At 39.5% G+C, this 1,153,433-nt stretch overlaps 2 protein-coding genes, 2 non-coding genes and 1 pseudogene across 7 annotated transcripts; 2 read left to right on the forward strand and 3 right to left on the reverse strand.

The window, feature by feature from the left end:
* The first annotated feature begins 296 nt into the window (after positions 1–296).
* Positions 297–101,922, forward strand: GAP43 (growth associated protein 43). Of its 2 annotated transcripts, none has more exons than XM_027525498.1 (3): positions 297–588; positions 61,665–62,274; positions 63,744–63,772. In XM_027525498.1, exons 1-3 carry the CDS (start codon positions 559–561, stop codon positions 63,755–63,757), a joined length of 654 nt encoding a protein of 217 aa, XP_027381299.1. In that variant the 5' UTR covers positions 297–558; the 3' UTR covers positions 63,758–63,772. The 2 variants fall into 2 exon arrangements, with proteins under 2 accessions (XP_027381299.1, XP_027381295.1); XM_027525494.1 differs by lacking the exon at positions 63,744–63,772 and adding an exon at positions 101,233–101,922 and having other exon boundaries at positions 303–588.
* A 69,139-nt stretch (positions 101,923–171,061) lies between these two features.
* LSAMP (limbic system associated membrane protein) lies at positions 171,062–884,070 on the reverse strand. Of its 3 annotated transcripts, XM_027525501.1 has the most exons (9): positions 883,443–884,070; positions 490,367–490,599; positions 405,834–405,959; positions 224,605–224,739; positions 214,736–214,856; positions 214,123–214,271; positions 203,330–203,365; positions 184,762–184,794; positions 171,062–179,230 (listed from the first exon to the last, which is right to left on the reverse strand). In XM_027525501.1, the coding sequence occupies exons 1-9, from the start codon at positions 883,595–883,597 to the stop codon at positions 179,133–179,135; spliced, it is 1,086 nt and encodes a 361-aa protein (XP_027381302.1). In that variant the 5' UTR covers positions 883,598–884,070; the 3' UTR covers positions 171,062–179,132. The 3 variants fall into 3 exon arrangements, with proteins under 3 accessions (XP_027381302.1, XP_027381431.1, XP_027381358.1); XM_027525557.1 differs by lacking the exons at positions 171,062–179,230; positions 184,762–184,794 and adding an exon at positions 195,307–195,419; XM_027525630.1 differs by lacking the exons at positions 184,762–184,794; positions 203,330–203,365 and having other exon boundaries at positions 883,443–884,069.
* TRNAK-UUU lies at positions 636,497–636,569 on the reverse strand. Its single transcript has one exon. It is a non-coding gene; the product is annotated as a tRNA-Lys (tRNA).
* A 27,581-nt stretch (positions 884,071–911,651) lies between the features above and the next one.
* On the forward strand, positions 911,652–985,965 carry LOC113897716 (annotated as a pseudogene).
* Positions 941,430–941,501, reverse strand: TRNAC-GCA. The gene has a single exon. It is a non-coding gene; the product is annotated as a tRNA-Cys (tRNA).
* Positions 985,966–1,153,433: the final 167,468 nt, after the last annotated feature.

The following is a 1,153,433-nucleotide window of genomic DNA, read 5'->3' on the forward strand; positions in this document are numbered from 1 at the left end:
CTCTCAAACATATTCCATAAAATCTCTTGAACAGGCTGGAATACCCTTCTATGCCCCCACCCCACCATCCTCTCAATACAGTGGGAAAGTCGGTGGGTAATTGGGTCCAGATTGGAGATGTTTAAATATTCATGAGGCTGGCAGGGGACTGGGAGGGGGGTGACTGTCTAGAATGGGGGTGGGGGCTGGGGGAAGTGATTAGTCATTGAAAGCTAGTGAACAATTCTGAGAAAGAGATCCAGAGACAGGGAAGAAAAAGAGATAGGCAGAGACTGGGTGGGGAGATGAGAAAAGAGGAAGAGAGGCAAGAGAGGAGAGTGAGAGCCAGAGAGGGAGAGCGAGCATGTGCGGTGAGCAATAGCTGTGGACCTTACAGTTGCTGCTAACTGCCCTGGTGTGTGTGAGGGAGAGAGAGAGGGAGGGAGGGAGAGAGAGCGCGCTAGCGCGAGAGAGAGAGCGAGTGAGCAAGCGAGCAGAAAAGAGGTGGAGAGGGGGGGAATAAGAAAGAGAGAGGAGGAAAGGAGAGAAGGCAGGAAGAAGGCAAGGGACGATACAACCATGCTGTGCTGTATGCGAAGAACCAAACAGGTAGACCTAAAGATTTTTACTTCTTCTTGTTGTGAAATTACCAGTGTGCAATATTTCCCTGTGAAGGTAGAAAAAATATTTTAACCGCTTCTGCTCTGGCCATGGTGCTCCCGTTTCCTTAGCATATGGCAACTGATGCTTGCATCCCAGCTTTTATTCTCTTCTTTCATGGTCTGGTTTTGGAATGCTGCTTCTAATTAGGAGGAGGTTAGAAAAAAAAATACGCCTGTTTGGCTAGAAAAAAGGTTTTGTTTTTTTTTTTTTTTTTTTAAGGTGTCTGGTTTTGCCGGTGTGGATATGAAGAGAGGTGTGGGGGAGAAAATGTGGGGTCTACCTACAAGATGGGGAGGCAATCCTTTATATTATTCGCAAAAAAAAAAAAAAAAAACCCGGGAGGTTGAAAGAATCATATTCAGTAATGAGTATTGCTTGTTCTGTCGTACAATTTTCTCACATGTGCTGCGGAAGAAGCCCTATTTCCCACATGCATGAGCTTCACATTGGCGCAGGTATTAATGGGCAAACATGTGAAGGTTGAATTTATTTATTTTTCAATGAATGAATGAAACTGTAATGTGGGAGATTTTTAAAAGAGAATCAAGAGACTGCTGGGGCTGGGAAAGAAATTGGCCATGTAGAAGGGGAAAATTCAGTCGATTGTGCACCAGCTGGTCCGAGGAGAGGGTGGATGGACCACGCCCCTAGGAGCTTTGAGCACCGACGGGATGGGAAAGACGAGCGGAGAATTACCTGTTGGAAATCAGGTCTCTTCTCCCCTTCCTTTGCATCTTTCCTAGAATTGTAGTGACCAAAGACGGACTAACATTCCGGATTATAAGCATGGTGACTCATTTTCATCAGGAAAAGGGACACATAGAAGATTAGCAAGAAGCAGAGCCCCCTCCCTCTCTCCCACACTGCTCCCACTGCTCAGGTTTTCCTTCCATTTTCAAATTGCTCACTTATTTCGTGAAAGACAGATAAGAAACTTGATTGGGGTACGGGTGGGGAGGAATGACTAGGACGGTATTCCGCAGCAACCGACAGTGCCGCGGCATCCGCCAAAAGGCGCTTTCCAACATTGATGGGAACACCTCTGAGGGATTTTGGCGAAGGTTAAGGAGGAAAATGGATGTGGGATTTGGGTGAGTGTGTGCTTGTACGTGTGTGTGCGTCTTCCTGGGAGGGGAGGATGTCTTGGGCAAAAGAGCCCTTTGCACATTGACTGCCTTATGGGTGGGGTGCAAGATACAGGATTTGGGCATTATTTCTGTGCAGGTATTGGATAGGGGGGTCAATTTGTAATATACCTGGCGAATCCGAAGAGAGTGGAGAGGTGGGGAAGAACCTGGCTGCCAGCTTTGCACTTTTAGCCAGCGCCCTGGAACGGGGGCGCGGAGGGGGGGCGGGGCGGGGAGGGACGAGGTAGTGAGGATGAAGGAGAAGGAAGAGGAAGGGGAAGGGAGACTGAGCAGAATCTCAGAGCAGTGGGTGGAGAGGGTGGAGAGGCCGGGGGCAAAACTAACTAACTAAATAAATAAATAGGTAGATAAATATTAATAGATAGATGATAGATAAAGTAGCAGGCACCTGTGGTTATGCGTGTGGTTTGTGTAAGGATGTTTGGGGAAGGCGAAGAGTCTTACATGTGCCACTTCGCTAAACTGCTCTAGGATTCCAGAGACTGATGCTTCCGTTCGCTCATTTTTCAAACCTGCACGTTTCCTCTCCTTATCTTCCTTCATTCTAATACATAAATGCAGTAGATACAGGTGGCTGGGCTAAGCACACTGTCAAGAAAATGTTCTGAAGTTGCCTTCCTGATGAGCTGCAGAAATAAAATTTAGGAAGGCAGAGCCTTAAGAAAATTAATGCTAGTCATTAAAAAAAAGCTTTAATTTGGGGAAAGAAAAAATATGCTGGTTTACAACTTTTTGTCACCTTATGTATACACATACATGTGTATACACACATGCCCCCTCTGACAAAGGAAACCAACCATGATATTTTGAAAGGGAATTGAGGCTAAAGAAATTCCCTTCCCCAAAGAGGACAGCTGCCTTCACCTGGGTCCTCTCACTGACAGCCCCAAGCATTCACTAGGATGTGTGCAAAGTGATGAAACTGAAGCAGTGTGTTTCAGGAGTTGTAGAAATTCATATGTGAATGTGTACAGTGTCCGCATACTTCACATAGGACAGTCATGCATGAGCCCTGTATGGTTTCCATATGCCGGCATGCGTTTTAGCATAATTCGTATTCAAGAGAGAAAATTGAAAGGTATAGAAATAGTCCTCTTTTGCCCATATGTTTTATACATGTGCACTTCTGTGTGAAATGGTCCTGTCCCCTACTGACCATTGCTGTGTATCACTCACATAAGTCAGTATTTAGGATGCCATTAAATCAGATGGGAGGAAATGGTGTATTCAGGGTGTGGGCTCACACTGCACTGACTGGCATTTCTATAGCTTGAGTACTTAGTCTCACACAGGTTTTGTGCTTGAAGGTGAAATGATCCTATATCATTTATGACAGACTCCGATTGTATTTATCTTTTTTCTGCCATCTATTTACCATCCTAGTGCTTAACAGGGAATAAAACAAGGGCAAAATCCTGCAAAGGTCTAAACTCTGCCACACCCATGAAATCCAGCATAAACGTGGGAGGGGGCTGGGGGCTGCACTTCCTTCCTCTTCCACTTGAGCTGCATAAAGAAGCAGTCCAGGATTTCCGAGTTGTAATACATTGCCTATGGCTGCGAAGAAAGCATAAATGATCTTTATTAGCCTCTAATTACCACTATAGATTATTATAGCAGGAAGAAGAGAATGAGAGTGGGGTGGAGAGAAGTAGATGATAAAGGAGGGGTTAAAATAGAAATAAAATAAAAGGATCCCTGAGATTTTATTGGCTTATGATTTTCAAATGTCTTGGGGCTAACTTTAAATAGCTTAATTACCATGCATTCTGCAGATGATGAAAAACTTGCAAGATGTGATCTGTGTCCACAAAGCAATAGAACTGCAAGGTGTTTCTTTTGTTGAAAAATAAAGACTTTAATTTGTAACTGAAGTATAAAGAATACCAATACAAGCAAGAAGCCTTCTAGCCCCCACCACTCAACACCACCAACATCTGCATTTTTCTGCATATGACAGATAATTCTTAGTGTGATCTGTGGTTCAGAATTCCAACCTGGTTGTGTCTTTCCCTTGCAATGCTTGAAAGGTGTGGAAGGATGCTGCCTGGTTGCTTGGTGCAGACGATTCCTTCTAGTGATAAATTGAATTCCTCCTAAATTTCACCGAGCCACACCCAGTGTCACCAGGGACTAAGAGGATTAATTAAATGGAGGCATTCTACTTAATATAGTTGAAACTGTTCAGTTTTTCTTTTAATGGTGATTTCTACCACACATTTCCAAATTTAAACAGAAGAAGAAATCATTTAAAGGGCATTTTTTTCTACCAAATTGTCTAGACTTGCAGAGAATCTTAGAGAATTAATGGTGTATCTAGAAATGCATTAATATCTGGTGAATCTATAATTCCTTCTAGCCCATGCCAGGGTGCAGATACAATGATCCCTGCTCTCTCATGCTGACAGTCTATAACCCTGGTACCCTCTTTCTCCACCCATGTTGAGGCAATTGGGTTAAGAAAATATAGGGTTAATTTTCTCTCTTGCTGAGCTGGCATAACTACACAAACCTTTCATGTTTTATGCTAAAGGGCAGCACTCCTGTTCACTGAGAAGGAGAGTGGCTCCAGGTCTCCTTTTCCTCCGTCATAGTGAAATTGTCAGTGTTAAGCCTGGGGCTGATTAATCTACATACTTCAGTTTTACCTGGCACCATAAGGAAAAGGGCGGGGGTGTCCTTGCATTAGTGGTAGGCAGATATATTAACCAAATGTTCTCCTTGTTTATACTGATAAAGTAAGAAAAGTCTAGAACTTCCTCTGATATTAAAGGGACATTTCAAAGGGTGCACATACTTAGGTCATCTCAAGAGAAGATACAATATTTAAATAATTACTTCCCTATTAGCTGTCATAGAAGCATTCAGGCAACCAAGTGTGTCTGCTGTCAATCAAAGAAGTGATTGTGGGCAGGAATTCTCCTTTCTGAATTTCTGAAGTATGGTCTGGTTGCCCCTGCACCACTGTACTGATTTTCAGAACATTCTCTTTAGTGTTGGGAAGAGCACTGTGCTGAGAGTCCTCAGTTTATACCACTTTCTGATTCTGTGGTCTCGAATGAATCATATAATCTTTGGCTTCAATTTCCTCCTGTAGGATGGAGACTAAAAACCAAAAAATGAAAACAAACAAAAGTCCTTCCCTGCTTACTTTAAAAGTTTCTGTGAGGATCAAGCAAAATTGATATGAAAACAAAGATCGATACAAATAAAAGAAACTTTTCTCTCTGAGGTTTGCAACATGAGGCTTGGCTTAGAAATTGCCCGCCTTTCAGGACTGTCAAGCGCCTGCTACACTTCCGTTTCCTGTTGGAGAAGTAGTTCCTTCTGTTCATCCTTGATTCCTCCTCTTCATCACTCCCCATTCACTATCCCATTTTTTAATAGAGGGCTTCTGTTCCCGTAATTCCACTAAAACGAGTTCTGAAAGAGATACCATATCCAGTGACTGTCTTTTAGTTTGCATCTCATTTGCTGTCTCTTTGGTATTTTATATTGTTGTCCATGCCTCTTCCTGAAACTATCTCCTCATTTGGCCCTATCATATCCTTCCTCTTTCTCCTCCTTCTCACATAGGTCCTTTTCTGTTCTTTGCTGGCTTTGTTCATTCTCTCCCTCCCCAAATATCAATTATATGCTAATTATTTATCTTGATCTCTTTCTCTTATTCTACACACTAATTTCTAGGTGGTCTCACTCACCTCCAGAGTTGTAAATACCTGTGTGATTTCCAAATCTGTAAACTAGATCTCTCTCCTGAGCTCTGATCCATAGACATCTCTGTCAATATTTCAGAGATGCCCATGCTCATGATGAATAAAGCCAAACTCAGTGTCTCCCATTTTGTACCACTTAGTCATCCTCCAAATTCCCACCCTTATTGCTGTAACACCATCTATCCAGCTTCCAAACTCTAGAAAAATGGTATTGATTCTAAAACTATGATTTTCTTTCAGTCCCCAAATCTAGTTATGAAATTCTTAGATCCTCATTAAAAAGATTTTGAATTCATCCTCTGCTTTTTCACTTGCACCACAAATAACCTAGTTCTGACTTTCATTACCTCCTATCTGGACAAAGACAATAACTTCTTATCTGGACTCCCTACCTCCTCCGTCTTGCTCTCCTTCCATTCTTGTAAATAACACTGCTCTTATCTTTACCTAACACAAATCTGATCAGATTATTTCCTTCCTGACAATCTTCTAATGGTTCTGTATTAATGGTAAGCTAAATACAAACTCTTCAGCGCTGATGGAATGATCTAGTCTTGACTATCTTTCCAGTACTGTCTTCAAATACCTCTTCTCTCAACCGATGCCACATCAATATTTCAGGCCTTGGTGTCTTTGCTCTATGCCTAGAAAATTTCCATTGCCTCCGCAAAAGTTAGCTTTTTTAAGCCATTCTTGACCTCCCTTGTATTGTTTTCTTCTACCTTCTTTGTGACCATGCTATAGTCTGTATAATCACTATTATACCCCTTGTTACACTATATAGCATTGGTTTTTTCCACATACTGGTGTCCATACTGTGAGCTGCTTAAGGGAAACGGTGAAACCTTGATCATTCTTCTATCTCCAGTGCCTACCACAATGCTTGGCACATAATGTAATGGATTTTAACTGTGGATAATCTGTTTGTTAAATGAATACAGAACTCATTTTACAGTCTTTCCATGAGTTGTGGTGTATATAAATGGATGGAACTTCTACTAGATTTTTTAAAGATCTATTGGCACCAAAGTTTGAAGTGGAACTAAACATTATTGATTCCTGTTAATAATCAACAGACATGAAAACCATTGCTTTTTAATGAAAGCAGATACAGAATGCAAAATGAGCCCATGTAGACTATGTTTCTCCCAACTATCGTGACTAGTACCATCGGCAAACTGCTCTTTGATGTCTCCTCCCCACCACTCAGCACACTAGCCCCACCCTCTGAGGTTAGCAGAGTCCCAGGTTATGCACACACTTATCTTGGATCTTCTCAGGCCCTTCCTTTTGGGCCCCAGTTGCTTACACATGTTGCTCTGCTCCACAACTATTCCAAATAGACCATGACTCAATCCCTCACTAGCCTTCGTTATTTCATTGATCACACAAACTTAAAAAAAAATGTGTGTACTCTGGCCTATGCTCAGAGGCCCACATCCAAGAATTAATTTTAGTTACATTTGGGTTTGTTATCTTCCCACTGAACTAGCCACATAATAATATTCTGCAAAGAGAAATCTTGCATGAAGGTAAAGGGAGATTGAATGGTAAGTAGTCCCTCAAATGTCCGTTGAATGAATGAGAATCAGATAAAGTTTATCTTTCTTAGCTTGGAATAGGGTAAAGGAATTTGGATTCTGGGGCAGGCCTATGGTGGCCAGGATGAGGCACATTGTGAATACAGCTTTACCTGAAAATACTCTTTGCCAGACCCTCAGTAGTGGATTTTTCCTGACTTAATTAGCATGGCCTTGAGAACAGTAAGACCAGATGATCTATCAGTGAAGCTGAATAGTGCTTCCCAGTCTCCACACCCTCTTGCTCACAGCTCTCAATTTTTTCCTTTCAGCTTTCCTTTTTTTCTCTCCTCCCCTCATGTTCAAGTGGAGTTTTTCTAATTAAGTAATGCCAGCTCACATTTAGTGGACGAGGCCAAAATATGAGAGTTTTAAGAAAAAGTATGTCCCTTCCAACTTTCCAAATAGGTGTTTTAGACAACACAGGTACGTTAAGCTATATCTGGCACATAGTAGCTTATCAATAAAAAATATTTATTGAGGGAATAAAAGTAGGGAGGGAGAGATCCTCGTGATGGGCCCTGAGGGGATATGTTATGGTACAGAAGACCATAGCCTATGTACCTACTGAGAACTGGCTATGTGTATATGCACACTCAGTTCTACTGATCCTCCTCTCAAGGTGTGTATGTGTGTGTGCTTAGTCACCCAGTCATCTGACTCTTTGCAACCCTTTGGATGGTAGCCCATCAGGTTACTCTCCATGGGATTTTTCAGGCAAGAATACTGGAGTGGGTTGCCATTTTCCTCCTCCAGGGAGCTTCCTGATCCAGGGGTTGAACCTGCGTTTCCTGTGTCTCCTGCATTGGTAGGCAGATTCTGTATCAGCTGAGCCATCAGGGAAGCCCTGACCTCAAGGTGGTGGTGGTCAAAGTTACAATTCTGTCACCGTTCTGCTCAGAGTAGAGTGACACCCTTGCAGTGAGTTTAGATTGTACAATGGGAGCATGACCCTCTAGATTCCCTATCCTTAGTTATTTACAGATCTTATTTTCTTAGATGTTGTGTGTTTAATGTCCTGTTTCATGTCTTTGTAGTGGAATAAACCCTACCCTGGGTTCTAGACCCGGCTCTGCCAATTGCTTGTCCTGTGACCTTGGGTAAGTAACATCATCTTTCTGAGCCTCAGTTTATCCATCTATATAAGTGGGCAAGTACAAAGAATACTCCAAATCCAGACCTGCCTTTTCTACTAAGTTGGTGTGAGGCTCAAATAAAGTCATAAAAATAAAAGTGTTTTGTAAACAATGTGTTTTTCAAGTGCAAAGTATTATTAATTGAGGAATTCCACATATTGAAACCTAAAGTACTCATGGTTCTATGTAAAGGAGTACTCTTGCTCTCTATAGAATATACATACATTTTCAGTTTTCACTCCTCCTCTCCTGTTCTCTAAAGAGTAAGCATACCATGCTAACGGGTGGGAGCATGTGCTTGCATGCTAAGTCACATCAGTTGTGTCCAACTTTTTGGGACCCTATGGACTGTAGCCCTCCAGGCTCCTCTGTCCATGGGATTCTGCAGGCAAAAATATTGGAATGGGTTGCCATGGTCTTCTCCAGGGGAATCTTCCCAACCCAGGGATCGAACCCACATGTCTTATGTCTCCTGCATTGGAAGGTCAATTCTTTACCATTGGCGCCACCTGGAAAACCCTCGGGTGGATAGGAACGTAGCATATTTCTATCATTTCCTTTGAAAACTTCAGTGAGAGAAGTTAAATAAGCAGATGTTCAAATTGTCATGCAACACCAAGGATTGGTTAAAAGACATTTTTCTTTTTATCCTCTATTTTTCTTTTTATCTTTTTCTGTTTTAGTCTGTTCTTCACATTTAGATTTCTCGTCTCCATTTGCTAAACTGGCTGCTTCTCCCCATCCTCGTCCCCACCCCCACATCACTTCCAAACTGTGTTCTCAGCACTAAGATTACCAGGCATGCTGTGCTCACATCAATCACTGGAGGGCCCAGTCAAGCAGAAGAGTGGAGAGGAAATGTGGGGCTGATTGGGAGACTAAAAATGAGGATGCAGCCTGGTTGGGGACAGCACTGTGGAAAGGTGATCACCTAAGTACAGTCTTCAAACAACCTCAGGGTGCCTCAGCATCAGGAATTAACCTTGATCAGAAGTGATGCACAATCCTTGAACCTTTGCCAACTCATCTCTAACACCATAAATAATCCAAACTCTCAGGACCTCTACAAAGAATCTTTCAGTTCTCCTGTGTCCCCTGGTTAATTGGGAAAAGTTACCTATTTAATAATACAAAATTTATCCAATTCTGATACAAGCAATAAACTTTTACAACCTGAAGGATCTGATTTCTTAATGTATGGTTAATATTTTAAAAATATTTTTAAGTATAACAACTGGATCAAGTTTGTCCAAGAGATTTGTTTATCCTAGAAGCCAAAAGTTTAAGCCAAAAGTTTAGAAAAATTAATATCATGGATATTTTGAAAAATATTTTTATAAAGGGAGATTATTTAGAGTTTAGAAAGATATACTAATTAGAAATTTTGGGAAAAGCAGGACTTCCCTTGTGGATCAGACAGTAAAGAATCTGCCTGCAATATGGGAGACCTGGGTTTGATCCATGGGTCGGGAAGATCCCCTGGAGAAGGAAATGACAACCCACTCCAGTAATCTTGCTGGGAGAATCCCCAAGGACAGAGAAGCCTGGCAAGCTACAGTCCATGGAATTGCAAAGAGTTGGACACAACTGAGTGGCTAAGCACAGAGGGAAGCAATTTTTTTTTTTTAATTTGGAGTATATTTATAGTTGGTTAATGATCACCTTTAATCTTTCACTCTACCTTCCTTTCTCTGTCCTCTCTCTGTCTCTGTGTATATGTGTGTGAGTGTGTATGTGTTTTTCTCTCTCTCTCTCCCTGTCTCTATCCACACACTCACACATATGTACTTGTGTTATTTATACGTCCTTTGATTGGGTATAAGTAACAGACACCACCTTTAGTGGTCTAGAAAAGGAATCTGTTGAAAGGAAACTAGATGTCACAATTAAGAAAGCTGAAAAGCCAAGCTTATGGGAACCAAAGTAGATCTGGAAACTTCAATATAAGGAATTCACAGACTTTCTTTCTGGAGCCCTGCATTTAAAAGATTTGGTTACTAATAACCCCAGCTTCTCTGCCTTTCAATTAAAAATTTTAGCTGAGAGATAGAAATATATCTCTGTACATACACATATACAAAGAGCAATAAAAAGGAGATAGAGAATATGAGAGAAAGAATGAGATTGAGTAAACCTGATTGGTCCTTCTCAGCTCAGCTAGTTATCAGTAGACCATTCATCTCTGACTGGAGGAAGAGCTAGATCATGTGTTTTAGACAATTTCTGGAAACTCATACCTGTGGATCTAGGGAGAGACTAAATTGGCTGAGAAAGAGTCTCCAGTATATATACCTGTATGTCCATAATAGGAACGGAGAAGGCAATGACACCCCACTCCAGTACTCTTGCCTGGGAAATCCCATGGACGGAGGGGCCTGGTAGGCTACAGTCCATGGGGCCGCTAAGAGTCGGACACGACTGAGCGACTTCACTTTCACTTTTCACTTTCATGCATTGGAGAAGGAAATGGCAACCCACTCCAGTGTTCTTGCCTGGAGAATCCCAGGGACAGAGGAGCCTGGTGGGCTTCCGTCTATGGGGTCGCACAGAGTCGGACACAACTGATGCGACTTAGCAGCAGCAGCCGTAATAGGAAAGCTCAGCCAATTAGGAGTGATTTACCTCAGAAGTGGTAGATCACTATTTTTCCTTTGGCTGTTTTAATTTTGCCTATATTAGATTCTTATTATTGGTAGGGTTGTCGTCACTGATGACTCTGAAAGGAAGCAGTAACCACACAAATAACTGATCTCAAGAGCTCTCATACCTAACAGAGAAAGGATAGGGCACATCTCCATACCTAGAGTTAACAAGCACTAGGCCTTCACTCTTTTCCAGGAGTTAAACTCTGGCAGGTACCCCCTGACTAAAAGGAATATCAGCTGCCATATATTCTTGCTAATTTGGCATGGTGGAACTTTGATCTATGTTTTCCGTTGGGTTTATGGGATTCATTTCTGTGAAAGGATTGGGCAATAATGAGTATAAAACATCTCCCTTGAATTTATATCAAAGAAATGCTACTCCTTGATATTAGTCATTTCATTTTGAATGTCCTTGAATTAATTCCAGCTGTAATCATCATATTTATCTATTTTTAGCAAATTGACACTTTCTAAAATATTGAGCTGTTGTCTCCATATGCACCAGTTTGCTCTAAATGGAGAATTTTGGTAATTAGCTTTCATCTATTTGTAATCTCAGTTCCAATAACTATTCAGAATGTTATTTTTAAATGAAAACTTGAAAGACCCTAATGTCTTCCCATTAATGACCATATGTAAGAGCTAGATGAGGCAGAGCAAAAATAAACGAAATGATCTCCAAAGGTTAAGCAAACTCAGGAATTGGCTGCTTTTCTAAATGGCTTCAGAACCTCTTAGTCAGCACAACCAGCCTAGGAACTAGCTTAAAGTAGGAGCTGTTAACATGCAAATCCTCTTCCCTCTCCTACTTTGCTTTTTGTTCAGAAACCAATTTACCAGTTTGGAGTATAAACTGAAAAGTAAAAGCTCTTCTTAATCACCAAACTAGATCCTCAACAGCTATTCCAAGAGAGGCATTCCATAGTTCTACTCAAGCTTCAGTACAGGTGATTGTCTCTGATATGTACCTGCCCTCTCCCCCAAAAAAATTAAGGCAGGATCTCTTTAAAGAGAAATTATTAGTTTCTAAATAATTAACTTGCAATTAGATTTCTAGATACATGTTGTATTGATGGCAACCCACTTTGGCTATCCAGACTCTTACAGAGTTCTAATGGGGGATAGGAAAAAGTATTGAGTATTTTTTTTATTTTTTTTTAGAGAGAGTAACTTCTTTTTTTTTTCTAATTTTATTTTATTTTTAAACTTTACATAATTGTATTAGTTTTGCCAAATATCAAAATGAATCCATCACAGGTATACATGTGCTCCCCATCCTGAACCCTCCTCCCTCCTCCCTCCCCATACCATCCCTCTGGGTCATCCCAGTGCACTAGCCCCAAGCATCCAGTATTGTGCATTGAACCTGGACTGGCATCTCGTTTCATACATGATATTTTACATGTTTCAGTGCCATTCTCCCAAATCTTCCCACCCTCTCCCTCTCCCACAGAGTCCATAAGACTGTTCCATACATCAGTATTGAGTATTTTTACCAGGGGCTTCCCTGGTAGCTCAGTGGTATAGAATCTGCTTGCAATACAGGAGATCTGAGTTCAATTCCTGGGTCGGGTAGATCCCCAGGAAGAGGAAATGGCAATCCACTCCAATATTCTTGCCTGGGAAATCCCATGGACAGAGGGTCCTGGCAGTCTGTGTTCCGTGGTGTCGCAAAAGAGTGAGACAAGACATAGCGACTAAACAACAGCAATGTTTAGGGTGAACATTGCATTTCAAAGCTGATTTTCTTGATATCTTTATTTGTGAGATGTAAAGGAATAGTGAGACTTTATAATTATCTGTTGTAAACATCCTGCATTTCATCTTCAGCTAGGCATTTGGGCCATTTATCTTCCACAGCTTTATTGGATTAATATTTCTAAAAACTTCTAAGATTTTCAAAAGGAAGGAGAGAATATTATCTCATTTAAAAAATACTGGCTATTTCTTTAGACAAATCTGAGTCGGGGGGGGGGTGAGTTATTCAAATTTTTTTTCTTAAGAGTAAGCACCATTTGCAATCTTCCCTTAATGATTGCATCTCAAGGACTTATTTACTTCAATGAAAGAGAAAGTGATTCTGTTTTCTCTATCATCCTGGAAAGCTATTCAGGAGAAATCAGGTTGGTATTTAGGATTCATTTGAATAAATCATTCTTGCTAATTTAAAACCTGTGTTCCTCATGACTTTGATTGCCTTTGATTGAGAACACAGAGTGATATCTTTTGATCACTCAGTCAGATTTGTGCTTCATACTGATGGACAGCTAACTGGAGAGCTGTACAGAAAACAGCAACAAGATCTAGTTTCTCGCATAGTTTCTTCCACCTTGAACTTCATACCTTACCCCTTTGGAGCAAAACCAGGATAGAAGAGGAAATGAAGAGGACTCTTCTTGAAAAGGGAAGAGGAGTTACAAAATAGAATTACTGTTTGGAACTGGGCCATTGCCCTCTAGTGAAAACTGTCAAGGGAACATTAAAGGCCACAGATGGCTCAGACTTCACTTCTGAACATCATCTGGAAGATACAGTGAATCCAAGAATAAGAGTGTTTAGGAAAGAATCCAAGAAGTTTGGACACTAGTATACTAAGTATACTTGAGCAAAAAAAATCAGTTTTTATCCTCACTTAAGTGAAAAGAAACTTAATTCTTAGCTTAAAAAAAAAGACTATATCTTTCCTGTAGGCTCTATAATTCTTCTATGTTCTCATTGTAGTGGCACTAGAAACTGATTGAATCATATATATATATATAAACTGAAGTTTGTTTTACTAAATATGTCTTATCAAAATTGTTATTTTTACCATACTTGGGTATATTATAAAAATCCACTCATAAAGGGCCAAAATCATGAGAACAGGAAAGTCAATAGAAAAATTAAATTTCCCATAATCTAAGATTTCCAGATACTAAAAACATTATTATTTTTCTTTATCTTTTTGTTATTACCTCAGAAAGTGTCTTGTTAAGCTAATTATCTTTTCCCTAGACTAGACCCCTGACTCCCGTACTCTTGCAATATCTTTTTGGAGAGACATCAGACATATGAGTCAGTTATCAAACTCATAATATGGAAGTAACTGATTACTCTTCCTTCCCTCATAAAAGCCACACTATCAGTTACCAAATTCTATTTGCAGTATTTTATACATCTGTCTTTTCCTTCTTCTGCCAGCCTTTCTCAACCAGAGTTTCAGAATAGAACCAAGCCTTAACACCCCTTAATGCCCTAGAGTTCCTAATTGTACATAATGAATTAATCTCCTTCCGATACATCTAGCCCATACTAGTTACACACCATCCTTGGCAGAATGGAGAAACACTCAAATCATTTTTTATGTGTCTGTGGTTCAGATGAGAAACCCCAGGTAAGAAAAGCTGGATGGATAATCACCAAAATTTCTTGCTTTTTTGGCATCACCTTTGCATACTCTCTGATGGTTAATCTTACTTTTTACTCCCCTTTTTCTCAAAATTTCAATGGTTGTTCTTTGTTTAGAGCATTAATTTTAATTTATTTATTTATGATTGGTTTTCATGGCTTCTCAGAATCTGGTACCAATCTTCTAATCTTGCCTTACCTCCTATTGGCTCTGCCATGGACTTGGATTGTGAATTTAAACAAATTTAATGTCTCTGGGCTATCATTTTCCTCTACATAAAATAAGAATACTGAACAAAATTGTCTCTAAGACTTTCCAGCTCATGAAATAACAAGTTCTATAGCAAAACTCCTCCTCCACTTTGGCGCTTTGTCTCAGCTGGCCAGACTGAGTACGAATGTAAATATTCGTGTCCTTATACTTTTGTTCATTATAATTTCCTCAACTTGAAATATGCCCTTTGTGCCTAGGTCAGTTTCACCCACCCTTTGAGGCCTAAGGAAAGAGTTATTTCATTTGTGAAGGCTTCTTTGATGGCCAGTGACTTCTTCCCCGCTTAGATCTTCAGTAACATATACTACCTATCCTGTTTTTTCAGCATTCATTAAACAAAGTCCTACTTGATTATCCATTAGTATGTACCTGAACTTCCCACACTAGTCTGCAAACTCTTTGAAAATAAGGTATGGAGTTCAGAACCTGGCTCAAGATACACGTTTGAGTGTTTCTGGGGGAATGTACAAGACAAAGTAATGGATCGGTAAGTTTTCAGAAAGATAAGTAAAGCTATCTTTATGACCTCTCTGGGACATTTAAAACCACAAAACATACCTTCTTATTTATTTTCTTGGCTTCCATACTACTTATTTCTGCTGTGTTTTCTCTTCTCTATCCTTAGTTTCACATTCTTTTGTTTTCCCCTTGGCTCCTCCTTCTCTATCAACCCTTGAAATGTTGTTGTTATGTAGGTTTTGTCCTTCTTCTTGGGCTTCCCTGGTGGCTCAACAGTAAAGACTCTGCCTCAATGCAGGAAACCTGGGTTCGATCCCTGGGTCAGAAAGATCCCCTGGAGGAGGGCATGGAAGCCCACTCTAGTACTCTTGCCTAGAGAATCCCATGGACAGAGGAGCCTGGCAGGCTGCAGTCCATAGAGTCGCACAGAATTGTACATGACTCAGGTGACTAAGCAGCAGCAGCACAGTCCTTCTTGCATGTTCTCATTTGACAGAAGCTCCAAGAATAATCCATGCCTACAACTCCTACATGGCTCAGTTCAGTTCAGTTCAGTAGTTCAGTCGTGTCCGACTCTTTGCAACTCCATGAATTGCAGCACCCCAGGCCTCCCTGTCCATCACCAACTCCTGGAGTTCACTCAAACTCATGTCCATCGAGTCAGTGATGCCATCCAGCCATCTCATCCTCTGTCGTCCCCTTCTCTTCCTGCCCCCAATCCCTCCCAGCATCAGTGTCTTTTCCAATGAGTCAACTCTTCGCATGAGGCGGCCAAAGTATTGGAGTTTCAGCTTCAGCATCAGTCCTTCCAGTGAACACCCAGGACTGATCTCCTTTAGGATGGACTGGTTGGATCTCCTTGCAGTCTAAGGGACTCTCAAGAGTCTTCTTCAACACCACAGTTCAAAAGCATCAATTCTTCAGCGCTCAGCCTTCTTCACAGTCCAACTCTCACATCCATAATGACCACTGGAAAAACCATAGCCTTGACTAGATGGACCTTTGTTGGCAAAGTAATATCTCTGCTTTTGAATATGCTATCTAGGTTGGTCATAACTTTCCTTCCAAGGAGTAAGCATCTTTTCATTTCATGGCTGGAATCACCATCTGCAGTGATTTTGGAGCCCAGAAAAATAAAGTCTGACACTGTTTCCACTGTTTCTCCATCTATTTCCCATGAAGTGATGGGACTGGATGCCATGATCGTCGTTTTCTGAATGTTGAGCTTTAAGCTAACTTTTTCACTCTCCTCTTTCACTCTCATCAAGAAGCTTTTCAGTTCCTCTTCACTTTCTGCCATAAGGGTGGTGTCATCTGCATATCTGAGGTTATTGACATTTCTCCTGGCAATCTTGATTCCAGCTTGTGTTTCTTCCAGTCCAGCGTTTCACATGATGTACTCTACATATAAGTTAAATAAGCAGGGTGACAATATACAGCCTTGATGTACTCCTTTTCCTATTTGGAACCAGTCTGTTGTTCCATGTCCAGTTCTAACTGTTGCTTCTTGACCTGCATATAGGTTTCTCAAGAGGCAGGTCAGGTGGTCTGGTATTCCCATGTCTTTCAGAATTTTCCACAGTTTGTGGTGATCCACACAGTCAAAGGCTTTGGCATAGTCAATAAAGCAGAAATAGATATTTTTCTGGAGCTCTCTTCCTTTTTCCATGACTGCTGCAGCTGCTAAGTCACTTCAGTCATGTCCGACTCTGTGCAACCCCATAGACGGCAGCCCACCAGACTCAGCCATCCCTGGGATTCTCCAGGCAAGAACACTGGAGTGGATTGCTATTTCCTTCTCCAATGCATGAAAGTGAAAAGTGAAAGTGAAGTCGCTCAGTCGTGTCCGACTCTTAGCTAATGGGGTTCAACTTCTCCAGGGTCTTTAGCCACATCTACTTCCTGGGCTTTAGAGCTTTGTATCCAACTGTCCACTAGAAATCTTATTCTGATGACCATCAGGAGCCCAGTCTCCACACGTCCTAAAACTAAGTCTTCATCTTTTGGTCCCAAATCTCTTCTCCATTCTCATTCAGTCATCAAAATGGAAATGGAATCCTGACTCATTCCCCAAATCTCCCTTTTATGTTTAGATGCTACTACTTTTTCTAGTTTTCATAGGTAAAAAACAAACAAAATAGCTGTTTATTCTTCCTTTGCCATTGCCCTCTACCTCAAAACATCTTATCTCTGACCCCTTTTTTTCATTTCTACTATCATCTCTAACCCAGTTGTCACTCATGAAAACTAACACAATGGCCTCCCCTTCTAATCTGCTATCTTTCATCCTCAACCCCTTACAATCATTCTCTCCTCAGTAGAAACAGTGGTATTTTAAAAAAGTGTTTATCAGGTTATGTGTTTCCACAATTTAAAAATCTTTAATGCTTCCTATTCCACATAGAACCAAAACCAAACTCATTACCAAGGCCTATGAAAGTCTACACGATCCAGGACCTCCTCCTCCCCTGAATTCTTCTTAGAAACATACCGTTCTTGCTTACCAAGTCTAGTGGCCTCCTTTTAGTTTTTAAAATCCACAAAGCACATTCCCTCTTCAAAGCCTTTGCATGTTTCACTCTCTCTACCCAGAAAGCTCTTTCTCTGACTCTTGAAAGACCTTTTGTGACAAATCCCTCTGAATGGTGTCCAGGTCATTTTCTAATATTGCCCCACTTCTATTTTCTTTAAGGATTGTGCGCAACCTGTTTTTTAAAAAATTTACTGGCTAATTTTCTGGTCCCTGTCTATATCCTCAAACTTCAAAATCCCCTCCTCTTCATATCCCACACCAGGTCTTCCCTGGTGGCCCAGTCAGTAAAGAGTCTGCCTGCAATGCAGGAGACCCAGGTTCAATCCCTGGGTCAGGAAAATCCTCTGGAGAAGGAAATAGCAACACACTCCAGTATTCTTCCCTGGAAAATCCCAGGAACAGAGGAGCCTGGTGGGCTACAGTCCATGGGGTCACAGAAAGTCAGACTTGACTAACTAACACTCATATCCCACACTCCATTGTAATTGTTCAGTTTCATGAAACAACTCATGTTACTTCATTCTTTATTCCTCTCTAAACACTATTCCTTTTTGCTAGAATGTCTTGCTTTCCTTTTTTTCTAGATGCCACATTTCTCATGTATTTCCACAATGTGGCTACAGTCATTACCTTCTTTGTGGAGATTCCTTGATCCTCCAGATAGATACGTGTTTACCATTGTTGTATCTAGTACCTGCCTATACACCATTCCACAGACTTTATTATAAATATTCACTTATGTGTCTGTCCCTTTTGCTATACTAGAAGCTCCACATTATAGGCTCCCATTAAATAGAAGTTGAGTCAATGAAGCCCACGCCAAGGACCAAATATCAGTGTCTAATGAGTCAAAATTTGGTTAGTCTAAGGCAAACATTGCCCACTTCCCACCAATTAATCATGGAACGTGCCCACTCTGGCACACTTTATAATTAGGCACCTGATAGAGATCTCACACAGAGCTAAGATCGCACGGATTTGGATTTCACCCAAGTGGTGCCAGCTGGTTGCTTCAGCAAGTAACAGTCCTCATGTTGTGGAGAGATACTTCAACATGGAAAGATAGCCATGCTGGATGCTATAAACTTCTTATGATTCGAGCTAAGGATGAGTAGCTGTTTAAAATGATATAGTTTTTTAACCCACTAATATGCCTTCTTCCAGTCTTGGCCTTAAATATTCAACCTTTTAATAATATCTAAAACTGGAGACCTCTGAAACCCCTCCCAGAGGAATCCTGGTGAAATTTCACATCTTTCCTCTTTGTTAATGATGTGACTTGTAGTCTGCATGCATTTACTCTTTTTCCTTTTACTCTCTTTAATTCCAAATTAGAAAAAAATGTGCACGATGATGTTTAATTGTTGTTTTGTCTGGTGCCTGTCTATGTGCTATGGAAGCATCCATCTGTCCGATGTTGTATCTATCCACAAACTGATAAACAAAAGGAAAGATTTTCCTACGGGGGAATGAAACAAATGGCCAGGTAATCACTGAGTTAACAACACCTAACATATGTCTCACACACAAAATTTATGATTCTGACTGGGGAATGGAGCTGAGGAAGAATGGGAATAATCTCCAATGTACTCCGTTTCCTTTTTAAGAAAATAGATGATAATCAAGAAAGGAGAAGAATGATTCATGGTCATTAGGCAGCTAGGTCCCTTTGAACTAAATCTATATAACATGGAGATTAAAAATACTTTTTTTGTCTGGCTGGAAACTTAAAAGCTCTTTTACATTTCTTTCTTCAGGAAATGATATTCTAAGTTTCAAGCTGCTAACTTGCAAAACAAACTTTGGAAACACTTCTCATTTATAGGTTGGGGTAATGCTTATTCCAAAATCAAATTTGAGGAGGATCAAAAGAATATAATTTTCCTGTTTAGGGAACGGATGCGCATAAGGAAAGCAAGCTGAAGCAGACTTCAGCTGAAAAAAAAATGAGTCACTTTTCTCAGTTGTACATTTTTTATTTCAGTAATTATGTGGGAGGTGAAGAAGATACATGAGTAGTTTGGGTTGCTGAGAAAGTAGATGGAGAAGCAAGTATTCAACCTTGGAGAAGTTGGATTGGTTAGATATGATAGAACTCTGAAAGATGTACCTTACATGGATGGAACCCTTGGAGCCACTTCTAGAAGAAAATTCATTTTACATCCCGCTAATCTAGCCAAACATTCTTTTGCCACCACTTTCCAGACTTTTGGGCTTCCTTGTGGCTCAGCTGGTAAAGGATCTGCCTGCAATGTGGGAGACATGGGTTCGATCCCTGCGTTGGGAAGATCCCCTGGAGAAGGGAAAGGCTACCCACTCCAGTATTCTGCCCTGAAGAATTCCATGGACTGTATATATAGCCCATGGGGTCACAAAGAGTCGGACACGACTGAGAGACTTTCACTTCAATTCACTTCCAGGCTTTTCCATAGGCTGTTTTCTCAGTAGACATTTTAAAGAGTGGAAAACCATTTTCACAGAAAGGTTCTACCTTTTCAATTGTTACATACCCAGAGATGCCGCAGTGTCAGGCCAATGTAAATTTTAAGCTGCCAATAACCTTATCATTCTCCAGGAATAGTCAACAAATCTGGGTTGTTTTGATTAAACAAAATTTCAGCCAAATTCTCTGAAACTAAGAAGAAAATTTTCCTTGGATTTCAGTAGAGGTTCAATGGGTCAGGCCTAAGTTGATTCAAAAAGATTAGAGAATAGGCTAATTAAACTAATTAAACTAATTAAACTAGATCTAGTAAGCATTATACGTATAAGCTATGTGCTGTACTCGGTAGTTCAGTCATGTCCGACTCTGCAACCCCATGGACTGCAGCCCACCAGGCTCCTCTGTCCGTGGGATTCTCCAGGCAAGAATACTAGAGTGGGCAGCCTTTCCCTTCTCCAGGGGATCTTCCCAACCCAGGGATTGAACCCAGGTCTCCTGCATTGCAGGTAGATTCCTTACTGACTAAACCACCAGGGAAGCCCAAGAATACTGAAGTGGGTAGCCTATCCCTTCTCCAGGGGATCTTCCCACCCAGGAATCAAACTGGCATCTCCTGATTCTTTACCACCTGAGCTACCAGGGAAGCCCCATACAAGCTATACATATAAGCTTTTATTACCTCCTAACATTAAGTGGTGCTGTCTTCTCCATCTGAAATGTATTCTTTCCTCCATCTGCCAAACTATATTCTGAATCCAAACATTCTGTTGAAACATCACCTTTTTGATAAAATCATGCCAGACCTTTCCTCATTCTCCATCTGAATCCATGCTGTAATCACTGTAGTAACCTCCCTAGTAACTCTTCCTTCCACATGTTGTCTACCTGTTTGTGTATATGTTGCACATATGTATATGTATAAGCACACACACACCAGACACCCACACACAGAGAAAGAGAGAAAGCACTTATACGTTCTGTACTTGCTGTCCTTTCCTATTTCCCTGGACACTGCTTAAGTTTCGTTCCTGGGTTCACCACTATTTTCGATTTCATAAAGCACTCTACACTGCTTGCTACTAACCACCCTTTTATTTACTCTCCCAAGGAAAAGTTGTCATCCTGTCACTGTATGCCTGATGGTAATAAATATCACTGACTAGTAGGGTTAAGGGATCTTTGTTGATGTTTAGTTGTTCAGTCATGTCTAACCTCCTCTGTGACTCCATGAACTGTAGCCTGCCAGGCTCCTCTGTCCTTGGGATTCTCCAGACAAGAATAATGGAGTGGGTTGCCATTTCCTTCTCCAGGGGATCTTCCCAACCCAGGGATGGAACCCAAGTCTCCTGCTTTGGCAGGTGGATTCTTTACCACTGACCCAGGGAAGCCCTGAAGAGATCTTCCAGATTGTCTAGTTTGTTTTTTAAATTTCTTTTGAGCCACAGAACTTTTGGTTCCAGATATTTCTCAGAAACCAATACACAAAATAGATAAAAGGTGCTATTTGGCTAGAGCAGAGTTTGGTGGCCCAGACTTCTGTGTTGTCAGTCCCCTCCTGTCTGCCCTGATGCTCTCTGAGGAAGCCTAGGGAGCAGTTTGGGAAACACTGGTCTACGTGCAATCCTCATAGTGCAGATGTTGGGAAATTAAGGTCATTCAGCTCAGAAAAGGCTGAGATGGAATTTCTTCCTGTGTCAGTGCCACTTGTTTCAGAGGGCTAACAGAAGATTGTCCTTCAATTTCTGGATGTATGAGTCCCTAAACATTCTAAATTTGTGCAATCAGCATTTATGTTGTTTGTAAACGTACAGGATTCTTTAACAAATGAAGACTAAAAGTTTTTCTTTTTCTAACTTTTGATTAATTTAATCTTATTTTTCAATTAGTCTTTTTCATCAGTATTCATTTTAGGAGACAATATTTTCCTCAAATATTATGGTGGTGGTGGTGGTGGTAGTCGTTAAGTTGTGGCCAACTCTTGTGATCCCATGAACTGCAGCCTGCCAGGCTTTTCTGTCCAAGGGATTTCCCAGGAAAGAATACTGGAATAGGTTGCCATTTCCTTCTCCAGGGGATCTTCCCAACCCAGGGATGGAACCCATGTCTACTGCATTGCAGGCAGGTTTTTTACTGCTGGACCACAGGAAAGCCCTTCAAATGTTATATGGAAGACATATATTCATTCAAGAAACATTTTTTTAGCCATCTACTGAGTCAGGAATTATGCAGAGTACTGAAAAATGCAGAAATAATTTTCTTTAAAAACACACACACACACACACTCTACCCTTAAGCAGCTCACAGTATAATGTGGTAGACTTACTTCAGAGTACATATTCTAGACTGTGCTCTGGATAATTTTATTTATGTTGGACATCTTTTCCTAATTGTTCAGAGCTGTTTTCCACTATAGGAACAGACCAGTGTTTCTTCTCATGTAGATATGATGGTCCAATCTCCCTTGGAGGCCTGAAGAGTGAGTTTTGTGAGTAAGAGAACATTTAAAGGCATTAAGATTTAAATGCCACAATGCCAAAGGGTTTTAAGGATTAAATGTGCTAATATACATAAAATACTTAGAACTGTACCTGGTATATAGTGAGCACTTAATGTTAGCTGTTGCTTGTTATTGTTGATGTTGCTGATAATGGTGTGGGGTCTCTGTTTAATGAATCATATATCTAAGTATCTTTTGATAGGAATTCTTCAAGGACTAGTTTCTGAATTTTGAGTAGTGTGTGTGTGTGTACATGTGTACAAACATGTCTGAAGTTTATTGAAAATACAGTTGGTTAACTGGGAAATGAAATAATGATGTCACTGGTTTAAATTTTGCATACCTTGTACTCTCAAAAGTTTTATATATATATATATATATATATATATATATATATATATATATATATATATATATAGTGTGGACTTCCCTGGTCGCTCAGACAGTAAAGGATCTGCCTGCAATGCAGGAGACCCAGGTTAGGTTCCTGGATTTGAAGATCCCATGGAGAAGGGAATGGCTACTCACTCGAGTTTTCTTGCCTGGATAATTCCACAGACAGAAGAGCCTAGAGTCCATGGGGTTGCAAGTCAGACATGATTGAGCAACTAACACACACACACACACACACACACACACATACATGCATATGTATTGGCTTGGAATCTGAAACTCAGAATTGTAATTATCTTACCTTACAAATGTGGCCAATAAAATAAGAATAGAAATTTTAGCCGGCTTCACACTTAGAAGAAGGAGAGGCTTATCACTTCCAGGCAACTGGAATGTGAGCATCTCAAGACCTAGACTCAGCCACTCTGAATCTTGAAGGAATGATACAAAGATGCAAAGGCAATGATAAATTATCCTCAGTGATAGTGGTATCTGGGGTCTGGTACATATGGTGCCTGCAAACTGATGTCCTAACCAGTCAGCAGTTTTGCCTTGACTGTGTTTCCTGGGTCCAGCTTGCTTTCCTTAGTTCCTGCCACTTTTTGAGCCTTGTTCTTTGGCCTTCCCATCAATAATGTGAACTTTGATATTATCTAAATCCAGTCTAGCATGCAAGAGTCTGACTGGCACAATTCTACTCTCAAGAAACCAGACCAAAGATACTAATATTTTTCCTCATATTATGGCAGCAGTCTCAGGGCTTTTGCACTCCTCGTTCCTTCGGCCTGAAATGCTTTGTTCATGCCTATTCTTGTGATTTGCTCCCTTACCTCCTCAGGACTCTGCTCAGATCTCACCTGTGTAAATCTCAAGGAGGCTTTCTCACATCATCCTGTATAAAGAAGAACCCACCCGACACTCTCTTTCTCTCCCATTTTGTTTTCTTTCATTTTTCTCTTTAACCCTTGCATCCACCCAAGATATTTATTCTGTATTATTTTCTGACACTAGTGGCGTGTAAACTTCATGAGGGCTCCCTAACTCTTTTAGTTACTGATGTTTCCTGGCACCTAGCTCAGTGGCTGGTACATTGAGATAATCAATAAGCATTTCTTGAATAAATAAATGAATTTAAATTCTGCTCAAATGTAATAATAACAATAAGCTAAAAATGTGCTATGGGTTTTTCAGGCAGCACTAGTGGTAAAGAACCTGCTTGTCAAAGAAGGAGACATAAGAGACTTGGGTTTAATCCCTGGTCAGGAAGATCCCCTGGAGGAGGGCATGGCAACCCATTCCAGTACTCTTGCCTGGAGAATCCCATGGACAGAGGAGCCTGGTGGACTACAGTTTATAGGGTTGCAAAGAGTCAGACACAACTGAAGCTACCTAGCGCACACACACACAGACGTGCTATAGCTAATACATTCACTCCACCTTCTGCCATGTTCTTCTTGGTCTCTGCCCCTTAATCCTGACCTTCAATAGCCCATATATTTCCATCTATCTGTGACAGATATATCACAATACACGTGATAGAGTGGATTTCCTGAGAGCAATGAAGGCAGAATTTGGTCCTGTCTACCACTACGAAATGCTTATTTATCTCTCCTTTTACATTTTAATTGTTTAAATATTTGGGGAGGATTTTCCTGCTGTGGTAAATTTATACTCATTAAATTGTCAAACATGATGGTATTATTTATTTATTTGTCGCAGGCGCTGTAGGGGAAATGCTTGCTGTTGCCACTGGCACCATCTGGCTTTGACTGATTATTGTATTTCACCTGATAGTCTTTGGACAGGACTATCAGGGTGATGAATGGATGAGAGTGGGAGGAGTTCAAACACTGGTTGAGAAAGGATAACAAACCTGTAGCAATAAGTCAGACACCAGGAGGCATTCTAAACACCGAATAAGATAGAACATCATCCATCGCATGTCCTATTTGCATTCCAAGTTAATCTTCAAAGAGTCAACATGGCAAAAACACTCCAAGATAAAGATTCTAGAAAAGATTTAAGTTGCTAGGCAAAAAGAAAAATCCTTTATGGTGGTTACTGAGTTTACCATGATTCCACATGGTTGTGACTGCAGCTAGAATTCATATATCTTTTCTCAGCATAAGTAACTTATACTCTTACAGAGATTTAAATAAAAATAAACCTTTTCAAGACATTCCAACATTCTAAAAGATAATTTGATTTGTGGGAATTAAAGAATAGAATGGGTTTCCCTGGTGGCTCAGATGGTAAAGAATCTGCCTGCAATAAGGGGGACCTGGGTTCGATCCCTGGATTGGGAAGATCCCCTAGAAGAGGAATGGAATGTACAATATCGAATGGTGGTATAATGGCCAGGCACTGGGTTCTGGGATGATAACTTTATCTTGAACCAAAACCCAACCTGCCTGGCATTCTCAAAGCCTGATCTTCATCAGAAGTTTTATTCCAGACAGAAATGAAGTGATAGCTTTGCCAGTGTGGGGTATCCTCAGCATGCCTGGATCCTTCTGACTGTCTTGTTGAGGCAGGGGGCCTAAAAAAGCTATTATTCAATCATTCATCTTTCCCTGGCTAGAGACATCTTTAAGGTACATGGATTATTTTAGTTTATCAGTAGATCACCTCTTACTTTCATAGTATCTTCCAGTTAGAAGTGATTTTAGAAGTCGTCTTGTCTATGAAATCATTCATGTATTAATCTTTGCTGTTGTCTAGTTGCATCATGTCTGACTCTTTGCAACCCCATGAACTGCATCATGCCAGGCTTCTCTGTCCTTCACTAACTCCCGGAGTTTGTTCAAATTCATGTCTATTGAGTTGGTGATGTCATCCAACCATCTCATTTTCTGTCTTCCCCTTCTCCTCCTGCCTTAAATCTTTTCCAGCATCAAGGTATTTTCCAATGAGTCAGTACTTCACATCAGGTAGCCAAAGTATTGGCGTTTCAGCTTCAGCATCAGTCCTTCCAGTGAATTTCCTTTGTGGATTGACTGGTGTGATCTCCTTGTTGTCCGAGGCACTCTCAAGAGTCCAGCACCACAATTCAAAAGTATCAGTTCTTTGATGCTCAGCTTTCTTTATGGTCCAGCTCTCACATCTGTACATGACTACGGGAAAAATCATAGTTTTGACTATATGGACCTTTGTCAGCAAAATGATGTCTCTGCTTTTTAACATGCTTTCTAGGTTTGTCATAGCTTTACTTCCAAGGAGTGAGCATCTTTTAATTTCATGGCTGCAGACACTGTCTGCAATGATTTTGGAGCCCAAGAAAATAAAATTGGGCACTGTTTCCATTTTTTTCCCCTTCTATTCACCATGAAGTGATGGGACCAGATGCCGTGATCTTAGTTTTTTGAATGTTGAGTTTTTAAACAAACTTTTACACTCTCCTTTTTAACTCTCATCAAGAGGCTCTTTAGTCTTTTTTAAATTTCTGCCATTAAAGTGATATCATCTGCATATCTGAGATTGCTGATATTTCTCCCAGCAATCTTGATTCCAACTTGCAATTTATCATTTATTCATTAGGAAATATTTATTAAGTGTCTACTATAAATTAAAGGATGCTGATTGAAAAAATGAATCACATATGGCTGTCCCCTCTATAGGATACATGAATGTCTCTTCATGACATCATTATTAGCTTGGAGTTCAGCCTTCACTGGAGTATCTCTGACAATTTGGGTGATGGTATTTACAGCACTCCTCAAGTGAGAGAAAGCAGGTTAACCCCACTTAAAAGGGTAGAAGGGCCCAACCAAGACTTTGCTTACCCTCATCATTCAAAAAGTCAGATGCAGAATCTTTGAAGTCAAAGTTACATACTTGAATCTCTGAACAGTTAATTTAGTGAACTGTTTTCCCCGTGTCTTCTTATCTTGACCTTTGTCAAACTTCACTGTGCCTGGCCATTTTTCATGCTCACCCAGAGGTGGGAGCTAAATACCAAATTTAGATATTTGTAACCAATGAGTTTTAGACTCTTGTTGCCAGAAAAAGAATCCCAAACCTTTTAATGAACATTCTCTCCTCTTAATGAATAAAATTTCATCAGCTCAGTTTAGTTTTGTTTGCACAGAAAAATCAAGGTTTGGAATAAGTCTAGGGTGTTAAAATTCCTACAGTTGTCCAAAGCTTTGAAATATCTCGGGAAAAAACACTTACTGAGATTTTTTAGAATTTGGCCTTGGTAAGAATTTCGGTGTTAAATGTTCCCCACAAAATGAAAAATAAAATGACACGCAAATATATACATATATACACAAAACCCAAACTGTGGATTGGGGTTTTAGAGATTTCTGAGATTTGTAGTTTAGGTCTAATGTAATGGTCAATTGTAATTTGTCATAACTTTGGTTTAATAATAATTTTAAGAAATTTAATAGTGGACTTGTGCAGTTGCTAAGTCATGTCCAGCTCTTTGTGCTCCAATGTCCTCCACTATCTCCCTGAGTTTGCTCAAATTCATGTCCACTGAGTCAGTGATGCTATCTAACCATCTCATCCTCTGCTACCCCCTTCTCCTTTTGGACTAACTTAAAAAAATGTTTAACATGCTGCTGAAACTAAAACATATTAGATTATGCCTTGTGATAACATTTTTCTTAAACCATGATTTCAGATTCTCCTAATATTTCCTCACTGTCAGGGTCCAGAAACTCAGGGCCAAGGGTAAGTCAGCCTTAGATAAACAGATTGTCTGGCCTAGGCCACCAATCTGTCCAGCATTTGTGACCTACAAAGATTTTTCCTGCAAGCATCTTCGCTTATGCCAACTGTTTATATGCACAGTGGAAACTTCCAAAGCTGTCACTCCCAGGTTAGCTTTGCTTACACAACTAACTGATACTGTGCTGGGGCATTCTTTTTTCTTGCTTCCTTTTTCTCTTTCTTTCAAAGCCAAGAAAGGCTCAATTAACCCATGAGTTTGGTCAAGAAAAGAAGCTGAAGGACAAGACCTGAAGATCACAGCATTTAAACTTTGCACAGTGTCTTGATGATGGGGCAGGGGCTAAGAGATGGCTACTATAGGTGGAGATACAGAAAGAGTCTAGCGAAAGAGCACAGTGGAGATTACACATACACTTTAAATCATTCTGAAGAAATTGAAGAAAACAGAAATAAGCTAAAGACAAAGGAGGCAAAGCTCTGCAGCTATTCTGAATTAAGCACAAATCCTCAGAAATAATTGCAGTGCCCTAATGAGTAGATTACTATATCTTATGAAGAAGATATAATCAGGAAAGATCTCAACCATTGAGAATTACTTGCAATTTGATGCTATATTGTATGTCAAAACCCTTTTTCTCATCCTTTTTTATATGTCATGTATCTTTTTCCAGGAAAGTAAACAACCATCTCGTGTTTCCTGAACTCTGACTGTGGACCTAACTCTGTTACTAATATGTACTATAGGATGCATTATAATAAACCCCACCATTAAGAAGGGGAAAGAAGGCTGATGTCTAAGAAATATGTACAAACTAAATAACACTCATGAAAATAATAAAGCAAGGTAGTCTGTAATTAAGGATATGAGACATGACTTGAGCAACTTCACTTTCACTTTTCACTTTCATGCACTGGAGAAGGCAATGGCAACCCACTCCAGTGTTCTTGCCTGGAGAATCCCAGGGACGGGGGAGCCTGGTGGGCTGCCGTCTATGGGGTCACACCGAGTCGGACACGACTGAAGTGACTTAGCAGTGGCAGCAGTGCTGTAAGAGATCAGTGAGGGGTCACTGATGAGGCAAAGGGACAGGAAGCCTTAAGGATGGGAAAAGTAGGAGAGTGTTTAAGATGAGAGAGAAGAGACAATATTCCAGCTAAGTGGGATGACATAGTGCCTTGTGGAACCTTTAGGAGACTATTCTGAAGAACATGAAGAGTGTCTGATGGTAACAGTTAGGAGGTGAAATATGAGTGTAGATTGTCTTAGCCACACACACACACACACATGCACATTTAAAAAAAAAAAAAAAAAACCTGCTGTGGTAAGAAATTGTGTCATGAGCAGCTTTTGACTAAGGGAGTGACATGATGAAAGAGGTATTTATGGTACCTGGGTATGCAAGATTGCATGGGGAGACTGGAGACAGGAAAGCAAGTTACAAGATTATTTTTAAAGAAAATAAGAATGAGCAGATGAAGCCTTGAACTAAGGTGTTCATGACTGGAATTGAAATGTAAAACTAATTGCGGACCTTTTGAGAAAAAGGGGCCATTTTAGTTCCTGTGGGACATGAAGAAGTGTCTCTATCAATACATGTGGTCTGTGACCGTTCTAACTTTTTCAGACCAAGTGACATGTGGTATAGGCAATATCACAAAGCCAGTTGTAGAGGCCTTCTTTGTTTTATACAATTACTATGGGCTCTTCTGCAGATTTATTTGTGCTTCATTTTCACTTCCCTAGTTCTGGGATTGCTAGCTTTGTATATCACTTTATTTTCTGCTTCTGATCCCTTCAGGTAGACCCTATCAAATATTCTTTCTTGGCCTCTGAGATTGGGGATGCCCTGGGCACGATATTCTCAGTCCTGCTCTCTTCTCTAGACTTGGACATCTTCTAAATGCAGATATTCCCCAGAACAAGGTCTTAGTCTTTCTTATCTTTTATCTCTAATTTTCATTAGAAATCTTATCCACCTTTATAGCTTCAAGTATCACCTCTCCATAAATATATCCCTCAGGTTTACATTTCCCATCCTAAAATGCTTCTTATATCTCCAGTTGGATTCCACCTTCTAAATGTTTGAAGCTGAGTCCATTTCTCCAAAATCCATCTTAACCTTTGAATTCTCCATTTTCTGTTCATTCTTCCAGTCTCAGTGATGATTTTTCTCTTCTTAATTTCTAAAGCACATATTAGCTGTACAAGTCATTTAATTTTGGGTTTATGCTACTTTATTTATTTAATTTTATTTCTTGTTACCATACATAATTATATATATTTGATGGCAAGAACTGCATTTTTTACATTTCTGTATTTTTTATTCCTACCTAGTATTCAGTAAATGATTTTTTATTGTTAATGTATCTCAACTAAGATGCTAATATGTTGCATATTGCTTTCTCAATTTGTCCATTTTTGAAAGTGTTGACATATTTTGATAAAATTAGTAAATATGAAGATTTAACTGTGGCTCAGACCAGCATTTTGAGACAAAATGGCAGCTAATAAATTTACTGATAAGAGATTTTTCTCTAACATTATTAACAGTGGGTTCTGTACAATTTTATAAATGTTTGCACTGAATAAGTCCTGCTATTCAGAACCTCTAATACAGCGAGGTATCAGTCAAAACTTTTTGAGTTGAAGGATCTAGAGTTAGGTTAGGTTATGCAGATACCCTAATGAGAGGTAAGGCTGAGCTAAACATCAAAAACTGGATGCCTACACCTTATTTGAGAAAATACTGACAGCAGGAACTACTCATTTCTCAATTTTTATTGACCAAACCACAAGACAGTTTTTTCAGCATCAAAAGAGGTTAGAAAAAGATTTAAGGAATAGTTTCTGCTCTCACTTTGTGTTTTAAGCCATTAGTTTACTTAGGGTAACCTCTGCTTTTCAAACTTTTGTTCTCCCAGAACTGGGTTTACAGATGCCTAGAATGAATGAGCTAGAAAGAACTTGACTATCTAGTTTATCTCTTGTTTAGAGATATGCTACTTGCCTCCTCTGTGCCTTATCCCTGAAGCCCCGACTTTGTACTGACCCCAGAGTTTGGGTGGTGGTGGTGGTTTAGTCGCTAAGTTGTGTCCAACTCCTGTGACCCCATGGACTGTAGCCCGCCAGGCTTCTCTGTCCATGGGATTTTTCCAGGCAAGAATACTGGAGTGGATTGCCATTTCCTTCTCCAGGGGATCTTCCTGACTCAGGGATCGAACCTGGGTCTCCTGCATTGCAGGCAGATTCTTTACCGACTGAGCTATGAAGGAAGCCCATAGAGTTTGGGTAATTCTATCCAAATGGAAATGTTGCCATTTTTGCCTGGTTCATATTTAATAAATTTTTCCATCAAAAACTAGATTGACTTTTCACTTTTTAGACACTTTCCCATGAAAAAATAGACTGATCTCTCACTTTTTAGGTACTAAATATTTGAAATTTACAAATTAGTCCTAAAGAAGAGTTTTCAAAATATAGGAAGTAGGAAGGACTACTTCCAACTAGTAGGAAGGAGAAGCCTGGTGGGCTGCAGTCCATGGGGTTGCAAAGAGTCGGACACGACTGAGGGACTTCACTTTCACTTTTCACTTTCATGCATTGGAGAAGGAAATGGCAACCCACTCCAGTGTTCTTGCCTGGAGAATCCCAGGGACAGTGGAGCCTGGTGGGCTGCCGTCTATGGGGTCACACAGAGTCGGACACTACTGAAGTGACTTAGCAGCAGCAGCAATAGGAAGGAAACATCACTTTCCATCTCTCTCCTGCCCATTCCTCCCTCTACCACAAATCCACTGTATATAAGATTTATGTATTGCTTCCACAATAATTCTACCATTCTTAAGTCTGGAAAATCAGTTCAGTTGACTCTCATTAGCTTGAAGTTATTTGTTCTGATGTAAAATAGTCTGTATTTCATGTATTCGGTTGTTTTCATTTATCAATCGGCCACTATGTGTACAAAACCGAGTTAATGCTCACAGCAAAACACTGTACAAAGTCTCTTGAACATTGACTATTATACCCATTTTTGGTATGACCCTAAGCAAGATCCCTTGTGTGTGTGCTCAGTCACTTAGTCATGTGTGACTCTGTACAACACCATGGATTGTAGCCCATCAGGCTCCTCTGTCCATGGGATTTTCCAGGCAAGAATGCTAGAGTAGGTTGCCGTTTCCTCCTCCAGGGGATTTTACTGACCTAGGGATTGAACCTGCATCTCCTGCATTGGTGGGCAGATTCTTGTCCACTTATCCACCTACTGTGGATGAAACAGCAAATTACAAGAGTTTATCTGAAAAGTTCTTCTCTGGAGAAAGAGACTTAGGAAATATAAACTCTCCTTACTGAAGAGCCCAGCAACTCTTCCCAGGTTGATCTGAGAAAAAGACAGGCAAATCCAATACTACTTCAGCACACCTCTCCCACAGCCTTTTAAAAAAATCCCTATTTTATTTGAACACTAAGTTCCTGAGCCAAAAGAATGCTTCAGCCAAATCTTCCTTCCTGGGGGCAAAAGCAATCTCACAATGTTATACTCTCAGAAAGGCAGATATTGCTGAATGTTAACTGGACAAAAGATGGCTTTCTTTTTCCTCCAGCAAAAATTGCTCTAATTACTTGAGAAAGAGACACAATGTGATGTTTATGCCTGTTTACAGATGTTTAACCAGTGCCCCTTCAGAGGGTCATGTGTCTACAAACAGCATCATGGTAATTATATCCACTGCTGTAAAGAACAGATGTGGAAATTGGTGGTTTCTTGGGGGAAATAATACCAAGTCCACTTTCTAGAAACGTATCCAGTGCCGCACAGCTGTAACATTCTGTGTGGTGGTCTCTTTAGTGTCTGTAACTGCATGTGTTTACACTCAAAGAATATGGGAGTTCAGCGGGGCACCCAGCAGAAAAGCCCAGGGGCACCTCAAAAAAGATGCAGATCTTTTGACATACCTGACAATGCCTAGTGATACTGGACACATCTCCATAGACGAAGAAGGTAAATCTTTGATTCTAAAATTTTCCAATCAGGAAATATGTACTGAAAAGAGAGTAGAATGAAGAAATCTCTGCTGCTCCACACATCTCCGAGGTCTGTGCATCCTAGCTATAGCAAGACTTTTGTGAGGCTAGACTGCTTCAAAGTGATCATACTTTAACCTGTGAACACCACAGTATTCTTAAACTCATGACTACAGGGTCTGGCAGGGATCAGGGGTCTCTGGTTGTCTCCTGAAAACTAGAATTCAGTGGTTCCTTATCTTAAATGCCTATGTTACCTTGGACATAACAAGAAGAATTAGATGGAATCTAATCTATGTCATATATTGTGAGCAGAATGTTATACAGAGATCCAGTGTGTGCCTAAAGGATGAGATTTCTTCTGAATCAAGGCTATCCGTGCCTTCACACATACCAAGGAGACATGCAGAAGACAATATGTATCCTATAAATTAGTAATCATGATGAAACACTGGAAGTTAATTTGCATTTACATTGCATACAATGATATGCAGTGGCATTATGCCTAATTTAGGAATTTTGCTTCTGGGGCAAAAAAGTGTAATCTTCTTCTTCCAGGCTATGCTTTTCTGCTTTTCATGATTCCACATAAACTACCCAACAGCACCAAACCAGATCTTTATGATTGAAATTTAACAGAGGAGCCATCTAGTCTGCTAATCTGGATCTTTCAGGCCCAGAATGCAGGGATAATAAAGACACCTGCCAAGTGCCTTAGGCCAAAGCATGCCTTTTGACACTAATGATCCAATTCAGCTATCTACTTTGTCCCAATTTCAGCCTTCTCATTCTCTGTGGCTCTAGGGACTCAAAGGGAAACGTAAGAGGTGAGTAGGCCTAGCCCCAGCTCTCTCACTGTTGCCTCACTCTCTCTCTAGGCCTAGGCCTATGGAAGGACATGGTTTAATGATCTCTCCTAGGTCTCGTGTTGGGTTGAGCGTACCTACACATGTTAGAATTTAAGACAGGAATTCTTGATCCTAAATATGGCGCGCTTGTTTGCTAAGTCGCTTCAGTAGTGTCCAACTCTTTGTGACCCTGTGGATTGTAGCCCACCAAGCTCCTCTGTCCATGGGATTCTCCAGGCAAGAATACTGGAGTGGGTTGCTGTGCCCTCCTCCAGGGGATCTTGCTGACCCAGGGATCGAACCTGCATCTCCTGCAACTCCTGTACTGCAGGTGGATTCTTTATCACTGAGCCACCCAGAAAGCCCTCATATGTGTGGGATAGCTTCCTAATTGTCCCTAAAATCTGGAGGCAATATGGTAGGAATAGAAAATTCTGACTGTTGCTTGATATAAGCATTTTCAGTAAAATCAAGGAAGCGATTTCCAAACGGAAGTGTGGCTTCAGTTTATGACCCTCATTGTGGTCTAAGCCCAGTGGGATAGGGGTCCCAGTCCCCGGGCCCAGAACCTGTACCGGTCCACAGGCAGTTAGGAACCCAGGCCACATAGCAGGAAGTAAGTGGTGGCAAGCGAGGAAGCTTCATCTGCTGCTCACCATTGCTCCTCATGGCTCATATGACTGCCTAAACCACCCCCCAACACTGCTGCCCGCCATCTTTGAAAAAATTTGTCTTCCATGAAACTGGCCCTTGGTGCCAAAAAGGTTGGGGACCCCTGCCCCAGGGTACTTATTAGAATGCATTTCAGGCCTTCTGCAGAGCTACTCAATACTTCCTCAGTCAGCACCGGGGGAATCTGCTTTATGGAAGCACACTAGTGGTAAGATACATACGCTAAGATTGGGAACTCTCCATCTGGACGAATGAGCACTTTTTTTGCTCATCTGTAAGTTGGTTGAGAGAAAATCATTAGTCTACTCTAAACTTCAGTTCTGCAATAATGAAAATCATATCTATCTTTCCCGTTTCCCAGAAAATGTTAGTATCTTAGTAGGACAGGCTCTTAGGAAACAGCTTCTTAGAAGAGCAAGCAATTTTTAGTTACAAATGGCTTGTTTTTCAAAAATAAACTTGATGATAAAAATGCTTTTGCTACAGAAATAGCTTTAAATTGTGTTAATGTTTCTGGGCCTGGCTATAAAACTCAGGTTGATCCAAAATGTAGCTGGAATGCTATACATTTGCAATGAAAACACAGGAGAAAACAATAATGCTATTTGGGTTTGGAAAAGTAATAGAACCTGTTCTTCATATCTAATTCCACACACATACCCCTAAAACTTCCTTTTTCTGATCTAGAGGTATTATACTAGCCCCATTCAACAGTAGCCAGAATGGAAATTATAGTAAAACTCTTGTTTACTAGGTAACTTTGAATCACGATGGGATTCTAAAGAGGAATAAGAAGAGGGGTGAATAAAAGGGAAATTTCTCATGTTGACTGAGCAACAGAAGAAATATTGCAGGGAGGTGAACTCAGGTTGGTGGGTAAACAGTGCAAAGGATATTAAAGAGGAAATGAGTGGTTTGGTGAAGACCTGATTGGAAGTGTAGAAGAGGTTAGTTGCTTAGGTCTAAGGAGAACTTGTAGGATGAATGGCTGTTCCCCAACTCCCTGGCCCCGCCTATCAGTCTACACAGAAAAAAGGAATAGTGGGTAAGAAATTTTGTCAATTACCAATAGTTACCACCAGATGGCGAAATTGATCCCAGGCCTCCTGCTGCTACAGCTAAGTCGCTTCAGTCATGTCTGACTCCGTGCGACCCCATAGAAGGCAGCCCACCAAGTTCCCCCATCCTTGGGATTCTCCAGGCAAGAACTGTGGAGTGGATTGCCATTTCCTTCTCCAATGCATGAAAGTGAAAAGTGAAAGTGAAGTCGCTCAGTCGTGTCCGACTCTTTGCGACCTCATGGACTGCAGCCCACCAGGCTCCCCCATCCATGGGATTTTCCAGGCAAGAGTACTGGAGTGGGGTGCCATTGCCTTCTCTTGCTACTGGTCAGTTTATTGGGAAAAGGTGAAAAGAATCTATGTATTGCTTGGGAATCCATTCATTTATTCTACAAATATTTAATGAGTGTCCACTATCTTTGATGAACTGACTGATACTGAAACAGGAGGGAAGGGAGCAGGGCACAACCTTTAAAAGAGTGACATAGCCCAAGAACACAACATATCAGAACCAAATAGGTCCGAGATGGCAGACAAGTAGACTTCCACTAGACCTTGAGCTTCAGTATACACTCACTGTAACATATCAGCAAAACGACACACCCACAGTCACCTTGAAAGTTCCAAGGCTGACCATCAAAGACCAAAAAGGAGGCAGTGGCCCAATTCCTGGAAATCTTCCCCCTTCCCCAAAATAGAATAATCTTCCCACTCATTATCCTCTGAAATTACCCAGCCCATAGAAGCTAACCACACCACATCTTGTCTCTGCACTTGCCCCTATGATAGCCCACACGCTTGTCTATGGAGTGAGTTTCCCTTTAAATAAATCCACTTATAATCTATCACTTTGTGAATTCTTTCTGCAATGAGACATCAAACTTCAACTTCATTAGGTCCTAAAACCAGGTGTGATCTCAGTTGAAAGACCATGGGTTTTGGCCAGGGATTCAAGTCCCACTCTGAGGTACACAGCTTCAATATGTCCAACCTAACAAAATCTCTGCCCTCAATGAACTTACAGTTGGGTGGTGAGCTAAACTGGCACAAGAATTTTGTTGTTGTTCAGTCACTCAGTCATGTCCAACTCTTTGAGATCCACTGGACTGCAGCACACCAGACTTCCCTGTCCTTCACCATCTCCCAAAGCTTGCTCAAATTCATGTCCATTGAGTCAGTGATGCCATCCAACCATCTTGTCCTCTGTTGTTCCCTTTTCCTCCTGCCTTCAACCTTTCCCAGCTTTAGGGTCTTTTGCAATGAGTCAGCTCTTTGCATCAGGTGGCCAAAGTATTGGAGCTTTGACTTCAGCATCAGTTCTTCCAATGAATATTCAGGATTGATTTCCTTTAGGATTGACTGGTTTGATGTCCTTGCAGTCCAAGGGATGCTCAAGAGTCTTCTCCAACACCACAGTTCAAAAGCATCAATTCCTTGGTGCTCAGCGGTCTTTATGGTCCAACTCTCACATCCATACATGACTACTGGAAAAATCATAACTTTGACTATATGGACCTTTGTTGGCAAAGTAACGTCTCTGTTCTTTAATATGCTTTCTAGGTTTGTCATAGCTTTTCTTCCAAAGAGCAAGCATCTTTTAGTTTCATGGCACAAGAATGGCCCTAGAATATTAGTTAATATTCTTCTTGGGTAGTGAAATACAGGCTTTCTCCTCTGGTGATTTGCCCCAGTGTCAGCTCAGACAAAACCAAAGATAGACAAAGCCCGTACTTCTTTTCCTCCAGGAACCTACCCATACCTGGAAGACTGCCCCCTAGTTTCTCCTCCACCCCACCCATTGGTCTTCTATGAGCCAACCTTCAGTTTTCCCTCAAATAAAAATGTACTAGCCTTTGGCTTCTTGCTTTCAAAATACAATTCACTGTACAGTTCACTAAGTGAACTGTATTAATCTGATTAACCTAGAGAGGTGTTACAGAATTCCTCACCTTTGATATTATTTGCATTTTAGGTAAACTTACTGAGTTTTCTAGTGTTTATTTGTTTGCTTGTTTTGCTTCTTTTCCACTGTGCTTCCAAAGCCTCGTAACATTTAACCTTTTTTGGGTATTGAATACCTCTGACAATTTTAGAAAAGCTATAGGGAACCAACTGCAAAATAATCCTATGAACAAAGTACAGGCATTTTATTTCACAATCAGGGACATCCTGAAGCCCATTCTTAGACCATCTTAGACTTTAAAAAAAAATTATCTATCATCTCATTCAAAGAATTGACACAAACCATGGGAGCGTGTGGCACAACACTCTGAAAAGCAGTGGAAGGGGTTTAAGCAAACTTTCTTATTTTCCCTAAGCAGAACAAGGGCCTGATTTGTGTCTGTCCCCGGTTTCTGTCCAGCACAGACAGCTGACAGCTAGGTCTCTCTTCTACGAACCACTCAGCCTTTGTCTCCCAGCCCCTCCTTCCCCTCGCATTTCGACTCTGGTTTCCGTCCCATAGTCACTCTTCCCGTCTCATTTTTTCCTCCCTTAGGCGTTTCCTCCGGCCTCTCTTTAGGGTGACCTCATCCCTTTGTTTCTCTTCATCAGCCCCTCCCCACATCCTCGTCCTTGGCTGCGGGCGTGGCCGGGCCGATGGTACCCTGGGGACCTCAGGGCGTGGCTCGGACCCCCTCCTCCAATACCCCAAACCTCGGGAGAGAATTCCAGCGCCCCCGGAAGACTGGGGACTTTTGTTTTATCTTAACGAGCATTCACAAACTCTTCTGGGGAAATAATTGCTTCTTTCAGCTGCTGGGACGACAAAAGCATCAGCCGGCGCCCCAGGCCGCTCGGTGGCTGGGCAGCGCGAGGCGGTGAGTGAGAGGCGGTGTGCCGGCTCCTCCTTTGCCCTCGTCAGTCCGCCGGCAGCAGTACAGCCGCCCAGCTTACCAGAGACCAAGCCCCCAGTCACGTCTAGGTTACACAGCGGGTGAGGAAGGCAAAAGAGAGAAAGTTGGGTCAATTGCAAGTCTCACTCCTGTCCCTCCCAGTTTTCCCTTGTTTGGGGGCTGCAAGGAGCACGTTAGCACTGCTCTGGCTGTTGGCACCTGTTTCTTTAGCGAGGGCTGGGAGCAGCGGACAGGAAGGTTTCTATGTATCAGCAGGAAACTGAACAGGAATACCTTGTCCTTAGGTTACAACATAGGCGAGAAAATCAGCTAAGGTCAGGGCTAGAAACAATGAGCCTTCATTATTGAAAAAAAAAAAAAAAGTTACCCACATCCTCACTTGAGCTTTCCATTTCCCAGGATGAAACACAAGGTCCACAGACAACTGCAAATAAGCTACTTTCGGGTGGGGACCGCGATGGGCGAAGGATGGTAAATGGAGCAGGTGGGAAGAAGTGAGACACTTTCTCTAGGGGTGGCCAAATTTATACTGTGAGATTTTCTCTTAGCCTGGAATCATGGCACCAGCATGAATGTTTCATTCCTTAAATAACATTTTTAAAACGACTTTAAAAGACAATTAAGGTGATATAAACAAACTTTATTCACTTCATGAGGCCAGCAGTCTCTGGTCTCAGGGGTCTGGGCACCTGCGAAATAGGGCAGAAGTCAGGATGCTTTTACAGGATAAAAAATAAGAAAGAAACAAGGATAGAGCCCATAGCTGACTCAGCATTTGGGGACTGGCTGACTGGTTACACTCTGTTTCTGGTCACATGGGTAATTTACAGGTACACAAAAATTATCTTCAGTTTCAGTTTGCTGACCTAGCACCCTGGGCAGGAGTGGCTTCATCTTGACCTGAGAGGATGGATGAACTGCAGAGGAAGGAAAATCAACTCCATTTGCAAGTGATGAGGGTCTGAAGCTGAGGGGAGTTAGAGCTTTCTCTCCCTGTGTTCTGACCTCTTTTTCATCTTTAAATAGGTTGAAGCCAACTGCAGCACTGGATGAGTATTTTGCATATCTTGTTTATTTATTTTTAGCAGTCTTGGATTTCTTTTCCCCCAACTAGGACAGTAGATTTCATTCAGATTTTCTATACATTTTTTGGCTTTAAAAATTGTCAAGTAAGGCATTCCTATAGAAGAAGGCTTTGCTCTCACACAAAGGCCTTTGGGGAAAGTGCAGCTTTTTCAGTTCAGTCGCTCAGTCATGTCTGACTCTTTGCTACCACATGGACTGCAGCAAGCCAGGCCTCCCTGTCCATCACCAACTCCCAGAGTTCACTCAAACTCATGTCCATTGAGTCGGTGATGCCATCCAACCACCTCATCCTCTGTCATCCCCTTCTCCTCCTGCCTTCAATCTTTCCCAGCATCAGAGTCTTTTCCAATGAATCAGTTCTTCACATCAGGTGGCCAAAGTATTGGAATTTCAGCTTCAGCATCAGTCCTTCCAATGAATATTCAGGCCTGATTTCCTTTAGGATGGACTGGTTGGATCTCCTTGCAGTCCAAGGGGCTCTCAAGAGTCTTCTCCAACACCACAGTTCAAAAGCATCAATTCTTCGGCACTCAAGCTTTTTGCTGACTGATAAAAGATGTGTTCTTGCATTCTGAGAGAGTTTGAATTAGGTGCTAAAAGGAAGATGGTGTCTGTTTTCCAAATGAGTAAGGTCATATGCTGGTTCACAGAGTATGCAAGTAAAGGCATCTTGAAATGTGTTAGAATCAGGGGTCTTGGCACCTGGGGTCCTGGCCAGTGGACAAATTCTGTGCTCACTCACTTTGGTGATTCTCTCTGGGGACTGGTACTTTTCAGAAATATCTTAGTCTCATGATATGTTCAATGTACTACATAACTCATTTTAAAAGGTAAGTGACAGTTGATGTTAACATGTATGAGAGAGACCTTGTCCATTTCAGAGTAAGATTAGATCACAAGAAACTTCTCTGAGGCTTTCTTTTTCAGGACGATAGAAAAATGGAACACATATATATTTGCATAGTTGATACCGAAAGCTCACTTCTCTATACACTGATGCCCAATCAAATCTTGGAGACAGAAAGATTGTGGGTAAAGTAGAAAAGGATAGCTTTATCGCTTTGCCAGGCAAAGGGGGACACAGCAGACCCATGCCCTCAAAACCATGTGTGCCCACTTGGGGAATATAGTGACAAGTTTTATAGTAATGGTTCAAGATGGCTTGGTCAGCTTATGGACATTCTTCTGTTGGGTTGGTGATGAGGCAAGTAGAAGTCAATATCGTCAGCCTTCAGGTCCAGCTGGTCTGTGGTCTACATGCTTGTGGGCAGCATACCATCTTTAATCATTAACTTCTTCCACCTGGAGGGGGCGTCACTGTCTGCAAAATAGCTCAAAGATCCTGTTGTGTTTATCCCTTGGTTGGGGCTTCTCAGGTGGCTCAGTGGTAAAGAATGCCCCTGTCAAGCAGGAGACCTGGGTTCTATCCTTGGGTTGGGAAGATCCCCTCGAGAAGGAAATGGCAACCCACTCCAGTATTCTTTCCTGGGAAATCCCATGGACAGAGGAGCCTGGCAGGCTACAGTCCATGCGGTTGTGAAGAGTTGGACATGACTTAGCAAGTAAACAACAACAGTCCCTTGATGTGGCAACAGGACCTTGCCACAAGGCTGCACTTGACTGTCTTCTCCCTGATCTTGCATCCCCTCCCTTCCCTAATTAACAGCTGCTTGAATCTGCCCACTGGAACTCAGGGAAGGTCATGGAAGCTGAAGGAAGACTGTTTCCTATAGTCTAAGAAATGGAGGACACAGAAAGGCCCTGTGCCCAGGTGCTCCACAAGGCCCTGAGTGGTATCACAATTAGGACTTTGGTATTTTGACTGTTTGAGTCTTGACTCTCATAGTCAACCCCCTCAGTGTACAGACACAGAAACCGGGGTCCAGAGAAACAGAAACTTCTATGGGGTTACAGTGGAGTGGGACATGTCAGATTTACAACACTGGTCTCCTGATTGCCAATTCATGGCTTTAGCTAATTTATCTGCTGCTTCTTATTTCTCTGAATTCCATAATAGAGGCATCTCTGAAATTGCACTTTTCGTTTGAAGAAATATTCAAAAGGAACTGTGGATCTTCCAGGACAGGTGTGTTTAGTCTGAGCACCATAGGCCAGGACATTTCACACGGTGATGTGCAAAGGATTCGTGAGAATGCAGATCCTGATGACTAGATCTGCGTGGGGGGAGGACGGCGGGAGGGGGGACCCAGCTCTTGGAAGCGTGGACACGGTCACTCCATGTACTCAGCGGCAGAACAGCAGCCAGCATCTTTCCTCCTTGCCTTTCCTTTCTCACTGGCAGAACAGCCCTGGGGATTTCAGGAACCCTTGTTTCTCCTGTTACCAGGTCGCTATGCTCCCTCAGCTGATCAAGATGCCTTTCACTGCTCTGTCCTCACCCAGACCTGAGACTGTAAGAAAGAGTCCCTAGAGACAGGGACTTGAGCTAGAGGGTGTGATCTTTTGTCTAGTGACTTAGCACCATCTAAGCTGCTTCCACAAAACCTCTTACACATAAGCAACAGACTCAATTCTGATGGTTAAAAAAACAGTCTTTTTTCTCTCGCACAAGTGGCCTCCCAGCTGCAGCTCATTTCTCTCCTTCTGGGAGAGCAGCTGGCGTGCTGCAAGCTCACAGGCCTGACCCTAACCCTGGGGCTCAGTAGGTCTCTCTGTGCATTTCCCCAGATTGCTTCTACCTTGCATTTCTCTAGCAGTTGTACCCAGATTCAGGTCTGAGTGCCTCTGTGCACCCTCTGAGCTGAGCAAACAGCTGAGCAATGACAGGGCAGGACTCTTTGAAGGTAGGCAAGCTTAGGACTTCCCCAGCGGTCCAGTGGTTAAGACCTTGCACTTCCAATGCAAGGCATACTGGGTTTGATCCCTGGTAGGGGGATTAAGATCCTACATGCCTTGCAGTGTGGTAAAAAAACATATAATAATAAAGCAGTCCAGCTTCAGTGGCGCCCACTTCTCATGTCTCCCTTCTACGAAGCTTACCTGCCTTTGACGTCCTCTGCTGTGGCTCTTTAAGTTGCTCTGTCAGTTTTTTCAATCTTCCTTATTATCAACTATTCTCAGGAAAGAAACAATTTAATCCAAACTATAACACACATTCACCAGACTTTTATTAAGGCCTTACTATGTGAAACAGGGTTAGAATGGTAGAGAGGATGAGCTCTGGTCTACCTACCTAAATAATCAAATCAGAGCACTACACTTATTAAATATGGAACCTCCCCAAGTATATTTCTGTAAAAAATAATATCACTTATCTCATACATTAAAATTATCATAATACCTACCTCATGCATTTGTTATGAGATTTTCCACGCAAAACCTTTAGCTCAGTGCCTTAGCAAAGTGATCAATAAATGTCAGCCTCTAAAATTAGGGTCCTGAACCCAATTCCAATGTGGCAGTGGAGGGGGTGTCCCACGCAAACAGCCATTCCCCAGGTGCCAGCTATGTATCCCACAATCAATTCAATTCCACCACCATCTACCCAGAGACAGCAGATTCCACTGGTAAACACTCAGTCCTGGAAGACACCTTCCACTTCAGATACCAGCTGCAAGCCCTGGTTGTTCCCTGTGCTTCTGATTGATTGGCTACTTAATTAGAGGTTCCAACAACCCCCTTCGACTCAGGATCCAATTGCAAGTCCATATTATTACCTGTATCTCTTACAGACTGGCTATAAATCGAGGTTCCCATGACCCTCTCCTTGGATTTGATTAATTTGCTACAGCAGCTTCCCAGGTGGGTGCTCTGCTGTGCTTAGTCGTTCAGTCATGTCTGGCTTTTTGCAACCCCATGGGCTGTAGCCCATTAGGCTCCTCTGTCCATGGGAATTCTCCAGGCAAGAATACTGGAGTGGATTGCCATGCCCTCTGCCAGGGGATCTTCCCAACCCAGGGATCAAACCCAGGTCTCCCTCATTATGGGCAGATTCTTTACCATCTGAGCCACCAGGAAAGCCCAAGAATACTGGAGTGGGTAGCCTATGCATTCTCCAGGGGAATTCCCCTGTTCTGGGAGTGCAACTGGCGTGCTTCGAGCTCACAGGCCTGCCCCTGCCTGGGTTTGATTCCAACCCAGGAATTGAACCCAAGTGTCCTTCTTTGCAGGCAGATTCTTTACCAGGTGAGCTACCAGGGAAGCCCAGGTGGGTGCAGTGGTAAAGAATCCTAGTCCACTGCCAATGCAGGAGACAGAGGAGACCCAGGTTCGATCCTGAGTCAGGAAGAACCCCTAGAGAAGGGAAAGGCAACCCACTTCAGTATTCTTGCCTAGGAAGTCCCATGAACAGAGGAGCCTTGTGGGCTATATACAGTCCATGGGGTTGCAAAGAGTCAGACATAGCTGAGCACACACACACACACATGGCTTCCAGGATTCAGGAAGCTCCTTTACTCACTAGTTCACCAGTTTATTTAACAGATTATATAACTCAGGAACAGCCAGATGGAAGAGGGGCCTAAGGCAAGGTGTGGGAAAGGACACTGAGCATACCGTTCTCCTTAAATCTCCACAGGTTCGTGGTGAACCAAACCTTGTTTTGAGTTTTTTATGGAAGCTTCATGACACAGACATAATTGATGAAACCACCGGCCCTTGTTGACTGATTCAACCTCCAGACCTTCTAGCCTTTGAGCAGGTCAGAGGGTGGGACGGAAGCCCCAGCCCTCTAATCATGTAGCCGGTTTTGCCGGCAACCAGTCTCCCCCAGACCCTCAAGCAGTCACTTCATTAATATAACAAAAGACACCTTTATTGCTCTCATCACAGGAAATTCCAAAGGTTTTCCGAGCTCTGCGTCCAAAATGGGGATGAAGATCAGTATGTTTTTTTTTTTTACCATAAATCACAATATCTATTGAGTAGCCTCAATGGAGTAGCCTCTATTATTAAGATAATATTCCTGTCCTCAGAGAGTATACATAGTAACGGAGAGTTTGAAGAATAAGTACATCGACTACTACAATGAAAACATGATAGATAAATACATAGATATGCAGAGGCAGATGTTTGATGAGGGCCCAATTGTGAGTGAAGTCACAGAACTTGGTAGTAAGGAGCGATTTTCAGTGAGAAGCCCGTGGAGTTTAACATAAAGGTAAACCCTGCCCCAGAGATGAGCAAAGAAACCTTCAAGCTAAGAATGATTTCTACATTTTTAAATGGTTGACAGAAAATCAAGAATAATGATATTTCACGTGCATGGTAAGTCGCTTCAATCTGTCCAACCCTTTGCAACCTCACAGACTGTAGGCCGATCTTCTTCCCAACTCAGGGATTGAACCCGGGTCTCCTGTGTTTCCTGCATTGGCAGAAGGGTTCTTTACCACTAGAACCACCTGGGAAGGGATATTTCATGATCCCTTAGAATAATGTAAAGCCCAAATCTCACTGTTCATAAATAAAGTTATATTGGAACACAGTCATGCTCATTAATTTAGGTAGCAGCTATAGCTTATTGCATGCTATAAGACAGAATTGTGACAAAATTGAGTGATTGTGACAGAAACCTGACGTCCCAGAGAGCCAAAAATATTTACTACCTGGCCCTTTGCAGAAAAATTTTGCTGGCCTCTGAACTGCCCATCTAGGAAGGTGCAAGAAAACTCTCCAGTCAAGGTGAGGATTGGACTGAATCTTGACAGGTGTTTGGAGTTTCAAAAGACACACAAGGTAGATGTCTGTAGAAAGCCACATTGTTAGTAAGCTCATAGAATTATGGGGGTGAGGAGCATGTTCAGTGAGCTGCATGTGGACCTACTTGGCTACAGTAAAGGGTGTGCTTGTGAGAGAATCAGGCAGGGAAGACTGGGTCCATTCCATGAATTCCTCAAATGCTAAAGCAATACATATCTTCTTGGCTTGCTAAGTTATGGGAATATTTAAAGAATTGTGTGTGGGGGGGGCATGTAATGATGAAACCATAACTCTATTTTAGCTTAATCTCACAAAATATGTAGCACAGTGTGGAAAACAGACCAATTAAGAGATCTTCTACAGTGTTCGTTTTTAGTGTCTGTTTTAAACCTTAAAATTAGGGAATAATGCTTGAAGGTGGAATTTCAGACATTGATAAAAAGAGAATTTTTGTCTAGGTCTTTCCTGTATACCCACTCTGCTACTGCCAAAAACTATGCCATTATTACCTCAGTTCTCCACGGTAATTTAAACTTTCTGTTGTGTATTTCTGGGGTGCACAGCCGGGGAGGCTATGGAGGTACCAGGCGAGTACCAGGGTTTGCTTTTACTATGCCTTTGGCTTTTGGAGAAACTAGGGGATTATTCTAACCTAGAGCCACAGAGTTGCCCCAACCATATGGAGAGATAGCTAATGAATTGCCCTGGGAATCTTTTTTTTTTTTAAACTTTACATAATTGTATTAGTTTTGCCAAATATCAAAATGAATCCTCCACAGGTATACATGTGTTCCCCATCCTGAACCCTCCTCCCTCCTCCCTCCCCATACCATCCCTCTGGGTCATCCCAGTGCACTAGCCCCAAGCATCCAGTATCGTGCATCGATCCTGGACTGGCAACTCATTTCTTATATGATATTTTACATGTTTCAATGTCATTCTCCCAAATCTTCCCACCCTCTCCCTCTCCCACAGAGTCCATAAGACTGTTCTATACATCAGTGTCTCTTTTGCTGTCTCGTACACTGGGTTATTGTTACCATCTTTCTAAATTCCATATATATGCGTTAGTATACTGTATTGGTGTTTTTCCTTCTGGCTTACTTCACTCTGTATAATAGGCTCCAGTTTCATCCACCTCATTAGAACTGATTCAAATGTATTCTTTTTAATGGCTGAGTAATACTCCATTGTGTATATGTACTACTGCTTTCTTATCCATTCATCTGCTGATGGACGTCTAGGTTGCTTCCATGTCCTGGTTATTATAAACAGTGCTGTGATGAACATTGGGGTACACGTGTCTCTTTCCCTTCTGGTTTCCTCAGTGTGTATGCCCAGCAGTGGGATTGCTGGATCATAAGGCAGTTCTATTTCCAGTTTTTTAAGGAATCTCCACACTGTTCTCCATAGTGGCTGTACTAGTTTGCATTCCCACCAACAGTGTAAGAGGGTTCCCTTTTCTCCACACCCTCTCCAGCATTTATTATTTGTAGACTTTTGGATCGCAGCCATTCTGACTGGTGTGAAATGGTACCTTATAGTGGTTTTGATTTGCATTTCTCTGATAATGAGTGATGTTGAGCATCTTTTCATGTGTTTGTTAGCCATCTGTATGTCTTCTTTGGAGAAATGTCTATTTAGTTCTTTGGCCCATTTTTTGATTGGGTCATTTATTTTTCTGGAGTTGAGCTGTAGGAGTTGCTTGTATATTTTTGAGATTAGTTGTTTGTCAGTTGCTTCATTTGCTATTATTTTCTCCCATTCTGAAGGCTGTCTTTTCACCTTGCTAATAGTTTCCTTTGATGTGCAGAAGCTTTTAAGGTTAATTAAGTCCCATTTGTTTATTTTTGCTTTTATTTCCAATATTCTGGGAGGTGGGTCATAGAGGATCCTGCTGTGATGTATGTCAGAGAGTGTTTTGCCTATGTTCTCCTCTAGGAGTTTTATAGTTTCTTGTCTTACGTTTAGATCTTTAATCCATTTTGAGTTTATTTTTGTGTATGGTGTTAGAAAGTGTTCTAGTTTCATTCTTTTACAAGTGGTTGACCAGATTTCCCAGCACCACTTGTTAAAGAGATTGTCTTTAATCCATTGTATATTCTTGCCTCCTTTGTCAAAGATAAGGTGTCCATACGTGCGTGGATTTATCTCTGGGCTTTCTATTTTGTTCCATTGATCTGTATTTCTGTCTTTGTGCCAGTACCATACTGTCTTGATAACTGTGGAATCTTTTATTTGTAGTTTTGTGTCCAGTCCTGAGCTGACATGGAGTATCATTGATTTCTGATGAGTAAATCAGAATTGTGGGAAGAGTGGTTGCATCATCCTATCTTCCCGGAACTCTGGAGTTCAGGACAGTCTCCAAGCCTTCCCCACGTTAGGACATGTCTTTAAAACTCCCCATTTTTTAGAGTTTCATAGTGCTGGATGTGAACCTGACGTTCTGTGTGACACGTTCTGTGTGATACAATGGAAGGTTATGCAACATCTCATAGTTGTCTCCGCATCAAGAAGAGAAAGTAATTTTCATTACTTCAAGACCTCAGAATCAGACTTAATACCTCCTTAGTAGTAATAGAAGTGTTAGTTGTTAAGTTGTGTCCGACTCTTTGTGTGTCTGACTCTTTGTGTGTCTGACTCTTTGTGAGTTCATGGCTGCAGCCCACCAGGTTCCTCTGTCCATGGAATTCTCCATGCAAGAATCCTGGAGTGGGTTGCCATGCCTTTCTCCAGGGGATCTTTCTGACCCAGGGATCAAACCCTGATCTCCTGCATTGCAGGCAGATTCTTTTCCCTCTGAGCCACCAGGAAAGCCACCTGCTTAATTTATTTTACTCAGTTATCCAGCCTAATTTTTACAGCTCAAAGATCAGGTTATCATACCTCTTTGGAAGGTAGGTTCATCTAGTTTAATCTAGAAGTTGGAGAATTTGCTTCAGTCCAGTCCAGTCACTCAGTCATGTCCGACTCTTTGCGACCCCATGAATCGCAGCACGCCAGGCCTCCCTGTCCGTCACCATCTCCCGGAGTTCACTCAGACTCACATCCATCAAGTCAGTGATGCCATTCAGCCATTGGCATCCTCTGTCGTCCCCTTTTCCTCCTGCCCCCAATCCCTCCCAGCATCAGAGTCTTTTCCAATGAGTCAACTCTTCGCATGAGGTGGCCAAAGTACTGGAGTTTCAGCTTTAGCATCATTCCTTCAAAAGAAATCCCAAGGCTGGTCTTCAGACTGGTTGGATCTCCTTGCAGTCCAAGGGACCCTCAAGAGTCTTCTCCAACACCACAGTTCAAAAGCATCAATTCTTCGACGCTCAGCCTTCTTCACAGTCCAACTCTCACATCCATACATGACTACAGGAAAAACCATAGCCTTGACTAGACGGACCTTGTTGGCAAAGTAATGTCTCTGCTTTGAATATGCTATCTAAGTTGGTCATAACTTTCCTTCCAAGGAGTAAGTATCTTTTAATTTCATGGCTGCAGTCACCATCTGCAGTGATTTTGGAGCCCAAAAAAATAAAGTCTGGCACTGTTTCCACTGTTTCCCCATCTATTTCCCATGAAGTGGTGGGACCGGATGCCATGATCTTCGTTTTCTGAATGTTGAGCTTTAAACTAGTTTCAAAAACGAAAGCGGGAATTTTCTCTTTGATGGCTTCAAAGGGTGCAGTGTTTTCTTCTTGTAGAACCACAAAGCTGATTCTTTGTGCCATGATGAGCATTGTCACTAAACTCATCTTCCAGGAAGTTGTGTGGCATAAATAGTGTGATATTTTTTTGAGAATATAATCAGAGCTACAAGTATGACGTCGATGGAATAGTTCTAGATAGATTTCTCTATCTGCCTCAGTACAATTGTGAGTCAAGTAACAGGAATAGTTGGTTCAAGAAAAAGGCAATGTTTAATTCAGGAACTCTGGATTTAATCCTCAGACTTTTGAATAAATCTTTCCCACCTGCTCAGCCCCTTTCCTCTGGTAAGTATAAGAGTGACTCCAGTTTATTCATCTGCTTTTCTCCTGTAATTAAATAGACCTGATTCCTGACCTGAGGCCCTCCCCTCACACTTCCCCCAAGATTACTTCCTCTATTCCGGTGTTTTTTCTCTCTTGCTTTCAGAATTAATAGGAAATCTGGTCTCTGAGCTGTTCTCAACATCGCAAGTGTGAACCTTCCCTGTCAAAATCTTCACAAGGAAAATGAGTCACAGCATCACCAGGGTGATGAGGTCACGATACCACAGCCCCTGCTTTAAAAATGTATTTGTACTTTTCTGTTGTAAATCGATTTTACGAGAACTATGAAATTGGGGTGACAGCTCTGAAGCCTGTTCTTTTCAACACTGGTAACTGGCTCAGCCTTGGCAGGCACTGGCCATGACCAAGTCATGCTCTGGGTTCTCCCACCATGCACTCCGCTTTTCACCTTGCCTGGGAGGCTGGAGACAGCGCAGGCCGTGAGTGCACCAGCCCTATTTTCCTGGGGTCATTTACCTCCTGTGCAACTGTGCAAAGTTTTGAGTTCAAACCCTGTTACTTACTAGCTGTGTGATTTTGAGCAAGTTATTTAATGTCCATGTGCCTAAGCCCCTTCACCTATAAAATAAAATTAAATTTAATAAATCTATTTTTATATTTATAACATATAATAAAGTGCCTAGAAGAGTAGTTGGCACATGGTACTATATAATTCTTCAATTTATTATTAGAATAAAGTACCCTCAGAGGGTATTTTATAGTACCTTTAAAGAGGCTTTTTGAGAGAAGCATTTGTTATTTTTATGAAATATGCATAGCCCTAAAAAATTCCTCCATAATCTATCAGAGACAGAAAACTATAAAATATTTATCAAACAATGCACCTAATACTTAGTCTCTAGAAAGTAGCAACTTTCACTTCACTTGTATTGTCTTCTTCCAGACAATTATTTATTGAGTTTTTAAATACCAGACATTTTACAAATACTGTTTTCTTTCATCCTCAAGAAAGTCTGCACAGTAAATGTTAGTATCTATATGGTGGATGTAGAAGCTAAATTCTGAAGAAATTAAGTCATTTATTGCAGGTCATATATTTAAACCATGGCTGAACCAGGATTTGAACATGAATTGTTTGAGCCAAAAACCATGCCAGGAAATATTTAATCAATGAATTCAGTGCGTGGTGACCTAAAGAGAATTTGATGCCTAAAAACAAAGGGAGGGGCAAGAGAACAGTGACAAGAATAACAACACTAGCAAATTTAGATTCAGTTATGATTTATAGATTTTTCTAGAGTCTTGTATGTTTGCCCTTACACTATCCAACAGCTTGGGGACAGAATTTCAGTTAAAATGGAAATAAGTCTATTTGTCTTGAAACTGTATGCCATTGAACTGACATCCCCACCCCTCCTCACCAAAAATATTGTTTTTTCCACACATGAAAGAATACAACATATCTTCTAGAATCACAAAGAAAGCATGTTGTTCTTTTTTGTTTTTCTTTGGATTTCTCACGTGCTGTTCTAAATGGGCAATCACATACCTGGTGATTGATATAGACCATTAAGGCATGTGCAAATTACTGTTGACAGAGAGCAATGTGCCTGCAAAATCATCCCACTAGTCACCTCATAGAAATAAGCGTACTGTACAAAGCAGTATGCTTGCTGTGCAAGTGCAGTGTCAGGAAAAATCACCCACTTCCCCCTTTCAAACGTGTTCCTGCTCCTAATCCCTCCTATACAGAGATTCTGGAGCCATCTGTTATAAGACCTGAAATGTAGACCAGTTCTGTTCATTATAAAGTACTTCAAGTAGTCTTAGTGCTGATATTAGCATTGCTACTGTAGCAATAGTAGCATTGCTACTATTCAGTGGCTCTTCTTTTTCGGAGTATTTTGTATTGAATTCTTAGATTGAATTCTGTTAGGTTGCTTAAAATTCAAGGAGACTGAAAACCTGCGTTTAAGATCTATTCTACTATTCGCTGGGCTTTCCACCAATCTGTGTTTCAGTTGCTTCGGTTTATGAAGGGGAAAGCATACTTGCTCAGCCCAATTCATTGTAATTCCTCAAGGAACAGTTTTATGAGGTGAAAAGTACCTCATAACCTGAAATATGTAAATTCAATTTACAGTCATTTTTTGTTAAGCAAATAGCATCTCAGGTTCGTTTCCATCTTTTGTCAACTATGTTTCATAATGACGTGCACCCTAATGACACGTGTTAGATGTGTGCTAGGTACACTGACACTTGGAGGAGCTTCACTGACATCCAACGGGCACGCACTGGATAGAGTTGGAAGCCCCAAATCTTGATCTCCCTCTCCTTAGGACCACATGCTCCTAAGCTAACCTCCCACAAAGTTTCTGGCAGCTGCATTCACAGCTCTCACCAAGGATGAATAAACAGAGGAGCTCTCAGAACCTACAGGGCAATTGTTTTCCTGATGTGGAAGAGCTATAGACAGATAGTGAGATAGAGATGTGAAATAGTAGCTATATTAGACTTTTTCTGTTGTTGTTGGATGGGGGTAGGGGTGCCAAGTAAAAGGTACATTTTGAGAATGAACACACTTCTAGTTTAAGTGAATTTCCATCACAAAGATGCTGGATCGTGTGGTGGTTTAGACACAAGTAAAGTTAAAGAGGATTGGTGTGTGTTAGAAGAGAGGGATTGTGATTTACCCTTGACAGCATAAACAGATCTGCTCCCTTCCCAAGGATAGGAAAGAACTAGATTGAGTTTTATGGCATGCTTTAGATGATTTTTGTTTCTCTCTGTGAGCATAGATAGTACTATAGAGTTAAAGATCTGGACGCTCTCCTCCCTGGGTGGGGATACCAGCAGTCATGGACTCAGTCTAATGGTAATGTAGACATTACATTGAGATGAGAGTGATGATGACAGTGACTATGATGTGAAAATTAGCTGTCCCTTTTTGAGAATGTACAATATGACAGGGACTGTGCCAAGTACTTTATATATATTAACTCATATAATGCTCACAGCAACCCAGTGAGATAACCCTGTTATTCCTCCATCTTACCTGGTGGCTCAGCTGTAAAGAATCCACTGCAATGCGAGACACCTGGGTTTGATCCCTGGGTTGGGAAGAACCCCTAGAGAAAGGAACGACTACCCACCCCATCCAGTATTCTGGCCTGGAGAATTCCATGGACTGCACAGTCCATGAGGTCGCAAAGACTCGGACATGACTGAGTGACTTTCACTTTCACAGGTAAGGAAACTGAGGTTAACTTGCTCAAGATGAGGAGCTGGTAATTAAGTGTCAGAGACAACATTTGAACCTATGTATATCTAACTGTATAGCCTATGCTCTTACCACCAGGGAATATTGGCTTCCTACAGTCTATTTTAAAAAGCATTAAGTAGGGCTTCCTTGGTAGCTCATTGGTAAAGAATCCACCTGCCAATGCAGAAGACACAGATTTGATTCCTGGTCTAGGAAGATCCCACATGTCATGGAGCAACTAAGCCCGTGCACCATAACTAATGAGCCTAGAGGAGGCGCTCCGCAACCAGAGAAGCCACTGCAGTGAGAAGCCCGTTCACTGAAACTAGAGAGCAGTCCCTGCTGTCTGCAACTAGAGAAAAGCCCGTGCAGCAAGAAAGACCCAGCACAGCCAAAAAGGAATAAATAAAATAATTTTTTAAAGACAGTTTTTTTTTTTATTAAAGCACTGAACAAAGGCAGGGATTGAGGGAAAGCCCAGTCTTTAGACACTGGATAACAGCTTTCTGTTTCCCAATTTACCTTGATTATAAAGCAGACACAGTGATGTATTCCTCACAGGATTTTGATGAGAACTGAATTTAAATACTAACTATGTATGTGGTATGCTCACTATAAAGTAAGAGGAGAGAGAGCTATGGCTGCTGGGGAGTAGTTTGACAAAACCCCAAGCATTAGTTTTCCAGAGAGAAGCAATGACACCCAGCCAGTTATCTGGGTGCTGCCCATTTACATGCTTGCTGATCACTAACACAAGCATGGCATGGAGTCACTTAACAACAACCACAAATAAATATTTTGGAGGTATCAACCATGTGCCAGCCCTGGCCCTGTCTTACCTACCAAGGCTTTGAGGATTATACAAAATTGACAAAGCCCTGCTTCCAGAGGCTTTATAGTCCAGGGGACAATTCGGTTAATAATGAGATAAAAATATATGTCAGGTTCATATAAGCACAAAGAAGGAAAAACCAGGTACGTAGACCAACAGTGACATTATTTGGGGAAGGACATATAGCAGAGTGAATGAGGAGTGTCTCTCTTGCTCATTTGTTCTCTGAAAAAAATTTATCCAGTACTACTGACTTAGAATGTAGTAAATTACATTTCATAATGAAAGAAGTTTAATTAAGAAAAGAACAAATCAGTCATCGCTAGTCAGTATAGTAGGAAGAATATGGTGATTTAATTAAATATTTATCTCATTGTGTTTTAATTTCCTGAACCAGAGACATTTTGCAGAGTCTTACCAGATAGGAAAGCAGAGCTTTTGGTCAAGTTCACTGGGTTCTGGGGCTTCTCTTCCTCCTGGTTGGCTCTGGGAACCTTCTCCAGCAGCTTGGGGTGTGGTTTGTTCTTGGGAATGCTCAACTGGATGGAATTCACCTGCAATGGTGGTACAAGGGACTGTCTGCCAGTCAGGCTTGTTGTCTTTTCCCAGATGTATTGGCTGCCCTCTGCTCTCCTCTTTCTTCACTTGTTGGCAAAGGAAGCCTCACAGTCCCACTCATCATCTGGTGTGTGAGTTCAGCCGCTTCAGCAGCCTGATAAGGAGTCCCTCTATTGTGTTCCCAGCTCAGTGGCCATTGTAGGCATAGAAACTTCTCCTAGAACAGGGTTTGGTGTCTCCTCACCTTGTCCACCTCTCCTTCCTTCCACTGTGCCACTTAAGAGGTAGTGATCACTTGTAGAGGTTGTTTTGTTGTTGTTGTTTAGTCACTAAGTAATGTCTGACTCTTTTGTGACCCCATGAACTGTAATCTGCCAAGCTCCTTCTGTCTATGTGATTTCCCAGGAAAAAATACAGGAGTGTGTTGCCATTGCCATTTCCTTCTCCAGGGGATTCTTCTGACCCAGGGATTGAACCCAAGTTTCTTACATTGGCAGGCAAATTCTTTACCATTGAGCCACCTGGGAAGCCAAGGTAGAGAACAGCAATCAGTAGCTCTCATCAGAGTCTACAGCTGCTGCTCAAGCATGGAGCCCCTTCCTTTCAGAGCTGACTCTCAGCTAGCATTTGCTTGAGGATCACTGACCTTGACCCTTGATTCAGTTAGCTCACTTATATCTCTTTCACCATACCCAAAGAGTATTCTTTTTCTGAAAGAGTTTAGTCAAATTATTCTGTCTAGCATGGGCCCTTAGAGATTTGTTATTCAGTTGCTAAGTCATGTCCAACTCTTTGCAACTCCATGGACTGCAGCACACCAGGCTTCCCTATCCTTCACTATCTCCTGGAGTTTGCTCAGTCTCAAGTCCATTGAATTGGAGATGCCATCCAACTGTCTCATTCTCTGTCATCCACTTCTCTTCCTGCCCTTAATCTTTCTCAGCATCAAGGTCTTTTCCAATGAGTTGGCTCTTTGCATCAGGTGGCCAAAGTATTGGAGCTTCAGCATCAGTCCTTCCAATGAGTATTCAAGGTTGATTTCCTTTAGGATTGACAGGTTTGATCTCTTTGCTGTCCAGGGGACTCTCAAGAGTCTCCTCTAGGACTATAATTCAGAAGCATTAATTTTATAGACCAGTAGAAGTATATACCTCATCTGAACCCTGGTCTCTTCCCAGTGCCCATTTGAAAAAGGGGGCTTCCTTCCTTGAATATCTAAGGGACCAGTCATCTCTAACCTATAACCCTAGGCCATGGGGCTCATCATACAGATTAAGTCTAAACAGGGAAGACGAGAGTCTCCAACAACCTTCCCTGAATATTTTCACCTGTTTAACTTATAAAGAGGTGAGATGTATATTTGAAAAATAATTTGATTGATATGATTCCAGATAACCCATGGGTAAGATGAATATGGTTTTTTTTCTATATTTGTTTCCCTTTCTAAGTGCTTTTAAAACTATTTTCAATGTCATTTCTATAGTTTTGTGACTTGTCTGATTCCTGCTCTTTCATTTCTATAATTGGATTCTTTGTTCAACTCACTACAAGAAGTCAGTTATTCAGTTAGGTGTTGGGCAAACATATACTTGTCTTAGCCAGATGCTCTTGAAGTCCATCACTGGGAAATGAAGCATTTTAAAAGTTGACCAAAAAAATTAATCCCAGATTAATTTGCTTATCACTGTCTTTCTGAAATGGCAGTAATTGAGTTTAAAATTTTAAATTCATCCAACGAATATTAATTGAGCATCTACTATATGCTAGACACCGTTCAAGAAACTGGAGATTCAGCTGTGAACAAAAAAAGCCTTTTGTATGCTGACTTTCATCTGTCAGAAGGTGCCAATTATAGTATGCTCTTTGCTTCATTTCCATCTGTCTTTGTGGGACAAATAGAGTTATACATACACAAAATAAAAGATAACTCTTTTGAATGGAAACTGAGTTCTTCACCAGTAGTGCTTTATACTGTGTTGAATGTGCCACTTCATATTCTTTAGGAAGTTGCTGGGCTGCACATGTTAAATAAATAATATATGAAAGTGAGTGAAGACTCGTATCTTCATCAGTATCCATTACTTGAAAAGTTCACATCGTTATTCCAGTTTCCATTGTGGGATGATTTGGTTTTTTACATAGTCAGTCAATAAGTAAGCATTTCTTGCCCACTTGTTATGACTCTGGAACTGCAGTGCTATGCTGCATGCTTCATCTGAAGAGGAAAAAGAATTCCCTCACTACCACTGTGCCAGGATTTGCAAAGTAGCTCTTTTTTTTTTTTTTTTTTAAGGGAGCAGATATACTCTTAGTGTATTTCTCTCTCTCTTTTATAAAATAATTTTATTCTGTTTACTTTTTTATTTTTTAATGTGCTGGGACTTCGTTACTGTTCTGGCTTTTCTCTAGTTATGGCAAATGGAGGCTACTGTCTAGTTGCAGTGCACAAACTTCTCACTGCGGTAGTTTCTCTTATTTCCCAGCACAGGCTTTAGGGTATGCAGTAGTCATGGCATGTGGGCTCAGTATTTGCACCTCCTGGATTCTAAAGCTCAGGCTCAATAGTTGTGGTACACAGGCTTAACTGATCTACGGCATGTGGCATCTTCCCAAATAAAACCCTCATCTCCTGCACTGGTAGGCAGATTCTTCACCACTGAGCCACCAGGGAAGCCTGCAAAGTCCATCTTGATGTTTCACGTTCCCCCAGAGAATTGCCCAGTTGTCATATGTCTGGGCCCCCAACTGTCTAGGAACTAAAAGAATTCTTCATTGCACTGAAGATCAGAGTTCAAAAACATGATGGCCATTGTTGGCTGGAGCACAACAGTTTCATTGCATCTATTTACATCCTGTTCCCCATCCCCTCACACCCTTATTGAGTGTTGAGAGACCCCCATATCCAAGCTATGCCTATTCATCTTTTAAATGACACCTTCTTTCCTAGAACTGCCTGAAAACCTGAAGAATTTCCTCTACAACACTGAACAAGGTTGGACCATCCTCCTTTTGCTCCTCCATAACGGGTGATTCTCTGAATTTCTGATCTTTGACTAGATTCAGTGCAAGTACAGAAACTCCACTGGGGGTTTCTTTAATACTTGGACATGTCTCCTAAAGTATATGCTATCAACTATGCTCAAAGCCAACTAAATAGAAAAACAGAGTGAAATTTTCTTATGTGAATTTCCCCTCAATACATTATTAACAAAAATAGAGTGAGCCATAAGTAGATATTTATTAGATTTGTACAGATCCATCCACATCTTACTCTGGTTCTGATCTCTCTGGCCCTTCAATCTGGCTTCTTGGAAATATCTTTTGCTCAATCAAATTGAAAATATTTTAGTTTACTAAAGATATTCTTGGAAATAAGAACTGATGCACAGCAATGACTTTTTAAAAGTATTTAAAATTCAATCCTGTTTCAGAGAAAATGTAAAGTATTATCACTGTAGTATTAAGAGCTAGCAGAAGTAGATACAGGGCCACATTTTTCTGTATTTGGAAGGCTGAAGTATTCTGTGATAACTGCAAAAAGCTAAATGAATTGAAGTGTCCCAGTTGAATGCCTGATGTTATATTAGTTCTGAAAACTAGGCATTTATAGATTTTTGCCTAAAGCTCTTTTGTAACATAATAAATGCAAATGTTTGTCCATCTTAGACTGAATCCTAATTTGTCCATCCCTCTCCCTCCAGAGAAAAAGGACATTATTAACCAGAGCTTATTACTGGGTATGAAATAGCTGTTTCTTTTATCTGGCTTTCTTATCTATGATTCTTAAATGGTGATGAAAAGTATTGCCCTTTCACCCAATGGACCTTAAAATTTGACTAGATCCCAGAAAGTTAGTAGGCTTCCCTAGTGGCTCAATGGTAAAGAATCCACTGGGTTTGATCCCTGGATTAAGAAGATCCCCTGGAGAAGGAAATGGCGACCCTCTCCAGGCAAGAGCCTGGGAAATCCCGTGGACAGAGGAGCCTGACAGGCTATAGTCCATGGGGGTCACAAAAGAGTCAGACATGACTTAGCAACTAAACCAACAACAACAAAAACAGCAAGTTAGTGAAATGGTTCCTTTCATCTCCTTCAAACCAATATTCATCCAAGATTTTACCCTTAGTTGAGAAGTAAACATTTTCCATACTTTCGTTTCCTTTAACATCTCACAACTTACAGTGCTCCCGAAGAACTTTTCAGTAAAAATTCTCAGCTATAACAATGAAGATTTCTGAAAAAATTATGGTGACTCATCATGACCCTTTTCCTACATGTAAGGAACTGCATTGGCAGGTCCCCATTCATTAATTCATGGATAGCAACATCTCCATGTAAAAATGAGAGGATTTCATCAGAGCTCAGCACAAGCTTATTTGTGGCCAAGCTGTGTTTAAGAAATAAATATTTTAATGAAACTATAAACTGACTTTTTTTAGCCATTAAATACCAGGCTCTCCTTTTTACTGACCTCCTCCATCTGTAACTGACATATTTAGACTATTGGCCTTACTATATAGGCTTCCCAGTGGTGGTGCTGGTGGTAAAGAACCCTCCTGCCAATGCAGGAGAGGCAAGACATTTGATCCCTGGGTTGGGAAGATCCCCTGGAGGAGGGCATGGCAACTTGCTCCAGTATTCTTGCATGGAAAATTCAATAGACAGAGGAGCCTAGCGGGCTACAGTCCATAGAGCTGCAAAGAATTGGACATGACTGAGCATACACACCCTACCATCCTTACTTTATAGATGGGTTAAAGTTCAGATGTCTCCTTGAATTCCTGAGAAATTACTGATTGCTAAATACTATGAGGTTATTTTTTTTAAGTGTATTTTAAAGAGAGTCCTGTGTGGAAAGACACAGTTTCTGTCTGCTCACTAGTATGTCTGTGGTGCCCAGCATAGGCACTCAGTGATGTTAAATGAATAGATGAACCAGGATGTTGACATGACACTTTACAGACGGTCTGCTATGAGAAAGACTAAGTTATTCAAAGTCACTGATGCAATAAAACTGGACTTGGAGTTGGGTAGGAAAGGAGAGGACCTGAGTTCAAATACAAACGAGACCACTGACTGATTCACTCATGCTATAAACTGAAGCAAATTTTCAGGGCACAGCTTTCCCCATTAGAAGCTGAAAGGGTTGTGCTAAATGTACTGAGTGATCTCTGGTTTCCTGGGCTCACATGTTCCTTGTTTGGGGCAAGCTCTTCTATTTCCAGCTGGGCAAAGTTCTATGTGGTCTGATGCTCTGTGGCTTCCCCCACAGCCAGTCTTGGGAAACCTTCCCTCCTTGTCTCCCCTCTCAGCAAAATATACTACCACTGCTATTACCTCTAGGACTGCGAAAGGAAATTTACCAGAAAATAACCTGGAGTTTGTCATATTTATGGAATTAATTACAAGCACCAAAGAAATTATGTACACTTTGGCATTTTCTGGCTTAAGACCTGGTTTGTACTTAAAATATTTTTATTTCTGTATGCCTCTGTACAGTCATTTAAGCTGACCTCATCTTAGGCTGGTTCTCCTTCCCCTCCTTCCTCCCCACTCCCCTCCTCTTCTTCCTTCCCCCGTCTTTCCTTTCCCTTTCGGTTCCCTCATATCTGTCTCTTTCCCTCGATCTGTACAATTTGTATTAGTTGTCTATTCCCACTTAATTCCTAAAATCCAACTCCCCTAAATCTCTGATGATATTAAGGGGCCCAGAAGTGCCTCCTGGAGAAGCTGCATGTCTGTGGGGGTACTTTGGGCACTTCTTTGGGTGTATTTACCTCCTGGGTTCCCAGCTCTTGTAGGGTTGTCTCACTTCTCTGCTAACCATGTTTTTTTTTTTCACATTCTCTCCCTTCCTGCCCACCCCTTCCTATCTTGTGCCCCTTCCACTCCTGGATTGTTCAGGTGAGCCTGATCCCACAATCTTCGCACCCACGTCTAGTTTGAACCTTTCTAAATAGCCATTTCAACACAGAGGCTGTGCACAGAAGCTTAAGTCCTCATCATTTGGAAAGTTAAAGTGACAGATGATTTGATAAATTGAGATAGAGAGAGAAAAACAGATTGGGGATGGAGGTGAAAAGAACTTAGAGGGGCTCTTCCTTTATCCTTATAAAGTAACCTTCTTTATATCATTCAGACACTCAGCTTCCTTGTAAAGTATCTCTTTTTATCATTCAGACTTAACTTCCTCCTTTTTATATTTTCCAAAGTTTTAAGAGTTTATCCCTTTTCTTTTGTGTTCTTAAAAGAGTAAAGGGTGATGCAGTTTTCTTGAGTCACCAAACGGTCTTTTATGCACTTGCCTACTCAAATATTTGGCTTGTTTACTCTCACAAGTACCAGTACTTGTATTAAAGAACCATTTGGCATCAAGGCCCAAGTGCAGATGTCCTATCACATAAGACGGTGCCTCATTCAGAAAATTCAAGATAGAGTAAAATAAATTAACAACATCTTGGCTGCATGCTCCATTCACAACTGTTAATTTAACAGGGTTATGCTTCCATCTCTGAGCAGAGGGCTCCTGGCAGGGACAGCTGCTCCCGTGCCCCAGATTGTGCTGCGTGTGTCCCAGTAGGAGTCCTCAAGAGCAGCAGGAGAGCGGGAAGGTGGTGGTGCATCAGAGCACCAAGCAGTGTGGCAGCACGGCACTGGTAGGAGGAGGCAGAGGGGCTCCTCCAAAGAGTTGTCGTGCACTCCTTCATTCTCTGTGTGAATACATGTTGGAGAAAAAGAATAACTTGCCTTGAGTTTTACTGGAAATTTATCCATCCTGCTTTTACTCTCAGAGGCAGTTTATTTTCAAAACTAGCTTTGTATACCCATGAGCATGTTGATGGACCTAAGCAATACAGGCCCATATGCTTGTCTGGAGAATGTCAGGTCTACATCATGATGAACAGGATCTGGGTCACTGGGACAGAACTGGTATGACAGGTGGAAAACATGCCTTATGTTGGCCTGTTGTGATTTGCATCCTAAACTGGAGCAAAGGCCAAGGTCAGGCCAAGGTCGAGATTGGGGCCAAGCAGAGGACTTGGTACATGATAAGCATTCTTTAATTAATGGTCTTTTGCTGCATTGTTCACTGCTGTATTTCCCCATTGCCTGAGAGAGTATTCACAAAAGTTAACTCAACTTATTATGGTGATTATTTTGCAATATATACAAATATTGAATCATTATGTTGTACACCTGAAACTAATATAATGGTTATGTGGGAACGATAAGTAACCACCCCGGGACAGCATGGTAGGCAATGACACTATAGTGAATTCTGAGCGCTCACTTGCCTAGGTGTTTCTTTTCATGACTAAACCTTTTATTCCTCTCCTCTGATTCAATTTGCATGTGGAAAAAAGTTATTTGCAGCCTATGTTATTCTGTAACCTGATCAAGTGGTAAAAAGTTCACATTCTAGTCTCTTGCCTTCAGTACTAGGATGGTTCTACTGATGACCATATAAAACTAATTTTAAGTTTAAATTGCTTTGAGAATAAGAAATTGTGATCTAGTGAATATGTGCCACTGTTTCAAAAGTGGAAGCTGTGTTTTCTACTCTTTCTGTTTAAAAAGAACTCAAGATTAATGACCATTTTCTGAATTCAAACCTTGAAGGCCTGGTTTGTTCATTACTGATGCTGGACCACACACAGAGGGAATTGGATGTTATTTTGTAACTAGCATTTTGAATTCTCAAATCCTGAACAAACCTCACAGAGTGCTGGAACTCTTCTGTATTTTGTACAAGACCCTCATGGAATTTCCTGTTTAAACCCTTAACATACTCTTTGCCCCAAACCTACTGGTTTCCTGACCAAGCTTGAAATCTTGAGGAAACAAATAAACTTCCACAATACTTTTTTTAAATCATAAAGTTTTTCACAGAGTCTCTCACAAAAACCTGAAAAACCAACATCTTTCAGAGCTCTTTGATGAAAACCTAGAGTGGGTGTGACTTGAATTTCCAAAGTACATCTACAAAAAGGCTGATTTAAGTTTGGCCAAGGAGAGGCACTGAGTTGGGAAAAGAACAACAGATATGCCAGTGATTCTGGAAGGCCAAAAGGACATTAATTTTTCTGTAAAATAATGTATTCTCTCCTAAGTTCTTTACCAGGGAAAGAAAGGAGGCTTGGTTTGAATTTCCAGAGTACTGCTGATTGCTTAACTCCAAGTATGGTGCCTAGCACAAAATAAGTCATTCAATAAATATGTGTTGAATGCTGTGATTTGAAGGAAAAGAACATTGTTCCATCTCTCCTTTTCTCCCCCACTTTTCTCTACAAAGGTTGAAAAAAATGATGAGGACCAAAAGATTGAACAAGATGGCATCAAACCAGAAGATAAAGCTCATAAGGCCGCGACCAAAATTCAGGCTAGCTTCCGTGGACACATAACGAGGAAAAAGCTCAAAGGAGAGAAGAAGGGTGATGCCCCAGCCGCCGAGGCGGAGGCAAATGAAAAGGATGAAGCCGCCGTCGCGGAAGGCACGGAGAAGAAGGAGGGAGAAGGCTCCACTCCGGCGGAAGCGGCCCCAGGCGCCGGCCCCAAGCCGGAGGAGAAGACCGGCAAAGCCGGCGAAACTCCTTCCGAGGAGAAGAAGGGGGAGGGCGCCCCCGATGCTGCCACAGAGCAGGCAGCCCCCCAGGCTCCTGCCCCCTCGGAGGAGAAGGCCGGCTCTGCTGAGACAGAAAGTGCCACTAAAGCTTCCACTGACAACTCGCCGTCCTCCAAGGCCGAAGATGCGCCGGCCAAGGAGGAGTCTAAACAAGCCGACGTGCCTGCTGCTGTCACTGCTGCTGCCGCCACCGCCCCTGCTGCAGAGGATGCTGCTGCCATGGCAACAGCCCAGCCTCCAACGGAGACTGCGGAGAGCAGCCAAGCCGAGGAGAAGATAGGTGAGCGACCTCCAGGGTCAGACGCCAAGATGGGGCGGGGCGGGGGGCGGGGGGCAGGCGGCCTATCCGGAAAGCCAGGCCACCTGTGCCATCAAGAGAGGGGAAAATTCTAGAAGGTATTTTCAGGAAATCAAGGGAAGCTGCGCTGACTTCCCCAAAGTGACAGGAGTTAACTCTGGCCACTTACATTCCCAAGTATCTCCAATCCTGAGCGAGAACTCAGGCAGGTCTGTGTAGCAGCCAGTACTAGACAGTCTGGCAATTGCCTTGTTACTTGAATTGGCATAAAAAGTAAAGCTAGGTAATCCTGGATGGGGGAAAAAAAAAAAACAACACAGCAACATTCTGTGTGTAGGATAGACTTCGTTTAATAAATTATTACGGAGACTACACATATTTTATGGATGGGAATTAGCTAATGTGATTATCTGGCTCTAGGAAGTGCCTGGTATAAATACAGCCAACTCCCTATTGATTCAGATGATGTAGTTTGTGAATTGCCAGCAGCAAAAACATAATCTCAGACCACCTTTCCCTGTCCCACAATATGTTTCTGGGCATTCTCCCCACCATCAATTGGTGAACAGTGTACATATGTGTATGTACGCTCAGAGAATGTTAATCGTAACATTAATTGGGGTCAAACTAATTAGGAAAATAAGTCTGTTGATCTTGCCAAAAACAAAAGAAAACTCCCAAATATAGAACATGTTGTGAAGTCAAACAGAAATTATCATTTTATTATTGAAGATACTACCTTCTACCATATGCATACATGGTTGAGGGTTGACTCTGCTTATTAAAAGGTACTAGGTTCTCTTTGGTTTGGAGAGCTAACTTGGAGTTTTTTCACTATAATTGCCCAAAGAGCCTGTGAAGTATTGGAATAGGGCTTTCTCAGTGCAAGATAAATTTAAGGGAACTTCACCCCCAACATGACCTGCTCCTCACCCCAGCACATCCACAGCAGTGAAGGAGGTCAACAGTTTCCAAAGTCTTTCTCTGGCATGGTATGACACATAAATATCTTTCAGCCCCAAATCTTAAAGATAAACTTACTTCTGTGCCTGTTGAAAAAGTTGGGTTTACTCTTTTAAGATTTAGTGATTTAATGCATGTTGTGTCTAAGAACTCAGATTTGGACTGGACCACATTGTATCCTTGGGAAAGGACCTAGTCCACGAGGATGCTCTGGGAAATGTCTTGCCATCTGACCATTAGATTGAGAAAGTAATTACTGGACATTTGCCATGATATCCACTTCTCCACATTAGATACTGCAGGATGGCACAAGATTATTCTAGATATTTTCAGGTCTATGTCTTTCATCTTACTCCCTAAATTCTGTAAGAAGCCAGAGTGTATTAATCATTATTGTTATTAGCATTCTCTAACTTCAGATAAAGTGCACATCTCTTTCTACCAGTGACTCATTTTAAATCTTTATTCTAACTATATACCTGCCCCAGGGGCCACACCTTGAGGTTAAGAAGATGGGAATATTTCCCTGGAAAAGGTAAGGCATGTGATAATGATGGTTTTGGTTTTAATTTACTCAGCAAGACAAACCTTGTTAACTATTCTTCTTTAGGTGTAAGTTCTAGCCTTAGGCATGATGGCTGGAAGTCACATTGCATATGATAGACTATCTATTAGGTAATTTTCATATATCTTAGAAATTGATTATGATTTAAATATAGAAAATATTTGACACTGCTCAGATCATATTTTTAAACTGGGTTTTCTGAAGTTGTAAGTAAAGACAAAAGCATATAATGTGATGAGGTAAATGCTCATGATCTGGATTAATAGAAAGAATTGCTTGAATCAATGAAAAGTCTAAAAATAATATATTTTAAAGGAAGTTCGGTTTTATTATTTTTCAAGTTAGAATAATTCCAATGAATTAATAAAATATTTTAAGTAGTTACATGGTCAGTACATGTCACGTGATGAATGAAAACTGGACAGCATCAATTCCTAACTGGACAATTCAATTCTTAATCATTTGTTTACACATTCATATAGTCTTCCTACTGCCTTTCTTATGCCATTCACTTATTTTGTTAAAAATGAATCTGGTCAGTGAAAGCAAGTAGAGATCATGTACTGTCCTAAATTTTACAATTTCTGCTTGAAATATGTTTCAGTTAGTCTGAGTTTCATATGTACACTGAAAGGTAATTGATAAGTATAGATGAAGTTCAATTTGAAGCTAGTCACCAACGGCACTTTATTTTACATTGTTTCTGAGCTTAGGTAGGTATTGTCATCTTGGTTAGATCTTCAAATGCTGCCTGTAGTTTCTTCCTGGACTGATGTATCTATTAGCCTTGCCTGCTATAGGTGACAAGCACAGATTACCCGATATAGCAAGTCTCATGGAGTTGTAGAAACTAGAGGTGACAAGGATATCCATCACAGCACATCAAGCCCAGATTCCCATGGGCCCTGCACCAAGTCTCCTCTGTGTCTTATTGGATTTCATTCTAATCCAGGATAAAAGAACAATATTCCTAATTGATCTCTACTGTCTGGGAATAGATGGCTACCCTGGGTTGCTTTAGGATTCTGTGACTGCCTGAAGGGGTGGAGAGAGCAATCTGAGAAGGTTGAGTGGGGTTGGGGGCAGAACAAGCCACACAAGAGAGAGTCAAGATAAAAATTGCTGTCAGTGAAAGGGTCAAAATTTTGGATCAGTTTGATCACTTCTGCTGCTAAGTCATTTCAGTCGTGTCCGACTTTGTGCGACCCCATAGATGGCAGCCCACCAGGCTCCCCCGTCCCTGGGATTCTCCAGGCAAGAACACTGGAGTGGGTTGCAATTTCCTTCTCCAATGCATGAAATGAAAAGTGAAAGGGAAGTCCCTCAGTCGTGTCCGACTCTTAGCGACCCCATGGACTACAGCCTACCAGGCTCCTCCATCCATGGGATTTTCCAGGCAAGAGTACTGGAGTGGGGTGCCATTGCCTTCTCTGAGTTTGATCACTGCTGCTGCTAAGTCACTTCAGTCGTGTCTGACTCTGTGCTACCCCATTGACGGAAGCCCACCAGGCTCCCCCGTCCCTGGGATTCTCCAGGCAAGAACACTGGAGTGGGTTGCAATTTCCTTCTCCAATGCATGAAATGAAAAGTGAAAGGGAAGTCCCTCAGTCGTGTCCGACTCTTAGCGACCCCATGGACTACAGCCTACCAGGCTCCTCCATCCATGGGATTTTCCAGGCAAGAGTACTGGAGTGGGGTGCCATTGCCTTCTCCGAGTTTGATCACTACTTTAGTACAAATGGAAATTCTTTCTAAATTATAAATGTTTGGTTTATTTTCCTACCTTTGTATTAGTGAGTTTATAACAGATGGATCTGTTGCAGTAGGACTTTTGGAGTTTTTTTAATCCTCCAACCATATCTTCCTATCTCTGCTTTGCCACTCTGCCTGCACATCCTCTGTATATCTAAGGCAAAAAATTTTCTGTGCATTTCTGATGATGATTCCTTTATAGCAGAAGGAGTGTTTATGTTATCTTTATGGCACTGTCCCCCTTCAGCCATAAGGAGAGCACCTTCAAGCCTCTTTTAATGACAGTGTCTCTGGTGTCTCTTCGATGGATAGAATCACTGTGCTCGGTGACTTCAGGGAAAAGAATTGTCTTCTGTGTCTCGTCTTCTCCATGGTAATCTGCTGACTTTCCCTGACAAAAGACGCCAACATTTCTTCTCTGACTATTCTAAGTGATGTCATACTACTAAGGGAACACATCCAGGAAGCTAGAAATTGAGATGTTGACTGAGTAACCTCCACAGGGTACTTGATTGTGGGATGTAGGATGTATTACTCTAGTTTATGCTACATTTTCTGTATGTTGAATTTGGCTGCATTTTGTTGTCACGGTCTCTTTACCTTTCTAATTGGGGTCATCAATAATGATCTAGGAACGAGAGGAGTTCTATTTATCATCCCTCTGAATAGAAATTCAGTGTCTTCCTACCTCTTTTCTTCCTTTTTCTGCCTCCTTCTTCCTTCCTTCCCTCCCTCTTTTCCTCTCTCTTTTTGTTCTTTCCTTTTTGCCTTTCATTTATATTAACTTTCTACCATACCAAGCATTAGGGTCACAAAGATGAATTAGCTATGGTTGCTGATCTTAAGGAGTTCTCATTCAGTAATGGAATGGGATGAAATTCAAGCAGTAATGTTGAAAACAATCACAGTAATCATCTCAACTCATTTGAACTCTACAAAAATATGTGGAGTACCTTTATATGTTAGTGCTCTGTGGGACAAAATATGGATGAGATAGCACTTCATGCAGTTGGGCTACATGCTAAAAAGTTTTTAGTAATATGTGTCTCTATAACCAAATTATTAGAAAAAGAATAACTACAAATTTTATAGTTTCTGAAACGATAATTAAGTGTAAAAAAAAAAATGAAATACTCAATCCGTTTCTAGAATTGGAGAAAATTTTTTACATTCCCCAGAACAAAATGTTCTAAGGCCCAAGGTATCCATCCATAATAGTCTTAGCTCCCCAAAGGATAGGCTCACTTTCACAGCACTGTGTTACATGTGAGATTTCCCAAGGATGTTTACACTTACTTGGCAGGGTGCCTCAGAAGCAGTTTTGATTTGATATGTGGTTTCAACCACTTCCTAAATTTACACACAAGTCATAAAGAGTCAAAATTTGGGTTGTGAAAGTCCATAAATGCTGTCTATAAAACATGGGCACCCTGTTAGCTACTCAGTGACACGCTGCTTAAATACTGTTGATTATTAAGCTTTAATGGCACACTTTTATATTGCTAGAGTAATCATTTTTATTGGCTTTTCTTGACAACAATCCAGTGGTATTTGATAACGTTTTTCTTTCTGCTTTTACATTCTGAAAATAGGAGCAAATTAAATGGATATATTGCCCATAGACACAGTGACAAAATAAGGGTCAAATTGATAGACCTGTAATCCTAACCTTAGCCTTGCAGTTCTTTACCTCTCTTTTATGTATTATCTCAATTCCTGCATTTTCTCATATCTTAACAGCTGTGACAATTTCTGATTATCGTCAAGAAATACCAACCAGGTCCTGGGACATTTCTGTGTCCTGTGCTCCCAGTAAGATAATGCTGAGGAGAGAATGTTAGACTCAAATAAGAAGACCAGGGCTCTAGCCTCAATATCTTTACTAATCAGACATGGGATACTAAGCAAGTCATTGCTTCTCTCTGGACTTCAGTTGTCTCATCTTTTAGAGAAGGGGCTAGGAGAGTTGGTTTCTTAAGGTTTTTTTCAAGGTTTAAACAATTAAGTGTCAGACCCTGTGCTATGTGGGGATTATTCCATTTAATCATCGGAACCATTCTGTAGTATAAGTGTTGTCATTTCCCATTCCCCTTTTGCAGTTGTGAAAATGGAAGTTTAGACATACTGAGGCACCTAATCATCATCAACAGATTGCAAGGGGCTAAACCAAGAGCTGAACTCCTTGACAGCCTGATTGCAGAGGTTATTTATTGAATCCTGACACCCAGGGAGAAATGAAGATGAGAGGAATGTCTAAGAGCCTTAGCTTCATGTCCTAATCTAAGACCACTCCATCATTTGTATAATTGGATGCTCAAACCTCTTGTCTGAGAATCATTACTGATCATATGTTTAGATGGGTACCCAATAACTAACCACACTCCTTGGTCACAACTTCCTTACTGCTCCATCACCCCAGAGTTGTTAGGAATATTACACTGGTTTTGAATCTTGAGTTCTTAGTTTAAAAATTCCTCAAGTACTGTTGGATTAGGCCTCAGAGAGCTTTGCTATGCTAAGTCACTTCAGTCGTTTCCGACTCTGTGTGACCCCATAGACGGCAGCCCACCAGGCTCCCCTGTCCCTGGGATTCTCCAGGCAAGAACACTGGAGTGTGTTGCCATTTCCTTCTCCAGCGCATGAAAGTGAAAAGTGAAAGTGAAGTCGCTCAGTCGTGTCCGACTCTTAGCGACCCCATGGATTGCAGTCTAACAGGCTCCTCTGTCCATGGGATTTTCCAGGCAAGAGTACTGAAGTGGGGTGCCATTGCCTTCTCCACAGAGAGCTTTAAGATCAGTTAAAAATTGACTGTTCTTAACAAGAATACTGCTTACTCCATTAAATATGCCAGGAGAGCTGAAATTTAGAAATTGAAGTTTTTGGAACTCAATCAGATTGAAAGTAGTTTCGTCTATTCTGGAAAATTCCTGCCCTAAATTTAGCTTATCAGAATTAATATCTTTTAAAATTCTTGTTTATATTTTGTTCCTCCCTTTTGGCAAGTGCATTTCCAAAGGATGCTGATACTTTATATTTATAACCAAAAAAGGGTAAAGAACTTAATAATTAGGACTGATCAGAGAACAATCACTATATCTTTAAACAAAGATTTAAGGTAAAAGATAAGAGATATATTTTAGAGTCAAGAAAATCATATTGTGATGTCTTTTATTTATTGCCCATTCTTTCATAGTTCATATTTAATAACTTCTACCAACAAAAGTCCATCTAGTCAAGGCTATGGCTTTTCCAGTGGTCATGTATGGATGTGAGAGTTGGACTGTGAAGAAAGCTGAGCACCGAAGAAATGATGCTTTTGAACTATGGTGTTGGAGAGGACTCTTGAGAGCCCCTTGGACTGCAAGGAGATCCAACCAGGCCATTCTAAAGGAGATCGGTTCTGGGTGTTCTTTGGAAGGAATGATGCTAAAGCTGAAACTCCAATACTTTGGCCACCTCATTCGAAGAGCTGACTCATTGGAAAAGGCTCTGATGCTGGGAGGGATTGGGGTCAGGAAGAGATGGGAACGACAGAGGATGAGATGGCTGGATGGCATCACTGACTCGATGGACGTGAGTGTGAGTGAACTCTGGGAGCTGGTGATGGACAGGGAGGCCTGGCGTGCTGCGATTCATGGGGTTGCAAAGAGTCGGACACGAATGAGTGGCTGAACTGAACTGATCACCTTATAAAAGGAGCCAATAAGCAGAAAAGCATGTATGTAATTCATTCCAATCTTAAATTGGTGAAAACTATATTTGGAACTGAAAATCAGTATTTCTTAAAATGAATATTTTTCAAATACTAATGCATATTCATCAAATATTTTTTTCTCTACACACACACATGCACACACACATACACACTCAATTCCAAAGGGATTACAAGGAAAAGGAGGAAGAACCAAGAACAGGAAGAGTTACCTAGTCAGTCCATTTGGCTAAAAACAGAGAGAGAATAGAGTATCCATTTTAACGGACTAGGAAACATTGAGTGGATCATTACTCTTATTTTTTTCTCACAATCATAGGTTCATTAAATGAAGAATGAAAAGTTTTCTATAATCAGACATAAAAGCAAGGGAAGAAGGAAACTGATAGTGCTTCTTAAAGCTACAAGACCGGAGCCCTTGAAGGTCTCCCAAGACATATGGTTTACAGCATGCACAAAGAAGAGGGAAAGGTTTAAAAGGATGTGGAAATTTTGCCAACCCTTACTTGTGTTTGAATTTTGTACCATAAGAAAATAACTTAATCAGGTGCTGAATTTCGGACCAATTCATGTCATCAAGAACATTTGAATCATTGCCTTCTTCAAAAATGTCTCCAGCCAGTTATTAATCTCATAGTGATAAAGCTTGGCTCTTTAAGTAACTAATTTATTTTGAGGCTTGTTTAAAAGAATTGCCCATAAATTTTTTTCACAAGGATGATGAATAGCATCAGGTTTTTAATAGATCCAGTATCTTGTGGGAAGTATATAGTACAAGTGCTCTGTATTTTTAGCACAAGAGACTAAACACAATCTTAAATTAAGAGAACTGGATTCGTGTTCAGATCATATTGATTTCAGGCCAGGTTGTCTGCCCTCTGAGCCTAGGTCTAACACCTGCAAAGTCAATGCTTTCAGCTAGGTCTTCTCTGCCTTCTCACTTCAAAAGGCATGTGTGCAGTGTAGACTAAAGAGACATCTGGAAGAGTAGCAACCATTCTAACTCAACCATTCTCTCTTCCCTGCAGGGCCTTGTTTTCTAAACTATTAGATAGTGGGTTTAGGGGGCAGGGCAGTCACAGTAACTGGATCTTTGACCATCAGTGAAATTGGCTAACAGGCCCAAGTATTTGGAATTGGGCTATTGTTCATCCCAAGAAAAGATAGTGTAGATGTTACACAAGTTAGATGTGGTTACTCAGCAGTTCTCACATGTATTTTCAATTTTTGAATCACAAATTATAAGATGGTGGAAGATAAAATATTTTGGTTCAATCATCTCACACCATTCTATTTGGAATGGAAAATGCAATATCTTCAGGGATAAAGGAAGTAACCTAGGAAGGCTACATGTCTTTCCTTATGAATCAGGTTCAATACTAATGTTCTTTTCTGTAGGCATATATGTAGTCAAGTAAGTCCTGAGGCTAGTTCTTGGTTTTTATTCTTTCTAGTATAAGTTGGTAGAATCTTTTGGATTTCAGAATAGAAACCAGAAACCATTAACCTAAATGATCTGTTCTGTGTGTGTCTCTTAGAGTGAAGATGAACAGTTTTAGAGCCCTGCTAGAATATTCTCTTTGGGGTATGAAAAAGTGAAGAATATAATTTAGATATACTTTAGCACTGTCTCCATGCCTGTAGCATATTCTTCTGCCAATTCACAAGTACATATGTAGACATACAAAGACATGCACACATACACACAGATCCAGTATGTAGGAAAGGTCTCCCAAGAGTTTAGGCCATTGGAGAAAATCTAGAAGAACAATGAACTACATATTTTTTCACTCTTCAGGCCAGCAAGAAGTGGGGAATGGCTCCAGGCACATCTCTCTATCCCTAGGAAGGGGTATGTACAGAGTGAAGTTCTTTTCTATCCTGGTTGTGTTATTGAGATGTGTTTGTGAGTCTATATTGAGATGGGGAGAGTTAGGCATTAGTACTAAGGCACCCTATGATGAAATTACTGTGGGTGACAGTTAAAGTCCTGCTTAAGCTGGTTAGGCTTCCCTGGTGGCTCAGGTGGTAAAGCGTCTGCCTAAAATGTGGGAGACCTGGGTTCAATCCCTGGGTCAGGAAGATCCCCTGAAGAAGAAAATGGCAACCTGCTCCAGTACTCTTGCTTGGAAAATTCCATGGATGGAGGAGCCTGGTAGGCTATAGTCTATGGGGTTGCAAAGAGTCGGACATGACTGAGCAACTTCACTTTCTTTAAGCCGATTAGGGAGAGGTGGTTCCAGAAGACTTCTTGGTGTAGAGTTTCCACTGCTGGATCTTAAAGGACAAGATGTATCTAATAAAAAGGGATACTTTTATTTTTAAAAACTTGAGAAACCACCTTTCATTCAAATTAACACAAAAATACAAATAATTGTATTTAAGTCATAACTTAGCAATTGCTTTGGAGAAGGAAATGGCAACCCACTCGAGTATTCTTGCCTGGAGAATCCCATGGAAGGAGAAGCCTGGTGGGCTACAGTTCATGGGGTCACAAAGAGTCGGACACGAGTGAGCAACTTCTTCACTTTGAAGATTAACCCTCAGTGGAAAAAGTAGCTCCATCATTTGTATTGATTATTGTTGAATCTCTTGCACTTATGGAAAGTGTCAGTTGCTCAGTCATGCCTGACTCTTTGCGACCACATGGACTGTAGCCCACCAGGCTCCTCTGTCTTTGGAGTTCTCCAGGCAAGAATACTAGAGTGGGTTGCCATTTCCTTCTCCAGGGGATCTTCCTTACCCAGGGATCAAACTCAAGTCTCTTGCATTGCAGACATATTGTTTACCATCTGAGCCACCAGGGAAGCCCATCTTGCACCTATAGCAATGGGAAATAGAAGGTAACCGATAAGTATTTGATGAATGAGTTAAGAATGAATGAACAGTGTTATCATAGTAAAAGTCCTAAACTGACCCAAAAGACTAGTTTCTAACCTCAACCCAATTATAACTTTAAGCACACATATAAATTGCCTAAAACTGTTGGACAGAGTGCTTCCAAATCATTACCATTTATAAAATAGCTCGATGGTGCCTGTTACGATACATCACAACTTATTTGCAGATTTTAAGTGACAAAGGGAGGCAGACACTTGCTCAAACAGAAAGCTGTGCTGCTGTCCACCTGTCTTTTATTTTGGAAGCTGAATACACAGGCTCCCTGGAAAGTTTTGTTGTTATTCAGGGTCATACGTCATCCTCAAGGTAGCCAGAATTCATACCACTTAGGGCTTTAGAGACCAATGTGAGCATTTTGCATTATGTTCAGGAACATATTGAAAACTAGAGGAAACCAAAGCTGCTCCCTCCTGAAAGCAGTTGATTAATTTCATTCCAGCCCCATGAGTGACCTGTGTGTGACTCTTGCCAGTGTGTGACAGGTACACCCAGGGAAGGAATGATTTGCCAGGTCCCTTGGCTTCTTTCCTCATCTGACATGTTTAAGTCATCTTTGCAAGGTGTTAAGAGTCTACCGAACCTGCTGTGCCCCAGCTATAGGCTGAATTGTTAATATGTTCCCAAACCAACAGTGTTGGGACAGAGACCAGAAAATCGGCTTTCCCATTCCTGTTACTGATTCTCCTTTGCCAGAGGAGTGTAAACATAATTTGCCTGCAGCTCATGAGCCATTCAGACTGCATACCACAGGGAGGTTGGACTGGGAGGCAGAATAGTTTTGCCCCTGCATGTAACTTGCAGCAACTCTCATGTATTTGATAAAAAGACAGGAATGGCTTGTCTTTGTGAAACTGTCTCTTATTCATTTTAAAGGGCTAAGAAAGACCAGGGTTTAGCGGTGTGGTTGCAGTATTCTCAGATCCTTTGAGAAAGAAAAGCAGGTGGATTCTTTACCACTGAGCCACCTGGAAAGCCCTGAAACAATATCAGTTCCCAAAAAAATGTATTGATATAGAAACACATAAATATCAACTAATAACTCTCACATACTTGTATATATATGTAAGTAAGGCCTTGAGAACTAAATTTAACATGTGTTGTGATTTCTGTTATGGATTGCACACTTATTATAAAGGTTAAGAAAAATGATAAAGTTTAGAATTATAATAATAACTGCTGAAGAGATGGATGGATATATTTTCCTCAAAAGTGTGATATGAATTGAAAGACCTTTTATCTTTTTAGAGATGAGTTCAGCATTTGGATTGAATTGTGATCTTGGTTAACTTTTCTAACTTCTAATGTAGAGGAATGGTTGCCTCCTTCCTTTCCTCAAATTTTTAGTGCAAACGATGCTTTTAATTCTAGGCAGAGCATTGTGAAACAATGAATTCATAGACAGCAGGAGCAGAATAGGGAGTCATTTTTGAAGAGTGAAGCTTTCAAAATTCTTAGCTGGGCATCATTTGTTCAGATAAGTGTTTTATATATATATACATACATATATATGTTTCAGTTCAGTTCAGTTCAGTCACTCAGTCATGTCTGACTCTTTGTAACCCCATGAATCACAGCACGCCAGGCCTCCCTGTCCATCACCAACTCCCGGAGTTCACTGAGACTCACGTCCATTGAGTCAGTGATGCCATCCAACCATCTCATCCTCTGTCATCCCCTTCTCCTCCTGCCCTCAATCTTTCCCAGCATCAGGGTCTTTTCAGATGAGTCAGCTCTTCACATCAGGTGGCCAAAGTATTGGAGTTTCAGCTTCAACATCAGTCCTTCCAATGAACACCCTGGACTGATCTCCTTTAGAATGGATTGGTTGGATCTCCTTGCAGTCCAAGGGACTCTCAAGAGTCTTCTCCAACATCACAATTCAAAGGCATCAATTCTTCGGCACTCAGCTTTCTTTATAATCCAACTCTCACATCCATACATGACCACTGGAAAAACCATAGTCTTGACTAGATGAACCTTTGTTGGCAAAGTAATGTCTCTGCTTTTTAATATGCTGTCTAAGTTGGTCATAACTTTCCTTCCAAGGAGCAAGTGTCTTTTAATTTCATGGCTGCAATCACCATCTGCAGTGATTTTGAAGCCCCCCAAAATAAAGTCTGCCACTGTTTCCACTCTTAACCCATCTATTTGCCATGAAGTGATGGGACTGGATGCCATGATATTAGTTTTCTGAATGTTGAGCTTTAAGCCAATTTTTTCACTCTCCTCTTTCATTTTCATCAAGAGGCTCTTTAGTTCCTCTTCACTTTCTGCCATAAGGGTGGTGTCATCTGCATATCTGAAGTTATTAATATTTCTCCTGGCAATCTTGATTCCAGCTTGTGCTTCCTCCAGCCCAGCGTTTCTCATGATGTACTCTGCATATAAGTTAAATAAGCAGGGTGAGAATATACATCCTTGACGTACTCCTTTTCCTATTTGGAACCAGTCTGTTGCTCCATATTCAGTTCTAACTGGTGGAGATGGTGCCTGACCTGCATACAGATTTCCAAGAAGCAGGTCAGGTGGTCTGGTATTCCCATCTCTTTCAGAGTTTTCCACAGTTTATTGTGAACCACACAGTCAAAGGCTTTGGCATAGTCAATAAAGCAGAAATAGATGTTTTTTCTGGAACTCTCTTGCTTTTTCCATGATCCAGTGGATGTTGGCAATTTGATCTCTGGTTCCTCTGCCTTTTCTAAAACCAGGTTGAACATCTGGAAGTATACTAACACCCCCTCCCCCCAATTAGGGCCAATCTGGTTGAGGATGGTAGAGGGAAACGGTGATGGCAGGAGAGATCCAGAGCCCCTCTTCTGCTTCTGTTCCTTCCCTCTAAATGGACCTTCTCTGGCCTCTGAAGTATAGTTTGAAAAATACAAATTTAAGGAATTTCTCTGGTATTAACTTTCTACACATGGACAGCAAAATGGTCAAGTGAGATCTGAACCTGTCATTCTCACTGTCATGGTCTTTGCAATGAGTATGAATAACTGCAGCTACACTAATTAGGTAGTAGAATATGTGTATTATTTAGAAGATGAACAGAAACTCCTCCAGTATTATAGTCCAATTGTTTAGTCATAGATAGGATTAGTCTGTGTAACCTCCAGGCAGGATGTTAGGTACATTAAAGTACATTCAATTTTGGTTCCAAATTTATTTTTAAAATAAGAAACCCAAATATCAAAATGAATCCATCACAGGTATACATGTGTTCCCCATCCTGAACCCTCCTCCCTCCTCCTTCCCCATACCATCCCTCTGGGTCATCCCAGTGCACTAGCCCCAAGCATCCAGTATCGTGCATTGAACCTGGACTGGCATCTCGTTTCATACATGATATTTTACATGTTTCAATGCCATTGTCCCAAATCTTCCCACCCTCTCCCTCTCCCACAGAGTCCATAAGACTGTTCCATACATCAGCGTCACTTTTGCTGTCTCGTACACAGGGTTATTGTTATCATCTTTCTAAATTCCATATATATGCGTACCTGTGATGGATTCATTTTGATGTTTGGCAAAACTAATACAATTATGTAAAGTTTAAAAATAAAATAAAATTAAAAAAAAAAAAAAAGAAACCCAAGTTTTATTTTCTAAAGCCTTGTTTTAAAATCATAAACCAGTGAATGTTGAATTGTCTCCCTTGGAGCCCTGAAATTCCAGGGAGTAGGACCTCAGAGTGGTATCTGGGAATTAGGTTGTTTCACAGTGGCCAGGTTGGTGGGCACTGGGTCCTCCACCATCCCACAATTCTCTGTTCTTCCATTAGTTCTGGATCTTAGTAAAACTTTGGCATTTTAATTAATAATAACTGAAAATTACTATAGTAAACTTATGGCTAATTTCAAAAGTCCTTGAGTTTTGGCATGATTAAAAATCAACTGCACATAATTCAGAACTCATTTTTCATTCAGGCATCCACTCTATACTCAGCTTCAATTGTTTGTTTTATAAACAGATGATCTTCCCAGATATAGGACTTGTTCAAATTCTGTTTGCATTCAAATGGGAATTGTCCAAATTCTATAAAAATTTGTTTCTTATGCAAATTGTTAAAAAATGGAAGTTGGATGACTCATGCAAGGTTACTAACCAAGACTAAATAAAATTTCTACATCCGTAGCTTCTGAGTCTTTAACAAAAAGAAACACACTAATAATGCAATAATATTTTTTAGTTCTACTCCAATTTGCAACATAATTGTATAAACAAAGCATTTTCTCTGATGAGATACCACTTAAGGAATTCTATCCATGTAATTTTGAAATATTCACAAAAATAAGATTACTAGAAAGCCAAAGCCCAAAATCTGTCTCAAGAGTTCTAAAAAATCTGTCACCTTTCTTTCTTCCATTCCTCAGTCCCAGTGAATGCAACAGGGTCAGTTTTATTTAACTGCAGAGATGAGCATCCTGAATGTCATTTGAACGCTTAAAGTCATGTAGTGAAACAGCCCAGCTGGCTAAAGAGGAATCGATCCAGTAATGGCAAGACAGGCTTAGGGTTGAATGGGCTTGGCTTCTTATAATTTCTAACAGATGACTTGAAGACCACTCATATAAAACTACAAACTTATATCTGTCCAAACAAATACCTTGCCTTATACCTCCCAGTGCTTACCTCTGGAATGGAATCTAGATTATAACCATGACCTGCAAGGCCCCACATGATCTGACTTCTGCATCTGCCTCTGATCATATGTCCTAGTCTGCCCTTCTTCACTCTTCTCCAGCCATCCCACATTCCCTGGGGTCTCTTGAACACGCTGTTTGTTCCTATCTTAGGGCCACTGCATTTGCTTTCTGCCCCAATCTTTCCATAGCTTCCTCTTCACCTTGAAGTCTCCATTTGGATCTTACTTGATCAAAGAAGACTTTCCTGACCATTTGACCAGAATAGCACCTCCTCTGCCAGCCCCATCAGTTCTACCCAATTTGTGTTCTTCCCATCACTCTCGGTGCCTAGAATGAATGATTTATCTATCTCTCACTACACTTTCCATTCCCTGAAGGCAGGGACGTGGCATTCTTCAGCACAACATCCCCAGTGCTCAGAATGGACCCCTGCATGTAGAGAGCCCTCGATGGATGTCATTGATCAACTATTTTTTTAGTATTTATTTTATTGTTTATTTATTTATTTGGCTGTGTCAAGTCAGTTGCAGCATTGTGCATGTGAACTCTTGCACTGTTCACACTTCTCTTTACTTGTGGCACGTGGGCTCAGTTGCCCTGCATCATGTGGGACCTTAATTCCCCGACCAGGAATCAAACCCATGTCCCCCACATTGGAAGACATCAGAGGATTCAGGAAGAGTAAGAAAGGAAGTAGAGAAAGAAGAGAAGGTAGAAATGAGAAAAAGAAAGCAGGAGGCATGGGAGAGGCAGGACGGGAGGGGCAGTGATGGGCCCGCAGAGGAGAGGTATGAGAGCTGTGGATGCCCTCCAGCCCTGCTGCCAGCACACCCTCTGCAGTGGATGGTCCCATTTACCTTACTCTCTGGTAAAAGGATATGGTTTTGAAGGTGCCTTCCCTCTCTAGCACTCTCTCTTCTCCACTTCACAAATCAGTCTGTTCATTTGCTCAGTCGTGTCCGACTCTTGTGGCCCCATGGACTTCAGCATACCAGGCTTCCCTATCCATCACTAACTCCAGAGCGTACTCAAATTCATGTCCATCACATCAGTGATGCCATCCAACCATCTCATCCTTTGTCATCCCCTTCTCCTCCCGCCTTCAATCTTTCCCAGCATCAGGGTCTTTTCCAATGAGTTGGTTTTTCGCATCAGGTGTTTCGCATTGGAGTTTCAGCTTCAGCATTAGTCCTTCCAATGAATATTCAGGACTTATTTCCTTTAGGATTGACAGGCCCTAAAGGCCTGCTTCACAAATAGCAGGCCCTAAAAGGACCCCCTGGCAAATGGATTTTCTGTCTCCAAGAAGATCTAAGTGGCAGATGGGGCCCAGCTCCCCAAGGAGAAAGCCATTCCCCTCCCCACCCCCAAGGCTCACTATTGTTCAGTCCTTCAACATCATCAGTCCCCAGCCAGCATAGCCTCAGCAAAGGGAGAGGGGCCGCCCCAGCCTGCTTCTAGGCAGGAAAAGGAAAGGCGGGGTGAGCTTTACTGCCCCACAAGTTTAAATGGAGATCTTTCATCCTAATACATTCTGGATTCCAAGCATTTTTTCAAAAACTGTTTTTACTTAGAATGCCTCATAGGGAAACAGTTTTGGAATTGTGTTACCCTGAGTTCTCACTCTGTGGCTTTCATAATGTGTTTATGAAACACGTCCAGTTTCTTTATGTCCAGTTTATGTCCAGTCTCTTTATTTATAAGATGGAGATAACAACACCATCCTCAAACAGAGGATGTGAGGATTTAAAAATGTAATCTTGTTAAAGAATCTGTTACAGAATAAGTTTTCAAAGAACATTGTTTTGCTTCATCTTTTTTTCTGGTAATCTGAAATAAGTAGTTCTCATACTCCCCTCTCCTCATATGGAAATTCTCTGGGCCGATCTTCAACTTGGAGATGGCAAAAACAAGGATCTTCTATCATCTTTTCATTCATAAAATTGTTAGTGGAAGAGATTCTTTCATCAAGTAAATAAAGAACCACCACCTTTTTTCTTTTCATTTTGGTGACCCAAAGTAAAATATTTCAAGGAGTATAAAATACTACAAAACGAAAGTGTGTTACCTGATGGATACTGTAACAGTAGACAGAATCGCAACAGCAATGGATGTAGCCACCTCTCTTCCTTAAAGGATTGCCATACAAGGGAAGGATCACAGGTGTTGGAATTGGACCTACTTACATTTGAATGAGGAGGCTTCCCTGGTGTCTCAGTTGGTAAAGAATCTGCCTGCGATGTAAGAGACCTGAGTTTAATCCCTAGGTCAGGAAGATCTCCTTGAGAAGGGAATGGCTACCCACTCCAATATTCTTGCCTGGAGAATCCCATGGATAGAGGAGCCTGACAGGTTACGTACAGTCCATGGAGTCACAATGAGTGGGACACCACTGAGTGACTAACACTTTCACTTTTCAAATGTTTGAATTAAAGGCCTGATCTCTAACCAGCTTTATGTCACCAACTCAACATCAGTTTTGGTATCTGTAAGATAATACAATATCTTCATTGCTGAACTTGGTAGTTGCTAGTACTAAATCGATCACATGTAAGGACCTACTGTGGTGTTTTATTGAATACATGGCGTCTAATAGAAAGTCATCACTGCTTCTGGTTAAGGGCCTACTATGGTATTTTACTGAACACATGTGCATGCTAAGTTGCTTCAGTCATGTCTGACTCTGTGTGACCCTTCCTCAGCAAAGGGAGAGGGGCTGCCCCAGCCTGTCCTCTGTCCATGGGATTCTCCAGGCAAGAATACTGGAGTGGGTTGCCATGCCTTCCCAACCCAGGGGTTGAACCCACCTCTCTTACATCTCCTGTGTTTGCAGGTGGGTTCTATACCACTAGTGCCACCTGAGACGCTTTGGTGTCTATGAAATAATATAATATCTTAGTTGCTGGACTTGGTAGTTGCTGGACTACATAGATCACATGTAAAGGGCCTACTATGGTGTTTTACTGAACACATAGTAAGTGTCTAATAGAAAGTCATCATTGCTTCTGGTTCTTTTCAACTGAAGCTATTGAGAAACTTTATTTTTTTCCTTGGCTCTACTACTGACTTTATAAAGGAAGTTAATGAGCAAATAGGATGTATACTATGGCCAACAAGAGAGACACATAATGATTTGCAGTCCTTCTGGGAGTCAGAGACTGTTCTATTTGGCCTACCTTGTAGCTCAGCAAGATTACCAAGTCCTTACATTATCAGTAATGATGGAGCTTCCACCAGGTAGTGATGTTAGGATTAATTTAGGCTCCATATAATTGGTCCCTGGGAAACTGCAATCTAGGGATTCAATAGAAGATGGTGGGGTCCGTTAAGGGAAATAATTAATACACTCTTTCTAGGTAGATACCAACTATAAACTGTCACATCTTGGATTTCAGTCTTACAAACTTAGACCTAAAGGGTAACTTAGAAATCTAGATATGGGAACTGGGTGAACTTCAGCAGGTTCCTTCAATCCCCTGAAATTATTTGCAACGTATTATACTGGATGTGAATATGCATGATATTCTGGTATCCTCCTCTTTCATCAGATATTCAGCTGGGACCATGACACAAGAAGATTAAGATCCACCATACTCATACACACTCCAGGAGATGTTATATTGTTGTGTGTTTTAATGAAAGCTGAAACGTGCCCCAGAATCCAGCTTGCATGGTCTGTCCATGGTCTCACATTGAGTTCAAATTAGAATAGAGGAAATAAACCCAGAAGTCCCAAAGACTTTATTTATTTATTAATATGCATAATTCCAATACCACACAAGGCACTGTGTGGTGCATAAAAGTGAATATCTGTTATCATGGAAGTTATAATCTGTCTGAGAAAGAAAAGTGACCTTAAAAGGGTAAAAATTCAGGGCCAGTCAAGAACATTGTAAGTAAGTGCCAGCTTGCAGGCTGCAGTCTGTAATTGCAAAGAAAGGAATTCCAAGGTTGGGATGATGGGTAGTGTCCGAAGGAAAGACAGAAACATCACTATGGCATATCAGTGAAGATGCTGGCCCAACACCTCCTGTCAGTGTGCGGAAGGTAGGGTGTGCTGAACCTGCTTATTATTAGAAGCCTGAAAGTGGTTAGAGGATTTCACTCGTACTATCACAGTTAATGGAAGGTGAATAGAGGGTGGTTGAAGTTTTTACTTTATTATATTATTTTTGCTTCAAGAATGACTCTGATGTTTCTATAAGGTTTACACACAAATAGTCTATACTTACTAATAATTTTAGCTTATTCGTAAAAGTGGCTTCAATGAACAGTCTTGAGACTGAGCTTTTAATCATTTTAGAAGGACTGAATAATAAAAAGTAATTTCAGGACAACTTAAAAATAGAACCCAGTCACAATAGGCTGTTCCAACCATGAGGCATCGCTTTATCACTTGCCTGCAGCCCTTTCTTCCTGGAGAGCGATTCGACTTTGACTTTCACCCAGGCTCGCCGGCTGGGAACAGAATTACGCTGGTGCCCTCTTCTGGGAGGAGATGGGAAGTTCAGCAGGAAACAATGGTGCCCTGGTCTTTGCACAGTAGGGCCTGAGTGGGTGATTCAGGGCCCACAGCAGCCTCTAGGCTGGATTCGTTCAATGCTGTTTACACGCCTCCCAGTCAGGTACGCTCTGGCATCATGCCCAAATTCATTTACAAGGATTAATTAGATTTTTATTGTAAGGAGATTGTCAGCTAATTAAAAAAAAAAAAATTCAAGGAAACTGTCCCCCTTTACCCTGACAATTTTCGAACTGGAGCCTCCTTTCACTGAACAGAGTACCGTGACTTATGGTGGGAGGTGGCCATCTTGCTACTCAACACTACCTCTTGAGAGGCCAGTGAGAGACTCTAAGGCCATTTTTTAATCGTGTTCAATTATTGTTTTCTTTTAGAGGCAGGGAAAGCACATTGATATTCATCGCTGATTTCTTGGCTCAGATCATCAGAATTAATGTCATGGTGTTAAATTAGATTTAGAGTGTCTACTCTGGTGTTCCTTTGGTACACTGCTCAGCTGATTTTTGGCTAGAGGTGAAAAAAACATTCACTTGCAATTAGGAACTGGATAGGGGAGTGCTGAGAAGGAACGCAAAAGTGAGAAGAGTTTTAAATTCTCCTGTGTGCAAATTGGAGGTGAACTTCTAAAATAAAATGATGGGTGTGAGGGAAGAGAGGATGGTTTGAAATGATTGTTTCCAACATTCCACTTTTATTTTATTTTTTTTAGGATCAATAGCACGGACATGGAGGTCTGCCTGTGGTTTCCATAACAACATGGCTTATTGAAAGACGGCAGGCTCCACAAATCCCCAATTATCAGCCTTGCAGGGCTTATTAATGGAGCTGAGGATCCCAGTGAGGCAGGCAGCTCATTGCTGGCACGTGCCTGGTGGCCTGGCAGGAGGGTGGAGGAGATGGGAAAGGGAGCTGCATGGTGAGACAGCAGCCATTTGTTCCCCTGTCACTTCGGGGGCTGCGGCCATACAGGAGGCTCTGTGAGCGTCCCTGGAAGCCTTGAGTGGTGGTGGCTGCTGTTGCAGAAATCGAAGTGGAGATTGTTCTTTCCAGTCCCGCCCCAAAAGCCATCCGTCTGGAATAAATCCATATGAATATATCACACGCCCTGTATGTTTATTGAGCTCCTATAATTAATTGAGGCTTCCTCACAAAGACAATGGTGACTCTATATTACTAATATTAACTCAAGCCTTAATTAACATGTGAAGCCAACCTAATGCATATTAGATAGCTTTGAATTATTCAGGCTTTGGTCTGGTGTTCGCTTATTAAGTCCTCACCATAGAGTAACTGCAATAGCAATAGTAATAACTGATGATGATAACAATATAAATAACACTTAATTGTCAGGCTCTCTACTAAATGCTCTATGTGGAGTTTCTTGTTTAAGCCTCATAAGAACCCTACAATGCGCAGTATCATTGTCCTTTTACGGAAGTCAGAGAACTTAAAAGATATCTTAAGTCACGTGGTTAGTGAGTGTGACTATATCAGGCTCTTATTTCTGTTGCACATAATTATTTTTATTCTCCCCTTTCATTTAACTTGGGTGTCCTCAAGACAAAAAGGGGACAGCACGTTTATAGTAAGTTCTGTGTTCCCTAGTGTGATTGGGGAATGGAGCATTCTGGCTAATCAAATGTTTTGATTCATAATTGCCATCATGTCATTATTGAATTTTCAATTAGAAAAGGTTTGGGATATAATAAAACATGTACAACATTAAAAGTATAGTAATCATAGTCATAAAATGCTTCAGGACCACTATTACAAATGTCAATTTTTACTGCAATGCAGAAGTGTTAGTTGATAAAGATGTCTGTTTGACAGCATGCCAGATGAACTGCTTTTGTAACATGGAGATATCAATGTCTTAACACTGAATTTTATATATTTCAAAATACTTTATGTGAACTACCACTAAAGTTCTATGTGATCAGAAAAAAAAATATTTTGGAGTCTTTCAGAATTAAAGAATATTAGTACTTGGAATGGAGAAGGCAATGGCACCCCACTCCAGTACTCTTGCCTGAAAAATCCCATGGACAGAGGAGCCTGGTGGGCTGTAGCCCACGGGGTGTCTAAGAGTCAGACATGAATGAGCAACTTCACTTTCAATATTCACTTTCATGCATTGGAGAAGGAAATGGCAACCCACTCCAGTGTTCTTGCCTGGAGAATCCCAGGGACGGGGGAGCGTGGCGGGCTGCCGTCTATGGGGTCGCATAGAGTCAGACACGACTGAAGTGACTTAGCAGCAGCAGCAGCAGCGCTTGGAAAACCTCAAACTCATCAAATACTCTGGGTCCCTAGACTGTTTTTATTAAATCATAATCTTACACTATGTGGAAAATGAACTATGACACTCCATTGAGGTGGTTCGATCCAAATCTGCCATAGAACACCATGAGAATAGATCAAGGTTCACAGAGTTTTCATTATATTTGCTCAAACAATTTTTTTTGCTTTTAGTTTCCAGAACCAGTAATAGAACTTGCTCACAAGGACCATGTTTTATGAAGGATTAAAAGAAGAGATGATAAGAACTGTTCATGTTAATAACTTACTGAGCACATCAACTAATCATTTCATATGTCTCATACTTTAAAACAACCCTGTGAGGTAGGTACTACCCCCCATTCTGTAGATGAAGAAATCAAGGTACAGAGAGGTTATATAATGTATTCAAAATATCACATTTGGGAAGTGGTGGATTCTCAGTTCAAACTCAGACCATCTAGCTCCTGAGTCTGTCTTCATAATCACACCTACCCTACCACCCTTCACTGAAACAACTTTTGCCCAAGCCGCAAATGACTTCCTCATTGCTAAAATCCAGGGGTCACTTCCGTGGCTCATAGTCTTTGATTTACCGATAGGATTTCATAGTTGATCACTTTCCACTCTTTGAAATACCATACTTACTATTCTAGCACGTTCCCTATCCTTGATTTTTTTCTCCTAACATATTGGCTATTCCTTTTCAGCTCCCTTTGTCCTTGTTTCTTCATCTCCTTGTTTCTAATCATTGGAATCTCTCACAGCTCAGTCTTGAACCTCGTCTTCTCTCATTAACTTCTTTGGTGATCTCTCCCAGTTCATGGCTTCAAATATCACAAACATACAACCTGACAAATCCCAATTGTCCATCTGTAGCCCAAACCTTTCTCCCTACTCCAGACAACCAGTCACTCAACTGGTGTATGTAATAGATACCTTAAACCAAACATTTTGGAAAAGAAAAAAAAGAACTCCTGTCTTTTCTCCCAGAGTCTGCTCCTTCTCAAGTTTCCCCATCTCCAGAAATAGCAAGCCCATCTTTTCCTGAGGCTCAGGCCACATATCTTGGAATTATCCCTGACTATTTTGTCTTTTCCTGTATTAAATCTGTCAGCAGATCTTGTTGGCTCCACTTTCAAAATATATCTAGGATCTGAGCACAATTTTATTTTCTCTTGCTTCCATCTCATTCCAACAAAAGCCAAGGTCTTAAAATGGTCTCCAAGCCTTGCATGATTCACATCCTGCAAAGGTCACCACTGGGAGTTGGTCTTATCTGTTCTCTCTCTCCTACTCCCTTCTAGCATCTCTAATATCTGTGCTAAAACCCCAGTGACCACATGTGCTCACAGCCACGGCATTGTGCTACTGATCTCTCTGCCTCAAAACTCTTTAGATGCTCATTGAGTTACTCTCTATCTTCAGCTTCTGTCCACATGTCACCTTCTCAAAGAGACTTTCTGTCTGATCTTATCATGCTGCCTTCATCCCTGTTCTCCTTCCCAACATTATGTTTTTCATAGCTTTCACCACCACTTGATGTGCTATATATTTCACCTGCTTATTTATAGAATAATATAAGCTCCACAAATGGTGTTTTTTGTTTTTATTATTATTAATATTTTATACACTGCTGTATCCCCAGCAGCTAGAACAGGTACAGAATGTTCAATAGATGTGTGAGAAGGTAGATACCTACTTAGTCAAACAGCAGTTGAATCAGTCCTGATGGTCAATGCATAGGCGGCAAAACTGATCCAAGATCACTGTCACATTCAGTTGGTTTACTCCTTATCATCACTGAAGGAACTTCTCCTCTGCCATCTGGACAGACATTCCCCCATCTTCTTGTGCCCTTTCAAGTTCCTTGGAGACTAACTCCTCTAATTCTTACAGGTAATACCATCCCTCCTAGTGATTGAAAGCTGTTGGCAGTAACCCTGATTGGGATGTCAGTGGCACCGGAAGGCCAGAGCTGTGTCCTAGTCTCACTGCATTATAGTCACTCCCTAGATGGAACACAATCATAGAGAAGAGAGTGCTTTCATCTCCCCATGCAAGGATACATCTGTGAAAGAGAGCCATTTTATTAATAGCAATTCCAAACCACTAGGAATTCTGCTCTGACCAAAAATAGATGGTACAGACACATTTTTGCTTAGGGGAGATCTGCCTTTCTCTCAGGTTAAGTCATCAGATCAAAGTCATGGAAGCTTTAAAGTCTAATGAAGAGTCTCTGGTGGATTAAAATGTTCTACTTTTCACAAACGATAGTTATAGCTAACTCAGTATTTACCTGTTAGTAGCCCTTTTTTGTGGGAAAGGAAATGGCAACCCACTCCAGTGTTCTTGCCTGGAGAATCCAAGGGACAGAGGAGCCTGATGGGCTTCCATATATGGGGTCGCACAGAGTCAGACATGACTGATGCGACTTAGCAGCAGCAGCAGCAGCAGCAGCCCTTTTTTGTGGAGAAGGCAACGGCACCCCACTCCAGTACTCTTGCCTGGAAAATCCCATGGACGGAGGAGCCTGGTGGGCTGCAGTCCATGGGATCCCTAAGAGTCTAACATGACTGAGTGACTTCACTTTCACTTTTCACTTTCATGCATTGGAGAAGGAAATGGCAACCCACTCCAGTGTTCTTTCCTGGAGGATCCCAGGGATGGTAGAGCCTGATGGGCTGCCGTCTATGGGGTCGCACAGAGTCGGACACGACTGAAGCAACTTAGCAGCAGCAGCAGCCCTTTTGAGTGTGTTGAATTCGCCTCCATGTTGATTATAGCTCAAGGTGACTGGAAGATGTTTTCATACAGGAATAATTCTTCAGAGTAACCACTGCATAAAAATTTACAGATTCTTTCTCTCTCTCTTTCTCTCATCAGTAAGAGTCCAAGTGTTAATTCTCATATCTTCAATTAGGTTGCACAATTAGAAAACAGCTTTGTGAGCCAGATAACACCAACAAAATCAGAGGTCTTGTTAGACTCCAACAGTGATAGATAAGATTGCCCAAGTGAGAGCAAGACACTGCGAGACAGACAATAAAGGTAGGCCGTGTCAGTTCAGTTCAGTCACTCAGTCGTGTCCGATTCTTTGCAATCCCATGAACCACAGCACGTCAGGCCTCCCTGTCCATCACGAACTCCTGGAGTTTACCCAAACTCATGTCCATTGAGTCCGTGATGCCATCTAACCATCTCATCCTCTGTCGTCCCCTTCTCCTCCTGCCCTCAATCTTTCCCAGCATCAAGGTCTTATCCAATGAGTCAGCTCTTCACATCAGGTGGCCACAATATTGGAGTTTCAGCTTCAACATCAGTCCTTCCAATGAACACCCAGGACTGATTTCCTTTAGGATGGACTGGTTGGATCTCCTTGCAGTCCAAGGGACTCTCAAGAGTCTTCTCCAACACCACAGTTCAAAAGCATCAATTCTTCTGTGCTCAGCTTTCTTTATAGTCCAACTCTCACATCCATATGTGACCACTGGAAAAGCCATAGCCTTGAGTGGATGGATATTTGTTGACAAAGTAGTGTCTCTGCATTTTAATATGCTGTCTAGGTTGGTCATAACTTTCCTTCCAAGGAGTAAGTGTCTTTTAATTTTATGGCTGCAGTCACCATCTGCAGTGATTTTGGAGTCCAAAAAAATAAAGTCAGCCACTGTTTCCACTGTTTCCCCATCTATTTGCCATGAAGTGATGGGACCAGATGCCATGATCTTAGTTTTCTGAATATTGAGCTTTAAGCCAATTTTTTCACTCTCCTCTTTGACTTTCATCATGAGACTCTTTAGTTCTTCTTCACTTTCTGCCATAAGGGTGGTGTCATCTGCATATCTGAGGTTATTGACATTTCTCCTGACAGTCTTGATTGCAGCTTGTGCTTCATCCAGCCCAGCATTTCTCATGATGTACTCTGCATATAAGTTAAATAAGTAGGGTGAGAATATTCAGCCTTGACGTACTCCTTTTCCTATTTGGAACCAGTCTGTTGTTCCATGTCCAGTTCTAACTGTTGCTTCCTGACCTGCATACAGGTTTCTCAAGAGGCAGATCAGGTGGTCTGGTATTCCCATGTCTTTCAGAATTTTCCACAGTTTATTGTTTTCCACACAGTCAAAGGCTTTGGCATAGTCCGTGTAGCTGTAGACAAACTTTAGTGAGAAAGGGCTTCTCTGCATCACCAAAGGGCCTGGAGGTCCTGGCGAGGGGAGTGGGGGTGGGGATGTGTTTGTATGTGGTGGTAGTTGGTCAAGGAAGTGGAGTGGAGAGATGGGGTAGCGAGTGGGAATGGGCACAAAATTAGGTGATGAGAAGGGTGGGTGTTAGGGGTGTCAGTACTACCTAAAAATTCCCATCCAACATGAATGTGTGGTATAAAGGGACCAGGGTTACAGAAAGCAACTGAAGAGCTGGAAAATCTGTGGATTGGAAACCTCTGATGATAGGCATGTCTCTATGAAGAAGAGAGCAAAATATGTTTATATGATGGACGATTTGACCCTAAACTGGCATCTCTTCATTTTTTACTCATTCCCTCAACAATTGCACCACCAACCTCTTTTATTTAACAGTAGCCCAGCCCTTTCCTAGGACGAAGGATGATGAGTGCAGCAGGAAGGGTGGACACTTTGGGTAGGAGCAGCGAGTAACCTTCATCTCTGAGAGCTCGTGAAAGCAGCAGCCATTCTTGAGGACCGGAACTTCCCACGCCCAAGGCTTCCTCAGGGAATTGTTGATCACATCTGTTTTCTGTGGAAAGCCTTGGTTTACTGAGGCAGTACTTTGGCACTGGCAGGAGGTTGATGGGAATATAATCATTCCAGCTCAGCTATTCATCTTTAGCAACCTGTGTCCTGCCACCAGCCGGTATTGCAGATTTGTACCTTGTCACTGCATGTAGAGTGTGCCTGAGAAAGATGGGAACAAGGTCAACGCCCCCATTTCACAGAGAGCTGTTTCCTCTTGTTCTCCCTCCATTACTCTTAACACTCTCTGTGCCATTACTCCCAACCTTCCTCTCTCCCCACCACCAAGCTCCCAACAGAATCTCCTGAGAGTCGTTACTCCTCAGCCCATCAGCCAAAGTTGTGGGTTTCCATGGTAACCAGGCAGCTGGTGTCTAGACACTCTGAGAGATGCCTTGCAATTGAGCTGTGGATCCAGCTTCTATCTCACAACCCCCGCCCCTCCCACCTCCTCTTTCCTCCCATTTCCTCTTATTTACAGCAGGCACTAATGCCAACACAGGATGGAATTTCCTTTTGACAGGCCATTAAAGGAAGGAGGGGAAGGAGAGAGGATGAAAAACCCAAACTTGTCTCATCATATCAGTGAAGTGAGAAAACAACCGAAGTGACAGACCCAATGTGGTTCGCTCTTTCTTCCTCAGGAAGGATTTTATTTAATTAAAATATGTTAAATTAGGAAGAAGTGCCACTAGTCCATTGGGAGCCATCAGCATCTTTAAGAGCCAGTAAAAGCCTTTCAGGATAGGATTTCAGCTGATGACACAGCACTGAGGTAGAACCTTTTCACTGTTTCTTAACAATCAGTGCAATTTCTTTCTGTGCTCAGGGAACTCACACATCCATAAGGATTCCCAGAGGGAGAACTCTGGAGGGGGACACAGGCAGTTACAAGGGAGGACCTTAACAGAGACACCTCAGATCTAGAAAAGTCAAGTTTAGCCTCGCCCCTGTTTCTTCCAAGAAAGAGAAAAGCAGCCTGACAGGAGCTGGCCTGGCCACCACAAAAGAGCCCTAGTCTTCTGCTATTAACATACACGGTTTCATAGAACACAGTGTCGGAGGACTTGTGTGATGGTCCCAGACAAAGCAAGACCCTGTAATCATGTCCGCACACAGACTAAGTATGGACGGTGTCTAAAGCATACAATGACCAAATCTTTCCCTAGCCTGCTGTATGGATGATGATACTTACCTCATTCTTCCTTCTAGATATTTATGGGGAGGCCCAACCATCAAATGACACTTGTGATAGCATCCAATAAAGAGCAAAGCTCTGCTTCCTTGAATCCATCTCCAAATCCCTTCCCACAAGCTCAGATCAGTCCTTCCTAACCCCTTCTTACTGCCATGCTTCCTGATTCCCCTGCTATATGTTCTCCCTAGTTGTGCTGTGTCAATAGACCAAGTTTAGTTCAACTGTGGGTGTGTTCCTGGTAATCTTTTGGTACACTTTACCACAGAAAATTTCTTTCTGCATAGATGAGGTGGTTACCTGATTATGGGATCAGGATTGAAATTGTTAGAATGAGTTGTTTGATGCAGAGCTGGTGAAGAGAATGTAGAATTGAATCTTGGATTGTGTCTTGTTGCTGCTGCTGCTAAGTTATTTCAGTCATGTCCGACTCTGTGCGACCCCAGAGATGGCAGCCCACCAGGCTCCCCCGTCCCTGGGATTCTCCAGGCAAGAACACTGGAGTGGGTTGCCATTTCCTTCTCCAATGCGTGAAAGTGAAGTTGCTCAGTCATGTCCAACTCTTAGCGACCCCATGGGCTGTGGCCAACCAGGCTCCTCTGTCCATGGGATTTTTCAGGCAAGAGTGCTGGAGTGTAGTGCCATTGCCTTCTCCATGTGTCTTGTTAGGGGATAGGAAATAAACACTAGACCCAGAATGGAAAGCAAATCTAGGAAATAGCAAACATAAATCGAGAACTTTGTCTTCACTGAAGTTAAGAAAAGGGGGATATTTAAGAAGATGCCTGAAACAAAAATACACCAACAATGAAGGAGCTAGTTTTGTTCAGTCTGTTACAATAGGGACAGTATCTTGGTAGGATGGCTTTCCCTTAGCTTTTGTAGGAGGAGTAGGTAAGTTCTAGGTGGGTGACTTACAACTGGATTTATTTTGCAATCAAGGAAAGTCTAGTCAGTTAGCGGAACAAGATTTATTTATTTCTATGTCTACCTTGTGTCAGAGGAACAAACAATTCTGATCTAAGCTAGTCATTCATGAAAAAAAGAATAGAAAGTTCAGGAGTCTGGCTTTGTCAGTAGGTTCAAGCAAAGGAAGAATGACCTGTCTTTGGCTTTGTTATGGGTAAACAAGGGAATCACACATGAGTCTTCTGGAATCATGAGAGAGTAGACAGCAGATCACTTGGGGAAGAAGGTTTTATAGTGAGCCATTTCCTAGAGTGTAAAACAGTGAGGAGACTTCAGGAAAAAAAAAAAATTATGAGAATTTCTTAACTTCCACTATTTTCTAGAACATGGAGCTCAAGTAAAGGTCAACACTTTCAAAAGGAGTTGTCAGAAGAAGATCAAGTGTAGTAGTAAATGAGAAAAGTCCTTCTGATTTGGATATAATTGGAGGGGGTGAATTTGAGGAGAGCATTGTTAGAAAAATGATAAAGTCAGCTCCAAAAGAACGAAGAGGTGAGACAAAGAAAAGGTGGCATAATTAAAAAAAATATATATATATATTTTAATGAACTTTGTTGATTGAAGAGGGGAAAAAAAACAGGTAAAATTCTTGAAGAAAGAGGCTGTTATCTTTTCATTTTTGGACCTTCTTCTACAAAAGAAAGCATATTGAGGGTATATTTTGTTTGGTGTTATTCTAGAGGAAAGAACTGCGTGGAAACTTAGGGGAGGCAGATGTTAGCTGATTCTCAGGAATAATGTACAGTTAGAGCTGGAGTGGTCTGTTGAGGAGGAGGCTGTCCATCTGCTAGGAGGGTTCTTCTATTAGGTGAGTTGTTGGTGGCGGGTCTCCAGCGAGCCTTTCCATCCTAAGGTTTCTGTGTGTTGCTTTCAAATAAACAGGATTATGAAGAAGGAAAGAGAGTAGGAGGTAGATTCTGGATATAAGGTGTGTCTTAGAAAATAGTTTTATTAGAGAAAAAACTCTGAGTGGAGAAAAGAGAGATAGCCTTCCTAGGACGACCTTCCCCAGAGCAGTGCTGTGTGATGAGCAGGACAGGTATGAGTCCATGGTTCTGTCTCACATAAGCTACAGACTGACCATGAATCTCATTCTTTAACTGATTATTGTCCCAATGTCTCCAAATAGCCAGGTGTATTACTCTCTTTGCCACTAAATAGAAGAGCTTTGAGATCTTTACAGAAAAGAGAGAAATCAGCACAAATATGAATATCACTTTTTTTTGATACAGTTCTGGTTATGTTCCAGTGAATGCTATTGATTCTCAAAGCAATTTTTCATTCAAAGGCAATGCTGTAATTTGACAGGCCCCAGGAAACCAAAACACACAATGAGTGCAGAATGAATTGTCCCAGTGAGGGGTTGGGGGTTGCATCTATTTACCCACATGCAAGCATATAACACAAACACCTTTTATAGGGCTTTCTTGTTACAATAATCTTTTTAAAAACTAATTTCAAAATTGAGTTAACCTTCTCAGTCAGCTTTTGAACAATCTGCTTTCATTGGGAAGCAGAGGGAGTGACAGATGGGGGAATGATATGCACTTTTATGTCTTCTTCTCTGGATCTAATACTAATCTCTTACAGATTCCTGTATCTGTAGTAATTTCAGTGACTTCTGGACTTTCATTATCCAGTAACTCTTCAATCCCTTTCACGGTCCAGTAACTCTTCAATCACTTCCCTGGTGGCTCAGACGGTAAAGAATCTGCCTGCAATTCGGGAGCCCGGGGTTCAATCCCTGGGTTGGAAAGATCCCCTGGAGAAGGGAATGGCAGCTTATTCCGTATTCTTGCTTGGAGAATCCCATTGACAGAGGAGCTTAGTGGGCTACAGTCCATGGGGTCACAAAGAGTCGGACACGACTGAGCAACTAAAACTTTCTTTTCTTCAGTCACTGAGTTTATGAAGCCTACCATAATCAATGATAACTATTTAGCTTAAGCCACTAATTGCAGAGGTCCCCATTTTTGTCCCCTCTCTATTTAGAATATTCACGTCACCTCTCACCATCTGTGCATAATGTTTTGAAGTTTGATAAAAGAGTAGTCCTCAGACCTGGTTGGGCAAGCCTCCAGCGTATCTAATTTTATTTCTGGTAGCTCTTAAAGTAAAATTATATTGAGTTTACCCTTTATTTCATAAAGGAAAGAAGGAATGGAGGGAGGGGAGAAGAGTGATGAGGGAAGGGAAAGGGAGGGTGGGGAGGGAAAGAGCAGGGAGGAACAGACTTACACAGTGCATTTAGGCCTAATAAGGAGAGATTCAAGTTAAAACCAACAGTGCAATACATCATCCCCAAAGAGTCATTATGGTATTACAGGAGGACTGCTGAATTTTAATTAGCTGTGAGACGGGGCAAGTCACAGAAACACTCTACCTTCAGTTTTTCTCGGAGTGAGGGGCTGAGATCAGATAATCTCTAAGATCTTCAGCTTTCATTATTCTGTAATTTTACAATTTCACAATTATGAGCTCACTCCACGACAACATATACAGATTTTGCATTTTGTCCTGAATTATGAGGTTTATCCACTTGCAGTGATAAAATTAGCAAGACAACTGCCAAGTCTTCAGTTCTCTTTGTGCTGTGTAGATACAGCCATAAGGGAAAATTAAACAACACAGATAAATAATTGTCTGGCTAATCTCAATCACTACCCAAACACATCATGGTGAGACATGGCAAAGCATGAGCTGAATATGACTCATAAATATAGTGCTTCTATTATAAAATTTAAATGTTATCCAAGCAATAGATATTTATATGTAGGAAAAAAATTTTAGACAGCTGTAGTCACTATTGGAGTGACCCTTATAGAATTAGAATTATTTCTAGTTTGGGTTTATGCATTTTAGCTGTGGAGTCAGATAATCAAATCGATCTGACATATCTAGATCTGCTTTTGCTTTTAAAGACAAACGTTGAAAATATTTGTAATTTTTTAATAAAGCATATTAACTCAAATATGTTAAAACATTACAGATCATTGGTTGAATTTTTAAATTAAAACCAGTATAATCTAGAAAATAGTTCACTAACTTTCTCTAGGTCTGACAGACACAAATTACTACACTTCTGATCACAAGATAAGACTTAGGATAACTCACTGTTGAAAGCAATGAGTATAATGGAAATACCTAAGGAAATACAGTAATTTGAAATAGCTGGTATAATACCTAAGAAGCCTGATTCAATCAATGGAAAAAACTTCAAGAAAGAATAGCTAAGAGTAAATTCAATGAAAAATGAGCAACAGACACAATTAACCTGTTTGACATTTCCTTATCTCCTAAGTATGGACCTAAATAATTAACATCAACTACATGAGGTTTGATTTTTTAGAAAGTTATTAACTTTCTATGAAATGCAGGAAGAGGAAGTATAGATAATCTTTTGGTGAGGAGGGGGAATGCTAACTTCAATCATGTTTGATCAAGAGTCCTAAAGAAGTATGGCGTTTCTTTGCCTGGAATTCTTTGAAGAAAGTGGCCACTTTTCCTCCATCTTTGATCTCTTTATTCTTCACAATATGCTGGGATTCCCTGCTTGAGAAATCCAAGAACTGAGAGAGCATGTGCACAGGCAGAAGGAATAACCCTATCAGAGCAGTCTTCCACGAGGCAGGGATTTCTCCCCACAACATGCCTTGTCCACAGATGACTGAAAGCCTTCCAGGAAATGAAAAGTTCTTTCTTATAATAAAGCTGAAAAATCTCAGTTTGATCATTTTCTTTGAGACTAAAGGACAAGATGTCCTGGGTTTATTTTTCAAGTCTTGGATTCAATAATTATTATTGAATCAGGGAATTTTTCTTAAAATTGGATGTACTATCTTAAGCCTGGAGAACTGCCATCCCCTCTGTAACTTGCCCACTGGACACAAGGTTTACTGTATATCTGAGAGCAGGAGGTCCCGTGGTTCTTGCTCATCCAATATAGTAAATGTATTTTTGCTACAACCTGGAGGGAATCAAACGGAGCTAAGGGCAGGGATAAGGTGGTTACCTACAGACTGTCATGTAGGTATGAAATAGAGAAGATTGTCCTCTTCTTAAGTAAAAGCAATTTCAGAGAAGTTCCTGCCTTTTGAGATATTACTATTTAGCATCTTGGTTCTTGCATTAGAGAATCATGCCTCTCAAGTTTGGCCAACAGTCAGCTTTGCCCTGGTGATTAATTTTGGGCTTTAGACCTTGACCTCAAAGCTGTTTTTTCAAATAATTATTATTATTTTTACTCTACAAGCAAAAGCTTTATAAGGCACAGACTTCTCTCTCCCTTTCTTGGGATACTTGAAGAAAGTTTATCTTCGGCTGTGGGCTAAGAATAGATGAAAGTGGAAGTTAAAGTCTGCCAGTCATGTCCAGCTCTTTGTGACCCCATGGACTGTACAGTCCATGGAATTCTCCAGGCCAGAATACTGGAGTGGGGAGCCTTTCCCTTCTCCAGAGTATCTTCCCAACCCAGGGATCCTGGGTCCCCCACATTACAGGTGGATTGTTCACCAGCTGAGCCATGAGGAGAGCCCCAAAATACTGGAGTGGGTAGCCTTTCCCTTCTCCAGGGGATCTTCCCGACCCAGGAATTGAACCTGGGTCTCCTACATTGCAGGCAGAATCTTTACCAACTGAGCTATGAGGGCTTCCCTTGTGCATCAGCTGGTAAAGAATCTCCCTGCAATGCAGGAGACCTGGGTTCGATTCCTGGATTGGGAAGATCCCCTGGAGAAGGGAAAGGCTACCCACTCCAGTATTCCAGCCTGGAGAACTCCATGGACTGTAAGGTCCTTGGGGTTGCAAAGACTGTGACACAATTCACCTGTGCTATGCAGATTTCCTGTTTGGACTTCCCTGATAGCTCAGTTGGTAAGAGTAGATAAGCATGAATTAGTGGAGAGAGAGAAAACTCTTATGTATGAAGCACTTAGGTGACCAAGGAAATGGAACCATATTAGTTTTTTTTTTCCTCTCATTTAATGATCATCACAAATCTATGAGGTAGGTATCATTATTTCTACTAAAGGAATAGCAAAGCAAGGGAAATATATCAATATATTAAATACCAATATGTGAAAGCACTTAGCACCTGGCTTGGCACATAGTAAACATTAAACCAGTGTTAGTTCCCTTCCAATTACTTAATAATAATATTTACTGAGCAGTTTACTGAAACATGCCATTCATTATTAAGTACTTCAAATAATTAACACATCTGAGTGTTTTAATAACCACATGAAGTGGGTTCCAATATTAACACCAGTTATAGATAAGGAGAGTGAGACAATAGAGGTTGAGTAAATTACTCCAAATCATGGTAAGTATCAGAGATGAAATTTTAAAGGAACTTAAAATGTAAATATAGTAAAAATAAAAAGCAAAAACAGAGCAAAATATGACCACCCAAAGTCATGATCCCCAGGCTGACAGCTGGTACCCAGCTCAAGAGGAAGATCATGTAAGTGACAAAGGGACACATGTGAGTTTGCTACTGAAATTTTTGATTACTTTCCTTTGAGCCTTTGAGGAGATGATATTTAATATTCAAGAAAAGTGAAAATCAGAAGGAAAGGAAGCACACGTCCCAGCCCAGTCGTGGTTGGTAGAGTAATTGTGGGCATGGCCCCAGGATGATAGCAGCTTCTATTTAATAAATGTTGACAAGGCTGGGGAGAGCTGGGCAGGTCCCAAGAGATAATGTTTTACTGGGAAATCCACTCAACCTAATTTCAGTAATGTAGGGCTGCAGAGGGGCCTGGACCAGTGCCAGTAAACAGGGCCATTAGAGTGCAGCGTAGGCACTGGCAGCTGGGAGCGCCGCCATCCCTCCTCAGCCCTGCAGCCGGCGCCTGGCTGAGCACACAAGCAGCCGCTGCTGCATATGCTCCCGGTATTTGCTCACCAACAGAACTTGCAGGCGTGCTGTTCTCACCCTTTCCAGGAAATGAATGGAATGCACAAAGGCAGGAGCTGCTTCCAGAAACTATTTTCAGCAAGAATCAGAGAGCCGGTTAGACATACCTATTTCAAGGACCACTGTGAAAACATCCACGTGGGTCCCCTTACTTGTTTAAGGCAACCACCACCCAGTTCCAGATGGATGTAGAAATGACTTTGATTTTTATTACTGTCTTAATGAGGTCTTGATCTTTCTTAGGACTGGTAGTTGTGGGTCAAGAATATGAAAACTACTAGAGTTTAACATATTTCAAAATTTATGATATTGTTTAGAGATATTCAACTTTGCAAGTCCAGGAGAAGTGGCCTAGGAGAAAATATGTCTTTTTAGGCTGCTCTTGTCTTGTCTAGATATTACTTTTTCCTTTACCAGCCCTTCTCCCACAAACAAAGCACATGAAAATAATTACTAGCATATGAATTCCAAGAAGGCAGATTTTTGCTTGGTATTTTAGTTGCTGTATCGCCATTGCAATGCATTGCATTTGAAATGCATGGCACAGTGTGTGGTGTGTAATAAAGGTCCAGGACCTTTTACTGAATAAATCAATGAATGAATGAACACATTTCTTTCTTCCCTTTTGAAGTACCTTTCAACTCTAGAACATGAAGAATACATGGCTTTACTGTCTAGAATGTTAACTTTCTCTCTTTAAGGTAACACAGAAATCACAAAATTCATGAGATTGCTAGTGAACATGGTGATTTCTGAGAGGTTCAGTGCTGGACATGGGACATTCAAAGTTGACCAGAAGATACTGTCATTACCCTTGAAGATTTTAAAGGTCCCTCTCACTGCCAACATCCTATAATTATGAATGTCATTGCCTATTAATGGTATTAATACTAAAGTCTTAAACAAAAACAAGGATATTTTCTGGTTTTCTCACTTTTCTTCTCAATACTTGGAGGAATGTCTGGCACACTGCAAGTGTTCAAAATCAGTTTATTGAACAACCAAATGAATAATTATATTTCAAATACTTTGAAGCATTTAAGAGAAAATGATATGTAGATATTGAGGCTCTTTTAATAGGGAACAGACAGCAGTGACTTCCTGTCACAACGAACAGATGCATGTCCAGCTTAACCTTTCCTCCTGGACCCAAGCAAAGGATAACAAGAGAAAGTGAGGGAATGTGGAAAGATTTAACCTGATTCTACCTCCAAAAGTGGATCGAAAGTTTGGCTGCTTCTCAGAATTTTCTGGACCTTTGTTCCTTTGATTTCCCCTTTTGAATTGTGTTCTTTTATTTCCACAAATATACCTCTCTTCTCACCTATCCTGCTTACTTTCTGATCTTTTGGGTTTCTTAACCTCCTTCAAATCATATATAATAGCTCCCAAGTTTTTGAGTAAGAGAGGTTTGAAGTCTTCTCTTGCTCCTGCAGTCAATCTTTTATGTTCTTCTAGACAGTTCAAATCAATATTCTCTTTCTTTGCAATTTGGAGACGGCATTAAATATGTTGTTTCTTGGAACTGGTAAGTACGGTAAAGCACTATAGGCATATCTGTAGTCTCCAAAGGTTTGGGCAGGGCTAGGGAACTAAATAAATTATCTGAAAGAATTCCAAATTGCTATAAAAAGATCTAACAAATGAATCTGGAAGCTTTCTTCTGGTAGAAAATTAAGTGGTCCATTAAAGCATTGAATTCTGTGATCCACGAGGCACACTGCTGGTACATAGAGTATTATGAAGATCAGAATTGAGTTAGTTTTCACCCAAAACTTTTGGTTGGAAAATGTGATCAGTGTGCTGGTTCTTCAAAAGTCACCTTGGAGGGAATAGCCTTAAAAAATCTCTATGAATAGTTGCAGATAGTCTTACTAGCATAACTACATTTTAACTTACAGTCAGTTGCAAACCCCACAAAATAGATCAGACTTTAAAACTTTGATCAAAAACAAGTCATAAGATAAAATGACCTATCATAGTTGCTGTTTACCAGACCTGGAATTTATTTATTCTTAAAACACACACACACACACACACACACACACACATTTATTTTCAAAAAGATAAGCATTTTCTCCTACTGAAGAGATTTAAAAGAATATTTTTAGATAGATGTTCTAAAGAAGAAATTCCAAAAACTATATTTAGCATCAGTGGTCTTGTTTGGATATAAATGTTCGGCTTTATCAGAATATAAATATGTAGCTGACTGATTTCAAAGAAACATTTTATGAGATCTTCTAATAGTCTCCTAAAAGTTTTCCATTTCTCTAGTCTCAGCATCTCTTAATTCTTAGAGATATTTTTTGAAAAATTGACTCCTTGGCTGGTATCTGGGAACTTGAATTTTAAGAGGGTTCTCACCACTTCCTAACTAAGGGTGTTGTTCACCATGCCTAAACTCTTTGTGCCAACAATATGGTTTATGCTGGACATCTGTTTTCCTCTAGGAGTCTGGATTTGGTATATGCTAGGTAGAGGGTGCCTACATGACTAGCCTGCAATAAAAACCATGGCCTTGTACACTTAAGAGAGCTTCCTGAGGCTATGACATTTGCACACGTGCCATAATTCATTGCTGATGAGGAATTAAGCACATATTGCATGACTCCATGGGGAGAGGGCTCATGGAAGCTTGTGCCTGGGTTCCTCCAAACTTTGCCCCATACAACTTTTCCCTTTGCTTTTTAAAAAAAAATTATTGGGATATAGTTGCTTTACAATGTTTTAGTTTATGCTTCATAACAAAGTGAATCAGCTATATGTATACATATATTCCCTGTCTCTTGAATCTCCCCCTACCATCTAGGTCACCACAGAACACCGAGCTGAGCTCTCTGTGGTATACAACAGGTTCCCCCTAGCTATTTATTTTACACATGGTAATGTATATATGTCAATACAATCTCCCAGTTCATCTCACCCCCTTAACCCACCTTGCCATGTCCACATGTCCATTTTCTATGTCTGAGTATCTACTCTTGCCCTGCAAATAGGCTCATCTGTACCATTTTTCTGGATTCCAGATTTATGCATTAATATGTGATATTTGTTTTTCTCTTTCTGACTTACTGTATGACAGACAGATTCTAGGTCTATCTGCATCTCTACAAATAAGCCAATTTTGTTCCTTTTTATGGCTGAGTAATATCCCATTGTTTATATGTACCACATCTTTATCTATTCATTTGCCAGAGGATATTTAGGTTGTTTCCATGACCTGGCTATTGTTAATAGTGCTGCAATGAATATTGGGGTACATGTGCTGCTTTTTTTCCTCTTCATATTCTTTCATTTAGTAAATAATAGCCATGAGTAAAACTATATGCTGAATCTGGTGAGTCCTTTAGCAAATCTCTGAACCTGAGGGGAGTCGTGGGGATCCCAACACATGGAGTTTAGTTTAATAACAGATGTGACATCAGAGTGAATGGATTCTCTTTCCATTAGGTGGCATATTAGTAAGCTGTCTATAATACGAAATCTGTGAGTTCTGTCAGAAAACCACGCAGCAAGTTATTAGAAAATCAACTCTTCCTTAAGGAAAAAAATGATCCTTTATAAAAGCACAAAGTATTTCTTATTTAGCAAAACACACTTGCCTTATGGATAAGTATAGTCATCTGGAATGTTTTTGATGGCAAAAAACTAAAAACTACTACAGTGGCTTGAAGAGATGAGTTATTGTCTCACATTAATAAGAAGAAGTCTAAGGAAAAGTGTCCCAGAAGTACTGTGGTCCATCACAAGTAGGTTTTTTCCTGCTTTTCTGCTTCATCATCATCATGTGCTCAGTGTTTCCAGGTGGTGCAGTGGTAAAGAATCCCTGCTGATTCAGGATACATGGGCTCGATCCCTGAGTCAGGAAGATCCCCAGGAGAAGGAAATGGAAACCCACTGCAGTGTTCTTGCCTAGAAAACTCCATGGGCAGAGGAGTCTGGCAGGCTAGAGTCCACGGGGTCACAAAGAGTCAGACACGACTCAGCACACATATCCTTAGTGTGTAGTTTTTGTCTTCATGATCGCGGGCTGGCTGCTACACTACCAGGTATTGTTTGATGTCACAGTCATCAGGAATAGGAGAAAACAAAGGGCAAACACCTCTTCTAGAGTCCTCCTGGGGAAACCTGTCTCTAAGTGACCATCACTGTGTGACATGAACATCCCTACCTCCAAGGGGATTGTACAAAGACAAGTATTGTACTTTCCAACCTTTATAATATTAGAAATAAGGAGTGAGAAATTTGAAATGGATGTTGAATGATCCAAATAGTATCTGATAAGTCTGACATTGATGCAAAAGAAATACAAGCTCAAGGACTTCTCTGGTAGTCCAGTGGTTGACTCCATGCTTTCAATGCAGGGAGCACAGGTTCGATCCCCGACTGGGGAACTAAGACCCCACGTGCCATGCGGCAAAAAGAAAAAGAGAAATACGAGATTGCTGTGGACCCTCTATGTGTGGACACCTTGTTTGTACAGCTGAGAGACTACAGACCATGTAATTTCTGTTTAGTGGACTCCTTGCCCATGATATCATGGTTTGATTCCTGAGCTCTTTCCTATACATCACTGAGCAACTTCTTGGGGGTAACCTCTTCTGAACCTGGAAGTTACATTACTGAGATAGCAATAGTCTCTTTATGTCTGAAATCTTTTATGAAGCAGTATGAAAAGAAGAAATCCATCGCACTGTCATCTGAGCATATGAGACGAAATACTAACTCTCCTTCTCTCACCCTCCACCCCTCTGTTTTCTTCCTCAGAAGCTGTAGATGAAACCAAACCTAAGGACAGTGCCCGGCAGGACGAGGGTAAAGGAGAAGAACGCGAGGCGGACCAAGAACATGCCTGAACTTCAAGAAATGGCTTTCCACGTCCCCACTCTCCCCTCTCCTGAACCCTGTCTCTCCTCACCCTCTTCTTAACTCCACTCTGAAGTTTCCCTTCCTGTCCTGCTCACGTCCGTGAGTCTGTCCTCTCCCACCCACTGGCCCTCTTTCTCTCTGTGTGGCAAACATTTAAAAAAAAAAAAAAGCAGGAACGATCCCAAGTCAAACAGTGTGGCTTAAACATTTTTGTTTCTTGGTGTTGTTATGGCAAGTTTTTGGTAATGATGATCCAATCATTTGGGAAATTCTTGCACTGTATCCAAGTTTTTTGATCTGGTGCGTGTGGCCCTGTGGGAGTCCACTTTCCTCTCTATTTCTCTCTGTTCCAAGTGTGTGTGCAATGTTCCGTTCATCTGAGGAGTCCAAAATATCGAGTGAATTCAAAACCATTTTTCTTTTCCTCCTTTTCAATGTGATGGAATGAACAAAAAGGAAAAAAAAAATTCAAAAAACCCAGTTTGTTTTGAAAATAAATAAATAAAGCAAATGTGCCAATTAGCGTAACTTGCGGCTCTACGGCTCCTTTTTCAATCTGAATATTAATAAACCATGAGAGTAATCAAACTCCAATGGCTCTGTGTTTCTGTACTGCCTTCTCGTGGGTTGGGTTGACACACTGAGGTTCTTACATTTTATCTTTTATTTCTGACCTCCCAGTCTGATACCAACAACCCTGACAAAGAAAAGATGGATGAAGCCATAAGGCTTCAGTCAGAACAAATGGCGTAGGTCCTTAATGGGCCTGTTGGGCGCCATATTATTTTTGTAGGACTGCTGTAACAAAGTACCACAGACTGGGTGGCTTAAACAAGGACCGACATTTATTCTCTAACAGTTCTGGAGGCTTGAAGCCCAAAATCAAGATGTTGTTGGCAAGATTGAGTCCTTCTCAGGGCTGTGAGGGAAGAATCTGTCCCAGGTCTGTCTCCTCATTTTATAAATGACGGTCTCCTTCCTGCATAACTCTTAGAAACCCCCAGGCTTTTGCTTAGATAATTTATTTTTAATCCAAGTATTGACCTGTGTATTTGATTATTTTCTCAGTTTATTAGCTTCTGTTAGACTCATCCCTTCACAATGCAACTGACAGACTCTTGGTTAGTCATAATCACTGTTCCTGCCGGCGGTGATAGTATACAGAGGGTACATTTAGCACGTCCACCTTTTTCCAATATCCTACCAGTTTCTGTTTTTTAATATCCTCTGCTAGGAAGTAAACAGTTCCCTTCAGAAACAAAGCAACGTCCCTAAATCTTGAAGCATCTGATGCTGTTCTTTTTCCCTCTAAATTCCCTAAGTCAATTCTGATACAAGTTCTTAACATGTCATCCTTTGCCCTGACCCTGATTCTTACAGACAAACAACGCCAGTGGACTCCCTTCAGCTTCCTACATTCATCTGCACATAGAATTTCCCAGCAAGGAAGAAAAAATTGTGTCAAAGCCTTAAAATTAATGAAGATCATGGAAAGAAGTGATCTTAGGAGATACAACCTACAGGTTGGTAGTTCTCAGCTTTGTGTGGAGCTAGTGCCCAGTTAATGCTCTGAAGAAACCTGATGTCGTGTGAAGGATGAGTCCTTACTGGGTTAAGGGGTCTTTCCTCATCACTGACAGTAAGTGGAAGAAGCACAAGGAAAAAGGTCTGTAAGAAAAAGCCCAGCGACTTCCCTAGTGGTCCAGTGGTTCAGCTCTGAGCTTCCACTGCAGGGGGCATGGGTTCAATCCCTGGCTGGGGAACTAAGATCTCAGATGCCAAGAGATTTAAAAAAAACAAAAGCATAAAAATATCAAAAGGGAACCATCAATAACATCATATTAAAATGATTTAAGAGTTTTTAATTTATTCTGGGTTTGTGTGATTTCCACAGAGGACTTTGCAAGTATCTGGAATTAAATCTTGATCTGATTATGGTCTCATCAGATGTGAGAAGGGATTTTAAAAAAAGGTCTTCCGTGGGTTGGAGCCATAGTGGCAAGATATTACTTTAGGAATTCTTTACCTCAAAGTTTTTTTGATAGGGTAAATGTTTTAATTTCTTTCCCAAATCTATACTTCAAAGCAGCATTCCTCTGACCTGGCACAATCTACCTTCTTCAAAGTATAATTCTAAACTTCATCCACTGAATCTATGCTGCTGCTGCTGCTGCTGCTGCTAAGTCACTTCAGTCATGTCCGACTCTGTGCAACCCCATAGATGGCAGCCCACCAGGCTCCCCCGTCCCTGGGATTCTCCAGGCAAGAACACTGGAGTGGGTTACCATTTCCTTCTCCAATGCATGAAAGTGAAAAGTGAAAGTGAAGTCGCTCAGTCGTGTCTGACTCTTAGCGACCCCATGGACTGCAGCCTACCAGGCTCCTCCGTCCATGGGATTTTCCAGGCAAGAGTACTGGAGTAGGGTGCCATTGCCTTCTCCGACTGAATCTATAGTTATACTGAAAACAATAGCAATATGACCTTTTAAGTCTATATTAACATTCACTGTTCAGTGGTATTACTTGTTGTGTCAGAGTTGGAATTTTGTTTTTACTGATTTTTATTTAGTTTTTAAAAACTTGTCCCCTTAATAGAAATTTTAGAATAGGGGAAGACACATCAGAGAGGCTTGTAATGATCCTGAAAGACATGCCAGGGATAACTGCAGCTGTTACACTGGTACAAAACAAGTGACTCAAATATATACACAACACACACAAAATCAGCTGATACTGGGAAACAGAGACTGTTCAACATGCAAAGGCGAATAGATTCTAAATTCTGTTCAGAATTTGATGATCCTAAAACATCTACATCTGGATTACTGCTTAAAAAATAAAAGCTAGGTTGGGGACAAGTTAAAAAGGCCTCAGCATTGACAAGTGAATCTTTCAGGTGGTAATAAGATCATATTCTGGGCACCAGGCCAGATTGATAGCAAAACCATGGCCATGTCTGCATGAAATAAATTCTTTTGACAGAGCTATATTATTTAAGTCTAAAATGTTCCAGCATGACGTAATACATTTGATCTCTTTGAAGATGAAGAGGTTTCTAAAATAGAACCTTTTATTCCTCTCACCCAGCTCACACTTTTTCATCTTTCAGTCTTTACCACCATCATCCACCTAGTGGTTTAGTTCAAAAATCTAAAAAGCAGCCTGATTCCTCTTTTTCTCATATAACATTTAATTCATGAACAAGCCTTCTGATGTGGATTCCAGAAGAGAATGAGGATAAAACTTGCACCTGCAGTTCTGACCAAACCTACACATTTCATAGTTACCTTGAGGTGATCTAAGGGCTTTTTTGGTTTGTTTTGGTGGGTGGGAGGGAGGGAAGGTTGTTTTGTTTTCTTTTAATAGTAGTCTCTTCCCATATTCAGCTCATAAGAGAGATCAAGGGAGGATTACCAAACTCTCTATCTCAACTCCCTAGGGAAAGGCACGCTGGAGCTCTCAAAAATGTATTCTTTCCAACATGAGCCAGCTCCAGGAAAGCTGGTTCTGCAATTGGCATGGAATCCTGAGCAATAGGAAAATCAGATTAATGAATGATTTCCATAGAGCATTGTTAAGATCACCACAAATTCCATTAACTTTTTTTTTTACTTTCCATAAGTTGTCTGTTGTCATGGAAACACAGCTTCTGCTAAGCTGCCTATAAAAATAATTTAATGATAGGTGACCCTTCTAGCTAAATGCTAGCTAATGAACATTAAAAATGTGGGCTTTTTTTATTTAAAAATAATTTTACTTTTTTCCCCTAGGGGATTAAATCTCATCCTAAATCTCATCCTGCCTTTTATGCAGGAAAAGCCTGCATCCACACTGACCACCTTTTTCAGTCACATATTGACTTGTATATAATTGCACTTTTGTCTTTTCTTCCTAGAAAGAAATTCCCAGTCAAAGGGAAAGAGGGAAAGATTATAGCTATGAGAATGATGAGTCATTAAGAGTTCTTGGGGAATTTGATTAAATTGGCAAGGGCATTTTGAATGTATATTTTCTAGCAGATTGGTTACCTGATTTTTTTTTTAAACAGGTATGCATCCATGTTGGTAATTATAGCGTATTTAGTGTCACAGACAGTATCTTACTAAATATATTTTTGATGAAGTGAGATGCCTCCATACAAAGAAAATCATTGCCAGCTAACATGGCAATGAAAGCATGTGGGATTGTCATAAGAACCTTAAAATAGTTTTATTGCTTAATTTCTCAAATAATATGCTTTCAATGTAGAAAAGTAAAAAATACAAATAAAAAAGAAGGCAAAAATAATCTACAGTTTACCACCCAGAATTGAGCATGTTAACATTTAGAGATATAGCTTCACATAGCCTGTCTGCCTGCTTATCTGCCTTCCTCCCTTCCCATATATTCTTCACGTATTTATTAAATATTCATATGTGTGCATAGACATATATTTAAGGCTAAAATAGGCTCATGCTGTACATATGATTTTGTAAACTGTTTTCCACACCACAGACTGCTAAATAAGAGAAGACCTTAAAGTCAACGGTTCCCATTGCTGTTTTCCTGTGCATTAGTGAAGCCTGAGCTAATATGAAAAATGTGCATTTCTGTATACACTCATTAAAACATCAGTCTGTATTCTGTAGTTTGAACCAAATAGGAACGTTAATATAAGCTCTATAATAAAACACATAACTATACATATATATTATAGAAAGTTCCACGTTGCCCCAACAGTTGGCACACAATCAGCCCTCAAACCCACCTGCTAGTGGACAAGGGGCACAATGCCAGGCCAGGGAGCTGAGGGCTGATGAGGAAGGGCTGGCCCCAGGATGCAATAACGCAGGGTCATAAAACACACAAGCAACAAAAACAACAGAACTTTTTATTGAAATTTTAATATCTGTTTATCATAGACATTTTAACATTAATTTTGATTTTTAAAATATTGCATTAAATGCGTATATGTGCTCCGTTGTGTCCAACTCTTTGCAACGCTGTGGACTGTATGTAATGCACCAGGCTCCTCTGTCCATGGGATTCTTCAGGCAAGAATATTGGAGTGGGTTGCCATTTTTCCTCCAGGGGATCTTCCCAACCCAGGGATCAAAAATGTGATTCCTGTGTCTCCTGAATCGCAGGATTCTTTACTGCTGAGCCACTGGGAAGCCCTTGCATTAAGTATTATTTATCTTTTTCACTGATTTTTGGATGCACCTCACCCTATCCCTGGTCCTGCTTCTCCCAAAGGGAATGCTGCTGCTGCTGCTAAGTCGCTTCAGTCGTGTCTGACTCTGTGCGACCCCATAGACGGCAGCCCACCAGGCTCCCCCATCCCTGGGATTCTCCAGGCAAGAACACTGGAGTGGGTTTCCATTTCCTTCTCCAATGCATGAAAGTGAAAAGTGAAAGTGAAGTCGCTCGTCGTGTCCGACTCTTCGCGTGAATGCTAGAATTGTGTTTTCTAGATGAACACTTTCTAATGACAGTTGGGCAGCTGTGATTATGTGAGGTCTCAGTGACACCCAGGGACTGTAAGGCTTGAGAGTGAGTTGGCCCCTGAGGACCTGGGAATTAAATGTCTAATATTCCCAGAAGTTTCCTTGAGAAATATAGACACGATGGAGTGGTTCCAAGCTGATCAGGGCTGGGATGAACTAAAGAATACATAACTTACCTAAACATTCGGAAAATAAATCAAAAAGTAAACAAGAGTAACTCCGGGCTGCCAAACCAAACCACCAATATATGATGCCTGTTGGGCTTTCACCGCCCTTGCCAGCTGTATCTATCCCATGCCAGGGAGAGCACAATTCTAAAGCCAGACTCAGTCACTTCAAAACTCATGTTCATGAAGGGCTCACTGATTGTACACAGTGGGTACAAATTTATTTTTAAACTATAGATAAGAAGATGATAGATATTTCATTTCATGCATTGGAGTAAACACAAGGTTATGTCTCTCAGAATTTTTATTTTAAGCCTGGAGGGAAGAATTATGCTTTTTAAAATTTCCTCTTCCCATTATATTAGGGAAAGAAAGATGCAGAGTAAAAACAAAAGCAAGAATTTCGTGCCTTTTTCTGTTTTTCTACCTTCATGGCCTTTCCTCCTCTTCCTTTATATCAACTACAATTGGCACTTGCCAAGATTTGCCCGCAACTGAACACCACCACCAAGGGCCTTTGCCATCTGCCTGTGCTGTTGCAGCTCCTGACCTTCGACACTCCCTGAAGGGAATTCAGGGTGGAGGGTGGGGCACTCTGTTCTCCCGGGATACCAGTGGAACAGGTCTTTAGATAGCTAGACATTTTCAAGAACTGATTTCATGATCCCAATCCTTGCATCGCCTCATATCTAGAAAAGCACTAAATCCCTTCATGGTGACATCCATTCCTCATGACTAGCAAAAAACCTTTTGTAAAAGAAGCGCTTGATTGCACTGAACTCCCCGTTCACCAAAGTCTTATATCCTGACCTCCCCCACTGCCGCTTTGGAACCACTGCTCAGAGCTATCTGAGGCAGTGTCTCCCAGCTGGCAGTCCTCATTTTGCCCCAAATAAAACGAATTCACAACTCTCACGTTGTGCATCTCTTTAGCTAACGTTTATTAAGTAGAGTGAGGACAAAGCCTGGAAACCCAGAAGTGTTCATTAAGCAAGGAGGGGCTGAGGAGCAGCAGGTGAGGAAAGCAGCCCTTGGGTCCCAGTTTTTATAGCACCAAGAGGCGGGAAGCCTCCCAGCATCACTCCACCTGGGAAGGAAGGCAACCTCGCCTCTGTACTGGGGTCCCCGACCCTGACGGTGACTCTGCAGTGCTGCCCTTGCACACCTAAACCAGGCATCCTGCGTTCCCTCCCTGACACAGCCCAGCCTGTCTGCATAAACAACTGCCAGACTGCAAACTGCTTAGCTATGGGATTTTTGTCTAGCTTAGTCCTGTATTGTAGTTACACAAGTACCTGAAACTAGCAAGCAGATACTGCAAGCCATGCTTCAAGAATGTATGAATGGATGAATGAATAAATGAATGAAAGGGCTTTGGTTCTCACTGGTCACTCTCTACCTCCTTTCCCCTTCCTTCAGTTTTGGAAGCTTCTCATGGGAGCTCCAAGTTGCACCTCAGGCCCCTTGTCCAAGAAGAGGGAGGAGTATTTCCCCGAGAACCTAGCACTCTCACATAGCAGATCCAATGCTGAACTTGGGGTAGCCGTGGCCACATAACTCTGAGAAGTCTTGATTCAGGTACTCAGTGGTGGCCAGTACTCCAGCCACCGGGGCCTCCTCATTGTCCGTGCTTACTCCATTCCTGACGTTGCCACTTCTGCCCTCTCTGTTCCCTCTGCTTGAAATGCTCTTCCTGAGATATTCACGTGGCTCTTTCAAGTCTTCCCTGAAATATTACCTTCTCATCAGAGCCTCCCATGAGCAGGTTGCTCAATGTTTTCTATCACTCTTTCTTGTGAAAATATTTTAAGCAGAGATAAGTCCTATTTCTGCTAGAATCTGTAAAATGCTATATCCTTTCTCAGTTGCTTTATTCACCTAGTTTCAGTCACTAGACTATAAGCTTCCTAAAGTTAACAACTTACTCTGTTTCTGTCTCTAGCTCTCAAGACACTGCTGGTTGTTTAAAAGAATCTCAATAAATGGAAATGAATGCACTTCTCTCAAAACCGTAATCTAGAGCAGCATTGACATATATACTCTACCATGTGTAAAGTACTAGCGCCAAGCTGCTACGTAGCACAGGGAGTTAGCGTGGTGCTCTGTGGTCACCTAGAAGAGTGGGATGGAAGGGAGGCAGGATCAAGAGAGAGCGAATATATGTATACATGTAGCTGATTCACGTTTTATGGAAAAACTAACACAATATTGTAAAGCAATTATATTCCAATTTTTAAAAACTTTTTAATTAGAAAAATTTAAGTGTTTTACCTAAATTTGACACATACTTTTTCACCTTTTCATTTATAAAACAATAGAGTTATCCATGGGCCACTTTCTCATAATTTTACTTAGCAGAGGACCTCTTTTGTTCTTGGTCACCGGCACCCTTTCCAGCCCTCTGGCAATAGACTGCCTCTTTCTTCTGTTGAATCTATGCTGATTAGTCTTAAGGGAGCTGACTCTGAACCTTGTCCTTTCCTCCTCAACGTAGAATAGATACAAGAACCAGGCCTGGCCAATCAGATCATATATATCCTGGACACAGTGATTGGTTTAATCACAGGCGTGTGACTTAAGCCAGTTTGCCCATGGAATTTTCTGCCAAAAACTCTTTTTCTTGGTAGGATTTCTAGACAAGTGAATGCATTTCACAAATGATGACTGTTTTCTCACCACGTGGAAAGAGCCTGCCCCCCAAATGGAAAGAGACAGAGTCCTGGTAACATTGTTTGGTTGCCTAGTTCTAACAATGCCTGAAGCAAGTACTATTCTTGGACTTTTCAGTTATATGTGTTAATACCTTTTTTTTTTTTTTTTTTCCCCTTTAGTTAAGCTAGTTTGAATGGTGCTCCTGCCATCTACAATTTAAAAGCTTCCTGATATATCAGTCCCTCCATATTTGCCCGAGCCCCAGTAACTGCCCACCAGGTGTTCATAGTTTCTTGATCCCTGGACGTTTTCACACTATCTGTGGCATAAGCATGGTGATTTGCTGCCCAGGGTATATAGTGCATCCTCATTCTTCCTCCAAATGTGTTCATTTGATATTTTCAAGATTTAATGCATGTGTGTGTGCTCAGTTGTGTCTAAATTTTTGCAACTCTATGGACTGTAGCCTGCCAGGCTCATCTGTCCATGGGATTTTCCTTGCATTGAAGGTGGATTATTTACCACTAAGCCATGGGGAAAAGCCCCTGAAAATGCTAAGAGATGAGGTCATTATGTCTACTGAGGAGGAAGACATTATCAGTTCAGTTCAGTCACTCAGTCGTGTCCGACTCTTTGCGACCCCATGAATCATAGCACGCCAGGCCTCCCTATACAGCACCAACTCCCAGAGTTCATTCAGACCCACGTCCATCGAGTCAGTGATGTCATCCAGCCATCTCATCCTCTGTCATTCCCTTCTCCTCCTGCCCCCATCCCTCCCAGCATCAGAGTCTTTTCCAATGAGTCAATTCTTCGCATGAGGTGGCCAAAGGACTGGAGTTTCAGCTTTAGCATCATTCCTTCCAAAGAAATCCCAGGGCTGATCTCCTTCAGAATGGATTGGTTGGATCTCCCTGCAGTCCAAGGGACTCTCAAGAGTCTTCTCTAACACCACAGTTCAAAAGCATCAATTCTTCGATGCTCAGCCTTCTTCACAGTCCAACTCTCACATCCATACGTGACCACAGGAAAAACCATAGCTTTGACTAGACGGACCTTTGTTGGGAAAGTAATATCTCTGCTTTTGAATATGCTATCTAGGTTGGTCATAACTTTCCTTCCAAGGAGTAAGTGTCTTTTAATTTCATGGCTGCAGTCACCATCTGCAGTGATTTTGGAGCCCAGAAAAATAAAGTCTGACACTGTTTCCACTGTTTCCCCATCTATTTACCATGAAGTGATGGGACCGGATGCCATGATCTTCGTTTTCTGAATGTTGAGCTTTAAGCCAACTTTTTCACTCTCCACTTTCACTTTCATCAAGAGGCTCTTTAGTTCCTCTTCACTTTCTGCCATAATGGTGGTGTCATCTGCATATCTGAGGTTATTAATATTTCTCCCGGCAATCTTAATTCCAGCTTGTGTTTCTTCCAGTCCAGCGTTTCTCATGATGTACTCTGCATATAAGTTAAATAAGCAGGGTGACAATATACAGCCTTGACGTACTCCTTTTCCTATTTGGAACCAGTCTGTTGTTCCATGTCCAGTTATATATATAGCTAAAGTTGAAAGTGAGTTTTAGGGATGCCAATGACACTTTCCCTATCCCTAAGCTCTGAGCAAAAGACATAAAGCATATTGTGCGTTTAAAAGAATGGGATATTAGATGTGATCTAATTTTTAAACCATAGGTATCACCTTCAAAAATCGAACCTTATTTTGCATCAGAAGAGCATATGGTATGAAAGTAATTATACATCTTAAAGAACACAAATCCTTTCCTGTTAGCAAACTATGTTGAACAAATATTTTTAAATATTTACTCTGGGTATGTTACTGTTATGCTACAATGAGTGGGTGTTTAATGATATAAAAATTAGTATAATATTTTTTGCTTAGAGTGGCAAACACTGTATACACACACACACACACACACACACATATATATATATATACTGTATATATGGGCTTCCCTGGTGACTGAGTGGTAAGGAATCTGCCTGCAATGCAGGAGACCTGAGTTCAATCCCTGGGTCAGGAAGATCCCCTGGAGAAAGGAATGAAAACCCACTCCAGTATTCTTGCTTGGAGAATTCCATGTACAGAGGAGCCTGATGGGTTACAGTCCATGGGGCCACAAAGAGTCAGACGTGACTTAGATACTGAACAGCAACAGCACACTGTATATATATATATATACATATACATATATATACACATACTGTATATATACACATAATGCATCACATGCATGTATACATGAGTATATATGCATGTCTATATGTATATATACATGTTTAATATGTATATGGTATATGTGTGTGTCTATATATATATATATATTTGTTGTTGTTGTTCAGTCGCTAATTTGTGTCTGACTCTTTGTGACCCCATGGACTATAGCACACCAGGTTCCTCTGCCATCCACTATCTCCTGGAGTTTGCTCAAATTCATATCATATATATATGTACATATATATACATATATATATATAATTTAATAAGGTATAGAAAGTGAGATAAGAAATTTTTTAAATTGTAAATAAAACAAAAACACAGGAGCCTCATCTTAACAGCTGTAAAAAAATCAATTGTCTCTAGTAATTATCCTGGATTTTTTTCCCAAAGGAATTAAGATGTAGGAAGAACTCATTTAACCAAGGTATCACTTAAAATAGGGATGATTAGCCAATCCCCTAGGCCTACTCTGTAAAGGGGTTTGTATTCCTGAACAGGCAAAGTCATGTTTTTTTCTCTCCTGGTTGCTAGCCTTTTCTTCTGCATCATGCTGTGTATTATTAAGTTCAAATCCTCGTCTGCTACTTTAAAACCATTATCAGGACCACTTCTTCTGTTTATACATACTCAGTCTCTGTTTTCTGACCACTCCCCTGGAGCCTAGAAACTACTACAGTTTCAGGACATCAATTGATTTTACAGAAATTTATCAAGCCCTTGCACTTCCCTAACCACAGAAACAGCATAAGAAATGACACAGTCCACACAGTTAAATGATAATGGCATGAAACAAGGGAAGGGAAGGGTGTGAAGGCTGCCATAGAGGAATAATCAGTTTTGTGAAAACTGGGTAAGGCATACCTAAACCATGCAGAGAATAATAAGGGCTCCCTGGAGGAGAAGACAGAGTCAGAAATACTTAATCTTAAGTGATAAAGAAGACTGTTGGGTGAAGTAGAAGAAAGATACTTTAGTCAGAGAGACCACCCTTAGACTTAAAGACACAAAACAATTTGATAGAATTGCACATGGCATGAGGTCTGTATGTCTGGAGATTAGATTACAAGAGGATATGTGGTTTTGTGGACAGAAGAGGCTGGAAAAAAGTTCTGGAGATATTTGTAAATCACTTTAAAAATGAGCTAAGGAGTTTTGACTTTACTGCAAAAACAATTGGTATATAGGGACTCAACTACTAGAATCCATCTGGAATAGAATTCAAGGGGCTTGTGAACTTAGATGGGAAATAAAATACATCTTTATTTTTACTGATTGTTATGTGAAATATAGTGTTTCCTTCTGTCTTTTTCTCCTTGGGCTGCTGAAACAAAATACATACACTGAATGGCTTAAACAACAGGTGCTTATTTCTCACAGATTTGTAGGCTGGGTAGTCCAAGATCAAGATGACAGCAGATTTGGTTATTTTTTTTTTCCAGGGAAAAATATATTTTATTGAGAATTAGGAAGGAAGAAACATTAAAGAGCTTGGACTACTTTTCAAAATTAACTTATTTAAAAAAATTTTAATGGAGGATAATTGCTTTACAATGATGTGTTGGTTTCTGCTGTACAACAGTGTGAATCAGCCATAAATATACATGTATTTCCCCCCTCTTGAGCCTCCCTCTCACACTCATCTCCCACATTTGACTCTTGATGAAGACCTTCTTCCTGGCTTACAGATTGCCACTTTCTTGCTTTATTCACACACAGCAGAGAAAGAACTCTGGTGTCTTTCTCATCTCATAATGACACTAATTCCATCATGGGGGGCTCCACCTCATCACCTTCAGAGAGTCAATTCCTAGGCGGGTGGATAAGAAGTCCAGGGTCCCTGAGGAGGAGAAAGGAACTGGGGCTTTCAAAATGGAGATAGGGATCTCAAGCATCTGAATGCAGAGTTCCGAAGAATAGCAAGAAGAGAAAAGAAAGCCTTCCTCAGATACTAACGCATATATATGGAATTTAGAAAGATGGTAACGATAACCCTGTATACGAGACAGCAAAAGAGACACTGATGTATAGAACAGGCTTATGGACTCTGTGGGAGAGGGAGAGGGTGGGAAGATTTGGGAGAATGGCATTGAAACATGTGAAATGTCATGTATGAAGCGAGATGCCAGTCCGGGTTCGATGCACGATGCTGGATGCTTGGGGCTGGTGCACTGGGACGACCCAGGGGGATGGTGTGGGGAGGGAGGAGGGAGGAGGGTTCAGGATGGGGAACACATGTATAATTTTTTTTTTAATTAAAATTGAAAAAAAAAAAAACAAACAAACAAACAAAAATTAAAAAAAAAAAAATAGAGGAAAACAACAGAATGGGAAAGACAAGAGATCTCTTCAAGAAAATCAGAGATACCAAGGGGACATTTCACACAAAGATGGGCTCCATAAAGAACAGAAATGGTATGGACCTAACAGAAGCAGAAGATATTAAGAAGAGGTGGCAAGAATACACAGAAGAACTGTACAAAAAAGATCTTCACAACCCAGATAATCATGATGGTGTGATCACTCATCTAGAGCCAGACATCCTGGAATGTGATCCGTAGAAAGCATCACTACAAACAAAGCTAGTGGAGGTGATAGAATTCCAGTTGAGCTTTCAAATCCTGAAAGATGATGCTGTGAAAGTGCTGCACTCAATATGCCACCAAATTTGGAAAACTCAGCAGTGGCCACAGGACTGGAAAAGGTCAGTTTTCATTCCAATCCCAAAGAAAGGCAATGCCAAAGAATGCTCAAACTACCGAACAATTGCACTCATCTCACAGGCTAGTAAAGTAATGCTCAAAATTCTCCAAGCCAGTCTTCAGCAATATGTGAACCGTGAACTTCCTGATCTTCAAGCTGGTTTTAGAAAAGGCAGAGGAACCAGAGAGCAAATTGCCAACATCCGCTGGATCATGGAAAAAGCAAGAAAGTTCCAGAAAAACATCTATTTCTGCTTGATTGACTATGCCAAAGCCTTTGACTGTGTGGATCACAATCAACAGTGGAAAATTCTGAAAGAGATGGGAATACCAGACCACCTTACCTCCCTCTTGAGAAATCTGTATACAGGTCAGGAAGCAACAGTTAGAACTGGACATGGAACAATAAACTGATTCCAAATAGGAAAAGGAGTACGTCAAGGCTGTATATTGTCACCCTGCTTATTTAACTTATATGCAGAGTACATCATGAGAAATGCTGGACTGGAAGAAGCACAAGCTGGAATCAAGATTGCCGGGAGAAATATCAATAACCTCAGATATGCAGATGACACCACCCTTATGGCAGAAAGTGAAGAGGAACTAAAAAGCCTCTTGATGAAGGTGAAAGAGGAGAGTGAAAAAGTTGGCTTAAAGCTCAACATTCAGGAAATGAAGATCATGGCATCCGGTCGCATCACTTCATGGGAAATAGATGGGGAAACAGTGGAAACAGTGTCAGACTTTATTTTTCTGGGCTCCAAAATCACTGCAGATGGTGACTGCAGCCATGAAATTAAAAGATGCTTACTCCTTGGAAGGAAAGTTATGACCAACCTACATAGCATATTCAAAAGCAGAGACATTACTTTGCCAACAAAGGTTTGTCTAGTCAAGGCTATGGTTTTTCCTGTGGTCATGTATGGATGTGAGAGTTGGACTGTGAGGAAGGCTGAGCGCCAAAGAATTGATGCTTTTGAACTGTGGTGTTGAAGAAGACTCTGAGAGTCCCTTGGACTGCAAGGAGATCCAACCAGTCCATTCTGAAGATCAGCCCTGGGATTTCTTTGGAGGGAATGATTCTGAAGCTGAAACTCCAGTACTTTGGCCACCTCATGCGAAGAGTTGACTCATTGGAAAAGACTCTGATGTTGGGTGGGATTGGGGGCAGGAGGAGAAGGGGATGACAGAGGATGAGATGGCTGGATGGCATCACTGACTCAATGGACGTGAGTCTGAGTGAACTTCGGGAGTTGGTGATGGACAGGGAGGCCTGGCGTGCTGCGATTCATGGGGTCGCGAAGAGTCGGACATGACTGAGAGACTGAACTGAACTGAACTGCATTCTCAAACATCTTTTTTTCCTGTACACTCCTTAGTCTCAGTCACATAAAAGGTTTTTTTCTTTAAGCCCAGAACTGATGATTACACAACAAAAAACAGTTTAAACTCTGTACTAAGGATTATACAACAACAATGTATCCTGCTTGAGGACAGTTTATCCTTCCTGAAAACCTTCTGACTAATCCTGTTATTGTAAAAATGTAAATTGTGGAAGTGAGTCTGATAAAATTTTCACAAACTTGAAACATTCTTTTGATTTATTGTAAAACTAATTTTAAAAAGTATATAACTCCTTGCAACACTAGCGAGGGGAGCCCTCTCTGCCCCCCTTCTGATGTTATGTCAGAAGTTTTCTCTGTCCCTTTTCTTACTTTAATAAAACTCTGCCACACAAAAGCTCTTGAGTGATCAAGCCTGGTTCCTGGTCCTGAAGCTAAATCAGAGATCACGAATCTGACATTGTTCACAGTAAGCTATCAACCTCATCTAAATCTATTTGCCTCCTAAAGGCCTCACACTTGGATATCAAAATGTTGAGAGTCAGGGCTCCAGTCCAAGCATTTTGTGGGGAAGAAAAGCACTGAGTCCTAAAAACTTCAATTATGAATGTAGCTAACAAAATACAGTGGTCTAGCAATACAAATCACCCTATTCTCAAAAGAAATTGGATATTTTTATTTCATATTTCAGTTGTTACAGACACCTTAAATTGTTTATGCTAATCACATCTTCAAAATGTTGGTAATGTGATCCACAGTTACATCTTGTTATTAACAAAGAAGCACCTTGATAACTATCACAAATTTCTGAAAAAATCAGTAACATATTTCACAATAATTTGTGCTATAATTGTATGCATGTTGTTTGATTATTTTCAGACAACATTCCGGAAAGAGAATAATAAGTGCTGATATTTGGTCAGCTGCCAAATGTTCTATGGAACAAAGAAGGTTAATAATTTTGTGTTAGAGATATTTTAGAGCCTTTATTTGTGGTTTTTAAAACTCACAGTACTGCAGAGGACAAAAACGGTGTGAAGATGAAGGCTCTCATGAGGAGGCTAAAGTTCTTGTTTAGGTGAGATATGATGGGAATGAACAGAAACACTGGCAATAAAGAGTGAGAAGAAGGAAGCTGTGGGAAGAAATGAGGAGGAGACGATGGGGCAGTGGAAATAGCACACGCAAAGCCCTACAGTGAGCAAGAGCTGGCTGTGTTCCAGGAGACAAAAGCAGAGCAATCTGGCTAGAGGTGATAACTAGAGAGGAGTGTGGGACGGTGTCAGACTGCCAGGGTGGAAGGCCCAGGTCATAAGATCATGGTGGCCTTAATAAGGAGATTGCGCCTCACCCTAAGTAGAAAAGGAAGCTGCTTAGGAGGTCAGAGAGGTCAATGTGATTTTATTTATCTTATAAAAAGTAAACTGACTGCTGTGTAAAGTGAGGATTGCAGACAAAATTGAGTGGAAGTGGGGCACTGAGAGATGATGATGGCTGGGACAGGGCAAAATGGTGGCAGAGAAGGAGGGGAAAGGGTAAATATGGTGTGATGATTAATTTTATGTGTCAACTTGACTGGACTATGGTGCCCAGCTAATGTGTTTTAGGATGTGATTCATTTCAGTTCCTCAGTCGTGTCCGACTCTTTGCAACCCCATGAACTGCAGCACACCAGGCCTCCCTGTCCATCACCGACTCCTGGAGTTTACTCAAACTCATGTCCATTGAGTCTGTGATGCTATCCAACCATCTCATCCTCTGTTGTCCCCTTCTCCTCCTGCCTTCAATCTTTCCCAACATCAGGGTCTTTTCAAATGAGTCAGCTCTTTGCATCAGGTGGCCAAAGTACTGGAGTTTCAGCTCCAACATCAGTCCTTCCAATGAATATTAGTATGAGATTAGTATTTATTTATTTATTTTCACACAATGGAACATGGAATATAACTCAACCATTAATAGGAACAGAATTGGTTCATTTGTCGAGATGTGGATGGACCTACAGAGTGTCATACCGAAAAAAAAACAAATATTATATGTTAACTGATATATGTAGAATCTAAAATAATGGTATAGATGATCTTTTTTGCAAAGCAGAAATAGAAACACAGGCATAGAGAACAGATATATGAATACCAAGCAGTAAGTGGGGGTGGGGGTGGGAGGGATTGGGAGATTGGGATTGACATATGTATGCTATTGATACTATGTATAAAATAGGTAACAATTGAGGACATACTGTCCAGCACGGGAACTGTACTTAATGCACTGTGATGCCCTGAATGGGAAGGAAGTTCAAAAGGGAGTGGATATATGTAAATATAGGGCTGATTCATTTTGCTGTAGTGTTGAAAGTAACACATTATAAAGCAACTGTACTTCAATAAAATTAATTTTAAAATAGAGATTAAAATTTAAATTGTAGGACTTTGAGCAAAGCAGATCACCTTTAAGTATGTGGTCAGACCTCACCCAATCAGGTGAAGACCTGAATAAAATAAGATTGACCCTTCCCCAAGTAAGAGAGCATTCTCCAGTAGATAGACTGAACTCAAACTGGAACATTAGCCCTTCTGGTTCTCCAGTCTGCCAACCCATTCTGCAGATTTGGGACCTGTTAGCCTCCATAATTATGTGAGCCAATTCTTTTAAAAATCTCTTTTTCCTCTGTGTACATATACTATTGGTTCAGTTTCTCTAGAGAACACTAATACATATGGTATGGTTAGTAAATGTATAAAGGAACATCATCACATTAGGTATACACATTTCTTAAAGAGGTGTCTCATTTTAGAAATCCTAACATATGAAAAGTCCACATTTTAGGAATCAGGAAATATGTCCATACTCAACTTCAAATTGTCTACCTGCCAGGTTGTGACTGTCCTAGCACTCCAGGACTGCCTGCCTCTCAGTTCAAAGCCATCTTCCAGGTTTACTTCAACTACTTTATATTCAGTTTAAAATGAAGTTGCTTAGAAAATTTGAGTAAATATAATGCCACCTGCAAAATGGTGTCTCTCTTCACAACTTTGGCATCCTATTAGTTAAACCTTCCTTACCATGGATAAGCCCTTACCTGAGAGCAATCTCAAGTCATATAAGTAATAGCAAACTGAATCATGCATCACTGACAAAATTTCCAGATCATTTCTAATTGCTTGGTCTTTGTATTATAATTCATCCCAAGTAAAAGAAAGAGTAGCTGGATTTTCTGCTGATGGCAAAATTTATAATGCCGATGACTAGAAAAAAGAAAAGAACGTGTGCTGATTGGTATGACCGGTTGAATAGTTAAGAGAGGGAGAAGAACATAAATCCAGAGTCCTCAAAATCTATATTAATACTCTACGCTTATTCTTTTTTCATCTCTCTCATATTAAGTTGGCTCATTTAGCAAATGAAAATGGAACTTTTTTAAAAGACAAAAATCTTCCCTTATGTTTTTGTAAGGAACTGAGAGGGAAAGATCTGCAGGGCAGTGCTGAATCACCATTATTGTAAGTAGGGTTCCCTTTGCCATTGTTCCGGCTCCAGCTTATACCTTCAGAAACAGGCATTCTCCCTGCACCAAATAGAGTTAAACTGGCAGTTGCTGAATTTGGGTGAGAAAAGTTGCTTTGTCCTACTCCTACAATATTGACTCCAGCTTGGCTGACAGTGGGGAGACAGGTCTATTTCAGTGACTCGAGCAGATTGAAACCCTCCTCTTTGGGATTTGGTCATGTAGTGGACTCCTGAGAAATAACACAGTGAAGAATTTATCACAAGTTGGGATGCAAAGGGTGAAAAGGAGAGAGAAATTGAAGGTGGCTGTTTGGTTGTGAGTCTGAGAATTTAGAAGGATGCTGGCGGCAAGGAAGACAGATGGAATTGTGTGATCGCAGGGACATTTGACATTAGATAAACAAGTTGGCTGTTTGCCTCTTTAAGCCCCATTTATTACTACTTAGACTGAATTGATTTTTGCATGGCAAATATTGACTCATCTTTCAAAAGTCCCAGCTAAAATGTCACCTCTGTAGAAAAGCCTTTCAGATAATCCCTAGGCATTTAGTTGCCTCTCCAGAGCCCACAAAGTGCTCAGTGCATGCACTGTTCATGCTGCTATATTTCCCATGTTGCAAACTGCTTCTTACACATTTTGTCTCTGTGACCAATGAGTCAGCGTGACACGGTAAAAAGAGCACTGCTTTGGTATAGACAGACATGGTTCCAGTCACAGCTCTGTCACCACAGAATAGAGAACTCAGAGGAAATTTGTTACATGTAACATGGGGACACTAGCAATTCTGTGGGACAGTGGTAAAGATTAAACTAGAAACATACCCCAGAGCTTGGCACAAATGTGGCACTTCATTCATGCTTTTCCTCTCTGTTTATCTTGTTACATCATGTGCCACAGGTAAGTGCAAGATTGATGGATCACCCAACATCAAAACCCAGAATGACCATGACGAGTGTTTAGGATGAGTTGCATTCAAGATCTGGAGAAGGAAATGGCAACTCACTCCAGTGTTCTTGCCTGGAGAATCCCAGGGATGGCAGAGCCCAGTGGGCTGCTGTCTATGGGGTCGCACAGAGTCGGACACGACTGAACCGACTTAGCAGCAGCAGCAGCAACATTCCAGATCACCATACATGCGTAAAAGCAGTTAGGATATCTCCACAGAGTACATGTTGTGTCATCTGTCTTCATTTTATAACAGCCGCACCTGCCATTCCAGAATTATGAGACTCTCTTGCAGAAAGGTGGAGTAGTACATGACATGGGGGTAACAACACAATGCTCCCGATCATAGTGTTCAATGCACTTCCAGATCATAGTGTTCCATGTCCTTCGAAGTAACTACCTTTTGAACCATGCACAGTCACCAGACAGGGACTGCAAACACCTGATTCTCAACATGTAGGATGGGAGTCTTGTTTAATTTTTATGTGACTTAATTGCCAAGTGTCTAAAGCTTCATGTGCTGTGCTATATAAACATTTTGTAGATTTAACACTGGTTAGCTGTCATTTTGATGCCAGAAAAGTTTTAGGGGATAAAATGATACCTGACCAACATCAAATGACTTTTTGACTGCAAGAAATTTGACTGGCACGTGGAAAGGTTCTGTATGTGAGGAGGAAAAAGTAAAATAAAAGTGGATTTGAAAGATTTAAAAAAAGGAAGGAAGTGGGTTCTTGAGATCCCTGGTTCCTAGCACAGTATAGATCCCCAATAAATGTTTTTTGAAAGAATAAATTGGTCCACTGTGTCTCTACGCTCTATGAAGTCACCTTTTCTTATAGTCACTGTGCAGTCTTTATGTGTCCATCTTTTTCACACTGTGAAATATTCAAAAACAGTAGACCATTAATACTTGGACCAACAGAATCTCCCTGCTACTCAGCAACCCTTCATGGCTCTCTGCCTTCTGGCCACTTGCTGGGATGTGCTTCTTGTTCTCCTTGTGGCTGTTTCTGAGTCATGTGACTAGTTCTAGTCATAGAGTTATAAGTAGTAGTAGTTTCTAACATAAGCAAATACGTGCCCATGTGAGACCTCAAATTCTTTCTTTCATCATTGCAATTGGTAATACTCAAGATGGTCAGTGGCTTGTGTCCTTGAGAGAATACAGAGCAGAGCTCTCATCTTCCACTTACCATCTAGGAGGGACAAGTTAAGTAGTTAAGAATATACCTTAGCTGATTTAAACCACTAAGATATGGTGGATGTTCATTATTGTAGCCTAATCTCACCTGTTCTGACTGATAGAGGCAGTAATGGATAGAAATGTCTAGCACTATATTCAATAAAAGGCAATTATCAGAAGGCATGTTAAATAAATCAAATTTACAGTATTTTGCTATTTAAGAAGAGTTTCAGAAGTATTCTGTCATTAGCACTTCATAATCCCATGACATGGCCAAGAGAGGGATGTGATTGCTATCTTATAGATGGGGCAACTAAAACTGGCAGATGATATCCCTGAGAACTTTAGCAAGTCATACACAATTTTTCGGAGTAAGGAGAAGAATCCATGGGTTTTGCCTTTCAGATAGTTGACCTTTGACAAAAGCACACAGGAAATAGTAGAAATATATAATTCACATTGATAAAACTCCTACTCTTGAGAAGCTCACAATTTCACAGAGAGCAAAACGATTTGAAATAGTTGTAAAGCAGCATTGAAAGCTTTGGCTTTATTTAAGTTCTAAATTATAGGTATAAGGGAATAAACTATAGAAGATCAAAACCAGGTAAGATTAATTTGAAATACAAGAGTCAGGCAGAATTCTTCATATAAAGATGAGATTTGAGATCAGATATATAGCATTTAATCTGAGAGAATTTGCTCTAATGAAACTACAAATTCTATATTGTATTCGACAATTAGTTAATTCTTACTCATATTTCAAGACTCAGCTCAGATGCCAGCACTGGCTGAGAGATCTTTCCTGACCGTCCCCATCTGCTTAGCGACTCCTCGTGCCATGGCACTTAACTTCTTCTACTAGCACTCCTTGCATTGTTGTTGCTGTTCAGTTGCTCAGTTGTGTCCAACTCTTTGAGACGCCATGGACTGGAGCATGCCAGGCTTCTCTGTCCTTCACCATCTCCCAGAGTTTGCTCAAACTCACGTTCATTGAGTTGGTGATGCCATCCAAACATCTCATCCTCTATGGTCCCCTTCTCCTCCCACCTTCAATCTTATATCAGGGTCTTCTCTAATAAGCCAGCTCTTCTCATCAGGTGGCCAAAGCATTGGAGCTTCAGTTTCAGCATCAGTCCTTCCACTGCAATAAAATTATCCATTTAATTGTCTACCAGTGAGTTGATGATTAGATCCTAAATTCAATTGTCTCTTAGACTCTAGGATTCTAAGGGCAGGGACCAAGTGTTTGTTGCACACCCACCATCTAATGCTGAGGTTGACAGTTCAGTTGTTACTTAGTTGCTAAGCACACCAGGCTCCTCTGTCCATAGGATTTCCCAGACAGGAATATTAGAGTGGGTTGCCATTTCCTTCACCAGCAGATCTTCCTGACTCAGGGATTAAACTCACGTCTCCTGCATTGGCAGACAGATTCTTTACCACTGAGCTACCAGATTTGGTAGTCATACAATAATATTTGCAAAATGGACTGATTGTGTCTCCCCAAAGTTTTTATGTTGAAGCCTAATCCCCGATATGATGGTATTAGGAAGTGGGACCTTTGAACGGTGCTTAGATCATGAGGGTGGAGCCCTCATGAATGGGATTCGTGTCTTTATGAAAAAGGGCTCCACAGAGTTCCCTCAGTCTTTGCACTGAACAGGGAGAAGTCAGCAGTCTGCCATCCAGATGAGGGTCTTCCCCAGAACCTAACCAAGCTGGCATCTTGATCTTAAACTTTTAGCCTCCAGAACTGTGAGAGAGAAATTCCCACAGTTTATAAGCAGTTTATGATGTCCTCTTACAGCAGCCTGAACTGACTAGGACAGTTTGTGAGTAGAAATTGCAGTATTTTTCAACGGCCCAGAGAAAATTCTGTTAATGTTGAGACTACTTTGCCGATTAACTGATCCCAAAACATCTTGGTCAGTGCCTATACCACCTCTGCCCTTGAGGAATTTACACAGAGCTTGTCAGTGGGAGAACAGAAGTACACCAGTACTCCCAGAGTTCGAAAGAGACACCCACTTGGGCTCTGAGTTGATAATGACACACACATGTGGTCTGACAACTCAGAAGTGATTTTTATATTGGGTGGAAGTCGCTAAAGAGAGACAAGGGAAAGAGGCATATTTTCCCCCCAGACCAGAAAGCAGAAGGTATCCCCTATTATACACCTTCTGACTAAACTGGTCCTGACAGTGCAGGGGCCATTAATAAAGGTTTTCTAGCCTGTCACATGCTTGTGTGGGCTTAAAAGCCCTGTTCCCCCAGGGCCATTAGAAAAAGGAGTGGATCTGCTACAGCATATGCATCTGTCAGGCAGACCTTGGCTGCTTGCCACTGGAAATGCCAGGCCTGGCTGCTGACTTGACCGATGGGGCAGAAGCTGTGCACAACTGTGGTCTGGAAAGAAGTTGGGAGAGGAAGATAGTTCCTACGAGCATAGGAAAAAGTGGAACAGAACAACTTAATAATAATGTTTTTAAAAAGGCATTTAATACATGATTAATCTGTGCTCCGAGATGTGTGTGTTTTGCCATGTGTAATGCTCATCACTTTATTTTAAAGTGAGTGCTGTATCTCTGTCCCTGATCCTCAATTTCTTCATTTGGTAAGGAATAAAATGCCTTTCGAGGTAATGCCAGTCAATGTGAGAACTCAGGATTCTTGGATGAGAAATGCTAATCTTTAACCACTTGCTCTTTGGCCTCCTGTGCCTTTTCATGGTGATGGCATAAATCTGAAAAAATTGGCCAAGAGAAGATAGAAAGAAGAAGGCTAGAGAGGGAGTCGAGATTTTGTCGTGCTGAGAAGCATTTTATTTCATCTCTGCCTGTTTTGCTCTGAAATCGTCTTTGTATCTCCTAACATTTCATTATTCAGCTCTTTCTGCATTTACAGAAGAGTATACAAGGTTTAATGGAGTCCCCTGATTTTTCCCTTTGAAATATTTATGGGTCTTTAGCAGTTTCTTTCATGCTCACCTTCTCCTCCATCAGGGAAGAGACCTTGGAGGAGACAGCTGAGAGGAAGCAGTGCAGGAGATGTGTGTGTGTGACGGGGGCTTGCTCCCAGCTCCAGGAGCAGAAAGAAAGTCCTCACCCCCCAAGGAGCTTGCCTGCCTCCACCAGATCTGAAAGAAAGGCAGTGAGGAATGGCACATTCTGGGAAGTGGATTTTGACTATGTCATTTCTCTACCTATGTCTGCCCCTCTCCCCCACCCCTCCACTAGACACGAGTCACCAGGGATCAAATAATGAGAAACTGCCTCCATGAAAAAGCTTAGTGAAGTCAGCAAACAAGATAAAACGGGAATGGGCCTCATGCTTCTCAAAATGGCATCTTTGCGTCACCACCCTGGGGCCCCTGCTCCACCCTCAGACCCTCTCACCCAGCTCCATTTTCTACTTGCATCCACCTATTGCCTCTCAGTCACAGAGTAACATAGCATCACATAGTGACACAGCAGGGACCCTTGGTGGTTTTAATCTTGGTTTACTGAAGTGAAAACAAGAAAAAAAAATATGTATATATTTATTGTTCAATCGGTAAGTCCTGTCCAACTCTTTGCCAACCCATGGAGTGCAACATGCCAGGCTTCCCCGTCCTTCAGTATCTCCCAGAGTTTGCTCAAATTCATGTCCATTGAATCAGTGATGTTATTTAACCATCTTATCCTCTGTGGCCCTCTTTTCCCTTTGCCTTCAGTCTTTCCCAGCATAAGGGTCTTTTCCAATGAGTCAGCTCTTCACATCAAGTGGTCAAAATGTTTGCGCTTCAGCTTCAGCATCAGTCCATCCAGTGAATACTCAGGGTTAATTTCCTTTAGAAATGACTGGTTTAATTTTCTTTGCTGCCCAAAGGACTCTCAAGAGTCTTCTCCAGCACCACAGTTCAAAAGCATCAATCCTTTCTTTGGCGCTCAATATTTTTTATGGTTCAGCTCTCACATCTGTACACAACTGCTCAAAAAACCAAAGCTTTAACTATATGGACCTTTGTCAGCAAAGTGATGTCTTTACTTTTTAATACAGTGTCTAGGCTTGTCACGGCTTTCCTTCCAAAGAGCAAGTATCTTTTGATTGCATGGTTACAGTCACCATTCGCGTGATTTTGGAGCCCAAGAAAATAAAATCTGCCACTGTTTTCACTTTTTCCTCTTCTATTTGCCATGAAGTGATGGGACTGGATGCTATGGTCTTCATTTTTTGAATGTTGAATTTTAAGCCAGCTTTTATACTCTCCTCTTTCACCCTTATCAAGAGGCTCTTCAGTTCCCCTTTATGCCATTAGAGTGGTATCATCTGCGTATCTGAAGTTGCTGATGTTTCTCCCAGCAATCTTGATTTCATCTTGTGATTCATCTAGCCCAGCATTTCGCATGACATACTTTGCATATAAGTTAAACAGACAGGGTGACAGTATACAGTCCTGTCGTACTCCTTTTCCAATTTAAAAACAGTCAGTTGTTCCATGTAAGGTTCTAAGTGTTGCTTTTTGACCTGTACACAAGTTTCTCAGGACACAGGTAAGGTGGTCAGGTATTGCCATCTCTTTAAGAATTTTCTACAGTTTGTTGTGATCCACACAGTCAAAGCTTTTAGCATAGTCAATGAAGCAGAAGTAGCTATTTTTCTGGAATTCCTTTGCTTTCTCTATGATCCAATGAATTTGACAATTTGATTTGTAGTTCCTCTGCCTTTTCTAGCTTGTACCATCTGGAAGTTCTCAGCTCATGTACTGCTGAAGCCTAGCTTGAAGGATTTTGAGCATAACCTTACTAGCATGTGAAATGTAATACTACTGCCCGCCTATCAGGCATGAATCCTTAATTCATGAATTTTTAATTCATGAATCCATGAATAAAAGAGCAAAGTCTAGCTCTTTTAATAGCTGTCCTTTTCAGAGTATTTATTATGTTTCAGGTACCATAACTATCTTCTCAAACAAATCCTCTTTGAGAGAGGAGGAATTTGAGGATGAGTGAAATCAAGTAACTTCAAGCTTCTTTTGGATGAGCTAAGATTTGAACTCCACTTTAATTCCAAACCCCAAGCCTTCTTCATTTTTCTGCCTCTCTTGCTAAAAGTAGTTTGAGAGCTCAAACTCTTAGTATTATTAAAACAAACAAATATTTTTCAAGCAGAATATAGATACCTTAATTTTAAGCTTGGAGAATTCATGAATAACTCCAATTAAATAAGTTAAAAATAAAGATTATAAATTAAACAAAAACCATAATAATTTCTCATTGTAAGCTTATATAAATATCATATAATCAGATATAAATCATGTTAAATGGAGAAATCCCTATGGGAAGGAATTATGAAACTGTATTTATATGCATAAAGGAAAAGCTACATAAGACTTAGAGATGAAATAATATGCAAGATAAGAAAACAGTGTCTAGAAAAAGTAGATTATTTATTAATACTGTTTTTTAGACCCTAAAATTGTCCTCCCTTTCGCTAGGAATTCTCCATTTAACATAATCTGTAGTCAGATTACATGATATTAATATAACATCTCTGTGTATTCACTGAATATGCATTTATTGAGCAATGATAACTAATATTTATTAAGTACTTACTATGATTTCAGCACTGATCTAAGTATTTTATATTTATTGCCTCATTTAATCCTCACAATGATATGAAGTCCACATTATTTTATTCCCATAGACAGAAAAGCACAGAAAGGCACAGAGGTTATGAAACCTGCCCAAGGCCACTCAGCACAAGGCAGAAACAGAAATTAAACACAGGAAGTCTGTTTCCATACTACAAAAGATACATCTCCTAACATTTCCCCACACTTTCACAGATGTATCTTTTTGTAGGAAATGTATCTCCAGATCTCAACCTCTAATCCAGGATCCTTCACTACTTCTCAAGTGTCAGGCACTGACCATTAGATGACAAAGGTACACACAACTCTCTCTTAAGGATCTCATAGTCTCAAAGGAAATAAAAACCTGGGATCAGACTTCTCACCCACGACCTCTGACCCAAACCCCCCAAACATCCTGCATTCTGTTGAGATTTCAGTGAAGGCAGGTCCCAGAAACCCAGAAAAAAATACATCTACTCCCTAAAGAGAAGCTAATGTTGAACTGTTACAGAATTGTGTAAGAGATGCAAAATCAGTATAGAAGAGCATTAGAGTATTTTACACTATTCCCCTGTAACACACCTCCTGAGGTAGAAAAGTAAAAATTGACATGAGGTATAAAACTGAGCTCTGATTTTATCTGAGAAACCATTTGGCCTGCTTGTCCCAATATGCTGAAAAGGCAGTTCTGCCTGGCCATGTAAAAATAGAGCTTTCCCCAACTCAGTTCTGTAGAGAGCGGGTAGGACTCCTGCCTTAACTACTGAGATAAGAGAAGCAGAAATGAGAAAGAAACAGCAGGTTAGATGAAATTAGTGCAGGGCCAGAGGCAAAGTTCCTGTCCCTCATTGCTATGGATTTTTATCCCCTTTAAAAAAGTTAACGTGCTTTGCAGGGGCTTTAAAACATAAAATGATATTACATAATCATCCCAGCTGGGATAGAGGTTTGATAGTCTTCCTTGCCACCTGAATTAAGTGGATAATCAGGCAATTTCTCTGCAAAGGTCAAATGAGTAGAATCCTCCAGTTTCCCCATCTCTAAGGCCTGAGATGGCGGAGAAGGCAATGGCACCCGACTCCAGTACTTTTGCCTAGAAAATCCCATGGACGGAGGAGCCTGGTGGGCTGCAGTCCATGGGGTCGCTAAGAGTTGGACACAACTGAGCGACTTCACTTTCACTTTTCACTTTCATGCATTGGAGAATGAAATGGCAACCCACTCCAGTGCTCTTGCCTGGAGAATCCCAGGGACCGGATGCCGGGTTGGCTGCCGTCTACGGCGTTGCACAGAGTCGGACACAACTGAAGCGATGCAGCAGCAGCAGCAAGGCCTGAGATGGAGCTGAACATAAGCATCAGGCATCCCCTGCATATGCCCCACTGTCAGAATCTGATAAAATACAACAGGATTAGGGTCCAAAAGAGGGCCATGAGAGTGAAACAAAACTGAATCCAGGACGCCAACCTCTTCCATAAAATATCTCCATCTCACAAAATCAGCACGTTTACGCTTCAATATAGTCTCACTGACAAACTGGTAATTACCTCATTTTCTGCTCTCATTTAAGTTAAAATATTTATTGGTAAATTGTACCTGCAGCTTGTCCCTACATATCATTGGCAACCGTTTTATATCCTCTGGATCTCTCCGGTCCTTTGTTTTCAGTGAAATGTAGCTAATACTACATATTTCCTTAGATTACTGTGACAATAACAGGAAATCAGATCAGATCAGATCAGATCAGTCGCTCAGTCGTGTCCGACTCTTTGCAACCCCATGTATCACAGCACACCAGGCCTCCCTGTCCATCACCAACTCCCGGAGTTCACTCAAACTCATGTCCGTCGAGTCAGTGATGCCATCCAGCCATCGCATCCTCTGTCGTCCCCTTCTCCTCCTGCCCCCAATCCCTCCCAGCATCAGAGTCTTTTACAGTGAGTCAACTCTTCGCATGAGGTGGCCAAAGGACTGGAGTTTCAGCTTTAGCACCATTCCTTCCAAAGAAATCCAGGGCTGATCTCCTTTAGAATGGACTGGTTGGATCTCCCTGCAGTCCAAGGGACTCTCAAGAGTCTTCTCCAACACCACAATTCAAAAGCATCAATTCTTCAGTGCTGAGCCTTCCTCACAGTCCAACTCTCACATCCATACATGACCACAGGAAAAACCATAGCCTTGACTAGACGGATCTTTGTTGGCAAAGTAATGTCTCTGCTTTTGAATATGCTATCTAGGTTGGTCATAACTTTCCTTCCAAGGAGTAAGCATCTTTTAATTTCATGGCTGCAGTCACCATCTGCAGTGATTTTGGAGCCCAGAAAAATAAAGTCTGACACTGTTTCCACTGTTTCCCCATCTATTTCCCATGAAGTGATGGGACCGGATGCCATGATCTTCGTTTTCTGAATGTTGAGCTTTAAGCCAACTTTTTCACTCTCTACTTTCACTTTCATCAAGAGGCTTTTTAGTTCCTCTTCACTTTCTGCCATAATGGTGGTGTCATCTGCATATCTGAGGTTATTGATATTTCTCCCAGCAATCTTGATTCCAGCTTGTGTTTCTTCCAGTCCAGCGTTTCTCATTATGTACTCTGCATGTAAGTTAAATAAGCAGGGTGACAATATACAGCCTCGATGTACTTCTTTTCCTATTTGGAACCAGTCTGTTGTTCCATGTCCAGTTCTAACTGTTGCTTCCTCACCTGCATACAAATTTCTCAAGAGGCAGGTAAGGTGGTCTGGTATTCCCATCTCTTTCAGAATTTTCCACTGTTGATTGTGATCCACACAGTCAAAGGCTTTGGCATAGTCAATCAAGCAGAAATAGATGTTTTTCTGGAACTCTCTTGCTTTTTCCATGATCCAGCGGATGTTGGCAATTTGATCTCTGGTTCCTCTGCCTTTTCTAAAACCAGCTTGAAGATCAAGAAGTTCACGGTTCACATATTGCTGAAGCCTGGCTTGGAGAATTTTGAGCATTACTTTACTAGCGTATGAGATGAGTGCAATTGTGCGGTAGTTTGAGCATTCTTTGGCATTGCCTTTCTTTGGGATTGGAATGAAAACTGACCTTTTCCAGTCCTGTGGCCACTGCTGAGTTTTCCACATTTGCTGGCATATTGAGTGCAGCACTTTCACAGCATCATCTGTCAAGATTTGGAATAGCTCAACTGGAATTCTATCACCTCCACTAGCTTTGTTTGTAGTGATGTTTTCTAAGGCCCACTTGACTTCACATTCCAGGATGTCTGGCTCTAGGTCAGTGATCCCCTCATCGTGATTATCTGGGTCATGAAGATCTTTTTTGTACAGTTCTTCTGTGTATTCTTGCCAGCTCTTCTTAATATCTTCTGCTTCTGTTAGGTCCATACCATTTCTGTCCTTTGTGGAGCCCATCTTTGCATGAAGTGTTCCTTTGGTATCTCTGATTTTCTTGAAGAGATCTCTAGTCTTTCCCATTCTGTTGTTTTCCTCTATTTCTTGCATTGATTGCTGAGGAAGGCTTTCTTATCTCTTCTTGCTATTCTTTGGAACTCCACATTCAGATGTTTATATCTTTCCTTTTCTCCTTTGCTTTTTGCTTCTCTTCTTTTCACAGCTATTTGTAAGGCCTCCCCAGACAGCCATTTTGCTTTTTTGCATTTCTTTTCCATGGGGATGGTCTTGATCCCTGTCTCCTGTACAATGTCACAAACCTCATTCCATAGTTCATCAGGCACTCTATCTAACAGGAAATAGTATATATAAAAATGTTAAGAACATAGTTGCCTGGATGTGGTTGGTCTATTGCAAAAATGGTTGCAGATTTTGAGCCCCTTATGTGCTTACGTCCTTTGTAATATGACTTTGGAGCTTCTTCCCTTAAGAGGTGGAGGCTATTTCCAGTCTGGGCATCTGGATTGTCCATGTACTTGCTTTGGCTAATAGAATGTAACAGAAGAGATGGTGCATCTTGTAGGCTTTTGTTCTCTTTATTGTCCCCTGGCTTTTGCTGTAAATAAGCCTGGATGACTCTTTTGGAGGGATGTCAAAGAAACATGGAGAAGAATCCAGGCTGTCTTAAACCACACAAGAGAGAGCCTACAGCCAGTCCCCAACCTTGAGGGAATCCATCCAACTTCAGCAGAGCCTTTACCCAGATGACTGCAGATGCATGACTGAAGCCAATTGAGACCAGAGGAAGCACCCATAGGCTCCAGAGCAATAGTAAATTCTTGCTGGACTTCCCTGATGGTCCAGTGGTTAAGATTCCTCGCTTTCACTGTAGGAGGCTCAGGTTCGATTCCTGGTTGTGGAACTAAGATCCTGGATGCTGCGCAGCACAGCCAAAATAAATAAATAAAAAATAAATGGTTGCTGTTTTAACCCATTAGGTTTGGGGATGATTTATTATGAAGCAGGAGCTTAGCAATATCCTAAGCCTTACCTTGATCCTCAGGGTCAGAAGACACAGGAGTAAAGTCCAGGCTTCTGCAACTTCATAATATCCCAGCTTCACACCTGGGATGTTAGTTTAAAAAATGTACTTTTCTAGGACCTATCTCAGTTTTAAATCAGAAATTAGAAGTAAAGGGACCTGAGATTTGCATGTTTAACAAGCTCCTCAGATGATTCTTAATCACCAGTAAGAACAAATGCTCTAAGACAGCCTTTTTCCCTCTTGAAAGTACATGCCACACTTTGAATAAACTTTTCTCTGTCTATCTGGAGTCATAGAACTATAACTTCAAATTTAACATCTCTTTCAACTGAGTTATGGAGGAAAACCTTTAAAACTATGCAATAGTTTACAAACACACACCTTTACACACAAAATTTCATGAACCAGACTTTGGCAAGACTGAGTGGCAAGGTTCAAAGGCCCTGTTGTAAGCTTGGCTGCATATTGGAATCACCTCAGGGAGCCTTAAAAACTGAGCTGAGTCTCAGCCCCAGAAATTCTAATTTCATTGGTATATGGCATGGACTCGTCACTGGAATTTTTTAAATGTCATCAGATAACTCTAATGTGCAGCCAAGTTTGAGAATCACAACTCTCAATTCTGCTACACAGCACCATTTCCAGTTAAATAAGAAAAAAATTTTAATAAATCAAACAAAACAGGTGTGTGTCTCATGGCCATTAAGATTCCCTGTGATGGTCCAAATTACCTACTCTTCAGGAAGTCTTGTAGCTCAGTTGACATCATTTATCAGCAACCTGGAAGGAATCGTGGGACATGGAAATCTGGCCAGATACTTCTTAAATTGTTAGTACATTAAATTCTCCCATGAGGTTGGATTATTTGGCCATTGATATTCTACACATTTTTTTTTTACAAATATGCATTTATTCTAGGAGTACTTTTCCCAGTACATTAAGTGTATTGTCAATTACTGTGACTGGAGCACATATTTGGTGAGGAATCTTAGTTTGAACAAAGAGAAATCCTTCCATAGCCTTGGATGGTTTTAGTCTTGGTTGACAATGGCCAGCTCTACAAACATCATCATGAGTAGATGCCTTGTTTAATTAAAGTGTTGATACTATCATTAATGTAGGATGCTAATGTGATGTGTGAACCATACAACCCCCTTCCCTTATTACTTGAAATCCAGATTAATATAATTTCTTAAAATAAGCAAGGATGGGAGGAGAAAAAACATGGCACATGGGTTGATGCTTAACATTTTTGTTGATTTGTTGTCTGGTAACTAAGCATTTTTAAAGCTTTGATTTTAATTACTCAATCAAGCAGAGCCTGAAACAGCTCTTCTTCTACTGGACTGGTTCTTTCCTGCTGAGTCTTGATTGTGAAATAAGAATTTAAAGAAATCAGTGCTCATAATTGCCTTACCTGTGATGCTTATGTCAATATAACCACCAACAAATATAAGTATTGAACACTTACTATATTCTAGAGATTGTACTAAGATCTTTATAAGCATTGGCTTTTTTATTTAATTCTTAAAGTTGCCTTGTAAGGTAGAGCTATTATTGTTATCATTACCTGTGTTAAGGGAACTTTATGGAGATTATTTACCTTTTTTGTTCTTTAGCTTCTTTGTACTTTATATAAGAAGAAGCTAAAGAATTAAAAAAGCTAAATAATCTCTACAAAGTTCCCTCAATGCGTAAGTAAATAAATGCAGTGCAGTCAAGACTGGATCTTTGGCTGACAGACTCAACCACTAGACTACATTGTTACATGTGGCATGCAATGTATTGTAATAACACTTACCAGAATCAGTATGCGCAGAGTGAGGTGTAAACGTAGAGAAATTTCCAAATCCTGTTTTGTTTTGTGGTTGAAAAAACAAAATCCCAGAAAGATAAAGTGATTTGTTCCAGATCATGGCTCAAGTTTCTGGCAGCAATAAAATTAGAATGCATGATTCCTCAGAAAATGTTCTTATACCTCCACATTTAAAAAAAAAAAAGAATCTTAAAATTTGAATTATCATCCATAAAACACAGTTTCCAGGAATGTTTTCATATTCTAACATATATGTGAAATTATTAGCTCGGTTCCTAGTACACAGTTGGTGCTCAAAAATATTAATACTTCCTTTGGCATTTTCACTAAGATTCTTTCTCTCTTTATTAATTATTCAGAAGAATTTAAAAAATACACTTGACCTATATGCTACACACCCTCTTAAAATTCACTCTTCTTATCTTCTCCTGATTACTCTCCACCTCTGAAAAGATCACTTTCAGTCTTCTTTAAGTCTTCTTTTCCTTCACCTGATCTTTAATGATAATGTTTTCAGATTTTGTCTCCATTCTCATCTCTTCCCAGTCTATACGTCCTCCCTGGCAATTTGTTCCTTGTCTATTGTTTCATCTACTTCCTGTGTGCCAATGATATATTTTTAAAAATGTACCTTAAGGTAAGACATCTCTTCTGAGCTACAGTCTTACAGTTTAAGCTGCCTACTATATACCTAAATGTCATCCTCTCTGAGGTTAAGGGATACATGATTCAGTGTAGAACATTTGAGGGGATGGTGCTGATCGCAGATACAGAAGTTCCACCTTAGTGTCTGAAATGGATCACTGCCCTCCCTGCATTTAACAGCAAAGCAGACTAATTCAAGACTTCAGAGATGCCCAGTGGGTTAGCCTGCCCCTCTTACAGGTAGAATCCAGAACTTACCACTTCAAAGGTTTATTTTAGAACCTCTATTTTAGGATATGAGAGTCTTTTCTTTGTTCATTTTTTCCCTAGGCAAACTATATATTTATCTGGATGCAGAAGTATGTATTTATACATACCGATATACATACATATACATTTATATGCATAATAAACATTCATATACACATACATATAGATAAATAAACATTATCCCCTTCTCATAGCATGGTTGAAAGGTAGCTGGGTGGGGTGGGAGTAGAGGCCACAACATCAACATATTTATTCATAGCATAAAAATATTCATCCAACCGCCTACGCACTTTCCAAGAATGAAATGTTTATCAAAATGTTCACAGACTGTGCCATGCTGCTATGAAATCATCCTATCGTGCCCAGAATTATTCCAATTACCAGGTATTCATACACCTCCCACAGATCTTTCTACAGGGGTATGGCATTGACTGAGGAGTCTCTGTCTGCCTGCCTTCCCAGACGTAGAGCCATCCGGAAGCCGCCTGTTTGGAGCAGCTGTCTAGAGATGGTGGAGAGCAGGCAGAAGGCTGTACTTTCCTGGTGGAGATCAGAGTAAACAGCCACTGCTGCCACAGTGCTTTAGTTCACAGGGATGGAAGTGTTCACTTCCAGGTGGGGTTTAGCACATAGATTTACTTCTATATTTTATGAGGGTATTAATTCTGAGTCAGACTTCCATTTTCACTCTGTGAAGGTGCATATTCCTAAATTCAATTTCCTATAAGTATAAAATATATTAACTTGGTTTTACTCTGAATATGAAAAAAACATATAAAGGAGATGGACAATTTTCACTTCTACTCCCCACCTCAACTTATCAAGCCAACCTTCCCACCCTAAAATAGAATTGTCTTAATATTAGTATTATTTCAAATTCCCCCTGAACATGGATCATTGCCTATACAACTGAGGGCTTAATTAGTGCTATTATTTTATAAAATTCAGAAACATGTATGTATAAATTCTATAATTAAAGATCTCCATGAATTTCCATTTGTTATATGTATATAATTAAAACTTAGCTCTTCACCAGGTTTTCAATTTCTAAGTATAAAATTTTACATTAATTTTAAAAGCTTGAAATCAGTGTAGCATAGTAGAAAGAGTCAGAGGCACACAATGCCTGGAATTTTACATTTCTTTTGCATTTAGTTACTGTGTGACCTTGGTCAAGTTACTTATCATCTTTTTTAGCTTTCGATTTCATATCTGTACATTGGGAATAACAATGTCTATGTCTCAGGATTAAACACCTTCTAGAGGTTAGTTCTCACTTCCACTGTATAATCATAAGGGATTTGATTTAGGTCATACCTGAATGGTCTAGTGGTTTTCCCTACTTTCTTTAATTTAAGTCTGAATTTGGCAATAAGGAGTTCATGATCTGAGCCACAGTCATCTCCTGGTCTTGTTTTTGCTGACTGTATAGAGCTTCTCTTTGGCTGCAAAGAATATAATCAATCTGATTTTGGTGTTGACCACCTGGTGATGTCCATGTGTAGAGTCTTCTCTTGTGTTGTTGGAAGAGGGTGTTTGCTATGACCAGTGCATTCTCTTGGCAAAACTCTATTAGCCTTTGCCCTGCTTCATTCCATATTCCAAGGCCAAATTTGCCTGTTACTCCAGGTGTTTCTTGACTTCCTACTTATATATTCCAGTCTGAAGGAAAGTTATGACCAACCTAGACAGAGCGTATTAAAAAGCAGAGACATTACTTTGCCAACAAAGGTCCATCTAGTCAAGGCTATGGTTTTTCCAGTAGTCATGTATGGATATGAGAGTTGGACTGTGAAGAAAGCTGAATGCTGAAGAATTGATGCTTTTGAACTGTGGTGTTGGAGAAGACTCTTCAGAGTCCCTTGGACTGCAGGGAGATCCAACCAGTCCATTGTAAAGGAGATCAGTCCTGGGTGTTCTTTGGAAGGAATGATGCTAAAGCTGAAACTCCAGTACTTTGGCTACCTCATGCGAAGAGTTGACTCATTGGAAAAGACTCTGATGCTGGGAGGGATTGGGGGCAGGAAGAAAGTGGGACGACAGAGGATGAGATGGCTGGATGGCATCACTGACTCGATGAACGTGGGTTTGGGTGAACTCCGGGAGTTGGTGATGGACAGGGAGGCCTGGCATGCTGCGATTCATGGGGTCGCAAAGAGTCGGACATGACTGAGCAACTGAACTGAACTGAACTGAGAAGTTAGTTCTGAAACTCCAATACTTTGGTCACCTCATGCGAAGAGCTGACTTATTGGAAAAGACCCTGATGCTCAGAGGGATTGGGGGCAGGAGGTAAAGGGGATGACAGAGGATGAGATGTCTGGATGGCATCATGGACTCGATGGACATGAGTTTGAGTGAACTCCAGAAGTTGGTGATGGACAGGGAGGCCTGGCATGCTGTGATTCATGGGGTCGCAAAGAGTCGGACATGACTGAACTGAACTGAACTGAACTGAGAGGTTAGTTCTGAGTCCCTTACCTCCTCTAGGACATGGGAGGGAGGGTGACATGAATCTTCATCCTTTATGGTGTGGCTAGACTATGAGGGAAAGAGATGGCTTTCATGCAGATGAAGAAGGAACTCTGTGAGTAACAGTAATAGTCATTGCATTCAGCCTGGGTTCTTCAGGTCCTGGGCTTCCCCAGTAGCTCAGAGGTAAAGAATCTGCCTGCAGTGCAGGAGACACAGAAGACTCAGATTCGATCCCTGAGTCAGGAAGATTCCCCTGGAGGAGGAAACCCACTCCAGTGTTCTTGCCTGGAAAGTCCCATGGACAGAGGAGCCTGGCGGGCTATAGTCCATGGGGTCACAAAGAGTTGGACACAACTGAGCATGTACACATACATACATATTTCAGGTCCTAGCAGTGCTCAGAATCTCTCCTCTGCCAGTCTCTGAAGTTCTACCATGCACTGACCCCTCTAGCACTGCAGCTGCCCCCTCCTCTCTGATCCCAGCAGATCACTCATTTTCAAGCATGGATGAAGGTGAAGTGGCAGCTTTTTACTTTTTCCAGGTATCCCCAACAGCAGGAGACAAAGATGACGCAGACAAAACCAATTTGTAAAAAATTTACCAAAGCAATGGGGTTGTTTTGTTGCAAAGGGGTGTTGTTAATGTGGACACATTGAAAGCAAACCCTCTCTAGACTGTAGCTGTAAGAGAGGAACAGCAGGCTCATCCTTAGCTATTAATTTAGCTGTAAATTAATAATTGAAAAGCTGTCCAACAGAGAAGGAGGCATTCAATCCCAGCTCTGGGAGTCAACCTCTCTCAGGTTTTGTCCTTCTTGGACAGGGCTGGAGGATGATTTTCATGGTAGCAAGACTAAAGAAGTATAAATATATGGCTATGGTTTAGCTAACCTTCCTCCTTGACCACAAGGCACAAAAATGACCAATTCTTCAATGATTTAGAAGGCCCAGAAAAGGAAAAATCTGCAGAGGAAATTCTTCTGAAATAACATAAAAAGATATATGTCTCTATGTACAAAACTGATTAACTGTGATTTAAAATGTCTCTGTAGCACAAGGCTTTTGTTTTGGATGAAGTGGGCTATAGAGAAGGTGACAGATGACTCACACACGCTGACAAACTGAGCTGATGACTCGCTATCCTGAAGTAAACCAGAAAAGATCAAAAGATGAGGAAGGTAAAGCCACATTATTACACTGCAGGATGGAGGGGCCAAGATCTCAGAGGATTCTTTTTCTCACGGTTGTCACTTGTACCTTCCCTGAGCCCCAAGACCAAGGAGGAGGCAGATTAGAAAAGCGCTTTCTCATCCCACTCTATGCAGCATTAATGGCATAAAATCCCATTAGTGCACTCTGGGGGTTCATTTCAAAACAGACAATGGCCTCTGAATCAGTCTGCCATGCATAATCATTTGGCAATAGGGAAATTACACAATCAAAAATTTAGAGAAGCTCTATGAAAGGCAGCTATATGAGGTCATACCTATTCCTTCTTTTGTGCAGATGAGAGGAATCACTTTAAGGCCAGCCAAGTAGTATTTACTTCCTAGCTGAATTTTTATGATCAAGTCCGGAAAAAGATTCTATATTCTTTTAGAAGAGAAAGTAAGAGGAAATAGTTTGACAATTATTTTATAAGCAGATAAAAATAATTCTACCTCCCACCAACTTAGATGCTCCTGTGACCAGCCCTTTTAAAGGGAACCCTCCCACATTCCCTTGTTACACTCAAGTACAGAAGAATTGTCCTTTGTCCCTGTCTTCCCTCTGTATTTGCTCCTCAGCTGGCTAACCCTGCTTTTCCAGTAGTTTGTCAGACTTTATTGCACAAATTTCCTTCAAATGCATGTCTGATAGTAAAATATCATCATCATGTATCTCATCCTTTATTTTCAGATACATTTATTGTTCCATTAGTACAGTTCCTTTCTATTCTTAATGTGAATTCGTATAGTAGATTATCTCAATTCTTATAACTGGGCTGTAACAAATTCTATCAGGGTTCTCTCAAATCCTTCTTTCTCTTTCTATTCCCACTGCCATCACCCAGCTTAAAAATCTTATTATGCCAAGTGAAGGTTATTGCCATCTTTATTCTGGGTTTTGTATCTTCAGTTATTTTTTTCTTCAATTTCCCCTGCTGGTAGAGTAATCTTATAATAACAATTTCTGGTTTAACTCTCTTTTGCTTAAATGGCTTAAATGATTGGCTTAAATAAAAGAATTAAATTATTTGTCATATAAAAAAGCCCTTCAGCCTTGCATTTATAGCCCTCCATGTAAAAGGCCCAAATTATCTTTTTTTTAAAAAAAAAAAAAAAAAAACCTTTCCTTTATCCATCTTTTCCCATCCACCTCTGGAAAATTCCTTCTGGAAAAGGTCTTTGAAGAGTTCACTGGGCCATATTTTCCTGAGTAGCCATGTGAACCCACCCATCTGGCTACATATGATTGAACAAGGGGTAGACAACTTGACCCAACTGGACCAATCAGATTTTCTCTTCAAGGAATTTGGATTTAGGATGCAACAGCTCAGTTGGTTATATAATATTACTGGGCTTAGATGGAAATGTGGATGCGGGAGTGCATGGCTGTCATTTTGCCACAGCTATTTGGAGCCTATGGGATGCTAAGAACTGTATGAGAGCACTCTGCAGAGAGAAGCACGTAAATGGAGCAAAAATCCAGAAAATAGTAAAAATAAGAGGCCCAGAAAGAGAGTTATTAAAAAGTAGATGCCTCAGTTCTTGAAGCTGTATCTACTTTTAGTTCTACACAAATATGAGGTTTGGCTGGTCTTCCTGCACTTGGATTCCATGAAGTACTCTACTACTTAGAATGCTACTGCTGCTGCTGCTGCTAAGTCGCTTCAGTCATGTCCGACTCTGTGTGACCCCAGAGATGGCAGCCTACCAGGCTCCCCCATCCTGGGATTCTCCGGGCAAGAACACTGGATTGGGTTGCCATTTCCTTCTCCAATTCATGAAAGTGAAAAGGGAAAATGAAGTCTCTCAGTCGTGTCCAACTCTTGGTGACCCCATGGACTGCAGCCCACCAGGTTCCTCCGTGCATGGGATTTTCCAGGCAAGAGTGCTGGAGTGGGGTGCCATTGCCTTCTCCAACTACTTAGAATAGAGCCTCATTAAGTTAAGATAGTTTGAGTGAATTTTCACTTCCTGTAACTGAACAGCCCCTAATAAATATTCCCCAGGGACAACCAGATTAGCCTTCCTGCCAGGCCTGAAATACATCTTGCCATTTCTCACACCATCTGTCAGAAAGGCCCTCAATTTTCATTTCTCACATTCTTTAGCATTTATTTCAATGCCATTTCTTTTATCTTTCATGATCACCCTCGTCTCAAAGATAGAACAACTTGCAGCAATTCTGCAATCTCAAAGTGTCAAGAGAATTTCAGGAAACGACTTGTGATCTATTGGATCTTTGGGCAAATAGTTCAAGAGAGAGAAAAAGTAGGACAGTTCTCTGTTTTTTTTTCAGAAGGAAAAATCTATGTCTCACTTCTCCTTAGGGACGAACCGGTTCAATGAGTTAAAAGACGTTTGGGGCAGAGTTAAATCTTCCATCTTCAGTCCCCATTTGGCCAGTGCCTTGACCTTACCCCCTGCCTCTCTACCAAGAAGCAATTTTTGTCTTATTTTAATGATGCAATCCCATACCTTGGGTTAGTGGTGGGTGATATAACCTCCCTGGGTGTACTAAAGGGGTCCCCCTGTTCCCTTTCCTCCTGTGTTGTGTAGCCCAACCTGGCCACTTCTGACTACCATCTGACACTGAATTTGCCACTCACAGTCACCTCAAGGTCTCTTTCATTAGCATTCGTGTTCAATGGGCTCCTGCTCATTGAGTATGTAGTGCCTTGGCTCTTTTCCACAATGGTTCACGCTGAAACTCATCTTCCCCCTGTTTTCACAGATTCTGTTTTGTACTATACTGCCAAACATTTTTTTTTCTTATCTTGTGTGTTAGAGGAGCCTGATGAATTATGGGCTTCAAGCGTTTGGTCATGACTTTGCCCTGACAACTTTACAGTTAAAATGTGCACTGGTTTTGAAGTAGGTTGTTGTGATAATTTCTCCTTCATCAGAGGTCTCCATTGATGAAGCCTCATTTGATAGCAAATATTATTTGAATTCTAAGAGTCACTATATTTGGAACTTTAAAAAAATTACTCACACATTTGTTAATTCAAGTTTTAATTTTTTCAGTCTCTTCAGGGTAAGTCTTTAATTCTGTGGAAATCATATTAAAGATTTCTGGTATGATTCCACCACTTGTTCTATTGGGTGCCCTTTCCAGCCCTCATAGACCCTGACACTGCCAATCAGCTGATATATCACCCCTAAACACTTCTCCTTGACTTCCTAGACTTGGGAACCTACCTTTCTAGTCACATGGCACCTGCTAGTCTCTGTTCTTTATCAGAGCTCCCTTTTATGCTTCCTTCTAATCATCTTGTTCCTGAAATTTCCTATGCTGTCTTATAACCAAATTCTTTTCTGAAAAATAATTGTGTAATACATACATTAGTCACATCTAAGCAGACCTTTCTTCTGTAGTATTCTGATAGCCAGATTTCTATGACATGGCCTTGCTCCTTTCACTGCAGCTAGACATGCAATCCAAGCTCAACCACTCATGCTTTTTTCTTTTGGAGACTTGAACAGAAGTGGAAGCATCATGTTTCAGTGCCGACAGGAACAATTTAGTGGAGAGCAAACATTTGATAAATTAGTAGAGAGAAAAGGGAACTAGTTGGATCAATGTCTTTGAGTAGACGAGAATCAGTGGAATCCAGTCCACAAATGGAGAAATTAGTTTTGGATAAGAGTACGGGAATCACCTATCGTTACAGGAGGGAAGAGATACACATAGTTACAGATGCTGGTAGATGGCAGTGTAGTTGGCCATTTTCTACTGACTGTTTCAGCTTCAAGGAAAGTGGGAAATAAGTCATGAGGTGAGGCAAGGAGATGTTGGAGGTTAGAAAAGAAAAAAAAATCTGAATAGTTGTGAATAGTTGTAGAGGAGGTTGGAAGAGGGAAGTGAATCACACAGATTGATTGCTTACTAGTGGTGAGAGCCCACTTGGGAGTCAAGATCATAAATTTGAAGTTAGTGTTGTTGTGTGTTTTTCTCCAATTATGTTCAATGACACAGGTGCAGTCTGAAGCAAAAACAGATTCCAGCGTGAAACTGAACTAAGCATGTACAAGAAAGCAAAACAAAAAAAAAAGAGTTAAGAAAGTGATTTCAATGACTAAAGAACTTAGATGGGTAAAGAGAAGAGTGCAGGTACCAAGGGGGTAGGAAAAAAATAACAGAACTGTAGGAGCCAAAATTTGGAGATTCACCTAGAGTCAAAGTATTGTACAGGTTGGGATACTAGAGGGAATTGAGCTAGAAATTGAGAAATGATGGACTGAGAATGGGAAGCAAGAAGATAAGCTTCTAGAGGATCTGCAGCTACTGGGATGAAAAATAATGTGAGAGTAAGTGACTGAGGTTGGGGAAGAACAAGATACCCGCAGAGAAAGAGTTTTAAAAAACTGAGAGGTGAGGGTACTGGAAGGATCATCTCAATGCACATAAAAGTCATGAAGAATAAAGGTAATCATATATTAGATGAGCCAAAAGTGCAAAGTCAAGAAAGGAGGGGAGGGCGATTTCCCTGGTTAAGATTTCCAGTGGTTAAGAATCCACCTTTCAATGCAGGGAATGAAGGTTCAGTCCCTGGTCAGGGAATTAAGATTCCACAGGCCATGGGGCAACTAAAGCCACACACTGCAACAGACATCGTGCATACCAAAACTAAGACCAGATGCAGCCAAATAAATAAATAAATATTTTTAAAAAGAAAGAAAGGAGGGGAAAAAATGGCTTAGGTCTTGGTAGATGTAAAGGGTCATAAAGACTATAACCTAATGTCATGCGATTCAAAGTTGAAGGAGTTTCAGGGAGAAGGAACAGAGAATGGTCTAAAAGTGGTGATGGGGAAGCAGCTCGAAATGATTAGACAACCAGAGCTTATTGTGCTTATTAATTGCTGGAATATCTGCTCAGTTGCTCAGTTGTGTCCAACTCTTTGTGATTCTCTGGACTGTTAGCCCCTCATGCTCTTCAGTTTCTGGGAGTTTCCAGGCAAGAATACTGAAGTGGGTTGCCATTTCCTCCTACAGGGGATCTTCCTGGTTCAGGGATCAAACCTGCATCTCTGGCATCTCCTGCATTTGCAGGCAGATTCTTCACCACTGAGTCACCTGGGAAACCATGCAGTAATTGCTGGGGTCAGTCTTAAGACACTAATATGTTTTAACTCATTTAATCCTTAACTATTCAATGAAGTAAATAATATTATTACCCTTGTTTTAAAGACCCTGCTGCTACTGCTGCTGCTGCTAAGTCGCTTCAGTCGTGTCCGACTCTGTGCAACCCCATAAGACGGCAGCCCACCAGGCTCCCCTGTCCCTGGGATTCTCCAGGCAAGAACACTGGGGTGGGTTGCTATTTCCTTCTCCAGCGCATGAAAGTGAAAAGCGAAAGTGAAGTTGCTCAGTCGTATCTGACTGTTAGCAACCCCACGGACTGCAGCCCACCAGGCTCCTCTGTCCATGAGATTTTCCAGGCAAGATTACTGGAGTGGGGTGCCAGACCCTGATGCTGGGAAAGATTGAAGGCAAAAGGAGGAGAATGGGGCGACAGAGGATGAGATCGTTGGATGGCATCACTGCCTCAAAGGACATGAGTCTGAACAAGCTCCAGGAGATGGTGAAGGACAGGGAAGTCTGGTGTGCTGCAGTCTCTGGATTTCCAAAGAATCAGACTCAACTTTGTAACTGAGCAACAACAATAAGGATGAGAAAATCAAGACCTAGAACTGTAACTTGCCCAAGGTCACACAGGTAGACTGGCTCCAGGGGATGTGCTCTTTTTTCTGAAAAATTTTTCTAAAACCTTTTCATTTATAAATAATTTTAGAATTACAGAGAGGAGGCAGAAATAGCACAGTGAGTTTCCATAGTCCCTTAACTCAGCTTACTCTCATGTTAACATCTTGCATAACCAGAACACTCATGAGAACTAGGACATGAACGTCAGTACAAAACTATTAAACTACAGACTTTATTAGAACTTAAGTAATGTTTATGCCAATGTCCTCTTTCTGGTCCAGGATGAACCCAGGATCACGTTATTATCTTTAGTTTTGCTGTTTCTTTAGTTTCCTCTAATCTGTGACAGATCCTCATTATTCCCTTTTCTTTCATAAACTTGACGCTTTTGAAGAGTCCTGGTCAGTTACTTCATAGAAAGTTTCTTAATTTTGGTCTGTCTAGTGTTTTCTCACAGCTAAATTCATGTTGTGGCTTTGGGCATGAATATCACAGAAGTGATGGTGTGTCCTTCTCAGTACATCATTTCAGGGGGTCCAAAGGTTCATATATGTTATGCCTGATGATGTTGCTCTTGGGCACTTGGCTAAAGTGGTGTTTGTTAGACTTCGCTACCATAAAACTGTTGCTTCCTGACCTGCATACAGATTTCCCTAGAGGCAGGTCAGGTGGTCTGGTATCCCCATTTCTGTCAGAATTTTCCACAGTTTATTGTGATCCACACAGTCAAAGGCCTTGCCATAGTCAATAAAGCAGAAATAGATGTTTTCCTGGAACTCTCTTGCTTTTTCCATGATCCAGCAGAAGTTGACTATTTGATCTCTGGTTCCTCTGCCTTTTCTAAATCCAGATGGAACATCAGGAAGTTCACAGTTCATGTATTGTTGAAGCCTGGCTTGGAGAATTTTGAGCATTACTTTACTAGCGTGTGAGATGAGTGCAATTGTGCAATAGTTTGAACATTCTTTGGCATTGCCTTTCTTTGGGATTGGAAAGAAAACTGACCTTTCCCAGTCCTATGGCCACTGCTGAGTTTTCTAAATTTACTGGCATATTGTGTGCAGCATTTTCACAGCATCATCTTTTAGGATTGGAAATAGCTCCAGTGGAATTCCATCACCTTCACTAGCTTTATTCATTGTGATGCTTTCTAAGGCCCACTTGACTTCTCAGTCCAGGATGTCTGCCTCTAGGTGAGTGATCATGCCATTATGATGATCTGGGTCATGAAGATCTTTTTTGTACAGTTCTTCTGTGTATTCTTGCCAATTCTTCTTAATATCTTGTGCTTCTGTTAGGTCCATACCATTTCTGTCCTTTATTGAGCCCATCTTTGCATGAAATACTTCTTTGCATGAAATATTCCCTTGGTATCTCTAATTTTCTTGAAGAGACCTCTAGTCTTTCCCATTCTATTGTTTTCCTCTATTTCTTTGCACTGATCACTGAGGAAGGCTTTCTTATCTCTCCTTGCTATTCTTTGGAACTCTACATTCAAATGGGTATATCTTTCCTTTTCTCCTTTGCTTTTTGCTTCTCTTCTTTCACAGCTATTTGTAAGGCCTCCTCAGAAAGCCATTTTGCCTTTTTTACATTTCTTTTTCTTGGGGATGGTCTTGATCCCTTTCTCCTGTACAATGTCACGAACCTCCATCCATAGTTCATCAGGCACTCTATAAGATCTAGTCCTTTAAATCTATTTCTCACTTTCACTATATAATCGTTAGGGATTTGATTTAGGTCATGCCTGAATGGTCTAGTGATTTTCCCTACTTTCTTCAATTTAAGTCTGAATTTGGCAATAAAAAGTTCATGACCTGCCTCTTGAGAAATCTGTATGCAGGTCAGGAAGCAACAGTTAGAACTGGACATGGGATAACAGACTGGTTCCAAATAGGAAAAGAAGTACGTCAAGGCTGTATATTGTCACCCTGCTTATTTAACTTATATGCAGAGTATATCATGAGAAATCCTGGGCTGGATGAAGCACAAGCTGGAATCAAGATTTCTGGGAGAAATATCAATAACCTCAGATATGCAGATGACACCACCCTTATGGCAGAAAGTGAAGAAGAACTAAAGAGCCTCTTGATGAAAGTGCAAGAGGAGAGTGAAAAAGTTGGCTTAAAGCTCAGCATTCAGAAAACGAAGATCATGGCATCTGGTCCCATCACTTCATGGGAAATAGATGGGGAAACAATGAGAGGCTTTATTTTGGGGGGCTCCAATTCACTGCAGATGGTGATTGCAGCCATGAAATTAAAAGACGCTTACTCCTTGGAAGAAAAGCTATGATCAACCTAGACATCATATTAAAAAGCAGACACATTACTTTGTCAACAAAGGTCCATCTAGTCAAGGCTATGGTTTTTTCAGTAGTCATGTATGGATGTGAGAGTTGGACTATAAAGAAAGCTGAGCACCGAAGAATTGATGCTTTTGAACTGTGGTGTTGGAGAAGACTCTTGAGAATCCCTCAGAGTGCAAGGAGATCCAATCAGTGTGTCCTAAAGAAAATCAGTCCTGAATATTCATTGGAAGGACTGATGTTGAAGCTGAAGCTCCAATATATTGGCCACCTGAAGGGAAGAGCTGACTCCGTTGAAAAGACCCTGATACTGGGAAAGATTGAAGATGGGAGGAGAAGGGGACAACAGAGGATGAGATGGTTGCATGGCATCACTGACTCAATGGACATGAGTCTGAGTAAACTCCGGGAGTTGGTGATGCACAGGCAGGCCTGGCGTGCTGCAGTGCATGGTGTCACAAAGAGTCGGACACGACTGAGCAACTGAACTGAACTGAAGCATTAAACCACTATTTTTTTCTTTTGTAATTGATAGATACCTTGGGAAATATACTTCAAGACTATGTAAATATGTTTTTTCCTCTCAACAAAGGGTCTGCCCATAACTACCTTTCTATGTTTCCCCTAATCAAAGTAATTTTATTGGGGAATTAGGAATGCATTAATAGAAAAGAGGGCATTTAATTTTAATCAGAAGCTAGATTTTCATAGCAGAAATAAGAGGGAAGAGTGTTCCTGGCTGATGGGATAGAATCAGCAATGGCTCAGAAGTCTGAACATGCGTGTTGCAGTCAGTGAGACTAGCGTGTAGGCTGATGTGGTAAAGCTAGAAATGAGACTTAAAAGATACCAGAGCACCATGCCTTGAATTCTCTGCTAAAGAATTTGGACCATTTTCCAAGTACTTCATTTTCTTCAGTTTCCAACAAACTGCAATTTTGGTGGTGAGGAGGGTGAGGGGGAGAAGTCCTACTTTTTAGAGTCTGTATCTTTATCTATAAAAGGACCTCAGACAATCTCTAAGGCACCTCTCACTCATGAAGTTCTATGATTCCATGAATTGGTAACATGTTGATTCTATCCATGGGCTTCCCCGGTGGCTCAGCTGGTAAAGAATCCACCTGCAATGTGAGAGACCTGGGTCTGATCCCTGGGTTGGGAAGATTTCCTGGAGGAGGACATGGCAACCCACTCCAGTATTCTGGCCTGGAGAATTCCATGGCCAGAGGAGCCTGGCAGCTACAGTCCATGGGGTCGAAAAGAGTCAGACAGTATTGAGCAACTTTTGCTTTCACTTTCTGATTCTTTCCATGCCATTGTATACATAGCTTGCTGCTGCTGCTGCTGCTGCTGCTAAGTCACTTCAGTTGTGTCTGACTCTGTGCGACCCCATAGATGGCAACCCACCAGGCTCTCCCGTCCCTGGGATTCTCCAGGCAAGAATACTGGAGTGGATTGCCGTTTCCTTCTCCAATGCATGAAAGTGAAAAGTGAAAGGGAAGACAGTCGTGTCTGACTCTTAGCGATCCCGTGAACTGCAGCCTACCAGGCTCCTCCGTCCATGGGATTTTCCAGGCAAGAGTACTGGAGTGGGTTGCCATTGCCTTCTCCGATACATAGCTTAGTGGCTTTCAAAAAAAAATTTATCCTATGAGGCCACTTTCTCTTTTCCTTTCATGAAACCTTACTCATAATCTGAGTTGTTTCAGTTGAAGAGGATGCCGGAATTTATTAGCCAGACTCTCCCTCCCTACCCTCCACCATTGTCTCCAATCAAAAAAAAAAAAGGAAAAAAAGGAAAGGGTTGATCAGGGAGAATGATGGACTCAAGTTTTGGCATAGTTATATTGATGAGATAATAGGATTTTTAAAAATCAGATAGAAAATATAGGGGTAGCTGTGAGGATTCCCTTGCTTTACTGTACAGTCTTCCATGGGTTGGTGGCAATACAATTAGAGACCAAGAACTGTTCCTTCTCCTGGAATCATGAATTTAAAAAAGTTCTGAGATGGCAGTGGGGGCTTCCCTGGTGACTCAGAGGGAAAAGAGTCTGCCTGCAATGCAGGAGACTGGGTTCGATTCCTGGGTCAGGAAGATTCCTTGGAGAAAGGAATGGCTTATCCCCTCCAGTACTCTTGCCTGGAGAATTCCATGGACAGAGGAGCCTGGCAGGCTACAGTCCATGGGGTCACAAGAGTCGGGTATGACTGCACAGACACACACACACACGCACACACGCACACACACGCACACACACACACGATAGTGGTAGACGGAAAAGAGGAGAAAAACAACAAAGGATACTTGGAAAGGCAGGGCAGGATGTCAATAAATTGGCAGGAAATGTAAAAAGCGCTGGTCCTGCCGTGAATTTAGAGACCCACCAGAAAGACCACCTTGATTCTTCCCGTAGGCATTGGGGAAAAAAAATAAAAGGGCACTCAGATCAGCAGTTAGTAGGGTTTCCTAAATCCACTCAGTTCTATTAGCAAATGTGGCTTTGTAGCCAGGCTATATTGATAAAAATAATTTTACGTTGCCTCCTTTTTATTACTGAATGCTGTTATGCTTTATAAGAGAGCCCCAGACTGATCTTAAAATTCCAGATCAATGAGAGACAAGCTATGATGGATTGTCACCAGGTTCTCGATGTTCTCTGTGAGCTTACTCTGTAATGACTCTCTGTGTCCTGGGTGGTGCCTTTGATGGCTCCCTGGTGTAGACATGATACAGCAATTTTGAAACCTTGCCAATTTGCTGGACTTGTTACTTTAAATCACTTGTCTTTTTAAAAAACTAGCTAATAGTCTGTGTGGTATAACCATTCTAATTTGTTCAAGTATATTATCACAAATAACATCACAGTTTTTGCTTTCTGGGTTATCAGTATCAGGGATATTTTGTTTTACGTCTGCATTATTCCAGGAAAGATTTAAGATGGCTTCAAGGGTACATGCCATATATCAAGATAACGTAAATTAGAAACAAATGAGAAAGAGAAAAGTTAAACATTGGGTCAGGACATAAATTAGAATCAGAAATGAAACTAATGCAAAACCAGATTTCCATTCTAAGCTTTTTAGCATCCATTTATATAAATTCTAAGACTATAAGGACTTAGGAAACAAGTTTGTTTCAGCGAGGAATAGACTTTTTTCTTAGACTCTAAAACCATTTCTCTTGAGGATTTTTATGAAAACATGCTACATTATCAGGAACGAATTCTTCAACAACATTCTTATGTTTGAGGCAATGCATATTGTAGGGCTGCTTCTTAAAAAAAAATCCCTCAAAAAAAGAAAATGTTCTGAAAAGCTATTCTAGAAGTCTTGGAAAGGGGTTGGTGATAAAAAATCCATTAAGTTAGCAGTTCTGCTGGCTTAATTTAATCCAGAAGCAGAGTTTTACAATATCTGGAGAAATGGATGTACTGCAAACCATCAGGCTTTACCTGTTCTCTCAGCTAAGCTCATGAGGGCTATTGGGCAGCTATTATGCTACAGTCAGGGACATGGTTAGTTGGAGGGACCAGAGACCCACATTATTAGCACAAGAAAAGAATATAGGGATACAGAGAGGGCTCCCACAATTTAAATATGAGAAGTAAAGGACAGCTTGATTTTATTGGAAATGTATCTGGAAACTGCAAAGAAACAAAGGCTGCTGATTGACCTGTTTCTTTCTCTGGGCTTACCCTGTCATCTCCACCATTTTGTATCTGCTGTTTTGTTCTCACTAGAGAGGCTTTGCGACCATAGCCCAAAGCAGCTGCTCTAGCCCTCAGAATTAATAATTCAACATCCACGGATGATAAACATCATTCACTTGAATTGCCCAAACCCAAATTCCCAGGAAAGGCACCTGACTCAGCTCTTCTTTTTGACCACCATAGGCAGTTGTCGAGCGTTAGAGAAATGACCTTTGATCAAGTGTTTCTTGGTCCAAAAAGTGTGTGTAGAGGTGTGGGATGTTTGGTACAGATCTTAGGTGTGACACCTGCAGGATAAGAGTTGTAAGTGAGGACAGGACCATCACTCAATGTGGCATGCCACCCGGCTAGCCACGTTTCTTACGGAGACAGCCTATCGCATGGCCGCAGGATGGGATATTTTCTAGACAAGGCAAGCTGGTCCAAATCAATTCAGAGAAATCTGTTGGGGGGAGGAAGATAGAATCATCTGCTGCATCCTTTCTATATTGTTTCTCCTTAATTAAAATTGGCCCCATAAAGCAGTAGCTACCGCGTGCTTCGTTTATGTCACTCAGGTGCTCCCATGCTCTGCAGCTTCATTTTAGTCCAAAAGCAGTGGGCGGAACCACAGTCCTAACTGATGCACGTTTTTATCATAAGTCTATCCTTAGCCCATTTATCCAAACTAGATGCCCTATTCATTGTCTAGTTATGTAAAGAGAAAGTGCCTAATAACCAAAGGGAATTTGTGTACTGTCTTCACACATCTTACCCTTTCTGCTAACCCTCTGTATTACCTGGGTTCGATCCCTGGTTTGGGAAGATCCCCCAGAGAAGGGACAGGCTACCCACTTCAGTATTCTGGCCTGGAGAATTCCATGGACTCTGTAGTCCATGGGGTCACAAAAAGTCAGACAGGACTGAGCAACTTTCACTTTCCCTTTCCCTCTGTATTAACTGGGGTGTGCATAATAGAGGTGGGGGAGAAGACAAAGGTCACTGATCACTGCTCCTTTCTCAACCCTTTTCCTTGATCAAACTCAAATCCAAGACAAGTTACTTACTTAACTGCACATTTTCTAGCATTTAGGATTAACCTTTCTATCTATTAAACTGTTTTAAGATAGATAGGTCTATTCAGCTAATCAGTGATCTCTGAAGAGTATATGTACAAGATGATTCAACAGAATGCAAAAAGAAAATATTAGACCTTCTATTTGTTTTTATTTCACCCTTTAAAAAGATTTATTATTTCCGTGTGTTTTAAATCACATACAAAACATTAGTATAGAAATGCAGCTACAGACTTTATAAAAAATATATATATTAGAGGGTATATGCTCAAAATTATTTTTTCTGAATTGAGCACATAAACTAAAATTTGGAGCCCACTGGCGTCAAATTCTCAATGAATGGACATTACAGTATGGTTTTTATATCTAGATAAAGATGAATAGTTCCCATTTTGGGCCTGTGGCCAAATCCGACTCCAACGTCCTCAAAAGGACTTGGACTCAGCACATTACATTATTCAGCGCATTAGGCTTTCAAACAGCTCACCATTTATTTAAATGTTTATTTGGTATGAAACAGTTTATTTTGTATGAAACACAGATTGGGTTATGGTCATTTATTTATGTGTTTAATTTTGAATTAGAAAGTTTGAAACAACTAGTCCATGATTAATACAGAGTGAGGACCAGCCTCTGAGTATCAGCTCTCCTCAATTTACAGGGTTCCCTGGGATCCTTGTTAGAACAGTGAAGTTTTGAACAGGGAACCAGAAAGTTAGGCATCTGTTTTTGTGTGAGTGTGTGTGTGACCACTCCATTAGCTAATATGTGCCTTATGTCCTACAATCAAACATATAGTCCCTCCACATGTATTACAATTCTTAATATATGTAGATAGTCAATGATTGTTTAACTGGGTGGGGCTGAGATCTAAGAGGCCTCAAGGATCACTATTTCAGTGGTGAACAAGGGGACAAAGACAGAAGGCTATGGGTGTGGGAAGAGTGGACAGGCCCTAAGGCTTAGGTGAGCACTTTCCGTTTTATTCATAGAAAAATCCTGTAAAATTGGTGTCATTGTCATTAAACAAGTTGCTCCTTTCCTAAGAGCCTCAGGTTTCTCACTGAGATAATGTTACCTTGCAAGTAAGTGGTAGTGTTAAGATTTGAACCCCAAACTCTCTGCTGTGGCACATTTCCTCTCAGTAATTTAGATCTGCTCCAGAAACCTCACGTTGACACCCAGGATCATACTAATAAATATAGATATTACAAACTTAATACTTAGGAGACGTTTGGAAGTGGCACAGACTGTGAAGGATTAGAGTGAAGGATGGAATTAAAAGTACAAGTTTTAACATACTAAATATCACCCAGCATCACTGTTTGTGGCTGGCCTTTTCTGAATTTGCTACTTGTGCCAGAGAGGTGAACAGGCAATTTTTCTTCATATCTTTTTTTTTTTTTAATTCTTGATATCCTGTTTATCTTATAAGACCATAGTGAATCCTCCTTGTCTTAATTTCTGTTGAAAGGTCTGGGCTGTGTGATTCTACCTGAGTTGATGTGTCTTCTCCTCTCGAGTTCATACTCTAAAATCACCCACAGCACTTTCCTCTTTGCTGATCTTTCTCCCACTGAATCTCTACAGCCCCCATATCAGTGGTGCTAGTGGTAAAGAATCCAGCTGCCAGTGCAGGAGATATAAGAGACACGAGTTTGATCCCTGAGTTGGGAAGATCCCCTGGAGAAGGAAATGGCAACCTACTTCAGTATTCTTGCCTGGAAAATCCCATGGACAGAGGAGCCTAGCAAGCTATAGTCCATGAAGTCACTAAGAGTCCGAGACAGATGAGTAACTGAGCACACACACCCACACACACAGCCCCCAAATTAGGAAAGTAGTCTGATGAGTACCTAGAAAGAATATTGCTGGGGCCCATAGATCTGTGATTTACTTTTGAATATTCAAAATACATTGCTTTCTCCCAAGTAGTAAATACAATGACCTTTATGCTACAACCATAAAGATGTCTATATATATCTGGTGGCTTTGTGCTATGTCTGCATGGCTAAGATGGAACCATACTGCCAAGAATTCTTTGTTTGCAGGTTAGGGCTGGCCACAAGAGACTCTGTATGAGATCTGGATGGCAGGAGAAGAGCAGCCATCCTTCTTCCTTGAAGGGAGGCAACAGCTCATGCAGGTTGCTGCTGATTCACTGGCTCATGCATGCGGCTCTCATGCCTGCGTGGCAGAGACCATATGCCTTGCATGAATGATTTCTTAGTCCTTAAAAAATAATAGAGGCCACCTTTATAGTAGTCTAGTGCTTTAGTGTCCTATTGCCCATTTCATTCAATAATTTTCCATTCAACAGCAATCACTGAATACTTACAATGCTTCCAGATCTATGAATTTCTATGAGGGATTCAAAAGAAATATAAGACAGAGTTCCTAGTCTCAAGAAATTTATAATCTAATAGTTTTCTTTTTATGCTTAATATGAATTTTTTATTTTTCATCAATTGTAAGTTTCTATAAAACTTTGAGTTTAGTACAAAGCTATTTTTTTTCCTCTGAGTCAATAGAAAATGTTAGCAATACAATGCTTCATAATCCTTGAGTCCTTTATTGTGTGCATATATATATAAGTCTTCTATGTAACTTCACTATAATCACCAAATCAAAAATTAACATTGATTCTTTGCTCCTGTCCTATCTTCAGATCCCATTCAAGTTTCACCACCAACTATCCTAACAATGGTTTTTATAGCAAAAAGAGGACATGAGTTGCATTTAGTGGTTATGTCTCTTCACGTTTTCTTCAATCTGGAATAGTTCCTCAGTTTTTCCTGATTCATAATCTTGAAATTTTGAAGACTGCAGGCCAATTATTTTGTAGAACCCCCCTCTGTTTGAGCTTGTATACATTTCCTCATGATTATGCTCATCGCAGAAGTGATGCTGTGCTCCTTCACTGCATCCTATCAGAAGCCCATGATTACTGATGATGTCCTCGTTAGATTTTCAACTTATGCATTAATTTATTTATGTCAGTGTGATTCATCTATTTTATTCAATGATTTGTAATCTGTTGCTCTCATACTTTAATGTTCAAATTATCCCAGATTTTTCCAGTGACAGTTCATTCAAGCTTCTATTCTTTTCCTATGCTTCTCTTATTCTCAGAGCTTTTTTTTTGGCTATACTAGATCTTAGATGCGGCATGGCTCTCCTCTAGCTGTAGAGATCGGGGGTCACTGGCTGTGGGCTTCTCACTGCGGTGGCTTCACTTGCTGCGGAGCGTGGGCACTAGGGTCTGCAGGCTTCCGGAGTGCAGCTCCTGGGCGCTAGAGCACAGGCTCAATAGTGGTGTCACAAGGGCTTAATTGCTCCAAGGCATGTGGGAGCTTCCTGGATTGGAGATCGAACCCATGTCCCTTGCACTGGAAGACAGGTTCTTTAACACTGAGTCACCAGAAAAGTCCTTGTGTAGCATTTAAAAAAACAAAACTTTTTGACACAGTATAATGCTCCAGGTTTATTTTATACTTTCTCTGCTCTGACCCGGGCTTCAGCCAAGAGCCTCGGTTCCTTTTAATGAAGATAGGTATTTAGAAAGCAGGTTCCAGGAACTGAGCTCATTACTTTGGGGTGTTACTGCTTTTATGGGACAGTGCTAGGATTATGTCTGTGTGCACACAGGTGCATGGTATACATGTAAATCTACGGTTATCTGCTCTCACCTATCTGGTATCATCTATCATCTCTATTTATATCTGCCTCTATAAAAAAAAAGTAAGTTCCCACCAGTACCTCTGATTCCATCCTATCGTGATAGGTTCATTCTATTTTCAGTATCCCCCCTTTCTTCTATGACAATGAGAAACATGGCTTCCATCATCCTCAATAACTTTATTTTTATGGTTCATTTCCCTCAGTGTTACTACTTTCCCACAGCCAAGGCCACATGGTGACACTAAGCTTCAGGGCCTCTCACGCCCATGCTGGGACACCTATGAAAGCTGGGGTTCTAGCACCTTCCTGATGGGAAGGGAAAGTCAGGTCATAATCAGCACAGTTTTGCATGGAAGCATTTTTGGTAAATTGCCTGAAAGTATCTCAAAAGAAAACAACCTGATTGTGGACTGCTTCTATTATTTGTTGGGATTTTCTTCTCCTTCTCAGTAAACATTTACTTTTAGTAGCTAGTTTTTTAAGCAATATTTTTTTGTCCTGAGATAGGGTCCTCTAAATTGAATACGAGTAGCCACCTCAAATTCTAAATATTTACTTTCAGCAGCTTCTTTGGTAAAAATGTATTATTCTTTTCCTTAGCTAGCTTCTCTAAACCCAATAAAGTTTAGGAACCCCAAATTCTGGACTTGCCTGTCGATACAATGTATTTCTGGTGCATTTTCTTATTTAGAGCCAGGCCCATAGTTAACCTTTGAGGCAAACACTGGGACTGTCAAATAAAAACACTGAACCTCTGCCAACTTAGGTCATTTGCTCAAAATCACATAGCTTGGAACTTGAAGCCAGCTTTCTGACGTCAAGTCCACTGCTCTTTCTAATATATCATACTCCCTCATGGATTACAGGCTTGATGTAATGATGGCTTGGGGTTGAAGAGCTAGTCCTTCAGGGAGCATAGAGTTTTTCTCGCTTGTTGAAATGTGAGTAGGGAAAATGTCTTTGCTTTTTCTCCACTAGGCAGGAAGTGCCTGCAAAGTGTACAGATTAGTATAGACCCTAGGGAGGACTTGACAGACTATAGCCCATAAGCCAAATCCAGACTGCTAACTGCTTTTCTTCCCCTGCCTGTTTGTGTACAGACTGAGAAGTAAGCTAAGAATGGGTTCTACATCTTTTACTTGTTGAAGAAACTTTAAGAATAATATTTTATGGCAAGCAGAAATTCACATTCCAGTGCTCATAAATAAAGTTTTATTAGGACACAGATATGTTCATTCATTTATATATTATTTCATGCAATAATAGAGTAGAGTAGTTGCAACAGAGACTATATGGCCACAAAGTCTATAAGATATCTACTATCTGACCCATGCTGGGAGAATTTGCTGACTCCTGGACTCGAGTCACACATTCATCTGCATTTAAGACTTGGTGCCACCTTTTACTAGTTGTATGACCGTGCTCATTTTATCTAAGTTCCCATGTCTTATTTTCCTCAGACAGAAAGTGGGAATAACAATGATGTCCACTTCAGTGGGTTATTATAAGAATCAAATGTAGCATAAGAAGCCCTCTGTAAATGTTTTTTTATTGTTTAGTCCCTCAGCTGTACCCAACTCTTCTGGGACCCTATGGACTATAGCCCACAAGGCTCCTCTGTCCATGGGGATTCTCCAGGCAAGAATACTGGCGTGGGTCGCTGTTTCCAGGGGATCTTCCCAACCCAGGGATCAAACCCACATCTCCTGCATTGGCAGGCAGATTCTTTACCATTGATCCACCAGGGAAGAGGCCTGTAAATGTTAGTGTTATGAATATATGGAGAGAGGAAAAAAATTACATCTCCTTATTTGTCTAAGATAAATTAAGTGATGGCCCAGCTCTCACAGATCAACATTGACAGGTAAACTTTCTTCCATCATTTTTTAGAGGGGATCCTTTCCACCTCCATTGGGATCATACAAGAATCCCAGGGGCTCAAGAGTATCCTTAAAGAGGTCACTTGTAGGTAATCCCTGTTGTTTCTTTGATCCAGCCCACCTGGCCTGGCCCCAGGCAGGGAGCTCTGATGGTGAATCCTCATCCATCACTAGTACAAGAGACCATGGAACCTTCCCCACAGCTCCCATACCTAGGGCCCCAGGAATGACAACACTCTTCCCTCCCAAGCTTTGGCCACCTCTGGGCACTGTGCGGTAGCAGAGTTCTGATCCATTGTGACACCTTTTATGGAGCCATTTTTCCCAGGCTCCTGAATCCAACTCTGTCCTCAAATCACCCATTCCCTTCTCTTTGTGGAGAAAGGAGCCTCCGCATGGAGCTTCCTTCCTGATAGCTCAGTTTTGCACTGCTATAAGCCCTGAGTATACCAGGAATCTCCTGTTCAGATGCCTCACAAGGCCATGCAGGTGAAAAAGCTGAGTGTAAGGCAATACGGGGAGGCAAATACTGTGGCAAACTTGCCTCTGCTCCTCAGTTCCCACCCATCATCACCATTTAGGGCCAGCATCTCCAGATGTTCTGTTTGTTCAAGGGAAGCTGTGAATCTGGGTAGTTACATGAAAATTCCCAAAAACTCTCTGCAGGCTGAATCTTGCCTAAAGTTAGCCAGATAACCCTAGCTTCTCTAAAAGTAAATAAATATAAGGCTGCTAACTCCTCTGGAAGTGGAAAGACTGCAGACCTAGCTGCCTTCTTGGCAGGGAAAAATATCTCTCCTGCTCTCAACCTGAAACCATGGAAATATTGATAAGCTAGAATTAAATTCTCAGTTAACGTTATTTTGGCATATTGCTATTAGTTATTATTTTACTACCGTTTATGTAAAAACAGTTCATGCCTGGCACAGTTAGCTCTCAATAAATGTTTATTATTACTATTTTATTAATGGTATTACCCCCATTTTAGAATATTTTAGAAGGAGTGGAATGCCAGTGGGGGCACCAGGAATATGTGTGTGTGGGGGGAGCGGGTCTGACCTATGACAAACATCCACAGAGCTCCAATTCCAGCCGGAGGAGCCAGCAGGTTGACAGGTGCCGTTACCGCCACCTGCCGTCCAGTTCGCAGAACTATCACGGTTCACAGCCGCGCCCGCAGGGCTGGGATGCTCGCTGGGCTGGCCCTTTGAGGCTGCAAATCCATCTTCCCCTGCAACACACACACACACACACACACACACACACACACACACACAGTAGGTTGTCTCCGTCTCTGCCTGACGAACACACATACACACACTCTAGGTTTCACTCTGTAGGTTTCTCCGTCTCTGCCTTGGCGCACACACACACACACACCACATACATTCCCCCACACACACTGTAGGTTGTCTCCGTCTCTGCCTGACGAACACACACACACTCTGGGTTTCTCCGTCTCTGCGTGGCACACACGCACACACACACACACACACACACCACACACTCTGTAGGTTGTCTCCATCTCTGCCTGGCCCCCAGATGGCCAAACACAACGCCGGCTTTTCGATTTCTCCTGATACACACACACACACACACACACACACACACACACACACACACACACACACACACACGGCAGGCAGGCTCCGTCCCTGCCTGGCCCCAAGGTGGCCAAACATAGAACTCCTCTTTTTGGATTTCTCCTGACCTGGCGACACGGGTGATTGGTCCAGCTACCAGGAGAGGGGGAGTAGGAGAAGCGCCTTGGGCGCCGGGACCCCGGGGACCCAGACTGAGAGGAGCCAACAGGAACGCCGGGGAGACGCACGGCTGCGGGACCCAGCGGATTCGCCCAGCTCTGCCTCTTTTCCTTCCCTTATCAGAGGCAGCATGACTCACTCCTTTGTTTCTGGAAAAGAGGTATCTGTACTGGCCCGAGGCGGAATTCACCCCGCCTGCACTCATTAGGAATCGCTTGCTTATTCGCTGGGCCCAGCCGTGCTCGCCCGAGACGCGGGCAGAATTCTTAGGCGGGCTGACAACCGCAGTGATGGGTGACACCGAACCAGCGACCCTCCGAGCCCGCCTCCCAGGCAAACCCGGGCGTGCCTGGCGGTGGAACTCGCCGGTCGGCGCTCACCTCTGCCCCCTGGTGGCTGGTGTGAGCATCGCAGCAGCGCCCACCCCACAACTCACCTGCAGCCCCCCGCAGCGTCACCTCTGGGTGTTTTTCAAAGGGAGCATTTTTACAGTTCCATTCAGCTGCTGGGGATAGGAGATGTGGTTCTCAGATTAATTACTAATGAATGAGAAGGTTGTGTGTGTGTTTGTGTGTGTGTGTGTGTGTGTGTGTGTGCAAGAGAGAAACTCTTAAGAGCGTGTTTGTGACGGGATAATGGAGAAGAGAGAGAGGAATAGAAAAAAGGAAGAAAACTAAGAAGCGAGAGAAGCAAAGTGACAGTGATGAGCGAATAGAATGACAGCAAAGGATGCATAAAGAATGTAGGGAGCAACAGTTTGATGAAAAATGGGAAGGGACTTACGCATGAAAAAGGGGGGAGGATTTGACATCTGCGAGAGGGAAAGTTTCATTTCGGTGAAGTGAACCTTGTGAACATTTCAATATACCTCTCTCCTATTTTACATTCCATTTTGTTTGGCAGCTGCTAGAAATGTTTCCATTTTTCTGTCTTGTTTTAATATTCTTATGTTTCCCACATCACTAGATCATTAGAGGCAGAAACAATTATGCCATACATTCCTGTCTGACAGAACCCGGGGTGCACGCAGGCTTATTATCGCCTGGCCTTGCCCAGCCGCTACCAGCCACAACTGCTTTTGTTGTCTGATCCAGATTTCATGCTCACTCTCTCTCCACTGACCTCTATGTGCTAGCTTGTCCTTTGGGAAATAGACCAGTAGCTGCTCAGAATCCCAATGTACATGATGATCAGGCTCACAAAGGCTTCTGCCACCTAGTCTTCCACCAACAAACCAAGCAAAGCCCACCAGCAACATAGAGCTTCAAAAATGAATTCGTTTGAATCACATCTGTAGCTTCTGACCTAATCCTTTTCATCTTCTCTAGAAGTACAACAGAAGGAGACAGGTTTTGCAAGGTGTCTGCTAGCTATAGCTCATACAAACTGTGAGAAGGTTGAAAGGGATTTTCCCTGTCCCAGTCTCTGTTACTATTTTGTCAACATTACCCAGTCTGGTTCCAGATTTGAGGGAGGGGGGTCACATTTAGAAAGCCTCGAGAGGATGATAAAAACTGTTTTGGCAGGAGATAAATCAATGCATATGGGCGTGGGCAGTGATGCCCAAACTCATTCACCACAACAAATGGTCTCATGAAAATGTTTTGGTCAATACAGCTAATTTTGCTATATGAGGAGCAGTTGCCTATCTGCATGAGTGAATGGGGGTGGGATGGACATCTCATGGTCATTTGGAGAGGTCTCTCAGCAGAGTGGTCATCTTGGTGTTTGACCCTTATTCTGGAACATTCTGGGGATATTCTAGGAATGCAGTTTGGAGATAAACTATTTCTCATTGAGGTGAATGGATTGTGATGCAGATAAGAAATAGGAAGAGAAAAACGTGTTGGGCCCTCAAAATGCAAAGCCTTTTTATAATATGGTTTCTATTATCAAGTGGGGAGACACATTATTCTTGTCAGTGTATGAGAGTCAAAAGATGCTCCCCAGGGCCAGGGCAAGACAACACTGTGCAGGAGAAGCATAGGTTTTTGCCATAGGCTTTTCAGAAACATTCAACAATCTAAATTCCCATTGTTGAATAATTCTTTAATTATCTTCCTAATGTTTGAACATTTACATTTCACTTCCTCTTTTTTGACAGCTCTTTCTGCTTGAATCTGCTTAGTGCATTTTCTTTTTTTTATTTTTTAAATTAATTAATTTATATTAGTTAAAGGCTAATTACTTTACAATATTGTGGTGGTTTTTGCCATACATTGATGTGAATCAGCCGCAGGTGTACATATGTCCCCCACCCCAAAACCCCTTCCCACCTCACACCAGCTTTGAGTGTCCTGTTTTATACATTGAACTTGGACTGGTCATCTGTTTCACATATGGTAATATACATGTTTCAATGCTATTCTCTCAAATCATCTCACCCTTGCCTTCTCCCAGAGTCCAAAAGTCTGTTCTTTACATCTGTGTTTCTTTTTCTGTCTCACATATAGGATCATCATTACCATCTTTCTAAATTCCATATATATGCTTTAATATACTGTATTGGTGTTTTTCTTTCTCACTTACTTCACTCTGTATAATATGCTCCAGTTTCATCCACTTCATTAGAATGGATTCAAATGCATTCTTTTTAATAGCTGAGCAATATTCCATTGTGTATATGTACCACCATTTTCTTATCCATTTGTCTGCCGATTGACATCTAGGTTGCTTCCATGTCCTACTGTAAACAGTGCTGTGATGAACATTGGGGTACACGTGTCTCTTTCAAGTCTCATTTCCCCAGTGTGTAAGCCCAGCAGTGGGATTGCTGGGTCATATGGCAGTTCTATTTCCAGTTTTTTAAAGGAAATCCACACTGTTCTCCATAGTGGCTCCATTAGTTTGCGTTCCCACCAACAGTGTAAGAGAGTTCCCTTTTCTCCACACCCTCTCCAGTGTTTATTGTTTGTAGACTTTTTGATAGCAGCCATTCTGACTGGCGTGAGATGGTACCTCATTGTGATTTTGATTTGCATTTCTTTGATAATGAGTGATGTTGAACATCTTTTCATGTGTTTGTTAGCCATCTGCATGTCTTCTTTGGAGAAATGTATGTTTAGTTCTTTGGCCCATTTTTTTGATTGGGCATTTATTTTTCTGGTATTGAGCTGCATGAGCTGCTTATATATTTTTGAGATTAATTCTTTGTCAGTTGCTTTGTTTGCTATTATTTTCTCCCATTCTGAAGGATATCTTTTTACCTTGTTTATAGTTTCCTTCATTGTGCAAAAGCTTTTAAGTTTAATTAGGTCCCATTTGTTTATTTTTACTTTTATTTCCATTACTTTGGGAGGCGGGTCATAGAGGATTTGCTGTGATTTATGTCAGAGAGTATTTTGCCTATGTTTTCCTCTAGGAGTTTTATAGTTTCTGGTCTTACATTTAGATCTTTAATTAATTTTGAGTTTATTTTTGTGTGTGGTGTTAGAAAGTGTTCTACTTTCATTCTTTTACAGGCGATTGACCAATTTTCCCAGCACCACTTGTTAAAGAGATTGTCTTTTCTCCAGTGTATATTTTTGCCTCCTTTGACAAAGATAAGGTGTCCATAGGTGCATGGATTTATCTCTGGGCTTTCTGTTGTGTTCCATTGATTTATATTTCTATCTTTGTGCCAAACTGTCTTGATGACTGTAGTTTGTAGTATAGTCTCAAGTCAGGCAGGTTGATTCCTCCAGTTCCATTCTTCTTTCTCAAGATTGCTTTGGCTATTTGAGGTTTTTTTGTGTTTCCATACAATTTGTGAAACTATTTGTTCTAGTTCTGTGAAAAATACCATTGGTAGCTTGATACGGATTGCATTGACTCTATAGACTGCTTTGGCTAGTATACTCATTTTCACTATATTGATTCTTGTGATCCATGGACATGGTATATTTCTCCATCTATTTGTGTCATCTTTGGTTTCTTTCATCAGTGTTTTATCGTTTTCTACATATAGGTCTTTTGTTTCTTTAGGTAGATTTATTTCTAAGTATTTTATTCTTTTCATTGCAATGGTGAATGGGATTGTTTCCTTAATTTTTCTTTCTGTTTCCTCATTGTTAGTGTATAGGAATGCAAGGGATTTCTGTGAATTAATTTTATATCCTGCAACTTTACTATATTCATTGACTAACTCTAGTAATTTTCTGGTGGTGTCCTTAGGAATTTCTGTGTAGAGGATCATGTCATCTGCAAACAGTGAGAGTTTTACTTCTTTTCCAATCTGGATTCCTTTTATTTCTTTTTCTTCTCTGATTGCTGTGACTAAAACTTCTAAAACTATGTTCAATAGTAGTAGTGAGAGTGGGCGCCCCTGTATTGTTCCTGAGTTTAGGGGAAATACATTTTCTTACCATCTTCCATCAGAGGTTCAGCCATGGAAACCATCCTTTAGCTGGGTTTCTTTGAAGCTGTGACAAGCTGAATCTATTGACAATTTACTGAGTGGTTGGTGAGTGCTTCTCAGCTCTGTGCTCAGAGCTGGGCCATGATGAGAGCTCTTCTCACAGAATTCAGATAAATCTGTGGATCTATGCTGTGGAGCTGGGGTGGGACACTCTCTTAACTCTATTCTATTGAGACTAGAAATGTAGTATGCATGTGTGTGTGTGTGTGTGTGTATAGTCTCACAATATGTTTATTAACCACCTTTCCCCAGTGGCTCAGACAGTAAAGAATCTGCCTGCAATATGGGAGACCTGGATTCGATCCCTGGGTTGGGAAGATCCTTTGGAGGAGAGCATGGAAACCCAGTGCAGTATTCTTGCCTGGAGAATCCCCATGGACAGAGCAGCCTGGCAGGCTACAGTCCATGGTGTTGCAAAGAGTCAGACATGACAGTGATGCAGCACATAGCAGCTCACACACACATGCATACTAATGTTTCTTGTTTTTTTTTTAATTTTTATTGGAGTATAGTTGCTTTACAATATTGTATTAGTTTGTGCTTTACAGAAAAATGAATCTTTTGTACTTATACATATATCTTCTCTTTTTTGGATTTCCTTCTTATTTTGGTCACCACAGAGCATTGAGTAGCATTCTCTGTGCTACACAGTATGTTCTCAGTTATCTATTTTATAAACAGTATCAATAGTGTATATATGTCAATCCCATTCTCCTGATTCATCCTACCTTCCCATTCTCCCCTTGGTGTCCATACATTTGTTCTCTACATCTGTGTCTCTGTTTCTTCTTTGCAAATAGGTTCATTTGTACAATTTTTCTAGATTCTACATATATGGATACTCCTGCCAATGCAGGAGACATAAAAGATGTGGATTCCATCCCTGGGTTGAGAAGATCCCCTGGAGGAGGGCATGGCAACCCACTCCAGTATTCTTTCCTGGAGAATCTCATGGACAGAGAAGGTTGGTGGGCTACAGTTCATGGGGCTACAAAGAGTTGGACATGATTAAAGTGACTTAGCATATATAGTAATTGTCACCCTAGGGTTGAAACATAAAAAACATTTAGCAAAAATCTCACATGGACCAATAAGCCTGCTTTCTGTACTAGATTGCTGAGACTACTGAAACAAAATACCACAGACTGGGTGACTTAATCAACAGAAATTAATTTTCTTATACTTCTGGAGGCTGGAAGTCCAAGATCAAAGTGCCACCTGGATTGGTTTCTCCTAAGGTCTTTCCTTAGCTCTCAAATGGCCACATACTTGCTCTGTCCTCATATGGTTTTTTTCCTCTGTGTTTGCATCCCTGCTGTCTCTTCTTTTTATAAGGAAACCATTCATATTGAATTCAGGCCCCACACTTACGACCCCAGTTAACTTTGATTGCCTCTTTAAAGGCCCTATTGCCAAACACAGTCATATTCCAAGGTCCTGGGGGGGTATTTAGAGCTTCAACTATGAATTTTGGGGGGACACTATTCAGCCCATAACTCCCTCCAAGCAGATTCACATGGGCTAGTAAAGCAGGCCATTAAGTGTTCTCTTCCAAGTTCCACAGGGAGTTCATTTCAGTTCAGTCACTCAGTCGTGTCTGACTCTTTGCAACCCCATGAACCACAGCACTCCAGGCCTCCCTGTCCATCACCAACTCCTGGAGTTCACCCAAACCCATGTCCGTTACGTTGGTAATGCCATCCAACCATCTTATCCTCTGTCGTCCCCTTCTCCTCACGCCTTCAACCTTTCCCAGCATGAGGGCCTTTTCCAGTGAGTCAGCTCTCTGCATCAGGTGGCCAAAGTACTGGAGTTTCAGCTTCAACATCAGTCCTTCCAATGAACACCCAAGACTGATCTGCTTTAGGATGGACTGGTTGGATCTCCTTGCAGTACAAGGGACTTTCAAGAGTCTCCTCCAACACCACAGTTCAAAAGCATCAATTCTTTGGTGCTCAGGTTTCTTTACAGGGAGAGAGGTCTAATATTAGACCAAAAGGCATAGAGATCAGGACCTAGGGTATCACTATCCTGCCAGCTCTGTGATGTTGGCCAGGCAGTTAATTTTCTGAGGCTTGGTTTCCTTATCTATGAAACATGTACTAACTCTTATTATCCCACCTTTAATTATTATTGCATTATTACTATTTGATGCCCTGAGATAATTATGTAAAAAAGTTCTGTGAAATGATATGTGCTGCTTCAATATATGATATTTTATAGTGAATCTTCCGAATGGTAACTTTCCCTTGTGCTCGGAGATAATATTGTGGTTAAAGAGCAGTGCCTGTGGAGGTATACAATCTGAGTTTGGATTCCAGTCTATTCACTGCCTTTGGGCTATCATTTAGCTATGAAAGATTCAGTTTCTTTCTATATACCATGGAAGGAATAATATAAATAGTCATATAGAATTCATGTGATGATTCAAGAAAAAAATGTGTATAAAATGTGTGGGCTTGAAAATGGTTTATTTATCACCACTGTCAACAATGTATTTCCTTAAAATCTTTCCCTTTCCCACACTATGTTCACCTCCAAATGGAATTCAGTCCTACTCTTGATTTGGGGTTCCTGAATAATCTTTATGACACCCTTCTGTGCCAATGATAGCAATTTATTTTTCAGTAAGGTCTTTTTCCTTTTCCTCCTTTTCCCTAACCAGCTTTCAGTGGGATGAAGCTCTGTGCCTTTGTAAAGATGGAAAAAAACACTCACGAAATTTGCTTTCAGACACATCATCTCCAGTTCCTTAAAGCAATCCCATGTCACATCCCACATGATCATCGTAAGCAGTTCTTCCGCTATGCAGTGCTGATTTACAGACACAATGGCATCTCACTTAACATCTTTCAAAACATCTCTCTCAACCTGAAGCTTGAGGAAGCAGCTGGAGATGAGGATCAAAAACAACAACAACAACAACAGTATTCCTCTTCACTCACAAGGGCTTCCCAGCACTTAGCAGAGCACCCAGCAAGTAGTGAGAGCCAACAAATACTTGGGTGATGAATGATTACACAAATGGTGTGTTGACAAGAGAGTAGCCAAAACACTAACCCTGTTTTTTCAGTGACAGATAATAAATGGGGAAAATTCCAGAGGGGATAATGTTGGAGGACAGCATGAAGCTTAAAGTTAAGAAAACATTGTGTGTGTGTATGAAAGAGAGAATGGAGCAGGAAGTATAGTTCAGAATCAAATAGTTTTTTTTTAATTGAATGAAAGATTTTTTCAAATTTACAGTGCTTTACAATGTTTCATACACACGATTTCATATAATCCTATAATAACCCATTTCTTCTCCTACCTTTCCCTTCACCACCCCTCCCCTTCGCTCTCCCTAAGAATCAAATAGTTTAAAAAGAAAAGGAGGAATCAGGACACAGCACATAAAAAAGAGTTCTGAAGAGCTGTGTCTTCTCTTCGTAAACCATGTTCACAGTCCCATCTCTTAGGGATCCCAATTTAACTTGAACCCAGCTCTAGGCATTCATAGTCTGGCCAGAGAGCAGGACTCTGAAAGGGTCATTAAAATTGCATATCTGCATCATGAAAGAATTGACTTATAAACCATTGTTAAATATCTGTCTTTCCAGCCAGATTTGAACTCCAGTGGATCCAAGATTGCCTTCAGGGAACAAGTGAATAACTGAGCATGGTGCCCAGTCCACCACAGCCTCTTCATGAAGAACGAACACCACAGTGGTTGGTATCTTCGTATTTCTCCAGAGTGGTCTTCATATTTCTCCAGAGTGTTTTCCCACCAGTCCTACTGAACCACTTGTTAATTACTAAGCAGTAACCTTGCATCTGTAGCTGCCACATTCTTCTGCACGCACCTCCCTTTGCAGGTTGAATTTTGCACCATGTCAACAAATGGTGGTTTTCTTTCTCCATCTCGACTGGCCACGGATGTCTTCATTAGCTTTCCTTCCTTCTCACCACTACATCACACGTGTTGATCTCCAGTTAGTTCTTTTGTTATTTATGTGATGATATTTTAGGGGGTATTCATTTCAAAAAGGATAATGTACTTAGCAAATGTTATATATGCAGGACGTTTTAAGTGGGACTAAATGCAGCAATTAATGCTAATGAGTCTGCTGTTAGCATGTAATATTCTTGGTTTTATAATCATGCATTACTGGATGTGGAGCCTCAGTTTGTTTAACAGATGCTGAACTTAATGGCTACATTCTCTTCCCATGGATAAGTTAGCTTTAGTTAAATGTACCATTAAAAATAACCATTTAAAATGCTAATGAAAACAGAGACTGTATCTATCAGGAATTTTGTTTTAACCTCTGGTTTTACTACTTCTTGTTTTCAAAAGGACTTTGGGAAGAGGAGGAGCTTTTTGTCTACTTAAGGTGCTTTAAACAGAAAAAGAAAAGTTCAGTTCATTGCAGTTCACATGTAGTGTCTGTAGGCAAAGTCAAGAAAAAGGGATTCACAGTGAAGGTCAATGTCACTACAGTCTGGGGACTTCAGGCCTGCCTTGTTAACGCTGACCATACTTGGAAACTGACTCTCCTGTGGTTGGCATCTCTTGTTTCTTTTCAGTGTTCATTTCGGATGTGAATCAAAATCAAACAGTTCGAGTTAATGGTAGTTCAACTGGTTAATATCCAAATACGGTCTTTGTGAAAGTACCATTATTCTATCACAGATTAGGATCAAAGAGGGAAAAATACCAGGATGTTGCTACTTAGGAATGAATACCTGATCCTTCCTGAACATCAAGAGGCCTAGTTTGGGCTTTCTCATGGGAAGATGGTTTGTCTAATGAAGGATTAATAGATGCCCAGGGAGAGCTCTATACCTTTCTTTATGGCATCTCTAGTGATGCCCTAAAACAGTTTCTCCAGGTCTCTGAATGTGGCTGCATGGTGACCAGGATAGGGTCAAGGGATGTCTGTGTGTTGGGAGAGCCCATGTGTATTTAATGGTTATGACTCAGGCCTCCTGGACCTTCTAGTTTCTTGGCTCAGCTATATACCTCTCCAGGCTAAGTCAGTTCAGAGCAGGGTAGCTGGTACATGCTAGGAAGAGCTACATGGGGAGGGATTAGCCAGATGCAGTAAGCATGTTTATAAGGAGTTTTTCAAGTGTGAAATCTAACTCTCTTGTTTGTAGGAAGTGACTTCATCCAATAGGAATACTCATTCCTTCCCCTGGTGAGTCCTCTTGGTTCTGGGAGCTTTTGTTTTCTCTTTTTCTTTCAGAATTTACTCAAATAATAATGTATCTGGGGGAGAACCAATGCTACTTGAAGGCAATGTAATCTCAGGATTGTTGGTTCAGAGCTTGGGAGCTTATATATTAAGGTAAAAACTCAGTAGAGCAAGTTAGGCTAATTATCTGGAAGCCAGAAAATAATGAAAGGATAGAAAGGCATCTTCATAGTCTGAGGATTTGGAGCCAAAGTGTTTACAGAATACAGGTCTATGGATGGAGCCTGTGGTTGCTGCCACATTTTTTTCATTGACAGTTGCCCAGGAGCTTTGGAAGGCTTTTAAGATGGAGCTGCTGCTACTGCTAAGTCACTTCAGTCGTGTCTGACTCTGTGTGACTCCATAGACGGCAACCCACCAGGCTCCCCCATCCCTGGGATTCTCCAGGCAAGAACACTGGAGTGAGTTGCCATTTCCTTCTCTAAGGATGGAGCTACTTGGAGCTAAAACTGTACCATTTCTCTTAACCAGACCAGCATCCTTTCTGATTTTGAGGTTTTTGATCATGTCCACCTCTGGATTTGCTCCCATTAGTAGGAACATCTTCTCCAGGCATGCAGAACCTGAGGTAGAGGTTCTTTGGGAAATAGGAACCTTTGCTACCTGATCAGTGGATGTCCAGTCTGATCTGGGAGATTCAATAGGACAGGGTGAGCAGATAGAGTGATACAAAGTAAAGATAACATGACCAGTGAAAATTTCACACTATCTTATGGAGTGAAAACTTAATGTCTTGTTTTAAAATACATGCCAAATCAGCTAGCAGAGATTGTTCAGTTAGCTGGTGCATCATTTCCATCCATGTTCTCACATACAGCTCCCTGGGTTCACTATACCTCCTCAATAGTTTGAGATTCTTTGGTCAGGAAATACCTTTGACTGATGGAAATCTACCCTAACTGTCCAGTTGCCAGTCTGGGGAGTAGAAGAGAACAACTTAGGTAGAAAGTGGAAAGAGGACCTTTTCCTCTTCACAACAAACACCATTTCAACTTCAGTCTTGGGACTCTAGGCAGCCAAGTTTCCATATTTGTGTAACAATTTTTGTGTATGTGTAAGGGAGGGATCTGCCTTTTGTTCCAAAGTTTTAAATTCAGGAATCTTCCACAGCTGTGGTGAGGTTATAGTGATTGGTAGAAAAGAATTCCATATGGACTAAATTTGTTGGTTGCATTGAACATGCTTCAATTCTATTTTGACAAATGTTTGCTAAGCCACTGGGGTCTTTTACCATGCCAGGTCTGAAAGAATCACAAGAGTGGAAAAGACATGGTCCTTTCCTTAAGAAATCATAGACTCACCTTTTCCCCAATCTCACCTACTGCTTTGAATGTATTTTTAAATAGATGGGTATAAAGGGGGTAGAAAATGGGAGTGTATAAGAAGGAATTTCTTCTGGGTTACTAAGAAACTTCTGACTTGATAGCAAAGCCTACAGCTGGTGTTAACTTTTTAACATGAAGCTTCTGTGACTTAAAGGAAATAGAATCTCAAATCAGCTGGGGGACAATGCTGATTGAGACACAAGTGGTTTTTCACAAGATCAGTAAAGGGTGGTGTATATTAAAGACTTCAGCTAACCTTTGTCCCTAGTTCCTGGGAGGTAACCTCTAAATCCTTGGAATTTTTCTAAGTCATAGGTGTTTCTCTGTCATTTCCTGTTGGGCTGTCTTGGACCACGCTTGATGAGGGGATTCATGGTGGGACCCTAGATGGTTTATGCTAACAAGATGACTCAAGGTGGGGTTGGCTATGCCAGAAAGACCCACCCACTATGTGATTAGAGTGCTGGGGCAGGAGAGGGGACCTGGAACACTGAGGTCAACCAGTAGCCAGTGAATCAATCAATCATGCCTAAAAGCAATGAAAGTCCAGTAAAAACTCTGGGCACCTCAGCTTGGGAGAACTTCAGCTGACAACACTGTACATTGTCACCCATCAGTGTGCTGGGACAGTGGACTCATGCTTGGGGCTCTCTCAGACTTCACGCTACACATTTCTCCCTTTGGCTGATTCTTTTCTTTTTGTAAACATTTTTACTGGGACAAATGTTCAGACAATATATTCCTAGTGGTCATCAAATACTTCTTCTTGGCCACATGGCATTTAGGATCTTAGTTCCCCACCAGGGGCTGAACCATGTCCCCTGCAGTGGGAGCTCAGAGTCTTAAGCACTGGACTGCCAGGGAAGTAGCTGACTGATTTGTATCCTTCTATATAATAAAACTGTGATCACAAGTATAACATTTTCCTGAGTTCTGTGTTATTCTAGAAATTATTAAGCCTGAGATGCTAATGGGAACCCCTGAAATTGTAGTCAGCTGATTGGTCATCCTGGCCTGAGGATGCTGCATTTGTGTCTGACACCTGATGTGAGGGCGATTTTTCTTGAGAATTATGTCTTAAGCTTGAGTTTGGCAAACTCATTGAAGAAGGGCATTATCAGGAGTTTTACATAAAATTTAGATTGGGGCGATGGGCCCATAAACTGTCTCTTTGAACTGGAGGGGAACAGAGGTTTTGCTTCTGTGTGAGACCCACTGCTGACTGTTGAAAGCAATCATTAGTGCTCGGCTCCTTCACCCCAGCCACCCACCCCAATTTGGGACCAGTTCCTTTTTTTTTGACCCAGTTTGGCAGCTCAGGGTCCAGATCACTTCTGATGCACAATTAATCAGCCTCACCTGTTTGGATTGCTCATTTCTCATTTTCTGCCACCATCTCCTGTCTGTCCTGTGCAATGCTGCTGGGGTTCTATGGAGATTCTGAAGACATTTTATGAAGGTAATAATAGCTCTCACCAAGAACAGAGAACAGCTTATTTCATAAGTTTAAAAAAAGAAAAAGTGACTTTAGAAGATAATTGATTTCCTCCTACTGCTATCAGGTTGGATCTTAATAAAACTAAACCTTAAAGGATGACCTTTATTATGGAGATTTTAAAGGAGTATACCCCCTAATGATTTTTGGTATCATATCCAAAGGTCTCACTCAAGTCTAAAACTCACAGAGTCTTAATGTTTTATCTGTAGCTTCTCAATGGTAATTTCTGCTTATTTCTTATTATCCCTTTAAGGGAGGAAAAGAAAAACTTTCAGAAACTCTCTTTGCTGAGATGAAGACAATTATTGTAAATACCACATTCCCTTCGGTGACAGAAAAGACACAGATAGAGGGCCTTCAAGTGATTCTTCAGTGTCTGGTCTACCCCTTCCTTTACATATTTTTCATTATCATTGGCTTCATTTCTATATTATTCAGGAAAAACTTCCAAGAAGCAGTGCAGTCAACCACAAGATCACTGACTCAGGTCAATAAAGACACATCTCCTTTTCACGTTTATTTCATTTTGTTTTAAGATCACAGAAGAGCAGAGCATTCATACGTGTAATGTAACAGAAGAGAGAAACTGAATTCAAATACATTTAAAAAGAAAAGGAAAAAAGCTTTTTTAATTTTAATTTGTTTAAACACACACTTGCGCTTTTTATTTTCCTTCACAGAGCTAGTATCCAGGGAAAAAATCCCCCCAATAAACAAATAATAATAAAAAAAAACCTTGAACAACAAAAAACCCAAACAAAAAATGGCCATGAGTTTTTGTCATCAAGGAAAGTTTTGCTTATGTCTACAGGGATGAAAAAAGGAATATATTTATATATATATATTTATATGTATATAACACTGTTAATAAGGAGAATTCTAACCAAGAGCAGGATTTATACACCCTTCAGTAGAGCAGTGAGAAGGAAGGGGTGAACCAGTGCCGGGGAAGGAAGTTGGAGGTTTTCTCCCATGCTTCTCTCCTTCTGTAATTTCCACTTCACCCTTCTCCTACTCCCAGTAAATACTTAGGGAGCAGAACATGGTCATAATTCACCAGGATGAACCTTTAACGTTCTCTAGTAAAGAACAAAGACTAAGTAAGGGAGTTTTTGTTTTTTGTAAAGGCTCCAAATAGCTTAGAATTACTGCTGCATGCCAGAAAGCGAGTGGTCCCAAGGGTTTTCTTCGTTTGGAAGAAACAGATTTTCACTCTGTACCTGGCTTTACATAGAGAGGGCTTATGCAGAGAAGAACATAGCTGTAGGAGTTGGTCCAGGAGCATCACTCAAAGACGCCTCTGAAATCACCCTGGAAGTGGGGAGTTATCCATGGGCAGGTCACTTTCCCACTTAAAGAGAGTTTCAGACCTACTCTAAGCACATTGCAAATTGTCATCTATATAAAGTGATACTAATGCTGGGAAGTTATGAATAATCCTTGCTTTTCAATGCACAGGAGACTTATATTATTTCTGTTCTCTTAAGCAATGCATGAAAAGCCACCATTGGACAGATGCTAAGTTGAGCATCCAGGATAGTGTGGGTCTATACTTTGATGGGTCAAGACAAGCGCACCTGTGCTCAGGCCATCCAGAACAAGGTGCATGATAGTAATTCCTCATCAACCACCTGAGAAACCATCCTATTTACCCTCTGCTTGGAGTATTTAACTTTTACATTTGATTTTGACCTTCACAACTCCTATTACATTCAGCTCTGTAACCTGCTAAAATGTGTTTATTTTTGTCTTGTTTTCAACTTGTTTCTTTAAAATTGTACTGACTTGTATTTTGTGAACGTGAGGTTTGTTTTCTCTCCATCCATTTACTTGACTACATAGCCTATAAGTCAAATTTAGAGAAACTTATGCCATGAGATGTTTCTTCCAAAACAAAATATATTATCTTGCTCATTTCTCCTAGAACAGACTTTTGAACCTACCTGGGATCACTTGCTTATGGCCACCTGCACAAGCAAAGAGGTTTCAAGGACAACCATTTACTATCACGAGGCACTTGGCCCAGGAGGAGAAGACTGATGTTTCCTTTCCTTTTACATGAACAACTTCCTCACTAGTTATGTGACCAATACCTAGTCTGGCTATTTTCTCCCTATGAAAGATTATTAGAATATAGTCCAACAGCTAGATTTTATAACATTTCAATTAAAGAAACAACTCCAGCTCTCTCAACGCCATCGGTATAATTTGAATGTGTCCCTTCTCTAGGTTACTAAGAAATTTTGATTAGGAGAGAATTATAGAACCAGTCCAGGGACCCTGTATTCTAGAAAGTTTTGGCTTTTGACATGGAGATGATGGAAGGATGGTTCCAAGAAGTGAAGATCAAACTAGATCAAAGAGATCAAACCAGAAACAACAAATAGCTGCTTAGAATGACAAGCTGGGCATAGTGCTACATGAAGATTCAATTCTTATTCAGAATCAGAGAGTTTGGAGATGGCAGAGGTTTTAGAGAAATCATTCGAATTTCTCACTTTCAGGATGAGAAAATCAAAACTCAGAAAGTTTAACTAATTTGCCAAAGGTCATATGACTTGCTTATAGGCCAGACCTGGGGCTAGAACTCATTTCTCCTGACTCCCAATCCACTTTCCACCTACTTCGCTTTATAAAGTTGTCATTTGTCTTGGGTAGAGGAGTATACTTTAAGCATAATATTAATTTGACCCAAATTTCTTTCGATAACAGTCTTTGCAAAAAATTCATGTGATCCGTGGAGATCTCTTTGATGACTCCTTATGTACCAGCTGTGCTGATCATAGAAGACATATATATGTCATTCTGTTAAACACATCAGACACTTCAAAAAGACTTCAAGAGAACATGCTGAGAGAGATACTCTCAATGAAAATGATTCTGTCCTCATTTGCAATAGTCAGTATAGAAATATAGGTAATAGATCCACCAGATTAAGCAAGAGTAATTCTTTCCTAGAGTGTTTTAGCAAGATATTTCTCAAGGACGTAACATTTTTCAATATCCCTTAATTTCTTAGGATTGAGATGATGAAGAAACTACCCCAAAGTTTCTGTTGAATGGAAAATAAAGACTGAGTAATACTGTGCTCATCAAGATATAGGTGACTTACTTTCCTTGGAGCTATTGAAATAAGACTTTAGGTTGTAAGCAAGAAGTAACAACAACAACAAAAGCACTTGACAGTTGATGTAACAGACACATGAGCCCTTCAAACTCTGTCCTCCCTGTCTCTTCATTTCCCTTGCTCTGGGGTCAGGTGGGACAGCTGTGGTAGGTGTTGGACGGAAGTCCTGACTTCCTAAGTCCTAAGTCAGCACTTAGGTCCTGAAGGAACAAAGAGGTGACCTCTTGGGAACAGAGCAGGATGCGAGCTTATAACAGTTCTGTGGGTCTGCTTCCTTTTGCTGAGACAACCTTATGTTTGGGCCATTAGTCATCTTTCATCCCATTCTGACCTGTGACAGGCTTTGGTTTTTATTTATTTTTATTTGCTTTTTTTTCCTTTCAGATTCATAGTTTAGCTGAACTTGGGCATTGCATGAAAAATGAAGTTTACATAGTTTATATTATGTACATAAACTACCGATTTACATTGATTTACACATGATTGGTGCCTAATTTATTAATCAGCACACAGAATGTAAATGCGCTGAAAGGAAATCAAGGTTTTAAAATAAATTTTCCATAATATCCATAAACATTTACGCTGGTGTAAATGTTAAACCAACACCTAACGTTAACACCAGCTAGCTTGTCAGCGGGTTAGTTATGCACTGGTTGCTGTGGTTGCTGGGTGAAGATAAAGTCTTTCTTGCATATCACGTGGCCACATTTAACAACATAGCTGCAAACGAGAACGGTTTACTTCTCTTCCACTGTATGCACATAAACGTAAACTTCATTTTGCATTTAGTGAGACACTTACAGATATTATGCCAACTACTATAGAAAATTTACTCCACCAGAGCAAATGCACTAGAGAAGAAATATTTTAAACATTTAAGAAAGAAGACTTCCTAAATCGGATTTACATTTCTTAACTCAGGGTCTTCGCTGTTTCTGTGGTATATTTAATATTTGTCTTCAAAATATTAATTGTTTTGTAGGTCGGATAACAGCATTGCACTTATATATCTATAAAAATGATACTTATTAGAAATCAAGGCTAAATACAGGTTGAAAATTTATGAAGTCGAAGAGCTAAAATAAGGTGATGGTTATTCCCATGGAACATGATCCATAAGCAAATTCCTTTCAAACAAATCATTACAGTGTGGAAAAATGGGGCTCCACGTCTTTCAAAATGAAGTATAGCTCTTTTTTAAAACCAAATTCAATACTTTTCTTCCTTTTAAGTTTAAATCATTATTCTAGATTTGGTTTATAATACATACAATATTGCAAATATAGCATCTGTAAAGATAAGGTTAAAAAAAATACATACACATATATATATATTTCCACAAATAATTTAAGACCTTCAAAAAACAAAATGGGAAATTCTGGGATGCAAGCCAATAGACACATTCAAACCACAACCAACCTGGGGATGGAACCTATGATTCTGGAACAGTTAAGAAGCTAATAACTCAGTAGGTAACAACTGAGAAATATTTTCATGCTGAGGAGTTTAGTTTTTGTGTGCAAAGGAGGTAAGTCCATTTTTGGAGGAGAAACAGATTTTTGTTTCTGTCCTCCAATAACATGAAAATCACGAGTACTTTTACAAGGTCTCTATGAATAGCCCAAATTGTCTGAAGATGTAGTAAAAAAAAAAAAAAAAAAAAATGCCCAGGGCAAAGGTGATGTCTGACTTGGAAGAGAAGGCAAAGGTCAGTGGGACAATTCTTCCCATCAGAAAAAGCAAGGACCTATCCCTAAGCCTTAGTTCTTTCAGGGCAGAGGGATGTTTTGTGCCCAAACTAGTAAGACTTCCTCCAATAGGGCAAAACCTTCTGATGAACAACTGCACAGAGGAAAGAATTTTGCAGTTGTAAAACCTAGGATAGTTTTCATTCTTCAGGAAGGACCCTTCATCAAGGTCATTTCTGCTTTGGTTAACTGTAAGTCAGGTCTCAGGATTTTGTTTTATGAAGAGTGGAGTTTCAGTTTGCATACAAAGGATATTAAATGTGTTAGCCATTCAGATTAATTGATGTATTTCACTCCTCTCAGTATATTATTTCCAGCCAGTTGATTCTTTTCATTGCAGGATTTCATGCTTTGATTACCAACGGACAAAAGTCTTGAAGAAAGTTATCACGTTGTGATGAACTAAATTCCAAGAAGTCCCATGTTTAAACTTATTATCTCGATGTCAGTAATCTGGCTTCTACCTTTTACCTGACCCTTTTCCAAACTATGTTCTCTTCCATTTTTCACATTGCTCAAAAACATCCTCAAACCTATGAAATTTCTGGGGTCAATGATTGCTCTGAAACGGGAGACAGGACAAAATTCCCAGATCCTACCAGAGATGCAAACATCACATATGCAAACACCACAATATTCAATACATGTTTAATTACGTTTAATATACGGACCATTTTAATAAAATTCAGGGAACAAATGGCGCTGACAAGGCAAAGACATTCCTTTCAATGAGAATCTCCTTCTATAAAGCCAAGACCTTGTCCTTAGGATAGGGTAGAGGCAATAAGAAATCTAGATGTGTGATGAAAAATCCGTGACATGCCATGGGGATCTGTTCCTGAAATTGATACTAAACTGAATTAACTCCTGTTACTTTTCTTTTCTTATGTATCTTTAAATTAGCATGCACTCCACTAAAGCTTCCACTTAAGGATGTGGTTGACTCTTCAATATAGGAAATATTGATCGTCAAGGATGATAAGATTTTATTCCTGTACTAAGAAGACTAAATTGTTAGAGAAATCCCTGATTGTCAATAAATTGATGCTGCCTAGGAACAAGGCTCACCTTCTCTATGTTTAAGTAGCTACCATCTTGGATAAGAATTTTGGTCCTATGCCAGGATCTGCCACAAATACTTTTATGCACTCCCAAGTCCAATTTGTCCTTCTGTTTCATGTCTAAACTGCAGAATCTTAAAAGAAGTCTGGTGATAGGCTTTTAAAAAATCCCCTAGAAGAGATTAAAAGTACCACTCATCAGGAGATCATTACCTTTAAAGATGAGACTCATTGCAAAGAGCCTTCAATTAATAAAATCTATCAAGATAAATTTCAGATTTATTATTTTCCTTCCTTCCTCTTCACTCTCCTTCTATACTCCTTCCCTTTCTTCCTTTTTCTCTTCCTCACTCCCTTTCTTTCTAGTTCTTCCTCCCTTCCTTCTTTCTTCCCTTTCTTCCTTCCTTTTCTGATTTGCAGTTATGAAGCTTCCTGTTTTACATCATATAACAGCCATTTTCCAGGTTCTAAGACTTGGTGAGGTACCATATTTGGCTCGGCTGCAATACATTCTACTGTGACCTCAATAACAATCCTATGTCTTCTCACTAATGAGCCATTTCCAATGCCTATTAGTCTAAGTAAAAGCAACGGTTGGTTTCCTGACAAAGATCTACACACCGGGAGCTCTCTCTGTAAGGCTTTTCCTAAGAAAATCCTTCTGGTGTGGTGGTGATGTCAAGTTTTGTGGTATGTATATAGCTTTTGCCTAAATGATTACAAGTTTCTCAGCTGTTCTGGTTGAGAGCTAACTCATATATCAGGGTTAACAATAAGATGTCTCTTGTATATGTAAACTTAAATATCATATCTCCCACTGTATCTTTTTCAGAAGACAAGAAGCCAAGAGTAAGTTGGAAAGATGGAATACAGTGCTGTTCCTAGTGGCCTGGTGCAGGATAAGGACAGAGTGCTATCAACAGCAGTGCTGTGAACACCATCCATGGATGAGAGAGGAGATGATGCGGGCAATCAAATCAAGTATTAGCCTAGAACACCAGGACAGAGCTGCAAAGGAGCAGCTACAAGGAGTAGATTTCCCCTTTGTTATGGCCAATGCTTGTATTGGGGCTGGCACAGTATTTCTACCACATGAGTAGGGACCTGGGTATCTGTACTTCTCTTGCCTTGCTCATGGCTCACTGTATTTTATCTGAAATATGGAAAAATCTCTGCTCAGGGAAATCCATGGGAGCAAATGCAGTGTTAACTGAAGATTGGAGAGGGGGCATAACAGGGCTGCTAAGGATCTCCGCGTGGCTCAGCATCCTTTCACTAGGACTTAACCCTTGGAGACCTTCCCACTTCTGGGGATTTGCTCCATACCTGCTACTGCTGCGGCAGAGCAGGACCAAGTCGGCCAAAAGCTGGGAAGCACATGAATCCTTCAGACTCACTCGTGAAACAGAGTGAAATCAGAAACTTCTGTCCTAGGTCACCTTATCCGCATCACTGATTCTTTCTACTGTTTGCTCACCCCATCAATAGTAGGCACTTTCATTGACAGTGATAATCTGAGTGACTCTGGACTGGGTTCTGATGACTGGACTGGGAGGAAGATGAGGATCTGCCCGTAGGTGGGGCACAGCTTGGTCTGAAATACACGCTGAGGTGCAGTGACAGCCATGGATGGGGGAGCGGCTCTGCTCCTTGCCTCCTTCCCCTCCCACGGCCCCCAGCGCCTCGTCATAGCCGCATCTCAAGATTACAATGAGGGACAGTATCTACAGCACAATGAGTTTATGTACACGTGGACCATTCCCTCGGCATGCTTTAGAGAGAGGCGCACACGCCCACACACGTACACCCACGTTGAGAGAGAGAGAGAGAGAGAGAGAGAGAGAGAGAGACGGCACGCGCGCACAGTGGAGAGAATTAAAATGGCACTTTCTAGCATCTGCGGCATGACGAGTGCTGGGAGGTGGGGGTTAAGGGGTGGGAGTGAAGGGAAGCGGCCGGGGTGAGGATTAAGAGCAGATATCCGGCGCGGATGCGCAGGGATGCGGGGCAGATCGAACACGGAGATGGTCTTAAAAGTTGGAGGGAGAGTGGAAGCAGGAAAACCAGATAAAGAGTCAGGTAGGACTCCAGCATGGATTCCATTGATAGTCTGAATGGCTATGCGTCAGCTCAAATTAAAAAACAGAATAAAATGATGTTGGTAGTATAAACACCAAGGCAAGACCATATTTTTTTCTTTCCGCGCAGATGAAAAAGGCTGAAGGAAGGATAAAGAGTGTGTGTGTGTGTGTGTGTGTGTGTGTGTGTGTGTGTGCGTGTGGTGGGGGGTTAATACCCATCTGGTACTTCTTCACTTGTCATTTTTTTATAACATGAAATCTCCTTAATTGATGGAGTCTTTACACAGTCTACATTTGCTTAGATATACACATTTCTTGGTAGAACTTTTCCCACCTGGAATTATACTTCAATTTTTATTGATGGACTTTCAAATTGTTTTAAATGTTGTATTTTCTTCTTCATTTTCTTATTTCCCCCTTCATTTATAAACACACAAAGTTGTGAAAGAAACAGTCTCCCCCCATTTCACTCTCTCTCTCGCTCTGTATCTTGTGTGACGCATTTTTGTGTGTTTTTTTTTTAATTATTTTTAAACTTTTATTCTATTAACATTTGCTGAGAAGGCAGAGCAGAGATGCTGCCAGCAGCCACAGTGGTACGGCCAGACTGATAGATCCATTTATTCCTCTCACCGACCCAGGTCCTGCAGTGCAAAAGAGAGAAAAGAAAGTAATTATTAATACATCCAGTCCACTCTATGTCACAACTGACTGCTCCTTATTTCAGAGGTAAGACTGGGCCGTGTACCAGCATCTCAAAGTCTGGGCACTTATATACAGTCTAAGAAGGACTCACCATCTTTTCTAAATCCTTCTGGTTGATCTATAAGTATCTTAGGGGTATCTTGTATGATGCTGGATCAGTCTCCTCTCCACCCAAATTTATCTTGCACTCTCTGGTCTGCACAGCAGTGGGATGTCAGCACTCATTAAGATTCCAAGCATTGCTGAGGGTCCTTCAGCAGCCAGACACCGGCTCCTCCAGCTGATTCACCACAGTATCTCCATCAATAAAATGTGGAACCAGTCTGTAATGCTCTCTTCTCAAGGGGGCGGGGGAGGGGTGGTGGTGGTGGCAGTGGCTATTTATTTGTTAGTGGGGAGAGGAATTGTTTTAAAGTAACGTTTTTGGCTGGGTGGCACCTTAGCTGCAAGGCAGAAAATAAGTCAACTCATGGTGGGATTTTAAGCAGCAGCAGGGGGTCATCTGGTCCAAACCCTTCATTTGACACTAAAAATTAATTATGATGACAACAAAAACAAACAAACCTAGCCAGGCAGGTCCAAACTGGAGCAGAGCTGAGACTTGAACTTGCCCAGAATTCATCCTGGAGGGGTTATCTGTGGGTTTCCCACTGCCAACCTGAGTTTTCCCAATGTAGAAGAATTTGGGGGATGTGGGTGTGCAAATGGAGAAGAGAGTGGGTGAGGGATTTGTGTATTTACACAGAAAGAATTGAGGCAGTGAGTGTAGGTCTAGAGCTTGCCTCCTACGCTTTGCCTGTTGCATTTCCTCCTTTTGTATAGTTCTGTTCATTTAGATTCATTACAAGAGGAAAACAGTTTTTCACAACAGAGACTTTTGGATTTAAGACTGTATGCTTAGACATGACATTCAAAAGGAAAAAATGGTGTCATTGTAACCATGGGTCAGTTGAAAGTTTTGAGGGCATTTAAGGAGATCAGTATGTGTGAATGAGTGTGTATGTGAGTGTGGGTGTTTGTACTTGTGCAAGTGCAATGGAAGCATCCTCTGGCATGTGAACATTTCCAAAATTGTCTACAAACATACCAGGTCAGATATAAAATAACTGGGAAAATGTTGAATATAAGAATATTCTCCCATCTATGTTTCACATATCAATAAAAATAATATTATAGGAACAACAGCAACCAAAGACAGCCAAGAAACAACTACATAGCACTTACGACACGTCCTGTTAAAAATGCTTCACAAATATAAGCACACAACCATGTTACAAGGCAGGTCCTCTAGTGAACCCTGCTTTCCAGGGAGATAAGGGAGCCACAGAGAGGGTAAGTTCACCACATGAGTTTACACAGTAAGCAGAGAGCTGGGCTTTCCCCCAGTGACTGACTCTAGAGTCTGTGCCTGTCACTGCTGCGCAGTGAGGTTATGTGGTGAAGGGGTGCCCCGAGTCTCCTGTCAAACATTCGGCAAATGAAATCTGGGTTTGTTTAAAACAGTAGCCCAGAACCAACAAAGCAACAGGAAGGTATCCATTATCTTTGAAAAAAATGATTTTCAATAGATCTTTTTTCTTTAAACTGAAATGTCTTATTGAGAATATTAAAAATGCTACTTAATATATAATATATATATAAAGTTTGAATAGCATAGTTACAGTATAAAATGAGTGTTTGAGTGTTATTATGTGTTGAGCAATGGAAACACAGAATAAAAGATTTAAATATCCAGTCAATTCTTTAAGTTTTCTGAATGACTGCAGGATTATATTAATAAGACACTTTAGCTATCTTCAGGTTCATGCCTTACATGAGGAATTAAGGATCAAAAAGATTATGCATTCTGCATAAAGCGCCTGATTAGTAATGGTGACCAGGCACTAGAATCTAAATATTAAGTCAGTGTTTTTCCTAATTCACACCCCCCACACACACATCATTCTTTTTGGCCTTTGGGGACCGTTAAGCTCCCTTAACGGCCCCTCGCCAGGGCCCCCAGCCTGATGGCAATGCAGTCCCCCATCATTTTCATTTCTCTCTGGGCTTTAGATGTCATAAGTTCTGTGGCACGTTTGTCTGGATTAGTGTGTCAGTGATGCTTCCCAAACAGAGAAAGACTACACACAAATTGAGGCCAGACAGGGTTAAGCAAGGATGATTTTTGTTTTGCCCCAGGGATCCTTTGAAAACAGGTTTTCAGACTCAATTCTGCCTATTTCCTTAATCTCATTTTTAGTGCTGAGACAGGTTGGATTATCTTTCAGACATCTTGGAGTTGAGTGGTACCTGGGGGAAGTCTGGTCTTAAACCATTTTATTTGAAGGATAGTAAATATGTGATAAAACAAAAATGCCATCACTGAAAAATATGATATATGCATATATGAACCTAGATACACATGTTCACATATAACATTCTTGCTAATGTATGTACACATACATATGCAGATGCCAAGAGAAGTGTATTTGTTATATGCATACTCATATACACATATGATAGACACATGTTAAAGGTATTTTAACACACAAAGTTGACAATTAGCTATTACTCTTACATGCTATTCTATGTTATACATAGGGAATCTTAGTGTGACTCTTAATAATCTTTAATTTTATCTCTAATAGAATTGTTACCACATAATTGAAATATATTTTGTGGCTCTCTGAAAGATATTTTCATCTCTATCAATTATTATTTATTAAGTGCATTAAGTGCTCTCATATAGCTATTTGATGTGCTTATATGACTTGCTCTTTTCATAATTGGTTTTGAGAGTAAATAAATAGGCTTGAGAAAAACAAGGGTAACCTGTGATAGTTGGGGAATCAACACAAGTGTGTATACAATTACAGATACGTGTATATATGACTGCATAGGAGACTACTTCAGTTAATGGCTATTTCAGGGAAGAATCATCAGCAAAATCATTAATTGTGTTTTAGTTCATAGTTATGAAATTTCTGCTTATTTGTGGAAATGCAAATGATAAATCTTATTTCCCATACCAGATGGCCACACTCAGCAAGTGCTTTTATACACTGACAGATATAATGAAAGCAAGAGTCTGCAAACATAAATTAGCCTTAAGAATAGATGGGCAAATAGAACCACAATTCAAAAATTGCTACATGTTTTTCACATAACAGAAAAAAATCATATTTTGGTATTTAGCCACATCCTATATATATGTATATATGTGTATGTGTGTTTATCTAGTAAACATTTAATAAGAGGTAGCAACAGAGGATCAGATGGTTGTATGGCATCACCAACTCAATGGACATGAGTTTGAGCAAAGTTTGGGGGACAGTGAAGGACAGGGAGCCTGGCTTGCTGCATTCCAAAGGGTCAGTCATGACTTAGCGACTGAACAACAATAACAAGATTGTCATTATTGTTATTAACTCTGGAAGTCTATGTTACAGGATGGCATGAAATACCTCTGGATCAAAGACACTGGTTTGCGAACTGGGTCAAGGCTTTTAATGTTTGACATGAAAAGTGCAAAATTTAGCTGCAGCGGGAGTGGGAATCTTAAGTCAACACATCAGGTCAAGGTTTTCAACTCCAAAGATAGTTGAGACTCTGTATCAAGGTGAAGGCCGGACGGCACTTTGCCAGGACAATGCTTATCCAAGGGAATTGGTGATTAAGGGCAAGACTGATAGAACATAGTTCAGCCATACAAGAAAAGAAGGGCCAGGTGAATTTAAGCTCAAACTCTTCTTAGAATTATTAAGGATTGACAAAACGACTAAAATAAAAACATAAACAATATGCAAAACAATTGTTAAACAAAGGAGAAAAATAATCTACTAAACGTCTCTTAGATATTATCTTGATGCCCAGGCTGAGGTCCCCTCAGTGGCCTGGAGCCACATTTAAAAGGGAAAAAGACTGACTTTGGTGCCACCTGCTGATCATTTTCTGTCAGTACAGCTTCCTCTGCGTGAAGGAATCCACTGGGGAGGAGAGCCTGTAGTTTCTAGGCCTGGAGCAAATTGTAAGAGGGGGTATACTGATGTTTTCTTTGAGCAGTGTGTCTTGAAAATAAATTTGGGTTCCATTTCCACAATGCTTTATGCATTATCTCCCTTTTCTATAAAAACGGTCTTGGAGTATTCTCACAATGAAGTTGGAATTATCACACTTTTTCCATCAAAACAACATCAAATATTTTGACTTGCAAAATCTTGAAACTTTAGGCCATTACTTTCCTTTGAGTGACACTATGAATTTTTCTCATTGATCTTTGAAATTAAAAAAAAAAAAATCGGATGCTCTATTTTCCCCTCCACTCCAAAGCTCTGTGGTATCATTGTGTTCTAACAACACCAGTTACTTAAGATTCAAATGTAATAGACAATCGTGGCATGCAGAGAGAAGAAGGTATGAAGAGGACAGCAGTTTATACTTCTTGTCCCAAATAATCTTGATCCTATATACGTATTTCTGGTCACGTCTTCCCTGCTGCATTCTGTGAGGGCTTGCTAGCACTGGTCATAAACTAGATGCTGGCCCTTTCCTGGGTATAACCAACAAAGCTGGTCCACAGTCTCTGAGGCTCACTGCCTGGTTGGGTCTAAGGACCATAAGAATAGGTTTTCACTCTTGAGAGTGATCTTGGTAGCTTTAGCCCCTTTGACACTCAGACAAGAAGATGTCTTCATAGGAGACACTTATCAATCCAAGTGGGTGGCCATGAAAATTTATGCAGGGTGGTGCCTGCCACATAGATTTTTCCATGACTCTGGTATGGGAACAGACACTGTTAGGGATTTCTGTTGGTCTTGTAAAGATAACACATCAGAATTGGTAATTGTTTGAATCTTAGGGTCCATGTCATGAAGTGTTGACCTGACTATATTGTCTTTGTAGGGGAAAGTGTGTGAATCACATGCCACGTGGCTGACAGAGCTACATGAGGCAGTTTGACAGCACAAAAAGGCAGTTACCAGATGTCCCTGCAGCCTGGGTATAGGGTGGCAGGGCCAGGGTATGGGAGAAGGTTCTGGCAGGAGGGAATAGGGAATGCTCAAGTTCTTCATTTTTGGAGACCCTACTCTATCTCCTTGAGCAATATATCTGCTTCAACAGCCAACGAGGGGTGATGAAGTGGACTCTCTGTCTCAACTGAGAGCCCTGACACTGGGAAGTGGACATTTCCAGAAGTGCAGCTCTGCAGGAATTAACCAAGGGAACTTAAGGACAATGGGAGAGGGAATAACTTGCTCAGTTCCAGAGATTCAAAAATGAATAAGTCAGAAGCAATAGAGGGGTCATTGTTGGATCAGAGACTTATTGTAAATGAGAAAGTTCACAGTTTGGGAAAAATAGTGGCAAATGTGTTATGGAAATTATTATCACAAATTATCAATAGGGAATAATCACATGTAGAAGGCTCCAATGTATTGCTGCAGACTCTCAATTTTAACATACAGAAGGGAATCAGAAATAAGAACCATACCTTTTTGCTTGAAGTGCACGGTGGTGCCAATTTCTAAAAAGGAAACATTTAGCAAAACAAAAACAGGTAAAAAATTCTGAATCAATTGAGAGTAAGCACAAAGGTCGTCTGGTACTCTCCACTGCAAGGAGAACGAGAGGAAAGGAGAAAGAGCACGCTCAGAGGAACACACACTGGTAGAGACTGAAAGAAAGGTACATGGAAAGAGACTGCTTTGTTGGAACAAATGTGCGGTTGGAGGTGGCAAAAGCAATTTGCAGCTTCAGGTACTTGATGTAACATGTGATGAGTGCAGACGAGTACGAGATCTCTGAGGATGGCAGATGAAAGGACTCTTGACTGCAATGTAGCCAAGGAGAGGTTGTGTCTGCCTCCCCACACCCAACCCCATTCTACCCTTTTGCATCTGCTTTGCTCTGCTCACACCGGTTACCTTTCTTCCTTTTCCTTTTCCTTTCTACCTTTTTTTTCTAATACACTAAATCCCTTCCAACATTACAACCTTTGCCCTAGCACCTGCTTGGAATGTCCCTCCCCAGACCTCTGCCTGGCCAGCTCAGTCACTTCATTCAGATTTCTGCTGAAATGTCAGGAAGGGTTTCCCCCATCATCTTCTCAAAAACGGTATCCTCTGTGACTTCCTGTTATTTTACCCTGGTTTGCTAATATTAATAGTCCTGATCCCTACTTTTCCCCATGTTACACATTGACTTACTTGCTTGTTCAGTTTCTCTCCTCCATGAAGGCAGCCACAGTGCATATCTTGTCAACCACTGTACCCTGGTGCCTAGATCAGAACCCAGCATGTAGCAGGTATACAATAAATACTTGTTGAATCTACTAATAACTCTCAGTGTTGGGAGAGCTTCTATAGGTAAAATGCTTGGATTCCCTTTTAAGTATCTTGCTCAATTAAAGCACAGCGCTCCTCGATATTTAGAAGTAAATATGGAAAATTTCCATAGGATACTTTGAATCTCAGGACCAACTGGATGACTGATCAGATATAGGAGTCCAAACCATGGAAGCTGGACATAGGTTTTATTCTCTGTGAGGATCAGGACACAGCCCTGCATTCCTGAGTGGCATGCTTTCACTAAGGGCATAAAGTGACCTGGACTCTGAAGAGAAAAAGAAGCTTCAGATTAGGAACCCAGTCACCTCACCATCCTGCTTGAAACTGGCTTATGCTTTCTCATGACTTCCAGAATAAAGACCAAAATACTTAGCATGCCATCCAAGGCTCTGCCCTTTCACCTTTCCAGCCTCATCTCATGTGGAGATGTTTATTATCCCGGTGTCCCAGCCCACAAACCTTCCTGATGCTCCGTGGTACCCCGTTTTCTTTGTCGTGGGGTCTATGGCCTGATGATATCTCTACTAGGAATCCCACTCACCCTTCAAAATTTAGTTACATATTCCACAGAGAAATCTTCCTTAGACTCCTTGGTAAAATGAAGTCCCTCTATTATAAGCTCTGTTCTCCTTCACAACACTCATCTCAGTTTTAATTTCAAATGTATTTGTCTGGTGTTTTGATGAATGCTTATTTCACTAGTGGGCTGTGAGTTCCACAGAAGCAGGAACTGTATCTGTTACTGCCCCCTTGTTGGCACAGCAAATGAATGACGGCACTCTGAGTACACAATGGACCAAATCACTGAAATATGAGAAGAATAAAGATATGCCAGGCATCCTTCTAACAGAGGAGCTGAGACTCTGTAAAACAACAGAGAGTCTGAGTAGCTAAAATCTTTATCCTCTGATTTAGCACAAAGGGGTCTGAGCTTCAGAATCAGGTCTGCAAAGTTTTGGAGGTTCAGTGCAATCTAGGAATCCTCTCCCTCGCAGATTTTCCTTTTGCCTTTATGATTTAAGGATATCACAAGGAGAAGTCTCAAACAGCCTGATGTTTTCTAGTATAGTCATGATGGCTATAAGAAGGGCACCACTGTCCTAGCATCCAAAGTCTTGAAAATGTTTGGCTACTATTCAGCATTTGCTGGGCTGTTCATAGAGCAAACTGTGTCCACAAGTGAGGACAGATGTGGGGTGAGGCAGCTGGGGGTGTGTGAAGGTTCTTTTATACCATGATTGCTGGTACACTTCTGAAGACACTCAAAGCCATCAGCATCTGCCCTTCTGTCCTTGACGAGCTAGTCCATTATTTGCAGAAGGATGGAGGTCCATTCAGAAGATTGGAGCACGATTTCTGCTCCTCTTCTAGCAGAAGCCAGTTACTGAGGTCACTGTCAACTTAGAAGTGAAGTCAGATTCTATTAAGACTTAAAATGCTGGTGTCCACCTGTTGACCACACAGATCACCTGACCAGCAATGTTTCATTTGTGTATTAAACATGCTGTCACCTGTTTTCTTTGATAATACCTGTTCTCACAACTTTTCTTTAAAATCAGCATATTGCTTTCAAATATTGCAAAATCTCTGTAGAGAACTGCTCATCAAAATATGAGGAAAATGAGGCCCAGACAGGTTAATCAGTTCCCCAAGGTCACACAGACAGCAAGAGGCAGAGCTGAGACTGAAATTCAGGGCTCCCACTTCTCCAGGCAGAACTCTGTCCATTATTCACAATACCCCTCTGGAATTTTTATGATAGCAGGGCTGAGTAAGTGTAGCCTACATAACTCTAGGGTTATCACTGAGACATTTATATGATTCAGTATTGACTGGGGAAACTTTGGCTCTGCTCCTGTGCAAAGTACAAGTTCTCCTCTTTCTTTGCTCAAATTCTTTGGTTTATCATTCTTTAGAATTTATAAGGACTTCTCAAGGTTCCAGGTGGTGCAGTGGTAAAGAATCCACCTGCCAATTCAGGAGACTCAAGAGATGTAAGTTTGATCTCTTCTCCCCTGGAGAAGGAAATGACAACCCACTCCAGTATTCTTGGCTGGGAAATCGCATGGACAGAGGAGCCTGGTGAGTTATAGCCCTTGCGGTTGCAAGAGTCAGACGTGACTGAGCACAGCAGCAGCAGTAGCTCAGGGTCACAGAGCGATGCTCTTCACCCTAAGGGGTTTAGATTTCCTGATGGGATCATCTTCGTGTAAAGAACCCCTTAGGTTTCCCATGGTCCATCCCAGGTCTCATAGAATAATTCCAAGCAGTTGTTCAAGAACCTAGGCAGGCAGGGACACCAACAGTTCTGCTTAACTAGAAATTATCACTTCATTTCTTTTTGCCTCAGTTTCATCAACTGTAAAGTAAGTTTAATTAAAAGCTTCCTGTAAGTTTGTTCTGGGGCTTCCCTGGTGGCTCAAATGATAAAGAATCTGCCTGTCAATGCAGGAGACCCAGGTTCAACCCCTGGGTTGGCAGGATCCCCTGGAGAAGAAAATGGCAACTCACTCCAGTATTCCTGCCTGGGAAATCCCATGGACAGATGAGCCTGTCGGGCTACAGGCCATGGCGTTGAAAAAGAGATCAACAAGACCTAGTGACTAAACAACAACAGCTTTGTTCGATCACTTAGATAATTATCATACTCTGCTTGGAATGCTGCCAGACACATGCTAATTGCTCAATAAATAAGAGTTGTTGTTGTCAGATTTATGGTAAAAATTGCTTACAGAGGAGACTGTCAGGAAAAGTTTTGTGGAAAAAGAGAAAAACAGATCTTCAAAGTTAGCCATGCCAGTACTGTTTCAAAAAAAAATTTTTTTTTTTTAATCTATAGCACTACGGATGAACAAAACAAGATTCTAGCACACTGAAGTGATAACGAAGCAGACTGATTAGGGAGCATTTTGGTCAGGAGAAAACTAGCAATAGGTTAACCAGTAAAGGGGAACAGACTTGAGCAAAAGTCTGAATGTCCTAAATGGGAATGGACACTGCCTTACTAGTTGACTAAAAATAATTTAACAAAAGAATTCAAAAACATTGCTCAAACTTTACATTCTATGAAGAAAATATTTTTAAAAATCAGATAAAAAATATACTCTTGTTTAAGTTATCTTTAAAAAGCAAACTGCCAGTTAAAAGTCTAGGAAGTCTTCCCTATGGCAATGAATGACATAGTTTGTGAAATACCAACGATCTTAAGACTTGGAATTCCATTTGTATTTAGAAAAAAGAGAATGTAACTTTTATTTTGTATTATTATGTCTTATTCATCCGCTTCTGTTGGAGTAGACCGTTCTCTTTTGAGGAGCAAAATTCTGAACATTTTTGAGGAGGGCTCTTTGAAAAGTTGGTTGTATGCTGCCATCTTGTGGTAATACTAAACATGTGCCTTTGCGCCGTCTAAAGTAATTACCTTTGTCCACCAGGTGGCAGTAGTGAAAAAATTATCTTTGTTATTTTCAAAAGGAGTCTTTCCTATTACAGATCAAAAAAAAGAAAAAAAAAAAACACAACTCTTGGTCCTTAACAACTGACAATAATTCTTTCTTTTCCAACATGAAGGCGCTCTCAAGTTCTTGAGTAAAACTGCCTTGCCAGGGACACCAATTCTGTAGGGATTCCTGGATATACTCATTAGAATATACCTGACAACTACCATTTTTATGCCTCTCCTGAAGACTTCTCTCCACATGTCAATTTAGCTTCAGCAAATAGACTTAACAAGTAAGCATGGTAGTGCCAGTCTGAACAATGAAATAAAAGGATAAATCTACAGCAGCAGTACAATGGACAAAACTTTAGGGGGTTCAAGCACAAAGAAAGTTCTAAAATTCTGTGAATGCATTATTGTCATATGCTTAGATCTCAGCTCCTGATGAGGGTGTAGGAGGCAGCAATGGGGAAAAGAATTTAATACTAGAAAAGGCAAGTGCCTTGATAAATTTATTTATGCCAATCTGTCTTTGACTTTCGACTTTCAGATTCTTTACAACCAGCTGTGTGAGACAAATGTCCCCGGTGGTACTAGTCATAAAGAACCTGCCTGCCAATTCAGGAGACAAGGGAGACACAGGTTCAGTTCCTGGGTGGGGAAGATCCCCTGGAGGAGGGCATGGCAACCCATTCTGGTATTCTTGCCTGGAGAATCTCATGGACAGAGGAGCCTGGAGGGCGACGGTCCATAGGGTCACACACAGTCGGATACGACTGAAGCGACTTAGCGCACAGCACACACAGCATCAAAAAGAGCTGAGTGGGCCTTGCTCATCGGCAGGACGTCTTCCTTGTTCACTACTGTAGCCTTGGCCTCACTATTTCTTCAGCACAGAGTCTGTATTCAGTAGATTGGGTGAATAAGTGTCTGAATACATAAATGAATAAATGAATGAGTGACTGAGTGAATTAATCCATCAATACCTTAAGAGCTGCCCTCTAAAATTCTAGGTAGGGGGAAATATTATTCTTTGAAACCACCATGCTTTAACACAGAGGCAAAATGACTGTTGGGAATTCACAGTCATTTAAAGAATAATAAGGGGCTAGGAGGTTCTTCAGAGAAGGCAATGACACCCCACTCCAGTACTCTTGCCTGGAAAATCACATGGGCGGCAGAGCCTGGTAGGCTGCAGTCCATGGGGTCACTAACACTGGGATAGGACTGAGCAACTTCACTTTCACTTTTCACTTTCATACATTGGAGAAGGAAATGGCAACCCACTCCAGTGTTCTTGGAGAATCCCAGGGATCGGGGAGCCTGGTTGGCTTCCATCTATGGGGTCGCACAGAGTCAGACATGACTGAAGCGACTTAGCAGCAGCAACAGCAGGAGGTTCTTTCATTAGTCTCCAAATCCCTGGCAGGTAGAAAATTTTCTGGAGGACCGAGCTTTATTTATAAATATCCTCATGAAATTTAAACCTTAGAAAACAAAAACCCAAGCTTTTTTTTTTGTTTGTTTCAAAATCCAGAAGATTTCTTCTTACCTTTCATCTGTCACTATGCGGTAGGACTAGGTCTCTTGCCATTAAAGTGAGTGTTGTGAAGGTAAGAGATGCTTCATTGGAAGCTCTACAGTTTACAGTTAACTCTGTCACTGCTGCTGCTGCTAATGCTAAGTCGCTTCAGTCGTGTCTGACTCTGTGCGACCCCATAGACAAGAACCCACCAGGCTCCCCCGTCCCTGGGATTCTCCAGGCAAGAACACTGGAGTGGGTTGCCATTTCCTTCTCCTGTGCATGAAAGTGAAAAGTGAAAGTGAAGTCGCTCAGTTGGGTCTGACTCCCTCACTACCTGAGGAAATTTCTGTATCTATATTTATGAAGAGTTACCACATTTCTCCTTCTTTGAATTCTATCTGGGAGAGGAGGTGAGGGTACAACAAACCCATGAGGAGAAGAATTGATTTCTAGTGCTCTGACAGCTTACCTCTAATCCTCTGCTTATAAGCATTCATTCCAGTTCACAGGTAGGATACATAGAGTTGGAGGGTTTGTATTGTTTGCACAGTTGTTCTAATTCCAGGGTATTTATTTGAACATAAGGCTCACTTTTCAACCTGCCACAGTCACTGGAACAAGGAAATGTTCTCTGTTGCATATGGCACAACTCTTTTTAAGCTTTCTGATGAGCCCTGGGTTTTGAAAATAACATATTAGCGGACTTAACTAACTGGACTTTTTTTTTGTTTCCTGTATCAGAATGAATAAGGATGTATGTTCAGCAGAAAGGGAAGGTCCGAATTCAACAGGGGAGCTATCTTCCAATTGTCTGGGAAAAGTGAGAGAGGGATAGAGTTAAAATCATTAAGAAGTTTAATAAAATAAACATTTAAGAATATTCCCTGTGCCACTTGCTCCTTCACTGATGCTGAGGACCTGAAGCATAACATTTGTAAGTGTCCTCCATGGGAATTTATGTGTTTTTGTGCTCTTTTTTTTTGCCAATTTAAAAAAAAAATAGAACCTTTCCTATTATATTGGCTTAAAAGGGGGACATTTTTATTAATTCAATTTTCAAAGCCACACTCTGAAAGTTGTTAATTTCTTTCTCAATGGTTTCTCCGCTCTACTTGGAGGCTTTAGGGATTAGCAGCTTCTACTTACAAGAATTATTATTATTTTTCCTTTTGACATAGGAAAAAAACATGCCTGTGGTTTCTATTTGGATTGTTAGAGTTTTAATTTTCTCTTTTGTACTATATCCATATTGTATAAACTCTAATGCCTAATATTTATAGAGTAATGTTCTCTGAGAATCTCAGTGATCATTCTGGGTCTGGTTCTGGAGGAAAAGCCAACATAGAGAAATAGGTCTAATCCTCAACCTTAAGGTTGTAGCTGTTTTCTGACCGAGTTCATAGGCCAGTCACTATCCTGACAACTAGGGAAATATGCCAGACTGGCTGGGGAAACTAAAAAGTCTTAGCTCAGCATGTCATCAATATTTGAGAAGGCAAGTTGGCCTCCCCCTTGGCTAGATTTGGGTCAGAAAGGACTCCTACACTTTACTTTTAAATACTCCTAGGGGCTTCTGATCATTGACCATGACCAGGAATGGACTTCAGATAGTCTGATGCTGTTTCAAAGTGAGTCAGAGACATGAATGATGTATCAAGCTTTTTGCCACCCTGGATATTCTAGTGATAATTCGGTGTTGAATGAATGAGTATACCCAAATCAAAATTAATGTTGATATAACGTCTCATTATATAATAGAATAATTGAGAATCATTCCTTATTCTCATCAATTAGTGGACCAACCCTCCATTATGTTCTATACGAAAGAGAATCGGAGAAAATATTTTTAAAATAAAAGTTCATCTCATTAAACAGAAGATAACTTTGTCTTATACCCCAATTTAGAGAGAGAAAGTAGGAGGTTCAGTGACTCAGTGGAAATGTCTTGCAGGGTGAGTCAGGTTAGACTCAGGACCAGGAAGAGCGGAGGGTGTCCTGGTCCCTGTGGAGTGGGCGGTGGCCTGAGGGGCAGGGACTCCTGAACCTGAGTGTTCTGTGACCTTGAGCAAGACACAGGGCTAGGCCAGCCTCAGAGGGGCAGAACGCAGAGAACCGGTCAGGTGTTTTCACTCGAATATGTTATAATACATCGACAGCTCAAAGATTCAGACAAAACATTTGTTTCTATCATATTAATGGTGTTATCTCTGAGGAGAGAGATTATATGTAATCTTTATTTTCTTCTTTATAGTTTCATATATTTTAAAATTCTTCCATAATGAAAATGCATAACATTTATTATCAGAATGGAAAGCTATTTATAAAAACAAATCTGGGGTAAAGAAAATAATCCCCTAAATCTGGGGAAAAGAAAATAATAATTTTCTGATTCTTTAGCTTTGAGTTGACATCATTACAAGGAGACTGAGTTTTCCCCGCCACTTTTTAGTTGGCTGGTATTAGTGAAACTAAAGAGAAGCTAAGATAGGTGAGGTCTAATTTCTATAAGGAACATTGTCTTTACAGCATGAAATGACAATGCAATAAAATATGTATTATATGGGTTTATGAGGTCCTTCTGACTGCACACTTGAAGTAATTGCTCTGTGGAGTAAGTACAGGTACATGAATTGACTTTAACTGCTATAGGTTCTGCTTGATGGCGATACGGACTGTTCCAGAAAGTACAGGATCACTAAGCACTCCCAGCATAAAGGAAGGGTTTCATTAAGTCTCTTAAAGCAAGTCAGCCTGCTCAAATCCTGCAGGTTTCTTATTTAGCCTGAGAGGTTTAATTTTTAATAATCAGTGAATTAAAATGTTAGAGAATGCCCAATGGGGTAAGTTTAATAAAGGAATTTCTCTGGGCCACTCCACCTAAAAATACATATAAGATAGAAAAACTCCAGAAGTAAATTTTTTGAATCAGTAAGTTATTAGAGCCAGACACGAACTCTTTGCCTTAAAGAAGAAACAAATGCTTATGCTCCTGTGCCTATAACACACCCATTGCACCTGTGGGTAAAATCCTGGCATTTGGTCCTCATTGGAATGAAAGAACAGTCATCCAATTTCATAAAGAGCTACTTCCTAGCCCCGAATCTACTTATTGTTGGGGCAAAGTAGATTACAGTTGAAAAGACATAATTTCATGTACATTTGGAAGCCTTCTGCGCCTTCATGTATTTGACTTGCTAAAAAAGGATTTTAAAAGTACAGGTTTGTGTAGGTCTCTAGAGATTTGCCTCCTGTCTGGTTTTCTCCCTCTGTTTCCATGCTCTAAATTGTGAATTGCAGATCCGTTTCAGAATACATTTTAGATTTAAATTCTAAGGGATTCAAGACTGGCCTTAATCCGTGTAATATGTGTTTTCATTTCATATGTTTGAAACCAAAAACATTCAAATACCATGAAACAAGGTAACTCGCTGTGGAATTTGAATGCTGAGATAAGTGAATTTGTGAGATTTCCTGGGATTTTAAGGCTCTCACAAATAAGAAGATAAGGGATTAAAAAACAGTGGTATGCTCAGAGTTACCCCAGAGCCTGTGTCTATAGCACTGACCGCCGCAGGGCAGAGAATTTGGTGAAGGCGGTTCTGCTTTGGAACCTTGGCAATGCCTTTACTACTGGGAGCACCAGGACCCCTCAGGGATTTATCTGTAATTCCTGCTGTGTCACTGACTTGAGACATAATATACCTCCAGGTTCTAGAGCAAGCAGCTCCTGGAAAACACAGATGGCTCCAACTGACCTGACCATCCCGACAACTAACTTAAAAGCCTACTGTCAAGCCTCCTTGTTGAGAGGCTAAAAGCTTTCTCTAGAAGCTCTGATAGAGAATGGCTCTCAGCATCCTCCAGAAAACTCACCTCTGTAACACCACCTACCACATAGTATACCCTATCCACACATGTCCGCACAGTAGTCAAGTTGACAGCTGCTCTTTCTTATCTTAAATGTGTAACAGGTAGTAATGCCCATCTCTTCTCTTTTAACTCCACTGGTTTATCACCTTTCTTTTGTTTTTAAACAGGCTAGATGCAAATGAGGAAAAGTAAGAAACTATTAGGAAAAAAATGTGGGTTTTTCCCCCATATTTAAAAAATTATTTAGACACTACTGTTGAGCTGTCTCTGGATTCTAATTCTCTGCAATCCTGGGATGTTCTGCTCCTTTCTACCTTCTCTTCTTTCTGCCTTAATTTTAAACTTCACTTTCACTGGTAAGAGAACTGACTAGTCCAGGTTAGCTAAGGTGCCCCTGTGCTGAGTTCTCCATAGACCACACAGGTCTCCTCAACTTAGCAAAGTTTCTCGTAACTGCTCATCAACAACTACTGCCCGGGCAGGTCTGTAAGGTCTATTACTGTGGAGGTCGTGTCTGGCTTCTTCCCACAGCACTTCCCAAGTACCTAGCTCAGAGCTAGAGCTTGACATAGAAAGTACTAGGATGGTACTTTTTCTTTGAAGGAATGAATAGTGTAACCAAAATACTGTGTATTGTCAAATAAACTTCATCTGGGCCAGAAACTAGTTTTCACTGCCCATCAAGAATGAGGTTTCTTTCTGGTGTTCCTAATGGTTGAAAATCAGATGAAAAGAAAACATGAACAGAAAAAAAAGGAACTTTACAGAGCGAAGGCAAGTGGAGAGTACATTTAAAGGCAGAATAGAAAGTGATGCATTCGTTTAATGACAGATGGGAAGACCAACCTCCAGTGGGTGAGAGCATGCCGTCTATTTCAGCACTGTGACATGAAGTAAACAACCTTCCACAATGAACTTACCTGTGTTCAGGAACTGCAGGGACGAGAACACATCTCCCAAGTTACTCTCTAAGTTGTGATTCAACAAAGAGAAGTGAAAGCTACTGCTTTTTTTACGTTCCTTTTTTCCCTTAGTCATTTCTGCCCTCCAAACATTCACATGTACAATTGAGAAAGCACTTCAGAATGGCCAAGCAACTTTCCAACATAGCACATGGGTGGGGATGCTCAGTGTCCTGCGGGCTACAGAGGATGGGATGGTGCATGGGATGGGTACTCAGTCAAGGCACAGTTATCTGTTTTGTTTTTGTTTTTTTTTTAAACCACAGGATGCTACGGTTGCCCCAAACAAGATTCTCTTAAGTAGTTAAAAAAGAAAAGTCATACTGGAACTACAAGGTTTGGAAGGTAAGTGGTTAAAACAGAAGAATCTCCATTGTGAGTATGGGGCGGATAAAGTAGAGTGGACTGATAGCTGTGATTTATAGCAAAGATACTCTGTTAGTGGTAATGTCAAGCTATTAAAACGTACATATGTGTTACAGAAACGTGGGAAGCGTTTTCTTTTACAACCAGCAGTGTGATGAGTAAAATAGTGCAATAAACTATGGCAGTTCTCAGGTCCCCAGGGTCCAATTAGGAAGCATGATAAATGACTTGTAAGGTCTCTCCTCCTACTGATTTGCAGTGGATATAAGCTGCCGATTCTCGGTGGAGTCCTAGTGAGTGGTCTGCCTACTCCCATCATATATCTGGGTACAAATGAACACCTTAAATTGGAATTCCAAGCTCATTATGCCACGCTGTGTCCTGACTTGGCAGGTGTGTTCTTCACAGCAGTGTACAAGGGGAGATGTAAGGTGGGACCTCTTAAGCTGGGGGATTTTTCCCCTATGGCAGTGCTTGTTTAATTTAATGCCTACAAATGACTTGTGATGATTAAAGACCATTGTGGGGACAGAGTGACTGTAAAAGGGAGGTTGTTGTGAAGGTTCATGTGTATCTAGCCTCTCCAGATAGATGGGATAATGGCTTTGTGGTGCTTCCCTGGGTGGTATCCAGTGTCAAGAATTGAATGCTAACACCATCAAAACCTTTTCTTTGGTTTTGTTTGAAGGATGTCAAAGAGACAGTGTATTAAAAATGCAAGGTGAATATGGTGGAAAATGTAGAGAAAAAGAAGATCAAGAAATACAGATAACAAAAATAAGAATTTCAGGTGAAAAAGAAAGAGAGGGAGCCAAGGGGCAGACTAAAATGAAAGATTATAGTTTTGCGGGGCTATCCTATGAAATTTGTCAGGAGCCAAGACTTTACTGATGATTGAATTCTTGGAAGAATATGTGTTCTTTCTTGACTTTTTTCCTTTGAAACTTTCTACCTATTTTTTTTTTCATTTTTATTGTAGCATAGTTGCTTTGCAACGTTGCGTTAGTTTATATTGTACAAGGGAATCCATTACACATATACATACATCTTTTTGACTCTTAAATAGTGCCACTTGATCTTAAGGACTCTTGACCTTTTCTCTGAACCTAGAGCAAAACTTCCAAAGAAAGGACCATCTTCTTGGCTACACTCAGCAACTCTCCTCAAAGTACATGGCTATTTAACATTCAGCTGAGGGACTGAACCCAGGTCTCCTACATTGCAGGCAAATTCTTTCCTGTCTGAGCTACCTTTTGGTACCTTTTGGTAGTGATGTACTGGAAGTTCCCAGTACATCGCTACCCACCTGCTAAATGTCACACTTGATGCAAACACCAGGGTGAGCTCCCCTGGGGGTGCTCTCCAAAGACCAAAGGGACCTGTATAAGCATTTTCTGTCCATTCAAGATCCTGGTCTTGTCACCCTTTGGGGCAGCAAGCCAGTATTTTCTGCTGCAAATCTCTTTGAGCTCTTCTTAGGCAGCTTTATTCCTTTTAATTAAAAAGACAAGACTGTCAATTACTTAAACTTAATCCCCACATGTAATTGTTACTTTGAAAGATATTTTTTCTCATAAAGCTCATAGAAGAGAAATATTTCCATCAAATTAAAATTTAGTGGGAGCTTGCATTTTCAAAAATTATATATATTCATCTTTAAGTCCCTGCTGGCTATAGAAATCTAAATAGCACAGCAAAGTTTAAGTGCGGGGATCACCATGAAAGGCTGCCTGATGCAGGCCGATCCAGACTAGGAAAACAGGAAAAGGCATTAGGAAAGAGTCCCAGTACTAAAAATTCTCCTACCTTTAAATTGATGCTATATGGTTTTTAGCCATTTCACTTGAAGCTCAATGTAAATTCTAAGAGAGGTTAAGATTTCCAAGCTTCTTTTGAACTTTTAAATAAGAGCATGAATAAATTCAGAATTATTCTGGCTAGAAAACTTTAATGAGGAGAGAATAAGAACTTCTTAGGAAACGGCAAAAGGAAGAATGAAACGGTTGAAGAGCAAAACAAGAAGTGGATTCAACAGAGAGAAGTGCATGTTACAATGGGTCCAAATTGGTGGTGTGGCCCACCTGTAACAGTTGAGTCTAAGTCACTGAATTGGTGGGTAAAGTATTGATTCTAGGTGAAGTATTGGCCAAACTATCCCCCTTGAGATAAACCAGGAGGAAGTTAGACTTTTATTCCCGTGAAAGGAGTCAGGGGATTGTTGTCAGATATTCGTGTCAACTCTCAGTTATCTTCATGTGAATTAATCAGGGCTCGTGATTCTACTGTAAATTCGTGTTGACATGGCTACCTAAGTTCTGTCAATAAAATCAAGGCCCTTATTTCCATCGGCTAGTGGGAAAGGAGCAATGCACTTAAACACTGAAGCCTTTCCTAGGACATGCTTTACACCTTTGACCAGGAAAAAAGTGCAGGTTTTTTAGATTGATCATTATGGACTAGTCTGACAGGTGCTAATGCCCAATCGGGCATCCCCTGCAAGTGTGTGCCTCACAGTAGAGAACTGTGTAACCGCGGCTCCTCTGAAGTGGAGCATTATGACAGTGTTGAAAAATAATGAAAAGTATACTTTGTTTGGCCTTAGGATCCTTCTGTATTTACATTATTAACAGTGTGGGTATTTCAGACACCCCTAGAATCCAAAATACAGCCATCTATAACAAAGCCAAGGGTTTCCCTGGTGGCTCAGATGGTAAAGAATCCACGTGCAATGAAGTAGACCTGGGGTCAATCCCTGAGTCAGGAAGATCCCCTGGAGAAGAGAATGGCTGCCCACTCCAGTATTCTTGCCTGGAGAATCCCACGAACAGAGGAGCCTGGAGGACTACAGTCCATGGGGTCGCAAAGAGCTGGACACGATTGAGTGACTGTGCACAAGCACAGAATGAAGCCAAACCAAGTTTTATCAAATTAATATCTAGGCAACGTAATACTCGATACAAGTGCATCTTTAAAAAGTATAAGACAAATGTGTATCTGAATAGGATTATTTTGAATTCAATAAGCATTCTTTTGAGGAACTTGAAGCTCTCTTTTACATATTATTTAAAACACCACTTTGAGTTTGTAGGCATGAAAAATATAATTTCTTTCCCATTTCACAGTTGGAAAAACTGAATTAAAGAGAACAATGCTAGTAATTATCCATGATTAATAGAGGTGTGTATGTAAATCAGCCTGAATAAGTGTGTGAAATTAGATGTCCTGATGCCAGATAGCTCTGCTCATGTTTTTTAACGACTAAGCTTTCAAATCTCTGTGTGTTGAGTGGGTCTGGAATGAACTTTGTAAAGGTGTATGGATATTAAGGCAACTGTATTGTTTATTAGAAGCATTATAATACATAAAATAAATTAGATGAGTGTTTAAAATTCATTAGACAGATATATCTAATACATATCTAATGAACATGAATGCATACATACTGTCTATTTATAATGTGCTAGAGTTTATATATGTGCCTGGGTGCAACAAGGAGTAGACTGAAATTTGGGCGGAATTTGATGGTTAAAAGTGTGGGAGAAGGTGCATGTTAGTTTCTTAGGGGTGTGGGGATTAATTGGATTAGTACATGCCAAAGCTCTTAGAATTCTATTGTTACATGAGAATTCCACTATGTTAACGATTATTATTATTATTACTGTTATTACTAGACAAGGTGACACTGCTGTTATAATAAGGAGCTGAAAAGAAGCATTCTCTCTTCAATACCTGGGAAAATATCCTACAGAAAATAAATGAAGCTGTAGGGGTGGTCCAGGCACCCTCACAGCCTGGGATCTTTGGAGGATTTTCCCCCCAGTTTTTCTTCCATGCCAGTGGTCTGACTTGAGAACCCATTCCTGGGAGTGCCGGGTGAGGGTAGGTCCATCTCTTCCTCTTTCTGGATACAGAATCTGGTTGTTCTGATGCCAGGCCTGCCCTGAGCCAACACTGGTCTCCCTGTGGGAGGAAGCAGGCCAGGCGGACTGCAGATTTCTACAAGCCTGGTTTGTTTGTGGGCTGGATTTTAATTTTTTTTTAAACTTTAATTTGGGAGGGGGGGTTGTTTTGTTTTCAGAGCGAGCTTTAGACAGCTGTATTAATCATGCAAACCCAGCCATGTGCAATGCGTTTTATCAATGGAAAAACAGGAACGGAATGGCAAGCAGCTGTGAACAAACCCAATGCAGTGCCTGAACTTGGAAGATAATCTCAACATTTCCCAAACCCGCTCGCCACATGGGGTTAGTGAATGGAAAGGCTGTTCACTTGGGATAAATAATCAGATGGGAGGCAAACAGAGGAGACAGATTCTAGGGTTATTAATTTTTTTTTTTTTAAGTGGCAGCGATTGCGACCAGAGCGCCTTGAGCTCACGGGAATTCTTCACTTGAGGGTGATAAACACACAACAATGGTGGCTTGTCCTTGGCCTTTTCTCTTCTTTCCCTTTATTTTTAACTTCCTGAGGCTGGTTTCCTCACCTCACTCTGCGCCTGCGGTCCTTCTAAAGGTGAGAGCCTGTCTGGTTCATGTCCGTCACGAGGGGCTGTTCCCAAGCGAGTTGATGGGGAGGAGATGGGAGCCCGGTTACCATGTCTCAGTATTCAGAGCCCTCAGGAAATGATTTAAGACTAACAAAGTGAGAAACGCTCCCTCAGATATTTAGAGTTGGCTCTTTCCTCATTTTACAATTCAGTGGATTTTCTGCAGCGATATAGTCAAGGATAGTTATGCAAATATATGCAATTCAGGACTCATTTCAGAATAAATAAACCTAAATTAAAATTAATGGGAAAAACACCTATCAGAAACAGATCAAAAATGGAACACTATTTGTTTTATTTATATATATGTGTCTCTTAAATTAAGGAGCAGGGAAGCACCCTGATTTTGGGGTTTTTTGTTATTTGTTTCTGGTATAAGAGGAAAGGAAATTTGAAATTTTCTGATTGGCTGCAGACAATACAAATTATTCTTTGGTGTAATTCCAGTATTATTATTATCACTGCAGAAAATCAAGTAATATGATGAAGGGAACCCAAGGGAAATACATTTGATTTATTGAGCCTTGTTTTTGTTTAATCACAGCTTGAAGGGGTTTAGGACTGCATTCCTGCTGTGACTCTGCTGTTTATCCCCAGTCAGCTTGATGAGCCATGTAGAGTGGGGGTAAGGAGGGGAGACCCTCCAATGAGAGATATTAACAACGAAGCAGCTGAAATTAAACATATGTTTCTGTTACTGGAAAGTAGGAGGGAAAGTTCTCTTTTTTATGATGGGAGGACAGAAAGAAGCTTTGGGACTTTCTCCTACTTTCAAAACACCTTAAGGAAATTAATTGGCTCAGAATCCTTCAAGCCATTTGCATCAACCATCTGCTTCAAGACATCTTCACACTTTAGGGTGGGAAGGTAGGATTCCACATAGATGATGACAACATAGGATATTTAATGAAATGAAGGTGTCTTGTCCTAGAGCTATGACCACAGTGAAGCAGTCATCTTTTCTTAGAGACTTCAGTACTCAAGGGGCACCATAAAAAAGATTAAGGATCCTGTGTGTTAGTATTTTTTTCCATAGGAAACTGCATTTCACATGGGCTGCCATCTTGATTGGAAAGAGGAGTGGGGAACAGATTTGATTCTAGAAATTAAAAGTCCTTATGAGACATAGGAAACTTAAGGGGGTACTTTCTATAACCACCTCTCACACCAGCTACCCCAAGTCTCCATGAACAGCTTTTCAATTTCTACCAGCAGAAGCCCTAAGTATTAGTAGTAAGAGAAACTATATTCTCTAAAACTATTGGATCTAAAGAAGCTATATCTACGGTCTATCTACAATGCAAAATCAAACTAGGGTCATTCTCCAATCAGCAATTCCGTTTGTGGGAATATATCAAGTTCAACAAAATCCCACAAGCTCCATCCTGGTCCGGACTGTTTTTCAATATCAAACACTGTTCCTTTGTGAACAGTGTCTGGCTTCATTTTGTTCACTGTTATATGTATCATAAAGAGTAATCAGATAAAATATTTGGCTTTGGGGCTGCAGAACTGTTCTCATAAAGGATACCTTGAGTCCTAGTGACACAGTACAAAGCTTGTCTTGGATGGAGCACAACCTCTTTGAGAATGTTGTCCATTGGGACAAATGTGTATGTGCATGTTTGTCACATCAAGATACTTGCAAGATGGCAACACGATAAAATGGTGTCAATCTCTGCAGCAACAGTAGAAGATAAATGTCTTAAAATAATTGCGCATGTCAGGAATTCAAAATGGGATACTTCCCATGAACACTAAGTCTCATGTCATGTCTGAAAAAACAGACACATTTTAACAGTCGTATTTTTAGTGGCTGGGGAAGAAAACGGATTTCATCAATGTTTTAGGGAAGAATCTTATTCAACAGAATTCTTCTAAGAATACTTTGGACCTTACTTGAAATTTAAGAATAATTCTTTTATTAAGTTGTCTAGTTGATCCCTGAAACCTTGCAATTCTCATTTCTAATATAATTAAAATAAGTTTGTCTATATGTGAATATATGCATATGCAACACATTGCATTATTGACACTCTGCATATCTACACTCATTTCTGGCCTAATTTTTAGTTTAGACAAGTGTTAATGAAACATGATCCGTCTTCAAACTTAGAAAACAGCAGCTTCCAACCTTTAATTCTGAGCACATTTCCTTTAGAGTGTATATGATAATCTTGTTTAATTGGATTTATTTTCTCCACACGAGGCCCTGCATGGCCTACTTTCCATTTTTTTTCCTCAGGTCTTTGAGTGTTATTTGCAAATCACTTTTCTGGAATTTAATTTCAATGGTAGGTTGGTTTCATTTCAGATTTTTGTATTGTTTTAATTTTATTTGCCAATTTGCCTTTAAATAGCCTTAAGATAGAAGGCTGGGGCTGTAACTTGCATTGAAATGTGCTGTAGGAAGCAAAATTTAATTTGAGTGTGTGGAAAGTTCTGTGAAAAGGAATACCAAATGACTACCTTGTTTTCTCATTTGTGTTTTCTAAAATAGTTGTGTTTAAAAGGAAAAGTCCCCAAATTAGCCACAATTTTAAGAAAAAGAAATGTCCTCATAATATGGTTGAGTTCAACCTTTGGTGATAGGTAAATTCATTTCTACAAGTGATACAAATGATTTCAGATTTGGATTGTATAAGGTGGTCAGTTAGAAGATTCATATTTTTATGAGCTACAGAATTTAACTAGCTGTGTTCCAAATATGTAAGTTCATAGTTACCTGTAATATGTATTAATTGAACAAAAAATCACTTTCTTAGCTTAGTACTATCTCCCCAGTTACTGACCAACTTGAAGTATAGACCAGTTTTCTGTTTTTCAGTTCATGTGAGGACAACTGACTGACTTTTCTTTGAAGGTTTAAGTTAAAAAAAAAAAGTTCCTAATTGTATGTGTATGTGAATTTTGTGAATGTATTTATCCCTTTCTGTGTTTTGAACATTACAGATGATGGAGAATGACCCAGCAATAGAGCTATGATGATAAAAACAATACTGACCTTGAAGGGGGTGGGGGATTGTGGGTGAAACACGCTCTGAAGGGGAAAAAATAGTAAGCATCATGGAAAATTTATATGGATAGATAAACAGATATAGGTATATCTTACTCATGTTTAGCTACTTGGACAATTATAAAATAGAAGAGTTTTCATACCTAGGGGATCATATCTCCTATACAGCATTTGTCTGTCTTTCCTGCCACTGCTAAATGATCAGAGAGCTGTTAGTAAAATTTTAAATCCAAAGCCTTTAAAAAAATTAGCTAGAGTAGAGGATAACACCCTATTGTGGTAAGCTTACAAATAGAATCCTACCCTCCTCTGGAGAACCCACCAAGATTAGAGACTTTCTGGATTGTTTAAATTAGTAGTGATCAGATTCAGGGCATATATCTTGGTCCTGGTGCTGGGCTCTTTAACTTCTGATGGATGAACCTTGGTAACTAACAGCTCCTTTCCTCCCTCTAAGCCCTCCTGTTCATATCAGCTTTAGCCAAGCATCCAGAAAATTTATTTTGGTAAACACTAATTCAGATTTTCCTTCAAATTTTTCCTTCCACATTACTGATACTAGGACAAGGGTTATGTCAGGATATAAGCTTCTTGCCATGATACAATTTGAGTTTTAGTCTTTTCCTTAATCCCACCCACTTATGATAACACAATCTCATCTGAAGTTTGAAGTCAAATGTGCTTGATGACACCTACTGGTGAGTAGTAAGACATGCTTTTCTTTTAAACACAAGGGTCTCAGCTTATGAGTTTCTCAGAGTTCCATCCCAAAGCTACTAACCATAAACTGAACATGCTGAAAGAGCTCAGGCTTTAAGGTATCCTCTATCTGACTCATTAAAACCCAGGTTTAATTAAACTCTTCTCTGAGGCTCTTTCAGAGAGAGAGAATGTTGCATTAAGGATAAGATGCTTTACTTGGTACCCCCAAACCCTATGATGTAAGTACAATCATAATGCTTATAATGCTTTTCTACATTCCTCCTAGCAGCTTGGTTAGATAAAGACCAGGGATAAATGAAAATTAACAACAGTCTAAACCATAAAAGGAAAGCATATTTACATATGCACATCTGTTCTGCTTGCCATCTTATATCATAAGCTCAGAAATTCTGACCAGATTTTTGGCTGAAATTTGGGCACTCGGTACATATGGACACTAAGAAAACCAAGTCTCCTTGCAGAGTGAGCTTTCCTCTAACTTGGATGAAAGTTTTGGTTGAATGCCAAAGTTCTGTAAGTGCATTAAGATAGAACAGGTCAATAACAGCACAGTGAACAATTGTGTCTTAGTTCCACAAGTGTGGAGGAGAAAAATGCTTTAAATCTCCACCAGTTACTTGGTATTAAAGTTTCCAGCTTTGAAAATAAATAGCTAAACTGCTTTCAGCATTTATAAAGCAGTTGGAGACTACTGTTCCATATTATATTCTATACATCCTATCTTATTTTTATTATTACAATTATTATTCATCCTGTTTAAAGGATTCAGCTTAATATTTTCTCATCACACTGTTCACAGCTGGATAAATGCACTCTGCTCTCATTTCAACAAGACCATTTATATTGCTAAACCATCTCATCCACCCTCCTCTTCACCTCTTCAAGTTTCCCAGCTTGTCATTATCGTCTCAGCTCCACCCTGTTATCATCATCTTAGCCCCATCATGGCCCATTAGTTATTCTCATTCTCTTAATTCCTACCGACTTATCTTTCCTTAGATCCTTCCCCATCCCAGCTTTTTAAGCCTTATTCTTCCAACATCATTTCACTTTCATTTCATCCAAGAGTAGCTGGTTGAGAGGCTTTGCCAAGTCTTAACTAATATCATCAAGTGGTGTATACTTAAACGCTGGGCCCCAGAGATAGTAAAATGGCTTCAAAAGAAGCAGGGAGGCTCTCATTTAAAGCGTTCCCTCCAGGGATGGGTTGCTTAGGTGGTACTTGAAATTTAATCAAGCATAGGTTAAAGATTTTTTTTAATTAAAAAGAGAATTTTAAAACTTCCATACATTGATGTGGTACTGGCTCAGTGTAGATTTCTTTGTATTTTTATTCTTTTATACTCAGTCTCAAAATATCTTACTAATCCATGTATTTCTCTAAAATAGAAGGTAATTGATCAGTAGAATAGTCTTTCTTTAATCTGTTGAATACTCCCTTCCTAAGGGTCAAAGGCTGAGTATAAGGCTGGACTCTCTGCTCAAAATCTCAAGGTACCAAAAACAAGCCAACAGTCTCACTAGTGGAGCAAACCCAGGCTGCTGAGAGTTAATGAAAATAGGAGTGGGAGGTGTTGGAAACATTGCCCCTGGGTGAGAAGAAAAAAAACAGTGTCTAGTCAGTGAAAAGACATCATTAGTGAAAAAGGGAGGAAGAAATTAGATGCCATTTTATCTCTGAACTACAAAAGATACATCTCCCAATACTTTCCCTACATCAGTTCAGTTCAGTCCCTCAGTCTTGTCTGACTCTTTGCGACCCCATGGACTGCAGCACGCTAGGCTTCCTTGTCCATCACCAGCTCCTGGAGCTTGCTCAAACTCATGTCCCTCGAGTCAGTGATGCCATCCAACCATCTCATCCTCTGTCGTCCCCATTTCCTCCTGCCTTCAGTTTTGCACAGCATCAGGGTCTTTTCTAATGAGTCAGTTCTTCGCATCAGGTGGCCAAAGTACTGGAGTTTCAGCTTCAGCATCAGTTCTTCTAATGAATATTCAGGACTGCTTTCCTTTAGGATTGACTGGTTTTATTTCCTTGCAGTCCAAAGGACTCTCAAGAGTCTTCTCCAACACTGCAGTTCAAAATCATCAATTCTTCATCGCTTAGGTTTCTTTACAGTCCAACTCTCACATCCATACATGACTACTGGAAAAAACCATAGCTTTGACTAGACAGACCTTTGTTGGCAAAGTAATGTCTCTCCTTTTTAATATGCTGTCTAGGTTGGTCATAGCTTTTCTTCTAAGGAGCAAGCATCTTTTAATTTCATGGCTGCAGTCACCATCTGCAGTGATTTTGGAGCCCCAAAACATAAAGTCTGCCACTGTTTCCATTGTTTCTCCGTCTATTTGCCATGAAGTGATGGTACTGGATGCCATGATCTTAATTTTCTGAATGTTGAATTTTTTTTTTTTTAAGTGATAGAGAAAAGATTTTTTTTTTTTAAATTTTTTAAAATTTTAAAAGAAAATCCATCCTGAACCTGGAGGTTCAGGGGAGGTCCTGGGGAGGGAGGAGGGAGGAGGGTTCAGGATGAATGTTGAATTTTAAGCCAACTTTCAACAAGAGGGTCTTTAGTTCCTCTTTGCTTTCTGCCATTAGGGTGGTGTCATCTGTGTATCTGAGGTTATTGACATTTCTCCCAGCAATCTTGATTCCAGCTTGTGCTTCATCCAGCCCAGCATTTTGCATGATGTGCTCTGAATATAAATTAAATAAACAGGGTGACAATATACAGCCTTGACTTACTCTTTTCCTGATTTGGAACCAGTCTGTTGTTCCATGTCCAGTTCTAACTGTTGCTTCTTGACCTGGATACAGATTTCTTAGGAGGCAGGTCAGGTGGTCTGGTATTACCATCTCTTTAAGAATTTTCCATAGTTTGTTGTGAACCACACAGTCATAGGCTTTGGCATAGTCAATAAAGCAGATGTAAATGTTTTTCTGGAATTCTCTTGCTTTCTAGATGATCCAATGGATGTTGGCAATTTAATCTCTGGTTCCTCTGCCTTTTCTAAATCCAACTTGAACATCTGGAAGTTCTTGGTTCATGTACTGTTGAAGCCAGGCTTGGAGAATTTTGAGCATTAGTTTGCTAGTGTGTTAGATGAGTGCAATTGTGCAGTAGTTGGAACATTCTTTGGCATGGCCTTTCTTTGGGATTGGAATGAAAACTGACCTTTTCCAGTCCTGTGGCCACTGCTGAGTTTTCCAAATTTGCTGGCATATTGAGTGTAACACTTTCACAACATCATCTTTTAGGATTTGAAAGAGCTCAACTAGAATTCCATCACCTCCACTAGCTTTGTTCATAGTGATGCTTCCTAAGGCTCACTTGACTTCACATTCCAGGATGCCTGGTTCTAGGTGAGTGATACACACCATTGTAGTTATCTGGGTCATGAAGATCTTTTTTGTATAGTTCTTCTGTGTATTCTTGCCACCTCTTCTTCATATCTTCTGCTTCTGTTAGGTCCCTACCATTTCTGTCCTTTATTGTGCCATCTTTGCATGAAATATTTCCTTGGTATCTCTAATATTCTTAAAGAGATCTCGAGTCTTTCCCATTCTATTGTTTTCTTCTATTTCTTTGCATTGATCACTGAGGAAGGCTTTCTTATCTCTCTGTGCTCTTCTTTGGAACTCTGCATTCAGATGCTTGTATCTTTCCTTTTCTCCTTTGCCTTTAGCTTCTCTTCTTTCCTCAGCTATTTGTAAGGCCTCCTCAAACAACCATTTTGTCTTTCTTTTTCTTGGAGATGGTCTCGATCACTGCCTCCTATACAATGTCACAAACCTCCATCCATAGTTCTTCAGGCACTCTATCAGATTTAATCCCTTGAACCTATTTGTCACCTACACTGTATAATCGTGAGGGATTTGATTTAGGTCATACCTGAATGGTCTAGAGGTGTTCCCTATTTTCTTCAATTTCAGTCTGAATTGGCAATAAGGAGTTCATGATCTGAGCCACAGTCAGCTCCTGTACTTGTTTTTGCTGACTGTATAGAACTTCTCCATCTTTGGGTGCAAAGAATATAATCAATCTGATTTTGGTGTTGACCATCTGGTGATATCCATGTGTAGAGTCATCTCTTGTGTTGTTGGAAGAGGTTGTTTGCTATGACCAGTGCATTCTCTTCACAAAACTCTTTTAGCCTTTGCCCTACTTCATTTTGTACTCCAAGGCTAAATTTGCCTGATACTCCAGGTATCTCTTGACTTCCTTCTTTTGCATTCCAGTCCCATATGATGAAAAGGACATCTTTTTTGTGTGTTAGTTCTAGAAGGCCTTGTTGGAGAAGGCAATGGCACCCGACTCCAGTACTCTTGCCTGGAAAATCCCATGGACGGAGGAGCCTGGTAGGCTGCAGTCCATGAGGTCACTAAGAGTCAGACACAACTGAGAGACTTCACTTTCACTTTTCACTTTCATGCATTGGAGAAGGAAATGGCAACCCACTCCAGTGTTCTTGCCTGGAGAATCCCAGGGATGGTGGAGCCTGATGGGCTGCCGTCTATGGAGTTGCACAGAGTTGGACACGACTGAAGTGACTTAGCAGCAGCAGCAGCATAAGGCTTTGTAGGTATTCATAGAACTGTTCAACTTCAGCTTCTTCAGCTTTACTGGCTGGGGCATAGATTTTGATTACTTTGATACTGAATGGTTTGCCTTGAAAATGAACAGATATCATTCTTTTATTTTTGAGATTGCACCCAAGTGCTGCATTTCAGACTCTTTTGTTGACTATGAGGGTGCCTCCATTTCTTCTAAAGGATTCATGCCCGCCGTAATAGATATAATAGTCATCTGAGTTAAATTTGCCCATTCCAGTCCATTTTAGTTCACTGACTCTTGTTATTTTCTGTTTGACCACTTCCAATTTACCTTGATTCATGGACCTAACATTCCAGGTTCCTGTGCAATATTGTTCTTTACAGCATTGGACTTTACTTCCATCACCAGTCACATCCCCAGTTGGGCATTGCTTTCACTTTGGCTTTGTCTCTTCATTTTTTCTGGAGTTGTTTCTCCACTCTTCTCCAGTAGCATATTGGGCACCTACCGATCTGGGGAGTTCATCTGTCAGTGTCTTATCTTTTTGCCTTTTCATTCTGTTCATGGGGTTTCAAGGCAAGAATACTGAAGTGGTTTGCCATTCTCATCTCCAGCAGACCACATTTTGTCAGAGCTCTCCACCGTGACCCGTCCATCTTGGGTGGCCCTACACAGCATGGCTCATAGTTTCATTGAGTTAGACAAGGCTGTGGTCCATGTAATCAGCTTGATTAGTTTTCTGTGGTTGTGGTTTTCATTCTGTCTGCCTTCTGTGGGATAAGGATAAGAGGCTTATGGTAGCTTCCTGATGGGAGAGACTGACTGTGGGGGAAACTGGGTCTTGTGATGTGTAGGGCTATACTCAGGGCAGGGCTGTATCCCCTTCCTGTTGTTGACCTGAGACCAAACTATGGTGGAGGTAATGAAGATAATGGTGACCTCCTTCAAAAGGTCCCATGGATGCACTGCCTCACTCAGTGCCCCTGACCCTGCAGCAGGCCATCACTGACCCATGCCTCCACCAGAGACTCCTGGACACTCCTGGGCAAGTCTGGGTCAGTCTCTTGTGGGGTCACTGCTCCTTTCTCCTGGGTCCTGGAATGCAAAGGTTTTGTTTGTGCCCTCCAAGAGTCTGTCTCCCCATTCCTGTGAAAATTCTGGTGGCTCTATGGTGGGGTTAATGGCAATCTCCTGCAAGAGGGCTTATGCCACACCCAGGTCTGATGCACCAGAGCCCCTGGCCCTGTGGCAGGCCACTGCTGACCCATACCTCCTCAGGAGACACTCAAACACTCAAAGGAAGGTCTGGTTCAGTCTCTGTGAGGTCTGGTGTGCACAAGGTTTTGTTTGAGCCCTCTGAGCATCTACGTATACACATCTAGATAATGTGTTAGTCTGGAGCCTGGACTCTGGAAGGAGGTTCAGTTCAGTTCAGTTCAGTCGCTCAGTAGTGTCCGACTCTTTGCGACCCCATGAATCGCAGCAGGCCAGGCCTCCCTGTCCATCACCAACTCTCGGAGTTCAAACTCATGTCCATCGAGTCAGTGATGCCATCCAGCCATCTCATCCTCTGTCGTCCCCTTCTCCTCCTGCCCCCAATCCCTCCCAGCATCAGGGTCTTTTCTAATGAGTCAACTCTTCACGTGAGGTGGCCAAAGTATTGGAGTTTCAGCTTCAACATCAGTCTTTCCAATGAACACTCAGCACTGATCTCCTTTAAGATGGACTGGTTGGATCTCCTTGCAGTCCAAGGGACTCTCGAGAGTCTTCTCCAACACCACAGTTCAAAAGCAAGGAGGTTACCTGAGTTTAAATCCCAGAAGTCTTATTTAGTAACACTAATTATTTGACCTCTTTGTAGAATGGAGGAATGTGAGCGCCTGGTAAAGTAAATCATCTTTCCTGGTGATTAAGCGAGATCACACATGTTAGGTGTTTGGCACGTGCACAGTATGTCCTACGTACTCGCTAGATAAGAAGTCATTATATTAAGGATAGAATCATCTCCCTTATTCTTCCTTCCTAGTTATTTCTTTAAAAATAACTCCATGTAAGCACTGAAACAAGATAGTTTCCCTTTGTGGGTATCTTGCAGTCACAAGTTTGGATACATGGGATCTGTTATTTTACATATGCTGACAATAGAATATCTCTTGGCACCATCAGACCCAGTCTTGACCCATACAATGCATATTCCTACATCTGACAAAAGCTAAGGAGCTGAATCCTTTTCCATCCATGTTGTACTCCTGGATTAATGTGTTCAGAAAAGCGATACAATGTAACACTTTGCCCAGGATGAAGACAAAGCTATCAAAGGCATTACTTGGCTAAATAGACTAAGGTATTATGGATCCTTAATAAACAAGAAGACTAGAATGAATGGAGAACAAGACAAATGAGAAAGGAATGATTCCACTGGCTTAGAAAAAATTACTATGAATACAATGTATTCTTGCCCTCTCGTTCAATTATTTTGACCCCTTTGGAGGTCAGTATTTGAATAGAGTGTGGAGAAGTGTATGTCTGTGTGTGGTGGATATATCAGTGACCGCAAACTGACACTGTGTACCCAGTCAGCACACGTCACTGTGGTAGACATGGAAAATATGCTGATGCACCTGTGAAGGTGGATAATTGTGAACTCTTCAGGGGTTCTGGCTCGAGATTTACCTGCTGCTGCCTCTGGCTGGCCGCAGCTCACCAGCTGCCTCGTCTGCTCTGGACTGGCTGGGTCAGCAGAGCACCCTGCTGCCCACATAATGCTGTCTGTCACATGGGGCTGGCCACAGCCACCCTCCCAAGCATCTCTCTCCTCCTGACCTTGTGCTATGGGAAAGTACTGCTAATAGCAGTGTCTTCCTTCTTCCCAATAAACCTGTCTACTTTGAATCTAAGTAATGGGCAATATGTTCACACAGGTACTTTCTTTTTTCCTTGTCTTCTTTTCCTTGTGTGCTCTCTTCCTCCACCCCCACGTTTCTTTTGCCTGTGCAGAACTGGCTACAACAGAGTCATGTTCCTAAAATATCCAGCTATGAAGGCTTTAACAACATATCTCCCAAACCCAAATTGGGGTGGCAGGGTGGGCTATTCCTCCTACAAGAAGCAGAGCTTTCCCTTTAAAATATTCACACTTGGGCCTTGGGTCAAAAAAACAGGACTGTAAATTCACTAATGTTTGGCAATTTTAATAGCTTCTTTTCACCTCAAAGCTCAGTGACCTTTTGCATCTGTTCTTCCGTAAGGATTACACCTCCTAACATTCTCATCAAATGGGAAATCAATTCCAGGCCGAATGCTGAGACAGGTGTCTGTGTGCAGAGCAGGTGCCTGTGTGGGTGGTCCTGCAGAGGGTCCCCCGAAAGTGGCACATTAATCATAGCCCTGTGCACTTCTCAGATGTATAATGAGGGTGACTTCTGCAAAACCATCAAGGACAATATGACCATGACTTGCCCGATTTCTTGATTCTTAGTTAACAAGCAGAAATTCTGTAAGATTCTTGATATTTCTTTATCTTACTGGGTGGAGTCCTTTATGTGGACTTTTGTGAACAGAACCATAGTATTTTAGAGCTTGAGATGACCTTTCATTACCACCAGTGGTATCTCTATTATCTTTGACCTAGCCTGGGCTCTTTTTCTCCTCTTCAAATGATTCTTTTCCTCTTCCTCTTTTTCTTTCTTTCATACCTGTGTAAAATAGGCTACCATGGAGTCTACACCATCTTTCTATCCTTCTTGCCCTTCTTCTTTCTCAGTCTATAGGTATCATTGTATTTATTATTTGAAATATGTCATTAGTACAGTCCTTCTGAGTGGGAAAAGAAGATACTTTTATGCCAATTTATAGTTGCTCACTTTCTCTAACTAATCCAATTATACCATTTTCTCTTTTCCAATCCCCCTAAAAACCTCTTGTTAACTGTATGTTGTTCTACTTAATCAGCTCCCCTTAGATTTGTCAGAATCTCAAGTTTCAGAGTTGAGGCTGCTTTCCCCTCTATTTATGGAATCCCTAATGTCAGGAATGAAACAGGTAAGTACATTTCTTAATAAATGTCTTCTCAAATGTTTTGAGATATCAATGTCTCCTCCAGCTTAAGTCAAAAACACTGATGTTTGGTCTTTGGAGACAAGTAAACAGGGATATGAATTTTAAACTTCATATTGATGCAATATTTGTAGCACAGCTGTATCCCATCAAACGTACCAACTGAAGTCAATGGGAGTTATGGATGAGAAACTGAAGGTCAAATTCAGAAGAGTTTGCGGTGGTGTTTTGTTTGTTTGTTTGTTAGTAAGTGGAGTTGGATCTTGAGCAGTTTTAAAATGACTTTAATACTGTTTCAAGGGAACTCTTAAATTGATTCTTCTCTTAAAAATCTTTTCCTTGAAGGCTTATCTAAACTGAATAAAGCAAGATGAAGACATTTCTCCTGGCACTCGTGTTTCTAAATTTTCCAATTTAGCCCATGAAGGAAACAACAACAGCAAAGCTTCTAGTAGCTTGTTATTTCATAATAATAATAATAAATTTGTTGGACTTTCTCTGGCCAAATGAACTCTCTGGTCCAGCATGTGCTAACTCTTTGGTTTGTTTTACTTATTCTGATAAACATTTTCCTATCCTAATTGTCCTCATTTTCCCTGATCTCATGGATCATACTTCTATTTTTCAGGAGGCATATGATTCTACACTCATATGCTCATAGTTGCCAGGCCAACAAGTCGGGGGGCAGGTATCTAACTATAACATGCTATTCAAGGGAACAGCTAGAAGGTGGGCTTTCCTATGAAATTACTGTTTCCAGTAACTTAAAACAACTTGTCCTTCCTTAGTCTGCCTTGAGGATCTTCTTTGGTCTTCAGAAGAAACTTTGCTTCTGTCTCTCATCATCCTATTTCTCTTCCAAAAAATCTATCAGACAAATAATGTTTCTTGCTGTCACACTGAAACCTTTCTGCAACCATTTCTCCTCCTTTAGATTTTATATTATGTTTTAATCATTCATTCCACTCTACCTCTTTTGTTGTTAAAAATACACTTTCTTTTTCCAGCTTCTCCCTTCTCCCAGCACCTTATCCATCCTCCCTGAATACTGCTTCTTCAATCATCCCATGCCTGCCATTTTTAAAGAGCTATCCACTTTCCAGGATCTTACATCATCTAGGCTCCTTAAAGAGACCATCACCAGAGAGATTTTTGTTCAATGAATATTCTTACAGTTTAACCAACCAGGAAAGAAAAACTAAAAAAATCAGACAAAGAAACAAGGCAGTTATCACAAGTAAGTCAGGGACTAGAGAGGGCAGGTATTCCATTTGTAAATTTTGTCTTATGATAGGGATTGAGAACTTGTGGTTTTGTTTCAGTGGTGATACTCTGATTTTTGCATAAGTTTATATTTAATAGTAAGGGAATGATGTTCAAATTTTCCACGGGAGAAACTTCGACTTGGTTCTCCTAAGTGGGCTCCCTCTTTGGCATACTTACTGAAAAGGACGAGGCTGGCGTTGGTCATCCCCAGATTGTTGGCAGCCACGCATGTATAGTTGCCATAGTGCTCCTCAGTGACATTGGTCACTGTCAGGGAAGACTGGCCCTCCGTGCTCTTAATCTCAAGGCCATTGGCACTGTTTATCCTAAGGGTTCAAAGACAGAAGAGTAAAGAGAAACAACTATGAAGATTTGGCGTAGTCATTTATTTTTCATCTTTTAAATTGAAGTAAAGGGAGCGAAAGGAAGTAGTTAGAGCCTGTTGATCCTGCTCAATTCCTCATTTTAATGGCGCAGTCCCAAAGTATCAGAATAAAGTCTACTGATGGAGACAGCTCGGGAATGGATGAGTTTCACTGGGCTTTGGTTTCTGTTCCAGGCGAGAAAGACTTGCAGGTGGAAACTGCCCACTCTGTGCACGTAACCTGTGTGCTTTGGGGCTGGAGTCCAAGAGCTACAGTCCCAAAGCACCAGGTAAAAAGCCTTGGAAAAGGAATAGTCTAATTGGAAAGGCCTAGTAATTATGGCTGGGGTGCGTGTTTCATCAGGGCTTCTGGTTTCCCTCGCTGAGGAGTGAGACCCAGGAGGGCACAGCAGATTGGGAACAAACCTGGTGTCATCTCGGTACCACTCAAAGTCAGGTGCAGGCACTGCCGAGGCCTCGCATTTGAGGGAAGCTTTTCGGCCGGTGGTGGCTTCGTTGCTCTTGGATTCCGTGATAGTGGGAGGATCTATAGGAAGGACAGACACACAGTTTAGTTTACATGAGCTTTGGATGGTGCTCCAGAATTTCCATGCCAGGAGGAGTTAGAAAGAATAGTGTGACTGCAGAGGAGCAGGACAAAAACAGTCTTAAAGCTCCATTTATGTGAATGATGTGATCAGCTGAATGGGATTGATCACTAGAAAACCAAATGAAAATCAGAGATCAATGAAACTGTAGACTTGGTTTATTTAAATGTGGCACTGAAAAGGGTTTTATGGAACTGAAATCTAGGATTTCTTTTTCTCTTCCAATAGATCATCCATTATTCCAATCACAGGTTATCATATTTACATAGTTTTTTTTTTTTCTTTTTGTACATTAAGTGGTGATACTAAAGGACTTGGGATTTGAAATGTGTAATCTGAGCTTTTTTCTTTTTCACCTTCATCAGCATCATTATTATTATTGTTACCTTCAGAGATGGTAGTAAGAAATCTGACCAAAACCATAGAGCACTAAAGTCCTTTTATCTCAGGCTTAGCCTGATACCATTGCAAGAATTCAGGAAAACAAACCGATGTTAAATAATTGCTATACTGTTTTTCCTCCTCTGTGTTCCATTATTTCCATTCTCCAGGTCAGTTTTGCTTTTATGAGTGAGAGTGCAGTTTGAAGTCTATCGTGGTACATGAATATCTTCCTGGGGTTCCATCTTCTCTCTTTGGCTGTTGCACACTTGATTTTTTCTGCTTAGTACTGGGCCTACAAAACTGACAGCCTTGAAATGAACTCAGAAATACATTCTAATTTTCCATGATTCTCTCAAGCAATCCCATGGAAAGTGGAACAAGGGTTTACAGGATCACAGGACTCAGCCACAAGGGTAAACTTAAGCTCTAGGCTTGAGGATGCCGTGTTTGTGCAATTTATGGACTTTTCAAGGAGAAAAAAACTTCTGTCCAAAGGTCATTTGCCAGAAAATGGCAACTTGGCTGTGTGTACATGGATAAAATAGACCCAAACCACCTGTTTATATTTTACAGATGAAAAACCTTATTTAGGTAAATTAGTGAAGTGAACTTTAGTATTAAAAAATCATTGAATTCATCTCTGCTCTTTAGCACCTGGTTCAAATCACTTTTTTTCAGAGTTTTATCTTCATAATCAAAAACTATTTTCCAAGTTTTCTGCCTCTAGAAGATCTGGATTCTCTTAGTTTAAAAAGATGTACAAAAGCATTAGGTTAGTCTGCAATTTTCTCCCCCATTTCATTTTCACATGAGCTTGGGCATCTTTAAATTACTGTCAGAGAGAGGAAGAGTTAGAGCACACCTGGAGAGCATGGCCAGCCCATGCGTAAACACGTGCCAGAGAGGGAGGGGTTGTTGTTCTGTTTTAGATTGATCTCCTCATTTCTGTAGAGACACAGAAAGGCAACATGGAGAGTGGAAAGAACCCTGGACTAGAACCTAGGCTTGCTGGAATTTATTTTCTGTTTGGTTGTGAGGACTTCCCATCACACACTGTATCTTTCTGAGCCTTGGTTTTATTATTTATAAAATGAAGGAACAACACATTAGAGATCTACGGAGTATCCCTTCAACTTGGAAAAAAAAAACCGGCCAATTCTAACCCAAACAGCCCATTCATCACAAATGGGTAGCGTGAGGACCCAAGTGTATTTTCATACCATTAATCCTTAAATTGCTAATTTCAAAATTGTAACTCATTTATCTAATATATGGGTTGAGGGGTCAGGATTAGCAACCAGAAACAGAAACTGGAGGTCTGATTTTGGCTCTTAACCAGAGCTGTGGCCTGGTCAAATGTCTGTACCCCTTTGAGCTTTCTCTGTCTCATATTTTCAAATAAGAAATTAGTTTAAAATGATCACCAAGGTTCCTTTTAAAATTCTTTCATTCCATAATTGGTTATGTCGATTGTTAGAGCACATGAGTTCAGAGGTTAATGTAATGATTAGAGGTAGTGGTATGAGGGAGGTATTTGTACAGAGGTGGGGCATTGAGTAAAAATTAAGAGCTTGGATTTAAAGTTTGACAGACCTGAGCTCAAATTTAGTCTCTGTCCTTCATAATTAAGAGAGCTCATTACTTTGTCTAGAGTCCCACTGTTGCAATATCGTCATCTATAACATGCTGGAACCAGAGGCAGGGAGGATCATTTGGAGATTGCTGAAGGAACCCAGAAATAGCCTGCACTAGGTTTGTGATAAAGGGGATGGAAAGGAATGAACAGGACCGATTTGAGATGGAGAGATATGGGCTGCAGAACGGACAAGATTAGATGTGAACAGTGAGGGAGGAGTATCAAAGATAACACCCAAGTTTCCAACCTGAGTATCCACGTGATGCCGCCAATGAATAATGTTAGTTTCCTATCTTCACAGCCTCGCTGTATTAGGTTAGGTTCTTACATTGCTAATAACCCTACAATCTGTAGAATGTTGAGCAGAGGGCTGATCTTGTTTGTGAGTCTATAGGTTTGTTTAACTTCTTAATTTGTAAAATGAGTTTTCACCAGTGTTTGTGAGTTTCTGGAGCCACATGGTTAACAGTGTGATGACCAGCCCCAACCTGGGCCAGACTCCATGTTTTCCATCGCCTCCACCCTGGAGCTCGTAGTTGGAGCGCCTCAACATATTAATAGTCCATGGTGGAGGTCTTCCAGCCCCTCCAGCATGGGACCAGTCATACAAGTCCTAGCTGTACAGTTTTACAGAAGCGTTTTTCCTCACTCTGGATGTTTCCTTCTGTGTGGTGGGTGGGAGCTTACTTAGTAAACCTCCTTGCTGTGGAACCCAGGGGGTGATTTTTCTACCAGAAAAATTAGGGAAGAACAAACTTGGTTTGTTTGCTTTATCTCTCTTCTTTCCTTCTTCTGGGACCAAACTTCTGGTGGGGATCAGAGGTTCTCTGCTTCTCTAGACTGATGTCTTACATAGGCTCTCTCCTTCCTGCTCTCATGTGGGCAGGCCTGTCCTGGTCCAGGGCTGCTATGTCTGGGGAGGTAGATGGGGCACACCAAGTTACTACCTCTAACCATGTTGATTTCTCACAATAGGGGCAATTGGGCCTCCTGTATGTCTCTTTTATTCATTTCTCAGAACCTGAATAGCTAAGTAGTAACCTATTTATTGGGCTTCCCAGGTGGGCTAGTGGTAAATAACCTGCCTGTCAATGCTGGAGACATGAAACACAGGTTCAATCCCTGGGTCGGGAAAATTCCCTGGAGAAGGGAATGACAACCCACTCCAGTATTCTCACCTGGAGAATCCCATGGACAGAGGACCCCAGCAAGCTACAGTCCATAAGATCACATAGAATCAGACACAACTGAAGTGACTTAGCACACACACACACACACACACAAGCTATTTATTAGCTCCCCAGAGATGCCAGCATGGTGAGGGTGGTGTTGAACTAGGGTTAAATATTTTTAAATGCATTGATCTTGGGACAGGATGAACTGGTCAGTTATAAAGGCCAAACACTTGTTCTTCTCCTTGAACATCTAGGAAGTTTCTCATACCAAGGTGTAGTCACAGAGAATGATAAATGTATGAATAGTTCATTACTTCTAGTATTTCTCAAATGGCGCAGGTCTGTTCTGTTCTACAGCTTATTGGAATGAACATTTCAAAATTCATTTGTAATGAACTTTGTATAGGTGAGGCTAAGAAAGTTATTATAAATCATATCATGGCATGTCTAGTATGGTTAAAATAATAGATGTCCTTGTTCAAAATACAGTTATAATTAAAATGTGGCTTAATAAAAATGCTGCACAGAGGTCCATTGTTATTCTTTACCTGACTTTGCAATAGCTTACAATTGTCAGAGGACTCTTCTGGTTATTACTTTAAAATTTTGGGTTCTGAAAATATTAATAAGGGTTTTCTTCTTATATCACCATCAACAAGATTCTTTCAATTAGAATGAACATGATAACAATGATAGTGGCCTAGCAAACAGAATATCATCCATTTAATCTTCCTAGTGTTTGGAATAATAGTATAAAGGAGCAAAATTCTTAATAAAAGCTTCAATTTATAGACATTTACCATGTGTCAGCACTCCCCTAGGCTTTATTCATTCTTTTCATCCAAATAGTAGCCCTAGAAGTAAGGATTATTAACCCTATATTATGAATGAGAAGGCAGGTCTGCAGAGGGTTAGTTAATTCTGCAAATTCGCACAGCCAGCATTTGATGGAGTCCATATTTAAACTCATGTTCTGAAGCCCATGCTCTGAACTTCTCTGTATTTCCATTTGAATGAGTTCTTTTGGAGAGAAATTGACTCCTAATATGGAAGAACACCATTTTGGAGAGCATGCTGGTAGCTTAAAAGGTAAATGTTACATATTCAGCTATTATAAGGCACCCAAAGTGGCAGAACATACACTGGCACGGTGGATATAAACCCACATTAGAAATCAGGATTTGTGGGCTCAATTGCTGCCTCTGCCACTTAGGTTGTCACCTCTTGAGGGTGACACAATAATTTCTTAGAGTCCCTCACCTTTGAATATAGATAATAAGACCTTCCTACCTGTCTCACAGGCTTGATGAAAAGACCAAATGAAGTCTCATATATCAGAGCACATTTATCATCTGAAGTGATTACATTTATTATTATTATTATTTTTACTATTTCTCACATGATATCTTGGAAGGAAAGAGGGCTTTAGAGTTAGACCTGGGCAGAGTCCTGTCTCTACCACTCACAGGTTCTTTGGTCTTGTGGCAGACAATGCTTACATTTTCTGAGCTCTGTTTTTGTCCTCTGCATGGGATGATTTGATTATCCCTCAGGTTAAAGTGTGATGGTGGGCCAGCTGGGTGGCAGGGGGCAGAGAACATCGGCAATAAGAAAGTCATTGTTTGCAGAGAATTTAAAAACAATAAAGACTGTGGCAGATTCATTTTGATATATGGCAAAACCAATGCAATATTGTAAAGTTAAATAAAATAAAATTAAAAAAAATAAAAAATAAAAACAATAAAACTAACTAAAAGTTGTCTTTTTTTTTTTTAAAGATCCATATTGTACCAGCAATGCTAAACCAAACATACCAAAAACTGTCAGTGATAAAGTAGGTCAATACTCCTTTTGTGGAGGCAGGCCAGGTCCCATACACTCTTTCCTTGGCCACGGTTGGTGAGGTGATTACAGTGAATCATAAAAATCTCCAATAGAGTCTTGGTACTCTGGAGGTACGCAGGAAATGATGGTTATTGCTCACATTGCAAAGTTCCAGTAGAAAATTGCAGTACTCTGGATTCTTACTGAATAGTTCGTCTGACAATCCCATAATAGATTCACGGACATTAGGATGTGTCTTTACTGACATCATCCCCAACACAAGAGTAAACTTCAGGTTGTCATGGAGAATAGAGAGGTGTTGCCATGAAGTGTTAGAGAAGGTAGCCAGTCTGGTTCCATACTGAGCAGTTATTTTCCTCAACTTTTATCATTAGGTGATGAATCAAAGTATTGAAGAGTTCAGTTAAAATACAGATACATTATCTGGAGACAAAGGATGTCCCCAGTCACAGCTGTGGAAAATATGGTAGGTAACCTCACTTCCTTTAATACATGGCTATCGAATGTAAGGGTGAGCTTTAGAAATGCCAAGGTCCCATGTCCCACAGCACCTTGTTGGGTTGGTTAGCTCTGGACACCAGAGTGGAGGTAGAGCTGAGTTCAAAGCGAGAAAAGAAGAAAATAAAAGTAACAGAGTGACAGTGTGATCGTAGTTGGAGAGGTAGCCATGGAAAAGCTGAAGGCAGGAATATTAGTTGCTCAATGGGTTCGGCAGCAGGCCTGACAACTGGGGGCAGATTTTGAGAAAAAGTTCTCCAAGAATAGGAAAAGCATCCAGTATAAGAAGAGTCCAAATAAAATTCAGTCCTCTGGCAGCCCACTCCATTGTTCTTGCCTGGAGAATCCCAGGGACGGGGAAGCCTGATGGGCTGTGGTCTATGGGGTTGCACAGAGTCAGATATGACTGAAGCGACTCAGCAGCAGCAGCAGCAGCAGCACTTGCTGAACACTTACTATGCACTAGACATTATCCTTGGGATACTGGGCACTAGGATAAGACAGATCCATGAGTAGCTACTTTTAAATCTCCGTGAGAACTGAAATGGAGGAATTACACCTAGAACTAGTAAATGGAAGGACAGTGGTCCCTAGGGTTGGTATCTGGATGAAATTGGTAGCTAAATTCTAAGATATGAGAAAATAGAAGTCCTGCCTACTGAATGAAATTTTACTAAGTTTATTTAGTTGAAGAGATTTCAGGTCAATAATTTAGCTTCTGTAAATTCTGGGACCTCCTACCACTTAGAAAATAGATTTTGCATGTCTAATGCGAATGGCTATGCACAGTGCTGTAGACCAGCTGTGGAGAAGGATTATCCAGTGAAGCCGCTCAGTCGTGTCCGACTCTTTGCGACCCCATGGACTGGAGCCTACCAGGCTTCTCCGTCCATGGGATTCTCCAGGCAAGAATACTGGAGTGGGTTACCATTTCCTTCTCCAGGGAATCTTCCTGGCCCAGGGATGGAACCTGGGTCTCCCGCATTGGAGGCAGATGCTTTAACCTCTGAGCCACCAGGGAAGCCCTGAATTATCCAAGAGGAATAAAAAGGAGAGCTTGTAAGATCCAGCTTGTGAACTAAACAGAGGAACTGTTTTGACTCTCTTGTTTACTGCTTTAGATTTCAGTGCCCTTCAACAAATATCTGTTGGCAACTAAGTAAATGAATCAATGAGATGCAAGTAGGAAAAAATTACCAGCACTGGGATTTTTTTTTTAAAGTGGTACACTGAATCAGTTTCATTATGATGATCTATTCAGCCATTAATTCTCTTAGTCATTCTGCTCCCCTGACCTAATTGCAAACCTTGTGCCTTGAAAAGGAAGAGGAATCAGCTTAAAGAATAGGCCATTTTCACAGTACAACAACTACTCGTGCTCAGTCATGGAAAGCTCTTTGCGACCCCACGGACTGTGCCCACCAGGCTCCTCTGTCCTTGGGATTCTCCAGGCAAAATGCTGGAGTGGGTTGCAGTTTCCTCCTCCAGGATATCTTCCCCACCCAAGGATCGAACCTGCATCTCCTGCATTGGTAGGCGGATTCTTTTACCGCCTAGCCACCTGGGTAGGCAGGCTTATGTGAGGTGATGAAGGTGATGCTGGAAATTTGTCATTTTCGATGAATTTTGCTAACCAGACCTCAAACTGTAATTTCATCTTGGAGACTTCATCTTCTTAATACAACTGCATTTAAGTAGGGTGAATTGTTTGAACGGACAACAGGTGCAGTGCCTAGTTGTTTTAATATAATATAAACACAGCTTAATGAAGTGCTGGTAACAAGGTGTTTCCAAAGGACATTGACTTAGAATATGCTTCTTGATTTGTGACCAATATCAATTTGCAAAGTCTGGAGAAATGTTAAGAGAGCAGAATTTACCTGTGAGCGTGTGGGTCACCTATTCATTCAGTAAACATTTACTGAGAAATTTTTATAAAGCATGTGTTAGGTGCTGCTGTTTAGGACAGACTGGCTGACTAAGCTCATTTTAGTTTCCTGTGTAATTTCTTATGACATGTCTTTTTAGCATCTTGAGGCTCTGTACACATTCTTCTGTGGTTCACTCATCATTTGGAAAAGCTCACATTTTTATAAAAGGCTTTTCTTGAAAATTATCAGTATTTTCTTCTGTTCTAAGTTACACTTCAGGGACAGTCAAGAAGGAGCAGTGTCAGACTAATTGCACTAATAATAATAGGACCCAGGCGGCTGGCTTTGATCTAGGGAACCATCTGCAACGCCGACCGCTTTGATGTTTCACACAATGGAAGCATAAATATTTTCAATGTACTCCATGATTGGACTTTCAGAAATCTAATTAAGATGAAGGTCAATTAAGAGAAAATAAAATCTTAACTCCGAAAGTCAGAGAAGAGGTGGAAGAGGACGGCATGGCTGTGTGTACATAAAAGAGGCTAGCTAACCTAATTATAAACTTATATCAACACCAGAGAAATTGCCTTTCATGTGAAAAAAAGGTCCTAAAGCATTTTATAACATTGAGATCATTAATGTGTCTCTGAAACACACCCAGGACTGGAAAAGAATAGTAATACTGGCATTTCAAATCTCTATTACTTAAAAAATGATCACAGACAGTGACAGGATAAAAACACTCTGGACCTTTTCAAACACAGCCCCTTGCTTCTTGGAAATGAGTGCCATAGATGATACAGCAGCGTTGTATCTGTAGATCCGTCGAAGTCTGGTGTGAAGGGGATTTCGCTTTCTGTTTCAGAAGGCTGCCAGGCTGGAGCAAGGCCATGGGAAAGAGCGCAGCCCAGAATAGACCAGGTCACCTAAGGCAAGTTTCCTTGGTTCTCTATGCCTCTGTTTCCAAATTTTTAAAATCAGACTAAGGATGATTATCCTATGAGTTTGCTGTGAGGATTAAAACTCAAATATAAATCCCTTAGTACATACTAAGAGTTGAAAACACCTGTTCCTCTTTCTCCTAAGGAAAGGCATGGGCTTTAGAATCACAGACTGGAGTCTGAATCCCTTTTCTCACCCTTGCTTTCTGTGTCACTTTGGAAAGGCAATTACACCTCCTTGGGCTTTAGTGTTTCAAACCCTGAAATAGAGTCACTGGTACCTTCCTGGCTAGCACTTCATACAGAGCCAGCAGCACCTAGGTCAATTGCATGGAAGGCTTAAGATGGTGGAAAGTACCTTATCACTGTCCAAAGCATATTTTCAAATATGGGTTAAGATGTCTATGCATGTGTATCTGTGCGCCTTTGGGCATGTGTGTATATATGTCATCTGTGCATATGTGTCTGTGTGGAGTATGTACTTGTGTGTGTGTATGTGTTAAACACACAGGAGAGAAGAACTGTCAGGACACACTTTTGTCCCTGTCACTAGCCACAGTTATGTGATGTGGAACTTGAATGACATGGAAAGTCACTCCTCGCTGAACAGGGTAAACGAATTCTCTTTATTCCTTTGCTGGGTGACACACATCATGTGGATCTGCCCCTGCCTCCCCCTCTTCTCTTTTGAACTACATCTAAGGATCCTTTCATCTGAGGAGTTCAAAGTATGCCCACTTACCTATGCATCTTACTGAAATCTTCCTTTCTAATCTGCCCAACTTGGGGACAAATACATAACCAGTATTAACCTATCAGGTATCCCTAGTCGCCGTCAGGGACACATGGTATCTGACCACGGTGGCTTAAGTTTGTTCCCAAGGCCAATTAGCTCAATGGCCGAGGATAAAATATGATCTTGAATTATTCTCTTCTGACAAACAATCCCTTAAGATGGAAATTCCAGCTAAAACAGATACGAATTGTTGTTTTTCCCAAAGTGGTATGACCTTGGTCTTCCCAAAGACCAGAAGAGTAATTGCCTGAACTTCTAGTGCTGTCTGATCATGTTTTCTTAATTCTATAGTCTGAGTCAAAGACAGAGTGTATTGTTGAATGCATTATGGGTTATATTTAGAATTGGTACAGTTGATTTATCAAATTCAAAGGCCAAGTCCTGCCCTTGGATATGTCCAATGTACAAATGTGCATCCCTGACCAGAGGAGCATCTGCTTGGAATGCAATGTTCTCTTGCTAACAGGATCTGTAGAACTCTCGGGATGTGGAGGCGGGCCCTGGGCACATGGCCTCTGCCGGCTCCTGCCATACTCACAGTTCACAGTGACCTTGACTTGTTTGACATCTGCTGAGGAGACCTCATTGGCAGCTTTGCACTCGTATTTGCCTGACTGCTCCCTGGTGATGCCGAGGATCTCCAGATATTCTTCTTCTCCTTCAAATTCTCTTCCTGAAAAACAGAGGTTTGCATGATTTTTTTAAGTTTAAAATATGCAGCAGATCACCTTTTTCTTTTTCTTTTTAGAAGCAATAAATCCACATGGCTTTTCAATAATTTGATAGTGTTCTTTGTCTGAGGTCAGGTTCTATGGATGCAGACTCCAAGACAAAAAGTCATGTGAAAATGATAAAGGAGACAGTGTTCTCAGGAAAAACTGGTAGGGGAGTGGGAAAATGGGATCTGGGAGAGAAAGGAGCCAAGCCAGGGAGCAGTGCCAAGTCTTGTTTCACAGCGGGCAGCCTGGCTCAGTCCCCCAGGGAGCTCTGGGCACAGCATGGAGCCCAGTTCCAAGTTGTCCCCATCAAGAGTCAAGAAACTGGAATGTTTATACATCACACTCATCAGTCACTGGTTAAAGGCTTAGAGCAAAGTGGGAGTTGTGGGGAGGGGCATGCCAGTCGTAAAGGGCTCAGAGAGGCAGCCCCGAAGGGCTGAATCATCCATTAGACCACATTGCAAATCACACTTTCCACTAAAGTTGTTATTAGGACAAGCTGCTTCCTTTTGAGAAGCTGTCACTCTTCTCTCCCAGCTTACGTGGAATTCTATTCACAAAGGTCATGTCCGAAACCCTGTGTTGTAGTTATGGCTTCCTTCTTCAGTACCAAACTACATCATCCATGAGACTTTCAGGGCATGGACCAGATCCATGAGAATGTGATGCTGATGGCTCATTTTGTCACATGGTGGGGTGGGGAGGGCTAGGGAGCTAAATATCATTGGCCTAATTCATTGGAACCAGGGGTCTGGAGGCCCATTTTGGAAAGCTGCACAAAGCTGGATGCGTCCATTTTTATAAAGAAGTCTCAAGATAGGCAGGTTTGTTGATTAAATGACTTTCTGTCTGCAGGTGCAGGAGTGAGACATGGAGGGGGAAGAAGAGAAAAAGGGGAGAAAGAAGGTGAAGAGGAATGGGGATTGAGTAGGGAAGAGTTTGGCCAGAAAGTCCTACAGACTGCAGCTAAATTCAACTTCCGTGGCCCTCAAGTTACCAATGCCTCTGCTGTTGCGTTAGAACAGAGTAGCTGGGAGGGTCCTAGAGGACACAGTCCTGCCACTGCTTCTGGTCCTTCTACACTAAATGGTACCAAATAATAGCTCTGTTCAGATACTACAAGCTGCTTTCCTTTTCAGGAAATTCTCTGAAGGCCAAATCAACATAACAGCCAGCCAGCAGAGAGACAAATTCACTGTCTAAATATGTCAGCTAACTCTGCTAACTAGGCTCCAAATAAAAGCTAGTGCCTCTTTGATAACATCCTTTAACACAGCTGTCAGGATTCTCTTAAGTTTCACGTCTTCTGTTAATTGTCACTATCACTAGTTTTGAGGAAACTTTGAAATCCCAGCAACAAAAAGGGAATAGTTATAATAATTTGGTTTGGAGTCCTGCACATTATCAAGTACATGCTTCTACTGAAAATTTTATAGAATTAGTCTGTAAGTGCCTAGCTGCATACGGGCTACTCTGGTGGTTCAGTGGTAAAGTATCGCCTGCCACTTTAGGAGACATGAGTTCCATCCTTGGGTGGGAAGATCCCCTGGAGAACGATATGGCAACCCACGCCAATATTCTTGCCTGAGAAATCCCATGGACAGGGGAGCTTGGCAGGCTACAGTCCATGGGGTCAAAAAGAGTCACACACAACTTAGTGGCTAAATGACAACACGTAGCTGCATATTACAGTATGCATATGAACAAGGTCCATTCCAAGAGCACGTTCCTAAGGCCAATTTGTCCATAAGTTCAACAGAGTTAGCCTAGGTACCCAACTAACATAATCAGCTATATAGTAATGTAATATAATGTGTTTATAATACTTTTCACACAAATAATACATAAAAACAAACAGAAATAAAGAAAAACTTTTAATCTTATAGAACAGTATCTTGAAAAGTACAGTACTATAGTACAATAGCTGGCATACATCTGTGTACAGGCAAGAAGAGTTACTAACTGGAGGAGGAAGAGAAGATGGGAGATAGGAGTTAAGAGTCATCAGCAATAGGAGAGGAAGGGCAAGCTGCAATTTCACTCATGCCTTACGTGACCGGACATGCGAGGGCACATTCGCATCTTTGAAAGATTGCAACTTGAAGGTTTGTATATAGGGGACTTACTGCATTTATAAAACGCTATTTTTTTCTTCCTTTTGTTTTCACTTTTTTCTTTCTCCATACTCATGCAAGTAGTCAGATCTGACTTCTCGTGCCACAGAAGTTGAATGCGGTAAGAAAGAAAACAGAAATCTTGGAAAGGGTAACAGTCTACTTTACTGGATTAGCTGGGAAGAATTTGGGCTTGGAGGAGACAAAAAGATCTTTCCAGCATCCTTGCAACCATGAACTTAGAGTCATGCCAACTAAGTGATGCTAAGAATCTTCAAGCTAAATATAAATACTCTGAAGACAAATGGCAACACTGACAACTGCAGACTAAAATAGGACAAAGCTCATTAAAAATCTGAAGCGCAAAAGTGGGATTTACAGTAAAGACAGCATTATTGATTTTGAGAATAATGGTGGATTATAATGAAAAAAGAATTGAAGATGAGTTCAGAATAGTTTGGGATTTCTGCCCTGCTCTGCTTCCACATCCATCAACTTTATTCCTAGGTACAGAGCTGTTAGTATAAGAAAGAGAAAAGGACTAGAGTTTTCTTATAAATGGCCAACAACCCTGAATTCTTTTCCCATTCCATAAAATAACTAGAAATGCTGAGCAATGAATCCCTATCTTGCATTTTTCTTTCAAGTAGTCATGTATGGATGTGGGAGTTGGACTATAAAGAAAGCTGAGCACTGAAGAATTGATGCTTTTGAACTGTGGTGTTGGAGAAGACTCTTGACTGCAAGGAGATCGAACTAGTCCACCCTAAAGGAAATCAGTCCTGAATGTTCATTGGAAGGAGTGATGCTGAAGCTGAAACTCCAATACTTTGGCCACCTGATGCGAAGAACTGACTCATTTGAAAAGACCCTGATGCTAGGAAAGATTGAAGGTGGGAGGAGAAGGGGATGAGAGAGGATGAGATAGTTGAATGGCATCACCAACTCAAAGGACATGAGTTTGAGTAAACTCCGGGAGTTGGTGATGGACAGGGAGGCCTGGTGTGCCGCATTCCATGGGGTCACAAAGAGTCAGACATGACTGAGCAACTGAACTGATCTTGCATTTTGAATTTCTGAAAGGTATAGACCAGTTCCAGGCATGAGAAAGATGATTTTTAGCGACAACCAAGGCCCTGTCCATTTGGGAAGATGGCACCTGTGAGAGTAAACACTGCGATGAATTAGAAAAAATAAAGTAACATTTATTGGGTTTGGCATCTGGGATTCTCACATGAATACTAATGTAGGTATTCATCATCTCATTTTTTCCTGATAGTGTATTAGTCACTGAGTTGTGTCTGACTCTTTGCAACTCCATGGACTGTAGCCTGCCAAGCTCCTCTGTCCATAGAATTCTCCAGGCAAGAATACTGGAGTGCGTTGCCATTTCCTTCTCCAGGGGATCTCCCCAACTCAGGGATTGAACTTACATCTCCCGCATTGCAGGCAGATTCTTTACCATTTGAGCTACCTGAGAAGCCATGATAAGCAGATAATAAATCAAATCTTCATGGGATGAATTTTCAATCTTGTGTTTAGGAAGAATTCACTCAATACTCCCTCAGGATAAAGGGGGAGTTTTCCTTTAAATGTCCTACCCATAAGGCAGAAAGGTCATTTTGCTTCTCCCATGCTAGCTCTCCTACGCTCTGAAGGCCACCTGTCTCTCTGGCACACAGTGTGCACAGCTGGTCCATCAGAGCAGGGGATTCTCAAGACGCTAACCAAATATAGTTAAGAGAAACTAGACGGTCTTCCCTCATTCAACAATCTTGACAAAAATTTAAAATATTAAACAGTATCTCTGGGCCCTTCTTGTCATTCTTCCTTTATCTCTTGGATCCTTCAGTGGGACCTCTTATCCTGCCACTTTTTGCTAGTCTACTTCTCTTGTACCCACAGGACACTATGCCTACAACACACAATCTCTCACTTGATCGTTTCTCATTAATCCACTGTGATTTGAGAGGAAATGGGCTTTTTTTCAATTGCTAGAAAGTCAAAGAACCAGACTATAGATTCCTTGGAGACTGTGTCTTGCAATATCCCCATGCACAGCACGGGGTCTAACACAGACTGCTGCTGCTGCTAAGTCGCTTCAGTCGTGTCCGACTCTGTGTGACCCCATAGACGGCAGCCCACCAGGCTCCACTGTCCCTGGGATTCTCCAGGCAAGAACACTGGAGTGGGTTGCCATTTCCTTCTCCAATGCATGAAAGTGAAAAGTGAAAGTGAAGTCGTTCAGTCATGTCTGACTCCTAGCGACACCATGGACTGCATGCAGCCTACCAGGCTCCTCCGTCCACGGGGTTTGCCAGGCAAGAGTACTGGAGTGGGGTGCCATTGCCTTCTCCGGAACACAGACTAGTTACTCAATAAACATTTGTTAAGTTAGCTTAACTGACTGAGAAAACAACAGCAGAAACTAGGGTCAGATTCAACACATCATCTTGCTTATGGGAACCAACTACTGGAAGGTAATTTCCATACCTTCTGTTCTTTCTGTGACAGAAGCTGATGTGTACATTCACTCCCTTTTAATGATGCTAACAAAGAACAATTTCACTGGGGAAGAATTGGTGTGCTGAGTATTCTGCTGTTGAAACGCTGGATGGGGCATCTCTGGCAGTGTCCTAAGGATGTATCTACTGTGGGTATTTATTATTTCAGGAGAAAGTGCAAGGCCCCAGGTGGAAATGGGCACAATGCCATTTTTTTCATCTGACCAACGGCAGTTTCTTGTTTCAAGGCATGGACTACAACACATTTATCTTAAGTCACAGAATTTTAAAATGCACTCAGATCTTCTTGTTCCCCTCCCTTGGCCCCCATGTGTCTACCCCTCAGGGCACCTGTTTTCCCATTCTTTCAGTTTCAGCAGACTAGCTGCTCTCAACCCAGGGGTCCTGTCACCATCTCCCTCTACTCTCTCAAAGGAAGACTCCTGGACCAGAGTCTGCCACTCTACCTGTTGGTAAATTCTCTGGTGGAATATGGGCCCTTCTCATATTAGCCATAGTGTGGCTAATATGGGCCCTTCTCTTGTTCCTATCATTTCAGCCCTTGTATAAATGTTTACTTGAAATGCAAATTTCAGTATTTTGGTATTTTAAACATCTCAACCTATTTCCACAAGCTTGCTCACGTCGCTGAGTGTTATATTTATTCTGGGATCTGGCGTTTAGTTTAAATCTCCCTTTGCTTGCTGTGCTTTTGTGTCTTCTGGCAATATTCAGCTACCAGGCTAAATAACTTCTCGTCCTCCTCAGTGAATGTACCTTTCAAAGTCTTCACATAATTAGCATATTGCCCCTTAGCCACTGTTTACTCAAGTTGTACATATTAGTTCTTTTAATATTTCTTCATAAGTCAGAGAGAAGGGCCTCGAGCTGATGGCAGGAGGAAAATGTTCTCTTCTGTGTTCCCTGATGTAGAGGCAAATCAGTCAGGAATAACACCAATTAAAGTACACCAGGTGCTACCTTCTGAGTACAGTACCTTCAGAGGATCGTGCTTTGGTGAAATCTGTAGAGTTCACATCCAAGATATTGATTTATTTAGATTTCCAAGGTCAACCAGGCATTTGGAAGCAAGCAGCCATTTGAAATTAAACACATGGCCTTGGTGTTTCTCTATCTCCCCTTCTTTCCTTCTTCCCTCTCTCCTCTATCTCCCTCCCCTTCAATATGCATACATACAAAGGGCTATATATTTACATATAACCATTTAACTTTTAGGAAAAGCATGCAAATTCACTAACACCCAAATATTTGCTCACTAAACACAGCAAGCCTATTGAAAATTCTCCATGGTATGACATCCAATACCCTATTTAAATTAAAAAAAAATTGCTACCCTAATAATCATTGTATCTGTCTTTCTTTTACCTTTATCTGAGATACAGGAAATAAAATTTAGAAAACTTGTTAAATTTGAGTGTTTTATGACTTTAAAGTAAAATTCCAAGGATTCTCACATGTTAGGAAATGGATGAAGCATTTTCCCCCACTATTCTGAGTTATATGTATCACGTTTCTGTAGATCATTCTTTTACAGAAGGGAAGATGGGTTTTAAATGGGGTTGCCATTCCCATTATTAACCTAAATTGGAATATTTTCTAAGTAAGTGACTGTAAACCCATTGGCTGTAAATACAAACACATATACATAGATTAATGAAAGGCAAAGAGGTAGCACTTGTCTTTCAGGTATATATGTATGTATGTATGTGGGTGTTTGTGTGAGTCTGTGGTCAGAAAGGGGGGAGTGAGGAGGGTGAGCAAAATCCAGCTATGAACTTCTACCTCTAAAAAGAAAAGAAAAAAAAGATCACGAATCAATGATGCCATTTGAAGTTTCCTGTGGTAACTTCAAATGCTGTAACAAGTTTCTGTTCTTACAGTACATTTCATGTTTTCATTTTTTTTTAATCCTAAGGACATACCTGTTCCTGTTTTTGCTTCTTCCTTTTTTTATGCACATTACTTTCTGTACAGACATGCTAAAAAAAAAAAAAGGAAGAGAGAAACACAAGAAATCTAGGGAAAAAAATGCTTGTGATGGGGTTCTGTTTATATTTCCAGCCATGTCTCTAGATCCTTTGAAGTTTTTGTTTCTCTGCTTCACATTCTACCTGAGAGATCATTCAGTATTTGACAACAGTTCTGTCCAAAGGTGGAAACAGCTTCTCATTCCCACTTTTCATCACCCATCAAGGGAGGGGTGAAGAGTAGTAACCGATCCATGATTGAAAGAAGGGAGGGTAGGCGGCAGACACAGCTGCCAGAGCAGCAATCATAAGAGAATAAAGAGACACAGGGAAAAACAATGTATTGAAGGGAATGGGGGTGGGGGGGTGTGGGGCATGGAGGGGATGGAGAGAACGGATACAATGAGGATGATTATAAGGAATAGTTAGAAGAATAGAAATGAAAGAATAGAGAATTCTCCAGAGACAGAGGCATCTGACTATTAAGATATTTGTACCTACATAGAAGGGAAGGGGTTGGTTATTCTGCTGTAGAAATGCTCCCTCTTTGAATAGCGAGACACAACAGGGTGTGGATTATGCAAATTGGCCCCATGCCTTCTGTGGCCCCAAAGGGTGTAGTTAGTACCCAGAAATCAGAGGCAAGCACAATGCCTGGAAAGATTCACAACCGGCTTTGACTCTATGAATGAGCATAGGGCAAATGAAGAAGTACACCCTGGCGTTATATTTCCTGGCATCCAGAGAGATCCAATTCATTACGGTTTGGGTTTTTGCTTTCATATACAAAAAATCAGCTAGCTGACATAGTTTGAGCTCAGCATCCAACCAGAAGCTGCCTTCCACACATCCTTCTCAGGGCCATGCCATTTTGTTATTGTGCTCATACTTAACCATTCCTTCCTACTTGGTGTCAGTTTACAGAAACCATTCAGCCCTTCTAAATGCTAGGCTTGGAATCAAGATCCTCTATGTTTAGTCCTCTGATGGGGAATTGTATTGGTGACAGCTAATCTTCTGCTGTAGGGACCATGTCTGGCTTTGCTCATCATTGTCCCCCTAGTGAACAGCACAATGCGGGATGCTGGAGTGCTCAAGAAATATTGCAGAGGGACTGTGGAAGGAGCTACCACTTGATAAACACACGTAAGATACTTTGCTAAGTGACTCAGACATTATATTTAATTCACAGTGATGGCTTAGAGGATAAAGAAGCTGCCTGCAATGCAAGAAACCTAGGTTCCATCCCTGGGTTGGAAAGATACCCTGGAGAAGAGAATGGCAACACACTCCAGTATTCTTGTCTGGAGAATTCCATGGACAGAGGAGCCTGGTGGGCTACAGCCCATGGGGTTGCAGAGTCAGACACGACTGAGAGACTTTCACACTCACACCATTAAGATGAGGAATCCAGGTTTAGAGTGTACCTTTAAGGAAATTTCTGGAGTTTGTAATGATATTAAGGAAGAACGTAGGTTTGAACCAGGTCTGTGGACATTTGGAGACCATTTTCCTATCTAGGCATGACTATTTTTATCAGTAAAGATTCTCGTTAGCTCAATTCTTAGCTCTCAGAATCTGCTCTAGTTCTGTCTTCTGAATATAAATATGAGGTTGAGAATGGGACACTTGGGGAATTTCCAAAACAGTGGAGCTCAGTTATAGATAAAGAAAATAAAAAAACAGTCTTCAGTTTTTTCAAAGTTTCTCTACGTACTTACTCATCAAGAGAATCAAATAAAGCAATCAATGAGAAAAAAGCTGGTATTTAAAAGTTTATACGTCCTCATTTACAGAGGTCCTTCCAAAAGCAGAATAAAGCCACTGCTGTACACAAACGCCAACAGACAGCAAAGGAGCTGCAGGACAGTGTGAAAGTGTCAGTGAAGTCGCTCAGTCGTGTCCGACTCTTTGTGACCCCATACACTGTAGCCTACCACGCTTCTCCATCCATGGGATTTTCCAGGCAAGAATACTGGAGTGGGTTGCCATTTCCTTCTGTAGAATGCACTTATATGAGTAAAGATTTACTGGGAGAAGTGAGTTTTCAGGAAGTTGAAAAACACAAGTGGAGAGAATCAGAGCCAGCGAATTGTAAAAGGGTGTGGCAATCTGGTTATCCTGCCTGAAATAGAGTTCTCCACACAGGAGAAATGAGCAGCGTGATATGACAGCAATACATAGGCTGCAGTGTGAGGGGTGGTGTGAAGACTCTGGACTTGCCATGTTCAGTATCTCTGCATCTCAATGAAGGCACCGTGGAGCCTTCTGGCTCCCATCAGGCATTGAGTAAGATGACATTTCAAAATTTGATTTATTTTAAGCTTTCTTTTTTCCACTTTTCCTTCCTTTCTTTCTTGAGAAAACAGGGTATGTAAGTGGGGAACGTCATGGAAATTTTACCTGTCTGAAGTCCTTTGTATAACAACACTGCTTACTCTCGGTGCCAATTTCTTGGTGTGCTGAGTACCAAAATGTACAGTGATAAGCTGCCCTGTGAACTGCTGTGAAAGTGGAGATGTTTCTTCAAGGTTGTCAAACAGCCATCATCAACCCTGACAAACTGACAGTGGTTCAACACTGCGGAGGATGCTGAGGCAGAGTCTAGACTCAGTGGGAAAAAGTGCAGATGTCTGTGAGGGCAGGAGAAGGGAATGCATCACCCATCCTTGGAGCCTCACCTGCCCTGGGGTCTCCTGTGGTCCACTTGAGTTTTCTACTGTGTGAAGAAATAAATTCTAAATACAGCATGTTTTCATAGATTGAAAGCTAGTGACTTCCTCGATTTGAAGGCAGTTGGTATCATTCAGGTAAGTAGGAAAGAATGCATATTTGGGGATGAAAATAATGAGCTCCATTCTTGACAAGGTTGGTATCAGGTTGGACTATCCTGGGGATTGCATTTCACAGGCATTCAGAAATATATAGAACTGCTCAGAAACTAGGGCTAAATGTGATTAAACATGTAATATATATACTGGTAGTAATTCAAGCCTTGGTAGTAGGGACTATAGTACATTTGTATGATGTAGCATTATGTCATAAAGCAAGGAATCACTGTCTTACTTCTTTTTTATTATTCTGGGATGAGGGGAAGAAGAAGCAAAGAGGTAAAACTGAAAAAAAAAAAAAACACTTAGAAGACTCCTTTGGAATAAAATAGACATAAAACTTTCTGCAGGTGTTGATTGTTTCTAGACTATTTCCTAAGAAGGGGGGAGGCAGAGATTAGAGCGGCTGGTCAGAGGCAGCAACAACCAAGATCCTCCCACCATTGTCATCAGAACTGCAGGGGTCTTCCATGACCTGTCATTAGTGACTCTGCCAAGGCTGAGGATTAAATATCAAGAGAGATGAGAGCAGTGGCTGCTGCTTTTAAGAGTCACATAAATCAATTGGCATTTTGTAAGTGAATGTGTTAAACTCAGCAGGGCAACTGCACTGTGGAAGGATTACTGGGCATAATTTTGTGGCTGCTGAGAAGTCTTTGAAAGGTAATTAAAACAAAGGAGGCCTTGGCCACATCTGGTCCTTGGTCCTGTCATCCCAGGCCCTGATGTTGCAGTGACATTTCTGGAGCTCAACCCCAAACTCTCAGTCTCCCTTCTTAATCTAGCCTCACTGCTAAATGAGCCCTTCTAACCAATATAGGAAAGTATTCTTGCTTAGAGTCAATAAGCAAGTAATGAAGAGGAAAGTAGTGTGTAGGGATGAGGGGAGGCCAGGAAAGAAAATGGTTTAATAGACTCATAGACAATAGAGAACAGATTTGTGGTTGCCAAGTGGGAGGGAGGGTAGGGGGAGGATAGACTGTTTGGAGCAAGCAGATACAAACTATTATAAATGGAACGGATAAACAAGGTCCTACTGTATAGCACAGGGAACTATATCCAATATCCTGTGCTAAATCACAGTGGAAAAGAACGTAAAAAAGGATGGACGTCTGTATAACTTAATCACTTGGCTGAACAGCAGAAATTAACACAACATGCTAAATCAAGCATATTTCAATTTAAAAAATAAATAATTGAAAACCCAGTGAATAAGAAGAAAGTTTTAAAAAAGTGAAAGAAAATAGTTTAAGCAGGTAAGAAGTCTGGCAATTTGCTTCTTGCCTTTAGGCCGAAGTGAATGAATGAGCAATTACCCCATCAACTTTCAGTTTGTGTTGCCGCCCTCTGTGGACCAATGCCCCTCAGCCTTGGGGTTTTTCAGCCTCTGTGAGGCAGATGGATTGTAGTGGAAGTGAGGGTCTTGGCTGCAGAGTTGGGGCTACACTGGAGAGGTGGAGTGGGAGGGACAAGGAGACAGCTCATGCCTACTCTGGACAGCAGTCGCCCTCCCAGGGTGGGCCCAGGAGAGGCTATGAGGCCAGTGGGCCAGCACTTAATAAGAAAACAGCAGCGATTTGTCTCCACCGCTATTTATGTTTCAAGTGCATGACAGGCTGTCGGTGCAAGTGAGGGTCGCTAAATTTACTGCCTTTCAGATTATGGCCACAGTCTCTGACTTGACAAGTCACTTCATTTAAAAAGCACTGTGTGAGGATGTTTCCTCCACTTCTTTTTAAATAAAAACAAAGGGAGAGGAAAAGGCCACCACAGAGGTTTAAACGATTGAAATGAAGGAAGCCCCCAAGACTGCCTTCGCCTGATGGAAGGGCGCTGCCTTCACACACTCCACTGTAATTAAAGTGGCAAGTGAGGGAAAGGGGTGGCCCCGAAGTTCTTGGTTTGACTGATTTGTGGACTGGATGATATTTTTATGCAGCTGGGGTAGGGGTGTGTGTGTGTTATAAAATGAATTTTCATACCTTAAACATTCAAGTGGAGATTCCCTTTAAACAGCTGGATATTGTTGTTTAAACAGCTGGATATTGTTGTTTAAACAGCTGGATATTGTTGTTTAAACAGCTGTTGTTGTTTAGTCGCTAAGTTGTGTCTGACTCTTGTGATCCCATGGACTATTAGCCTACCAGGCTCCTCTGTCCATGGTATTCTTCTCCAGGCAAGAATACGGGAGTGGGTTGCCAGGCCCTTCTCCACGGGATCTTCCCAACCCAGGGATTAAATCTGTGTCTCATGCTTTGGCAGGCCGATTCTCTACCACTGAGCCACTAGGGAAGTCCAAATAATTGGATATAGGTGAAGAATAAAACTACTTATTTTTTAATACTTCACTTTTATATCTGTTCATTTATTTTCTGAGCTCTTTATAAACAGAAGAAGATAACTACAGCCAAAAAAAAGGAATTTATCATCAGTGGGGTAAATGGGAGAGAGTTAGGGTGACTCCCAATGCTGAATAAGAGTAACAGTTCAAAATATAAAGTTTTGGCATAATAAGACCTAAATACTTAAAAATACATATGCTAGTGGATTTTGATCTGAACAGTGAAGCACGGTTTCTGAGTACAGTTACAAACAGTCATTTGACAAATATCTATTGCTACCATGTAAGGCCAATATTTAAACCAGAATTACAAGAATTAGAGGAAGTAGAAGAAATATATTATCCCTAACTCTATGGAACTCACACACTTATTAAGAATCAGATCAGATCAGATAAGTCGCTCAGTCGTGTCCGACTCTTTGCGACCCCATGAATCGCAGCACGCCAGGCCTCCCTGTACATCACCAACTCCCGGAGTTCACTGAGACTCACGTCCATCGAGTCATTGATGCCATCCAGCCATCTCATCCTCTGCCATCCCCTTCTCCTCCTGCCCCCAATCCCTCCCAGCATCAGAGTCTTTTCCAATGAGTCAAGGATAGATACAATTAAATACCCCTGGAAGGCCCTGATTTTATTTCATATGAGTGGTGGTGGTTTAGTCACTAAGTCCTGTCCTACTCTTGAGACCGCATGGACCCCTGCCAGGCTCCTCTGTCCATGGGATTCTCCAGGTGAGAATACTGGTGTGGGTTGCCATTTCTTTCTCCAGGAGATCTTGATCCAGGAATTGAACCTTCATCAATAAGGTTAATACATAAATATTAAGACTAAAAATGTATTTAAAATACATATGACATAAAACGGGCTTCCCTTGTAGCTCAGTCGGTAAATAATCTGCCTGCAATGCAGGAGACCTGGGTTTCATCCCTGGGTCAGGAAGATCCCCTAGAGAAGGAAATGGCAACCCACTCCAGTATTCTTGCCTGGTGTAACTCCATGGACAGAGGGGCCTGGCAGCTTATGGCCCATGGGCTTGCAAGAGTCAGACATGACTGAGGGACTAGGCACACATGACATAAAGTAGTGGCTTCCAGTTGGTGCTAGTGGTAAAGGATCTGCCTACCAATGCAGGAGACGCCAGAGACAAGGATTCAATCCCTGAGTTGGGAAGATCCCTGGAGGAGAGCATGGCAGCTCACTCCAGTATTCTTGCCTGAAAAATCGCATGGACTGAGGAGTCTGGCTAGTTATAGTCCATGGGGATGCCAAGAGTCAGACGTGACTGAGCAACCAAGCACACATGCACAAACATGACATAAAAGGGCCAAACTCCTCAAAAAGTTGAATTTTCAAAGTCAGCAGGCTCGACTGACTATTTGGGAGACAGTTTGACAATACCTACTAAAGCTGAGGACATGAAGGGATCCAACAATTCCACTACTGTGTGCAGAGCTGTCCACAGCAGCATCGGAAGCACCCACATTGTGAAGAGATTAAATAGATTGTGGCATATTCATATAACAGAATCCTAGACAGCAAAGAAAATGAAAAGATGACAGCTCTGTATAGCATGTGGGCCATCTCCCAAACAATATTGTGTGAAATAAATAAAACAATCAGTACAGTATATAAATGCCCTCCTATGAAAATTACAGATAAGCAAAACCTATTTTTTTCATGAATGCTGTATAGTTGTAAAATTACAAAACAAACCAATGGAAAGTTCATCACAAAGTATTTTTCACTGTTTTGTGTGTGTGTGTGTGTGTGTGTGCTTAGTCATTTAGTCATGTCCAACTCTTTGTGACCCCATGAGCTGCAGCTCACCAGTGCCTCTGTCCATGAAATTCCCCAGGCAAGAATACTGGAGTGGGTAGCCACTCCCTTCTCCAGAGGATCTTCCCAACCCAGAGATCAAATCCAAGTCTTCGCATTGCAGGTTTATTCTTTAATGTCTGAGCCACCAGAAAGCCTGCACTGTTATATCTAGTATCTATTATGTGCTTTTCATATAAATGTATTCACTTAAGAAAGTTTCATTCACATGCTATAACTCTATATAGTCATAAAAAGATTGTTGGTTATAAAATACTATGTATATCTGTTTTGTATTTATGTATATATACATAAATGCATATATTCATATGTATACTTTTTAACACATTTGCTTGTATATACACAATATCTACACAATATTACTTGCAGTCTGATTTATGGATTATGGAATCAGGAGAGGCAGAAGCATGTGGTCAGGAAATTTCTCTTCATTTTATGCTCCCTCTACTGCTTGAATTTTTGACATAGATCATATATTACTTCTATATTAAAAGTTTCTTAAAAATGGAATTGGATTTAGTAATTTCAGTCTGGGGGAAAGACTTACCCACCCTTGTGGCTGTTATCCTCAGGGCAGGATTTTCATAATGCAAAAGAAAATCTCTGAGATTTTTCTATTTCTGGCATAAGGAAAGAAGAATTAATGGGAAAATAAGATGCCATTATCAAATGACAGGAGGAATGGTAGCAAGGAAGTTGATACCACATAAAATCAGAGCAATTCTCTAATTAGCATGCATTAAGGAGATCCAACCAGTCCATTCTAAAGAGATCAGCCCTGGGATTTCTTTGGAAGGAATGATGCTAAGGCTGAAACTCCAGTACTTTGGCCACCTCATGTGAAGAGTTGACTCACTGGAAAAGACTCTGATGCTGGGAGGGATTGGGGGCAAGAGGAGAAGGGGACGGCAGAGGATGAGATGGCTGGATGGCATCACTGACTGGATGGACGTGAGTCTGGGTGAACTCCGGGAGTTCGTGATGGACAGGGAGGCCTGGCGTGCTGCGATTCATGGGGTTGCAAAGAGTCGGACACAACTGAGCGACTGAACTGAACTGAACTGAAGGAATTTTATACTACATGGGCATTGTCTGCTTCAGTCTACCTCCTGTACTATGTCTATTAAAAAATTGTGACCTGCAGGCCCACTCTGCCCTGAATCAGTGAGACTCAAGCATGGCCAACTGTTAGAAGCTCTTCACCCACTGTTGAGAGGGGTCTGGACTTCCATGCTTACCCAGAATGTGGCAGGTACCTTTATGCACAGTCAGACACTTTTTCTCTTCCTGTTCTCCACCCTGCTGACCAGTTTGCTTGGTTGTTCTTTGGTCCATGTTGCTGGCACTCATATTTCACTCCAGTGCCCATCGGGGGCTAAACTATGAACTTGACCCATCATCTAGTTGTCAGTAACTCCATTCTTCTGAGGCTGGAGGCTTGTAAGTCCTCTCCTTTCTATCATTGATTAATAGCCTGCTAGCCTTGACGCAGCGCCACTACACAGGAATCTCTGTACCCTATTATCATCATAGCCACGGGACCTGCATATTCTGAGAACAATCTCAGCTTGATTTTCTGTAATGATATGAACCAAGAGCCTTTCAGAAAAGGGGAGGAGGTCTGAGGTGTAGGTAGAAAGAATCCATCCTTTCTTTCTAGTGTTTTTCTTCTTTTATATTCCTTCAGCCCAACCAAAACTCAACTTATCTTCCCCCTTCCCCCATGCCTGGGGGACTTCTAAATTCACTAGTGGCTTAGGCCCCCTAGGGTCTAACAAGCAAGAATCATGAAATTACTTCCTTAAAAGTATACAATTTATAGGATCTATATAGAGACTTTTTATGGATGGAGAGAGCAGGTACTAAATAATACCTGTCATACAAAAATATTAGGCTCAGTTTTTTTCCCCCCACAGTATATAGCACAGAACTTTGTATCTCAACCAAGCACATAAATGTACTCAATCATTTGTTTATATCAGACAACTTCCCAGGTCAGTGTTGAAGCCATTTTGTCATACTCTAGGAAGCTGATCAATCTGCTTAGAAGGTTTTCCTTCTCATTCTTACCTTACTTCTCATTCTTACCTTATAAGGATCTCACTGCAACCATAAAAATAACTGTATATATAGAGATTTAGTTGCTAATAAATTTCAATCTGTGCTGTGTGCTGTGCTTAGTCCGGCTCTTTGTAACTCCATGGACTGCATCCTGCCAGATGCCTCTGTCCATGGGGCTTCTCCAGGCAGGAATACTAGAGTGGGTTGCCATGCCCCGTTCCAGGGGATCTTCCTAACCCAGGGATTAAACCCAGGTCTCCCACATTGCAGGCAGATTCTTTACCGTCTGAGCCACCAGGAAAGATTTCAGTCTAGGACTTGTCAAATGCTTGTTGAAGACACTTGAGAATTGCAAAACATACTGTTATAGACTGAATATTTGTGTTCTCCCAAAGTCCATATGTTGAAATTCATCACCCTCACTGTGATGGTACTAGGAGGTAGGGCCTTTTGGAAGGTGCTGAGTCCCTGAGGGTAGAGTTCTCATGAATGGAAGTAGTGCCCTTATAAAAGAGGCCCCAAAGAGCTCTCTGGCCCCTTCAGTCATGTGGGGACACAGGAAGGAGACTGCTGTATATGAACCAAGAAGTGAGTTCTCACTGGATACCGAATCTGCTGGCACCTTGATCTTGGATGTCTTAGCCTCCAGAATTGTGTGATGTAAATATTTGTTGTTTAAACCATCTAATTTATGATGCTTTGGTATAGCAATCTGAACTGACTAAGATAACCTCTCTACTGAGTACGTGTGTATGTGTGTTAGTTGCTCAGTCATGTCCAACTCTTTGCAAAGCCATGGCTACAGCTCAAAAGTTCCTCTGTTCATGAGGATTCTCCAGGCAAGAATACTGGAGAGGGTTGCCCTCTTCCAGGGAATCTTCCCAACCCAGGGATCGAAGCCAGGTCTCCCACATTGCAGATGGATTCTTTACCATCTGAGCCACCAAGGAAGCCCATTATCTATTTATTTAAGAGTCTCTGAAGTAGATCCAAGGACTGCATATTTAGAAAGCAGGCAACTTGGATTGTAATTATTTATGCATGTCCTAGAAATGGCTTCACTGAAGTGAGACCACAGACTTTTCTGTAAGGACTATTAAAAATTACCATTTTTAGTACATTTTCTGTGCATTTGATAAACTTCAGTCAAATATTCTGTCGAATACATTACTCTATAACCTTTACAAATGGCCTCCATGCATCAGATATTTGAGGAGCACATCACCTCAAATAAATTTTAAAACTTGCTGCTGTTTTTGAAATAAAAGGTAGCTGCATGAATCAGTGTTTCTTCCCTTTTGTTTTCACTTTAGAAAAATTATGCAAATATTGTGCCTAGGCATAGTGATCAGCTTATCTCAGGTTCCTGCCAGCATCTATTCCAGTGCCTCTCAAACAGTGATCCATAGATGACACATGTAAGAACCACACTGGGAGCTTATACAAGCAGATCACTGGGCTCTTTAACAGACTTATTAATCAGAACTGCCTGAGGTGAGACCCAGGCATCTGTATGTTTATATAGCTCCCTACTACTTGGGCATACCTACATTTGGTACTCATGCAGCTGATCTCAGTAGTCTGAGATTCAGAGGCATATCCCCTTTCTTCTCTCTAACTGCAGTTGGCAGGTTTAGCCTTCACCTGGGATTGGGGATCAATCCAGTTTTTAGGTTGGGGGAGATTGAAGGAGAAAAGTTAAATTATCAAGAGAAGAATCAATGTTCTGCATTGAACTTGACACTCAAGTCCCATCATTGAGCTAACAATTCTTCTGTTTGTTAGTACCACTTTGTAACATGCAGGCTTCTTACATATACTAGTTCATCTATCTGCACAGGCTTATTCTTCTCTCTTTATTTAAAAATGAAGCTACTTAAGTTTAGTAAAATTAAGAAGCTTGCCCAACATCACACAGAAAATAAATAGCAGAGCCAAGATGTCTGTGTGACCCTGTTCCTGGGACTAATCTCCATCTTGCCTACCAGTACTAGATACCACAACAGCCCATGCTGACTACCTGCTGGCCTGCCTGGAACTCTAAACAAAGCTTGGGTCTCAGTTCCTAATTGTTTGCGGTCCTTTACTTTCCTTTCTTGCTCCTGTATTTCACTGTGTTTTGCCGGACATGATCACTAGATTTTTATACTGTAAAAATCACCAAGAACAACTCATTTATATGCCGAGTTGGATAAGAAAACACAAACTGCCTTTCCTACCTCCATTATGCATAAATTTTGTGACAAAATCACCTTTGATCAGTGGATAAGCTATCTGTGAACTTGAAGAATGACAGATGGATGGCTGCTGAACTTCTCAAGAATTAGAAGATTTTCTAAGAGTAAATTAATTTGTAAACAGATTTAATTTCCTCGGATCATGTGACATAGGATTCTGAGCTATCCTATCTCATACTCTTGCAGTGTGGCTGTAGAGTTTGCATGGAAATTACATGTGGCCAACATGAGGTGTAAGCAGATACAGTGATACAAAGCAGAGGCTGCCTGTGTCCCTGAGTCCCTGAGGGTGCCTGTGTGGTGAGATTTGACAGGTTGCCAGACAGGATGAGGGTCGTGGGTTTGGTTGCTAAGTCATGTCCTACTCTTGTGACCCCATGGACTGTAGCCCCCCAGGCTCCTTCATCCTCTTGTGGAGTTTCCCTCAAGAATACTGGAGTGGGTTGCCATTTCCTTCCCCAGGAGATCTTCCCAACCCAGGGATCAAACCCAAGTCTCCTGCACTGTAGGTGGATTCTTTCCCACTGATCCACATAAATTGTCTCAAAGATATCAAACTTTAAAGCTTAATTATTTTCCCATTAAGACTCCTTTAACAATGCAAATATTAATGCATGTGGTTACACCTTTTATCAGCTAATGTCTTAATTGTCAGTGAACACCTAAGGGACTTGTCAGCCTGCAGGCAATCAGATCAGGGAGCTGTGGGAAGAGGTTATGAGGAATGCAAGGACTAGACTGGAAGAAGACACTTGGAAAAGAGTGGTTGCAGCTCAATACCACACTGAACACACATCTAAATGTTGGAGCTAACAGTGAGACAGGAAATAATTCTCACTAACATCTAAGTTGTGGTGTGCAATTAATTACAGATAGGAATAAAAAGGTCATAGCTTATGATATTTATAAATAAATAAGTCTTGGAATAGGTATAAAACACACTAAAAATCTTTGGGTTCATTTGAGGTCATGGTAGGGGTCTTTTAAACTTGCTGATCCATGTCTTGATAAGAGCAATACTGTCCAGGTTTTCAGAAGATAAGGGTAAACTCTGAGCAGAATGTCTTGGGATGTATTTAAAAAATCAATAGACTCTTAAATATCTTCAGCCTCCTCTTCTTTATCTACTATTCTAAAATACTGCTGGTTTCCAGAGTATGAAATTTGATTATATCAATATCTCACCATAACATGTACTGATAACCTTTTAGACTCCTGGTCTAACAAACCTTGCTTGCGAAAAAAGTTAAGCACCTCAAATCACTACCTTTGGACGGATGGTTTCACCTTAAGGCAAACTTAGCAGTGCCTCTTGGACAGCAGCACTGTCTGACCTGCTGTGTTCAAGGCTGGAGGAGATCACAGGGAAAATGTGAACGCAGGAAAGCATGGGGAGGGGACCGTGCAGAAAACAAGAAGGCGGTGGAGTGGGGCATGGAGATCATAGGAAGAAATCTAGCAAATCAGACTGTGGGGAAGAGAAAGAGCCTAAAGCAAATTCATAGATACCTGCAAAATCAGCCTGTTGGCAGTCAGGGCAGCCAGCTTCACTTTGGTTGGTTGAATCTAAGCCTAGTCACAAAAATAGTTCCTTTGTACGGCATATAATCACCATGCTAAGAAGCGGCTATTTGTCCTACAATCTGAAAGTAAATGAAGAGACAAGCATATGACGGCAAAAGTGGCTAGGTATAGAAAAGCTTAAGGGTCACAAAAGTTTGGAGTGGACATTCCTGTCAACATAGCGATAACCTTTAGGCTTCTTTAAAAGACTGGAGGCTCAAACAATTTTTTTTTTTTTTTTTTACCAACATCCCTGGTTTTGATATAGTTCCAGGTGATCTAAGGGCAGGTTGTCAAAGTACTCTCTGCACATCAGGGATAAGGATAAAGTTTTGTCCTTATGTTCAACACTTATTTAATGAAATCTACCTAAAGAACTGTTGAGTGCTGTTATGCATGAGAGCTATCAGCCACTGGCACAAGAAATGGGGGTTCTGTAAATTTTCCAAATTATAATCCAGGACACAGGTTCTCAAAATTTTTCAGGTAGCAGAGCACTGGATAATCACGGTGAAAGGGTAACAAGCAGGAAGGCCAGGGGTCTCCAAACAGGAAATAGGATGCAACTGTCAGATATTTTTTATCTCTCCCTTAAGTGGCAGGAGGCCTCAAACTGCAAGTGTCAGATTTTCTTCCTTTTCTATACAAAATTAAAAGGAGGTTTCTCTTAAAATTCTGTGTTGCCATGATGACACCTGGTTCCATCTGAACTTAACTCTTCTCAAACCTTGAGCTAACCAATGCATTTCTCTTATGGAAATGTTTTTCTGAAGCTATGTTAGTGAAACTGTGCATTTGCTCTGGAATCCGACTTTCTTCAAAATGGTTCCACCTAAGACTAATTTTTTCTTTTCTCAAATCTTGGGCTGATAATAGCTCAACAAACCAGTATTCATATCAACTGTTTTATGGCTGGGGGATGACACACCTCGTGCCATCCGTCTCAAAAATGCACATTGTGGAAGTAGGGCCTGGTGAAACTCCCTCAGCCTTGAGGTGTCTCTCTTATCTGATTAATAGCTTTCTAACATACATAAACTAGCTTGCTAAAACTAGCAAGGGGGGCACCCTTTCTGCCCTCTTCTGATGTCTATGTCAGAAGCTTTGTCTATCTCTTTTACACCTTAATAAAACTTTATTACACAAACTCTCTGAGCAATCAAGCCTCACCACTGGCCCAGGATTGAATTCCTCTCCTCCAGAGGCCAAGAATCCTGGTGTCTTTCACAGCTCAGCAACAACCTTTCAGTAGTACTGCTTGTCTAACTCAAATACAAGAAGCTAAATATTTGACTGTGTGATTTTGTTCATCCTATACCTGCATTGGATTGTTTGATTTTAATTCAGAAAAAAAATGGTATAGACATTAAAAAATTTGAGAATGTTTTATGGGACAACCTTCAGTCAATAAAATCCTATTTTATTTAGTAATATTTTCCTTCTATGAATCAGTAAAAAAAATGCCAATGTTTGATTTTAGCAGCAGAACCCTAAGTTCAGTTTCTGGAATGGCAGTGTTCCTTAGCATGTAGTTTGAAAACCATCGAAGAGTTTTTAAAGAACAAATCAGTGCAATCAAACTCAAGAGACAAACTAAAATCAAGTGATATAAAGGGATAGTAGATCAACCGCCAAGCTCCAAGTTTGATAGACATAAGTGGAAAGGTAAATGCAATCAGGTGATTGACATCCTTGGGTTCTTCACAAAGCTGAACTCTCTATCTCATACTACTAAGACAGAGAGAGAGGAGTCTACAAGCACAGGAATGGTGGCTCCCCTTTGTAATGAGTACCAGCTCCTCAGAATAAAAAGTATAATAGAGAATTTAATCTGACAACTATTATACTGTGAAGATAAAGCATAAGAAGACAATACTAAAATGTAAAAGAATATGTTATTACTTAGGAAATTATTATATTAATAACAACTAATTATTAATAAAATTGCTTTAACTGTCGATATTCATTACTTTTGAATATTCTGCATACATGCTAAGTTGCTAAAGTTGTGTCAGACTAACCGGGGTCCTCTGTCCATGGGATACTCTAGGCAAGAATATTGGGGTGGGTTGCCTTACCCTCCTCCAGGGGATCTTCCTGACCCAGAGATTGAACCTGCATCTCTTATATCTCTTGCATTGCTAGGCGGGTTCTTTACCACTAGCACCACCTGAGAAGCCCTTTGAATATTCTAGTTTCTTTCTTTTGAATCTAATGAACAGTGCATAACCTGCCTGATAACTGATGAACCACTTTTAAAATGTAAGATTAGAGATTTAACACAGATGTCTTTCCTGATTGAAAATCTTTCATTGATGGCATATATCTAGAAATCTATATTTATCCTATTATTTTATTGATAGTCAAAAATGTTCTTGAAAAAAGTATTTCCTGAGATTGAGCTTTATTTTTTTTCCAAGTTTGTCTTAAGTTGGAACCAATACAGGTGCAGAGATGGAGTTAGCAAGCTATACCCCATGGGCCAAATGTGACCTCTGCATATTTTTGTATAGCCCATAACTAGGAGTGGTTTTGCACTTTAGAGTAATTTTAAAAAATTAAAACAAGAAAAATATCTGTGGCACAAGAATCTGTATTTTAACACTATGGGGATGATCCAGGGGTGCACCCTCACTGCAAAAGCTTTGCAAAAACCCCTTGGTTCACAGTCCCCTTTGCCCTGGACTCAACAAACTGGCCATGATATGAAAAAGGAGTTCAAAACTCTGGCTGCAGGTCTGAACTGTAATATTTTAGCTTTCATCCTGAGACTTTCCACAAAAGAGAGTTCTGCACTGGCCACGGCGTTGCTCCCAGGTGAAATACAGTAAAAGTTAGAATCAGACGAACAGCCTTCTACTTGTTTCTTTCCAAAAAAGCCAAAAAGACCCAAGGCGTTGCTTTTACCTGCTGGAGAGACAGTGATCACAAACCCACAAGGTGCATAGCATTTGGGTTCTCACACCAGAGAAAAGCCATTATATGAAATCACACACAAACGCCCAACAAGATGGGAGAGAAACGCTCAAGAATTGTTCATGAGCTTTCAAATTATGAAACGAGAAATTATATTTCCAAGAGTTGAAAAGTTTTCCCCACCGAGAATTGTGTTATCCCAAATTCACAATAAACCTCATTCTCATTTTATGCTGCCTGGGAGTTCTTAAAATTGATGGACCATAGAAGAAATGGCATGACATTCTCATAAGGACTGGCAGCCTGGAATGGCTAAATGGTTTAGACCCTGAAGTGTAGAAATATTCATTCCCCCTTCCCCCTTTTAAATTGTCCTCTTTGTTCTGAGTCAAGGCTCAAGACTAAGTCTACACAGCACAGACAGAGAAAGAATGGCCACAGGAAATCAGAAGACAATCGGCCTTAGAAAAGTGCAGCCCTGGGAAATCAACCTTATCATAGAAGATTTCAAAGTCCCTAGAAGATCTTGGAAAAGGCAGTGAGTTAAAAGGAAAAATGTTAGTAGTGCAGTGCTGAAATAAAGTATAAAGAAAGGACAACCCTGTTAAAATTATTCCAATGTACAAACAGCAACTGAAATTGCTTTGCACATTATTTTAATGTACAAAGAAAACCAATCTGAAAGTAATATATGTGTGTGTGTGTATGAGACAAAGAGATAAAAAGAGAGAAAGTGTCTCCAATTTCCTACTCGTTTACATTTTCCCCTCTTTGTCCCAGCTGAAGGTGCCCTGATTTTCCTGGGATACTGTTGATGCTTTGTAAGATTCTAGGAAGAAATAAACATTTAAGTGAATAAGCAAAGCAGGAAACAGCATCTGCTCTATACAGCTGGAAAAAGTATGATGTACACTGTCAATCCTTTTGCTTCAAGACATAAAGCAGTCACCAGCTGGACTCAGAAACATGTAGCAGAGGGCCTTGTGAGAAAGAAGAGTTATAAGCTGCTCAGAATAAGTGTGCAGCTTGGCTGATACAGTTAAGAGGATGCTAGTTCTCAAAGTATTAAAATGTTCACGACTAGTTGTTGTTTATATCACAGCATCTCCTTTTTTATGTCCTTTTTTATTTCTTCTCAGATTTCTATTGGTTTACATACTTTATTTCTGAAGTCATGAAAACAAGAGAAGAAAAATTAAATATAAATGCAAAAATAAAAGGACTTACAAGAATGAGTAAGGAAGTGATCACATGCATACTTCTTGAGTAGACTCGTGTGTGTGTGTGTGTGTGTGTGTGTACTTGAAAACATGGAAGGAGATGAATTGATGATCCTCATTGTTCAATAAATTTTGTTGCCTTCATTTTCCCAAATCAAAGACATCGAAATCATTTATTCTTCAGTGCTTAGAACAGCTTGAAAAGTTCTCCGGGCAGGTGGGATTTCTCCCTCAGCCACCTTTAGACATCACCTGGTCTCTACTTCAGCTCTTGAAGAGTTGGCAAAGGTGAGTGAAAAGGCATCAGGGATTAAGAAGCGGATAACAGAAGAGTGCGAGTTAGAAAACAGGAGTAGAAATCTGAAAAGAAGAGAGTCAACAGTGCCAGGAGAAGGACTACAGTAGAAGGTAGAAAAGTGAACAGAATTGAGATCCTTGATAATTGATAAATGAAGAGTTTAAATGGTGTGCAGAATGAAAATACTAAAAGGAAAAGGAAAAATCACAAGTATTTATTGAGTGAAAACTATGTGCTAAGGACATGAATTCTATTACTCAACCTTCTTGAAAACTTTAATACAAGTACTATTATCTCTATAGATGAGGAAACTGAAGCTCTGAGTTATTAAGTATCTGGCCTAAAATCATACAGATAGGGGGAAGGAGAAGAGAACTAATATTAGTTCTCTAAACAAATATGTATTGAGAGCTTACTGTGACCCAGGCATGTACTAAGCAATTCCACAAATACTAATTTATTAATTCAGGAAGTTTAACATCCATGCTAAGTCACTTCAGTCGTGTCCGACTCTGTGCGACCCCACAGATGGCAGCCCACCAGGCTCCCCCGTCCCTGGGATTCTCCAGGCAAGAACACTGGAGTGGGTTGCCATTTCCTTCTCCGAGGCATGAAAGTGAAAAGTGAAAGTGAAGTCGCTCAGTCGTATCCGACTCTTAGGACTGCAGCCAGGCTCCTCTGTCCATAGGATTTTCCAGGCAAGAGTACTGGAGTGGGGTGCCATTGCCTTCTCCGTTAACATCCATAGATAACATATATAGTGTATATATATATATATATATAATTTATACATATTAAATATAACATATAAAATATATAATACATAACATATGCATATATTTAAAGATGTGGTAAGACACAGAGAGACATCAGAATTAGTTTTTCAAGATTATAAAAATAAGTGACAGAATCAGGATTTGAATTCAACTCTGTCTAGCTCTGAAGTCCATGCTTTTAAAAAAAAAAAAAATTTGGAGTATAGTTTTTTTATAATGCTGTCATAGTTTCTGCCATACAGCAGCATGAATCAGCCATATGTATATGTATATCCCCTCTCCCTTGGACTTCCTTCCCATTCAGGTCACCACAGAGCACAGAGTAGAGCTTCATGTGCTATGCAGTAGGTTCTCATTAGTTATCTGTTTTATACATAATAGTGTACATATGTCAATCCCAATCTCCCAATCCATCCCATTCCTCTTGCTGCCCTTAATATTCATACGTTTGTTCTCTACATCTGAGTCTCTATTTTTGTTTTGCAAATAAGCTCATCTATACCACTTTTCCAGATTCCACATATATGCATTAATAGATGACATTTGTTTTTTTCCTTCTGGCTTACTTCATGCTGTATGACAGTCTCTATGTCCATCCACATGTCTGCAAATGGCACAGTTTCATTCTTTTTTATGGCTAAGTAATGTTCCATTGTATATATGTACCATATCATCTTTATCCATTCTTCTGCTAATGGACATTTAGGTTGCTTCCATGTCTTGGCTAGTGTAAACGGTGCTGCAGTGAACACTGGGTTGCATGTATCTTTTTGAATTATGGCTTTCTTGGGGTATATGTCCAGCAGTAGGATTTGAAGTCTGTGTTTTTAACTAGAGCAGAAATTCTATTTTAGAAATTGGAAAAAGGGACTGGACTGAAAAAGAGCTTGAGAGAGAAGAAATTTAGAAATAAAGAAAAAAGAGAGACATGTATTCTAAGATAGGAGATATTTGGTGAATAGATCAAATATAGTTAGATCAGATTTTAAAACTTTCTGTTATAGCAAGAGAGTCAGAAAATTTACTTTAACATTTGCATTGGATTTTTCTGGTGATTCTACTTTATTTTACCTGCTTTGTTTCATTTTGTTTTACAAAATAAGTAAGCCTGTGTAGTATAATCGAATCTTGGAACTGAATTTAGGGATCCTGAGTTTATAGCTTTGCCATTAACTTTGAGCAAGTCATTGACAGTCTCCAAAGTTCACTTTCCTCATCTGTAAAATAGAGGTTATAATACCTTTCATGATGACCTTATAAGATGGCTATGAAGTTCAAAAAAGGTAATATATGCAAATTACCAAGTGCTATACATTTATAAGTAAATGCACACAGTTAAATTTCATAGCATTCCTGTCCTAGGCTATTGGAGAACCTCCAGCTTTCTCTTCCTTTGTCCCCTCTGTGGATTATCCTGGGATTCGACCTTCCATGCAGGAATCAGTCCATAAAACTGCATGCCCAAAGGAGCTGGCCACTACTCATTTGCATGGGTTAGAGTCTGCATGTTCTTAGAAATACTTTACACTCTGAGCTCTGCCATCTTATAGGTTTATTCTTCCCTTTTGGAGCTATTCCAGAAATTTTATTGTATGTTTAAATCTAATCAAGGCTTGACTATTGCCTTTGACTATTGCAAAACATCCGTTTGTTTTGTTTGGCATAATGGAGGTGGAACTTTAGATTTCAGCGTACAGATTAATGCAAACAAAACATGCCATCCCTCTTCCTCCAGAAAGACATTCCTCTCCTCTCTCTCTGGGCTTTTTCTAAGTCAACCTTCAAGAATCAGTCCACGTGACGGCTCCTTTATGAAGCCTTTCTCAGCATCTTCCCTTCTGCCTCCTCCTCCTCCTCAAAATTACCCCTATTCTCAGCCTAAACTCTTTTGGTCTCCCTATAATTGCCAGTAATTTTGTTCACGCAGTCATGGCAGCCTTGATCAGGTTGTTCTGATGTTGTTTGTATATATTTCTGTCTCCCTGACTCGATGATGAAATTCCTAAGGTGAGATCTCCAGGTCTATTTATCTTTATATCCCTGCCACCGCATTTGTTCATTGACTAATCCATTTATTTATGTCATCAACTAAATATGTTATTGAGTGCCTGTTACATGTCAGACCCTGTGCTAGGTATTAAAGACAGGGAGGGGAATAAAACCAACCCATTTTCATGTTCACGAAGTTTGCCTCTTAAATGTGTGTGTGTGTATATGTGTGTGATTATTTGATTAAGTCTAAGTTACAACCCTGATCAGTGCTAAGAAGGCAATATCACCTAAGAAAAAGTCACTTAAATTGTTATCTCAAGAATAAGTGCTTTATTAAAAAGTAAGGCGTTCACAGAACATAGCAGATGATTAAACACACAAACAAACAAATGGGAGACTCCTCAAATAAAACATACATTCAATGGAAATAATTGTTATTTTAAAGTCTTTCTATTCATATCTATATTATCTCAGGTAACTCTTGTAACAACCGTATGAGAGAATATTATTGCTTTTCTTTCTTTCTATAACAACTTCATAATGGATAGATTAGAAGTAACAGTGAAACAAATGTAAAACAGACTGTCTACTTTTAGTTCAAATCACAAATTTTTCTGGAGATTCTCTCCCAAATATTTTTCTCAGAAGAGATATTATCCTGTTCTTTTCTATCAGAGAAAACCAGCCAAGTAATCTTAATCTATCATTTGAATTTATTTTTTCCAATTTTATTTTTTATCTTCACTTCCCAAATAAGATGACTTCATACCCTCACTAAACTGTACTGAAATATTTAATTGAGTGAGAGATGAAAGTAGGGGCTTTAGAAGTGGCTGCAGTATTCCATTTTAACAAATTTGATAAGCTGTAACCATATCTCTATAAATAGACATGTATTACTAGAGGGTCCAGAATAATTTAATATTATCCCAAATATCACTATGCCTGTCACTTAGTAGATACTCAATAAATGATGACTTTCTGATGATGAATCAGATGATTTGTCTTTGACAAGCCATTGCTGTTATGACTGAATATTTATTTGAGAGTTCACTACCAGGGTTAAAGACTGTGGTCAGAGGACAAAGTAAAGCTTGCTAGGTTATGGAAACTGTGCTTGTTGTTCTGACCTCATCAGCATCAGTCCCAGGGGTCTTGGACCTAATATCAAAAATAAGTCTTATGACTGCATTAAGGAAAATTATAGTTCCTCTCTATAGGATCACAACCAAGGAAAAGTGAAAATATGCATATATTTTGAAGTAACCTTACAAAATGTGACCCTGGCTGAGCTCTAGACAACAATGTTCTGAAGTTTAGGGACACTACTGCTAATGCTGATGGTATATTTCTATAGGTAAAATCCTTCCCCTAACTTCCACATGTGGATTGACTTTTTCTTTTCCTTCTTTCATTAGAAAGAGCACTGAGGAATTCCTTTCTGTTCCAAACTATAATGAGGACTGTGTTTGGGAGATTTGTCTCTGTAGCTAATCTTTTATGCTAATCAGTCCTACGGTTATCTCCACCTTCACACCCCTACTGTTTCAATCTTTTGCATGAATTATGTCTTAGCCTTGTAGAGGATTTTAAACAGTAATGTCTTGAGCTCCTTATTCACTTCTGCTCAAAGAAATAGTTCTGATAAAGAAAGCTAATTGTTTTTTGAAGCAACAAATGATATTCAGAGTTTCATAGCACTCATTCACTTTACCTTGAGGAAAGTTTAATTTCCATCAGTTTAATTTCTGTACTGACCAGTGTAATGTATTCAGACTCACCAAACAGTGTACTGCTAAGAAATGAGCATGTGTTGGCAGTATGTTACTACCAGGAGGTCCAAGTAGAAAATGCTTTCTGCCACAGAGTATGAAGCCACTATTGATTTCTCCCTTATTCCTTTGCTCCGTTGATCTGATTTCTGTTGCAATCCTGCCATAAGTCTATTGTCTGGACCAAGGCCCGTTCATCACAACCCTGTGCAATGACTTCGCCTGTGTTCCTGTCATCATGATCTCACTCTCAGGGTCTCACCCAGGACTTCCCTGTTATCCTGTGCCGCTTATTTCAACCACCCCCGGAAGTTTTACTTATCCCTCTTCCATTCTCTTTTTCTCTTCCTTTGTGCTTTTTTCCTCTGTTGTGATCATAAACATGTGAGGAACAACAGGCTGGGATTTCATAAAACCCCTGAGTTATGAACCTAGAAGGCATGGATAGTTCCCCATTATCAGGAGAGCAGTTTTAATTAGCTTTTTCCTAGAGTTCTTCCTCATTTGGTCCACCCTCTCTCCCCTCCCTAGCTCACCCCTTCCTTTCTGGAAGCTTTCCAGCAATAAAGCAGAAGGAGGCAGTCTGAGAAAGGTTAGGCAAACACAACAATATTACTGGAATAAGTAACATATTGCTCATTAAACATTTAAAATCAACAGTTGCTCGCTCGATCTGCCAATATTTTGAGAAATGCCAGTTTTACTGCTAGGTGCCACTTGGCTTGAGCTGCTTAATTCATGATTTGTGAACTGACATCCAGGATAACAAAACCATATTCCAGTTAGGATTTTTTTTGCCGTCAAGAGGAAAGCTGAAATATCACAACACAAAGCTCCCTGACTGTTCTGCCTCTCCTTCCTGCCTCCCCGCTTCCCTCCCTCCCTCCCTCCCTCCCTCCCTCCCTCCTGCCTCTGCCTTCATTCCAGAAACAAATGGATGTGTTAAAACAGTGAAATGTGTTTGTGGAAGATAAATAGTTTATCTTAAATATACTGTTGTAGTGTCAAACCGAGTCTCAAATACATGTACATATTTTATTCACAGACATAACATTTCAAAATAAGTAGCGTTTTTTTCCTTTTCAAACATTTATACATGAGTGGAGGCCTGCAAAAAATAAGAAAGGAACGACAGTGTACCTCAGATCCTATCAGTGTTACGTGCCGATCTCATCAAGAACATGAGCCCAGAGCACAGTGTTTTGTTCCATAAAAGGCATCCCTTCCCGAGTGGTGGCAGAGAGAAGTCTCTAGATTTTTAACACATCTCGTTTCTTGCATCCATTGTGAAGTTTTGCTGTAAGTGCGTCACTTCGTGGCTAAGGCCTTCAATCCTATGGTCACACTCTATGTATACTTCAGCGAGGAAATCCTTCAGTCAGTTGGATCATTAGTAACTACGGCCCAGACATTGTACTGTCCCAGGGAGAGGAATTGCAACAATAAATAGAATGTGTGCTCCCCTACCCTTAGGCGGATCATATGTTACTGGAGAGAGAGCTAAGCAGATGGATGGTGTTGCCATGCTATACACATGCTAGAACTGAAGTGTTTTGATCTTCTACTACAACTCAGGCTTTCAACACAATGGGCTAGGGTGTGTGCCATCAGGCCAATGGGCTCCACCTCCCTGAACCATGCCCACAAGTGCCATTTTCCATCACAAGTATGAAGTGTGTGGCTGCCCTGGCTGAAATGTATTAAACGTACCAAAATGCAATTCTCCGTATCTCCACATTCTCCATATCTCCACAATGTCATGGCTTCCCTGGTGGCTCAGTGGTAAAGAATCTGCCTGTCAATTCAAGAGACAAGGGTTCGATCCTTGAGTTAGGAAGATCCCCTGCAGAAGGAAATGGCAACCCACTCCAGCACTGTTGCCTGTGAAATCCCACGGGCAGAGGAGTCTGGTGGGCCAGTCCATGGTATTGCAAGAGTCAGATGTGACTTAGCAAGTAAACTACAACAACAGAGCCAGTAGGGGTGCTCATGAGTAGGAGAGAGAATGTCACAGGGACGTGGGACCCTTCATGAATGTCCTCTCAGAACACTGGTGTGTCTCAGCTTGAAATAATCTAAAATAAAAGGGGAGCAAGGAAAAGATGATGGAGGGCACTCTGCACAAGCCTGATGCCATAGGGCACGGGACACAACTGTGCTGCTTAAACAAAGTGGAATAGGGGGCCTCTCTGTTGGCTCAGATGGTAATGAATTTACCTGCAATGCAGGAGAGCTGGGTTCAATCCCTTAGTTGGGAAGATTCCCCTGGAGAAAGAAATGGCTACACACTCCAGTATTCTTGCCTGGAGAATTCATCAATTTTGGTTAACAAGAGAGAAGCAAAAGAATGCATTCTCCTCGTTCATTCAGTTCAGTTCAGTTCAGTTGCTCAGTCATGTTGGACTCTTTGTGACTCTGTGAACCGCAGCACACCAGGCCTCCCTGTCCATCACCAACTCCCAGAGTTTACCCAAACTCATGTCCATGGGGTCAGTGATGCCATCCAACCATCTCACTCTCTGTCATCCCCTTCTCCTCCTGCCTTCAATCTTTCCCAGCATCAGGGTCTTTTCAAATGAGTCAGCTCTTCGCATCAGGTGGCCAAAGTACTGGAGTTTCAGCTTCAACATCAGTCCTTCCAATGAACGCCCAGGACTGATCGCCATTATGATGGACTGGTTGGCTCTCCTTGCAGTCCAAGGAACTCTCAAGAGTCTTCTCCAACACCACAGTTATTAATAACTGATAAAAAATTTACTCTATACTTTGAGAACATGTTTTTCTATAATAGAATTGTAATGGTAATAATGATGGTGGGACAGGTCAACAGGTCCAGAAGTAAGAGAGAATTACTTGGGAGTGAATCTACAAGTATGGCAGCTAAAAAGGATTTGGGGACTCCATAGAGTTTCAGTGAATTACAGGGTCAAATTGAGTAGTAGAGACTGATGCTCTGTATTTGCACTATCCACGGGATGAATACATTATTCCGAAACTGTAGTTCCCATATCTCAAAATTTTGATGAAAGTTACATGACACTGTATTTATGACAGGCCTTAAATAACCACTCTCATGCATTTGGGACTGCAAGTTCAGCCAAGTTCACATCATTATTACCATTCCTTGGGTTTACAGAGGGCAAATTTTATGATCCAAGAAGTACAGTCCAGCCAAGCAGGTAAGTGGCTTCAGATTTATTGTGAAGATGCACTGTTCTACCCTTTTCTGTAGCCTATGATACAAGTCCAGAAGTGTGTGCATTTAATAAAATTAATGGAAATTGTCCATTTCAAATTACCCAAGCCATTGGATGCTCAGAGTATCATAAATGAGTAAATGAAACCCAAAGATAAAAGTCAAACTTTATACTGCTAAAAAATTTCAACTTCCACCTCCATCACTGAAGCATTTATTAGTTACCATCAGGTGGAAAATCTGACCAATCTGGGTTTTATATGCCTCTTTAGAACTTGTACACACTAGTTTATATTGCTAATAGTAAATAAAAGCTGATGTTATAAAGTAAGAAGAGGAGTTGTAGTCACTCATTCCCTGACTCATTCAACAAACATGTCATTAGTGTTTAAGTCCATTAAGCATAGGACTATACAGATGGAGGGCAGGGCTCCTGTCCTGCCAGGGTTCACATTTGAGTGACAATTTTAAGGCTAGACAGGAAGCCCTGAGCAACTGAGAATTTGTTGATTGGCTAAGCTAACATGTAGATGTGAAATAATATCATCTTATTGAGAAAGAGGTCAACTTTTAAAAAAGGAAGCCCTGATAAAACTAACAGCCATTTCTCTGAGCACTGGGATACCCCAAATACAGTCTTTCTTTTCTGATCCTTCATTAAAGAAGTCTTATGGCAATCCCTATATCACAGATCAAATGCTTAATTTGACTTTAAGATATGAGTATTAAACATAATCTTGGTAACTATGAATTTAAATTTATTTTACATTTTTTGAAACATCCTAACTAGGTGTAAATATTTAGGCCCATTAAAGAAACACATAAATAAAAATAAATTTAAAAGCTTTTATAGATCTTAACACTCTGATGACCACAGATAGTAAGGGTCAGACTCTATTGCTTAAGCCACCATAGACTGGATGGCTGCCTGGACATCAGTAACTTTTCTGGTGACCATTTCTGTGTCACCAGCCTCTGGAAAGGCTTACTGATCCCAGGGGGAGAAATGACTTAGGCTAGACTAATACACTCTTCTAGAAATGCAAAACTTATGTGGGGAGTCTTAGAATGAGAAGTTTCATTGATGGCATCATGCTGCAGAGAAAGTCCCCAGACATCTCCCGCTTTAGGGTCATCTTATTTTTGCCATATCAAGGGTATATTTTCATCCTTTCCTTCAAGTCTAGATTGGCTCCTGAAAATTCCTAATAAATTCTATTTTGCCCTGTTAGGTCAGTTAGTTTCTGTTGCTGATCACTGAAGAACAGTAACAGAGATAAATACTCAAAAACCAACTTTTTCTCTTGAGATACTCAGAGTCTGTACAAAATACAGGGCCAAACTTAAAATTCTGTGTACTTACCAAACCTCAGTAGGATAATCTAAGTTCAGAATTATGAGTAAAATGTATCTAGCAGCAAACACAGAATATTTTTTTATGTTAGAAAATTACATTAAAAGATTATGGTCAGACTGAAGCCTAAACATTTGATATCTGCTGTGTTATAATAATGTACGTGGTGCTTAATGTGCCATTTCCAGTGAGATTGTATCACCCTTACACCCAAAGTTATTAATGCCATACTTGAACCTGTAACGTTTTAATAACGGTCTTACCATTTTCATTCATATATCCCCAGGTGGCGCTAGTGGTAAAGAACCCACCCACCTGCCAATGCAGGAGACATAAGAGGCACAAGTTTGATCCCTGGGTCAGGAAGATCCCCTGGAGAAGGAAATGGCAACATACTACAGTATTCTTACCTGGAGAAGCCATGGACAGAGAAGCCTGGTGGGCTACAGTCCATAGGGTTGCAAAGAGTCAGACACGACTGAAGCAACTTAGCATTCATTTTCATTCACAGATGTTGTTGCTAAAGGTGGCTGTACACCTGTATTCAGGTAAAGATTTAACACATAACCCTCATCTTGGTCAGTCTAGGCCCTCGTTCTCTGTCAGTCTATGCATCTTTGAAAACTTCCCTGGGGTCAGTAAGTTGTCATGCCTGTGCTTTCTACCATTCGAGGCCCTGCATTAGGTATACTTAAAAAGAGCAATCCATACACCCAAGTGATTTGAATGTCACTTGCATATCCTGCATTTCCAAGTATTCTTTTTGCCCGGAATTATAGAGCCTTTCTGCATGGTTTAAGACCTTGCTTTACTGTGCTCTGCTAGGATGTCTTCCATTCACCTTCATGATCTCACCTATCCAGCTGCTTATTAGTCTTGTTCTCTTTATCTTGCCAATGAAAACTATCTTAAGAGCAAACATTCTTCTCTTGCTGCTTCTTGACTTGTGTTCTTATATATATTCACTTGCTACTTAAATGTGGGTTCTATAATGCCACTGATTAAGCCAGGTGGGATGTGTGTAATAGGCTGAATGAGATTAATGGTCATAAAGAAAAATTGGAAAAATATTAAATTTCTGTAAAATGTGAAGTTAGAGTCAGATTGGGCTATGCTCATCTCTTCACTCACCTAATAAATATTTATTGATTATTGCAGTCTGTGCTTTGAGGAGCTAGTCCGGATTCCCTTTGCTAAGGGCGTACCTGTTTTCTAGCTGCTGTGAGGACGATGGTCAGCAGCTTATAGCTGTGGCCTTCTCTGAATAATTTTTGGTGGATGGGAACTGATATGTCCCTAAATGCTGGGGTTGCAACTTACCTGCTCCCAAGTGATTACTGACATACTGATTCAGGATTAAGCCTAGCCCTTCTGTCTCAAGGTGGGACAACACTGCAGTACTATTTACAATCCAGAGCCTCCCCATGGGCTGGGATAAGGTAGGAGCTTCCTTGAAGCTCTATTCTTTTTGGATATTTCACCTTCTGCACCCCATTTCTCTTTTGCTTACAGGTGTTTTTCTGAGGAATACTCCTCAGTAAATCACACAACCCTAATCCCCTGTTGCAGTCTCTATGCCTAAGAAATCTGACCTAGGGCAATCACCTACTTTGTGCTAGGTACTAGGGCTAAATATTTGAATAAGACATCGTCCCTTACCCATAAGTGTTGGGTTATTTCTGTTCTGGATTCCTCTAGACACATTTTCTTCCAATAATTTCTGATCCAATAAATGATTTTCTTGATTATAATTTTCTGTTTTTTGGAACCCATAGCTTCTTGATACACTTAATCAAGACCCATGTGCTTAGAACATCATGTAATAGACTCTGTAAATAGAGTCATATTTGAAGTGGCATGATCAGATCAGATCAGATCAGTCACTCAGTCGTGTCCGACTCTTTGCGACCCCATGAATCACAGCACGCCAGGCCTCCCTGTCCATCACCAACTCCCAGAGTTCACCCAAAACCATGTCCATCGAGTCAGTGATGCCATCCAGCCATCTCATCCTCTGTCGTCCCCTTCTCCTCTTGCCCCCAATCCCTCCCAGCATCAGAGTCTTTTCCAATGAGTCAACTCTTCGCATGAGGTGGCCAAAGTACTGGAGTTTCAGTTTTAGCATCATTCCTTCCAAAGAAATCCCAGGGCTGATCTCTTTCAGAATGGACTGGTTGGATCTCCTTGCAGTCCAAGGGACTCTCAAGAGTCTTCTCCAACACCACAGTTCAAAAACATCAATTCTTTGGCACTCAGCCTTCTTCACAGTCCAACTCTCACATCCATACATGACCACAGGAAAAACCATAGCCTCGACTAGATGAACCTTTGTTGGCAAAGTAATGTCTCTGCTTTTGAATATGCTATCTAGGTTGGTCATAACTTTCCTTCCAAGGAGTAAGTGTCTTTTAATTTCATGGCTGCAATCACCATCTGCAGTGATTTTGGAGCCCAGAAAAATAAAGTCTGTCACTGTTTCCATTGCTTCCCCATCTATTTGCCATGAAGTGATGGGACCGGAAGCCATGATCTTAGTTTTCTGAATGTTGAGCTTCAAGCCAACTTTTTCACTCTCCACTTTCACTTTCATTAAGAGGCTTTTGAGTTCCTCTTCACTTTCTGCCATAAGGGTGGTGTCATCTGCATATCTGAGGTTATTGATATTTCTCCCGGCAATCTTGATTCCAGCTTGTTTCTTCCAGTCCAGCATTTCTCATGCTGTACTCCGCGTATAAGTTAAATAAACAGGGTGACAATATACAGCCTTGACATACTCCTTTTCCTATTTGGAACCAGTCTGTTGTTCCATGTCCAGTTCTAACTGTTGCTTCCTGACCTTCATACAAATTTCTTAAGAGGCAGATAAGGTGGTCTGGTATTCCCATCTCTCTCAGAATTTTCCACAGTTGATTGTGATCCACACAATCAAAGGCTTTGGCATAGTCAATAAAGCAGAAATAGATGTTTTTCTGGAACTGTCTTGCTTTTTCCATGATCCGGTGGATGTTGGCAATTTGATCTCTGGTTCCTCTGCCTTTTCTAATGCAAAGATGGGCTTGATAAAGGACAGAAATGGTATGGAACTAACAGAAGCAGAAGATATTAAGAAGAGATGGCAAGAATATACAGAAGAACTGTACAAAAAAGAGCTTCATGACCCAGATAATCACGATGATGTGATCACTGACCTAGAGCCAGACATCCTGGAATGTGAAGTCAAGTGGGCCTTAGAAAGCATCACTATGAACAAAGCTAGTGGAGGTGATAGAATTCCAGTTGAGCTATTCCAAATCCTGAAAGATGATGCTGTGAAAGTGCTGCACTCAATATGCCAGCAAATTTGGAAAACTCAGCAGTTGCCACAGGACTGGAAAAGGTCTGTTTTCATTCCAATCCCAAAGAAAGACAATGCCAAAGAATGCTCAAACTACCGCACAATTGCACTCATCTCACACACTAGTAAAGTAATGCTCAAAATTCTCCAAGCCAGGCTTCAGCAATATGTGAAGTGGCATGAGGAGTATCCAAATGAAAGTGTTACTGTCAATCCCTTTAGAAATTGAATAATCATGAAATTATTCTACTTTGAAATTACCTTACAGCACATTAGTATAAAAAGAATGTACTGATTTCCTGGGTAATGTATTAATGCCAGAGGAATTTACTACTGGCTTTTCCATTCCCACCCCTTCCCCACTCCCCATTCTTACATTTGGACTCCCATTCCTGCCTTAATGGTTTTGATATTTGGCCCCAGTCCTTCCTTCCTGCTAAGTTTACCTTATGCTGATCAAATCCAGATATTTTCCCATATTTATTTATGCTCAGCATGTGGGTGGAATGGCTTATAAGCAAGAATTTGTCATGGTATAGGGAGAATAAGGCAGAGAGACTGAATGAGGAGTAGAACTGAAGTCAACGCCTATTCCACTAAATTCCTAAGGATTACTCACATTTTTTCAGTTTTTAGAACCCTCTTTCATCAATTGCTTCCCTGGTGGCTCAGACGGTAAAGTGTCTGTCTACAATGCGGGAGACCTGGGTTCGATCCCTGGGTCGGGAAGATCCCCTGGAGGAGGAAATGGCAATCCACTCCAGTACTATTGCCTGGAAAATCCCATGGACAGAGGAGCTTGGTAGGCTACAGTCCATGGGGTCGCAAAGAGTTGGACACAACTGAGCGACTTCACTTTCACTTTCCTTTTCCTTTCATCAATTGCTACTGGAAACAAGAAGACCACTGGCTAGCGATTGGGAATACCTTGATTAAACAGAAGATTTTGTTACACTGTAGTCTATTAGAACAAATTTGGATAAAAGAATAGAAAAGTGACCCAAAAAGGATGAGAAGTAAGAAGGTCAGGAGGCAAGAGGATAAGCAGAGAGATAAAGGAAAGAAAAAGTGGTGGGGAGAAGAGAGTCATGGCGTGACTGTTTACTGATGGAACAAGGGCTGGGAAATACTCATTACAAGATTACGTGGGTACCCCATGCAGAGCTGATTGGCATATGACTGGATCTATAGTGTAGAAGCAAAGAGTCAGACATGATTGAGGGACTGAACTGAACTGATAGTGTAGAAGGCATAGGCAGTGCATGTGGAGAGCATATGTATAGAATTCAGGTCCTCAGTGTAGCTGATAGGATCTCCAAGCAGGCCCTGGGTCCATCTCTTGGGATCTGTAGAAATCCAGGATCTGAATCAAATATGGGGCAGTAATCTTGGCTATTCTCTATTTACTCACTATTAAAGCCACTGTTTACATAGAGAAATGCTAGGGTATTGTAAATTAGAAGAGAAACAAAAGAACACCAGAAAAGGAGAATGAGTCAGGGTTGGCACAAATGGTTAAAGCTAAAATGAAGTATTTTTTAAACACCATACAACAATGGAGAAAATAACAGTGAATGAAATCAAATAAAAATGAGAGACATGACAATTATGATAAGTCCAAATGGCTAAGAGACTCAATTAATTTCTTAAATATTGTTTTAATAAGAAAACAATTACTGTGTATGATTAGGACATAATTAAGTTTCTGCAAAAACAGGTCCTAAAAGCAGAGAATGGAGTAATAGGAAAATCCAGGCCTTAACAAATCAGTGACACTAGGCATACGATACCTACAATTTACTTGATAGTTGAGTGTCACAGCGATTGAATTGGATTTTGCAAAGGTATGAAGAAAAGAGAGAGCTCTATGTATGTCCAAAAGATGTGGTAATAATGGATGAATGCAAATAATTTTCATAATGGGTAAAGAGAATGATTTTGGAGGCTGACTCCAGCAGTTTTTAAAATGAACAGATGTTCATAGAGAACAATCTTAAACATCAAGATGACAGGTAAGCAATATTATCTTGAGAAGAATAAATGGTGGACATCATTTCTGATAGCTTTATGGTGGATGGAATCATAAGCAAGTAAAAAAAAGTCAACACAGGACAACTCATATAGTTAAAATTCAATAAATGTGAAATACAGAGTAAGATTTTAATTCAGCTCAAATTCAATTCTAATTTAATGCTATTAATTTGTCAACTAGAGATTCCAAGGGAACATTTCATGCAAGATGGCCACAATAAAGGACAGAAACTGTACGGACCTAACAGAAGAAGAAGATATTAAAAAAGGTGGCAAGAATACACAGAACTATACAAAAAAGGTCTTAATGATCCAGATAATCATGGTGGTGTGATCACTCACCTAGAGCCAGACATCTTGGAGTGTGAAGTCAAGCCGGCCTTCGGAAGAATCACTATGAACAAAACTAGTGGAGGTGATAGAACTCCAGCTGAGTGATTTAAAACCCTAAAAGATGATGCTGTTAAAATGTTGCACTCATTATGCCAGCAAATATGCAAAACTCAGCAGTGATCACAAGACTAGAAAAGGTCAGTTTTCATTCCAATCCCAAAGAAGAGAAATGTCAAAGAATGTTCAGCTGCTGCTGCTGCTAAGTCGCTTCAGTCGTGTCCGACTCTGTGCGGCCCCATAGACAGCAGCCCACGAGGCTCCCCCATTCCTGGGATTCTCCAGGCAAGAACACTGGAGTGGGTTGCCATTTGCTAGCAAACTAATGCTCAAAATTCTCCAAGCTAGGCTTCAACAGTACATGAACCAAGAACTTCCAGATGTTCAAGCTGGATTTAGAAAAGGCAGAGGAACTCAAGATCAAATTGCCAACATCTATTGGATCATAGAAATAGCAAGAGAATTCCAGAAAAACATCTACTTCTGCTTTTTTGACTACATAAAACCTTTGGCTGTGTGGATCACAACAAACTCTGGAAAAATTTTAAAGAGATAGCAGTACCAGACTATCTCCCTTGCCTCCTGAGAAATCTGTGTGCAGGTCAAGAAGCAACAGTTAGAACCAGACATGGAACAACAGACTTGTTCTAAATTGGGAAAAGAGTATGTCAAGGCTGTATATTGTCACCCTGTTTATTTAACTTACATGCAGAATGTGAATGTACATAATGTGAAATGCCAGGCTGGATGAAGCACAAGCTGGAATCAATATTGCCAGGCGGGAGAAATAGTGATAACCTCAGATAGGCAGATGACACCACCCTTATGGCAGAAAGCAAAGAGGAACTAAATATCCTCTTGTTGAAGGTCAAAGAGAAGAGTGTAAAGCAGGCTTAAAACTCAACATTCAAAAAACTAAAATAATGGCAACCAGTCCCACCACTTCATGGCAAATAGATGGGGAAACAATGGAAGCAGTCAGAGACTTTATTTTCTTAGGCTCCAAAATCACTGCAGATGGTGACTGCAGCCATGAAATTAAAAGACATTTGCTCCTTGGGAGAAAAGCTATGATCAGTGTAGACAGCATATTAAAAAGCAGAGACATTACTTTGCCCACAAAGGTCTGTCTAGTCAAGGCTATTATTTTTCCAGTAGTCATGTATGGATGTGAGAGTTGGACCATAAGGAAGGCTGAACACCACAGAATTGATGCCTTTAAACTGTGGTGTTGAAGAAGACTCTTGAGAGTGCCTTGGACTGCAAGGAGATCAAACCAGTAAATCCTAAAGGAATCAATCCTGAATATTCATTAGAAGGACTGATGCTGAAACTGAGCTCCAATACTTTTGTCACATGATGGGAAGAACCGACTCATTAGAAAAGATGCTGATCCTGGAAAATATTGAAGGCAGGAGGAGAAGGGGATGACAGAGGATGCGATGGCATCACTGATTCAAAGGACATGAGTTTGAGCAATCTCTGGGAGATGGTGAAGGACAGGGAAGCCTGGCATGCTGCAGTCCATGGGGTCACAAAGAGTCGGACATGACTGAGTGACTGGACAACAACGAGTTTGTCAATTAGTAAAGATTTATCATGAATGGCCAGAGATGTAGTTCTGATGACCTCTTTAGAGGGAGTATTATATGGTTCATTGGGGCTTCCCTGGTGACTCAGATGGTAAAGAATCTGCTTGCAATGCAGGAGATCCAGGTTCAATCCCTGGGTCAGGGAAGATCCCCTGGGGAAGGGAATGACTACTCACTCCAATATTCTTGCCTGGAGAATTCCATGGACAGAGGAGCCTGGCGGGCTACAGTCCATGGTGTTGCAAAGAGTCAGACATGACTAAAGGACTACAGTTGTTGTTTATAAGGTTAATCATTGTATATAAGAATGACTATGGAGACATTGCAGATGACATAGATTTAAAGATATTACAAATGTCAGAGAACATAAAATAATGCAAGGAATGCCAACTCACAAATATAAACAGAAAGCATCTAAAATAAGATTGAGTTTGGAAAAAATAAATGTTCTAGCAGAGGGAAAAAACAATCTAACAGACACATATATTCAATTAGAAGATAAACCTGGAAATCAGTAACACTGAACAAAGAACAAGTATGAATGATTATAAGAAACACAAGTATATTATGAGTACAGCAAATATAAACAAAGAGTTGTTCTTTTAGATGCTCAGCATAAGGAAGCACTCTTCAAAGGTCAGAGAGGCGCTTGTAGATACGACACAGGGAAATTAAGTTTAAAAAATGTTATTTAACACTTAGGATGTGCAAAATACTAAGTAAGGTTCAAATGAATGTATATGAAACATGCAAAACAGAATTGAATATCTTTATGACACAAATATTTAAAAAATGAGAAAATTTACGGAAGAAAAGAGCAAAGCCTGAGATGGAGATGCTGTAGAATGCTGCAAACTTAACTTGAACAAGAACACAAATTTAACAACTGCAATGTGCAGTGCAGCGTGCTTGGTGTTCTGAAACAAACAAATACAGCAGAATTTGTATTCATGTATTCATGTTCTCCAGTCTTTTAATTTTCTTTGGGAAAGAGATTTATATATAACATATCTTGCCATATTCAAGAACTTTAAGAGCTGTAAATATGGAATAATGAAAAGGACAGTAGAGTGAGCAGAGATCCAAGATCCATTATGATTATGAGATTAAGTGGTTGGATGAGATAATCTCAAATCCCTTCTCTATTTTACAATTCCATGGTTTTCCTAGAAAAGATTAGAAGACAAGAGAGGGAGTGAAGCTATATCAACCAAGGAAATAAAAAGAGTGAATTGAAGAAGATAGGTGTAATATCAGCTATAGGCATGAGCAGCTGGTCAAAAGCAAGTCTGTACTCATAAAGGATTTATGCTCTAACTAGCACAGGCCAAGTTTGAAAGATAAAACAACAGTTGGGGGGAGGGTACTGTTTGCCATATAATGCAAGATACTCCTTTATCTCAAAGGATATTGGAAGGATATTCCAGAGGACATACCAAACAGGATATTGGAAGCAATTTAGAACAGCAAAGTCGAAGTTAGAACCAAGAATCATGCAGGTTGATGCTGCCAGGATCTGAAGCAGTACCATGGAGAGCTCCCACCAAGCCTGAGGGCCTGAAGACAAGGTTGCTCTGTCATTCCATTAAAATTCCCCATCCACAAAGGGAGTGCTTGAGCTCATAAATTACCCAAAGATGAGTAACTTTGGAGTTTTCATCTGTAACAGGGCTTTGTCTGCCCAAATATGGCTTCCAAAAGAATACTGGTTTCTCTAAGTTTTTGGCAGAGATTTATTCTTTATGTCTTTTAGTCTCTAATAGAAAATTGCTTATTTTTTTTTTTTTTTGAGAGCACAGATCCTAAGTCTTCTTCTTTGATTCACTCTCTCTTGGTAAAGGACTTATTTAAAAGAGCACAAAGGAATTACTGGTGAACATGAACATCAGAGTGAATATGCAATATCTACCCATTCATTCCTTCCTTATTTTTATTGGATATTTTATAATATTACTATGTCCATATATTAAAATATTATTAAAATGAAAACTATAAGATAGCCTATTAATTTCTACCTTATAACACAAAATAAATGGTAAGGGAGAATCTTATTTTAACATACTATTTATGATATGTTTTGTGATGTCTTGCAGGCATCATTTTAAAAGGTTAGTATGGATAAATGAATGAAGAAAAGTTAAGGTGAAATATTACAAAAACATATTCAAAAGTCAAAAGCATATTCAATAGAATCAGAATGTTAATTATAGAAAGGACTTTGGGGATTTAAGTCCTTATTATACATTTGAGATAAATGAGACCAGAAAGATGAAGTTAGTAGTTGACAGTAGCTCCAATTAAAATTTAAATCTTCAGATACCTATTGGTTTGCAGTCTTTTTCTGAAACTACATGCTAACCATCACTATTATTCAAAATATAATTTATGAATTTCTTTTACTGGTTTACCAGGTAAGTATACTTATTCAAACATTTACTCTCAATTTCTATATTTATCTCATAAATATATACATTTTTATATAAGTATAATGTATATTCATAGACATTAACATTTTACCAGCTGGCACTGGCTGGTGGACCCTACGTTGAGCAGCAGTGATGTAAATGACAATACGCACCCATTTGAAATTAGAACAGCCAAAGATGATTATAGAGTGAAAAGACGCTATGTCCACCTAATTGAAGGTTCAAAATTCAACTCTAAATTGTCCTTTTTTTCCCTCTCACTTGAAATACTAGTGGAGTTGTGTTCCTGTATTTCCTCCAAACAAAATTGTTAATGCTGCTTTTAGTCTTGACTTTCTGCGTGCCCAGTTCATCTATTCCTGGTTGTCAGAAACAAAGCGGGCAAGTGGCATGGGCCGAACAGGCTAAAACTGCAACTCCACAAACATGCTTCATTTATGACCCAGGATGAAACGGAGCAGTTGTCTCGAAGGGTGGGGCGCAGGTTAACAATGTGTTATCCTTTTGTATGTACTTTGGAAATTGGAAATCACCTTTAAATAGTAAGTTAACATTTTTTTTTTTTGCTCAAATTGCTGAATGTTCCATTGCTGCCTATGTCAGCAGAGTTCAGCAATAATGTTCCCTTGGATAAATATGCTCAACTTTAATCATTTTTAAAAAACCATTCTCCCGTGTCAGAGGCCTAATACATATGCCAAAAAAGCATCAGCAATAATTAACATACAAGGAATTTTATATGTTCTTGCTATTAGAACAACAGGTTTTCTTTGAACCATTTTGACCTTAAAACATGGGGCAAAGTAATAGTCCATGCAGACAGGAATGGCCTTCATAAGAACCCAAATCATTTTTTTATCAAATATTTTATCAGCAAATTCAATTAGTTTTTGAAGTAGCTGTTAATACTTTCTAGACTAGGGTTAGTGTGGTGACTCTATGCAGCTGCCTTTCTCCTTCCCATTACATATATTATCAGTACAGTTTTATTATGTCTATACATGTATGCAAGTATCAGAAAGTCTAAGAACAGCTTATTGACTTTTATCTTAGAGCATAAATCAAAGATAAATTTTATTTTAATACATAGCATAAAGCAAGGTTCTGCATATATTAAGACCACTTCACTGCTCTTGATAAAATGAATGAGATGCTTTAATAAATATCAGCCGTCTAATAATTTCATTTGGGGCTTCACCAGAGGTGGCTCAGTGGTAAAGAACCCACTTGCCAATGCAAGAGATGCAGGAGATGTGCGTTTGATTCCTGGATTGGGAAGATCCATTGGAGGAGGAAATGGCAATCCACTCCAGTATTCTTGCCTGGAGAATCATAGGGGGTCACAAAGAGTTGGACACGACTGAGTGACTGAGCATGCATGCATACAATAATTTTATTTAATTCAGATGTTGCTCTTCTGGTTTTTCATTAGGTAGAAAAATTATATTAAATAAATTCATGTAGGAAGATAAATATTTCTAATATTTTTATCCCATGTCTCCTAATAGCAGCCAATTTTGAGGGGTAGAGATAGGATGTGTTGTTTTTCAAAGCAGGGATAAAAGCTGAGGCCATTGCCATTTAATGAATCATCAATTCATTAAGTGTTTGGTATATATACACATCCACAGTATTTTAAGGGATGAAAGAGGCAATGGCTAGAAATAGGTAGTAACTTAGAGTAGGTGACCTCAGAAAGATTGGTGGATTATGTATTCTCCTTTGTGAATTGCATGTGAACTAAGAACTGTTTCATCTGGCTACAGTTAGCTTAATCATGCTAAAATAAAAACAAAAACAAAAACACAGAGTGAAGTACTGACTGATATTTATCAGGTAGTAAGCACTGTTTCGGAGAAGGCAATGGCAGCCCACTCCAGTATTCTTGCCTGGAAAATCCCATGGATGGAGGAGCCTGGTAAGCTTCAATTCATGAGTTCGCTAAGAGTTGGACACGACTGGGTGACTTCACTTTCACTTTTCACTTTCATGCATTGGAGGAGGAAATGGCAACCCACTCCAGTGTTCTTGCCTGGAGAATCCCAGGGACAGTAGGGCCTGGTGGGCTGCTGTCTATGCGGTCGCACAGAGTCGGACACGACTGAAGCGACTTAGCAGCAGTAGCAATAGCAAGCACCATAAGATACTCTTTTTCCACTGAATCAAAAATCTTGACCTATTTAATGGTCAGTAAGAGAAGCCACATCTCCCACATCTTAAGGGTCTTCACTGTAGACGGAAGAGATAGATACCTGAAGCCTTAAGGTCTCACAGGTCAGAATTTATCTGGCATCCTTTTCACTAGCAGCTGCAGCCATTTGATGCTGAGGGGGGCTATGGTGAGGTGAAAGATGCTGACTATTCTTCATTGTCATATATTTTATCTGAGGCAAAGGGCCATGAATCCTCATGATCTATAAGGTGACTGCACCAAACCCAGAGAAAATCATGAGAGCAGGTTAGAAATTAGAATGTGACCATTAGGTAGTTCACCGAATCAAAAAAAATTCTATATTTAGGTTAAAAAGTAGTAATATGAAGAACATACAGCCAATCCTATTAAGAATTTAATGGTAAGTACCAAATGTTTATTACTTATAAAGAGTACACAGGTGTACTTCGGAGATATTGTGGGTTCAGTTCCATACCACTGCAGTAAAGCAAATTAAATACAGTTACATGATTTTTTTGTACATATGAAGTTACTTAAATGCATATAAAAGTTATTTTTACAATATACTGTAGTCTGTTAAGTGTACAATAGCATTATGTCTAAAAAAGCAAAGGACATACTTTAATTAAAAAAAAAATACTTTATTGCTAAAATTTGCTAACCATCCTCTTAGGCTTCAGTGAGTTGTAATCTTTTGGAAATAGTAACATCAAAAATCACTGATGACAGGTCACCATAACAAATATAATAAAAATGAAAATGTTTTAAATATTGTGGGAATTACCAAAATGTGACACAGAGACATGAAGTAATATGAAAATGTTGTTGGAACCATGGCGCTGATAGACTTGCTCAAAGCAGGGCTGCCACAAACTTTCAGTTTGTAAAAAATGCAATTAAGCAAAGCACAATAAATCAGGTATGCCTGTCTTTATGCTTGTAAAGAGTTCTTGCTCTGCTTAATATCCTCTCAGCACCATTCTTCATGTAGTCTTCATGTATTTCAGCTCAGTCTCCTGGGATCCTCCCACTTGCCCTGAGAATATGTCTTGTTCTTGAAGCCTGAGCTCCAGCAAGAACATATATAAAGTTCCCTGCTGAACCCAAACTGCAGCAGGAAGCCAAGCCCATCCGACTTGCAGCCTGATGCATATTCATATAGCTGAGCCTCATCTAGATCGATTGTGTGTGCGTGTGTTGGTCGCCTAGCTGTGTCTGACTCTTTGTGACCCCATGGACTGTAGCTGGCCAGGCTCCTCTGTCCATGAAATTCTCCAGGCAAGAATATTGGAATGGGTTGCCATTTCCTTGTCCAGAGGAAATCAGTTGAAACATAGATCAGTTGAGACATGGTTAACTTGAAAACCTATGAATAGAAGTGTGTGTGCTTAGTCACTTAGTTATGTCCAATTCTTTGCAGTCCCATGGACTGTCACCTGCCAGGTTCCTCTGTCCATGGGGATTCTCCAGGCAAGAATACTGGAGTGGGTTGCCATTTCCTCCTCCAGGGGATCTTCCCAAATTAGGGATAAAACCCAGGTCTTCCACAATGCAGGCGGATCGTTCACCATCTGAGCCACCAGGGGAGCATGAATAGGTGCTGCTGCTGCTGCTAAGTCGCTTCAGTCGTGTCCGACTCTGTGCAACCCCAGAGACGGTAGCCCACCAGGCCCCGCCGTCCCTGGGATTCTCCAGGCAAGAACACTGGAGTGGGTTGCCATTTCCTCCTCCAATGCAGGAAAGTGAAAAGTGAAAGTGAAGTTGCTCAGTCGTGTCAGACTCTTAGTGACCCCATGGACTGCAGCCTACAGGCTCCTCTGTCCATGGGATTTTCCAGGCAAGAGTACTGGAGTGGGGTGCCATTGCCTTCTCCCATGAATAGGTGAGTGAAGGCCTATTTTTGAAAATTCAGAGTTTGAAGACTGTTTGTTACACAACATTATTGTGCCAAGAACTAACTGACATAAGTATCAAGCCTGAATTAAGGGAAATGATCACTGGCTAAATGGTAGACACTGTCTTAGGAAAGTACAGTGACATTCACCTCATCATTTGATTGAATTTAGATCAGGCACTGATGAATAAAAGAGAAAAAAAAATCTATCCTTTCATGTAGGCATGCTAAGTTGCTTCAGTCATGTTTGACTCTGTGCGATCCTATGGACTATAGCCTGCCAGGTTCCTCTGTCCATGGGGTTCTCCAGGCAAGAATACTGGAGTGAGGTGTCTTGCCCTCTTCCAAGGGATCTTCCCCACCCAGGGATAGAAACTTCATCGCTTATGTCTCCTGCACTGGCAGGCAGGTTCTTTACCACTAATGCCACCTCAAAATACATGTATGTGTGGGGTGTGTATACAGCTCTTTATATAAGCAAACTGGTTGATTTAGAAAGTGGCAGCATAAGAATCCTTATTTCATTTTTTTTCTCATACACCATGAAATACCACAGCAAGACTTAAAAGAAATAAAAGCTCTTAAGTGCCAATTAATTATCTTCTTATTGACTTAGGTGTGCTAAGAGCTACTTCTCTTAGTACATTTGTGTTTGTTTTCCTATTACCACCCCAGGCCTTTTCTGAAGCTTCTAGTCCCATCTGTTCCAAAACCTAGCTTTTATTTAGACTATAGCTGTTAATTAACATCTTTCTGCTACCTCACACAACATCTGACCCTATGCCAGTATCTCAGTGTCTTTTGGTATAAATCCCTTTTGTCGTTCAGAGTTCCACATTTCCCCATTTTCTCTCTAAAATCAATACTTCCTAATACCTTTAAAGAGAAGTGGGGAATATACTCAAATTGATCTTCATGCACTCTTGAATCCCTGGTCCACTGTTTCACTGAAACCTTGCTCCCCTTGACAATCAGACTTCCATGCTGACTGCCTGGTCTCTTAAAGCTCACCATCTTTCTTTTTGATGTTCTAAAAAATTCAAGCAAAAAATGCACAGGTTAAACAGATTTCTATTTTCTTCACAGTCCCTTCTTTGCCACCCTTATCTCAGACTGTTGGGAAGGATAAGTTTAGAAAAGAGGAGAGTCAACTCTGCGGCACAACGGGATTGTTGAGGTTATTTGGAATGGAAGCCTTGTCTGTCCTCTTTGGCTGGAAGGAGTGAATGTGGAAAAACAAGAGAGAGCCACTCCATACTAGTCTTCTAAGCACTACAGATGTCAGTTCGTCTTAGGGCTAGGCTCTGTCTTCCAGAACATAGAGCAGATAAACTGGTCCCCCTCTCCATTCTGCCTCCAGTAAGCGGAATTAAAAGCTTGTTTTTGAGGATGGGCAACATTCTCTGTGTTGAAAACTGGAATGCAGTTAGCTGTTATTCTACTTAGTGGAAATCATGCTTTTTTGAAATTAAACGTAAAATATGAGGTTGAATAGCTGTAAAATCTAAATATCCTTAATTTTATATTAGAGAATTTTCATAGCTCTATGCACTGCTGGCATGTGTGTGTGTGTGGTGGTGGTGGTGGTGGTTTCTAAGGAATAAAACTTGGATTCTGGTGCTCAAACTGGGGTTATATTTGGATGGGGTCTAGGAAATTCAGAAGGAGTCCAACTATAAAGTCTGGGTATAGATCCAAGTGCTGGAAAAACTGAGATTTCTCATATGAACATCATTGAATTAAGTCTCAGAAAGCCTGATTTTCAGCTCTGATTTGGCCCCCTATTAGGTGTAACTCATAAATGGATAAGGGGGCATTCAAGTATCAATGAAATAATCCCAGAGAGCAAAATGAGAATGAAAACTGTCAATGGGCTTATAGATTCATATTCTATAACTCTACATGATAAGCCTATAAGAATAATTTATTATATCTGAACTCTCTATAAATGATATAATACCAGCAATTCTGTTTAGGCATCTCTACCACGCTATTGCCTAAGATAAAGTCTTAAAACCTGAACAGCATGAGAGAATCCTTGTCCATGTCTCCATTACTACTAAAAGAATGTGAAAAATGTACAAATCATATTAAAAGCATCTAAATTGCATTTACAATATAGTTAGAGTGGAAAAGATAATTCTAGGCACACCCTCAGAACTGGCAAGAACATCCTCTTTCACATCTCTCTCATTTGTTATTGTTTGCAGACATAGTATGTACCTAACACTTATTTTATGTAAACAAATGAAAAAACTCAATAAACAGTATATCCCTTCATACTTTGTGACAGTAAAGTTCTATTTTAATGAGATTTGAATTCAATAAAATGATTCCGATTTCTCTTCGAGTTGGTTAAGATAAGATTCTATCTGAATTCTTAAATCTTAAAAGCATCCATAGTCCTCAGACAGACCCAATGCAGAAAATGTTAATGCACTCTCTTTCTGGGTCATTCTGCAAATAATCCCCTGAACTTGTACACAGGATATGGAATATCAACCCATAATGCTCCATAATTATTAATGACTTTACAGATTAATAGTCAAATAACTCTACTTGATAATCCAACAAGAATAATTTACTTTCCTACTATATCTAAACTCTGTGAAACAATATGGCATGAGTAGTTCAGGTTAGACATCTCTTCTAGGGTACATTAGTAGCTTGGCATGAGGATACTCTTCACTTTTCCAATAAAGGTTAAGATGTCCGAGGTAGAGACAGTTGAATCAAATTATGATGATATTTGCTTTTTAAGTCCTCTTTCTTCTTCTTTACTGTTTCTTTTTTAAAATTTATTTTTTTATTTTTTGGCCACATCACATGGTTTGTGGAACCTTAATTCTCCAATCAGGGATTGAACCCACAGCCTCGTCAGTCAAAGCATGGAGTCCTAACTATTGGATTGTCAGGGTTTCCCTGTATTGTTTCTTTTCTATATTTCCAGAGCAAATCTTCTGTTCTGGCCTGTGTAAAGCCTTTTGTAAGTTTATCTTTTCTTTTACCCATACAACAAAATGAATGAAAGTGAAATTTCAGTAAAAGAGAGTGACTAAGCCTTTACATATTCATGCATGATGACTGATAAGCCTTATAGTATTACATCCCCCCCCACAGAGATACTTCCAGATGGCAAGAGTTTCACACACCACAGGGATGAGTATGTAGTGGGGAAAGCCTGAGCAGTCTTAGTCTTCTCATTAAGTCCTTCTCAACTAGTGTGCTGGATCGTACAAATGTGACAGGAACCGATTTCAGGTATGCAGAGATACTGTTCTCCTTAGTCCTTGGAGGACTCACCCAATTCCCTCCTCATCATGAGAAGCCCGGGTTAGTAGGTGGAAAGATGTCATAATTTTCCATTCATTTCTTGATGTGAAGCGTTTGTGGGAAGCTTGGTTAGGACACCTGTAGACATTTTGGATGTGGAAGGGGTATTTCCATCGTGATACAGATTACACCACAGTGTGCCCTTTGTATACATTTCTCACCCTACCCTAACTTACTCCTAAAGACACTCCCAGTTGTATGCAGAGGGAAGGCCAGGGACCAGAGGTGGATTTACTAGATACCTATTTGTCATGGAATGGTGGCAGGAATACACCCAATATTCCCCCTTTTTATTTATCCACACTTACTGCTATGTTGCTATGAAGTTTTGTAGGCTCCTTCCATTTCTGACCATTGAAATTTAGCAAACATGATGCATACTGAGGCCTGTTTTGCTTATGCCTTTTGCTACTGCCATGAGAAGAAACAAGCTTAGTTGACCTGATGAAATTTGAAGGGCATGAGAAGAGCTGAGTGATCCCAAGTGATGCCAGTCAAAGCCTTCTTAGAGCAGTTGATACCCTCAGCATACAAGTAATCTCAGCCAAGATGAGCAGAGCCACTTTGTCAATTACCCCACACACATGAGCAAAATATGCTTATTGTTGAATGTCACTGAGTTGTAGCTGTTTGTTGTATGGCAGTACTCAACAGATATTGGATAGGCTAATGAAGCTTAAGTTTCATGGTATCTTACTTGTCAAGGTCTCTTTTGAAGCCCATGGGAGAGGCCTTGGCCATTTGTCCAATTTGGCCAGATATTTTGTAAAATTTGCAAAAGTATGATATTCTAAGCACAGCAGGTTATAACTGTTGCTTCCTTTCACCCCTCATCAAGACAGTATGGTACTGGCAGAAAAACAGAAATATAAACCAATGGAACAACATAGAAAGCTCAGAGATAAACCTATGCACCTATGGCAGCTTATCTATGACAGAGGAGGCAAGAACATAAAATGGAGAAAAGACAGCCTCTTCAATAAGTAGTGCTGGGAAAACTGGACAGCTACATGCAAAAGGATGAAGCCATGATACTTCTGATTAAGGCTAAATAAGGACAAAAATCCCTCCTCCCCTTGGGAAGGTGGGAGCTGCGATGAAAATCAGGAAATACAACCCCAAACTCCTCCGTCTTTAATGAATATTCCACCCATTCATTTTCACACTGCATACGACCAACTTGTCAAAGAAACTCAGGGCAGCTACACAACTGAATCTGGCCCCTCTCCCCCTGAGAGTGACTACTGCTTAATAAATCCTTGATTTGCTCACTTGACCTCTATGCCTTATTTTTTTTTATGTAAACTGAAGGCGTTTATTAGCAATCTTATTTTTAGGAACGTTGTCTTTCACATTATTAGAAATACTGGGTGTGGTGGCATGGAAAGTTGTAAAATCCCACTGTATCACTGAATCAAGCAATATTTAAATTTCTTGTCAATTTTGCATAAAACATTAAAACCAACAAAGATAACATAAAATGTTTAGTTTGCCACCAGAATGAAAACACTGGTCAATAGAGTCAACTCAAAGAATATTTGAATAGTTACTGTATGAGAAAACTTGAAATGCCTTTATTTGACAGCTCAAAGACGAGAGGATCCCAATAGAGGTTTCCTTTCCCCCAAACTGACAACATTCCAAAACATGTGCATGATATTGCCAATAACAGATATGAAATTGAAAGGAATTTTTAAAATTATCAATGCTATAATACATCTTTGAACATTGGTAGCAAAGAAGAAATTAAATTGTCTTTCTACATATTCTATAGAAAAATTATAAAAATTTAGTCTTATAAAGAAGCCATCAAAATATATGCAACCAAAAAATGGAGGGATAAAAGTATTAGATGTATATCAGCAGTTAGTTAATAAAATGATGATAATCTGTTGATTTTGTTGTATTTCAGTATGGTAGCTTGGACTGTAAAGAGTCTGCCTACAATGCGGGAGACCTGGGTTCAATCCCTGGGTTGGGAAGATCCCCTGGAGAAGGAAATGGCAACCCACTCCGGTATTCTTGCTTGGAAAATCCCATGGATCAAGGAGCCTGGTGGGCTACAGTCCATGGGGTCGCAAAGAGTCGGACACAACTGAGTGACTTCTCTTCTTCACTTCACCAGTTTTTAAAGTTTTTAATTTATTGCAACATCTATCTTTACTGTAAGTAAAAATTGACTTTTATACCCAAAATGTATTCTTGTTTTTCAAGAGGATGCCCAAATTATGGAAGTTTTAAGCCTTAAGGAAGCTGGAGGCCCATGTTGGGAATCACCAGGCATACTTCACAGTTGTCTCCTGCCAGGCAGGATGTCATTGCTTCACAGCCCCTTCCACCTTCTAATTCCTTCTATGCCATAGTTCAGTCAGGTCTCATTTTCTGCTTTCCTACTTGCACTTTCACTTTCTGTTCTCTCTCACTCTTAATTTAGATGGCCCCATTATGCACTACAATCAGAATTAAAGTATGCATGGATACTTCTTTAATGCACCAGCCCTAGCCCAAGAATTTAGATGTCTCTTTTCTAGTGTAGAAGGGGAAAAAGTGGAAAAAGTGACAGATTACATTTTCAGTTCAGTTCAGTTCAGTTCAGTCACTCAGTCATGTTTGACTCTTTGCAACCCCATGAATCGCAGCACGCCAGGCCTCCCTGTCCACCACCAACTCCCAGAGTTCACTCAAACTCATGTCCTTCGAGTCAGTGATGCCATCCAGCCATCTCATCCTCTGTCGTCCCCTTCTCCTCCTGCCCCCAATCCCTCCCAGCATCAGAGTCTTTTCCAATGAGTCAACTCTTTGCATGAAGTGGCCAAAGTATTGGAGTTTCAGCTTTAGCGTCAGTCCTTCCAATGAACACCCAGGACTGATCTCCTCTAGAATGGACTGGTTGGATCTCCTTGCAGTCCAGGGGACTCTCAAGAGTCTTCTCCAACACCACAGTTCAAAAGCATCAATTCTTCGGCGCTCAGCTTTCTTTACAGTCCAACTCTCACATCCATACATGACCACAGGAAAAACCATAGCCTTGACTAGACGGACCTTTGTTGGCAAAGTAATATCTCTGCTTTTGAATATGCTATCTAGGTTGGTCATAACATTCCTTCCAAGGAGTAAGTGTCTTTTAATTTCATGGCTGCAATCACCATCTGCAGTGATTTTGGAGCCCCCCAAAATAAAGTCTGCCACTGTTTCCACTGTTTCCCCATCTATTTCCCATGAAGTAATGGGACCAGATGCCATGATCTTCGTTTTCTGAATGTTGAGTTTTAAGCCAACTTGTTCACTCTCCTCTTTCACTTTCATCAAGATGCTTTTTAGTTCCTCTTCACTTTCTGCCATAAGGGTGGTGTGCATATCTGAGGTTATTGATATTTCTCCTGGCAATCTTGATTCCAGCTTGTGCTTCTTCCAGCCCAGCGTTTCTCATGATTTACTCTGCATATAAGTTAAATAAGCAGGGTGACAATATACAGCCTTGACGTACTCCTATTCCTATTTGAAACCAGTCTGTTGTTCCATGTCCAGTTCTTGCTGGGCTCCAAAATCACTGCAGATGGGAACTGCAGCCATGACATTAAAAGATACTTGCTCCTTGAAAGGAAAGCTATGACGAAGCTAGTGAAAGTGAAAGTTGCTCAGTTGTGTCCAACTCTTTGTGACCCCATGGACTATACAGTCCATGGAATTCTCCAGGCCAGAATACTAGAGTGGGTAGCCTTTCCCTTCTCCAGGAGATCTTCCCAACCCCTGGGATTGAACCCAGGTCTCCCGCATTGCAGGCAAATTCTTTACCAGCTGAGCCACAGTGGAAGCCCCATGATAAAGCTAGACAGCATATTAAAAAGCAGAGATATCACTTTGCTGACAAAGGTCCATATAGTTAAAGTTTTTCCCAGTAGTCATGTATGGATGTTAGAGTTGGACCAAAGAAGGCTGAGATCCAGAGAATCAATGCTTTTGAATTGCAGTGCTGGAAAAGACTCTTGAGAGTCCTTTGGACCACAGGGAGATCAAACCAGTCATCCTAAAGATAATCAACCTTGAATACTCTTTGGAAGGACTGATGCTGAAGCTTCTATATTTTGGTCACATGATGTAAAGAGCTGACTCACTGGAAAAGAGCTGACTCATTCCCCTGATGCTGGGAAAGATGGAGGACAGGAGGAGAAGAGGGCAACAGAGGATGAGATGGTTGGATGGTATCACTGACTCAACGGACATGAATCTGAGCAAACTCCGGGAGACAGTGAAGGACAGAGGAGCCTGGCATGCTGCAGTCCATGGGGTCACAAAGAGTTGGACGTGACTTAGCAGATGAATAACAACCTCTAGTGTAATCAGAGAAAGGTCTGTGGTGCACCTGATTCATGTAGGGCAATCATATCCAGATATCTGATTCATCCGCCCGAGCCCTAACATTTTCCTCAGCACCTACCATTCCTTGCTTCCGGCCACCATCTATACCCTAATATTCCCTTCTGTACTTCCACTTTGTCCCTATTTACATGCTGCACCTAAAAATAAAAGGTGAGAAGCTGGGAAGTAAAGTATGTGCTAACCATACGTGAGTTTATCCAAGACCCTTTGGATGAAAGAATATCCTCACACTGAAATGCTATATGATATAAAGTGGGGAGAATAAGCTCATTCTGAGCTTTCTATGTTAGGCTATAATTTGGGGAGACAGAGAACACAATGCAGGAAAAAGTGAGGGCTTCGTGGCAGACCATCTTATTTAAAATACCATCTTCTGAGTTAGAATCACTAACTCAGCATTCAGATTTAATTCACTGTTCCTGAAAAATGAAAACCATTGATACATATTTTTTTCCCACAAGGAGTTCAGAAAAAAGTCTCAAGTCACTGAAAGAAGGATTAATTTGCCTGTAATGAAACTGACACGCAGGAAAAATTTAAAATCAATCTCGTGCTTAAAAGTAGAACAACACAGATAGTACCTCCATATTTTCTCCCTCTTCCTACTGCTAGCTTGTTACCAGTGAACACATATTATGCATATTACCCACCAATCTTTCCTCTATTTAAATTAAAAAAAGAAACACCATGTTTTTAATCTATCTATTTGCACTTGGCTGTCAAAACCCACAAAAGCACTCTGATTTCCCTTCATTATTCTCAAGAGAACGAAATGCAGATGAATGAAAAGAATGAAAGGAGGGGAAATCAAGGGTTAATACATCTTGCTAAATGCAGGAAAATGTAAAAAAAAGGAAAAAGGAGAACTGAGTTTATTCACGGCCTTTAAAAAATCCATGTTAGGCTTTTTCCAATGACAATTACCAGAATCATCAGGTATAAATACAGGCTTTGATTCTTTAACTATCAGATTGTTGTTCTACGATCCTTTTTTTCTATTTCACAAGCAATGGCTCTTGACATCAAAGCAGTCCGATCTCTTGATTGGACTTATAGAGTCTTAAAGGCCAGGAAGGACCATCCCTAAGAACTCTGGGGATGTATCATTTTGATGTTGTTGGTCAAAGATCTTGGACAGCCAAGAGACCAAATGCTCATCAAAGGATCAGAGAGATGAAGTTGGATGACTCCTAGTAAGTTCTGGGTCCTGGGGGCAAGGTGTCTTTAGAGGAACAGCACAATCTCCACTAGTTACACAAATCAATTGATCATTAGAACTTCATGAATGCAGTTTACAGGCTTAGCAAATAAAAATAAAGGATGCCCAGCTGAATCTCAATTTCAGATTAATAACATCAATTTTTTTAAATGGTAATGTTTATTTTTTGTCTTTTTTTTTTCTTGCAAGATATTTACTTTACAGTATTGTGCTGGCTTCTGCCATACATCAACATGAATCACATCAATTTTTAATATAAAACCCTGGATCTTCCTTGGTGGTCCAGTGGTTGAGAATCCACCTGCCAATAGAGGGGACACTAGTTTGATCCCTGCTCCAGGAAAATCCCACATGCTGCAGAGCAACTAAACCCAGGGGCCATAACTACTGAAGCCTGTGTGCCCTAGAGCCCATGCTCCAAAATAAGAGAAGGCACCGCAACTTGAGAGTAGCCCTCACTCTCTGCAACTAGAGAAAGCCTGGGTGCAGCAACGACGATCCAGCACAGCCAAAAATAAATAAATATACAAATACAAATCTTTAAGAAAAAAAAAAAAAACTTTTTCTGGGAGTGGATCAAGGGGCTATACATGTTATTCAGTATGGATCTATGGATTGTGGGAGGAGCAGGTAGGCAGAAGTAGCATGAGAATGGATGTGTGTCTTTAATACATAATAAGGACATATGACAAACTTGTAATTCCCTTTCAGTATATTTATTCCTGGCAGAATAAAATCTATCTGTAAGACCATATTTATCTAAGACTCTTTGGGAATGATTCCTTCTGGATAGCCAAGTTTTTTGTTTGTTTGTTTCTTAATAGCTGGGGAGTTCCATCTTTAGGCAGTAAGACATTTTACATTTTAGCTTCTTTGCTTGGAAATCTTCCTTAAATATGTCACACATATGTTCCTGCCATTTTAAACAGAAAACACTGCTATTAAGTAAATTTCTGGGACTTTTCTGGCGGTCCAGTGGTTGAGACTTCATCCTTCAATACAGGGGGTGTGGGTTCGATTTCTGGTCAGGGAGCCAAGATCCCACAGGCCTTGTGGCCAAGAAATAAATACAGAAAACAGAAGCAATATTCTAACAAATTCAATAAAGACTTTAAAAGAATGGTCCGCATCAGAAAAATCTTCAAAAGATTCATCTTCTTTCTTTGAAGAGTCAGGGTTATAATCATGAGCATCTATTACTTAAGATTTTGATATCTTTAAAATTCATTGAAGGATGTGTTGGACTATTGGCTCTTTCACTAAATATAATCTCTATTCTGCTCTTAGTTTTAAATATTTTATCTGCTTTTGTTTTTCTTGTCTTCTCCTGGTCAGGCTATTAACTGTTATTCTTCCTCTTTTCTAGTTTTTCAAAATTCTTTCTCCCTTCAATTTGTTTCTCTTTATCTCCTAAGGTTTAAAAATAAGACAGCAAAGCACTAAATTTTGCCTTTAAAATTGTATGAAATTTAAAAGATTCCATGCTGCTGCAGCTGCTGCTAAGTCGCTTCAGTCGTGTCTGACTCTGTGCGACCCCATAGATAGCAGCCCACCAGGTTCCTCTGTCCCTGGGATTCTCCAGGCAAGAATACTGGAGTGGGTTGCCATAAAAGACCCCATATTAAGATACTAATGAAGTCTCCTATGAAGAAAGCACACTAACAGGTAAAAAGTGACCATAAGCTGTCCAAATAGTTGCCACATAGATATTCTACTCAAATTGATTCCTAGCTAGCACCAGGTAGGTATTGTTATAAAGTGGGCACTATCTATCCCAGGTATAAATGTAAGATGTAATATGCTGCCTCTGGATATATACAGTGGTGCCTAAGGTAAAAATAATCATGGAGAAAAGAGGGTAGAAAAAGATGAGACCAGTAGCCTATAGGGTTGGTGATTTTTGGTCCAACAGACAGTAGACACCAGGGCCATCAGAAACAAGAGAGACCATCTGGTCTGCCATGCCCTAGCTTATGTGAAACGTTAGCATTCATTTAATCACCTGTACCATGGTTTTCTCATTTGTAAAATGATGTTGATAGGTAATACCACTCTTGGGAAGTAAGGAATATTTCCTGCTGTTGTCATTTTTCTAAACTGCTCCTAAGAGACACAGTGTCTACTATTTTTCCGTGTGATTAGCCTCAGCGCAAGGACTTTCTAATGGAACAGAACCCCGGTCCTTATGGTCGTGATTTACAAGTGCAGAGTTTCTATGTCTTGAAGGTGGCACTTCCGTGCTTATGCATGGGCTGATCTCTTCTATTCCCTAGAAAACAAATCTTGAGCAAGGCCTGCCATTTGGTTTGGAACTCCATGTCTGTTTCTATTCCCACTCTTTGCCTCTGACACAGATTGGGTTAATGAAGACCTGGACTTGTAGATGTGTGTGGCGGGGAGAGGGTAGGGTGGGAAGTGAATAAATAAGAAGCCTTACTTATGACTCCAAGTTTAAGTTTCCTATTGGTACCTCTTACCTGAGAAACCTTGAACTGCATAGGGTTGGGCTATGGTGTTTGTGGGCAGAATAGGGGGTGGTGGAGGGGCATTCCTTAGGTGTTTGTCCAGCTCTTTATAAAGCCAACAATTTATTCCCTTATTTGGTTGGTGTCATTGTTGCACACAATTCTCTCTATAGCAGACTTGGAGGGAAGAGGGCAGAGCAGCATGAATCTAACTCAGCCCCATCCAGAAATCTTCTCACTACTAAGGATTATGGTGACTACATGATATGAAAGCTTGACACACAGTAGGCCCTGTGTAAGAGGGAAGGGGACAGAGTAGAGGAGAATAAAATGGAAAAGTGGTAAATCACTACCTGTTAGGTAATGTTGTACCTAACAGGGAGGCTGTGAGGAATAACTAATGAATGATTGTAAAGCTTTCTGGAGAGATAAAAGCTATAGAAATGCAAAATAATAATATCAAGGAAGTAGAGATGTCAGTTGAATATAAAAGAGACAGCTTTTATTCTCATACAAATATCTTGGTCACTATCAGCAGCAGTGAAGAAGAAAACAGAAGAAGAATATGTGACAGTTTAATAGCGTTTTGTTAAAAATAGAACACGTTTTAAGAGTGTCTGGACTTTCTTTAAAATGAAAAGATGAGACCTGACTCACTGCCTGATGGAATAGATTCAGAATGCCTCTGGCAAAAATCACTGGCTTTCCCACCTCTGATTTCTTACATTAATTACATTGGAAGGGCAAATTTGGTTTATAAGAGGAACGACGCCAGGAGGCCACACTGGTAGGCAAAGTGCCACTTCCCATGGGGGCAGTTTGTGAGTGTCCAACTCTGAACAGCTTAGTCTTCCACCCTAGATTTACATCTCACTTGAGCTTCAAATCTCTGGCCCATCATATTCCTCCTGAGGATGTCCTAGGGGTTTGAATAAATTGAAAAAACACCCACCAGCTTAAGGATTTACATTAAGGAAACTGGGGTGAGGGGGAGCTCTTAGCTCTTTCTATGAGTGTTCTGAGACTGCACTGCTATGCAAGAAATAGTTCATCTGGCAGAATGAATTTGGGAAACACTGGATTAAAAAAACCAGCTTATTTTTAAATGTAAAAGTCCCTACAACATTTAAAATGTTATATGTATCATGAATTTCCAAAAGGTAAAGGCAGTGTATTCCTCAAATTTATCTGACCATGAAACTGCTTTCCAGAGTGTTTAATAGAGTAAGGCATAAGGTACACTTTGGGGAATACTGTTCTGGGGCCACCTACAGATTTTTCTTTTCGGCTTAGGCTTCCTAAGTATTTTCTAGAGAGAGCTGAATTTCCAGAAAAGCCAAGGAAACAGAGTTGAGGATTCCATTTCAGTCTGAACAAATTATTTCGGTTGCATCTCAGACCACTTTAGTAGCAATAGATGATTCTCTAAATTTGTTCTAGAGCCTGAAGTTTGCTGCATACATTCAGGCACCCAAAAGAGAGTTCTTTGAGCTTAACAAGATATAATTAGATGGAGATCTATCTGGTGACCAGCCAGTGGCCCATCCTCCCTCAATGTGCCTGAATCAGGTAGACCTCACGTAGAAAAAAGCTCAAGATTTGGGCAGCACGAAGCTTTTTTATCTGAAGATTGTGAGAAATCTTCAGTTATGACCACCTCACTGAATAGCCATAAAGGGAGCTCAAACTAGGCAAGAGAGGAACTAGTGTGTGTAAAGTTCTCTTTGGTCACTCTGAGTGCACTTCGAGTGTGGGTTACAGAGGCCAATGAGCTATCATTTGAAGCCATACATCAAGAGGTAGACAGCCATGGGCATCTCAGATGGTACCACAGTATAAATGTAGACAAATTAGTTCAGTATCTAGAACCCAAAGGATACAATTGTGCTGAAGTCATGGAAAAGGATAAAAGAAGCCTCATTTTAATGTTAAACACACACGCTATGTAACTAAGTCGGCCAATCTGAAGCCAAAGCAGATGAGTTCAGGGTACAAAGAATAACATTTTTAGCTAGCTCGGCTTCCTTTCAAACAGTCTTTCTCACCAGTGAAAGCTTTCTGAGAAATGCATTTATATAGGTAAAAAGCATGTGTCTCCATGACAGCAGGAGTCTTTATTTGCATCAGATTTACTTTAACACCTGTTTGTTTCAGAGGGCAGAGCCTTCCTAGGAAATCCTCCAGAAATGGGATTACATAAGGGAAGGATGCCTCACTTTGGAAAGAAGAGGCAGAGCAGAGCATTCACAGTTACTATAAGTCATTGGGCCTACTTTCCTTGGTGAATAATAGAAAGGTACTTCAAAAAAAATTATTATTAGGAGAGCTGTGATTACCCTTGTGTGCATAACTGCCTGATGCCTAATTTTAAACTACATCCTAGGAACACATAAGTATTCATCAGAAGGTGGAGAGTGAATTATCTCAATAACTCAATCTTACACATCCACTAAATCTTATTTGTCAAATTGCCATGAAATCTAAATGTGATGCTGTTTTATTCTGTTGATTAGAATGATCTGGTATCTGCCTCTATACATAGTCCAAACATCAACTTTGCACAGTCAGCAACACACTAGATTCTTAAACATCCTGAGAAGGGGACATGGCATCTGGCTCTGCTTTAAATTGTGCTTACTATTGACAACAAAATTCTCTAAAAATGGCACTGGAGTCTATATTTATTCACATCTAATTTATTGCAGAGGGACAGACCTAGTTTCCAAACTGAAATATGGTCTTCCTGATGACCATTAGGAATGTCCTGCTTTCTTAAAATATGAGTGGCAGAAAGACAATGAAGGATCACTATAGATTATAATCCTTTACTTCCTCGCAGTGGTTCTCTAAGTATGATAAATAATTTGGATGTGGAATTACACTTAACTATTTACCCTTGGGATGTCTGTTTCATGACAAGCCTTCCCTAAGCTCGACAGACTACAGAATTTGGGTATGGATTGTGATCTTGCAGATGCTACTTTCTAAAAAAGTTGAAGTAGGAGAAGAATAAGAGCTTCATCTTAACTCAAATTGCTCTTGGATATCAGAGCCAGCATTTCCTACAAACTTTGACCCTAAGTCTCAAAGACAGGCATTTGAGGATCATCTACATTTACCAGTTTTCTGCATAGTGTTAAGTTGGAAGGTAAAAGAGCAGATGCACAACCAAAGGGAGAAAAGTTGGCAGTCCCATTGGTTTGACTCCTGTTTTTTTTTTTTTTTTTTTTTTTTGTCGTCTTCAGTATCAAGGGGGAAACTAAAAATAAAACAAAAAGGACAAATTAGAAAAAAAAAAAATCGTATTCTCTTGTTACGTGCTTCATGGGCCCATGGCCCTAATACAGTGGATTCTGCATCAGATGGAAACATTTGATGTTGGCTTATGGCTATAGATCCTGTAGTCAAAAATGTCTAATGTAGTATAAACTATTTTCTTATTTATTTGTTAAAATTCTTCTTTACTGAAGTTTTTACCTTTTTCTCTCCAGATTTTGACAAGGTCAAAAAAATTTCCATATCTCCGACCCACACATATTCTCCTCATCCCTCTGTGTTCAGCTTAGCTCTGGTCGTGAGTAGCAGGCTCCTCTTTAAAGCTTAGTGAGAAAACTAAAGCAGCAAGAGCACATTTATGGACTGCCGTCAGCTTCTCCGAACAAACCTTTTGGAGTCTCTGCTACAAGAAACATTCTGGGTCTGAGAGTCTGGATTTAAACTGTCAGTGATGGCAACTAAGAGCAACTTACATAATCACTGCCTTTTGCCAATTTAGCAGCAAAATACTAGCTGGAAGGCATATGAAGAAGGCATATGTATAATAATACATTTTTATAGGTTTCAAAGTGTGTCCTTGGCTGCCTTCTCTTCTCGTTCTACTTACTTAACTTAGGCTGCAATTACCCCCTTGACGTGGATACCTCCCAAAATAGTGTTTTAAGGCCACGTCTCTCTGCTGAGCTACAGATACATTATTTTCAACTATTTTCTACATATATTAACCAGCATTTCAAAAGTAACATGTCAAAAGTCAATTTTCCATCCTATCATCACAAACCAGCTTATCCCCTTGTATTTCCTCTCTCAATGTGCTCAGTTGCTCAGTTGTGCCTGACTCTGCAGCCCCATGGACTGTAGCCCACCAGGCTCCTCTGTCCATGGGATTCTCCAGGCAAGAATACTGGAGTGGGTTGCCATTTCCTCCTCCAGGGGATCTTCCTGACTTAGGGATTGAACCCACATATCTTGCATCAGCAGGCGACTTCTTTACCACTAGCGCCACCTGGGCAGGCCAATATATGGCATCTAAATCCCCTTAGTAACCTAAGTCAGAGTACTGTTAAATCATCTTAAAATTTCAACTTCCATAATATCAACATCCAATTAATGAAGTTAGCTCCGATACATCTTCCTTCTCCATTATCATGGCCTTAGTTGGACACGTTATGTTAACTCATTAAGGCAACCAATTTCTAGGCATATTCAGAGTATCATACCTAACAAGTAGAGAATACAAATTCTCCTAAATACATATGGATCATTTACATTAACAAGTCACATTCAGGAACAAAAAAGCAAGTCTCAATAAACAGGACTGGTATTCACAGATCACAATCTCTGGCCAAAATGCAGTTAAAATTATAAGCCGGACAAAATTTAACTAGAAAACAAAATCCTGTCCATTTAGAAATTATAGATAACTCAGGAGCAATGGTATAAATCTTAATAAAATAAGAATGAACAATAAAAGAAATACTGCAAACCAACTTCTCTGGGTTTCAGTTCTCAGAGGGTGACCTATGACATTAAGTGTTTACATTATGAAGAAAAAGATGTTGAAGATTAATGAGCTCGGCATATACTTTTAGAAGTTATTATATGCAGAGTATATCATAAGAAACACTGGGCTGGAAGAAGCACAAGCTGGAATCAAGATTGCCAGGAGAAATATCAATAACCTCAGATATGCAGATGACACCACCCTTATGGCAGAAAGTGAAGAGGAACTCAAAAGCCTCTTGATGAAAGTGAAAGAAGAGAGTGAAAATGTTAGCTTAAAGCTCAACATTCAGAAAATGAAGATCATGGCATCTGGTCCCATCATTTCATGGGAAATAGATGGAAACAGTAGAAAACAGTGGCAGACTTTATTTTTGGGGCTCCAAAATCACTGCAGATGGTGACTGCAGCCATGAAATTAAAAGACGCTTACTCCTTGGAAGGAAAGTTATGACCAACCTAGATAGCATATTCAAAAGCAGAGACATTACTTTGCCAACAAAGGTCCATCTAGTCAAGGCTATGGTTTTTCCAGTAGTCATGTATGGAAGTGAAAGTTGGACTGTGAAGAAAGCTGAGCGCCGAAGAATTGATGCTTTTGAACTGTGGTGTTGGAGAAGACTCTTGAGAGTCCCTTGGACTGCAAGGAGATCCAATCAGCCCATTCTAAAGGAGATCAGTCCTGGGTGTTCATTAGAAAGACTGATGCTAAAGCTGAAACTCCAATACTTTGGCCACCTCATGCAAAGAGTTGACTCACTGGAAAAGACTCTGATGCTGGGAGGGAATATGGGCAGGAGGAGAAGGGGACGACAGAGGATGAGATGGCTGGATGGCATCACCGACTCGATGAACATGAGTTTGAGTGAACTCTGGGAGTTGGTGATGGACAGGGAGGCCTGGTGTGCTGTGATTCATGGAGTTGCAAAGAGTTGGATATGACTGAGCGACTGAACTGAACTGAACTGAAAACAACAACATAATAAACTCATAGGAACTAGAAGAAAATGACAACATAGATAAGACCCTAAATTATTGTAAAATGGAACAATATGACAAAAACACAGAAGAAAATGAACAAAATTATGTTTGTCCTTTAAAAAATTAAAAATTATCAAGCCTCTGTCAAGAGCAGTCAAAAAAAAAAAAGGAGAAAAGATACAAGTAAATATTAGGAGTAGAAAAAGTATCTAGAAGTATAGATGTTAGTCAAAAATTGAATATCACTATAGCTGAAAAAGACAAGAAATGATCATGCATATTTTCAGAATTATTGTTGTGAAATTAAAAATATTATGTCAAATGCTTTAAAAATTTAGATGAAACAATTATATATCCAAACAATATAACTTATCAAAACTGATTCAAGAAGAAATCTTAAAAGCTTACAGTTTTATACTCATTTTAGAAGTTTATCTTATAGATTCAAATTCCCCCATCCCTCAAACACACAAAAAACAGGCTCAGATAAAACTGTAAGAAACAAATTAGAAGAACAATTCAAATTATTTTATCACTCCATGTTACTTCATTTTATTAGGCTAGCAAAACTGAAATTATTTCTAAATATAATATTTAGATATTATATATATAAATTATTTACACACATATATGTATATATTATATTTTATCTATATATATAGATATTATATTTATATATATATTATATATATAATATATATATATATAAATATCTGTGTCCCAGTCTCCTCTCACTTCTCCCAGATCTACCCTTCATTCTCAGCACAATTTTCCTAAAATGCAGATCTGATTATGCAAATCTTTTGGGGATACTCTTTATAATCATTTCTCATCACTACCAGGATAAACCATCAAAGTTCCTTCCTCTGGTACCCTGTCTCAACATTCATTTCATCTCTTGCCTGCCTTTCCAACTTCATCATTCTTCGTTCCCCACACATCTCTATTGCACTTTCCCAAAGATACTGTGCTTTCGCACTTCTCTGCTTCTTTACTCACTCTCTGACTTTACATTCTTTTCTTTAAAAACTAGATTTAGTTGTTCCCTCCTTTGCAATGCGGGAGACCCGGGTTCGATCCCTGGGTCGGGAAGATCCCCTGGAGAAGGAAACCACTCCGGTACTCTTGCCTGGAAAATCCCATGGATGGAGAAGCCTGTAGGCTACAGTCTATGGTAGGCTACAGTCTATGTGGTCACAAAGAGTCGGACACGATTGAGCGACTTCACTTTCTTTGGACCCCAGGGCATTTTTGCGTATCTTCCTCACAGTACCTATCTCACCATATTGAACCCTGCTTTCCAAAACAGTTTGTATTTTTCACAATAATGTAAATTTCTTAAGGGAATTTGTTTGTGGGTCTTCATGGCTCAGCACGTGACTGGCACTTGGTGGTTATATAGTATATTTCAGTGTATCATGGATGAAATGATTTTCTGTATGCTTATTTTGCAATTTAATCATCAAGTAGAATCTTATTTCTGCGGGAAATAAGTACAAAGGGTACAGAGAACAACCAAAAACGCACTTTTGAAATACACTCCATTTGTAGGTTGGGATTGTCTCTATTAGGTATGAAAAGTTTCTCAAAAGTTTGGAATATGGGGAGACAATAAGAGCATCGCCTTTCTCTCCTAAGTACTTCAAAGGGCAGGAAGCTCACAGGTGCTCTAATAGGAGACACTGATGAGATTGGGAAGCATTCTTTAGTGCACAGACACACGGCATCCTGAAAAAAATCAATGTTTTACCTTCCTCCCTGCTGGGTTTCATTTCACAATACAGAGCTATCATTACAAGCTTCCAAAATATACCTGTTCAGTTTTTCATCTGTGAACAACATTGCACTGATTTCAATTAAATTTCAAAATAGGTACTCTAGAGTCCTGTCTAGAATTTTTAATATTTGGCCTTTAATATAAATTGATCCTTTTCGAGTGAGTCAGTAACACAAAACCAGGAAAAGGCTTTGAGAGTTATTAAAGTCACAGGCTGTGCAGCTGTATGGGGCTTACTTGGGAACATGTACTACAGGAAATTCAGCTCTGCATAGAGAAGTCACATGTTTACAATACATCAAAGATCTGGCATAAGAACCCAGCAGGAGACACCAAGATGCTCATTTCCCTCAGCTGCACTGGCACTTGCAGTTCTCGGCAAAAGAGGAGGCTTCATGTCGATTGCCCCTCAGGTGCATCTCTCATCCTAGAGTGTCAGCAAGTCAAGAGCCTATAGCATATTTGTGAGGGGCTTCTGGGAGTGAGAAAATACTGGGCACTCCTGGTTTGCAAAATGCTGGGGAGGTGAGATGAGGTCAGCCAGAATTCCCAGGTCATGGGGCTCTGGCAGAACTGGAAATAGCAAAAATGACTTTTGGCATTCTGTCTGTTCATCTGACCACTGGACCATGGAAACAGGTGCTGAAACCTTATGGAGAGTAATTAGAGCTCCCATCCAGACTATAGGCTTTTGCCAATGTCAAAAGGAAAAAAGAGCTGATGAGGTTACCAGCCCAGGGAATTTCACTCTGAGGCTCTTGCCTTCAGTATTATGCCAGAAAAGGATTCAGTGATGGAGTTCTGCCATTTATAACATGTGTCCCTTTGTCTTTGAGAGATCCGAAGATACTTTTATTCACTCCATTTTGTCTATCTGAGATCAGTATTTATTAGGCATGGTACTGAGACTACACTTGATTTCCCCTCAGTTTTCTTGAATTGTTTTTCATATAAGTCTTGAGGAAAATAATACTGCTCTGGAGAGCAAAAGACTTAAATGAATCAGATGTTGTCTGGGGGTAGGTACTGCCATGAGATCAACTTCGTTATCATAGTTATTGCAACACGTAGCTATCTGCAGAGTAAACTTCAAAGAGCAAGCAGTTCACAGCTCTGTAATCCAAAGAGGGAGACAGTATGGAAGAGCAAAAAGATCTTTAACTTGGGAATCCCATTTCTCTCTCCTCCTAGCTGCATATCCAGGAGCAAGTCACTTCAACCATCAAAGGCTTAATTTATTCATCTGTAAAGTAAAGCTAATAGCTTTGTTTGCTGAAGGCTTTAAATAAATTACTATGTATAAAGAGTTTGGCACAGTTTTTGGCACACAGCAGGTGCTCCTTGCATGTTAAGTCCTGTTCCTTATTTTAGACATGCTTTTCCAAGAGAGCTCAGAGATGAGATGTGGTCCAATAATCAGGTATTACATATTAAACTGAATTAGAGGTGGCTAATTCTATCTTTGCTAGTTTGATTTCAAAGAATGAGCAAAATAACTTTTGGGGAACTGATCTGAATTCTTAGGTTCTACATAGAGAAACCCAAGTAAAGAGGTAAACAGTAACCCTAATAATTTGATGTTATCATCAAGTCAGAATAATTGGGATACGGAAAACAAACTCCCTTTCCTTCAACAACTGCACAAGTGGGTTGGTTTCCCATCTCAGTCCTGAACTGTCAAACAGCCAACACACCCAATGTAATTAGCTACAGTTGTCTTCAAGTCTTGTTTCCTGCTTCCATCTTGCTCCCACTTGGATCAATTTACTGCTCAGCTTATAAACCTTAGTTCTAACTCCCATTCCTGCTTCTCTAGCTTATCCATCTTCTGAGTTTCTGCTCTCCTTCAAGCTCACTGTAGGCTATGTCCCCAGTCAGATTTGCCTGACTCCACATCAAAGAAAATTCGCAGGGAAGAGTAAGATAACAAAGGGCAGTTCCCAAATACTTGGGTACTTGTTTGTGAGCATAATATAAACAGTAAAAAAAATGTTTTCAATGAAATGGTTTAGCTTGTAATCAAAGCAAAATTACATATTTGTATCTGAAGCATTTTGCAGAAGCAAAGGAAAGGCTGCTGCTGTTAGCTAAGATGCCCAACCGCTGTTGGATAAGACAGGACACCTTGGGAGATACTCAAAGTCTTCTTATCATGACGATCACCATGACACTTGCTGAGCAGTTTGCACTCAGACAACATAGTTTGTCTCATGTCACTGCTGACTTCAACAGTCTGCAGATGGATCTTTCACGTTAAAAGAGTGCTAGGAGAAGGCAACGGCACCCCACTCCAGTACTCTCGCCTGGAAAATCCCATGGACGGAAGAGCCTGGTAGGCTGCAGTCCATGAGGTCGCTAAGAGTCGGACATGACTGAGCGCCTTCACTTTCACTTTTCACTTTCATGCATTGAAGAAGGAAATGGCAACCCACTCCAGTGTTCTTGCCTGGAGAATCCCAGGGACGGGAGAGCCTGGTGAGAGGCCATCTATGGGTTCACACAGAGTTGGACATGACTGAGCGACTTCACTTTCACTTCACTTTCAGTGACCTATACTTAATTCATGGAGAGATTTGAAGCCAGTCGGTGAAGTCCTGCTTCTTAACCAAAAGAGGACAATAAGAAAACTTTCCCTATATTTTCTTAAGAAAAAGAACCAACACTGGAAACCTCTCTCTCAACATCTGATCTAATGATTTTAGGTCACTCCACACCTTAGAAAATTGCTGTACCAAACTTAATCAATTACAGACTTATCTCTTATCTTATTGCTAATATGGATTCTCTAGTATAATCTGTCCATCTGTAAGGATCAGAATAGAACATTACTGATGGGCAGATTTGCAGATCTCAAACATGGGAACTGATCTTGGTATTTAGTTAAGTGAAGGATAAGATGAACTCCTATTTAAATCTTCTGCAAGTCCAACTTTGACACTCATAGCTTGACCTTTTCTCATATATTCTTCATATATTCAGCCTGTGATATCTATATAGAACTTATTTCTACTATGACCAGATCACAAAAGAGAAATAGGAAAATAAAAGGATGAGACAGCATTACTACGTGATTGCTGTTAATATATCCCTTTTAGTGCAAAAAAAATAATTATTTTTGAGTTCTTAATCTACATCAGAGACTTCACAGTTTCTTTCCTGAAGTCCTCTCCACTTACAGCATGCCTGTCTTCACCACCAACCTACCTAGAAGATCAGTCTGGCCCCAGGCACTGAATCCCTCCTGCCCTCAGTCAAGAGGGACATAAGGTGCTCTAATTCACTTCTAGGGTTCCAAACCAGATCACCCTAGATGTTTGTTTTGTCTCCCATGACCTTGAATTTAAATAGTATAACTTTTATCTATTTCTGGAAGTCTCATTTTAGCTGCTAATTCTGGTAAAACCTGGATTCCTGTGTTGTTTGATATAATATATACACTTTCCTTATCTTAAGGATTGTGTAGATTCAGTATCTGTCTAGGACTGGGGAGTGACCTGATTTTAGACAGTCTTATTGCCTCCTCCCTCTTAGCCTTGATTTCCCTTTTGCTATCCCAATAACAACAGGTTTCTGATACCAACTGCATTCTGGAATTCCAAGTGTTTGGGGTCTAGATTTCTGACTCTGCTCACTTGCCAGATCTCATATTTCTGCTAGTTCCCCAGTTTGGCTTCTCTGAGTGTGCATAATCATGAAAATGGTCCTTTTTGGCTTGTTTTTTACACTTTTGTTTTTTTACACTCATGACATACGAGTGTAAATCAGTTGAAAGATATCCAAATGAATGATTCAAGTGTCAAATGCCCAGGTGTTTATTTCTGTTCTCTTGGTATAGTCATTCACTTAGCTTACAATAGTACTTGTTTTTATTTCAAGAGCAATATAAGATTTCCACCACCATCATTGCCTACAAATACACTTTGACTTGCAAACTCCTATTTCTAGGTGCTGACTCAATCTGTATGTTTGTATTTCCTAACTTTTTCTTTAAAATTAAGAAATATATCACTTCTTAGGATGAGCAGTATCTGTTTGATAGGTTGAAGGCCTCTCTCTGTTTGATTTTGGGGCAATGGTACCCAAGGATACAACTTGAAATATTCTAAACAGCCACAGAGATATTATCTGTACTCCATCAATTGTGGGTCAAAAGTAGTAAGAAACTAGTCAAGATAAATATACTTTCATGAGAAATTTGTTATATTAGAGAGGAGGTAATTTTGTGTTCATTTAGCTCATTCTATATAAAATTTCTATTCTATAAAAAATTCTATATAAATGTACCCTTCTAAAAAGCCAACACGAATATATTTATCCTCCTCTTTACACTACTATGTTTAGCTTAGTTATTTTTTGCTTGTAAAGACACATCTGAATTCTTGATTCTGTGTGCTCTTATTAGTGTTTGTCTTAATAATAACAATACTTTTCACATTATATACATGTTCTCTCACTTGATCTTATTATAACCCTGGGAAGAAAGTAAGAAAACATTTTTAGTATACTTAGTTTACAGATGCTCAGAGAAATTAGGTAAAATATTTAAGGCCCTAGGGCTAGTAAAAAGTAAAATCCAGGTATTTCTCTAAATCCTCCTTCTTTCCATCCAGCAGTTCTCAAGACTTTTCACTTAAGAAAACTGGGAAACAGAGTCAAGCAGATTCTTGTTTCTAGAGATCTACAATATAGTTTCAAAAGTCTATTGCAAATGTAAGATGTCTTTGATGTTTCATGTTTTATAAAAATTCAGGTAAAATTTGCATTTTCTCTGTATTATATCAGTGTGTCTTTCATGTAAGCAATGCCTACTCTAGCTTTTCCACCCCTCTTTTTATTTTTTTTTTGATGCATCTTTTTTATTTTGTCTACTACCTAAATTAAAATTAATATTAAGCAAAACTATATTTCATTGTACTTAATTCTGTGTACATAGAACTTAAAAATAGAAACTTTTTAAACATCATTTTTGAAAGAAATTCTGAATGTAGGTTCAAGATATTTACCTTAAGCTGTTTTGATTTTTGTTTTTTTTTTAACTGGAGTATAATCGCTTTACGATGTTGTGTTAGTTTCTGCTGTACAACAGCATGAATCAGCTGTACATGAATCCTCTCCCTCTTGAACCTCCCTTTCATCCCTCTAGGTCATCACAGAGTACTGGGCTGAGCTCCCTGTGCTATACAGCAGCTTCCCAGTGATTTTTTAAACTTTAAAATCTTGAGTTAACTGTAAATTCACATGTAGTTGTAAAAAATAATGCAGAAATCACTGTGAACTGCCTAGTTTCCCCATGGTAAAAATATGGCACAATACCACAGTCAGGATGTTGGTAGTTTAAGATGAAGATACTAACATTCCATCAACACAAGGATCCCTCACATTCCTCTTTTACGGCCACAATACTGCCTACCCATCCCCATCTCTTCCTTAGCCCGAAAAACACTAGTATGTTCTTCATTTCTATAATTTTTTTCCTTTTCAGTGTTATATAAATGAAATTGTAGAGTACATAACTTCTGGTGTTGGCTTTTTCCAGTCAGTGTAATTCACTGAAGAATCATATGGGTTTCTGGGAGTATCCATAGTTTATACCTTTTTATAGCTGACTTGTGGCCCATGGAATTGATATACCACAGCTTAACTTTCACTGGACATTTGGGTTGTTTCTTCTTTGGGGCTATTATAAATAAAGTTGCTATAAACATTTGCGTACAGGCTTTTGTGTGAACATAACTTTTCATTTCTCTAGGATAAATGCCTAGGAGTATGGTCACTGGAACATATGATAGTTGTATGTTTAATTTTTAAAGAAAATGCCAAACTTTTTTCCAGAGTGGCTGTACTATTTTACATTCCTAATAGCAATATATGAGTAATTCAGTTTCTCCACATCCACACCATCATTTGGTGTTGCAATATTTTTCTTAATTTTAGCCATTTTGAGAGATATGTAGTGGTACCTCATTGTGGCTTTAATTTGCACTTCCCTAATAGTTAATAATGTTGAAAATCTTTTCATCCTTGTTTGCCATCTATACATCCTCTTCAGTGAAATGTGTGTTCATTTGTTTTGTTCATTTTCTGAGTTGTTTTTGTTTGTTTTCTACTACTGAGTGTTGAGAGTCTCATATATTCTAGATATCAGTCTTTTGTCAAATAAGTAGCTTCTCCCACTTTCTAATTTATTTCACTTTTTTCAGAGGTTTTTTTCAGGATATAAGTTTTTAATTTTGATGAAGTCAAACATCATTTTTTTCTTTTTGTGGATTATGTATTTGGTGTCAAGTGTAAGAAAACTCTAACACCTAGGTTGATTTTTTTCCTCTAAAATTTTATAGTTTCATAGTTTATACTCAAGCCCCTTTGTTGGTCTTTGGTTAGAGACAGCAAGCTTTAGTTGAGGCTTTTTGGTCTATATTCATTGGCATTTCCAGGTTGCCAGTTTCTACAACTCTAAGTCTGGGATTTATAAACACAACAAAACCACAGGGAAGTTACAGCCATCTTGTTCCTTGCATCCCAAGGACCTGACCTAGTTTGTCTCTTCTCTCCAACTTTTAGACTCTTCTATGTTTGTTTTAAATGAATCGTGTGCTGCTGCTGCTGCTAAGTCACGTCAGTCGTGTCCGACTCTGTGCGACCCCATAGATGGCAGCCCACCAGGCTCCCCCGTCCCTGGGATTCTCCAGGCAAGAACACTGGAGTGGGTTGCCATTTCCTTCTCCAATGCATGAAAGTGAAAAGCGAAAGTGAAGCCGCTCAGTCATGTCTGACTCCTAGCGACCCCATGGACTGGAGCCTACCAGGCTCCTCCATCCATGGGATTTTCCAGGCAAGAGTACTGGAGTGGGGTGCCATTGCCTTCTCCCAAATGAGTTGTGTAGGCTTTTGTAATTTTATTTTTCTGGAGAAATAAGGATAAATAAGTTTACTCTGTCTTTCCATAAGTGGATGTTCCCCAATTTAACTTTTAAGTAGAACCTGATGGTTTAGAAAATATGTCATGTTTATTCTGGCAGGTAAACTATATGATTTTAATATGCTCTTCAAAGTCCATAGCACAAGACTATGGGGGGGGGGGGCACAGATACTTCAATAAGTTGCAGGATTTTCATGTTGATGATTTAAAAATGAGAGAGAAAAACCGATCTTCATCAGTTAATTACCTCTAGGGGAGAGCATATAATTGATACTATTTTTTTCTCTCTGACTTTACTTTTCTCTCTAGACTTAACAGCAACTCATTTTCCAGTGTTTTTACTCCATCCCACTCAACTGGTTGTATTGACATCTCCAGCTCACCGGCTGCATGACAAATCTACATCCTTATTGACCTACAGGCTTCTGTCAGTCCACAAATGTTTATTGAATGCCCCCTGGGGCAGAGACCTGTGCTGGGTGCTCAGCAAGCTAGCAGCAGCCAGTGTCCTTTGGCCTTCAGCCTCCCCAGAGCAAGGACTGTCAAGACAGCTGAAGGGTGCACAGGTGTTTTAGGTTAAAAAAAACTGCCCTAGAAATGCCTTTCTTCAACAAAGCTCTTTTGAAGCTGTCTGAGTATAATCTTCAAAAAAGGGGGGGGCGGGGGGCGGAATATGTAAACTTCCACTGATGAGGGATCTCTCTTTGACATGGAAATTGAGGAGAAAAGTGAGTGATACATCATTAATATGGGGCTCTTCCATGAAACATTAGTTTTTCCATAAGGACAGTGTCTTCTTCATGCATGTCTCCTAGCATGGTCCCTGGTACAAAGCAAAGGCTAAAATCTACATCACATTGAGCCACAATCATGTGTAAAGCTATGTAAAGCCACCTTGAGAAGGTAATGTCCAGGGAACCAAACTGCATAAATCACTATGGCAATTTTGCCAGAATCCTTCTACCCTGATCACCCTCAATATCTGATTAAATTCCTTATCCCCCACTATGCCACCCTTGATATCTGATCATGCTGGCCTGCCTTTAGCAAGAATCCAGCTAGGTCAATTGCAAGGTTAAGAAATTCCTCTTAAACTTGGATATCTCTTCCTATAGTAATTTTGATCGGCTAGCCTCCACCGTCCCAACCCCAAGCCCCTGCCCTAACTTAGTCCTTGGCTATAAATTCCTATCTGTTCTTGCTGTACTGGGAGTTAAGCTTGATCTCTGGGCCCTACTGGAGTAGTCTTCATATTTTTCACAAGTCCTGAACAATGCCTTCCTTACCATTTTGACAATGTCAGAATAAGTTTTCCTTTAACAGTCTCTAAATCTAGGGGAGAACTTGAGAGGTAGCTTCTTTTCTCTTCCTTTCTCTTATCATATTTCTTTCTATTATCCCTAAGAGTTAGATAAACTGAAGAGATAAGCATCTCTCTTAAGCTATCCCTAGATCTATGTTTTTTAGCCGCATACCATATAAAATTTGACCTAGTGTGAGAAGAATGGGGCCTTAAGTGCTCTAAGGCACAGAGACACAAAACTTATCCATTCTTCCTAACCTCTCAGGATTTTTCTGCATTGATGGCAAATTGGAACTAGGAAGTTTATTTTTATCCTTGAAAGGGCTGTATCCTGGGTTTGACTCAAAAGGGGGTGAGACAACAATCACCTTGAAAGGGGCAAGGGTGGGGAGAGGTGCAGAAGGCAGGGACTGTTTATTTCTTTTATTTACCAGGAAGCCAGAAAGCAGTGAGAGGTTGATGTCTTGCTGTGATATAGAGACTGTCTGAAAAGGGTTTTCCTCTCACCCTTTTCCTGCTCTTATGTAAGTGAAGCTGGAATTGGGACACCCAGGATTTGCTGCATCTTTCTACTCTCTAGTTCTTTTCAACTGTGACCAAACACCCGAGTGAAAGTCTGACATTGCTAACTTGGCTGAGACAACTCCCACACTATTAAATATGGCTAAATCAGCTCTGTTCTATTGGGCAAAGTTTCATGACAACTCAAGTGATAAATTTAGAAGTGGAGAAATGAGATGGGGTTTTCTCAAGTGTCTGCTTGCCTACTTCTAAGTGGTTTGGCTGACTACAGAATTTTGCTGCTGGAAAAGACCTTTGAGATCAACTAGGTCAACTCCTCCCTTATTTTATGCATGAGGACATGAAGTTTAGAAAGGTGAAACAACATGACTTAGATCCTGCAGCTAATTAACGGCAGGGGTGGCTCTTGAATCTAAGTTTTCTCACTCCCAGCTTTTTCTTCTCCATCACTGAATGAAAAACTTCTGAGGTCACCTTGCTGCAGCCTTTAAATGTTAGTCTCAGGAAGTGATCTGGTCATGGGATGACCTTGTGCCAGATACAATCCCTAGAATATTATGTGAACTCTGGCCCCGAAGGGAGGGTAATTAACATAAAGTCACCAGAAATACCTTGGGAAGACAGCTGTGTTTCCAGTCATTGTCATTTGACAGAGAAAGAATGAAATATGGGTTTGAGGCCTTGTTTTTACTTTACAGATGAATGAAGCACATCCTAAATGTAGAATATTAAGGCTTAAGGTCCGCACCAATCATCCAGCAGTGAAGTAGATGCAAGAAACTGCAAGAGGCGTAGAGGATGCCAGACCCTGCTTATAGTTATGCCTCCCACCTGTTTTTTTCTCTTCAAAACATACTGCTTAATCAACTGGGGCCTGAACTGTAAGGGATTCAGAAGAGAGCTCTGATATGGGGAGCTCCAAGGGGCTCAACAGTCATGAGACAAAATAAACAGATATTTTCAATATGGAAGCCAAAACATCTTAAATATACAATAAGCACTATTAACTTTATATAACATGTTTGGCAAATATCACCACTTCCTCTCAAGTATAAATTCCTATCATCTAATGGAACTTAATCAGATCAAGAGCATAAAGGCCATTCAATCATTCATAACATTGATGTATGAGATGTATCAAGCTAGGGAAAATCTCTCTAGTGTTTAGTGGTAGTCTTTTTTACCTTCTCTTACAATAATTTCATGTTTATGATATGTTTTTTGTCCAGCTTTATTTGAGATATAACTGACATACAATATTTTTTAATACATTGTGATAGTTTGATACATACATATATTGTGAAAAAGACAAAATGATCTTGGTTTGTTTCCAAGGCAAACCATTCAACATCACAGTCATCCAAGTCTACGCCCTAATGCTGAAGAAACTGAAGTTGAACAGTTCTATGAAGACCTCCAAGATCTTCTAACATCAAAAAAAGATGTCCTTTTCATCATAGGGGATTGGAATGCAAAAGTAGGAAGTCAAGAGATACCTGGAATAACAAGCAAGTTTGGTCTTAGAGTACAAAATGAAGCAGAGCAAATGCGAACAGAGTTTTGTCAAGAGAACACACTGCTCATAGCAAACGCCCTCTTCTAACACAAGAGACAACTCTACACATGGACATCACCAGATGGTCAATACTGAAATCAGATTGATTATATTCTTTGCAGCCAAAGATGGAGAGCTGTATACAGTCAGCAAAAACAAAACCTGGAGCTGACTATGGCTCAGATCATCAGCTCCTTATTGCAAAATTCAGGCTTAAATTGAAGAAAGTAGGGAAAACCACTAGGCCATTCAAGTACGACCTAAATCAAATCCCTTACGATTGTATAGTGGAGGTGATCAATAGATTCAATGGATTAGATCTAGTAGATAGAGTGCCTGAAGAACTATGTACAGAGGTTCATAATATTGTACAGGAGGTGGTGACCAAAGCCATCCCAAAGAAAAAGAAATGCAAGAAGGCAAAGTGATTGTCATAGGAGGGCTTACGAATAGCTGAGAAAAGAAAAGAAGTGAAAGGGAAAGGAGAATGGGAAAGATACAGCTAACTGAATGCAGAGTTCCAGAGAATAGCACAGAGAGATAAGAAAGCTTTCTTAAGGGAACAATGCAAAGAAATTGAGAAAAACAACAGAATGGGTTAGACTAGAGATCTCTTTAAGAAAATTAGAGATACCAAGGGGACATTTCATGCAAAGATGGGCACAATAAAGGACAGAAATGGCAAAGACCTAACAGAAGCAGAAGATATTAAGAAGAGGTGGCAAGAATACACAGAACTGTACAAAGAAGATCTTAACGACCTGGATAACCATGATGATGTGGTCACTCACCTAAAGCCAGACATCCTGGACTGTGAGGTCAAGCGGGCCTTAGGAAGTGTTACTATGGACAAAGCCAGTGAAGATGATGGAATTCCAGCTGAGCTATTTCAAATCCTAAAAGATGATGCTATTAAAGTGCTACACTCAATATGTCAGCAAATATGGAAAACTCAGCAGTGGCCACAGGACTGGAAAAGGTCAGTTTTCATTTCAGTCCCAAAGAAGGGCAATGCCAAAGAATGTTCCAACTACTGCACAATTGCACTCATTTCACATGCCAGCAGCAAGGTAATACTCAAAGATTCTTCAAGCTGGGCTTCAATAGTACATAACCGAGAACTTCTAGATGTACAAGTGGGTTTAAAAAATGCAGAGGAACCTGAGATCAAACTGGAGAAGACTCTTGAGAGTCCTTTGAACAAGATCAAACCAGTCAATCCTAAAGGAAATCAACCCTGAATATTCATTGGAAGGACTGATGCAGAAGTTCCAGTATTTGGCCACTTGATCCTAAGAGCTGACTCATTGGAAAAGACCCTGATGCTGGGAAAGATTGAGGGCAGGAGGAGAAAGGGGTGACAGAGGATGAATGAGATGGTTGGATGACATCACCGACTCAATGGACATGAGTTTGAGCAAACTCTGGGAGATAGTAAACGACAGGGAAGCCTGGTGTGCTGCAGTCCATGGGGTTGCAAAGAGGCAGACATGACTTAGCAACTGAACAACAACAATATATTGTGAAATGATTGCCACAATAAGGTTAGGTAACACATCATTCACCTCACTACTTACCAGTTTGTTGTTGTTATGGAGAAAACATTTAAGATTTATACTTTTAGTGATTTCATTCTTTTACATTAATTTCATTCATTCATTTCTTTAAAATACAATTTTCCAGGTATTTTAAGTAATTTAAAAATGCTTCTAGGATGAGGTAATAATTGAATATAATTTCATTTATTTCTCATGACAATAATCTGATGAAATAGCTACTATTCTCATACTATAGGTGGGAAAATTAGAGCTCTGAGATTGTAATTTACTTGTCCAAGGACAGAAGCTACATGCAGGTCTGTCTGTCATAAAAGAATTATATACCTTGCATATACACCTTTATATTTCTAGAGACCTGGGGAGGATAAGTATAGAAAGTAGAGAGATAGGAAAAATAGTGGTAATATTTGCCTTATAATTGGTAGCTTCACTTTTCTATGAATGAGATCCCCAATGTGTATATTATTAAAAACTCTTAAGTAAGAGACTCATAGTACTGCAAAATATAGAATAGAGGAACTAGGGGCTTTGTTAATGATTTCCTGAAACTTGCCTCAGGCTTGCAGCTGGGAAGAAGGAAATGATTGCATCCCAAGGCACACAGTAACTTACTGTGGATGGTTTCAGGTATTTCTCAGGTTGGGAAACATAAGGGAAAAATAAAATATTAAGGTAAGGGTTGAACTAGGACATTAAAAAATGGTCAGTAGCTGTGGGCAATCCCTGGATACTTGCTTCCATATTTCTAACTTGCAACCAAACCTTTGGTTCCACCTCTTTAGCTGATTGTTTATTACTCGCCTTGGCTCATATATTGATGCTCCCTCCTGAAATAAAACACGTCAATCCCGGGATCACAGCACCAGGACAAGTCTCTCAGTGATTTCTTCTTCATCACTTTTCTGGAGGTAGCTCCCAAGTTGTGTTATCACCACCTTCTCTTCCTTCCTGATACTTCTAAAACATATTTCCAGTTAATTTTTTCCATCTTCAGAAACTATATAACCCATGTTTCTTTGTTGGGCACTATTAATAAAGGTCACTATATGTTTTTCATATTCTCTTATCATTTTTTTCTAATCTTCTTCATTCTACTAAACACTTTTAAAAACACATTTTTCAAGTTCATCATAACTACTAAGTATCTGAAAGCTTGCTTTGTTTAAGAATAGTATCCCCAGTAGGAAGAAGGGTTAATTTGCTCTTTATTGGATATTCAAAATGGAATGAAATTTTCTTCACTTTTCCCATTTTTACAATTTGCCTGAACATTTATAAAACTATTTATTTTATTAGGTACAGTACATTAACCTTACAAACATGCTAATGACTGAAAATCTGCTGCCTCGGCAACTTCTCTGAAGAGAAAAATTATTTCTCTTTATCAGAGAGATTTTAATTATATATTATTATTTCCTAAGAGCACCTCCTGTTCCAAACTGATGCAGTCTTCAAAATGCAAGGACTGTTCAGTGAAAAATAAGAAACAAAGTAGAACCTGTAGCTAACACTGTGGCTGCAGACAAAGGTCATGTTCAACTGCACATTTCTATCTGCTGACCTCTCCAGCTCTCTGATCCTACGGGTCAGTGGTCATTGACTGTTAGCAGAGGACAAAGAAGCAGTTTTATTCTTTGAGTGCCATTAAGACCCCAGGTCTGATGGTGGATTCTTATGTAGGGATACTACCAGCACAGATCTAGGATAAGATCATGCTATTTCAAGCAATGCAAAGGTTAGGATTACTCTTCCTAGCCATGGCAAAAACAAACAAACAACAACAACACCAAGTGAAATCAAACGCTCAAAGATTTCTCTCAAAGCTGAGAAATGAATGATGTTATTAGGTATGACATTATGTGTTCCTTCAGTAAAACAAATCCCAATTCAGTCATTCAAGGGACACTTTCTGAGATCATGATAACCTCTTAGGATAGCCTGCTTAAATTTGAGGTGTGGGGGAGGGCTTTTTATGCTGTGTCTGGCCAAGACTTTCACCTACATTAGTCTCCTACTGGCATAGCTGTGATGAAGGGCATAGGAATAGCCCACAGTTGGAGCAATTATTCTGGCCCTGACTATGGCTTTGGCAGGGTGATGATGAACAGCCACTCTCAGTGGCTGCTTTGCTCAGAATAAATCCCCAGATGGCTTTATTTTTAGATTTGGGATGAGATTCCACAAGATAGCATTTTGTCCCTATTTCCATGGTGCTTATGGCTCAAAGAGATGGGAGCGGGGTATTCTTAACTGCCTCAAAAGTTGTTTTGAATGAGTTAAATTTGACCAGATTAGATAAGAGCTACCAATCACTTAGTGCTTTCTACATGTCAATCATTGTGCTGAACTCTTTACATGTATGATCTAATTTAGTCTCACAAACTTAACACAATCTACAGTGTCTCCCAAGACAGGCGAAAAGAGGTGAATTATCTGCCCCAGAAGAGTTGATGCATCCTTATTTCCTGTAGGACAGGCCACACAGTACCTAAAAATTTCTGCCATTTTTATCCCAACTGTCCTGTTCAATGCTGGGCTGTCAATAGGACATTCTATATTTAGTTTTCTGAATCTACAAATTAAATGCAACACAATCCATTCAGAGTCATGTTTCTATACACCTGGGTTTATTTAGCCTTGAGGGAAAAAGTTGCAGGTGACCTTTCTTTATTGTGCTTACCAGACTCAAAATACATATAGTTAAAGTAGCTTGACCAGATCAGCTCAGAGAGACAGATATAACTGCCTCATAACAGGCCAGAGTTATGCTGGCCAACACTTTGTTTTCCACTACAATTCTAGAGGGCCGTTTGGGGTTAAGTATGCACATGAGAGGGGTGTGTGTGTGTGCACATGTGTGTGTACTTATTGATGTATGTGAAGTATGTCTGTGAATGAGTGAATGGGGTGTCTGAGATGTGAATATTGTTAACATCTCCCTTGTTGACTTCTTTCTTTTCTGCACCTGAAAATGCTACAGAACAGGTTTTATTATTTCTTCCATTCATTCACTTTCCACAGAAATCTCAGGTTGCAAGAGGTAGGTTCTGATACAGATTGAAGTTGGTGAATTCTCTGTAGTGGTCAAATATGGGATGAAAAAGTTGAATGTACTATAATAATTTATCTCTGAAAAATAAAAATGTCTCTTTCATATATATATTATGCATAATGTTCTCTCTCTGACTACACATGCATATATACATACACATATTACATATATATCAGTTAAGTTTGCTTCAACCTGAAGAGTCAATAATTCTGGAAAAATGCAAATTCCATAGTGAGGTATAGGAAAAGATTTATAATATATATTTTAAGAATAACTTAAAGGAAAGAGAAGAATAGCATGGTGGTCTAAAGCATCCTGGAGACTTAACTGGCTTTAGATCCCAACTTCATCACTTGCTAGCTATGAGACTCTGGAAAAATTTTGCCTAAGCCTCAGAATTCTCTTCTGCAATAGCAGAGACAGTAACAGTTGTTTATAGGGTCATTGTCAGTCTTTTTGGAATAGTGTTAACTATAAGCACACTGTTGTACAGCAGCTCTCTAGAACATTTTCATCTTGCATGACTGAAACTTCATTCGTTGAATACTAACACTCTCGTTTCCCCTTCCCCCAGCCACTGGCAAGCACTGTTCTACAGTTGACCCTAAGACAACATAGGTTTGAATAGCGTGGGGCCACATATATAGGAACTTTCTTCAGTAGTAAATACTATAGCATTACTTGGGCTTCCCCTGTGGTGCAGTGGTAAAGAATCTGTTTGCCAATACAGCAGATGCAGGAGACATCTGGGTTCAATCTCTGGGTCAGGAAGACCCCCTGGAGGAGGAAATGGCAACCCACTCCAGTATTCTCGCCTGTGGAATTCTATGGACAGAAGAGTCTGGTGGGCTACAGTCCATAGGGTCACAAAGAGGTGGACATGACTGAGCATGCACACACAGTAGTACTACATGATCCATATTTGGTTGAATCTGTGGTTGCAGAACTGTGGACACGTTAGAACCACATATATAGAGAGCTGACTCTAAGTTATAAGTAGATTTTTTTTTACTATATAGATGGTCACTGTGCCTAATCCCTGCATTGGTCAAGGGTCAATTGGATATTCTGTTTCTATGGATCTAACTACTTCAGAAATGTAAGTGAAGCAATGTAGTACTTGTCCTTCTGTGACTGGTGTATTTCATGCTTCAAAATGACCTCAAGGTTCAACTATGTTGCAGCCTATGACAAGATTTCCTTCTTTTTCATGGCTGAATGATGTCCCATTATATATATGTCACATTTTCTTTATACATTCAACCATTGCTGAACATTAGATTGTTCCCATCTCTTGTCTACTAACAATATTACTGCAATGAACATGGGAATGCAAATACCTCTTAGGGATCTTGACTACAATTCTTTTGGATGCATATCCAGAAATAAGATTACTGGGTCATATGGTAGTCCTAGTTTTAATTTTCTGAGCAACTGCCACACTGTTTTATCATATTAGCTAAACCAATTACATGTCCACCAACAGTGCACAGGTTCCAATTTCTACTCATCCACTCCAACACTTGTTTTTCTAGTTTTGTTTCTAGTCGCCAGCCTAATAGGCATCAGGTTATATTTCATTGTGATTTTGATAATAATGTTGATCATTTCATATTCATGTTCGCCATTTGTATGTCTTTTTTGGAGACATGCCCATTTTTAATTGTTTTTTGTGGGTTTCTTTCTTTTTTTTTTTCTTGTGCTATTTAGTGAGAGGGGCATGCTGTTTCCCACCTCCATCACTCCCACCCCCACAACCTGGGGCGTTTATAATCTCTTCCTCCTCCTGGCATCTTTCTGTGGCATTGCAAATTACCTTGTTTTATAGCACCTAATGTACTGTTCTGGAGAAGGCAATGGCAACCCACTCCAGTACTCTTGCCTGGAAAATCCCATGGACGGAGGAGCCTGGTGGGCTGCAGTCCATGGGGTCGCTACGAGTCGGACACGACTGAGCGACTTCACTTTCACTTTTCACTTTCATGCATTGGAGAAGGAAATGGCAACCCACTCCAGTGTTCTTGCCTGGAGAATCCCAGGGACTGAGGAGCCTGGTGGGCTGCCATCTATGGGGTCGCACAGAGTCGGACACGACTGAAGCAACTTAGCAGCAGCAGCAGCAATGTACTATTCTTGTCAGCATTCACAAAGCATCCAAATTCAGCTGGTTCCCATCAAGGCCCAGGGTCAAGAGAACAGATGTCAGTCACTCCCAAAAGCTAGAATGACAGATGCATTCTCCACTCCTCTGTTTCCCTCCCAAAGAAGTCCTGAGTCAGTGCCTTTTCCCAATCATGATGAGCTGTGCCAGCCATGGCAAGTCACCCCACCTCTTTGTTCTCAGTGCCCTTCAAGCATCCAAACCACGTCTATTCTGTGGGCACTTTAGGTGGACAGAAACAGAAACTAGTCCCTCAGGCAGCCTTCTAACAAGGTGGGGCATTGGATATACTCTACTCTTTTCATTCTGCTGAGGAAGAAGTTCCAAGGTGGTACATTCTTTCCCAGTGCAGAGCTGGATCAGCTTGGGAGAAGGGCTGATGCAGATAAAATGGCTTATCTGTTTCAATGCCACTGCTCTTGGCTTTGTATTCACCTGGGGTGCTGAAATTTCTTAATTGGATTCTGGAATTCTCAGAAAGGTATTTTGGTTCCTATATCATTGTTAAACCAGTATTTCTCTGGGGCAACAAGGACTGGGACTGCTTATTCTGTGATCTTGCCAATATCACTTCTCTCTCTTATTGAGATAATCTATGTGAAGTGCTACGCATAATTCTTATATGTAGTATATGTCCAGTATGTTCACTTGGCTATTACTATTATCAGAATCATCTTTTACTTTACTAAACATTTGAACTATTTACTAAACATTTGTACTATTTACTGAACACATCATCTTTCCATGTCCTGTATCTTCTACCTGGAATGGCTTTTCCTTCCCTTTCCACTCAGTGAACTTCTACTTAGCTTTCTAGAAGAAGTCTTAATGTCATCATTGTAAATCACACACACAAAAAACCTTCTAAAATATTCATAGCACTTTTTTCATTTTTACTTTAAAATCCATACCACATAATATCATCATAGATTCAGATTTCAGCATTACCTGTTTTAGAACTTCGTCAGGAGAGGGGCACAACCTAAACTGATCTGTGTTTCTATTCCTGACACCCATCCTCTCTGTTTTCTGTCCATAGCCAGCAAGGTGACTGGCAGGAGGTGCTTGTTAAATGTCTACCAAATGAACTGTATAGGGTAGACATGCTGCTTTCCTGGAATCTCCAGGAAACCTGATTTCAATTTTACATTAGCAAGAGATAATAAAGTTTTATTCTTTCTTAATTTGAATTTTTTCATCTTGACTAAAATTCTCAGCCAAAACAAAATGTCAGTGGATTTGTTCTGGATGGCTCTAAAACAGTAAATGTATAAGCATGGCAAAGACAATGTTGAAATTGAGAGGAAACTTACTGATTGCCCAGGGGCTTCACTGATGACTCAGCAGGTAAAGAATCAACCTGCAATGCAGGAGATGCAGGTTTGATCCTTGGGTCGGGAAAATCCCTTGGAGAAGAAAATGACAACTCACTCCAGTATTCTTGCCTGAAAAGTCCCAAGGACAGAGAAGCCTGGCAATCTATAGTCCAAAGTGTCACAAAGAATCAGACACGACTGAGCAACTGAGTACACACTACAGATTGCCCAAGCATTGTTGCTTCTCATTTACTAGAGGAATAAACTAACTTATCCAAAGTCACTTAGCATTTTAGAAAGAGTGAAGATACTGCCTCATTTTGGTTCAGGTGGAAGGCAATCTTGAAAGATTATTTCATTAAATATTACCTATGCTGATGAAGCAGGACACATTTTCTCTTGTTATTTTTTTCTAAAATTCTTCACTGAATCTCTTAAGAAGGTATAATAGGAAGTCTCTTAGGAAGGTATAGCACCTTTTAAAAAACATTAGAAATTACCCATGAATAAATGTTGGCTCAAATTGATGTTAACTAGAAACCCATTTTAATTTATTCCTTGCAACTAAAATCCTTCTAAAACATAAAGTCCTACTCCTTTTCTGTTAGTTCTGTCCTGCACATAGACTCAGGCTAGGGAATTCCCTGATGTGGGTCTTACACCTCAGCAGGCCCTATTCTGGCCCTTCTCCTTCTCATGAGACAAAGAATCCATGGGACTAATGGGGCATGTTTTCCCAGAGCCAGTATCTACTCCACAACCTTCTAGACCATGTTCTAGGTGTATGGGACTCCCAAATCCCCTGTCACATAGCTCCTAATCTGCTCCCTGGCTATCCTTGGGCTTCCTTCCCAGTTCATTCTTTGGAGGGTATGCCATGTCTCAGGTTTGCGTATTTGTAAATTCTGGAGGTAGACAAGAGACGACTGTTCATGGGGAGTACCTATGGATCTTGGACACATGGGCCAGGGTGTCTGCACACGTGTTCAGAAGGCTGCCTGTGCTATTAGACAAAGCCAAATGTAGAAAGAAGAGAGGAATGGGCTCTGAGCCAGGATCCAGGATTCAGCTCTTAACACCACCATATTCTGGCACAGAATTCTGAGGTATTCAAGAACTTTAATTCAGACTTGGCTTCATTGCCTTTAAAAGCAATTTTATAAGTTAGAGGATAGGCTTTTTTTAAAAAAGCTTGATTTGTAGCTTTATATATATATTAGGTTATGGGCATTTTCACTTTTGCTCCAGGACCCAGCATTAGGGGAGGGCTTGCCTTTCTTGGTAAGTATCAATTGTCATGAAAAAGACTAGATTTGTTTTGATAATTGCAACCTGTACAATATAGGCCAGAGACACTGCCAACATTACATAGGGTAGTTAATGTGAATTGACCCTGAAACATACCCTGAAAGTTCTTCTTAATTAAACTTTCAGTTATTTGCTCATTTATTTTAAATTTTGCTTTTTATTCTAAAAGTGGAATGCTGCTGATTGAGTGTTCCAATTAATTGGGTCAATCAACATTTTTCTGAATAATATTATTTATGAATTGATAGAAGATGTTGACAGGCAGAGTGCAGAAAAACAGGAAGAGATGCTGAATCAATGAGAGGGTCTTCATAAGGCAAACCAGATGCATTTAATCAGGCTTTGGGGACAATGGTAGATTCGACAGCCAAAATCATGAAAGAGAACTGGGCAACATACATTATGAATGCATAAGATACAAAGAAAATCACAGAGAAGTATCACAGTACATCCTAGAATTCATTAAAAGGAAAAACTTGTGAGGGAATGTGTTGAACGCTGTGTAAGATGTATGAAGAAATGAGGAAAACAGGTGCCTGGAGATGAGCGGGTGCTGCCTCCATGGCCACGGGCAATGCTGTGCTAATTCTGGGCACTGCACTTAAGAAGCAACATGAGCACTTGGAACATGTTTAAATGACAGTAACTGGGAGGATAATGACATCATCTTTTATACAGAGGGATCAAGAAAAGGTGCTGTCTTCTGATACCTGGAGGACTGCCACATTCAAGAGCTATTGAACTTCTTCATAGTCCCAGAGGACATAAGGGAGTCACAGGGAGTCACAGGGAAATGGGTTTTGAACAAGTATATATATATATATATAAGCACATACCTAGCACTGGGAGTTCACCTAACACAGTTCCGTCAGGACAGAGAAAATGAGTGTTGTGTTTACAGCTGGATCACGAATGTAATGGTTCTTCAATATGGTTGAACATCTGGTGGAGCCTTTTGAAAAAATAGGCATATTTTAACTCCCATCACCAGAGATTTTGATTTAGAAGGTTTTGCAGGGGTATGCTCCTCTGAAGTCCTGAATTGTTCCATAGGGGTGCTGATGTGCATTACAAAAGCCATTGCCTTGCTGTGAAATACAAGCCCTGGTACATGCTAAAACTTAATAATTTATTGACTCCGAATCTTTGCACTTACTGTTCTCTCTGCCTAGAACATTATTCTCAGACTTCTGAAAGTTTTGCTGCCTCATTTCATTCAGATCTAAGATAGGCCCATCTCCCATTCTCCCATCACTTCTTTTTGTTTTCTTTTCTTTCTTTTTTGTATTGCTCTTTATGAAATTTTATTTATCTCTCTACGGGTCACTTTGCCACTAGAATATAGGTTCCATGAGACCTGTGACTTTGTCTTATTCTCTGTTGTCTAGTCATGGCTTAGAATAAAGCCTAGGGAATCATAAATGTTCAACAAATACATGTTAAATTAATGAGGAGAAACTTCATGAATGAGGGCTTGTTGATGATTGATGGTTTGATTGACAGGCTGAATGACAACTCACCCTCCTCCCCACTGGAGAAGTTATTAAAGCAGATGCTAGACCACATTTTTTGAGGATGCTTTGGGGTCAGTCACGTATCACACGTAAGGCTGATCTCAAAAGTTTCTTTCCAGCCACAAAGATGACATAGGGGATGGTGAAGACGAAGAGAAGGAGAGGAGAGGCATAAAAGACAGCAGAATTAAGGAGGAACTCGAGAGCACTGGAGTGAAACAGCTTGCTGAGAAGCTGGCAATGGCAGCTGACTTGTTGAAATATTCACCACACTCTGAAATAACAGATGTTATTTGAGGGATCTGTGTGAGCATTTGTAAACTGCTGCTTTCTAAGCCTTTCTCCTTCTCCCTGCATCCCACACACAGCAGCTTGCTGCCTGTCCATCCACTCCCAGAAGGTACTTTTTCTTCTTTCACAAAGAGAGAGCTAGTGCCCCTCTACCTAACCGTGGTCATACACTATCCCATTCTTGAAGAGAAGGATCTGCGTGCCTCCTGCCCTTAATTCTTTGTCTTCGCTTTGTTCCTCTCCTGCCACTTACCCTTGCTCACTCTTCTTGGGCCACACTGACCTTCCTGCTTTTCCTTAAACACACCAGGCATGTCCTGATTTCAGGGCTTGGCACTGGTTGCACTCTTTGCCTAGAAGGTCTTCCTCCAGAGGCCATCTGACTCCTTCCCTCCCCTACTTCAAGTCTCTGCTCAAATCTCACCTTCTCAGTGAGTCTGATTTGACAACCCTGTTTAAAACAGCAATCTCACCCTCTCCACATATTTATGAAACCATTATCCTGCTCCATATTTTTCACTGTTCCATGTACTTCTTGCCTGATAATATGTTTTTAAATTTTATTTATTGTATCTAATTAACTATCTGTCTTCCCACAACAGCTCCTCCTATTAGAACATTTATGAGGAGAGCAAAGCATCTTTGTTTTGTTTGAAGATGTATTCCCCATGAGCAGAGGAGTGTCTAGCATATAGTATACAAAACAATACATAATAAACATGTGTTGCATGGCAAAATGAATGAATGATGTGTTAAAATTAAATAAAATCCAGGAAAGAGTTCACTTAACAATTCTCATCCAATGAAGCAACTTGGGAATCCCTGATCCTTTGGACTTCATAGCTTGTGTTCACATTTGTTTTCCTTCTTCAATGATTAATTTACTCAAAAAGCACTTACCACTGTGTACAGAAGGCCTCAATGAGTTCTTGAAGGAGGCAAAATCAAGAGAAGATAGTCCTAACTAGCTAGCAGTGCAGCTATGAAAAGACAATGATAAGAATGTGTGCATACTTGCGTGCTCAATTGTGTCCAACTCTTTGCGACCCCACAGACTGTAGCTTGCCAGGCTCCTCTGTCTATGGGATTCTCCAGGCAAGAATGCTGGAGTGGGTTTCCATGCCCTCCTCCAGGGGATCTTCCTGACCCAGGGATCAAACCCACATCTCCTGTGTCTCCTGCATTGGCAGGCAGATTTTATACCACTGCACCACCTGCGAAGGCTCTTATGATAAGAATATCCTGTGACTAAAGACTGTGGATTATTAAAAAGGCTTGCACCACATTTCCTTTGCTAATATGTAAATGTGAAACATAAAATAACTTTATCACATTATTATATTTGTTTAATGGAAATCGGAGATTTGGGGGAAGATGGGAGCTTCTTTCACAATGTTAAGTGCATATTGTGAATCTCTGGATTTGTTTTATAGGATTTCTTAAATCCTGTAAAGTGATAAGTCATAGGACCTTTGGGAAAAATAGACATTGTGACAACAGAGGGATTGCGGCAGGTGGGGGTGGGAGGGTGAGGAGAGGTATAACGGGGCTGCAGGGGAGAGGGGGTGTACAGGAGAAGGGTGAGAGAAAGAGGAAGAATGAGTCCAGAATATTCATAAACTTGATCCCAGGATGTATCAGTCATACTCTGTAACCATGGATCTCAGGTCACAGGCCAGTGAAAGGAAATGGAGAGAAAATGAGAATCCTGAGCGAATGTTAATGTATTTTCATCTGAGGTGTTAAGGGCAGAGAGAAGAATACAAAGGCAAGGATTTGCAGTGTGAGAAGACTATTGTCATGAAGGTTGGGATGTTAATGTGCCTCGTGCCCTATTTCACTTAGGATTTATTGGGCAGATTTTTGAGATTCTGCTTGTATATGACAGGAACTTGAACATGGCCTCCTTTTACCTGTAATAATATTCTACAAATATCTTGCCTGATTAACGTGGACTATGAATATAACCAGATGAAGGGGTGTCCCTAAGCCCCACCAGGAAACCCTCTTAATAATCTAGTGCCCCTAGTGGAGAGTAAAGGTAATTAATTAACTAAGGAACGCATGGCAGAATAGTAAAACAAAACATAACCCTGATGTCTGGAGGAGAAACATAGAACCTTCAAGAGAAAGGAAGGAGAGTCTATAAGCATCTGTGAGGGCTATAAACATGGAAAAATTAATGAGGCTACATGGGACTGTACTTGTGACATTATCACAGACCTCAGGCCTCAATCCTCAAATAGGTGGTATTTCAACTAGTGATATTCTGCACAGAAGAAGAGTGAGTGAAAATGCAAAGAAATCCTCTTCCTCAGTCACATGGTGGTGGCTCTGAGGAGGAAACATCTAGATGTACTGAGAAGGTAGGTGAAAATACACACATGGCATTTGTTGCTCAGTTGTGTCCGACTCTGCGACCCCATGGACTGCAGCATGCCAGGCTTCCTTCACCAACTACTGGATCTTGCTCAAACACATGACCTTTGAGCTGGTGATGCCACCTGACCATCTCATTCTCTGTCATCCCCTTCTCCTATCTTCAATCTTTCCCAGTATCGTGGTATTTTCCTAATAAGTTGGCTCTTTGCACCAAGTGGCCCAAGTATTGGAACCTCAGTTTTAGCATCAGTCCAGTGAATATTCATGGTTGATTTCCTTTAGGATTGACTGGTTTGATTTCCATGCAGTCCAAGGGACTCTCAAGAGTCTTTTCCAACCTTGGTTGAGAGTTAAAGAATTTGGTGTTCTGCAGAAGCTCAGCCATTGACTAGTTATGTAATCATAGATAAGTAAATTTTACCTTTGAAATATGTAGGTTATAAATTCCTTTCCTACTAAAATGCTATGAGATTCTGACTTTGTTACATAAAGAAAAGTAATATCATAAAACCAGAAAAGAGCTCATTCTGAGATACACAGGGCTAGGTCTATGACTCAGCAGTAAAAGTACTAAACTTCAAGAGAAATTAAAAGGACTAAGTGGTCCTCCTACCCCATCCCTACACCCCCTAGTTTCTTGAAATTCTATCCTTGGTGTCAGTCTTTTGTGATTAAGTATAATTTTATTCCTTGGTGGCACAATTGGTAAAGAAACAACCTGCAATGTAGGAGACCTGGGTTCAATCCCTGGGTTGGGAAGATCCCTTGGAGAAGGGAGTGGAAAATATGTGGTTAATTTGCTACCAGAGCAAGGAGAGACTCTCTTAGTTAGGACAGTCTCCTGGTCAGTAGATTCCTAGGGAGATCAGATGGGGAAACCCAGTCTACAAGAAGTAAAAGGAGAAATATATGAAAGAAGAAAACCTACTCCAATTAAATGGATTAGCATTTCTTATCTATATTTCTTAACTTTCTGTCACTGAGCAGCACACAGACCAATAAACTGTCATGAATCTTTTGGTTTGAAGGGCTTTGAATACATCAAAATATTTCACTGGTGGCTTAAATCTCAACGTTTGCATTTTCCACCATGAGGGATGAGAGGGGATTAACAGTTACCTCTGTCTTCGGAAGTTTCTCCCCTTAAACACCATGATACCATGGGGCTTTTCCTGGCTTGTTTTTCAGGTGGTCAACTGGTCCTCTAGGTCTAGATACATAGGTTGAGAATGTAAGCCTGAAAATCTTAAGCGCATATTCTGAATTATTTGCCTTACATTTTATAAAGACAAGAAGACAAAAAAATTATATCTTAAATTGAAGTGAGTCTCAGGTTCTTTAATGAATACTTCTTGCAGAAAGTGCGATAAGGTCAACATTGACTGCAGATGATGACAGACCCAGTTGGGTGTTATTCTAAATACATCACTTTCAGTACCACCCTTGGCAGCACCCCACTTCCTCCTTCCATCCCTGATTTCCCATCAGATGTGGAGGGAACTCATTACTAACCAGGATGGGAGAACTGATGCTAACACCCACTGCAGCAGTTCAGTCAACCCCTTCATTACTCTTCCTTCTGGCCAAACTCCTAGCAGCCTCCGGTGAAAACCTTGGCCATGGCACACTGCAAATCCCAGGGCTCCTCACTAACACTTCACTTTTCATGGAGGTCATGACTAAGCCGAGCAAGACTTTCTTTGCCTGCCCCCAGCTGAGTGACCTGCTTTCACAGCAGCACGATTTCTCTAATGAGATTGTTTCACAAAGAGAAGAATGAAATCAAGTGTCAGGGGCTTGGATCAAAGTGATTCTTATGCTCTGAGGCACAGGGTCAGACTGCAGGTAGGAATGAGCTCTTGGACTAGACAGGATCCTGTTGAGAGCACCTCCCCACCACCCTCACGTCTCTCCTTTCTCCTTGTCAAGACTGACCTTTAAAATTTTAGAAAGGATCTCCCATGCAAATACTTGAATTTGTTTCAAGAAAAATTCCTAGAATATCAAACATACAGCTATTCTTCTGAGCACATAGCTCAACTGACACAAATTCCCATGATGATTTCCATGAGGTAGGAAATACTATTACTTCAAGTTTATTAAAGGAGGAACTGAGGCTCAGAAATGTTGAGTAACTTGCCACCAAAGCAAGTGCTAGTAAGTGGGAGAGTGGAGATTTTAAATCATTTTCATTCATCTCCAAAGTTTATGAGCTCAAACCCTAAGACACAGCAAGTAATATATACCTAACACTGAGGGGGGATATGTGGGGGTTGTTGAGATGAAACAGATTAGGTGTGGCTTTGAACACCTATATACAATGCATGCTACTGCTAAGTCGCTTCAGTCGTGTTCGACTCTGTGTGACCCCATAGACGGCAGCCCACCAGGCTCCCCCATCCCTGGGATTCTCCAGGCAAGAACACTGGAGTGGGTTGCCATTTCCTTCTCCAATGCATGAAAGTGAAAAGTGAAAGGGAAGTCACTCAGTCATGTCCGACTCTTAGCGACCCCATGGACTGCAGCCTACCAGGCTCCTTTGTCCATGGGATTTTCCAGGCAAGAGTACTGGAGTGGGGTGCCATTGCCTTCTCCGATATACAAGGCATATTTGAGACTATATACAATGTACAGTATATAGAAATATACAGTGTATAGTTGAGACAGACATGAGTTTAAATTATAGAAAGACAATATACGGAAGAATGTGAAAATTGTGGGCCTGAATCTTCTGACCACAGTGCCACATCTCAACTTCTATGTGATTCTAATTGATGGAAGGGAAAAATTTTATAGGGTAATTATAATTTTAACTGGGCCTGAATTGGTACTGTTTTTTAATATGGATATCTTTTTATTTTTACTTATTTTGGCCATGCTGTGGCATGCAGGATCTTAGTTCCTCAACCAGGGATCAAACTCATGACCCCTGCAGTGGAAGTGAGGAATCTTAACCACTGGACCACCAGGGAGGTCCCAAATTGATTTTTTTGAATCTCCTGCTTGCAATGCAGGAGACCCAGCTTTGATCTCTGGGTTGGGAAGATCCCCTGGAAGAGAAAATGGCAACCCACTCCAGTATTCTTGCCTGAAAAATGCTATGGACAGAGGAGCCTGGTGGGCTACAGTCCATGGCATCACAAAAAGTTGGACACAACTGAGTGACTAATACATTCAAAGAGTGTGTAGGTCATTCTAGGCAGTGAGAAAAACATGTAAAAAATCTCAGATGTGGGATAAGATTGCAGAATTAATTTCAAAATCACTGAATAGTCAATTATGGATAGAAAGGAGAGAAGGCTCATTGCTAAAGCTAAAGCCTAAAGAAGCCTCCCAGATTCTGTTTTGTACAAATGGTACAATTTATATATTATGAAGATCATAGGGCAGTCAATTTGGAGGACATATCAAAACACATTTAACAGTTCTGTAGATAATCTCTAGATATTCTATGTTTATTAATTCTTGGTCTTTTCTAACATGGAAGTCACTCAAAAATTGTACCTATTTCATGACTTTCTTGACTAGAGGAATATTCATCTAATTAAAAATGTTTTCTGATTACTAACAATGTACAAGTCACTGGTTAAATAAGAGAGCAGTGGCCAAGAAACACATATTAAATTAAAGAAAGAGAAGAGATAAATGAAGAGATAAAGAGATAAATAAAGAGATAGATTTATCTCAAATGAAGAGATAAAGCACTGGACAATAAGTCTCCATAGTGAAAAGTGGGTACACAGTGGAGACAGGAGGTGACGTGGCTGTTAAAGAAAGGAGGAGAAACTGAATTAGTCCTTGAGCAGTCCTTCAACAGATAATGATTTAGAGGAAGAAGGAGAAAATCAAGCAGGAGAATCAGGGTGAGTGAAGTGAGAGCTAGTAGCCAAGGAGGGCTAGAGCACAGAAGGGCATGATCTAGGTCTAGACAAGAATGGGGAAACTCATGGCTCTGCATGGCAAGCTGAGCTTGAACTCTACTAAGACAGCAGTGGGAAACCACTGAAGGTTGTACATCATGTAGTGACAGTACCAGAGCATTAGAGACTCTGATTCTGCGGTGGTAAGCTTGAACGGTTTGGAGCTGGAGAGACTGAAGTGGGAAAGACCAGGTGCAATTCTATAGCTCTGGCTCAAGTAAGTGGTCACAGTGGTGACAATAGAAATGATGGGATGGGTTGAAAGTTGATACAGAGAAAAGATCAATAGGATTTGTGGGTGACTAAATTTACGGAACAAAGGAGAAAGAAGAATCAAGGTAGTATCAATGGGTAGAGGTAGAATTATTAATATTAAGAGAATCCAGTTGTCATAAAAAAAGATCTATTGACCATGTTGAAATTGAGGTATCCGTTAGACATCCAGATAAAATGACTAGTAGGCAGGGAATTCATGTCTAGAGTTCAGAACAGCCTATTTTTAAGCTCTGGACTATATAGGCTTAAAAGCAGCCCAGGAGGAAAGAGAAAACAGTAGCAGAAAATCTGCTAAGAGATTTTCTTAGCAGATTTCTTATTATAGAGATAAGAAATATCTCTATATTCAGGTGACAAGGAGATGAACAGCTATCTAAGGAGTTGGCAGAACTTTCTTTGGCAAAGTGTTACAGGACAAGAAGAGGAGTGTCAACAATGTCATAAACTGCAGAGACATTAATCAGGATGTGCCATTTGGGGCTGGTAACTTTCTGGGCAGGAAATACAGAGTGTAGGACAGAGGTCAGCAAGTAGAATTAATATGCGCCAAGGAAGCAGGGACAATAAACATAATCCATTCTTTTCACAATGTGGGCACTGAGAGGAAAAGGGAAAGATGGAGCAGTAGGTTTAGTAACTAGCATTATGCTCAAGGGAAGTTTTTACAAAGGAAAGTATAATTCTTTCAATGTCTTTTGGATATGGCCTTGGAACTTAAAAGCTTAAATTTATTCTCCCAAATGGTTTCCTTAAATGTATAGTTTACATCATGTTTTTAAAAAGTATTGTTATTGAACTTAATGAATGCCCTATATAAGATACAAGTATACTACATTTTATTTGAACCTTTAGGCCATGAGAAATTTAGACAGTGTATTATGTAAACAGCAGGACTGAATGCACTAATAGTTTGAGAAGATAGAGTGTGTGTTCTGACATTAAGTCAAATAACTTCTTATATTTTCTGCACAAATTACTTAAGCCTGGCTCTGTTCCCATATGTATAGGAACAATATAGGTAATGGTCCTGGGTGTGTCAGTGACCAGCTGTGCAGCCTGGGACAAATTCATTGGCTTATATGGGCCTCTGCACCACTTTCTAAAAATAATGATTTTAGATACAACCTCTTAAAAAATTCCGGCTAGGAAATGTTATGTTTTCCCTGTCTTATTACATGGAAGGGAGGGTATATTTGGGGGAGGGTATTGAAAACATTCTGTATATGTGATAGATTGGCTTAGAAAATTGGTGAGGCTTTAAGAGAAAAAGTTTCAAAAACTGAGCGCCTAATGATTTATTTGGAAATAAGGACAAGGCATGGATTGAGACCAAATACATAAATTTCACCAATTTGGGGGTGGATGGGGAGAGAATGACAGTTTCTGGAATGTTAAATATAATTTTGAAAAAGAAAACAGAAAGGTAATTCAATAAATAAAATATGGAAGCAAATTCTTTATGTGGTCAAACTACTTCCAGACAAGTGTTTTCTGTTGGCTTAATGAATAAGAATCCTTGAAGTTGTCTTCCAACACATAATAATGTGGCCAGACTCTTTGGATATATCCTATTTGGGTGATGGGAAAGAACAGAATAGGAACGAGGGAGGAAAGAAACAGAGAAAGTAAAGTTCATTCAATACAGGCAATTTTGTCACCTTGCTCAGTTTCAGATGGAAGAAAGTCTTGATTCTGAGGATGATGAATGAACTGGAGGCATGAGAGGGCCCGAGAGATGATTTCTCTGCTTTCTGAGAAAGGGATGTGGGATAAAGAGCCTCTTGAGAAAGTCAAGTGGAAAGAACCACAGACAATGGCAAATTGCAGTCTTACCTTCATGGTTTTCGAGAGGCAGTGGACGGAGCATGTGTGCTGTCCTTCACCTACTGTTGGTTCCCGCAGCATGGAAGTCCATTACCCATAGGAGGTATTACGATCTGAATGTTGTGCCCCTGCCCCCATTTGGATGCTGAAATGCTAACTGACAAGTGATGGAATTTGGAGGTGGGGCCTCTGGGAGGTGATTAGCTGATGAATCAGCCTTCATTAAAATAATTAGTGCCCTTATAAAAGTGGTGCTAGAGAACTCCATCATCTTTTCTGCTGTATGAGGTTGCAATAAAAAGATAGCTATCTAGGAAACAGGTTCTCATCAGACACCAAATCTGCCAGAGCCTTGATTTTTGGACTTCTCAGCCTCCAAGACTGTGATAAATAAATTTCTGCTGTTTATAAGCCACTCAGATTATGGTATTTTGCTAGAGTGGCCCAAATGGACTCCGACAGGTGGCTCTGCTCTTTTCTACCAAGTTCTCTCTTCATCTCCTTCTCCACTGCCTTGGGACGGGATGTCAAAAGGCCTCTCTCACTGGGAGTGGGTTGGATAGTTGCCACTTCATTCCTTTCTGATCCTGAGACATATCTCTGCATCTGCTGTATTCTATATGAGAAAAGACTACCATCTCAGAATGCCGGGATGGAGGATGTCTTTGGGGTAGTAGGAAAGGAGGATTTTTCACACTGTGATGATTTCAAGAAATAGCAAAAATGTTTTAGTATCTGTAAAAGCTAGCAAGGTGTCATGACACTTCTTGGCTGTAAATAGCACTCTTTCAAGACCCAAAACATAATTCGAGGTGTCCTGCCAGTCTCCTCTCTATTCTTCTCACCACACATGCTATAATGCCTGTCCCAGGCAATTCCATCAGTTGTGACTTTGTGATCTGACCAAACCTTCACTATTTTGGTATTAAATTGGATTTGAACTTGGGTCTCAATTCAATTCAGTTCAATTAACATTTATTGAACACCCACCAGGCAAGGTCTTCAACCTTCTCTGTAAGTCACATCCAAACTCTCTAAACAAGCAAATTGAACTGGAAGTCGGTAAGAACCACACTTTTCTAAAACACTTCCAGTATCTTTAAGTATTTTGCTTCTTAAAATATCTCAGGTTTGTTTTAGAGAGCAGTATTACTTGGTAACTGAGAAGGCTAAAAGACTAATTTCATGTGAATCTTCACCTGCATCAGGAGAATGGGTTTTGCCAAAGATTCTGTAGGTCATATTTAAATGGTAAGTCAAGAATAACAAGGCCACAGATTTGAATTTCTGACACTGGCATTTCAGAAATCAAATTTGAGTGTTTCATGATTCTGTTTTGGGTGCTTTTTTCTTCACTATTTATTAAACCGTTTTGAAAACAGGTGTCATGGAAAAAGAATCCTGGATTGGGCATACATTACTTGTGGGACTCTGGACAAATTACTCGATTCTCCCTGGGTTTACTTATTTCAGTAATATCTATTATCTGTCACACCATATCTAGCACATTAGATGAATAATCCTTCCTCTTATACATTGGTGATTAAATGATGTCCTTTATATATGGAAAGAGAAAATCATTAAATGCAACAACTGGTTTTGTTCTATTCAAATGTGCTTTAAATGTTTAGTTTGGTTGAGATAATGACAACATTATTATCGTAGCAATATTATTGCCAAAATAATAACATCTTCTTGCTTGAGGTTAGTCTTCAGAAAAACAACAGCTGATGTGTTAGATTCCTTTTGATTTTGGTCTGGACAGACAATTGGAGTGATGTTAGAAGGCCATTTTTGTTTTGATTTTTCAGGGAGTTGACGAAGACCTATTACTAGTCTCCAGAGTAAAAGAAGATAGGTGAGACCCCTAGGTGATAAGGGAAAGCAGCAAGAGGGAGATAGGGGTGAGGGGGAGATTTCTAAGCTACAGTAAAAGTCTTGTTCAAAATTAATGTATTCAACTTACTTAAAATTATTATATTAAAGCTCTACAATATTTCTGGGTACAGTTCTAGGTTCAGGTAATACATATAGAGTTGCTACATTAAAATTAGCTACCATAGGGAAATTCTGATCACAGGAAGAAAATTTGAGGAAATATGCAAACTAGATATGAGTAACTTCAGCATTTGTCAAAACTGTAATTAATAGGTATTGTCATTTAGTTCAGTACATAAACTATATTCAGAAATTTTAGTTAAAGCTTCTCATGTTATATCTCTTTCAGATATTCATGTATTATCTTAAGGATGCCACTAAAATAATATTCATCAAGATGTTTTAGATCACAAACATAATGTAAACTGAAAATGTGTGCCTTATCTATTTACTGACTTTTTATGTTTTTTTTTGTATAAAATTTTTCTTTGAGGAGACCCTACCACTTTTTCTACCAGACTATTAACAGCAGCTGGATCATCAAAAAAGCAAGAGAGTTCCAGAAAAACATCTATTTCTGCTTTATTGACTATGCCAAAGCCTTTGACTGTGTGGATCACAATAAATTGTGGAAAATTCTAAAAGAGATGGGAATACCAGACCACCTGACCTGCCTCTTGCGAAACCTGTATGCAGGTCAGGAAGCAACAGTTAGAACTGGACATGGAACAACAGACTGGTTCCAAATAGGAAAAGGTGTATGTCAAGGCTGTATATTGTCACCCTGCTTATTTAACTTATATGCAGAGTACATCATGAGAAAAGCTGGGCTGGAGGAAGCACAAGCTGGAATCAAGATTGCTGGGAGAAATATCAATAACCTCAGACATGCAGATGACACCACCCTTATGGCAGAAAGTGAAGAACTAAACAGCCTCTTGATGAAAGTGAAGGAGGAGAGTGAAAAAGTTGGCTTAAAGCTCAACATTCAGAAAACGAAGATCATGGCATCCGGTCCCATCACTTCATGGCAAATAGATGAGGAAACAGTGGAAACAGTGGCAGACTTTATTTTTAGGGGCTCCAAAATTACTGCAGATGGTGATTGCAGCCATAAAATTAGAAGATGCTTACTTCTTGGAAGGAAAGTTATGACCAACCTAGTCAGCATATTAAAAAACAGAGACATTACTTTGTCAACAAAGGTCCACCTGGTCAAGGCTATGGTTTTCCCAGTAGTCATGTATGGATGTGAAAGTTGGACTATAAAGAAAGGTGAGCACTGAAGAATTGATGCTTTTGAACTGTGGTGTTGGAGAAAACTCTTGTAAGTCCCTTGGACTGCAAGGGGATCCAACCAGTCCATCCTAAAGGAGATCAGTCCTGGGTGTTCATTGGTAGGACTGACGTTGAAGCTGAAACTCCAATACTTTGGTCACCTGATGTGAAGAGTTGACTCATTTGAAAAGACCCTGATGCTGGGAAAGATTGAGGGCAGGAGGAGGAAGGGACGACAGAGGATGAGACGGCTGGAAGGCATCACCGACTTGATGGACATGAGTTTGAGTAAACTCTGGGAGTTGGTGATGGACAGTGGGGCCTGGCGTGGTGCAGTCCATGGGGTCACAAAGAGTCGGACATGACTGAGCGACTGAACTGAAATGATTAACAGCAGCTCCTGGGACTGACTCCTGGAATTTTAGGAACAATGAACAGAGAATATAGTTTCAGATCAGATCAGATCAGTCGCTCAGTTGTGTCTGACTCTTTGCGACCCCATGAATCGCAGCACGCCAGGCCTCCCTGTTCATTTGGTTCAATATAATTTTTATGTGAATTGCAATTTTGCAATAAAATATGGTAGCATAAAAATATAATGTTTTAATTTACATTGCATACAAATTTTAAAATACGGTGGCTGATCTCTTAATCAGATTCCACTTATCACCCTCATCGTACTTAATGCTCTGTTCATCCATTGAAAGGGATGACCACTGCATGCTGAATGGTATTGGCTAGTACTGTATGGCTACCTATTTCTTCCACAGTTAAGTCGTATGCTTATAATGACATGGTTGTGTTTATTATCAAACCTATTTCTCACAGTTGTATTAATAACTATAATTAAGTGATTTAACTTAATATTGTATAGACCACTAAAATACATACGTGAAAGATATGCAAAGGAAATAAGCCAGTCTGAAAAGGCTACATGCTGTCCATGAGTGATATGATGCCAACGCTATGACATTCAGGCAAAACTATGGAGACAAAAGAGCATCAGTGATTGCCTGAGGGGTTGGGGGAAGGATGGCAAGGTGGAGCACAAAGGATTTTCCAGATAGCAGAACAATTATGCTGTAATGGTGTAAAGGTGACGCTGTGTGTTTGTCAGATCTATAAACTATGGAACACAAAGAGCAAACTCTAATGTAAACTAAATGGAATTTACTTAAAAAGAGAGAGAGAGATTGGAAACATTCACTAAAGGAAAGGTGCTTAAAAAGTATTGTTAAGTTGGATGTGGGCAAGACAACTGTAAAAGAAGAAAAGCAACTGTAAACAGACAAAGGTCTCTAGGTTTTCACTGCACATAATATAAAACTGGAAACTGAGGAGGATCTATTATGGATGTGGTTTATGAGAGAAAAATGACACTGAACTCTAATCAGCAGACCAACCCTCACAAAATACTATGATCCTAAATCAAGAGATAAGTGGATACATTTATTTGTATACATTTAAATACTGAAATGTCTATAGGATGTATATTTTTCTATGATTTCCATTGTTTGAACTAACTTGTCCAATGACTAAACATTTAGATTTCCTATTGTATCAGATTCCTTCAGTAATAAGTATCTTCCAAAATATTTTACAAAAAACCAAGAACTATTATATCAGATGACATGTTGAATAAGCTATAAATAGTATTTATACTCTTAAATCATGAATGTACCACTTTAGCTAAGCAAAATGTCAATATATGCCATATTTGGTAAAATTAGTCCTGAATAATATGAGTTATCAACTTATAAAAGGATTTAAAAGACAAAAAAAAAAAAAAATGCAGGTAGAAGAAAGATGAATAATAAAAATTTAATTCTCTAGATATATCTTATTAAAAGTAGGCACATAAATAGAGAAGGATTAATAGGGATTTTAAGTATGTGAACAACTGCAGTTACATAAGGCTACCAAAACAAACATCTGAAAAAACATCCATTCACACTGAAATGCATTTCATTGTTTCTGTAAATATATCCTGAGATATTAAATCCATTCACTTCAGTACCATGCCTTTAAAAAAAAATTTCTAGCACAAGGACAGCAGGCATTCAACAAATATTAATTTATTATAAGAACATGTAAACTTGGTAGTTTTCATTCTGTTTCATTGATTTTCCAATTTGGGGTCAATTTTAAGGGAAATCAACCCTGAATACTCGTTGGAAGGACTGATGCTGAAGCTGAAACTCCAGTATTTTGGTCATCTGATGCAAACAACTGACTCATTGGAAAAGCCCCTGATGCTAGGAAAGATTGAAGGCAGAAGGAGAAGAGGGTATCAGAGAATGAGATGACTGGATAGCATCTCTGATTCAATGGACATGAATTTGGGCAAACTTTGGGAGATGGCCAAGGACAAAGAGGCCTTGTGTGCTGTAGTCCATGGGGTCACAAAGAATAGGACATGACTATGTGACATGGAACAACAGACTGGTTCCAAATAGGAAAAGGAGTACGTCAAGGCTGTATATTGTCACCCTGCTTATTTAACTTATATACAGAGTACATCATGAGAAACGCTGGGCTGGAAAAAGCACAAGCTGGAATCAAGATTGCTGGGAGAAATATCAATAACCTCAGATATGCAGATGATACCACCCTTATGGCAGAAAGTGAAGAGGAACTAAAAAGCCTCTTGAAAGTGAAAGAGGAGAGTGAAAAATTTGGCTTAAAGCTCAACATTCAGAAAACTAAGATCATGGCATCTGGTCCCATCACTTTATGGGAAATAGATGGGGAAACAGTGGAAACAGTGTCAGACTTTATTTTTGGGGGCTCCAAAATCACTGCAGATGGTGACTGAAACCATGAAATTAAAAGACACTTGCTCCTTGGAAGAAAAGTTATGACCAACCTTGTCAGCATATTCAAAAGCAGAGACATTACTTTGCCAACAAAGGTCCATCTGGTCAAGGCTGTGGTTTTTCCAGTAATCATGTGAGAGTTGGACTATGAAGAAAGCTAAGTGCCAAAGAATTGATGCTTTTGAACTGTGGTGTTGGAGAAGACTCTTGAGAGTCCCTTGGACTGTAAGGAGGTCCAACCAGTCCATCCTAAAAGAATCAGTCCTGGGTGTTCATTGGAAGGACTGATGTTGAAGCTGAAACTCCAATACTTTGGCCACCTCATGTGAAGAGTTGACTCATTGGAAAAGACTCTGATGCTGGGAGGGATTGAGGGCAGGAGGAGAAGGGGACGACAGAGGATGAGATGGCTGGATGGTATCACTGACTCGATGGACATGAGTTTGAGTGAACTCCGGGAGTTGGTGATGGACAAGAAGGCCTGGTGTGCTGCAATTCATGGGGTTGCACAGAGTCAGACATGACTGAGCGACTGAACTGAACTGAACTGATCTGATGTGACTGAAACAACAACAAATGTTTCAATGAAGCCCCAGTCTTAGTTCCCCCATTGTAAAAAGATATACAGTAAAATTGAAGAGGATATATATATATATATATATATACATGTAAAACCTAAAATAGAACAAAACAAGCAGGCACTGACCTCATTGTCAGGATTCAGCATCATGTTCCTTTTACCATATCAGATTGCTTACTGAAGGATAATGTTTTATTTCTTTTATAAAATTATTTTATTATTTTTACATTACATTTTCCCTACTAGTTGTGCAGCAATTTGGTACTTATTTAATAAATTCTTCTAAAATGAACATATTAGTACATTTTGAACTGCAAAAGAGAACCAGTAATTTGGCTAGTTGATGAAAGAAGAAGTAATAGATTTCATTATACAAAGACAGGAATGGAAGGATAGGTTAAGGAAAGAAAAACAAAGTAAATAGCTTTGCAAACAAATTTAGTGTTGCATTTGAGTTCTATCATGTTATCCAGTTTAAGCATATGTTTTATTACTTTCTCCTTTATATGAAAGCTTGTGTGTGTGCTCACTCACTTTTTAGTGTCCAGCCTTTTGTAACCCATGAACTGTAGCCCACCAGGTTCCTCTGTCCATGGGATTCTCCAGGCGAGAGTACTGAAGTGGGTTGCCATTTCCTTCTCCAAGGATCTTCCCAACCCAGGGATCAAAACTACATTTCCTGTGTCTCCTTCATTGGCAGGCAAATTCTTTACCACTTGAGCCATCTCAGAAGCCCCTTATATGAAAGCTTGGCTCCTTTAAAAAATTTTAATATTTCCCATCATCAAAGTCATAATTTTATTGGTTAATCCAGATGAAGAATTTCTAAGGAGAAGTCAAAGCTGTAAAAACTCAGACAAGGCCAGACTATGAAGATTGAGTCACCATTTCTCCTCTATAAGCTGATAATTATCTCACACTGTCACAGAAGTAATTACGTAGTGGAGAATATATATGTACTATAAGAGGGTGCAACATTCCAAAAAGTATTCCACTGTTTTCAATACAACATTTGAACTGTAATGTTTCTAGTTGCACTCACATCTTTTGTCTTTGCTTCATCTTATCACCATAAACATGATTGATTCCATCATCTTAATACTAGAGTACTAGAAACTCTCAATGTGCTTGTTAAAATGTGTTTTCCAGACTCCCTCCTCCCATAAGATTCTGATTCAATAGGTCTTCAGTGAAGCCTCAGAATGAGTATTTTTTTAAATTGTCCAGTACATTTTCATACAAGTAATCTATAGACTGTATTTTGGAAACCTTGGATAAATACCTATCTTGAACTTTTTGCTTTTATGTTAAAGATGAAAAGGGAATCATACTAGCATTCATGGCTTTAATAGCCTCCTTGTATATAGTTGTCAACACTAGCATTTTCACAGATTGATTTATAGTCCAGTGGAAGGAGATGAGCATAGATTCAAATGAGCGTAATGCAATGCAATAAAAAAGTACTCAGTGAATTGCAAGGATGAACAATGTAAGTTAAGAAGAGCTCAGACAAAGGAAAAATAATTTTCAGCTGTAAGGTTCAAGAGAAGAATTCATTTGAAATGAGATTTGAAAAGTGAGCATTTATGTGGGGGGAGAAAAGCAGCTCCATAACAGGGCGGGTTATGAAGAGACACCTAGAAGAAGAAGGTTTCACCTGTGGTACAGCAGGTGCACAAGCGAGGCAGGAGCATAGGATGTGGGTCAGACTATCAGATCAGTTCAGTTCAGTAACTCAGACGTGTCCAACTCTTTGTGACCCCATGGACTGCAGCACGCCAGGCCTCCCTGTCCATCACCAACTCTCCGTGTTTACTCAAACTCATGTCCATTGAGTGAGTGATGTCATCCAACAATCTCATCCTCTGTCGTCCCCTTCTCCTCCTGCCTTCAATCTTTCCCAGCATCAGGGTCTTTTCCAATGAGGCAGTTCTTCGCACCAGGTGACCAAAGTATTTGAGTTTCAGCTTCAGCATCAGTCCTTCCAATGAATATTCAGGACTGATCTCCTTTAGGATGGACTGGTTGGAACTCCTTGCAGTCCAGGGGACTCTCAAGAGTTTTATCCAACACCTCAGTTCAAAAGCATCAATTCTTCAGTGCTCAGCTTTCTTTATAGACCAACTCTCACATCCATAAATGACTACTGGAAAAACCATAGCCTTGACTAGATAGATCTTTGTTGGCAAAATCTCTGCTTTTTAATATGCTGTCTAGGTTGGTCATAGCTTTTCTTCCAAGGAATAAGCATCTTTTAATTTCATGGCTGCAGTCACCATCTGCAATGATTTTGGAGCCCCCAAAAATAAAGTCTGACACTGTTTCCCCATCTATTTGCTATGAAGTGATGGGACCGGATGCCATGATCTTAGTTTTCTGAATGTTGAAATTTAAGCCAACTTTTTCACTCTCCTCTTTCACTTTCATCAAAGGGCTCTTTAGTTCTTCACTTTCTGCCACAAGGGTGGTGTCATCTGCATATCTGAGGTTATTGATATTTCTCCTGGCAATCTTGATTCCAGCTTGTGCCTCATCTAGCCCAGCATTTCTCATGATGTACTCTGCATGGAAGTTAAATAAGCAGGGTGACAATATACAGCCTTGATGTACTCCTTTTCCTATTTGGAACCAGTCTGTTGTTCCATGTCCAGTTCTAACTGTTGCTTCCTGATCTGCATACAGATTTCTCAAGAGGCAGGTCAGGTGGTCTGGAATTCCCATCTCTTTCAGAATTTTCCACTGTTGATTGTGATCTACACAGTCAAAGGCTTTGGCACAGTCAATAAAGCAGAAATAGATGTTTTTCTGGAACTCTCTTGCTTTTTCCATGATCCAGCGGATGTTGGCAAGTTGATCTCTGGTTCATCTGCGTTTTCTAAAACTAGCTTGAACATTCATGGTTCATGTGTTGTTGAAGCCTGGCTTGGTGAATTTTGAGCATTACTTTACTAGCTTGTGAAATGAGTGCAACTGTGCGGTAGTTTGAGCATTCTTTGACATTGCCTGTTTGGGTCAGAGTATAAGGAAGAGAATTTGGGGAGGTCGGCTAGGCTGAGAATTAGATTACTGGTCTATTCTCATTATTCCCTGATTTGGCTCTGACTTCTCATTAGAAATTCTTCATCTGGGTTGGCTCCTCCTCTAAACCAGTAGCACATACTCTTCTAGGGAATGTGGGAGCTTAAAGTCCCTCTTTTACTGGACAGTTAAAATGAACCCTTTAACTGAGGTGATGACCCCCAGTGAGAGAATAAGTTGAATGCTGTTTTCTTACCACTCTACTATTGTTAGACTGACGTATGCATGCTTGTTAAGTTACTTAGCTGTGTCTGACTCTTTGCGACCCATGGACTGTAGCCTGCCAGGCTCCTCTGTCCATGGGATTCTCCAGGTGAGAATACTGGACAGAGTTATTTTCTTCTGGGGATCTTCCTGACCCAGGGATCGAACCCACGTATCCTGTATTGGCAGGCGGATTCTTCACTATGGTGCCACCTGGGAAGTTCATGAGACTATTATCCCTTAAAATCAGTGAGACTCTGAGCACCTGACAGGCCGTCTTCTCTTAATTCCCTATGATCTTACTTCCTGAAGTTCCCACTGAGGGGATTTTTCTTTAAGTAATAGGCAGCTGCAAATCCTGACTTGTAGCTGTTCTCATTTAAATGCCTGGAAGATGCTACTTCATCTTCTCAGGTCCCATCTGAAATCGGAACTATTAATAGGCTGCACATAAGGAGCTTTAGAGTGTTCTGCTATTCCTGTGACCTCACTGCTGCCTCTGGGAAGCCTTGGGCGGGACCTGGGGTTGTGGGTAGCTCTTAGAGGATCCTACTTTTTCAAGAATGCCTGAACTAGTACTTAAACAAGCCTTTGGGGAAATTCCCAACTGCCTTCTAACTGCTCCGAGGGAGAATGCATCTCCTTCTAACAGACTTATTTAGGAGCAAGTCCTCAGAAGCTCTCTTTCTGGTGGCTTAAAGTCTAGAGATTCCTGAAGAGGAAAATGATACATAACCAAAAGGACAGATTTCTAGTGCTGTATTAAAAGCAGTCATTAATATCACTTTTCTGCAGTACTTAATGAGGGTGCCAGCTGGTGGTAAAGATGAATTTCTGACTGTATACTCTTACTCAGGGCCTCTGGAGAAGGGAGCTATGGCTGGCTGAGGCATTTAGAGTTTGTGCTCAACTCTTAGTAGGAATGTCCTTGCTGGTGCTGCTGAGGGGATGAAGGATTGAAGGTGAGTCATTAGTTCTCATTGAAAGTAAGAACATATCGACCACAGGCTATTAAAGACAATCTCTATGGATGCATGCATTGTTATCAATAAAATGACAGTTTTGCCTATTTGAAATTCAGCCTCGTGCTTCACACTGAACCCTTGGGTGATTGTCAATTCAAACTTTAAAGAGGACTTGACCAACTAAGTTTCAGTCCCTGCAATTCCACCCTGTTATAGTTTAATTATTCAACAAACAAACAAACAAACAAAAAATGGTGGCTTCAAGGGCTCTGAGACCCCAGTGTACCTCATTCTACCGATACTGAAGTAATCTTAGCTACCACTTACGGAGTGATTATGGGACCAATACTTTATACATTTTCTTAGTTAATAATCGTAATAGCTGTTTATGTTACTACCTTTATCCAAATCTTACAAATAAGGAAACTGAAACTCAGAGTTAAGGTATTGTCCAAGGACACATGTATGACAAGCAACGGAGTCAGAATTTGAACCCAAGACTATCTGATTCCATAGCCAGGCCTTTTTAACCTCTGTAGTGCAGTGTGTCCTAGGGTCCTGGGCCCATCCATGGGCCTGTCCACTGTGCATTTGCTCAGATTATCTGGGTCACCTGAAGAGTTAGGTCCCCTGTCTGAATTCCCTTCCTTCCTCATATGTACCTGTCAAAAGAATATATATTTATTCAATTCAATCTTCTCTGTAAAGACTAGCCTAATTTCCTTTTCCTCTTTTCTACACTCCTCTAACCAGATATGGGCTCCATTTTTCAGTATCTTCAGCAACTTTCTGATAACTGGCTATTTAACTGAAAAATCTCAAATTCTGGCTCACACACAGACTTAATCAAATGTTTTTCATATGATGGATATTCAATAAGTTATCTATAAAATGCAATTTGCTAAAAGTATTTGTAGGATTAATATGGATCAGGGTTCAGACCAAGTATCTATCCTACGAGGTATGGAGACTTTGGATTACGGGTCTTTGTGTTTCATGGGAGAACTGAGGGTCGTGATGAAGTTTCTGGCTCTATCAGGGTTGAGATAGAGTAAGGACATAGGGGATGAGAGTCAAGAGAATGCTTAACAAAGGTTATACAACTTTGAAGCTCCAGGGCCACTGAGCTATGACTCATCTCACCTTTATCCTAGTGCAACTTTCTTTTTGCTACGTCATGCTGACATAAACCAGAGAAGGCAATGGCAAGCCACTCTAGTACTCTTGCCTGGAAAATCCCATGGACAGAGGAGCCTGGTAGGCTGAAGTCCATGGGGTCGCTAAGAGTCGGATACGACTGAGCGACTTCCCTTTCACTTTTCACTTTCATGCATTGGAGAAGGAATGACAACCCACTCCAGTGCTCTTGCCTGGAGAATCCCAGGGACGGGGGAGCCTGGTGGGCTGCCGTCTATGGGGTCACACAGAGTCGGACACGACTGAAGCGACTTAGCAGCAGCAGCAGCTGACATAAACAGAACGACCAGAGATATTTCAAGGATCTTGCCATCAATATTTCTGGTCCTAGAGTGCAACAGCTTTTCCCTAAAAAGGTGATTGGAAAGTTTAGAAAACAGTTTACATTAATTGATTCTTTACTGTTAGAGAAACCCTTTGCTCAAATATACACCTCTCAATTAATCACAGATGGATCATCAAGGACAGATTTTGCTTTTGAGTTCTTATTGACACTATCACCACTCAGTTCACCTAAATCCTTTGTTACGGCAAGTTGAGTGTACTATTCTTTGAAGTGTTTGAATACAGTAAGAGTTTGAAAATACTGTTTTAAAGTCAAACTCTTAATCAGAACATTGTCTGAAAATTCTACTTACATATTTAATACATTTTGATTGAACAAAGCCAATTTTTCCAAACTAAACTGAGAAAATTTATCAGCAGGAGAGCAACACCAAACATTAAAAAATACAAAGAGGAGTTCTTTAGTAAGGAGGTGAACAATTCCACATAGAAGTACAGTAGAGCAAAAGAAATAAAGAGCATCCTAAAGGATGAATATGTGGTCAGTTTAACTGAAAACCCATAGTTTAAAACAAAAATAACATCCTGCAGTGTTCGAGATATATGGTGCATTAAAATATGCTGCAACATATATTTCAAACACTACAGGATGTTATTATTGTGGGTAAGTGGAATTGAAGTGTTGTTTTGTTTAATAAAAGTATTAATTTAAAGTAAACTCTAGTAAGTCAAAAATGTACATTGCCATGTTTATGGTAACCATTAAAAGAAGGTTTTTAAAAGTGTATAGTGAACAAGGGAGCACTCTTTATAATGTTGGTGGGAATATAAATTGATATAACTACTATGAAGAACAGTATGGAGATTCCTTAAAAAAAAAAACAAAAATAGAACTACCATATGAACCAGCAATTCCATACCTGGGCATACACCCAGAGAAAACTATAACTGGAAAAGGATACATACACCCCAATGTTCATTGCAGTACTATTGACACTAGCCAGAGCTTGGAAGCAACCTAAATATCCGTTAAGAGAGGAATGGATAAAGATGTGGTACATATACACAATAGAATATTACTCAGCCATAAAAAGGAATGAAACTGTGTCATTTGCAGAGAAGTGATGAACTTAGAGACTGTCATACAGGATTGAAGTAAGTCAGAAAGAAGAAAATCAAATATCATATATTAACACATATATATGAAATCTAGAAAAATGGTATAGATGATCTTATTTGCCAAGCAGAAGTAGAAAAGAAAGCTATGGACACCAAGTGGGGAAGAGGGGGAGTGGGATGAATTGGGAGACTGAGCTTGACATATGCACACTATTTATACTATAAATAAAATAGATAACTGATAAGCTGAAAGTCCCTCTTCTTTCATCAGAAAGTCAAAATGAGGCCTTCATTGAGGCGACCACTCTCAATGAAAGAACAAACTGGATGCTGTCTAGCTCATGAAATTCTACTCAGTGCTCTGTGAGAAAGTGACAGTCACTCAGTCATGTCTGACTCTTTGTGACCCCATGGACTGTAGTCCATGGAATTCTCCAAGGCACTGGAGTGCATAGCCTTTCCCTTTTCCAGAAGATCATCTCAACCCAGGGCTCAAACCCAGGTCTCCTGAATTGTAGGCAGATTCTTTACCAACTGAGCCACAAGGGAAGCTGGCTCTGTGAAAAAAAAAAAACCCAAAAAAAAGAGGGGATATATGTAGCTGATTCCCTTTTCTGTACAGTAGAAACTAATACAACATTGTAAAACAATTATAATCCAATAAAAACTAGGAAAAAATCATGAAAAGGTAACGAGAAAAGCCCCAAATGTGCCAAATCAAGCAACACTTTTCTAAATAAGCCAAGGGTCAAAAAAATATTACAATGGAAATTAGAAAAATTTTCAGCAGTATAACAGTGAAAACAAGATACAAGGGTGCAGCTAAATTAGTATTTGAAGTAAATTTATGTCTTTAAGTATATTAGAAAATTTTAAAAGACCAGAAATAATGATATAAGAATCCATTTAGAAACAAATGAAAGGCAAAACTGAAATAGAAAATCATAAATCATAGAAATTAATAAAGCAGAAGGCAGATATACTATAAAGAAAATAAAGCTTTAGTTTAGTTTTTAGGAAAGAATAATATTAATAAAGTTGATAAATTCATGTGAAATTATTTGCAAAAAGAAATACACCAAAATTTCTGAATACTAGGAATGAAAAGGTATACAATAGTACAGAATTTACAGAGAATTAAAATATAAAAACTAAATGTAAATAACTTAATGCCAAAGAATTTGAAAACTTGGATGAAAATAATGAATCTCTTGAAAAATAATTCATCAAAACTGGCAGAAGAAGTATCAGAAAACCTAAATAGCCCAATATCTATTGAAGAAACTTAATGCATAATTAAAACCTTCCCGCAGAGTAAACTATAGGCCCTTCATTGATGATTTTTGCAAACATTTAAGCCAGGGGAAAAATTCTTCCAGAGAATAAATAGAAGGGGAAATATTTCCAAAAGCATTTTTTGAAGTCATTAAAACTTTGATAACAAAACCTGACCAAAAAATGCAAGAAAGTAAAATAAAAAGCCAATTTTTAAATAAATGTAGATGTAAAAATAAAATACTAGCACATTGGAATCATATATATTACCTTATACAAATATAATAATATTTCAAACCAGGTTAGACTTTTTTTCTCAGAAACACACAGTTTGTTTAACGTTTGATAAAAATCAATTAAATTCACTGTATTAAAAGAGTAAAGAAGAAAAAATATCATTTTCTCTATATATGCACAAAATGAATTTTTTTCAATTTTATTACACATTCATTACAAAAACTCTGCAATTAAGATAAGAAAAAAATGTTCTCACTCCAATATAGGGGGTCAACCAAACATCTACAGTAAACAATACATTTGATGGTGAAATACTGAAAGTTTTCCCTTAGAAATAAGAAATGAGACAAGGATTTCTGCAGCCCTTCTAATCATACTACATGAAGCCCACAGGTAGTGCAATAAAGCAAGAAAAATGATGAATGTTAGGAGAATTGTAAAGGAAGTACTAAAGCTGTCATTATTTGCACATGACATTATAGTGTAACTAGCATGTACACATAATACTGAGTGAAAGACACCAAACATGAAAGAGTATATAGGATGGCATCCCATTTTACTTAAAAAGGGAGAAAGCAAGCCTTCTTCTAAAAGTGAAAGAAGTAGTCATGACAGCTGTTACTCGAGGGAGTGGTAACGCTGAGAAAGGCAAGAGGGAGGTGTCGGGGTTTCTGGTTGTGTCTTTATTTCTTGATGTGGGATGTGGTAACACTGGTATGTTCACTTTGTGGAAAGTCATCAAAATGCATACGACTATTAATCTGTACTGCATGCACATTATAATTTAAAGTTTATAAAAATAATTTTTAAACTAATTGCCTAATAACCTATGCCTATAACAGGCTTAGATTAAAACTGACAAGTTGACAATTAAGTGTGATACAAGTTTATGAATGAACTGGTGGAGAGTGGAATAAACTGAGGGAGGGGTGAACTTGGTATAAGACAACCTCAATAGGCTGTGCATTCTTGTCATGTAAGAGCTTACTCTTGTGTCTCTAAGCTGGGAGCTCCCTGATGGGAGGGCCACTGTCAGGGGTCTGTCCAAAGACTATGCATTTAGGAAAGTGTTCAGGAGAGAGCTCAGAGAGAAAGTATATTTTTGTATAGGTAGGGCCTTTGATTAAGCTCTGCAGAAAGGCAATGCTCATCTTACTATGGAATTTGAGTGTGAAACAGAAAAAATCTTGGGCCTAGATAGTCAAATCTAAAAGCATTTCAATCTCCTCTGGGCCAGTCTTAACAATAAAGAGGGCCTATTTGAAATGATATGAATTTTTAAATATATATCCTCATAAGTAAGAAAACATATTACAAAGAAGATTTTACTGAATGGAGATTTCATTCATTTGGTTTCCAGTTCATTTTCTGCTTCCCTTCTTTTATGCTTATTCAAAACAACCTCGTGTTTTCTCAGGCTCAATAGGCTTACTTGGGGTCTGATCTCTTGCACAACAGATTTAGGCTGAGGGAAAAGCAGGATATGCAAAAAGCAACAGACATAATAAATTTGAAATATAAAGAAAACTATCATAGTAAAAACAATTGCTGAATACTTACTGTAACTGTGTAAAATACTAGATTATTTAATTTAATATTGACAAAATGTTATTGTGTTAGTCGCTCAGGCCATATCTGACTCTGTGACCCCAAGGACGGTAGCCCGTCAGACTTCTCTCTCCATGGAATTCTCCAGGTAAGAATACTGGAGTGGGTAGCCATTCTTCTCCAGGGGCTCTTCCCAAACCAGGGATCAAACCCAGGTCTCTTGCATTGCAGGTGGATTCTTTACCATCTGAGCCACCAGGGAAGCCCCAGTCTTGACAAAAACACTATACAAAAGACATTGTTAACCCTACACTTACAGATGAGCAAAGTGAGGTTTAGAGATTGAAGTAATTTATCCAAAGTTAGAGAGATGGATGGTAATTGGCAGAAAGGGGATTTGAACTTCTTTCAGTCAGACCCAGAGCCTCTTCTCAAGCACTATATTTCACGTATGTGGTAGTAGAGATAGCCACAGGGGATATTCCTTTTGTTTGGTTTTCAGAACCCTTCATTCGATTCCTGCCGATTTTTTCCCCCATAAATGACTATTTTGTTTTATCTTTGAAAAAGGAGAGTAATCAACTTTGATTATTGGGTTGATTTTCCATGGCACAGTTTAATCCTGAGTCATTTTCTATGCATCCCAGTCACATATGTATGTATGTAGTGGAATCAGACCAATGTTAATTAGCAAAACTGATCAGTGAGACAAATTTAATGAGATGAAACAATAGTGTAGCCTATTTTTATATATACACGTCTCCATGATAAGCCAAATAAACTCCCTTTTAAGCAGCACTGGGGGTTTCTACAACACTCTCTCCAGTCAGGCTTACTCTTTCCCCAACTTTTCCTTTACTGGGCAACTCAGCTTAGTGCTCTAGCTAGCAAAATTCTGGTGCCAGCAGAGCTACCATAAATGTGACCTAAAAAAGACTTAAAAATTAAAAGGGTAAGTTTGTAAGGAGTGCCAATAAAATAGGAAGACCACAAAATGTGCAAAATTCCTTACCAGAGTCTACAAGTCCTTGCAGAATCTGGCCTCTGCCTATCTCTCCAAAGTCTTCTTATGGCAGGGTGGCTCTCTCTCACTGTGCTTACCTGCATTGTCCAGTTTTCTCTTCCCCTAGTCCACGCCTGCTTCAGAGCCTTGCTTGGGCCTCCTGGTCCCCTTGCCTGGAACGCCGTTTGCCCAATTCTTCCCAGGATGGGTCTATTCTTCTCTTCTAGGTCTAAGGTGAAATGTCTTCATCTGTGACAGGCAGTCCCTGAGCTCTTTTGCTAAAGTAATTATTCCTGAACCCTTGGCCTCCTCTTACATCACCCTAGTGATTTTACTCCTTTTGGATCACATATAATAATCTAAAAATATCTTATTCATTTGCTTTTTCATTGTTTATTTTCAGTCTTATCCCCTAATCCCCTTTCCTTATTCCCAGGTAGCATGCTATATCCATAAGATACTTGATGAATATTTGTTGAAGGTTTGTTTGTTCCTTCCTTCATTCATTCATTTAATTTTCTGAGTCTCCCTGTTTGGAGGGCCTGCAACTTCTCCCCATTCATCTCTGGCATTTGGACTGCCATAAGCAGCCAAGCTAGGAACACAGCTCTACTGTAAGACAGCCCACAGTGGGCCTTTGCTGAAGGACAGGGCCTTATCTCTACTGCCCTACCCTTGGACATTCATGTACTTAGCTCTGAGATCTAGTGATGGGATGAAATCGACCTGCCTGCTCCTCCAGATATACAAGTATAGGGATACAGCACTGGGGAATGAGAAAAACTAAGTTCAAACTATGCAGGGACTTTTTTAAAGAAGAGGCCAGATAAGTTGAAATGGGTATGACAAATGTAGAGAGAAAGAGGACTGGAAAAAATACAAAGGTCTGATACATTCTTTTAGACACTCAGCTGCAGCACTGAGATAGAACACTCAACTGCACTAAAGCCAAGCTCTTTCAACACTGAGACTAAAAATGAACTAGAACAAAAGGGCAATGTGTTTTTAACAAATCGCATTATTTTAGGATGGCTGGCAAGGAAAGGGTATTCTTTTGCCAGAGCCCAGCATGCATTAGATGCTACATTTAAGATAGTCTCTGACCAAAGAGGAACACATTGACTCAGACTTTTACAGTAGTTCCATAAGTATTTCCTCCTCAATGTACCATATCCTATTACCAAATCAGTCGAGCTGGTTCCTGATCTTGTGGATCAACCTAGTCCTTGCCATTTTAGGCTAGGCCTACTCTACTCGACTTTGGTATTATCTTTCTATCTGACTGCTCTCTAATGTATCTGATATTTTATCTATAATTTGGAGGTAAATCTTGAGCTAAGGCTCAACCTTTAAATCTTGAATAGGATTTCTCTGTTTTCTTGAAGCTTCTCTAGAATTATAATTGTTCTACCCATGTTCTGGTTTAATCCTAACTTCTTTACTAAACCATGTTAACATCCCACAAAAACAGAGGTGATAGCATACTGCATTCATTCCTTTAATCCATTCATTTACAAATGCTTATTAGGCATCTACTGTATGTGAGACCTTGTACTACCAGTAAACAAAACCAGCACGGTATTTACCCTCAAGAAACTTACATTTGGGAAGGGGAGACAGATATTTTAAGAAGTCACTGTAATACTGCCAGTGGGAAAAGAAGGGGTGCTCACCCAGCACACAGCTGTAGGTGTGTATTATCACATTCAACTTTCTGGAAGAAATGCTAAGTTGAGGCCTGAGGCATACACTGGAATGAGCCAGGTACTTTGTAAGGACAACTGCAAAAGAAAGTCTCTCTCCTTGCTGCTCTAATGGCACCCACATCCTGCCTGCTTGGCTGGTCAGGGAGCTCATGTAACTCTGGAGTTGCTTTCAACACAAATCTCCAACACGAGTCCAGCTGATTCTGAAAGGATGAGTGGTCTCTTTCACTTAACTATTTGGACAGGTCAAGAGAGTGAATGCCTATGCATAAATCCCCAATGCCCTCATTAGGTCAGCATAAGATCTTTTTTTTTCCAGGAGCTTTATTAAAAAATTTAAGATACTACCAAAGAGGAAAACTGAAACTGAGTCACACATCAGGGTCAACAGGGGTGTAACTCCATTCAAATGTAGGCTACTATGATGCACCTTGCCCAGAACCTCACCTGGAAACGTGGTACTTTCTATGATAAGTTTGAGGTGGCTCTATTAAGAAGAGATGGCAAGAATACACAGAAGAACTGTACAAAAAAGATCTTCATGACCAGATAATCATGATGGTGTGATCACTCACCTAGAGCCAGACATCCTGGAATGTGAAGTCAGGTGGGCCTTAGGAAGCATCACTACAAACAAAGCTAGTGGAGGTGATGGAATTCCAGTTGAGCTATTTCAAATTCTAAAAGACGATGCTGTAAAAATGCTGCACTCAATATGCCAGCAAAGTTGGGAAACTCAGCAATGGCCACAGGACTGGAAAAGGTCAGTTTTCATTTCCAGAGAAAGGCAGTGCCAAAGAATGCTCAAACTACAGCACAATTGCAATCATCTCACATGCTAGCAAAGTGATGCTTAAAATTCTCTAAGCCAGGCTTCAACAATACGTGAACTGTGAACTTCCAGACATTCAAGCTGGTTTTAGAAAAGGCAGAGGAACCAGAGATCAAATTGCCAAATCCATTGGATCATCGACATAGCAAGAGAATTCCAGAAAAAAACATCTATTTCTGCTTTATTGACTATGCCAAAGCCTTTGACTGTGTGGATCACAATAAACTGGAAAATTCTGAAAGAGGTGGGAATACCAGACCCCCTGACGTGCCTCTTGAGAAACGTGTATGCAGGTCAGGAAGCAACAGTTAGAACTGGACACGGAACAACAGACTCTTTCTAAATAGGAAAAGGAGTACATCAAGGCTATAGATAGTCACCTTGCTTATTTAACTTCTATGCAGAGTACATCATGAGAAATGCTGGGCTGGATAAGGCACAAGCTGGAGTCAAGATTGCCAGGAAAAATATAAATAACCACAGACATGCAGATGACACCACCCTTATGGCAGAAAGTGAAGAAGAACTAAAGAGTCTCTCGATGAAAGTGAAAGAGGAGAGTGAAAAAGTTGGCTTAATGCTCAACATTCAGAAAATGAAGATCATGGCATCTGAGCCCATTACTTCATGGCAAACAGATGAGAAAACAGTGGAAACAGTGTCAGACTTTATTTTTTGGGGCTCCAAAATCACTGCAGATGGTGATTGCAGCCATGAAATTAAAAGATGCTTACTTCTTGGAAGGAAAGTTATGATCAACCTGCTGCTGCTGCTGCTGCTAAGTCACTTCAGTTGTGTCTGACTCTGTGTGACCCCATAGATGGCAGCCCACCAGGTTCCCCCATCCCTGGGATTCTCCAGGCAAGAATACTGGAGTGGGTTGCCATTTTCTTCTCCAATGCATGAAAGTGAAAAGTGAAAGTGAAGTAGCTCAGTCATGCCCGACTCTTAGCAACCCCATGGACTGCAGCCTACTAGGCTCCTCCATTCATAGGATTTTCCAGGCAAGAGTACTGGAGTGGATTGTCATTTCCTTCTCCGATGATCAACCTAGACAGAATATTAAAGAGCAGAGACATTACTTTGCCAACAAAGGTCTGTCTAGTCAAGGCTATGGTTTTTCCAGTAGTCATGTATGAATGTGAGAGTTGGACTGTAAAGAAAGCTGAGCACTAAAGAATTGATGGTTTTGAACTGTGGTGTTGGAGAAGACTCTTGAGAGTCCCTTGGACTGAAAGGAGATCCAACCAGTCCATCCTAAAGGAGATCAGTCCTGGGTGTTCATTGGAAGGACTGATGTTGAAGCTGAAACTCCAATACTTTGGCCACCTGATATGAAAAGCTGACTCTTTGGAAAAGACCCTGATGCTGGGAAAGATTGAGGGCAGGAGGAGGAGGGGACGACAGAGGATGAGATGGTTCGATGGCATCACCGACTCAATGGAGATGAGTTTGAGTAAACTCCAGGAGTTGGTGATGGACAGGAAGGCCTGACATGGTGCAGTCCATGGGGTTGCAAAGAGTCGGACATGATGGAGCGACTGAACTCAACTGAACTGATGCTAAGTTTTGGGCTTCTCAGGATGTACTAGTGGTAAAGAACCTGCCTGCGAACGCAGGAGAGGTAATAGACCAGGTTCCATTCTTGGGTCAGGAAGATCCCCTGGAGGAGGGCATGGCAACTCACTTGAGTATTGTTGCCTGGAGAAACCCATAAACAGAGGATCCTGGCAGACTACAGTCTATAGGGTCACACAGAATCGGACACGCCTGAAGCAACTTAGCATGTATGCATGCATAAGTTTTAGAAATGTCACCTCTTCCGTCATTATTCTCCAAATAGCTACATTGAAAAATTTACCATCTGGTAGAAAACAAAGATTCAGCAAACCCCTAGGGTATGAGATTAAGGACTTGGAGCCTGAACCTGTGCATAGAGTTCTGCAAGAGAGATCTGAACTAGTAGGAGTGAAATCCCCAAATGAGTGATTCTGCCTTGTTCTGAAAAACCAACCCTGAAACAGAGAGGCTTCTACTACCGCCCAACTAGTCACTTCCAAATGACCTGAATGCACAGAGGACAAAAGCTCTGGCTTGCCAGATTGGCAGCATTAAATACCTACCCCCATTAAATTCACCACTTCTGTACCATGGGCTCAAATTGACTCAACATCCCGCTGGTTGCCCACCTCTATTTTCAGATAGGAAATACTTTTTGGTAGAAGATACTCATGTTCTAAAGATATGCTTTATGAGAGTTTCACTAAAGATTTGGATTTAGGTTCATGTCAGCATGTTTCCATGACAGAAGAAATCCAAATGGCAAGAAGGGAAAGAAAATGTTGGGGACTTACATCAAAACTTTTGCAATTCTTTAATTACTTTCCAATAAAGTATATCAGTCTAGATTTAATTCTAGCACATAAGGAGTTTCAAATGTTCCTTGGATTTAAGATATTTATCCCTTCATCCCCAATCTCCCCTTATACACTTCAAAGGAGTCAGTCTGGGCTTCCCAGGTGGTGATAGTGATAAAGAACCTGCTTGCCACTGTAGGAGACGTAAGAGCTGCAGGATTGATCCCTGGATAGGGAAGATTCCCTGGAGGAGGGCATGGCAACCCTTTCAGTATTCTTGTCTGGAGCATCCCATGGACAGAGGAACCCATGGGCCACAGTCCATAGGGTCACAAAGAGTTGGACACGACTGAAGCAACTTAGCACACATGCAAAGAAGTCAGTCTACTATTCTTCAGATACCATAAGCCTCTAGAACTTGCCAGCACACTTTCAGAGACTTTTGAGAGACTGACCCAGTCTAAACGTACCCCTAACAAATACTTATAGTCAAAATTAATACCCAAGCATTTATAATTGTCCAACTTTGTTTTAAGGGCCCTGATGCTATCTCCATTGTGTGTGTGTGTGTATCTTGTAGAAAGTTAACTCAAATTATCTGAATATGTTACGTGGCATAAAGATAGTCATGATGGGCATTAGAAGTTTGACATTTTTATTTGAAAAAGTTTAGTATCTAAAAGACTTCCCTCATGGCTCAGACGGTAAAGCATCTGTCTACAATGTGGGAGACCCGGGTTTGATCCCTGGGTTGGGAAGATCTCCTGGAGAAGGAAATGGCAATCCACTCCAGTACAATTGCCTGGAAAATCCCATGGACAGAGGAGCCTGGTAGGCTACAGTTCATGGGGTCGCTAAGAGTTGGACACGACTGAGCGACTTCAGTTTCACTTAGTATCTAAAAAGGGTCAAAACTCCTATCAAAACATCAGAAAGCTCTACTAATGATAGATGCAGGAGTCCATTCTACATCACATTCATTCCCAAGGGCTACAAACAACTCTGCAAACGGCTGATGTTAGAAACAGAGCCTATTTAGGAAGCTATCAACTTGAGCACTTTGTTGCCACTGACCCACTGAACATTCAGTGAGACTTTGTCAATTCTATCCTGGCCCCAAACTGCATCCAAAGTATCCAGAGGCCCCATCACCAATATATTTACTTTTTATTTTTAATCTCTTCTTTGGGAAGACCTCAGCTCAAATACATCTGTGACAACTGGATATAACCACCTGAATTGCAAAGGGGTACTGGGAACAATAGATAATTCATCAGTTTTGTTTTTTTTTTTTGTCATTACATGACTTTACACTGTGAGTTCTATATCAAGACAAAGGAGCTGAGGAATTTTTTTTCCATGTCAGTTTCAAAGCTTTTGTGATATTATATCAATGACCATAATGGCTCAGTTGCTTCCATCTCAAAGCCTTGGAACCATCCTTGTGGTTTTAGTCTTCAGAGCAAGAATATATCTTTTTTTTTCTGGAAAACATGCTGACCCTCTTACAGTGGAGAGCTCTCAAAAATATGCTCTCCCAAACCATAGGATTTCCAATTGTAACAATCATCACCTAATTATGGAACGTCCTTGTCTATTACCTCTGTGTTACTCATATCTCTTGTCCAGTGTTCTCTCGTATGTGCTGCTCAGGTTTCTCAAGAGCGGAGAGAGGGAGGGAGCTCCTCTGGTAGGAAAAAGTAAGAAAAATTTTACAATTGCCTGTGATGCCGTGACAACCGTTACTTTTATTGAGATGAAAATAATTACTTTTTTTGTTTATTTATTCATATGTATACACACATATGTGTGGCTCACTTTATGAAGAATTTGAAGTGCTCCATAAATACATGCTTATCAGAATTGCACAATGCCTTCTTAATATCTTCTTCATAGAATTTTACATGTAAGAGGGAAAATGACTATAAGTATTGAGATGTTATCACAAATCTTCCAATTACATGTTTTATTTTCCAAGTAGATTACAAATGACTAAAAGGTAGAGATCATTTTTTAAAGGATCTTCAATGGACTCAGAACTGTGTTTTCGAAAGGGGGGCATTTGAATGCTTCAAAGATGTTTGTGAAATTCTCTGCTGACATTAGTATTTCTTCTCAGTGTGCTCAGACATTGTAAGTCCTGTGTGGTAAGTGAGGAGGAAGTTGAGCATAAATAGGAGGTTGATACAACTTACCTGAAGGTCAGCCAGCAAGCTGGGGTTTGGGGGAGGACAGAATTAGAACTCATACCCCTCCATTTTCCAGACTGGTGCTTAGCCCACTGAACCCTACTGCCTCTGACTCAGTGCATGAATATAGACTGTGAAACACAGATTGTCTGAACATATGGCAGAGAGGATGAGAAGATGATATTCCATAGCAGGATTCGTTTCTGCAGACGGGTGGCTGCAAAGGTTGTTTTTCTGCAGAGGATTCAGCAAGTGAAGCGTTAAGTGCTTTTCTTATTTCTGTCTCCAAATGAAACAACTTTTCCCCTTGAATGAGATCAATTTCTGGGCGTTCCTATTGTCAAGGGAAACTGGTAGAAGTGAGGCCAGGAGGGTTGCAGGCCTTCTCATAGGCTGTGGGGAATAAGCGATAAATCCCACGCTGAGCAGTCAGCGTTAGACCTGGAGGGGGGCCTGATAATTGTTCCCTCTCCTTTCCCAGCAAACCGTATCCTGTATTTAGGACATAGGTTCTAGAAATGTCTCTTGATCAAAATGCTTCTAATTCTCCTTAGCAGTAATCTATAATATCTATGCTCTTAATAAAGCCTACCTATTTATTTATAACTAGATGCCACTAATAATCTAGTTTAAGGGCTTCATAAAATATATTGGACAAGTTACTATGGATTTTAGCCCCAGATTCTTTCTTGAGCAGGATACAGAAATAAAAAGTTTATAGAGAGGGGAAGAAAGTCAGAGATCAGACAGGGTTCAGGCTTTTAAGACAGAGAATCCAAAAGCATTAAGGATTTAAGGCACAAATTAGGGTTGTGGTTTTCAGATTCGTGGAACCTCCAGGAAGAGGCAGTGGGGAGATTGAATGGACAGGGTTCTATACCCCTTTTCTTGATTTATACACTGTGTATCTGTGCTATCTAATAGAGCTCAGTGTCAGAGTTTGGTTGGAAAAATAGAGGGTTTTGTAACTCAAAAGACAGTTTTCAAAGCCTGATTTAGGAAATGGTTGGTTCTATACAATAAAACGTAGTAGTTAAAAGCATGGCGATTGGTTTAGGCAGAATATAGCTCTGCATCTAACTAACCCTTTGAACCTGGACCAGCTGCTTAGCCTCTCTGGACCTTGGTTCTCTCCTCTATAATAATTTTCTCTGCCTAACTGAGATAGCACATAGGAGTACTTGACATGGAGACTGGCGCACAGTAAACATTCACTGACAGGTAGCTGCTGTTACAATTTTACCATTGCTATTAACTATTACTTTTGCTATTATTATAGATCTGAGAGGGAGATAAAGAAGGCTGAGTGCCACAGAATTGATGCTTTTGAATCGTAGCACTGGAGAAGACTCTTGAGAGTCCCTTGGACAACAAGGAGATCAAACCAGTCAATCCTAAAGGAAATCACCCTGAATAGTCATCAGAAGGACTGATGCTGAAACTGAAGTCCAATACTTTGGCCACCTGATGCAAAGAGCTAATTCACTGAAAAAGACCCTCATGCTGGGCAAGACTGAGAGCAGGAGGAGAAGGGGGCGGCAGAGGATGAGATGCCTGGATGGCATCACTGACTCAAAAGACATGAGTTTGAGCAAACTCTGAGAGATAGTGAAAGACAGGGAGGCCTGGCATGCTTCAATCCATGGAGTTGCAGAGTTGGACACAACTTTGTGACTGATCAACAACCACAACAACCTCCAGAAATGTGAAAAAATAAATTTCTGTTGTTTATCCCACCTAGTCTGTGGTACTTTGTTGTGACAGCCTAGCAAACCCTGGAGATTTCATATTTTAGTTCAGTTCCAAAAGGTGGCCTTTCTTTACCAATCCAAATGCAAGCAAAACAGTCTGAGGCCTAGTGCTCCCCTGGAATTTCAGTTTTACTCCTCCTTTTTCCTAAATAGAATGCTGTTAGTATATGGTTGATCTTTATGTATCCCCCAAATCAGCACTGAATTTTTTTTATCCAATATATTTCAGCCAACTTTTCATCTGGTACTCCCTCCCAACCCCATCTTTTCAGAGTCTTCATAATGACCCTGCCTTCCAGCTACACCCTGGGACCTTGCCTATCCAGGCCCACCTAGAAGAGGAGCTTAAAGAGTTAACAGTTAAGGTTTTAAAAAGATGATATAATGTCTGCCAAGATAATGCCTCTGGAATACCCTGGAATCAACTGTTAATAAAAGGCAAACAATTTTTTTAAAATTGTTTTTTTCCCATAAAGGAAAAAAATTATTTTTAATCCAGCTGCACCCAAAATGAAATAGCTATCAAAGAGAGCTCCCCCATCAGCTGTCAGTTCACAGCAACTTCAATCAGCTAATGTGTCTGAGCCTGCGGTAACATCTCCCCAGCAGCCTCCCACATGCCAAGCTTGACTGCTCTGTTCGAGCCACATTAAACCTGTCTGCCATCAATCCCCAGGTTTCCTCTGCAGCGGCAACTTAACTAGGTGAGGGAGCTGGCATCACCAAGAGGCAAATGCTATTTTAGAGGAACTGAGAGATGCCGAAAGAAGAGTGGTGGTGGAGAAAAGCTAGATACAGGCCATTAAGCAACAGGGTTTTTCTCCTAAGATCTTCCTGTATTGTCATTTCTATGCAGATGTGTTGTTTTAGAATTTTCTAACATCAGAACATACAGTGGAAGATGAGTTAGGAAGCACCAAATCACAGCAGGCTGACTACACCTTCATGCTATTTTATCTTATGGAGAAACTGAAGGATACTCTGTCAGTTTCTTTCCACTCAACTCAGAGATGGAGACCCATCTTTTTCCAGGATGGGCTAGAACTGCTTTCAGAATTCACAGCAAGAAACACTAAGAAAAGCATGTTTTCTTTTCACCCTTTCAGAAAAATCTGGCTTGAAGCTTACTCACAGTGTGTATCACCACTGGAGGAGCTGATCTAACTCCCCATTCCCCATCCCCACCAACAAAAAGGCCAGTGAAGGGGACCTCACCTCTTGCAGTAGGGCCAGAAAGAGAAACAACTTAGTTACAAAAGATAGAAACAGTCCCCAAACCAATTGCCTGCACTAGCAACCAGAACACCATGTAGGCAGCTCCACCTTCTCCTTCACTCCCTTCCTGGAGGCCAGTTTCACAGACTGCTTGAAGACCACAGCAGGGCTGGATCTGGAGAGGCCTCTGGGAATAGAAGCTGAACTTCTATTTGAAATGCCTCCGTCCTGCTGTCCTTAAATAACACTGACTACAATAATGGGCATTTATACCGATAGGGTTCTTCAGAACCTTTATTAAATCCTTCCAAATATACTCTCTTACTCCTCTCCAGCAAAGATAATATGCTTTGTGGCAGGTGCCCAGAAGATGGATGCATAGCTCTTGGCTACTGGAGCCATCTGCTGTCTAAAATAACTCCCTTATTTGTGTCCAGGTTCTGAAAAATGCCCAGCAAAGGCATTGGCCTGCAATTTTTTTTTTTTTTTTTGGACCCAGTAATGTGTGCCATGTTGTTTTAAAACCACAAAAACTCAGCCATGAGACTTTAATGATCCACTTGCTGGATCACACATTCAAATATGTGACATTTGAAGGAGCATTGCAATCAAGTAGCCATCCAGTCTGGCCTTGAAATACTGGGATAGAGAATTTAAAAGTAATAATCTCCGTCATTCTGACTCTCATTGAACATCATTTCCCTCTTAAAAGGCTTAACTTTTCTTTTCACTAATTCCATTTAACTCACTCCTTTCCCCCAAAGCCATGAGTAAAAAGGCAGTTCCTACAGAACATGACCAGTGTTGTAAGAGTAAAATTTTCTTCTTGTCTTGTATTATACAATTTGGGATAATTCTCTAAGGACACAAACTGGCATAGTGAAGACAGTTAAGACCTTGAGTAAGAAGATACAGGTGTGAGTTCCAGCTTGCTCAATTACCACCTTGTGAATTGGGAGGTCTATTAGTCTATCTGTTTATAAGAAGAGAATGAAATGGTATGTCCTCAAGAGGGTTGCGGAGAGAGTTCAATGGGGGTAATAGATGTGAAAAGAATTTGTAAATGGTAAATTGTACATATTCATAAGTTGTTTATTCCTTTTTTAATTTTTCAACTTTTAGGTTATTCCTTGGAAATTTGTGCCAAAGCTGTAAGAAAGGGAGAAGGGCAAGAGTGTGGTGATTTAATTAGATCCACAGGACATTGCCTTCACAATGTAGTTGGAGGCCCCGGCCCTTTGGATTTCAGCTCGTTGATACGTGGTAACTTAACATGCAAACGAAAGGCCTCAGAGGGCACCCAGTCTCCACATGTGCCAATTAATCAGAGGAAACAGTATCATCCTCTAATTCCACTAATTAGAGGATCATTCACAAGCTACTAGGCTTCTGCGCTAGTGAGGTTTAATACATTTGCAATAAATTATAAGCAATACTTTAGCCAGGGACTAAACTTCTGCTAAGCAATATGATAAGAGGAGGGCTCAGGTTACCTGTACATTTAAAGACTTTTTTAAAGTTAATTTCCTTTTTATTATTCTCCATCCTGAAGTGTTCTGAACACATTGGTTGTATGGGGCAGTAGCTCCCCGTGGTTCAAAGTAACATGGGTCCAGAAATAATATATTAAGTACAACTATTAACTATTGCGATTTAATTTTAACCATTAAGCAAATGTATAATTTATCCAAATAGTTGCTTGCTTTAAAATAATTTGTGAATTTATATACTTGTTCTAATGATGCCACTATTGCTAAAAATCAAGGGATTCTTTGAGAATTGCCTTCACAGACTCCTTTATTCATTTAAATCTTCTCAAGAGTGGCAAATTTTCAGCTTCAATTTGAAGGCAGATAAAAGATGTTTGGACCCACTCTGACTACTAAGGTAGGTAATCAAGCAGAATAACCCTCTGGTCATCATTTGAAGGACCTATCTCATCACCTATATGCCTATGTGAGGGGATTTTGCTAGAACAAAACTCTGGCTATTAGATTTGAACTCCATTACAAGATTGAGTTTGTTCGAGGGTAGATTGGATATATCTAGTTTAAATCTGTTTAAAAGGCTTCTGACTTAAAAAAAAATACTGTAGTTAAAAGCTTTCACACAGCAAAGGAAACCATAAATAAGTCAAAAACACAACCCTCAGAATGGGAGAAAGTATTTGCAAATGAAGCAACTAACAAGGGATGAATCTCCAAAATATACAAACAACTCATGCAACCCAATAGCTATAAAACAAATAACCCAATCAAGGTTAGTATGGGAATAAGAGCTAAATAGGCATTCCTCCAAATAAGACATATAGATGACCAAGAGCCATATGAAAAGGTGTTCAGTATTACTAATTATTAGAGAAATGCAAATGAAAACTACAGTGAAATGCACCTCTCTATGGTCAGAATGGCCAGCATAAAAAAATCTACAAACAATGAATGCTGGGGAGGGTGTTGAGAAAAGGGAAGCTGCTACACTGTTAGTGGGAATGTAACATCGGCACAGCCACTAAGGAGACCCATATGAAGGTTCTGTAAAAAAATAAAAATAGAACTATCACATGACCCTGCAATCCCACTCCTGGGCACACATCCTGAGAAAATGATAATTCAAGAAGATACATGTACCCCAGTGTTCATAGCAGCACTATTTACAGTAGTCAGGACATGGAAGCAACCTAAATGTCCATCAACAGAGAAATGGATAAAGAAGATGTGGTACATATATATAATGGAATACTCAGTTCAGTTCAGTTCAGTCGCTCAGTCGTGTCTAATTCTTTGCGACCCCATGAATTGCAGCACGGCAGGCCTCCCTGTCCATCACCAACTCCTGGAGTTTACCCAAACTCATGTCCATCAAGTTGGTGATGCCATCCAGCCATCTCATCCTCTGCCGTCCCCTTCTCCTCCTGCCCCCAATCCCTCCCAGCATCAGGGTCTTTTCCAATGAGTCAACTCTTCGCATGAGGTAGCCAAAGTATTGGAATTTCAGCTTCAGCATCAGTCCTTCCAATGAACACCCAGGACTGATCTCCTTTAGGATGGCCTGGTTGGATCTCCTTGCAGTCCAAGGGACTCTCAAGAGTCTTAGCCATAAAAAGAAGCTTTTGGCTTTTAACCTCACTCAGAATGAGTATAAGAATCAAGGCCTTTGCTCATGCTGTCTCTAAACCTAGGATGTTTTGTTATAATTCAAATCCTATCCATTCTTCACTATTAATATAAAGTTTATGCATGCATGCTAAGTCACTTTAGTCATGTCTGACTCTTTGCAACCATAAGTACTGTGGCCTGCCAGGCTCCTCTGTCCATGGGATTCTTCAGGCAAGAATACTGGAGTGGGTTGCCATGCCCTCCTCCTGGGGATCTTCCCAACACAGGGATCGAACCTGCATCTTTTACATCTCCTGCATTGGCAGGCAGGTTCTTTACCACTAGCACCACCTGGGAAGTCCTATAAAGCTCATATGCCATCTCAATTTAAAAGGTTTTTCTGATAGTCTCTAATTTGCAGATTTGCTCTGTTCTTGAGCTTTCATTTGTCTACTTGAACCTCTTTTATGGCACTTACTACTTTCTCTGTTTTATTGTGTTTGGTTTAATATAGTTCTTATCACTTCTCATAGATAGTACACTTTTGAGAAGTAGGATTTGTGTCTGATTCTTCTTTAAATCACACATAACCAGCTTAAGCTTTGAATATTATATTTACCTAATTAATATTAGTTAAATAATGAGTTACTGAGCAACCTGGAGATTTTATTTAGTATACTGCAAGAATGACTTCTATCACCACTTCTATTCAGCATTATGGGTAGGTCCTGACTGGTACCATAGGACAAGAAGAAAAAGTGTAAGGACTAGAAAGAAAGAAACAAAAATGTCCACTATGCAAAGGATGATAAAATTGTTTATATAGAAATTACATAAAAATCTGTACATTTGGGTTATTAAGAGAGTTTACAAAACTGGATGACTACAGAATGAAAAAGCAAAAATCAACTGTATTTCAATATACCAACAAATTCATTCTAAAAAGATAAATGAACAATAGCAGCAATACTGTAACACATTTAGGGATTAATCCAACATGTATGTGCTGGGCCTTTTTGCATAAAATTGTAAAACTTTACTTAAAGCCATTAAAGATCTGACAAATGAAAACTATACCATATTCATGAATAAGACTACCTAATATTATAAAGATGTCACTTTTTCTCAAATTGACCATTAGATTTAGTGAAAGTCTGCCACGTGTGAATTGCATTTTTAAAAATTGTTGTTGAACTTCACAAACTGGTTCTAAAATTTATGTGCAAGGATAAAGAGCCTAGGATAACTAAGAAATACCTGAAGCCAAAAAATAAGATGAAGAGAGGATCCTAATTTAACAGACAGCAAGTCTACTTATAAATGGCTTCTGTGGTGCCTCCGATGGTAAAGAATCCACCTGCAATGTGGGAGACCTGGGTTCAATCCCTAGGTTTGATCCCTGGGTTGAGAAGATCCCCTGGAGGAGAGCATGGCAACCCTCTCCAGTATCTTGCCTGGAGAATTCGCATGGACAGAGGAACCTGGCTGGCTACAATCCATGGGGTCGCAAAGAGTTGGACATGACTGAGCAACGGAACACAGCGCAGCTACTTATAAATACAAGGCAAATGTGTATATAGATCTTTAAATACAGAGAGAAAATATAGGAATATAGAACTAGTTCTCAGAATCAGACTTCTGTTTGTAAGAAAACTTGTATATGACTGAGCTGGCATTTCAAATTAGTAGGAAAATGTTAGACTCTTATAATTGTGCTGAAACTATTTTAGTTGTCCATAGGGAAATAAATAAAAGTGAAGTACCAGGACTTCCCTGGTGGTCTAGTGACTGAGACGCCGGGCTCCCAATGCAGATGGCATGGGTTTCATTCCTGGCCTGGGAATTAGATCCCGCATGCTGCAACTAAAGATCTTAGATACCAGGTGCCACGACTAAGACCTGAAGCAGCCAAATAAATAAATACATTAAAAAAAAAAAAGTGTAGTCCTTCTCTAAAATATATAAAAAATCAGTTCTAAGCCACTGAAATGCATAAAGCTTCAAAACTTCTAAGAGAAATTGTATCGATATAATCATAAAGTGAGGAAGGATTTCTCAAACAAGATATAAAATGTTTAAATCATAATGGAAAGGACTGATGAATTCAACTCCACTAAAGAACTTCTTTTCATCAAACATTTTGAAAAAAATAAAAACCTAAGGCACAACAAGATTTTTTTTCACAATTTTTATAACTGATGAAGGGTTATTATTCAGAATGAATCCAAAAACTCATAAAATCAATGAGAATAAGATAAACAACATAAAAACGGGAATACACGAACATGCAGCTCAAAGACAAGGAAATCCAAAATACTAATAAGCATATGAAAAGATGAAATTTTAGTATTAATTATATACAAATTTTTAATGGTCTTATATTAATACCTATCATTTTGACAAAAATTTAAAGTCTGATCATTTTAATTGTGACAAATAGAGAAACAAAATCTCTCTTAATTTTCAGATGGGGGTATAAATCAGTATAATTAGTGGCGAAGAGCCGGCTAGTTACCACCCAATATTTGTCTTTCTTTTCTTTCTCAGTAATAAGAACTCTATTTTTAGCTGAATTCCTGACCAGTTGGACTAAAGACTTCATTTCCAACTTTCCTCTGTAGCCAGATATGACCATGTAAATTCTGGCCAGGGAGATACAAGTAAAAGCGCTATGTGCATGTTTGGGGAAAGTGCTATCAACTTCTTATTTCTTTCTCCTTGACAGCCAAAATGTGGATGTTTTGGCTGGAGCTTCAGAAAGCATTTGGACCTTAATATGAGCTTGTGGATGAAAACGGCACATGGGAGGTGATCCACACAATAGAAGGAGCCTGGGTCTTGACAATGTGCCTTCTCACCTTTGGACTGACCACTCTCCAGACTTCTGGAACCTAAGATAGAAAATGCATAGCTCTAAACTACTGCGATTCTGGATTTTTTATTACTCACAGTAGCCTAAACTAATCCTAACCAATATAACCTCATTATGAAAATTTGGGGCATTATCTCATGAAGTTGAAGATGTACAAATCCTAAAGCCCAGCAGTTTACTCTCCTAAGTATGTGCCTTGAAAAACTACATCCATATGTGCATCAGGAGGCATGTCCAAAAATGTGCATAATATCACAGTTCTAAGACTAAAGATGGGAAACAATCCGAAAGTCCATAGATGAAAGAACAGATTATTCACTGTAGTGTTTTCATTCAATAAACTACTAACATACAGCTAAGAGTAAACTAAATCTCTAAGGAAACCATCAGCATGATATAATTTATAAAACTCAATAATGGGACTTAAACAATATATTCTTTAGTATTACATACATCGATATAATTTGTACGTAAAAGCAATGGAATAATACATTCAAATTCAGACTAGCCATTACCTCTAGTATCCTGGAGAAGGGAATGGCTACCCATCCCAGTATTCTGGCCCAGAGAATTCCATCGACTGCATAGTCCATGGGGTTGCAAAGAGTCCGACACGACTGAACAACTTTCACTTACCTTTAGTATGAGGGAGAGGGGCTGCAATCAGAGAGGGGCATAGAGGGAGCCTCAAAATACTGAGAAGCTTCTTTTTATAAATGCTAGGCACTAAGGTCCGTCTAGTCAAGGCTATGGTTTTTCCTGTGGTCATGTATGGATGTGAGAGTTGGACTGTGAAGAAGGCTGAGCGCCAAAGAATTGATGCTTTTGAACTGTGGTGTTGGAGAAGACTCGAGAGTCCCTTGGACTGCAAGGAGATCCAACCAGTCCATTCTGAAGGAGACCAGCCCTGGGATTTCTTTGGAAGGAATGATGCTGAAGCTGAAACTCCAGTACTTTGGCCACCTCATGCGAAGAGTTGATTCACTGGAAAAGACTCTGATGCTGGGAGGGATTGGGGGCGGGAGGAGAAGGGGACAACAGAGGATGAGATGGCTGGATGGCATCACTGACTCGATGGATGTGAGTCTGAGTGAACTCCGGGAGTTGGTGATGGTAGGGATCCATGAATCGCAGTCTGGTGTGCTGCGATTCATGGGGTCGCAAAGAGTCGGACACGACTGAGCGACTGAACTGAACTGATATAATTACTCAGTAATCCTCAACAGTCCAATGAGCCCCACTTTATCAACCTTTCATAAGATCTACTTGAGGTTAAGCTCAGAGTGATGAAAGAACAAGCCTTATCATAGCTAGTAACTGGCAGTGCCTGGGTTCAAATGCAAACCTGTCTGTTTCTAAAACATGTCCTTTCATACAGCTTCTCTTACTTCAAATATGGCTATTTTTTACTGTCATCCCTTCAGTTACAATAATGAGTACCAACAGCTCCTCTGAAGCAATATTCATAGAGATATTTTAAAGGATTAAAAGAAAGGGAAGAATATAGTGAATATATGACTAAATAATGACAATATTTCTGAAAGGTAGAAAGATGAGACACTGAGAGAAAAGAAGCAAGGCATTCTGAAAGACTGAGGGTGAAAGAACATAAATAGAAGAAGACAAATTAAAACCAGAGAAATAGACAGAAAGAAGAAGAGATCAGGATGAACAGAAAATAATAAGATCATCCTAAAAAGTTTACTTTTTTCCTTTTCCTTGTCCCCAGAAGCCTCTCTCCTCACCTTGGAATAGGTGTTTCATCTTTTGAAATAAGTTGGATAAATAAGAAGCAAAGGTTGAAAAGTAATTTCAAGTCCACAGAGAAAACCTTAGGAAAAATTGTTTTTCCCTCATAAGCCTTTCATCCAAATAGCTTTAAGAGCTCATGGATTTGGCAATAATTATAGAAGTAATAATAATAATAATAATAATAATACTGTCTAGCTGGTGTTTTCCCCTTAGCAGCATGTCTGTACCAATAGGTTTGTCACAAATATATCTTCAATTTTACACACTCATTTGCATGAGTCCATTTCTTAGCGGACAGAAGTAAGGGCTCTTTCCTGCCCTTGGACATCAGTGTATTTGGGATTTTCTATTTGGACATCTGTGTTAATGAGGTACTTTCAGGTCAGAAAAAAGAAGTTCTTGATTTAACTTATCATGTATATTTGAATATTTTAGCTGTGCATTTGAATGTATATATCAAAGATATATGTAGAACTTTCTTTGGGGTGTGAAGACTCAGACTGTTAGGGCGAGAGTATGAAACTTTGCACTCGTAAAAGTTCTTTAAAAATAGGATATCTACCTGCTTATTAAAAAGGGTAATTTTGGTACTGCTGGCTAGCAGGGGGGATGTGTGAAAGAACTGTTCCTCCTCTAAATTCTGTGACTGTTGTTTTGTCATGAGACCTGTGAGCTGAATGTATTGTGTGGTTTTAATAGCAATCACTGTACATTACAGTTCATTTACACCTTCTTTTGATTTTAATGATGTTATAGGCATTGAGGATATGAGAGAGGAAAGAGGCAGAAATAGTAATGGATACAGTTCATTCAGATTCTTCAAGGCATACCAGGGCAAGAAAATTCAAGGGTATAATCAGATAGATTTGAGAAGCAATCCTATGATGGATAGATACTATATATGTGCTGGAGGGGAAGCTGGGTCTGGAAGTAGTGGGTCTGGAATCAGGAAAAGGGTGCAAAACAGGTTTTTCATTCTTCATTTTAAACGCTCAAAATTATGCCTGTATGTAAAGAGAAATATTGATGAGGAGAAATATAATTATGATGAAATACACCTGTTTTCCCCCAAATTTCACAATAAACAGAGGTTAATAATGAAGTTAAAATCCACCTGACTTTCTAAAATAACACAATGATGTGTTTAAATTACAATGGCAAGAAAAAACTACTGTTAGAATTGAATGATAAAGCTCTTTAAAACTGCTTTATCTTATTTTCAAAAGCCCTAAAGCAGAATACTTTCTCATTTGCTTTCATATTACTAAAAGGACTCTTGCTTTTATATGAAAACTAGTTCTCATTTTTAATATACTAATTGACTTAATACTACTGAAGCTTTAAACCCATTCTGGGCAGCAAGTCTTATTTTCCTAATTATTATTATTTCATTGCTACTGAACATCAGTAATATACTAGATATTATCTTAGCTCTTCCTAAACGTTAATAAAATATAAAGGTTCTCTATCCTTTTGGTGATTCTAACATTTAATTATCTTAGCTATTAACTCTTGTCAAAGTCATCATCACTCTGAATTTCCTTTACATAGTACACATGAAGTTAACCAGTTAGAATATCTGTTAAATGGTAGGCTGTTTAAGAAAGACTCATGTTTTTTTCACAAAGAAAGTGCTTAATAAATGCTCACTGGATGAAGGAATGGATGGATCAATTATTTGTATAGGTTTAGCAGAAATTCAGCTTTTTGAAAAAAATGGATTCCATGCTTACAATTCCCCCTATGATTTCATTCTGAATTGCACTGAACCATTCTTTGAGAAGATACATTTTCTAGTTTTTTGTTGCTCTGCTGCTGCTGCTGCTGCTGCTAAGTTGCTTCAGTCGTGTCCAACTCTGTGCGACCCCATAGATGGCAGCCCACCAGGCTCCCCCGTCCCTGGGATTCTCCAGGCAAGAACACTAGAGTGGGTTGCCATTCTCTTCACCAACGCATGAAAGTGAAAAGTGAAAGTGAAGTCCCCCAGTCATGTCCAACTCAGCGACCCCATGGACTGCAGCCCACCAGGCTCCTCTGTCCATGGGATTCTCCAGGCAAGAGTACTGGAGTGGGGTGCCATTGCCTTCTCTGCTCTATAACAGTACAAATCTTACAAATTCTATATATCCACTAGATAAAGAAGAAATAGTTTTCAAGACTACAGATCTCACTATGTTTAGGACACCAATAGGAAAGATCCAAAGGGAGAAAATTTATTAAAGCTGGTTATAATTATAGACTTCACTTCTCATTCTATGAACAAATTACCTCAGTTCATAAAGAGGCATGTGGAAGGGACTTTCCTGGTGGCCCAGTGGTTAAGAATTTGCCTTCCAATGCAGGGGATGCAAGTTCAATCCCTGGTCTGGGAACTAAGATCCCACATGCTTGTGCACCACAACTAGAGAGCCTGCATGCTGCAATTACAGATCCCATAGGCTCTGGAACTAAAGGGCCCATGAGTCTCAACAAAGATCCTGCATGCTGCAACTAAGACCTGGAGCAGCCATAAATAAATCGATAAATGGGTTTAGAGAATTGCTAGAAATTATGTGAACAATATCCAGCATTTCCACAGAAATACAGGGCTAAAGGAAAACCAAAAGTTGTTGGAACTAAATCAAATTACTGCAAAAATAAATCATCTGACTTTAAATGGAGAAATTTGGAAAAAATAAAGGTATAAAATGCCTAATTAATAGAACTGTGCACTAAACCAGTTAAATTTTACTTTATGTAAATTATACGTTGATAAAGCTGACTAAGAAAAAGGCCTTTTAAAAGTATAATGTCATTATTAAAAAGTTTCCTCCATTACTATGGCTTCAGTAAAGTCATGGAATTTATTATCAGACGAAGGTGATTGTAAAACTTAAAAATATTTCTGTCAAGATTAAGAGTAGTGACTGTGAGGCCTAACAAATAAGGAAAGCTGAGTTATGATATTTTGGGCAAATTTAAAAACCACATATAAGCACTAGCTTATACATTAGTAAAACTTAGAAGAGTAGATATGTGAGAGGGTTATTATGAGAACTTAGCATGATAATGTATATAACACACTTAACATATAGCTCCAAATGTTTTGAATTATTCTGCCAGGGCAATCAACAAATGCTTCCCAGAGAAGTGTGAGTAGAAAGGACATTACTGACAAAGAGAGAAGAACGAACAAAGGAATTGAGACAGACAAGAAAGTCACTCTAGTTTGAAAGCAGTATTGGGTATCTGAAAGGGAGACATGGAAGACACATCCAGAAATGTGGGATATCACCAGATGGTGGATGGTGTTAAATGTTATTTTAAGGAGTTTGGATTTTATTCAATGGGTGATAAAAAGCAGCTAAACATTTTGGAGTAGTAGAATGACATGGTTTCAACTGTACTTTATGATGATTAGTTTGGCAGCAATCTGTAAGGACAGATAAGAGGTGAGAATCACTGGAAGTGGGAAGTTTGTCTAGGAGATGGTAGTGGTGGTGTTTTAGTTGCTAAGCTGTTCCACTCTTGTGACCCGATGGACAGTAGCCTGCCCAGCTCCTCTGTCCATGGGATTTCCCAGCAAGAATACTAGAGTGTATAGTCATTTCCTTCTCCAGGGGATCTTCCTTACCTAGGGGTCAGATCTGCATCTCCTGCATTACAGGTAGTCTTGTGCATTGCAAGTGGATTCTTTACTGCCGAGCCACCAGGGAAACTTCTTATTTAGGAGATAATACCACACATAGTGACAGTAAGGTCTTGAATTAGAATGGCAGTGGTGGTGATAGTAATAATGCAAAAGGTATGGATTTGGGGGATGTTCTCTAGGTAGAATTGATAGGAAGAAATGGAGAATAGTAAGGAGCAAGATAGATAAACAAGTCAAAGCTGTTTTTTAGGTTTGCAACCTGGACATCTTGGAGTGTTTCTGAGTCATTAAAGATATTTTACTGGAAGATTATGGGTATGTTTGAGATACAAACATGAGACCTCCGAGTGGGCTTTTTGGCTTATCTATTGTAAATACAGATCTGGAACTGAGATTGTGATATAGTTTTGTCATTTTTCTGATTTATAAAGATGATTGAAGCAGAGGACTGAGGATAGAACCTTGGGGGGATTCTTGATATTTAGAAGACAAAAGGAGGAAGCCAATGAGACAGAGAAGATAATATTTTCTGAAAAACTGACTTCAATAATCTTTAAAGGCAGGGGCTTGATTAATGAAAGTTCCAGAGCATGAGAGAGGGAGAGGAGGTGACAGTGTGTAGACATAGGATCAGGAAAACTCATTCAAGAATAAACACAATTTTCTTGGCTTCTGTACTTCTGTTTTCATACTGTTCAGGGGCAGGAGGAGAAGGGGACAACAGAGGATGAGATGGCTGGATGGCATCACTGACTCGATGGACGTGAGTCTGGGTGAACTCTGGGAGTTGGTGATGGACAGGGAGGCCTGGCGTGCTGCGATTCATGGGGTCGCAAAGAGTTGGACACGACTGAGCGACTGATCTGATCTGATCTGTACTTCTGTTTCATGCAGTTATCCTCCTACTTTTCTGACCACAGAGATTTCTAACCACTAAACTATTGATTTTTACTTGGTCATCATTGTAGATAACCTCTCATACTATGTTACTGACCTCTTGATAGTCCTTAACTAATATCTTCTATGTGAAGCACATCTCTGTTTCTAGTACCTGTCTCTTTCCTAAATCCTAGCCTACATTTCTAGCCATTCACATAGTCATAGTCTCATATCTGTCTACCTGATACTCAAACTCAGCATGACCCAATATCTCTCTCTTTCCAAAGCAACTTCTATTTTGTCTTTATTTCACCATTCTTTCAGTTGTGATGGTTGATAGTATATGTCAACTTGCCTGTGCCAGACTTCTGATCAAACATTATTCTGGATGTGTCTGTAAGGGTGTTTCTGGATGAAATTAACATTTGAGTTGGTAGACTGAGTAAAGCAGAGGTCCTCCCTAATGTGATGGGTATAATTAACTGAAGATGTAAAAACAGAACAAAAAGTTGGAGCAAGAGGGAACTTGGTTGAGCAGGGACATCAGTCTTCTCCTTTTCTTGGACTAAAACTTAAATCATCAGCTCTTCTGGTTGTCAGGTCATCAGACTCAGATGAGAACTACATCATTGGTGCACCATGGTCTCCAGCTTGCTGACTGCAGATTTGGGGATTTCACTCAGCCTCTAGTATCATGTGAGTCAATTCTTTCTATAAATCTAATTCCTTGGTTCTGTTTTTCTAGAACCCTAACTAATAGACCAAATCACTACAGTTTGAAAGCTGTCAAGAAACTTTGATTTTCTCTTCTCTTTCACGTTAATCATTAGTAAGTTTCTCAGCTTCCGTTACCATGTTTAACACTCTTCTTCATTTCCTTTGATACCCCTCCAGGGGATGATTGAAGTCTTCTTCCAATTGCATTTCTGTTTCCCCTTATTTCAATCTGTTCTATTTTTGGCTGCCAGATTAGTCTAGCCAAAGAAAATGTTGATCATGCCAAATAATTGCTGTGGCTTCTCACTTTCTACTTAATCAAATGCAAATGCATTAGCCATTCAATAATACTGTTCATAAAATAGTTCCAGTTTGACCGAGGGAATAAAAACTTCCTTATTTGGATTCAAAACACTTAAGTTTTGAATAAGTTTTGAATAATGTTTTCTTATGAAAACATAAGAAAAAGATTAGGGGAGATAGCAAGGAGAAAGGGGTAGAAGGAAGAAACTGGTTTAGCAGCTATAAATAAGCCAAGCCAACTAATTTTATTGGAGGCATACTATAGATATGACAAAAAACGCAATCTCCTCAAAAGTGCTGAGCAGAAACAATAATCAAGAAATATTACTACCATTGAAGGGACTGTGAAGAAAAAAATTTCAGAAGATACTAGAAAAAGATGATCTCTCAGGGATGGATAATACAGTATTACTTCATCCTATTTGATCAGGATTCATGGTGAATATTTTATTCAGTACTAGGTATTATTCTATAAGATGGATACAGGAAAAAAAAAAAAGAACATTCTTAGGAGAGTAAGCATAATGTTGAGTAAACAAAATGAATTTTATGTCATTAAAGTCCATGTTATATATCATGTTACATGAGATATTGCTTAAGGAACTGATGATATTTTACAAGAAAATGAGAAAATTTAGATGGACCTGAGATGTCTTTTAAATATATAAAGAATAATCAGGAAGAAAGATAATTTAACTTGTATGGTATGGCCCAGACAAGCACATTAGGACCAGTGGGTGAAAGAAGATAGATTTGTGCTCAATGTAGAAAGAAGCTTCTTATAGTCAGTGTAGTCAAAAGGTGTACTAAGGTACTTCATCAAAAAAGCAAGAGAGTTCCAGAAAAACATCTATTTCTACTTGATTGACTATGCCAAAGCCTTTGACTGTGTGTATCACCACAAACTGTGGAAAAATTTAAAGAGATGAGAATACCAGACTACTTGACTTGCCTACTGAGAAAGAAATCTGTATGCAGATCAGGAAGCACAGTTAGAACTGGACATGGAACAACAGACTGGTTCCAAATCGGAAAAGGAGTACATCAAGGCTGAATATTGTCACCCTGCTTGTTTAACTTGTATGCAGAGAACATCATGAGAAACGCTGGGCTGGATGAAGCACAAGCTGGAATCAAGATCGCTGGTAGAAATATCAATAACCTCAGATATGCAGATGATACCACCCTTATGGAAGAAAGTGAAGAAGAAATAAAGAGCTTTGATGAAAGTAAAAGAGGAGAATGAAAAAGTTGGATTAAAGCTCAATATTCAGAAAACTAAGATCATGGCATCCAGTGCCATCACTTTGTGGGAAACAGATGGGGAAACAATAGAAACAGTGGCAGACTTTATTTTGGGGGGCTCCAAAATCACTGCAGATGGTGACTGCAGCCATGAAATTAAAAGACACCTCCTCCTTGGAAGAAAAGTTATGACCAACCAAGATAGCATATTAAAAAGCAGAGACATTACTTTGCCAACAAAGGACCATCTAGTCAAAGCTATGGTTTTTCCAGTAGTCATGTATGGATGTGAGAGTTGGACTATAAAGAAAGCTGAGCACCAGAGAATTAGTGCTTTTGAACTGTGGTGTTGGAAAAGACTCTTGAGAGTCCCTTGGACTGCAAGGAGATCCAACAAGTCCATCCTACAGGAGATCAGTCCTGGGTGTTCATTGGAAGGACTGATGCTGAAGCTGAAACTCCAATACTTTGGCCACCTGATGCGAAGAACTGAGTCATTTGCAGGGAAAGATTGAAGACGTGAGGAGAAATGGCCGACATAGGATGAGATGGTTGGATGGCATCACCGACTCAATGGACATGAGTTTGAGTAAACTCCGGGAGTTGGTGATGGACAGGGAGGCCTGGTGTGCTGCAGTCCATGGGGTCGCAAAGAGTCAGACTCGACTCAGGGATTGAACTGAACTGAATTGAGGGTACTTCAAGAAAGAGTGAGTTTTCTGTCATCAAGTTTTTCATTTATTCTGAGAAGAATATTACAGGGTTAATTGAAACATCACTAAAAGAGCCATATGACCTCTAGGGTTTCTTCCAAACTACCGTATCTAAAATCCTATCTTTCTAATGCAGATTTAGCCCAATCGCTTTAAGTTTACCATAGGTTCTTGTCAGACATGGCTACTGAGAATCTCTTATGTTTATACCTTCCCAACATAATCCCTTTACTCAGGTTTTGTCCTTTTCCTGAAATGATTCTTGACTAACACACTCAGCAGCTTGAATGCTACCTGGATTATTCTTCTTTATTGAATGTTTCCCAACTTAAGTACCTTCTCCTTATCATCCTATCTACTTGTTGTTGTTTAGTAGCTAGGTGGAGTCTGATTCTTTTGTGATCCCATGGACTGTAGTCCACCAAGCTCCTCTATCCATGGGATTTCCCAAGCAAGAATACTGGAGCTGGTTGCAATTTCCTTCTCCAGGGGATCTTTCCAACTCAGGGATCCAACCTGCATCTCCTACATCTCCTGTCTCTACTGCACTGCAGGCAGATTCTTTACCACTGAGCCACCAGGGCTTCCCAGCTATTAGGTATGATGAAAGAACTGGAATGAACATAACAGAACATTGAAAAATCTGTCTTATTTTTTTCCCTCCTTCCTCCCTTCCTTCTTCTCCCATTCCTCCTCCCTCTCCTCCCTTTCACTCTCTCTCTTTCTCTCTTCCATTCAAGTTTAAATATAAATAGTTGATTGGGACAAGTTCCAGTGGTTCCAGTTGTGAAAGAAGGAAAAAACTGAAATTGAAAGAAGATACCATTTTCATGGCCTTGAGGGGCTGAATGAATTAAATTCACTTTAGATTATTAACAACTTGGTAAATCTTATGACAGATGCAATAGCTATCATTTTTGAGTAGTCAAAGGTAAAATCCCCAAGGACACAGCTCTGGGATTTGGAAGGAATTTGAAAGGGCACAGCCTTCTGCCATAAGTCTAGGAAGTTATAATCAACCCCTTCTTTGGCGGAGGCAGCTATACCCATATAAAAGAGATTGGTAAAGGACAACTTTGATATTATGTGGACCTTTTAAACATTGGTTCCCAGGAAGAACATGATAGATTGAAATGGTATTTTAACATCTACAAGATGCTTTTATGTACAATTTGTCATCTGATTATCACAACAATGAGGTAAACAGACATTTTAATCCTTATTTGCAGATAAGGAAACTCAAAATCCCTGAGGCTAAATCCTCAGGATCTTTAATATTCTATTCTTGGTAGCTCAGTGGGTAAAGAATCTGCCTGCAATGCAGGAAACCCAGGTACAATTCCTGGGTCAGGAATATGTCCTGGAGAAGGAAATGGCAATCCACTCCAGTATTCTTGCCTGGAGAATCCCATGGACAGAGAAGCCTGGCAGGCCACATCCATCGGGTCGTAAGAGTCAGACATAACTTAGCGACTAAATGACGACGACAACCCCCGTTTATAAAAAATGATCCATCAGCAATTTGCTATGAATTTTTGAAAAATTCTGGCGCCAAGCAAGAAATTTTCATCCTTTCATGATAGTGGTAAATTACAAGGAGAAAGTAAGCTCAGAAATGTGGTATTATTAATAGTGTTGCTACTAAGTACAGCAACTTTACCCTTTGAAGATCTCATCCAAGGTAACAAACAAACAAATCTCATCACATTTCACAGAAGGGAAAAAGAAGACAAGGAGTCAGTAAACAAAAGAGATGAGTGGTTAAAAAAAAAGAAAGAAAAAAAAGAAATAGGGCTTAGCAGTGAATTGCTGATGGAGGCTTGGTTTTTAAGGAGGAGGGAACTACCATAAAACAAGCAGAATTAGTATGATGCCAAGATTTGATTTTGCAATTAGGAACAAACTGGTGATTGCCAAATTTAAAGGAATGCAAAAGAGGTGACCAAGAAGATGAAGTTCACTATTTTGAAAGATCTGGTCCAAAAGACAGTATTTGTTTATTGGTAGAAAAGGCAACAATATAAGAGGGTTAAAGTAGAATATTTAGAAGATAGGAAAAACAGCACAAAGAGAATAGGCGGAAAGAAGAGACTACGATAGCTGGTCTTACTGGAGCTCTTTCCTCTATCTTAGAACACTGTTTATCTTGTACTAGTATTTATTTTAGGAAGGATAATCTGAAGCAGAGAAAAGGGAAGATGAAAATGCTGATGCCCAAGGAATCAAGCTTATAAGGCAGAGGGAAATGAGAAGAAACCAATGATATTTTGGGAAATATCCCATTGAAAATAATGGGAAATTCTTGTCATATCCATTATGGAATGAATATGAGATATTTAGAATGAGTTAGATAAAAGTATTTGCCAGCAGCAGCAAGGATTCAGCTGATATAAGAAAGCATGGCTTTGATGGTTCTATGATTTTCTTTAGCAGTACCTTTGGGCTCAGGAATATAAACAGAAATTAGATAGTGGCTATTGCTCTGAGTAGCTGTTTAGAACATAGTTTTTTTATATAACCTTGGAATGAGCTTCCAGGGAAGACCAACGAATCTCCATTCTCTAAAATCTCTAGAAACAGAATAAACAATGATGTTCTTTTGAGTACTATGATCCCATGAAAAATAATTTTGATCACTCAGATATTTCTCCTCTAAATAGATTAAAAAAAAAGAGAGATAATTCCTTATAATCATAATGTATTTTCCATTAGTACAAGTATTAATCTCTGCATGTAATAGGTGTTTAATAAATATTTACTAAATTAGTTCTATAGCTTTAGAGCGATTGGAGCACTTTTAATGAAGCTTATGATTTTTCTGCTTATAGATGCCCTTTCATCATTAGTGGATTTGTTCACTATTTTCCTTCCACATTCTACTAAGCTAAATTTGCATACTATTTCGCTCTAAACTCAATGTATATTTCAATTTAAGTAAGATATGGTACCTGTAATTCACTGCATCTTATTTTAAGTTAAGCCTGTCATACACAATACATAATAAACCTTGTTAGGCTCCAACATTTTATCCTAAATTTGGGAGAGGTTTTAATTTAAAAAAATATTCTCTTAAAATTTCAGACTACAGATCCTTTGCCAATTCATTTCCTTCTTAAGAAGGGATCATTTCAAACAAACAAAACAAAATAAGAGAAAAATAAATGATCACTTTATTTAAACTGTAAATTTATTACTGGTTTCATAATGATGCCAAAAAAAGGTAGATTGTAATTTCTTTCTCCTGCTGAATTAGTGTTGAAATCTTCTCTTATAATTTGGAAATTTTCCACATTTCTCAAAACTTCTAAATAGATAATGTTTTACAATTTCTCACTATTTTTCCTCAATTTTCTTCCTGTATAAAAGAAAAATAAGCCCCATAGTGACCCCTATTTGCAATTTGCCTTTCTATTAGTGTAGGGGAAAAGTCTAAATTTTTACTCTGAGACACAGACAGTAGGAAATATTTCTGTGTTAATTTTCACACATATTCCCTTCAATCCTGGCTTTATAAAAGCATAACGGAAAATACTGGAATACATCAAGCTGGTTGACACATTTTGAAACTCTTAGATGCCTTGAATAATTATTGAGACCTTTAGGTTATTATGTGTACCAAGTCTTTTAAGGTTCATCCACCTCTATTTTCCATCTAAAGGAGACCTTGGTCCTTGTGACTTCAGAAAGGACAAGCCCCAAGGTCCCAGCTGTGTTCCCCTTTTATCCCCTAATCTGAGTCATCTCACTCACCTCTAAGGCCATGTAGCTCTTGCTGTTCTCTGTTGCATGAAGTGGCCTTTATGCTTCAGAAAATTTAAAGGTCATTTTCCTTTCTTTGAAACCTCACTACATTTTATTACTTAAAGTGTCAGTTTCAGTAAAAGAAAACAGAGAGGTGAATTGTTATTTTACTGGTGATAACCAGAGCTTTGGGGAGTACCCCTGAGAGTTGTTTTCAACCGTGGGTCATAATGCCAATGTCCCAGACTGAGTTCCCTTCCCTTTTAAACACCATAAACGATAACCCAACAATGGCACTGTATTCCTGGTGTGAAATGAAAGTTGTCCCATAAGAAATTGCTTCACCAAAGAAAACATTTATAAATAAGAAAAGAAGTGAGCTCACTGAATAAACAATGAACATTAGGAGAGGGCTAAATGATTTTGCCCTTCAAAGCTAGTTCTTTTAGAAGATTTTGTGAAATTAACATCCACTACAGCTTCATGGTAAGCTTCTAGGATAAATCATTAGATATTTACCTAAGTGGAGCCTTTTGTAGTAAATAGGAAGCAACAGGTAATACCTTACAAAGTCCCTTTTGTTTGTCTGTTTTGGACCTATACTGTTAATAGTAAGATCTTATAAAAAATTATTTTGTTGCTGCTCAGTCACTCAGTTGTGTCTGACTCTTTGTGACCCCATGGACTGCAGTAGGCCAGGTTTCCCTGTCCTTCACTATCTCCCAGAGCTTGCTCAAACTCACCTCCGTTGAGTCAACGATGCCATTCTACCATCTCATTCTTTGTTGACTGCTTCTCCTCCTGTCCTCAATCTTTCCCACTTTCTAAAGATGCAAAGTACATTTTCCAAACCAGTTAACACCGTAGCTTTGTAAAGCTGCACTCTGATCCATTATTTTATAATCATTACATACCTGAATGCTGCCTTTACTCCATTTTCTGACATCAACTGGTTACTAATCACATGAAATGAATTCCGGTTAGATGGTCTATTTGCCATGAATTCTGATTGGCTAGTGGCTCAGATGCATGAAGGTCACTTACTGAATTGTTTTGTACACTAGTCAATATTGTCCCATGTTCTCTAGCACTCCCGATTTCTGACAACATTATTTAACAACAAAAAAACAACAAGAAAGAAATCCACACATCGGAATTCTGACCAAGAGCCCTTGTTTCCTCTCAACGTGGGAAGCAGAACTCCAGCTATGATCATTACATCACTCCTTTTCGGGCACTTTCTCAGTGCCACAGTCAGTCACATAACAAAATCTTCACAGAGATATCTAGAAACACCCACCTTTCATGTGACTAGGTGTCGAATGGTAAAGGTGTCACTAATGATGGGAAAGTGTAATTTGGAGGTCCAAAGTGTACTGGTTTCATTCACATTTATGCTTTTGATGAATTTTTTTTTTCTTTAGGAAAAAAAGGAACATTAATGCCTTCATGTGTTATTTCTCCTTGAAGGAGAGAAGCCATTGAATAAAGCTTCATCATCATTACCAATGTATTCTGCAGACAAAGGGACAGAGTTGAGACATTCCAAAGCTTTCATCAACTGCTGTTGGAGAACTAGAGGCAGTAACACCTTTATGCAACTGGTGGATGCACATGAAGGATGAACTCTGCATACAGAAGAAAACATTTACAGAAAGGAACACAGGGATGGGAGGGGACTGCAGGAAATGCAGATGGTATGACTCCTGTTCAGAAGATACGTTTGCCAAGTTCTCTAATTTCATATTTTAGGAAGTGAGCTTCCAAATCATCTGGATGCCTTTTGTTAGCTCACTCTGATTTTGAACACTTCTCATAACAGAGAGACTCCTTATTTAAATATTTAATTATTTATTTTAAATGAGAGAGGGGAAAAATCCTCCAAATGACCCATGATTCTTCTGGTACAGAAATTAATGAAACAACTCAGAAGTGAGACCGTCAGAGGTTCTTGGTGTCTTTCCATACTCTGGTTTCTCATTTTTCAGCTTCTTCCTGTGTTCAATTTCCCCCTTTATTGTTCACTTCTTTCTTTGCCTCTCTGAGCCTCCATCCCCCATTCCTCCAGCCTCTCCAATTACCAGCAGTACTGATTGTATTTCTCCTCTTTCTCTTTTTATCTCCTTCACTGTCTCAGCCAGGGCTTTTCAGATACCTGAGATTTTTTATTTTTCAGTGCTTCTTCCTTTTCTGTTTATCTGCTTGTCACTGTCTTTGCTTGCCTCAGCCTCCTCCCGTGGGCGAATTTTTATCTCTTTTCTCTGTCTTAACCAATCATTGCCCATGGAGGCTTTTTTTTTTTTCCCTTTCTTCTTCACTTTTTTTTTTTTTTAATCCAGTCTAAGGCAAAGTATGAATAGTGTATCAGAGAGGTCATTTGAGATCCTATTTAAAACGAAGATATGGAAAACAAAACTTTTTAATATCCTTTTCTTGTTGCCCTCACCAAAACCAAAATACAACAAAAAACAAAATCCCAACTAAAAATATGGCTTTCTGAGACACAAAAAGGAACACAGAGATGGATTATTTCAGTCATTATAGGAGGATCCTAACATCTAAGGTGACATTTAGTAGTATAAATAAATTAATGGCTAAATTGCAAATATATTGTTTTTAGATTTTGTGCTTTTCAGTGTTAAGATTTCTGATGATCATATATTGAGTTAACACATATTTACAGAGAGGGCTGCCTATGAGTAGTGTTTTCCGAGATATGTAGTCAACATTTAGCCAGAGAATTATTTGGGGCCGACAGGGAGAAGGAAGATAGGCAAGAGAAGTGTTCCCAAATCGGTAGCAGTAGAACCACAGAGTGTTCTCTGTGTCAGCACAAAGGTAGCAGTATTAACACAAAGGCAATAGGAAACAGCGGACGGTGTTTAAACAGAAATGGCACGTGGCTAATTTATGTTGGAAAACAATCATGTTATAGCCATGCAGAGAACAAAGTGCAGAAATGTCAGAGAGGAGGCAGGAAAACCAGTTTGGAGATTCTTGCAGTATCCTACACAAGACATGATAAGAAATTTTTTAAAAAGGTAGAGAAAGAGGAATAATTCAAGACACATACTAAGTCATAAGCACAGTGACAAGTTGGGTATGAGGAGTAAGAAAATAAGAAAAGCCTGGGATGACACTCAACCTTCTGTCTTGAGTAAACTCTGGTGCCACAATTTCACTGCTAGATACTTTTGAAAAATCTTGGACCACCATGAGCAGAAGTTGAGCTTTAAAAGTTGTATAGTTTCCAAAGAGAACATACATCCAAAGTCCTACTGCAGATGTCAACAAGGAAATGGTGGGTGAGTGATGGTCTCCCCGACCCCTCACAGAGGGCAGATCTAGGAGCCACTGAGAAAGAAAGCAGGCAAGAACACAAGATCAAAGAGGCTCAACAACCCCCAGGCTGGGGGCATGGGGCCCTTACAATATAACAGCCAGTGGAACTGTCCTGGATCCAAGACCAGGATGCATCTCCCATTTCTCCCTCTCCCAGTGGAAGTCCATTGTGATTATATCACCTCTGCTCCATCACTGTATGTTAGGGGTACACATGATGGGAAAGGGGAGGGGACAGGCAACTTATCTTTTTCTGTCCTCATTTGTTGAACTGAGAAGACCAATATCTGGATCTCATGGGTAAGGCTGTGGAATTTGAGGTACACACCGTGACTGGGTTTTCTCCCTAAGGGAGGGGATCGTGGTATTCTGTGTGAAAAAAGAAGTCTGTGACTATCTGGAGGCTAGAAGAGTTGACTGTGGCAGGGAAAATGTTTTGCATTTACTGTGTCTTCTTTCATTTACTTCTTTCTGGGTACAAATAAAATCACGTTTAGTCTTCTTTGCAGTCAGGTAGGGTCAAAAGTGTGCGTCTTGGCCAATGAATTATGAGTGGAAGTGAAGTTATGAGCTGGTGACCTACCGTGTCCCCGCCTCTCCCCGCATCACAGTGATCTTGGAGGCCACGTTTACAGCCATAGGGTGGCAGAGCTACACGATGAAGAATGATACACATGGGACTGTAATATTAGGGTGTGGAGTACCTTTTTAGTGTGTTACCTCACTGAGATTTTGGGGATTGCAAAAGAATCAGGCACAACTTAGCAACAAACAACATAGAATCAACATCCTCATAGTTTAGAGACATTCATCAGATAGAATATAGTTTTACAAAGTTTCATTTAAAGCAAGGTTTCTTGGATGATTTGTGAATTCTTCTTCATGCTATCATATGATAAAACATCAGGACCTATTTTATCTATATATCAAGTTCTGCATCATACCTACAAATGATACTTCTGATATGGGATCTTTAATACATATATATTTTGCAATAATGAAAAAAATGCTTGAATACAGAGCTTCTTTCTACTAAACAATTGCATGGAATGGCTCCCTTATCATTGTATACATAAAAATCTTCAAATCCTTCAAATTCTTCCACCAAGTCAGAACTCCTACTTTCCTTCAAAGTTTCTCTCTATCTAAGGGTAATAAGAAATTGTAGGTCTGTGATGTGTCTAAAACTAAATATGTATTTCCTCTCTAGTCACACTCTACCTGGATGCCTTTCCAATCTGATATCTACATTGTCCTTTCTTCTCTACGAATATGAGAAGATCCATCTTATCCAAAAGCTATCTAACTACAAGAACACCAGAAAAATGTAAACCACTGCAAGGGGTAACCTCTTTATTCCTTGATTTTAGTGATAACAAAGTCACATAAAAATTGTCACTTCAAATGCTCCCAAATAGATAACTTGTCATTCTTAACTACTATATTTCACTTAAAATTACATCATTAATTATCTTATAGCATTTCATTTGGTTCCATGTACTCATGGAAACAACAAGCATACTTCAAAGAGTAGTAGCAAGGAAACATAACATATAGATAATTTATCTCTTAAAGGTAAATTTTTACATTAAATGAGTTGTTTTGAGAGATGAGAGTACAGTTCAAGATATGTGGCAAATAGAACTAAAGAAAGTGAAAGAAATTCACAGGGAGAGAAAAGAAGGAGGAAAAAAGGGAAAAGTGAATTCTGTGTACAATATAAATAAACAGCAAATAAATGCTGGCTACATCCTTAGTGGTTTTCTATTCAAGGAAACAAAACCATCATAATTATCATTTTCATTATATTTCATCCAATATACCTAGAAAGGACTTCTTCCTAAGAAGATACTGGTAATTTGACAAATATCACTAGTCAATAAGTAGTACTTTTAATTTGTACTAACGACAAAGCTTGAGACTTCAGAAGAAGCTTGATACTGGACACTACATTAGTATTATATCTGGCTACTGACATCTAAAGTGAAAGTGTTAGTTGCGACCACATGGAGTATATAGCCTGTCAGGCTCCGCTGTCCATGGAATTCTCCAGGCAGGAATACTGGAGTGGGTTGCCATTCCCTTCTTCAGGGGATCTTCCCAGCCCTGGGATTGAATCCAGGTCCTCTGCATTGTAGGAGGATTCTTTACCATCTAAGTGACAAGAGCTGTCTGACATCTAAAAGGATACCAAAATCTTGTTAGAGTTCTTTTTCTCTTTGTCCATCTGTTAATAATTGAAAAGTATTCTATCAAGAAACTAGATCATATTAATGTAATTGGTCTCATCTGTAGTAGTAAAGGAAAAAAAAATCTTTGTGTGCTGGAATTCCTGGGTGCAGTCTGATATATTTTTATCGTCAGTGACCCAGGAATATTGTTCAAGGGTTTGTAGGGTGTCTATTTCCAGAAGGAAACCATTGCCAGTTTGGCAATATAGTTTGGCACTAGAATCATTTTCTTCAATTCTTAGATATAAAATAGACTAGATAGGACAGCTTGTTTTGTGGCCCCAATGTTTAATAGTTAATATTAGTGATGATAAATAGACCAAATCTAGGCTGCGGACACAAGTTAGAGCAACTCCGAAACAATCGAGAATCCTGTAAGAGGCATCTGATACCTAGCAAAATGATAGAAAAGAGTATCTCAGGCATCATTCAGGGCTATAATATAAGCAAGGAGAAGTCCTTGCATAGGATGAACATTTAGGATCAGCCTTAAGATCTAGAGAGGTTTCTGAACTAAGTGTGTTGAGATGACACATAAAGAGATTTGTATGAAGATCAAGAGAATCCAGTTCCTAAGCAGCTGACTGTGGTTTTAAAAACATCCCTGTACTGATTCCTCCTTGAAATGTAATCCAGTCAGTGAGATAGAAATCTCCTTACACTTGAGTCTTATTTGTCATAATTATGCATCTTTAGGGTTTCATAATGACCAATTTAATCACTCTGCTGTTTAGAGGACTATAACAGCCAATCATGATAATAGGTTTGGTATTTGGTAGGAACCATTTAACGCCCAAGAGCCCTTATTCTGAGCCTCTTGATGCTACTTCAACTTGACAGGCAGCTTCTGATTAGCACGCTTTGCAAAACCTTTGGTAAAACGCTCATTTCATTTAAATAAATTCTGTGACCTAGTAGTATGCATGTTGTCTTGCAAACAAGGTCACCATTTGTGAGAAGTTTTCTCCAAAATGCTTATTTTCTTCCTGGTCATCCGTTATAAATCTGAACACACCAATTAGCCTCTACTTCCATAAGAATTCCAAGTGTAGCTTGGTTCTAACTGGTGGCTGGTAACATACCAGGGCTTCCAAACAAGCCTTGCCATTGTCATTGAGTGATATTGTGAAAGTCATGAGCTATGTTGTGATATTGTGAAAGTCATGAGCTATGTCCATCTAAAACTTACCATTTTCCTATCATCAAAGGCACTTTCCAGTAACTTGTCACACTAACATGATGAAAAACAGCACAGGATGTTAGGAGATTTGTTCTCCACCCTCAGTGGACATAAGGATAACCCAGAGAGTATGCTTTCAATGTAGATTCTCTGAATTTACCCTCAGAGACTCTTATTTATTATGTCCAGGATGCCTTCCAAAACCCCATTTAGCAAGCATGCCAGTGATTTTCATATAACTAGCACACAATCACATCTTGAGAATTATTGTATAAGGCTCATTACTGGTAGGTTGGCTACCATAGGTAAAGATATCTCAGAATTTTATCTAAATGCATTGATAAAATGATTTTCCTTTTTTTTTTTTTTTTTCTGACTCTGCCCCTATCCCCTCTAAACTAAAGAATCTCTTTTCTAAATTATTTTGCAAATGAACATTTGAGTGCATTTATTTACTTGGGGAAAAAAAGAAGGTAAGAAAATACAGAGCTCTTGCAATTACATTTAAAAGTGATTTTGGAAATCTTTGCCAAGATCATAACTCACAGTATGGTATTTCATGGTAAGATGTGGGTTTAAGTACCATCTATGGTATTTACTAGATTTTAGTTATTTAACCCTCTAATCTTCAGTATCCTCATCTGTAAAATAGGAATAATGATATATTTCTTTTAGAACTCCATAAAAATTAAATACAATTTTACATATGTATATGTACATGTAAGATACATACAAGATTTTACATAGACATAAAAGATTGTATATACATATAAGGTCAGGGCTTATATCAGGGCTTGTCTGATAGCTCAGTTGGTAAAGAATCCACTTGTAATGCAGGAGACCCCAGTTCAATTCCTGGGATGGGGAGATCACCTGGAGGAGGTATAAGTTACCCAGTCCAGTATTCTTGGGCTTCCCTTGTGGCTCAGCTGGTAAAGAATTCACCTGCAATGTTCAGATCTGCGTTCAATTCCTGGGTTGGGAAGATCCCCTGGAAAAGGGAAAGGCTACCCACTTCAGTATTCCGGCTTGGAGAATTCCATGGACTGTATAGTCCATGCGGTCACAAAGAGTCAGACACAACTGAGCAACTTTCACTTTCTTTCAAGATTACACAAATATATATCTAAGTGAAGTGCTTGACCCAGGGTAATCTTACAACTTCATTGTAATTAGTAAAGGACTAGAAAGAAGTGTTAACATTTTAAAATATCTTTATCTGGGAAAAGGAAAATGTGGCTTCTAGTCACTCTCCCTAACCTAGCCTCCTGGTCCTCCTTACAAGTATAAATAGCAAAAAACCATAGAAGAAAAAAGTCCCATTTGAAGACCGACAGGCTGAAGCTCTGGATGGAATGCCACAGAATGCACTGCAGGTGGCTAAATGTGCTGAGGTCGGCCCATGCCCAGCAGGACTGCTGCAAGCTCAGATGGCAGGGATACAGCAATGCCCTGCTCTAGGGTAAAGCAGATCATCTGGAACTGTCTCCTTTTCCCCACCCATGTTTGCTCTTGCACATGCTACTAGATTTTATTTTTTTGCTCACTAATGACCCAGTTTTATTCTGAAAGGGGACAAATGAAGGTGGATGACATTAGCTGCAGGAACTAAGTTATCTTCTTTGCTGTCAGTAATAGTTTGAGAAGAAAATGTGCAGCACACATGATTTTGTTAGAACATCCTTTACAAAGCATGTCAACAGAAGAGCAACACATTGGGTTGTTTTCCCCAGATCAGATGTCCTTGTCCCCCAGCTCTAGCTCCATGCCAGCAGCAGCTTAGTGTGACGCAGATGGGGACCCGATCAAAATGGCTGCCTAAGCCCTTATTTTTGATGACAGCTGTGGTTAACGAGGTCAGAAGGTGGGTGAGGGCGCCATACTGATGACTCACAGAATTGCAACCACCCCCCACCCAGGGTTAAAACTTTTTGCGGCTGTGGCTGCTGGTCTTCTTGCTTTAGAGTCTTGGAGATAGATGTCTGGACTCCTATCAGTGAGTAAGATGGTCAAAAACATCCTCCTTCCTCTCCTATCAGTATTAAAGTCAGCATGCAAGCAGATGAAACCACTGAGTGGATTTAGTCATTTGAAGCCTTAGAGACAAATCTTTTCACATGTAATGCAAATAAATAACAGAAGATATATTTTGCAAAATATTTTCTTCATTGAAAACTTTGCAGAAATGCATTTATTTTGTGTATTGACGGCCTTCTTTCCTTTGCGGTGGATTGATGACGTGATGTCGACATAGTTCATAAAGATGATGAAAGGGTAACAATGGGATAACTTGTAGTAAAAGTAAATTTATAACAAGTCAAAGCTATCTAGAGGTGGATAATTAAGTCATGCCTTGACGTGACTACTCATAAATTTATCTGCTGCCTGAATTAAAATTGTGTGTCAGTTTAACACTGACTTCCTTCTTCAGTCATAGGACTCTCAGAACTCAGTGGAGATACTCTTCTCTGCCTCTCTTCCTGTCTACCTGGTTCATACTGGTTGTATGGATGGCGGCAATTTCTCTAGCTCTTAGTTTCAGATATAACATGAAGATATCTAACCTCTAAGATATGCATGGTTTAGTGTTCTATTCTGTAAGCATGGAATAATTTAACATTTCCCCTGCACACAATATAGGGGTATTCTTATTATTTACAAGTCAATGTTTGTAGAGCATGAAGATTGTTGAGACAAAATTATAATAAATGTTTAAAAAAGGAAACAAACAACATTTCCTCTGATTTTTTTCAGTGGCTGTTTGAATATCTGACACAAACCTGGGCTCTCAGCTCCAGTGAAATCCAGCATGTCCTTTTGACAGCCTTGAAAGCATTAGGGAAAATCCCACTTTTGTTTTTCATTCCAACTGCTGTGTTACCTATGGCCATGAGTTCCTCTGATCTGTGGGGCATCTAGGAGATATAAGGAATTTAGTATTCCATAAAAGAATCAATCTCTCAAAAATTCTGCCTATATTACATAGGTTCAGATAATCTTATTAACATTTAATGATTATATAAACTAAATTCACCTATTCCTCTTTTGAAATTTGCTAATAACTTGTCTCTTGAAAGTTTTGTAAAGTCATGACATTTCATGCTAATTTGATTTTTTATTTTCATGACTGTTTCCCCTGTGGTCTTAAAGGAACAGATTTTATTTTTCATTGTAAAGATTAATATACATTTTTTTTTACCTTTCCCCTGAAAATTGTGACACTTTTGAAATGGTGGTATTTTTTAAAATATTTAATATAAAAACTGAGATATCCCTTAAAATGTAAAATGATCATATTTCTCCCATCCTTTTCCCTTTTCTTATTGGTATGCAATATTTTTTATTCCTGACAAATGTATGAATCAAAATCAGAATGTTGATTTATCTCAGCAAAGGCATGCTATACTTGAAAAAAATAGTGCTGGTGGGTCATGAGCGCAGACCCTTAGAAAAACATATTGCAGAGATTGTTTTCCCGGTTTGAGTTCTGTTTGAGAGTCTAACAAGTACAAGTTCAAGTCCCACAGTTTCCACGTGGTGGAAGTTGGGACAAATAAACTTCTGTCATTTCCCCCCCATTTCTCTGATATGAGCCTGGACTTTGGAAATGACCAGAGGCAGCCTGGCATTGCAGCAGTGACAACAAAAATCAGGACAGTGACTTCCTGGAGGTCAGAGTGACTTCAGCTCCCAGATCTCCTGTTCATGATGGTGGCATATTCAGGGGGGAAAAAAAAGTCAGCTTTAGGGAAAGAGAGAGGAACCAGGATGGAATTTCATGAGTCTGGGGACTTGTAAGGGTAATTCTCAGGAGGAGAGAAGGATAGTCTATAGGCAAGAAAGAAGCTCCAGTCATTATGATAGAAACAAACACCACCCCCAGGATGCAGCCTTATTTGGCAACCCAACTTGGGAAGTGGGTCATATCACTTATCAGCTATAAAATTATTTAATTATAAAAGTATATGTCTCTTTCATAAGGCATACTTTCTCTTAGTATTATTTGAGTCTGTATCTGTAACTGACGTATTGTGGTATTGAATAATCAATAGAGGGGACACATTTAACTGCTGAAAGGCAGTTTCATTTCAGCACAGTTAGTGATCCCTACATACTGGTAGTGAAATGCTTTGAGATTTGTATGGTAAGAGGGAAAATAAGTCAATAGAGAGTCATTAAGATTGAATCCTCTTTTTGAGAGGCTTGTTTTATATACTAAACTGTAAAGTGAAGTTTGGCCAGAATGAGGCCACTCTACCTTTAACTTCAATTTGTGTTCCTGAAGGAACTATAGTCCAGTTTAGCTATTAAATCAGTGCATTCTACACGGATTTGGATTTGGTTAATAACAGGCATTTGCGTGGAGATGCTGGGGTGATAACATACTAGTGAATGTCTTTCTCCCCCATATCTCCCTGAAACAGATGTAGCAAGTGCGATACAGGTGTAAGTGAGAATGTAGCTATCTGGGCATGGCATAGAGCCCATTTTTCCAGACAGGTGCAAATAAAAATTTATGCAAAGCATTCCCAGAAGCCCTCCTGTGTGCCTACCATTACTGGTCTTGCTAGTTCAAGTTTATCAGATTTCCCTACACAGAAGTCATTAAAGGAATGTCCCTTTTTTTTGTTTTTTAATAAGGGAAGGAGACTGCACTGCCTTAGGGCCATCCATTTTCTGTGTGATGCCACCATTATTCCTGTCAATAGCAAATAATTAAATGTATACATGGTCAACAGCTTGCCTCTTCCAGCGCTCACTCTATCTTCACCCCAAAGCCCAAACGGCCTGTATATGTTTGAGATCAGTGCTGATCCCAGAGAAGGGGGCCCTTTTTCCTTTTGTTTAATTTAACATCTTCACTCTCCTCTGTATTCAGGACCCAGTTGACTTCTGGACACATGATACTGGCTGCTCAGGGAATATCTGTTGGTGATGGTGATGATTATTCCATACCGCAGATCATTAGCAGTTTCTCTGAAGAGAAACCAAACTCCTTAATTACTGGTTTTATGTTTTTGTTGTTGGTGAATTTAAGAAACTGTATGCATTCCAGAGGGTGTTCAGAAGATAGTTAGATAGTTTCAGGAACAGATTCAGACTTTTTTTCCCAATCATCTGTTTAATAATCAATGTTGTACTAGGTTTACAGAGGTAGGGCAAAAGTAGTAAAATAGGAAGGTATATGTTTTAGTTCACTGACTTTATATGTTAGTAACAGGGCAGAAGAGTCATTCAGTGCAAAACTGAGAAAAGTAATAAATAGTACTATTGATCACCAATGATTTATCCCACAATTGGATTTTCCCATAAAATTAATGAGCATTTATTAGGAGCTGTTGGGGAAACCAGTATATTTTATTTATCTGTGAAGCATCAGTGATTTATCTCTGGGGATATGTGAATAATTATCAGAGAAAGCTTAGCTTGAGACATAATATAGTAACAATCAGAACTCTGAACTGAGTAAATGCCTGGGTTGCATTGATTATTATTGCCAAACAACTGATTTGGAGTGGTGTAGAATATATTAGAATTTGAACAAAACATTTGAAATATGTGGACTAGACAATGGCAGAGTGAATTCATATCTAACTGAAAACTTTTCCCAGAAAATCAAAGGACTGGTGTCAATTTGAGGAACCTATAAAGAACATGAAAATCAAATTTACTGATTATAATCTGTTAAACAGATTAAAATAGCTAACCCACAGAATAACAGTAATAATAATAATCACACTTTGAAATTTACTACATGTTAGGAATAGTTACATGGTCCTCCGTCCATGGATTTTCCAGGCAAGAGTACTGGAGTGGGCTGCCATTGCCTTCTCCGTGAATAGTATCCAAAGGGTGACATATTCTGGAGTGACATATGCAGATAAACTCCCATCACTTTTTATTTCAAGCAAAATTTTCAGGGTATTGATGTCTTGTTTAGACTTTTGTAACAAGAATTTCGAGATCATTGCCTTATTATAATATTTCAACAATAAAACGAATCTACTCTGATTGCATGTAACAAGGATAAATGCAAAGATTTTCCCTGACATTAAAAAACAGTGATGTAAATTCAAGATGGGAAATAGACGGCTCATTAGACTTGTGTGTGAAATCACTGAAAAGCTTTTTGTTTGACTGTGATCTCACAGCCACTGGTATGGCTTTGGGCTAAAAAGAAATTCCATCAAAGTCCTCATGAAACTCATGATAGTTCATTTAGGTTAAATTCATATAGTTTTCCTTATCCTTTATTCATTCCTCACTTTATTGCAATTTTCTCAGGAAAGGTCATTTCATCTCCCCTTAGGGTTCCTTCACTTTTCAAGAAAAATAAACCAGGTCTATTCAACCTCAAGGTAAGGATGAATTGGATTCCAGGTCAGAGCCATACTCCAGACCTGCCTCCCCATTTCGTATCCACAGAGAAAACCAAAGACAGGACTCCTAGCTGTTTCCCCGCCTGATAGTAAAGAAGTGGGTCTGCTGGCGAGATACCCATGCAGGCTGGGGAGCAATGCCTCCCTGTGAGTCCATGAGTTAGTTACTCATTATCTACCCTGGCGGAACGCAGGGTGTATAGGAATCTCAAAGAAAGCTTGTTAAAATCTAGGTTCCTGGACCCCATACTTAAGAGACTGTTTCAGTAACTTTGAAGTGAGGCTTTAGAATTCTCCATTTTAAAAAACACATAACCAAGCAGATTCAGCTGTGTGTTCATTCATTTGCTAATTAATTCAACACATATTTTTGAGCAGTAAATATGCCCTGGGCACCCTTCTAGGTTACAGCAGGATTGCTGAGGACACAGCAGTGAACATGACGGACAAAGCACATGGTCATCGTGGGACTCACATTCTGCTGTGGGCTACAGAATTTAAAATCTCACAAAGAAGCAAATCATGAACTTTCAAACAGTGACAGTAATTAAAAAAAAAACACACACACACACACAGTGGAAAAACAGTAGCAGAGAATGAATGCTATTTGAGCTACGTTGATTAGAACAGCTTTTCTTACAATGCTGTATTTAAACTGAGATGTTAAGATATAGAAGCATGTGTATATATATATTATATATATTGTATACACGTGGGTATATATATGTTGTACATTATATAAACACATTATATACATAGGCATGTATATACATATGTGTATATACACATGTATGCATGCATAAACATTTACACACATGCATGTGCACATACACAATGTGTGTATACACATACGTATATGCACACACATGTATATAATATGTGTATACATGTATGCATGTGTGTGTGTGTATACACACACATATATATACACACATATAATGAGTCTGAGGGTCAAGATATACAGCAAGTGCAAAGGCCCTGAAGTAGGAAGAAGCTTGATGATCCTGAGTAATAAAAAGTAGTTCGGTGTGGCTAGAAAAGGGTTTCTCAACAGTAGAACTACTGATATTTGAGCTAAATAATTCTCTGCTATGTGGGCCTTCCTGTGTATTATTGGGTTTTAGTAGCATCTCTGACCTCTTCCCACTAGTGCTGGCCATACCCACTCAGTTGCGACAACCTACAGTGTCTCCAGCCATTGTCAACCTGAGTTGAGAACCACTTTATGGTTGAGCTGTTGGGAGAAGGTGGATGGTAGGAAATGAGGTGAAAAGTAGAGAAAGGCTAGAGCACACAGGGCTATAATGATCACCAAATTTAATTCCAAGAGATTCTGGAAATCACTGGAGGGTTTCAACTGTGATTGTTGAAGTTATATGGTCAACTTTTATTTTTAGAAGGACATTCTGATGCTAGGCGGCAAACACAGGAAGTAAACAAGTGGAAGCTAGGACTACTGAAGCAGTATAACAGAAAGATGGTGGGATTGAAATAGGTTTAGGAGAGAAAATTGTAAGAAGACAGTGGATTCAGAAAGTGTATTGGAAGGAGTCCTAACAGGTCTTTGGGTGGCCGGTAGACCACCCCTGGAGAAACAATAATCTTGATCTTTGCTGCTCAAAATGGGATCCACAGACCAGTAGCATGGCCTTCACTTGGGAACTCAGATGTACTATCCCAGATCCTACCTACCCCAGACATGCTCAAACAAACTCTACACTTTAGTAAGCTCCCCCAGGCAATAGCTATGTATCTCAAAGTCTGAGAAAGCAGCTCCAGGCTAGCTTTTCATTATAAGAAAAGAGATGCTCTGAGAGGAAGGGTGGTCTGTCCGAATTCACAGAGAGAGTCTTGGGGAGTCAGAACTAAAACCCACTTCTTCCATCTCCTGGTCCCAGGTCCTCACTAGCAGCTTGCTCCATAGGATAATGTCTCCTGTTAGAGTCCTTCCTTAGCCAGAAATTGCAATTTTTGTCCCTTAATTCTTACAGGACAAGAAAAAGTCACCCTTCAAAAAATAAAAGATTGAAATTCCTCCAGGGAAGAAGAACGAAAGACCCATGGTATCAATTTAGAGCAAAAAAGCGTTTAAAAACCAATTACCAAGCTGTGTTGCTGCTGCTCACAGGGCTGGCATCTCTTCCTCGCTCGGAGTGTTAACACTGCAAATACAAAACAAATCCCTTGAAAAATGATGCCAGGCTTGGAGTGTGGGCAACAATGATGAGGCTCTGAGATCAGACCCTGCTCAGAGAGCTGTTCAGTGACAGGAATCTTCTGGATCACAGGCAGCAGCAGGATTTGCAACTTGAACTATGCGAGGAGAGATTTTGGAAAACTGAGTATCAGTCTGTGTTTCCCTTGCCTTTATCATCCCATTCTCTGGCTGCCCACACTGGCCACTTTCTCATCCCCCAGGGAAACAGACCATTTGTCAAATTCTCTTCTCCTCAAAACCTAAAGCACAAAATAGCTACTGTCCTTCTTGGCAGCTCCTGCAGAGCTAATATGCTGTGCTTATCCCAATATGTGGGCCCCATCATATCATAAATTAGAGAGACTGCTTTGCAGGATGAGCTTGAGGCGAAAGAAGGATAAGGAAAGTAATTCAAATCCTCAAGTCTGATTTTCATTTGACAAGATACTGATCTTGGTCTCTCAGCCCAGTGAGTGCGAGGGCAGTCCTGCCTCCTTCGAAGCCTGGGAGTGAAGGGGGAACCACTTCAGGAAGGAGGTTTTAAAGAGCAGATAGGAGGTTTATAAAGAGTGGATAAACCAACTGCTGAATGAGCACGGTGGTCGGTGGGCAGGGAGATGACCACAGATTCACAAGGGAAGGAAGACAAAGGAGTGCCTTTTTAGGGCTGAATGTGAACTGCTCCTCTCTGTAGGGGTCTGGCCCCTGAAGCACATACTTCTGTCATTGCACAGCTGTCAGCTGCCATTATCAGGTTCCTGACAGAGACAGGCAGAGATCCCCTGTGCTTCTCCCCAGCAAGCGAAGCTAGGCAGTGATGCAGGGTGTGTGTGAGTGTGTGTGTGTGTGTGTGTGTATGCATGCGTGCTGGGAACAGACAACAAAGAAAAAAGAAGAGGGATTAAATATTAGTGCAAGCGTGCTCAGTCACATCCAACTCAACTCTTTGCAACTCTATGGACTGCAGCTTCTCTGCCATGGCTTCTCTGCCACCGCCAGGCTTTTCTGTTCATGGGATTCTCTAGGCAAGAATACAGGAATGGGTTGCCATTTCCTCCTCCTGGAGATCTTCCCAATCCAGGGATCAAACTTGTGTTTCCTGCATCTCCCTGTATTCGCAGGTGGATTCTCTACCACTGAGCCACCCAGGAAGCCCTGTTAGTTCTGAACACTCAGATATTTACACAGTACAGAAAGAGATTAGGATTTGAGCCAGATTTTCCATTCTGTTATTAGGACTGTAGGTAAGTCATTTTATGCCTCTGTTTTTCTTTATCCTCCTTCACGCACCGAGAAGAACAGAAACCTATGATTTATGGACTCCTTAGCAAGTGCCAGGCCCCATATTAGAGCACATTGTAAGTGCCAGCTCAATCTTCACAGTAACCCAGGTAGGAACTATCCTTCCCCCCCTTTTTTTTTTCTTTGCAGTTGAGGACACTGAAGCTTAAGGAGGTTAAATAAATTTTCTCCACAACACTCAGGCAGGGGATGACGGACCCTGGATTTCACCCAGGCTGTGTGAGTCTGGAGTCCTCAGGCTACAGACCCCTCAGGCTACGCCTCTTCAAACAAGGATGTCCAGCTCATTCAGTGTCTGGGTGTCAGCTGAGGCTTTGGTGGGAAAGCACATAGTACTCTGAGAGCTGCATGCATGTTGCTGTTGCTGCTGCTAAGTCACTTCAGACGTGTCCAACTCTGTGTGACCACACTGGAGTGGGTTGCTATTTCCTTCTCCAATGCATGGAAGTGAAAAGTGAAAGTGAAGTTGCTCAGTCGTGTCCTACTCTTCGCGACCCCATGGACTGCAGCCCACCAGGCTCCTCCGTCCATGGGATTTTCCAGGCAAGAGTACTGGAGTGGTTTGCCATTGCCTTCTCTGTTAGCCATAGTTATTTAAAGAATTCAGCATTAACTTACTTACTCATTGAGTACTTGCCGAGAACCTGGTTCTATTCTACAAAGTGTGGTCAGTTTTCCAATATGGAGGAGAGTGAAAATAAAGCTGTTGGCTCTTTTGTCAGGTCACTTACATTTTATCAAGTGTTTGGAAGAAAAACAGTGCTATCCATATAGCAGGTTCACAACACAGGAAATCAAGGATGCCCCACATGCTCACCAAGTGAAACTAAAACAAGACAACTGCTACCTAATCTCTGTTCTACTGGAGGTCACTTCCAGTGAGTTCTAGTACCAAATGGCATTTAAAAGTAACTCCATAGTAAAGGACTGATGCTGAAGCTGAAGCTCCAATATTTTGGCCACCTGATGCAAAGAACTGACTCATTGGAAAAGACCCTGATGCTGGGAAAGACTGAAGGCAGGAGGAGAAGGGGACGACAGAGGATGAGATGGTTGGAAGGCATCATCAACTCGATGGACATGAGTTTGAGCAAGCTCCGGAAGTTGGTGAAAGACAGGGAAGCCCGACGTGCTTCAGTCCCTGGGGTCACAAAGAGTTGGACATGACAGAGCGATTGAATTGAACTGAACTGAACTGAACAGAACAGTAACCAGGAGTCCTCCTTCTGTGTCTCATTCTCTCTCTCTCTGGCAAATTTCAAAGCAAATATCTGAAATCAGTATTTTAGTTCTGACACAGTTATGCCATATTCCCAAAGCTGTAGTTTAATAGACATAGTCTAGGTGCTACATCATAAATGATGGTTTATCTAGTGTTCATTACATGGAAATGTTACTATTAGCAGGTGCTTCTGTGTTTCAATGGTACAATGATAATTGATGTTCACAATGATTATCCCAAGGCAGTGCAATTTCCTAAAGTGCTTTGTAGATCACAAAAAGATCTACAAAGGAAGAAAAGAAAAAAGGCAAGAAAAAAAGAAGTTTCCATTAGTATATATTTTGCAGTATAGGTTATCATAATAAAATTCTTTGAATATTAGTAACCAGTTACAAAATGTGATGATATGAATCTGAGCATCTCCATTCCCCATCATGCCAAAACAGGTAATTTGATATAGACACATGCTTAGAATCTTTTTCTTTCCCCAAAGCTTAAGCCAATTTTATATTACTGCATGTTGGCTATGAAAAACTCTTCAGTGTTCACTCCATGCATTATTGTCATATAACTGCTGTAAAAAAATTGCAAATTTAGTGTTTAAAACAATAAACCAATTCTTGAGGTAAGAAATCCCAAATGGGTCTCACTAGGCTCAAAATCAGCGTGTCAGCAGAGCTGCCTTTACTCTGGAGATTTTAGGGCAGAATCTGTTCCTCTGGCTTTTCTAGCTTCAAGAAGCGGCTGTTTCAAGGGAACCCCTTGGCTTGTGGGCCCTTCCTCTTTCTTCATGCCAGCAGTGCAGCATCTCCAAATCTCTCTCTCTGACCACAACCCCTGTTTTTGTCATCACACCTTCCTCACTTTGACCTCCTGCTTCCCTCTGATAAGGACCTTTGTGATTACATTGGGTCCACACAGTTAATTCAGAATAATCTCCCATCTCGAGATTGTAACTTAATCACACCTTCAAAGTCCGTTTTGCCAAGTAAGATAACATATTCACAAGTTCTGGAAATTAGAATGTAGTTATGGGGTGCATTATTCCGTATACCACATTCGGTTTAACAATGACTCATTCATCGTAATGTTTTCTTTCTCTGTTATTTCTCTTTGGCTTTGACTATTTCAAAGCAGTAGCCTCTTCCCATATACAATGGGTAGGATGACCCTGACATGAAAATTAGCAAAGCTCATGAAGATTAAAAGAAGCAAGTTCATACAGAATCTCTTCTAATATTTTACCAATGGGGTGAAAACCAGCAAGAAAGGGGCAATGTGGACAACTATCCACTTAACCATGTCTGGCCTAATAGCCTTTGAAGTGAAGTGAAGTGAAGTGAAGTCACTCAGTCGTGTCCAACTCTTTGCGACCCCGTGGACTGTAGCCTACCAGGCTTCTCTGTCCATGGGCTTCTCCAGGAAAGAATACTGGAGTGGGTAACCATTTCCTTCTCCAGAGGATCTTCCCGACCCAGGGATCGAACCCCGGTCTCCCGCATTGGAGGCAGACGCTTTAACCTCTGAGCCACTAGGGAAGCCCAAATGGGAGTTGCTTAGACTTCTATTTCTTAAACTTTTAACTTAAAGGTTAGAACAATTTGAATTTAGGCTATGAAAGGAAGAAAGAAAATGATGGAGAATATTTTCCCGGTGCCAGACAGTAGCGAACTCAAGAGGAAATGAGGAAGGAGAAACGAGAAGGCAGAGAGCCATGCTGAAAGAAGCTTTGGATGCCATCTGACAGGCCTTTTGAATGTGCAGGTTTGGCTGCCTGCCCACTCACCATGTGCCCTACATCCCTCTGTGCATTGCTAGAGAAGCAGGAAGGCACATCTTGGAGAAAACATCCCAGCACACCCAGAGAATAGGGAAAGTCATAACTAAGGTGATGAGAGAGACACCAGCCAGGGGATAGTCGAGGTTACAGCTGTTGTGGACAAAATGTTCAGACAGCAAGGAAGTTTACACAGGTAGAGCCAGATGGGGTTTCTGTTTCTCAGCTGTAGACAAACATCCTCTCTGCTAACCTTCTGCCCTAAACTCACACTGGCTGCTTGCCTCTGAAGTATGTTGCATATGTCTTTTTTTAGCTCAAGTTTGGGTATTTCATAATTCTTGCTATTTGCAAAACCATTATGGTTTAGACAGGACACGTGAAAGATCCACTATAAGCAATGCCTGAAGGAAAATGTCTATTGTTGCAAGCCCAGGTGAAGCACAGAACAAATCTACTGCTGAAGCACTGCGGGCACAGGAAAGATGGAGAAGCATCACTGTTTGCTGCATGGTTTCTCTTGGTTTTCCCTCCAGGCGTGATCACTTTTGAATTGGTGCCTTTGCACACAAATCATGCCTTCTTCCATTAGAAATTCTAAGAGAACAACAATAACAGCAACTATCTTTATTAGGAGTTAAACAGGTCAGGTGTTATGGGAAGTACCTCAGGAACATTATCTCTTTTAGTCCCACAATGATAATGAGAAAGTCAGATGATTCTTCTCCATTTCATAAGAGGTCATTGCATGGCTTAAGGAAGTCATTCTGTCATGATCATACAGTCAGCAAATCATATCTAAAACTCAAACCCAGGTGGCCTATTTTCTAATTTTTTCCTCTTAGCAACAATGCATATTTCCTTTATATTTTTCCATAAAGGCCTTTGTCTTCATAGGGAAGCTCATAGAATTAAGTAATCTTTAAAATCTCTTCTCCTCAGGTTACTTGATAAAAAAGCAAGGTATAATTACATTTAATTTGAATATGGCAATACTTGGAGATTCCCATATTTTGCCTTTCATAATTCATTTAGATAACACTTGAATTTCATCATTCTTTTCTTTTTTAAGATAGCAGTGGGTTGAACAATGGCTGCCAAAAAGACATGGCCAAGTCCTAACTCCCAGAACTACTGCTGCTGCTGCTGCCAAGTCACTTCAGTCATGTCCAACTCTGTGTGACCCCATAGACGGCAGCCCACCAGGCTCCCCCGTCCCTGGGATTCTCCAGGCAAGAACACTGGAGTGGGTTGCCATTTCCTTCTCCAATGCATGAAAGTGAAAAGTGAAAGGGAAGTCGCTCAGTCGTGTCCGACTCTTCGAGACCCCATGGACTGCAGCCCACCAGGCTCCTCCGTCCATGGAATTCTCCAGGCAAGAGTACTGGTGTGGGGTGCCATTGCCTTCTCTGAGTATGACCTTATTTAGGAAAAGGATCTTTGCAGTGGTACTTATTTAAGGATCCTGAGCTGAGGTCATCCTGGATTATGTTGGAACCTAAATCTAAGGACTGGTGCCCTATAAGGGAAAAGAAAAGGAGACTTGAGACACTCAGATACAGAGACACAGAGGAAAAGGGTATATGAGGATGCAGGTGGAGATTGAAACAATGTTGCCACAGACCAAGGAAGACCAGGAGCAACCAAAAGCTGGAAGAGGGCAGGAAGGATCCTCCCCTAGTCTCTCAGAAGGAAAGAGGCTCTGCTAATACCTCAAGACAATGAAAAAATAGAGCCACTATGCCTGTGGTAACTTTCAGTGGCAGCAAGTTACCTAGAAAACTGACACACAGGTATATTTTGATGATGCAGGTATCAAGGTAGTTTGGCAAATGTTACGAAGGGAAACTGATTTGTGACTACAACTGTGTCTTAGGAATGCAGCTTTGTACCTTAGTTTCTTACTGATGTAAACTGAGAAAGCACAAGGTACGTGAAAGTGAAAATGTTAGTAGCTCAGTCATGTCCAACTCTATGTGATCCCATAGACTGTAGCCTGCAAGATACCTCTGTCCATGGGATTTTCCAGGCAAGAATACTGGAGTAGGTTGCCATGCCCTTCTCCAGGAGATCTTCCCAACCTAGGGATCGAACATGGGTCTCCTGCATTGAATACAGATTCTTTATCATCTGAGCCACCAGGGAAAGTCCTATTTCTAAAACTTAAAAGATCCAATAATGTCAAATTCTATAAACAACATAAGCAAATCATGTTTATACATATACATATACACACATATGTATAAGCAAATGTATATGTATACACATCTGTAAGCAAATGTGTACACACATGTATATATACTCATGTGTAAGCAAAATATATATAATATACTATAAATGTATAAAAAATCTGTGTCATTTGTTGTATATTTGATTGGTTTCTTGTTAAAGATCAATTTAGAGAAAAATTCATTTAGAGATGACTAATATCTGGTTTCCCAGGTGGCTGAGTGGTACAGAATCCTCCTGCCAATGTAGGAGACACAGGCGATGCAGGTTCAATCCCTGGGTTGGGAAGATCCCCTGGAGGAGGAAATGGCAAACTACTCCAGTATTCTTGCTGGGAAAATCCCATGGACAGAGGAGCCTGGAGGGTTACAGTCCATGGGGTTGCAAAGGGTTGGATACGACTGAGCACACACACACATTTTTCTCTGTCCCTGATCAAGGCCAGGAACGCCCCTAGCAATGGTCTCAGGTCCAATTTTTAATTCATAAGTTATCACCTGGGCTTGAGCTGGGAATTGGTTCTGAAAAATTCATGGAATCATTCCTGAGTGACTGGCCAGTATCTCCTATAATTAGCAATTACAAATGTTGAATTCCTTGGACGTGACTGGCAAGGGCTAGACATCCCATCATTAACAGCAGTAATTGAAACTAGTTAGGGTACTGGAGAAGGAAATGGCAACCCACTCCAGTGTTCTTGCCTGGAGAATCCCAGGGATGGGGGAGCCTGGTGGGCTGGTGTCTATGGGGTCGCACAGAGTTGTACATGACTGAAGCGACTTAGCAGCAGCAGCAGCAGCAGCAGCAGCAGCAGGGTATTATTAGTGTTGATGGTAGGCAACCCACTCCAGTGTTCTTGCCTGGAGAGTCCCAGGGACAATGGAGCCTGGTGGGCTGCCGTCTGTGGGGTCGCACAGAGTTGGACACGACTGAAGCGACTTAGCAGCAGCAGCAGCAGATGTAGTAATAATAGCAGTAACGGTATATGTGGTGAGAAAAGACCTAAATTATTTTTGTTTGTCTGAATCTCATGGAACTCTCTCATTTAAGATAGAAGGATCAAAGAAAGAGAACCAGTTCCAAATCTGGGTGTTTTAATGGATATTGAGAATCTGATAAATCCCAGAAATGTACCACCTTAGGTAGCTGAGATTTTAAAAACAGACTGTGTGGATCTGATAAAACAACTCCAAGGATGTATCCATAAGAAGACACTATTTAGAACCAGGTCAGAAGCAAGATGAGGTACTTATAGGCTGCCATGGTAGTAGCCCTTTATAAGTCTTCCAGTCACCAATCATCCACCCTTACACAGCATGATAGAATAAGCTTGTGAGTTACCATTGCTGCCAGACACTTCCTTGGCAGAACCATACCATAGACAAGAAGCAGACCTAAGTGAGGATTCACACATATTCTTAAAGGCTTAGCAACAGTGCACAGTAGACTCAGCAGAGCCTCTGATCCACTCTGACAGCCAGCAGTCAAATCAGACTGCTACGGAGACCTTAGGGTGCTTAAATGTTCCTGGGGAATTATCTCCTCTAGAGACAATCAGCAACAGAACTGCCAAGGGCAGAAGTTAGAGCTACTCCCACATATATGAAACAAATTTTCCTTCCCACCTGGCTTTGTATATTATAGGAATTACTGAGTGGACATGCTTTGAACTTCCTACAGTTTCTCTGACATTATGGGGTTTCCTCTATTGATAGGACATTTGGACTCAGAGAGCAGAGCCAGCAAGAGTGCTATTGCCATTCCCAGTTGGTCTCTGGATTATGGCTGTCTAGGATATGCAGCCCTAACCCCTATATGACAATATTTGGAGATGTGGCTTTGGGATGTAATTATGTGCATGTTTAGTCATGTCCAACTTTTTGCAACTCCATGGACTGTAGCCCACCAGACTCTTCTGTCCATGGGATTCTCCAGGCAAGAATACTGGAGTGGGTTCCTTTTCCTCCTTCAGGGGATCTTCCCCATCCAGGGATCAAACTACATCTCCTATGTCTCTTGCATTGGCAGGTGGATTCTTTACCACTGCATTACCTTGAGTTAAGGTCATGAGGGTGGGGCCTTCATGTTGGGATTAGTGCCCTTATAGGAAGACACACCAGATATTTTGCTTGCTCCCTCTCTCTCAATCTTGTACCCACCAAAAAGAGGTGCAGTGTGTACACAGAGAGACACTAGTTGTCTAGAACCTAGGAAGGGAGTTCTCACCAGAGTCTGAGCATGCTGCACCTTGCTAGTGGACTTCTTGCCTCCAGAACTGTGAGAAAATAAATACCTGTTATTTAAGGACCCCAGTTTATGGTATCTTTTTTTACACAGCCCAAGCTGAATAATAAACTATGTGCATGTGTTCTGAGTCACTTCAGTTGTGTCTGACTCTCTGCAACTCTATGGACTGTAGCCTACCAGACTCCTCTGTCCATGGGATTCTCCAGGAAGGAATACTGGTGTGGGTTGCTATGGATAAAACCTGCATCTCTTATGTCTCCTGCACTGGCAGGCAGGTTCTTTATCACTAGCACCACATGGGCAGCCTGAATAATACACTACAGTGATTGTTAAAAAAAAATAAGTGGACTTACTTAATTTTTTAAATGAGTGGGCTTATAGAAGTCATTACAGAGGCAGCAAGCATAGTTACCATAATTAATTAGTTTCTGTGAAAATAAAAGATGTCTTCCTCTTCAAGGAACAAGGGAAGCCACCCATCTTCTCTCACATGGCTCCAAAATTAAGCTGCCAAATTCAAGAATTACCCGAAGAACTGTCCACATCTCTGTCCATACCAACTGATACTAATCTATGGGCAACCAAGTCCTCAATACCATGTGTTATATTTGGAATGCCTCTTGTTCTAAGGTGAAACTTTGGAATTTATAATTTGTTGCAATTTGTAAAGCAATTTTCTTGTGGCTTCCTTCCTTTCTTGGAGTGGTGAAGGTTTTTAAAAATACAAAATGTCTCTTAGATTGCCCCATGAAGGCTAACTCTCTGTAACTACTTTTCTGTTTGCCTTTCAAATCCCTCATTCCTTGATCTGAATCTGTCTTTCCACAGGTACACCGTTTCAGTGACCAGGCCAAAAAGAAGATATTTTTGAAAAAGACTGATGTCATTCAAAGACTGACATTTCAGTTTTTATTACTAGAATACCTTGAAGAATTAGATCTGATTTGCATTGATATTTGCCAACTGAATTATTAAAGTTCTTTTTTTTTTCTTTTCCCTTTCCCTCATCAGATTTTAACACTTCAGTCAACAATAGACAAAGTCACAATTTAATAATCATATGACTTCACAGAGACTTCTGGGCTTTTGAACTGTTGACCAACTTGAGAAAAAAAATATCAGATATGATGCATAAAATGAAGGTGATTACATATAAAGGAAATGGCAAGAGGGCTTACTTAATTTTTTAAATGAGTAGGCTTATAGAAGTCATTACAGAGGCAAAGGTTTTTTGTTTTTGTTTTGTTTTTGTAAAGGAATCTGCTTTTCACATCTGTTTCTTAAGTGACCTGGGGTAACTTCATTGACATGTCTTTTGTGGGCAATGTGACACCATTTGAGTTACCTATTGAGGTTTTTCTCTTTTATTAGAATTAATTGTAGACTCAGTGTACTGGAACATTTGAAAATGAACATGTATGCCTAAAGAAGGATGAGGGTTTCAGAAATGTGTGCACATTTAAAGTGATATATTAGCCTTAAATATCATTAGACTGTAGATGGAAAAAAAGTGGGAATTTCTGCGTAGTTTTTACTTCTAAACCTCTTCATCTAAAGTAACAGAACTACTAGTCATAGAAGTGTAATAGTGCACCTCTACATCAAAGTTTTAAACATATCAGACACACACACACACACACACAAACCAGGTCATCAGGTTATTACATAGAATCTCAAATGGTTCCATACTCAGGCTTGGTAAAAATAGCACATAATCCTACCTCAAAAAGATATATTTTCTTTACTTCCTTTATAGTGTGGGAGTCCTATGAGTTTATGGCATATCAGAATCACCTGGCAGATTTGTTAAATTACAAATCCCTGGGGCCCCCTCCTAGAGTTTCTGATTCTTGTAGGTCTGTCTGGGGTCTTATAATTTGCATTTCTAACAAGTCCTCAGGTGATGCTAATGCTGCTGGTTTGGTGACCAGACTCTGAAAAGCTCTGCTCTGGTTTTATTACTTATTTTGGTTCAATGGTGTGCGTCACAGCCTTGCAGTCAATTCTTTCTACTCTCTAACCAAAATAACTACTGTAATTTGAGTCTATGTTTGGCTCTGTAGAATCTAAGATAATAGTAACAGTAAGCATCCTTGAATAATGCTTTATCATTAATAAATCATTTTTGCAAACACTATCTCATTTGACACAGCACAGGTATCCTGGTAGGTGAGCAAGTATTATATTATTCATATTTTACAAATGAAAGTAGAGAGTTTAATGGACCCAGTCAAAATCCCTAAAAAGTAAATGGTGAAGAACAGAGATTTGAACTCAAGCTTTCTGACTCTTAAATCCTGCATTCTTTCTACCAAGTCACTCTTTCTCTTAATCCCTTACAGTTTTTAGACAGCTTTACCCTATTCAAACTACCTTCATATTCATTATCTAATTTGATTTCTCAAAGCAACAGCACCAGGCAGACAGAGCACATATTATTGTCTAGATTTTATAAGTAAAGACGTTATAAAAGATGATGAGAAAAGTGGCTACTGTCATTCAGACAGTATTTCTTCATACACAGGCTAAAATTTTCTTGTAGTATTTAGCAGCAGCGTCTGATGTAAAGCATCAGATGGTTCTCGTTTCCGAGTCATATTCTATGGCCCAGTATTCTAACCTCCCCCTAAACCCACACCAGTTTTCGGTTTGTTTTGTTTTCTTGGTAGGAATATATTTGGAGGGAATGCAGGTGGAGATGAAGTTTAGGGTTATTAGTAGAAAGGGAGGAAAGTTCTTAAATTTTAGACTTTAAATACTAAAGAAAACAGTTTTCTCTGCATACAAAGACTTTTTCATCTCTCATCTTGGGTTTTTCAAAGTTTAATGTGTATACAAACCACCTGAAGTTCTTGATGAAATGAAGATTCTGATTCAGTGCATCTGGAGTGGAGCCCAGCATTCTATAAAGCTCCAAGGTCATGCCAATTCTGTTGATCACAGTCCAACCTTGATAGGCAAGGGTCCATCCTATTTCTCAACACCATAATTATTTTAACTATTCTCTAAACTATCTATGAAGCTCTAGGGTGAAACAGAAAATTTAAATATAAAACACTGTAACAATATTTTGTGAATACTCTGTACATTGTGGGACTTCCCTAAATGCTATTCTGTGCTAGGCTATTTATAACACCCTTGTATTTTCTGACCTATTCTCATCTCAAGATCCAGGATGATGCTGAAAATGTGGTCCATGAGTCACTAGCAGAACCAACATTACCTGGTCCTTGTGAAAAACAGAATTTCAGGTCTCATCTCAGACCCCCTGAATTAGAATTCACATTTTAACATGATTCTTCAGATGATTTTCCAGTACAGTGAATTTAGAGATTCACTCCTTTAGATCTTTTTGTCCATGTGTACTTACACAGTTATCATTATGCTCATGTGGCTGGTCCTCTGGCTCACTGGGAGGATCTAATCCTCCAGAATCCCAGAATTCACCAAAGGAATTCAGCAAAAGAGATGATTTAAATGTGGAGTGAGGCAGGAAATCTGCATTTTTGAAAACTTGCTTTGAGGTAATCCCAATGATTGGCCAGATGTAGAAATCTAATAGTGGAGATGAAAGTGATGCCACATATGGCTACAGCCAGAACGGATGGTTTATAGGTAGGGAATCATACGAGATGTTATAAAACTTTCAGCTATGCAGCAGAGGTTCATTTTTCAGACTGACTCAACCTGTGAACTGTTCTCTACTTCTAAAACCAAGGTGGGTCTGAACTTCTGCCACCCAACTCCCACTACAGCACTAATGCATTGGTATGACAGTGCTGAGAGCTTTGTTACCAAGTATTAAATTTTTTTTCCCCAGATACAGAAACCTGAAGTAGGCATTTTAGTGTGTCTTACAGAAAGACAATGTCCTATATATTTGACACAGTAAAGCAAAAATATAGTTTCTGAAGAGTCTATTCTTAAAGTCTAAACTTCAAGCAGATTCTAAGAGTCTGACATTTAGCTAGCATAAGTAATTCATTTATTCGTTTAGTAAATTTTTGCTGATCATTTACTCTGTGCTAGGCATTATAATGGCACCAAGAACATGTAGGTGTTTGCTTTCATAAGGAAAATAGTAAAAACATAAACATTTAAGACAATTACTGAGTGTGAGACCTGCTTAGGAGAAGAACAACACGTTAGTTAGTTGTCAAAGATTTGATACAAGAATATAAAGATTTCAGAGCGTTCTCTGTAGTCCAGTGGATAATAATGAGAATCCCATAGAAGCAAACCGATACGTCAGGGCAACAAAGAAGAAATGGATCTGAACACGACCTAGAGAGCTTTCCTGAAATTTCCAAAACCTTCTTAGTAAGAGATTATCAAAACTATTAGTTGGATAGCCTTAGTTAGATAATTCTATTGTACCATTTGCTGTTTGCTTTCTACTCATCCATCCTTGAATTACTTGTCAATGTCTATGTAGTTTACACTTCACAATGTGAGTTATTTCCCAACAATACTATTTTTATAAAGCCTTTAATTGACTAACTCAATTGGTTGGTGGATTGATTGAGCACTTATACGCCAAGCAATGAACTAAAAATATACACATAAGTAGGATACAGTTTCTGCACTTTTATGGATCTTATAATCCAGAGATTGCACATAATTAAAATGAAATTTTATTACTTCTATTATGTGGCTTCCTGAAGGAAGTGTCATTTTGAACGCTTCAAAAGAAAAAGTTATACGGGCAAAATGATGATACAGGTGAGATATGAAATCATGTTTGAAGAAGAAAACCAGGATGTGTGAAGGCCCCAAAGCAAGTGGACAAGACATATTCTTGAAATATAAGTAGTATTAATTTAATCTACCTACTACCTAAAGTAGAGTGATTAGGGGTTTAGGGATAGGAAAATAAATTGAATGAAGGGTTCTGCCATGCTTAGTTTGAACTTTATCCCAAAGGCAATGGGAATTCTAGCAGGAAAATTAACTCAATAATTTTAAAATTTAGAAATAGCATTTTTGTAGTAGGGGTAAAATCCCATGGACGGAGGAGCCTGGTAGGCTGCAGTCCATGGGGTCGCTAAGAGTCAGACACGACTGAGCGACTTCACTTTCACCTTTCACTTTCATGCATTGGAGAAGGAAATGGCAACCCACTCCGGTGTTCTTGCCTGGAGAATCCCAGGCACGGGGGAGCCTGGTGGGCTGCCGTCTATGGGGTCACACAGAGTCGGACACGACTGAAGCGACTTAGCAGTAGGGGTAAATACCTAGTAGCAAGAGGTCCAACTGGAAAATTGGGAGAAATTTTGGTCATTTTTTGGTGTTGTACTACCATTGCCTGAAATTATTAATTTTATTAAGAAAATAATCACTGTAATTTACAACCTATAGGTTTTCTACAGCTACGGTTAATAATGTATTAGCTGTTACATAGCCAGACTCTGGGAGAATGGACCCCTAGGAGAAGACACACGGACACAAGAATAAAGCAGACCAGAAAACTCTCCCTAACAAGTTGTTGTCATGCCCTTTTGAAAAATTAACACCTCCAATGAATATGTTGAGATATGAGGCAATACAAGATGTGAAATATTAAAACTAGCCTTGCTGAGGAACTTCCCTAGTGGCCCACTGGCTATGACTCTGCGCTCCCAAGGCAGGGGGCCTGGGTTCCATCCCTGGTTGGGCAACCAGATACCACATGCTGCGGCTGAGAGTTTGCATGCCGCAACTAAAGATCCCGCATGCCACAATGAAGATCAAAGATATCACATGCCGCAACTAAGACCTGGCACAGCCAAATAAATAACTATAAATATTAAAAAAAAAAAAAGACCAGCCTTGGTAAGAGCATTTAAAAAGTCTGCCTGGCTGCTTGCTGGAATGGATAAAGATGGCATGGAAGTCGTCTACAATCAAATCATCAGCCTCCCCCAAACTTTCACTATGGAAAGCTGACATATGGATTAATAATAATTAAAATATATTGAGAATAAGGATATCAATAATAGCTAATGCTGTACTAAAGACTTTGCTAACATGATCTCTTTTAATTCTCATGATAACCTTTGGCAAAGATTTTATTTTTAGAGCTACTTTAAAATTAGAAAACACAGACTCTTTGGAATAATGGCAAAAATATTTGAAGTCATGAGACGCTGAGAGATGTGGACTCTATTTCTGTTCTACTAGGCCATGTGCAAAATGTGATTAAGCTTTCCCTCCACCCGCTACATGCCACGCAAGCTTCTAAAATGTCCTGGAGCGCTCATATCCAAGCTAGTGCCCCAAGGACAAATTTAGGACAGCTCATTTCTCTTCAGAAAGTTTTCTGGGGATCTGATGACAGATCTGGGGAGGCCAAGAGTGAGGTGCTGGTGGTCCAAGGTCTTCTGTACAACACTCATCAGAATGGCCAGCACGTCTGCTTGTGCAAATCTTCCCACGGCTTAAAGACTGTCCATGTCAGTTGTTGTGAGTCTCTTAAGCATTTTATGGTTTGGAGGCCAGTGATCATGTACTTACATTTTGTAAGTCTTCATTTTCTAGATTACCCATTTGTTTTAATGACAAGGTTACTGAAAGAGTTTGTATTTACTTGATGAAGCTATTATGAAATTATATGCATGGGAAAAGAATATGTTTCTGACCTAAATTTAAGATTTTTTTGTTGTTGTTTAGTCGCTCAGTAGTGTCCAACTCTTTGTGACTCCATGGACTGCAGCCTGCCAGGCTCCTCTGTCCATGGGACTTCCCAGGCAAGAATACCGGAGTGGGTTACCATTTCCTTCTCCAGGGAATCTTCCCAGTCCAGGAATTGAACCTGCATCTCCCGCATTGACGGGCAGATTGTTTACCAATGAGCCACCAGGGAAGCCCAAATGTAAGATACTCACATACAAAAATAACTATCTATATACCTGCTACACTGGTATATACTACATTGTATATTTAAAATCAATGTACCAGTAAGGTTCTGAAAAGAAAACATAGCAAGAGTTTTCTATATTTTCCTGCTCTTTGAAAGGGGAAACTAAGAATGTTAAAAAGTAAAAGGAAATAATGTATGCTAAAGAAAGAGATTAAATGATTAAATTTTAAAAGAAAATCATCATAACCTAACACTGACATCATGGTTTCACGTAAAGATGCTGGCCTGTATTGTCAATGCATTGTTTACATGTGCTCTTTTGTTACAGAGTCCACTCTTGCTCTGCTCACCACATGATGGGCCAATGAATCCAAGAGATGAGGGGTTGAGACAAGGAAGAGACTTAAATCAGGAGCCAGCTGACCAAGAAGATGGCACGCTAGCACCTCAAAATAATCATCTTATCTGAGTCTGGATGCCAGGTTCTTTTATAGATCAGAAATGGGGGGGAGGTGAGGAAGCAAAGTAAAAAAGCCATTAATCTTGCAAAAATCTCTGAGAAAGGCAAGCCTCAGGCAGGGTATGTGTTAATTTCTTCCTTCCTGCCATCTGCAGGTGGACAGGGTTCTGAACAAAGGCAATTTAGCTTAATAGTCAGGCACAGGGGCAGGATTCTCTGAAGCAGCCCATTCTGTATGATTATAATAACAAAATGAAAAGCAAGTCAAGAAGAAACAGTTCCAACATGGAGTCAGAATTGGCTTCTCTGCAACACCTTCTCTGCCAAGGATAGTCTTCCTGCCTCTATTTTCTTGCCCTGGTTCTATTTATCCTTGAAGTCTTAGCGTAAGCTTCCTGGAGCTTTGCTGGCCTTGCAGATTTTGCTATGTTGGCCCTGTTTTATGGTCTTACTGAATGCTACTATAATTTTCCTTTATACTATATAAATCTATTTAAGTGGTTATTCACGCAATTATTAGCTTAATTCTCTGCTTTCTTGTTGAACTATAAGTTCTACTTGTGCGGGGACCATGTCTGTCTTGCTTCTCATTTTGGCCTTTTACAGAGTGAGCATTCTATAAATATTTCTTTTCAGAAAAACAAAGTGTAATCAAGATTAAGATTAATTTGAATATAATTCTATATTGATGGAAGATATGCTTTAAAACCAATATATATTTTGGGGCTCCAAAATCACTGCAGATGGTGACTGCAGCCATGAAATTTAAAGATGCTTGCTCCTTGGAAGAATCAAGCTATGACCAACCTAGACAGCATATTAAAAAGCAGAGACATTACTTTACCAACAAAGGTCCATCTAGTCAAAGCTATGGTTTTTCCAGTAGTCATGTAAGGATGTGAGAGTTGGACTATAAAGAAAGCTGAGCACCAAAGAATTGATGCTTTTGAACTGTGGTGTTGGAGAAGACTCTTGAGAGTCCCTTGGACTGCAAGGAGATCCAACCAGTCCATCCTGAAGGAAATCAGTCCTGAATATTCATTGGAAGGACTGATGCTGAAGCTGAAACTCCAATACTTTGGCCACCTGATGCAAAGAACTGACTCATTGGAAAAGACCCTGATGCTGGGAAACACTGAAGGCAGGAGGAGAAGGGGATGACAGAGGAGGAGATGGTTGGATGGCATCACCAACTCGATGGACATGAGTTTGAGCAAGCTCTGGGAGTTGGTGATGGACAGGGAAGCCTGGCATGATGCAGTCCATGTGGTCGCAGAGTTGGACACGACTGAACAACTGAACTGACTGACAAGACAATGAAAAGAAAACATAGCAAGACTTTTCTTTATTTTCCTTCTCTTTGTAAACAGAAAATGAGAATATTAAAAATTAAAGACTGCAAAAATAAATAAAAGTAATCAATAGAATATGTTGAACCAATATTGTTTAAATTATCACTAAATGGTCAAGACTCCTTACCTGCAAAGGTAGCAGGCTTGACTCTTTCATATCATTATATTGATACTACCAAGACTGTCTTGACAGAACCTTCTGGAAGGCCCATAAAAGAAATCCCAGAGAAAGACTTTTCTGAAACTTCAACTGTAGATTATATAATCTCTACATTCTCTCTGTAAAATGTGAAGTAAACTAATTCTAACATGCTAACTGAAAAGGCCAGATGATAGCTACTTGCAATATATGCTTCTGGAATTCAACTTAAAGAAATGAATTTAGTTTAACATTATGTATTTCTTCCAAACCCATGAAGGTAGAGTCTAGGCTGGACATATTAATAATTGGGTAAGTTATAAAATCAGAAGTAAGACAGATGGAGCTATAACATCAATGGAGTTTAAGAGCACCATTAGGCAAGGATTCAACTTGTAAATGAACTGAAAGAGTCTGGCTAAGTGATAAAACCCAACCTCCAATGAACAAGGGGATTTCAGACTCTTCAGAGTCCTGTTCTCCTTAGAATGTTTTCCCAACCCCATCAACATAGAAAATGCTTCTTTTTTATGGAAGGATAGTTGATGTACAACTATATTTATATAAGTTATAGGTTTACAATATAGTGATTCACAAATTTTAAAGGTTATATGCTGTTCATAATTATTATAAACTATTGGCTACATTCCCTGTGTTGTACAATATATCCTTGTAGCTTATTTATTTTACACATAATACTCTGTACCTCTTACTCCCCTACCTCTATATTGCCCCTCCCCACTTCTGCTTCCCTCCGCCCACTAGTAGCCACTAGTTAGTTCTCTTTATGAGTCCGTTTATTTATTTTTTTATATTCACTAGTTTGTTGTATTGTTTAGATACTACATACAAATGATATTATATATTTATCTTTCTCTCTCTGACACTTCACTTAGTATGATAATCCCTAGTTCCATCCATGTTGCCACAAATGGAACTTTTTTATGGCTGAGTAGCATTCCACTGTATAATTAAACCACATCTCTTTTATCCATTCATCTCTTGGACACATAGGTTGCTGCTATATTTTGGTAATTGTAAATACTGTTGTTTGAACATTGGGATGCATGTATCTTTTCAAATTACTGTGTGTTCTTTTGTTCTTTTATAAATATAAAATATTCCTTACATGAGCTTTCTATATGTGGTGCTGATGTTAAATCTGACTTAGGCAAGAGAATTATAAAATGCCTACTAAATTGCTCTCAGCCTGAGGGGCTAAGTTCTCAGTGTTCCAGGTATAGAAAGCTACTGAGGATGTAAAAACTTTTGTAGAAATGAAATATATAGAAAAACTATTGTTGTCATTGTTGTTTAGCCACTAAGTAGTGTCCAACTTTTTGTGACTCCGTGACTGTGGCCCACTAGGTTCCTCTATCCATGAGATTTCCCAGGCAAGAATATCAGAGTGTATTGCTATTTCCTTCACCAGGGGATCTTCCTGACTCAGGAATTGAACCTGCATCTTCTGCATTGGCAGGTGAATTCTTTACCACTGAGCTCCCAGGGAAGCCCAGAAACTCTGTAACCATGAACAAACCTGACAAGGCATGAGGCACAGTTGAGAAAGATACTTCCTCTGGAATGTGAGAAGAAAGATTTAGAAACAAAGTTAAATGAAGATGGGAGCAGCTTAGCTCATAGAAGTGAGATCAAACACACCATAGAAAATACATGTTACAGTGCAATTGCCCTCTGGGAGTTACAGGATTATGAAAGTCTAACTTAATTAAGGGAGAAAATAGGTCACATTTAACAACCGCATATGTGACACATCATTTTGACTACAGAAGAACTGAAGAGGAGAGAAAAATTAAGATATCAAAAATACAGGGGAAGGGAACCATAGAATTCATCAATCTCTTCTCTTCCATCTATATCAAGTATGTTCTGATTTTATACATATAAAAAATTCACCATTGTTCTAATCTCCCTCATTAAAAAACACTTGCAGTATTCTTGAAAAAGAGATTTCAGGTGTCAAAAGAAAAGAGAAACAAAATGATCCAACAAATTTTTTTTTAAAACAGGACTGAATTAAGAGGTAATAAATATTCTTCTTCTCATAAAAATATACCTTGCACCTACCTTCCTTTCTCCCCCTTGTGTCATCAAGTGACAGGTAATCAAGTACTTGTGAACCCTGCATGAAATCTCCCCCTTTTCAGGGCTCAATGTCCCTGTGGGGTCGAGCTAATTACAGGTACATTTCCTCTGCAAGGCAGTCACACTCTGTTCTATTGAAGGCACAATTAATTATTGAACAAAGCTAGCTGGAGATTTTTGCTCGTATGGCCATGGGTTACAGGTAGCTTTGCTGTCACACAGGGAGCAGAGCCTCTTCTTTGAGTGTCTTTATGAAAGGCTTTGGATTATAGCTGAAAAGGATCAACCCCTGTTTCCAAATTTTGCAAAGGAAAACACACAAAACAACACCCCCCTCAATTTCCTATATAGAATAGTAAAGATAAATTCTCTCTCATGTAATCAAGAATATGATTATGATCAGGTGGTTATTTAGGTCAGATGTGAAAAAGATGAAAAAGTAGACTTGGGAATTAATATCCATTGTAGAGCGAATTGGAGTCTGTCCTTGAGTCTGTGGGCTTCCCTTGGGCTTCCCTAGTGGCTCAGAGGTAAAGAATCTGCCTGCAATGCAGGAAACCCGGGTTCGATCCCTGGGTTGGAAAGATTCCCTGGAGGAGGGCATGGCAACCCACTCCAGTACTCTTGCCTGGAGAATCCCATGGACAGAGGAACCTGGCAGGCTATACAGTCCATAGTGTCACACAGAGTTGGAAGCGACCAAGCAGCAGCAGCAGCTTGAGCCTGTGAATGAAGCAAGGAAGTAGTTTTGCAGGTGCCAGGGCAGGATTTGACCCAGAGAGAGGGCCTAGATAGATTATAGAAGAATAAAGTTATTTCTCTTAAGATGTATTTAGGAACTTAATGGGAGATCTTCCCAAAGCCCCATGGAGTCATAGACGAATGCAGAAAATCCTTGTCCTATGCTTCAAGCCATAGTCTTGAGCAAGGGTCTTTAAACTATTCTGTAAAGGGCCAGATAGAAAATATTTTAGGCTTTAAAGGTTAAACCATATCTGTTGCAACAAAAGTCTGCTGTCTTTTTTTTTTTTTTTTTTTTACAGCAGCCATAGACATCATATAAATGACTAAGCATGGCTGTATTTCATTAAAACTGTATTTAAGGGCACGGAAATTTTAGTGTCCATATATTTTTTAAAATTCTTTTGATTTTTTTCTAACCATTTAAAAATTATTCTAAGCTTGCAAAAAAAAGTGAGGTGGGTTGAATTTGGCCCAGGGACTATAGTTTCCTGACACCACCCTCCCCCGACTATTGGGAATCCTTCTGTGTACACCAATTTTTCTATTAATTTTGAAGTCCCTCAGGTTCTCTGACTGTATGTAAATGGTCCCTTTATTCTGGAAGATCTAGTTTGTCCTTTGATCTTTAGATGACTTGAAATATCATGGATAACCAGATTATTCAGGGTTCAAACCATTTGTTTACTGTCATGAACAAGTTAACTAAAGTTAGCCATGAAAATCTACACTTATAGAACAAGCCTGGGGAAGTCTTGAAACTGGTTTGATTTCATTACTTTTCTGAACTGAGGGGATAAAAAAGAATTATCTTTCGTTTCAGATCATCAATAGTATTTTTCCCTGAAAAAAAAAACAAAACAAAACTATTTACTAGTCAATAATGCACCAAAGGGATAAGGCATTTTTATTAATATTAATGCAGTTCATTTCTTGATTATAACTTGAATATAATCTATTTCCTCCTTTCTTATTTTCTTTTATCTGCCATATATTCCATAAAAAATAAGAGATCATAAATACTATACAAACATTTAAATTAATTACAAAAGGGAGATGATATGAAAATAATGATAAGAAAACAAGATGAAAGCAAGAGTGTGTCTATATATGGATTTGATGCCATAAATCCCACACAGTTTGTTCAAAATCCATTTCATTAAGGTGTAATTTATATATGATTTCCTCTATTCTTTTTCAGACTGGTTATAAATTTGGCTCTAAGTTTGGTAACAGCTAATACAATGAAGGACTCCTCATTATTTGTAAAAATTCATTGGGTTCATTTAAAAAAACAAACCATTGCTTAGAAATAGGACAGTAGAAATACTGAAATAAAAGAGGAACTTCCTCAAAGGGTCCTTTCAGAGGAAACTATGTAATGCAATAACAATCTCTCAAAGCAACATTACAGAAAATACAATGATTTCAGAGGATATATCTTCTGTAAATCCTTAAATATGTGCCCCAAACTTTTATACCAAATTGTCACTTAGTAAAATCAATTTTACAGGAGAAATGTAGGTATGTTGTGGGATTGAGGGTTAATATATGCAATTCCATTCAAGGAGAATGTGCTCTGGAGGTTAAATTTAATCCAGGGGAAAGGTATATGATAACCAGTGGCTCAAACTTCAGATAATCCTGCATTTGTATTTTTTTCCATGTGAGGTTTAAAATGAGAATGAGAGGATATGAGTTTGAGGTTCATCCCATAAATAAGTGCCTCATTTACTGCTTTTATATATTCTCAACAAATAACAAGCTGTAAGCATTAATAACAAGAACGAGTTTTGACTTAACATCATCTTAAGAAAATAGAAGCCTCTAATCAGAACTGGTGCCTAAATAAAAGACTATTCCATAGGTTAGTCCAAACTTCACCTGGTAAATTAATTTGAGGGCTAATATGAAATGCAGGCCCATATTTTCATACCACAAAATACAAAATTATTTAAAGATGCTATAACCAAACACTACCCTAGTCTGGTCTTTCAGAAGTATATCAATATAGATCCCATTGTCTATCGAGCTTTGCATAACAATATTCATGGTGTTCACTTCAAAATTAATATGTTGTATTTGAATCTGTAGATATTTATATGAGAAAATGTTAAGAGAATATCAGATATAAATGAGTTAAATGTTTGGGGCTAGTTACCAAAATAAATGATATTTTATAAGAAAAATTGATCCGTAATTCCTCTTTCTGAAAGAACTAAATAGCAGACCCGATTCTGTGAATACTGTGTCATTCACAAAGGCATAGTTTTGTAGGTAAGAAAATTCAGTCTGTGGAGTAGGAGAGGACACGTGCAGTTAATCCTAAATAATTCGGTAAAAACATTTAAATGGGATTTAAAAGGCAGTAGAACCTCAGAACCCAGTGACGGTTGTGGGAAGGAGGAGGAGAGAATGCAGACGACATTTCTGAGAAATGATTTTCCAACTTTCATTAAATTAGCATCAATAGCTGGAGATGCATAATGAGTTCATGAAGGTTAGTCCATGCCTGGTACCCCTCCAGAGAGCCAGATGCTAAGGACAGGCTATTGCAAGTCACAACTTTGTATTATTCCTGAAAGATTTCTTCACAAGGTGCTACAGTATTAGGAAACTATATTTAAAAGCAAAGCAACACAAAAAGCACACAAAGAACTATGGGAATTTAATCCATACAAAATATTGTCCCAAGACATTCAGATACCGACCTGCTTTAGACATAATTATTAAGTCATTTAATGCATTTAATGTTTCTATATTGGTTGCCTTGGGGGAGTGGCCTATTAAAATGAAATATACCTTATATATAAACCACAGAACTATATATATAGTATAATATATTTATGGTATGGTTATAGACTTTATAGAGATGGACATATTAGCCAAGACCAGAGATGACCCTAAACAAGTTAGCTCTATGCAACTATTCTAACAGTGTTTTTTAAAATTTATTTACTTTTTAATTGAAGGATAATTGCTTTAGAGAATTCTGTTGGCTTCTGCCAAACATCAACATGAATCAGCCATAGTTATACAAGGGAGGGAGTTCTAATAGTGTTTTAATAACAACACACAGGCTTGCCTTTTGGATCCAATGGAATCACAGAAGCATGAGGATATTTTAAATGGTGTGTTGTATCTTGGGGCCTGGAGAGTTGCTTACCAGTTGGTGTAAGGTGTCTCCAGGTGATCACGGGTTCAGGACGGCCATTGGCCATGCAGACCAGGGTGACGTTGCTGCCCTCATTCACAGTGACATCCGAAGAGATGTTGGAGATCTTTGGTGGAACTGTTAAGACAAAAGCAAATGGAATAAGTAACCACATCATTAAAAGTAGGTTTGCAGTGCTGGTCCATGCAATTGGAAGTGGCAAATCTAAGCAAAGTACTTTTCTGACTTGAACCATTTGAATTTTTGTGTTAAGAAGATTACATACTTTAGGACTTCCTTACAGGTTCAGTGAGCAGATGTAAAGGATGGGTCTTACTATAAGGTGAGAATCTTTCCACTGTGGTCAAGCACTATAGGAAGTACACAGAGTAACACAATGAAAATATCTTAGCTCTTTTATGATTCCAAGGGACCTGGTTTTGTTATTAGAGAGTGTGCACAAGTATAAGCATTAAGAATAGATTTTTCTTATCACTAGGTACTACTTACATTTATTTTCTTATGTAGATAAAATGAATGTATTTTCTTCAAATGTCAGGAAAAGAAAAGCAATGTTATTTAATATCAGATTGCAATTTCTGTTATTAAGATGCAGTAATCTGGTTGTTTACAATCTAGCCACATAATGAAACCCCTAGTTAATCACTACAACAGAAAGCCCTAAATATCATCTTGGTGACTGACAGGTCTGATGATGTTACCTCAGAGGTTAAACATGGAATTTATAAGGCCTATGTCACAGACAGGAGGGCGTGCATGTGTGCAAAGTCTCTTTAGTCACAACCTATTCTTTCCAACCCTAAGAACTGTAGCCTGCCAGGCTCCTCTGTCCATGGATTCTCCAGGCAAGAACACTGGAGTGGGTTGTCATGCCCTCCTCCAGGGGATCTTTCAGACCCAGGGGTCTAACCTGCGTCTCTTGCATCTCCTGCATTGGCAGGCAGGTTCTTTACAATTAGCGCCACTGGGAAGCCCCAAGTTCAGTTAGGTCACTCAGTTGTGTCTGACTCTTTGTGACCCCATGGACTGCAGAACACCAGGCTTCCCTGTCCATCACCAACTCCCGGAGCCTACTCAAACTCATGTCCATCATGTTGGTGATGCCATCCAACCATCTCATCCTCTATTGTTCCCTTCTCTTCTTGCCTTCAATCTTCCCTAGCATCTGGGTCTTTTCAAATGAATCAGTTCTTTGCATCAGGTGGCCAAAGTATTAGCATTTCAGCTTCAGCATCACTCCTTCCAATGAACACCCAGGACTGATCACCTTTAGAATGGACTGGTTGGATCTCCTAGCAGTCCAAGGGACTCTCAAGAGTCTTCTCCAACACCACAGTTCAAAAGCATTAATTCTTCGGTGCTCAGCTTTCTTTATAGTCCAACTCTCACATCCATATATGACCACTGGAAAAACCATAGCTTTGACTAGACAGATCTTTGTTGGCAAAGTAATGTCTCTGCTTTTTAATATGCTGTCTAGGTTGGTCATAGCTTTTCTTTCAAGGAGCAAGCGTCTTTTAATTTCATGGCTGCAGTCACCATCTGCAGTGATTTTGGACCTCCCCAAAATAAAGTCTGTCACTGTTTCCATTGTTGCCCCATCTATTTGCCAACAAGTGATGGGATCGGATGGGATGATGGGAAGACACAACACCTTATGTAAATTATAAGTAATATCTCAATAACTCCTTATAATAAGTAAATAATATCCTATGAGGATTTTATTTATGGGTAGGAAAATAAGTTATAGAAGAGGCTAGGTGACAAGCAGAAAACAGATGTGAATCTAAAAAGACTCCAGGGCCCACACTCTTAAGCCCTACTTGAATGAAACTTCATCTTCACAATCCAGGCTACCAGATGGCCAAAAATAATGGGAATTACTTTTTGGTGATGTGAGAAATGAGTCCCCAGGGGCTAGCTGTACTGCCGTCTGACTTCCTTCATTAGTGTTCAGGGCAGCAACATTAGATTTCATACTGGTGGGCTTAAGTGGAAAGTGAATTACTTACTCACAAATTTCATCACAGAGGTTATGCCCTGATTACAAATTGGAGAGTTTATGCTTTGAAGGTGATTTTCCTTTTCCTATTTTTTTTAACTCTTAGTTGCTTGTGCTGTCCCTGAGAAACTCTGTGTCAGGGGAGGGAAGAAGACAACAAAGCATGAAGAAGTTCAATAAAAAACAAAACCAAACTAAAAAACTTTTCCCCCCCACTCTTCCTGCCCATTAGAGACTCTGCGCAGAGACAAATAAAACGGGAACATTTTCTGCTTGTAGAAACAGCTGCCTGACAACCATAAGATTCTGCAGATCTCTGTTAGCAGTTATTGATGGGCAACTGACCAGGGCAGAGTGTCAAAGGAGGAAGTGGGAGGAGAATTCTCTTGACTAGCATTCTTCTCACGATGGCATCTTATATGGGCTCTGGGTAGGAACCAATAATTCCAAACCAAACACAATGGCAGAAATAGAATGTAGTTGATTCCTGTTACTTATTAATTTCTATTGGTAGAGTTTCTGTTTCCTCTTTGGGTTAAGAGTATTTTTCTCATATTCATACTTTGACTTATAATATAGTATCTTAGACTTTCACAAGGAGGACCTGAAAAGTTATACCCATTTAATAGGGAAGAACTTGAGGCCCAGAGTGGAATAATGGCTTATCAAAGGTGATCCCATCAAGAAATATGGCTAGGCTTAGAATTCAGAGCTCCTGTATGTCCAATTGTTCTATTGTTTAATAGTCACACTTTCTCTTTGTCAATTGAATAAGCCATTGTTCTGATCATGTCCCATAACAAATACAATACTACTCATGATGGTGTTGGAGAACAAGACTTAGACATCCTAGGAATCTTTCCTCAACAATCTAAAATCTGTAAAAGGAAGCTGTATAGTAATTACAAGAGCTCACATCACTTAATTCATTGTTAATTCTGAATTCCAAGACAGGACACGGAGTACAGAAAAAAAAAAACAAAAAACAACTATGGTCTAATTTAAAAAGAAAAAGTGGAGGGGGAAAGACTCCATACCCCTAAAATATTGACTATAAAAACATGAAAATTAACAAAACAAAAATCTCCAATGGTCAAGATCCCTGAGAGCTTTTAACAATGATAAAATTTACTATATTGCCTCTTCTTTATATGAGAAATATATATGTACTAAGGACTTTGATTTTACATGGCACAAAATGGGGGGTGGTCACTTGTTCAATGTTACATAGACAGGTGGTGATAAAACTGAGAATAAAATAAAGAACAATTGACTACAGGGCTATGTTTCGGCCACCAACTATATTCCTTTTCCTAATTAAGGACAATATGTTTAGGCTCTGGCTCTCAGATACTGGAGATGTAGACAGCATCTGGGCTAAACAGTTAGAAATGTAATCGTGCTGACATTGTATCCCATCCTGGGTCACTAACTAATAGTTTTTACTCCACCGTTTATCTTCCTATTTTATTGGAAGTTTTTTCCCATAAGCATTTATATATGATGTAGTCTTTCTGTTCTAGAGAGAAGACCCCCCACAACCCTGCCAAATCCCATCTTACCTATTTTCAAACCTCTCTATCTCCACGTTCTTGAAGGAACTGTTCTATCTCATGTCTTCATTCCCTAATTCACATTTCATACTCCAACCTTCCGTGCAATCTAGACTCACTCATTAACTTCCAAAGAAACTGCTCTCAAGAAGCTCACCAATGTCCTTGAACGATATTGCTTTTAGGTCCAATGAAAAATTTTGTTATTATTCCCATTTTTCTCTGAAGTATTTTTTGTTGATAGTCACATCATTTTAGCATGGGCGGATGTGACCGGTGCATTTAGCGTGGGCGGCCGCGACTGGCGCTACCCCACGTCTGAGGTTAGGGGCAGAAGCCGGGAGGACCCCATGCCCAAGAGGAGGCAGGCCAAGAAGAGTTACCCCACGTCCGAGGTCAGGGGCTGCGGCCGGGAGGAGCTACCTCACGTCCCAGGAGTGGTGGCTGTGCGGGCGCAGGAGGGCCTAGAGGAGCTATTCCACGTTCAAGGTCAGCAGGGGCTGTGGTGAGGAGATACCCCTCGTCCAAGGTAAGGAGCAGCAGCTGCACTTTGCTGGAGCAGCCGTGAAGAGATACCCCATGTCCAAGGTAAGAGAAACCCAAGTAAGACAGTAGGTGTTGCAAGTGGACATGAGAAGGCAGACACACTGAAACCATACTCACAGAAAACTAGTCAATCTAATCACACAAGGACCACAGCCTTGTCTAACTCAGTGAAACAAAGCTATGCCCCTGGGGACACCCAAGACAGGCGGGTCATGGTAGAGAGATATGACAGAATGTGGAAACGAACAGAGATCATTCTGTTGTTTTTGAGATTGCAAAACGTTTTTGAGATTCTCCACTGGAGAAGGGAATGGCAAACCACTTCAGTATTCTTGCCTTGAGAACCCCATGAACAGTATGAAAAGGCAAAATGATAGGATACTGAAAGAGGAACTCCCCAGGTCAGTAGGTGCCCAATATGCTACTGGAGATCAGTGGAGAAATAACTCCATAAAGAATGAAGGGATGGAGCCAAAGCAAAAACAATACCGAGTTGTGGATGTGACTGGTGATATAAGCAAGGTCAGATGCTGTAAAGAGCAATATTGCATAGGAACCTGGAATGTCAGGTCCATGAATCAAGGCAAATTGGAAGTGGTCAAACAGGAGATGGCAAGAGTGAATGTCGACATTCTAGCAATCAGCGAACTAAAATGGACTGGAATGGGTGAATTTAACTCAGATGACCCTTATATCTACAACTGCAGACAGGAATCCCTCAGAAGAAATGGAGTAGCCATCATGGTCAACAAAAGAGTTCGAAACGCAGTACTTGGATGCAATCTCAAAAATGATAGAATGATCTCTGTTCGTTTCCAAGGCAAACCATTCAATATCACAGTAATCCAAGTCTATGCCCCAACCAGTAATGCTGAAGAAGCTGAAGTTGAACGGTTCTATGAAGACCTACAAGACCTTTTAGAACTAACACCCAAAAAAGATGTCCTTTTCATTATAGGGGACTGGAATGCAAAAGTAGGAAGTCAAGAAACACCTGGAGTAACAGGCACATTTGGCCTTGGAATACAGAATGAAGCAGGGCAAAGACTAATAGAGTTTTGCCAAGAAAATGCACTGGTCATAGCAAACACCCTCTTCCAACAACACAAGAGAAGACTCTACACATGGACATCACCAGATGCTCAACACCAAAATCAGATTGATTATATTCTTTGCAGCCAAAGATGGAGAAGCTCTATACAGTCAACAAAAACAAGACCAGGAGCTGACTGTGGCTCAGACCATGAACTCCTTATTGCCAAATTCAGACTGAAATTGAAGAAAGTAGGGAAAACCACTAGACCATTCAGGTATGACCTAAATCAAATCCCTTATGATTATACAGTGGAAGTGACAAATATATTTAAGGGACTAGATCTGATATACAGAGTGCCTGATGAACAATGGATGGAGGTTCGTGACATTGTACAGGAGACAGGGATCAAAACCATCCCCATGGAAAAGAAATGCAAAAAAGCAACATGGGTGTCTGGGGAGGCCTTACGAATAGCTGTGAAAAGAAGAGAAGCGAAAAGCAAAGGAGAAAAGGAAAGATAATAAGCATCTGAATGGAGAGTTCCAAAGAATAGCAAGAAGAGATAAGAAAGCCTTCCTCAGCGATCAATGCAAAGAAATAGAGGAAAACAACAGAATGGGAAAGACTAGAGATCTCTTCAAGAAAATTAGAGATACCAAGGGAACATTTCATGCAAAGATAGGCTCCATAAAGGACAGAAATGGTATAGACCCAACAGAAGCAGAAGACATTAAGAAGAGGTGGCAAGAATACACAGAAGAACTGTACAAAAAAATCTTCATGACCCAGATAATCATGATGGTGTGATCACTCACCTAGAGCCAGACATCCTGGAATGTGAAGTCAAGTGTGCCTTAGAAAGCATCACTATGAACAAAGTTAGTGGAGGTGATGGAATTCCAGCTGAGCTATTTTCAAATCCTGAAAGATGATGCTGTGAAAGCGATGCACTCAATATGCCAGCAAATGTGGAAAACTCAGCAGTGGCCACAGGACTGGAAAAGGTCAGTTTTCATTCCAATCCCAAAGAAAGGCAATGCCAAAGAATGCTCAAACTATCGCACAATTGCACTCATCTCACACACTAGTAAAGTAATGCTCAAAATTCTCCAAGCCAGGCTTCAGCAGTATGTGAACTGTGAACTCCCAGTTGTTCAAGCTGGTTTTATAAAAGGCAGAGGAACCAGAGACCAAATTGCCAACATCCACTGGATCATCATCAAAAAAGCAAGAGAGTTCCAGAAAAACATCTATTTCTGCTTTATTGACTATGCCAAAGCCTTTGACTGTGTGGATCACAAGAAACTGGAAAATTCTGAAAGAGATGGGAATACCAGACCACCTGATCTGCCTCCTGAGAAATTTGTATGCAGGTCAGGAAGCAGAGTTAGAACAAGACATGGAACAGACTGGTTCCAAAGAGGAAAAGGAGTACGTCAAGGCTGTATATTGTCACCCTGCTTATTTAACTTATATGCAGAGTACATCATGAGAAATGCTGGGCTGGAAGAAGCACAAACGGGAATCAAGATTGCCTGGAGAAATATCAATAACCTCAGATATGCAGATGACACCACCCTTATTGCAGAAAGTGAAGTAGAACTAAAAAGCCTCTTGATGAAGGTGAAAGAGGAGAGTGAAAAAGTTGGCTTAAAGCTCAACATTCAGAAAACGAAGATCATGGCATCTGGTCCCATCACTTCATGGGAAATAGATGAGCAAACAGTGAAACAGTGTCAGACTTTATTTTTTTGGGCTCCAAAATCACTGCAGATGGTGACTGCAGCCATGAAATTAAAAGATGCTTACTCCTTGGAAGGAAAGTTATGACCAACCTAGATAGCGTATTGAAAAGCAGAGACATTACTTTGCCAACAAAGGTCCGTCTAGTCAAGGCTATGGTTTTTCCAGTGGTCATGTATGGATGTGAGAGTTGGACTGTGAAGAAAGCTGAGTGCTGAAGAATTGATGCTTTTGAACTGTGGTGTTGGAGAAGACTCTCGAGAGTCCCTTGGACAGCAAAGAGATCCAACCAGTCCATTCTGAAGGAGATCAGCCCTGGGATTTCTTTGGAAGGAATGATGCTAAAGCTGAAACTCCAGTACTTTGGCCACCTCATGCGGAGAGTTGACTCATTGGAAAAGACTCTGGTGCTGGGAGGGATTGGGGGCAGGAGGAGAAGGGGACGACAGAGGATGAGATGGCTGGATGGCATCACTGACTCGATGGATGTGAGTTTGAGTGAACTCTGGGAGTTGGTGATGGACAGGGAGGTCTGGCGTGCTGTGCTTCATGGGGTCGCAAAGAGTCGGGCATGACTGAGCAACTGAACTGAACCGAACATCATTCTTCCTTTTCTTAGTTTTTAGGTCACCAAACTCAACTGCTTTTCCTCTTATCCTTTTGGCCAGCCTTCCAAGTTTAACTTTTGGGCTTACCTTATCCCATTCCCTAAACATCTGAAGGTCTGATCACCGTCCACATTTTTTTATATTATGCACTGTGATCACTCACTACACATAAACTCTTTAGCTTCAGAAGCTACAGCCATGATACTGATGACTTCCAAATCAGTATCTTCAGCCCATGTTTTTCTCATGACCTTTACATCTATACTTTCAATGAAATGACTATTCTATAGTTCTATCAACTGTCTCACAGAAATACAGGATTTAATATACTCAGAATTGGGGTCATCATCTTCCTTCCCACAGAGAATTTGTAATTTTGTGATCAGTTTTTTCTTTCAGTAATGGTGTTATTATGCAAACAGTTGCCCAAATCAAAAAAGAAGTTTATCTTCCTTGATTGCTCTCTCTCCTTTACTGTCCCCGCATAAAGTGGACCCCCAATTCTATGGCTTATGACTTTTAAATATCTCTCAGATTCATTTATCACTCTCAATTGCATTATAACTAGTTTTTTTTTTTTTTTTTTTACCTCTAAGTGTTCTCTCTTGAAGCTCACTGTCATTCATTCACCATACTGCAATCAAAATTTTCCCCTAAATTGCAAATATGAGTATTATATCCTTCAACCTCATTGCCTTCAAGATAAAATCAAAACTTCTTAATATGACTTAATAGGCCATTCATGGTTAGCCCCTGATTCTCTCTCCTGCCTTATTTCATATTCTGTTTGAGTTGTACCAACCAATCAGATCAAAGAACTTTTGGTTCCTGGAATACACCATCTTTGTTTACTCCCAGGCATTTAACATTCTACTTTTTTTTTTTTTTTTCTAATGGAATAGTTTTCTTTCAACTTTTCATATGGTTGTTCCATTTCCTCCTTCGGGTTTCAACTTGTCAGCTTGATTTCGCACTTGTTCCAGGAGACTGTCTTGTCATCACCCCAACCCCACTCCAGCCCACTCCTGATTCCATACTGGGTGCCTATCTTGTGTTTTCATATTGTACCCTGTATTTCTCCACACAGCACTGAACCATAATTGCTGGATTATTTACCTATGCCTGTCATTAAACTGAAAGAGGCAGATAAGGAGGGCTTTTGTTTTCTTGACCACTAAATTTTACAGAGCACAGTATGTGGAATATTAAGTGCTCACATAGTGTTTGGAAAATTAAAAAAAAAAGAATGAAAATCTTCTCCCCAACTCTTTTCTGAGCTCAAGGAAGTCATCTCATTAAATTTTTCTCAGGAAAGAGCAAGCTCTTATTCTGAACAACTGAAACAACACAGCTTTTATCAGTATATCTTTAGTAACAATCCAGTTATCTATTTTGGTGTCAATTGGAAAAAAAAATTAGCCATGGGGCAAAAAAATGTTCATATATTTTAGGAATTACAATAAACTTGATGTCCAGTTTCCCCGATTATAGACATTTCTGAGTTTTAATTTTTTTCTTCTATACCTCAGGAGTTTTATACATAACATACATGTATGTATATAAATATATATATCTTTTTTGTTTGAGGGCTTGAAAGTTCCTTCCTAGTTTCCTATAGCAATCCATGCAGTCTACATTTACCCCATCACTGATAACATTAAAGTGACAAATCGAAGTTTTTATTCTATTACCAGTGAAATTTTAATAAAGATTCTGAGAATTAAAAAAGTGTTTTTATTATTATTGGCATTTTACACATGTGGATATGAGGCACAAAATGCGGGAAACAAAATCACATTAGCTAAGGAATTATAGAGCTAGTCCCCAAACCAAAAGGCTTACAAATCTTCTATACTTAACTCCTCTCTATTACACTTGCTTTTGCAAAAGTGGTTCCAAATAGTTTTTAATCTATTTTAATTCTCAGTAAGGATGACTACTCAGGAAATACTGTTTAACATGTTAACCTTATTTGCATCAGCAAACATAAGTTATTTATCAAAGTCACTGAAATATTGATTTATGCTCAATTCTTGGGTTATTACAGTATTCTGGGTAATTTGTTTTGGTTTTCTCTTTCTTGAGTATTTCCTAACAATTTTTATTCAAAGGATATTAGTACTTTTCAAATTTATTTTTATTTAAAAAATATTTTATTGGAGTATAGTTGCTTTATAATGTTAGTTTCTGCTGTATAATAAAGTAAATCAGTTATACATATGATGTGTAAGATTAACAGCTGGTAAGACATCATGTGTGCTGTGCTTAGAGGCTCCATGGACTATAGCCCACCAGGCTGCTCTGTCCATGAACCTTTCCAGGCAAGAATACTAGAGTCGGTTGCACTTCCTACTCCAGGGGATCTTACATATCCCCTCTTTTTTAGCTCTCCTTCCGAGCCTTGTCAGCACTAAGTAGAGTTCCCTGTGCTATAGAGGAGGTTCTCATTAGTTAGTTAACCGCTTTATACATAGTAATGTATGTCCTGGGTGTTCATCGGAAGGACTGATGCTGAAGCTGAAATTCCAGTACTTTGACCACCTCATGCGAAGAGCTGACTCATTGGAAAAGACCCTGATGCTGGGCAGGATTGGGGGCAGGAGGAGAAGGGGATGTCAGAGGATGAGATGGCTGGATGGTATCACCGACTCAATAGACATGAGTTTGGGTAAACTCCGGGAGTTGGTGATGGATGGGAGGCCTGGCGTGCTGTGATTCAAGGGGTCGCAAAGAGTCGGACATGACTGAGTGATTGAACTGAACTGAATGTATGTATGTATGTCAACCACAATGTCTTAATTTATCCTACCCCTTCTTCCACCCTTGGTATCCATAAGTTTGCTCTCTACACCTGTGTCTCTATTTCTGCTTTGCAAATAAGTGGAAGCATGGAGTCCTATCCACTGTACCACCATAGGTAAGTCCCAATGTCTTAAATTTTTTGTTTCTCTTTCTCTTGTGCTTTCTTCTATTGCTTCTGGGTATATTAGATCCTTCTATAACATCAGATCAGTTCAATGTTTATCTCTGCTTCTTTTTTTGTTTTAATGATCTGTTTCATTAAGAAAAATTGAACTCTTTACATCATATGTAATATACTTATGGTGTGAATTGTAACTAGATTTTCTCCCATATTTTTTAGCCAATTTCCCCAATAGCATTTACTAAATAATATAAAATGTGTACATCATTTTGGTTTTCAGAATTACCATACATAGTGTAACCTATTTTGCCAGAGTAATATTTTCTGGGAAATATAAATATAAACCTTACTTACCACTTATCAAAATATTTGAAAATATAATTCAGTAATCTTTCAGACACCACATTATTATTAGGTGTTGCTTGTTTCAAAATTAATTGTTTATTAGAATAACCCCTCCTAAAATACTGAGTGAAAAACATAATTTAGATACCCATCTTTCAGGACATTAGCAAAATACATTATTCAAAGTAATCCTCAGGGTTTCCATTGTTAAAAAAAGTGTAGAGTGAATATGATGCACCCTAAAGTTATTTTTAAATCTGAATCATTAAATAGGTAATATTTTTCACTGAAATTCACATACAGTTGATGTTAAATGCATGTTTTTCCCCTTATATGCAGTACGAAGTGAATGGAAGTTTCTAAAATAATGTTAGCATCTAGTTGTTCTGGGATATATGAATTCCTTCAGCTGTGCAATGAATCAGCATTAAGTAAGATTAGGACACAGTCAATCAGACTCTGGCACTCATGGTTTTATTGTCCTGTGTCACTTTTTTGGTAATTTTCTTATCCACTATCTCTACTAGATCTCTAGGGTTTGCTCTGTATTTTGGGGACTCAGAGCTGCCTCTGCATTTTTGTACAGTTTTCCAGGTTCAAACTCATTCCTTCTTCTCTTTTGTATGAGACTAACATTTCTCGTGTATGAACAAAAGTGGAAAAGCAGGCAAAGTCAAGGATATAGTAGACTGTTTCACCTGCCCCAGTCCATGCCTTCTTCTTCTGGTAAGACACCCTAGTTTTCCTTTGGAGAACTACCTCTCATCTCACTGCCATTGGTTTGCTGGGATTTTCAATCAGGTGACCTTTTTTTCTTCCCTCAGCCAATGAAAATTACCTAAGTTATACATTTCAGACCCTCTCTCTCTAGAACTGACTTCCCCAATAGCTCAGCAGGTTAATATTCTGCCTATAATATAGAAGACACAGGAGATGTGGGTTCAATCCCTGAGTCAGGAAGACCCCCTGGAGAAGGAAATGGCAATCCACTCCAGTATTTCTTGCCTGAAAAATGCCAAGGACAGAGGAGACTGGCAGGCTACAACCCAAGAGGCTACAAAGAGTCTGACACAACTAAGCACACACATTCCCTAGAACTTGGTTTTTATAAAAAATAGATGAAGAAGAAGTGGAAACTGATTGACTGTGTTAATGTCCAGTTTTCCACTCTGCCCTCTTTTTACAGCCTGTGCCATGCCCAGGCCCTCCTATTGCAGAGGGTACACATTTTTCCGTTCCTGGAGCACGTTATTTATTTTGGCCAAAGATATCAGTACAGGTCATATAAGCAGAGTCTTGACAAGTGCTGGCACAACTGGACTCCCTTGGTCTCCTGCCTCTGCCTTTATCAGGAGAAGAACGTGCTCAACTGAGTCTTTTGATCCCTGGAGAAGGAGGATGGGAAGCAGCAAATAGGATTGCCAGATAAAATATGACATATGCAGTCAAACAGGAGTTTCAGATAAACAGCAAATTTTTAAAGTATGTTCCAAATATTTCATGGAATATATTTATACTAAAAAGTTATTCATTATCTAAAAATCTAATTTAACTGGAATCCTGTATTTTCACTTGATGAATCTGACAACCCCAGGAACACAGTCACCTGTAGTGAAGCCCAGCATAGAAGTGTCCTGACTTGTACACTTGTGAGAAACAAAGAATAATTATTATTGCTTTATGCCCATGAATTCCAGACTGGTTTGTTCATCAGCAATAGTTAGCTAAAACATAGCATGAAAGCAACCACCTGAAAGAACCATTATTTTTCCCTAGTGTCTGTAACGGATTTTGTGGTTTCCAGGGCAAGAGATTTCTGCTTTTCCTTTGGTTCTGCGAGCTATTCCATATTCTTCCAATGTATCATCCCCTTCTTACATAAAATTAGCCAGTCAATTTCTGTTTCTTAAACCAAAAAATCCTAATTGTTCCAAATTGAGAAGCAGTCATAATAAGGGAAAATTTTGAAGGGGGTTCTTTCCATAGAGGAAAGGAAAATTGTCATCTCTGCTTAGGTCCTCACTGTACTCCCACAGAACCAACTTAGTTGCATGTCTACCATTGCATCTTATCTGCCAGCACACACTGCTTTAAAAATACTCCTAGGTTTGCACAGCCATCTAATTTTGGCTGTGAATGTTCTACTGCCTTTATCCTCAGTTCCTAACTGACCAGCCTACAGAAGGAAAATAATAAGTTTCATAATAGGGGAGAAAAGTGGTCAGTTGGCTCATTTCCCTAACCTCAAATAATTAGTGTTATTACTTGTATTCAATTCAAAATGTCATTTCTAATGGTACAAATTAGAAACAAATTGGTCTCAGTTATTGTTCATTTGAAGTTGGGGCAAGGTATGTGTACCACTGTGTATGGCAGTGAGGGGGTGTTAAAAACACAACACTGTCAGCTTCCTAATTTCTACCCTTTCTTTCCTAAGGTTAGACAAACTTAAACCCTATCTTTTGCATAGATAACAGACTATGGAACAGTATGGCAGGTTTATATAAGAATTGGTTTCAAAAATCTACAGGGATTTTTTGAGTAGCACTTGTTTTTAATAAGCACGATCAAAGAATTCAACGATAAGGATAAAAATACACAATATAACTCATAAATGCCATCTTGTGAAACATCAATCATCCATCCAGCCTGGCATTTGCTTCTGAAAATGCCACTGAAGCACGTTTAGCTGCATGGTGTGGTAGTTTCTAGGATGGATGACAGGAATGGAAAATATAGCACAGCGAACTAGACTGAGAGCCAGGGGATTCTGACCCTGCCCTGCCACCAGCTCATAAGGCAATCACACATTCTCTGATATGTGAGTTTGATTTTGAATCCCCATGATTAGGCACACTGTAGGTACTTAATATATTTTGAATGCCTAAAAATGAGCAAACTAATGACCGATTATTTAAATCTGTTTCCTCATCTGTTAACAGGAAGCAATGTGCAACATTGATATTAGGCTATGTTATGGGATTACTATTAGGGCTGAACATGAGTGAACGGAAAGAGGTTCTATCTATAGTGTAGCCATTATTTATTACATGCTAACACTAGTTAAAAAAAGCAGTGTTGGCCTTATTACTTCTAAGATAACATGATCAAAGAATTCTTAACATTTCTATGGCCAATGGTATTTTAAATATAGTTTTACAGCCACCATTATTGCCAAAAGGATAAAAGTAATTATTACAATTCATAATCGATTATTAATATCAGTATTAAAAATAAATTACCCCAAGGACATGCACTCAGTTTTTATCTATTAATGGACAGAGCTATGTCAATATGTCATATGTCAATATTGACATATATCAATATGTCAACCCTTCAGTTAATGTCTGGACACTTTATAGCTACAACAAAAAGTGACATAAAAATGTCATAGATATGATAGTATAGAACCATAAGTTAAATAAGTTTTCCCCAAATTTTTAGAAGCTCCAGGGAAAAAGCAAAAACACTCCAGGTCGGGGAGGGATCAATTAGAAGGCTGGGATTAACATGTGCACACTGCTACATACATACATACATACATACACACACAAATAAATATATATATATATATGGGCTTCCCTGGTAGATCAGTTGGCAGAGAAGCTGCAAATCTTCCTGCAATGCAAGAAACCTTGGTTTGATTCCTGAGTTGGGAAGATCCCCTGGAGAAGTGAACAGCTACCCACTCCAGTATTCTGGCTCAGAAAATTCCATGGACTGTATAGTCCATGGGGTCGCAAAGAGTCAGTCACAAAGGGTGACTTTCATTTTCACTTTCACACTGCTATATATAAAACAGATAAGCAACAAGTAGAGCTTAAGGAACCCTACTCAGTATTTTGTAATAACCTATAAGGGAAAATAATCTGAAAAAGGGATGTACACCTGAAACTAACACAACACTGTAACCACCTATATTTTAATAATAAATAAATAATGGATCAAAGAGGAAAACACTCCCAATAAACTTTTGTTACCCTTATATAATTTGTACTGTCTTGCAGACAACAGATATTGTCAGGTGTTTCGTGTCTGTAATATGAGTCTCTGAAGCCTTAGACCTTGCAGTAGAATAAAATAACTAGCAATGGTAATTTCTTTCCACTAGTACTAGCTCCCACTCTTATTAGGATCCATTTGTAAAGCAAAAAACATCAGCCTCCAAAGTAGGTATTTGAAAAGGAGCACTCTCCAGGAACATGATTCCTTTTAGATACAAATTTCATGGGTGAATGGGAAAATATGGGTTCTCTGAATGTCAGATGAGGCTGAAGGTAGGAGAAACTCATTATGAGCTTCAGTTACTCAAATTTCTCTGCCAGGAATGATTACAAATGCTGCACTTATGCATGTAGCAAACAATGAACAAAATAACTTAAAGAAAGAGGAATAATATACTAACAATTTTGAGAAAAAGATAAAATGTATGTATAAAACAAAGCAATACCAAGTACCATATGACTGATAATGTGGTAAGTCTAAGTCGCTTCAGTCATGTCTGACTCTGTGCGACCCATAGACAGCAGCCCACCAGGCTCCCCTGTCCCTGGGATTCTCCAGGCAAGAACACTGGAGTGGGTTGCCATTTCCTTCTCCAATGCATAAAAGTGAAAAGTGGAAGAGAAGTTGCTCAGTCGTGTCCGACTCTTCGCGACCCCATGGACTGCAGCCCACAAGGCTCCTCTGTCCATGGGATTTTCCAGGCAAGAGTACTGGAGTGGGGTGACATTGCCTTCTCCGATAATGTGGTAAAGTCAGGGAAACTGCAGTGAGGAAGTTTGTGAAAATGACATATTAAAACAATGGGCAGTCAAGAAAAAGCCATCCTCTTTTAATTTTTTTTTTAATCCGGCAGGAGTAGTTTCTGAACTGTACATGCAACTGAAAGTGCCTGAAGCCTCACTCGTTACAGTCCTCTGAGATGTAGCTGGCAGTTGACCGTGTGGCCAAGCTGGGTAAGACGTACTTTTCTCGGCTTTGAGTCCTACATTACATAGCATTCTCAAGTGGTGCCATGAGTTCCTGACACTGTTCTAGGCAGTCAGATTCATCCCAAAACTGTCCCTATAGACCCATCCAGACAGTAAGCACTACCAAAAGGGAGGGTGAATTTGGGTCAGCCTGCTGTAAATTACTCAGATCTAGTGGCCATGGGGCAACGACTTGCTATGCACTCACTTGCATACCGCTCAGTGGTTGATGTGTGCTTAGGGTGTTACATGTATGGCATAGATACCTGCATCTAGTTGAGTTCCCTAGTCTACCTGAAAAGAAAGTACATTAAATTGGAATTTGTCTATATTTATTAAATGCTCACAATTTACCCTGGCATCTAAGTGTGTGGGCTGGTTTAAAAAGGGGACAAATTATTCAGACAGCAACATTTGCATTCATGCCCAGTTAAGGATGCCCATTATTGCTGCTTCAGCAATAGGTTTACTCCGTGGGATGTCAAATGGCTGTTTCCACGTACGGGTCATTGCCTTGCTAAATAAGAGCAAATGGATCTATCCTGACTCTGCTCACTGAGGCTGCACTTACTCAGCAAGTCAGCAGCTCCTCCAAAATCTCCTATTCCCAGATCTTTGTTCCAGCTGTTTGGATATTCATTTTTGCTAATCGGGGAAAGCATCCAGGAGTTGAATTAATGGATAGGAGGAAGGAAGGAATCTGCCCTCTTGCCTTTATCTGGGCCAAATCACTTTCTTGTTTCTGGAACTTACAGAATCATCTTCAGATGCTGTCCAACCAGAGCAGATGGTTTTGTTATTTGGCAACAATAGGGGTAACGAGCAGAGGGAAGCTCAAAAATACCAGGCTACCTAGGGTAGGTGGCAAATAGCAACTGGGCTGTTTCCAAGGTCTGAGAAATGGCACCTGGAGACTTTACAACAGAAGAGAAATGTATCTTTTCCCCCTTTGCACTCAAAAAGACATTTTATATGATAAAGGTTGGTGTTCACTATAATAATAGAATAGGTGAAAATTCAGGTTATTCCTGAATCTACTAAAAACCCACCCCTTCCTCCAGGAAAACCCTATAAGATTTAGCCTTAAATCATGAAAGTGAAAGTGAAGTCGCTCAATTGTGTCCCACTCTTTGGACGCAATGGACTACGTGCCTACCAGGCACGTTCATCCACGGGATTTTCCAGGCAACAGCATTGGAGTGGGTTGCCATGACATATCCTTAAAAGCTACAAAGTACTTTATGGGCCACCTATTTCTTTTTCTGTTTTCCATTCAAGTTCAGTTCAGTCACTCAGTAGTGTCCGACTCTTTGCCACCCCATGAACCACAGCATGCCAGGCCTCCCTGTCCATCACCAACTCCCAGAGTCCACCCAATACCATGTCCATTGAGTCAGTGATGCCATCCAACCATCTCATCCTCTGTATTCCCCTTCTCCTTCTACCCTCAATCTTTCCCAGCATCAGGGTCTTTTCAAATGACTCAGCTCTTCCCATCAGGTGGCCAAAGTATTGGAGTTTCATCTTCTACATCAGTCCTTCCAATGAAAACCAAGGACTGATCTCCTTTAGGATGGACTGGTTGGATCTCCTTGCAGACCAAGGGACTCTCAAGAGTCTTCTCCAACACCACAGTTCAAAAGATCAATTCTTCTGTGCTTAGCTTTCTTTATAGTCTAACTCTCACATCCATACATGACCACTGGAAAAACCATAGCCTTGACTAGACGGACTTCTGTTGGCAAAGTAATGTCTCTGCTTTTTAATATGCTGTCTAGGTTGGTCATAACTTTCCTTTCAAGGAGTAAGCATCTTTTAATTTCATGGCTGCAATCACCATCTGCATTGATTTTGGAGCCCAGAAAAATAAAGTCTGACACTGTTTCCCCATCTATTTGGCATGAAGTGATGGGACCAGATGCCATGATCTTAGTTTTCTGAATGTTGAGCTTTAAGCCAACATTTTCACTTTCCTTTTTCACTTTCATCAAGAGGCTCTTTAGTTCTTCTTCACTTTCTGCCATAAGGGTAGTGTTATTTGCATATCTGAGGTTATTGATATTTCTCCCGGCAATCTTGATTCCAGCTTGTGCTTCCTTCAGCCCAGCATTTCTCATGATGTACTCTGCATAGAAGTTAAATAAGCAGGGTGACAATATACAGCCTTGACGTACTCCTTTTCCTATTTGGAACCAGCTATTTGTTCCACGTCCAGTTCTAACTGTTGCTTCCTGACCTGCATACAGATTTCTCAGGAGGCAGGTCAGGTGGTCTGGTATTCCCATCTCTTTCAGAATTTTCCACAGTTTATTGTGATCCACACAGTCAAAGGCTTTGGCATAGTCAATAAAGCAGAAATAGATGTTTTTCTGGAACTCTCTTGCTTTTTCTATGATCCAGCAGATGTTGGCAATTTGGTCTCTGGTTCCTCTGCCTTTTCTAAAACCAGCTTGAACAACTGGGAGTTCACGGTTCATGTATTGCTGAAGCCTGGCTTGGAGACTTTTGAGCATTACTTTACTAGCGTGTGAGATGAGTGCAATTGTGCGATAGTTTGAGCATTCTTTGGCATTGCCTTTCTTTGGGATTGGAATGAAAACTGACCTTTTCCAGTCCTGTGGCCACTGCTGAGTTTTCCGAATTTGCTGACATATTGAGTGCAGCACTTTCACAGCATCATCTTTTATGATTTGAAATAGCTCAACTGGAATTCCATCACCTCCACTAGCTTTGTTTGTAGTGATACTTCCTAAGGCCCACTTGACTTCACATTCCAGGATGTTTGGCTCTAGGTGAGTGATCACATCATCATGATTATCTGGGTGTGAAGATCTTTTTTGTACAGTTCTTCTGTGTATTCTTGCCACCTCTTCTTCATGTCTTCTGCTTCTGTTAGGTCCCTACCATTTCTGTCCTTTATTGAGCCCATCTTTGCATGAAATATTTCCTTGGTATCTCTAATTTTCTTGAAGAGATCTCTAGTCTTTCCCATTCTATTGTTTTCCTGTATTTCTTTGCATTGATCACTGAGGAAGGCTTTCTTCTCTCTCCTTGCTATTCTTTGGAACTCTGCATTCAAATCGGTATATCTTTCCATTTCCCCTTTGCTTTTCACTTCTTTTCACAGCTATTTGTAAGGTCTCCTCAGACAGCCATTTTGCTTGTTTGCATTTCTTTTTCTTGGGGATGGTCTTGATCCCTGTCTCCTGTACAATGTCACAAACCTCCGTCCATAATTCAACAGGCACTCTGCCTATCAGATCTAGTCCCTTAAATATAGTTGTCACTTCCACTGCATAATTGTAAGGGATTTGATTTAGGTCATGCCTGAATGGTCTAGTGGTTTTCTCCACTTTCTTCAATTTCAATCTGAATTTGGCAATAAGGAGTTTATGATCTGAGCCACAGTCAGCTCCTGGTCTTGTTTTTGCTGACTGTATAGAGCTTCTCCATCTTTGGTTGCAAAGAATATAATCACTCTGATTTTGGTGTTGGCCATCTGGTGATGTCCATGTGTAGAGTCTTCTCTTGTGTTGTTGGAAGAGGGTGTTTGCTATGACCAGTGTGTACTCTTGGCAGAACTCAGTTAGCCTTTCCCCTGTTTCATTCTGTTTCCAAGGCCAAATTTGCCTGTTATTCCAGGTGTTTCTTGACTTTCTACTTTTGCATTCCAGTCCCGTACAATGAAAAGGACATCTTTTGGGGGTGTTAGTTCTAGAAGGTCTTGTAGGTCCGCATAGGACTATTCAACTTCAGCTTCTTCAGCGTTATTGGTCAGGGCATAGACTTGGGTTCCCGTGATACTGAATGGTTTGCCTTGGAAATGAACAGAGATCATTCTGTCGTTTTTGAGATGGCATCCAAGTGCTGCATTTCAGACTCGTCTGTTGACTATAATGGCTACTCCATTTCTTCTAAGGGATTCCTGCCCACAGTAGTAGATATAATGGTCATCTGAGTTACATTCACCCATTTCATTATTTTTCCTAAAAAAATTACACGTGAGACAAGCACTGCTTGTATCCCATGGATGAATTCTTTAGCTGTTAAGGGAATATCATAAACAAGTCTGTATATCAAACGCAGAGAGAATTTTAAATCAGAGAGAAAGGAGCTGTAAGTGATCAGGGAAAAGAATCAGAAAGTATTAAGAGACCGATATACTGCCTATTCTGCTTAAGAATGATACAAATCAACATTTATTGAGAGCTTTCATGTGTAAAGGGCTTATGTGGGGCATGGCAGAGGTGAGAGGTAAAACAATGATGATTATAACCTAGATCGGCCAATTTTTATTGTTTCCACAGAAGTGCCAGTATGAGCTTATGACACAAATACTAAGGCTATTTAACATTTTCAAATGGCTTACTGTTCATCTCTTTTCTTCATTTTATTTTGGGAATCAGAATGCAATACACAGAGGTAACTATAGTGCCGATAAGAATTCCTTGCACTTAAAAATTCCATGCCCATATTACTAGCATAAATTCCATTTTTTTAGTTGCTTAGCCTTAAGCAACTAAGAAAAATAGCACATAGTTATATGTAGGGAAGGAGGTAGATTCTAATAGAAACCAATTAGGGTGAACGAAAGCACGCCTAGATACAATGAAAACAATAACAGCTGTTTCCTGCCACTGCTCAAGAGCCCAGAAGATAGACTATTTAGACAAAGAATAGGTCTGACAGGAGGTTTTAAGAATTTCTTTCTTTGCATTGCCCCTGTTCACATCTTACCATGAACCATTACAAACAGAATGTGGAACATTCATATTATTTACTTCAAACCAAACAGAGTTACTATTGTGAATTAATACATTCATGCTTATTATAATTTTTCAAACACTATATACAATGGTAGAAAACACAGTAATTATTTCAAGTGCTAAATGTAGCTAGGAGAAATAGAATACTTTCTTCAACTATACGTAGTTTTGAAAATTCCAGAGAGGTAAATAGGTGTGCACCATTTATGGTGTGGAGAAAACATAAAAAACAAAACCTCAAGTTGATGAACATGAGGTAGTTCTCCATTTTATCTTTGCTTGCCCTACACTGGAGATGAAAATGAACACCAAACAATGAAAGAATATACAAGCAAGTAGAAAAGTAAGGAAAAAAATAATAAAATGGTAAAAGATAATTAAATAATATCTTAGGTAGTATTTACCCCTCACCTCTGCCGACATCCCACAAAGTGCCTCTGTGTGCTCTGCATGCATGTGTTCCCACCTGGGTTCCACTCTTTGCAGCCCTGTGGACTGCAGCCCATGAGACCCCTCTGTCCAAGGGATTTCCCTGGCAAGAATACTGGAGTGTGTTGCCATTTCCTTCTCCAGGGGATCTTTCTGACCCAGGGATCAAGCTCACATCTCCTGTGGACGTGGCAGATAGATTCTTTAACCTGAGCCACCTGGGAAGCCTTCTTGCTGCTCCTGCTGCTAAGTCGCTTCAGTCCATAATGGCTTTCCTGGTGGCTCAGCTGGTAAAGAATCTGCCCAGAATGCAGGAGACCTGGGTTTGATCCCAGGGTTGGGAAGATCCCCTGGAGAAGGGAAAGGCTACCCACTCCAGTATTCTGGCCTGGAGAATTCCATGGACTATACAGTCCATGGGGTCGCAAAGAGTCAGACACGACTGAGCGACTTTCACTTCACTTCACTTCCCTTCCCTGGTAGCTTAGTCAGTAAAGAATTTGCCTGCGATTCAGGAAACCTGGATTCGATCCCTGGGCCAGGAAGATTCCCATGGAGAAGGAAAAGGCAACCCAACCCAGTATTCTTGCCTGGAAAATCCCATGGAGAGAGGAGCCTGGGCTCCTCCTGGACAAGTGGGTTATAGTCCATGGGGTCGCAAGGGTGAGATATGACTTAGCTACTAAACCACCAATATATAAAACAGCAGTATGTCCCTTGCCTTATTTGATCCAAACCTTATCCCTGTGTGATAGCTTGACCAACTTTATTACTACCACCTCCCACCTAAGTATTGATCGAATAATTACTGAGCTTGAAGTTCAATAAGGTCTCAAAGCTTTGGCCAAGGTCTCAAAGCTAGAAAAGGAAACCATTAAATTTATAACCAGCTCTTCTGATTGTGTTAAGATGATCCAGAAGACCTTGATATATCACAGACTACTTCTCAAATGGTAGATGCTGCCATGATGATTAAACAACTGTTTCCAGAGTAAACAAGAACAACTAGAGCCAGGATAACCTGAATAGGTGAGCATTTGTCCCGAGCATGGTGACAGAAATGCTGTTAAATGTATACAGACTCTGGAAATTTTGTTTACTTTCATTTGTTTTCTCTGCATTATTCAATTCAATAATAAGATATAGTTAAGAATTGGGCTTTCTGATTTTTAAGGTATTTTTAAAATAATGCTGATAGTATTCATATCTGCAATTTGAAAGGCTTCCAACAATTTTACAGTTGATAGTAGATCCATCCTCACATGCCTTATATACTGCCTATATCACATTTCCTCTCCCTTTGTTTGGCCGAGGGCTTCCTGGGTGGCATTAGTGGTAAAGAACCTACCTGCCAGTGAAGGAGACATAAGAGACATGGGTTCGATCCCTAGGTCAGGAAGATTCCCTGAAGGAGGGCCTGACAACCCACTCCAGTATTCTTGCCTGGAGAACTCCATGGACAGAGGAGTCTGGTGGGTTATGGTCCATAGGGCCGCCAAGAGTCGGACATGACTGAAGCGACTTAGCATGCATGCAGTTTGGCCGGTGCAAACGGCATTCCTCTCCTTAAAACTCAAGAGGCAGGCACGGTGGTGGCGGTGAGAAGAAAATGGTCTGTGTCTGCTTCTACAGATGAATCCTGAATGGGGTGAGTCTCATTAATCTTGAGTTAAATGTGAAGTTAGACATGAAGGCACCTCGGGTCCCACCTGTTTGTTCAGAGCCTTAGGCATGTTATGGAGAAAATGTCAAAGATTTCTATTCCCTTGTTTCTGTACCCTGCAGTGATGTTTTATTCAAACCTTCATGTCCTAAGGACACAAATGCTACCTATTAAAATCTCCCCCACCTGGCTCCCAATCTCACACATAAACATGCACAACAGCCGGGTTTAGGAGACCTGCTGATCAATTCTTGCAAAAAGCAGTCTATTGGTAACATGCTGCGAGGCCAGAGCACTCGGGCAAATGCTTTCTGAGGCAGTGTGACCCTCCACGACTGTATTTGTCTCCATCTCACAATGCCTGTCCTTATACAACATAAAGTGTCCATTGACCTTGTCTTCCAACAAGAGATAGTTTTAACTGTGCGGGGAACTCTGGGTTCATATTGAGAAAAACTGACTGCTGGGAAAATAGGGCAGGGTCAGTGGAGAAGGCAACGTGGATGTGACTGAGGACGAGTGAGAATGAGCAGTGCTTCCATGAGCGAAGGGGAGCAGGAGGAATCTCTCCGGCTTGGCTCTGCATCAGCTCTGTAATTGGTATTGCCCTGGAGTCCAGCAAGGGCAGCAGCTTGTCCAAGGGGCCCGGGCCCAACCCTATGGAAATGCATTGGAGTTTCTATAGAGACTGTATGGGAAGTAGGAGCATTAGAGGGGAAACGGGAGCAGGCCCGTGGTCTCTGTCCATCCTAGGTCTCTGACAAGCACACAGGGCAGGTGGTGGAGCAGAAGTCAGGTAAACGTGGTCATGGTGATCATGTAATGGGATGCACACTGGCCCAGCTGGTCCTCTTGTCTACTAACATTCAACTGACTTAAGGCAGCTGTTATGGTAGCTGCTTCATTCTCTATAAGCCACATGCCTCACAGGGCAGAAGCGTGCGGAGCAGTAAGATTCTTGTGTCCCTTGTCAGTTCCAAACAGTTCCAGATGGACTGAGAACCAGGCTTTTTGGCCACCAGCATGATTCTTGAGTCTCAGCCCACATCTTTTCCTGTTCAATCCACGGGGAAAGGGCAAGTGCTCCTTCTGCCTGTTGCTTTACCCATTCTTCCTCTGGCCTCAGCCAAGGCACTTAACCTCATCTAGAGAGTGACTTGGTCCTGAGAGTCTTTGGCCATTGATGATCTTTGATTTGCAAGATGCACACTCACTCATACCTGTCACAGCAGCAGGCGAGCACAGTGCCTAGCCTGAAGGGGCTTCTCATTAACTTTATATTAGAGGAGTGAAACAAGTAACTTACTGTCTCCTCAATGCCATGTGTAAAATTATGGAAACAATTATACTCAAGACCACTTGTGATTACTTTGCTCTGTTAGCTTTTTGCTAATGCTCCCTTCCACTAATTATACAGCCATCACATCTCTCTTGATGGTAACACAGCCCAAGAGGCTCAAGTCCAAGCTGTACATTTTCAGCTATTTACCCTTCCTCTAATGATGAGAGGCTATGTGAGAGAAAATAATATTGCCTCTTTCCACGTCCTATAAATTGATTGTATGCTCAGAATAGCTAAGGTTTAGTGGAAGTGTAAAAGAAAATCTTCTTCATCATATTTAACATACATATGTATATATAATGTTACCAAAGACATACATAAGAATGTCAGACACCCCTGTTTTCATGAAGCTCCATAACACATTATGCTTTGCTTTATGCTGGTCCCTCTGATGGCTTTGGGAGTCAGATCAGGTTTCAGCTATAAGCCAGCTGGTGCCATTCATTTAAAGGAAAACAGTTCTGTAAGTGAGCAAGATTCTAATCACTAAATCTAATTACAAAAGAGAGTAAATTATTATAAATGTTTTTAGAAGTGTCTTAAAACACTGTGAAAGAGAAAAATTATCAACCAAACAGAAATCTGCTATGCTGGTTGTTGATAGCATCGTTAGGGATTAGGACATTCACATGTGTAAATATTCTATGCTCTGCCTATTTCTGACGCCTGAATCTAGCATTCACACATTAAAAACTTTATAACCTTCCTCTCTTGTTCAATCAGACGCTAAACTGTTTGACTCAAAGTACACCTTAGTTTATAGATCCTAATGGGAGTCATAGGAACATTTCACTTACACAACACTGAAGGGAACCTCACATCATTCCGTTACAATGGTAAGAATTAGTCAAGGGAAGGAAGAGGCGGTGGGAAAAAGAGAGACATGTAAGATAGATATGTGTATCACCCAGTGCAGATCCATCCTCTTCTATTTAATGTCCTTCATTAAATATTTCAAATGCCACACATTCTCCACATCACAATGCAAAACCAAAGACAAACACATTAACATTTAATCTCTGGCTTCAGAGCAGGCCGTCTGCCCAGGCATTTACTGCATCAGTCGTTTCTGTGTGTTGTCAGGGTGTCATGGGCCTCATCCTTTAGCCCATCTGCTTCCTCACGGGATGAATGCGTGTGCTTGCCACGTGCAGAGCGCTTCAGAATGCTGTTTTCAAGTCACTGTCCACTATGACCTTGGGAGTTGTGGGAGAGGTTATTAGTGCTCACCAGGTGTCTACATGTCTCTCTGCATTTTCCAACCACCTGTGGTTAGTATGGAACCATATACCTGGGGTCCAGCCAGTAAAATGTTAAAGAAAGGAAGGTAAGCCACAGCTGGGCCCTGGCCCTTTAAAAAAGTTGGTGTGTTGCTCCAGCTCTTTCTTGTCATGAAACTGGGGGCATATGTGATCCAGATGGCAGAGTTGCTATGCCAGGAGCCGCCCATCCTAGACTGGAGTTCATAAGCAAGAAAGAACCCTCAAGAGTTCAGCAATATATACTGTGGCAGCTAACATTAATTACTCTGATCAAGACATCATTGAGAAGAGCAAAGAATAAAACTACTATTTAGAAGTATATTGGCCTAAAGTTGGAAACTGGATATGATGTTCTCTCGAGGTCCCTCCTATTTCATGATGATGCCTGTTGAATGAAAATTCTCTTCTTCATTCAGTGAAGACTTTGAACATTGCTCACGACTACACAATTGATCTTCCAGTCTAAGCGTCCGTTTATTTTGTTATTTTATGACCAATCATTGCCTCCTGTCTGACATTGGCTATCACCTATAAGAGGTATTGGAACCTCTCCTCTGCTCTGTGGTATGGAGGCCACTGGGCAGAGTCAGAAACGGTGGTCTTTCCCCAATTCTGTGCTTTTCTTTTTCTTGCCACCTATCAGAGGTTTTCTACCTTTATACCTACCTCTGATGATAAGCCTCTGGTATTAAGAATCTGAAGTTGCCTGCTTCCAGTCCCCTCTTCTGCAAGCCACAGATCGTAGAAATTTGGTATTCTCAAGTTTGAATTTTATAATTTCATATAGGATGCAGATTGTGAAAACAAGTACTTATTAAAAATCTAAGCAAAGATAGTATAAAGGAATATTATTTGAATTAACAAAATACTATTTCCCATCACAAGTCACAACCTCTATTCCCAGCTATAGAGATAATGAAACATTATCAGATATTTCTAGAAATTGCCTGAGGAAATATTGTACTGAAATGCTTTTTGTACTCAGGTATTATAACCAAAGCTCTCTTTATTTGCATATGCTTGCTAGTAAATAGCATAGCTGCCTAGAAATACGTGAGTCCTGGGTTATATTTTTGGTTTTCCCTCTATTCTGGTATCTTTTGAACCTATAGGGTCAATGCTCTTTTTTTTCCCTTTCCTCCAGCTGAAGGAGGAGGACAATGCCTCAGGAATTATTTAAGGAAACTGTGTTACATAACCAGCACAAGGACTCCGGGACCTCTGTATTAGTTTCCCTTACTTAAATACCAAATCACACTTTATCAGAACAAATAAGGTTCGAACATGAGAGGAGCATGTCCTCAGCTTTCCCGTAGTGAAATGGTTCTATATTTGGCATTCCACAGGCCTCCTTATTATACAATCACTTCTTCATGGGAAAAACATAAAGGAATTTCACTGAATATGTTTCTAGTACAGGAGTTATTTTTAAGGCCAGCCAGGGAGAATTTCAGGATAATAGTGAGGGGGACATGCTGAAAATGTGTGACTCTGAATAGAAAATAAGATCTGACCCACATAAGTAAACAGAGTTATCTAAGAGCAGCTTCATTCACTAAATAGAAGGCTGCCAGGAGACCTAGATTTTGAGCCTTGTGCATTCGCTCACTCCCAGCAGGGCTCCTTCAGGCCACAAAACTTCATACCTCAGTGTATTCATCTCCAGAAATAGCATATGCTAATTTTCTAAGTTCCAGGAGGGATACAAGGATTAAGAAAATAATTTAGGAAAAGTATATTAGGTATATATGCTTACATACTTTAATTTTTTTCCTGGAAATCATTAAAGGAAGATAAAATTGAGTCAGGATTGTATGTTAATATGACCAATTTTCACGAGACTGTACTCAGTAGTCATGACTCAGTAGTCATACTTGGCCTCATACGTGTTATAACATGACTTAGGGACTTAGGAATTGACATTTATAGTCTGTATATAAATCAACAATATCCTGTATAAAAAGATTTTACCCAATCTCAGTGATGTAAGCTTATTGTATAGAAAAGACAATTTTAGGAGCCAATAAGGAAGATTGCTCCTTGAGTTGGACCACCCAGCCCCATGGCTTAGGATTCCTTGTACCCATGAATGTAAGAGGTGAAGAGTCTAAGGTCAAGGTGTGGGTGTGATAAATGTTCTGGCCAAAGGAAGAACTTAGTAATGCTTGAAGTTGTATAAGGGTAGGGACCTTCTCTTTCAATACATATTTATAAAGTATAATTTAGTGGCTAGACAGTGAGCTCTGAAGCCAGGCAGTTTCCAATTCTAGTTCCTCATCCATTAGATCTTAGGGAAATTGTTTAGTCTTTCCTGGGCTCGGTCTTCTCATCCACAAAATGAGAATGTTAACCTGTCTCAGAGGATTTTCAAGTATTCGATGAGATAATTAATGCATGTGAAATACTTTAATCTGATGTCTTGAATATGGTAAATGCTTAGAATAAATGCTGCTGACCTTGGAACGTGTTGAAGCCACCTGATTAGGATGTTGTGGACAGTGGCTGAAAATATATTTTTGGAACATGTGAAGGTATAAATGAATGAATGAATGAATCAGTGAAAGGCAGAAAACTTCTGTCTAGAAATGCACTTTTAGGCAATAATGGTGAACAGTACCTTCTATTTACTTTGATCTATGATATCTCTGAAGAACAGACTAAAGCATATACCTAGTATTTATTTTTCAACAATGTGATACACTGAATGCTTTCTTTCTAGTATTTCTAATGTTTTTGTTCTCATATGAATCGAAGGAAGCCCAGCTATGTCTACAGTTTCCTAGCACTGCTGCTTTTAATTGAAGGCAGGTCTAAAATAAAGAAGTGCACATCAAAAAGGCAAAGGAGGACACCAGAATAGAAATATTGCCCAAATGCTTGTTCTTTTTCCATATCATAAGCCTAATAGGGCTTCCCTGGTGGCTCAGGTAGTAAAGAATCTGCCTGCAATGTGGGAGACCTGGGTTCGATCCCTCGGTTGGGAAGATCTCCTGGAGGAGGACATGGCAACCCACTCCAGTATTCTTGCCTGGAGAATCCCCATGGACAGAGGAGCCTGGTGGACTACAGTCCACAGGCTTGCAGAGTTGGACACGACTAAGCAACTCAGCACACAATGACTAAGATCATCTCTTATACTGGTTAAGACTTAAAGTTGATTGGGAAACCACAAATGGATAATTCTCTTTTGTGCAATTAAAACACCAACCTTAAGGCAGCGTTACAATATTTTGCATAATATTTGCTTCAGGTTTTCATGAGAGAGGAAAAAAATTTATTTGATGCATTCCAAGGTCTTGCATTCTTTCCTGCCAGGGTTTGAAATAGCCTATATTTAAATGTATAGAGAGGTGTCTTCAGAGAACCACAGGCAGAGAATTAGAAGTCTGTAACTGGAAGAATCTTTTGGGGTTGAGAAATGTAAGCTATTGTGAAAGCTCAACAATACATGTTGAAATAATTAAATCTTTTAGAAATGATTGAACTAGAGGTTTTCAAATAAGCAAATCTACATTTGTCATGCACAAGTTTTTTTATGGAAAGCTGGTGGGTCTCCTTCCTGTTTAGGTAATTAAAAATAGTCATCTGATAATCATTTATTATCAAACATTTTTGCACATGGAAAAGAAATGTTCAAGGGCTGAGACCTTGCTTGCAAAATTTCATCCTTCAAAGGAAGTCTTTCTCCAGAAGCTATTATTCCCTATCAGAATGGGATTAAAAGCATCACTTCACGCCTAAGTAACATGTTCACAGCACACAGCATCTCTCCCTTGGTGGCTGGGTTCCAGGGCCCGCATTTTATGTAGATGCCATGTGCCATCCTGAAGAGCTGGACCATTTCCAGTGGCATTAGTGTTTGGAGGAAGAGCTGTTGCTCCTCGGAACTTTACTTCTCTTATGAATATTATTGTCTCAGTTTATTTTAATGCAATGAGTGGGAAAGAAGGTAGGAATAAAATGCATACACAGAAACCTCTATCTAACCATCCTGCTGATTTGGGCATCACAAGAAGAGGCACAGGAAAACCTTTGAGAGTTTGAAGCCTGCTGTGTGAGAGAGATAAAAGTAGAAACAGCAAATTGGCTGCAATATGAATGGCAGGTGCATTTGTTCACTGGAGGCAAGTTGGCAATTTTGTTTTCAATGACCAGCTTGTCTCTCGAAGATTCACCTTTCAAAGTCCTCTCTTTGCCCTCAACTTACATTGCCAAGCTCTGCCTCATCTTGAATCCCTATGCGCCAGGTAACGGTGACTCTACACTCTTTCTTTTTGGGGAAGAATGTCCTGCTCCTCTTTTCCGCTTATGAGGTATTGGAATTAAAAAAGAAAGAAATGGAAAACGTGCTGAAGCTAGCACAGTGGTGCAACATAGCCAGAGAGGAAGCAAATGTGTGTTGTGTGTGGATGGTTTTGTCTCATCTGGATAAACACAGACTCAGGGGAGGGCAACTCTCTCACGAAACACTGGGTGTCTGACCTCCCTCCAACATTCCTGCAGACAGCAGAGAATTCAAAGCCCTTGTTCTTACTGCCAGGATGGGGCATAAGAATTGCAGGTCAGAGGAGAATTCAGGATGGAGAGGCTGATGAGAGAAATCTGTCTTCACTAAAAGGAGATGGAGGGAGGTGACAGTTGTCCAACTCCCTGCCACAGATAAGCAAGGAGAAATGACTGCTTTCTGGGTACAGCTCATCTGGACAAAAAAAAAAAAAAAATCATCCATTTCCCCTTAACATAAAGGCACACATAACCTTAAAATGTATATGACATACATGCCAACCATTACTTATTTTTGTGCCTAGCAGTCTCATATATTGTTTGGTCCTTAACCTCTGTGTTTCCATCATTGTTAACTATCTTAGCAATTCCTCGTTTGAACATTTTTGGTAGAGATGGAAAAGATCATGGTAGGCTCATCCATGAGAACTTCATATTAGGGATTCTAAAGTATATGGCATGAACAAGGCCACATGATTATAAGGCCTAGTCAACAAAATGGCAAATTGATCTTGGGCAACAATCAAAAGAAGGTCGTACAGCAAGTAAGTGATTTCTGAAATGCACAGTTGTCTGGCAATGAACATCAATTTATCAAAGATGTTTGTCCCAGGGGTAGCTGAAAATTGATGAAACAACACTGTCTCAAAATTGTTTCTCTCCTTTATGAAATCAAAGGCTTCTGCGTTTAGGCAGGTGAATATGATTCCTATTCAAAATTCAGTTTGTTTGCAAATGAATGACTAAACTAAATGAGTGTCCCCCAGGATGGGGCCTCTTCTGCCTGCTCCTAGAGTAGAAGGAGAGGGCAAAAAACTCAGATGTTTCACTTTTCAAGTGGCATTGATCGTGCCATAAACATGTGCACAATAAAGAATGAAACAGTAGAAATTGCAGTAGAAACTAGTGCTCGATTCTAACAACAACAACAAAAACTTGATATTCTCAGTCGATATAGCTCCTGGGATATCACTGCATTTTAATTTAGCAAGAAGGAAACAAAGTCATGCATATGTTTTGAGTGCCATTAAAATAAGTTAAAATACACAAAAGTAAACCATGGCTTCCAAATGGAATACATTACTGGATATAGCAAACTGTTGCAAAACTTCTTGAAAGTAGGAACATTTTCTCTAAGAATATACTTGGAGCATCAGTGGTGATGGTTTAGTCACTAAGTCATGGTCTGACTCTTGAGACCGCACGAGGGGTAGCCCACTAGGTTCCTCTGTCCATGGGAATTCCCAGGCAAGAATACTCGAGTGGGTTGTCATTTCCTTTTCCAGGAGATCTTCCTGGGGATCGAACCCGGGTGTCCTGCATTGCAGGCAGATTCTTTACTGACTGACCCACTGGGGAAGCCCCACTTGGAGCATTAACTTATGCTTTAAGTAAACTGTATTATCTGTTTTTTCTTGTTATAGACTTCTGGACACTGCTAACACAGAAACTATATACATACACCCGTGTGTGTGTATACATACATACATATACACACGATTTAGTTAGATTTGTTGAAGTTGACTGTATATTAAGTTTATGGACAATGTCAGGTGTTGAGCAGGACCTTCAATGCCTGAAAACCATGTCTAACATTCTGAAGCGTGTGTGAGTCCATCAAGTTCAGGATTACCTTTACTTATGTTCCCTCTGTGAGAAGTTGTGAAGGGGCGGGATAAGAATACCTAAGATCTACTGAGCACTTACTGTTTCCACTTACGAATACATTGAATCCTCTTTATTGCACTAGGAGATAAGTACCATCAATATTTCCACTTTAAAGATGAGAAAACTGTTACATAGAGTTGTATAAACAGCTATGTTCTGCTAGAAGCTCCAGGAGGATAGATCCAGTATCTGTTTTTCTCAGTCTGACCCTGATCTATTTGGAAAATTCATACTCTTCCACAAATCTTTCTAGTGCACGGCCTCTCAGACTGGCACTACTGACATGGGGTGGATACCTTTTTTGTGTGAGTTGTTCTACTTATTTACAGAAGGTCAAGTAACACCTTGGCCACCAGTTACTAGGCGAGATGCTGGTAGCTCATCTAGCCCTACTCCTGCCCCGCCCCCAACAGGTGTAACAAAAATGTCTTCAGACAGTAATAAACATCCCCAGGGACTAAAACTACCCCTGGTTAAAAATCACTGCTCCAGACGGTTGTATTGGGTAAACTAAGGAAGCATGTTGATCTACCAAAGTATAGGTAAGGGTAGATGGTGTGGCCTTTCTTTCCCAGAGACAACCGTAGCTCCTACAATAGAAGGCTTGATTATAAAATCAAATGACTCTTGTCTAGGGTCCAAGAGTAAACTTACCTATGGGGTCACATTATTAAACAGCTCTAAAGAGTATATTAATTTCATTCTTTAGGATGGTGCTCATTTAATAAAAAGGAATAAAGGATAGTTTTACCTGTTATCATTACTTTTAAAACATGCATCTCTGGAAACTACATCTTTTTTAAATAACAAATTAATCAATTCTTTAAAAACCTCTTAATGTACGTTCTTGCAAGTTTCTTTGACAAGCATTGTTACCTTCTCCTATATTGAATGTGAGAGATGAGGATTCTGGCAGGCTAATACATAATTACTATCAGCTTAATGCTGATAGACCTGAAAAGGCGGCTGGTGATTCTCGACTCTGCTTAAGGAAGAACTGATGCCAGTAGCTGCAGAACTCAGAGCAGACATCACCTCAGCCCAAGGCAACATAATGCCACTTCCTGGCCACTGACACAGCATCACAGTGTGTAACACAATCACATACAACTTATCAGGAATGCCGCCATGTTATCTCGCTGCTCTGCAAAGCAGACTTGCCTGTGTGCAAATGGCTCTTTATGACTGGATGGCAAATGGAAAGAATCCATTGCTGATTTCTCTGATCCCTCTTTATTAACTTAAGACAGATTTTTTTGCAGGCAGATTCTTCACCATCTGAACTACCAGGGAATCCCACTTACAGAAAAGGCGATGGCACCCCACTCCAGTACTCTTGCCTGGAAAATCCCATGGACAGAGGAGCCTGGTAGGCTGCAGTCCATGGGGTCGCTAAGAGTCGGACACGACTGAGCGACTTCCCTTTTACTTTTCATTTTCATGCATTGGAGAAGGAAATGGCAACCCACTCCAGTGTTCTTGTCTGGAGAATCCCAGGGATGGTGGAGCCTGGTGGGCTGCCGTCTGTGGGGTCGCACAGAGTCAGATGTGACTGAAGCGACTTAGCAGCAGCAGCAGCAGCAGCAGCGCTATCCCTCTGTTAGTTCGGGTAGTATCAAGGAAGAATGCCTTCGATACATGGATGGACAGCAAGTACCCAAGAGAAATGTTCAGTGCTGATTCCCTGGTAGTGTGTGGTGTGCTGAGAGAAGTGATGCTCCGCTTTCAGTATGGAAAGCAATGGGAATAATAATATGTAAATTGATGCATCAAGATTTCTGAAAGCTCAGCATTATTTCCCCTTGCCCAAAGATTTCACCTCGCCTTATTAACTATTCTAACAACCCTGCCTTTTTTTCCCCTGTTTGTTTGTTTGTGTAATTCTTGTTTCCTCCCATTTAGCACATAGAAAAAAGCATTAGTAACACTCTTGGTTTTAAATGAACCCTATTAATATTCGTCTCTGCAAGGGACTCTGGGATAATTTTGATAAATGTGGCCATGAAGCTGATCCGACAGAGCTGAGTGTGATGTTTGTGTGTTCATGGGGAACTGCCTTGTGCACAAAACGAGGACAGACTGAGACGGAGAGCCTGGCAGGTCTCTCTTTCTGAACCACCGCTAGCAACCTAAAGAAATGTAACAATACTTTTTAAAAAAGGCAAAACAAAATGAGCAATCCTTATGGAGACGAAACAAGCCCTACTACTTCGTGATTAGTTCTGATAAGGAAGTTATTTACCCACTGGAATCCTCAGGTCTCATAGCCCTGACCAGCCAGACCCTGAAATCTGTAGGGGAGGGTAAGGAAACAGACTTTGGGTATACAGGAGAAAGAGATGAGCTCACAGGACTCAGGCTGTGTTTCTCTCTCCCGAAAAATGGAAGTTGACCCTTAGACTAGATGCCTTGCATGTGATGTTACATTTCCAGTATGGAAGAGGAAAAAAAGTCAGGCTGCCATTTCTGAACAAGCTTTAGAGTGGACGACAGAAGTTCTTAGATATAGGATCATTCTATATACATGGATTGCCTGAAGATAGCCTCACGAAAGCTGTTAGCTTTAAAGTGGAATACATAAATAAACGGTATTGAAGGATCCTGAGCAGCATGCATCCTGCATGCTAAGTTGCTTCAGTCATGTCCGACTCTCTGTGACCTCATGGACTGTAGACCGCCAGGCTCCTCTATCCGTGGGATTCTCCAGGCAAGAAGACTGGAGTGGGTTGCCATGCTCTCCTCCAGGGAATCTTCCCAACACAGGGATCGAACCCATGTCTCTTACATCTCCTGCACTGGCAGGCAGGTTCTTTACCACTAGTGACACCTTAGGAGCAGCATAAAGACAGTTATACATTATGCTAAAGGATCTTTTGACCTAAGTAAGATGAAACTCCACATATGTGCACATAGAATAAAAGAGAGAAAATTAAACTTCTTTCTACAGCTACGTCCAAATGTTGCCTTATTTCTCTTACACATTCTTTTATTAATTTTTATTATGAGATTTGATTCTATTTGGGGAACCAGTGTCCATTTCTCAACACAAAAGTACACAGATAATCACAATGAGCACCTTTGAAGAGGACACTGGAAGGAAACAAGTAGGGAGTGAGATAATAGTGGTGGTGGTTTGGTGATCATCTTTCAGCAAAAGATAGCAAACCTGGGAGAACATGATAATAGGGCAAAAAATGTGTAAAACCACAGACAGCTCAGAAAGCTTATTCTTGGGCAGGGAGTAAAAAAGTACAAAATATGGGAATTATTCACAATTTTGATATTCCTTAAACGTTTCTGAGAAGCAGAATGGAAAGGTTGATGATTACACAGCTATCATTTATTGAGTATACACAATAATAGCAAGCGGTGTTCTAGGAATGTCTTATTTAATTACCAGATTCTTCTTGATATGTAGATATTATCATTAAACCCACTTTACACATAATTAAACTCAGGCTCAGAGAGATTAACGAGGCTGCAAAGTAAAAGCATTACTTTCACAGGTTCAAGTTTAGGGCTTCAAAATCCCAAAGCCTACAAGCTCCATTCCTGCCTAACCTCAGAGCAGAAGCTCTTTTTCTCTACTTGCTCCTGACAGTTTGACCCTTGTATTGGGACATGGGAAATAGAAATCCCTTTTGATAGGCTATAAGTAAGTGTGTTGCTACCCAAGCCATTCTTCATCCATATAATTGTTAATCTTTCTCTAAAGCCTCAAAGAAACAACTCTATTAACGTAATTCTTATGTTAATATGTCAAGTCAATTCTTAGACTTGAAAAGATGCAATGGAGCTTGTGTGTGCGTGTGAGTGTGTGTGTGAAACTGACATGGCTCTTATCCCGGGCCACATTGCCTTCGAGCTGTTCTTAGCTTGGTTGCTGGAAGCCTGCACTTGGTAGAGGCAACTCCATCTGGTGGTCCAATCAGCACCCATTAAGCGCAGAGGTAGACTGCCTGGAAGTGGAAAATATGGAGCAAGGAAGCTCAGCTTGGACCACATGACTTCACCTTTGAAAAAAAGACACGGGGAAGAAAAACACAGCCCACACGGCCTATGGAGCAATTGTTCCCACAAGGCAACTCTGGTCTAATTGATTTGGACACCACAGCTAATTTTCCCTCCGACATCTGTTAGTACACATTAGTGGATGTTGTTAGGTAGGAAGGCACGGAGTAGATGGGGAGCAGAGCTCAAAGGCCCCGGTTTGGGGAGACTGGAGCAGACCGAGGAATGACAGCAGATAGAGTCTGCCAGCACCCAGACAGTCAGACGCTTCTGCAGTAGCAACACTGAAAGCAAACAGTCATGGCTGGAAAGCCATGGCAGTTGTGCATAATAAGCCTGATCTTTTTGTGTGTGTTTGCCCAAATAATAAGTGTTTTCTGCACTTCCAAGGGCAAAAGAAAAGCGCTTCAGACATCAACAGGACCAAAACTAACATGAAATAAAGATAAGCATTGTGAATGCTCCCTTTCATCTTTCCCCAAGTCTCACTCATTCTTGTATTTCTGACACAGCACTGCAGTGATGATTCCTGGGTTCACTCACACACGAGTCAGGCAGGTGATAAAATGCTAGTCAGGTTAGAGTTGTCCAAATCATCTCCCATGGCAAAGGGCTGAGAAATCAGTCCTGTTTTATTTATTCTTTCTTGTGTGGCTGTTCTCAGATACTTAACTGATGCCAGAGTGCAGTTTCTGTCCTTTGGGACATGTTTTGCAGTGGAGCAAGTCAGAAAAATCATCTGATGCCCTCAAGGAAATCCTTCCCGAGCTGGTCTATACTGATGACTACTTTCTCAACGGATACATTTAAAAGATTATGATCCTCTTTCAGAAGCAGTACAGTGTTCTGAATTGCAAATAAGCTGAAGAAAGAAAAGACTGCCGCTCAGTCCAAAACAGAAAAATCCTACACGTAGGCAAATACTTCTATCAGTGATATAGACCTAATCTTTCCTTCACAGCTCCTGGCGTCCGTTGTAACATATGCCTCTAATCATTTCATTTCATTCCCCTCGGAAGCTTCACATCCCCAAATTCCTGTATTCTTCTTACTCCATTTACAATGGATGACTTGCTATTTTCTGAGCATCCCAGCCAACTCTTCATCTATGTTTCTTTCTTTTGACCACCTGGATAACCCTAGCTTTTATTCAAGGCCCTGCCCCACACCTCCTCCTCAGTGAAACCTTCCTCATATTCCAGGGAAAGGGTCACTCCCTCTCATATGTCAACTAGACTTCACTCACGTTTCCATAGATTTTGTTATACATTGTAATTTTTTGTTTGCATTCCTATTCTTCCTTCTCAACTTCTCACCCTGGCATCCACACAAACATTTAGCCCCTGATGGCAGGGCTATGATGTTAGTTGTCTTTGAATTTCCAAAATCTAACACAGTGCTGGGCATATAGTAGGCTCTTAATAAATATCTGCTGAAAGGATGAATTTATGACTCAACTTTGCCGCTGACTGTTTTGGCAGCAGGTAGTGGAATAACTCATGCAGGAGAAGAGCATTAATGATAGGACTTCTGAATGACAAGGTATCTTTTACTTGGTAGAGCTGACAAATGTATCCATCTTGAAAAACCTTGTCATGGGTCTGCATGCTTTATATAAGACGGCAGAGACAGACTCTCCAAGCATAACGTCCTGGGTTTTCATCCAGTCTACGAGGGAAGGAGAATTTTGTGCAGTGCAGTTTGGAGGACTCCATTATGGTGGATTCTATCTGAGACCCTGAAAAATGATTAAATAAAGTGGGGTGACAAATGATAATGCATAAGGTACCCACGAAACCATATGTCTGATGTGTGACATAGCTATGGACAATCCACCAGAGGAAATATAAAATAGTCATATGACTTACATCGTGACTAGATCAAATAAATATAAATGTAACAATAGCCTTTCTTGTAAGCTGCTTTGACTCCTGCACTATCTTAGGGATAGGAGAGGGTAGGACTAAATTAAGGTACTTATTTAGTGCTCATTACGTATCAGGCACTATGTCAAGTCTTTTCATGTTGCTTTAGACAGTTCTTATCTGATTTAATAGATTAGAAACTGAGGTTTAATAAACTGTTATGACTCACCCAAGTCACAGATCTCAAGCTGTAGTACCAAAAGCTCTGGTTTCAAGTTCATGACACTTCTCAGTATGTAATAACTTTCTACTTAGGTTCTGCATTATGACATGAGACAAAATATGGTTTAGAGAAGACACGGGAATTAAAAATAAAGATGGCTGAGGAGCTACTGAAATAGAAGAGGTGAAAGGTAGTGCAAGAATGGATGAGGTGAGGCCCACTGCTGCTGCTGATGGGGAGCTGATGCTATTCAAGTTCAATTGAACACAGTACCTCCTCTTGGTTCACTCTCAGACAATGATTAAGAGACGATAAATACAGTGCCTGCATTATAGAGGACTGCAATGCCCTAGCTCAAAGCCAGGGGTGTCCATCTGTCCTAGCTTTAATGGGATTGATCAGGCTTTGCTATCTTTGCTTTCTGCCAAATAGAATCAGAAAGCATCCATGTTAGTAATTTGGGAGCAGTTTTTGGCCACGTAAGTGGTTGTTAGTAGAATTTATGGACAGTAAAGCTTGATTCAGGGCCAGCCTCTAGCAAAACCAGGGAGTAGACAGTTCATCTTCTCTACCTTCCTAAGTGTTCCACTGTTCCCAGAGCCGATTAGTCAGGAAAGAAAGAATTTGAAACATTCCAGTACTTTGTAGCAAGGTATTGGTAGTATCAGCTATTTCTTTCCTCCACCTTCTCCCAACAAAAAGATGTTTGCCTTTTAAATTGTCTTGTAATAGAGGTTTCAGTAGGGTGGTCACTTCCATAAGCATCTTAACTGATTACTCATTAAGTTGTTATTTTCTTTTCCTTTTGTTGATTAGATATGAGGGGCCTCTAGCTGTCTCAGCTATTTCTAAATTTTATTTTATTGGATCAGTTAGCTATTTTTTTCTGAAGCAAAAGATCTCTGGATGTATAAAAATGGATTTTTAATATCAATGATCAGCTTTCAGAAATTAGGTAAAAATATCAGTGTTTTCGCTTTCCTTTTCTATTGCATGCATATTTTAACCAACATCAATTGCTGAACCAGAGCAGACTGCAAGCTCTTATTTGAAGAAAAGCCAATGGTCCTGCTTATTTACCCTACTTAGAGAATCTGTCTCTTTAAACAAGAGATAAAGTGTTCCATGCAGTCAGGGCTTACTCTTTGTGCTGGATAGCTTCCATTTGAACACCTCCTCCCTGCTCTGTACCCTGGAAAGCTGACCATATGAATTATGTCAATGGCATCCTTGCCTGTGGCTTCCAGTTGGTATTGGCTGGTGAGGAACATTGCTGAGAGATTTGAAGGACTGAGGAGAGTGAGGTCTGGGCATGTATGGCCCTGGCTCCTAAACCAGTGTCTTTATGGGCTGCCTGCACTCTCCCACTACAGTCTCAGCTCTTGTCAGAGGCTCCCAGCACACAGCTCTCTCTTTTTCTGGCTTCTGTTAGCTGCTCCCTCCCATTTACCTTCTTCAGACCTAGAGGTGATTACAGCTTCCTGAGGTTCCTAGCTCTGGGGCACTGCACTATCCCCTGTCATCTCATTACCCCCTGCCTCTTGCCCAAATATTAAAAATATTCTCTATTAAACTCCTTTGAAATTATCCAATTTGACTGTGCCATCTGTTTCCTGCAGGGACCCTGACTGATAAAGCCCTATAACTGAGATTTACCTTTATTTTGAAGCCTAAATATGGTCCTTGGGGAAAGTAGAAAAAAAATGCATCCTCTAAGACACGGTGGAAAATAGACAGTCCAGCCTAGAGAACCACCAGGAAACCAGATGAATTTCCCATGCCAGAAACTGGCCGTTATAATGTGGCTCACATTTACCCCACTAAAGTATGCTTCCCAGCCAAGGTTTTAATAGCAAAATAAAAGGTTTGGAGTCAGCTTTGCTTTCCCCATGCCAAGGGCATAGTTCCCAGTTACTTCTAAATGACTTTTTTAAAAAAAGATCCAAAATATGAGTTGCTATGAAATGCTGTCCTTTTCCCAACAGTCATAAAATTTATTTATATCAGTGTGTGATCAATGACATCTTGTGAAAGATAAATTGCACCTCGGAAGGCCACAGAGAAGGGCACTCTGGAGTCCAGAATTCCAACCAGACTCTAGTAACAAGTACAGAAATTCCAGGAAGGTGTCAAATAATTTTTTTTAAGTGCACAAAGTATTTCAAATGGTGACGTAAAAAAATGTAATTCCATGACTGACTCCAGCAGAAACCTGGTTGACAGCAGAAGGGACATATTTGGGAGCCTCATTTCCCCTCCAGAGGGATGGAATCTGTGATTGAAAAAAACAAGAGCTTCGCACCTGGCACAGCTCAGAGTTGTGATTCATCAAGGCAAGCCCAGGGGCAGCAAGGTGAATGACAGTGACCGCCCCGCCCCCCTTCCTTGTCAGGTTTTAGCCTCGTATACATTTGGCACAAAAAACAGGGGTTTAAAATAGCTTTCCTGCAGGTTCCATGTGACTCGTCACTGGACCCAGACAGCACAAAAGGGCTGATTAGTGAGGCAAAAAAAAAAAAGGATCTTCTCCTGAGATGACTTCCAAAAGCTGCTTCTTGCAGCACAAATCTCCCTTTGAAAATGCAGAACTTGCTGGGAAAGGCAGCAGCATCCTCCCCTCTAAATGACTGAATTTTGCTGGGAATTTTTTTTTTTTTTTTAAATAAAGATCACCTTCCAGCTCCAAAAGTCTTCAGTTGAGAAGCAAATGAAAATTCAAAGGACATTATTTCTCCAAAGCCACTACCCTAGTCTTCTTTTCGCACTGGCCTTGAACAAAAATTTCAACCTCTTCTTCCCAGAGTTAGGCACAGTGGCTTCCTGGCCAGCTTGGGTCGCCAGCTGAATCACAGGGAGGTCACTCCTACTCTGGGTGCCCTTGACAAAGTGGCAAAGGCCCCATGCATGTGGGCCTGTCAGGTGAGAGGCACAGGAGGTGCTGATCACCAAAGTGGTGCAGGGGGTTGGGGGAGGGAAGGATTCCATTTTCCTCTCCTGATGAAGTAAAATCCCTCCCTGCGGAGATACAAGTGGAACAGTTGCAGTCCTGTCACCAAATGCTTCAGAACGGCTTGCACCCATTGATTCTTTAAAGGTTGAGCAAAGCACAGGGAAACAAGAAGTGCTAAGATGAGAAATGAAGTAAAGAAAACAGATGAAGGTGGGATTTCAAAGAAGAAAAAGGAGTGGTGGGAGAGAAGTCATGAGCTGAAGAATTGCTGCTCCAGGCTGGTCAGCGACCCAAGTACTTCAGGATGGTGGCTAGAGGGTCAACAATAGATGCTTCACAAGGATACCCTGACTGATGATAGCTTATGGTTGTGGACAAATCTTCTATGCATAGAGCTGGCAATAAAGAGAAAGGAGAGAAAGAAGGTTCTCTTTCATAGGAGATTATAGGAGAGGATGAAGGATAATCAAAGAAGGAGAAGACAAAAGAGGAGGAAGAGGAGACAGAGATGGAGATAAAGACGGGAGGAAGAAGAAAGAGAGGGAAAAGACAGAACATACATCATAATTAAAAACTTTGAGGGAGGTTCAAGAGAGAGGGGATATATGTATACCTATGGCTGATTCATGTTGATGGCAATAACCAAAACAATACTGTAATTATCCTCCAATTAAAAATAAAAAAAGAATGAAAAAAAAAAACTTAGAGGAAAACAGAGGAAACATTGCATGTGGGTTTTGTTTTACTTCCCTCTTACTCCATTGAACATTTTGGTTTAGAGCTTTTACAAATAAGTATTAAGTATTTATTTTAAATTCAGGAAACATTCATATAGAATGCATACTCTCTGTATAAATTTATTATAAGGATTGCTTCCTCTTAAGATCTTGTACAAAAAACTCTTGAATGGCTTTATGCCTCCAAGTCCCTGGCAGGTGGACACTGTGCCAGTGAGACCAAGAAGTTCAATGTTAAAGGATGCTGGAGCAGCAAGACTAGACATTCTGCAAGAGTTCTAGTGTTTAAACTCTCATTAAGAGGAAATTATTCACCTGCTGGCTATCAGTTCCTAAGCATTTGGGCTCCATTACCCAAGACACTGCTTGCAGAGAGGGTTCACACTTGAGTATTCTGGTAGCAAACAAGTCAGTGTGATGTTTGGGTGCTCATGGGCTCCCAGACCTATTTCACATTCCTTTGCTTAACTGGATGGGATTTGATTGTACATGCTCTTTGGCCTTGCTAACTCGGTAGAGGGAGTCAACTGGTTCTGAAGCAAAACTGGTTTCCATTAAAGGCAGCAGAGTAGAATGCAGAGACTAGAAATGAGATTGGTGTAAGCATATTTTCCTGGCTTTGACTCAGTGGACAGGGAAGGAAGGCAGTCACCCTGAAGCCCTGTGGCATTGTCCATTATCTGCTGCTGTCACCAAAAGTAAAAATTCTTAATTCATAACATCAAGAACCTATTTTCATATTATATTTGAGAACTATATATCCCAGTCTCTGATCTGCAGCCCTGACTGCAATAGTCAGGTGTTCTAGTCAATTAGATCATGGCTATTGAGCTTCTAGCTCAAGGCACTTTGGAGAGAAATAGGCAATTTACTCAGGACTTTTTCCTGCCCTCTGGTCTTACAGTACAGAGGAGAAAACAGGCATACAGACAGCTACAGAATAATGAAATGGGTGATAACCATAGGATAAAAGAAACAAAAGAAGAGTTTTGAGGAAGGATATATCACTTATGGATGCTGGAAAAGTCTCTTCCAAGAGACAGCAATTACTATGAACAGGAATATTGAAGAACATCAAAAGGGTGAAGAGGAAATTCTAGGCAGAGGAACTCTTTGTGTAAAGGTTCCAGGGTGGCAAAGTTCATAAGTTTTATAGGGATAGTTTTCCAGACCAGGAGCTTGATAAGAGTGATACGCAGGGAATGCAAATAAAAGTAATGAGAGACAAGGCTGGAGTATCAGGTTATAGGAAGTGCAGGGAAAAGATGAATGTCAGGCTAAAATGTGGTACTTTATTAACAGGTATTAGTACCGTGGAATCATTCACATGTTTTTGCATAGGAGAGTAACAGCTGCTAAGTGAATTCTCTCAGTCGTGTCCAACTCTTTGCGACCCCATGGACTATAGCCTACCAGGCTCCTCCGTCCATGGAATTTTCCAGGCAAGAGTACTGGGGTAGGTTGTCATTTCCTTCTCCAGAGGACCTTTCCAACACAGGGATCGAAGCCAGGTCTCCCACACTGCAGGCAGATGCTTACCATCTGAGCCACCAGGGAAAGTCCACAGTCACTAGTGGGTATTCTAATTAATTTATTTTTGGCTGTGCTGGGTGTTTCCTGTAATACACAGGTTTCCCGAGTTGTGGCAAGTGGGGGCTGCTCTCTAGTCGTGGTGATGGGCTTCTCACTGTGCTGCCTTCTCTTGTTGCTCCCCTAGTAGCTCAGCTGGTAAAGAATCCACCGGCAACGCAGTTTGATTCCTGGGTCGGGAAGATCCTCTGGAGAAGGGATAGGCTACCCACTCCAGTATTCTTGGGCTTCCCTGGTGGCTCCGCTTGTAAAGAATCTGCCCGCCGTGAGGGAGACCTGGATTTGATCCCTGGGTTGGGAAGAACCCCTGGAGAAGAGAATGGCTACCGACTCCAGTATTCTGGCCTGGAGAATTCCACAGACTGTATAGTCCATGAGGTTACAAAGAGTCAACACGACTGAGTGACTTTCACGTCACTCCTCTTGTTGCAGACCACAGGCTCTAGGCACGCAGGCCGAGTAGGCAGCTCACAGACTTAGGTGCATCATGGAACGTGGGATCTTTCCAGACCAGCAATCGAACCCATGTTCTCTGCACTGGCAGGTGGATTCTTAACCACTGGACCACCAAGCTAGTCCCCACTAGTGTATTTTTAAAGGCAGCTTGAATAATAAGATGGATGGGAGGCTTTTAGAGACAATTGTTAAATTTGCTTTTCTTTCAGTCCAACACGTTTAATGCTTAGCTTTTGAACAGTGTGTTGACTTCCTATTGCTGCTGCATCACAAATTACCATAGACTTGGCAGCTTCAAGCAGCATAAATCTATCTTTTTGTAGTTTTAGAGGTCAGAAGTCCAAAATGGGTCTTGCTGGTCTAAAATCCAGGTTTTGGCAAGGGTGTGATCCTCCTGGATGCCCAAGGGGAGAATCCGCTCCTTGTCTTTTCCAACTTCCTGCCCACACTCCTGGGATCCTGCTCCCTCCCTCCATTTTCAATATCAGCAGTGTAGCATCATCAAATCTCTCTCTTCTCTGACTCTCTTTTTCCATCATCACAACTCCTTCCCTGATTCATTTATAGACCTCGGTGATTACATTGGGCTGACTTGGATAATCCAAGATAATCTCATCTCAAACTCCTTAACTTAATCACATCTGAAAAGTCCTTTTTGCTATGTGAGATAACATATCACAGGTTCCCAGGATAAGGCTGTGAACATTTTCAGAGTGGAGGCATTATTCTGCCTACCACAGACACACTTATCTTACAGTTGTTGCTGTTCAGTCACTCAGTCATGTCCGGCTCTTTGTGATCACATGGACTGCAGCACACCAGGTTTCCCTGTCCTTCACTATCCCCCAGAGTTTTCTCTGATTCATATCCATTGAGTCTGTGATGCCATCTGACCATCTTATCCTCTGCCGCTCCCTTTCCCTTTTGCCTTCAATCTTTCCCAGCATCAGGATCTTTTCCAATGAGTCAGTTCTTTGCATCAGGTGGCCAAAATATTGGAGTTTCAGCTTCAGCATCAGTCCTTTCAATGAATATTCAGGTTTGATTTCCTTTAGGACTGACTGGTTTGATCTTCTTACAGTCCAAGGGAGTCTTCTCTAGCACCACAATTCAAACGCATCAATTCCTGGGCACTTGGCCTTCACACAGTCCAACTCTCATATCTGTACATGACTACTGGAAAAACTATAGTTTTGACTATATGGACATTTGTAGGCAAAGTGATGTCTCTGCTTTTTAATATGCTGTCTAGGTTTGTCATAGCTTTCCTTCCTAGGAGCAAGTGTCTTTTAATTTCATTGCTGCAGTCACTGTCCACAGTTATTTTGGAGCTCAAGAAAATAAAATGTCACTATTTGCACATTTTCCCCTTCTATGTGCCATACTCACAGTATAAAGTATAAAAGGAGAGGGTGGAATGTGTGATGCTCCAAGCATAAACTCCCAAAGACCTGTTCTACATTTCAGCCAGTGAAACTGACCCTGTTCATAGTTTCTCATTGGCAGATCAAAGGAGTCTGGGAAGAAAGGGCTTCATTTGGAACTTTGCTGACCACCTATATAATCAAACCATTCTGCAATAACACTTCTGATCAACACTGCACAAAGATTTAACAAGAATTCATTGAAAAAGTAGAAAAATAATTTTTGCAAAAAAAATAGATTAAGTATCTGGAAAAACAAGATCATTTCTCTGCTTCTGCCTAAAAAATTGGCAACAAAGAGCCTGATATTTATAGTCACACCTACTGCCATGTGGTAATGTCCAGTTCCAAGATCACAGAACAGTAGTGACCTCTGTTTAGGGTACTTCTTTCTACTAAAGCCTGAAGCTTTGACAGGTTTAGTTATTTTTTTCTTATTCTGTATTCTATTTTCAATGCTCCAGAATATGAAAACATATTCTGAAATATAAGTATGACAATATAAGGGTATAGTGCAAAGATTCGTGGTCTGGGAGGTAGAGAAATACGATGATTGTCCCTGATTTGCTGATGATTAGGACCAGTGAACATGAGGACTAAAGAACATTACCATGCCTCAATTTTCCTTTGTGTCACCCAAGTATTAAAAAATATTAGCTCTAGGCATGCTATGGAGATGTTGTGGGATGAAAAGAGGTAGTGTGTGTGAAAGTCCTGTGAATAAAGTTAAAATTAATAGATGTTACTGTCCATTCATTGACCATATATGGTTTATCATGCATGGTGCTACTCTGGGGATACAGTGATCATCACATGTGGCTTAAAACCAAGAGTGGACGAGCATAACCTGAAAACAAATACAGTGAATTGTGAACAATGCTATAAGAGAGCACACACAATTGTGTGTTTACTTACCTTATTTGACAGCTGAATGGTTAGAGATGAATATGATAATTTGAGGAGTCTATTTAGAATGATGGGGACAAGTGTTCTCTAGAAGTCAAAGTGATTTCAACCTTGGGAATATAACAATATATCTCCCATTTTTTAAAAAAAATGTAAATGACTGCATTTGACAGTGTCTTCAGCTCACAGGTAGACTAAAGGAGAGAAATGGGGCTCTTTGGAACTCACTGCAGACCACGTTTCTCATCCTGGCTCACTCTTGGACTTATTTCAGGATCAGTCATATTTGTCATTCTTCAAATGTGTGTGGAAGGAGTAAGGAGTGATTGGATAAAAGTGACAGTACATTCCATATGCTTCCTTTTTAAAATCACTTATATAGCAAATCTGCTTAGTCTACATGTCAAAAGAGGATTTTTCAAGCTAAGGTTGCAAATTTCAGTAGGTTCTGAAATTCTGCCTGTTTTTACTTCATCACTATTTTCAAAGTGTTTGCTGTAAGAGTACATCTAACATTATAACTAGGCAAAAGATGGAAAAGGAATCCTGTTTTATGTTTCTTTTTTCCTGTACAGCTTTTTTGATTTGATAGAATGCGTGAAGCAGCATTTATATTAAGCCTGGGGGCTTGCCATTTAGCAAATAATATTTCTTATTCTATGATTACCAAGAAAGACATTAGCTCTCCATCCTCATTATATTAATTTTATTTATTTATTTTCACCTGGGATGTATACTTGCAACAAGAAAGAATATAAACTAGAGGATAGAATTTTCAGCTAATAACAGTATAATGGTTTATATATTAATACAAAGATGTTTGACTAAATGACAGTCATTAGACTGTGTCTTTCTCAAGTTGTGGATGGATAAAATCAGATCATCTACTTTCCTGTCCATTTTCTTCCATGATCAAATATACATGGTGAACTTGTTTGGGATAAAGTGAAATCTGGCACAGAGCTAAGAAATTTATGGAGGAATATAACCCATAACTAAAAATATGATTCCAACAGAAGAAATGACCTGAGATATATCATAACCATACTTATTATTATTAGAAAGCAGAGAGTACAACATGCTGTACAAACCTTCTTCAGAGAAGACTAGTTCTGATTAACTCTGTGTGTAAAAACTCTTTTTTAATAACAAAGTCACCTTAAAGTTTAGAAAGTCAACTCTATAAAACATAATTTCAGCTGCTGTTGTCTCCACTGTCTGTATTTTCTATGCTCTGTTGATGTCTTCCTCATCTGCCAGAAAACTCCAGGGGTTACAATAGACCTTACTTCTCTGCTATTGGAGGAAAGGTAATCAAGAAACAAATCCTTACCAAGGCATTATGTATCTAGATTCTCCATCCCCTGAATAGTTTTACTCATTGATTTGCAGATTCACTAAACAGATCTTTAGCATCTATTACATACTGAGCAGTAGCCAAATATGGCATTTATTAAGTGAACAACAGAGAAACAACCTGATGTGCAATATAAAGGGATGCATAGGAAAACTGAGCTATGAAGAGTTTTGGGTGGAGCTTCTAAAAGTTAATATATATCACTGAAAACCAAAGCCTGACCTTGGCCATAGCACCTGATGAGAACTCTTCTGAATGGATTTCCAACTAAAGTCAGGATCCATTGACAGCCTCTTTTGTGAATGCTGCAGAACCACTGGTTCCTAGGAAACTTCATTTTGGACAGACCTTCACTTACTGACTTTTACTACTTTTACTGATAAAGATGAAACAGTTAAAACACTCAAATGTGTCAACAAGGTACTAGATTGTAAGTAGGAGCACATCAGTACATAAAAGGTAATTTTGACATTTTTAGATAATACATGCATGTGTGATTTATCTTCCTGTAGACTTAGTTTCTGGAGAAGGAAATGGCAACCCACTCCAGTGTTCTTGCCTGGAGAACCCCAGGGGCGGGGGAGCCTGGTGGGCTGCCGTCTATGGGGTCGCACAGAGTCAGACATGAGTGAAGCGACTTAGCAGCAGCAGCAGCAGCAGCAGCAACAGACTTAGTTTCCCCTTTTTATCTGCCTGTCATCTTTTCTTTAAAGAACTGTATCCACCTGCTAGGGCTATCATGCAACTGATGACAGTGCCGGTCATCTGACTCAAGTGAGCCATCAGAGTACTGTTCCCTTGGAAAGAGTTCTGGATTAATGCACATATGACTAACAGGACACATCAGCATCTTCATTTTCGTGGGCTGAAATGGTTGAAGAAAGAGAAACAGAGGAGGGGAGAGGACAGAGAGATAAGGGAAAATTTAAAATTCTCCTTCTGGGTCACTTTTTCATTATCTGTAAGATTCCTGACTGAGATTAAGGTTAACATGGGAGAAATCATAGTCAAGAGGTAAGGAAAGAAATGGAGTTCTTAACACATCATTTGAACTTCTGGATCCAACAGTGCCTAAATTTATAAGCAGAGTTCATTATAAAAATGCCTAAAATTAAACCACCCCTATGTCTTCCAACAATACAAGAGAAGATTCTACACATGGACATCACCAGATAGTCAATACTGATATTAGACTGATTATATTCTTTGCAGTCAAAGACAAAGAAGCTCTATACAGTCAGCAAAAACAAGACCAGGAGCTGACTGTGGCTCAGGTCATGAACTCCTTATTGCCAAATTCAGGCTTAAATTGGAGAAAGTAGGAAAAAGCCACTAGACCATTCAGGTATGACCTAAATTAAATCCCTTATGATTATACAGTGGAAGTGACAAATAGATTCAAGGGATTAGATCTGATAGACAGAGTGCCTGATCAACAATGGATGGAGTTTCATGACATTGTACAGGAGACAGGGATCAAGACCATCCCCAAGAAAAAGAAATGCAAAAAAGCAAAATGGCTGTTTGAGGAGGTCTTACAAATAGCTGTGAAAAGAAAAGAAGTGAAAAGCAAAGGAGAAAAGGAAAGATACACCTACGTGAATGCAGAGTTAAAAAGAATAGCAAGGAGAGATAAGAAATCCTTCCTCAGTGATCAGTGCAAAGAAATAGAGGAAAACAATAGAATGGCAACAATTAGAGATCACTTCAAGAAAGTTAGACATACCAAGGAAACATATCATGCAAAGATGGGCACAAAAAAGGACAGAAATGGTATGCACCTAACAGAAGCAGAAGATATTAAGAAGATGTGGCAAGAATACACAGAACAACTATCTAAAAAAGATCTTCATGACCGTGATAAGCATGATGGTATGATCACTCACCTAGAGCCAGACATGCTGGAATGTGAAGTCAAGTGGGCCTTAGGAAGCATCACTATGAACAAAGTTAGTGGAGGTGATGGAATTCCAGTTGAGCTCTTTCAAATCCTGAAAGATGATGCTGTGAAAGTGCTGCATTCAATATGCCAGCACATTTGGAAAACTCAGCAGTGGCCACAAGACTGGAAAAGGTCCGTTTTCATGCCAATCCCTAAGAAAGGCAATGCCAAAGAATGCTCAAACTACCACACAATTGCACTCATCTCACACGCTAGTAAAGTAATGCTTAAAATTATCCAAGCCAGGCTTCAGCAATACGTGAACCATGAACTTCCAGATGTTCAATCTGGTTTTAGAAAAGGCAGAGGAACCAGAGATCAAATTGCCAATATCCGTCGGATCATTGAAAAAGCAAGAGCATTCCAGAAAAACATCTATTTCTGTTTTATTGACTATGACAAAGCCTTTGACTGTGTGGATCACAATAAACTGTGAAAAATTCTGAAAGAAATAGGGATACCAGATGACCTGACCTGCCTCTTGAGAAACCTATATGCAGGTCAGGAAGCAACAGTTAGAACTGGACATGGAACAACAGACTTGTTCCAAATTGGGAAGGAGTTCATCAAGGCTGTATATTGTCACCCTGCTTATTTAACTTATATGCAGAGTACATCATGAGAAACGCTGGGCTGGATGAAGCACAAGCTGGAATCAAGATTGCTGGGAGAAATATCAATAACCTCAGATATGCAGGTGACACATATGCAAAGATATGCTTTCTTCCTTATGGCAGAAAGCAAAGAAGAAATAAAGAGCCTCTTGATTAAAGTAAAAGAGGAGAATGAAAAAGTTGACTTAAAGCTCAACATTCAGAAAACTAAGATCATGGCATCTGGTCCCATCACTTCATGACAAATAGATGAGGAAAGAGTGAAAACAGTGGCAGACTTTACTTTTTGGGCTCCAAAATCACCACAGATGGTGACTGCAGCAATGAAATTAAAAGATGCTTACTCCTTGGAAGAAAAGTTATGACCAACCTAGACAGCATATTAAAAGCAGAGACATTACTTTGCCAACAAAAGTCCATCTAGTTGAGGCTATGGTTTTTCCAGTGGTCATGTATGGATGTGAGAGTTGGACAATAAAGAGAGCTGAGCACCAAAGAACTGATGCTTTTGAACTGTGGTGTTGGAGAAGACTCTTGAGAGTCCCTTGGACTGCAAGGAGTCCTAAATGAGACTCTTAATGAGTCCATCCTAAATGAGAGCAGTCCTGAATATTCATTGGAAGGACTGATGCTGAAGCGACACTCCAATACTTTGGCCACCTGATGCGAAGAACTGACTAATCTGAAAAGACCCTGATGCTGGGAAAGATTGAAGGCGGGAGGAGAAAGGGACGACAGAGGATGAGATGGTTGGATGGTATCACCGACTCAATGGACATGATTCTGAGTAAACTCTGGGAGTTGGTGATGGACAGGGAGGCCTGGCATGCTGCAGTCCATGGGGTTGCAAAGAGTCAGAGATGACTGAGCGACTGAACTGAACTGATGTCTTCCAGTTACATGAGCTTTACTGTCTTCTTTCTACTTAACCTATTTTGATATATTTTTTGCTATTGATTTACTCACTCTAAAAATATTTAATAAACGACTATGACTATGGTTTGAACATGCACGTACACATAACATACACATAGACATATGCATGTATATATACACAATGAATGAAATAGAATAGACTTGACTTGGCAAAATGAATTACTTTTGAGGAAAAGGGCATATCGTGTTCATGTAATGTACCTACACTTTCCTGTGCCAGGTGTTTGAGAATGAAGAGCTTTTATTCCCGTGAAACTGTAATGGGATGACATGGTTACAGTGGGAACAACAGTCTACTGGGAGTCAGAATAGTCAGAGTCTGCTGAATTACCTATAGTGAATATGTTTTACTTTTAAAATCAGAAAAGGAATGAAGCCAGCTCCATTTTGGAAGTGAAATGAGGAAGGTCTAGGTTCTAGCTTCAATTCTTCCAAAGCTGGGTCTTTGATTATAGCTTCCTTCTTTTGTAAAATGGGGTGGGGGTGGGGGTGGAGCAGTGTCTTTCAAACTAGAATCAGCGATCCTGAGGTGGTTTGTGGAGCACCTAGAGGTGTGAAATGTGAGATGAACCAACACACTGGGGCTCCCAGACCTTTCTCCTGTGCTTTCTAGTACCGCTCTAAACACATCTCTTTTATCTACTAAGTTGGAATATCAGCGTCAACTGAAGAGCTAGTGTGTTAAAATCTGGGTAGGAAAAGTTTATAATTACTGAGCTTGATGATCCCTAAGTCCCTTTTGCTTTCAACACTCTTTGAAGTTAATTTCCAATTTAAATTTTCTACCAAAGATTTAGTACCCAATTCACAAAAAATAACCATTTTCTGTAACTGCCTTTACTCCAAGTGTATTGGTTACATTAGGATACTTAGAATTTTACCTCTTAGAGTGTGGTATATAGAAGTCAAAACAGGAAACTTAGTGTGAGAGCTAAAATCAGTGTTTTAGATACTGTAGTCAGATACAGAACACTTAAGCAATAGAAAAAGCATGAACCCAATTTGTATCACTGTGACATAAAAGATAAAGAAGCCTGATAAAGATGACTAAAGATCAATGACTTTTATGTTTCTGAGACACATCGAAGTCTTCAGCCCCTTAGCCTCTCAGAAATGGACTAAACACAGATGAACAGTGTTCATAAATTAGCAAAAAGGGCTTTGTTTTATTTCTAGAATTTCAAATAAACACTGGCTCTGTCTAGTCTGTCCCCAACACCTTGGCAAATGACTGTAACATAGAAAGGGCTATGACATGTTCCTCATCTAGTTAAGAATATGCACCCCATGCAATAACCCAAATGGGAAAAGAATTTGAGAAAGAATAGAAACATGTATATATATAACTGAATTACATTGCTGTACGCCTGAAACTAATGCAACATCGTTAATCAACTGTGTCCCAAGATAAAATAAAAATTAAAAAATAAAAAACAGACATGAGCTTAAACATAAAGACAACCGCAGTGGTGTCTGGAGATTAAATTTTCTACATCTAAACGAGAGCATAGCTCATTTAGCACCAGATTAGCTAAAGTTTCAGGGGTTTAGGTTTCACTCTAAAATATCATACTTCTCTGGTAGACTAAAGGACTGAATTATTCTTACTAGAGCACGTTTAGTACACTACAGAGGCAAGACAGCAGAAGAAATACTTGCCTTTTGCCTTACCAACTCTTTCCAACCGCTTATGTATTTCAAGGGACTAAAAGCATGAAAAATACAATTTGGAAAAGATACATTCCTTTACTTGTTTACCAAAGTAGAATTACTATTGGAGAAGTTATATAGCTCCTGAGCATTCTGAAAATGAAATAATTACTACCTTTGTTTCACTTTTTTGAGATATCTCCCTTCTTTCTCCAGCATTTCCTATATCAAGCATCACTGTTCACGTGGGGAAAGGCACAGTATAGCTCCACCAGAGCAGTCAATGGGCTGAATCTTCTTTTAACGGGCAGGGCGAGTGTTTTCTAACATAGCAATTTTCCTTCAGATCTCAGCTGTGATAGACTAGAGTTCTTGTACAGCCAAGTAACCAAACAGATGAAATGAGGTCTTTTAATTAGGTGTCTGTATTTTCACGGGCTCACTTGGCTGCATCTCAGCTTCAGATGATGAAAAATCACCTGAACCTTCTCTGATGAAAGGCCCCTTACTCGGTCAGTGGGTGCGCATGTGAATCACCAGGAAAGGTAAAAGGAGCCTCACTGGTACACCTGAGCCTGCAACCTCCTGCTGGAGGCATGGCTGTCCTGCCACACCCCCTGGGGTTCTTCCTGAGTTCTCCTGCCCCCAGCCTTGTTTCTAGCTGAGTAGAGCCATTCTGAGATTGATATTACATAGCAATGCCTCCAGGCAGAAAATGCTGCCAACAGCTACTTGCTATGGGGGACTGGGAAGATGCAAAGGCTTTCTTCAGATTTTCTCTGCCTCTCTCCTCTCTTCCCTTTTCCTGTCTTCTCTGCTTCCATCACTCCCCTCCTTTCCTTTCTCCCTTTCTCTCTTGCCTAAATCTTATCAGTGCTACATTTCTTTACTAGTAGAGTTGTGAAAATAGCAAAATACAAGTTACTTGTGAATTTTTCTCTTTTCCTTCCTCTTAAATCAAAGTACAATGTTGGAAAAAATGCACAAATATATCAGATCTTTTTAAAAGAGGCAATTCAGATACTCAGGGAGTTAAAATAGCTAAGAAAGCTTGAGCACTAATGAAAGGTAGTGAGAGATGGGATCTCTAAAAGTAAGAATATTAAAAAAAAAAAACTCACATTCAATTCATTAAATTTTAATACTTTTAATATCAAAGGCTCTAGGATATGAGAGATACCCAAATAAAAATAAAATCCCATGATGAAAAATAAAAAAATAATAAATTCATAACATTTTGAAGTTTACTTTCTAGCAGACAGGAATATAGAGGAGACAGGAGACTATTCAGTCTCGAGCTGCAAGGGGAATGTAATCATTGAGAACAGAGTCAGGCTCTAGGAGAGAGCCTGCATGCTTCTTATACTTATTGTAGTAATATTGCAACCTCATGGACTGTAGCCGTCCGGGCTCCTCTTTACACGGAATTCTCCAGACAAGACTACTGGAGTGGTCTGCCATTCCCTTCTCCAGGGAATCTTCCTGACAGAGGATCAAACTCCGGTCTCCTGCATTGCAGGCAGATTCTTTACCATCTGAGCCACTAGGAAGCCCATATAGAACATATTAAACAGATATTTATTGAATATATTAATATTTACTAATTTTTAGGTAGTACATATCGTGGAAAAGCTGAAAGATATTACTCATATTGTCATAACCTATTTTATTTGTTCTCTTCACAAGCAATATGACTATACGAAATAAAATACCAGTCCAAAACTGATGACAGTTGTTTTTTCTGAGGAGAAAACTAGGCTTGGGAATTATGGTCAAGGGAGCTTCTAATTTATCTCTGTTGTTTGAACTCTTATAATACATATTCATGAACTACTTATAAAGTAGAAAAAAGATAAGTAAAGATAAGGCAATGAGATAGAATTAGTTTCATTGTTTTACTGTTATTACTGTTTTCCTTGATGGCATTTATATATGATTGGTACTCAATGAGTTTAAAAAAAATGAAAGATTTTTTATGGGACTTCCCTGGCAGTCCAGTGGTTAAGACTCTGCACTTCCACTGCACCAGGAACAGGTTCAGTTCTTTGGTTGGGGAACTAGGATTATAATGTTATATGGTGCAGCCAAAAATAAATAAGCAAAATAGAAGTTTTTCTGTCAATAATAATGAAAGAGTAATGTGAGAACCACAAGACTTCATTGGGATTAAAAATAGAAATATTGAGATAAAGGTTTGCTAGGATAAAACAAACTATTAGTATTTTTACATAGTCTCTCTCTAAAATCCAAATGACATAAATATAGTTTCATTTATTCTCCAAAGCCCAAAATACAGGGAAAACCATGTGCTACTATTTTTCCTTCTCAGAGGACAATGAATTAATAATAACAGTAATAGTGATAATATTAATGGCTAATTCCTTATTGAGTGCATATACTATATGAGGCATTGGATATTTGGATATACATATGTATGTGTATGTGTGTATGTATATATATATATATAATATATATATATATATCATTATATATATACAGGAATGGAATGCAAAAGTAGGAAGTCAAGAAACACCTGGAGTAACAGGCAAATTTGGCCATGGAGTACAGAATGAATCAGGGCAAAGGCTAATAGAGTTCTGCCAAGAGAACACACTGGTCATAGCAAACACCCTCTTCCAACAACACAAGAGAAGACTCTACACATGGACATCACCAGATGGCCAACACCAAAATCAGATTGATTGTATTCTTTGCAGCCAAAGGTGTAGAAGGTCTATAGGGTCAGCAAAAACAAGACCAGGAGCTGACTGTGGCTCAGATCATGAACTCCTTATTGCCAAATTCAGGCTTACATTGAAGAACTTTGGGAAAACCACTAGACCATTCAGGTATGACATAAATCAAATCCCTTATGGCTATCCAGTGGAAATGACAAATAGATTTAAGGGACTAGATCTGATAGACACAGTGCCTGATCTAACTATGGATGGAGGTTCATGACATTGTACAGGAGACAGGGATCAAGACCATCCCCAAGAAAAAGAAATGCGAAAAAGCAAAATGGATTCTGAGGAGGCCTTACAAATAGCTGTGAAAAGAAGAGAAGCAAAAAGCAAAGGAGAAAAGGAAAGATATACCCATTTGAATGCAGAGTTTCAAAGAATAGCAAGGAGAGATAAGAAAGCCTTCCTCAGTGATCAGTGCAAAGAAATAGAGGAAAATAATAGAATTGGAAAGACTAGAGATATCTTCAAGATGATTAGAGATACCAAGGGAACATTTCATGCAAAGATGGGCACAATAAAGGACAGAAATGGTATGGAACTAACAGAAGCAGAAGATATTAAGAAGAGGTGACAAAAATACACAGAAGAACTGTACAAAAAAGATTTTCACGACCTAGATAATCACAATGGTGTGATCACTCACTTAGTGCCAGACATCCTGGAATGTGAAGTCAGTGGGCCTTAGGAAGCATCACTATGAACAAAGCTAGTGGAGGTAATGGAATTCCAGATGAGCTCTTTCAAATCCTAAAAGATGATGCTGTGAAAGTGCTGCACTCAATATGGTAGCAAATTGGAAAAACTCAGCAGTGGCCTCAGGACTGGAAAAGGTCAGTTTTCATTCCAATCCTAAAGAAAGGTAATGCCAAAGAATGCTCAAACTACCACACAGTTGCACTCGTCTCACACGCTAGCAAAGTAATGCTCAAAATTCTCAAAGCCAGGCTTCCGCAGTTCATGAATTGTGAACTTGCAGATGGTCAAGCTGGTTTTAGAAAAGGCAGAGGAACTAGAGATCAAATTGCCAATATCCACTGGATCATGGAAAAAGCAAGAGAGTTTCAGAAAAACATTTACTTTTGCTTGATTGACTATGCCAAAGCCTTTGACTGTGTGGCTCACAATAAACTGGAAAATTCTGAGAGATGGGAATACCAGACCATCTGACCTGCCTCTTGAGAAATCTGTATGCAAATCAGGAAGCAACAGTTAGAACTGGACATGGAACAACAGATTGGTTCCAAATCGGGAAAGGAGGACATCAAGGCTGTGTATTGTCACCCTCTTTATTTAACTTATATGCAGAATACATCATGAGAAACACTGGGCTGGATGAAGCACAAGATTGTTGGAATCAAGACTGCTGGGAGAAATATCAATAACCTCAGATATGCAGATGACATCACCCTTATGGCACAAAGTGAAGAAGAAATAAAGAGCCTCTTGATGAAAGTGAAAAAGTAGAGTGAAAAAGTTGGCTTAAAGCTCAACATTCAGAAAACTAAGATCATGGCATCCGGTCCCATCACTTCATTGTCAATAGATGGGGAAACAGTGGCTGACTTTATTTTGGGGGGCTCCAAAATCACTGCAGATGGTGACTGAAGCCATGAAGTTAAAAGACACTTAGTCCTTGGAAGGAAAGTTATAACCAACCTAGATAGCATATTAAAAAGCAGAGACATTACTTTGCCAACAAAGGTCTGTCTAGTCAAGACTATGGTTTTTCCAGTGGTCATGTATGGATGTGAGAGTTGGACTATAAAGAAAGCTGAGCACAGAAGAATTGATGCCTTTGAACTGGGGTGTTGGAGAAGACTCTTGAGAGTCCCTTGGACTGCAAGGAGATCCAACCAGTCCATCCTAAAGCAGATCAGTCCTGACTGTTCATTGGAAGGACTGATGTTGAAGGTGAAACTCCAGTACTTTGGCCACCTGATTCAAAGAGCTGAGTCATTTGAAAAGACCTTGATGCTGGGAAACATTGAGGGCAGGAGGAGAAGTGGACAACAGAGGATGAGATTGTTGAATTGCATCACTGAGTTTATGGACATGAGTTTGGATGAACTCCGGGAGTTGGTGATGGACAGGGAGGCCTGGCGTGCTGTGGTCCTTGGGGTCGCAAAGAGTCAGACACGACCGAGCAACTGAACTGACCTGAACTGATTTATCTATCATTTATTTATTTAATTTCATCTTAGGTTTCTTGGATCTGAGATTTGTGTGTTTTGCTAATTTAAAAAAATTCTTCACCATTATCACTTCAAATATTTCTTCAGTTTTATTCTATCTTTCTCTCTGGAATTTTACCATTTCATGGTTATACAATGATTAAAATGCTTTGTTCTATATATATTTCAATTCTTTATTTTCTGTGTGTTTTTACTTGGATAATTCCTATGATCTGTCTTAATGTTTACTGATTCTATTCTCTCTTGTGTCTAGTCTGCTGATAAGACAATAAAATTAATTTTTTTATTGATGTATTTTCCACTTCTGATTTTCTCTTTTGGTCTTTTTATAGGTTTTATCTAAGATTTTCATTTCTTCATGTATGTTGCTGATCTTTCCCTTTAAATTCTTTAACATACATATCATGGTATTGAAGTCTTTTTTGATATTTCTAATATTTGAGTCATCTCTGGGTTTGTTCCTATTGACTATATTATCTCTTAATGGTAAATTCTATTTCCATGCTTCTATTGCCCTATAATATTTCATCACATGCCCCAAACTGTGCATAACAGAGTAGAGAGTGAGATAAATGATGTGTTTACACTTAGACAAAGGCCAATCACTTTTACTTTTGGAGAGTTGATGTTGAGCATTGGATAAATCTAGCCTATAGCTGGTCTAAATTTGGACTTTGTTATTTTAGTTGTCTACACTACATCACTGAGGTTAAACTCTCCTAATAACAGATTGACACGCCTTGATTTTAATCTAAGATCTGGAATGCAGTTGTTTTTTCATTCATCTCCTATGTTTTTGCTCAGATAGGACTTGTATCCTTTCTCATTGGTATTAGGGGGATGGATCTCAGCCCTCCTGCCCTTCCCTTAATTGTAGATGGCCAATGATTTAAACTCAGTGAGAAGCACAAAGTGCAGAAGAGTTTTGGTGGATTTTTTAAAATTTTATTTATTTATTTGGCTGTTTTGGGTCTTAGCATATTCAAAAGCAGAGACATTACTTTGCCAACAAAGGTTCGTCTAGTCAAGGCTATGGTTTTTCCAGTGGTCATGTATGGATGTGAGAGTTGGACTGTGAAGAAGGCTGAGCACCAAAGAATTGATGCTTTTGAACTGTGGTGTTGGAGAAGACTCTTGAGAGTCCCTTGGACTGCAAGGAGATCCAACCAGTCCATTCTGAAGGAGATCAGCCCTGGGATTTCTTTGGAGGGCATGATGCTGAAGCTGAAACTCCAGTACTTTGGCCACCTCATGTGAAGAGTTGACTCATTGGAAAAGACTCTGATGCTGGGAGGGATTGGGGGCAGGAGGAGAAGGGGACGACAGAGGATGAGATGGCTGGATGGCATCACTGACTCAACAGACGTGAGTCTGGGTAAACTCCGGGAGTTGGTGATGGACAGGGAGGCCTGGCGTGCTGCAATTCATGGGGTCACAAAGAGTCGGACACGACTGAGGGACTGATCTGATCTGATCTGATTGGGTCTTAGCTGCAGAACATGGACCTTCTCTGGCTGTGGTACATGGTCTTCAGTAGTGGCAGCAAGTGGCCTCTCCAGCTGTGGCACACAGGGTCCTGAGTGCATGGGCTCAGTTGTTGTAGCACTTAGCTTCTCCATGGCATGTGAGGTCTTATTTCCCTGACCAGGAATCACACCTGCATCCCCCTGGATTGCAAAGCAGATTCTTAACCACTGGAACACCAGGGAAAACCAGAAGGGTTTTGTTTGTTTGTTTCTTTGGCTTCTTCCTCAGAAGTAGAATGGCAATGAATTTTTGCTGCTGCTCTTTCCTTAAGAATAGACTATTGTAGGCATACCTGACTTAGTGCACTTCATTTTACTGCATTTTTTAATAAATTAAAGATTTGTGGTAACCCTGCATTGAGCAGATCTATTAGTAACATTTTTCCAACATTGTTTTCTCACTTCATTTCTCTGTATCACATTTTGGTAATTCTTACAATATTTCAAACTTTTTCACTGTTATATTAGTTATGATGGTCTGTGATCAGTTATCTTTCATGTGACTACTGCAAAAAGATTATGACTGCTGAAGGCTCAGATGATGGCTCAGCAATTTTTAACAAGTTTTTTTTTAAATTAAGGTATGCTCATTTTTTTTAGACATAATGTTATTGCACACTTAACAGATTACAGGATAGCATCAACACAATTTCTATACACTGGGAAAACAAAAATTTGTGTGACTTGATTTATTTTTATATTAACTTTCTTGTGGTGCTCTGAACTGAACCTGCAATAGCTCCAAGGCATGTTTGTGTAGCTGTCTGGTGTGTGGTATAAAGCCCGAAATGCCTTTCCCAAAACAACCCAAGGACCTTAGAGTGCTTTAACTAACATCTCCTCATTCCCTTATCTTCCTTAGTAACATTGTATTAAATAGTTCTCGCTTATTTTTAATTCCCAATTTATACATTGTTTTTAATTCAAAGTCTACTTATAATTACCAAAGTGTTTGCTAATAGCTTTGCTCATGGTTTCTTGTATTTTACTCCTTCCTTGTAGGTTTAACTTTTATCTTAATGAGAAACATTTCCCATCAGGAGATGTATCAGTGAGGTGTATGAGTATTACATCCTTGCAGTCTTTAATAGTGTGAAGTTTTTATTTTATTTTATTTTGCTGTCAATCTTGAATAATACTTTGCCTGAATAGATTTCTAGGTAGCTGACAATTATCATCTCTCAAAACTTTAAAACAGCTATTCCATTATTTCCTGGAATCTACATCCTAAAGGGGATCAGTCCTGGGTGTTCATTGGAAGGACTGATGTTGAAGCTGAAACTCCAATACTTTGGCCACCTCATGTGAAGAGCTGACTCATTTGAAAAGACCCTGATGCTGGGAGGGATTGAGGGCAGGAGGAGAAGTGGATGACAGAGGATGAGATGGTTGGATGGCATCACTTGACTCGATGGACATGGGTTTGGGTGGACTCTGGGAGTTGGTGATGGACAGGGAGGCCTGGCGTGCTGCGGTTCGTGGGGTCGCAAAGAGTAGGACACGACTGAGCGACTGGACTGAACTGAACTGAACTGCTACCGGAGGTCTTTAATCAGCCTGACCATTTTTTCTCTGTAGGCAATCGCTTTTACTATGGTGTTTTGAGACTTCTTCCCTTTGTCTTCCATGTGTTTCAGTTGCATCATAATGTGTCAGAATTTGTAAATGTTTTCATTCTTGGTATTTTTGATTGAATGAGATTATTTAATATATGATTTATGTTTTAGGTTCTGGAAACATTTTCAGACTCAATTCAATATCTCTCCTTAATTTTTCTGTTCTTTCCTGAGACTGCTCTTAGATGTATTCTGCAATTTATTTAATGTTCCATATCTCATAACATACTATTTTTCAGATATTTCATATGTTACTAACCTGGGATTAATCCTTGGTGATTTATTTTGATCTATCTTCCAATTACTTAACACTCCTTCTACTGTGTCTAACCTAGAACTTAACTCTTTCATGGCAAGAGTTTTGTTTTTGTTCTAATGTACCTGTTCTTTTCTCAAGATATTCTGTTCTTGCCTAATGAATAACTTGTTTGAAAATTTAAGCATACTAATTTAAAGCCCCTTCTAGATTGTTCTACAATCAGTGCTTTCTCAAGTATAATCCACCCATATATTGGACTCCCACAATATATTTAATGACATCAAGTGATATCACGAGTTTACACATTTAAAATTTTTGAATTAATCTTAAATAGAACCTATCACCTGAAAGAAGCTCTAGGTTGAAGATATCCCCTATGAGGTAGTCTCATGATTGTTTTTGCTAGAGATATATGATAATCATAGGTCTTGAATGTAGTTTCTTATATACACTTGAATGAACAATGTCAAAATGTGGTCAAAATACTGAGCTCAATATCTATTCATTTTTCAAGTTTTATTTTATTTTTTTAATTTGAAAGTAAGAGATTGAGAATTTCTACAGATATTGGTATATTCCTAGTCTCAGGTGTTATTAGAGCCACTAGTTCTCTTCTGTATCCTTGGACAGGGAGAATTACTCCAGATCCAGCTCTCATAGTGACAAGTCTTTGCTGACTCCTAAGTTAAAGTGTGGAACCCAGTTCTAGCAACTCCACTCTGAAGAAGATCTCACATCTTACTTAGTCCCAGCTCCCATCTTGACATTAACGTCTTTACACTTAACCAGTTCTGCTACTACAGTGAACTTTTACTTTTAACTTCTTTTCACTTCAGTGTATTTTCCTTTAATTTTTGACATCTGAAAATTATCGTTAGTTAGAACATTCAAACATCCTTTACTGATGAAGGGCTTAGATTAACCTGAAAAACTCCAGCTTATATATGTGTGTTTAGCTTTGGGCCATTGGTGGAAAATTATCAGGTACTTATTCTAAATGTCCAATTCAAGATTATACAAAATAATAATGATAATAGTAATAGTAAAATGTTGAAAAATTTTACCCTAAGCTGCTTTTTTCTGATGGCCACTTATCTCATACATAAGCAATACTTAGTCAGCCATTACTTAAAAGATGACATTTCAAAAAGAAGTAAATGTCTCCTGTAGACAGGTGGACAGCAATCTGTTTGGAGTTTGTGACTGAGCCAGCACAGGAATCTGTGAATAGCTGTTCACTGGGACTATATGCCCAGTATACTGACAGTGGGTCCAGCCTAGGCCCACGCCAAGCCAAATAAGAAGAGAAATTATAGTAAGTATAAAGCAATTCAATTCATATAGCATTTATTTTGTTATTATTATTATTATCATAATCAAGTCATTTAGGTACTCCATTGCTCAAATAGAGATTGTAGTCCCTAATACCACACATTATACAGGTATGCAGAGAACAAGCCCAGCAGGTATACTGTCTAAGCAATATCTCCAGATGGCCATTTCCCTGCTAATTCAAATTAAATATTCCCAAGAGAATCATTCAGTGTTTTGTTTTTTTTTTAAATATGCCTCCTCTGTGTCCAAGGAAGCAACATGTTAGGAAAGCAAGCAAGCAAACAAAAATGACCTCTAGAATCAGACAGACCTGAGCTTGAATCACAGAAATATCACATATTAGTTGTGTGAACTGGGTGACTTACTCAATTTTCTCTGTCTCCATTATCTCACTTGTAACAGGCCTGATAATAATCACTCTATAGGGTTTCTGTATAGATAGTGAGTGTGTGTCTGGTACACACAGCAGCTTCTTCAAAGTGGGAGCCCACTGCGTTATCGTGACACTCAGTGACGGTCTAGTGGAAACATGCTAGAAGAAACTTAGGTCCACTTTAAAGTTCTTTATTGTTTTCCTGATAATATTTGAATATTTCTGGTAGACACACAGTCTTAATTTAAAATAATTAGCTCTAGCTTCTTTATCCACAGAATTGTGGTCTAGATATCTTCTTTCTGATACAATGTTTTCCAGAAACTGCCTTCCAAAGCACCCTATTTCAAATGATCTTTTCCATCACTGAAGATTCCGCACCTCGTTTTTACCAAATTAACATCTTTTGACTTTAAGAAACTTTCAATCTCATAGTGAGTAAAGAGTAAGATTCTCATCAATTACCTTTAAAATTCTTTATATGACATCCTCAACCTAATAGAGCTCCTCCTAATCACCTACCACTTTCTCTGCTTCTAAGATCATTTCCACTTATTTATGGTCTATTTTATGAAACTCCTGTTTCTTTAAAATTTTTTCCTCCAAAGCCCTCCCTCCCATTTTATATCTGATCTTCCAAACAACTGTGGAAGTTCCACCTGTTCCAGAAAGCCTATCATACTACTTTTTAAAAAGAGAAGTCTTAGCTGAGTTCATGTCTCCATTAGTAGAGCAATTCTCCTCTTCTTAAGTCCTCCCCAACTTAGGGGAAAGCATTAGTAACTCCCTTTAATATACAAATCGCACAACTCTCTCTTTAGGCTTCAATGTGACTAAATATATTCCTTTAATATCTTCCTTTTTATCTGTATATGATGTCTTAATATCTGAGCTTATACCCTCCTAGAGAGTATATAATGTGTCGGCCTCAAATGGTAGCCCATGCAGAGAGATACTTCAAAAATATTACAAAAGTTGCTGAAGAGGGAGATGACCAAAAATGCAGCATTACTGGCTAACCTGAAAAATGCAAAACTCTAAAATTCTAATTTTACCCAAACCAATTCTACCATCCTATGCCCAGAAGCACTCAAGCAGGAAGGCTGCACAGCTTACACACACTGCTGTGAGATGCAGAACTCATACAGCAGCCGAGGTACATAAATATGCAAATCATAGATGTATACAGACACAGCCTTTCAATAGAGAACACCAGCTGTTATAGGCAGCAGAATCACTTCAAGGACTTGGCATTGGTAAACTGGCAAATACCCCCTGGTGGTTGCTGCCCCATCAATCATGGGCCATTTGGCCAGGCTGCATTCTTGAACAGGTTTTCTCCCCCTTTTTAACTGAGTTTAACTCAAATAACTTTTTTTAAGGTGATGAAATAAGCTGCTATAAAGTTTAATCTTAGTTGAATATAGGAAGTTTACTGTTCTCTGGACACATTCTTTCCTGTATTTTGCCATGAAAAAGAAATCTATACCCCCTTACCCATCCCCCACCAAAGAAAACAAAATTAAAACATCAAGTTAATGTTTTTGTTTCTCATTATTTAAGAACTATTAGGAAAGATTCTGCTGGAATTTGGGTAATGAGCAATGTTCAGGGTTTAGCAGTTTGTTCAGTTTTTTTTTTTTTTTTCCAGAGACTATTGAAGACTATCATTCCAGAAAACTCTAGACCTTGAAGTTAGCACAGTGGTTATGAAATGAAAGTGGACTAGGGAGGAGGATGAAAATATATAATGCATATTGACAAACCTGTGGTACCCCCAAAGTCCATGGAAACTCTAGTTTAATGTGGAAATGAATAAGAAATTTATTTCTCAACAAACAACAAGAATGGTTTACAACCATAGAGGCATTCTGAGAGAAGTAAATATGCCATCAATTTTAAATAGCAGTATTATCCAGCAGAGAGCAGATCAATGAAAGTTGCACAGGTTTTCAGATGCTTCAGGATATTAAAGAACAATCCCATTTCCCCCTTCATAAACCACTCCATCCAGAAGCATAATTTAAAAAGTGCCATAAATCATTATCTGCTTGGCAACCAATCAGCATTCAAGAAGCTTCTATCTACCCCTCTTCTTCTGCCTTGGAACTATCTGAAATGTTCTCATTTTTGTTAACTTGTAAACCTGGTACAGTTCTTCTGACTGCATACTTGATAGAAAATAATGTTTTCTTTCAGATTTAGTATCTTTTCATCATAGCAAAAGAAGAAGAAGTTATATTTTTATAAATTACTGGAAGAGTTATATTTATATAAGTTACTAGAAAAGAAACATATTTTTCTTTGGAAAACTTAAAGTACTCAATAATTATTAGTTGCATGATGTTCATTACATGCTTGTAAAGAAGTTTTATTCCTTTAAAGAGATTTATTGCATTTTGAAAGATATAGGGAACAGGGTATAGATAATAACACAGATTTGCTCCTTCTTTTCAAAGGGAAGGTGATGAAGAATCACAATGAATAAAGACTAGGATTTTCATCAACTCTCAACGTCGTTGACATGATTTCATCATCCAATGTGAAGGGGGATGTTACTCCCTTGTGAACCTGGATATTACTGTTAGAAAGTAAGACCATCGTTAATCCATTATCCCATACTTTTGAACCTTCTATTTTCTGAAGTTCTGTGTGGTTTCAAAGAGAAACAAAGCACAGCTGTGCATGCTGGGAGTATATACTTGTAAAGGAGATAAGATGTATATTCAAATAGCCATGTTATAAAGTGAAATGTGATATGTGTTCAAAGAGAAACAAAGTGCTTCCAGTGTTAGAAAGGAGAGAGCTTGCTGGTAGATGGTAAGATCAAATGAGCCATGATCTGTAGAAACCACCCTACATAGAGTGTGCAGGGTGATTTTTAACCCCTCATCCAGGACCTGTTATTCCCTAGCTTAAAATTGTCGATTGATTTCTAACACACCTGAAATATCTGCATTTCTTCCTGCAAAAGCCAAGCCCGACCACAGCTGCAAGGCTCCATGCAACTCTGATGCCTCTTATTTCCCATCCCTCTTTTCTCACCAAAGTCTGGCTCAATGGCCACATACCCTAATTCTGCATGGAATCCCCTTCTCACATTTCATGACAGACTAATTCTACTTGCAAAACTTCAGAGAAAAGTTTGATTATCCAGGGATAGAGTATGCACAGAGGGAGAAATTTTCTTGGAATAATATGTTAGGAAAAATTATTCCTAGGTAGACTGTTCTGTGTTGATGTTAGAAGTTGAAAGTTTTGAGACAAAGAATGCCAATATCAGAACTCTAGTTCACAAATATCTAGAAGGGATAGGTAGGACAATTTAGAATACAGAAAAGTGGGAAAAAGAAATACAACTTTTCTTGAAAAAATATAGGAAAGAGGTAATGAGGGTCTAAATTAGAAAAGGTAAGAAAGCATGATTCACACAGGGTGCAACTGATTGAATGAAAGAGACAGATGGGGATGGGTCAGTAATAAATAACCCTGCTTTCAGGGAGATCAATTACGCCATCATCAGATACAAGGAAATCAGAAGAAAGAGAAGGGATGCTTTGGAGGGAAAGATTAATTTTGATTTGACACAATAAATATGAAGATAGAAATGTTCACGAAGTATTTTACAGCAGGATTTCCCATCCCCTCCATCCCACTTAAAGGGCAAGGCTGGCAATGGAGACTTAGAATCAAATTATACAGATATTACATCAAAGATGAGGTCATCAAAGGATAGAACCTAGAACGGAAGAAGAAGCAAGGATAGGTCTCATGAAGAATACAGTAAAATGAAATCATACACCTAAAGGATTTCAAGCTGACATAGTCTGAGAGACAGAAGGAACCCTAGAACAGGGCATTTCAGGAAATAAGGAGAAAAGAAAGTGCAAGAAAAAAGAGTCCTTAGCTGTGTGCCTGAATAGAAGTCAAAGAGAATGATAGAAGAGGACTGGTTCTTGAAAAAGGAGGAACAGTGGGAGGTCATAAATACAAAATAAGACTAACAAAAGTTGTTTTAAGCCATTGAGCTGAAAAGCAGCAAGGGATGTATGGAGAGATTTCCAAAAAGCATGAGAAATCAGCTGAAGTTAGGATGACTTTGGAAGGTACTTACTGAAATCTTATGAGGTCCCATTTTCTAGATACCTTTAGATGAGAGTGAGAAAAGGAATATGCAAGTTACTGGAGAGGTAAAGAAGATCATAAGATCTTATGATTAGATAATAACAAGATCAAACAGATAAGATCAAATAGACTTGAACTCAGGGTGCCAGTAAGGAAGCCACCAAAATGTCAGACTGTGGGCTCCAGCCTGGGTAAACAGGCCACAGTATCAGTCAGTTCAGTCACTCAGTCGTGTCTGACTCTTTGTAACCCCATGGACTGCAGCATGCCAGACCTCCCTGTCCATCACCAACTTCCAGAGCTCGCTCAAACTCATGTCCATTGAGTCAGTGACGCCACCCAACCATTTCATCCTCTGTCGTCCCCTTCTCCTACTGCCTTCAATCTTTCCCAGCATCAGGGTCTTTTCCAATGAGTCAGCTCTTCGCATCTAGTGGCCAAAGTACTGGAGCTTCAGCTTCAGGATCAGTTATTCTGATGAAAATCCAGGACTGATTTCCTCAAGAATTGACTGGTTTGACCTCCTTGCATGCAAGGGACTGTCAAGAGTTTTCTCCAACAGCACAGTTCAAAAGCATCAATTCTTCGGTGCTCAGCTTTCTTTATAGTCCAACTCTGACATCCATACATGACTACTGGAAAAACCAGAGCTTTGACTAGATGGACTTTTGTTAGCAAAGTAATGTCTCTGCTTTTTTACATGCTGTCTATTTTGGTCATAATTTTTTTTCCAAGGAGCAAGTGTCTTTTAATTTCATGGCTGCAGTCACCATCTGCAATGATTTTGGAGCCTCCCCCCAAAAATCTCTCACTGTTTCCATTATTTCCCCATCTATTCATGATGCTGTAATCACTCACCTAGAGGCAGACATCCTGGAATGTGAAGTCAAGTCGGCCTTAGAAAGCATCACTACTAACAAAGCTACTGGAGGTGAAGGAATTCCAGTTGAGCTATTTCCAATCCTAAAAGATGATGCTGTGAAAGTGCTGCACTCAGTATGCTACCAAATTGGGAAAACTCAGCAGTGGCCACAGGACTGGAAAAGGTCAGTTTTCATTCCAATCCCAAAGAAAGGTAATGCCAAAGAATGCTCAAACTACTGCACAATTGCACTCTTCTCACATGCTAGCAAAGTAATCCTCAAAATTCTCCAAGCCAGGCTTCCGCAATTCGTGAACCGTGAACTTCCAGATGTTCAAGCTGGTTTTAGAAAAGGCAGAGGAACCAGAGATCAAATTGCCAACATCTGCTGGATCATCGAAAAAGCAAGAGAGTTCCAGAAAAATATCTATTTCTGCTTTATTGACTATGACAAAGCCTTTGACTGTGTAGATCAAAGTAAACTATGAAAAATTCTGAAAGAGATGGGAATACCACACCACTTGACATGCCTCTTGAGAAATCTGTATGCAGGTCAGGAAGCAACAGTTAGAACTGGACATGGAACAACAGACTGATTCCAAATGGGAAAAGAGGTACGTCAAGGCTGTATATTGTCACCCTGCTTATTTAACTTATATGCAGAGTACATCATGAGAAACGCTGGGCTGGAGGAAGCACAATCTGGGATCAAGATTGCTAGGAGAAATATCAATAACCTCAGATATGCAGATGACAGCACCCTTATGGCAGAAAGCGAAGAAGAACTAAAGAGCCTCTTGATGAAAGTGAAAGAGGAGAGTGAAAAAGTTGGCTTAAAGCTCAACATTCAGAAAACTAAGATCATGGCATCCGGTCCCATCACTTCATGGCAAATAGATGGGGAAACAGTGGCTGACTTTATTTTTTTGGGCTCCAAAATCACTGCAGATGGTGATTGCAGCCATGAAATTAAAAGACGCTTAATCCTTGGAAGGAAAGTTATGACCAACCTAGGTAGCATATTCAAAAGCAGAGACATTACTTTGTCAACAAATGTTTCTCATCAAGGCTGTGGTTTTTCCAGTAGTCATGTATACATGTGAGAGTTGGACTATGAAGAAAGCTGTGTGTAGAAGTATTGATGCTTTTGAACTGAGGTGTTGGAAAAGACTCTTGAGAGTCCCTTAGACTGCAAGGAGATCCAAGCAGTACATCCTAAAGGAAATCAGTCCTGGGTGTTCAATGGAAGGGCTGATGTTGAAGCTGAAACTCCAATATTTTCGCCACCTTATGTCAAGAGCTGACTCATTTGAAAAGACACTTACGTTGGGAAAGATTGAGGGTGGGAGGAGAAGGGGACGACAGAGATTGAGACGGTTAGATGGCATCACTGACTCAGTGGACATGATTCTGAGTAAACTCCAGGAGTGGGTGATGGACAGGGAGGCCTGGCATGCTGCGGTTCATGGGGTCGCAAAGAGTTGTACATGACTGAGCGACTGAACTGAACTCAACTGATTTGCCATGAAGTGATGGGACTGGATGCCATGATCTTACTTTTCTGAATGTTGGGTTTTAAGCCAATTTTTTCACTCTCCTCTTTCACTTTTATCAAGAGATTCTTTAGTTCTTTGCTTGAAGCAAGCACACAGTTGAAGCAGCTTACAGGAAATCCAGATAGTTGGAGTTTTGTTTGATTATGGGGTTGTTTTTTTTTATTTGTTTGTTTTGCAATCAGGATGGGATTTATAAATTTTATAATGGAAATTGTTTATGCTACAATTTTACTTGATCTGAGGAGACTGACAAAGTCCTTCTCACATAAAATGTTTTGTTTCTCTTTTCCAAGAGTTTGTAATAAAATTCAACATTCAAAAAACTAAGACTATGGCATCCAGTCCCATCACTTCATGGCAGATAGATGGAAAAACAATGGAAACAGTGACAGATTATTTTCTTGGGTTCCAAAATTTCTACAGATGGTCACTCCAGCCAAGAAAATAAAAGACTCTTGCTCCTTGAAAGAAAAGCTATGACAAAACCTAGCCAGTGTATTAAAAAGCACAGACATCACTTTGCAAACAAAGATCCATATAGTCAAAGCTGTGGTTTTTCCAGGAGTCATGTATGGATGTGAGAATTGGACCATAAAGAACACTGAGCACTGAAGAACTGATGCTTTCAAACTGTGGTGCTGGAGAAGACTCTTCAGAAGCCCTTGGACAGCAAAGAGATCAAATCAGTCAATCCTAAAGGAAATTAACCCGAATATTCACTGGAAGGACTGAAGCTGAAACTGAAGCGCCGATATTTTGGCCACCTGATGCAAAGAGCTGACTCATTCGAAAAGACCTTGATGCTGGCAAAGACTGAGGGCAGGAGAAGGAGGCGACAGAGAATGAGATGATTGGATGGCATCACCGACTCAGTGGACATGAGTTTGAGCAAACTCAGGGAGATAGTGCAGGACAGGGAAGCCTGGCATGCTGCAGTCCATGGGATTGCAAAGAGTCGACTGAGTGACTGAACAAAAACAACACAGCATTATCTTTATAATATCTTTTTTAAAAAGAATATATGTCTTTGAAAGTATAAGAAATTAAGGCCTTATCATTTTAGAATAAACAATTTTATGACTGCTTCCACCATATAGAAAAGACAGAGCACTTAGGTGAGAGAATAAAGGAGGACTGAAGGAGAAATGATAAATAAAAGGGAAAATAAAATGGGGGTGGAAGTTGACAAAGAAATTCTGCTCTCTGAAAAATTTTATAAAAGCCTGTCCTTTCAATAATCATGACTTTATTATTTTGATGATTCATAAACAATTTTATAGATATAATACATGTACATATAATAAAACTGGAAACTAAGCAATACAACTTTACCCTTAAAATCAATATTTGAAAAATTAATATAAAACTATTTTGGTATATTTCATTTTATTTACTTTCCCAATGAATGTACAAATGCATATGGTGTAAGCTGTATATTTATTCTAGTTTATAAAATTAAGGTTATGGATTATACTGTTTTGTAATCTGCCACTTCAATTAACCATACATTGCAAATATGTTTATTACATAATAAAATGTCTTATAAATCATGTTTTATAAAGCATGGTAGTTAATGGTTGCTTAGATTCCTAAGTCAGAGTTCTTAATTGGAATAAAGAGAAAGCATCTCTAGTTCTCCTGTGCCTGCCATTGCAACCAGGAAGCATGTAAAACCAGAATTAAGACCAAAAAGTTTAATGAGGCAAGAATGACTGCTGTTGAATCTGAACATGAGATGACATAGCTCTCACCACTGACAGCATGGTTCTAGATGCAGGTCTTAACAGAACATCAGACATACAGCCACTACTAGATAAACTCCGGAGAAGGCAATGGCACCCCACTCCAGTACTCTTGCCTGGAAAATCCCATGGATGGAGGAGCCTGGTAGGCTGCAGTCCATGGGGTCACACAGAATCAGACACGACTGAGCGACTTCACTTTCTCTTTTCACTTTTATGCATTGGAGAAGGAAATGGCAACCCACTCCAGTGTTCTTGCCTGGAGAATCCCAGGGACGGGGAAGCCTGGTAGGCTGCAGTCCATGGGGTCACACAGAATCGGACACGACTGAGCACCTTCACTTTCTCTTTTCACTTTCATGCATTGGAGAAGGAAATGGCAACCCACTCCAGTGTTCTTGCCTGGAGAATCCCAGGGACGGGGAAGCCTGGTAGGCTGCCGTCTATGGGGTCACACAGAGTCGGACACGACTGAAGTGACTTAGCATAGCATAGCATAGCATAGATAAACTCACTTATGAATGTCACCAACTGCCTGAATAGATTCTCTTTGGTCCTGAGTTTCTTGTATCAGTAATTTGTACTAACAATTCTGAGCCTGAGGCAAATGCAGTGGAGTTTCAAGGCTGAATATTAGGTTTAAGCCCTAGTTTTGAGGGTATCTCAATTTCATTTCAGCTTTCACTCTGGGTAGTAACGTCTATGCTATGCTAAGTCACTTCAGTCGTGTTCGACTCTGTGTGACCCCATAGACGGCAGCCTACCTGGCTCCCCTGTCCCTGGGATTCTCCAGGCAAGAACACTGGAGTGGGTTGCCATTTCCTTCTCCAATGCATGAAAGTGAAAAGTGAAAGTGAAGTCGCTCAGTCGTGTCCGACTCTTAGCGACCCCATGGACTGCAGCCCACCAGGCTCCTCTGTCCATGGGATTTTCCAGGCAAGAGTACTGGAGTGGGGTGTCAGTGCCTTCTCCGGTAGTAACGTCTACATTCCAACAATACTGAAAGAGAAATTCCTAAACACAGGGAAGAGGTTTGAATGTCAGGCATTCTAATGTACATTATAATAGCATTTCTTTCTATGAAATGACTCAAGTTTACTTCCTCATTCCATATTCTGATATATTTCAGGTGCTTTCCAGAATTCATTGAAAAATAATTCTCTGATGAACACTTTGTACAAAAATCTGTACTTCCATTTCAGAGGATTTTCTTTTTACACATTTTCAGAAGTGGAGTTATTAGGTCAAATGATACAAACATAGTTGAAAATCATGATGGATAGAGCCCTACATTACTACATTACTCTAGGCCTACACTACTCTGGTGAAGTTTCTACTCATTTACACTCTCAGCAGGGAGCTATAAAAGTGTCAGTTTTCCTACTGACTTGCCAATTCTGGCTAGCCATATTCTATCTACATTAACCCTTTCCCAGTATTATGGGTGCAAAAATAATAATTTATTGTTGTTTTACTTTATATATTCTTGATTATAATGGCAGTTTAACAGTTTTCCAGATGTTCTCTATTTTCAATGATCCTTTTGTAAATTGGCAATTTATGTCCTTAAACAAATCTTAGTCATATTTTCTGTACTGATTTTATTCCTATTTATTGAAATTCTTAAACTGATGACATTAAGATTTTATCTGTTACCTATTTTGTTTTAAAATCACTTTATTCCTCATCTTAATTTTAGATATTTATATATTTATAGTGAAATTTATTCTTTTTTTCCTTTATGCTTTTTTTTTTCACTTGTTTTTATGCTGCTGCTGCTACTGCTAAGTCACTTCAGTCGTGTCTGACTCTATGCGAACCCACAGACGGCAGCCCACCAGGCTCCCTCATCCCTGGGATTCTAAGAAGGCTTTCTTAACCCTGTTTGATGGTATCATCAACTAAATGGATATGAATTTGAGCAAAGTCCAGGAGATAGTGAAGGACAGGGAAGCCTGGCGTGCTGCAGTCCATGAGGTCCCTAAGAGTAGGACACAGCTTAGTGACTGAACAACAACACAACAACTCTGTTTACATACATATTTATTGATGGTCCTTTTTGGTTTTTCTTTTATTTGAAAGACATCTCTATGTTCCTCTATGCAAAGTTTCCACTAATTTACACTCTCAACAGGGAGATATAAAACTGTCAGTTTTCCTTTTCCCTTTATTTTCTACTTTTAAATCTTTAAGGGATCTGGTATTAATTTTCATGAGTGGTTGTTCAGTAAGTACAAGTATTTACTTTTTCTTTAATTATTCAAAATCATCTGTTGAATAAGCATACTTTTTCCCATGATTTTAAATAAAGCTAGATCTAGTGTATGGTATCAGAGAAGGCAATGGCACCCCACTCCAGTACTCTTGCCTGGAAAATCCCATGGACAGAGGAGCCTGGTGGGCTGCAGTCCATGGGGTCGCTGAGCCACTTCACTTTCACTTTTCACTTTTCATGCATTGGAGAAGGAAATGGCAACCCACTCCAGTGTTCTTGCCTGGAGAATCCCAGGGACGGGGGAGCCTGGTGGGCTGCCGTCTCTGGGGTCACACAGAGTCGGACACGACTGAAGCAACTTAGCAGCAGCAGCAGCAGTGTATGGTATATGTTGTAATGTTTATGCATTTCATTTATATCCAGCCACTTGGTCATTTATGAATAGCTTTACAAAAGATGTTAATACATAGAAGTAGAGCAGAATTCCTGTCCCAATAAAACAATTTATAAAAGTGTATTGACTATGTCCATTTATTCTTTATAATTAATTTGACAAATTAAGTATAATTTCAATCAAAAACTCCCCTGAGTAATTTTTAGGTGTATAAAATTTATATTTATCTTGGGGAAAATTGTCATTTCTCATTATTTGTGTTGCCATTCACAAATAAAGTATTTTTGTATGGCTGTCCCCTTTACTTTTTACCTGAAACTAATGTGACATTGTTAATCAGCTACCCCCAACACAACATAAAAGGTTTAAAAGAATGAAATAAAAGAACAAGGTATTTCCTTTCCAATTAAGTAGCAATACCAATGAAACAGACAAAGACAAAAGAACTTCTTTCCTGCCAAGTAAAATGATATCAATTTTTGCTTTTAGGTTCTCCACACTGTTTATTTAATTTATTCTTAAATGCTTTTTATATTATTAAGGCTTTGTGAGCAGGCATTTTATAGTATATTTTGTAAACACTTATTATAACCAAATATAAAAATTAGTAATTTTACATGTTTCTTCAGATAATTGGACAACTTATCAAACCGCTATTAGGAATAATATTTTTAGTACTATTAGTACTATATAGAACTAATACTAGTACTAATATTTTTGGTCATTAGTTTATGACGGTTTTCTAAAATTAGTAATCACTTTAGCTAGATTATAGTTAAGTTTCTTTCTTTTATTCCCCACAACTAAATCTTTTAATTTTTTTTGTCCAATTGCATTAACTAAAACTTCCAGAATAATTTAATAAAATGATCATTGGTATCCCCATCTTATTCCTGAATTAATTATTATTGAGGTGACCTATCTTTCTCATGTTAAAAAAGAGACCCTATTTAGTTCATATGTGTGAGTATTTAACAAAATAATATAAGTTATTTGAATTATATCATAGGTATTTGTGTTGGTTATTGGGATTATCTTATAAAGTTTCTCCTCTGACTTTTTGATGTAATATATCTTATTCATAACTTTTTATAATTATGTATGCTTAAAATCTTGTTTGATTATTCAATATTCAACACCGTATAATTTTGATTACATTTTTTATTTATTAAAATTTAATTTTAATTGTGATTTTGTAATTTTTAATTTATTCACTAATATTTAATCCTGATACCCACCTTAACAACTTAGCAAATGAGCACAAGGACAATATTAAATCCTGATACCCACCTTAAATATTATTGTGTCTGTTTTTAGTTTTCTTTTAAAATAATTTCAAATTTGCAGAAAAATTACAGGATCAATACAAAGACCTCCCATATACTCTTCACACAGCAACTCTATTCAAGTTTTGTCAATTGTCACAACACAGTCTTTTCTAGCAAAATGATCAATGTAAGATAGTATATTATATCCAGTATCATATTATGCCAGGCTGGATGAATCACAAGCTGGAATCAAGACTGCCAGGAGAAATATCAACAACCTCAGATATGCAGATGATACCACTCCAATGGCAGAAAGTGAAGAGGAGCTAAAGAGCCTCTTGATGAGGGCAAAAGAAGAGAGTGAAAAAACTGGCTTAAAACTCAACATTCAAAAAATGAAGATTGTTACATCCAATCCCATCACTTCATGGCAAATAGATGGGGAACCAATGGAAACGGTGACATTTTCTTTTCTTGGGCTCCAAAATCACTGCAGACAGTGACTGCAGCAATGAAATTAAAAGACACGTGATTCTTGGAAGAAAAGCTATGACAAACGTAGACAGCATATTAAAAAGCAGAGAAATCATTTTGCTCACAAAGGTCCATATAGTTAAAGCTATGGTTTTTCCAGTAGTCATATATGGATGTGAGAGTTGGACCATAAAGAAGGCTGAGCGCCAAAGAATTGATGCTTTCAAATTGTTGTGCTGGTGAAGACTCTCTTGAGAGTCTCTTGCTTGAACTACAAGGAGGTTACATCAGTCAGTCCTAAAGGAAACCCTGAATGTTCATTGGAAGGACCGATGATGAAGCTGAAGTTCCAATACTTTGGCCACCTGATTCGAAAAGCCAACTCACTGGAAAAGACCCTGATGCTGGGAAAGATTGACGGCAGGAGGAGAAGTGGGTAACAGAGGATGAGACTGTTGGATGGCATCACAGACTCAATGGACATGAGTTTGAGCAATGTCTGGTAGATGGTGAAGGACAGGGGAGCCTGGCATGCTGCAGTTCATGGGGTCACAAGGAGTCGGACACAATTGAGGGGCTGAACATATTATGATAAACTGAGTATTTCTTCTGTCTCTTTAGACTTTCACGACCTTGACATATGAAGATTACAGGCCAGTCTTTCTATAGAGTGTCCCCAACCCCCTTAGAAACATTCCTTGGATATACCTGGGCACAGGCTGGGGCTGCTCTCCCACTACATTCAAACTTACCTAATAGTTTTTCTCACTAAAAAGAAGGAAAAAGGTCTTATTGTTTTTAGCGTCCTTTGTCACTGAGGCAGACCTAGGCTTTGACAAACTTTAAAGAAAACTCAATCATCTCATTGTTGCCTATTTATAGCAAACTTAAGTGATGAAAATACACATATATTGAAAAAGATATGTGTCATCTTTCTTGACTTTTCAGTTCAGTTCAGTCGCTCAGTCGTGTCTGACTCTTTGCGACCTGATGAATCACAGCACGCCAGGCCTCCCTGTCTATTTTAGGTATATGATTTTTTTTTAAATGTCTTTAAATTTTGGAGTGGGGATTTATTCTACATTAAGATATCTGTGTGGTTACTAGCACAGAGATGTGCTAGTTTTTACACAGAATTTTACCTATTAAGATAAGGAAAACTACTATTTCAAGTATTTTCAAATAGTACTGTATGCCACAATAAATTGTCATCTGTGGCATTTATGTTTTCTATACACTACCAAAAAGAACCCTCTCCCCACAAAAGCAAAAAACCCCGTGTACTAGTAACCACACAGATATTATGTAAATGCAAATAAAAATAACTGTGGCATAGACTGGATATAGCTAAACTAGCAGATGCAGATCTAATGTAGAATAAATCCCCACTCCAAAATTCCTCCTAATCACCATCAAACCTTGACCCAAAGTTATTAAAATTGTTATTGGTATAATGATTCAAGAATATATACTGCATCTTCAAATAGAGCTGAAAATTTACTGGTCTTTGTTGTCAAGTAGCTCTCTTCCCTTCGTGGAGTCTGGGTTTTTACACTGAACCAAGGGAATGGCTACCCATTCCAATATTCTGGCCTAGAGAATTCCATGGACTGTATAGTCCATGGGGTAGCAAAGAGTCAGACATGACTGAGCAACTTTCACGTCACTTCACTTCAGCTCTGGGTACTAAATAACTTTTTCTCTCTTCTTTTACTTCTCTCAGCTTTAAGAAAGACAAAATATAGGTTGGAGCAGAAAGTATGTGGGTGTAAATAGTGGCTTTATTTTAATAACTAAAATGCATGCATGCTAAATCGCTTCAGCTGTGTCTGACTCTTTGTGACTCTGTGGACTGTAACTCACCAGGCTCCTCTGCCCATGGGATTCTCCAGGCAAGGATACTGGAGTGGGTTGTCATGCTCTCCTCCAGGAAATCTTCCCAACTCAGGGATCAAACTCACTTCTCATTTATCTCCTGCATTGGCAGGCAGTTTCTTTATCACTAGTGCCACCTGGGAAGCCCAAAAATATCTAAAAGATGGACTGCAAATACGTATACAGAGCTTGGAGATCATAATTAATTATGAGCGGGTGGGCCTGATTAAGACAAGACTTGAAGTTCTTCCTGCAGAGGAACTATCAAATTAAAACTGCATGAGGTAGTATTCCCAAATATTTTAGCCCCAAAATTTCACTTCTTCCCATTACACTGGCTCTCTGATTGCTGATGTGATTAGTGATGTCCTTAAAGTCTGATCCTGACCTAATAACAGCCAATCAAGAGGCTATTGTCTGAAAAATTAAGCTGAAGAGTAGGAAAATTAGTAGACTTCAGCACATAAAATCCAAATGAAATTCTAGTTAATCAGTAAGATTCAATAATCAACAGAATTATCCCTCAGATCAAATATAACTAAAGATGGTCTCAAATTCTTTATTTCATTAGAACATTTAAAAGATGTATTGAGCTCCAGGCTAAGTTGAATTGGAATGCAGTGGCAAACAGTTTGTGTAATATTTTGTAGGTGATGGTAAACTAAAAAATAATCAGTGCAACATGATACTGATTAAGGAAGGGAAAGAGGGACAAAAGGGAAGGGAGAACAAAGGGACTAATGAAAGAAGGAAAGAAGAGAGCAATTAAAAGAGGTCAAAGGATGGCTGCTTTGAGTTCTGGGATAGATATTAGTCAGAATTAGGAATGTTTGAAGGAATGATGCTAAAGCTGAAACTCCAGTACTTTGGCCACCTCATGTGAAGAGTTGACTCATTGGAAAAGACTCTGATGCTGGGAGGGATTGGGGGCAGGAGGAGAAGGGGACGACAGAGGATGAGATGGCTGGATGGCATCACTGACTCGATGGATGTGAGTCTGAGTGAACTCTGGGAGTTGGTGATGGACAGGGAGGCCTGGGGTGCTACGATTTATGGGGTCGCAAGGAGTCAGACACGACTGAGCGACTGATCTGATCTGATCTGATAGGATTGCAAAATGCATCCAAGAATTTAAATCTTAGGAACAATAAGTTCTAGACCAGTATTCATGAAAACACTAAATGTTTCCCAACATTTGAATTTTCAAGTATTAAATTAAGAGAGCATCTACAGACATGCAATTGCAAGCCAATATGATATGCTTGGATTAATGAGATACAGGAAATATGAAAATTTTAGTGTGAGGATAAAGCACACAGGGTCTCACAAGAGTTAACTTTCATACTTTTTCCATAGTTATATTGGTTTAATTCAGGTAATTACGCAAGGAGATCAAGCCAGTCAGTCCTATAGGAAATCAACCCTGAATATTGGATTGATGCTGAAGCTGAAATTCCAATATTTTTGCCACCTGATACAAAGAACTGACTCACTGGAAAAGACCCTGATGCTGGGAAAGATTGAGGGCAGGAAGAGAAGAGGGCAAGAGGATGAGATGGTTGGATAGCATCACTGACTCAATAAGCATGAGTATCTTACTTTTACATTTTAAAAATATTGTTGGGAGGAGAGTTTGCAGGAGAATAGATATATGCATATGTATGGTTGAGTCCCTTTGCTGTTAACCTGAAATTATGACAACATTGTTAATCGGCTTAATGAAATAAAATGAATATTTTTAAAAATGTTAATGAGAATAGCATAAAAAGAAAGCAAAAGATGCAACATGGAAATGATGATTCCAGTATGGGTAACAGACTCAAGAACAATGTAATAAATACATTGAAAACATGATAAATATTATAAGGTACAATGAATGAGACATTTAATAAGTAAGATCTACGTTTAAAAAATAACATCATGACAGGGTGTCCTTTGTATTCACATAAACATGGAGATTCCTAATGTTACAGCTAAAAACCTACCTTGTTTTTGGAGCCTCCTTTCCCAGGGCTCAAGAAGATGAGATTAATCTCTGTATTCAATGAGTCCACAGATTTATTTTTACTTTTAATTTTTCTATGACAAGGCCCTAGTACCTGCTTTGCAGAGTTTTAGATATAATTTGATGCCATGTCACACAGGAAAATGAACAGGCAGGCAGCAACAAACCCCTCTCACTGATTGCTTAGATTGCCACGACAGTGGTTCTTGGTTTTCCCACATGTATCCGAAGCACCTGCAGAGCGTAACACACTTGTAAATTTTGGCCACAATCCCAAGCCTTCCAATTCAGTTGTTCTGGGAGTGGTTCTCAGCAATCTGTATTTTGTAAAGTATAATAAACCAAATTCTTGACTTTTTTGCAGCTTATGCAAGGATCAGATAAAGAGAAATATTGCCTCAACACAAGTGTCTCCATCTCTGGCATAAGCAGAAAAAAATAGGAAATCATAGGAAGGAAGGTAACATTAGGAGAGAAATGGACATTATTAATTGGAAGGATGCCAAATAAATTTATTTATATTATTTAAATGAAAGGTATTGTTTTCTCAATCTTTGAGTTTAGAATCTGTAAAGGAGGTGGTGTAAGAACCAAACTATCTGGCTTTAGAAGTGGGTCCCATCTTTTATTACGTATCTCAAATGAATGTTTGTATTTGAATAGCCTGACTTCTACAGATGCAAAATTTAATTTCACTAATCGCAAGTGATCCCAAAGGTCATTATTGATTTGTGAATTTGCTGATGCAAAACTTTCACCTGTGTTCCTCATGAGGAAGATGTGTGGAGATGTCATTTAGCTAAAGATTGAGTTTAGCGAACCATGAAGCATATTTATTTCAACACAGGTTATTTTCTGTGTAATGACTCTCATGAACTGATTTTTAAAAAACCTACTTTCTCTCTGAAAAATAATCACCAAAATAGGAGAGAAAATGTTGGAGACACTGAAAAGTCATTCACATTGTGGAAATATATATTAATTAAAGGAATATATATATTTCCAGGAGAAATGGAGGGATACAGGAGAAATGTGAGGGGGACAAACACTTAAACATTTATAAAGTTGAGATTTTTGAGGTCTAGAGAAGTTTGCATATCTCGACCAGTTTTGTTTTGTTTTGTTTTGTTTTAGTTTTGATACATGAAATGGACAGTTTAGGGAGAGATTTTCTTTCCATAGGACTAGACTAGGTAAGAAGCCTTAGAGGACCTAAGATGTTATCATGAAAGTCAAGTTATTTTCCAAGCTACTATTCCTATCTCATGTCTAAGAATAGTTTAAATATTAGGGGATGTAGCATTATTTGAAATTGAATGAAATGATGCAGGATTATTTCCCTAGATGTTCTTAATGTACATACTACTTTTAAAGTAGTGGCTCTTAAAGTGTGGCCCCAGCACCAGCAGCATCACTATCACCTGGGAATGTGAGAAGTGTAACTAGGGTATGAGGATGTGTGAGAGTGCAAATTATCAGGCCTGATCTCCAGAACGACTTAATCAGAAATTGTGGAGTGGGGTGTACCACCAATCAAAAATAGAGCTTACCAAACTCTCTATGTGTTGTCGATACACGCTGCGTGTTGTCCTCAGACATCCTTATTAAAAGTAGCTAAAAACTTAAAGGTGATGCTGGTCTAAGAAGCCCTTTAGAAGCCCAAAGAAGTAAAGTTCAAGACTAGATGCTAAGGGAAAGGACAACTGAAGAAAATACATTGAAGGAACCCAAATAACAGCTGAAAGAGCCTACTCAAGGGTCTCATGAAACAAGTGGAGGGTGTTGTTGGACTCTGGGAAGCACCCAGGACAAAGAGAGCCTCATGAGAGTTACTCCAGCAGCAGCAGCCTGCTTGTTGTCACAGTGGTTATCATCATCATTAGTATCATTATCACCATCACCACCACCACCACCACCACCATCATCACCTTATTTGGTGAGAACACATGATCTCCAGAAAACAAGCTAGGGGCTTACCTAGGTCACGTGATCTTTAAATTAAACCAAGCTTTAGAGTGACTAAAGATGGTGACTGCAGCTATGAAATTAAAAGATGCTGGCTCCTTGGAAGAAAAGCTATGACAAACCTAGACAGCACATTCAAAAGCAGAGACATCACTTTGCCAACAAAGGTCCATCCAGTCAAAGCTATCACGCATGGATGTGATAATTGGACTATAAAGAAAACTGAGCACCGAAGAACTGAAGCTTTTGAACTGTGGTGTTGGAGATGACTCTTGAGAGTCCTTTGGACAGCAAGGAGATCAAAACAATCAATCCTAAAGGAAATCAGTCCTGAATATTCATTGGAAGGACTGATGCTGAAGCTGAAGCTGAAGCTCCAATACTTTGGCCACCTGCTGTGAAGAGCCGACTCACTGGAAAAGACCCTGATGCTGGAAAAGATTGGACACAGGAGGAGAAGGGGCCAAAGAGGATGAGATGGTTGGATGGCATCACTGACTCAATGGACATGAGTTTGAGCAAGCTCCAGGAGTTGGTGATGGACAGGGAAGCCAGGCATGCTGAAGTCCATGGGATCGCAAAGATTCGGACACGATTGAGTGACTGAACTGAACTGAGGCCTTAGAAGAATCAAGTGAAAGTGAAAGTCACTCAGTCGTGTCTGACTCTTTGCAACTCCACGCTCTATACAGTCCATGGAATTCTCCAGGCCAGAATACTGGAGTGGGTAGTCTTTCCCTTCTTCAGGGGATCTTTCCAATCCAGGGATTGAACCTAGGTCTCCCCCATTGCAGGTGGATTCTTTACCAGCTGAGCCACAAGGGAAGCCCAAGAATACTGGAATGGATGGCCTATCTCTTCTCCAGTGGATCTTGCTGACCCAGGAATCAAACCAGGGTCTCCTCCATTGCAGGTGGATTCTTTACCAACTGAGCTATCAGGGAAGCCCCAAATAGGTTACCCCAAAATTGATTTAAAGCAAGAAAGAAAACTGAGATATGACGCCCCACTTTCTTAACTACTATTCTTCAGTGATATCTCACAGCATTTTTAAGCTAAAGGTGACTTCCCCACTGGGTAAAGAAAAAGAATACAATATTTATTTAATAACGAGTTATGTGGGATTTGCAGAAAGCATGTATGGTGAGTAAGGAAGAACTTGAAAAATTCAAAAGACCCTTATATTTTGAAGGAACGTGCTGTGGGATTGGAGGAAAGAAGGATGGCAGACATGCCTATAGGCAGAATCTTTGATGTGGTGAAAACATGTACAATGGAGGCAAGGAGAAGGAGGCAGTGTGAATAAACAGCAGTAAAGGGGTGGACCCACTGACATAATCACAAAGTTGAACGTTCTAAGGGGAATTGAATCAGCCATCTGGTGCTAGATATCAAATGCCAGCATCCATATAACTGTCCAAAACATCTCCCTTCATAACTCAGGTTCAAGGAGGAAGCAACCTTTCATCATCGCCCTTACAAGAACAGGCTTTGTTGCTCATTTTTTCTTTTAAAGCAGTATGGTTAAAAAGAAAATACTATAATATCTTGAATCAAACAGATATGGGTTTGAAACCCAGTCCTAAGCCAAGAGGCAGCCTTGGGCAGTCTTATCATTTCTGAACTTCAAACTTTTTTCATATTTATAATAAAGTTATTAATAGCTACTTCATAATAACATTATTAGAAGCAAACAAGATAATGAATAAACAGTACCTCAACTGTATAGTTCTTTTCCATCTCTTAGTATTGTTAAACTCAATAACTTAATAGGGAAGTATAAGCAGCATGATCTGACCTAGTTCTAGCTCTAATTCTCTCAAGATTGTTGTGTTAGTAGCTAAAATGTACGTAGATGAATGAGGAAAAAGGAGGAAGGGCTTTGGGCACTTGGCACTAAGAACTCAAATAGGAATTTGCTGCTGCTGCTGCTGCTGCTGCTAAGTCACTTCAGTTGTATCCGACTCTGCGTGACCCCAAAGACAACAGCCCACGAGTCTCCCCCATCCCTGGGATTCTCCAGGCAAGAACACTGGAGTGGATTGCCATTTCCTTCTCCAATGCATGAAAGTGAAAAGTGAGAGTGAAGTCGCTCAGTCGTGTCCGACTCTTAGCGACCCCATGGACTGCAGCCTACCAGGCTCCTCCATCCATGAGATTTTCCAGGCAAGAGTACTGGAGTGGTTTGCCATTGCCTTCTCTGAAATAGGAATTTGTTAGTTCTTAAAAAGTCACAGCAAAAAAATTCCCATTCCAGTCGAATGTGCTTCAATTTGATTCCTTGTCTGCTTGGTTCCAAACTACTCCCTGAACTCTCTGTGTGACCTTGAGCAAGTAAGCTAAACCTAATTAACTTCTGTTTCCTCATCTAGAAACCAAGGGATATAATCCTCATATTGCCCAATTTTTTTCCTTGTAGGACAATATACATTCTCTAGCTGTGGTCTCTAGTGAGTTTCCAATAACATTAAAGACTGTGAAGGTATTAAAATTGTGTAGGAATTTCACAATATAATGTGTTGCTGGTCATTAGATAAAATCTGTTCTAAGGGACCTTAAGTAAACTAATTATCCCCCCTCTCTTTGCCATTAAATGAGGTAGAAATTTTCCTTTTGTTTTGAAGTGTGTGTGCGCTTGTGGGCAGGCCTGTGTTGAAGAAGTTGCTAAGTTAACCTTTTACATATTTACACATCTATAGTTATGTTTACACACTTAAATGGACTGCCTGACATCCAAACCCTGGTGTCTCTTACTAAGGAACTCAAGCGCTGTCCTCTAAACTACAAGGAAAAGACTTTGTGCTGTGCTGTGACAGGCACTTCCCAAATCAGCAGACATGCCTTTTACAAGCAATAAAATGAAGCTGTCAGCCATTGCAAATGGACCAAGATAGAGGTCACATGACTAAACCACCCCTGCACAGGTACTCTCTGATGTATTTTACTCTGGTTTCAATCTATTAATCAGAGGAGTTGGGAGAGCAATAATTTAAATGCTGCAATAATCAATTCCATAACACATTAATAGAAGCTACAGTCAAACTTCACATACAACTGACTGCACTGGAATCTTGACAGGAGTCCTAGGGCCATGCCTAATTTGCATTAAATTTACATAACATTGTAAATCAAGAATACATGAACACAGCCCTAATATTTGTTAGTACTTAGATCCTTCCTCTTAGATGGATTGAAACTGCTAGTGCTTTGACTCTGCTTGCAATAAAACTGTACAGATGATCAGCTTTGTTCTCATTCTGCAATTATGGGGAAAGGGCCCCAAGAGAGCTATAGTTTCGGGGCTTGCGTATGCCATTTAAGGTTTTGATCCTGTAAAACCATGACTCAGATGTGCCCTTGGAAACCCCAATCTGGAAGCAGATTATCCCCAATGATTTTGCAGATCTTCGTCACGGCACTTGCTCACAAATAACTTGCCATGAAATAGAGATACAAACTACAAAGAAAGCCAGCCAGCTGAGAGGATGCCAAGGCTTCTGGAAATTTTTATTTTTTCCAAATAACATTTACTATCAGAAAAAGAGATAATTAGTGATATTCTTTAAACTGAGGACAGATAGAAATCACACCTTCAGCAAAAGCATCCAGTATCCAACAGTGTGGAAAAGTGGACCTCACATGGTTCCAAGCATTCTGTGTGTTCTTGTGTCTCTGTGGACAGCTGTGGTCTTTGCTGTGTGTTATGACACTCAGGGTTAAAAGAAAACATTCTCACCAAGTTATTGACTCACAGTGGCAAGACTCCTTTTTCTTTATCCTCCTCAGTTCTATTATTTAAAGTCTATACCCATTTAAAGTTTTTCTATGTAAAAAGAAAATAGATACTAAAGTGCCATAATGAATTTGGAATTTGCCACAACGAATCCTTTATTCCAGAAAGGATTACTCGAGTATTTTGTATGTCATGATTATTTTCTGCCGCCCGCCTCTCCTTTACCATCTTCTCCTTACCTTGCACGATCAAGTAAACTTGGGAGGTCTTCGGCTCATGTTGTGTCTGCACCGAGCAAGTGTAGGAACCCTCATCGTAGACATCCACCTTCTGGATTCGCAGGCTGTACTCCAGAGAATGGCGTTTCTCCAGCTCAACCCGAGGGTCCAGAGACCACTTGTCATGCCCAGCAAAAATGATGCCAGAACGGTTCAACCAGGCCACCTTTGAGTTCTTATCTTCTACAACGCACCTGGCAAAGTAGAACAATGACATTAGAGCCTTAGTTATACTCGGATCTGCATTCATTCTTCACACAATTTGTCTCAACAAGGCCAATCAAAAGAAATGACTGTGTGCAGGATGAATCATAGCCATGCCATTTCTTAAGAGTCCCAAATAGTGTCATAATTTCTCCTTTAAGATCTAATCCCCATCCACTGGATGGATGTCAGTATATCACACTCAATGGGGCAATAAACAATCAGGGAGAGTAATGCAGGCAAAGTTAAATGGATATCAACTTCCCATTGGATTATATTCTTCTTGTCTAGGAAAAGGTCATTCCATTTGTTTAAGTTACTTTGAGAATTAGGCAAATGATAATATGACACATTTACTCAGTTTTGAACTGCATGTATTCTTTCATTCAGTTCAGTTCAGTTCAATCACTCAGTCATGTCTGACTCTTTGTGACTCCATGGACTACAGCACACCAGGCCTCCCTGCCCATCAGCCACTCCTGGAGCTTACTCAAACTCATGTCCATCAAGTTGGTTTTGCCATCCAACCATCTCATCCTCTGTCAGCCCCTTCTCCTCCTGCCTTCAATCTTGCCCAGCATCAGGGTCTTTTCCAATGAGTCAGTTCTTCGCATCAGGCAGCCAAAGTATTGGAGTTTCAGTTTCAGCACCAGTCCTTCCAATGAATATTCAGGACTGATCTCCTTTAGGATGGACTGGTTAGATCTCCTTGCTGTCCAAGGGACTCTCAAGAGTCTTCTCCAATACCACAGTTCAAAAGCATCAATTCTTTGGCACTCAGCTTTCTTTATAGTCCAACTCTCACATACATGACTCTGTATGGGACTCTCTCTCTATACACGACTACTGGAATAACCATTGCTTTGACTAGATGGACCTTTGTTGGCTATACTAATTCTTTAGTATTTCTTAAAGGCTTATGTGAAGGTGGATTCAAATTATGCCCCACCATTGAATCAACAGGAATTAGACTGAATTTTAGAGTTTACTTCTGATCATTCCAAGTTTGGAATGCCCACCCCCAGGAATGAGAAGTGTGTGAGCAGGTCTAGGGGTAAGTAGATAGGTATTGTAAACAAAATCAAAGCTCGTATCATCTTGCCTAAGTCTGGTTCCACCTTTTGAAGGGCAGCAGGTTGTAGGCTGGGAAGACAGCTTGCTACCAGCATTTCTAGCACAATAGAATGAATTCAATCTTTTCTAGTAGATAAAAAACTAATTATTCCAAGGAATATGAAGGGCAAAACTATTGATTTGAATAACTACTTATTTTAGAAACCTAAAAGGGTTTAATGGAGAAAATCATACTCCAATTGCAGCAAGAATCTGGAAACGGAAAAGTCAAGCCAAAAATTTTCTATACCTTTGGCAAGATTTATGTCTGCCCCACAGGGAGGTGGTCTCAGACTCTGTTCACAGCTGCAGAGCCAGCTGCTCAGTACTCTGGGGCATGAGGGACGGACAGAAGAAGCCAGGATCCTGACAGCAGAACAATAAAATGCCATGTTCCCCTGTGTTTTCCAAACTGAGTTCAATCCAGATTTTCTGTCTGCTTCAAACAGCCATGTGTGGACAGGAAGCTGGTACACTATCCACAGGTATAACTACATAAAGAGACAGAGTCCAATTCACCTCTTCTAAAAGAAGGAGGAATGTGGAATCTTTTAAAAATAACTCACTTATGGTGCAAAAAGCATTCTCATCCTATTATTTTGGGGTAAATTTCAAATTTTACTAAAAATGAGATTTCATTTAATTACATGAGTGCATGATATAAAGGTTTTTCTTTTCCTCTTCGCTTATTTATTTTCAGAAACATAGGTAGATTAAGGGCTTCCCTGGTGGCTCAGTGGTAAAGAATCCACCTGCAATGCAGGAGCCACTGGAGATGTGGGTTCCATCCCTGGATCAGGAAGATTCCTTTGAGGAGAGCATGACAACCCATTTCAGTATTCTTGCCTGGTAAAATCCCATGGACAGAGGAGCCTGACAGACTACAGTCCATAGCGTTGCAACGAGTCAGAAATTAATGAAGCGACTGAGCACAGAACACATGTGGATTAAAGTACCATTTAGTAGCTCCAATATATGTTTCTCTGCCACGCAGATATTATTGAGATCAATTATGCTTGATAATTTAAGACTCTTCTAAAGGGGAGGGCAAGGCTAACTTCATGAATGCTACTTGCTTCTCTCCTGACTCAGTTTTACTTTCCCTCTTCCATTCCTTGGTGGTACCATGTCTCTGTCCTTGGTGGCATTTGTAGCAATTCTCAACTTAGAATTAGTTATGAACCAATTAATAGATTATTTGCTATCTTCCTCTAGATCAGTAATAAAGTTGCTGATGTAGGTCTCCTGTGTTTTTCTTTTCTACTGAGAATAATGGAAATTTCTCTTTGCCAAAGCATTTTAATTTTCTATCACATTTATTATTGGGTTGCTTTCATCATCTACACAGCCCAACACAGTAGTAACCAGTATGTTATATCATAGAGGTGTACCTTAAATGGTGTTTAGCCTGGAGGAAGACTAGAATATGTTTATCTTGAGAAAATACATATATAAAACAATAAATAAAGAAATGGTATGGACCTAACAGAAGCAGAAGATATTAAGAAGAGGTGACAAGAATACACTGATCTATACAAAAAAGATCTTAATGACCTGGATAACCATGATGGTGTAATCACTCAACTAGAGCCAGATATCTTGGAGTGCAAAGTCAAGTGGGCCTTAGGAAGCATCACTACAAACAAAGCTAGTGGAGGTTATGGAGTTCCAGCTGAGCTATTTCAAATTCTAAAAGATGATGCTGTGAAAGTGCTGCAATCACTATGCCAGCACATTTGGAAAACTCACCAGTGGCCACAGGACTGGGAAAGGTCAGTTTTCATTCCAATCTCAAAGAAGGTTAATGCCAAAGAATGTTCAAACTACCACACAATTGCACTCATTTCACATGCTAGCAAAGAAATGCTCAAAATCTTTCATGCTAGGCTTCAACAGTACATGAACTGAGAACTTCCAGATATACAAGCTGGATTTAGAAAAGACAGAGGAACCAGATATCAAATTGCCAACATCCATTGGATCATAGAAAAAACAAGAGAATTCCAGAAAAAAACATCTACTTCTGCTTCACTGACTATGCTAAATCCTTTGTGTGGATCACAATAAACTGTGAAAAATTCTTAAAGAGACGGGAATACTGGACCATCTTACCTGCCTCCTGAGAAACCTGTATGCAGGTCAAGAAGCCACAGTTAGAACTGGACATGGAACAACACACTGGTTCCAAATTGGGAAAAGAGTACATCGAGGCTGTATATTGTTACCCTGCTTATTTAACTTATATGCAGAGTACAGCATGCAAAATGCTGGGCTGGATGAAGCACAATCTGGAATCAAGATTGCAGGGAGAAATATCAATAACCTCAGATATGTAGATGAAACCACCCTTATGGTAGAAAACAAAGAGGAACTAAAGAGCTTCTCAATGAAAGTGAAAGAGGAGAGCGAAAAAACTGGCTTTTAAAACTCAACATTAAAAAAACAAAGATTATGGCATCCGGTCCCATACTTTATGGCAAATAGATGGGGAAACAATGGAAACAGTGACAGACTTTATTTTCTTGGGCTCCAAAATCACTGCAGATGGTGACTCCAGCCATGAAATTAAAAGACACTTGCTTCTTGGAAGAAAACCTATGATAAACCTAGACAGCATATTCAAAAGCAGAGACATCACTGCCAACAAAGGTCCCTTATAGTCAAAGCTATGGTTTTTCTGGTAGTTATGTATGGTTGTGAGAGTTGGACCATAAATAAGGCTAAGCATCAAAGAATTGATGCTTTGAACTCTGGTGTTGGAGAAGACTCTTGAGAGTCCCTTGGATAGCAAGGAGATCAAACTGCTGCTGCTGCTGCTGCTAAGTTGTTTCAGTCGTGTCCGACTCTGTGTGACCCCATGGACTACAGCCCACCAGGCTTCTCCGTCCATGGGATTCTCCAGGCAAGAACACTGGAGTGGGTTGCCATTTCCTTCTCCAATGCATGAAAGTGGAAAGTGAAAGTGAAGTCGCTCAATCGTGTCTGACTCTTAGCGACCCCATGGACTGCAGCCTACCAGGCTCCTCCATCCATGGGATTTTCCGGGCAACAGTACTGGAGTGGGTTGCCATTGCCTTCTCCGGAGATCAAACTAGTCAATTGTAAAGGAAATCAAACCTGAATATTTATTGGAAGAACTGACACTGCAGCTGATGTCCAATACTTTGGCCATCTGATGTGAAGAGCCAACTCACTGGAAAAGACGCTGAGCTGGGAAAGATTGAAGGCAGGAGGAGAAGGGGATGGCAGAGGATGAGATGGTTGGATGGCATCACCAACTCAATGGACATGAGTTTGAGCAAACTGGGGGATGGTGAAGGTCAGAGAAGTCTAGCATGCTGCAGTCCATGGGGTCACAAAGAGTCAGACAGGGCTGAGGGACAACAACAATACATATATATTTTGTCTTATTCATTAGGGTACCTCCAAGCACCAATATGGTATGAAACAGACCTTGGTACATGCCCATCATATGAACCAGCAGTGTCACATATGCTGAAAGAGGATATATGGTTACCTGTATTCCACTCCTCCCATCCCAAGCCCTTACAGCATCCACTAATGAACTGCGCTAATTTCCTTATTAGTGAAAGGCAGAGTTTCTAAGTTGAATCTTTTGGGTCCTTTGTACACTTTAGCATTTTTTTTTTCTGCAGAAAAGTTAAAATTAGCACGTAGATCATTACTCCAAATTATTCTCTGAGAGAGTTCAGATCTATCTTACCTAAAGAAGTAATTGACTATTTCAGCAAAATTGCCAGACCCATAAAAATGCATCTACCGAAACAGTACAAAGTTATGTGGAAATTCTGCTGTGACGGTCCACATGGTATTTTATTTGTATATTGTGTTTTATTCAGATTTATTTTTCATAATTTCTCCTTTACTTCCAAATAAGTGAAAGGAACACTAGAATACATACATACACACGTACACTCACACTTTTCACTCATCAATATGATTAGCCAACTCCACGCACCAGAGCACAATGTAGCATTTTTAAAAAGGAAATTGAGACTCCTCCAGATATTTAAGGGTTCTTCTTTTATGCAGCTAATGGTTCAGAGTAAGTGTGTTGACTTTATAAACTAGAAAATAATCTTTCTACAACATGGCTAAAACATTCACAATGAAAAATGAGCAAAAAAACCCATAATTTTAAAGTTAATTTAACATTAAGAATGTTTAAATCTTGATTTAAAGTGGCAACTATTTTAAACCATAAGAAGTGCATATAAGAGAAAAGATGATCAAAGTCAAAGTAATAGTCTCAACTACAGAAAAGTGTAGAAGTTTTGTTTGTTAAATGAAAATAACCGGTCACATAGGATAGTCACAGATGCCTAGCTATTGGGAAATGAGGAAATGCCAATTAAAGAGAGCGCTGGGTCCCAGCAAGCGCTGACTGGCCAGTAAGCATCATGAGCTTGCATCTGAAGTTAAGTGGCTTAAATGTCTATTAGGCATGCCTGTGGAGTGAGTGTTCTCATGCCATACCATTGTAATATGGCAATAAATGATCCCCCACCCAGAATGCTGCTTCAGTACCAATCTAGTTCAAAAATAAATACCTAGGCACTTCATCTTCTAAATCGGCTCTGGCCAAAGCAGGGAAAGAACAAAGAGACACATTTTTCAAATCTGTGTTATGTGTTGTTTGGATTTAATAGAATGTTTCCTTTAAAAGCTTAGGATACACAAATCATTCCAGGATGTTGTTTATTTATTTATTTATTTATTTATTTTAATTTTATTTTATTTTTAAACTTTACATAATTGTATTAGTTTTGCCAAATATCAAAATGAATCCGCCACAGGTATACATGTGTTCCCCATCCTGAACCCTCCTCCCTCCTCCCTCCCCATACCATCCCTCTGGGTCGTCCCATTGCACTAGCCCCAAGCATCCAGTATCGTGCATTGAACCTGGACTGGCGGCTCGTTTCTTACATGATATTTTACATGTTTCAATGTCATTTAGAAAGGACTGCATGGTAAAGAGAGTAACTGTTGGTCCCAAGAAGAGAGGGCAGGGACTGACCCTCCACTCTGGGTGGGATTTCTGGCAGGTGGCTGAGGCCATGAGGATATAATACAAAGTGTCGCCTTTCCAGGAAATCTTGATTAGCACCCCATCCTTTTACTTGGCTCCTTCTTATTACTCCCCAATGTATTTGAGTTATCTGTACTTATCTTTCCTCATAAGCTTATTAATGAGAGAGACCCTCAAGAAGTCACCTATGGAACTTTCATGGGGCCAACAGAATAACCCACCATGTACACAGTAGGCACTCGCTAAAATGTGGAATAAATAAACTGAATTTAACAAACTGCTATTAGATCAATTATCAAATATTTGTTAATTATTTAATAGGTACAGTATAGATGGTAACTATTTTAACTTTTCTTAACTAATAATTAAAATTTTCAGATACATGGGGAAAATTTAAAGAGAATTACTCAGTATGGAATTAATGTGAAATCAAGAGAGAAATAATTGTTATCAATGAAGAAAAATCATTCCTGGGAATTAAATAATCTATATCACACATTAAAAAGAGTGAAAAGAAGTATAAAGCACTAGATAAACATTTAGTGAGTTGCCCACATTAACCACGAACCCACGAATTTCACATTATTACTTACCTTAACTATGAACCTATGATTTTTTTTTTCAAATCAGCTTTAAAAAAATAAAAAGAAAGGGAAGCAAACACATTTCCAACTTCCCTGTTCAGCATGTCTGAATCCATAAAACTGTCACAAAAAATCAATTTACCCATAAAAATTCTCAAGCATTGGATCTCTGCAAGTATTTTACACCAAGTATATTATGCACAGGTACATAAATAGGTACATTGACAATTCTACTCATACTGCATCAAGTCTGGGGATTACACTTCCAAAACAAAGAATTTAATTGGAGGCAGAAAGAAATGCTAAATTTGGTTTGAACCAATAGATGGCTTAATAACATATTTACTGACAGTACATCCTCGATGTAAGTGATACACATCTAACAGATATTAAGCCTGTTCAGCTGCTACTAGACACAGCTCATTTCTAATAAACATTACTGGCTGCTATAAATGGACCGAGTTAGTATTTATATTTATCCAGACTTTACTTTTGAAGAGTATAATTTGGTATTTATTCTACAATAACAAATAAATATATTTTACTTAGTTTCACACCAGTTATCTGCCTTCATACTTTTTAATTATACAGACTGGGGAAAGTGTAGCTGGATGGGTGAGAGATATTTGTTTCTTAGATTAAGAAAGAACAGTGAGATGAGTGGTTTTTAAGCGGGGGCAATTTGTGCTTCCAGATGATATTTGGTAATATCTGAAGACATTTTTTTGAATATCACAATTGGAAAGAGGAGGCTGTTTCTGGTATCTGGTGGGTGGAGGCCAAGAATGCTGCTGAATCTCCTACAATGTAAAGGATACCCCAACAACAAAGACAAATCCTAAGTGAAATGTTGGCAGGGCTGAAGTTGAAAAAGTTGAGTTAGACCTTGGTCCCTTGGTTTAAAGATCTGGGAGCATAAGTCAAACATCTACAGGGCAATGCTGTTTTTTCTTCATAAGCTGCTACTGCTGCTACCAAGTAGCTTCAGTCGTGTCTGACTCTGTGAGACCCCACAGACGGCAGCCCACCAGGCTCCCCCGTCCCTGGGATTCTCCAGGCAAGAACAGTGGAGTGGGTTGCCATTTCCTTCTCCAGTGCATGAAAGGGAAAAGTGAAAGGGAAGTCGCTCAGTCGGGTCCGACTCTTAGCAACCCCATGGACTGCAGCCCACCAGGCTCCTCCACCCATGGGATTTTCCAGGCAAGAGTACAGGAGTGGGGTGCCATTGCCTTTCATAAGCATATACTCCTAAATTTATAAGCATTTAATTGTCACCGGCAAAGCCCTTGAATTATAAGTCACATTTGTGACAGAGACACTACAATGAAGAGTAGTGATACTCTGGTTATAAGGTAATAGTTAAGGAATCATGCTGCTTTGTTGTTGTATTTTAGAGTCTTAATTATACAACAGTGTAATCTTGTACATTGCTGATAGTACAAGAGAAAGCTATAACTTAGTTCCTTCCTAAATTAATGCTGGAGAAATCGTTTGACCTTAGTGTGTGTTTGTTTGTTTTTTAAATGGGTCAGTAATACTTAGGACAGGTAAGGGAGAATCAACTCAGTCAGGGCAAATTTGACTTTTTAAGGAAATAATTAGCCTTTATTCATAGAAGAACTATTTTTTAAAAATTAACTTCTACTATTTTTTTCACATCTGTAATGTTTTTCTCTTTTACAAGATGTGGGATGATTCCAGATACGGATGGGAAGTCTTTAGGAATGTGTTAGTCCTTTATTTTGATGCCTTCTGCTTTATAACTTTAATCCTACAAATGAAACCCTTAATGAAGCAACAAAATTATCTCATTTCCCACTAGAAAGAAGGACACTTGGTCTGGAAATTCATCTGGTTCATTCTCAGCATTACAGCGTGCCATTAGGAAATGCTCTAAGCAGAGGCAATACAGTATCAGAAATATCCCAAATTCTCCTGTGTCAAAAGTCATTACTCTGGGACTTTCCAGTGACTAAGATTCTGTGCTACCAAAGGAAGGGGCCTGGGTTTGATCCCTGGTCAGGGAATTATTAAAAATCCCACATGCAGCAACTAAGAGTTTGCATGGTGCAACTAAAAATTCCACATGCTCCAGCTCAAGATCCCAAATGCCACAAATAAGACCTGGCACAGCCAATAAATCAAAAAAAAAATGCAAATAAAAAGTCATTAGTCTGATTTTATCCTATTAGTATAATGAAATCTAGCAACACATATGCAAACACATTTTTAAAAATACTGAATTAGTTAAAAGCCAAATTTAAAGAATTTTGAGTCATTAAACATTTTGGATCATCTCTGCATTATTACCATATTCTAAGATTAAACTCTCAGTGGGTAAAGAATACACCAGCAGTGCAAGAGACACGAGTTTGATCCTTGGGTCAGGCAGATCCCCTAGAGGAGGAAATGGCAACCCACTCAAGTATTCCTGCCTGAAAAATCCCATGGACAGAATAGCCTGGCGGGCTAGAGTCCACAGGGTCACAAGGGATCGGACATGACTGAGCAACTGACAACACGTACACACAAGATTAAACTCAGAAAGAAATAAGAGAATTGTGGTGATTCATTGCTGACCTTCAGTCACTCCTGCTTCCCTTGCCTGTGACAAGAAGCTTCAGTTTTCTAGCTGCCTTACTCCCATCTCTACTTCTTTCCAGTCTTGACTTCTGGCTTGACCACTGCCTGCACATTCTATTTTTCCTGTGCATATCTGCTCTATTAAACTTGATATTCTTTAGGTAGAAACTGATCTAGATTTATGACAGTTTATTGTCCTTGATTCATCCTGAATTTTTAGTCCAATTAACAATGACACCATTGAACCATTGAATGACACCAACGAACAATGACAACATTTACATGATAGGATCATCTCCTCCCCCATAGGTTCTCTGTACACATTCATGCACAAGTCCCTGCACGCACATATGTATATGCACACACAGTAGTGATGGATGCTCAAAAGGATGAGAATACAGAGGCAGTAAACCACAGGAATCCGATTCAGGTGAACCTATTGCTGGTCACAGTGATTCAGCAATCTGCCTACTAGCGATGGAATATGCACTGTTTAGTTCCTGAAGATAACTGATTTAAGTTCTGACCTTCAGTCTATTTCCTATTGCCAAACAGGTGAGTCATTTAGACTTTCTGTATCTTAGTTTTTTCATAATAAAATGAAGTTCATGACACTTTCCCTGACCTCTCGGAAGCAGTCTTACAGTAGCTCTATGAATAAAATGATGTGATGTACCTGGAAATATTTCATAAGATGTAAAACAATATCTATGCTTATACTTTACCATGGTAACATATGGTAGATAAAAAGGAAATGGTCATATATAGGGATGACTATGGGACGGGGGAGTCTGGTGGGCTGCCATCTATGGGGTCACACAGAATTGGACACGACTGAAGCGACTTAGCAGCAGCAGCAGCAGCATAAGGAAAATAATGATTTATACAAATCATTCAACAACTTTCTCTCTTTATAGAATGGTATCTACTAAATACATAAAATCAATAATGCCTTTCTTTACAGTCTCAATTTACATTAGTTATTTGCATGTGCTAAGTGTTCTTGCCTGGAGAATCCCAGGGATGGGGGAGCCTGGTGGGCTGCTGTCTATGGGGTTGCACAGAGTTGGACACGACTGAAGCAACTCAGCAGCAGCAGCAGCATACTAACAAAGCATCCTTTCTGCAACTGAGTTATTATCTATTAGGATGATTATCATCCATGAGAACAAAAGAAAAAAAAAATATCCACAGTGGCAAACAGTAAAGCCAGGCCAGTCTGCCATCCTCAGAGCAGTAAAAAGTCCTCCCTAGACATGCTTTCTGTCTTTTACTATCACTAGGGAGCATCTGGTCCAGCCATGAGTGCATTCTCATGTATGCATATATATGTGTGTGTTGCTCTATTTTCAGGTTCATATTCTTAAAGGAGCATAAATACATATTACATGAAGGTGGTACAGGTGAGGAGAAGGGCAAGCAGAGAAGGAGCAGAACCACCAAATTAAGAGTTGAGTACAGCTCCACAGTCAGTTCTAGAACAACCTGTGTTCCTCTGGTTGTCACATCAACAGTGTCTCTCTACATTTACATAAAAAATGAAAAATAGGAAGACAAAAATTTTGAAAAGAAAATCTGAGATTGAGACCAGGAGAAAACTGATTTCTATCCCAGTCACAAGTGGAGTTTGGATCAGTCCCAGGAATATTTATATATGGTTAGAAATAGCTCCTCTTGGTTCATTTGAAGAATCCTGGTCCCTTTAGAAAATAAATCACCACCTTAATCATACAATAATTCAAGATTCCCCATTTTCTTGTCACTGGTAGGGTGGAAAAGCCACGGGTTCTGTAGTATAGTAGCTTTAGGCAAGTTACTTAGTGACACAGAAAATAGGTTTAGGCTGAGAAGCCAGTTTCCTGCTCTGCATTTTCGTTCCATCATGTTCTCCACTCTGTGATCTTGGGACATTTGCTTACCTCTCTATGCCTGGTTTTTCTCATCTGTAAAATGAAAACTACAGTAGTATCTACTTCAATGAGTAGTTGTAATGCTTAAGTAAGGTTAGTTTGAAACATATAGAGCAGTGCCTGGCCCTAAATGGGTCCACTCTTACTGAAAAGCTTCAGTGTTTTTCTTTAGCGAAACAGAAACAATTACTATATCTCCATATTGTGATCATTAAATGGGATAAAGTATTAAGAGTACCTAGCAAGCTACCTCTTGCCTGGAAAATCCCATGGATGGAGGAGCCTGGTGGGCTGCAGTCCATGGGGTCGCAAAGAGTCGGACACGACTGAGCGACTTCACTGTCACTTTTCATTTTCATGCGTTAGAGAAGGAAATGGCAACCCACTCCAGTGTTCTTGCCTGGAGAATCCCAGGGACGGGGGAGCCTGCTGGGCTGCCGTCTATGGGGTTGCACATAGTCGGACACGACTGAAGTGACTTAGCAGCAGCAGCAGCGAGCTACAGTGGAAACAGTGTCAGACTTTATTTTTTTGGGCTCCAAAATCATTGCAGATGGTGACTGCAGCCATGATATTAAAAGATGCTTACTCCTTGGAAGAAAAGTTATGACCAACCTAGATAGCATATTCAAAAGCAGAGACATTACTTTGCCAACAAAGGTCCGTCTAGTCAAGGCTATGGTTTTTCCAGTGGTCATGTATGGATGTAAGAGTTGGACTGTGAAGAAAGCTGAGAGCCAAAGAATTGATGCTTTTAAACTGTGGTATTGGAGAAGACTCTTGAGAGTTCTTTGGACTGCAAGGAGATCCAACCAGTCCATTCTGAAGGAGATCAGCCCTGGGATTTCTTTGGAAGGAATGATGCTAAAGCTGAAACTCCAGTACTTTGGCCACCTCATGCGAAGAGTTGACTCATTGGAAAAGACTCTGATGCTGGGAGGGATTGGGGGCAGGAGGAGAAGGGGATGACAGAGGATGAGATGGCTGGATGGCATTACTGACTCAATGGACGTGAGTCTGAGTGAACTCTGGGAGTTGGTGATGGACAGGGAGGCCTGGCGTGCTGCGATTCATGGGGTCACAAAGAGTCGGACATGACTGAGCGACTGAACTGAACTGAGCGAGCTTTGGAAGAGCCTAAAAATCTTTGTGCCCATCACTTTTCATAATTTGAATCTAGGAAATTTTCCTGTAGAAATCTCATTTTGGAGCTAAATTCAGATAGCTCCAGGTATTGTTGTTTAATTCACTTTCTTGTTTAGTAATAGGCATATCTTGGGAAACCTCCTTTCAGGGGCCTAGGTTCTCCTATGTCTGGTCCCTATGAACAATAGTCAGTCCTCAAAAGTCTGCAAGTATGAAATTGAAAGCAGGATAATGCAGCATGGTTACAGTGCAGCCATGTAAATTGAGGCTCTAATGCCATTTCTGGAACTTTCTTAGAGGATTTGTGGCATACATGTGCCTAGGGAGCTCCGGCCTTGAATGCCTCACCACTTGTGATCAGATAGAATGATCTCTCTTTAGGCCAGCCTGGACAGAGGACAACAAAAGGTCCATGTTGTACTTTCTGATCTGCTGCGATCTGCTGGTCAGACATCCGAGTTCCTCCTAGGTGAGGCTATGACATGTGGACCCTCAGTTGCAAGAACAAGGCTGGTTTCTTCTTCTCAGTGCCTGAGTGGCAATTACACTCTCACAGAAGTAGGAAGAAGCTAAACCCCTTTGTTCCCCTTTGAACTGTGGATTCTCTTCTTTCCTTCTGACTAGGCTGAGTGAGGATGAGAAGCAATTTTAAAGTTGCTTTTGTTTTGATTCTTGCTATGAGTCCCTGTTTCTGTGAAAAATCTCTCTCATTTAGAAGGAGAAAAAAAAAACAAAACTGCCTTTAAGTTGTACCTTTGAAAGAATAAAATTAGTCTTGGAATCCTGGCTCCAATTTCTAGTTAAAATTTTCAGTCACTATGCAATTAAAAACAACTCCACAGCTATTTAAAGAAAATGTTGTTGCCTTCTGAGTCATTACAAAGTAAATATAAAAAATATGCTAAGTTCTCGAAGGGAAAAAAAATGGGCTTTGTACCACAAAGGGTTTACTCTTTATCTCCTTCCAGCAGTAAGGAAAAATAAAAGTGCTAACAATAAATTATAATGCACTTAGGCTGAGCATCCTGGTGTATGAGGCATGGATGAGGCTACAAAGTCAGGAGACTATTTTCCATAAGTCTGACTTGAAAACCCAGGCCCTTCCTCCTTTATAGTCTTATCATACCCAGCATTATGTAAATATTATCATTGGAGCAGAATCAAGTTAGAATATGACTCATCATTACATGCATTTAGATATAATTTGGATCAAATTTATGCCCTCTAAGATATGACAGTTAATAGATATAGCATGTTTGATGTAACAGTTAACATATAGTAAGTATGTAAATAAATAGATAATGAAACTGTCTGCCAGCACTACCATTAGACAAGGGCTTCGTTATCTACATTGCTTTTACAGGTAGAGTAGACATAAGAGAAATAAAGGCAGATAAATATAAAGAACAATAGAAGTCTTGATTTTTTAAATGTACTTTGTGGATTCAAATGTGAAATAGGGGACTCTAGCAGCTGCAACTTGTAGGAACACATGCGATCAAACAGATCCATCTCAGGTGAAGGAAATGCAGTGGTCCCCTCGCCCAGCTGACAAGAAGCTGATAGATGACTGAGGAATGCTTATAAATCACCAGAACAGTTCTCACATGGAGAATTATAATCATAGGGATTTTTCTGACTCCCATGGTTGCTTTTTCCACCACCCACTTTCTCCCTCACCTCATCTCTGTGTTTCTTGTCTCCATTTTTTTTTCTCCAGCACTTTCTTCCAAAGGACAGTAGTATTTGGAGGACTTCATCCTTGTATGACAAACTAAGTATTTTTGTGGTTTTTCTTCCTTCTCTAGCCTCACTTTCCCCCCTCATTTAAATGCTTCCTTGAAGACCTGTTTCTCCTTGAACAGATCAACAATCAGGACATGAATGGCACTTGAAATTAGGGTGATAAAAAAAAGAGCCTCAGAAGTTACTGAAAGAATGAGTATGAAGGTAAGAGCCGATGAGTTTGAGAAGAAAGCCCACCTGCGAGAGCTCTTGTAAGGTTCTCAGAAGACTCAAACGGGAGAGTGGTACCTGCAGCCTCAATCCCCAGCCTAATAAAGCACTGACCCTGGGAGGCCAATAAAGCTGAGGAGAAGTAACTGGTGTCTGGACTTGGGAGGAAGAAAAAGTCAAAGACCATTACTCCTGGGCTACTAAATTTACAGAAAAGCTTAACTCTGAAATTCCACAGCCAACCTGAGTTAAAAGGAGAGCCACAGATGCTACAAGGTGAAGCTCATGTTCTGAGTTCTAGAAAGACCCTTATGATTCAAAAGCAGCATCCTTTAGCCTTAGAGCATCTGTATTCCATTTCCGCCCTCTCCCCCGCCCCAATCCCTGCGGCACTTTGACTGTATTATAGAAAAGGCATCTTCTCTTACAGTGACTCGGAAAATATGGCTGTTAAATGAAAGGATAGGCAGAGAAAGGGAAAGAGCTTAATCTAATACAGTATTGTGTTTAAATACTTCCTTTATTTCTTCTGGGTTATTTATCACTATTTTGACATGGCACCAGGAAATCTGTTGAAATTGGTATATGTGCTCAGGAACCTAACCTGAATAGCAGCCAGAAGTATATTGACTAATTTGTTATTAATTATAATGTTGATATTAATAGTCAATATTACTTTGATTAATAGCCACTCTCCTTCACGAACATGTCACCTTCATCTGGCTTTCTCAAGACCACTTTCAGAGTGATGTTGTTAATCCACTAATTGCCAAATCCAGCGGATTTATTTTAAGTATCTGTCCTATTTAATCGCATCATAGCTGTCAACACTATTCACTGCCTGTTTTTCATTTTCTTGACTCTTTTCCTGAATCTGCTATTTCTCACTTTGCACAATCAGCACCTCTTTCTCCACTTACTTTTCGTATATTGTTATCCAGGATTGTATTTTTCTTGTTTCTTGGCTTCATGGAGTAGTTTTCATACACTTATCAGTTTTTTGGCTTTAATTACACTTCATCAGATTGAAATTTAAAACAGCATACTCAGCTATTCCACATAGATTAACTGAAGGCACCTCAAATTCAGCATATTTTGAATTGAAATTCATTATCTCCTATCATTCTTTGTCCTTCCAAATTCCCAATGTTAGTTCCACAGAATCATAATCCATCTATGATGATGTAGTTAGTAGCCAGAGCTATCCTTGTTTCCTTCTTCTCCTGCAGGTCATTTTTGTAATCAAATGTTCTTTTCACATTTTTCTGCCCCTGAGACCAGCCTCTACTCTCCATCCTCACTCCCACCACTATTGCCTGGGACCTCTTTATCTGTGACCAACATCACTTCCTACTGGTGTTCTAGCCTCCAGTATTGTTCCTCTTACCCACCCCTACCCTACACCATCCATCACTCATATAGAACAGAACATTCATAAAGTTGGTCATGTTTAAATGCACTTCATCTTTTTATTTTAAACATTCACATAGATTAGTGTAAGTCAGTTCAGCCTATCTTTGTAGCCTGGTTTCTAGACATTACATTCCCTGTGAGCTGCTACAAATCTTATTCTTTATTCAGACGCCAATCTAATTCCTCCTAGTTCTTGTCTACGTTTCATCTAAAGTATGTTTTGCAGCCTTATTCAATTGGCAAGTTCATACTGACTGTACAGAATCCATCTCAGACGTGCCCTCCCCGTGAAGCGTTCACCAGTCTCCCTAGCTGCCTGCCTGCTGTGCTAGTATTAGAATTCTTTGTTGTTCTGCTTCTTGTGACAAGTTTAAGAGTGAAACAAGACCAGGTCCTCTCAATCTTTACATTTCTATTGCCATACAAAGTGCCTGCCACATAAAAACTCTCAACAGTCATTCGATGGATGAATAAATACACCAAGAATCTCTCTCCTCTCATCTCACATTCTTAGAGGTATCTTCTTCCTGTTATATCCCTGAACATGGAAGCATCTTACGGTTCCCAGTGGTTTTAAAAGAGGAAAACGGAGGCAGGATGAGGCCCTTTTGTCTTTTCTAAATAAACCATCTTATTTCCTTTCATTTGCTGCTACCACTACTATTTTCTCTGCCTCTCTTTGCCTGAAAAAGATGATAATATCTTTTCAATGATATGACTGTGCTACACTACAATAAACATATAAATACAAAATTCTTAAAAAAAAGTAAAATATAATGGAAACTTTGCAACTCAATTTCTGAAAATAAGCTGCATACTGAAGACATAAGGTGGTTTCGAATATAAGTGTCTCTCCTTTTGTCCTGTGAATCTGAATCTTGATATCACCTTGCTGGTGTCTCCTGTCCTAATGTTAATATTTAAGCATGCAAATGAACATATTTAATCCACACTCAGATGTTGCACTGAGAACTACCTACCTTTGGTAATATAACCTAATCTCTATGAGTTTATAGACAGCCATAGCCAATTTTCTCTTTGTTTATCTCTAGTGAAGTAGGTTTGGAGAGAGCAATGGCAACCCACTCCAGTACTCTTGCCTGGCAAATCCCATGGACAGAGGAGCCTAGTAGGCTGCAGTCCATGGGGTTGCTAGGAGTCGGACACGACTGAGTGACTCCACTTTCACTTTTCACTTTCATGCATTGGAGAAGGAAATGGCAACCCACTCCAGTGTTCTTGCCTGGAGGATCCCAGGGACGGAGGAGCCTGGTGGGCTGCCATCTATGGTGTCGCACAGAGTCGGACACGACTGAAGCGACTTTGCAGCAGCAGCAGTGAAATAGGTTAATTTGACTTCACAAAACATGAACATTTTTTGTATCCCCACTATACTTTACTTTGAAATTAGCAATTTTTTGTTTGTTTCCTTCAAGATAATAATAGGGCCAAGAAGACAACCAGGAAGGGTGATAAAGAGATACATAGATTGGAATTTCTTCACTGATCCTGCCTGGGAGGCCACTGAATTTAGACATTCTACAGTTTTCTAGTCAATAAGGAGCACCGTAGCTATTCATCTAAAACTATGTTCATTCTTTAATATTGGTAAATTTTGTCCCGCATTTCTTTTCTCTGATTATTCTAAGATATATTTTCATTCTGGATGTCAATGTCTCGTGTCCAAATCAGCAGTCAAGCAAAACTTCCCCAAAAACAAAATGGGAGGGGGTAAGCAGTAATAAAAATTTTTAAATGATTTAGAACTGAACTTATCTCAGTCAAATGGATAACAATATATCACTGCTTCTTATATCTTGCTCTTTGTTGTCCTCCAAGGAGAAATCTCCCAAAGTTCCTCAAACACTATTTTCTAAAAGAACTCTATTGAACAAAGGAACCCTATAGCTCATGAAGATATGCTCCTTCTATTCAAACTTCAGGAATAGCAGTGTGGATGGCTTTCCTCAGAAGTGAAATGGTCTCTACTGCCTTAAGCATTATATTTATCCTGTCTTGAGACGAGACTATAGTAATCTCATAGGCATGGTACAAATCATTTATTTTTCTTCACATTTTCTGTGTCAGTTCCTTTTTTTCCATCATTTTGCCATACTCTTTGCATGAAGAACATGAATCAATCTAAGAAAACAGCTTATTTATATGTCCTTCCCTTTTGTTCTACTATAATGTGAATCCCTTAATCTTTATGAACATTCTTCTACCTGGATAAAACCTAATGCCATGTCACACGATGCTTCACATTAAAATTATATCTCTGCCAGACTATAAAATTAAGGAAGTCAGAATCCCTAATTTCTCTGTTCTAAGTATATTAGTGCAGAAATGATTTGAGTGCATAAAAAGCTCGCAGGTATTTAATAAAAAGCTATCTAAAAATAAAGGTAATTTCAAATACATAATTTCCTATGGATCACTCTACCTCTGTTTAAAACACCTGTATCACAGATACTGTGATTGAGAGTAATAACACAGGAACTTTAGAAAATCCACCATTAGAGGCCAGAATCTGAGCATATGAGGGCAAAGAATGCATTGCTCATTAAGCAGATACTCCCTCTAAGTAAGTTTAAGCTGATTTCTTCCTCAGTCCCTGAGTTCTACACAAGGCTTCTTGGTCCCCACAGAACTCAGTGTGAGCACTGGTTGATGAGTCCAATCTCATCGTTTCAAACCCTTTGGCAGTTTTCACTTACAGATTTCTTCTAATCATGATGCAACAAAATGGCAAGAGGAAAATAAAGCAAGATCAAAAGATACATATTCAATGTAAAATAGCTCAGCCTGTTAGCCCGAAGCAACAAATAAGTGAAGAACATTCTCCATTGTGTAGTAAAGTGTGTTTCTGGGAGGCTAATGTTTGATGCAAATCTGCCTGAGGCAACATTAAAACAAAAAACAAAACTCAACAAGCCAACAAGAGCAAATCAGACTTGCATGTTTTGTTCTTCCATAGAGCTCATCTAATCTTACATCCATCATGTAGGAAATTTCATATTATTTTACAAAGAAGATTAGAAGAGATTAACAATCTTACATAAATTATTAACCTCTTCTATTATATTAGCCTGCCCTAAATCTTTCACTTTTAAATAGCAAAGAGTGTCCCATACCGGGATTGCACAGGACAAAGATACTGTAGAAAATAAGCTTGTTACAGTCCTTTGCAGACCATGCAAAAGTCTAGTACTGAAATCACTTCTAAAATGGGAAAACACAATTAATTCTGTTGTGTTACTCTACAGTTCCAAGCTTCTTCATCCTACCTCTCCAGAAGGGAGGGTGTGAGATGAGGCCACAATCTCCCCAAAAGACCTCACAGCTAGCTATCCCATTCCTTCTCAGCAAGAGATGAATAGCTATAAAGAATATACTATAGGCCAGAATGACGCTTGACATAACAAACACTCTTGTACTTGCCATCCTCATAAAACATTACGGCCATAGTGGGAGCTTAGCTATAGAAGAGCTGTTACCTGGGTGGCTCAGGTACTTTCAGAGTAGATTCCACATTAGAAAAAGGTCAGGAAAAGTGCTTGAACATCAGGAGGCATAGATCTAGAAGAGCCATTTCTTTTCTAGAGGACTTTTGAAAGGTGGACTAGGAGCAGGATAGTTAGCACTTTGACAGCATTTAAAAGGCTCTTTGCTAACAAAGAGATATTCCTCAGTTTAACTGGGGAAAAATCTTTGGCCTCAGCTGGCGACTTCACTTTCACTTTTCACTTTCATGGACTGGAGAGGGAAATGACAACCCACTCCAGTATTCTTGCCTGGAGAATCCCAGAGACGGGAGCCTGGTGGGCTGCCGTCTATGGGGTCGCACAGAGTCAGACACGACTGACGTGACTTAGCAGCAGCAGCAGCAGTGATACCAACATCCGTTTGATCACTGAAAAAGCAAGAGAGTTCCAGAAAAACATTTACTTCTGCTTTATTGACTATGCCAAAGCCTTTGATTGTGTATATCACAACAAACTGTGGAAAATTCTTAAAGAGATGGGAATACCAGACCACCTTACTTGTCTCCTGCAAAATCTGTATGCAGGCCAAGAAGCAACAGTTAGAACTGGACATGGAAAAACAGACTGGTTCCAAATAGGGAAAGGAGTAGGTCAAGGTTGTATACTGTCACCCTGCTTATTTAATTTATATGAAGAGTATATAATGCAAAATGTGCCGGGCTGGATGAAGCACACGCTGGAATCAAGATTGCAGGAGAAATATCAATAACCTCAGACATGCAGATGACACCACCCTTAAGGCAGAAAGCAAAGAAGAACTAAAAACCCTCTTGATGAAAGTGAAAGAGGAGAGTGAAAGAGTTGACTTAAAACCCAACATTCAGAAAAGTAAGATCATGGCATCCGGTCCCATCACTTCCTGGCAAATAAATGGGGAAACAGTGGAAACAGTGACTGACTTTATTTTTGGGGGCTCCAACATCACTGTAGATGGTGACTGCTGCTACTGCTAAGTCGCTTCAGTCGTGTCCAACTCTGTGTGACCCCATAGATGGCAGCCTACCTGGCTCCCCTGTCCCTGGGATTCTCCAGGCAAGAACACTGGAGTGGGTTGCCATTTCCTTCTCCAATGCATGAAAGTGAAAAGTGAAAGTGAAATCGCTCAGTTGTGTCCAACTCTTAGCGACCCCATGGACTGCAGCCTACCAGGCTCCTCAGTCCATGGGACTTTCCAGGCAAGAGTACTGGAGTGGCGTGCCATTGGTGACTGCAGCCATGAAATTAAAAGATGCTTGCTCCTTGGAAGAAAAGTTATGGCCAACCTAGACAGCATATTATAAAGCAGAGATATTACTTTGCCAACAAAGGTCCATCTAGTCAAAGCAATGGTTTTTCCAGTAGCCATGTATGGATGTGAGAGTTGGAGTATAAAGAAAGCTGAGCGCTGAAGAATTAATACTTCTAAACGTGGTGTTTGAGAAGACTCTTGAGAGTCCCTTGGACTGAAAGGAGATCCAACCAGTCCATCCTGAAGGAAATCAGTCCTGAATATTCATTGGAAGGACTGATGCTGAAGCTGAAACTTCAATGCTTTGGCCACCTGATGCACAGAACTGACTCACTGGAAAAGACCCTGATGCTGGGATAGATTGAAGGCAGGAGGAAAAGGGGCCAACAGAGGATGAGATGGTTGGATGGCATCACCAACTCGATGGACATGAGTTTGAGTAAGCTTTGGGTGTTGGTGATGGACAGGGCAGCCTATCGTGCTGTAGTCCATGGGATCGCAAAAATTTGGACATGACTGAGCGATTGAACTGAGTGATACACAGTCAGGGTAAAGAACAAGTATCCCCGGCCGATCCTTTGAGACTCTGTCCCGGCCACAGTAGAAGCGTGATGTGAGAGGACTAACTGCCACAAAGACCTCCCAGCTTCTCACACAGTCTACTAACTGCTGGACGCATGCCTCTCAATAGAAACAGTTCTGGAGCTGACTGTAGGACAGTTGGCTGTGAGCTGCTGTACAGTCAAGCAGGCATCCTCATTGACAAATGGTAGCACAAGTAGTAACTGTCTTCCTTTGATCAATATGAAGTTTTATTCCCTCTGACTGGCACCAAACAGAAGGCAATTCCTGATACTTGTGGGTTCATGAATCTGCACTAAGACAGGAGTTAATCCTTCATTTTCATCAAGGCCATTAGAGCGTCCACAATTTATTTAGAATCACTTAATAAAATGCTGATTTCAAAATGCCTATACTTCGAAGCTGGTAACTATAATATCCTAGGTAAAACTAGATTTTCACAAAGTGATACAGCTTATGATCTTAGTAGCTGGTTCTTTTTTTTCCCTCCCTTCTCTCCGCAATTTAACATCTTTTTTTTTTTTTTGCCAAAGGTTATGAAAATTTCATATAGTGTGTTATTTGCAAGACTATTTCCTTTCTGTTTCATTAATTCTGCTAATTTTTCAATTAATTTAGGTAATGACATTCACTCTGCTTTTTTTTTTTTTAACTACTCTCCTGATAAGAGTTTTCTAATGGAAAAGGTATATTGGCTGGCTGTGTTTTCAGTGAAGTTGAGGTGGTCTCTGTAATGAATGTTGGTGCAAAATCAAGCAGACACTAGCAACGAGTTGGCAGCTTGTAAAATCTACTCTAGTTCTGCTAACTAGCACTGAATTTTCAGTGGCAAAGATAGGGAGAGGAATAGCAGGTTTAGATAATACAAGGCAGCTTTTCCACCAGTCTGTGAAAGATAATTACTCAGTGGGACTTATCTGGACAGAAGCCATGTGCCCATGATGAGACCTGCTTCTTGCAGTAATAAGATTTCCGTAGCTGGATAACAAAATAGAAAGTTGCATTCTAACATGGATTGCTGAATAGCTAACACAGAAAAAGTAGAGGTCTACAAATGCTTTTAACAATGGAGTTCACGATTAGGATTGTGATAGGCTGTAGAAATGTAGATCCTGGAACCATGACGGAGCAAAACCAATCACTCTTTTAGTGATAGAGAATATGCAAATACAAGCATCTTAACAAAAGACTAAAATGTATGATTGAGGGCCGACTAGGAGAGGAGAACAGAGCTCAACCTGACTACTTAGTTTAAAATGGCTAGCACATCATTGGGCTTCCCTGTTGGCTCAGCGGTAAAGAATCTGCCTGCAATGCAGGAGTCTCAGGAGATGCACGTTCCATCCCTGGGTCGGGAAGATCCCCTGGAGGAGGGCATGGCAACTCGATTCAGTATTCTTGTCTGGAGTATTCCATGGACAGAGGAGCCTGGAAGGCTACAGTTCATAGAGTGAAACATGACTGAAGCGACTTTGTACACACAGACCCACCACATTCTTAGAACTCAAAGGAGGGGCATGGGATGGGCAGTGAGTATCCAGATGACTATAATAAAAGAGCTAAGAGTTAGAATGGCTCACAGTCTGAGAAACAATCACTATTTTACAATTAAGTGTTATAATCTCTACTCAATTTTTTAGTATTTTAATGGATGGATCTTTTGATCCATGGTTCATACTAGCTTTAAGTTTTCAGAAACACTGGAATCAGCCTAGGAAGTCTGTAATTAGAAAGGATGCATCTGGTGGAACCTAAAAGGTGGTTTTGGGAACTCTTGGGATTGTTAGTTATTAGAGAAGGAAGGCAGGAGATAATCTGGTTTGAGAAGGGAATCATCAGAGGAGTTACCTATGCTTGTCTCTCTAGGGAACTCTTTTTCAACTTCCTGGACTAGACTCCACAATATCTACATCATCTACATCTGTATTTCTCTTCTACTTCCTGCAGGCCATTTCAATAACAGAAATTTACAAACTATTGTATTTACAAATAATTGCTTCAAGTGAAATGTTCTTTTCACATTTTGATCAATCAATACCAAAATGGCTGTCATGACTTTAGCTTTTGATATTTTAAATATGAGTTTCCATGTTACATACACACCCAGATAATTTGAGCCTCTGACAGAAGATTCTGAAACATTTTCCTAACAACTAATGAGCTTCCCTGGTGGCTCAAATGGTAGAGAATCTGCCTGCAATGTAGGAGACCGAAGTTCAATCCCTGGGTCAGGAAGATGCCCTGGAGAGGGGGCTGGCTACCCACTCCAGTATTCTTGCCTAGAGAATTACATGGACAGAGGAGTCTGGCAGGCTACAGTCTACAGGGTCCCAAAGAGTTAGACACCACTGAGTAACTAACACTTTCACTTTCCATGAGTTCCAGCTTCTGGAATTCTAGTGGCCAGATACCTTTTTGGGTAAATTTTGATTAATTAATCAATTTAGTGTACTCAGGCAGATAAAAGACTATATCTACAACAAAACATAAGAAAAACATGAGAGAGTGTGCTTGAGACGGAAAGGTGCACCCACAAACTGTGTGAGAAAGTGTGAGGAACAGAAAAAGTGGAGAAAGACAGAAAAGCTGCGGAGCAACTATTAGAGAATCAGATAAAAGTGCTGATGTAAAAAATCAAAGGAAATTCTTCTATAAAAATTCAGAATGACCTTTCTAAATACAAAAGATATAGAAGAGAAATAAAAATATTGTATTCAGAAATGTTAAGTCATGCTCTCTCTCTTCATCTTCTGTCCTACACCACCCCACCTCCCTCAGTAAAACAGCAAACTTGAAAGATCAGTAAATGAGATTGGGTAGAAAACTCTAGAAATTTATAAATATTTTCACTGTATGCTTTATGATTATAAAATAACATGTGTTTGGCATTAAAAGTTAAAAAATACAATATAGACAAAAATAGTCAGAATATTGACAACTGTTTATCTCTGATGGTTTATGATTAAAGTCATACTCCAAGTCACACATCTGTTTAACTGGAATTACATTGAGCTTACATTTTATCTATTTATACACTTAAATAAATGCATATATCTTTAAACTTGCTTTACTGTATTGGACACATAGTGCATGTTAATCACTGAATAAATTAATTTCCCTCTTATCTACTTACCAAGTAGCTCTTCAAGGTGTTCCCATAAAATAAAAATTCTGGGACAACTCACATCAATGCTTGTGCATTCCACCACTTATGGGGCTGCTGCTGCTGCTGCTAAGTCGCTTCAGTCGTGTCCGACTCTGTGTGACCCCATAGACAGCAGCCCACCAGGTTCCCCAGTCCCTGGGATTCTCCAGGCAAGAACACTGGAGTGGGTTGCCATTTCCTTCTCCAATGCATGAAAGTGAAAAGTGAAAGTGAAGTCGCTCAGTCATGTCTGACTCTTCACGACCCCATGGACTGTAGCCTACCAGGCTCCTCCGTCCATGAGATTTTCCAGGCAAGAGTACTGGACTGGGGTGCCATTGCCTTCTCCACTTATGGGGCTAGACTCTCATAACTCACTGTGCTTGGTAAAATTAAATTTAGTTGAGAGAGTTGCTTCTGTAAACCAGCAATGACTCTCCCTCACTCCACTCTCAGGATTTGTAAGTGACTCCTAGGCTGTTCCTAACTGATGTTGGACTGTGTCCCTATGGTGTGTTTATTGCTGCGTGATGTGAGGTTCCGAAGTCAGTCTAGTGTAATCGGACCGTGTAGAAAGGAAGTTCAAATCTCAGCTCTACAAAACATCAGCTATAAAAATTTAGGCAAATTGTTTCAACTCTCTGAGTCTCAGTATCCCCATTAGAATGTTTTGGGGGCTTACTAGATCATTCCATGTAAAGACCTTAGAGTATTACCTGGTAAATGGGGAATGATCAATAATTGTTACATAGTATTGTTGGTGTTGTCATGGTTGTTGTTATTACTATTTCTGTTGTTATTATTATATTTACTAACCACAAAAATGGAATAAAGAAGGATGGTATATGAGACTATTTTTTTTCTGAATCAAGTGGGTCAGTAATTGCAAGATACAGGGAACAATGAGACGAGACCCAGGAACAACCACTATGAGGAAAACACTGATTGAGGTGTAAATTACTGAGCTGACCTTTTAAATCAGAAGAAAGAAATAAGTTAAAGATCATATGAAAGATATTGAACTTTATTTAAGCCCTGTGCTCGCAGAAAGCAAGAATGTTTGGGAAACCCCCAATCCCCAGGTTTGTGTTCCAGGCAATGGATAACCACAAGGGACCCTGGTGCCCTGAGATCTTATGGATTAAGACTCATCTCCATCCTTCCTCACGACTTCCATAAGGCTCCGATTTGATGAGTCCCTGCCTCCATTAAGGGACTTCCCTGATGGCTCAGATGGTAAAGCCTCTGCCTGCAATGTGGGAGACTTGGGTTTGATCCCTGGGTCGGGAAGATACCCTGGAGAAGGAAATGGCAACCCACTCCAGTCCTCTTGCCTGGAAAATTCCATGGACAGAGGAGCCTTGTAGGCTACAGTCCATCGGGTTGCAAAGAGTCGGACACGACTGAGCGACTTCACCAACTCACTCTGCCTCCATTAAACCCTGATTCCCTTCCCTCCCTCTGACTGCAATAACCTGAATACTGTTTTGTGTTCAGCAGCTCAATTGTGTCCAGCTCTTTGCAGCTCCGTGGTTGTAACCCGCAAGGTCCTTCCATCTATGAGATTTCCCAGGCAAGAATTCTAGGGTGGGTTGCCATTTCCTCCTCCAGGGGATCTTTCCTACCCAAGGATCAAACCTGCGTCTCCTACATTCGCAGTTGACTTCTCTGACACTAGTGCTACCTGGGAAGCCGTATAACCCAAATACTGTTTTCTGTTTTCTTTTGTCTTTAACACGTGTCACAAAGTTCTCCATGCTGGGTCACCTTTTGGAAGAATAGGCTGGAAGCAGTGCCCAGAGCAATCTTGGACAGTGCATGGGATGTCAGGAAGAAGGTAGAAAGAGAAGACTTTATTCCTGTTTGTGTGTGAGTCTGTTCATTATACTATCCCTCATTTCACAAAATATATGCATTCCAGAAATGCACTTTTTCTACTGCCTTAGGGACTGCTATTAGGAAACCAGAGATCTCTGGGAATCATAAAATCCTGAGATGTAATAAAAGCAGACACTTAAGAAAGCAGTAGTACCACTTTTTACACTCATGTATTTAAGAGAAATAACTCTGCTTTTATAAAACCCTAACAGTAATACTCTCAACTTTTATAGTCTTACAATACTCATCAAATAAGTCATACAATGCAAACACTGAAAGTGAACCCCTCAGGTAGATTTCAGACTCCAATGGTCTGCCTTCATTTTGGATCTTTTCTCCAGGTGGGCCATAAAGTTAGGAACCTGGCACTCTTTGTCTATTTAGTTCAGTTATTATGTCAGTGGGGTGCAGAGTCCCTATTATGTTTTCCTTTTATTTTACGCCTCTGGGTTAACAGTTGAGAAGCCCTACTTTTAGTATCTAGAATAACTTGCAAATATAGGTGCTTTTCAATAGTATTTTATGAAGTGGAAGGAATTGTTTTGTTTATTATCCATCTCTTTATAATTGTTTGCAGGTTTTGAAGATTTTTGGAAACATTTTAAATGGAATTTTTAGTCTTGCTCCAATTCTATAAACTGATACAATAGAAATAGTATAGCTTGCATTTGGAGACTTATTTTTTCTTAAAATAAGCCAATACATTTATGTTAGTTTTAATAGAACCTGAATGGGAAACACAGCCAGAAGCAGCCAATAAATTGCTTTTAAGCCAATATTGTTGAGCACTTATTCTGTGCCAGGCACTGCTCAACTATATGTATTACTAGCTTTAATTCTCACAGCCTTTGTAAGACAGATACTCTTGATTATCTCACTGTACAGAAAAGGAAAATGGTCACAAATAGGTCAAGTACGTTGTTCAAGGAATCTGAGTTAATAAATGGGGCTAGGAATGGTGTCTAGTCCATTCTAAACTGTTTACTTTCTACATTCACTGCAGGACTATAACCATGTTGATATTCTGTTTCTGTCCTGGGCTCAGGCTCTATCTCCTCTAGTCCATATTTTTCTCATTTTCTGTTTATTTAGTCATTTTCATGGAAAACGTCCTCTAGTAACTTTTTGATTAAGATATGTAACATGTATATTATTTTATACATCACAAATGTAATTAACAAATGTGACCAAATGTGTTTAAAAAAAAAAAATCAGCTTTGTTGAGTAGAGAGCTCTAGATCAGAAATCATTTTCCTCCAGAATTTTGAAGATATTTCCCACTGAATTCTAAATCCCAGTTTTGCTATTGAGAAGTCCAAAATCACTTTGATTATCTTTTCCTTTGAACATGACTTGCTTTTCTGTTCTTTTTCCTACTTGGATGTTTTAGTTCTTCTTTGTCCCAACGTTCTGAAAGTTCAAAGTAAAGTGCCTTGAAACTCTTTCAGCCTGGAAATTCATATACTTCAGCTCAGGAAATTTTTATTAAACTATGTCATTGATGATTTCCTCCCTTCCTTTTTCTCTCTTTCCTTTCCTGTAGTTACTACTATTTGAATAGTAGGTGTCCTGGACTGGGCCTGCAATGTAATTAGTTTCTCCTTTCTATTTTCCATGTTTTTGTCTTTTGCCTATACTTCCTGTATGATTGTCTCTGCTCTTAATGTCAGTACATTTATTGAGTTTTTCACTTCTACCATCTTCTTTCAAATTTCCCAGACCTCTTGTGTATGAATGTGATATCTCCTCTTATTTAAGAATATCAATAATATTTAAAGGTTTCTACTGTTCAAATCCTCTTTCCCTGAAACTGCCTTATCTATTTGTTTCTTTTGGTTTCTCTCTTTGGTATTGGGGAAGATCCACTAGAGAAGGAAATGGCAACCCACTCCAGTATTCCTGCTTGGAGAATCCCATGGACAGAGAAGTCTGGTGGGCTACAGTCAATGAGGTTGCAAAGAGTCAGACACGACTGAAGCGACTTAGCATGCACTTTGGTATTAGAAGCATTCTTTAGATGTTTGGTAATCCCTACAGTCCATGGGACTGCTAAAGAGTCTGACGTGACTCAGCAACTAACAACAATAACAAATCTTCATATGTTATTCATATTTCAAATAAAACAATACAGTGAGTTCTCAGAAGACTCTCTCTTGGATCCCAGTCAGAAGTCTGATTACCATGAGACCAACATGCTGGAGAGTCTGTGTACGGGTACGCTGGCCAAAAAATGTAGCTGAGCCTGCCTTTCTAGTCATCCTGTCAAGGTGCCAGATGAGTGAGTTGAGCTCACCTTGGCTCAGCTGTGGGCTAAATAGCATGGAGCAACCTTGGTCAACACCACGTGAAACAGAAAACTCATCTAGTCAACACTCTGGCTAAATTCCTAGATTTTGAGATATGATAAAGTAGTGCTGTTTTTGGAAATGAAGATTTGGATAATTTTTACACAGTAAAGGATAATCAAATATTAGATTCATATGGACTAATAAGGCAAGTGTTAGTCAATCAATCGTGTCTGACTCTTTGTGACCCCATGGACTGTAGACCGCCAGACTCCTCTGTCCATGGAATTCTCCAGGCAAGAATACTGGAGTTTGCAGCCATTCCCTTCTCCAGGAGGTCTTCCTGACTCAGGGATCAAACCTGGGTCTCCCATATTGCAGGCAGATTCTTTACTGCCTGAGCCACCAGAGAAGCTCTGGTAATATCTTAAAATACTGGTGTGTTAAAATGAATGAAACTTCAATAATGAATTAAAAAGTGATGATTGGGAATTCTGAGTGTGAGTGGGACTCCTTGACTGAAAAGTTAGGGCAGGATGGTCTGGCTGTGCTGTTCTTCCAAGAAAGCCTATTTTCCCTGATAATTATTTATTTGGCCATTATTTTAAAAATAAGATTTATATTTTAGCAATTTTACATGTACAGAAAAATTACAAAGTCAGTATAGACTTGCCATAAACTCCACACCAATAGTTCTCATTATTAACATATTACATTAGTATGATATATTTGTCACAATTAATGGGACAATATTGATACATTATTATTATTAACCAAAGTTCATACATTATTCATATTTTCTTAGATTTGCCAACTATCCTTTTCGTCTTCTAGATCACACGCAGGAGACCACATTAGTTGTCATGTCTGTTTAGGCTCCTCTTGGCTGTGAAATTTTCCCAGACTTTCTTTGGTTTTAATGTCTTTGCTAGTTTTGAGGAATATTAGGTATTTTACAGAATGTCTCTCTACTGGAATTTGTCAGATATTTTTCTCCTGATTATCCTGGAGCTGTGAATTTTGAGAAGGAAACTATGGCAGTAGAAAGCCACTTTTGTAACTGCATATTAAGAAAGGTCCATACTGTCAATATGACTTGTCACTGTTGACACTGACCTTGATCACCTGGCCGAAGCAGTGTATGTCAGGTTTATCCACTGTACAATTAATTGTTTTCTTTTCACTTCCTGTAGTCTCCTCTTTGGAAGGAAGTCATTATGAGCAGCCTGTGCTTAAGGAGTGGGGAGTTATTCTCCACCTCTTGAAGGCACAGAATCTACATAGATCATTTTAGAGTACTTCTGCACAGGAGATTTGTCTCTTCCCACAATTATTTATTTACTCAATCACTTATTTATGTCAGTATGGACTCACAGATATTTATTTTATGATGCCCCCTCCTTTTCTTAGATCTTTCCTTGTATGTTAGTTATAGTCCCCAGGAAAGAGCTGCACATTATTCTGACTAGAGGATAAAATCTTGTTGTAAATACACTGGAGTCTCAGTGGAAAATGAGGTCTAAGGTTGGGGTCTTGCTATTTAATATGCAAATATTATGTATCTGACCCTCAGCTGTATTTGGTAACCCCTAGTACAAAGACCCTGTTTTAATTTCTCCAGAGAATGAAATCAAATTATTTTGCTTAGTTTAGTCAAGGAGAGTCAGCCAGAGGCACGCAGAGAGGAAGGGATCTAGGGATTTAACTCACTTTTCACATCATTCAAACATGTTTTCTTATTTCAGTTGCTCCTTCACCTCAACCTTAATCTTTCCCCTACTTTCAGTGGTATATGGTGCTGCCAATTCCTGAACAGTTTGTAAGACGACTTGGCTTGTTTCTCATGTTTCCTTGTTAACGGCTTAGGCTTCAGCATTTTCATGTCTGCTAAATCAGTTTCGTCACAAAAAACTGTGGAAAATTCATATAGAGATGGTAATACCAGACCACTTGACCTGCCTCCTGAGATAACTGTATGTAGACCAGGAAGCAAGAGTTAGAACTGGACATGGAACAACAAACTGGTTCCAAATAGGTAAAGGAGTCCGTCAAGGCTGTATATTGTCACCCTGCTTATTTAACTTCTATGCAGAGTACATCATAAGAAACGTTGGGCTGAATGAAGCACAAGCTGGAATCAAGATTGCCAGGAGAAATATCAATAACCTCAGATATGCAGATGACACCACCCTTATGGCAGAAAGTGAAGAAGAACTAAAAAGCCTCTTGATGAAAGTAAAAGAGGAGAGTGAAAAAGTTAGCTTAAAGCTCAACATTCAGAAAACGAAGATCATGGCATCTGGTCCCATCACTTCATGGCAAATAGATGGGGAAGCAATGGAAACAGTGACAGACTTTATTTTTGTGGGGGGGGGGGGCTCCAAAATCACGGCAGATGGTGACCGCAGCCATGAAATTAAAAGATACTTACTCCTTGGAAAAAAGTTATGCCCAATTTCAGTCAGTTCAGTTCATTTCAGTTACTCAGTCATGTCCGACTCTTTGCAACTTGATGGACTGCAACACACCAGGCTTCCCTGTCCATTACCAACTCCTGGAGCTTACTCAAACTCATGTCCATCGAGTTGGTGATGGCATCCAACTATCTTATTCTCTGTCATCCCCTTCTCCTCCCCCTCTAGGATGGTCATAACTTTTCTTCCAAGGAGCAAGCACTTTAGACAGCATGTTAAAAAGCAGAGACATTACTTTGCCAACAAAGGTCTGTCTAGTCAAAGTATGGTTTTTCCAGCAGTCATGTATGGATGTGAGAGTTGGACTATAAAGAAAGCTGAGCACTGAAGAATTGATGCTTTTGAACTGTGGTGTTGGAAAAAACTCTTGAGAGTGCCTTGGACAGCAGAGAGATCCAATCAGTCCATCCTAAAGGAAATCAGTCCTGAATATTCATTGGAAGGACTGATGCTGAAGCTGAAACACCAATACTTTCTCTACCTGATGTGAAGAACTGACTCATTGGAAAAGACCCTGATGCTGGGCAAGATTGAAGGCAGGAGGAGAACGGGCCAACAGGATGAGATGGTTGGATGGCATCACCGACTCAATAAGCATGAGTTTGAGTAAACTCCAGGAGTTGGTGATGGACAGGGAAGCCTGGCGTGCTGCAGTCCATGGGGTTGCAAAAAGTCGGACATGACTGAGCGACTGAACCAAACTGAAATCAGCTTCACTCATCCATCTCTTTTACAGCTTTCAAAATCGCATTTGCTGTCCTCTCCTATCTCATTCTCCCCATCTCCCTCGTATGTTGATCTTTAGAGACAAACAAAAATTCCTTTACAGCAGGTTTAGTAGAGTCTGGGGGAGAGTGAAACTGGAGGTTTGTTTAATCCACCATCTTTTTGCAGATATGCTCAGGATTACAGACTTAGCTCCATGAGACCAGAGGTTCCATCTCACTCATCTTTGTATACTTATCACCCCCACATGTGGTTGACAAAAAAAAGGAGGTAAATACTAATTGAGTTCCTTAAATGAAAACAGGAAACAGAGTCAGGACTCAAATACAAATCTAAGTTCAAGTTAGTTTTCATTTTTTACATTGTACTAAACTTCTGCTCCATCTCAGTTATAAAGTTTGTATTTTCAACATTTAAAATGGAATTTGTCATCCATAAGATCATGCAGATCAGTACTTTTCAAATTTTTTATGTGTGTACAAATATCCTGGGGATTTCTTAAAGTGCAGATTCAATTTTAGTAAGTCTGGATGGGCTGTCTCTCTGCTGGTCCAAGAACCACTAACTTGTAGAGCAGGAATATTTGGTAATGGATATATAGCACTGTGTATCCTGGCATTATAAAATGCCGCTGTTTCCCATTTCATTTCTTTGTAAAGTTAAATTTTGTCAAAATCTTGGCTTGGATTGCACAAAGTTGAGTTTTCTTGGGGAAAGGAAGGACCAGGACCTCAAGTCAACCTACTAAAGTAGAAACTACTCAATAGTTTCCATCAAATATGCATAAGATTGTGAACTGTAGAGAAATGGCTGGGAATCAGAATTATTACAGACTACATACATGTATGTATTCATATATATATTTTTATACCATACCTTATACCTTCCTTATACCAAGCTGATTTAAAATGGCTTATCTATGCATGCTAGTAATATTTATTAAGAGAGACAAGGAAATCAAGGCAAAGGGGAACGGATGATAAGAAATATAAAATATAATATGTAAAGTTTAAAAATAAAATAAAATTAAAAAAAAAAAAAAGAAATATAAAATTAAACTAATGTTGAGGTTAGTACACAAAATATATGCCATGGTTTCTGCAAACTAATGACAAGGGTATCATAAATATTTCTATGGGCATTCAGCACAAAAATGGATAGATACACAGTCATCTACATCAGTTGCTGTGGCTAAGAAGACTTTTTTTTTTTTTTTTTAGTTTACTTTCACAAAGAAGAGGCCACATAATGTTCATGCAATATTGTCAAGGACACCTTGAGAGTAATAATCTTATATGGCCACTCAGATAATATATACTTGTTCAGGCATGAATTTGGGTGCTGATGGTGGCGAGATAAAAATAAATAACCTTTCTTAAAGAGTTCATGGTTTTATGGGGATCCTAGGAAATTTTCAAGTAGGATGTGTCCAATAGAAGTACAAAATTTTCTGGTAGCCCAAATGAAGAAATTAACTCAGCCAGGGTAATGACAGGGGTTTGGACTGTTTTATGGAGTAAGACGTAAAATCATGCCTGAATAAAGTATATTAAATGTTGCCAAAAATACAAAATCTTAATCTAAGTGGGTTCTTTATTGTGGTCAGTAGACATAAAAGCAAACAGAAAAAGAAAAGAAATACAAGAAAATATGTGCAATTAGGGAGTTCTGGCAACAAACGTGTAGATATCCAGCTCTGAGAGACAGAAGTTCAAGGAAACCAATATCTTTTTATTTGCAGTATAAGTCAGGAACACAAGTTTCTGGGGACCCAATGTAAGGGCAATCCTAGAAGCAAGGTTCACAGGAGTTTGGCTGCAGCTTCTGGAGCAGTCCAGCAACCTAGATGAGTGGTCATTACCAGTTTTGGTTCCTAGATATATTTGAAAATATGATTAATGTTATTTAACCTCTTCTGAGAAAAACCCCAGATGTACACACATGCAAAGTATTAATTTGGACTTAGGGGTTATAAGAACATTACAGACCTTTTTAAGGCTTCCTTAGATCTAAGTAAAAAACAAATTCAATGTAACGGATGTATCAGGCTATCATTATAACTTGAGATTGGGAACAATTTAGGTATTCTTGGAAACCTCTTTTATTTCCTTTGTATGATCATCAACTGACATTCTGATTATAGAATATCAACAAGTTAAGGAGGATGACAAATTCATGAAGCCCATTACGGGAACCTAAGCTTAAGAACACTCAGGCTAAGGGCAATGTGGTGGCTGAGAGTTGCAAAGGTCACAACATCTTCGATTTTTTAAATCCCAATCACATTTCATTTGTGTGTACTTTCCTTATGGCTTGCACTATCTGGCATTTCTGCAGACACGTAATGGTGGCTTACCGTACGACCTCAAGCTAAAAACTGAAATCTTGCACTCTAGCTTCACACTGAGACCTCAGTGAATAAAAGATAAACAAGTACTTTATCAATGTACAAATATCGGGCCCAGCAACAAGTCTGCAACTCTTTGCACCTTCCTAGGAAATGAAACCACAAACTTCATGGGTCATGAAAATCTATACATTCAATCAGTTTGACACAATTTGACCTCAGGTAAACTTACTTGCAGTTCTTTTTTTTCTTCTTGAATGGATCACAGACTTCTCTCACAATTAGAATAGTAGCTAATATAATATATCTTATTCTCTACCCAGGTCCCCAGAATCTAAAAATGGTGGCTCACAGAGAGTGAGATGCTAAGTGGTGCCACGCATTTCTCTGTACAATATTTGACTATTATCTCAACGAAACTGTCCCCATCTGATGCTATGAGGAAGGTGCTGTTATGATGCTTATTTTACAGGAAGTCGCAGGTTATGTAACTTGCCCAAGTTCATATGGCTGATAAATGGCAGAGCCAGGTCAAAACTTAGGCAGGCTGAAACTGCAGGCTGCGCTGTTCATTATTTCACTACACTCTCTCTCAGAGGCCCTCACTGGGCAAAGATAAAAATCAAGGTATTAAAAGAATGGATACACGATAAAAGTGGGAATAATGCGGGAAGCCAATTACATAATATTACTTGAATTCAATGGGATTCTATGCTGTCATTAAAATGTAGATTATAGGAATATTTTTAGTGGGGTAAAATATTCACAATATATTGCTCAAAGATCAGAGCAAATATAACTGCACAGTAAAACCCATTTATATCTACAGACATACACAAACAGGAACTCACAAGCACAAATGAAGGATATATATCAAAATGTTAATCATGATAATTGCCAAGTGGTGGGTAAATAGGTAGTTTTAATTTATTTTCTCAAGAACACTTTGCTCCTGATCTTTGCACAGCTGGTTCCTCTTGTTTTTCAGAGCTTAGTTCAAATGTCATCTTATCAGAGAAGTCTCTCCCGACTTGTTGGTGTGAAGCAGACAGCCATTGGTGCTCTCTTTATATTTCTATATATGAGATCATGCTATCACACTTCAATATTTCTTATCTTTCATTGGTAATTTTTATATTTTTTACTTTTCTATCATTTCCACTATAATTAATCTCCATGTCCCTCTTACTTACTTCTCTATATTCCCAAGATTTAGAAAGTTATATGAGAGCTCTGTAAATATTTTTTTATAAATGAGTGAAAAAATGATAAATGAACAAACAATATATCTACAATCTAACAAACTCAAAACATGTCATTTTACTAAAGTAAACCTCAACCTCAAATTTAACCAAGGGAAGTTCACAGATTCCCACCCTCCATGTATCCCTACATGGAGTATGTGTAACTGGGTAGCACAGAGCTACAGTAGCCATGCGTCACATGGAGGAGATGCTCCCTGCTCTTAGATTACATCTAGTGAGTCTGAAAGACTTTTAAACAAGTTTGAACAATGAACACTTTGAACAATGTGGTCCATTTATTCACAGATATTTTTCAATAAATACATATTAAGTACTACAATGCTCAGGCAGGCTTCCCTGTGGTTCAGATGGGAAAGAATCTGTCTGCAGTGCAGAAGACCCGGGTTTGATCCCTGAGTCATGAAGATCCCCTGGAGAAGGGAATGGCTACCCACTCTGGTATTCTTGCCTGGAGAATTCCATGGACAGAGGAGATTGATGGGCTATACTCCATAGGGTGGCAAAGAGTCAGACACAACTGAGCAACTAACACACACACACACTACTTAATCCAGGGGTGCAGAACCTCTCCTACATAACTTTAATGTTATATGTGGGTTTTCAACTGCATGGAGGGAGGATGTCCCTAGCTTTCACATTGTCCAAGGGCCAACTGTAATTGTGTAAAGAAAAAAGATACATAATATAAACCATAGGGACTCACAGGATGGGCCAAATAACTAAATAGACATTTCTCCAAAGAAGACATACAGATGACTAACAAACACATGAAAAGATGCTCAACGTCACTCATTATCAGAGAAATGCAAATCAAAACCACTATGAGGTACCATTTCACGCCAGTCAGAATGGCTGCAATCCAAAAGTCTACGAGCAATAAATGCTGTAGAGGGTGTGGAGAAAAGGGAACTTTCTTACACTGTTGGTGGGAATGCAAACTAGTACAGCCACTATGGAGAACAGTGTGAAGATTCCTTAAAAAACTGGAAATAGAACTGCCTTATAATCCAGCAATCCCACTGCTGGGCATACACACTGAGGAAACCAGAAGTGAAAGAGACACGTGTACTCCAATGTTCATCGCAGCACTGTTTATAATAGCCAGGACATGGAAGCAACCTAGATGTCCATCAGCAGATGAATGGATAAGAAAGCTGTGGTACATATACACAATGGAGTATTACTCAGCCATTAAAAAGAATACATTCGAATCAGTTCTAATGAGGTGGATGAAACTGGAGCCTATTATACAGAGTGAAGTAAGCCGGAAAGAAAAACACCAATACGGTATACTAACGCATATATATGGAATTTAGAAAGATGGTAACAATAACCCTGTATACAAGACAGCAAAAGAGACACTGATGTATAGAACAGTCTTATGGACTCTGTGGGAGAGGGAGAGGGTGGGAAGATTTGGGAGAATGGCATTGAAACATGTATAATATCATGTATGAAACAAGTCGCCAGTCCAGGTTCGATGCATGATACTGGATGCTTGGGGCTGGTGCACTGGGACGACCCAGAGGGATGGTATGGAGAGGGAGGAGGGAGGAGGGTTCAGGATGGGGAACACATGTATACCTGTGGCGGATTCATTTCGATATTTGGCAAAACCAATACAATATTGTAAAGTTTAAAAATAAAATTAAATTAAAAAAAAAAGAAAAAAACCCAACAAAAACAAAGAAAATAACTCATTTGTTGTTCAGTTCAGTTCAGTTGAGTCCCTCAGTCGTGTCCAACTCCTTGCGACCTCATGAGTCGCAGCACGCCAGGCCTCCCTGTCCATCACCAACTCCCGGAGTTCACTCAGACTCATGTCCATCGAGTCAGTGATGCCATCCAGCCATCTCATCCTCTGTCGTACCCTTCTCCTCCTGCCCCCAATCCCTCCCAGCATCAGGGTCTTTTCCAATAAGTCAACTCTTCACATGAGGTGGCCAAAGTACTGGAGTTTCAGCTTTAACATCATTCCTTCTAAAGAAATCCCAGGGCTGATCTCCTTCAGAATGGACTGGTTGGATCTCTTTGCAGTCCAAGAGACTCTCAAGAGTCTTCCCCAACACCACAGTTCAAAAGCATCAATTCTTCAGCACTCAACTTTCTTCACAGTCCAACTCTCACATCCATACACGACCAATGGAAAAACCATAGCCTTGACTAGACGGACATTTGTTGGTAAAGTAATGTCTCTGCTTTGCAATATGCTATCTAGGTTGGTCATAACTTTTCTTCCAAGGAGTAAGCGTCTTTTAATTTCATGGCTGCAGTCACCATCTGCAGTGATTTTGGAGCCCCCCAAAATACAGTCTGACACTGTTTCCACTGTTTCCCCATCTATTTGTCATGAAGTGATGGGACCAGATGCCATGATCTTCGTTTTCTGAATGTTGAGCTTTAAGCCAACTTTTTCACTCTCCTCTTTCACCTTCATCAAGAGGCTTTTGAGTTCCTCTTCACTTTCTGCCATAAGGGTGGTGTCATCTGCATATCTGAGTTTATTGATATTTCTCCTGGCAATCTTGATTCCAGCTTGTGCTTCTTCCAGTCCAGCGTTTCTCATGATGTACTCTGCATATAAGTTAAAAAAGCAGGGCGACAATATACAGCCTTAATGTACTCCTTTTCCTATTTGGAACCAGTCTGTTGTTCCATGTCCAGTTCTAACTGTTGCTTCCTGACCTGCATACAAATTTCTTAAGAGGCAGGTCAGGTGGTCTGGTATTCCCATCTCTTTCAGAATTTTCCACAGTTTATTATGATCCACACAGTCAAAGGCTTTGGCATAGTCAATAAAGCAGAAATAGATGTTTTTCTGGAACTCTCTTGCTTTTTCCATGATCCAGCAGATGTTGGCAATTTGATCTCTGGTTCCTCTGCCTTTTCTAAAACCAGCTTGAAATTCTGGAAGTTCATAGTTCACGTATTGCTGAAGCCTGGCTTGAAGAATTTTGAGCATTACTTTACTAGTGTGTGAGATGAGTGCATTTGTTTTTAAATTATCACAAAATTACAAGAGCAAGTCTCATGGTAAAGGCAATGATAGGAAAGCAGCAATAAGTGATTAGGGTTGACCAGATCTCCTCTGTTCATTTATAAATAGGTTATGAGCAAAAGGTGAGTGAGCCACCTTTGCATTTGGATATAAGTGATTTATCTTAACAGGAGTTTTGGGAAAGTGGACAATTTATTTAATCATGGGGCATAGCTAAATCACTTTTTCCTCAGAGATACAGTTTTTTTCTCTCCATATACTCTATATTTAACTTGTACTTCTGACAATGCCTATGGAAAGAAATAGCAAGGAAAGTCTAGGTGTGTCAACTTTGATGGCATTCTAACAATAGGCAAAGCTATTCCACATGGGAAACATTATGATGTGGAGGAAAGTTGGAAGATTAATAATAATTACTAATTTACCATTGAACTTGAAACACAAAAGTATTCTGCTTTAATTGCTACACTCTTTCCTTTACCTCTTTCAATAAAACCATTGTGAATCAAAAGTGTTCTCTTGGATTATGTTTTGATTTTAAATGAATACATGTACCCAAGATACTAGGTCTGATATGCTAAACTTAAAAGGTTAAAAAAAAAAAATCACTCTCTGTACCAAGACTTTATTAGCAAAGTAGAAACTAGTAAGGTTTGCGCAATTCACCTTTGGAATATGTTCTAAGTACCTTCTCTTTAACACTGTGCAATAGTCCCAGAAATTTTGAAATGAATTAAATTACATTCCAGGTAATATAAGGTATAACGGGGAGAAAAGGTCTATTCATTAAGAGACTACAGGATTACAACTCTGGAACAAGGGGTCATATGCCTTCCTTAGCACAAAGATAAGATTTGGAGAAAAACACCACAGCAATGCATCAGGAACTACAAGAATTCAAGCTCGGGGCAAAGGCTGCCTTCCAGCCTTACATGGTCAGACCAATAGGCATAAAAGCAACAAACATGGAACTCTTTTCATGCATCTTGTGGGAGACAAATTTCTCATCTAGAAAGAACAATGGAATCACTTAGCATAGACCACTAACATAAAAAAATGAGAAGTAACTGCGCAAGTTCAATTAAGAAAGGCCCACAAAAGTCGTAAGTCTTTATCCAGTGAAACTTCTGAAGTTTGACTAGGAGACCTAACCACTCTTAAATCTCAGAGAACCAAAGATATCATTGCTTCTCACTCATGGAATTGACCTATGGGCTCAGAGGCCTTCCGAGGTGCTCCAGGGTCATACTAAAGGATTACACTCTTATCCTAAACTAATCCTGTCTTCAGGGAATCATCCAGGGTACATTCTTTGTCTCAAACCTTGAGCAGTTTATTTGATTAAATCATTTGGGAGAACCAAATCTAAATATATATCTTCACATGTAAGCATTTTAAACTAATTAAAATGTAAATAACTTAGAAAACATTTTAGAGATTGATTTACCACCAACCATATTTATAAAAGCAAATTACAGTTGTGAACAAGTTTCTGGCCAAGAGAAATCTGAAAACACAAAATGAAAATGTAAAAATATGAGGGGGAAAAACAGAGTCAATATTCTCCATTTAACTCCACGACTACAGAATGGGTGGAGTTAGTTAAAGCAATGAAGTTGTTTATAACAGCTACAGATTGCTGTAGACATGAAGATGACCACGAACACACTCAGGAGAAAAATATACAATTGGGGTAACAACTGAAAATTTTACAAAAATATTCATTTTGCACATGAAAACAAAGAGTGATTATTTTCATTTGAAAACTTTCCTCCTCATCTTTATCAGCAAAGACCTGACTGACCTTTACTGATTCTGAGGGGATAAATCAGATGACAGTCTTCGGAAGGATGCAGAGATTCTGGGTTTTGAAGGGCGAAAGTTAGAAAGAGGACTTCCTCCCTGCAGCGCGTCAGGGTCATTTACTTCCCGTGGACCCTGACTTTGCCTTTGATGTTCCCACTGTGTATGGTGTCCAGCCCCCTTTGTCTCTTTTCCACTTGAAAGCAGAGGATAGTTTCTCTTATTGGGAGCAAGATAGTGACAAACTTACTTCCATATATGAAGCCAGCTCTGGAATATCATCATATGATAAAGTTCTTATACAAACAGAATGCGACTTCATCTGTCGTGGGCTTATTTTTTCCCAGCAATAATCAAGAGGTTGCCATCTTTTGAAATATTGCATTTGCTTCCCCATTCTCTGCTTCTCTCTTTTACAGTTGTCAATTATTTGTTGAAGTTTTTGTCCCCTCCTACTCTTTCTCCTTTCTTCAGTATGTTCCTTTATGTTTCCTTAAGGTTCATTTTCATTTTTTGCAATTTGTCTTTCCCCATTAAGAGTCCCCCCACCCGCACCTGCCCCCAACAGTGGCATCTTTCATTCCTCTCTGCTTTTTGAAAACCTTTCATCATTCTTTTAACTTCCTTCAACTTGACTTTCTTAAGTTCAATAGGAATTGGCTTCCCACAGATTGATTGTATTCATTTTCTGCTCTATTTCAGTTGGAAAAACAATAAAATGGAGGATCATTTTGCACCCGAGTTCCTAGTAGTTTTGCTAGAAACTCACCTTCAGTCGAGTACTCATAATAGGCTTTATAAACTATGGCAGTCCAATAAATAATAGAGAAAAACAAACCAACAAAAATTTGGCAAAGTATGTTTGATGGTATTTCTTCTGGTAACAATGAAAACGGGAAATGATTTACAATTAGTAATCAAAGGCAAAAAGACTAAGGGTAGGGAATCAGCATCGATAGGTCAGGCTCATTCATTGTTTTTTCATAATAAATAACATTCCTTCACACAATGAGGAATACAAGCTGTGGGGAAAATGCGGATGATAGAATCTGGCTTAACCTTCATGATGCAGCATTTTACATCCATTCGCAGACAGGATTCTTCTTTAGACTCCAAGAATGAAGAGAAAGTTTTTGTTTGTTTGGGACAGAAAGATTGAGAAATTGAGATAAACATGTCTCTGGACTTTGAATACAGAGATCTGAAGCTTCTAAGCTTTTACCTACTTAAAAAGGAAAATCATGACAAAAACAGGGAAGCTCATACATGCAGCTGACACATCTGTACATCAGAATGTATCTTCTGTTTGTGCTTAGTTGCTCAGTCGTGTCTGACTTTTTGTGATCCCTTCGACTGTAGCCCACCAGGCTCCTCTGTCCATGAGATTCTCCAGGCCAGAATACTGGAGTGGGTTGCCATGTCCTCCTCCAGGGGATCTTCCCAACCCAGGGATCAAACCCAGGTCTCCCACATTGCAGGCAGATTCTTTACCATCTGAGCCACCAGGGAAGCCCAAATCTTCTGTTTAGCAATATATAAACTCAACTTGAATCTCAGCTGGATCAATATGAGTCATGACCCACTCCTGCTGCCTCAATGTAACTGGTGAGGTTTTGTGGGTATATGGAGCCAGAAAGCCAGAGCCCAAGTCCTTTCTCAAGATCACAGTCAATGAACATGCATAAAGGATACTAATCTCTCTATCAGATTTATCTTAGATGTTGGTTCAAGACCTAATGAATGATAGGAAACAGTAGCATGAATTATGTTTGTCATTTAAATCTGTTAAGCATCTAAGTCCAGACGTACTGTATGTAGCACGCTTGCAGATATGAATAGGATTTTGATCTACTTAAGGGGTTAAAAGTTCAGCTGGGAGATGAGGAAAGCCTGTCAACAAATCTTATTATTTGTACATGAGATGTATCTGTATCCCAACTTTTGCTCTGAGAAATTTAAGGCATTCCATGAAACAGAAATCTAGCTAGAATGAAAGGTGCTGGTTCAGACCTTAATTATTTCTGTAAATTTTTCAGATGTTTAATTCACTTTTGTGATTTATTTACAGGGAATAACTCAAATGATATAGTAGGCAACTCCAGGATTTACTAAGAATTGTCTACTAATAAAATGAAAAATGCATATTTTTTAATTATTTAATTTCCTATATGAGTGTTCAGTTAATTTGGATACCAAACACATTTGGTTTACTTGTTGAACCACATAGTGGCTGATCTGATTGTTTCTGTGGATAATGACAATCAGTGTATCTTTTCTGTGTCTTTTGTATCTATAGAATTCACCTTAGTCAAATGGTAAGGGTTCACTATTTTTTTTTCAAGTGCAGTTAAGGCATTTTTAATGAAATGAAAGGAGGCCCAACTGGTGGGGAAAGAACCAGAAACTACTGTTCGAATGAATACTATTGAAGTACATTTGGAAATCTTAAACATTTTTATGAGATGTGGAAATTCACAAGTACAAAAATACTCACATTTTAAAATAAAGTTGAGAAAGAAAGTTCTTTTTAATATACCTCTTCTCAAAGTGGGAATTAGTGTCTCTAGAAAGGCAAAAAGTTGAGTAGGCAAATGTTTTCAGTGTTTGTGGATGTTACCTGTGCAGACACTTGCTCATGAGGTAACTAATAGTGAAATCTTCTGCTTTTCTTTTTTAAATGATGGAGACATACAGAAACGTAAGACACTTTTGTGTTTCTCTGGTTTATTCTTTAGGAGATTTAATTTCATTTTAAGAAACATGTTGTTTAGTTGCTCTGTCTTGTTCTACTTATTTTGCAATCCCATAGACGATGGCCCTCCAGGCTCCTCTGTCCATGAGATTTTCCCAGACAAGAATATCAGAGTGCTCTTTCCTTTGGAAATGTCAACCCACTCCAGTGTTCTTGCCTGGAGAATCCCGGGGATGGGGGAGCCTGATGGGCTGCCGTCTATGGGGTCGCACAGAGTCGGACATGACTGAAGTGACTTAGCATAGTATAGCATTTCCTTTTCTAGGGGATCTTCCTGACCCAGTTTTGAACCCCCGTCTTCTCCATTGCTACATTTCCTCTAAAACCACTGTTTTTAAAGATCAGCTTCATAGATCACACTGCTTAGCATCTCTGCCAGAAGTTTCAAAGCTTCACTGTCAATTGTTCAACAGGTTCCTCAAAACAGCTTTATCTTCATTATCACAACTGGGCCAATCAAGGTGTTCTAAGCTTGTGGACTATTGTTATTGGCTTGTTTTAGTTTTTAACTTGAATCTCTGATATGACTGTCTGCAACTGTCACATTTTAACATTCACTCATTCATCCAATAAACATTTACAGGATATTTCAGGAAGTGTGGTGAATTTGAGGGGTCACAAGAGTGAAGATGGAATTGTCACCCCAACAAGATCATAGTATAGTGGAAGAGGAGTCATGTTGATTGAACAACTATGATCAACCAGACTTCTTTTTATAGACATTTCTTCATCATTTCTCCCAAGAAAACAATGAAGATGCTCAGAGACCTTAGTCAATTTCACACAGCTGGGAAGAAGTTTTAGTGAAATTCAAACACCTGAGTTTCTGACTCCAGAAATCAGACTTTTCTCCAACTAAATGGTTTCCCTGTAAATTGGTGGAGCAGTTTCTTACTTTATGCTGCATGAATGTACACATTCCCACCATGTTCATGGGTAAGAGGTTAACTGTATTTGTTTATGTTCCTTACCTTCAAAACAAATTCTCATAATTGCATTCTGATCTGTATCAGGTGATATAATGAACAAAGTTAAGAAACACCTACACTGCCATCTATTCAGAATGAACATTGGAACACCAAAGAACAAAATTCTACTTCAATATTCCAGAGAACAACATCATCTGAATCAGCAGTCCCCAACCTTTTTGGCACCAGGGATTGGTTTCATGGAAGACAAATTTTCCACGTAGGTGGGGGCAGAGTATGGTTCAGGTGTTAGTGGGAGCAATGGGCACCACGGGGAGCGGCAGATGAAGCTTCGCTTGCCTGTCTGCTGCTCATCTCCTGCCATGAGGCCAGGTTCCTAATAGGCTGTAGGGTATGGGTCCAAGGCTGGGCATTGAGGAGTCCTGATCTAAATGTCTATTGTCCCTGTATGTGAGGCCAACCCCATCATTATAATTGCATGAGGCATTTCTCCTACTGCTTGGCACAAATACTTAGAGAAAAGATTCAGACAGTATATTTCTTCAACTAAGATTAGGAAGTAGAATAAGAACACAATATAGAAAAAGAGGGAAAATTTTAATTCTCACTTTCCTGTGATACCTGCAAGAAAAGAACATTAAACAACATTCTCACTAATATTTTTGCTCAGTGCCATTCATATGTCACCCGAGTTAACTAAACATCTTTCAGCAATGTGACAACATTCCTGGGTATTTGTCAAAAACAAATGTTCAGGCTACTGAAAAATATAAAAATCACAGATTGAATTTGGTGGGTTCATAGATGTGCATGGAAAGGCAAGACTGTGTAAGATTATGTGACTATACTTATATTACATCCATGATATCCCTTGAAAACCTTAACAAAATGTGAATTCATAGGACCTTGATATTTGGCAATGGGAAGTGTTGATAAAAATTTACTTGGCAATTCAGAGGAGTGTCAGATAATAGAGTAGGTACACAATATAATTAGAAATACTGAACTTTCTTTTACATACACAACAGCCTGTGGCAAAGCTCTGGGTAAATCATGAACATCAGAGTGGAACCGCATTGCATTTCATGAACAGCCTCCGGCCAAAAAAGACAAATAGGAAAGGTCCTGATTAAATATTTGCTCAGAAAATACCCTCTGATAATATACTGCCAATTTCCTACCTTGGGTAAATAGCATCCCCCTCTTCCAAGGTAAGTAGGTCTCTGCTATATTAGATTTTATTGACAAAAAGGAACTCTGGCCACAGAACACATAGCAGTTATGTGAAGGGTATGGCGCAGCTTGTCTCAAAACATTGTCAGTGTGACCTTTGGTGAGGACCCAGTGGAAAATCACTCTCTCTAAAGGAAACCAACACCCTTTTCTCTATAATCCTGCTAGCATGATACGGCGTTACTGAAGCAAGCTCCGCTTCCAGTGGCCGCAGCACAAATTGCCTCATTTGGCTTGGTCACTGGAAGGACGAATGCCAGGTGGAGATACGCACACATGAGCATATGCAAGGTTTCCATGGAAATGCTACTTGTTCTGCCTGAACAGCCTTGGGGATGCATCCAGCCCTGCGGGGATATGCCATCTTCTTCTGGAGGTCAGCCCAGTGAAAAGTGAAACCTTAAGAAACACACCATAGTCTGGATTCTATGTGTTTGTCTGGAGGCTGATTAAAGGGACTGGATTATCAACCTCACTTTCAACATTTATTATATATCATTTCCTGATATTCTTGTATGGCAGAGTCCAAACATGAAGCTCTCCCAAGCATACTGGGGGAACACTCCCAGTAGTTTCAAACACCGTATTTTAAGGAGACAAATCTTCTAGTCAAGTGTGTCCCAAACCATGGTTTCTGGCCCATCACATGGCTGCTTATCTAGTTGACATTCTCTTCCCCTTCACTTCATATATCTGTCACTGCCTCCTCCTCGATCCCTGTCTCCCGTACTTACAAAATGTATTGGTCTATGGTCCAGGGAATCACTTGGAAAATCATTTGGCTGATTGAGAGTCCTGCAAGCTGACATTAGTACCCAAATGCCAATGTTATCAGTATCTGGATAGAAAGCTTAGGTTGACTAAATCTCAACAGTATTGGTACAAACATAGGTTGCAAAAGTTCTTACAGGACCTGGTTTGTACTTTTAAGTAGCTCTTAGTCACTTAATGACTGATTGGAAAGAATAACAATACTTATTCAACTAAAACATGTACTACAAATGTTTCTATTTTAAAAATAAAAATTCCCAGATGGGACAAGAGATACTTGTATTTTTTTTATACGTATCATTGAGTATGTTAGAAATAGAATTTGAATAGGGGCATCTTTTTATGATAGGGCTTCCCAGGCAGTTCAGTGATAAAGAATCTGTCTGCCAAGCAGGAAACATGGGTTTGATCCCTGGATTGGGAAGATTCCCTGGAGAAAGAAATGGCAACCCACTCCAGTATTCTTGCTGGGAAATCCTATGGACAGAGAAGCCTGGTGGGCTACAGTCCATGTGGTCACAAAAGAGTCAGACATGACTTAGTGACTAAATGACAATAAATCTTTTTAAGATAATGATGAAACTCAAAAATAATTTATTCTTATTCTTACTTTTTTATTCTCATTGTCCCTCTTAAGTGTTTTGTTAATATACATTCTTTTACAGTTAAAATACATTAAGTATAATTTTTAAATATATAACATCTAGTCACAGGTTTCTTAACATAAATAATTAAAAACTACCTACTTAGAAATTCTACACATTTATCTAACTTCATGTCATGTCTGTATGGACACTCTCTTTACCTCCCCTTTTCTCATCTCTATCATCCTTCTCTTTCCTGTTTTTTTCTTTTAAGTTTTATTGGAATATAGTTCTTTACAGTGTTATGTTAGTTTCAGAGTTACAGCATGATTCAACTATACATATACACATATTCATTCTTTTTCAGATTCCTTTCCCATATAAGTTATTACCGAATATTGAGTAGCATTCTCTGTGCCATACAGTAGGTCCTTGTGGCTTTTTATACATAGTAGTGTGTGCATACGGAGAAGGCGATGGCACCCCACTCCAGTACTCTTGCCTGGAAGATCCCACGGACAGAGGAGCCTGGAAGGCTGCAGTCCATGGGGTCGCTGAGGGTCGGACACAACTGAGCGACTTCACTTTCACTTTTCACTTTCATGCATTGGAGAAGGAAATGGCAACCCACTCCATGTTCTTGCCTGGAGAATCCCAGGGATGGGGGAGCCTAGTGGGCTGCCGTCTATGGGGTCGCACAGAGTTGGACACAACTGATGCAACTTAGCAGCAGCAGCAGCAGCAGTGTGCATATCTCTTTCAAGTTCTTCCACTTCTTGCACACAATTTTTCTCTAATAAAAGTGTACTTGTTATTTAGGCACTCCAGCTTCATTCACTTAACTTAGTTGAACATGTAAAAACACACATTTTCAATCCCTTTGATTGTGTATGTTGGCTGAGACCCACTTGCTGACTGAAGGGAGGTTGCTCAGGGCCAAGCCAAGCAGTGTATCAAAGATAGGGATGTGACCCAATCAGAGACAGTAAAATGGAATGAGGATGTTTGAGGATTTGTTTGACTTCCAGGAAAGGCTTGCTCTTCCCAGGGGATTTAAAGCCCAAAGAATATAAGGTCTAGGGCTGCTATAGCCATGCTGTAACCATGAAAAGAGTTTCTCTGGAAATAAAGTCAACAGGGAAGCAAATAAGGCAAGACATAGATAAAGTGGTCAACCGATGCAGTTAGCTCTTCTACTATTTCTCATTTATTTGAACCAATAAATAAACTCCCCCAATACTTGAGCCAGTTTAAGTTAGGTTTTCTGTGACTCATAAACTTAATGATACACTCACCCTATAAAAAATGCCAAACAGGAAAACAGAAACTAAGCTGTATCCGAGTAGCCCCCACATTTTCAAGTCCAAGGATCCCTTTCAACAACTGCTGCTTTAATCTTTTGTAGCTCAATATCAAGGTAACAACACAGCTGGTTAATGAAAAAATAGTCCAAAGGCCTCATAACTAATGTCCTTTGGGGACTTGAAAAACAAGTATCTTTAACCTGGTAGCATATATCATTCCTCACAAGACACTTGGCAGCTGTATAAGCATCAACCAGCACACATGGCAATAAGGATTGGGATAAAGAGAATGTAAAAGGTTAGGTTACCTTCAATTCACTACTCCACACCTGATGGATTATTTGTAATAAGACACAGTTGTTCTTATTTCCTTTGTGAAATAGGGACTGTAAGGACTTGAACAGAAATGAAAAGTATAATTTCCCAGTACATTTAATGCATTATTTATCATGAAAATCTTATGACTGGACAGTCTCCAAATTTTTAAGAGGAAAAAAAAATTTCAGGTAGCTTTCTCTCTCATTTTGTTTCCCTACAAATGCCCCCTTTTCTTCACCTGTCCTTTATTTCCTTCATTTCAGTTCAGTCGCTCTGTCGTGTCTGACTCTTTGCGACCCCATGAATTGCAGCACGCCAGGCCTTCCTGTCCATCACCAACTCCCAGAGTTCACCTAGACTCATGCCCATTGAGTCAGTGATGCCATCCAGCCATCTCATCCTCTGTCGTCCCCTTCTCCTCCTGCCCCCAATCCCTCCCAGCATCAGTCTTTTCCAATGAGTCAACTCTTCGCATGAGGTGGCCAAAGTACTGGAGTTTCAGCTTCAGCATCATTCCCTCCAAAGAAATCCTAGGGCTGATCTCCTTCAGAATGGACTGGTTGGATCTCCTTGCAGTCCAAGAGACTCTCAAGAGTCTTCCCCAACACCACAGTTCAAAAGCATCAATTCTTTGGCGCTCGGCCTTCTTCACAGTCCAACTCTCACATCCATACATGACCACAGGAAAAACCATAGCCTTGACTAGATGGACCTTTGTTGGCAAAGTAATGTCTCTGCTTTTGAATATGCTATCTAGGTTCATCATAACTTTCCTTCCAAGGAGTAAACGTCTTTTAATTTCATGGCTGCAGTGACCATCTGCACTGATTTTGGAGCCCAAAATAATAAAGTCTGACACTGTTTCCACTGTTTCCCCATCTATCTCCCATGAAGTGATGGGACCGGATGCCATAATCTTCGTTTTCTGAATGTTGAGCTTTAAGCCAAGTTTTTCACTCTCCACTTTCACTTTCTTTCTTTTTTTTTTTTAATTTTATTTTTAAACTTTACAATATTGTATTAGTTTTGCCAAACATCGAAATGAATCCGCTACAGGTATATCCACGTTCCCCATAGTGAACCCTCCTCCCACCTCCCTCCCCTACCCTCCCTCTGGGTCATCAAGAGGCTTTTGAGTTCCTCTTCACTTTCTGCCATAGGGGTGGTGTCATCTGCATATCTGAGGTTATTGATATTTCTCCTGGCAATCTTGATTCCAGCTTGTGCCTCATCTAGCCCAGCATTTCTCATGATGTACTCTGCATATAAGTTAAATAAGCAGGGTGACAATATACAGCCTTGATGTACTCCTTTTCCTATTTGGAACCAGTCTGTTGTTCCATGTCCAGTTCTAACTGTTGCTTCCTGACCTGCATACAAATGTCCTTAGCTCTCTCCATTCTCTCCCTTAACTAGAATGACAACAACAAAAAATTTCAATCAATTAGTAATTAATGATTTGGAGTTATTCAACAAATCAGTTCACAGTTTATTTTAGCCTTAGGACATACATCCCCCCAAATACCCTTTCTTGATGTATCATGTAAAAGAACCTTCAACCCATTCCTCAACCTATTTCCTATTCCCTCATGGCATCTCCTCCACCAGCTCCATGATGCTATAAAGATAGTACAGGGAAAGGTTTGGTAAAAGAGAATGAGATTGTGATCATAAATGGTTCCTCAGATCATTAAACCAAAGTTTTAGAGCCAAACTTCTTCTCTGGGTCTGAATGAGGCCTGGACATTTTTTTAACCATAAGAAACCCCAGAATGGAGATTTCAAAGATTAGCCTGTGCCTTTTTGTCCAGTCAGCTGCAGAGAGTGCAGAAGAACACTTAATGAATTTAAATTCTGACTCAGTCACATAACTCATGAGAATCTGAGCAGTTGGTTTAAACTCAGTGAGTTTCAGTTTTCACATTTAAATTGAGGGTGGATGGTATCAATAATAACTACCTAATTAATTAATTCTACATTTTTTTAGCACGTAGTTAGGCATGATTCTAAGGGTGCACGGTACACTTTGATTAAAATAGTCAAAATCCTATTGTAATGGAGTTTATATTTTACTTAATAGTATTATTGAATGAACTAAATGATATAATTTAAACAAATCCACAGCAGTGCCTGGGACACTGTAAAATACAACACGTGGTATCCAAGAGACTTCATTCCCAATTAGGTTGTTATCAACTCTTTCATCTGTTATACATTCCTCTAGTCTTTGAAAGGTTTTTGAAAAACTTCAGTAGGAGGGTTAGGCTTTGGGATGAGCCAAAACATAATTTGAATAAGCCAGAACATTTCCTTGAATAAAATACTGGGGGCTATGAGCCAATATTGCTTTTAAAACAAGACAAACATTTTCTAGAATAAACTATTTTTTAAGCCATCCTTGATTTCTTTTTGCAAATTTTTCTTTGCAGCAATCCTACTCCCCAAACATACTGCATATTATTTCCCTTCCTGCTTTTCTACTGCTACTTTCCTAGTATACATTTCCATAGCCCTAGTATAAATTACCACCATCCCTGTCTTCCCAGCAGCCAGAATTACTCTTAAAAGGGGAAATCAGATCATCCTCACCAGCTCTAAAAATCTTCTGATGCCTTTTTGGTGTTCTTACCATAAAATCCAAACTCTCCTCATTGATCTCCAAAGCCATTACATCACTTTCCCTCCAGCTCTCAAACTTTCTACCGTATCCACCCATCCGTGCTCACCAGGCTTAAGATACTCCTGCCTTACTTCTCAGCACGTTTGTGCCTCAGGGCCTTTGCATTTACGTTATGTTTGCTTAGGTAGGCATCCTTCTCTCTTACAGTTGCATCATGTACTTTTTCCTAGTTCAGATCCTATCATTGCAGAGGGACCTGTGCTGACCCATAACTTCTTCCCATCCTCCAATCACTCTCTTCTCCCATCCCTTTCAAGTACACTTTCTAGGAATGCAAGTCCCTCCTCCACATCTAGACTACAGGGTACTTAAGCAGAGATTTACTGACTTGTTCTCTGTATCTCCACTGTCTAGCTGCTGGAGGCATGAAATAAATATTCAAGTAAATGTATAAAATCTATGGAATTAACAATTATCTGGGCAGGCACATAGATATTTATTTCTAAAATTTTGCCAGGCTTTCAATCATTATATAAAATGTTACTGATGATATGCTTATGGGTGTGTAAGGATCTACGCGCATATAGAGAGCATTCCACATACATCACTGATAAGCATTTTCCATGCGGTCTTTACAGCAGCTTTGAGGATCTGGAGTTATTATAACGTAGCCATTTAAGGTTTAGGGGAATAAAAGCCAGAGAAAGCAAGTTCTACTCAAGTAAAACCTACTTAAGAATTCACAGGTCATAAGTTGCAGATTTAAATCCAACTGTCTGACACTATAACTGGTGTTCTTAATCTTACAGACATCATCATCAACTGTATCTTCTCATATCCAGAGTGATAACCTGTCAAAACTAATAACGTTAATAGAGAGCATTTACTGAGTGTTTACCATGCAGAGGGAATTATCGTCATTAATTCTCACAACAACTGTAAGATGTAGGACCTTTGTTTTTCAGTTGAGAAAAACTCAGCATAAGTCAGTCAGATGGAACTTGAATCCAGTCTGGTCTGACTCCTGAAACTGAGCTGTTAACTGCTATGGGGCGGCATTTCCAGACCCAGGGGAAGACAGTATCACTTGCCAAGTCACAGATGACAGGAACCACTAGTCTAGGCCTGAGCTACAAGCTGGGTGCAGCCCTAATGCATGACCAGCACATTCATCTTGGTCAAATGACAGATGCATTGTGTCTCTAACTGTGGAAACCAGGAATCACTCTGTTGGCCAACCACCAACTCTCTGTCAAGGAGGGGGAAAACAACCAGGAGCCCGAACTTTCACTATTACATTAGCGGTGCCTCCTTCATTTATTTTGTAAGCAATAAACTCGTCCATTGTTTCAATTAGGAAGCTTCAAATGAGATAGAAGATAACACATCCCATAATTTCTCATCCTTCCTTGTTTCACAGGTTCAGGCAGAACTGATTCCGGGGTGGAATTTGCACTCTCCTGATTGATGAGGCTAATAAAGCACCTTTATTGTGATATAAATAGCCTTAAAAATGTCCTACAGAGTCAATATTGGTGTTTGATGGTCTCACATAGGCAGGGCCCTTGTCTTAAGTAGCACTAAAGCTTGATGAGTTATGGTTTTGAAAAAGTTTGTCATTGAATTTGGATATTGATTTGTGGGGCTACAAGGTGGCAGTATCCACATTAGTGACACAGATGGAGCAAACTATTTAAAAAATACTCATTTCTTTCACACACCTAATACATCAATAATTTTAACACCCTGCTGGATCATGCAGCTTTGACAAGGGAATGGAACATACATAAAACAAATCACAGAGGTATTCATTCAACCAGATCAGTGACTATTGCTCTATCCACGCTTTAGTTGTGAAAGAGCACAGTACACTTCCTAGAAGGTAAGAATATGCTTTCAAATCCATCTCTCTATTACACATGCACTCACACACACACTCACTGGGATCGATGCAGGTATAATAAAAGAACAAAATGTTCTTACTCTAATTGACTTCAAAACCCTTGGGTTAAACTCTGAGTGTTGAATTCCAGGGTAAAGGCTATTTATTAATTTCTTGGCATGCTGGGAATAGCATAAGCTAAAGGTTATGGCCCTTTATAAACAGTTATTTCATGTCTTTCTTTCTTTTAAACTTCTTAACAGTTTTAAAAGTTACATTAAAAATCTTTGCTTTTCTCTTTTCCTGCCCATCTCCTTATGCTTGGCAGTATCACTGCCTCCTGTCCACTTGTCTAGTTTTTACAGTTTCCTCAGTTCATATCTGTGTGTGTATGTGTCTCAACTCTTGGGCATATGTATTTCTACACTTGCAGAAACAGGATCAGAAGATGATACAGAAGTAAGGTAAGGGTGTTATGGTGTCAGGTAGGGAAGTTATAATGTCAAAGCTACTCACTCAGTCAGTACACCACTAGACAATGGATTTTTTAGCTCATTATATCAGTTTTCTAGGGCTGTTGTGGGGTCTTCTTCTAGCACAAGCTGGAATCAGGATTGCTGGGAGAAATATCAATAACCTCAGATATGCAGATGATACCACTCTATTGGCGGAAAGGGAAGAAGTAAAGCGCCTTTTGATGAAAGTGAAAGAAGAGAGTGAAACAGTTGGCTTAAAACTCAATATTCAGAAAACAAAGGTCATGGCATTCGGTCCCACCACTTCATGGGAAATAGATGGGGAAACAATGGAAACAGTGAGATAGTTTATTTTGGGGGGCTCCAAAATCACTGCAGATGGTGACTGCAGCCATGAAATTAAAAGACGCTTACTCCTTGGAAGAAAAGCTATGACCAACCGAGACAGCATATTAAAAAGCAGAGACATTACTTTGCCAACAAAGGTCCGTCTAGTCAAAGCTATGGTTTTTTCAGTAGTCATGTATGGATGTGAGAGTTGGACTATAGAGAAAGCTGAGTACCGAAGAATTGATGCTTTTGAACTGTGGTGTTGGAGAAGACTCTTGAGAGTCCCTTGGACTGCAAGGAGATCCAACCAGTCCATGCTAAAGGAAATCAGTCCTGAATATTCATTGGAAGGACTGATGCTGAAGCTGAAACTCCAATACTTTGGCCACCTGATGCGTAGAACTGCCTCATTGGAAAAGACCCTGATGCTGGGAAAGATTGAAGGCAGGAGGAGAAGGGGACAACAGAGGATGAGATGGTTGGATGGTATCACCGACTCAATGGACATGAGTTTGCTCAAGCTCCGGGGTTGGTGATGGACAGGGAGGCCTGGTGTGCTGCAGTCCATTGGATTGCAAAGAGTTGGACACAACTAAGTGACTGAACTGAGGGCTGTTGTAACAAATTACTACCAACTAGATGACTTAAAACAAAAGAAATGAATTTTCTCACAGGTCTGAAAGTCAAAAGTCCGAAATTAAAGTGTTGGCAAGGCTCCAAAGGCTCTAGGGGATCCACTTCCAACTTCTGGTGACTATTGGCAATTCTGGTTTTCTTGTTTCATAGACACCACTCCCACCCCTGCTTTCTTCTTCACATGGTCTTCTTTCCCATGTTGCTCTCTGTCTTCTCCATCTCTGTCTTTTAAAGAGGTACTCACCATTAGATTTAGGGCTCACTCTAATCAAAAATGGTATCATTTTGAGATCCCTATCTCAAATACTTCAGCAAAGCCCTTTATTTCAAATAAGTTGCATTTTGAGGGCCCAGGTCTTTTGGAGGGGTCACATTCAATTCACTATACCCATCTGTAGACTTTCAATTTGATTTAAAATATACTGAGGTTGTCCCTGTTTTTAAACAAGTAATATATATTTTCTCTGGCAAGACCAACCACAAGTATAAAAAATTGGCTAATAATTCCCTGGTGGCAAGCATGGTAAGAATCCACCTATAATGCAGGAGACTTGGGTTTGATCCTTGGTCAGGAAGATCCCCTGGAGAAGGGAATGGCTACCCACTCCAATATCCTTGCCCGGAGAATTCCATGTACAGAGGAGCCTGGCAGGCTACAGTCTACAGGGTTTCAAAGAGTCAGACACAACTTAGCAACTTTCACTTTCACGGACTCAAGACACTATCTACACTTTCTGCTTTTCTCTTTATCCTTCCAATAAAGTTGCATGTAACATTTACATCTTTTGAGGAAAGGCCAAACACAGTCTTCCATGCTGAAAAAATATATATGTATCAAGGTTTATAGTGATTTTATAGCTATCCCAGCTAATCAATTATTGGGGGATTACTGATTGATCTTCAGAAGAGTTTGAAACAAGACAGAAAAATCTTAAGTACTTATAAAATTCTAAATTCTAGTGAGGAGACCATTGTGCTTTATGTTCAAGAAAATTTGTTTCATAGTAACCTAGATAATGATGTCCTTATCAATGGATAATGGAAACTCACAAAAGGGTGGGGGTTTATTTGTGTTTACAGGCACTGAATATAAACAGATCATCTCTTTTTCAATTAAAAATCCCATAGGAATCAACATAAAACTAATAAATACATTCATAAGGCAAGAGCTTAAGAAAACAAAGCTTGACCATGTTAGTAAAAGAATAGGACATACAAGAAGCAGTGTTTTCACATATGAAAAACCTAGAGATCTTATTAAAACGCAGATTCTAGTACAGTATTGTCAGTGGTAGGTCCTGAGATTCTTTATTCTAACAAGTTCTCAGGGTAATGACCAAGAACCATTCTTTGAATACGACCACAGTTTTAGAGACTCAAGCTATAACAACAGGGCTGGCAAATAATTATAATGTTACACAGGCTAAAGATTATAAGGCTTTTTGTCATTCAGCAGAAATTCACTGGGCTCCTGTTCTGTACCAATCATTGTGGTAAATACAAAAATAAATGGAATATAACGCATAATCTCAAGAGTTTCTCTGCTAATTGTGAAATTTTTTTTGGCATAAAATCTTCCATCTACCTTCTGTTTCAAAAACTATTAGGGCAATAATAGAAATAAAATTTTATAAATAGGCAAAAAATAATCCATATTTATCAATTTTTTTCAGAGAAGGCAATGGGACCCCAGTCCAGTACTCTTGCCTGGAAAATCCCATGGACAGAGGAGCCTGGTAGGCTGCAGTCCATGGGGTCGCTGCCGGGAGCCGGCATATTGCATATTGAGTGCATATTGCATATTGCATATTGAGTGCAGCACTTTCCACAGCATCATCTTTCAGGATCTGGAATAGCTCAACTGGAATTCTATCACTGCCGGTAGCCAGCGTGAGGAACTCCACCCATGACAAAGGTCATGAGGAAGGAGGCTCGGCATACGCAAAGGCGGGATCGAGCCTCAGGAGTCCTATCTACCCCCAAAACCAGAGTCTGCCTACTTTCTGCTTTGTGCTTTCACCTACACCTCTGACTTTACGGGGGTCTGTCCCCCACTACCTCTCTCTGAAAAAAGAGTTAGCTTACAGCTCCAGTTAATAATTCCTGGGTGTGACAGTGTTTAACCTACAAACTCCTTTGGAAATCCTCTAGCCTGCCTGAATAGGTTTTTCCGGCCACATGTGATTGTTCAGAGCCTCCCAACTGTGAGAGGCAGGAGATGTTCTAAACTGTCTAAACACAGATTCTTTTGAGTAGTTAAAAGATTGATTAGAAATTATATTGGTGAAGGGATTTTCACTTGTTGGGCCAATGTTTGCTGCTAAGTCTCCATATCCCTTACCTGCTGTGTCCCTGGCAGTGTATTGATTAATATAATTGGTGTAAATAGTAGCTTTAATGTTTGTAACCTGGGACCCTTGAGTTAATTCTTTTTCTTGTGATAGCCCACCACACCTTTGCTCTGTAGGAATGCAACTTTATCTAATGCTTTTGGAGGGTGGCGCTTGACTTATCACCTTTAGAGAAAAATAAGTTTTCTGAAGAAAGGGTCTTAAAATGTTAACAGGCCTCCGGGCCAGAAGATGATGCAAATCACCTAAGCTTTTGCATATGATAAGTTTGCAGGAAGAAAGCCTGGCTTGCTGCATGACTCTACCCCTTCCCCCATTATCCTCTATGCATAACTTAAGGCATAAAAACTACTTTGGAAAGTAAAGTGCGGGCCTTGTTCACCGAAACTTGGTCTCACCATGTCGTTCTTTCTCTTACCTTCTGGCTGAATTATTCAGCCTCTTTTCTCCACTGAATTTGCTCACTGAGCTATCCTTATTTCAGCCTCTTTTCTTCACTGAATTTTACTGAGCTATCCTCATTCTATTACTCTTTATATCCTTAATTAACATTTAATTAAGCAATTGTTTCCTGATCTTCGCCTACGCTGTCTCTCCTTCGAATACCCTGGATCAGCCGGGGCTGGTCCCCGGCAGGTGGCGAAGAGTCAGACAGGACTGAGCGACGTCACTTTCACTTTTCACTTTCATGCATTGGAGAAGGAAATGACAACCCACTCCAATGTTCTTGCCTGGAGAATCCCAGGGATGGGGGAGCCTGGTAGGCTGCCGTCTATGGGGTCGCACAGAGTCGGATATGACTGAAGTGACTTAGCGGCAGAAGCAATATTTTTAAATACTAGTGTAATTGGTCTCTATCCCAAAAGGTACAGCCTGTCTGCAGTGAGGGCAGCATCCTTCCTAAGGAGTGTTCTCACAGAGATGACATGGCAACACACCCTTGGTAGGATTTGGGGATCAAAAATCAGAAAGGTACTGTGAGTTCTAGGTTGGAAGCAAATGCAATGATGAGCAGGGATGACTCACACAGAGATGATAAAACATTCACAGAAGAAAGCATTTAATTTCTAGAAAAATAGATAGGCTCTTGGTTTTGAATTAATTTAATTCTACACGCTGCTAAAGAGATGTTCTAGAGGATAATGGCCCTAGAAGCTGAAATCTATATTTATGCAATTGCCTCTTTTTTCACTTTGGCTTGAATGAAGATGGTAGATTCATGAGTAGGCAGTAGCCAAGACAATTTGTTTATGATTGCTGTTGAGTCAGGGTTTTTTCCCACCTTTTTAATTTATTTATTTTTAGTTGAAAGATAATTGCTTTACAGTTTTGTGTTGGCTTCTACCAAACATCAACATGAATCAGCCATAGGTTTACTCCCACTTGAACCTCCCTCCTACCTCCCTTCCCATCCCACCCCTCTAGGTTGTTACAGAACCCTGGTTTGAGTTCCCTGAGTCATTCTGCAAACTCCCATTGGCTATCTATTTTATATATGGCATTGTATATTTCCATGTTACTCTCTCCACACATCTCACCGTCTCCTTCCTCCCCCTGCAGCTGTATCCATAAGTCTGTTCTCAATGTCTGTGTCTCCATTGCTGCTGAGTCAATTTTAAATGAGAATCCACCAGGGACTATTCTAATCATGACAGCTGTCTAGATGTCTGCACTGTCAAGTAAACATATACAGTGAGCACTATTCATACAGGTATATGTTTTAAATACGTCAGGAGGAGGGTTTTTAAGTGCTGGAAAGTGAAGTGAAAGCTGCTCAGTCATGTCTGACTCTTTGTGACCCCGTGGACTGTACAAGTCCATGCAATTCTCCAGGCCAGAATATTGGAGTGGGTAGCTGTTCCCTTATCCAGGGGATCTTCCCAACTCAGGGATTGAATGCAGGTCTGCATTTCAGCTTTACCAGTTGAGTCACCAGGGAAGTCCAAGTGCTGGGAAACTTGCACTGTAAGGAATCTGCTCATGTTCCCTCTACAGTGGAAGACAGCAGTGACTTCCTGATTTTCTTCAGACCTGAAAACTCAAAGCAAGTTGCAGTATCATGACTTTTGACCCAGTAAATTCTCACAAAAGGGCAACTATGCTGGCAGCATCACAAACACAATTATGCTGGCAGCATCACAAACACAGCTCGTTTTGTGAACACTGTGAAAGGATGACTTCACATTTAAACTTATTTTGATCAGAAATATTGAAGACTACAGATTACTCAGTTTTTACATGAGACATGAATTTTTCACCAATTAGTGGATTGGGGGTTCTGACACCAACCTGCCATCATGGCATCAATGAGGATGACAAATGGCTATTATAGCTGCTATCACCAAATCTCATGACATAAAGATTAAGTTCTGTCTTCAAAAAAGTTTAACTGTTATCTCTTCATCCCCAAAGCAGACGCAGTGGATAAAATGTTTGTGTTTGCTATCTATTAATACATTGATCAAACAAGCTAGCTAGATGTCAAATATATGCTCCATGATTTTATGTTCAATTATACTGCTTATGATCAACCTATGGGGTTTTATTTTCCTGGCCTATACTGACCAGTTTAAAACAGCACACATAGGGCCTATTTTTAGATCTATAATGCTTCCCACGATTCCTGCTTTTGGGGGATGGGAAAGATGCAGCCAGAGACAACATGGTTATCTGTTCTCTCCTCAGCCATGCATTCTATGACCCACTTCAGTACAGAAAGGGGAGCATTGTTTCTGCACACTGAGTTTTCTATTGGGTTACAGAAACTTGCCTGTGGTTCTTATAGAAAATATGTCCTACTTTTTGCCGGAAAATATATCCAGCAAAAGGGCATAGTGGGAAATAGATGGTTTTATAAGTCCCAAATGTTACCAGGATTCCTTCAGGTCTCTACAAGTTACAATGCTTACGATGGAAGACAGGAGAGAGCTGTAAAGGATCCCTTAACACTGGGTTGCTCTCTCAGAGGGAGGAATGGTCTTGAGTCTTCCAGTGTTCCAGTCTTCCGGTGGCATGATGGGTTTGTGTAATGGGTGGGTTTGTGTAATAGGCTCCTTGTGTAATGAATGGGTTTGTGTAATTATCACTCTGAACTATATTTGGCAAAATAAGATGTGTCGCTTAGTTTCTTAGAAGTTGATTCCCTTCTCCTATAGAGGTAGACTTTGAAAACCTTGAGGAAAAGCCAAGTGCAATAACTCTAGTGTACCACCAGGTGGCAGTGTTTCTGAAATTAATCTGATTCTCGAGCACCCAGGCCTGGTTTTGAAGTGACCACATTTTAACAGAAAGGTTTGTGAACAATCACATGATTGTTTTTAAACAGTAAATCAAATTAGTCACTGAATTTCTTTTCCTAATTCCAATTATTCAAATATGATGAGATCACACACTCAGGTGACAGCAGTGGATGGTTAACTTTATGCTGAGTAGGCCAGAATGATTGGACCATCTTAGAAAAGTGGTTAAGCAGTTTGAAAAGCTGATTTTCAGCAATATCCCTGAAAATGAGAATCCACTAAATTGAATTAGAGAATGCAGAAAGTGTAATTCATATGCATTATGTAATGGCAACAACATACAACAACATGAAATCTTAAAGCAACTGGCAGTCTAGTCAAAAAAAAAAAAAATCATGCAATTGCTCTCTCTATATCTAGGAGCATGCCCAACCATTAGAGCTGGTGGCTCAAGTCCCACTCATTTCTATTAAAGTATCTCTAATACACTCGCTGCCAAGCTGATTGAGATCCTGTTTATAGTTTACTTGAAAGTATATATACTTTATATTAAAACTTATCTACAGTAAGTGGCAGGGCTGTGATGTACATCTAGACCCCTGATTATAAACAGAGTTCTCCCTACTACCATACCACTGCTGTCTACTACATCTATTTTTAGGCAGGTTGAAGAAACATGACTATAAGAGGATGGTAGAAAGGTGAGAAAAAGTAGAGGGAGAGATGCTTCAGAAAGGTGCATATTAGTAGAGAAGGGTGAAAATATAATTACAGGTGGAGAAAGAACTAACATGCTCCCAGCGTTCTATTTCACCTCCCCTCCTTCTCACCTCCATTTCCACTGTACTCTCCTATTCTCATTATTACTTCTACATCTTCCTTTTCTCATTATTACTTCCATAAATCCCAAGTTAAATTACAGAACAAGGCAGGAAAAGAAATGACTCTGTAATACTGCTGAGTGACTATGGCAATACACATATCCCATGGGTCTTCATGCGGCCCATCTAGTCGACAAGCCATAAAAAGGGACACTAATAACCAAAGGGATCACCTTATGTTTTATGTCAGATTCCCCAGAAAACAGTCTCTGGAACTGACATTTGCCTGCAAAAGCTCTGGAGTTGGAAGGGCCTTTCAAAGTTGTACAACCTTTGGACAAAAAAACTTAACACTCCTTAGTTCAGTTCAGTTCAGTTCAGTCACTCAGTCGTGTCCGACTCTTTGAGACCCCATGAATCGCAGCACGCCAGGCCTTCCTGTCCATCACCAACTCCCAGAGTTCACCCAAACTCATGTGCATAGAGTCGGTGATGCCATCCAGCCATCTCATCCTCTGTCATCCCCTTCTTCTCCTGCACCCAATCCCTCCCAGCATCAGGGTCTTTTCCAATGAGTCAACTCTTTGCATGAGGTGGGCAAAGTATTGGAGTTTCAGCTTTAGCATCAGTCCTTCCAATGAACACCCAGGACTAATCTCCTTTAGAATGGACTGGTTGGATCTCCTTGCAGTCCAAGGGACTCAAGAGTCTTCTCCAACACCTCAGTTCAAAAGCATCAATTCTTTGACGCTCAGCTTTCTTCACAGTCCAACTCTCAAATCCATACATGACCACTGGAAAAACCATAGCCTTGACTAGACTGACCTTTGTTGGCAAAGCAGTGTCTCTGCTTTTTAATATGCTATCTAGGTTGGTCATAACTTTCCTTCCAAGAAGTAAGCATCTTTTAATTTCATGGTTTCAATCACCATCTGCAGTGATTTTGGAGCCCCAAAAAACAAAGTCTAACACTGTTTCCACTGTTTCTCCATCAATTTGCCATGAAGTGATGGGACCAGGTGCCATGATCTTTGTTTTCTGAATGCTGAGCTTTAAGCCAACTTTTTCACTCTCCTCTTTCACTTTCATCAAGAGCTTCTTTAGTTCTTCACCTTTTACACAAGGGTGGTGTCATCTGCATATCTGAGTTTATTGATATTTCTCCTGGCAATCTTGATTCCAGCTTGTGCTTCTTCCAGCCCAGCATTTCTCATGATGTACTCTGCATATAAGTTAAATAAGCAGGGTGACAATACACAGCCTTGATGTACTCCTTTTCCCATTTGGAACCAGTCTGTTGTTCCATGTTCAGTTCTAACTGTTGCTTCCTGACCTGCATATAGGTTTCTCAAGAAGCAGGTCAGGTGGTCTGGTATTCCCTTCTCTTTCAGAATTTTCCAGGTACAATAGTCATATTTAATTCTTTTTTTGCATGCTACCCCTTCAGACATTTGAAGACAAATCATGACCCTTCTAACATGAATTAAAATCCCCTCCTAGGAGGAGCCAAGATGGCGGAGGAGTAGGACGGGAAGAACACTTTCTCCCCCACAAATTCATCAAAAGAGCATTTAAACGTCGAGTAAATTCCACAAAACAACTTCTGAATGCCTGCAGAGGACATCAGGCACCCAGAAAAGCAATCCAACTCTTCAAAAGGAGGTAGGAAAAAATATATAATACAAAAAAAGAGACAAAAGAGGGAGGGACGGAGTTCAGTCCCAGGAAGGGAGTCTTAAAAAGAGAGAAGTTTCCAAACACCAGGAAACCTTCTCACTGCCGAATCTGTGCCGAGCTTTGGAAGCACAGAGGGCAACATAACAGGAAGAAAAAATAAATAAACAATTAAAACTCGAAGATTGCGAGTCCTACGGTAACTCCCCCAGCGGAGAAGCAGCGCAGACGCCTGCACGCGCCATTAGCAAGCAGGGGCTGGGCAGGGAGCCGCAGCTGCATCGCTTAGAGTAAGAATCTGGCCTGAATACCCTGAGCACTATCTGAGCGAAATAATTTGGGCTAGCAAACCAGACTGTGGGATATCTACCATGCGAAAAGCCAGGCCCAACCTAAGACACCGCCAGGCCCGCGCACGGAACAAAGAATTGAACAGAGATGGCCGGCTGCAGACCTTCCCCCTCCAGTGACAGGCAGCCAGAGCCGGAAGGGGGCAATCGCAGCCCCAGAGAGACATTATCTATAAAACCGTAAGCAGGCTTCTTTGCTAACTAAAAATTTTTGGGGGTCTGGACGGTTAACATCTGCCTGAGAAGGTGCGCCGGTTTTACACCCAGATAACCGAGTGGCAGGGAGGCGATAAGTCGCAGCATTGGCGCTCGCCAAACACCTCATCACTTGAGCTGCTCGGACCTGGGAAGAGCACAAAACTCAGGCCCAACTGAGTCTGCGCCTCTGAGGACTACCCGAGTGCCTGAACCTGAGCGGCTTGGACCTGGGAGGTACATGCAACCCAGGGCCAGCCTTGGATTGTTCCCGGCGGAACAACCTAGAGCCTGAGCAGTGTGGGCAGGGAGGCTACACGTGCCGTGAGCGGGGGCAGACCCAGTGTGGCTGAGGCACTGCGAGCGCACGCCAGTGTTATTTGTTTGCAGCATCCCTCCCTCCCTCCCCACAGCGCGACTGAACAAAGAGAAGAAACACAGCTCCACCCATCAGAACACCGACACAAGCTTCGCTAACCAGGAAACCTTGACAAGCCACCTGTACAAACCCACACACAGCGAGGAAAAGCCACAATAAAGAGAACTCCACAAACTGCCAGAATACAGAAAGGACACCCCAAACTCAGCAATTTAAACAAGATGAAGAAACAGAGGAATAGCCAGCAGATAAAGGAACAGGATAAATGCCCACCAAACCAAACAAAAGAGGAAGAGATAGGGAATCCACCTGATAAAGAATTCCAAATAATGATAGTGAAATTGATCCAAAATCTTGAAATTAAAATGGAATCACAGATAAATAGCCTGGAGACAAGGCTTGAGAAGATGCAAGAAAGGTTTAACAAGGACCTAGAAGAAATAAAAAAGAGTCAATATATAATGAATAATGCAATAAATGAAATTAAAAACACTCTGGAGGCAACAAATAGTAGAATAACAGAGGCAGAAGATAGGATTAGTGAATTAGAAGATAGAATGGTAGAAATAAATGAATCAGAGAGAATAAAAGAAAAACGAATTAAAAGAAATGAGGACAATCTCAGAGACCTCCAGGACAATATTAAACGCTACAACATTCGAATCATAGGGGTTCCAGAAGAAGAAGACAAAAAGAAAGACCATGAGAAAATACTTGAGGAGATAATAGTTGAAAACTTCCCTAAACTGGGGAAGGAAATAATCACCCAAGTCCAAGAAACCCAGAGAATCCCAAACAGGATAAACCCAAGGAGAAACACCCCAAGACACACATTAATCAAATTAACAAAGATCAAACACAAAGAACAAATATTAAAAGCAGCAAGGGAAAAACAACAAATAACACACAAGGGAATTCCCATAAGGATAACAGCTGATCTTTCAATAGAAACTCTTCAAGCCAGGAGCGAATGGCAAGACATACTTAAAATGATGAAAGAAAATAACCTACAGCCCAGATTATTGTACCCAGCAAGGATTTCATTCAAGTATGAAGGAGAAATCAAAACCTTCTCAGACAAGCAAAAGCTGAGAGAATTCTGCACCACCAAACCAGCTCTCCAACAAATACTAAAGGATATTCTCTAGACAGGAAACACAAAAATGGTGTATAAATTCGAACCCCAAACAATAAAGTAAATGGCAACGGGATCATACTTATCAGTAATTACCTTAAACGTAAATGGGTTGAATGCCCCAACCAAAAGACAAAGACTGGCTGAATGGATACAAAAACAAGACCCCTACATATGTTGTCTACAAGAGACCCACCTCAAAACAGGGGACACATACAGACTGAAAGTGAAGGGCTGGAAAAAGATTTTCCATGCAAATAGGGACCAAAAGAAAGCAGGAGTAGCAATACTCATATCAGATAAAATAGACTTTAAAACAAAGGCTGTGAAAAGAGACAAAGAAGGTCACTACATAATGATCAAAGGATCAATCCAAGAAGAAGATATAACAATTATAAATATATATGCACCCAACACGGGAGCACCGCAGTATGTAAGACAAATGCTAACAAGTATGAAAGGAGAAATTAACAACAACACAATAATAGTGGGAGATTTTAATACCCCACTCACACCTATGATAGATCAACTAAACAGAAAATTAACAAGGAAACACAAACTTTAAACGATACAATAGACCAGTTAGACCTAATTGATATCTATAGGACATTTCATCCCAAAACAATGAACTTCACCTTTTTCTCAAGTGCACATGGAACCTTCTCCAGGACAGATCACATCCTGGGCCATAAAGCTAGCCTTGGTAAATTCAAAAAAATAGAAATCATTCCAAGCATCTTTTCTGACCACAATGCAGTAAGATTAGATCTCAATTACAGGAGAAAAACTATTAAAAATTCCAACATATGGAGGATGAACAACACCCTGCTGAATAACCAACAAATCACAGAAGAAATCAAAAAAGAAATCAAAATTTGCATAGAAACGAATGAAAATGAAAACACAACAACCCAAAACCTGTGGGACACAGTAAAAGCAGTCCTAAGGAGAAAGTTCATAGCAATACAGGCACACCTCAAGAAACAAGAAAAAAGTCAAATAAATAACCTAACTCTACACCTAAAGCAACTAGAAAAGGAAGAAATGAAGAACCCCAGGGTTAGTAGAAGGAAAGAAATCTTAAAAATTAGAGCAGAAATAAATGCAAAAGAAACAAAAGAGACCATAGCAAAAATCAACAAAGCCAAAAGCTGGTTCTTTGAAAGGATAAATAAAATTGATAAACCATTAGCCAGACTCATCAAGAAACAAAGGGAGAAAAATCAAATCAATAAAATTAGAAATGAAAATGGAGAGATCACAACAGACAACACAGAAATACAAAGGATTATAAGAGACTATTATCAACAATTATATGCCAATAAAATGGACAACGAGGAAGAAATGGACAAATTCTTAGAAAAGTACAACTTTCCAAAACTCGACCAGGAAGAAATAGAAAACCTTAACAGACCCATCACAAGCATGGAAATTGAAACTGTAATCAAAAATCTTCCAGCAAACAAAAGCCCAGGTCCAGACGGCTTCACAGCTGAATTCTACCAAAAATTTAGAGAAGAGCTAACACCTATCCTGCTCAAACTCTTCCAGAAAATTGCAGAGGAAGGTAAACTTCCAAACTCATTCTATGAGGCCACCATCACCCTAATACCAAAACCTGACACAGATCCCACAAAAAAAGAAAACTACAGGCCAATATCACTGATGAACATAGATGCAAAAATCCTAAACAAAATTCTAGCAATCAGAATCCAACAACACATTAAAAAGATCATACACCATGACCAAGTGGGCTTTATCCCAGGGATGCAAGGATTCTTCAACATCCGCAAATCAATCAATGTAATACACCACATTAACAAATTGAAAAACAAAAACCATATGATTATCTCAATAGATGCAGAGAAAGCCTTTGACAAAATTCAACACCCATTTATGATAAAAACTCTCCAGAAAGCAGGAATAGAAGGAACATACCTCAACATAATAAAAGCTATATATGACAAACCCACAGCAAACATTATCCTCAATGGTGAAAAATTGAAAGCATTTCCTCTAAAGTCAGGAACAAGACAAGGGTGCCCACTTTCACCATTACTATTCAACATAGTTTTGGAAGTTTTGGCCACAGCAATCAGAGCAGAAAAAGAAATAAAAGGAATCCAAATTGGAAAAGAAGAAGTAAAACTCTCACTATTTGCAGATGACATGATCCTCTACATAGAAAACCCTAAAGACTCCACCAGAAAATTACTAGAACTAATCAATGATTATAGTAAAGTTGCAGGATATAAAATCAACACACAGAAATCCCTTGCATTCCTATAGGCTAATAATGAGAAAACAGAAAGAGAAATTAAGGAAACAATTCCATTCACCATTGCAACGGAAAGAATAAAATACTTAGGAATATATCTACCTAAAGAAACTAAAGACCTATATATAGAAAACTATAAAACACTGGTGAAAGAAATCAAAGAGGACACTAATAGATGGAGAAATATACCATGTTCATGGATTGGAAGAATCAATATAGTGAAAATGAGTATACTACCCAAAGCAATTTATAGATTCAATGCAATCCCTATCAAGCTACCAAAAGTATTCTTCACAGAGCTAGAACAAATAATTTCACAATTTGTATGGAAATACAAAAAACCTCGAATAGCCAAAGCGATCTTGAGAAAGAAAAATGGAACTGGAGGAATCAACCTACCTGACTTCAGGCTGTACTACAAAGCCACAGTTATCAAGACAGTATGGTACTGGCACAAAGACAGAAATATAGACCAATGGAACAAAATAGAAAGCCCAGAGATAAATCCACGCACATATGGACACCTTATCTTTGACAAAGGAGGCAAGAATATACAATGGATTAAAGACAATCTCTTTAACAAGTGGTGCTGGGAAATCTGGTCAACCACTTGTAAAAGAATGAAACTAGAACACTTTCTAACACCATATACAAAAATAAACTCAAAATGGATTAAAGATCTCAACGTAAGACCAGAAACTATAAAACTCTTAGAGGAGAACATAGGCAAAACACTCTCTGACATCATCACAGCAGGATCCTCTATGACCCACCTCCCAGAATATTGGAAATAAAAGCAAAAATAAACAAATGGGACCTAATTAAACTTAAAAGCTTCTGCACATCAAAGGAAACTATTAGCAAAGTGAAAAGACAGCCTTCAGAATGGGAGAAAATAATAGCAAATGAAGCAACCGACAAACAACTAATCTCAAAAATATACAAGCAACTCCTTCAGCTCAACTCCAGAAAAATAAATGACACAATCAAAAAATGGGCCAAAGATCTAAATAGACATTTCTCCAAAGAAGACATACAGATGGCTAACAAACACATGAAAAGATGCTCAACATCACTCATTATCAGAGAAATGCAAATCAAAACCATTATGAGATATCATTTCACACCAGTCAGAATGGCTGCGACCCAAAAGTCTACAAATAATAAATGCTGGAGAGGGTGTGGAGAAAAGGGAACCCTCTTACACTGTTGGTGGGAATGCAAACTAGTACAGCCACTATGGAGAACAGTGTGGAGATTCCTTAAAAAACTGGAAATAGAACTGCCTTATGATCCAGCAATCCCACTGCTGGGCATACACATTGAGGAAACCAGAAGGGAAAGAGACACGTGTACCCCAATGTTCATCGCAGCACTGTTTATAATAGCCAGGACATGGAAGCAACCTAGATGTCCATCAGCAGATGAATGGATAAGAAAGCAGTGGTACATATACACAATGGAGTATTACTCAGCCATTAAAAAGAATACATTTGAATCAGTTCTAATGAGGTGGATGAAACTGGAGCCTATTATACAGAGTGAAGTAAGCCAGAAGGAAAAACACCAATACAGTATACTAACGCATATATATGGAATTTAGAAAGATGGTAACGATAACCCTGTATACGAGACAGCAAAAGAGACACTGATGTATAGAACAGTCTTATGGACTCTGTGGGAGAGGGAGAGGGTGGGAAGATTTGGGAGAATGGCATTGAAACATGTGAAATGTCATGTATGAAACGAGATGCCAGTCCAGGTTCAATGCACGATGCTGGATGCTTGGGGCTGGTGCACTGGGACGACCCAGAGGGATGGTATGGGGAGGGAGGAGGGAGGAGGGTTCAGGATGGGGAACACATGTTTTAAAATTATTAAATTAAAAATTAAAAAATAAATAAATAAAATAAAATCCCCTCCTAGACAGCATATTAAAAAGCAGAGACATTACTTTGCCAACAAAGAACCACACTATCTTATATTTGTATTTATTATATTTGCACTATATTTGTCAATGTTTTGGAGTAATTTGGTCAAATTTATCTGGATATAATATAAAACTTTCATTTGAGTACATACCAGCTCAGGTTTATTATATGTTGTTGATAAAAATCTATTTGTTACATATTATTGTTACTACATCATATTTCTTTTTATTTCAATTTGCCTGCTTTTCTCACTGTTTTGTTTTCAACCTTTCTATGATCTAGATGTTCCATGGTTTAAAATAATTACGTACATATATACACTCACATACACACACAGAAACACATATATTCAATTTAAATAATAATATATAACTATAGTAGAGTTTTTCCAGTGGTCATGTATGGATGTGAGAGTTGGACTGTGAAGAAAGCTGAGCACTGAAGAATTGATTCTTTTGAACTGTGGTGTTGGAGAAGACTCCTGAGAGTCCCTTGGACTGCAAGGAGATCCAACCAGTCCATCCTAAAGGAGATCAGTCCTGGGTGTTCATTGGAAAGACTGATGCTGAAGCTGAAACTCCAATACTTTGGCCACATCATGTGAAGTGTTGACTCATTGGGAAAGACCCTGATGCTGGGAGGGATTGGGGGTGACAGAGGAGAGATGGGGACAACAGAGGAGGAGAAGGAGACAACAGAGGATGAGATGGTTGGATGGCATTGCTGACTTGATGCACATGAGTTTGGGTGAACTCCGGGAGTTGGTGATGGACATGGAGGCCTGGCATGCTGCGATTCATGGGGTTGCAAAGAGTCGGACACGACTGAGCGACTAGAACTAACCAACTATCTATAGTAGAGTTGGGCATAGAATTTTAGGAAAATGATTATTTTCTGTTGTCACTTTGAAAAGAATGTTTCCATGGTCTTCTGGTTTGTATCGTTGCTGTTGAGAAGTTTGCTTCAACTAAACTGATGTTTCTTTTTAGGCATTGTTTTGTTTTGTTGATTGCCTTCAGGATTACATGTGGTAATTCTTTAGATTCACTACAAGCTGGCTTGGTGCAAATTTACTTTTGTTTATTCTGCTTGAGACTTTAGTTTCTTTAAATTCTTCAGACTTTCTTATCCATTATCCCTTTGAATATTTTCCTCCCAATTTTATCTACTCTCTTTTTCTGAAAATCTTATTAGACCTTTGTTGGAATTCTCATTCTGTATTAGTCAAGGTTCTTCAGAGAACCAGAACCACCCTTCAGTTATTTGAAAGATAGCTTTCATATCTTTCTCAAGTGAAGTCGCTCAGTCGTGCCTGACTCTTTGCAACCCCATGGATAGTAGCCTGCACCAAGCTCCTTCGTCCATGAGATTTTCAAGGCAAGAGTACTGGAGTGGGTTGCCATTTCCTCCTCCAGGGAATCTTCCCAACCCAGGGATCAAACCCAGGTCTCTCACATTGTAGACAGACGCTTTACTGTCTGAGCCACCAGGGAAGTCCCAATCTTTCTCAAGTCTTCTCCAAATAAATTCTGTTCTTAAAAACTAAATCTAATGTGCCAGTTGTTTTTTAAAAAATTTCAAATCCCACATATGCAATTGTGAATGACTTTTTCTCATTGAACTAATAAACAGAAAAAGAGTTTCTGCTTTTACTTCTATATTCCAGTACTTTTCACTACATATCTGTATTCCAAAACATGTTCATATAATGTGATATCTGATTTATATACTTCCATCTATTGCTAAACTGGTGATCTTAAGAGCAGGAATTGAGTCTGGCATATAATTGGTCCCTAAAAATGGTTATCTAAATTTACAAAATTTAAAAAGCTTTAGTATTACCAGACCATGAAACATCTCTTTTTCAGTGGACTTGGAACTGAACTATTTCCATGGGTAAAACGGGTGAGACCTAGCTTAGCTGCTGACAAAAAGCCCGATGTGACTCAATCATATGTTGTACCATTTTAGACAAAATGCTGTCTTGAGTGCAGAGATGTCTCATGTTTCCTCCCATCATCAATTCTAACGCATCAATTGGAATAGTAATTATGTGTTGTATGAATGAATGGCAATCCTAACAGAAGAGATGCTGGCATGGTGGTGTATACTTAACAGGGAAACACAGTCTGGTGAGGGTAAAGACAGAGAGATGCTCAGATACCTAAGGAGTTGTCAGAGAAGAAGGATTAGGACTTTTCTATGTGGTTCCAGAAAACAGGATTGTATCTACGCAGTAGAAGTTAAAGGCAAATCAATTTGGGCCTAAAAGAAGACATTTATGACAGTCTTAATTATACAAAAATTGAATGGACTTTTTGGTGTTGAAGAGATTGAAACACAACTTATTGGAAGTGTTGAAGGAAATTCAGGAATTTAGAATAATGATACATATCACATGAATCATTAAAAAAAAGAAAAACTAAACTTTTCAGGGTTCTGTCAAACTATGGATTTCAGTGTTTTAAGGTCAAGAGGTAAAACTGGATCATTATCCCCCACCCCCCACCCGACTAATTCTATGGTAACCTGTTTGCCTTTATTTTTTTTAACAAAACTTCAATCAGACTACTGATTTGAATTGAAATTGCAGTCAATTTGACAACCAAAGATTTTTGCACATACAAAAAATGGTAAACTTGACATAAACTATCTTTTTTTTCTGAGATTTGTATCATTATTCTAAATTCTTGAAAACATTTAAAATTCTATATCTACTATTTAGTATGTTATATAAGCTTATCCAGATTTCTGCTATATACCTAGTCTCTATTCTTTATATCCTTATATAATCCATTGACAGAAACACTGGTACTTACAATAAACCTTAAGAAATTCCTTCTAGGTGAATTGAGCCTTATTAAAATTTGACTCTTTTTTCTCTGTTCTGTCACCAGTGGTATCATGGCATACATTCTCCAGTGTTTTGCTAACATTCATCTATGCTACATACACTCCATTCTTCTAATTAAAAGTTTTTCATAAGATACAGGAGCACATAAGTTCAGTTAGACATAATTTTTTTCAGTGATCCTATCTTAGCTCATAGTTATTATCACTATGTGATTATTACTTTCTTTTCTTACAATGAAGTTAGTCATCTCAGGCCCTATATCATATGGTTTGGGATATTTACTCATTTTCAAAAAACTGGGGCCCAGTTTTACTATCTCTAATCTTCTAGTCCATTGTCTTTAATTTTTCAAAAATCCTCCAATGGGTTTTTTAAAAAATTGTATCAGCAGGCACTGGACATATTTATTTTCTTGGGCTTTTCTTTGTTTTCTTACGCTCCAAAATCACTGCAGATGGTGACTGCAGCCATGAAATTAAAAGACACTTGCTCCTTGGAAGAAAAGTTATGACCAACCTAGATAGAATAGCAAAAAGCAGAGACATTACTTTGCCAACAAAGGTCCATCTAGTCAAAGCTATGGTTTTTCCAGTAGTCCTGTATGGATGTGAGTGTTGGACTATAAAGAAAACTGAGCACTGAAGAATTGATGCTTTTGAACTGTGGTGCTGGAGAAGACTCTTGAGAGTCCCTTGGACTGCAAGGAGATCAAACCAGTCCATCCTAAAGGAAATCAACCATGAGTATTCATTGGAAGGACTGATGCTGAAGCTCCAATACTATGGCCACCTGATGTGAAGAACTGATTCCTTAGAAAAGACCCTGATGCTGGGAAAGATTGAAGGCAGGAGAAGGGGAAAACAGAGGATGAGATGGTTGGATGGCATCACTGACTCGATGGACATGAGTCTGAACAAGCTCCAGGACTTGGTGATGGACAGGGAAACTGGCGTTCTGCAGTCCATGAGGTCGCAAAGAGTCGTCCACCACTGAGCGGCTGAACGGAACCGCTCTGGAGGGTATTTCATCTGGCCAAGGGAAATGGAACTAACTGAAGGTAGTTAGACGCTCTCGTTATTTCTGTGTGTTTTGAGCTTCATCTTTCCCAGTTGGGAAATCTTTCTGTTACCCAATGGAAAATTCAAAATGGGAAAAAGTGGTTCTATTCTTCTCCTTTTGTTCTAGCCTCCCTCTCCTTTATTCTTACACTTAATTTGATAACATGAATATATACTTATTTATCCTTATACATTTTCCCTACAGTTCACGTAATCCTGACTTCACACTATTAAGAGATTTGTGGCAGTTTTTGATATTTTCCCCCCATCGTATATTGATACTTGATATTTTTTTTCTGCAAAAACATATCCTTCTTCAGTTGTTTTCAAATGGTGTTCAAATTTGTACCCTCAGAGCTAATTGAGAAAACAAAAACAATGACAACCACAACAGAAAACCAAGAAGAAGGAACTGTATTTGATTGTATATTGATAGTTTATACAAATCAACCATTTATCCAATTTCCTTTTAAATGAAATGGGGACTCACCAGGCAGACCTGAAGTAGTGCTTAGATAACGTCACACAGGTGATTCCTGCTCCTCTTCTCTGGATTACGACTACTAGGAAGAGCTCGAGTTAGTAAAGAGAGGAACAGTGAGAGAAATTTGCCTTCACTTTCCCTACATTTTGGTGCAAAAACCTTATATTTTGCTACAACATAAAGGACGTTGGTTACATTACATTTATAGTCACATCAGTTCCAAATAAAAGAAGTTATTTGGGGGGGGGGGCTCAAACTAGTGTTTAAGAAGGAGATACTGAGCACCTAATAAGTCCACTGCAGTTTCTAACCATGTGGCAAATTTATATCCATAAGTCCTAGTGAGTTAATGACACCAGAACATAATGATAAGCCATCTAACATCTTTGTTGCATGTAATCTCCTTGCCTTTTAAAATGCATCTGTCACAGTAATTTAACATGTGACTGGTAAATAGACAGGGGTCTATTCCAAATGCAGAATAAATGAGTAACTGATATCAGACAATAGTCTCCAGTATGTTCTAAAAGAAACATGAAACAGATTTTGGAAAACAGCACTTCCTCTCTGCTATCTGCAATCACAGAAGTCAATAGAGAAAATAGCAGAGGGCATGAAAAGACTAGTTATACTAGGAGGCTCACTCCTATGCTGTGACACAGCCCAGAGCAAATGACTGCATAAGATCATCAATTCACCCCTAACGAGCTGTTGTTAGTGTTCTGTTCAACCTTCCACTAGTCACCAATTATGCTTACAGTTAGCAGTTTGAGTACATATTTACTTCTCTGGAGAGTGGGTTAGGTGCAGAGTTGTGGTGAATGGATCACAACATGGTCCCCAGGCCCTCAAAATGCAGGCTCTAGGAGACCCTGCAGTAGAGTTAGATCTGTGCTGGAAGAAAGGGAAAGGAAAGAGGATGAGAAAACAGTTTGGTGAAAAGGGCTGCAAAGCAGGGTAGGAGTGGAGGCTGTGGACTGGCTTTGCTGTCCCTAACAGGAAATTACAACAAATCTGAAAGGCTTGGCCTGTGACTAAAGAAGCATTTGTTCCCGACCATTAAACCTGGCTTGCTCACCAGAAGGATTTTACAGTCCCTTTGACCATGTTGAAAATTTGAAGATGGAGATAATCCCTTTCACTCCTGTTTTTGTTGGTCTGCAAAACTGTTTGAGAGATTGCACCTTGGGCATTTGTCAGCGAGGTCTAATGCACATTTTGCTCTCTTTCAACGGGTATTCAGCAGACTTCACATCTCTAAAAATTCGACTTAGTCCCTGCCTATTTTCTCATCTATGGGGGCTGGGCAGCTCAGCGTTATCTGAGAGGTGGCAGCTGTTGCTATTACAGACAGTACTCAATGGTTCATTTATCTGAATATGTACTGTTACTCGGCAAGATCTCAGGGAAGGAGACTTTGTTGTGATGGTGATGCACTCGTTTTTTGATGGGGCTCTTGAATAAATATCATTTTTTAAAAGGGGGGTTCTCTGAGTGACTGGAAGAATTTCTAATACACATACTGACTTCAGCAGCTGAGAGCTATATGAAAATACCTTGTATATTCACAAGGTTCTATATACATATATAGTGTTGAAAAAGCAAATATCTTTCTAACTATAGCCCTGAATATTACTCAGAATACATACGAAAAGAAATAACTACATTAATTAGTCTGGTTGCAATTAACATGTTCAATTATTAGGTGATATAAAATGTTGAACTGAAGATGCAAAACTGATTCAAAAGTATGTAACTTCACTAAAGCCATTCAGTGTGCTTTAATTAGTAAATTACACTCTTCTGACCTCATGAGTGTCTTAGTGTTAATTTCACACACTTGCTTTTCACATCAGGGGCCTGGGCTTAGTCATCACTTCCAATTAAGCTAACAAGAAATCAAGGCCTAGAATTTATTCAAGTAAACACATTCTTTTTAAAATTCCCAATATATAAATCGATCTTTAATTCATAAAATAGTTAATTATTTTCCACTATAGTAGATTCTATTCTATTGATAATTGAGTGTAATGTCTGTACCTGTTGACTTAAATATCCTTAGATATTTGGTTTAAAGAAATTTTAAAAGCCTCAAGTTAAATGAGGAGTATTTTTCAGCAATGCCATTATGACTTTTGAAACCGCAAATGAATGCTTTAAGTGAAATAAATTCAAAGACCAACTACATGGTAGCAGAAAGAAAAGTAAAACCAGTATCTATTATCAATAAAAAAAGATAGACCAAAGAAAAGCTAGAGATGAATAACAGTTTGAAGAGGGTTGAGGGCCAAGAAAAGGAGTCTGAAGATAAGTGATGCAGTTATAGAAGTCAGAATGATTAAAGATGTGATGAAAAGAGGCATATAGCTATCTATCTCAAGGGCTGAATATGCCCGAAGAGAGGGAAAAAGCAGTTTTAATTTGACCCAAAAATGTTCAAAGCAAGTTTTAAAATATAAAGGAAAAATATGAGGATGTAATGGTATAATAAAAATTAATTTGGAGAGAAGAGAAACTTGCTGAATAAGTAAAAAATCTAAATTGCAAAATATAATAAGAAATGCAATTTCACTACTTTAGCATATGTAAAGTAAACTGTCTTTGATTCATAAAGTATTTCCAGGTAGTGCCCCATTGGATCTGCTTTAGGGATTGAAAGGGTCTTCTACAGAATCTCAGATGAGGGAGGGAATATGCCACAGCCTATTTTGCAGCCGCAAGTAGTACTTAAAGAGTTTTTGCCTTCCCACAGCCCATTTTCAATCCTGTTATTTCAAAATCCTTTCTCACACTGAGCAAAGACAGGTCCTAAGGATACTGAGCTGAAAGTCAAAGTCATCTGCATCAAGAAACTTACACCTTAATGAGGAAGACAAAAGAGCAAGAGTGGAATTTATGAGCACTGCAACAGAGGGCGACAATTATATGCATAGTGTGCCACTGAGTTTCAAAGGAAGGTTTCTGTTTATCTGAGCCTGAGCCGAAGTGAAGAGGACACAGAAAGAAGGGGTTTCTTAGAAATGGTACCATGTCAATTGAGTTTTTAAAATGTATAGGAGCTAACAGTGTAAGTCATGGAATGGGTATTCCAAGCAAAGCCAACACATTTAAAGGCCTAGAGCCTGAAGGGGAATTTGATGTGGTCACGGAGCCTCTAGATACATGGAAAAGATTGAATAGGTATATATTCCTTTTTCAATGAGAGATCCAGCAGTGACACAAGACTCTAGCCATAATGAGACCAGCGATTAGTTGGTGAACAAAGAATAATTTCCTTATATTTCTGTTCCAAGTTTTCTTTTTTTTTTTCCCATTAGAAATTTTTTTCATTTTTTTAAAATTTTATTTTATTTTTAAACTTTACATAATTGTATTAGTTTTGCCAAATATCAAAATGAATCCACCACAGGTATACATGTGTTCCCCATCCTAAACCCTCCTCCCTCCTCCCTCCCCATACCATCCCTCTGGGTCGTCCCAGTGCACTAGCCCCAAGCATCCAGTATCGTGCATTGAACCTGGACTGGCATCTCATTTCATACATGATATTTTACATGTTTTCTTCTTTCCTTTCTAGTTTATCTGATCGCTGTGAACCTGAACTTGGGCCTACTCAACAACCATCACCTCTAGTCTAAGATAACTCTTGGACTTCATTCTTCCTCACCAAGCTTGGGAAATAGTCCAGTTGGAACCGGTTTATTTGGGAGCTAGTTCTTGTGGGGGTGGGTAGCTGAGTTGGAATTAGTTCATTTGTCCTATAGGGTACACACTCAAATCCCACCTTAGGTTTAATTCTTTCTTTTTGCTATACAAAATGGGAAAGAAGTTTCTAGTTTTGTGTATAGTATTATTTATTCATTTTCAGCATATGGGATTCTTTTTTCCTTTGGCAGACACTGATTCCACCCCCCCGTCCCCCAGGTCACAAAGATTTAGGGTATTTACCCTATCAATCAGGGAATTGGTTCATCTGTATGCATTGATGCTGGAATCGTTTGTGCTGTTTTTGTTGGAATTTGTTTGCGTCTTTTACATTTTGGTGTTATAAAGCTTATAAAAATGGGAAATGTTTCATCTATCCTGAAAGAAAGATCTTTGGGGTGCATATAGACATGTTAAAATCAGAAGAGCAATGCCGCTGAATGGCTCACAATTAAACAATCTGGCAGTCAGAAGCGCTTTACAAAGAAGAGGAACACTGGTAATGAACATGCCTGGGGTGCTCCCTTGGACTTGAGGTGTCCAATTCTAATTTCCCCTACAGGAGACCTGGAGAAGGAAATGACAACCCACTCCAGTATTCTTGCCTGGAGAATTTCATGGACAGAGGAGCCCGGCAGGCTACAGTCCATGGGGTTACCAAGAGTCAGACACGACTGAGCAACTACACACACACACGCACCAAGCTTGTTTAGTTCCCGGCCCAGATCAGGTCTGACATAAACTCTTGGTATAAGTTATTTGAATTTGATTATGTTTAAAACTTTTTTTGGGGGGGGACTTATTTTGGGGGCTTAGTCTCATTCCCTAGACTTGTGATACACATTATAACACTCGCAAACATTTATTGAGAGCTTTACTCTGTGGCAGGCACACTTCTAAGCACTTCCCATGTATGAACTCACTTATTCCTAATAATTACTCTATTATTTGTCTGTATTGATTATCCATAGTCTGATATTTAAACTGTAACTTTTACACTGAGGAATGTACAGAAGGTCACAGCTGGTCGGTGGAGGAGCTGGTGCATTCACTCAGGCAATCTGCTTTCCAGGTCTGTCCTCTTAACCCTGACACCGTACTGCCTCAACTGTTTGGCTACATTGTGCCATAGCTGGAGTAAATTAAGCTTGTATACCTTGGGTTATTGACTGCATCTCCACTTAAGTGCTTTATTGTAGCAATGGATTGATCAACGAATATTGAACGAGCAACATCTATATGCCAGGCTCACTGTTCTAAGCATCTAGATACACGGAAGTGGGAAGGGGAGGAGTCATGTGGTCAATATTCTTATGTAAATTAAAGTCTAATGGTGGTTGAAATTATAGATCCTGTGAGGTGGAACCTGTAAGGGGATCCAGAAATCATGAAATTTACTGATTTAGCAAAACAGGAAAGTATGATCCCAAACTAAGATTCATTATAAATACACACACACACACAAAATTAAAGCTATAAACACATAATTAGAAAAGGGTGAACTAAAATCCAATCTCTGTATTCCATCACCCTGGTTTTGTCTCACACTGTGAAACTCCTAAACAGTATCTGTGTTAAAGAAGAGCCTCTGAGCATGGTCTCGGATCAATGCACCAAACAATGCTTTAAAAAGATTAGGAGTACATTTGCCAAAATATTATCAGTGTTTACTTTTCCATGATACTATGAATAATTTTTTAAACTGTCTTTTATAGCTTAAAGAGGACGGACAGACACTGAAGATATATAAATAGGAAAATGTTTAAACTGGAGAAAGATCCTTTTCTTAAAAAAAAAAAATTCGGATCATTTAGAATCTCTTTAACCACTGTTACAAAATTCCTTGAAGTTTGAGTTCTTGCTCTGCCCACGTTCCTCTAAAGCAGAAGCTCCTCTGTTACCTTTCAGCCACTCTAAACCACCTGAGAACTCAAGGGATTTCTCAGACTGCACCTCCAATGACTTAGCTAATGACTTATCCCAACTATTGGAAAATGAGAGTGACTCCATATTTAGGAGCTCAGGTCTGCAGGATTTCTTCTGAATAATGGCTCTAAATTATGCCACATGCTTTGGAAGGCTTGCTTTTTCCTAAGAGATGATTTATCAAGCTGTGCTATCCCTATAGTAAATTGACTAGGTGAAAAAACTCAAAGGTGAAAACAGCATTGGAGCTGGAGAGGCCACACACATTTCCTGATAATGGTCTAATGATTAAGGAGAAAGAATAAGATTAACCTAGAATTTTCAAATTGTCCCATTTAACTAAATGGACTATAGTCCATTTTCCCAACTCCAATGCAGCAGGGTGTGTGTATATATATATAAATATAAAATATATTGATAATAGGAAATACATTTATATGTCAATACATTTTATATATACATATGTGCATATACATTTATATATCAATACATTTATATATATACAAATATATATATTTATATAGAATAATGATGGTACATAATACCAATAGTGGGTTTAACAGAGAACCATAGGACTTTTCTCAGATGGTCCATCCTAAAGGAGATCAGTCCTGAGTGTTCATTGGAAGGACTGATGTTGAAGCTAAAACTCCAATACTTAGGCCACCTGATGCGAAGAATTGACTCATTTGAAAAGACCCTGATGCTGGGAAAGATTGATGGTGGGAGGAGAAGGGGACGACACAGGATGAGATGGCTGGATGGCATCACTGACTCGATGGACATGAGTCTGAGTGAACTCCGGGAGTTGGTAATGGACAGGGAGGCCTAGCGTGCTGCAGTCCATGGGGTCACAAACAGTCAGACACGACTGAGCGACTGAACTGAACTGAACCATAATAAGATGGCAAAATCATAGAGAACTATGGGTGGGCTGTCATACTATTTAGAGAAGAATTGGTATTGGGAAAATTAGATTGCCCTTCTCTCAGGTCTTGCTTAAGGTTGAGAACCAGTTGCAGAGTCAAAGAAGCACTCCACCTAGAAACCTCTTAATTTAATCTTATGAGATTTCTTTAAGAGTAGTTTTGACACTGCCTTTAAATAAAACCTAGTCCAAATTTTAATGTTTACAGTAGTCAGCAACTACTCATTCATCACCTTGACTAACAAGATCTGGTAGATTTGCTCTACAAATAAAAGAAAGAAAAACAAAGATAGATTTTACATAAAATTGTTGTCAAATCTTTGTTTTGAGAGCATCAAAACCAACAGATATACTGGAGTTTCAACAATCTAAGCATTCTAAATCTGTGCTCGCTTCTTCCAAAAAAATAGACAAATCTCCCAAAACAGCTCATATGCTAGAATAACCTATAATGATAACCGATAACATAAGCAGCTTAATAGTTTTCCTGGACTTATGTACCTCATAGTGTTGTGAGGATTACTAGAGTTATTGCAAGTAAAGCACTTACTCGCTGTTCTATTATATATTTTCAAACAATAAAGCAATATACCAAGAGAGATGTGATTCAGATCTTGATGATGATAAGCACTGTCCTGATAACTGTCAATCAGAAATATACTCTGGTCAACCTTAAGAAACTGCCAGGCCAAGGACTCGACTACATGGGTTATGCCACGTGGTACATTATGTACCTTGACTAATTTAGAAAGGCATTTAAAAATATTCTTACTTTTACCAAGGTTTTAACACGAAAAAAATTTACACATACAGAAAAGTCAGTCTGTATAGTGAACACCCATATATCCAGCACTCAGATTCTACAATTTTTTATTATATTTGCTTAGAAAGCCATCTTAATGTCAAAGCTTGGAACACAAGGAGTATTCTCAAAAATGATGCATTCACTGACAAAATCAGTTGCTCGAGGTTTAACATGCTCTGGTAAAATCCATTCTCCATAATTAGTTAAAATCTTTTCCAAACTCAAACAGAATCTTCTCACCTACTGATTAAACTTTTCACAGCTTCCCACTGGGCTCAGGTTAATGACCCAGCAGCATGTTCAGCAATGCCCTGCCTGATCTGGAACCTAAGCTGTTCTTGAGTCTCACCTAATTAGACCTCTCCCTTTCATCTGTACAGGGCTCCTTTCAGCTCTTCGAATATGCCTTGTTCCCTCCACCTTCAAGGCCTTGACACATCTTCTTCCCCATCCCTACTTATTTTGCTTACTTAGCTTATCAATGGCCTCAAAGAGGTCTCCAAAGTAGGAGGTACACACCTTATAAGGAAAGAAAGCCAGTTGTTTGGAGACTGGAGAGAGAAAAGATGTTTTATTTCTACTTGCTTTTACCTAAATTAAAGGTAAATTATGCTGTGAAAATGTTGAAATATCATTAAGCAAGAACACATAGAGGTAAATCACACATAATAAATGCACATTTGGAGTATAAAAGTGTTTTCAGGTCACCGCCTCAGATCTCAGATCTCAATTGTTACCTCATCATAAATGCCTTCCCTTATTAGTCAGCCTGACACAAAATTCCCCCTGTAGACTCGGGGCATGATACATGTCTGTGAAGCTTTGTGGTAGTAATAATTTTACATTTATCTTGCATGCTAATTGATTACATCTGTTCTCATTCACTGGACATTTGCATGAGGGGCAGGCACTGAAGTTTAGTTTTGATCCTTTTTAAAAAAATACTGCTTAATTAATAGCAAATTCTCAATAAACATTTGATTAATACAGAGGTGTGTGTGAATATGTGTGTACACATGTGTATATGAAATGTATATATATATTAGAAACATATATGTATACATATATATTTGAAACATATGTGTGTGCATATATATATATATATATAAATCAGCTCTTCAAAGGGAAGGCCGAAGGTTTTTTCCCTTCTCTATTTGTAACCAATAAACTCTCCATTTCTCCAGTTCCTTTTTCCGCTGATTTCAGTGGGCTATCCTGTGTCATATGTTTGTTTGCGACAGACTTGTCAGGACAAAGCTCAAATATCAGCTGGGTCCATGATGCTCACAGTAATTGCAAAACTGTTTGCTGTAAAACAGATTAAGAGGCCCTACTCAGCAAGCACTGAGCCAAGTTCTTCCCTGGCCACTTCAGGAACATGTGGCAGGACTCTGTAATGTGATGGATAACATATGAAGAGCAGAGGGCTGCCCATATGCTGCTGCAATTTTCCTGTACAGGATGTGCTCTTTGGACTTAATAACGGTGATTTAGGACACTGGTGAAAATTCCAGCTCTCCTTAGGTCTCATTCAGAGTTTCCAGGCAGGGGATAGCAAACCTATAATTCCTCACTGCAGGAAAGAAAATGAAAGAAGGGAAAGAGATCCCTAGGACTGACTTGTATCAGAACTGATTAGATGTGTTCCTTTCTACCTGTCACAGAAAGGAACAGATAATGCTACTAAAATCCTGAAAGTTGAGTAAAACAGTGCAGGATGTCATATAAACCCCTTCTAATTTGGGTTGGGGTTCAAGGAAGAAATGCTGGAGATATGTATAAGATATACATATACCTAATATGTATAGTGTTAGCCACTCAGTTGTGTCCAACTCTTTGTGATCCCATGGATTATAGCCCTCCAGGCTCCTCTATCCATGAAATTCTTCAGGCAAGAACACTGGAGTGTTGCCATTCCCTTCTCCAGGAGATCTTCCTGACCTAGGGATTGAACCCAGGTCTCTTGCATTGCAGGGAGATTCTTTACCGTCTGAGCCACCAGGATATAATCAGTGGTAAAGGATTAGCAAAACATATGTTTGATGTTTGGGAGGGGTAACAAGATAAAAGAATACACATAAAAGGATGCTGAGGTCCTGGTGGGCAGGAAGTATGGTGTGATAAGAATATGGCTATTAACTGTTTTAAGTTGAATCAACTTTACTTACAGAAAAAAAAAATTCAGAGTGCTACATTTTAAAAGGACACAGGAAACAGGAAATCTTTTGGAAGAAAGAGACCAATATGATGAGATGACACAAAATCATACCTAAAATAAAATGGTTCAAAAAAGCAAGTCATAGTCAGGATGTAACCAGGGGTAAGGAAAGCTCTAGAGGAATGTGATAGGTAGCATTAGGTGGAAAAGGGTGTTTTGTGAAAGGAGTATTTGGTGGAGAATTAGGCTTAGCCTATATAACCTTAAAAAGTAGCATTAGAACCTGTGGCTGCTGCTTAGTCGCTTCAGTCATATTCAGCTTTGTGCAACCCTATGGACTGTAGCCTGCCAGGCTCCTCTGTTCATGGCAGGAGTACTGGAGTGGGTTGCTATGCCCTCCTCCAGGAGATCTTTTCGGCCCAGGGATCGAACCCAGATCTCCTGCGTTGTCAGCAGACTCTTTACTGCTGAGGCACCAGGAAAGCCCAGAACATGTGGAAAGATGTCTTAAAGACAAGAGTTCAACTCCATTTTAGGAAAGGTATTATTAGAACTCTGTGACGATCAGGTAGCCAGCCTCAAGAAGGAGAGTGAATGTGGACCACTGGAAGTGATCAATCATAGCCCAGATAATAGATTTCCAAATCTACCAGATTATCAGGGTCATCTGGGGAACCTTCTAACCACACCCAGACCCAATACAGGTGATTCTTTTGTCTAGGCAAAGTGTAGGACCCCAAGCTATGTGAGCATTCTGCGATGGTACAGATATAATTCAAGCAGGACTAAGTAGATCATTTCTAGGAGTCCCTTCATCCCTCAGACTTTGATTCTACCTGTCTTTTTACTTTCTAGTTATATAATAATCAAATAACAGATAAAAGGAGAAGGACATCAGAGAATATTTGAAGAATTTTATGATTCATGATGTTTTCAGTGAGAATTTTCAGTTTCTCCAGCTGTTCTTAAATGCTTTGTCCTTTAGTCTCTGGTTATGTTTACAAATGCAGTCTTTGGCAAAAAGAACAGGTAATGATTCTTCTTGCAAATCACTTTTAAAAAATTTAGAAATTATTCTCCTGATGGGAATCACTTTATGACCCCTAAAACATGGACGAGAGATATAGTTCAGTGAAGAGAAAGAGAAGAAAAATAACAAAATAGAAACAAGCAAGGTTAAAACTATTAAAAATAAAATGTATTTGGTGACATTTTGCTGACTGATATGTGGATGTGTAACAGATATCTGGACATACTCTATGAAGCATTTTAAAACTTCACTGCAGGTAGAAAACATTTGAGAAGTTTGTTAACGTGCAGATTTGAAGGCTGCACCCAAGAAATTCTGATTTAATGGGTCCTGAATGGGTCAAAATTTTGTGTTTTTAATAAGTAGAAGGAACAACTGCACAGACCAAATTTAGAAAAAGAATATTTTGTAGTGCTCTTTGACAGAACTTTCTGCAATGATGGAAATACTCTACACGTGTGCTTTTAATGAAGTAGTCCCCAGCCACATGTGACTTCTGAGTACTTTCAAAGCATCTAGTGCAGGTGAGGAACTGTTAGATTTTATTTCATCTTAATTATTTTAAATTTAAATACCCACATGTGGCTAGTGGCTGTCATATGCGGTTTAGTTGCTAAGTCATGTCCGACTCTTGTGACCCCATGGACTGTAGCTCACCAAGCTCCTCTGTCCATGGGATTTCCCAGGCGAGAGTACTGGAGTGGGTTGCCATTTCCTTCTCCAGGAGATCTTCCCAACCCAGGAACTGAACCCAGTTCTCCTGCATTGCAGGCAGACTCTTGCGCTGCTGGCATATTCTTTACCAACTGAGCTAGAAGGGAAGCCTGGCTATCATATTGGAGAATTCTATTTTAGAATATATGTACTTTGTTTTGGGACAAGGACCGTGCAGTTGTCTTCTGTATTGTACCTACCACAGTAAGGAAGCAAGAGATACTATATTGAAATAAGAATGGCATGATATAATTTTTGCAGGATATTTCCATTCAATCCATGAATAAACATAGCAGTATGATTTTATATGGTCAGAGTAAACATGTTTATTTGTATCCTTGTCTGTAAAGAGTGAGGAACTCCATTTTCATAAGGTGAACAAAATGAAACATCTGTGGTTAACTTCATTGATTTGTACTTAAAAATAACTGTACACTAGAAAGGAGGTATGTTATTGGATTATATGGCAATCCCACCAATTAACTTAACAATTTCTCTGCTGATAGCTGATAGGTCAAGCACAGAAGCCTTGACGAGGTGTCAGGAATGGCTGTACCATAGCTTATGACAGTCTCCAAATCCATAGACCTCCCTTCCTAAGCAAACACTAGGAATATCAACTGTCAAGAAAGTCACAACAGAAGAAACTGAGATTCCAAGTTATCTTTTAGTGTTTAGTGCAATATAAATATTCTAAGTCAAAGAGCATCAGGTTATAGTATTCACACACCAAAAAGAGATGACACAGCAGACTGTCCCTCCAAAATTAGTTGGATTCCTGTGTCAAGGTTAGCAGGGGTGTGAAACCTTATTTTCACTAGACCTGTGCTGAAAAATATTTAGCCAGAAAAGTTATAAAATGTACGCATACAAACACACACACAGACAAACACACACACACACATAGACTAAATAGATGGGGTTTGGCAGGCGAGGGAAGGGAATGGCGGATTGGGATGTTGGAATGAAAGTGCATAATCATGTCAAAATAACTCACCCCCAAGCAGAAAAGAAAATAAAAGGGAAGTAGGGCAGAAAAGAAAGAACACTAATGGATCCGCCTCCTTTGCCCCCAGAGACAAAGGTTCTTTCTGCACATTCACATTAGCATTTTGGCATATGAAAATGAATTCTAGTGCTGGTCTATAACAAATCACTGCTCTGCTAGCTGAAATCTTAGATAATCTCACGTGGCTGGCAATAAGTGGTTTTAAAGAATTGCTCTTAGTGTGTGATTGGTGATACATGTGTCTTGTGTATGAGTTGGTATTGGCAATATTCCATGCAGCTTGGTGAAGGTGCCTGGTTCTTGACAGACCCTCTTCTGGAAAACTGGCTCTGGCCTGAAAACAGAGGTAGGGAGGGATTCTGAAGCCAGTGTCTCTACATCTTTCCCCATTGATGCCAGAATATCATGAGGGCTCACTTTTAATCAGAGATGGGAAACTATTGCCTCTTATAATGTTTTAAAAAGCTATCCTCTTCATGGCACATCTCAGCATCCCTTTGGGGCAATCCCTTGTGGGTTCAACTTCTTTGATAAGCACTGCTTTATAGATGCAAAAGAGGAAGCTTCTATCACTAAAGGTCATTTAACAAATCAGTGTGTTTGGTTTGGGATTAAAATCCTGATTTTCTGATGCTTAGTCTCAGGAATATTTTACAATTCCACATTATTCCCCTATCTTAATACCATGCTTCTAAAAAAAATTTTTAGAAGAAGTTTACAGATTTCATTCACAAGACATAAAAAGATTCATACCCATTGGTTGTGGGTATTAAACATTTGCACTTACAACTTTGTCTTTCTGTCTATCTAGGTGTGTATATATGTATGTGTGTATATACTTTGCATTCCAAGGCTGTAATTTTGCTGGATGCCCTGCTCTTGATAAATCTCTGTGACCTACTGGTAGAAGCAATTCTAGGCTTTGTTCTCCCTCTAATAGCATTTCCAGCACAGGTTCTGTTAAGGCTGCATAGCATGTAGGTGAGCCTACCTGTCCCCCACCCCCTACCCCACCCTGCCTTCTTGCTGTCTGGCCCACCAAGGAACAAGGGATAACTGGAAGTTCCTGAGTCTGTGGGGGGAAAAAAAGAGCTTCAAGGAGAGGGAAAACAACAAAATGAAAAGGGAAAAAAAAAGTAAGAAGGCCATGCATGTATATTTTACAGTTTTCAAATGCTTTCACATTCGGAAATAAGATTCACACATGCATTCCAGGGAGTCTCTGAGTTATCTAGACAGATTCACTGCTAAGGTTAAAGCTTGATAGAAAAGGTTTCTAAGTATTACTGACTTTTGCTTTGCATTTTGAGATTGTTGCCACTAAATTCTCAGTTTGAATTGGGTCCTTTGAATCACAAATATACCAAATATTGTGCACATGTTAGATAATAGTGATTTTTAACTCAACTACACATAGTACTTCTAAAATCCCCGCCCTGTTTACTTAGGCCATAAGCATCTGGTTTCCACAGTCAGATCATTTACCACCCAACAATGCCTGATTTTGATGGACAGAGGAACAGACGGTCTACTTAAATCCTTTGAAATTCTCAGCCCAGCTTCTTCCCTTTCATTCCTGACTCCATCACCTAAGAACTGTGCCAGATTGTAAGGAAAATGAGTGAGGATCAGGAAGAGCTTTTGAGGTGACGATGTAGATGTGGAGAAGATGTTTCACTGTAATTAATCTTGTTTCATTTGAAATCAACATGGGGTGGCTTATCCACCTTCATCCTCTTCTCATTGTTTCAGATAGAAGCATGCATATGATGCTTCCTCTGACCTAAAGGAGCCTCTCTAGCTTAGTGAGAACAATAAAAGCAAAAGGTGTCTCTGCCCTGTGCCTACTGGTGTCAGGGGAACATACAGGAGCTGTTCCCACCTAGTAGTACTTAAAGTGTTAGTCACTCAGCCCTGTCCAACTCTTTGTGACCCCATGGACTGCAGCCTGCCAGCCTCTTCTGTCCATGGGATTTCCCAGGAAAAAATACTGGAGTGGGTAGCCAGTCCCTTCTCAAAGGGATCTTCCTGATCCAGGGATTGAACCCAGGTCTCCTGAATTGCAGGCAGATTCTTTACCATGAGTCACCAGGGAAGCCAATACTGAGATATCAGCAATGGCTTCCTGTAGGAAGAACAGCTAATTCTATTACAAGAAGATGGCTTTTATCCACTATTGCCTCTGTCTCCTCACTTGTAGCTTTGATAAAGATCGCATGCAGTTCTAACATTACAGGGATAGTAGATGTAAACATTTGCTAAATCTACCCTTACATGCAGATCACAATGCCTTGTCCAGGCATAAAGTTAGTATGTGCAAGCAGAGGTCAAAAACAAGTTGACATTTTGTACACTGAGCATATAAACCAAGTCTACCTACCTCCACCCTTTGGAGGGGCTGGTTTCAGAAGCCTGGCCCTAGCTTATCTGTAGTCACCACTGACTTCTCTTCAGCCAGATCCTGGTTCCATACCACAGTGGTGCCCCATCATTGCAGCTTTCTCCTCTTGTGTTAAATCAATAGTTTATGACATGTACAAGGGAAAGCTGTAAATTTAATTTTGTTCCCTGCAGTGTGATTCCTATCTTGTTTGCTGGCAACATAATGAATATGTTTGCCCTCCAGACCCCCTACCCAGTGGAGCAATTGGAGGATACAGAAAGAGAAAACAGGAAAGCACAATTAGGTATATGGATTAAAACTGGATTAATCAGAGGCTCAGCTAAAGATAGGCATATGCCTTGCTTGTGTGTATGTGTGTGTATATACATATATATTTTTCGCCAGAAATCCACTAAACAGGAGATGGTAATTAAGGAAAATGTGGGCTCTATCTGTGACTTGGAAATTTAAGGGTGGTTCAACTAGGTTGTTTTTAATTATGATGGAAACTGAAGCAGAACAGGCTGGCTCTACTGACTCCACAGGCCTCATCTGCTGCACCCCCTCCCCGGCTGCTCCACTTCTATGCTACAAAAATGCAAGCTTCCTTATTACCAGGGACCCTGCAATGCTGATTCCCTGAATGTCTTCCCTTACTCTATGCCTGACTGGCTTCCTCCAACTAAGTTCTCAGCAGCCCTCTCAGCCCATCCAGGCTCTCCGGATTCCTTTAGCCCTGCTGCATAATCTCAAGAGCCTTTCTCATCTGAAAACATCCTATATAGAGATAGATCTATCTATCTCTTCATCTGTCTATCTGTTAATATCTTTCTATAGAATAGGCACACGTTTTCTTTTTCTAAATTTTTCTTACTATAATGTACGTTTGGGGCCGGGGGGTGGGGCAGAGAACTTGTCTATTTTATTCCAAAGCAGTTCTAGTAACCACCATAATACCTATCACATGTCATTGTTTAGTGGCATGCAGAACCAGTGAATAAATGGTATACTGAGCTAGAAGTTACTCAAGGAGAAAAAACTCATATTTTAAGCACCTTCTGCTATTATAACAACAAACCAATTGGTACCAACACAGATGCCCTTAAACTAGCACTCACCACACGTCAGACACTGTTCTATGCTCTTTGCATACAAACATATTTTATCCCTACAAAAAACTTAGGAGGCAGGCACTATTATTATCCATATGTTTTAGATGAGGAAACTGAGGCGTGGAGATCTTTAGTAATTTCCCCTCATTCATAGAATTACCAAGTGGCAGCACTGGTATTTGGACTCAGGCATCTTGACTTCAGAATCCATGCTCTTAGGGACTACACTAAATTGTCCCTCAACTAACATCATTATCACAAGAAATTACAGGCACTCAGCATAAATAAAACAATAAAAACAGCAAAAGGCCATATGTGTATGTGTGTCTGTATGTACATATTTTTTTATAATTGCATCAGACTACTGGCTTCAAAACACATAGTCATTGCTACCAGAAAAAAAAAAAACAGTATAGACATTCAGAGTCTTGGGACTTGAAGTCACATCACTGAACCTATTAAACTTTGAACTTAAGCAATTTATGCAGCTGTATTATTTACGAGTAAAGATATTTTTCTTCACAGCATCATTTGGGCTGAGAGGTTGTTACAGAAATCTACTCTTCAGAGACTGTAGAGAAAAAACTGTGGTGGGGTGTGTGTGTGTGTATGTATACACAAAGATTATGGAACTTGAGAAGAGGAAAGAAAGGCCTCAGAATCTTATTAAGTATTAACAGCCTTTGTAGCTGGTCCAAATGTCTCTCCATTTATCCATCTATCTATCCATCTATCCATGGCAGCCACCAATGGCTGCCATGCGTCCCTCACTGTGTAAGTGATATAAGCAGGGCATCTAAGCAGTGACCAAGGCCAATATTGCCCCTGACCCTCATGGAGATACATCCTGGCAGATCCTGTTCTTAGCACTCACCACCTCTCATCTCTATAGAGCTATTACGCAGGGCCAATTTGTAAACAGCACAGAGAAAAATCTGTGTGTGAGTGTGAAAACCAAGTGCAGATCAGGAAGAGAAGTGCAGGGCATTAGAAGCGGCAGTGCTGGGTAATGAGAGGAAGGACTCTTGCGAGAAAAACAGCAAGTAGGAAAACAGGAAATGAAGGTGAGAGGACCTGGGGAAGGAGCAGAATTGAAGAAGGAATGACAGCTTTGTACCAATAGACTCAGCACGTTGATCCCACGTATGTAGGACAAGTCTAACTATTCAAGTTAAAGTGTTTTAAGATTATGGAAATATAAAGCTGTTTAAATTGTTCTTTTTTCTAAAGAACACAAAGGACTCCACCAGCCCATCACCACCGTGTTTGTTTTGGGAAGCTATCCTGAGAGCTCTTGTTTCTTTATAGATCCATGGGTCTGTTAGGGTACAAGAGAGAAAATCCCTGGGGAGGAGCTCTCTGTGCCATGTGGGCGGCAGACCCATGGCTACATTTCCCAAGAATCAAAGGACATTCATTTACATTTGAAACAAGAGGGGGAAAAAAAAGCACCATCATTTCATTGTCAGTTTTGTTCCAATCAACCCAACCCTCACCACCACTGCCAAGTAGACCTTTGACAGAAATTCATCCCAGAAATAGGATGGAAAATTTTAATGAGATTATTTTGATGTTCACAACCTCTAAGAATGTTCCCCAAAAGTTATGTGGTGGGAGGCATTTTCTTCTGCTTTTCCTGTGCATAACTCTGCTCCCTGAGGATGTAACTTGGCAAGTCCTGACAAGATCGACTGGAATGTTCCTGGCTACACAATATGTGCCTGTCCCTGTGGGGTGAGCTGTCAGGGCACAGAATGGCCTTGATGACCTGAGCATCTCCCTCACTGATGCCTCCAAGTTCACTCACTGTTAGTGATAATGCTTAAGGGAAATCAGGGAGTCATTATGGACAAGATGCTTGTAGATTCTGTTTCTTCACTTAATTACCAGAGACCACAGTACAATTCATTATATATTTTGAAAGTGAAAGTGAAAGTGTTAGTCACTCAGTCGTGTCTGAGTCTTTACAATCCCATGGACTATAACCCACTAGGCACCTGTATCCATGGAATTCTCCAGGCAAGAATACTGGAGTGGGTAGCCGTTCCCTTTTGCAGGGGATCTTCCCAACCCAGAGATTGAACCTGGGTCTCAAGCATTGCAGGCATATTTCTAAATATGAAATCTAATTATGCTGTCTTACTTGTATTTTTTTTCTAAAATGGAGATTTCCTCAAAAGGGACATCTGATTTGTTGATCAAATAGTTTTACTCCTTATACATATGAGATGGGGAAAAGCATATGCTAAAAAGTAAAAAGGCAAGAAATACTACAACTTAAATTGTTCCTTTACCCCTAAACTATCTAGTGAACCTTAAAGACCCTTTGCTATTTTGCGATTTACATCCAGACCAGAAACCAAAATTAGAGAGAGACAGGCTTAGGCAAGGGCTGACAACAGGGTTTGAGGTGTCCACCAGAGGTTAAGCTTCTAGAGTTGGCTTCCCTTCCAGTTCATCCACTTCTCTCTCTCTGCCTCCTAGATCAAAGTGCAGCAGTGAACAGCACAGTCCTTTGGCCTGTTTTCAGGAAGACTGGAGCCCAGCAATGCCAACATGAACAGTGTACTGTTTGCAAAGAATGCCATCACCATTTAGAAGGAAGGCCTTCAAGAAATTAAACTTACCTTTTATAGCTTTGGTTTACATTTTAAAAGTAACTCCCCACCCCCTAAGATAACTCAGTTTCTTTATACTCACTCTATTCTTTGTAGGAGCAGGAGAACCACTGATGATTTCTGCTAAATAGGTTTTAAAAATCTAATTTATTTCCCCCCACTTCTGCTGTTGATTACTGGCAGTGGGTCTTGCAAAACTAGACTCATCTATTTTTAATGTCTGCCACTTGGTACATTTTTAAAATAGATGGATGTGAGTTTGAGTAAACATTGTGCCTCTTGTTACGGGCTGTGAACATCCACAGTGGGCGCTGGAAATTTTCTGAGTCAAAGCTCACCGTTATTAATAATTGCTGGCCTTAAACCTCATCTATGAGAAGTCATACAGCCAGGTCTCTTGTTAGTCTACAATCCATTTCTTGTGTTTCTTGCGTTTGTGTGCTTTACTATATAATGTTTAGATGTTTAATGACATCACATTCTTCAAGTTCCTCTTCAATAAGGCAATGCAATAAAAAAGTATATATTTAAGATTTTTAGATATATAAATGTAAATATAATATATATTTATATATAATATAAATATTTATATATATTTAAGCAAAATTCAATTTGAACATTTTTTCAACCAACATTTAAAGCAAGAAAAAGTAAGAAAAGTATCAAAATTTTAGCTATCAGTTACCTTAACTTGCTGTATAAGCCAATCAGCAGAGACCGGTATTTATGATTCAGTCTAATTATGCTGGTGGCTCAGAGGGTAAAGAATCTGCCTGTAATGCCAGAGACCTGGGGTCTGAATCCTGGTTTGGGAAGATCCCCTGGAGAAGGGAATGGCAACCCACTCCAGTGTTTTTGCCTGGAGAATTCTGTGGACAGAGGAATCTGGTGGGCCACAATCCATGGGGTTCAGCAAGAGTCAGACACTACTGAGCGACCAATACACACACACATAAGTAAAAATGCACTTGCTTTTGTGGCTGTGCTTTGACTTAGAGTCTTTGTAAATACAGACATAGATAGATATACAGATATAAATACTTACATCAACTTCTACAGGATTCGTAGATATAGATACCTGTCTATCTAGAGATAGACAGATGACTTGCCTATTTTAAAATGTAAAACTTGCTTTGTGTTAAAAGCATTGGATAAAAAGTTTATTATTACGGAATAATTTTATAACTGGGGAAGACAGATGTGCAGAATGTTTAAAAACAGGAGTTCTTGAATCTAGGACACTGACCTCCATCTCTTGCTTCCTGTATGACTGTGGCAAATTAGTTCATCTCTCTGACCCTTACTCTGGAGAGGAGTATAATAAAACCTATTTGAGCTTGTAAGAACAACATAATATGCAATGAATGCATTTACTATGTGACAAGAAGTGGGATTAGCATTCAATGTATTAATAACTACTTGGATGCTTCTGACTATAAAAAAGAGAAAATCCTGACATAGGATTTAAACCAGGAGATGTTTATTATCTCACAGAACAAGAAGAACAAGGTGAGGCAGGCTCCAGGACGGCGTGTTAAGATTGTTGGCTTTGTTTCTCTGGATTTCTATGTGGGTTCAGTTCTCAGGTGCAAGGAGGCTCTCCAAGAAATTTCTAAATAAATTTTTTCTTACATATCATTGGCCAGATTAGGGTCATGTGCAGGATAAAATATTAAGAGTATGCAAACTAAAATACAATGGCTTGAGCTTGAATTCCAGCATGACAGCTCATAAGTGTTGTCTCAGTGATTTTATTTCACTGAACCTCAGAATCCTTATTAAAATGAAGATATCATGTATGAAACGAGATGCCAGTCCAGGTTCGATGCACGATACTGGATGCTTGGGGCTAGTGCACTGGGACGACCCAGAGGGATGGTATGGGGAGGGAGGAGGGAGGAGGGTTCAGGATGGGGAACATATGTATGCCTGTGGCGGATTCATTTTGATATTTGGCAAAACTAATACAATTATGTAAAGTTTAAAAATAAAATAAAATTTAAAAAAAATGAGGATATCAATACTACTTTCCTCACTGGATTGTTGTGATGATTATTTGGGTTAATACAAAGAAAACACTTAGAAGAGTACCCGGCACATAATGAATGTTTGATAAGAATTAATTATATTGAATTATAAACCAATCACTGAGAACAGGAATGAAATTGCTATTATTGGTTTAGATAAATTTGCTAGCTGGAGAAATGGTCACTTTTCACTGAATAATGTGGAAAAATAGAAATCTTAACTTTAATTGAGTTATATTAAGTAGGCAACCAAGTCTGATCACCACATTCAAAGTACCAATACTCTCACTACTTATCCTGCTTTTTAATAACATCACCATGTTATATTTCTTCCCAAATGAAAATCCATTGGCTGAACTACAGGTGAGTCCTACTTGATGATTTGATTATCTATTATCTTCAACATAAAACATGTATTTGTCAGCAAGTATATTTTAAAAATTTGTACAACTCCTTGTCACCCATGATATCACTGAACTAGGATTTCATTCTAGCCTTGAGTCATTTTAAGTCAACTGAGCCCAAAGGACCCAGAAACCCTGAACGTACCTTTCCTCTAGGAAGGTAAGGGGACATGAAAAGGGAATTTCTAGATGTAAGAGTGTAAGGAGCAGGTAGAGAAGCTGCTAGATGAGAGGGGAAGAGATTATGTATCAGTATCTCTTTGGAATTCAAAACAGTGCCCAGTGCATTGTATTTCCTCAAAAATCTGGCTAATGGAATGAATGGGCATGCATGAATCCTTGATGAGGGGAGCATGCATTCATTCGAATACATTTTATTTACATAATAAAATTAATTTAGTTTGCATACAGTTCTATTAATTTTGGAAATGCATACAGTAATGTGGCTACCAACATAAGAAAGACATAGAACAGTTTTATCACGTGTGTTTAGTCATTCGCTCATGTCCAACTCTTTGTGACCCCACGGACTGTAACCTGCCAGACTCCTCTGTCCTTGGGATTCTCCAGGCAAGAATACTGGAATGGGTTGCCATTTCCTCCTCCAAGTTTTATCATACTTTCCTTCTAAATTTATTCAATAAGAATTATCCAGTACTGGCTAAGTATCTAGTTATGAGTTGGTGAGTAAAGAAGAGATGACCTCTCACAATGTAGCATTGTAATTGACTGTATGTCCACAATCCTACATTACTAGATGGCAAAAAAGTTTACAATTTCACAATTCCAAATAGGTGAGAAGTAAAACTGGATGTTTTTAGCAATTTCAATATTTTAAGGTTTTTCTTTCAAATTTTATTGAAAAATATTAAGCTCTTTCAAGCTAATTATCAGTGTCTCTGACTTCTGCTATAGGTAAGAATATCTATTGGAACCAGATACAAATACCTGGAATTTGTTACTGGGGCTTTCCAAACAACTGATATTTTTTCTATAAGAGTTTGTAATAGAGAAGAGAAAATGTAATGAGGAATAGAGGTAACTTTAAATCTAGGTTTTAAGAGTATCTGAAAATTCCCAAGAAAGATGGTAGCAATATTAAAGAGAAGATATGGGGTAGAAATGTAAGCACCTATCATAGCAACTCTCAATTATTCTCTCAAGAAGGTCTGTTTCTGGAATCATTAGTGTTATTGATGCTATATATCATGATCCAAGCTTTATTCAATAACCTAAATGTTGATGATCAGTTTACTTTCATTGGCACTTCTTTCCTACCCCACATCATGACAGAAAACAGAATAAAGTTTCCACGCCTACAGTGACTACTGGGAGATAGGTAGAAGTGACTGAAAGGAGATAAAAGAGCTCCACTTTCTCAAATAAGATACAGAATGAAATAAATTGCCAATAGTGCAATTCCAATAGTTATGCATGGATGTGGGAGTTGGACCATAAAGAAGGCTGAACACTGAAAAATTGATGCTTTCAAACTGTGGTGCTGGAGAAGACTCTTGGACAGCAAGGAGATCAAACTAGTCAATCCTAAGGGAAATCAACCCTGAATATTCACTATAAGGACTGATGTTGAAACCGAAGCTCCAATACTTTGGCCACATGATGTGAAGAGTCAACTTATTGAAAAAGACATAGACACTGTGAAAGGCTGAGAGCAGGAGGAGAAGGGGGTGACAGAAGATGAGATGGTTGGATGGCATCATGGACTCAATGGACATGAGTTTGAGCAAATTCCGGGATATAGTGGAGGACAGGGAAGCCTGGTGTGCTGCAGTCAAAGAGGTTGCAAAGAGTCAGACATGACTTAGCAGTTGAACAACAACAAGCATAATCTACCACCTTCTCAAAAATCTTAATATCTACTTTTTTGAACATGCGTAAATTTTATGTTAGTTAAAAGAGCCAGGTCAGCTGTGCTAGATACTAGTTAAGCAAAGGAAGCTTCTCATTGGGAAAACCCCCACCTGCATTTATTTTCATTGCCTCGCCCAACTTTGGAACAACAGAGCAGGACATATGTACTGTGTCCTTCTCAGTGTCAATTAAATGGCTAAACACTGATCAACTTGTGGATAACAAAGATCCATTAGAAGAATATTAATGGTGACTCTAGAACTTTTAGTCCTGTGCATAATGTCTGCCAATATTTCAGCAGTTAAAAGATATATAAGCTATTTGCTGTTACCTTCTGTTACCATTTTCTTTACACCAGAAATAGGGCTTTTAATCTGAAAGACGGAAATCTCTCTTTCTGTCTCTGTACCTCTTGCTCTGTCTCCAATGTAGATAGTATGTTTTTAATCTATCATCAAATATTTTGAAAATCTAGAAAATGGATTGTTGGATTATTAAATAAGTTTAAAGGCAAGTGTTTTAATTAAAGGTAAAGACAGAATTTATGTAACAGTTGATGTCAAGGGTGGCATAACAAAAGGAACAGAGGAAGTGGGAGAAACAGATTCTTTTTTGTAACCATTGGAAAAGCAATCTCTGATTTCTCTTGCCTTCTTCCTCTTCCATCTTTCCCTAGTTCCAAAGATGCATTTCACATAGTTGCATTGTTCTTGGATAATCTATTTCCTACCCCTTTTGAAAAAGTATCTAGCACTTTGATTAAACAGTTTTCGGTCCTCACATTCCCATACTTTCAACTTTGACAGTTTAATTTCCAGACTCAGAACTTTTCCAAATCAGAAAATGTCGGATTTGTGCACTGTCACAGGTAAAAATCAAAATGGTCTTGGTTATTTCCAAAGGTTGTTTAGCTGCCTTTGGACACATTTAATATCATGACTCAAAAGATTGTTTCTTAGAGATTATGGCTGCAGTATGAGCTACCATTGCAATTAGTTCTTATAAACTTCCCAAGACAACAATAACAACCAACACCATTATGACTATTGGTAATGACATCTTGCATTTACATGGAACCTTTTATTTGATCTGATTCCTAAATATTCTACAAGCCATATTCTTGGGTATCACTTCACCCATCTTCAGTATGCAGCCACCTTAGGGTAAAAACTAATAGCTGTTAACATAGCACTGGCCCACAAAATAACACATTAAGATGATTATTCTCTCTTTGGATCTAAGGGGATTTTATAATAATAGCAATCATAATAGCTGTGTCTTTTTTATGCTCATTTTCTTGCCCTATTCATAGACCAGAGGCATTATTCAGTAAAGAAAACACAAGGACTTCATTATAAAACACCTAAAGAATACCCTATGAAATTACTGGTCATCAAATCTAGTCATATCTCACATTTGTCCTTTCACTTCCACAACAGGGATAATGAACAACTTACTGCAGTATAGGGGGATTTTTGAGTCCAATTTTCATATAACTTTCTTAGCTTTCTACTCCTCTTTTACATATAGCTAAGTCTATTTCAAATACAATATTCACTTAATCCAAATCATGCAGAGTGGCTCCCTGCTGTCTATCTCATCATATGCAAGCTCTATCAATTTCCTTTCAAAATTGCCCATCCACCTTTCTCTTTTCCATTATTGTCTTTGAATTTGACTATGTGTATTATCTTTTGCTTTAACCCATTCCCCATCACCTGGTCTTATTTTTTGTATCTTGTCTTTCTGCATGGGCTAATGCCTCCCATCCTCTGCCCACAAATGGCTTCTCTATCAATATAAGGACAAGTCTAGACTCCAAGAATTCTTCCTTAATAAATAAATTCACCACTGGAACCATCCTTTAGCCTATGTGGTGATACTTTCTCATAGTATATCAACATTGTCCCAAGACATCTAAGATCATCATTCTCTAATTAATTTTTAGGTTACCCAATTAAGACTATGGTCTGCAAGGCCAAGGACATGCCCTTTTGTTCCTTTGACTCTACCAAAGTATCTCGACCTGTGCTGGGAAGCCAAGGAGTACTCAATAAATACTGATTCAATAATTATATGATAGGTATACATCCAAGCAATATGAAGACAGAACAGACCTGTGGAGCACTCAAGCTAGCCTGAACAGAACCACAAGCATACACAACTTAGAATCAAACTTTTTGGGGTGTGGGAGGGAGGAGACTGGGTCAAAGCTGGTATCATAGAAGAGCAAACAGACATCTTTGCAGATGGGTCATGAAGAAAGCATTTCTGTGCTGAGAAGCAGAGCCAAGTTTCCTGGCACTTTCAGTATAATGCAAAGAACATTGTGCTAATGGTAACTGTATATCCAATGAAGACTCAAATTGAAAGATGTGAAAGCCTAACACCCAAAGGCAAACATTTTTCTGTTTATAAAACTGCACCCTTCTGCAGTAATACAGAATCATAAAAAATTAAGAGGTAGAAGAAGTTTGAGGTCACACAGTTTAACTCTTTACTTATGCATAAATTTCTGATATAATATAAAGCTTGGCAAAAGACTAAAGAAACTTGCACTATTTCAATCATCATCCTCACCAGTAGAGTCAGAAACACAGAAATATAATAACTGGTATATTCAGACATATTACTGAGTACCCTATAGGTGCACATAATTGCACTAGAGACAGTAGGAAATAAAACAGTTCACAAATGGATGAGAAATAATCTTTGCCCTCAAAAGAGGTAGGAAGGTATAAAGCCTGCAGAAAAAAATCCACAAGGGAAAAATGAAAGAAATATTAAGTATGGGACTGGTATAGAAGTTATCGTTCTATGTTTTAAATTAGAAAACAATGAATCATTGACAAAGACTGTCAAATATCTAAGAACAGTTAGTATCATTTCATGATCAAGCCCCATCTTAACTCTTCCACTGCCATGATCTTATCTGTCAAATTTAATGAAGGATGCACCAACCAACCAAGCAAGTAAACAAATAACCAACCAGCCGAAGAAGCAAAACCTCTTCCTTAGTGACAGAAATGATGAATATCAAAATGTAATATCCACTAGATACTAAGGTACATGAGGTTGGTAACTAAGTTTATTCAGCTTCAGGCTGTTACAACAAAACAAAACACCAGAGATTGGATGGCTTATAAATGACAGAAATTTATTTTCCACAGTTCTAGAGGCTGGAAGTTCAAAATCAGTATGCCAGCATGAATCGGCTGAAGGCCCTTGTCCAGACCATAGACTTCTTCTCAAATCCTCACGTTGAAGAAGGGACAAGGAATCTATCTGAGGGTTTCTTTCATAAAAGAACAAATTCCATTAATCACCTCCCAAAGGCCCCCACTACTAATGCCATTCACCTTTGTGAATTAGGATTTCAACCTGAGGATTTGGGAGACACAAATAATCACTCTATAGCAGGAACCATAGGCAGCTTTTATTTGTATGATTGAAGTAGTTAGTTAGACCTAGCAACATACCTAATATCTGGTACATAGAAGGACTCAGTAAATACTCATAGAATCTTGAACCATATGATGAGAGGAAAGTGAGTATGAAAGAAAGTAATAACATTCTGCTTTCATAAGTGACTTCAGACAGGATGCATATTTTAAAAAGTGAGAAACAGATATCAAAAAGCTTCTAATGTTTGAAGGATTGTTTAGAGTTGGACCATAAAGAAGGCTGAGCACCGAAGAATTGATGCTTTTGAAATGTGGTGCTAGAAAAGACTCTTGAGAGTCCCTTGGACAGCAAGATCAAGCCAGTCAATCCTAAAAGAAATTAACTCTGAATATTCATTGGAAGGACTGATGCTGAAGCTGAAGCTCCAATCCTTTGGCTACCTGATACGAAGAACCAACTCACTGGAAAAGATTGAATCTTTCTTGATGCTGGGAAAGACTGAAGGCAGAGAAGAAGCAGGGTGATATAGAGAATGAGATGGTTAGATGGCATCATGGTACTCAACGGACGTGAGTTTGAGCAAACTCTGGGAGATAGTGAAGGACAAGGAAGCCTGGACTGCTCTGCGGTACATGGGGTCACAAAGAGTTGGACAAGACTTAGCAATCAAACAACAGCAAAGTTAGTATCAGGTCTACATATATTTCTATTTATCCCTAGTATAGTTGATTTCGCTTATTTTTTTTTTTTTTTTAGTTTTTAAAATTTTGTTGTTTTGTGAATGCTGTTTTCCAAAGTAAAATCTCACTGGAAATGCAAGTTATACAAAATAATAAAAGCAAAGTTGGCAAAAGCTGAAGCTTTTCTTATTAGGAAACATCTTTAGAAGTAGTTTACAAATGCTAGAAATCATTGGGATAAGGTTTAAAAGCCACTGCCCTGAAAGATTCAAGAAGCACATTGCAGTTCTAAGGTATAATGTCTGTGTACTTACTTGTGTTGTAGTTTTGTATGTAACACTGATTATAAGAAAGAATTGTAATTCCCAAGACTGACATTTCTGAATTGTGGTGTGCCTCAGAGATTTGGGATTAGGAAATGTTTGGTTCTCGCATTTCATAAGTGACAAAGGAACCTTTCCAAAATCAAAGGAGAGATATCTTACCTTCTGATTGACGTTAATAGGAATCCACATACTTTAGAGAATATAAATACATAAGGCAGCCATGATACAGCCCTCGCAAGGTTCAACAACTGTAAAATAGGTTTGGAAGTTTTCACAATGTGGCCAAAGAGGGTTTGTGTATATTTTATAATGTGAAAAGTGAAATGAAAGTCTCTCAGCCCTGTCGGACTCTTTACCACCCCATGGACTATACAGTCCATAGAATTATCCAGGTCAGAATACTGGAGTGGGTAGCCTTCCCTTTTCCAGGGTATCTTCCCAATGCAGGGATAGAACCCAGGTCTCCTGCATTGCAGGCGGATTCTTTACCAGCTGTGACAAAGGGGAGCCCAAGAATACTGGAGTGGGTAACCTATCCCTTCTCCAGGGTATCCTCCCATCCCAGTAATGGAACTGGGGTCTCCTGCACTGCAGGTGGATTCTTTACTAACTCAGCTATCAGAGCAAGATCCTATCATGTGAAATACCACATTATGAATAAGATCAGAAGCAAGTATTACATAAAAGAGGAATGTTTTAAAAAGTAATTCCTTCAGAATTATCCAGGAATTAGAAGTATAACAGATCTCATAGAAGTGTTTTGTAAAAATTCATCTTTCGGAGAGAAAAAAAGGGGAATGGTGGTGATAATGGTATCACTGTTTCTTATGGCCTAAATGATCTCATATTCAAAATAACTATAAGCAGTCACCCATTTATTCAGCAGGTAGCTACTGAGCACCTACTATGTGAAACCTGTATCCTAGCTTTTTATAGGAATGAAGAGCTTGAAAAATGCTGACTTGTGGACTTTCACAATCCAGATAGAGAGACTAATGTTTCCATCACACAGCTGCTAGGATACAAGGCAAATCATGCTAAATTTTATCAGAGATATTGGAGCTAAGTCAGTAAAGAATTCTGAAAGTAGGAATGAGGAGTTTAGATTTTGCATGAAAAAACAGTGGAAGAAGGGTAAGTATGTGGTGATCTCTTTCTGATAGTCCTATGCATATGTGCGTGTTTATGTGGACTTGCACATACTTGCACACACACACACACATACATGCAAAATGGCAGACGTTAAAGTAGGCAGATCAGTTAGGAGGCTGTTCTAAATGTGGGCCTTATTATCTAAACCAAGGAAATGGTAAAGAGGGTGGGAAGTACAAGATGAATTAGAGGCTCATACTACAGTAAAGAATCTGCCCACAGTGTAGGAGACCCAGGTTCGATCCCTGGGTCAGGAAGATCTCCTGGAGGAGGGCATGGCAACCCACTCCAGTATTCTTGCCTGGAGAATTCCATGGACACAGGAGCCTGGCAGGATACAGTCCATGGGGTCGCAAAGAGTCGGACAGGACTGAGCAACTAACACTTTCACTTTCACTATGAGTGCTAGAAAGGACTAGGGTTAAGTGCAGGTAACGAATATTCTCCTTCCCTACAGAAGGCTACCCCTGAAAAAGGAACATATTCTTGTCACCTGGGAGCCCAAGATACACCAAATCTATCTTCTAAATGTCTATTTTAGCCTCTAAGACAGATAATAACAAACATTTTAAATAATGAATAACAAGGCATGAAGTGGGTATTTTTGGATAACACTGCAAGCTCTTTCTTGGTAAAAACCTCTTACCCGAAGCTCCTTCAAATGCAATCTGGTCTTATGGTCTTTGCTTTTCACCCTCCTCCTCCTGAAACAATCTGAACACTTGGAGTTTTGTCAAATTGAGTTTTAACGACTTCATAGTGCCATGAAAAGATGTTGCATTTCAGTAAGGGTTTCAGATCATCAAGTTTTAAAACTTTCTTAAACAATTGCCTCTTGACAGCAGTGGCTTCTTCCCATTTTCTGAAGAATGAAGTCTGTGCTTGTATCACAGTTTAAATTTCTCCAGGAGTAAAGAATCTGCCCACAATGTGGGAGACCTGGGTTCAATCCCTCGGTTGGGAAGATCCCCTGCAGGAGAGGCTGGCTACTCATTTCAGTATTCTTGCCTGGAGAATCCCACGGACAGAGGAGACTGGTGGGCTACAGCCCATGGGGTCGCAAAGAGTCAGACACGACTGAATGACTAATTACACACGTAGTTGAACAAGTTGAAAACAAAGACAGAAACCAAGACTTCTTCCTGCCAGCTCCTGCTGCTTCAGGCAGCAACCTCAATTCCCACAAACCACAAAAACCTTTGCAGGACATCTCTCGGAACCAGATTCATCTGGAACACTTCCTCACACAACTCTTCAGCTCAGCAAACAAACACGCTAGTGAGAGCACTGGGCTCAGCCACCTCCCAGGGGAAATCCCTGTCTACACTTGATCCCTGAGCACTGGAAGATAAATTTCAGTAGATGGAGGTGCTTAGAGAGGGAACAACTGATCACATGGACATGTTTGACAGTCCCCAAGGATATCAGTGTCAGAAAAATGTGATAAAATTGTACCTTACCAATTGCTACTAGAAAAGCACACTTCTGACCCCGTGGTCTCTTTTGACATTTTTTTAAATAACATGCTTGTACCTGACCAAAGAAATAGTATCTGTTCTAAGTATACCTACTATGTTTATAACAGCACCATTACCAGAAGTTTGGGCTCAGATTTCAAGATATGTATTCATTTTCAGTCAATCTTTTTTTTTTTAATATGACAAATATTTTTTAAGTTTATAGCCATATACTTAGTCTCCAGGACATTAGAGGGGCTATGTATAATAAACGTATGTCAGAAAGCATGTTTTTGCTAAGGACATATTTCTGGGTTAGATGGACATAGTCCCTGCCCTTGAGGAATTCAGAGCTCACATGAAGCAGGGGACACACATTAAACAAATAACTATTTGATTGAACACCTGATTACAAGGATGATAAGGGAAAGACAGGCAACAAACAAGATGCTATGAGAATGCATTAGCAGAACTCGGAGACATGAAGATTTGGATATTTAGATTTCTTGTCCCTGATACTGTGTATCATACTTTCTCTTAAGAGTTAGAGCATTAGACATGGTACTGAGTTCAGTATCTGTCATAGTTAAGAAAAGCGCCGCTCCACAGGGAAGACTTCTGGAAGGGTGAAGAACATGGCGGGTGAAAGCTGGAAACACTTCTGGCTGTTATAGAAAAGAATGGTCACAAAGCCCCTTAGGGTGTAATAAGTTAATCACCCTCAACAAGGGTTGAGGAAATGAAGGAGAAGAAGCAAATATAAGATATGACAAGATGTGATGACCAACAGTTTTATGGGCTAATCCCTTTGGTACTTAAAAAAGTTATATGTTTTTGTTACTAGATTATGCTCTGGTATATGCTGGCAAAGCAACCAGCACAATAAAATGCATAACTATTATGATTATTATTACTATAAATCCCTTTAAAGATCTGAACAGAGAATAATGTGTTGATGTGGTGCTTTGTGGCATGTTAAACGTCTGCTAATTACTTGTTACCCTAGTGTTGGCTGCATCCTAAAGATGGGTGGAGTGATTCTATCAATAATGATTGACAGAATATTAAAATACTGAGAGATTTTTTTTCACACAAAAGACAGCAAATGGGTGCTGCTGAAAATTAGAACATCTGGCTCAGTGGTAAAGAATCTACCTGCCAATGCAGGAGATGAAGGTTTGATATCTGGGTTAGGAAGATCACTTGCAGGAGGAAATGACAAGCCACTCCAGTATTCTTGCCTGGAAAATCCCAGAGATAGAGGAGCTTGGCAAGCTACACTCCATGGGGTCAAAAGAGTCGGACTTGACAGCATGCACCCCCACCAAAAAAAGATAAACTTGATAGTTTTATACTTCAAATAGTGAAATACTTTGTCTGACATTTATGTAGGAGTTTCCCAGTTAGTCGACTTCATTCAGTTATAACTTAACTGTAAAAATAAGAACACTGTCCAATAATTCAAGTACCCTTATTTGAATCATTATTTTTAAACTTCTTTGATAACTGCCTTCAGCAGAGCTGTGCCAAAGCAGTAACAAAGGACAGATTTCCAACCCAAATTGAAAGGTGCTATTCAACATGCAGTTCACCTGTTGTCAGCCTCAAATACAAAATCCTGATGCAAGGGACCCTGATAATGAGTTTTGAACTGACAAAATTATTGTTAAAATACTTGATTTAACGTCTACATAGAAAGCTTATCTCTGCAATCATTTACAACACCCCACATGCACCTCCTCAGTTCCCTGAGCATGCCCATCATTCACAGAATCAAAACCTCTTGCAGATAGTATTTCATAATGATGATATAAGTATAACTGATGCAAAGTCAAGGTATTACCATAGTTTTAAATACCTGGAATTTGTACTGCCCACTTACTTTCACAAAGCACGCTCAGACAAATTGTTTTTACTACTCATGACAATGTTCTGAGGCAGATAGCCACTGTCGTTCATCCACCAGACTCCCAACCTCAGAGCTACTGTGAATCGAGACTGTAATTTCCTGTCTATGTATCTGGTTTCCTAAACAGAAGGAAAGAATACAGAATGGGGAAAAGACAACCTCTTCAATAAATGAGGTTGGGAAAACTGGACATTTACATGCAAAAGAATCAAACTGAACTACTTTCTCACACCATATACAAAAGCAAACTCAAGATGGATTTAAGGTATAAATGAAAGACCTGAAACTATAAAATTCGTAGGGAAAAAAAAGGGTGCAGTACACTCTTTGACATTGGTTTTTTTTGTTTGCTTGTTTTTTTATTTTATTATTATTTTTTAAATTTTATTTTATTTAACTTTACAATATCGTATTGGTTTTGCCATATATCAAAATGAATCTGCCACAGGTATACATGTGTTCCCCATCCTGAACTGGGATGAACCTCTGGGTCATCCCAGTGCACCAGCCCCAAGCACCCAGTATCATGCATCGAACCTGGACTGGCGACTCATTTCATATATGATATTATACGTATTTCAATGCCATTCTCCCAAATCATCCCACCCTCTCCCTCTCCCACAGAGTCCAAAAGACTGTTCTACACATCAGTGTCTCTTTTGCTGTCTCGTATACAGGGTTATTGTTTTTAACAATATTTCTTTAGCTATGTCTCTTCAAGCAAGGGGAACAAAAGCAAAAATAAACAAATGGAACTATAGAAAACCAAAAAGCTTTTGCACAGAAAAGGACACTATTACCAAAATGAAAAGTCCTCCTAACGAATGGGAGAAGATATTTGGAAACAATATCTGATGAGGGGTTAATATCCAAAATATGCAAATAGTTCATACAGATCAATATCAGAAAACCAAACAACCCAATTGGAAAAAGGGCAGAGGGCCTGAATAGGCATTTTTTCCAAAAAAGACATACAGACGGCCAACAGACACCTAAAGATACTAAACATCCCTCATCATCAGCTAAATACCAACCAATACTATGAGATATCACCTTACACTTGTTAGAATGGCTATTATCAAAAAGACAACAAATACAAACGTTGAGCGAGGATGTGGAGGAAAGGACTCATCTCATGCACTGTTGGTGGGGAGGTAAATTGGTGCAATCACTACTGAAAACAGTATGGAGGTTCCTCAAAACATTAAAAATAGAACTCCCATGTGTGTATGTGTGTGTGTTCTCAGTCGCTTCAGTAGTGACTCTGTGACCTTATGGACAGTAGCCCCCCCGGCTCCTCTGTCCATGGGATTCTCCAGGCAAGAATACTAGAGAGGGTTGCTATGCCCTCCTCCAGAGGATCTTCCCAACAGAACTCTCTAGCAATCCCACTTATGGGTATTTAAAAACAAAACAAAACAAAAAAACCCCATACATATGTCATTTGTGACAACAGATTAATCTAGAGGGTATTATGCTAAGTGAAATAAATCAGGCAAAGACTAATATTGCATCCTTTCACTTGTATGTGGAATACAAGAAAAAAACAAGTGAACAAACATAAAATAGAAATGGAGTCACAGATGCAGAGAACGAATAGGTGGTTGTAAGATGGGAGGAGGGCAGTGAGTGAAACAGGTAAGGGAAATTAAGATGTACAAATTTTCAGTTACAAAATACATGAGTCATGATGATGAAATGTAAAACATGGGGAATACAATCAATAAAAATGCAATTTACATACCATAATAATTCAGTAGAAGTATACTGACAGATAGTAATAGGCTTATCATGGTGATCATTTTGTGATGTATAGAAATATCACATCATTATGTTGTATACCAGGAACTAACAGAGTGTTGTAGGTCAATTATACTTCAACTTATAAACAAACCCATACAAAAAAACAGATCAGATTTGTGGGATCAAAGGCAGGGAGTGGCATGAGGAAGAACTGGATGAAGGTGGTCAAAAGATACGAACTTACAGTTATATGATACATATACTAGGAATGAAATGTACAACATGCCTGGTATAATTAACACTGTTATATGTCACCTATGAACTGTTGTTAAGAGGATAAATCCTAAGAGTTTTCATCACAGGAATATATTTTTAAAGTGTTTCTTTTATTTTGTATCTATATGAGATGATGGATGTTCACTACAAGTATTGCACTAATCATTTCATGATGTATATAAGTTAAATCATTATGCTGTACATCTTAAGGTCATATGGAGCTATATGTTAGTTGTATCTTAATAAAACGGGAAGAAAATATAACAGATTTGCAAATCCAAAACCACAGACTTTTCAAATGAAAATCTCCTTGTGAGGGACACAGGATTCTGTATTTGTGTAAAGTTCCCCCAGTGTGTATGTTTTAGTCTATCCAGTCCATTTCAGTTCAGTTCAATTGCTCAGTCATGTCCGACTTTTTGCAACCCTGTGGACTGCGCCACGCCAAGCTTCCCTGTCCATCACCAACTCCTGGAGCTTGCTCAAACTCATGTCCATGAAGTCAGTGATGCTATCCAACCATCTCATTCTCTGTCATCCCCTTTAGTCCATCCAGTGATTGCATTTAGGAACTATTGATGTGGAATAGTCATGGAGATAAGCTGAATATAAGTTACAAATTTTATAAAAATGAGTGGAACATGTGTTTCAGCTTCTGTGAGAATGGCCACCCTGCTTGGTATCGGCAGGCCTTGAGTGTGTTTTGTTTGAAATTTCTTTTTATTTAAAGCAGCTGGAAATCATTTTCCCATGGAAATAGCCTGGTAGATACTAGTCAATTCCAAGAACATTCAATAAAACCTCTGTAGCCAATGACGCAGACAAATACCAAGCCATGAGTTGCTACTTCAGTTATTCCTTGGGTTCTTTTCATAAAAGATATTTTCTGCAAGTAAACAGATATACCATCATCTAGAAATCAATTGCCTCATTTATTTGTTCATTCAATTCTATTTAAAAATTATATATAAATATATATGTAACTTCATATATGTTAGGCATTGTGCAGGGCAGTAGAGATAAGATGGAAACAGTCTCTGTCCTCATGACCCCTGCAGTCTTAGAGAAGAGTCTGCCATTAAAATAAGCCATTAGAATAAGTTTTCTTAAGTGCTATGACAAAATGCTACAGAAATGCCTGGGGATGGCACCTGATTCTTTCAGCATAGTAGTTTCTGCACGTGTAAAGGGAGAGTAGGGGAAAAATTAGAGAAGACAAGAAAACCATGGGAAGCTAATCTTGCCTAACATCATTTTTTAAACAGAATGAGGAAAAAGGCAGTAAAGAATCACCTGGGGTTTTGTTGTTGTTATCTGTCTGTTAATACAGATGCCTGAGTCCCCACATTAAACACAGCTAATCTGAGTTTTGGGAGGGGAGAGTTGAACCTGGTGACATCTGTTTTTAAATATTCTAACCATAAAATATAGAACATTTTTCTTGAGTTTTTCTTATATATAGGCTCTGTGCTCTACACCAATAATACAAAGAGTAAAGGTTCAGACCTTATTATCACATTGACTATTGTTGACTTACTGAGAGAGATCTATAAACAGACAAGGAACACTGGATAAGGTAGGGTCCATAGTCACTATTAATCATAATTGTTGGTCTCTGAATAGTTACAAGTTCATACAATACAGCACCTCTTTTGATCAGTATTTCCCTTGAGTTGCCAAGTTTGCTTTCAGAATTGGACTTCAGACTGAGGTAAATGTGTGCTCTTAAGTTTGATTATTTTGAAATTGGGGCTATCCACATGTGACATGTAGGGTAAGAATGCTTGAGTCCATAGAGGTAAAACTAAACTCCTAAGTGGATCTCCTCTTTAAGGAGACCCCTTAATTTAACACAATAAACACACAACACAGTTGCATCCTACGCTTCCAGCTTGGCCGTGCCTATTTGACTGCACAGGGAAGGTCAGTTCACTTCACCATGATCACATGCTTATTGGGCAAAAGGCACAACATGAGATGTTACAAAATATGTACAGGTAAGACACTGGCCCTGGAGAGAGTATTTGGGGTAACAGAAGAGAGTATTAAATGGGAAAGAAACATATGCACAGGTGTCAGGAGAGTACAATGTGTTAGTTAGGGCATATATGGGTTCAGGACTCATAAAACTGAGTCTTCCCAACTTATTGGTTGGGTGATTTTGAGCAAATTACTCTACATTCTAGAGCATAAGTTTCCTTTCCACCAAAATGGTGATAATGACAATTCTGACTTTACTAGATAGAGTTCCTGACACCTTCTTAGCATTCAATTAATAAATGGTAGTTGCTGATTTTAGCATTAACAGTGTGACTAGATTTTAGTGAATCAACATTTCTAACTAGGCCATATGGAGGGTATTATAAAAGACAAAGACTAGAGGGGGAAAGTATTCCTGATAATCATAATAAGAAGAAAAATAAAGAGATATCAAACTCAGGACACATTTGAGAAAGGACAAGTTAGACACTGGGGTGGGGACAGAAATGGACACATATAAGCAGAAAGCAAGTATAGGATAGGATACTACACTGATTGAGTCCTAATAGAAAAGTACCTTAAATACCATGTTAATAGGAATAGGAGACATTCTGTAAGTCATAAGGCCTTGAGCAGGAGGGAAAACCCTGGTCAGATATTCTTGTAGGATGCCACCTCTGAAAGAAGTATGAAGACTGAACTTGAGAGAACAGACAGTGGAATCTGGGAGACCCATTAGAAGATTGTAAAAGATTAGAAGGCTCTGAAATCTACATCTTCATCATCAACATCACCATAATTACAAGCGAATTTATCGAGCACTGCATATATCAACTAATTTAAATTTGAACACAATCCTATGGTATCGTTTACTATATTTCTTTCAACATCACCATAATTACAAGTGAATTTATCGAGCACTGCATATATCAACTAATTTAAATTTGAACACAATCCTATGGTATTGTTTACTATATTTCTTGTTTACAGGTGAGAAAACCAAATTACAATGAGATTCAGCAATCTGCCCGAGATCACAGATGTAGTTAGTGCAAAGACAGGATATATAAGCAGTGGACTCTAAAGCTTGCACTCCTGATCTCCACATTATGCTGAATCTTAGAGGAAAGAGTAGGAGAGACGCAAAGGGTGATAGACTCAAGATGACAGAACCAATACGACCAGGTAACTGAATTGGGCATGGAAATTAGGAAAAGGGGGATGTCAAAAATAACCCAGACATTTTGAGCCATGGTAACTGGGTTTTGGAGGCACCCTTAAAACATGACATTTGGTAGAACAGTTCCCTTTTTGGTGAGGAGGTTTGAAGAATGTGCTGCAGGTATCTGCAGGGGCACCTGCGTAGATGTACATGTGTAGCATTTGGAAGCATTTTGAAACAGAGATCTCTGTGTTAGAAGACAGGAAAGAAGTGAAGGATGTAGGTGGAGTACATCTGTGGGAAGGACAAACAGACGGAAAGAAGAAATATGGACCTCAAAGAAACCAATCCAAAAATAATCTTGTAGAGCTGAGCTGAATCAATAGACTTTTGGTTCCCCGATGTCTTTTTCTGTTAGCCTTCCACATTATCTGAAATACCACCACTGCCTTTTAACCATGTAAAATCTATCTATTCATCTACCATGATCTATCAAACATATATTGCAGTATCACATTTATTAAATTATAGAAAAAGTTAATAGCATTTCCCCCCCTGTTTTAGTTGGCTTTCCTGTTACTAAAAAGCTAGGGAGATGACCAAAATTATTTTCTAATTAATAATTTACAGAGACTGGAAATTTAAGGGGCTGTCATAGGACTGGAAGAAGTACATAAAATATTTTCACTTGTTAATGAGTACTATCATTTTCATAAAGTGTACATTTGAAGCTTTATAGTGTTAAGTCATCTGACCTCTTGGTTTTTTTTTCTCCTTTGGGAATTCAAGCCCTATAAAAACAAAAGGGAAATCCTGTGCATGTAGAAAATATTTTTCAGTTGACAGAGGGGCCAGAGACTCTGAGAGGGTATGGTTTACAATCTTACAGTAAATTGTGAACCTTCACATTCTTCTACTTCTTACTAAAATCCATTTGGAACCAGCGTTCTTGAATACATAGACATCCTTTATTATGCTATTCACATATATAGCATTTATCACTTTTAGACTAAAAAGTTCTACAAATTTAAAATCTACCAAAGTGGAGAATCTTTTCATTTGTCCTGAAAATTACCTTTTTCAAGTTTCTAGGGGTGTCCCATAATGCTGTTATATCACACTCTATTAACAAGTGGCATCCTCACTAAGCACTTTCTGGTTTGATCTCAAAGTAGGCTTTTGAGTGTCGTTCTTCCTAGGTTGGGCTCGCATGCCTTTGGTCCTTTAAATCACTCAATCTCCACTTTCTGTGGCTCTGTTTTGCCACGTGCAGTTCAGCTGAACAACAGCAGTGTTGTGTTGTATTCAGTTTTGAATTCCCATCTGATGATACCATCTAATGATAGATGATTTTACTAACATCAAGTTCAGATGGTGTCAGCAGGAAATAAGATACAATGACTTCCAGGCCTCCGTTACACTCTTGTTGGCCTCCTAGCTCCCCACACATCCACACAGTGTGCTCAGTCACATCTGACACTTTGAGACTCCGTGGACTCCAGAGGCGACCAAGCTCCTCTGTCCATGGAATTTTCCAGGCAAGAATACTGGAATGGGTTGTCATTTTCTATTCCAGGGAATTTTCCCGACCACGGGATAGAACCCGCTTGCGTCTCTTTGTGTCGCCTGCATTGGCAGGCAAATTCTTACCACTGAGACACCCTTTATACTTGCCTGCATTGGGTTTGACCTATCCCTTCACTGAACTAATCACAGCTTCTCTTGAGAGGTTCTTTCAGTTTATTCCCTCTGAGGTGGTATCTCACAGCCCTGAAAATACTGGCACAATATAGAAGAATTTACTAATTATTTCCTTTTTTGGATTTTTCACAAGAAGTATAATGTGTATAAATTTGTATTAAGCCAATTTTGTGAATTATCTTTATGTTTGATTTCTTATTCTTAAGTAAACTTCATATCAAAGACACAAATTTTTCCAGTATGAATTTTAAAGTTTTTTTTTTATATTTTCAAATGTGGTAAGAAAGATCTTAGTAGTTTTGTTTTAAATTATTTCCACTTATAGAAGCTGTGTTACCTTTCTTTCAACAATGAGGATTTGTAAGTAATAACTAATTCTTTTCATTATATATGGCACTAGTAAGACCAATGTGAAAGTGATTCTATCATGTTATCTAGCTATTCTGAATGGAACACTGGTATTGCTCAGAGATTTACTGACCCATTTTATAAATAAATGGAACCAATATTTTGATCAGTTTCTCTGATTTTGCTTTTTTCCTCTAAGCCTGCTATTCATACACTGATCTTCAAGTAATGCTTCAAATTCCCTAAAAGATTCTGTCCCTAGGAATACAGGTATGGTTGAGTTACACATGGACAATACCAGAATATCGAAATCAGATTGATTATATTCTTTGCACCCAAAGATGAAGAAGCTCTATACAGTCAGCAAAAACAAGACCGGGAATTGACTATGGCTCAGATCATGAACTCCTTATTGCCAAATTCAGACTTAAATTGAAGAAACTGGGAAAACCACTAGACCATTCAGGTATGATCTAAATCAAATCCCTTACAATTATGCAGTGGGAGTGACAAATAGATTCAAGGGATTAGATCTGATAGACAGAGTTCCTGAAGAACTATGGATGGAGGCTTGTGACATTGTACAGGAGGGAGTGTTTAAGACGATCCCCAAGAAAAAGAAATGCAAAAAGGCAAAATGATTGTCTGAGGAGGCCTTACAAAACAGCTGAGAAAAGAAGATAAGCTAAAGGCAAAAGAGAAAAGGAAAGATATAACCACCTGAATGCAGAGTTCCAAAGAATAGCAAGGAGAGATAAGAAAGCTTTCCTCAGGGATCAGTGCAAAGAAATAGAGGAAAACAATAGCATGGGAAAGACTCAAGATCTCTTCAAGAAAATTATAGATACCAGGGGAACATTTCATGCAAAGATGGGCTCAATAAAGGACAGAAATGGTATGGACCTAACAGAAGCAGAAGATATTAAGAAGAGGTGGCAAGAATACACAGAAGAACTGCACAAAAAAGATCTTCATGACCCAGATAATCACAAAGGTGTGATCACTCACACTGACCTAGAGCCAGACATCCTGGAATGTGAAGTCAGGTGGGCCTTAGGAAGCATCACTACGAACAAAGCTAGTGGAGGTGATGGAATTCCAGTTGAGCTATTTCAAATCCTGAAAGATGATGCTGTGAAAGTGCTGCACTCAATATGCCAGCACATTTGGAAAACTCAGCAGTGGCCACAGGACTGGAAAAGGTCAATTTTCATTCCAATCCCAAAGAAAGGCAATGCCAGAGAATGCTCAAACTACCGCACAATTGCACTCATCTCACACACTAGCAAAGTAATGCTTAAAATTCTCCAAGCCAGGCTTCAACAGTACATGAACCGTGAACTTCCAGATGTTCAAGTTGGATTTAGAAAAGGCAGAGGAACCAGAGATCATTATCAGAGAAGTGCAAATCAAAACCACTATGAGGTACCATTTCACACCAGTCAGAATGGCTGCGATCCAAAAGTCTACAAATAATAAATGCTGGAGAGGGTGTGGAGAAAAGGGAACCCTCTTACACTGTTGGTGGGAATGCAAACTAGTACAGCCACTATGGAGAACAGTGTGGAGATTCCTTAAAAAACTGGAAATAGAACTGCCTTATGATCTAGCAATCCCACTGCTGGGCATACACACTGAGGAAACCAGAAGGGAAAGACATACGTGTACCCCAATGTTCATCGCAGCACTGTTTATAATAGCCAGGACATGGAAGCAACCTAGATGTCCATCAGCAGATGAATGGATAAGAAAGCTGTGGTACATATACACAATGGAATATTACTCAGCCATTAAAAAGAATACATTTGAATCAGTTCTAATGAGGTGGATGAAACTGGAGCCTATTATACAGAGTGAAGTAAGCCAGAAGGAAAAACATCAATACAGTATACTAACGCATATATATGGAATTTAGAAAGATGGTAACAATAACCCGGTGTACGAGACAGCAAAAGAGACACTGATGTATAGAACAGTCTTATGGACTCTGTGGGAGAGGGAGACGGTGGGAAGATTTGGGAGAATGACATTGAAACATGTAAAATATCATGTAAGAAACGAGATGCCAGTCCAGGTTCAATGCACGATACTGGATGCTTGGGGCTAGTGCACTGGGACGACCCAGAGGGATGGTATGGGGAGGGAGAAGGGTTCAGGATGGAGAACACATGTATACCTGTGGCGGATTCATTTTGATATTTGGCAAAACTAATTATGTAAAGTTTAAAAATAAAATAAAATTAAAAAAAAAAAAAAAGAAAAGGCAGAGAACCAGAGATCAAATTGCCAACATCCACTGGATCATTGAAAAAGCAAGAGAGTTTCAGGAAAACATTTACTTCTGCTTTATTGACTATGCCAAATGCCTTTGACTGTGTGGATCACAACAAACTGTGGAAAATTCTTCAACATATGGGAATACCAGGCCAGTTTACCTGTCTCCTGAGAAATCTGTATACAGGTCAAGAAGCAACAGTTAGAACTGGACATGGAACAACAGACTGGTTCCAAATTGGGAAAGGAATATATCAAGGTGGTATATTGTCACCCTGCTTATTTAACTTATATGCAGAGTACATCATGAGAACTGTTGGGTTGGATGAAGCACAAGCTGGAATCAAGTTTTCCAGGAGAAATATCAAAAACCTTAGATGTGCAGATGATACCACCCTTATGGCAGAAAGCAAAGAAGAACTAAAGAGCCTGTTGATGAAAGTGAAAGAGGAGAGTCAAAAAGTTGGTTTAAAATTCAACATTCAGAAAACTAAGATCATGGCATCCGGTCATCACTTCATGGTGAATAGATGGGGAAACAAAGGAAACAGTGACAGATTCATTTTTGGGGCTCCAAAATCACCGCAGATGGTGACTTCAACCATGAAATTAAAAGATGCTTGCTCCTTGGAAGAAAAGCTATGACCAACCTAGACAGCATATTCAAAAGCAGAGACATTACTTTGCCAACAAAGGTCCGTCTAGTCAAAGCTATGGTTTTTCCAGTAGTTACGTATGGATGTGAGAGTTGGAGTGTGAAGAAGGCTGAGTGCCGAAGAATTGATGCTTTTGAACTGTGGTGTTGAAGAAGACTCTTGAGAGTCCCTTGGACTGCAAGGAGATCAAACCAGTCCATCCTAAAGGAAATCAGTCCTGAATATTCGTTGGAAGGACTGATGCTGACGTTAAAATTCCAATGCTTTGGTCACCTGATGTGCAGAACTGACCCTGATGCTGGGAAAGATTGAAGGCAGGAGGAGAAGGGGATGACATAGGATGAGATGGTTAGATGGCATCACCAACTCAATGGACGTGAGTTTGAGAAAGCTCTGGGAGTTGATGATGGACAGGGAAGCCTGGCATGCTGCAGTCCATGGGGTCACAAAAAGTCAAACACGTCTGAGCAACTGAACTGACTGACTGAGCTTCAGGTGGGCTCTTAACAGGGATCAGGGTACCTGTCTGAAATATACTTTTACTATTACATTTTGAGTACCTCTCAGGAAATGTTCCTATAATTATTTCTTGCATGTTTGGTGCTTTCTCTAGTTGGGTGATTATCCAATTTTTCTAGTTGCTTTTCTCTCTCCCAAAGATGCTTGTTTTTTTTGTTCCTTCCAACACAGACATTTTGACTTAGCTGGTTATTCAGTTTTGCTTGGTCTGTTTGATTCTCTAAAGGCACTTATCATGAACTTCCAATGAGGTATTTTAAATGTTTTAAGGTTTCTTGTGGTTTATTTAACTAATTAAAATAAATAAATTTAATTTAAAAAATTACCTGAAAAGCAAAAAAAAAAAAAAAAAAGAAATAGTCATCTATTCTCTTTGGAAATCTTATCATTCCCTATTTTTCCCCAATGTGTGCATTTAGACACTCCATATCTGGCAAATTTTTATCCTTTAGTTATCACTACTTGTTCTTCTTCTACAGTTTCTCTCTATCCCTAGGTATTTTAAAGTTAGGCTCACTTTTTGGGGAAGACTATCTAGAGCATGTCCTTATAGACGCATTTGTTATTTGAGTATTTCCACACTGGAATTCTCCTGTGTTGCTGCTGTCTTTGTTCTACAGGGTTTTACTCTGTTTCTGTTTATACTCTCCTTCATATCCAATGCTTCAGACCTTTCTGTGTAACCTTTTTATAGATTTCAAAGGCCAAAAAGCACCATACTATCTTGGTTATCTTTTCTCCTCAACACTACCAGATTTTAAAAATAGCTATCTCAACCAGTGTTTAACAGAATGTGAAATATAGTGCAATGCTTTAAAACATTCTAATTATCTTTTGTAATTGTTTAGCAGTAAATGAATGTTCAGGCTTTTTTATTCACTACAGTGCCATAAGTACTTTCTAGGAGGCAATTTTTTCTCTAGCCCATTCCTGCTCTATAACCAGGGTTATTTCTTACTGTTGAAAGCGGGAGAGTTGGGGTGAAGGATGGAAATGGGGGAAAGGCAGCAGAAAAATCTCTCTAGTATTCTTTAAAGAAAAGTAATGACTTTCTCCCAGAAGAAAATCAAAGGCTGCATGAAATTCTGCCCCTTTAAAAAATGTAAGCTGATTTTTTTTTTTTAAATGCCAGGCACTTTTATCCTTATAGCTTAAAGGCAAAGAATGAATGAAATGTAGAAAATGAAGAACATGTGACAGCATCAAAGAAGCAAAGCAAAACTGGAGAGTGTGTCTGGCTATGTCAGGCCAGGGTGGGTCTTTCTAGGCAGACCATTAAGGCAATCTGGCTGCCAGATGAAGTGTTTATGAAAGGGCAGGAAAGATCTATAAAGACTTTTTGATGTTTTAAAGGAACCTCTCCTTTATACCTCCTCCTCCCTTTCCCCCCTGCCTCATCTTGTCCCCACCAATGCCATCCCACTTGTGAGGCAAACCACAACCATCTGTAGAAGTGTTTTATGTTTTAAAGCATTTGGATCTTGGCTTGATCTCTATTGTGACGGATACTGGAGCATTTTTCACTTCTGCTGGGAGAAAATGGTGAAATGTTGGGTAGACCAGGTAAATGCTTCTAGGAAATAGTGAGAGGTGGTGGTTAATCAGAGTGGAATTAATCAACTCCTATTTACCTAATCAAGATAAGGATTATTTCTTGAATAGATTTAATTACATCACGTTGGCACCATTAGGACATCATGACAAATCCACTCATTTTATAAAGAGGAAATCGAGCTTCAAGGGCTCACAATTAGTCCAGGGAAATTACAGGACTGCAATCCATTTCTCCACATTCTTGCTTCTTATACCATATAATCTCTCTTTACTCTCAGAAGACTTCAATTGTAATTTCTATTCCTGCCTTTGTCATCCTTTAGTCTGGGAAAACCACTTGGCCAGCAGAATTTGTATTGGCTGGATACACATCCGTTTGTATTCAAGCCTATAGCATTGAACAGTGGTGGGTTAGCATAACAGGAAGGTTCCATTTTCCATGAGAGTATTCCTTGGTGGGGACAGGGAAGACATGGAGAAGGGCAACACTGGTGAGGGGATGTTTGTGAGGAACAATGACCATGTTCCCTGGGACAATAAAAGATACAACAGAGGGTGAGCAGTTATCTCTTACCCTGACCACTCTGACATTCACAGTTCTTCCACATGTCCTAACCCTCTTATCTTCTACATCTACATCAACTCCTGGCTCATTTCACACTTTCTCCCTATTGCACTTGTATATAGGTGGCATCTTGATAGTTTAGCTGGACATCATAGTGAAGTACAGTGAAAAGTGTACTTAGGGGAAACCCAAGACCTCCTGAATTCAGGCCCTAATTGTCAATATCCATCTCTGTAGCTTTGAGCACATTGCGCTAAGTCGCATCAGTCATGTCTGACTCTTTGTGACCCCATGGACTGTAGCTCTCCAGGCTCCTCTATCCATGGGATTGTATAGACAAGAATACTGGAGTGGGTTGCCATGTCCTTTTCTAGGGAAACCTCCTGACCCAGGGATCAAACCCACATTTCTTATGTCTCCTGCATTGCAGATGGTTCTTTACCACTAGCACCACTGGAAAGCCCCCATTTCCTACTTCTCTGACCCAGAAATAAGAAGTAAAATGAAGAGAATAGCTTCACTGCTAACTTTATCTAAATACCAGTGGGTAAGAAAGCAGCCTTTCCTTACTTCTTTGGTCCTTATCCCTTCTTAATTACTATAATGTTTCTATTGCCTAAAAATGTTCAGCACTACATTTTGCAAAGTATCAAGGACTCAGCAGAACATGAAAGCTTTGTATACTTCCCATTCCTTTGCCTCTTGAGAGGAAACCTCTTCCTCCCTAATTAGTACACTGTAAGTTACTGAGTCAGGAAACTCCCCTCGAATGCATTCAGCCTCCTTCTTTGCCCAGGACACAGCTTCTCCTCAGTACCTCCTCACATGCACCAAAAAAGGCACATCATACATGGCTTTTTTTCTTACATAGTTACAGAAGTCATACTCTTACCTCTGTATACGTCTCTCTATGCAAATAATCCTAACACATAAAAACAACTGTATTTTATAGCTGTGTCGAGTTCCTTGCTAATGTCAAACATCATACTCACATGTCTGTAAATGCCCTCCCTGTTCTGGACACTTATTAGGGGAGTTCTTTGCCTCATTTAGTGATCCAGCTACGTATGAGGAAAAGCAGATGTGAAATATCCGTAGTCTCAGGCTCATGCCCTTTTCTGAAAGACTCCTCAGGAATAGTTAACCTTGAGACTATTATAGGAAGCTCAATTGAATAGAGGTCTAATATGACATCTTATAACTTATTTATGGATGCCTGGCATCTCTATGTTTTCTGGGGCTCCCATGGGAGCCATTCATCTATTCATCATCATGGTTGCTTCTTCTTTGCTCTGAGACCCCAGGAATTTCAACTGTTTCTCATTGGCAACTGCCAAAATTCACTACATCCTGTGACTCTCTGGTCTCCCTCCAGCCTGTTTGTGGAGTTCTCACTGGCCCTGACAGATGCACACAGACCCCTTTTACTCTAAACTACAAGTTTTGTTGAGACAGAAAACAAGAAAAATAGAAAATATGAGTTCATTCTCTCAGTCTGCAAATATTCATTGAGCTTCTCTTCTATCCCAGGCATAGGAAATTCAAAAGTAAGTGAGAGGGCTTCCCTGGTGGCTCAGAGGTAAAGAACCCCCCTGCCAATGCGGTAGACACAGATTCAATCCCTGATCCAGGAAGATCCCACATGCTGTGGAGCAACTAAGCCCATGAACCACAACTATTAAGCCTGTGCTCTAGAGCCCAGGAGCCCCAACTACCGAAACAGCACATGCGCTCCACAAGAAGAGAAACCATCGCAATGAGAAGCCCATACCCCATAACCAAGAGTATTAGCCCATTCACCACAACTAGAGAAAAGCCCACACAGCAATGAAGACCCAGCACAGCCAAAAATAAATTAAAAACTAAAGTAAGTGAGAAAACACTGCCTTCCTCCAAGAGGCCCCCAGTCTAAAGGACAAAACTCACACATACTCAATAGAGACTGGGAGAGAAAGAAGAAAGCAGAATGGGGAAAACATAGGAAAATGGACAGTTCCTGTTATATTTAAAGTTAAAAAAAAATTCCCAAATTGCACAAAATTTTGCAGTCTCATCTCATGACTACTTATTAATCATATAATTTATTTATTAATTCAAGAATTATTTCTGAATATCTGCTACATGTCAGCTTTATTCTAGGTGCTGGAGTTACAATAATGAAGAAAGCCAACTAACTTCCTAGTTTATATACCAGTGGAGGAAACTAATAAAAAACAGGTCAACGTATAGTTTCACATCATGGTAAGTGCTATGAAGAAATAGTGGATAAAAATTAACGTCAATGAAGACCTCTTTGAGGAGGTACCAATGCAGTGGAAGCCTGAGGGAAGAAGGTAGAGAGAACTAGGCTGGGGTATAAGGGAAGAATTTTCTTAGTATAAGGAGGAACAGTAGTAAAATTTCTGGGGTGAGAATGATGTTACAGTTTGGAATCACGACAAGTCTCTCAGATTGCCATGATGGTAGTATTAAACCATGGAAACTGGCAAACACTACAAATTAGGGTTTCCCCAGTAGGGGCCACATTTAGGAAGTATTCTCTCTGGGCATTGCCACAGATACAGGAAAACAAAAAACAAAAAACACTTCTCACAGAAGACCACCAGAACCAGCTCTATTCCAGACAAAATCTCCAACAGAGATGGAGGGTCATGGGGGCTCAGCCCTGTAACCCTAAGGCCTGGAAACTTTTAAAGCTATTTGTGTCCAGGCTGAAAGCTCAGAGGTATTTTGATACAGATTTTTAAATGGCCTAAATTATTGTCGAAAAAGCCATGGCATACACACCCCTTTAAATCAATGTAGAACCCCAGTTTCCCTCTCTACTTACTGTCCTGTGAGGTTACATCAGACATATCAGATGTAAATGCTAAATACAAGAGACAGTGACCTATAGAAGAGAGGGGACCCAAAGTAGCTGAATAAAGAATGAAATAATTATTTCATAATTTAAAAATATTGAGAAGGGTTCCTACAGAGAATGAGTATTAAGTAATATGAGATTAAAAACCAATCACCAGGTTGAGCCTCAGGTGCAACAGTAGAAGCATGCACACACACACACACACACACACACACACAATGCATTAATAAATCCCTACTTTACAAATCTTCATATGTCTGCTAGGAGATCTCCCTACCCACAACCCAAATTCCTAGACTGTGCAATTGTTACACAAGAGATTAAAACAATTATATGTGATACTTAATTAAATATCTATACTTTCAGTGAGTGACGGATTTACCTTCTTTCCCCCCCTTTTTGTTAAAGACAGCCCAGAGATAAAACCTTCAAGTTATGAGTAATTATACCCTGCTGAGAAAAGTGATAGAGTGCTACACTCAGAAGGACTTATCAAGCCCTGAAATTGTGAAGTCGACACTTAAGACTTTTCTTCTTATTATTTTCCCCAACACCAACAGTTTCCCAGCTTGCTCCCAGAGGGAGAGAAACAAACAGTATGTACCTGCATTTTAATGGGACTAAATAGAACTGGTTTATTCACTTTTTTTTTTTCTTTTTTACTACACTGGTTTCATATTTCCAAACAGAGGGATATGGTACAAAGTGCACTTTTCATGGACAGTGGAAAGCTACAAGATAGGAATATTTTCTGTTACTATGGATAGGGTTTTGGCACAAATGGGATCATAACATTTTGTCAACAGAACCTGTCGGCTTAGAATACTCTTTCAGATGGTGCTACGAAATGGGGAAGCCACTAGATGCCTTCTGAGGCTCATGTTAAATGAGATGCTGTTCTATCTTGGGTACCTTCTATGGAAAAGAACACAAGAACTAAGAACCAAGGGTCTTTGCAGAGCAGTGTCCATCCTAGCATCACTATCGGGCAACATTAAGGTTGGAGCAGGAATGACTGAGTTTGTGAGGCAGCCTCAAATTTATTTTTCTAAGATGTATGATTTTATCTGGGCTCAGTGTATACCTTCAACATGGATTCTCAAACTTTGCATAAAAATCAGCTGTAGGACTTGTTAAAATGAAATTCCTATCCTTCACACACAAAGACTGTTTTGATGGCTTTGGGAGAAGAATCAGGAATTTGCATTTTAGTAAGCTAACACCCTAGGAGATTCTGGGGAAGTGGTCCAAGACGCACACATTGCGAAACAGTCTGCAAACAGGTTTTAGGAAGTCTGTGAATGCCTGATGTTGAGTGCAATAGTTATTGTGTGAATTTCTATGACAACACATTTTTCGGGGTTCCTAAATGAGTCTGCAGTCCACAGAGGGTTGAGAACCTTGGCCCTCCAGATGATTTGAACACCAGGGATTCGATTCAATCTTTGGATCCCCACCAGCCTCACTGAGTCCCAGGGGCTTAGCTTGAGAAAGGAAACTCATTTCTCTGTGGTCTATTTTCTTGGTTTAGCTGCTTGGTCTGAATTTGGCTTTCTGTGCTTTGTCCCAGCATTCCTGCATGATGTTTCTGCTGTTAGCCAATGATATGTTTCAGGGCTTATCAGGGGCATCTAAGGCCCTGTTTTCTAAACTATGGAAGGTTTTAGAAAGAATGGTAAATGTTAAAAATGCCCAAGCAACAGCTCTGGATCCTATTAAACCACATCCTAATTATTTGGTTTGGGAATCAGATCCATCTCTTCCAATACTGAGTTGTGTAGATTACAAACTTGATTAGTGATATAGAGGTACTTAATAGCCACAGGTCTTAGCTTTTTAATCTCTAAAACAGAGTCAAAAGTATCTGTTTAAATTTCTGAGTTACCGTGAGGAAAAATGAGATAATAGACATAAACAATTTTTTTTAACATTCTATTACAGCAAGGTATTTTTTGGCAATGAAAGCTTTAGCATGGCTTCTGTGACTCAAAGAATGTTAGATCCATGAAAATGCATGGCATTATACTAAATATTAATATAACAATTCATCCGCTTTAACAGAAATTTCTGATTATTCTTATCTGTCAGAGGTGGCTTGAAAATCACCTTTTTGAGATGGGAACATAGGAGTAACCCTGAGTTGGAAGAAAATGGAACAAGAAAGGTATAGGAGGAAATATCAGACATCTGCTTTTTTGCAAGTTTATATTATTGTAGTTGATTTACAATCCTGTGTTAATTTCTTCTGTGATCCAGTTATGTTGTTGTTCAGTCTCCCAGTCATGTCTGACTCTTTGTGACCCCATGGACTGCAGCACACCAGGCCTCCTTGTCCCTCACTATCTCCCAGAGTTTGCCCAAGTTCAGTTTCATTGCATCGATGATGCCATCCAGCCATCTCATCCTCTGATGCCCTCTTCTTCTGCCCTCAGTCTTTCCCAGTATCAGGGACTTTTCCAATGAGTCATCTGTTCACATCAGATGACCAAAATACAGGAGCTTCAGCTTCAGGATCAGTCCTTCCAATGAATATTCAGGATTAAGGCCCCTAAGATTGACTGGTTTGATCTCCTTGCTGTCAAAGGGACTTTCAGAAGTCTTCTCCAGCACCACCGTCTAAGGCATCAATTCTTTGGCATTCTGCCTTCTTTACAGTCCAGCTCTCACAACCATACGTGACCACTGGTAGAACCCCAGTTTGCCTTCTCTACTTATTGTCTTATGAGGTTACATCAAATATATCAAATATAAATGCTAAATACAAGAGACACTAACCTACAGAAGAAGAGGGGACCCACTGATTCAGTGGGTGAGCGTGACCACTGATTCACTTTTACATAGATATATATTTACCTTTTCATTTTCCTTTCTATTATGGTTTATCACAGGTTATTGAATACAGTCCCCTGTATTATAAGTAGGACCTTGTTGTTTATCCATTCTATATATACTAACCCCCAAACTCCCAACCCATCTCTCCCCTGCCTCCTTCCCCCTTGGCAACCACAAATCTATTCTCTATGATGAAACATCTGTTCTAAATCCTAGTATTCAAACTACTTTTTAAAAATCATCTTTCTTTCTGCCCAGCCATCCTCATTACCTTTTTGCATTCCATTGCTCCCTAAATTTTTCCAGTTTCTCCAGTAAAACTTTCCTTCTTTTACCTTCTCTCTGCTTGAGTCTTCTACTTTCCCAATTTTACTCTCTTTCTCTTTATTTGTCAATATTCTAGGAGGATAACGTTAAATAGAATGAGTTGGAACATATACAGGCATGTTAAAATATTATCAATAAGTGACACCTGGGAAGATGGAAAATTCAAGAAGAAAATTAAGTGAATGAGTTAGCAAATGCAGACAAATAGAGATTTTTGTCTGCCACCCACGTCTCCTACAACTTTGGTAATGGTTAATGCTATGACATTCTCCCCTGGTTTACAGGGAGTTTTCTTAGGAAGTAATTCAGATACTGGAACAGATGATCACTAAGAACCTTTTCAGCTCAGAAAGGCTGGCTGATGAACAAAGCTGTCCAAGCTACAGGCTAATTGCCAGTCTAATTTCTTTTACCTGTAAACGTAATAGGCTTATATGAGTACCAGAGGTGTTTCCACTACCATTTAATTAGATGACTGCTGTAGTGATATACCAACCACTGCACTGTGACAGAACAACCCCATGGTAGATAATTCATTTCTTGAGCAATTAGAAATGAGGTTTGAAGGTGATGTTAAAATATTTTACTTTTATAATGCTTTAGCATTTACAAAGCACTTTCATACACATGAACTCACTGAGTCCTCATTAAAATCATGAGCTATATATATGAACTACTTTCACATTTTACAAAATAAAAGAGTTCTGAGCTTGCGGTAACTTGATTTGTTCCAGGTTGACCAGTAACTGTAAGGAGTTCTTCTATCTGCCATGAAAGGTGAAGTGCAGTTTTTCCTCTATAGTTCAGGTAACTGTAGGTTTGAATTCAGAAAATCTCTTCCTCAAAGTTCCCATCTATAGAGTTATTTGTCACAAGAGGCATAAAGCTAGAAATCATTAATCGCCTTGGAAAAGCATGGTATCATCAGTCTTTTAATGTGATGATCTTTCCAGATTTAAATGAAATGTTCCTCATCTGAAAGACTTGATGAACCTTGTAAAAAGATTTTTTATATTTATGAAATGAAGGCTTACTACAAGGCAGACATTGTGCTAGATAAAGGTTATCCATTTTGAAACGATATACTTCATCTGGGGATTGGAACTAGCTCAATTTCATATTCAAAGCAGAACCTGGAGAAGACTTCAAAGCCTGGTCACCAGAATGTAGGAAAATATACCTAAATCTTTTCATTCTTCAGTCCACATCATCCAACCATTATGGTGAAAGGAAGAATACAAAACCATGAAAGCAAAATGTTATAAAAATCTTGCTGAAACAACAAACAATAATAACTGTAATACTCTTTAAGGACTGGATTACATGCCATACTATCACCAGCTACATAATATTCTCTTTCCTAACCCCAGTTCAGAACTACATCCACTCCTATAGAGGTGCACAGCAAATTTCAGACAGAAAGCTGAAAGACTTTTTGTAGCTGCATTGAGGTTGCAATTGGAATTGGTCCTTCCTAAAGCTTACCAGCTAAAGCAAACTCCCTCCCACTAGAAAGAAGTCAGCATAAAGAAACGCTCACATGAGGAAGAAGTCGAGGAAATGAGACAGATAGGGAATGAGAAGTGATGATAGCCTAACCTTTAGGAAATGGATACAAGATCTTGATGCTTAAGTCAGGGTATATCAAGCTGAAAATGGCCAGATTCACATGGCCACCACAGGAGACTGAGAGAGAAATGCAGAGAGCAGTTCAGGAACAATTGAGAAGACACGTAGAGAAAAGCTGTTTTCTTTTTCAATTCTGTGGATCTGAGGCACCACACTCTCAAGGAATCAAACTGCAGCACTGGTGTGGGGTAGCCTTAAGTGACCCCCTCCTAACCATTCTTCCACTGTTTGTTGCCTATGCTCAACAAATCATTGCTTAAGGTTCAGATTTGGTACAATATAAAAAGGAGCTTATAAAGAATATTAGACACAATGTTCTTAGCATTCAAGTGGATTTGGGGGAATATATACCTCTCTGCAGTTTCTTGGCTCTGTTACTCTGTAAATTAATTAAACAAGGAGGCCATTAGACTGAAGTGGCGGTAATGCCAAGCTGTTTGAGTTTGGTTTGGTGACAAATCAAAATCTAAGGCTATAAATACCTCAAGGTTAGGAGACTGAAACCTAAGGACAACTAACAGATGACAAGCAGCACCAGGTTTCAAGCTATAGCCAATCAATAATTTCCTTACTTTGCTTGTCTTTTCTCTTATAAGTTTTTCCCCAGCTCAAATAAATTTTTAAAATTTTAAAATGCCTCAGTTATCTGTTAACATCTATGAGTCATCCCTCATTCTTCCTCTTCTCTTCTGAGTCGTTGTGGAGTGACTGGTTCAGGCTGTGCTTTCCCAGGCTCCCGTGTCAGCTAATTCACTCATTCAGTGAGAAGCACTGGCAGAAAATGAGAGACCAGGGGCATGGGAGAGGCCGGGTGTCCCTCCACTCTTGTCTCTGCACTGGTCCCCTTCTTTGGCTGTGACTACATCTCCTATGGAGATCAATCCCTTGGTCCTGGTAATGCCAATTCTCCCACTGACTTCAGCTGGTTCTCGTCTCTGGGTGCCTCTGCTCAGCGTCTTACAGTTCTGTAACGTGGGTACCAAATTTGGGGGATTTCATTTCCTTTAAATGCTTTGAGGGGGTTTATGTTTCCTTGGTTGTGCCTTCACTGATTCAACCACCTTCCTTTTTAGATTTTCTAGTATTAAAATATGTTTTAATATTTCTGATTAAATCATTCTGTCACATTGGTATTAGTTAGTTGAACATAAATATAATTAAATAGCCAATATATACAATCTAACCATCACTGTAAACAGATTTTGCTACTAGTAAGTGGTGGTGGTGGTTTACTTGCTAAGTTGTACCTGACTCTTGCGACCCCATGGACTGTAGTCTGCCAGGCTCCTCTGCCCATGGTATTTCCCAGGCAAGAATACTGGAGTGGGTTGCCACTTCCTTCTCCAGGGGATCTTCCTGACCCAGGGATTGAGCCCACGTCCTCTGCACTATAGGGAGCCTCCTGCATTGCAGGTGGATTCTTTACCACTGAGCCACCAGGACATCTAATAAGTACTCAAGGAGAAAAGATCCATCCATAGTGGCAGTGGTGTTAGGCTCCATCTTATCATAGTGACTAGAATAATTTCTGGCTCTAGGAAGTCCTCTGTAAATATTTGATTATGACCTTGTCTTATGCATCTTATTCACAGAACCTAATACAGTGTCCAGCTATCAAGAAGTATTTGTTGACATGAACTGAATTGACAATAATTCTACTAAACCTATTTATTTCATGCACATTTACTAATGGGCAGGTGGAAATATTTGAGTACTGTTTCAAGTGGCTCATAAGTAGTAAGAACATCGGTTTTATTTTTTCCCCAATATACTACCTAAGCCATCATATTCATTTTCAGGGATTTTTATTTCAGCTATTGTTGCCAGGATACAATTTCAATTTTCTATGATAATTATATTGGGTTGCAAAGAGAATTTAGGAACAAAAACTAGAAGATTTTCCTTTTCAGCAATCTGACTTATGAAGTCAAAACACAAAGCCAGTGCATGCCTCAGATAAAATTTAAAGGGGGTTATGCTACGCTATGCTAAGTCACTTCAGTCATGTCCGACTCTGTGCAACCCCATAGACGGCAGCCCACCAGGCTCCCTGTCTCTGGGATTCTCCAGGCAAGAACACTGGAGTGGGTTGCCATTTCCTTCTCCAATGCATGAAAGTGAAAAGTGAAAGTGAAGTCGCTCAGTCGTGTCCGACTCTTAGCGACCCCATGGACTGCAGCCTAACAGGCTCCTCCGTCCATGGGATTTTCCAAGCAAGAGTACTGGAGTGGGGTGCCACTGCCTTCTCCGAAAGGGGGTTAAGTGTGTCTTTTTTCTCTCCCTTTTTTCATCCCTTCTTCCCAGTTGTCTTCTTTAGATCTCTCTCTCTCTCTCCAGGCACTCCCCCTCAGTCAAGATCTCACCTTCTTCTTGGGCTCATATACCCATTCTGGCCACACCCCTACTATCTTTGCTTACTCCCCAAAGCCTTTCATTGCCTCGGCTTTTCATTGTCATCATCTCTCATTCTGTTACTCTCTTCACCTGGGGGCAAGCTGCCAGCACCTCCTAAAAGACATATTCAATTTAAAAGGGACAAGGCCATCCAAAATCTGTTTCAAATAATTAGTGCTTTTAAGCAGTAGTCTCTGATAAAACTACTGCACCCCCAACACACACACACAGCTGGTTTCATCACCCACCCCTGAAGCTACTACCCTTGTCTCTGCCTTTCCCATCCTGAAAAGACCAGGAGAGATGCAAATGGACTGCATGAATGCAGACTCTAGGCATGGAATTTATAACTTTGTCCTTGTCACTCCTTCTTCCAAACATCTCACCTCCAATATTCACATAGAGCCAGCTGCTTCAAGTTGCAGACAGCATCACTTTTTTTTTAACTACAGTGCCAAGCGATCATGGTTTACAAACTAGTATGAAGTATACAAACTCACCTTACTCAGCTAGATCGGCTAAGTTACAATGCTCCAGACTCAGCGTATTAAGTTAAAGATTGCTTAAAGCTCTGTGCCAACTCGTCAAAGCCTTCCCTATTTCACTTTCTAGACAGGGCAGCAGATTTTTGTAACCAAATGATTTGGATTGTTCTCTTTACTTCTCAGTACAATCTTAATTTCTCTCTACCAATATTAAACCATCTACTTTATTTTTAATAATGAGAATCTCTGGTTCTTCAGAACACTAGGAAACTGAGAGCTAGGGGAAATATAGTTTCATTCTACAGATGGGCATATGGGCATCTCTTGAGCACTAGTATAAGCTTGTGTGCGTGCTAAGTTGCTTCAATCGTATCTAATTCTTTGCAATCCCATGGACTGTAAACTGCCAGGCTCCTCTCCAGGCAAGAATTCCGGAGTGGGTTGCTATTCCCTTCTCCAGGGGATCTTCCTGACCCAGGGATCAAAGCAGCAACTCTTACATCTCTTGCATTGGCAGGTGGGTTCTTTATTACTAGAGGCACCTGGGTAGCCCAAGTACAAGACCCAGAACTTTTTCTCAAGTAGATGCAGTCTAGTGGGCAGACATAGGCTTGGCCAGCTTTATTATAAGATGATGCATGCTCTTGTTTTAATATATATATATAGATGGATAAATAGAAGTATAGCTATATTTTTGTATGTATTTACCCATCTCTAACTGCTTATGAAGTAATTAATTCTTCCTAGAGAATTACAGGAAGATAGCATTGAAACTAGGACATGAAAAATAAATTAAATTTCACCATCAGAAAAAGGAGGAGGTTATTATACAAATAGGAACACTGTGAAAAATGGCATGGAGATACAGACAAAAATGACTTATGCAGGTGAGCATAAGCCATCTGGTATGGGTGAAATGCAAGTCAGGAATGAAAGAATGAGAAAAGATGATGCTGAAAAGGTAAGAGTGGGGAATAAAATGTTTAAAAAACTGCATAGACTTCCTTTGTAAGCATTTCCATGAGACTAAATTCAGGGAAATAAGATGGGAATTCATTACTATTCATAGTGAGATTTGATGACAATCGTGGCTGTGGGCTAAAAAGGAAAAAAAAAAAAAAAAGACATGATATTTCTCTGGGAGATAAAGGCTCCAAATGTTAGGGACCAATGTGTTATGCAGTTTAAAGCAGAAAAATGAGAACCTCAAAATGCCTCCACAGTTTCAAGTTTTAGTGGCTCACTGAAAGAGTATTATCAAATTGGACTGGGTACTCTGGCCAAAAGGACGCTATATGGGCAGGGGTAATGTTCAGATGTGCTATTTAGAGAAGCTTCCACCAAGATGTTCGAAATCCGGGTGGAAATTTCTCTTAGAAAATCAAGGCTTACTAGAAATTACTGTTGAGATGTATGCTAGTGAGTCATCCATGCTTTTCCAGGGTTAAAGCCATAGGAAGTCTGGAGCTGAGTGGGAAGAGCGCTGAGCAGGGAATCTTGGGAAACATTTACTTTTAGAGATACATGGTTAACTCGTTCTTTAAAACTTCAAACTCAACTCAATTGCCACTTCTTTCAAGATGCCTTCCTTGATGCTCAATCCCACAGGTTGTATGTCCTTTCTCTCTGCCTCCAATCACACCCCATTTGCACTACCATGACACAGAACTTGCTATATTATGTTAATTCATTTGCATTTACTGTATCCCCATAGACATAAAGCTGGGACTGTGTCTTCACAATGTTGTAGTCTCAGAACATACTACAATTCTCAGCATAGGGTAGAAATGCAATGCATGTCTACTAGAATAAATGAATAAAGAAATCACTGAATGAACATACAGAATGAAGAACAGTGAGAAAGAGAATTAACAGAAAGATGAGCTGCAGGCAAGTCAGTTTCAAGAAGGCTAATAGGGTGCAATGGTGTAGAACAATCAAGGAGAGTGAGATCAGGAAAAGGACTTGATCTACCTAGGCCAGTAATATTCTGGATATTTGGATTTTGGATATCCAATAATATATTAGATGTTTGTTTTCTTTTTTAAGAAAATTATTTCAGGGAGCAGGGATCAGAATTCCATTTTTTGAGGGGTGTATGGAAGGGAGGAAGTGGTTCCAGCAACCACTGACTCTTCTCAGAGAAATCTGGAGAACTAAGGGAAAGTGAGATGTTGATGGTGGGTGACAGGGATTATACTTTTAGAAGGAGGAATTGGAAAAAGATAAAGATTCCCATGTGAGGGATACTGAGAAGTTGTGTATAAGGAACTAGAAGTGAGGGATATGGTAACAGAATAATCAAGAATAATGAGAAAGACATCTTTTATTTTTACTGTAGTTCACAATCTCACTTTCTGTCTCTGTCTCTCTCATACACACACACAGAGCTAAAGGCATAGTAGGTATTTTCTAACCATTTATTAGAATGAGAGGCTTAACACTTATTAAATGCCAGGTATTTATTATAAGAGTGAGTATCCTTTTCTCCTGATACTCACTCTGACATTTTGGGAAGCCTCAACCATGCTGCTGGGAGAAGGGGAATATTCAGTTATATACAGGGACTTCAGTAAAGGATATTATAAAAACTATCTCTGGGAAGCTGTAAGAGGGGGTTTTTCAGCCACGTGCTCAAGCTAAGCATAGCATTATCTGGGTATTGTTCCCCTAAGTACAGAAATGTGGAATGTGCTATCCCCAATTAAGAGTCTGATGCATCATATCTGGTTTCCTAATGACAGTGGATTTTTCTGAGGAAAATGATTGTGACACTCTCATCCATTGCACACTGTGGTTTATTGAAGACAAAGTCCAGGTTTCTGCCCTTGTTTCTCTGTAGCTGCAGGACAACCAGCTCCTGACCCCAAACAGAGGACGGAACCCCATTGGCTTCAAATGTTATTTGTCGTGAAATCACTCAGTCCCCTTTAAAATCTGCCAGAACACTTTATTCTATGGCCTTCTGAAGCAAATTCAACAGGTTAACTCTATATCTTGTGAAAAGTGTTCATCTGTTCTAAATTTACCACCTGCTAATGCTGTGGAGTGACCCTTTGTTCTACTGTGAAGCAACTGAAGAAAAGAAAGTCAGTAGCACAGATCAGGTGAAGAATAATGCTGCTGTGTTTTCCCTTGTCTTGTTTCTCTTCTATTTGTAGGTAAATAAGCATCCAAGCTCCTGTCTATAAAATTCAGTCCAAGCTCCCACCACCTTGTCAAACTCTTCAAGGGAAACATTATTGCCTTAATTGCTTAAACCCAATTTGCATAATATGGAGTTCTGACAGCCACAAAACAGGGATGCAAAAAGGAGATTAACAAGTGAGGTGCACGCTCAGCCAAGCCTGTGCAGTTTGGAATCGAGAGCAGAGAAGAATGCATCGGATGGGTGGGTTGCCTGTTTCATTTACTCCCTGGCCCTCCCCGCTGCACCTCCTTCTCTCCATCCCACCTTTGGGTTTGTTTGTTTTTCATTTGCATGCATTGGCTCCTAGCTTGTGCCTAGACTGTTAATAGACGTTCCCAGCAGAGCCTCCTCAAGCCCTGGTAAAGCTCAAGCAGCACCAAACAGTGCAGTTTTAAAAGCAGGCTGGCCTCTTTACAGCAAGCTCATCCAAATAATCAAAATATTAACACTTCCTGGGAAGGCAGGGACTGTGTCTTTTCTCATTTTTTTTGTGTTAGTGTCTTTTCAGATGACTAAATTGCTTTCTCTTTGGAAGAGTCATGGATGGTCAACTCCTCTCTGTGGTTCCCATCAGGATGCTCCTCTGCATGCCCCCAGCCCCCACGGCAGAAGTCGGTCTGTGCCAATCTCTTCTCGGTGCACTTTGGGGGCTTCCTGTTGTCTACAGGCTAACAGACCCTTAAAATGGCTTCCAATCTAGATCCAGTCACTCTGCATTACTTTTGAAAAAGGAAAATGTTCCATCGACTAAGGCACATGCCCAGGAGATACAGCAATCAAATGCTGCTTTATTGCACCCATCTAACCAGCTGGAACTGCTAACACACCGTCAACACTGAGACTCCACCAATCTCCAGAGCTTTATCAGACCAAACTGAAGACTCATTTCTGACTAATGAAAAGTAGGGCTTATTTTAATCAAATGTGTAGACACCAATGGACTCATTCCAGGGTCCTAGATTTTCATTCTCAATTAGCATCACCTTGTCTCATTGGAAAAGACTCTGATGCTGGAAGGGATTGGGGGCTGGAGGAGAAGGGGACGACAGAGGATGAGATGGCTGGATGGCATCACTGACTCGATGGACGTGAGTTTGAGTGAACTCCGGGAGTTGGTGATGGACAGGGAGGCCTGGTATGCTGCAATTCATGGGGTCACAAACAGTCGGACACGACTGAGCGACTGAACTGAACTGAACTGTCTCTTTGTATGCTCAGTTGTTCAGTTGTGTCTGGCTCTTTGAGACCCCATGAACTGTAGCCCACCAGGCTTCTATATCCATGGGATTCTCTAGGCAAGAATACTGGAGTGGGTTGCCATTTCCTTCTCCAGGGGATCTTCCCAATGCAGGAATCAAACCCAGGTCTCTTGCACTGCAGGCAGATTCTTTACCTTCTGAGCCACCAAGGAAGTCCCCTCAATTAGCATAAACACCATGAATTCTCATCTTCCGTTATTTATAAACATTTTATATTTCCCTTCAGTGAACTTCTCAGTGACTCTCTTCACTGGTGTTGGCTAGCAAATCAAACTCACCTCCTTCCCTGAGGCCTTTGATTATTCCCTGTCTCAGAAGGTAAAGAATCTGCCTGCAATTCAGAAGCCCCAGGTTCTATCCCTGGGTCAGGAAGATCCCCTGGAGAAGGGAATGGCAACCCATTCCAGTATTCTTGCCTTGAGAATTCCATGGACAGAAGAGTCTGGTAGTCCGTGGGGTTGTAAAGACTCGGACACGACTGAGTGACTAACACTTTCAACACTAATATGTGGAATTCTGTGTTGGCCCTGGCCTCCATCTCTATATTATTGTACATATCACTTTAGCCAAGACTACCCTGGTCCCACCCATCCATATCCTTTTCTTGACCCATTTCTACCCATACTGAATACTAGTTCCAATGACTCCTGCTCCAGGATAGCCTTTCCTACACCCAAATAAACTCCCTGCTGCTGCTGCTGCTGCTGCTAAGTCGCTTCAGTTGTGTCCGACTCTGTGCGACCCCATAGACGACAGTTCACCAGGGCCCCCCGTCCCGGAGATTCTCCAGGCAAGAACACTGGAGTGGGTTAAACTCCCTAATGTGCTGCTACTTTGGCTTCCTGCCCTGGAAGTCCTCATCTCTTTGCAAGTTAAGCATCCAAGCCCCAGTCACTGTATGCAAACATCACTAAAGTTACCTGAGGAGAAATATAGAAGTGCGTTTTGCGTTTTTTGTGGTGAAGTATACAAACACAATTGATTTTTGTATTCAACCATTTTTATATTTTATAGTTCTCATAGTATATAAATCCTCTTATTTTATGTAGACAATCATATTTTCTTCAAATAATAAAAGCTTTATTTCTCTTTCCAATCTTCATGCCTTTTATTCTCTTTTTTGCTTTCCTGTACAAATTATGAGGCTTTTAATGTGAAATTGGGTTATGAGGAATCTTCATCTCATTACTGGCTTTCAAGGCAGTGCTTCACCATTAAATTGTTTCCTATATTTTTAGTGATTTCCTTTATGAGGTTAAAAAGTTCCTTTTAATTCTAATTTATAAAATGTATTATGAATGTATATAAAATCGATCAATTTTTTCTCAGTTATTTTTATATAAATGCCTCTTTAAATTCTACTCTTTATAGAAGCATGTATACTTTTGTTTTTCCCCATATATATAGTTTTCCATTTTTTTTCATACATGTGGGATTATTTAAGGCAGTAAGCTTCAAACTGAGCTGTCTTCGGCATCCACTGTGGCTTCAGTGTGTGTACATGTTCTAATGAGTTTCAGGGGAGGGGACTTTAATTTTGGAGAACTAACAAGAGTTTAGTTGGAGTCCAAAGGAAAGCAAATGGGATCAACGAACTGATATTTAGTTCTTAGTCTAGAGTCTCAAACTGAACAGATAGATCTGGGGACTTGACTTTTGACTACTCACTTAACAGGAAATTATTTAGAAATAAATACTATGTATCTAGCTTCAGTGTCCCATGTTTTATGTGATGATGTTGATGGTGATCATTATCATCTGTAAACATAAATACATGGTTTACATCAGTAGTACAGAAAACTTCTAACAGTGAATGACTGAATGAAAAATCCAAGATAGATGATCAAAAAGCAATAATCAAGCTTATATTAAACTAGACTGACTTTAAACTCTGCCAACCCCAAAACATGGGGAAGCCAAGGGCTCTTAGAGTACTTAAAATAAATACTGAGAATCCGAGAAGAGGATAATGTGGGCTGATTCATTATTCACAGATTAAATATGGTAGTGGGCAGTGATGTGCTGACTTTATGTGTATGTGATTGAGTTCTTATTAGATGTTCCAGATTTGAGTCCTGGATTTACAAGAACTAGTCACTTTAGAAGTAATTTGGGGTCTGAATTTATCCTGAAAGAAGAGGTCCATATCTCTCTTTGTTTAATGAGGATTCTCCCATCTATCAGCCCTTATTTTCAGACATAAACAAAATGTGCAGATAAGGGTAGAGGGACCACAGCAGGAGACCTTGGTGTTACATGTTAAAGTTTGTGTCAGTATTCTGATTGTGCTTCCTCACATGTAATAGAAGACAGAAGTCAAGTTACAATTGGATTCTGTGATAAAGACTATGAAAAGAATGCCAAAGAAGCAGACTTTTACCCAATCCAGTGACGCAGGATTTTATTGCTTGACACAGTTTGTTGAGCAGCCATGAGGCAATTCACAGTCTAGTACTTCTGAGAAATAATGAACCGTGTGTGCTGTGATATCAAATAAATGGAAGTTGGAATTGAAAGAATGCTTATGATCAGTCAATCGGAAAGATGCACAAAGTTCAGTTTTAGGTGCAAAATGATTCAGGAGTGATGACAAAGTTACCTTTGAGCAAATTTTAAAGATGTGAAAGATGAAGGTTTTCTTTCCATTTATGGTAATACCATAATATTTCCTGATAAACATCAGAACAGAAGGAAAAGCCAATTTTAAACAGCATAGAGGAGGAAGTAATTGAGAAACTAATCCATCCAGACTGACAGTTTTTTAAGCATATTCACTATGCAATTTCACTTTTACCATTTACCCTATTAAGGCAGAGATTTAATTTAGAGAATTTTGTTTAGAGACAAAATAAAACTTCAAAGAAACTACAGAAGTAAAATTAACTTCAAAGACACCCTTCTGAGTTGATTAGATACAACAAATGTTTACTTAAGCATTTAATAACCATCTAACTAATGTTTAAAGCTTATAAAAGTCATGCAAACAGGCTTTGGAGTTGCAAGTTTCTGTAAGTGCTAGTTCCATTGAGCACTCTTCCCTTTTCATCAGTTGGATGGGTGCAACCGCAGGCAGATACACTGGGGAGGAGCACTTTGCAGAGAACCTGACTAATTTGTTCCTTTAAGCACCAAATACTGTTGCTTTCACGCGCAAATAATGAACCTGTGTGAAAATGTAAAGATTTCAAGTCTCATCAGTAAGCCAGGAGTACTATGAGAATTGTCAGTGTATCACTTTGCAATTTGTACATTTTAAACCGTGTACCTTGGGGTACACAGTTTAAACCATGCCACCTTGGGGCTTCCCAGATGACATAGTGGTAAAGAAGCCGCTGGCCAATATAGGAGATGTGGGTTCCAGTGTTCTTGCTTGGAGAATCCCATGGACAGAGGAGCCTGGCGGGCTACAGTCCATGGGGTTGCAAAGAGTCAGACATGGCTGAGCACACACAAACCCACAAACTATATTCACAGATTCTGAAGGTTCACTGTCTTTTGCCAATTCTCTTTTTAGAGGAACTATGGGACATTAATTTTAAAGCACAGAACCTCATGCTGAAAAAGGACAATGTTAAAATTACTGATAGATCTAAGACTGTAAATTTTAAACATGAACTTATTACTAAACTCTTAATAGAATCAGTGGCAAATTATTATTCAGAACAGCCAAATGTACTGTTATAAAAAAGGTAAAAAATAAAGCAACAAACCCTCAAGTAAATAATTCTGAGAGGTTGTTGTTTTTCAGTCACTCAGTCATGTCGGATTCTTTGTGACCCCATGAACTACGGCACACCAGGCTTCCCTGTCCTTCACTGTCTCCCGGGGTTTCCTCAAACTCATGTCCATTGAGTCAGTGATGCCATCCAACCATCTCATCCTCTGCTCCCTCCTTCTCCTTTTGCCCTCAATCTTTCCAAGCATCAGGGGCTTTTCCAATTCTGAGGGGTGACCCTCATCAGTTGTGGGATGTTCTTCAAGATCTATTCTCCCTTTCATTGGCAATGGAATATAAGTTGGTCCCTGGCCACTCAAGGAAGTCTCTGTTCCCTAGTCTTCCTTATAGTCAGTGCAACCATGAGACTAAATTCTGGTTAAGGCAATGTGAGTGAAGGTGATACATGCCACTTCCAAGTTTGCACTTTAAATTATTGATCATGCACTGCTTTGCACCTTGCCAAGAGCCTACTGTTGCAAGAAGGTGAGAAAAGGAAATGTTTCCTGGGCCAGACACAAAAGCCATTTATTAAACATGCAAAACCACCCTCATCAAGATGGCCTGCTTCTGAGCTGTCACCCAAGAGAGGAATGACTTTCTCTTACATTTCCGCCACTGTCTTTTGTTTGTTTGCTTGTTGATCTTTTTCCCTAGTACATTTGCTACAGATTCTTAGCCTAAACCCTAACCAATTCAGGTACCAACCAACTAGAGAGGTGAGTTTAATTTGAGGACACTTTGAGCTGACTTTGAGGGAGATACAGGTGTAGATTGTCCAGGAGTTAGTATGGATGTGCAATGATACATCAGTCAGGAGAAACCATAGTAGGTGGGGACAACTGAATGGATTAAAGCAAAAATAATTCACTATGAAAGTGAAAAAAAGCAACTGAGATGTCCTTCAGTTGCTGAAAGGATAATTAACTGGAGTACATCTAGACAATGGAATATCATTTGACACTAATGGGAAATGAGCTATGAAGTCATGAAAAGACATGGAATAACCTTAAATGCGCATTACTAAGTGAAAGAAACCAATGTGAAAAGGCTATATACTATATGAATCCAACTATATAATAATCCGGAAAAATAAGAAGCCTCCAACGTTACAAAGATGGGGAGAAGATCATGGATACCAGGGCTGGCGGAGGAGAATGGATAAGAAAATTATAGAGGAAAGTTAAGGTACTCTTACGGCAGAAAGCAAAGAAGAACTGAAGAGCCTCTTGATGAAAGTGAAAGAGAAAAGTGAAAAAGTTGGCTTTAAGATCAAGGCATCTGGTCCCATCACTTCATGGCAAATAGATGGGGAGACAGTGGAAATACTAACAGACTTTATTTTCTTGGGATCCAAAATCAAATGGTGACTGCAGCCATGAAATTAAAAGACACTTCTTGCTCCTTGGAAGAAAAGCTATGACCAACCTAGACAGCATATTAAAAAGTAGACATCACTTTGCCAACAAAGGTCCATCTAGTCAAAGCTATGGTTTTTCCAGTGGTCATGTATGGATGCAAGAGTTGGACTATAAAGAAAGCTGAGCGCTGAAGAATTGATGCTTTTGAACTGTGGTGTTGGAGAAGATTCTTGAGAGTCCCTTGGACTGCAAGGAGATCCAACCAGTCCATCTTAACGGAAATCAGTCCTGAATATTCATTGGAAGGACTGATGCTAAAGCTGACACTCCAATGCTTTGGCCACCTGATGTGAAGAACTGACTCATTTGAAAAGACCCTGATGCTGGAAAAGAATGAAGGCAGGAGAAGGGGATGACAGAGGATGAGATGGTTGGATGGCATCACCGACACAATGGACATGAATTCGAGTAAATTCTGAGAGTTGGCGATGGACAGGGAGGCGTGGCATGGTGCAGTCCATGGGGTCACAAAGAGTCAGACACGACTAAGCAACTGAACTGAACTGAAGGCAGCAAAAATAGTTTGTATAGTATAATAATGGATACATGTCACTACACGTTTGTCTAAACTAATAGAAAATATACCAAGAATGAACCTTAAGGTAAACTATGGACTTTGGGTGATTATGTATCAAGGTAGGCTCATCAACTGTAACAAAAGTGCCACTCTAGTAGAGGATCTTGATAATGGGGAAGCCATTCATGTGTTGGGACAGGAGGTACTTGGGAAATCTCTGTGCCTCTCAATTTTGCTGTCAACTTAAAACTGTTCTAGGAAAGTCTTGAAAAGCTCCAATGTTAGTCAGTAATTTTTATATGTAAAATCCACCTCAATAAATCTGTTTATAAAAACAAACAAAAAGTGTAAAAGAAAGAAAATGGTGAATAACAAGATTCATATATGGAAGAATCACAATCATTTAGCATTGCAGATAATCCAAGAGGTCATGCAGTCTATTTGCCTTCTCTATAACTGAATACATCCTACAGAATGTGAAGTACGTTTTCAGGCACTCGCTTCTGCTACAGGAAAGTCACTGTCTCACAAAGGTGTGCATCACTTTTTATAGCGATCAAACATGAGTGATTTCTTCCTTAGATGGATCTGAAATCCAACTAACCCTTGTCTCCCGTCAGTGGTTTAACTATTATTCTTGCAAGTGACAAAAAGAAAAAAAAAGTTTACTCCTCCTACTATGTAACATTCCTTTAACTCTTAGTTTGTCCTGTTTTCCTTTAGTCTTTCTGTTTTCAAATGAACTCCCTCAGGGTTTTTAACTTGGCTCTTAACCTCTCATGACATCCAGGCCCACTGCCATCGGGGTCACCCTGTAATGAGTTTTCTTCAGTTTGTTGATGTTCCTTAAATGTGCCCAGAATTCAATGTGCTACTCTAGGTATACCCTGATGAGGACAGGGAAGAAAAGCGACATTCACTGCCCCTGTTTTGGGCACTGTACATCTTGTAATAGGGCACATGATCAAATTATCTTTTTCTTATTTTTTTTCTGATAGCCCTGCTTTATTATCTGAAACCAATTACTCTTCCATTTTTTTCTGAGATGGCATGAACGTGGGAGAATCTAGAAGCAGGGAAACAAAAGATTTGTGTAATAATCTAATGATGAGATGATATACAAGAGACACGAGACATTGTTTAGAGAAAAAAATAATAGGCATAGTAATGAATTAGCTGTGAAGAGTAAAAAAAAAAAAAAAAAAAAAAGAGGGAGGAGGCAACCACACTGAAATAACTATTAGTTTAAAGCAAGAGATTTAGGAAGGAGGAGTTTGGGAAGGAGCTATTAGAAAGAAGTGAAGAAAGGGCTTCATTGATGGCTCAGTGGTAAATAATTCACCTGTCAATGCAGGAAACGTGGGTTCAAGCCCTGACTCAGGAAGACCCCACATGTCATAGTGGAACAACTAAGCCTGTGCACCACAGCTATTGAGCCTGTGCTCTAGAGCCCGGCAGCCGCAACTGCTGAAGCCTGCCCCTGAGAGCCCATTTGTTGTAGAAAAAGAAACCATTGCAGTGAGAAGCCTGGGCACCGCAACTAGAAAGTAGCCCCCACGTGCTGCAACTAGAGAAAAGCTCACACAGCAATGAAGACCCAGCCCAGACAAAAATAAGTAAATAAATTTTAAAAATTAATTTAAAAAGGAAAGAGGTGAAGAAGATTCTTTCAGTTCTGCTGAAAAGTTCACAGCTAGCTTCGCTTTTCATGATGGAGAAAGGAGGAAAATAAGCTACTTTGGAAATAGATCTTGTTCGGATGCAAAATGGGACAGGGAGAGGAACGCTTGCTCTTATGTACAACAGCACATGGAACCACGACGGGAGAAGAACAGATGGTTTGGTGGTTAAGATAAGCACTTAAAGTGAGGCTGTTCTTATCCTAAACTTATTCCAAACACCCAAGTTTCTTGAATCTGCAATATGACATTGGAAATATCACAATCAGGAAGCTTTCAGATGAGATTTCTGGCACTTCCTGAGGCAGTTGTATTCTCCAAGGACTGTTTTAATTAAGGCTCAGGAGATGAGTTCTCACTGCTGGTGGCTGTTGTGGTTTGAGCCCACACCTTCACCAAACAGATAAATTCATGCAGGTAATTGTGCCAAAACCCTTTACAATCAAGTCCCCGAGATTTATGGCTGTTTTTATCACCAAGCCTGTAAAGCTCCAGGAATTGTGCTTGAAAAAGCAAGGGCTTATCCTCTATGAAGTAAAGAAACTAAAGAAAGCATTTATGTTACAGAAGACTGACTAGTAGTACACAATAAAGTACTTTTAGCTTCAATGCCAGCTCTTTTAGTAATGGATGACTTTGGGCAAGTTATTTGATCTTCTGAACTCTAGTTTTATGATTTGTTCATAAATGCATGCATTCTTGCACTCATTACTTCCAAATTAATTAAGTGCCTACTATGTTCTGCACAGATACTTACATAGTCTCTGCTCCAAGGAGTTTATATCTAGTGGGAAGAAGCCCAGTGGATTTCAGTTTTCTAGTCATTTGCTTTAAAATGATACCACGTACAAAGCACTATGCTAAACATTTTATACAGTATTTGCTTATTTTGCACAAAAATTTTATGAGGATATTTGTACCTCCAATTACAAATGGGGCAACTGAGAATTAAAAAGTTTAAATAATTCACCCAGTTAATGATTTAAATCAAGTATTTCTAATCCTGGTGCTTTTGTTCCCAACCTCCATACCACACTACTCATATCTGCCCACGTGCTGCTAAGGGGGATGGGAGAGGACCATGGGAAACCCTAAGGGGTTCCCACCACAGGCCATAACCCAAAGGATAGTAAAATATTTAGTTCACAGGGTTTAAAGGGGCTTTTATTTCCACAGAGGTTCAGGTGAAAGGACAGCACAATTTTAAAACGGACACAAAGCAGGTCAAGTCTTAAAATCAATCAGCATGTGAAGACGCTACCGAACAATCTGCCTATGCAAGAAAGAATAGTGGGTGTGGGACCTTTGGTCATGGTGCTCAGGAGTGCGAGGCAAGTGTGGGGAGTTGGGGAGGGGAGAGAGGAGAAGAGTGGGATCCATCCTTCCATATAGTCACCTTCCAAGAGCAAGAGGGCCATGAGATGGTGGAAAAAGCAGACTTATAGACTAGATTTAAAACTAATGCAGACTAATGATGCAATCCATCCCAGGAGGAAATAACACGGACCACAGTCAACATATTACCTATGGAATGCAATGGATCTTAAAAGGGTTTATCTGATGAACTTTGTTTTAGAAAGTATAAAAAGAGTGGGTTTCTCCTGGTTATTTGTCACCAGAACATACTCACAGTTTCACTAATTTAAAATGCTTCTTGCCACCACTGCATCTCCCTTATCCCACTGTGTTCCCCACCTGCCAACAGTTTGACACAGATTTGATGAATTTGCTTCCCAATTTTACAGCACTGAGGTCTTCTCTGTACCCAGCAGTACTGCGTGGAGTTCACTGATAATCTCCCGCGACCAGGTGCTTCTCTTTTAAATGGGCTGCCTCTCTCCCCATTCTGCTTTCATTTTTAGTACCGTGTAATCAGTCTTCAGCTTTTTAACTTGACTCTGAGTGGGCTCAAATTTTTTATTGGTAACAGCTTATGCTTCTGCCCTTGAGCCCTAGTAGCAAAAGAACTACATACATTTTAATAAAGTATCTTGCCATTCTGCCCTGTCATTTGCATACCTCTGTGTGCATGGGTATGCACATATATGTGCAAACAAATACATATTGTGTGTAATACACACACACACACACACACACACACACACACACACGATTGTTCCAAAAGGAACAAAGAACCAGAGGAGGAGGTGCAATGACAAGAGATGAAAGAAATTGAGGTTGGAACAGAAGCTAAATATGGGGAAAACGTATAATAGAGGATAATTTGTCAGTCACTAAAAAAGAGAGTACTGTGACTTAGGGACATTTTGTGCTACCAAGCATTAGAAGAGGTGGACAGTTCAAGATGCCAGTTTCTTATTCCTATCATTTCTCAGAATTTGTTGTGATGTGGAGCAGTGATTATGGGTTCACAGGCATCATAACTTTAGGAGTTTTCAGGATTTCTATTTCTCAAAATGGAACTGAGGAATGAGATAAGGGATGTGGGGCCCACATAGCTGCTACCAGAATCAAGCACCAGGGATTGGAAACAATTCTGACATGAGCAGGATGACCAGCCATTCTGTAGTCAAAAGAGTATTCAGTGGGATGCAGAAAGCATGGTTCCAGCCCTGACCCTGAGACAAAGAAATGGGAAAATGACAAAAACAATCGAAACATTTTTTTTCTAATACTGAAATTACCAGTTTATACACACACACACACACACACACACACTTCTTCATTTCATTTTAAGGTACTATCCTATAGAAAAAATGCAGTTCAGTTCAGTTCAGTCGCTCAGTTGTGTCCAACTCTTTGCACCCCATGAACCGCATCCCACTTCATAAACAAGAAAATAGAGACTCATCAAGTTAAATAACTGGTCCGAGTTAACAAATCTGATAAACTAACAGAGGCAGGCTTCGTACTAAGAACCTCAGGATTTCTGATTGTAGCCCTCTTTGCTTTCCCTTCTCACCTCCTAACTAACCAGGGAGGTCACACAGCCATGCCAGCTGTCTTGAGCCTCCAGGGATTTGCTGGTAAAATTAGATAACTCGTCTAGATCAGTAGTTTCCAAATGTGCATACATATGGGTACATACATGTGTGCCTATATGCTTGAGAGAGGCAGAGCCTTTCTGAACACAAAACCTTACAGAGTTTGCTGGATGTTACAGACACTGGCTGAGCCGTGTTGATTAAAGACTGGTGTCTCACTATCTCCATCCTCACTGTGACCCTCAAGAGATGCCAAGGAATACACAAGTTTTTAGAGAATAGCTTGAAAACCTCTGTGTAACATTCTTTGAACAAGTGTATGTGTGTGTGTGTATGCACACGCGTGTGTGCATGCATGCATGTGTGTGGTCGGGGGGCGGTGGTAAACCCAGTGACATGGTCTTTTTCTATTGTTCATCTTCGAAAGACTTTTTGATCACAGTTTCAGAGTGTGGGAATTCATATGAAAGATACTTATTAAGCATCTATTAAGAGCAGAGCCTTAAAAGCCAGTTTCACCTCTGTACTTGGAATTGGCTGCTGCTTCTCTTCCCAGAAGACAGTCCCATAAAGATGAGGTTGTGCAAATCCACTGCTCTGGGTTCTAGCTCCAGCTCCAACACTAAGCTCCATGGTTTCTGGAATGTCACCACTCTCTGAATGTGGCTCCTCATTTATAAAATGAGGGTGATCTCTAGGACCTCTTGCAGCTTTAACATTCTATGATATTATGCCAATTTTATGACTTCAAAAAAACAATTAGATACTTTTTTTATTTCCACAGCACTACATCCTATGGGCTGACAGTTGCCTGCCATGGATGAAATTACTTTTTAATAACTACGTATTTGGTGCTCATTTTAAATTTTTAAAGTATCCCCTTCAGGGCATAAACACATTTCTATATCTAGCTATTAAACTGTGAGGGAGGAAAAGGCTTAAACTCATAATTTTGCATTCTAATTTTGTAGGTTGGACTTTCAGTCTGGGTGTGAAGTCTGGGCAGTAAGAGCTACATTTGAGAGCTGTGCTCCTTGAGCAGAGCACAAAGGGGCTTGGGGACAAGAAGAGGAAGAAAGGCGATGTGCCCCACTTATAGAAACTAGGGGTGGGCTCTGAGGAGGAATTTAACATCGTCCTTACCTCGGCTCTTTTTTCTCATGTTTCACCATCTCACCCATTTTCTAAACAGATCTCTGTAATTTTTCCACACCAAAAAATCCTCTTTTAAAAATATAAGAATTACACAAAGGGTAAAGTATTCTTTAGTATAATAGACACAATGCATGTAAACTAAAGGAACTATTAACCTAGATTCATTTTAAAATGTTTAACAGGGTAACAAATACTGGAGAGGCTGACAGTAAAAGGTACTCACATAATTTTGTCACATTGTAAAACGTATAAAGCTTTGGATAAGGAACTGAGATTCCAAAATCAGAAATACATTCCTGACAATACTAGCCAAGAAAGTCTCATCACCAAATATTTATTAAGCACTTGCTTTATACCAAAACTATTTAAATTGGTTTAAAAAATTGAAATTTATCTATAGTAATAAAAAATTAGAACCAGTATAAACATCCAAATATAGGAGATTGATCTAGTATGGCTTATTAATTCATTCAAATATTATAAAGCCACTAAATCTTAAAATACATAAGCTGTTTAACATTAAAACATGGTGGAGGTTTAGTCACTAAGTCATGTCTGACTCTTGCAACCCCATGGACTGTAGCCCACCAGGCTGCTCTGTCCATAGGATTTCCCAGGCAAGAGTACTGGAGTGGGTTGCCACTTCCTTCCCCAGGGGATCTTCCCAATCCAGGGATCAAACCCACTTCTGCTGCATTTCAGGCAGATTCTTTACCGACTGAGCCACCAGGGAAGCCGTATGTTTAGGCTATTATGTTAAATAGAAAAGCAAATCAGAAAATGGTTTGTATATTATCTCAAACTATGTAAAATATCATTCATATATTTGAAAGAATATGAAATTTGAAATTTGAAAGAAATATGAAAAAGTGAAATGAGTTTTCATTAAAGTGATGATATTGTGTGTGATCCTTTTGAAGATGGTGTTAAATGACGATATTAGAGTACCTTTGTCCAGCAACAAAAAGGGGCTGCATTCCCTAATGACACCTTGTGTGAATGTGATAGCATTTAGCTACAGGAGAGACTTCTTAAGGTTCATGGTGATTCCAGTTTCACAATGTGGCCGCCTGAGGTCTGACCATTCGTGCTGCCAACTACATAGAAGATTATATAACCTTTTGTAAACTTTCACAGCTCTAATTCTTTCTCGAGGGGAATACTGGAAAGTGGCTCCTTTGCAGATTTCATAAATTTTCATTTTTCAACTCCCCCCCTCAGTCTCTTTTAATGAATTTTCTTAAAAAAAAAAAATCCTTCTGGAAGTTTCATGCTGTAGTACTACCTGTAGGTATGATTCCCCATGTGAGGATGTCAAATTTAATTAGATTTTGCTCTCTGTTACTTAATGACTCAACTAGGCTCACAAGTCCAAGATCATAACCTCCCTACTAGGCTGCCAAGTTAGCTATTTCAAGGAACCACTATTTATGGTACCCAATCATAATTATTTTAAACCATGCCCAGAAAATAATAAAACTAGTAAAACTCTCTTAATTATATCCTTCTTCTGTGGATAATCAAGCATTTCACAAGATTTCTTCACTCAGTCTCACATATAACACAGGCAAGAAACTTCTAAGGGCTTCTTTAACAAAAAAAGACTCATCCTTAATTACCTCCTTTTCCTATAAGAAATTTTCAGTGCACTGAGCAGATTCCAATGATATCTGACAAAAGCATAAGGAATCCAGAACTAGATAAAATAAATATTTTTTCTTAAGGCAAACAAAGAGGATATATTTTTCTGGGTCCAAAAATGTTCTGTTCTTCTGAAAACCTTTGGAGCCTGTTCACTTTCTAGGTCTTCATTGATCACTTTGGTCTATAAAGTGCCAATAAACATGTAATGAGTAAACAACATATAACAAAAATGTTGAGATCTGAGGAAAAGCCTTATCAACTCTACGGAAGTCAAAAGGCACACAGGAAAAGGCAGCCTCATATCCTTCCTGAGGGTCTCACGCCATCAGCCCATCTGGCTTGAAGCAACACTGATCAGATAATGATGCTCTGTGAGAGTGCTGCCAGCCCTAGAATGAACTCCTGAGTGATTCCCTGTCTTTTTTTGTTCGCCATTGTCATTCAGCTCCTGGGACAGCATATCTTGCCTATAGTAAGTGCTTAGTATCAATCCATACTTGTTAAATAAATGAATCTACACTGCTTTTGATTTACTGATCAGAAACAAATTTTCCCCACTGTAACTGAAACTGTGCAATAAATGGACTTTGATAGTAATTTGAACAAAGAAAGTGAAAGTCGCTCAGTCATGTCCAACTCTTTGCAACCCCATGGACTATACAGTCCATGGAATTCTCCAGGCCAGAACACTGCAGTGGGTAACCGTTCCCTTCTCCCGAGGATCTTCTTGACCCAGGGATCAAACCGGGGTCTCCTGCATTACAGGAAGATTCTTTACCAGCTGAGCTAGCAGGAAAGCCCCAAATGAGACCTTGTCACCTGAACAGGGACTTGAACCCTAGGTACTCAGATTAAAAATCTGATGCTCTACCAAATGAGCTATCCAGGCTCCCTAAGCCAGCTGTAAAGAGTATTTTGGGGAAATTTGTGATAGAAATGACACCTCTGCAGCTTCTCTTGCATTGCTCTTCACAAAAGTAGAACTCTTTCATCTTTCTGGCCTCAATTTAACCACTTCTTGGGCTTCCCTGGTGGCTCAGAGGTTAAAGCGTCTGCCTGCAATGCGGGAGACCTGGGCTCGATCCCTGGGTTGGGAAGATCCCCTGGAGAAGGAAATGGCAACCCACTCCAATGTTCTTGCCTGGAGAATCCCATGGACGGAGAAGCCTGGTGGGCTACAGTCCACGGGGTCGCAAAGAGTCAGACACGACTTAGTGACTTCACTCCACTCACTCACTCTGGAGTGGTCTGACCAGATCACCCAATCTAAAGACCTATCCCTCCAGGCATAATTTCACTATAGCATTAATCAGAATATGCATTTATATAGTGCTTTGGGGTAAACAGTTACTTCCCTCTCTTGTCTCCAAGTTGCATGTCCATTTTCTTCATCACCATAAATTAGCACAGTACCAGATTCATATCAGATGCTTAAATGAGTGCATATAACATATATTCAAAGTCCATTTTTACATCATTTAAATTGCGTCTGAAAATACATTTTTAGACTCAAGCTTGTCTCTTAGAACAGAATTTTCCCTTCTCTTCAACGTCTCCATTTTCCTTTTCATATTAGTCACTCAGTCGTGTCCTACTCTTTGCGATTCTATAGACTGTAACCCACCAGGCTCCTCTGTCCATGGGATTTTCTAGACAAGAATACTAGAGTGTGTTGCAATTTCCTTCTCTCGGGATCTTTCCGACCCAGGGATCGAAACTGGGTCTCCTGCATTGCAGCCATATCCTTTATCATCTGAGCCACCAGGGAAGGCTTTTCCTCTCCTCTCTCTCCTCTTATTTCTATTATCATTTCACTACCCTCCTTCTTCTTCTAGTCTCTCTTCCCTGCCACCGTATTTATGAATTTTATGAATGACAGCTCACACATGGAAGATATGTTCCCACTTACTGTCTATTAGGTAATGAGCAACAAAAATGAGAGATGACTCATATTTTAAAGGGTCATAACTTTCAATCACATAATTTTGCCAAGCATTCCAACAGCTGTGATTTTAAAAGTCATCAAAATTCAGTCATGCTGGTACTGCTTCAAAATAGACTGAAGATAAAGCATTCTACTAACTCATATTAACCATATACAAAGATGTATCTAATTAAACACATGCTATATATTTGTACATAGGGAGCACAAGCTGTTTTTGTTTTGTTTGGAAAAACTAGTCTAAGCCAGACATAAAATGCAAAATATAGATGTGCAAGGTAAGTAAACTGTGTTAGTCATTCAGTTGTGTCCAACTTTTTGTGAGCACACATACTGGGTGGGGCCTGCCAGGCTTCTCTAGCCATAGAATTCTCCAGGCAAGGATACTGGAATGGACTGTCATTCCCTTCCCCAGCAGATTTTCCTGAACCAGGGATCAAACTCAGGTCTCCTGCACAACAGGCAGATTCTTTACCATCTAAGTCACCAGAGAAGACCAAGGTAAGCCAAGTTCAGTTCAGTCACTCAGTTGTGTCCAATTCTTTGCAATCTAATGGATTGCAGCACGCCAGGCTTCTCTGTCCATCAACAACTTCCTGAGCTTGCTCAAACTCATGTCCATTGAACCGGTGATACCATCCAACCATCTCATTCTCTGTCGTCCCCTTCTCCTCCTGCCTTCAATCATGCCCAGCATCAGGGTCTCTTCCAATGAGTCAGTTCTTTGCATCAGTTGGCCAAAGTATTGGAGCTATAGCTTCAACATCAGTCCTTCCAATGAATATTCAGGATTGATTTCCTTTAGGATTGATCTCCTTGCAGTCCAAGAGACTCTCAAGAGTCTTTTCCAACCCTACAGTTCTAAAGCACCAATTCTTTGGTGCTCAGCTTTCCATATAGTCCAGATCTCACATCCACACATGACTACTGGAAAAAACCATAGTGTTGACTAGACAGACCTTTGTGGGCAATGTAATGTCTCTGATTTTTAATATGCTGTCTAGGTTGGTCATAGCTCTTCTTCCAAGCAGCAACGGTCTTTTAATTTCATGGTTTCTGTCACCATCTGCAGTGATTTTGGATCCCAAGAAAATAAAGTCTGTTACTGTTTTCATGTTGCCTGATCTATTTGCCATAATGTGATGGGACCAGATGCCATGATCTTAGTTTTCTGAATGCTGAGTTTTAAGCTAACTTTTTGACTCTCCTCTTTCACTTTCATCAAGAGACTCTTTAGTTGCTCTTTGCTTTTTGCCATAAAGTTGGTGTCATCTGCATATTTGAGGTTATTGATATTTCTGCTGGTAATCTTGATTCCAGCTTGAGCTTCATCCAGCCCAGGATTTTGCATGATGCACTCTGCATTTAAGTTAAATAAGCAAGGTGACATTATAAAGCCTTGATGTACTCCTTTCCCAATTTGGAACCAGTTCATTGTTCCATGTCCAGTTCTAACTGTTGCTTCTTGACCTGCATACAGATTTCTCAGGAGGCAGGTCAGTGGTCTGGTATTCCCATCTAAGAATTTTCCACAGTTCCTTGTGATCCACACAGTCAAAGGCTTTGGTGTAGTCAATTCAGCAGAAGTTTTTCTAAAACTTTTTTCTTTTTCTATGATCCAAAGGATGTTGGCAATTTGATCTCTGGTTCTTCTGCCTTTACTAAATCCAGTTTCATCATACGGAAGTTCACAGTTGATGAACCATTGAAGCCTCGCTTGGAGAATTTTGAGGATTACTTTCCTAGTGTATGAGATCAGTGCAATTGTGCAGTAGTTTGAGCATTCTTTGGCATTGCCTTTCTTTGGGACTGGAATGAAAACTGATTTTTTCCAGTCCTGTAGCCACTTCTGAGTTTTCCAAATTTGCTGGCATATTAAGTGCAGCACTTTCACAGCATCATCTTTTAGGGTTTGAAATAACTCAGCTGAAATTTCATCACTTCCATAGCTTTGTTTGTAGTGATGCTTCCTAAGGCCCACTTGACTTCACATTCCAGGATGTCTGGCTCTAAGTAAGTGATCACACCATCGTGATTATCTGGGTCGTGAAAGATCTTTTTTGTACAGTTCTTCTGTGTATTCTTGCCACTTCTTAATATCTTTGCTTCTGTTAGGTCCATACCATTTCTGTCCTTTATTGTGCCCATCTTTTCATGAAATATTCCCTTCAGTTCAGTCGCTCAGTCATGTCCGACTCTTTGCGACCCCATGAATCGCAGCACACCAGGCCTCCCTGTCCATCACCAACTCCCGGAGTTTACCCAAACTCATGTCCATCCATATATGACTACTGGAAAAACCATAGCCTTGACTAGACAGACCTTTGTTGGAAAAGTAATGTCTCTGCTTTTTAATATGCTCTGTAGCTTGGTCATAACTTTCCTTCCAAGGAGTAAGCATCTTTTAATTTCATGGCTGAAATCACCATCTGCAGTGATTTTGGAGCCCAAAAGATAAACTCTGATACTGTTTCCACTGTTTCCCCATCTATTTCCCATGAAGTGATGGGACCAGATGCCATGATCTTCGTTTTCTGAATGTTGGGCTTTAATAAAACTTTTTCACTCTCCTCTTTCACTGTCATCAAGAGGCTTTTTATTTCCTCTTCACTTTCTGCCATAAAAGTGGTATCATCTGCATATCTGAGGTTATTGAGATTTCTCCCAGCAATCTTGATTCCAGCTTGTGGTTCTTCCAGCCCAGTGTTTCTCATGATGTACTCTGCTGCTGCTGTTAAGTCACTTCAGTCATGTCAACTCTGTGCAACCCCATAGATGGCAGCCCACCAGGCTCCCCCATCCCTGGGATTCTCCAGGCAAGAATGCCGGAGTGGGTTGCCATTTCCTTCTCCAATGCATGAAAGTGAAAAGTGAAAGTGAAGTCTCTCAGTCGTGTCCGACTCTTAGCGACCCCATGGACTGCAGCCCACCAGGCTCCTCTGTCCATGGGATTTTCCAGGCAAGAGTACTAGAGTGGGGTGCCATTGCCTTCTGCATGTAAGTTAAACAAGCAGGGTGACAATATGCAGCCTTGACGTACTCCTTGTCCTATTTGGAAACAGTCTGTTGTTCCATGTCCAGTTCTAACTGTTGCTTCCTGACCTGCATATAGGTTTCACTGGCTTCTCTAATTTTCTTGAAGAGATCTCTTGTCTTTCCCATTCTATTGTTTTTTTCTTTGCACTGATCACTGAGGAAGGCTTTCTTATCTCTCCTTGCTCTTCTTTGGAACTCTGCATTCAGATGGGCATAGTTTTCTTTTCTCCTTTGCCTTTAGCTTCTCTTCTTTTCTCAGCTATTTGTAAGGCCTCTTCGGACAACCATTTTGCCTTTTTTTTTTCTTTTTGGTGATGGTCTTGGTCACTGCCTCCTGTACAATATCATGAACCTCCATCCATATTCTTCAGGAACTCTGTCTATCAGATCTAATCCCTTGAATCTATTTGTCACTTTCACTGCATAATTGTAAGGGATTTGATTTAGGTCACATCTGAATGGTCTAGTGATTTCCCCTACTTTCTTCAATTTAAGTCTGAATTTTGCAATAAGGCATTTTTGATTGGAGCCACAGTCAGCTCTTGGTCTTGTTTTTGCTGATTTATAGAGCTTCTCCATCTTCGGCTGCAAAGAATATAATCAATCTGATTTCAGTATTGACCATCTGGTGATGTCCATTTGTAGAGTTGTATCTTGTGTTGTTGGAAGAGGGCGCTTGCTATTCCAGTGCATTCTCTCAACAAAACTCTGTTAGGCTTTGCCCTGCTTCATTTTGTACTCCAAGGCCAAACTTGCCTGTTACTCCAGGTATCTCTTGACTTCCTACTTTTGCAATCCATTTCCCTATAATGAAAAGGGCATCTTTTTTGGTGTTAGTTTTATTAAGTCTTGTAGGTCATCATAGAACTGCTCAACTTCAGCTTCTTTGGATTAGTGGTTGGGGCACAGACATGCCTTACTGTGATACTGAATGGTTTGCCTTGGAAACAAACTGAGATCATTCTGTCATTTTTGTGACTGCACCTAAGTATTGCATTTCAGAGTCTTTCAATGACTATGAGGGCTACCCCATTTCTTCTTCAAAGGGATGCTTGCCCACAGTAGTAGATATCATGGTCATCTGAATTAAATTTGCCCATCCCAGTCCATTTTATTTCACTGTTTCCTAAAATGTTGATGTTCACTCTTGCCATCTCCTGTATGACCACTTCCAATTTACCTCGATTCATGGACCTAACATTCCAGATTCCTATGCAATATTGTTCTTGACAGCATCTGACACTACTTCCATCACCAGTCACAACCACAACTGGGTGTTATTTTCACTTTGGCTCCATCTCTTTATTTTTCTGCAGTTATTTCTCCACTCTTCTCCAGTAGCACATTGGGCACCTACCAATCTGAGGAGTTCATCTTTCAGTGTCATATATTTTTGCCTTTACATACTGTTCAGAGAATTTTCATACTGTTCAGCGAGTTTTCATACTCTTCAGAGAATTCTGACAAAATGTGCTCCACTGGAGAAGGGAATTGCAAACCACTTCTTGCCTTGAGAACCCCATGAACAAGGTAAGCCAAGCCTGCCTTCAAAAGGAAGAAAACATTATTCCTGATGGTTTCTCTAAAATTCATTTGTTTGCTTTTTTAATCCTTTTTATTTTAAGTGAGCCATAGTTTTTACCACACTCATCAAAACTCTTCTTGAAGATGGTGCAAAGTATCAGAGAAGACATCCCTTCATAAAGCCTCCTGTGACAATTGTTCAATTGCTAAACTGTGTCCTATGCTGTGACCCCATGAACTGCAGCACACCAGGCTTCCATGTCCTTCCCTGTCTCCCAGAGTTTGCTCAAATTCATGTCCACTGAGCTGGTAATGCCATCCAACCATCTCATTCTCTGTTGCCCCCTTCTTCTTCTGCCCTCAGTCTTTCCCAGCATTAGAGTCTTTTTCAATAGGTCAGGTCTTCATATCAGGTGGCCAAAGTATTGGAGCTTCAACATCAGCATCAGTCCTTCCAATGAATATTCAGCATTGATTTACTTTAGTATTGACTGAGTTGAAAGGGTCTCTCAAGTGTCTTCTCCAGCACCACAATTTGAAAGCATCAAATCACTGGTGCTCAGTCTTCTTTAAGGTCCAACTCTCAAAGCTGGACACAAATACTGGAAAAACCATAGCTTTGACCATACAGACCTCTGTCAGCAAAGTGATGTCTCTGCTCTTTAGTACTCTGTCTAGGTTGGTCACAGCTTTTCTTCCAAGAAGCAAGCATCTTTTAATTTCATGGCTGCAGTCAATGTCTGCAGTGATTTTGGAGCCCAAGAACATAAAATCTGCCACTTTTTTCACTTTTCCCCCATCTATTTGCCATGGAGTGTTGTGACTGTATGACATGATCTTCATTTTTAGAATTTTGAGTTTTAAGCTAGCTTTTGCACACTCCTCTTTCACCCTCATCAAGAGACTCTCTCATTCCTCTTCGCTTTCTGCCATTAGAGTGGATTATCTGCATATCTGAGTTTGTTGATATTTTTCCTGACAGTCTTGATTCCAGCCTGTGATTCATCCAGCCCATCATTTTGCATGAGGTACTCTGCATATAAGTTAAATAAGCAGGTGACAATATACAGCCTTGATGTACTCCCTTCCCAATTTTGAACCAATCTGTTTTTCCATGTCCAGTTCTAACTGTTCTTCTGGACCTACATACAGCTTTCTCAGGAGACAGCTAAGGTGGTCTGATACTCCCAGCTCTTTAAGAATTTTCCACATTTTGTTGTGTTCCACACAGTCAAAGGTTTTAGCATAGTCAATGAAGCAGATGTTTTTCTGGAATTCCTTTGCTTTCTCTATGATCCTGTGACAGAATGTGATTATAAATCAATGTTGTTAAGGTTAAACAATATATTAATCATTCTTAAAGGATACATAACTGTGAAAGAAGAAACATACCCAAATGCAGAACCTCACCTTTAGCATCAGTAGAATAGTTACAACTCAATCTCTGCAATTAAGACAGACCGAGCTTTGATTTCAGGTTTCACCTTTATTGATCATGTCACTTTAGACAAAGCACTGGACTCTCTGAGTCTCACCTTTCTTATATGTAAAATAAAGGTATAATAATATCTACTAAATATGGTGATTGAATGGGCCTGAAAAATAATGTGTAATACAGTAGTAGGTACATGGAGTAAGTACTCAATTGTTTTTGTTTAATTGCAAAGTCATGTATTACTCTTTCATAACCCCATGGACTGTAGCCCACCAGGGTCCTCTGTTTAGGGAATTCTCCAGGCAAGAATACTGGAGTGGGTTGCCATTCCCTCCTCAAGGAGAAGTTCCTAACCAGGAATCGAACCTGGGTCTTTTGCATTGACAGGCAAGTTTTCTACCACTGAGTCACCAGGGAAGTCCAAGTACTCAATTAAATGATAGTTATTACTACTACTGTGATTCTCATCAGTAATGCTATGTTATTCTGGTAGTGGCAGTGATTACTTCATTCTTGTCAAATGCTAAAAGAATGTGGCAAAATAAGAGAAGCCAATTCTAAGTGCCATCATGTGGAAAATATATCAAGTAAAGCAAATGTGGGTGCTATAAGAAAACTAGACTGGACTCTCAAAAGGAGATTAACTTAATCCCCCATTTACTCATGAAGGAAGATGAGGGCATTAGGGTCAGCAGATAGCCTATTCAGGCTTCACTTTTGGTTCAACTGGTAAAGAATCTGCTTGCAATGTGGAAGACCTGGGCTCGATCCCTGATTCATTTTCTCATCCAGTATTTCCTACTGCTACTGCTGCTGCTAAGTTGCCTCAGTCGTGTCCGACTCTGTGCATCCCCATAGACGGTGGCCCACCAGGCTCCCCCGTCCCTGGGATTCTCCAGACAAGAACACTGGAGTGGGTTGCCATTTCTTTCTCCAATGCATGAAAGTGAAAAGTGAAAGTGAATTCACTCAGTCATGTCCGACTCTTTGCGACCCCATGGACTGGAGCCCACCAGGCTCCTTGGTCTATGGGATTTTCCAGGAAAGAGTACTGGGGTGGGGTGCCATTGCCTTCTCCAGTATTTCCTACAGGTTTTTCAAATAAGGACTTGAAGAAGCATTTAGGTAACATCAGCTCTATCATATTACTCTAGGAATCAGTGAATATGTCTGAATTTAAAAAGTTATAAATATGTTTGACAAATTTAAATCCAAACACATATTTAAATTCAAATAAAAATTTGAATAAATCCCACAATTAATTTTCTCCAGTTTCATTTTCATTATTTGTAAGTTAGCTTTATCATGGAAATTTCACAAACAAAAATATCAAAATTTCTTTTGAAAATGTTTTCTTTGAAAGTGTTTTCTTTATAGTTTTAGTCTACCAAATTAAGACATTCAGAGAAAAATGAACAGAAACATTTGCATTTTTCTCATATCTCAAATAATAACACATGATCAATTACCTATGTAAAGAAAACAAAAGGAAATCTAGAAGTTACAAAATATTCTCAGAGTAGTCATGAATAAAATCTAAATTCAGATGTTAATACCACAAATAAACTTAGCTGGAAATTCCTGTTTATTTTAGATTTTTATAGGCTAGACATAAATTTGCTATTAATATAGAGAGACTCATTGGAAAAGACTCTGATGCTAGGAGGGATTGGGGGCAGGAGAAGGGGATGACAGTGGATGAGATGGCTGGATGGCATCACTGACTCGATGGACATGAGTCTGAGTGAACTCCAGGAGTTGGTGATGGACAGGGAGGCCTGGCATGCTGCGATTCATGGGGTCGCAAAGAGTCGGACACGACTGAGTGACTGAACTGAACTGAACTGAGTTGTACTTCAGAATACCAATAACTACAGGCAATTGCCAATATATAAAGCATGCATTCCAAAATTTCATTTATAATTCAGTCATTTGGAACTTGCAACAGCTTTTCCAATATAAATATTTACAATTTGTGGTTAAGTTCATATGTAAGGCCACATATGCTACTTTTACATGAAATCATTGTAAAACATTTATCTACAGAAGGAAACTAATATATACTTTCATTAATAAAACATAAACTAAAATAATACAATGTTAAACTGAGATAAAGTTTATTATTATATATTTATTCAAAACTCTATGCATTGGTGAAAAGAATGGCAAAACTCAAAAGGGAAGAGGTGTGGTAGGTTTGGTAGAATTCCCGAAGAAAGCTTAAGAGTATCTTCAAGGACTTAGCTATTTTCGGCCAAATTCTCTTTTTTCCTAAATCATTTCAGATCTTACAAAAGGTACAGGTAGATTTTCAGAACCATATTTAAATATTATCAGTTACTGACTAAAAAATGTAAATGAAAAGAAGAGAGGGTAAGTGAATTATAAGGAGCTATGGGGGAGGTAAATTTGAAATAAGCAAGCAGAAATGTCTGGAAACAAAGGAGACTGCCTGGGAGGAAAACTGAGCTACATGCAGAGAATGCCAGAGGTGCAGGATTGTGTATAATCCTTTGGTAGCAGATTAAGAAAGTGTTGGAGCAGAAATCCGGCCAACTTGTCCTATGAGCTGACTACAAAATGGCAGGAGTGCTTCTTCATGACATTTTGGTTGCCAGAGAATGTGCACAAGTTGTAAGAAGGTAAACACTTAGCAGGCTCTGCTGTGATGCTCTTATAGAGCCTTTCATGCTTGTGGGTGGAACACTTTTTCTGTCTTTACCAGGTTAACATGCAAACCTTATGATCTTAGAAACACTCAACATTGATTGGTCTTCTCTAGCCATGTGTTGGGTATTGGGTTTTAGCTTTTTAGCACATTGTGATACTGCTTCTTAATTAGTGGAACAAATGGGTGGTAGAAATAAGGACATTTGATATTACAGTCATACATACTGTAGTATAGTGCTATGCTCTTGCAGCTATTTTCATATATTACAAAATGTGTTTGATTTCTGACTTCCCATCTGACAATAGACCCAGTGATAAGTCCAGACAGACTCTATGAATAACCTTTTGCCTGTAATGCAATCATGCTGTCCCTAGTCTGTGGGCTATGTCACCTCCAATTAAACAGTGGCTCAGTCGGTGTGAAGACAGCCTTCATATTGTTACCATAGAAAGGTTTCTCCTCTGTGAGTAAGCCTTTTCCAGCTGTCGAGATGTTCACCAATTGCTGCCTCAGCTCCTTGGAACCTGCTCGGCTTGTGAGCGCCGATGCATTTACTGTACTAGTAATTAATGCCGTTAGCATTGTAATTAAAAAGAAAAAAAAAAAAACTTTTTGCCTTTATACTCAGGGTGATAATGCTGCAAGTAAAAATTAATTAAAATGAGATGAATTGCCTTCAGTTAAACGAAACGGAAAGAGAAAAGGAGGGGTGGGGGGAGGAGGGACCTGACATAGAGTTTGCAGCCTTATTAATGAAGCAAACTGAGGAGGCTGGGCTTCACATTTTCCCCTGATTCTTCTTCCTTTGTGCTACAGTCTGGGTTAATGGAGCCCAAAGCTATCAGTTGGTGAGGCAATACAAAGAAGTTCCATTTTTGCTCCATTTGCTATGGGTCACTATGAAGACCGCAAACATGAGCGCCCATGTTTGTCAAGCCCCTCTTTAATTTCCCCTTATCGGTCTGTTTGAAGTAATGGGCTGTGAAATTGACTTCTATATTATTATTAATTAGATATGATGCCTGATTTTTCTTAACACTTGATACAGTGAAAAGGTCTGGTTCTTTGCATAGGACAAAATCCTGACAAATTCAATCATCGACTAAAACAGAGCTTGAGTGGGAAAGTCTGACCTCATCTCATCCTGAAAGCAAAGACCTGGTGATCATCTTCCAGTCTCCTGATTTTTCTGAATTTAGCCTCCCAGTTCTGACTGAAGGACACAGATCCTTTAAATGAAAGTAATACACCAGCATTCTAAATTTCATAAAGGAACAACAATCAATTAATCAATAAACACATGCTTAATGAAATCCTGGTGTGTATCTTAGGATTATGCCAGTGCTCCAGGGGATACAGAAACAGTGAAAAAACAACCCTCGTCTTCGAAGAATTGATAAACTCACTTAAAAAAAAAAAAAGCTTAGTTGCATAAACCACTTATAAGTGGGTAATTGAAGCCTAAAGGCTTTGACACTCTGAGTGAAACAGGTTGGTATAAAAGAAGGGGTACTGGTCTGGAAGTCAGTAATAACTGCATGGTGAATGAGTGAGTGAGTGAAGTCGCTCAGTCGTGTCCGACTCTTTGCGACCCCATGGACTGTAGCCGACCAGGCTTCTCCATCCATGGGATTCTCCAGGCAAGAATACTGGAGTGGGTTACCATTTCCTTCTCCAGGGGATCTTCCTGACCCAGGGATCAAACCCACATCTCTCGCATTGGAGGCAGACACTTTAACCTCTGAGCCACCAGGGAAGCCCTGCATGCATGGTAGAATAAGCCAAAGAAAAAGGAGAAGATAAAAGGACACAGTTAAAGAGGGAAGAATTTTCATTACAGCTCACAGCATATAATTTCTATATATCTCAAGTCATTCATTGGTCAAGAAGGGAAAAACTACCTGCAGCAGGTAAATTTCTGCTGGAATTTCCAGTAAATTTCTGGAATTTCTCTAGTGCTCTGAGAGGCTTCTTTCATACTCTAACAATTACTGACTGACTCCTCTGGTTCTGTTTGGTGTTCTATGGACTGTCACACATTGGACATTCTACCCTTTTAAGCCTTGATTCTCTGACATACCTTCATTCCATTTTCAGGCAGAAACATATTCCCACAGCTTAGAGATGGGAATACATGGTTCATCTTTTAGAGTTAGGGCCTGACACCTGATGCAGGAACTGAGCTCATTTAGAAGAACAATGCATTGAATCAACAGCTCTCAGCATGGGTTTTAAAATTCGTACAAGAGATTCTGGGGAGCCTTCAGATAATCTCTTGAAGTACTAAATATAGTTCTTCAAATTCCACAGTCATCTCATGTTTGGGGCCACTTCACTAGCATCCCCAGGTAACAGCTTTCCAAGAAAACGGTAGTAAGTGTGACCATATGACTTACTTTTTCAACGTCTGTTCGTGGATGTTACAGACTGTAAAATTAGAATCTTCAGATTTAAGAATAAAGTTGGTATTCTCTTTGTGAAGCCATATGTATTTGTGCAAAGGGAATTTCTTAAAGTCCCTTCAACCAAAGACATTTCGAGAAAAATGTTCACTTGCTCCATTCACTATCTAGATGGAAAGCCTGATGACTGTCTGTTGCGCCCTAGAGAAGCTGCCCAGATGCTTTATAAAGGCCATGGCTTAGCTGCAGAACATCTGCAATTTCCAAATAGGGGAAATCAATCCAAGCTCCAGCTAGTTCAGCCTGAGAAAGAGGCAGTTTGAGAAGCTTTTTTTTTTTTTTAATTTTTTAGCAGCAGGGTAGATTTGCTGCCTGAGGCAAGGAAGGTCTTGAGTCTCAGATGTGCACAGGTCTTAAACACCAAGAAAGTAGAGCTATTAGGGTAAATGAACCTAGCTGGGCCTTGATGGATGTCAAATGGGCTCAGAGAAGCTGCTGAACTACCCAAACTAGAGAGAGGCCTGTACCAATCAGAAGCATCCTTTTGCTACACTAGTCAGAAATTAGCAAGCAGGGGAAATGTATTTAACCCTGCCCCCTCTCTGTGACGGGCTGCGAGTGTACTATCAAGCTGTGTGGCATTGACAAAACTGAAATACACAGTTAATTCTTTCTCTACCTGCTTTTAATCATTTCTTAGAACCTTATAGAAAAAGCAACTACAGTTTAGAATACCAGAGAGCCATAAGAAAAAAAGATGAAGCCCTACTTTAATTAAGAAATGATGGACTTGATTATACTTGTGTGTGTATTAGTTGCTCAGTTGTATTTGACCCTTTGTGACCCATGGACTGTAGCCCACCAGGCTCTTTTGTCCATGGGATTTTCCAGGCAAGAATACTGGAGTGGGTTGCTATGCCCTCCTCTAGGGGATCTTCCCAATCCAGGGATCAAACCCATGTCTCCTGTGTCTCCTGCATTGCAGGCAGATTCTTTACTCATTGAGCCATCAGGAAAGCCACATGATTATACTTATGACACAAGAAAAGACAGACCTTGAAGTAATGAAGCAGTGTGGGGGAAAATGGGCCATGGAAAGAAACAATGGTAAATTACTAGTTTATGGTGCATTACTGATTTCCTGTGACCTCTATGAATTCCACATTGTAGTTCAGTAGGTAATAGTCACATGGTTTACTTGATTCTCCCTTCCTAATTCCAGAAGGCATAGCAACATGCTCTGTGAGCAGCAGAAAATTCTCCCGCTGACTGGTTTGCAGACTCTCCACTTGAAGTGCTGGACTTACAATCTGGTTGCAGCAAAGAACTGCTGACTGGCAGCTGGCACCTGTACAACTACTGGCTTGCATACTTTAAGGCCTGGCTCTTAAAAACAAATACAGTGAGCTCTGGGATCTTGGAGTTGGCTGCACAGGACACAGTCTATGTCTATACATACTCTCCCTGTGGTAGTACAATGTTCTGTTGTATATGTTGAATGGGGGCCTTTCTTAGGTTTTCACAGGTCTAATTACAGATCCCATGGATTGGAAAATACAGGCTCATTCATTTTTCATTTTAACTTCTCTTGGGATATGAGAGTGGATAAAGAAGAAGGAATGAAAGGGCATACACAGAAAATAATTCATGAAATGACCAAATGCTGTCTGATAAATAAAAAGGTGGAATTTGGCAAAAGACAGACATAGTGAAGAACACTATAGCCAACTTCGAGACTTCATCTTTTCTCTCCCACCGCCCCCATTCCTGTCTCTCTACTACCTATCATTGTCTCTCTCCTCTCTCTCTATCTCATTATCTCTCCATCTCTACACATTTCTATCTAAAAAAGAATCTTATTCCACCAAAGGAAAATGATAGCTTGTTTAAAACCCTTAGCATCAGAGCTGAATGCATTAGTCCTGACAGAGTAGGTTGTTAGAAAAGAAATACATTTTCTTCTAAATGTGTTAACTGAAAGATAACAAAGACAAGGCCTCTCCTGAAAAGTAAAATTTATCTTTTCTTCCACATTCCAATTTTTAATTCTCTGTTTTTGTATTCAGCACATGAGTACTTGGACTTCTTGATACTGAAAATGAAAACAGCTATTTTTATAGACCTTTGCTCTATCACTTTCAATTCTGAAGTGCAATGAACCTCACAATATGGTGTTCCATGTAACATGTGGGTTCTTTGGGAAATGTCTGAGATATTTTAGATAATAATATGCTTTTTAGAAGTCTACAGCCCATATAAACATACTAAAGGCTATGAGAAGTTCTGTAAAAAAGAAAGACTTTAAGTCAAAATTCACCAAATTTTTTGACCAAGAACATTTTTTTTACACAATTATTTCTGCTACACAATTATTTCTACAGAACAAATATTCTAAAAGACATGATTTCGGACATGACATTAAAGTGCAAAGGCTGACACACAAATAGGCCAACATTCAAATTTTTGCTTTCCTGCTAAAGTGTGTTCTTATTAACTTTGAAAATAACAGTACATATGCATAAATACAGAGAAGGAAGAATGCAAGGAGAAAGGAAGGGAGGCAGAGAAGCACAGAGATGGAGAAGGGAAAAAAAGAGAAAACAGAGAAATTAATTTTGCCCTAAATTTTAAATAATTGAATCTCCAAATCTTTGTTTTTGTATGTAATAGTAAGAGTACTGTTATGTACTAGTACAGAAAATGGAAATGACAATTGAATACCTACCATGTGTCATTCACTTTTAAAATATACATTATATATGTTATTTCATGAAGCTATAAAAATTATTGCAAAGATCATCTTGTATGATGACATCAGGGTAAATCTAAGAGATGGCCTTACTATATATAGAAAATAATGTACTTTCTCAATTTCTGTGACTACATTCTGTTCTTGGATTAAATAAAGGACTGAAAGATAAATCTTATCTGGATAAGATAAGGATATTCTTTTAATCTGGGTGCTACATGGGATTTAGACCAAAGTGAGTCTTTCTTTCTAACTTTTATATCTTACTTCCAAACATTACTTTTTCCCATATGTGTCAATAAACATTTTAGGATTACTTGAATTATTATTTTTCTGTGAAAAATGCTCTTGGTATTTTGTCAGGGATTGCATTGAATCATTAGATTGCCTTAAGTAGTACAGTCATTTTAACATTACTAGCTCTTCCAACCCATAAGCATAGTATATTTTTTTTTTCATTTTTGTGCCATCTTCGATTTCTTTCATCAGTGTCTAGAAGTTTTCCAAGCATGGATCTTTAACCTCCTTAGTTCAATTTATTCTTAGTTATTTTATTATTTTCAATGGCATTATAAATGGAATTGTTTTCTTAATTTCTCTTCCTGATAGTTTATTGTTCGTGTATAGAAATACAATGGATTTCTGTATATTACTTTAGTATCTTGCAACTGTACTTAATTAATTGATAAGTTCTTCTAATTTTTTGATGGCACCTTTATATAGTATCATGTAACTGCAAACAGTGATGGCTTTACCTTTTCCCTTTCAGCTTAGATGCCTTTTATTTCTTTTTCTTGTCTGATTGCTGTGGCAAGGACTTCCAATACTATGTTGAATAAAAGCTGTGAGAATGTGCATCCTTGTCTTATTCTGATCTTAGAGGAAATGCTTTCAGCTTTTCACCACTGAGTATGATGTTACCTGTGGGCTTGTCATATGTTCTTTTTACTATAATGAGGTATGTTCCCCCTCTTACTGTGTTGAGAGATTTTATCACAAATGGATGTTGAATTTTGTTTAAAAGCTTTTAAACAAAAGAGCAAGTCCCAACAGTTTCCAATAGACATCCTAGGATTAGTAAATGAATTTTCCTCATGGATAGTCTAGATACCCTTCAAACCACTGTTTTTGGAAGCTATTTAATCAGTCCTTAGTACCTGTGGTGGATTCATTTTGATATTTGGCAAAACTAATACAATTATGTAAAGTTTAAAAATAAAATTAAATTAAAAAACAAAAAGAGGAATCATTCTAAATGTACATGCAGATTCAGTGTGCATATTCAAGGAGGTGTGTTCAGAGTCTTCCTATACTGTGGTCTGGGACAGCTTTCAATTTTTTTGTAGATTATTTATTTGTAAAGCAAAAGAGCTATACTAGATGACTTACAAGAACATTTCCACACTCCAAAATACCATCTCTACAATTTAAACAATATATAATAGCCCTACCCATCAACACAAAATTGGATTAAAGATTTATGAGCATGGCCCCGCCCATCAGAACAAGACACAGTTTCCCCCAGTCAGTTTCCCCCACAGTCAATCTCTCCCATCAGGAAGATCCCATAAACTGTTTACCCTTATCCCTCAGAGACAGAATGAAAAACGCAATCACAGAAAACTAATCAAGCTATTCACATGGACCACAGCCTTATCTAACACAATGAAACTATGGGCCATGCCGTGTAGGGCCACCCAATATGGACAGGTTATGGTAGAGAGTTCTGACAAAATGTGGTTCACTGGAGAAGGGAATGACAAACCACTTCAGTATTCTTGCCTTGAGAACCTCATGAACAGTATAAAAAGGCAAAAAGATATGACACTAAAGATGAACTCCCCAGGTGGGTAGGTATCCAATATGTTACTGGAGAAGAGTGAAGAAATAACTCCAGAAAGAATGAAGAGATGGAGCCAAAGCAAAAACGTCACCCAGTTGTGGATGGGACTAGTGATGGAAGTAAAGTCCAATGCTGTAAACAGCAATATTGCATAGGAACCTGGAATGTTAGGTCCATGAGTCAAGGTAAATTACAAGTGGTCAAACAGGAAATGGCAAGAATGAACATCAACAATTTAAGAATCAGTGAACTAAAATGGACCAGAATGGGCGAATTTAATTCAGATGACCATTATATCTACTACTGTGGGCAGGAATCCCTTAGAAGAAATGGAGTAGCCATCATAGTCAACAAAAGAGTCTGAAAAGCAGTACTTGAATGCAATCTCAAAAATGACAGAATCATCTCTGTTCGTTTCCAAAGCAAACCATTCGATATCACAGTAATCCAAGTCTATACCCCAACCAGTAGCGATGCTGCTGCTGCTGCTGCTAAGTCGCTTCATTCATGTCAAACTCTGTGTGACCCCAGAGACGGCAGCCCACCAGGCTCCGCCGTCCCTGGGATTCTCCAGGCAAGAACACTGGAGTGGACTGCCAATTCCTTCTCCAATGCATGAAAGTGAAAAGTGAAAGTGAAGTCGCTTCAGTCGTGTCCGACCCTTAGTGACCCCATGGACTGCAGCCTACCAGGCTCCTCTGTCCGTGGGATTTTCCAGGCAAGAGTACTGGAGTAGGTTGCCATTTCCTTCTCCAACCAGTAACGCTAAAGAAGCTGAAATTGAATGGTTCTATGAAGACCTACAAGAACTTGTAGAACTAACATCCAAAAGAGATGTCCTTTACATGATATCTGGACTAACAGTTAAATTTGGCCTTGGAGTACAAAATGAAGCAGATCAAAGGCTAACAGAGTTTTGCCAAGAGAACACATTGGTCATAGCAAACACCCCCTTCCAACAACAAAAAGGAAGACTCTACACAAGGACATCACCAGATGGTCAATACCGAAAACAGACTGATTATTTTCTTTGCAGCCAAAGATGGAGAAGCTCCATACAGTCAGCAAAAACAAGACTGGAGGTGACTGTGGCTCAGATCACGAAATCCCTACTGCCAAATTCAAACATAAATTGAAGAAAATAGGGTAAACCACTAGACTATTCAAGTATAACCTAAATCAAATCCCTTACAATTATGCAGTGGAAGTGACAAATATATTTAAAGGATTAGATCTGATAGACAGAGTGCCTGAAGAACTATGGATGGAGGTTCGTGACATTGTACAGGAGGCAGTGTTCAAGACCATCCCCAAGAAAAAGAAGGGCAAAAAGGCAAAATGATTGTCTGAGGAGGCCTTATAAATAGTTGGGAAAAGAAGAGAAGCTAAAGGCAAAGGAGAAAAGGAAAGTTATACCCATCTGAATGCAGAGTTCCAAAAAGAGCATGAATGGGAAAGACTAGAAATCTTTTCAAGAAAATTAGAGATACCAAGGGAACATTTCCTGAAAAGATGGGCACAATAAAGGACAGAAATGGTATGGACCTAACAGAAGCAGAAGATATTAAGAAGAGGTGGCAAGAATACACAGAAGAACTATACAGAAAAGATCTTCATGATCCAGATAACCATGATGGTGTATTCAGCCACCTAGAGCCAGACATCCTGGAATGTGAAGTCAAGTGGGCCTTAAAGGGAAGCATCACTATGAACAAAGCTAGTGGAGGTGATGGAATTCCAGTTGAGTTATTTCAAATCCTGAAAGATGATGCTGTGAAAGTGCTGCAATCAATATGCCAGCAAATTTGGAAAACTCAGCAGTGGCCATAGGACTGGAAAAGGTCAGTTTTCATTCCAATCCCGAAGAAAGGCAATGCAAAGAATGCTCAAACTACTGCACAATTGCACTCATCTCACACGCTAGCAAAGTAATGCTTAAAATTCTCCAAGCCAGGCTTCAATACTATGTGAACTGTGAACTTCCAAATGTTCAAGCTGGAAAAGGCAGAGGAACCAGAGATCAAATTGCCAATATCTGCTGGATCATCGAAAAAGCAAGAGTTCCAGAAAAACATCTACTTCTGCTTTATTGATTGTGCCAGAGCCTTTGACTGTATAGATCACAACAAACTGTGGAAAATTCTTCAGGAGATGGGAATACCAGATGACCTGACCTGCCTCCTGAGAAATCTGTATGCAGGTCAAGAAGCAACAGCTAGAACTGGACATGGAGCAACAGACTGGTTCCAAATTGGGAAAGGAGTATGTCAAGGCTGTATATTGTCACCCTGGTTACTTAACTTATATGCAGAGTACATCATGTGAAATGCCAGGCTGGATAAAGCACAAGCTGGAATCAAGATTGCTGGGATATATATCAATAACCTCAGATACACAGATGACAACATTCTTACGGCAGAAAGTGAAGAGGAACTAAAGAGCCTCTTGATGAAAGTGAAAGAGGAGAGTGGAAAAGCTGGCTTAAAACTCAACATTCAAAAAATGAAGATCATGGCATCCACTCCAATCACTTTATGGCAAATAGATGGGGAAACAATGAAAAGAATATAGACTATTTTCTTGGGCTCACTGCAGATGGTGACTGAAGCCACGAAATTAAAAGACTCTCACTCCTTGGAAGAAAAGCTATAACCAACCTAAACAGCATATTAAAAAGAAAAGATAGTATCTTGCCGACAAAGGTTCATCTAGTCAAAGCTATGGTTTTTCTAGTAGTCACATATGAATATGAGAGTTTGACTATAAAGAAAGATGGGTGATGAAGAATTGATGCTTTTGAACTGTGGTAATGGAGAAGACTCTTGAGAGTTCCTTGGACTGCAAGGAGATCAAACCTAAAGGAAATCAGTCCTGAATAATCATTGGAAGAACTGATGCTGAAGCTGAAACTCCAATATTTTGGCCACCTGATGCAAATAACTGACTCATTGAGAAAGACCCTCATGCTGGAAATATTGAAGGCAGGAGAATAAGGGGATGACAGAGGATGATATGGTTGGATGGTATCACCGACTCAACAGACATGAGTTTGAACAAGCTCCAGGAGTTGGTTATAGACAAGGAAGACTGGCATGCTTCAGTTAATTGAGTCACAAAGAATCAGACATGACTGAGCAATTGAACTGAACTTGTATTTTTTTCTGACACAAATTTCCCATTTCAATAACCACTTCAAAATCTAAAACCTAAAACTGAAGACACTAGGACTCGTTTCTCGTGATGATGTTGAAAACATGCCTGTATAAGTATGATTTAGTTAGATTACGAGGTCTGCGTTGTGCCTAGTCACTCCACTGGGTCCCACTCTTTGCAATCCCACAGACTATAGCCTGCCAGGCTCCTCTGTCCATGGGGAGTCTCCAGGCAAGAACACTGGGGTGGGTTGCCATGCCCTCCTCCAGGGAAATTACAAGGTCTAGTCCTATCTTAAAGTGAAAGGTGAAGTCGCTCAGTCATGTCTGACTCTTTGTGACTCCATGAACGGTAGCCTACCAGGCTCCGCGGTCCATGGGATTTTCCAGGCAAGAATACTGGAGTGGGCTGCCATTTCCTTCTCTAGGGGATCTTCCCAACCCAGGGATCGAAACCGGGTCTCCTGCATTGCAGACAGACGCTTTATTGTCTGAGCCACCAGGAAAGTCCTATCTTAACATGCTACTAAAATCCACTTTCATTCTTTACATTCTTCAAAGAGTCACAAAGGTTAGCCTAACATCATTATTAGAAACAACACAGATTCTACAGGCAGTGTGTTCTTTTCATCTTAAAAAGTGCAACTCTTTGTTCAATATGCTAATAAGAAAGTGCAGCATCCAAATCATTAGCAAGTTGACAGCTTTTATCCGTTGTTTTCTCTCTTCTTTTGCTTAGACTCTATGGTAGCAAAGCAGAGTCGGGAAAAAAAGAGAGCAAAAAGTTTTGCCATTATATATAAAGTAATGAGGGCTTCCACGGTGGCTCAGCAGGATAGAATCTGCCTGCAACGCAAGAGCCACAGGAGACACAGGTTCAGTCTCTAGGTCAGGAAGATTCCCTGGAAGAGGGGCATGGGAACCCACTGCAGTATTCTTGCCTGGAGAATCCCACGGACAGAGGAACCTAGCAGGCTACAGTGTAGAGGGTAGCAGACATGACTGAAGCAACTTAGTATGCACACATAAGGTAATGAAGTATAGAATGGAAACCTAGTACAGTTCTACGGAGAAGGTGATGGCACCCCACTCCAGTACTCTTGCCTGGAAAATGCCATGGATGGAGGAGCCTGGTAGGCTGCAGTCCATGGGGTTGCAAAGAGTCGGACTCAACTGAGTGACTTCACTTTCACTTTTAGCTTTCATGCATTGGAGAAGGAAATGGCAACCCACTCCAGTGTTCTTGCCTGGAGAATCCCAGGGATGGGAGAGCCTGGTGGGCTGCCATCTATGGGGTCGCACAGAGTCGGACACGACTGAAGCGACTTAGCAGCAGCAGCAGTACAGTTCTAGGTACATGAACTTCATACATGCCTTTGAACCCAATCAACACAGACGTATTGCAGCTACAGGATATCTAAGTCAATCTGCTTCATTTATTTTCACCATCATTTACTAAATATTCACACTAACATCGAGTCTTCACCAAAAATCCTACAGATACTGTAAGCCCTATTTTATGTATAAAAAATTGAGGTTTAAAGAAAATTCTAAGGGGCAAGAAGTCATAAAACTCACTGACTGGGATTCAAGCCCAGGCCATTTAATTCTGAAACTCATGTTTTATATCTGCACAATTCAACAACACACTAAACCAAGTTCTCCTGTGTGTCTTAGAAAGATGTGTGACAGAGAGAAAGTGTATCAGTGGGCTGACATACAAAGGCCAATCCAAATAAATTTCTTGAGCAGGGTTTCTCAGCCTTAGCACTACTGACAATTTTGGAAGAATAATACTTAAATGTGAGGGACAGCCCTGTGCATTGTGGGATATTTAACAGGTTCTCTAGATTCTATTCACTAGATACTATTACATTCATACCTTCCTCCGCCAAGATGGGAAAACCAAAACTGTCTCTAGACATTGCCAACTGTTTCTCTGGGGGATTAAAAGCACCCCAGATTGAGAAGCTCTATTCTAGAGAAAAGGTGTCTTTACCATGACCACCTAAGTCATCAATCCCCATAAGGGTTTCAGTGTTTATTAGAGGCCTTCTGGGGCTTGGACCTTCCTGGTTCTCTCCTACCAAGGGACTGACTCCCTCAGAGTTTCACTAAACAATATGATCATTTTAGCCTTCACACACTAATTAAGATTTTTCGGGTCACTGCATCATTGTTTTGATCCTGCCTGATGTTTCTGAGAAATGTTTAAGATTCTAAATTAAAGCATAAATTAAGGGCAATTTTGAAAGCATTTTTTGTGATCTTTTTACTATCCCTGCATAATCATCCCTGCATAATCCCTGTGCTCTGCTTAAATACCTGCCCTGACTGCTACAGATCATTACTCATGTTTGGGACCATAGCTAAGCAGACAGTTCTTTCTGAGTCCACGTCTAGAGTACTTACTCCATGACCCATAACTCAGGTACGAGATATCCAAGAAGGGAAGGTCCAGAGAAGAGGAAGGAAATAACTGTGTCTAATACCTTGATCAGTTCAGTTCAGTCTCTCAGTCGTGTCCGACTTTTTGTGACCCCATGAATTGCAGCACGCCAGGCCTCCCTGTCCATCACCATCTATCGGAGTTCACTCAAACTCACGTCCATCGAGTCGGTGATGCCATCCAGCCATCTCATCCTCTGTCGTCCACTCTTCCTCCTGCCCCCAATCTCTCCCAGCATTAGAGTCTTTTCCAATGAGTCAACTCTTTGCATGAGGTGGCCAAAGTATTGGAGTTTCAGCTTCAGCATCAGTCCTTCCAAAGAAATCCCAGGGCTGATCTCCTTCAGAATGGACTGGTTGGATCTCCTTGCAGTCCAAGGGACTCTCAAGAGTCTTCTCCAACACCACAGTTCAAAAGCATCAATTCTTTGGCGCTCAGCCTTCTTCACAGTCCAAATCTCACATCCATACATGACCACAGAAAAAACCATAGCCTTGACTAGACGACCTTTGTTAGCAAAGTAATGTCTCTGCTTTTCAATATGCTATCTAGGTTGGTCATAACTTTCCTTCCAAGGAGTAAGCGTCTTTTAATTTCATGGCTGCAGTCACCATCTGTAGTGATTTTGGAGCCCAGAAAAATAAAGTCTGACACTGTTTCCACTGTTTCCCCATCTATTTCCCATGAAGTGGTGGGACCAGATGCCATAATCTTCGTTTTCTGAATGTTGAGCTTTAAGCCAACTTTTTCACTCTCCTCTTTCACTTTCATCAAGAGGCTTTTTAGTTCCTCTTCACTTTCTGCCATAAGGGTGGTGTCATCTGCATATCTGAGGTTATTGATACAAAACTTACTTAATGGGTAGTACCAGTGCCCCTTTACCACGTTGTCATGTCAGTTTCCTAATCTCTCTTCCCTGTGCCCAAAATAATCAGCCCATAAGATTCCAGTTCACCTGCTCTCCTCTAAAGTTAGCTAAAAAATACTAACCTTGTATTAAGCCATTTCATATGTATTAGTATTCCCTGACTTGAGTAGAAAATGTGCTTGCTTAATATAAAATCAAAATGATGACTTTTTTTTTGAAGTAGCAATGCTAACCCACTCTGCCTACAGTCTTAAAAACAGACTGAATGTTGTGCTTCTATTTTTCCTCTCAGCTCATTCATCAACATTGCATTTTCTAACCACAACCCAACTGACAAGGTTTTGATTATTCACAAGGTGAGAGTGAGTTTAGCTTAGTTCTCCCTATGTGGCAAGGTACAGTTATGCTGTTAGAAACTATGAGTAGTAGACCTGCATTTGTGTCATGTCACCTGTGATAGTCCAAGTCTAGAATAAAGGGAATCTATTCCAGTCATTCTTCTGTGAGGGTTGCTGACCTCACCACAGGACTGTGAAGTATATATATAGTCCTCCTGATCTGCCTCTTGAGAAATCTGTATGCAGGTCAGGAAGCAACAGTTAGAACTGGACATGGAACAACAGACTGGTTCCAAATAGGAAAAGGAGTTCGTCAAGGCTGTATATTGTCACCCTGTTTATTTAACTTATATGCATGAGAAATGCTGGACTGGAAGAAACACAAGCTGGAATCAAGATTGCCTGGAGAAATATCAATAACCTCAGATATGCAGATGACACCACCCTTATGGCAGAAAGTGAAGAGGAAATAAAAAGCCTCTTGATGAAAGTGAAAGTGGAGAGTGAAAAAGTTGGCTTAAACCTCAACATTCAGAAAACGAAGGGCATGGTATCCGGTCCCATCACTTCATGGGAAATAGATGGGGAAACAGTGGAAACAGTGTCAGACTTTATTTTTCTGGGCTCCAAAATCACTACAGATGGTGACTGCAGCCATGAAATTAAAAGACGCTTACTCCTTGGAAGGAAAGTTATGACCAACCTAGACAGCATATTCAAAAGCAGAGACATTACTTTGCCAACAAAGGTCATCTAGTCAAGGCTATGGTTTTTCCAGTGGTCATGTATGGATGTGAGATTTGGACTGTGAAGAAGGCTGAGCACCAAAGAACTGATGCTTTTGAACTGTGGTGTTGGAGAAGACTCTTGAGAGTCCCTTGGACTGCAAGGAGATCCAACCAGTCCATTCTGAAGGAGATCAGCCCTGGGATTTCTTTGGAAGGAATGATGCTCAAGCTGAAACTCCAGTACTTTGGCCACCTCATGCGAAGGGTTGACTCATTGGAAAAGACTCTGATGCTGGGAGGGATTGGGGGCAAGAGGAGAAGGGGACGACAGAGGATGAGATGGCTGGATGGCATCACTGACCTGATGGACGTGAGTCTCAGTGAACTCCGGGAGTTGGTGATGGACAGGGAGGCCTGGCTGCGATTCATGGGGTCGCAAAGAGTCGGACACGACTGAGTGACTGATCTGATCTGATCTGATGGGGAGAGTAAGGTAGATGACTTGGGGTTCCAATCAGCATGTTCTGCTGAATAAATGGTCAAGTGGGAGCACACATGTATGCACGCAGCCATATGTCTCTGTCTTGATAAAGTTCACTTACTGAACTAGAGAAAAGTGAAGTGACTTCCTGGCTTACTGGGCTTGAGAATTACAACTCTGAGTTCCAAATATTCTAGGTATGCAATCCGAAGGGTTATTTTTTTGTTTGTTTGCAAAGGAGAAAAAAATATTTGTGAAATCAAGCACTATTGAAGGCCAGGAATCCTATTCTTAAATTCCTGATTAACTTTAAGACATGGTACTATATTAAGGAATGTGTTATTTGATTCATTGAATAAATTAACATGTCACATAGATAAGAAATGATTAACTTTTTAAATGATTGAAGCAGAAAAGATAAATCTGCAGAATAATCAGGAGGGACCATTGTGTGTGTGTGTGTATGTGTTTTCCAATTAGCAGTGGAATACAGGGAATATAATAGTTCTGTAAAGGAGTCAACACTTTAGATTTAGAATAATTTGCAAACTATAATTCTTCTTTTACCCATATGTAGATGACCCTTAATAAGTTTCCTAACTAATGGTCATGTATTCTCTGTTTGAACACTTCCAGGGCTAGAGAGCTCACTGTTTCAAAGATCTAGATTCTTCTGGTGGATGCATTTACTTGTTTAGTCATTTTAATATTAATCTGACATCTTTCTATCTCACCCCCTCCACATATCTCATTCTCACTAGCCCTAGTTCTGACTATGAAGAATTAGTTCTACTAATTCAGAATTAATATAATCCTTCTTCCCATCCCAGTCCTTTATGAATTTGGAGAGAGTAATGTCTGTCTCTCTGCTCAAGGTTAGATTTATTCATGTAGGTTACATTCCTTGCATAAACAAGTTTATGATCTGCAGATTTTGACATTTGAGATTCCCTCAATTGAACATACTCTAGTTGCTATTGTGTGCTTCAACTTTTTTCTCACTTTTGTGATCATGGTGTATATACAGTTAGTTACATATAAGCCACTAAGTATCATATCACAACTATTTTTTCATGTTTTTTAAAGATTTTGTTTTTAGAGCAATTTCAGGTTTACAACAAAATCAAGCAGGCTTCCCACATACCCTCTGCCCTTATATATGTATAGCCTCCCCCATTACGGACATCAGCCACCAGAATGGTACATATTTTTAACCTATGTTGACATGTCATAACCATCCCAAGCCCAGAGTTTACCTTAGAGTTCTCTCTTGCGTTGAACATTCTATGGGTTTTGACAAATATATAATAACAAATATCATTATAATATCATGCAGATTATTTTCACTGCCCCAAAAATCCTCCATGCTCTGACTATTCATCCTATCACTCCCCTCTGGCAACCACTGATTTTCCTGTTGTCTCCAGCTTTGTCTTTTCCCAAATGTCATACAGTATGTAGCCTTTTCAGCTAGCTTCTTTCACTTAGCAATTGCATTTCAGATTCCTCTATGTCTTTCCATGGCTTGATAGCTCATTTCTTTTTAGCACCGAATAATATTCTATTGTCTGGATGTATCACATTTATTTATCCACGCAACTACCAAATGACATCTTAGTTGCTTCCAAGTTTTGGCAATTATGAATAAAGCTGCTATAAACATCCATGTGCAGGTTTTTGTGTGAATATGAATTTTTAACTCTTTTGGGTAAATACCAGGGAGCACAACTGCTGGGTCATATGGTAAGAGTATGTTTAGTTTTATGAGAAACCGCCACACTGTCTTCTAAAACGGTTGTACTGTTTTGCATTCCTACAAGAAATGTCTGAGAATCACTGTTGTCCCACATCTTCTCCAGCATTTGGTGGTGTTAGTGTTCAGGATCTGGGTCACTCTAACAGATGTGTAGTGATATCTCACTGTTGATTTTAGTTTGTATTTTCCTAATGACATATGATATGGAGCATCTTTCCATACTGTTAATTTTCAATCTGTATATCTTCTTTGGTGAAACATCTGATAAGGTCTTTGGCACAGTTTTCAATTGGGCTGTTTTCTTATTGTTGAGTTTTAAGAGTTCTTTGTATATTTTAGATAGCATTGCTTTATCATATGTGTCTTTTACAAACAATCTTTCCCAGTTTGTGGCTTGTCTTCTAATTTTCTCGATATTATCTTTTGCACAGTAGAAGATTTGAATTTTAATGGAGACTAGCTTATTGATTTTCTTTTTCATGGATTGTATGATGGGTTTGTTGTACCACAAACCCATCATTTACTCAAGGTCACCTAGATTTTTTCCTTATATTATCTTCCAGAAGTTTTACTGTCTTCTATTTTACATTTATGCCTATGATCCATTTTGAGTTAATTTTTTTGTGGAGCGTATAAGGTCTCTACACTCATTTTTTTGTATGTGGATATCCCAGTTGTTCCAGTACTTGTGCTAGTGCTAAGTTAATTCAGTCGTGTCCTACTCTTTGTGACCCCATGGACTGTAGCCTGGCAGGCTCCTCTGTCCGCGGGATTCTACAGGCAAGAATCCTGGAGGGGGTTGCAATGCCCTTCTTCAGGGAATCTTCCCAACCTAGGGACTGAATCCACATCTCCTATGTCTCCTGCATTGGCAGGTGGTTTCTTTATAACTAATGCCACCTGAAAGCACAGTTGTTCCAGGAGCATGTGTTAAAGAGACTATCTTTGCTGAACTGTGTTGTCTTTGCTACTTAGGCAAAGACCAGTTGAGTTTATTTATGTGTGTCTATTGCTGGGTTCTCTGTTCTGTTCCACTGGTCTATTTATCCATTTTATTTCCAATACCACACTGTCTTGATTATTGTAACTTTATAATAAGTCTTGAAGTTGGTCAATGTCAGTCATCCAATCTTCTCCATCAATACTCTATTGGCTATCCTGGGTCTCTTGCCTCTTCATACAGACTTTAGAATTAGTTAGTTTGTTGCTATCCATAAAATAACTTGTTGGGATTATTTTTTTCTTATTTTTACAAAGTATCTATAATGAAAAGATATTCTCAGATTACATAATTAATAGTTGTGTTCTGATAACAAGTTAAGAAGCTCTACCAAAACAAATATTCTTTAAACTTCTCTTTATGAAGGGGATGTTCATGAATGAGTGCTGAAATGAACAAAAATAATGCCTCTCATGAGTGATATTTATAAAACAAGAGGAATGCAGGTCTCTTGAAGCTTCTAAAAGACCCGTAAGTTTCCATAAGGTCTTCCATTAGACCTTAATGAGAAAACCACATCACTCAACCTGGATTTATTGCTTTGGGGATATCAGAATAAAACCTTGCCACTTAGCTCCAGGTAGGGTGGGACTGAGGGGTAGGGAGATCCCACAGTAAGAAGATCCAAAAAAAAAAACAACTTTGTAGAGAATTTCCTGGTAGTCCAGTGGTTAGAACCCCACATTTTCACAGCTGAGGGCCCAGGTGTGAGCCCTAGTCAGGAACTAAGATCCCATGTGCCTTGCAGTGTACCTGAAAAATTGAAATTAATTAAATAAATAAATATATATATATATATATATATATATATATAGTAAGTAAGTAAGAAAGTTATATGGGATTCCCAGGTAGCTCAGTGCTAAAGAATATGCCTGCCAATGCAGGAGACACAGGAGAGGCTGGTTCAATCCCTGGGTTAGGAAGATCCCCTAGGGGAGGAAATGGCAACGCACTCCAACATTCTTGCCAGGAAAATACCATGGACAGAGGGGCCTGGTGGGATTACAAAGAGTCAGATATGACTGAGCAACTGAGTGCACACACACAAATGCTGTATTATTAATTTATGTTGAGAAATATTATCTGTCAAGTAAACCAAAAATTTATATTAGACCTGGCTGGCATAATCTATCTCCTAGAGAAAACACTGTAGAAGAATGAATATTGAAATTAGAAGCTCAGTTGATGAGCATGAGATCAGCTGCTGCTGCTAAGTTGCTTTAGTCATGTCCAACTCTGTGTGACCCCAAAGACGGCAGCCCACCAGGCTCCTCTGTCCCTGGGATTCGCCAGGCAAGAATACTGGAGTGCGTTGCCATTTCCTTCTCCAATGCATATATGCATGCATGCTAAGTCGCTTCAATCATGTCCGATTCTGCGCGACCCTATGGACAGCAACCCACCAGGTTCCTCTGTCCACAGGATTCCCTAGGCAAGAATACTGGACTGGGTTGCCATTTCCTTCTCCCATGAGATCAGAGTAAAGTCAAAATGAAAAATGATCTATATAGCTCGCAGCACCAATTACAGAAGTTGCATTCTTAACACATGTCCATACTCTTTAGATTTTAAGGCAAACCCAAAATGTTGTAAGGGAAAAAAAGTGTCCTTAGAGGCAAATGTTTGTTTTTCAGGAGTGAAAAAACAATAGTTTCATCAGATCCTCAAAAGAGTCCATAAAACAATGTTAAGCATTAAATAATATATCCTGCCAAGTGAACAGGAAATCTTGTCATCTGTACAGAAATTTATTTTCCTAACACAACTTACAGACACACACATTTTTCCCTTTCACTCACTTTGTTCCAGGTTTTTAGCAAGCCACTCTTTTTGCTAATAAGTTCTTAATGTACATAATTTCTTGATGTATACTCTTGTTTATATTAAAAACTTCCCATAAAAATATATATGATGATGACACATATCACAGCATTTGGAGTATACTTGCTTCCCAAGTTTCCTAGTCACATATATTAAGGACTGTTTCTAAGGGGTGGCTGTATCTACAATCTATAACATGTCATCCCCTGAATATCTCCATGTTCTAAGGGCATCACAGGTATGTGTTCCAGCAGCCTTTAGAGTAGCAACATTTGCAAAGGCATATCTATTGATGTTGGGGATATAAACTATGCAAAGAACAGTGGATTTGTATTCACCGCTTTTTACCTTTACACGTCGTATTTGGTAACTTGAGAGTAGGAGATTTGACACAACTATACAACTACCATAAACGTAAGACTTTTAGACCCAACTTTTGGGGCTTCCCTGGTGGCTTAAATGGTAAAGAATCTGCCTGTAATGAGGGAGACCCGGGACTGATCCCTGGGACAGGAAGACCATGGCTACCCATTCCAGTATTCTTAGGACTTCCCTGGTGGCTCAGGTGATGAATTTGTCTGCAGTGTGGGAGACTTGGGTTCACTCCCTGAGTCAGGAAGATCCCCTGGAGAAGGGAATGGCTACCCACTCCAGTATTCTTGCTTGGAGAATTGAGGAGCCTGGTGGGCTGCAGTCTTTGGGGTTGCAAAGAATAAAACACAATTGAGTGACTTACACTTTCAACACTAACCACTCAGGTAGATGTTCCCCTCCTCTCTCAAGCATTCAGACTGCACATTTCCTCTCATGTATTATTTGGCTCAGTGGCTTCTATCTCTGGAATATGGGAGCCGAAAACTACCAAAGACAGAAGAGTGAAATAAAACAAACTGCCAAGGAAAAAATATCCAAAAACTCATCACAGAGAAAAGGGAAAAATTGAGGTCTCCACAGATGAGTGCTTTTAATTAGGAAGAGGGCTGAACGGCAAAGAGCTTATGCTAATAAGCAGCCTCTTTTAATCAGCTTATTAAAAAGAAACATTTTTAACAGCCAAAATAGTTTCAAAAATGGTAATTATTAGAAAAACATTAGCAGGCTGATGGTGGGGGAAGGAAAGAACTGGTCACGAACTGAAATTAAAAAGCTTTTCAGATACGCTGGGCAGGACCAGTAGTCCTGAAGGAATGGGATAGTGCCAGTGTGGGCATGTTCCCTGTCAGCGTCATCATTTTTCTTTTATAAAACACTAACTCTTTTCTCTTCCAGGTCCCCTGGTTTCCCATTTTCCTTTCTTTTCATTTTTTTTCTCTTCCTGCCCCTTTTTCATTTCTAACATGTTTCTTCCCAATATTTTTCCTGCTTTTTTTATTCAAGGCATTGGTCCCACTTTCTTTCTCCTTATAAATGCTTTCCTTGTGCACGATCTCTGCAGTCCAAACTTGTTCAACCTATCCAACTTGAATTTTAACATGAAAACCAATCTATTAAGATTTGGCTTGTAAGAAATATTTCCAGCACTTTCACTGTTCTGCATCTAGTTAGAAAAAAATTTGAAATAGTTACTGAATTATATTCCAATATGGATTAAAATATCAGGATATCTTCTCCTAATGTAAGTTCCTGCCCAACTCTTTGTGACCCCGTGGACTGAAGCCCACCAGGCTCCTCTGTCCATGGGATTTTCCAGGTAAGAATCCTGGAGTGGACTGCTATTCCCTTCTCCAGGGGATCTTCCTGACCCAGGGCTGGAACATGCCTCTCTTGCATTGGCAAGCGGATTCTTTACCATCTGGGAAGCCCTTAAATCTACAGTACTAATTTTAGTGTTAGTTAAGGTATAACCAGAAAACATAATTCTTTGAGTCTTTAAAAGGAAAGGAAATTAATGTAGGGTCTTGATAAACAGATGATGGATGAGAATCAGAAGCCAAACAGAGGACTCTAACTGATTAGCACCAGTGGTTATAAAGACAGTGGAGATGGTATTACTTGACCCAGGGGGCAAAAGCCAGAACTATACAGGCCCGTCCTAGAGATGTGGAGTCACAGAGGATCTCAGCAACTTCTCAAGATACCAAGTGCAGCAAAGAGAAGAGAAAGGGAGATACTTCCGCTGTTCCCTTTCTCTTACTCTCCAATTTCTCACAATGCCTCACACTGGCTGAGCTCAGCAAGAGGCCAGCTTAACAGAGGAAACCTTGGAACCAAAGTCTTTGCAGGCCAGACTCCAGCTACAGAGAAGGGAGCAACGCAGTGTGAGGACTGGACCGGAGGAGCAGCCGGCCTGGGGCCAGCACGCTCCAGCTCTTTAGTACAGGAAGGAAATGGAATCTTCTCTTCTTTCATGTTTCATCTTCCATATGTTAGCAAATTGTCACTGTCTGGGTCGAAATAGAATTCAAATACCAAATACCTATAAGACCCCAAATATGAAATATTTGGAAATATCTTAAGTTCTCAAGATCTTTAGTACTTAATGCATGTTTTAGCTTTGAAGTTGCAACCTTGAAACAGTGAGGGTTCAAGAATTAGCCTGCTTACAGACAGAAATTTCCCCTCTTTATTCATATGTTCTGTGCTTAGTCGCTTAGTTGTGTCCAGCTCTTTGCAACCCCATGGACAGTGGCCCACCAGGCTCCTCTGTACATGGGGATTCTCCAGGCAAGAATACTGGAGTGGTTTACCGTATGGGATGAGAAAAACAACTTTTGCTGTCTAGGCAATTTGATGTTGTTCAGTTGTCAAGTCGTGTCCAACTCTTCATGACTCCATGGACTACAGCATGCCAGCCTTCCTGTCTCTCACCATCTCCTGGAGTTTGCAAATGCCCAGGCATTTTATAATCTAATAAACCTGCTCACACCCAGAATCTGGACACTTAAATAAGGACTGGAGTTGAGGGTGCCCACTGTCACTTCACTTCTACCTGGGTACCTTTTAGAGTAACCATTAAGAGTTAAGCCCACAAAAGTTAGTGACCTCCATCCCAGTCACCTTATAAAGCCATATGTGCTTGCTACTCAACCGTCTGTTCACTGGTGACCTAGTTTGGAGGACTGCCCTTCCCCCAGCCCACAGCGCCCCCTTGCTTCTGAGATCTGTAAGTAACAAACCTTGTGGGTGTTGAAAGGTATTGAAGATGCACACCTTCAATCAAAACAATCCTGTGGTTCATGTCCCCAGAATGGGACTCAAATGCAGAGGGAGCTCCCTGCTGCCTCTGTGTGAATGTCTCATTGCGACCTCCTCATTCAGCAGGTCATAATCTGCATATTCCTAAATCAACACACAGATCCAGCTTCTCAGCACAACTGGCACCAAGCAGCATGGGACTGTGGGTATAGTTTGTATCCCCTTACAACTCCTGAGAGCTGGGAAAAGGCCTCATAACGTCCTCTCAGTCTCTCTGGGAAGGAAGCGGGCCTTGATGTTGCTGCTGGACATCACTGCCACCAGATGCCGCTGGGAACCCCCACCCTAAATTGTTGCTGTCATAAAAAGTCAGATCCCCTGTAGAGACCAACCAGTGGGCCTCAGTCTGAGATGGGTGTGTTGCCCATTAGTCTCTAAATGAGACCCATTCTGGCAGGGATGGCTGAAATCATATGCCCCTGCCCTGAGCCCAGAGAAGTTCACCAGGATGCTGGGGCTCTCAGATCCTGGGAGCCAAGAAGAGTTGCTCCACATTAATGTCAATCAGGGAGGGTGGTGGCTGGCTCCAATGTGTCCCCAAGGTGTTGAATTTGGGGAGCTGGTCCTAACCTATGACAGGAGCAACTCTATCACAGCACCCCAGGTAGGCAAACCCTACTGAAACAGGTACCTCCTATGTTGCTACATTCCTTGCTGCTGTTGCAAATTTCCCCCTGACCCCCAGGGATATAAGGAATCTCACCCCTGGCATGGTAAGCAAGACAAATACTTGCTCACAGCAGATACTTGCTCGTAGCACCAGCTCCTCTCAAGTTCCCAGAGGAGGTCAAAAAACCATTGCTCAAATGGCTTGGGATTTACTGCACATGGTGGCACATCAACATGTCAAATCACAGGTGCTACGTTCTTGGGACTCTCAGTTTTCCCAAATACATTACCAAACACCATACTGGTGGAGGTGGACCGTGCCCCTCAGAGGTTGGTTTGGACAGCTTAGATTGGGAGGCAGCAACATATGAGTTGGGGATGACCAAGAGTCTGCTTTGTAGGGGCAGCTCCAGAGACCCTGGGCCCCTAGTCACTCCATCTCAGGTCAGCCAGGGCTGAGCTATTAATAGAAGCCTTCACTCAAGTGTTGCAGGCTCTTCAGGAAACTGCCAGCACAATGAGAGCAGACGCTGTCCCCTCTTGGAATGCCCCTGCCCTGGCAGCAGAATCCAGAATTTCATACTGTGATTTTAGAGTGGTGGTTACCAAGGCCCCTGCCCTAGGGACCAGGGTATTCCCTGGAGGTCATCCCTCCTTCAGGAGACACTTCTCTTGGATGCATGCATGTTAAGTTGCTTAGTCGTGTCCAACTCTTTGTGATCCTATGGACCACAGTCCCCCACGTTCCTCTATCTATGGGATTCTCCAGGCAAGAATACTGGAATGGGTTGCATGCCCTTCTCCAAGGGATCTTCCCAACCCAGGGATTGAACCCATGTTCCTTACATCTCTTGCATTGGCAGGCAGGTTCCTTACCCCTAGCACCATACATCTACTTCTCTAAATATCCCTCTGGACACACAAAATAGACAATATTTTAAGCTCTCGACACTAGAGCCCAAGTTAGAGTGCCTCCTGGGAACCTGTCCAAACAAGCCAGGAGCACCCTCTAAATTACAAGACATAGCACATAGAATCATAGAGGGCTTCCATTGGATGTCACTCTTGGAACAATCTCTGTTAAAAAAACTTTTAGTGGCTGTGGTCCCTTTGCCCTATACTTTCCTGTTAGAGGTGTGAATGCCTTGATGTGCCACCATGCCATCTGGAGCAAACCTTGATTCCTGGTGGGAGCTGCACATTGGGAACTCATAAGACTGCCGCACCCGATTAAGACTTCAAATACACCCCAATGTCACTTGTGACAGGGGCCTGAAGGACTGTGGCCTATAATTCAAGATTTATTATAGGAATAAGTCATTAAACACACCATTTCTCCTTTCAATTCCCCTATTTGGCCGGTATTAAAGCCCATTCCTAATGAGTGGTGCCTTATAGTTGACTGCCCAAATGTAAATGGTCAGGTGCCCCCATTATGGCTCCCATTCCCAATGTTGTCTGGTTAATTAAGAACATCCAAAGGGCTCCAAGGGCTATTTTGCCATGATCAATCTCACTAATATGTCCTGCTCAGTACTGATCATCTAGGAGTCTCAGCTACAATTGGCCTTCACGTTCAAAGGCACTCAATATACCTTTACCTGGCTGCCTCTGAGCTATCTTGAGTCTAGTTATTGCCCATGATCTTTGCCAGCAAGACCTGAGGCCCTTACAGTGTCTGCCTTGCACCATCTGGCACTATACTGATAACATTCTAATCAGGGGTCCTTGGAGGATGCAGCGTGTGAGACCCTAATGCTGCTGGTGATGCACCTGAAATATACAAGTTGGGCTATTGTCTCATCTAAAACTCAAGGGCCAGCCACCACTGTTATATTTCTGGACATTAATTAGTCCTGTAACAGCTAAGAAGTTCCACTTACAGTTAAATGTCAATTGTTAACTATTCAGTCTCACTACAGCAAGCCCAAGTCTTAGGTGTCTTCACATTATGGCAACACATACAGCATTTACCCATCCTTCTTAGACCATTTATGTAGTCACATGCAAGTCCTTCACATCTACTGGGCTGGGGGAGGCTCAACAGAAAGCCTGATGGCTGGCACAGAGGTCCATGCCTCAAGTCTTCTCCCTGGTTCCCCTGGCTCCTCCTTCTGGTTGAGACACTGGCCACCATGGACTGTGGTCCAGGAGGCTATGGACTAAACACAGCTCCTCCTGGCTGCCTATGGGCTTCTGGACCAGGTGTCTGCTCTTCACAGTCATCCATCACAGCCCCACAGAACATCAGGTTCTGGCTGCTTACTGATCTTTGTTAGAAACAGAGACACTTCCAGGAGTGTAGCCTCTGGAGGCATAACATTCCCATGAAGATGTGAATATGGGATGCCTCCCAAGAGCAGCTAAGCACAGTTAGAAACACCTCTTTGCTAAAATGGAAATGGTACCTTCAGGAACAGGCTAATCTGACATGGTCGATCTTTCCAAATTGCAGGAGGATGACTTCCCCACTTGTCAGCCCCCTCCCATGGGCCTTGAGGAAGTGATGGTGGTACCCACTTTGTGTAAGCCTCTGGAGACCTGGGGTACCCCTGAGAAGAGCTGATGGAGCAAGATAGGAAGTCTGTGTACTTCTCAGACGGCAGTGCTACCATCATCAGTGGTGATGCCTCCTGAAGAGCAGCAGCTCAGCGGACCACTCTGCCAGCGGCACCACATGCATCAAAGCCAGCAAGTCAGGGCTGACTCAGCTCCCGAGCTTGTGACTGTACAAATGGTTGGGGAGACTGCTGCTGACCATGAAAAGCCCCTTGTCAATATTTTTACTGACTCATAGGTGGCTGCTAAAAGCTAATCCTTTGGTTGAGTCAATGCAGCATGATTTTCACAATCAAGGCCATCCCCTTCGGGGTCCCGAACTTTGGAGGCACATCACCTAGGCACTAGTCACAACTGAGATTACTCACCTTTCATCACTCACAAACGCTACCATACCAGAGGCTGTCTTTAACCGCAAGGTGGATGCCCTTGCCCAAATCCAGGTCACCAGCCTTTCAGGGTTCTCAACCACTGACTCTTCACCAAGAATTCTGTGGGCTCCACCCATTACCACAAAACCACAGCCTTCACCATCAGTCAGTCCTCGGTTCTACCAATCTGGCCTTCCTTGGTCACCGCTTCCATATTCCTCATTCCCTGGCAGAATGGTCCCATATCTCATATGGTTATGGAGAGCTGCTGCCACCTGGGCCTCCTGTTGCAGGGATGTCTGGCTTATGGAAGCCCTTTTAAAACACATCGCTTGAATTGCAAATTATGCTCCCAAACCAAGGAGTGGAAAGTGCCCCACCACACTTTGGTTCTGCTCAGGAACAACCCTTTTAGCCCTCTGATTTCACAGGGCTGCTTCCTCTCTTGGCAGGCACTACCCACTTTGCTATTACATGTGTGGGTACTTTTAATGCCTTGCTGGTTGCTGAAGTCACCAGGAACGCTTCTGTGGAATAGGTGATCTCTTTCCTTTCTAAGTATATAATTTCCCATCACTCCTGACATCACTCACTCAAATAAAGTATCTCATTTTACCCACATAACACAGCACTGGGCTCTCCAACAGAGCATCCAATGGAATTTAACCTCCCTTACCAGGCAGAGACCTCTGGCATTACTAATCCCCACTACAGTCATATAAAAACCTTGCTCCTTAAGTTATAACGTGGTAAATGGACTTCTTTGTGCCAGAGGCACTTACTACTTTAAACTCTAAGCCGTATGGCCACCACTCTCCTTATACCAACTAAGCTCTCCTGGTCACAGAGCCTATGATTGCTACCTTGGGGGTATCTGATGCCTTCATCTTACAGGACAATATTATTACATTTTCGCCTTAAAGATTTAAAATGTCAATCATCTCACCTTCCAGTATTCAATGGTGACCCAATTAGGAACGAGTGGTTAGCTGTGAGCCCCTGGCCCATTAGAACACAGACCCACCATGCTGCTTCTGAAACACACTTACCTGCTTGATTCCAATGTACAGTGGCTCTAGTGGATGGCTCCTCACCATACCTCCCCACAGGAAGCGGAAATAACTGTACCTGGACCCACTTAGAAACAGTATGGATCTCTAAAAGGGGATAAGAGGTACTCAGGCTGAGTGACATTAGCAGATAGCATGGCAATATAATGACAACACTTGGATCTACTCCATTTTAGAGGAGACCACCACTGAGCTAGTGACCCATAAGGGCCCCATAATAAGTGTTCAGTGGGCAAGCACAAAACTTCAGAATACAAATGCTCACTGCTTTGGGCCTTACTCTGTGCTTTTGTATGATATCATCTGGATCACAGAGCTTCTCCTCCACCCTAGAAAGTCAACTCTAGACAGTTGCTAGAATTACACAGCAGTCACCTGCAATTGCAACCCAGGATGTGGGGCAGGGGCAGGGTGGGGCTGGGGGGCAGCAAATGCTGATAGTCAGCTCTAGAGGGGCTGTGCTCAAAATGCCATGTGGATCCTAGCCAGCTGAATCAAGCCTAAATGGGACCAATAGTATAAATGCTTAAAGGTCACCAGCCCTGCCCAAATGGTCAATGACATCCTGATCTCTGGCTGTTACATTGCTCTAATTTCAACCCCAATTGGCCTTATCCAGTTAAGGCCCACCTCTGGTAATACAAGGCCAAACAGTAAATTATTGGGAGTGTAAAACTGTATTTTCCTTAAACCAAGGCGACATGTGTGCCTCCAATTTTACCATTTATGGACGGAAACCTCCTATGCTTCAGAGGGAAACAGTGCCCAGTCATCTGCGAAGTGACATCTGCCCCAGAGAACTCCTAAATTTACTGACAATCTTTGATACTAGTTAATGCTTCTGACAGATCAAAAAAAAACTTTAATGAAGACATTCAAAATCTATGTGACCCTGTTAAACCTCTTGGCCTCTCACTCAGTTCCCTTCCTGGGTGGTTCCCTCCACCTGTGACAACCCTGAAGATGACAACGTCCCAGACGATGACGTCACAGGATACAGGCGCATCCTGAATGGCGCCTCCTCAACTTTCCACTGTAGTGGTCATGACACCAAGGAAGATGGCAGGGATGATGGTGAGCACTTTCCAGGACTTGTTTGTTTATCTAAATTCCCTGCTGGGGAGCCCCTTGAGAAGCATTTTGCTGGGTTAACATGTTTATTCAAAGTCCTCTTGCTCCAGTTCAGTTCAGTTCAGTTGCTCAGTTGTGTCCGACTTTTTGCGACCCCATGAACCTCAGCGCACCAGGCCTCCCTGTCCATCACTAACTCCCGGAGTTCACTCAAACTCACATCCATCGAGTCGGTGATGCAATCCAGCCATCTCAGCCTCTGTTGTCCCCTTCTCCTCCTGCCCCCAATCCCTCCCAGCATCAGAGTTTTTTCCATTGAGTCAACTCTTCGCATGAGGTGGCCAAAGTACTGGAGTTTCAGCTTTAGCATCATTCCTTCCAAAGAACACCCAGGACAGATCTCCTTTAGAATGGACTGGTTGGATCTCCTTGCAGTCCAAGGGACTCTCAAGAGTCTTCTCCAACACTACAATTGAAAAGCATCAATTCTTCTGTGCTCAGCTTTCTTCACAGTCCAACTCTCACATCCATACATGACCACTGGAAAAACAGCTTTGACTAGACGGACCTTTGTTGGCAAAGTAATGTCTCTGCTTTTGAATATGCTATCTAGGTTACAATTGATATAAAGTTTGCTGCCCGAGTGTGCGGAGAAGGCAATGGCACCCCAGTCCAGTACTCCTGCCTGGAAACTCCTATGGACAGAGGAGCCTGGTAGGCTGCAGTCCATGAGGTCGCTAAGAGTCAGACATGACTGAGCGACTTCACTTTGACTTTTCACTTTCATGCATTGGAGAAGGAAATGGCAACCCACTCCAGTGTTCTTGCCTGGAGAATCCCAGGGGCAGAGGAGCCTGGTAGGAGGCCGTCTATGGGGTCGCACAGAGTCGGACACGACTGAAGCGACTTAGCAGCAGCAGCAGTAGCAGCCCGAGTGTGAGGTGATACAGTGACTGGCAACCTGCTCGCTGCTGCACCTCTGAGGTGTGGAAGGCCCAGATGTGTATCAAATTCATAACCTTACAGGGGCCCCTTGAAACACCCCACTTAGCTGCTTGCCCTCACACCCACTAAACTGGGTGTTTAATGGATGTGGCACACTATGTAGGACACACTAAGTGTCCCACTGAGTTGGTGAAATTAATTACTGAACCACTCCTTAGCTGCAGATACTGCCACCACACAGGACCCCCCCCACCCCTCCCAGGACCAGAGCCGCAGGGTCACCTCCCCCCACTACCCTGAGGGGACACTTGCCCACCACAACTATTCAGGGCTCCACAACCCTCTCATTCAAGCTTTCCAACAGTCTGAATATTTTTATACACCAGGTAGAAACAGGAGCTCATTTTGGTGGTGCCTGTAAACGGAGACATTTTACTGAGCTCAATAAAGAGTGGGCTGCTGCTGCTAAGTCACATCAGTCATGTCCGACTCTGTGTGACCCCAGAGACAGCAGCCCACCAGGCTCCCCTGTCCCTGGTATTGGGACACTGGAGTGGGTTGCTATTTCCTTCTCCAATGCATGAAAGTGAAAAGAGAAAGTGAAGTCGCTCAGTCGTATCCGACTCTTAGCAACCCCATGGACTGCAGCCTCCCAGGCTCCTCTGTCCATGGGATTTCCCAGGCAAGAGTCCTGCCCTTGCCTTCTCCGAAAGAGTGGGCTACCCCGCAGCTTTACTGACTCAGTCCCCATGTGCCCAACAGAAAACACACCATGCATCTCCGTGGCTCACGTGGCCACCTTCTATGGTGCTCAACTACTCCCATGCAGGAAACTCTGCAATAAAGTATGTGGCACCCAGCAGGAACCCTCATGTTCTTGGGCCATGCAGCCCAGCCATCTAGAGAGAACTCCGACTTATTTCAGTTTCTCTGATCATGTAGCTGGTGTCCACAGTGGGCCCAGTGCCCAAGGGCATCACATGTCCATGTTTCTCCATACATGCACTTCTCCCCTCCTCGACCTCCAATGCACTTGCCTCGTTGTTGGTCCCTGGGGAGTGCAGTCTGTTCATACCAGTGTACTTCAGTCTTCCAGGGACTACCCTTATAAATCACTGAACAGGACTGCCATTGGGCTATTACATCAGAGCCAAACCTTAATGAAACAACAAAAGGATTCTTCAGCATGGATGGTTTTGGATAACCGTTTAGCTCTAGATTACTTATTGGGCTGGGAAGGTGTATGGTCTGAAAGGGCACCACGTGCTGCATGTATATTAATAATTCTGCACAAATTCAGACAAATTTACAAAAGATGACTCAACAGGTAAAGTATTCCATAAACTCACCCAAGTTCATAATCAAATACATACCTTAACTCTTATCCAAGGTCTTTTCTTTACTTTTTTAGCTGAACCCCAACAAATGGTGAGATGGTTATGGACATTTTTTCAAACTGTTGTTTGCCTATTGATACTGCAGATTGCCATTTTTGCTTTGCTTAAATGTTTCATGTGTGGGGTGACCAAAACCCTGCTGGGAGCTTTTAATAGTTCCATTGTCCAGACAACGTCTATGATTTTCCCTTTAGATTAATGCCTAGGCATTATGGGGTCATGTGTAATCGAGAAAAATAGCTTTTGGGGAAAAAAAATCTCTGCTTCTCTGAGTTGCTGCCTAGGTATGTTACAATATGGAATCTGGATATTTAGATAAGGACTTGAATATATGATGACCACCGTTAAGTTCCTGCTTTACCTTTCCCCAGGCACTTTTCAAAACCCTTGCTTAGGGACTTCCCTGGTGGTCCAGTGGCTAAAAACTCCATTCCTACTGCAGGGACTCAGGTTTGATTCCTGGTCAGGGAACTAGATCCCACAGGCCGAAACGAAGATTGAAGATCCTACAATAAATAATGCAGGTGCAGCCAAATAAATAAATTTTTTTAAGTTTTTTTAAAATACCCCCTTAGAACTAAAGCCTAGAAATTTAGTGACCTCTGCCCCAACCACCTTATAGGCAATAGGTGCTTGCTACTATTTCTCTATCTCCTGTTCTCTTGTGACCTGAGATGGAGGGCTGCCTTCCATTACTCATTATGTACCCTCACTTCTAGGATCTGTAAGTCATAAATCTTGTGACTCTACTTCCTTGCTGTGGGTGTACAATATTGAAACTGTGTCTTCAATCAAAACCACCCTGTGTGCTTCACTTCCCCAAAGTGGGAGCTTGGATGCTGAGGGAGTTGCCTGCTGCCCCCACGCAGGTGGCTTGTGCCTCCTCATGCAGCAGGTCGTAATCTGCATATTCTTAATTCAATACACCAGCTCTAGCTTAGCACACCATACAATTTGGGGAAAGTCGGGGCTAGCAAAAGATAGGGTATCTGTGCAGCTGCAACCTCCATTTATTCCACAAATCATATGCTGCTAACAAACTAAATGTGTATAGCGGTGTGGTAAGAAGATGTGAAGACAAGACAGAAATAAAATTTATGACAAGCGTTTTTGATTCAAATGCCAAACTTAGTTCATTATAAATTATCTGCGGATTCACAATTATGAAATTTATATTTCTATATTATCAACAGGGTAAGTGGCAGAAAAAGCAGAATCAGGTAGTCTAACTTCAGTGGAATAGTCAATGTGCTTGGTAATTTTTTCAATTTGTCCTCAGTGAGTTCTCTTGTGCATGAACTCCTTATGGTTGAACTTCTTAGTTCAGTTCCAGTTCAGTCACTCAGTCGTGTCCGACTCTGCGACCTCATGAACCACAGCACGCCAGGCCTCCCTGTCCATCACCAACTCCTGAAGTCTACCCAAACTCACGTCCATTGAGTTGGTGATATCATCCAATGATCTCATCCTCTGTCGTCTCCTTCTCCTCCTGCCCTCAATCCTTCCCAGCATCAGGGTCTTTTCCAATGAGTCAGCTCTTCGCATCAGGTGGCAAAAGTTTTGGAGTTTCAGCTTCAACATCAGTCCTTCCAATGAACACCCAGGACTGATCTCCTTTAGAATGGACTGGTTGGATCTCCTTGCAGTCCAAGGGACTCTCAAGAGTCTTCTCCAACACCACAGTTCAAAAGCATCAATTCTTCAGTGCTCAGCTTTCTTTATAGTCCAATTCTCACATCCATACATGACTACTGGAAAAACCATAGCCTTGACTAGTCAGACCTTTTTTGACAAAGTAATGTCTCTGCTTTTTAATATGCTGTCTAGGTTGGTCACAACTTTCCTTCCAAGGAGTAAGCGTCTTTTAATTTCATGGCTTAAAGGTTCCTAAATTTTTGCCACTGTGCTTTAAAGGCCATATCCCAAAGACGTTAAAAATAAATTCCTCTAGCTGAGACCTTCCTTAATTTCCCTTCCCACTGCTTTAGTACATAGGTTTATTCATCTTTACTTATTCCCTATCATAAGGGAACCACTCTGTCCATTCTCTCTGGAGTCCTATGCTACCCTGGGCCATAGGTCCTATCTCCTCAGCTCTCTGGCAATTGTTTATATACTTCGGTTCTTTCTTTGAAATTGTCTCCTTTATCTCCTTCTCAACCACAATCATCACTTGAATTTTCCTCTATAATTTGGTTATACCCAAACATATGCCCATTGATGTACTCTCTTATCATGCATCTCCAACTGCCTACTAGACAAATCCATGTCCTCATTTGATATGTCCTCTATGCAGTTATTACCCCTTCCAAAAATTCTCTGCTTCCTTTATGCTCATCTATTTAAATTCCAAAACAGAAGTCCATACCTGCCCCTGGAATATTTTTCCTCCCAATCTTTATGAGTCTGGATCTTTCCTATGACTCTCCTCTTTGCTTCCATGAGACTTTCCTAATCACACCAACTGAAAATAGCTGTCCTGTTGGTCTGACACAGCATCCTGCAGCACTGTATGGTGTGGTAATGATCTGCAGAGCACCACCATCACTGGATAATGTCGTTCATTTGTTCTTGTTTTGCCTATCCCCTCTTCATTAGAAAATATGCTCCCAGGAAACAAGGATTCAGTGCTATTTATTGCTCACACATTACAAGTGTTCAATAAATATGTATTAAATTAATTAATAAACAGTGATGACCTGATTCCATCAGATACACAATCAAGAACCAAATTTTGTTGATCCTACCTCAGAAATATCTTCCCAAGACTCTTTTAATTGAGATTCTTAGTACATTTTCCCAGACTACTTCAAATGGTCTGAGATTCCAGCCTCTCTTCAGGTAAAACATCCTCTAAATTACAGTCAAAATCTTAACTATTATAAAACAAGTGATCTGATCATGATACTTGGTTTTGTACATAAAAACCTCTGTTTCCTTATTTCTTAAGGAGTAAAATTATTTATTTATTTATTTTTAGATAGGAGTACAAAGCCTTCAAAATCCAGTCCACATTTTTCTCTTAACCTTGAATTCCTGTTTTTCATCTAAATCCTATATTTAGGCCATATAAAATTTCTCACTCTTCTCTAAACATATCTGACCTTTTCATGACCCGCAGTTCTAATATATACTGTTCTTTCTGCATAACGCATTTTTCTTTGTTCACTGGAGAAATTATAAGAGTTTCTCTAAAACCCAGCCCAATGCAGTCCCTTTTGTGACATGTTTCCCATATCTTCTTAACAAAATTGGTTCTGTCCCCTGTGTTTTATTTTGGCACTTAACATCACACTTCAGATATATGCAGAAGGTATGCCTCCCACTAGACAGCCAATTCCTATAGGGCAGGGAACCTCCTTACCATCACTGTATCCCTATAGCCTAGTACTCGCCTGCAACAGAGTTTGTTGAATGAATTAATACATGAATTTGTTAATTCTAACACATGAAAAACGACAGCCATTTTCACAGAAGTTGCATATTTTCTCAAAGGAAATCAAAACTGAGGCAAAGAAGTATTGATTCTAAGGGGAGAGAGAAAGAAGAAAGGGAAGAAAAGTGGAATGTACTTCAGAAATAAAATGCATCCTGAGTCCTGAGGTCATTTTCATTGTGTTCTCCCACTTTTCCCTTCACTGTTCACTCTTATAAATAAATAAATTTTAAAGCACACACATAGGCCAAAAGGTATAAAGGTGGCCTGAATTATTGTTTCATTAGTTTGCATAGAAATACCTAATCAAATAAAATTAGAATTAGAAAAACACCTTAGCAATCACCCAGTCCAAACTCTTTTACTTTACCAGTGAGAAAAACTGTAAGTCAAATAGGTTTGAATTGTTTAAAGTTACCCAGTTAATAAGTAGTATAACCTTAATTTGAATTTTATAAAACAAAGATTAATGATCCCTTCATCACCTCATATTTTTCTTTTAGACATTTGTTAGTTTCCAGAATTTAAAACACATTCTAATTCTGCCACTGTTATTATTTCTACTTGTTTCACACACAGTCTACATGCTTAAATGCAATTTTCTGACATCACTAACCAAGAAGATTTATGGGAATAAATAGGAAGATGAATATAAAAAATCCCAGTCATATACAAAACTCTGCTTAATAAAGAATGTCAGAAGTTCAGCCATGTTATATGCACATAACAGGAGCCTATAGCACCTAAATGAATATAATTTAAAATCTCAATGCCTTTTCCACAAAAGTACCTTGTTTTCATTGTTATGTTTTGATGTGGATGACTACAGCAGGCAAAGCCAGTATTCACAGTCCTAGTTCTAGTTTGTCTGAGAAAATTATGCCAAGCATGCAGTGCCATCTGCTCCTGTAGCGATGCCATCCTTCCATTTTTCAGCACGGTGATAAACAGACCAACTGCAGTCATTCTCTGAGCTCCATAAGCACCTCAGGGCAGGAGAAGGGAGTGGATGCGGGCCCCTACATCAGATGCAAAATGATGCGTATGAAACAGACACAGACTTGAAGATATAGAGAACAAACCAGGGGTTACCAGTAGGGAGACGGACCAGGGGACAGACAAGACAAGGGGATGGATTTAAGAGGTACAGATTCCTATGTATAAAATAAGACACAAGGAAATACAGCAGAGGGAATAAAGACAATGTTTTACAATAACTTTATTTCTTTTTGTTTAGCTGTTTTTGGCTCTGCCACAAGGCACATGGGATCTTAGTTCCCCAACCAGGGGTCAAACCTGTGCCCCTGCAGTGGAAGTGTGGAGTCTTAACCACTGGATGGCCAGGGAAGTCCTTATAATAACTTTAAATGGAGTATAATCTATGGAAATACTGCATCACTATTTTGAACACCTGAAACTAATATAATATTGTAAATCAACAATGTTTTTTTTTAAGTGATGCCAATGGCAGGGTGGAAAGGAAGAGGCAGTGAGGGAACACTAAAAGTGATGAGAGAGGGCAGTCCTAGAAATACTAAAAGAACTCCAGCACAGAAAGATTCTCTGCTACTTTGCAAGTGTCCTGGAGGAAGTGGTGGTGGTAGGGTAGAAAGGCAGCAGAGTCGGGATGGGGGTGATGTTCATTTCAGAACATTTTGAAATCAACAAGCCTCATGTCCACTTTTCGATTCATAATTCTTTTGTGACTCTGGTCATCTTCTAACTAATAAGCAAATCATCAAGAAATGGATATGTAATTAGAAACTAAGCTGGTGAAATTGATTAGAATGGGGTAGTGTTAACAATTCATGCAGAGCTCATATATCATTTTCAGTGAGGCACTGAAGTGAGGTCATAGAACTCTGATCTCAACAAAATGATGTGAAAGATGAGAGAATGGCAAGTCTGAGAGTGGCCATTATCTAACATTTAAATTGCTTCTGCAGTGTTCCTACCTCTGTATCGAGTTGCTTTCTGTTTGTCCACAATCAGGGATAAAAAACTTATTACCTCATTCTATCAGACCAGGACCTTTGTTTATATTCCAGACTTTCCAAATCTTTTTTTGATATGTATCAGTCACACAGTCTCTTCGTTTGTGAATAAAGTAAATTTTCATATGGTATCAATGTCATCCTCTAAGACACTAATAAATAAGTTGAAGAAATTTTTAAGAAAGGTAATACATCAAGAGATATTTTGCTTATTTAAGAATGAAAATCCTATAAATATGACATAGAAGTATTTGGAGATTTCTTTGGAGAAACTGTGGGAATAAAAGTATACACTTTTGGAAAGAAAGATGGGGAACACGTGTATACCTGTGGTGGATTCATTTTGATATTTGGCAAAACTAATACAATTATGTAAAGTTTAAAAATTAAATAAAAACTAAAAAAAAAAAAAGAAAGAAGTTTGAGGACTAGGATGAGATTTTTGGTTGTACGCAAGAGAAAAATGTGTCTCTATAATTAGAAACCATGAGGAAATATGAAATGGAATTTTGTCCTTAAACCAACATGGGGTCCAGAAAGAAGAGTCTTTAGCAATTAATGCATATGCCCGGGCTTCCCTGGTAGCTCAGATGGTAAAGAATCTGCCTGCAATGCAGGAGACCCCGCTTTGATTCCTGGGTTGGGAAAATATGTAGTCTTTGACTATTTAAAGTACAGATGAATTATGTAGTTAAACTTAAGGTGACAATACAAACCAACCAACAGGAATTTTTATCAGGCCAACTTGACCCATCTGAGAGAATTTACTGTGATTTACTTATTTTCCCCTGAAATTATAATGAAATAGCACATGTGCACCTTGAGACCTAAAGAACATGGTGGGTTTGAGTCCACACAGTATAGTAGAGAAATCACAGGAGAAAAACAAAAAGAATGGTGACCCCAAGAATATATTCTTTAAAAGTGGCACTATTGATCACCTGCATAGTGACAGTTACCAAACTGTGCCAGATAATATGAAGATACAAATATGAAGCAGACACATGAAGGTAGACATACTACCTCTAGAAAGAAGTTCATAGATCAGAAGGAGAGTTTGATGTAAACATAATGAATTCACTTTGGAGGGAGGGAAGAGTGCCTGCCTTCTGGGGGAAGTTAGAAATGGCTTCAGAGAGGAAATAGGATTTGAACTTTCAGGATTTTGAAAGATGAGTGTGGTTTTAATAATTACAAATGGAGAAAAGGGCACCTAAGTAGCTGTGATATAGGGATAAGAACTATGAGGCACAATAAGCTGTTTGGTCTATATCGTCCATTCTGCAAACATTAGCTTGACTTGGAAAAAGTCAGGCAAAGGAGATAGGGCTGTCTTTCATATCATGGCCTACCTATTCAACTTCCAGGCCAGTCACCTCGGACCTTTTTGATCTCAAGCTCTCCTCTACCCTAGCCTGCTCACACCTCATCAGGCATGCTTAAGTAAGAAGCCAAGCCAAAAGATGCCTGGGTATGTACAAAAGGCAGGCATTTACTTTTTAGGCTGATAAAATCCCCATTTGAAGAACTTTTAATGGACTAAAGTTTAATAAGACTTTTGATACTAAGAGAATCAGGGGATGCGTTGACCTAAGGTATGTCCAAACTATTATATCTGGACTTTAGGATTAATGAGTCATCAAGTTCCTTTATCAGATATTATTTTTGCTTTGGTGCCTAGATGACACAGCAAGCTTTCTGTCCACTTCTGGGAGACAATAGTGCTCAAATGCTTCTGGAAACTAATAGAAGATCCTCTAATGCCTAGCCTTCTGGGCATTACAGACCCAGGAGACTCCCAGAAAATACTGCTGTTAATGAGCCCTTTTAGCTTAAGTTTGTCCTTAGCCAAAGGTATGTTCATATATCCTACTATACTACTCTATGGCATAAATTTATTAGTGTTATTATAATTTTGTCAATGATAATATCATACTTTCAATAACACCTGCCATTAAAATGATCATTTATAACTTATAAAATATGACTAAATGCATTATCTCATTTAAGTCTCCCCTGAGGCCTAAGATTGAAAATTATTATGAACCCCTTTTACAAAAAGTAGGCTGAGATCCAGAGGAATAACTGACTTACCCTGAATCACTCAGGTATTTGGTAGAGTTGGCTCTTTCACTCTGACTTCCATTCATTTTCAACACATCTCTCTCAAGAAAATACCCAAAGAAGAACCAGATGTGGTTGAGATTAAATACAAATTAGTACCAACACTGGAGCAGCCATTTCCTACCTCCTCCTTTGGAAAGCTGTGATGGGACCAACTCAAAGTTGTGATAGAGAAAAGAAAAAAGGGAAAGCAAAGAAAGCAAGAAAAGAGAAAGAAAAATAAAACACTGCTGTCAATACGCCCACTTATAAATTAGAAATGGGACAAAATATTCAAGCAGAGAATGGATGACCAGCTCTTTCTTCAGTTGGGATTCCTTCAAGGGACAGAGGTTAGCTGTCTAGGTGCTCACCTCTATTTTGTCACCATGTGTTCAGTCCCCTCCTTGCTAAGACACTTTACCCTCTTTCAAACATATGTGGCCCCAAGCAACAGTTTCCATTTTTATAAAACATGTCCCTGCCTCTTACATGGATCAACTGAAAAAGCAAACTATTAGAAAAACATATTGTTAATTTCAGGTAGAAACATCTGGCTTCAGGGTCAATTTGACTTAACAATTTCTCTGAAGAAATCCTCATTCAAATTTTATAAACTATAAAATCCAAAATTACCATTTCAGTTATAAAGCTTAGTTTCCATTTTTGAGGAGCACATGGTTCATACAAAAGGTAGAGATAAGAAGGAGGCAGTAAACACATGAATATCATGAAAACCTTTCTAACCACTGTGAACCATGGGAGGCAAAGCCAACAGCAGGTGCTTTACCCATAAGGTGAAACACAGAATCCAGGTGGATTCATCAGCAAAGGAAAGGTTGTAGATACCGATACAGGTAAGTGAGAAGAGATAGTTTAAGTCTGATGGGTCATTCCTTTCATCTCAAGACTGTAGAGGGCAGCTCTTTCAAAGAAACTGAACTAGGTAGGGCAAAATGTTCAAGCAAGAATAGACGGTTGGGCCATTCCTCAGGAGGAATTCCTATAAGAGGTAGGAGCTCAGGCTGAATGACATTTAAGAACAATTCCAGGGCTAAGATACTATGAAAGACTTGGATTTGAAAATACCTTAATTCCACCTTATGGGAGCCTAGCTGTTTTTATCGAAATTCAGAGCTTATCACTTAAATCATATTGTACCTTTAAATTTAAATGGATGGTAAACAGCATTATTTGTTAAGCCTAAATCTTCAAAGATGGAAAAACTCATTCTGCTTCTCACGCATTTGACCAATAGTGACAAATCACCAGCTGTAGGCAGCCCAAGCAGCCAATGTTTATTAAATGTCTCACTCAACCCCAAACCTCATGAATTGTTTAACATACAAGAGAGACAAAAAGCCAGTATTTTTCCTTGTGTCAGCTCTTGTTAGGAGCATCTCTGCTCTGCTCCTCTCCCTGCTGGCTAGCAACAACATTAACATTCATTGTTCTTAAACACACGGGGGCTTTGGGGGCCTCTGTATACACAGCCAATCCTGTGCCAAGTGTCTATAAATGCACACCCAATGTGCAAGCACAGAGAAGCGAATCTGAGGACCACACTGATGATATACATTTAGGAGGGCAGGGCAGTGGGCAGAAAGTTCTGTCACCACCAAAGACAATTCAGACATGCGAGAGAAAGAACCTAGTAAACTCACACCAAGAAAAATCCCCTGTTAAATCAACAGAGATAAAATGAGACTCTTCATGTCGCCCTTTTAAAGTTAGCAAAAGGGGACCTGGGTTAGGTAGCTGGTGACCCGCAAGACTGAGACTCTCATCCAGCCTCAGGGATAGCTAAAGAATCTCACCAATTTTGCTTTTCCCCCTGGCTGCTACCTTCCATAGTTGGTGGGAAAGAATGGTGGTGCTAAAGAACCCGCCTGCCAATGCCGGAGACACAAGAGACACGGGTTTGTTCCCTGCGTCAGGAAGATCCCCTGGAGAAGGAAATGGCAACCCACTCCAATATTCTTGCCTGGGAAATCCCATGGACCGAGAAGTGGCAACAGTCCATGGGGTTATAAAGAGTCAGACACAACTAAACTGACTTAGCACTGTTTGGGTGGTAGGTCATTTATTCAGAAAATCTCCGGGGGCACTTGTAATCATGAACCCCTGGGATTCAAAGTAGCTGGACAATTTTAATAAATAACCTGGTTTTTTCTCTGAGAATACAATATTCTAGCATTATAGATCTGAAAAGTTCAAGGAAAACTTTATTTCAATAAATGTCTGCTTAAGAGTCATTCGATGCTACCATATCTATAAACAGGTTTCAGCTGGCCCCACAAAAGTCACCATTAAGTTAATCTTAAAGGATTTTTTTTTTTTTAAAGCTTTGTAACAGCCTCCAGGAAGGCCAATTATATGACATTCATCATTAAGAATCAGGGGACAACTCAAGTGAGTTGGAAACATAAATTGTGATCAACAAAGACAGAGTTCTCTTTGGTCTATAATATTTGACCCTATTAAAATGGACCCTGAACACTGAATAAGTCTATCTCTTTCTGGAGTTCTTTGATCAGTGAGATTTTGAGCTCAAGCAGCAGCCCCAGAGCAGCTCTAGATGGGAGCACAGCGCATGGCCTCGCTTTCTCTCTCCTCTTCTTTCCTGAAGGGAGAGCTAGGGGTCTTCTTGTTATTACTTCCTGTTACTATTGCAAAAGGGTCTAAGGGATGGATACATTTTCAAACTGAATAAATACAGAAATAAAACAATTTACCATCTGCACATACCAACCAACTATATAACATAATTTGTAGTAATCAGAGGTCATCCACAGAAATACAGAAAGCTGGAGGTGGTATTTTCCATTCATGACATCCAATCCCCAAGCAAAGATTTTCTCTGGTGACTGTAAACAGCAGCTGAACTCCCTGGAGAAACACATTTTTCTAGAACACTGCATATATGTGGTTCATACAGCATGTTTTCATTACTACTATTTGTCTCTTATCTTCCACATATCTTTGCAGATGAAAAGTCACAAAGACCCAAAATAAGACTGCAAAGGCAAGGGAAAAAGAGAGTCCTAGACAATGGTAAATATAATAAACTATAATAATTCTCTCTTGCTTGTTCACATAGCTGAAGCTAATCTACAAATATAGAATTTTTTCATTTTTTTGTTCTACATTGGACATCAGCAGTTGCTGTGCTTCAGTGAACTCAAAAGTTTTAGAGTAGCAAGAAAAAAGTGAAAAAATAAAAAACAAAGCTAGAAATTTAAGAGTGGAGCACAATGCCAGGAAAACAGTAGAGTGACATGATTCAAGCTGCTGTATGGGTCAGGCTGATAGCTCTTATTTCTCAAGATTGTTCTCATTCTCTAATCATTATAACATTTTATAAAGTGCTCATTTATTTTCAGGCCATCAAGTCCTTCCCAATTTAAACACTATGTGCTTCACATTACTTCCTTTCTCTACAATTCCATGATGATCTTCTATCCTCTAAAGTCCTGTAGCACTGACTGCACTTCACAGGGAACATTTAACATGATAACCTGTAGTTTCTCTTTTAATACAATGATTAAATATGAAATATTCCCTAATGACCAAGACCATGATATATCATCTCTTCAGTTCAGTTCAGTTCAGTCGCTCAGTTGTGTCCGACTCTTTGCGACCCCACGAATTGCAGCACACCAGGCCTCCCTGTCCATCACCAACTCCCGGAGTTCACTCAGACTCACGTCCATTGAGTCGGTGATGCCATCCAGCCATCTCATCCTCTGTCGTCCCCTTCTCCTCCTGCCCCCAATCCCTCCCAGCATCAGGGTCTTTTCCAATGAGTCAACTCTTTGCATGAGGTGGCCAAAGTATTGGAGTTTCAGCTTTAGCATCAGTCCTTCCAATAAACACCCAGGACTGATCTCCTTGGTATCCCCAATTCCTATACCATCCATCCAACACAGAGACGGAGGTAAAAAATCACCTATTGGTGATAAAAGTTTCTATATTCATTTTGTAACCAGGAGTCTGTACATTACTTAGAGCTGGACTCAATACTTCTTATATTCATTCATGCAACAAACAGATTTATAGAATTTTACTCACCACTGCCTACTTGCTTATCAGAAAAGGACAATGACATCATGTGGCCAGAGCACAAATGAGAATGTAACAGACTATTAAAAACAGAGTAAAAGATTAAGAAAAGGCAGCCTAACATGCCATGGTAAAAATGCCTGTTGCCTCCATCTCTAGTGGGTAAGCAAAACCAGTTCCTCTATTAATACCTTCTCCTGTCAGTAATGTCATAAGCATAACCCTTCTGGACTCAAATTTTAAGCAAGTGCTAGAACTTCATCAGGGAGAGAGAAAAGCCAGCATGTGGCTTTACACAAATCTCTGACTACAATTTGTTTAGTGATTTGACTTGTTAGTTTCAATCTTCTTGGAAGAAACTGTAACAGTTGGCACTATTTCTCAAGCAATTTCCCAGAATCCAAAAACTGCTCCATAATGTACTTTTTACAAACCTCTCTTGATAAAAACTCATAATTTTTCAAAAATATTCACTTTTGCATTGGGTGTTTGTTATCCAGGCTCTCAGACCACACCTTTCTGTTTCCTTTGGGAGAATATCTGATAGGAAATCTACCCCCTGTGCCTCTTCCAGTTGGAAGGGACTCTATACCAACTGCTGAATAGGACATCAGAAAAACACCTTGCTCCTTGGCTTTGTGGTCTTAATATGTCTTTCCTTATACAATACAGTGTGAAACTGAATTTTCTTTGTTTCCATCTAATTCTAAAGAATAGCTCTATTCTAGGTTTTTATACACATGACCCTCCTCTTGGTGACCCACCCACAATCCCTGTGGTGATGTTTGTTTCAGTAACATACTTATGTACTGACATGACAATTATGGAACTAAAATGAAAAAAACAGAATAATTGAGTGAACTAGATTTAAAAAGAAAATCTAAAAGCATAATTATATTTTAACACATAAGTTAAGAAAAGGAAAACTGACCAGAGAGATGCATATGAATCCAAGAGAGAGAAAACTTGGGATGCTTTAAACATGAATTTATTGACAAGATTGCTACAGGGTAAAAGTCTTCAACTGGAGCAGACACAGTGTGGGAGTATACATGCTAGAGCAGCTTGGTTATGTGCCAGAAGGCTTTTTCAACAGCCACTTTGAAACATGTATATTTATAGACAAAGAGAACTATAAAAATTGCATACGGTCTCCTGACCGCTTGAGCACTTAACTTCAAATAAACAAGTGAAGTGGAAGCAATTTAATCTTTATTTCCCAATTTTTTAATACTTTGGTGGCACAATATTACACCTACGGTTACAATTTGCTACTCATAGTTAAATCCCTGAAGGCCATGCTCTGAGATTCCTAAAACAAGAAGCTGAAGGATGTTATAAGGGGAAGCCTGGAGCTTCCATGACAATTCAACAAGACGTTCCTCTAGGAATCCAAATCAGCTTGGGCTTTAGGAGGGAAATACATGCTTTCAGGAAAAAAGAAGAGATTTGTATTACCCACATAGCAGAGTGGTGAAACCATACTTAAATAGGAGAGGTTGAGAGGTTAATGTGTTTATTTTATTTATTTATTCAGTGACATATTGAATCAAAATGGAAACAGACACCAACGGGTTATTGATATGACCATTTTCCTTCTTTCCTGGTTTTCCTTTTTCTTGCTGGTGCTTCCCTGTTTATCCGATCTAATGCAATAAAATGCATAATTAATTTCTAAACGCTTCTGTTGAGCAGTGCAATTTGTCAAGTCAAGTTGTTAACAGAATTAAGCTTTTTATCAGTGATTAGCAAAAGAAGGTAAAAAAAATTAATTATGGAATTGTATGCCTCCCTGGTTCAAAGCCAGGTTTTGGATTAAATGTTCAATAAAGGTTTCTTGACACGTTATAAAACATTTAGCAAAAGCTGCTTTCCTCTAGTGTGTTTAGAACCTGTCTCCATGCAAAAACAACCAGCAAGGAAAGAGCATTTGGGTAGACCTTTGTGCACACCAAGGTGGGGGGACAGAAAATCACCCACACCACCTAGTGAATAGGAGAAGATATTTGCAAATCCCATATCCAATAAGGGGTTAATATCTAAAATACATAAAGAACTCATACAACTCAACAACAACAAAACAACCCACCCAATTTTGAAACGGACAGAGGATCTCAACAGACATTTTCCCAACAACAACAACAACAAAAGCAGATGGCCAACAGGCACCTGAAATCAAAGGTGTTCAACATCACCTATTATTAGGGAAAGCAAACTGAAATCACAATGAGACACCACCTCACACCTGTTAGAATGGCTTTCATCAAAAAGACAAGAAACCAGTTTTGGAGAGGATGTGGAGAAAACAGTCCATATACTGTTGGCTGGAATAAAATTTTGGTGTAGCCACTGTGGAAACAGTATGGAGATTCCTCAAGAAATTAAGAAGAGAACTACCATTCAATCCAACAATTTCACTTCCAGGTATTTATCCAAAGAATTTGAAAATAAAGATTTGGAAAGTCATGTGCACCCCTTTATTCACTGCAATATTATTTAAAATAGCCAAGATATGAGAACAAACTAAGTATCCATTAATGGATAAAGAAAAAAATTATATACATGTATATCAGTTCAGTTCAGTTCAGGCACTCAGTCGTGTCCGACACTTTGCGATCTCATGGACAGCAGCATGCCAGGCTTCCCTGTCCATCACCAACCCCCAGAGTTTACTCAAACTCCTGTCCATCGAGTCAGTGATGCCATCCAACCATCTCATCCTCTGTCATCCCCTTCTCATCCCGCCTTCAATTTTTCCCAGCATCAGGGTCTTATTTTCTAATGAGTCAGTTTTTTGCATCAGGTGGCCAAAGTATTGGAGTTTCATATTGGAGTTTAACCTTTAGCATCATTCCTTCCAGTGAATATTCAGGACTGATTTCCTTTAGGATGGACTAGTTGGATCTCCTTGCAGTCCAAGGGACCCTCAAGAGTCTGCTCCAACACCACAGTTCAAAAGCATCAATTCTTTGGCACTCAGCTTTCTTTATAGTTCAACTCTCACATTCATACCTGACTACTGGAAAAACCATAGCCTTGACTAGATGGACCTTTGTTGGCAAAAAAAAAAAAAAAAAAAAAGTCTCTGCTTTTCAATATGCTGTCTAGGTTGATCATAGCTTTTCTTTCAAGGAGCAAGCATTTTTTAATTTCATGGCTGCAGTCACCATCTGCGGTGATTTTGGAGCCCCCCAAAATAAAGTCTCTCACTGTTTCCCTTGTTTCCCTATCTATTTGCCATGAAGTGATGGGACTGGGTGCCATGATTTTAGTTTTCTGAATATTGAGTTTTAAGCCAACTTTTTCAGTCTCCTCTTTCATTTTCATCAAGAGGCTCTTTAGTTCTTCTTTGCTTTCTGCCATAAGGGTGGTGTCATCTGCATATCTGAGGTTATTGATATTTCTCCTGGAAATCTTGATTCCATCTTGTGCTTCATCCACATACACACACACACACAGTGGCATACTACTCAGCCATAAAAAAGAATGAAATTGTGCTGTTTGCAACTACCCAGATGGACCTCAAGGATATTATGTTAAGGGAATAAGTCAGACAGAGATGGATAGACACCATCCTATTTCATTATATATGTCATCTAAAAACAAAACAAATGAACAAATAGAACAAAACAAAAACAAACTCATAGATAGAGAATAGACTGGTGGTTATCAAAGGGAAAGGGTTTGAGGGGTGAATAGACTGGGTGATGGATGGCAATTAGACCTTCAGTGGTAACCACTTTGCAGTGTATACAGATGCTGAATTATTATGTTGTACACCTAAAACTTACAAAATATTATACATCAATTTTACCTCAATAAAATTAATCACTTTTACAAAATACTAAGGAAAACACCGGTTTCCCTCATAGTACTAAAGAGAACAGACAAGCTATGACCTCACAGGTATAAAACCAAAAATCTTTAATGTTCAATAGTGTGATTTGTAGCTGGAGCAAAGCTGAAGAATTGGTTGGACTGAGTAATAGAACAGTGCCTTGATGACATGAATAATATAATATGCCTTCACTTATAGTTATATATCACATACCCACCAAGGTTATTACATAAAGGGCTAAAAGTGAAGAACTGAAAGGTAGCTCAGAATACGTTGTTGTTGCTTTTCAGTTGCTCAGCCATGTCCAACTCTTTGCGACCCCATGGACTGCAGCATGCCAGACTTCCCTGTCCTTCACCAAGCTTGCTTAAATTCATGTCCATTGAGTTGGTGATGCCATCCAACCACCTCATGCTCTATCGTTCCCTTCTCCTCCTGCCTTCAACCTTTCCCAGCATCAGGGTCTTTTCTCAAGAGTCTTTTCCTCTTTGTATCAGGTGGCCAAAGTATTAGAGCTTCAGCTTCAGCATCAGTCCTTCCAATGAATATTCAGCGTTGATTATTTTAGGATTGACCGGTTTGATCGCCTTAAAGTCCAAGGGACTCTCAAGAATCTTCCCTAGCACCACAGTTTGAAAGCATCGATTCTTCTCTAAATCTCTAGTTTATCCCCTTCTTCTATGCTTGTTACTCTATTCTCTCTCCTGTGAACCTGTCACCTCATTTTCCTATAAAGTTGAATAATTCAATCTATTTCATTCTCCCACTTTCTCCAGTCCACGTTAGAAGGAAGGAGAAAGGATGAATCTGATGGGTTAGATGTGACTCCACTAAGACACTTGTACCACTCTTATATAAGTGGTACAAGTTACTGTTCCCCAGTAGCAGGGAAGTGAAACTGTTAAGTCGCTCGGTTATGCCCGACTCTTTGCAACCCCATGGACTGTAGCTTACCAGGCTCCTCTGTCCACAGGATTCTCCAGGCAAGAATACTGGAGTGGGTTGCCATTTCCTCCTGCAGGGGATCTTCCCAACCCAGGGATCGAACCCGGGCTTCCTGCATTGCAGGCAGATTTTTTTTATCAGTACCAAGAAACAAGCCCCAATTTACCTTGATTTGGCTGCTTCTACTCAGGAGCAGCAAGCACTTCTGGCCTGCTCTTCCACATCTGGAGCTACCATGCTCAGGCTGTTTACTTCCAAATTGGATGCTGGGGGCACTGTGGGGCAAGGCCAGGGCATGGTTTCCAAAGGAAAGTTTGTGCTCTTCAAAGAAGGTGCACTCACTGTAGAAATCCCAAGCACCAAATTCCAAATTTAGAATGGAAGGTTCAGTGGTTGCCCTCTAGCCTGAAAGTGAAGTTATGTTCTCTAGTCCCTTTTTATAGTAGCAGAGAGGCAAGGAAGTTACAGGGAACTTTTACAGACCAATAAAATGGGCACACATTTACACACAGAGTATATGCAATATATACATGATATATATGTGCATATATATATATATATATATATATATATATATATACCATTCCTCAGAAACCTGGGAGGAGAAGGAGTAAGTGGCAGTCACCAAATACACAGTACGTAAAGCTCTCTGCTTCTATTGTGGGCTCTCTAAGTTCAAGGTGCTATAACAAAAATACCAGACTGAATGGGTTAAGCAACAAACATCTATTTCTCAACAATTCTGGAGTCTGAGAAGTCCAAGATCAAGGTACCAGCAGATTTAGTGTCTGGTGAGAGTTCCTGGTTCATAGTTGGTCATCTTCTCGCTGTGTCCTCATGTAAGAGAAAGGGTAAGAGCCCTCTGAGGTTACGCTATTACAAGGGCACTAATCTCATGTATAACAATCCCATCCCCATGAACTAATCACCTCCCAAAGACCCTGTCTCCTAATACATCACACTGGGGCTTAGGATCACAATTTATGAACTAGGGAAGGGATAGTGAAGCACTCAGAGAAGGCAATGGCACCCCACTCCAGTACTCTTGCCTGGAAAATCCCATGGACGGAGGAGCCTGGTAGGCTGCAGTCCATGGGGTCTCGAAGAATCGGACACGACTGAGCGACTTCACTTTCACTTTTCACTTTCATGCATTGGAGAAGGAAATGGCAACCCACTCCAGTGTTCTTGCCTGGAGAATCCCAGGGACGGGGGAGCCTTGTGGGCTGCCGTCCATGGGGTCGCACAGAGTTGGACACGACTGAAGCGACTTAGCAGCAGCAGCAGCAGTGAAGCACTCAGTCTGTACCAATGTTTACTCATTTCTTCTGTTTTCTTAGTCCTCTTTCTTTCCTTTTATACTCTTCTATATTTTCTGCTTTCCAACATACTTTAGATAATTTCTTGACTACACATGCAGGACTTAATTTTAAGAAGCATTCAGAATAGCATAGTAAGACTATTTTATACAACAAATTTGAATTCTAGGAAACAATGGTGTTATTTTACTTTTCTATATAAATTATAGATTTTTTCTAGATAATTGCTGCTAATTATAAAATAAACAATAACAACACAGAATCAGCTTAGCTATCTGGTTGAGAATTATAATGAGTAATGTGATTTTTCTAGTTGTTTGAGCTCCATGAACTATGGAGATGTTTTTAGCCTTGCTTATTGATATTATCACTGTAATCTCATTACACAGAGTTTCTGATTCAAAGCAGGTTCTTCATAAAGATCAGTTAAATCAATGAACAGTTAAGTGACTGTTTTTCTTTGTGTCTTTTTCTTATTTCAAATCTTCTACTGAAATGTTTTAAAAAGTATTTCTTTGCTTGCTTCCTCAGTAAACATGGAGACATACTTTGACTCTCCCTAATGACTCAAAATTTTGCAGTGCCTCATTAAGTACAAGTAATATTAATTAGTACTATAAAATTAATAACTTGACAGCTATCAGGTAAAATGGGAGAAATTAAAACAGATCCTCACTGACCCTAACTTTTCAGCCTGCTTGGTTTCTTTGACTGATTCCTTGATTGCAACTTGTTTTCCTGTACTTTATCTCATTCCCATAAAAGAATGAAGAATGCTCAATTCTATGGCCTTTTGAACTGAATTTAACACAGTTGCCTTTCTACAAAATTAATGAGTAAATCTAAGCATGAATCTATCTTCTCCCAAATTGGTTTCCAACCTTCATTATCTTTCTTGCCATCTGTATGTCTCCTTTGAATTTTGTTAGCTTTAAAATATTTTTATTAGCTAAGCATTAACAGTAACTTAGTTAAATATGAAAGTTTTACCCAGTCTTTTTTTTAATTGAATAAGAATACACTCTATTTAAAAAATTAGTATATTTGAGAATATTAATCCTTACTAAACAGTGTCAGGGACATTTTTCCAAGCTTTTCTTTCTTATTAAAATTTAGTAGAACTCTAGAAGAAAACAACATTGTAAAAAAAATCCTATACTATAATGAAGTGACAAAAATCTCTTTTACAGAAGTGTATCATATTCTAAGTAACATGTAGGTCCATACTTTGAATGAAGAAAGCAGCAATCACCAATAGGAAAATGATAAAATATTACCTTAGCTCTGCTTTTAAAAATGAGCACAATCACCTAACAATAAAATAGTATTTTCAGCCAAGCACATGCTGTTACAATGGTCCCTTTGCATTAATATACAGTGATTGCATGTGTAACAAAACAAAGGGATCCCTCAACAGAGAAAAGAAAGAGAATCACATTATGCATAAATTTGTACTTCATTAGCAAATGGTTTATGTATAACATCCTTGAAAATTATTGTAATGATTTTTCATTAATAAAAAAAATTTTTTTTTAATTTTGTTGTTCTGTCTTTAACCTAATCTTCAGATGTTCAAATTTGGCTTGACCCTACACAAGGATTGAATTTTCTTTTTAGCAAAACATATCAGTTCCTTCATGCTCTAATACTGTTCAGCATATTTAGTAATCAAGATAATAGAAATTCAAAATTCTGTAAAATTGTGCAGTTGCTAAGCATTCAGCTGATAAATTTTCACAATGTAAATTTAGCTATCCAACAACATGTCAATCTTAAAATGCCAACAGTATCTTCCCAGCAATGCACATGCCTCAGTCAGTCAGTTCAGTGAGTCAGTCATGTCCAAATCATTGCAACCCCATGGACTGAGGCACGCCATGCTTCCTTGTCCATCACCAACTCCTGGAGCTTACTCAAACTCAAGTCCATCAAGTTGGTGGTGCCATCCAACCATCTCATCCTCTGTCATCCCCTTCTATTCCTCCCTTCAATCTTTCCCAGCATCAGGGTCTTTTCCAATGAGTCAGTTCTTCTCATCAGGTGGCCAAAGTATTGGAGTTTTAGTTTCAGCATCAGTCCTTCCAATGAATATTCAGGACTGATTTCCTTTAAGATGGACTGGTTTGATCTCCTTGCAGTCTAAGGGACTCTCAAGAGTCTTCAACACCTCAGTTCAAAAGCATCAATTCTTCAGTGCTCAGCTTTCCTTAGAGTGCAACTCTCACATCCATACATGACTACTGGAAAAACCATAGCTTTGACTGGATGGACCTTTGTTGGCAAAGTAATGTCTCTGCTTTTTAATATGCTGTCTAGGTTGATCATAGCTTTTCTTCCAAGGAGCAAGCGTCTTTTAATTTCATGGCTGCAGTCACCGTCTACAGTGATTTTAGAGCCCCCCAAAATAAAGTCTCTCACTGTTTCCATTATTTCCCTATCTATTTGCCATGAAATAACAGGACCAGATGCCATGATCTTCATTTTCTGAATGTTGCTTTTTCACTCTCCTCTTTCACTTTCATCAAGAGACTCTTTAGTTCTTCTTCACACATGCCTCAATCAATTATATTTACTTTAAAATATTTATTTTATTTTATTCCAGATTCATTGGTCTAGAAAAAGCAGTTGAAAACATTCAAATAAAATACAGTCTGTATGTTCTAATACTGCTCTATGAGTAAAAGACAGTACACAATAGTTACATTTGCTCCCAAATGGTAAAGAATTTAGATTGGCTCATTTTTGCTCCTGATAGCCTTCACTATAGACTAAAATTGGAAAAGACTGTTCAAGTTTTTCCTTACCTTCATTATTCCTTAAAATTATATGTGCATTTTCCTATTTTAAGGCTCATACCATTTTGATAGGTTACTTTCCAATCTTTCACAACTAGCAGCCAATTTACCAGTGACATGTATGGAACTAATACTTTATTAAAAAGCACTGTATTATGTGTAGTTGTGGTGCTGGTGGGTTGGTAGTGATGTGCAATGATGTGGTCTTGTTACCTGCAGTAATTGCTTATCTTCTAGTGACTGAATGTATAAGTGACTGGGAAATTCTTCTGGTAACAAATGTTCTTAGATAAAAAAGAGTGTTTGATTCTCCTCCTTCACTCCTTGCCATTGTAACTGCTAGCCTTATCCTCCAAAATTACACTGTGCTGTATGCACCCTTTTTCTCATTTTGCTTCATCTCACAATATCTTTTTTTCTCCTCAGTTTTCTACCTGAAACTCCCCAGGTATGGATTGGTGCTTGAGAGGTTATATTTCCAAGTGTAAGTATTTGCCTCACAAGTAGGTTCACATCTCTGGTTTGCGTTCAGGAAAGGAAGATGTTGTCAGGTGATTGATGGAATCACCAAGGAAAAGGATGCCAAACTTTCCTTCCTTCTGAGTCTTTCGGTAAAGACCCTTCTTTACATGTGCAGCACATTTAACTTTCCCAAGAAATGATACAAACACACTTCATTTCACGTGATATTTACTGAGACGTCCTGGTTGTAAGGAGGGTTCTAACCTCTAAGCATCTCCCTCCTTTCCAGTAATGCACAGATTAAGAAATAATAATCATTAAAGCACATGACCTCAATGTATACATATTTATTTGTTTTAAAATAATATACCAAAACTTCTTTCCTAATATATTATAAGCCATACTAATATAAGAGCTTTCCCAGGTGGCTCAGTGGTAAAGAACTTCCTGCCAGTGCAGGAGACATGGGTTCAATCCTTGGATCAAAAAGATCCCCTGGAGAAAGAAATGTCAATCCATTCCAGTATTCTTGCCTGGAAAATCCCATGGACAGAGGAGCTTCAGGGGCTAGAGTTTATGGGATCACAAACAGTCAGACACAACTTAGCAACTAAAGAACAACATATTATAAATGCAAAATATATTAAAATAGAAATAAAAATATAGAATTTCTAACCATTTCTTTAAGACCTCAGTGTATAGTCTTGGGACTGTCTCAGAGCCCTGCATGATCTGCCAAGCCAGTAGCAGCTGCATTTGGATATTTAGAGGGAGCACAGATCACCAGGGGAGCCTCTTAGGAGGCGTAACATTTGTAATGCCACAGCAGCATAACCCCTAGGTTCCTACCTCTGTTTCCATTTTCTCTGACCTGAGCCAGATGAACATTTGTGAGACTTACAATAGTGGAAGCTAACTGTGTGCATTTGTGCCTTGGGAGGGAGAACTTGGGCCCAAGGCCCAAATCCAAGGCAGAATTTCCTGTGGAAGATTCAGCCTCCCTGCAAAGAGCATCTCCTTGAGTGTTTGTTGGTGGGGGCAGAGTAGCAGAGGGCTTCCCTGGTGTCTCAAGGGTAAACAGCCTGCAGTTAGGGAGCAGCAGAAGACAAGGGTTCAATCCCTGGGTTGGGAAGATCCTCTGGAGGAGGGCATGGCAACCTACTCCAGTATTCTTGCCTGGAGAATCCCATGGACAGAGGAGCCTGGTGGGCTACAGTCCATAAAGTTGCAAAGACTTGGACACGACTGAGCGACTTTGCACACACACATGTAGAGGTGCAGATAGAGACAGCACATCACCTGGGGAGGGCACAGCTGATTACCATTCTGGGCATGTGAAACTGTTTGTGTAAAATCACCTTTCTGAAGCATACCCCAGAGCTTTCAAATTATGTTTTGTGTAGTGTAATTCTATCCTGTTACCCTTAGCCACACACACCTTGGTATCATGATATTGTAAATTACTCCTCTGCCTCCGTAGTGTTTACAACTTTCCGATAAAACACTTGCAGATAGTGATCATGCATATTCCATCCTAGTTATCACACCACAAGTAGAGCTATTTTACTCTTCTAATCTTTCTTCATGTGTCCTAAAGTTCTTTAATCATTTTTGTTGTTGACTCCATCTTTCATTTCTAGTTATCAGTATCTTTCTGATCCTGGGGCACTCAAACTTAGAAAGAGGATGCCAGCTAGAGTCTCACCTTACTGTATAAATAGGAGCCCTGGGCTACAACATTCCTGTTCTGTGATAGAGTGTCTGTTTATTAAGTTGGTGCTCTTATACATTTTTATTATCGTAGCATCAGGGTGAATTGTCAGCATGTCACCTTGCTATTTAGAAAGGTGTCATCTGATTCTCTCTTCTTCATGGCATCCTCTACTTTAGCTCAGTCTTTCTCATAGCTTTGAATTCCATTTCTTCCAGTTTTGTTTTGCTCAATATAGTGATCTATGCATGCATGCTAAGTCACTTCAGTCGTGTCCAACTCTGCAACCCTATGAAATGTAGCCTGTCACCTCCTCTGTCCAAGGGATTTTCCAAGCAAGAATACTGGAGTGGGTTGTCATGCCCTCCTCCAGGGGATCTTCCCAACCCAGGGATCGAACCCACATCTCCCTCCACTCCTGAGTTGCAGGCAAATTCTATGCCTCTGGGCCACTGGGAAAGCCCCCATAGTGATCTATGGTTTGCCCCATATTCTGCTTAATAAACAACTGCCTACCTAGGAAATTAGCATCCTATCATACTATCTTGCATCCTATCATTCTGAAGACTAGGTTCTTCAGAAAATTCTTGGCCAACTGTGAGCAGGTTTGCAGAAAGTACTGATCTTGGAAATCTCCTTTCCAAAATGTGCTATCTTTGATCTGTCTTTTTACCACTAGAATATGTTGTTATTCTCCATTTGTGTATATTTACATTCACATATTTTTCTAAATTAAAGGAAGAGAGGATTTAACAAATATTTTAATACTGTATTTGGTCGATGTATACAACTGAAGAATAATCTGAGAATGTAATAAATACTAAATCACTTCCCTAATGAGCCTAATGAATCCTCCTACCATTTTCTTATTATTTTTCTGACCTAAATAGAGGTTGAAATATGCATACTTTATTTGCTATTTTAGGTTTTTCACCCAAGTGTAAGGACTTGTGCTAAATAATAATAATAATAATAAAGATATTCCAGTGTCTCCCACTGGCTATAGAAACAGAACCAACAATTACCACCTGTTATGCCTTTCACTTGGTGATATTGAATCTACAACTTGATTTTAAACATCAAGAAGTAGCAGACAAAAACTATAGATCCTACACTGTGGCAGGGGAAGACTTCAGTCTTCTTGGGCTTCTAGATTTTAGAGGATAAATGACATAATTGCTGACAAATTTCCCTCCTGACTCCATATAGAGGTCTTAAGTAAGTCCTCCCCAAAACACATCTTTTTGTGTTAATGTTCTGGACACTTTTGACTATCAGAATGTTCATGGTACTTTCTGAGATTCTAGGTTTTGGGGCTGAAGTCATATGACTTTCTACTCACTCTGATATTGTCTGTACCAGAGAGGTGGCAGGCACTTTTTGGTACATGCAAATCACAGTTGCTAAAACTTGTCTAGACTACCATATCAGGAAAGCTACAGTGGTAAAGAGATGAATGCAGTAAAATTCTGATCAGAGATCACATAATACATCTTGTTAAGGGAGAAGGAAACGAGTTTAAAAGATATCTTGTGATTAAGAGGGTAGTGAGAAGAAAGAAAAGGATCTTTACTGGGGAAGCATGAAATTATCAAAATCAAAGCAAGCCACATAATTTCCGATCTTCCATGCTTGGCAACCTCTTCTAGGTCCCTCAAGGCAGGGGGAGGGGTTCAGATACATTCAGAGAAACTAGTATGGTGAGTGCCCAATGAGCAGAAAGCACACTGACCTTGTTTTGAGGCTCCTAGAGCAAAGGTTTGGTTAGGGAGATGTTCTAGGGTTGGGCTCCATCACTCCAGCCATCCTCACTGGGGAAACTGGTCTGCTCTCTAACAGCCAGAGAGAAAATAACACGAGGTAGAAGAGGGAGAAAAAGAACATTGGCATAAGGCAGCTTGTTTAAATTATGATTATGAAGACACAAAGAATGTGCTCAGGACAGAGAAAGGAAGGTTATCACGATAAACTACGTATGTGTCAATTGTAGGTACTGATGAATCTGCTATATAAAAGGATGGATTTTTTTTTAGTCACAGTTTTGGTAAGAAAGTATATATTGAGTTTAATATTTTCTGCTTCACATCTGTGAAATGAAGCATACTTGTATGTAACATATATCAAAATCACAACAGTTTTTATATTGCTTCTCATTAGATCAGTGGTTATATGTTTTTAAGTACAGAGTTCCAGAAGTGTGAGCTTGTATTTGTAAGACTCAATATAATTAATGACTTGATTCCTTAACACCACTAATATTTATCTACATGGAAAATATATTACTTTGCTGCATCTTTGACTTCTAAGGAATTATGGCAGCATGGTTTTGAGGCCAGGATTCTTCCTGAAAGTAGAAGGGAGTCATCTGTAGCTTCTTTAGTCAGATAGGAATGGAGCATACTCAGGTGCTTGAAAGAATAAGAAGGAAGAACAAAGTGTAGATCAGTTCCAAGAGGCTCCCTCTGAAAACGATAGTGTGTTTTCAATGGTAGTGTGACCATGTGCCACAGTAGTGTGCTGCTACCAGGCAGAATGGCAGTGGAACATTCAGACTGCATTTGGCTAATAACCACCTGCCTATCTTTAAGGGAAAGTGCCACCTTTAGTATTAAGCCATCTGCTAGTTCTGCTAGTTAGGTATAATAGCTCAGCAAATTAAAGTCAAAAATGCTCAGTATACTCTCTGCCTCCTTGGTCTCTTCCTCTGTATTTGCTAGAACCCTAAAAATTCACTTTTTTGTGATGAAGAGAAGAAAATTTTTCCTCTGGTTTTTTTTGTTTTTTTTTTTTTTTTTTTTTTAGATTTTATTCTTAATCTGGACCTCCAATCTGGATTTCATTTGGGGCCAAGATGGAGAGTTAGCTGAAATTGACTGCCTGCCAAGCTAGGACAATTCTGAAATGTCTTTGTGATATTTCCCAAAGAGGGGAAAGGGGTGGCTTTGCAGACACTTAAACCATAGGCCTAGTGCAGCCCAGTTGAATGCTGGCACAGTTCTGCTTCTGATGTCAGACTCTTTGGGAGGCTCACAGGAGCTAAGGGAGATTGTTCAGTGTTTCTGCTTTGCTGTGAATAACAAGGGATACAGAAGAGTTAGAGGAAATGGAGTTGGGGATAGGTAAACATTAAACTCATCAGCCATATTCTATTTATGTTTAATCCACTTATTTTCCAAGTCTCCATTTTAGAGTCATCTATTTCTTTGACAGCCTCTCTAGTGATGTGACAAGTGCTATCTAATGTCCACATATTACATGTGCATTATTATCTCTCTATATATATTGACTTTCAGTTGAAAGAGGTTGGTTAGAGATTACACTGTCATTTTAAGCAGGTTTATAATGCTGCACACACTTTACTGAAAACCATCTTTGGCCTGAAAAAGTATCTGCTCAGGAGCACCAGAGCTGACAATTGCTTTTTCCTTCCTGAAGAAGGGTCGCCTACAGAAAAACTAAAGTTTATGTTGGGAAAAAAAATTAAATTGGGAATTTGGCACTTGTGTGTAGTAGTTATGACTTCTAAGAGATTACATGACTGCATTACTATTAATGTTCAATGCGGAGTTGCATTTGGTACTTTATATCATAACGGGTTTACATCTGTCCTTTTGATGATATGGTAACTTCAAATCCACATATAGAGGGCTCAGAGCACTGCCATCTGCTTCCCCATAGAAGAAACACAACAGTTTACACTTTGCCAGAATACGGCTCTAGTTTATATGCCCTGCTGCTCTGGCCATAGTGATTTAAATAAGTGTTCCAGGGTGAGGGAGTCCTTATGAGGGGAAATTTCTCCCCCCAACGCTATGCTTCATATCAATGTCATAACAACTATCGAGAGGACAGACACATTATCTTTCTGCAGGTGAGAGAAGAACGTATTACAGCCAACAGCACAACTAGCTTGGTCATTCTTTGGGGCTTACATATAGGCCTGCTCAAATGCTTCTGTGCTGAACAAATAAGGCTGCACTAAGGTTCCTTTGTCAGCTTGTGATTTGGGCACTTATTTCCCCTTGTCCTCTTCCTCTGACCTGGGCTGGCGCTATAAAATACACTGCACTCTCATATCAAAATCTCGTATCTTTGGTTTAAATTTTTAAACATTTTTCCTTCAAATATCAGCATGAACAGAAAGCGGGATAATTTTTTTTTTTAACATAAGGGAAGAATGTTATTCTCTCCTCTTGAGAGTTTGCTAGCTGTTTTCTCCAGGGTCACAATTACCTAAAACTTTATACTTAGCATTTAGCACCACTTCCACCAATAGCCAACCTCTTCCCTCCCTTTTTCTCCCCCACACAAGGGGAAACTGCAGAGAAATGCTACTTAATTATCACACCACGTAACTAATTAAAAGCAGGATGCTTGTGTATGGTATGCTAATGAGCTATTAGAGATCCAGCATATTTTAGTGACAAGACATGGGTTCCTATTCTGCCCTTCACCTGGCTGTGGATTTCCAGTTGACAGTTAATGATGATGAAATGGGAATTTATTATGCCACTTGCAAGCCAAGAACTTTGGAAGAGGGCAGAAAGGTCAGAATCACTCAGAGGTGAGATGAAACCAAGAGACAAGAAAAACCCGAGGATTTCATTTATAGAGAACCATGGTATGTGCATAGCACAAGATAGAGGGTGTAAAATAAATAGGAAAGTTTCTCTATTATTTTCGGTGGCGATGGAAGATGAACACATTTGAGGTGAACTATTGATTATTTGCTTGTATGTGCGCCTTCAGTCCCGATTTGAGTATATTAGTTTCAAAGCTCTCCAAAAACACCCTAAAAAGACTGGCATTTTATAAAGAGGTGAGTTCAGAGGCCTGCAGAGAAGCATACAGGGAGGAGAGAAAGAGGATACAGGGAGAGAGGGGAAATGGGAAGAATAAGTGTTTATAATTACTTTTGTCTGATGTGTGAGGAAAAGATTACAAATGGAACAAGCAGGGATGTTAGCAGGGAGATAGCCACACTAATGCTAACAATAATGATAATCAACACTGGGTGTTCCTTTCCTGGAGGCAGGTACCTGCTAAGCACTTTAAAGCACTATTTCACAGACACCCCATCTTAGCCTATGGTAATATCAGTTTAGGGGTCTGAAGCAGAGTGTCTCTGACCACTATCTCTACATAGAGAGTCAGGACTAAGAACTTCTGCAGTACATCGAGGAGAATGGACTCCCACTGCGTACACTCAGCCGGAATGCAAGGCAGGTGCTGCATCTTTTAAATGTCCATATTCTCTGCATCCAGAATATAACAGATCCTCATTTAAGTGGAAAGAAACAGTAGAACTTTAACAATGTAAGTGAACTTTGAGGAGGTCCAGCCCTTTTTGTTAACGAATAGAATAGGTCAGAGAAGAAGAAATGGCTTTTATGAGTTGATGCTGGCACCACCACGTATTTTGGATCTGTTACTTAACCTCTTGGAGAAAGCGATGGCACCCCACTCCAGTACTCTTGCCTGGCAAATCCCATGCACAGAGGAGCCTGGTAGGCTGCAGTCCATGGGGTCGCGAAGAGTCAGATACGACTGAGCAACTTCACTTTCACTTTTCACTTTCATGCATTGGAGAAGGAAATGGCAACCCACTCCAGTGTTCTTGCCTGGAGAATCCCAGGGACGGGGGAGCCTGGTGGGCTGCCGTCTATGGGGTTGCACAGAGTCGAACACGACTGAAATGACTTAGCCACTTAGCCACTAGCCACTTAACCTCTACTAAGAAAAATACATTTTGAAGCAACAGAATGAACATAGCAAGGAACTGTATTTTGCTGTCTCCCCAATGTTTGCACAGTGTTACTAAAGCGCTTCTGTCACTGCCTCCTTTAAGTCAGAAAGAACGATTCCCTTTCTATTTAAGTTTTATTATCAACTCAAGGTAAAACAGCAGCTGGGATTTACAGGGAAGTCCCTTCCTTGCAAAAGAGAGAAGACACTACGCCAGGCTCATTTCTGCCCCCACCCCCGGATCCCCAGAGTTAAGTCGGCAGAGACACTGTCACTAGAGCAGCAACTCCCCTAGTGAAGGGCTCATAAAGGTAAGGAACTTCTGTTTTCCTGTCATCATGTGCACTTTAATAATAAAAATGCAATGTGTTCTCTCCAATATTTATTCTTCCCATCCCCCTCCATAAGAAAATATCTGTATTACTGACAATTAGTTCAGTAATAAATAATAATAAAAACCTCCATTCTACAGCCTCCTTTGCAATTAGAGTGGCCCCAGGAGACATAAGTAAAAGTCAATGGACAGAGGCTTCAGGACGTTCTCTGAAGGAGACATGAAACATAATGGTGGGCCCTCCGAAAATGCCCTTGAACCCTGAGGATGCAAACTGTACATTAAAGATGGCAGAGCCAAATGACAGGCCCAGAGCAGTTCTGATGTAATTTCAGCCCTGGATATCTCTTCTGGACTGTTTCACATTAAAGAAAACCAGAAGTCTTCATTTATTTAAGCTGCTTTATTTGAGTTTGCTATAATATGCAACTAAATCTAACCCTAACTCATCCTTTTTCTAGTTCTTACTATTCCTAGACTAATAAGAATGGCCATTTCCAATTTTTCTTTGTGGTAGGTAAGACACCACCACCTTCTAAACTTTAGTTTAGAAAAAGGATTCCTTTTGGTAAGCAGAATAGCCATGTCGGCTTTGAATGTGTTCTTGCATGGCTAATCAAAACTCCTTTTCATTGCTATAATTCAAAGGCCAGGCATAAATCCATAACATTTATGTAAGGCATAACATTTTTTTCTTCTTTCTTTCTTAACTGTATCTGAGGAAGTTGTGGGGGTTGGTTGAGATGTGGAATGAAAAGACAACCAGCTTATTTATATGCTGGTATTGCCAGATGGGATTCTTGGAAGTTCATGGCATCTCTTTAACATCCGCTGGACACTGTAATTTGTGAAAGAAAGTGAAGTCGCTCAGTTGTGTCCAACTCTTTGCGACCCCATGGACTGTAGCCTATCAGGCTCCTCCATCCATGGGATTTTCCAGGCAAGAGTACTGGAGTGGGTTGCCATTTTGTGGGAGTTCCACAAAGAAGCATTGCTTTTTGGAAACTTTACAAGTGTAAAATCCCTTTGTTTTTGGTTTGATTTTAATATTGTGTGTGTGTTTCAAGACTTCTAAAGATCTTTCTTTTCACTGTTTTTTTTTTTTTTAATTCTTTCTGTTTTGTTTCTTCTGGACTTTAAAAATTTTAGAAACTGTTGCACATTTAAAGAAATATTCTTCCGCTTTTGAAGGATAAAGAACAGAGTTGGTAAGGGGGTAAGGATTCCATGAAGTAAAAGAGGAATTAACTTTTGGGGTATTGCACAGTACATAAAATGCATCCGACCAGATGGAAGAATCTATGGAACAGCAGACATTTCTGTGAGATGGACAGCCATGCTATCTCTGTCAGTGTATCCACATGGGTCTCAATTTCCTTATCTAGGTAGGACCTAGACATGCTCTCCCATTGGGTGGCCCCAGCAGCTCAGGAAGCTGCTGCATTGAGGAGGACTCTACCCATTCCTTTTTCATCATCACCTCTATCCGTGTTTACCCATAAACTAAGCACAAGATTCTTTCATGAATCTCTCAATTAAGCCTAAAAGGTAAAATACTAGAGGGATAAGTACAACATTTTAATAATGAATGGCTATAAATTCCAACTTTACCATTCATGAGTTGGGTAGTAATAAGCAAGATATAAAATCTCTGAAAACCCTTTTCCTCATTTATACAGTATGAATTGCAACCTCTCTTATGAAATGTTCAATGAAATATACAATGTATATTTTATATATTTTGCTTATTTAAAAATCACATTTGAACCTCTGGCATCCTATCTGCTGCTGCTGCTGCTGCTAAATTGCTTCAGTGTCTGACTCTGTGCGACCCCATTGACGGCATCCCACCAGGCTCCCCCGTCCCTGGGATTCTCCAGGCAAGAACACTGGAGTGGGTTGCCATTTCCTTCTCCAATGCATGAAAGTGAAAAGTGAAAGTGAAGTCGCTCAGTCATGTCTGACCTCTAGAGACCCCATGGACTACAGCCCACTAGGCTCCTCCATCCATGGGATTTTCCAGGCAAGAGTATTGGAGTGGGCTGCCATTGCCTTCTCCAATCCTATATACAATGTTCAATGAATTGTTCAAAAATATTTATTGGCACACAATACCCAGGAAATACTTGCTTAAGTTTGAATAATATATAATGAACTAATGAATAAATGTCTTAATGACACTGCTTTGAGTCCTGGCTGAAATTTACATGTGTAATGCCACTCTATTTAAGCTAACAATGATCTTATTCCATTGTACAGCAACTCTAACATTAAGGTGACCATGTAATCCAAACCAGGACACGTTTGAGGATGAAGGGAGACACTGTTAACAATTACTTCAAAACAACTGATATAAACTGGGACTGTCTTGGGAAAATAGGGACATATATATGATCACCTTCTTAAATCACTTATAACTCTTTGTTTTATCCCTTGGTCAGAATCACAAGTGAATGTGTAATTGCAAAAGTATGCACAAGTTTGATTCCCTCAAAGTTTAAAGCTAAGAGAAGTCCCCAAACATTGTACAAGTATGTCTTACTCTGCACAGTAGACTGCTTCCTGAACGACTCTATCAGATTTTTAATAAGTGAAAGCACATATATACTTTCCCATGAACAGTCTATAAAGAATCTCAGTACCGAACCATTTTAAAAGTGATAAAATTCTAAAATATGAATAATCAATCCTTACTGATTATAAATTACTTAAAATTATGGTTTGTTTTGTTTAGTTTTATATTGAGTTTTCCAAAGTATGGCATACCTTTAGATGACTCTTGTATGAAACATCATAGTAATGTGTGATCCGTCAATTAGTCATCCAGCACGCTAAGTTGTAGTGTGACAATTACTGTGATGAAAGTTGCCCACTTAATGGGTGATAGAAATGGTAGAGAATTATCATTGAGCAATGGGAAAAGACAATTCCCTCCAAGATAGCACCCCATGTCCCTGGATGGCCACAGAACTAACATATTTTGTGTCCCATGAAATTCAAGCAGGGTTGACTGCAATTGAGGTTGTGGAATTAGATGGATTACAAAGCTTCTTTATCACATTTGAGATCTAGATTGTGATTATCTTAGCAGCTGAGTTTGTCCGAACAATTTCAGTAATACTAGAGATGGCTCTGGTGCCACCACCAGCAGCCTTGGCCCTTCAGTAGCCAACAAGGACTAATTAAGAAGTGAAACATGGGTTAACTTGCTCTCACTTAGGTCCAAGATAATGTATTCCTGGAAGCACGTGGGCACTGTAATCACTAGACCCTGAATAACTTTGACTTGCTAAGGGAGCTTTAATGTTTAACATATATTGGAGGTTTACTGAAAACCTTTCAGCTGTGACTTTTATGAGGGCTCTCAGTTTATCCTGTTTTAGCTGCAAACACAGAATACCACTTTATGAAGATGTTAAGTAAAACTTGAACATGCTAAACCCACACTTTTCATACTCATCCATTCATACCCACTTGAATAGTTCTATACAATAAGCAGTAATAAAACCATAACTTAAAGTCAAGAAAATTTCAAGTGCAATCCAGATTGTGTTAGTCATTAGCTCTGAGATCTAGACATAGCCTCTTTACTTATTCAAACTAATTACTTCATGTGTAAAATTAGAGAATTTGATCCATGTATATTAAGATTCTTTTTATAACTAATAATTCAGGAGTAATTCGTTGAAATCTCAGATAGAAACCTAGGACGTAACAGAATGAAATAATGATTTTCCATGGCTCCATGGCCAATAAAGAAATTAACTCAAGACTTAAGCCAATAAAAAACAGAATTCAGCCTTTCTGATATGATATAGGTCATTTCCAGCATGTAAAGATAAGATACCCTGCTAGTACTACCATAATATGTTTTTTAGTTTAAAAATTACTCTATAATACATAACTGTACTCCTTATCTTACAGAAGAGGAAAAAGACCTAAAGATACTTAAAGGAGTTAAGTATCTTCCCCAACTATGCTAGAACTTGATATAGTCCAGATTTGCTTATTCCCAGCTAGTTTGCTTCATATTTTAGATTTCTTCAGGTGGAAAAGAACAACAAAACTGGACTATGTTAATAACCAGCTGGCACAATTTACTCTAGGGTTCTGAACGAGAATATTCTACTTTACCAACAGTAGGAAACAAATGGAAATATTTTTCTTTAAATCTCCTATCTTATACCATAGAAATACTTTGTAAACAGAATAAAATGCAAATTGCTGAGGAGTAACAAGCCAGCTCACAGTTAGTCTAAAAGAGAAGCTGAATTTTTATTCCTGTTTTGTGGGAGAAGTAATCCAATAATGATACCCAAACCTGGGCTCCTTTCTACTACAGAGAAGAGCTAGAAACTATGAGAGAAATAAAATGTACAATGGAGTATTTTCCTATATATGCTATCTGACTTGAGTTCAGTGGTGTAGGGATGGACTGAGATTCTGTACTGAAAGGAAAAAAAAGCAGTGGTGAAATGGAGATTGCTTTTTAGAAAAGCAAGTAGAGTGAAAGAGGAGATAGATATAATGATGAGAGAATTTCCAGAAGCCCTTTATCTTTCTTTGTCTTCGCATTGACCACCTAAACATATGCTTTGTGATCTATAGAATCACAAACAAACATGCACATAAAAAAAAAAAAACAGAGAAACCATACATGTGTTAATAACATTTCTGTCTAGTGATACGTTTGTGCACGGACAGAGGCTTATCATGAATCTCATTACAACATGGGAACACAAGCCATTAATTACTTGGAGAAAGGCAAAAATAACACTAGAAAACAAAAACTAAAATCTACAACATCAAGATTTTCAACTGATATTCTTTCAGTGGGCAAGGTAAGTCCCACTGTTAGATACAAAAACCATCTGGTTTCGTCTTCTTGAATTCACTGAATGATTATTCCCAAGCTAACTGTATGATAATGGCCATAGGTAGTTCAGTATAAATCCTCAAATATGTTGTATGATGGCCTACTGGCTAATGAGAAGATGTATTTTCATGAAGAATTAACCTAATTTTTGTCAGCTTTCTATTTCGAATCAAAGCCTCTGAACCATATTGATGTTTTATGTTTCCCTTGGTCATGTTTTCTTGTTTTTTGTTTTGCTTTCATTCAAAGACAAAAGGAATAACTGTTTATCTCTGGCAGAACCATTATTTTCTGCATGATTTTGGCCCCTACAGATGCAAGGCACAATCATAAAATGTCATCCTCTCTTTATAGGGATCTGTTCTAAGTAGGTGATAGAAAAGTTGATTAATATGAAAAAAAGTTAAAATTTTTGGCTTGCTATTTAAATGTCTTAGCTGTAATGAACTTTTTTTTATTTTCTATTCTTTCATGGAAAAAGTACTTTGAGTATAAATAGTGTCTGAAAATCAGGGCTTTATTTCTAGGGCTTTATGACATGCTAATGTGTTCCCTTGGACTTCCTGAGTCCCTCTCAGGTGTTATTAAGTGCTGTCATTCATTGTTTGAACACGACTTCGAATTCCACACTGTTCCCCCAAAGGTCATCAAAGCACTTAATAATTTTAGAAAGAGATAAGCAGGACAGAAGACCTTAATTATATGTCAAATGTGAGGTCATGTGTGACCCGCTGCACCAGCCATTCTGCTGTTCCTGTCAATCCTGTCTCCCCCTCATCCTACCCCTGACTAACACAGCGCTGAATGCGGACTCCACAGTTCCCCATGCCAGCATCCGAACTGACGTACTTCATAGCCTCTGAGTGGTCGCAGATGGAAAACTATCCTCATGTTAATATAAAAAGGAGGCGGAGAGGAGTAGAATATTTCATGGAAAATGTATTCAGGAGAGAGGGAGGACGAGAACTCTGGTCTATAAAATGTATTAAGTCCAAAAATTTGGGGGGGGAGGGGTTTAATTTCAGTTTCATATAGAAATTAATTACCTTCTGTCTGGAGAAATATTTAGAATGTGGAATTAGGACATTTTATATTGAATTGCATATATGTTTAATGCATTCTCTCTTTCCATCTCTTTGTCTACATCTCTTTCTGATTCTTTGTGTGTGTGTCTATGTGTCTGTCTGTCTGACTCTCCAATAAAGCCTGGATGGCCACTTATTTGACCATGGACTACAATAGCACCAGATAACTAAGATTCCTTCTCATTTTAAGATTCTCCTTTGGGCTTCCCAGGAGGTGCTGTGGTAAAGAATCCACCACAAAAAAGAGATCCAGATTTGATCCCTGAGTCAGGAAGATTCTCCTGGAGAAGGAAATGGCAACCGGCTCCAGGATTCTTGCTTATAAAATTCCATGGACAGAGGAGACTGGAGGGCTACAGTCCATGAAGTCACAAAGAGTCAGACGCAACTGAGGATGCACACACACACATCTGGCTCTTCTCTGTCACATTCTATCTACTTCCTTTCTATTTTCTCATTAAATTTCACCTCTTGATTGTAAATCATCTCGGAAGACTTTTCCTGTCTGGCCTGCCTCACATTTAGTATATTAGTTTCAAAATTTACATGTTCTCTTCAGACTGCCTTTGAACTTTGCTCTGAGTTTCCATTCTTAGCCCATGTATTAGAATTTGAAAGACATAGAGGTTGTACTGGAATATGATTAAAAATAAGTTGTTACTATATTGTGTAGCGTGTACTTCTGCTTCGTTTTCTCATTATTATCTTACTGATCCTTTAATCAGGATTTCAGTAATGGAAGAACAGATAACTGTCAGGAGCTTTTAAGAACTGGGAATATAAAGGAAAGAATGTTAATACAACTGATGATTTTCTATGTAGTTAGTGTTGTATGACTGAAATCTATACCACTGTTTTGTTTACTTTTAAGAAAAATTTTTATGCTTAAAAATATTTGTCTACATGAAATAAACTCCCTTGATACATGTACTAGAATTTCAGTAATTAATTCAAAATATATGTATTGACCACTTACTAGATGCTGAAAAAAGTTTTTTCTCATATCTCAAGCACTTAAAACCATACCTACTGCTGCTGCTGCTGCTAACTTGCTTCAGTCATGTCTGACTCTGTGCAACCTCAGAGACAGTAACCCACCAGGCTCCCCTGTCCCTGGGATTCTCCAGGCAAGAACACTGGAGTGGGTTGCCATTTCCTTCTCCAATGCATGAAAGTGAAAGGTGAAAGTGAAGTCACTCAGTTGTGTGTGACTCGGCGACCCCATGGACTGCAGCCTACCAGGCTCCTCCATTCATGGGATTTTCCAGGCAAGAGTACTGGAGTGGGGTGCCATTGCCTTCTCCAAACATACATAAGGTTAAAAATGATGAAGCAGTGAAACAAAAGATATTTGTCACTAGAGTTGCCAGGAAGTTGTTGTTTGCTTGTTAACTTTTTGTTTGTTCTTACCATTTTATAATTAAAAGATTTTTACAGGAGAGGATGAATTTATTTGCATGCTGTAGTCTTTTTTCTAAGCATTAACAAATTAAATACACAAAACTCAGTTAATTCATCATGTACCGGCATTATATCCACATCTATATCTATCAGTTCTGTTCAGTCACTCAGCCATGTCTGACTCTTTGCCACCCGATGGACTGCAGCACGCCAAGCTTCCCTGTCCATTACCAACAGGCAGAGCTTGCTCAAACTCATATCTATTGAATTGGTGATGCCATCCAACAATCTCATTTTCAGTCATCCCCTTCTCCTCCTGCCTTCAATGTTTCTGAGCATTAGGGTCTTTTTCAGTGAGTCGGCTGTGCATATCAGGTAGCCAAAGTATTGGAGCTTCAGCTTCAGCATCAGTCCTTCCAATGAATATTCAGGACTGATTTCCTTTAGGATTGACTGGTTTGATCTCCTTGCAATTCAAGAGACTCTCAAGAGTCTTCTCCAATACCACAGTTCAAAAGCATCAATTCTTTGCTGCTCAGCTTTCTTTATAGTCCAATTCTCACATCCATACATGACTCCTGGAAAAACCAGAGCTTTGAATAAATGGACCTTTGTCAGCAAAGTAATATCTCTGCTTTTTAATATGCTGCCTAGATTGGTCATATCTTTTCTTCCAAGGAGCAAGCATCTTTCAATTTCATGGCTGCAGTGACCATCTGCAGTGATTTTGGAGCCCAAGAAAATAAAGTCTCACTGTTTCCATTGTTTCCCCATCTATTTGCCATGAAGTGATGGGACTGGTTGCCATGATCTTAGCTTTTTGAATGCTGAGTTTTAAGCCAGCTTCTTCACTCTCCTCTTTCACTTTTATCAAGAGGCTCTTTAGTTCTTCTTTGCTTTCTGTCATAAGGGTGGTGTCATCAGCATATCTGAGGTTATTGATATTTCTCCCAGCAATCTTGATTCCAGCTTGTGTTTCATCCACTCTGGCATTTCACATGATGTACTCTTCATATAAGTTAAATAAGCAGGGTGACAATATACAGGCTTGATGTACTCCTTTCCCAATTTGGAACCAGTCCATTTTTCCATGTCCAGTTCTAACTGTTGCTTCTTGACCTGCATACAGATTTCTCAGGAGACAGGTCAGGTGGTCTGGTAGTCCCATCTCTTGAAGAATTTTCCACAGTTTGTTGTGATCCACACAGTCAACGGCTTTGGTGTACTCAATAAAGCAGGAGTAGATGTTTTTCTGGAACTCTCTTGCTTTTTCTATGACCCAAAGAAACATTTCTATGATCCAAAGAACATTTCTATGATGTTGGCAATTTGATCTCTGGTTCGTCTGTCTTAGATTTCTAAACCCAGCTTGAACATCTGGATGTTCTTGGTTCACATAATGTTGAAGCCTTGCTTGGAGAATTTTGAGCATTACTTTGCTAGTGTGTGAGATGAGTGTAATTGTGCAATAGTTTGAACACTCTTTGGCATTGCCTTTCTTTGGGATTAGAATGAAAACTGACCTTTCCCAGTCCTGTGGCCACTACTGAGTTTTCTGAATTTGTTGGCATATTGAGTGTAGCACTTTAACAGCATCATACCTGAGTATACTTCCATGATAAATTAATCAAGGATTAATAGTATCATCCAAGAAACTGTTGCTCACAACAGACTTTTCTTTTTCAATTGCTTAAAACACTTGTTGTTTTATATACATGATCACATAGGAATTTTTGTTTTCTGTCTTTTTCTTCATAAAATAACATCTGAAAAACATTTATGTTTAACCATCTCAGTCATTTTTGTGGAAAAGTCCAATGTATGTCTGTAGGTGGGGGTGAGGGGAAGCATTTACAAGTTAAAGAAATGTTATTTATCTAGATAAGTATTTAACAGGACAGCAACAGAAAAAAATCACATAGGATGTCACTGCATTTTCTATTCTTTTAGCCTCGTTTTTTAGGCTTTTATTTATTTTTAAAAAATTTTTATTATTGTTATTTTTTTTTTTACTTTACAATATTGTATTGGTTTTGCCATACATCAACATGCATCTGCCACAGGTGTACACGTGTTCCCCATCCTGAAACCCCCTCCCACCTCCCTCCCCATACCATCCCTCTGGGTCATCACAGTGCACCAGCCCCAAGCTTCCTGTATCCTACATCAAACCTGGACTGGCAATTCGTTTCTTATATGATATTATACATGTTTTAATAGGCTTTTAGACTAATGCAGAAAAATCTTTAGGACAAAATAATACTCTTCCTAGACTTCTGAAAGAGGAATTGTGGGTAAAAGTTCAAAATCAGCTTCTTAAGAGGATGAAAACATCACTAGCAATAATAACAAGTAAATCTTCCCCATCTCCTTCTCTCTATGTACATCTCTTACTCTTACCTCCATGATTCCAATCTGGAACCTATATATCAATTAATTTTATTCCCATAACAGAAAAAGAGGAGGAAGTCAGGACAAGTCGTAGGATCATTCTTCACTTAACTGAACACACCCAAATTGGGCAAAGGCACAAAGGTGAACTTATATGAATTTTAAGTTCTTGAACTATTTATGAGCACATGTGGAAGGAGATTTAAAAAAAAAAAAAACCTGAAGGCTATAGGTGTTAAGGGCAACAAAACTTAGAAGTGGTTATTTTTTAATATTGGAACTAACCAATTTGATGGATCCAAAAAACTATTCCTTGGAAGCATAAATAACAGATATCTCAGGGAAATATTTCTTTATACAGTCAGACCTCTAAAATTGCAGGTTCCACATCTGCAAATTCAACCATAAATAAAAAATATTTGGGAAAAAAATCCAGACAGTTCCAACTGCAAAATTTGAATTTGCCACATGTAGCAACAATTTATATGGTATTTACATAGTTTTAGGTATTGTAAGTGACCTAGTAGTCATGTAGTCACATAGTCAGATTCTGCTGAGTGCAGAAGAATTGATGCTTTTGAACTGTGGTGTTGGAGAAGACTCTTGAGAGTCCCTTGGACTGCAGGGAGATCCAACCAGTCCATCCTAATGGAAATTAGTCCTGGGTGTTCATTGGAGGAACTGATGTTGAAGCTAAAACTCCAATACTTTGGCCACCTGATGAGAAGAGCTGACTCATTTGAAAAGAACCTGATGCTGGGAAAGATTGAGGGCAGGAGGAGAAGGGGAAGACAGAGGATGACATGGTTGGATGCCATCACCAACTCGATGGACATGGTATTGGGTGGACTCCGGGAGTTGGTGATCGACAAGGAGGCCTGGTGTGCTGCGGTTCATGGGGTTGCAAAGATTCGGACATGACTGAGCAACTGAATTGAACTAAAGTCATCTAGAGATGATTTAAAGTATACTGGAGGAATTGCATAGGTTATATGCAAGCACTACACTATTATATAAATGGGAATTTTACATCTCTGACTTTGGTATTGCAGGGAGATCCTGGAACCAAATTCCCATGGATGCTGAGGAACAACTCTATAGAGTATAAAAATTTAATATAACTGCCCTACAGCTTAGGATATTTTTTAATCTTGTGAGAAGGTGGTATAAGAGCATTACCTATATCTGGGAATATTTGGATTGCAAAGTAAATGCATCTACCTTCTTTCTTTTGTGAGGGTTGGATATACTTCTTAAAGTCTTCAAAAAGATACATTTGAAATGTAAAGAAATACGTTATTTTAGTCATGATTACTCAACATAAGAATTTAAGGATTAATTTCAAAAGTTAGTTAGGCTGGAAATAAAGATACCTCTAAAAAGAATTAAGTTTCATAGGTAATAGATATACATGATATTAAGAGAAGAGGATCTTTGTGGTAGATACTAAGATTCAAAGATTTAAGTCTCTGATGAAATCCCAAGAGGAACAGAATCTGAGTCCAAAAACATGGAGCTGGCCTGGAGGAGCAGTTCTTATTGAGAACATCCTAGAAAACCTGCTGAGAAAGGCAGCCAGGCGGAGTGTGCATTATTGAATGGGCTGACCACCAATGGCTGGTCACCAAGGAGGAAATCTGGAATGAAAAGGATACCAACGAACTGGATCTTAATGCATTCATGTTCCTCACATTTGTTCATGGTCAGTCATGGCAGATGCTGTCAACCCGCAAATTAATACACAGGGAGCAGAAGACATAGAGCTTGGTGAATGAAAAGAAAAGCCAGTAGTGGCAGTAGGGCTTGCAGTTTTGGATACCAGGTCTATGCATCTGTGAACACTTGAATGATCATCAAGCAACATGCAACAGAACGTGATCCCTGATAAGGAAGGTCAAACAATATTACATCTATAAACATAAATAAACCATTATATTCCAGAGGAAAATTTCATATGGTTAATATGTGGCTAATATTATCATTCAGCACCTGTCCATTCAGGTAGTATACTAAACTTTCTAAGGAGGTAGCATCATTCTAGATAAAAGAATTTCAGATTATTTGTTCAGATTATTTGTTCAACATCTGTTCCAAATGCAGTAATTTATTTGTTCTTCTTCTGCCATTTTTTATAATCTGCAAAAGAATGTAACCACAACCTGCCTACCCATGCAGACATAGGTCAGAGTTGTATCAATTACCTGGCATATGGCTTGCAAATGTCCTAGGATAGATATACCATTTGTTAAGACAGACATGATGGACTCAGCCTATTCTTATTTTCATCACATAAAAGAAAGTCATGTTTACTGCTTCATATAGGAAGTTGTCCTATCTTTTGGAAAACCTAAATGATATTGGTACTGTGATGTACGAGATTTCACTGCAATGTTTAATAATCATTGTAACCCCATTTAATGTTATTTATCTGTATGAGATATTGTGGTGACAAAACTACACATTTAAGAGAGGGGCTGAAAGCAATAATCCTATAATAAAAGCGAAGTGTATTAAAGATGGAAAGCACTATTACCACAGGTAAAATCCTCTGAGGGCGCTGAACGTTCCTCTTATTTATAATTTAGTCCCAGCAGGGTAACTCTTCTATGTGCTGATTATCAGAGCAATTCTAGCTTTGGGGTGCAAAAAAAGTCACACACAAACCCAGAAGCTGAAATAAGCTTTTCCCTTTGTGTGATTTAAGAGCTATTGTCACTCTGTGGAACTCTGCAAATTATTCCATTCGAAAATAATTCAGCTCCTAGATTATATATTGTCTATGTTTCCTCTTCCTGCTCTTTACTACTGAGGACACTTAAATGAAACTATTAGCTGATTTTTTTTTTTTTTTTGCTGCTTATTCTCCACCTGAAGTTATTATCCTCACTTCATGATATCATATTCAACTGGGAAACAACCAAACAAGAACATGAATTTAGTGGGGGAAAATAAAATGAATGGAGGGATCTATAAGGCAGAGTCAGGAAGAGGGGGTCCCTGAGGAGACATAGGGACATATATGTCTTTTCACCTCTAAGTTGCTGTTTCAACTGTACCTGGGTTTGAAGTTACCAAGAATTGTTTTTTATTGTGATGTAATAGAGGTCATGGATAAAGTAAGAAACCCATTTTCTGTTGAATAAACAATCTACCATAATTAGCTCCTAGAATGGCAATGTTGTCCATGTTTAATACGAATCAAGTTACAACTCAACATCCAACAGCTAGCCCAGAAAATGGCTGTTTCTCAATAGATTTTTGTTGACTAGATACTGAATAAACACATCTTTATTGAATTAGACTGTACATCTGCCAAACTGAATGCTTTGTTAATCTTTCTGTTTTAACTCATCTGGTTTAAACAAGATGGGTGGCTCTTCTGATCTAGGGTTACCTTCCAGGGACAGCTGAAGAAAGCTCTATTCTGCCACTGCCCTGGGAGGGTCTATGTGATGTTTCAGTCTACAAAACTGTCAGCAAGTCTTTGCATCTGTTTTTGGCTTTTTACTGTAGGAGGGTTTCCATTAAGATTCATTTTGCTAGTACTTGCCACTTGAGTAAAATTCAGATGTGAGTCACAGGAATGTATTCACCTTTTTTTGTCCTGTTTAAAATTATCTTAAATGTTATGTGTCCTCAGGAAAAGAGAGCTATAGAGGAAACCCCGAGAGAGTGGAAGAGTCTTCTGCCTTGCCCTCAAACAGATAACTGTCACTCCTTAATAAATTACTGGTCACAAGAAGTCTGCCTTCAGGAGAAAGTAGAATCACACAAGAGCACCACCTAAAGAATGGTCTTCTCACAAAAAGCTTGATTTCCAGTTGAGTTTTTGTAAAATGATGGCATCCCTGATACTAGCTTTCTTGGTTGCCCAGAAATTATACTTCCATCTCCAGACCAATATCTCTTCTTTAGTTTAACTCTTGTCTCTGACTAAAATCAGGGGTAGAAGGGGACTTCCCTGGTGGTCCCATGGCTAAGAATCCACCTTGCCATGCAGGGGACACAGGTTTGAACCCTGTTTGGGGAGCTAGGATCCCACATGCCTTGGAGTACCTAAGGTACCTAAGGCACCACAACTACTGAGCCAGCAAGCCACAACTAGTCTGTGAGCCGCAGTGAAAGATACCACATGCAGCAACCAAGACCTGATGCAGCCAGGTGAGTAAGCAAATAAATACATATTTTTAAAACATTGATTTTAAAGGGGTAGAGAGCAGGAAGCTTATGAACGAGTGTCTGTGTCACGTGAAAGAGTCTCTGTGCTGACTTTTGCTTGTGCTAGACTCAAATCGTGGAAAATAATGTAAACGTTTCATATTTTTTAAAGAATTATGTGCTTGCCTAAATAAAATACACTCTTGGTTATTATATTTTATTGCTTATAATTATTGAAGAAATAAAATTATGTTCAATAATACTGCTACTTGTATATTGCTGACTGTTATATATTATCTGTACTGAATTTTGGAAATCTGTTATAGAGTATATGAAGATTTCATCTAAAATAGTAAGCATTTCTGGAGACACATTTTCCCCAAATTCTACAAGTTAATGATTATTGAACTCTGTTGTAAATGAGTTTTGCATATACTATGATAGATTGGCTGCATTTACCCTTTTTACAATATCATCTGTTCTGATAAATGTCAGGAATACATTCCAAGCACTTACTATTATTTATAACCAGTCCTAGTAAGGAAAACAGTAAACTGAAAATTTGAGTTTGCACCAAATATGGAGCCCGTGATACAGGCATTTACAGGGACATCTTTATATTTAAAGAAGACATCTTTGTGTATATGTTTAAAGAAGACATCTTTATATTTAACAACATTGGTGGCTTCAATTACTGAATGAACCTTGTAAACTTTCTGTTTTGGTGTAACTTAAGCCATGACAAAATCTGACAAGAAACATCTATACCACAAAAGAAAAAACAACAAAAAGTGATAATGATATTAAACCAATACATAACATTTCTTTTTTAAAATTCATGTCAGTTCCCCACCATGACAACTGAGTGAGGAAGGCACAGCCAATCAATTCACTGCAGAGATGACAATGTAGAGGCTTTGAGAAGTCAAGCATCTCCAGGTCACATGACCAGTGAGTGGACCTGAAGGGACCTGGACCCAGCTTCCTGAGCCCCAGTCTTCTGCTTTATTCCCTGTACCAAACTGGAAAGAGGGGCATTTTCAGGGACTGGGTGACTGGAACTTTCCATTTATATGTGCCAAATTGTTCTCCTTTCCTAAAGCAGCTTGGCTGTGGGTCAGAATTCAATAGACTAAAGAAAGAGTTCCAGTATTGGCATCTGTTTTCACAGTGCTGGCCAGAAATATTTTAAAATTCTGTGCTGCCGGATGATGCTTAGGGGCTGGGGCTTCTAAACAAACTTGTATAGACTTGGAAATAAACATCTTTTGAGAATGTGGTTCACTTGCAGGAGGAGGCAACTGACAGCATTTGCTAGGTGACTGGCTCTTGTCCTGTAGCTCCTTTTTTTTGCCAAACGTCTCATGTCTATCCTTTCTGATTCTCTAGCCAGGGTAAATGATCACTCAGCACAAACATAAAGAATGGAATAAGAATGACATACTGCTTGGGAAGTGTATTTTTTCTTCCTGATGAAATATCTATCTAATAAATAACAGAAATCATTCCATCCTCAAGAAACTGAAAGACATCAAACACACAAATGAAAGGAAAGGGAAGAAAGGAAATGGAGGAAAGGAAAACGCAGGTGGTGGAATAAATATGAAGGAAAAATCAGTAGTCACATCTGAAATAACAGTCCTGAGACGTCTGAGATTCCTCAAACGGGAGAAGACAAGAAGTGCAGGAAGTTAGACTGAAGAGGCTTTGTGGAAGAGAATTTTAAAGAGGTTTGAGGAGGGAAAAAAGAAGGATATTAAAGATGCACAGCAGTGAAGTAGAGCTTCCCTGGTGGCTCAGTGATAAAGAATCTGTCTGTAATGTAGGAGACCCGGATTCAACCCCTGGGTCGGGAAGATCCCCTGTAGAAGGAAATGGCAACCCACTCCGGTACTCTTGCCTGGAGAATTCCATGGACATAGAGGAGCCTGACAGACTACAGTCCATGGGGTCACAAGAATCGGACACAACTTAGCAACTAAACCATCACCACCAGCAGCAGTGGAGTACGGGAGAGGCAGGGGAAAACACCTTGCAACTCCTTTGAAACTCTTACAATCTATTTTTAAGCTTCACATCAGTTGACATCTTACTGTTTTCAAAAAGGAGTGCATGTTTAGGAAGGTTGGTGCGACAGTGCATTTCCTTTGGTTCCTGACAATTATCCATTTTTTAATTAGATGAGAAAGAGTTACAGCTATCATAACTCATAAATGTATACAGAAGAGTTGTACTTTAGCTCTACAATGGCCAGATTCACACATGACTGAGTGTGCATTAAACACCATCCGAAACACAAGCACAAACATGGTTTCTTACAGGACTTTTCTTTTTCTTACAGGACCCTTGTGAGAACTAAATTTGAATATGAAACTATTTTATAAAATACAAGATGCTACACAAATAATAAAATGCTATTACTACTATTATTATTAATATGAATGTATTCTAAGGACCTATTTCTTCAAGTCAGGTAGATGCTCTGTTATGTCTAAAGACACTAGCAACATCTTTTGAGAGGAAGATGATTTCGTTTAGAATATGACTGTAATCTGAAACAGATTTAACTGAATTTTCTATGGCTATTGGGTATTTACCTATATCAACGTCATATTTTTTTAAATGTTAGCTATATACTTACACCTGAGAGGTGTATATCTGAAATGAAAACATCCTTCTTCACATTAACAGTCTTATTAATTAACCTCTGCTACTGCCAATAAGAAGGTTCGCTGCCGTTATGGAAAGAAATGATATTTAAGTGATTATGCATGTGCTGCCACTTTGTTTATTTTCAATAAGAAAATCCAGATGCTCTTTAAAAACATCTTTAGTGTCTACTAAAAGGGAGCATAAGTTTGATAAATTTTCATGCTTAGAACACAGACCAGGCTCATGCTGAGCAGAACTTAATTGAAACAGTGACAATTTGGTTTGATGTAATGGAAGAGATGTAGAGAGAAGGGGTCAAAAGTCAGGATCAGAGCCAGCTGCAGCTGGTTTCTTCCATCCCCAGTTTTACAACAATGAAAACTCCAGGTAATACCCAAATATATATCTTGGGGAGTTAGCCTAAAAATAGAAAATCCAAAACAAAGCTCCACAACCCTTGTTTCAATCAATGGTAGAGATAAGCTCTTCTTAAAAGTTATTTAATTGGCTGTCTGTCATTGTAAGATTCTTTTTTCTTCTCCTAATACGTTCTTTTCTTTGTTGTTGTTGTTCAGTTGCTCAGTCGTGTCTGATTCTTTGCGACCCCATGGACTGCAGCATGCCAGGCTCCCCTGTCCTTGAGCTTGCTCAAAGTCATATCCATTGAGTCAGTGATGCCATCCAACCATCTCATCCTCTGTCATCCCCTTCTTCTCCTGCCTTCCATCTTTCCCACCATCAGGGTCTTTTCCAATGAGTCAGGTCTTTGCATCAGGTGGCCAAAGTATTAGAGTTTTAGCTTCAGTTCTTCCAATGAATATTCAGTTCTTTCCTTATTCATTATGAAATAAGTCATGACATAGCAGGAATGAGGGTTACATCTTACATATGTCATACATAGCTGTTCTATAAACCCTGCTCCCATGCTCCTTAATCGGTACATCTGTGAGTTTTCAGGCTCTGAAACTCATACATTCTGGCACGTGGGCATGTAGATCTGGACTCTGTGCTAGCAGTCAATATAGGGCAACCAGGTTAACAACAACAATGCTCTGCAATGTAAGTAAACCAAGGATGTTGTGACTTATTGTTCTGACAAAGAGAAGATTTCTCATTAAGTCAGGAATTAAAATTATATTTCTAGGAAGGATATGAGAAGCAAACATCTATGGCCCACTTTACAGTTGACAGTGAGATCTTAAGTGAAGCCAGTGTCTGTCACAGACAAAACAAACCTCAGCAAACTCGTGGAAGTGTTTGGCTTAGACTCTTCACCAGTTTTGATTTCCATGCCTCTTACTCTCTCTTCCATTTCCTCTCTTCCAACAAGCTGCTCATTGCCCTCATCCTGCTTTTGGCTATCCGTGGTCCCAAAGACATTCTATAGCATTTTGCCCTTCCATGACAGCTAGCCACTGCTGCATGCACCTCTCTGCTCTCCTCTCATACGTGGACTGTGATAGTACTGAGGGTGCAGTAACAACAGCAGTGGCAGTAGCAGTCAGAACGATTTACATTTGATGAATACTTTAAGCTTGTACTGTCCTTAAACAATCATGGTCTTATTTAATCAATATGACAAGCCTGTAAGAGAGATATTTACAACCACATTTTGCAAATGAGTAAATTAAAATTCAGAGAAGTTATATCTTGCACTACTAGCAATAAAATCCTATAGGTGTTGAGTGAAGAAATGGAAATGGTTCAAGCTTAGGTTTTCTGACTCTAATTCAAAACAAATGCTCTCATGCTGGACTTTCAAAAACCATGTAAGTTATTATTAGAGGTAGAGAAGACAGTTATTAAAAAGCATAAAGGTCTTCTGGGTTATTAAATTATGCCACAGAGATAAACTGCCTATAAATATCAATAAAACTGTGCATACTCAGGCTATCTATTCAGGTACATTAGGTGAACTAAAATAAATATTTTCCAAGTACACACTTGGATAAAATTTAAAGTCTATATTAGAATCTATACAAGGCTTCTTAATAAATGATGCAATAAGGAGAACAACTTCCTAGGTGGATATTAATGAAGACATAGCCTGCTACATGTAATAAGAGGTGCTGAGAATATTACAGTATAAGTTTTGATGGAGAGAGATATCCAATACCAACGGGATTTCATTTAGGGAAAAAAAAATACCAAAGGGATTTCATTTTACACTAGAAGATTTTAAACCTCTCACCAACATAAAAAATAAATAAATAAAAGGTTTGAAAGCTACAAGGCATGAAAAGAGAAACTCTTAGGAATAAGCTGTGCTATGAGCCAGTTGCCAATTGATTGATGGCTCCCCAGTCATTTCAAGAGCAGCTTCAACAGGACTCTCGGAGAGCTTTTAGGCAGTTAGGGGTTACAAGGGACTTGCATCTGACTTTCATCTGAACATTCAGAAGGGCAACAGCTAGACTGAAAGTGGAGCCAAGATAAAGTGATTATTTGGTCTTCACTTCCTAGTTATTTCCAAGAATCTTGGAGTATTTCCTATACTCTAGACACATTCTTTATGTGGCAGAGAAGCAGGATGAGGCCCCATTAGGTCCTTTTCAATAAGGTAACCTGTAGAGGAAAGCCAAATGAAGCAAAATTCAACTGAGTTAATGCAACTTATTTACAAAGGCTTTGAAAGGATCCAGTCACCATTGGAAAAGAAGATGAATTCAGAGTAGTCCAAAGAACTGCTGGTGAGTACTTTCCAGAGATGGATGGGGTCTCCTAAGAATCCTAAAGAGTATCCATTAAAGGTAACAAACCTTTCCCAGGATTAGCAAAAGCAAAACTGTCTTATGATAGCACCAGTCAGGTAAGATGCTTCTTGTTCTCCTTATCCTTTCTCCCTCCCTAAAGCACCAATCCCAAATAAAAAGGAAAGTAAAAAATACTTACTGACTTACTGAGTGGGATGGAAAGGGAAAATAAGCTGGTACCCCCTTTCCCTGTTTAAAGCAGTCTTTAGATGAGAGAGAAAGCTTTTAAATTGTTCACTTTAAAATTGTTGACTGTCAATAGGGCTTGATAGTTTATTTTTTAATCAAATCTATGTTTTTTACTTAAAATGCTTTGTATTATCTGAGTGACCATCAGGATCTTGGTCAAATCGTTTTTCCCCTAAAAAATACCCCAGTAGATAAATTTTGAAAAGATTCTAAAATAAAAAACAAAGATGATTTATAATGCAACATATAAGTCTTGTCTTTTCACAGTCCAGATAAAGGGTGTGATTGTATGAGGAGTCTACCCAATAGAAAATGACATTCCCACCTCTACCTTCTCTAGTTTTAATTTTTCTTCTCATTATAATTGTCCCAGCTTACTCAAAACATTTTATTTATATATAGGCTTGTGATTTTACATGTGGTCAGAAAAGAAGGTTAGAAAAATGGGACAAAATGTATATGAAAAGCATTGTTATTATTCTGTCTTCCAAAAAATAAAGATGGAAAAGGTGATTGGAAGTCTTACTAGAGCTTCAGCACTGTGAAGGTCATTTTGTTTCAAGTCTTAAATTCCTTCTCTATTGTCATGTTTCCTCTTGTAGAATAATTCACTACTGGGACTTCCCCAGTAAAAGTCCAGCGGCTGGGAATCTGCCTTCCAGTGCGTGGGTGGGTTTGATTCCACATGCCATGGGACAACTAAACCCATACGCCGAAACTAGAGAACACTCTGGGTGCTACAAGTAGAGAAAGCCCGCGCACAGCCATGAATAGCCTGCACGCTGCTATGAAGACCCAGCACAGACCAAGAAAAAAATCACTACTTAGATCCTTTAATTCAGAGTTCTATACCCACCCTCAAAATGGTCATTTTTGTATGTATTGATTTTACAAAGCTATCAGTATAGTTTTCAAGATTCTTCTATTTTCTTAAATAATTTTTCCCTAGGAGAGAACTTACACATTCTTTATGTCTCAAAAGGACATAGAAGGCATGCAATTTGCCAATAATGCATTTGCATGTTGCTGGTTCAACAATTTAAAAATTGAATTTTATCTTCTCCAAGGCAAATGGCTAACATATCACATATCACAAACAATTTCTGAGAAATTCAGTCTACCTTCTTTCTTACCACCAGGTAAGGTCTTTATAGCATTCCATTTCCCTCACCCCCTTTTTTAAAGAAAGCCAGACTGCCATAGGCAGCACTTCATTTGGATGTGTCTGTAGTCTTAGAAGCTTAACCACCCTATGTTGTCCTACAGATAGACCTTGAGAGCTTGTTTGGCAAGTTCTGGCAAGAAAGCGCATATAGGTTTCCATTCCGACTGCAGCACAGGGCGCTGCACATTTGGTACTGAAGCAAGGATAACTACTGAGTTTATTTCCCTCATGGTTGCTACCCTGCTGTATAAAAGACAGCCCAACAGCAGCCTTCCTTCCTTTTCATTAGCTCCCAAACCAAAGAATACAGTGGACAGTTTCCAAACTTTAGAATCCCTCTAAAATGATCAACTTCCTCTGAAATTTAAATACTTGCTTTCTGAAATGACCAAGTCCACCCATAATTCCAAATCATCTGCTCATCAGTGGTATTTGGAGAAATATGAAGTATGCTACAATTGCTACTTTCAAAGATAGAAACTAGAAGGAACAAAGAGAGTAAAGGTCTTGATCTCAACGTTGAGACCAAAATCCTTGATCCCTGAGGCAGGCGGACATGAAGCTGGAGCTATAGAATTGGCTCAGCCTCAAACGAGCTAAGTGCTTTGGGGAACTCTCTTCAATTTCCCAACCCTTAGTTGTACCGAGTTACCTTACAGAATGTGAGTTATCTCATGTCACTCTTCTGTACTAATCGGTGGGTTACTTGCCACCAGCCCGTGCTCTACTCTTTCTCCTCTAGATATACTGGCAACCCTGCCATTCTCAGGCAGCCCAGTCATTTGGGTACCATTGCCATTGCCATTTCTTTTCCCTTGAATGCTCTGCCTCCAGACTTTTGTATGGCTCATTTCCTCTTTTTCTAGGACTGTGCTCTAGTGTAACTGCTCCTTAGAAATGTGTGATTAATTAAGAGTATATTATTTTAAATATCTGCTATCCCTCTAAAAATCCACTATGCTGCTTCAGTTTTCTTCCTAGAATTTATATAAAAATCAGGGGAGGGGAGTTGGTATTGTGAGCTATTTATTGTCCTATCTCACTTCCCTGGTGACTCAGATGGTAAAGAAACTGCCTGCAATGCGGGAGACAGTTTGATCCTTAGGTTGGGAAGATCCCCTGGAGACACAGATTGGCTGCCCACTCCAGTATTATTGCCTGGAGAATTCCATGGACAGAGGAGCCTGGCTCTATGGTCCATGGTGTCCCAAACAGTCAGACACAACTGAGCAACTAACACACATTGTCTTATTTCACTAAAATATAAGTGTTATGAAAGTAGTGACTGCTTCCACACCAGGGTATTCCCTGCATCTAGAATGGACCAGGTGACCAAGGGTGTAGTAGGTACACTCTTTGCGACCCCATAGACTGCAGCCTGCCAGGCTCCTCTGTCCATGGAATTCTCCAAGCAAGAATATTGGAGTGGATTGCCATTCCCTTCTCCAGGGGATATTCCAGACCCAGGGATCAAACCTGGGTCTTCTGCATTGCAGGAAAAATTCTTTACCATTTGAGTCACCAGGGAAGCCCCCAATAGATATCAGTCCCAGGTAAAAATAAACAGCCTCTTTCTTGCTGCCATTCTTTTTCCCACACTAGCATCAGTTATAAAACACTTAAAAGGGAAACTGCATTTGTGTGAGTCTATTGATGGGAGAATGGGAGAGAGGGAGGTTATGAGCTACTCTGGAGTAGTTCTGTTATAGAAAAGAGCTGAAAGGGGTAGAGCTCTTTTAAAGAGGACAGGAAAGCAGTCTTCATCTCCTGGGCTTACAAAAAGGAGGGCAAAGACTGTGAGGGAGCCAGCCTAGGTCCAAGACATGCCCCAGAGGGCTGAACCATAGAAAGTGTCCTGCAGTTCACAGCAGTCCTAGCCCATGCTTTGAAATTCCAAGAGGAGGAAAGGGCATTTGAGGCAATGTCCTCTTCATGTCCTAGGAAACAAGGGATTTTTACAATGCATATGGAATCTACTCTGCAGCCCTGGCAGACATCCTGCCTTGGGAATGACTTTCTTACTTCAGCCAAAGACCTTGAAATGGAGACCTCATGTGTAAATATGTGCAAATGTTGAACTAAATTTATCCCATAAAATTTTTAGGAAACAACCTTGCCATGGATACAAGCTGTTGAATACATTATCTGCTGGGGTTAACAGGGTTTCCTTCTGCAGAAATAAATAAATTAAAAGGAAGCATTGAAGGGTTCACTACTCCAGATTTGTCTTTAATAACATTCCATTAAAAATGACGGAGAGGCACAGCTCTCACAGTAATTCAGGCTCAGAGCGTCACTGTTCTCTTTCAGGCTCATGTCCTTAGATGAAGCTTCTGTGGTTTTAATCACTGCTTTTCCTCGAACTCACCCTCCTTCAACTTTTTTTTCCTTTCATTTTTTTGGTCTATCTTTCCATCTATCTGACCATGGCTCATTTACCTTGATTAGCAGAGGGACTGCTATCACATTTTTCAATAAGGACTAGTAATTTTTAAACTATTTAGACCAAAAGTTACATAAATCATCTCTACCATGCAAAAACAAGAATCTATGATTAAAATATGTGTTTAGCATCAAGCTAGTTTTTATCAGTACAAGAACCTAATGTTGAATATTAATGCCAGAGGCTCTTCCTAGCTCCACATTTCCTACTTTTGTACAATGTCTGTCATCTCCAAAGTTAAAAAACAGAAGGTAAGTAGGGCCTAAAAGCTCTATAAAAAGACACTATCACCACCAGCTCTGACTATTTTATTCCTTTATATCCATGCCCATCTTGATATAAGATGAAACATTCCACTTAAGTCTCTCATTGCTTGCCTCCTAATAGCCACTTATGGTATAACCAGAATTGGTTTAAATTTGTAATGTTTTCTTAAATGTTTATATGGAACTTGTTCTTTTTTTAACTTTTAAAAACTTTTTATTTTATATTAGAGTAGAGCTGATTAACAATGTTGTAAGTTTCAAATAAACAGGGAAGGGACTCAGCCATATATATACATGTATACATTCTCCCCCAAATGCCCCTCCCATCCAGGCTGCCACATTACATTGAGCCGAGTTCCCTGTGCTATACAGTAAGACCTTGTTGGCTATCCATTTTAAATGTAGCAGTGTATACATATTGACTTCAAATTCCCTAAGTTAACTGTTTATGGGTTGGCAATGTGTGTGTGTGTCTGTGTGTGTATGCAGGTGTGCATGCAGAGTGGAGTGGTATCACACACAGAGAACCAAAATTGATCTTTGCACACAGACATTGGTGTGGTACTGTTTGCATCCTGGAGATGAGGTCAGAACTGCTGCGCACTCACCTACAACCCTCACCACCACGTGACCCTGTAATAGGAAAAGAGGCACTCCCAAGCACGAAAGCTTAATTTACAATCCACATGAATCCCTGAGTCAAAGTGGGTTAAGGGCATACTCATCAGACTTTCATCCAGGGCTGTGTGCCTGTGCACACTGGTAAAGAGAGGCTGCCTGGGAAATGTTTATTCCTTCCTGTGTGTGTTACATCTAGCTCCATTGCTTAGTGAGGCTTGGCAGAGTTAACAGTTTCCAAAGACAAAGAGGTGAAGATTTAAAACATTAAGGACTTTGAAAGCAAAACCCATTTTCAATGGAAAAATCAACCCCAAAAATGAATATACGAAAGGGAAGAAATTTTTAAAACATTGCTTCCTTATCAGATGAAAAAGAAACAGAAAACAATGCCATTTATCTAACGTTACTGTTCTCATCACGGGCAAGTCCCAAAGCCGCACCACCAATCTGATTGTTTCAGGCTCCAAACACTAACCTGTGATTCAGATTTTTCCACTTGCTCTTATAGAGCTTTTAGTTGGCCCTCGACCACAAGTATTAACAGGCAGCTTCCCTAAGAACTCTGCACAAGACCTAGACTTTATGTAATTCCAAACCAACTGGCTTAGACTCAGGAAGCATGATATTTCCTCTTCATTTCTAATAACTTTGACCTTGGAAGAGAACAAACAGTGCTGCCTCCTCCAAAGAAAGGCAGGACAAAGTTACATAGATTACTATGACCATATCAAAAAGGGCAGGATATGTTTCTTTATTTTAAAGGAAGGAGGTGGGAGCTTATGATCCTGGTGGTTCTGGGGTTGCTGTTTATCTGAGGTGGAGGGAATGGGGGAAAGAGCAAGACAAAAATGCCTAATGAACACATGTGGGCCAGGTGACACACAGTGCCCTCTTAGGGGCGGATGGAAACTACCATTGAGCTCATCCCTATTGTCTTGCCCTTTTTCACCATCTGCTTTTTCTGTTTTCCTCTCTGTATGGATTCCTTAAAGAAAAGACAGAAGAAAAGAGGCATGTTTAAATGTGGGCAACATGATACAGTTGTTGGTGAAATGACAGAACTATCATTAGCCTAAGCCGTCCTCCCACAATGACCATTACAAGCAGTGAATTAAAATACCGGTTCACTGGCGCACATGGCATTATTCTCATAGTGTTGATGTCCCACTGGCGACTTATAGCTTAAGAGTTCTTGAAATTTCTAACTCATTAAACTTTAAAAAGGCAGGTGAAAACTGCTCTCCACTTTATTTTTCTCTCTTTTACAAAGTCTGAAGTTTTGGGGTCTTTTTGTTTGTTTATTTTTTTGATGAGCCTCTACAAATATTGAGAGTTTCAATTTGCCAACTTCCCCATAATACGAACCAGTTGATTTTTTTTTTTTTTTTCAATTCATCCCCGTCTCTCGGGTCTTCAGCACAGCACTATTCATTTTCTTGACGTAAAGCAGTGAGAAATTTATTTTGCTCTCAAATTATCTGGTAGAATATTTTTCATAAAGTGACCTCAATAACAACCGGATTCTGGTATTAACCACCCTAGTATTTAAGGCATGCCAAGACCAGGAAAAGACAAACAACAAACTGAAGTCCAATTCATTTAGAATAAATGAAGTAAAGATCAAGTTTCTATAAATGTTTAAGCCATTTCACACATAGTAAAAAAAAATCTGTGCTTTTCCAGTCTTGAATCCCATGGGTTTATTAGACTGGCTTGAGATGATTTACCTTAAAATACAGTGCATGCCTAGAGTTAAAAACTAAACGCATGAAACTCTGAGTTGTTTTTTGCTATTTGTTTATCTGTTTTGTAAAGTTCCATGAAAGAAATGATCAGTAGTACCTACACCAAATAACACAAAAGAGAACACACCAATTTATGAGAGACAGGATCTAATCAAGACTGATATTCCCCTGAGATATAAACATTTTCTCCAAATATAAGGGCAGGGGTTTGCATTGTCAACTACAATGAAAATCACTGCACATTGTACCATTATTTAAAGGTATTCACAATGGACCATAACATAAAAAAAGGTTGAAAAGTCCTACTTTTCCAAAACCTCATTAATTTGGTTAAACTGTTAAATAGCAATTTCTATCTGTATTTAACTTAGAACATACTTTTTTCCCCCCAGGAAAATGGAATACTCACAATCATTTATAGGATGGCCTAGGCTGTGTGTGTGCTAAATTGCTTCAGTTGTTTCTGACTCTTTGCGGCCCTTTGAAATTGTAGCCAGCCAGGCTCCTCTGTATATGGGATTCTCCAGACAAGAATACTGGAGTGGGTTGCCCTGCCCTCCTTCAGGGTAGCTACATCTCCTGCATTGGTAGGTAGGCTCTTTACCACTAGTGCCACCTGGGCTGCCCTAGTTTGTTACAACTCAGGGAAATGATCAGGTCAACAGCTCAATCAGTTGAGCTACTGGAATCTTAGTCCACTATTTCCTTCACAAACCTCAGTAAGTTTTTAATTATCAACTTATGACATAAAAATTAGCTTAGTATACTTATCAGTTAGCTGCAACTGGACACTCAGGCTACTTTAAGAAAAGAGGATCTACTGTAAATACGTGTAGCCTGAAGTGAGACCCGAACAAAAAACTTGTCACACTACAAGGAGGCTGTATGAACTAGTTACTTGTCCCATTTCTCTCCCTTTTCGGATTTCTTCTGACTTCTCTTTCTTTATCTACTGATTCATCCTCTCATATTTCCTAAGACAAATACCTGAGGCAGCTACTTGGATTGATTAGCAAGTCATGAGTTACCCTATTGTGCAGAATTTTTTATATCAATGGATCTCATGCACTCTAAAGATGGCACCTTTGCATTGGGTGTAAACTCCCTCTTTTAGTCAAAAAGGCCTCTGTTCAGGCAGCCTAAAGTGACTTTCATAAGAAGAAACTGAGTTGATACTGCTGCTGCTGCTGCTAAGTTGCTTCAGTTGTGTCCGACTCTGTGAGACCCCATAGATGGCAGCCCACAGGGCTCCGCCATCCCTGGGATTCTCCAGGCAAGAACACTGCAGTGGGTTGCCATTCCCTTCTCCAATGCATGAAAGTGAAAAGTGAAAGTGAAGTCGCTCAGTCGTGTCTGACTCTTCGAGACCCCATGGACTGCAGCCTACCAGGCTCCTCCGCCCATGGGATTTTCCAGGCAAGAGTACTGGAGTGGGGTGCCATTGCCTTCTTCAAGAAACTGAGTTAGTGATATTTTAGTTCACAACAGACAGTATATGTGGCAATTTCCTTAAATGTCATGTCCTTGTACACTGCCCCCTGCTACAATGATGTCAGGAAAATAGTAAATTTCACTGCCTAAGCTATACCACATTCAAAAACAAGTGGACACCAAAAATTGGAATCTGTATATTGAAGAGTTTCCCCCAAGATATATATAAAATAACCTAGACATAAAAATACTTTCCTACTTGGTCTTTATACCTGTAAGTTTTCCCTGATATAGTCAACTCTATTTTCTGCTATTACATTACTCTAAATTAATAATGGGCTTTTCTGGTGGCTCAGTGGTAAAGAATCTGTCTGCAATGCGGGAGCAGAGAAGGCAATGGCACCCCACTCCAGTACTCTTGCCTGGAAAATCCCATGGACTGAGAAGCCTGGTGGGCTGCAGTCCATGGGGTCACTAAGACCCCATCAGACACGACTGAGTGACTTCACTTTCACTTTTCACTTTCATGCATTGGAGAAGGCAATGGCAACCCACTCCAGTGTTCTTGCCTGGAGAATTCCAGGGACGGGGGAGCCTGGTGGGCTTCCGTTTATGGGGTCACACAGAGTCGGACATGACTGAGGTGACTTAGCAGCAGCAGCAGCAATGCGGGAGACAGGAGACATGGGTTCCATCCCTGGGTTAGGAAGATCCCCTGGAGAAGGAAATGGCAATCCACTCCAGCACCCTTGCCTGGAGAATCCCTAGGACAGCCCTGGTAGGCTACAGTCCATAGGGTCGCAAAGAGCTGCACACAACCAAAGTGACTTAGCATGCAATCAATGGTTAGGCAAGCCACTGTTTTCTTCAAAAATTTCCAGTTTCTCTCCTTATACTTAGGATTCCACTTAAATTCTGAAATTTCCCTGAAGATTCTCTCTATATTCTAACCCTAAACAATGTCTCTAAATTTATGTGTCCCTTTAGTCTAAAAGGAAGCTGTTAGTCTTCACACTGGTTGCTAAGGACACCAGCCAAATTCTCACATGTAAGTCTTTTCTCAGGTCCCTCTCCCTGCTGGGCATGTTCCTCTCTGCCTCTTTACCCTAATTCAGCCTACTTACTCTTTTGCACATACATGGTCTAAATTATAAGCTTGTGCCTTACTAATGAGGTTGACACATACGGGTAGGTGAATTAGAAACAGAATTTAAAAGGAAACAATGACCAGCTTAGATTTTCTGGAGGCAGAACTAGATCTTTGAGGACTCTGCCATATGGCTTGGCCATATGGACAGACTATATTGAATCTGACCAAAAGCACTGGACTAGTAGTCATGAGATTTGGGCTCTAATCCCAGATATGGTACTAACAAGCTATTTAACCTTGGGCGAGACACTTAACCTCTTTGGGTTTCATTATCTTCATCTGCAAAAGAAGTGTTTTGGCCTAGATGATACTGGAGTGTTTTCAATTACTCATAGTCTATGACGTTGCCCTGATAGATGTTTTTATTCTAATATGAGTTAGCTTCATTGGTTTGCCATAACTAACATTAGATTAGGAAATTACCTAGGGTAAACTGGGAGATGGGGATTCATCCCAAAGCCTCATTTCAGGTATACAATCAAGCTTGAGTGGCTTCTTTCTTTCTTTAAAGCCCAGGTATTTCTCAAGCCCTGCAGCAACTTCCTGCACTCATCATGGCTTTAGAAAGACGTAGGTACTGGAAATTTTGGCAGACTCCCCAGTTGTGAAACAGACACAAACCACTTGCAAACCAGACTTCAGGAGTTGTATTCATCTACAGTTCTTTTGGGGAAAAAAAAAAATAGCCCTTGATTCACACATGAAAGCACCTGGCAGAGCTCCCATTGTTATGGAGCAATCAGGCAGACAACCGTTCTTTGGAGTTTGTTTTTTTTTTTCCTTCTTCTTCTTACTCTCTTGCACAGCCTACAAATTTTCCCAGCTCTAAGGGCACCACTCAGCACTCTTTTTCAAAGTAAGTTGTGTAACAGCAACTCTAGTTTAAAAAAAAAAAATCCTGGAAAGATTCAAATGAGTCACTTTTTTAAACAAACTCTTTATGAGAATACCATCCATATAAAATGATGCCCCTCACACACACACACACACACACACACACACACACACACTGAAAAAAAAAAAAAACACAGGAGAAGGTATTTTCTCTTCTGGCCTACAGAGTGGTGAGTTAATTTAAAATTTATCTTTGATAATCTCCCTTACTTCTTTTATTTATTTCATTTCTGCAGTCTAGATGGAATGTATATTTTATAATTAAATCCAAGTAGGAAATAATATCACACTGACAAAGCTCCTAATCTCCCCAAGATATTAATAGTCAGTACATCAGGTCAATCCATCTTTAATCCTGGATCTCAATATGAAAAAGCAGCATAGGAGAATGAAAAGATGAGATCAACCATAACTTCTAAAACCGTGATGACAGAGGACTGTGTGTATATGATAGAAATGAATTGTGGATATGGAAAAATACATCATGTGCCTTATGTGTTGTCTACCTCAAAGGTTAAGTGAGAAAAAATTTTCTACTATGAAAGAAGAAATCAGGTTTCTAATCTCAGCCCCACCACTATTTAACTGCAAGATCCTGGGCAAACGTACCCAGTGCATTCTCAGGGTTTCCTGAGAAATCAATAAGACAAGGCCAACATTTGAGTTTATAATTTGTGGTGTGATTTACAAATGTGAAATGCTGTTCATAGATCTTTTACTTAACCTCAGTGTATCTTGATATAGCCTCCTGACTTCTGATTCATAGTATAAAATTTATAGCAAAAAATGACTGCACAAATGACCGTGTTCCCACCTTTATTTTCCAGAGAAGATAACTGAAGCTTACAAAGTTAAATGGTTTGCTCATACAGTTTTTTTCTGTTGTCCTAAGAGTGTTTGTTTACAAGATAGTGAACTTAAGGGCAAGTGAGGGCAAAGCTCAGAATAATATAAATGTGTAATAATCTAAAGGCTATCACATTAACCTTTCTTAACTCTAGAGCCTATGGGAGGGTTACCTCTTGAACCTTATCCTGTGAACCTTAACACAAAAGACCAAACACAATTTATTTCCCCATTTATTTTCTTTGTCATCAATACCAACCCAGAGGCCTTCATTAGTAACACCCTCACTTTCTTATACCCACCATCATTTTCTTCAAAGAGTGTTCATCTTGAATCTTTTTTGCTTTTTTCCTGTGAGGTTCAAGACACCTCCTCTGAGAGAATGCCCCTTGTTACTGAATGTCCCTCTGAATGACACCTCCACCTTGTCCCTTGCTGCCACCAAGGTGACATCTATACAAATGTTAGGTTGAGGCAAAAATAATTACCGTTTTGCATTGTTGAACTTTGCCATTTATATTTGAATACATTCTTAAATAAATGTGGCAATGTTATACATCATTTTAATGCACATTTCTTGCTTTATGTTTTTTGCTAATGAATTATTACTTGCTATTTATTTTACATGCATTTTAGACTATGGAAATGATGTTAAAAAGCAAATTTGAGCAATTTTCTTATTCAAGTTCAAAAATGGGTCATAAAGCAGCAGATACAACTTGCAACATCAACAAATCAACAATGCATTTGGCCCAGGAACTGCTAATGAACGTACAATGATGGTTCAGAAGTTTTGCAAAGGAGGTGAGAAACTTGAAGATGAGGAATGGTGTGGCTGGCCATCAGAAGTTGACAACGACTGATGATTCAGCAATCACTGAAGCTGATCCTCTTACAACTACACTAGAAGCTACCCAAGAACTCAACATTGACCATTCTACAGCCATTTAGCATTCAAAGCAAATTGGAAAGGTGAAAAAGTTTAATACGTGGGTGCCTCATGAACTGACTATAAGTGAAAAAACTTGTCATTTTGAAGTGTTGTCTTCTCTTATTCTATGCAACAACCAACCATTTCTCAATAGGACTGTGACATGTGATAAAGAGTAGATTTTAGACGGCAACCAGTGATGACCAGCTCAGTGGACAGACTGAGGAAAAGCTCCAAAGCACTTCCCAAAGTCAAACTTGCAACAAAAAAGGGTCATGATCACTGTTTGGTGGTCTGCTGCCTGTCTGATCCACTACAACTTTCTGAATCCTGGCAAAACTATTATACCTGAGATGCATGCTCAGCAAACTGATGAGATGCACTGAAAACTGCAATGCCCGCAGCTGGCATTGGTCAACAGAATGGGCCCAATTCTTCCTCACAACAATGCCTGACCACACGTCATACAACCAATGCTTCAAAATTTGAATGAACTGGGCTACGAATTTTTGTCTCAATTGACATATTCATCTGACCTCTTGCCAACCTACTACCACATCCTCAAGCATCTTGACAACTTTTTGCAGGGAAAATGCTTCCACAACCAGCAGGATGCAGAAAATGCCTCTCTTGAGTGCACTGAATCCCAAAGCACAGATTTTTATGCTACAGGAATAGATAAACTTATTTCTCATTGGCAAAAATGTGTTGATTGTGTTAGGTAGTTAGAATAGGAAAAAGGAGTCCAAAATGGCAGTGGCTAAAAGACAAAAAAAAGCCTGTGAAAATGGCACAAAAGAAAATCCAAGGACCAGAGTGAGAGCCTCAGGTGAAACAAACAGCCCTCCTGGCTAGCGCAATTTGCATAGGGCAAGCCCAGCAAGGAGGACAGAAATGAATAAAAGGAGGGAGCCAAGATGGATTGAGGCCTCTCCTTTGAGGTCTCATGCCTCGAGTATGTACTATCCTTTGCTTGCTGAATAAAACCCTGAGCTGTAACCAAACTGTAACATGGGTCTGCCATTTCATATCTTTGCTGTGGCTAGACAGAACCGAGTATTGGTTCCTATTTTGATTTATAAAGGTATGTTTGAATCTAGTATAACGATTGAAAATTCAAGGTCCAAAACCACAGTTACTTTTTCAACAACCTCAGACAAAGTGAAAGTGAAACTGTTAGTCATTCAGTTGGGTCTGACTCTATGAGATCCCATGGGTTGTAGCCCAACAGGCTCTGCTGTCCATGGGATTTTCCAGACAACAATACTAGAGTGGGTAGCCATTCCCTTCTCCAGGGGGTCTTCCTGACCTAGGAATCAAATCGAAACTGCAGCCAGATACTTTACCTTCTGAGCCACCAGGGAAGTCCCTATTACAAGGTAATAATGCTTCATTTTCTGTTTCCATTAACAGATATTTTTGAGATGAGAAAGAAATTCAAACGTTCTTAATTTAAAAAATAGACGTTAAGAAGTATTATCTATGCTTCATGGAACAAAAAAATGGAGTTTTTAATCTGACTATAAATGGTTCATACAGAAGTGACCAGTAAGAGAAATGAGGATATTTTTATAATCAAACTGAGCTGAGGAAAGTATGGGATGGTTTGAAAAAGTAAAATTGTTATATAACATGAAATCAATAAATAATATCTAAAATTGATAAATCATTAACATGATTATAACATTATAGTGAGGTATATGGAGTTAATCAACATAATTAAAACAAATTATTTTTTTATTTGTTTTAAAAGCAGGATTGGGGAATGGATAAGGCAGGAGAGTATTCTATACTGTTTTTAGCTATGTGCATATATTACTTCGGAGAAGGCAATGGCACCCCACTCCAGTACTCTGGCTTGGAAAATCCCATGGATGGAGGAGCCTGGTAGGCTGCAGTCCATGGGGTCGATAAGAGTCGGAAACGACTGAGCGACTTCACTTTCACTTTTCACTTTCATGCACTGGAGAAGGAAATGGCAACCCACTCCAGTGTTCTTGCCTGGAGAATCCCAGGGATGGCGGAGCCTGGTGGGCGGCCGTCTATGGGGTCGCACAGAGTCGGACAGGACTGAAGCGACTTAGCAGCAGCAACAGCAGCAGCATGTATTACTTTGAAAACATATACACATATGAAAAAACACAACTTTTTCCTCTGCAGGTGATTTACAACATAAAATATATACACAATGAACTCAAAACTTCATTGGTTTTTCCGTTGTCTAGTTTGGGGTTGAATAAATAAATAATTGAATTAACTGAATGCATGATAGAAGGCATCATCATTATCATCATCTTGAACTTATACCTTCTACATATACAACTACTAACTCCACAGTATAAGAATCCAGACGATGGTAGGTACCTGAGGAACAGCCACTTGACATTGAACAATGGTTACAATCAGTTCATCCAATGTATTCTTCACATAAAGATTACCAACTATTGATGTTTGTATTTCAAGAAAGAGGCTGGAAGGACAATGCTTGGGGAACAATATTTCTAGGCAATTTTGAGTTCTGATTTTACTATAGTTACTTCAAATGTTGATTTCTATGTCTTACCACAGTCTACTAAAGCACTTGAATATTCTAGGATTCAGAAATAAGGAGCAAAACAAATAATCACTTCTATTTCAGAAAAGTAATTTTTTACAAAATGAATAAAAGCATGTAGAAATCAATCTGAAATATAAAGAAAACCTTTAACAGACTCATTATAACAAAGAAAGGATTTTCTTTTTTTTTTTGGTTACCATAGTGGCAATGATTTTTAAATACTATTCAGACAGATTCAGCATTATAGTAATCAGTGTTTCCTATTGTGGTTCAAGGTATTAAAAGTAACATACAATGTTAGAAGCTTAGACTGCTGTTACCTTTAAATATTAAGAAATGTTATGAATCAAAGGTTAATTTATATGTTGTCTGGATAATACCTCATGTGGGATATTATAGGCCCAGTCATTTCACCATTAACAGCAAATAACATAAGCAACCTGCACTTAACTTTCAAGCCTGCAGTGATTAGATATGGGAGGCATGTAGTGATGCAGGATGACAAAGCATATAAAAATTTTACTTTTTGCTAATAGTACTCATAGAATTTACACTGACTTCAGGCCTAATCAGATATAGCCATTGCGCAGGTCTTCCTGCAGTCTTTATCCAAAGTTCAATTAAAATTTATTCACAAAGGAACACAATATCAGAAACTAATAGGAATGATTTATCTCCTGGCCTTGGGGGAAGGGGTGGGGGGTAATAAGCATTCCCCTGTATGAATCACAAAAGATTGATAAAATGAAAGTGATAAAAGAGGACATGAAAATTGTATCTTATAGTTGAGCCACATAGAAAAAGTGGCCAGAACTGATATCGCACAACTGTCCTCCTCTTAGGGAGTCATACATCTGGCCAACACTAACTGGATTTTTAATTCTGAATAAAAATAATGCTGAGGAGAGCCTCCTTTCCTTGGTTTCTACCATCCAGCCAGAGGGACTGCCAGTACAGGAATACCCTAGTCTCTGACTCTCCACGACAGAGTTATCTGAATATCAGGTGACATCCATGGATCCATACTTCTTGACTAGATGGAGCCAATTTCCATTTAAAAGTAGGCTATAGAAATTTATTTATTCTTTCTTCATCTTGAAAAGCATTCAGCTATAATTCTAGATGAGTGTGACTGTTCTATAGGGGTAAACTTTCTATTATGTGGTCTGTTCCAAGGTCTAGACACCAGGGACAAAGGAAGTTGGAGGGAAATAGAGGGGACAGAAAGTATTATCACATCCTTTTAGAACAATTTCTAGAGCTTTAGTCTCCAGTTGGCTTTATCAGTAATAAATAAATCATTATTCCATTATATCAGAGGATGTACTTATCTTTTGTATTAACTGGATCAGAACTCAGAAAGGCAACAAAAGGGATACTATAATATTGACACCCCCCCAAAGCTCCAAAAAGGTAGATCCTATAACTATTTTGCTATTAAAATCAATGCATTAATGAGACATTATCTGAGGAAATACACATACTTCTAAACTTTCAGGCCTTAGATTAAAAGAGACTAGAGTGGTTTTGTGCCTTCATAGTAGCATACTAAGAAACCACATACTTGATTACATAAATTTGGATGGGATATTAAAACCTAGCTTAGAATCAGGTACCACTGAGCTTCTAAGGTAAGTGTCTGTGCATGCTAGATGCACTGTGCCATTCTGGCCACATATGCAGTGAGTATGGGTATGTAAAAGTATGGTCATTGCAGACAAAGCATATGTAAACAACTAAATCAATTGATAAAGAACCTGAAATAGACACATATTGTAGCTGTCATCTACACCCTTAGTTAATCACCTATTGAACTTTGAAGACATAGAAGACTTTCTTCTTAGGTTTTGAACAAAACAAAGTTGCTACACTCTATGGATTATTTAAATCCTAAAAGTTTCACTTTACTGTAAAACATATCCTGCAAAAAACCCATACTGAAAGGGATTTGATAAGAATAGCCCAGAACTACATTGTTTGACTACAGCAGGTTTTGCTTTGTCCAAAGGAGGTAGTTTCATGTCCAGAAAGTTCTTTAGATGTTAGTCTTATACCTGAATAAGATTGTTTTTTTAAGAAATCCATAAATATCTACCAAAAATCCACTGCCATAGGTAATACATTAGACCAAGTTTTGTGAGGAGTCCAAAGAAACTGAAAAACGTAGTCCTTGTGCCATGAGGGTCCCTAAAACCCATAACTGAAAGAACTGTGCAAAAACCTGATTTTACTCAAACTCAAATGACAAGAATCCAGAGGACTGAAATGAAAAGCCCCACAGCCAGCAGGGATAGACCTGAACTGAAAGCCCCATGTCCTAAATGCCCTCATCTAATTCATAACTTTTGTCTCTGTAGATGTGAAAAGTAGAACAAGAAAGATGTAAGGACTCTGAATACCATGATTTACATGCTTTCCAGATTTCCTGCAAAACCTACAAATAAAACAGAATGTTATGACTGGATCTCTTGTGGGTCTTAGTGAAGAGACGGAATTCCATATCTAAACTGAAAACAGGTGAAAGAGAGATGAGAAGACACACAGAAAACATGCAAAGAAAACTATAAGACTATGTCCACAGGAGTTTTCAATACTCTTCTAATCAGAGCACTAAAATCTCGAGGAGACCACTGAACCTCCTCAGGATTCAACATCATTGACATGGTCAAAGAAATCTGTCCTGGGTAACACAGGGTAATGACTCCCTCTAGCTGACATCAGAAAGATGAAATACTATTCCATCTGTAAGAAAAAATGCTGCTTGATATTTTTTTTTAAATAAAGGCTATTTGATATATTATTGTTGTTCAGTTGCTAAGTTGTGTCCGACTTGTTTCCACTCCATGGACTGTAGCACGCCAGGCCTCCCAGTCCTTCACTATCTCCCAGAGTTTGCTGACTCTGAAAACCCTGAGTTTTCAAACTCAGGTCCATTGAGCTCCTCCTGCCCTCAATTTTTCCCAGGATCTGGGTCTTTTCCAATGAGTTAGCTCTTCTCTTCATGTGGCCAAAGTATTGGAGCTTTAGCTTCAGTGTCAGTCCTTCTAATGAATATTCAGGGTTGATTTTCCCTAGGATTGACTGGTTTGATCTCCTTGCTGTCTAAGGGACTCTAGCCTTTGTGTTATTCACTGGGAGCCAAAACCAATACTTGTTCTTATACAGGTGATGATGTTGTCTATTTTTTTTTTTTTTAATTTACTAAAATCCTGGAAGATGATGTTATGAAAGTGCTGCACTCAATATGCCAGCAAATTTGGAAAACTCAGCAGTGGCCACAGGACTGGAAAAGGTCAGTTTTCATTCCAATCCCAAAGAAAGGCAATGCCAAAGAATGCTCAAACTACTGCACAATTGCACTCGTCTCACACACTAGTAAAGTAATGCTCAAAATTCTCCAAGCCAGGCTTCAGCAATACGTGAACCCATGAACTTCCAGATGTTCAAGCTGGTTTTAGAAAAGGCAGAGGAACCAGAGATCAAATTGCCAACATCAAATTGCCAACATCTGCTGGATCATTGACAAAGCAAGAGAGTTCCAGAAAAACATCTATTTCTGCTTTATTGACTATGCCAAAGCCTTTGACTGTGTGGATCACAATAAACTGTGGAAAATTCTGAAAGAGATGGGAATACCAGACCACCTGACCTGCCTCTTGAGAAACCTATATGCAGGTCAGGAAGCAACAGTTAGAACTGGACATGGAACAACAGACTGGTTTCAAATAGGAAAAGGAGTATGTCAAGGCTGGATATTGTCACCCTGCTTATTTAACTTATATGCAGAATACATCATGAGAAACGCTGGGCTGGAAAGCACAAGCTGGAATCAAGATTGCTGGGAGAAATATCAATAACTTCAGATATGCAGATGACACCACCCTTATGGCAGAAAGTGAAGAGGAACTAAAAAGCTTCTTAATGAAAGTGAAAGAGGAAAGTGAAAAAGTTGGCTTAAAGCTCAACATTCAGAAAACGAAGATCACGGCATCTGGTCCCATCACTTCATAGCAAATAGATGGGGAAACAGTGGAAACAGTGTCAAACTTTATTTTTTTGGGCTCCAAAATCACTGTAGATGGTGACTGCAGCCATGAAATTAAAAGATGCTTACTCCTTGGAAGGAAAGTTATGACCAACCTAGATAGCATATTCAAAAGCAGAGACATTACTTTGCCAACAAAGGTCCGTCTAGTCAAGGCTATGGTTTTTCCAGTGGTCATGTATGGATGTGAGAGTTGGACTGTGAAGAAAGCTGAGCACCGAAGAATTGATGCTTTTGAACTGTGGTGTTGGAGAAGACTCTTGAGAGTCCCTTGGACTGCAAGGAGATCCAACCAGTCCATTCTAAAGGAGATCAGTCCTGGGTGTTCATTGGAAGGACTGATGCTAAAGCTGAAACTCCAATACTTTGGCCACCTCATGCGAAGAGTTGACTCATTGGGAAAAACCCTGATGTTGGGAGTAGTTGCGGGCAGGAGGAGAAGGGGACGACAGAGGATGAGATGGCTGGATGGTATCACCAATTTGATGGACGTGAGTCTGAGTGAACTCCAGGAGTTGGTGGTGGACAGGGAGGCCCGGCGTGCTGTGATTCATGGGATCTCAGAGTCAGACATGACTAAACGACTGAACTGAACTGAACTGAATCGTTCAGTCATGTCTGACTCTTTGAAATCCCATGAATCACAGCACGCCGGGCCTCCCTGTCCACCACCAACTCCCGGAGTTCACTAAGACTCACGTCCATCGAGTCGGTGATACCATCCAGCCATCTCATCCTCTGTCATCCCCTTCTCCTTCTGCCCCCAATCCCTCCCAGCATCAGAGTCTTTTCCAATGAGTCAACTCTTCGCATGAGGTGGCCAAAGTACTGGAGTTTCAGCTTTAGCATCAGTCCTTCCAATGAACACCCAGGACATAGAGAATAGACTTATGGACATGGGGAGGGAGGAGGAGAGGGTGAGATGTATGGAAAGAGTAACATGGAAACTTACATTACCATATGTAAAATAGACAGCCAATGGGAATTTGCTGTATGGCTCAGGAAATCAAACAGTGGCTCTGTATCAATCTAGCGGGGTGGGATTGGGCGGAAGATGGGAGGGAAGTTCAAAAGGGAGGGATACGTGTATACCTATGGCTGATTCCTGTTGATGTTTGACAGAAAACAACAAAAGTCTGTAAAGCAATTATCCTTCAATAAAAAATAAATTAATTAAAAAAAAGTAACTCCCAAATATAAATAAATAAATGCTAAGTTTGCGTCTAATCACTCAGAATGCTACATTTCAATCCCTTTAAATTATTGTTTTCAGCCTTATCCTGAGAAATGTCATTCTGGAAATGTCTTTTACAGGGAAATAATCATGAGATTACTGTTGGACATACTAAGCAAATAGATAAAGTTAACTAAACTTATCCATACAGTGGTTTCTTCATATACAATACGAGAGCCAGAAATTATCTTTTGGGGAAAAGTATGTATCCTTTGAGCTCATACAAGGGTGAAAAAGCATAGTATTTCAGTTTGGCTCATGTTGTCTAATTTTATCTTCATTATTCTTTGGTGATACCCCTACTTCCACCTTTTCTTTTCTTCCAGAATCTACCAACCTGTACTCATAATAGATTTCCAGCTTATTGGCTCTCTCTCTCCTTTATCTTCTTTATGTGTGGCATCTCTGGCAGCCAAAGAATCTTCCGAAGGCATTCTGTGACACAGTTCCTCAATGCACATTCCATTTCTCTTTATCACTCATCTAGGTATCTATCTATAAATCCATCTAGCCATCCATTGTGCTTTTGTTGCAGCCGCAGCTACCTAAAATATAATGCAACAATTGACTTACTATCTCTTGGAAGCTAAAGAAACCTTCTGTCTGATTCTTCTCTTCTGGCTCCAACAGAAATCCCTGCAGAGCCATGGACAGAAGGGAGAGACCCTCCTTCTGTTCTCCTCTCTAATTTTCTGCCCAAAATCATGCCCAGTTTTAGCAAATAAATCATGGGCTTAAAATCAGCAGCTTTATATCTGCTGGCTCCAACATGTCTGATATGTTTGACAGATATGTGTGTGTTCAGAAGTTAAAAAAAAAAAACAAAAAAGGAGATACGAGGCTTTTCTCTGATTTCTGAAGTTTGTGAGAAAGAGAGAGCATTGGAGAAGGGTGCAGAGGCACAAAGAAATCTAGGCAGTATTGTTCACTGGAAAAATGTATTTAAGTGTTTTCTTCTCAATCTCAAAAGATGCAAATCATTAATCTACAGCATTTGGCGGGGGGCGGGGGGGAGAGGAATCTAACTCATAAAATTATTTCCTTATCTATCAATTAAAGTATGTTATATATGTTTTGAGAACTAATTTCAAGGGGGCAGTTTACTTTATTTCCTGTTCTTCATGTTGTGGGAAGAAATGATTTTCCAGTCAGGCTTAATTAAGCACTTGGAATTTCTAAATCTGCAAGAGCCTGCTTAGTGACACTGGTTTATTTCCTGGTATATTTAGAGTTGCCTCTCCTTAGCCACATTCTTGGTAGAAGGAACAGAAATAGATACAACCTATCTTTGTAAGCTTTTCAAAGCTAACTAAGCAGCAACTACCCTTAATCTGGTATATCTGCCAATCACTTAGGGACTTTGGGAAAAACAATGTGGGGGGTAGAGGGAAAATGGAACCAAAACAGAAGGACAGGATAATAAAGCCTTATTCAAATGACAGAGAGCTTACCTAGCAGACTATAGACTGCCTTGTGTTTTGACCATCTAAGTATTCTGCCCTTTTGCATCTCTAGGGAATCACCACTCATAAGCCTTTAACTGGTGGAGTGGGCGAAGTAGAGACACAATGACTAACCTCTTCCAAAACAGGAGCTATGGAGGGGAAAGGATTACTATAAATATACTAAAAGGTCACTGATGTATATAGGCTGTGACAGGTAGAACCTCCAGGAGACAGCATGCCATGTAATGAGAACGGTATAGACGAAGAGCAAATTCTTAGCAAATATTACAAAAACATTATGAGAAGACTGTGAAGAACCACTCAGGACTTGGGCCATTCCTTCAATATCCATTTGATTGATAAAGTGCACAGCGATGAGAAGTTGCTATAAATTCAGAACTAATTTAAATGAACTCAAATTTTACTCACTATAATATGCAGTAGTTGCATCGGGAAACAAAAGCAATACTTATATGAGTTGAGTCTGTTCTTCATTCTACTTACAGATGTTTCTTAGCATGTGTATGTTTTGAGGCTCTGCAAAATTTCTCTGGCTCTCCAGGTATCTGCAACCACTAGACCATTGGAACAGCTCAGAACTGGGCCCAGCTTTAGGGGCAGAGATTCAGAGATCTCCACTGCGGCTAGTTGTATATGACTCAGGAAGTGCTATGAAGCAGCCTACAGCTCAAGAAAGAAAAAAATGGTCTGTGGAAAGATCCAGTCCTGTTGGGAAGGCCTAGAGAGACTGGGCTGTTAGAATATCTCAGGAAACCAAAAGCCAGTGGGGAAGCCGATAGCTTGCTGCAACTACAGCCACAAGTCAAGTAAGCACCGAGCCCGACAGCTCAGGAAAATGACCCACTTCTTGCCGACTCAGACAAAAAGCTTCACTTAGGCCCAAGGAAAGTGTCTTTAATAAGGCCATCCGTTAACCGCGTCGCCTGAGTCCCTTGCAGCAATTCTTCATTCCCTCCCTTCTCACCTCCCACCTGAAGCCAGCCATTAATGCAGCAGGCACTGAGGAAAATGAAGCTGTTGGGCTCAGTAAATATTACTGAGCTCCACAAGGAAACGCAGCTCCATTATTTAGGCGCCCGTGTCTAAGGCACACGTTGATCACATCCATTTAGCAGCGAGGTGAAGGGAGGAAGCAGGCTGGCTGTGCAGCAGCCCTCAGTCATCCATCCCCTTGGTCAGCAAAGCCACAAGGCAGCGGAAGAATATGCTCAGCCACAGATCCCAAGGCTTTGAACCCAAAGCGCATATGATACAAGGAGCCACAGAATCACATGGAAGGGGTTCTGGGCAGGTGTTCAGGGGTCTTGTAATTTGTTCTCTTGTTCTCCCACTGATTTGATTTGTATCATGCATAGAGTTGCTTAAATGTGTAGCAATAATCTATCTTTCACATCTATGATGGAGATATTACTCTTTATTCATGACACGCATGATATGCATAAAATAAAATACCAACCTAATATTTAGAGGGCATCCCAGGTGGCGCTAGTGGTAAAGAACCTGCCTGCCAATGCAGGAGACCTAAGAGACATGGGTTTGATCCCTGGGTTGGGAAGATCCCCTGGAGGATGGCTGGCAACCCACTCTACAATTCTTGCCTGGACAGAGAAGGCTGGCAGGCTACAGTCCATAGGGTCTCAAAGAGTCAGATATGATTGAAGCAGTTTAGCAAACACACACACTAACATTTAGAAATAGGATACTCATTTTGGGGAAATGATTTAACTCTTTCAGATAATCTGTGCTGTCTTAATAAAAACAAAAATAAATAAATAAATTTTAATACCTGGTTTCTAACCTAATGTCTCTGAATATTATTTCACTTGAAAATAAGAAAAGTTAATATATTAGACATATTTAAATATGTCTTTAATATTTGAAAATGAAAGAGAAAAAAATTTTGACATCACCATAACTAAAATTATTTTAGTTTAAATATGTCTGCTGAAATGAAAATCTAGGACTAGAAATAGGCAATTAAAATGTCACACCCATATGCTTGAGACTTAATAGTATTTAACAAAAGCTGAAGGATAAGATCATCAAATTACAGGTAGGCTGCAATTGAAAAATGTCCCTCTGATAACCAAATGTTGTTAATGACAACTGACACTGAACAAAAGAGAAAAGTTAACTCAATGTCAACAAACAAATAAAACAAAATAAAATGAAACCAATAATAAAGCCTTCAACAAACAGAAGCAGAGAAGGGAAGATGACAGAAGATTATGTCTATAATATTTTTTAATATTCTTTTATCTTGGAAAGAGGTAAATTGTCTGCTGATATCCAAGATATACCTATTCTCCAAAATGATTTCTTGAGAGAGCTGTCCACCATGAAGGTTGGGGAGCTATTTTCAATAATGGCCTGAGATTTCTGCATTTCATCAGTTGAGTCACTGGAGATATGACTGGGCCTCATTCTTCATACATATATTCATAGTAAAAAGTATTCCTGCCAAACTATGAAATGGAGGCTTTATAAAGTAAGGGGGATAGTTAGAATAAAAGTATAAAGTTATAATTTTAGAAATTATAAAGACAGCAAGTAAAATATTTCCTTGACCCAAAGCCATCATGATACAACTTGCAATTTGATTCTAATTGGTATGTCTCTCTTTCTCAGTGAGGGATCCCCTGGTGGCTCAGTCAGTAAAGAATCTACCTGCGATGCAGGAGACCTGGGTTCAATCCTTGGATTGAGACAATCCCCTAGAGGAAGAAATGGCAACCCACTTTAGTTTTCTTGCCTGGAAAATCCCATGGATAGAGGAGCCTGGTGGGCTGCAGTCCATGGGGTCACAAAGAGTCAGACATGACTGAGAGAATAACACTTTTACTTTTACTTTCCTCCTCAGTGAAGCGTTTCCTAAAGAAAAATGGTTGATTGTAGCTATGTGGACAAGGTGAGAATGTACCCACTTATCCATCACCAAGAGCAGCCCTGCTGGACAAAGACAGGCAAATTCTCCAGCTCAGATCTCTTCTTTGTAACAGACACTGCCCAAGGGCTACAAATATTAATTCTACACTCATTTACTGTAGAGACCATGGCAATCAGTCAAGAAGGAAGAATGTGATTTGAAATTAAGGCACTGATAATTGTGACCCAATAATGGAACAGAAAGGTTCCCTTGTTATGGTAATTGCCAGTGGCATTCTAAATAATGTGTTCAGTTTGTTTATCATGGCACATTTTCAGAAAATGTTCCTTTCCAAATAAACATGCCTAGGCTAGCTCTAGGCAAAATTATATGTGAGTAACTTTTTTCCCCTATAATTCACAACCCCTCTATAAGTATGCTCATTTTACCTGCTCCTTCTTCCATTACCTAGTTCTCAGCCTTCATCTTTCTAAGCTCCTTAAATAATTTTTCCCAACAGTTATTTATAACAGCAATCACTTCTATAAACTCCTCCTTACACAATCCATTTTATATAAAGACCATCTGCATTCTGCTAACTTTCTACAAGCTAGCTTTCTACAAGTTAGCTTTCTACAGCACATCAATGCTAAATGCAGCGCCTGACACATAAGAGGTACTCCATAACTTTTGTGGACTGCTGAATAAAGACCTCTCACTAAAAATATGAACAGTACTTGATTTATAAGTCTGAATGGTTATCAGGTTTTACCATGTGTTTACTTTGATAAAACATAATAGCATTCAAACTTAACAGTTCTGCTTTTTATTTCTTTAAGTGATTTTTCTAAAATGCCTTTTATGCATGGAACACACTAGGAAGTAAATAACTAGTTGTGGGATCAGAAGAATATATAAATGGATGGCTGGTTAGATGGACAGCTGATAACACTATAGGGAGAAAGCTGACCTTCCAGTAGCAGCTAGATTCCATTGTTTCATTATATATTCCATTAGGATATACAAGGGAGAAGGCGATGGCACCCCACTCCAGTACTCTTGCCTGGAAAATCCCGTGGATGGAGGAGCCCAGTAGGCTGCAGTCCATGGGGTTGCTCAGAGCTGGACAGGAGTGAGCTACTTCACTTTCACTTTTCATCTTCATGCACTGGAGAAGGAAATGGCAACCCACTCCAGTATTCTTGCCTGGAGAATCCCAGGGACAGGGGAGCCTGGTGGGCTGCCGTCTATGGGGTCGAACAGAGTCGGACACGACTGAAGCAACTTAGCAGCAGCAGCAGCAGCAACAGGATATACAAGATGGAAAGCACTAGTCTACAAGGTAGTCACACATGTATTTGTGAGTCTATCAAGTAAATACACAAATCTAAATCAGAGAATCCAGAATTTTAAACTATTTTGACATTTGGCTCTCCATAGTCCTGAGTTCTAAATCACACATATCCTGAATTTGGTTTGGGTTTTAACTTCATTTTTTCATGAACTCTGGAAGTCCATGGCTTCCCTCGTGGCTCAGCTGGCAAAGAATCCACCTGCAGCAAAGGAAACCTGGGTTTGAAGTTCAGTCCCTGGGTTGGGAAGATCCCCTGGAGAAGGGAACAGCACCCACTCCAGTATTCTGGCCTGCAGAATTCCATGGACTGTATAACCCGTGGGGTCACAAACAGTCAGACATGACTGAGCAACTCTCACTTCACATGAACACTGAAAAATGAAACAACTAGATAGCCCTTTTCAATCTCATGCAAATGTCTGGCTTCATTTTGAATGAGCATAAATAGCAACTGAAGTGTCAAGTTGTCTCTGACTTGAATCAAGCAAACTGCAGAAGCCATGCCTCTTGTAGAAGACATTTGGGAGAAATACAGATTCTGAAAAAAGTGCCATATGTCATTAAAGTTTAGAAAAATATAAGAGAGGTCTGCATCATTTTGTTTCTTTCAAATCAAAAACATTGAAGAAGTAGATTTTAAAATGAGTGGCTAACCTGGAATCAAAGAATTGGATGCCCATCTAGAAATAGATATATTTTGGCATGCAGGTATAGCATAAGTAATTTATATTGGATCTTTCTTTCTCTCTGATTTGTAATTCAATGTCCATTATGTCTGAGACAGAAACAAATAAAACCAGAAAAATGTGCTGTTTTGATTCTCCTTGAGTTTGAGGAGCACTGCATTATTCCACACTAGTAAACACTATACCAATAGATATCCAGCAGCATCTCGGTGATTCAGGACATCTTCACAATCTGAACAGGACCCAGAGTAAGTGCTTGTGAAGTGTACAGAGAGGTTAATCAAAAATGTTACAGTCACTAACCCTGCAAGCGAATAATCTGTATGTGCAGACTGGCACGAGCATTATCCAGAGCACAACAGATTTAACAACTGGATGCACAGAACAATCTTTTACATGGTGTGTGATATTTGGACTGCTATCTCTTATATCATTGTGAAAAGCAAGTGTGAACTGATGGAAGTGTTAAAACAGTCAAAGGAATTTAAGGGATGGCATCACTTGAAGGTGGGTAAAAGGATCTTAAATGACAGGGCTGGAGTTATACCTCTGAAGGAATGAGATTAGGGGGCAAAGCAGGTTATGAAGCCTGAATAATTATGCTGCTGCTGCTGCTTAAGTCCAACTCTGTGCGACTCCATAGACGGCAGCCCACCAGGCTCCCCAGTCCCTGGGATTCTCAAGGCAAGAACACTGGAGTGGGTTGCCATTTCCTTCTCCAATGTGTGGAAGTAAAAAGTGAAACTGAAGTCGCTCAGTCGTGTCTAACTCTTAGCGACCCCATGGACTGCAGCCTACCAGGCGCCTCTGTCCATGGGATTTTCCAGGCAAGAGTACTGGAGTGGGGTGCCATTGCCTTCTCTGGAATAATCATGAACAGGACACTAATACTTCTTACTCTACTAAACATGGCTTGGTCAACAGCACATATGTTCTCTCATTGGTTGTGCTAACAGAGTGGTCTGCTTTTGTGGTAGGATGTTCTATGCAGTTCCACACATATACTGAGCTACTGTTACCTGCAGTATCCTGGGGACTTGGGGACAACTAAAAGACAACTTTTGCCTCAAAGAGTCAAGAGTTAATTGGAAGGATGAAGACATGTAAAAGTTTCCACCCAATATGTTTATAATCATAGAAAGACTGATGAGATACAGGAGTATACAGACAAAAGGTTAAGTAACTGAGGTGGGGCCTGTGATTAGAAGGGAAGTTCATAATTAGAACAGTCTATCTTAGTAGTTAAAAGCCAACTGGATATCCAGACCTGAAGAAGTTACAGACAGAAAATACTATAGGGACAACACTGTGAAACAACCTGGAGTCCAAGCAAAAACAAGTGAGTCACATTTGTGGAGAGATGAATATTGGCGGGGGGTGGGGTGCTGTGCCGGAGAAGGCAATGGCAACCCACTCCAGCGTTCTTGCCTGGAGAATCCCAGGGACGGCAGAGCCTGGTGGGCTGCCGTCTATGGGGTTCGCACAGAGGTGGACACGACTGAAGCGACTTAGCAGCAGCAGCAGCAAGGGATGGAGGGTGGGGGGCGGTGGAGCTATGGGAGAAGAAATTAAGAAATTGAGCAGGGAGGCATGGGTCTATATGACATGTCTGTAATCATCCACGATGAAGACAAAACAAAGGATATTAAGCAGGTGAATGAGAAGGTCAAACACAGATTCTAGAAAACAGTTCTCTAGCAGCAATTAGGGGAAACAAATTTTGGTGTGAGTATGGGGTATGGAGAACACAAAGAACCCTATTATAACAATCCTGCTAATTGCTGATAAGAACCTAAACTTAGGCAATGGTGTGGAAGGTACCTACAAGAAGGATACCATATGATGCTTAAATAGAATGAACTTAAATCTATGCTGGGATGTTACTGATGGGGAAAGGTGAAAATGGAAAAGAAAGACCATGTCACTTTTCTACTGCTGAATAATTTCCTCATGGATAAGGAGAAGAAAGTCACAAGTTGAATTACAGAATCCAGGATAAAGATCATGGAGAGAACTTAAAGTCATAGACTTAAGGTGTTTTTAAGACTTCAGGATAGTCGTAGGCTGCTGCTGCTGCTGCTAAGTCGCTTTAGTCGTGTCCAACTCTGTGCAACCCCATAGACAGCAGCCCACCAGGCTCCTCCGTCCATGGGATTTTCCAGGCAAGAACACTGGAGTGGGTTGCCATTTCCTTCTCCAATGCATGAAAGTGAAAAGTGAAAGTGAAGTTGCTCAGTCATGTCCGACTCTTCACGACCCCATGGACTGCAGCCTACCAGGCTCCTCCGTCCATGGGATTTTCCAGTCGAGAGTACTGGAGTGGGTTGCCATTGCCTAATTTGATATAACAAGCTTGTCTTTTAAAGAAAGATCAGAAACAAGGCAGCCTTCTTTTGCTTAAACACATTGTTCCAATGTCCTGCCTATTTTTATGGTAGTGCCAAAATATTATCGACATGCATGACGGTATCATAGCTCCCTCATAATATATCCTGATTATAGCTTATAGTGTTTATTGTAATAGCAGAAAGATTTCATTATAGGACTAGCTCTTTTACACAAATAGGTTAATAAAAGTAAACAGGATTACTGGGTTAAAAAAAGAGATGAGAGCAAGAGGACAGCCATAAATTTTCTATGGTTCTATAATCTAGGACCACAGCATTGTAGCATCTGCTGCTGCTGCTGCTAAGTCACTTCAGTCATGTCTGACTCTGTGCAACCCCACAGACAGCTTCCCTGTCCCTGGGATTCTCCAAGCAAGGACACTGGAGTGGGTTGCCATTTCCTTCTCCAATGCATGAAAGTGAAACGTGAAAGTGAAGTCACTCAGTCATGTCCAACTCTTAGCGACCCCATGGACTGCAGCCCACCAGGCTCCTCCGTCCATGGGATTTTCCAGGCAAGAGTACTGGAGTGGGTGCCATTGCCTTCTCCAATTGTAGCATCTGTCCTATCCCAACTCTTTGTATCTTGAATAAAGAAGTCCTAGAAACCCCCAAAGGCTGAATCAAGATGCCCTTAAATCAAGAAGGATCTGACTCAAGCACAATCTATGATCTCTAGTCTCATTTCCTTCTTATTCTTCATCTCCTTCAGGTTAGAATAATGTATGGGACAGCTCACAAGAAAAAAAAAAGAAGGGGTGGAAAAAAAATGCAATACTATTCAGAAAGTATAAATATCAAAGCCCAATGAAAACAAATGCTTCTTAATTTCACAAAAATAAGTATACTATGTATATCCATCACAGTTCTGCAATTATTCTCAAAGTCCCTCATAATACTCATTCTGTAATAGGACACTAAAAAATGAAATGTCCAACCTATTTGAAGTATAACCACATTAAAAAAAAAACAAAAAAACACTTCTCTCATTTCTCAGCTTGAAGGAATCTGAACTTCTGAAGAATATTTTTCCTGTCTCTCACATTTAATCATACATGTATTTTTTCTTGAGTTAATATTTTGAGTTTTTATTCTGTGACCAACACATGCCTAAGCTTCTCTATATTAGACTATTATCTCCCTGGTTGCTCAGAGGGTAAAGAGTCTGCCTGCAATGCAGGAGACCTGAGTTTGATCCCTGGGCTGGGAAGATCCCCTGGGAAAGAAAATGGCAACCTACTCTAGTATTCTCACCTGGAGAATCTCATGGATGGAGAAGCCTGGCGGACTACAGTCCACAGGGTCGCAAAGAGTCGGACATGACTGAGCGACTTCACTTTCACTTTCCTTTGGAGTAATATTTATTTAATTAACAAATATTTATTGTTAGTCTTGATAGACTATCAAGTACCAGAGTTTGTGCTAGACCCTGAAAAAACTATGGTTTGTAAATGAGGTTACACTCTTTAACCTCAAAGGGGAAGGGGGTAAGGAGAAATGAAGGGATTATTCTTCTTACACAGAAGAGGGCATCCCATACCCCCTTCTCCAGGCTCCATTATAACAGGAAATGGAAGGTTGAAGGGATTAGTGGAGGTGTAGTCAAATTAGAATGTTTAAAGTCAAGAAGGGGAGAGTGTTCTGATATGAAAAAATCTACAAGGCAAGATCATTTGTTGAGGGAGCAGGAGAGGGCAGGGTCAGAATCTTTTATTCACGTGTATATTCTTGGCAACACTACCAGGACTCTTAGCACATAACTAGTACTCCTGAAATGGTTATTACATAGAGGTTTTTAAATAGGAATGAAAGAATGAAGAATTGAATGATTTTATTGCACTTGTACTTAAAGTGCCTGATTGGTCAAAAATTAATAAATCTCAGGGCTGCAAAAGTGTCTATCAAAGCAGATATTACTAGGTCTGTAACCTGGGAGTAGGGCTTCCCACGTGGCTCAGTGGTAAAGATCCCACGTGGCTCAGTGGTAAAGAATCCTCCTGTTAATGCAGGAGATACAAGAGACTCAGTTCAATCTCTGGGTCGGGAAGACTCCGTGGAGTGAGAAATGGAAACTCATGCCAATATTCTTGCTTGGAAAATTCCATGGACAAAGGAGCCTGGCGGGCTATAGTCCATAAGATCGCAGAGTCAGACACAACTGAGCACAGGCAGAGAGAGAGAAAGAGAGAGAACCTGGGGGTCATCCCTGGGCTCAGTGGAAGAAACGTCCAGGAGAGTTTACTGTCCAGATTCCATAGCTGCTGGGAAAAGAGATGAGTTGGAGAAGAGAACTATAAAACAAAACTTACAATAAACGATAATAGGATCATTGTTTTCTGCATGTCTCTTGTTCTATTTTCTGAAAGCAGGCACATTTTGAGTGAAAACAGGTTTTATATCCCAGCAATAAAGAGGTATAACTATAAAAATATATGTCATATCAGCAAGCATGTCTCTAAGTAGAATGCTTTACCAAGTTTCCCAAGAGGCATCTGAGGCCCTTTAAATTATAGGGTATATAAGCTTCCCTACAGGGCAGCCTTTGAACTACAACTCATTGTCAGTCTAAAGCAGGGGTGGGAAATGAACCTTTAGGAAATGACGAGTGTGTTCTTCGCTCAGCATTCCTCGGTTTCTCTCTTAAACTGGATGCCATCACCAAGCAAGAAAAGAGATGTAAAATCAGTATGGGTCAAGTAAAGCTTAGTAATTTTAATTGCATTCATTTAGGGGGAAAAAAAAAACCTCACATCTTAACCTAAACCTTCACATTTCTTTCTGCCAAATTTGACTTAGGGCAAAGCAATAAAAAACTGCCAGCGTTCACTTAAATGGACAGAGCGATGTAATAAGTTATTCAGAAGAGCAGATCACTCAAAGATCACCACTATTTGGGTTTATAATAACAATTTTCAGCTGATTTACTTTCTTAATTATATTTCTCTTAGGTTATTAAATTTGCAACTCTTCAGAATATACTAACTGGGTGGCAGAGGCCTGGAAAAAAATCAGCTCTTCTGAAGGAGCCAACTCAGGTCACATGATACACTGGGGGGAATTTCCAAAGAGAATAACCCAAAACAGAGTGCATCGAGTGTGTGCTCCAGCCTTCTAGAACTGCTTTCCCTTTTGGTGACAGTCTAAGGAAATATCACGGGGCTTTCTCCTTTAGGTTGGGCCTCTAAAGAAAATCCTGATTCACAAAAATTGTCATGCAGTGTTATTCAAAATAGTAAAAAATTGGAGACAACTTAATATCCAACAGTAAAGGACTAGTTAAACAAATTATAATACATCAATAAGATGGGTTCTTGTACTATTAAAATAGCATTTATGGAGAATTTTAATGACTTGAGAAACAGCTTATGATATACCATAAAAGGGAAGAAAAATCAGGTTATAAAATTGCACAGTATCATCACCACTATGTGGTTAAAAGCACAACTGCAGGAATCTGGCTATGAACATCTGATTCCTGATTGTAGCAGTTATTAAATATTTGACCTAGAGTAAATTACTTCACCTTTCTGAGCCTCAGTTTCTTTACAAACACAGAAAATAACAGTACGTATCTCATAGTACTGTTATGAGGATGGAAAGACACTTAATGTATTTATAAAATGCCTGAAACATAGAAAGCACAATTAAGAATACTATTTTTATTTGCTTTAAAACAACATAACTCTGCTCATGCTGTTCATTCTACTTAGAAATACTTCCCCTTAAAAAATTTAACCTATAGCTCTCCCTTTCCATCTTAAGGTCCAGCCACATGTCACTACAGAGAGTATGGAGCTTTCTCTTATGACTAACCCCCTAGTCAGAATTAATCACCCCTTTCTTTTCAACTCCAGACCATTTTGTAATAAACTCTACCCCTCATCTATGCTATAGGATGGTAATTAATGTGTCTCTCTCTTGTCAGAATATGGGCTCTGCCAAGATTAGGGGCATGTCTCATTCTTCCCTGTGGAAGACAGAGGAGCAATACTAGTCTCCAGAGCCTCACCAAGTGCCTGGCATAGGCGAAGTCCTAGGTTCAGCCTGGACTAATGAATGAATGCAACCTAAGTTCCACATGTGAAGCAGGAAGGAAGGAAAGGTGAAACAGCGGTTTCTTTCCCTGTGACTTCCAAAGGCTCAGGGGTACTCTTTTGAAAAAAGAGGAATATTTTCAGTCTATATTTTGTTATTCTAAAGCCTCAACATTTCTGTCCTCTTTCTACTGTTGTCTTTCCTAAATTATAATGAGGAGGGCATGGCAATCCACTCCAGTATCCTTGCCTGGAGAAACCCATGGACAGAGGAGCACTACTACTCCTGGATATCTGGAAACGGGGTGGTAAACAGAATCAAAAGTGAACTTAAGAGCCAAAAGCCTGGGTTCTATTGCTGACACTCAAATCATCTGACCTTGAATAAGTAAGTCAACCTCTTTGAATGTAAAATAGGAATGATAATATATACACCTTGCCCCTAGCTCCTTCACAATGTTATTGCAAATATCAATTAGAGAATGCATGTGAGAATATTTGGAAAAAGGTGATATACAAATATATGATATCATTATTCCTTTGCTGGTAAAGCTTTGGTCATTTAGTTAATATCAAACATTTTATAAATTTACAGTAGTCTATAATTCTTTGACAAGATGAACGATAACCTTTCAGTATTTCTTTTTGCCGCCTTTTACAGAGAAGTTGTTGGAAGTATGATAAGGTTTAAAACTGTTAGAGCTCTATGGAATATACCTAAAATGAGGAATGTGATTCACATTAGTATTTAAATGTACACCACTCTTTGTTCTATTTATAAAGCATCAATTAGCAATTAAAGTGCCCACATAATTCCTACTTTGTTGACACCATCCTTTCCCATTACATGGACAAACTGAAACACATCTGGGTCTAGGAGTGTTACTGTAGATTACCAAGTATGATCTGGCACAAGAATTGAGAATCCCTTTCTAACTCAGAGCTGCCAATAGAATTGTCTGTGATCAAAGAAATGCTTGATAGTCTGCACTATTCAGTAAGTAGCCACTAGCCATATGTGGCTTTTTAGCCCTTGAAATGTGGTTTATATGATGGATGAGCTGAATTTTTAATTTAATTTTGATTAATTTAAAGTTAAATAGCTGTATTTGGCTAGTGGTACTTACTAAATTAAATGGCACAGTTTTAACCAAGTCACTGTATTTAGCATGAGGATTTGCTCATTAGCCAAATGAACACTTAAAAAAGAATGATGATATGTTATTTTATAATGTGAAAGAAAACTCCCTCACAGACTGTCAGCATGGCCAGAGTCTTCCTCATTGGAAGAACATTATGATGAGAGGTTAGTGTAGGGGGCATAGAATCAGAATATGAAGGTTTATTCTGATGATTAGATGATTCAGAATAGTTATAAAAACTGGGGCAATGGAACAAACTGGTTTTACTGCTAGAATACTTGGCCCACCAGCCAAGACTTTCCTTGGATATTGCTTTGGCAGGTATTGCTACCTTTGCTCTGGTGACTCTCCTTGTTAAGCCCCTTTCTGGTTGACAAGTCCTTTCTGCTCTTTTTCTCCAAACTCATACTTCATGTATACTGGCAGAGAGAAAAGTCTGTCTCATCTTTTTGGCTTTGCTCCCCCATAACTCTCAGTCCTAGAAACAGATCTCTCCTTTCATCAGCGAGAGAAATGCTGGGAAGGCACAGAAGGGAAAGAATATTTATTTTAACCCTTCTGATAAGGAAAGAACTCAACCTGTCTGGGAAGCCATTCCTTCTTTTCCTTCAGACATACCGTCAAGAACATCTTAAGGTCAGACTGTAAATCATGTAAAATATCTTTATCTTTTCAAGGCGCAGTTTTTCACCTATATTATAATCAAGGACAAGAAAGGTCGCAGAATTTTGGCAACACAAGTCCTTGCAGTGGCAGGTGGGAGGGAAACTTTTAGTACTGAAACTGCTCTCACATAACGAAGGCAGGTTCTGGGAGGTGCTCCTTCTCAGTCAAGATGAGGTCTTTGGCTTCCCAATTTGGTGTGTAAGAGATTCTGATATTCATTAAAATGACAGGCTGACAGAGTGAGGCAGAGGCAACCTTTACCCACTTGTCAGCTGTCCAGTCCTGAAAACTCTGGGCTATTTCGATCCTCTAGGCTCTGTGTATATATAGCATTTCAGACACAAGCCGCAAATCTGCCTAGCAAGATTCCTAGTTATCCCAGAGCTGACCTTTGAAGTAGTGATTCTATATTTACTGAATTATAAAGAAGTTTCCCAATTTGAACAAAAGAAAACTGTCTCAAGATAATTGAGTACTGATGATTGACAACCCAAGATCTCAATTTCAAGGATTTCCATAACTTAGAGTTTACTTAGTTTACTTACTAATGTCCCCTTTAACATATATGAGGAATTTGGGTCCAGAGAGGTGAAACGAAATATACAAATAGTGTCTAAGCAAAAATGTTAACAGTTACAGCTGAAAATAATGATGTCTGATGATAATATATTTTTACTTCCATAGATATGGTAACTACATTAGGAGAATAAGTAAACTGAAAGGTGAGAAGATCAAATTAAGGTACTGAAGTACATCAGTTTAAGCGTACTTTAAAACATAAGATCGATTCAAGCCGGTGAGGGTTAAAGCCAGTCATTTTTAGAATTAGTGAGTACTAGTGTAAAGCTATTGGAGAAGAAAATGGCAACCCACTCCAGTGGTCTTGCCTGGAGAATCCCAGGGATGGGGGAGCCTGGTGGGCTGCCGTCTATGGGGTCGCACAGAGTCAGACACGACTGAAGCGACTTAGCAGCAGCAGCAGCAGCAGTGTAAAGCTACTGACAACTAATTTTCACAAATCATGTGATTTCTAATACTTAAATATCCTCAGAAATTATAATCAACTAAACAACCTCAAATAGTTTTCCCTAATCTCTACTTCTTTTGGTTGGATCTATGTAAACTCCTTATAATAAGGGGTAACGTATTGCTTTGGCTATCAGCAGTTCTCAAAGTTGTCTGGACGCTGGAATCAATGGAGGTTTTTACATTTTCTTTTTTATTTTTTAAATTATAGATTCCTTGGTCCCAGCCCAAAGTTCCTTGATTGCAGTCTCCAATATGTATTTTTAATAAATTACCCCAAGCAACTCTGATGCACCATTTGAGAATCACTGTTCATTGAATTCAACATTCAATACTATTTACACTGAACTAGAGTTATTTCTGAATCTCTTTTCACCCACTAAATTATAAAATAGTGGACAAGAATTAATTTTATTCCATTTATTTATTGGTCTAGTCGCTAACCTTATTCCTTGCCCAGTGATCTACACAATGGGTTAGAACCAAAAACATCTCAGTTTGAATTCCAGCCCTACCACTACTAATTACATGACCTTAAGTAAATTATAAAATGTCCATGAGCTCCTGTTGCTTGTATATCTATGTACACATCAAAGTAAAATATAAATAAGATGATGTGCCAAGCAGGTCAATGATAACAATATGAGTTTTTGATAAATGATAACTAGAGGTTATGGGTCCCTCGTGGCTCAGTGGTAAAGAATCCATCTACCAATGCAGGAGATGATCCCCAGGTCAGGGGTTCGATCCCTGGGTCAGGAAGATCCCCTGGAGAAGGAAATGCCTCTCCAGTATACTTGCCTGGGAAATCCCACAGACAGAGGAGCCTGGCGGGCTATAGTCCATGGGGTCTCAAAGAATCGGACACTACTTAATGACTAGTGACAACAACTAGTGGCTATTGTAGTGAAGGACAGTGGTATTAGCAGTAACAGCAGTTACTAAAGGTAGTATTAGTAGCACTTGCTCAATAATTATCTTTTGATTTAACTAAGGAAAAAATAAAACAATCTATATATCAATAATCTAGAAGAAATAAGACCCACTGACAACTAAGACCTATATAAGAAGTAAATCTAGAGCCAAGCCATTTAATTTTCATCTCTGACAGAGTGGTAAGCCACTTAGAATGGAGAAAACAACAAATGCAACCTGTTAATCAATAATGGTTTTGATTCACTTCCATTTGGCATTCTTGTAAGATGGTAAAAGGTGGTAAAGATCTGTGCAGCTAAAGCTCTTTTATTACATCACTCTAAACCTCCCTCTACATTCTCACTTTTCTTTCTGCATCTCTCTTCGAGAAAAGCAAAAATTTTCAAGGAAAATAGTGAAAGATACATTTATATGGGGGTTGGGCACAGATGACAGAAAAGGAAGTCCTCCTGAGAAATACTGGCTAAGCATCCCTGATGGTCTCTGAACTTCTCTTTGTCCTCTCAAAAGGATATGACAGACCACCTAAGTATTACTCTCCTAAGATCCAGTCTAGGAACCTGCCTCAGTCAGTCCCCATGTAGCACCCAAATGGACAGGTGGTGGCACGTACCCCTCCTAGACCACACTCACTTCCTTCTCTTTCTCTCTTTTCTACTCTGAGCTCTTACTTGCTCTCTCCTTCACTTCCTTGCATCTTTTCATAATCCATTCCACTTCCCCTTCTCCATATTTTCTCCCACTTTCTATGCCTTTTAACCTATACACAATTCTCATATGCATTTCTCAAGTATACCAGAGCACACAGGGCCTAGCAGCTGTCCATATTCCTCACAAGAAGCAGCAGGGTCTCCAGACACACACACACACATACACACATACACACACACACACACACCCCACCCCCCAGAGGATTCCTCTTAGGAACCTGAGGTTATAGCAAGGATAAAGGAAGTCACAATAATACCACAATAGGAGAATAGTAAGGTTATTAAACAAAAGATATATTTTTTAAAACACCAACATGTGTCTTTGCAAGCATGTGTATGTCTTTTGATCTGCAGACACCTAACTGACTCAGAAAACATGCATTTCACTCACGCCATTGCTCCCCAACACAATTTTCTCTAAAATGTGACTTCCCTCTTGATTTTGCAGTGATAGCCTTAGTCAACTGTTAAGAACTTAGTAATATAAACACAGACTCTGAGTTCCTTGAAAGAAAAGTGTATTCTAGTGAGGTGTGCATGAGTGCTCAGTTTCTCAGTGGTGTCTGACTCTTTGTGACCCCATGGACTGCAGCCCACCAGGCTCCTCTGTCCATGGGATTTTCCCAGCGAGAATACTAAAGTGGATTGCCATTTCCTTCCCCAGGGGTTCTTCCCAATCCAGGGATCAAACCTGCATGTCCTACATTGGTGGGAGGATTCTTTACCACGGAGCCATCTGAGGACCCCATAGCTAAAAACAGCTTCGTGGGTATTTTTTTTCTAACAGTCTCAGCTGTACTCCTTAACATCCTGCTTTGCTTAACCCATGGAGGCCTGGCCATGGGGGCAGCCTATTACTCCATGGCTTTCTAACTTGTCCTTCAATTCATCACTGCAGCTTTATAACACCTTGCAGTGCTCTGCTGGAGTCACATGAAACAAAGTGTGCTCTTCTGCCGACAAAACTTTGCTGTCTGTGGCGATATTTCAGCCTTCTGCCTGGATAATTACACGTGTAGCTCACATTAGTAATACAGAGTGATTTGAGGCGAGTGCATGCAGCCTGGCCACACATGGCCCTGCACAGATGTGATGGCCCCTTGGCATCAGGGGTCACTGAAGTGGCAGCTGCAATAACCTCACCCAGCTCTGCCCTCTCAATCATCATCTGGCACTGTCTGTGCTTCCCCTCCTGAAGGGGAGGGCAAGCACCTTCTGGCCGATGGGGGTTGGGCATAGATTGAGACAGGATGTCATGTGCCTTAGCTAAGTCAAGATTGGTTCACAGACCTCTCAGGGCAAAGAAGGGTGAGAAAGCAAGGAGAACCAGCACTTATAAAAACTGCAAAGGGAGCAGGCCTTGTGCTAAGCACTTAGACACACATCATATAACTTAATTCTCACAACAGTCCAGTAAAGAAATGAGGCTCAAAGAAGTGAAGATAATTGCCTAAGGTCACTGAGCTAGTCTGAAGCAGACCCGTGACTAGAGATCAGGTTTCCTAGTTCCCTATCTGATGTTCTTTCTACCAAAATGTACATAGTAGCGTTTGCTCCCTTTATTCACACATTCAATCAGCAAATACTCATTTTTGTATGTTTGATACTTAAGACATAGGTTCTAGAGTTAGACGGAGTTCAAATCCTAGCTCTAACATCTACTCATTACACAACTGGATGATTTCCTTTCCCTCCACATACACCAGTTCCTTATTTGTAAAGGAGGATTAATAATAATATCTACCTCATAGAATTGTTATGGAGGCTAATAAATATCCATGTAAAACCCTTAGCATACTACCTGAGACATGGCAAAGATTTCACAAAACTCTGATAGGGCTCACAGACTCATGGGGAAGACAGGTGTGTAAACAAATAAATTACCCTACAACATGTCAAATACTGAAATAAAGTTTAAAAGAAAATGCTGTGGGATTTTAGAGGAGAATCCCTGCCTAGCACTTCCCATCCTATAAAATCTGAAATGAGCCTACTCTAATAAAAGGAAAACACAACCCACAATGGGTGTCTATGGAAACTGGCTGTGCCAGAAAATAGAGGTTTAACCAGTAAGGTCAGATAAGGTAGTTCCAGGGGCCATTTTTTACTCAGAACTCTCTGGACTGTTTCTGGCAGCCCTCTGGGGTTGCTGTATCAAATAGTTAGCTTGACCTTTAGTACTGCGGTTTTTAGAGCTGTCAATGTTTATAAAAAGCTGAACTCATCTTATTCAAACATGCCATATATAAGACTTAAGAATGAATCATTTTCCCTTAAAAAAGAATCTCACAATTTTCCCAAAATGGAAAGCAATATGAATTGCTAGGTTTCTTTTTTGTTTGTTTCAGCTACTAAATGATGATATTTAAGCAACATAAATCAGATAAAAATATCACTGACCCTTAGACAGAATGATCCTCAAGTATTTCCTTCTAATTTTCCAATTATTCTGCTACACCAGCTAAACTGAATGACTTGTAATTTCCCTGAACAGGTCTTCATGTTTCCTGGCCTACAGACTTTGCTCATTCCATCCCTCCATCTGGATAGATCTTGACCACATCCTAATCTCTAGCTCTCAAACTCTATTTACCAAGCCCCCAAGATTCACCCAGTTGCCTACTGCTACCTAAAGTGGCTTTAAAATGTCAAACATTTCTCCAGATGTAACAGGGGCCCAGTCTCATCTACATTACATTTTTCTAAATCCCCCTGGCTCTGTACTAGTTCTAGACAGCCTCTTAAACCAAGACCCACAGCACATGGCATATATTTTTAAAAAGTAGGGGAAGATGATCTATTGTCTATGTTAGGTCAGGGACAGAGTCAAATGGAAATATATATATATATATATATTTTAATTTATTTATTAAATACCTTAATCAATCTAGTTTCCATTATAGGTCAAGGACCACAGAGAGTTCTTCCATTGGCTACAGAAGAAATAAAAGATAGCATTTCTGCTTTTAAAGAATTTATGCTTAAAGAAAGGGGATGTATACCAAGAGAATAGTTAATTTCAAATGTACATGTGAAACAATAATAGCCTCTAACATTTGGCTGATTGTTTACTTTGAATCAAGAACTGTTTGTTCTAAGTGATAAAGTGACATCTTGCTCCATCTACCTATCCGTCTTTCTAGCTATCATTTATCTACTTGCCTATCCATCTCCTCATTTTATCCTCTCCAATAATTATAGGAGGTTGGTGCAATTACTATCTCCATTTTACTGAGGAGAAAATAGAAACATGTAGCCATCACTCAATTGGTAAATGATAAAAACACTGACTCCAAAATTCATGTCTTTGATGTACTGTCTTTGGTATATGACAAACAGTTACATTTTGGAATTCTGAACACAGGTCAGAAACTGATGGCATTCTGAGGGGGAATAAGTCAATATATTCAAATAAGAATCCACGTGTTCAGAGAGAAGGGCATTAAAACAGAAAATACTCCTTGAACAGTTGGAGAAGATGAAGTGAAGCATTAGGGATAGAGGGAGAAACTTCTACAAAGTCACAGAGATGAGAGCTACTTTGGTTTGTGTGCAGAGAATGAGTGACACATAAGGACCAATAGGTGAAAAAAAAAAAAACCACGATGCAGGGCCCTAACCACAAGTTAAAGAGCTGAGATATGACAACTCAAGTAATATGGAGCCATCACGGGTCCTACTGAAGCAGCATGATGCTAGATTGAACCTACTACTCATTTAAAATTATATGCTTGTAAATAGGATTTCACACTGTATTGCACAATCCTATATTATTTCCAAGATTCTCTCCTTATAATGCTTCTTAGGTTGTTTTAAGAATCATTTATTATTCATCAGTGTACCCTCCATGCCTAGCAAAATCCCTGGCAAGTGGCAGGTGATTATAAATGGTTGTTGAATGAATGTATGAAAAGAAAGTTGGGAGAAAATAGGATAGGACAGTATGGGAAGGCAAGAAAAATAAGTGCATGCTTCAAACATGAGGAGGTAAGTCTAAGAGTTAAAGCCAAAATGAAATAAAGGAGGATGAGAGCTAAGAAGAGGTCATTTAATTTGGTGGAGGGGTATTTGAGTGGTATTCAAGAATACTGTAATGACAGAAAGAGCACAATCAAATCTGCATGTTAAAGGAGAAAATGAAGGCAACAGGACAGTCCATAATTTTTGATGTCAAAGAGTAACTTAAAAAGAGATTTGTTGTAAGTGAGCAATTGGATCAAGCATCCATTTCTTTTAAGAACCCAGATGTCTCTTCATTTAACCTGTTAATGCAAATGCCTTCTGTGAACTCAGTGATTAAACATTCCCTCTCACCTCTGATGGCTACAAAAATGCATCAAACCCTTGAGGTCCCTTGGACAACCTACATGATACTGATAGAAAGTTGTAGCTTTGACAATAAGTTGTATCAACCAGACACTGAGAAACTAAATCATTCATCTAAAGAATTCCTAGTAAGTCACAGACAGATGTAGAACCTCATCTTTATTTAGTCTCCATGTGAGAAGAAAGGGAGTGGGCATGACCATCTCTGAAGCTCTGCCAGTCTGACATTCTCTGTCTACGCAGATTCTGTCTCCTCACTGCCATCCATACCCAGGAAGCCTCCTGCTTCTCCCCAAGCCAACGGCCAAACTGACCTTTGCAAATGATTTTTACTTGTCTAATTAGCTCCAAGTGAGATTTCTATCATCCCATGGTTATAATTTTAACTAACTTGAAATTACAAGAAAAGTTAAATAACAAAAGTAATTAAACATATTGCAGTTAACATTCAATGTACACATACAATTATTGCCAATACCCACATGAAGACAAAATTCATGAAAACAAAACTCAATGCAATATATTTTATTTGGATACTCTAACAAAGGGCTTCTTTAAATATTTTCTCTAGAAGTGGAACATTAGGGGATGATTAAAGATAATTAAATGCTGTAAGAGTAGTGATCCATTTGACAGAGGGAATTAAAGCTATGAATCATTTCTAATAGAAATGTGATCTCCCAACCTGTATTCTACCAGGCTGGCACCCTTTATATGAGAGGAAGAAACAGTGGAGAAAAGGGAAAGCCAAAGGAGTTAAAGGCCAAGTTTAAGGCTCAACATTTATGTCCTAAGATAGTTATAAGCTAGTTCCTTTGCAAGACAAAATAGTGTTGTATAGGACTCGGGGGGGGGGGGGGGGGGACTGGGGAATAATGCAAACAGTAATTTGTGAACTGAATTCATGGATTATGCCAATGTGTTTTACAGAAAAGTCACATGCAAATTAGACTAAATTTACTACACTTCTTTTCCATTATAAAAGAGTGAACAGATTAAAGATTGAGGTTTCCCTATAATTTGATTTGAAAGTGTTAGTCGCTCAGTAGTGTCTCACTTGTAGCAACTCCATGGACTATAGCCCACCAGGTTCCTCAGCCATGGAATACTCCAGGCAAGAATACTGGAGTGGGTAGCCATTCCCTTCTCCTGGAGATCTTCCTGATTCAGGGATTGAACCTGGGACTCCTGAATTGCAGGCAGATTCCCAAAAATTTGGGTATCCATATTCCCAGCTGCACAGAGTATGCTGTCGGCCATGTTGATTGTCAGACATCACCCCGACTCCCCATTCAGGAGGCCCACTATGGAGATAGATATGTGATTTCTCTTTCTATTCTGTATTTTAAATTGGTACCATCACCATTCATATTACATATGGCAGTGCAGCCATACAAGCTAGCAAAACACTGGAAAAGACTTGCATGCCTCTAGCTGATTCACGAAACACAAACATTAAGGAACAAAATTTGTTTTTAATCAAATTTTTTTCCATTTAAATAAATATAAAAAGGAGATTAGGTGGAGAGTGTACATGAGAAAGAAAAGGGATATGTGTTCAATTCCTCGTCTCCCTGTGGATTGGCACCCCTCTAAAGGTCAACTCACTAGCCTCAGGTTTAATTCCCTTTCTTGCTGCTACTGTTCAGAGGTAAATGCTTGCTTTTTATTAAAAATCAAAAGCACAGGAGCTTGTAATCCTCTAGACTACGTTTCTCTCTCTCTTTTTTTTTTTTTAATAAAAATGGAAAGTTTAGCTCAAAGCAATAGCAGCTAAAATTAGAGTGAAATCAGCAGCTGCTCCCCAGGGAAAATGAAAAACCAAACAAAGGTTTGTTTTTTCTGACTATACTGTATTTTTTCCTCCTTTAAATTTGGAAGATTTTCCAAAAATTTGCATGCGTCAGCCAAACAATATTTTATGTTTGTAAGCCCTCAATTGTACACCTCCCAAGTAATGTCAGTCACAAGCCTTTCAGGTAAAATGTATTAAAAAACCCACTATTGTGTTTTCAATGTCATGGCCCTTAGAAACAATCGCAGCAATTAATAACATTACCAAGGCATTAATCTGCACCTCCAGCTAAACTTTCCTGCGTTTCCCCCTCAGTACAATTATGTCAATACACATGACAGCTGGCACAAATCTGAAGGACCAGGTTCTCTGAGGATGCTGTGGCATCCAACTGGTTGCACTGCTCAAAAATTGTGGTCAGAATGGGACATGAAACAAAGACAGACACTGAGCTTAAAAGCCATGTATCCTCATTCTCACCTGCCTCTCTCCACCCTGTTCTCTGCATCATTCTTTCCACTGTTCTCTTGACACTGGATGTTAACGAAACTTACAGTGGCAATCATTTTCCAATAAATACATATATCAAGTCATTATGTTGTACACCTAAAACTAACACAGTGTTGCTGTTGTTTAGTTTCTAAGTTGTATTTGACTCTTCTAAGACCCCCTGGACTGTAGCCCACCAGGCTCCTCTGTCCATGTGATTTCCCAGGCAAGAAAACTGGAGTGGGTTGCCATTTCCTTCCCCAGGGGATCTTGTCGACCCAGACACTGAAGCTGTGTTTCCTTCATTGGTAGGCAGATTCTTTACCACTGAGCTACCAGGGAAGCCCAAAACAAATATATATGTCAATTATATCTCAATTTTAAAAAAAGATATATTTTTTCTCCCTCTTACCATTTACCACTCCAAACCCAACACTTATTATAGTGGCAGCCCTAGTACATGCCTGGCATATTGTAAGTAAACAGTGAATAGGATCCCACGCTTGGGTAAACTTGCTCTCAACATTTTTTTCCTTCATCTGCCTTCAGAGTTTTCTCTTCCTGCCTCCAGGATCATGGTAGGGCATTTTTCTTCCAATCTTTTTTATACAAGTTTCCCGGCCCAAACCTGCCTCTTCCTCCTCTTAATCACTTCTCTGTAGGTATGTTTTTCATTCAGTTCAGTTGAGTTCAGTTCAGTCGCTCAGTCGTGTCCGACTCTTTGCGACCCCATGAATCGCAGCACACCAGGCCTCCCTGTCCATCACCAATTCCCGGAATTCACTCAAACTCATGTCCATTGAGTCGATGATGCCATCCAGCCATCTACAGTGAATAGGATCCCACACTTGGGTAAACTTGCTCTCAACAGTTTTTTCCTTCATCTGCCTTCAGAGTTTTCTCTTCCTGCCTCCAGGATCATGGTAGGGCATTTTTCTTCCAATCTTTTTTATACAAGTTTCCCGGCCCAAACCTGCCCCTTCCTCCTCTTAATCACTTCTCTGTAGGTATGTTTTTCATTCAGTTCAGTTGAGTTCAGTTCAGTCGCTCAGTCGTGTCTGACTCTTTGCGACCCCATGAATCGCAGCACACCAGGCCTCCCTGTCCATCACCAATTCCCGGAATTCACTCAAACTCATGTCCATTGAGTCGATGATGCCATCCAGCCATCTCATCCTCTGTTGTCCCCTTCTTTCCACTGTTTCCCCATCTATTTCCCATGAAGTGGTGGGACTGGATGCCATGATCTTAGTTTTCTGAATGTTGAACTTTAAGCCAACTTTTTCACTCTCTTCTTTCACTTTCATCAAGAAGCTCTTTAGTTCCTCTTCACTTTCTGCCATAAGGGTGGTGTCATCTGCATTTCTGAGGTTATTGATATTTCTCCAGGCAACCTTGATTCCACCTTGTGCTTCTTCCAGCCCAGCGTTTCTCATGATATACTCTGCATAGAAGTTAAATAAGCAGGGTGACAATATACACAGCCTTGACGTACTCCTTTTCCTATTTGGAACCAGTCTGTTGTCCCATGCCCAGTTCTAACTGTTGCTTCCTGACCTGCATATAGGTTTTTCAAGAGGCAGGTCAGGTGGTCTGGTATTCCCACCTCTTTCAGAAATTTCCACAGTTTATTGTGATCCACACAGTCAAAGGCTTTGGCATAGTCAATAAAGCAAAAATAGATGTTTTTCTGCAACTCTCTTGCTTTTTCAATGACCCAGCTGATGTTGGCAATTTGATCTCTGGTTCCTCTGCCTTTTCTAAAACCAGCTTGAACATCTGGAAGTTCACGGTTCACGTATTGCTGAAGCCTGGCTTGGAGAATTTGAGCATTACTTTGATAGCTTGTGAGATGAGTGCAATTGTGCGGTAGTTTGAGCATTCTTTGGCATTGCCTTTCTTTGGGATTGGAATGAAAACTGACCTTTTCCAGTCCTGTGGCCACTAGATATTTAAAAAGGAAATCTGTCTACTTATAGGAGCAGGCTTAATCACTGCAACTACAGGAAGAGCCATGGTCGTCCTTACTATTTTACCTTCATTTGTTGTTTTTTAGTCACCAAGTCGTGTCTGACTCTTTACGACCCCATGGACTGTAGCACACCAGGCTTCCGTGTCTTTCATTATCTCCTGGAGTTTGCTCAGACTCATGTCATTGAGTTGGTGATGTGATCCAACCCTCTCATCCTCTGTCACCCCCTTCTCCTTCTGCCCTCAATCTTTTCCACCATCAGGGCCTTTTCTCATGAGTCAGCTCTTCACATCAGGTGGCCAAAGTACTGGAGCTTCAGCATCAATCCTTCCAATGAATATTCAGGATTGATTTGCTTTAGGATTGACTGGTTTGATTTCCTTGCAGTCCGAGGGACTTTCAAGAGTCTTCTCCAACATCACAGTTGCATCACAGAAAGCATCAGTTTACACACACACACACACACACACATACACACACACATTCTAAGGGCCTGGAGAAGAAAAAGTAAATTACTTCTCCAAAACCAAATGATTGGGTCAAGGCTGGGGCTGGTGGTGAGAGAGGGTTTGGACTGTGAATTTGGCCCCAGTTACTTTCAACATGTTTCCCTGATCTGACGCCTCAGTCATTTTTAAAAGTTGTTTTCTAAAATCCATTCAGTCTATAGGATTGGTGATGTCCAACTAATATGTGAAATGATGACACTAGAAAATAAATTGAGGAAGACACATGATGAATGCAATACAATTTTAAGGGAAGACATAGTATTTATAGGACAATAAAAGAGATCTGCAGTTACATTATCCACTGAAGCAAAGTTATGCTATAAGGGTCATCAACCCATATGTTTTATAACATAAACTGATCAACCAAAAGGGTTAGGAGAATATTTCCCTCGGGCAATACAGCTTGGGATAATTAGACACATTTGAGGGATTTTAACACCTTTCTCAGTTGCATCCTACACTAGCCATTTTGAAAACTGATAAACTGTCAGCCACTTCTGGTATTTTAATTTTATGATCCAATATAAAAATAAATTTTATTGTGTTATTGAAGTGGCCATAACCATTCTATTGAGTTGTTATATGGAAATATGCCTGCCTCCTTTATACATATTCAACCAGGGATATCTACATATTTTTCTTTAATATATTTTTGGGCTCTCTAAGTAGGCTTATGCTTTTTTAAAAAAGAAAATATTAGTAGTAGATGGACTCTTGGTACAGAAGTCACATGCAAACATCACCCCTGTGTTAACACCATTTGGCTATGTTTATTTTGTGTTATACTTACAGGCATATTGTTTACTCAGAAGATTTAAGCCTTATATATTTGAGCATTCAAAATTTTTGAAATTGACTCTCTTCTTTTGACAGATGGTAATTTTAAAAGACTTATTATAGGTCCACAAACCTTCTCACCTCCAAACTCACATAGGGGAATTTGCTAACTACTTATTGGACCATATTCCTTCTATCCAGATCTTTCCATCTTTATTTCTGTGAGTCTTCTTTCCCTCCTCCTTTTCTCTCTCTGTCCTACCCTTCCTTCTTCTTTGCTTCCCCTACCATCCTTTGTCTGTTCTTCTCTTGCCCCATTCTCTGAAAACTGAATCAGGCCAGCTAAGAGTACAGCACTCATATTTTCAAATCATGAACAGAACCAACTTCACTAGCTGTATGTGAACAATGGGTATTCATCTAGAGTTGAATAATGAATCAAATATTCATCAAACGTCAAGACTGTGCCAAGAAAAACTGGTTGTTCATCATATGGGGTTTAATCTGTTATACTTTGTTCATATAGTAGGTTTACCACAAAGAAAAGAGTTTTACTGTAAAGATATGCTGTCTAGTGAACCAGGAGAGTTGGAAACTCTAAAACTCAGCAAGAGCAGTAGTTATAATAGAACAAGAGTGTAGCAAAAGCAGAAATTGGTTAGTAGGGATCTACCACAAATTTGACTTAGCTACTCTCCATAAATCTTCATCTCTGAATGCCCACCTCTCTTCCCAGTGCCAACTGGACTGTGAGTTCTCTCCTCTTACCTTGGTACACCTTTTTCTCAATTTCACAGCTGGCTGATCACAGGTTGTGTTTTCTCACAACTTGAGCTACTTAGGATAATAAACCTATGGATTCTATTCATGATTCAGTTCAGTCACTTAGTTGTGCTTGACTCGATCCCATGGACTGCAGCATGCCAGGCTTCTTTGTCCATCACCAACTCCCAGAGCTTGCTCAAACTCATGTGCATCCATCTCATCCTCTGTCGTCCCCTTCTTCTCCTGCCTTCAATCTTTCCCAGCATCAGGGTCTTTTCCAATGAGTCAGTTCTTCCCATCAGGTGGCCAAAGTATTGGAGTTTCAGCTTCAGCGTCAGTCCTTCCAATGAATATTCAGGACTGATTTCCTTTAGGATAGACTGGTTAGATCTCCTTACAGGCGAAGGGACTCTCAAGAGTCTTCTCCAACACCAAGGTTCAAAAACATCAGTTCTTCAGTGCTCAGCTTTCTTTATAGTCCAGCTTTCACATCCATACATGATTATTGGAAAAACCATAGCTTTGACTAGATAGACCTTTGTTAGCAAAGTAATGATTAAGTTTTAATTTTCTTTGCTAACTAAGCCATACTGTAGTAACACTCCCAATATGAAGTCCAGAACAAGTCTCTTTAGCCCAGTTTATTATTTTGCATGGGCTATACCTTAGGCCAACTTATATATTCGGATCCCAGTTGGCAGATATCCACTGCAGTCAGTGAATTGTGGCACAGTTGAAATGAGAATAGTTTGGACAAGAGGGCAAAACCTGATAACTTGGTTTCTCAGCAGAGGCAGTAGGTAAAGGGTGGGGCAATTCTCTTCAGATGGGGTTGTATTCACCGCAGACAGCATGATGGAAATGTTTAACTGGAATAATATAAACCAACTATGGAGAAAAAGCAATACTTCCTACCACCTTTTCTTCAGATTACCTGATCTGGATATTTCTGCATCTATGTGAGTTTTCTTCCTTCTTGATAACATTCCTTATTTCTACTGTCATTAAGGGACAGAGCTGTTTGGGTTCTTAGGTTCCTGGAAAAGCAGAGTCTTTTTCCATCTAAGGTCTATTCCACTATCTCTTTGGGTTTAGACAAACTCTTCCAACAAGTATGTAGACTCACCTGTAGACTCTGATCATAGCTCTCAGAAAGTCTTAGAACATACTATCCTGCTTTCTGAGTACAGAGACCACTTAACTGTCTCCATTAGAACACTCTCACAGCTTTGACTTCACCACTTCTTGCTTGCTACTGCTGCTGTTTAGTCACATAGTCATGTCAGACCCTGTGCGACCCAATGGATTGTAGCCCGCCAGGCTCCCTGCCTGTTTGATTTCCCAGGCAAGAACACTGGAGTTGGTTGCCATGTCCTTCTCCAGGGATTTTTCCAACCCAGGGATCAAATTCGTGTCTCCTGCATCTTCTGCTTGGCAAGCAGATTCTTTACCACTTACTGCTTCAGTTCAGTTCAGTTCAGTCGCTCAGTCGTGTTCGACTCTTTGTGACCCCATGAATTGCAGCACGCCAAACCTCCCTTTCCATCACCAACTCCCAGAATTTACTCAAACTCATGTCCATCGAGTCGATGATGCCATCCAGCCATCTCATCCTCCGTCGTCCCCTTCTCCTCCTGCCCCCAATCCCTCCCAGCATCAGTGTCTTTTCCAATGAGTCAACTCTTCGCATGAGGTGGCCAAAGTATTGGAGTTTCAGCTTCAGCATCAGTCCTTCCAATGAACACCCAGGACTCATCTCCTTCAGAATGGACTGGTTGGATCTCCTTGCAGTTCAAGGGACTCTTAAGAGTCTTCTCCAACACCACAGTTCAAAAGCATCAATTTTTCGGCACTCAGCTTTCTTCATAGTCCAACTCTCACATTCATACATGACCACTGGAAAAAACATAGCCTTGACTAGACGGACCTTTGTTGGCAGAGTAATGTCTCTGCTTTTAATATGTTATCTAGGTTGGTCATAACTTTCCTTCCAAGGAGTAAGTGTCTTTTAATTTCATGGCTGCAATCACCATCTGTGGTGATTTTGGAGCCCAAGATGTAAAAACTGAAGATCCAAAACAATCTTCAACCCTTCTTCACAGGGTCAGACTGCAATTGTTCAAAGAACCATTGCATGGTCTTTAGGCTGAGACATTGTTTTTGTCACAGAACACTAACACAGTTCAACTAATAATGACTTATCTGCACTGAGGTCACCTTATTCTTATAAAGACCAGGAGAACTGAACTCCTGCAATTAACATAAAATGAGGTATTTCAGTATTGTTTATTTGATTAATTTTTGGTATGTTTATTTTATGGGAAATTGCTATTGGAAAGTAGACACAATTGATGATAGTTCTTTCTGAAGTTTTTTTTATGAATAAAAGTGACAGTTTTCTTTCTAGGGTGAAAGTGAAAGTCACTCAATCATGTCCGACTCTTTGCAACCCCAGGGACTATACAGAACATGGAATTCTCCAGGCCAGAATACAGGAGTGGGTAGCCTTTCCCTTCTTCAGGAGATCTTCCCAACCCAGGGATTGAACTGGGGTCTCCTGCATTGCAGGCAGATTCTTTACCAACTGAACTATCAGGGAAGCCCTCTTTCTAGAGTAGAGGAACAGTATTCTTCCTAGAGGCAGTAACAGATTTGAAGGTGTCACGGCATTTAATGTGCTCCTGAAATTCTTCAATTTCCTGGTTTGGGAACTGTGAATAGAGAAAGATACAATTCCCATTTCTGACCTCACAGAACTTAATAGCACAGTCTGACTATATTTTTTCTTATTTTTAAATATATCAATAGCCACTCTACAGTTATTTTGCCTAAAATATCACTAATCTCCAAATCTACCTTAAAAGATAATGAAATCTTCATTGTATAGGTGAAAAAAGTGAGGTTCAGCTAACACGCCAATTAGCTTAAGCCCCATAGGACTGGAAAGTTGCAGAGTCAGCATCCAAACCAGTTTGATTTTAAAGACCACACTTTTTCAATTCATTGCACAGACTTCAAGATTAGTGAGGATCTATTATTTGCATATGTGCTAAGAAACAGGGTTCTAAAGAGGTATAAATAATTGCCTCCAATCTTAAGATATTTTATAATCTAATTGGAAAGCATATTCTTTCTTACACTGATATTTACTAAGTGTCATTTGAGTGACTGAAACGAAAGTGTTGCTTTAAGTCAAATCTCATCTTCAAGCCAACACTATGAATCACTACTCAGGATTAATACTCTTATATCTGAATTAGGCAAGTGAATGAAGTTACTTGTGGAATGAATAATAAAGTATTTTGGCATCTTTGAAAAAAACTACTGGTCTATAAGCATATTAAACTCAATTTCATTTTTAACAAACAAGTATATACATTTAGCAACTGCCATCATTAAACAAAATTCCATTCCTTACAGTAGCCATTCTTCGTTAAGTAACCACCATGCACATAGCACTGTATTAAAATTAAAGACAATTCTTTGAACTCTGTTGGGACTGAAACCAGTCTTTAAAGGGCTTCAAAGTCCAGAGATGTTTTTGTTATGCTTAAGAAACACTGCAACTCTAGAAAATAGAGATACGTGACCTTCATGGACTCATAAGGAAAAATTGGCAATTTCTGTTTTTGAGAGAGAAAGAGAGAGAACAAGAGAGAGTCTCTCTTTAAAAATTTCAGGACTTTGCCATGTTAGCAAATTATTTTTTTAATCTCTGATCTGCATACTCTGAAATAAACTAGGTATTCCTCATTTTCTGCTACATGTACGTATGTTGCTGACATAGTATGGCTTCTTCTCATCATAGGTTTCAAATGACACCACAAAGAGGCCTTTCCAGACCACCTCATATAAGCAGTCTATCTTCTTTATCTTACCTAAGCTATGAAATCTCCATAAAGCCATCTTATTTTCTTTCCACATAGGAATTTCGCCATCTGAAATAATCTTGTTTAGCATTTGTTTTTGTTTTTAACGTGTCTTTCTCTACTGGTCTATAAGCTCCATAAGTGCAAGAATGGGGTCTGTGTGGTAACAACCATGTACTTAGTACTCAGAACACTTGCTGGTCATTAACTAGACATTTAACTGTTGTTTATAGAATGAATGAACATACAAATGAATGAATGAATAGACAAAGTAAGTCGATGATAAACAAGGTGGCACCATAGCTCATATTCCAGGGCTTTTCCTATTTTTTTAACAATTGTTATAAATGTGTCAAAGCATAGGCTTCAACTGACAAATTCAGTTTATCTTCTAAACTTGTGACTCACCATACTCTCAGCTCTGAGCTGTAGCAGGCTTTTTGGCTTACTTCTGTCTAGGTGATATTCAGCCTATCCAAGACCTTTCTAAATCTTAAGTTTTGCCTTTGGAATTAAGCAGACATAGTCCACAAAATATCACTCTTAGTTTTTAACTGAAATCAGACTCCAGAAATTTGATCATTTTATATTACATTACCAGATCAATATAGACATCCATATACTATGTAACTAATAAACCCTTCCATGAATAAACTAATGTCATAGTCTACTCATTCTGAGCTCTTAGATACCTGACTACAACAAGACCTTGTTTTCCTCTAGATGTCCTCCTTTTGATTTCCTTGAATTCGTCTTCTTGCTGCACATCACTTTGGATGCCCATAGCCCCTGTGTGAATAGCATTTTCCGTTTCATTGAACTTATTTTCCTCTTCTGCAGCTTGTCTTCTCTGAGCTGGCCCACACCAACCAAGTTACCTCAGCATTACCTATAGCATTTGAGGTTTTACAAGCAATTACATTCTCTCTTAAACACTTCTTCTTTTTCAAAGATATAAACTGTCAATTTATTTTTGACCCTTCCAAGCTTAGATTGGGCCCCTCAGCCTCTCACGCCTTCCACTGCCCTTCTTCATAGCATTTCCTGATAGTAAGGTATTGATCAACACCTATGTTTGCTGATATAGTCCAAGACACGGACTCTTTTTTAAAATGTTTCTTGACTATTTCTAGAAGATCTGACCTCAGATGACTATGTTAGCACATAAACTAGTTAATTTTTTTTTTTTTTTAACAAGGAGTCATTACTTGTCTCTTCCAGCTGCCCTCTGCTCTAATGCAATCTCACCTTAGTCACACATACTCGTTCCCTGTCTTAGTGGTGCTCCCAAGCTTATGAAGTGAATGACAAAGAAAGAAGGGAAAGTCATCTTTCCCTTAAAGGTTAACATTTTTTATTTCAGTGAAGGCATAGATGTCCCTCAAATCTTGAAATAAATCAAAGAGTTGTGTTTTTTTGTTTTCCCAATAGGAGGTAGAATTTCCAAAGCTGGGGGAAAAAAACTAATATATAATAAAAAGAAACCATCATATTTATATTTTCTTAACTTTACCTCTCAAATATTATCCTTTCCCTCTGTGATTTCTGCTTTCTGAATTTATAACAGTTGTACTCTCTTCACATGCATATTAGATGCAGGATTTTAGGGTTCAAGCAACACTATTTGCTTCTGAGCTGAAGGTACCAAAGAACTGAATACAGAACTAATTTGAGCCCTCAATGATCAGAGTATTATTTGGGGACCCCCACGGCAGAGCACTTCTATTTTGATAATATGAAAGCATATATATATACATATATATATATGCTTTCTCTCTACCAGCCAAAGAGAGCTTTAGACCCAAAACTCTCAAAGGAAACAGAGTGAAGAGAGCACAAGCAAATAAAAAATACTCATGATTTTTCCCATGGATCTCTTATCCTCGCTTTCAGTTGATGAACACAGGCTGAACAATTGAGGAATGGGAAATTTTACTCTACCTATGTTTGAACATTCAGATACATCTCTGTAGAATCTTTATTTCCAGTTTAACTATATGAGTAATGGCTGATCTCAATTTAATCAATCAAATCATCTTTGAAGACATTTCAATTCAATCATTAAGATGAATTCTAAATCTTAGACTGGCCATAATTCAATGGAGTGGTTTTATTCTAAAGACATGATCTTTTATACTCTTGAACAGTGAAAAAGGAAAGGAAGGCGACTTTCATCAGAATTTGATTCTTGTTCTTAATCAGAATGAATCTAAAATTAATTAAAATTTTTTTCCTGCCTCTGTTCTGCCTCCCTTGGTAACTGCTTAGGGAGTAAAAAGAATGACATTGCTTTAACATTTAACTAAATCCCAACTCCTCTGTGCAGGTGAAAACAACCACCTTCTAACAGACCTCTGCCCTGAGTGTCCCCCAACTCCCATTATTCTTGGATCCTCCATTGCAAAACAATGGTAGAATACAGTGCAGCACCAAGGACCAATCAGGCCAGGGCTCCATGAGCTCACAGGCTAGAAGAGCAGTCTAGAGAAGAGGAAGACTCATTAAACCTCACATTAGAAAACCTGGGTTTAGTCTGCATTTTGCTTCTTCCTCAGCCATGTGACTTTCAACAACTGAAATCACTGTCTCAATTATTCATCTGCAAAGTGAGGAAGCTGATCGTGATCTCACAGGGTTGATGTGAGCAAAATGTATGTGAAATATTGACAACCATGATGCAGTGAAAGAATATTAGCTGTTAACATTAGTCTTCAAGATTTTCCATGGTGTATTTGCCAACTTCCTTTTACCCTCATATACTCAAGATTTTCCTTGCCCAGGTTTTCACTGGTCAGGGTGGAGGATGGGGTAGGTCTCGCTGAAATCAAGCAGCAGAAAGCAAGAGTTCAAGGGCTAAAGTTACTCTAAGGAGTTCATTCTTGGTGATGAAGGAAAAGAAAAGGTAGAGACTGGCTGAGAAAAAGTTCTAGTCCCTAGCTTCCAGTTATGTTTTCCTTAGATCTGTCCACATCTGCTATACCAGTGCTTTTCATGCTTTCCTGTGTAAACAGATCACCTGGGGATCTTGTTAAAACTCCGATTTTGATGTAGTAGGTCTGGCTAGAGTATTTTCAACAAGGTCCAGCCAAAGTCAATACTGAGGGTGATGGATGATAACATTTGGAGTAACAAGGTCCTACATGACCCTCCATGATTTGTTGTCTGCTTCTGCCACCACATGTCTTACCCATCTTCCTGCACTTTACCCCATGGTAAGACCAAACCGTTGTTGCCAGGAACACTAGTGATTCCTTACTCTATACTTTGAAAGTGGAAGTGTTAGTTGCTCAGTCATATCCTACTCTTTGCAACCCCATGGACTGCAGCCACCAGGCTCCTCTGTCCATGGAATGCTCCAGGCAACAACAACGGAGGGGGGTGCCATTTCCTTCTCCAGGGGATCTTCCCAACCCAGGAACTGAACCCAGTTCTTCTGCACTGCAGGCAGATTCTTTACTGTCTGACCCACCAGGGAAGTCCTCTCTATACTTTAGCTCATCCTAATTTCTCTGTTTAGAATATATTTTTAACGTCACTTTTAGACTCTGCCAAAAGATTATCCTCTCCAGGATTTTATCCTATAAACCACCAATCTCAATTGCTGCCTTGTTCTCTATTCTACAGTACCTTCATATCAAGGTTTAAGGTCGTACGGCTATTTCTCCCCAAGTTAAGAACAAGAACTCCATATGAGTTTCTATATCCTAGGCTTGTAATACTCATTGTTGTACACTAGAAAACTATAAATACTTGCTCACTAAGTAGTGTATAAAGAGTACACTGAATTTTAAACCTGTAACTGACTAATCAGATAGTTGATGACCATGAAGAATGTCAGTCCTTAATAACAGCCTACTATGCTGCTTACCAGGAAATAATTTCCAGTCAGCAATGAGTGTGATTGTGACACAAGTCAAAAAAAGAAAAAAACAGAAAGTCCATGTTTAAAAAATTTAAGCGGCGGAGTGGATTAGGTTAGCATTTGCGTGATATGTCTTGAGGACATCAGTGATCTCACACCCATCTTATTTGTGCAGAGACTTTACAAAGGTCAGGATGCTCCAAGTACAGTTGTGCCACCAACCCAATCAGTTACTGAGTTCTGTTCCTTATTTACAGGGCACTGATTCCCTTATCTTCATTCTTCTTGTATTTTTCTTTCCAGTGCTTTCTCTGTGGTCCTCTTGATGCTCATTAGCCAAGAATTGAAGGGTCTAAGCCTGCTTCTCTGCTCTCATCTTTCTTTCTCCAAGCTGGATAGAAGGAAGGGTGGTAAATCATCATATAAAAGAAGTGACCTCCCACAGTCACTGGGGCACAAAAGAGATGCCAGGCCAAGAATATTTCCCTGCATCACATTCTCTCTTTACATTATGAATTCCAGCTACTCTTCTCTGGGCTTAAGAGATCGTTCCTGCAAGCCAGACACTGCTAACAGAAAATCAGATTTAGAATTCTTCACTGACACAGATTAACAGACATAAGATTGAGAGGTGTAGAGGTGTATCTGTGTTCCTACTGTGACCTCTAAATAGCACATTCTATTCCCAATGTACAAAAGAAACTCAAATTAGAGATGAACACTTTAGGTAATATATTTTGGCATTATGTGCCTAATATGCTTCTATAAACATTAATTATTAGGATTGTCATGTAAAATGAGAACCATTTGTTAACATTTAATATACTGAACATGCGGGGAATCAGAAGTAATAAATGAAGGTGGTTAGGAGGTAATGAGAAGAGCTAAAGAGTGATAGGGGCATCATCATTAGTACCTTGTCAACAAAGAAGGCCCATCTGTACACAAACACAGCAAAGCAAAATGGGGAGGGGATGGTGCTTTTATACACGGTTGATGAAAATAAGCTAATTATCTTTTTTCAAAGATTTTAAAATCATTTTTAATCTATTTTTTTAAACTAATGTATATTTTTCTGTATGATTTTAGTGAAAATCATTGTTGTTTTCTAGTCGCTAAGTCTTGTCCAACTCTTTTGTGACCCCATGGACTGCAGCCTGCCAAGCTCTCTGTCCATGGAATTTCCCAGGCAAGAATACTGGAATGGGTTGCCATTTCCTTCTCCAGGGGATCTTCCCGACCCAGGGATCAAACCTGAGTCTCCTGTATGGCAGGAGGATTCTTCAGCACTTCAGCCCCATAGTGAAAACTAAGAGTATATTATTCTTACTATTTACCATTGAAGTAAATCTCCACAATAAAAATAAATAAATCTCTACAATATAGTACGACAGCTTGACATACATAGAAATAAAAGCAAATGAGTTTGAATTTCCAGATCTTTATAATGCAGAATTTCATTGTCAGCAAGATAGTGTCATAATTATGATTATGTAAAGCATTACCCAATTCAGAGTAACTTGGGGTAGAGAACTGTCAGCTTACTAAAATGTATGAACCATAGGGTAGTTTTTAATCAGACTAGACTACTGCATGTAAGTAGAATTTAATATATGTTATAAACTTGTCTGTTTAATTAATAATTGGAAGCATGAATCTAACTTTAATAAGCTCCGTGCTAAGTACTGAATGTATATTTTCTAATTTAGTTTTCACAACAGCCCAATGAACTTGATCCTTTGTTCATTTCTATTTTAGGGTTAAAGAAACTAAGGCACAGTCACCCAAGGCATATCAGCTACAAATGCAGAAATCCATACATAATGTCTTTTAACATTCAGTCAATTTTTTATGAAAATTGTTAAACCAAAGTAATATTAGTCATTTCTGGCTTATGAAATACGTTGAAATTAAAGTAATTTCCTTATTAAGCATAAGAATAAAAATTGTTATCAGGAAAAATATATTTAATAAAATGACTTTTGGATTTTGGCTTCTTTATCTAAAAAGTGTCTTAATCAAATCTAAAACTCTGTGGTACTATATATGCAAATACTTAACTATCAAAAGAAGTCACAAATGTAGTGGTATCTAAATTTTCAAGATTCAATAGTAATTCTGCCAATACCAGGTGTTCAGATATTTTCCAAATATTACGGATTACGATTTTATGATATAATGGTGAAAACTGGACTAGAACAAACGACCATTTAACTTCACTTCACATGTTCAATGGCATTAGATCTAAATCCTTTCCCAATCACTTCCATTTTACTTTCAGTGATCTCTTTTGGGGGAGGATAATTAGTGTCATGCATAATAAATAAGCAATAAGAATCTACTTAACTTATTTATACTGATTTATATATATATAAAAATACCCAAACATATACATATATAAAGCCCACTTGCATTGGATTAAAGAAAATTTGTAATGTCAATAACCTAACACAGTGCTTGGCACATATCAGGTGCTGAATAATTATTACTTTCCTTTTTTTTTTTTTTCCTATATCACTCTTCGAAGTTCAGTTCAGTTCAGTCACTCAGTCGTATCCAACTCTTTGCGACCCCATGCTGCAGCACTCCAGGCCTCCCTGTCCATCACCAAATTCCAAAGTTTACTCAAACTCATGTCCATTGAGTCGGTGATGCCATCCAACCATCTCATCCTCTGTCATCCCCTTCTCCTCATGCCTTCAATCTTTTCCAACATCAGGGTCTTTTCAAATGAGTCAGTTCTTCGCATCAGGTGGCCAAAGAATCAGTTTCAGCTTCAGGATCAGTCTTTCCAATGAATATTGAGGACTGATTTCCTTTAGGATGGACTGGTTGGATCTCCTTATAGTCTAAGGGATGCTCTACATGCTCTAAGGGGTCTTCTACACCACAGTTTAAAAGCATCAATTCTTTGGCACTCAGCCTTCTTTATATTCCAACTCTCACATCCATACATGACTACTGGAAAAACCATTGCTTTGACTAGACAGAACTTTGTCGGCCAAGTAATGTCTCTCCTTTTTAATATACTATATAGGTTGGTCATAACTTTTCTTCCAAGGAGCAATCATCTTTTAATTTCATGGCTGTGGTTATCATCTGCACTGATTATGGAGGCCCAAAAAATAAAGTCTGATACTGTTTCTACTGTTTTCCCAGCTATTTGCCATGAAGTGGTGGGACTGGATGCCATGATCCTAGTTTTCTGAATGTTGAGTTTTAAGCCAATTTTTTCACTCTCCTCTTTCACTTTCATCAAGAGCCTCTTATTTGCTTTCTGCCGTAATGGTGGTGTCATTTGCCTATACGAAGTTATTGATATTTCTCCCAGCAAGCTTGATTCAAGCTTGTGCTTCATCCAGTCCAGCATTTCTCATGATGTACTCTGCATATAAATTAAATAACAGGGTGACAACATACTCTTGTCATACTCCTTTCCCGATTTAGAACCAGTCTGTTGTTCCATGTCCAATTCCAACTGTTGCTTCTTCACCTGTATACAGATTTCTCAGGAGGCAGGTCAGGTGGTCTGGTGTTCCAATCTCTAGAAGAATTTTCCACAGTTTGTTGTGATCTATACCGTCAAAGGCTTTGGCATTGTCAATAAAACAAAAGTAGATGTTTTTCTGGAACTCTCTCTTTTTTGATGATCTAAAGGATGCTGCCAATTTGATCTCTGGTTTCTCTGCCTTTTCTAAATCCAGCTTGAACATCTGGAAGTTCACAGTTCACATACTGTTGAAGCCTGGCTTGGAGAATTTTGAGCATTACTTTTTGGGGGCTTCCCTGGTGGCTCAGAGGATAAAAGCATCTGTCTACAATGCAGGAGACCTGGGTTCAATCCCTGGGTCGGGAAGATCTCTGGAGAAGGAATTGGCAACCCACTTCAGTACTCTTGCCTGAAAAAATCCCATGGATGGAGAAGCCTGGTAGGCTACAGTCCATGGGGTTGCAAAGAGTCGGACACGACTGAGCGACTTCAGGTTTACTAGCGTGTGAGATGAGTGCAATTGTGCAGTAGTTTCAGCATTCTTTGGTATTGCCTTTCTTTAGGATTGGAATGAAAACTGATGTTTCCAAGTCCTATGGCTACTGCTGAGTTTTCCAAATATGCTGACATTTTGAGTGCAGCACTTTCACACCCATCATATTTTGGGATTTGAAATAGCTCTACTGGAATTCCATCACCTCCACTAGCTTTGTTTGCAGTGATGATTCCTAAGGCCCACTTGACTTCACAGTCCAGGATGTCTGGCTCAAATATACTTTGTGTGCACCAGGACCCAGAGACTCCACAGAGACTAAGACAGAACTGTGTTTGAGTGTCTTCTGAGGAAGTACAGATTAGCAGTGGACTGCTGCAGGGGCAGAGTCTCTGGATGCAGTAGACCTGGGTGTGGCATAAGCCCTCTTGGAGGAGGTCGCCATTAACCCTACCATAGAGCCACCAGAACTTACGCAGGACTGGGAAAACAGATTCTTGGAGGGCACAAACAGAACCTTGTGTGCACCAGGACCCTGGAAAAAAGAACAGCGACCCCACAAGAGACTAACCCAGTCTTGCCCATGAGTATCCAGGAGTCTCTGGCGGAGGCATGGGTCAGTGGTGGCCTGCTGCAGGGTTGGGGCACTGAGTGTAGCAGTGCATGCATGGCACCTTTTGAAAGAGGTTGCCATTATCTTCATTACCTCCACCATAGTTTCACCTCAGGTCAAACAACAGGAAGGGAACAATATAGCCTGGTCCATCAACAGAAAATTGGATTAAAGATTTACTGAGCATGGCCCTACTTATCCTATCAGAACAAGCCCTAGTTTCCCCCTCAGTCTCTCCCATCAGGAAGCTTCCATAAGCCTCTTATCCTTCTCCCTCAGAGGGCAGATGTATGAAAACCACAATCACAGAAAACTAACCATTTTGATCACATGGACCACAGCCTTATCTAACTCAATGAAACTATGAGCCATGCCATGTAGGGCCACCTAAGATGGAAGGGTCATGGTGGAGAGTTCTGACAAAATGTGGTCTACTGGAGAAGGGAATGGCAAACCACTTCAGTATTCTTGCCTTGAGAACCCCATGAGCAGTATGACAAGTTAAAAAGATAGGACACTGAAAGATGAACTCCCTAGGTCAGTAGGTACCCAATATGCTACTGGAGGTCAGTGGAGAAATAACCCCAGAAAGAATGAAGAGATGGAGCCAAAGCAAAACAACACCCAGTTGTGGATGTGACTAGTGGTGGAAGTAAAGTCTGATGCTGTAAAGAGCAATATTGCATAGGAACCTGGAATGTTAGGTCCATGAATCAAGCCAAATTGGAAGTGGTCAAACAGGAGATGCCAAGAGTGAACATCGACATTTTAGGAATCAGCAAACTAAAATGGACTGGAATGGGTGAATTTAACTCAGGTGACCATTATATTTACTACCGTGGGCAAGAATTCCTCAGAAGAAATGGAGTAGCCATCATAGTCAACAAGAGTCCAAAATGCAGTACTTGGATGCAATCTCAAAAACGACACAATGATTTCTGCTCTTTTCCAAGGCAACCCATTCTACATCACAGTAATCCAAGTCTATGCCCCAAACAGTAATGCTGAAGAAGCCAAAGTTGAACGGTTCTATGAAGACCTACAAGACCTTCTAAAATTAACACCCCAAAAAGATGTCCTTTTCATTATAGAGTACTGGAATGCAAAAGTAGGAAGTCAAGAAATACCTGGAGTAACAGGCAAATTTGGCCTTGGAGTACAGAATGAACCAGGGCAAAAGCTAATAGAGTTCTGCCAAGAGAACACTGGTCATAGCAAATGCCCTTTTCCAACAACACAAGACAAGACTCTACACATGGACATCACCAGATGGTCAATACCGAAATCAGATTGATTATATTTTTTGCAGCCAAAGATGGAGAATCTCTACACAGTCAGCAAAAACAAGACCGGGTGCTGACTGTGGCACAGATCATGAACTCCTTATTGCCAAATTCAGACTTAAATTGAAGAAAGTAGGGGAAATCACCAGACCATTCAGGTATGACCTAAATCAAATCCCTAATGATTATACAGTGGAAGTGACAAATAGATTTAAGGGATTAGATATGATTGACAGAGTGCCTGAAGAACTATGGATGGAGGTTCATGACACTGTACAGCAGACAGGGATCAAGACCATCCCCAAGAAAAAGAAATGCAAAAAGGCAAAATGGTTGTCTGAGGAGGCCTTACAAATAGCTATGAAAAGAAGACAAGTGAAAAGCAAAGGAGAAAAGCAAAGATATACCCATTTGAATATAGAGTTCCAAAGAATAGCAAGGAGAGATAAGAAAGCCTTCCTCAGTGATCAATGCAAAGAAACACAGGAAAACAATAGAATGGGAAAGACTAGAGATCTCTTCAAGAAAATTAGAGATACCAAGGGAACATTTCATGCAAAGATGGACACAATCAATGACAGAAATGGTATGGACTTAACAGAAACAGAGAATATTTAGAAGAGGTGGCAGGAATACACAGAACTATACAAAAAAGATTTTCATGACCCAGATAATCACAAAGGTGTGATCACTCTCCTAGAGCCAGACATCCTGGAATGTGAAGTCAAGTGGGCCTTAAGAAGCATCACTATGAACTCTTCCAAGAAATACAGTCAAAAGGACAATTACCTCAACATGATCTCTGTACATTATTTTATTAACCCACCTCACATTGTTTTTATCTGTTGGCTTTTCATATTGATTAGAATGTTATACTACCTCTACTAGTTCTTTCATGGCGGAAGAAATTTAGTAGTTATTTGGACAAGCAACTTTACTGAGTTCAAATACAGAAAATTATATCTAACTCTTATTCAAAACCCAGAGGCATCTTTACTGTATTGTGTACTATAGGTAATTATCCTTTAGAATGTTTGCTGACATAATGACAAATTAATATCAAAGAAGATTCTAACTACTTCATAAAGGTCAACTAGTTAATATCAAGCTTCAAAAAACCTCCTAGTGCCCTTGAGTCCCCTTGAGGGACAAGTACAGAGATAGAGTGTGCTTGTTAATAAAGACCTATAGCAACATGGCTGGCTCTCCCAACATGGCCAGTGACAGGATCTACATTAATACTTCAACTTGAGTATGTTTCGGAATCACTGAGCAACTTGTTACTATTATTAATTCTGATTCCAGGGTCCTACCCCCAGATTTTCTGACCAGTAGATCTAAGGTGGCTTCTAGACATCTTCATTTTTTATAAAATTCCTAAGGGATTCCAATGCAGACTCATCAAGAAATACTTTTTTGAAGATACAGATGGCTGGACCCAGTCTGAAATCACCAGAGAGGAAGGAAAAAAAAACAAAAAACCTATTTGCTTTTTGCCCTCCACAACCTTACCCAACTCCTGAAAAGAATATGACATGGTTTTCATTGGCTTTTGCTTGTTTTATCTACTTCTAAACACTCTCACCTCTACGAAGGATTTGGAGAACATGATTCTAATTGATCACATCTCTTTAGCCTCTGTCAGGTATAGTTATGAAATAGTGGCTGAGATTTATAGATTAGTGGTCCAGTAGGCTTAGCAAGCTGAGTTTGACTTTTCTGCCCCATGGATGAATGCAGCAGGGTTCTCTTCATAGCCTCTCTAATTGAATTGCAGGCCAATCTCCTTAATAACCTGTCTCTTGCTCAAGATAACTACCAGGTGCCTTTCAGACTCAAAGCTACAAAAGCTCTTACTGCAAGCACTCTTTCCTCAAATCCCTTCATCCTCCCCAGCGAGTCTCTTTAGTCTCTTCTCTCTCACTCCATGCATGGATAGTAGATGTGTAAAACTACTGACAATCTGAAGACTGGAAACCAGGCAGATAAAACAGAAGTACCCTTTCTCTTTTATTCTTAATTTGAGCAGTGCTCAAAGTCCCACTGAGGGGACTGATTGCTGATACAGCTATGAGATATTATGTCTAAGGGGAGAAAAAGTTCACAGATTTCATCAGCCGTTCCTCCAGAGGTGTGGACTGCCACCCACTCTCTGGTTCTAAACCACACAAAGAAAAGCTGAAGAATGCTGACAAGGCTCTTTGAAGATGTTTTCATTGGAATGGAGCTGCTGCAGTGGCACCCCGAAGTGGCACTTCTGTGCATATGTCAAGTTATAAATATGCAAATCAAATCACTGGGTGCTACCAGCCCAACCATTCATAGTAGAGTGATTATCAACTGACAGCTTTAAACTGGTACACCTCTTGCCATGATAGCTTCAGCAGAGATTTTGCTTAAAGTCCTGTCCTCTATCCCTGATGAGATGGGATCAGGACTGCTTTTGTAAATCTAGAGGAGGTATTCTGTGAAGCTTCAGGGGCCTCTCCAAGGCAGGGAGAAGAGATGAGAATGACAAACAAGCAGCCGTAATAGCAGAGGCTGAGGAATTTACTAGGTTGGGACAGCCCAATCAATTAGCGGGCCTGGCTGTAGGCTTTTGAAAACATCTTCACCTATAGAGGCAGTGTAAGTAAAATTTAGCCCTTAGATTAGGCCAACTTTCTAAGAATCATGAGAAGCTTGGTAAAACTACAGACTCCCAAGCTCCCCTCCCCTTCAGAATCTTTGGAGTAGAGTTCAGAATTTGATAGGTTTATCAACCAATGTTGATGAATTACAACCATTGTTAAGAATATACTATAACAACCAAAGCCATAAGAAACAGATTTCTTTAAGAACTCACATCAAAACTTGAATTATAAAGGTTTTAAATATGTCTGAAAATGAACACTTTCCCAAGGGGAAGGGAAGTCTACATCCTCTCCCCTTGAACCTGGGCTATCTTAGGAAACAGTTGACCAAAGGAGCACAGAGGAAGTGACACTAAATGATTTCCAAGTGCAGGTCATAAAAGATGATACAGTTTCTGCCTGATTCTCCTAAGACTTGATTTCAGAGCCTTGATCCACCTACCAGGTGAGAAGTATCAGGCTGCTACACTTCACAGAAGTCATCACTGTAGGCATTTTGCTGACTGCCCCAGCTGAGGAGCCAGTCAACAGCAAGCGTCACTGGTTATATATCTAAGTACAGACGCCTCCAGATAGTGAGTCACTCCAAGCCATTGAGTCACCCCCAGCTTTGGATCTTCCCAACTGAAGACCCAGATATCATGAAGCACAAAAACACTGTCCATATTAAGCCCTACTCAAATTCCTGACTCACAGAGTCTTGAATAGGACATGCATCATGGCCAGAAATCATGCAAAGCACTGTGGGTGGAGAAAGGATTACAGAGTCTGATAGTCCTGGCTCTGTCACTCAATTATCTTTGTCATTCAATTAAAACTTGTGTGGTTTTGGGTAATTTGCTCATGCTCTCAGAAGGTCAAATTTATAATATGTAAATTGGAAAGAAAAGTATATCTCAGTACTAAAGAGGCAATGTGTAGGAATGTGCCTATAACATAGTGAGAATTTAGTAATTATTGCTATGATCTTTGTTACTATTATAACTAAATATCAAAGCTACCTAGATATCTCAGGGGAGATCAAAGCCATTACCCTTAATTATTGAGGGAAATCAATAGAATGTATCCAAGTCACAGCAAATAAATCTTATGGTAGAAAAGAGGATTCTAGAATCTGTCATTCCCTACATACTGCTTTCACAGTTGAGATACTGTGTTGAAATGTTTTATTCCAAATCAGTGAAACCAACACTTTCCAACATAAGTATCTTTTTTTAAATGTTTAAAACACACACACACACACACACACACACTGGACACTCATGACAGTAGTATTTGTCCTAGGGAAAAAAAAATCATATTTTGTTACTAACCATAACTTCTATGCTTCTTGGGGCTTCCCTTGTGGCTCAGCTGGTAAAGAAATCATCTGCAATGCAAGAGACCTAGGTTCAATCCCTGGGTTGGGAAGATCCCCTGGAGAAGGGAAAGGCTACCCACTCCAGTATTCTGGCCTGGAGAATTCCATGGGGTTGCAAAGAGTTGGACACAACTGAGCAACTTTTACTTTCACTTTCTTTTATAACTTCTATATACATGTTTAAAGTAGCAGTGTATATCTGTCATACAACCTACAGATTATACTCTGGAAATACTGATTGAAGGCTCTATCAGAATAATTGTCTTTACCATTCAGTAAACATCAGAATCTAGGGACTCTTATGACAATTCAATGTCCTTTTCCATTTCCCCACTCTCCAAAAGTGATACTACACAAGTACACCCAATTAGGAGCATGCTTTAAAGTTGTCTTTGGCTCTTTCAACTAAATAGAAGGGAAATATTTCTGATAAGCTCTGTATACATCATTAATCCTCCTATAAGAGGAGAAGCTGATGTGATTACTTGTGTGGCATATGGAGGGAAGGGAAGCTAAAGGATCCTTTTAGGAATCCAAATGTCCTCCAAGTAACAGAGATAGTGACATTTAAATATTTTCAACAGTGATTTTTATTTTAACTCCAAATCATGCATAGGTAGAATGTAGTCTCCACAAAAAATACATATGAACACACTCTCAAGAATCTCCATTAAGAAAATAATCATAATTAATTCACATAATTCAAAAATGGAAAGAAGTAGAAAGAATATTCTTGTTATGTATGAAAATAGTGCCAAACAGTATTTTTTTTGTAGGGGTATGCTTAGCTCAGGTCCTAATAAATCTCTTTTAAAATGACCTGAAAGAAGAGTTATTTTCATTATGTTAATGATCTCCTGGGTAAGGAAAGGGTAGAAATAGCTCATTAATGGAACTTGCAGGTGATAAGTTAAGATGTATGGCAGGCACTACTGAAGTTCCTAAGATGTTATATAAATGGATCCAGAGAGGGTAGGGTTATGACTCAAAAATAACAAAATGAGATTCAGCTGAGAAAAATGAAAACCAATACATCTTGAGCAAAATAATTCAATGGACAGGAGAAACCTGGAGAGAAGTAACACTGATGGAGACCTGGATCTAATAACAGAGGACAAATTAGATATCAGTTTGCAATGTGATATGGCTGCCAAAGGGGTTGATGGTATTCTGAACTGAATACAATGATCCATTATGTTGGGGAAGAAGAAAATACAGAGAAATGACTCCTACCTTCCTTGATTCTGGTTAGGCTAAACTACAGTCTCAGACCTCTTGACACTTGAAATATGGTGAGAAATTGGACTGCGTACAGAGGACAGCAGAAGATGATTAAAGAAATGGAACGATGTACTTACGGGAAAAGATTAAAGGAACTAACTGTATATTGTCTGGATAAGTAATAACAAACAGAGCTAGAGTAGCATTAAGTCAACTTTTGAAAGGTATAATTCTCCTCAGGTGAGAGGGTTATATAAATGTAAAATAATAGCAATGCTATTAAAACACTATGAAAAAAGTGTCTAAGGGGGATGGCATAATCTTAGCATATGGTTAGTGTTTGAGATTATTTTCTTAATGGAGATCCTTGAGAGTTTGCTCAGATATATTTTTTGTGGAGACTACATTTTACTTACTCATGATTTGGAGTTGTTAAAAATCACTATTCAAAGTGTTTCATTATCATATCCGGGAGATGGTGAGGGACAGGGAAGCCTGTGTGCCACAGTCCATGGGGTCGCAAAGAGCTGGGCTTGGCAACAGAACAACACTGGTGTCAGTAACACAGACAACAATCGTTCCAGCTGCCATGTTGCTACTGGTGATCACCAGACAAGAGCCTCCTCTCAATCTCACGGTAGAGAAACTTGAGCAGTTGGGAATTGTTAACCAGGAACAATTAAATTTTGTGTACTGTGGTTTTAGTGCCTTTCTTAACACCGGTCTCCAATACCACACTCTTCAGTCAAAATTTAATCTCCTCATCCTTGCCTCCAGAACCCACATCAAGCCTTGCTTTTAATGACCCATCTCTAGGAACTTTCTCCTTCTAAGTGAAAGAATGGAGGAAAGAAAATGGAGGATCTGAACCAATTTATACCAAGATACTAATCTGTGAGGTAACAATTTTAATATATTTCTCAGATATATGCATATGGGACAATATATCCTTCCTCACAAAGAGGTCTGAGCCCAGTGGATGTGGACCATCTCTGTGTCCTTCAAATCACATTCTCTAAGCTTTCACGTGGCAAATGCTCACATTTGGAAGTGCCCTCAGCACCATTTCAAGCTGCTAGAATAGCAGCATAGTCTTAGAGATTGAATGGGCTCGATTTAATAGATGTTTTGGGTTCTGCATTAAAACCCTAAACATCAAGAGCATGTGACATGCTTTATGACATATGAAGCTGCGTGGGGGAAATTTTCATGCAGCTACAACAAGCCAAGACATGCTCTATTGGAAGTACGGATGCAAGAGAAATATAACTTTGCTCCCTTCCAGCTCTAACATTCTATGACTCTATAATTCAGTGACTGGAGGATCATTTTCATGATTCAGGAGTCAATATTGATGAATTTCTTCCAAAGTGAAAATGTGAGAAAGAGAGTGAAGGAGAAATGAAAAGTTGTTCCATTATGTGTTAAGTATTCACAATACCAGGAAGATACAATTTGGGAACAGAGTGAGTGATGAAATATGTAGGATTAGCAAACAAAAGGGGGCAGGGGGGCGTATCTGAAGGAAAAAAAAAAAGAAACTGCAGTGACCATCCATCACCGATCTCTGGAGTGGAAGGGAAGAAAATGTGAAATTCCTGCACCTACTTGTGATGTATTTGCAAAGACAGAATATCTTGCTCAGGGGAAACTTTAAAGAGTCAGACATCTGCTATAGAGCAAACACAGTGAAACATGGGTCACTAAAGAGCCCCTAAGTTACAGAGAGGACAGGTTTGTGACCCTGAAAGTAGGCAGTGCAGGCAGAGCAAAAGCCTACCCTAGATTTGCCACTGACCGTCCTGAAGGGATCGATGGGGAATGTGAAAGCAATAAAATAATCAGCAGGGTCCACATGTTATTTATATTCTAATAGTAAAGAAAATGGTTTCTTAGGTTTCAGGTAATTTCCTAATACAAGTGCTTTAATGGAAACAAGAGAGTCACCTGAGGCAGCAGTTTAGCTCCACATGGTCAGTAGAAGGCAGCATGCCATGTAGAAAGTGACCTGTACTGCTGGCCACAGGCAGTCTTTATGATAGATTCAGGTCACTCGGGGTTTACTGAAGGCATGCGCTCTGTGTTGATTAGTGGCCGAGCATAGGAACTATTTTTGCCATGTCTCATAAATTTCTTCAGCTTCCAAGAGGCACAGCCCAGATCAACACAACAGAAGCTGAAAGCAGAATGCAGGTCACTCTGAACTGCATAGACAGGCAGGACAAGCCAGCCTGCTAAGTCTGTTTTTGCTTCAGCCTCATCCAGGTAGGGATTATTCAGCTACCTGATATCTTCAAATGAACCTGGATAGTTATCAATTATAGCATCACTCTATAGACATTGTGAGAGTGTAAGTCTATTCTTTATGAACAAGAGGGAAGTTACATAATATGTGATGATCTCCTTGCCATGATTTTAAGGCAACAGTTGTACAAAAAGTAGTATTTCAAGACTTACAAAGATATGGTCTATAGCCTGGTAAGCTCATGGAGCTCATGACCAAAAAAAAAAGAAACAAAGAAAAATTTAGCAGGAAACTGACCGCATTTGAGTAGTGGTATCACTCAATGCCAGAGGAGTTTTGCCATATGGATTAGCTACAAGTATTAGGTCACAGGGCACTGTGCTCTTGCTTTTAGTCCAACTTAGCTGTGATTTCACAGATACAGACAAGTTCGGTTCAGTTTAGTTCAGTTGCTCAGTCGTGTCCGACTCTTTTCAACCCCATGAACTGCAGCATGCCAGGGCTCCCTGTCATCACCAGCTGCTGGACAAGAGGCATACATAAAGACTTGAGTGGAGAAAAAACTGAAATTCTAAAAGGAAAAGCAAAAAACCCAACATTCCCCTAGTAATTCATGGCTGTGGGACAAGGAAAATCCAAACGTAGAGTGGACTGATATCAGTCAGTCATTTGGCTATCAAGCCAAAGTGGAGTTGAAGGGAGACATTATATTTCAACTCAATGAAAGTTTCAAAGATATTTGAGAAGTCCTTCATCAGAGATTTTATTTAACCATACCATATTTACTAAAGAAATATCTACCTTCAGCCTCTTCCATTTCACCTCTCTTAATCATCATATCTGAAATGCACTTAATGCCAACATCTAGAAACCCCGTACGAATGACTCCAATTCTAATTTTCATGCAGCTCTATAATATTATGATTGAATAATGACTATTTATCTAGACACAAAATGTGTCAGGGGCCTCAAAAGTATATTTAATCCATACAACAATCCTATGAGATAAGTGTTATTACTCTGATGTTAAAGAAAACTAGGGAAGATATATATTTAAACAATCAGTTTAATACTCAAGGTTCAAAGTTAGGTCTGGCTAACTCTAAAGTTTTCAGCAGAGAAACAATGAAAAAGAGATAAATAGGTTTCCTTAAATTCATTTAGATCCCACTCTCTGATTTCTACATCTGCAGGCATTTCTTAAAACTTGCTTTAATTTCTTTTAGGCTAAAAGTAAATAGCTTGTGGTTCCTATGAATGTGCGTCTGTGTGCACACACATGCCTGTACCTATTTTATTTGTTCAATAAATATCTACTGAACACATAATTCTGTGCTAGGCACTGTGCCAAGTACAAAAATGGATAAAACAATTGGCATGGTCTCTGCTCTCACAAATATTACCGTCTATCTGTCTGTTCTGCTTGATGAGGTAAAGTTACTTAAAACCAAATAGCAGCTGACTGCATCAAAATATGGAGGAAGTTGATTCCTAGTGACTTATAAAAGGAAATATGAAGCTATGTATGGGATCAACCATATGTGAAAGACTGACCATCTCATACTATTGTTGTCATCACCATCGTCATTACTATAGTTATAAACTAATTTTACTATTGTAAAACTGGAGAAATGAGAGTTCTGCAGGGCTGCAAACCCTCAGAGCAAGAGTCACCCGGAGAAACAAGAGCAGCTAGACACCTTCCCCCCAAAGTTCAGGACTTAGAGTATGTCAATCTTCTCTTTTCTGCAAAGGAACAGAAAATTGACTACCTTATATGAATAACAAGCATTAAATTATCTCCAGAGACTTCTAGAAACAGGCAAATGGGGATGGTTGCTTAATTACATTCAGTAATAAAACTGTGATTTAAATTCATTGATTTCCATAATTTCAGTTTTAAAATTTTTAATTTCCCCTGATTTCCTTACTTTTTAGGCCTTATTTTATTTCTTTTCTTTGATTGATCTGAGGAAGAAAATAATGTTTTGTTAATACCTAAAAATTACCCCAGGAAGACCAGCAAGTGTTCCCTAAAATTCAGCATCATTACTAGTCCAGCTACTAAGCCTAGATGAGCTGGTATAACTAGTTGATGAAAAAGCAAAACCAAACAGAGAAGCAGAAAACAGAATTAGGGATATTAATAACTACTGATTGCTTCCCACTAGAGTGTTCCTTTACTATGAATGCCATACTTGGTAAATAAAAAATATGGTATGCCATATACATAATCTAAAGGAAGAATGCATTTTGAAATAAGATGAAGGAAGAAACTAAGAAGTATTCTACAAATTTAAAAAGCCAAGTGTAAATTATTAAAATTAACACACACCCTAAAAGAGTTAGACTCTGGAACCTCAGGCAAAACTTATGAAAAAGAAAATTACCTTTTAATTGCAAATAATCATATTGCCCAGATAAGCATTTCTTGGAGATGAGTGCTACTATGCATTGTCAGATGTTCCTGTTAATGAGATTTTTAAATTCTAGGTGCCCCATATACGTCCAGTGAATACCCCCCACCCACAACCAGAACAAATGATTTCTTTTTCTAAGGCTTAGTTGTGTCTTATCAGATAGAGTTCTAACACCTCTCTGTAGTTTGCCTGAGTATCTGTAACCCTTTGGAGCTAATTCCTATTTTTATTTTCATTGTTATTAATTATTATGATCAATTACAGAATCTTAAGAAATGAACCAACCCATTTGGATGATTGTCTGATATCTTGGTTCAGATGGTAAAGAATCCACCTGCAATGCAGGAGACCTGGATTTGATCCCTGGGTTGGGAATGTCCCCTGGAGAAGGGAATGGGTACACACTCCAATATTCTTGCCTCGAGAATCCCATGGACAGAGGAACCTGGTGGGCTACAGTCCATGAGGTTGCAAAGAGTCAGATACGATTGAGCAACTAACACTTCGAATTTTGAATTTTTGAACTTTGAATTTGAATTTTGAACTTTTATTTTACAGAGGAAAATAATGAAAACCATGTATTGCCCCATGTCACACAAGTATTTCAGGCAGGCTTGGAAATTTATTCATTCAACAAAGATTCATTAAGTATCGGCCATGTGTTGGTTTTAGTTCCACACCATTCTCCTACAACAGTGCCTCCTGACATAACCATTATCATATTGTCTCCTCTCTCCCAATATCCTTAAATCTGTATGCTCATTTCGTTACCAAAGTAAGAATAATTTATGCAACAAATCCCTCTACCCATAAAATCAGTTCCTGGACTTGGTAAATAAACTAATAAAGATGATTTATATGTGCAGTTTTGGAAAATATCCAAGTGACGCTTTTAATTTATGTTAAAAACAATAACACAAGAAATCAACTTTCCACAAAAACAGAAAAAATCCAAAATATTGCTAGAAGAATATAATCTTGCTTGGAGCTATGCACTTAGCATTGAATTGCTGATCATTTTATCCATATAAGATAGAACAAAGTGACAATAACAACAATCCACCTTCCTCATACTCATTCATCATGAAATGAGTTTTGATAAAGGTCAATCTTTTACTATTGTACACAGAATTTGCCTCTTCTTCCCTAACCTGATCCTTAACTTGAAGTATTTTCACAGTTGGTAGGTCAGTCAAATAATTGCTTCAAAAACAAATAATGGCTCTCTTTACACTTATAGGCAAATTCATAAAGGTCTAGTTTAACATGGTCAGGCAGTAACAATGTATGTGCAGAGAACTGACACTAACTGACACCGTTGAAGGATTTGATCGTTTATATCAGGGTAGCCTTCTCACCCTTTCCTCCTTTGACTCTCTAGCTCAGTCTCTGCCTTTTTCTCTTTCAGTGTCTCTTTTTCTCTTTTTTTATATTCGACTACATTTGTTTTCATGGATTGCAAGAGTTTCCATTTTAAAGATGACCTATACAATGGATTTTAAAAACAGGGATTGTAGGTAATGAGACAGTAGCACCAAAAGGGCAACTATTCAGTCAAAACTGATAAGACCATTGCCCCATGGCCCACTGGAACCAGAACCCAAGAGATTCACAGTGAATTTCAGGTGATCTTTTATCCCACTCATAATCTTAACAGTTAGAAATAGATATACCATATTTTGAAGATAAAGGAATATAACAATGTGAAAAAATAGAAAAAAAAATGAGAGTCAGAAAGAGGGACAGATATAAAGAAGTAAAAAGATGGAAAACATTACTGTCCATCACTTATTCCATCCTTTTTTCACAAATGAACTCTAAAGTATGTACATGGCAGAAGTAGAAAATGAAAGTCGAGGATATGCTGAGTGATCATACACCACAGCCAGCTGGTACACCTGTTACCACAGCATCATTACTGGTAGCGCTCCTTCCACTCTCAAAAGTTTCACAGGTCAAACAATAAATTATACAGTCACCCTAAGGATAGAAACTACTCTCAAGAGTTTGGATTTTTCTACAAGTGAATAAAATTTATCTCATTTCCCATTTATAGCCCATTGTTTATTATACAAAGAATCATATTCTCTTCATGCCTGAATACAATGAATTTGATCCCAGTCAGAATAAACTCAGTCACAGCTGTGTTCTTGGAAATCTTTGGATGGTGGACTAGGTAAATAGCCTAGCACCAACATACCAACAGCCCTGTGTACTTGGCATTATGACCTCACTGTCATGTGTTCAACTTCCTTTCTTTTTAACAAGGCACCTGACATTCAAGGTTTGGTTCATGGAAAGAAAAGGGTGGTGGTAATTAGAAATAGCATTATTAGGAATAGGTCTTCTCTAATCCCTGTGTCCTTGGTAGTAAATTAAAGGTACGTGACTGTGAAACCAACATTAATTACCCTTCACTCCCACTGCATTGAAAGCAGTAGTTATAGATATTTTCTACTAGTGAAGTAATATAACCACCAGTATTCAATCCCAATCACAGGATTAATCCTCATTAGAAGCTATTTTTGAAAACAGCTTTTCTTTTAACCTATTGTGTCTGTAAAACTTTAAAAATCAATAAAATGAGAAACAAAAACATCAAAACCTTCCTGATGAAGATGGGAGAAACAGACTCTTATTCACTGCTAGAGATGATAACTCTAAAACCTGTTTGGAAATTAACTGGCAAAAATTTTTAGCTTTAAACATGTACTGCTTTTGACAAGCTGATCCCAATTTAGTAATTAGCATAATGGTTAAGACAGCAAGCTCTGGATGCAGACTGCTGGGGTGTGAACCTGGACTTAGCCTCATAGCACAAGTGTGACTTTGAGCAAATTTCTTAAAGCCCCTGGGTCTCACTTCTATCCACTATCCCATCTATGGAGATAAAAACTAACCTACAGTATACAACTGCAGGGGATGAATGTAACATGCTTAGAAAAGTTCTGACCTAAGAGCAATCAATAATAGCTATTATTTTTATTATGATTTAGAAATGGCGGAAAGCAAAGAACTGAAGAGCCTCTTGATGAAGGTGAAAAAATAGAGTGAAAAAGTTAGCTTAAAACTCAACATTCAGAAAACCAAGATCATGGCATCCGGTCCTATCACTTCATGGCAAATGGAGAAACAATGGAAACAGTGACAGACTTTGTTTTTTTCGGCTCTAAAATCACTGCAGATAGCAACTGCCATCATGAAATTAAAAGATGCTCCTTGGGAGAAAAGCTATGGAAAACCTAGAAAGCATATTACTTTGCCAATAAAGTTGGTCAAAGGTATGGTTTTTCTAGTAGTCATGTATGAATGTGAGAGCTGGACCATAAAGAAGGCTCAGTGCCAAAGAATTGATGCTTTCAAACTGTGGCGTTGGAGAAAACTCTTGACACTCTCTTGGACTGCAAGGAGATCAAACCAGTCAATCCTAAAGGAAATCAACCCTGAATATTTATTGGAAGAACTGATGTTGAAGCTGAAGCTCCAATACTTTGGCCACCTAAAGCAAAGAGATGACTCATTAGAAAAGACTCTGATGCTGGGACAGATTGAAGGCAGGAGGAGAAGAGGACAATGGAGGATGAGATGGTTGGATGGCATCACCAATTCAATGGACATGAGTTTGAGCAAGCTCCAGAAGATGGTGAAGGACAGGGCAGCCTGGGATCCTGCAGTCCATGGGGTCGCAAAGAGTTGGACACAACTGAGCAACTGAACAACAACAAAGAAATAAAGTACCAACACAGAAGGATAATATTGAAAGTATATTACATTGTTTCCAATGTGGGGAAAAAATGGAAACAACTGGATAACCATCAAGATGAGAATGGTTAAATATATAAGTTATAATGTAGAATATTATATACTTTATTTTTTAAATGAGTTAGAAATACATCTGTTGTTTTTGCTTGGGTTGTTTCATATGAAAAGCAAACTGCAGACTTTTTTGCTCAGTATCCTCTCATTTTTAAAAAACAAAATAACCATTTCCAAAGAAATACTCTATATGTATAATATTCATTATACCAATAATTTTTGAGCACTATCAGACTCTGTTGTAGGACTGAGTTATAGCAATAATAAAAACAGACACAAAATTTCACCCTAAGAAGCTTATATTCTAGTGGGCAGGGGCCAACAACAACAAAAAACATATAGTATCTCCTATGGTAATAAATGCTTTAGGGAGAAAATCAAGCAGTGTCGTTGCACATAGGGAGACCCTTAGAAGGCAGTGGTGGTTAGGGAAATCTTAATTTTAAACACAGTGTTAGGACATGTCTCAGGAGGGGAAAAAGATACTTCAGTAAAATTCCAAAAAAGAGGTGAAAAGGTAAAGTATGCTTCTATGTTTGCTGATGAGGTGCATATGTTTACATATTTTATATGAATATGAAGAAACATGAAAGAGTATACCACAGTATTAAATTTAACAACTTCAGGAAAGACACAATAGGGGAGGGGTCAAGACTGAGGAAGGTTATAAGTGTTATTCTTTCTCTATTTTTTATTGGTACAACAATTACTAATAATTAAGTAAATTAAGGAAAGATGTATATGCAGGAATGAAAAACATTAAAAACTCAGAATAATAAATTTCCAGTCATAGCACATAGGAGGTGCTCAGAAAACACAGGGGGAACTGAAATATAAATGTGTCCTCGTATCACTCAAGGACTCTCTAGGGTTTGGCAGAGAAGGCAACTGAGGCCAACAGAGGTTGCATGTTGGTTAAAGACACAAGTTTTAATTGTCTTTATGTACTCTACACCAATCTGTCTTCAAGGAATTTACCCAGAGAAAATCCTCAGTAATTTTTGTAAAGAACTTTCCAAATGCTGCCTTAGAGGCTATTAAACAGGTCCCCCAAGAAGAAAGGAGGGATGTGGAAGTCTGGGGTTGGTGGAGGAGGAGATAAGAAGACTGCACTGCTGACAGCAAAGATAAGGTAGCATACCTGTTGGGTCCCACACACAATATAACTGATTTGTTTGAATTTTGCCTTTGTTTCTTCTCCATATCCTACCTTCCAGTAGAGGTGTCCTGAAACAGGAAAAACGATCAAAAGCTAAACATGTGAAGGGAGAAGAAACAGAATAAGGATGCTTCAGCAGCGTCAGTCTCTGAATACCGGCCTGAGCAACTGACAGGGGACCTGCAGACAGGGCTGGCCTTTGCTATGTCAGGAAAGAATCCTGAAGAACTTTCCAGAGTCAGCAGCATATTTTCATATGCACACATCCATCCTCGCTCTCACATTACATGTAATTATGTCCCTTCTCAACTGAATAAAGTCAGAGCTCCTCAGGCTGGACTAAACATGCTCTGTCTATTGATTGGGCTTCCCTTGTAGCTCAGTTAGTAAAGAATCTGCCTGGAGTGCAGGAGACCTGCGTTCGATCCCTGGGTTGGGAAGATCCCCTGGAGATGGCAACTCACTCTCTCATGGACAGAGGAGTCTGGTGGGCTACAGTCCATGGGGTCGCAAAGAATCAGGCACAACTGAGCGAATACTCCACTGAAAACTAAGAATGAATAGCAGTGATGATCTATTAATCATTAATAAATAAAAGCATAGCCCCATAAGCTGTCATCTGTTTATCTGGATTGGTGCTGAAAATGTGAAAGATGTTATTGCTCTCTGACACCATTCCCTTCAAACTGTCTGCTCTGGCTCATTCAGGATTTGGGTAAACACATTTCTTGAAATGTTCAAGGACAGTACTAACCAGAAGACAAAGGCATTATCTCATTTCTGATAATGCCAACTATTTCCTTATTTAAACATATCAATATTGGCAATCTGTGAATATTATCTTCTTTCAGTTAACAGAGTGAAAATACAGGTGGTGACTTCAGAGATAACTTTAATCCTTCAGACATTGTGAAGTGATTTTTCCATCAGCTCCTGTAATTTGGTTAAAAGGTTAATCAGGCTTCACTATATGCACAGATAGAGAACAAATACACCTACCCTAGATATTTAAGCAGAAAGCTCCACTTGTCTTAAAAATTCTCCCTGACTTCTCTGACATTTCCATCATTAAGGTTAATTGTCAACAGAGGTTGACAACAATGGTTTTAACTGTTAAAACCACTTAACAGTGTGGGGTTGGTTATCAAAGTCTCTGGAAAAGAACAAGGTTCTGATAGGTAGTCAAGGAAAGAATTAGGATGGGAAAGGAGAAGATGAGACCATTTCAGAGGGTGAGACTTGCCAGTCAAGGCCAGGTACAAAAGGAGCACTTTCACGGGGAGCCGGGGACCTCAGAGGGAGACTAGTGCAAACAGAAACTGAGGAGCAGCAAGCGAAGGCAGAGGTGAAGACAGGAGTAGAAAAGGCAAACCAGCCTTGTTTACAGCGTAGGCTAGAGACGCTCCAAAGGAGGGTCCTTAAATAAGTCTCCTTTGAAGTTTTAAGCTCTAATATGGAAATATTCTGGTAGATAAAACCATGGTTGTAGTCCTTTATCTCGCCTCTCTAGAGATGTAGTGTGCCTCAAAGTAACATATTCAAATAACTGAAACATTCAAAAAATATTCAAATGACTATTTCTTTAATCTCTAAAACATGCTTTCATTTTAAGTTTTTCTTGTTGTAAAATATATCGATTCATTTTCTTTAATCCACATATATTCCATTCCTGCAAGCATCAATTGTTTTACTGCCTTACATGATACAGTTAAATTGGGCTTCCCAGGTGGCGCTAGTGGTAAAGAATCCCACTGCCAATGCAGGAGCCTCACGTTCAGTCCCTGGGTCAGGAAGATCCTCTGAAGACCAAATAGCAACCCACTCCAGTATTCTTGCCTGGAAAATTCCATGGACAGAGAAGCCTGGTGGGGTACAGTTCATGTGGCCACAAAAAGTCAAACACAAATGAGCACACATACATATGATGCAGTGAAAGAACTTTCTTGGAGTCTCTTAGTATATGTACATAGGTTATTTGCCCCAATGTGGAATGCTTCAAACACTGTCCTAAGTTTCTTTAGCTTCTTTCCTTTGTCATTAGTTGCCTATACACAGAAATACTTGCACCTTTTTATAGGATTTGGAATAATTTTCACATCCAACCTTAAAATGGTTAGTCCCCCTTCTTCTAAAACTCATTCAGCTGGGCTCTGTTCCCTCAAAATCTTCACTACTTGTTCTTGTGTTCAATATACCTTCTGGAAGATAGTAATTAGTTCTAGTCTGACCTCTGGTTAATCTGCATATGAGACTTAAGTAAAAATGTAAGAATCATGAGACAGAGATGTAACTGCAGGCAAACCAAGAGGAAATGGGGGTTAATAATGCCACATGCCTAGGAATGTGACTAAGTTAGAAAAAGGGTTGAGTGACCTAACTGGGAAAATTCAGACAAAGATAAATTATATTCCTCTACTCTTCTTGAATTATTCAAAATGATCAATTAACTCAGGCTAGTTTCTGCCCATAAGAGTTAGAGTTTGAACCATATAATTATAGTACTTGATGATATTTAATTCAGCACTTTATAATAAACTATCTTGCTATTGTTATTTAATTGCTTTGTGTTCACACGTTTTATGTCCTGGACCAAGACTACATACACCTTGAAGGCAGGGGTCAAGTCTTACCACCACGTGGGGTTTTTCCATAGCTATTTAGATAATCTAGTGCATGTAGAGAACATGCTACAATTCTGCACTGAATTGAATTGTTATATACGAATCTTTAAAATTAAGGTGAAATTAGGATAACATAACGGAGAAGGCAATGGCACCCCACTCCAGTACTCTTGCCTGGAAAATCCCATGGACGGGGGAGCCTGGTAGGCTGCAGTCCATGGAGTCGTTAAGAGTCAGACACCACTGAAAAACTTCACTTTCACTTTTCACTTTCATGCATTGGAGAAGAAAATGGCAACTCACTCCAGTGTTCTTGCCTGGAGAATCCCAGGGACGGGGGAGCCTGGTGGGCTGCCGTCTATGGGGTCGCACAGAGTCAGACACGACTAACACGACTTAGCAGCAGCAGCAGCAGGATAACATAAACCTCTTTCTGCTACTATCCAGCCCAGTGACAATACCAAAATGGGACAAAAGTGTCTAGGTGTGGGTATCTGGATATTATGTCATAAAAGTAATAAAATCCATTTTCTATATCATATTTTAATATAATGGAATGGCTAAATTATGTAAATTATGTTGAAAGTTTACAGACATGTGCATATTCATATAAGCAGTGGATTATACATAATAGACTTTAGGAAATAATAATTTGAGTCTAATAACAGAATGATTCAATTAAGAGAAAGTTCATAAAACTTATTGTAGAAGAGCTTAGTTCTAAGATACCTCAAATATATATCCACTCAATGGTTTATTTTTGTTGATAGCTAGAGTATCACTGATAAGAGTGTGGCTGAAAAGAATATTATCAGGATCTGCTAGCGCCCTTCCCACCCTTTTCTTTTAACCTTTGAAGCTAGAGCCACTAACACCCATGTATGTGCTCAGTCAACCAGTCGTGTCCAACACTTTGCAACACCATGGGCTCCTCTCCATGGGATTTTCCCAGCAAGAATACTGGAGTGGGTTACCATTTCCTCCTCCAGGGAATCATCCTAACTCAGGGATCAAAACCACAGCTTCTGCTTCTCCTGCATTGCAGGCAGATTCTTTACCACTGAGCTAACCAGGGGAGCCCAATATTTACATTTAACACTGGTCAGGGAACATTTCAAGGCAGCTAAGCTATTAATAACAGAATAGTTAGTCTTGCTTTGCCTTCACATCCAAATTCTGAAATTAACTGATAATCCTATCCCTTCCAGCCATACATCCCTGATCCTTTTTAGACCATCCTTGGATCAAAGCCCAAAGCAGGTATTCCTACAGTCAACTGAAAGTGAAAGTGAAGTCGTTCAGTCATGTCCGACTCTTTGTGACCCCATGGAGTGTAGCCCACCAGGCACCTCCCTCCATGGGATTCTCCAGCAAGAGTACTGGAGTGGGTTGCCATTTCCTTCTCCAGGGGTTCTTCCCAACCCAAGGATCGAACCCAGGTCTCCCGCATTCCAGGCAGACACTTTAACCTCTGAGCCACCAGGGAAGCCCAACTACTTGGATGCAAACTGCATACTTTGCTGATGCTGTCTGCCTCTCTACCCGTATCCTATTTACAATCATCATTTTAGAAACATCTTGACCACCAGGTCTAGGCATTCCAGGTTTGACTGTCTCCACTACAGTCTGAGCCATGGTTCTGCTAATTACCAAATACCTTGCTTTTGTTGCATTAACCTTTGTTGAGTTGAGAGAATCATAGATCCCCTGGCTTTTCCTTGATGGTGAAGGAGCTTAAGTATTTCCTTGTACCTATTTAGAATCACCGAATGATTAAAAAGTTTCAGAGCTCAGAGGGACTGAAGAGATGCTACAAGTTTAAACCTGAATTGGGCAGTTCCTGTAAATGCAAAATTTTATGGCAGGTTTCCTTAGGGTCTGCCAGAGGAAAGATAAAACATCTATCTGGCACCCATGCATTCTCCTAGGAAATAGAATGAGGTAGACACTGGGGGCACCATCAATGATTTTGTAATTCTGTAAGAAACTGGGGGAAAGCCACAGAGTCTAAGGCTGCAGAAAAAAGTGCTGTTTGTGTTGTGTGTCTCTGTCGTGTGTGTATGTGTGTGTACAATATTTTCTTCAGGAATAGAGGATTCATAAGACTACATAAATGTATACGACACTTACATCTAAATAGCATGACTAATTCCCCAGCACTCCCCTATGGAAGTTGTTTATTTCTTATATAATAATACACAACTGGCTTTTATATATTAATTCAAATAAGAAGCTGACTCTGTTAGCTACTGATTCTGTAAAATGAAACCCACTGTGTAAAGATAACTTGGGTTCAGCACATATTTGATTTCCATATATATATATGTGTGTGTGTGTGTGTGTGTGTGTGCATAAATTCTGAATTTTAAGATTTGAGTAATATCTGTAATAAGATATTACAGTAATATCTGTAATAAGGAAAACAAACAAATTCATACAGTCTGCTTTGCATTTTCTTTTAAGATTTTTTTAAATAAGCTTTCCTGCTGATTAGGAATTACTGTATGAAAATATCTTTAAAAAATTTTTTTTCCATAGAAAGTCAGTTTTTTTTTAATAATTATAGACCTAATCAAGAATTAGGTCCTTAATTTAACCTTACAGCAAGATCATCAAATTACCAAACACGATCTCTAGGTTTGACTACCCCGATATTACTTTTTTGAGCTAATTTTGAAAACTATAATTTTATAATAAGATAAAAGCAGATTTCACTCATTTAATTAATCTCTATGTAATTAAATGGGAAAATTGGTTATATTTTATTAAAAAGTAATTATTTTCAACATTTTCCCTGAAAAGTAAAGTACCAGAATTCTCTTTGACAAATATGAATCTTTTGTGAAATAAGTGGAGACTTTGTGGAATCAAAGTCTTTTAACTTTATGGAATCAAAGTCTTTTCGAGTTCAAAAAAGTCAATAACTATCCTGTTAAGATTACCCCGAATACTACCAATGGATGACACCTATAGGTTTAATAAGTAGATAATCCAAAACTACGCACAATGGTAACTAAATCATTCACGAAAGCCTGGTCTAGGAGACTTAAAACCATAATTCACCCTGTACATTATGAGACAATAAAACAAAATGTTCATATACAGAGTATAAACCTCAAAGAGATGGCCAAGTATGCAAACTGACTGGTATTTTTAAAGACCAATTTTATGTATATGCTGCATGGATTTTTAGATAAGGTTTACAACCACTGGGCCCAATTATCTTGTTCCAAAGCTAACACAAATAAATAATAAACCCTGAAAACATACATTCAAAAAAAAAATGTTTTATCAGTTTGTGCTTTATTGAAAGCAACAGAAAATTTCTACTAAGGTTAACACAAGGGGGGGGAAATGGAACTGATTGGCTTTACAAGGTAAGACAGAGAATCAACACACACACACACACACACACACACACACACACACAAAACAGTTGAACACTCAGGTTTTAAGAAAATAAAATACCAGGGAAGCTTCAGAGACTGTGGAGGTAGGAACCCACAGAGCATCTCCTTAGTTTCATTTCCAGTTGTATGAGTTCCAATCACTTCCCATCCTGCTCCATGTTCCAGCACCTTCAAATGCTGAGAAGACTTGCTCACTCCAATCCCCCTAATCCAGATGGAGAAGGCTTCATGGTTGATAGCCTAAGCAACAGGTGGAATGCAGGAGTAACAGTTTCCCAAAGGAAAAGCTAGCTGCTTTTATAAGAATAGAGAAAAATGGATCCTAGCAGGCCAAACTCCTTCACTCTGCATGGGCCTTATTCAGGGTAGGCATTTGCTGCCATTTGCTGGAGCTAATGTCTGAGGACATATGAATATAGGAGAGTTATTGGATGACAACAATCTAGATGCCTTAGGAATAAGGCATTAATTTCAACTGCAAGAAAACACCAGAGGGAATGCCACAGAAGCCTAAAGCCCTCCCCATATTTGGAAGGAAAGTAAGCTTTGCTATGCCAAGTTACATCTGACATGAGAATAAAAAAATGAAGCCCATTAGTTATGCTCAGTGCTAAAATACAATAGTAAATTTACTAGCTGTAATGCTTTTTTTAAACTTTGATATGAGTGATCTATTAAATGAAAGACATTTTGTCTTTATGTAGACCTGTTTCTATAGAAAAATGCTGACTGAAAAAAAACCCTACTACAAAACAAAAATGTGAGATGTTCATGTTATATTTTAATAATAGGTACTGCTGGTTTCAGTATAATTTTTAAAAGAGTACAAACAGAGAAGGCAATGGCACCCCACTCCAGTACTCTTGCCTGGAAAATCCCATGGATGGAGGAGCCTGGTGGGCTGCAGTCCATGGGGTCTCTAAGAGTCGGACACAACTAAGCAACCTCACTTTCCCTTTTCACTTTCATGCATTGGAGAAGGGAATGGCAATCCATTCCAGTGTTCTTGCCTGGAGAATCCCAGGGACAGGGGAGCCTGGTTGGGCTGCCGTCTATGGGGTCGCACAGAGTCAGACACAACTGAAGTGACTTAGCAGTAGCAGTACATACAAATAAAAAGCTAAGAATTGTTAATAAAACAAACATGGATTTTAAAAATGTATTTGGTAATTATTATTCCCTGTCAAAGAGCACTTCTGGAGTTATTAGAATGTAAAGAAATGAACAGTCTTGTTATAAATTTTGGACTATTTTTAAATATCTGCCCATCTTCTATGATATCTTTATCATGTATGAAATCTCTTTTGCAATACTAAAGAAAACCTAGATTCCATGAAAGAAATTTTGATTTACGTGAGCCTTTCAATTGTACTTATTATAAAATATCATATTCAAATTATATTTTAAACTTATTGAGAATGGAGACTATGAGTTTAGTTCTTTTTTAAGCTAAGGTACATTTATACTATGTATATAATAATATTTTAATTAGTTAATCCATCAATGTGTAATGATTATTTCCCCTTGAATTAATCAGTCCTTAAAAAAATAATTTTTTTTAGTGTGATATAAACACTTACACTCAAGATGCTGAAGCCTTTCAAATGGCAAAAATTATAAAGATACATACTTGTCCCATCTTCAATACAACATTATGAAATCACTTTGTATCAGACCAGTCATGCCATCTTGGTAATCTAGAATGGGATCAGAGGTCAACATAGCTTCAGGTATCTACACTGTGCAAACACTGCATAGCCTTTAGCAGCTTTTGGGTGGCACTTGAACATTAGGAAATTAAACACAAGGGAACAGAACTTGAAACCAGGAACTCAATCAGAGCTGAGTTCATTATCCTTAGGATGATGTGTTCCAAGACAGTATTCTGGAGAACAAACTATAGTTTACCTTAAGGAAACTTTTTGTTGCTGTTGTTCTAGTGAAGTGGGCCAAGAGAGACTTGGATTTCCTTGAAGTCAATATCTTACTTCTATCAAAAGCAACTCTTTTTATGACTCATCAACTTTTCATAAAGGTGAAGACCAGGATTGATAAACAATAAGAATCAGTGCATTTTTCCAGCAATAGCTTTTGGTATTGACCACTCAATTTATTACTATATCTTTAAATGGCCATTCAAATTTGTCTGCACATAGAATTGCCATTCGGGATCTTCCCACACATACTTTAACATAATTGGATAAAAAGTTTCAAGGAAACATGGAGAAAAGTTCCAAAGGATCAAAGAAGTCCAGGCGCATAATCTCCAAAGAGTTCTGGAGGAAGTGCCTGAGAAGCCATGCATCTGTTCATTTATTACTTTAGAAAACCATGTATTGAGTAGCAACTTGGTGCTTAGGGCTGCTGCTGCTGCTGCTAAGTCGCTTCAGTCGTGTCCGACTCTGTGAGATCCCATAGATGGCAGCCCACCAGGCTCCCCCGTCCCTGGGATTCTCCAGGCAAGAACACTGGAGTGGGTTGCCATTTCCTTTTCCAATGCATGAAAGTGAAAAGTGAAAGTGAAGTCGCTCAGTCGTGTCCAACTCTTCGAGACCCCATGGACTGCAGCCTACCAGGCTCCTCCATCCATGGGATTTTCCAGGCAACAGTACTGGAGTGGGTTGCCATTGCCTTCTCCAGGCTTAGGGCTGGAAATGTAGAAATACTAGATCAATTCTGTGTTCTTAAGGTTTACCATTTCTGCCTTGCTTTATTAGTGGTGGCTGGGATTAGGGAATAATTCTAGGTACCAAAGTCAAAGACCTATTTATTTTGCCCTTTTTTTTAAAAAAAATTTTTTTAATTTTTATCAATCACACCCCACCTAGTCTTGAGTCACTTTCTAGCCATTTGTATTGCCTACTACTACTACTACCATGTCGCTTCAGTCGTGTCCGACTCTGTGCAACCCCACAGATGGCAGCCCACCAGGCTCCTCTGTCCATGGGATTTTCCAGGCAAGAGTACTGGAATGGGCTGCCATTGCCTTCTCCATTGTATTGCCTAGCCCATCCCAAAATAGATTGGTAGGAGAGGGGATGAATTGATTTGCCAGACTTTGGGGGAAGGCAGTTAGCATATCTTGTATCTAGAACAATTACTCCTATGCCTTATCTAAACATTTCCAATTGGCACATTAGACACTAACAACCTGTTCAGTAGCAATTGATTAGATTAGTGGTAAGATAATTGGATCCTTTCATTAGAAGAATCCAAGGTATGAACATAGCCCAATAAGATCCTATATTTCTTGATATGTGTATCTAAGAACTTAAACTAGGGAAATCACAAACCCTGGCATCTTCAGTATGTTGATCTATTTGCTAAGTTGGGCATGGAGTATGTGTGTGCTGAATACATCATAAAACCCAAAAAGAGAAATCAGACAGCCATCCATTACAAAGACATGAGGACTTAAATATACCTTATGTTTGTATATCCCTTCTATGGCCTCACTTTCTACCAAGTGTACTTCTTTCTGACTTAAGTCTTTTGATGTCTGAACAGGGTATTTCTTTCCATTTTTTACATGTATTCATTTTCTTACTGTTCCTTTTATGTCAAATGAAACCCACTGCTTACGAGCAACAGTAATTATTTTCACTTGTCCTCTTATCTTTGTTTCCCCACACATTCCTTTTAGGCCTAATGCCTGTGACTATATGCCATCTAAGAACGTACTGGTCTGTAAGCACAAATGAACATTCTTTTAACCTCAGGATGTGAGTGGCAGGTGAGTAAGTGGGAGCACAATTGCTTCTGGTAAATGCAGGTGGGTGGAAAATGTTAGCTGCCTGATATGTTCTTTTAAATGCTGTAATAATATTTCTGATTTAATTAATAGTGTGAGAAGAGCACTGGTAAAGGCTCAGAGGGATGCCTACAGCATTCAGCCATGCACAAAGAAGGAGGAAAACCTCTCCTGACAGGTTAAAACCATGTTAACACACGGAAAACAGGGCTAAAGGCAATCTGATACTCAACTCCAAAAGAAGAGACTGCCAAGCATGGGCAGAAATCATACGAATTCTTCTGTAAGCCCTTCAAAATACTTTCATTACTATACATGTAGCCTACCTGTATCTCAGAAGACATATTTTTAAACACAGAAAAAGATTGAGTAGGAAGTTGCAACTAATCTTTGTAACTGACAGTGATTATTTGTTTATTGTTCAATAAAACATGCTCAAAGTTAGGTGAAAGTAGTTAGCCTGGTTCTGAATGTACTTTATTAGCTCCCTCTAAAAGAGGACTCATTTGGAAAAGCTGGCTCTAGTCAAATGGGCTTCTTAGCACTCAAATCCAAAGGAAAAACAATGTCTACAGTCACGTTAAACACTTTTAATAGAATTTCCTATCTGTGAGTATGACATGTTGAAGGAACCATTAGTGACTGAATGCTTCATCAAAACAAGCTATAATAGAGGTCAGTTCTTCTATTAATTGTGGAAAAATAACAAAAGCTTGGGCCATCACACACATAAATCAGAATATAAGAAATGCAATTATTCCTAAACAAAAAATTTGCATTAATATTTCTAAGACCTAGGTAATATTTGTATAATTGTATGTATATATACATACACACAAGCATGTATGCATATTATATGTATATACATATATGTGTACATATATATGATTTAACTGAAAAAAATCATCTAAGGTTGGCTATAAATTTACCCTATATAAAATTTCAAAAACAAGCAGCATTTTAAAAGATGAAACATAAATTCATGGCCAACTAGAATTTTCTCTCCTTAGAAAAAAAAAGCTTATATTTAATAAATCTAAGTAGCTATGAGATTTAACAACAACAACAAAATTTAGAATATAAAGTAATCTGTGCTAATGGAAGTATATAGGTAGTGTTTAAGGGCAAATTCAAGAATGATATTTAATATCCAATGTGTAAAATTTAGCCTAAAATTTTAAAGAAAAAATAATTTTATTAAGTATGTAGCACTGAAATTCATAGCTTTTCCACAGGCATAAGAACAAAGTTAGAAAAAAGAAGGCAGATCCTATCATATGAAGGCTTTCACATGGAGGTTGTGAGGAATACAATAATAAAGACAGAACCTTTGCCTACAAAGACCTTACAACCTACAGGCTGAGGCAGATGGATGTAGCAAACAGTTTTAATAAATGTCTGGATGTGATACACAGAGAGCAGTCAGAAGAAAAATATTATTTACAACACTAGCTGCAGTCTGAGCCAAAGGATAGGAGCATTCATTCCCATGAGAGATTTACTCTTATCTTCTGAAAAACCTCTTTCTGGAATTCATTGGTTGTACTCCCTCTCCCCACCTTGGTAGGTCTATCAAAAAAAAGGGACATCAAGAAGTAATGAAGAACTGGGATGTGGGCTTGCCCTCTAGCAGCTCTAGAATGCACAATTGTTTTAGGAAGTGGTACAGGAATCTAGAGAAGATTGAGAGAAAAATGGTCACATGCAGAACATAAAGGTATTCTGGAATCTTAGGGGAAATACATTTTGTTATGGGTTGAATTGTTGTAATTGTCTAGTCAATAAGTCATGTCCAGCTCTTTTGCTGTGACCCCATGGACTGTAGCCCTCCAGGCTCCTCTGTCCACAGGATTCTCCAGGCAAGAATACTGGAGTGGGTTGCCATTTCCTAGTGCCACCCAAAATTCACAGGTTGAAGTCCCAACCCCTTGTATCTCAGACTGGTTTTTGGAAATGCATGCATGTGTGCTAAGTTGCTTCGGTCATGTCCAACTCGTTGCAACCCTGTGGACCACAGCCTGCCAGGCTCCTCTGTCCATGGGATTCTCCAGGCAAGAATACTGGGGTGGACCGACATGCCCTCCTTCTTTCATAATTAAAAAAGTATTTTACACACATTTTTAAAGAAAATGAATGCACTAAGTTTAGCAAATTCATAAAACACTAAAAATGAAAATAGTAAATATAAAGACCCCTAGTTGCACCATTTAATGCAGAACACTACTAAACATTTACTATTTTTTCTTGTGTGGATTTTTGCGTGTGTGTGTGTGTGTGTGCACACAAGTCTGCTTTTGTGTTATACTGTGAATATCAGAATATACATAAAGTGTTGCATCTTTCCTTTTTACTCTTCTTATTTTTCAATAAAAATCACTTTTTGTTATTTATGATAAAACCACTGCTTAAGGGTAGATTTCACGTGAGATGCCTGTAAGTCATTCTATTAACTTTTAGAGTTGAAGAATATTACATCATCCTGAAATTAAGAATTGAGAAGAAACTGAGTAAAATCAACAATTTATTTTGAGAACATTCTAAATTATTACTTTAGTAACTGAACCCTCTAGTGTTTTGAGGATTAAAATCACAACACATTTTCTATACACTAAAGTCTTATTTTTTATAAAAACACTTCAACATGTATACATTCATGTGAACTTTTATCATTTGTGACTACTTTCTTTGTAGGATAACTATTGTACATATTTTTTATTATGTATAAATTTTACATTTTTATAATTTTATCTGATGCAACAATACATTAAGTTCATTAATGTTCAGGGAGTTTTGCTGCCAATATAGCAAGATTTACTCTTCAGAACTTTAGAATAATTAGAACAAAGTTTGCCAACAAACTTTTAAAACATAAGTAGGAGAGGTGTGGTCATTAAATGTTCTGTGTCTTATCAATTCCTTACAAAGAATACTCCAAATTCTACAATCATAAAAAGGTAAAATACCCACTGTGTGGATTAGTTTTAAATATTGATGATAAACTACTCTTGAATTTCATTACCTATTCCTCTAATGTAAAAATCTTGTGTTTCTCATTTTAGATAAAATGTGTGATGAAGAAGAATTCTTCTTTCTTGTTACAATGACAAAATATTTTCTCTTCACAGACCACACCAGAGCTTGACCTGATGTTTCAAAAACAAAAGACAAAAGAAACAGCAACAACAGCACTTCTTACATTAGGAGTCTGTAATGGGATTGGAGTTTTATCCTTGAAACTACATAAACACTTTATGAAAATCATAGTTTAATTTTTGTTATTAATGGTACTTGGGTTCATGCAAGTAAAGAACATTTCTTTACTATCAGTCAATCCATCTTTAAGCATTTATTCTTAACACAGTTCTTAATTTAACCAGAGCAATGCTTTGATTTATACATTCAGATATCTCCAGATTAGGTATTTTTACTGATGCCAAAACAAAACTTTTAGGAAATTAAAGATGGAGAAAACATTACAAAGATGTCCCTGTGAGGTCAATTAGCATCTATTAATATTTATGTAACCCATCACTTAATGCCAAATCAATCTTCCTAAAATACTTTTCATCAATCAGTTCCATAACCTCTCAACAGATATTTTAACATAAAACCCAACTCTTTAGCTCTATATTTTAAGACAGCCATCAACATAATTCATCTTCTTTACTAGAACTATTTCTAAGAAAACAATTTCAAGCATTTCACCTGTATCCATCCTTTCTTCACCCTACCAGTTCAAATACTATTTCCTCTATCACATACAGACTCGCTGTCGAATGTATTGGCCACTGCGCTACTTTTTGTTCAAAGTCATAGCCCATCCACCTCTTTTATTTTCAGGATTTTCATGACTGCTAGTAAAATTTAACTTCTGAAGAACCCCTTATTCTCTATAAAGAATACATGTACCTGTAACACTTGAACACACATATATATACAATATATATATATATTAGAAAAACAGCATTAGCCTCCTTTAACCAATACAGTAACAGAGAATACAGTTGGCTTGAAAATAACTTGCTAATTGGGGGACCAGAATTAGAGCCAGCAACTCAATTTAGCACATCTCTCTGAGTGTATTATGCTCCAGGTATCAACACTACTTGCTCTTCTACTCCAGACCCTAGAAAGTAGAACCATGACCAGGTTCCTATTCTGAGAGGTGGGGGTGGGGGTTAAACTTTGGAGTGCCTTTCTGAGAATGTTTGTTCTGTCTAGGGCCTAAAACCAACCAGAGCTATCCCTCCCCTTCACAGTGCCCAACTAAATGTCCTGAAGGGCACTAAGTCTTATCACTATAGAGTCAACCTGAGGTTCTATGACCAGGCTCAGCTCCAGGTGAGTGGTCTGGTTAGTGAATTGCTCCTGGTCGCTGATATGGTATTTCCTTCAAGAGATATATGTGATTAAACTGCCAGAATGCTGCTGATTCACTAATTTGGGGAACTTTTCATAGTCACATGATAGATAGAGGCCTCTATAAAAATATTTTCTTGTTATCCACTTACCCTCTGGGTGCGTTTTTCTTCCATGGGTTTAAAGAAGAATGAGAAGAGGTTATAATAGTGAAGAGAATAATTTAATTCTGTACATTTGCAGTGGATTTTAAAATTCATAATATTTGATACTCAGAACTTAAGTAATTAATTCAACAAATATTTATTGAGGGTCCTCTGTTTAGGCACTTAATTTGATGCCAAGGATTCTTAGACATACAAGATAGTTGGTATCTTTGATGTCTTGAAACTTGCAGTCTAGCAGTATAGACAAAAATTTAACTATAGAAATAAATAATCATTGTATAAAACTACAATAATGTTGACTTGAGAACTCCCTGAAATCTCTCAATTAGAAAACCATTTCACCTAGTCTGTATGGTAGATATGGCCATAAGATAATTAAATGATTTACATTAACAGCTGATTGAATTGAATTTGACAAAGTTAAATTAACCTTGGTCAAGGTCACATAATATGTAGATGGCAGAATTAAAACACGTAACACAAGTTATGTTTGGCCTGTTCTTTTTTTATTAGTAATTGCATAGAGCAAGAAAAAGTGAGTCCTACCAGATTTAAATGAGTTCATTCTTATTGAAAAGAGCATTTGTGTGTTTGCAGCAATTTCAAATGTTGTTATTATACAAGGTAGACTTTAAAGACGTAAAAGTCACCATCAATGAAAAATTCAATTGTATTACTGACTATAAGTTTAATTTCTATAGTAATTGATCAATGATATATCCTTATATGTTCTCATACACAGAAATAAAACAGTCTGCTGGAGCAGAAAGTGACTGGGTGGCCAAAGCTACCTGAGAAGCTGAGAAAGACAAGGAGAACCCAGACACAGAGATCCAGGGATGGCCATTTCAATAAGTGAGTACAGCTAGTCTGAGTCATGTAAAATAAAGTATATATGTTATTGGAAATGACAAAAAGGCCAGATCATGTGTGGCCTTTGTAGGCTGAGGCGGGAATTTAGATTTTATCTTAAAAGCTATGGGAAGACTGTGATGAGTACTAAGAGAAATGGCATGGTATAACAAACTTTCAGATGATTGTTCAGATCAAGTGGGTATGTGGAATAGAAATGAAAGTTCATACAACTGGAAATGATACTTAAGAATCCTCTAAAGAAAGTCATAAGATATGGGAGGAAAAAAAAAAAAACTGACCATGAGTAGATGCCATAAGAATCAGCACAATCAAAATGATTTATGATACACAGAAGAACCAAGGTGAGAAGAAATACTTTTGACAAGCAAAGAAAAGGGTTATACATAGATAACCTGAAGCAATGTCATAATCTGGGTTAATGTATAGGCAAATATAGGATTAAAAGAGAAAAACATAATCATCCTCATAAACTCACAAGCCTTCTGTGTTTAGAATTTCTGATTCAGCAATTATATAGTCACTGACTTTCTTATGTGTAAGACTCTATATACTTGGAGCCTTTTTAGGGCACCACCATACACTTTTTATAATAGCAAGACTTAGCTGAGAACAAGGACTTTAGATGAGCAACTGATTCCACCTCATGAATCTTCTTATTGGTAAAATGGGGTCATCAATAGCATCATACTCCTAGGTTGCTCCTAGGGTTACTATGGGTAAAAAAAGATAAGCAATATAAAGTGCTAAGCATAGTACTGCTGCTGCTGCTGCTGCTGCTGCTAAGTCGCTTCAGTCGTGTCCGACTCTGTGCGACCCCAGAGACAGCAGCCCACCAGGCTCCCCCATCCCTGGGATTCTCCAGGCAAGAACACTGGAGTGGGTTGCCATTTCCTTTTCCAATGCATGAAAGTGAAAAGTGAAAGTGAAGTTGCTCAGTGGTGTCTGACTCTTAACGACCCCGTGGACTGCAGCCTACCAGGCTCCTCCGTCCATGGGATTTTCCAGGCAAGAGTGCTGGAGTGGGGTGCCATTGCCTTCTCCGAGCATAGTACTAGAACCACATGAAATTACAGTTAGCTATTATCATTATCTATATGTCAGATTAAAGTTATAGAATCTATGATTATTAAAATTAATGTTTCTTATACTTTGGTTGGCATATAATTGATGTATACCTCATTAACTGGTATTATCTAAGATTAATTATAGATTCATGTAATTATACCTTATATTTCCTTTACCTTTGTGCTTTTGCCTATCTTAATTGTCTTTGCTAAGTTGATGAATAAAGAAAAAATCACAGTCTCTACCCTACTGGACCCTCCTGAAAACCAATTTAAACAGCCATGATGTATGCTATATTCTTCCATGCTCCTATTAACCTGTATATCCATTAAGGGGGTCATGTTTACAAAGTGGGGATCACAGTATATAAATGACTCTGTGACTCAGCAACACATTGTGGACGTTCTTCTGCATTAATAAATTCAGATCCAACTCATTCCTATCACAGATTGCAAAATATTTCATAATACGAATATACATATCAACTTCAAGCATTCTTCTATTGATTGATTTTTAGATTGCTTATAGCTTTATTTTTTGTTTGCTTTTATCTCTTACAACTATGATTATAGTTGGACTTATATTCTTACAATGGATAGGTTCAATGCATCAAAATCAGAATGCTAAATCAAAGGTTGTTTCCTACTTATATTCTTCGTTGTACAAAGATATAATACAGGTACAATTGATCTGAATTTGGACAAAATGGACTTAGGTTTTTAGTCTTTATTAGCACTCTTATGGAAAAGTATGCTTGCTTTATTTTAAAGGAAATATTTACTCCCATTTTGTTTCCATCACCTTTTTGGTGTCATCAGATTTCAATGCGAAAAGGATATTAAAATGTTGCTGGGTTCTTTCATATAAAGCATTTCCTTTGGTCTCTCCCTACTAAGGATTCTCTTTGGCAAATGTACAAGTTCTCTGGGTCACTGGGAATACCTGATGAAACAGGTATTAAGTACTTGACATATTCAGCACTGCGTGTTTGTACATGTACACATACGCATGCATGCATTATACATGTATGAAGAACCGTGTATTTTGGTTGCCTCTTGACTAACTTTTCACAGGCAGTATTGTATAGGAGAACAAAGTGAATACAATTGGTCATTACTGAAAATGAAGAAAATATTAGTATTATAAAGGTCATATTCTTCATCATGTCTTACAATAATATATTTTTCCCCCTAAGAAGCCATTGTTGAAGTTAATATGGGAAAAAAAAGGAGAGAAAAAAAAAAGATTCACTCTGCAATATTCAATTTTAGCACTACTTTTCAGAAACACATCACTTGTATAAACTGGAGATGCCTTGAACAATGAGCTATACTGGGAGGCCAAGAAGCTTTTGACAGAATTTGAAGATCTGCTATTTAAGATTTCACATTGCTTATTGGAAAATATATTCTTTGTAAGAAATGGGTCTTGTTTTTGGTTGACTACCACAGAGATCACCTCTTAGATGCCAATTTAATGAATCTTGATGTCCCTGAATGAGCACCTGAATGTAAGCATCAGTGTTCCCCTTGGCCTAAGTGTCTCAGGACTTAGGACTGTCTCAGTCTCAGGACTACACAATATGCGCAGGACTCTAAGGCGGGGGGTGGTGAACTATGACCCAAGGGCCAAACCTCGCCCATGGTCTGTTTTTTTAAACTCTTCAGGAAAAAATTGTTTTTCATTTGTAAAAGGTTGCAATTAAAGAAAAGAAAGAAGATGTGACATGTGGCCTACAGAATCTAAAATACTCACTCTATCCTTTTATAGAACAAGTTTGCTGACATTTGCTCTAAGGTAATGTTTAAATATTTTTTAATTTTTAAAAATATCTCCAAATTTGCTGTTTGTTACAGCTTTTGCCTCTTTAGAGAGTAAAAAGTGCACTCTTTCTCAATTTAACTTGAAGGTGAAAAAGGATATAGTGCCTTACTATGCTGAGTTACATTTGCTGAGAAAGTAAATACACACACACACACACACACACAAGGACAGTCTTGAAGGAAAGATTGCTTTAAAAGGTAAACATGCATTATGCAAGTTCACTTTGACTATAAATGTTATTAATCTCCTTTTGCCTGCTTCCCATCAACAAAGAAGGGATAGTTATTAGCTGCTCCAACTATCTCACAGGGATGTTAAAACTGAGATGAGAAGAGATCTGAGCTCATCACTAGATGCTGTACTGATCCATGGCACTGCTATGATGATACACTGTTTAAGAGATTATTAGTGAAACATTATTCCACAAGAATAACTATCCTAGGAGAAAGTTTGGAGGTGGCAGTGTCACCTTGCTATGTAGTTGGGAGCATGTTTTCACTGAAACACTCCCAAGTATCTGAAAGTTCTATTTTCTCCTTCCTCCGCTAAGTCTCTATAGTAGGTAAACTCCATTTCCTGTGCCATTGATTACTAGTAGATATCTGGCTTACTTACATGTCTCATGGTTCAAAAATGAGTCATCACAGTGAAAAGTTAAAAAAAAAAATGATGCCATGGACACACAGAGCAGACATACAAGGGAAATCCAGAATGCTATGATTTTAAAGCTAAAAGGACATTGTCATCATTTACCTAGTTCCTTTATTGTGGCTTATCCGGTTCCTTAATTCCTATAAACAGACACAGAGAAATGAAATGGCTTGCCTTTATGGTAGAACCAGGATTAGATGTTGAGGCTCTTGCGTTCTCATCCAGTATTTTTTGCAACAAAAGGAAAAGGAAATAGGAAGAAAAGATGAAACATGGAGCTTGGGAAAGAAGATGATAGAAAAATATAAATACATATTTTAAAGTATAGAGAAAATGTCAGGTAGGATCTTTATGTGAGGACAAATATTAACAGAAAGAAAGACTCAAAGTAAGTGATAAAACTGGCAATGTATGTTCTTGTTCACCAATGCCAGGATCATCCCAGTGAATCTGGGCCAAAATGCTATGACAATAATTAACTCCGGTACTTTGACAGATCATTATGAAAACATTAGCAGGGCATTAGTGAGAATCACCCATTTTTCACCCATTGATTACATGCCACAGTTGGCTCATTAGGGTATTGGTGCCTAATAGCTGTACTCTAACTAGCACTTTCCTCCTTCAACTGAGATCTACATATGCTAAGCTCAAACCAAGTCATGTAAAGGGACTTTGTTAAATAAGTACAAATCCATTTCACTTCTGGTTAATCAAACCAGAGAATTATTTGGCTCATCTCTGCTTAGCAATGCACTGTAATCTTCCACCTTCCTCTTTAAAGTGATGCATCATGTGTTTTGAGGCCAAAACCCAGTAGCACCATCCTCCATACTCTATCTGCTTACTTCCTAGGCTGCTGCTGCTGTCCCAGGTCTCAATTCAGGACGAGATTGCCTCTCACTTTATTGTCATTATTCCCAGGTATAGTCCTATATTTCATCCATCTCAGTCATCAGTTGTCTTGACTCATGGAACCACTAAATCAGTTGTCCTCAGCAGCCTGTACATTAGAATCACCTGGAAAGATTTCAAGGAAATACTGACGTATGATCCACATCTCAGCCCAAATGACTCAGAATTTCTGGAAGTAGGACCTCAGCATCTGTGTTTGCTTATTTGTGTTAGGCTCACAAGATGAGTCTGATGCACAGTCAGGGTTGGTAGTGACTGCATTTTCAAATATATATTTAGATTCATTAACCTGGAGGAACAGGTGACATGGGATATACAGAGGGATAAAGTTAACAAATCAGCTGGATGATTCCCAATATTGATGACAGATGGTGCATTGTTCTCAGTACATGTGAACAATATAAAATTCCTAAGCAGAGAAAAGTTAACTTTGAGGGGGCGTTTTGTGATTTTTTTTTCCCCTTTTCTTGCATAGCACCACCTGTCCACCCACACAGAAAACACATTTATTTCTGAGTCATATATTTTAGAAGGTGCAATCCTCTCACACAATTTTAAAGTGATTATCTTTGGCTAATTTGAAGAAGTCCAGCATGCCTACCCAGGGCAAAGCTCCCTCTCCTCTCCCTTTCCTTCCCTTCACTTTCAAAAGCTGTATGTCAAAACAAAATTGACTAGAATACGCAAAATGAATTATTGAGATGCTTGGAGCTAAGCAGTCTCCGAGGCTGGCTGGAGTATAGGACAAGCAGGAATGTGTATAAGTCACTGAGCTGCACTCAGTAACAGGGTCACAACTTGGATCCTGTTATTTCCATGCAAAACTCAAGAAGGAGGAATACTACAAGATAAAATCAAAGAGAAAGAAGATGAGGAGGAAATACTCTGCTTATGTGTCTCTCTCTCTCTCACTAAGAGTCTAAAAAGGAAGAGTGAAATTAGGTAAAACTGAAATGAGCTGCACAACTTTGGCCAAGATATTTCCTATCTTATGGATTCAGTTTCCATATCTACTGCACGAGAAAATTGATTAAAATTCTTCTGATCCTCAGGTGTTATGATTCTATGAGAAAACTTCTTAGAGTCCCAAATAGTAGGGAGCACATAGCTGCCTTCAGCAATGTAAGGTAGATCTTTGGCATTGCAGGATTTTTTTTTTTTAGTCCCAACTACATGAGAGGACTCTTAAAGGTACAAGAAATAAAATAAAATGTGACCTGTTGAGGGTCAAGTTGAATCTCAAGTCCAGAGAGGCTGTGCTGTAGGCAAGCTGTAAGCCAATCCAGCCTGAACATCAAAGTGTGTTTGTATGTGCGTTTGCTGTCTGACTCTCTGTGACTCCATGGACTGTAGCCCACGAGGCTCCTCTGTCCATGGAATTCTCCAGACAAGAATAGTAGAGTGGGTTGCCATGCCCTCCTCCAGGGGATCTTCCCAATCCAGGGATCAACCCTTCATAGGGCCAAACTACTCATCTCTGCAAACTTAAAGATTCACCAGGATCTCAGGCTCTTCTCTCACCATTATTAAGAGACTCTTGTAAGTCTTTTTACAGAAATGCCTTTACTTAATATATTTGACTATTTTAAGATATCTATCCTGTCCAATTATCATGTGAGGCAGAATGGAGTAAGTAAAAGATAATGAATGCCTTGGGAACTGTTTGGGGTATGTATTGGTTTTCTAGTGCTGCTGTAGCAGAGTTTTTAACTTAAACAACACAAGTTTTCTTTCTCACAGTTCTGGAGGCTAAAACTCTGCTATCTAGGTGCTGGCAGAGCTGGCTTCTCTGAGGGCTGTGAGGAAGGATCTGTTCCAGGCCTCTCTCCTTGGCTTGACCATGGCCATCTTCTCCCTGTACTTTCATATCACCCTCCCTATGTATCCAGGTTTCCTTTCTAAGGATAACACTCATATGGATTAGAACCTACCCTAATGACCACATTTTAACTTGATTATCTCGATAACCTATCTCCAAATAAGGTCACATTCTGAAGAACTATTTTGTTTTGTTTTGTTTGGGCGGGGGGTGTGGAACACAATTTAGCCCACAGCAACAAGTGTTTTATATAGGCAAAGAAAGTCTTAGCAGTGGGTGATTTTAGTCAGTGTGTGTACATTGATCTTATTGAAATGTGAAGTACAGAAATCAAGTAAGGAATATTTATTATTATTGATATTAATACTACTATAAATAGATACCAATTACTGAGTACTTACCATAGGATTACCTTACATATATCATTTTATTTAACCCTCAAAAGAATTTTGTGAAATTTTTAATATGATATTTCTCATTTTACAGATAAGGAAACAAACTTTGGGAGAGCCCCAGGATCACATGGTCAAAAAGCAGCAGACGTGGGTGTATAATTCAGATTTGCCTGAGTACGCTAAAGCTCCAGCACACAGGAAGAGCCAATGACACAGTGGTTGGTTAGTGTGGCACAGTGGTAAGATAGTAAAAGGATTATCAGAGAGATTTTTTTCTAGTAAGTCTTTTATTAGCCACAGAATTAATTTCCCTAGTGTTCTGTTCTAATAAAAAATATTATCATGATTTTACATCTCTTACCTCCTAAGTTCTACAGCCTTGAGCAGACACTCAAGGTAACCCACCATCTGGTCTACAACCCACATTGCCACTCTTCATGCCCACTCACCCACCACAGGTATTCCAGTACAGTCATATGGCATGCATTCTTTTTCACTTCCTCTAAAATGCCATCTTCCAGCCTGGAGCCTCCAGCTAATGGGATCAGAGAAATATTAGTGGGAGAAGTAATATTTACACTGAATCTTGAAAGCTGACTAGAATATTGACAGGTGGAAGCTGAACCTTTGGAGGAAGGAGGTGGACATCTAAGAAGAATAGGTATGAAAAAGGTGTCATAGCACAACAAATGTCGCAGAAGCATCAAGAAAAGATGTCAGGTCACTTGACTAAGAAATTAAGACATCATTAGAAAGATGCATACACTGACTCTGTTTTTCAGAGTTTCAAGTAATCTTCTGGTCAATTCACCTGAAGGTAGAGACGGGACAATGTTGACTATTTCTTCATTTAGCTATTGATTCTCAATTACTTTTGCCATTTTATGGCTCTGGACAATTTACACCAACAACCATCTCTATCACCCAAAAGGCATATTATTTTGCAATTGGCTGGATCTAACAAAAGGACTTTTCTACTTTTATAAATCTTTTTAAAGATGAAAATAAGGGCTCTTTTACTAGATGCCAAGGGAGGGCTTAGAGAAGAGAAGGCAGATAGAATACACACACACACACACACACACACACACACACACGCACACATGTGTGTGTGGTGGCCCAGCAATCTGGGAAAGGTTCTAATTTTCAGCTTCACTGTCTTCTTTCTCTGTTCCCAATCTCCAATAATCAAAATAAAGAGACAGATGAATACAAAATTTTCTTTTGAAGATAATGCCAAAATGATTTGGCAAAAGACAACTATAGGTCTTTCACCAGCTTTAATGTTCACCAGAACCAAAGTTCTGAAAGTTCTGAGCGCAAGCATATTTGAAGGTAAATCAAGGTTGTCAGCAGTCATCTTTTCAAAAAGATAAGCCTAGTAGAAAACACAAAGAAGAAATAGGAAGCCAGGCCACAGAAAGAAGAGGTGCTCTTGTGAATTTCCAGGAAGGGTTGCTAGGCAATAGCCAGAGGAGCCAGTCAAGGGACCCAAGTTCTTATTGCAGATGTTACATTCCAGTCTTGCAGAGATGTGGAAGAGAGTTTCAACTGTCAAACAGGATGCTGAGACATCTCTCCTGACCTCGGGCCAAGACAATCTGCTTTTTAACTGGAGGCAACTGTAATCTATTCTGTGAACAGATGGCATAGGGAAAAAAATGAAAACACAGGCTCTCTCGTTTCTATTCCAAAACCAGCCAACTTCCAGCTGTGGTAAGATAGGCAAGGGATGACAGAGGTCCTGTTGGGTGGGGAAAAGTTGTGTAAAGAGCATAAAACATACTTTCTAACATAAAAGAAGGATGACAGGCAGAGAGGCCTCCTTTGGTTACAGTGATGCTGGATAAATTCACATTGTAGTCACTTTTATATCAATTATACTTCTTACCTCTTCTAGATCATCCATAATTTCTGTCTTTAAAACAGGCCTGTGTCTTGTTCAGAGTCTACATTCTTTGTCCTTCTGAATATAACAAAGCATTGTTCATTATTATTTATTTTTCATTTTCTCTTCACATCAGACTATTAAAAGCCACAAACTGTATTGCTAAAGTTTGGCCATATGATTTACAAACGTATGACAGGGTCACAGAAAAGACTTCAGCAAGAGGATACCCTTCCCTTGACATAATCGGTGAAAACACACAAGCAAGAGTGAATGTTCATGCTCCTGGAATGTGCAGTGATGGGATAAGGTCAACTGTGCACGTGATCTGCGTATAGATTTTTGTGTTGATAGTCTCCTGACTTCTCAACCTAGAAAGTGTTGATCATCAAAAGCACTACTAAGTCTATGAAAATTTAGCTTAAAGTTCTAAAAATAGAATTTCAGGACTAATATTAACTCTAATTACTTAGGGAAGAGTGTGGAGGTTTTGACCCCAAGCAGCAAGCATTACCACAGCAGATTATTACTGCTGAACCCTGCCTAAACAAAAAGGTGATAGTTTTAGTTAAAACATTATTCAATATAAAAAAGAACAAATATCCACTGGTGTGAATTCAACAGATAGAGATTTTTACACTAGGTAGGAACTTGGACATGATTACTTCCAAAGAATCCTCCAAGTCAAAAATTCCATGTGTCTCCTAATATTCAATTTTTTTAATATACATTGAGTTCCAATCAGAAACATTTCCTGATGCTGTGTGTTAGTCACTTAGTCGTATCCAACTCTTTGCAACCCCATGGTCTGTCCATGGAATTCTCTAGGCAATAGTGCTGGAGCGGGTTGCCATTCCCTTCTCCAGGGGATCCTCCTGATCCAGGGATCGAACTAGGGTCTTCGGTATTGCAGGCAGATTTTTTTTTTACCACCTGAGCTACCAGGGAAGCCACTGATACTACCACATACCAAACGTGGATCAGGGTTCTACGTTTTCAAAGATAAATAAAAATGTGGATAACATAACCTAAGTAAGCAGTTATACAAATTAAAAGTTACAATATAGGATATGTCCTGTGCTAGAGACTAAAGGTGCTACAGTTTTATGATGAAATAAGTATCTATTCCTTCAGATTCCGTTAAAGAAGACATCACAAAGAAGGTAAAGCTTTAGTAGGGTTTTCAAGGATGGGGCAAGAATTTGTCAGCCAGCCAAAGAGAGGAGGTGAGTTAAGGGCACTCCAGAGAAGGAAAATCATATACAAAGACAAGGAAACATGAAACAGCATGGTGCTTTTCAGATAATGAGGCAGTTCTCTAAAGTTGGAACAGGGGAGGGAAATGGGGAAAAAAAAGCCAGGAATGTACTAAGAAATAAGGGCGATATCCATATTTGTAGGCAACAGTGCTATCCTCTCTGAAGTACATTCTATCAGTGCTCTGCCCATATTGCTTCACATCCCCTACCATTTTCATGAATATTGTCTCCAAATGAGGTGCACTTAGAACAGCCAGTACCTGAGGACTTTTGTCAGTGGGTTGTCCTCAGGCTGCTAGAGGTTTTGTTTTGGTTTTGACTAAACATATAGAATTCTTGAAATGCTCAGGAATTTCTGTCCCCATGCCAATAAAGCCATTAACCAATGATTCCAGGGTGCTGGAATATAAATATTCAAGCCTCTTACTACAGTCAGGACAGCTTGGAGGTATGCCTTACCCACTGTGGGATTTGGCATTATACTGCATTCTCACTTGCGATTCTTCCGCTCCAAAACCCAGTCTCCTACTCCACCACTGGTTTATCTGTGAACATTTCCTGGTAAGTCACTTTGACACAATTTCTCATTTCAGGCAATGGCAACCCACTCCAGTACTCTTGCCTGGAAAATCCCATGGACAGAGGAGCCTGGTGGGCTGCAGTCCATGGGGTTGCTAAGAGTCGAACACTACTGAGTGACTTCACTTTCACTTTTCACTTTCATGCATTGGAGAAGGAAATGGCAACCCACTCCAGTGTTCTTGCCTGGAGAATCCCAGGGACGGAGGAGCCTGGTGGGCTGCCGTCTGTGGGGTTGCACAGAGTCAGACACGACTGAAGCACAGCAGCAGCCTAAGATAAACCCACTCCAGTGTTCTTGCCTGGAGAATCCCAAGGACGGGGGAGCCTGGTGGGCTACCGTCTATGGGGTCGCACAGAGTCGGACACAACTGAAGCGACTTAGCAGCAGCAGCAGCCTAAGATATCCTTTTAATTTATAACTGTGAGCTATAAAAGTGAATCTGTAGAGAAGCTGTCTCATTGATAAACCATAAAGCCATGGTGGAATGGGAAATCTGTTTCTAATTAGCTTAAGGTGTATTGCCAGGTTGGTGGCATTAAGAATAGATGAGACTATACACTTATATATTCACCTAGAACAGCAAGGAAGTGAGGCTTTAGTTGTTTCATTTGCACTGGAGTGCTGCTTCATGAATGTGTCCTGGGTTGAAAATGATGCTATTATGGCTGGAGGACTGGCGAATTCGGTCCTCTGACTCCAGGTACTGAGGGCTCTATGTATCTTTATGCAAATGTTTCCGGTTCCTTTCTACATTCCTCTCTTTATTCAGAACAGGTCATTTTAATCCCACATATATGAGGTGAGAGGACAGTCATATAAGAGGGAAGCTTATTACAGGGGCAAACATCCAGGGTCTGTGTTTATCAACAACATCTCCCGAGTCTCAACCCACTCTTTCCCTTATAGTTATTTCACTGTAAGTCAGAAAAAGACTCGAATTCCTCAAGAATGAGAGGCAACTAAATGATCATTTGTATTCAACACTGATATATGTACACAACACTATCCTTGATTATAATAATAACATGGAGAATAACAATCATAGAGTCCATTAATGCAACTAAATCCTGTGTTTCCTTTGCTACTCCTGGCCTAACCCAACACCAATTTTGTCAATACACCTAGAGCTTTGTTCTCCCCTGAAATCTGATACCTTGCCTTCTGCCCCGCTACCACCACTACCACCGCAGATACCAAAGTCTGCCTGTTGTAATTCTGATTTATCAAAGCATGACTCAGACCAGCCCCCTCATTATGATCACTTTCTAATCACCAGGACTGGTCAGTTTTAGACAGAAAACACACACACACACACACACACATAGTGAGATCTCTGATGCTTGATATTGAGTGACTTTTTATTCTGGTCATGACTCTGTCCTTCTTGCTGCTCCTCACCCCATTCCAACATCCTCAGTTTTCTCAACTAGTTTGTGTTTTTCCTCCCAAATCCATAGCAAGGAGACATAATCCCTCAGCAAGATTTAATATGTAAACTCTTTCCCCCTCATTCATCCTTTCCTTCATCATTAGCTGTTCTAAGCCCAGTGGCTGCCAACATACAGTTGCATTTTTATCAACTGACAATGACTTAGCAAAGAGATCTCAAATCCACTTATTTCCAAATGTTACTGAGTGCTAGGTACCAGCTTCCTACCAGGCAGGCCCTCTGTCCTCTGTCCTCATTTCTATAGCTCCTTTCCTCTTCATAATCACTATTTCCCTCTATTTTCTATTCCTTTTGTCATTCTGTTTTCCTTTCTTTTTTTTCTTTTTCCCCTCACTTCTACCCTGCTTCACATGTAGTGACTTGTAGATTCATTTTCTTTCCTGAAAATAAAATAAGAACTTCAAAGAGGTATGAATGATCTTTCCTGTTTTAATAATTAAAGATGAATCCTCCACAGAGCTCGCTCTGCTGTTCCCAATGTTCGTATTAGATCAGAAATGGCATTTTTTAGCCCCAAAAGAAATATATCAGAGTAGTTCCCACCCTGAAATACATGGCACGAAGCCCAGCTTTTCCCTGGAATCAGCATGTTACCAACAGGTCTGTTTCAAGCAAGTGGAGTCGGAATATGGGAAGGAGGACTTGATAGTGTTTGATAATTCACAATTTAACAGCTAAGGAAAGGCGACTTATTATTAAATGCAAATAAAATGAAATGAAGTCCAGCTGTCTGGGTGCAGATAGAAATTACACAAAGCCCATAAGCCACTGTGGAGATCCTAACAACTAGACAGAACAGAGCTTTGGGAGCTGCCAGCAAGTACAAATCCCTTCTTTGAAGGGGCCTGCACCCTGTATTATCTCCAGAGAAAGACTCAGATTATACACTCCGCATGGAAAACTAAGGTGCGACTAGAAACTGCGTAAGTACAGCCACTTCATGGAAGGCAAATGTGTTCTGGGTTTCAAAGTATTTTTTACCTTCTTAGTTCCTGTTGTTACCTTTCCCTCTACAAGATGGTTTTTGCTGGCCAATGGAAAATTGCCTCTTTTCTTACAGGGTGGAAAGACAGCCTGCGTAGAGCAAAAAGATGCATATTGCGCCAGACTATTCAAAATCATAACATTAATGTGACTGCTTCCCCATGGTCCTAAGTAATAGTCTTGAGAACATGATAATTTCACATAAACTGCACTTACATACTTTTGCTAGGTCTATTTATATTTTAAAACAATGGAAATATTTCAAAGGTATAGACTTAGATATACCTTTTTTATTTTTTTTTTTTATCAGTTAGGCTTTAGGACTCTGATGGATTTTGGAGGAAGTACTAAAGCTGGATTTGCAAAGCTAAATAAATTCAATGTGGCTACGTGGTTCATTTACTGAGAACAATCCATTGCATATATTATTCACTAACTCAGAAAATCTCCAGAGATATTTTTCACCAGGTCAAGTCCACATCACTTCTTCAGCAATTCTATATTTTGTGACCTAGTTTGGGATTTCCACACATACAACTTAGATAAATGGGAAGATCTCCCTATGTTTCAAAAGTTTCCTGTTGTTCTTACTTCCTAACTTCTGGGCCTGGAATACCTCTGTCCTCTGAAACCACTAAAAGTCAACAAATGTTGCAAAGCTACTTCAAATCCTGTCTTCCCTCTGGACATTCCCCTCTACCTATATCTCCCTTCTCTCTGAGGAATTATTGTACCTACTTTCACCATGACTCATTTTGCTATCACACTCTGTATAAATAAGCTGTTATCTATTGCTTTGCATTTCTTGTTAATTACTTTTATGTATCTATCAAGTTCCAACCAGTAGATTATACATGTCTAGAGAGCAAAGATGGCATTTTAGAGCTACTTTCTATTTCCTGTATTATCTATCATCACATCCATTCTGGACATCAGCCACTGGACTTCAGACTTCTTTACACATCCATCTACTCAACATCTCCACTTGGAAGTCTAATAGGTAATCAAACTTACAATATCTGAAACAGAATGTTCCATCTTTTCCCTTTAAAATCTGCTGCTGCCACTGCTGCTAAGTTGCTTCAGTCGTGTCCGACTCTGTGCGACCCCATAGACAGTAGCCAACCAGGCTCCACCGTCCCTGGGATTCTCCAGGCAAGAACACTGGAGTGGGTTGCCATTTCCTTCTCCAATGCATGAAAGTGAAAAGTGAAAGTGAAGTCGCTCAGTCACGTCCGACTCTTCGTGACCCCATGGACCGCAGCCTACCAGGCTCCTCCACCCATTTTCCAAGCATCTACCCCCACACAATTGTTTTATCTCAATTTTTAGATGCTCCATCCTCTCAGTTTTCATGCAAAAATATCTTGGATATATCCTTCTTTCATACTCCACGTCTCATCCATTATGAAATTATATCACTTCTACCATCAGAACAAATCCTAAATATAATCACTTCTTCTACATCGCTTTTGCCAAATCATCAACATCTCTCTCTTATTACAATACTACTATTATATGTGAATTGGTCTTCTTGCTTACATCCTGCATGCTGCAATCCAGTATCAACACAGAAGCCAGGAGGTCCTTTGGAAACAGAAGTCAGATCACATCATTCATCTCCCCCAATCCCTCTAATGGCCTCACATTTCAGAGTTTGCATCAAAGTCTTAACAGAGTAAGTGCAAAAGTCTTAACAGTGACCCATAAAGCATTGTCAGAGAAAGCAATGGCAACCCACTCCAGTACTCTTGCCTGGAAAATCCCATGGATGGAGGGGCCTGGTGGGCTGCAGTCCATGGGGTCGCTGGGAGTCGGACACAACTGAGCGACTTCACTTTCACTTTTCACTTTCATGCATTGGAGAAGGAAATGGCAACCCACTCCAGTGTTCTTGCCTGGAGAATCTCAGGGACAGGGGAGCCTGGTGGGCTGCCATCTATGGGTCGCACAGAGTCAGACAGGACTGAAGCGACTTAGCAGCAGCATAAAGCATTGTAGAGTTAGGTAGCACTCCATTCTCTCTTTGATCTTATCCCCTTCTCTTTATACCACTCCCTCCACTCCAGCATACTGGCCTCCTTGCTATTTCTGGAATACTCCAGGCAAGCTGATGCCTCAGGGCCTTCTCATTTGCTGTTCCTTCAGCCTGGAGTGTTTTCTCTCTTTAAACTATACCCACATACAAACACCTTTAGCAATAAGTATATCTTTGGATACTTCTTTCAACTCAACTGTGGTTCTCCCAGTACTTATGACTATCTAACACAGGAAAATGTTTACTTATTTATTTCTATTATTATCTGTCTCCCTTCACTAGAAAATAAACTTCTTGTGAACAGGTATTTCTATCTGTCTTGTTCACTGCTCTAATGCCCAGTGCTAGAATAATTCCAGGCAAGAAGTATATGCTCAAAAATTATTTTGATGAAGACATGAATGAATAAATAAACAGGTAGGAAATAGAGTCTTGCTAACTGAGTAAGTTCTTAATAAATGAGCACAGTACAAAATAAATTTGCTTTGAAAATAAAAATAAAAAATAAAATGGCTCTGAAAAAAATCTCCAAGACAGGCATTACTCAAAGAAAGTCCATTTCATTGGTCAGGGAAGGCTTCTCCAAGGGAGTAAAACCTGGGATACAGACTGAAGAGTTGGAGTTAGACAGAGTAAGGGTTGGAAAAAGAACTGCAAAAGAGAAAATGGCGTATTGAAAGATATAGGAGAAGGCCTATATAGAAGATATAGAAGAAGGTGTAGTTGAATTTCAAATGCATTAGAAAGCAAGAGGAAGGCAAAGGGGAAAGAAGGAAGGCCAAAGATAATTTAAAATGAGACTGGGGAAGTGGAAAAGTAGGAACAAGATTACAAAGAATTTGTTTGCCTTTCTAATTTTATTCTAAGAATAATAGAGAACAATTGAAGTGTTATAAGAAAAACAATGATATAATTAAAGTAGAATCTACATTTAGAAAGCTCTGCCTACAGTATGTAGAATAGATTAGCAAGACAATACCGAGCACTGAAGCCAGCTGAAGGCTCTTTCAATGATACAAGCAAAAAATAACAGAGATCTGGGTTTGGGTACAGAAGACAGTGGAGGAAAACAAGGGTGGCAGATTTGAGAGATTTTAAAAAAGTGAAATTGGTGCAACACTGCAGAAAACATCATAAGAAAGAGGAAAAGTAATGAGGCAATGTGTTTAGGATCAGATGGAGAGGAGGGGAACTAGAAATGGGCAATCTGGCAAAATCTCAGATAAGGACTGGTGACAGAACAGAGGCTTTGTGAGCATGGAGAGAAAGAAAAAAAACCCTAGCTAGTTATAAGAAATATGGTGCCTGGGTCTTCCTTTCTGGCTCTGAGAGTTGAAGTCACATATGCTATGGAGTCATGGAGAGAAAGACTTCCTTCTGATTCACAAGTTTGTACCTCACTGAATAAAATCTACTGATCAGTAGCCCCAAGTCAATGTGAGTTACCAACTCTGAGATCCCATCACAGCTCATGTCCAAACTCCATCTTGGACTTATTTCTGTAGAAAGAATTGGCAAGATATGGCAAGAGACTGTGTATTTAGAGTGCTGGGTATTTGTGTTCCCTGCTGGCCAGAAGAGAGGAAAAGAAATAGGAAAGCAAAGAAGAGATGCAAAATTAAACTATTAGAGCAGAATTTGGCTCAAATCATTTTTTCTATGTTTCATTCCTTCTGAATTATTCAGGAAAACCTGCAGACTAAAGACTAACGCTGGGCTAATACTTTCCACAAATTTCAAAAGAGCTCTTCAATTTCTCTGCTTTCCTCATATATTCCAGAAGAAACTAGCTGGTTAATTTATTTTGTTCTTACTTTGCATTGTTGGCCTATAATCTTCTGATGAGAAGACTTTCCTTTCTTCCAATAGCCTTAGTTCACCACTGGGGATGTGTCAACCTTTGGCATTATCTTTAAGTATCTCAAAAGCTGGATGCTCTTTCATACCTGGCTTGTCAGCATCAATACCACTTTCAGCAACGTGTGACCTTGTTGCTTTGAGATACCACTTTTTTCTCGGTGTACTTTTTTCATGTTACATTTCGGACTCCTTCTTTAGTAATTTATTTGCTTTCCTTTAGATCTCTGCAACGGTTGATCTTATTACTATAGTCACCTGTGTATCATGGGATGAACCCACAAGTAAATAATGTCCCATCTCGTCACTCTCACCTTTAGAAAAGAATTCTAAAAGTATAGGTCCTCCAAGAGAAGGCTCACCAATGACAGCGCCATAGTTCTGCTCTAACTTTATATTTTTCTTGGCCAACCCTGGCCCCCAGGACATTTCAGACATGAGCAAGGTAAGGACTTAAAGTAGTGATCACCTAATATTCCTCTGTGCTTTGTGTGTGCATGCTAAGTTGCTTCAGTCTTGTCTAACTCTTTGCAACCCCATGGACTGTAGCCTACCAGACTCCTCTGTCCATGGGATTCTCCAGGCAAGAATGCTGGAGTGACTGCCACCCCCTCCTCCAGGGGATCTTCCCAACCTAGAGATCGAACACACATTTCTTATGTCTCCTGCATTGGCAGGTGTAATCTTTACCACCAGCACCACCTGAGAAGCCCTCCTCTGTACTTTACCACATGCTAAATAACTCAAGAGCTTCTATGTAAAATTCAAGAAACACTTGTTAGGTGTACTGGTTGCATTGTACTCTACATCTTTATATCACCTTAACCCGTCCCTTGCTGACTTGATCACCCTTCTAATCCTTCAAGACTCACATCTAATCTTCTCTTGCAAATCATACCTAACCAGGTTCTCCTGATTCTTTTTGTGTACAGGATTAGGTTTTTCTTCCTCTGAATAGTTCAGAATAAAGCAGCTCATACTAATACTTAATTCACTACTCAAGGACAAGAGACCACATAAAGGTTATGTATGTTATCCCATATATCATATGGGCTTCCCTAGTGCCTCAGATGGTAAAGCGTCTGCCTGCAATGCAGGAGACCTGGGTTCAGTCCCTGGGTCGGGAAGATACCCTGGAGAAGGAAATGGCAACCCACTCCAGTACTCTTGCCTGAAAAATTTCATGGACTGAGGAGCCTGGTAGGCTACAGTCCACAGGGTGACAAAGAGTCAGACATGACTGAGCGAATTCACTTCACTTCACTTCATATCATATATGTATACATACATATGGGCTTCCCTGGTGGCTCAGATGGTAAAGAATCTGCCTGCAATGTGGGAGACCTGGGTTCAATTCCTAGGTCAAGAAGATCCTCTGGAGAAGGGAATGGCAACCCACTTCAGTATTCTTGCCTGGAGAATCCTCATGGACAGAGGAGCTTGGCAGGCTACAGTCAATGGAGTTGCAAAATGTCAGACAAGACTGAGCGACTAAGCACTGCACATACATACATATATATATATACAGACACACACAAATCTGTTCATTCGGTAGACTGTGATCCTGAGATCACAGGTTTGATATTATTTCTGTGTTAATATTTTTATGAAAAGAATTAAACTACTTGCCACTCCATGAAGAATCTTATTTCATGCTTCCATTGCCCAATATAGAAAACCAAAATAGCAAATTCAACCACTGTCATTTTTCAATAATACACTTCACTCTGTCATTGCAGAAAACATTTGGTGACTCATAACCTAAATATATTATAAAAACAGCTGATATTATGCTATTTTAAAGTAAGAATTATATATTTTATTTGTGATTGTGCACATTAGAGCTAAAAAATCAAATTTAGGCTAATATCTATAAATAGTAGATAGACATTAGCGTATCTACTCATTAAGGTACTGTCTGCATTTCTATCATGATGAATAATCATTTTCATTTAAGAAAGATCTTGACTCTTTCTTAAAACTGTTATCCCATGGAACAGCTGACAGAGGACAGGCTTGGGTAGTAAATGCAAAATGTGTATATATTACTTATACCACTCTAAATTAAGAGTAACTTATCTTAAAACCTCAATGACTAAAAGGAGAAAAAGTTTAAATATAAACAAATAATGCCTAAGATACTTGTTTAGGCAAAAAAGTCATTTTATTTGCTTACATTAATAGAAATATAAATATAACCATGATCCTAAATAAGCTTTTAAATAATTAATTATTTATGACATCAAATCAAGGATATATGTGTGTGTGTGTATATGTATATATACAACAGATGGAGTTGATTTATTTATAGTATGTACTATGATTATCTTCAGTTCTAAAAGATAAATTGATTATATGATATACTACATGCTACAAAACCTTGTAGCTTGTGCTTACTGTGCCTCTTACATGTGCTTACTGTGCCTCTGTTCAGCATTCCTTGTATAGGCCTCGCACTCCGTCCTGACTTAGTAGACATAATGTGTGTGTCCCCTGTGTATTAAGTACATCTTTATGCTTTTCATCTGCTTTTTGCCTTTAGGGACTGTTTCTTTCTCATCCACCTGTGTGGAAGATGCCAAACACATTTCTCTCAGTCTCTGGCCTCAGTTGTTAGCATAGGATTCAGATATGGCTAATCACTGTATCTCATTCTTCTAATCCCAGTGATTTCTCCAGAGAGGGCATAAACCTAAACTTTATCAGTCTGCTCCAAGATAGGGTGACAAGTTATTGCCCAAACTGGGCTTATGAGAGTGAAAGACAGTGTTATTAATAGCTATGGGACAAGAGGCTTGCAGACAGTTTCTTGGGCCGCAAACAGAGACTAACAGTACCTTTCTTCCCAGGGTTTTCCAGGATGGTGTTGGCACGGCAAGTTGTCTCTTCTTTATGGTCATAACTCTGTAAGTATGGGTGTAAGTGCAGCACTGCCAGCAATTCTATGGTCCTCTGATACAGAGAAAATGTCAGTGAGCAACCCAGAAGAAAAAAGCCAAAAATGAGAAAAGGTGAAGATCGGAGGTAGAGAGAAAGGAAATAAGAGACAGTGCACACAAGTTAGAAAATTAGATCCCACTGCATCCTGAAGCCATTCTCATTCATATCCCTGGAGACAATTATTCTTCCTTAAGCTGAAAGGGGTTGGGTTTTGTTACCTGCCAAACTCTAAATAAAAGAGGTATTGTAGGCCATAGAGCTCAGGCCCTTTATTTTATATATAAGGAGACTAATAAGGCCCACATAGGTTAATTATATAAGGGTCTTCAAATGTATACAAGTAGGCATATAACTCAGGTCTTTATCTTTTTGTCTATTTTTTTATATATGGAACATTTCTTCTAGACCAGAGTTATGATTTTATTATTTTATGTTGTGCATATAGTCATTATTCCAAGAGAAGATTGTGGTTCCTTTTTTTAATCTTTCTTTTTTTGAATTAATTTTTATTGGAGTATAGCTGATTTACAATGTTGTGTTAGTTTCTGCTGCACAGAAAAGTGAATCAACTATACATATCCATATATCCACTCTTTTTTAGAGTCTTTTCCCATATAGGTTACTACAAAGTGTAACTGCTTTAAAGAAAACTCCTTGACACAGTTCCTACGTCCCTAATACAGTGAAAATTTAATAAATACTTCTAGAATTAATAAGTGATAAATGAATAAAATTCAGCACTTCATGGTCTGCCTCTGAGTTTCCTTTATAGGGACAAAAATGGACCAAAATAATAATTTTATACCATACACCAAAGAGTAAATTTTTCATTTCAAAGTTCGAATGCCTCCAGAAACATACCTCTCTGTAAGTATTAAGTATGTGCATATGTGAATGATTATGAAATTATAACAACAAGAACAACCAGTCTCCAAGAGATATTGGTGCTCAGTTGGGAGATGAAAGATATTTCATCTAAGGGATAGCAATGTAGAGTTTAAAGAATAAAACATGTAACAGAATGAAATCTCCATGAGTATAGATATCATTTTCATCTCAATCACTGCTGTCAGTGATTGAGAACTACATTTGCTTGAATGGTAAAAAGAGGAGTAGCCAGGTGAGTTAACACGGAAAGTTGAAAGTGAAAAAAAAAGGAAGTCTAAACTTGAAGAGTCAGGGCAGCCATAGGACAGTTCGACAATGGGTGGGGGATTGATAAAGACTTGCAAACAATGAACAGTGGATTTTCACTTCCACAAAAACCACTACAAACGCATTTAGACATCTAGATATGCACCCTAGAGTTTGTTTTTACAATTCATGTTTATTGAACCCTTATGTATCAACCACTGATGCTAGATTAATCTGAAAAAGTCTGTGCATTTTCAAAAACTATTAAAAAAAATCCCTTGGTCCAAATATAATCAATCCATAGCTTGGAAAGCATGCATTAAACAAGTTCACATTAATAAAATTTAGCTAAAACTCTGATTGAAATGATTATATGTGCTCTCAAAAAAATCTGTCTTGAATACACATGGGTTTACTATTTTATATATTTTTTCAAGCTTGATGCTGTGAATGTCTCTCATGCATGACTGATTAAACATTTGAACTGATTAAACATTTGAACATGAAAAAGTTCAAAATTTAAGTTTGGCTTAGAAACATTTACCTGTTAAAATAAGAGATTTAATACGAAAGTATTTTTCTTCAAAAATTTTAATTCACAGTGGAAAAAATAAAGAAATAGATGGTAAAAGCTTACCAATGAAAATGTTCTTGTAGATATTTAATAGCAAGAATGGTATAGGTAGTCTATCCATAGTTATATTGATAGCAAGTTTTAGATTCAGAGCGCACAAAATCAAATTTAAGTGTCTAGTTCTTATAACCTAATGGTGAAAGCTGAAATTCCCTCAATTTCTCTTATGTCAGACAGTATTAACTTCTGCCTGTGCTGTTGTAATTTCTAATAATGTAAAAATAAGTGAATTATTAATGGACCCAACTGGCTTGAATAGACAGTCAATATAGACTTCTTCACAGCAGCTCCAGACTCCTTACACTGTGCCTCATACAAAGTGTATGCACAGAAAACACGTGAGAAACTAATGGGTGGAGGGATAATAGGTTGATGAATACAAATTGTACAAAGGAAAATATTCTGTCAATGGTGATGAGTAGGAGGAGGAGGAAAAGGACAAGGAAGAGGAGGAGGAGGAAGAGGACCACTCATTATCCCTATAGGTCATAAAAGAAGTACTGTAATTTAGTTGAATAAAGTACACTTTTTTCTTATCAGCTGACCTCAGATCACATGATTCGAAGGAAGGAGACAAACGTGTTTGTTGGATTAACTAGCAAAAGCCATGCTCAGAATTCACAAGAGAAATATAGATCATACTTTCTGTAGACATTTTCTTCTTGTATGTCATATTTATGCTAAGTCACTTCAGTCGTGTCTGACTCTGTGCAACCCCATAGACGGCAGCCCACCAGGCTCCCCCGTCCCTGGGATTCTCCAGGCAAGAATACTGGAGTGGGTTGCCATTTCCTTCTCCAATGCATGAAAGAGAAAAGTGAAAGTGAAGTCGCTCAGTCGTGTCCGACTCTTAGTGACCCCATGGACTGCAGCCTACCAGGCTCCTCTGTCCATGGATTTCCCAGGCAAGAGTACTGGAGTGGGGTGCCATTGCCTTATGGCAATTCCAGTTTTCTCTCTCTTACTCTCTCATTCTCTAGTATCTAGAGGTTGCTGTAACAATGCATCTCAGGACTTTAGATACATTAACAATGTACAAAACAGGGATTTGTTGAAAAGAGATGAATCAGTGGAAGATAGTAATAAAAATAGCCCCAAACCATTGAACTAAGGGGCCAAGAGTTCTTACTCAAATTAGACTATCCATGAAATACGTATTTTAAAAAGCAACATATTTACTACTTAGAGGTAGGCAGCTCAAAAGACTCAAAAAGCAAGCAAAGCTGAGTAGTGCTGACCATGATTCTTCTGTGAGTAGGAGACCAGATCACTTTACCATTTTTAACAACAGGGCTGTCTGGGTTGAAGTGTGGGGGTGTCTTATTTCCTATTACATTACACTATCAAAATTGCAGGAATGGCAGATGCTATGTCATTACCTTCTAGATAGACAAGCTACTAAATTATTTGTGTGGGGAAGATGAGCCATTTACTTATCTTCCTGATATGGGCAGAAAGATAGGTGGGGACTGTCTAGGAGACAGACAGTGGTGGGGACTCCTCTGTCTGGGTTTTGAAAATGCCACTCTTTGAGATGTTCTATCTGACACTGATAGTAACAAACATATCAGCAATCTGAAATGTTTCCTATATGATAAATCGTTAGAGGTGACACTGCTTCTTCTTGACTGTAAAAGAACAAGTAAAGAACATACAGAACTCCATTCAAAGGAGCACTTCTTGTGATCACGGAGAGTGCTGAGTATAAAATAAGAGGAGAACATTTTTAATGATTCTCAAATATTTAGATCTATAAGGCTCATTAGAGGTGATATAGAAGAATCCTTTTTCCCCTTCAAGTGAAGAGACTAAATCCACAGATGTGGAATCTGCAGGAGCTCACACAGTTCATTAAAAACTGAGATGGGAGTAGAATCCACCTTCTGATCTGTCAGAAAATACACAAGTGTGAATCATGGTGGAGAGGACAGAAAGAACTATATAAAGTTGGACAAACTAAAAACAAGTGACATTTGAGTTTCTTATTGTTATAAGAGCCTAAAACATTATCTGGACTCCTGGGCACCAGATAATTTATGAGGTTTCTGGGTTGTCGCTATGTTCACTTGGCTGCAAGTTCAAATGGTATAATTTTCTCATGGCAGTTACATTTCTATCTTTTTATATTCTTTTTTTAGTTCTGGTTAAAATCTGAAAGTGTATATCTGCAAAAGAAATCAAAGGTCAACAAACAATATGGTACCCAAAATCCTTTCCTACTTGGAACATTTATTTGAGATTAGGGGACCCGCTGGATGTACTTCATGAACCAGGACAGGCCACAGATATCAGTGGTGAATAAATTAACATACAGAGAGATGCATGCAAACACCCCACCCTTTCCATACCTTGGAAATCACATTATAGATATATAGGTTAAAGTTTACAATATAGAGTCTGGTACCAGTAAGTGACATCGAAATAGTTATTAGCTTTAAATTCTTGAAGCCATGACTTGCTTTAAGGAGAAATAATATACATATTATCATGAATCCTTCTTTGGCTCTTCCATCTTGATTAAGCCTTACTGAACCCCATCTATTACTCTGCTGGCATACATTGGTTCCCTGCCTTTTCTATGTATTGAAAGTGAAAGAGAAAGCCGCTCAGTCCTACTGGATTAGGTAGCCTTTCCCTTCTCCAGGGGATCTTCCCAACCAGTTTAAATCAAATAACTCCACTTGAACTTCCCATTTCTCTGCATCTTCTTCTCCTTCTTTGATTAGGAGTTAGGTAGAAAATGCTTTTTATTGCAAGAGAGAGGAAAAATGGGAAATTTAGAAAGCACTCATATTTCTTCTCTAAAGGCCTACCTCCCTCTGTTTTCCATTCTGCAGTTCCATGATAAAAAGCAAAAACTAAAATAAATGTCTTTTTGACAGACATTAGGAGGCAAAAAACTGAGAGAAATGGGGAGACTGCAAATAAAGATTAGCAAATAGGGGAGCAGAATACACAAATGTAAAGAAAAGCAAGATACAGGTTAGAAAGAAGTAAATAAAAGGGGGAGCACAGTTAAGACAAATTATGAAAAGTAAAGAATATAAGGAAAGAAAAAGACAAGTGATAGCTCTTTTTAGTAATTCTTAAGCCACCTGCCTTTGATTCTCAAAGCATCTGCTGTGAGAACATGAAGAAAATTTAACTTTCTGCCTTCACTAATTGAATATTTTAAATTAAAATTTCAAGTTCTTCAAGAAGACTGATTAACACAATAGCCAAGCAGATCTGTCAGTGAAGGGAACACATAGTACATTCCCACCAGTTCATCATCCGTTCATGTATCCCTCTCTCTATTCATCTTCCATCTGCTTGTCTACCAGTATATTATTTATGTATGTGTCTTTTCAACCATGCATCCATCAAACACCTATGTGAATCAGATACAGAGGTGAGGCTATTCTGAACAAGGCAGAAAGAGCTTTGTTATTAGACTCAGAAATGTGAAGGTAATTAAAATTAAAGTCAAATTCAAAAGACCTTAGTCAATAGAAACTGATGACCCTTTGTTGAGTCTCAAGACCGATTATTTGATATCTTAAATAATAATTCACAATGGTAGCAAGCCTTTGAATCATCCCTATGCCACTTAGTTTTGTTTAGTTTTGCTTTTGTTTTTTTCCAGTGAGGAGAAACCAAGTTATATTCCCTATCTTCAGTACAGCTTGAGGATTTGCACAAAAGCAAATGGTACTGCATGGAGGCAAGCCTGGGCTTGTTCAGTCTTAGGATATTGCTGTTTATTGCTCATGTATCATTCTTCCTGACTGTGGTGCAGATTTACATGCCTGATCTGCCCTGTCATGTAAAATGATGAATTTACAGGCTACGCCCTGTAAATTGAGCATGACAGGGGCAATCCAGAGGCTGGTGCCTACTTAAGCCCAACTTTCCAGGTGGCCAACAAAGGTATTTACTCTTAATTCCGGTCCAAATATCATTCAGCAAGGAGACCCATTCTAGTGACACTCTGCCAAGCATAAGCTTCTAGGAACTCAGACTCTAAGTTTTATTATATTTACATAATACCAAAATATAATATACTAATACCTGCACTATGGTGGATAAGAAGTTAACATTAGAGCCTGATGGGAATTTATTGGGGAATAACCATTGAGGTAACCATCACATAAACTTCTTATCACAGTATTTATTAAGGACAAAACATGGACTCTTTAAGAAGTATGTTCATGGAAACTATCTTGAAAGAGAAATACCAAATACTATTAATGTTTTCCTTCTTTATACAAATCTCTGTCATTTAGATTTGATATAATGAGTATATATTGTTTATAATTAGAAATGTGATTTCTATAAAAAGTTACAATGGAAAATAGTAAATGTTACTCTAAATAAGTAAATGGATGGATAGACCATGCGTTTGTTCTACAAGTGCAGGAAAAAAAAATCTGTTTCTTCCTTATGAGAAATTCACTAGAGAATTTGTTTGACATGGGCAAACTCACAGTGTGTAACTTCAGAAAATGAAATCTGAATAAGGAATGATATTTAGCATCCTTCCATATTAGCCATCTTACACTGATAAGCCATGAAATTAAAAGATGCTTACTCCTTGGAAGGAAAGTTATGACCAACCTAGACACCATATTAAAAAGCAGAGACATTACTTTGTCAACAAAGGTCCGACATTACTTTGTCAACAAAGGACCGTCTAGTCAAGGCTATGGTTTTTCCAGTGGTCATGTATGGATGTAAGAGTTGGACTATAAAGAAAGCTGAGTGCCGAAGAACTGATGCTTTTGAACTGTGGTGTTGGAGAAGACTCTTGAGAGTCCCTTGGACTTCAAGGAGATCCAACCAGTCCATCCTAAAGGAGATCAGTCCTATATGTTCATTGGAAGGACTGATGTTGAAGCTGAAACTCCAATACTTTGGCCACCTGATGAGAAGAGCTGACTCATCTGAAAAGACCCTGATGCTGGGAAAGATTGAGGGCAGGAAGAAAAGGGGACGACAGAGGATGAGATGGTTGGATGGCATCAACGACTCAGTGGACATGGGTTTGGGTGGACTCCGGGAGTTGGTGATGGACAGGGAGGCCTGGCGTGCTGCGGTTGATGGGGTTGTAAAGAGTTGGATACAACTGAGCAACTGAACTGAACTGATACTGATAAGAAGCAGTGGGCATTGAGTTTTCCTGCCTAGGAATTTAATCACACCTGGATGACCAGAACAAACTTTACATTTATGGTCAACACATTGAGAAACATCCAGTCCTGACTATGGCCATAGCAAAATAGGCATGTAATCCTTGTAGCCACCATGCATGATAGATAGTATCTCCCCCATTTTACTGGCTCAGACAGGTTGGAGAGATTGCACAACATCTCACAGCTAGTTAAAAGTACCTAAGTCTATCTGACTCCAAAGTCAATTGTCTTTCTATTATAGCAGAAACATAATAACGACAAAAAAAAAAAAAGCATTACAACTGGCAGGATGAAAATAAGTTAGCTTACTGACACTCAGATATACAACAATTACGAAAGCACAAATACTTCTTTACTTTAGTTGTAAACAGACTCTTTCTCACAGAAAATTCCTCATTAAGTATGTGGTCCTATGCAGACTATAATCAGGAGACGTATGTTCTATTCCCAGGGCCACTGCTCAGTTATAATGCAGAAATGAAATAAGCATTTTTGCCCATCTTCTACATCAGTTTCCGCATTTGTACACCAGAAATTGTAGTTGCTCCCTAGTTCCTTCACAGGACTGTTGGGAGCTCTAATGAATTATCGTACCTAGAGCTTTCTAAGTTTCTTAGATGAGAGATGCCTTCAAGTACAAAGCTTTAGTTTATCACTGACATTATTACCAGACACAGTAAAAGCTTAACTACCAGCTGTTTGCTCAGTATTTTCCCTCTGGACCCCTCAAGCACACTGTAAGACAGGTATGGACAATGCATAATTTTTCAGGCCAAATTTGGCACAAAGGCACTTCACAGTGACCTCAGTCATCTTCCTCTTTACTGATAAGGGAGATCTCAATGAGATGAAACATCTCTTTATGCAGTCTTTTTTTTTTTTTTTTTTGGATTAGCACTAGGAAGTTGTTTTGCATGATGGGGTCTATAGTTTTTACTTCCCTTTTAAAGATAAAAGGCAAAGTCACCTGTTCTAAATTATACATATGGGAAACCGTCCTGGTCACATGGAAAAATAAAGGCCACAGGTGAAATCAACTCTCTCCATTCTACCCTTTAGCTGCTGCTGCTGTTTTAGTGGTTTCAGTCATGTCCAACTGTGTGACCCTATGAACTGTATAGAGCGCCAGGCTCCTCTGTCCATGGAATTCTCCAGGTAAGAGTACTGGAGTGGGTTGCCAGGCCCTCCTCCAGGGGATCTTCCCAACCCAAAGATCCAAAGGTCTCCTGCGCTGCAGGCAGATTCTTGACCACTGAGCCACCAGGGAAGCCGACCCTTTAGAAATAGCACTAATGAAGGCTGGAAGGGTGAGCAATAAATCCATTGTTGTGCCGATACCATTGGTTAGCTCAGAGGCACTTTTCCTGCCGTTGTTTAATTACCACATATTAATGTATAAATGCAGGCAGACAACCAAAGAAGAGGTAGGTAGAGAAGGAGCTATGCTTATTTAGTTAATTATTAATTACTAGGAATTTTCAACAGTGGGACATTAAGCACTTACTCTTTTAAATGGTAATAAATAGCAGACATATGTCTAATTAAGGAGCTGTAAATGCTCTGGAGAAGCTGAATGGAAGGAGAAGGACACTTATTTACAGACCTATACTGAATAATTTCCTTCTCCAATACTGAATAAAAAAGAGAATTATTGTTGCACTTAAAGGCAGCTCTCACATAGTAGCTGCTCAGATTCCTAACTCTCTCTGCCTTCTCTGCCAGGACATTTCTTGCTGAGGCTGGTGTCAAGGTAAAGAAGACTCAGGGTTCTTTAAATGGTGTCTTTCAAGAACAATCTCTCAGTGAGCCTCACATCTCAATTCTTCCTTAAGTTTTCATTAGTAGGATATGATTTTCATCACATGAAGTCAATTTCTTCTGCATCTATCATAATTCTAAGTAATAGGATTCTTAGCGCTCTTCATAGATTGTTATACAAAATCTATGGAAGGGCAGATTTTTTTTTTTTATCAGACCCTTGATTCTTAGCCCGCATTCACTGAGATTGAGTTAAACACTGAAGTGCCTGGATGAGATCATAAAAGGGAGTTTCACACAAAGACTTCCAGTGTCAGGTTAGTCCAATGGACTCTGGCAAAGCTGAAGGACAGAGCAGAGCTGAAGGATTAGTGTTAGAGGAAAATCTCTGAACCTTCCTTCGTCACCTGCTGGAATTCACCTCTAAAAGTAACTGCTGATTTGTAAAAATCTATGTAGGATTACCGAATTAGTCAGTTTTTTCTTACTTTGGCACAAATTTCCTTTGCTTTCTTCTATTCCTACTTTCTGTTTTGAAATACCCTCCCTAACTGCTTTTTATACCAAAACTTTTCAAAGCAAATTTCAGGTCACAGCAAAATGACACGTGGTCAGAGAAGTGCACGATGGTTGCCCTTTGGTCCACCCAGGGACCTCTGAGCCAACAGCCCTGTCCACATCAGCTCTCTGCTCTTCACTACCCAGCCCCCAAGCTTGGGAACCCTGCCAGAAGAGATGGGGTTTTGGCCAGGCTTTCTTTCTCTGGTCTGACTGGTATTTCCAAGGCATGAGCAGCAAATGCTATATAATGACTTATAGTAAATGCTATAAATGACTCAATTTATCACAGGGCCTTCCTCCATGCAGTGACCCCCCTCACATAATAGCTGCTATATCCCTTCAAGCCATAGGTGGTTGGCCATCTGTAAGGGTATATTACTGAGACTATTATTACCACTGATCTGCTCCCCTAGAGCTCTTCCTGTACATGGACACAGCTGGAAGTCCTAATTGTTCATATATGATCATACTACCCCAAGACAGAATGGAGAAGAAAACACAAAATGAGCGGGGAGCCTAGGTGATAGAGTATATTAAGTTTAAAATATACACTCTCTAGGAAAAGTCACAGAGGATTTTCTTGGCTCTGCTTGCCTGGAACTCCCTCAGGACATACAGTACTAATACTGCAGGCTCCCACATCAAGGGCATTGCAAATACTTGCTTTACGGATGGCTACATCTCTGGCAACTCAGTTGAACTCTCTTCCTCCTTTATAGGAAATGTTCTGAGAAACCAAGGACCTGCCTCAAACAAGTTTTTAATGGGAACATAACCTACTGTCAAGCAAGAAATAAGCACTGACTGCAAGTTCCTAGTTCAGTAGCGTCTTTAGTAGAAATCACTAGTTATAATTCAGCTTGGATCAAAAGAAGCAGTCACACCACTGAGAACCTAAGGGGTAAATACCCAAACGATAACAAAAAAAAAGGAAATTTTATTGTTTGACATTATTTTTTGCCCAATTTCACTGAAATAATTGACATACAGCTAACTTCATTATTTAACATCATTATGAGTTGGTAACTTTCTAAACATTACAGAAAATGAGATAAACCTAAATATCAGGGGAAATGAAAGTCTTTTATTATTCTCAACATGAAGGAACAAACCTGAATATAAATCTGCAGTGCAGACATTTAATAAACTGTTGGTAAGGAAGCAGAAATTCACTCTTTGAAGTTAATACTAAAATCGTTTCCATGTACCAGGTAGGAAAAATTAAAGTGACTGAATATCAGGGAGTGTTGACCATCAGCAGTGACTAGAAGTGATTCTCAAAATGTGGTTCCCTGGATTGCCCCTTCAGCTTCACCTGGGAACTTGTGAGAAAGGCAAATTACTGGGCTCCACCCAGAGTTACTTAATAAGAAACACAGCTGGTGTGGCTCAGCGATCTGAGTTTTAACACATCCTCCAGGTGATTCTGATGCAAGCTAAAATTTGAAAATCACTATAGTAGTTTCAGTGACCTTAGGACTATCCCATTATAAGTACTGATTACTAACAAAAGAACAAATGATCTCAAATTAATAAGCCTTTGGCAGCAAATGCATAATTTTGATATATATATAATAACATATTATAAATATACAGAGATGCATAAAATCACATTTCTTTATTTCATTTACGATAAATTAGCTTCTTCTAAAAAATAAACAATTTACTTGGAAAACCTGAAAACTATTTTAATGCTTTAAAAAATTTCATTTTTAAACAAACACTTCCTTGTTTATTGAGCACGTACTTTACACTCGGCACTATCCTAGTCTTTACAGATATTCTATATCATCCTTAAAATATTTATACAAGATATTCAAGTGCTCTTTCCACTTGCTTACATGCCCTCTTACCTGCTTGCCATGAAGGATGGAGAGGTTTAATCTGATTGTTCATAGATTAGACATTCACTGAACCAAATAATTCTGTCACCAATAGCAAGGTCACTATACTTTAAATTGGATCAGCACAGTTGCCCTGCACTTTCTCCTCCCCTGCTTCCTGTTTCCACGCTGCAGGCAGGAAGAGATTACTCTGCACCAAAGAGTGTTGGGACACACAATCCACAGAAAGTCTCAGCCATGAATCATGGTTCCAGATATCATAGGTAAGTAAACACAGGAAAAATCAAGAGGAAAAAAATGTCCAACGAAAGAGGCAAAGGCTTCTCTAGCAAACTGGGAGCTCTGGTCAGGCTACAGAAAGGACAGAAAAGCTTTTTGGAAATAGTCAGTTAGTAACCTCGCAGAAAAGAAAAAAAATATGAAACTGGTTTTGGAAATCACTCCTTTTTATTTCTTTATACTGCATTCATGTCTCTAATATTTCATCAAATATAAGGAGGTTGAAAAAGGCAAGAGGTAGGGAAGTGGAATGGAGTAAAAAAAATGTCCAATAAAAAGAATATACATTATTCTTTTTAAAGAGAACTTTCTTCATTTTAAACTGACTGTTGTACACTGTCAGATCATCATACCAATTTCCATTTTGGGGAATTTATATTTTTGGAAGGTGAATTTTATAGCTCATCTGGAGACTGTTATTACTGTTTGATATGACACAGTGAAAGCAGAAGTGGCAGAAGTATTCACAATAGAAAAAAAGTCAGTGGAATCTTTATCTTTCCCTAAAATATCTCCTACTCCCTTGGTAGCAGGTTCCTCAAAATGTTCCACCTCGCAGTACAGTGGATTTCAGTACTGCATGCATCCTCTGTGGTTTACTACACAATTCCTTCAGCCCTTCATAATGCTGTCTGGCCTATGCCTTCCAAGTTAAGTGGTTCATTCATTTGTTCACTCATTTATTCACTCATTGATTCTTCATTCATTCATCAGACATGTATTAAAAATATAGGTCTTACCTCAAAACCTTACATCTCAACTATTTGGAACAACCAGAGCAATCATCCAGCTCTGAGGCCTTCTCAAATCATTGGGAATTATATTTCAGCAAAACCTAATCTAGTTCACAAGAAAGCCTGACTAGACTCTACAGTATGCTGTGAGGTGCTATTAGGCATTGGAGTCACTGCGGAATCAGACTAGAATCAGACTAGATCCTATTTCTACTGACTTGTAGAGCTTCAATGAGGTCTGTGAGTTCTACTCTGTGAAAGTGTTAGTCACTCAGTCGTGTCCAACTCTCTGTGACCCCATGTGGACTGTATCCCACCAGGCTCCTCTGTCCACAGAATTCTCCAGACAAGCATACTGGAGGGGGTTGCCATTTCCTACTCCAGGGAATCTTCCCAACCCATGGATCAAACTCAGGTCTCCTGCATTGCGGGCAGATTCTTTACCATCTAAGCCACCAGGAAGCCCTACTCTGTAGGCTTGGCTGCAAAACTCTCCTCTGTGGTTGGCTGCAATCACCCTGCTTACAAGGCCATTCAGTTCCCCTGACAGTCCTCAGCAGAGGTGAGCAAGTGTCCACAACTGCCCATTTCTTGTCCTTCAATTTTGTCTGTTTCCGACCCATCTTTAGTCAAGTTTCTCTTCTTCCCACAGGTCTGAGATCTGCTTACCCCCAAACCTGAGCAGCACTTAAAAAGCAGAACTTGAGCCCTCATCAGTTTTTCCTGGGAACTGGCTTGCCACAGAGGGGTACTTTCCTACCAGACCACAGTGGTCATTTCCCCTGGCTTGTCCAGCATCCCCTCAAAGATTTGGCTTCTCTCTGCTTGCCCTCTTTTACCCTATAAAAGAAAACCTTTTCCTGTTTGACTTTTGAGACACCTGCAGATTTTCAAGACCAGTGTTCTCCCTACTGTGACAGTCCTGTTTTTTAACTAAAGTTTCTCCCTATCTAAATCCAGATAGATTTTTATTTGGCTACTGTAGTTATTACCATGTCCACTTTACAGATGAAGAACGTGAAGCTCTCAAAGGTCATAAAATGGTCATCTGAGGTCATAAATAATAAAGTAAGGAAATATAGAGAGATGTGTCCAAAAAATAGTTGTTGAAGAAGGTAATGACAAATATTTCCTGCTTCACGATATTACTGAGTGAGAGCTATAGCTGTATCGGCCCAATCTGACAAAGGTTAGAGGACAAAGTTAAATTTTCTATAATATATATGGTTTGGTCAATGAGCTTGAGACCAAGAAACAGGTTCCTTGGTGCTCTTCAGTATGTATAACTAAATGACCAAGAAGTGTTGTTGTTTTTTTTTTTTTGGAACTGTGGCAGGAAGAGTTACCCAGATTGTCTTAGTTTTCTTCTTCTATCTTAGAGAGAGAGCTGACGTGCCCTCAAATTCTGTGTACAGATGATTACTGCAGACTGGCACAATGCAGGCATTTGAAACTTCCCACAGGTAAAGTATAAACTCAAAGCATCATAATAAATAATAATAGTGCTTTACCCTTCATGCTGCACTGTAATGTTGCTGATGTCAAATTAACATAGGCCCTTGCAGAGAATGCAAATGAAAGACTTTGAAATATGTCAACAGGGCTTTGGGCAAAGGATGAAGTGAAAAAGCAGCCAGAGGAGGAAAACAGGTGGTCTAGTGGGGGATGGGGGTGAAAGGAACAGGGCTGGGGGAAATGCACTCACTATATTTTGTAAATTTTAAAACAAGATGTTTATTCCAATTCATACACTTTCCATAAACTTATGACATTCACAAAGGCTTCACTGTATATTCTTGGAATTCTAAGCATAGAAGTCATACATAAATTCAAAGAGGCAGAGTTATAATTCACAAGGGCTTTATTTCCATAGATTATAAGTTTACTTTATTCTGTAAAACTGAGGTAGTGTGGGAAATGATTCTCAGCCATTTGCCTTCAGTCAGCATTATTGAAATAAATGATTCAACAAGCACAAATTGAGCGCTTCGACATGCCAAAAATTGTGCCGAGGCTGTACAAGACGAGATCTCAAGCAACTCACATTTGTAGTTTAATCTATTTGTCTTTCCTGTTTCTATGCATGGCAACTCCCTCCAGTATTCTTGCCTGGAGAATCCCAAGGACAGAGGAGCCTGTTGGGCTACGGTCCATGGGTTCGCAGAGTTAGACACAACTGAAGCAACTTAGCACGCATGCACATCTTTCCTGCTCCTAGCCCTCTCTACAAACCCCAGCATATTGCTGGCTTCATTTCCTTCTTAAGATCCATCCTGGACAAGCCTTCCTAGACTTTTCCATAGTCATGTTCCTCTTTTCTTTCAGGACCCAACCCCTCTAACTACTTGCTTTCCAAACTGCTCACAGTTCCTCCCTAGTGGATACCTACACGTGCTTTGTCCCAGGACTGGAAAAGGAGTGAGGCATTTTTACTTAGTTGTGGTCACCTGTAACTGCTAAACAGAGGGTGCTGAGGGAGCACCAGGACTAGAGTGGAGTAAATAGAACACTGGATCACTAGTGAGATACTACATTTGGAAAGATGTATAGAAGAAAAATATCAGTAACCTCAGATATGCAGATGACACCACCCTTATGGCAGAAAGTGAAGAGGAACTAAAGAGCCTCTTGATGAAAGTGAAAGAGGAGAGTGAAAAAGTTGGCTTAAAGCTCAACATTCAGAAAACTAAGATCATGGCATCTGGTCCCATCACTTCATGGCAAATAGATGGGGAAACAGTGGCTGACTTTATTTTTGGGGGCTCCAAAATCACTGCAGATGATGACTGCAGCCATGAAATTAAAAGATGCTTACTCATTGGAAGGAAGGTTATGACCAACCTAGACAGCATATTAAAAAGAAGAGACATTATTTTGTCAACAAAGGTCCATCTAGTCAAGGCTGTGGTTTTTCCAGTGGTCATGTATAGATATGAGAGTTGGAATATAAAGAGGGCTGAGCGCAGAAGAATTGATGCTTTTGAACTATGGTGCTGGAGAAGACTCTTGAGAGTCCCTTGGACTGCAAGGAGATCCAACCAGTCCATCCTAAAGGAGATCAGTCCTGGGTGTTCATTGGAAGGACTGATGTTAAAGCTGAAATTCCAGTATTTTGGCCACCTGATGCAAAGAGCTGACTCATTTGAAAAGACCCTGATATTGGGAAAGACTGAGGGCAGGAGAAGAGGACAACAGAGGATGAGATGGTTAGATGGCATCACTGATGCAATGGACATGAGTCTGGGTAAACTCCAGGAGTTGGTGATGGACAAGGAGGCCTGGTGTGCTGCAGTTCATGGGGTTGCAAAGAGTCGGACATGACTGAGCGACTGAACTGAACTGATAGAAGAAAAATGGCAATCAAAAAACAGTGGAGTTAAGTGATTGAATGTTAGCAAGGCAGGTGATGGTGACTCTGCTGCAATTGTCAAGGTGGAACACATGCTGACTTTGACCTGGTTATTTAGTGGGGCTGGAATTTAGCTAACACACTACCTCAAGTACACCATGCTCCTGCACATGCTGACTTCTCTTTAGAATGCTCCTTTCCCTGCCCTGGTGAACACTTTCAAGGCCTAGGACATGGCTGCTTTCATACACGAAGCCCCCCATCACACCAGTTTCCTTTTGTTCTCATGGCAAACATTACTTTGTCCTAGACTTCTCACATTGCTGTTTGATTTATCTACCTCCTGGGTCCCCTGCTAAGTTAATAGTATGCCCATGATACAGACTTTTCTTGGTCTCCTTGGCATTTAGAGAGTATCTTAATAACAGATAATAAGTATTGTTAAACAGAATCAAGAAGGAGATTAGAAGGAATGAAGAAGAAGCAGGCAGGAAGGAAAGATGAAAGTAGGCAAGGAAATGGCAAAGGAAGAAAGGGAGAGAAGCCGAGAAGAAAAAGGAGGGAAGGAAGGAATCTCTTTTCCCCTCCTTCATATTTGGGAGCAGTCTTATAATTATATGCTTTTCTATTTTCACTTTTTAAAATCCTATCTTCTCTATTGCCTATGTTTTTTTCTACTACAAAAACGTCCATGCCTCAATTCTTGAAATTCAAGAGGGAAAGGTCCCCCTCTTTTCTCTTTTTTCGGTTCAACTAAAAACTCATAAAAGAGACATCTCTATGCCTTTAGTCTGAGTGCCATAAAGTAAGCCTAGAATCTGGCCTTCTGCTACAGTGGATTTCAAATCAAAGGGAGGCAAGCTGGGGTTTAATTTTTTTCTTCTCAGAAGGAAGAGATTCTATTGCGTTTTTAACAGCATTGTTCCTCTGTGCCAGCCCCAGTCACATGGAAACCTATTTGGGATGCAGCCAAGGGGCTACGCTGTCCATGATGGAGGATGGCTACACCAGAGAGCAAGCAAAGATTAATCAATCCAAGACAACATCTGTCAGGATATTGAGTCTGGCTCTTGTTATCAGCTGCCTGCACTTCAGGCGCTGTGTAATATTCAATTTGATTGTCTCTCACCTGCAAAGAGAAGGATTCTCTCTTTGCTTAAAAATCCCTGGCACAAGATGAAGAGGAATCGATCCGTTGGAGAAAATGATGACAAGAAAATCAAATCAGAAACAGGACAAAGGGATAAGAAAAGAAGGGAAAGAGAGTTTGGCCTACATCCTGGCCTGTTTTTTTGTTTGTTTTGTTTTGATTTTAATCAACTGGTTTGTTTCCTGTTGCTCTAAGGGAATAAGTCTCTGTTTCACTTGTCAGTCCTGATTATGATAAATAAATGATGCCAAGAGGGTAACACGACTCTTTTGTATTTCTTTTGAGGTTCCATTAGTAAAATAGGTGTGCCCTTTGTCTTTGAGTACCAGGACCCTTTAGGTCCTGTGGATTTCCTGCTACAGGGATCACAGCAAGAACCCAAGGCACTTTTGTACAGTGGGGAAGAAAATATTAGATCCTAGAGATGTGAGTGACCTATTTGAGACTAATCACAGTGCTTCTAATAACTCAACTCCCCTGAGATAATACTGATGCAATCTTGAAAAGCTGTACCATCTCTAGAGTATCTGTTTCATAAATATGTGTCTATTCTCTCTCTCTCCCTCTCTGGTACCTGGATTTTCACTTGGTCACTTTCCTGTACAACCACAGAGAAGTCAATGTTTTTGTTTGTTTGTTTGTTTGTTTTTATGCCATTTATATTTATTTTAAGTTAGGACTTCCCTGGTGGCTCAGATGGTAAAGCATCTGTCTACATTGTGGGAGACCTGGGTTCGAGCCCTGGGTTGGGAAGATCCCCTGGAGAAGGAAATGGCAATCCACTCCAGTACTATTACCTGGAAAATCCCATGGACAGAGGAGCCTGGTAGGCTACAGTCTATGTGGTCGCAAAGAGTCGGGCATAACTGAGCGACTTCACTTTAACCACAGAGAAGTCAATGCTTTTTTAAATGCCATTTATGTTTATTTTAAAGTACTACTCCTTCTTCCTGCATGTAAAATTTTCCAATCTAATATTTATCACTGGTCTCGCTCATGAGAGTTAGTCATTTATCTTAGTTCACCAGTTGAAAAGCTTCACAGATATTTTAATGTCATCTCAAACTCAGCAGGTCTGAAAATCAAATTTATCACCTTTCTCTCACCAAAAATACTCCCTTTTCTTAATATTCCAATTTAAGCAAGCTTGAAATTTCAATGACATCTTTGGTTCCTCATTAATAAATCAACAAGCCACAATGCTTTTGATCATTTCTTCAAGATATTTCCGATGTATTATTATTTATGCCAGTGTCACACTCACTAATTTATCCCTTCATCATTAAACCTCTACCACCCTTCCAGATGTTGCCCCTGTTGCCAGGCTTTCCCACCTTCAAGCTATCCCATGAGCCACAACTATAGCAGTGTGTGTTACCAAATCACTTCCCCTAGCCTGAAAAAATTAAAATTAAATTCAGACTCCTAAATCTAGTATTCATAGTGATTCACAATGGATGTATTCTACATTTCCAAATATATCTATCTATCTACTTCCTTCTCTTTGTAATCTTATTTGCCCAGAGTCACCATTTCCTAAAAGCACTTGTACCCCATTGCTCATGTTAACACTCATACTACGCTTCATCCATACCAATGCACTTTCAATTCCCTGAATTTTTCGTATATCTTTAAGTGTCTCCACCTGTGCACATGTTATGTCCTCATCCTGAAACATCTGTCCTTCTTCCTTCTAACCACAATGGGTTAACTTTTACTTAAATATTAAATATTCTATAATGATGTCATCTTTCCAGCAATGTTTCCCCTTGTCTCCCATTCTGTGTAGATAACTCACAAGGATTCTCCAAAAGCACTCTGTTTTCGTTTTCTCTAGCATTTTGCCTGGTAATAAATGAATGGATGAATGATAAATAAATGAAACTATATTATCTGGAATTATGTACTTTTCTATTCTTCCCATATCTGTACAAAGTGTTAATCTTACCATCCTCTGAGTATCTTCATTTGCCACATATCTTTGAAGCCTTTCTTGACCATCCCAGATACAAGTGATTCCTCTCTTTTTAAATCCCCTGAACACTTATTCAACAAACCATTTACTGCTTTTGTCTTGAAGTTATACTAACTAAATTATTTCCTATGTTTCTGAGAGGTTTAGAGAGTAGGTTAACGAGATTTTGAGTTAACATAATAATTATTTTAAAATTTTTTGCTAGAAAAGCAATACTCTAGGAGTCAGGTCTAGACAATGGTACTAGTAAAATACTGCTACTGCTAAGTCACTTCAGTCGTGTCCAACTCTGTGTGACCCCATAGGAGAGGAAAAAACTGAGGCAGATTGGGTCAAGATTCAGAGTACAAAGGCAAGTAGGATCTCAAAGACACTTAATTGGGAAAAAATACTACTCTTTAAATAATCCAAAACAGGCAACAACAGGCAAAAGGTAGACTACAAGAAACCCAGATTTGTAAATTAACAGGGCACAAACAAACAACATCAAGGTAAAATGAACCATTTTGGGCCACAGACAGTAGGGTACGTTGCTTATTGTCCAATATGTAGATGGACAGAACTCTCAGTATTCATCTACTTGTAATGGCCATTTAAAAATTAGAGGAAAATATTTTGGATACACAATTGAACAACCATTAACATATTTATCCAAGTGAATTTTATTAAAATAACTTCCATATATCAGCTTCTTTTGACTTATAATTCTAACTTTTCTTCATTTCGCTCTTTATAACATCTGAAAGTAATACTGTACCTACTTTTGTTGATATGCAGGTAAATTCGTATATATAACTCCCACATTAAAAACTTTTGAAAACAAAAAGGGCCTCATATCTCTTTGTACATAATATAGTACCTAATCAATGAATGAATTCCATCTTGCACAACTCTTAGAAAACCAAGCAGTAACAGGCATGGAATACCAGGTGTCAGGCATGCTATGGCAATGGCTGAGCTAGGTACAAACTAACAGGTTTCAGCTTCATATGCTCCTATTCCTTCCTGACATACAGCAATTGAAAAATAGATTGGCAAAGGTACAAAATCAATTGTATAGGGATAGGAAAGTCTTTTCAATTCTATAGGGATAGGATAATCTTTTCTGAACCAAGCAGATATATTCATATTGAAAAAAAATGAATTTAGAACCTACTTCATACCATATATATAAATGAATGAAAAGTGAATCACAGACCTGAATATAAGAGTTAAAACTATACACATTTTAGAAAAACAACTTAGAATAAATTCTTGTAACTTTGGGCTAGGTGAAAAGGTTTTAGATCTGATACCAAAAGCACAATCCATAAGAGAAAAAAAAGTTAATAAACTAGACTTAGCAAAATTTTTTTTAAAATGTATACTTCAAAATAAAAAAGATGAGCCACACACTATAAGAAAATATTTTTAAGTTCATATACCTGATAAAGGACTTGTATCCAAAATATATTAAAATTTCTTACAATTCAATATAAGATGGACATACCAATTAAAAAGGGGACAAAATATATGATTAACATATTACCAAAAAATATATACAAATGTATATTAAGCACTTGAAAAGATCAGTGTTAGACTTCAGGTTAGTACAAACTACAATCACAATAAGGTACAACTATATACCCAAGCAAATGGCTATATCAAAAATATAAACATTAATACAGATGGCAAAATGTTTTGAAACTGGAACTGGGTACACTGCTGGTATAAATGTAAAAAATTATAGCTATATTAAAAAACAGTGTGATAATTTCCTAAAAGTTAAGTATAAATTTTCCATACAATCGAGCAATTCCAATTTTGGTATGTATGGAAGACAAGTGAAAATATATGTTAGCACTCAGAATGGTTAATAAATGTTCACAGCAACATTGTTCTTAATAGCTGCAAAGCGTCCATCAACTAGAGAATGATTAAATAAAATATGGTATATCCATATAATGGATCATCATTCTGTCATAAAAAAAGAGGAAACCAGTGAAGCATGCTACAATATGAATGATCCTCAAAAGCATGCTAAATGAGAAAAGGCAGGTGTAAAAAATTTCATATTGTATATTTCCATTTATATGAAATGTACAGGCTGCTGCTGCTAAGTCGCTTCAGTTGTGTCCGACTCTGTGCGACCCCAGAGACAGCAGCCCACCAGGCTCCCCCATCCTTGGGATTCTCCAGGCAAAAACACCGGAGTGGATTGTCATTTCCTTCTCCAATGCATGAAAGGGAAAAGTGAAAATGAAGTTGCTCAGTCGTGTCCAACTCTTAGTGACCCCATGGACTGCAGCCTACGAGTCTCCTCTGTCCATGGGATTTTCCAGGCAAGAGTATTGGAGTGGGGTGCCATTGCCTTCTCTGGAAATGTACAGAGAAAGCAATTAAATAGAGACAAAAAGTAGACCAGAGTCTGGAGTGGGAAGGGGGATTGACTAAAATGGGAATGAGGGATTGTCTGGGGATGAGGGAAATGTTCTAAAACTACATTGTGGTGATGGCTGCAAAACTCTGTACATTTACTAATAGTCACTGAATTTCATAATACATGTTATACCTCATTAAAACTGCTAAATATAAATAGTGCTGATAAGCTTGTAGAAGCAGCTTTTATGTCTCAGTCTCAACATTACTCCTTCAAAGGGGCCTTATCTAGAAACATTATCCAAAGTACCCCTCTTCATGACTTCTGTTATTATATCCTGTTGATTTTCAATCATTGCACTAACACAAACTATAACTCTTATTTATATATTGAAATATTTATTTATTATCTTTTCCTTGGTTAAAATGTAAGCTCCATGAGGGCAGGTACTTTTTTTAATCTCATTTACCATTTTACTCTCACAACTTAGGACAGTATCTGGCACAAAGGCAAGCTTAACAGCCATCTGTCAAATACAGGAATAAACAAACAGATGAACAAATAGATAAATGGCTAAGTAAATGGGTGATCAACATTTTCTAAGCAAATTAGTTTTCTGTAATTTTAGAAGACACAATAAATAACCTCCCATTTCCAGAAGGAAAAAAATATGCAACAGAAAGGAAGTGATATTTCCTGATGATCAGGAAAGTAGAATCCCTTCCACAGATCAGGCATCTGAGACTTTTATTCCCAAGGAGTTTAAGTTGCCAGAACTCCAGAACTGAGCACAGCCAACTTCCACCTCTCTTTTTTCTTTAATCATCCCATTAACAAAGTGATTTTCTCCAGAGTCTAGATCCAATTAAGAGCAAGGGCAGCAGAGAGGAGAACACTGAGTGAAGCAATGTTAAAGACTTTTACGCACATTCCTCTGGGGGATACAGGAAGCTTTATTGGTATTCCTCCTCCTCCTGCTTCGTTTCACCCTCCATCCCCCACCTCTTAAAACTCCTTTGCAGAAGGCATCGGGACAAAGAAGCACCCAGCATTCAGCTCAGGAACAGAAAATAAATACACTGGGAATACTCCATGGTCCCTGGCTGAATACAGAGCAGTGATTCAGCAAAGAAGCTGTAGCCTCAGTGAGAACAGAGAGCCTGCACTGAACACAGCACCAGGAATAAAGAAGATAGAGAGGCAGGGAGGGACAGAGAGAGGGAGAGGAAGAGGGGAAGAGAGACAGAACAGCAGAGACAACATCTAATGGCTTTACCATCTTTCCTTCTTGCAATATCCCCCTCAATAACACATTTAAATGCAATCATAAGTTAAAGAAGAAAGTGAATAGGAAATGGAGTGAAAACATTGCACAAATGAAGGAAGAATATACTGAGATTTTTTTAAAAAATCAGCTTTCTCTAAAATGTAAGATGAGAATGAACTAGGATCTAAAACAGGTGGCAAAAAATAGATGATTTAAAAAGGGAAAACAGAGAAAAATAAGTAATATCACTTATTGGTTAGATCAGAATGAATCAGGAAGTTGTGTTCCATTCATGTTATGTGACCATTGACTTTAGTTATCTGGCTTAAAGAGTCTGAGCTTTATTCAAATGTGTGTGGTGGGGATAATGTGCATGTCCCCTCTTCCTTCTTCACCAGGGTCTGGTGAGTACTGATGACAGAAAGGACATGACAGGTCTTTAGAACTTTAGAGTGCTAGGTAAACAGAATGCTCTTTTGAAGTGGCTGTACATTGTTGGTGCTGAATAAACATTAAATCACACTCCAGTTTTGAGGCCGAGCAAGAGAGAGCAGTTTATAGTTCATTGGGGAAAGATTTAAATTTCATTCCAGCATTTCTAAGCTAGTGACAAAACACTACTAATTTTCCACAGTCCTACTTCTCCAAGGGGCAATTATCTGTTGCGGGGGTCGGGGGGCAGGAATCAAGGAAAGCTCTTACTCATGAAAGCAGAGTTTTATAATCCAATGCAGGTCACAGGAAGATGCAGAGGACAGCAGTATGTGGGTAAAAAGTGGAACTCAGAGGAGTACAGGGCAGAAATTATAAGGACTATATCTAGACTTTCTATAGATTCAGTCTTACACAGGGAAACAGAAGAAATATTGTGGATTAAATATTATGTTATTTACCCAATAAAATCTACAGAACCTAGTTAAGTCCAATGCCCTAATAAGAGTCTTAGAAATCTAGGCTTTCCATTCTTCTGATTGATGGAGCTCTGTATGCAGCAAATAAGGCTGGGTGCCAGGTTAATACTCTACATATTAAGAAAACTTTCGGGAGTGTGCCATTTTATTATAATTTCATTTCTCCTGTATGCAGACTTCCATTTTTCTTGCCTTTCAACTAGATTAAATACTGTAAATCACAACTTTATTGATAGGAAAGGAGGTATTTGCATTACTCTTGAGAATGCCTTGCCTAAGAGGCCAACTTCACTAATGAAAAGAAAGCGAGTGAAGTTTGCCCAGCCAAATAAATTACTTCCTATGAGAGGGCTGGGCACTGAGATCCGGTGGTATCTAAGTCAAAAAGTTTTTGCCAGGTCATCAACTCTAGAAATGCAATTATCACCCATAATAAGCATGAAAGTAATTTCAAAACCATTGCTAACCTTTGGTATTTTCACTGGCCCTACAGGTCAACTGGAGAAGGGAATGGCAAACCACTTCAGCATTCTTGCCTTGAGAACCCCATGAACAGTATAAAAAAGCAAAAAGATATTACACTGAAAGATCAAACCCCCAGGTCGGTAGGTATCGAATATGCTACCGAAGAGCAGAGAAATAGCTCCAGAAGGAAAAAAGAGGCTGAGCCAAAGCAGAAAACAATGCACAGTCATGGATGTGTCTGGTGGTGAAACTAAAGACTGATGTTGTAAAGGACAATATTGCATAGGAACGTGGAATGTCAGGTCCAGGAATGAAGGTAAATTTGAACTGATCAAACAGAAGACGCCAAGAGTGAACTTTGATGTGGTAGGAATCAGTGAACTAAAATGGACGGCAATGGGTGAATTTAATTCAGATGACCATTATACCTACTACTTCGGATAAGAATCCCTTAGAAGAAATGGAATAGCCCTCAGAGTCAACAAAAGATTCCAAAATCTTGAATCTCTTTGTCATTACTTGGATGCAATCTCAAAAATCAACAGAATGATCTCAGTTCATTTCCAAGGTAACCCATTCAATATCACAGTAATCCAAGTCTATGCACCACTGATGCCACTAATGTCAACCACTAATGCCAAAGAAGCTGAAGTTGAATGGTTCTATGAAGACCTACAAGAAAGACCTAGTAGAACTAACATCAAAAATTAAGCTGTCCTTTTCATTAGAGGGGACTGGAATGCAAAAGTAGGAAGTCAAGAGATACATAGAGTAACAGGCAAGTTTGGCCTTGGAGTACAAAATGAAGCAGGGCAAAGGCCAACACAGTTTTGCCAAGAGAACAACTAGTCATAGCAAACACCCTCTTCCAACAACACAAGAGACGACTCTACAAACGGACATTACCAGAAGGCCAATACCAAAATCAGACTGATTATACTCTTTGCAGCCAAAAATGGAGAAACTCTACACAGTCAGCAAAAACAAGACTGGGAGCTGACGACTGTCGCTCAGATCATGAAATCCTTATTGAAGAATTCAGACTTAAATTGAAGAAAGTAGGAAAAACCACTAGGCCATACAGGTATGACCTAAATAAAATTCCTTATGATTATACAGTGGAAATGACAAAGAGATTCAAGGGATTAGATCTGATAGAGTGCCTGAAGAACTATGGACTGAAGTTCATAACAATGTACAAGAGGTGGTGATCGAAACTATCCCAAAGATAAAGAAATGCAAAAAGGCAGAACGGTTGTCTGGGGAGGCCTTACAAATAGCTGAGAAAAGAAGAGATGCAAAAGGCAAAGGAGAAAAGGAAAAATATATCCATCTGAACACAGAGTTCCAAAGAATAGAAAGGAGCGATAAGAAAGCCATCCTAAGTGAATAATGCAAAGAGAGAGGAAAACAATAGAATGGGAAAGATTTGAGATCTCTTCAGGAAAATTAGGGTTACTGAGAGAGCTTTTCATGCCAAGATGGGCACAATAAAGGACAGAAAACGGTATGGACCTAATAGAAGCAGAAGATATTAAGAAGAAATTATAAGAATATATAAAAGAACTATAAAAAAGAGATCGTAATGACCCAGATAACCACGATGGTGTGGTCACTCACCTAGAGCCAGACATCCTGGAATGCAAAGTCAAGTGGGCCTTAGGAAGCATCATTACGAACAAAGTGAGCAGAGCTGATGGAATTCCAGCTGAGCTATTTCCAATCCTAAATGATGATGCTCTGAAAGTGCTGCACTTCATATGCCAGCAAATTTGGAAAACTCAGTTGTGGTCACAGGACTGGAAAAGGTCAGTTTTCATTCTAATCTCAAAGAAGGGCAATGCCAAAGAATGTTCTAACTACCACACAATTGCACTTATTTCACATGCTAGCAAGGTAATGCTCAAAATCCTTCAAGCTAGGCTTCAATAGAATGTGAACCCAGAACTTCCACATGTAAAAGCTGGATTTAGAAAAGGCAGAGGAACCAGAGATCAAATTGCCAATATCCATTGGATCACAGAAAAAGCAAGAGAATTCCAGGGGAAAAAATCTACTTCTGTTTCATTGACTACACTAAAGTTTTTGACTGTGTGGATCATAACAAACTGTGGAAAATTCTGAAAGAGATGGGGCTACCAGACCACCTTACCTGTCCCTGGAGAAACCTGGATACAGGTCAGGAAGCAACAGTTACAGCTGGACATGGGACAACAGACTGGTTCAAACTGAAGGCTGATTGAAAGATTGAAGGTAGGAGAAGGGGACAACAGAGGACAAAACAGTTGGATGGTATCACCGACTTGATGGAAATGAGTTTGAGCAAACTCCATGAGATGGTGACAGACAGGGAAGCCTGGCATGCTGCAGTCCATGGTGTCGCAAAGAGTGAGACACAGCTAAGCAACTGAATAACAACAACAACAGGTTTTACCACCTCATGTTTACTTACGACAGAGAAAAATGTCCCAGAGATGTCCTGTGGTCACTCCATAGCTTTAGCCATATTAAGATCCCACAGAATGCAGCACAGAGACAAACACACTCCACTCTGTACCTACCATTAAAATTAATTACTGAGCACTTTCTACTTGTTCAGCTCTGTTCCAGGCAATATATGGGGCAAAGAAAAAAAGGCTTTATGGAAACAGCAGCGATCTAAACTGGGATCTGTTAATAACTAGCTGTTTGACCATAGGAGACTCCATTATTCTCCCCAGAGTTTTATATCATCTCCTTTAAAATGCAGACAATGTGATATACTTGAGTAAGTACATCAATACGAGTACTGATGGAGAGATTACCCAGACCAAGGTACTTGTATGGTCTCTAACCTTCCTTGATTCTATGATTTAGGGAGTTTTCATTCTAGTTGAGGATACAAGCTAAAATGCAGAAAACCATTAGCAAATCCTTAAGCATGGAACTGTTGGATTTACTGAGAGGTTCCAAAACATACAGACAAATAAATAAACAAGGAAAAATAATAAATTAAGGATGGGATAATTAATAATTGCTTAAAGGAAGAAGGGCTTAGGGTGAGTAGAGTTTATGTAGGTGGAGGGGATAAACTAAACCACTTACCCTGAAGGAAAATCAAATTTAATATAAAAAAGGAAGGGCACACGTATCAGGAAACATTCTGACAAAAAGAGGATGAGTATTACAGACAGAAGCACTAAGGCCTGATGGTTAGATACCCTGAGGGCTTTAAAATTGAGGCCAAGGGGACAAACACTGGAAGCTGATCACAGTTTATTGAGAAAAGTAAGGGACTGATGAAAACCTGTGTTTGCAGAAGAATCCAAACAGAGGTGAAAATCTAGAATGTTAGACCACAGGCTCTACATTATTTACTTTTCATTGCTGGGACTCAATCCAGGGCCTAGCATGAAGTAAGAACTCAATATATGAACAAACAAAGTCAGTTATGCACTGACAAAGCTGTGGAATCGAGTGACAGCAGTAACAAGAAGTCCCTTTACTAAGAGACAGCTTAGGAAATTTACCAAAAAGAAAAATAAAAGAAAGCATAATAATAACTGTAACAGCACTGCAGCCCAATTGGGAGACCACATGTGAAACATAAACATATCTTCTGTGACCGCCCTGTGTCTTCTTTATTCACCCTGAACCCCAGAGTCATCATCACCATCTTTCCTAAATTTGAAGCAACATAACAGCTGTCAACATCTATAGTAAGGCTGTATCTTGTAGTGAAGAATGATGAGTCCAAGGAGTCTACAGTACGGTGGGCCATGATTATAATTACTCATCTTCCTAGAAGCAAAAAAGTGTGTCAAAAGTTTGAAAACAAAGATCCCCTGGGGTTTTCCTTCTAGCACACAATCTGAGATTGGCTTACCCTATTTAGCTTGCCCTCAGTCCCTTACTGAAGTGCCTGCCTTTCTATTTTTTCTCTCTGCCCCCATTTCAGTTTCACCACAACACTTAAGACTCAGTTCTTTCATTAAAAATGTCCATAGTAACACATCAGCCCACAGCAATTTTTGAAAAGCCACTGAGCCACCATTAGGAATGTATTCCTTTCATTGTTACTTAACTTCTCCTATGTACAAGTTTCTTGATGGATTAAAATAATATGGATACATATTTTTGTGGAGCTTAAAATTTATACAGTATGAAGTCTTTCTTTAAAAAAATAAAATTAAAAATTAAACACAAAGTTTCTGAGTAACTGGACACCGTAAGGGAAGAATCCTAAAACTTAATATTCACTACAAATTTATTTTTTTTGACATTTGTTTAATCCCCATAGAATATATAACACAGGGTTATGCATACTATAGTAACTACCCATATTACACTCTTTCCCTTATCAATTCCATCTACAGTTTAAACTATTCCTAACAGGAAAATAGTTGGTTATCCTCAGTAACTCAGATCTTTTTTGAACATTATGTTCTCATATTTACTTGCCAATGGGCAACTCTGCCTGAATAACAGTAGACCTATCCTTACCTAGTGTAGAATGGTTTGCAACCTTTCTAAATAAGAGGATCCTTTTGTTATGAAATACATTTTCTTACCTCTTTTTAATTTAGGAAATGTCTAGCAAAAAAAAAATTCAAAACTCTCATATATTCAGAAAATCTTTAATACATTTTTCATTATAATAGTCTACAATTGATATGAAAGAATCTGTTTATTTACATGTGAGATATAGGATGTTTACACATAATGCTTAAGGTATATATGGGAAGTTTGGACACTTTGCAATGATTTTGTAGCTTCCTAAGAGACTAGGGCTTGGGAATTGGATTGCATAAATCTTTCCTCTTAGGACTAAGATTGAATTTAACTGCGACTTTATCCACAAGGAATTAACTCTGACATATTTAGGACTTTGTTAGATAATTCTTAGGATCTCTTGTCATTATCTTTTAACGAGCTCCATTTTTATTTTGGCATCCACAGACTTTCCATCGGGAAACTGTGACATTCTTGGAAATATTTTCAGCTTTACACACAGATAACCCACTTTGAAATGGGGCTAACTGTGTTCTACTGAAATCCTGACACCTGATCCTTCCCTAATCTGCTTGCCCCGACCTGTCCCTGTTTTTTTCCTTTCTCCCTTGAAATCTCCACTTTTGTTTGCTTGGACTTTCAGAACTCTTTCCAAACTATTACCCAAAATGCCACACTCTGTATTTAAAAGTCATCTGGTTCCACAGACAGAGCCGAGCATCAATGCTTCTTTTACCGTGAACACTGCTAAGGTGATGACAAGGCAATTGGCTAAGTACCTGTCGGCTCAGAAGGAAAGAGACTGGTTTCATACCCTGATAATTGCCGTTTCTAAATTTTAACAGCTGAGCTTTTGGGTAAATTAAAGTCATTTTACAAAAAAAAAAAAGGATAAAATAAGGAAACATGCCTATGAAAAATAAGAAAACAAAAATGCTGAAGTTGGAGAGAGATTGGGTTTAGCAGGAGGTGGAAGTATGGTTTATCTGGATATACTGAAGGACACAATTTGTTGGGTGACCTCATATTTAGTGAGAGCAGAGGTTATCTAAATAGTAAGAAGAGAAAATAAGACCTTCAAGTTCTGTTACTTCATTTTTTATGGAGAAGGCACTTGATATGAAAAATAAGGGAAAGGAGTACAACAAGGTTGTATATTGTAACCCTGCTTATTTAACTTATGCAGAGTACATCATGCAAAATGTCAAGATGAATGAAGCACAAGCTGGAATCCGTATTGGTGGGAGAAATATAAATAACCTCAGATATGCAGATGACACCACCCTTACAGCAGAAAGCAAAGAGGAATTGAAGAGCCTCTTGAGGAAAGTGAAAGAGGAGAGTGAAAAAGTTGGCTTAAAACTCAACATTCAAAAAATGAAGATCATGGCATCCAGTTCCATCACTTCATGGCAAATAGATGGGGAAACAATGGAAACCATGACATACTTTATTTTCTTGGGCTCCAAAATCAACACAGATGGTGACTGCAATCATGAAATTAAAGGCACTTGCTTCTAGGAAGAAAAGCTATGACAAACCTGGACAGTGCATTAAAAAGCAGAGACATTACTTTGCCTACAAAGTTCCATATAGTCAAAGCTATGGTTTTTCCAGTAGTCATATATGGATGTGAGAGTTGGACTATATAAAACTGACCAAAGAATTGATGCTTTCAAACTGGAGTGTTGGAGAAGACTCTTGAGAGTCCCTCGGACTACAAGAGGATCAAATCAGTCAATCCTAAAGGAAATCAACCCTGAACATTCACTGGAAGGACTATGCTGAAGCTGAAGCTCCAATACTTTGGCCACCTGATATGAAGAGCCAACTTATTGGAAAAGACCCTGATGCTGGGAAAGACTGAAGGCAGGAGAAGGGAATGACAGAGGATGAGATGGTTGGATGGTATCACCGACTCAATGGACATGAGTTTGAGCAAACTCCAGGAGCGGGTGAAGGACAGAGAAACCTGCGTACCATAGTCCATGGGGTTGCAAAGAGTCAGACACAACTGAATGACTGAACAACAATAATAAACCACTCCTCAGTGTAAGAATAACAGATTTACCCCCTGACTAATAAAAATAAAGTCCATGGCCACTGCTGCCCCACTTCCATTCTACTGGAGAACATCCCTGATAATACTTCAGGGTCAGCAGAGGGGAGGTTCTTACATCAAACTGTAGGGAGGTGACTGAGTCCTTTCAGGTCTCAGGCAAATTTGAGAAGTTCAAGGCTTAGGGCATCTAAGGCCTCTGTATAGAAAGAGAGTCAACAGGAAGCGTAGACTTGGAGGTAGCATCATGTTTTACTCTTTGTAAACTAGGTAACAATTTCAGCCATGTTGAATAAGAGTTTGAGATAGGGCAGAGATTTGAAAGTTAACGTAAAAAGTCTTGCTTTCAAAATTTATTTTTTATACTAAGTCCTTGTTGGTTATCTATTTCAAATATAGCAGAGTGCACATGTCAATTCCAAACTCCCAATCTATCCCTCCTCCCATCATCCTTCCTCCATGATAACCATAAGTTCATTCTCTGTTAGTCTGTTTGTGTTTTGTAAATAAGTTCCTTTGATTTCATAATTTTAAATTCAGATGGCAGCAAGATGGCCATAGATTGGATTTCAGGCAAAATTACGTTAACATGAATGCTGAAGTAATAGAGGGAGTCAGAAGATGTAAGTGATGAGCTCACCATTTGACCTGATCAAACTCTATGAAGCTGCATAAATATAAAAGTATCTTTCTAATATCAAATTTTATTTTGATATTTTTCTACATAGGACAATACAACACCTAAACAGATCTTCTGTTTTAATTCTACACAGCCCCTCTCTTGACATGGTTGCAAATTCTCCGGTGGAAAGAAAGTATTAATAGCTAAAAGTATGAATTTTAAAACTTACTAAAAAAATGAGAAGATCCAATTCTGAATGGAATTGTTTATAAGCAGTCAAAGTTACAAAGGGATATGAGCAAGAACATACATAAATGAGAGTAGAAATTCAGAGTATCACAGAATAGTAGTAGTAGAGACATTGAGAAATCAACCTTCTACTACATAAAGGTTTTTTTTTTTTTCCTAAATAACATTTCTCAGTAGTGGTTACCTGGGCTCTACTTAAACATGAAATGACTAACAGCTTACGTCTTCACAAGGAGATCTATTACACTTAGCAGAATAGCAAATGACATTTATAAAATAAATACACACATACCTGCAGATAAGTATATACAGTGGACTCTTGAAAAACGTGGAGAAGGCAATGGCAACCCACTCCAGTACTCTTGCCTAGAAAATCCCATGGACAGAGGAGCCCGGTAGGCTTCAGTCCCTGGGCTCGCTATGAGTCGGACACAACTGAAGCGACTTAGCAGCAGCAGCAGCTTGAAAAACATGCATTTGAACTGCACGGGTCCACTTATACTTGGATGTTTTCAATAGTTTATACAGTACCACATGATCCTTGGTTGTGTGAATCTGAGTTGTAATTACAGAGATATCTAGGATACAAAGAAACCAAGCACACAAGAGGAAGATTTTCAAACTGCGCTGAGGTTCAGGGCCCCCAACCCCTACACTGTTCAAGAGTCAGCTGTACATAGTCATCCCTAAGTATCCACAGAGGATTGGTTTCAGGACTTCCATCCCATGAATACCAAAATCCACAGATGCTCAAAACCCTTATATTATAAAATGGTGTCATACTTGCATATAACCTACGCACATATTCCCATAGACTTTAAATCATCTCTGGATTACTTAGAATACCAAATACTACACAAATGCTTTGTCAATAGCTGTAAACACAATGTAAATGCTATGTACATAGTTGCCATCACTCTAGTAAATTCAAGTTTTGCATTTTAGAACTTTTGAGGGATTTTTTAAAAAAGTATTTTCAACCCACAGTTGGTTGAATCCATGGATGCAGAACCCACAGATATGGAGAGACAACTGGAATTGTAGATCCTTCTTATTTTATTCTTATAATAACCTACTGGAATAAGAAGGTAAATAATATTATTGCCATTTTCATTTTATAAATAAAGGCCTTGAGGCTCGTAGGGGTAAGTGATTTGTCCATGTTTGCAAAGCTGATAATTGACAGACATGATACTTGGAGCTAGGCCTCCTGGTGAGAAGCTGTGCTATTTCCACTACGTCATTAAAAAATGTTCATCTTTTAAAAATTACTCAAGTTGATTTGCTTATTTAAACGATGCTTTGTTTAAATTATAAACTACCCTAAGTTCTTTGCCTCTCTTTTCTCTTTTTTGTTGAAATGAGATAGGACATAAACACACACAAACATACGAATAATGTTCTTTTTTATGTATGTTAGTTGCTCAGTCGTGTCCAACCCCGTGGACTGCAGCCTACCAGACTCCTCTGTCCTCCTAGAGAATTCCTCTGGAATTGTCTAGGCAAGAATACTGGAGTGGTTGCCATTCCCTTCTCCAGTTCTCTTTATATAGGGCTACATTTGCCCCCCTACAGCTAGCGCCAATTTTCATCTCATAAACTTGTCAACAAAGAGAATCCTTTTATTTTTGTGTCATACACATGGTAGAAGTTTTGCCTCCTGCTTTCTTTTTATCCAAATATTGAACATGGCCAAGGACAGACAGAGAATCCTCAACCACCATCAATCAGTTTCTCTGGCTTGATTGTTCAAGCCAAAACAAAAATCTAGCTCATTACAGATCCATAATCTGTTCATAAATACAGATTCTGAGAGTGAATGGCATTTCCCTAATTTACTGGAATTTTGTTTGCTTTAAAGAAATTTATTTCCCTTATTATAGTTTGTTTCTAGGGAACCTACGTTGGCATCTAGTGATTGCTGCTTCCTTTTCAAAATATTCTAGCATTTATATTTTTGCTGTTGTTGCTGATTTAATATTATTTGCCCCTTTTATTTATAACAGGACAATATTGTATGCCACCAATAGAATGAAAAATTTCTATTTTCTACAGGTTTTTAAATGTTAGCAATAATATTTCTACAATCATGCTGTTAAGTAATTTTAGTGACCTAGGTGTAATACATATGAGACTTATAGCTGAACTTATTTATACTACTCAAATCATTTCTTCACATGCCTTGAGTGTTTAAGATTGAAAAGGGTATAAAAGCATAAATATGATCATTTGACTTGATAAATTGAAATTTAACTTAAATTCTTATTCTTCTCTTTTAGTGGCCAGTTTCTCATCTTCAGGAAGATAACTAGACATTTTGGTGACTGAGATGAAAGAAAATAGAAATTTAGTCTAGCATTGGAATCATATATTAAAAAATTGCCTATTTTTTAAACTATTTTTCATTTAGCTAAGATAGTATTAATTTCTACTCCATAATATACATAGAAAAAATATTATAAGATTTCACTTTCCTTTCTTGGAACTCTATGATAACCAACATGTAATAGAAACAAGAAATATTAAGTATGACTTCTTTTTCAAAATAATTCTAGAACTTGCATAATTACTAATTACAAATAAAACATATTAACCAAAACAAATTAAGAAAGCCAGCATGTGATGCTTCTTATATACTGTATATATTCACATCCTTGATAACCTGGAAAACTTGGTTGTTTGCCATAAATTTCCCCAATCATTAGTGCACCAAATTAATTAAGTTCCTATTAGAGTTTGCTATGATCCATGTTCACAATAATATTCACATTTACACTTTGTGTATGCAAATTTTGTGTACATATAAAAGGTACATGTATGCTTTTTCTTTTTATATATAATTATAAATATATGTTGAAATTAAAAATAAAAATGTGTTCAAACACATCTATACAGTACAGATTAATAAGTATATCTGTGACACAAATTGCTTAAACATAACAGATTCTGTATAAACACTTATTATTTTCTGAATATCTATATTTTGAGCTGTTTCATTTTTATATAAGAATTAAGGCAGTAAGATGTGAAAATATTTTTATGTCCTACACTATAACATTTATGGCTTCCCTAGTGGCTCAGTTGGTAAAGAATCCACCTGCAATGCGGGAAATGTAGGTTCAATCCCGAGGTTGGGAAGATCCCTGGAGAAGGCAATGGCAACTCACGCCTTGTATTCTTATGTATATGCCAACACTCCTTGTTGGCAACCCAACTCCAGTATTCTTGCCAGGAGAATCCCATGGGCAGAGGAGCCAGGCATGCTACATGGGATTGCAAAGAGTCAGACACAACTGTGAGACTAACTTTCTGTTTCATGACATTTATAATACAGGAGTTTATTATTCTTTTTAATTTGAGCATATCATCATACGATTTATAACATCATGCATTTCATCTGATGTACTCAACCATATTCAAAAATATAATGTCACTTTACCAGACTGACATCTTTGTTTAATAGGCAAGTAGGAATTATACCAGTTTTGGAGGTGAAACTATGGAAACTAATTTCCAACTTTCTACAGACAATACTTTTTGTCGGACTAAAGTCTAAATCTCTTGATTTTCAATCTAGAATTTCTCTAATCTAGTAATATCCTATAGACTTTAGGCAGTTCCTTGTCATGGTGATAATATTAGATATTAATTCATCAGATTAGACACCAAAGATACACGGAAGAATAGAGGTCAAAAGAGAGTCAAATAAAAATCCATTCATATGCTCAGCTCACGATTCAGCAATAGAAAATGCTGATCTTAAGATATGCTCATACAATTGCATCATGAACATACACAAGATGACAACAAGCTTTGGTTATCTCAGGATGAAAGTCAGCCACAAACTGGCAGCCATATGTGATTCAAACTCCATAAAATAAACAGCCCTGATGCAGTATGTTAGAATGAGATGAAGAAGCACAAAAATCAGGAACAAGAAAACCAATTATTTTTCACAATCAGTGTTTTCACATGTATTTTGGTTACTTATGACTTAGTACTGAACTGCATCACTTTCATTGTTATCTTTTGTTTCTAGAAGGATAGTGTGACAAACAGTAACATGTCTAAAGCACAGCTTCAGAAAGGATGTTATTAACTTTCAAAAACTTCAAGATACAGACATTCAATATAGAAACACATCATCAAAGATTACAACAGGATAAATATTAATGCATTATTGTATGAGAATCTGGGTTGCATTTCCCCTCTGACCTAATACAAACAATGCCCTTGTGCATTATGGCAAGATGTACAAAAGGGAATTTGGGATTATTACAAAGCCCACTGTACAGTCAAGCTGGAATTTCTCCAGGAGTGAGTAATGAACCCTACACTGCAAAACTCAGGTAGGCATTGTTCAGTGTGAATAATTACTTTGAGTCAAATGAGTATGAGTGTTCTGCCCCTTGCCTCATTTCACACCAAAGGAGAACAGATGAGGTGCACAACAATCCTGCTCCCAAATCCCCAACTTAGTCCCTGAAAGTTCATGGCCACCACTAGAGGGAGAAAGTCTCAGCGGTTTCCAGAAAGTATATCCTTTAACAGGCAGCTGCTGCGAGGCTGAGCTCTTCAGACTGTGGATATGCCTCACTTCAGGAGCACTGAAGGTCTCTTGGCTTGGTCACAAGCTGCTCATCTCTCAGAGGAAACTGCATAATTGTCTGGGCCATGTGACTTCAGTATTGCGATTCTCCTAAAATACCCTATTTGACCTTCTCTAGAGAGCTGTCCTTGAAAATAGCTGCAATGAGAAATGTTCAAAGTATTGATATTTCTAGCAAAACCCCCTAATCCACCTCACTAATGATCAGAAAACAATCAATTTCTTATTTTACTACATCTTCTTTACCACACATCCATGATCACTCTAGGGCTGGGTGATTCCACCACTAACATAACTTGCTTCACCCATGTCTCCTTCTAATTTGTTTCTTCTTTCATAAACCAATATCTGCTCAGCTTGATTTACAGTATGACTATCCCTCTCTGCTCAATTCAGTGAGCAAATATTTATCTGAGCACCTATGGGTTATAGGCTAAAAATACTGGAATGAAAAGGTAACATAGATGAGACACGTGACTTTGAAAAGCTAATAGGACACTGGAAGCAAGATACAAGTGAGTATAACTTTTAAGTGTAGTAAATGCTACACTGAGATATGCATATACTGAAGTGATCCCACTTCTGGGTATATATCTGAAGGCAACAGAATTACTATCTCAAAGAGATCTCCACACTCCTGTATTCTTTGCAGTATTATTCAAAATAGCTAAGTCATGGCAACAAACTAAGCATTCACAGATGTAAGAATGGATAAAGAAAGCAGGAGACCTTTATCTACATACACACAGTGGAATATTATTCAGCTATTAAAAAAATAAGAAAATTTTGCCCTCTGCAACAATGTGAATAAACCTGGAGGACGTTATGCTAAATGAAATAAGCTAGACAGATAAAGATAAATTCTGTATTGTCTTACCTACATGCAGAATCTAAGAAAGTCAAAGTCATAGAGGCAGAAAGCAGCATGGTGATTGTGAGGGGCTTGAGGGGTGGCAGAAATGGGGAGATACTAGTCAAAGAGTACAGATTTTCAGTCATAAGATGAATAAGTTTTGGGAATATAAAGCACAGCATGGTGACTATGGTTTTTATAGTGTATATATGAAGTTTTCTAGGTAAATCAATCTTCAGTGTTCTCTCTCTCTCTCTCTCACACTCACACACACAAAGATAACCATATGAGGTGATGAATGTGTCAATTGATTTTAGCCATCTTTTCACAGTTGATACATATATCACATCATCCCTTTGTATACCTTAACTATATGCAATTTTGTCAACTACATTTCAGTTAAGCTGGAGGGCAGTGTACAGAGTGGCTGTTGGTGATAATAAATAAGATATTGAGGAAAATTAGGGAAGATTACCTGAAACAGACAAAACCAGAACTAACCTGGAGCCTACAAAGAGCAGCATAGAGGCAACCCAACAAAGAAGTGTAAAGGGAGGGGTGGAGAGGGGAAAGAAGAGGTTCCAGGCAGGGAGAGCATCATGAAGAAAGGAAAGAACCAGCACTGTGTGTGCACACACACCAGCGTGCTCAAGGGCACCAACTGTAAGTGGTTCTGAATTAGTGGACACAGTGAAGTAGCAGGTCATGGAGCATCATACAGGCCAAGGAGCTCTGATGTTACGTTGTGAATGATGAGAAGCCTTTGAAGGATCTGGGGACATTTCTAGATTAACACTGAAAGACAGTAGGCTTGGGCTAGTCAGGTGAGCTCAGATCCATGGTTCTGCCAACTATCTGGAGTCTGGAAATTCTAAGTAGACTAAAGAGGTAATCCAGTAAGGTTACCTATGGCAAGGAGAAGCAAGTAGTGTCATTCCTACTTCATTGCAGACCTTTGTCTTCATCTTTACCCCACAAAGCTGGACTGGGTTTACGATCCTGAACTTATATAGTGAAAGTATAAAAAGATGGGTTTCAGCATTCTGAGATGAATCTCTGTGTCACCCCTTGTTACAACAGCTTTGACAGAACTTCAGTTCTAGAGACTACATCCTTCTCTTTTACTCCTTGAACAAGTTACTTATCTTGGCAATATGTCTGGAGAATATCCCTTATTACTGAGGACTCTGTCCTGTTCAAGCCAGTGTTTAAGCCAAGGACTCTTGTTGCTTTTCTGAGCCTCAGTCTAGAGACTAAGTCTCTGCTAGGAGCTGAGACCTCCCTGTAACACTGCCTGCCACCTGGGGGGGGGGTCTCAGTGAAAGCTGCTGACCTGCTATTTTCCCCTTACTGCGTGCTCTGCCCTTTTCTTGGTGTTCCGTGTTGTACCTCCCGTGGCTCTGCCACTTACTAGGTAAGAAAGCTTCATGAGACCTTGTCCTCATGCCACACCAGAAACTCCCTAGGCACCTGCAGCAGGGCATAAGTGCCTGCAGTGCCTCCACCATCCCCAGAGACAGGTCTAGATCTATTTCTAGTTCCCTCAGTTTACCACCATCAGTCCCAACTATTAGCCCAAAGTAACTTTTGTACAAATTAGAAAAAAATAAAATAAAAAATCTAGCTTCACTGAAAGAATCTGATGCAAGTAACAGTGTCTTCAAAGACTGAGTACCCTTTGAGACTGTGCAAAGGAGAGCCTGCCAACTGACGCCACAACCTTACTGCAGCCATCCTAGTCGAGTCTCCAAGAAGGACAAATCATAGGAGACTTAAACCAAGCAGAAGGTCACAAGTGGTCATTAGAAGGTAGTAGAGCTTAGGAACCCAAGAGAAGTACTGGGCCAAAGAATTTTCGGATAAGAAAGAAACCAGGTAAGAATTCAAATAAGAATTCTGAGTAACAGGTAGGGGTATCAGAAGCAGGAAGGAAAGGCTTAAAAACAAAAGGAAACAAAAGTTGTTGAAGGCAGGAGATCTCTGCAGAGTTTCCACCAAATATAAGAATAGCTTTGAGAATATGATACAATGGAGGCTACACAAAAAGAAAATCCGTCTGGCTCAGATAGACAGCAAACATGGGAAAGATGCATTTCCTGAAAAGTCCCTCCTTGATCAGCACTACCTGGATGATCCTCTGCAGGTAAGTTCAGTTTTGATATGCAGGGCTGAGAAAGTGAAGAGAGGAGAGTAAGGAGGAGAGAGAGAAAGGGCGGTGAGAAGAGAGAAGGGCGGGGCAACAATAGAGAAGAAAGGAGGCAAGGGGAGGGGAAGGGAAGGACAGGGAGAGGAGGAAAGAGAGGGCAGAATCAGGGAATGAAGGGAAAGAGGAAGAGATGTTTTAACAATTTTTAGAGGGGCAACAATGGCATATCATGGTATAACAAGAAAACAATTTCAGGGGTACTGTGGAATAAAGAACTCTGAAATGAGAAATAGGAGACATCTATTCTAGTTCTCAAATAGTCACTCAAATCTTTGGACAACCAATTAAATTTTTCTCTTCTCAGTTATATCACTTTAAAAGAAAATGGTAGACTGCCTAATCTCCAAGGCCTTTCCTAGTCTAAATTTCTACAAATTTACCCAGAGTAATTAACAAACTCTGAAGCAATGTGTTTTCTTCTGAAAGGTTAATCACTCATTAACTTGAGATTATGTTTTGATTACAGGTGACTACAAAAATGTGTTCATTCATCCTGCACTCCTGATACCAAGCTCAATCTATACCCTAAGATACACATTACTTTAAAGGGCTTGAAAAGGCCAGTCCTGGTGTCTGAGTGATTCCCTGGGCCCAGCAAAGGGACCAAGTTTCCAGAGCCTTGAAGACAAGGGTTAACACCCCAAAATACGGACTCATTTTCCACTCTACCTTCATTGGCCGAGCAGCTGCCAAGAACAAAGGTCGCATCTCCCGATACCTGGCAAACAAATGCAGTATTGCCTCACGAATCGATTGCTTCTCTGAGGTGCCCACCAGTGTTTTTGGGGAGAAGCTTCGAGAACAAGTTGAGGAGCGGCTGTCCTTCTATGAGACTGGAGAGATTCCCCGAAAGAATCTGGATGTCATGAAGGAGGCAATGGTTCAGGCAGAGGAAGCGGCTGCTGAGATTACTAGGAAGCTCGAGAAACAGGAGAAGAAACGCTTGAAGAAGGAAAAGAAAAGGCTGGCTGCGATTGCCCTGGCTTCTTCAGAAAATAGCAGTGCCCTGGAGGAGTGTGAGGAGACAAGTGAAAGACCCAAAAAGAAGAAAAAGCAAAAGCCCCAGGAGGTTCTTCAGGAGAATGGAATGGAAGACCCTTCTGTGTCTTTTTCCAAACCCAAGAAAAAGAAATCTTTTTCCAAGGAAGAGCTAGTTAGTAGTGATCTTGAAGAGACAGCTGGTACTGGAAGTCTTCCCAAGAGGAAGAAATCTTTTCCCAAAGAGGAACCAGTTACTGACCCTGATGAGTCAGAAAACAAGAGGGTCCCCAAGAAAAAGCGGAAATTGTCTCCCAAGGAGGAGCCACTCAGCAGTGGACCTGAAGAGGCTGCTGCTAGCAAGAGCAGCGGCTCCAAGAAAAAGAAAAAGCTCTGAAAGCTATCCCAGGAAAGTTAGAATGAACCCTAGTGGTGCATAACTTAACACAGGTATTCCCCATCCCATTCCCTAGAGCCCAATAAAAATAAAAACAAATTCAAAAAATAAATAAATAAAGGGCTTGAAAAGAATTGATACAAACATCTTAGAGCAAATGGCCAACTTTCTATTTTTATAGGAATACAAATAAAACGCTTAGTTTACAGTTTTCTAATTTTATAAAAGTTATTTCCTACTGTGAATATAATGATAAAAATTTTACTAAGAGATTACATTTTATGCCATTTTACGGTTTACAAAACAGTTGGATACATAGTATCTCATTTGATCATAGGAATAGCTTGCGTAGTAGGTCAAGTAAGTGTCACTTACACACATTTAATAGATCTGACTCTTTCAGGATGTTTAGATCTTGGTCTTCTGACTACAGTTGGCCCTCTGTATCCACAGATTCTGCATCCATGAATTCAACCAACTGAAGATTGAAAATATTTGGAAGAAAAATTCCAGAAAGTTCCAAAAAAGCAAAGCTTGAATTTGCCAGGGCACTGGCAACTATTTACATAGCATTTACATTTTATTTACAACTATTAACATAGCATTTACATTATATTAGGTATTATAAGTAATCCAGAGATGACTTAAAGTATACTGAGGCATGTGCGTATGTTACATGCAAATACAATTCTGTTATACATAAGAGACTTGAACACCTGCAGATTTAGGTATAGAAGGTGTTCTTGGAATGAATCCTCACAGATATCATGAGACAACTCTACTTTCTGAACATTCTAAACTTATACACCCTTGATAAAAAAAATTCTTTATCTTTGACATAAACATTTGCCTATTAGTTTCAGGTCGACTGATCACCATGTAAAGTTGAGATGAATTCTGCAAACATCTAGCTATTTTGTAGATCATATTTATGGCAAACACGACAACAGAAGTACACAGAGGTAAGCCTATTTGAATAAGACCAAAGACATTTTCCTTGACTAAAGTCTCTTTTCCGCCATTAAAAAAAAAAAAAATCTAAAACCGTTTTGTATCTTTTGTGTCTTGGCTAACATAAATGAAAGAGAGAACACAAGACAACAGGACATGAAAAATCAAGCTTTAATGCTGTTTCAGGAGATATTATATAAATTGGATCCATATTAAAATAAAATCACTCTATTTTCCATGACACTGTAGGGATGAGATTGTGTGGTGAAGAAATGGATCTATGATGATCTCCTTCCTCTCTCTCAATTGAATTTGTACATCTATGCTGTTGAAATATTTCCCAAACTGCACACATGACTATACTTTTTCCTACATATCTAGAAAATGCTGCCCTGAACATGGTTTGTAAAAAATTTTTCAACCAGTAAAGCAGTAGTTCTCAACTCTGTACACATCAGATCATTTTTTTAAATACCTACACCCAAGCCCCATCTCAAACTAATTCAATCAGGATTTCAGAGAGTAGGGAATATGTGGCTTCATTCTTTTTAAAAAGGCTTCCAGTAGAATATAATGTTCAGCCACGGTTATGAACTCTCTGCAGCACCATTTCTCCAACTCTAATGTGCTTATGAATCACTTGGGATCTTGTTAAATGCAGATTCTGATTCAGTAGGCCTGGGACAGGCTCTGAGATTTTGGAATTTAGCAAGTGACTATCAGATACTGAAGATGCTCATCTACAGAAGACACATGTAGCAGCCAGAGTGGGTGGTTCTCAAAGTGTGGCCCAGTCCCGCAGCATCAGCACTATCTGAGTACTTGCTAGGAATGCAGACTTCAGCCCCCTGAAATTTACTGAAATCAGAAACTCTGAAGATGGGGTCCAGGTAGTCTGTGTTTTTAATGAGCACTCCAGGTAATTTGGGCTTCCCTGGAGGCTCAGCTGGTAAAGAATCTACCTGCAATGCAGGAGACCTGGGTTCAATCCCTAGGTTGGGAAGATCCCCTGGAGAAGGGAACAGCAGCCCACTCCAGTATTCTGGCCTGGAGAATTTCATGGACTATATAGTCCATGGGGTCACAAAGAATCAGACACAACTGAGTGACTTTCACTTTTTCACTTTCCAATTTGGATACACCTTCAAGTTTGAGAAACATTGGTCAAAAAAAGAGGTCCCTAGAGTCTAAACAATTGGCTACATGTAGTTAGAGAACAACTGACACTTTCTGCTTTATGTAGCAGTTTATATTTACCAAACTGAACTACTTTATCTCTTACGGGGTGTTTAAAACAACCCTATATCTGATCTGATCTGATGATAGAATAACTAAAGCAGGTAATTTCATCATTTTATAAATGAAACCAGCAACTCAAAATATTTAAGAGATGTTTTCAAAGCCATGTAGCATACAAGGACAGATCCAAAGTTATAGTCCAACACTCCTGAGTTATACAAAGTAACAGGCAGGATATTCACAGAAGAGCAAGACCAATGGTCATAAGGGTACCTGAAAGGGTAGGCTTTTGGGGCTCCGGTGATAACAGCAAGGGGTGCCTTGCTGCAGGAAACCTCCTACCAGCTGAGTCACAGACATTGGTACTTGGAGCTCTAAGAGACCACATTAACGCACTAATTTTTTTTTTTTTGCCTGAATTTGCTATTATGCCCACATAATGCTCACCGGCTTCAAGAAACACAAATGTTTAACCCTCACCAACTGATTTAGTAGATGAGTCAGTCATCTTTGGTTGTTCACACCACAGTTCTAAAAATAATTCATTCAAAGTCAAAGTGCACAGGACAATTAGCTTAACATGTGTTGTATGTATGTGTTTCATACTTACAGAAACACAAATTACCACAGTTTGCGTTTGTCACATGAGATTTGCTGCTGTGTTCCTCAGGACATAAATGAACAGTAAGTGATATAAATGCATAAACATCTTTAATGATGTATATGGGATTTCTTTGGAAGGAATGATGCTAAAGCTGAAACTCCAGTACTCTGGCCACCTCATGCAAAGAGTTGACTCATTGGAAAAGACTCTGATGCTGAGAGGAATTGGGGGCAGGAGGAGAAGGGGACGACAGAGGATGAGATGGCTGGATGGCATCAGTGACTCGATGGACGTGAGTCTCAGTGAACTCCGGGAGTTGGTGATGGACAGGGAGGCCTGGCGTGCTGCAATTCATGGGGTCGCAAAGAGTCGGACACGACTGAGCGACTGAACTGAACTGAACTGAACTGATGATATGCTATATTCTTAGACAACAAATATTCACTCCACTATTTACTAACTATATTTGAGACAGGACTTAATGGGCAAAATGATCAGTCCTTAAAGTATCAGTAATAACCCATATATTTTGATTACCTTTAGTGAGTTAGCTACAGAAAAAGAAAACTTTCTCAAACTCTCCCTGTATAAACATAAAGTTTGTTTTCAAATAATAAATAATTATAAGTGGTAGAAAAATCACATATTGTGTCAGGAGTTTGTTTGATTGTTGACAGTTTCTTTGTGAATGTAGGCGTGCCAGATGCTTTATAGAAGAGAAGCCATTTTTTCCCTTGAAATTTGCACAAAATTTTTACATTTTGCTGTCAAATAATCACATCTTTTTAATGTTTCTTCTTTTTCTTTTACTGTAGAAACAAACAAGGAAATAAAGACCAAGAATTTTGAAAAACTAAACATTTAACTATTTTAAACATAGATACTTAGTTTCTTATACCTAACACTTACTAGGTACATTTACATTTAAATGGGAAAAATCTGATCACCATAGAAAGTATTATAATATCCTGAAAGCATCAAATAGGGTCAGACTAGTGAAATAAATGCAATTTCAATACCCCCAATTTTAAATATTTAAAGTCACAACACAAATGTGTACTCTCTGCATCTCACCATACATGTACTTAGGGAATGTGTCCAGATATGCATATATGTCATTCTATAAAGTTACCGTATGAGCAGATATATTGGAATTAACTATTTTATAATTATCTTTCCAGACATATGCTGCTAATATTGAAAATACTGTTTGTGGGACTGTTAAAAATGAAATTTTAAAGGCCAGATTGGAACATTATTTCCACTCTTCCTTTAATTTATCAAAATGTCTGCATGGTTTCAACCTGCCAAGATTCATCAGGAAGTGAATCCCTATGGGAGCCTGAGTACAAGGAGGAGGGTTAGAAGGACCAGGGCTAGAAACTCATCCAATCATTGATGAACTCTTCCACTTGTGGGTAGTGGTCGTGAGGTGGCTTCAGAAAAGCAACCGAGACTTCCCCTCAAATGGACATGAGTCTGAGCAAACTCTGGGGGATGGTGAAGGACAGGGAAGCCTGGGGCGCTGCAGTCCATGGGGTTGCCAAAAGTCGGACACGACTGAGTGACTTAACAACAACAAGGTCAGGTGGATAAATGTGCCTCATACTTTACTGTGCAAACCAATGTCAACACAGATTCTGGTCCAGTAGGATTTAGGAAGGCAACCCAGGTGCTGCTGCTTCTGCCTCTGGTCTCTGACACACACTCTGATCCTTTGCCTTTGAGATGGAAGTTGGTGCTGTGGTTTCCTTTCATTCTCACAGGCTCTTATAGAGGTGCCCAGAAAGATCTAGAATTCCTTCTGGGAAACAACAGGGTTAGGCAGGTATACATGAATTCTTTCTCTTTCCAACTAGTTTTGTCACCTTCATTCTATAGTCTTTCTTTTATTTTTTACAAAAGATAGAAATTAGAGAACAAGACACCAAGACTTGTATATGCTCTCCTATCAAGACACACATTTATATCAAAGACCATAATTATACAAAAATATGCATCAATTACGCCCAAAAAAACACTTGCTCATGGAAGTAAGGCAGTGAAGGTAGATGTTTTGGGGACAGTCAGCCAAGCTCCCGTCACTGGACCACCAGAATTACAAACCTCCCTTGTCTCTTGTTGCCATTTCAGATCATTCAGGGCCACAGACTCACTGAGAGAGGACGTTTTTTCCCTTTGCCATTTCACTTTCTCCGTGCCAAACATCTACTGTGGCTTCCAATGAATCAAGTTCTCCTTCCTCTCCTCCCCTGGAAGCTCATGCTCCCAGTAAAATGTCACAAATAAAGTGGAAGCAAGCCTTTCCCAGGCTAGACTTGTAAACAGAAAGCAAGAGTGCCATTCTTCAGCAGGAAACTGACCCACAAAGCTTACTGGACTCAGTTAAAGAGATTGAGAAGAAGGTCAGCTAAGAAAACAAAGGGAACTCTCTCCATAGTTACTTCTGATAGAGCTCCACGAACCCAAAAATAAAGCCTTGTCCAAAGCAAAGGAAAAAAAAAAGGGGGCACATTAGGTGAGGTCTGGGAAAGCAATGGACTCTCTCAGGTGACTTCTTTACATGCACTATTTGTCTACCTTCTCTCTCCCAGAGAATAACTGCTTCTATATTTATTCTCTATTCTCACAATCTACCATTTCCATATTGCAATGTCTACTAAAGTGTAGTGCTTAAAGAAAACTCGATTTCTTTTGAGACACAGAAGTATGTACATATCATATATAGATATTTATGTAGTGAGACTGCCTCTCATAGACATAGATTTCTATGCATACAGTGCACAAAAATATAAACATTCCTTTTTTTCCTTCTAAATTAGCATTGACATGCTTACCTAACTCTTGGATAACTGTAGCTTAAGACATAGGTGATGCTGAATTACAAAGACGTTACAAAGTTCATGGACACATAAATAAAAACTTATACACCCAGAGTATTCACTTTTCCCATATTCATTTTTAAAATCAGTGAAAACAAATCTTTCTAAGAATAGCATAAATTTACAGAGAATGCTTCCCTTGTAAAGGGTTAATGATGTTAGGGAATATGAATGCTAGCAGTTAAGGTGACATGCTTGCAAAACATTTTCTGCATTATGTCCATATCCCTTTGCAAACAGATAAATTACTCTATAAATCTTATTACTCCGTGTGGATAAATCACACTTGCAGGTTTTACAGGGCTGGAGAGCTGGAAGGGAAAATATGCTTTGGATAGTAGGATCTTTGGGATTCATAATCTAGTGCTCAGGAAATGAAGAAAGGGATACTTACACATTAGGATTTTCTTAGTTTTTATACTCCACAGCAACACACACACACACAACACAACATGCACAATATACACATTCCTCTCTAACAAGGCAAGCGATCCCAAAGCAGGACACCATGACAGCCAACCAAATTTATTTCTGAGGAAAGGAAGGAAAACTTTGCTGCTGTAGGCAGCTCTGCTACAGAACTGCTCCCTGATGCCCCAGGGTTTATGCACTATCAGCTCCTTGCACACAGATTAGAGGCTTCTTTTCTATAGGATGCTGCTTTTTATTGCCACAACAAGCAATATTAGCTAGCCAGACAGACTGACACTAGGTCATTTCATTTGGATGAAATAAGATTTTAAAGGATCTCCAAGGAGAACATTTTCTTTCATTCTTTTTTTTTTTTTTATGTTTTTAGTATCTGATAGAAATTCAAGGAAAGCTATAAAAAGAGACAAGGGATATATGCAGTGGATAGAGAAGGGAAAGAGAGAAAAGAAATGCAGAAAAACAGGCTAGGAGCTTTTTAGAAACAGAATTATGGCTAGGTTCCATCCGAGTTTCTCCAGCTCACTGTCCCTTATAGGGGTCAAACTCCAAGGACTTGGGACTCTTCCTTTACAAATTTCAATCCCAAATTATATTTCAGAGTTTGGCAGAACTGCATAGAGATGAGATGGTGAGGTCAATAATCAATTTGAAATATCCATTTTATGCCAGGTTAATTATTTCCTAACCTCTGTGCTTAAGACTACTATTCTTAAATAACAGCAATTTGGCAAGTTCCTTTTTTTCTCCTCTTCATTCTTGTGTTGAAGGCTACATACCAGAAAAGGCTCAGTAACTAACCAAAGTTCTAAAGATTGATTTACTGTCCTCCATGTCAATTAGAAGATCCTTAGGAAAAGTCTCCTAACCAAACTACTGTTGGGGCAGAGTGAGAGCCTTTATGTACATATCCACACGCACATAAACACGGACACCACGGAGAATGCAATCCTGTGTACACTCTCTAAAAGCCAGAACCAACAACTCTTCTTTCTCAATTAAGGAACCCTAACAAAACTCCAGCATCTCCAGTCACAGAAGCAATACCGCCCTAATGTCACTAACACCGTAGATGAAGTTATGCTTTCTCAGTAAGAGAAACAAGATATGAAGAACCAAACAACATTTAATCAACCCTGCTGGTCCTGGACAGGGACCAGAATCCCCTTGAGATTGGTTGGCAGATATTTCGACCCGACCGTAAAAGGCGCACGAAAGCAAGCGCGCGCGCGCGCGGACACACACACACACACACACACACACACACACACACACACACACACACACACGCACACCCTCCACAAGCCTGCAACATCAGGAACTGGAGTTCAAGGAGAACACACATCCACACACACTTAAGCGCCTCAGTAAAGTTGGCCCGAAAGCCCTACCTGAGGATGGCCGTGTCCCCCTGCCTCACGGTGATGTTGTCGGTGCCTCGGTTAAAATCCACGCTGCGGACGGGCAATCCTGTGGGAAGAAGGCAGAGCAATCTCAGTAGGACCAGAGGCAACTGTTTCCGATCAGGCTGAACTCTGGCGACCATGGTGGCCACGCCGAGGTGCGGGGTCGTGGCTACTCTGGAGGGCGTGTGTGTGCGCGCTGCTCGCCGAGCGGGCTTTACCAACGGAGGGCTTTCATCCACAGCAGAGGCGGAACGCTCTCTGCCAATCTGAGGTCCTTTCCACTTTGCCTCTCTCTTTCCCTCGCTCAGTCTCTTCTCCCTCTAAGACTTCACAAAGCCCTCATAAAACCCGAGCTGAGGTGGGAAAAAGTCAAAGGAACACAATTTTAAAGGTGAGAGTACAAATATAAAACCCTCCAGGAAAGATGGAGAGAAGGCGGCAAAAAGGAAGGTGGTCTCTGGTCTCTCTGGCTGGATGCTCCTTGGCCAGCGTCGGAGAGGAGCTTCTTCCCTCCGTAACCCACTTTCCCGGGCGGGTAGGCGAGGGAGCCGGCACTCAGCCTGCCAGCGAGTGTAAAGAAACCCACACAACAGCGGCAGAAGCCGGGAGTCTCCCTCCTCCCCCTCCTCCCCTTCCTGTTTCTCCTTCCAGTCCCTCCCTCCCTGCCTCGCTCGGCACCTCCCCCGCCCCCCGCGGATTTCAACAGCCCCACCACCCTCCCCTCAGCGTGGCCCCTCGCTTTGCACAACTGCCCGCTTCAGCAGCAGCCAGCCTCAATGAAAGCCTGATGCGCCTTTAGGTTGTCAGGACAACAGCTCCATCTGAGGCCTGGCTGATTTCCTTAAGAAGAGGGGATGGAGCTTGGAGGTACTGTGCAAGAAAGGGGCGAAGGAGAGGGACTCGAGCTATACAAGACTAGAAGAAAGAGTCCAGGGAAGGAGAGGCGAAGAGTGGGGAAAGAAGGAAAACGGACTGGGGAAGGAGAGAGCACCAGGAGAAGGCAAGCCTTGACAGATGGAGGGAGGGAAGCAGAGAAGGGCAGGAAAGACTGAGGGGTGGAGGGGGACCGCTGCTGAAAGATGGGATGAGGAATGCAAAACAGAAGAAACTTGACAGTGGAGTCTGAAGATTAACAGCCAAAGTGGATTTCAAAACTAAATATTCCTGGCAACTGGCTTTTCATGCTCACATCTGTTCATTCTTTCCTCTCTCCTGCACTGTCTTTCACAGGATTAATAAGGTTTATTTTCTCTCCTTCCTTTATCCCCTCCCCCTCTTGGAGCCCCCTTATGAAAGATGGATTGGACACAATGCTGGTATTGAGTTTTCTGGAGTGTGAATGCTTGGTTTGTCTTTTCCAAGTGCCAGCCTCAGCAGCTGATCCCTGATCCCTCACTCTCCAGGAAACCCTTACTCAGTCCCACACGTGAGGAATGGTACTAAGGACTATTGTTTCAGGGTCACGTTGCTGTGGCTTCCCAAGTTTTTACTGGTGCTTGCTTCTCAAAACGTCCTTAGGCAAGGAAGGAGATTTGTGTTTCAGAAAGCTTGTCACTTACAGGGTGACACTGGGGCCGCATCCAGCACTGCAGTGAATGGAAGATAGCTTACCGTCATTTGTCATTCCTCCTACTCCAGGAGGCAATCCAAGTGATAAGGGCCAGAAAGAGCCTACAGTGTTAGTCACAGTGATAGCCCCAAACTATTAGCATCTCCCTAGGTACCGATGCTGAGCATAAAAGGTGGAAATGCACCTACCAAAACTTGTTTCCTTTTAGTTTTATTTATTCAAATAGTTAAGGCATTCACATGGTGCCAAAATCAAGTGGTACAGAATGCTGTAGAGTGAGATGCAGTTATCTTTCCTATCCCTGTCTTTAGACAATCCATTTCTCCTATTTGGAGGCAACAAAAATTTCCAGGTCCTTATATAACTTTCCCGAAATAGTCCATGTACATACAAGTAAATGCACAAATATACACATACACACTCATATATTATGCTTACTCCTCTTATTTACACAAATGGTTAGCCAAGGATATTTGAAACAAGACATATGTTTAGGAATCCTTACCAAACTCTGCTAAAATACAAGTCTATGGAGGTGATTACTGTGCTGCCACCTGCCTTGTCCCCCCAGACCATTCAAAGAATTTATCTGCTATATTTTATCAACTGCAAAGTAGATTCATGCTTATGGATTATGTGAGGAAAGGAAGGAAGACCTTTTGCTTTTATAAGAAAAGAACTTGGGAAGGATTGGAATCTAAACGGTCACAAATTCAAGATTGATGGAATTCAATTAGTTTTGTTTCTATCATACATTAAATTTACGTAAATCAAGTTTTCCTATATTAAGGATAATAAAGAGTCCCAGATAATAAACCAATGATGCTTTACCACTAATTTGGAACTGAGCTATTTAAAACTTGAAACCCATTTTGCCAAGGCAAAAAAAAAAATGGTTAAACCAAGTGGAGGTTGAACAACAAAACCCATAATCCTGTGGTTCCCAATATCAATGGGAAATGAGCTTCAAGTGCCAAATGCAGATGGAAGGATTACTTAACTCTATGCCAAGAGTGCAAGGAAAAGAGTACCAACCCCCATCCTCTGCTGCCAACAAGCTGCATGATCCCTGGCAGGATGCTTCTGAGTTTTCAGAGATGAAGTGTTGGCTGACACAAGTGTTTAGATATAACCTTTCTTTGAGTGGGTGGTGTTTGTCCCATGTTAGGAAGAAGAAAGACACAGAGGACTGGAGCTTCTAGAACATCTCTTTCCGTTAATGGTGATAGGTGAACGATGTGACCCCTGCAAGGAGAACTATCAATAGATACTGAGGGGAAGGATCAGATATATCAAGGGTATGAAAATTCTCTTGCATCAGTGGACTACATTTTGAATAAAGAAAGAAGGAGTTTTTTCCAGGGTAGGCGAAAGTATGGTGGGGTGGTAGCATATCACTTGCAGAAGATGCCTAGACATGAGTGTTGACTTGTCTATATCAGTAATCTCAAGTTATTTATAAGACTTGTCAAGACCTAGGACAACGAATAAAGATGAACATATTGGGGTACAAAATAATTCACACCAAAGTTATTGGAATGTGGACTCTGTAACAGATCAATCAGATCTGGAGTTCATCTCTCTAATCACTTTGAGAAAAGGATGTATATGTTGATCAGGATTATAATCAGAATCACAATAGACCTATGCCTAAGCACCCAAGAAAATAAAATCCTAAGTACATATTTATATGAAGAAAAATCATATAATGCAATTATTAAATACTTTCCATATATTTTCAATATTTTAATATTTTCAATAGATAAAGTTCATTTCTTGGCAACTTTTATTGAATTAAATTGACTTACCGTGTGCACTGGAAGTAAAATACAAAAAGAGGACAATATATTTTTTTAAATAGATTTTTTTGATATGGACCATTTTTAAAGTCTTCGTTAAATTTGTTACAATACTGCTTCTGTTTTGTATTTTAGTCTTTTGGCCATGAGGCATGTGGGATCTTGGAGCCCTGACCAAGGATCAGACCCACACGGTTTGCATTGGAAGGTGAAGTCTTAACCACAGGGCCTCCAGGGAAGTCACAACATTTTAAAAATTCTCTAATTTAGGTAATTTGATAATTTTGATATTTGATAATTCAGATTGAATTTCTGAACAATTTCAAAATCATGAAGTTTATTATGTAAGTTTTTTAATATTTATCATTTACGTCCAGGTGGCACTTCAAATACAGTTTTCTAACCCAACCCATGGCCTTAGCAGGAACATTCTATAATTAATGAATATAAGAGAAAAGAATGATTGAGTGTCCAAGCCCACTCAGGTGGTTAATCTCATCATTTACACAATAATAAATCTATTTGTGGGTATACTATAAACTTGTTTCAACCTTATATTCTCTCAGAGTCCTTCCCCTTTGCAGTCCCTCATGAGCGCCTTCTGATTTTCTGTCCTCTGTGATCTCTCACTGAGATCTAATAGATTCTAACAAATCTGATGGTCTGTATATAGTGATCTCATCCTGATGGTCACTCCTCCACATCTACTCCAATATGAATTCCTCTGCTTGCTTTCCTTAGAAACGCCTAGTAGGAAACACATAGATGAGTTACTGAAATTTATGCAAGCTACTTTTCTTCAAAGTACTATATACATTCTTCCAAGAGGGCTGGCAAAAATGAACATTCTTTCAGGTTATTTGTGAGGCAAGTATGGTGTTAGCCATGTGAAACAGCCATCATCACCCAAGTAAGATGATCTCTACTACTACTTTTAAATAACATAGCGCCTTTCTTAAAAAAAAAAAAAAAAAAGGCTTTAGAAGATTCTGGCACTCTCTAGGGACAAATGCTGCAGCAAAAACCAAAACTGGCTAATGTTTGAGAACCCTAAGAAGCATGAAAGGTTTATTCTTCTGTTCAGCTTTGTAAGGTAATAGGCTCACAAGAAATCCAGATGCAGCCTGGAATGTACAACTAACTTAGTTACATTGGTTGCATTTTATGCTAAACATGTCTATAATATTATTAATACACCACTCTACATTTCTACAGTTGTAAAGTCTTAATCATAATAACAGCATGCCTGTGCTTTACTTACATAAGTGGAATTAGCATTTCCATATGAACTGGAAATGCAGAATTGTTAATACTTCTCCTTAGGATTTCTGCTCTGACATCCTCAATGATTTCATCATAATTTAGCCATATTAAAGTATCTTGGTTTATGCTCATAAGCATGGCACTATCTCGTGTGAATTCCCTTCAGAACATAGCTCCTTTGAATACAATAGCTTCATTTGCATGTATCTCTGTGCCTAACAAAATCAATCAGCTTCGAGTCAGTTAAATATTTTTCAAATCTTTACTATAGAACCCTCAGTAGTTAGAGCATTCAAGCCATATTCTGCACAATTAAAAATCGTTCTTTCATGGTTTGCTTTTAGCTCATGCCTTTGTGGTTCATTTGTCTTCTGCTTCTTTTTGCACTCATTTTCTTTTGGTAGGTTAGTGCTTAGATTTGTCCAAGTTTGCACAAGGTCTTTGAGATTCTTGAGCAGCTGTTTGGGTCCTTCCCCACCAACAAACTAACTTTCATAGATAAGCAATTACTTCATCGACACATACTCACTAGCCCTTGGACCTTCCTCTTTTTGAGACTACCCACTCTGCCACCATACACAAGGAGGTGGCAGTTGCCAAGTAAAGCTGCATCTACTCTTTTTGATCTACCCCTCACATGGGAAGAGCACTGCAACATCTGGAAAGACAGTGGTAGCAGCATCTTCAATACAGCAAGATGATGTTAGTAGGAGCAGGTAACCAGGCAATCGTATCCTCTATTTGTGGTTGTGGCAATGACTAGATTCCTACAACCAGAGAATAGGTCAAGGAGAAATGAGGAAGAGTGGAGGCAGGTGTGTAATCCCATATACTGATATGTCCAGTAAGTTTATGATCCATTCATTCACTCAGTACACTTTTATTGACATGGTAGTGAATCAAGAGAGACCAAGACTCTGTTTTCACAGAACTTTCACAGAACTTACATCCTTGATGCAGAGACAGACACTAAACAAGTAAATATATATTAATGTTATTTTGGAGGGTAAATGCCATGGACAAAAATATTTGTGATAGAGAGAAAATGGCATGAAGGTGTGGTGAGGGGAACATACATCCTGAAATGTAAGGAGGCAGCCATGCACAATCAGCAAAAAGACCTTTCTCAATAAAAGAAATGACATGTGCAAAGGCCCTGAGGCAAGAATGGGTACCTCATACACCAGGAACCAAAACAAGAATAGGAAACTGGCCTGCACTTGGTGTGTATGTATGGGAGGTAGCTGGAAAAGCAGATGAGGTTAGAAATTGAGGACAGAGCATCCTGAAGAGATTCCGAGGTGAGAAATTTAGGTTTTTGTTCCAGTGACTTGATTGATCAGTAAAAAGATTTTAAGCAAGGGATCATCATGATCTGATTTACATTTTAGAAAGATTTCTCTGAATACCACATGGACAAAGGACTGTAGAAGGACAATAATGGAAGCAAGGAGACAGAAGGGAATCTTAGTCATCTAGTGTCAATTGGCTTGGGTGAAGAGAGAGATAAGAATGGAGAGAAGGCTGAGTTAAGCAGGATTGCTCATGATGGTAAGACTCCCCCCAGCAGGCCACGTTCTATCACAAGTAATCAACAGTTTCCACATATCAGCCTCCTCTGTTACTATACTAGAGCAGTTACGGTGTTCCCTTGCAGGAAGCTGCCACTCATCCAATAAGAACTGACAATACCAAGCATATTGTCATTTATACCAAATAGAGAAAAAAATAAAATAAACAAAAACCGTGTCCCAGTTGGTGCTTTTCTTCAGATATAAACTTTACTTCCCCTTTATATGGTTATTAGATGTTAATTGTCAGTGTAAGAAAATATTTTTTTACAGATTAAGAAGTGCCTAACAAGATAAGCAGACGCTATTAAATTACTAAACTTTGCTAAATATTCTCTTCCATACCTAATATCTCTATTTATTTGGCAGGCAATAGCTATCCTGCTAAATCTAAATGGAATGCCTAGTTAAATATCTCAAGGCTGTAAATCATGTAAATAACACTAATATGTTTTCTCAAGAGTTTACTGACAATATTGAGCTGCAGGGCAAGTCTAGTGTTAGGGCATTACATTATTCAAAGGGTCCAGAAGTTTGCCTACTTAAAGGTATCTTTCTTTACTGTCTGTAAATCACATTCTCAGCCCTCTTTGCTTTCAGTAGTGAAGGTAGGAGCACTGCTTCTATAAGAAGAGAATTCACAAGATGTGTCTCATCAGTCATGTTATCATGTACAAAACAATTCATTAAAATAATCAATATTTTTTAGGTCTGCCATATGACAGGCACTGTGCTAAGCTCCAGGGAAATAATAATGTCCAAAATTGACTCACTGCCCTAATGCAATCTGATGAAGGGTATGCCACTGAAGGGCTTCCTTGGTGGCTCAGTGGTAAAGAACCCTCTTGCCAATGCAGGTTTGATCCCTGGGTCAGGAAGAATTTCTGGAGAAGGAAATGGCAACCCACTCTAGTATGCTTGCCTGGAAAAATCCCATAGACAGAGGAGCCTGGTGAGCTACAGTCTACGGGGTCGCAAAGAGTCAGACATGACTTAGCGACTAAACAGCAACAATGCCACTGAAAGCCCCTCCTAGAGCAGGGCCAAACGTGATCACTGTACAATGATAAGGCAGGCCTTCCAAATCTGTTCTCCACTATAAAAAAGGACCAAAATTAGCCACCACCTATGCTCAGTCCTCTCTGGGGTTGAGAAATAATGCAAAATAGTAAAATTCAGGGTTCTTATCTTCACAAACCCAGGAACTCACACCCAAGATGGAGAAGGAAAGTGAGTGCACATTGAACAGAGAATAATATGGATCAGTGAGTAATTGAGAACTGCGTTATAAGACAGCAGAATCTCAACACAATGGTGGTTCAGAACAGGTGATCAAGAAGGAGGCTTCCCGGAGAAAAATTGGCATTTTAAGTAATCTTTGGCACACGTGTAACAGGAGGGTGGAGGAAAGCCACATCTATGCATGGCCATGAGAACATACGTAAAACAAAGAATGGAGGTGGAGGAAGACTTGCCTGACTAGCAAGGATGAGGAGAGAGAGAAGGTTGGAGAGAGACACTGAATCAGGAAGAGTTCTGAATGCCTGAGTGAAGAGTCACACCTCACCTTATCATCTACTACTTAGAAGCCTACTTTAGACTGTAGAGGAGGGAGATGCTGATATTTTGGGGAGGTAATTTTCCCAATGGGAAATTAGAGGTCAGAAGGAAGATGAAGTCAAGAAACTAGACAGGAGACTAATAAAGTTGCTAGTGTCAAGATGAGAAAGGGATTATTGATTATATAGACTATTGCTCTCTAATAATGATGAGGGATGAACTCCTTTACTTAGAGACTTTACATTAGTGGGAAAGGTAAGTTGTAGGAAAGTATGTGGGGGTAAAGATAGAAAAAAGAACGAAAAATGACTGATTTTTTTTGTAATCTGGGGTCAGTAAGGGTCTTGACAGACATGATAATGAGTGTGGCTTTATTCTATATGCAAAGAAGAACCATTAAAAGCTTTGAGTAAGCGAGTGACATAATCAGACCTGTGATTTAAAAAGATGACTAACTGGCAATGGAGTCAAAGATGGATTGGGACAAGTCAAAGTCAGGAAGACCAGTTATAAAGTTTCTGAAATAAGACAGGCAAGAGAGGATAAAAGCAGGCCACAGAACAACAGCAGTAGAGAAAGGGAAAAGGGTGACGATTTTCAGAGAAAGTTCACAGGGGACTGATGGGATTTGCCAACCGTTTGTTTATGGAGGTTGAAAAAGGACAGGCAAAATATTCTTCTACTTTTTGTTGTTGTTGGAAATCCATGCTGATAACATGGGAAAGTTGAGTTAAGAAGCTAGTTTGGGAGAAAATTTAGAAATTCTACTTTTAGACTTCTGGATTGGTTCCTAAACTGGTACTCAAATAGCCTATACCTCCAGATGGACATGCTTAGGAAATTGTCGCATGAATGACATTCTTCACAAGGAGAGCTCTCTCTGAGTTCTGTAATAAACTAAGCCCCCAAATCAAGATCCTCCCCGTATATTTTTCCTTGTGTTTTCTTTCTTTTTCTCCTAACTGAAATATGCAAACGTAGCACTGAGTAAGTAACATTTTCTAATAATATGAATCTCATTTTGATTTTTGAAAACATGTACACATAGTAGCTAACTGGTTCTGTTTCAAGAAGAAATATAATCTGAACTTGTCTCCCTCTGCTGGTGGCACATTGAGGTATCATGGGTCTTTTTAAACCAGAGTAATACTAGAAAGAAAAATGTCTAATAATAATTTGAAATGCACAAATCTGGGACTTTGCGGTCCACAATGCATAGTGACACACATAATGTCACACTTTATTTTCACTGCAACCCTGTGAGATATATAGTACAAGTATTATTACACCACTTGTCAGGAAATGCTTTGAGACTGCAAGCCATTAAGCTCTCATATGAAATTAGAGATATTAAAGGAAAATCAGGAAGTATATGTAATTAAAATAATTGCATAATGTTATAGCTGCAAAAGACCCAGAAGATCTTCTTGCACAGTCCCCCTATTTTGCAGCTGAAACACAGAAACTTATTAGAGTTTACACGGTTATTTAGGATCACTGAGATTAGTATTCAGACAGCACAGCTCTCAAAAAGTGCTCTATCTATTGTACCATGCTGCCTGACTAATAATGTCAGGATGTTAATCCTTTACATCATAGCTGAAACATGTACACAAATAGATGAGATTAGAAATGCCTATTTCTCTAAGGCCAGCTGCACATTGTATCCAAGCAATCCACAGCTATGCTAAACTTATAAGCAAGTAAGAAACAAAAACAAAATTAATGTCCATCAGTTGGATAAACAGATAATAAGGCAAAGACCAATCCTCAATTAGCTATTTCAATAGATTTCTGCTCAGTCCAGTCTGGGGCTCTAGAACCATAGGCAAGGTTTGAAATGAATTTTTAGGGATGCCAGAATATTATAGATTGTCAGCAGAAGAATTGGAGGGGAGGTCCTTACCCAATAACTTCCTGGGGCATTTTTTTCTTCTTTGTATGTCCTCAATAAACACTCTACCACAGTTCTCTGGCTATTCACCTGACAGCATACTTTCCTAACTTATCTCCATTCTTAATGGATATTCCCATTCTCTCTTGGCAGAAAAGACAAAAGCTAATTAAGATAATTTATACCTGTGTGTAAGTGACTGGTAAATTCCAAACTCCAAAGGAATATTGTCCAAGAGTAGCTTCCCAAACCCAATTAATCTCTAATAGGTGAAATATGTAGAAAAGATATTTTTGAATGGGAGAGTACTTTCATAACTCTTATTTCTTACTGGCAAGAGATAATGACCTTTGGGCCAAAACTGTGAAAGTACCTTAAAAGATCTAAAATTAAAATTAAAAACATAATCCACATGATCTTTATCCATTAAATCATAATATTTCTCCATACAGGGGGAAAAAAAAGCTTAGACCACTGTGCCTATTATGTATCTGGTCCCATCACTTCATGGCAAAGAGATGGGGAAACAGTGGAAACAGTGACAGACTTTACTTTTAGGACTTCCCTGATGGCTCAGAGGTTAGAGCATCTGCCTGCAATGTGGGAGACCTGGGTTTGATTCCTGGGTCAGGAAGATCCCCTGCAGAAGGAAATGGCAACCCACTCCAGTATTCTTGCCTGAAGAATCCCATGGATGGAGGAGCCTGGCAGGCTACAGTCCACGGGGTCCATGGGGTTGCAAAGACTTTACTTTTGGGGGCTCCAAAATCACTGCAGATGGTGACTGCAAGCCATGAAATTAAAAGATGCTTGCTCTTTGGAAGAAAAGTTATGACCAACCTAGATAGTATATTAAAAAGCAGAGACATTACTTTACCAACAAAGGTCTGCCTAGTCAAAGCTATGGTTTTTCCAGTAGTCATGTATGGATGTGAGAGTTGGAGTATAAAGAAAGCTGAGCAGTGAAGAATTGACGCTTTTGTACTGTGGTGTAGGAGAAGACTCTCGAGTCCCTTGGACTGCAAGGAGATCCAACCAGTTCATCCTAAAAGAAATCAGTCCTAACTATTCATTGGAAGGACTGATGCTGAAACTCGAATACTGTGGCCACCTGATGGGAAGAACTGATTCATTGGAGAGGACCCTGATGCTGGGAAAGATTGAAGGCAGGAGGAGAAGGGGATGACAGAAGATGAGATGGTTGGATGGCATCACTGACTTGATGGACATGCATTTGAGCAAGCTCCGAGAGTTGGTGACAGACAGGGAAGCCTGGCATGCTGCAGTCAATGGGTCGCAAAGAGTCAGACATAACTGAGTGACTGAACTGAACTGATTGTGCCTATTAAAACATTTTATGCAAGTAATAGATATTGGTTGAAAACACAAAAATGATAATACAGCAAAATTGTATATAATATACACACACAAATATAAACAATATAGAGAATTCCAAATATACACAATTTCCAATATACTTGGTAAATATTCCCATTACCCATATCCAACAACTTATCAGATAGAATTTTCATATAACATTTTTCTTCAGTAACAAAATCAAAATGAGAGCCTTTTTGTCTTCAGTGGTGTTCTCCTTTTGTACTGCAAGAAAGCATGACAGAGTATTGATCTTAGGATAGAGTCAGGTTGGTTAAGTGGCTAAAGGAGCATTTTATGATGTTTGGAAGCACTGAGAATGAGCTGATACCAGTAATATTGTCTGTTTCAGGAAAAACAGATTATAGTTACAGCTGCGATAGAGGAAATATCTAGCTTGGATATAAGGGCCAGGTGGTTTTGGTAGGAAGGATGATAGAGAAAATGATACGCAGGTATGAAGACTTGGATTGTGACAGCCCTAAGTGAAAAAGAGGGAGTGTGAGCCAACATTGACAATGAGAGAAGAAAATGTATAAGGAAGTAAAGGGAATCTTGCAAGGTGACCTATTATCTCTTAAATAGGATTTTTATTCACCAGTGGATATGATACAGTTTACTATATATAGCAATTGAGTAAAATTATGTTTCTTGGGGGAAAAAATGATCACTTTTAAGGAGTAATGCTGCTGCTAAGTCACGTCAGTCGTGTCCGACTCTGTGCAACCCCATAGACAGCAGCCGACCAGGCTCCCGTCCCTGGGATTCTCCAGGCAAGAACACTGGAGTGGGTTGCCATTTCCTTCTCCAATGCATGAAAGTGAAAAGTGAAAGCGAAGCCACTCAGTCGTTTCCGACTCTTTGCGACCCCGTGGACTGTAACCCACCAGGCTCCTCCATCTATGGGATTTCCGAAGCAAGAGTACTGGAGTGGGTTGCCATTGCCTTCTCCATAAGGAGAAATACTACATGATAATTCACTTCTTTACACCCTTAACAACCTGGGTTACATTAGTTTTGGTTTGTAATATTATTAGCAATGACTTTTTATTATTGAATTAAATATAAATTTATTGATCACCTACTAAGTAATTGGGCATTCTGAAAGATCTAAGAGAACCATTCAGTATGGTCTCTATAATAAGATGCTTTGTAATAAGAAATTTCAACCTTGTTGGGAAAAGATCATCAAATGGACTGTTGAATGATTCAAAAATTGTATATAATTAAGCCTGCAATTTTGAGTACAGTGTCCTAAATACAAAGACATTCAAACATAAGAAGATCACTTTAACCTTCTATGCATCAATCAGGATGTTATGCAGTGAGGTCATAAAGAAGCCCAGGGAAAGATTCTGCTCTCAAAGAGTGAACAGCTGGGAAAGAAATACAAATAACTAAGCAATGACAATAATTATAAACTATACAAGCACCTCCATTTTACTGTGTCCACACAAAAGATATCATCTAAACCAGACTGGCAAGAAGGTTTTCTGAAAGAGATGGCACCTGAGTTTGTCCTAAAAGAGAAGGTAAGACTTGGGGACGGATCCTTAGGGATATTTTGGATGTATACAGTTAGAAATGAGTGTAGGGTAAAATTCAGGAGGGCTATCAAAAGGGTAAATGACAAATTAGGAGCCAACATCTGGGAACAAAGCACTTGGGCAGGGAAGAATGTGTCCCCAAGCAGAGAGGAACCATGCTGGGAGTAGTAGGAAACTCAGTGATTCAAAGGTTTTAAAAGAAAAGAAGGGGGAAATCTAAACTTAAGGCATTTTATTTGGGAGGGAGCAAGTCCTTGAAAGTGGCATTTGGTATAGCAGTTGTAAAAAATAGAGGGCCCAGATAGATATTATTAATATCTCAGCAATTCAGGTTTGAAAGGTTACGACCTTTCATTGGAGTGGAAAAGAAGGATAAATGTGAGAGACATAAAGAAAGAGTCAAAAGAAATTGTTGAATAAGTGGATATATGAAATGGATAAGAAGAAGATATTCAAAACGAGACCTGTGAATCCCCCTGTGTTACTAGAGGATGGGATCATCACTGTTAGAGAACACAGAGTTGAAACAGCGAAATGGTGTGTGCTGGGGACAGGAGTGGGTGAGGGGTCTAATTCCTCCTAATCACCCGGTCTGCCATTTGGTTAGCTGTCCCCGGTGGCTCAGTTGACAAAGAATCTGCCTGCAATGAGGGAGAAGATTGAGGGTTGGGAAGAGTCCCTGGAGAATGAAATGGCCACCCACTCCACTATTGTTGCCTGGAAAATCCCATGGACAGAGGAGCCTTGCAGGTTAAGTCCATAGGGTCACAAAGAGTTGGACACAACTGAGCAACTAAGCCCAGTACAGCACTGGAGGGAGTGTGCTCCTTAATGGATTTGGCTGCATCAGCGCAATCGGTATGAGTTTCCCAGATATGCATAGTTAAGAAGGAAAAATTCCGGAAGGAAACCATATGATCCTTTTAATATTAATGCTTATATTTAAAATTACTCATAAAAACACCATTAATTGTTCTCTAATGTCCACTCTAAAAATGTGATTTGCACTTTGGAACATATCTAAAATACACATTACACCTGGGCTAAAGTGGACTTTACTAAAGTTTGTCCTAAATTTCTGTTTAATATAACCCTATTTTTTTTTAACTAGTTCTCACTAGATCTCATTTTCAAAGTCTTAGAGAGTCCAAAATATTCCAGCCTATTCTATACTCACTAAATTTGATTGTTCATCATGACCCTTTGCCCTTGATTTTCTTATACCTTTATTCTAATCTATTTCTAGCTCAGATCAGACCATTAAAAAAAAATCTGCACTTTCAAAATGCATTCTGAATATCAAATAAAGTGATAGAATAGTTTTTCTAATGATAAATAAATAATGAGCTTTATGTTGGGAATGCTAGATTTGTTTAAATATTAAAGAAGAAATTTACAAAAGATAGTTATAAATATGGAGCAGGGATTTAATAAAGGATCCAGTAGTGAAACACAGATTGGGGGCATAATCAGGATATAGGTGAGAGTTGAAATGCATGTGCCTGTGTGTGTGGGGAAAAAAAAGAAGAGAAGGGTCTAAGAGCTGCACTTTGGGTAAGGTTTGCCATGTTGGAGCAAGCAAACAAGGAAGAAGCAAGGAAAGTTGTTCCTGGAAAAGAGCAGGTCCGGAATGCATCTCCTTTCATCTGTAGAGCACAAAGTGCTTTCATGTTCATTTGTCTTCACTTGACACCCTATTGCACTCCAGAGAGCTCTTTGGGAGAAAGTTATTATAAATGGCAGGTATTAAGATAATAAACATAAAAATAATAACAGATATTTAAGACCTTTAAATAGAAGGAGAGTGCTGCTTGTATTCGTCACTAAGTGGTTTGGATCGATATCAAAGGATAATGAGAACTCAGGGTAGAGAAAGCTTAGGACATCTCTGTGTATGCAATGAGGTGATAAACACCCTGAAGGAGAGGGGTGGTCTCCTCTCCAAATGTTCCCTCTGCCTTATCCAGAGCTCCATTAGGCCTGACACTAATTCAACAGATGATTAGAGAGATTCATCAGCAGATGAATAGAGAGATGATTGCTACATGCATAATGGGACTTCCATGTTCCCAAGAGAAATTCTAACATCACAGGTCCTAACTTCATCATTAGCAGATGATGGACCTTTATGAAAGGAATGGTTTAAATACATGTTTGATGTTTTATGGTAAACAAGTGAAATGAAATCTATTCCCTAAAATGCCATTTTATAATAGTTACTCCAGTGTGCAAATATAGTTTGAGATTCTGCTGTTACTCGAGCATTTCACAAATGAAAAAAATTACCTTTGGTAACTAGCACTAAATCATTTTCCCCAAGAAACATTTAAAACATAATTTGAAAAGCTATGGAACATTAGACACCCCCCCGCCACACACACACACACATACAGACACACATGCAAAAATACTTCCACCACAAAACTGGACAGTTGGTGACTTATTAACCAGATACCTTTTAGTCCAATAACTCAGTACTAATGCAACTATGTAATTGGCAGAATTTAAATTTCAGGTTTGCTTCTCAGTCATGCTCAGGTGCCTCCAGGTGAGGCAAATGAAGTACTAGGGAACTGAAGATTGAAACCTTGAACTCCAAGTCTTGGAGCGATGTTTACAGAAGGAAGGCTAACATATCTGGTGCTATCTCTGGAATTACACGTGGTTTCTGAGCTCAAGTTTTCATATTTGACAAATGCAAATCCTACAGATAATCAGATATGAGCATGAGATTTAGTACATCCTTACTGTATTTTTAGCCATTTCATTCTGTCACCTGGAACTCGGGGCTCTGTGCAGCATTGATCCTTTATCATCTTTTGCCTAGGCAAAGCCAGACAGAGTATTATAATGTACTATATGTCAATGTCCCAACTCTTATCCATGCCTTTCCTTGCCTGAATTTTAAGGGGGAAAAAGTGTCTTTAATTTTTAGAGAAAAAATTCAAATTTACAATCCAAGATTTCTGTGTTACCAAGTAGTAAACCAATTCAAAGCAAAGAGATGTTTAACTTGCTATTATTTTTCCTATTGATGAGACTCTAAAATGTTTCCTTTTTATGAAACAAAAAACAGGCTAGCTTAGATCGCTTCAATAAGCTATTCTTATATGCCCTAAGTCATGATTTTAGATCACACAGGTTTAGCTGTAGCTCCCATTTTCATTAGATGGGGCCATAGCCAGCATGAATCCAGTCCTTTCATCTTACAAATGGAATAACTGGGATCCAGATATTTTAAAAGTCTTGTGCAAGGTCACACAATAGATCCTAGGAAATCCAGGATGAGAACACAATTTCTTATTCTCACTTCAAAACTCTGATTGACATATGCTGAGAGTACAAAAGGGAACATATATGAGTGCATAAGTGAATGTTCGTATGTGTGCATGGCTTTGTTTAGTCTGTTTCCTTGGGTAGAATATCCCTGCCCCCTGCCCTCACTCCCTGCCTCTGATTTTTCTTCATACTGCAAAGCCTTACTCCTTAATCAAAACCTAGTTCAAACACCATCTCTTTCCACCTTCCTGATTCATCTCAGGAAGTGCCCACTGCTTTACCTTCCCAGAAAGCAGTTGAGTCATTTGGGTAGTACAACTTCAAACACAACGTCCGTCAGTTCAGTTCAGTTCAGTCGCTCAGTCATGTCCGACTCTTTGCGACCCCATGAATCGAAGCACGCCAGGCCTCCCTGTCCATCACCAACTCCTGGAGTTCACCCAGACTCACGTCCATCAAGTCAGTGATGCCATCCAGCCATCTCATTCTCTGTCGTTCCCTTCTCTTCCTGCCCCCAATCCCTCCCAGCATCAGAGTCTTTTCCAATAAGTCAACTCTTCACATGAGGTGGCCAAAGTACTGGAGTTTCAGCTTCAGCATCATTCCTTCCAAAGAAATCCCAGGGCTGATCTCCTTCAGAATGGACTGGTTGGATCTCCTTGCAGTCCAAGGGACTCTCAAGAGTCTTCTCCAACACCACAGTTCAAAAGCATCAATTCTTTGGCGCTCAGCCTTCTTCACAGTCCAACTCTCACATCCATACATGACCACTGGAAAAACCATAGCCTTGACCAGATGAACCTTTGTTGGCAAAGTAATGTCTCTGCTTTGCAATATGCTATCTAGGTTGGTCATAACTTTCCTTCCAAGGAGTAAGCGTCTTTTAATTTCATGGCTGCAGTCACCATCTGCAGTGATTTTGGAGCCCAGGAAAATAAAGTCTGAGACTGTTTCCACTGTTTCCCCATCTATTTGCCATGAAGTGATGGGACCAGATGCCATGATCTTCGTTTTATGAAAGTTGAGCTTTAAGCCAACTTTTTCACTCTCCACTAGTTTGCTACAAATACGTCAACCTATTCACTGGAGTAGATTATGAACTATTATCATTACATCATGAATTACTTAAGGATAGGAATCATAACCTCCTTGCCTTGGAATGCATGGTGCCTACAGCTAGTACTTAATGATGATAAGTGCTTCATAGGTGGTTGTATTGATAGAAATGGCTTGATTTAATTTAGACCAACGGAGCAAAAACCTTAGTTTTCAGAGTAAATTCTCTAAGAGTTGTACTGTTACTGTAGGCATCAAACTACACTTTACCCACGTATAACGACCTAATTTTAATAAGTACTTTGTGGGATGTTGGGGGTAGACCAGGTACTGTGGTTTCAGAAGCTACACTGGTCTATGCCCACAACTTTGATAACCTAGATGAAATGGACCACATCCTTTAAAAAAAGAAAACAATGGCATGTCCATTTCCCACCATGTCTTATTTCTGAAGAAACAGCAACTTCTCATAAGCTATTGAAACCTTCTTGTGTGAAGATATTTCTCAGCCATTTATAGCTATTCTGCTAAAGCCATCAAAGATAAACTGAAATTTCGGGCCTCATCATAAGTGTGTGATGCTTCAGTAATGATCTGTTCACTAGCCTAAAGAGATGCTACTGCTGCTGCTGCTGCTGCTAAGTCGCTTCAGTCGTGTTGACCCCATGGACTTCGGCCCACCAGGCTCCTCCATCCATGTGATTTTCCAGGCAAGAGTGCTGGAGCGGGGTGCCATTGCCTTCTCCAAGGGCCACTGCTGCTGAGTCACTTAAGTCATGTCTGACTCTGTGTGACCCCATAGATGGCAGCCCACCAGGCTCCCCCGTCCCTAGGATTCTCCAGGCAAGAACACTGGAATGGGTTTCCATTTCCTTCTCCAATGCATGAAAGTGAAAAGTGAAAGTGAAGTCACTCAGTCGTGTCCGACTCTTAGCGACCTCATGGACTGCAGCCTACCAGGCTCCTCCATCCATGGGATTTTCCAGGCAAAGTACTGGAGTGAGGTGCCACTGCCTTCTCTGATATCTATTTCTATGAGACCATAAATAGATTATTTAGAGAAGGCTACAATTGTGGAATATATGAACAAGACCTCTGAGGACAAGACAAAAAAGAGCTAGCTATCTAGTTCAGCTATGTCTCCAGACACTGACTGTGGCAGTTCATTCATGCTAAGCTCTATGTCCAGACCTCCTCAGACTGAAATATGACAGATATTGACCAGAGGAAATTAGAGGATCACTCACAGTTTTCCCTGTTCTAACAAGTAACATCATGCCTGTCTTGTTTACTGTCTGTTTCCACCTTTTCTCTCACCTTCCCTACACTTTCAATTCATATTCAGTGTAGTTCCTAAAATGTCCCTTCTTTGCATCCCTTTATCTGTTTAAAAACTATACCATTTTCCCCCTTACCTTTACCTCATATCCTCCAATGGACCATAAAAAATGGAACTTCAAAGTTAAGCATCCAGTATATGTACTAAAAGCCTTTTCTATTTTTCTGTTGTTGTTGTTGTTCTTAATTTCCCATTTCAAAGGTTCCCAAGCACTCTTATTGGGATTGTTCAAATATGAAAAGAGTAAACTAATCCTAAATATTTACTTTTGAAAAATGGAACAAAAAAGGAGCCAGGTACTATGCTAAATGCTGGGGCAATTTTTGAAAAAAGACAAAGCCCCTGTCCTCAAGAATACCATATTGTAGTCAGTAAGATGCACAAATTACTTTTTTGCTTACACGTGATCTTAGACTGAATTTCAAATTTTGTTCTGTAAGTCCCTGGCTCATGGAAATTCAAAGATTCCCACTCTGCATTTTGAAATATTAAATGAGACAAAGAATGGAATATTAAATAGGAATACTAAATTGGGAACATAAGGTAATCCTTCTAGACCTTTATTAAAATTGGCATAGACTCTGAAGACTTGAGACAGTAGTGAGAAGGAGGAGATTTGGAGAGGTTCTAAAACAGAGCCCCCAAAATGATTAAAGCAATTAGAAAAATTAGCAGATGTCCATGAGTTTGGAGCCAAGCAGATATTGTTGGATCAAATCAGGGTCTGCCCAAAGGCCTTAGGAAAACAATTCTGTAATGTTTTTAAACCATGAATACTACCACAACTTCATTTTATTGACATTGCCTTAATCAACCCCAGGTTAGCTCAGTTCTCTTCTGAGCACCCTTCTGTAAGGTTGGGTTTGCCTCGTTCCTAAGACATCTCAACAGAGAAAGGATGTGATCATTGGTTTCTTTACTGCCATTCCTTCACCCTCTAGACTCGGTGGCCCACCCATGAGTTCCGTCCTTCCATTAGATCTTCTCTCTTCTCCCTGCTTTATACTCTCAAGAGTAACTTCACAGCCAGCCCGTCCTGAAATCCAGCGTATCACATGCAGAACCCAATTAATCTGCCACTAACTATATGCTTTGAGCCTTCTGCAAGATGGAAATTTCTCATAATATTGTGTATTTATGTATATATATTCTAATAGTACTATAATATTTTAAATAGCACTGTGTATATATACATATATTTTATTTATATATAAAACCAGGTGCCAGATGCTAGAGATACGAGAAAGAATTAGATATAACTCTACTCTCATAGTTTAGTAGAACAGGATATATTACTCAAACTAACACATTAGCACACTAGAAATCTGGATGCTGCAATAGTCATCTGCAGGAGGAAGAGTGAAGACACAAAGGTGGGACTGATTAAGTGTTCTCAAGGTTGCTGAACAGGGCAAATAATTTCAAGAAAAACCTTCTGGTTAAAGGGATTGAAGTGAAAGTGTTAGCCACACAGTCGTGTCTGGCTCTGTGTGACACCATGGACTGTAGCTTGCCAAGCTCCTTTGTCCATGGAATTCTCCAGGCAAGAATACTGGAATGGACAGCCATTCCCTTTTCCAGCGGATCTTCCTGAACCAGGGTTCGAACCTGGGTCTCCCCCACTGCAGGCAGATTCTTTACTGTCTGAGTTACCAGGGAAGCCCAAAAGGGATGCTGGAACTAAATATTTTAAAAAATTAAGAAGAGGAAGGAGAAGAAATACATACATTGTTCTACTCGGTTGGTACCACAAGCTGTTTACTATGTCCAGAAGGAAGTTTATCTATAGAAAATCTAGAGGAATACACAGGAGTCAAACACAACTGACTCTTATCAGCAACCAAACATGAACAGAGTGATGATGTTAGGAAACTACATACCCAATCATATAGGCCGCACTTCTGCAGACTCATCATACACATTCCACATATACCATACACTTCATTTTCTTCCTAGATTGTTGTTATTCAGTTTCTAAGTTGTGTCTGACTCTTTGTGATCCCTTGGATGGTAGCCTGCCAAGCTCCTCTGTCCATGGGATTTCCCAGCCAAAAATACTGGAGTGGGTTGCCATTTTCTTCTCTGGAGGATCTTCCCGACTCAGGGACCAAACTCAGGTCTCCTGCATTGCAGGTGGATTCTTTACCACTGAGCCACCGAGTAAGCCCCTTTCTAGATTACAGAGGTGTAATGTCACTTATTTGTCCAAAATAAATACTCATTTTAGGGTCTGGCTCAGTTCTGGCCAAAGAACCTGAAATAATAAAAAGTAGAATTGAAATGCTTCCTTCTATTTTCTCCCCAAATCTCTAACCTTAGTATCTATTCTTTTCTTCTTTTGCACCTCTTCATCACACACACACACACACACACACACACACACACACACACACACACTAAGAAAAGTCAAAGGGAGGCTAGAAAAGACAGAAGGACAGAAAAAAAATGGGAAGAGACAAGCCATGAGACCTTCAACTGTTTAGATAAGAAGGAGCTGAAAAGAATTAGAATTCCAGTTCCTCTTACTCGTTATTTGTTCCTTCAGATATTAGCCATAAAATAAGCTGACTCTCCAAGATTATCAAACACACTAAGTGAGATTTCAGCTAAATGTCTAATTTACAGCCCTGAGCCAGGGCATCTCATCTGAGAACCAAGAGAAACTTTTCAAGATTAAAAAATTATTTGAACAATAAGTTGCATGGGCTTGTTACTGTATCAACAATATACAGATGACAGCTGTCAGAAGACTACCATATAAATGTGTTTTCCCACCCAAACAAGCATTTCTCCATTTGTTGTCTCAACTCTGTAGCCCATCTAGCCGTGCATTTATAGACCTCTGGGATAATTCAAACTTGGAAATTTAAATTTCAGCCTTAAATAAAATTGAAGTATTCAGGATTTTCCCAAAACTTTTAAATGTCCAACAGTAGCAATCCTACTCTGAAACTCAAGAAAGAGTTGTGTGAATATTTTTGGAAAAGTACTGTTTTTGTTTTTAATTTTTATTGGAATATAATTGATTTACAATGTTGTATTAGTGTTAGGTATACAGCAAGGTGAATCAGTTATATGCATACATATATCCACTCTTTTCTAGATTCTTTTCCCATATAGGTCATCCCAGAGTTAGAGTTTCTTCTGTTATACAGTAGTTACTTATCAGACTGGGATTGATAATAAATTCATAGGAAAGGAAGGGGACTCCCTCAGTACCTAGCCCTCAAACCCACCCTTTACCTGCTGTTGCAAAAGGTTGAATGAACCTGGTCAGATGTCTATCAAGGTATCTCTTGTTAGGAGTGGGTCACTGAATTCAATATTTCCCACTACAAACTTCACTGAATCATTGAGGAAAGGGAGATAGAATGAAACAAAGTTAGAGTGAAAAAAACAGCAGAAATTAAATCCCTCACAACATGTTGCTGGGGTATGTTGGGGTGTATTGCCCCTCTAGGTTGTAAACTTGCTCAGACTGCATTGGCTATCAAGGAATATATATAGTTCTGTCTTCTGATCCAAGTTATTTCCATGCAGTATTGTCACAGTTCCTCTTCCTACTCTATTTATATAACTGTTTTTTAAAATAGTATTGATTTGGGGGACATTAATTCCCCATGAACTAATCTTTCTTTTACAGTGAATATTGTTTCTAGATGTTTGTTTTCAAACCAGTCAGTCAACAATAAGCTTAGTTGACAATCACCTACCTTTTCCATCAGAGTAAATCTTTAACATCCAATTTAATTCTCTTCTCAAGGGAATTCAAACTTCTCTAGGAGTGTCTGAATCTCAAACACAAAAATGATACCATTAGAAAGACCATAAGATGTCATCTACTTCCCTGGTTTTCAAACTAGGATTCTCCAAATTCTTGGATTTTTAAACAGGTGACCCAGGGCCACATGTGGAGTGGGAGTAAAGATAATGTCAAGAAAGGTTTCAACAAAAGAAACAAGACTCTAAGCTGCTTTCATACACTGAGGTTCCTCTTTCAATTTTATCTGATAAAAATCTTTCTGTTAGTGGATGAGAAGTTCCAGTCTAAGAGAGATTCAGTAGCTTGTTGCAGATCACTCAGCTGGTGACAGAGCCAGGATCTGAACCACGTCTCCAGAGGAGCCCTCATCTATTCATCAGTCATTCTACACCCAACTCTTGTAATTCCTCTTTCCATCCCATTGGCATCTACTTATTCTCTTTTAAAAATTATCCCATTCTCCTATCTTTGTTCAAGGACTTTATAGTTGTGTTTAGAGTAGTCAATTTCTCTTTATATTTTACTCAATATTGTTTTCTCCTCACTTCTGAGAGTCATAGTCTACCACCAGAAGACAAAAGGGGCCATTAATATCCCTAGTAATACTACATCTTCCACACTAATAATATTTTATTTAGAGATTTTCAACTTTAATAGATTCACACACTAACAATATTGGTATAAACTCAAATATCTTTATGAAGCACACAAAGAGGGTATAAAAACTCAGACCCAGAAACAAGCAACATCATGTCAAATGGTGGAGTCCTATTTCCCAGTCTCCTCTCTTTCCACTTGACCATGCCAAATAAAGAGGATTGGGTGAGGGGTGTAAATTCCCACCTGCATGGGAGATTAGTCTGCTTTTCCTTGACATTTCAAATGACTTGGTTTCTTATTAAGTCAGTCATGCATAAACTTACAAATTACTCCCTCACCTTGCCAACCTCACCACCAACCCACTGAAGCAAAGCCAAAGGGCCTTAAGTTCCTTCATAAACTTTTCTCCACAATTCACATGGATGACTGCCCTTTTGTCTAGGCATTTCTGCAGTGTTTAAATTTTGACAATGTTTTCAACACAGTTGATCTTTGGGGACCTCTCATCAGTCCTACATATTCTTTTCCATTGAATTATTACTCACATAGTCATTCTGCTCTTGCCAGACCAGAATACAGCAAAAAGCAAAAAAAAAAATTTAAAATGGACAGAAGATCTGATTTTTCCAAAGAAGACATACAGATGGCCAACATGTACAAGAAAAGATGCTGTACACTAGTAATCATCAAGGAAATTAAAACTAAATCCACAATAAGGTATCATTTCATACCTGTAATGGCTGTTACCAAGGAGACTAGAAATAATATGTGCTGGTAAGAATGTGGAAGGAGAAGGCAATGGCACCCCACTCCAGTACTCTGGCCTGGAAAATTCCATGGACGGAGGAGCCTGGTAGGCTGCAGTCCATGGGGTCACTAAGAGTCGGACACGACTGAGCAACTAACACATACATACATACAGCCTCTGAACCCTTACTTCTCTATACTATAATGGATGTAGAGACCAAAAAAATGGCCCAAGCTAGAGGGAGTAACATATTCCCACCACTGCCATGATTTTCATCATAATCTAAAGAGTTACCAAGCGATTCCTCCATTTCCTCCATCCTCCAGACGAGGAAAGGCACTTAAATTGTAGCAATACTAATAAATCTTGATCTAAAGCTCATATTCTTTGCCCTACACCAGGCAGTTGAGAGGTTAAAGGTATCAATTCAAACACCTGCTGAAGGGTGAGAAACTTCTTTATGGTATCAGTAATTCAGCTATCTATTGAAAACTAGCATCTCACAGAAGTTATAGAAAAAGGCATTTCTGGGTCAGTCACGGCAAATGATTACAATCATATTTCTCTATAGCTTGATTGGGCCACTGTTCACTAATGCCCTGTAATGATCAGCTTCTTTGAGCTGTCATCTCATACCTGATACAAACTGTGATGAACTTCCCTAGACCCAGTTTGGAAAGCCAGTTAAAAACAGAAGGTGGTTTTCTTTTTCTACTCTAGAGTTTTGAGTCATGGGTGGTTGCCTTCCCACTGTGCTTTTAAAAGAAAGAAAATGCCTTCAGTTTGCTGGGAGCCATTTCTTGCATTTCACTAAATATTATTAAGCATCCCACAAGTAATTTATCATCTATTTGCACCAGCACACTGAATCTATTAAGAGAACCTGTTCAGAGTGGTAGAGCCGAGCAGCCCAGGAAGCTTTGGGGAATAAAATATCTGACAGCAGGTGGCTGGCGAAGACCAGCTGTATGGCTGGACATAGGCACTGTCACTTAACAAGTTAGGGCAGCTTGTTTCTGTTGCTTGTAAGAAGTTGGGCACAATTCTATGCCCTTTAGACACTTTGAGCCACCACGGGAAAAGCAGGGATTTCATCATGTCCTGTGCCTCCTTGTTCACGTGATTTTAGTTTGTACTTGAACAGAACAGCTTCATGTGCAGGAGTATAAACATCAGTCCCAGGAGATAGTGGACTATTGACCCAGAGTCCATATGTCAGTAGCCTCCTTCCCTTTTGGGACTGGTCAGTTACCATGGTAACTGGCAGCTAAGGCTTATTAGCGCTTGTTAGTATTTAAAAGATGATTTATAAGCATATAAATAATTGGCAGCTCATTACCAGGTGGGGCTCCTGAACTCAGCTGCCTTTGGCAATTATCTACGGGATTGGAGAGTTGTGCTACTTCCTGTCCTCTATGGCTGCCTGCTATCTGCCTCAGAGAGTATCAACCTTGAAAATAAGGCAATGAGGAAACAATCCATCGGTGGCACGGATGGACCCGACTGTGTGACCAATGGTGTTGCTCACCTAGCGGAGGGCACACGAACAGATGGGAGGAGGACAGGCTGCCCGCTTTCAATTTTTCCTTCAGAAAATATACAAACTGTATCCTGCAGAAAGCCTTTGTCTCTTGGCAAATTCATTAGGAATGGAGCCAGGCTTACACATAAGTTGTTGTTTATTTTGGAAGAGCCCCTAGCCCTGCTAGCCCTCCCTGAACTAGCAGTCACAAACCTGACAGTGCATAGAATAGGCATATTGCATTACTCTCAGCGTGTGTGATGCAGTGGAATTGAGGGGTGGCTAGAGAGGGAGGAGAGGGCGATGGCACCCGACTCCAGTACTCTTGCCTGGAAAATCCTATGGACAGAGGAGTCTGGTAGGCTACAGTCCATGGAGTTGTGAAGAGTTGGACACGACTGAGTGACTTCACTTTCACTTTTCACTTTCATGCATTGGAGAAGGAAATGGCAACCCACTCCAGTGTTCTTGCCTGGAGAATCCCAGGGATGGGGGAGCCTGGTGGGCTGCCATCTATGGGGTCGCACAGAGTCGGACAGGCTGGGAGATAAACGAAGTACTTCAATACTTGAAATAGGAATAAACACAATAATCTTGCAGCTGATCACATTTTGAATAATTGTAGAGACCCAGGACAGCCTGAGAAGATCTAAGAAAACATAGCCCTGAATGTCAAAAATTGCAAGTTTTTGTTGATCAGAGCCACAGTTTTTTCAAATTACAATTCTGACAGGTTAGACCTGACTTAGATAATTCTAAGGTTTGGGAGTTTTGTTTTTAATTTTTAAGGACTTCTTTCAATATGTAATATGTTCAATGGTTTTGGAGTCCTGAATAATCAAGAAAATATACTCATGGAAGAACATAATGCATTCATCTGAGAAACAATATATTATTATTGTTGTTGTTTTGGCTTGAAATATAAGAAAGGAGGAAATGGGAAGGTAACTGGAAAATACTACAACGGTAATAAGAAATAGAGAAATTTTGAAAGAAGGAAAGACTTTAGAGAAGAGACTAAGAAGAGGAAAAAACTGGATGCTAAAAAGATGTTCCATTTGAAGCTTTCTTTCTTTCATTTATAGGGGATCTCAGGAACCTTGATCTAAGCATAGCCAGGCATTGCTGCTTGAGGGATGACACAAGAAAAGGTGAGTATCAGCCGTGAATTGCTCTACAAGGCATTCCACAAACTCCAGGAGTAACATAGACCAGCAATGATGATATGTTTCTCAAAGCCAGAGACACTGATTAACCCTTCAATTATTTTAATTTCTATAATAGCATATTTTCTCCCCCACTCAACTAAGTACCTAATTCCACTGATGAAGCACCTAACTTACCAGCAACTAGAAAGTGTTATTCAGGTTGATTAAATACTATTTATGGAAATACCCTTTGTTTTAATAATTGGTAGTGGTACCCTCTACAAAGTGGGGGTTAATTTTCTTGATCCTCTCTCCATCTTGCTGAGATTTTTTTAACACATCATAATGCTTTCTGAACAAAAGCAAGAAGTAAATGAGAAATAGACCTTTGCTCTATTCCAAATAAAAATAGAAATAACAAGCACTTATATAATTTTAACTATATTTTAGATATCATCATAACTCATTTAATCCTCTCAAAACATTTATAAATTAGGCATTCTTTATCTTCCTCTTTTTACATTTGAGAAAACAGATATGTTAAAAAAATTATTTAAGAGTTCAACAAGGAGTAGTAAATCAGAAATGGATCTGGAACTTGAAAACTTAACACATGAGATACTGTCCTCCTCTTTCCCTCCAATCCATCAATAAATGTATCAAGAAATGTTTCCATGCCCAGTTATGAAGCAGAATGCTATAAGAAAGCATAACTCACCCCATAATAAACAAACCAAACCAACTAAGGTACAAAATCTGTTTTCCTGAATCCCTCAGAAAAGTGACATTTCAAAGAATCTCTAAATAAATTCAATTCCAGGGATGAACACTTCATAGGAGAGAAAACACACAAAGTTGCTCCCTCCCTGGATGACTAGGATGAAAAGAAAAATTTCCCCATAGACAGGAAATCAGCAGAATTTTAAACAAAGTGTTAAGGCCTGCTGGGATAGATTTGAATTCTGAGCTCCCAGTGGTAGAGTAAATCTGGATTTGCTCACCAACTCTATTGCTTAAGTGCTTACTGAGCGTTCAGGGGCAGTTTACCAAAAGCTTGACAGCAGGAGAGGAGAACCGAGAGAGATCGATTTCAACTCAGAATTTCAGCTTCTAGGAGTTGGAGACAGACAAGAGTTCTGAGAAAGAGAGTGCTTTGAGGCATTCTGGGCAAAAAGATGGCCCTAAGTATAGTGGGACCAAAGGAGAACGCAGAAAATTTCCCCAAAACACAAAGAGCTGGGACCCAGGCTGTGAGAGCTGAGAGATCTTCATGTTTCAGAAAGCTAGTAGTAGGACAGAGAGGCAAGAGGATCTACGAATCTCACTAGTGCTCAGATCCTAAGCCTTGTTATTGTTGTTGTGTCCGACTCTGTGTGATCCCATAGACGGCAGCCCACCAGGCTCCCCAGTCCCTGGGATTCTCCAGGCAAGAACACCGGAGTGGGTTGCCATTTCCTTCTCCAATGCATGAAAGTAAAAAGTGAAAGTGAAGTCGCTCAGTCAGGTCCGACTCTTCGTGACCCCATGGACTGCAGCCTACCAGGCTCCGCCGTCCATGGGATTTTCCAGGCAAGCGTACTGGAGTGGGGTGCCACCGCCTTCTCCAAAGCCTACCATAGGTATATTCTAATTCCAGTTTCAAGACACTTAAAGCCTGTGGTCAAACTAAAATTGCAACAAAATTCAAATATCTCAATGAAAGATCAGATTTATTTAGTTCTTCACTCTAGATTTTTTCTAAAAATAAATAATATTTATATCATTTCTGTTGTGTTTACATGTCTAGTACCATAAAATTTACAACACACAAAGAAGAAAATGTAAATCATGGTTATGAAGGAATATACAAAGAGGGAAGACCCAGACATGACCCAGAGAGTGGGGTTATCAGTCAGAGACTTTAAATAAAGATAAAATAAAATAAAAAATAAAAGGCTAAGGGCTCTAGTAGAAGTAGGCAACATGAGGAAGAGATGGGGATTCTGACAGAGATATGAATACTATATTAAACAAAAGGCTACTAATGCTTTCAGAAAAAAGTCAATATCATAAACACACAGCTCATTAAGTGAATTTAACAGCAGACTGGAGTCAGAAAAGTATCCTTGAAGAAAGATAAATAGAACACCTCATTAGGTAAGGACCTGGTACCCGTTTCATGAAACAGCAACTGAAAAGGATTCAGCACTCACCAGGGCCTGAAGAAAAGCCTAAGGAAGGAGTTAAGATTGAGAATAATGATATGGTAACTTGAAGCTGGCTGGACTGGATGGTTCTTTGGTGCATTTCAAGATTAAGAGGCATACAGCACTTAGCAAACTAACAAAGCCTGTTGTGAATGACATGGTTTGTCAGTGAGGCAAACTAGATTCCAGACTGCTAGGTAACCAATCGATGAAACAGATGTACCTGCTCATGTACCAGCTGGAAATGAAAGATGAAGGTGCAATTGATGTGTTCTGGCAGCAGACAGGAGATGCCTACTTAAAGGGGACTATCCTGCTGTTGCTGCTGCTAAGTCGCTTCAGTAGTGTCTGACTCTGTGCGACCCCATAGACGGCAGCCCACCAGGCTCCCAGGTCCCTGGGATTCTCCAGGCAAGAATACTGGAGTGGGTTGCCATTTCCTTCTCCAATGCATGAAAGTGAAAAGTGAAAGTGAAGTCGCTCAGTCGTGTCCTACTCTTTGCGACCCCATGGACTGCAGTCTACCAGGCTCCTCCGTCCATGGGATTTTCCAGGCAAGAGTACTGGAGTGGTGTGCCATTGTACTCTAGACAACATTGTTCACAATTAGAAAACCCAAGTTGGTCCTACCACATCCTAACTACTGCAGAATATTTTTCTCTATGCTTTCATTTTCCTCTTCCCCATTCTTTTATTGTACATAGTTACTAGTGTATATACTTAAGCATACTGCACTAAAAAAAAAAAAAAAAAAAGTAAATGGCCAGTGTTATGCTTTGATCAACACCAAATGGGGATGGGATGGGGGAAATACTAGTTCTGTGAAAATACCCACATTTCTCCATTAGTGGCATGTTCATTCAGCTCTTATCTTTATATTCCAGTAAGTTATTTCATACTCACTGTTCAACCAAAAAGGAATAACATAAAAATCCTTATACATTTGGCTCAGTTAGGGAATTTTAATGCTCTTCCTTTATCATTGTAAAATCAAGAATAATATTATACATTTTTTGTATATAGAGCAATCTGCCTTTAAACAGAAGTAAATTAGCCTGAAATAAAAGAATCATAGTTTTCCCTTCATGTTAAGCATCTTGTATTCCCCAACTAGGAATTGAATCCAGGCCCCCCAGCAATGAGAACACAAAGTCCTAACCACTGGACCACCAGGGTATACCTAAGCATCTTGCTGTTTAAATACACTTCTTGCTTAAGATGGAAAAAAAAAAAAATGTCAATAGAAAGTATTCAAACTAAGGCAAAAATAGTGAAAAAAGAGAGAAATGCTTGAGATCTGTGGGACAACATCAAGCCTACCATGAGTGTAGAAAGAGAAGACAGAGAGTAGGGTAGGAAAAAAAAATATTTAAAGAAACACGGCAGAGAATGATTGAAAATGACTGAAAGACATTAATTTACATATCTAAGACACTCAGTGGACTCCAGACAGAGTACTATAAAGCAAAATACACTTAAGTTCTTCATAGTCAAATTACTGAAAATTAAAAAAAAAAAAGCAGCCAGTAACAATAGATACATTACTTGCAATGAAACAACAATATGCATGATGGCTGATTTCCAATTAAAAATAATTGTATAATACATTACTGGACAAAGCAATATTACAAATTCTTAAAAAGTCAACCCAAGAGTTTTATATATAGATCTATCTCTCCTCTACAAAAAAAAAGAGGGAGCAAATAAAGTCATTTCAAAGAACAAAACTTGGGGAATTTGCCTCCAGCAACCCTGTACTATAGGAAATGGTAAAAGTAGTTGTTCAAGCTGAAGAGAAATGATACCAATGGAACCCCAGATCTGTAGGAATGAATAAAGGGTCTGAAAGAGAGTAAACATCTGGGAAAATATAAAACAATTCTCAATCTGTATCTATATTATATATATCTATGTGTATCTTTAAAAGAATATAGAACATTTCAGAGAAAAATAATAACATTTAGAATGCATCCAGGGGTTTTAGCATATGTGGAACTAAAGTACAAGAAATAAAGTGGTTAAAGGGCAGGAAGAAGGCAAAAAGAAAAACAAAACTATACAGTTCAGAGGCATAGCATATTATTTGAAGGTGGGCCACAATGAATCAAGATTCATATTGTAATCTCTAAATATATACGTTCAATAGTCAGTAGCTACATGTCCATATTTAAATTTAGGTAGAAAATAATAACAATATATAAAATTTAAAACTTACATTCTAAATTGCACTAGCCACATTTCAATTATTAAATAGCTACATACGTCTAGAGTCTACCATATTGGGTTGAACAAGTAGAAATTATTTCCATCATTGAAGAAACATATTTTAGACAGTACTGCTGTAGATAAGCCATTAACATACAACACAAACACAGGTATTTGAATATTAAAAATAGGAGTAAAAAATATGAAGAAATCATGAGATTTAAACTTAACTATATAACTAATTATACTAAATGTCAATAAATTAAAAAGTCCATACAAAAGCCAAAGATAAGATTCTAAAAAGAAAGAAAAACATAATCCTATAGATTTTGCATAAAGACAGAGAAGTTGAAAGTAAATGTGTAAAATTTTATAGCATTCAAACACTAAGATTAAGAAATATTTTTAAGGTTAAAATTTGCTGTGTTAAATACGCCATCTAAACACTAAGATTAAGAAAATGGTGACACAGAGCATGGACTTGTGGACACAGCAGGGGAAGGAGAGGGTGGGATGGACTGAGAGCATTGACATATACAGACCACCATGTGTGAAATAGCCAGTGGGCAGTTGCTCTATAGCACAGGAAATTCACCCTGTGCTCTGTGATGACCTAGAAGGAAGCCTGGTGTGCTGCAGTCCATGGGGTCACAAAGAGTCGGACACAACTGAGCGACTGAACAACCCCAGAGGGGTGGGATGGGGGTGGGTGGGAGGGAGGCTCAAGAGGGAGGCGGTGTATGTATACCTGTGGCTGTCTCATGTTGCTGTATGGCAGAAACCAACACAACATTGTAAAACAATCATCCTCCAATTAAAAATAAACAAAAGAAAACAGTAAATGAAAGAAAATTTCATAATTTTAAGGAATTGATTTGTCAGGAAATTGTAACAATTCTAAATGTGTATGCAACCAATAACAGAATTTCAAAATAAATGAAACAAAACCTGACATTAAATGGAGACATAAACCAATCCACATTTGTAGTCAGATATTTCATATACCCATTATCTCATACCTCTATGTATATAATTCTACCCCTAAAACTATACACAGTCTTACATGTGCACATGAATCATTCACCAAAAACAGACTATGTAGAAAATCCTAAAATGTTTGGAATTTAACGACTGATTTGTAAGTAACCCATGGATCAAAGAAGAAATCACAAAGGAAATTATAAAATATTACAAAATGAATTATATTAGAAACATAGTATTTACGTTTCTGTTTGATTCAGCTAGAGCTGCACTAGAAGGACATTTATAGTAGAAAACATGAATGATTTAAATGATCAAAAACTCTACTTTAGAAGCTAGACAAAAAAATTAAGCTCAAAGTAAACAGAAGAAATAATGAAGACAAAAGCAGAAATCAATCAAATATGAAACAACAGATGATCAAAATATCAAAAGTAAAATCATTAAAAAGATTAATAAACAACAAATTTCTAGCAATATTTATGAAGAAAAAAGATGGAAAATTAAAATTACCAACACTAAAAAGGGGGATTTCATTAGAGATTCCACAGAAAATAAAAGAGTAAACAATATCATGTCATTGAATTGTATAAGTTAGATGAGATTTTATCAAGTATTTAAGTAAGGAATAATGCCAGTTCTACATAAATTATCTCATGAAATGAAAGAGGAAGTTACATTATTTAATCAATATAATTTGATACTAAAACTTGGCAAAGATGATATAAAAAATATAAACCAATATCAATTATGATCACAGATACAAAATTCTTAAAGAAAATAGAAACAAATTGAGTATACATACAGATACAGTGATACAGAGTGATGCATCATGAACAGATGTATTTTATCTCAAGTCTGCAAAGGTTGTTCAATATTTTTTCAAAAACCAATTAATATATAATTCACTGTACTAACACAGTAAAGAACAAAAAACATGTATGTAATCATTTAAACTGATGCAGAAAACTATAACTGACAAAATTGAATATACATTCTGAATAAAAACTCAGCGAATTAAGAATAGAAGGAAACCTCAACTTAATAATCTATATCTAAAATAATCCTACAGCTAACATGATCCCTAATTGCAAAATTTTATATGCTTTGTCCATATTCTCCCAAAGAAGATAAGAACATATTCTCATTATTTCTATTTAATATTTCCTGGACTTTCCCTCCTTTGCAATAAAATAGGAAAAATAAATAAAAGCTTGATGATCTACAAAAAGAAGAATTAAAACTGTTATGTACCTAAAAATAATTACATATGTGGCAATCCTCTCAACTACGAAAAGGGAGTAGAGCTACTAATTTCGTGAAATTGCAGGAATCAAAGTCAATAACACAGATCAAAAGTATTTGTATCTACAGCAATGAAAAATTACAAAAGCTAATTTTCAATATCATCAAAAATATTAAATATATAGGGGGAAATCTATTGAAAAATATACAAGATCTTGACAAGGAAACTACAAAACATTGGTGAAAAATTTTAAAGGCCCAGATCAATGGGGAGTCATTCCTATGCACATTGACAGAACTTGGTATCTTAAGGATTTTGTTTCTACCTTAATTGATCTATAGATTTATTATAATATGTGTCAAGTTCCCAACAGGCCATTTTGAAAATAATGGCAAGCTGATTCTAAAAGTTGAGCAAAGAATAAGGATCTAGTGTAGCTAAAACAATCTTTTAAAGAAAGTGAGAGAACCTAATACTTTACTTCAAGATTTAATATAAAGCTACAGTTAACAACACAGAGCAAACATGGACTTAAATATGTAATATATAGATAGATCAATGGAAAAGAACAGAGTCCAGAAATAGACCCATAAAGTCAGCTGATCTTCAGATAAAGCATTCAACGGAGAGCGGGGGGGAAATTAACAAATTTAACAAAATTAACAAATGATGCTGAGACAACTCAACTTTTATACTCCACAAACAAAATATTACTTAGAGATAAATCTTAGACTTAAGCTCATAAAGCACAGAAGAAAAATAAAGAGTAGTTTGTAACCTTGGGAGTAAGCAAAGATGTTTTCAAAAGGGCAACAAATCAGTAACTCTAAAAGAAAAATGTATAAATAGAAATTCATCAAGGTTAAAATTTACATCTCATTAAAAGAAACATTATTAAGAGACTTAATAAGCAAAAAACAGATTGGGAAAACATTTCCATATATTTGACAAAGATACATACATCCAGAATACATAGAAAACTCCTATAAAACAATAATAAAAAGGCAACAAACAGTTACAAAATGGGTAATGATTTGAACAGATACTACATAATGAAGAAATACAAACAACTAATAATTATATGAAAATGTGTTCAAAATGCTCCTCCACCAAATTGTAAAAGACTGTTCATAGGGACTTTTGTACTCATAATTAAACAAACATCCTTCTATAGGAGAATGAATAAACAAAATGTTATTACCATGAAATATAATTGTTCTACATAATATAAAAGGGGAAACTACTGATAAACACAATATCATGAATAAATTTCAAGAACATTGTGAGAAGTCAAAGAAACCAGACACAGAAATATATTGACTTATTTAATTTGTATAATTTCTATGAAAATATAAATATATTGAGGTATGTTCCTTCTATTCCTGCTTTCTGGAGAGTTTTTATCATAAATGGATGTTGAATTTTGTCAAAGGCTTTCTCTGCATCTATTGAGATAATCATATGGTTTTTATTTTTCAATTTGTTAATGTGGTGTATTACATTGATTGATTTGTGGATATTGAAGAATCCTTGCATCCCTGGGATAAAGCCCACTTGGTCATGGTGTATGATCTTTTTAATGTGTTGTTGGATTCTGATTGCTAGAATTTTGTTAAGGATTTTTGCATCTATGTTCATCAGTGACATTGGCCTGTAGTTTTCTTTTTTTGTGGCATCTCTGTCAGGTTTTGGTATTAGGGTGATGGTGGCCTCATAGAATGAGTTTGGAAGTTTACCTTCCTCTGCAATTTTCTGGAAGAGGAACATACCTCAACATAATCAAAGCTATATATGACAAACCCACATCAAACATTATCCTCAATGGTGAAAAATTGAAAGCATTTCCTCTAAAGTCAGGAACAAGACAAGGGTGCCCACTTTCACCATTACTATTCAACATAGTTTTGGAAGTTTTGGCCACAGCAATCAGAGCAGAAAAAGAAATAAAAGGAATCCAGATTGGAAAAGAAGAAGTAAAACTCTCACTATTTGCAGATGACATGATCCTCTACATAGAAAACCCTAAAGATTCCACCAGAAAATTACTAGACCTAATCAATGACTATAGTAAAGTTGCAGGATATAAAATCAACACACAGAAATCCCTTGCATTCCTATACACTAATAATGAGAAAACAGAAAGAGAAATTAAGGAAACAATTCCATTCACCATTGCAACAGAAAGAATAAAATACTTAGGAATATATCTACCTAAAGAAACTAAAGACCTATATATAGAAAACTATAAAACACTGGTGAAAGAAATCAAAGAGGACACTAATAGATGGAGAAATATACCATGTTCATGGATTGGAAGAATCAATATAGTGAAAATGAGTATACTACCCAAAGCAATTTATAGATTCAATGCAATCCCTATCAAGCTACCGACAGTATTCTTCACAGAGCTAGAACAAATAATTTCACAATTTGTATGGAAATACAAAAAACCTCGAATAGCCAAAGCAATCTTGAGAAAGAAGAATGGAACTGGAGGAATCAACCTACCTGACTTCAGGCTTTACTACAAAGCCACAGTCATCAAGACAGTATGGTACTGGCACAAAGACAGAAATATAGATCAATGGAACAAAATAGAAAGCCCAGAGATAAATCCACGCACATATGGACACCTTATCTTTGACAAAGGAGGCAAGAATATACAATGGATTAAAGACAATCTCTTTAACAAGTGGTGCTGGGAAATCTGGTCAACCACTTGTAAAAGAATGAAACTAGAACACTTTCTAACACCATACACAAAAATAAACTCAAAATGGATTAAAGATCTCAATGTAAGACCAGAAACTATGAAACTCCTAGAGGAGAACATAGGCAAAACACTCTCTGACATACATCACAGCAGGATCCTCTATGACCCACCTCCCAGAATATTGGAAATAAAAGCAAAAATAAACAAATGGGACCTAATTAACCTTAAAAGCTTCTGCACATCAAAGGAAACTATTAGCAAGGTGAAAAGACAGCCTTCAGAATGGGAGAAAATAATAGCAAATGAAGCAACTGACAAACAACTAATCTCAAAAATATACAAGCAACTCCTACAGCTCAACTCCAGAAAAATAAATGACCCAATCAAAAAATGGGCCAAAGAACTAAATAGACATTTCTCCAAAGAAGACATACAGATGGCTAACAAACACATGAAAAGATGCTCAACATCACTCATTATCAGAGAAATGCAAATCAAAACCACTATGAGGTACCATTTCACACCAGTCAGAATGGCTGCGATCCAAAAGTCTACAAATAATAAATGCTAGAGAGGGTGTGGAGAAAAGGGAACCCTCTTACACTGTTGGTGGGAATGCAAACTAGTACAGCCACTATGGAGAACAGTGTGGAGATTCCTTAAAAAACTGGAAATAGACCTGCCTTATGATCCAGCAATCCCACTGCTGGGCATACACACTGAGGAAACCAGAAGGGAAAGAGACACGTGTACCCCAATGTTCATCACAGCACTGTTTATAATAGCCAGGACATGGAAGCAACCTAGATGTCCATCAGCAGATGAATGGATAAGAAAGCAGTGGTACATATACACAATGGAGTATTACTCAGCCATTAAAAAGAATACATTTGAATCAGTTCTAATGAGGTGGATGAAACTGGAGCCTATTAACAGAGTGAAGTAAGCCAGAAGGAAAAACACCAGTATAGTATACTAACGCATATATATGGAATTTAGAAAGATGGTAACAATAACCCTGTGTACGAGACAGCAAAAGAGACACTGATGTATAGAACAGTCTTATGGACTCTGTGGGAGAGGGAGAGGGTGGGAAGATTTGGGAGAATGGCATTGAAACATGTAAAATATCATGTATGAAATGAGATGCCAGTCCAGGTTCGATGCACGAAACTGGATGCTTGGGGCTAGAGCACTGGGACGACCCAGAGGGATGGTATGGGGAGGGAGGAGGGAGGAGGGTTCAGGATGGGGAACGCAGGTATACCTGTGGCGGATTCATTTTGATATTTGGCAAAACTAATACAATTATGTAAAGTTTAAAAATAAAATTTAAAAAAATTGAAAAAAAAAGAAAATATAAATATAATCTATGGAAACAGACATTAGAAAGTAGTCACTTGTGTGGGTGTGTAGAATGAATGGGAGGTTGGCCATCAAATAGCATGAGGAAATTTTCTAGGATAGTGTAAATGAAATGATAAAGAGAAAGAATAAGTGAGCCACAGACTAGGAAAAAGTTTTCATAATATGCATTACTGACAAAGCACTCATATATAAAATAGTGTCCATCTGGTCCATTCAGAATAGATGCTCACAGTGTAGTCTGTTCACGGTTATATTGGAGAAGGAAATGGCAACCCACTCCAGTATTCTTGCTTGGAGAATCCCAGGGATAGGGGAGCCTGGTGGGCTGCCGTCTGTGGGGTCACACACAGTTGGACACGACTGATGCGTCTTAGCAGCAGCAGCAGCACAGTTATGCATATATAAAATTGCTAAGATTCATCAAACTGAATGCTTAAGTTCATATTACTGTATGTAAATTACATCTCAAAATATATATATTGACCACCTACCAAGTGCCAGATTCTGAGCAACTCACTGGAGACATAGTAATGAATAAGATTCTGCTCTTATAAAACTAGAATATACAATAAGTAGCCTTTTTTAGGTTATTCAAGGACTTAGAACTCAACTACATCCTTCTCTTTATTGTCAACATAAGCAACTATTTTTTTTCTCAATACATAATATACTGAAAATGTGCTACATAAAGAAATCAGGAGTTCGGAGTTTTACTTACATTTCTATCACTGGCTAGCTTTATGACTCTGGGCTGCCTTTTTATCACTAAATATCCTGATCTGCAAAGCAAGTGTTAAGAGTCCAATATCCTTTTAAGTCCTAGATCCTTACTGACTCTTATTTTTGTTCAGTTCAGTTCAGTTCAGTTCAGTCGGTCAGTCGTGTCCAACTCTTTGTGACCCCATGAATCGCAGCACGCCAGGCCTCCCTGTCCATCACCAACTCCAGGAGTTCACTCAAACTCATGTCCATTGAGTCAGTGATGCCATCCAGCCATCTCATCCTCTGTCATCCCCTTCTCCTCCTACCCCCAATCCCTCCCAGCATCAGAGTCTTTTCCAATGAGTCAACTCTTTGCATGAGGTGGCCAAGTATTGGAGTTTCAGCTTCAGCATCAGTCCTTTCAATGAACACCCAGGACTGATCTCCTTCACAATGGACTTGTTGGATCTCCTTGCAGTGCAAGGGACTCTCAAGAGTCTTCTCCAACACCACAGTTCAAAAGCATCAATTCTTTGGCACTCAGCTTTCTTCACAGTCCAACTCTCATATTGATACATGACCACTGGAAAAACCATAGCCTTGACTAGACGGACCGTTGTTGCCAAAGTAATGTCTCTGCTTTTCAATATGCTATCTAGGTTGGTCATAACTTTCCTTCCAAGGAGTAATGATGATATCATCTATTTACCACGAAGCTACAAATGTGAAGGGGAAACTGTTCATTCTGGAGGGAGACAGTCCCAATTTGTTGACCACAATATGGTAACTCTTATTACTTGCTATTCTATGGCACTCCCACTGAGCCAGTTCTTGTGAGTTAAATCAAGGAGTCTGGAATTACTGAGATCTTGGAGAAACTGAGTTCTGATTAGTCCTGACTTTATTCAAACTCTAATTGCCTTTTTTAAAAATCAGATTTTTCAATTATGTTAATTTTGAAAAAGAGGGACCAACCCAGAACTCAAATCTTCAAATAAAATACCCCAGTTGTAGAAAATCTTTTCAGTTTGCCAGGGCTTGAAAGTTGTTTTGTTTTGTTTTCCTAAGTGAATTAGTTAAGACTCAGAGATGGGAGGGAATCTAAAATCCATATGTTCATAAAACATTCTCTCTTGTACACATTTAGAGAACATTCAAGAATAAATTGCTCTTTTATGAGGTCTGCAGAGAAACATAATATATAACTTGCTTTTGCTGTGATTTTTTGAATTTAACCTTTCTCTAAAACTGCTTAAACACTTTTTGATTAGAGACAATAAACCTCAATATTGCCAAAACTTTACACAAAGATCACTTTCCACATCCAGTGCTGCTCACTTCCTCCTGGAATCTGCAACCTCTTCTTCCATGTCCACCCAATGTCTTTTCTTTCTTCCTGTGTGCAGTCTCAGCTTACTCCTATCAATCCTTTTCTCCATCCTCTTACACAAATAACCCCTGAACCTTCTACATCATTCTTAACACCTCTTTCCAATAATCTTAAGTCATTCATTTAACTTATTCCACAAAAAGTGACTGAAGAACAAATAATGTATGCAAGGTGCCGCCTGGGTCCAAGGATACATGGGTGAAGAAAGTCCCACCATCCTGGAGCTTATAATCTAAGAGATACTAAGAAAGAATTGTACATGTGGTTGTTCTTCTTTATTAAGTCCTCTTGCAACCATTTAATTTGGTCGTGCGTGTGTGCTTAGATTTACTTCTCAGTGGCCCCTGAGTCAAGGTATCAAAGTACAAGTTTCTGCCTAAACTGCCAACTGTCACTACAAACCTCCAATTGACATATTTCTTGCTTAAGAAATAATTTCTCAACATTCTAAAAATATATCTTCCCAAGATCTCTCTAAGTAGCCAAAAGAAAAACACTGGTGACAAAGGAAAGACAAGTATAGTCGCTATTTTATTCCTTCTGAGACTCTCTGCTTCTAACATTTTGCCTTTTGCCTTTCACTCTGCCACTTATACATTCACTTACTGATTCATTGATTTACTTAAAAATATGTATTTAGTGCTTACTATGAGCCAGGGACTGTGGTGGATAAGTAATCCTTAATCTATGTCAGGGAGGAGCTCAGAATCAAAATTACTATGTCAACTTATCTTGGTACAACAAATGATAACTGCCTTTGCCAATCAAAGAAGTGGAGTTTTCTCACTCTGTTCAAACACGTGTTATAAAAAGAAAGAATGTTTAAAGCTGAAAGTGCTGCACTCAATATGCCAGCAAATTTGGAAAACTCAGCAGTGGCCACAGGACTGGAAATGGACAGTTTTCATTTCAATCCCAAAGAAAGGCAATGCCAAAGAATACTCAAACTACTGCACAACTGCACTCATCTTACATGCTAGTAAAGTAATGCTCAAAATTCTCCAAGTCAGGCTTCAGCAATACGTGAACCATGAGCTTCCAGATGTTTAGCTAGCTTTAGAAAAGGCAGAGGAACCAGAGATCAAATTGTCAACATTTGCTAGATCATTGAAAAAGTAAGAAAGTTCAGAAAAACATCTATCTCTGCTTGATTGACTATGCCAAAGCCTTTGACTGTGTGGATCACAATAAACTGTGGGAAAATTCTGAAAGAGATGGGAATACCAGACCACCTGATCTGCCTCTTGAGAAATGTGTATGCAGGTCAGGAAGCAACAGTTAGAACTGGACATGGAACAACAGATTGGTTCCAGTTAGGAAAAGGAGTATGTCAAGGCTGTATATTGTCACCCTGCTTATTTAACTTATATGCAGAGTGCATCATGAGAAAGGCTGGGCTGGAAGAAACACAAGCTGGAATAAATATTGCTGGGAGAAATATCAGTAACCTCAGATATGCAGATGACACCACCCTTATGGCATAAAGTGAAGAGGAACTAAAAAGCCTGTTGATGAAAGTGAAAGAGGATTGTGAAAAAGTTGGCTTAAAGCTCAGCATTCATAAAACGAAGATCACGGTATCTGGTCCCATCACTTCATGGCAAATAGATGGGGAAACAGTGGAAACAGTGTCAGACTTTATTTTTGGGGGCTCCAAAATCACTGCAGATGGTGACTGCAGCCATGAAATCAAAAGACACTTACTCCTTGGAAGGAAAGTTACGACCAACCTAGATAGCATATTCAAAAGCAGAGACATTACTTTGCCAACAAAGGTCCATCTAGTCGAGGCTATAGTTTTTCCAGTGGTCATGTATGGATGTAAGAGTTGGACTGTGAAGAAAGCTGAGAGCTGAAGAATTGATGCTTTTGAATTGTGGTGTTGGAGAAGACTCTTGAGAGTCCCTTGGACTGCAAAGGAGATCCAACCAGTCCATCCTAAAGGAGACCAGTCCTGGGCATTCATTGAAAGGACTGATGCTGAGGCTGAAACTCCAATACTTTGGCCACCTCATGCGAAGAGCTGACCCATTGGAAAAGACCCTGATGCTGGGAGGGATTGGGGGCAGGAGGAGAAGGGGACGACAGAGGATGAGATGGTTGGATGGCATCACCAACTTGATGCACATGAATTTGGGTGAACTTCAGGAGTTGGTGACAGACAGGAGGGCTGGTGTGCTGCGATCCTTGGGGTTGCAAAGAGTTGGACATGAGTGAGCGACTGAAGTGAACTGAACTGAACTGAAAGGTAAAAAAGACACTTTCTGTGGTTATATATTCTATGAAATAGTATTTGATGTCTGAGTGTCTATGATTGTGTGTGTATTTATATGTATACACGGAGAAAGCAATGGCACCCCACTCTAGTACACTTGCCTGGAAAATCCCATGGATGGAGGAGGCTGGTAGGCTGCAGTCCATGGGGTCGCTAAGAGTCGGACACAACTGAGTGACTTCACTTTCACTTTTCCCTTTCATGCATTGGAGAAGGAAATGGCAACCCACTCCAGTATTCTTGCCTGGAAAATCCCAGGGACGGGGGAGCCTGGTGGGCTGCCGTCTAGGTGGTCGCACAGAGTCGGACATGACTGAAGCGACTTAGCAGCAGCATATATAAATATGTTTACCTTACATTTTTCTTAGTATCATATTCCTACAGAAGTCTTTCAAATTACCATTGATGCAAAAGTATTTTAAAACAGCCTTTAAAATACACACAAAAAAATGAGGTTAGAAGGATAATTTTTAGATGATATACTGCATGAAAATTGTAATGCATAGATTTAAAATATCTTTAGTACATCTTCCAAAAAGCCAAAATATAAATGATGACAACATACATACACACAAACATTCATTCAGTTTAGAAGAGAGTGGCAGTAATTTTGATTTCCCTAATTTATATAACACACAATTACTGTTATAAATAGTAAGGGCTATTCCTATTTCTCAGCAAGTATTTGTTATGTTTGAAGTTCTTTTAGGATAACAATTCATTCAATCAACACTACTCTAAGAGCCTCTCTACTTTATAGGTAAGAAATCTTAAGGAAATAGAGGTGAAAACCTTGGTTAAATACTGAGTATAAAATATCATACAAGACAATAAACTCTGTTAGAAAACACAAAAAATCTGCCCCAAAGGATCTTTAATAATAGATAACAATTATTTTAAAACAACAAATTATAGTACAAAGTTATGGAATGCTGGTTTAAGGACACTACTTTTTCTCCTGATTGAAACATGCCCTTGGGAAAATTTTATCTCCATGCCTTCATCTTCTTTTTGGCATTTCATCAAGTCTGAGTTTCTCTTTGCTTTCTTCCTTTTCTTCTGCAACTGAAAAGTTTTAAATGACTGCTGAAGAGCCCAAATGCATTCTGTATACCAGAAGGGTTCAAATATAGCATTTTAAGCTTTAAAAAACCTCTGTGTCTCTGGGAGAAATATAGCATGCTGGAAACATTTGGAAGCATAAAAGGAACTCCTTTTTTTAAAACTTTTCTGTAATTATAAACAGTTCTCAAATGTTTTCATTATTAACTGAATGTATAAAATTTTTAATATCATAGCAAGCTCAGCTATTTTTCCATAAAGCCCCACAAGTATCTTATTTTGCCTTCCCTGAGATTTCTGTCTTGTGTTATCTGTGAAGATTCCTTCTGCCTTTTGTCATTTTTCCATGGTGTCCTTATCTACTTATGCTACACGTTCCTTTCTCCTAATCCTCTTCTTATACCCATTATTTTTCAATATTATTAGCCAGGATCCTTTTGACATAAAGGCTTAAACGCCACTGCCTATTTCTGTCTGTGTTGCCAACTTTTCATGTCCCTGTCATAGTGACACCTTAAATCTCTGACAGCAAATGTCAGAATCTCCCAAACTGCACAGTAGACCAGCTTCAGCTAAATTTCATAAAGTATTGGGTAATTCTGATTAAAACAATTGGTACCTCTGGGAATAAATTACATTGGAGTCCAAATCCAAGATACTGGCTATCTCAAGATATAGCCAGATTTTGCAAACTATGTTCAAAATCAGTTAGTTAAACCTTAGTATTCTGATCCACAATTTCAGGGGCTATCTCCAGGTGAATTGGGGACAGGCTTGAGTAAACTCTCCTAAAAGTTTTAAGTGTTTTTCCATAGCTTTATAGTAAATAATAGAGCTGTGATACAAAGGTTAGAAAAGGTTAGAATTTAAAAAGTAGATAAAAGGCTTAGTCCTCATACTCCACCAGTTACCTACAAACTTTTGACTTTTAATTTCTGATTTGATAAACATACCTTGGAAGAAATGCTCTCATCACTCTTGTTTTTCACCCTCATGGCATTTAAAAATGTTCTTCTTTTTAACACTTTAACTGTTTATTTATTTATTTTTGGCTGTGCTGGGTCTCTGCTGCTTCACTGGCTTTTCTCTAGATGTGGTGAGCGGGGCCTACTCTCTAGTTGCAGTGCATGCACTTCTCATTGCGGTAGCTTCTTTTGTTGTGGAGCACAGGCTTCAGGGCGCCCAGGCCTCAGTAGCTGCTGCACGTGGGCTCAGTAGTTGCGGCTCCCAGGCTCTAGAGCACAGGCTCAGTGGTTGTGGCACATGAGCCTTGTAGCCCCGTGGCATGTGGGATGTTCCCAGAACCTGTGTCTCCTGTACTGGCAGCTAGATTCTTTACCACTGAGCCCACAAGGGAAGCCCTCTCTCTTTGTTTTTAATTACTAGTAAATATTTAATGAATTTTCTTTTGGACTAGGGATCACAGCAGATTTGTACAATTTAGCCACAAAAGCTCAAAACAATCTTCTGAAATGTTTTCTGAACCTTGGTTCAAAAATAGATTTTTCCCTCCCTAACCTTTAAAAATGGTTTGAAATGTAAAAGGACAAAGCGATTCTTAAACACAGTCACAATGACATTCGGCAAAAGCTAAAAATACCTCATTGGTTTCACAGGACAAATTTGTGGCCACTATGAAGTCCTAATGTTATTGTAAATGCCCTATGATGGGCTACACAGGCAGAGTAATGTGTTAGTAGAATTATATGGCAACCCAAAGAGACACTGATAAGCTATATTTTACACTTTTGTTCCAGAGGCAGGAAGGAAACATTCAGTCCATCTGATTTGATCTAGAAAACTCTCCTAATGACATTTGCAGGGACTTAATGACATTTTCCCTGGTTCCAGCCCTACTATTCAGTCTTACTCCATCTTATAATATTAGGATTTGTCTTTGCAGACAGTCATGGGCTCTCCTGATAGCTCAGTTGGTAAAGAATCTGCCTGCAATACAGGAGACACCAGTTCAGTTCCTGGGTTGGGAAGATCTGCTGGAGAAGGGATAGGTTACCCACTCCAGTATTCTTAAGCATCCCTTGTGGCTCAGCTGGTAAATAATCTGCCTGCAATGCAGGAGACCTGGGTTCAATCCCTGGGTTGGGAAGATCCCCTGGAAATCAGAAGGGCTATCCACTCCAGTATTCTGTCCTGGAGAATTCCATGGTCTGTATGGGGTTTCAAAAAGTCAGACACAACTGAGTGACTTTCACTTTCACTTGCAGACAGTCGTAGTGCCTAATCCACCAAGTTCATGATTAGAACACACAGAAAAGTTCAATTTTGCAAAACACTCCTTTCCAAATAATCATGACTAGAAATTCTCTCTCTGTTCCCTGCTGGGCCCTGATCTGTGAACAGTTGCTTAGACGGGGGCCATCTCAGACATGACCACCCTAGGATCTGTGCTAACTGCTCTCATCTTCCAGAATCCTACTATGATTCAGAGTTTAAAAGATGTTGCATAAAGTAACAGAAGTATAAGAATGCAGGACTCAGTGGTTGCAAAGTAAAAATAGGAGGCCATAACTAGAGCACTGGATTAAAAACAGGCGGTGCTATGTGTAGGAATGTGTCCCCTCAAAATTCGTATGTTGAACTCCTACCTCTCAGTACCTCAGATGTGACCATATTTATGAATACAGCCATTTCAGATGTGGGTTCGATGAGATCATTACTGGGGAGGAGCTCTAATGCAATAGGACAGGTGTCCTTGTAAGAAGGGAGGATTTGAAATAGACATATACACAGGGAGAACATCATGTGACGATGAATGCGCTGATCGAGGCAAAGCTTCTAAAAGTCAATGAATGACAAAGATTTCCAGAAAAACATCAGTGGCTAGGGGCAATGCACAGAAGCTCCCTCACAGCCATAGGAACTGATCCTGCTGATCACAGACCTTGACCTTCCAGAACTGTAAAACAGTATATTTCTGTTGTTTAAGCCACTCAGTTTGTGGTACCTTGTTATAACACCCCTAGCAAACTCAAACTTGGGAAAATGGCTTGTAGACAACTGGTGTAGGTACAGAGGAGAAGGAAGGATAGCCTGGTATAAAAGCAGAGACCAGCCATGCTAACTGGCCTTTCTGACCTGTGGCAGGGAAAAGACTGAATCCCAATTACCTAGAAATCAAGGATCTCACAAGGTGAGTGCAAAGGCTCAGACACTGGCAAGTTGATGTCATGTGGAGAGATAGCAAGAGAAGATGGCAAAAGCAGCTGGTTCCTGTGACAGAGTGGAGGCCAGTGAGGCAGCAGAGCAGAACTTTGACTCCAAGGTCTCAAATCCATCACATAGTTATTCAGCCTGTTGCGGGGGTGGGGGGCAGGGGTGGGGGTAGGCATTGGAAAGAGTCAGTAAGGAGTTAAACACTGATCAAAGCACTATGTAAGAAGGTTTCTCTGGCAACTGAGTGCAAAACCTATATTTTGAAAAGATGAGATGCAGAAATGATTTGAGCTTGAGCTTGTTACTTATCTCTAGCTATTTTGTCTAAAAAATAAAACCAAGCATACACTCACTGGATTTTGGCAAGAATTAAGTGAGATATCCCCCACACAATGCCTGCTACAGTAGCCCGTTGATAAACGTCAGAAGCTGAGTCAGATGTGTACACAGGTATAATTCATATATTTCTTCAAATTAAATGTGGACATTAACATTTCTCCTTGTTCCTTCCTGTCACTTTCTTGAAAACACTACCTGTAACTCATGCTTGATTCTATCTCAGGTAACACCCAATTATTACCCGAAATGAAGAAATAGACATTTAAGGTATGGATGGATTATAAACGATGGAGAAGGGAGAGGGTGTCTGCTGAGTTCCCGCCATCACTCCCCAACCTCTACCATCTTCTCAACATAAATCTGAGTTCCAGGCTGATTCCATCACAAGAGAGTCAAAACTGCTTGTAAATTCAGACCTCATTTGCTCTAATGAGATTTCACTCTTCCTCCATTTTGGGGGAATATAGAGCACTAAATGGCTCAATTCGGAAAGAAAACACCTTTTTAATATCTCTCCACATGCTGACCTATTTCAATACTGTATACTTCTCAGAGATGAGCAGTTATGCAAAGTCTAGAAGAAAAAGACGCGAAATGCATTCCCACCTCCTCCTGGGAATGTTTCAGCTTTTCAAGATTCTAGGTCATCCCTCTCCCTGATATTTGGAGTTCATTCCCACTGGGAGAGCAATCTGTTCATATAGGTTTTTTTTTTTTTTTTCTTTAAAAAAAAATTATTGTTTATCCACAGTCTAATAGAAACCACTTAAAAAAAAAAAAAGCCTTATAGTCTTTCCTTTTAAATTTCATCAGGTAAAATGAGTAAGATGCATTAAGGCAATTTGATTAACTGTGAGTTAAATTAATTGAGCCACCTGAGAAAAGAAGCATTTAACTGTTTACAAATAGCCAAACAGAGAAACTGATGTGATTGATGACATACGTCAGGGATGGGTACATTTATTTAGGGACTGAATGGTGTACTGTGGTGATAGGGTGACTGACTAGGAAGCATTCCTAGCCTCTGGTGGGCTAGTAACTTCCTGCTGCGGAGAAAGATGCTCCCTGAAATGACTAGATATGAATTTCATCATGACCTGCCTTCAAATGTCAAGGAACCTCCTCTTCATAAGTGTACCAGGGAAAAATATAGGAAAATATGAATTTGAGACTTGTTAAGATCAGATGCATATTCATTTTGATGTGTTGTCTTTTATGTGAGATAAGTGATCAACCACGGGTAGGATTTCTGGAGACAGGAAACTCTCTTCCTAGATTAGCTTTTTTTATAGGCATTTCAGTTATAATCCTAAACAGTCTTTATGGTTCTCAATCTTGCCACACTCCTGCAGCAAATATGCAAGTTTCCTAGAATGAGAGATTATGTTCTCTAGGCAGTGGCCTCAATAAAACTACTTTTCAAAGTTTTTCAAAGTTACCCAATTTTCAAAGTTTGGAAGAATGAAGCAGCTTCAACATATGGTCTCCAGTCTGCCCATGAAGCAGAGAAGGCAATGGCACCCCACTCCAGTACTCTTGCCTGGAAAATCCCATGGACGGAGGAGCCTGGTGGGCTGCAGTCCATGGGGTCGAGATGAGTCATACACGACTGAGTGACTTCACTTTGACTTTTCACTTTCATGCATTGGAGAAGGCAATGGCAACCCACTCCAGTGTTCTTGCCTGGAGAATCCCAGGGATGGGGGAGCCTGGTGGGCTGCCGTCTATGGGATCACACAGAGTCAGACACGACTGAAGCGATTTAGCTGCAGCAGCAGCTGCCCATGAAGTCCTCTTCTCCCACTTAGTTTTCTTTCCCAATTTCTTTTCTAATTGGAGTGTTACGTGTGGTGTGTCTTTGTAGGCGAGTATCTTTGTATGCAGGTGTGTAAGTGGTGGGATTGTATACTTGGTGTGTATGTGTATGTACATGCCTGTGTTCATGAACAGTATCACTGGCTGTTTCCAGACAGAATTTCCTAGGAGGGTATACTTTTTTCTAAACCACCATACGACAAGATGGTTCCTGACGGCTATCTGCACTTGCCATTTAACTTTCTTAATTTTAATAACTACCTCCTCACCCCTTGATGTTCCATTTCAGACCATATCAAATGGGATTAATTTAGAAATTGAGATTAGTTATGACACCACTTGCCTCATTTTAACTTCCAACAGTTAGCATTCTCGCCATTTGGTTTTCTGGAGGGTCTATACTTTTAAAATAAGGGAGAGCTGACCTCAGTGCAGTTTGCAAAACATGTACCAATCAGCATATACAAATGCACACAAAACTGCAAAAGCTAGTTTTTGCAACTGGATAGCAACTGCTGTGATGGTCCAGGTATTCCCACTGCTGTGTACTGCTGCTGGTGCTGCTGCTGCTAAGTCGCTTCAGTCGTGTCTGACTCTGTGCAACCCCATAGACGGAAGCCCACCAGGCTCCCCCATCCCTGGGATTCTCCAGGCAAGAACACTGGAGTGCGTTGCCATTTCCTTCTCCAATGCATGAAAGGGAAAAGTGAAAGTGAAGTCACTCAGTCGTGTCCGACTCTTAGCGACCCCATGGACTGCAGCCTACCAGGCTCCTCCGTCCATGGGATTTTCCAGGCAAGAGTACTGGAGTGGGGTGCCATTGCACAAATAGTAGGGGTACAGTCACTGTTCATCTGAAGACAGAGCTTCGCAGAAAGACTGGCAGAATTTTCCATTAGAACACAAAGGCTAACTTCCTCCAAGATCAAACAGTTCATGAAAGACGAGATATGGTAGGTTGATTAAACTGGAAAACCTGCAGCTTCCCAAAATCCTACATTTCTTACCTCCACAAAGAGATCATGGAGAAAGAAACTGCTTCAAGGTGGATGAATGTTAAAACACCCCCAATGTAGCAGGGTTCTCAAGAGGTAAAAGGGGTCTGGTAAAACAAATTTATGTATATAAGGGATAACAAGGGGCCTGGGATATGAAATAGCCTGCAAAAAAAGAGTGATGAAGAATATTTTAAAGTAGGAAAAAATGACAACAGAACCTCAGTTACTGTTTCCTCAGAAGGCACGTGCAGTTCAATGGCATCTACTACACAAAGGAGCCAAGCCCCGCTACCTGTGCACCGTGAAGTACTTGACAGTCCAGCTGCCCGCAGAGGCCTGGATGATCCTGGAGTTCCCCAGCTTCCCATCTTCATTGGGAAACTGTTCAAGTGGCTGAACCTATGCCTAAGTATGGACTTAGGGCACGGAACTGGGCCACTTCACGAGTTGTTTTTTCTGGGACCTCTCTGTCTCCTTGGGAGTGCGCATCTGACTTTACATGCAGTGGCTTTGATTCCTGGATGCATTTCATGTAAGGCTAATATACTTTCATAAGAGCATAGCTAATAATAAGCGATTAATGAAAGAAAAAAACAAATGTTTCCTAGTGGTAAAAACAGAGTATGGAAGATTTATCTAGGGCATAAGTCTTAAGTCCCTGGGTCTCAGGTTGAAGTCTTTCTTGGTCAGTGACCTACTTAAAGGAGAACAAAAGCTGTATTTAGAAACCAGAGGCCACATCTTGCTAAATCTAAGGTTTTTCACAATCATTCAGGCTTTTAAAAATGTCTGTCTATTCTTGGTGACTTCGCAAATCATTTTAAGAAGATAGAGGAAGAGAAGGAAAACAAGTTTGAATATTGTTTTTTAAAAACCTTGCAGCTTGGGAAGGTAGAAGTTATGCTTATTTTAAAGTATTTTCGTTGTGTTTGTTTAAATTGTGTTTGCCATATTACACGTCTCAAATGATGTAGGTTATTGTTGATTACAGTATTTCAGGGTCATAGTTCACTTTTAGCCTTTTTATTTATGTTTTATTGGTTTATATGTGTGTGCTTAGTCGCTCAGTTGTGTCCAACTCTTTGTGACCCCATGAACTGTAGTCCTCTATGCTCCTCTGTCCATGGAATTCTTCAGGCAAGAATACTACAGAGAGTTGCTATGCCCTTCTCCAGGGAATCTTCCTGACTCAGGGATCAAACCTGAGTCTTGTATGTGTCCTGCAGTGGCAGGTGGCTTCGCTACCACTCGTGACAGCTGGGAAGCCTGCAGGTATCTATAGCTCCTCTCAGAAGCAGCCCGAGGTCACCTCCCTTCCCCTATTGAGGTCATCCCAGGTCTAGCACAAGGCTGTGATGTGGAGTGGTGGGGCCAGATCGTTCACTAGGTTGGTATTGGGGGGCAGGGTGTTACAACTATAGAAATGAAGCAGATGCCCTGCCATCAGAGATCTGGGTTGCTTCTAGAATCCTGATATAACTAACAACACTATTCACTGTTCTACCTGGACCACACCCCAGGCCCCCAGGATATCTCTGTAACTAGATGAGCCTATTCCCTTGGCTTTGTTGGCCCAGATCCTGGGTGGTGTGGTGGGGTGGGTTTGGGGAGTGGTGGTGAGAGTGGGGCCAGGTATTTGCCACACTTGTGTTCAGGAGCTCAGCAAGGGAGCAGCCACCAGTACAGAACTCTCTCCACCCTGTTTGTTAGCAAGCCAGCACCCCCTTATTCTTTGAATGGAGCCTAGGCCTCTCCAGCCCTTTTGTCTGTTCCGGTGGTTCTTCCAGAATCCAAGGGGGCTTGTCTCCTTCATATAGGACTCGAGGACTGGGATGGTCAGTTTGCGGCTTGACCTGCTTGCTCCCCAGCTTTAGAGTCTTCCCGTGTGAACCTTTTCTTCATTTCAGATTGCTCCTTGAGGCAGAAGTTTTGACCCTTTGACTTTTCTTCATTGTACTTGGTTACATGTAAGTCTTTTGTGCAACTTTGGTTGTACAGCTGTTCTTTTTTCTAGTTTCCAGTTTTCCATGAGAATTTTTCTACACATAGAAGTATTTTTGATGTGTTTGTGGGGGAAGGTAAGCTCCACATCTTCTTATTTTGCCATCTTGATCCAACCCCTCCAGAATTCTTTATTATGTCTCAGCTTTTCCCACTGTTAGCTGTGTGATTCTGAGCAAGTCCTAACCTCAATTTATTTAGTCATAAAGTTGTACATGTGTGTTTGTGTGTATATATCTCTTTCTCAAAAAGATGGGAGAGGGTCAGGAAGATAACAAAACTTTTAATTGGTGCCTCCAGTCAAGCAGTTCACCAACAGAACATTAATTTTTATTTTAATAATGTGATTGAATTGAATACTTTGCTAGTGCTGCACTAAATTGGGCCTGTTATTTAAAATTAAGGAAGATCATCCCCCTTCTACAACTAACACCACCCCACCCACACTCCCAAATAACATGTTATCCATTTGGGAACAGGCAGAATTTAAATCACTATTCCTTGAGGGATTTTTTTTTTTTAAGCAAAAGTGGAGTAGGTGTCAATAGACTAAAAAGTTATTGTTTTAGAGTAAACAAAAATGCAATTGAAGTACAGATTTTTTTTAAAAAAACACTGTGGCAATGATCTCTCACTGTCCATTGAATTTCTATTGTTTTCTCCTCCAGTAATACAGTTGTAACAAGGAACCTCCCCTTATAGCTAGGTGTATCTGTATGACTATGTCTTGCCAATAGATATGAGAAAATGTTATGTGGGTCACCGTCAGACCAAGACTCTTATAAAATGTGGTGTGTCTCCTTCATGATTGCTTTTTTTATTTTTCTGCCTGGATATTTATTATGACATGGCTCTATGAGATGGTGAAACAAGATAGAAGGAATCTAGTCCCTTAATGAATACTTGGGGTAGTTTTTCTGCTCACCTGAATATTTACCCAGGCATGTCTATTGTGTTACTATTAAAATTTAGGTGTGTACTATTTACAATCTAACATGCCCTATCTATTACATGTCTCTCTTTAGTTTGGTTATATTTCTTAATAAGTGTAAGAAGCAGGAAATATTCATTAGTGGGTTATCTGTTTCTTTTGACATTTTCAAGGAGAGCCAGCGTTTAATAGGGAGCTTGTATTAGCAGCCTAACATTCTGTTAGTGACCATTATGTCCAAGATTTTGAATATCAGAATTTTTTCATGCTCATAACCATTTTTTGAAGACTATGTATTTTGATCAAAGGAAAAATAAGATGAAGACAAAGGAATGTAATATAGGTTTATAAACAGCAAATTAACTTAAAAAATGAGTGAGCAAGTAGTATGGATAGATGAAAGAGGGAAGTCCAGCATGTAGGTGAGGATGCAAGAGGACCAGCTCCTTTCTCAGCTTAGAAGTGCACATGTTGCCATAATGGTGCATCCTCCCAAGAGGGAGCACAAAGAGCGTAGAATTTATAACCGCACAGATGAAAAATGGCATTTGTTGAACAAGCACAATATGTCATGCATTGTTCTACGTATTTTCACATACAGTTTGGGCTTTCACGTGCATGGTTTCATAGAAACCCTGCAAGGGAAAAACTATGCTATACATGTTTCACAGGGAGAGACAACTGAGGCTCAGTTTTACCATCCCTGAATTATATTGCAGGTATGTGGATGGGCCAGAATTAGAGTTAAGTATTTCTAGTTTTAGGGCTTGTGTTATTCATATTTTACTATGTATGGGGACTTGGTAGGTAATTAACATTGACATAATAGTGTATACATACTTAACGGTATTATTAACATTCAAAGTGATTATTGTTATCAGTACATTGAGTGAATTTTATTGTATCTTAGACACATCAAGTCTTCTGTGTTTCATAAGAAAGTATTTTAGATTAGGCAATAATATATTAATTTTAAGAGAAGTAGAGGGAATAGAAAATAGGAAAGGAAGTAAGTCTGTACTCCAACACCTTCACCTTGCTGACTTTCCAGAACTCAGTAACTACACTGCCCGCAAGTTCTATTCTCTTCCATTTCCATTTCTGTTCTTGACTTTCTATATCCTTCAACCTCATCTTTTTTCTCTGCTTTTTGTCATTACTTTGTGTCCATGTGCAAAAGTGAAGTAAAATCAGCTATTCTAATGAATTAAACTACATTAGTTGGGTGATACTGTGTTACTATTCACTGATTTTCTTTTTTACATGTGCTGTGTTAAGCCTAAGAGTTATATATAGAAAACATTTGAAGTACTAAAGAAGGCTCTGAGAAACTTGTTTTGGGACTAGGATGTTGGGTATAAATAATAAGTACTCTTACGGCAGCTGCTGCTGCTGCTAAGTCGCTTCAGTTGTGTCTGACTCTGTGTGACCCCATAGACAGCAGCCCACCAGGCTCCTCTGTCCCTGAGATTCTCCAGGCAAGAATCCTGGAGTGGGTTGCCATTTCCTTCTCCAATGCATGCATGCATGTTAAGTTGCTTCAGTTGTGTCCAACTCTATGGGACCACATGGAGCACCTCTTTAAGAATTTTCCACAGTTTGTTGTGATCCACATAGTCAAAGGCTTTGGCATAGCCAATAGAATGAAACAGATGTTTTTCTGGAACTCTCTTGCTTTTTCAATGATCCAAAAGATGTTGGCAATTTGATCTCTGGTTCCTCTGCCTTTTCTAAATCCAGCTTGAACATCTGGAAGTTCTTAGTTCATGTACTGTTGAAGCCTGGCTTGGAGACTTTAGAGCATTGCCAGCATATGAGATGAGTGCAATTGTGCAGTAGTTTGAACATTCTTTGGCATTACCTTTCTTTGGGATTGGAATGAAAACTGACCTTTTCCAGTCCTGAAGCCACTGCTGAGTTTTCCAAATTTGCTGGCATATTGAATGCAACACTTTAACAGAATCATCTTTTAGGATTTAAAATAGCTCCACTGGAATTCCATCGCCTCCACTAGCTTTGTTCGTAGTGATGCTTCCTAAGGCCCACGTGACTTTACATTCCAGGATGTCTGACTCTAGGTGAGTGATCACACCACTATGGTTATCTGGGTCATGAAGATCTTTTTTGTATAGTTCTTCTGTGTATTGTTGCCACCTGTTCTTATCTTTTGCTTCTGTTAGGTCCATACTATTTCTTCCCTTTACTGTGCCCATCTTTGCATGAAATGTTCCCTTGGTATCTCTAATTTTCTTGAAGAGATCTCTAGTCTTTCAACCTTACCTGCCTCCTGTGAAACCTGTATCCTGGTCAAAAAGCAACAGTTAGAACTGGACATGGAACAACAGACTGGTTCTAAATTGGGAAAGGAGTACGTCAAGGCTGTATATTGTCACCCTGCTTATTTAACTTATATACAGAGTATACTGTGCGATATGCTGGGCTGGATGAAGTACAAGCTGGAATCAAGACTGCCGGGAGAAATATCAATAACCTCAGATATGCAGATGACACCACCCTTAAGGCAGAAAGTGAAGAGGAACTAAAGAGCCTCTTGATGAAAGTGAAAGAGGTGAGAGAAAAAGTTGGCTTAAAACTCAGCATTCAGAAAACTAAGATCATGGCATCTGATCCCATCACTTCATGGCAAATAGATGGGGAAACAATGGAAACAGTGAAAGACTTTATTTTGGGGGGCTCCAAAATCACTGCAGATGGTGACTGCAGCCATGAAATTAAAAGATGCTTGCCCCTTGGAAGAAAAGCTATGACCAACCTAGACAGCATATTAAAAAGCAGAGACATTTGCCAACAAAAGTCTGTTTAGTCAAAGCTATGGTTTTTCCAGTAGTCATGTATAGATGTGAGAGTTGGACTATAAAGAAAGCTGACCACCAAAGAATTGATGCTTTTGAACTGTGGTGTTGGAGAAGACTCTTGAGAGTCCCTTGGACTGCAAGGAGGTCCAACCAGTCAATTCTAAGGGAAATCAGTCCTGAATATTCATTGGAAGGACTGATGTTGAAGCTGAAACTCCAATACTTCGGCCACCTGATGTGAAGAACTGACTCACTGGAAAAGACCCTGATGCTGGGAAAAATTGAAGGTGGCAAGAGAAGGGGACGAGATGGTGGATGACATCATCAACTCGATGGGCATGAGTTTGAGTAAGCTCTGGGAGCTGGTGATGGACAGGGAAGCTTGGGTTGCTGCAGTCGGGGTCACAAAGAGTTGGTCACAACTGAGCGACTAAACTGAACTGTTGGAGAACCTAACATGTATCAGGCTCTATACTATTTTATAAGTATTATCTCATTTAATGGAGAAGACAATGGCACTCCACTCCAGTACTCTTGCCTGGAAAATCCCACGGACAGAGGAGCCTGGTGGGCTGCCGTCCATGGGGTCGCTAAGAGTCAGACACGACTGAGAGACTTCACTTTCCCTTTTCACTTTCACGCATTGGAGAAGGAAATGGCAACCCACTCCAGTGTGCTTGCCAGGAGAATCCCAGGGACAGGGGAGCCTGGTGGGCTGCCGTCTATGGGGTCACATAGAGTCGGACATGACTGAAGCGACTTAGCAGCAGCAGCATCTCATTTAATGTAAATAATAAACATGGGAAACAGTACTATTGAGGAAGGAATTGGAAGTCAAGTATCTTGCTCAAAGTAACATATTTTGTAGAGAACAGTGGTGAATTATGTGGGTAAACTAGTCAAGGATTATTTTCTATGTAGTGGGATTAAAAATAGGCCTCTCAAATACTTTGAGTGTAAAGAAACAGTATTTTAGGTGGAAAAGGGGTAGGAGATTTGGCTACTGAATCTTAAATCCAGTGAATGAACCCTAAATAGCAGTAAAGTATCTGCATACTAAGAACTTCCGTGACATTCAATAAGGTATCCAAAGGGGCAGTAATAAAAAATGGCTGGTTTGTTAATGAGACTTAAATGAAACCAAATGAAACTTAATGAAACCAAATCTTCAAATGTAGGAGCAGTACTATATTCTGAGGGAACCCTACCTTGTGCTTACTTATAATTAAGATAAACACGGTCTCTGCCTTCTAAAGGAACAAAGATGACCACTGAATTTGTGTGCCAAGATCAAAGAGCTGTACTTTTTAAACATCTATATGTGGAATATTCGCAGCAGGTAGTACTTGTGTCAACTTCTGAAAGTAAAAACAAACCAAATATCCTGTACATTTTTGCTTTTTTTTTTAATTGAAATATAGTTCTGCACAACAAAGGAAACTATAAGCAAGGTGAAAAGAGCCTTCAGAATGGGAGAAAATAATAGCAAATGAAGCAACTGACAAACAACTAATCTCAAAAATATACAAGCAACTCCTACAGCTCAACTCCAGAAAAATAAATGACCCAATCAAAAAATGGGCCAAAGAACTAAATAGACATTTCTCCAAAGAAGACATACAGATGGCTAACAAACACATGAAAAGATGCTCAACATCACTCATTATCAGAGAAATGCAAATCAAAACCACTATGAGGTACCATTTCACACCAGTCAGAATGGCTGCGATCCAAAAGTCTACAAGCAATAAATGCTGGAGAGGGTGTGGAGGAAAGGGAACCCTCTTACACTGTTGGTGGGAATGCAAACTAGTACAGCCACTATGGAGAACAGTGTGGAGATTCCTTAAAAAACTGGAAATAGAACTGCCTTATGACCCAGCAATCCCGCTGCTGGGCATAAACACTGAGGAAACCAGAATTGAAAGAGACACGTGTACCCCAATGTTCATCACAGCACTGTTTATAATAGCCAGGACATGGAAGCAACCTAGATGTCCATCAGCAGATGAATGGATAAGAAATCTGTGGTGCATATACTCAGTGGAGTATTAGTCAGCCATTAAAAAAGAATACATTTGAATCAGTTCTAACGAGGTGGATGAAACTGGAGCCTATTATACAGAGTGAAGTAAGCCAGAAAGAAAAACACCAGTATAGTATACTAACGCATATATATGGAATTTAGGAAGATGGTAACAATAACCCTGTATACGGGACAGCAAAAGAGACACTGATGTATAGAACAGTCTTATGGACTCTGTGGGAGAGGGAGAGGGTGGGATGATCTGGGAAATGGCACTGAAACATGTATAATATCATATATGAAACGAGTTACCAGTTCAGGTTTGATGCACGATACTGGATGCTTGGGGCTGGTGCACTGGGATGACCCAGAGGGATGGTATGGGGAGGGAGGAGGGTCTGGATGGGGAACACGTGTATACCTGTGGCAGATTCATGTTGATATATGGCAAAACCAATACAACATTGTAAAGTTAAAAAAAAAAAGAAATATAGTTGATATGCAATATTATGTTTTAGGTGTACAACAAAATGATTCTCAATTTTTAAAGTTCATTTTCTAATTTTAGTCATAAAATGTTAGACATTTTCCTTATGCTATACAATATATCCTTGTGCCTTATTTATTTTACACATAATAGTTTGTACCTCTTATTCCTCTACCCCTATCTTGCCCTTTCCCTCTACCCACTGGTAACCACTAGTCTGTTCTCCATATGTGAGTCTGTTTCTTTTTTGTTACATTCCCTAGTTATTCATTGGAGAAGGAAATGGCAACCCACTCCAGTATTCTTGCCTGGAAAAATCCCATGGATTGTGGAACCTGGTAGGCTTCAGTCCATGGGGTCGCAAAGAGTCAGACACGACTGAATGACTTCACTTCTAGTTATTCATAGTCTATTTTTGATTCCACATATAAATGATATCACACAGTCTTTCTCTCTCTGACTTATTTTACTTAGCTTTATACTTTCCAGGTCCATCCATGTTGCTGCAGAAGGGGAAATTTCTTTCTTTTTTGTGGCTGAGTAGTTTTGTATTATGTATATATACCACATTTCTTTATCCATTCATCTGTCAGTGGACAGTTAGTTTGCTTACATATCTTGGCAATGGTGAATGATGCTGTTGTGAGCTTTGGGGTACACATGTCTTTTCAGTGTTTTCTTTTTTTGTGTGTTTTCAGACAAATACCCAGAAGTGGAATAGCTGGGTCATATGGTAGGTCTATTTTTAGATTCTTCAATAGACTTGCATACTGTGTTCCACAGTGGCCACACTAATTTTCATTTCCACCAGCGGTGAACGAGGGTTCCCTTTTCTGCACATCCTACCCAGGTATTTATCATGTGTGGTCTTTTTGATGATACCCATTCTGACAGGGGTGGGGTGATATCTCATTATGGCATTAATTACTATTTCTCTGATGATTAAGTTTGTTAAACATCTTTTCATGTGCCTGTTGGCCATCTTTATGTCTTTTTTGGAAAAACTTCTATTCAGTTCTTCTGCCCATTTTTAATCAGGTTGTTTTTTGATGCTGTTGTATGTACTATTTATATATTTGGAATAGAAAGTGAAAGTGAAGTTGCTCAGTCATGTCTGACTCTTTGCGACCCCATGGACTGTAGCCTATCGGGCTCCTCCGTCCATGGGATTTTCCAGGCAAGAGTGCTAGAGTGGATTGCCATTTCCTTCTCCAGGGGATCTTCCCAACCCAGGAATCGAACCTGGGTCTCCTGCATTGCAGGCAGACGCTTTACCATCTGAGCCACCAGGGAATATTAACCCCTTATTAGTCATTTCATTTGCAAACATTTTCTCCCATTCAACATTGTCTTTTTGTTTTGTCAGTGGTTTCATGTATTCTGCAAAAGTTTTTAATTTTAATTAGGTTTCATTTGCTTACTTTTCTTTTGCCTTAGGAAACAGATCCCCAAAAATTGTGCTACAGTTAATGTCAAAGAGTGGTCCACGTATTTTGTTTTTCTGGGTGTATTTATGGTTTCCAGTTTTATGTTTAGGTCTCTAAGCCAGTTTGAGTTATTTTTGTGCATGGTGTTAGACTATGTTATAGTTTCTTTACATGCAGCTATCCAGTTTTCCCCACACCATTTATTGAAGAAACCCTCTTTCCTCCATTCTATATTCTGACCTTTCGGTTATAGATTAATTGCTCATAAAGGAATAGGTTTATTTCTAGGCTGCTTATTCCATTAATCTGTGTGTCTGTTTCTGTGCTAGTACTATGTTGTTCTGATTACTGTAGCTTTGTACTGTAGCCCGAAGTCAGGGAGCATGATTCCTCTGGCGCGGTTCTTTCTCAGGATTGTTTTTTGCTGTTTGGAGCCTTTTGTTTTCCATGTAAATTTGAAAATTATTTGTTCTTTTTACTTGAAAAATACTCTTGGTATTTTGATAGGGATTGCATTGAATCTGTAGATTGCTTTGGATAATATGGTCCTTTTAACAATATTCTTCCAATGCATGAACACAGTTTATCTTTTGACCTGTTGTGTCATCTTCAATTTTTTTTTCACCACTGTTGTACAATTTTTCAAGTACAGGTCTTTTACCTTACTAGGTAGGTTTATTCCTAGGTATTATTTTTGATGTGATGATAAATGGGATTGTTTCCAAAGTTTCACTTTCTGATAGTTCATTATTAGTTTATAGAAAGGCAACAGATTTCTGTACTAATTCTGTATCCAATACCAAATTCATTAATGAGTCCTAGCAGTGTTTTTGGTGGCACCATTAGGATTTTCTCTCACATCATCTGTGAATAGTGACAGTTTAATTTTTCCTTTCAAATTTGGATGCTTTTTTTTTTTTTTTCTTTTTAATGATTGCTGTGGCTAGGACTTCCAGTACTATGTTGAATAAAAGTGCTAAGGATAGGTATCCTTGTTCTGATCCTAATCATAGATGAAATGCTTTCAGCTTTTCACCATTTACTGTGATGTTAGTTGTGACCTTGTCATATACTGCCTTTATTATGTTGAAGCATGTTCTATGCCCATATTGTCTCTATGTCCACTTTCTGGAGAGTTTATCATAAATGGGTGTTGAATATTGTCAAAAGTTTTTTTTGCATCTATTTAGATGATTGTGTGTTTTTTTTATTATTCAGTTTGCTAACATAGTATATCATACTGACCAATTTGCAGATTTGGAAAAATTTTTACATTTGTGGGATAAATCTTGCTTGATTAGGGTGTATGATCCTTTAGATATATCATTGGGTTGGTTTTGCTGGTATTTTATTGAAGATTTTTGAATCTGGGTTCATCAGTGATATTGGCCTGTGTTTTTCTTCTAATATCCTTTATTTGTTTTGGTACAGAATAAGTTTGGGAGCATTCCTTCCTCTGCCATTTCCTGGAAGAGCTTGAGGAAGATAGGTGAACTCTCCTCTAAATGTTTGGTAGAATTCATCTCTGAAGTCATGTTCTCCTGGACTTCTGTTTGTTGGTAGTTGTTAAGTTACTGATTCAATTTCACTACTGGTAATTAGTCTATTCATAATTTCTATTTCTTCCTGGCTCAGTCTTGTGAGATTGTACCTTTCTAAAAATTTGTCCATTTCTTTTAGATTGTCCATGCTTTTAGCAAATAGTTCTTTGTAGTTGTCTTTTATGAGCCTTTGTATTTCTGTGGTGTCAGTTTTAACTTCTTTTCCATTTTTAAATTTTATTTATTTGGGTCTTGGCCTTTTTTTCCTTAATGAGTCTGGCTAAAGGTTTGTCAGTTTTGTTTATCTTTTTAAAGAACCAGATGTCAATTTCATTGAACTTTTCTAGCTGTTTTTAGTCTCTGTTTCGTTTCTCTTCTGATATTTATAATTTTTTTTCTTCTATTGACTTTGGATTTTGCTTTTTCTTTTTTCTCTAATTCCTTCAGGTGTAAGGTTAGGTTGTCTATTTGAGATTTTTCCTATTTCCTGAGGTAAATTTGTTTGACTATAAACTTCCCTCTGAAAAAAACTTTTGCTGCATTCCATAGGTTTTGGATTGTCGTGTTTCCAGCTTTCACTTCTTTCTAGGTATTTTTTAATTTTTTCTTGATTTGTTCAGGGATCCATTGATTGATTGGTAAAATATTGTTAAGTTCCCATGTCTTTGCGGGTTTTGTAATTTCTTCTTATAATTGATTTCTAGTTTCATAGCACTGTGGTTATAAATGATGCTTGATGTGATTTTAGTTTTCTTAAGTTTACCAAGGCTTATTTTGAAAGAATGTGTATTCTGCTTTTGGATGAATGTCCTATAAATACCTCCCAAGTATATCTGGTCTAATATGTCATTTAAAACCAGTGGTTTTTGGTTCTGTTTTCAAATTTTATTGAAATATAGTTTATTTAAAATGTGTTCATATCTGCTGTACCAGAGTGATTCAGTTATATGTGTGTGTATGTGTATGTGTAGTTCTATTTTTTCCATTATGAATTATCACAGGATATTGAATATACTTCCTTGATCTGTATAGTTTTTGTTCAGTCACAGTTGTGTCTGACTCTTTGTGACCCCTTACTATATCCCAGAGTTTACTCAAACTCATGTCCGTTGAATCAGTGATGCCATCTAACCATCTCATCCTATGTCATCCCCTTCTGCTTCTGCCTTCAATCTTTCCCAGAATAAGGGTCTTTTCAAGTGAGTCAGTTCTTTGCATCAGGTGGCCAAATTATTGGGGCTTCAGCTTCAGCATCAGGGTTGATTTCCTTTAGGATGGACTGGTTGGATCTCCTTGCTGTCCAAGGGACTCTCAAGAGTCTTCTCCAGCACTACAGTTTGAAAGCATCAATTCTTCAGTGCTCAGCCTTCTTTGTAATCCAACTCTTATATCCATACATGGCTACTGGAAAAACCATAGCTTTGACTAGATGAACCTTTAAGGGAAAAGTGATGTCTTTGTTTTTAAGATGCATCTCGCTTTGTCATAGCTTTTCTTCCAAGGAGCAAGCATCTTTTAATTTCATGGCTGCAATCACCATCCACAGTGATTTTGGAGCCCAAGAAAGTAAAGTCTGTCACTGTTTCCATTTTTTCCCCATCTATTTGTCATGAAATGATGAAACCAGATGCCATGATCTTTGTTTTTGAGTTGAATTTTAAGCCAACTTTTTCACCTCTTTCACTTTCATCAGAAGGCTCTTTAGTTCCAATTCACTTTTTGCCATAAGGGTGGTGTCATCTGCATATCTGAGGTTATTGATATCTCTCCCGGCAATCTTGATTCCAGCTTGAGTTTCATCCAAACAGGCATTTCACATGATGTACTCTGCATATGAGTTAAATAAGCAAGGTGACAATATACAGCCTTGACGTACTCATTTCCCAATTTGGAACCAGCCCGCTGTTCCATGTCTAGTTCTGCTGCTTCTTGACCTGCATACATTTTTTTTTTTTTTTTTCAGGAGGCAGGCAAGTTGGTCCGGTAGTCCAGTCTGTTTCAGAATCTTCCACAGTTTGTTGTGATTCACACAGTCAAAGGCTTTAGTGTAGTCAATGAAGCAGATGTTTTTCTGGAATTCCCTTGCTTTTTCTATGATCCAAAGGATGTTGGTAATTTGATCTCTGGTTCCTCTGCCTTTTCTAAATCCAGCTTGTACATTTGGAAGTTCTTGGTTCATGTACTGTTGAAGACTAGCTTGAAGGATTTTGAGCATTACCTTGCTAGCATGTGAAGTGAGGGCAATTGTGCAGTAGTTTGAACATTCTTTGGCATTGCCCTTCTTTGCGATTGGAATGAAAACTGACCGTTCCCAGTCCTTTGGCTGCTACTGAGTTTTCTGGACTTGCTGACATATTGAGTACATGACTTTAACAGCATTATATTTCAGGATTTGAGAGTGCGGGGCTGAGATTCCATCACCTTCATGCGCTTTGTTCATAGTAATATTTCCTAAGGCCCCCTTGACTTCACATTTCAGGATGTCTGGCTCTTGGTGAGTCATCACACCATCCTGGTGATCCAGATCATTAATAACTTTTTTGTAAAGTTCTTCTGTGTATTGTTGCTACCTTTTCTTAACACCTTCTGCTTCCTTTAGGTCCATAATGTTTCTGTCCTTTATTATGCCCATCTTTGCATGAAAGTTTCCCTTGGTGTGTCTGATTTTCCTGAAGAGATCTCTAGTGTTTTCCATTCTAGTGTTTTCTTCTATTTCTTTGCACTGTTCACTTAAGCCTTTCTTATCTCTCCTTGATATTCTTTGGAACTCTGCATTCAGATGGGTGCCTCTTTCCTTTTCTACTTTGCTTTTTGTTTCTCTTCTTTTCTCAGGGATTGTAACATCTCCTCAGACAACCATTTGCCTTTTTGCATTTGTTTTTCTTGGGGATGGTTTTGATTGCTGCCTCCTATATAATGTTACCAAATGTTACTTAGCCTTTGAGGACTCCTGAAAGTAAGCCCTGTTGGCCTTCAAAGAAAAATGCTCTGGGGGCTTGTCTTCTTGGTGCAGATCCCCAGGCTAGGGAGCCTGATCCAGGGCTCAGATCTCTCACTCCTTTGAGAGAGCCTATGCAGTTGCAGTTATTCTCCTGTTTGTGAATCGCCCTCCTTGGGGTATGGAATTTGACTGTTAAGCAATTCCACCCCTCCTAGTACTTGCTTCTTTATATCTTTAGTTGTAGGAGATCTTTTTTCATGGTTTTCTGACTTTTACATCAATGGTTTCTCTGCAAATAGTTGTGATTTTGGTGTGCCTATGAGAGAGGGTGAGCTCAGGGTCTTTCTACTCTGCTATTTTGTACACTAATTCAGGGATAAATATTTTTGATAGTGTGCTGTGTGTCTTTAAAAAGACTTCACATTTGCCTGTGGAAGTAGACATTGGAAGGGTCAGAGCTCTACGTCCTTTTGGAGTCCACCCTGTACATTTTTGTTTGATTTGTATAAAAGGTATTGCTGTATTATGGGCACTCAGAATATGTACTGAATGAAAATACAGTATTTAGAATAAAATAGAAGATAAAAGCAATCCTGGAAGGGTTGGGACAAAGGTTAGAAATGACAAATCAAAAATAAATCTTTCATTTTTTTAAGACTGCTTACATGGGTAATAAAGAAAGGGAACAGTATTTAAAAACTATTAGGTTTTCTCTGGGTATATGCACAATAATGGGGTTGCTGGGTCATGTGGTAGTTCTGTTTTTAGTTTTCTAAGAAACCTCTAGGCTTCCCTCATAACTCAGTCAGTAAAGAGTCTGCCTGCAATGCAGAAGACTGGGGCTTGATTCCTGGGTCAGGAAGATCCCATCGAGAAGGAAATGGCAACCCACTCCAGTATTCTTGCCTGGAGAATCCCAGGGACAGAAGAGCCTGGCAGATTACAGTACATGGGGTCACAAGAGTTGGACATGACTTAGCAATTAAACCACCACAATACTGTTATCTATAGTGGCTGTATTTGTTTATATTCCAACCAGTAGTATGTGAGGGTTACTTTTGCTTCACACTCTTTCCAGCATTTATTGTTAAAATTTAAAAATCTACAATTTTTAATTGAAGGCTAATTGCTTTACAGTTTTGTGTTGGTTTGTACCAAACATCAACATGAATCAGCCGTAGTTAACCTATGGCCCTCCTACTTGAACATCCCTCCCACCTCCCTTACCATCCCACCCCTCTAGGTTGTTACCAAGCCCAGTATGAGTTCCATGATTCATACAGCAAATTCTCATTGACTATTTTACATATGATAATGTATATTTCCTTGTTACTCTCTCCATACATCCCAGCCCCTCCTCCCACCCCCCAGCTGTGTCCATAAGTCTGTTCTCAATGTCTGTATCTCCATTGCAGCTCTGCAAGTAGGTTCACTGGTACTATATTTCTAGATTCCACAAACATGCATTAGTATATGTTATTTCTTTTTCTGACTTACTTCACTGTGTATAATAGGCTGTAGGTTCATCTGCCTCATTAGGACAGACTAAAATGCATTCCTTTTTATGGCTCAGTAATGTGTGTGCTGTGCTTAGTAGCTCAGTGTATCCAACTCTTTGTGACCCCATGGACTGTAGCCTGCCAGGCTCCTCTATTCCTGGGGATTCTCCAGGCAAGAATACCAGAATGGGCTGCCATATCCTCCTCCAGGGGATCTTGCCAACCAAGGGGTCAAACCGAGGTCTCCTGCATTGCAGGTGGATTCTTTACCATCTGAGACACTAGGGAAGCCCCTCTATTGTTTACATGTACCAGAGCTTCTTTATCCATTCTTGTTTCAATGGACATGTAGGTTGCTTTAATGTCCTAGCTATTGTGAATAGAGCTGCAATGAACACTGGCACTCAAAGATGAACTCCCCAGCATATTGGTCAGTAGGTGCCCAATATGCTACTGGAAATCAGTGGAGAAGTAACTCTAGAAACAATGAAGGGACGGAGCCAAAGCAAAAACAACACCCAGTTGTGGATTTCACTGGTGATAGAAGCAAGGTCTGATGCTGTAAACAGCAGTATTGCATAGGAATCTGGAATATCAGGTCCATGAATCAAGGCAAACTGGAAGTGAAGATGGCAAGAGTGAACATCGACACTCTAGGAATCAGTGAACTAAAATGAACTGGAATGGGTGAATTTAACTCAGATGACCATTACATATACTACTGTGGGCAGGAATCCCTTAGAAGAAATGGAGTAGCCATCATAGTCAACACAAGAGTCCAAAACGCAGTACTTGGATGCAATCTCAAAAACGACAGAATGATCTCTGTTCGTTTCCAAGGAAAACCATTCAATATCACGGTAATCCAAGTCTATGCTCCAACCAGTAATGCTGAAGAAGCTGAAGTTAAATGGTTCTAGGAAGACCTAAAAGACCTTCTAGAACTAAGACCCCAAAAAGATGTCCTTTTCCTTACAGGGGACTACAATGCAAAAGTAGGAAGTCAAGAAACACGTGGAGTAAAAGGCAAATTTGGCCTTGGAGTACAGAATGAAGCAGGGCAAAGGCGAATAGGGTTTTGCCAAGAGAATGCACTGGCCATAGAAAACACCCTCTTTCAACAACACAAGAGAAGACTCTACACATGGACATCACCAGATGGCCAATACCGAAATCAGATTGATTATAATCTTTGCAGCCAAAGATGGAGAAGCTCTATACAGTCAGTAAAAACAAGACTGGGGGCTGACTGTGGCTCAGATCATGAACTCCTTATTGCCAAATTCAGACTTAAATTGAAGAAAGTGGGGAAAATCACTACACCATTCAGGTATGACTTAAATCAAATCCCTTATGATTATACAGTGGAAGTGAGAAATAGATTTAAGGGACTAGATCTGATAGACAGAGTGCCTGATGAACTATGGACGGAGGTTCATGACATTGCACAAGAGACAGGGAGCAAGACCATGCCCAAGAAAAAGAAAGGCAAAATGGCTTATGAGGAGGCCTTACAAATAGCTGTTAAAAGAAGATAAGCCAAAAGCAAAGGAGAAAATGAAAGATACACCCATTTGAATGAAGAGATCTAAAGAATAGCAAGGAGAGATGAAGAAAGCCTTCCTCAGTGATCAGTGAAAAGAAATAGAGGAAAACAATAGAATGGGAAAACTAGAGATCTCTTCAAGAAAATTAGAGATACCAAGGGAATATTTCATGCAAAGATGGGTTCAATAAAGGACAGAAATGGTATGGACCTAACAGAAGCAGAAGGTATTAAGAAGAGGTGGCAAGAATACACAGAAGAACTGTACAAAAAAGAGCTTCATGACCCAGATAATCACGATGGTGTGATCACTCACCTAGAGCCAGACATCCTGGAATGTGAAGTCAAGTGGGGCCTTAGGAAGCATCACTTCCTAAGTGATGCTAGTGGATCCACTAGCATCCACAAGCTAGTGGAGATGATGGAATTCCAGTGGAGCTATTTCAAATGCTAAAAGATGATACTGTGAAAGTACTGCACTCAATATGCCAGCAAATCTGGAAAACTCAGCAGTGGCCACAGGACTGGAAAATGTCATGTTTTATTCCAATCCCAAAGAAAGGCAATGCCAAAGAATGCTCAACCTGCTGCACAATTGCACTCATCTCACATGCTAGCAAAGTAATTCTCAAAATTCTCCAAGCCAAGCTTCAGCAATACGTGAACCATGAACTGCCAGATGTTCAAGCTGGTTTTAGAAAAGGCAGAGGAACCAGAGATCAAATTGCCAACATCCGCTGGATCATCGAAAAAGCAAGAGAGTTCCAGAAAAACATCTATTTCTGCTTGATTGACTATGCCAAAGCCTTTGACTGTGTGGACCACAATAAACTGTGGAAAATTCTGAAAGAGATGGGAATACCAGACCAACTGACCTACCTCTTGAGAAACCTGTATGCAGGTCAGGAAGCAACAGTTAGAACTGGACATGGAACAGCAGACTGGTTCCAAAGAGGAAAAGGAGTACGTCAAGGCTGTATATTGTCACCCTACTTATTTAACTTTTTTGCAGAGTACATCATGAGAAACCTTGGGCTGGATGAAACACAAGCTGAAATCAAGATTGCCAGGAGAAATATCAATAACCTCAGATAGGCAGATGACACCACCCTTATGGCAGAAAGTAAAGAAGAACTAAAGAGCCTCTTGATGAAAGTGAAAGGGGAGTGTGAAGAAGTTGGCTTAAAGCTCAATATTCAGAAAACTAAGATCATGGCATCTGTTCCCATCACTTTATGGCAAATAGATGGGGAAATAGTGGGAACAGTGGTTGACTTTATTTTTCTGGTCTTCAGAATCACTGCAGACGGTGATTATAGCCATGAAATTAAAAGACGCTTACTCCTTGGAGGGAAAGTTATGACCAACCTAGACAGCATATTAAAAAGCAGAGACATTACTTTGCCAACAAAGGTCTGTCTAGTCAAGGCTGTGATTTTTCCATTGGTCATGTATGGATATAAGAGTTGGACTATGAAGAAAGTTAAGCATCAAAGAATTGATGCTTTTGAACTGTGGTGTTGGAGAAGACTCTTGAGAGTCCCTTGGACTGCAAGGAGATACAACCAGTCCATCCTAAAGGAGATCAGTCCTGGGTGTTCATTAGAAGTACTGATGTTGAAGCTGAAACACCAGTATTTTGGCCACCTCATGCAAAGAGCTGACTCATTTGAAAAGACCCTGATGCTGGGAAAGATTGAGGGCAGGAGGAGAAGGGGATGACAGAGGATGAGATGGTTGGATGATATCACTGACTCAATGGACATGAGTTTGGATAGACTCTGGGAGTTGGTGACGGACAGGGAGGCCTGGCATGCTGCAGTCCATGGGGTCACAGAGAGTCAGACACGACTGCATGACTAAACTGAACTGAACATTGGAAGGTACATATGTCTTTTTCAGTTTTTGTTTTCTTAGGGAATATACCTAGTAGTGGGATTTCTGGGTCATATGATGTTTTTTATTCCTAGTTTTTTAAGGCATCTCCATACTGTTCTCCATAGTGACTGTATCAATTTATATTCCCACCAACTGTGCAAGAGGGTTCCCTTTTCTCCACATCCTCTCCTGCATTTATTCTTTGTAGATATTTTGTTGATGGCCATTCTGATTGGTGTGAGGTGATATATCTCATTGTAGTTTTGATTTGCATTTCTCTAATAATGAGCGATGTTGAGCATCTTTTCATGTGTTTATGATTCATCTGTATGCCTTCTTTGGAGAAATGATGTCCATTTAGGCTTCTGCCCACTTATTTATTTATTTATTTTTTATATTGAACTGCATGTGCTATTTGTATGTTTTGGATATTAATCCCTTGACTGTTGGTTCATTTGTAAATATTTTCTCCCATTCTGGGGTTTTCTTTTCATCTTGTTTATGGTTTCATTTATATTACATATTTACAATGGAATACTACTCAGCCATAGAAAGGAACAAATTGAGTCATTTGTAAAGATGTGGATGGAATTTGTACTATACAGAGCGAAGTCAGAAAGAGAGAAACAAATATTGTATATTAACACATTTTTGTGGAATCTAGAAAAATGACATAGATGATCTTATTTTCAAAGCACAAGTAGAGACACAGACTCTACTCACACAGATTGGGACTGACATGTGTACACTATTGATACTGTGTATAAAACATATAACCAGTGATAACCTGGGCTTCCCTGGTGGCTCAGAGGGTAAAGTGTCTGGCTGCAATGCAGGAGACCTGGGTTCTATCCCTGGGTTGGGAAGTTCCCCTGGAGAAGGGAAACTCTTGCCTGGAAAATTCCATGGATGGAGGAGCCTGGTAGGCTACAATCCATGGGATGGCAAAGAGTTGCACACAACTGAGCAGCTTCAATTCATGAATGATAACCTACTATGTAGCACAGGGAACTCTACCCAGTGCTCTCTGGTGACCTAAATGGAAAGGAAATCCAGAAAAAAGGAATGTATGTCTAGCTTCTTCACTTTGCTGTACAGTGGAAACTAACTCAACATTGTAAAGCAACTATACTCCAATAAAATTAATTAAAAAGAAAGAGTGAGCTTAAAAAAAAAAACTCTCAGGAGTATCAATGTCTTTTTATTATTGGTTCAATGTCATATTGTGACTTTTTCTTCCCCTCTGCAAAGATGGCTAATATTTACTTTGAAATATAAGCATATTAATGTTAGGATGGTAATTACATGATTTACCATTGTATGACTTTTGTCTTCTTTCCATGAAAACATTTGACTCCCATTATTCCTGTAGGACCTAGAGTCTAATTGTAAAATAATTTTATTACTGTGTCTTTATATAATCATGGGATGCTGGACAGCCATCCCACTAGAGATAATTAAGGGCAGTTCAGCACAGAGAACCAGGGTAATATTAAGAACTTGTAATCTGAGCCAAGAAAGACCTAATGATTAAGTGGAAAATATCAATCAACTCTGCTTTGCAAATAAACAGGGATATAGGAACTATTCAGATAGGACAGTAAAACATGATAGAAACACAATAAACTGATGATTGTAAATATACAGTGATTTTTCCCACTAAATTTTTAGCACTCTGAGGGCGGGCACACCATGTTAGTTGTGTCTGTGGCCTTAATACCTGGTTCTTAGGAGTCAAATTCTTGCATTAGATAGGAACTTGGTCATGGGAATGAGAGGTGGATAGGAATATAGGACGATGATGTGAGACCAACTTACCCCCAAGAAAGTAAGTTGATCTGTCTTTAAAAATAGGACTCCTACAGATGACTGCACCATAGAGTAGGACTAGTCCTACCTGCAGGTTAGGTAAATCAGATGCGAAGAAGGACAATGAGCAAGGGCTTCCAAGCAGAGAGAACCACAGGGGAACAGATAGTTTGGTGTTAGGGAAATAATGATCAGTGAGGTCAAAACCTGGCAAAAAGCATGAACTTCCACCTAACCTAGAATGAAAAATATAACCCTGGGGTCTCTACCTGTAGATGAAAATGTAATCTAGGTTATGAGAGAGGCTGAAGACAGAAATCCTTATTGTTAAACCAAATGAACCTTGAAGTAGTTGTTCAAGTGTCTCAGTCAGCTGGATATTCCTCTACATTAAAGTCTCATCTATTTGACATGAAGAAAAATAACAATTTTCTAAGACAAGCGAAGTCTTTTTTTTGTTAATCATTCATATGAAGTCTTGCTTCTCATTGTTCTTTTTGTTGTTTTTATTTAAACTCACTTTTCTAATCAACTAAAACATAGTTGTATTTTAGTTAAGTGCTAGGAAAACTTTACTTTTCCACACACTATTTAGGATATGTAGAGGGATTGATTGGCCTTTGAAAGTGAGATATGGGATATGGCAAGGAAGGGACAGTTAATCTGGGCAGAGAGTACCCGGAGAATGAAAAGAGGTGTTTGAACACATCTAAAACTTTCAGGAAACAACTAGAATGCACCTAAAAGAAGAGTGAGAATCTGGGAAGGAAGACATTGCTGAGAGCAAACTCCCAGGAAACAGAAGCAATCCATGTTTTTCTGCAGTTGTTATCTGGACATTGTAGACTGATACTTTATATTATGCATTAAAATGTGCTGCAGATGAACTCATTGTGTTTAAGATGATGAGGCAAAGAGGGTTAAGAATACACAAGGGAGAGTTAAGATTGTGAAATTCATGATTAGTAGAAAAACTTCAGCTAGGATTCTGCCATTTTTATCAAAAAACTGATATATGGCCAAAAAACAAGGCTGATTCACAGACTGAACAAAGTCTAACACTTCTTTAACAGACGCAGATTTGTACACTTTCCATCATCACTTGTTTAAATTGATAATCAAATCACAAACATCATAATATGCAATAGATAATAGATATTAACTAAACATAGTTGGTTATAGAAAACAAGTACTGTTGCATTTTTCTTGACACTATTATGAACTGAATGTTTGTGTCCCCTATAGCCAAATTTGTATGCTGAAATCCTAACCTCCAATGATGTTATTAGGAAGTGGGGCCTTATGAGATCATTAGGTCATGAGCCCTCATGAATGGGATTAGTGCCTTTACACAAGGTGCCCCATAGAGCTCACCTTCTTTCTGCCATGTGAGGATACAATGAGCAGTCAGCAGTCTGCACCCCCAGGAAACAGCTTCCACCAGAACCTAACCATGTCGGCACCCTAATCTAGCATTTCTAACCTCCTGAAGTGTGAGAAATAAATTTCTATTGTTTATAAACCACCTGGTTTGGTTTGGTTGGTGGTTGTAGTTCCTAGGTCGTATCTGACTCTTGTGACCCCATGGACTGCAACCTGTCAGGCTCCTCTGTCCTTGGGATTCTCTGGCAAGAATACTGGAGTGGGTTGCGGTATCTTGTTCTAGCAGCCTGCACTAAGATACCAACTTAATAGAAAATATTTAGTAATATAGGCAAATTCATTAGAGTCCTAAATTATATACATGTATATAAATGTATATATATAATGTATATACATTTATATGTATATGCAATATGCATATATGTATATACATGTATATGGCAGTATTAAATTCAACAAACATTTAAAAAATTTTTAATTTAGAAAAATGAATGTCTTTTGGAAAAGTATTTTTTAGCCATATGAAAAATACCCTATATACCATCTTTGGATAAATGCTTTCCTACGTCATGGGCTCTCTTGCTGCATTTTCTTTACCTCTCCTCACATTGCCAGCTCATTTAAATGAATATAAAATGGATAAAATGTAGGTTCTTATAGTCATTTATGTGAACTGACTTCTTTTTAAAGTATCTTTTCTCTTCTCTTACAGTCTTGCCACTGTGCTGGCCTGATTTTATTACCTCTGTATCATTTATCTTTCCCCTTACTCTCCTACCAAATGCTACCAAATTAATCTATGAAATTAAATCCTTTGCTTAAAAATCTTTCATTAGTTTTCATTGACTCTGAGAGAGCAAACACCTAAACCTTCCATTCAAGGTCCTCCCTAACCACCTTTCACTCTTCTTAGTTTTAATTCTTACCTCATCTGTACCCTTTCCCTGAATATAAAGTGATTCATTAATCCGCTTTCACCTTTGCCAATTGGTTCCATTAATGCACATTCCTGTTCGCCCAAGTTCATGTCCTCGGTTTTGCCATTCCTTTTGCATGGAATGCTAATTTCTGTTCCACACATCTGTATCTGTTAAATTTATACACTTAAAAACACAGTTCAGTGCCATCTCCACCAGGATTGCTTCTCATCCCTACAGTTAGAGGTGATTTCTTTCTCTTTTTGCTGCTGCTAAGTCGCTTTAGTCGTGTCCGACTCTGTGCGACCCCATAGACGGCAGCCCACCAGGCTCCCCCGTCCCTGGGATTCTCCAGGCAAGAAGACTGGAGTGGGTTGCCATTTCCTTCTCCAATGCATAAAAGTGAAAAGTGAAAGTGAAGTCGCTCAGTCGTGTCCGACTTAGCGACCCCATGGACTGCAGCCTACCAGGCTCCTCTGTCCATGGGATTTTCCAGGCAAGAGTACTGGAGTGGGGTGCCATTGCCTTCTCTTTTAGGTGTTTTTAAATGTATTGATTAGAGCAGCAATAGTACTACGTGCATGATGTTTATCACATGTTGCTTTGTACCACATTTCTTAGTGCATTTATTTTATTTCTTCAGCTGGTTTACAACCTACTTAAGAGGAGCCATTTTCATTTCTCATGTTTGACCCCACCATATTATACGTGAGAAATACTTAGTAGAGACTTATTGAATGAATAAGGAGATCTTTATGATCTCTAATAGTGTCTAAGACATGGTATGTGACACCTGGTAGTTAAGAATTTAATTGAAAGTTGGACGTGAATTGAGTGGAGACCTTCCAGAAAACAAAAATAAGTGTTCATTTCTCTGTTATAAAATCAAGAACTATGGAAGGGGCTTCCCTGGTGGCTCAGCGGTAAAGAATCCACCTGTAATACAGGAGACATCGGATCGATCCCTGGGTTGGGAAGATTCCCTGGAGAAGGAAATGGCAACCTACTCCAGTATTCTTGCCTAGAAAATCCCAGGGACAGAGGAGCCTGGTGGTCTACAGTCCATGGGGTCGCAAAACATTCAGACATGACTTAGATGTGACTAAACAACAAATAACTATAGGAACAGATGTCTTAAAACTGTTGCATATAAACATGTTACTATAGTTTTCTATATATAGGTCTTTAGTTTCTTTAGGTAGATATATTCCTAAGTATTTTATTCTTTCCGTTGCAATGGTGAATGGAATTGTTTCCTTAATTTCTCTCTCTGTTTTCTCATTATTAGTGTATAGGAATGCAAGGGATTTCTGTGTGTTGATTTTATATCCTGCAACTTTACTATAGTCATTGATTATTTCTAGTAATTTTCTGGTGGAATCTTTAGGGTTTTCTATGCAGAGGATCATGTCATCTGCAATTAGTGAGAGTTTTACTTCTTCTTTTCCAATTTGGATTCCTTTTATTTCTTTTTCTGCTCTGATTGCTGTGGCCAAAACTTCCAAAACTATGTTGAATAGTAATGGTGAAAGTAGGCACCCTTGTCTTGTTCCTGACTTTAGAGGAAATGCTTTCAATTTTTCACCATTGAGGATAATGTTTGCTGTGGGTTTGTCATATATAGCTTTTATTATGTTGAGGTATGTTCCTTCTATTCCTGCTTTCTGGAGAGTTTTTATCATAAATGGATGTTGAATTTTGTCAAAGTCTTTCTCTGCATGGATGCTTGGGGCTGGTGCACTGGGACGACCCAGAGGGATGGTGTGGGGAGGGAGGAGGGAGGAGGGTTCAGGATGGGGAACACATGTATGCCTGTGGCGGATTCATTTTGATATTTGGCAAAACTAATACAATTATGTAAAGTTTAAAAATAAAATAAAATTAAAAAAAATAAACATGTTACTAATTTTTATCATTTTGTTTTAGTGGTCTAACATTGGTAGTTCAACTCCTTGGTTAAGTTTATTCTTTTTTTTTTTTTTTTACATCAGTGTCTCTTTTGCTGTCTCGTATACAGGGTTATCGTTACCATCTTTCTAAATTCCATATATATGCATTAGTATACTGTATTGGTGTTTTTCCTTCTGGCTTACTTCACTCTGTATAATAGGCTCCAGTTTCATCCACCTCATTAGAACTGATTCAAATGTATTCTTTTTTAATGGCTGACTAATACTCCACTGTGTATATGCACCACAGATTTCTTATCCATTCATCTGCTGATGGACATCTAGGTTGCTTCCATGTCCTGGCTATTATAAACAGTGCTGTGATGAACATTGGGGTACACGTGTCTCTTTCCCTTCTGGTTTCCTCAGTGTGTATGCCCAGCAGTGGGATTGCTGGATCATAAGGCAGTTCTATTTCCAGTTTTTTAAGGAATCTCCACACTGTTCTCCATAGTGGCTGTACTTATTCTTAAGTATTTTATTTTGTTGGGCCTAAATTTGAACAGAATTTAATTTTTTCTTTCTCGTAATTTGTTGTTAGTGTAAAGAAACACTGCAGATTTCTATATATTAGTATTGTATCCTGCTACCTTGCTAAATTCATTTATTCGTTCTTACAGTTTTTGTATGTAGTCTTCAGGATTCTCTATATAGGGTATCATGTCATCTGCAGATAGCTTTATGTCTTCTTTTCCAATTTGGATACAATTTATTTCTTTTTTCCTGTCTGATTTCTTTGGCTTGAATTCCCAATATTATGTTGAATAGAAATGGTGATAGTGGGCATCCTTGTGTTGTTTCTGAATTTACTGGGAATACTTTCATGTTTTTGTGGTTGAGTATTACGTTAGCTGTGCATTTATTGTAAATGGCCTTTATTATATGTTCCCTCTATACCCATTTTGAAGGGAGTTTTTTTTTTTTTTCTTTTGTAAATGGAAGTTGAATTTTGTCAAATGCTTTTTCTGAGTCTATTGAAATGGTCATGTGGGTCTTGTCTTTTGTTAACGTGGTGTATGAAATTGATTCATGTATGTTGAACCATCCTGGTGACCATGGATGAATCCAACTGGATCATGGTCTGTGATCCTTTTTATGTATTGTTGGACTTGTCTTGGTAATATTTTGTTAAGGATTTCTGCATCTACATTTATCTAAAAATACTGACCAAACACTTTATTTACCTATGGAGTCTCTGTTTGGTTTTGGTATCAGGGTAATGGTGGCCTCATAAAACGAATTTGGGAGTATTCCTTCTTTGTAATTTTTTGGAATAGTTTGAGAAGGATAGGTATAAGTTCTTATTTATATGTTTGGTAATAGTCCCCAGTGAAGCTGTCCAGTCCTGGACTTTTGTTTGCAGGGACTTTTTGTTTATTTATTTTTAATTACAGATACTGTTTCACTTCTAGTGATCAGTCTTTTCAGATTGTTTCTTTTTGACTATGCCACGGCTAACTGTGTTTCTAGAAACTTGTGCATTTCTTCTCTATTGTTGACATATACGTCCTTCAATGATTTTTTTTTTTTTTGTATCTATGTTATTGGTTGTTATTTCTCTTTTTTCATTTCTTTATTTAAATCTTCTCTTCTTCTTGGTGAGCCTACATTGAGGTTTGTCATTTTATTAGTTTATCTTTTCAAAAAGCCAGCCCTTGGGTTCAACTGATCTTTTAAACTCTATTTCGTCTTTGAGCTTTATTCTTTCCTTTTTTTTTTTTTTTTTTAATTTGGACTTTGTTTGTTCTTGGGTATGTTCTTGATTACTGTACAATGTCATGAACCTCCATTCACAGTTCTTCAGGCACTCTATCTTTCAGATCTAATCCCTTGAATCTATTTGTCATTTCCACTGTATAATCATAAGGGATTTGATTTAGGTCATACCTGAATGGTCTAGTGTTTTCCCTACTTTCTTCAATTTAAGTCTGGATTTGGCAATCAAGAGTTCATGATCTGAGCCACAGTCAGCTTTCAGTCTTGTTTTTGCTGACTATATAGAGTTCTCCATCTTTGGCTGTAAAGAATATAATCAATCTGTTTTCAGTATTGACCATCTGGTGATGTCCATGTGTAGAGTCTTCTCTTCTGTTGTGGAAAGAGGGTGTTGCTATGGCCAGTGCATTCTCTTGGCAAAAGTCTGCCTTTGCCCTGGTTCATTTTGTACTCCAAGGCCAAATTTGCCTGTTACTCCAGCTGTTTCTTGACTTCCTACTTTTGCATTCCAGTCCCCTATATCGAAAAAAGACATCTATTTTGGGTGTCAGTTCTAGAAGGTCTTGTAGGTCTTCAGAGTACTATTCAACTTCACCTTCTTCAGCATTACTGGTGGGAGCATAGACTTGGATTACTGTGACATTGAATGGTTTGCCTTGGAAATGAACAGAGACCATTCTGTCATTTTTGAGATTGCACCCAAGAACTAAATTTCGGACTCTTTGTTGACCATGAGGGCTACTCCATTTCTTCCAAGGGATTCTTGCCCACAGTAGTAGATATAATGGTCATCTGAGTTAAATTTGCCCATTCCAGTCCATTTTAGTTCACTGATTCCTAAAATGTCGATTTTCACTCTTTCCATCTCCTGTTTGACCACTTCCAGTTTACCTTGATTCATGGACCTAACATTCCTGGTTCCTCTACAGTATTGCTCTATAGCCTTGGACTTTACTTCCATCACCAGTCACATGCACAACTGGGTGTTTTTGCTTTGGGTCCATCTCTTCATTCTTTCGGGAATTATTTCTCCACTTTTCTCCAGTAGCATATTGGGCACCTACCGACCTGGGGAGTTCATCTTTTAGTGTCAGTTATCAACCTTTATTGATAGTTTTTCTTAATTCTATTAATGTTTGCATAACCCCTTCTTTGAGCACTGGTGTGCTCTGTTTCATTATTTGTTCTTTCTTGCAGTTTGTCTTGCTCTTTTAATTGGGAGTGGTTCCTCTACTTTTTCATTTTACTTAACTGTATCTCTATGAATTTAGGAGAAAATAATCTACTGTGGTTTTAAAGGGGTGTTTTTATGTGAGGATGTCCCTGTGAATCTAGACTTTCTGTGTCCACAGTCTTTGGTAAGAAGGTTGATTTTGATACACCAGCCATATTTTTCCTCAGAGTGTCCTGGCCATTATCCTCTTGAGTATGGTTGATGTTGGGGGATTTATAGCCTTTTCAGAATGTGAGGCGGGTCCTCCTCTCTGCTCTATAGTGTCACCTCTTTCTCAAGGTTGGGGTTTGCTCCCAAGTTGGAGTAGAGGCTCTTACTGTCAGGCTCAGTCAGGCTTCACTGCCCTTTAGTGCATGCCCTGCCACAAAGGAGGTGGCTGCTCACAGAGGGTCTATGCTTTCCCTGTGTAGACACCCAGAGCTCTACTCAGAAGCAGCCCAGGGTCACATCCCATCCCCTGGTGTGTTTGTCCCGGATCTAGTACAGTGCTTTGGTTTAGAGTAGACTGAAGCTAGGGGTTAGAGTGTTGTGACTGCAGGAATTGAGGTGGCTGTACTGCCACCAGAGTTCTACACTGTCTCTGTGGTAGATTTCTCCCAGGACCTGTCTGTTTCAGATCTAGAACAAGCTGTTGTATGGAGTGGGCTGAGCCAAAGTGCTCTTGCTGGGAGACAAAGCTCTGCATGCTCCTGAGAGTGATGACAGTGTTCACCACCACCCTACCTAGATTACACCTCAGGCCATCTAGTACGTTGTGTGTAACGGTTGTTGATCAGTTGTGTTGAACTCTTTGCAACCCCATGGACTGCAGCATGCCAGGCATCCCGTCCCTCACCATCTCCCAGAGTTTGCCCAAGTTCATATCCATTGCATCGGTAATGCCATCCAGCCATCTCATTCTCTGATGTCCTCTTCTCCTTCTGCCCTCAATATTTCCCAGCATCATAGACTTTTCCAATGAGTTGGCTGTTTACATCACGTGACCAAAATACTGGAGTTTCAGTTTTAGCATCAGTCCTTCCAATGAGTATTCAGTATTCAGTATTCCAAGGAGTCTTCATTTCCTTTAAGATTGACTGGTTTGATCTCCTTGCTGTCCAAGGGACTCTCAGGAGTCTTCTCCAGCACCACAATTTGAAGGCATCAGTTCTTTGCTATTCTGCCTTCTTTACGGTCCAGCTCTCCAAACCCTATGTGACCATTGGGAAGACCATAGACTTGACTATGCCTTTGGCTAAGATCAAGTGTAGTATTGTGTGTGTGTAACTAGACCTTGTCTTTTTCCAGGGCTGGTTGGCCCAGATTCTGCATCAGTCTGTGTTGTGGAATGAGTGAGTTTAGGAAGTTAACCTCTTTCAGCTAGGGGAGTGCAGGTGGGTGGCAATTTCCAATGCAAGGTGCTCTCTCTCTGCCCTGGTCGTTGGCAAGGCAGCATGTGTGTACTCCTAAGGAGTTAAGTCTGGGCTTCTCCAGCCCTCTCTCTGTCCCAACAGTCCTCCCAGGGGCTCTTTACCTCTACATAGGACCCTAGGACTTGAGCGACCAGATTGTGATTCCATCTATGTGCTCCCCAGGACAAGTGTCTGTCCATGTGTACTCTTCTTTGCAGTTCCCTCCCAGGGATGCACCAATTCTTCAGTGCTAAGCTTTCTTTATAGTCCAACTCTCACATCCATACATGACTACTGGAAAAACCAAAGCTTTGAATAGACAAACCTTTGTTGGCAAAGTAATGTCTCTGCTTTTTAACATGCTGTTTAGGTTGGTGTATAGAAATGCAACAGATTTCTGTGTCTTTATTTTGTCTCCTGCAACTTTATCAAATTCATTGATGAGCACTAGTGATTTTCTGGTAGTATCTTTAGGATTTTCCATGTACGGTATCATGTCATCTGCAAACAGTGACAGTTTTACTTCCTTTCCAATTTAGATTCCCTTTATTTCTTTTTCTTCTCTAATTGCCATGCCTAGGACTTTCAAAGTTGTGTTGAATAAAAGTGGTGAGAGTAGACATCTTTGTCTTATTCTAGACCTTAGTGGAAATGCTTTTAGCCTTTCACTGTTAAGTATGTTAGCTGTAGGCCTGTCATATATGGCCTTGATTATGTTGAGGTAGGTTCCCTCTATGCCCACTTCTGGTGAGTATTTTTTATTATAAATGAGTGCTGAATTTTGTCAAAAGACTTTTATCTATCTAGTGATATGATCATATGGTTTTTATTCTTTAATTTGTTGATGTGGTGTTTCACACAGATTTATTTGCATATTCTGAAAAATCATTGCATCCCTAGGATAAATCCCATTTGATCATGGTGTAGGATCCTTTTAATGTAGTTTTGGATTCAATTTGCTAGTATTTTGTTGAGGATTTGTGTGTGTGTGTGTGTGTGGTCATCAGTGATATTAACTTGTTATTTTCTATTTTGTGTTATCTTTGGTTTTGGTAGCAGGGTTATGGTGGCCTCATAAAATGGATTAGGTAGTGTTCCTTCTGCAATTTTTGGAAATAGTTTTAGAAGGATAAATGTTAACTCTTCTCTAAATGTTTGGTAGAATTTGCCTCTGAAGCCATCTGGTAATGGACTTTTGTTTGTTTTTAAATCACATTTTCAGTTTCACTGCTTGTTATTGGTGTGTTCATATTTTCTGTTTCTTCCTGGTTCAGTTTTTGGAGATTGTACCTTCTAAAAATGCGTCTATTTCTTTTAGGTTGTCTGTTTCATTGGCACATATAGTTGCTTGTAGTAGTCTCTGACGATCCTTTGTATTTTTGTGGCATATTTTTAATTTTATTGATTTGAGCCCTCTCCCTTTTTCTCTTAGCTAAAGATATATCAGTTTTGTTTATCTTCTCAAAGAATATCAGTGAAATTAAAAGCTGGGTTTTCTATAATTGTTTTCATTGCTATTAATTTCTGGTCTGATTTTTATGATTTCTTCTGGTAACTTTGGGTTTTGCTTTTTTCTTTCTCTAGTTCTTTAGGTGGAAGGTTCAGAGAAGGCAATGGCACCCCTCTCCAGTACTCTTGCCTGGAGAATCCCATGGACAGAGGAGCCTGGTAGGCTGCAGTCCATGGGGTCGCTAAGAGTGGGACACAACTGAGCGACTTCACTTTCACTTTTCACTTTTATGCATTGGAGAAGGAAATGGCAATCCACTCCAATGTTCTTGCCTGGAGAATCCCAGGGATGGGGGAGCCTGGTGGGCTGCCGTCTATGGGGTCGCACAGAGTCAGACACAACTGAAGCAACTTAGCAGCAGCAGCAGCAGGTGGAAGGTTAGGTTGTTTATTTGTGATTTTTGTTGTTTGCTGAGGTATGATTGTATTGCTGTGAACTTCCCTCTTAGAACTATCTTTGCCATGTCCCATAGGTTTTGGATTGTTGTTCTTTCATCTTCATTTGTCTCTAGGTATTTTTTTTTTAATTTCCTCTTTGATTTCTCCAGTGATTCATTGGTTGTTTAGTAGCATATGGTTTAGCCTCCATGTCTTTGTGTTTTTTTTTACTTTTTTCTTATAGTTGATTTCTAATCTTACAGCATTGTGGTCAGAGAAGATGCTTGATATTATTTAAGTTTTCTTACAGCTTCCCTTGTGGCTCAGTTGGTAAAGAATATGCCTGCAATGTGGGAGACCAGGGTTCAATCTCTGGGTCAGAAAGATCCCCTGGAGAAAGGAAATGGCAATCCACTCCAGTATTCTTGCCTGGAGAATTCCATGGACAGAGGAGCCTGGTGGGCTATAATCCATGGGGTCTCAAAGAGCTGGACACTACTGAGCAACTTAACACTTTCTTAAATTTACCAAGGCTTACTAGTGACCCAGCATGTGATCTACCCTTGAGAATGTTCCTTATCACTTTAGAATAATGTATTCTGGTGCTTTCTGATGGGTTGCTCTATACGTGTCAATTAAGTTCTGGTGTAGTATGTCATTTAAGGCCTGTATTTCCTTATTGATTTTTCTGTTTGGATGATCTGGCCATTGATGAAAGTGGAGTGTTAAAATCCCCCACTGTGCTGTTTCACTGTCAATTTCTTTTTTTTTAATGGGTGTTTGATTTGCCATATATATTGAGGTGCTCCTAATTTGGGTGCATATATATTTACAATTGTTTTCTTTTTTCCTTGGATTGATCCCTTGATCATCCTCTAGCTTTCTTTTTTGTCCCTTATAACAGTTTTATTTTAAAGTCTGTTTTGTCTGATATGAATATTGCTACTCCAACTTTCTTTTGATTTCCATCTGCAAGGAATACCTTTTCCATCTGCTAACTTTCAGTCCATCTGTGTCTCTAGATCTTGCAGACAGTATATATATGGGTCTTGTTTTTGTATTCATTCAACCAGTCTGTGTCATTGGTTGGGGCATTTAATACATTTACACTTAAGAGAATTATTGATATATATTTTCTTATTGCCACTTTGTTTAGTATTGGGGATTTATTTTTGTAAGATTTTTTTTTCTTCTCTTTTATGTTCTCTTGTGATTTGATGACTAACTTTACTATTGGGTTTGGATTCCTTTTTATGTTCTGTGTGTGTATTCTAGCTTTTTGGTGTGTGGTTACCATGAGGTTTTTATATAGCTGTCTGTACACAAGATTGCTTTTTAAGTTGTTGGTCTTTTCATTTCAAATGCATTTCAGTCTCCTACATTTGTGTTCTCCTCTTCCCACACTTGCTGGTTCTGCTATTGTATTTGTGTGTGATTTCCTACCTATATTGTATGTTTGCCTTTACTGGTGAGCTTTTCCATTTATAATTTTCCTGTTGCGAGGTTTTCTTTTCCACCTAGAAGTTCCTTTAGCATTAGTTGCAAAGCTGGTCTGGTAGTGTTGAATTCTCTTATCTTTTGCTTCTCTGTAAAGCTTTTGACATCTCTGTCAAATCTGAATCTAAGTTTTGCTGGTAGAGTATTCTTGGTTGTAGGTTCTTCCCTTTCATTGCTTGAAATATTTTGTGCCACTCTCTCCTGGCCTGCATAGTTTCTGCTAAGAAATCAGCTGACAACCATATGGGAGTTCCCTTGTATGTTATTTGTTGCTATTCCCTTGTTGCTTTTAATATTTTTTCTTTGTCTTTCAGTTCAGTTCAGTTCAATTGCTCAGTCATGTCCGACTCTTTGCGACCCCATGAATCGCAGCACGCCAGGCCTCCCTGTCCATCACCGACTCCCGGAGTTCACTCAAACTTACGTCCATTGAATCGGTGATGCCATCCAGCTATCTCATCCTCTGTTATCCCCTTTTCCTCCTGCCCCCAATCCCTCCCAGCATCAGAGTCTTTTCCAATGAGTCAACTCTTCGCATGAGGTGGCCAAAGTACTGGAGTTTCAGCTTTAGCATCATTCCTTCCAAAGAAATCCCAGGGCTGATCTCCTTCAGAATGGACTGGTTGGATCTCCTTGCAGTCCAAGGGACTCTCAAGAGTCTTCTCCAACACCACAGTTCAAAAGCATCAATTCTTTGGCTCTCAGCCTTCTTCACAGTCCAACTCTCACATCCATACATGACCACTGGAAAAACCATAGCCTTGACTAGACAGACCTATGTTGGCAAAATAATGTCTCTGCTTTTGAATATGCTATCTAGGTTGGTCATAATTTTCCTTCCAAGGAGTAAGCGTGTTTTAATTTCATGGCTGCAATCACCATATGCAGTGATTTTGGAGCCCCCAAAATAAAGTCTGACACTGTTTCCACTGTTTCCTCATCTATTTCCCATGAAGTGATAGGACCAGATGCCATGATCTTCGTTTTCTGCATGTTGAGCTTTAAGCCAGCCTTTTCACTTTCCTCTTTCACTTTGTCTTTAATTTTTGTCAATTTAATTGCTGTATGTCTCACTGTGTTCCTTCTTGGATTTTTCTTGCCTGGCACTCTCTGTACTTCCTGCACTTGGATGACTGTTTCTTTTCCCATATTAGGAAAGTTTGTAGCTATTATCTCAGGTTCTTTCTTCCTCTCTTGGAGCCTATAATGCAAATATTGATGCATTTAATTTTGTCCCAGAGATCTCTTAGACTGTCTTTATTTCATTCTTTTTGCTTTGTTCTTTCCCACAGTAGTGATTTCCACCATTATGTCTTTCAGATCACTTATCCCTTCTTCTGCTTCAGTTATTCTATTGATTCTTTTTAGTGTATTTTTTATTTCAGTTATTGTTCATCTCTGTTTTTCTTTAATCCTTCTAGGTCACTGTTAAACATGTCTTTATCCTCTTGATCTATACCGCCATCTTTTTCTGAGATCTTTGGTCTTCTTTACTACCATTATACTGAGAGCTTCCTCAGTGGCTCAGTGGTAAAGAATCTACCTGCAATGCAGGAGACACAGGAGACACAGGTTCAGTCCCTGGGCTGGGAAGATCCACTGGAAGATGGCATGGCAACCCACTCCATTATTCTTGCCTGGAGATCCCATGGACAGAGGAGCCTGGTTGGCTACAGTCCATAGGGTGGCAAAGAGCTGGACATGACTGAAGCGATGAAGCATGCACTCCATTACTCTGAGTTGTTTAACAGGTGGATTGCCAGTCACTGAATTGTTCTTCTGGGGTTTTATGTTTTTCCTTCATCTGGGACACATTCCTCTGCTCTGTTATTTTGCCTTAACTTTCTGTGATTGCAGTTTCCATTCTTCAGTCTTCAGGGTTGTAGTTCTTGCTTCTGCTGTCTGCCCCTGGTGAATGAGGCTGTCTAAGAGACTTGTGTAGGCTTTCTGGTGAAGTCAGGGGGAACTGGTGCCTGCCTCTTGGTGGGTAGAACTGGGTCCTGTCCTCTGGTGGTCAGGGCCACATCAGGGCAAGTTTTTAACTGGCAGCTGTATGCTTAGGAAGACTTCAAACAGCCTGTCTGATAATGGGTGGGGCTGTGTCCCTTCCCTCTTGGTGTTTGGCTAGAGGTGTCCCAGCACTGGAGCTTAATGGGCGGGGCCAAGTATTTGTGAGAAAATTGTGGCCTCCAGGAGGGCTCATGCCAATGAGTATTCCCCAGAGCTATCAATGTCTTTGTCCCTGCAGTGAGTCACAACCACCTCCTGGCTGCCAACCCTCCAGTACCAGCAAGTAAATCTGGCTTAGGCTCTCTGAAGTCATTACTTTTTCCCTGAGTCCTGGTGTACACACGACCTTGTGTTTGCTTCCTAGGAGTGTAGTTTCCATTTACTCCAGTCTTATGGAATTCCTGTGAACCAGCCCAACTGGCAATCAAAGCCAAATTCTCTGGGGGTTTCTCCTCTTAGTCCTGGACCACCAGGCTGGGGAGTCTGACATGGGTTGCTGAACTTTCACTTCTGTGAGGAGAAGTTCTGTGATGTAATTATTTTTCAGACCCGGTAGATATGGGATTTGACTTTATCATGATTGCACCCCCTCCTACCATCCAGTTGTGGTTTCTCTTCTTTGGATGTAGGATACTTCTTTTTCACTTGCTTTTGGTCAATGTAGGTTTCACCATTTTTTGGTCAATGATTGTTTAGCAGTTATTTGTGATTTTGGTGTTTTTGTAAACAGAGGTTAGCTCATGTACTTCTACCCTACCATCTTCAAGACAGTAAATATTTTTTATTTTGTCAGCCATAGTGCCTTGACCCAGCTATTCGGTTCTGTTGTGGCAGCATAATCACCCATGGACAAATATGTAAATAAAACTATAGTTGTGTCTAATAAAAGTATTTACAAAAACAGGTGGTGGGCTGTATTTGGCCCATGGGCTGTATTTTGCTTTCTCCTGTCTAAAGCAGATGATAGTGAATTAGATTTTAACAGCAGTCTCATTATTTCATTTTCTGTCAATAAAAAGAACCAGGAAAATGAATACTTTACATTTTAGCAAAGTGAATAAATAACGAATTTAGTTCATTAATTTTACATAAAGAAATGTGGTATTTGGTTTCACAGCTTATCTGTATGATAGCACTTAAAGTGATCCATGATTATGAGATTGCCAGCTAACTTAGAAAAACTTAGCAAGAAAAGCAACAATGAACACTATAATACTTCCTAAAAATATTTGAACTTTTTGCTGAGTTTCTTAAGTCTTAAAATAATTAAGGATAAAATTACAAGATTCAGTAAAACTGTAAACTAAAATGTGCGTATTTCTGGCATAATTGGCTTGCCTATTCATCAGATATTGTACTAGGTCAGATACTGAGAGATTACAAATAATGACAGATTGTTTTGTTAGGTAGTTGTTAAAAATTTAAATTAAAACTTTACAGCCGGCATAGGGAAAACCTCCTATCTTCAGTGGTTTTGCAGAATGAATATATCATTGTACTCCAAAGTTGGAAGTGTCCTTAAAGTAATGGAAACTAAAGACAACCTTGTCTAGAGGTCTTTTGGTACAACTGCGTTCACTGAGGTTTTCCGTTTATAGAGTCCGAATGGAAGCATTAAGGCAGTATGTCTGCTTGATACTTTGTGGAAGAATTTGTTCCATTGGCCCATAAAGAACCACAGACATGCTTAATTGCTATGCTAATCCAGCTTGTTAACTCAGAAGGTAGCTTCTCATTATTTATAAAAAGAAAAGTAGTCATTCTAAAGTCATGACACTAAAATCAGCTAAATGTCAGGTACTCTGTTAGGCACTGCAGAAAGCATTTCCGCCTTGGCTACACGGTGACAAAAGCAGGTGAAAAACTGAGGACAGTTGTTTATCTATGATCAGGAAACTTTCTGTTTTGTACAACTTAATATAAGCACTATTCAATACAACTAAGGAAAAGCCATCACATCTTCTTACAGTTAGTCTAAGGTCTCACCCATTGATGTTAGTCACAAAATTATAGACATTACTACATCAACCTCAGCTTAAGTAACTTTTTTTTTTAATACTTTTCAAAGGACTTTCAACTTATTTTCAAAATACTGTGATAGGCAGTGCATCCTATAATTGTTGATAAATAAGTTCAACTTATTAATCACAGCAAACTTGCTTTTTTAATCTTGTTTTTTTATGAGTTAAAAATATTAAATATGGAAAAAATAAGCAAAACTTGATAACTTTTAAACTGTACTCACACTTGCCCTTCATCTTTCCTTCCTTTTAATATTTCTGTATTTTATAGTCATTTATATTTGATTTACGTTTCTCTTAATAGAGGAAGAACTTTTAGATTTTAGCTAGAGGGAAAGGATTGTGATTGATTGAAGATCAGGAAGTGTGAGTATAAGATGTAAGCTCTGCCATTAACAGGGAGTGTCACCTCAGATGTCTGGGCCCTGGGTTTTTTATCTGTAAAATGAAACTTCTTAATGACTTATAACGAGCCTTACACTTCAGAGTGATATGAAATGCTTTTGATATTGATATCCCTGAGGTCTCACATGGAGTAAAGATGCTGAAAACAAGTTAAAGTAGTCTCTCTGTGTATCTCTCCATTTCTGTCCCTCTGACACACTATGTCCTATAGTAGAATCTGCAGGAATTCATCCTATCTCTAATAGAGCTTGTGCCACAGGTAATGCCAAATTTTGGGGGTCTTAGATTTATATGCATATTACAGAAAACTCACAATTGATAGATGATAGCTGGGGTCTATACATAGTTGATGGATAAATACATAGACATTGATGGAAGGGGAGAGGGAAGAAATAGAAAACAGGGAAGTTCAAAGAGACTGTTAAACTTTTGGTTTGTTAGACTGTTAAACTTTTGGTTTGTTAAACTAAAGCTCTTCTACCCATGATGCTACATAAATAGCAACCTCTCCATGATGACTCTTCAGTGGTTCCAAACACTGCTGCTTTAAATTTAGGACTTAATGTAGGACTAGATAGTTGAAGCCAGAAAGCTAATCTGTTATTAATACTACTAAGACTGTGTGTCTAGAATACTTTCTGGCTGTGCTGTTGGAAAAGGCTTCATTGGTGCCTCAGATGGTAAAGCATCTGACTGCAATTCAGGAGTCTCAGGTTCAATCCCTGGGTCAGAAAGATCCCCTGGAGAAGGAAATGGCAATCCACTCCAGTATTCTTGACTGTGAGATCCCATGCACAGAGGAGCCTGGCGGGCTACAATCCATGGGGTTTCAAGAGTCAGATACAACTTAGCGACTAAACCACCACCACCATGCTATTGGTACATAGAGAAGAAGAGAAAGGTTATTCTGTTATGTAAACTAATATCAGTGTTTAATTGTAGGATAAGCGTAGCATCTCTTGGTACATTTTGCATTTCTTAGTTGTTGGCCTTGATGATCAATTAGAATGATGCACCAAGAAAACTGAATGAAAACTAAAATTGGAATGAGGTGCAGCAAACACAGTAAGTATTTGTAATTTGTTCTCTGTAAGTTCTTAGGGGAACATGGATGTGATTAAAATGAAAATCGCTCAGTCGTATCCAATTCTTTGCAACCCCATGGACTCTATAGTCCATGGAATTCTCCAGGCCAGAATACTGGAGTTATAGGTAGCCTTTCCCTCCACCAGGGGATCTTCCCAACCCAGGGATTGAACCCAGGTCTCCCGCATTACAGGTGGATTCTTTACCAGCTGAGCCACCTCAGAGCTAAAAAAAACAAAAACAAAACAAACAAACAAAAAAACCTTAGAGACTCTGATAAAAAGAATTTTCTGTAAAAGGAAAAAACAACAACGCAGAGTTAGAATAGCTCTTTTTAACTAGTGAAACCATGAATAGTAGGGATAAGAAACAGTGGGAACCTGCCTGATTGAATCTACCTCACATTTGTGAAATCTAGTTGCAAAAGAAACAAAGTATCTGAAACTCTTGAAGACAACCCTCATTTAGACATTTCCATTTGTCTCAAGTAAGGAAATGCTTTTCCTATAATATAGATCTTTCTTTGGCTATGCTATACTTTTATTATCATAATCTAATAGAGCAGCACTGTTATCTCATCAGTGATGCACTGTGAGATATTCTACTGCATTCTGAGTATACTTCCAAAGTTTCAGTCTGTAACATTTGCATAGTTTGGGTCCTAAATTGTGTATATATATACACACACTGTGGCAAACAAACAGGCATAGCTAATTGTGTATAGATTAGAAGACCAGGGTAGGGGGCAGTTAATTTTCCACAGAGATCCCAAACCTCCCCTCCTAGTATGATAAAAGGTATTTATAGTTGTTTGATCTATTTGTTTAACTTGGTTCATTTTCTTGTGTTCTTTTTTTTTCTTCCTTATTATTAGTCTTTATACCATGAAGTTTTCTAATGGTTGCCCAGTCATCTGGAAAATATGATGAAAGAGGGAGAAAGCTTCTGCCACATCAAAGGTAAATGAGGTTAAACTACCCCAAGGAAACAAAATAATAAAATCATGCACTAGGTAAGACCTTGAAAGATACTAATTTTTGAAGGCCATTGCCCTTCAATCCAAATTACACCTAAATCATTTCTAGGCTAGTAATATTATTTTGAAAGTCTTCATAGGAAAAAAAAACAACAGAGGCTTACAACCACTTTAAGTGTGTAACATTTTTAGAAAATGATAATATATTTCAGCATGGTAACAAGCCATGGTGTCAAGACAGTCTTCCTTATGTTCAGCTCAATTCTGACAGTGTGTTTTCATGTTCTTTCTTAGTAAAGCCAGGGTATATTTAGAATTAATACTTTGGCTATATGTGGTTTTTTCAGTGTCTCCTATCATATAGGAGCAGAGAAGTCAGAGAAGACTTGTTTCACCCTTTCAGATACATAACGGAAGGCATTCAATGCCTTAAGAAGAAAAGGTATTGGAACCTTGGGTTTCTTGACTCTTTACCTTCTCAATGGGAGTCTGAAAAATCAAGGGTTCTGTTCTTCAAACATAACCATGGTTCATAGGCTTTGTGAAGGGTTACCTCCTGTCAGATTTTTGGATCCTGGGCTCTCAGTATCTCATGAAGAACTGATATTTTAATTCATAATAATTATTGGGAGTCAAATAAAGGGGAAAAATTAGACCCTTTATATTAGGAACTTTCAAAAAACTTTGTTATAGACCAGTTGGCCTATTAAAAGGTCGTAGTTAATTCCAATGCCATCCTTTGAGAAAAAGTTATATTACTGGATTGATTATATTTTGAGGACCAAGATACAGAGTTTATATCTTATTTCTCTACTGTCAACTGTTTTTGTAATAGTTCTAGTAGTTTCATGTTAGTTTCATCATTATATATGCTAATAGTGATCCCACAACCTTCTGCATGCACCACTTCTCTCTTCATTCTGTTCTTAATCAGATAATGCCATCAGCTTTTAGGCTTCTATTGTTGTTGTTTAATCGCCTCAGTCATGTCTGACTCTCTGCGACCCTGTGGACTGTAGCCTGCCAGCCTCCTCTGTCCATGGGATTTTCCAGACAAGAATCCTGGAATGAATTGCCATTTCCTACTCCTTTTAGGCTTTAAATGCTACCTAATGAATCCCAAATGTATATGTCAGCACAATACCTCTTCCTTTATCTGGACTCTTCTAGCTGGCTACTGCCATCTCTATATGAAACAAGTGTTTCAAAATCAGTGTGTCCCAGAGAGAACTCATGTCAACCCCTGACACCATTCAACCTGATCCTTCCAATCTCAGTAAATAGCATTTCTATTATTCTAGTTGCTTATGCTAAAAACCATGGGGAAATTCTTGAGTCCTGTTTCTTTTTACACCTTATGTTCAACTAATGCACAAAATGTTGTCCTTTCCCTCAAAGTATATCCCCCAGACTGGCCACTTCTTACAACTACCATAGCTACAAGCCTTGTCCTGGACATTCTCTCATTTGTCTGGATTATTGTGGACTCCCTAGCCCAGAGTCTGTTTTCTATTCAACAACCAGAGTAATCCTTTAAAAATATGTCAAGCCTCAGCACTCTGTTTAAAAATACCCACTAGTTTCCCATTTCAGACAAAAATCCCATGTTATTCACCTCCTATTTACCTTTCTCTGACTTCATTTCCTATTAACTTTCTTCTACTTAATCTCTTTCAATACACACCGGCTTCTTTACTAGTCATTGCCTTCTGCTTCAAGGCAGTTTTACCCACTATTTTCTCTCTCAGGAAAACTCTTCCCAGGTTATCTTGAAGGGCTTGTTTCTTTACTTTCTTTCAAGCTAAACTCATGTAATTGGTCGAAAATCCTTCCCTGAACATCTTATTTTAGATATGCTGTCCCTTCTCTAGCTCCCTGATCATACTTTTACTTTTATTCAAAACACTTTTACACTACATGTGATTTTATCTAGAGTTCATAAACTCTTTTAAGACATACTTTTTAATTTGCTTACTACTGTGTCCACAGCACCTACAGCAACACTTGAATGAGTGAAATGTTTTATGTGAGATTTTCTCAGGTGCATTATCTCTAAAACAGAAATGGCTATTTTCTGGGCTGTAGTTACTACAAAACATTCTGTAAAATTATTAGCTAATTTATCAGGACAAAGCAATTCAAACAACAAATGGATAACATTGTCTAAGCTAATAATTTTACAGAATTCTAAACTTGTAATTTTGGAAGTTTGGAGAAGGGGTACTTAAAAGTTGGCAAGGATTCTTTGTTGCATGCACTGGTGAAGTACTTTGACTTGTCCATTCATTCACTATTTGACAAGTGTTTCCAAGTCTCATTCATACAAAATGCTCTGGAATAATGTGAGGTTTTTTCAAAGATCAATCAGGATGGCAGAGTATGAAGACATGGAACTCATTTCCCCCAAGGGATACATCAAAAATGCACCTACGTGTGCAACAATTCTCAGTGAAAAGTAACTGGAAACTGGCAGAAAAACTCCTCTACAACCAAGACTGTAAGAAAGATCCATGTGTAATAGGGTAAGGGTGGAGAAACACAGTCTGGTCAGAAAGGGAGAATACAGGGGTGGGGAGTGAGTGGTGGGGTGCTCTGGTCCTGGGGTCTTGTACAGGGGATTTGAGCCCCCTTGGCTGGTTAAAGGACATTTGGGAGTAACAGGAGAGCTGTGGGAAGCCTGGACTTCTCTCATAAGGAGTCTGCATACGTTGGCTTGCCCTCAAGGCGAGGCAGAGAGGCAGGACTGAAGACTGCTCCACCGTTTGCCAGGTTCCCTTCATGCGCCTCAGTGTGCATGCCAGCCCAAGCTGAGTGAGAACTCTAGTCCTACTTATTCCACAGCAGAGCACAGCACTGGATTGAGAGCTTCCATGATCAAGGAAAAGACTTTACCTTGGGACACAGAGGTTATCCTGTCCTGAGGTGGAGCCTGGGTGGGGTAGTAGCAGCTTTGGTTGGCACTTACTCAAGCAGCACATTGGAAGCAGCCCGGATCTCTGACTCCCCATAGCTCACACATGGTACATACTACGAGTCCACACATCCCACATCCCTCACCCTAAGTGTGACTCCACAACAGGGCACGGGTGTGGTGGCTGGAGGCAGTGATCGACAGAGGAACAAAGACTTGGACCCAAGGCTGCATCTGAGTGGAATGAGGGAAGCGATTGCTGGCTCCTGCACAGGCAGCACACTGGAGACAGCTCAGACCTTTCTGAAGCCAACACAAGCTGTGAGCACCTGTACAACCTCCTACCCCTTGCTTCTTTACTCCCCCACTCTGAGACAAGGGTCCTGGTCCTGGGAGAGGAGAAAACATACACTTAAAGGGGACAGTGCCAGCTCAGAACTTCTACTCTAGCAACTTGGGACCAAACCCTGTCTCTGATAGGGTGGTGACAGCCACTGAGAAGAGGGTAGGTCCTGCCTTAATCCAACTCTAGCCCTATCTTTTCCCAAAGTGATAGTTGCCAGCTCACCCTGAGGAAAGTGGTGACTTGTGTCCATGTCACATCTCTCTCTCCCATCAAAGGCATTGGGCACATACAGTCTACACAGGGGTGCTCCCACATAAAAACATCTTTTAAGATCACAATAGGTAATTATTTTACCTAAACATACAGAGGCAGAAAAAGTTAAGCACATGAAAAGGCAGAGGAACTGGCCTCAATCAAAAGAGCAAGAGCAAAGTCATGAAAAATAATGAAACAGGAATAAACAACATACCAGATAAAGAATCCAAAGAATTGGTAATATGAATGTTAACTGAATTAGGGAAAAGAATAGATGAACACAGTGAGAATTTTAATGAGGAACTAAGAAAGACTCAATCAAAAATGAAGAATTCAATAGCTGAAAGAAAAAAATACACACACTGGAAGAAATGAACAGCAGCCTAAGTGATTCAGAAAAACTCATATGTGATCTGAATGATAGAAAATGGAAATCACCTAATTGGCAAGAAGAAAAAAAAAAAGCCTGTTTAAATGATAATAGTTAAAGAGATTTCTGAGATAACATTAAGCATACCAATGTTAGCATTATAAGAGTCCCAGAAGAAGAGAGAAGGGGATCAAAAGTATATTGGAGGAAATTATGGCTGAATACTTCTTAACATGGAGAAGGAAACAGATATCCAGATGTAGAAGCACAGAGGGTCCCAAACAGACCCACACCAAGACATATTATAATTAAAATGGCAAAAATTAAAAACAAGGAATCATATACAGTCTAATCCCCATAAAGATATCAGCTTGAAAACTGAAGCTGAAAGTCTTTCTCTTAGGTTTAGAAACAAGAATGTTCACTCTTGCCACTTCTACTTAACATAATATTGGAAATCCTAGCCACAAAAGTATTTGCAGGTGACACGGTGCTATATACAGAAAACTCTCAAGTATCCACCAAAAAAAAAAAAAAAAAGGACAACTATATATATATTAGAATGAATAAATTGATTCAGTAAAGTAGGATACAAGATTAATCTACAGAAATATGTTGCTTTTGTATGAAGTAATGTACTATCAAAAAAGATATTTTTTATAACTCCAATTTAAATCACACACCTAAAAAGAATAAAATATCTAGGAATAAACTTAACCAAGGAAAGGAAAGACCTATACTCTGAAAGCTATAAAACATTTAGGAAGGAGACTGAAGATGATACAGAGATAGAAAGATGTCCTGTGCTCTTGGATTAGAAAAAATTAATATTATTTAAGTGGTCATAAATAACTCAAAGCAGTCTGCAGATTTACTGCAATATTATCAAAATGCCCATGACATTTTTCATGGAACTAGAAAGAATAAATCTTAAATTTATATGGAACCACGAAAAGACCCAATATTGACAGAGCAATCTTGACAAAAAAGAGCAAAGCTGAAGTTATTACCCTTTCTGACTTAAGAGTATACTACAAAGCTATAGTTGCCAAAACAGCATGACACACAAAAACAAACATAGTTCAATGAAGCAGAATAGAGAGCCACAAAAAAAAGCCACACTTCTGTGGTCAATTAATCTACAACAAAGGAGTCAAGAATATACAGTGGAGAAGACTGTCTCTTCAATAAGTGGTGCTGGAAAACTGGACAACTACATATTAAACTATGATATTAAAACATTTCCTCACACCATATACAAAAATAAACTCAAAGTGGATTAAAGACCTAAATGTGATACCTGAAACCATGATACTCCTATAAGAGAACACAGGCAGAACATTCTTTGATGTAAACTGTAGCAATATTTTTTTTGAATCAGTGTCCTAAAGCAAAAGAAAAGCAAAAATAAACAGGACCTAATTAAACTTAAATGCTTTTGCACAGCAAAGAAAACCATCAACAAAATGAAAAGATAACTTGTGAAATGGGAGAATATTTTTACAATATAACCAACAAAGAGTTAACATCCAAAATATATAAACAGCTCATACAAATCAATATAAAAACAACAAATTCAATCCAAAAATGGTCAGAAGATCCAAATAGAAAGTTTCCCCCCCCAAAAACAGATAGCTAATAGGCATATGAAAAGATGTTCAACATCACTAATCATTAGAAAACTGCCAATCAAAATGAGAGATCACCTCACACCTGTGAAAGTGGCCATCATCAAAACGTCTATAGACAAATGTTGATGAGTATATGGAGTGAAGGGAATTCTCACTCTCTGTTGGTGGGAATGTAAAAGTGGAGCACCCACTATGGAAAACAGTATAGAGGTTTTCTTTAAAAAACTAGAAACAGAACTACCATATGATCCAACAGTTCCAATCCTGGGTATTTATCTGGAAGAAAAAAATGAAAACAAAATTTGAAAAGATATACCTACCCCAGTCTTCCTAGCAGCACTCTCATACAGTAGCAAAGATGTAGAAACAACTCAAGTGTCCATCAGCAAATGAATGGATAAGGAAGATGTGGCATATATATACAATGCGATATTACTCAGAGAAAGACAAATACTGTATGGTATCACTAATATATGGAACCTAAAAAATAAATACATAGAGAAAAGTAGAAGCAGATTCATAGATACAGAAAACAAATTAGTGATAACCAGTGGGAAGAGGGACAGGGAGAAGGGCATGATAGTGTATGGAATTAAGAAATACAAACTACTAAGTAAAAGATAGATAAGCAATAAGGATATATGGTATAACATGGGGAATTATAGTCATTATTTTATAATAACTTTTTAAAAATTTAAATTTATTTATTTTAATTGGAGGTTAATTACTTTACAATATTGGTAAAGTAATTACCCATACATCGACATGAATAACTTTTAGTTGATTATAATCTGTAAAAATACTGAATCACTATTCTGTACATCTGAAACTATATTTCAATATATTACATAATTTATAATAGGAAAAAAATAGTTGATTCAGAATTTGCCCTCAGCTTATTCATCTAAAACAAAGGTTGTGATTTACAATAACCTGCTTTCAGTTCACAGTGGCTACTTATGTTCTAGACATTCCCAATGCAAATTGGTACTCTAGAAATAATGAAAACCCAATGTATTTCATTAGAAAATAATAGCAAGAATAAAATTATTAAGCAATTGGAATTCAGAACTGCCTGAAAACCAAAACCTTATTATGCTCTTTGCCTAGACTTCTAGAATGACATTCCTTGAAATTGCTTAGTATTTCCATTTATCATTTTACTAATCAAAATCTGAGAGTTGTATCAAATACATAATATAGAGTATTACTGTTGGTTCCCTTTTTACAAATGGTCATGTTATATGATTTTATTTTAATTGGAAGTTGACTACCATACCTTTAGAAACTTCCAAACCCAGGGATGATGAACTATTTGTTCAATTTGCTATTGTACTATACGACATCAACACAAAAATTACTTAGCAATAATTCAACTATGAAGATGTAGGAATTTATATTTCAAAATTAGAAATCAAACTGTAATTAAGATTGCAGAAGTGGGCCAAGTAATCTTGAATTGTAAACATAAAGACATATAAATTACTTTAGAAATGGAAATCATATCTAATAAATATTGAAGTGAACCACTTAGAGAAATAAGACCACTAAAATATACTACATGGCAATTAAAATAAAATAAACATTTATTAAACGTACTAATTTATTAGGCTGTGTTGGACTAAACAAATATAATTTGATATCTTATTTTTCAGGCTTATTTAATGACAGATGTATCATATCTCATTCTGATACAACCTTCATTAAATCTGAAGTCTTGGATTTGAACAGGGATATCATATGTTCCCTTCAGTTTTTAATCTTCTTGAAATATCAGTTTGATTCTTGGGAAGGCTCTGAAAGTCACGGACTGAAGTCTCCTGATTATCAATGAGGCTGTTCTGCCAGTAGTGGCCAGAGAACACAACCTGTCATGAGGAATATAAACCTCTATAAGGGTAGAGATCTTTGTCATTACCAAGTACCTAGAATACTGCATGGCACTGCAAGGCACAAGGTGAGGACTCAACATTTATGTCTGTATCTGAGTTACCCCTTAATTTATTCACTTGTAAAATTAAGTGATTTAATTATATAAAAATTTCCTTAAATGGGATCCTAAGAGTCAACAGATATTAAAAGGTATTATCTATGTCTCAGATATGTTTGGGAATCAGGGGGTTAAACAAAATTAGTAAGATTTCTTTACTGAAAGACTTTTATATGCAAATATGAGAGAAGAAAAGCATGTGTAATAGTTCTCAACCTTTCTTTTTCCTATAAAGCATCTATAAAAACCATAATACATAAATTACCATATTTCCTCCCATCCACTGGCTTATGAAAGTGGTCTCTGCTAATTGTTCAATATTGTTCCATTTCAGAAGTACTAATAATATCCTTTCTTACTTCCTCTACAGCTACCTGGATTACTGTTGCTCTGTTCCTACTAACATAGACAAATTAAAGCTGAGATTTGAAACATTTCTTAAAGTAAATTTAATGTAAAACTTCATGAAAAGCAATGGGCTTAATGCTACATGTCATGTAAGCATTGTCTGGGTGGCTAGCCCTGCTCCTTAGTTTTCTTACCCTCTAAGAAGTGTGACCACAACTCAGAAACAATCTAGTGATGTTGGAAAAAATAAAAGACCTAGTCTCAGTGTAGGTTGTTCTTAAGTTTCTAATGACATCTGGGAAATCTATTCATAAGACACTAAACAAGTATCTGCAGGTATCATCTCTTAGTTGATGTAGGTTTTTTTGAGTAACCAACTTTGATGCCTAGATGCGAGTCATTTCTGTTCCAGTATTTATCTTCTTTGGGTTTCTGGGAAATCTCTTCTGTGATAATGTAGGAAATTCTGAAAGTGTTGGAACCCAGCATCATTCTCTCCTCAGACCTTGATTTCTGAAAAGTTCTACATTTTTCTTTCTCTTCTCTCATTTTGTAATGAGCTGTCCATCAATACACTCACCTGACTCCCTAAACATGGGGGCTTTATTGAGACTGTTGGTTCTATAGTGAGTCTGACTTAAAACTTACAACTCTACCATTTACTCCTTGACAACTAATTTCTCAACCTCAATTCCTTCTTTTGGAGGGGACAATGACATTTTTTTTAACCTCAAAATTATTGTGAGAATTAAGCAATGAATGGCATTAGGGGACTTAGTGGTGAGTTTAACCCTAAAATAAGGTTTTCAGTGAATGTATGTTATTAATACAATCTTGTATAAAAGTCCTTCTTCTTCCCAACATTGTGCTGCCCTCTATCCCCAGGGACCTGCACTCTTTTAACCTGCTTCTTTCTAAGATTCTAAATGATACTGACTTGCCTAAATTAGATAAGCAACTGTTGTTTCTCCAATAACGTTTAGCTATAGTGTTTACCATATATAAGCAAACTGACAACTTGGGTATCTACCAAACAGAGCACATTTGAGATGTGTGAAAAGGAGGATTTCTGGGGTAGGGAGAGCAGAGAGGATGAGAATAAGTGTTGAGAAATACTGAATTTTCTTCACTGGTGGTTTGTTCTGATTAGTCACCACTTAATTATTCAGCAGTATATTTCTAGTCTATAAACTCTGGTTTTTCTATGTCTGTATGACACGTCTAATCTGCAGTAGCATAGCTGATTCTCACCCCCCCACCTCCACACACACACTTTTTCCCCTGCCATATTAGCAAGTGATAGCCAAACAATTAACCACAGCTAGACTATGGTGCTCTGAACAAGCTGTCAAAGAAGCTAAAATAACTAGATCAACTAAGACACAATCTGCTTATTTTCAGTTGTCTTGAGCATGGCCTGAATCTCTCACTTCATTCAATTTTGGGTTAACTCTTACTCTCCCGGAATTTAGTTTTCCTGATTTTACTGAATAATGAAGGGACAGTGACAGAGACAGGGATATAAAAAGTTGAGCACAGTTACGTGCCACAGTTGTATGGGAGATGTGTGGAAGACATGACAGCTGGTTGTGTCCAAGGGCAGTAAACAAAGAGTGGACTATCACTGTCCCTCAGGCTCCTAATCAAAACTTTCTAGGTACATTAATGAAACGTCTGGCTTAAGTATTCAATATGTCAGCACATCATCCTTTCCTTTATTATTTTTTTTCTTTTCCCAGGAGAAAACAAAAGAGAGCTTGCTCATCTCCACAGGGATCGTGCATGACAAATTTTATTCAAAAAGGTAAATTTACAAGGAAAATGTGTGACACCAAATGTGTGGAGAGACTTGGAAAGTAAGCAGCCAAAACTGTAACAAGTAGCTAACAAGCAGCAACTTTCTAATGAGTACAGCCAACCACAGTGACAAAAGTAGATGAGGACTGGGCTGAAAATGGAATGGTAGTCAGGTTAGCAAGGACAGAAGAACCCTGGGCTTCCTTGGAGGTTCAGTGGCAAAGAATCCGCCAGCGCAGGAGACATGGGTTCAATCCCTGTTTGGGAAGATCCCACACACCACAGAGCAACTAAGCCTATGTGCCAAGAAAAACAGATGGCACTAATGGCATCTGGCCCCATCATTTCATGGGAAATAGATGGGGAAATGGTGTAAACAGTGTCAGACTTTATTTTGGGGGGCTCCAAGATCACTGCAGATGGTGATTGCAGCCATGAAATTAAAAGACACTTACCCCTTGGAAGGAAAGTTATGACCAACCTAGATAGCATATTCAAAAGCAGAGACATTACTTTGCCAACAAAGGTCCGTCTAGTCAAGGCTATGGTTTTTCCAGTGATCATATATGGATATGAGAATTGGACTGTGAAGAAAGTTGAGCACCGAAGAATTGATGCTTTTGAACTGTGGTGTTGGAGAAGACTCTTGAGAGTCCCTTGGACTGCAAGGAGATCCAACCAGTCCATTCTAAAGGAGACCAGTCCTGGGAATTTACTGGAAGGACTGAGGCTGAGGCTGAAACTCCAATACTTTGGCCACCTCACGTGAAGAGTTGACTAATTTGAAAAGACCCTGATGAAGGGGGGGATTGGGGGCAGGAGCAGAAGGGGATGACAGAGGATGAGATGGCTGGATGGGATCTCTGACAGGACGCACATGACTTTGGGTGAACTCCGGGAGTTGGTGATGGATAGGGAGGCCTGGCATGCTGTGATTCATGGGGTTGCAGGGAGTCGGACATGACTGAGCGGCTGAACTGAACTCAACTGAATGGTACAGAACCTGTCTGCCAGTGCAGGAGACATAAGAGACACAGGTCTGGTCCCTGGGTCAGGAAGATTCCCTGGAGGAGGGAATGGAAACCCACTCCAGTATTCTTGCTGGGAGAATCCCATGGACAGAGGAGCCTGGCAGGCTACAGTCCATAGGGTGGCACAGAGTCAGACATGACTGAAGAGACTTAGCATACATGCATACACACACACACACACACACAACAATAATCCTAATCCTAATTTATAGTAAATCCCAATTCAAAAGTAGGAAGCTTTTCTATTAGTAAATGGACTAAATAATGTTTCTTTCTCAGAGTCTTTTCATAGTGAGAAGACACCATGGTCATAGGAGTCAGAGACATTGCCTTATCAGTGTCATCAAAGATATTGTTTCATACATTATCCTCTGCCCACTTTAGGAGTTTCCAAGAAGAAGATTTTTTCAGAATAATATTCTTCCTGCCCTAATGGATTACTTTATCCTTGTAATGTTTGGAATTTCATTTTGATGTGTGTGGATCACAATAAACTGTGGGAAAATTCTGAAAGATGGGAATACCAGACCACCTGACCTGCCTCTTGAGAAACCTGTATGCAGGTCAGGAAGCAACAGTTAGAACTGGACATGAAACAACAGACTGATTCCAAATAGGAAAAGGAGTACATCAAGGCTGCATATTGTCACCCTGATTATTTAACTTATGCAGAGTACATCATGAGAAACACTGGGCTGGAGGAAGCACAAGCTGGAATCAAGATTGCTGGGAGAAATATCAGTAACCTCAGAGACCCAGATGACACCACCCTTATGGCAGAAAGTGAAGAAGAACTAAAGAGCCTCTTGATGAAAGTGAAAGAGGAGAGTGAAAAAGTTGGCTTAAAGCTCAACATTCAGAATACTAAGATCATGGCATCCAGTCCTATCACCTCATGGCAAATAGATGGGGAAACCGTGGCTGACTTTATTTTTCTGGGCTCCAAAATCACTGCAGATGGTGATTGCAGCCATGAAATTAAAAAATGCTTACTCCTGGGAAGGAAAGTTATGACCAACCTAGATAGCATATTGAAAAGCAGAGACATTACTTTGCCAACTAAGGTCCATCTAGTCAAGGCTATGGTTTTTCCAGTAGTCATGTATGGATGTGAGAGTTGGACTATAAAGAAAGCTGAGTGCTGAAGAATTGATGCTTTTGAACTGTGGTGTTGGAGAAGACTCTTGAGAGTCCCTTGGACTGCAAGGAGATCCAACCAGTCCATCCTAAAGGAGACCAGTCCTGGCTGTCCATTGGAAGGATGTTGAAGCTGAAACTCCAATACTTTGGCCACCTGATGCAAAGAGCTGACTCATTTGAAAAGACCCTGATTCTGGGGGGGATTGAGGGCAGGAGAAGGGGACGAAAGAGGATGAGATGGCTGGATGGCATCACCGACTCAATGGACATGGGTTTGGGTGAACTCTGGGAGTTGGTAATGGACAGGGAGGCCTGGTGTGCTGCGGTTCATGGGGTCACAAAGGGTCAGACACGACTGAGTGACTGAACTGAACTGATACATATATATATGTTCATTTTATTTTGGCTTTCCCAGGAAACTCCCTCAGAGACAAGGATTCAAATAAAAGTAGTATATTTGGGAAGGACAAGCAACACTAACAAAGAAGTGGTGAGGTAATACACAAAATGGAAGGACATGAAAATCTATCAGAGTGAGGCTGCTAAAATTTAATCTCACAGAGAAACTCTGGGAAAGGATAAAAACACATGCCTTTGAACAGTCACTCCTAAGTGGTGGGGGAGCAGAGATATTTATATACAACCTATGGCCAGTCTTTGGTTGAAGCTGCTCTGGGATGTTACTTTCTCCACACTTCTCTCTGCTTCTGATGTTTTGGGGAAGAGTCCTAGGCACAGATGTAGGTAAGGTCACCTGAATGCTGGCTGTAACATACAAAAAGGGCTGACAATAGGGGCCAAGCGCTAATAGCATCTATTACAGCGTTACTGGTTTGGTTTTGTGTTTCATTTCAGTATTGACATCTATAGAGTACCAAATGAAAAGCAGGCCCATATCTAACAACTGTACAAGACAGTATTTCAGTATTTTTGTACAGTTCTCTTACCCCTTATTCCACTTATTCTTTGTACCCATTTTCTCCTTGTCCTATTTTTTATACATTTACTTTTACTTTTATCCATTTATGTTTCCTTATATCACTTTTAGAAAGAGATTCAGTGTAATCCAACCAAAAAAACTCAGTGATTAATTCAACAAAGTGGTTGCCAAAATATGTATGGTATCTATGTTTACTGAAGGTATAGTCTATAGTCTATTTAGATTCTCTCTGATGAACCAGAGGAGATGACATAATTGATTTAAATAAAATCTGTAAAAGATCTGTATTGTGTTCTCAATATCTTTTAAGAAGGAGATACAAAAAGTTACAATCCTTTCATTTCCTTCTTGGTAATTCTAACTAGTCAGTATTATAAAGTTACATAGAGATTTTAAGTATGAAGAATATATCAGATATCCACTGTCCATCCAGACTCATTAGGGAGTCTTTGATACTGCTTTCAGTTAATTCAAATAGCATGAGAACCTACTTTGTGCCCGGCATTAAGATAGGCTCTGGGGGTACAAAGATTAACAGTATGTGATTTCTACCTTCAAGGAGCTGACAAGCTGTCTGGGAGAATGACAAACGAAGAGAGAAGGACAGTGACAGAGCCAGGGTGTGCAGTGAAACATCACATGACCTACATGGTTATTTCTATACCATCAGATACTATTTCTGTCAGCCCAAATCTGGGGAGGCAGTATTCTAAAGCAGAAATATTTACTACCTTAACTGTAGTTGAATTGAACTAGATATGATATGACTGTGTTCAAAATGACATGGTCCTGTCAGAATAGTAATTGATAACCCCCTTTATCTCACTCGGTAAAGAATCTGCCTACAGTGCAGGAGACCCAGGTTCAATCCCTGGGTTGGGAAGATCCCCTGGAGAAGGAAATGGAAACCCACTCCAGTATCCTTGCCTGGAAAATCTCATGGACAGAGGAGCCTGGTGGGATGCAGTCCATGAGGTCGCAAAGAGTCGGTCACGACTGAGTGACTAACACTTTTAAACATCTATCTGTCCGATACAGATATAACAACTTGTCCCTACTCTGGTTGCACAAAACAATTCAAAACTACCATAGTCCTGCAGCCTTACCACAAATCATTCTGCCTAACAAGTCTTTGGTATGGCACTTAGATGTAGAAAGATTGGGTAAAACTATCTGCTACACATTCACCCAAAACTATGATCTTCATTTAGAGAGTCTAAGCTAGGGTCCTAGACTGATAATGTCAGTAACTCAACTATGGAACATCATTTAATTAGAAAGAACTCTGCTCCATAAGTTTCACTTCTGGGAATCTAGAAAAGAACCATGCCCTTCCCACAAAAGTAGGCTTTAATCTGTTTTGGAAAGTTCAAAATAGATATGGGATCAGTTTTTAGGCCTGCTTTCAGAAGTTAGCTAATTATTGGCAATATACCTTAGGGAGAACACTTAACCCAAAATTTGTCACATATGTTTACATTCTGAGGTCCCTGAATAAAATCTAACAAAGAACTCTTAGCATTTGTATAGATGTGATGTGGAAATGTTTGCCTCCCTTTAAGATCTGAAAATGAGTATATAAATACTGGTTTTCATAACAGGCACAGGAGTTGGAAGAATAAGGAGAAACTAAACAGAGTGAAGTCAGCATCATGGCACCATGAATAGCTCCCTTTTTCTCTCCCCTTTTACAACTAATTGGACATTCATAGCTAGAAAAAGAAGAAAAAACCACCTCTGCACATCATACCAGGACGATCAAGAGATACATCCATCTGTGTACCTGAAAGGGGATAGATTAGACCGGGGAGGAGGTGACAGTGACGTAAGCAGCAGTGCGGCTGCCATCAGAAGAGATGATAAGAAGAGAGAAAGTGGCAGCTAGTCCAGCAGTGAGCCAGCACAGCCTTCCTGGCAATGGAAAACAGTGGCCACGCAGGGGATGGGGCAGAGGTTAGAGTGATGGCATTTAAGGATACAAACCTGTACCAAGTAAATAAGCCATAGAGACATAGTACACAGTATAATAGCTATAGACAGTAATGATATACTATGGTTTGTAATGTGATAAATATCACTCTTAAACAGGCAATCATATTACAGTCTGTAAATATCAAAGTAACATGTTGTACACTAACTTTACACAATATTACACATCAAACATACTCAATTAAAATAAGTCGTAAAAGAAACTAAGCTCTAGATCTACCTAACAATTTGGGACTTTGGCCAAGTCAAAAACAAAACAAAACAAACCCTGTGAAGACTGAAAATGGTTGCTAAGATTTCTTCTGGCTCAAATAATTTATTTCTTGCTGATTTTTCAATACAAAGACAAAACTCAAGATGACGTGTGTTCATGTAGAAGAGAGCAGTTTTCCTCAAGAATAGTATTAATAGAACCCATATTAGACCTAGGGTTTCCCAAGTGGTGCTAGTGGTAAAGAATCCATCTGCCAATGCAGGAGACATAAGAGACATGGGTTTGATGTGTGGGTCTGGAAAATCCTCTGGAGGAGGGTGTAGAAACCCACTACAGTATTCTTGTCTGGAGAATCGCATGGACAGAAAAGCCTGGCAGGCCCAGTCCATATTGTTGCAAAGAATCAGACACGACTGAAGTGGCTTAGCACACAGCACACACACGTACCGGGCCTGACTTAGGTGAAGGCCAGTTAGGAAGGACCCAAGCACTACAGCTCTCTGAAGAAGCCAATGAGGGATTTCCGTGTAACTGCAGGAAACAGCCTTTCTTAGGCCTCGTAATCAAAGGGTAGAATAAGAAAATGACGTACCAACCTCTGTGAGGTATTTTATATGGAGTATCTCATTTCATCCTCAAAATGATGAATTTGTTATATCTGTTTTACAAGTAATAAAAATCAAGACAGAAAAGTCAGGTAATTTAATCAGTATCACAAACTGATGAATTCTGAAACTAAGATTAGCAGTGGTATTCAAAATCCCACTCAATACAACTAAAAACTTTTGCCTAAACAGAACAAAAAAGCCCAGCTATCTTAAGAGTTGAAAACTAGATAAAAAAAGGAAGAATGTGAAGGAGCAGCAAACCCTGGAGACGAAACCTGCATGGAGTTAACTTCTTGTTCTTTTTTTCCCTTGAGGAGAAATCCGCCTCATTTGGAGGATATTACAGGCAACTAATACTTTGAAAAAGATCCAGCTATCTTTCTAGTCAGAGAAAGCACAGAATGGGACCTGAGCACGGGGAGAGGAAGGAGGAAATCCTGGAAGGATTAGAACAACAAAACGGGGCCCTCAATTTCTATATAGAAACCCATCTAAATCTTACTCTAGACCATGAACCATGCGTGCTAGCTATCACAAAATAAGATAGGCTGAGAGAATTCAGTTGTGACGTGACAGCATCCTGTGAAAGTAAAGACAAATCTATAGTCAGTCTAACCTGATTGCTGGAAAAATAAAAACTAGAACATTCTCCAAAGGATTATAACAAGACCAAGAACTTACACAACATCACATTCAAACTTACTCACCATATAAGTAACCAGAAAATAAATGATCTAATGGTGAAGAACAGAAAGAAAAAATGTTTGTTTGTTTTTTTGAATGAACAGATACATAAGTTGATAGATAACTAAAAGGAAGATTTTAAAAATATAACTGGAGTTCCAGTACAGAGTACAAGAAGATTAAGCCTTCCCAGTTTGTGAACGCCATACATTTATACACTCACTTAGATCCTTAACCCTAGATAGGTTAAATCTAAGAAAATTATGTCTAGGAGAATAATAATCAAACTGATGATAAACAAACCTAAATAATATCTTAAAAGTAGAGAAAACTGTCATGTTGTACACAGGGGAACAGTATTTCCAAAACCCACAGATTTAATAGTTCCATTTTTAGAAACAATGGGGGCCAGAATGCATCTTTTTATAACGAAGGTAAAATAAATACATTTCATCTAGAGAAATACTTAGATAATTTGATTCAAGCAGAACCTACTCTACAATAAATTCTAATGAGAGTTTTTCAAACTAAAGGAAAATGATGTGAGGGCAACTTCAGGAACAAATGAAGATTATCATACTAAGTGAAGTAAGTCAGAGAAAGACATATGATGCCACTTATATATGGAATCTAAAAAATCATACAGATGAACTTACTACCAAACAAATAGTCACACATAGAAAACAAAATTATGGTTACCAAAAGAGAAACGGGGCAGGGGAGGGATAAATTAGGAGTTTGGGATTAATAGACACAAACTACTATATATAAAATAGATTACCAACAAGCATTCACTGCATAGCACAGGGAACTATATTCAATATATTGTGATAACCTAAAATGGGAAAGAATCTGAAAAAGAATAAATATATAACTGAATCACTTTATGCCTGAAACTAATGCAACATTGTAAATCAACTATCAGTTCAGATCAGATCAGTTGCTCAGTCGTTTCCGACTCTTTGCGACCCCATGAATTGCAGCATGCCAGGCCTCCCTGTCCATCACCAACTCCCGGAGTTCACTCAAACTCATGTCCTTTGAGTCAGTGATACCATCCAGCCATCTCATCCTCTGTCGTCCCCTTCTCCTCTTGCCCCCAATCCCTCCCAGCATCAGAGTCTTTTCCAATGAGTCAACTCTTCGCATGAGGTGGCCAAAGTACTGGAGTTTCAGCTTTAGCATCATTCCTTCCAAAGAAATCCCAGGGCTGATCTCCTTCACAATGGACTGGTTGGATCTCCTTGCAGTCCAAGGGACTCTCAAGAGTCTTCTCCAACACCACAGTTCAAAAGCATCAATTCTTTGGCTCTCAGCCTACTTCACAGTCCAACTCTCACATCCATACATGACCAAAGGAAAAACCATAGTCTTGACTAGACGAACCTTTGTTGGCAAAGTAATGTCCCTGCTTTTGAATATGCTATCTAGGTTGGTCATAACTTTCCTTCCAGGAGCAAGCGTCTTCTAATTTCACGGCTGCAGTCACCATGGGCAGTGATTTTGGAGCCCATAAACATAAAGTCTGACACTATTTCCACTGTTTCCCCATCTATTTGCCATGAAGTGATGGGACCAGATGCCATGATCTTAGTTTTCTGAATGTTGAGCTTTGAGCCAACTTTTTCACTCTCCACTTTCACTTTCATCAAGAGGCTTTTTAGTTCCTCTTCACTTTCTGCCATGAGGGTGGTGTCATCTGCATATCTGAAGTTATTGATATTTCTCCTGGCAATCTTGATTCCAGCTTGTGTTTCTTCCAGTCCAGAGTTTCTCATGATGTACTATGCATATAAGTTAAATAAACAGGGTGACAATATACAGCCTTGACGTACTCCTTTTCCTGTTTGGAACCAGTCTGTTGTTCCATGTCCAATTCTAACTGTTGCTTCCTCACCTGCATACAAATTCCTCAAGAGGCAGATCAGGTGATCTGGTATTCCCATCTCTTTCAGAATTTTCCACAGTTTATTGTGATCCACACAGTCAAAGGCTCTGGTATAGTCAATAAAGCAGAAATAGATGTTTTTCTGGAACTCTCTTGCTTTTTCCATGATCCAGTGGATGTGGGCAATTTGATCTCTGGTTCCTCTTCCTTTTCTAAAACCAGCATGAACATCAGGAAGTTCATGGTTCACATATTGCTAAAGCCTGGCTTGGAGAATTTTGAACATTACTTTACTAGCGTGTGAGATGAGTGCAATTGTGTGGTAGTTTGAGCATTCTTTGGCACTGCCTTTCTTTGGGATTGGAATGAAAACTGACCTTTTCCAGTCCTGTGGCCACTGCTGAGTTTTCCACATTTACTGGCATATTGAGTGCAGCACTTTCACAGCATCATCTTTCAGGATTTGAAATAGCTCAACTCGAATTCCATCACCTCCACTAGCTTTGTTCGAAGTGATGCTTTCTAAGGCCCACTTGACTTCACATTCCAGGATGTCTGGCTCTAGGTCAGTAATCACACCATCATGATTATCTGGGTCATGAAGCTCTTTTTTGTACAGTTCTTCTGTGTATTCTTGCCATCTCTTCTTAATATCTTCTGCTTCTGTTAAGTCCATACCATTTCTGTCCTTTATCGAGCCCATCTTTGCATGAAATGTTCCTTTGGTATCTCTGATTTTCTTGAAGAGATCGCTAGTCTTTCCCATTCTGTTGTTTTCCTCTATTTCTTTGCATTGATCACTCAAGAAGGCTTTCTTATCTCTTCTTGCTATTCTTTGGAACTCTGCATTCAGATGTTTATATCTTTCCTTTTCTCCTTTGCTTTTAGCTTCTCTTCTTTTCACAGCTATTTGTAAGGCCTCCCCAGACAGCCATTTTGCTTTTGCATTTCTTTTCCATGGGGATGGTCTTGATCCCTGTCTCCTGTACAATGTCACGAACCTCAGTCCATAGTTCATCAGGCACTCTATCTATCAGATCTAGGCCCTTAAATCTATTTCTCACTTCCACTGTATAATCATAAGGGATTTGATTTAGGTCATACCTGAAATGTCTAGTGGTTTTCCCTACTTTCTTCAATTCAAGTCTGAATTTGGCAATAAGAAGTTCATGGACTGAGCCACAGTCAGCTCCTGGTCTTGTTTTTGCTGACTGTATAGAGCATCTCCATCTTTGGCTGCAAAGAATATAATCAATCTGATTTCGGCGTTGACCATCTGGTGATGTCCATGTATAGAGTCTTCTCTTGTGTTGTTGGAAGAGGGTGTTTGTTATGACCAGTGCATTTTCTTGGCAAAACTCTATTAGTCTTTGACCTGCTTCATTGCGTATTCCAAGGCCAAATTTGCCTGTTACTCCAGGTGTTTCTTGACTTCCTACTTTTGCATTCCAGTCCCCTATAATGAAAAGGACATCTTTTTTGGGTGTTAGTTCTAAAAGGTCTTGTAGGTCTTCATAGAACCATTCAACTTCAGCTTCTTCAGCGTTACTGGCTGGGGCATAGACTTAGATTACTGTGATATTGAATGGTTTGCTTTGGAAATGAACAGAGATCATTCTGTCGTTTTTGAGATTGCATCCAAGTACTGCATTTCGGACTCTTTTGTTGACCATGATGGCTACTCCATTTCTTCTGAGGGATTCCTGCCTGCAGTAGTAGATATAATGGTCATCTGAGTTAAATTCACCCATTCCAGTCCATTTCAGTTTGCTGATTCCTAGAATGTTGACATTCACTCTTGCCATCTCTTGTTTGACCACTTCCAATTTGCCTTGATTCATGGACCTGACATTCCAGGTTCCTATGCAATATTGCTCTTTACAGCATCGGACCTTGCTTTTATCACCAGTCACATCCACAGCTGGGTATTCTTTTTGCTTTGGCTCCATCCCTTCATTCTTTTTGGAGTTATTTCTCCACTGATCTCCAGTAGCATATTGGGCACCTACTGACCTGGGGAGTTCCTCTTTCAGTATCCTATCATTTTGCCTTTTCATACTGTTCATGGGGTTCTCAAGGCAAGAATACTGAAGTGGTTTGCCATTCCCTTCTCCAGTGGACCACATTCTGTCAAATCTCTCCACCATGACCTGCCCATCTTGGGTTGCCCCACGGGCATGGCTTAGAAATCAACTATATTTGAATTTAAAAAAGAAACATTAAGTACATAAAGATATAAAATGTATAATTTTTATTTTGTTCTTTAAAGTACAAATAACTTCTTAAAGCAAAAACTATAACATTGTCTGGTGGTGTTTTCAACGTATACAGATATAATACATACTACCTCAGTAGACAGCAGAGGAGTAGGACAGGACATTTATCCTTTATGGTTACAAAATCTCTACATTTTACATCAACTAGTGTAATATTAACTCTAAGTAGACTGATATTATATTTTTGAAAGAACTGTGTGCCCTACCAGTTTTGTAGCAATGATATCTACTGTTGGTCCTTGATTGATGTGGGGGTTAATCTGCATATAACTTATGATCAGCCCTGTGTATCTGTAGCTCCTTTGTACCCACAGATTCAGCCAACTATAAACCATGTAGTACTATAGTATTTACTATTGAAACATCTCCACATGTAAGTGGACCTGTGCAGTTCAAACCTGCAGTGTTCAAAGGTCAACTCTGTGTGTGTGTGTGTATACACACACAACCTTTCTTTGCATGATTTAAATATTTTTATAATTACATGATAATTACTAGATTTTGGTTGTGTGTGTATATCAGTTCAGTTCAGTTCAGTCATTCAGTCGTGTCTGACTCTTTGTGACCCCATAAATTGCAGCACTCCAGGCTTCCCTGTCCATCACCAACTCCCGGAGTTTACTCAAACTCATGTCCATCGAGTCGGTGATGCCATCCAGCCATCTCATCCTCTGTCGTCACCTTCTCCTCCTGCCCACAATCCCTCCCAGCATCAGAGTCTTTTCCAATGAGTCAACTCTTCACATGAGGTGGCCAAAGTATTGGAGTTTCAGCCTTAGCATCAGTCCTTCCAGTGAACACCCAGGACTCATCTCCTTTAGAATGGACTGGTTGGATGTCCTTGCAGTGCAAGGGACTCTCAAGAGTCTTCTCCAGCACCACAGTTCAAAAGCATCAATTCTTCAGCACTCAGATTTCTTCATAGTCCAACTCTCACATCCAAACATGACCACTGGAAAAACCATAGCCTTGACTAGATGGACCTTTGTTGGCAAAGTAATGTCTCTACTTTTGAATATGCTATCTAGGTTGGTCATAACTTTCCTTTATATACATATGTAAAAAATTTATTTTAAAAGAATGGCATTGAAATACATATAATATCATATATAAAACGAGTTGCCAGTCCAGGTTCGATGCATGATACTGGATGCTTGGGGCTGGTTGCACTGGGATGACCCAGAGGGATGGTATGGGGAGGGAGGAGGGTTCAGGATGGAGAACACATGTATACCTGTGGCGGATTCATTTTGATATTTGGCAAAACCAATACAATATTGTAAAGTTTAAAAATAAAATAAAATAAAAAAAAATAAAAGAATGAAACACCAAAAATATTCTCTAACCACATTTGGAATTAAATTAGAAATCAATAATAAGATACCTAGGTAATCTCAACTATCTGCAAATTAATAATCCCACAGGTTAAATAAAAAATCACAAGGTGAAATATTTTGAACTAAATGGTTTTAAAAATACAACACAACAGTTTGTGAAAGGCAGCTGAAGCAGTACTTAGAGGGACATTTATAAGCTTCAATATGTATTCTAGTGGAAAAAAGAAATGACCTAAATGACCTAATTCCTTATAAACCAAATAAGTCAGAAGAGTAAATTAGCCCAAGGTAAGTAGAAGTAATAAAATAATGTAATGAAAAGTGAATACAGAAAGCTTCCCAAAGCCAAAAGTTGATCTTTTCAAAGAACCATCGAAATCAACATAGCCCCAATTGGAATAAACAAGAAAAAGGATAGAAGACAAGTCACCAATAACACTAAAAACAGAAGCTATCACCACACAGAGAACAGACTCAGGGACACAGCAGGGGAAGGAGACGGTGGGACACATTGAGAGAGCAGCACTGAAATACGTATATTACCATATGTAAGGTAGACAGCTAATGGGAATTTGCTGTATAGCACGGAGAGCTCATCCTGGCGCTCTGTGATAACCTAGACGGGTTGGATGGGGTGGGAGGGAGGTTCAAGAAGTGAGGGACATTGTGTATACCTATGGCTGATTCACATCGATGTATGGCCGAAACCAACACGACACTGTAAAGCGATTATCCTCCAATTAAAAATAAATTTAAAAACAAGTTATCCCCAAAGTCCTGTACACAAAAATGATACTAACAACTAGTAATAATAACATGCAACAAATTAAATGAAATGGACAAATGTATTAAAAGCAGAATTCATCAAAATTAAGAGGATAAGAAATAGAAAATGTGACTAGCTTTATAGCTATTAAAGAAATTCACATTATTATCAAAAACCTTTCTTAAAACTCCAGACTCAGGTATTGTTTCACTAGTGAATTCTGTTACTCTGGGAACAAAAACTTTCCTTTACATGTGTTTTTCTAAAAAATAGAGATGGAATATCACTTGTTTTATGAGGCCAGTATAAACCTAATGTAAACCTTGACAAAGACATAATGAAAACAAAAATGAAAACAGCCCTACAGGATTTTTTTATCACTCATAAATATATCACTCATATAAATATATTTATCACTCATATAAAATTCTTAAAGGGTACTAGCAAATTAAATCCTATATAACATACACACATCTATATATACATGTGTATAGATATTTTGTTGTTGCTAAGTCTTGTCTAACTCTTTTGTGACCCTATGGACTGTAGCCCGCCAGGCTCCTCTGTCCATGGGATTCTCCAGGCAAGAATACAGGAGTAGGTTTCCATTTCTTTCTCCAGGGGATCTTCCCATCCTGGGGATCAAGCCTGCATCTCCCACATTGCAGGCAGATTCTTTACCCCTGAGCCACCAGGGAAGCCTGTGTATGTATGTATGTGTATGGGTATGTATGTCAACATAAGTGAGGTTTATTACAGAAATGGTAAGTTATGGAAGCAAATCAATCAAAGCAGTCTCTTGTATTAACAGTATAAAGAAGAAAGATTGGATAGAAGCAAGTAACACTACTGTTTGCAGTTGGTATGATTATCTTCACAGAAAATTCCAAGAAATTTACAAAATAATTTCCATAACAGGTAATGAATTTAGCAGTATCATAGGGGTTCAAAGTTAATATATAAATCAGTTCCTATATATTAAGGACAATGAGAAAGTAATTTGCTTTTAAAATTCCATTTATAGTAGCACCTAAAAATAGACACTTAGAAAGGTGTTCAACCTTTCTCTACATAGAAAGCTATGAAAGATGTATTAGAAAATTTAAAGATCCAGATAACAGATAAACCTACCATGTTAATTGGTTAAAAGATTCATATTTTTAAGACAGCAGATTTCCCCCAAATTTACTTTTAGAGTTGACACGATCTCTATAAAAATACCAGAGACTTTTTTTTTAATTGACAAGTCAACTCTTAAAATTTAGATAGAAATGCATTGGCCCTAGAACAATTTTTAAAAAGAACTATATTGAAGGATGTGGCATACCTCATTTCAAAACTAATTTTAAGGCTAATAGCAATCCACATAGCTTGATATTTGTGAAAAGATAGACATATATACTAATGACATAGAAAGTCCAGACATGAACCTACACATTAATAATTAATGATTTTCCACAAAGATGCCAAAGCAAGTTGACCAAGAAAGATAATGTCTTTTCAGCAAATGGTGATGGGACAGCTGTGTATATGTGGGGGGTGGGGGATTAACTCTTACTTCACACCATCTACAAAAATTAACTGGAAATGGATCATAACCCTAAATGTAAAATCTAAAACCATATTAAAGTGATAGGCTTTGTAACCTTGGAGTAGTTAAAAAAGTATATTTAAGAACACAAAAAGCATAAAACATGAACCAAAATTTGTTAAATTGAACACTGAAATTGCAAACTTATTCTTCAAAAAATTTCATTAAGAGAAAGAAAGTGGAAGCCCCAATTGGGAGAAAATATTTGCAGCACATGTATCAGGCAAAGAACTTGTATGTGGAATAGATAAATCTTAACAACTCACTAATAATAAGTTGAACACACTAAAAATAGTTAAAAGATTTGAACATAGCCATTAAGCACATAAAACTTCGCTCAACATCACAAGTTGAGAACTAGTGATGAGAACATCAGAGAACTACAAATTAAACCCACAGTGAGATACCACTACACACTTACTGATTGGCCAGGATGTGGAGCAACTGGAAGTTTTCATACACTGGTGGTGGAAAATACAAAATACTAAAATCATTTTGAAAAATGCTTTGGTAGTTTCTTAGAAAATTAAACATATACTTCCCATTTGATCTTCTCATTCTACACATAGATATTTTACCCAAGAGAAATGAAAACATAGGGCCACATAAAGCCTCATACATCAATGTTCTTAGCATTGTAATAGCTTAAAACTGAAAAAAAAAAATTTCCATCAAGTGATTATTTAAACAGATTATAGTATATCTACATGTAATGCTACTCAGCTATAAAAAGTTATTGATACAAAAACACAGCTAAATATCAGCATCATTTTGTCCAGTAGAAAAAGCCAGACAGAAAATATACATTCTGGATGAGACCATACAAATAAAATTCTAAAAAAATACAAATTATAGATGGCAGCCCAGTGGTTGCCCAGGATGGGGTTGGGTGATGAATGGGCTACAAACAGGCAGGAGGAAACTTGAGGGTAATAGAAAGATTGATAATCTTGATTGCAGTGATGTTTAGTATACATGTGTCAAACCCCAACAAATTGTGAACTTTAAATACATACAATGTATTAAAAATCATTTACACACGATAGTTATCCCTGTGAATTCAGAATCAGTATGTCTACTTTGTTTTTTTCCCTGAAGTTAAATATGCACCATTTTCTGAAGTTTCATGCTCTCAAGAAATAATTTTTATAGAAACTCACTCAAATATTGTGGCATTATTTCCATTTTTAGAATTAAGTATATATCTTATACAATTTAAAAAATGTAATCCAAATTTTTTCCAAGCAGATAATTCTTTATAATTAGTCTCTTAAAGAGTTGGAAATACCAGAACACCTTACCTGCCTCCAGAGAAATCTGTATACAGGTCAAGAAGCAACAGTTAGAACTGGACATGGAACAACAGACTGGTTCCAAATCGGAAAAGGAGTACGTCAAGGCTGTGTATTGTCACCCTGCTTATTTAATTTATTAGCAGAGTACATCATGAGAAACGCTGGACTGGAGGAAGCACAAGCTGGGATCAAGATTGCCGGGAGAAATATCAATAACCTCAGATATGCAGATGACACCACCCTTATGGCAGAAAGCTAAGAGGAACTAAAGAGCCTCTTGATGAAAGTGAAAGAGGAGAGTGAAAAAGTTGGCTTAAAGCTCAACATTCAGAAAACTAAGATCATGGCATCCAGTCCCATCACTTCATGGCAATAGATGGGGAAACAGTGGCTGACTTTATTTTTCTCGGCTCCAAAATCACTGCAGGTGGTGACTGCACCCATGAAATTAAAAGACACTTGCTCCTTGGAAGGAAAGTTATGACCAACCTAGAAAGTAGATTAAAAAGCAGAGACATTACTTTGCCAACAAAGGTCCATCTAGTCAAAGCTATGGTTTTTCCAGTATTCTTGTATGGATGTGAGAGTTGGACCATAAAGAAAGCTGAGTGCCAAAGAATTGATGCTTTTGAACTGTGGTGTTGGAGAAGACTCTTGAGAGTCCCTTGGACAGCAAAGAAATCCAACTGGTCTATCCTAAAGGAAACCAGTCCTGAACATTCATTGGAAGGACTGATGCTGGAGCTGAAACTCCAGTACTTTGGCCACCTGATGGGAAGAGCTGACCCATTTGAAAAGATGCTGGGAAAGATTGAAGGTGGGAGGAGAAGGGGATGACAGAGGATGAGATGGTTGGATGGCATCACCGACTCAATGGACATGAGTTTGAGTAAACTCCGGGAGTTGGTGATGACAGGGCGGCCTGGTGTGCTGCAGTCCATGGGGTTGCAAAGAGTCGGATGTGACTGAGTGACTGAACTGAACTGAAGTCTCTTAAAAGATTCATAATACAAATCTGCATTTCTTCTTCCTAATTCTGAAAAATTTATTTTAATGAACTTGGCCATCTGTCAACTCATAAATAGATATTTATGAGAATACTCCTTCTCAAAATTTATCTAAAAATAAATTATTGTAGTGACTGCAACCCCTGCCTTTCTCAGCTTCTGAATTACAAGCATCAGAACTTCAAGTGGCCTCTAACTGTTGAGTTTTACTTTCTTCTTAAAGGGGATTATTCTGCTTATCCTCTGATCCATTAAGAACCAGGTAAGAAACATAGAAACAGGATAGAGAAATATGAAGACACTCAGAAAATTATTTAGAGAGAACTGTCAAATAATTAAATACTAGGTATTTTTGACCTGTGCTTTTGAGGTTTTATGGTGTTTCCCTTAGTACACGCTGGAGACCCTAAAAGTATGACTTATGTACTTCCACTGAAACTAGTAGCTTTAAAAACTTCCCTAGGCCAGGGTTTCTGCTCTTTTCCCTTTAATTTACTCTGTAGTTTTTCTTAAATATATATGTTCTTCTGATTACATAGAAGTTATATATAATTTAAATGAATATGCTATGTATTATGAATAAAGAAGGTGATATAGAAATGTATAACATGGAAAACATACCAATGTTTATTTCACATACCAATATATAGAAGAACAGCCAAATTAGATATTTCACATAAAAGTACATAGGTCCATTCAATTACCTTGAACTTTCATCCTCACACCTTTTGACATACAAAAAACCAAAGGATTCAAGTAGTGTTATTTCATCAGCCTCTCTGCTGGGCAAAGATGTGTTTGCTGATGGAGCGGAAATGCTTTGCCAGCCCATATTCCATTGTCTTCAGAAGCTATTCTGAATGGGAGCCACTGCCATTATGTGAATAAGTCATGCATGATCCCTGGGTATATTATCAGTCCCTTGTGGAACATTTTTACCAATGATGAAATGTTATTGTTGTCAGTGTCAGACATTCAGTCTTTATCAGTCTCCTTCATGACAGCCCTCGTTATTCAGGCAGACTTGGGACAACTTCAAGGTGAGAACTTTCAATACAAGGTCAAGTGGACCGAATTTCTTTCCTAGCCACTGCTCAACCATTTCCCTTTCCTTTCATCATGACTCACAGATCAACCCCTCTGTCTTAAGGTCTGCAGTGGGAGGAGTGCAATGGCAACCTCATTCTGGTAAGAACCTAGAACCATTTAAATAACAGAAATTTACATTTCCTCACTGTGTCACTCCTAAAATAATTTAATAATGTCCTTAAATGTTGACACACATACTTATCTACAAAATTCCTTTGGAATCAATATTATACGTTAAAAACACTCAAGGGCTTTAGAACCAGAAATACTTTTTTCAGATTTGAACTACAGGAACTTTGGCCAGCTGCTTAACATCTCTGGGCCAGAACTCTCCTCTCCAAATGGATCAAATGCAACCTTTCATGCAGAACTACTGTGAGATTTAAAGACAATATAAAAGCATTATAAGAATAGAATAGAAGCAAGAAGTAAACATCATCCTGGATGATTATAGGAGTCCAACAAATGTTTGCTTCTTGCTTCTACTTTATTCTTATAATGTTTTGTTGAAAATAATGTCACAACATCTTTACACTTACCTTGACCCCAAATTAAAATCTTTGAGAATGGGAAAATAACATAATCTTAATTAAAATCTTTGGGAATGGGAAAATAACATAATCTTAATACCCAGGTATTTCTTGCAGTTACCTAAAACCTGAAGCCTACATATTAGAGCTTTGACTCCAGTGTAATTGTTCCTTTGTCCCTTACTCCTATAACCTTTTCCCACTAATTCTGACTCACAGCTGTTTATGGATTACTAACAGCTGTGCTGGGGGGGTGGGGGTGCCCACAGGGCTTAGAGGACTGTCTGGATTACACAGGTCAACATGTCAGAATGTCAGCTCTCCACACTAAGACTGGCAGAACTGGGCATGCATTATGTGTAATTAGGCAAGTATTAGAATGATGATGACAGCCCTTCAGTCTCAGAGGAGCAAAGCAGAATTGATGGGGTTCATAAAGACAGTGTGGGACTGAATGGAAACAGATCTTCCATAGCAAAAGATCCTTCATGGGAAAACACAGGGCCAGGAGAAACATATTTTCTCATACTGTGTATGTATGTATGTATGTATCTACCATTTTGAACTCTTCACCATCAAAAATAAACACATCATAAACCTAATGGTACTTGGAGCTATAGTCTCTCCAAGAAGCTTCTAATCAATGACCTGATGCATATGCCAACAAAATTCTGTATCAAAGAAAATATTTAAAGCTGCTGCTGCTGCTGTCACTTAGTCATGTCTGACTCTGTGTGACCCCATAGATGGCAGCCCACCAGGCTCCACCATGGCAAAAACACTGGAGTGGGCTGCCATTTCTTTCTCCAATGCAAGAAAGTGAAAGTGAAGTTGCTCTGTCATATCCGACCCTTAGCGACCCCGTGGACTGCAGCCTACCGGGCTCCTCCATCCATGGGATTTTCCAGGCAAGAGTACTGGAGTGGGTTGCCACTGCCTTCTCCAATATTTAAAGCTAACACTAGTCAACTTTAGTGAATAAAACTCTATTTTAAGAGCATATGGACTGTGAGGGAAAGGATTGAGAGAGCATATCTAAGAGCAGTTATTGTTACTACTATTGAAGAGTGGCTTATAGAGTATAATGTTATGCCTACTATGTGTGGGCAGTGCAATGAGCACTTTACATGTATCATTTCATTTAATTCTCACAGAAACTCTTTGAAGTACCTACTATGATCATTCATGAATGGACAATGAGAAAACCGAGTCTGGTGGAAATTGATTGTTCACTATTACCCAGTTGGCAGCCATGAGTTTGGAATCTACATTTATCTGATTACAAATTTTTTTAATTTAAAAAAAATTTTTTAAATTTTGCTAAATTTACACATATGATGAAATTAATGCTGCAGCAACAGCTGCGTTATCTCAGAAGGCAAAGGAGATAGGTTTCCAAAACAGAAATCACTGAAATAATGAAAAAAATACTGTTACTTATAAAATTCATTCATTCCTGAGAAAACTCTTGAGTACCTAGTATACAAAAGACCCTAACAGACATCTCAAAATTAGAGTCAGAAAAAAAAATCCAAGACTAACAATTACAAAGTCTTAGGAGGCATAATTAAAATATTCTTAATGTTTAGGTATTTAGGTTTTACCATGTGTCTTTCACTGAGTTAAAAAAAAGATCTGTTGAGGAAAATATCAATGTAACTGTTACATGATAACTCCTTTATAAGTGAAGCCCTTGGATTGATCACATAGAAACAAGTCTCTGGGACTCAATAGTCTAGCAACAAAGAAACAGCCAGCATTAAGTGACCCATTTCTCCCCTGGTAGAAAAAAAAAATGAACTTTTCTGTTTCATTCAAAGATATTTGTATAAAGAATATATTCTCAGTTCCACCATATAAAAATGAGCTGGGAATCAGGATCACTAAATGGTTAAAAGTGCAGGCTCTAAAACCAGATGCTCTGGGTTTGAATCCTGACACTACCATTGACTAGCTGTAAGACTCTCTTCAACCTTTCTGGGCTTCACTGAAGGTTGGGGAGAAGATCAAATGATTTACTACATTTAAAGTGCTTAGAAAACACATTAAATAATAGGGACACACATGAAAAACACACAGACGCTAGCTAGCTGTTGTTACTATTGTTATCATTACTATTAAATAATTTTCTTGCTATGGTTTATATTATCGCTCATTATAAAATACCTCTTCTGATTTTAAAAAGAGAGAGCAAACTAAAGATGTATCCCAAATGCAATATCTGTTGGAGTGTAGAATCACTAAGAAGGTAAATAACCATATGATGAAAGAAAAATCAGTAACATTTATTTATATATATTTTCTTAAAGCCTCTTATAGTAATTGCTAGTTAACTGTAAGTTTTAAACCAACAACAATGTCTAAAACAATGGAACGATGATGAAAGGCAGGTATCAGTAAAATGAAGATAGAAAACAAACCAATCACATGTTTAAGTGAAAAAAATAGAGTGGACCTGCCCATTATAAGTCCTGTTTTAACTACTGTTATTATAAGTTTTGGAATATGGGGTAAACAATGAAATTTCAGGTTTACAGGTTACTCTGAGTTCTTCATTGTATATTAAGATGCAGAAGTATCTTAAAGATTATGTGTTGATTTCACATATATACAGTATTTGATAAATAACTTGTACTTGACTATGTTCAAACATCTTTAGGGGGAAAAAATATTCAGAAGGAGACTATGGGCCTTTCACTAAGCGTAAGCCTAATAGGATAGTATAACCTAGAAAGCAATATGGGAACCTGTTCTGACATGCTCATACGAGACACGCTCAGTTGTGTCCAACTCTTTGCAACCCCATGGACTATAGCCTGCCAGGCTTCTCTGTCCATGGAATTCACTAGGCCAGAACACTGCAGTGGGTAGTCCTTCCCTTCTGCAAGGGATCTTCTGAACCCTGGGATTGAACCCAGGTCTCTCTCATTGCAGACAGATTCTTTACCCTCTGAGCCACCAGGGAAGCCCCTGTTCTGATTAATTCTTGAAAAATCTGAACTAGTGTTTCTGTAGGATAAAAATATAAGCAACAGGAGAATGATCTTCATTATGAAGGAAATTGCAAATAACATCCAAATCATAATCTTATATATAACAAAATCACATTTTTTTCTCATTTAAACTGGCATACTAATTTTTTGTCATCTATTCTTTTCAAGAAATAAAACACACTTGTGTGGTTAAAATTATCAAGGGAATGGCAGCAAGCAATGATGCACTCTATGATCCAAATTCTAAAAATTCTTCATGCTGTTAAGATGAGGTCACTGAGGGATATGAGCCCCAAACCAATGAAAGTTATGGATGGGATGAAAGTGAGCTTACCCACAAAATTCCTTTATAAGCAAACAGAACATCCCTTTTGAGTCTTGAAACAGTTTGTCTTTTCTTACAAAGATAATAGTAAACATTCCTACTTACATCAAAATGAGATACAGGTTAGAAAAGTTTAGATAAATAATGAATGACACTCATGAAGTGTTTTTAAGAGTGGGGTTACAGGCTTAAACTAAAGAAAGCGGGGAAAACCACTAGGCAAGTCAGGTAGACTTATCAAATCCCTTATGAATATACAGTGGAAGTGATGAATAGATTCAAGGGCTTTGATGTAGTAAACAGTGTGCCCGAAGAACTATGGAGCAAGGTTTGTAATACTGTACAGGAGGCAGCAAACAGAACCATCACAAAGGAAAAGAAATGCAAGAAGGCAAAGTGGTTGTCTGAGGAGGCTTTACAAATAGCTGAGGAAAGAAGAGAAGGAAAAAGCAAGGGAGAAAGGGAAAGATGCACACAACTGAACACAGAGTTCCAGAGAAAAGCAAAGAGAGACAAGAAGGCCGCCTTCTATGAACAATACAGGGAAACAGAGGAAAACAACAGAAGGGGAAAGACTAGAGATCTCTTAAAGAAAATTGGAAATATCAAAGGAACATTTCATCCAAAGATGAGCACAATAAAGGACAGAAAGGGTAAAGACCTAATAGAAGCAGAAGAGATCAAGAAGAGATGGCAAGAATACACAGAAGAACTGTACAAAAAAGATCTTAATGACCTGGATAACCACGATGGTGCGGTTGCTCACCCAGAGCCAGACATTCTGGAGTATGAAGTCAAGTGGTCCGCAGGAAGCATTACTACAAACAAAGCTAGTTGCGGTGATGGAATTCCAGCTGAGCTATTTAAAATCCTAAAAGATGATGCTATTAAATTGCTGCATTCAAGGTGTCAGCAAATTTGGGAAACCCAGCAGCGGCCACAGGACTAGAAAAGGTCAATCGTCATCCCAATTCCCAAGAACGGTAGTACCAATGAATGTTCAAACTACTGCACAACTGCACTCATCTCCCATGCTAGCAAGTTTATGCTCAAATTCCTTCAAAGTAGGCTTCAGCATTATGTGAATGGAAAACTTCCAGATGTTGAAGCTGGGTTTAGAGAAGGCAGAGGAACTGTTGATCAAACTGTCAACATTCATGGGATCAGAGAGAAAGCAAGGGAATTTCAGAAAAAAAAAAAAAAAATCAACCTCTGTTTCACTTACTACATTAAAGCCTTTAACTCTGTGGATCATAACAAACTGTGGAAAACTTAAAGAGATGGGAATACCAGACCATTTTACCTGTCTCCTGAGAAACCTGTTTGTGGGTCAAGAAGCAACAGTTAGAACCTTATATGGAACAAATGACTGGTTCAAAATTGAGAAAGAAATTAGACAAGGATATTTATTGTCACCCTGTATATTTAACTTCTATGCATAGCACATCATATGATATGCTGGGCTGGATGAGTTACAAGCTGGAATCAAGATTGCCAGGAGAAATATCAACAACCTCAGATATGCAGACAATGTCACTTTAATGGCAGAAAATGAAGAGGAACTAGAGAGCTTCTTGATGAGGGTGAAAGAGGAGAGTGAAAAAGCTGGCTTAAAGCTCAATATTAAAAAACTAAGATCATGGCATCTAATCCCATCGTTTCATGGCACTTCCACTTCATGGAAGCAGTGACAGATTTCCTCTTCTTGAGCTCTAAAATCATTGTGTATGGTGACTGCAGTCATGAAATTAGAAGACAGAAGGCAGGAAAGCTATGACAAACCTAGACAGTATATTTAAAAGGAGAGACATCACTTTGCCGACAAATGTCCCTATAGTCAAGGCTACTGTCTTTCCAGTAGTCATGTGTGGAATTGAGAGCTGGACCATAAAGAAGGGTGAGTGGCAAAGAATTGATGCTTTTGAACTGTGGTGCTGGAGAAGATTCTTGAGAGTCCCTTAGAGAGTAAGGCGATCAAACCAGTCAATCTTATAGGAAATCAACCCTGAATATTTATTGGAAGGACTGATGCTGAAACTGAAGCACCAATACATGACCAGCTAATGAAAACAACCTATTCATTGGAAAAGACCCCGATACTAGGAAGGATTGAAGGCAGGAGGAGAAGGGGGCAACAGAGGATGAAATGTTTGGCTGGCATCACTGATTCAATGGACATGAACCTGGGTAAACTCTGGGAGATTGTGAGGGACAGGGATGCCTGGCATGCTACAGTCCATGGGGTCACAAAGACTTGGACATGACATGGTGACTGAACAACAACAGTGACAAGTATTTAGTATCTGTCACACTTTGAAACAAACATAGTTAAAAACAATTATTATATTCTTCTACCTCATAACATTTTTTTAAACCAGCATTAAAAATAAGCACTGAGATAATATTTTTATCCACTGTGGCATTTGTTATATTGCATTCCTTGTTTTTTCATTCATAAATCAACCCATTTTAAATATTGAGTTGTCCAAAAAGTTCACTCAGGAACTTCTTATAGAAAAACCCAAAAGAACATTTTGGCCAATCCAATACTTGCTATATGTAAGCAAGCTAACCACAAAGATAACAACGTGAAATGGACAAATATCTGTTCTCTAGAACTGCATATGTTAGTGGGAAAGAGGTAAAAATAAGTTGCAAAATGATAAGGATTAACACAGAAGTATGGTAAATATGGCATAGACATATAAAACATTATATTGTACTTTTTTTTCTGAGATGGGAAGTAGAGTAGATGTTCATCAAGCATGCTATATAATCGCATGAGGGTTAAGGAGTCTGAAACACGGAAAGAAACCTCTAAGAGTGCCTAGCAAGAGGGATGGATGACTGGTAGGCTAAGACTTGGCCAGTATTATTATTCACTATGAGAACAGGAGTTAAACAACCCAGAGTTATTTTGTAAGATTTTAGTGGAGAAACTATTTTAAGGCTGTAATAGAATTCAGGTGTAAATTACTAGACTATATTTTAATTACGGAGTAAATGGCATCCATATTCATGACCAATAAGTAGAAAGCAAGTGAATGATATAGTACAACATTTGCATACCATAAGTCCAGGCTATGACAATATCTCCCTATTTAAACCACAAATATAAACAAGGGAACTATGAAAAGCCCAATGCTTACAGCATCTTTTCTTCTGAGTTTTCTCCTCTTTTGGTTATTATGGTGTTTTCTGCAATGTCCATTTGTTTAAACTTTCCTCCAAGTAGATATTAGCTTCTGATTAGACTTCATGTCTTGAAAGAAAGTGTGCTTGATAAAGTTGAAAATAGAAAACAAACTTTTTTTCCAAAATATTTTCTTGACATACTTTTCATACTAGAATTTAGAAGACCACAACTTTGAAGAGGAAGGAAAAGACTAAGGAAATTAGGGAAGGCCTAAATTTTGTTCTGGTCACTTTATCACTTTAAATAAGATGGCTTTTTATAAAAGATTTACCAAATAGTATTAAATATTAATAAAAGCATAGGAGCTTAAATATATATGTGGATAGGGTTTCTATTCAATAGGCACACCAATATAGTCCTCAGTTCAGTTCAGTTGCTCAATCGTGTCCAACTCTTTGCGACCTCATGAACCACAGCAAATCAGGCCTCCCTGTCCATCACCAACTCCCAGAATCCACCCAAACTCAAGTCCATTGTGTCGGTGATGCCTTTTAACCATCTCATCCTCTGTCGTCCCCTTCTTCTCCTGCCCTCAATCTTTTCCAGTATCAGGGTCTTTTCAAATGAGTCAGCTCTTCGCATCAGGTAGCCAAAGTATTGGAATTCAGCTTCAACATCAGTTCTTCCAACAAACACCCAGGACTGATCTCCTTTAGGATGGAATGGTTGGATCTCCTTGCAGTCCAAGGGACTCTCAAGAGTCTTCTCCAACACCACAGTTTAGAAGCATCAATTCTTTGGCGCTCAGCTTTTCTTATGGTCCAACATTCACATCCATACATGACCACTGGAAAAACCATAGCCTTGACTAGACAGACCTATGTTGACAAAGTAATGTCTCTGCTTTTTAATAGGCTGTCTAGGTTGGTCATAACTTTCTTTCGAAGGAGTAAGCATCTTTTAATTTCATGGCTGAAATCACCATCTGCAGTGATTTTGGAGCCCAGAAAAATAAAGTCAGCCACTGTTTCCACTGTTTCCCCATCCATTTCCCATGAAGTGATGGGACTGGATGCCATGATCTTAGTTTTCTGAATGTTGAGCTTTAAGCCAATTTTTTCACTCTCCTCTTTCACTTTCATCAAGAGGCTCTTTAGTTCTTCTTTACTTTCTGCCATAAGGGTGGTGTCATCTGCATATCTGAGGTGATTGATATTTCTCCCGGCAATCTTGATTCCAGCTTGGGCTTCCTCCAGCCCAGCATTTCTCATGATGTACTCTGCATATAAGTTAAATAAGCAGGGTGACAATATACAGCCTTGACGTATTCCTTTTCCTACTTGGAACCAGTCTGTTGTTCCATGTCCAGTTCTAACTGGAAAAATTAGAGATACCAAGGGAACATTTTATGCAAAGATGGGCTCAATAAAGGACAGAAATGGTAGGGACCTAATAGAAGCAGAAGATATTAAGAAGAGGTGGCAAGAATACACAGAAGAACTATACAAAAACGATCTTCACGACTCAGATAATCACAATGGTATGATCACTCACCTAGAACCAGACATCCTGGAATGTGAAGTCAAGTGGGCCTTAGGAATCATCACTACGAACAAAGCTAGTGGAGTTGATGGAATTCCAGTTGAGCTATTTCAAATCCTGAAAGATGATGCTGTGAAAGTGCTGCACTTAATATGCCAGCAAATTTGGAAAACTCAGCAGTGGCCACAGGACTGGAAAAGGTCCGTTTTCATTCCAATCCCAAAGAAAGGCTATGCCAAAGAATGCTCAAACTACCGCACAATTGCACTCATCTCACATGCTAGTAAACATACTCATCAAAGATCGCTAGAGCCCAGTCCAGGAGCTTCCGGTGTGCATTTCTAGGGAAACACTATTGCTTGTTAATCTTCCCATCAGCCAGTGGCTGATGGGAGCAACAGAACTTCTGGAGGTACCTAGTATCCTATCTGATGCTCATCCTCCCATCTTTGAATTAGACTCTGGAAAAGCCAAGAAAGAAAGGGAGAGCAGGTAAAAAGGAATAATGTGAGTTTCTACAGGCACTGACTTGTTTCAGACACTAATGTATTTAGCCAACACTCCAACAATAGAAGTTGAAAGAGGAAGAGGGGACTGATGTTAAATAAAGCTTATCTTCAACAGTTCACAGGTCATACAATAGGTTTTCTTGAGTTTTCTGTAAGCAAATTCTTTAACCTACTTATCATCTATTTATCACCTTTCCTAACCCAGACTTGACCTCAGAGGTCTTACTCTCTCCTGGAATTCCAACACAAACATGGAACAATTAAGGTAACTTTTTCAGAACACTTCTAATTGTCCTGCTTCCTCCTTTTCTCTCCCCATCCTTACTTTTCCCAAATCACCCATCCATACATACACACCAATCAAGTAAACAAGGGGAAAAAGAAAAGGGTCTGTTTTAAGGGTGCGTCTCACTTACATGAGTAGAACATTCTACAATGTGATACACATGGAAAGACAAAATTGCCCTTCTCCAGAAGAGGCTCTTCTCCAAAGATTGCCACTTAAGGGGTCACCTTGGATTCAATTTTATATCTGACTGGTAGCATGTTCTCATTCTCTCCAATTAGAGTCATAACATATTCAAATAGCCTGAATTGTCAATCCTATTTTCCCTAGAAAATTGTGAACTCACGTAAGGAGACAGCAGTGGAAAGGCAAGGTTATACCTTATTTCTCCTTCCCAGCCTAACAGAGCAGGGGTCCTCCCCTGAATTTGTCTAAAGGCCCCTGTTTTTTCCCAGTTCACCCAGGACACAAGAGTGCTGATAATTAAAAGATAACACTTACATAGTACTCCCGATATGCCAGGCACTGCTCTAAGTTGTTGTTGTTTAGTCGCTAAGTCATATCCAACTCTTTCGTGACCCCATGGACTGTAGCCCCCAGGATCCTCTGTTCATGGGATTTCCCAGGCAAGAATATTGGAGTGGCTTGCCATTTCCTTCTCCAGGGGATCTTCCTGACTCAGGGATTGAACCCACGTCTCCTGCATTGGGAGGCAGGTTCTTTACTGCTGAGCCACCTGGGAAGCCCTGCTGCTTTAAGTCCTTCCTAATTATTCACTCACTAAATCCTCACACAAACTCATTATATGGCTTCCTCATACAAGCTCATTATATGGCTTCCTCACATAAATTCATTATATGGCTTCCTCACACAAAGTCATTATATGGCTACAGCCAATACCCACACCTGAATAACTTGCTCAGGGCCATATTCTAATCAATGGCATAAGTGGGATTCGACTGCAAGTGGTCTAGTCACAGTCCTTAACCATTATGCTATAGTGAAATGGGCCAGAGAAAAGGTCTAGGCCAGACAGAAGAAATTAGATCCAGTCTGGACCCTTTTCATTGTTGGGTTGAGCCCAGAAGTCCCCAGCTGTAAGAATCATAAAGCATGCCTTAACTCTCATGTCATTGCTGGTTTCAGTGAGCCAGAACCTCATCTTATCTCAGCATTGAGAAATTCCTTAGGAATTCAGCAATCAAACTTTCTCCCCTTTTAAGAATCTGTAAATAGAGGGGTATTAATAAAATCTTCTTCAGTGTGATATAAGAATTCACTAAGAGGTTGGGGGGGGGTGGGTTGGAATAATGCATCTATATCATGGTGGCTGACATACAGATGGTGTCTGTGTATGGTTATTTATCATCACAAAAGCAAATGAGTATGGATGACGGCACAAACCTAAGCATTTAGGAACTATAGAACGTGATATATGGTTCCTGCCCTTAAGAAATTCATAGTTTCACAAATCTGAAGAAAATCAGAGAACAAATCTTTTGAAAGCTAGAGAAATGATTGTTAAATAGAATCAGAGAACTATATGGCAACTATCTTGGAATCAGACTTCTAATCACACCTCTATATTCTCTCTCTCTTCTGTATTGTTTATAGTCAATGATTACATCGATTCACTGTAGGTTACCATAGTGTCAAATGCTATTTTCACACTCTTCTCATTGGTGGGTGTTCCAAATCCTTCTAAGAATTTACACCTCTTGTTGCTAGTTCAGAGCCATTTTCAGATGGATTTCTTATGCATAGCAAGCTGTTTATTTTTTAATAATAATAATTCTTAATTTAAATTTATATAGAGCCTCTCATAAGATTCTATATACAAAAAGATGATTACTATTAGTAGCAATTACAAGCATTATACTCTGACAATTCCAAATGGCTTATAAGTTAATTTATATTAAATACAGCAGTGTTAATACAGCATATTATGTGTATACTTTATTTTCTTGATATTTTATACTATAATTTTTTATTATGTACTTTTCTTAGATTTCTAATTTGATTTTCTTTCAAGTATATTGTACATGTATGAAGCACTAGGATATGGAGTGAAAAAAAGAACAATTATTGCTGATAAATAATTTCTGGTTACTAGCATACTCAAGTCCAGTGGTGGGGGCATGGGGGATGGCTGTATCGTTTGGGTCTTTAACACCTAAGGAATTCACTAGAGAATTATGTAGGTGCTCATCTCATTACTTCCAATGAAAATCTATTTTCTTCCTCCAGGGGTTTTCAGTGGATTTTGTAGAATAGGGGTTTCCTAGTCTTTCCTATTTGTGAAAGATACTGTACTGATAGATTTCCATGATGAATTCTCTCACTTCTGAGTTTTGAGTGATTTTTAACACCTGATATGGAAATGAAGAAAGCAAGTGAGGAAGAATTTTGAAAAAAAGGTTATGGAAATAGCTGGGAGTCTTCCTGCTGAGCCATCCCAGAACTAGAGTTTTGAATAATGTATGTTCCATAAATCTAAGTGTCCCACTATGCCACATTTTAGAAAAGGGAGAGAAAATAATAGCTACTGTCCACACTTATCACCAATAATAAATTGCAGGGCTCCTGTGTGTGTGGCGATTAATGCAAAATGCAACCCAAAACACATAACTAAATAAATAGATAGTTTGACTTTCGTGGGGGTTATCTTTCTTCCTCCTCCTTTCTCTCTCTCCTCTCTAAATAGAAAATACATTTTTAAAAAATCTATGGAACACCTATGCTATTCTCTTTGAGACAGACAAATGGGTTCTTTTTTTCCCCAGGTAAAAGTAGGTATGTGTGTGTGGGTGTGTATAAGAGATAGAGGCAGAGTTTCTACAAGAAACAGAAACAGAGACACAGAGACTGAGAACTCAGTGGATGGGGGTCTCAGTGTGCAGAATTCATGTATATTAGTGAGATGCAAAGGGAGAGTGTGCAGAGCACCTAGTAGTGGGAATCAAACATAGTCATGCAATAAGCAAATTTTTAGAGGACGAATTTACAAAGGAACACTGACTCTAATTGATTTCAGTTAGATTCTGAAATATTTTACATAGAAAACTCCCTACATCCTTCAGAATTTAAGACTGTATCAACATTTACATGAAAATCAGATACTGATCATACATCTAGAAAAGAAAACCCTTTCAGAAGAGTTTTCAAACTCTATCATAAATCATTGTTATCAGTTTTTATGGGACCTCCTAAATACTTCCCTGATAGCTCCGTTGGTAAAGAATCCACCTGCGATGCAGGAGAGCCCTGTTTGATTCCTGGGTCAGGAAGATCCCCTCAAGAAGAGATAGGCTACCCACTCAAGTATTCTTGGGCTTTGCTTGTGGCTCAGCTGGTAAAGAATCCACCTGCAATGCAGGAGACCTGGGTTTGATCCCTGGGTTGCAAAGATCCCCTGGAGAAGGCAACTGCTATCCACTCCAGTATTCTGGCCTGGAGAATCCCATGGACTGTATAGTCCTTGGGGTCACAAAGAGTCGGACACAACTGAGTGACTTTCACTTTCTTATCTGAATACCGCTGTACCCTAGATGGAGCCATCATTTATTGAGGCCCTTCAGTTAATAGGCATTTTACACATGTGAAAGTATGTTAGTTACTCAGTCATGTTCAACTCTTTGCAACCCTATGGACTATAGCTCTCCAGGCTCCTCTGTCCATGGAATTCTCCAGGCAAGAATACTGGAGTGAGTTGCCATTCCCTTCTCCAGGGGATCTTTCTGATCCAGGGATTGAACCCAGGTCTCCCGTATTGCAGGCAGATTCTTTACCATCTGAGCCACATAGTTCATATCAGTTTATTTAATCTTCTCACCAAGCTTGTGATACTTTAGTACTATTATCTTTGTTGTTCAAAGGAAGAAACAGACTCAGAAAGACTAAGTGTATTTCCCAAAGGCACCCATCTACAAGGAAGCAGAGGTGGGATTTGAATTCCTTTTCTGGTAAACCCCAAGATTTTTCACTCTGCCATTATGGGGTTGCCAGACAAAATAAGGCCATCCAGTTAAACCTGAATTTCAGATGAATAACAGATTTTTTTTTAAAGCATAGCTGTGTCCGACATATTGCATAAGATATATTTATACCAAAAATGTACCTTATTTATCCACAATTCAAATTTGGATATTTTCTATTTTTATTGCTATACCTGGCAACCCTTGTCATATGTCTTCTCTGGAAACATCTGTATCTGTCCTTGAGAGGGAGCAAAGCAATGAAAGAGAAAGCTGTTCTTCTTGGAAGAGAGGAACGGAATACTGAGGCACCTACCCCACTAAGTGTTAACATCAGTTCACTTCAGTTCACACACTCAGTTGTGTCCAACTCTTTGTGACCCCATGACTGCAGCATGCCAGGCCTCCCTGTCCATCACCAACTTCCAGAATTTATTCAAACTCATGTCCATTGAGTCAGTGATGCCATCCAACCATCTCATCCTCTGTTGTCCCCTTCTCCTCCTGCCTTCAATCTTTCCCAGGATCACGGTCTTTTCCAATGAGTTGGTTCTTTGCATCAGGTGGCCAGTGTATTGGAGTTTCAGCTTCAACATCAGTCCTTCCAATGAACACTCAGGACTGATTTCCTTTAGGATGGACTGGTTGGATCTCCTTGCAGTCCAAGGGACTCTCAAGAGTCTTCTCCAACACCACAGTTCAAAAGCATCAATTCTTCAGTGCTCAGCTTTCTTTATAGTGCAACTCTCACATCCATACATGACCACTGAAAAAACCATAGCCTTGACTAGATGGACCTTTGTCGATAAAGTAATGTCTCTGCTTTTTAATATGCTGTCTAGGTTGGTCATAACTTTTCTTCCAAGGAGTAAGCATCTTTTAATTTCATGGCTGTAGTAACCATCTGCAGTGATTTTGGAGCCCAGAAAAATAAAGTCTGTCACTGTTTCCACTGTTTCCCCATCTATTTCCCATGAAGTGATGGGACCAGATGCCATGATCTTAGTTTTCTGAATGTTGAGCTTTAAGCCAACTTTTTCACTCTCCTCTTTCACCTTCATCAAGAGGCTTTTTAGTTCCTCTTCACTCTTTGCCATAAGGGTGGTGTCATCTGCATATCTGAGGTTATTGATATTTCTCCCAGCAGTCTTGATTCCCGCTTGTGCTTCATCCAGTCCGGCGTTTCTCATGATGTACTCTGCATAGAAGTTAAATAAGCACGATGACAATATACAGCCTTGACATACTCCTTTTCCTATTTGGAACCAATCTGTTGTTCCATGTCCAGTTCTAACTGTTGCTTCCTGACCTGCATACAAATTTCTCAAGAGGCAGGTCAGGTGGTGTGGTATTCCCATCTCTTTCAGAATTTTCCACAGTTGATTGTGATCCACACAAAGGCTTTGGCATAGTCAATAAAGCAGAAATAGATGTTTTACTGGAATTCTCTTGCTTTTTCCATGATCCAGCAGATGTTGGCAATTTGATCTCTGGTTCCTCTGCCTTTTCTAAAACCAGTTTGAACATCTGGAAGTTCACAGTTCACGTATTGTTGAAACCTGGCTTGGAGAGAATTTTGATCATTACTTTGCTAGCATGTGAGATGAATGCAATCGTGTGGTAGTTTGAGCATTCTTTGGCATTGCCTTTCTTTGGGATTGGAATGAAAACTGACCTTTTACAGTCCTGTGGCCACTGTTGAGTTTTCCAAATTTGCTGGCATATTAAGTGCAGCACTTTCACAGCATCATCTTTCAGGATTTGAAAGAGCTCAACTGGAATTCCATCACCTCCACTAGCTTTGTTCGTAGTGATGCCTTCTAAGGCCCACTTGACTTCACATTCCAAGATGTCTGGCTCTAGGTGAGTGATCACACCATTGTGTTTATCTGGGTCATAAAGATCGTTTTTGTACAGTTCTTCTGTGTATTCTTGCCACCTCTTCTTAATATCTTCTGCTTCTGTTAGGTCCATACCATTTCTTCCCTTTTTGTGCCCATCTTTGTATGAAATGTTCCCTTGGTATCTCTAATTTTCTTGAAGAGATCTCTAGTCTTTCCCATTCTATTGTTTTCCTCTATTTCTTTGCACTGATCACTGAGGAAGGCTTCTTATCTCTCCTTGCTATTCTTTGGAACTCTGCATTCAAATGGATATATCTTTCCTTTTCTCCTTTGCTTTTTGCTTCTCTTCTTTTCACAGCTATTTGTAAGGCCTCCTTAGATAGCCATTTTGCTTTTTTTGCATTTCTTTTTCTTGGGGATGGTCTTGATGCCTGTCTCCTGTACAATGTCACGAACCTCTGTCCATAGTTCATCAGGCATTCTATCAGATCTAGTCCTTTAAAGTGTCACCTGCTTCTGTGTAAATGGACTTTAAAATGGAACTGGAGAATATCATACTCACACCCTCAGAAGAATAGAACTTAAGAGCTTAGATACTTATTTCCATTAATTCATGATTTAAAAGAGAGCAATAAACATCTGCCAACAATCTCTCCCCATCCTCATATCAGTGAAAGTACTGCTAGGACTCTGGCTGGACTTTTGCCTCTTTGCATTCTTTGCCTACAAATAAAGCCCACCCCTAAACCTTCAAGAATTAGCCCACAGCTTGCTACACCATGCATTCGCCCAATTGCCATTCCTCTGCTGCTGTTGCTGCTGCTAAGTCGCTTCAGTTGTGTCTGACCCTGTGCAACCCCATAGACGGCAGCCCACCAGGCTCCCCCCGTCCCTGGGATTCTCCAGGCAAGAACACTGGAGTGGGTTGCCATTTCCTTCTCCAATGCATGAAAGTGAAAAGTGAAAGTGAAGTCGCTTAGTCGAGTCTGACTCTTAACGACCCCAAGGACTGCAACCTACCAGGCTCCTCCATCCATGGGATTTTCCAGGCAAGAGTACTGGAGTGGGGTGCCATTGCTGAATAAAAGCAATTTCTGGGTAATTTGAGTTTGCCTCAGTTTACCTTCTTTAAATTGGCAGCACCAAGGTACCTGGTGCTCTTGGGAAGATTATCAGAGTTTGTGGGATCATATCTGGCATCAAGGGCAGTGAAAATGTGGGAGTTACACCATGAACTGACAAGAGTATCTCTGCCAGTCACTGGAGGGAACTGGGTGGTCTCTAAGTTAGAATGTTGTCTTATCTTCTCTACTATACATGTAGCCAGTCAAGAAAGAAATCTGTACCCAAAGATTTCTGAATCCATTCTATCTTACCCCTTCAGTTTCCAATTAATGGAAATTTATTATTTCCATTTCCAATTCAGTTTCCAGCATCCCATTCACAGGAAAGAAAAATGGTGGAACTGTGGAGGGGGAAAAAAATCCTAGAATTGTTTCCTAGTAAATATGTTTGAGTGCAACATTTGGCTATGCAGCTGAGATGTCAGTATTATCCTTGCGCACACCCCCTGCTCCAGGCACTGCTGCCTCACTTGGCCTGCTACAGCCCCTAAGGTGTGGACGTTCTACCCAGTTTTTTTCCTTCCAGAATTCTATCTGTTATAACCTCTTTGTCCTTTGCCTCACTGGCCTAGCATTCAGTCTTTTTGCTCTCTGCTAGGGAATTGATAAATGTAATATAAGCTAATCTGTTAATGACCATCAAAGGGCTTATCCCTTCCAGATAACATCTGTTGCCTTAAATGCTGTTCACACCAAGGCATAAGTAGGCTGATAGTGGAAATAATTTAGATCAAGGAGATGTTTTCATATCACTTCTATATTACATCAAATCAATGATCCCCCAATCTTCCACCCTCACTTCATGCAATTGATTATATCTGTTTCCCTCACTGCATCACACTTTTCCATTTATTTAAACATGGTATATTAGGAAAACCAATATTTCCCCTAATTAGTTATTGAGGTGTAGTTGATTGAATGGAAGTAACTAAATCTGTTGTACAGAAGCCTTGTTAGTAAAACAAACAAACAAAAAACATTAACAAAAATGACTGTACCAGGTAAGTAAATTGCTGGCTCTTTTTCCTCACATCCCTACCCTCATTCATACATATTATTTTGAAAGAATTGACTTAGATTCTTTCTCTCTTTAGGATACTTTTTCTTGTCCCCCAAACTTCCCTCATTTATGTGCCCATTGTAGCTCCTATGTCTTTCCATTCTAGCACTGTGGTTAAACTTAGAACTCAGGAGCTTCTGCCAGGTGTAAATCCTGACTCCATTTAATAGCTGTGTAACCTGGGACAAGTTAACTTAATCTATGTCTAAAGTTCCTAACTGAACTGGGATAATATGTTTCCCTCCTCAAAGAGTTGCTCTGAATGAATGTATATGAATGGGAAGCAGGAGAGATATACAGTGCATAGAATGGGCCTGGCACAGAGCAAGCCTATCATGTGTGCACACTGTTATTTATTCTATATGTAGGTTTATACATGTGCCTTCCAAAAGTATAACGTTTTGAAGGGCAAGAAATGTGTCAGCACTCAATAAATGCTTGTGTAACACATAAACGCACACATATGGTTTCAATGAACAAAGTGAAAATAGGCTTGGACTCGTGATTTCAGGGTTAGAATGCCAAGCAACTGGCAACAGAACTCAAAAAGATAACTTTTTTTTTTTTCCCTGTACATCTCAAGGGCGAGCTTTCCTGCTGGTCCAAATCAATGCGGGAGACTCAGGTTTGAGCCCTGCTCCAGGAAGATCTCACATTCCCTGGAGCACCTAAGCCCCTGCACCACAACTACTGAGCCCACATGCTGCACTACTGAAGCTCCCCCTCCTAGAGCCACGTTCCACAGTAAGAGAAGCCACTGCGATGAGAAGCCTGTGCACCACAACAGTAGCCTCTGCTCGCTGCAACTAGACAAAGCCCGCACAGCAACGAAGACCCAGCACAGCCCCAAATAAAGAAAAGTCTCAAGGGCTATTGAAACCTCCAGACTTCAAGAATGAAAAATAGTTATTTGGCTGATTGATTTGCTTATTTATCTATGCTTATGCAGTCTATGGGGTTGCAAAGAGATGGGCACAACTGAGCGACTGGACAACAATGTAGTGTCTGGCCCGAAATGACTGATTTTGATTGTGAGTCTCTTTCCTTCCGTATAGAAAATCCTTCTCTAATCAAGCATTCTCATGTTGTCATTTCATTTTTCAGTTAAGTTTTCATTTATTCAAAATATTTTGAGCTAGTCATTGCCTATTCATGTGTGTATATATCTTTTATATTACATATATATGTTACAGGTATGTATGTGTGTATATATATATAATGGGCTTCCCTGGTGGGTTAGTGGAAAAGAATCTGCCTGCCACTGCAGGAGACACAGGTTGATCCCTGGATCAGGAAGATCCCTTAGAGAAGGCAAGCCACTCCAGTATTCAAGTCTGGAGAATCCCATGGACAGAAAAACCTGGTGTGCTACAAGTCCATGGGGTTGCAGCGTTGGACACGACTTAGCGACTAAACAAAATATATTTACATATATCTATATAAAACGATCTTTGTCTGATTCATGTTTTCTCCCCAATGTTTGCTATAAAAAAACTTTATAATATAGATTCAAGTTTCTATATTCCCCAAAACTGAGTCCCCAGGATGCTTGCCTGCAGTATAATTAAAAACTAGGTCACATCTGTTTTTCCTGCTCCCTTTGTAGCCAGGCTTTGTACCAGTGGGCACCAATGGCCTTCATACTTTCTTTCTCTTTCCCCAGTCCCTGTGCCTACCAGCTGCCTCATCTACCACTGCAGTAGGCCAAGATCATTGTCTTTTGTGCTTTATTCCTTGGTGGTTTCTTTTTTTTTTTTTTTCAGAGACCTAATCCACTCTTGTGAGCTAATGTGTTTACAGCTGACACTGAATTAGTCTTCCCAGATAAGGGACACATTAAAGTTTACATAACATCCAATCACATTTCCATTACAAAATGGCAACAGAATTTCACCCTAAGGTGGAGGTGGGGGGGAATGGAGGAGTAAGAAAGGAGATGAAAGACTTCTTAAATTCCCTTACATTTCAGCAAATCAGTTTAGATTCAACACATACGTTTGTGAACTACACCATGAGAAGAAGAGAGAACCCCTGTTCTCCAGGGGTTGGGTGCCTAGTGGGAATCCATGGCTGACCTGGTCTACTCAGGAAGCCACTGAGCTCCAACCCAGAGTGAATGGAAGCACGTGAATGCTTGCAACCGAGGAATTCAAATTCACATCTGAGCGTCCTACTATATGTATTATTCCTTTTAGGGGAGAATGGCAGAGGGCAAGGAAAGATGTATTGGACAAGCTATCTACAGTATAAAACATGGGGCATTTCTTTTATGAATATCAAGTGTGATCTATATTAATATATCCTAAGTTTAACTCAATTCTCCAAGGTCAGAAAATTGAATAAAACACTGCAAGTACTTATATAAGGCTCCCAGAAAAGTACCCCATGAATTTATGATAAATAGCTAATCTGTTTGCTCAACCTGATGGGGTCATTCACACCCCATCTGGGTCTTCCTGACCCCAGAACACTCCATATAGAGCATAGTGATGCACAGTGCCCTACTGGTCACCACCACAGAGAGATTTTGTTGTGTTGTAAAAACAAACTCAGCTGAATGTTATAACTGTCTTTTCTTTTCCAGTGAATAGGAATGAAGAATTAATTCACTCTTTGTAAGTTTCAAGGGGTGGGGACCTTTGGTGAGATAAAATGAATAATGAACTTCTCTCATTACTAAGGACTAGTAACAGTTTACTCCTGAAAAACATCATCACTGAGTGAGCAAATGTATAAATTTCCAAAACCTAACAATGAGAAAAGGACAAAATGAGAAAAGATTCAATATAAAAGGAAAACCAAATAACTCTCAGCCTGTTGTCATATTTCTCAGGGAGCTGACTACAGATAATTATGCTGGGTCCTGAACACATTTTATACTCCCGATTTAACCTCCATCTGGGCAAACTTCAACAGCTTTACTTATCACAATTATACAAACCTGATATTCCCTAACGCCTAGCTTGGCACCAGAAAAAAATTCCAACATTTCTTTTAATACTGAAATACTTTGAGTCATTTCCAGGTAAATGAGCAAACAACCCAAGAGTTATCAATGAGATTTTCTTCTCTTCAGCAACAGCCCATTCTTTTTTTTCTGGTTCATGTACTGTAATCAAAGATACCACTCAATAGTGCATGGTGTGTGGAGAAGGAGACAGAAGATGGACGGAGCATGAATGCAAGCACTTTCTTTTTTTTTAATTTTGCCCAAGAGAAATATAAAGTCATTTGTCAGACCAGTGATTTTGCACTGTCATGTAGTATGACTCTCAAGAAACACACACACACACATACACATTCTACCATTTCAAGGTCTTATGAGGCAACTGAAAGAAATCTGAATTTTTCTCTTCCTTTTAAGATTTTTCGTTCTTCAGGTGCTAGGTCCCATCTTCCTCTAAAGGCCACCCCATAGGAATGAAAGTTAAGCTTGAGACACTATTTTGCGAATGGTGACAGTTTTTAAGGGCTGTGACTGAGTAGGGATATTGGGGAAAACTATTTCTTTAAAAGAAGGATAAACATTTATACTTATATTTCAGGTTATAGTAGTTTTTTAAGAGGGAATGGGTGGAGATTTGTTGCCATGTGCACCTTGAGGTTTATAATGAGAATGTTTTTTAAAAGCTTTTTATTGTTGTTACGATTTTCTCTCTCTTCTCCCACCTTTTGAATTTTGAATATTCTTGCTATTAACATTATTTGCACTTAGTTTATAATTGATTTTTTAAAAGTTTCTAGTTTTATTAAAAACAAACTTTCATTCATATTAGTACATCAGCCTTGCTTAAAGCATATTAAGGATGAAGAAAATCATGGAAACTGAGAGGCAAGATTGAGCATAAGAGAGAGACTGAAAGAAACAAAGAGAGATAAAGAGATTTGAAAAATTATAGTATGCATGTTTATTTTATTTGTCTTTTTCAAGTTTTTAAAATTGTACTACAAACTGCACTTTGAGCAGGGCAGTGTTTGGCACCAGCTACCATATGTCTACATCAGTTCAGTTCAGTTCATTTCAGTCACTCAGTCGTGTCTGACTCTTTGTGACCCCATGAACTGCAGCACACCAGGCCTCCCTGTCCATCACCAACTCCCAGAGTTTACCCAAACTCATGTCCATCGAGTCAGTGATGCCATCCAACCATCTCATCCTCTGTCATCCCCTTCTCCTGCACCCAATCTCTCCCAGCATCAGAGTCTTTTCCAATGTGTCAACTCTTCGCATGAGGTGGCCAAAGTATTGGAGTTTCAGCTTCAACATTAGTCCTTCCAATGAACACCCAGGACTGATCTCCTTTAGGATGGACTGATTGGATCTCCTTGCAGTCCAAGGGACTCTCAAGAGTCTTCTCCAACACCACAGTTCAAAAGCATCAGTTCTTCGGCGCTCAGCTTTCTTCACATCCATACATGACCACAGGAAAAACCATAGCCTTGACTAGATGGACTTTTGTTGGCAAAGTAATGTCTCTGCTTTTCAATATGCTATCTAGGTTGGTCATAACTGTCCTTCCAAGGAGCAAGTGTCGTCTAATTTCATAGCTGCAGTCACCATCTGCCGTGATTTTGGAGCCCCAAAAAATAAAGTCTGACACTGTTTCAACTGTTTCCCCATCTATTTCCCATGAAGTGATGGGATCAGATGCCATGATCTTCGTCTTCTGAATGTTGAGCTTTAAGCCAACTTTTTCACTCTCCTCTCACTTTCATTAAGAGGCTTTTTAGTTCCTCTCCACTTTCTGCCATAAGGGTGGTGTCATCTGCATATCTGAGGTTATTGATATTTCTCCCAGCAATCCTGATTCCAGCTTGTGCTGCTTCCAGCCCAGCATTTCTCATGATGTACTCTGCATTTAAGTTAAATAAGCAGGGTGACAATACGCACCCTTGGCATACTCCTTTTCCTATTTGGAACCAGTCTGTTGTTCCATGTCCAGTTCTAACTGTTGCTTCCTGACCTGCATATAGGTTTCTCAAGAGGCAGGTCAGGTGGTCTGGTATTCCCATCTCTTTCAGAATTTTCCACAGTGTATTGTGATCCACACAGTCAAAGGCTTTGGCATAGTTAATAAAGCAGAAATAGATGCTTTTCTGGAACTCTCTTTCTTTTTCCATGATCCAGTGGATGTTGGCAATTTGATCTCTGGTTCCTCTGCCTTTTCTAAAACCAGCTTGAACATCTGGAAGTTGACGGTTCACATACTGCTGAAGCCTGGCTTGGAGAATTTTGAGCATTACTTTACTAGCGTGTGAGATAAGTGCAATTGTGCAGTAGTTTGAGCATTCTTTGGCATTGCCTTTCTTTGGGATTGGAATGAAAACTGACCTTTTCCAGCCGTCTGGCCATATTTATCCCTATTTTCCATTTAGAAGATGGAAATCTATATGGATGCTATCAGTGTCACTAATAACATAACATTAGTGTATAGCTCATGTGTTTTGGTTGCACCATTAAAAGCATTGATATTTTTTTAACATTAGAAAGTGTAGGTGGCATTCTAATATTTACTGGGGAAGTCACCTCTGGTGTGCTGATATTTTCACTCTAATTTGGGTAGGCAAAAGGAGGAAGACAGTCACATCTCAAGCAGACTACTATAGTCATCAGAAAACTTCACTAGTCTTTATGTCAACAGCCCATTTTAGGAAACAATAGTGGGAAATCAACAAAGTAAATTAGAATCTAGAGCTCTTTAACACTGCCCTTCACTAATTCCTTTAAATCAAAAAAGTGTAATGTGGAGAGTTCATCTTTTTAGAGAAAGTCTCTTGCGGTGGGAGGGAATGATTTACAACTGATGACAGATGGTGTTTACATTTATAATTTCCTTATTTTTCATGTTTGGGAATGGAATCAAAGGGAAGAGGGATCAGGCAACAGTTGCAGCCCCAGATATCATTTATGGCATCTTTCCTGGACATGTGGAATACATTTTCAGAACAATTATCCTGCTCACTGGTGAAACGAGGTCACTGGGGGGCAGAAACCAGAATGGTGGGGGCGAAACTGCAGTGTTCTGCTTGGTAGTCCTGGAACTGGCCTTCTGGGGGTTTCATTGCCTTAAGTAAATACCATGTGTAATGTGACTGTCATTGATTACTAGATCATTCCATGGAATTAAGGCTGTAAATTCTAGATTTAAAGCTGGCTAGTGAAATTGCCTATGCAGGAATACATAATTTTTGGGGGGATGAAATAATTTGAATTTAGGAACCAAAGCTATGTGTTTTAAAAATATTAGTGAGTTTTTACCTTAGAGCGCTATAATCTTCAGAGTCTTGAGCATCCAACGTATCTACACATCTGGTGAGCCTCCAAGTGACTAGGTTGTTTGACACTCAAATGCTCTCCTCTGGCAAGAAAAGATTATACCATGCTGACGCTATGAAAAATGGGAGATCTGATGGTTTCTCTCCAGTACACCCTGAGGTAAATAGATGCGCACTTGGACCATGCTACTGCTATCTAGGCTTCCCACGTGGCGCTAGTGTTAAAGAACCTGCTTGCCAATGGGGGAGACATAAGAGACGTGAGTTCAGTCCCTGGGTTGGGACGATACCCTGGAGAAGGGGATGGCCACCCACTCTAGTATTTTTGCCTAGAGAATCCCATGGACAGAGGAGCCTGGCGGGTTACAGTCCATGGGGCTGCAAAGAGTCAGACACGACTGAAGCAACTTAGCATGCACGCACCGCTATTCTAACAGGCTGGGACCCTAAACACTTGGTTTGTTTCCTATGACTTGTGGTCAAGGGGTAACTCTCTGAGAACTCTTGGATTCCTTAACATTATCGTGCACTGTCCTAGACTAGAAAGAGACTGATCCTTAGTGTCAGTTAAAGCAAAGATTTCTCCATGTCCTTTCTAAAGGAACGAGGATGTCAAGAGGCAGCACTGAACCATGCTTTGCTTTTTTTCACTCCTCCATTACCTGGGAGTAAATGTCTCAGTATAAACATAACAGAAAGTGACTTGTTACATATTGTATTATACTTAGTATATTAAATAACTTATTATATAAACAGAAAATAAGTTGTTCTACACTCCATTTTAAGTTATTTATATAGCATACAATACATACCATACAATTTACCCACTTAAAATTATAATTCAATGGGTTTTAGTATATGCAAAGATGTGTGCATCTGTTACCATAGTCAATTTTAGAACAGTTTCATCACCACAGAGAAACCCTGTAAACTTCATCCATCACTACCTGTCTGTAATTCCTCACCCTAGCATTAAGCAGTTACTAATCAAATTTCTAGTATAGTATTGACAATTGCATATTCTGGATACTCCATTTAAATGCAATGACTTATGAGTTACTTTGTGACTGGCTTTTTACACTGAGTATAATGTTGGCAGGCTTTATCTATGATACAGCAGATAGGTAAACAGATAGATAGATAGATAGATAGATAGATATCAGTACTTCATTCCTTTTTATGGCCCAGTAATTCATTGTATGGTGAAATAACATCTTGTTTATCCATTCATTCATTGATGAATAAATGGGTTGTTTTCAGCTTTTGGATACTGAACATAGAGCTGCTCTTAACATTCATATACAATTTTTTTGAATACTTATTTTCAGTTCTTTTGGGTATATACCTAGGAGTGGAATTATTGGGTGATACAAAGTTCCGTATTTAACTTTTTGGGGAACTACCAAACTGTTTTCCACAGTGGTGGACCACTGTACATTCCCACCACAAGCTCCATTTTGAAACTAGAAAATTAGTCTTAATTCTTATTATTGGAGGTAAGTTTAAAATACTGGCTCTTCTCTTTTCCAGTCTAGGCCTTGGAATATGTACATTACATATTCCATTACATATAATCCAAGAGAGAAAATAGTTAACTGACAGAATTAATGATAAAGCATGAGTTACAGAATTTCTCTGAGAAGTTCTGGTAGTGCAGGCTTCATGGGAGAAGAAGAAGGTTTATGTTCAATGTTTTTAAGGAAAGGGAAGAGGTAGGAAACGCAGACCTTGAGTACACCATGAGCAAAATCCAGGAGGCAGTGGGTGAGGATGGAATGTCCAGGAGACAGTCCATACAACATTCTACATAGAGAAGAATTCATGTAGAAAATTAATACAATGAAAGATTGGGGAAAAAAAGCTGTGGTCAAATTTGGGCCTTAAATGTCCCATTAAAGCTTTCTTTAAAAAAGGCATCTCCTAAAAAGTTTTCAGTGAGGTGAGTTATCATCAAAATATGATTTTAAAATGCCATTTAACTGTGGGAGCAGGATAGATTGAAGACCTCATGAAAAAGAGAAAGAGACGGGGGATCTAGGGACAATTATAATAATTCAGGACTGTAGTAGTGAGGGCCTACTTTATGGAGATAGAAATGAAAATGATGGAAGAAGCAGAGAAATGGCAGCAGTTGGTGGTTAGATTAGACACAGTGGGTAGAAAAAAAAGCCAAAATAAATTTCAATAATGTTTAATAAGAAAAGTATGGTGGTTATTTTGAAATTGTAGAAGAAAACTGATCACAAGTCATCAAAGATACAATATCACTGCAATAGTATTTCATGAACCAATGGCATGAAAAAAATAGTTTTTAAAAGCATCCCTCTGCTATTTGTGTCTGAAATGCATAAGCAAAAAAACCCAAAGGAGAAAAGATAGGGTGTCAACCATTCCAGATTAAATTTCGTGGCAAAGGCAAGAGTATGGAGTGGGTTGCCATTTCCTTCTCCAGGGGATCTTCCGGACCCAGGCATCGAACCCAGGTCTCCTGCATTGCAGGCAGACGCTTTACCCTCTGAGCAACCAGGGAAGCCCATATATTCCTTTAAATACTAAATAAATAAAATGTGTACATTTTCTCAAGGTAAATAAGGTAAATGATGACTTCAGTGTGCTGATATCCTCAAACAAATAATACAATATTTCTCTATGGATCTATTTAAAATAATGTCAGTGTCCCCTAGCAGTTCTTTGCTGGTGGGTATTATTTTAACTTTCCTTGTCAAATCTTTTGGTAATTCTTCAGAAAATACTGTGATATTCCTGGAAGGTTGGAATTTTTCCAGGATAGTCAGAGAGTATCTAGGATCATTCTTCTTTACATATTGGCAGTGGGCTTTAGTAATGTAAAGAAGCTTTATGTTCAAAACCACTCCAGCTATGAAGATATTGGAAGGGTTGTGGTTAAGAAGGAGGGATAGCACCAAATTTTTAAGGGAAAAAAAGAAAAGTTTAGTCTTTGAAAATATTCACCACCTTTTCCACGTCCTTAAATAGATGTTTCCTGCGTATTCACCCACATTCATTTTTTGACACACCAGGAGAAGGACAGTGGGTAGTATTCAAAGAAAGGGAAAGAGCAGAATTTTAAGACATTAGAAAACCTCAGGGTGGGGAGAACAATTTTAGCCAGTGTCCTGGTGCAGTTAAGGATTAAGCAGGTACAATCTCAGCTTCACTGGAATATCTGACAGGGGGTAGGAGGATACACTTGCTCCCTCTAGTAGCATTCTAGGATATTATTTTATTTTCCCTTTTCATGAAGGACAAACAAATTGAAACTGATATATGAAACATTCCTGCGGCAGAATCAGTGAGTCCCTACCACTGATATAGTAGTTGTGATCACTTGAATACCTTGAACTAAGTATTGTAATCCAGTGTTACTTAACATTGTGAGTGTAGTCATAAAAGGGCTAACTTTTTTCTTTTTTTCTTTTTGGTTCTGAATTCAAACTGATACAGTAAAATGTGCACATCTCAGTGAGTAAAATTATCTGATTTTCTAATTGTACTTTGAATATTTATGGATTTAGGGAATATTTGCATTACTTTCTATCTTTTTCATTTTAAAAATACTGTAGAAACTAACAGTGAATAGTGTAACCAACTGAGCATCTGCTCCAAGGCATGCATGTCAAATTACCTTCCAAATTAACTTCTATCCCATCTCTGTCTACCTTTCTTTCCCATTCTTTTAGGCACCTCTAAACTAACTCGAAAAAATTCACACACTGTTAATAAATATGCAATTCTAAACTTTTTTTTTTTTTTTCTCTGTTAAAGGGTATTTGGCTCTAAATCTAAAGTTGTTGTTTTGCTTCTGGACCAAAGAGAGAGATACAAAACTGTCATTCCTAGCAGTGGATGGTGAGACTGCCAGAAGTACTTCCATGTTGCTGAGAATCTGGCATAGTACCAAATATGAAGGAAGCAGTGCTCCAAATCTTTCCCCATCCCTGATATCTTTGCTACCTCAGAAGACTACATGAAAACAACCTTAAAATGCACCAGTCTATCATAAGAATTCTGATAACTATTTTAGTTCATTAAGGATATAGAAACACAAAGTACAAATTTAGGGGTAGTTATTAAGATAAATATTCACTTCTTCCTGGATGTGAGAGGGCAGTTTATATTGAATCCAGTGGTCCACCAAGTCCCACAGTGAAAGAACCTCTCCACCCACCACTCCATCTATCATGAAGGCAGTCTACCTTTACAGTAGTCTTTTGTTTAGCAGATTAAATCCAGTTTGAAGACATCCAGGACCTTTATCTATTTGGTGCTTTCGAGATCCCCTCTCTAGATATTGGAGAAAGTTGGAACTTTTGCAGAAATCCTTCATAAGCGCCTGTGGGAGTATTTAAATTTTTATTCCCAAGAAAGGGAAATTGTCTCTGGTGAGCTTTAATGTGAGGTAGCATCAATCTTAAGAAAACTAGAATAGGAAACATAGGAGCTGGTTCTATTTCAGAATCCTGACTTAGATATAGTGAAAGTTTATCACCCCTAGTGGCTCAGACAGCAGAGAGTCCGCCTGCAAAGTGGGAGACCCAGGTTTGATCTCTAGGTCGGGAAGATTCCCCTGGAGTAGGAAATGGCAACCCACTCCAGTATTCTTGCCCTGAAAATCCCATGGATGGAGGAGCCTGGTGGGCTACAGTCCATGGGGTCACAAAGAGTCAGACATGACTGAGCAACTAACACATACATACACACAGAAAAGGATGTGTGAGAAACAGTGAGTGTTTATTTTTTAAATCATTAAACTACCATGGATTCTTTCAACATGGGCACTGTACTAGATAGAAAGTATTGCTATATTTTTATGCCACTAGGAAATTTTAGTTAGTTGGAAATCTGAATTGATTCTGCTTCTAAGTGGGGGAAGGAGGAATAAATGCAAATGAAGTATTACTCTAAAACATTTGTTTTTACATTTCTTTTTTTTTAATGTACTTTTTTTTTTTTGTCTTCTGCCAATTGAAAGGCCTTCTCTGCCAGTGCCTGGAGGAGGCTGGTAATGATTAATTGATTTAGCTGTCAAATCAAGGCAGTGTGTATATAAGGAGAATGGTGTGAAGGGCACAGGCCATGTTTTTATGGATAAACTATGTTTGGGGCCCCTTTGTAAAAAAGAAATAATGGGAGCTGGTGATGAAGAAGGAAAGATAAATGACTATACAAATGACTATGTGTCCACAAAGAACTGCATTATTAAGGGACATTTTAAGCTTCTGCTGCTGCTAAGTCACTTCAGTCGTGACCGACGCTGTGCGACCCCATAGACGGCAGCCCACCAGGCTCCCCTGTCCCTGGGATTCTCCAGGCAAGAACACTGGAGTGGGTTGCCATTTCCTTCTCCAATGCAAGAAAGTGAAAAGTGAAAGTGAAGTCGCTGAGTCCTGTCCGACTCTTAGCGACCCCATGGACTGTGGCCCACCAGGCTCCTCCATCCATGGGATTTTCCAGGCAAGAGTACTGGAGTGGGGTGCTTCTAAATATCTCCTAATCCTTCTGAATGTGAGCACAAATGTCCTTTACCTTTTAGATACTCCCTGTCAGCTTACATAGTATCACTTTACATTCTTTATCTTTTAAATTTAAGATTCATTCATTTATTTATTTAGCTGTGCTGGGTCTTCGTTGCTGTGTGGGCTTTTTCTATAGTTACGGCGGGCGAGGGCTGCTCTCTGGCTGCAGCATGCGGGTTTCTCATCGGACTTCTCTCATGTAGCATAAGCTCCAGCGCGCAGGCTCAGTAGTTGTGGCGCATGGGCTTTGTTGCTCCGGGGTATGTAGGATCTTCCTGCACCAGGGATCGAACCCATGTCTCCTGAATTGGGAGGCAGATTCTTTACCATTGAGCCACCAGGGAAACCCTATCAGTTCACATTCCAACACTGCCCATTTGAATCTTTCCCTGCTTTGGCTGTCCTTGGAGTTTCGGGAAGTTACTAAGTTTACCATATTCTTATTTTTTCTGAAAATGAAAGCAAAACCCATCACAGAGGAGTGCTCTGAGGAAACATACAATCAATAATCTGACAAAAAAATATGTAGTCATACTAAAATGGGGACTGTGTAAGATTTTGTTCTCACATTGTGGGAGGTAGATCTTTGTAATCTAATACTATTTCAGTCAGTCAGCTCTCCACAATACATCAGGCTTGGAGTTGTTCAACCTTCTTGATCAAGTGAACACTTAAAATGATTGAAGACAAATTTTGTTGTTTTTGTTAGTTCAGTCCCTTGAACTTATTGATAAGATTGCTGATGAAACTATGTTAAAACATTGAATTTTCTTCCCCTAAAAATAACCTTATTATTAAAAGATGAAATGCAAATTCTGTATTTATTGATATTCTGAAACTCTTGGACTTTTCAAAAACATTATTCTTATTTACTTTCTCGGATCCAGGTGGGGGAAGGGAAGAATGCAAATAAATCATAAGTCCAATGTTTTCTAAAGTCATCATCATAATTCAAGAGTCATATCAACATAAAGAGGGACAGTCAAATCTTGACCATGTTCAAACTTTTAATCATAAGTTGAGTTGCATGTGTCTGTGTTCACATAGAAGTTAGTTCACTATGTATATCCACTGGTAATGGAAAGAGTGGTATTTGCTTGGTTTTAACCTTTTCTTTTAAAATATCGGTGAGCTATGGATCTAGAACCTTATCAATTACATAATGATTAGAAACTTAAAATAGAAAACATCTACTTCTTACATTTAATTTCATTAAAAAATAGTTCATTATTTTATTATGCCATTAAGTCATTGTATCTGACTTATTTTTTTCTGCACTAAAGATACTACTGTCTTAAAAGTACAAATTATATGCAAATATAAATAGGTATACAGTGAGAAAAAAATGAGATGTACACAAATATCAAGTATGTAAGTGCATAAATTTCAGCAGTACCTCTAAACTACAGTTTTAAAACAAAGTTCTGTGGATTTAGTCCTCAAGAATTTTGCTGATTTAAATTGGTAAAATAATAATCATATAATTACATTGCTTCCACTAACAAACCTAGAACTTATCTATGCTAATGATGATAATAGCTAACCTTTATTTAGTAGTTACTTATGCCAAACATTTAAGCTCAGGTTACTTAAGCCTCATAGCAGCATTCAAAGGTAGATTTCATTTTCCATATAAGGAAACCAAGGCTGGGAAAGGATACATAAATTTCCTACAGCCAATGACAAGTTGCTAAACTGCAATTAGAAACCAAGTTCATCTGATTCTAAAGTTCATCCTCTACCATCCCTTGCTTCAGACACTCTTGTAACTGCTCTCTGACTTCTGCTTTTAAGTCTAGTTTTCTATGAGTAAACACATCTAAAGGTTTTTCTGCTTTTTGTCATTTGAACTCTTTGCATAGATAATAGAATTACTAAAGAGTGCTACACATCTCTTCCAGGAGATAGGCTTCATTCACTGTTCTTTGCTTTATATGTTTTCATTTTCTTTCCTCATATACTGTTAGAGTCTTTCTTATCAATTTTGGATTTATGATCTTGGTACTCTATGTTTGATTCCCTGTTCAAAAACTCTACAACATTTTTATAAATGACTTTAAAATTCGACAGAATCTAAACACACAAAAACAAAATGAGAACTTTGGACAGTTAAAGTACATTAGAAACTAGGCTGGGAAGTTGAGGATCAGGGACTTATTAGAGTGCAGTCCACAAAGTAACTAAGACAAAAGGAGACAGGCATGTAAACAAATCAATTAGAACACGGGTAGTAAATACAAGTGTAGGAACGTGAGTAAGTTGTGGATGATGTTTTGAGAACTGATTAATTTTATGGAGGTGGAGGTAGAGGTGAAAGAACAGAAAATTAGAAAATGACACCTGAGTTGAGTTTTGAAATATGAATAGTTTTCCTCATGGGGAAGTGAAGGCTTGAAATGGTTATGGGAGGAGGAAGGGATTCTGGGCTAAGAGTAGATATATCACGAGTGATCCAATTACCTACAGCATAAGTTTGAACTACAATTTCCCAAGGATAACTTTAAAAAAGCATCTCTTTCCAAAGCCATCATCCTGAAAATGCCAACGCCCAACACACCCTTCATGTCGAAAGCTCAGAATGCTGTAGTGGCAATTTAAATACAAGTTACACCTCCAGTCTGTAGGTGTATGTTCTCCAAAGATCTTATTTGACCGTAATTATTCATGTTTCTGTTATTTTATACACTAATGTTCCTGGATCTGCTTATATTAACAGGATTCATTATTAATACCAATGTACAGAGAAAGGAGCATGCGACACTATTAGTATTATTAATTTCTTTAAAATTTAAGAAATTATTACTTCTTTATTAATAAGAAAAGGTGTAGAGAAGAGTGTGATTATCCTAACCATCAAAAATGAAAGCTAAAAACTATCCAGTTGGACTACAGTGCTTGAGGGCAAGATATATTGACAAATATATTTTAGCAATTCTTGTGTATCTGGCTTTTTTCTAATAAGTGGTTTATAGCACTAACTCAATTTAATCTTCACACTATCCCTGTGAGGTGGGCCTTATGGCAATTTCCATATTATAAATGTGTAAACTGAGACACAGATAAGTTTAGTAACTTGGCCAAGTCACACAGCTCATAGGCATAGAGTTCAGACTCAAGCAGTTTGGCCCCAAAGTCCATGTTCCTAACCACTGACTGTATAAGGCTGCTTGCTGCTGCTGCTGCTGCTGCTAAGTCGCTTCAGTTGTGTCTGACTCTGTGCAACCCCATAGACGACAGCCCACCAGGTTCCCCCGTCCCTGGGATTCTCCAGGGAAGAACACTGGAGTGGGTTGCCATTTCCTTCTCCAATGCATGAAAGTGAAAAGTGAAAGTGAACTCGCTCAGTCATGTCCGACTCTCCGCGACCCCATGGACTGCAGCCCACTAGGTTCCTCTGTCCATGGGATTTTCCAGGCAAGAATACCGGAGTGGGGTGCCATCGCCTTCTCTGATAAGGCTGCTTACTGAATACAATAGAAAAATCTTGTTTCTTTTAGGGTCATTTATCAAATTATTACTCAGCTCAACTTTTTCAGTATTGTACACAATTAAGACAAAAGAACAGAAGTCAAAATCTCTGCCATAAAGGAGGGTACAACTTTTCTTTAAAGATAATATTAATATACAAAGCAATCAGACAGTATAGCAAGATGAATTATAGAAGCAGTAAGCAAAAAAGCAAAATAATGATAATAGAAAAATAAGAATAAAATAAAATGGACTTCATTACTTAATTTTGTTATGACACCTTTGGTTATCTACTAAGTACAGAGCTTTACAAAAGTGTTAATCTGCAATTTCAGGGGCTTCATAATCCAGGGAGCTTTTTCTAATACCAATGTGAAAACAAACAGTGACCCAAGGAATAGACCATTAGGAAAGTGAGAGAATTAGTTAAGAGATAGTTGTCTAACCTACATGGGGAAAAAAATGTGAAAAAGAATACATACATGTATATGTAGAACTGAATCACTTTTTTGTATGCCTGAAACTAACAGAATATTGTAATTCAACTATACTCCAATATAAAAAAAATTAAAAAAGAAATAGTCATCTAGTGTCTTTTATGCATAAAGTCCTATACTAGGCATAGAAAAATGCAAAATCACTTTGTAAAGAAGATCAGCAATAAGCATTTATTTATAATTTAAGAGGAAAAAAAGAAAACAGGTTTACAGAATTCCTCAAGAAAGACTGTTAAGGTAACAGAGGAAAAAAAGAAAGCTGGCAATTATGTTGACACATAAAGTAAACTAATGCAAAGTAGAATATATATTAAGGTATATGACAATCTTCAGACTTTTGCAGGAAGGTGAGAGGTTTGAGCCACTCCTAAGGAAATGAAGCCCATGCACTGGCCGGGTGCTGACAGGACAATCTGTCCAAGGACTCCAAAACACCATGAAGGAAATGAGTCAGTAGTCTGAGGGGGTATGAGGCAATAGGCGTTGGCTATAGCAGAGGCAGGTCAAAAGGAAGGATAATAAGTAATGCCACTGGGGAAGAATGGTGGGGGCAATTGACAGAGGGTCTTCAATTCTAGGCTTGGAGAAGAAAATGTGACTTATCAGACATTCAGGAGCCATGTTGGTGGGTAGGGGTAGAGAGGGAAAGAAAAGCTTGTCTGGAAGCAGTGTGAAGGGTAAATTGTATGTAGGAGGGGCTACGGTTAGCAACTCAAAGTGAACGGACGGCTAGGCTAAGGGAGAGGCTGTAGGATTGGAGACAGAGCTGAATTTGAGAGAGATGGAGATGGAATTTGAAGCAAGGGACTGATTACAAGTTATTAAGATAGTCCCAAATTTGCTATTTGAAATGATTTTTAAAACCATTTAAGGACCAAGAAAAAATATAGCTATCAGAAAAAGAAGCTAAAGTAAGTTAGAAGGAGGAGAAAGGGGATGAGAATGGTGGGAGAGAAAAGGAAACGTGTGTGTGTGTGCGCGCATGCGTATATATGTTGTGACTCATCTGAAAGGATCATCATACTCATAAGCAGTGTCAGTAAATCAATTCTACAACATTTTCTTTTATCTTTCAATTACCACAGTAGTAGGGGCTTGATCTTTATTGTACATCCACGTGTCTTCAGTGGTGGTAGGCAGGTCTCTCTTCTGCTGTCACAGGATATGTGTTGTACATGTAGAACCAGCAGGGACTAAACAATAATTGGGCTTCATGGAACAAGATAACATTTTTACTGTACATATTTGCTTCCATAATACCAAGAACATGCAGATTTTTACCACAGGTATTGCAGAGAATTTTTTTTTAAATATGTGTTGTCTACACTTAGCATTTCTCATGAACATTTCTAATACTCATTCACAAGGCATGCAAGTGTTAACTACAGCTTAATAAATGCACAGGTGGTCAGGAGAACACTGTTTGTAATCATCACCTTTGTAGAATGCCTGTATTTTTCAAGGCCCTGCAGCACTGAGAACGAGGCAGGGACACTCTGCTCCATCCCTCTCTTGACAATGCATCCAAGTAAAATAGAAAATGATGGCCTCCCAAATCTGCACATTAGTGAACACAAACTCAGCCACACAGTGACATCTTTCTCCTTAAAAATAATGATGCAGGCTGTCTTCATGACTTAAGGAAGCCAGAACTCACACTGAAAGGTGTCAAAAAAACACTGTATTATCCCACTTTGCCTGGAGCTGCCTTGACAGCACCTTTCCTGCCATAAAAGTGGATTACAGGCAGGGTAGTAATCAGCCAAGAAGTTAGTAAAAAAAAAATAGGCTCTTTTAAGAGCAGGGTGTGAACCTGCGAACATCATAAAAAGAGTTTACCACCACACTGACTAAGGGAACAATTAGCTCCCTGCAGCCTAAAACTAACCAGGAACAGCATGGCCCCTTGCTACAGGTTGGTGAAGGGCAGCAGGGAGTTAATTGGTCCTTTGATGAAAACAATGATGAATGCTCTGCAAAGCCTACTAAGGAACAACTATGCTGAGCTCTAAGGATCTTTGGTAAAGGCTGCCATAGGAAAAGTAGAGAAAAACCAATATGAGGAAAAAGTGAGAGACAGATGGGAAATGAAAGGGAGAGAGGCAGGAGAGGAGCTAGATGATACTCAGACAGGCAACAGAAGGAGAAAGCAAGAGTCAAAGACAGAACAGGAGAGACAGCAAACAGAATTCAAAGAGTTTAGCTCAACAAATTTAACCCAGTCAGATTCAGCAGGACTTCTCTGAGATGTCCAACAACTGTGCACAATTACAACAAAGCATGATCCCAGGTGAGCACTAAAGAGGTCCCCTAAGGACCCCACAGTAGCAGGTGTTATATTATTTCTTTAGGTTTTCCACCTACTGCCCTCATTAACTCAGTGAACTCTCACCAGCTAACACTGAAATTCTAATGAGACACAAACTCAAGACAGACCCTAGACTAAGGGGAGTCAGTGTTATCATGTGAGTCATAGAAAGTGCTGTGAGGGGAAAAAAAACCCAGACAAGGATAAAGAAAAAAACACGTAATTGAAACTCTTCCTCATCTCTTCTCTTGAAGAGATGCCTTGAGTTGGCTTTGTCTGTCTATAGGAGACCAGCAGTTGGTTGGTTCTCCAACTTGAGAGGATAACTGTTGCCACCATGTTGGTCTCCAGGACACGACATTTTTCTTTACATCTTTGTGCCTTTATATTACAAATAATGATGATAGCTATTTAATGAAAACTTACTACATGCCACTCAGTGTGCTAGATGCCAAAACTGTGATCTTTAATTCTTACAGTGATCCTATAAGGAAGGCATTTTTATTAGCTTCATTATTCAGAGGTTGGTGCTGGGAGTTCAGAGAAGTTAAGTACATTTCCCATGTCCAGGTTACCTAAAGGCTGCAGCTGACATTCAAGCCCAGATGTGTGGATCCCAAAGTTAAATTTGTTTCACTCATCTGCTATGATCCCTTACTTTTCAATAATTAAAAGCTGGAATTTTGCTAAGCAACATAGTCTTGGGAGCAATTATAAAAATCAATTAAATTTTTTGATTGGCCAAGCAGACAGTTCATAAAACAGTGTGGACTGGGATCACCAGTGTGACTGGATTAAGATCCTGGTCAAATCTCAAAACTTTTCCTCAATCAGTTTCAACTGGTTCCATTTTCTGCAGTATATTCACTATTTAGGCACACAGACTGTTCTCACTCTCCAGGGAAATTCTGCTTCTTAATCCATAGTTTTTAGCTAGTATCTATGTCCAGATGGAGAATTCTTCTGAGCTTCTTCACCAGAGGTCCTACAGTTGACATCTTGTTTCTAAATTCTGCTTCTTCCTTGGATTTTCCATTAATTTTATCTTTCCTATCTAGGAAATGCCCTTAGATACCAGCTCAATTGTATAACAGACATGACTGGCGTCTCTAGAGAATAGTACATTCTTTTAAAAAATTGGGTTATATAGCTTCTTGCTCTTAAGGACTGTAACACTGGAATGCATAAGAATCTGACCACATCTTGTGAACTTTAGGACAACATACACATTCATCAAAGCCACCACTGACTCTCATATGCATGATTCCAACAGCCTCCTACCATGTTGTTCTGCTTTCACTACTTTTCCCCTATTTATTCTCCCCAGAGTAGAGAACAGCTGGAATTATTTTTTGACATCCTAAATTAAGATCGTGTCCCTCCTCTGCTCAAAACCTCCTCTGGCTTTCCTTCTCACTCAGAGTAAAATCTAAATTCCTTACGATTGGCTCAGTCTCTACGGGGTCTGTGCCTTGCCTGTCCCCTCCCATCCACACCAGCCTGCTTGCTGTTCTTCAAACATGAGCATTGAAGGCATGTCCCTACCTCAGGAACTTTGCATCTGCTAGCCCCTCTGTTTAAATGTTCTTCCTCCAATAGTCATACATCTCTTACCCTCAAGTCCCTTGAGTCTCTGCTTAAATATCACTTGATTAGTAAAGCTTTTCCTGACAACCACTGCAGACACTATTTCTTTGATTTAAGATGACCTTTTCTTTTTTTAACTTTAACATCTCTGAGAATTAGACATGTGTTACAATTAATGGCATCTTATCATTATAATTGGAAGCTTTTCTCTTCGTATCAGTGGATAAATATAGGGGCATATTTGCAATTACTCATGTCTTTGGTTTGATGAAATACAGTATTAGAGCCTCACTTACTCACTTCCACATCACCGCTTTTTATGCCCCATTTTATTTTCTATCATCCTATGGTACACTATATATTAGTCTATCTGCTCTTTTTCTCCCCTTCTTAACTAGAATGTAAGCCCCATAAGAAGAAGAACTTTGCTGCTTTGAGTCATATTGTACTCTGGATTGTAAACTCACACCCAGAACTCTGCTTAGCATGTATTAGAAACTCCATAAAGCACCTGTTGATTAAAAATTTCTCTCTTATATTTCATTCAAATATAAGCCTGCTGCAATATTCACAACCACCATATCCTTCATATTAAGAAATAGTTAATAGACACTAGATTCTCATAGATAGTAACAGGAGAATATAGTCTTTCCCAAAACCATATGCATAAAAAAACTGGAAGCAAACCATTAACCATCCAGTGAAAAGTCATAGGCATATTTCATAATGATAAAATCCTAAAATATTTCCACAGTCCAAAGGGGAAAAAAGTAAACATCCATCAAACATCCTAATAGAACTCTTAGCTGATAATCCTGGCCCAGACAAGGGACTCTGTCAGATCATGGAAACAGTTTTTTCCAGAACTATTGATAGTCATTCATTCAGAAATCTGAAGAACTCCATTTTAATAACTGGTTTAATGACTGCTTGCAACATTTTCCTAAAGATTTCTGGACTTTATTCAGAACACCAGCAACGCTGGAGTGCAGTCCCTCCCATGTCTGTGTATCTACCAGGGAGAGAGGAAGAGCTGCTAAAATGCTGAAGCTGCCCAAGCACATCCATTAGCAGAAGATCTAGTCTCTGCACAGCTTTCCAAAAGGTGTGAAATATTTTATTCCATGTATATTTTATGGGTTTTTAATGGTTTTTTGTCATAAGCCCTGTAAATAAATGATTTACCAGTGTAGCCAATGAACCACAAGATCATTCCCTTTATTTCTGTAACCCAGTGAAAACTTTAAAAGTCTATGACTGGGGTCTCTAGGGAGCAGCTCCCAATTTGTTCAAACACAGGAATTTGCTGAAAATTCCATGAACTCATCTCTGAGCAGTCACCAATATGTGAGGTTTCATTTGTTCTTCTATGGACATGAGCATTTCGGTGCTTTGTGGACTACAGACTTGCCTGTGGAGGAAATGCAGGTGCTTTGAGAGGCAGATATCCCTGTGAATGTATCTCCCTCACTAGGGTTAGATTTGCTGTCTTCTAACTTAATAGCCAGACCAATTTTAAGGAAAATTGGGTTGAGAGAAATATTTTGAGACTGAAGCTTTCTGTGTCAAATGCTGCACCCTGGGGCCAATTTATACAGCAGGGAGAGAGCAGGCATGGAATATGATGACTGACAGGCCCTTGGGAGGGAGCGTGCCTTTGGGTATCACAATCAACTTCATATATTTTGCCTTGGCCTCAGAGACCCTTAAATAGAAGCTACCCCAACCCCAAATGACATATTCGTGGTGATTCCAGAAGACACTGGTCTCCTTTGACAATAAAACAAAAAGCCATGCTGCTCTGTTTCAACTCTGGGTCCTACCTTTCTGGCATTTGCACTTGAAGGTCTTCCAACACATTTGAAGTGAGAGATTTGAAATTTTTTCTGGTTGCTTGGAGTACACAGTTTGGTAGATCTCAATGTTCCTAGGATGGCTGAGATTTTCCTGTCCTTTCTAGCCACAGGAAAAGCTCCTGTGTTACCACTCAGCACCATGTCAGACAGATACTGTTCTGCACCTTTCCTACTGCTCACTGGCTGTTCAGAATCTGGTCAGACCAAGAGAATGGCTTCTATTGTCTCTTCTGTCTCAAAGGGTGCCCAGGAGGGATACTGGAAAAAGTCTACTTTTTAAAATAAACATCTCTGTATGTGTATTAAATTTCTTTCAGGGAAAAGGAAAATTACTAGAAATCAAGTTGCAAATTAATCAACTAGCCATCCAAAAGCATGTAGCTACCTGGACCAGCTGGGCCAGTTTGCATTCCTCATCAATTGTGGAAAAGGCATTATGTAGACCAAGACAAGAAAATGTTATTTGACCCTATTCCAGGAAAAGAGCCCTTTTAATGAATAGATGATTCCCTACAGGTCACAACTCATCTACTCTTTCATGCAAGATGCACACAAAGTTTTTCAAGTTGCTGCTATGCTCATCCTTGAGCAAACTGGCCCTAACATCCCTCATGGGAAATACTTACTAGTGTTTAAAACTAGTAGTAATATTTTACAGACTGGGGTCAATAATTAACTCTAGCAGTGGACATCAAACTATAGTGGGCTTAAGATTCTACTAAGGATCTTGTTAGAGCAACTGAATTAGAATCGTTTAGTGGGGTCTAGGAGTCTGAATTCTGGTCATATGTGTTGAGTGATTTGGACACAAGTAATCTCTTGGCCAGACCATTAGTAGTCCTGGCTCACAGAGGTGGCTTCTCCACGGGAAGTTTATGGAAGAAACCACTAACTTAAATGTGTCTTCCCCCTTAGGTTTACCATGTTATCTGATAGAAAGCCCCCTTTTTTTTGAGGTATTGGAGGAGCACTATCTATTGAAATATGAGTATATTAACTTGAAAAATAAGCATATTTAATGCATCAAGGACTATTAATATACTGAGCATGGAAAAGTTTACTAGACTTCAACCAGGAGAATTCTGAGAGACTGAAACAGGAAGTAATGAGTCACTGCAACAGGGCTCAAGCACACCAGGGAACAGAAGGAGGTCAACCAAGAGTAGGAAGAGCAAGATTTCTACATTTGAGGAAAATAACACATCAGCCATGTCTACGTATGACCTTGGGGTTTACAAAATGTTTTCATATGCACATTTAATTGTATGCACATATAACAACCCTTGTAAAGAAGTTAGTAGTATCAGAAGTCCCTTGGCAAAATATGTCCAAAGTTAAATTTTTTAGGTTTAGTTCTGCTTCTCTACTTTCTACCTTTGTGAGTTCAGACAGAAAATTAATCTCTCTGTGTCTCCACACTCTCTTCTGTGTAGAGGCTGCATCAAAGCTCAATAAGATGAACACAGATTTAGTTGTCACAGTGTCTGACACATAGCAAGAGATCAAATGTTAACTCTTCTTATTTTTAATTTGAAATGGAAACTAAGACTCAGAAAATGAAGTAGGTCAAAATAGCTTGCCAAGCAGTCTCCCAAGTCCTTACTGCTATGCACATAGAAAATATATGCATATATATATATATATATATATATATATATATATATATATAATAATTAAAAGAAGAAAAAGCTGTGGCAATGTTATCTGTTGATGCCAAATTAGAATGTATAGATTCTAAAGCAATTTGTGACAAAAAATGCCACTGATCTACAGAAACTCTCTGGCTCTGTAACAACTACCCTTCTACTCACCCCCTGCCAACTCTTACACCAATTCTGACACTTCCTAATGCACTGGCCACCTTTATCAAGGGGAATAAGCTTGAATAGAAATAAATCACCTCCAGCCACTCCTGCAAGAGCAGAATGCACCAAAGTAATGATTTCCTTAAAGCATTTGATCTAAGTGTTAAACAGCAATGGTTAAAGCATAACGTGAGATTTTTCCTTCTCTCACTCTCCTAAGTACTGAACTCCAAATTACCCAGTTAGCCCTTGGAGCATGTACCCTACATTATGTATGGAGGAGAAATATTGACAGTGAGTGCACTTAACAAAGCCCACTCGGTGCTCTGAGGTTCAAGCCAGAGAGTATCCATGATCAGTGCACTCGTGGAGCAGTGAAAAAGCCAATGTGTACAAGACTGTGGTCTCCTGATGAGCCCCACAACATACTTATTAAGTAACAAAACCACTGGACTAACGTGTATCAAGTAGCTAGGTGCAAAGGGAACCTGATCTGGAAAGGATTTTAACCTCTGGTAGCAGCTTCCCTTTTCTTTCTGTCCTGTGGCTTTTTAGTTAAAAGCTTTGACAGAGAAGTAAAAGTGCTGTGAGTCATCTTTTTTTCAATGAAGTAGAGAGTTTGATTTTTCCTTCAGCTTTGTTCCATATTCACAATTTAGGATTCCCATTAATCTCATGCTATTTGCACCTAAGTCATTAAACCCAGGACTGCTGATGGTTAAATGGTTGGGGCAGAGAAGCAATGGTACAAGATTAAATTTTAGGCCTCTGAGCTAAATTCTGCCAAATACTTATTCACCTCAAACTGGAGTCTTCAGGATAAACAGGAAATTTCCTGTCTTAAACCAGAGGACAGAGCAAAATTTCATTGTGGCACATATACTGTGACCATTAATCTCATGCTGGTTGAATTTTTCTTTTTCCTATAGCTGTAACTTCAGTTCTTTGTATTTCCAGCAAAAGTAATTGCAGTCTCTAGCTACAGACATAGTCCTGCTCATTCCCGTATTTGCCTGGTTAATGTTACCACTCTCCTGGCCTCTGAGTTCAAATCACCATGAGAAGTGTTCCCCTGCCAGTCATCTGACCGCATGGTGGTGATGAGGTCAAATACAGCTGCAGGCCTGGTTTGAAATGCTAGTGATGACATAACTTTGAGAGCCAGGCAGGACAGGATTTGCGGCCCCAGACACCAATTCCCACGGACAGTACAGCCAGGCTACTGCTAGATCAGCTTCTGGTTTGGCATGCTGTATGGTGACATGTTGGCTGTATTCTGAAAACTTTTCAAATGACAAGCTAGTTTCTGGAATTCATTGTCATTTTGAGTTTGTATATCTGACAGTATATTCACAATTTCAACTGAGGCAATCCCAACTCAGACTAGCTTAAGAAAAAAAAAATTCTTCATAATGAAAGTCCAAATATGGATCTAAAGTCAACTACAGCTAGGTCCAGCTCCTCAGAAGACTGATAATCAATCTTTCTTTTTCTCCATCTCTCTGTCTCTTTCCTTTTCTCCTTCTCTTCTTCCCACCTTCCATCCTTCAGCTTTGTTTTTTTCTCTACTAGTTTTATTCTCAGGCACATTTTCTTTCCCCACAGAGGGCAAGTTTGTTAGGTAGAGCTCTCAGAAGCATCTCCCTCACAGCTTTCATAAATGGCCCAGTGAGGACTCCAAGTCATCAGGCTGGGTCCTGTCACTACTTCTGAACCAATAGCTGTGGTCAGGGCGGGGGTATAGTGTTCTTCTCATTAGCCAGTTGTGAGTCAGATACCTTCTCCTGGACCTCTGGGTGAAGGCAGAGTTATAAGTGAATAGGACATGATGTTTTTCAAAGAAAGGAACAGGCAGAACAATTAGATTTCACTTTATTGGCCATGGACGGACAGTTTATAACTGTCCAGCACTCTGCCTTTGTATCTCAAACAGGAACTATGCTTTGTACCTCTTTTCTCTTAAGCAGGCTAGTGTACAACCTCTATTTTCTTCAGTTATTCTTTGAACGGTCTGCTTCTTTGCATGTTATGGTGCATGGAAACTACTAAAGACTTCTTCTGTTTATAGACTCCCCTGGCAAAATGTCTCGACAAATGTCTAATGTTGTTCATGACTGTACTGAGCTCAAAGGCTTTCCAGCTGCACAGGAAGGCATTCCTGTGCTGTCCTCCAAGCTTCTCGTGGCTTGCAATACTGTGGTGTAGGGACTAGCATACTGATGGGTCTACCGTGGCAGTGTTCCTCCTGACCGATTATGGGGACAAGGCAGGCTGGGCATCGGTGGTGCTGAACGAAAACCCATCAAGTAGGCTGGGTAAGTTTCTTGGGGACAACTAAGCTTGTAGTTTTCTAGAGCTTCTAAAGCTCTCAGAACTTTCTAAAGTGAATTAGCAGAGTGGATTAGTCCTTAAAATTTTACTACAACTGAAATTTAGGGAAAAAAAATCACATAGTAAATAGTTGCCGAAATTATTCTGTCATTCCATGAGTTTCTTTTTTTTTAAACTTTTAATTCGTATTGGAGTATAGCTGATTAATGATGTTGTGATAGTTTCAGGCAGACAGCAAAGGGACTCAGCCATAGACATACATGTATCCATTTTCCTTCAAATTCCCCTCCCATCCAGGCTGCCACATAACACTGAGCAGAGTTCCCTGTGCTATGTCGTAGGACTTTGTTGGTTATCCACTTTAAATACAGCAATGTGCACATGTCAACCCCAAACTCCCTAACTAATCCTTTCCCTCCATGAGTTTCTGATTGATGATGTCCTATAGAAGATTATAAGGATGCTAACTGAGATTTTCCATGATATCCAGTTAGGACATGATTTCAATCAAATTAATGCACTAGGTCAAGCCATGTTGTGGATGTTGCTTTGGTGTTGATGATTAAAATGAAAGAGTAAATATATTCTAATATTACATGCCTTCAGCTTGGGGAAATTTTTGACATATGTTCCTGTTTATGAATCTAATTGCTAAGAGACAGTTCGCTTTTCATAGAGATGAATACCCAAATACTTTGAGACAAGTAGGGCCATGCATGTCCATGCTCCGTATCAAGAACTCTCAAAATGTAATAGTCTAACTTCTTTGCGATTCCAAAGCTCAAGCTTCATTCAGTGTTACTCCTTCCATTCTACACCAATGTAGAAGACTGATGAAGAAGGGAACTAGAGAAATACAGTCTAGAACTATGGGTGATATAGTTGATTTTTCCTGTTCCAACATGTCTTGACACATTCTTTTTCCCCTTTGAATTCTTTCTCTCCTTTGAATACTAGTTCCTCCTCAAAATCATCCTTTAAAGTTTGCCTTAGAGCAGAATCCAGATCATGCAAGCCCTGTGCACTGACCACATGGATGCTACTGCGTTTACCTCTATGGATACAGATAGAAACCATCAAATTCATGGATAAATGCAGTGAAATATGAAGGGCATGACTCTATTACCTTCATCAAATGTGCAAACAAAAAAAAATGCATACAAGTTAGCATGTATCTTTCTCTTCAGACCAGTAAGAAACACAAAAGTCATTCTTGCCATATTTATGGATGCAACTAAAATCAGCTGCCTGAATGGGAGCCACAGTCGCTAATTTGCCATGTTTTCAGCATTTATAATTCATCTAGATACAACTACTAATTAGCTACTGTTGGTAAACTTAGATTTCTGCACAAGTCAATGCCTTGATAATCTGGTTCCTCCTATTTTCTAATGTATCGGGGGCGGGGCGGGGGGGGGGATGGTTTCTGTTCCAAGAAGCTGAAAGTTCCCCAATTAAAGTAAGTATTTAGAAAAGCCAGTTTAACACCAAATGCAGCCATCCTGTTTGAGAACTGGCATATTTGGGTAAATGGAAATATTTAACACATGCTAGTTGTTGTTGACTGAAATCTCAATGGAAAGAAAACACTGGTACTAGACTGGAGAAAATAATTCACTTATCAAGTATTTCACTGAGGTTTTACCTTGTGGCAGTTGATTTATCTATTACTCAACTGTCTAATGTTCTTTCTCTCTTCCTTCCTTAAAAAGTCCTAATTAGATTGAGAGCATCACAGTACTTAGGTTAAAAAAATAAATAAATAAAACAAAACTTTCCAGCATTAAGAGACAGTCATAGCACCTCTTTCCGTCTCAATGAGGTGGAAGTGGATATCTGCTAGTGGTTCCTGGAAAAGTTTTTTTTTTTTTTAACTGATGAAAGTGAATATTTGTGACTGGCTCTTCATCCCCCATACCTCCTTCCCCACCCTGCTTTTCTTTCTGCCTTGAATAGAACTCAACTCAGTATCTGAGGTTGAGGCCAACATCCTACATCATAAAGGAAAGCCCCAAATATTATATATATGTTAACACTGTCAACAATGAAATATTGAACTATGAGCTACAACCTCATACATCTAGCCTTCTAGAAAAGAAAAGAAAAAGGAACTCTTGTTTTAAAAAATCACCAAAAAATGGGATTTTTCTTACCTGCAATTGAATCAATGAAATTGACATGTGAACTTCACTTTCTCTTTAACTGTTCAAGAGCACCACTCAAGTCTAATCACTAAGTGGAATGGTTCAGCATTATCTAAGACAGTCACAAACACATCCTCCAAATTTCATTTTATTTAAACCCATTACAATTACAGGAACATGTGAATTAGTTTTCATGGAGTTTTCTGATATGCATTATACACTTGTAAATTGTTTCCTTAATATCTACAAGCTGTAATTAAACTCTCTTTCCAAATAAAGAAAACTGTGGGTCTAAGAGGACAAGTAATGTTTTAAAGGACACAAGACCTAATAAATGGCTAAGTCATGACTAAAGCTCAAGGTTTCTGATTCCAGGTCTGGTGTTTCTCTGTAATACACTGCACCTAGGTCAGAGAGGAAGGACAGAGATAATGCAGTCCTGGTTTCAATACCTACTGCTGCTGCTGCTAAGTCACATCAGTCGTGTCCGACTCTGTGCAACCCCACAGACGGCAACCCACCAGGCTCTTCTGTCCCTGGCATTCTCCAGGCAAGAATACTGGAGTGGGTTGCCATTTCCTTCTCCAGATTTCAATACCAGCAGTAGAAAATTCTATCTATTCCAAACCTGGAGGTAATGCAAGTTGCATGTAGGGTAGACTGAAATAAGAGGTGCTGGAATCCAGGTAGGGGTGCAAGTGTATGGGTGCAGGTGATGGTGAACACGCTTCTTATGTCAGGAGCCCTGTGGTATCACTGTGAGTCCTGCTGGTTTCATGCTGTTTCCAGGACTGTGATCTCTTCTATGTGTGAATCCCGCTCACTGGGGCAGTATAGAAAGCACTAATGATTTTCCATCTTGTTTATAACATGAGCTGAAAAAATATGCTCCATATTTCTCAGTTTCTTTTCTTTTGAGTCATTATTTGTTATTTGGAAGTTAACTATCTTCTTGAACTATGGGAAGCAATTGAGAGAGCTACTTTATGCAAATGTATAAATAAACTGAGATACAGCAAGTTATGTTAGAATTTTTAGCATTGGTGACCAAAATCATCAACAGATACTAGAAAGCATTTATTGTGAGCAGCAGTTAAGTACTGTAAGCTTGGTCCTCCTGTCATGTCCAGACGTTTTAAAATCATGATTCTTGATTTATAATACTTGAGCTTTATGCCAGAGACAAGTGAGGTTTTAAGGATATTTTCAGTGTGTCAACTCAGTGGCTCTTCCAAAGACAGATCATTAGAGGTCATGTTATCAAAACAGGAGGGAAGAGGAGAGGACACAACTTTTAAAAATGTGACATAGACAAAAGACATGACAAAAACTGTTTAGAACCAACTACATCCAAGATGGCAGAATATTCAACTTCCAGTGGACCTTGGGCCTCATCAGTTAAGTTCAGCTCAGTCACTTAGTCGTGTCTGACTCTTTGTGACCCCGTGGACTGCAGCACGCCAGGCTTCCCTGTTCAAAACCAAAACCTGGAGCTTGCTCAAACTCATGTCCATCAAGTCAGTGAGTTTTTCCAAGAGAACGCACTGGTCATAGCAAACACCCTCTTCCAACAACCCAAGAGAAGACTCTACACATGGACATCACCAGATGATCCATACCAAAATCAGATTGGCTATATTCTTTGCAGCCAATGATGAAGAAGCTCTATACAGTCAGCAGAAACAAGACAGGGAACTGACTGTGGCTCAGATCATGAACTCCTTATTGCCAAATTCAGACTTAAATTGAAGAAAGTAGGGAAAACCACTAAACTATTCAAGTATGACCTAAATCAAATCCCTTATATAGTAGAAGTGACAAAAAGATTCAAGGGATCAGATTTGATAGACAAAGTGCCTGAAGAACTATGGATGGAGGTTCATGACATTGTACAAGAGACAGTGATCAAGACCATCCAAAAGAAAAGAAATGCAAAAAGGCAAAATGGCTCTCTGAGGAGGCCTTAAAAATAGCTGAGAAAAGAAGAGAAGCGAAAGGAAAGGAGAAAAGGGGAGATATATACCCATTTGAATGCAGAGTTCCAAAGAATAGCAAGGAGAGATAAGAAAGCCTTCCTTAGTGATCAATGGAAAGAAATAAAGAAAAATAATAGAATGGGAAAGACTAGAGACCTCTTCAAGAAAATTAAAGATATCTTGGGAACATTTCATACAAAGATGGGCACAATAAAGGACAGGAATGGTATGGACCTAACAGAAGCAGAAGATATTAAGAAGAGGTGGCAAGAATACACAGAAGTACTATACAAAGAAGATCTTCATGACCCAGATAACCACTATGGTGTGATCACTCACCAAACACCAGACTTCCTGGATTGTGAAGTCAAGTGGGTCTTAGGAAGCATCACTACAAACAAAGCTAGTGGAGGTGATGGAATTCCAGTTGAGCTCTTTCAAATCCTAAAAGATGATGCTGTGAAAGTGCTGCACTCAATATGCCAGCAGATTTGGAAAACTCAGCAGTGGCCACAATACTGGAATAAGTCAGTTTTCATTCCAGTCCCAAAGAAAGGCAATCCCAAAGAATGCTCAAACTACCGCAAAATTGCATTCATCTCACATGCTCGCCAAGTAATGCTCAAAAATTATCCAAGCCTGGCTTCAACAGTATGTGAACTGAGAACTTCCAGATATTCAACTGGATTTAGAAAAGGTCGAGGAACCAGAGATCAAATTGCCAACATACGTTGGCTCATTGAAAAAGCAAGAGAGTTCCAGAAAAACATCTACTTCTTCTTTATTGATTATGCCAAATCCTTTTACTGTGTGGATCACAAGAAACTAGGGAAAATTCTTGAGCCTCATAAGCTCATTGTAATTTATTAGCATATACTAAATGACCCACCAATCCATGACAGTTCTCAGACCAACCATAAAAGACCCAAAAGTGGGCATTGACCCAGTACCTGAAAATCCCTGCCATTTGCCTCCTCCCCTAAATAGTTGGAATAATCCTCCTGTTTACGGACCTGTGAAATTACCCAGCCCATAAAAACTAACCACTCCAACTTTCAGGGCTCTCTCACCTTTTGAAATGGCCAAAACACTGTCTGTGGAGTGTTTCTCTCTAAATAAATAATTCACTTCCTACCTATAACTTTGTCACTAAATTATTTCAGTGACATCAAGAACCTCAGATCCACCAGGAATGTTATTAAGGCCATCTCTCTCTCTCTTTAAAATTGTGGTCTAATCATTCACAGGCCAGCTTTGTGGTTCTCAGCTGTGTATAATTTGGCAAATACCCTTGCACTGTAAACTGGTACTATCATGCCAGAAACACAGTACCATCAGCTATTTCAATCACACATGCTTCTCTGGAGAAGGACAACATCTATACCCTCCTCATCTTCCATCACCTTCCTCTCAGTGTCTTGCACAGAGTAGGCCCTAAGAAAAGGAGAAAGCCTCAACAAGAGGAAAGGGATATAAAAAGATGGAAACCAAAGATCAATTTCAGATTTCAATTGTTTTACAGTTTTGCCTTCTGTTAACTTGGCCTGGGAGAAAACACACAGGCAGCTCACTGAGCCACTGCAGTCCTGCATTTTGCCTGAGGCACAGCGCGGTGACGGTTCTTCCCTTTGTAAGTCAGTGACCTTTGTGTGTCTGGCACTGACCTGAAGGCATAACAAGGATGTCAGGGATGGTGTCTCTCTTGTAGAATCACATCCCTCCAATAAAAGAGAGAATGCCTCAAGGTATCAGGGTGATGAGAATGAAGACAACATAGCTGCAACACACAGGAAAATATCCCTGCTGCAAACATTTCCCTATCAGTCTATTTATCACCACTTCTGGTCCACTTGGCCCTATTCCTATACTAAGAGAGAAAGCAGTTGGTTGGAGGAGGAGTGCTCGAGAGCATTAGCCAAATCCCAGTTTGAATGCTTAACAACTGACAGTGTTTTCTCAAAGTACTTCATTCACTACACAAAAGCACATTAACTAGACATCTCTGTTGGTGATGTCACCCCTAATCCCCATGACATTTGAAGTGGGCATCAGATCCTTCTTCCATTTCATGTGAAGCATTTATGTAGCTGTGTATCTGTTAAAAGAGAGGCCATGTTGTTTCCTAGAACTGGCTGCATGTCAGCGATGTCTAAAATAGTTACATAGCAGATCATCTGTATCACTTAATGAACAGTGTGTGAATCTAGCTTGGAACACAATTTGGCTCGGAATCTTTAACATGATTTCTCCAACATAATGAGTGATATGGCATTAATAACATTGTAACTAATACACAAGAAATGGATTCTATTTATTCCACTCATTACCCATCCATGAAACATTAACTTTTGGATTATCTTTAAAAATGTTACCCTTAATTTGGAGAAGGCAATGGCACCCCACTCCAGTACTCTTGCCTGGAAAATCCCATGGATGGAGGAGCCTGGTAGGCTTCAGTCCATGGGGTCACGAAGACTCGGACATGACTGAGCAACTTCACTTTCACTTTTCACTTTCATGCATTGGAGAAGGAAATGGCAACCCGCTCCAGTGTTCTTGCCTGGAGAGTCCCAGGGACGGGGGAGCCTGGTGGGCTGCCGTCTATGGGGTCCCACAGAGTCGGACATGACTGAAGTGACTTAGCAGCAACCCTTAATTGGCTATACTCCAATATAAAATGAAAAGTTAAAGAAAAAAAATATGTTAACCCTAGACTGAATCCTCTTACCACTTTCTTGGCCTTAAGGTCATAATTTCTGCCTTCCCTTGTCTCTTCTGAAAAAATACCAGCTCTTTAGCTTTGACTACTGAAAGCTGAATGAATGTGAGCAAGATTCATTGTAAACATCCAATGGCATCATGCACGTGAAGACGTCCTATAAGATATAAGCATTATGCAAATGTGAGTGATTATTACTATTACTGCTGACTTCTGTAATTACACGGAGTGGTCCTCAGGTAACAGGCATTGTCCTGTTGTTGTTCAGTTGCTAAGTTGTGTCTGAATCTTTGTGACCCCACGGACTGCAGCATGCCAGCCTTCACTGTCCTTCACTAACTCCCAGAGTTTGTGCAAATTCCTGTCTGTTGAGTCAGTGACTATGGACTCATTGCCCTGAGAGCTTTGCATATATTATCTCACTTAATTCTCACAATAATCCTGTCAGGTGAATACTATCATTACTGTAGTTATACAGAAGAGGGAAACAGAACCTAGGGAGGCTAAGTAACTTGGCTAGCATGATACAACTACCAAATGTTGAAGAGGTAATTAAACCAAGTCCCCCTAAAATTGAGTTCCCACGATGAGCTTGTGATGAAACTTTCTGTCCAAAACTTTATTCCCTTTCTTGTATACTCCCAACCCCCATTCCCCTAAGGGTTGAGGAATATCAAGGAAAGGGGGGATGGAAACCAAACAGGACCATGTGGTGCCCTCCCAGGTCCAAAAGCCATTCTGTGTCCCCATTTCTTTTTTATAGGAAAAAGCTACAGCTTCCTAGGGCTTCTATTGAGATTCAAGCAGTTGCTAGTTAGGGAAGTGAGGGAATGCAGAATCAAAGGAAAAGCAGTCAAGAAACAGTAGTTCAGTGATAAAACAGAGTCCTAGTTCTTCCGCAAGGGATACACAGGGCAATCTGACACAAGTCTGAATTGTTCTGCAGGAACTGAGACCCCCCTTCCAGGTGGAGGGTGGTGACCACACGCACAAGCACAGAGACTCTAGACTGGTTGAAACCGGAAGGCTGATGACTGAGATTCCTGGAGCACCACCTTGCCACTTCACCACCAACCAATCAGAAGAAAGTCATGACTCCGGCAACCCTCAAATGTAGCCTTTAAAAACCTTATGCCTTGGCTAGTCAGTAAGACAACCTTGCTTGGTTCTAAACTCTAATGTTTAGATTTGCTTGGTTTCAGAGTGCATTGGCCATCCAAGCTTGGGATCAGCAACAGTAAAACCTGATGTGAAACCAAACTAATACTGTTAAAAAACAAATATAAATAAAAATTGTGAGTAGTTGCTGTTTGGGATTATCACTATCACTGTTTCCCTGTAAAAGTACAGTGAATGGAATTTTCTTAAATTCCTTTTACTCTGAGAAAGCTTCAGGAAAAATTCATTCTGGGACTTCCCTGGTGGTCCAGTGGCTAAGACACTGTGTTCCCAATGCAGGGGGCTGAGTTTCAGTTCCTGGTCAGAGAACTCGATCCTGCAGGCCACAACTAAAAGGTCCTCTACACTGCAACAAAGATCAAAGATCCTACGTGCCACAGCTAAGACCTACTGCAGCCAATTAAAAATTAAAAAAAAAAAAAAAAGATTGAATAAAAAAAGAAAAAGGTAAGTTCATTCTGTGCTGATTAAGAAATGGAGAGTATATCTGTTTCCTGGTCTCTTAGTAAAACTGGAGCCTACCAGCTATTTGCACACACTTCTTGGGGTAAGGGCATGGTAGGTTGTTGGACCCTGACCTACTCCAAGGCCATCTGGAGCTGGAAATGGTGATACAACATCTTCAACCACAGCCCACCCCTCCCCTAAATGATCTCACAATTCCCCATTTATTTGCTCTAGACCTTTTAGCTAAAGGGCTTGAGCAAAAGTTCAGTTTGCGCTAAGGCTAAATGACAGAACTATTCTCTAGGATCCGTAACTCAGCTTGCTTCATCCCTGCATACAATTACTTCCCCTCTTCCAATGTATCTTCCTGTCACAGATGCAAAATAAGCATGAAATTGCCAATGGTGGAAGTCCTCATCTCAGCCTATCATTCCAACACACACTGGCTCTGCAAATTTTCTGACATAGCTCATACCTCTGTCTCACTGCTGCCTTTGTACCCTGGTCTTCCTTCTGCTCTTCACATGAACCGGACTTTTGTATCTATACTCTGCAGGGGCAGTGTGTGCATTTCTGCGTCTGTGTCTCATGAATTGTTAGAATCCAAAGGAGCCCGCAGACCAGCACACACATTTGTGTGTACAAATGCCTCACAGGCTTGGGCATCTTCCCGTTATTATCCAAAACTCAATTCAAATGGTATTTTATCTGAGAGGCCTTCCTTGAATGCATGATCTGACTATTCCCCACTGTCTCACATGAACCTCTTCAGGAGCTTCACTCACTGTCTCACACTTCCCCTTGGTTTTGCTGTTATCCTCAAAACATTTATTACTACCTGAAGCTACACTGTTCATTGTCTGTTCACCACTGTATTATTTGTCTTTTCCTTTGGGATTTACACTTCTTGAGAGTAGTGTTTCATTGACCACTGTATCCCCTATGTCTAAAGCAATGCTTCGTAATTTAGGCGCTCAATATATATTTGTCAAATGAAGTAACAAAGCGGTTGACACAACTACTTCAACTTCTAGCACTGAAAGATCAATAACTTGCCTGAATTACTGCAGTATGAGGTTGGCCATATGCAATGTTACGTTAAGTGGAAGAGAGTAAGTGGGAAATTGTATTAGCTGTTTTTGCCAACATCCAGAGCCCGAGCTTTAGCATTCAGTTATAGCAATGTGCTGCATTAAAAGGAGATTGCCTCTGAGCACCAACAATGTCTCATAATTGCTCCTTTAATAAACTTCAATGTAAAAATTGGGGGCCACAAAATAAAAAGTGAATTCACAACATAATGTACAGGGAAAAAATATTTAAGGATGACAGTGTTAAAGCCCTGTTAAAATAACTACTCTTAACAACTTTGGAAATAAAAGTCTTAAAGTTCCTCCAATATTACAGCATTCTTGTTATATTTAGTAACTGCTAATTAGGGAAGAAACACCAGACCTTAGAGTGTGTGTGTGTGCTCAGTCATGCCTGACTCTTTGCGACCCCAAGGACTGTAGCCCAACAGGCTCCTAAAGGTCCATGGAATTTTTCCAGGCAAGAATACTGGAATGGGTTGCCATTTGCTTCTCTGATTCAAAGATTCATCCTTTAGTCTGAAGGAGGCAAGGCAGATACAGAAAAAAAAATATAGGAAGATACAGAAGCTCGAACAACACTTCAAGGGTTTGAGAAAAAAAAAAGTGCGTGGCAGCTGAATCAAGCTGAAGAAAAGGAGAAAGAAGAAAGTGATGTCAAAGAGGGCACAGAAAAAAATCAACACTATTAATAAGTTAAGAACAAAATGAAGAATCAAAAATTTTGAGTTAATAATGCTTGAAACCGCTAGGGAATATACAAAAAAAAGTGAAGTTTGTTAATACTGTGTATTAATTGATATTGGTGATGACTCCCTTTCTACACTGTGTTCCCACTGTTTCTTTGGTATCTAGAATAATAAGGAAGAATATAATCTTCATGAAAAAAGCATGCTACTAGAAGGAAATGGATTCTGTGTGGGAGTTTCTCAAGTTCTTCTGAGCTCTATGATGATATAGCATTTGAAAACATCTAACCTTTGAAAAATCCAAAAACAAAAATGATGTACTCCATAATTTCATCATATTTCTCAAAGAGTAATCACATTAAAATCATGAACAGGGGAGTTAAAACATAAAAACATGCTCATGCACACATGTACACACTCATATGTCATAGAAGTCATAGTACATATGAAAACTCTAATAGACGCTATAGGGTATTCCATCAGCAGCAACATGAGATGGATGCATAATAATAAAAATACTTCTGTTTTATTTTAATTACTATTTTATTTTATGACTTTAAAAGGATTTTTCAAGACAAAACTGCTGTCAAACAGGTGAACTGTTTCTTTCCTGAAGAGAAGTTTCTTGGGGCTATGAGTAATGTTAGAGCCAGGCATTGGTTCTTTCTGTAGAAGGATAACCTTCGTCTACCTCTTAAAGTCCTCAGAGAGTAAATTAAACGATGTCCTTAAAGTTCTCTTAGCTGGAGGTATTACAAATGTGAGGCAATGTGTAATTGGGCCAGTCTGCAACAGCTATAGAAGAAGTACAGTTCCTATTACATGGCCGCCCCTTGGAGGCAGACAGAGCCATCTGGCTGCTTACCTTGAGTGGAAAAATTGGATTCAGAACTGAAAGGGAAAAGGGTCCCTGGAGGAAGGAATGACCTGGGAACCCACCCAAGCCTGTGAGGCATTTGTACACTCAGCCACATGTGCTGTTCTAGAGGATCCTTTGGATTATGACAATGCAAGGAAAGCAGGTGTGTAAGTGCCCACACTACCCCTAGGACTCGACACCACAATGTAAGAGGGACTCAAAGCACAGCGTCCACAAGAGGCAGCTGATCTCACGTGAAAAGAACAACTTTAAAGGCATTTACTTAAAAAGAGATCTTTAAGGTAACGAAAAACCAAACCCAAAACCAAAAACCAAAAACTCCCTGCCTACCTTGCCATAGCCAAGAATGCAGGGGCTCATTCCTTAGAAATTTAGCCCTGCTATTCTTCTTAAAAGAATTTTTAAAAATTAATTTCAAACTTAAAAAAGTTTATAAAACATAAAGAACTTCGGTATACCCTTTCCTAGTTTTAATGATTTGTATTACTTTGCCACCATTTTCTCTCTCATTACATTAACTAACTTAATGTTGGCATATATATTATATATGCATACTGTGGATACATATGTATCTCAAACTCACAAAATTGAACAATGCAATGCTTATCTAATCAATAGCCTATATATTCCAGTTTTATTAAATCACCCAGTTATGGCCTTTTAGCTTTTCTTTTATTTCTCTTTAGTATAAGATCCAACAGTTCATGGTTATTTATTGCATTTAGTTGGCACATCTGCTCTTTCCTTTTATTTCTATTTAAGTAATATATGCCCAGTTGGTATACTCCATAAGTGATGTGTCCCTCTTAGGGTGTCATATCTGAACTCACCATGTCCATCTGCCACTCATTAGTGATGTTAATTTTGATCACCAAGTCAAAGTTTTGTTCCTTTCTTCCACTGTACAGTAACTATTTTCCCCCTTGCGACTAATAAGTATTCTGTGAGGAAACAGTTGGAGATTATGCAAATATTCTATTTTTCAAACTTTTCCTCTAGATTTAGTATCCATTGATAATTATTGTCTAAAAGAATTTGTTCTCTCATGGTTGCAAATAATGTTTTCCCAAATTCACTATTTTCTCCACAGTGATCAGTTTGGCATCAATTAGGAAGAACCATCCTTTCTTCTCCATTTATTTAATTGTTTGTTTACCTATTATTTATAATTATGCATTCATGGATTCCCATTTTATTCACTGTGTTATATTACATTATGCTTCTTAATTTTGGATGCTGAAATTATTCCAGATGCATACAATGGGAGTGCCTTCAAGCTGGCTCCTATTTTCTTTAAAAATGCTTCCTTTCTCTCTTTTTTAAAAAAGCACTTCTTCAACAATGTTTCAGGCTTATCTTATACTATCCCTGCCCGAGACCTGGACTTACCCATGTATTCAATTAGCCCTAGTATTTTTAGTAGGGAATGACATTCAGAAACCAACATCTAGATTTTAAGCATGCTCATTATTTCCACGGAGAAGGCAATGGCACCCCACTCCAGTACTCTTGCCTGGAAAATCCCATGGATGGAGGAGCCTGGTAGGCTGCAGTCCATGGGGCCTCGAAGAGTCGGACACGACTGAGTGACTTCACTTTCACTTTTCACTTTCATGCATTGGAGAAGGAAATGGCAATCCACTCCAGTGTTCTTGCCTGGAGAATCCCAGGGACGGGGGAGCCTGGTGGGCTGCAGTCTATGGGGTCGCACAGAGTCGGACATGACTGAAGCGACTTAGCAGCAGCAGCAGCAGCAGCAGCATTATTCCCAAAGTGTCATCACTTCTTGTGCTTTCAATGGGAATTATATGTTTCTACTGATATTTCCAATTCCAGTCTAACCCAGAAAGTTTCTTCTGTCCTCCCCTCATTCCATATTCCCTTTATCACCAATATCACATTTACTGATTTTTTCAGTCCTGCAACGCACACAAATTAATTTTAGAGTTGTTAAACCCGAGAGTTTACGAAATCATTTGCAGTTTTCCCCTCCAGATTGAGGAAAATCACGATACTCTTCAAAATATAGGTGTAGACACTTAAAACGTAAATTGAATGTAAATTATATCTTAGTAAATGTATGCTGCTGCTGCTAAGTCATGTCAGTCGTGTCCGACTCTGTGCGACCCCATGCGACCCCATAGATGGCAGCCCACCAGGCCCCCATTCCCTGGGATTCTCCAGGCAAGAACATTGGAGTGGGTTGCCATTTCCTTCTCCAGTGCATGAAAGTGAAAAGTGAAAGTGAAGTTGCTCAGTTGTGTCCGACTCTTGGTGACCCCATGGACTGTAGCCTACCAGGCTCCTCTGTCCATGGGATTTCCCAGGCAAGAGTACTAGAGTGGGTTGCCATTGCCTTCTCCAACAGTAAGTGTATAATTATATTAAAATATTTGCATTAGTTCTTTGTTTTTTTCCTTTAAGTGTGACTGTGCTCTTCTTGAGATTATTTGTTTCTGGTTGGAGCTAGTTATTGGTTTTCTTCTTCCTTTTCTTCCTGATTTTTTACTTTTGAATACTTAGAACATTAACAAACTTCCAAAAGCCCAAACTGTACAAAAAATTGGACTCAGAGAGTTGTTACCTACTCTACCATTCTAACTTGCTGTCCTGCCATTGTTGCAGAAACTAGTAATTGAGAAACCAAGCACCATACTCGGAGAGTTGGAGAACTCAGGTTTATTATGCCAGCAGGCCCAGAGGAATAACACTCTAAGCTCTGAGTCCCGAACAAAGGGGTTACAGGGTTTTTACAGACAGACTATAGTGGGCAACACTAGTTGCTAATAGGCTGGTTTAAATTAAGGGGCTTCGCAAGTACGGGAATAGCAGTCAAGATGGGGAGGGGGATGCCTGACCTTTAGATGGACAGGCATGATCAAGCAGTTTTGAAGGGGCTGGGCAGTTGCAAAGAGCAGGACAAGGGTGAGTGAGATAAGCTTAAGTTTCCCACTTTCTGAGACTACATGATGTACATGATCGAGACTTTGCAAGGAGCAAGCTCAGTTACAGAGGCAGAAGGAGCAGGACATATAATATTTTAACTTTTCCTCTTCACCATTGCCTTGTAGATGTAAGTTATTTGGGTTAAGTCTACTGTATTTCTTTTGTAAAAGTAAGTGGATACACATTTATTTTCTTTTTATACTTTTCTCCTTAAATAAAATTTAGTATGTGATATATATATACTTGTATAGTAACCTACTTGTAAATAAGACAAAAGTCAAGAAAGAAGATAAAAGATATCCTACTATTATGTAATTATTTTTACAAATACCCATTAGATGCATAAAAACACAAGATGAAGAGAGTTTTTCTTGACCTCCTCTTTAATTCTGGAGTCTTTTATCCAGTTGTTCAACTCTAGTATATTTGTAGATTATTTTATTAATAATTAGATAAGTAGACTATATGTTACTTTTTAGTAACTCTTCAACTACGGTTCAAAACCTTCCCAGTTTCATTAATGAAATGGTCTTCTCTAATTTCCCCCACCATCTTTTTTTTCCCAACCTTCAGCAACAACAAAAAATGCAATCCTGTGTTGTTCTTTTTGAGTTAAGTTCTATATAGAATTTTTCTCTCTACTCTTTAGTCCTTTCTTTTTAATAACAGATTTCTCCTGATTTATTAGGCTCCTGCCCTCACTTGGAGGAGGTCATGGTATGCCTTCAGGTCTAAAATCAATAATTACCACTGTTTCCCTATACATTTTGGATACATTTTCAAGATACGTTACTGTAACAGCAGCTATAAAGTACATTGCCTCTTAGGTGAACATTTTGCATAGTGAGATAAAAAAATTCTGGACAAGAAGCCAGGACATATGACCTTGATATCCAGTTCTTTCCTTGAACTTCCTTAAACCAAATCAGCAATCTGGGCTATGCATGTGTATGTGTAGCATTTGTGCTCAGCTAAAGAGAGATCTAGCCTTTGCCATAGCTCCTAGGAGGCAAGCTCTAAAGCCATGGAATTTCCCAAGTGGTAGATGTGTCTTTATTATTGATGGTGACCCTTCAACCACATCTGATAGTTTATGCTAACAAGGGGACAAGTAGAGGGTCTCTAGATAGTTTATGCTAAGAAGGTGACTCATGATGAGGGCTAGCCACTCCAGAATGTGACTGCAGAGTTTGTGCTCAGGGAGTATAGGTGGGAGGCTGGAGACTGAGTTTAACTACATAAGCAATAATTCAATTGATCATGCCTATGTAATGGAACCCTAATAAAAACACCAGAGCTCGAGTGAACTTTCCTCATTGCAGTACTCCATGTATAGCTATGCACTAATGTTGGGAGTGTAACAGGTCCCTGAGGACAACGGAAACTTCACACCTGGAAACCTCCTAGATTTTTCCCTACACATTTCTTCCTTTGGGTGGTTCTAAATTATATCCATTTACTCTAATAAAACTGCAATCATAAGTATAACACTTTTCAGAGTTATGTGAGTCATTCTGCCAGTGATCAGACTTGAGGTTGGCCATGGGAATCGTTGAACTTAGAGGCAGCTGCACTGCAATGAGAGGGGCCTTTGAACTATGACTGGTTGTCTTCAGTGATGGCAATATCATCACTGAGGGATGATAACTATTTGCAATGTATTTTTACAAAGGAGTTAAAATATGACTTTAAACTCCTTTACACCCCTAAAATTCCAATTCTGTGCTATTTTCCATTAAATTCCCATTTTTCCAATTTCATGGTTCATTTTGAACCTGAGGGAAACAACCTATTGAAATACATACATACATTGGCAAATGAGGAAAATAAACAAAATACCCATATAACACAATCTTGCTAATGGAGATAGGGACAAAGAATTACAGAAAAGAGGCTTTCCTTCCAAATTATGTTTACAGTTTATGAATGATCTAAAATGGTAAAACACATGCCTTTTAAGCATGCAATTCCCCATGTCTGTCTATTAAGTGACATCACTGCTGTTTCTCCAAAATTATGAATCTTTAATTATTCCTATCCTAAAAGCAAGGGTCCGCTTTCTGTCTAGTTATGACCTGCCTGTGTTAAACACTGCCCAGGAACATACTCTGTTATGCATAATTACCTCACAGTGAAAAGTTAGCAGATAAAAACAGAGATCTGCTTTTCTCCAAGCAATTCAAAACCTGAAAATTAGATGTCAACGTTCACTCAGATCCAGCTCTGTTTGGTGCAGTGCAGTAATTACTAAATGAAAAAAAAAATTAATTCATTGCATTTTTTATTTATGCCTTGTGCCTTTTTGAAAATAAGCCATCATCCAGGCAAAGAAATAAAGCAAACAATGGGAATATATACTAGATAGTGGGTAGTAGCTATACAAGGAGACCTGCCTTGCTAATTCCAACCCTTGTCCCAGAGAAAGCCTTGCTAAGATGCCTCCAGGTGGGCTCCATCAGGTGGGTCATGTGTCCAGTATGACAACCACCTCCAGGAAAAGAGGCTGAGTAAAGGAAGCAGCAGGATGTGGGAAAACATTACTGAATAGTGTAGGAAAGTCTACATAAAATGATTTTTCCTTAACAAGGCTATAACTAAACAAGGTTTGTGCAAATTAATGCTAATTTCTAATCTTTTTCAGGTTAATGTCAGTTCTAGGAATGAAGAAGGAGATGACCAGCCAGCACAGAATCAGTACATTTCTGAAGCTCATTCATTCATTTTTCCTTTCACTTATATGCAATATTTATTGAACATTTACTAAGTTCTAGGCATGGTTTAAGTAATGTGGATATATAGTGTTTTGTTAGATAGATTTGCTAATATCTGAAGACTATGTAACTGACTTACAGAGTGTTGAATGCATAAGCACCCACAAGTGAACGGGACCAGGGAAAAAGGAAATAGTTGACCCTTGAAATTCACACTGGTGTATTAATGATAGAGAACTTCAGTTCTATATGGAACCTCAGAGAATGGACAAGAAACTTATCATTTCAGTACCTGAGAGGGTCTCTATCACAATAGTTTACTTTCATGAGATGTCCTAATAATGCACAGGCATAGTAAAAAAAAAAAAAAATGAAGATTATTTCTCTACAAGCAAAGTATCTTTAAGGTATCCTAGTAGAAATAATACAGAGGGAAAACATAAATAACAATCTTGCTGAACAGTTCTGAAAACAGACATGAAGGCAGAGACAAATTCTGTCTTATTCACTCTTTTATGCCCAGTGCCAAAGAACATGGTCAGAACGCATTGGAAGCTCAACAATCTCTTGTGGAATGAATAAACAAATGGGAGATTCAGAAGACGGATATGACACAGAAAATAGGGAGAAAAAAAAAAGCTGTATTTCTTAAAATGAAGTCATCCTGTCTTTTCCCACAGCAGCTGAAGAAGCAACTACATCCCATGAGCCACATTTTATTCAGGAGGAATTATAGGCACTAATAAATTCAAGACACCTTATCACAGACCTTAGAAGTAAGACGTGATCATAGTCACTTACATAAGTATCTTTATGTAGGTTGACAGGGCTGATTGAAGACTTTATTATTTTCCCAGAGCACTTCTCCAAGGGTGATGCTGTGCCTCCCAAGACTCATCAAACCCACCATTTGCCACCCACTTTGTTGATTCAAGTGAGAACAAATGGTTGAGCCAGAGGAACCCTGGAATGTATCTGTAGCGACTTTTACCTTGGACAAGTCATTTCCTATTTCCAGGCTTTGTTTTTGTTATTGTCAAAAGAAGAGGGTTGATGTCAATGGTATTTAGGTTCCCTTTATGAACTCAATTCTATGACTTTCAAGACTAGAAATTATGGCTGCAAGTGGAATTTTCTTCTAAATTTAAAGATTATGGCTTTGGAAGAGATTTTTGCATGTAGATATTCAGAGTGAAGATAACGCTGCAGTGTCTCAAATGAAAACATGCCAAATGATGGCTTTTAATGCCAAAAAATATGGATTTCTAGAAAGTATACAGTACATATCACAGAATGGGAAAGAATGCTGGGCAGAAGACATGAAATCTTAAGAGGATGAAAAAGAACGCTCATACAACATCAGATATAATAGAGAACTACAGAGCTGATGGAGAAAGGAGAAAAAAAATGTGTGTGCACATGTGTGTGTGTGTGTATGGGGGTACTTTTCACTGTGATTCTCCAAAAATAAAGTGACAAGTCTATGACTTCAGGTACTATAAATCAATGCACAACATTTGGGAAATTACAAGTGGCCTTGGATTTTTAATAGATTTAAATATGACCTTGGTTTTTAGGAAATAAGAACTGTGGTGATTGTATAGAAATGCAAAAGAAAGTTTCTGATCTCACAACATAGTGGAAAGTATTTTGGTGAAAACAGTTAAGATGATTCATTGAAGAAATATTCCACACATATCTCTATTATGGTCTCTGTTACATTGCATTGTAGTGACTGTTCAAATATGTTTTTTCCACTATTGCAAGCTTCATGAGGGCTGAAACTTTCTCCTCAGGACTTACTGTAATTGCAAGAACAGAGTAACTCAACTTATTGGAATTAATTCTAAGCCAGTGTTAAATACATATCAACTATTTGAATAAAAACACAAAGATAGGCAAAATACTGTATGATTCCACTTATCTAAGGTACTTAAAGTAGTCAAACACATAGGCCAGAAAACAGAATGGAGGTGGCTAGGGGCTGGAGGCTGGAGGAAATGAGTTCTTCCGTGTTAGTGTTTCGTTTTTGCAAGATGAAAAAGTTCTGTAGATCTGTTGCACAACAATGTGAATATGTTTAACACTACTATTGAATTGTACACTTAAAATGGTTAAACCTATAAATTCTATGTCATGTGTTTTTTTTTAAATATAGCTAAAAATAAATAAATAAATAAATAAAAGCACAGACCATAATCTATAACAAAGATACTTGACCAAGATAGCAAAGTATATTAAAGATACAGATAGACAGCTGGTCTTAGAAGCCAGGGAAGAAATTACTTTTCAGAAAGTCTATACAGGTTTTAGTGTAAACACTAGGGGAGCAAATGTTTAAAGAATGAGTAGTAATTGGCTAACTAGACTCTCAAGTTCATCCTGGAAGCACAGCTCCAGTGTCTCGCTGCTCAAGGACTCCTGCCATCTGACCCCATCTAAGGAGGCATGGACAATCTCCATGAATAATGCTCCTCTCATCCTCCACTACACTGGTCTCCATAGCCATGAAGGGCAATGTGTCCGTTTATAATTCCCTTGTGACAACTGGACTCCCTTGTGTGAAAGAAGCTGAAACTCCATTAAAGAGGATGTGGCACCTGCAATCTTTCATTAAGTGCTTTAGCAGCAAACACAGCTATAGACATTCCTTTCCCCCTCCCCAAGAAGCTCTTCCTGGATTTTAATTCTGAATAAGGAGGGATGTAGGGGATTCTTCAGAATTCAGTCCTGAAAAACAACTTCTCAGATGGAAATTTAGAGAATGTCAGTAAGCAACCTCATGCTCTTGCAGGAAAATAAGGAAGAATGGATCTGATTGCATTTCCTATCAATACTGTTAAGGAGAAGGAGGGGCAGGAGAAAGGTGGTAAGTTTGACAGTAATAGTTTTCAGCAGCTCTGACAAGCCAAGAAACTTCATCCGTTCATCACACTTTCCCCTCTCTGCTGAATTTAAATGCAAGCCCCTTACTTCAAGCCTGACTGACTTCTCTCTTGATTCAGAGTAATTGGGATCCTCAGAGTCTTCCCAGAAGGAAACATGTGCTGGTTGTATCATCTCTGGGTATTAACACTAGATAGTGGTTTGGCTTATGTTCAGCATCTTTGGATATCACATTGGGGACTGAGAGTGTTGGGCTGCTGAAACCCAAAAGGCCCCAAAATGGGGGAAAAAGTCACTGTAGCAGCTTCTCCTTTCTTACTTGGATCATCACCCATTTCAATTATATTGTGTAATAGAAACCATGGTACAGCCTGAAATCTTAAGTGATAAAACAATCCTGAAATATCTCCAGTCTCTCCGAACCATTCTACATGTATGCATGCATGGAAATACGAAAGCATTAAGCACATACTCCAATCACATTGATTACCACTTGTCATCATTACAGATGGGCCTGATGGAGTCTAAGATTTTAATGAGCCCGTATGGATTTGGTATTCTACTTTTGGGCTGAGAGACAGCAGTAGCTCCTTTCAGTGGAGACTGATTCCAAGTCTGAAATTTTTAAGGTCAGTTGTTTCCCTTTGGTTTGGACTCTTATTTTATTAAAGGGGCAAAACACAAGAATCAGATATTTCGGAGAAAGTAGAAGGAAGAAGAGAGTGATTTTCTAGGCAATATGATTTATTAGAGAGTTAGCATGGATAATTCAGAACTTTTTCATCAACAACTTTCAATATCTAGCTGCTTCAGCTCTTCCTTCACTTTGCCTAATAAAATATTGGAAAAAGCATTACTTATAATATCTTCCAGTCTCTAGAGCACGTTTTCTTTGAACTTAGCAGAGAGTTTATCTTTTCTCTTCACTTATCTGATCACATATTTTAACACTAATATTCATAAGGATATCATTGTGTACACTTGATGGGAGAACATTTTTGTAGATGTAAAAAATCATTATTTTTGTGACTGTCCAGTAACTCTTCAGCCAAGATTCCGACCACTGCCAGCTTGGTGTGAATGTACTCTCTCATGACTCCTTCCCCCTGTTTTTTTTTTTTTTTTTGTAAGTAGTTTTGTTGTTATTGTTTAGTCACTCAGTCATTTCTGACTCTTTTGTGACCCCATGGACTATGGCCCATCACGCTTCTCTATCCATGGGATTTCTATGGCAAGGATACTGGAGTTGGTTGCCCTTTCCTTTTCCAGGGGATCTTCCCGATCCAGGGATCAAACTCAGGTCTCATGCATTTCGGGTGGATTTTTTTTTTTAAACCTACCGATTAGCCACTGGGGAAGCAAGTATTTAGTAGAATTGACTAATACCTCCTCATCTCTACAGTGCTACTGTAAGCCTGATTCTTGGAAATGCTTGAGTTGAGGAGGGAATACTTGATAAGCTAAACTCTTTGGCTATAGGTCATATGAGTACACAGACCCAGAACTGTCTCTCTCTTCTCAAAAAATGAGTCCACAGAGGAGATGATGCTAAATTTCCATTTTTTTTTTTTTAGGAGGCTGAGTAAATATAACTTTGTGAGCCAGTAATCTCCAACCATTTGCATCTCCCTGGTCCTGGCAGATTGGAATTTGGGAAAGAAGAGCTTTGTATTAAGGATGCAATTGTCACAGCAATCAATCCATCAAGAGGCTCTTCTTTTTCCCAAGGGGAATATAAAAGGATATGAAACTTCTGAGTGAATGTAGGAGCAGCTGAGACTTGAAAACAGAAAACCTGTTATCAGTCAGTTGTCCTGTATTTTGGTCAAAGCTTGCATACCTTTGGATTCTATTTCCTTCTGACTTTCTCAATCACCATGTGTTCTGATTTTTGCCTCTCCTGTCAAGTCAATTTGTCTCTTTTTAAATGTATTCTCTCACTAAAACAAACTCTTCTTGCCTTATCTTTTCTCCTCCCATTTTCCAAGCACCATTTTAATTAAGGTGGAAATGTATAGAAATATCACATCTCTGACAGAAACTATGGAGAGAGCAGATGCAAAACAAAAGCCCTGAAGACACAAGTGTACTTATCAATAAGCTTCAGAGACTGTCAGAAAAAAAAATGTCTTAGAAAAACAGTCATAATAGTTTACTTTCTATTTCACCTTTGATTCAGAATAGGAGACAAAGGGTTCCATTTGACAGCAAAATAATATTTTCCTTTCTAACTGATGATCTAACTTTTGAAATAGAGCTTTTAATAAAAGCTTAGCAGAAGAATTTGGGATGAGGGGTAGTGAAAAGATAAGGTTAGCAACAATATTGATTTTATAATTTTTAACCATGAAAGGCAAGTGTGTTTGTGTGTGTGTGTATGTGTGTGTGTGTGCATGCGCACATGTGCTCACAGTGTGTGGCATATGTGTATCTGATTCTGAGGCATAATGAAGGAGATAGACAGAACTGACAGCTATAAAACATCTCCCAGTAAGTGTTGATTTCCTACCATCAGTATGTTTGTGATGTTTGTTTCTAAACTGATTTCAGAATTCCAGTAGGCATATTTCTTCTTGCATTACTCTGAGATCTCTATAGGCATTTTCTTCTTCCCATCATTGCTCACAGACCTCCCCCACTCCAGCTTCTAATTCAGACCCAATCTTTCCTGTCATGCTACACACTCCAGAATTCTGAACCTCTGCATGAACATTTGCTTATCCATTGTCTCATGCATGTTTTCTAAGGCAGGTTTGTCCAATAAAATGATATTGCAAGGAAAAAAGATAGATCTAGATGATATTGCTCAACTAGACAGTGCAGTTTTCACCATTTGCTTAGATCATCACCAGAATTTCAGCTGAAAGACTTTGGGCATCTGTACTCAACAATAGCAACTCTGATGGTGAATTGTATTAAGTACAGTGAATGTACAAATAGGCCAGGAATGTGTCATGGCTTGCTCGGAAGTGCAATATTACTAATTTGCATATTTTGCAAGTTATCACTGAGATTTGATGATTTGTCCAAGTAAAAGTGCTTAAAAATATAAAACTTTAATGGGTTCATAGTCCATTGCACTTTCTGACATTGCCTGTTGACATATCCTAGCATATTTTAATGCTTTTTCACACTTGACATGGTACTACTGTACAGTAATTAAGTTCCCATAAATATGTTCAGTAATGATTGTTATTTAAACTGATTAGCCATTGATTTGTTCACATCAATTCAATGACAACTCTGTTTCTCAAATTAAACAAGTCAACAAGATTATGACAGTCTTAACTTACATCATTTAATTTGAAGTAGAAGACTAAGAATAGACCAGGACAATATGCTCGGCATTGATCACTGTAAATTCATTTTTAATAACTGTTGATTTTTATACAGCATTGGTACTTATGTTTTCTTACAAGGATGAAAAATAGGGATTCATGTGAAAAGTACTCAATTTACAAAATGTCTCTAGGAATCCAGAAATAAATTGTAAAATAAATATGAAGGGCTTATCACACATTAGCTTCATCTCAGAATATTCACCTTGGCTAAATTGACCAGATGAGTTTATGTTGTTTTACATGTACATAACTCTTAAAATTAAAAAAAAAAAAAGTGAGTATTCTGCCTGAAAGCATCCCCTAACTGCTTACTTTCACTTTGAATTCTTCTGAAAATTCTCTTCCATCTCAGATTTCTTCATAGCCCAGGGACAATATCCAAACTATATAATCTGGTATTTCAAGACCCAAATTTGATTTTTTCAACTTCTCTCCAACATGAGCTCTCTTTCAGAGAATTTAGTCTACTCTCTTTCAAACCAAAACTCCCCAGAATCTCCTCTACCACTCTCCTCCAGTCACCGATTCTCTTGCCTTGATTTCCCTGTGAAATACATATTTTATTTTAAACAGCACAAAAGGAGAAGAACAAAATGAATGAAGAAAATATTGACTCCATCTGTGTATCTGCCCAGGTCAGAGAATCTTCTTCTGTTCATGATCAGTTGCCTTGTTTCTTTACTTGTTTTTCTGAGTGTACATTGGGAAAACCAATTTATAGAACAGTTTGGCAAAGCTGAAGATCCTCATACATAGAAAGTCTACTCCTGGGTATACACCTTGGGGCAACATTGGTACATGTGCATAAGACTGGTACAACATCATCACCATTTGTTGTGTTTCAAGTGAGGCAAATGGTGAGCTTGGTTGATAGGCAGAAACAGAGTTTGGTATTTAGATCCTCCTCTTGATCTAGGGGAGCTATCTTGAAACTGGGAATTTGACCTCAGTTATCTTTCCAGGCTGTGGCTTTACACTGACAACAACCTCATGCCAAGCTCTTTTGTTGGTTATTTGTATGATACAACAAAATTTGATCTCTATTTTCCAATATTCTTGATTAAAAAAAAACCCAAAAACCTTTTTTGAAGCATTTTCCTATTTTGGCTTCTCAGATATTCTATGGCATTGTCCACCTCCACTCACCAGTCCCGTGATCACTCTTTCCTCTGCTTTTTATTTATTTTTTAATAATCTTTTTCTGATTTCTATTCTCTTCTTTTTCCTCCAGTGGTCATGCTTTAAGGTTCAAATCTCTACCTTCTGTTTTTCACTCTATACTCTGTCCCAGATACCTCATTTAATTATCACATTTCCTGATCATCTCTTTGTAGAAGAAGAAGAAGAATGTCAGTTTATTCATATATTCCTGACCTTTTCTCAAGCTTTGTGCCCATATTTTCAACGCCCTATTGAACATGATCAATGGGGCATGCTGCCATCCAACAAAATTTAATGTGTCTAAATAAACCTTGGGCTTCCCTGTGGCTCAGCGGCAAAGAACCCGCCTGCCAATGCAGGAAAGGCAAGAGACGTGGGTTTGATCCCTGGGCTGGGAAGATCTCCTGGAGAAGAAAATGACAACCCACTCCAGTATTCTTGCCTGGGAAACTCCATGGATAGAGGAGCCTGAAGGGCTACAGTCCATGGAGGGGTCACAAAGAGTCACCCACAACTTAGCAACTAAACAACAACAACAAATAAACCTTATTCTGGTGAATCCTTCCTTCTCTGAAACTGTTAATGTACTATCAGTCTTCCTCCCCTCAAGGATTAAAACCTTGAAGCTATCTTTTTAATTTTCTTCTACTTATCTCCCCTAAACCCCTAATCATCAGTAATCAAGGGGTGCTAATAATTCATTCTAAATTACTTCCCACATCTGGCACTTTCATTACATTCATATCATTCTCATAGTACATGTTCTTATTACTTTACATCTGGATTCAGATTACGATGCAGGAATTACTTTGTGAGCACCTGCTAGGTGCCAGATTCTGCTAGCTGCTTTCATAAACTTAATGTTTCTCTAGATTGGCTTTCTTTCAGACTATCCTCAACCTAGTTTTTAGATTAATATTCATAAAATACTAATTTAGTCATTTCTCTTTTCTGCTGGCAAAATACTTCCAGTGGCAACTATATTTCTTCACTGCTTTTCACTACTCCACTGAAGCTACATTTTGTTCATTTCTTTACATACTGTGACATTTTGGGAAGAAAAAAAAAAAGTCTGTTAGACCCATCCTCACATGAATACCACTTTGTAATGTGAATCTGTTCTTCCTCCAATCAAAATATGGCATCTATTTTTCTACTTTGTCTTGTGACTAGCTTTGGCCAATGGTGCAGGAGGAAATACGACTCAAGCAGTGACTTGAGAAGTGGACTTGCATAGTTCACTTGCCCATTCTTCTTGCACTTGGAACCTTAAGAACACCATGTTGATAACCCTAAGCCAGCATGACAGAGGAGCATGCTAGTTTAGAGTGGAAAATCGCCAGAGATGGATGGAAATGAGGCCTTCCTTCATTAGCCAGCTCCCCAGCACCCACACTGTATAAGAGAACCTGCAGAAATCAGTAAAACCTTCCTGGACTAGAACAACTATTCAGCCATCTACAAAATCATGACCTAAATAAATTGGTTATTTTAAACCGCTAAGTTTTGGTGGGGATTATTAGGCAGCAAAAGCTAATTAATAACTAGATTTAGTTGCCTTCCTTTTGATGTCTTCTTTCATTTTACACTGATTCTATGCTCCTCTTTTGTTGACTATACCAAGAGGTCCCTGAGAGCCTGTTACTTTTTTCATGCAAGCTTACCAGTGCGTCTTTCCTGGGAACAACTGGTCTGTACCGCCACTGATCAGGCACTTGACAACATCCTGTCTGATTGTTAACATTGCATGAGACTAAGTTTGTTTTCTCAAAGTAGATAACATTTCTGACCTATCTTCTTAGAATTTTGGTATAATTTCAGAATTTACCAGCATCCCATGACCAAAGTAAGCATTCAATAAATAATTATTGATTAAACAAAAGGCCCCTCCACAATTAAAAAAAAATTAAACATTAAACCATTTTAGTGCAAAAGCAGGTTGACAGTTTACATGACCAAAAATACCATATTCAACAAGGTTGTACATTAGAGCACAGTTATCTGTCCTCTTCCTGCACTCATCTCAGAAATCCAACTTAAGCACTCCCTGCCCAGAGAGATACACAAGAACAAAACACAGGAAAGGGTAAGACCCTGACTTGCCCTTCATAGGTTTTTCTAGCCCTTCATCATAAGTAGTAAAATGAAAGTGCTTTATCTCATTTATCTTTCAGCTTTATGTCAAATGTTCATTGTAATATGCACAGGATACACAATGAAGCTGAGAGTTTTCTTTCGCAGGATCATTAAGTTAGAAATTTCTCGCTTTTATTTTCTGGAGTGCCTACAGCATTTTTACTTCAGTGCTGCATTAAAGTAATTTTTACATTTAGGATGGAATAAAGGCGAAGCTGTCTCACAGTGCCCTAACCACAGGTATGTGGGCGAACAGTTGTCTACAGATTATAGCTTGGAAACAGATTCAAAGGAAAGCTAAGAAAGGCAAAACAACTCAATTTGGAATATGAATCGGCCTTGGAATTGGCATGCTTCAGTGAGAATGGTGTGTTTTCTTTCCTGCTTCAGAGATGGTTCCCCAATACAAATTCTGCTTCCAAGATATAAAGGGTATAGTATTCCAATCTGGAGAGGTTCTGAGGCTCCTTAAGCACAGGATTTCTTTAAAAAGGAATAACAAATGCAAATAAATGCTGACATATAGTTATCATCTCTAGGTATTTTATCTTCTGAGTACCTATAACTTTCATACCTTAAAGTCCTGGTCCATGAAAGTCCAGAAATGGGAAACTTTATAGCATCTGAATTAAAAATACAGTAGTTATAAATTTTTGCCATTATTTCTGATGGCTGTATGTTTGATTTTTCTCTTTTATGTCGAAAGGGCCTTATTCATAATATTCTTTAAGGAAAAGAGTATAATGATACAGTCTTCTTTGGTTTTGGATTTTGGATTAATTCTATGCTATGTATAATAAATTCACAGAATTTTCTTTTTGCTTCAAAAGCTACACTCCTCAGTGATAAGCAGTTGGAATTACATTTCCAGTTAAGTAGGCAGGGTGTTGGCAAGGAAGAAAGAGTCAGCAGAGAAGTTGAGGTCGAAAGAAATGAAAGGCCTTAGATTCTTTCCCTGTTCTAAATCTTCAAGATTTAGAAACAATCTGAAGATATTGTTTTGTTCACTCACATATTCCATTATTTCACTGATAAAAAAAACAAAAACAAAAACAAAACAAAACAAAACAAGAACAACTGTGCTAGAATTGGAAACAACAAGATCTTTCTTCATAAGTGAATAAAGAAACTGTGACATGCCCATATCATGAAATATTATTCAGAAATAAAAAGAAATGAGTGATTGATAAAAACACATGGATGGATCTTAAATGTATATTGCTATGTAAAATAAGCTTGTCTGAAAGGATACATATGGTATGATTCCAATCACATGACATTCTGGAAAATACAAAACTATAGAGACACTAAAAAGATCAATAGTTTCCAGGGATTCCAAGTCTGGGTAGGGGGCAGTGAATAGGTGAAGCGTGGGTTTTCTTCCATATGATATAGTAATAATGGACACATGACACCATTAATCTGTTAAAACTAATAGAACTTTTAAGCACAAAACATGAACTAACTTAATACATACAAATTCAAAAAAATCTATGAGGTCAAGGATCTCAGATGGAATAAAGAATGTGAAATACAAAACAAATTAATTATATCATAAATGTATGAAGCCATTTATGAGGGTGGGGGAAAAGGTAACGCAAGTAACTTTGGAAGTTGATGAAACTGCTTCCCATGGAGGGACAGATTAAAAATTCTCAAACCACTTTAGATGTATAGTGAAGCCGAAGTGGGAAATTTAATGCAAGGTCAATGAGAACTTTCTATACTATCTTAAAAATTGTTCCATAAATCTAAAGCTGTTCTAAAACTAAGTTTTTTTACAAATATTGTACATATACTTTGTTATATGCTATTCAAGACTAAAAAGGAGAAACTGGGAGTTTATAATCTAGTGAAAGGATATGGTAGAGCAGTGAGGTTTATTGAACATCTAATATATTTTTATAGATGCTATATGATTTAATCCACAATGTTATCTCCATTTTACACATGATAAAAATGATTCTTAATTAAATTATAGACTTTTTCAAAGGATAAATAGCCAAGACTACAAGTCTATATGCCTCAAAGCTCATGCCTCTTGAACCACTAAGAGTTCCTACCACCTGAACAGATAGGATGGACACATGCTTAGACCATGGGATTCAAAACAGCTGTTATTAAGTTCTATGAGTGCAACCGAAAAGATAGTGCTGGTTCAAGGAGGGTGAGATCCACTGGGATTCACTGTAGAAAGAGCTTTTGAGTTGGGCATTAGAGGCAGGTAATATAAGTGAGGAGGGCTTCCCTGGTGGCTCAGATGGTAAAGAATCTGCCTGAAATGCAGGACACCTGGGTTTGATCCCTGGGTCGGGAAGATCACTTGGAGAAGGGAATGTCAACCCACTCCAGTATTCCTGCCTGGGGAAATCTATGGATAGAGGAGCATGGTGGGCTATATAGTCCATGGAGTCGCAAAGAGTCCGACATGACTGAGTGACTAATACTTTCACTTTCAAGATAGGTGAGGAGAGGGGAAAGTAATTTCACAAGGAGGAAATGGATGGGGTTGAAGCCCCATAAGACAATATTTGGAAATGAGAGCTGGTCTAGTTTAGATAGAAAGTAGTGTTTATCTATGCCAATACTGGGACAAAACCCATGAAAGAAGGTTTCTCCCTTTCATTGTCTTTCTTTCCCAAAGTCCAGACTGAGCCTCATCAAAATATCATTACATGGAGATATCTTAATCCCTCAGTGAACATAGCCAAGTCCTTTATGAAAGACCTAATAGAACTGTCATGTATAGACACACACACACACACAAAGCTTATACACATTAAGTTTCAACTCATCAGTAATAAAGTGAAAGTGGCTGTTTATTAGACCTCATTATTGTCAACCAGTCCATTCTAAAGGAGATCAGCCCTGGGTGTTCTTTGGAAGGAATGATGCTAAAGCTGAAACTCCAGTACTTTGGCCACCTCATGCGAAGAGTTGACTCATTGGAAAAGACTCTGATGCTGGGAGGGATTGGGGGCAGGAGGAGAAGGGGACGACAGAGGATGAGATGGCTGGATGGCATCACTGACTCGATGGACGTGAGTTTGAGTAAACTCTGGGAGTTGGTGATGGACAGGGAGGCCTGGTGTGCTGTGATTCATGGGGTCGCAAAGAGTCGGACACGACTGAGCGACTGAAATGAACTGACTGTCAGCCTTATACTAGGTCCTTTTAAATTCATGTAGCAGGTAACTACTATGAACTAGACAGTATTCTAGACAATGACGGCACACCAACATAATCCTTTCTCTTTCTCAAGGTAGTATGACTATTCATTTATATGTCTACCTTTCCTGCTAGATTATGAATTCCTAATGTGCAAAAGATCACGGAGGAAGGCAGCTTCCTTCTCTGACTTTAAAATACCATTTCCTTCTATTGTTTACACTGAAATAATCAGGTTGAAAGCAATGATTTTATAGAGAAGTAAAACTTCTTTTTTTTCTTCCTTAAAACAAAATATTTTAGTCTTGGTCTAATTATCCCTACAGATAAATTTTTCCTGGGGGCTGTTTTCTTGGCCTAAGAATGTAGAAAAAAGTTGGGTTTCAAGAAAATTTTGGAAGAGAAAAGAGAGTATGTGTTAACCTTGCATTTTACCTTCTTGAAAACCATAGATTATATATAAAATTTTTCATTTACTGAAAAAAATATTTATGTCCCATCAATCATGTGTCAGGCACTGTGCTTCATGCTTGTTGCCTCACTGATAGAAACATACCTGGTCTGCCCTCAATGAGAGTGCAGTCTGGTGGAGAACAGACACAAATAATACTCACAATAAATATATCAGTATCATCAACTTTTAATTGAACATCTTCTATGTACCAAGCATTAGCCTTGGCAGTGAAAAATCTGTTGCTAAACAAAATAAACCCAATATTTCCTTATGAATGGTATAGTTTAGAGGAGAAGACAGAAAACAAATCATTATATCTTACCAAATATAATTATAGACTCTACACCAGGGTTTCACAACTTCAACACTATTAACATTCTAAGAGGAAAAGTTCTTTGTGTATTATAGGATGTTTAGCAGCATCTGTGGTCTCTACTCCCACTAGATGCCAGTTGTACTCCTCTCTCCCAGTGGTTCCCAAATGCCAAATGGCCCTGGGAGGGATATTGCCCTAGGTTGGGAACATGTATTATATTGGTGGTGGTTTATTTGCTAAGTCGTGTCCAACTCTTGTGACCCTATGGACTGTAGCCCGCTGGGCTCTTCTGTCTATGGGATTTTCCAGGCAAGAATACTGGCGTGAGTAGCCATTTCCTTCTCCAAGGAATCTTCACAATCCAGGATCTAATACCAATCTCCTACACTGCAGGCAGATTCTTGAATGACTAAGCTACCAGGGAAGAAACTATTTGTATTAGCACTGTAATACAAAATGCTGAGAAATCATGGAACTAAGGGATTTAACCAGCCCCAGGGCCCAGGGCCTGCTTTCCTAAGGAAGGGATATTTAGGTTGAGCATTGTATGGGAGAGATGTCATTAACTGAAGAGTAGTGAGAGGGATTAATAGGGATAGATACCATTGTAACTTGGATGTCAGCAAGAGCCTTCATATACTTTGAGCTCTAAATAAAGTGAACCTGAAACCCTCCCCCAGCATCCTCTACCTCTGTATTTGAACTTCCCTTTCTGTATATGTTGTCTCTGATTTACACGGAATTGTCTCTGGTGTGAAAATCAGTCCTTCCTTGATTGTTCCAAAACTCCCACCCACCCCCACTTATCTACATGTACACAAGACAGCAACTTCTTGAAGACTTAAGGAGGAGGCAAAAGAGAGGTTCAAGAAATGCAAACAACTTCACATTCAACATTTAGCACATCTGTTCTCAAATGCCCTTCAGCCTCCCCTGTAAAAGTGCTAGTCTACTGATTCATCACCCTCAAAGTCCCTAAGCACACACTGGCTCCTTTTCCTCAGAACCCGATTTCAAATAAAAGTCAGTTTCTCAGCAGAGAAGTTTTTTTTTGTTTTTTTTTGTTTTTTTTTGTTTTTTTAGCAGAGAAGTTTTAATGCTCTTTGTTGCTTGGGATCTTATTGACATGTAGACACTCATTATTGTTCCTTCTACTGAGGACAGCTGCCTAATGTTTTTCCCCCAAATAAGGGTCATGTGCAAAAGCAAACACTGGTACCAGCTCTTAAGATAAGAACTTCATTTTGTTCTGCTGTGGCAGTCATATGAAGGTTACAAAGAAGGGACACATGAAGGAGAGTACGCCCAAGTTGGTTTGTTATATTAGCCAAAGAGAAAAAAACTTACAGAATTTTGCAGAAGAGACAGTAGTTTGTTAGGATAAGGAGAATGGAGAGGCATTTGTAAGTACCTGAATGGAGCAGTGTAACTTGAGTGTGGGAGGAAGTAATAGGAAACGAGACTGGATGAGGATGAAGGAAGGACTGGCAAGAGAGGAAAACAGTAACGTAATGTGACAAATAACACACTCTGTGATTTGGAACTTATCATATAAGCAATGCTGGAGTTACTGTAGGATTTTTATCTAGTAGAATCAATTGAACAGGTTCGCGTGTTAGAGGGGGAAAAAAAATCCCTAACAGAGTTTGCCACCTGATTCAGGGAGGCCAGTTAGGAGGATGGTGTAATGAGTATTCCAAGTGGGTGATGGTGATGCTGAATCTAAGGGGAGGTGGTGGTGTTTCATGCTTAAACATAACGAAAATAAGCGCTAAAGAGATAGCATCCACGGAATGCCCTATGCCAAGAGCTAAGCTCTTTATACTTACAGACTAATCTACACAATGATCCTATGAGGTCATTATCAATGTTGTCTTCATTTTACAGAAATGGTTTCTAATTTGGTTGGTCATACAGCTTGCAAGAGAACACTGATTCTAATAGAAGTCTGATTCTAACTTAGGCCACCCTATGCCAACTCTTTGCGATCCCACGGACTGTAGCCTGCCAGGCTCCTTTGTCCATGGAATTCTCCAGGCAAGGATACTGGAATGGGTAGCCATTTCCTTCTCTAGGGGATCTTCCCAACCAGCAACTGAACCTCAGACTCCTGCATTGCAGGCAATTTCTCTACCTTCTGAGCCACCAGGGAAGCCCATTACTATTCTTCAAGGGAATCAGATTTTCTTAATGAATAAAAACAAATTTAAAGGATTTTTTATGAATGTGGTTTCAAAAATTCTTAGGCAAGAGTGAGAAAAAAAGATATAACTGAAAGGTTATTTTCAGTACATATTTTAAATAGAAAGGTTGCTAGGGATTGGTGCATGATGACTTAGATATAATAGTAAGAGAGAGGGAAGCATCTGGAATGACTTTGGTTTTTGACTGACTTGAACACCATCCAACCATGAAAAAAATTGTGGAGAACAAGGATGGAATGAGGTATTAAGTCTCATTTTAAACATAGCAGTCTTAGGATACTTAAGTACATTCCAGGTAAAAATGTCTAGCAAGCTGTTGAACATAGGAATCTAGATTTCCTTGAAGATTTCTAAGAAAACATTTTTAAAATATTATTTAACAGCCAAATCACAAATAGCTTCAAAAAAAAAAAAAAAAAACCACCCCAAAACCAAAACAAACAAACAAACAAAAAACTAGATTACTATCTTGTTTTGACTACTATTCACATCTTTAAGTGTCTCCACTCGGAGACCAAATACACATATATGTTATCTCTAGATACCACCAAAGTTATCTGAACAGTCTTCCTTATTTTAGTAAATAGCAACTCTGTCTCTCCATCTTTCTATTAGTTTGTCAAGCCAGAAAACTTACAGACTTCCTTGATGTCTCTTTTTTTGTCATATGCTATGCTAAGTCACTTCAGTCATGTCTGACTCTGTGTGACCCCATAGACGGCAGCCCACAAGGCTCCCCCATCCCTGGGATTCTCCAGGCAAGAATACTGGAGTGGGTTGCCATTTCCTTCTCCAATGCATGAAAGTGAAAAGTGAAAGTGAAGTCACTCTGTTGTGCCCGACTCTTAGCGACTCCATGGACTTCAGCCTACCAGGCTCCTCCGCCCATGGGATTTTCCAGGCAAGAGTACTGGAGTGGGGTGCCATTGCCTTCTCTGTCTATTCTCATAAACCACATCTGATCTATTAACAAATCTTGGTTTACCTTCAGAACAAGTCTAAAATTAGACCTGCTACCACTATTGTTCAAGCCTATTACTTGAATTATTTCAATAGTTTTTTAACAGTTAACTCTTTCTTTCCTGCATGTCCCATGGTATATTGTCAATACAGGAAGCAGTGATCTTTTTAAAATAGAAGGCTTGTTTGGTAAACTGATGTTCAACCAAGCCAATGAATAAGGAAAGTCTTTTTAACACTTGGATTTCTATATGAGAAAGAAAGAAACAAAAAACAGAACCCTTCAATTCTATTTTATTTTATATACAAAAATTTAATTTGAGATACAAAATAAAGCTCAATGTAAAAGGCAAAATTATAAAACTTCTGGAAGAAAACAGAGAATAGCTCTGTGAACCTGTGAATATGTACTAAACAGGACATATAAAGTACAGATATGAAAAATTTTAAAAAATGATTAACTAGATTTCTCCAAATATTAAAAATTCTGATCATCAAAACTTTCCATTAAGAAAGTGACATAGGAAAAAATTAAATGCAGGGAAAAATATTTGCAGTACGAACATATGAAAATAGCCCCTTTTAGGGTTAATATGTAAAGAATTGCTACAAATCAATAATACAAAGACAAGTGGCTCATTTACAGAAAGGCAAAGCATGTGAAACTGCCAATCACAAAGGTGTAGGAATGGCCCAATAAGCATAGGAAATGTGCTCATCCTCTTTGGCAACAGACAGATGAGAATTAAAAACAAAGACAGACCACGTCATACTTACTTGTATAAGTAAAATTTTTAAAAAATACTAGCAATACCAGTGGAGAGCAACAACAACCCTTATACAATGCTGGTATGAGCATAAAATGATACAACCACTTTGGAGAAATCTTTGGCAGGTTTTTCCTAAACTTGACCACAGCTCCACAGCTATGTATATACTCAAAAGAAATATAAACATGCGCTCACAATCTTCAGATAAATACACGGTACTAAACTTTTGGTGATGAGCACGCTGTAGTATACACAGAAATATAATGAAATATAATGTTGTATACATAAAACTTATGCTATAAACCAATGCTACCTCTATAAATAAAAAATAAAACCAAAACAAACAAAAATACACATACTCAAAAGACATCACAGCAGTCTTATTCATAACTACTTAAATTGGAAATAGCCCAAATTTCCATCAACAGGAAAATGGATATATAACCAATATAAACAAAAATTAGAATACTACACAGCAAAAAAAAGGACTATTAACTTATGTAACATCAAGAATAAACTCTATAGACATTATGTTCAGTAAGAGATACCAGACGCAAAATAATTCAAACTATATAATTCCATTTATAAAAAGCTCAAGAATAGAAAAAGGAGAAAACTGACTGGAAAAATGTATGAGGGGATTTCTGATGTGATATGTCTTGTTCTGGATGGTAATTATTCAAATATATACCAATACCCAACTGTCAAGGCTCCTGTTAAAAGTTGAAAATTTATAACCAGTGCATTTTATTTATTGTAAATTATAGTTCAGTATTAAAAGAAAGAAAGGAAGAAAGGAAAACACACACACACACACACAAGGCAGATCACGTCATCCTGTGAGGAAGCTAACATACCTTAGCAGTCCGAACATGATCTTCCTGCCTTCAGCCTCACTCTGTTGCATTCAGACCTCATCTCCTCCACAACCCTTCCCTTCATTCTGTCCTAACCATTCTGGCCTCCTTGATGTTCCTTGAACATATCAAGCAAAGTCGCCCCTCATACCCTTTATATCTGCAGTTTTCTTCTGGAAAGCACTTCTTCTAAGCTTCATAATTTGCTCCATTGGTTCCTTTAGTATTTACCCAAATGTCATCATGAGACTTTTTCTGCCAACTCTTTTAAAAATAACTTCACACACATACACACATGCACACGAGCATGCGTGTACATACACGCATGTACATACACGCATCTACACAGTATCACCTCCATCAGGATCCGCTTTCCTCGTAACTGCTTTCTTTCTCACTGTAGCACTTTAAAACAACCTGCTTACTATAAGATTTACTTATTATTATTATTACCAAATATTTCTCCTAAGTAAAATGAGTGCTTATTAGGGCAGGGACTTTGTATTTATACTTCTTCATTTCCAGCATCTAGAACAGTGCTTTATATAATAGGCTCTTGAAAAATATTTGCTGAGCAAATATTACTTCAACATAAAAGATTCTTTCAAACCTTAAATAGGCTATTAAATCTGGGGAAAAAAAAGACTGCATGGCCAAGGAACAGAATGGATAAATGAAAAGATAAGTAATTACACAAAGAGAAAGTGAAGTGTGAAAGGGTTAGTCACTCAGTCGTGTCCAACTCTTTGCAGCTCCATGGATTGCAGCCTGCCAGGCTCCTCTGTCCATGGAATTCTCCAGGCAGGAATACTGGATGGAATTAATAATAGGGCAGCTGGAGTTTTGTAAAAGCTTGTGTGTCAGGTAGTACTCCATGTAAAAGTTTAAATAAGCTAAATTCATGCACATTTACAGCTATTTATCTAGAGAACATTTAGCTAAAATGTGCTAGAGCACATTTAGCTATTGAGCTTCATCATAGCCTTGCAAGTGACTGTATTCAGTGTTATTAAGAGACCTATTAATTGTATCCTAATGAATTAAGAGGTAGTAAAGCATGTGGAGCTACTGAGGGAAAGTGCTTTTTTTTTTTTTTTTAATCCATCCAAGCTTTATTCGTGTTTGTAACACAATAAAATAATAATGCTTGTTTTAGTGAAATAAAATATTTTGGATCTGAATAGAAAGTACATTTGTCTATTTAGATCTTTATTTTTAAAATAATTAATCCTGAATATTCATTGGAAGGACTGATGCTGAAGCTGAAGCTCCAAATACTTTGGCCACCTGATGCAAAGAGGTGACTCATTGGAAAAGACCCTGATGCTGGGAAAGATTGAGGGCAGGAGGAGAAGGGGATGACAGAGGACGAGATGGTTGGATGGCATCACTGACTCAATGGACTTGAGTTTGAGCAGGCTCCTGAAGCTAGAGAAGGACAGGGGAGCCTGGTGTGCTGCTGTCCACGGGGTTGCTAAGCATTGGACAGAACTTAGCACCTGAACAACAATAATGTATTATTTTAATTCTCTATGTTAAATTATGACTGTTAGACTGTAGCTAATTCATCATTCTTTAAGAGTTTAGCAAGAAGTGGGTCCCTTTCACCTCAGCTCTACTTTACAGTGTGCAAAATAATTGACCACAATAAAGATATGAATTAAATTTTAAAAAGGCTCTTAGGAAGAAGATACATAAAGACAAGAAACTGGAACTTGAAAAAGAAGGTAAAGAATATTATGAAAACACTTTGTAGAAATGTTGTGAAAACACTGAGACAAAAGAAGTTCTTTCGCATGCTTCTAGTTTATTCAGAAACCAAAAATAAAAGAAGTTTAGCCCAGAAATTGTAAGGATTGAATTAGAAACTCTAGATACAGGAGGAGGCAAGAAGTAGTCACTGAAAAACACAGTTTCAAACAGTTTAAAATTAGAAGGAAGCTTACCCAAATGAAGGAAGGCTGAGTGACCTACGAAATTTTACACACCATAAGTTATATCTAAGACCATCCCTGATTCTTTTTTTTTTTTCTAATTTTATTTTATTTTTAAACTTTACATAATTGTATTAGTTTTGCCAAATATCAAAATGAATCCACCACAGGTATACATGTGTTCCCCATCCCGAACCCTCCTCCCTCCTCCCTCCCCATACCATCCCTCTGGGTCGTCCCAGTGCACCAGCCCCAAGCATCCAGCATCGTGCATCGAACCTGGACTGGCAACTCGTTTCCTGCATGATATTTTACATGTTTCATTGCCATTCTCCCAAATCTTCCCACCCTCTCCCTCTCCCACAGAGTCCAAAAGACTGTTCTATACATCAGTGTCTCTTTTGCTGTCTCGTACACCGGGTTATTGTTACCATCTTTCTAAATTCCATATATATGCGTTAGTATACTGTATTGATGTTTTTCCTTCTGGCTTACTTCACTCTGTATAATAGGCTCCAGTTTCATCCACTTCATTAGAACTGTTTCAAATGTATTCTTTTTAATGGCTGAGTAATACTCCATTGTGTATATGTACCACTGCTTTCTTATCCATTCGTCTGCTGATGGACATCTAGGTTGCTTCCATGTCTTGGCTATTATAAACAGTGCTGCGATGAACATTGGGGTACACGTGTCTCTTTCCCTTCTGGTTTCCTCAGTGTGTATGCCCAGCAGTGGGGTTGCTGGATCATAAGGCAGTTCTATTTCCAGTTTTTTAAGGAATCTCCACACTGTTCTCCATAGTGGCTGTACTAGTTTGCATTCCCACCAACAGTGTAAGAGGGTTCCCTTTTCTCCATACCCTCTCCAGCATTTATTACTTGTAGACTTTTGGATCGCAGCCATTCTGACTGGTGTGAAATGGTACCTCATAGTGGTTTTGATTTGCATTTCTCTGATAATGAGTGATGTTGAGCATCTTTTCATGTGTTTGTTAGCCATCTGTATGTCTTCTTTGGAGAAATGTCTATTTAGTTCTTTGGCCCATTTTTTGATTGGGTCGTTTATTTTTCTGGAGTTGAGCTGTAGGAGTTGCTTGTATATTTTTGAGATTAGTTGTTTGTCGGTTGCTTCATTTGCTATTATTTTCTCCCATTCTGAAGGCTGTCTTTTCACCTTGCTTATAGTTTCCTTTGATGTGCAGAAGCTTTTAAGGTTAATTAGGTCCCATTTGTTTATTTTTGCTTTTATTTCCAATATTCTGGGAGGTGGGTCATAGAGGATCCTGCTGTGATGTATGTCAGAGAGTGTTTTGCCTATGTTCTCCTCTAGGAGTTTTATAGTTTCTGGTCTTACGTTTAGATCTTTAATCCATTTTGAGTTTATTTTTGTGTATGGTGTTAGAAAGTGGTCCAGTTTCATTCTTTTACAAGTGGTTGACCAGATTTCCCAGCACCACTTGTTAAAGAGATTGTCTTTAATCCATTGTATATTGTTGCCTCCTTTGTCAAAGATAAGGTGTCCATATGTGCGTGGATTTATCTCTGGGCTTTCTATTTTATTCCATTGATCAATATTTCTGTCTTTGTGCCAGTACCATACTGTCTTGATAACTGTGGCTTTGTAGTAGAGCCTGAAGTCAGGTAGGTTGATTCCTCCAGTTCCATTCTTCTTTCTCAAGATCGCTTTGGCTATTCGAGGTTTTTTGTATTTCCATACAAATTGTGAAATTATTTGCTCTAGCTCTGTGAAGAATACTGTTGGTAGCTTGATAGGGATTGCGTTGAATCTATAAATTGCTTTGGGTAGTATACTCATTTTCACTATATTGATTCTTCCAATCCATGAACATAGTATATTTCTCCATCTATCAGTGTCCTCTTTGATTTCTTTCACCAGTGTTTTATAGTTTTCTATATATAGGTCTTTAGTTTCTTTAGGTAGATATATTCCTAAGTATTTTATTCTTTCCGTTGCAATGGTGAATGGAATTGTTTCCTTAATTTCTCTTTCTGTTTTCTCATTATTAGTGTATAGGAATGCAAGGGATTTCTGTGTGTTGATTTTATATCCTGCAACTTTACTATAGTCATTGATTATTTCTAGTAATTTTCTGGTGGACTCTTTAGGGTTTTCTATGTAGAGGATCATGTCATCGGCAAATAGTGAGAGTTTTACTTCTTCTTTTCCAATTCGGATTCCTTTTATTTCGTTTTCTGCTCTGATTGCTGGAGCCAAAACTTCCAAAACTATGTTGAATAGTAATGGTGAAAGTGGGCACCCTTGTGTTGTTCCTGACTTTAGAGGAAATGCTTTCAATTTTTCACCATTGAGGATAATGTTTGCTGTGGGTTTGTCATATATAGCTTTTATTATGTGGAGGTATGTTCCTTCTATTCCTGCTTTCTGGAGAGTTTTTATCATAAATGGATGTTGAATTTTGTCAAAGGCTTTCTCTGCATCTGTTGAGATAATCATATGGTTTTTATTTTTCAATTTGTTAATGTGGTGTATTACATTGATTGATTTGCAGATATTGAAGAATCCTTGCATCCTTGGGATAAAGCCCACTTGATCATGGTGTATGATCTTTTTAATGTGTTGTTGGATTCTGATTGCTAGAATTTTGTTAAGGATTTTTGCATCTATGTTCATCAGTGATATTGGCCTGTAGTTTTCTTTTTTTGTGGGATCTTTGTCAGGTTTTGGTATTAGGGTGATGGTGGCCTCATAGAATGAGTTTGGAAGTTTACCTTCCTCTGCAATTCTCTGGAAGATTTTGAGCAGAATAGGTGTTAGCTCTTCTCTAAATTTTTGGTAGAATTCAGCTGTGAAGCCGTCTGGACCGGGGCTTTTGTTTGCTGGAAGATTTTTTATTACAGTTTCAATTTCCATGCTTGTGATGGGTCTGTTAAGATTTTCTATTTCTTCCTGGTCCAGTTTTGGAAAGTTGTACTTTTCTAAGAATTTGTCCATTTCTTCCACGTTGTCCATTTTATTGGCATATAATTGTTGATAGTAGTCTCTTATGATCCTTTGTATTTCTGTGTTGTCTGTTGTGATCTCTCCATTTTCATTTCTAATTTTGTTGGTTTGATTTTTCTCCCTTTGTTTCTTGATGAGTCTGGCTAATGGTTTGTCAATTTTATTTATCCTTTCAAAGAACCAGCTTTTGGTTTTGTTGATTTTTGCTATGGTCTCTTTTGTTTCTTTTGCATTTATTTCTGCTCTAATTTTTAAGATTTCTTTCCTTCTACTAACCCTGGGTTCTTCATTTCTTCCTTTTCTAGTTGCTTTAGGTGTAGAGTTGGGTTATTTATTTGACTTTTTTCTTGTTTCTTGAGGTGTGCCTGTATTGCTATGAACTTTCCCCTTAGGACTGCTTTTACTGTGTCCCACAGGTTTTGGGTTGTTGTGTTTTCATTTTCATTCGTTTCTATGCAAATTTTGATTTCTTTTTTGATTTCTTCTGTGATTTGTTGGTTATTCAGCAGTGTGTTGTTCAGCCTCCATATGTTGGAATTTTTAATAGTTTTTCTCCTGTAATTGAGATCTAATCTTACTGCATTGTGGTCAGAAAAAATGCTTGGAATGATTTCTATTTTTTTGAATTTACCAAGGCTAGCTTTATGGCCCAGGATGTGATCTATCCTGGAGAAGGTTCCATGTGCACTTGAGAAAAAGGTGAAATTCATTGTTTTGGGATGAAATGTCCTATAGATATCAATTAGGTCTAACTGGTCTATTGTATCGTTTAAAGTTTGTGTTTCCTTGTTAATTTTCTGTTTAGTTGATCTATCCATAGGTGTGAGTGGGGTATTTAAGTCTCCCACTATTATTGTGTTATTGTTAATTTCTCCTTTCATACTTGTTAGCATTTGTCTTACATACTGCGGTGCTCCCATGTTGGGTGCATATATATTTATAATTGTTATATCTTCTTCTTGGATTGATCCTTTGATCATTATGTAGTGACCTTCTTTGTCTCTTTTCACAGCCTTTGTTTTAAAGTCTATTTTGTCTGATATGAGTATTGCTACTCCTGCTTTCTTTTGGTCCCTATTTGCATGGAAAATCTTTTTCCAGCCCTTCACTTTCAGTCTGTATGTGTCCCCTGTTTTGAGGTGGGTCTCTTGTAGACAACATATGTAGGGGTCTTGTTTTTGTATCCATTCAGCCAGTCTTTGTCTTTTGGTTGGGGCATTCAACCCATTTACGTTTAAGGTAATTACTGATAAGTATGATCCCGTTGCCATTTACTTTATTGTTTTGGGTTCGAGTTTATACACCGTTTTTGTGTTTCCTGTCTAGAGAATATCCTTTAGTATTTGTTGGAGAGCTGGTTTGGTGGTGCAGAATTCTCTCAGCTTTTGCTTGTCTGAAAAGCTTTTGATTTCTCCTTCATACTTGAATGAGATCCTTGCTGGGTACAATAATCTGGGCTGTAGGTTATTTTCTTTCATCATTTTAAGTATGTCTTGCCATTCCCTCCTGGCTTGAAGAGTTTCTATTGAAAGATCAGCTGTTATCCTTATGGGAATTCCCTTGTGTGTTATTTGTTGTTTTTCCCTTGCTGCTTTTAATATTTGTTCTTTGTGTTTGATCTTTGTTAATTTGGTTAATATGTGTCTTGGGGTGTTTCTCCTTGGGTTTATCCTGTTTGGGACTCTCTGGGTTTCTTGTACTTGGGTGATTATTTCCTTCCCCATTTTAGGGAAATTTTCCACTATTATCTCCTCAAGTATTTTCTCATGGTCTTTCTTTTTGTCTTCTTCTTCTGGAACCCCTATGATTCGAATGTTGTAGCGTTTAATATTGTCCTGGAGGTCTCTGAGATTGTCCTCATTTCTTTTAATTCGTTTTTCTTTTATCCTCTCTGATTCATTTATTTCTACCATTCTATCTTCTAATTCACTAATCCTGTCTTCTGCCTCTGTTATTCTACTATTTGTTGCCTCCAGAGTGTTTTTAATTTCACTTATTGCATTATTCATTATATATTGACTCTTTTTTATTTCTTCTAGGTCCTTGTTAAACCTTTCTTGCATCTTCTCAATCCTTGTCTCCAGGCTATTTATCTGTGATTCCATTTTAGTTTCAAGATTTTGGATCAATTTCACTATCATTATTCGGAATTCTTTATCAGGTAGATTCCCTATCTCTTCCTCTTTTGTTTGGTTTGGTGGGCATTTATCCTGTTCCTTTATCTGCTAAGTATTCCTCTGTCTCTTCATCTTGTTTAAATTGCTGAGTTTGGGGTGTCCTTTCTGTATTCTGGCAGTTTGTGGAGTTCTCTTTATTGTGGCATTTCCTCACTGTGTGTGGGTTTGTACAGGTGGCTTGTCAAGGTTTCCTGGTTAGGGAAGCTTGTGTCGGTGTTCTGGTGGGTGGAGCTGTATTTCTTCTCTCTGGAGTGCAATGAAATGTCCAGTAATTAGTTATGAGATGTCTATAATTTTGGGGTGACTTTGGGCAGCCTGTATCTTGAAGCTCAGGGCTGTGTTCCTTTGTTGCTGGAGAATTTGCTTGGTATGTCTTGCCCTGGAACTTATTGGCCCTTGTGTGGTGCTTGGTTTCAGTGTCGGAATGGAGGCATTTGATGAGCTCCTGTCAATTAATGTTCCTTGGGGTCAGGAGTTCCCTGAAGTCAGGGTTTGGACTTAAGTCTCCTGCTTCCGGTTATCGGTCTTATTTTTACAGTAGTTTCAAAACTTCTCCTTCTATACAGCACCATTGATAAAACATCTACATTAAAGATGAAAAGTTTCTCTACAGTGAGGGTCACTCAGAGAGGTTCACAGGGTTACATGGAGAAGAGAAGAGGGAGGAGGGAGTTAGAGGTGACCCAAATGAGATGAGGTGAATCAGTAGTGGAGAGAGTGGGCTAGCCAGTAGTCACTTCCTTATGTGCACTCCACAACTGGACCACTCAGAGATGTTCACGGGGTTATACAGAGAAGAGAAGAAGGAGGAAGGTAACAGAGGTGGCCAGAAGGATAAAAGAGGGGAATGAAAAGGAGGGAGACAGATCCAGCCAGTAATCAGTTCCCTAAGTGTTCTCCACCGTCTGGAACACACAGAAATTCACAGAGTTGGGTAGAGTAGAGAGGGGTTAGGGAGGAGACACAGGCGACCTGGTGGAGAAAAAGGAGAGTCCAAAGGGAGAGAGAGCAGTTAAGCCAGTAATCTCACTCCCTAGTGAAAAATGGGTCCTGAAGATTGGGTCCTTAAAGGTACAAAATTGGTAACAAATACATAAAAGCAAAAATTAAAAATCTAGAGTAGAGTTTGGAATTTCAAAAATACGATGTTAAAGAAAAGAAGAAGGAAAAGAAAGAGAGAAAAAACGAACAAACAAAAACAAACAAGGTCATGAAAATTATAAAGAAAGTACAGGTACAAAATTGATAACTAACACCAGAAAGCAAAAATTAAAAATCTAGAGTAGAGTTTGGAATTTCAAAAATACGATGTTAAAGAAAAGAAGAAGGAAAAGAAAGAGAGAAAAAACGAACAAACAAAAACAAACAAGGTCGTGAAAATTATAAAGAAAGTACAGGTACAAAATTGATAACTAATACCAGAAAGCAAAAATTAAAAATCTAGAGTAGAGTTTGGAATTTCAAAAATACAATGTTAAAAAAAAAAGAAGAAGAAGAAGAAGAAAAATAAAGAGAGAAAACAAACAAACAAATACGAACAATGTCACAAAAATTATAAAGAAAATACAGGTACAAAATTGATATCAAAAAGCATAAATTAAAAATCTAGAGTAAAGTTTGGAATTTCAGATATACAATGTTATATAAAAGAAGAAGAGAAAGAAACAGAGAAGAAGAAGAAAAAAAAAGTCACAGAAATTATATAAAAAAAAACTATAGGTACAAAATTGATAACATATACCAAAAAGCGAAAATTAAAAATCTAGAGTAGAGTTTGGAATTTCAAAAATACAATGTTAAAGAAAAGAAGAAAAAAACAAAAACAAAAACAAACAAACAAACAAAAAAAACAAGGTCAAAAAATTATAAAATATATATATGAAGTTTGCTGAAGAAGAAAAAAATAGGGTCTTTTTTTTTTTTTTTGCAAAGTAATACGTTATAAAAGTGAAAATTAAAGGAACAATAGAGGACTTAAAATTTTTTTTTTTAATTAAAAAAAAAAAGAAAGAATGATTGTAAAAATAATAAAAATATATCTAGGACTTTTTTGGGTTTTTTTGTGGGTGTTGTGGGTTCAGTTCATTTTTGGCTAGTTCCTTGGTCAGATTTATATTTCTCAAGATCTATAGGCCCCTTCCTATGTAGTCCGTAGTAACCACAGGGTTTTGATCTATTGCCTGTAGCTTCCAAGGCGTTTCCCTCTGTTATATCTTCTTCTGTTTGCTAGTCTCTTCAGTATCTGGTTTCCGCCCTGACACAAAGGTCACGGTGGGGGACACTTTTTTTTTTTTTTTTTTTAGGCTTACTTGTTCAGTCGCGCTGTGGGGAGGGAGGGAGGGATGCTGCAAACAAATAACACTGGCGTGGGCTCGCAGTGCCTCAGCCACCCTGGGTCTGCCCCCGCTCACGGTGCGTGTAGCCTCCCTGTCCACACTGCTCAGACTCTAGGTTGTTCCGCCGGGAACAATCCGAGGCTGGCCCTGGGCTGCATGCACCTCCCAGGTCCAAGCCGCTCAGGTTCAGGCACTTGGGTAGTCCTCAGAGGCGCAGACTCAGTTGGGCCTGCGTTTTGTGCTCTTCCCAGGTCCGAGCAGCTCAGGTAATGAGGTGTTTGGCGAGCACCAATGCTGCGACTTATTGCCTCCCCGCCACTCGGTTATCTGGGTGTAAAACCGGCGCACCTTCTCAGGCAGATGTTGACCGTCCAGACCCCCAAGAAGTTTTAGTTAGCAAAGAAGCCTGCTTACAGTTTTATAGATAATGTCTCTCTGGTGCTGCGATTGCCCCCTTCCGGCTCTGGCTGCCTGTCACCGGAGGGGGAAGATCTGCAGCCGGCTATCTCTGTTCAGTCCTTTGTTCTGTGCGCGGGCCTGGCGGTCTTAGGTTAGGGCTGGCTTTTCGCGTGGTAGATATCCCACAGTCTGGTTTGCTAGCCCAAATTATTTCGCTCAGATAGCGCTCAGGGTATTCAGGCCAGATTCTTACTCTAAGCGATGCAGCCCGCGCTGTGCCTCCCTGCCCAGCCCCCGCTTGTTAATGGCGCGTGCAGGCGTCTGCACTGCTTCTCCGCTGGGGGAGTTACCGTAGGGCTCGAAATCTGCGAGTTTTAATTGTTTATTTATTTTTTCTCCCTGTTATGTTGCCCTCTGTGCTTCCAAAGCTCGGCACAGATTCGGCAGTGAGAAGGTTTCCTGGTGTTTGGAAACTTCTCTCTTTTTAAGATTCCCTTCCCGGGACGGAACTCCGTCCCTCCCTCTTTTGTCTCTTTTTTTTTGTTTTTAATATTTTTTCCTGCCTCCTTTCGAAGAGTTGGGTTGCTTTTCTGGGTGCCTGATGTCCTCTGCCGGCATTCAGAAGTTGTTTTGTGGAATTTACTCGACGTTTAAATGCTCTTTTGATGAATTTGTGGGGGAGAAACTGTTCTCCCCGTCCTACTCCTCCGCCATCTTGGCTCCTCCCCCCCATCCCTGATTCTAAAGTCAAAAGCATATAGGGGAAAGGTCACCAGCTTCTAAGAATTGTTACTGGAAATAATGAAGCATTATAGGACCTGAATGCATGAAATATTGCTCCCCATTACATATTTCATCACGCAATCTAGGTTACAATGTACTGATCCTTACCTCAAAGTCTGGAATTCATAAAGTCATATCATATGACACATGCAGATCATTAAATATCCTAAGATTTCAAAACAAAATAATTATAATACCTTAAGTACAAATACTTAAGTAGATTTTAAGGATCTTAATCATGCACACACACACACATACAAAGAGAGAGAGGGGGAGAGGGAGGGAGGGAGAAAGGAAGCTGAGGGTATAGAGAAGTCACAAATATAAAAATGAGAAGGTAAACTAATATTTACTGAGTGTTTTCTATATGCTGTTCTCACATGTACTTACATTATCTCATCTGATAAATATAATGATAAATCTAAGTCTATCCCTGGGATTCTGATCATGAAACTTCCTTGCAGGTAAGACTATGTTTCCTTAAGGGGTTTTAGTATTTTTGAAACAATGAATATACTTTAGCTACAGTCATATATGGGGTCATTAATACCAAATTATTTTTATTGTGAATTATGAATTAAAGTTCTAGTGTATATACTGAGGAAACCAGAATTGAAAGAGACACATGTACCCCAATGTTCATCGCAGCACTGTTTATAATAGCCAGGACATGGAAGCAACCTAAATGTCCATCAGCAGATGAATGGATAAGAAAGCTATGGTACATATACACAATGGAGTATTACGCAGCCATTAAAAAGAATACATTTGAATCAGTTCTAATGAGGTGGATGAAACTGGAGCCTATTACACAGAGTGAAGTAAGCCACAAAGGAAAACACCAATACAGTATACTAATGCATATATATGGAATTTAGAAAGATGGTAACAATAACCCTGTATACAAGAGAGCAAAAAAGACACTGATGTATAGAACAGTCTTTTGGACTCAGTGGGAGAGGGAGAGGGTGGGATGATTTGGGAGAATGGCATTGAAACATGTATAATATCATATATGAAACGAGTCACCAGTCCAGGTTCGATGCACAATACTGGATGCTTGGGGCTGGTGCACTGGGATGACACAGAGGGATGGTATGGGGAGGGAGGAGGGAGGAGGGTTCAGGATGGGTAACACATGTATACCTGTGGTGGATTCATTTTGATACCAATTGCAAAACCAATACAATATTATAAAGTTAAAAAATAAAATAAAAAAAAAATAAAGTTCTAGTGTATATAAAGTGAAAGCGAAAGTTTCTCGGTCATGTCTGACTCTTTGCAACCCCATGGATTATAGAGTCCATGGAATTCTCCAGGCCAGAATATTGGAGTGGGTAGCCTTTCCCTTCTCCAGGGGATCTTCCCAACCCAGGGACTGAACCCAGGTCTCACACATTGCGGGCAGATTCTTTACCAGCTGAGCCACCTGGGAAGCCCTATAAGTACCTCAAAAATGCACTGATGACAGCTTCTGATAATATATATATATATATATATATATATATATATATATATATATATATATCTGGCTCAGGATGTGTCTTTTTTCACAAAGTGAAAAAGCAGAACAAATAAGTTATCTGGTGAGTAGTTTTTCTTTTTCTTTAGTTTCAAGCCAGAATCAATGTAACACTTGGCTTAGGATTTGGGAAATGGTAAGTTTAGGAAGTGAGGAATTCTTGTAAAATCCATGCTTGAGAAGAAGTTTAATTTAGAAAAAAAAAATTAAAGACAAAAAAAAGTATAGCCCAATCTGAAGAAAAAGGGATGGAGGCAGATTTGAAAGAGGAACTTTTTAACCTTATTAACTTCTTGGCTTTGAGTATAGATGTCATTGGTCAAATGATTGAGCCCTGCGGACATCATCCAGGAAAATGCTAAAAGAACATGAGGAGAAAAACATGTGTTTGGGCATGGGGGTGCCCTGTACCGTCTGAGTACAGGCAAGAGGGCAGTTAAAGAGAGAGGTGAAAGTGAAAGTCTCTCAGTCATGTCTGACTCTTTGCAACCCCATGGACTACAGAGTCCATGGAATTCTCCAGGCCAGAATACTGGAGTGGATAGCCTTTCCGTTCTCCAGGGGATCTTCCCAACCAGGGATCGAACCTAGATCTCCTGTACTGAAGTCAGATTTTTTACCAGTTGCGCCACCAGGGAAGCTCAAGAAAAGAGGAGTCATGAAAAGTCAAGACAGTAATAGTGTTACTGTGCTGAAAGCAGTACATACCTCAGGACACTTAAAAAGAGAAGGAAAACCTTAAGCAAAAGTGGAATAGGACTGCAGAACCCAACAGTGTAAGCGTCCCACATACAGGAATTGTGACACCATTACATAGGTCCATCATTTGTACTTTAAAGAGGAATTACATTTTAAAGCTTTTCTCTTCCACAGTTATCCTATAATTAAGTAGTCACAACAAATAGACTAGTTTCTGGTCTTCAGTTTTGGCCTACTTAATGCTGGTAGATCACAAAATCTTGTGGTTTAGCCAATGCCCAGGTATATATTAGATGATCAATAAATATCTGTCATTTGACATCTAGGTTATGGCAAAAGTTTCATAATAGAGTAAAAATTTCATTTCTAACATAGTGTTAAAGGGTTCTTTATTTCAGGTGGGCAGAAAATATTAAGAAAAATCACCTGAGTTGAAAAAGTGCACAATTTATTCCAATTAGGGAACCATTAAATATGAGGAGAAAACTCAAAGATCTCAGAAGTCAGTCCTGCTCTATTTGACTCCATCTTTATAAAGAGTGCTGTGTATATTCTCAGAGACAGAAAGGAAAGATTATCTGTCATGTAGGATACAAATCATGCTTACTCAGGAATGCTGTCTTAATAGTAAATCAGTAGAAATTACTGCCTAGAAGAAGATATTATTCATTTTCAACAAGCTATCATTTGCAGGTGGGAACATATTTATCTTATTAATATGTACGGTACAAGTGTAATTCACCTTACCAAAGTGTTTATGTTCAGCCCTAGACAAAATAGGCTTCTTCATAGCTCCCTCTTTCTGTTCGAACACAATTTTCATGTAATCTTCTCTCTTTAGGTCACCAAACCCAACCATCTTCTGTTCTAAACAACTCTGAGTTTGCATTTCCACATCCAGGCCTGCCTTCAAGTCTAATATGCTGTCCATCTGTAGCTAAATACATTGCTCCTAATTGATCTTTTCACATGTCAATCCACTACAGTTTATGTCTGCTGTCTCCTTTGGTAGGAAGGAAATCCCAGAATACGATGACTAGACCTAGGTTAAGCACATTAAGACCTGGTAATGGAAGCTAGTGCCACTCTAAATATTTTGATGAGGGAATAATTCCTTGTCTGAAAGGTGGAACTATAGCTATCTGTGGCAACTAGCAAGGCAAACTTTCTGTTGCAGAACTTTAGGAAAGAATGTGATCTTTCTCAAAGAGGGTACCGAGAGGAACCAGAGATCACATTGCCAACATCCACTGGATCATGGAAAAAGCAAGAGAGTTCCAGAAAAACATCTATTTCTGCTTTATTGACTATGCCAAAGCCTTTGACTGTGTGGATCACAATAAACTGTGGAAACTTCTAAAAGAGATGGGAATACCAGAAGACTTGACCTGCCTCTTGAGAAACCTATATGCAGGTCAGGAAGCAACAGTTAGAACTGGACATGGAACAACAGACTGGTTCCAAATAGGAAAAGGAGTACGTTAAGGCTGTATACTGTCACCCTGCTTATTTAACTTATATGCAGAGTACATCATGAGAAACCCTGGACTGGAAGCAACACAAGCTGGAATCAAGATTGCCAGGAGAAATATCAATAACCACAGATATGCAGATGACACCACCCTTATGGCAGAAAGTGAAGAGGAATTAAAAAGCCTCTTGATGAAAGTAAAAGAGGAGACTGAAAAAGTTGGCTTAAAGCTCAACATTCAGAAAATGAAGATCATGGCATCTGGTTCCACCACTTCATGGGAAATAGATGGGGAAACAGTGGAAACAGTGTCAGACTTTATTTTTTTGGGCTCCAAAATCACTGCAGATGGTGATTGCAGCCATGAAATTAAAAGACGCTTACTCCATGGAAGGAAAATTATGACCAACCTAGATAGCATATTGAAAAGCAGAGACATTACTTTGTCAACAAAGGTCCTTCTAGTCAAGGCTGTGATTTTTCCTGTGGTCATGTATGGATGTGAGAGTTGGACTGTGAATGAGGCTGAGCACCGAAGAATTGATGCTTTTGAACCGTGGTGTTGGAGAAGACTCTTTTTTTTTTTTTTGGAGAAGACTCTTGAGAGTCCCTTGGACTGCAAGGCGATCCAACCAGTCCATCCTAAAGGAGATCAGTCCTGGGTGTTCATTGGAAGGATTGATGCTGAAGCTGAAACTCCAATACTTTGGCCACCTCATGCAAAGAGTTGACTCATTGGAAAAGACCCTGATGTTGGGAGGGATTGGGGGCAGGAGGAGAAGGGGACGACAGAGGATGAGATAGCTGGATGGCATCACCGACTCGATGGACATGAGTTTGGGTAAACTCCGGGAGCTGGTGATGGACAGGGAGGCCTGGAGTGCTGTGATTCATGGGGTCGCAAAGAGTCGGACATGAATGAGCGACTAAACTGAACTGAACTGAACTGAGAGAGCTGGTGGTGCATCTCCAAGGGATACATTTTTAAAAAGAGTAGTGAAGGCAGTGGTAATTGTGTTTCAAATGTAAGGCTGTATTCTATAATCATCTGAAAGTAAACTCAGTAGTCATTAGCAGTTTAACCATTTAACCAGAAATTGTGGGTTTCTTCCTATGTTTGTATTGGCAAATATACTAATGCATTAGTCAAGTTACTTTCTGTAGTTTCTTCATAAACACACACTCCTGAAAAAAAAAAAAAAGTGTGTGTGTGTATATACACACACATATATATTGTTTAGCTGCTAAGTTGTGTCCAACGCTGGTGACTCCATGGACTGTAGCCCATCAGGCTCCTCTGTCTATGGGATCTCCCATACTGGAATAGGTTGCCATTTCCTTCAGATATATATGAAGAACTTTAAGGATATAAGAGAATATATTATATTGTTTTTTTAATATAAATTTATTTATTTTAATTGGAGGCTAATTATAATATTGTATTGGTTTTGCCATACATCAACATGAATCTGCCACGGGTATACACGTGTTCCCCATCCTGAACCCCCCTCCCACCTCCCTCCCCATACCATCCCTCTGGGTCATCCCAGTGCACCAGCCCCAAGCATCCTGTATCATGCATCGAACCTGGACTGGCAATTCATTTCGTATATGATATTATACATGTTTCAATGCCATTCTCCCAAATCATCCCACCCTCTCTCTCTCCCAGAGTCCAAAAGACTGTTCTATACGTCTGTGTCTCTTTTGCTGTCTCGCATACAGGGTTATTGTTACCATCTTTCTAAATTCCATATACATGTGTTACGATGGCACCCCACTCCAGTACTCTTGCCTGGAAAATCCCATGGGTGGAGGAGCCTGGTGGGCTGCAGTCCATGGGGTCGTGAAGAGTTGGACATGACTGAACGACTTCACTTTGACTTTTCACTTTCATGCATTGGAGAAGGAAATGGCAACCCACTCCAGTGTTCTTGCCTGGAGAATCCCAGGGACGGGGGAGCCTAGTGGGCTGTTGTCTATGGGGTCGCACAGAATTGGACACGATTGAAGCGACTTAGCAGCAGCAGCATACTGTATTGGTGTTTTTCTTTCTGGCTTACTTCACTTTGTATAATAGGCACCAGTTTCATCTACCTCTTAGAACTGATTCAAATGTATTCTTTTTAATGGCTGAATAATACTCTATTGTGTATATGTACCACAGCTTTCTTATCCATTCATCTGCTGATGGACATCTAGGTTGCTTCCATGTCCTGGCTATTATAAACAGTGCTGTGATGAACATTGGGGTACACGTATCTGTTTCAATTCTGGTTTCCTCAGTGTGTATGCCCAGCAGTGGGATTGCTGGGTCATAAGGCAGTTCTATTTTCAGTTTTTTAAGGAATCTCCACACTGTTCTCCATAGCGGCTCTATTAGTTTGCATTCCCACCAACAGTGTAAGAGGTTTCCCTTTTCTCCACACCCTCTCCAGCATTTATTGCTTGTGGACTTTTGGATAGCAGCCATTCTGACTGGTGTGAAATGGTACCTCATTGTGGTTTTGATTTGCATTTCTCTGATAATGAGTGATGCTGAGCATTTTTTCATGTGTTTGTTAGCCATCTGTATGTCTTCTTTGGAGAAATGTCTGTTTAGTTCTTTGGCCCATTTTTTGATTGGGTCATTTATTTTTCTGGAATTGAGCTGTAGGAGTTGCTTGTATATTTTTGAGATTAGTTGTTTGTCAGTTGCTTCATTTACTATTATTTTCTCCAGGATATAATAAGAGAATCTATTAGAATTTCACTTTGTCATAGGTCTCAACATTCCTGCTTTTTAATTTTCATTTATTTATTCATTCATTCATTCAGCTGACATTGAGATCTCATTATATGTCCAACAATCATCTTTGTGCTGAATATGGAAAATTTTTTCATAGAGCTATTTTAAAGGTCAAAGTTCTGGTGATTAAGGAATGGGTGTATAGATGAGGGTGAGAGATAGTTGTATAGTCACATGGGAAAGGAACTAGCAAATGATAGCCAAAAAAAGAACCATCCTAAGAGCACAGTCTTCCTTTGGCAAACATGGGAGATTGGTTCCAAGACCCCTCTAGATACTAAGCAAAATCCATGGATGTTTAAGTCCCCAATATAAAATAGTGGAGTATTTGCCTAAACTACGCATATCTTCCTATATACTTTAAATCATTTCTGAATCACTTATATTACCTAATACAAAGTAAATGCTATGTGGAAGTTAGTCACTCAGTTGTGTCCAACTCTTTGCGATCCCATGGACGGTAGCCCACCAGGCTTCTCTGTTTGTGGACTTTTCCAAGCAAGAACACTGGAATGGGAAGCCATTTCCTTCTCCAGAGAATCTTCCCAATCCAGGGATCGAACCCAGGTCTCCTGCATTGCAGGCAGATTCTTTACCATCTGAGCCACTAGGGAAGCCCAAAGGCTATGTAAATAGTTGTAAATAAAATGTAAGTGCTATATAAATAGTTTTGTTTTGGGAACTTTCTGGATTTTTTCCCCCAATATTTTCTACCCACAATGGTTTCAGTCAGGAATGCAGAATCTATGGATACGGAGGCCTGACTGTATAGCAAAATATATATATATATTTTTTTTTTCTTTTTTTCCCCAAAAAGATATACATAGGATGGAACAAGAAAATATAGAACAAGGCAAAGGACAACATCTGTTTTCTAAGATAATACCTAGGTTAGAGTTTTATTTCAAAATCCAAGTACACATTTTGAGGAGAATAGATTTTAACATGATTTCTAAATATTGTACCAACAATATTTAGAGTGATCTAATGACATTACTCATTCTGGTCTTTCCCAAGTAACTTGCTTATGCTTTGCATCAACTGAATACAATACAATACAATACAATACAATACAGTTCAATACAATAACAGTTCAGTTCAGTTCAGTCGCTCAGTCGTGTCCAACTTTTTGCGACCCCATGAACCGCAGCACACCAGGCCTCCCTGTCCATCACCAACTCCCAGAGTCCACCCAAACCCATGTCCATCGAGTCTGTGATACCATCCAAGCATCTGATCCTCTGTCATCCCCTTCTCCTCCTGCCCTCAATCTTTCCCAGCATCAGGGTCTTTTCAAATGAGTTAACTCTTTGCATCAGGTGGCCAAAGTACTGGAGTTTCAGCTTCAAAATCATTCCCTCCAAAGAAATCCCAGGGCTGATCTCCTTCAGAATGGACTGGTTGGATCTCATTGCAGTCCAAGGGACTCTTAAGAGTCTTCTCCAACACCACAGTTCAAAAGCATCAATTCTTCGGTGCTCAGCTTCATTCACAGTCCAACTCTCACACCCATACATGACCACAGGAAAAATCATAGCCTTGACTAGACAGACCTTTGTTGGCAAAGTAATGTCTCTGCTTTTGAATATGCTATCTAGGTTGGTCATAACTTTCCTTCCAAGGAGTAAGTGTCTTTTAATTTCATGGCTGCAATCACCATCTACAGTGATTTTGGAGCCTAGAAAAATAAAGTCTGACACTGTTTCCACTGTTTCCCCATCTATTTGCCATCAAGTGATGGGACCAGATGCCATGATCTTCGTTTTCTGAATGTTGAGCTCTAAGCCAACTTTATCACTCTCCACTTTCACTTTCATCAAGAGGCTTTTTAGTTCCTCTTCACTTTCTGCCATAAGGGTGGTGTCATCTGCATATCTGAGGTTATTGATATTTCTCCCGGCAATCTTGATTCCAGCTTGTGTTGCTTCCAGTCCAGGGTTTCTCATGATGTACTCTGCATAGAAGTTAAATAAGCAGGGTGGCAATATACAGCCTTGACGTACTCCTTTTCCTATTTGGAACCAGTCTGTTGTTCCTTGTCCAGTTCTAACTGTTGCATCCTGACCTGCATATAGATTTCTCAAAGGGCAGATCAGGTGGTCTGGTATTTCCATCTCTTTCAGAATTTTCCACAGTTTATTGTGATCCACAGAGTCAAAGGCTTTGGCATAGTCAATAAAGCAGAAATAGATGTTTTTCTGGAACTCTCTTGCTTTTTCCATGATCCAGAAGATGTTGGCAATTTGATCTCTAGTTCCTCTGCCTTTTCTAAAACCAGCTTGAACATCAGGAAGTTCACGGTTCACATATTGCTGAAGCCTGGCTTGGAGAATTTTGAGCATTACTTTACTAGCGTGTGAGATGAGTGCAACGGTGCGGTAGTTTGAGCATTCTTTGGCATTGTCTTTCTTTGGGATTGGAATGAAAACTGTCCTTTTACAGTCCTGTGGCCACTGCTGAGTTTTCCACATTTGCTGGCATATTGAGTGCAGCACTTTCACAGCATCATCTTTCAGGATTTGAAATAGCTCAACTGGAATTTCATCACCTCCACTAGCTTTGTTTGTAGTGATGCTTTCTAAGGCCCACTTGACTTCACATTCCATGATGTCTGGCTCTAGGTCAGTGATGGCGCCATCGTGATTATCTTGGTCATGAAGATCATTTTTGTACAGTTCTCCTGTGTATTCTTGCCACCTCTTCTTAATATCTTCTGCTTCTGTTAGGTCCATACCATTTCTGTCCTTTATCGAGCCCATCTTTGCATGAAATGTTCCCTTGGTATCTCTAATTTTCTTGAAGAGATCTCTAGTCTTTCCCATTCTGTTGTTTTCCACTGTTTCTTTGCATTGATCGCTGAAGAAGGTTTTCTTATCTCTTCTTGCTATTCTTTGGAACTCTGCATTCAGATGCTTATATCTTTCCTTTGCTCCTTTGCTTTTCACTTCTCTTCTTTTCACAGCTATTTGTAAGGCCTCCCCAGACAGCCATTTTGCTTTTTTGCAGTTCTTTCCCACGGGGATAGTCTTGATCCCTGTCTCCTGTACAATGTCACGAACCTCATTCCATAGTTCATCAGGATTGTCCAGGTTCGTCATAACTTTCCTTCCAAGGAGTAAGTGTCTTTTAATTTCATGGCTGCAATCACCATCTGCAGTGATTTTGAAGCCCAGAAAAATAAAGTCAACCACTGTTTCCACTGTTTCCCCATCTATTTGCCATGAAGTGATGGGACTGGATGCCATGATCTTCGTTTTCTGAATGTTTAGCTTTAAGCCAACTTTTTCACTCTCCTCTTTCACTTTCATCAAGAGGCTCTTTAGTCCTTCTTCAATACAATAACATATATTCTCTAAATGTTTTATATACAAATTATATATACATATATTTTATATAGAAATATACTATACACATGCTTTATATACAAATATATATATACACAAACGTGTGTGTGTGTATATATATACACACACACATATATATATATACAAATATATATACACACATATATATTTGGCTTTAGGGAAGAAATTGCAAAAGAGCCTTAAGTTGGGTAATAGGATAGTCAGTGTAAAATGGAAACCACTCAGATGAATAAAGTGAATTCTAGAAGAGGAAAAGATAAACAGTGATTTTTCAAGTATAAGTTAAGTCCAAGCTGAAACTGAGGCAAGAAAACCTTGAAGATTTATATGTAATGACAAGTGACAAGCAATCACCATAATGATTTTTCTGGAATGGAGTTCTGCTAATCTCTCCTCTAAGTCTCACACCCACTGCTCTGGTCTTGTAATGCTCTTTGAAACAGTATGTGTTGTGAGTACAAGCAGCTGAATTGTCAAGAAGGAATTTTTTCTTATGTTTTTAAAAACCCAAAATGACTTTTGGTTAGTCATGATTAATATTCAGAAAGAAAACTATTTATGCTTTCATTGTTATTTATGATCCAACAACTGTATCAGACGTGGATAGATTTGGTTGTATGCTGGGGGATGGGGACAGGTGCCTCCAGAGTAAGACGGCAAAGCCCCTTATCTCTGACTCAGAAAAATGTGCTTCTGGAGAGAAAAAATCTATTTCATTACAGATTTTATAAATGGCTTGAAACAACAACAAAAATAAGAACTTAACTACCAGTCTTCTGCTTGCTCCCTTTGAGGTCTCTCTCAGAATCAAGAAACAGTAAATGAATTTTTAACCCAATTATCCTGAACAAATGCATCTTTTATATCCAGAGTCTCAGCTATCGTTGCCATTTTGCTGACCTCACTCTTACTTCCTGACAGGTGATGGCAGGTCAAATATATTCAACTATGATCATATTTCCTGTCTCTCTCTACTTCCTTGATTCTTTATCATTAAGCAATCAGTTTGAGTCATTCAAGAGTCAGCTCAAATGTTTCCTGCTGTGTGAAGCCCTCTGTGACACCCCCTCCCTAGGCAGAATCAATTTCTCCCTACTCAGAATCCCCATAATAATTTGCTTATATGTTTCCTCCTCCCCTGACGCCACACTCAGCAGCTGGAGGATAGAAATGATCCATTATTCTATTTTTCTATCTCAAGGAGCCTAGACAAGGGGAGAGGATGAAGAAGGAACTGGGCGAAGAAGAAAAGACTAAGAAGCAAATCTTAATAACAGCTAAGATATACTGAGTGCTCATCCATGCCAAAATATATAGTATCCATATTCTATGTATTCATTTCATTTAATCAAACAGTGGGCCAAGCACCACACATATACCATTGTTTTCAGTCCTCACAGAACCCCATAAACTAGTAGCTATTCATATCACCATTTTATGGCCAATGAAAGGAAGATTCAGAGAGGTTAAACAACCTGCCCAAGGTCAAACAACTAGCAAGTTATACAAGGGATGTAAAACCATGTCAAACCAATTCTCAAGTCTGTGATCTAAACAGCCATGAAATGCTATCAATTTGTGGAGATTGAAGGAATCTGGCAAATGTAGTTTCATTGTTAAAAATATACACTCTTAGGAGAGATGGTAATGGTAGCAGGTAGGGTAAAATGCCTAGCCTGGAGACTGAGGAGATAAACCGCAGTGATGAGAAAAATTATAGAAGATGCTGCATAGGCAGTGACAAGATGGAGAGGTTATTGCCATGTGTGATAATAGATAATAACTCTGGGCTTATGGATTATGACTCACAGTTCATTCTGGTACAAAGCTTAGTTCCCAGCCAGATGTAATTGCACTTTCTCTATGCCCTAATCAGAATGGTGGTTAACTTGAGATATGGTCCTGCTTCCACGTGGCCCTGCAGGTTGTGACAGTATCAGAATCTCTAGGGCCAGCTTGGGCCTTATCAAGTCAAAGGAAAAGCCCCAGGTGAGCACCACTGGGATGTCTCCTAGTAGCCTATTCTCTGAATCCTGCTAATACTTGGCCAGACTGAAAACCCATCCTCCACTGATAGTGCTTGTTCACAGATCAGTAGAGGGTTCTATATATTGGTTCACATTCTGAATGGCCTGCAGCGGCTTACCCAGAGACAGCATCAGAAATAGAGCTGTCAATCACAGAGGAACCTTCTAGAGTAGAAGATGCCAGCCCCTGAAGCACTGCTGTCTGGGGAAGAGTTAGTGAGGGTGTCTGTTGGTGTGTCATACTCCAAATTAAGAGCTGCTAATTACACATGTTCCCTTCAAGCTATGGTCCATACTTCCCTAGGAGGGTTATTGTGTTCTGTAACAACTACAACAAAATTACAAATTGTAACAACAATAACAACAAAAGCAGCAACAACCAGCAGTTATTAAACAGTTTCAGTGGGCTAGGAACTCTCATGTGCTTTACGTCTATTAACCCATAAAATAAAGATAAATATATAAAGATGTGAATATAAAAATTCAAACATCAGCCATACATAGCTCAAACTCAATCAATCCTCATAGCTCTGTCTGAATCACCCAATTATCAGTCAGAATCCAGGAAACTTGAACCCTGGTGTCCTCAGATCCCAGGTTAGGGGATGTTTATGCCAGTAAACAGTGACAAAACCTAGTGTAGAATGGTAGCAAACCTTTAACAAATTTTCTAACACTGGATTGGGCAGGAATCTCTTTAATTTAGAGAAGGGCATCCATGAGTAGAATTTGAGACCATAAAATCCAAGATCATCTTTAACCCAAAAGTAAATTTTGAGGGAAAATTGTTGGTAGAGCAGTTACAGTCATCACTTTATGCTGGCAGGATACTTAAGAAGACTTAAAGTTAAAAAAACAAATTCGAATAATGGATGTTTGTGAACAGGAAACAATTGCCCAGTTATTTGACAAGCAAGAAGAGTATCCTGGCAGCTAAAAAAATGTTTTATTGGCCTCTCATCCATGCACCAACCAATATCTTTTCTTGTATTTAATGTCACCCACTTCCAAAGAAGTCATCTAAAAATACTATTTGATTCACATCCAGGTAGAAAAACGTGTCCTTTGGATTCAGACACAAAGGATCTAATGCTCTAGGATATGGCTCGAGAGGAAAGGAGACAACACTTGACTGCTGCATCAGCAAAAGTTTCTTTGCAACCCGAGTAAAAATTAAATTGTGCCAAAGGCAGTCTTCTAATTTCTCTATCAATAGAATATGCTTTGTATTCTTATTCTCATTCCCCAAATCTCTACTCTGATATCTTGTAAGGTCAAATTTATTTGCAGCTTACTTTAAAAAAATCCTAATAAAAAACTTGCCACTTATTACCTATTTTAAGATCAACCTCATTTTTTAGATACAGTTTCTGATCTACATGCACCTACTTACAATGTGGCCTCTGAAATACCTCTTGCTCATTATTATATTTTTGAGAGAAAAATATAATAAGGTAATGTTAAAATGAAGTTAGACTATTAGCTCATGTGTATGGATGTTATATCTTCCTGCTTCACCAAAACTCTAAATCCAGACAAGTCTTTAGAAACAAGATGGCAACGCTAGAAATATCAATATGTTTATACTTATTTATATAAGACATACGAGATTTTCATCTCTTTATTCATCACAGTTAGATTTTAAAATGGGAATAATTTTTGTCTTATTTTGTGTATGTATTTTTATTATGTGTGTGTGTATGTATATATATATATATATATATCTATATATATATATATATCTCCACACATATATAGGACATATACATGTGCATTCAGTTCAGTTCACTTGCTCAGTCGTGTCCGACTCTTTGCGACCCCATGAATCTCAGCATGCCAGGCCTCCCTGTCCATCACCATCTCCTGGAGTTCACCCAAACCCATGTCCATTGAGCCAGTGATGCCATCCAACCATCTCATTCTCTGTCATCCCTTTCTCCTCCTGCCCTCAATCTTTCCCAACATCAGGGCCTTTTCAAATGTCATTTCTTCCCATAAGGTGGCCAAAGTATTGGAGTTTCAGCTTCAGTATCAGTCCTTCCAATGAATATTCAGGACTGATTTCCTTTAGGATGGAGGGTTGGATCTCCTTGCAGTCCAAGGGACTCTTAAGAGTCTTCTCCAACACCACATTCAAAAGCATCAATTCTTAGGCAGTCAGCTTTCTTTATAGTTCAACTCTCACATCCATACATGACTACTGGAAAAATCATAGCCTTAACTAGACAGACCTTTGTTGGCAAAGTAATGTCTCTGCTTTTTAATATGCTGTCTAGGTTGGTCATAACTTTCCTTCCAAGGAGTAAGCATCTTTTAATTTCATGGCTGAAGTCACCATCTGCAGTGATTTTGGAGCCCAGAAAAATAGCCAGCCACTGTTTCCACTGATTCCCCATCTATTTGCCATGAAGTGATGGGACTGGATGCCACGATCTTAGTTTTCTGAATGTTGAGCTTTAAGCCAACTTTTTCACTCTCCTCTTTCACCTTCATCAAGAGGCTCTTTAGTTCTTCTTCACTTTATGCCATAAGGGTGGTGTCATCTGCATATCTGAGGTTACTGATATTTCTCCCAGCAATCCTGATTCCAGCTTGTGTTGCTTCCAGCCCAGCGTTTCTCATGATGTACTCTGCTTATAAGTTAAAAAAGCAGGGTGACAATATACAGCCTTGATGTACTCCTTTTCCTATTTGGAACCAGTCTGTTGTTCCATGTCCAGTTCTAACTGTTGCTTCCTGACCTGCATACAGGTTTCTCAAGAGGCAGGTCAGGTGGTCTGGTATTTCCATCTCTTTCAGAATTTTCCACAGTTTATTGTGGTCCACACAGTCAAAGGCTTTGGCATAGTCAATAAAGCAGAAATAGACATTTTCCTGGAATTCTCTTGCTTTTTTGATGATCCAGCGGATGTTGGCAATTTGCTCTCTGGTTCCTCTGTCTTTTCTAAAACCAGCTTGAACATCTGGAAGTTCACAGTTCACGTATTGCTGAAGCCTGGCTTGGAGAATTTAAGCATCACTTTACTAGTGTGTGAGGTGAGTGCAATTGTGCAGTAGTTTGAACATTCTTTGGCACTACCTTTCTTTGGGATTGGAATGAAAAGTGACCTTTTCCAGTCCTGTGGCCACTGCTGAGTTTTCCAAATTTGCTGGCATATTGAGTGCAGCAATTTCACAGCATCATCATTCAGGATTTGAAAGAGCTCAACTGGAACTCCATCACCTCTACTAGCTTTGTAATGATGCTTCCTAAGGCCCACTTGACTTCACATTCCAGGATGTCTGGCTCTAGGTGAGTATCCATGCCTATGTATGCAGACATGTTTATATTTATATGTATATCTCTATTAAAAAAAAACTTACAAAACTGAATCAAATTGGTAGACATCTAGTAATTGCTAAAAAAAAGCAAAGAATAACCTCAGTATTCAGAGAAGGCAATGGCAACCCACTCCAGTATTGTTGCCTGGAAAATCCCATGGACTGAGGAGCCTGTTAGGCTGCAGTCCATGGGGCCGTGAAGAGTTGGTCATGATTCACTTTCACTTTTCACTTTCTTGCATTGGAGAAGGAAATGGCAACCCACTCCATTGTTCTTTCCTGGAGAATCCCAGGGATGGTGAAGCCTGGTGGGTTGCTGTCTATGGGGTCACACAGAGTCAGACATGACTGAAGTGACTTAGCAGCAGCAGCAGCAGCAACCTCAATGTTTACAATCCCTGGTCTGAAAAAAAAATGGTTTCCATAAGAAAGAAATATTTTAAAGTTTGACATGGAAAGATGCCACCACTCTACAAGGATATTTTGAGGTATTATATATTATTTGGAGGAAAAGAGATCTTCAGTGTCTGAATTCACAATGGCAACCTGTCTTCCTACACGTATAATAATTCAAGAAGTGTAGGATATCAAATGAGTTCAAGGACTAAGGGATTGGGTTGACAGCTGTCATTTCTAGTTGTTTCAACCAAAACCCAATTTAAATTCCCAAATGCAGCTTAGCTTTTCCACATTCTAGTTTTTTAATTTGTAAATTGGGATTTAAAGTCTTTAACCTCTTTGGAGCATATTTAACAATTTCCAATGACATTAGAGCACAGTAATTTGTATTTGTAAAGAGATATGGGACTTTGGATAAAAACAATTATAAAAGTAAAAAATACTAGTATTCCTGTATATCATGAGACAACCTTAAACAAAGAAGCAAACAAAAAATAGGACAATGCCATAATCTACAAGAAATCACATGTACATTAAGCCTTCACCTTAACAACACCTGTATTTTTTTTCCTGTGGTTTTCAAGCAGGGTTTACTTTAGCAAATATTAAAAAAAAATATCGACTATATTAAGTCAACATTTTGGTACATAGATACATGTGGGCTTTTTCTTTTTCTTCCCTGAAAGATGGGATTAGGCTGAGCAGCGGTAGCTTTCGGAAGCTCAAATTCCCTGCCTCCCAGAATGGGTACTTGTAATTAAAAGCTTAGCTCACCTTATCCTTCCAGTTTCCCAGGCGAAAAGTCAAAGCCTGCATTTAATTGCATATATATGTGTGCATGTTTCTAACACAAAGCTCCAAAGAGAAGCAGTGCTTAGGAGGCAAGGCTATACAGAGACAGATATTTAACACAGAGTCAAAAATAAAAGTAAACAGAGGAAAAGGGATGATGTGACAGAAATGTGGTGCTCTGTTCCCTTGTGGTTTGTTACCAGCCAAAATAGGCAGTGCTTGTGGTTTGGCATTTCTATTTAGATAAGCAGCAAAAACAAACCAATCCAAGTATGCTGAATTTGCCTGATGATTTGCCATAAGCATCTGGTTGGCATATTTAATCAGAGTTCGGTCAGAACTCTGATTAGAATGTAGCAGAATAATTCTGTTGAGAGAAAGCCAGCACTGAGTGTACCCAGTGGAGCCTCTCTGTAGCAAAGAAGTCAGGCCGGGTGGTTTATCATGAGGATGGCCATTCAGGGATCAAGATGCTGACCAACTTACCAGGATGGCAGGATGCAAAGCTCAAGAACTCTGGGCCAGAGTCCAAAGTGCTTTCTAGTTTTGTTTTTTTTTTTAAAGTTTCCAATAGCAGCTAATACAGGATCAAGGTGGTCAGGGCAGAGTAGTAATGGTCATGGGAGGGCTGGAAATTAAATAGCACAAATTTAGTTTTTGAGAGGGTTGGACAGCACTTATTTTAAAATACGGAACTTTTTGACTGGCTACACAGACCATGTCATGATCCACAGCAGCAAGTTGAACCAGTGATGAGCCTTGTCCTGGACTAAAAAACAAAGCCTGAGGATTATAGAGCAGAAAGGGAGGTCAGGATTATCTAGAATCACAGTGCCCAGTGAAGACAGGTCCTTAGGAAGCTACTGCTTAATAAAAATGAATGAATTCTTCCAGTACAAATGGAGAAACTCAGTCCCAGAAGGGAGAAGTGACTGGTCGATGTTGAAGTGTTAGTGCATCATCACAGCTAAAATCCAGCTTCTTTCCCAGGATATAGCACTTAACACTGTTCTCTGCTACCTAACCCCGCAGAGCAATATGGAGATTTCCTGGGGCAGATAGTCAAGTATGTGTGGGTGCTGAGGTCAATGGGAGTCAGCAGGCCCGAGCAGGCTTTTATGAAACTGTCACTGACAGTGCAAGAATGACAAAGCAGTCACCTTTGTATCAAGACGACTGTGAAAAATGTTCTGGTCATTACTATTTGTGTGGCAATTATGATTGGGGTTTTCTATGGTGTAGTTTCAGAAAAGATGATATTCAAGAGGCTGAACCACTGAGAAATAGAGTTAAAAGCATTGGTGACTAAGGGTCACTGGGGTGGAATGTGCCTTTGGAGACCACAGTGACAGAGCACTCACTCTATGCCACAGTGACCAGCACAAACTGGCCTCCCAGGTTGCATGCCTTAATTCCATTTTTGGCCTCTCAGACATTACATGATCCTTAGAGGTCTGGCCTGCTTGACCTCTGGCCAGATTGCTGAGGTAAGTAACCTATTTCCTCTCTCAGGGTCTTAACCCTCATCTAAACATTCCTCTTACTGAGGCTCCTGCACGCAACTAATTCCTCTAAGGCATTTGCTGGTAAGACTGAAGTATTACCATTTACTGGGGTCCATATTCCCTCCTTACCTCCCTCTCTTCCTTCCTTCCAAGTGGCGTGCATTTAACACGTCAGTTTTTTAATAGGCAAGGACATGAATCTATGATCGAGGAAATTCACGGAAAGACAGAATGAGTGAGAACAAAAAGATGAAGAGCAGTGTAGTCCTTTTACTGCTCCTAAATCATACAATGGAGCTAAAAACCTCCTTAAGTTTAGCCCTAGACTATGGCACTAAAAAGGGAAGCCATACACCAAGGCCCAGCAAACAACTGGTTTATTTCTTCAGGGGTGGAAATGAAAAAAATTTTCACTAGACTTAGAGGAACAGAGGAAACTGGCTCCAGTAAATTACCAAACGAGACGGGGTCCTTCTTTCCTTCACAGCACCACGGTTTAGACAGAAAAGCATCCTGTTAAGATGCTCTAAACCCAAAACCTCACTCATCTCCTCTTGTAAAACTTTTATATAGCTTTATAGAAAGCAATTTCTTTTTTTTGATACTAACTCTCACTTTAAGTTCTGCCTGAAACCCTAGTTTTCTATCTCATCTCAGAAGTTCCTGCTTCAGAAAGTCATCCTTGTTATTCTGTTTTCTCTCATTGTGTTAAGGGCTAGGAGATCTTGTCTCTGAGTATTCTGTCCAGCTCTCTATAGTATATTCTCTGCTGCACAAGGACACACTATTCCTCTATTTCCAGGGAACATAAGACCACAGGTTTATTGATTTATAGTTGTTTAGCTAGTGTCTCCTAGCAACTGTTTAAGATACAGAGAGAAAGAGGTTTTCAACTCATAGAATCCCTTAGTACACAAAATAATATAGAACTTTAAGTCCTTTCTTTGAGCAAATAAAAAGGAAATAACATCAAACATTAGAAAGAGGTTGAGGGAGATAAAGAACAAGAGTAGGGCTGGAAGGTCTTCCTCACCTAAGCTCTGTATGGGTTTCTCTCCTTTTGTTGTATGTGTGTCCTGATGGCTGTGTTATATAGAAACATGGCTATTCTTCTGTTGTCTGTGTAGAATCAGGGCATTGATTGATTAAGGTCAGGGAAGAAACTATCAAGTGCTGGGAAGGGGGCCTGAATTTGTTAATAATACATGTTGGCCTGTCCTGATCTATACTTTAGAGAGTCTAGGTAAATAGAAACGTTGTGTTGAGTGCTGGCTATTAAGATGAAGAAAAGACCCAAGAAAGAACAAGTTTTTTGGAAGAAATAAGCAGTAACCCAAGAAAGTAAGACATGGGTTTTCAATCACATTATCTCCACCAGATATGAGTGTTTATGTGTAGTTTAATCAGTAACAGAACCCATGATTTATATTAGATTCTCAAATGTCTATAATAGCACATCAATGAGACATGAACTCTCTGTTGAGTTTCCCTTAACAGTATGTTGCTTGATTATTCCAGACTTGCCTAAGTTATGGTATAGGCATTAAATGAAGAGTTATTTATCTGGGCTATGACCAGGGTATTAAAAGAGAAATCAAGTCTCATGGGCATATTTGCAATGGCAGCATTAACAGTGAGAAAATCTGTGGGGAAGGTGGTCCTTAGAGACAAAGTGGCATTGAATAGTTCAGTTCCTCTTTCTGTGTAGTAAAATATCTCAACAGTGCTGGCCATAGAGGTGTGACTCTTACCTTTACCCCAAATGGTGTTTTTTTGATAATAAGGACTAAGGACTTTTGTATACAATGATATCCACTGAACTACATGTAAATTATATGCAAATGAAAGGCCAGTTGGCACTAGCAGGCTTCTTGTAACAGATATCACAGATTTTTAAATAATAGATCCAAACTATAATACACTTATCCTGCCTTATCCTTACCTCTTATCCTACCTCCACAAAGAGAGGGTAATGAAAGGCAAACTGAAGAGGCACATGTTGGACCATCAGGGAAGCACATGTCTTGGAGTTTCTTGGTTTACTCAATGTATTAATACATTATAGCTGTCCTGCTTATCTCGCAGGATAGTTATAAGAGCCAAATGTTCAATGAATGTGAAAGCATTTTACAAACACCAAAGGGTGTTTCATTATCACTGTGTATATATATATCAGTGCCTGATCCATTAAGCATTCCCCTAGTGAAAAGGAAAATATGGCCCAAACATCAGGCAGTCTGAAAAATTGAATTGTAACTCTAAATATGTGTTCTCTTAGATCCAATGATTCAATGAGAAATATAATACAAAATTATATATCAGAATATAACCAGATTTATATTAGTTATATTTTTAAGAAGGTCCATGAGTGTTGTTTATAGGAACATAAAACTTAAATAGTTAGTTCCTTACATACAAACCTTTAAGTTGCAAACTTTCAAAGATGCAAATTTGTGTGCCAGCCACTATATGTCAGCTGTTGTACTATACTGCTGTGGTTTTTAGAGTACTGATGTTGTTTAGTTGCTAAGTTGTATCCAACACTTTTGTGACCCTATGGGCTGTGGCCTGCCAGGCTCCTCTGTCCAAGGGATTTCCCAGGCAAGAATACTGGAGTGGGTTTCCATTTCCTTTTCCAGGGGCTCTTCCCAGCCCAGGGATCAAACTCACTTCTCCTGCACTACAGGCAAATTCTTTACTGCTGAGCCACTAGGGAAGCCCTCGACATACTGCACTATAAGATTGAATTTTTTGTTTTTTGTGTTTGTTTGATTTTTATGTATTATTTGTGTGAAAAGTATTAAAAACCTATTATAGTACAATACTGTAGCTGATCCTGTCAGCTGAGTACCTAGGCAACTTTGCTGGACTTAGAAATGTACTCTTGTATGGTACAAACCAAACTCATTTGTATATAGGGCACTTGCTGTAACCAAAATGCTCCTTAATAACAAAAATGTTTGAACAAATAATGACATTAACACACAATAGAAATCTATGCAGCCATTAAAAAGGATGATGTAGTTCTATGTTGATACAGAAATCTCTGGATGAGAAGAGTATCCTCTTTAAGGTTTTTAGCTCCTCAAAGGCCCACACAACTAGGCCCAAAATAGTTCCTACCTACTGTCAAGATTCAACCATGGAAAAAAAAAATAGTAACCATGTATGGTGATGGATGGTAACTGGATTACTGTGGTGAGCATTTTGCAAGATACACAAATGTCAAATCATTACATTGTACACTTGAAACTAACAAAGTTATGTCAATTCTACATAAGTACAAAAAAAAGATTGGACATGAAAAGGCAAAGCAGTGCAAGGATACACATCACCCACTTCACATTTGCCCGGCAGCCACAGTACTTATCATCAGCATTAAAGCAAGCATCTCCCATAGACCATCAAATTTCCAATGGCTCAGTGGGTAAAGAATCTGCCTGCAATGCAGGAGACACAGGAGATGTGAGTTCGATCTCTGGGTCAAGAAGATCTCCTAGAGAAGGTGCAACCCCTCCAGTATTCTTACTTCAGTTAAGCACAATGAAGTCAACATTTTTCCTTCTTTCTTTCCCCTCCCTTTTCTGCCTACTTACTTTTCCTGATGCCAGGCACATTCTCTTTATGCCTTTACATCATAGAAAAGAAAAGCTGTTTGCTGGAAAGATTGGAGAGTCATATATTAACAACTTTCTCTTACTCAAGACTTATATTCCATTTCCTACCATATCCATGTAGAGAGTATGGAGGGAATAAAGAAGTTACATGTTTTGAGACAGCTCTTAAAGTAAGTTCCTTTTTATGTAAATTTCAAAATTACCTTTTTCTCTATTATTAAAAATTATCCCTCTCTCATTTAAAATTACCCTTTTTTTCTCCCTCATTTTTTTTCAGATGCTAAAACCAAAGCACAATAAATTTGAAGAATTTCTTAAAGTCACAAAATAAGACACGGCATGGCATTTTTTGATCTTAGATCTATATGCCTCCAAAGCCAAAGTAATTCAGCAATGTCTATTACTTATTGAATGACATGCCAATCACAATATTAGGTGCAGGTACTATATAGCCATGGTCTTTGCCTTCAAGAACTTCACACCCTAGAAAGATAATCTGTGAGGAAAAACTATGACACAGTAATTTGACCAGATTCCTTACACAATCTTCTAAAATAATTTGGGAGTAGCAGTACTTGTCTTGTTATGAGATTTTTATTTTACAAACACACAATCTCAGAAAAAAAGCAAAGAAATTCTCTGAGATCACAAATCTGGCCCTTGGGTCGGGAGGCCCTAAGTTAAGCAATGCATGTAAACTCAGATTATTGGAACAACTTCACACTGCATGCAAATTGTTGTGCTAATTTGTTTTTTAAGGTAAATGTCCATAAACCTGATATTAATATTCACTTACCTAAAGTTCAAAATATGATTTAAGGAAGTAGGCTTGAAGTGCTGCCCCTTCTTTTTTTTTTTTAAAGAAGCAAACCTTTAATCAGAGGAAATTTGGAGATTCAAGCAATGTGTTTTAATTGAGGAAGTAAACATATTAACCAACAATTAGATATATAAACACAATTTTCAAGTGGGATCATGGCAACATGGACCATGCTTACTACACTGCTACAGATTAGTTATAAGTCCTTATTGCAAATAGGCGGCTTGGATTTCATGGTCATTCATAACATTACAGAAAAATGCTACTTATTTATGTGTGTCTTCCTTAAACAACAGAGTAAAATATAAGGAATGGATAATTGTGTCACATTTAGCTATATTTTACACGATGTCAATTTCTTTTATTTTTGTGGTGATACTTTTGCATTTTTGTACCTGCTATCCAAGTAACCTTGATGAGAAGATATGAGATTTCCAAATACGGGAAAGACATTCATTCTCATCTATGTATAAGTGAACGACTAGACATGGAAAAAGAATAAGGAAATAAAAGCCTAGAGGTACTCATCGTTTTCTCTTTTTCAAGGCTTATTGTACAGAGATGAAATACAAATGAAAGGGGGGACCTGGGTAGCACCCTCCCCTCCTAGGTTTGTAGCTGCCCTCCACATCTGCCTGTCATGTCATCCAGGGGTCCCCACTGTGAAAGCGCTGGACTGAATATTAATGGTACTCAAAACGCAAGTCCATTGCCTTTTCTTTTGCTTCTAAGTTGTGAATACACTAGTATCTCTGGCTGACTGAGTACCCATCAGCAACCTCAAAATATATCCAAGGCTTAAATTAAAACACAAAAAAGGTGCTTTCAAATGCTATGTCCACAATGCTGCCCATATGAATGGAATATTAAAAGTGGCACTTGGAAATATTATTCAATATTTCATTTTCCCCTTAAATGTACGGTGTCTGTCAGAATGAAAGCTGCTGACTTTTGCTTAGATTTCTTACCATTCACTAAGGGCAGCGTGGAGCCTGACACAGGAATCAACATAGACCAAGAAGGCACCAGAAAGGGCAGAAGGGCTTCGCAGCTGCTTTAAGATAAACTCTTTACTTACTTCATAGCACTTCCTAAATCTAAACTGCTAGCATGATGTCTCTAACTGCTCGGTGTCAGTGCATTGTCAAAACGAAGGGTACCGCTTGGCATCTTTTTAATTTGCAGCTTTCTAGTGCTGTTTGAGAGTTGGGATGCTTTTAATAGTATGCAGTCATTTTCTCATAACAAACTAGTTTTAATTTCATGCCAGGAGTATACAGAGTGTAAACAGGGGAAATGTGCCTTGGGGGCTCATGAACTGGGGACTGACATTCGGCAGGATATGGTTTAATCGCCAGTCTCCAAGTCAGCAGTCTATCAGACTAGTGACTTTCCAGCTTCCAACCATTAGTCTGCCCAGCTTTTACAAAGGCAGAGAGGAAAGAGGGGTACATGCTGCAGGATGATTTATTGGAGTTGTAATGCTGGAACAGCACAAAAACCCCATAAATATTCTTCTTAATGTTTTACTTTATATGACAGCCTGCGAGTGATGTATTGTCTGACAATTTTCAAGATGGCTATATAAACACATTTTTTGCTGCCGCCTAATATATGATGAAGTCTTCACAGGCTAATATATGGAACCAGGGTGTGTTCTGGTGTGCACAGTCCTGATAATAGAGATTTCTAAATCTAAAAAATCTATCTTGACTTTGTACTATGGGTTTCTTCTCAGCATCTCAAAAGCAAAAAAAAAAAAAAAAAAAAGGTGAAAGCAAGAAGAAAACAGTCCACAGTGCGACATGACATGTGTTTCCATTCTTACAAGAATCTGATTTTCTACATAAACACAACTCACAGCATTTGAATCTCTTTTCTCATCTCTATGAGGCCCTATATATAGCTAATGTTTTGATAGTGCCTTTTAAACAAGATATTTCAAATTAGATAAATGATTAATGTATCTTGGTAAAACAAAGTCACTAAAAATATAACAACCTTGCAGAAAGACTCCTAGTACCCACTGAAATAAGACACTGTAACACAAACCAGTATTTATTATTCTGTTTCTGAAAACTGGCCAGAGTCTGACACTCTACATAACTTTTGCCTGAACCATGCTATGCCTTGCAGCAAAGGAGTAGGGAGGGAGCTATCTGGAAATAAGGACGTTCAGGCTTGGACGAATAATCCTAAGGTAGATGTGATAATTCCAAGGGAAGAGAGTTTGAAGTCCAAATTGCTAGATTCAGAATAACACTAGGAATCTACTAGGTTTAGGTGACGGTTCCAAAAGGTCTGATTTAATAGAAAAGAAACAAAGCAGGACAAAAGAGAGACTGACTTGATCCCTAGCAATAGGTAAAGCAACTGAGTTGTACCAGCAGGGGGTTTCCCTGGGGTTTAAGCAGGGCAACAGCCAGTGACTAAGGATGCTGGGAATAGGAGCTAGACCTGGAAGAAGAGATCTGCAGGAGCTAGAAGTAGGCAACTGGGCTTGGGCTCAGAGGTCATTGCTAGGGGCCCAGAAGGGCGAGCAGCTCAGGGGCATGCAATGGAAATGCAGAAGGAAGAGAGGGAAGTGTGAACAGATAAAGCAAGCAGAGCTTGGTGCTGATGCAGTCCTTGGGAGAAAAGGGACACCTGGTGTAGGGCTACAGACTAATGTTCTTATTCCTGCTGGCAGAGATTTAGTTTCTAATATACCACCAGGCTTGAATCTTAATGATTCAGGAATTAGACGAAGCCGAGCAATCTTTCGGGAGCTCTTCAGGAACCACAGCTGGGAGTACAGTAGCAGGAACTAACAAAGAAGTCCATACATAGCCGGGATTTTTTTTTTTTTTTTAGGATATTTTAAATAAATGGGAGAATCCATTTAAAGAGACACATTTGTTGCTTCAAGAATACATAAAAGTTAACTACTTAGAGGAAGAGAATTTGTACAGATGTATATTTTGGTCACTTGTAAAAAACATAGGAAGCCCTGGTGGCTCAGTGGTAAAGAATCTGTTTTCAATGAAGGAGATGTGGGTTTGATCCCTGGGTCTGCAAGATCCCCTGGAGAAGGAAATGGCAACCCACTCCAGTATTCTTGCCTGGAAAATCCCATGGACAGAGGGGCCTGGTGGGCTACAGTCCCTAGGGTTGCAAAAGAATCAGACACGATTTACTGACTAAACAACAACAACAAAATAAATATATAAGCCACATGCCCAAGAATTATTCTACAGGGGTATAGTATGCATTCAGTCTGGTCTGACCACACTTTGAAAGGAAATGTTCTTCTAAAGCAAGGTCTTGATTCTTGCTATCAGTATGGAAAGAAATGTAGTATTATGACTACTTCCTTACTAACAAACTAAAAACTTGGGAGAGGAGGGCGTGGAAGCATGAATAATATGGTAGTTAAGGTCCCTTCCAACCTTAACAGCCTATGATTCTATGACTCGTTCTTTCCTGTAGCACACTGACGCTATTGAGGGCTGTATCTCTAAGAAACAGTAGAATTCCATCTGCACAAGGACTATTTTGGAGAGGAGAGAAATTCTCAATGCTTGTTTGCTTCCTGAATGTGATTATCCAGTAGTGAGGAGCCTGCAATTCCCCAGTCCCTCTACCAATCCAAACCATTCACCTGTCGGGGACATGGTAAAGTTTACTGAAAAGAAGACAAACTGCTCTAATACCAAATCAGATGAATTCTGTATTCATCTATACTCATTGAATCTGGAAAGAAAGAAGTTGGAAAGCCTGGAGTATAGCAACTGAGCCTGATTTGGTCACAATGCTTCCTAATCCCATCTAACACTGCTCAAATTAACATGGCATCATTCCTCTTCATGAAAATGAGCTCACTTTCTCAAAGGCCTTTGAAGAGAAAAAAGATGACTTTTCCAGCAGCAAAACTGACAAACACTACATAGGCACTGCTGATTTTTATTTACTGGGTCAATTAAATATTCTTTAAGAAATCCTTGAATATTCTATGACTAGTTTGATAGATGTTCTCATTTTATATATAGTTTCAGCTCAATAACCATTGATTAAGCCAAAGAGATGAAACTAGAAGCAAGTAACAGTATCTAATCTCATGGCACTTACTATCCATTCCTCTACTGTTCAATATAGTAGTCAGTGCCCAAATGTGACTACTGATCACTTGAAATGTGACGAGTCTGTATTGAGATTTAATGTAATGTTAAATACATATCAGGTTTCAAAGATTTGGTATGAAAAAATAGAAAATGAGACGTCATTGATTTTTAAATTTTTATGTAGATTACACATTGAATGATAGTATTTTGGATACATCGGGATAAAAACACATTAAAATATACTTCCTCCTTTTAAACATTTCTTAATGTGGCTAATAGAAGATTTTAACTTACACATGTGGCTCACAGTAGTGGTTTACATAATATTTTTATTGGATGGAACTCATCTGTAACCTGACAGAGATAGAACCAGGAAATTTAAAACCTCTGAGACAAATGTGTGTGTGTGTTAGTTGCTTAGTCCTGACTCTTTGTGACCCTGTGGACTATAGCCTACCATGCTCCTCCATCCATGGAATCTTCGAGGCAAGAGTACTGGAGCGGGTGAGACAAATGTGGCAAGTGCTAAAAAGAGGCCACAGTGAAATATTATGGAAACCTGGAAAGACTATAAGCCATAAGTGATTTTGCCCAGCTCCCTGCTCTTCAAATCTATACATTACTGGGAATCCACATCTAACTTTCTGTCTTTCCTGCTGCTCAGTTTAGTTTAGTTCAGTTGCTCAGTCATGTCTGACTCTTTGTGACCCCATGAATCGCAGCACACCAGGCCTCCCTGTCCATCACCAACTCCCGGAGTTCACTCAAACTCACATCCATCGAGTCAGTGATGCCATCCAGCCATCTCATCCTCTGTCGTCACCTTCTCCTCCTGCCCCTAATCCCTCCCAGCATCAGAGTCTTTTCCAATGAGTCAACTCTTCACATGAGGTGGCCAAAGTATTGGAGTTTCAGCTTTAGCATCAGTCCTTCCAATGAACACCCAGGACTGATCTCCTTTAGAATGGACTGGCTGGATCTCCTTGCAGTCCAAGGGACTCTCAAGAGTCTTCTCCAACACCATAGTTCAAAAGCATCAATTCTTCGGTGCTCAGCATTCTTCACAGTCCAGCTCTCACATCCATACATGACCACTGGAAAAACCATAACCTTGACTAGACGAACCTTTGTTGGCAAAGTAATGTCTCTGCTTTTGAATTTGCTGTCTAGGTTGGTCATAACGTTCCTTCCAAGGAGTAAGTGTCTTTTAGTTTCATGGCTGCAGTCACCATCTGCAACTAATAATTAATTAGCCTCCTGTCTAAGGCCAGCACTTTGTGTGCTTTCCTTGCTTCTCGGAGACCTACTGAACAAGAGTATTTTTAATTTTGATCTTTTCTACTGGACCTTTTTCTGTATGTCTTTCATAACTAGAAACATTTTTTCCCCCAACCTACGTTTACCTTTAGCTACCTTTGTCCTTCTTTCTACTCCTTCAGAGCCAGTTTCCTTATAATAGTTCTTACTTGCAGTGTCATTTAGCCTCCCATTCACATCTCAGTTCAAGGCAGTCTTGATCTGCCACCCATGGGTCTGCTGAAGATTCTTTTGCCAGCGTTCCCCATGATTTTCTTTTGGCTAAATCCAAAAGGAACTTGTCATTCTTCATCTTACACAATTTCTTAAGAGCATTACTTCCTGTTGATCACACTTTATCTTATTTCTTGCCGACGTGCTATCACACTTCTATTTTTTTTCCTCCCACTTCTCTGGCCATTTCTGCTTAGACTTCTTGACCATTCCTTAAATACTGGTATTTTTCAGGGTTATGGGCCTTCCTGGTGGCGCATACTGTAAAGAATCTGCCTGCAATGCAGGAGAGCCAGGTTTGATGCCCGGGTCAGGAAGTCCCCTGGAGAAAGGAATGGCTACCTACTTCAGTATCCTTGCCTGGAGAATTCCATGGACAGAGGGGCCTGGCAGGCTACAGTCCATGAGGTCACAAAGAGTCAGACACAACTGAGTGACTAACACTAACACTTTCAAGGTTTTGTTTTAGGTTCTCACTTTTGCATATTCATCTTGGTGATATTGTGCTCTGTTACTGAGTTAGTGACCATCACTTTATTGAGGATGATCAAATCTCAGTTTTCAAATTATCTCTCTCCGCTTTCTTGTTCTGTAACTCCAATGTCCTATTGGATAAACTTTCCTATCATAATAGGATAGCTCAGTCATAACTATTGTAAGTCCTTACTCTCCTCCCAGCATCAGCTTTCATCACTTCTTTGATTTGTTCTATGCTCAGATCATTGGGAAATTCTGTGTATTGCTTAAATATTCTCTGCCTTTTCTCACCCTTAGGCCTTCACATATCTTTTCCATCTGTATCGAGCCTTCTCCCCTTTTCCTTATTCATCATCCTGACGTGTGGTGAATTTTTATTCCAGCCTTAGCATAGATGTCAGTTTTGCTCAGAATTCTTCCTTCATTGCTCGAGCCTTGGCTAAGTTCAATTTCTATGGGTCACCACAGAAACCTGTGGTTCCTCCATATACCTTTGCACACTGCTGTGCTTGTCTTTAACCTCTCCTTGGCTTAGAAATCCTAAAGGCAGGAAATTCCTATTGATAAATTATTCATCATGTATTTCTAGCAGCTAATGCTGTCCCTAACTAACATATGGTAACTCATCAATAAAAGTGTATTGTCTATGCAAAGAGGTATACAACTTCAGATGGACAGAATGAATGGTTTTCTGACAGAAATAGCATTAGAGCTGGATCTTGATAGATGATGAAATTTTATCAGCTGAGATGTTATTTTACATAGTAGAAATAACAAAAGTAACTGGCAAAATAGTGATAGAAATGTAAGAAACATATTATAGGCCAGTTGGGAAGCAGATCAAATAGATGTGGGAGGGATAGTATAAGGGGAGATTAGAGAGAACTTTTGTTATGAAAGACCTTGAATGCCAGGCAAAACTTGTGCTTCGAGTGAATGAAGGTTAACAGGAGATCATGAAATATTTTTGAGAAGGAATGAAATGATTGGTGATATTTACAAAAAAAAGTAGCAGTATTTTGTAGGATGAATAAGAGTAAACATTTTGATATTTTAATAATACTAAAAGTTAAAATTTCTTACTATAAGATATATGGAGTGATATAAAGTAGAAAGAAAAGAAAAAATGAGTGGGTGATAAGAGAAACTAGGAAAAGGCTTACCATCTGAATGAGGGAAGGCAAGTAGAAACAATTGAAATCAAGCCAAAATAGGCCTTGACTATAAGCCTTAATTATCTTCAAGCATAAATGATCACTAGGAACCTCATAATCCTGCCAATGTATAAATATGGCCACATGTGCTTGTGAAAGCAAACACCAAGGCTGGTACATAAGTAACTCCTACAGTTGAATCAGCAGAGATAGGAGGAATGTTTTTTTTTTTTTAATCATTTTGCAGCATAGAGATCAGTCCAGAAGGGTAAACTGGACTTTACATTTGGACTAGATTGATGGATTCTCAGTAATTAGGAAGTGTCCCTTGAAGAAGGAAGGGAAAGATGAAATGGCATCATCAAGGACAAACCATTTCCTCTTTATTCTCTTAAAAATCAAGCCATTATGTAGGATAGTACATAGGAATTACTAATTTAATAAGAATAGTGTAGACTGGCAAATGGAAGAGACTATCAAGGGTCATTCAAAAACTTTACTTTTCTTAGTTAAAGTGTTGGGCCGTCCTTTTTGAAAAAAACATGCATTACGTATGCTTCAATTCCTCTATTCCTATCAACATGTTTACCTATAAGAAGTCACCTCTCCATTCTGATGAAGTAAGGGGGCTTCTGGCTCTTAAATAGAAAGGTAGACAAGAAGAGAGAAAGCCCAACCACATATTTAATTACTTTGTTCTTAATTTCAAATCAGCTATTTTGATATACAGATGATAAAGACCGCTAGTGACATGAGATGTGAGAAGCAGAAGACACGGTAGGCAGCCACAGAGCCTCTGTTCTTGGGCTCATTCTACCTCTGCCCTACAGGTTTTGTGATCAGGGGAGCTAACACTTTTATAACTGCATAATATTTAAGATCCATTTAGATTTGACATTTTTTGGTGGGAGAGGAAGGTTTGGTCTTTGTCATGGGTTCTGGGCACAAAGCTTCTAAAATTCTTGGAATTTCCCAAATGATACAAGTGTCCTTTTTATTCAGGAGCCCCTGAAGCTGGGAGGGATTGGAGGCAGGAGGAGAAGGGGACGAGAGAGGATGAGATGGCTGGATGGCATCACTGACTCGATGGACATGAGTTTGAGTGAACTCCGGGAGTTGGTGATGGACAGGGAGGCCTGACGTGCTGTAATTCATGGGGTCTCAAAGAGTCAGACACAACTGAGCAACTGAACTGAACTGAACTGAACTGCGGCCATACGTGGGATTAAACTGATGATACTCATGGTGGCCCCCACATAGCTTCAGGGTGGGACCAGGCACCAGAAGAAGACCAACCGCATGCTTAGAGAGTTGGGATTTTGATCCAGCCTGACCTCTGGGGGAAAGGAGGCTGGATATTGAGTTCAATCATAAAATCAATTATTTAATAAAGTGTGTTTATTCAATAAAACCTGAATATCCAAGGAGGATGATCATCCTGATTTCATGAAGAAAGGGCCACTGAAGCTCTGCATTTTGGGCTCTCCCAAATGTTTCCTGGTATGTCTCTTCATTCGACTGGCCCTGATTTGCATCCTTTATAATAAAACTCTAATATAACCACAATACTTTCCTGAGTTCTGTGTGATATTACAGTGGATTACTGAAACTGAGGGGGTCCTAAGAACCCCAGAATCCTTTGCCCATCAGTCAGAAGTGTGAGGCTGGAAAGCCCTTATGTGCAGCTGGCATCTGAAGTCAGGATAGCCCTGCTGGAGACAACAGCCTTAAACCTGTGAAGTCTGACACTAAGTCTGAGTGTTTAGTGCTGAAACTGAATTGCAGTACATCAGCTGGTGTCAGAATAAACAATATTTCCTTGTGCAAGGTCAGAGATAATTAATGCCAAAAAGAGGATGGAACCATTCTTTAACTCAACTTTTAGAACATATGCTTGAAGAGAAGTATGATTGGCATAAGACTGCTAAATTCTAACAAGTTTGGGTGACAGGCATGAATCTGGTGGTTTTTCTGACCTTAGTGAATTATAAAGAAAAAGAGTATCATGGCAGCCTTGTAACCTTTTGCCCTTTTAGTCCTCAAAAAGGTTACTCGTTGTTAGTGCAAGCATTAGAAATATGTTAAGTAGACTATGGGTCAAGCTTGTCCCATATAGCATCTCATCTGTGTCTCACAGAGAATTTGAGACTGGTAACCGGAAGCTATACTTGACATCTGGTAAATACTTCCATTTTTCTCTCTCATATAAAACCTGCTGAATCATATTTCAAATTTGCAAGGCTACATTCTCATTCTGCCTGGAGCCTTTGGGTGGAGGAAGGAAAAGAGAGAGGGGAACGGGGATGAACACGGTATTAGGTTCCTACTCTCATGCTACCTACCTCTCAAAAGGCTCCTACATCAAACAGCAGTGAGTGATGAGAGACAAAAAAGCACCATCAGGTCTCCCTCTCTACTAAAGAAGTTTAGACTTTCAACATGATGAATTCTCTTTGATAAGAGAATAAAGAGAAATGTTGTCTCTAGAGGAAGCTGCTGGGGTTCCCATGGTCTTCACAATAGGCAAAGCACCCGCCATCCGCCTCTCCTGTCTCCTCCTTGTTTTGTCTCTTCCACATGGCTAAAATGAAAGACACAGATGTCCGATTCTACTCAAATATTTTCTTTTAAACTACAGAGATAGACTGCTACCTCCCTCCATTTGAAGGATTGAGCTTTTGGGAGAAAAGAAACCACAAAAGGACATTTTCGTTAGAGGCTGCTGAATAATGAGGCCATGAAGTATGGACGGGACATGTGGTCCTTTTAAAACATCATCAGAAGGATCAGCGCAGCACTCATTCAGCCATTTGCCCAAAGGAGCAAACACGAGGTCCTCTGGTGACACCGTGCTCTTTCTTCTTTCCCTGTTTCTCTAACGTTTTGATTAAATATTTAATCTTTAAAAGTTATGTCAGGAGCTTGAGAAAAATTAATCTTGGGCCAGTCAGTATTAGATTTTTGAGTGAGAAAATGAGTTCCCCTGCCTGCTTCTGGATCCAGCAGAATCATGAGTGATTTCAGTGCTTTAGAGGAAAATTGCTTATATCCTGAGAGCTGAACTGTCCTTGGAATCCCAGTTAGTGTCACTTTAAGATTAATGGAATCCTAAAAAATGGAAATTTAGAATTTAAATCATCTGGCTGCCTTTTTGCTCAGCAAGTAGAGCTATTATTTGAAAAATTTGACCCGTTCCAGTTTTCCTGTTCTTCCTTCAGCCTCTTTTTGTGCAGAGAAACACAATTCCAGATACATGCAGATAAATTCACACCTCCTAGCCAGCCAAGGTCTGCTGGAAACTACATTCACACTCTCATCCTTTACCCATTAAGTTTCAAAACATTTATAGCATTTATGAAGTCACAGTTCCTAGATTCTTGTTTATACTGGAAAACCCCAATTCCTGTCTTGTATACATATTAAAACTCATGATTACATCATTTTATTGGGTGATTTATTGTGACTATAAATCTATCAGAATGTCCAATGATGGAAATTCAAGGCTCAGACTAAAATTCAACAGAGTGGCCAGAGCCTCTGTGCATGTCAGGTTGATGTTATCTGTGTGCTGTTTCCAGTCTGCACAATATTTATGTATTTTATTCTGGAGAGTATCTATGCTGATGATTGGGAGTCATTAAAAGAGACATGACAACTGAGTTTAGTCTTTAACTGTGCTCAGACACATGCTCCTGCACAGAGTTATTGGTCATTCCTGAGTCTTTACCCTGGTTATGGTTCTCTCTTCTCCTGTGTGGTGACGACAGCCCATCATTTAAGCACCAGACAGACCTAGTCCTTCATTGCGCACTTCCTAGTCAGTGATTTTGGGTATGGTAATATTGGATATATCTCATCACCATGTTTTAGTTTCTTCATGTGTGAAAATTAGGATAAGGATGCCTACTTCAAAATATTATCAGATAGATTAAACAAAAAGTTATATTTAAAAGCTCAGCATAAAGTGTGACCCATAACAAGACCTAAAAACATGCTCGATTCCTACTCATGAAGAAAAATCACAAAGCCTAAAGCATCATCTGAAAAAAGAAGGAACCATTTAGAACATTTGAGCCAAGGTCAGGAATGTTTTCTTTCCAAGGCAGAGAACTGGTATTCCATTGTGTATGAACCTGTCCTAAATCTTCAACTCCTCATCCAAAAAGCTATAAAACTGTTCCCTGGATACCCATTCAAAAGGGAGAGAATGGGGAAGAAAGGAAATAAGTGTGCTCCTCCCTCTTCTAGGACACTGTCATTTTGGTTTAAATATCATCATTTGCATATTTTTTATCTGAACTGAGAAAGGCCACTTTCTTATACCTAATCACCAGGAAGCAGCAGGCAGAAGTCTTGGAAGCTTTTATCAATATGCCAATTTTTAGTTTATAATTTAAAAAGTGAGAGTAAAGTGACATAGATGTATCATTTCAAATATGATTTTAAACATATTAAAAAGTTCCCTCTCTCTGTGTGTCTCTTGTGAGACTCAGTAGGAGGAGGATAAACATGGAAATTTGGTAGAAAACTAAAATGAGAAATAACCAGGATCTAGAGAAGGAAAAAGTAGCAATATCAACCACCCCCTCTCCCTGCATTTATCAAAATTATCACCATGGCAAAAGAACATAAAGGTAGATGAAACAAGAGAAAAAATAACAAGGAGGCAGCGTACATTGGAAAAGATAACATCAATACCCCCATTGCTTGAGTTAAAATTACCATTCGTTTGCTAAACTATGGAGGGAGGAGCCTGAAAGGCTGCAGTCCATGGGGTTGCTGAGGGTCGGACACGACTGAGCAACTTCGCTTTCACTTTTCACTTTCATGCATTGGAGAAGGAAATGGCAACCCACTCCAGTGTTCTTGCCTGGAGAATCCCAGGGACGGGCGAGCCTGGTGGGCTGCCGTCTATGGGGTTGCACAGAGTCGGGCATGACTGAAGCGACTTAGCAGCAGCAGCAGCAGCAGCAGTGTATACAGAGAAAAACTGGGCATTAGAAAATTGCATAGAACTGACTTCAATCTGCTTTTTTTTGGGAGCAAATACTTCCAATGTGAATAATAATAATATTAATAATAATGTATTTAATTTAAAGTATAACAGAAAATATTTATCTGAAAGTTGAATTTGAAGTACGTGCTTAGAACTTTAATGGGGTGAGGTGGGAGTGTGATGCGCTTTCACCTAAAAGAACATATGTTAGAATGAACACATCTAACCACAATGTCCATTTTTTCTACAATCTGTACATGTGCTCAGAGTGACAAGGCAGAATTTCCTCTTCACTTTACTTCCTTTTGTCCTCCCTTCATCACTTCTTGAGTAAGAGGTGCCTTTGGTAAGACAGAGTAGGAGTCAGACATATTTAAGCATAATAACACATCAAAGTCATGCTATGTGAGTTGGCCAGTATTATCAAGAGGAAGAGGCCTTTGTCCATAGATGTACTTGCTCTGAGGAAAAGATCTTTCAGAAATATCACCAAAGTTGCACAATAAAAAATTGACACTCCCTTCCAGGACAATCTTATAGACACAAAGACCTTGGGATGTGCTTAGAGCCACACAGGTTGGCAAGAACTGGGGAATCAAAACAAATGACCAAGGCAAACATGAAGGGGTATATAAAGAGAAAGGGTGGTCCAAGAAGACACTGTGGATGCCCTTGTCTCAATGGAAAAATTAGAAGGAAAGGAAAGGAAGATCTTTCCATATCTTCAGGTCTCTCTACCAACCCAAATCTAACTCTATTCTTATCTGGCTCCATGTCTTAGTTTAAACTGCTCCAGCTTCACGGCTTCAGTGGCATGCCCCTTTCTGGCTGCTCTTTTAAAATCATGTTATTTAAAACCGGTAAATTTCCTGTACTTATCCTTTAAATGTTGGTGTTTCTCAAAGTTTGGTCTGGTTTCTTCTGTTTTTCTTATTCTTAGAAACTTCACAGGACAGTTCTTTCTAATCCCATGGTATCAATTGCCAACTATATGCAGATGACTCACACACACACACACACACCCAGGCACACAACACCAGATGTCTCCTGTACTCTAGGCATGAATATCCAACTGGCTAATTAAGCACTTATACACATGCACTTCTGAAAATCAGTGTGTCAAAGCTAAAATCCTTCCCCCAACAAATTTACTTCTACTTATCATGGCTCCAGCGATTGCTCAAGTATGATATTTAGTTGTTATCCTTGACTCTACTCACTTTGCAAGCCCCTCAATCCAATCAATAACTCAGTCTCATAGAATCTAGCTCATAAATCTCTTACTCTTTCTACTTCCTTCCATTGTTACTGTCACCACTGTCATTCAAGGCCACATAGTTCACCAAGAACACTACAATGCCCTCCTAATTGGTCTCCTGAGGACTGTGTTGGTCTCCCCAAATCCATTTTCTACTTTGTAGTTGGAGCAGTATTTTAAAACAATTTCACATGGCACTTGCCTTTGTTTTCTTTCAAATGTGGTTCAATCTCCACCGCACCCTCCTCCCGACACACACACTACTGCCCCGCTCACTTTTCCAGCTCTGTCTCTAGCTTCTCCTTCACTAGCAATCCATTCAAGCCATAATAAATGCATTCCACATCTTCAAAAACCCATGTAGTCTTTTTGTTTGTTTGTTTAATGGGAAGACTCTTCCCCTCTCAGCTGCTATTAGTGTAGTATTCAAAAATGATAAAGTTTATCCAGAGGAGACACACAAATGACCAAGAGGTACATGAAAAGGTGTTCAATATCACTAATAACAAGGGGAATACAGATCAATAACACAAGATATCACCTCGCACTTGTCAGAATGACTATTATCAAAAAAGACAAGAGATAACATATGTTGGTGAGGCTGTGGAGAAAAGAGAACCCTTGTGTACTTTTTTTTGGGAATGCAAATTGGTGCAGTCACAATGGAAAAGAGTATGGGGGTTACTCAAACAGTTAAAACTAGAACTACCATTTGATCCAGTAACCTCACTACTGGGTAAATGGCCAAAGGAAATAAAATAGGATGATCTTGAAAAAAATTATCTCTAGTCCTTTGTTCACTGCAGAATTATTCACAATTGACACGACATGGAAACAACTTACATGTCTATCAGATGAACAGATAAAGATTATGTGGGGTGGGTGTGTGTGTGTGTGTGTGTGTGTGTGTGTGTGTGTGTGTGTGTCCCTTGGGATTTTTTTCAGCCATGAGAAAGAAGGACATCCTGTCATTTGCAACATGAATAGACCTTGAGGGTACAAGTGAACTTAGCCAGATGGAGGAAGATAAACACAGTATGATATCATTTATATGTGAAATCTCAAAAAGCAAAACTCATAGAAGCAGAGAGTAGAATGCTGGTTACCAGGGGTGTGGGAGTAGGGGAACTAGGGAGATGCTGGTCACAGAGCACAAACCTCCAGTCTATAAGATGAGTAAATTTGGGGGATCTAACATACAACACAGTGATTGTAGTTAATAACACTATTTGTATTATATATTTTCAAGTTATTGAAAGTAAACCCTAAATGTTGTCACCACAGAAAAGAATCAGTAGTTACGTGATGTGATACAAGTGTTTGCGGGCTTTCCCATTGGCTCAGTGGTAAAGAATCCACCTGCAATGCAGGAGACATAGGAGATGCAGATTTGATCCCTGGGTCAGGAATATCCCCTGAAGGAGGAAATGGCAACCCACTCCAGTATTCTTGCCTGGGAAATCCAGTCCATGGGGTCACAAAGAGTTGGACATGAATGATGGATTGACAGGTATTAGCTAAAGCTATGGTGTTCATCTTGTGACATATAAATGTATCAGATCAACACATTTTATACCTTAAGCTAATATAATTTTATACATCAATCATATTTTAATAAAGCTTGGAAAAAATGATGGTTAGAGATGAGCCTTGGTTCTGGCCCTTGCTAAATATGCGATTCTCTACAAATGTACTGGTTCTTTCTGAACCTCAGTTTCCTCTTGAGTTATTAAAAATGATTAGTAGCTATCTTAGCAGCATCTATCTCATGGCATAACATTAATAGAGTAAGTATTTAGTATTATAATTTATAATTAATATCACTGAACTTCCATTTTTGTAACTGTCAGTGAAGGACAATGCTATGGAGTGGTTTAATTGATGTGAAGATTAAAATACATAATGTATATTAAAAATGTTCTATAGACTTCACATATAATTCTTGCTATTCAATATACACAACAATATTAGCTATTACTAATTTCTCTGTATTATATTAAACAAATAATATTTACTCAATAAATAGTCCTAAATAGATTTATGAATTAAAGAGAAATATGTTACTTGTCAATATCCTACAGTCAAAAACTACCAGAAACATGTACACTAGAAAAAATCTGGATTTATCAATTCACTCTAACAAAAGAATAAAGCCATGAAGAACTATGGGGTGTTTTAGTGAGCATGTCAGGAAGGACTTGTTGTAAGAACCAGGCTTGTATTGGGTGATTTGGGGAAGATTTAAACAAATAGAGCTCACTTGGAACTAGATGCTGAGAGAGTCAGTTCCTAGGCAGGTTGATAGGGAGTCTAGGGGTCCTCAAGGAGAGAGGTGTCTGGAATTATCAAGGAGGAAGAAAGGACAAACTTTTTTCTTTCTCCACATTCCTTAGGATTATATAACAATAATGTATCCTGCCTAAGGACAGTCTTTGGATTCAACCTTCTGTTATCTTCAAATGTTAATTATGGGAGTAGACCTGGTCTTTACAAGGATGTATCTTGCCTGAGGACAGTGTTATCTTAAAATGTAAATTATGGGAGTAGGTCTGATGAGGTCTTTACAACCTCCAGACATTCTTTGGATTATATAACCTCATTGTTAGCACTAGCAAGCGGGTACTCTTTCTGCCCCCTTCTGATGCCTATGTCAGAAGCTTTCTCTATCTCCTTTATACTTTAATAAAACTTTATTACACAAAAGCTCTGAGCGATCAAGCCTCGTCTCTGGCCCCGGATTGAATTCTTCTCCTCTGGGGGCCAAGAATCCCGGTGTATTCGCGTGATTCAATAACCTTTCAATGCTATGACCCAGATGGTAAAGAATCTCCCTGTAATGCAAAAGATCCGGGTTCAATCCCTGGGTCATGTAGATCCGCTGGAGAAGGAAATGGCAACCCACTCCAGTATTCTTGCCTGGAGAATTCCAAGGACAGAGGAGTCTGGTGGGCTATAGCCCATGGGTTGCAAAGAGTTGGACACTACTGAGGGACTAACACTTTCACTTTTCAGAACTAGATGCTGTCAGGAAGCATTTGATTTGTCTAATTAATTGTCCTTTTATCACCTCATTAAAAGTATTCACAAAAACACATATATCGTGTACTGTTTTCATCTTGCTTTACACAAAGAGATGCAGTGGGGCACGGAGAAGACTTCATCAAATAATAATTTAGGAGCTAGAAACACAAAATACCTTTTAAAATGATTCAGATAAAATAATTAAGTTTATTTTCTGTTAAAAACAGTATTGATATTCATACACTGCTCTATGTCAGTTTTATCACAATAAAATTGGAAAAAACAATACTAATGAAAATTACTTGCACAACTAACACGCTATAAAAGTCAGGTTGAAGATGGCAGAATAGGGACCATTATCTGTTCTCCATAGAGCCACCTCAAAGCTGTAACACAAATGAAAAGTAGAGAAGGAAACTCCACCTTCTCTGAAATTAGCAGATGGCAACAATTTTAGACAAGATAGGGTTCATTCGGGTGGTATGGCCGTAGATGAGAGCAACAAAACTTATGAAGAATAGTTCATAGATGCAGATTTGGGACCAAACCAAGGGAGGTTTACTGTAGCCGATCCAGTGTTCTATAAATTCCAAGTCTATAGACTCCAAAAATGCTACAGCATTTTTCAGAAGCAGTTGGCATGACCCTGAAGATCAAACAGCAATCTCTCATTGGAATATCTCACATGTGGGTGCCAAGAGCATCTTGGGTCCCTCTTCTTAGGGCTGAGGGAGGCAAAAAGCAGCTAGACAACACTCCAGTGGTTGGTATACTCCCTTTCTTCAAGAGACAGGTAGGATGAATTTCAGGTTTGACTGTGTACAAACAAAAGATGGGTAAGAAGCAGCTAAAAACAGCTGGGTAAATGCTATACCACCGCACAGAAGGCCTGTGCATCTATCAAGCTTGATTGGGAGCATGTGCATCTCCTGCTGATGAAGGAGGCAGAACCTAAGAGAATGAAGACATGCCACACTGGCAGGGAACTCAGTAGATTCAATGAGAAAAAAATGGTCCGAGACAACCCACCTGAATTGAAGATCTTATGTCCCTAAATTATTCTGCCCCCCACACTATTTTTAAACAAACACTTGCTTTATAAAATAATAATTACAAAAACATTATGTATTCTATCCAAGGGATATGAAGAAAGCTGTGCTTGAAAGAATATTTGCATAATTAAATTCTTACACCTTTAAAAAGAAAGAATGAAAATATAAGGATTAATTATTCAACTCAAGAAATTGGAGCAACAAAATACAATTAACAGAAACAAAAGGGATGTATTAATAAAGATAAAAGTCAAATAAAATTAATAAATTAAAAACTACAACAATAATAAATCCAAGGGCCACATTTCTGAAGAAAAATATATCATGGATATGATGCTAGTTAACCTAGACAATAAGAGAAAAAATCATAGAAATTCAAAATTACAAGGATGGAGAACCACCCAGATCTATCAGACACTGATAATTATATAAAAAGCATAATAAGAGGCTTTTTATTGAATGTATATGGATACTTGCAACACTTGGATGCAAGATAAAGCTGATGCAGAATAAAGGCAGCAACAAAAAAGAAAAGAAATGATACACATACCCTCAAAAGAGGATAAAATGGCAACTTACAGAGTGAGAAAAGATATTTGTAATACATTTATAACAAAGGGTTCAGAAATTGTGATGATAATATATAAGTATCTCCTAAAATAAATAAGCAAAAGACAGGCAATTCGGCCAAATGATTTAACAAAACTTCACAGAAAAGCATCTCCAAATGGCAAAAAAAAAAAAGTATGAAAATGTGTTCAATTTCATTAGCCACTGCTAACATGCAAAGTAAAATCTCAGTATATAACAAGACCCACAATGCAGAATGACTAAAATGAGAAAGATAGAAGTTACGATGGGTTGGTAATCACTTAAACTGGTACCCATTAATCAGTCACTCTTAATTCCCACCCCTCACTACCAGCCTCTGGTAACCACTAATTGCCACCTGTCTCTATAGATCTGCTCATTCCATGAACTCTATGTAAAAGAAATCTCACCATATGTGATCCTTTGTATCTGACTCTTTTTGCTTAGCATGTTTTCAAGGTGCATCCATGCTGTAGTACGTATCAATTGCTGTTCAGTTGCTCAGTCGTGTCTGACTCTTTGCAACCCCATGGATTACAGCATGTCAGGCTTCCCTGTCCTTCACCATCTCCCAGAACTTGCTCAAACTCATGACCATTGAGTCAGTGACACCATCTCATCCTCTGTCGTTCCCTTCATTACTTTTCAGGCTGAATAATATTCCATTGTATGGACAAAGCATATTTTGTTTATCCAGGTACCAGCTGGTGGTCACTTGTGTTGTTTCTACCTTTTGGCTATTATGATTATTGTTCCTCTAAACATCATGTACAAGTTTTGGTGTAAACATCTGTATTAGTCTGCTAAGACTGCCGTGTCAAGAACACCACAGAATGGGTGGTGTTAACAACAGTAATTCATTTTCTCACAGTTCTGGAGGCTGAAAGTCAAAGAGGTGATGGCAGGTTGCTTATTTCAGAGGTCTCTCTCCTTGGTTTGCAGCTACTGTCTCACTGTGTTTTCACACGGCCTTTTCTCTGTGCATGTAAACCCCTATTACTGCTCTCTTCTTATAAGAACACCCATCATGTTAGAGTAAAATCATAATGTTATAACCTAATTTAATCTTGATTACCTTCTTAATGTCCCTATGCCCAAATGTAATCCCCACTGGGGCTTAGGGCATTAACATGTGAATTTGGCATGGGAGGGACACAGTTCAGTTGATAATAACATCTTTAGGTTGAGATATATACCTAGGAGTAGAACTGCTGAGACATATATTAATGCCATGTTTAATTTTTTTGAGGAACCACCAAACAGTTGTCCACAGTGCTGCACCATGTTCAGTTCCCACCAGCAATATATGAAGGTCTCAATTTCTCCATATTCTCACCAACTGATACCTTATCAGCACTTATATCATAACCACACATATACATTCGCACAGATTTCTCTCTCTCAAACGAAAAGTGAGTATCATGATTAGGCACGGGACATTTCAATGTATTCCCATTAAAGTTATTACCCAAAATAGAATGTCCAATGTCACAAATATTTAACATCATTCTGTAATTAACACTACAAATAGACAAGGTAAAGAAATAAGGTATGCACCAACAGAAAAGTAACGACACTGTGATTATTTAGAGATAGTATATCCAAAACTTCCCTGGTGGCTCAGACAGTAAAGCGTCTGCCTACAATGTGGGACACCCGGGTTCAGTCCCTGGGTTAGGAAGATCCCCTGGAGAAGGAAATGGCAACCCACTCCAGTATTCTTGCCTGGAAAATCCCATGGATGGAGGAGCCTGGTAGGCTATAGTCCATGGGGTTGCAAGAGTCAGACACGACTGAGTGACTTCACTTTCACTTTCTTTTTTTCATGTCTAAAACCAGAGGTGGGGGGAGAAAAAGCATTAGATCAGTAAAGAAATTTGATAGTTTGAGTGAAAAGTTAACATATAAAAATCAATAGCTTTTCTATCACAATAGCCAAGACAAGGAAACAACCTGAATATCCATCGATAGACGAATGGATAAAGAAGATGTGGTACATACACATGATGGAATATTACTCAGTCATAAAAAAGGATTAAATAATGCCATTTGCTGCAACATATAGACACAGAGATTATCATACTACGTGAAATAAGTCAGAAAGAGAAAGACAAATACCATATGTCATTTATACATGTAATCTAAAATATGACACAAATGAATTTATCTATGAATAGATTCACAGACATAGAGAACAGACAGTGGATGCCAAGGAAGGGAACGTGGGGGAGGGATGGATTAGGAGCTTAGAATTAGCAGATGCAAACTATTATACACAGGATGCATAAACAACAAGACCCTACTGTATAGCACAATATCCTGTGATAAACTGTAATGGAAAATAATATGAAAAATAATGTAAATGTATATATTTTATATAATTATATATATATATAACTGAATCAGTTTGCTCTATAGCAGAAATTAACACATTATAAATGAACTATACTTGAATAACACAAATTAAAACAGAAACAATAGCTTTTCTACATACAAGCAAATGGCAGTGTAAATACAAAGAAAGAAAATATCCCACTTACATCAGTATCATGATGCAGTAGAATTAGACTTCTAAAGACATTACCCAACCTTAAGGTTCAATTTCCTCATCTATAAAATGGGTATAATAATCCCTACCTCTTCTATCCCACCTCATAGTTGCAGTGAGGATGAAATGAGCAGGAACCGGCTTGGCAAGAGACAGAGGACTACCCAAATAGTGCTGCCACTGGCACATGGCAGAGCTGAACTGGCTGTGTCCACTAGTACTAATTTCAGTGGGCAAACACACGTGCATTCGACCTTTTATAAAATCTTCAGAAGCTCCCGACTCAAGAGATAGTTTCTGATTCATCTCATCAATTAACATGTTGTTTTCTTCCCAGGTGGCTGTGCAGCCACTCAAAAGAACTAAAAATAGGATTAACTGCTATGACAAGATTTAAAATAGGTGGGAATTATTGTAGTTCTTACAAAAGAAAGGCAATGCAATATAGAAACAACCTAAGAATACTGATTATTATATATATGAAAAGAAAGTAAGAATGTCTTGGAGGAAATAGAGTGCATGGTTATGAATTTTAGGTTAAGTTTAATTACATAGAGTTTATGTGTTTGCATTATCTTCTCCTAAGGCATTATCTTATCTTCTCTAAGGTTAATACTGTAACACTGAAGGTTGTTAGGGATACTGATCATTGAGTCACTTGAGATAGGGATTTTATGAGGGTACTCAATTCTGACTATGGACTAGAGTCACCCAAGAAGTATCCATGCTCAGGTTCCCCCTCCAGAGATTCTCATTTAAATAGTCTAGACTGTGACTGGGGTATGTTTTTTGTTTTTTTTTTAAATTTTTTTAAAGCATCACAGGTAATTGTAATCTGCAGCCAAGGGATGAGAGCTATGCAGTCATTGGACCCAAATGAAAAACCCATTCCACCCTTTCTCCATTTAACTTCCCTCCTATATCAAAGATCTTTTTTTTTTTTCCTTCAAGCAAACTATGAAATGCTGGACTTTTATACCATCTTTCCATTAAGTGACTCAAACATCTTTTTTTTTTTTTTAAAGTGTGAACTACCTTAGTATATATATACAGATATATATATATATATATAAGTAAGTGAAAATGGTCAGGGTACATTAAGTCACTCTTTTGATAGGCTTTAGCCATTTGAAGGCAATGGCACCCCACTCCAGTACTCTTGCCTGGAAAATCCCATGGACAGAAGAGCCTGGTAGGCTGCAGTGCATGGGGTCGCGAAGAGTTGGATACGACTGGGCGACTTCACTTTCACTTTTCACTTTCATGCATTGGAGAAGGAAATGGCAACCCACTCCAGTTGTTCTTGCTTGGAGAATCCCAGGGACGGGGGAGTCTGGTGGGCTGCCGTCTATGGGGTTGCACAGAGTCGGACACGACTGAAGCAACTTAGCAGCAGCAGCAGCAAGATGTCATGAGTTACGGGTGTCCCAGGGCATGCTAGCAGTAAAGAACTCACCTTCCAATGCAGGAGATATAAGAGACACAAGTTCGATTCCTGGGTCAAGATCTGAAAATCACATGCCTAAAGTAGATCTTTAATACTGGAAAGCCACTTGGATCTTGACTTTATGTATAATCAAAAAATCAGTGTACCCTTAGAAAACCAACTATCCCTGTAAATGAAAGGAGTATTCATTTCTTCACATAGGTTACAGCCTTAAGTGTACTGTTTATGCTAGGTCTTCCCTGATGGTTCAGACAGTAAAGAATCTGCCAGCAATGCAGGAGACTCAGGTTCGATCCCTGGGTCTGGAAGATCCCTGAAGAAGGAAATGGGAACCCACTCCAGTATTCTTGCCTGGAGAATCCCACGGACAGAGGAGCCTGGCAGATCCCAGTCCATGGAGTTCCAAAGAGTCAAACATGACTGAGTGACTATCAGACACTTAGGCTAGTTACACAATGATAAAGTGATCCACTCAGAGAACAGTTCTGTAACGGCACAGATTGCTGGGAAATCAGATATCTCCAGTCATCTCTCAACCAAACCTGAAAGAATTTTAATTTACTGTAATTACAAACCAGGACCAAAGCTGTCATACACATAGACACACCCACACACCCACTCTCCACAGATACCCTTTGGTTTTTTTCAAAACCAATCTAAAATTTAAAGTTTATCCTAAGAACATAATATTCATATTAAATGTTTTAAAGAATTCCTCATGGGCAGATTGTGATAGGGAGATATGGTAACTTCCTAGGAGAATCTTTACCTCTTTCTTCCCTATTTTACTCAGTGGCTGGGGCTTGATGCCCTTTGAGTTTGGAGACTTAAAGGCTTTTGTCACAAATCTGCATCCACAGTTGCAGATTTAAATTAAAATTGGGCACCCTCATTCAGATGAACCTAGAGAGTGTCATACTATGTCAGACAGAGAAGGATAAATATCATATGACAGCCCTTATATGTGGATCTAAAAAGAAACAATACAAATGAACGTACTTACAAAATGGAAAGAAACTCACAGACTTATAAAACAAACTTATGATTGCCGAGGGAAAGGGATAGTTAGGGAATTTGGGATGGTCATGTACACACTGCTGTATTTAAGAAGGATAATCAACAAGAACCTATTGTATAGCACATGGAACTCTGCTCAATGTTATGTGGTGGCCTGGAGGGGAGGGGGGTTTGAGGAAGGAGGGATATATGTATACGTATGGCTGAATCCCTTTGCTGTTCACCTGGAGCTATCACAACATTGTTAATTGGCTCTACAAAAGAAAAAATTCAACAGAAAAAATTAGGCACACTTTACCCCTGCCAACCCAGCCTCTCCTGACACTCAGGAGTTAGAAATATGAACCTCCCTTTTCCTTATCAAGAGAGGCAGCCCTGTGAAGGATCAAAGTGGCTTTCAGTTAGCAACCCATCTCAGTACTTTCTATCATTCTGGGGCCCCTGAGCACGGGCATCTTGTGATGTTAGGAAGTTTGGGGAATCCTGACCATCTAGAGCGGTCCCTCAGAATCTACTCCAGGTCGGAGTTACCTCTGGCCCTGGGGTTCCCTCTAGTGAGTATGCTGGCTTTATGGTGAACCTAGGAATGCTGGCTCTCAAGAGGAGGACAGGATATAATCACACCACCAGGACCCAGACCCTTACACATCAGACAACCATGTAGTCTCACAGGCAAACACCTTGCCTACCATCTAGTCAATGTAGCCACTTTGGCCTTAGAGTAGTCTTTACTTTCAATCTTGTCTCACTGAGATCCCATGGACAACAGGTCCCTGGGGAATTGTAGGTTGGGTAGTGCATTCATCAGATTTCTTGGGTTGTAAACAACAAAACTTGACTTTGGAACACTTCAGGCAGTGTTCAAGCTTAGAACAGTATGCACTGTTTCCACAAATATAACTTAAAAAAAGACAGGGACTCAGGCATGCCCCAGAATTTGATTTGCAGAAATTTATAAGATATCTCATTAGGGCCTTTCCATCTAAACCACTGATCTTCAGCCATTTATGTCTTTGGGCCAATTAGATGGCAATGGACATCTTTAAGTAGTCTTATTTTAATCTTTCCGTAACCCCAATATCCTATGGATATTATTATATCATTTTACATTCACTAGGAATTTGCCCAGATCTGACTACAGCTATTCTCAAAACCATATTTCCTAAGTCTAAATTTTATGTTCTTTATCTTCTCATATTACTTTCATGACTTAGAAGAAAATTTCTGGAAAGGCACTGAAGTAAATATTGTAGTGCTATTCTCTTCACCCAGGAGAATTTGCTGTGAGACACTGGGAATGCCAGAGTGAGGTATAACAGAATGAGGAAAATGCATGGCTTTCTTTAGAGGCAATATCAGATATAAAAACCAAAACAAACAAACAAAAAAAAACACATAGTCTTTGTGATCCTATAATCACAAGCTAAATTCTGGCTTTTTCTCCTATTACCTACATGACCTTGGGCAACTTGCTTGCACTTGCAATATAGGAATAGAAATCCTACTCATAGATTCTTGAAAGAATTAAATGCAATAATGTAAGAAAATCTCCCAGCAGAGTGAACTCAAGAGATTTTAATAGAATAAGGAAGAAAGAGAAGTAGAAAATAAGAGAAATAAGAATGTGTGTTACTAGCTCAGTCATGTCCGACTCTTTGCGACCCCACCAACTGTAGCCCTCCAGGCTCCTCTGTCCATGAGATTCTCCAGGCAAGAATACTGGAGTGGGTTGCCACTTCCTTCTCAAGGGCATCTTCCTGACCCAGGGGTCGAAACCGGGTATCCCGCATTGCAGGTAGATTCTTTACCATCTGAGCCACCAGGGAAGAAATAGGGAAAATCAGATGGGAATAGAATAAATCCATCTAGGGAACATATGTCACTAAACCAGAGGCTGGTATAGCTGGAAGCTGATACATAGCAGAGATAACAACAGGGCTTTTAGGGTTTGATTGTAATTCCATCTTTTGACTGGCCTGCTATGAAGCAGAGGATGCATAACTTACGCCATTTTAAGAAGCAGAAGATGTCTGATGGAGATTCGGCACCGTGATTATTCACCAAGGAGAAGATGAGATTTTGTGCTATGCCAGAGATGGAAATATCACCTTAACAAGCATGGACAGCCCCCAATGGACTATAAAATTCATTTGGTGGCTGTGATAATTCAAAAGAGCCAGGTGGCAAATCAGTAACAAGGGAAGACATAAATTTTAATTCATGAGGCTCATCAGTGTCCTGGTCAGAAAGGGACAAACCCACAACTCTCTGGCTCAATAATCCAATCTAATGGGAAGAAAAAGCATTTTGAAGTGACACTCATCACATTAGAGAACCCTCTTTAAAAATTACTTCATATGGGTATGTACATGGAATTGGTGGCTAAATCCTTGAGGGGGTGTAGTATGAGTGGGAAACAGTCAATTTTTGATTTATCTATAAGCTAACACTTCTCATCCTTAAGGCAATTGTTTCTTTACTGAGAGTCTGATGACTTTATTAACTACCTTCAGTCAGTAGGGCTGACCAGGCTTTGTGTCCTGCAGGGAAAAGAAGACTTGTTTATATAATACAGGCATGACTTTAAATTGAAAATATATTTTCCTTTACTAACACACTCTAAACATAATTATCTCCTTTTTGAAAAGACACGCAAAATGTGACAGGCACAGTTCATGAATTTGCTAAGTATTCTCTGATGTAGACACATGTTGTTTGACACATAACAGACCTTCCTATGTAAAGTATTGTGCACCCACACATGTGTATCGTGTGTCTAGCACATTGTCCAAGTTAAGCAGCTGCCCAACAGACTTAAAAAGGGTCCAAGTCCTGTCCAGTCTACTTTTTTTATTTTGAAACATGGCTCACAACTTCTCTATTCAGTCTCTTCCTCTTCCTAGATATACAGATAAATACAACAACACATATTGATATAGAGGCTTCCCAGTTGGTGCTACTGGTACAGAAACCACCTGCTAATACAGAGGACGCAGGAGATGTGTGTTTGATCCCTGGGTAGGGAAGATTCCCCTGGAAGAGGAAATGGCAACCCACTCCAGTCTTCTTGCCTGGAGAATCCCTTGGATAGAGGAGCCTGGTATAGCATCACAAAGAGCTGGACACAACTGAAGTGACTTAGCATGCACATATTGATATATAGTCATACATGTATATGATGCATAATTATACACATATAGACCTATCCATTTACTTATACTCTTCTTTACCTCACTGTCAGCCCCTTCGCACAATCATTGCCAGCTCTGCCCTGTGCAATTACAGTGATACCTAACCAGCAATCCCTATCTCACCACCATACAAATTAGCCTTCATATATATCACCAGAACTATGTTTCTCAGCACAAAACCACCCCTGAAAATAATATTTCCCTTTGTTTCATCTCAGATTCATCTCCATACCCCTACCCCTGGCTCCATTCCACTTAACTGGCTTTATTTGTCATTGTAGCACTTGCTGGCACCTGGCGATATTTGTGTGTTTTTGTTTTCAGTTACTTGCATATTATCATCCTCTGTTCATATTATGCGAACTCAGTGGAAGCAGGAAATTTGATGTATTTACTTCTCTATTATTAGTACTTGAAATAGAGCCTGGCACTAGTAGGGACTCAAAACAGAACGTTTCAATAATAATGAATGAATCCCTTTGTTACCTAGGTAGAACATAGCACCTAATACAGAGCAAGCATCAGATGGTCACAAGAACATATGAAAATTGAAAACACATCGAAGTTTTCAGATTTGTGAAGTCAAGGCTAGTTTTGACTAAAGACTAAATCTCCTCTTGTTTGTATTACCTTCCTCTCCATCCTCACATTCATCCTTATAATTTTGCAGTTAATGATAAAGTCTGCATGAATTCTCAGGTTGAGTAGGGCATAGTAGAGCTGATTGAAACAGGTATAGGGCCTCTTCTGCCTATTTAATCAGCCTACTCTGGGCACAGCATGCCTTTATTCTCCACCCCCTTAAAATTGGCATGAACCAGAAATTGATAAATTAACATTATTCTGCTTATACGTGTAATCAATTAACACTCTGCCTACTCATTCGTTTCTTTCTGGGCTTCCTCCAAAAGCTCTAAATCTAACAGACAGTGGGGGAACAACTGTGAGACTATTACCCAAATGATTCAAATGAGAATAAAAAGCCTCCAAAACCAGAAGCAAAATATTCACATGTCCCCCCTCTTCTTAGGCTGTTATATGCATATTTCTAGAACATATTTCACAAGAGTATAACAATCCTTTAAATCTTTTAAAAATTCATTTTTTCTAAAGCTAAGAATCATGATTTACCTTAAATCTATGTTTGAATCAGATTTCTCCCTTAAAAAAAAAAGTCAGTGGAGATCTTCTAAGATTAACTATTTAAGATATTTTTCAGCATTCTTAATATGGTAGTCCTCCTAGTCATAATTTTATTGTTATACAATGATTTTAGCACATTTTAAAATATAATAATAAGTGATGACAACAAATTTCTTAGAAAAAAATATTGAGATACAAATATCTCTAAAACAATTGACCACTCACTTATTCAGCAAATATTTATTGAGTGTTTACCATCTGTCAAGCACTGTTCTAGAGACTGCAGATGTAGCAATGAACCAAATAGACACACATCCATGCTTCAAGAAACCCCACATTCTATTTGGGCTGGGGGAGATGCACATAGAACAAAGTAAAAATGTTAAACATGTAGGTTGTCAAATGGATTTAAGTGTCATGGAGTCAAATGAAGTAAGAAAAGAGAATGGAGGGTGTTGAATTGGGTAGTGGGGCACTTTTTAAATGGTCAGGAAAACCTCCTGGTATTTACTTCATGGTGTTATCTAAGAAAAGATTGTTCAGAGGTAAGGGAGGAAACCAAGTGAACATCTGAAGAGGAAACTCAGATACCACACCCTATATTTGATTTAATAGGCATGCTTATAAAGCATATCTATGCATACTATATTACTTATAGCAGGAGTTTTGACTAAAGGGGGAAATTATCTAAAGACATTAAATTCTATTCTGGAAGTACACCTTCTTTTCTCAAATTTGTATTTCCCCTCTTTTGTTTCTGGGCAGTTCACTTTCCTAATTTTATCTTATTACTTTTTTTTTTTTTTAATAACGAGGTAATTTAATTTTTTGGATATTTCTGTCATGGGATTGGTTCTCCTACTGCATAATTGTTAGCACAATCAAAATGCTCAAATTGCTTACAGCTCAAAAATAGGTAGTAAGCTGAACATCACCTGCTTTTTCTGTCTCAGGGCCCATTCCATTCCTTCTCTTAATCTTTTTAAAGGAAATACACCGTAGAACTGGGGTAGTTATTAGCTTTGGGAAATTTGTCCAGGCTTAGATGCTCCCATGTTGGATTCTTCCTGTATTAAACTTCCTATATTAAACTGATATCAACCAAGGAATAGCAAATCATTTGCAAAGAGAAGGTCTGATATGGGTAAGTAGCATTAAAAATCCAAGAATTATGGAATAAGAGACTGTTTGGGTTGGAAGAGACTGTGTATGTATCTCTGATGCTAAAATTTAGCCTTGTAACTTAGCGAAACTAAGACACAAGAGGTAAGTCTAATGCCAAAGTCACAACAGGAAGCAAAAGAAAAGTGCAGATCTTCCAAAAAAAGGGAAAAAATTTGATGAGGTTGAATGAAATGGGACATACACAAAAAGGCACAAAAGTTCATAATGTTAATATGATAGGGTAAAAGCAGCTTTCATTTAGAAAGAATTGAAAAGTATGGGCTACTAAGTGAGAGATGGTAATGCAATGTTGCTCAAGACTATTTTATTTATGTTATTATTGTCTGACATCATCCTACCCTATTACATGGTATGTGTGTGTGCTCAGTGGTGTCCAACTCTTTGAGACCCTGTGGACTGTAGCCTGCCAGGTTCCTCTGTCCATGGGCTTTCCCAGGCAGGAATACTGGAGTGGGTTGCTATTTCCTACTTCAGGGGATCTTTCAACCCAGGGATAGAATCACGTCCTCTGCATATCCTGCATTGGCAGGTGGGTTCTTTACCACTGAACCACCTGGAAAGCCCTATTACATGGCATTCCTCTTCATTTATTTCTTTTCCTCCTTAAAGCACTACTTCTCCACTTTCCCCTCTCTTGGCAAACACTATTGCTATCCACCCAGCTGCTCAAGCAAGAAAGAAGAGTTAGCCTTCACTCTTCCTTTTTCTTTGCATCCCACCTCCACACCTCCCCTTCTCTAGACCAGACAGCCATCTTCTGGATTCTGAAACCTCTCTTATTGATGTCCCTGCTTCCAGTGTGCACTATTCCCCAACATCCATCAATCTTCCATCATGCTGTTAGAGCCATCTTTCTAAAACCTAAGTCACATTATGTTTTGTTTTTCTTAAAACTCCCCAGTAGCTGCCTGTGAATTTCAGGTTAGAACCCAAACTACCAGTGTGTTATACCAGGCTTTTCATGCTGATCCCTTTGTTGTTTCTTAATAACTCTTGTCACTCCCATTCTACACACTGAAAACACCATTCCTGCTCAGCTTTCCCACTTCTTAGCATGGCCACCTTCTAATCCCCATTGCTTGGTTTGGCTACCTCCTCCTTCCTTTCAAGCTCAGCTCAAGAATTCTCTCTTCCAGGATATGTTTTGTTCTTCCCCTGGCTAGGCAGCGACTGTCCTACATTGTCCCACAACTCTTTCTATATATTTCTCCTTAAAAGAGTGAACTGAGATATTTATTTCTGTATTTCTAGGCTGTACAACAGTTCAGATATATAGCAGGCATTAATGTTTGGTAAATGGACAATTAAATGAATATCAATCTACTGGGCTCCTGAAAAGCAAAGAAAAATAAAATGAGGTGACTAACTTCAGAGCTAACACTCCATTATATTTGGTTGTGGATTTCACTAATAGATTCTACAATGATTTAGGTTCCTTAAATAAAGATGCTTTTGAGTTATGGTTTGAACAGCCCTAAAGCTTCATTTGTACTTAAATTTGAAGGAGCTTGTTTATTTCTGAGTTGGATTTGAATTTCATTTCATACCATGTTACCAAATTCAAATGACCCAACCTGCCTTTCAATTAAGTGAAAGGAGCAGTGACTTACAAGAACTGTCAGTGTATTAAAAATGTTGCAATCACTTTATTTATAGAGCAACATAAAAATGTAATTCAGGTACTTAAAAAAAAAAGTTGACACAGACTAAGCAGAGAAGACGAGCCAGAGGGGATTACTTAGCGATCTAAAACTCCTCTCTGCAGTATCGTGAACCTCAGCTTCAAATCCAGCCTGGGTCGAAACAACCTGTCATTCTCCTGAGACTGAGCACTGCCTATCTCATGGTTCACTGTGTGTGTTTTTCATATTGCTGGAGGACTCCATGTACTTAAAAAAACCTCATGGATTTTTCTCATAAATGATAATGCTATTCCTAATAAGCTTAGCCAAATTCAGAGAACTCCTTGATATATAACTGGCAGCTCTGGATAATGCCCTCGAGTTGTTAACTATTCTACAAAAATCAAATTCAGTCAACACTGCAGAACTTGACTTTGCCAGAAAATTACCCCATGCCACTTCTCCCCCCCCCACTCACTGCCCCTAATAAACTGAGTGTCTAATGACTATTAACTGATTTTGCATGAGTGACAATGTTTCTTAAAACCAGTGAGAAACAAGTCTTTGACTTTTCAAGTACACGGAGGAAGTGACCCGATTAAGAGTCTCGCATCTATACTTCTTTTTTTTCTTCTTAAATGCCAATACAAACAGAATAGAAGGAGACATCTGCATAACTTGGGAATTTTATGGATTGATAAGGCATTATCTTGTCAGCTGAAGACAGTAGCATGACAATATTTATGATGGAAGGTGGTTCCTGGTTATAAAGAAAGAGAGTTTAGTCTGATAAAGGACTTTCAAGATTCTAAACACCATCCCCTTCAGGGCAAGAGGGTTAGTGCCGCTATTTCAGAACACAGTCTTATTACAGTCTGAATCCAGCTAAGTGGGGAGAGACAAGGCGTTTCACTCTCAGGATACCAACACACATACATGCACAAGTGTACAAACAGACTTTAGAGAATATAGAGTGAGAGAGAGGACTGATGAGTTGGGACAGGGAGGACCCTGAGGTCTCAAGGGAAAAGAAGCAGAGCCATTTCAACAGTTGTCTGACTGACTCCCAGCTGAAGGTGTAACAACGGCATCAAAGAAGCTTTCAGTCGTGCAGGAACAAAACTGTATTTAAAGTTCAGACACAACCTATGACCTCAGAGGAGTGACAGAGAATCTTAAAGGCAGGCATAGATCAATGGGCAGGTTGAATTTCAGGCTATGAGTCTTGGAATCAGTCTGACAGTTTTTCCTGAGGCTTTTCAAAGGAAAAACAAAACAAGAAACTCTTTGGAAAATCACAACCATCTCAAAGCAAAGATGTTCACATTCTTCCCTCCAGTGCTCCAACTGAGTTTTGAACAGTAGAGATCTGAGGGTGCCTCGCCATGTCAAGAAGACTGAAGTGAGCTTGAGAAACAGAACTTTTTTTACCCTCATGAAGCACCATAACACATGAAATCAAGCTGAGGTTCATCTTCAGAAAAAGTTTCTCAGGAAAAGCACAAGGGAAATGTGGAGTCTAGTGAGCACAGTGGAAGGCCTTGACTTGGAGATGGATCAGAAAAGACTGGCTATGAAGGGGCTGGCAGAAATACATGCATGCCCCCCATGGGCATGCGTATAAGCCTGTGAACTTGCCTGTGAGCCCTAGGTGGTCTTTGTAGGTGTATCTCTGATTTCTTCAGTAGCAGCCATTTCCTCCCTACAAGGCTACTTTCCATCTTCCTTTCAAAATTGGGCCTAAAAGTATCTGTCATATCAAGACACGGTTTAGTCCAGGGGATGGTGGCAGTCAGAATGATGATTCCCCCAACAATGCTCACATCCTTAGCCCTGGAGTCTGTGAATATGCTACTTTACATGACATCAAGGATTCTGTAGGTGTGATTAATTAAGGACCTTGAGATGGGGAGACTAGCATGAATTACATTGGTGGGATCAATATAATCATGAGGTATGGGAGAGGGTGATAGAAGAGTCAGAGAGGAGATGTGACAATGAAGTAGAAGTCAGTGACGTGGAGCCACAAGCCAATGATAGCAGGCAGCCTCCAGAAGCTGGGAAAGGCAAGTAAACAGATTCTCTATAGTCTCCAGAAGGGATGCAGCCCTATTGACTCATCTTAGACTTCTGACTTACAGAGATGTAAGATGATACGCTCATGCTTTTTTAAGCTACAAAGATTGTGCTAATTTGTAACAGCAGCAATATAAGACTGATACACTGGATGAGCCCATTCGAAGATATTCTTCCATGAGAGTATCACATTTGGATCATTCATTTTCTTAGCACATGTTTGTCATTTATGCTCTCATTTGTCTTGTGATGAGCCATTGCTAAATTCTATTCACTCTTCCAGGAGCTAGACAGACCAATATCTGGATCCTGACTTTAGGGGCTTACAATCAAATGGAAATAGATACAGAAGGAATAAGGATAGATGTATGCCCAATCTACATGGAACTCAAGGGTGAGGAAGGTCAATACTATTTAGGAAAATGATAGGAAGGTACTTTCTTAAATGAAAATTTGAAAGGTGATTTGTTAGTTGTCAAATGGAGAAAAGATGAGAAGGGGGGATGATTTGGGAGAATGGCATTAAAACATGTATAATATCATATAAAAAAAAAAAAGAAAGAAAGATCATTTCAGGTAGGGGAACAGGATGAGTAAAACTCCAGACGCTGAAACAGCTGGATGTGTTCTGGTGGGAATGTAGGGTGTAAGTGTCTATGCTGATAGAAACAAAACAGGGGGCCTAAGTTTAGAATATTGGGCCTGAACTCTTGTGAGTAACAGAGAATGCTAATAAGAGCACCATCAATTTTAGATCTATGTTTTAAGAAATTGTTTAGGTAGAAATTCAGAGTCAGAGAAACCAGTTAAAAAGTTAAAAGGGTATTGCAATGGTCTAAGCCAAAGGTAATACAGGCCAATTTAAAGTAGTAGCATAGTGATAGAAAGAAAGATGTTGAATAAAGATATAATATGGAGGAAGGATCAACTGGATGATGACAGACTGGGTCTAGTGGGAAGACAGAGGGAGGAATTAAGGATAAAACTAAGTCTGAGGATTGCATAGCTAACTGTGCTATTTTCTAAAAGACCTGCAGGAGAACCAGCTTGGTACAAACAGATAATGACTTAATCTTTAAATGCAAGGCTCCATCTTTTGTATTCTTTGAGATTCTATTTCATGGAATAATAAATATGCTGTGTAGAGAGAAGGGGCCATATTTTCTATCTTCAGCATTTCCCTTGCCTAACATAATGTTGGGCACATGATAAATTCCTGTTGAATCGAAAAGTATATTGTGCTCAGCAAGAAAGATATGTGTTTTGATTCCAATTCTGATGTGGAGCTTTGGGTTTAAAATTACCCTGAAGGTCAATCAACATACTTCTGGGCAAAGGCATAGCTCTTAGAAATGGATTAAAGAACTATTGATGTTAGAATTTTTCTTCTGGCATGATGCATTATCCTCAATATTAAGAAAAAGAAACAATTCCCCTTGTACTCTCTTTCCTTCACTTTACACATAACTACTGATCAGGGTAGAATTTTACTGTCTTTACTGAAAATCTAAGAAATAGAAGGTATTTTTGAGTACCTACTGTATTCAGAGAGTTCCCCTGATATAGAGAAAGAGGTATTCTTTATTCTGTTAAAAAAATGATTCAAATTTCTGCAAGGCTGATCAAATCCTCTGCTGTACAATTAATGACTGAAAGTTAAAAAAAATATTGAATTAGGGCCACACAGCTAATTCAGTCACAGTGGTAGACATGACAGAGTGAAAGAAATTTTAATTCCCCCAGAGTTGAATCTACTCAAGCAAAATGGATTTTTCTTTTGATTTGAATCAAACACTATCCCAATTCACCAGTTAATATACTTTATTTTTGCTCTGTAGTCAACTGTGTAGGAAAAAATGTCCTAAGGTTTTCCCATTTTAATATCAAATGGGAGTCAGGACTTCAACAAACAAGCTTCTGAAACTGAATATTGAGAATAGTATGCTAGAAAGACCTCAACACCACAGCAACAAACTCAGGGACCAAAGCAGGTTTGAATATTAATTATATGGTAATATGCAGAACAAATCTGGTGTCATGGCACTTTGGGAGAACAACTCTTGAGAATTTTCTAGATACTTTCATTGTGTTTTCTTCACATAAAGCGGTAACAAAATGAAAAGTAAGACTGTAGGAGTTAATTATTAATCCACAGTAACTGGCAGAGAAAATGGTGGCATTTTCTGGCAAAGAATGTATCAGTAAATATCATTTCAGAGGTTTAATCTTACAACCAGAGTCAGTAATTGCTTTACTATTCCTTGAGCATGAAGGACTAAGAGAGTAAGTGATTTATAGTTCTGACAACATAGAACAAATTTTAATATTTTGAAAAAAATTGAGACCTATTAATCCTGGAGTGTGTTACTCTTAAACCCAAGGAAATGAAGAAACATTGATCTAATTTCTGCCTTTCAGGAATGAAATTATATATTAACCACAGAGCGCCCAGCAGCATACACAACCAGCATTCCCAGAGATAGTTAGCCTGACATCAGAATTGTGTTTTGCTAGCTAAATACTGATCTGCTGCATGGCATTATACAATTTATTACAAACAGGCTGCTTGATCTAGCAGCCAAGAAATCAAATCAGAATTCTCAGGAGGACGTGGTGAAATAAAGGGGACAGACACAAAAAGGCAGAAGCCTTTCACAGTGCCTAAGTTACTTGGAGTTCTTTTTAAATGTGTATTTTGATTCAGGAGATCTGAGATGGGGCTGAAGATTCTACATTTCTGACAAGCTCATCAGAGATGTTGCTTACCCTAGGAACCTAGTCTGAGTAAAGGGTAGCACTTTTCTCTGTTTAAGAACGTTCAAACAACCCAAATAATACCTACACTACGTATATGCCCCCCCCAATTTTCCCTTCATATACTCTTTTATGGAATTTCTTGCATATCATCTCATTTGCTTTGTTTATTGTTTTAGCCCGTTACGCTTGCTATGTTACATAGTGACTTGTTTTCCAGACAAAGAATAGCATCCGTTCCTTTATCACTGCTTCCCAGTTAGACTATGAAGCAAGCATTGTGTCTTTGTGTTACTGTCTCTTTTGAAAGACACCTGCTTGATAACCTTGAGTGGGACTTCCTACTTGCCCTCGAAAAAGAGGATAAGTAAATGGCAGAATTCTGCAAAACTCAAGCTAGTGAAGGGGAAAAAAAACACAAGACTGTCAGTCTCCAAGGAAGAGACTACTGTGATTATTAAAAATAATTTTTAAACCTTTGAAAAACATCCTTCATGCTTTGGTTTTCTCATGTGAAAGACTGGATCAGACCAGAAGGTCTGCTGTGGGTAGGGGATTCAAGTCTGTCTCTGCTACTGTCTAAATATTTCCTCAGCTGATGATAAAACATTGCCTGTAAATCTCATGCATGAAAGCCAGACACTCTTGCCAACTAGGAAGACAGGGGGAAAATAAGGAGTCAGGTAAGGGAAAGGAAGAAAAGAGGCACTTCACCACCTGTTTCCTCCTTCAAGAAAAGAGGCACTCCTCCTATCAGAAGAAAAGCATCCAAGTCAGCTCTTTACTTTGTCTTTACACCATTTCTGCCAGGAAAAAACAAAACAAAACTAGAAATTAAAAAAAAAAAAAAAAAAGGGGAAAGGAATTAAATAAATATAACACTACACAGAAGGCAAGAGAGTAGTATAAGATAATGACATTAAGTTTACCCAGATATGTAGTGATGTTCTAAACGTTTGACTTTGTTCAGAAAAATTCTTATGTACTCTTGGATAAATGCTGTTGTGGGTCACATGACTAGACATGTTAACAAAATAGAGTATGATATACTTCCCAAAGGGTGTCAGATTCCATTCACTTTGAAAAGGCAGCACAGGAAGAAGGGGTTTTGCCACTGTCTGCTTCATGGTCACCATCTGTGAAATGGGGATCCTAATAGTGAAAGCATCCATAGCTCTCATGGAGGAATTAAGCTGATGCAGTTTGTGAACACAAGTATCACTACCATCATTATTACTATCACCACCTATCCATATAATTTTAGACATATGAGGAGACATAAAACTGGCTCACACAGGATAAATCTTTTTTTCTCAATTCAAATTAACTAGTTAAAAATATTTATTAAACACAGATGACTGATACTGAATGAGACACTCCAAGAGAAACAACAAGCATAAGACAGAATGCCCATCTTCATGCAGCCAACAGCCTTGCTAGAAGAGAATAAACTAATATTATGAAGTGACTTATGAAGTCATTTTAGAGTAGCCTAGACAGTATAGAGGAGAAGGAAATGCCAACCCACTCCAGTGTTCTTGCCTGGAGAATCCCAGGGACGGGGGAGCCTGATGGGCTGCCATCTATGGGGTCGCACAGAGTCGGACATGACTGAAGCGACTTAGCAGCAGTAGCAGCAGCAGACAGTATATAGTTGAATATTACATTACACACAGTCAGGCATAAGCACTAAGAAGGGAAGGGAAAGGAAAGATCAATACGTGCTAAAATGGAAAGACGGTAACATTTTGTGCAAAGGGCATAATGTCAATCAATCAGAATACCTAGTAGTTCAATGCAGTGTGGGGGGCCTGGGCTTGGTTTTGTCACCTGTGAAATGGGAATGACATTAATATATACCTCATAGGGCTATTTCAAGAATTAGGTGAAATGTGAAAATGGAAAAAAAATCTGACGTCGTAAAGCAAGTTTTCTTATTGATGATTAGCCTATCTTTTAGGAAATGAAGAGGTTTTATACTGTTCTTGAAAGAAATATGAGCTAGAGGAAAGGGAGGATAGTTATCTAGGAAAAGAGGAAGAGGGGAAGAAAAAGCAGAGGGGGCCAAGCACTGGGCATAAGAAAGACAAAGCCTAGGAAAGAGGGCAATAAAACCACAGGTAGTTGGCTTCATTTTTAACGAAAAGTAAATAAATAGATTTGATTGAAGCTGGAGAATGCCAGGAGTGGGCAGCAGTCAGCAGGAGTTTCCTCAATCCTGCCCACCCCTATGTTGCTTTCCTGCTCTCAGACTGTCAGGCTCAGGCTCTTTCATCATACATCCTGGTTCTCAGTCTTCCACAAGCTGACAAAATAAAACAAGGCAAGAGAAAAGAAAACAGGGGGAAAAAATAATTACTCTTAGTACTTTGATACACAGGAAAGCAGAGGAGGGGCACAGGGGAAGAAGAAAGTAGAAACCATATTAAATTTTCCCCTTGCCTCAGGGATGGTGTTTCTGCACATTACCTGACTTGCTCCCCAGCCAGAGAATGTACTTTACCCTACAGTCACAAGCAAGGTGGGCTGGGTAATAAGAATAATAGGAGATGGCAATTCTGCAGATATAAAAGGCATACATTCAAAAGAAGGAAGGAGAGAAAAGACAGCAATGGAGAATAAAATAAAGGATTAGCAAGAGCCAGAGAAAGATAAAAGAAAGCATAAGAGAAAAATGGTTCATTTGTAGAACTAATACATTAGGTAAAACTCCAAAACATTGTCCCAGGTTTCAAAGACTTCAAGGGGATTTTAAAAGAGGACAAGACTACCCAGGATCTGAGTAGATTATACAATATGCAAAGCTGACGTGCAGAGGAAGAATAAGATTTACCATGTGTTCAGCTCCTACTATGTACCAGGCATTCTGCTGGGGCTTTACATTTAAATCCATGAATGTTTGTTGCTCTCATCTATAGGATGTGGCTTCTCAGAAAGCCTGAATTTCCTAATGTTACATTCCCATCCTCCACAGCAACCCTCACTTTCACTACAGCTTGAAATTGCAATTGGAAATTACTCTTTGATTTCTTCTATTGCAATACAGCCATCTTAAATATAAGGCCACCATTTTCAAAATAATTTAGCCTGGGTTAGCCATCTCAGGTAATTGAAAGGAGGTAATAACAGGGATGAAGAGGAGAAGAAGGCAGAGAAAGAAGATTCTGGGAAAGAGACACAACATTCTTGTAATTCAGGATCCAGGCTTCTGAAAGAGGGGAATCTATACCTGCAGCCAGCTGTCTCCTGTTTCTTATTCCAGCAGCTTACCTGGAGCAGGTGCCAATGACCAGTGTGCATGGGAGGATTTTAGAAATATTTCTATCCATAAATATGTGTGTGTGTCTATATAGAACTCTACTTTTTCGAGAATTCAGAATATTTCTAATATTCTGAAAGAGTGAGGCAGTCAGATATCTTAAAGTAAAACTAATTTAAACAGATCCATTCCCTGAGAACCTGGTTTTGTTGAGCTACAAGGGTGTTACAGGTAATGAAGCCAAAACTCATCTCATTTCACAGGTGAGGAAACCAAGGCCCAGTGAGATCACATGACATGCCTAACCACGCCATGAAGCCAGTTAGTATCAGGCTTGGAACTGATGTCTGATGTTATTCACCTCCCTGGTGGCTCAGAGGTTAAAGCGTCTGCCCGCAATGAAGGAGGCCTGGGTTTGATCCCTGGGTCAGGAAGATCCCCTGGAGAAGGAAACGGCAACCCACTCCAGTATTCTTGCCTGGAGAATCCCATGGACAGAGGAGCCTGGTGGGCTACAGTCCACTCGGTTGCAAAGAGTCAGACACAACTGAGCGACTTCACTTTCACTTTCATACTCAACATTACCCCACGATGTTATCTGAGGGAGGTGTCACCGCATCAAATAGAAACTCCATTTTTAATTTTTAAAAATTAAATACCAAAGTACGGGCTTCGCAGTGGCAGAGTGGTAAAGAATCAGCCTACCAAACAGGAGATGCAAAAGATTGCATCCCTGGGTAAGGAAGATCCCTTGGAGTAGGAAATGGCAACCCACTCCAGTATTCTTGCCTGGAAAATCCAAGGACAGAGGAGCCTGGTGGGCTACAGTCCACTTGGTTGCAAAGAGTCGACATGACTGAGCATACACGCATGATTTGGATTGAAATGAAACAGAGCTCAGCAAACACAGATCTGTAAGACAGCTGCTAATGAGGTATGGTGAACCTCACTTAAGACGCAGTGGGAAATTGTGGGCTTCCTAGTCAAACAGGGGCAAAAGATTCATAATCTAAAATTATACTTAAATTATGTGGTTTTTTTGCCAGTAAATATTCTTATTATTTGGTTGCATACTGTGAAAATTAAATGAAATAATATATATAAGAGGTTCAGCAAAATGTCGATTCTGTTTTCTTCCCCCAATTATTAACAAATCATTCTTCTTGGGGAAAAAAGTGATTTTCTTGTTAGTTTCCCTGAATGCCCTCCAGATCTCCTCCCCATGGCCTAATTCTTCTTAAACTCTCTTCTCTTTTTCACAGATGATGATCAAAAGAAGATATACAATGTTTTTTCTTGATTAATCACCCGCCCCCATCTTCACTCCTAGTGTCTAGGAAATTAAGAGGCAGGAGATGCCTATTCTGCCTTACAGTGTTATGTGAAGAAACAATGACAGAACAAAAGTCTGTGATATTTTCCCAGGAGCCACAGAAAAAATCTAAAATAGAAATACTGTTGGATCCACTTCTGTATTATATAAAGAAGAGATTGCATATGTTGTCATGAGGAAGTGTGTAGTGGACAGGAATAAATAAAACAATGCAGCGATGAATAACAACTAGTAAGGCCTCCACATTGAAAGAGTAACAGGGACCAGTAGAGACTGTGGTTGAATGAGGACCACAGGTTCTGCTGAATTTAGACAAATTTTGCCATGCAGAATTGTTGGTTTACTGTATCTGAATCTTACAATGTTCATTTTAAAAGTCAGAAATCGGAATTTTTAAATGAAATATGCCCATTTTCAATACTGGCTCAACTTTTAAAAATAAAAAAACATATAGGCCAAATAAAATTTATTTGCGGACTCAGTTTGGTAGGGGATTACTTGTTTGAGAACTCTCACTTAGAAAGATCAGTCTCTGATGGAAATTTCCTGGTTGTCCAGTGGTTAAGACTCCATACTTCCACTGCAGGGGACACGGGACCTATCCCTGGTTGGGGAATTAAGATCCTGCATGTCATGTGGCCAAAAAAAAAAAAAAGAGAAAGAAACAAAGTTCTCCTTGAGCAAGCAGAGTGTATATCTGTGTTTATGTCTGCATGTATCTGACTTAGCAACTAATTGCTACACACACACACACACACACACACACACACACACACACACACAGGAGCATATTGACGAAATTATCTGTGACTTCATAGGAGACACAAATGGAGTTCCCTTGACATCCTAGACTGTTCAGTCTACCATGGGTTGTCTCTCTGGAAACAGATTTGACATTAAAGACTTGGAGAAGTATCCTGGTAGGGGCTGGAAGATGGTTAAGATCAACTCCTGTGGGAGGAGGATAAAGTGTCCTAAATGTGGGTAGAGATATGTTTCAAAGCAAAAACAAGAAAGGCCCCCCCTAAAGGAAGAAAAATCAAGGAATAAGAGTAATGCTATAAACCCATCTGCCACACAGATTTACCCCAAGCCAACGCTAGTATCTTGAGTATGTGTCTCTTAAAACAGTGAACACTCTATTTGATACACAAGTTAAAATTTTCTATGTTTTAAATTTTAAGATAGTTTTCTAGTGTTTGATTGGTATGGGATACATGTTCATATAATCTTTTTTAGAATACTCCTGTAGGTAGAAAGTCATTGACAAGGGCATAACTAAAGAAGATCTAGCTTGCTTTCTCCTCTATCTCAGTGGAGGCCACTTGGAGAGCAAAGGGCTCTGCTCCCAGTGACCTCTCTGACATGCCAACAAGTGTGCAGTAGGCCATGGCCCAGGAAAATATGACAGAAAAGAGAAAATGTCATCCAGACAAGATAGTGGAGCTAAAGAAGTGGGAAAGGAGATGACACAAATGCCTCTTTGTCCCAAATACATTAAGGAAATACAGGATCAGAAGCATGATGGCAACCACATCCATGGCTAACAACCACACAATGAAATAACAAAGCCCCATCTGGGGATGGAGCAATTTTCTGTCCCTCAATTCTCTAACTAATTTTTTTTTTTTTAATTCCAAATACAATATCTCTTATGAAAGAAGATTCTCAGTGTAAGTACTGCATTTCATACAATGCAAGCTATTTCCCCATTCTTTACTCTGAAGCTCACTAGCAACACTGTTTGCAGAACTGAATCCGTTTTTAGACTAACATATTTTAGGAATGAACCCAGTAGTGGAGATGAAAGAAATGTAAGGAGATGTGATTACCTTCGCCACACAATGGAAAACAATAATCAGGTATTCTACTTTTCTGTACTACACTTCTCTTTGCTATTATCCCAAGAAATAATCCCCTTGGATATTCCCAGTTACCCCGGGAGTTAAAGAGAGCATGGATAATTACTCCATTTACAGGCTCAAAGGCATTGCCCAATGTCACATTCCTGGGTGAACTGAACCTAAACCTTGATTCCTATGAAACCAATTACGGAACGTTGTTAATTGTGTCAATAAATCTTGACCTTATATTCTCATCTATCAAACTGTCATTTTAAGATAAAGGTATCAAAGAGAAGATATGAATGAATAATTAAACGTCACACTCTGACTAGGCCTGTATCTAAGGATTACCACTGGTGAAAATGTAAATGGGTAGTAGGCAGGCCAATACAACTTTAGACATGTTCTCAGGGTACTAAGTACTAAGATCATGCTTTATTTTCTCTGGCAGCTATAATGCTAGACAACGTACATGCTCTAAAGTAACCATCTCTCCCTCCCTCTTCCTTACAGCAAAAAGTAACAGATGGGCCATCTCAACTAAAAATGTCAGCACTTTATTGACCAAACTTCTGCTAAATTTCTTAATAGCAATTTGTGAATTATGATTTCTCCTTTCAGGGACTAAGGGGACATAATTATTATTCAGGAAAACCTGTTTTTTACAAAAAAATTCTCCCGATTCAAATGTTATTCTATGTTTAAGACGTTTGTATTTTTCTCATTTTAAAATAGAGTCCTATATAAGAATTATTTCCTTTTTGACTCATAATTCAGTCCTCAGACTATTAGACCATACCACCTGCTAGAGGGTGACATGCATCTCATTAAACATAGCTGCCATTATTAATGATCAAGCACAGTTCAATGAGTACAGTAAAACTTTAAACATAAGCATAAAGCAAAGCACAAAAGATAAATAAGGGCGGCAATGAAATGCAGCTTCGATAAGGCATCTGTCTGAAATATCTATACTCAGCTTCAGTCTAATACACTAGAAAATATTAACTATGGGCATTCCACATAACAAATATTTGTGCTTTAATCTCTCATTCATGCTATAAGTAAACCTAAATCTAAATCTTGAAAGACAACCAAAAAATCTTTCACAGAAATTCTATATAAATATAAATTTACAGAATTTCTTTCTTTTGTAGGATATTTAATGAATATGGTATTATCTGCATTAGCATGGTACAAGGAATATGCTAAATGTTTTAAATTACTCAACCCAAATATCCCATATGCTTTCATATTTGATTGAAACATTTCTCAAGATAATATTGTTCATAGATTAGCATTGTTTACCAAATGTGAGAAAGAGTCTAATTTATGGCATTATGCTACTATGTTTTCTTGTCTTATTAAATGATGCCATTTTCTGCCTTTTTCACCCAAATAGCATCTGCTAGCCACAAAACTAGAAACACATCTTTTAATTAAATGCTTATTTTATTTTCCCTAGGGACAACAAATTGTAGAATCACTTTCTCAAGATTTACTGTTTCCTTTCCCTTTATCTCCGGCCCCAATATACATTCGACATGTCCTCTGAAGTAACAACGTCCCATCTGGCTGAGAAGTGATGGACACGGATCCTTAATCAGGCTGTACACTCCATTCTTAGCACCCCTACACCCGAAAGATATCAACAAATTGGACGGAATTCAGAGAAGAGCAAGAAAAATGATTAAAGAGATGGAGGCATTGACTTATGAGGAAAGATGAAAGGATGAAATCTGTATAGCTTGGCAAAGCAACAACTGAGTTGGCGTATGATAACTGTCTATGAGCGTTTGAAGAATGTAAACACTGAGAGAAGAGAGGAAACTTTTCAGAATAGTCTAGGGAATAAGCCAAGCAAGAGGACAGAACTGAATAAATGAGTGGGGGGGGACTAAGATGGGGTGTTCGCTCATCAATTGCAGTTTCTGATAAATTTACAAAGTGAAATGTAAAGAGAAAAACTGGCATCTCAGGTTTGTAGGTTACCTTCAGAGTTGACCTACACTGAGAAAAGGATAAGGGAGAGAATTGGGCTCTTCTGG

The sequence above is a fragment of the Bos indicus x Bos taurus genome, chromosome 1, assembly GCF_003369695.1.
Source record: "Bos indicus x Bos taurus breed Angus x Brahman F1 hybrid chromosome 1, Bos_hybrid_MaternalHap_v2.0, whole genome shotgun sequence".
In the NCBI taxonomy this organism is placed as follows: Eukaryota; Metazoa; Chordata; class Mammalia; order Artiodactyla; family Bovidae; genus Bos; species Bos indicus x Bos taurus.

Bases quoted from the DNA above. Each gene is read 5' to 3' on its own strand.
- GAP43 (XM_027525494.1), top strand. From the start codon at position 559: ATGCTGTGCTGTATGCGAAGAACCAAACAG. The intron at 589-61,664 runs GTAGACCTAAAG...TTCTCTACAAAG, and splicing joins GTATGCGAAGAACCAAACAG to GTTGAAAAAAATGATGAGGA. The intron at 62,275-101,232 runs GTGAGCGACCTC...TTTCTTCCTCAG, and splicing joins CCAAGCCGAGGAGAAGATAG to AAGCTGTAGATGAAACCAAA.
- LSAMP (XM_027525501.1), bottom strand. From the start codon at position 883,597: ATGGTCGCCAGAGTTCAGCCTGATCGGAAACAGTTGCCTCTGGTCCTA. The intron at 214,857-224,604 runs GTGAGTATGGCA...TCCTTCCTATAG, and splicing joins AGTCAAGGTCACTGTGAACT to ATCCTCCCACTATCACGGAA. The intron at 203,366-214,122 runs GTAAGTATGCCA...TTTCCCCTTCAG, and splicing joins CGCCAGCCTCGTCCTTTTCA to AGCGTGTTTCACCCACAATC.